Source organism: Sinohyriopsis cumingii, chromosome 1, assembly GCF_028554795.1.
Source record: "Sinohyriopsis cumingii isolate HCF-2022 chromosome 1, ASM2855479v2, whole genome shotgun sequence".
NCBI lineage: Eukaryota > Metazoa > Mollusca > Bivalvia > Unionida > Unionidae > Sinohyriopsis > Sinohyriopsis cumingii.
In genome coordinates this window covers 13,313,212-14,466,644 of record NC_142961.1, presented here as the reverse complement: position 1 = coordinate 14,466,644, position 1,153,433 = coordinate 13,313,212, and the positions used below count along the sequence as shown (strand labels likewise).

Sequence of the window (1,153,433 nt, the reverse complement as noted above, 5' to 3'; positions counted from 1 at the left end):
TTGCAGATTACACAGTCTGTTATCTTGACAATTAGAATTAATGTGATCAATAACGAGGCCATCTTTGATCAATCCGTTAAACGCTTCATATACCACCCTGTGAACAAAATACGTCTTCTTTCCAGCACTAAATTGCAAATACCCCCGATTATTCACGGTACCAACCGGCTTCTTCAGTTTGCGGTTTCTAACAATGCCGTCGCGAGATGCCTCGTAACTGACGAGCACAGGATGCGGCTGAAATTCTTGGTCCATTTGTATAATAATACTATTTGTCTAATTTATTATTTGGTTTAATTATAAATCTTTCAACGTAGTCTTGGGGGGTTTTGATGACGAAGTCTGCGGTAGGGTCAATGACGGCGTTTTTAATTCGCTTGTCATAATAGCGTTTTAGTTCCCTGTATCGCTTTCCGCCACAATTAATACATAACTGTGATTTTCCTCTTACACCGACGTGGCAAACCAAGCACGGGAGAGGGCCAAGAGAACCATTACGAACGCTTTGTAAATGGTATCCGCAGAATTCACCTCTACATGATTTATTGCACGGGGTTGTCGACCCAATCATCAACCATTTGCAGTGATTCATTATACTATATTCTTTCATTTAAATACTTGTTTTAATTATATGGATGAGTTTGAGAGATTGGCAGCAATTAAGCCCCGGAAAAATATTAAATTCAATCTCGATAGAGTCCTCAAGGACACACCAAAAGCGTTAATAAACGATAAAACCCTGTTGAATAAAATACGCGATTGTATCAATGAATTCAAGCGTGATGGCGCATCTCACAGTTGGTCAACATTTCGAATTGATGGCATTGTTGATGCTACCATGAACGACAACCGCGCAGCAACGATAATATCACAACTTGACGGTAAAAGATATTTCTTCAGAGTAAAATTCATTGTCCGGGTGAAATCAGGCGATTGGATCATACGTGATAAATTTGAACCGGTTCTCAGCGACAAGAAAACAGTCATTGTCAGCCGCGACTCCAAGCCGGGGTTGTTAACCGGAATTGACAGACCATACTATGAACGAGCGTATCCTGAAACAGCAGTTGTTTATGGAATATACCCGTTAAATAAGAAACCTGATATCGGAAAACTGAAACCGATGAAACAGTCAACCGGGATAAATTGTGTAGCAGAACGAATAATAGAGCATTTTACAAATGCGTGTCGAGGAAACAAATTGACTGATTTACGACGTAGCAAAATCAACCAGTGGGAACTAACCGTAAAAGAGCGTGGAGCGACCATCAGCGACATAGCGAGATTAGAAACATCGCTGAGATTTCCAATAACCGTTACAACAATAACCGGTGAAGTATTATACGAATCAAAGTACAAATCGAAGGGAGCCCCAATCAAAATTATTGATCATAACGAACACGCATGGACGCCCGCGATCACAATATTTCCACGGGATAGAACAGTAAAGTATATACCCGAAGAATTCCTGGGAGAACAATTCTCCAAGGACGGTTTTCTCGCGGAGAGGAAACTATTTGATGCTATTGCCTACTTGTGTAAAAACGACCCTGTATCAGTGTGGTTACTTCGCAGCGCTGAAAACGATGCGGATACCTTTGATCAGTTTGTAAGACCAAACGGCGAATTATATCGTACTGAAGCATTTCACAACAGGATGAAAAAAACCGCCATGGAATTTGAAGAGCATGATGAACAACTGCTAACAAATTGTTTTACGATTCCATCGGTTGTAGCTCATGTTGCAGCAAGGAAAAATGCGTGGAGACCAACGCGCAAGGAATTTTTACCAGATGTACAATCCAGTTGTTTGGAATACTATCACGGTGGACTATGGAACACTGAATACAACCGCGACGCTATGATTTCCGTTGATATGGTTGCCTGTTATCCAGCGAGTTTTCTCGGGTATGGATCCGCCGCTGAGTATTTCAAACGATTTGGACACCCCAGACATGAAATGACTCGTGTTGCTATTAATGGACCACTGCCTGATTTTGATTTAACCGGATTCGCTCGCATAGTATCATTTGAATTCGCGGCAGGACTCCATCGCTGTTGCTATATTTGGATCGGTAGACACATAGCTGAAAAGAAGTGGTTGCCAATAGCGCTGCTACGGTATATGATTGATTGTAGCATGCTAGTTTCGTTGATTGTCAGCGACGCGATTATATCATACCGGGCGCAGACTGAAGTCTGGTTACCAGAACCAGAGCGTCTAGATAGCATAATTGACGAGTCCAGAGCACACATTGATGCCGACGAGGAATATATCATCGAATGGTCCAGGAGGATATTTAACCAACGAAACCGCGAGGCAAAAGATCTCGGTAGAAGAATAATCGGTAAGTTCACACAAGGTGGAAAAAACTGCGACTACAAACGATATTGCTCACGGCTGATTATAGATGACGCAGAATATGATTTCGTAATCAAGGACGCAGTGGCAAAAAATAGATACGTGAACTGCAAAACAGCTTTCTTGTCCAATGGAACGAGGTTGGGTACAGTTGTTACCTACAGCGATGGAGACAGCCCGGCGTATCCACATTTGAGGGCGTCTATGCTGGGTTATGCCGCTATCAATTTATTCTCGATGATAAATAGATTCCCCGATACCGCGGTTAGAGTAGCCGTTGATTCATTTTATATAGACGTAAAGTACAAGGGAAACGTAACCGAGTTTACTAGTCCGGACGAGAGTTGGGGTACATGGAGAATTAAAGAAGAAATACGACGCGATTATTCCCCGTCAGCAAATGTCATCGTTGAGAACAATTACCTACGCGGTGATAAATTGTCAGAATGGTCTAATGCACCATCGTGTTCTGATCCAATTTGTAGACACAAGACGGTTTATTTAAGCGGCTGTGGCGGGTCAGGAAAGACGACTCGGGCAATTGAATTATTTCGAACGCGGGCAAGTATAATCGTGCTTACACCGACCCATAGACTAGCGCGAGAGATAAAACAACGAAATGTTGACGCCGTTACTTATCACAGCTTTTTTCGATACAGCGGCGGTGAGTGGACTCCTGATCGAATGGGTGAAAAATTTATTCCCGACATTATCATCTGGGATGAGATATGTACTGTTTCGTTAGATACTTTACAAATGTTTCTTGAGTGGCTGCTGCGCGCGAATACAGCGGTAATCATGTGTGGGGACCATGGCCAACCACCACCATTTGTCGGCGAGGGTCCACATGATTGGTTAAAGGGTTTTGTGGACTATTATGAAGAAACCGATACTGATTACCGAGCACTTGATGAACAACTGCGCGAGGTTAAAAAACTAATCAGATTACAGCCGGATAGAATTCAATGTGAAATAATCCGCGAGGTGATTCCGGAAACGCCGTTAAATGAATTCTGGGAAACATGGAGACCAAACGATTTAATTGTAGCGAGCAGAAAGATAGTCAGAGACACACTTCAGCGGAGGTTGTTTGCGTTGCATAAGGAAAAGTTTCCAACGCGCCCAGTGCCGTTGTGTTATAGACCCGCTGACACACGGCGGCAGAACATTGAAGTTGAAATCCCGGGCCCGACAGCGTCAGGGACAAAAAAACAAATTCTCGTGCTGAATGATATCGTGCTCGTTGATATCGGTGTCGTCGAGGACGCGCTACGTGCTGATAAATCCCCGTGGACGCTAGGATACGCAACAACAATACATTCCTCGCAGGGACTGACCATCACGGACACAATTGTTTGGATGGTTGATAATCGCATCGAATGGTCGAATCTAGTCTATCTTGCAGTGTCCCGAGTACGAAGGATAAATCAGCTTCGAAGAATTGTTGTTGACGGAGCCGGTGACGGAGTCACTGACGAAGCCGGCGACAAAGTCACCATCGATGCAAGCGTCATTGATAGAAAACTCTCGGGTTACCGCCAACAGGATAAAAAAAAACAGCGGCGTTTTGATATCGATGCCGAATTAATAATCTCGCTACGACAACAACAGAATAATCACTGCGCGAGTTGCAATTGTGTAATGCGCTGGCGTTATTCGGATAAAGACGCTCGCCAATTTACCGTGGACAGGATCGATAACAGTCTCGGTCATGTCAAAAACAATGTGAGATTGACCTGTCTTGAGTGCAATAGACGCAACGGCGCTAGTTAAGACCACGCGGGGGCAATTGAGTATCGTCAGGTATCACTTGTAGTTGCTCGCGTGTAAATCCGCGCTGAGGAGCAGTTGGATCCAGTCTATAGATCGGTGGTCTACCAGTTGATCGTGTTATCGTTGATATGTTATGTGTGGTAACACTCCAAATAGGATCAGTAGCTCTTTTTTTACCGCCCTCAAGCTCTCCTGGTTCATATAGATATCTCACGGTGACATCGCCAAGAATCGGCTTAGAAACGCTATTTATTTTTAATTTTCCGGGTATATACTCGTATTTAATCGCGTCGCTGGGCTTCATGTTGATTACTCGGGTAATCTCGTTATTTAACGCTGCAATTACACCTGGCAACCTTTTAACCCATTCACGAGATCGTTTTTCTTGGATAAATTCCTTCGCGTATTGATATCCAAATAACCGTTCAGCAACAGTCCGATTGAATCGTTCAACAATTGCCTGATCACGATGTAGCGCAGTATGACCTCGTCGTATCGCGACGCTATGATGTTTTAGCGTTGATAAAACAGCGCCGCGAAATTCACTACCAGGATCAACTTGTAATAAATTTGGCCAGCGCAGAGGGCCTCTTCGATAAATTCTTTCAAACGCAGCGGCTACTTCAGTTGCCGACTTTGTTTTTAACGGCTCCGCTTGTTTGTATCGACTCGCAACATCAACTACGGTTAGCGCGTATTTGTAACCGTTGTCATGCGGCAAAAATAGTATATCAGCCTGATGAACTTCATTAGGTACGCTGACATCAAAGCGCGAGAAGTTGATTTGTTTAGGCGGTGGTAGATAGATTTGCCATATAGCCTGTTTGGATAACCAATTAGCCGCAGTGGTCTTTGTTACCTTTGCAGCGCTTGCAAGCTTACCAATTGCGGCCTTCCCCTTCCAGTATCCTCTCGGAGAATAATAGATGGATTCCATGTTGTTATTATAAACGCTATCGTTTTCAATTACCAGCGCCAGAAGCTCCGCTTCCAATCATTAATTTACCTTTCATAGCCGATTTTACCAACCATGAGGCCAATTTTTCTTTGACGGATTTATCAGGAATGGTATTTAACGCGTGAATTAATTTTACGTCCGCGATATGACGCTGTTGAAGATCGCTACTTTTGTAAGCAACATCATGAGCATGACACGCCTTATCGATAGCGTTTATTGGATACTCACCGGGTTTGGGCTGATTTTGATCATCGAGTCTGATATCTAATCGTGTTCCGGGGCCACAGTAGCTATATCCTGGGAGGTGTTTTTCTCCTGGATACTTTGCCCACGGGGTTCCGGGGAGTTTTGCCAATTTGGCTGCGATGTCACCTCCTCGCTTTTTTTTAAAACATCCCCGGGTTTAATAGAAATAAATCTAAATTTCTTTGTACCGCATTGTACGCACTTACCAGTAAGCGCCGATCTGTTATTTCTTGTTGTAGCGGTTGTCATATCATTTGTGCCAGTACGCACTCTGCACTTCACACAATATAGATCCATAATTTATGTATAGAGATATGAATATAATTGATTTTTCGGCGACTAAAACAAGAGAACCAGTTAAGCATGTTGCAGCGTTACCAAACTCGATCCGGATGATTATCATCGGACCATCTGGATCCGGCAAGACGCAATTGTTACTCAATTTAATAATGAGATGGATGAAGTGGGATAAGTTGTATTTGGTTGCTCCTAGCGTAGATGATCAACGATGCTACGAGGTGCTGAAAGATTTCAACGAGAATGCATCAGCGATCGCTAAAAAAAATGTTATTGAGTTTATTACGGATATCAATGATGCACCGGGTATTGATGATATTGATGGCGACGTTAACAATCTAGTCGTGTACGATGATGTTATGTTAGACAATCAAAAAAACCCAGCTAGAATATTTTCCAGAGGCAGGCATAAAAACACTGACGTGATATATGTCACTCAACGATACACTCAGATTCCAAAAGTAATTAGAGACAACTGTAATATTCTTGCTGTGTTCAACGGCGTTGATTCACACACGCTACGAAATATTTGGCAGACATGGTGCGGCGGTGACATGGACTTTAATACTTTTCGAAACTTTTTTAGTCATGCTCAGTCAACCCCACATGGATTCGTAACGATAAATTTACATGATCCTCGGACACGATATCGTATCGGACTTGACCAAATATTCGGTTAGTTGTAAATAATTTTCATTGTAAATAACCACTTAGCAGCAGAGGGGGCGATGACATCGACGCGGTCGTCGATGTGCTTACCGGACGCTGACGACGCTGGGGATCGGCGCGCAGAAGGTGTTAATTAAACCAAATGACGACGCGACGATCCCCCAACGACGACGTCGTTTTTTTTTTACCAGGCGCTGACGACACTAGATCGTTGAGTGCAGAAAGTAATAATTAAGCAAAATAACGATTGGACAAAATGTCCGATTCGCCCCCTCTGCTGCTACTCGTAACAATAGCACGATTGAATATTTCATCAAATCCTGGGTGAAAACGGTTCACAAATACCGTGGACCTCTGCTTAACAATTGGTGCCAGTGTTTGCCTATCGGTTGCAGTATAATCCGGCGAACACAATGTACACATTACTTCTACCGGCATTTTATTTCTTTCATATACTTAAAAACACACGAGTTTGACTCAGCCAATGCTGGATATGCGCATAGTCATGTACATGTCTATGGTTCTTATTTTTAAAGATCAAAACTAGTTTTTCTGCAAAAACATATTCTTTAAGAATTTATCAAACAATCGCGTTTCGATATTTGTTTAAAACCATTGCTGTTAATATCTCAGTTAATCTAATCGGCGCAAGTCTGTATTTGCTCACGAAGGATTGTTATTCCAGACATTATCCTGTGAGACGGGCATTAGTACCCAAATTATATTTACCTCTCTAAATGAAGAAATAGCTGAAGATGAAGAAACGTTTCCCTCTTCCCTTGTGTTTTATTGGATAGTTTATCGAAATATTGCCGTCAGTAATCAAATCCGCGGAGTTCGTTTTGGTGGTTTGACCTTTGTTTAATATCAGTTACAAAAGCCCAAGAATAGATTAAGGAACGGTTGGTCTTCGCTACATATACGGTAACAGTGAGGGAAAGAAAATGTTTGATAGGTAATGCAGTAATATGAAGTATAAAATCCTGTTTAAGATTTTCGGCTCCATGGAACTGGAATTACTGTTCCGAAGAAACCTTTGCAATTCTTCTGTTTTGACTTGCTCTTTCTAAAGCTAAGTAAAATTATTTGATTTGCAATCTTAAAACTTTTCATCATCAGTGACGTTAAATTTACATAAAGTCCGCTCTGTTGGATATTAACAGGTATGTTTGGAACTTGTATGTCTATGGCAGGATAGGTGCAATTGTCTGCATTTCTTGATGTTACATGCATCATTCGATAGTATCTGCTAGAGACAACCTTTATGACCTGTGATTCGTCCAGTGATTATGTGTCAGTCGGGACTTGTACTTATAGAAGAGTGCGGTTTATATAAAATATTTGCCTTTGTTAAGGACGGATTTTACCCTTTTGAGCCATTTGCTGCTTTGTTTTTTTTTTTCTTCTTTCTTTTTTGGGGTGGGTGGGTGATTTAGGGTGTTTGTTAGTGGGATAACTACATTTGTTTGGCACTAAATGGCTACGATTCTAACATTTTGTGGCTGTGCAGCTAAATTCTATACATACATGTAGACATACTGTATTGCATATTTTATCATTCTGATCATTAACACAATACCACAGTTCTGACAATCATATTAATAATAATATACTAATTAATGCTGCTGACATGTTGGTTTTTGTTTAATACTTAATTAATACATTCCTTTGCAGATTTACAATGAATGCTACATAGGTAAACCAGAAACCTATACCATATACGCCAGTCTACTCTACATATTACTGCTGTTACGTGTTTAGGCTCTCACAAACAGTAACAAGAAAAAAGTGAAGACAGCAAGGTTTGTAAAATTTAACAAATAATTTATTACACTAGAAAAATAAGGTTAAAATGAAAAAAAAAAAGAATTTAGGGTTTTAAGAATAAAATCCAAAAATAATCCAAGAATAATCCAAAGATTAAAACAAGAGAAGTCCTAGTAATAAAATGTTCTCATGAATCTAAGTTCGAGTTCCGACGAAATCCAAAATGGAAGGCGATGACGTATGCCGCAGTCAGAATAGTACTGAAGTGTCAACAGTTCTTTGTTGAACCACATAAAATATTATTCCGGTGCTTGAATTCTGTAAATTTTAATAACTATCTTTGTCCAAGAATTAATTCCGAGCACAAGTATTTCCAGGGAAAACGATCTCTTAGAATTCAAATAGTCTGAAGAAAAATTAAAATTAAACTCCAACTGGTCACAACAGAGAAAACATCTTGACGTCTATGTGTTTAAAAGCCCAAATGAAATTATTTCTCAAAACATCACTATTAAATCTGGCTACTGCGCAAAACAGACGCCCGGATAAGGGTCAACCCTCCGGTAAAACCAGAATTTCGAAATAATTGCTACATGTTTCTAGAACAACGTAGAAGCTATTTACATGTCTAAAGTCACGTACTCCCAGTACAGCCTCGATTTCACTCTGTGAATTCATGTTATGTATATTTGATTTAATTTATATTTGATTTAATTTAATTGTCTGTTTATAAGTTTTATTTTTTTATTTCATTACATGTTTAAGCAATGCAAGTTTGTTGACTGGAATTTGATATTTTCAAGAAATTAGTTTGACCTGACTGTTTTTTCTTAAATACCTAATAATAGAACATTGTATCTAAAAGCAGACCTAGTTTCTGCCCTTGATTGAGAACTTTTTTATTATTCATTCTTAATGTGGGATTGATAATAGTAAGATTGAGGCTGTGCTGGAGTAAGTGACCTTATACATGTAAATAGCTTCTAGAAAGTGATTACGTGACTTTCATACGGGTATCTATTTTGCGTCTTACTTAGACTGTATAATCGTTTTCTTTTACCTTTAACACGGAAAGGTGTTTTGTTGTGACCAGATGATTTGAAATTCTATTTTATGGAATTATTCTTTTTCCCTAGGAAGATTTAAGTGCTCATACAGAATTCTTGGACAAAGACATTAATTGAAATTTTATTCGGAATTCAAACACCGGAATTTTTGGATCAACTGGGAACTTTTAACACACCAGTACTACACTGGCTATAGCATACTTCATCGCCTTCCGTTTTGGATTTTCGTCAGGACTTGAACTCAAATTCATTAGAGCATTTTATTACTAGGACTAACAATTTTTAATTTGTGGATTATTCTTGGATTATTTTTGGATTTGAATTTTAAAACTAAGTTCTTTTTTCCATTTTTATCTTGTTTTTCTAGGGGAATAAATTATTTGTTAAATTTTACGAAGATTGTTGTTTTCACTCTTTTCTTATTGCGTTTATTAAGAGCTTTCAAGTAACAATCCCACACTAAGAAATAATTTTTAAAAATTAAAAAGTTGTTTACTTAAAATCATGAAATAAGGTCAGGAACTGGGTCAAATTTAGATTTAAAAAATTCTAGTATTAGGTTTCAGAAAACTTAACTGAATTTCTGTAAAATATCAAATCCAGTAAATAAAATTACATTACAACATCATGTGCTGGAATATAGACAAATTAAAACTAACAAACAAACAATTAAATAAAATCTATTATAAATTAAATTAAATATGCATAACGCTGCACATATACTTTGCTTTACAAATTTGACAAAAGTCAGCTTGACCTGGGTATGGCAAAGGCTTGGTCAAAACGTGGAAAAAACCATCGAATATATAAAAATATCACGATTATAATGTAACTGATACGTTAAAATATAAATATTTATTTTTGTTTTGACAAAATTTGCGTTAAAGTAAATATTCACATTATAAGGTCTTTTGGGCTGACCTTTACATAAACTACAATATGGAATGACAGACTCGGCCAGTATATATCGTTGAAGTAAATGACTGGCAGTTAATATCTTTGATGTAAAGGACTGACGGTATATATTATTGAAGTATATGACTGACAGTATATATCATTCAAGTAGACGACTGACAGTATATATCATTCAAGTAAACGACTGACAGTATATATAGTTGAAGTAAAGGATTGATAGATGGAAGAAACTTTGGCCAGTTAGTTAATTTAAAAAATGCGATACTTATAAACATATGCGATATATGTACTGTGACGAGATTGTATTGTATACAATCCGCATAAAATAAAGTAGTACAAACTCTCTCTCTCTCTCTCTCTCTCTCTCTCTCTCTCTCTCTCTCTCTCTCTCTCTCTCTCTCTCTCTCTCTCTCTTGGACTTGAACTTGCTAGCGCTCATGTCCCCTGCATTAATGAGCTTGCCCGAGCAAAATTCGACCTTCTACGGTCAGTTCGGAAGCTGGATTGCTATATGCCTACTACATGTATAGCACATGCCTACCACATAATTATATTGTCACATATGCCAACATTGTTTGCTACATGTCTTTGGCCAGTTACAGCAGGGAATCTTTTAAGCATCGTTGTAATTTATGATATTAGGTAAGAACGTTTATATATGTAAGTAAAAACAATTAAATGACCCGTATAAGTTATTTATGGTCATGTTGTTTTAATTTGTATGGATTGCTGTATGCGTTATATTAATACATGGATGAACTTTCATATCATTCTCTGTAGGACCTATATTGTGTGTGTTTATGCCAATGTTTTTTTTACAAAATCATAAGTCCATATTTCATCACCTGTGGCAGTTTCATTCAAACGTCACTAGTCACACTTTTCATGTTTGGCAATAGCTTTACGGCGAATTCAATCCGAGTCTGTTTTTGATCAACCGTCATCAACTGTGGGTCCCATTTTGTACAGTGGCATCAAATGATTCTTTATTACATTAAAACAGCCGACTAATTCATGCTTGTAATGGTAGAATTATCTTTCACCGTGTATTGAGCATCTTCCTTAATTGCCCCCATTAACAGCATCCACTTCCAGCTCACTAATTGCAGAAAACGGTCTTCCAGGACGCAAGCCACCTCCATGGATTCACAACCATTTTTAAAAGGATGAAATCACCTCAGATTGTAAGATATGAAGGAGAATTACACCGTACTGTTTATCCAAGTCGGCCCCGGTACCAGTCAATAGGGTACCGTACGAGTGCCTTTTTTACAGTAAGCTCTAAGCCTGGTACCAGTCGATAGGGTACCGTACTAGTGCCTTTTTTACAGTAAGCTCTAAGCCCGGTACCAGTCGATAGGGTACCGTACGAGTGCCTTTTTTACAGTAAGCTCTAAGCCCGGTACCAGTCGATAGGGTACCGTACGAGTGCCTTTTTTACAGTAAGCTCTAAGCCCGGTACCAGTCGATAGGGTACCGTACGAGTGCCTTTTTTACAGTAAGCTCTAAGCTCAGTATTAAAATTGTTTTTTTTTCTTTCGCCTCCAGTATATTTACATCTCTCTACTATTACGGCACGCACATATACTCCAGTTATATGTGCAGCACATACATCCGGAAATCATTTTATGGAACGTTGTTTTGTCTTTCGACATTAAATTTATTGACAAGTTCAAAGAAACAAAACAATGTTATCACACAATATTTCAAATCTTCTTCGAATGTCGCTGCAGTGATTTACAGAAAAATCTTGCATTTTGATTGCCAGAAATTTCTTCGCAAAATGAATTGCAATCTATTTGGACCACCTCGGCTATTTATATAATTGGATTGATTGTATTATTGACCGAAAAATAGTTCGATAAATTCTTAAATTACTGGCAAATCCTTTTTTTTTTTTTGGTAAATAGTCGATGTGGTCCAAGTGGCAGTTATAGGCATTTCGACCTCAAAGATGCGAATGAGTAAAAGTAGTATTAAAACTAATTCCGAAACTTACACGGAATATAGCACAGACTAAAATGCCCGGAATATTTTATGAATATGACCTAAATTAATCATCGTCATAATTCCGACACAAACGCTGAATGTAACGAAGAAACAGTATATATTTTTTAATGGCCTTGACGTAAACTATTAAAATTCACAATCCGACAGAATTGACCGGAGACAAATAAAGGGTGGATTATTTTGCTCAAATTGCAGAGACCTAAGGTAATACATAAATTCTAAAAACGAATTTAACAAACACTAAACACATTTCTGATTTATAAAAAAATTAAACAAACATACAACCATAACATTTAAACAGAAAAGGTTTCAAAAATTAGAACCAGACATTAGATCCAAAAATATTTTTAATTTAAAAATAAATAAAAGACCAAAGTGAAGATTGTAGCAAATTAAAACAGAACAGAAAAGAAAAATCTAAAAGTTAAAAGCATTAAATTACAACCGAATATTTATTATTTAATTTTAGATTCAAAATACAAATTTGGGCAAATAATTGCTTAGTAAATTTTAAATCAATGGTACATACATTTTAAACTTATTTAAAACGTTGCAATATTTTTTTTTCGAGTAAAAGCGTATATTTTAAAATTGAAATTGGAAGCGAGAAAGAAACAACAACAGAAAAGCACCGAACCTCACTGAAAAGCTCATATCTTTACTAACAAATACAATCTTGTTGGCTAGCCAACGCTTTTACTGACTAACGGACTTCCTTACTGACAATTACACACCTTTACTAACCAACTCAAACACACTTACAAACTTTTGTGTAAGGGTGGTGTAAAGTATCTGAAGAGTTATGAGTACTAATACATATTCTTCCAGACGCACACACGTTCTTAAAGACAGTTAAAATAGCTATGTGATGGTCACTAATACATATTCTTCCAGACGCACACACGTTCTTAAAGACAGTTAAAATAGCCATGTGATGGTCACTAATACATATTCTTCCAGACGCACACACATTCTTAAAGACAGTTAAGATAGCCATGTGATGGTCACTAATACATATTCTTCCAGACGCACACACGTTCTTAAAGACAGTTAAGATAGCCATGTGATGGTCACTAATACATATTCTTCCAGACGCACACACGTTCTTAAAGACAGTTAAGATAGCCATGTGATGGTCACTAATACATATTCTTCCAGACGCACACACGTTCTTAAAGACAGTTAAGATAGCCATGTGATGGTCACTAATACACATAATTACTATCCAACACCCAATTTGCAAACAATATGAAAAAAGGAAATGGGATTTATGTGATGGTCACTAATGCACATAATTACAGACGAATTTTACAGACAAAACAGAAGAGTGAAAGGGGATAGATGAAAGTCACTAACACCTACTTATGGTCAAACAAATACTCCCCCTGTGTTTTCAAGCAGTATCATTAACATTCTTGGATTTGTCATAGTCTCATTATTACATATTTATATTTTCCACCGAAAACCCTAAGATATATTACGCCAGAAGCTGTAGAAAAATTCAAGTCTAAACATATCCTGTCCTCAAAATTTCCGATATTTTTGGAGATCAATCGTTTCTCCTCAACAAAAGCGAAATTTGCCAAAATGTAAAACGTGAGAACATTTCTTATAATACCTTAAACTAAATAAATGTTACGGTTTTCATGTATTTTTTTAAGTAAATAATAAAAAGATATCAAAAACATGTATTCATATTTTTTCCTATGTACGATAATTTGGAGTTAATCGTCTCCGATTGCGCATTGGAATTCAAGTCGCTTTCATTTACTTCTAAATAGAAACACGATCCAGAGGAACAAAAAAAAAACATGCGTTTTTTTATCCATTATTTCAATGTCACGTGTCCTAGTTCCTTTAAACTGAGTAGTAAATTAAAGATTGAGACATTACTTAATTACACTTCGTCAAATTAGCGAAGGGGATAAGTCGTATTTATAACTTATAATTCTATAGGTTGTTGCTAACATCAATCAAAGTAGCAACCCACGTGTTTATAACTCTTAAGCTGGCGATCCGTTCTTTTAAAATAACACATCTGGTGATTGTCAAGTTATGAAATTATTATATGATGTGCCAAATTCGGACCAAACGTTGATACACTTTTGAAGTTTAACTTATTTTCGAATCCGTAAGAAGTTACTAACTGGAAATTTTCTTTTCTGTAAGAACTTCAGGAATTCAAAAGCAGCATGGGGGGCGAATCATACAAGGTTTTTTCGCCAGAAATCATCTCTATCAATAGTATTATAAATACTAAGACTTATTTTGGAAAACAAACCCTTTATTTTGGCAACAATGACAATAAAGGTGTCTATTTACCAAAATAACAGGTTTAAACGTGTAATCTAGTCTTGGAAACGTTATTGCTGCACCGATTACATAATAAAACCAACTTGGGTTAGCGCCCTTCCTGCTGCTCTTAACAAAATAACGTATCAAGTCCGACTCGAATCCGTGTCCGAGGATCGTGTAAATTTATTGTCACAAACCCGTGTGGGGTTCGCTGTGCACGACTAAAGAAATTTTTGAATTTATTTATATCCATGTCTCCGCTGCACCAAGTTTGGTGAATATTTCTCAACGTGTGTACGTCGACTCCGTTGAACACCGCGAGTAGGTTACAATTATCTCTGATCACTTTTGGAATTTGTGTATAACGTTGAGTCACATAAATGACATCAGTGTTTTTATGACGACCACGAGAAAATATTCTCGCAGGGTTTGCTTGCTTATCCAGCATAACATCGTCGTACACAACTAGATTGTTAATTGATCCATCAATGCTATCTACGCCAGGCGCGTCATTGATGTCAGTTATAAACTCAACTATGTCGTCATCGCTTCCTATGGCCGCTTTTGCACTCTCGTTGAAATCTTTTATCACATCATAGCATCGCTGATCGTCCACAGATGCTGCTACCAAATATAATTTATCCCATTTCATCCACTTCATTATCAGATTCAACAATAGCTGTGTTTTACCTGATCCGGACGGTCCTATGATGATCATGCGGATAGAATCTGGTAGCACACTATTATGTTTCACCGGTTCTTTTTTCGTCGTCGCAGAAAAATCAGTGACTTCCATTTGTATACAAATGAATAGTATTATGGATTTATATTGTGTGAAGTGCCGGGAACGAACCCCAACAAACAATCCGGTACCAATTACGACAAAAAACAATCGCCAGGCGCTCACAGGAATATGTGCTCGATGTGGCACAAAAAAATTTAGATTTCAAAAAAAAAGTTTAGCGGAGGCGACATCGCAGCCCAACTTGGAAAACTCCCTGGAGCTCCCTGGGCAAAGTATCCCGGAGAAAAACATCTTCCCGGATACAACTATTGCGGCCCCGGAACCAGACTTGACATCAGACTTGACAGCGAAAATCAACCAAAAACTGGCGAGTATCCGATAAACGCTATCGATGCGGCTTGTCATGTTCATGATGTAGCTTATAAAAATCCTGATTTGCAGCAACGACATATCGCAGACGTAAAATTAATTCATTCACTAAACGCCATCAAAAATAAATCCCTCAGAGAGTCACTCGCTAACTGGTTAATAAGATCCGCAATGAAATCTAAACTAGTATTAGGTGCTAGTAATTAATAACAATGCAAGCATCTCCAATGGAGGCGATTTATTATTCCCCGATCGGATACTGGAGAGGTAACGCAGCAATTAATAAACTCGCCAAGTCAGCGTCGGTAACAAGAGAGGTTGCCAAAAATTGGCTATCGAAACAGGCAATATGGCAAATTTATTTACCACCCCCCAAACAAATCAACTTCGCTCATTTTGATGTTAGTGTGCCCAACGAAGTTCATCAGGCCGACATACTATTCCTGCCTCACGATGTTGTTCGTCGGAAAACGTACAAATACGCGTTAACAGTAGTTGATGTTGCAAGCAGATACAAGGAAGCAACGCCGTTGACAACAAAGACAGCATCTGAAGTTGCTTCTGCGTTTAAACGAATTTATCAGCGAGGACCTCTACGATGGCCACATCTGCTACAAGTTGATCCTGGCAAAGAATTTCAAGGTGCAGTATCATCGCTGATGAAGCAACATAACGTTACCATACGACGAGGACACACTGAAATTCATCGTGATCAGGCAATCGTTGAGAGATTTAATCGAACACTCGCCGAAAGATTATTTGGGTATCAGTACGCGAAAGAATTTATTCAAGATGCGAGATCGCGCGAATGGGTTGCAAGATTACCAAGTGTGATAACTGCGCTAAATAATGAAATAACTCGAACAACCAACATGAAACCTTCCATCGCGATCACGAAAAAAAATATACCCGTACGACGTGATTCTTCAGCATTGGCAGCGCCAGCGCCAGTGTTGGGTAATGTTACTGTAAGATATTTATACGAACCAGGCGAACTTGAAGGTGGTAAACGAAGAGCGACTGATCCCATTTGGAGTGTTACCACACATAAGATATCCACCGTGACAAGATCCACTGGAAGACCAGCAATCTACAGATTAGATTCAACTGCTCCTCAACGCGGATTCACCCGTGAGCAACTTCAGGTGATTCCTGATGATACACAATTACCGCCCAAATCACTGAGGTGATTCGATCACTAAAGTGATTCACTAGCTGCAGCGGCGCCTCTGCGTCTATTACACTCATGACAGGTCAACATGATATTTTCACGTGTGTGGCCAAGTTTGCTATTTTTTCTGTCTAACGTAAACTGTCTTGGGTCATCTTTCGGATATCTCCATAACATTACACAATTGCAATTCACGCAGCGATTACATTGTTGTCGTCGCAGCTCGACTACAAATTCAACATCCAAACTTTGTTTGGGATCAAACTCCCGATTATTTTTTTTGTCGCTGTGTTTGCAATTGGTTAATTTTTTTCTTATCGTGTCGATCAACACTGACTTATCGGCGGCCGATGCCGTTGTCGTATCTAACACAATTCTTCCCAGCTGTGATATTCTTCGCACTCTTGACACGGCCAGGTAAACTAAATTTGACCACTCGATGCGATCATCAACGACCCAAACTTTCGTGTCCTCGATGGTTAGTCCTTGTGCGGAGTGAATTGTCATAGCGTATCCTAACATCCACGGAGATTTATCAGCGGCAAGTACAGCGTCGACAACACCAATATCAACTAACACAATATCATTTAACACCAGCTGCTGTTTTTCTGATTTCCCGGGGATATCAACATCGATATTTTGTAGTCGTGTATCTGTTGGCCTATAGCATAACGGTACCGGCAACGTTGGGAATTTTTCTTTGTGCAGCTGAAGTAATCGCTGTTGAAGTGCGTCTCTAACCGTTTTCCTACTTGCCACTATGAGATCACTTGGGGTCCACTTTCCAGGAAGTCTTTCATTGATGTCCTCGGAATCACCTTGCGCATAACCACGCACTGAGTTTTATTATTCTGTAGCCGGATCAGCTTTTTAAACTTCTTTAGTCGATCATCAAGTGCTCTGATGTCGTCATCGATTTCTTCGTAATAATCAACAAAATTCTTTAACCACTCATGCGGAGACTCGCCTGTAAACGGCGGTGGTTGACCGTGATCGCCACATAGAATAACCGCAGTATTTTTCGTCAACAACCACTCGAGGAACCTTTTTAGTGTATCCAGCGGCACAGTGGCTACTTCATCCCACAAAACCTCAGGAATATATTTTGTTCCCATGCGCTCAGGAGTCCACGTGCCGCCACTGTATTTGAAAAAGCTGTGATAAAAGTACAGGCGCTAACTCCGCGCTGTTTCATTTCCCTGGCAAGTCTGTGTGTGGGTGTTAGCACTATCATGTCAGAATTTCGAAACAGATTAATCACTCGAGTCGTCTTACCACAACCGCCTGGCCCATTCAGATAAACAGTTCTGTGTCTGGCAACAGGATCGTGCACCGACGGTAACGTTGACGCCGTCGAAGGTATATCCGTGTTATCACGATAAATGTCCTCGATTTCAACATCAGCTGATTCACAGTATTCGTGTAACCGTTCATCCTTCACTCGCCAGCATCCCCATGATGTCGACTCGCCGACGACGCTTTTCACCGAGGTCATATATTTTTTTGATATATAAAATGAGTCAGTGGCAACTCTCACTGCGGTGCTGGGAAATCTGTTTACCATCGACAGCAAATTTATGGAAACATAAGACAGCATCGACGACCTCAAGTGGGTAAACTGTCGTGATTCCCCGTCGAGATAACTAACAATTGTTCCCAGTTTTTTCCCGTTCGACAACATCGCGTCTTCGCGGTGACAAAATATATTTCTTTCGGCAGCATCAGCTATCACAAAATCCAGTTCGGCCTCATCAAGGATTAATCTGCTGTGATGTATTTTGTAATCAAATGCTGCGCCCTGAGTAAACTTCCCTATTAACCTTCGTCCGAGATCTTTCGCGGCGCTCTCTCTGCATTTAATGTAATCGCTGATCCCCTTAGGATCCCATCCCGCGATGAGCTTCTCATCGATGATCGGAGTCGGTAACCAAACGTCGGTCTGTCGATGATAGCATATGATTGCTTTGCCGACAGTCAGCGACGTCAGTATTCCGCTGTCCAGCATGTACCGTAACAACACAATAGGCGCCCACGCTTTCTCGGCGAAGTGTTTGCCAAACCACGCGTAGTTGATCGGGTTCAACCCCGCAGCGAACCCAAATGATGTTATCCGGGAGAACCCGGTAAGATCAAAATCGGGCAACGGGCCGTTGATTGACACTCTGGTCATCAAACTGGTTGGGTGACCAAATCTAGCAAAGTATTCACTGCACTCTCCGTAACCAAGGAAACTTCCTGGGTAGCACGTGGTCATATCTACGGATATCATGTCGCGGTAATCATAAGGAATATTCCAAAGACCGCCATGGCCGTATTCGACACAGCTCAGTTTGATATCCTCGAGGAATCTGTCGCTGGTTGGTTTCCACGACTTTCGTTCTCTGGCTATGTGCGCGGCAACACTAGGAACGGTGAAACATCGCGTCAACAGCTGATCTAACGAGTCTGCGGGAACTGAGTAGTTTTCCGCGAGTTTTCTCATATCGCGTTGTAACGACTCAGTTCTGTATACCTCTCCGTTTGGTCTCACGAACTGATCATACTCGGACTCCTCATCGCTTTTAAATAACCACACCGACACAGGATCTGTTTTGCTTGCCTCATAAATACAGTCGAATATGTTTCCGTCGTAAAACCTTACAACACGATCTCGCGGAAATATCCTAACTGATTCAGTCCACGCGTGACTGTTATGATCAATAATTGTTATCGGCGATCCGTAACAGTTGTATTTTGATTTGTATAGTTGTTCTCCGGTCAGCGATTTCACAGTTATAGGAAATCTCAGCAAACGTTCCAACGCAGCAACATCAGCTATTGATGCTCCGTTGTCGCTGACTCGATTGGCCCACGTTGTTATCTTGGATTTTCTCGACGGAGTTAAACCGTTGCCCCGCACTGCGTTGCTGAAGTGTTCCATTACCCGCTCGGCTACACAGTTCAACGCAGAAATGCTCGCATTTCCAGTCATCCGCATCGGAGCAAGTTTATCAATTTTTGGTTTCTTCAGCGGATATATTCCGTAAACAACCGCAGTTACAGGATACGCTCTGACATAGTACGGACTATCAATTCCAACTAGCATTCCTGGTCTGCTAACACGACTTAATAAAACTGTTTTCCCGTTGGCAAGAACAGGATCACGTTTATCACGGGTAATCCACTTCTTGTCGCCGTTCTCATCGACGACTCCGGTTATAAATTTTATTAACACGCTGTGATTGGTATCATCGAGATACTCAATGATGCTACTGGCGCGCGTATCGGTCATTGTGCCGTCAATAACATCATTGAAAAAATCGCTTTCTCCGAATAATTCTTCAAAGATATCATCAGAGCTCTCGCTGATAACTTTATAAGTAGAGAATACGTGGGATGCACCGTCGGCACGAAATTCCTGTTTCGCCTGTCCGATGATGCTATTTAACGTTGTTAAATTTTTTCGTTTCGTGTTGCCGGTTAACCTGTCAAGATCAAACCGGCCGCCGGTTGGTCTTATCGATGACAATCTGTCAAATTCTTCCATGCTATAACAATAGGACAAATATTGTTTAATTAAAAAAAGCCAAATATATATGCCTGAAAACTATTGCAATTGGAAAATTGCCGGAACTAAAAAACGATGTCAACGAAAGTGTGTCAGAGAATATTGTGTTTCTCATAGTCAGAATTTCAAGCGAGGATCCAACGGCGGAGTCAACTGTTTAGTATGTGACGTGGCAACCCGCGGGAAAAACAAAATTGTGCTCGAGGTGTGGCGGCAAAAGATTTCGTGAGCTCGCCAGATATTATCGGCGCAAACACAATCGCGAGTTTACCGAACAAGAGTATATCAACAGCCACCCGATATACTATTTAGACAAGCAAATGTCATCTAGTATAAACAAATGGAATTTAGAAGACACCCAGTCTACGACCACTACGAAGCTTCCTCAGACGGAACAGTTAGAAACCACAGACTAAAAAAACCTGTCGGTGCTGTGGGCAAACATGGTTATAAACACATTAAGGTCTGTAAATCCAGCGAAAGGAAAAATTATCTTCTCCATAGGTTTGTTTTTGAATGTTTCCATGGACCGATCAAGCAGGGTTTAGTTATTGACCATATCAACAGAAATAAACTAGATAATCGCATAGAAAACCTAAGAGCTGTTACTCCGAGCGAAAACTCTCGTAACACAACAAGGGTTTTTCAAAAGCTTCCTCCGAGGCCAGTCGTTGCTGTCATGGACTCTGATGAAATAGATTTTGTGTCAATGAATTCCGCCGCTAAATATTTTGATATGCATGCGAAATCAATTTATCTAAATATTAATCTTGTGACAAAGACGGTGTACTCGAAAAAATACAATAAATTTATATCCTTCTATGAGCCTGCTTAAGCTTGACATTATATTAGAGAGACAAACCCGCTATAGATATAATGGATGAGACATCAGTTGCAACCCTTACCGGCGAACTTAACGCGGTAAAGAAATTTGCGACCTCAAGTGAAATTTTTAATTCCGAGTGGCTGCAGGATCAGTACGATTCTATCTATGAGTCTCGCGAGCAAGGCTACAAAACTCACCGGCGCGAATACAGGACTATAAAAATGCTTAATAACGATACAAAATCATTCCTCAGCACAAAGATCAAATTAAAGTCTTCGTACCGGTGGCTCGGACTATAAAGAAGATCCTTGACGACATCGGACAGATCTTCGAGCAAGAAAAACTCTCGAGGGTTCTTTCTGATAAACTCGATAAATTACTCATCGACGAATAATTATTTCGATAATTTTCACAGTAAAATTTTTTTTACCGTCCGTCGAAACCCAAAGTAAAAAAAGAGATTGCGCGGAAACACCAGGGACTAACTTGATACCACGATTATCATAATTCGTTCAAGAAATTTGAGTGCTTCAATGTCGCGACGGGGGCGGAATTTAGTTTCTTGATAATCCATTTGAAACCCCTTATCGCGTTGGAAAGTGTCATAAGTAATTCTTACAAACAAAGATTTACTGGCGTTATTGTACTCGCACAAGAAACTGTTATAGTCGATAAATAGTTCGTCATGAACAACCTCATAGATTTCGTCGTCGCTGGACGATGAAAACTCCTGAGTTTTCCCGCTGATGATGGCACCAAGCCGACGCAGATCGTCATCGGAGAGATCATCGGAAGCGCGCACACACTGAGATAGTTTGTCAAAAACTGAGTTGTATTTGCGTCCCACAGAAACAATTCTCATATCTTCGGGATAGTGTATATTTTTGGCGCGTATATGTGAAAATCTCATTACTATATTTAGGCAAAATATATTTGTTTAAACATTTCCCCCCGCGAGAATGTCATCTAACTGCGCCCTGGTCAAACACGAGTGCGCATAATTCAGAAGCTCGTCATCGCTGAAGAACACGTAAACGTAATCGTGGTCGCGCAGACGTTCGATATCGTCGCTGCTCAGCAACATCTTGTCGGTGCCATTATTTCCCACGCGTATCCGGGTATCTTTCAGCGGGTATGGCAAAGTGTTTTCATCATAAGCTCGTGTGAATGCGGCTCTGATCGCGTCGGCAAGTTCTTTTCGGTCAAATATGTGCACGCGAACATGCTGGTAAAATTTGTTGTGTTTATTTAACATAATTTATCACGACGTTGCTGTTGTTGATTGAAATGTTAGCGTTTCCCACCGGGCTATCATCGGAATCACTGGAATCGCTGGAATCACGGGAAACACTGGAATCGCAAAGCGATTCGGTTTCAGATTCAGATTCGAATTCAGATTCACAATCACTGTCGGTGAAATCACTGCACGATGACATGTTATTATGTTATGGATATCGCTAATTGGACGATTTCACTAGCAAGTTCACACTAATTGTTTCCCCACGCAGGTCCAACAGTCGCTGTTGCTGGTCAGTAACTTTAAAATTTATCCTTGTCAGCGTCGGATTATGACACCGCAGAAATACTGGATTAATTGGCTCTTGCACGATTAAAAACCCAGGCGGTTGTGTGGGAGTAAACGAGTACAATATAAACCCTTGCTGGGCCCGATTTGATTCGCCCGTGTTTATGCTGTAGCTGCCATCGATGACATCACACACAAGATTGACCGCGACCACGTCGGTGATATTCACTATGCCCGGAGAAATATGCCGGCCATCACCTGATGTGGAATTGTCGTGTCCCAACACATCAGGTTCCGGGAATGATCGCTTGTGCGCGGCAAGAATATTCTCAAAGGATTGATCCAACAGCGCAGACAACGACGTTAACATCTCAGGTACTTTATATCCGGGAAATCTAAAATTTTGTAATTCAGCCTCCGTTATGTTAAACTCCTCCAAAAATTTTTGTTTATCCGGAGAATCAATTACCATCTGAACCAACCGCCGGTTAAAATATCTTACGTCGTCGATTATTTGATTTATTATTTCAATGTGTTTTATGATTTTATCACGTGGGCTATACAGGTCAGAAATATGCTCCTGAAAGGATTGTTGTAGAAGTTTAAGTTGTTCTTTAAATAATTTGTTCATTTCATCAAAATATGTTTCGACACTAGGAAAAGGTATAAACAGAGAGTTTGCTAATGCAAAGGTACGGGCAATTATCCTCGCCAAGGGGGGGGAGAGAAGGGTCTTCATTGAAGGGGGGTTGGAATTCCCACCTTATTGCTCCATAATTCGCACTCCAATCAATATAAGCTGCGTTATATTTTGGATTTTTCATTTGTGAAATAGCTGTCGTGAATGTCGGGGAGATGTCATGATACATCATAGTATCCGTGTAATAATCGGATTTTACAGGTTCTGGTAGACGCGGTTTTACATCGGGGGGTCCGCTGGCCATCCTAATACTGTTCTGATTGAACTGTTGTAGATGTCAACGGCGTAACCCGGTGTAGCAACCTCGATGACCGTTGACAGCGTTGGCTCGTGTGCAGTGATTGATATTTTTGATTCTTTTCCGGTGACACGTTTTATTTGACGCTGTATTTCCTTGCTGATTTCTTCTATCTGATAATTCCCAGTGGGTAACGCAATGACGTTCCAATCTGGAGTTCCATCAGCGTTATTCTGATACGAAAAAACAAATGAGTTATTCGGCGATTGTCCGTGAAATGATGTCGACCTGATATTGGTCCAGCTGTGATATACTCGTATCGTAGCTGTGCTAGCGCGATTTCCTTTACCGGAATTGCAGTTGGAAAATTAATGTTGAACTCTGGTTGCGTCGACGATATTGATATCATTGTGGTCCTTACCGGAGTTGTATTCGCGACTATGTCAAGTAGAGCTTGTCGTTCCATCGTTATTTAACTTTATCGTTTTTAAATGAAAACTATTTGCAGGTTCAGTGCTTGTTGCGCGCTCATAGTCGCTGTAGCACGCAGACATCAGAGTGAACTCAAGATCTGATATGTTGTTGTCGTCTACACTAGATGATATCAACGAGGACAGTTTCGAGTAGGCGCTGTTGGCCGCGTTGGCTAATTGTTGATACTCGTGCAATTTTGCTGTCGCGCACGAGGATATTTTTTTCGCGATGATATTGGCGACTCCTGCGATCGTCGTTGATGCTGAAATTGTGATTGTGATAGCGATTGCGGTCGTTACCGAAGTTAGCGCTGATAATAGCACACCCGTGGATGCAACCACGGCGGATACCGAGTACACAGTTATATCTAACGCGGTGACGCGGCGTTTATATTTTTTTATTTTTATTGCGCATCTGTCGATGGTGTTTTTCAACGTTGATTGCCACTCGCGTACCTGATCATACCGGTATTGCTGAGCATCTGGTGTCGTCGTTGACATTATTTAAAATCGCTGCCGATTTTCAATTACGCGGTAACCAACTGAGGTGTTTCTGCGACGAATTCCAAACACCACCAGTAGGATGCTGCGGTTAATGTCTCGTCTTCGGCTTCAAGTATAAATATTTCTTCGGTTCCGCTGTTTAGTATTACGGTTACAACCCCGGAATACTTATCGGTGGAATGTCTCCAGGGATATGTTGTGAAGATTTCAAATTTAGCGGCTGAAAACACGGACAACCTGTACACGCCAGTGACTGTTGCTGTATGTTTGAGTGAATTATTTTCTCGAGACCATGTTGCGAATCCGGATGATACCGTATATACGATGTTGGTGATATGCCCGGGGGTAATTCCAGTGGGGACTTTAATCAGACTGGTTTTGTTAACGATATCAGGAATACCCGATACGATATCCTGCTGTGTTTGTTTGATCGTGTCAATGTCGGTCTTTACATCGGCGAGTTTCACATCGACGACTGGAGGATCCCCAAAGAACTTATCCACGACCTCAGTTTTTTTTTGAAGGTTTCTTCGAAATCTTGTAAAGGCGCCCACGTGAACATCATACTCTGCCCGCAACGTGGCTAGTCTACCACCAACGACGTCTACGTATTGTTTGTTTGTGGCATCTTCGGGAGATTCGGGATCTTTTAACGCGGTTATTTTGTTGCCGCTCATGCGGAGTTCGCCCGTCATTGTGTCGCCGGATTTTATTACTCTGTCATTGACTAAGCCAACAACGAGTCTGTATTGCGCGTCAACATACTGTTTATTTGTGGCATCCTCGGGACCTATCGGATCCGCTAACACAGTTATTTTGTTGCCATTCATGCTGAGTTCACCTGTCATTATGTCGCCGGTCTTCACTACACGCGTCGCTGCGACTTTTCGTGCATCATCTCGGAGCATTGCAATTGATATCAAAGAGTCTCTGATTTTGCCGCCGTCAGCGAATACAACGATGTTGCCTGCGGTAGCTCCAGAAACTTTGACAATTATGTCACCCAACGGAACGTTACTAGTTTTTAGTTTGCCGTGTTTGTCCTGGAAAACAGCAACCTCATCTGGGTCGACCAGGGACAGATTTAAAAGATTATCAACGTCATCTTTGGTTGCATACTTCGATAAGTCAATATCTTCTTTTTTTCTTTGGTTCTGCTTGATCTTCCGTAAATGTCAACCATTATTTGTTACCGCTGTTTTCAAATGTGGTGTATTCGTGCACGACTTTGTGAGGAGGAATCGCTGGATGTTTTGTTATCGCGGAAAGAACATTTAATACTTCACGACCGCATATCGGAGGATCAGTTAGTGTTTGTGTTGGCAGCGTTGACTGCCAAACTGGAATTGGAAGCCTTTGAACGTACCTGAGAAACTCAACTGGCGGTGCTAACCCGTACGAATCGAAATATACAATTCCACGTGGATCGATCGCGTAAGCAACCCAGTGAGTTCCAGGGCCATCGCGGTTGTCAAGGTTAATAATTCCTGTTTCTGGATTATTCGGCGTCAGCGGTAGTTCATCTCGCATAAATACACCTCTGAAATTTTTTATACGTAATTTTTTGACTGCGTCAAGTAGATCAAAGTTAGAAGCCGGGAGCGTTTTTAAAATCGTTTTGGGTACCATGCCGCCGGAGTTCCTGGGAGTCTGAGACCGCGGCCTGTTTTTTTATAACCTGATCCTGTTTGTGGCCGTCTTGATGCTAATGCTTTTGCCATGGCTGGTCCAGCTATTTATATTAGGTCTGATGTCGCCGCTTTTATTAGGTTCGAAGCGATCTGTTCCACAGGTGTTACCGTCAGCGAAGAATATCTCCTAGCATTTGGTAATGATCCAACAGCAGGCATCATGCTCGCCATAAGTGCTGGTATATTTCCTCCTCGTTTATTGTAACCATTTCCGGTCATTTTCTTGACAGCTAATCCAGCTGCGGTTCCAACAGCTCCTAACGCGGCCGCCTTTGCCGCGGCGGCTGCTGCTGATGCTAACGTGGCGGCAATTATTGGAATAAATGGAAGTATTCCACCGGACTTAATCATATCTTTGATCGCGGCCGGAGAGAAATCAGTTCGAACTCCAGTCTTACCCTGCTTCGCGCTGCTGAAATGTTTTAGCTGAGTTTTAGTCAGCGACAGTTTGTTTGGGCCGCCCGCTAGCTGATCGTGTTTTAACGTTATTGATGTCCCACATGTGCTCGCGTTTTTCGACTGTAATTTTTTTACCTGACCGGGAGTCAGAGTCACATTAACATAACTGTATGACATTTTATTTAATACGAGATTGATCTAATTGCATTGTTAAAACAGCGCTGCAAGTGGAAACCTGAAGGTTTTCGGAAAACTACAGGTTTTCTACTGGCGCATCAATGAATCTCATTCGGCCGCCAACACCTTCAAGCAACATTGCTTTATCGGAGAGTATGACAGCGATTGCTCTAAAACCACCAGCGAGAAAATCGCCAACGTTAGCCTTGAAGTGTATATCAACGACCGATTGTTTGGTTAGATCAAGATGTTGCAGTGAAAAGTAATAAATCGGATACAACGTTGTGAAATCCAACTGTGATATCTGCAAGCCGGTATCAATATTTTGATCACGTCCCATAAATGTCATCAGACGATGATACGCACGTGCAACTTGATTATTTCCAAAATCTATCACTATATCCTCGGATGGTTCTTGATGCCCGTTTATTCGCAGCGAAACTTCAGAGACAGCAAGTTTGTCAAATATCATATGCGAATGTGTTTGACTATTTACTCTTGCGTTAGCCTGGAGTGCCACGAAAATATGTCGTGGTGCTGACACCCCCTGCTGTGATGCTATGTGCCACATGAACTGCCCAGCACCGGCACCCTGAATGGAATCTGTAGATGTTGTCAACCATGATATCAATGATTTACCACCTGTGTCCATGAAAGAGAGTAACCGTTGCTCTTCAGCTAACGATGGGGACATTACTGGCATCCACAAAGCAAGCTTGAATAATATTACCTTACCGGCAGCAATACCAGCAGCATCGTCTCGCCAGATAGCGTCGTTGTCGTCACCCTTTCTAACAAGTACAACTGTATGCTTGGCTCCAAAAATAACCTTTCTGACATTTCTGCAGAACCCAAAGATGTGAGACAGCGGAATTGCACATGAAAATCTTCTACGATCACCTGATAGCATTAATTTACGTGTAGCAAAACCAAGATTGTAATTTGGACTAGGTCTTAATATTGGAAATGCAGCAGCTGGTCTATCCGCAAATCCAGCTGGTTGTGGGTCCACAGCAGTGTCTCGTGCTGTTTGTACCGGAATAACAGATCTCTATTCAGGATGATCAGCATTATCCTTAGCGAACATCATAGTCGGACCAGCCGATCTAGTGTAATCATCTGAGTATCGTGCTAATCCCACGATTGTTGTGGCAACGTCAACGTTATCCTGAATCGTTTCAATTTCCTTTCCATCGATGCTATATGAAGCACTTCTGAATAGTGCCATGATGCCGTTGTTGACAAGACCAACTCGGACATTCTCTCCATATGCTGTATTAGCGACAACATCTGTTACAACTTCACCCGTGACTTCAAGGAATGCTTCAGCGGGTAAGAAATATCTGCTTGTATCATGTACTTGTAACTCAGTTCGTCCGCGCTGATTGGGTGATCTTGCTTCGTAGGAATAATACTGATAATCACGCACAGACTCATCTTTGAGTATTGGTGCATCCATATCGAACGCTGGATCTGATACTCGTTTGAACATTTTATATAAATTATCGACGTCTAAAACGAAGACCACTTCCTGATATCAGGCTCGTATTTATTTGTTCGGGTTGTTGAGTCACAAGAGATACGAGTTTTTGATTTGCGGCCTCATTTATTACTTTACTGACATCCGCGGACATAAGTTCAGTGCTCGGTAATGTTACTGGTGGTGGTTTAACCGCCTTTGGTTTACGTACTAACCGTGACAGTCTACCTTTGACTGACGAGAATGCTTTTCCGGCAAGATTACCAACAGCTCCAAGGGCTTTATCCTTAACAACATCAATCGCTTTCATCGCCAATTGTTTCGCAATCGGTAACGCCTTAGGGGCTATCCTTGAAAACAAACCCGTAACAACATCACCGAGACCATCTCCGTAGATTGCTCTGTAGACCGGTAATCGTGAATTTACTACTCTGACTGGAATGGGTTGGGCGTTGTGTATAATCATGTTATTCAATTGCTGTTTCTCTAATTAAAATTACTAGTCGCTGTAGTAACCGTCTACGAGTTCATCAATGAGCCCCCGATAGGTACGAACATCCATGATGCCACCACGAAATAATCGCTGACAGATATCAGCAGCTTCATTAATTATTTCCGGAGAGTTATTTCCGGCACGTTTTCCTCCGATGAGAACTTCTAGCCGAGATACGTCGTTGATAATGCTATCAGGGCAGGAAATAAAACCCGATCCAGTTTTAGGTTCAAGCAGCCCCAATTCTTCAAGAATATCCCCCTCCGGAAGATCAGAGTAAGACGGCGCTGGTTTCTCTTTTTTAGGTCTCCCTTTTCGTTTAGGTGGTTCAGGTGGCGGTGATTGATCTCTCTCTGCGGTAACTTTCTTTTGCACCTCCTTCGCTTGCATTTTCGCGATTTTTTTTTCTTCCTTTATTTTTTTTGCTTGATCTCTCAGTTCTTTATTATACCCAATTATTCCTGTTTTTATGAAATTATAGGTATCATCACCTTTTAATATTCGGGGAAGGCCTCGATTTATTTTATACACATAATCACCCCACTCAGCTTGAGACATACCCTTGGCAGCTTCTGGTTTTAGAAATTCATGTCTGCGACGATAATTTTCGACGATCCAAACAGAAAATTGCCGAAGTTCCTCTACGTTACTCAGTGGGATATTTCTTATTTCGCTGATGCCATCTTCGGTAAATTTGTTTATAAATGTTTCCTTGACAGTTGCAAGTGGACCTACTGCACCTGGATCAGCTGCGGCTGCTACTTGTTGTTCACTAAGTTGTTTTATTGCTTGAAGCAAACCCTGCTCTGGTTTTCCACCCTCAATTGCAGCCTCTTCTTCAGTTCGTCCTTTGATAGCAGTTAAAACCTTTCCAGTGACTGCAGTGATAGGTTTAAATAATTCCCCTGTGGTCGTTGCGAAACCTTCCTGTGCTTGCTGTCGTTGTTGTAATTTTTCTCTGACACTATCTCGCACAGGAATAAATTTTTTGATTGCTTCTAGTCGCTCTCGAGCTAGTCTAGCAGAACGTGCTTCTCCGATGTTGGCCATTATTGTTTACGTGAATTTTTAATTCCGCGGTTACGTTATTTTGTTAAGAGCAGCAGGGAGGGCGCTAACCCAAGTTGGTTTTATTATGTAATCGGTGCAGCAATAACGTTTCCAAGACTAGATTACACGTTTAAACCTGTTATTTTGGTAAATAGACACCTTTATTGTCATTGTTGCCAAAATAAAGGGTTTGTTTTCCAAAATAAGTCTTAGTATTTATAATACTATTGATAGAGATGATTTCTGGCGAAAAAACCTTGTATGATTCTCCCCCCCCCCCCCCCCGCTGCTTCAAAACTTAACAATAAATTTAACTGTCTTTTTCTTTGGAAACGTAAGTTTCAGTGGAAGCTTATACATTTTTCAACAACAATGTTAAATGATGTGTTATGACTATATTTGAATAGGAGGCAGATCAGGGGCGGAAATGTTCATGGTGCAGTCTTACTTAGGTACACTACATAATCAGACACATCATATTTTCGATGTCAAACCTTGGCATTGGCAAGTTCCCCAAAAATTATACTTGGCTATTTTCTTCAGCGCTTGTTTCGTGCTCGCCACCAAATGCATATATGATATGCCAAAATAAACGGCGATTGTGCAGCATTAATATATTTAGATGCTACTTCCGGTATGTTGTCGGTCATTGCCTCTGCCTCCTTGAATGACAGTCTTAAACAATTAAATGAAGATTAGTTTTCAAACAAGGTGCAGCAGTTAATTTTTTAATTTGTTGAAAAGGTTTAATATCTTGCTTTTTTTAAAATACGTGTGCGGAACGCCCATTTTGGCCGATTAAGAGGTTTAAATGTAATTTGAAGATTTCATTGTTCTTTTACTCACCTTAAAACGCGCTAAAATTATAATGATGACATATACGCAAGATACCTGCTTTTGGTATCTGCTTTGCATACAATCCCATAATATCTTGCAAAACGTTATCACATGATCACAGGGAATTTAGCAAAACGTTGTCACATGATCACATGGAATGGAGCAAAAAAAGACAGAGTTATCCCCATCCTGTTTGATTTTAACAGTTTATTTTCCGTCTTCGCTTATTTTTTCAGTATACACTTACGCTTATTTTGACGCATACGCTTACTTTATGCATACGCTTATTCTTTATTTTGACGCTTATTTTCCGTAAACGCTGATTTTCATATAGATGCTTACTTTCCACATACGCTTGTTTTCCATACACGCTTCTATTGACGTCAACACTTATTGTCGAATGCAGGTATTTTCCACATACTCTGTTTTTTAAATCGACTCTTTCTTTCCAGGTTTACCATTGTCATTTATTGTGTATGAATGTTTACATTGAAAATTAATGGAACAATATGGTTCTATATTCTCTTTTTAATCAAACAAACTGGCCCTTTCCAGGCAAAATCTAAGACATAGTGAAACATACAGATTCACTCTGCATCTTAGATCCTGACCAGTCTGTACCGATTATCGAGTCCTGCGACCATTCTCGGAGGTTTTTAACACTTTAGGTACTTTTAGGGCAAGTTTTTCGTATTACTAAGCATCATCCGCATTGATCAGACAGAGAGCCAGTCTAATCATCCGCACTGATCACGTACAGACTCAGTCTAATGGAGCAATCAAAAATTGTTCCACACAATATCGAATGGCTTTCAGATCGAACTGAGTTTAGTTTCGTCTAAAATGACGAGCGTTTTAAGGGCAAGACAGTTTTACCTCCCATGTTTATTAGTTCCTGTATTAAATCTCACCGCCAATAATTAGCTCAGAAATGTCATTTGTTCGAATGACCTTTCTTATCTGCTAAACAGGGAACCTTTTATTGCTATACAAGTTTTATAGCCAATATAGAAAACGATTTTTGTTTTTGCTTGCTTTCTCAAAGGCGTACTAAAACCATATTTTAGCCTTGTAGGCAAGTCTGAACTAAACAAACTTTGCATCATACCGTACCCTCATCTTCTGGAATCATACCGTACTCTCATCTTCTGGAATCATACCGTACCCTCATCTTCTGGAATCATACCGTACCCTCATCTTCTGGAAAGACGCTAAGGATTACCTGGCATTACATTGATGTCAATAATGATGAAATAAACATGCTAAATGGGTATATAATTGATATAGTCTAGAAAAATTGATAAATTATCTACCTGTTCATTACCTAAGCTATCCTGTAAGAAATTTCTATTAAGTCATCCAAGGAGACCCAAGCCTATGTTACAGCTCCTAATCAGAGAGAGGGTTTTTGTTTTCCATATTTAATTAAACTCTATGTTCCTAGTTCTGCATGCTCAGTCCCGCATTATGTTTGACCCTAGCGGACTTCAGAGGAAGCATTCCCTGAAGAACTTTTCTAGAACTAAACTTACGGTCTGATTGTGCTAACTTCAGACTTATTCTAACTATATGTACCAAAGCACACAAAACCTAAGGTTATATAAACAACTTATAGCCATATAACCACTCTCCACAAATCCTCTCTTGCAAACGTTAATGTATAGTAGAATTTCCAAAAATATTATATTTAGTTGGAGATGACTTGAAAAAGTTATCCTTATGAGCGGAGTAGTTCCAAATTCAACTGTAAACACCTAGCTTTTGTAAGCATTTTATATCTACTAAGAGAGGTTCGAATTCCACTCCAATTGATCATTAAACTAAATGTTTGACTTTTAAGGGAAACTTGTTTTCATTGATTTTATAGTAAGTCTACAAACACAATTAAACCACTATAATGGCTTCTTTCTTTAAATCGCCTCAGCCTACGCTGTAGCGTAATACCATTGCTTCTGAGTACTGCAGATAATAATATATTTTAGCAGGAATCATAACCCCTTACTTTAACAGTAAATAAAGATGTACTTCTCTATCATAGACATACAGTTATCAAATGTATCAAGAGAAACCCCATACTTTTACAGCAAACAATGATGTACTTTTTCTCTTTCATATACATAGATATTAAATTTATTAAGAGAATTTATAACATTTATATACAAATGTAACTTCCCTTCTAAACCATGATAAATACCATACCACCTTAAATAACTAAATTTTGCCATATAATACCTGTGCAAATGCGTCAAAAGGTATTGTCAACTATTAATAAATATATAATAATTTCAATTCATGTTAGAAGTTAGTATTAGTTTTATTAAAGTTTAATACTTGCTTCATTTAGTCGATCTAAAGCAATTTTCAGAATGTCACATTTTATTCATGAATATGCTCATATAACAGTCAGACCTCGATTCGCATTTGTCTGAATTCCATGAAGCCGGTTTCATTTAGTTCGAAACTAACTCAGATTTGTTTGTAGATTTCGGTCAAATTAAAGGGCTAAACCGTAAAAGGGGCTAATAATAACTTTTTTTTAAAGGTCAGGAAATTTGAAGAAGAAAAAAATGCCTTCTATATGATTTTCATTGAGTGTTTTTTTTAATTATTATTGAGAGAACTCTGCTTACGTGTGCGAAAAAGTCAAAGGAATGGACAGCAGTTTTTGTCAAATTATCCGATGACTTTAATTGCTTCCTCCTTTTAGATAATGAGAGATTTCATAGTTTTTAAATGCACTTTGAAGAATAATTTAAGCTTAATTTTAAAATATAATAGGCCCTACATAATTTAAAAAATATATGTTCTAAAATGACTGAAAGAACTCTTCCTTAAATTGTAATATTTCGTCATGTCCTGCGTGATTCTATTTGCGAAGCACAAAAAAATAATATACATTTTTAAAATAGACAAAAACTTCGAAATCTTCTGTTACATTGCTATCAGTGTATATTTCTTAACTAAACAAAATCTTGGAATCTCTCGAATTACCAAATAAACATTTATGTCACGACCTTGCACAGCTGCGTAACAGTTGTAGTCACTTGATTCATAGCCTAACGCGTATCACCTAGTCTGAAATTATTATATACCAAAACATAATGGTTTTGAACCTTAGGAACTACTGCAAAAACACCAATAAGAATAGTTAAGCAGAAAGATGTCTAGACACGATGCTCACAAATCAGATATAAAATCAAACCTTGCGTCAGCAGCCACCTGTGGAAATGAAAATTTGGATGCATGCATGACACGGTTTCATTTTTAAATGTAAGCTTAGGTCAAAGGATCTTGTAAATATCAGATATTTAAGACACGTGCTTTCTTGATTAAAAAAGTTATCATTAAAGAGGGCATTTTGAGCGATGGTATTTAATAGTTTCTTTACCAGTTATGACCATGCATTTCCGTTTGTCTGTTAGACATGTCATATTGTGTCTGCCTTGATAGTGTACACGTCAGTATTCTTACAGCAGTTCTGATTAATCCTAATACGAGGTTTTAGATTACCGAATATCGATCACGATCCGATACTATGATGCTAGCCTGTGCTTTTGAAAGGAAAATCATTTCATGTAGCAATGTCTGCTTCTCGGATGAAAGGGATATTGGTTTCAAAATCACATGTATCTCTATAATTGACCGTCGTCATTTAGGTGAGGATTTTTTCTGTCTCTTGTGATTTGATGGCCAGATGAACTAACTATTAAAAGTAGTAAGTAAACGAACAGGTTGTCGTTTCTGACGATTGACTTTTGTTTCCTATCTGATGAAAAAAAAAATTCACATGATAGAAAACATCCGATAAAAATATCTTTTTTAAATTATCTTTGATTATAATTCATTAAAACTAGAGATGGTTTGCATATAGACACCACAAATAAAGAAACATGCCTTTAACCATCCCTTCCTTAAGCTATTTATTATTTTCCTTGCGATAGGATTTTGCGTCTCTTCCTGTTGCGTAAATCGACAACGTTCTCATTATATCGCCTTCAAATCCTTCGAGCATTCTTGTTTCGCTCATTGCGGCAACATTCACTTTATATCGGTGTAACCCTTCATGTAGTAGAACATGTAGCTTTTGTATATTTCTTATATTGTTTTAGGAATGCGTGTTCTGGTTTTGATTAAATGAGAACATTTACTTATTCAACAGCATTATTGTTTGCCTTGAAACGTTAAGCTTCTATTCAGTTTGAGGTTTATTTTCATCTCTTTGTCCTGCTTGCTTGACATAATTACTTCCTTGTCATATTATCTGTGCAGCCTCCCCCACCCTCTTCATCTACCGTTAGCTAGTATTGATTTTAGTAAATATCAAACCAGATCTCTTTAGGTCTCACACTCCTATTCAGTAACATTGCAACGTGATTGATTAAATGCTGAACTCGAGTGTTGTCAAGGTTTCTAATTGGCGTTTTAATATGTTGAAGCATTTTGTTCAGAAAGAAAAATGGAAGACTATACTACTTGACCGTGTTGAAATATAGTTTAGGGTATGGCGTTTGGGCTGAATACTAAACATGTATGCCAAGAAATGTACCCATTTATTATAAAATGCTTTCCAAATTTAGATGTGAAGTTCAGTTGCAAAAAGGACGTATGTGTTCATAGATTATCCCTGACCTAGATAAGATAAACAGGATGGTTTCATCATGGGTCATTTCGAAGTGACTTACCTCTCCTAACTTTGTGTAACATTTTTGATTGTTTTAATATTTGGCATGATCACAGTTCTGTCTCATATGTTCTGAATTGTTGCATATATATTTTTTGACAACACACACATCAATCCATATATGTTGTTATATATATATATATATATATATATATATATATATATATATATATATATATATATATATGGGGGTGTAAATAGCGCCGTTTGCAAGAAGTGGGATTTTAAGTATGTTTGTAATATGAAAATTAGTTGTCTTTTACGAGTAGTGTTATATTACACTGGTACAAAGTGGTTTACTAGTTGTGTTATAACACACTGGTACAAAGTGGTTTACTAGTTGTGTTATATCACATTGGTACAAAGTGGTTTACTAGTTGTGTTATATCACACTGGTACAAAGTGGTTTACTAGTTGTGTTATAACACACTGGTACAAAGTGGTTTACTTGCACAAGAAAGTCACCATTGAAATGCAATTCTCATCCCCACCCAGATTCTGAGATCAATATTTCACAATCTGAAAATATCATACAATCTGAAAATATCATACAAGATAATCCGGTGGAACTAAGAAATAATTGAAAGGCACGTTGATGCAAATAAAGAATGGTCGACATCGAATGAAGATCAGTCTGGAATCGTGGCATGCAGTGTGTTTCCATCTGAGACTCGACTTCAGACGTTACATAACGTCTCGAGGTCACTCTGATTTGTGGCGTTTTCATGTTAGAACCAGTTGAGTAAATTAAGCATGTATCGTAAAATCTTAATTCCAACAGGACACTAGTTTGGCTCTTGCATAAGAATCAAAGTTACGTTATAATGTCATGCAAGGTCACATAAACCGTTATATCTGGATAGCGATGAAGGTCATGAGGTTAGGAATTACCTTTGCTCAACTATTTTGGTTCACAAATTGCTACGAGAGAGAGAGAGAGAGAGAGAGAGAGAGAGAACAGTTAGTAATGCTTCATGTTCTGTATAAAATGCAGTCTGGCCACAATACATATATCAACACCTTTATATAGTGTCTAAATGTATCGCATTCTTTTATTAACTAACTGGCCACAATTCCTTCCATCTATCAATCCTTTACTTCAACGATATTTACTGTCAGTCTGCCATTCCACATTGTAGTTTGTGTAAAGATCAGTCCCACATTTTCTCGTGCAGACGTGATAATATGAATATTTACTTTCAACGCAAAAATTTGTAAAAACAAAAAAAAAATATTCATATTTTAACATATCAGTTCCATTTGATTAGTGATATTTTTACGTATCTGCGATTGGATGATTTTTCAAAATTAGCCTAGCCCTCCTTTGGTAGTTAGCTAGACCCTAGTCAAGCTGACTTTTATCGAATTTGTAAAGCACTGTATATTTACAGTAATATGTGGAATAGACTGGCTTAGATGGTATAGGTTTCTGGTTTACCTTTGTAGCATTCTTTGTAAATCTGCAAAGGAATGTATTATTAAGTATTGGGCAAACAGGATAAATATAAACCAACATGGCAGCAACATTAATTAGTATATTATTATTATTATGATTGTCAGAACTGAGGTATTGTGTTAATGATCAGAATGATAAAATATGCAAGACAGTATGTCTACATGTATGTATATAATTTAGCTGCACAGCCACAAAATGTTGGAATCCCGGCCATTTAGTGCCAAACAAACGTAGGTACACATCGCCCTCACCCCCTAAGAAAAATGACCCCAAAAGGGTAACATGCTTCAATTGCAAAGTCAATGTTTTATATTAACCGTACTCTTCGAAAAGTCCAAGACCTTCCCAACAGATACATCATTACTGAACGCATTTCGGGGCAAAAAGAATGTCTCTGTTAGATGTCTCTTACCAGACCTCTGGAGTGCACGAAAATTGAAGACACAATGTACCGTGTTCTTAAAGATTAATAGTCCATGACGTGAAATCTGTTTTGCTTCAGAACGTTGTTCGTGACATAAATAGCAAGAGATGGAAAAAGCTGCAAGTGATGGGAATGGAAATCAAAAATGAAAATACATATGAATATAATGATGCTATCGAATGATGCATGTAACAAGAAGACGTTGAGATAATCACAGCTTCCTGCCATAGACATACAAGTTCCAAACATGCCATTTAATATCCAACAGAGCTGACTCCTTATGTAACTTTTGATATCACTGATAATTATAAATTTTAAAATAGCAAATCTAACAATTTTGTACTATGCTTTAAAAAGAGCAAGTCAAAACAGAAGAATTGCAAAGGTTTCTTCAGAAACAATAATTCTAGTTCCATGTAGCCGAAATTATTAAAAAGAATTTTAATTGGATTTCATAGTTCATATTGCTGCATTACCTATCAAACATTTTCCTCCTCTCATTTTTACCGTAACGAAGACCAACCGGGCGTTAATCTATCTAGGGATTTTGTAACTGATATTAAACAGAGGTCAAACCACCGAAGCGAACTCTGTGGATTTGATTACTGACGGAAATGTTTCGATAATCCAGCCATTAAAACACAAGCGCAGGTTGAAACCTTTCTTCACCTTCAGCTATTTCTTCATTTAGAGAGGTAAATGTAATTTGGTACTAATACCCATCTCACAGGATGATGTCTGGAATAATAATCCTTCGTGAGCAAATACAGACTTGCGCCGATTAGATTAACTGAGATATTAACAGCAATGGTTAAAAAAAAAAATATCGAAACGCGATTGTTTGATAAATTCTTAAAGAATATGTTTTCGCAGAAAAACTAGTTTTGATCTTTAAAAATAAGAACCATAGACATGTACATGACTATGCGCATATCCAGCATTGGCTGCCTCAGACTCGCGTGCTTTTAAGTATATGTAAGAAATGTGTGTATGTGTATGTGTGTGTGTGTGTGACTTTTTTAACGTAGCTTTAACAATTTTTCAGTCATATCGCTACGATGTCTGCGGTGTGACAGTTTATAGTGATATCTAGCACTGGGACATCATGCCGCAGACATGTAACATGATGTCCCACCCAGTCACATTATCCTGACACCAGGCCGACAAGTCCTAACACTAATCTCTTAATCCTGAGTGCTAAGCGAGGCAGCTGTTAGTACCCGTTGTGTTAGTCTTTGGTATGACTCGGCAGGGGATCGAACCCACGACCTCTCGCATCCGAGGCGGACACTCTAACCACTAGGCTACCGGAGCGGTCTATGTAAGAAATAAAATGGTGGTATAAGTAATGGGTACACTGTGTTCGCCGGATTATACTGGAACCGATAGGCAAACACTGGCACCAATTGTTAAGCAAATGTCCACGGTATATGCGAACTGTTTACACCCAGGATTTGATAAAATATTTAACCATGCTATTGGTAGTGTATACTTGTTTTTTATTTGGTTTGTTTTTTGTTTGTTTTATTCTTAGTTGTGCAACAATCATGCTATTTTGCCTAAATCTTACTAGTTTAACTTATTATTTAAATATTCTGTTTCAACAACAACCTCTTTGGGTTGCTTTAATGTGCACTTATATCGTCGCCGTTGAGAAGAGAGAGCTGTCCATGCGGAGGCTATAAGAAATAAAAGCCGCACATTGGCCCCTTTTCTTCAAATTTGGAATCCTACTGATAAAAGTATTCTCTGTTGTTAATATTTTTTTGTCAGAATTTGTCATCGGGAACTTTTTTTGAATATACTCACTTCACGGCTTGAGGTAGTGAATGAAATTGCTACCTGTGCCAGAATTCGTCAATAATCACTTAGATAGCACATTATTGAGAGAGAGAGAGAGAGAGAGAGAGAGAGGTCAAGGACATCTGGTTTTTATTTTGCCTTTCATAAACAATATTATTCATGCTAACAGATAATAATGTAATAAGTTATATAAGTTATAATGGATTTAGCTATAATGTGGGACTAGCAGGGAATGAGATCTGGGTTTAGGCCGTCGTGATACGGGTTAATTTTACCCTATCGTTGACCGCCGTCGTTGCACCAGTAATCCTGCTCAGTTCGGTCCAAGACGCAGGCTCAGACATTTGGTTCATGTGCTATGTCGGTAGGCCAACGGTGCGAAGCAACGCCTCGAGACTAAGATAGGTATGTCCCAAAATCATGCAGGTGATGTAATTTTGTTCGAACCTTCACTGAGATCGATTTATGACCGTGTATACATTGGATAGGCTATTATTACGTTGGCCTCCTCTTTCACGTGGCAAGATGTTTCCTACAACAAAACCATACAAATCATGTCGGGCTCTTAATTTAGGTTACTAGGATATAAGAGAGCTACAGGATCTCAGTTGGTAGAGGGTCTTAAGTAGTGAAGTGGGATACCCTACGGACAATGGAAATTCCAGTCAAAACACCTCTGGGACACTCTACGGACAAGGGAAATTTAACATGGCGAAAAATCGTGGGACAATCTACGGACAAGGGGAATTTAACATGGGAATAAATCGTGGGACAATCTACGGACAAGGGGAATTTAACATGGGAATAAATCGTGGGACAATCTACGGACAAGGGGAATTTAACATGGGAATAAATAGTGGGACAATCTACGGACAAGGGGAATTTAACATGGGATTTTTTTTAAAAAATTTTTAAAAAAGGGGTAGGCAATTCAAAAATTATCTCTTTTCGAGATATATGGCTGGCCCTGAAAAGGGCCTTTGGGTTTTATGTTAATGTATTCATTAACATAAATGGCACCGCATTGGTCTTCTTCTTGTCCTTAGGCTGCGTCTTACTGTTGGTCCGTACATCAGCACTCTTTTCAGGCATCCTTGTCTTTCGACGTAGATCCTACGTATCCACAGGCTGGTGTTTGTCCTGTGGACAACGGTCCACTTGGATCGGACATACATGAGCAAGTCTGTCCGAAACATCATGGAAGACACAAGGGTGGATGACTCAACTGTAGTCCACATCTTGAAGCGACGAGAACAGGTGAATCAATGCATTGAACGGCACTTATTTATAGGGACAGAAAGGATTGAAACGGATTGAGTTCATTCACCAATCCAAACACGCGTTACAGAATTCAGTCAGCCCGCATCCAATCCGAAGAGAGCAGTCTGTGACGTCACGTAGTCAATATAGATTCGCTAGCGCTTGTGTGCAGTCAATCTATGCGACAGTGATTCAACATGACGGAAACTCAGAAAACGATCCATTGGGGTGCACCAGCAGGGGAGACCGCCCAAGGGAACTCGGACTTACTTTCAGAAGAGGTGAATTGGGATTTTGTGGATTTTCTCTCCTCGCAAGAATTTGTTCCGGAACCTTCGTTACCTTCTTCATTACCGCAAGTGGAGAATTTTAGACAGAGACAGAAAGAAGAATTGGAGAAATTTATACAACGACAAAAGGAAGCCGAACAAGTTTTTCTCCTACAGCAACAGCAGCAAGAAGAAGAGGTAAGAAAAAAACAACAGCAGCAACAGCAAGAAGAAGTAGTAGCAGCAAAGAAACAAGAGGGTGAAAATCAAACGGTCACGGTACTGTTGGACATTTTAGCGGAGTTAAGAAGTCTGAAACAAATGTATCAGACTTCTTTATTACGACCGAAGAGAATACGACCTTCCCGAGCCAAACACGTCAACCCTGTGACTAAGCCTACCGTACCACCCTTAGTGATTTCAACCCAATCATTATCATCATTACGCAGTCCAGAAGTAGGCCTTGGCCGTGGCAAAGGCATAAGGCAGTTAAAATTGATTGGTTAAACTCACCCCTGCACCATAAAGAAAAAAAGGCCCTTTTCAGGGCCACCCACATTTCTCGAAAAGAAATACAATTTCAATTTGCCAATAACTCAAAAAAAAACCCACCCATTTTACCCTTATAGTACGTGTCTGTGTATGAGTGCGTGAGTGTAGCTTCTTATTTTAAAATCAAAACTCAAAGACTCTTACCTTATATCATTCATTTATTCTTTTCTCCATTTTTTGCAATCCAATTCACAACACAACACTTTAATAAAAAGTTCATTGATTTCTTCTGTCTCCTTGTTTAGTCTCTCTGTTTTTTGAATTTCTTCACCGTCACACTCTTTTCCTCTTCTTCTTCTTTCTCCTCGCTTTCTTCCCTTCTTCTTTTTTTCTCTTGTTTCTTTTTCTTCACCTGTCTTCTTTCTTCCTCAGAAGAATCCCTCTCTTCCTCTGAAGAATCCCTCTTTTCTTCTGACTCCTCTTGTTTCTTTTTTGGGCAATCTGGAGACCAATGTCCTTTTTCTTTACAATAATAACAGGTATCTTGACTTTTGTCTTTTTTATCCCCTGTTTTTGTTCTTTTTTCACGGTCTGGACACTCTGAAGACCAATGCCCTTTCTTCTGACAGATATAGCAAGTATCTTGACTTTTATCTCTAAAGGAAGGAGAGTAGTCCGTAGGCTGGTCTGAAGAGAATTTTCTAATGACCCCTCGCAAAGCTCTGACGAAACGTTCCATCTGGTTAGTCTCTTCCATCGTTGTGCTCGGCTTGAGAGTGAAATGAATAGTGAAAGGACAAGACACACACCCTTTTATATACGCTGGTCTGCTATGACTATAAAGTAGTTTATGGTGTTTGAACTTGAGTCATTTGACTTTTTGCTTTCAAGATGAAACGATCCCATTCATTCGAGAAGAAAGAAGAAGAAAGTAAGAGGCAGAAACGTGATCTATCGCCTCGTACCAGGGCTGAAATTTTGGCACAAATTCATGCCAGTGATTTTGAAGAGGACATGAGTGAACCAGAATCCGAACCCTCTAAACCAAGTTCACCACCCTTAGTCAACCCTGAAAAGTACTATTCCATTCGAGAGACGGAAAAGCGCTCCTCTAGAAAATTTAGAACTACGGCTTACAAATACACGGTGAAGTTTAAAGATTTCAAGGCTGAAGTACCGTTAGAGAAAGCAGAAGTGTTCATCACTGGGGTGTGGGATTCTTTGCTCACTGCACTCAAGCGACAATGTCAACCCAAAGAAGACGATCGCTTGAGACTTTCCATACAACACGACGGTTTGAAATCCCCTGTTTGGATCGAGTTTAGCACCCCTGCAGAATTGACTGCTTCCAAAGTCATGGACAAGATTCAACACGTGCAACAATCTAATGACCAGTTTGACATCACCGATGGAAAAGCCACACTGGACATGACCCACGTCTCTCCTCCTCAAGGGACTGGACGCAAAAAGATGTTATTGGTAGACGACCTTCGCAACACCAAAACAAGTCTCGTCCGAATTAACAACCCTCAAGACCAGATGTGTTTAGCCCGTGCCATCGTGGTGGGACGAACCTATGCCAACAAGAACGACACGGTAGAATGGAAAAGAACCTGGGACACTATTCAACGTTCCGACCGAGCCAAACAACGAAACGAAGCAGAACTCCTGTTACAACAAGCCGGACTGCCCAAAGACACACCCTGCGGCATTCCTGAGATGCAAAAATTGCAAGATGTCCTAGCTCCACGCTACACCTTGAAAGTGCACCCTCAAGAAATGCGCGGACCTCTATTGTTTCGAGGCCAAGACTTTAAGCACGGAAAATACATTCATGTTTATCATCACGATGACCATTTCGATACGATTACCAGTATCACTGGATTCCTGGGATACGGTTATTATTGTGAGAAATGTGATTATGGTTATAACAATCGAGAGCAACACAAGCATTGTGGATGGAAATGCCCAGGATGTTTGGCCTCTCCACCCTGTCTGAGCGAAGAACCAGTGCCTTGTTCCACTTGTCTGCGTACGTTTGTCAGCCCTACCTGTTACCAACAACATTTGAAAACACAAGGTTCACAGAAGAAATGTGCTTGTCAACTCCTGAGATTGTGCTCTACGTGTGGACAAGGCATACTTACCAACAATGCCAAGGCACACGTATGTCGAGGAAAGAAAAAATGTCACATTTGTCACCACATCGTGGACTTGGAACACCAATGTTACGTGCAAAAATACCAACCCCCACCAGAGAAAGAGGACGGTCACAAGAAGAAAGGCAATTTCATCTTTTTCGATTTCGAATGCATGCAAGAGACTGGCATTCACATCCCTAATTTCTGCGTGGCTCATCGAGCGTGCGAGAAGTGCATTCAAGAACCTATCTTCAGTCATTGCCCTCACTGCAGCAAGATTCCTGGAGGACGTGAAAAAATCTTTCGGGGACCGAACACGTTAGCCGATTTTGCCCAATGGGTCTTAGACCCCATCGACAAGACATGGAGCCAAGAGGACATCGAACGTTACGGAGATTGTCATCGTCATGCCACGGTGATGGCTCACAATTTCTCCGGATACGATGGACAGTTTCTTCTCAGATACTATACGGAACAAGGCACCGAGCGTCCTAAAGTGACTTTGAACGGAGCCAAAATCATTTTCATGCAAGTGGAACAAGTACAGTTTAAAGATTCGATGAGTTACTTGGCCATGCCTTTGAGTCGAATGCCTAAAACGTTTGGAATGACAGAAATGGCTAAAGGGTACTTTCCACACTTTTTCAATACGGAAGCCAATCAACATGCCGTTCTACCCCATTTGCCTGAGGCTCACTATTACGACCCCGACAACATGCGTACCGAACAACGAGAAGCTTTCTACGCTTGGTACCAGGCTCACGCCTCGGACCCTTTCGACTTTCAGGAAGAAATGCTAAAGTATTGTCGTTCCGACGTGGACATTTTACGGCGTTGCTGTGGAAAATTTCGAGAACTGTTCATGGAACACGGAGGGGTCGATCCATTGAAAGAAGCTTGCACCATTGCCAAAGCGTGTTCCCTAGTGTATCGACAACGATTCATGCCTGAAAACACCGTGGCTGTCATCAGCCCTCAAACGACCAACTTTGTCAAGCGTCAATACTCGGTCAAAGCCCTACGTTGGTTACATTACTTGTGCGACAAGGAAGACAAGTGGATTCAGCATGCCCGCAACGGAGGGGGCGAAAAAACCATCGGAACGTATTCGGTCGATGGCTGGGACTTAGAAAACCCCAAGATCGTGTACGAGTTTAACGGTTGCTTATTTCACGGATGTCCCGTCTGTTACCCTGACCGTGGCACTAAAAATCAGTTTTTGCAACGAACCATGGAAGACTTGTACCAGGACACTTGTCAGCGACGCCTAAAGTTAGAACAGGAAGGATACCAAGTGGTGGAAATGTGGGAACACGAGTACGATCACCGTTTGAAAACCGATCCCGAGTTTAAACGCCTCGTGGAAAGTTACCAGTTCATGGACCCGCTGAACCCGAGGGATAGTTTGTACGGAGGAAGGACCAATGCCACCTGTTTGCTGTACCAAGCCGAGGAAGAGATAGGAGAAGAAATCAAATACTTGGACGTGTGTTCGCTGTATCCCTACGTGTGCAAATATTGTCGCTTTCCTGTAGGGCACCCGCAATTATTCACGGAACACATCGACCTGAAAAACATTCGACAATACGAAGGCTTGATCAAGTGTAAAGTTTTGCCTCCCACGAACCTCTACCATCCCGTCTTACCTCACCATTGTCAAGGCAAATTGATGTTTCCCTTGTGCCGTACTTGTGCCGAAACGTGCAACCAAGATCAACCTTGTCAGCACAGCCAGGAAGAACGGGCCTTGACGGGAACCTGGGTCAGCGTAGAATTGTTCAAAGCTTTGGACATGGGATACCAACTGTTAGAAGTGTACGAAATTTGCCACTTTCCCAAGACACAACAGTACCGCAAGGGTGATCCCAGTCAGAAAGGCATTTTCGCCGACTACGTGGATGCCTTTTTGAAACTGAAGCAAGAAGCCAGCGGCTATCCTTCCTGGTGTCACACTCCCGAAGACCAAATACAATTCAAAGAGAAATACCGGGAACAAGAAGGCATCACTTTAGACCACATCGAGAAAAACGAAGGCAGGCGATCGTTTGCCAAAGTGATGTTAAATTGCTTGTGGGGTAAAATGGCACAACGACCGTGTTTACCCAAGACGGAATATTTGACAGAACCTTCCCGCTACTTCCAGATGATTCACGACAAAACCAAATACATGAAACACGTGGACGTCGTTCGAGAGAATTTGATCTTGGTCAATTACGAAGAAGATCTGGACTTTGTACAAGACGACCCTTTTGGAAATGTCATCATTGCGGCTTACGTGACAGCTCATGCTCGCTTAAAATTGTACGAAGCTTTAGAATTGTTAGGGGAACGCGTCCTGTACTTTGACACGGACAGCTGCATTTACATCCATCACCCGATTCAACATCACCCTAACATCGAAGGAGACCGTTTAGGAGCCTGGACAGACGAGCATCCCGACGACAAGATTCTAAGTTTCGTCAGTGGCGGTCCCAAAAATTACGGCTACGAATACCGTGACAAACAAGGAGAAGTGCACACGACGTGCAAAGTGAAAGGACTGACTCTGAATTATCGTACCAGTCGTGTGGTCAACTTTGGGGTATTGAAAGAAGCCTTGCAATCGGGAGAGGATGGAAACTTTAAAGTGACCACCTATCAACCGAACAAGATTGTACGTTTACCCACTCACCACATCGTCAGTCGACCCTTGGAAAAAGTCTATCAAATTGTATACCAGAAGCGAGTTCGACTTCCCAATCATTTCACCTTACCTTACGGTCACGTCGGTATTGGTCTGTATATAAAAAAGGAACCCTAGGCAAGATCGATAGTTCATTGTGACTACCAAGACCGAGCGAACAAGATGAATACTTTGAAAGAGGCATCGTTCCAGTTTGGGGATTGTAAAAAAGTTGTATCTTCCTCTAGTGTGACTAATATTGGATGGATAAGACCCATGCATTGCGACGGAAAATGTCCGGAAGGAAACTGCGATTGTCCATGTGGTTACCATTGTAATTGCGTAACGGAGTTTGCAGACGAGTGCGATTGTGAGCCTTGCGATGGATACGATGCTGTACCTTGTGACCTGAGCGATGCCGTAAAGCATCATGGGAACTTTAGTGCCCCTACCCCTATCATGGAAAGTGATGCTGTGCGTGTCAAACCTGTGGGATGCGAAAGCGATGCTGCTCGTCCTCTTGGACATTTTACTGGGTTTCGTTTTAAAGGGGAATGTTCACCTTCACGTCTACCCCCCTACGGATGTCATCCAGCCCTGAGCAAACTCCTACCCATGTCACTCAACCCTCATCGAAACGAACCTGTGAAAAACGAATATTCTTTTCCTGTGCGTTTGTCGGAATACTGCGACTTTGAAAATCGTCTTCAATCGTTCAAAGGAAAATGGCCAAAGTATCTGGGAGGACCGACCCCCGAAGAATTAGCCAGAGCCGGATTTTTCTACTTGGGCGAAGGAGATAAAGTCAGGTGCTTCAGTTGCGATGTGACACTTCACCACTGGGAACCGCAAGATTCGGCCTACGTAGAACATGCTCGATGGTCACCGAATTGTCATTACTTACCCTTAGTGGGACCGAGACATTGAAGTAACTTTTTACCATAATCATCTGTTCATGGATACTTTACAAGAGAACATTCGTGCTTTGCCTGTGGAGTTGAGAGAACGCATTTATCGAGAACTGGTCAAAATACAAGTGAAACGTAAAGAACAATTGCATCCGATACGTCACCGGTGTTTGAACCACTGGTACCTGAAGGCTATACAAGGACTGATTCAATTGAAAGTGTTCCATTGGACAGACATTGATCAACGACCTCCTGGTTATAAAAAGGAATGGTTTGGTATGGACGATTTTATCTACTACATTGTAAACGTACTGCATCGAATTCCAGAGGAAGAGTTAACGAATTACCAACATCTTGAACACAATGTCAACTTGGTGAAAGAGGAAACTTCTGAACGAATTGTAATGTGTAGATTAGTGACTCAACGATTTAAATTCGACACTGAAGTGAAACCATGTTTGTGCAAAGAGTACATTTCTTGTGTCAGACCAAAGAGGATTTAGTATGACCTATTCATGGATACTTTACAAGAGAACATTCGTGCTTTGCCTGTGGAGTTGAGAGAACGCATTTACCGAGAGCTGGTCAAAATACAAGTCAAACGTAAAGAACAATTGCATCCGATACGTCACCAGATCTTTAACCACTGGTACCTGAATGGTATAAGAGAACTGATTCGTCAGAAATTCTTTCAATGGTCAGACATTGTTCAAAACTTTGAGGTCGCTAATGATCGACATGTTCATGATTATGGTTACTTCGAGATTCACCTAGTGCAATGCATTGAGGAAGACAAGTTAAAGGATTACCAACATATTTTACGTGGAATCTACTTAGAGGAAGAGGAAACACCTAAACGAACTCTGACGTTTCGGTTACAGTATGCAAGATTTAGATTCCCTACTGGAGAACGAAGATCTCTGGCTAGAAAGTACGTCTATTGCATCCGAAAAAAAGAGAATATAAAAACAGGCTGCCATGCCACAGTTTATGTCACATGTCATCCAACAGATTCCGTGGAAGGAACTCAATGACCATATTCAAACCGTGGATCATTACCATCAATTATTACAAGAACTGTATCCATTCAATTTTGGACGACAAGTGGTGTGTGTCTTAGTGACTTGTTTTCTGGGATTTCGTTTACCAGCCGATTCTTTGTGGACTCTTTACGATCAGTACTTACCACCTCCATGGCCTTAAATGGTCACGAAAAACTCCTTTTGTTCAAAGCCTTGCGTTTTCATCTGGATACTTCTCGACCTCAACAGGAAAAAAAGATTCGTCAACTTTTAGCTACCCAAGACGTGTATGACGATGTGTGTGTAGCTTGTGACTTACACCCTCATTGGACAGATGTTCGTGACTGGAAAAAGGGGGGTTTTGAGGCTTGGACCCAAGAAGTGGCCCAGTATGCACAAGAGTTGTTCAAGGAAAAAAGTTACTTTTCAACCTGTGTTAGTGACGGTGCCAGAAGAACCCGTCACCGAGAACAACCACTCGCTTCAGGACAGAACTGTCATGGACAGGCCTGAAAGGTCATTCCGGGAGGACACTTGTGTGACAATACCTCATGTAGAGACTGTAAGAACATTACACACTGTCCCTAGGACATCTTGGTTAACCAAAACATGTTGTACAGACACTTGTTTATATTCCACTTTGATCGCTTTGCTGTGTTTTATATTCCTGTACATCACTATTTGGGTTGTATGTATTTTTGTCTTTCGTGTTCATATTTGAAACATTCAATAAACGTGTTCTGAAAAAAGTATATAAACTCTTGTCTTGTTTGTTTTTCGTGTCACAAGTGACATTTCTCACACCATGGCTACCTCTACTGTCTCTGCTCCCTCTTCCTCTACTGTCAAAGTCATCGACGAACACTTAGATCGTGCCAGTTGGGAGGCTTTGTATCTTCGCCATCCCTTTAACATGCTCATTGCTGGACCTAGCGGTTCAGGCAAAACCGAATTCGTCAAACGTTTGATCGAACATAAACATCATTTGATCGATCGGCCCCCTCAACGGATCGTGTGGTGTTACAAAGAGTGGCAATCGGCGTACAGCCTTTTGCGAGAAAGTCAAGGCGATTCCATCGTGTTTGTGGAAGGCATTCCTAAAGAAGACGACGGCATCGTCTCTGACTCCCGTCAAACCCATTTGGTCATTTTCGACGACATGTTAGGAGAAGACGAAGAAGAAATTAAATTGTGGTTCACGCGCAAAGGGCATCACCGTAATGCCAGTGTCGTTTACATCACCCAAAATTTGTTTCAACAAAGTAAAGCCCATCGCACCATCAGTCTCAATGCGCATTACGTGGTCTTGTTTAAAAGCCCTCGAGATAAATCGCAAGTGCAAGTCTTAGCCAAACAGTTAGGAACGCCTTGGCTGACTCAGGCGTACGACGATGCCACTCAAACGCCACACGCCTATTTACTCGTCGATTTGAAACCTACCACTCCCGAGGATTTGCGATTTCGTACCCACTTGTTTCACCACTGGTGCCAAGACGGAGGGCCTGTCCTGTACACATCTCCGTCCTCGACTTCATTTCACTCCCCATGAAAAAAATCTATAAAAACCTCAGACCCTTTTTCGTCTGTCTCACACTCAGTGCGAACATGACGTCCCTTCAGTCGCATCTTCCCGTCAAATTGATTCGTGCCTTGTATGGCATCAGTCGAGAAAAAGATCCACAAACACGAGCTCGTGTCTTAGAAGCTAGCCTCAAAGAAGTCTTACGATGGTTCACGGTGACGGCACGTCAATTACTCCAAGGAATCATTCAGATTCCTCATCAAACCCAACGCTTTTTCGATCGAAACAAAGTCGCTTTGGTCCAACTGGCCGATCCCCGCATCGACACTCAAACCAAAAAACAAATCATTTTGAAACCTGGAGGGAGCGGTACTCTAGGAGGGGTCATCATTCGCTCACTCTTAAGATGGGATCCTAATGCCCCCAAAGTTATCCCTAAGACAAAAGTTCAACGAAGCCCCAAGAAGAAAAAGACCAGGTCCCCAAAGAGAAGAACTTCTCCAGTGGCGGGACCCTCCTCTTACCAGACACCACCCCGAAAAAAGAAAAGAAGCCCCCAGAAAAAGAAACAGAGAAAAAGTCCTCAGAAAAAGAAAAGTCCACAGAAGAAAACTAGTCGCAAGAGAGGCACTGCGGCCAGGACGCAGCCTTACACTCGCAAACCACGACCTGCCACAGCGTCTCCGACAGCCTCACGTTTGTCCACTTCTCCGTTGATGTCACCAGGAACTGAAGAGTACTTGGAGACGTTGATTACACCAAGAACTTCTCCGTTGATGACCCCCAAAAGAACTTCCCCAGTGGCAGGACCTTCCCATTTAGCGGCAGTGGCTGCTGCTCACAATGTACCTTCTCCCAAAATCAAAGTCCAAGAAAGATCGGGCATGTTACAAAGTTTACTGGATTTGTCCAAGCAAGAACTGGCTCGATTTAGTCCGTTACGTACCCCTGCACGACGTGTCATGCCTGTCCTCAAACTGATACGACGTAAAGACAATCAATGGCGACGCGTTCCAGTATAAAAAAGACCTGTGACCGAGTAGGGTATCAGTGTTTTTTCGGTGCTCCTAAAGACTCAAAGATGTCACCCTCCAGAAAACCCCAAGGAAAGAAAAGGAAAGGACTGCCACCACGTTTAGCCAAACATGGGGACCTGTTATCTGTCCTGTCCAAAGCTTCTCCACCCCTACGAAAAAAACTCATTCAAACGGCTTCCAAAGAGGTCATCGATACCGTGTGCGAATGTTGTTTGAACGTTTTGAAAGGCACGATCCCTTTGTCCAAACACCAGAAACAATGCTTAGGCAAACATCGTCACGTTCTTCGGAAAATGGTTCAAAAGAAAGTTCCCATTCGTCAAAAAAAGAAGATGTTGGTCCAACGTGGAGGCATTTTACCTCTCTTGTTAGGCCCCATACTGAAAGGAGTCTTGGGAACCATGTTGGGAGGACTGGTGGGAGCAAGATAAAAAGGCCTTCGGAAGTCCCAAGATCTCAGAATTCACCCCTGACAACCCCATGGAAGGACGAAAACTAGCTTTAGTGCCTTACAAACGATGGATGGAATACCATCGGTGGCAAGAACAACGCACCCCGCATTTACCTCCCAATCCCAATTTGAGCGAGATGTCCCAGTTACAACACGAATTGCAATCCTTGCTGGATCGCCAAGATTTGTCCGAAACAGAAAAATCGCAAAAGTACGGTCAACTTTTGCAACGACTGCAACTCTTTCACCAGAAAGCTTTAGACGAAACAGCTCTACCCACTTTGAAAGATTTTAAGACCTTGATGAAAAGTCCAGCACCATCACCAGTACCAGTACCAGTACCACCAGTACCCGTGACCAAGACAGAAAAAGGAAAAGAAGAAGAAGAAGGGTTTCAAACTCCACCAGAAAAAGTACGCAAGTTAACAACACCACCTACCTCCAGAATTGGATGGATTAAAAAGATGATGGCCACCCCTTCTTCCTCACAAGAGAAAAAGAAAGTGAAGACAGAAGTGAAGACAGAAGTGAAACAAGAACCGATATCCCCCGCTCAGACATCCTCCTCCTCTTCAACACCTATTGCCGGTCGCACACGCAAAGCCTTGCAATCCAAGAAAATACCCCAAGAGAAAAAGAGTAGCCTCTTCCAAGAGTGGGTGCCTTATTAACACACCAATCAACACAAAAAATGGAAAAAGTCTTAGCTAGCATTTACTACGATCCCTCGCATCCTGCAGGTTACGCAGGAGTTCAAAAATTGTATCGTGCTGCCAAAACACGACTGAAAAGTCTCCGTTTACCTCAAGTGCAACGATGGTTACAAGAACAAGCTACCTACACTTTACACAAACCCATTCGACGCAAGTTTGCCAGAAGTCGCACCCGAGTGGAAGGCATCGATCATCAATGGCAAGCCGATTTAGCCGATGTCTCTCATTTGGCCAGCTACAATCGTGGCTACAAATATTTGTTTTGTGTCATCGACGTCTTTTCCAAATTTGCCTGGGTTGTGCCCTTGACTTCCAAATCCAGCAGCGAGTTAGTGCGAGCCCTGCAACGGGTGCTGAAACAAAGCGGTCGTCACCCTCTTCGATGGCAAACGGACAAAGGCACCGAATTTCTGAACCAAGCTTTCCAAAAAGAATTAAAGAAACGTGACATTCATTTTTTTACCACCGAGAATCCCGAAACCAAAGCCAGCATCGTGGAACGTTTTCAACGCACTTTGAAAGAACGCATGTGGAAATATTTTACGCATCACCACACTCTGAAGTACATCGACATCTTACCGCACCTGGTGCAAGCGTACAACCAATCTTACCATCGAAGCATCGGACGTGCCCCGCAAGACGTGACTCCCGACAACGAAGTGCTGGTGTTTGAGCGCCTGTTCGGTACGTCCCCGACGAGGGCTGTCCCCAAGAAAAGTGGAGAGTTGGCCGTAGGAGATTGGGTGCGCATTGGCAAAACCAAACGCACTTTCGACAAAGGTTACTTACCTAACTGGACGACCGAACTGTTTCGCGTTACTGGACGAGTGCATGGCCGTCATCCTACCGTCTATAAATTGGAAGACATGAACGGAGAAGTACTCAATTGAACGTTTTATTTGCCCGAGTTACAACGTGTCACCAAAAAAGAAGACGACGTGTACGACATCGAAAGCATTCTCGAACGCAGAACCCGTAAAGTGGGCAAACGACGTGTCAAAGAAGTCAAAGTACGTTGGAAAGGATATCCACCCAGTTTCGATTCTTGGATCGACGCTTCGCAAGTCATCGACTATAAAAAGAAGAAGTGACCATCATGCCCTTTCACACAGCAGACGCAGCTACGTCGACCACTCCTTCTTCCCCTAGTTCTTCTGTGCAAGATTTACAAAAACAACCCTTGTGGGTGTGGTGTGGAGAACGTGTGCCTAAAACGCAAATCGTCTTTTTCTGCCAAATCTTCGTGGTGTATTGTGTCATCGGGGCAGCCATCGCCAATTTGAGTTTGCAACAAGGAGACAAACAATTGTGGACCATTTTATTGAGCAGTTGCATCGGTTACCTACTTCCCAATCCCTCCCTGAAATTCTCCTCGAACGGGAACGTTGTGTCCAGTGCCAGTGTTAGTGCCAGTCACCACTCCAACAACAACCACAACCAGAACCCCATTTTGGGCGGAGACACGCCTCTGACATCCACTAACCCCTCGGACAGCCACAGAACTCTGGAATTATGAGTCACCAAAACCAATTTTACTTAACCTTACCCAGTGACAGTTCCATGGAGGTGTTTCCCAACAACACGTTGTGCTGTTACACGGCCAAATTACCTCAAGCCATCCCGTTAGATCACGAAGCCCATTGGGAAGTGGCTTTAGTGGAAATGATTCACCCGACCCAAGTCCACAATGTCCTTAACAATCAAAATACTTTTAAGGTAGAAGTTCATGACGAGCAATTGCAAGAGTACTTGGATAAGAATGTCAAATATGACAATAAAACCTATGATGAGAAACTTAAAACGTGGACCTACAACTTTGTGATTCTCCCAGGCTATTATTTCAGTGGTCATCATTTGGTCAGCGCCATAGCCTCCAAGTTTAATGGTGTGTTTGGGGAAGTTTTTAAGAAGGACAATTTCAGGAACAAAAGTGTCACCATGGAGTACCACAAAGTAGCTCGTCGCTTCTTGATGAAATTTGAGCGAAGTAAAATCGTGTCCATTATATTTTGTCCTGAATTGTTTGACATGTTGGGCGGGGACATGGAGCTGAGGAAGAGCTTAGAACAAAAAACATCACCCGAATTACCAGTCATTTACGACAACGTGACTTTTGGCCAGTATTTTCGTACCCCGGTAGAACTGAACCAAGGACTGAATTTGATGTTCGTGTACTCCGATGTGGTGGAATACAACGTGGTGGGACACACCTCCGTACCGTTACTGCGTGTCATTCCTTTCAAAGTGGATTCTGCCACAAACGCTGACGAGGAAGGTGGAAACACTTATCACGTCCACCGCGAATTTGTCCATCCTCACTATTTGCCGGTCACTAAGTCGTATTTGGACACGGTCAACATTACTATAAAAGGAGATTTGGGACAAAATATTCCATTCACCAACAAAGGAAAAGTCACGGTGAAACTCCATTTTCGAAAACGGTTCTCTCACGACTCGTAAGTAAGTCATGTATCCAGTGTACCAAGGGGTTGCACGACAGCGAGGACACGGCTTAGGAGACATGTTAAAATCGGCCTTTCGTTCGGTGGCCCCAGTGTTGAAACCGATGGTGACACGCGGATTGCACGCCTTGAAAGATGCGGCACTGACGCAAGGCAAAGAATTTCTCCAAAATGTCATCATCGACAAACAAAACCCTAAAGAAGCCTTCATGAGGGCTGGTAAAAATGTCTTGCTGCAAACGGGCAAAGACATTTTAGGCCAACGAGACACACCTATAAATGCCCTGCACGCTACCGAGTCAAGCATTCAGCAAGGACAAGGCAGAAAGAGACGACGAAGAAGAAAACACCCTTTCACCAGACTTCAAGCGAGAAAGGCCAAGAAAAGAAGAACCGTTCGAGACTTAGACGTTTTCGATTATTGAAACACAGCAACAACAAAAAATGATGCACCGAGAGTCTTGCGCTTGTTCCAAGACGGAACTGGATCTGTTTGCCATGCCCCCCACCATGATGACGATGCAAGAATCCCAATGGGTGGAATTTCATCCCGTCTCCTCATTGACAGCCTCAGCTCCCATCGAGTTTGAAATCAAAGGACAGCCCGAAGATTACATCGATCTGAATAGCAGTTACTTGTACCTGAAAGTCCAAGTTCTAGATAAGGATGATGGTGCAGTAGAAGACACTGAGAATATAGCTCCCGTCAACAATTTCATGCATTCCTTGTTCAGCTCAGTGGACTTGTACTTGAATAACAAACTGGTTAGCAGCAGCATGGATACTTACCCTTACCGTGCCTACCTGGAAAATCTCTTGACGTACGGAATAGATGCCAAGGATACTCATCTCAATGCTTGTGTGCTGTGGAAACCTGACGAAGCGAACGAGTTTGACACATTAAAAAAAGACAATGACGGCTTTGAGGAAAGACAAAAGAAAATCCTAGGTGGAAAGAGTTTAGAACTGATGGATCGTTTGCATTTGGACATGTGGTTGCAAGAGAAATATTTGCTGAACGGTGTCAATGTGCGCCTGAGACTGAATCGCAGCAGTGCCGCTTTCCATTTGTTGGCTGATGGTGATGCTACTAAAGTGCCGCTTTCCATTTGTTGGCTGATGGTGATGCTACTAAAGGTGGCAATCCTAAAAGCACAATCCTACAAGCCAGACTCTACGTACGGCGCGTGGAAGTGTTACCTAAAGTGGCAAACGACATCAGTCAGACGTTGAGCAGAACGACCGCCAAGTATCCCATCCGACGCGTGGAAGTGAAAACGTTCACCATTTCTGCTGGACTGCAATCCATAACCGAAGATCATCTGTTCCAAGGACAGTTACCCAAGCGTTTAATCCTTGGTATGGTCACGAATTCAGCCTTCAACGGAGCCTTCAATCAAAATCCTTTTAACTTTCAACACTTTTTAGTGAAGAAAATCGAAGTCAGTCGTGATGGCAAGACCTTGTGTACCCGACCTTTCGAACCTGACTTTGCCAAGAACAATTACTTGAGATCGTACTTGTCCCTGTACGAAGCCACCGGACAGTTAGGAACCAACACCAGTCACGGCATTGAGTATGAGGATTATGACGGAGGCTATGCTTTGTGGGCTTTCGATTTCACTCCAGACCAAGGCAGCGACGAGGGACATTTCCACCCTATAAAATCTGGCCAGATTCGTGTGGAACTTCAGTTTGCAAATCCTCTGACAACAACAGTGAACGTCATCCTGTATGCAGAATTCGATAATACGATAGAAATCAACAGTTTGAGAGAAGTCATTCTAGATTATTAGAAAGCCATGGAAGACTGTTATCCCTCTTTACCTAGTGGAGAAACTTTGGAGATGGAATGTGAGGAGACCGTGGAAGGAGAAGAATCTCAAGACAAAGACGAAGAAGTTTTGATGAAGTCGAGATGGCCAGAACAAGAAGCCCATTTAGTCTCCTGTTTTGCCAAACACTTGGTCGACAAAATGACGGAATTGATCAAGAAAAATTGCTATGGATGTCAAAACGATCATCCCAGTCAAATTCAACACGATAAATGCCTGATGTTGAGTCAAGAAGAAAAATTGAACGAGTATCTGGACGAAGCTTGGAGTCTCATCTCGAACAAAGACGTGTTGCATCAGTGGTATAAAGACTTGCGTGAACATTCTTGTCCAGCATTAACCACTCAAGAGATCCATCGTATCGAAGCTCTCCTGAATCAGAGTGAGGAAACAGAACGAATAACCGTTTATTCGTCAGACATTTTCAAGCAAAAAGTCAGGATCGAATTGACGACGTATTATTACCTGTGAAGAAGAAAACAAACAACACAAAACAATGGATACCTGGGAACTTTATTACCTTTTGAACCATAGTTCGTATACGGCTTCTTGGAATCCTGTCGTCTGTGCTAAAGATGAACTCCCTCATCGCAAACCTAAAGACCATCAAGCTTACGTGATCAACACGGACGACAGTCATCTCCCAGGAACCCACTGGGTAGCCGTCTACTTTCCTCAAGAAGGATGTGTGGAATATTTCGATTCGTATGGATTGCCCCCTTTGGAAAACGATATCATCGACTTTATGAGAAGAAATGCTCAAACCACCCGATTCAATAACGTGAAATTACAAGGCACAGATTCCTTGGTGTGTGGACAATATTGTGTGTATTTTCTGCATCATCGCAGCCTGGGCTATTCCTTAGAACATTTAGTGACTCATTTTGATCCTCGTTCTTCTGCTAGAAACGATGTGAAAGTAGATCGATGGTTTTGTGACCATTATGCTTATCTTTTGTCTCAAGCTAGGAAACGTAGTGTCCATCAATGGCCTAATGATTTCCAACAGTGGAAATCACAATTTCATTCACAACGTTGTCAGCCTTGTTTAAAGTAGATTGTATTTGAAGAAAAATATGTTTGTGATTAGAAAAAAATTGTTTAATGTTATCATGTTGGATTATTGTTAAAAATGTTGTTGTTTAGTGTTAAGTGATTTTTGAATAAAAAATGTTGTGTTTAGAAAAAATGCCTTTGTCTTTTGTTTAGCTATAAGAATGTTGGATTGATGCTCTTTCATTTCTTACTATCCCTCTCATGAACGTTGCGGTTCGAAAACCGTGTGGGGGATGTTTTCCTTCACGTCCGCGCTTTCACTTTAAGAACCGGGTTGTTCCCAGTCTAGCCATCCATTGTCGACTCATCCTCCTAAGAAGATGTGCTCCAAACTAGCTAAGCTCAACGAAGCCTACGTGAATTTGCATAGGGTCAGACACAGTCTGATACCGAAGCCAGAAGAAATAGAGAATGTGAGAATGTTAAAAATCACTGAAGACCTGATAGAAGAGCTCTTCAGAGAAGAAATGAACAGGGAGAAAGAAGAATGGACAGAGAAGTACAGACTTCAGAAACAGCAGCAACAGCAGCAACAACAGCAACAGCAGCAACCTGAAGCTGACAGAGGCTTTGTCGATTGCCGTATCGACACCAAAGAGTTCTTCTTCTCTTTCCGAAGAAGCAGACCTATCGCCAGAAAGTCTATCCTCAGAGGACATCGCATTCTTAGAAACTAAAAAAGAATGCCATAGCAAAAACAAAAAAAAACAGCCCTTTTCAGGGCTACACAATACTCTAGAAAAGAAATAACGATAGATTTGCCAATGTGTGTAGGTAGAGTAGTGTGAATATAAACACTAACTCTTTATTAATAGTGGAAGTGTATGTGTTTGTGTGTTTGTAAGTGGTAAAAAAGGTTGGTGTGGATAGTAGATTAAAATGATGTTAGTTTTTTTGGCTGTTAGAGGTATATATTTTGGGTTAGATTGAATTGCTTTGCGTATGTGGATAGTCTATTGAAGTGATTTATAAAAATTTTACAATAGTGATGGGTAGCATAAAAAATGAGTAAGTGTTTCTTTTAGGTCCGCGCGTTGTTTTACTTGGTCATGATCTAGGTAAGATGAATTTTATGTTTTAGGGGGATGTTTTCCTTCACGTCCGCGCTTTCAGTATAAATTGAAACTCGTTAGGCAGTCCAGCTACCCTTGTTGATTGATCAACACCAAAAATGAACACGAGACTGGAGAAACTGTTGGAGCTTCATGTGCATCTGGAATATGCCAGGCGCATATTAAATGAACTGGCCGCGGAAGCCATTGTCGAGGAGGGAAGGATAAGAGAGGAGGAAAGAAGAAACAAAGAAGAAGAAGAAAGAAGATATAAAGAGGAAAGAAGAAACAAAGAAGAGGAGGAGGAAAAGGAGAGAAGAAATTTCAAAATCCCAGAGAGTGAAAATTGGGATTCTGAAGCAACATATCCTGCCTCTGCTCTCTCCCCCCAAAAGGTAAAAAGTAACTGGGGGATAAGATGTGTATGTGGCGCCAGGCCTGGAAGGTGCCACCATTAACCAGGTGTCCATGAAGTTCCAAACAAAACAGCCCTTTTCAGGGCTACCCAATACTCTAGAAAAGAAATAACTATTAATTTGCCAATGTGTGTAGGTAGAGTAGTGTGAAAATAAACACTAACTCTTTATTAATAGTGGAAGTGTATGTGTTTGTAAGAGCTCAGGTATGTTTGTGTGAATAGTAGATTATGGGTTTCTTAGCGCATGTGGAGAGTATAGTTGGGGTTATATTATATGAAATGAAAAAGTAGGGGGATGTTTTTTCTTCACGTACGCGCGTTGATGGGTTATGATCTAGGTAAGATTAATTTTATGTTTTTAGGGGATGTTTTCCATCACGTCCGCGCTTTCACTATAATAACCCACAGTATTCGTCGTTCAAACCATTCTGCAAAGAATAAAAAGAAGATGGCGTCAAACCACCTGGATAAATTTCAATCATTGCAAGACGTCCTTGACAATTTGGGAATGATAGAACAAATGCTCGTAAGACTAGTTGAAGATCACTATTCTTATAGTCCGCATAGAGTAAAAATGGAAATTAATAATTTAAGAAAAGCAAAGGATATGATCAGTGGTGTGATGAAGGAAATAAAGGAGGAGAAGGAGGATGAAGAGGAAAGGACAAGGATGAGAGCATGGAATGAAAAAATTGAAAAAGAAGAAGAAAATGAGAAGAGGAAGAAAGAAGAAGAGGAGGAAGAGAAGAAAGAAGAGGAGGAGAAAAAAAAGAAGAAAAAGAGTGTAGGTGAGAAAATAAGAAGTTGGTGGAGGAAAAGAAGAAATTAGAAGCAGAAGAAGAAGAAAACCCAAAGGCCCTTTTCAGGGCCAGCCATATATCTCGAAAAGAGATACTTTTTGAATTGCCTACCCCTTTTTTAAAAATTTTTAAAAAAAAATCCCATGTTAAATTCCCCTTGTCCGTAGATTGTCCCACTATTTATTCCCATGTTAAATTCCCCTTGTCCGTAGATTGTCCCACGATTTATTCCCATGTTAAATTCCCCTTGTCCGTAGATTGTCCCACGATTTATTCCCATGTTAAATTCCCCTTGTCCGTAGATTGTCCCACGATTTTTCGCCATGTTAAATTTCCCTTGTCCGTAGAGTGTCCTAGAGGTGTTTTGACTGGAATTTCCATTGTCCGTAGGGTATCCCACTTCACTACTGTCTTATTTGTAATGTAATAATTTGGGTCGGTACCCCCTTAAACTAAGTCGGTCGGCTGCCATGGTGTGTCCTTGTGAAAGGCACTTTGTCTCCCATTTCCTGATAAAGGAAATAATGTGTTAAAAATCCCGTTAAAACAACAAGACACTACAATGAGGTTAAAGAGTTTGTGTAAGACAAAGAATGATAGGATTAATATGTTGGATAATTATTTATATGAGTGAGTTTGTGTGCAATGCTTTCCACCAGACATCGTGACTGATGTAGGTAGGGATTGTTATCAGTATAAAGCCTTACATCTTTAGAGTACTGATAAATATATGCAATGATCTAAACTCTCATTCGTGTGTGCGCGTGCACGCATAGACTCGCATGTAAGCACCGTATTTATAAAAGTTCTGTTAATATTATAACGCATTCTTCTGTAGAATGTAGGGATAGCACTGTTTTGTTTGATGTATATTTTTAATTCTCTCTCTCTGTATATATATGTATATATATATATATATATATATATATATATATATATATATATATATATATATATATATATATATATATATATATATATATATATATATATATATATATATATATATATATGTGTGTGTGTGTGTGTACATACATACATACATATAATCATACTAGCCATTGACTGAGGCATTAAAATTAGAACTCAAGTTTTCTATTAAAAAAATTAAACAGACCATTTAACAAACTTATTACAAAACTATAAATTATAAACAAACTTTAAACAATTTACAAATTGTAAAAAGGAGTCTTTGTTATTGATTTATATATATTGTCAAATGAAGTCATTAATATTGTGACATCATTAGTCAACATAACTGTTAAGAATGAACATGATTTGAATGCATTACATTATTATAAATGTGTGTAATTTCAAAATCACAATAAATAACATACGAACCTTGTTTTGGTGTTGATGCATTTCCAGTAAAACCCTTTTCAAGCACTATATGCATCCATTTAACCGCATTATAACAGAACCTTTTGTATTCTGAAAAATGTTCTGGTGTATGGAAAACAAGTAAAAAATGTGTGCACAGATGTGGTTTTTTCTGTTATGTCTAATTATCTGTGACACCAATTTTCAGGAATTTTCTAATCCATCATAATGGTACAGTCCATCTTTGCAGTCATTAAGATGACCATATTGACAACGTGTCTCTCTTTCTCAATTTTAGTTACTCTATCAAATTTAACATAAGTCCGCTCCGTTCCGATATCTCTCCTTCCCAACATTTCATGTCCGTTCATGTCCGTTCCGATGACAAACCTTCCCAACATTTCACGTCTGTTCCGATGTCTCTCCTTCCCAACATTTCCGTTCCGATGTCTCTCCTTCCTAACATTTCTTGTCCGTTCCGATATCTCTCCTTCCCAACACTTCCGTTTCGATGTCTCTCCTTCCCAACATTTCCGTTCCGATGTCTCTCCTTCCCAACACTTCCGTTCAGATGTCTCTCCTTCCCAACATTTGCATATGCATCAAAGTTAGTTTCAAATATTTGCCAGTCGCACCTCTTTTGAACCGACATATATCAGACAAATCGCTGTATCTATCTAAATCGTAATTTGATGATCTCTTTGGATCTTTTTGTGGATTATTTAACACAGATTCCATGTCATGAAAGGGACATTTTTATCGGTATTATTTTAATAGCTTGTTTATTTTAATCTACTCAGGTAAATATATGTACGAGTTTCCTTTAAACTGTCGACAGGTATAAATTTATAATGCTAACTATTCCGTTCCGGCGAGGGGACGACCTAAAATATATGACAGTAACAGGCGCCCTAGGCAAACCTCTCACTTGGCCCCCACCTGATAATTTCTCGTCAATATTGGCTCCTATTTAACATACATACATACATACATACATACATACATACATACATACATACATACATACATACATACATACCCGCACAGTATCGATAAGAAGAGAATTTCGATCACCCCTTGAATAATCTAACTGATTATGTATGTCTTTCCTACAGAAAACTGTTCCCCGTAGCAAGTATGGTCCCTTAACCAGAGCTACCTCAGTACCCAACAAATATTTAGCTCTTTCCGTGACGGCCATTATTTAGATGAAGATGAGAATTTCCTCTTGCGCAGGTATGTGGCTGGATAAAATACTATATCCACGCCTGTAATGAAGCCCACAACGTTGACAAGATATCACTATGGTCCTTAGGGGGCAGGGGGCAGTTTTTATGTACAAATTTAATGCCGCAATCAGCGACCTAGTATAAAAAATCATTAAAAAAATCAAATACACAAGTGAGGTGAAAAAGGTCCATATTTTTAGATACAAAGCATAATAATATTATCCACTTCGCCAGAGAAGTCAATGGCAGTTCATAGCAGAAGAAGTTTATGCACCCCAACCCCTAATATATACATGCATTGTTTACATCCGAAGGCCATTTTTGACAGCATGTGGGGCTCACAGTGCAAACGCAAGCTCTTTCCCTGGATGAAAATTTTGAAAAACATTGTCTACTAAATAGTTTGATGCAATTCAGAATAATTGTCATCCAAGCAGTTTTTTAGATACCCTACTTCCCTACCCACGTGTCTACTGCTATGGGAGGCTAGCTCTTCTTCCTCGCCGACTTTTGGTATTTCACTATCAACATACTGCAGAGCAACTATGGAAGGTGTACATGCCTGACATCAGTTTCAAGAACAACACAAGCCCGAAACACCTAGTTCACAAACATATCCATATATATAAGTAGTAAACAACAATAGCTGAAAAAGTCACACCATCGCCTTAAGTTAAGAAATTTCCCAGGGGCCAATTTACGAAACTTTTACCCTGCCACCTTAGCACGAACGGACCGGACCTCGATCATGAGATGGGCATATTCTCTTATGGTGTTGTCCGTCAGTCAGTTAACATTTTCCAGTCTTGAAGCAATTTTATGAAACTTTGTCCATGTATATCACATGATTGGATGGTGTATCGCGTATCATAGCCTTGACACTTGTTTAAGGTTATTTAAGATCCTGTCAAGGATGTTTTCCGGGCTGCGTTATTTAGATGAATCTCTCTCTCTCATATATATATATATATATATATATATATATATATATATATATATATATATATATATATATATATATATATATATATATATATATATATATATATATATATATATATATATATATATGTATGTATGTATGTAAATGTGTGTGTGTCTGTGTGTGTTTGTGTACGTACTGTATACGTTATTTGTTACTGATTATATTTAAATATAATTTAGCCTTTTATACTAGTATATGCCATGGAATCATAGTGTTGGCGGAGCATATCATAACCTTGCCCCCATCGCAAGATCTAGTCTAGGATATAAAATTGTAGCTACTGAAACTATTCCAACCAAGACACCTGTTTCAAGGTCAAGGTCACTGGACTCTATTCCTGGGTCACATTAAAGGAAATGAACTCGGCTTTCTCTGTCAAGTCTGCAATGAAGCTTGAGCAACTTTTACAGTAACTCAATATTTACTTGTCCAAGTTGATGCATTCATTAAAGATATATTCATAAAATCTTATGCAAATATTTGTATCTATAAGATTTTCAAGTTATGAGCAATAGTGTAGCCGGCATTACAGTTTTGCACATACAGTATATGACAAGGTTATTGTAAATGAGAAGGACTCATGAGTGACATATTGGCAATGACCCTGCCTGTCATTTCTCTGACTTTGTAAAGATTATTTGAACTATTTGCGTTGAAATATGACATAATAATTTTCCTGGAAAGAGCAATTTTTAATGTTATTCCAACATCTTGAAATGTTTATTTTGCATACCGATGAAACGTTTAATTGCCAATCAGTTTTGTCCCTCATTCATACAATATTTTACGTTAGTGTTACTAAACCCTGTTTCTCCACGTTTCTTCTAGCTACCGTATATATTCGCTTATCAAACGAGTCAAACTGCAAACTGCACATACCCACATCTGCCGTCGCATAATGCGCCGGCAGATCTGCGTCTGTACAGTTTGTTAGGATTCATCAATATAACAAAAAAGATCCTGACCTGCAGGCACATTATTATACGACATATCAGGGATCAGGATCTTTGTTGATTGAGTTTCACTCGTCTTATAAGCAAGTATAGACATTTCATTGAGGTGTTGCAGCAGTTACCACCTCTCGAACACGCACGCACGCACACACACTCACACAAGCGCGCGCGCACAGTCCAGTAATTACATTAACAATCCACTCTCAAACGTGATTAAGACGAGCGCATGATATTCTCCATGCGTGCTCTTGTTTTTTTCTTTTCCCTCACCTTTTTGTACACTGCCAAGTCGCCCGGAACCTTGTTTATAATAGGTTGTACACTGCCAAATCGCCCAGAACCTTGTTTATAATAGGTTGTACACTGCCAAATCGCCCAGAACCTTGCTTATAATAGGTTGTACACTGCCAAATCGCCCAGAACCTTGTTTATAATAGGTTGTACACTGCCAAATCGCCCAGAACCTTGCTTATAATAGGTTGTACACTGCCAAATCGCCCAGAACCTTGCTTATAATAGGTTGTACACTGCCAAATCGCCCAGAACCTTGCTTATAATAGGTTGTACACTGCCAAATCGCCCAGAACCTTGTTTATAATAGGTTGTACACTGCCAAATCGCCCAGAACCTTGTTTATAATAGGTTGTACACTGCCAAATCGCCCAGAACCTTGTTTATAATAGGTAGTACACTGCCAAATCGCCCAGAACGTTGTTTATAATAGGTTGTACACTGCCAAATCGCCCAGAACATTGTTTATAACAGGTTGTGCATTGCCAAATCGGCCAGAACGTTGTTTACAATAACTACCAATGGAAAAAACGTTTTAAATGACTACACGTAACAGCGATCATCTTAAAATGGATTATTCTATTCAGCGCTGAGCTGCTCTGCCACCGAACGCGTTTTCTGTATCTGAACGTACACCTCCTGTACTTTTTGGTGTGGCATGGAAAGCGATATATACCTATGAACGCTATATTTTGCTGAATTCGTTGTTGCAGGGACAATTTCACTGATGTGATTCTGATACACAGGGGATTGGAAAAGTCTTATGAAGTAAGCATTTCATTTCTTGATGGTTTGATATACTGTACATTTCTGATAGTGAGAGCTTAATTTTTATGTTCTACTTCCCTCAACGTAATGCAGGTTTCAGAAAGACTTAATCAGGACAGACTGAAGTCGTTCAAACTTTGGCTTCATTTCCTCTTTTCAGTAAGATTAATATGATACATTCTGAAGGTTTATACTAATCAACACTTTTCTTAGTGGTCAAACGATATTTCCATTGTTGTACTGGTCAGAAGGGCATACTCATATCTGTAGAAGGGTAGATTGAATTTCATTTGAGTATCTTCCTTGTAGAATCGTTTTTATCATTCTCGCTTCTTCCACTGTTACTTCAGAGGTTTACAGGATACGAAACCAGAATTCATTCCAGCAATAATTAAACCTAATCCAATTAAGAAATCAAATACATTTTGTAAGAACAAACAATGAAAGAACTATGTAAGAAAGTCGTGGTTTTATACCTTATTGTAAATCATAGATATAGTTCTCTGTGTTTATTGTTTCACTGACTATATTAGAATCTTTACAATATTTATAATTACAGGCATCTTACTGACTATAATGGAAATGTTATTTGTATTATTACTGTTATATTGATCAACTACAATGGAAACATTATATAGATATATATATATATATATATATATATATATATATATATATATATATATATATATATATATATATATATAATTACATGGTATTTTTTAATGAAAATAATCAAAACTGTACAATAGGTATCATTCCAGGTATATTAATTAACTGTAATGGAAACCTTACAATACGTATGATTAAAAGGTTTCTTAATTCACTATATTAGAAACATTACACTAGGTATCTTTAGAAGTATATTAATTAACTATAATGAACACTTTTAAATATGTATCATTACAGGTATATTATTTGACTATAATGAACACTTTACAATACGTAATCATTACAGATATATTAATTGTCAATAATCGAAACTTTAAAATATGTATCGTTATGGGTGTATTAATTAACTATAATAGAAACATTATAATACAGTACAGGAATCTTAACTGACTTAATTGGAAGCTTTAGTATAGGTGTCATTACGCATATTTTAATTGACTCTAATGAAACACCGTACAATATGTCATTTTAAGCATGTTAATTGACTATAAAGAAAACTACAATAGTTATCATTGCATGTATTTTTATCTTCATAACTATGGTGATTGGAAAATTAAAATAACACATCTTTTATATATTAATATATATATATATATATATATATATATATATATATATATATATATATATATATATATATATATATATATATATATATATATATATATATATATATATATATATATTGTCCATGATAATTGACAACAGTATTAGTGACAAATTTCACGACATCAGGCAACCGCTCCGGTAACCTAGTGGTTAGAGTGTCCGCCTCGTATGCGGGAGGTCGTGGGTTCGATCCGCGGCCGAGTCATACCAAAGACTTATAAAAATGGTACTAACACCTGCCTCGCTTGACGCTCAGCATTAAGAGGTCAGTGTTAGGACTAGTGTTAGAACTGGTCGGCCTGGTGTCAGGATAATGTGACTGGGTGGGACATCAAGCTGCATGTCTGAGGGATGATGTCCCAGTGCTAGACATCACTATAAACTGCCAAACTGCAGACATCGTAGCGATATGACTGAAAAATTGTTAAGGCTACGTTAAAAAATCCAAATCACACACAATCACGACATCAGGTTGACTCAAGTCTGTATTTACTGGAATATCGCACAGTTCTCTCTGTTTGATAACGTTTTCCAGATTATATTCTCGTCTCTAAAGAACGGCGTTACTTTGGAGAACCAATACTTGTGTATTAAAGACGCCGTTAGCTAGATCTTCACACGTCGTAATTAAGCCCACAATATGTAGTTCAAGTCGATTCGCATTCAATTTCTTATTCAAAACGCCTCACAATAAATATACAAGCATTAGGCTCACATAATAAAATCAGTTTTGGTCCCATCCTCTGGTGCTACGAAAATGGGACACAATGATTGGTCAATCTGAATTTTTATTTCACTCAAGCACGTTAATGGAAATTTAGAAAGAAATGTGGTCAGCTGATTGGATTGTAAATTGGTACGTTTATGCATTTTCGAAGCAATATCGACTCCATGCGTGTTTCTTGTCCGAAGTTTTATGATTGAGTAGATACTTCTGTTTATACTCGTAATTGCTTACTTTTGTGTATAATTGTAATTGCTTACTTTTGTGTATAATTGTAATTGCTTACTTTTGTGTATATGTGTAATAGCTTATTATTGAGTATATGAGTAAACGATATTCTCTTGGCTTATTCCTTTTCATCTGTGCAAGGAAGTCAGTAAACAATCTATTCATTTAATGGTTCTGACTTGCTGATTTTTTTTTACTGTCTGACTGTAGCAACCCTTTTTTCTAATCTATTATTATTATATGTGTGCTTTTATGCCAGTTATCACAGGGCAGAGAGCTGTCATCTTATATATATATATATATATATATATATATATATATATATATATATATATATATATATACTGGTTTGTTACCAATTTATGTAACTGACTTTCATGTTTTATGATACTTATCTACAGTCGGTGCCAAGAAAAGTTCAATGCACTGTGTCTAATACATCATCTCATTCCACTCCCCCTCCCTACAATATCACTTGTTATGAACTATGCCAACATTCACTTTATCTGGCTTCATGAAGCACCATGACGTTAAGACCAGCAGTAATTTATCTTTCATGAGAAACTTAACACGCTTTCAAAAACCTCCTTTATGTGTAAAGTATGTGTGTGTGTGTATATATATATATATATATATATATATATATATATATATATATATATATATATATATATATATATATATATATATATAGCTGTCCTGTTCATCCAGAAAGCTGGAGTTAAAATGCCAACATGTGTCTTGACACCGTCGCTATGAAAACTTTGAACGGGGGATCTTGTGAAAATGAATGGAACATTTTCAATGAATCCTCTTTTTAAAAAAAAATAAACTGCATATTACTAGTCGTAGAATTAATGAATTTTGTAGATGTCTTTGGCAGTACTAAAATTTTTAAGTCGTCGATACCTTTAGGTTAGATACGGACTATTATATTTTTTTCCGGAAAGAATAGGGGGTGGGAACAGCAAAATGTTCTTTCAAACTAGGATGTTACTTCTTTTACCACAAGATAACCGATTTTGTTCAACAGGATGTTATTTTCTTTTACCACAAGATAATCTGTTTTGTTCAACTAATATAATGGATATTATAAGTTCTTTTATTCTAAATATCAGAGCAAGAATATGCTACTTGAAGGCCTGAGTATTTTCCCCACAAAATCCTAAACCCTTCTCCCTTCCGACTGAAATGAAACGGTCAACCTCTTACCAGCTTCAAATGATTCGACCCTTGTAATCTTGTTAAGTTTCCTTTGGAAAGTCTGGGCAGCTTCATAATCAATGTCTTGCCATTACATTGACTATTTAGCTATAATTTCATCGTAGAACGATCGACTGGGCGTGTACGTGGCCTTTTCAGTTAAAATCAGAACATACAATTCCATGACGTATCAACATTAATGCCATCTTTGCTAGCCAAGGATAGTCGAACTACTTCGTTCCATATCAACCGCTGATATATATATATATATATATATATATATATATATATATATATATATATATATATATATATATATATATATATATATATATATATATATATATATATATATGAAACGGTATTTTAAACAAGTGTCTTCTCGCGGATGAAATAGTCCCACCTCAAGCAAGATCAGTTATCAAATGAAAGCCCATTATGTGATCTGTTAGGTATTCAAAAAGGCGATTTCTACGATGTCCTCAGGCATTGGTTCTAAATAAAACGTTCACTGACATTGTTTAAAATGAAGAAACTTATTTTGCGATATGTGTCGTTGTGTGCGTAACTCGCCATGATTATTCCTTACCATGTTCCAAATTGAATGTAACAGAGGATCTGATTGGCTTAGTTTATGTTTGCTGCATCCAAAAGCTGCGTCCATGCTAAGTTTGTGGTTTGACAAAATAATTTAAAAACAAAATATTATGTGTGTTTGATGACGCTTACATACAATAGTAAAAATTAAAATAATCTAAGCTTTACTGCCTCGGGGAAATGTCTGTAAAGTATGAATGAAGTTGAAATGCGGTGTACATTGATGCAAGAATAGAAACAGAATTATACAAAAGCACCAGAAAAACACGGTGAAGATATTTTTACCCTATCCATTTATCTCCCCCTCCAATAATTGCAGGCCGTTATAAATAGTAGATGAGCCTTCTTGTCTACACGCGCATCTACAAACAGATATCACAAATGGTGTTGGTGTTGTTGTTGTTATTGATTTAACTCCAATTTTCTGCATCTGATAAACTTTACTTTGGCGGCCTGTATATTTGGTGACGTGCTCAGCAATAAAAAAAAACTTGAGTATTTCATCGTACGACTTCCAACGATTTACTTCAAGTCATGGGTACAAAATCAGTCTGCAACTTGCAAATTTATCTATCAATCCATCAACACAAGTACACGCACACACAAGTACACACATACACACACACACACACAAGTACACATACATACATACATACATACATACATACATACATACATACATACATATATACAAACATACACCGCTCCGGTGGCCTAGTGGTTAGAGCGTCTGCCTCGGATGCGGAAGGTCGTGGGTTCGATCCCCGGCCGAGTCATACCAAAGACTTGCAAAAAAATGGTACTAACATCTGCCTCGCTTGGCGCTCAGCATTAAGAGGTTAGTGTTAGGACTGGTCGGCCTGGTGTCAGGATAATGTGACTGGGTGGGACATCATGCTACATGTCTGCGGCATGATGCCCCAGTGCTTGACATCACTGTATACTGCCACAAGGCAGACATCGTAGCAATATGACTGAAAAAGTGTTAAAGCTACGTTAAAAATCCAAATCACATCACACATACATACTTATATACATATATATAAAGCAAGAGGCATGTTGACAACAGCGCAAGATTGTGAAATATAGGCAGATGTAGAACGACAGCTGATGTTCCCCAGAAGGATCTGTAACACCAACTTCATAACTGATATTTCAGTGTGGTCAAGAACCACCAAACAGGTGTTTTTGTTAGAACAGGCAGTGCGATAGGAAGCTAGTGTAATAACCTGCGTTTAGGGACTGAGGTATGCATGCGTGTATACGTTAAACACTATTCACACAAGCCGTCCAATTCGGTCTAGATTTGTTTTAAAAAATAATAAATCCGTGCATTAGCAGTGAATTGCTCAAATGAGTTGACATTACTATTTTCTAGGATCCTTTGTTTTGTTTACTTGTCAATTAATAATTAGCTGGTATAGTCTACATGTTTTTGTGATAGCGAACATAGGGAGTATCATGCCGGCGGCTGGCATCCTTGATAATTCGATTAATGATTATTTCTAGTTAACCGCTTAAGGCTGTACAGTACATACTCAATGTGTTTATATTCCCTGATGTTTCATTTGTATACGTCATCGCATTTAAAGTTTGTTTTTCCTCTTCTTTATTTCTTTGGTACATATACATATTGACTACTCTATCATGCGGTCTACCTCGGTAATATTGTAAGAGTGCATAACACGGTTTCCGAACCATTGCTATGAGCGACAGACTAAAACGGTATTTGCCGCGAAATACAAATCTGATTTTTTTTCTCTTTCTTTTTTTACTTATGGCAATTCAATCGCAATGTAGCAATGTGTAAAATATCCAGCTGGTAATTTCCATAAATAATCACTGTGAAAATTAACTCAATATACACATGCAATACTAGTGCATGCTGGTTTGAATATTCCATGAAGAATTGTGGGTTTTGTGGGCGTTGTGGGTTTTGTGGGTATTGTGGGTTTTGTGGGCTTTGTTTGGTTGTGGGTTTTGTCAGGAGTATATAAGGCTTTGTGGGCTGCTTGAGAGGGTTCAGTCAGCTAGCAGCCATCAAACTAGGTACATCACAGTTATTGTGAGTTTTATTTTTTTTTTTTTTTATTTTGTTTTGTTTAGTTTATTAGAGAATTATGTAACTTTAGGTAATATTTTGGACAGTAAATTTTTGTTAAAGTTTATTTAAGTACAAATAAATTTTTATTTAAGATATTTTATTCTTATATTAATTCCTTTCTCTTCCAAATTATATGCATTCTAGTCATTTCTAATTTATTTTTATAAGCAAACTAGATATTGTTTTATCATTTGTTATTTGAAATTCAGTTATATGGTCAAGTGAGTGTTGTCCTCACAGACCAATATTTTTATTTATCTATTTATTTATTTTCTTTATTTAATTAGTTTTATGAAGCTAAAGACATACAGAGAAGTTTCTCCTTTTCTTAAATTATAAGTCCAACAAAGTTCTTAGGAAATAAAATGTCTAAGTCATTGTGGGTGTTTTCCTCACCGACTTGACATTCTAAATTCAATTCAGCAATACTTGATTATTCTAGCAATCTATAAAACATAAGTTATGTGTCTATTTTATAATTTACTAGTTGTCTAAGTCATTGTGAGTGCTTTCCTCACCAACTTGACATTCTAAATTCAATTCAACAATACTTGATTATTCTAGCAAGCTACAAAATGTAAGTTATGTTTCTATTTTATAATGTATTAGTTGTCTAAGTCATTGTGAGTGTTTTCCTCACAGACTTGACAGCCAATTTACTTCCATCTATACCAGTTCACTTCAAATAAATATTACGCTATAGTGGAAGTGTAAAGTCAAGCAAGTGTTTTCCTTGCAGATTTTACATTCACGTATTACAATCAAGTCATAATTTCTCGCCTGTAGTAAACTTTATTGCAACTAAATCCACATATGGTAACTCTAATATAATTTTCACTCATTAGAAGAAATAATATAATGAACTAATAGTATAGTGCTAATGTGTACCCTGACGTTGCCTGAAATTATCATATACCGTACTGTACCTCCAAACAATGATAGTATTTAGGCTTAGTTAAAAAAAACAAGACTGTCATGGTTATGAACTGACTTTATTCGCTGTTTCTTAATAAATGAATCATCTTGTGTTATGGTTGAAAAGAAATCAAGAGTTCGAGTTTACTCCATTCTACCCCTCCTTAGTCAGCTGATAAGAAGCATATTCATCCCTGGTGCGATACTCCAAGATAGTATTATCAGGACCTAGCTCGGCCGTTACACTAGACTGGGGAAGGCCCATGAGAAGAAATCAGCCACTCAGACATCATTGCCGGTGGAAATAGGATGCCTTGGCTTTGCATCAGAGACCTTTGGGTCTGCCATGGGAGTCATTGGGATTACAGGAACTAGACCGCAGGAAGTTAGACACCAAGGTTGGTAAACAGGCAGAGAAAGCCTCAGATTGGATTTGGCGACAAGAAGAGCATTGACGGAAAAGCTTACTGTTGCCGGTCTGACTCGGAACAGCTTAGTCGGTGAATCCGCGTCGAAACGCTCGTAGGAAGGAGCTTTCAACCTGATGATATATCCGACTGCAATGCAAAGGTATTTTAAAAGTGTAAAGAAATGATTTATTCACCTGAAGAGCATATATATATATATATATATATATATATATATATATATATATATATATATATATATATATATATATATATATATATATATATATATATATATATATATATATATATATATTGTGTGTGTGTGTTTGTGACTTCCATGCCAGTCTTGAATAGATTAAACTGCCATGTAAGAATAGATAAAACAGACATCATTAACTCTTATTATCAAACAACAACTCCCACTCCCACCCCTTCCCCATCCCAACACCACCCCTAAAATATGTATTATGTATCCGACGATTGGAACACATATGAATTTTAAACTGGAAACAACTAATTATCCGTTCATAATTGTTTTCAGAAGAATTACTTAATTTTAAATGGCTGTTTGTGCTGAACACCATTATAGGATCTTACGGATACAAGAGATGTTTACGAAATAATGGTCAACCTGAAAAACCGTACTGAGGAAGCAGTTTAATTAACTTGTCTGCAAATTTCGAATAGTGGTCGAAAAATTATTTGTTAATGACGAGAGCGCGGTCATCACCTTATTTGTACCTCCATAATATATTGTCAATCCTATATTTATATGTAGAACATGTTCGTCATGTAAACAAATCATCTTTATTTATGTAGCTTTTCACCAATTCCGTTTTTAAATAAATTTTAGTTTGGACAGCATTCATCTACAAATCTTTTAATGTGTCTAATATGTCTAAATTTTCCTTACCAATAGAGTTTATGCTCGCAGACTGCGTCCTTTGTCTTTTTGTTTTTAATCAGATTTCCTCTTTGATACTTTTTCTGTATTTATGTCATAGAAACGAGTGTGCTGCTCATGTAAAGAGTTGTGACGTAATTCTCTGCGTAGTAATGGATGTGTTATTCTTATATAGACTTGTGACGTAATATTCTGCGTAGAAACGAGTGCGTTGTACATATAAAGACCTGTGTCGTAATACTCCTCATAGAAATGAGTGTTATTCATATACAGACTTGTGACCTAATATTCTGCATGGAAACGAGTGCGTTGTTCATATATAGAAATGTGACGTAATACTCTTTATTATGTGCTCGTTTTTTTCCCCGTTAACTTTACATTGTCAGAATCGTGCAGTATTACCCGAGTTTGAATCCGCGCGACAATACACATATAGCATTCACGTACATAAAGGAACTACTTTCTATTGTAAACAAACAATGGACGCAGACGCCAGCACTTTTGATTTGTACACAAATCATGTACACTCGCGTAAGAGGCTCTTTACGTTGTGGTTGTTGTTGTACATCCTGAATTTCCTCAAAATGTATTTTCTTAATTCTGCAAATCCGAATTACATGAGCCATGTCATAGGTTTTCAATCTGGATTACACATTTCGAAAGTGTGCTGTAATTTCGATGATAAGTGCAATTGCGTCCTCTTACTGCACTCAAAATGAAATAAGCATTAAATTCCATAGCGTCTTTTTGATAATTGCAATTGAATGACTTCGTATTTTTCCCACATGATTTCAAACATTCAATGACAGAATCAGAAACACATTTGCAAATGTCAACACGCTTCTACCTAGCTTCTTAAATCTCATGTGTTTCATGTGGAATCGTCACATACAAATCCAGTGCATAATCACGAAATTTCCTAGAATCGAGAAAAATACCAAAATCTATTCATTCCAGATCAAGTGGAAAAGTTGTTGCAATGCACATTCATTCACAATATGACTCCAAATTTCAATTTTAACTAGATACGCCATTTTCTTTCGAAAGTTATGTCGAGCGCGCGGCTAAGTTCAAATTTATCTGGGCGGAGTTATGTGCGCAGTAATAATGTTGATTTGTGTAATGATGAATATGCGCTTGTGTATTTAGTTTGGAATGCGGCATACATTCATTTACGTTGTTTCTTTTAGTGTATTTTGTTTATATAATTAAACCTTAGGTAGAATAAAAAAATGAGCATATAATAAATAGGTTACTGCATTTGTATGGGAAAATATGAACTCGTTTTGTCGGAAGGATATACTTCACTCCCAAGGTCGTGTAGTATTCCATCCCAAAACTCGTTCATATTTTCCCATACAAATGCAGTAACCTATCGGTATAGAAACGAGTATTATTCTTATATAGACTTGTGACGTAATATTCTGCGTAGAAACGAGTGCGTTGTTCATATAAAGACCTGTGACGTAATACTCCTTATAGATAGGAGTGCTAAATCATACACAGACATGTGACGTAATATTCTGCGTAGAAAAGAGTGCGATGTACAAATAAAGACTTGTGACGTAATACTCCTCATAGAACGAGTGTTAATCATATACAGACTTTTGACCTAATATTCTTCATGGAAACGATTGCGTTGTTCAAATAAAGTCTTTTGACGTAATATTCTGTATAGAAACGAGTGCGTTGTTCATCTAAAGGCTTGTGACGTAAAACTCTCCATCCGATAAGTATTTGTCTTCAAATCTTTGGCGCCCCTGCAAAAATGCATAAATCCCCTCCCCCGAACAAACATAAAAGCACCTCCCCTCCCCAAATGCCCTTACATTTTCAGAGGGTGATAGTTATGCCATTGATCTTATTTATCATTCTGCGACTCATGGGCGCAGATAAATTGTACCATTGTCTGCAGTCTGCATCTTCCTATGTAATCACATTTTCTGATCAATAGCTATGCGGCGCTCTGTATGATTGTGCTAAATCTAGCAAATACTGTGGTGCTCTTTGCATGTGTACTGGTACTAGCTCTAGTTGCTGCATCAGAATGCTCATTTTTGTCCATTTCCATGGTAGTTCAAAATGCACCGTCCCAGGAAATGTTAATAAGTTGATTGCAACCTTTGAATTAATAACGTGATGGTTCCTACACTAGCTTACTAAATTTCTTTTAGGTCTAGACTTCCTCAAGCGTGACGGTTATAAGTTATAACAGCTCACTACTACTGAGAATAAAAACAATTTTAGCAAATAATTTATCAAACATATTTCGGATACAATCCATTTTACTTGTTATTCTTGCTTATTTAACTTCCTTCATTGATATTCACTTTAAGAAGGCGTTCTGACTATACATATTTCATGCTGGGTAAGTAGCGAGCGTTCGATGCAGTAAATTCATAATAACAACGACCTGATAGCTACGAAATACTGTAGCTCGTTTTAAATTTCTGACAGCATTTAAAGTATTTTATCAGTCAGTCTGTCTCTGTCAATACCATCAATACATACATACATACATACATACATACATGCACATGCATGCATGCACGCACGCACGCACGCGCACACGCACACACACACACATACATACATACATACATACATACATACATACATACATACATACATACATACATGTAATTGTCAGAGTCCTGCAAAAACTGAAATCGAGGCCAAAGACATGATAATTTTCTATCCCCTCCCTGTGTATCTCAATCTGACTGTCTGTCTGTCTGACTGAAGCCTTATTCATATGTCTCCATCGCTCTAACTTTGACTAAGGTTGTTTTTTTTTAAATCTGTTTAATGTGGACTAATCTTCACTTGAATAAACGAGATCGATATTTATACATGGAAAGCACAATGGTTTTTTAAATATTTTACTTGCTGAAACAATACTCTATCAAGTAAAACAAGGAATCTTAAAGAAGGCGCGTGAAGCATGTAAAAATATGACCTTAAAATTGTTAAGTATTTATATTTATATATTACTTTTCACAAGCGTCATGGTACGTAACATTTAGTTTACTATCCCTATGCATAATAAAAAACTTGTATCACTATTTTTACAAATTGTGAACTGTCACAAGATAAATTTATAAAATTGCATTTAACACCGAGTTATTTTAAAGACGCATATTCGCATAGACAATAACAACTGCATATCGACATCGCCTCGATGTCGAAATGGATAGACTGGGTGAGGCAATGTGTCATTTTTACAGCTCTTTTACATGTTACACTCATTTCCCGTCTCCAAGTTATCTGTTGCTTCGCAACGCAAGAAGGAAACAAGAGATCTTATTATGAAAATCGAAGTGAAATATCTAACAGACATTTGATCGTCATTTGGGAATAAACGCATCGCGCTCGAAATGAAAACAATTTGTACCATGTGAAATCTTTATCATATATATATATATATATATATATATATATATATATATATATATATATATATATATATATATATATATGCAAATCGCTTTACGTCCTGACCATTTTATTTATTTATTTATTTTGTTGATTTATCTATTTCTTTGTTTGCTTGTTTATTTATTTATTTATCATTATTCTTTCACTTAATGTATCGACATAATTACTAATTTAATGGAGAGGTCTATGTCATCATCGTCGTCGTCGCTTTTATTTCCTTCCGTAGAAGATTACATGATATAATAATTAATTACTATAAATCTATTGATTACGTTAAAATTCTTTAATAAAAATAAAATAAACAAACACGTTGGGATATATAAATAATAAAAGATACATACAAACTAAGCAGTTTGGCCTCACGTGGAGAAAGCTAATAATTGGCAGAAGAAGCCACGAAAATAATTTGATGCACACATTTTTGTTGTTGTTCGAAACTAAATAAAGACACGTAGTACGACTAACGCAATAAAGTTCGTCTAAAAAATTGAATGTTAGACACAAAACACGTACGCCTATCAACCACTTTATTTTTGCATGATCTGCTGAATTTCCAAGCTGCAAAACCTCTAATTGTGCTGCACACTGCGTGACAAAGTATGCTGCATACCGGACAAATAAATTCGGGTTTTCTTTCTCAGTTTCACCATCTGGTTACCTGTTTTCCAGAAGATAAGATCAGTGGAAACATATCAGTGTGGACATCCCAGAAATAGTATCTGAAACTCGACGTATAAAGACATACAACACACATATCACGTACGTATATATATATATATATATTCCCACATCAAATACATATATCGACTGTACTTATGAAGCAGCAGACCATATATAAGTAAATACAGCACTATTTTATTTTATCCTACAACCATCATGTTGCAAGGGATCGTGTATCGAAGAGAATCAAAGTCTGACATTTGGAAAAAGACACAACGATTTTAGACCTTACAACTTCTTTACAATTTTGCTAATGAAGAATTTTGGAATACTTCGAATGATCAGTTCGATGCTGAAGCAAATCAGACTTCTTTCACGTGTCATATAAATTTGAAATTAACCCCGTATCTTGACTTTAATCAGCTCAAAATTAAGTTAAATAACGCAACGATTAGCACATAATTAGGCACCGAACATAGCCTGTGTAAAAACATGAATTTTCTCCTGTCAGTTGGACTAAGCTGATGTCCACCCTACTATTATAAGAGCACTGTCTGATCTTGTCAATGTTGAGAAGCTTTGTAAATGTTTTGCAAAATACTTAATTGTTTAATCCAAAGAAGAGAGATCACTTTGCGAAATATTACACCATAATTCACTGCCATGAACCACTGAAGAAATATTACCTTTTTGATAACATTTGTAGGAACCAAAGGTTTTTAAACCAATCGGTTTCATGCCAGTACCCTGTAAAGAATGTTTCCCTTTTTGCGAAAGATTTGACTTAATCCGGTGTCCCAGATGTGTTGCAGAATCCGCATCCGACAAACATGAGGACCCAATATACCATTTAATATTGATTTAATTCATGTGTCTTGGACCGAAGAAAACAACGTATGACTTTGTGACACTATGTTCAAATCGCCATTTGTTACTTTCGGCGATATCTGTCCACTTTTGCGGATTGTTCGGATAACTAGTTAGAAATGAAATATCAATGCCTAGTGTTAGATATTCCCACAGCTATGAATACAGTCTTTCCTAGAAATCAATTATTCACTAAATAGAGCGGTAAGTACTTTATAAATATTGTATAAATCAAGTCTGGCAAAACGCCTCCTAGTCTCACTCCATGTCCAATTGGAAAATAGTCAAATATACACATTGCCAAGGAATTAACTCTGAAAATCAATGTTCTTTTTTAAGAATATAACAAGGGATTTACCGGTAATTCTTAACGTGAATACTTTAGAAAGTAACTATTTGTGTCACAGGGTATATGGTGCCTTTTTGTATCAGAAAAGCAGAATAAAACAAGTGAACGCATGTTTATATTATATGGTTATGATTGCAACAGCGAAAACTCGCTGTAGTGCATCCTAAACCACTTTAAAAGCCATGTTGCTGTGAGATGGAAATAACAGATTATTATCCTTGAGCAAAGGGACCAAACGTCCTTAAATAATTTGCTGAAACATTTTGTGTATGCATACTTAAGTAATAAGGCTGTTACTTTCGAGTGTGTACTTCAATTTTCTGTCAGCTTTGTAAAGTGATATTAAAACCCGTTTTGCTTTGTCACTTTTATTACAATCCCACTGCCTTTGGTATTACAATCCCACTGCTTTGGTATTACAATCCCATTGCCTTTGGTATTACAATCCCATTTGCCTTTGGTATTAATCCCATTGCTTTTGGTATTACAATCCCACTGCCTTTGGTATTACAACCCCACTGCTTTTGGTATTACAATCCCACTGCCTTTGGTATTACATCCCCACTGCCTTTGGTATTACAATCCCATTGCTCTTGGTATTACAATGTTCTTGCTTGTAAAAGCTATGTTTAAATCAGCATTGTATGTGAATCATTTCGAAAGGGTTAAACATCTAATACCCATAGCTAGAACTCTCTACTAATTATTTTCATTTTCCTTGTGATTTGTTTATGTCTAACTTTCGATATCCTTAATTGATTTCATAGAAGATAAATAAATAAATGACAGGGACACACAGATGTAATTAGTACATTGTCTCCAAGTTAAGAGAAATTACAGTCTCTATTGAAATTAGCGTGATGTAGAATACTATAAATTTGAAATATTGTGCGTATGAATAACAATGTTAACAAAGACTAGTTTAATGAATTTGTTTAATAAAGTAGCTCCATCCTTTGTCAAAAATTAGGGGATGGAGGCAGTAGTATGACGGTTATCAGGAATATAATATGTATTCATGCATATACATGCTTTGTATAATATGTATTCATGCGTATACACACTTTGTATAATATGTATTCATGCGTATGCACACTTTGTATAATATGTATTCATGCGCATGCACACTCCGTATAATATGTATTCATGCGTATATACACTTTGTATAATATGTATTCATGCGTATACACACTTTGTATAATATGTATTCATGCGTATGCACACTTTGTATAATATGTATTCATGCGTATGCACACTCCATATAATATGTATTCATGCATATATACACTTTGTATAATATGTATTCATGCGTATACATACTCCGTATAATATATATTCATGCGTATATACACATTGTATAATTTGTATTCATGCGTATACACACTCCGTATAAAATGTATTCATGTGATATCCGCAAATCGGTTTCATCCAAAGTATTTAGTAATTAAAATTCGTGCGTGATCTCAACCACAAAGCCTGCAGTCGCAAACCGAAATACATATTGAAGCAAAATTTAAGAAAAGGACACTCGGTTTCCAATGACAATAGATTTACACGTGTGCAGCTTGTTTCCAGTGTCAGTACATTCACTCGTGTTGCACTTATTGTCTGGAGGGAAATAAATCAATACCACATGAAAATTTAACATTTATTTCATTCTCGTTGTTATTATAACATGATCGAGTAACTGGTTTCTGATCATATCTTTTGTTTCACGTGCACGTTTCAAACTTTCTGACATTTAGTACGGAGGCACAGTCTATACATATTTCGTTCGTAGTATATGCTAAAGTTGCCATATTTTACAAATTTTAGGCTTACGTTCTGTTCGCCTAATTTGTAAGCGTAAGGCTTGCCTATCGTTGCAGTGATAATGCAAATAGTTCTGTCCACATATTTCATTCGAGAGAACATCTTATCTCGATAATCGGTTAAATAACACATTTTATAATCCAATTTAAAATCCATTTTCTATTGTTAAACGATCTGTGCTGAAGGTGACTCGTAAGCATAGTCTTCAGCTGGCAGTTTACAAGCTTCAGCAACAGCGGTACGAGGACGAGGTATAAAGATATCGCGGCAAATGTATGTGTCAGTAGTACAGTATATGGGGATACATTAGCGACAATGGAAAATACACTACAGATACCCTTGGGAACGTTTAGCGACAAAACTTTTCAGATCACCCTGGGAATGTTCAGCAACAAGGGGAATTGAACATGGGAAATATTGGGACTGTATAGCGAAAAGGGAAATTGGGGTTGTTGTGTAGGGACCATAGGAATGGAACAGATGTGACGTCACGGTACTGGACATTGGCAACAATGTCCACCAGGCGTTCGATAAAGTGATATGCCCCGCTCCGCCAATCATTTTATTAAGTTCAATGTCCCGCCTCGCCAAGCATTGTTTTATCGGTATAATTTATTAACTAGCTGAACTTACTTGCCACTTGCTAGCCGCTACGCGTCACTCGCTAAACAATCTAAACTTACCCGCCCCGCCAAGCGTTATAGCCTATCACGGTGATATAGCGACAAGGGAAATGGAATAAGTAATGTTACGTCACGGTACTAGACATTGGCAACAATATGGCAAGGAGCTGACCTCAATCGAGCAAAACAGCAAACAGTGACAGGGGGTAGCAGGTAGGTTCAGCTAGTCAGGGGATAGCGGATAGCGGGTAAGGAGTAAGTCCAGCGAGTAGAGGGTGGTGGGTAATTTTAGCTAGTTCAGCGGGTAGCGGGTGACAGGTAAGTGCAGCTAGTTCAGCGGGTAGCGGGTGGCGGCTAAGTTCAGTTAGTTCATAAACTATACTAATAAAATAACGCTTGGCGGGGGCGGGACTGACGGGATCAAGACATAGACATATAACACATATACACATATACAACACCTAATCTATAAAATCGACTAAACTTTTTTTAGGCAAAGAGAATAAATATCTTTTCGAGGCATAAGAGTGGCCTGAAAAGGGCCTTTGGTTTTCTTATTCTTGTTTTTTTCATTTCTTCTTTTTCTCCACAACTTTTTATTATTTCTCCTCTTTCTTAACAAACCCCAAATATACTATCCACAGACGGGAAGACGAGAAAAAGCAAACGCCAGATATACTATCCACCCACGGGAAGAATAGAAAAAACAAACCCAAAATATACTACCCACAGACGGGAAGGAGCAAAAAAACAACAACACACAACCCCATATATTATATGCACACACGAGAAGGAGCACATTAAACAAACCTCAAATTTACTATCAACACAGAAATGAGGGAAAACAAACCCCAAATATACTATCCACACAAGCGTACGCGAACTCATACAAAGCACACTCGACTATCCACACAGAACGGAAGGGTAAAACCCCAAATTATACTATCATAAATACCTCAATATTAACTATAAAAAGCAAATATCTACTATCCACACAAACGTACGCAAACGCATACAAACACACACTCTACTATCCACACGAACACACACTCTACTATCTATACAAACGTAGGCGCACGCATACAAACCCCAAATATATTATCTACACCCGGGTGAAGAGAAAAACAAACCCCAAATATACTATCAACACAGAAGGAAGGGAAAACAAACCCTAAATATACTATTCACACAAACGTACGCGCACGCATACAAACACACATTATACTATCCACACAAACACATTCTACTATTCACACACACATTCTACTGTCTACACAAAGTTTCGCTCACGCATACAAAATCCCCAAATCTACTATCCGCACAAACGTACGCGAACGCATACAAACACACACTCTAATATCCACACATACTCTACTATCCACATAAGAGTACGCGACCGCATATAAATCCCAATTTTGCTATCCAAACACGGGAAGAAAAGAAACAAAAATACGCTAATCACACAGAAGGGAAAAGGGAAATGTCCTGAAAAAAGTATAAAACCTCGTGTCTTGTCTGTCTTTGTGTCAAAAGTGACATTCCTTCCACTATGGATGTCTCTGTTATCTCTGCTACCTCTTCCTCTGCTTTTAAAGTCATTGACGAACACTTAGATCGTGTTAGATGGGAAGCTTTGTATCTTCGCCATCCCTTTAACATGTTAATTGCCAGACCTATCGGTTCAGGCAAAACCGAATTTGCCAAACATTTGATCGAACATAAACAGCAGTTGATCGATCGTCCACCTCAACTGATCGTGTGGTGTTACAAACAGTGGCAATCGGCGTACAGTTTCTTGCGAGAAAGTCAAGGCGATTCCATCGTGTTTGCGGAAGGCATTCCTGGCGACGACGACGGGATCGTGCCGGACACCAGTCACACCCATCTGGTCATCTTCGACGACATGTTAGGAGAAGAAGAAATTAAGCTGTGGTTTACGCGCAAAGGACATCATCGTAATGCCTGTGTCATTTACATCAGCCAAAATTTGTTTCAACAAAGTAAAGCCCGTCGCACCATCAGTCTCAATGCTCATTACGTGGTCTTGTTTAAAAGCCCTCGAGATAAATCGCAAGTGCAAGTTTTAGCCAAACAGGAACGCCTTGGTTGACTCATGCGTACGACGATGCCACTCATACCCCACACGCCTATTTAATCCTGGATTTAAAACCTACTACCCCCGATGATTTGCGATTTCGTACCCATTTGTTTCACCGCTGGTGCCAAGACGGAGGCCCTGTCGTGTACACGTCTCCTTCGTCGACTTAACAACAACAACAACAACAAAAATCTATAAAACGTCAAACACTTTGGGTCTTTCTCACACAGTGTCTACATGACGTGCCTTCAGTCTTATCTTCCCGTTAAATTGATTCCTGCCTTGTACGACATCAGTCGGGAAAAAATCCACAAATACATGCTCGTGTCTTAGAAGACAGTCTCGAAGAAGTCTTACAATGGTTTACGGTGACAACACGTCAATTACTGCAAGGCATCATTGACATTCCACATCAAACCAAACGCTTTTTTGAGATAAACAAAGTAGCCTTGACGCAATTGGCCGATCCCCACATGCACACTCAAACCAAAAAGCAAATAATTTTGAAACCTGGAGGTAGCGGTTCTCTAGGAGGTGTCATCATTCTCTCCCTCTTAAAATGGGATCCCTGTGCCCCCAAAGTCCTCCCCAAGAAAAGCCACTCCCAAGAATGCCAAACAGACCCAGAAGAAGAAAAAGAGCAGTGTTGTCACGACCAGGTCACAGAAACAGATAAAGAAAAGCCTACAGAAAAAGAAATAGAAAAGCCCCCAGAAAACAGCTTCTTTCCGCAAGAGGCCACGACTTACAGCGAAGGTGACCGCGTCTCCAGCAGCCTCCGGTTCTTCCACTTCTCCGTTGCTAGTGATGCCAGTCAAGACAAATTTAACAAGCGTTCTTCCTCATTTGATGAAACAATGAAAACTCGCGTCTCCGAGAACTTCTCCTTCAGCGGTGACACCCTCGTCCTCTTTAGCGGCAGTGGCAGTTGCTCACAAAGTACCTGCCCCAAAGTCAAAGTCCAAGAGAGATCGGACATGTTACAGAATTTACTGGATTTGTCCAAGCAAGAACTGTCCCGATTAAGTCCGTTGCGAACCCCTCCACTTCGTGTGATGCCTGCTATCAAGTTGATACGACGTAAAGATTATCAGTGGCGACGCATTCCATTATAACAAAGACCTGCGGTAAAAGATGGGGATCAGTGTTTTTGTGATCATGAATGCCCAAAGATGTCCCCTAAATAAAGTGCACACCACTCTCTGGTTAAAACAAGGAAAGAAAAGAAAAGGACTGCCTCTTCGTTTAGCCAAACATTGGGACATGTCTGTCCTGTCCAAAGCTCCTTCATCCATGCGAAAACAACTCAAAGACGTCGTCGATATGGTGCGTGAATGTTGCCTGAATGTCTTGAAAGGCATGATACCTTTGTCTCCACATCAGAAAGAATGCTTCGCCAGGCATTGACACGTTCTTCGCCATATGGTCCAAAAGAAAGTACCCATCCATCAAGAGAAGATGTTGGTACAACGATGAGGAATTTAGCCCATGTTGCTAGCACCCTTCGTGAAGAAAGGAGTATTGGGAACAATGCTGGGAGGACTCATGGTAGCAAGATAAAATGACCAATAAGGTATAAGGAACCTTTTAAATCCAAAGATCTCAGACGTGACCATTTAAATTGAATGGAAGGACGAAAATTGGCTTTAGTGTCTTACAAACGGAAAAGTTGCAAAGGTACGGTCAACTGTTGCAACGAAACAGCTCAGTCGACTTTGAAAGATTTTAAGGCCCTGATGAAAAGTCAATCACCCCTACCCCCAGTGACCAAATGAGAAAAAAAGAAGCATTTCAAACTCAACCATAAAAAATACGCAACTTAATGACACCAACGGAGATAGTACGTAAGTTAACAACACCATCTACATCCAGAATTAAATGGATTAAAATGATAATGGCCACCCCTTCTTCATAAGAAGAGAAAATGAAAGAAGTGAAGACAGAAGTGAAACAAGAACCGTTTACCCTGTTCAGATATACTCCTCCTCCTCGACACCTATCGCTCGCTGGACCGCAAAGCATTAAAAGCCAAGAAAATACCACACGAAAAAAAAAGAGCAGCATTAATGAACAGTGGGTGACTTATTAACAAAAATGGAAAAGTTGTTAGCCAGCATTTACTACGATCCATCCCATTCTGCAGGTGACGGAGGAGTTCAGACATTGTCTCGTGCTGACAAAATCCGACTGAAAAGTCTCCGTTTATCTCAAGTGCAACGATGGTAACAAGAACAAGTCACGTACACTTTACACAAACCCATTCGACGAAACTTTTCCAGAAGTCGCACCCGAATGGAGGTCGTCGATCATCAATGGCAAGCAGATTTAGCCGATGTCTCTCATTTGGCCCCCTACAAAATCGTGGCTAACAATATTTGTTTTGTGTCATCTCCGTCTTTTCCAAATTTACCTGGGTCGTGCCTTTTACTTCCAAATCGAGCAGTGAATTAGTGCTAGTTCTCAAATTGGTGTTGAAAAGAGTGATCACCATCCTCTTCGATGGCAAACGGACAAAGGTACCGAATTTCTGAACAAGCTTTTCGAAAAGAATTAAAGAAACGTGACATTCATTGTTTTCATCACCGAGAATCCGATACCAAAGCCGGCATCGTGGAACGTTTTCAACGCACCTTGAAAGAATGCATGTGGAAATATTTTTCGATTCAACGGACTCTCAAGTACATCGTCGTCTTACCGCACTTGTTTCAAGCGTACAGCGAATCTTACCATTGAAGCATCGGACGTGCCCCCCCCCCCCAAGAAGTGACTCCCGGCAACGAAGTGCTCGTTTCTGTTTGGCAGGTCCTCTACGGTGACAGTCGCCAAGAAAAGTAGAGTGTTGTCAGCAGGAGATTCGGTGTGCATTGGCAAAACCAAACTCACTTTCGACAAAGGTTACTTACCCAACTGGACCACCGAATTGTTTCGTGTCACTGGACGAGTGCGTGGCCGTCATCCTGCCGTCTGTAAATTGGAAGACATGAACGGGGAAGTATTAAAAGGAACGTTTTAATTGCCCGAGTTACAACGCGTGCCCAAAAAGAAGACGACTTGTACAACATCGAAAGCATTCTCGAACGAAGAATCCGAAAGTGGCAAAACGACGTGTCAAAGAAATCAAAGTGCGTTGGAAAGGATATCCTCCTAGTTTTGATTCTTGGATAGACGCTTCGCAAGTCATCAAGTATAAAAAGAAGTGACCATCATGCCCTTCCACACAGCCTCAATCGATACCGCCAAATGCGGAGACCACTCCTTCAACCAGTTCTTCTCTGCAAGATCTACAAAAGCAAACCTTGTTGGTGTGATGTGGAGAACATGTGCCTAAAACGCAAATCGTCTTTTTCTGTGCAATCTTTGTGGTGTATTGTATCATCGGTACTGCTATTGCCAATTCGAAATTTCAGCAAGGAGACAAACAAATGTGGACCATTTTACTTAGCAGTTGCATCGGTTACGTTCTTCTCAATCCTTCCCTGAAATCCTCCTCTAACGGGAAAAACAGATGCCTCGTGTCCAATGTCAGTCACCACCCCAACAACAACAACCACCACAATAATCTTTTAGACACTCCTCTGTCTTTGAATGAGCCCTCGGACAGAAGTAGAAGTCTGAAATTATGAACAACAACCAATTTTACTTCACGCTACCCAGTGACAGTTCCATGGAGGTGTTTCCCAACAATATTTTGTGTTGATAAACGGCCAAATTACTTCAGGCCATCCATCACGAGGTCCATCGGGAAGTGGCTTTGGTGGAAATCATTCACCCCACACAAGTCCTAAATGGCTTTCCAAAAAATAAAATTTTACGGTCGAAGTTCATAACGAGCAAGTTCAATAGCACTTGATTATGAATGTAGATTATAAAATAAAATCACTGAACTCACAAACTCAGAAGTGGACCTATAACTTGATAATTCCCCCAGGCTATTATGTTAGCGGTCAACATTTGGTGAGAACGACTGCTGCCAGGTTTAATGCACTGCTGCTTTAAGCTTTGGAGAGTGACAAAAAAGTGTCACAATTGAGTACCATAAAGTGGCTCGTCGCCTACTGATGAAAGTTTTGGAGGATGAAGTGTTGTCCTTTTTTTGTCCTGAATTTGTTTGACATTTTGGGCGGGGACATTGAGATAAGGATGGCAATGATCAAGAAAAAATAATTACCAGGCATTTTTACAACGATTTTTTTTACCAAGTTAATTCGTTCCCCGGTAGAACTGAGCCAAGGACTGAATTTGATCTTTGTGTACTCCGATATAGTGGAGTACAACGTGGTGTGACACACCTTCGTACCATTACTGCGTGCCATTCCTTTCAAAGTGGATTCTGCCACAAACGCTGACGAGGAAGGTGGAAACAACTATCACGTTCACCGCGAATTTGTACATCCTCACTATTTACCCGTCAGTAATTTGTATTTTTATATTGTCAACATTGTTATAAAAGGAGATCTGGGACAAAATATTTCATTCACCAAAGGGAAAGTCACGGTGAAACTCCATTTTCGAAAACGATTCTCTAACGAATTGTAATTCATGTATCATGTGCACCGAGGCGTCACTCAACAGCGATGAAATGGTTTAGGAGATATGTTGAAATAGGCCTTTCGTTCAGTGGCTTCTGTTTTGAACCTGATGGTGACACAAGGATTACACGCATTGAAAGATGGCGCATTGACGCAAGGCAAAGAATTTATCCAAAATGTCATCATCAGCAAACAAAGCCCCAAAGAAGCTTTCTTGAGAGCAGACAAAAATATCTTGCTTCAAACATGCAAAACCATTTTGGGCCGACGAGAAACTCTTATAAATTCCCTGGACTCTACCGAGTCAGGCATTCCTACTTCCCTGACACCAGAGGAAGAACAAGGCAGAAAGAGACGACAAAAACACCTCTTCAGAGGACTTCACACAAATAAAGCTAGAAAGACTAAGAAAAAAAAGAATCCTCCGAGTCTTAGACGTTTTTGATCATTTGAAAAGATCACATCTAAAAAGAAAGAAAGAAAATGATGCACCGAGAGTCTTGCGCCTGTTCCAAGTCGTAACTGGATCTGTATGCCATGCCACCCACAATGATGACAATGCAAGAATCCCAATGGGTCGAATTTCACCCCGTCTCCTCTGTCAGTGACTCAGGATCAGCTCCCATCGAGTTTGAAATCAAATGACAGCCAGAAGACTACATATATCTGAATAGCAGTTACTTGTACTTGAAAGTGAAAGTGATCAACACAACGACGGACGGTCCCGATCTAAAGGATACGGAAAGTGTTGCTCCCGACAACAATTTCATGCATTCCTTGTTCAGTGGAGTGAATTTGTACTTAATACAAACTGGTCAGTAGAAGCATGGACACTTACCCTTACCGAGCGTACCTGAAAAATCTCTTGACGTCCAGAAAAGAAGCCAAAGACGCCCATATAGATACTTGCGTGGTATGGAAACTTGACACGCCAGACCTTTTAATATAAAAAAACCGAAGAGGATTCAAAGAAAGACCACAATAAGGGATTTATAGAACAAAGAAACAAAATTGCCCTTAGTCGAAATTTAGAAGTCACGGATCGCTTGCATTTGGGCATGTGGTTGCAAGAAAAGTATTTGCTGAATGGTGTGGATGTCAGCCTGCGAGTGAATCGTACCAGTGCCGCTTTCCATTTGATAAGTGATGTGGCCTATTACAAAACCGACATCCAAGAAGCCAGACTCTACGTGCGAAGCGTGGAAGTGTTACATAAAGTGGGAAACGAGATTAGTCACACTTTGAGCAGAACGACCGCTTAGTATGCGATACGACGCGTGAAAGTGAAAACTTTTGCCATTGCCGCTGGACATCAATCCATGATCAAAGATCATCTGTTCCAAGGACAACTACCCAAACGTTTGATCAATGGTATGGTAAAAAACACAGCCTTCAACGGAGGCATCGATGAAAATCCTTTTGAGTTTGAGCACTTCAACGTGTCTATGATCGAAGTCAGTCGAGATGGCAAAACCTTGTGTACGAGACCTTTCAAACCTGACTTTAATGACGAGAAGAATTACTTGAAATCCTACTTGTCCATATACGAAACCACGAGACAGTTAGGAACCAACACCAGTCACGGCATTGCATGCAAGGATTATGCAGGAGGCTACGCTTTGTGGGCTTATGATTTCACTCTAGACCTTGGAAGCGACGAGGGACATTTCCATCTTATAAAATCCGGCCAGATTCGTGAGGGACTTAAGTTTAAAGTACCGCTGAAGGTGACAGTGAATGTCATTTTGAATGCCGAATTAGATAATGCCATAGAAATCAACAGTTTGAGAGAAGTCATTCTAGACTATTAGAAACTATCGTAGACACTTATCCCTCTTTTAATATAGGAGAATCTATGGAAATGGAATGGGAGGATACCGTGGAAGCAGAAACCCAAAACAAAGACGAAGAAGACGTAGTGATGAAGTCCAGATGGCCAGAACAAGAACAACCTTTAGTCTCCTGTTTTGCCAAACACCTGGCAGCAAAAAAGTACGGAATTGATCAAGAAAGATTGTTATGGATGTCAAAACGATCATCCCAGTTAAATTCAAAACGATAAATGTCTGATGTTGAGTCAAGAAGAAATATTGAACGAGTATCTGGACGAAGCTTGGGGTCTCATCTTGGAAGAAGCCGTGTTGCATCAGTGGTATAAAGACTTGCGTAATCATTCCTCTCCTCCACTGATGGCTCTAGAGATGAAATCACATCGAAGCTTTCTTGGCTCAGAGTAGATCTATGGTTTCTTGACCATTATGGCTATATTTTGTCTTTAGCTAGGAAACGTAGTGTACATCAATGGCCCAATGACTTCCATCAGTGGAAGTTTAGCTTGACTTCACAATGTTGTCAACTTTGCCAAAAATAGTTTATTTGTTGGAAAAATTGTTTGCTTGTCTCTTTCTTTCTTTGGAAAAATGTTTTATGGTTAATTGTTGGTTGTTAGTATAAAAATGTGTTTTGGAAAGAAAATGTGTTTGTCGTTTTTTTATTTTTATTTTTATACATGCTCTTTGACTTCTCTCTATCCCTCACCCTAGAATCAAACTATCATAGCGTTCTGACCCAACAAAAAAAATCGTAGGGATGTTTTCCTTCAGGTCCGTGCTTGACAAATATATGGGGGCGCACGTCAATCTGGCTACACATCGCTGAGTAATCAACTGTGAAAAAATGGGCCGCAGAATTACAGAACTCTTGGATCTCCAAATGCACCTGGATTATACCAGGCGCATCCTGGACGAAGTGGCTATTGATGCAATTGCAGAAAGTACGCAAATATATGGGGAGGAGGGAGGAAAAGGAAGAAAGAGAAGGAAGAAAGAATCCTGCTTCACCTTATACTGAGACCTCTGTGTGAGGTCAAGCCTGAGGTGAGGTCAATCCTGAGGTGAGGATGCCGCAACCATTACAACCAGCACCACAGCCACAACAACGTCAGTTGCAGTCACCAGTACAAGTGCCAGATATAAGGAGACCTCATCATCCCCGACTGCAAAATAGAAGACAGAGGGAAGTCTAAGCTATCCCACAAAGTGAAGATTGGGATAATGAGGCAACTCAACCCGTCTTTGCGCTCCCAAGAACAAATATAAATTGGGAGCAGGACTGGAATAGACGTTGCTTGTGTGTGGCCAGGCCTGGGAGATGCCAGTATTAGCCAGATGCATTTGAAGTTTAAAAAATCAGCCTTTCTCACGGCTAACCAAATCTCTAGAAAACAGACTATTCAAGTTGCCAATTTGAGTGTTTGTATGAATGCTCGTACATTTGTGTGGGTAATAGAGTGTGTGTTTGTGTGGATAGTAGAGTGTGCGTTTGTATGCGTGCGCGTACGTTTCTTGGATAGTATTTTTTGTGTTTGATTTTCTCCTTCCCATGTGTGTATAGTATATATTGGGGGTTTTGATAGTATATTTTGGGTTTTTATAAGTGCGCGTACGTTTTTTTGGATATTAGAGAATCTATGTGTGTGTTTGTATGCATGCGCGTACGTTTTGTTGATAGTAGATGGTGTGTGTGTGTTTGTATGAATGCGCGTACGTTTGTGATGATAGATGAGTGTGTGCTTTAGTGGATAGTAGAGTGTGTTTGTATGCGTGCGTGTACGTTTGTTGATAGTAGATAGTGTGTGTGTGTGTTTGTATGAATGCGCGTACGTTTGTGATAATAGATGAGTGTGTGCTTTAGTGGATAGTAGAGTGTGTGTTTGTATGCGTGCGTGTACGTTTGTGTGGATAGTATATTTGGTATTTGTTGTTTCTCCATCACGTGTGTGGATATTATATTTTGGGTTTTGTATGAGTGCGCGTACGTTTGTGTGGATAGTAGAGTGTGTGTTTGTGTGTTTGTATGAATGCGCATACGTTTGTGTGGAGAGTGGGTTGTGTGTTTGTGTGGATAGTGGAGTTTGTTTGTATGCGTGCGTGTACGGTTGTGTGGTTAGTATATTTGGGGTTTGTTTTTGCTCCTTCCCGTATGTGGTTAGTAGACATGGGGATTTTTGATAGTATATTTTTGGTTTGTACATGTGCGCGTACGTTTGTGTGGATAGTAAAGTGCATGTTTGTATGTGTGCGCGAACGTTTTTGTGGATAGTATATTTGGTGTTTGCTTTTTCTTCTTCCTGTGCGTGGATAGTAGATATTGGGGGTTGTGATAGTATATTTTGGGTTTATACGAGTGCGCGTACGTTTGTGTGGATAGTATAGTGTGTGTTTGAGTGTTTGTATGAATGCGTGTACGTTTGTGTGGATTGTAGAGTGTGTGTTTGTGTGGATAGTAGAGTGTGTGTTTGTATGCGTGCGCGTACGTTTGTTTGGATACTATATTTGGTGTTTGGTTTTTCTCTTTCCGTATCTAGATAGTAGATTTTGGGGGTTTTGATAGCACATTTTTGGTTTGTACATGTGCGCATACGTTTGTGTGGATAGTAGAGTGTGTGTTTGTATGCGTGCGAGTAAGTGTGTATGGATATTATATTTGGTGTTTTTATGAAAATAAACGTAACCCAAAGGCTCTTTTTAAGGTCCACTCATATGCCTGGAAAAGACTTGCTTTCATGCCTACAGATATTTTAGTCGATTTTATAGATTAGATTTTGTATATTTTTTTATGTATATGTCTACATCCCGTCAGTCCCGCCCCCGCCAAGCGTTGTTTTATTTGTATAGTTTATGAACTAGCTGAACTTACCCGCCACCCGCTACTCGCTGACCTAGCTTAACTTACCCGCTAACCCTTATCACTGTTTGCTGTTTTGCCCGATTGAGGTCAGCTCCTTACCATATTGGTGTCAATGTCTAGTACCGTGAAGTTATCTCACCAATTCTATTTCCCTTGTGGCTATATCATCGTGAAAGGCTATAACGCTTGGCATTGCGGGTAAGTTTAGATAGTTTAGCGAGTGGCAGGTAGGTGATAGCGGGTGGCGAGTAAGTTCAGCTAGTTCATAAACTATACCAATAAAACAATGCTTGGCGAGGCAGGACACAGAACTGGATAGAATGATCGGCGGAGCGGGACATATCACTTTATCGAACGCCTGGTGGACATTGTTGCCAATGTCCAGTACCGTGACGTCACCTCACCTTTTCCATTCCTATTGTCCTTATGCAACAACCCCACTTTCCCTTGCGCTGTGCAGTCCCAATATTCCTCACGTGCAATCCCCCTTGTTGCTAAGCATTCCCAGGGTGATCTGAAAAGTCTTGTCGCTAAACGTTCCCAAGGGGATCTGTAATATATTTTCCATAGCCGCTAAAGTATCCCCATATACTACTTTGGTCCTAAACTATTGATACAATGTCAATGCAAAGGTAGCAAATACTGATACAATCTCAATGCAAAGGTGGCAAATACTGATACAATCTCAAGATATGCTGATACGCATGGACACGTTTGCTCTGCATCAATTAAAGTAACAATTTTGTTTAACCAGCAATAAAATGTGATGCTGGTTTTTTTAATTATATCTCCTTAGGGAAATTAACATATGCTATATAAAGACGGATACATATTCATCATTTAATTTTTATCTCTGATTTCCTGTGCGTATATCCACAGAGAAAACCATATTTTAAGATCTGAAATTATTGTAAACAATACACATGACTTGATCGATTCTGCTGAACGTATCACATGTTTCGTTTCACTAGGTAACCATTGCATTAATTACAATATTTCAGTGTTTACAACACATTGAATTATTATATCGCTGTCAGACAACCTTAATAATATGTCGCATTAGATTCTAAAAGCACGTTTACTGAACCCAATCATTTCAATCAGCGAAAACATGAAAGTGTTACAATTAATTCTCCAGTGCAATATGGGCAAATACAAACATACATATATCTCTTTACATCCGAATACATGGATGTCGATATAATTGGTAATAAAGGATATATATATTATAACAACTGAAACGATTTATTATGTAGTTCACTCATTCCTTTAAACAAAATGGAAATAACAACATACGCATGAAGCAAAGATGAGTTAGTACTGAATGATTCCAATGTCTGTATAAACTGATCAGGAGACCTTTCCCTAAAGAATTATCCAATAACGGGGCCGTTCCTTAAAGATTTATCCAGTCAGGATTTATTAGGAATAATTTGATTAACCTAAAAAAATCTGAAACCCAGTTTCTTATAAAATGTTATGAATGCTCGCTATCCATTTACTTCGGCCTATACCATCATTATAATCCTGCATTTGCCTCCGATCCATGATATAAGATAGTTTGGGTTGTTTACCGTTATTAATATTTACCCGAGACCAACCAATCATCTTTATTTGTAACTGTAGAAGGGTTCCACCAAGCTAACCATTAAGCATATACGTGGGGCTGGAAAGTTACCACACATTTTAGAAAATCTAAATGAACCCGTTCCATCATGACTATTTTTTTCTAAACCTAAAACCTCAGGTACATATGTTATAATTGCCAATATTGTAACTTTGGTTTTGCACATGTTAATGATAAGCTTGATATTATATTTTTTCCACTGTAATTAAAGAATACGTCAAGATTTTCTTTGTCACTCTTAGATTATCTGAACATACAATTATATCGTCTGCATGGAGCAAAATAAACACTTCTAAATATCTTATAATTTCTCCATCCTGTAAATCAACTAGAATTCCACTACAATTCGAGCTCAAAATATGATTCTTGGTTACATTTAGATACAGGGCAAATAATAAAGGAGAAATAGTGTCGCCTTGTCTTACTCATTGATTGCATGTGAATAGCCACGCTTTCTTTACATTGTGGAAGATACAAGACTTCACATCCCCATATATATATATATATATATATATATATATATATATATATATATATATATATATATATATATATATATATATATATATATATATATATATATATATAATCATTTGGAGTATTTTGCCATTGATAGCAGCCTTGATAAATTTTCTCAATGAACTAACTCTCCATACCCTATCGAAAACCTGACTAAAATCCACAAAAATACATAACAATATTGTATGTCTTCGATTTAAAAGTTTTATTAAAGAGTATAAGATAAAACATTATCCGATGTGGAGTTTCTTTTACGAAAAATTGTTTGTGCCTCAGAGAGTAAATTGCTTTCTTCTAGGAAAAGGGAAATTCGGTTGTTAGGGAGAGCAGTAAAGGCTGTATTAGGACAGTTTTCAGACAAAATCAGTATATAGGCTAGTAAAATCGGAGGATCTGACTTACCCGATTGTTTTTATATATCCCCATTGGTTTACATATCCCCATTGTTTTTATATATCCCCATTGTTTTATATATCCCCATTGTTTTTATATATCCCCATTGTTTTTATATATCCCCATTGTTTTTATATATCGGTTTAATCAATCCTGTAGTCCATATTTCTTCAACAACACATGTATGTAAACTCAGGTTTAACACGTTTACCAAGAGTAATGTCTCCTGCGTATTTTAAATATTCATTTAATATAGAAACTTACCAGGCGAAAAATTAGATTCCAAATTTCTCAGTACTCTTAGAACTTTTTCTGAAAAGTATGTTTTATATAATACCGGGTAATGTTCTATATTTAATACTTCCTCATTTTCATCCGTCTCGTCATTATTCTCGTGAGATGAGTCTATATTCCTAAAACAGTAATAAAAAGTTGTTCATTTCGATTGATATGTTATCATTTGCTTGTCTATTATTTACCAATAATGTTTTGGGATTTATTATTATTCTATCTTGGGATTTTGTTGTTATGCTAGTTTCCAAATTTCTGACTGTTTGCCATCCGAAATCATGACATTCTGACTCTGGGGTGCTGTTTTGTTGTCAGTCGTCTTTTACGTTTGTAGTATGATATTTATTCAAGGTAAATTGCGTTCTCTTCCAGAACAAATCGGTTTTACTATGTCCTTTATTATGGGACGTTTGTTTATTGTTCTTATTTGTATATGCTTTGCAAGCACTATACAAAAAGATTTTTGCAATTTCGTCAGAAACTGCGATTACCTTCTGTTAATCGATATTCGTTGCTTCTCTCAGGTAATGTGTTTAGTGATCTAAGACTTCCACCGAGTCTCTAATGATGCTTGCCATGAACATATTTATCTTATTAGATCTCCACAATCGTTTTTTCATAGATATTGCTTCAGGTAAGCAAGTATACGTCTCGTTATATACCATGGACATCACTATTTTGTGAATGTCAGACAATATGGAACACACATCATAAACATAATACAATTAAAACCGTGATAAGTAAATAGTCTACACTTACACTTTACTTGTACATTTGCCTATTTCTCTTCCATATCCAATATTTTAGTTGGCTATATATACATTATTATTTCAACTAAGCCTCGGCTCTTTTTATCACATAAATTTGTTTTCATTGGGATTTCAGCATTACTTAGACGATGGACGTCGCTAAACAAATCAGAAGCGATTTGTTCAAGGTTTCCGTATTGGTTGATAACGTAATTAAAGTCGTCAGTATCCGAAGTCCAGCTCTTCTAATCGTCCAACAAGAGCACATGCTGGGTTTCACGGAGTATGATCAGTAGCTCATACTCAGTTTCATCAAACACATATATTGAAGAGTATTCGGAACCCTGAGGAAGTATATAAACACTCTCCGATCTTGATTACTGGCGTAAATGGCATATTTGATATATCAACCAAGGTCCGCCCGTATATGTTCCCTTTGGCAAGGAATTTATCCGAATTTATCCGAATTGCACTGGCAATTTAGTCGTGTGGATTCAGATAATAACATTTTAAAACTTGATGAGGCAGTGGGTTTATGAAATGAGTTAATGTCGTTTGATTGTTTGGTTGATTTTAATCCTGCTATATTTCATGTCAGTCAGGACAACTTGGATTTCTTTCGGCTAATCCATTTAATTCATTTAGTCCATTTCGCGTAATAATTAAATGCCCCTTACACACTCAGGGGAAATTGACTCTGGTGAGCTTTATAAATTATGTAACAAATCTAAGACATGTGCTATCTATATTTACGGTTCCGTTTATAGTTTAAATGATTTAAGTGAGTATTTGTTTGATTATGGGGAATCGGTGTTCAATATATATTCTTGAAACCGAGTAATTAGCAGTTAGTAGGTACAGGCGACATTTATACTGAACCACAGTCACTGGACTTTAGGTTGAACGAATTAGTTTCTTAAAATTTTTCAACATGAGGATTATTGGGATATTCTCACATACAAGTGTTTAGTAAAATGAGATAAGAAAAGTTCGGCTTATTCGGCGGTTGACCCAATTTTGTATCACGTGGCATAAAATACCGATCTGCGTCTTAGAACTTCCTAATGATAAAATCTTATCAAATCACTGCGAAGCAAAAAATAATAACCGTACAAAGGTCAACGTTGAAATCTGAGTTGAGTGAATGTGTGGTTCTTAGTTTGTTTATAGGAAAAAGGTTTGTGGATTTAGTGCGTTTAAGAACTCTTCAGTTGATATCTACAGTTCGTTCTAGGGTCCTTAGAAATAGGAGAAACAACAACCTCAATTCAAATTCTCTTAGTTTGTTCTACACGGTAGTTTTCGTTCGGCCTTGAGGTGAACTTTAATTAGCTGCTTTTAGACGTCTGGCATTATAACACATTATGCAGTTGGTGTTTAAAACATTTTAATCCAAATAATGATAAATATACAAAATGTTTCACATTTTATCCAAAGAGAGATATGATGTGCATAAAATGAAAAATGGGTAAATTGGGTGTGGCAATATGTAACTTTTACAGTTCACTCATTTCATGTCCCACGTTATCAGTTGCTTCGCACTGCAAGAAGGAAAGAAGAGATCGCTTGCATAGTTAAATATATAACATACATTTTGATTTATGTATTTCTTACTGCAGCAAATGCAAGTCTTGGGTGAATTTGTATTCCGTAAATGAAACGCACATCTTTGTGTTACTGTACTCTGGAAATTGTCATCAATTTTTTTTCCAACCTGGACAGTACCTCCTTTGCGTCGTGAATAGTTCATATCAGGAATATTAGCGTGTATAAAAATAAAATGATGTAGGAAATAAACATGTATGGACCTTAATGGTGAGAGGACTACTAACATTAACGTGTATAAAATACGTAATGATGTAGGAAATAAAGAGGTATGGACCTTAATGGTGAGAGGACTACTAACATTAACGTGTATAAAATACATAATGGTGTAGGAAATAAAGAGGTATGGACCTTAATGGTGAGAGGACTACTAACATTAACGTGTATAAAATACGCAATGATGTAGGCAATGAACAGGTATGGACCTTAATGACGAGGGGACTGCTAACATTAACGTGTATAAAATACGCAATGATGTAGGAAATAAACCGATATGGACCTTAATGGCGAAGGGACTCCTACCATTAACGTGTATAAAATACATAATGGTGTTGGAAATAAACAGGTATGGACCTTAATGCCGAGGGGACTGCTAACATTAACGTGTATAAAATACGCAATGATGTAGGCAATAAACAGGTATGGACCTTAATGCCGAGGGGACTGCTAACATTAACGTGTATAAAATACGCCGTGATGTAGGAAATAAACCAATATGGACCTTAATGGCGAAGGGACTCCTACCATTAACGTGTATAAAATACGTAATGGTGTAGGAAATAAACAGGTATGGACCTAAATGGCTAGGGGACTCCTAACATTAATGTGTATAAGATAAATAATGATGTAGGGAAAAAAAACAGGTTTGGATCTTAATGGCGAGGGGACTCCTACCATTAACGTGTATAAAATACATAATGATGTAGGAAATAAACAAGTATAGACCTTAATGGCGAGGGGGCTGCTACCATTAACGTGTATAAAATACGTAATGATGTAGGAAATAAACAGGTATGGACCTTAATGCCCAGGTTACTGCTAACATTAACGTGTATAAAATACGCAATGATGTAGGAAATAAACCGATATGGACCTTAATGCGAAGGGACTCCTACCATTAACGTGTATAAAATACGTAATGGTGTAGGAAATAAACAGGTATGGACCTAAATGGCGAGGGGACTCCTAACATTAACGTGTATAAGATAAATAATGATGTAGGGGGAAAAAACAGGTATGGACCTTAATGGTGAGAGGACTACTAACATTAACGTGTATAAAATACATAATCATGTGGGAAATAAACAGGTTTGGACCTTAATGGCGAGGGAACTGCTACGATTAACGTGCTTAAAATACGTAATGATATAGGAAACAAACAGGTATGGACCTTAATGGCGAGGGGACTACTAATATTAATGTGTATAAAATACGTAATCATATAGGAAACAAACAGGTTTGGACCTTAATGGCGAGCGGACTGCTGATCCTCTTTGAAACACAGAATCCATGGAAAGTGAATGTGGCAGTATGCATCCTTAATTTAGCGGATTTGAATGTAGAACTCGGGATGTGATATATCTTTGTTGGTTTGTCTTTTTATAAATATCGTGGAAGATTAACAGTTGCTTGTCTGTGAGCTATCTTCTCAAAGTTGACTAAGCGTCCCTTTTGTTTTCGTCTTTTCGTCCGTTAGGTGCGAAGGCCACTTTCAAGTTTTCTAAATTTGGGTGATACATACGTATCTATTTTGATTCATCGTAGACTGTACATATAGGTGGACTTCATAGAAACTAGAAATACAGCCCTTTCTTTTTACTTACGTGTTCTACGACTAAATAAATATACATCAGTTTTGACATATCTGACGATAGTGTGAAACATTCCAGTGTTTCCGACATCCTCACGGTGGAGATCTTGATCCAGCTTTAATTGTTTACATCTCTCTCTCTCTTTCTCTCTCTCTCTCTCTCTCTCTCTCTCTCTCTCTCTCTCTCTCTCAACCGCTTTACCTGCTGACCGTTACGCATACTGACGGGACTTAAACGTTCGTGTTCTCTCGAGTCATATGAATTGATTCTGGCATAAATCATAAGAGACACAATAAGACATCGATCAATACTTGTGCGGGGTATGTAAAGACGTATATCCATATTCAATCCATGGAGTCTCAGAAATTAGCAATAATCATTGGCTTTCAGGGTGAAAATGGCCTAGCATATGTTTCTTGCATTAAAAGATTTAGGAGTTCTCTTCGACCGCTCCGGTGGCCTAAGTGGTTGGAGCATCCGCTTCGGGTGGTCGAGGGTTTGAACCCCGGCCGAGTCATACCAATGACTTACAAAAATGGTACTAACAGATGCCTCGTTTGACGCTCAGAATTAAGAGGTTAGTGTTAGGACTGGTCTGCCTATGTCAGGATAATGTGACTGGGTGGGCCATGATGCTACATGTCTGCGGCATGATGCCCAGCGCCGGACTAAACCCTGTAGAGGCCCTTAGGACCTTAGGCAGTCGAAATCTTGGGGCCCCCTCACAAATTATCTCCTAATACGTTTTATGAATATTATTTTGATCCGTTGTCGCGGGGCCCCTAGGCCGGTGCCTACTCTGCCTATTTGGTATTCCGTCACACTGATGATGCCCCAGTGCTAAACGTTACTATTAACTGCCAAACTGCAGACATCGTAGCGATGCGACTGAAAAATTGTTAAAGCTACAATAAAAATCTAAATCACACACACACACACACACACACACACACACACACACACAGAGTAGCTATCTTTGATTTCTCTTCATGTAAAAACGACTGGGATACACATGTGGGATTCAAATATTGCATCTATACCAAAATATTGTCAGATATTTTGTTTTCTTGAATCGGTCGGCATGTCATCATGTTTTATATATCAGTTAATTTCAACTTTCAATTTTTTTAAAAAATTCAATTGGTTGTGATATTATTGCAGAAGTTCAGGTTAGTGCCAACGAAGTTTTAAATCAGCCAGAAGAGAAGGGAAATATTTCATAATTTAAGTAGCGTTAAATTTTGCATCAAATTGATAATAGTCCGATACAAGTTTATGGATGTCACTGCAAATGTCTTCAGCGAGAGAGAGAGAGAGGGAGAGAGAGAGAGAGGAGAGGAGAGGAGAGATAGAGAGAGAGAGAGAGAATATCTCGCTTGTCATGACTAATTTCAACCATCTGAATATCTTCCTTTAAAATAACTATTCTTTATGGAATATGAATGATCACTGCTCGTGAAAGGGATTTGCGCTGTTGCCAGTCGACGGTTAACGCATCGACACCTTTAACACCTGTTAGTCTAGAAGCGTTATTTTATTGTCTTTCCTTTTGAACTTAATGTTAGGATCTACTTGAATTCAAGTGTTCCCATTGACGTGCAGTACTCTTAGCCACCGTATATTCTTACCAAGTAAGCATACATTAATTTTGTATTGTAAAATAGAGAATAATCAAAACGTATCAGCTTGAAAGCAGTTTATAAGCTTTAAATGAAACTAATTAAGTACAACTTGAAACAATATATCAGCCAGAAACTTTCGGTGGTTGATGGCAGTTGCATTTGACTGCTTTGAGATACTGGGTTGGTTGTAAATTATCAGAAATTAACTTGATTACTAAAAAAAACAAATAATATATCATGGTTTGCAGGCAGCAGTACAGCATCTCGTAGGCAAAAGAATACAATGTTGTAGCTGCCATTTCGTGACTCAAGGCCATATACTGTATTGTACTGGTGATTGCGAAGTAGTGTGGGGCCCAGACGAGTAAATTGCCATTCAATATTTACTACTTGCATCTAATGACCATTGCGGTGTATTTAGCCGTATAATCAAATGCAATCGCCTGACGTTCGAATGATGGAATGATGGCTTGAAACTTTTTTCCGTTCGTACTTATTCTTTTGTAATGGCTAAACTGGGTATTTGCCTAACGCACGCCGACTGTACAAAATTTAAAATGATATTTTGTTTGCAATTTTGGAATACAAAGTAGTAGCAAAATCCTTTATTTTTATTTACAAAACAGATTCGCCAGTAAAATGCGTAACTTGCACATTTCTCGAGATGCATTTAATAGGATCCCATGTTGTTGTCTTTCATAAACTTGCTATTGATTTAGATATTTGCTGAGATTTGGGATTAGTTCACACATTTACATAAATCTACTTTATGCTTCTCCAGTAATTACATCATCTTGTGCATGACCGTAAAATTCCTCGTGGCAAAGTCTGCAATGTGTATAGGGCCTACGAAAACTAAAGGGCTTAAAATAACAAATTAATAATTGTGTAGAATTATAAAAACTGTAACAAAGATCTTTTCTTGAATAAATATATTATGCTAATCATATGACTGCAAAGTGTATACACAAAGAGGCAGAGCAATATGAAAACGAGGCAGAGTTATATGAAAACGAGGCAGAGTTATATGAAAACTACACCCACCAAAAGGCCTACGAAACAGAAGTGCCTAGGGCTTACAAGGACTTTTATCCGGCCCTGTTCTTCTCAGCCATTTAAGAAAAGGGTATACATATATTTATGTCACACCACAATCACCTTGGTGTGATTATACGACAATTAGCTTGGTTTGATTCCAACTATATGATACGATAATCACCACTGTATGAATAGAATTATGTAATAGGACAATTACATTAGTGTGACTACAATTATGTGATAACAAACACGTTGGTGTGATCACAGTTGTGTGATACGACAACGCATTAGTGTGATAACAGTTATGTGATTCGACAGATACATTGGTGTGATTACAGTAATGTGATACGACAAAGACGTTGGTGTGATTACAGTTAGGTGATGCGACAAACACGTTGGTGTTATTATAGTAATGTGATAGCTTGCATCTTCCAGTGATAGTAAGTTTATATTTTCAATACGTTAATGCTTGACTGTTCGTTAGGCAAGTTGACCACCCATCAGACAGATATAATATCAGTTGGTCAAATAAAGTAAAACGACAGACTGTGACAGAATCCCCTGAGAAATGTTGTATCTCATCAGCAAATTTGTACCATCATCTAGTTGTCAGTGCTGTGGAATATAGGCTGTACCGAATCCGTGTCATGATATTGGCAAAAATAAAAAATAAAATAAATAAAGAAATAAATAAAAAGGAGCAGTAGTAGTGCAATAGTCTGACCGGACATTTTGGGGAGAAATAATCTGATTTTGATTCCACAAATAACCGCATACCTTTTTAAAAGGAAATGGGTCAATAGGTACATTCCTCAGAACATAATAACTATGGTTATCATTATCTAATGAGAGTTTTTTTCATTTCTTTAAGAAATTCTTTTCGAATCCAATAACTCTTTTAAAGTAACAAGAATACCGAGTTATTAATTTTAACGCGTCAAAGAACGTACCATCTACAGCAGCAGAGGGGGCGAATCGGACATTTTGTCCAATCGTTATTTTGCTTAATTATTACTTTCTGCACTCAACGATCTAGTGTCGTCAGCGCCTGGTAAAAAAAAAACGACGACGTCGTTGGGGGATCGTCGCGTCGTCATTTGGTTTAATTAACACCTTCTGCGCGTCGATCCCCAGCGTCGTCAGCGTCCGGTAAGCACATCGACGACCGCGTCGATGTCATCGCCCCCTCTGCTGCTAAGTGGTTATTTACAATGATCTTACAAACAGAGTGATCACTAACTCCTCCTCTTGCAGATCAATTAGGTTATTTGACTGATCGGTAATTCTAAAATTAATTCTCGTTAAAAACCGATCATGGCATCGCATATAGACCGGATTAATCGGACTCTCAACGATTAAAAATCCCGGAGGGGCTGTTGGTGAAAATGAATAAAGGATATATCCCTGTTGAGCCTGATTTGATTGCTTGGTATCCACCTGGTAACTCCCTTCGATAACATCACATACTAGATTAATCGCTATCACCGATGCAATATTTACGTTGTATGGAGCAATATGCCTACCACCATCTCCGTTATCGTGTCTGAGGATAGTTGATGGGGGGGTGTCCGCGGGTGGATTCTCAGGCCAACCTAGTATGGTTCTTATTGAACTGTTATAAATATCAACCATATACCCCGGTGTGCTTATTTCAATCGTCGACGATAACGTCGGTTCATGAACCGTAATAGCGATTTTTGATTCCTTTCCTGTGATCGATTTTATTCTGCGCTGAAATTCTTTATTGATTTGTTCTATTTGGTATGACCCAGTTGGTATTGTAACCTCCTCCCAGTCTGGGGTTCCATCGGGTTTATTTGTCCGTGCAAAAACCAGCGAGTTATTAGGTTGTTGTCCGTTAAATGCGTCCGCTCGGATATTAGGCCAACTGTGATATACTCGCAATTTTGCCAGCGCTATTTCCTTCACTGGAACCGGCGATGGGAAGTTCACACTGAATTCGGGTTTCGTTGACGTTATCGATATCATACTTGTTTGTACCGGAGTGGTGTTCTCCGCGATCCGCTGAAGTAATTGAGACCCTTCGGGGTTCAGTGACATTATTATTATTCGTTGTCTTTAGTGTCTAATTTCAACAACCAGGTGGTTCCGGCTTCCAGTTGAAAATCCTCGATTTTTGACATCGCGGAGCTATATAACTGGACCATCGTGGAGAATTCAACATCGGATACGAACAAATTATCAATCGATAACGAGATCAACCCGGATAATTTCGAGTATGCGTCGGATACTATTTGATGTTTTACTGTATACTCGTTGAGTTTTTTCTGAAAACACGATGATATCTTCCTAGTGATTGCGTTGGCGACTCCAGCAACTGTTGTCATCGCGGAGACAGCGATTGGAACAGCGATCGGGGCTATCGTGGTCACCGTGGATAAAATAACACCGGTACCGGCCACTATACCCGACACCGAGTACACGACCGCGTCGATGGCGGTTATTTTTCGGCGGTATTTTTTTATTTTTGCACGGTATTGTTCGGAAAGCGTTTTCAAGTTCGCGGAGAATTCTTTTGCGGTATCGAATCGATATTGATGTGACGTCGGTGATACCTCTGATTCAATTTCCTTGGTGGTCATTTTTATTTTAAAAGAACTAGTGTTTTTAATTACTTAGATTCGCTACAAATTCCACATACCATGTAATGTTTGCCCCGGCTAGATTTCTATCAACGGCTTTAATTATAAACCGTTCGATTGTATCCTTGTCGATGATTGTTGATATTGTATTGTTAAACCCGGATGAACTCGGCGATGATATACTGAACTGCATCGCCGAAATCAATGTCAATCGATAAATACCCTTAACAATTGCGGTGACATCTACTGCATTACGCGTAGGAGTCCAATCGAATGATCCGTATTGAACCGTGTATACGCCACTGCCGATGATCCCATGAGGTGTTTTCATTTTTTCGAGTTGCTCTGTCATTCTAGGTAGTCTGTCCTTAATCGCTTCAACATCAGTTTTGATTGTTTTTATTTCCCCTCCATACGCGTCTACATTTTTTTTGTTCGCTTCAATATTAGTTTCGAGTTGCTCTGTTATTCTCGGTAGTCCGTCTTTAATCGCTTCAACATCAGTTTTGATTATTTCTATTCTCCGCAAATTCGCGTCTATATTATTCTTGTTCGTTGCAACATTAGTTTTGATTGTTTCTATTTCCCGTGTATTCTCGGTCATACTTTTTTTGTTCGCTGCAACATCAAGTTTGATTGTTCCTATTTCATATGTATGCACGTCTATACCTTTTTTGTTCGCTGCAACATCAGTTTTGATTAATCCTATTCCCCGCCAATACGTGTCTACATTTTTTTTGTTCGCTTCAATATCGGTTTTGATTGTTCCTATTTCCTGTGTATGCGCGTCCACACCCTTTTTGTTCGCTTCAACATCAGTTTTGATTGTTCCTATTTCCTGTGTATGCGCGTCTACACTCTTTTTGTTCGCTTCAATATCAGTTTTGATTGTTCCTATTTCCTGTGTATGCGCGTCTACACTCTTTTTGTTCGCTTCAATATCAGTTTTGATTATTCCTATTTCTTGTGTATGCGTGTCCATATTATTTATGATCGTTGTAACATCAGTTTTGATTGTTTCTATTTCCCGCTCATGTACTACTACACCATTTCTGTTCTCTGCAACATCAAGTTTGATTGTTTTTATTTCCTGTCCATACGCAGTGATATCATTTATAGTTGTTGTAATCTCATCCGGTCTGGTATTTTTTTTACCAAAGAATTTATCAAAGTTGTCATCGATCCTGTTAACATTTTTCCGTAACGAGACAAATTGGCCCGACAGCGTTGCAAAATCCAAAATAGCACCCATTATTGCTGCAAGATTTGGTTCGGTTACCGCCGGGGTCCCGAAAAAACTAGCGGTAGTGAGTTGTATATCGGTGATAGATTTTTTCACCTCGGTGACAGATTTTTTCACCTGCGCGTCAAGTTCGGTCACCGATCTATCCAACCTTATAAAACCGTCTTTGACTAATGTTACCGCCGATATATGTTCACCCGGTTTGAGTCGTCCGTCGCCGGTATATAACGCGATAGTGTCCTCGGCGGCATCACGCTGTCGTGTTAAAACATCATTCAGTGACACATTACCGGATTTCAATTTACCCTGGCGGTCTTGAAATACAACTATTTCGCCTGGGTCAACACTGATTAAATTTAACATATCAGCGATTTCATCCTCAATTAGTTTTTTTATGTCGGCGGCGGCCGTTTCCGTGGATTCTTTCAGCGCCGAAACCGGTCGTCCCCAAATATCAATCATCGTTATTGTAGAAAAAAACGATGTTTCTAATTAACCCGCCGGGCCTCTACGACCCCACTAGTGTATTCGTTTACAACCACATGAGGTGGTTTTCGCGATGATGAAATCGCCGCGAGTACGTTCAATACCTCACGGCCGCATATCGGTGGGTCACTTAACTGCTGTGTTGGCAGCGTGGAATAAAAAACCCGGGCTGAACACGCCGGGGCTGAACACGCCCGGATATACCGCATGAACTCTTTCGGCGGGGCTAACCCGTATGAATCAAAATAGACGATCGCACGCGGATCAATCGCGTATGCAACCCAATGAGTTCCCGCTCCGGAGGATCCATCGAGGTTAATTATGCCGGTTTCAATATTCCTTGGTGCCGCCGGTAATTGATCCCTCATAAAAACACCTCTGAAGTTTTTTATCGCTAACGCGTTTGCGGCGTCTATTAAATCAAAATTAGACATTGGAGTCATAGACTCAGGAGTCATAGACTCAGGAGTCATAGACTCAGGAGTCATAGACTCTTGCGTTAATAAACGGTTCCCGGTGGTCTTAGACCCTTTCCCGAGTACCATGAATACGGGGTTCCCGGTAGTCTTAGACCCTTTCCGGCCACGGGTCGTTTTTTTTTGTAACCTTTCCCGGTTGCCTTCTTCAATGCCATCCCCGCCGCGGTACCAACGGCTCCTAACGCCGCCGCCTTAGCCACTGCTGGTGCGGCCGCGGCAATTAATGCCGGAATCGCAGCTAACAGCGGAAATATCCCACCGGTCCTTTCCATGTTTTTAATTGCTGCGGCTGAAAAATCTATTTGAACACCCTTTTTATTCTTCATCGCATCATTGAAATGTTTTATTTGACGCGCCGTCAACGATATCTTATGATTACCACCTGCCATCTGCGACGGCTTCAGCGTTATTGTGGTCCCGCATTGTTTAGCCGACTTTGATCGTAATTTCTTGACTTGACCATCAGTCAACTCTACACTGACGACACTATACGACATTTTATTGTAAACGCGTTTTGTGCTTTCAATTACATGTTTTCCACTGGCGCATCAACGATTCTCATTCGTCCACCAACGCCTTCTAGCAGCATTGATTTATCGCTGAGAATGACAGCAACCGCTCTATAATTAACACCACCCGGGGCTATACGAGCTCGGAAGTGTATATCAACGACGGATTGTCTCGTTAAATCAAGATGTTCCAGCGAAAAATAATAAATCGGATACAGGTTTTTAAAATCAAGTTGTGATATTTGCAAACCAGTGTCGACGTTTTGATCACGACCCATATACGACAGCAATCGATGGTACACACGTGCGATATGGTTGTCGCCGTAATTAAGCTGTATATCCTCGGATGGTTCCTGTTGTCCGTTTATTCTCAGCGAAACATCCCTGACTCCTAATTGATCAAATATCATATGACTGCGTTCTTGACTGCCCAATCGTTCCCTATTCTGCAGCGCTATGAATATATGACGCGGGGCTGAAACACCCTGTTTTGACGCCAGGTGCCATGTAAACGTATCGGCGACGTTATCCTCTTTAGCATCAGTTGTTACCGCTAGCCAACTCAACAACGATTTCCCTCCCTGTTCCATAAATGCTAACAATCGTGCTTCCGTGGTAACTGATGGAGTCAACACCGGCATCCACAATGCCATTTTAGTTAAAACGACTTTACCGGCAGCGACGCCAGCAGCATGCCATATTGCATTGTTATCATCGCCCCTTCGCGTCAGCGCGATTGTATGCTTAGCCCCATAGATAACTTTTCTAACATTTCTGCAGAATCCAAATATGTGATGGAGTGGAATCGCGCATGAAAACTTTCGGCGTGGTCCTTGCAACATTCCTACTCGTGCTGCGAATCCTAGATTGTAATCATTGTTGGTGCTTTTTATAATATTGAAATTAGCGCCTGGTCTTGCTCTGCGGTCTGGATTGGCTGCTTCAGCCTGTGGGTCAGTTGCGGTATCTCTTTCCACCAGCACGTTGATGTACTGAATATGGTCAGCGTTATTGGTGGTGTCCTTCGCAAACATCATAGATGGGCCCGCCGATCTTGTATAATCATCCGAGTATCTCGCTAACCCAATTATCGTTGTTGCAACATCAACCTCGCGTTCTATTGATTCAATTTCTCGCCCGTCAATAAGATATCTGGCGCTCTCAAATAACGCCATGATACCGTTGTTGACGAAGCCAACTCGAACACGATGGTCATCTGCGTATGGTGTATTATCGGCGGCATTTGTCACGAGTTCTCCCTCGATTTCGATAAACGCTTCACACGGCAGAAAGTATTTACTGGTATCTTGGACCTGAAGTTCAATTCGCGATCGTAGGTCAGGTTGCGCTGCATAATAAGAATAATATTGATAATCACGGACAGAATCATCCCTGCGCACTGGGGCGTCCATATCAAACGCGGGATCAGCGGTACGCGCAAACATTTTATTATTTATCATGTTGATGTTTTCAATTGCGATTTTTTCGTCGTAAATTCTTTGAATTTAAACCACTCCCCGCTATCGCGTTCATGAGCGCGTTGGTTGCCGCATCGGCGGATGGCTCAGCCATTGATGGCTTCGTCGCCAACGACTGAGTCGTCGCCAACGACTCTAATTTTTCTTCCACGGCGTTATTTATTACTTTACTGACATTTGCAGGCATCACTGTCGTTGATGGCATTACCGGTGGTTTCTGTTTTTTTCTCCTGGATTTCACCAACGACATTAGTTTGTCCCGCGCGGCTGAAAGCGCCTTTCCGGCAACGTCTCCAATAGCACTAATACCCTTATCACGAATAACATCAATAGCCTTCATTCCTAATTGTTTGGCTAACGGCGCTACTTTTGGAGCCATTCTTGTAAATAACCCCGCAATGGTGCTACCGAGACCATCTCCATAGTACGCGCGGTAAACAGGCAATCGCGAGTTTACCACGTAGACGAGTACTGGTTTATCATGGTTGTAGTGTATGATCATCCTTATTAAAAACACCAGTTTTCCAATTAATCATCCACGAGTTCGTCTATGAGCGTTCGATATGCATTAATGTCCATAATACCGCCTGCAAATAAACGCTTGCAAATATCAGCGGCCTCATTGATTATTTCCGTAGAGTTATTTCCGGCTCGTTTTCCTCCAATTAGTACTTCCAGCCGTGATATATCACTGAGAACACTATTAGGGCAGGTAACGCCGTAGGATTCTTTACCAACAGGGTATCCTTTTCCTTTTTTTGGTGTTATACTCTTAACTTCCTTGTGGAATGCGTCGTAATCGGATTTACTACGATGTGGTAATGCATCTTTATGTTTACTTGCTAAATACACTATTCTTGCCCAGTCCTTTAACGACTTTATATTTTTCTCGTAACCGCTATTGATATGCTTCTTATCTCGTATGCTCTTAGCAAAATTGTTGGCAGTAAAATTAATTAATTCTTCCCTGCTGCTGAAGCCTCTAATTTCATCTATTGTGCTCTTCTTGAGTACAATACGGGGTATATTCCCCTCTTTTTCTTCCGGTATTTCTTCTTCTGGTGTTTCTTCGGGTATTTCTTCTTCCGGTTCTTTCGCAGTAGCGCCTAGTTCTTCCTCGTCGGCCATTGTAACATAAGGTTCTTGTGGTTCGGTTATAGCGAGTGGTGGTGGCCTCCGTGTTGTAGCAGCCGCTATTTTTGCAGGAAGTGTTTCTAAAGACCTTTTTGTTTGTTCGGTCTGAGCCGCTATCTTTTCAAGCGCACCAAGAACGGGTACAGTTGCCGCCGTAACATCTTTGGTCGCTTTAGTTACCGGGGCAAAGAGTTGTTCGCTTCCAACAGTAAAATCAGTTTGCATTTGCTGCCGCGTTTGAAGTTGTTCTCGGACCCTGTCTCGTAACGGTATGAACTTTTTAAGCGCTGCTAGCCGCTCTCTGGCTAGCCGAGTAGTAAGTGATTCACCTACCATTATTGCAATTGCGAAGCAATTTCTAATTTCTCGCCGGAGGCTCCGTCTATAATTCTTCTAATGTTTTTGATTTTACTAGAAATCTCCCTGCGTCGTTCATAAACACGTCCGAGTTTTTTTCGTATTATTTCAACGGCAGTGAATAGTCCAATGAATGCATTTGCGTCATTGTGGTACAAGTTTTCATTAATCGTATGTTGTAATCGTTTTATAAAAAAATACTCGCGGGCCAGGGTAAAACGCCCCCGTTTCGATTGTTCGTTAATAATTTCATAATCGGATAATATTTTTTCACTGTCGAGACCATCAGATAATTCAATTCCTTGATTTTTTAATTTTGAAATCTCGGCTAATATATTATTGATGTCTTCGATATTCATTATTCTTATAAAACATCTTGTTTTTAAATTAAAAAAATGAAACCCCGTGTATCAATCCCGAGGTGTTTAATAATTCGTTAGACGTGACCTCGTCAGCGCCATAGGCGCCGGTGACTTCGTATCTACATATGAAAATCGAATTCTATGCCCGGTCTTTTTTGAGATTGCTGTTTGATATACTCGTTCTGCTACTTTTCGTATTGAGGCGATACAAATGTCAAAGTATCTACTGGCTTCATTCATCGACTGAAATATTTTTTCCTCGTGAGTTGTTGTATCAAATGACTTTACGGGTTTTGCTTTCTTTGGGTATTTACCGGTTTGGCCTTTTTTACTATTTTCACTCTGAGAGATGGCTTGCAAGTTTGTAAGAGAATTATCAGTCTTATTATTATTAATATGATCAATAACAAGCCCATTCTCGATTAATCCGTGAAAACATTCATAGATGATTCTGTGACAGAGATATTTCTTCTTTCCGGCACCAAACATTAAATACCCGTGATTATTTACGGTACCAACCGGCTTCTTCAGTTTGCGGTTTCTAACAATGCCGTCGCGAGACGCCTCGTAACTGACGAACACAGGATGCGGCTGAAATTCTTGGTCCATTTGTATAATAATACTATTTGTCTAATTTATTATTTGGTTTAATTATGAATCTTTCAACGTAGTCTTGGGGGGTTTTAATGACGAAATCGGCGGTGGGGTCAATGACGGCGTTTTTAATTCGCTTGTCATAATAGCGTTTTAGTTCCCTGTATCGCTTTCCGCCACAATTAATACACAACTGCGATTTTCCTCTTACACCGACGTGGCAAACCAAGCACGGGAGGGGGCCAAGAGAACCATTACGAACGCTTTGTAAATGATACCCGCAGAATTCACCTCTACATGATTTATTGCACGGGGTTATCGACCCAATCATCAACCATTTGCAGTGATTCATTATACTATATTCTTTCATTTAAATACTTGTTTTAATTATATGGATGAGTTTGAGAGATTAGCAGTAATTAAGCCCTGGAAAAATATTAAGTTCAATCTCGATAGAGTCCTCAAGGACACACCAAAAGCGTTAATAAACGATAAAACCCTGTTGAATAAAATACGCGATTGTATCAATGAATTCAAACGTGATGGTGCATCTCATAGTTGGTCAACATTTCGAATTGATGGTGTTGTTGATGCTACCATGAACGACAACCGCGCAGCAATGATAATATCACAGCTTGACGGTAAAAGATATTTCTTCAGAGTAAAATTTATTGTCCGGGTGGAATCAGGCGATTGGATCATACGTGATAAATTTGAACCAGTTCTCAGCGACATGAAAACAGTCACTGTCAGCCGCGACTCCAAGCCGGGGCTGTTAACCGGAGTTGACAGACCATACTATGAACGAGCGTATCCTGAAACAGCAGTTGTTTATGGAATATACCCGTTAAATAAGAAACCTGATATCGGAAAACTGAAACCGATGAAACAGTCAACTGGGATAAATTGTGTAGCAGAACGAATAATAGAGCATTTTACAAATGCGTGTCGAGGAAACAAATTGACTGATTTACGACGTAGCAAAATCAACCAGTGGGAACTAACCGTAAAAGAGCGTGGAGCGACCATCAGCGACATAGCGAGATTAGAAACATCGCTGAGATTTCCAATAACCGTTACAACGATAACCGGTGAAGTATTATACGAATCGAAGTATAAATCGAAGGGAGCCCCAATCAAAATTATTGATCATAACGAACACGCATGGACGCCCGCGATCACAATATTTCCACGGGATAGAACAGTAAAGTATATACCCGAAGAATTCCTGGGAGAACAATTCTCCCGGGATGGTTTTCTCGCGGAGAGGAAACTATTTGATGCTATTGCCTACTTGTGTAAAAACGACCCTGTATCAGTGTGGTTACTTCGCAGCGCTGAAAACGATGCGGATACCTTTGATCAGTTTGTAAGACCAAACGGCGAATTATATCGCACTGAAGCATTTCACAACAGGATGAAAAAAACCGCCATAGAATTTGAAGAGCATGATGAACAACTGCTAACAAATTGTTTTACGATTCCATCGGTTGTAGCTCATGTTGCAGCAAGGAAAAATGCGTGGAGACCAACGCGCAAGGAATTTCTGCCGGATGTACAATCCAGTTGTTTGGAATACTATCACGGTGGACTATGGAACACTGAATACAACCGCGACGCTATGATCTCGGTTGATATGGTTGCCTGTTATCCAGCGAGTTTTCTCGGGTATGGATCCGCCGCTGAGTATTTCAAACGATTTGGACACCCCAGTCATGAAATGACTCGTGTTGCTATTAATGGACCACTGCCTGATTTTGATTTAACCGGATTCGCTCGCATAGTATCATTTGAATTCGCGGCAGGACTCCATCGCTGTTGCTATATTTGGATCGGTAGACACATGGCTGAAAAGAAGTGGTTGCCAATAGCGCTGCTACGGTATATGATTGATTGTAAAATGCTAGTTTCGTTAATTGTCAGTGACGCGATTATATCATACCGGGCGCAGACTAAAGTCTGGTTACCAGAACCGGAGCGTCTAGATAGCATAATTGACGAATCCAGAAAACACATTGATGCCGACGAGGAATATATCATCGAATGGTCCAGGAGGATATTCAACCAACGAAACAGAGAGGCAAAAGATCTCGGTAGAAGAATAATTGGTAAGTTCACACAAGGTGGAAAAAACTGCGACTACAAACGATATTGCTCACGGCTAATTATAGATGACGCAGAATATGATTTCGTAATCAAGGACGCAGTGGCGAAAAATAGATACGTGAACTGCAAAACAGCTTTCTTGTCCAATGGAACAAGGCTGGGTACAGTTGTTACTTACAGCGATGGAGACAGCCCGGCATACCCGCATTTGAGGGCGTCTATGCTGGGTTACGCCGCTATCAATTTATTCTCGATGATAAATAGATTTCCCGACACCGCGGTTAGAGTAGCCGTTGATTCGTTTTATATAGACGTAGCGTATAAGGAAAACGTAGCCGAGTTTACTAGTCCGGACGAGAGTTGGGGTACATGGAGAATTAAAAATGAAATACGACGCGATTATTCCCCGTCAGCAAATGTCATCGTTGAGAACAATTACCTACGCGGTGATAAATTGTCAGAATGGTCTAATGCACCATCGTGTTCTGATCCAATTTGTAGACACAAGACGGTTTATTTAAGCGGCTGTGGCGGGTCAGGAAAGACGACTCGGGCAATTGAATTATTTCGAACGCGGGCAAGTATAATCGTGCTTACACCGACCCATAGACTAGCGCGAGAGATAAAACAACGAAATGTTGACGCCGTTACTTATCACAGCTTTTTTCGATACAGCGGCGGTGAGTGGACTCCTGATCGAATGGGTGAAAAATTTATTCCCGACATTATCATCTGGGATGAGATATGTACTGTTTCGTTAGATACTTTACAAATGTTTCTTGAGTGGTTGCTGCGCGCGAATACAGCGGTGATCATGTGTGGCGACCATGGCCAACCACCACCATTTGTCGGCGAGGGTCCACATGATTGGTTAAAGGGTTTTGTGGACTATTATGAAGAAACCGATACTGATTACCGAGCACTTGATGAACAACTGCGCGAGGTTAAAAAACTAATCAGATTACAGCCGGATAGAATTCAATGTGAAATAATCCGCGAGGTGATTCCGGAAACGCCGTTAAATGAATTCTGGGAAACATGGAGACCAAACGATTTAATTGTAGCGAGCAGAAAGATAGTCAGAGACACACTTCAGCGGAAGTTGTTTGCGTTGCATAAGGAAAAGTTTCCAACGCGTCCAGTGCCATTATGTTATAGACCCGCGGACACACGGCGGCAGAACATTGAAGTTGAAATCCCGGGCCCGACAGCGTCAGGGACAAAAAAACAAATTCTCGTGCTGAATGATATTGTGCTCGTTGATATCAGCGTCGTCGAGGACGCGCTACGTGCTGATAAATCCCCGTGGACGCTAGGATACGCAACAACAATACATTCCTCGCAGGGACTAACCATCACGGACACAATTGTTTGGATAGTTGATAATCGCATCGAATGGTCGAATCTAGTCTATCTTGCAGTGTCCAGAGTACGAAGGATAAATCAGCTTCGAAGAATTGTTATTGACGGAGTCAGTGACGGAGTCGCTGACAAGGTCAGTGACGACAACGACATTATCGATGCAAGCGTCATTAATAGAAAACTCTCGGGTTACCGCCAACAGGATAAAAAAAAACAGCGGCGTTTTGATATTGATGCCGAATTAATAATCTCGCTACGACAACAACAGAATAATCACTGCGCGAGTTGCAATTGTATAATGAGTTGGCGTTATTCGGATAAAGACACTCGCCAATTTACCGTGGATAGGATCGATAACAGTCTCGGTCATGTCAAAAACAATGTGAGGTTGACCTGTCTTGAGTGCAATAGACGCAACGGCGCTAGTTAAGACCACGTGGGGGCAATTGAGTATCGTCAGGTATCACTTGTAGTTGCTCGCGTGTAAATCCGCGCTGAGGAGCAGTTGAATCCAGTCTATAGATCGGTGGTCTACCAGTTGATCGTGTTATCGTTGATATGTTATGTGTGGTAACACTCCAAATAGGATCGGTAGCCCTTTTTTTACCGCCTTCAAGCTCTCCTGGTTCATACAGATATCTAACAGTGACATCGCCGAGAATCGGCTTGGAAACGCTATTTATTTTTGATTTTCCGGGTATATACTCGTATTTAATCGCGTCGCTGGGCTTCATGTTGATTGCTCGGGTAATCTCGTTATTTAACGCGGCAATTACGCCTGGCAACCTTTTGACCCATTCACGAGATCGTTTTTCTTGGATGAATTCCTTCGCGTATTGATATCCAAATAACCGTTCAGCAAGAGTCCGATTGAATCGTTCAACAATTGCCTGATCACGATGTAGCGCAGTATGACCTCGTCGTACCGCGACGCTATGATGTTTCAGCGTTGATAAAACAGCGCCGCGAAATTCACTACCAGGATCAACTTGTAATAGATTTGGCCAGCGCAGAGGGCCTCTTCGATAAATTCGCCCAAACGCATCGGCTACTTCAGTTGCTGACTTTGTTTTTAACGGCTCCGCTTGTTTGTATCGACTCGCAACATCAACTACGGTTAGCGCGTATTTGTAACCGTTGTCATGCGGCAAAAATAGTATATCAGCCTGATGAACTTCATTAGGTACGCTGACATCAAAGCGCGAAAAGTTGATTTGTTTAGGCGGTGGTAGATAGATTTGCCATATAGCCTGTTTGGATAACCAATTAGCCGCAGTGGCCTTTGTTACCTTTGCAGCGCTTGCAAGCTTACCAATTGCGGCCTTCCCCTTCCAGTATCCTCTCGGAGAATAATAGATGGATTCCATCGTTTTTCTTGGATGATTGTTATTAATTACCAGCGCCCATCATTAATTTACCTTTCATAGCCGATTTTACCAACCATGAGGCCAATTTTTCTTTGACGGATTTATCAGGAATAGCATTTAGCGCGTGAATTAATTTTATATCCGCGATATGACGCTGTTGCAGATCGCTACTTTTGTAAGCAACATCATGAGCATGACACGCCTTATCGATAGCGTTTATTGGATACTCACCGGGTTTGGGCTGATTTTGATCATCGAGTCTAATATCTAATCGTGTTCCGGGGCCACAGTAGTTATATCCTGGGAGGTGTTTTTCTCCTGGATACTTTGCCCACGGTGTTCCGGGGAGTTTTGCCAATTTGGCTGCGATGTCACCTCCTCGCTTTTTTTTAAAACATCCCCGGGTCTAGCAGAAATAAATCTAAATTTCTTTGTACCGCATTGTACACACTTACCAGTAAGCGCCGATCTATTATTTCTTGTTGTAACGGTTGTCATATCATTTGTGCCAGTACGTACTCTACACTTCACACAATATAGATCCATAATTTATGTATAGAGATATGAATATAATTGATTTTTCGGCGACTAAAACAAGAGAACCAGTTAAGCATGTTGCAGCGTTACCAAACTCGATCCGGATGATTATCATCGGACCATCTGGATCCGGCAAGACGCAATTGTTACTCAATTTAATAATGAGATGGATGAAGTGGGATAAGTTGTATTTGGTTGCTCCTAGCGTAGATGATCAACGATGCTACGAGGTGTTGAAAGATTTCAACGAGAATGCATCAGCGATCGCTAAAAAAAATGTCATCGAGTTTATTACAGATATCAATGATGCACCGGGTATTGATGATATTGATGGCGACGTTAACAATCTAGTCGTGTACGATGATGTTATGTTAGACAATCAAAAAAACCCAGCTAGGATATTTTCCAGAGGCAGGCATAAAAACACTGACGTGATATATGTCACTCAACGATACACTCAGATTCCAAAAGTAATTAGAGACAACTGTAATATTCTTGCTGTATTCAACGGCGTTGATACACACACGCTACGAAATATTTGGCAGACATGGTGTGGCGGTGACATGGACTTTAATGGTTTTCGAAACTTTTATAGTCATGCTCAGTCGACCCCACATGGATTCGTAACGATAAATTTACATGATCCTCGGACACGATATCGTATCGGACTTGACCAAATATTCGGTTAGTTGTAAATAATTTTCATTGTAAATAACTACTTAGCAGCAGAGGGGGCAATGACATCGACGCGGTCGTCGATGTGCTTACCGGACGCTGACGACGCTGGGGATCGACGCGCAGAAGGTGTTAATTAAACCAAATGACGACGCGACGATCCCCCAACGACGTCGTCGTTTTTTTTTTACCAGGCGCTGACGACACTAGATCGTTGAGTGCAGAAAGTAATAATTAAGCAAAATAACGATTGGACAAAATGTCCGATTCGCCCCCTCTGCTGCTTCTACACTCGCTTATAAGTCGACTCAAACTGCAAACAACAAACATTCTGATCTGCCGTAGCATAATGCGCCTGAAGATCAGGGTCTATGTTGATTGTTCTACTGATTACTCCTAACAGACTGCATACACTCAGATCTTCCGGCAGATCTGGATCTATTCAGTCTTTAGTTGGACTCGTGTTATAAGCGAGTATAATTGTATCACTGTGTCAGGGAAGTAAAAGATATATCCTTTAATAGCAATACCAAACATCATGCGGAATAGTTTCATAAGCAAAACTCATTATTTGTTTAACCATGAACGCAGGCTGGAAAACATGAATTATTTCAACTTAGCTTAAATCAATAAGCAATTTACGTAATTTAAAATTTGGTTAGGATCGATGTTTGTGTGCGTGAACTATTTCTAGCTTGAGACCGTCGGTAGTTTAGGTATGTATCACGTGCACAGTAGAAAAGGTAAAGAGAGAAGGTCAGTTTAATAAAGAGAAGTCGTTCAACTGATGGGTACATATGTTATGTGGGGGAAATATTTTATTTCATTACTTGGTAAGAAAACAAATTCCACAAGTTTCGGCATATAAATATATCTCATCATTTTCAGTGATACATTTGCAACCAAAATGTGCAGTTTTCATGTATTTTCACTGAGAACCCAACAACGTTCATTTTTCGTAGCATGGGTGTCGTTTTACTGATTATACTCGCGTATAAGTTGAGTCATATTGCAAAGTATACGGACCCACATCTGCCGTCGCATAATGCGCAGGAAAATCTGGGTCTGTGCAGTTTGTTAGCAGTAATCAGTAGATTAAACGAACAGACCCCGATCTGTATGCGTAATATGCAACGGCAGATAAGGATCTTCGTTGTTTGCAGTTTGACTTGACTTGTAAGCGAGTAAGAATGGTAATAACTTACAGGGCATCGATTAGTTACTTGTTTCTTTTTCACATTTTTACAGCAGCACAAACGAAAAGAAGTAAAATTTTACATGAACTCCTTTGGACAAATGTGTCTACACATTTGTTTCTCTTCAAATAAACGTGTGTCCATTAATATTAGTAGTATAGACTAGCAAATCAATAGTATAGTTTTGCAGATTTTTCTTTTTTGTGCAGTTTTTATTCCATGGGTGTCCGCAGAGGAAGGTGGGACGGGGGGGGGGGACACGTTTTGACCCGTTCCAGGATTTTTTAAAACTCCTTTGTGCAGTGTGTATATATATATATATAGAGAGAGAGAGAGAGAGAGAGAGAGAGAGAGAGAGAATTTAGTTGCGTTCAAGCTTGAAAGTACTCTTAGTGTAATATTAGACGAAAAACTACGTTATTTTTATGGTGATCGGTACGTAGATTTCCTAAATGCGTCACCACCTGTTGTTTCTGGTGCGTTAACCGTGGCAATACAAGAAAAGAAAATCCCTTACAACGTAAGTACTAAACCGATTCGAATATTACACATTAAGCGATCCCTCTAATGAACCGATTCATTATTACACATTAAGCGATCTCTCTACTGAACCGATTCGAATATTACACATTAAGCGATTCCTCTAATGAACCGATTCGAATATTACACATTAAGCGATCCCTCTACTGAACCGATTCATTATTACACATTAAGCGATCTCTCTACTGAACCGATTCGAATATTACACATTAAGCGATCCCTCTACTGAACCGATTCGAATATTACACATTAAGCTATCCCTCTACTGAACCGATTCATTATTACACATTAAGCGATCTCTCTACTGAACCGATTAGAATATTACACATTAAGCGATCCCTCTACTGAACCGATTCGAATATTACACATTAAGCGATCCCTCTACTGAACCGATTCGAATATTACACATTAAGCGATCCCTCTACTGAACCGATTCGAATATTACACATTAAGCGATCCCTCTACTGAACCGATTCGAATATTACACATTAATATATCTCTCTTTGATTCCGTGATTCTCCAGGACCACATGCAATCGACTGTCTCGGATACTTTTAAGAGAGATTTTTTAATTTACAAGTCGGAGAACTTATTAAAATGATAAATCGGACTGAACTGTTTAATGAGGGCTCCTCCTCTATCGACTAGGCATGCGAAACGTTTATGCGTTGCTAAAAATATATCCCATGAAAAAGGGTCGTGATTAGACACAAAGAAAGTCCGTGGTTTACTTCAAATTATGTTGAGAGATGAGAAAAATATATAGGTTGAAGTCTAAAGCCTTCAGAGCCTAAAACCCATACCATTAGTTTTAAAAAGGACAAGAAAAATGGAGTTACGTAAGTAAAAGAGCCAGCTAAGAAATCATTTCTTTTAAAGCTCAGAGAAGACATTAGCTTCCCTGAAATCTTCAAATCCTGGACTTGAGTGGACAATGATGAAACAAGAAATACATTGTATAAAGACGTTGAGTACATGACCTCGACTTAGTCTTCACGTCATATATAGACAAGAAATACATTGTACGAAACCGTTGAGTACATGACCTCGACTTAGTCTTCACATCATTATACATAAACAAGCAAGAAATTATAGATGCAAAAACTGTCTTGAACTTACCTCTGAAGTGTGCCGAGTTAGCCATTAGCTATAAACTGTGTATCCATACCAATGCAAATATTATTTATTATTTAATATAAATTACTCTAAGCCTGTGTTTCAATGCGCAGTCGAAGCTAGCTTATGAGGTGCTGATCTATAAAAAGGGGACCAAACTCTTTAGTCTTGTTTTTCTATTAATTTCGTTTTTTCTTCTTCTTTCTTTTCTTTCAATTAAAAATGCTGGTTACCTTTTAACCAATTAGTGACCGTACTTCTCTGGTGTACGGCCTAGATTGGCAAGCCACTATCATAGGACGGTAACGAGTAAAATCCCTGTCTCCCTGTTAGTCGCTTACAGGATTAGGGAACACTCTAATCAGGGAACCAGACAAATGTGCGCGGTACATAATGGGAAAACAAAGACTTGCTGCGATTTTGTGCTTTCACAAAGATGGATGAAACTAATTATCTTCAGTATAAAGAGCACTGGAAGCGTGACGTAATTGTCAGCGAATAATCCAGGGGTCTCAAACACGCGGCCCGCCAAGCCGTATCATGTGGCCCGCAAAATGTGTCATTAGAGATCACAAAGGTGGTGCGGCCCTTGGGCCATCAAAGATGGCCGTTATGCGGCCCTCAGGGTGGTTTAAGTTTGAGACCCCTCACTTAAACAGATTTCTCGAATGCCTCGTTTTGAACGTTACACTCGCTTGTACTCGATGGTACCAGCCTAATCGGCAAGACAAAATCATATGCCGGTAACCATTAAATCTGTCTCGCATGAGCTGATGAAGTAGGACGCAGTTGGTAGCGAATCGTTTGCATAGACCTTTACCAAACCCTATTATAAAAGGCTCTCATAAAGTCACGCAAAAGTGGTTAGACGAGACTACTGATTTTCATCGTGTCTAAATATAGTAGCTCCCGTGGCTATTCCGATTTTTGATGTTAAAGGAGACTAGAAATCAAAATTTTCCTTTTACGTATGTAATTCTCTACAGATTTTAATTCGACTGCAATGTTTATAAATTAAATATCGTAAGCGGGTAGTGATTATATTGCGTGGAAGATACCACGATTCCGTAAATTGCCGAGTTTTTCCGAGTTTTGATGAGACGACAGATCACGTGGTACCGTGACGCTATACTAGCCAGTCCTCGAATACAAACATAAACATTGGCGAGCGAGGCAGACAGGAGACCACATTTGGGTTGCACATTCAAAGTTGAATCTGCAATCTGATATAATAGTTTATGTACTGTACTGGTAAGTGCTAAAAGAAATTTGTTAGGCACAGGCCCCGGGCTGGTGACTTAAATAAATTAAAGTCCTGAATGAAATTCCACAAGCCCGGACAGTTCATACCTGTCAACTCTCAAGCCGGGAGAAAAACCTCCCGATTTTGGGGGTATTTCCTCTTCTACCTCCCGATCTCGAAATATCTCTCAATTTTGCGCAGCGAAGTCCCGATTATTACATTATGTCTGTCAATTTTCATTTGTCAGAAGAAAAAAACCCAACCCCAAACCATTTTTAAATATAACGTATGCAATCCACAGTCTAAACTGCCACACTGCAGACATCGTAGCAATATGACTGAAATATTGTTAAAGCTACGTTAAAAATTCAAATCACATGCACACACGTCTAAACCGGCGCTGGACGATATAATTAATATCATACAACAGGTTTTTTTTCTTTCTTTTTTTCTTCTTCAGTAAATAGAACGTGAAGATTAAACATTATTCAAGTAAATTTCAGATTTTTTAAACAACTACAACAGTACTATAGTATTAAAAAAAATTAAAAGAATAAAATTGTCACCAATTAGCTTAAATGAATGATCACTTTGAAATTTTCTCTGCAAACAAAATCGCAACTCCATTTTTGCCAAAGAAACTCGGCCAGTTAACACCTGACATTCCTCTACCGTATATGAAAAGTTTAATTATCATGATTAAATTACAAGGAATAATATATATACATGCAGTATATGTGGCCCTAAAGAACTAATTCTGAATAAATATTTTATTCAGCAAACAGTGTTACATGCATTAAGACTTAAACCTAAGGAAATAAGGTGGGGCATAAAACGTATGAAAAACAGTTGCCACAAGTACGGTAACTTGTGACTGCAGATTTGAACTGTTAAAATTAAGTCCATGGCATCGTAAGTAACAACAAAATAGGCATCGTTTATTTGGTAATCAGTTGCTGGTGCTTACGCATACTCACACTGTCGAACATGGTTTCTTTGAAGTAAGTATGAAGGGCAGTCTATTTCACAAGATCAATCCAAGGATAAGGATTATGTTCATTAGTCACACCGGCTTTATCGTTTGCGTACTTAAATCAAAACTTTAGCTATTTTGCAATTTAGCCAGAACTGACCAGAATATGCAAAAGGGGCTTGTCATGGGGGAATAATAAGGCGTATCACAGGGAGAAAAGGCACGTCAAATGGGCGGTCGCACATTGGGGCAAGGGGGGGGGGGTCAATACCCCCCCCTGTTCTATTAGACAGTTAATGTGAAACTTTGACCTCTTTTTTTTTTTAATCGCTGCTTTTTAAACTGCCGAAGGAATAGTTTTATATCAGTTCCAATTATTACAGATTACCGTTTATGCATACTACATGTATACAATGCATTTTTTTAAATTTTTTAATTTTTATAAGATTACTGAAAATCGTGTTTTCTCGAAACACGACAGGTTTAGAATCTTATTTTTAGAAAAGTTTCCATTTGATTAAAATCAAATCTAAATTTCACCTAGAACAGTGGTGATTTGATTTAGATTGTGCCGTGTTAAGGCATGTATGTCAACATCTTGAAAATACATTTACTCATTTCACCAGCGCAATCAAAGTTTCCTCAGGCAAACAATTTTTGTTTAGACAAGCCTGACGGGCACCTCACTTTGAATACAGGACGGGCCGGAACTAAAACCAGAAGGGGCCCAGGGTGTCGGGCTATGAGATTTGTTTTTAGCACTGCTGTTATTAGATAAAAGATGTGTGGATTGATTGTTGCATTTTGTGGTCACTTACTCGTCTTTCGGCCTGTTTTCGTAACTCACACATTTAACACTTTTCCCAGGATTTAAAATGTCCAAAGGTATGTCTGGAACAGCGCCAACTTTTAGTCTAGGCCTAGCATTTGCGTATCTTTGAGCTGCTATTTTTTCATGATCCCTCTCGTAACATTCCTTTAGAAATGTAACGAGCACATAGTGCTGTATGGTGTTGCTTTGAATTCGGCTCGTTTGTAATAATGTACCCATTCTTTCATTATGTCTTTATCTTTCGGAAAAGATTTTTTTTATGTCAACAGGCTTTTCTTAATGTTCTATTACACCCGTAAGCAAAGCAAAACGGTATTGTCTTTTACTCTGGCAACTCCCACTTGGGCTGCTGGAGTCGCTACTATGACGTCACGTCCCGAAAGTAACCGAATAGGCGCGGAAATTTTGCATACGAGGTCACGGAAATTCAGCTCCTAGAAGATAGGCCAATATTTAAATATTGGCATTACGGTCGCAGATGATACTTCAGAATAAGGTTTTCTGCTATAGTACTTTTATTATTATTCTATATTTCCATTGGTTTCTGGTCTCCTTTAAAGGTGAGTTCATTTGAATAATTACCGTACATCCGGATGTTACTGTAGTACAAGCACGTGTAACATACGGCCCCGCCAGCCGGATCAGGCGCGCTGTATGGTTTTATCCACTTACTTGCTTAAATGGGGTGTTGCTTTTAAAATCGTTTATCCAGCCGGCGCACTGGGGAAGTTGCACATGCATGTTGCATTAGAAAACAGCTAATAGCAAAGAAAATTAGGACCATTTAAAGAAGAAGAAAAAAACCCAACTAAATTGCCAAATTCAAGAACATTTTGCTTTTAGCAGTATTTGGTGATCTTCATAACAGCAAACTGTTGTACGACTATGTCAAACAAACTTGTCGAAAATTGCCGAATACTAAATGCCTATGTACTTGTGCTTATCCTAATACAGATATCTTATTAAATATTGCAACTATAAATTATCTCTTGATTAGAGATAGTCACCTATCTAATATTTGTTTTAAAACGTGTATTAAATATACCACTCAAACATTGTCTAAACGTACATGAATATATGCAAAATAGTGAACAAAATGTGTTTTGCATACAGCTAATGAAGAGACGACAATCCGCTGCCCGACGACATGGCACAAAATCAGCCTTGGTCATTCAATCAGCCTTGGTCATTCAATCATTGCATGAGCAGGCTTCATTGGACTGTGGTCAAATCATACAAAATCCATGGTGGAGAAATACACATATGATTGAACTGCAACATTAATTTCGATTTTGTTTAAAGACTTTTGCCTGATATCAGAATTTAGGAGTAGCGCATACCTGTCTTAGATAATGTGTACAACATTTCGCTGTTCGAGAAAAATATTGTATTCTTTAGCTTTTGAAGGATGTTCTCTAGCTATTAAATCTGTTATTTTTAGTTTCGTGAAAACTACAAATATGTATACTTTAACTGAATTGTGTTTTGTTTGATTGAGAGAGAGAGAAAGAGAGAGATGAAGTCGAGATGAGACTTTATAACATTTAGGTTGTAAAGTTACAACATATGATATATATAAGAAAAGTGCATGAAAATATTGCGTGTGATGATATTATGTAATGCGTTACGTTATAATTACATATTGCATGTGATGATATTACATAATGCGTCACGTTATAATTACATATTGCATGTGATGATATTATATAATGCGTCACGTTATAATTACATATTGCGTGTGATGATATTACATAATGTGTCACGTTATAATTACATATTGCGTGTGATGATATTACATAATGCGTTGCGTTATAATTACATAATGCGTGTGATGATATTACATAATGCGTGTGATGATATTACATAATGCTCAACATGCTCTACAACATTCTGAAAACACATGCAACTATTTTTTAAGAGACGTAAGTTACACGTATTCGTTAATTTATGAACATAGTCCTGGAGGTGTAAAAATGAGGTATACATTTGTTATGTTTTGTCGTGAAAATAAGAATAAGATAGAAGATATTGATATTAATCCCCTATTTCTCGAGACTGACAAAGCGTGCTTTATAGGGAATAATAGCCCACCTGCCAGTTTGAACAGGAAATCTATGATTTGCAGTTCTAAACTTAATTACACTTTTAGATTTTTTTTGGCAATGAGAAATAGATGTTTTCTAAATCCATACTAGTTTGAAATAACCGGTAATTTAGTCCATTAGGCGTCGTATTGATGTTAGCTGCCCATTCTTATATGCATTCTGATCTTTTAGTCGTTGTTCTGCCAAATTTGTTAACCATTTATCTGACACAAAACTTTGATTTCTCCATGCGTAACATAACCCAACATCATCAAATGTTGATTTTACTTCAAGTAACCAATTATTGTCATACGAATTATCACCAGCGTGTCTGCATAAGAGAGAATACATACGATCAGATATCTTGTTTTCTAACCACTAACCAATTTAGCCTCAAATACGATAATTTTTTTTTTCTCTGTGGTGATTGTAAGTTTCAAGTTATCGCAATTATCTACCAAACATATAAAAAATATTTTGCATGTCAATAAGTATGGTGTCATCAGAATATAAAAGAAACATAATAATTAACATATTTACAAGGTCAGTATATTTGGAAGGTACAGCGCATCTTCTCGCCCGTTTGCTACTAAAAACAGAATCTAGGTCATTTAGGAATAAGGGGGACAATAATGATGATAAATTTTCAACTTATCTTACACTTTTTTTAACACGAGAAAAGCCCCGAAAATTAATTATTTGCACAGACACATGATTTGATGTAATTATAAATACTTAATATAACATTAAAACATTTTCCTCTGATGCCTACCTAATAAAATTTATGTCAAAATCCAACTCTCCATCCATTATCAAAGAAACATTTAAGATCAATAAACGTGTTAAAAAAAATTTCTTTTTGCAATTTCAAATAAATTCAATAAGGATATACCAAAGACAAATCTTGTCTATAGTGAGCCATTCCTCTCTCCAGATTGAATCTAAGATAATAATTTACTGTCGTCAAGGAATTTAGACAATCTTAAGTTGAGTATTATGGTAAATATTCTACTAAAACAGCTTACTAGCGTAATTGGTCTGTAATATGACATATCGGTCCTGTCAACTTTTTTTCACAAATTGGCACAATAACACGTTTAGTCCAACCATGTCGTACGTAGCAAGTATTCAAGATTATATTAAAAAGTTTTACACATATGTTTAATATTTCAGCAATTGATTTTTAAAAAAAATATATTCATTTAATATATTATCGATTGAACCTGCTTTATTAATTTTAAGATTGTTAACGACTTTCAATATTTCTTCATCTGTAATTGGGTCATTCAAACAAGAATTATGGACATCATCTGCCGTTTGCGCCGTTTCTGGGATAACACGAAGGTCATTATCAGTGTTCACTGAGCTTATTTCTTTAAAGTTTTCACACAAATTCTTGCATTGCAATATTCTGAACCGGTTTTTCTTGCCGACATTATATATCATATTCCAGTATCTCTTTGGGTTTTTTCATTGTGAAGGGCGTCATTTTCTTTCCAGTGATTTCTTTAAACGAGAGTAATGTTTTGCAAGAGTTTTCTTGTAGTGTAAAACATATTAGCTTTATTCGCTGCAGGTTTTCTAAGTTCGTGGACTTTCCTCCACAAATGGTAATATTTGTTGGTTTTCATGATCGATATCATCTTTGTAAATGTGCGTTCTTGTGTGTAAGCACGCACCCTATGTATGCCTGTGTGTGTGTGAGAGAGAGAGAGAGAGAGAGAGAGATTCTGACATGGTAACGTTTCAAACTCGAACGTAGCGTGGCTTGACTTTTTGAGCATCCGGTCATGAAATTTACATTTCAAGCATCCATTTTATAACTGATATCTTTATATTACTTTGATTTGCTGGGAAAAGAAAACACCGAATACTTCGGAAACGACTTAGACAAACAAAGGGATTTCCAGTGAAATGTTTTAACAGAAGTCTATACAGATTACACTGAGAAATGTTCTATAAAGATCAAACGACATAATTTGTTGACGTTTTTCTAATCGAATTTTGCAACAACATTCATAATATGTCAGTTGAGAAGCATGAATAGAGGAAAACATGAAGACAATTATATTGACATATTTTGGTTATCTGACAAAAAAATCTGTACTCCTAAATTTGAAATGGCCAAAACAGTTAGAATTTTGAAACGCAGAACATGTTTTTCAGAGGGTTACCTTCCTAACTTTACCACACAAATATTTAAATTCTGGTAAGTAATTTTTATGTGATTTAGTTGATCGTAAACCGGAAGACTCAGTGTTGCCATACTTACTTCAGTAGATATAGCAACTATTAAAGACAAAGGTCATGTTTTGCGAACAAGTTATTTTTTTTTTCAACAAAAAGAGTGCATTTAGAAAGCTTTGATTGAAAAGCAGAACATTTATACTTGGGAAATTGAAAGGATAAAATAGATCATATATCGCTTTGGAACCAGCTGAGAGCATTGTGCCATTAAGTTAATAAGTAAATCACAGCTCCATCGGATAAGAGTGCACAAATAGCAGCATTTAAAACCATTAATACTTTTAAGCTTATGAAAGATAACGAGTTTCTAGAATATGGCAGAAGTGTGTGTGTGTGTGTGTGTGTGTGTGTGTGTGTGTGTGTGTGTTTGAAGGGGAGGAAGGGTGAGAACCAACGCATAAGAATACGAAAGGGCTAAAGCATGCATAAGATGCGAATTTATGTTGATCACAAAACCAGAATGCGTACATCCCAAATTCACAAATAAATAACATAATTGAAACAGCAACACGTGATATGGCGATAATCTGCTAACAGTGCAATAAATGACAGTACGGAAGAGATGAAAATAAATAAAATTCAGATGTATGAAGTTGATTATAATATACCTCAAAAGCACACAACCACAGACAAACCCTAAAAATAATGCAAGGAAAAGAATGCAAAGATTATTCGGTTTGCTATGAGGTTTCTAAAGAAATGATAAGTTAAACATGACATAAATATTTACCGATGTGCAAGTAATCTTCTACCCAGTTTTATGCAAGGGCTTAGGTTAAGCAAATTACCCGAAGATTAACCAAAGTCATCTGTTTTTGGAAGCGTTCGTGCACCACATCGTCGAAGAAAATTCCAACACACCTTGTACAGTGTGTCGTTTTACAGTGTTATAAAAGAATTGTTCCTGTGGAACTCGGTGACTTCTGCACGATTTTCCTATACCCTTAATTTGAAGTTTTGTAGTATTTAAACTAAACTGCAGAAAACAAATGGTACAAATTAACATCTCCTTGTGATTGCACAAATGCCAAGCATGGTGTTGCGGACGAAGTCCAGTCTTGTAAGACCCTGTATCAGAGGTGCAATCCTGCTTAATGCAAAGTGTCTCAGAAATATAATCAGTTGTAAAATGTTGTTAATGTAACAGATAAAGACTAAAGGAGTTTGTAATTACAGGGAAGGAAATAAAACGATCAGAGAGAAAAGTGCGCAAAAATTACATGAAAATGTGGGGGGGGGGGAAGAATTGAACATTGTTATGTATGTCTAAATTTTGTGTAACTTTTGTAAATGTCGGTTGAGTATATAGGATCTATAAATAGATGTTTACAGTCCTTAATATCAATATTAATAACAAACCTGTTTACGAGTTTCGAGCAAGTTCTGGTTGGATAATTAAGTCCTGTGGTAGAGTACTGCGAAGTAGAGGGGTGAGGATGGTCATGAAAGCGATATTGCGAAATACTATCGAAATACTATCGTAATCCAAATTAGACACTGCTATTAAATTCTATTGACATGACTTTAGTTGAATTGGAATTGCCGCTAATGATTTGTTTTGATTAAATTTGTTTTTTTTCTTGTCTGAGGGGGCTCGTATTGAATTATTTCTTCCCAAGTCTTTCCCAGTTCTCTTTTGAAATTCTATCTTCCACTCCACCGGGCTATAATATCGAGGGAGGTCATCCTCTAGATAACGCCAGCCAAAACCAATTAACCACCTCTCTTACAAAGAGGCTGACATTACAGGGGGTAACTATACATTCTTATCGAAAGGTGAACATTGTCAAGTAAGAAATGAATTATATGGCAGAGAACGATAAACCTAAATGCTTGACGGAAAGAATTAACAGATGCAGAAGCTGCAAATCTTGTTCAAAGTATAAAATAGTGCATATTATGCATATTATGGGAACATATTGAAAAGAGAAAATTTATTACACATTATGTTTCTACAATATCAGACACTATTAGAAAGTTGATGGAGCAGTTAAGTTTAGGACAGCAAGGTTACGACACAGATGAAGGCATTATGACAACATTGCCAGGACTATATGTTAAACATTAATTTAAATTAGAGCATGTTACAGGTAGCGAAGGTGCATTTTTATTACATAATGACAAGAATACGAAAGTGGTATCGGCGGTTGCAACGGCAATTTTCAGAAATCAAGTAACTAGTTATTATACACCTTGATTAATGCAGATACTAATATACACCTAGATTAAACTTTGACATCGACGTAGGAAAGGGTGGTTTTCACGAATTGCAGCACGTGTCTGACATAGAAACATTAAAAAAAAATAATAACCCTCCCCCAATAAACCCAAATAAACAAACAAAACCAAGCAACACGAAAAATCCCTCCCTCCCCCATACTAATAGGGACTATGAATGAACATGCAATTATTTATATTGATAATGTTTAAGGAGCTGTACAGTTTAGTTTATGAAATAATTTAAGAACCACTAATCCTCAGATTCTCTTTTTTCAAACTTCTTATCAAAAGAGCGAGAAAAATACCAGCATGTGACAAAATAACTAAAATAGCACTCGGCTAAGAACGATGAAACACTGCCAATAATTCCAGGTAATATTGTTCCTGCTTTTTAGCAAACTTAAACACCTATTTACCAATGTTTACTTAGCGCTTTTCTTATTTTGTAAAGAAACTAATATCCTTTCCCTTCTGATAGAACACAACCGCCTCGTGTTCCTTTTCCCCCATCCACTGAATCGTTTGCAAAACGTGCTATATACAGACCTACACTTGATATTGCGCTATACGCAGACCTACACTTGATATTGTGCTATATACAGACCAACACTTGATATTTTGCTATATGCAGACCTACACTTGATATTGTGCTATATGCAGACCTACACTTGATATTGTGCTATATGCAGACCTACACTTGATATTGTGCTTTATACAGACCTACACCTGATAATGTGCTATACACAGACCTACACTTGATATTGTGCTATACGCATACCAACACTTGATATTGTGCTATATGCATTCCACCACATGATATTGTGCTATACGCAGACCTACACTTGATATTGTGCTATACGCAGACCTACACTTGATATTGTGCTATATACAGACCTACACTTGATATTGTGCTTTATACAGACCTACACTTGATAATGTGTTATACGCAGACCTACACTTGATATTGTGCTATACGCAGACCTACACTTGATATTGTGCTATATACAGACCTACACTTGATATTGTGCTTTATACAGACCTACACTTGATAATGTGTTATACGCAGACCTACACTTGATATTGTGCTATACGCAGACCTACACTTGATATTGTGCTATATACAGACCAACACTTGATATTGTGCTATACGCAGACCTACACTTGATATTGTGCTATATACAGACCTACACTTGATATTGTGCTATATACAGACCTACTCTTGATATTGTGCTATACGCAGACCTACACTTGACATTGTGCTATATACAGACCTACACTTGATATTGTGCTATATACAGACCAACACTTGATATTGTGCTATATACAGACCAACACTTGATATTGTCATACACAAACCAACACTTGATATTGTGCTATATACTGACCAACGCTTGATATTGTCATACACAAACCAATACTTGATATTGTGCTATATACTGACCAACGCTTGATATTTTGCTATACGGAGACCTACACTTGATATTGTGCTATATACAGACCAACACTTGATATTGTGCTATACGCAGACCTACACTTGATATTGTGCTATATACTGACCAACGCTTGATATATTGCTATACGGAGACCTACACTTGATATTGTGCTATATACAGACCTACACTTGATATTGTGCTATATGCAGACCTACACTTGATATTGTGCTTTATACAGACCTACACCTGATAATGTGCTATACACAGACCTACACTTGATATTGTGCTATACGCAGACCTACACTTGATATTGTGCTATACGCAGACCTACACTTGATATTGTGCTATACGCAGACCAACACTTGATATTGTGCTATATACAGACCTACACTTGATATTGTGCTATACGCAGACCTACACTTGATATTGTGCTATATGCAGACCTACACTTGATATTGTGCTATATGCAGACCTACACTTGATATTGTGCTATATACAGACCAACACTTGATAGTGTGATATATACAGACCAACACTTGATATTGTGCTATATACAGACCAGCACTTGATATTGTCATACACAAACCAATACTTTATATTGTCATTCATAAACCAACACTTGATAGTATCATACACAAACAAACACTTGATATTGTCATGCAGAAACCAACACTTGGTATTGTCATACACAATCCAACACTTGATATTGTCACATCTGCTCCAGTGGATATAACAACTATTGTGAAAACACTTTTTTGTAAAACAGTTATTTTGCCTCCATCATGGCAATTTTTCTCTGACTTTGAACTAATTTTTGTTCAATATTTGGTCTCAGATTTATCTCCAATTGTGTTATCTGTCCAACTTAAGCACCTTGCTACGTCTAATAATTTCCACCTGTTGATACAATACGTTCTTTCTTTTTGGACCTTATTCTTTACTAATATTCGTATTTTTACTCTTCGATGTCTTTTTCATATATTTTAGCATTAAATTTCATAGATTCATTTTTCGAATTGATAATTTTGACTGCATTTAAATAACGCCTTAAGGTCTTTCGTTTTGTTTAGAAAATAATCTTATCACTGCAGATGGAAGCTCTCAACTTTTGATATTTTCAAGGTTATATATTAACTTTGTTTACTCGTCTTAGCTTTTCATCAAAGGTCTAATTGTTTGCATCTCAGTTTCTCTGGCACTTTGTTGTAGTATAAATGTTTCGTATTTCGACAGTGATACCTATTTTAACAGTTTTACATTATAAACAATATTGACAATGTATTCATGTTGTCTAGTAAATAACGTTTAAATAACGGTCATTGTTTGGGCAATGAACGAGCCAACTGGGTTAATATTGAATCATGGCCTCGATCTATGTACATGGAGCTGTGAACCATATCAAACTTTTTAATCAATAGTGCACACGATTAATGCACAGTCCTGGATAGATGTTAATAATAAAATTTTAATTGTTGTGGAAAATACGCAACTTGATGTGATCTGGCTAGGAAGCTGTATCGTATGTCTTAAACTAATTCATAAATTATCCTAATGCTTCCTATATATCACATTGTTCTGATTTAGGGTTGTGTGAATGACAAAAACAATAAGTGATAAAGAAACTGAGCACTCACTTTTCTGTAACACTTTTAATATCGATATACGGCAGATAACTGAACCAGTAAATTGCACTGGAAAGTGTAAACAATGAGAATGAGAGGCCTTTGGAAGCAAATAAAACCGGAATACTTATCATCGGATTTGTTAGATTCAATCCATTATTCAAATTAATTGGATGTAATCAAAGGAACATTGGGAACAAATGTTCAACAATGAAATGCTGTTTATTGTTATGAAGGATGAAGTGTTAGAGTTAAATGATCACCCGGTTGTTTAACTGATGGTGTCATGTACTCAACTCAGACATCTTTGACAGCGCAGATACCAATATTCAAATAGTGTATTATGATCATTGAGTTATGTGACCTACCGGAATGGAATAACCATTCCAACTACAACCTCTGCTGTGGCTGTACATTGCGGGAATCTTTAAACATGCCATACTCGTGGCTCACACTATATTCTGCCCCCTCGATCTGTTATGTATCTAAAAGCTTTTACAAGTACTCGTGGTGTAAATCCGACTGTATACATATATGTGTATGTGAGAATGAAATGTGCCCAGGTCAGGAATCGTGGTATGTATATTTGATTTAAATATATCTGATTTAATATATATTTATTTCAATTTAATTGTTTGTCAGTTTTCATTTTTTATATTTTTCATTGCATGCTATTGTAATGTAAATTTATTCTCTAGAGATGATACTTTTTCCAGAAAATAATTTGACCTTGACTGTTCGTTTTGTAAACAGCCAGGTGTTGATCTAGATCCTGACCTTGATTCAAAGTTAGTAGCAACCACGTAAACAAGTTCTATTTTTATATTAAAATGATTGGTTGTTGTCGAGGTCATGATGGGACTTCGTGTTTAAGATGTAACCAATTTTTTATTTTTTTATTTCTTAGAGTAAAACGATTTTATTTCGTCAGGGCCACACTGGGTGTACCTGATCTTTATCAAGTATATAATTTCTATGAGCTTCTAGAACATGATCACGTGTCCCCCTTTTTGCGTTTTAAAAGACGATATAACCTTTGTTTTGGAGAATTATTCTCAGTTGCAGCTGGGCTTTCTCTTACACTGGAAGTTGTATGTTGTGCTGTTTGGAGTTATTTCTAATTACTTGGATTGTAGTTATTTCAAATTACTTGGATTCAAAAGGATTAATTCTGTTATTTTTTCTGGAAAATACGTTTGCTCATTTGAAATTGTTGAATAAGGACAGATTTTATAAAAAACAATTATTCAGATATCCAAAACCAGAGTGATGATTCTTGTTTCTACAAGGAACTGTAGACTTCAATACTACATATTACAGCATACGTCATCGTCTTCCATCTTGGATTCTTCGTCGGGACTCGAACTTGAAATCATTAGAACATTTTATTCGTGGATTATTCATATTTCTTTCAGTTTTACAGAATTTTCCAGGGAAATAAATGATTATATTTTTTCAAAGCTTGTTGTTTTCACTCTTTCTTTTGTTACTGTTTATTCGAGCCTAAAACGTGAGATAAGAATCTGCACAAGACAGGCATTGTCATTAGTGATATTGTTGTATTCCCTGTCGACAGTTAAGTTTTGTGATGGAGTTGTCGTTGGTGTTTTGCCTTTCGATACGTGATAACTCTATAAGTGTTCCCACACCTTTAGCTTAGTGGATCTTTTCATCAGCATGATCCTGCAGGGAAAGCTTTGAAACCAATTCAGCTCAATTTTAGATCGATTTGTGTATTGTCTATTAACATGTTTAATGAATACGTGAACTTGATAGTCATACATAATTAACAATGTCGGGCATCAACTTCAGCATTGAAAAACCTAACAGACATTTTAGTCTCGAATGTGATCCCGTTCTAAAAATAAATACTTGCTGTACTTGCACGGTGCCCTTGTGATACATGTATTTATTCATGTCTAGTAAGCATCTAACTTGTTATATGCAGGGCAAAATATTTTACCCTGATAGGATTATATGTCTTCTCTGTGTGTAACTCGATGTATGCTATAAATTAGTCAGTATTGTAGCTGATTTAATTAATGTCAATATCATTAATTAGCCACTTGTTAAATCAGATGGAATACAGAATTTACTCCACGAAAAAGGCCAGGGACTTCCTTTAACTAATTTGTGTGAAAATAACGACGTGGTATATATGTATTCATTTGCTTGTATTAACTGATAGTGATTGGATATGTCTTTAACAGTTTTGCCTATGTTATACTATTGTATATGTAAAAATACGCTAATGTTTAACCTTGTATATTATATACTTGTATATTATATAACTGTATCAGCATAGTGTGATGCAGTCATGTTATGATTTTAAAATGTAAATATCGCCACCGTTTTGAGCTGTTATTTAGTCCACACTAAACTATGTTTCAAGTGTTCCGAAATACCAAATGATGATCTTTCCATTGTAATTCCGTGTGAAAGGCCTTGATCAATTCGTATCAATTACTAACACACTGTAAAAAGATATCAAAGGCATACCGGCGTTTGGTGTTCTCTTTATTCCGTTCAGTGAAAAGCAACTGTGGTTTTTGTTATGAAGTTTCACGCGCAGAGCACGACCATATATTTCTATCAGTCAGATTTGGTGTTTTTTCAATGAACAAATGTAACCTTTTATTATGTCAGTATATTTCAGTAAGATTTCAAATAGTACAATACTAGATCTACGCTAATAAGTATCGCCCCTTATAAGTCAGTATAGTATATCCCATAGTCTCTTTATGACCTTGCCTAACTATTGTATTAAAAATCGATTTTAAGCTAGTCTTACTGTGCCAGTGAATATTGATTCTTATTTTGGTGTTGTCGTATCCCTAGACAACTGGATTGGTGTGTTGCTCTGTTGCGTTAGAAATGTGGAAGTTTTCCTTACTGATGACGTATCCAGTAATTTGTATAAAACAGAAGAATAATACTGCTGCGCCAATGTCGGTATGCATTTGCGACTTGTATGTAGATTAAGTTTGCTTTGTGCCTTTAAGAAATGGACTCCTATATCCCACCAGAACTCTGTCTGGATGAAATTAGTATCTTTACATCGTGTTTTTTCTCGATTGTAGAGTAATATCTTTTATCCAAAATCCCGTGCCTTTAAAAATAATAATGTACACTACACTCTTTTGTAATACATCTATCATTATATTCATTTAATAGTCAACTAAGCAGGTACCAGTATTTCGCGCGCGTGAAAGGCCAGTGATGCTCAGATGGCGACCATCAAAAATACCGTATATTATCTTAAACCCCAGAAAAAAATTTATATATAAAAATATTAAGATCAAAGGAGACAGTGATGTATATTAAACTTTATTACGTTTATCAAAGAAATCGTTGTTTGGGGATGCTTATAGAAGGTGCATATATATATATATATATATATATATATATATATATATATATATATATATATATATATATATATAGAGAGAGAGAGAGAGAGAGAGAGAGAGAGAGAGAGAGAGTTTGTTGTAGACCAGAATCTTCTTGAAATCGAATTAATTGTCACTAATAATTCTTTCAGTTTGAAATATTTCCTTCCTTCCTTTCAATAGAACTTTGTTCATTAAACCGCAACTACTCTACTCAGAAAATTGAAAGAAGTGTTGTCCCAAGTTTCGACGTGATACTAAAATGTGTCGCAGTAGCCAAAACCTAACCGAAGCATGAAGCTAGTCAATGTACTTCAAACAGTCAAGCGCCAAAATGTGTTATAAGCCAATACAGAAACACAGATAGCTGCAATGGGACCATATTTATCACATTTTTTAAAAAATTAATGGCTACAGAGTTTTACGTGTGTTCTTGAAAGTAAGAATACACACCTGATCAGATCTTATCGTTACGTGAAAATAGAAGACTCTAGTAAACTGAAAAGTCCTAAAAAAACGAAATTTGAATGAGAGCGCCATCTTAATATAATAACGAGGGCATTCGGTTTTTGAGAAGGTTCTTTGCATATATAAATATTAAACATTTTTTGCACGGTTTCGTTCAAAGAAAGAATTAATTTTACCAGGCCTGCAAAGTATGCTTTGAGAAGTTATTCCTCACGCTTTAAAAATTATTAAGGCTTAGATGTATATCAACGTTTAGGAAATCGTGCTTTTGATGTGTCTAAATGACAGTACTGGAGCCTTACAGATTAATGTTTGATTGTATCTTGAAGTTCATTCCCGGTGCCATTATATGTTTCAAGATGATCAATGTTGGTTTGCGTTAATCTTGTGGGACTGAATTCCAATTCCATTTCCTTCACATGGACATATATCAAAGCAAGTTACAACATAAACGTTGCATCAGTAATTTTGCCGTATAAAGTAGGAGTGAGGTTTTCAAGACAGATTGAGTAAAGGCAGTTTGTCCGAAAATCTCGAGATCTGAAAGAAAGTAAATATATAAATAAATAAATAAATAAAAACGGCCATCTGAATTCATACCAAAAACGCCCCTTTCCTCCAACCTAAACCCATCCCCACATATCCCACCAAAACACAAAATATTACAATAATAACAAATGATTAAATAATTATGGAAAGGACCAATAAGCACCATGGATAATGGAGAAACATATCATATATACTCGCAAACAATAAAGATCCTGATCTGTTGTAGCATGATGCGCTTGAGGATAAGGGTCTGTTTTGTTTGTTCTACTGATTATTCCTAACAAACTGCACAGACCCAAATGTACCGGCGCATTATGATACGGCAGATCTGGGTCTGTACAGTTTTTCAGTCGGACTCGATTTATAAGCAAGTACTTATGGTACAAAATAATCACAGCTATTAGGCCAAGTCCCTGGGAAATGTAACGCGGATCGCAGCCTGTAGTTGCAACATATTTTGATTGATTTCAGGATTTCTGGAGGTTGATGATTAATTAGCTCCGACAGATATCCAGGCTTGACTTGAATTCCTCGTGTGATGTATGATGAAGTCAGTGAAATAATTATTGTTACAATCCATCTAGGATCTTCGGAATGAATCGAACAATCTGAAAAGAAGCTTTCCTTATACGCACCAGCTAAATAAAGAAATCGTAAAGAAGGACATAATTATTCCCCCAAAATGCTGTCGATGCTAAATAATAAACCTAACTAAGACGAAATAAGTAAATATTTGTCTAAATAGTCATTACTCGGGTCAACAAGAATTCCTTGAATAAAAGGTTGCTCTCTGTGTACGGCTTTTTCAGACCCAACCTTCTAAAGTTTTAGTACCACAACCAAATTTGTCAATATCGCTTATATTGAAATATACACACGTACGCTTGTGTGTGCGTGTCTGTATGCGTGCGTACGTGTGGTGTGTTCGTGTGTGTTTCAATACAAGCGATATTAACATATTTTGTTGTGGGACTAAAGCTTAAGAATTTTGGCGCATTGCAGTGCAGCTTCAATTATTTGTACGTGTTTCAAAACCATGTACCTGACGCACGTGTATTTTATCATCCAACCATGTACCTGACGTACGTATATTTTATGATCCACCCATGTGCCGGACGTATGTATATTTTATCATTCAACCATGTACCGAACCTACGTGTATTTTATCATCCATCCTTGTACCTGACGTACGTATATTTTATCATCCAGCCATGTAACTGATGCACCTATATTTTATCATCCATCCATGTACCGGGCATACGTATATTTTATCATCCACCCATGTGCCGGACGTATGTATATTTTATCATCCATCCATGTACCTGACGTACGTATATTTTATCATTCACCTATGTGCCGGACGAATGTATATTTTATCATCCAACCATGTACCGGACGTATGTATATTTTATCATCCACCCATGTGCCGGACGTATGTATATTTTATCATCCAACCATGTACCGAACCTACGTATATTTTATCATCCATCCATGTACCGGATATACGTATACTCTATCATCCATCCCTTTACCGGACGTACGTATATATTATTATTCAACTATGTACCTGACCTGCGTATATTTGATCATCCAACCACGTACCTGACGCACGCGTATTTTATCATCCATCCATGTACCTGACGTACGTATATTTTATCATCCGACCATGTAACTGACCTACGTATATGTTATCATCCATCCATGCAACTGACGTACGTATATTTTATCATCCTTCCATGTACCTAACGTACGTATATATATATGATCATCCAAACATGTACCTGATGTACGTATATTTGATCATCCAAACATGTACCTTACGAACGTATATTTTATCATCCAACCATGAACCTGACCTATGTATATTTTATAATCCAACCATGTACCTAACGCACGTATATTTATCACACAACGTACTTTTTATTTAATAGAGCTAATCATATTAAATAATGAAAAGGTAATAAATCTAAAATTTGAGTAATTTATACCCATTACCAGGGTATGATAATTTTATTTTGTGTAAGTATTAGAGTCACCTCATCAAGATCACGATACAAAAAGTCACTGGATGGCAATCCAAAATTTGCAATCTATTAATCCAGGGAATCTAATAATGCAGACAATATATTAATGCGGACATTCCATTTTGAGGTAATCAAGATTGCAGCTAAAGAAAAGAGTCCTCAAACACACTGACTATATTTTTGTTTAACTGTTATGTATGTATGTATGTATGTATGTATGTGTGTGCGCACGTACGTACGTGGGTATGTATGCATGTAATAAGTATGTAATATGTATGTATGTATGTATGTATGTATGTATGTATGTATGTATGTATGTATGTATGTATGTATGTGTGTGTGTGTGTATGTATGTATGTATGTATATATGTATGTATGTACACAAATATAAAATAGGTGAAATTCACATAAAGTCTCAAGATCTGTTCGCCTATAAGTCCTTATTAATGAGACCCGTAGTAGTTAGATGTTTCCATGACTTACAATGGAGCTTATTATTAACTGGAATAAGGAGTGCTGAGAAGTGGGCAGTACTGGAGAATCTATACAATCAAATTATTGTAATTTTGTATTGGTTATTTTGGGGCGTTAGCAATCGATCGCATTTCCTCAAGGAAAGAATTATCCAAAGTAGTTTTCACACTGCGACAAGAAGTAAATGCATTTACCTAACCTAGATAACTTTAATGCACATGGAAAAATTACGGGTATACGTCATGGTCTTTTGGTTGTGTCCTAGTGACTTTGTTTAACAAACAAACAATCAAAGAAAAACAGTGGTCGGAATCTGGAAGGAAGCAGATTGTGAACAAGCTCTTCGTGTCAACATTGACTGGAAACTGCAGCTGGCTTGAGCGTAACAGCGCCTCCATACCAGGACTTGATTATGAAAATCAATAAGAGCTCGACTACGAGGATTAAGCGAAAGAGGGACGTGGTTCTCTATATATTCATCCAACTCGCAACAACATTAAAAAAACTTGCAAAAGCCTGAACCAGACAAGCACACTCATAGACAGTTGGAACAGGTTGTGAAGTACACAAATGACGCAACAATTGTAGCGATCATTTTTGTAGGATAAACATGTGTGATATGTTGGAAATGACGATGTACTGGATTTGGAGACCGTATGGTGTACTTGCAAGTCATTACCAGGCTTGACACAGATGTAAATTATTGATGGAATCAGGATCGGTAATTATCTGTACTTAATGGCATGACTGTGTTTCTGTGAGTGTGTTTATATCTGAAATGGTTTCCAGGTTTGATGCATTTACAGAGGGAAGGAGCGGTTTTTAGTAACACTATTGAAAATATAATTCTTTGTCCACGCGCCACGTTCCATTTATTGGTGACATTGAAATCTGGATTAGCTTTGGATTGTGGTTACAAAAGGCTCGATGAATTCGAATAGAAAATCGGTATCTTCTACTGCTGCCAAATGAGAATAGATAAGACAAGCCGCTACAATTCATGTTCTAGGGTCTTTTTAATATGGTGCTGGAAGCCCGCCTAAAAACATCAAGACGGAAATGGACACAGCCAGGAAATTCTTGTGACTCCAGGATGGAAGACAGGCAAGACTTTGTGCCTTATTTTTGTATACCAGCTTCAATTACGCCACTGTAGATTTTATTGGTTGATAACTTCTGACCTAAGAAAGTAGTTGCTCAAACAACGCTTTTTAAATCAAATCTATGCATATGTTTCCCTCATTGTTCGTCATCAAACCGAGAGGACCCTTCCAAATTACTTTTACCTCTTATGAATGATGTTCCTATATAGTATGATGTTTTCAGTTGAAAAGCGTGAGCTCGAAGACGCAACCGAGCGATCAACTTAGCTGTCTCATTTTCCACCCTATCACCTATTCGCTATTGGCTTGATGTTGCACGCAGCAACCTGCGCAGTTGTGAACGAGGGGTAGGTCTTTATGCTCCCGTTGTTGTGCCACGCTCTCCCCCGCCTGTCCAGAATGTATCGTCTTTATGTTTCTTCAGTGCATAGTAACGTAAGTTTCATTTTGTATATTGATATGCTGTAGATTCTAAAGTAACGTACATGCCTTCTGTTAGTATGCTATTCTTTTATGACTATGATGACTCGTTTTCGTTTTGCCTGCAACGCAAATATTTCCTTAACACTGCCTGATAGTTTATTCGGCAAGGGTTCAACAGTATCATGTTTGTTTGTTTTTTTAATTTACGAACGTTTATATGTAGAAAAAGCTCGCGAATTAGGCTTTTGTATATTGCACAGATTTATATTTAACAAGAATTTCATTAGGAATTTGAAATTTGAACGTACTGGATTAATCCGAATTGGTATGTATTTCATTATATATATATATATATATATATATATATATATATATATATATATATATATATATATATATGTGTGTGTGTTTGTGTGTGTGTGTGTGTCGTTTACCATAATATTATCACTATCAATCTTCGTTGGATGAAATCATTTTTGAACTAAACTAGCTTCCCAGTATTACAGTAGACATTATATATGTAATTTTGCATGATATGTTCTTGTGTTTGCTTTACTGTTTCACTTGCAATTTTGGTACGACAGATTATCACTTTTTTCAAGCAGGTGCGACAAGTTCGGACATCAATGTTGAAAATTTCGATAAAGGCTAATCCAGAGGTTACGCGGAGTTCGTGGCAATTTTTATGCAGAGAGAGAGAGAGAGAGAGAGAGAGAGAGAGCATAAAAGTATAAAGTGTTACGGGGAATGAATACTCACGTACATACGCACAATCGAAAACACATTCAAATGCAAAAGAGTATTTTGCACAGCAATCCAGGACTTGGTAAAAATTTCAGACTAGTTCAGAAATTAATTATACGCAAGCTATTTGATAAGCAATTAGTTACTGAGCTCCACTGATCAGACAACAGCTCGACATTCCTCTAGTGGGAATGACATGTAAATAATTTATTTATTATTTGTAATGTGTCCGAGTAATACTGCATGCAGTATTAATGTGCTGTTATCATTCTCAACTCGGACAACTGCATAATACACATAGTGACAAAATATTTCCTCGGGTCTAAGGAGGGATTGGTATCCAGCCCACGTGCCTTGTGTTGTCGGAGCTCCTAACTATAATACTTGGGATAGGGGAATTCAACCCACGTGCCTTGTATTGTCTGCGCTCCTAGCTGCAACACTTGTTTAACGTGGGAGAAACAGATGTTCTATTCTACCTCATGCGTTAAGGGAACATCATAGAAATATACAAAAACCTTTGACGTGCCAACAAATACCAAGATATCTGCCATGGAATAAGAAGTACAAATGTATATATATATATATATATATATATATATATATATATATATATATATATATATATATATATATATATATATATATACGTTCACGTCCAGAAACCCTTGTATATGCCAGAATAATCGGATGGTAACGATATTTTGACCAACTCCAATATATTAATGACTGACGTTTTTGGGAGAAGGGAAAACTAAGGAATCTACTGAAGTTAGATGAGTCGGAAATCGCCTGGATCTTTCCGCCAAAAACTGGAAAACACAGGAGATATTACAAAAAAAAACGTATATGCATATACGTGTATGCTGTTAACAAATGACGTCATGCGCATCTCATTCACCATCGTATCATACCTTAGTGAGCGGTTCAACTTAGATGAATATTTATTGCCTGAAATTCGCAATTTTTTTTTCTAGAAGCATGAACATTCGTTTATTAAATTTGGGCAGCGATTGCCAATAATCGGATTAGAATGCTTTTGACGTAGTTGTATTTTACGTTTCATCTTTTATTAGCTTCATTCGGGCAGCCTGGGTATTTCTGTGAGGCAAAAATATGTGTCATATATATGTAGGTATATACTTTACAAAAGCTCGTATTTTTTGTACACAAGAAATGCGATTGACATAGCGTATGACGGAGTTTGACTGCCATTTATCAGCGATTTAACTAGACTGTTGCAATCGGAACATCGCTCGACCATTTCAGTTAAGTGGAAAAATAACTGCGGATGTAATTGTGGGAACACGCATAACTGATGTTTGTGGTGATTCGCCTCCACATAGGTTGCGACAGAAAAGGCAGACGATATTCAAATTGTGACTTCAGCTGCCATATTGTGCGGTGTGAACAAATGAGTTCTCGATGATGGCAAATTACATCTGAAGGTTTTGGTTTTCTTACTTGATGGAAAATGTTGCGGATGTCCCGACCCCATACGTCCGTTATGTATCTATGTAACCGTTGCTCTGTTTGGATGCATTCACTCACGTTTTCATTTGTGAAGTCATAATGTTAACTCTTGCTCTAATACTGAACTTTCAGTAGACAGGAAATGAAAACAACAACACTGCAACAGAAAACAACAACACTGCAACAGAAAACAACAACACTGCAACAGAAGACAACAAAACAACGGCGGACGAAGTTAAATTAATTTTGAAAGGAAATAAATTAAATCACTGTAGTCTAAGTTCACTCAAGTGAGCGAACACATCTTTTCACCGCGATGAAACAAAACGTTCGACAGCAATCATTTTTTTTTATAAAGAAGAACGGTGTTCCTATTTCGTAAGAAGAGTGCCTTGGTGGAACAAATTTATAAGAAATGTATTATTTTAAAGAAAAAGGGCCATCCTATTATGAATTCATATTACGAAGGATCATCCCAATCTTATGCCGTCTGAGAGAAGGAGATCGTTTATTGTCTACGATTTCCCTCATATTAACGCTGTATCACTCCATCCAAGTATTTCCGGGACTTAATTTTGTTTGTGATGGGGATTTTTTTTTTAGTGAAACCGGAAGGATAGAGCTGGGAGTTAGGAAGTAGGACCGGTAAAGGAAGAAGGAATACAGTAAGGGAACAGGACACGACTGCATTCTTCACTGAGGCAGATTTCGTTCATTATTATTATTACTATTATTAGTGTTGCTGCTGCTGTCGCTGTTGTTGTTGTTGATGATGATGTTGATGAAGTTGTTATCTTTATTTTAGCATTATAACGCAATCCATCATCCTTTCCCTTTTTTCTCTCTGTTCTCCACTTTTCATCGTCACCATGTAAATAGCATGATTTCCTTACTCTTCCTTTAAAACTGGGTCTCATGTCATTAACTGAGATACTTGTATGTGTGCTAAGAATTTTATACATAACATGGTTAATAATTCTGCCTTTTGTAACTGTGTGTCGTCTCTACCGTCAAAGATATGCTGTTTCTACGATGATTGATCAAGCATCCGTCTGTACCGCGTCGGGTGTTTTATTTCTAGGACAGCATATAACATTAATTCGCCATCTGTGCTTCACATAAAATTGTCACATTATTGATTACCTGAAAGCTTGTTTACATATACTGACTTGATTATAGCAGGTTGAAAATCGATGGTAACTGAAGATCAACGTATGTAAAGTATGTGTACCACCATGAGTATATGAAGCAATTTTAGTCAATATCTTTCTATGGGCACTTTAGGAAATGAATTCTATGACGTGATAAGCTTACATTCGGGTCTTCTTCAGAGGTAAAATCTAGTCAGTTCTGCTAGAGAAGATGCCTTATATATTACAATATACACAATGGTGCGACAGTATAGTGCAGTTTGAGTCTGTCCGTAATATAAATAGAGACGATCGGACGGTGTTCATTTTTAACATTAAGTATATCTCTGACGAAGAGTCAGAAATGCATGGAAAAGGAAGATCTTATCAAAGCTCGCAAGTGTCATTTCAATGGACGAATTGCACGATGTTGTCATCTGCAGCAGGTATAATTAAAATGTGGATTACTTAAATTTGCCAACGATTATTCGGAAATTGGCAATGAAATCCCGTGACCACATTCCAGGTCATCTCTGAGATTTATTGTCCGATGCCAGCTTTATTTTAGGAATTAAAACGAATATCCTCGAACTTCTGCCGCAACCCATAACCCGTGAAGCCAGACCACTGATTTCAAATGGTCACATTGCTTGCAAAAGAAACTGACAAATTGCAATACAACCTTTTCTAAATGTCAAGTCAAACTGGTAAGTTCAAAATAATAACGTTATATTGTTTCTATTTAATTTCGATATATTATTAACCCCTAGAAAGGAATATGTGTACACTCAATTTTGACTAAATACCGACAGTTAGGAACGTACTATTTAATGATGACTAAGTACCGAGAGTTATGAACGTACTATTTAACGATCAGTTAAAGATATGTTTTCCCTTTATCTCAAGATTTAAAAAAAATTCAACATAATATGACGAATTTACATTTTTCACAAATCAGAGAAAGAGTACTTTTTCTGAGGGTCACATTTTCCCCCAAAACAAAAAGTAAATGGAAATATAAATGGTCGGTCCCTGGCATTACTGATAATTTACTTTAGCAACATTATTATACTGACATAGTTATGACGATGATGATGATACCAAAATCAAACTTTAAGATGTCCTGATTACTCTGTCGACTCGTCTTTCAATATTTTAACGACGTTGTGGTCATGTTTACTCTCCTCTATGTCGTTTATTGGCTTGCAATCTGATTAAATCAGATGACTTGGCAATCTGTTAAAACTCAGATTTGTTGACTTGTACCTCTAGGGGATACCTGGATGTAACGCGATTATGTCAAGACATCTTTTCCTAAAGCGCCCATAATATGTGTACCAAGTCGTGTTTACGACTAGCGGATATGAATACACTTTTGACAGAACCAGATGAGAAGATAAAAGAGAAAACAATTCACTGTTGTCATCGCTGAACTATTTCAAATCCGAGTTTTAGTAACACCCATCCAAGCCCAATGTAATAATATTATAATATGAACGATTGCAATAGGTAAATACTGTGTTGAACAGAACATACGCAGCTGCAACATTAACAAAAATAACGTCAACATAACAGTTACAATATCGTCATCACCATCAACAACAGCAGCAATAATAATAATAATAATAATAATAATAACAATAAACTAAAGTGAATAGACATAGACCATCTGTGCTATAGGGGTACTTTTAAAGCAGTTTAAAAAAAAAAAGCCAATTTAGGTTGACACGATACCCTAAATATCTCTGCTGCAGAAAGGTCGTGATTTCTGTCGGGCCAGCAGATTTAAACGCTACAGTCAATTCAAATCAACAATAGAAATGGTTGTTCGTCTGTTGTCGGGGGGGGGGGGGATATATAGCATTATCCGTGGGTGTAGGTCAAGATTATACCGGTAAGGTAATATTAATAGTATCTTATTCTTTTGTTGTTGTTTTTCTTTTGGTGGTTTTTTCTTCTTTTTCTTTTCTTTCACAAGCATTTTGTCACGGTTTCGACAAGTGGTAAGTGTAAATTATTTGTGTAAATTTGCTGTCCTCTGTTAAACCCAAGCCTGCTGTCCTCTGACGTCCAATCTTGCTGTCCTCTGACGTCCAATCTTGCTGTACTCTTAAGTCCACGCCGATAATGGAGCCATTCGCTTCTATCGATTCCATCTTTTCTTCTTCACTGCATATTAAGGCTAACGTACGTGTATTAAGGATATTTCTTTGTTGTTGTTACTATTGCCACTTTGGTACTTACTCATTAAGCAGTATTTTGAGTTTTTGCAGAACAAGTATTATTAACTATACTCTAGTGGCCAGATGGAGCTCGAGGAGGGTGCCCTTTTCAGTTTGTTTTCTCATTGGAACAGTTCAGAGAGAATTAATTGTTTGTTTTCATCATTCCTTTCTTATCTTTCTGTCACGACGGAAGTTGAATATCATCAATTACTATCAATCAGCTTGAATCGTGTGCATTTAACACTATGTAAACAGTGCCTTAGAACATGCTTTCTGTTTTCATATTAAACGTTAATAGGAATTCATTGGAAGCGTATGATGGGATTCATACAACGCATGATTAAGTGGGAACGTATAACCTTGTCGATGAACACAACAAAATGCGAATGCGGACGATATTTCGCTTGATAATTATTTACAAAACAGTTATCAATGGTATAATTCCTATACAAAAAGCAAAAGTCTTCTTCACGTAGAAATCAGTGAACTGTAATTCTTGCAGAGGTTTATTTTGTCAAAATAACACGAGAATATCGGTTGCTGGTCAAATAGGGAACTACCCAGTGTTTAGCTGAAAACTAGAATTCCAAATAAACGGCAGCAGGGTGAAAAAGACCAGATATTCCAATACTTTACTGGCAGAAAAGCCGCGATGGATAAAGGTTCGATTCCCACCATCGGATCGACCATGATCAGCTACCATATAGCGTGTATGGAAAACATACTCTACTCACCTTGCCTTGCCACCATATAACCTTTAAAGTGTTGTTGTGCCGATAAACACCGAACTAAAACCAAGAATTTCCTTCCAAGGCTGCCTCTGCAATACGGATTAATTCTTTATTAAGCCCGATTTCGGATTGCCTGGGAGGTAAATCAGTGATTCTGTTTATTCATCACGTGTCCTGACTGACTGGGAGGGTATTGCATTCCATTATATCGGAAAATAAATCAATAACAAAGTGTATCAGTTCTACTTACATTATTCATCATCAAGAACTGGCAGAAATAACCAGTCATGTTGCATGAAATACAGTATTTTTCTGAGTTACACGCTTGTGTTATTATCCAAGCAGCTACAAAATGAACGGAATAATAAAAATACGTGAAATTAGTGGCATACTATCTCCCATTTCTGCATTTTATAAAAAGGTTATTTTCTAAAATTTATATATATATATATATATATATATATATATATATATATATATATATGTGTGTGTGTGTGTGTGTGTGTGTGTGTGTGTGTGTGTGTTTCTGTAATGAATTATCATGCAGTTGTAGGTATTTGGGCGTTATGTTTGGGTTATGATACCAGAGCACATTCCGTATTGAAAACGTGGAATTCTCCAAAACCACGCTATTGTAGATGGGCTAATCGCTTTAAACGGGGTCTAGGACAATTCAGCTACCTTGAAAAGAACCATACGTGCCGAATATGGACGAGTAGAATATTTATCTTCATTGCAATTAACACTTCTTTTTTATTGTAACTGCCGACATATGAGTTCATAATCCAGTATTTATGAATGATCGCTTTTCCAAAATTCTTTACCTCTAATATCAAGGAAATGTAGATCGCGATATGTGGATCACGTGACCATACAAGGTAGAATTGCAAAGTACGGTGCCCAGGTTGTGAACAGTATAAAGAGGCGAAATAAATGTCATTTAGTATCAAGGATATGATAAATATTCTACTTATTTATGCGAGGCAAGTAGGGCTCGACACAATAAAGCTGCATTTTGATACTCGGTGTTTAAAACGACTTCCTTCGATTCCGCAACCGTGTGGCTTCGGCGAATTCAGTTTTCATAACGAGGATTGCTCTCTGGTGTCACACCCAACATAAATGTCCCAATATCTAAAATGAGAGGGAAAGTCAAACTACAAACCAAAATGATACAATTTGTGTTCGCGAGCACGTGTGTGTGTGTATATATATATATATATATATATATATATATATATATATATATATATATATATATATATATATATATATATATATTTTAAAATCTTGACATTGTTCGCGTGCAGATGCCATGGAGCTCGTGTCACTACCTCAACTCAACATGGGTATACTTTCTACTTTCAACCTCGATGTTCATCAGTACTCGTTATAACCTCTGCCTGCCTTCTTTCTTACCTGATTTCGTCTGCCCTACGAATGAAGAGATATGTTGTCCACTATAACTGTGATGTCTTCTAAACCTTCGGACTAGATAGTCTAGTTGCTTTAACTTTCGATTCAAGCCCAATTTTTATGGTACGACAATTCCACTAATGACGTAGATGTCCCCCCCCCCCAACTCTGTGTAGATGTAGATTTTCTTTCCACAGTTAACCAAAGTTGACAAGCTTCTCGAGCCTTTAAATGTTGTGTCTTTTTGTGATGTAGATTCTGTCGAACATTTATTTTAAAAAAAACAAACATGTTAAAGAACAATGTGATGTCCAACCACTGTGTCTCATCTTGTTTAGAAAGGCTCTTCCTAAAAAACTATACTGACCGAATCCTTATTTATTTATGTTAGTACATATGGCAATATCTAATGTTTAGACCAATGCATGAACTATTCTAGTTGATGTACACTTAGCGAAAATGCCGGACATCTTCTATTAATACATTGTTTTATCACAGCTCAAGCTCTGGCCGCGACAGCGACTTGGGTTCTAACTTGGCATCGGCGACACGCGCTTCCATGCGTCAACACGAGCGTGAGCGGAAGAAAGACTCTGTGAGTGGAATACCTGTATCAGAGCAGGCAGCTACAGATGCGAAAGATTCCTCCACGAGAAAGTCACATGACGGTGGGGGTTCTAAACACGAGGTAAAAATAGCACCGAATCCTGCGCTCTCATCCGAGCCGGTACTCTTACAAAATGTGCTGCAGCCACAACAGACGAGTCCAGATGTGGGAGTGATGGTGAATGATACTGATAATATGCCGTCTGTACCAGGGCCGAGGTTTTACCCCTCATCAGAGGGAACCATACCCGACCCTCAGTCGATCCTAATATCCAGAGAGAAGTCTAAGAGAGTAGTTTTAAATGTAGGAGGTACGAAACACGAGGTTCTGTGGAGGACGTTGGACAGAATGCCTCACACAAGGTTGGGAAAACTTCGTCATTGTAACACACATGAGGTACTCATGGAGCTGTGCGACGATTACAGTTTGGGTGAGAATGAATACTTTTTTGACAGACATCCGAGATCATTCGCTTCAATTCTAAATTTTTATCGCACCGGAAAGTTGCATATTGTTGAGGAAATGTGTGTACTGTCTTTCAGCGACGATTTGGAATATTGGGGAATAGATGAGTTGTACTTAGAATCATGTTGTCAGCACAAATACCATCAGAAGAAAGAACATGTTTTCGAGGAGATACGTAAAGAAGCAGAAAGCTTGCGACAGCGTGAAGAAGAAGACTTTGGGACAGGAGTGTTTTCCAAATGGCGAGAACGTGTTTGGGATTTACTGGAGAAACCTACAACTTCAATGGCTGCCAGGGTAAGTAAATGCATGTTTCTTTCTTCATTGCACTTGCACTGGAGACTTCTCACTACTGCATTACAAAATAAGTCTGCAAAGCTTGTCACCGAAATACCTACTTTTAGAAGTCAAGGTCACTTATTACATAAATCTGATCAATATCGAGAAAATAATACTTGTTCGAGGGTCCAGATGATCGAGTGTCAATCAAAGGAGCATCGCTGACATTCTTTTCTTTTTTGTTTTACTTAAACTTGGGGGTTTTTTTTATTATCAGATGTAAAGAAACCAATATTAAAATCAATATTAGAATCATCGAAGGCTCTTTATGGATGCCTGTCCGAGTTTCCTCTGACCCTTCCCACTACATTTTAGACAGTGTGGCATTTATTTTTACACCTCAACATTTTACGAGGTTGAAAGGGTTAGAGGAAACTCGGACTCTTTGGATGCTTTGTAATTTTGGTGAAAACATAAAGAAAGAAAAGATGTGTCAGATTGGGTTCATTTCTGCTTTTCATCCTAAAATAAACCAAGTTCATAAAAATTCAGAAGCAAAAAATATCTTTATCTTGTTGAGATTAAATTGCAGGAGTAATGGTGGTGGTTAGTATGGGTGGTGTCCATTATCGATATAACAGAAGATTACGTGAAAGCGTTAGAATATCACGTGGTAGTATATTAATGATTGATTTCAAAATAAAATAACGATTTTATAACTGCCTGGGTCATCGATGCACATAATTTTAGGTTATATTTGGAAATAAATATACCGGTGCATACTTTGTACTTAATCCAATTTCTGTTGCTCCAAAATAGTTTTTTTTTAGGAACTTATCTACGAGTGGAATCATAAATGTTGTCCTCTTACAAATTGATATAATAGTCTGTCCATGTTCTTCAGTATGGAATAGCTTGCTGAACTGGAACACGCTTAACTTTTATGTATCGTTAAATGGTAGAAAAGAAAAGCAAGCTGGAAAAAAAATCATATTTGTATTGAAGGGCGATGAGGTACTTAGACTGCCATCTTACAGTTGCAGTTTAGCAGTGACACCGTTATGCTTAATGTCTGTTTCTGGCAAAATGTTTGATTTAATAATGATGTGTGTACAGTTCAGAGCTTACCCACTACGTGTTTAGGGACTGTTTAACTAATGTAAATCTCCAAAAGAAACGTCAAAATGTGTATCGTTATTGTTTGTATTCAAATCCAAACAGACCAAAAAGGTTTAAGACGTGTGCCAGGTTCGGTCTAGACTTGTGATGTTTTTCTTCTTTTTGCAACTCGACTATTGCAGAAACATTAAAGTAGATCAATAGTTATTGCCGCACAGTAGAATTTCCCCTCGCGACCCCGTTCTATATCACATACGGTAAAGACGAACAGCGTGATATCTTGTACAATACTAATAGTATGAGACGCCGTAGCGGACAAAAGCTGGTCCAATGAGAAAGCTGCAGTTTAAATTTAGATGTCGTATTCGAGAAATCCAATATCACGTGTTGGATCAAATTGCATGTCCTTAAAGTTCCATTTTCTAGATCGAGATTTTAAATATAATATGTTGAATGTGGTGGTTTAAAGTTCTTTTTGCTATGTCGACGTTTTACAGTGTATATTTTAAATTACACAGCGATGGTTGAAATTTCAATATCATATGTCAAGAATCCCTAATTCACACGTTGTATGTAACTGTTTGTGATGAAAGTTCCATTTCATATGGCGAGTATTTAGATTTCATCTGTTGAATTTCACAGCAACGAGAAACAGCATCCTTGTTAAAAAATAACGCGGTCCGTTCACGAAAGCGACCTCTAGCGAAGAAATTCGTAGTAATTCTGGACCTGTGAATAGTAACTTTCAAACTGTAAATACATGAAAGGTAATGACGCCTATTAATTGAATACACGAATGATGTATCTTAATACTCGATATTATTTTGAATTGTTAAAGTGGATATTGTGTAATGTTACTTTTAACACCAGCACATCATTTTACCAAATAAAACTTGCAATTCTGACAAGCACAATAAAATGTCCAACCACCGATTTGTAATTCAACAGATACAATCTAAAAGCTCAACATACGAAATGGAACTTTCAGCACAATCAATGTGATTTGACATGTTAAATTGAAACTCTCGTCGTATGACATTAAAATTTCAACAACCGCCGTGTAAGTCAGATGATGCAGTAATAAAAAAATCGACATTGGACATCGAATTTTCAACCAGCGCGGTGTAATTCAACAGATGAAATCTAAATACTCAACATATAAAATGGAACTTTCGACATAAACTCTTTGAACCAATACGTAAATTAGGAATTCTCTAAGTATGACATTTGAATTTCAAACCATCACCGTGTAATTCAAACGACACAATCTAAAACCTTGACATAGAAAATCTAGCTTTCAACCACTACATTTTAATTCAACAGATACAGTCTAAACTCTAGACCTAGAAAATGGAACTTTAAGGACACGCATTTTTGATACAACACGTGAAAGTGGAATTCTGGACATATGACATTAAATTTTCAACGGCAACGTTCTGATTGGGTCAACTTTTGTCCGCTACTGCGCCTCATATAATACCTCCTTGTCAGAACTCCCCCACAATTGTGCATTGTGCGTGAGCCTGCATGTCGGTAAAAAAGCCAACGTTTTCATCAGTTGTAACCCTCTTTTGTGCTAATAAACTTACGTATCTGTCTTCAGTTACTTTTTTAGTATGTTTGTCATCAGTTCGCTAAGATTCCAGCTGCAATGTATATTAATTAGTGGGGGAGGGCCCCCTGCGATTTTCTTCCGAACTAGAATAATTTTTTCATTTACCACAAGATACATTTTTCTCCAGACTAATATAAATAATTTAATAAGTTCTTTTCTTCAAATATCAGAGCAAGAATATATTTATTTTCAAGCTATTTAAGGACAGGAAATTTTATCCAATAAAATCCTACCACCCACCCCCAACCAGCGGACTAATAGAATTCCCAATTGGCGGGTTTTGGGAAAGTTCCAAGTTGGACTAAATATACTGGCAAGAACGAGAACTATTTTGCACTAATTTTTCTACCAAATGACCAGGTTGAGCCAGTTGCAGTATGCTGCGATTGTAATATACATTGGTCAAGGGCAAGACCGTGTCCGTTAAATATCATCTGATGCACTTGTGTGAGATCGGCTTATTCAACGTGATTTTCCACCGGGTAATCATTCCCACCTTCGACGTCAATCCATCGGACCACCTCGAATGTTTAAGAAACAAGGATTGACCTTGAAGTAGTGAATGCATCGAACTATATTTTCATCTGAAACTTCTCGGTCAATCCTACGGTCAATTCAATCGTAGAAATTGAAAAAGTGGTCCGAATAAATTGCGCTTTCATTTGTGCGAAGAACTTACGTCGCCCAGGTCCATTCGAGGAATACGATTTAATCATTATTTTCCCTTGTTTTTTTTTTGGGGGGGGGGGCGTGGGGGTCTTTTCTTCAGGCTTTGCCGTCATGGATCTTGCAATACGTTTGTATCGTACCCCGGAAAGTCCGTAACTCTGCCTCCTCCTAAAGCTGTAGAAGGAAATTCAATAAAATATAGTTTGTCCTTATGGTATCCAAATAAAAGAGGAGGACTTTTTGGCCTCTATCTTTCTTGAAGTGGTAGGGAATAGTTAAATGTGCAATAAAAAAAGCAAGAAAAAGCTGAATTGTGTGCCCAAACTATATGTCTGTAGTTAAAGCAGGAGTCACATTAATATGCGTAGGTTGTTTTATTTTTATACTTCGTGGTTACCGACCGGTATTTCAAATTGGCACTTTTTGCTCCTGTCTCAGTGCATTTTGTTTCCTATTAATGCATTTCAACTGCTATATGCGTGTAGGAGAGAGCTGATAACCTTGTTAAAAGAAAAAAGAATGACAAAATTAGAAATGCCACAGAACAGTAATAATATATTTGGATAAAGTCATCATTGTTTCAGGTATATCTCTAGGCACTTACTAAACTTCTTGAAAAAAAGTATCCTGGTCTGACAGGTATTCTGGTTTCTTTTGCGCTCATGGTCTCGTTTGAAGCTGACAGAATGCTTAGATATGCACATTTGAGCGTCACGCTGTTATAGCTGAATGCTCATTAGTGATCTGTAGTTGCAACAATATATTCATTGTAAGGATTGTGATTTTTTGGGAAATTCTACGAGAGAATCGATGGATTCTGGTATATTATTATCAAAACTGGTTATGTCTCGCGCAAAGCTATTGTAGGTAATACTTCAGTGAGCTGCCATACATAAAATATCTCTGCTATTTTTTCCATGATGGATAGAAGATATTATCGAGATTGTAAAGAATTTGAGAATCGAATTTCCATCCTGTATCAAGTATTTAAGAAATTGAATGTTATTAAACCATTTCGTTCAATCTTTCTCCAACGAAATTTCTCCCAACTTTCTGCGTAATATGACGCTTTTCGAAACTGTAATAGCATGTTAATGTGATAATATCCCCGTGAATACTTCTAATACTTAAACTGAATGATGCGATATCCTGTATAATAGCATATACAAATTAAAGCAGGTCTGTTCCATGACACCTATTCCAAAAGATTCATGAATTCCTTTCTTCTTTGTCACGACGAGCCTCTAATCAGCTACAGTGTCGTATAACGTACACCACGTCTTCGTATAACATACACCACGTCTTCGTATAACATACACTACGTCTTCGTATAACTTACCCTACGTCTTCGTATAACATACGCTACGTCTTCGTATAACATACGCCACGTCTTCGTATAACATACGCTACGTCTTCGTATAACATACACCACGTCTTCGTATAACATACACTACGTCTTCGTATAACATACGCTACGTCTTCGTATAACATACAATTCGTCTTCGTATAATATACGCCACGTCTTCGTATAACATACACTACACATTATGGCAGTGCAGTCCAACCCAGCGGCCCGCGGGCTGATTTTAAATGGCCCGCCAGAGCTCGAGCAGCTATATAGTCGTTGCTTTTGAGTTTTCTGCTGCATCCCTCGGCTTCAAGAAAAACATTTTTCAGTGGCCCATGGTGTCAAAAAGGTTGGACAGCACTGCATTATGGGATTGCGGTCTTCGTTCATGATTTACCTATCTCCGACATTACAAAGTTTGAGAAGGTTCCAAAATAAGCACCCTCGAACCTGACTATTTAAATAGACAACAGAAGTGCTTGATTAAGTATGGGCAAATTTACGTTAGCAAAAACACCTTAGCACAAGTCTTTTATTCAAATGTTTACTTAACATAACTTATACTCAAGACATAAAGTAGATTGACCATAAGCCATGAAGATAAACAAAGTAAAGTGGCCAAGTGTTTGGAACTTTGCATATATGAGCTCATTATTTACCACAATATACTGTTCGGCATCTATGATCGATCATATGCTGAAAATGACTGTAGACCCCCAAAATAAAAAATTCGGTCGTTAATACATGTGTGTGTGTGATTTGGATTTTTAATGTAGCTTTAACAATTTTTCAGTCATATCGCTACGATGTCTGCAGTGTGACAGTTTATAGTGATGTCTAGCACTGGGGCATCATGCCGCAGACATGTAGCATGATGTCCCACCCAGTCACATTATCCTTACACCAGACCGACCAGTCCTAACTCTAACATCTTAATGCTGGGCGCCAAGCGAGGCAGCTGGTAGTACCATTTTTGTAAGTCTTTGATATAACTCAGCCGGAGATCGAACCCACGACCTCCCGCATCTGAGGCGGACGCTCAAACCACTAGGCCACCGGATCGGTGTTAATACACGTAAAGAAGCTATTGTTTTCTACAGACGTCAACAAAGTTTGCTTTCCACAAATAGAAAAGAGCAAAGTTTCTTGCAGGTTAATTATTCTATTAACAATTTTGCTGACATTGTCTGGTTTAAGGTCTCAAGCTTGACATGAATGTAAATTTTTTTGGTTTATTGAATCCAAGGGATTTCGATGCTCAGTGCAGTTAGATCAGCTTAGTTTTCAGATGGTCATGGCATGTTGAGAATGACCATCATCAAATTTGATTCTGCAAAATATAACTTGCAATTGCTTTTTCCCTCCACTTCTTTGCACATTCTGTGGAATAAATTTGCTGAGATGTAACAGCTCTAGCGGTGCATGGTCAGTTGAAGAAAACGTTTCAAAAATCAACCGACTAAAATCCTACCGACTACATTTTTTTTCTTGCATGATATTTTGTGCGATTGTTCATTTATTTTTCGGAAATTTAAAATTTGTAGAATTAACGGACCAGTTTTGGATTTATTGTCATTTTGGTATTTAACAGTGATTGCTTGGAATGAATCATAGTTAGTCGGTATGATAATTGGTGTGTGTGTGTGTGTGTTTGTTTGTGTGTGATTTGGAATTTTAAGGTAGGTTTTAAAAAAATTCAGTCATATCGCAACGATGTCTGTAGTGTGGCAGTTTATAGTGATGCCTAGCACTGGGGCATCATATCGCAGACATGTAGCATGATGTCCCACCCAGTCACCAGGCCGATCAGTCCTAACACTAACCTCTTAATGCTGAGCGCCAAGCGAGGCAGCTGTTAGTACCATTTGTGTTAGTCTTTGGTATGACCCGGCCGGGGATCCAACCCACGACCTCCTGCATCCGAAGCGGACGCTCTAACCACTGGACAGTTGGAGCGGTACGCTATGACAATTGGAACTATTCATGAATATACGAAATTATATATTTGGAAAATATGTTTTAGGAAGGCCTACCTACTGATCCAACGTTTTTGACCTAATGAATAAAGCGAGATCTTATCTTTTCATCGTTGTATTTAAAATACTGCTTTTTTTTAAATAAAAAAGCTCTTTAGGAATTTTCTTGCTTTTGTCCATGTGTATCATTTTTGAAAATGCATTTTTCGAAAATTAAATATAACAACGCAGTGACCTGAATGACTAGTAGGTAGTAAATATTTAGCCTTCTCGAAGTGCATTGATGTAAAGATTGTACTGTGCCTCCGGCTTTCATGCCTTTGCCATTTTATAACACGATCCATTTAACTGTTCTAATCGGAAATCTAAAACAAAGCGAAATAAACAACCATTCTTCAACAAAACTCTTCTGTGGAATCTGACAGGTTAAAAGAATTATATGCTTAACGCTTTGAATGATTTGTTATACCCATAAATAACGTGATATGATCACATCGTGATCAATTCACATACGGTTTGCAAGTGCTGATCTCTCTGTTGCCGTCGGTACTTGTTTATAAGTCGAGTCAAACTGTAAACAACGAAGATCCAGGTCTGCCGCAGCATAACACGCATGCAGATCAGGATCTACTCAGTTTGTTCTTCTGATTACCCCGAACAATCTGCATAGACATAGATCTGTCGGCAAATCTGGGTTTATGCAGTTTGCAGTTGGACTTGTCATATAAGCGTTCATATACGGTGTTATTTCAAATACGAAACATGCTAGTGAACGTTGAAACTAGCCTGCTTTTTGCTGATTGAAAATATTGGAACTATCAAAATGCATCTAGTTCTCAAAAACAAATTACGAGCCTAGCCTCTGTATCGGCATTTTCTTCTCCAAATGGAAGCAATGGGATCTATAGTCACGCTTAAATATCGCCATATTCCCTGGTACTGTCTGTGCACGGCACAGTCGGTTTGAACTCGTACCATCAATGTAAAAAAAAAAATAAGTAAAAACTTGCATGGAAGGAGGTAAAAATGTTTGTGTGTACTTTCTGGGATGTAACTTGTGTTGCCAGTCTTGTTTTCGCAAACTTGTGCTTCCACCTATAAATCATTTCCCCGATATGTGGGTCTTATATTTTCGTCATTATGAAAGTTTGATTGGCACATAGTTTCTCGTTTCCAGCAATAAATAAGATATTAACTACGCTACCATTACTACTGCACCATGGTAATCAGATTACAGTTTAGAATGAGTACTAATTTTTAGACTGCATTTATAGGTCGAAGTCTTATTAAATGCATTGACTGAGCGTGTTTGAATCGCCAGCTTGCCTGAAATATTTATCGATCAACGTATTGAACAAGTTTTGAAGTCATCTTTTGTGTGGCATATATTTGAACCATTTTGTTCCACTGTTTTCTTTGTTATGGTCTATGCATTGAAAATATTGTATTTATTAATTCTAAATTAAACCTTTTCTTAACTTTAAGGTGATTAATTCGTATATTCTTGAGACAGCTTGACTACGCTTTGATTCATCTGCTTATGTACAACGAGAGCCGTTTATTTTGTAATACGATAATTGGAGTGCTACACGCTAAAATGGCGCTAATTTGTATTTGGGATCATCCTGCAAAAGAAAATTCGCCTGTTGGCGTCAAAGATTTTGACAGCTTAGCGCAAATTTATTATCGCTGATGAGTGACTAGGAGGGGGCAGGGGCCAGTTTTTATGTACAAATTTAATGCCGAAATCAGCGACCTAGTATAAAAAAATCATTAAAAAAATAAAATACACAAGTGAGGTCAAAAAGTCCCATATTTTTGGATACTTATATTAAAACACAGCATAAAAATATTATCCACTTGACCAAAGAAGTCAATGGCAGTTCATACCAGAATAAGTTTCTGTACACCAATTACAAATTTCTACTTGCAATTTTCATGTTCGAAGGTCATTTTTGACACCATGTGATGCTCACAGTGCAAACACGAGCCCTTTTCCTAGATGACATTTCTGCAAAACAGTGTGTACCAAACAGGCTAATGCAACTGAAAATAGTCGTCATCCAAGCCGTTTTTGAGATATTCTACTTGACCCAAACCCATGTGTTTACTGCTATGGGAGGCTAGCTCTTCTTCCTAGCCGACTATTGGTATTTCACTATCAACATTCTGCAGAGTAACTATGGAAGGTGTACATGCCTGACTTCAATTTCAAGAACACAAGCCCGATACAGCTAGTTCACAAATATATCAATATCTTTAGATAGTAAACAATAATATCTGAAAAAGTCACGTCATAGCCTTAAGTTAATAAATTTGCCAGGGGCCAGTTTACAAAACTGTACCCTGCCTCTTAGGCAACTGTTGAAATGAAGGATTGTGGTGAAAATATAGTCAGGGAGGGTATTTATTTTCGTCGTTTACACATTTTAGCTGCATGCAAATACAGTCGGCAGTATATCGTATATAACTGCGTTAATATTGTTGTTATAGGGTTAAACGCTATTTTCAGCACAGGATAGGCTATACATCGCGGTCAGTATAAATGGTGGAGGAGGAACCCGGGAAAACACTGGAAAGAACCAAAGATCCACGAGAAGCTACTGGCAAGATTTCTCACATACCCACATTGGCCGAGCCCGAGACTCGAACCCACGCGGACAGAGGTGAGTGTCGTGTTAGGATCCTACTCCAATCTGCACAGGCTCAGATCTTCTGTTGCCTGATTGCGTCGGTAGATTTGGATTTTTTTACCGCTCCGGTGGCCTTGTGGTTAGAACGTCCGCCTCGAATGCAGGACGTCGTAGGTTCGATCCCCGGCTGAGTCATAACAAAGACTTACAAAAATGGTACTAACAGCTTCCTCGCTTGACGCTCAGCATTAAGATGTTAGTGTTAGGACTGGTCGGCCTGGTGTCAGGATAATGTGACTGGGTGGGACATCACGCTGCGACATGTCCCAGTGCTAGACACCACTAAAAAACTGCCACACTGCAGACATCGTAGCGATATGACTGAAACATTGTTAAAGCTATGTTAAAAAGCCAAATCACACACACACACACACCCGCGCGCGCACACACACACACACAAAACTGCCACACTGCAGACATCAGTAGTGAATGGGGTCACCCCATTCACTACTGACATCGTAGCGATATGACTGAAACATTGTTAAAGCTATGTTAAAAAGCCAAATCACACACACACACCCGCGCGCGCGCGCGCGCACACACACACACACACACACACAGACACACAGATTCGGATTTATGGAGTTTTTAGTAATCAATGGAACAAGCACCATAAACCACGATATGCTTGCGCATTATGCAATGTCAGTTTAGAAATGATATAACATATCCATTTCCAGAGTGAAAATTGATCAAATATTATCGTTGTATTCATGCGTAAGGGAATGTTCAACTTCTACGCTATTTTTCTTGATCATTGATAACATCGCTCTTTTTCCACTCTCATAATATAACTTGTCTTGCGAGAAAATAATGAAAGATTAGAAACCGCTTTCAGCGCGTAGACTTTTTCTTTTTCTATGATATGAAACGATAGATTGATCTGTGCGTAGATTTGTTCTTTTGTATCTTTTGTATGACATGAAACGATAAATGGGTCTTTGTGTAGATTTGTTCTTTTGTATGATATGAAACGATAAATGTATATGAAAGAAACATAGCTTTATTATTATCTGATTTATGACACCGATAAGTTTTATAAAACGCCTTTTTCACAAAACGTCCGCATCTCTAATTCCAAAACTCTTGTAGTTGGATAGATTTAAGATCACTGATCAGTGTAGTGGACGCAATAAAAACGCTCAATTTTGTAGCGGCGGCTTTCAAGATATGTCGATCTTAGTCGTATGAACTTGTACACTTAAATGAAACACAATAGGTTGGGCTTTTTGCCATTCGTCTAACCACATGTGTGGTCTCACGTTCAAAGACTGGTTATTTCACAGCATATATTAGTCAAGGGATTAATCGTTTATTTTTTTGTTCACAGTAGTAGTGAGACCTTTATCTTTTGTTAATAGTAATAGTGAGATCTTTATTTTTTGTTCACAGTAATAGTGAGATCTTTATTTTTTGTTTACAGTAATAGTGAGACCTTTATTTTTTGTTCACAGTAATAGTGAGATCTTTATTTTGTGTTCACAGTAATAGTGATATCTTTATTTTGTAGTGAAATATGTAAAGCAGAATCGTATAACTCTTTGTTCAAAACGTTCAACAACACTAACGTGAATATGAAACAGTTCATAACTAAATTGAGATCGGTCATAAACTGGTTAGTTTTATGTTGAGTTCTAGATGTACGATGAAAAAATTCTCACTGTGGGTTTTTAATAAATCAACAGTGTAGATAGTACTCATTTTTGTGTATTCTATATGGAAATCATTGAAGTGTCAAGAGTTATCACTGTACTAATTTTGTTCCGTGGGAATCATAGAAGTGTCAAGAGTTATCACTATACTAATATAGTTCCATGCAAATCATAGAATGGTCAAGAGTTGTTACTGGACTAATGTAGTTCCAAAGAAATTATAAAAGTGTCGAGAGTTATCGTTATACTTCGTTGCATGGAAATCATTGAAGTGTCAGTAGTTATCACTGTACTAATTTTGTTCCGTGGAAATCATAGAAGTGTCAAGAGTTATCACTGTACTAATTTAGTTCCATGCAAATCATGGAATGGTCAAGAGTTGTTACTGGACTAATGTAGTTCCAAAGAAATCATAAAAGTGGCAAGAGTTATCACTGTGCTTTGTTCCGTGGAAAACACTGAAGTGTCAAGAGTTATCACTGTACTAATTTTGTTCCGTGGAAATAGAAGTGTCAAGAGTTGTTACTCGACTAATGTAGTTCTAAAGAAATGATAAAAGTGTCAATAGTTATCACTGTGCTTTGTTCCGTATAAATCTTTGAAGTATCAAGAGTTATCATTGGACTTTGTTGCATAGAAATCATTGAAGTGTCAAGCGTTATTACTGTGCTAATTTTGTTCCACATAAATGAAGTGTCAGATGTTATCACTAAACTAATTTTGTTTCATAAATTCATTGAAATAACTGCACTAATTTATTTACTAATTCATATCCTTCGTTCTCCTATACGTTTCATGAAATCCAAATTTTAAATTTAAATCCACTAAGATACTATTTTTATGTTTTTTGGTACCACGAGTTGAATTATATCCGGTATTTACGCAGGAAAAGAAAACTCTTTTTATTACATACCGACTTGCTCCTTAATTAGAATTTTGGAAGATTAAGCTCACGTTTGAGCCACCCAATTCCCACTTCCTTTGTGTAAATTCATCTTACTTTCATTGCTGATCGTATGCATACCTTTGACTTAAGTCAGCGGTAGGATTATAATGGCCTAATACCTTGCAGTTAAATTAGATTTTTTATATATTTCTTACGATATTTTAATCTATTGTACCACAAAGCCAATTCAGCAATGCATCACAGTCATTGCTGTCATGGTGATTAGAGGAAATAACTTAACAGAGACGCGAACGGCTGATTTCTTTATCAAATAATAATCGCCATGTCTGACAGGTAACGTAGCTTCTATTTATTAGTTCTAGCTCACAAAGTGCTCGTTTTTCTTGATGCACTTTTTATAGGCAGAAATAATCCTATGTCGTATGGCATAATGGGAAATCTGGTATTTTCGCGTGTGAAAGTATAAGATTAATATTTCACATGTTAAAAAAAAGAACAATGAAAATTGAAAATCATTTCATGAATAATTTTCTTTATTTTGTACTTGAGCATTTAAACTAACAAATCTGCAGGAAAACAGATTGCCTCAGTCAGCGTAGGGATGATTGTGAAAAACAACAAACCTTGAAAAAAATACAATAATTTATTTCCCTGAAAAAATTATGTAAAAATTTTAAAAAATATGAACCTACCGTTTTAAGAATTAAATCCAAAACTAATCCAAGAATAATCTACGAATAAATTTTTTGAAGTCATAATAACAAAATGCTCTAGATTTCAAGTTCGAATCCCGACGAAGAATCCAAGGTGGAATACGATGACGTATGGTGAAATCGGTAGTGTTGAATTCTACGGTTCCTTGTAGAAACAAGAAATATCACTCCGGTTTATGATAGCTGGATAAATTAGTCTTTTTTCAACAATTGTACATGAGCACACGTATTTTCCAGAAAAAATAACAGAATTAATCCTTTTGAATCCAGGTAATTTAAAATAACTCCGAATAGCACAACATACAACTTCCAGTGTAAGAAAAACCCAGCTGCAATTGAGAATAATTCTCCAAAACAGACGTTATATGGTCTTCTAAAACGTAAGCAAGGAGGTCACGTGATCATGTTTTAGAAGCTCATATAAATTAAGTACTTGTTAAAGATCATGTCTACCCAGTGTGGCCCTGACAAAAACCAATCATTTTACTCTAAGAAAAAAAAATTGTTTAAATCTTAAACACCCATCATTTTAAAATAAAAATAGAACTTGTTTACGTGGTTGCTACAAATTTTGAATCAAGGTCAGGATTTAGATCAACACCAGGTGTTTATAAACGAACAGTTAAGGTCAAACTAATTTCTGAAAAAAGTATCATCTCTAGTGAATAAATTTACAGTACAATATCATGTAATGAAAAATATAAATAAAATTAAAACTGACAAACAATTGAATTGAAATAATATATGTTAAATCAGATATGATTAAACCAAATAAACATAACAATATATATATATATTAGTCCCTATTTTCGTAAAACAGCTGCTAACTGATACTGATAACTGAGGCCCTAATATATAACTTCTTGGTGGTGAGCGTTTTCTTATGTACAGTGAAATTTTGTTATTTTTTGAAGACTTTTTTTTTACCTGTTTATAAATGGTATTTTCTGCGCATTACTTTCTTGACTATGTCTTATTCTGAGACTTTCTGAATTTGGCAGAAAAAAACAAGAAAAAAAAATCGAAATTGTCTTTATAAGCGTATCTGAGTCATTCTGGAGTTGTGCAGACGACAAATCGTTCTAGACGAAATGGCCATAGTGTATGGCACCAGTATAGCAGAACCTATTAATAAATTAATCATAATATCACGTCGCAACTTAACAGTTTGTTCACCATTCCCCAGAGGCTTCATTATTTGTTTCACCACCATTAGCTCAGCTTATTTTGCTTATGGTGATTAGGTTAAAGCTAGTTTATAATAGTTCCAAATAAGATAATGTTTTACGTTTTTTGTTAGTGGCGCTGTAAATTAGTCCGGTAATCGTGAATACCCGTAATGCAGTTTGTTTCTTTTAACCATATTTCATCTTTAGTATCCATCAAAAACATGGCTTGTTTGGATTCTAGCAACATAAAATGCCAGGATATTTTTATGCATTTAAAATTGGCGTGTGTTTATATATGTGTTTGTGTATTTTGTTGGCTGGTCATTGACCAGAAGAGCTTATGGGATGGTTTGTTTGTTGTTTTTGGTCCGACGTTCCAAGTTTATTATCGTCATTCCTAAATTACTTCGAGGATTGCTTGAAACTATACACACACGTTCATGCCATGGTCTAGTATGTTCTAAATGAAATTAGTGTTGCTTGGGCATCCATTATGGCCGCCTGAAAATGTTGTTGTCTCTATTCGTCCTCAGCAATGGGTTTTCACTTAAACACTTCTTAAGATGTATAGATAGTACAAAATGAAAATGGTGCCAGCCTGACGTCCAATATAACCTGTACGGCAGGCTTATTGAAAATCTTTTTATCGCAACTCGACATGAAATGGTCTTGTGTTGAATTCATGGAATTTTGTTCTCAGAGTAAAGCGTCTATTCCTTAGAGTTATTCTAGCTTTTTAAAATAACTTCCGCACATGACAAACGAAAAACTGGAGATGATGAATACTTGATCTGATAATGAATTTGGAAATATTAAGGGGCATCAAAGCAGAAACATGAAAGGTCGTAATTTTACTTCGTCCATTACAAATACACAAATAATCGATTATTTTGCATTTATAATGCTAGAACATTTGCAAAAGTAAGAGAAAAATCGGCGCAGTTTTAATTTCCTTCAGTTGTATATAATTGACTGAGTACTGTGAATTTAGCAATTAATAAAGCTTATAAATAATATTATCGTTATAAGTTTGTAGATAATTCTGCAAACACATCCACAAAACGTAGTTCTGGGTCCTCCTAATAACACAAAACAGTTGTTTGATGGGACATTTTGGGCCCATACTGGTTCTGCCTGCCCCCCTCCAATTTAGGGCGGGGATGGCTACGCCTCTAATATTCTACAAATGATAATTAATACTATAAATGTAAGATTTGCAATTTTCGTTATAGATAAAGTAGTAGGGAGACCAGTTTTATACAGGTTGCCATTGTGAAATAGAACTGATCAAATGTCTTGTAAGCAAAATATTTTAAAGCCAGAACAACCCAAGGAAACCAGTTATTGAGCGCGAGTTTCTGACATATCCATAGCAACATCAGTTACCTCAGCTTATGAATTCATGAATAAATGAAGTCTTTATTTATAATCTTAGAACTTAAAACTTTTAGATAGGCCATATAAAAACCATGAATCCAATAAGTTCCGTTTAATAGACGTTCCATTTACAAAGTAACACTATCAATAAGAAATACTTAGAATATCCGGGAATATTTTCCACAATTTAAATATGGAATAACAAAGGTGAGCTGAAATAACAAAGACCACAACACGCATGGGAATTTGTAGATTTGACTTTTTCATGGTTACTTATACGAGTCAGGTGTTACAACAACAACAACAAAAAAGTTACTTTTGTTTCTGTAACTTCCTGTAATTTCCTAGTGTCGGAAAAACTACTACGATAATGGTAAAGTGTTTATTCTTCTTTTTATCGAGGTAATTATTCTCTTCAATTAATTGGGCGAATTGACTTTATTCGTCCCTAAAACAGCTTTTGTCAAGAAACATACAATGATAATTACGTTTGTTGTTGTTGTAGGGTTTAACGCCATTTTTCAACACACGATAGGCTATACATGGCGGCCAGTATTAATGGTGGAGGAAGAACCCAAGAAAACCCCGGAAAGAACCACTGACACATGAGAAGCTACTGGCAAGCTTTCTCACATACCCACATTCGCTGAATCCGAGACTCGAAATCACGCAGACAGTGGTGAGATGGCAATGTTCCGTAACAGAGAACGCTTTTGACCAGTCGGCCACTCGGGGCCCCGGCAAGTTTGTAAATCTCATTCAAAACGATACCAGAGGCATTGCTTTCAAAAATCGATGCATGAAATGTATGAAGGCTCCAATATTGGTATGACTGCTTTTGTTAATATGTTTTATTGCGTGACAACTCCAGCGCTTTGTTTTTCCGTTTATTTCCCTCGAGTCTCAGGCTTTAAATTGCCCTCGTAATGTTTGTCAGCTAGCGAATAACGAATTTTGATTGAATTGGTTTTGTTATGTTTCTTTAATTGAAAGCAAGGTTAGGTCGCCATTGAATCATTCGTGATTTTTACACTACACCATTCGACCTATTCTCGCTGAAATATGGAACAAACATCGCGAGCGATAATTCGCTTTAATACGAAAGAGAGATGCGGTAAGCATAATAAGTAATCAATATACACGACAGCGCGTAAAATGAGCAGAAATCCCGGTGTTGGAAAAAAATCAACTCTATTGATTTTATCACGCAACATTAAGGTTGGGCGTAAAGTTCAGGGAAAGTAGATAACACAAAAAGCATCGATTTAATCCCGCAGAGATATCAATCCGGATGGATGCTGGTCCATTAGTGTATGGTTTTCTTGACATGACGTTTGTGACCGATCTGGTATCTTTATTACAGCAACATTTTTGTTTCTTCTTTTCTCTTTTTTTTTTAAATATGTTTTTGCCATCTGAAAATGCAATAAAATCGTCAAACAGTAGTAATGTTAAAAAGTAACTTGAAAGTGAAAAGGTGGCCTTGATACGATGTGTGTGACTTGATAAAAAGAGACAAGAAAATAAAATGTTTGACTAATAGATTATACAGTATAGGCAAGTGCACATCACACTGCCATAATTCCATATGTTAACGGTTTTAATTAAAATGTCTATCTTGGAAGCTACTGATTCATTTGCTTGTTTCAGCTGACACTATATGTATTCGTACACTTTTCAGACTGTTATAAAATAAGTTTAAAAAAACAAGCTTGTCAGGCTAGACAATATCAGCTTCTGAAAGTGCAATGAGTGAAGAAGAAAAAGTTATCGCCTCTTTTTTACAGTTTACCCCTGAACTTCAGGAAGTGGAAGTGAGCGGAGCTAACATTTTTTTAAAGGTGCACATCTGAAGCAAGGCCAAGTTGTATGTTGTATATTGTATAACCCAAATTTCACCCATCAATCATACACCAGAGCTACATGGATTTTAAAGTTCTTTTACCAATACATAAGAGGTACAGTGTCTTATAGCCAATATAACCATTGAAGGTAACACGGGAATTTCATTTTATTTACAAATCTAACCCTATGCAAATAAGAAACTTTAGAGTGCCATTTATATTGAGGAAAAGGACCATTTGACCGCGAGTCTAGCTTCCCTTGTAGGGAGAAGCAGCGCACTTTTGAACCGTATAAGGAGGAACAGCGTCCTCTCAAGACCGTTAGATTTGTAAAGGAGACGAGTATGACAAATCTTCCTGGAAGTGGAAGGCACCGAACAAGCTATATAAGCTCCAAGGAGGGCTTCCCCATCAGAGATGAGTCGCCCGACAGATCTTTTATCCGTACACTGGTCATCAGTCACCGATCTTCATGTGCCTATTATTGGGGGTCCTTTCACATCAGTTGCCCCCGTATCCCATCTACAAATCAATCCTGTTGAGAATCGGGGTCAGAGTCGGTCCGTTTAGGAAGGGATCTGATCGGCGTCCACTGCTCTATGTTCCCTTTCACTTTCTACGGGATGTGGAGACATTTGTTAGTAAGACGGAATGTGGGGACATTTGTTAGTAAATACACATTCCATCTTCAACATTTCGCAGTGGGTGAATATCCCTTGACCTTAGAGAAGTTCACATATGACTGGTCCCTTGGCAGAGATGCACTTTGGATCGGTGTCCCCTGTTCTGGGTTCCCTTTCACTTTCTACGGGTTGTGGGGACATTTGTTAGTAAGACGGGATGTAGGGACATCTGTTAGTAAGTAAACATTTCATCCTCAACTTGGCGCCGTGGGTGTTCATTCCTTGTCCTTAGAGCAGTTCCCATATGACTCATCCCTCGGCAGATACGCACTTTGGAGGTCCCGTTCTCACCGTGGCGTCCGAAGATCTGAGAGACCAAAAGCATGAGTTCCTCGCATCCAGTCATGACCCGTCCAAACCGGACAGAAAGCATATTCATTCTGGTCGCTTTTTGAGGCTTACAGTCAAATTCTTTAAAGTGATGCATCTTCAGTAAAAAAATGATCTCCAAAATTTAAGCGTCTTTCTCGCCCGTGTGCAGATGAACGATGTGGTCGAAAAGTCCATGGCAGATCGGACGTCCTTTTTTCCTAAGCAAGGAGGGGCTTAAGGACTCGAACCCATTTCTACCGCGCATCTGTCTTCCAAGGATTTCCGTTGCCATTCGACCAGCCCTCATTTTTACAGGTTTGGTCGAGAATAATAGAAGTTTTGTTGGTCCTCTCGATAATTAAGGAAGAATACATTCTCCTCTTGCAAGGACCCCATTCTTTGTCATCAGTAAAACTAATACACTGAAGGGGAAAGGTGTATATCGTTCGCAGGAGGGCGCGATAGAGACGATGGCAAACGACCAGTCTGCAGTTTTCTCCTATTAAATTTTCCTGGGTTCCAAATAAGGAGCAGAGCTTCGGTTTATCGATCTTTCAGCCTCAAATACGTTTCTTAAGGAGGAACCATTCAGTATGGCGAATACAGATTCAGTCAGAAACACCATAAGAACCGGCGACCGGGCAATCTGCATGGATCTTTATGATGCGTATATTTACATCCGAAATTCTCTTTTTAGGGTATAGCATTGGCTGGGACTTTTCCAATTTCACGCCTATCTCACATAGCTATAATTAGGGTGATAGGCCCCCTCCAATTTCTTCTTTTGATGAACTGGAAATTGTGCAGGGATCTCCTGACAGCTCTCATTCTCTGGGGTCAGAATGTCATCACCACTTGAGTTGGCGGAAAAATCGGGACCAGTTTCTGATTGGAATTCCAATGCACGCTCGCATATTTCATTCGTTACTGTTCAAGGGTGCGTCAACTTCGGGTTCGGGGGTTCATTTGGAGCCAGCAAAGCTAGTTCTTCGAGTATCGTGTTCCGGAGAATCAAACTAGCATAACATAAACGGTTTTGAAAATTGTATTTTTGTGACCAAAATGGGGGTGTCAACCAAGCAAGGAATCACCTGTTATAATCTCCTCCAATTAGAAATCTAACTTCAGAATGCACGTTCAAGTGTTGCAATATAACTCTCGGTCAATACTGACCAGGCGCTCAGTGAGATCTCTGTTAAAATGGCCACGCAAGACGTTTGGCTGAACGAAGCTAATTCATTTCAAGAAGTTCTTTGTACGTAATATACAAATTGCGAGACTTTCCAAGCAGACTAATAACTTTTTAATATTTAATATATGGCCAAGCACCCGTTATATAATTGTTACAATAAAAATTATGTACCAATGATGTGTTATATTTAATTTTCTTTGTTGCCTCTTTATATCTAGTGCAAAGTGAATTACAAAATAAAAATAATGTTGTACACGAGCATTAATTATTCCGAAATGTAGTCGATTTAGCTGGAAATCGTTAAGTCTTTTGCTTGATATTGCATTCACACAAATGGAGTTGTCAAAACGAGGCGAAAATATTGTTTTTGTTCTGTACCCGATCGTGCGCATACTTTTATCATGGAACTTAAAATAGCAAGAGAATTATGTAGCATGACTAGAAAAGTTAAAGGTTGGGTGACACTTTAGTTCATTTTCTCATTCGTTTCAGTTATTTTACAAAAGGATTGTGACACAAAATAAGTTCTGAATCCAATCCAAGGGCTGTTTTTCCATAATAGGAGAGTAAAAAATAGATTTATCGCTACAACGTTTTCATTATAAATTCAACGTTCATATCAATTCTAAACAAAGCAAGGGGAAATAAAAGCCGTGGGCTCACGTGTTAGTGTGCCATGTCATCGAAAAGATGCGTGTTTCAATCCTAATATTGGCTGTTTCAATCATACTAGTCCTGTTATCGGCTGTTTCAATCATACTAGTCCTGTTATCGGCTGTTTCAATCCTATCAATCCTAATATTGACGGTTTCAATCATACAAGTCCTGTTATCAGCTGTTTCAGTCCTATCGATCATAACATTGGCTGTTTAGATCATACGAGTCCTGTTATCGGCTGTTTCAGTCCTATCAGTTTTACCATTGGAGCAGCCAGGGTCGGCCTCTGTGGTGTGTTTCAGGGCAAGACACTTGGCTCCAATTGTATGTGCACTAAATAACCTTTTTGTGTTTTGGTAAGGTGAAACAAAACCAAGCAAACCAAGAAAAAATGTATATTTTATTATTTATCTAGTAATCTAACTGAAACTTTTCTATTATTTTGCCCGACCTCTGTTCGCTAGCCTTTATTTAAAAAAAGTCATTGTCAGAAAATGAATCCACTTGTCACTGCTAACTATGTGAACGTTTTATATTTGATAGTGACGATAACGTTTCTTTGCTCATTTGCTTTATTTACGCTTAAGTTAATATACAATTTGATTTGCTTCTTTATTATTTGCTTGAGTTCACCAAGTCATGATTAGGTCGATTATAGAATGACACAGAATTTTTGTGTATGAAGGGAAGGATTGCTGGTAACGAAGATAACTTCCTTCTGCACGGTATAGTAGTACTACACCAATTCTAGCCTTGCGTGTGTTTTTCTTGACTAGGTGGAATTGCTCCTATCTAACTCCAGGCCATTGAGATCAGGTCCAGATTGAATCTATTGATTGCACAGGAACACATTCAGCTCTCTATTATGGTATGTCACAATACCATCGACGTCTTGCGAATCCATCATACGACTTTATCTTAATTGCTTTGAAAACAATTGCCATATAAACAGGTTGAATGTCAAGAAAGGGCCAGTTTGATTAATTGTTTGGTTTTAAATAAGTGTTCCATGCCAACATCTACCTTTGCATACAGTGTGCTCGAGGTACCAACATTGATTACTCGTATTGTTTACTGGACACACGGAACTAATGATATTGAAAAATGGGAACCAGCTTACAAATGGGTAAACATAAAATAGAGTATATATGGGTTTGGCTGACCAGGATTGGTTAATAATGTCAGTTATGTTTTAGGAGAAAGAATCTTTTGAGAGCTTATCATACTTGTAAGTGAAAAAAAAATAGAGACATTGTTTTATTGCTGGAATTTCAGTTCTTAAAAGTCTTGAGTTTGGAACACTCATTACTAATATTAGCACGTGACTCTTTGGTGCGGAATTGAAAACACGTTTCAGGTACATGCAGGTCCAGAAAATGCCGCGGCTCTTTTCTCAGCACATCCAGGATTCATTTATCCTGATAAGTATAGGTTTTATCATGAGCACTCAAAATTTAAAGTTATTGAATTTATAATATCATGGTGTTTGCATAGGTTTACTATTTACTATGGGAACTGAATTAGTACCGTGAATCCTACTACTGTGTAGTGCCAAAACCAGTCCAGCTGCGTTTGCCTGTAGTAACGATACCATAACAGCTGGGTTTGTTGCTTAATGCTCAATATTCCGCACGAGCTGGCGTATTCATTGTTCATTAGAGACAGTAAATTATGGTGAAACTATATCATTTGATCCAATTATTGTATAAGTAGAAGCCAGTTTGAATAACATAGTAAGCAGAAGAGTCGGTCACTGAACGCAGAGAGAAGAAAGTTCATCTGCCAAATTTACTTCTTTAGACTATGTTACCAGCCATTTTCATCTCACTGTACATTTGTAAAACAAACATGAAATGGTTCCAATGAAGAATCAACGTAGTTTACATAATGCAATGACAATGGTTTTTGAATTAAGCAAATTATGTATGCATGCACTGAACGACGTTAGCTACCTAAAGTTTGTGACACAGTGAATTAGCAGATTCTTAAGGTAATGTCAGCTGTTTATCGTACATGTTCTGTTGTGCTATGTGTACCTGCGCAGAAAATTAGTTCCACATCAGATTGAAAAAAATTAACTGATATTTCCAGAATAACAAACTACAAGTGTCAAGGATAACAGACAGGGATTATTAATAAGAAAACAACCACAAGTATTTGTGAAAAAGTAGTTCACAACAGAAAATCAAAGGGAGGTAAGCATCTTCTGACCCAAAAAAGTAGTTCCTGTAGTGACAAAATATTGTTATTTTTTTCACTACAGTGAAATATCAATATTATTTTAATTAGAAAATCAAGTAATTCACTGCTTAGCATAATATATATATATATATATATATATATATATATATATATATATATATATATATATATATATATATATATATATATATATTACGTGAATTGAGAAATGACGCCTCTTTCTTTTCAAACGACACGCACACGGTACACGTTTTGCTTAAACCCTACATTTGATTCAGTGGCTAGTTGGACATATTTGGAGAGTAGCCCAGTAGTAAGTTCGTACCTTCTGTCCGAGGTTAAGAGAAACCAGTAATGTACATTTTTGGCCTGAATTCATTATGACATTATGTTCCAGTTTTAAGTCATCTTTATTTATTACCTCGTTCCTATGTAAATAATAGAACATTGGAGCAAGGCTATATTGGTTCTAATGTTATGCAGCAAACAGTCAGGATGAATAAATATCCAAGTTCTTAGCAAACGGAATAACTAGGAATACCTGTCAGGTGTATTAATCAGGGAACAAGAACTGAATTACCTGAATGCTTATCGCCAGGGAAATGAGACAAATCACCGTGAAGACAATGAAGTTTCGTGCCTTGCTGTTGTACACGAATCAGAGTTACGACTATTTCTGTCCCATTTGTACAGATACAAACTGGTTACATGGTATACTCGTAATAAGGTTTCAGTTAGTTCCCCGTATGAGAGGTCCCACTTTTATTGCCGCCTTCTGTGTTATATCTCAAAACCAGTCAAATATTGAAATATCTCAAGTGGAATGCAAAACCTCGGCACCGGGTGCAATTATTGAAGAGTATCATTGCTGCACAATGTATGTTAATGCATTTTTAATACCTCCCAACTTATCCGCCGGTTGATATTACTATTTTAATTTATATAAGCTACTAACACATTATAGCCGAGTTTAGTCGTATTTTGAAAGAATCCATATCGCAGCTTTGATATGGTAGTAAGTAGCATACACCGTCAGTATTATACCATTTTGATTTTGTTATGTTGTTTTGTTGTTGTTGTTGTTAATTCACAAATATTAAACATATCATTTTCCAAAGAAATACTCTTCTGCATTTAAAACTTTTTGGGCCAAACAAAAACACCATCGCGAGAGAAGCTTCCGCGGACTATGCTGTTCACGATCAACATGAACTGACTGACCTAAATTATCAAGTCGTACTTGATCTACTGAAAATGTGCCGGGAGGAAGTCTGAATATAAACATATGCTGATTGGTAATGTATTTAATATAAATCTGTTTTGGTTTACGTACTATATATCACATATAAAGGTGAATTTTGTGTATTTATTTCTTGTTATTTTGTTCTGTTGGCATAGCTCTTGTGTTAAATGATTTATTTGCATTTCCAACGATGTCGTAGTCGAATAATCTGGTTAATTTATTGTCTGCTTAATTCTAATTTTGTCGTTAATATTTCAACTTTATTTTTTATTTTGTTGTTTTTGTTATAATTTTTTTGTCTAAAACGTTACATCCCTATTTATAAATAAAATGAAGTTTGCCGTCAGTGGATGTTCATTTAGCTCGATGCTAGCTGTAGATGGAATGTATTCAGCAGTTCCAGCCTTTTCTGCTGATCTGTATTTTACATATTTACTATACCTGTAATATTAATGGCTATTGCTTTTAATAAAATCATTTACTAGTTATCTTCAAAATTATTTACTTCACTCTCATTTCATTTGTTTTCAAGATTTAGCTTATGAAAAGAAAAGACAGTAGACAACCAGTGGTCGATATGTTAGTGTTATTTGGGCCGCTTCATTAGTTGTTTCATTATCAAATTATCTTTTATTTATCTTTCTTTTAAGTTCAGTCTGGTGCTTTGTAGCGTGTGCAAAACAACCTCTGGGCAAAGTGGTGTCGCATTAGACTGGATCGTTTTATAAGCACAAGTAAGACTGCAACGCTTACATATGTAAACGACTTAATTTAGTTTACTGCTTGTAAACGTTTACAAAATCGATACCTGTAAGCGAACACGTATGTAGCTGTCGGTGATGGTGAAAAAAACCGTTCAAATTAAATTACATATTTTCATACATATTTGCACTGGGAGGTTGTTTATTAGCTCTTTTCTTAAAGTTTGAGCGATTTTCACAACAAATTTGGCAGAGCTTGGAAAAACACAGGTTGATAATAGATTGTTTGTCCGTTCAAAAGTATCAAGTTGTTGGTCCAGCTTCGTGTATTTTAGTCACTGTCGAGTCCATGAAAGCTTCCCACGCGCATATCCGGACAGATGCCCGATTGCATTATCTATTTTTCATCAAGTGCATATATGTATTAGTACAAAACAAGGTGATGATGAGGTCAGTCTACCTTAGTTTTCACATTTATTCAACATAGACATGATTTAGAAACCGAATTCTGTCATTATAAGAGGTAAGAGACGTTGCAGATGAAACAATCACAGGTTACGTGAAGTATGACATGACGTGTATACATCTGAAAGTGTACATTCTCTTTCATCAGATATTTTAAAAATTCCTTTGCAAACTTGTTTATTCGTGATCAGCCCTATTTCATTTCTTTCATGTTTGAAAACATCCGCCCCCCTTTTATTTACTTGTGGTATATAATGTTGTATCCTTCGAGTCATCACTGTTGCCATAATACATGACGATATCGTTGATGTCGCTGTAAATGTTCACGATGATCCTTATCAATTCATTTCATTAGTGTTTTTGTACCTATAAATCAAGATTACCAAAGTGTTATGAATGAAGTATCCCTTGACCTCATCTTCATACCGATAGTCTTCATTTTATATGTGAAGTTGCAGAGTGACGAATAAAACGTTTCTATCAGTGTTTCAGCTATCTATTTATTTATATAATTAAACGTTAAATGTTGACTGTATATTTGTAAAAATTTTCATCGTTTCCTTTAAATATTCTCCACTCAGATCCTTATTTATCTCTTCCAACGATCTTCACTTGAATCTAATATTGTCAACAAACTCGTTCATCCGTTCAAGTTGTCGGCAAACTCATTCTTCCTTTATTACTATAAAGAAACTCGTTCACAATTTAATGCTATCAACAAACGTGTTCATCCTTTTAAAATGCACTTATGTCCCTCTTTTACAAACCTATTGACTATGCAATTCTCGTTGTATAACCTATTGACTATGCAATTCTCGTTGTATAACCTATTGACTATGCAATTCTCGTTGTATAACATTTACATCCTAATCAGGATCTCCATTTTGTTTTGTACAAGTGGCGTACTAAGCAGACAACGTGGTATGACGCTTGAAATTTAAATTGCAGTCGTTATAAGCATGACATATATACAGACATGTTAAGTGATCTTGATATATCCTTTCTACGCGACGATTTCTTCCTCACAAACTTGTGCTAGACGAATTAAAACGTTTTCATCTTCTGCTGTAAATGCGATAGTGTTTGCCTTCTTTGGCTTCAATTGAAGATAAACTAATTTGGATCGTAAATAAACTGAATGCAATTAGTACATCAGTAAACAATTTATTTAAACTTCCAGTTAATTGGTTGAAGTAGACAAAGAAGCCAGATGGAAACTGCTTTGCTATTTTTGCGTCACTTGCATCCTCTGCTTGCTTAATATCACTCATTCAAAACCATAGTATTTTACAAATGGATCTCTCTCTCTCTCTCTCTCTCTCTCTCTCTCTATATATATATATATATATATATATATATATATATATATATATATATATATATATATATATATATATATACACACACACACACACACATATATATATATATATATATATATATATATATATATATATATATATATATATATATATATATATATATATATATATTACGAGTCTATGCTCTTAAAATAAGTAACAAAAACACTGAAGACAAAAAACTTTGCAAAATTTAACAAATAATTTATTTCCCTTTAATACAAAGTGAAAAATGAGAAACTACAACTAATTAAATCCAAACATAATCCAAGAATTAAAGACACAAGTCCTAGTAAAAAAAAAGTCCTGAATGAAACTCAGTTCAAGTCCCGAAGGGATCCAAAATTGAAGGCGATGACGTGTCTGTTTTAGCCTACGAAGTACTGATGTGTCAACAGTATATTGTCGAATCACATAAATATTATTCCATGTTTTGAATTCAGTATAAATTCCAGTGAATGTCTTTATCGAATAATTTTATCATAGCTCTTTTGTATTTCCAGAGAAAATAATCACTTGAATTCAGTAATTTGAAGAAATGTTTTTTAGTCCAAACTGGTCACAACATATTACAACTTAAAGTGCTAGATGTTAAAACACCACTCGTAAAATCCTTAGTCACAAGATAATATAGTTCTCTGCTTGACCTCAAGTCACAATTAGCATTTTCTAAAAACAACCATTCCCTAATGGAAGATAACCTAGACTGATCTAATGAGCCTTGTTTATCTACAAAACACAATAGCTTACAAAATTCACTTAGGAATATTTTCTCCTTCTTTGTTTACCTGAATAATAATCATGATAATAATCTCATACACATAGAAAATAATGAAGCTATTAATAGTTGTTTACATAAATGAAATAAATGCAACAAATGGCGCTAAGCATTAAGCGAGCATGATGCCCGAGTGCTAGACATCACTATAAACTGCCACGCTGAATACATCATACGACATGTCTGTGACATGATGACCAAGTTCTAGACATCACTATAAAGTGCCACGCTGCATCCATCGTAGCGACATGTATGTGACATGATGCCCCAGTGCTAGACATCACTATAAACTGCCACGCTGCATACATCGTAGCGAAATGACTGAAAATTGTTAAAGCTACGTTAAAAATCCAAATCACACGCACACACAAGAGTGAGCTAGGACACACACACGAGAGTGAGCCAGGCAAAGCTGCCCACTATGGGTCAACGGCTGTAGGTTGTACCGCCCACTGTTACGTAGCAGGCGAAGCCATTGAGATTTGTTCAGTATGACTTTGAAATGAGATGAGTAGCATGTTACAATTCCGTTCGTTCCTTTCGTTGAATACGCTCTTCCAGTGAAGACAGTGGACTTAATCAAAGAGTATCAGTTGAACGAGTAACAAATTAAATTGTTTTAGTTTTCGTCTTATAACTTTTGTAATGTATACACCATCCCAACTAAATAACATGTATATGTCTTGATCATTGCTACTGGAAAAGTTTTATTCATTGATTCTATTATCAGATGATCCTTTCCTTTTTATCATAATCCTTATTTTCATAAGTATTATGTGAACGTTGTGTTCAATTACGTTTTTCCTTTATTTACCTATGTAGCGTCTGTTCTTGCGTTCGACGCCCCAATTCATCTGATCTTGTTTGGTTTCATTGTAAGAATCCGCTGTTGTCTTTTCCTTCGCTGTAATGGTCTGATGTGATCAACTTTGACCCATCGCTGTAATAATCTAAAATTAACAGCTTTGACCCATCTCTGTAATAATCTAGTATGATCAACTTTGACCCATCGCGCTAATTAATGATCTAATATGATCAGCTTTGACCCATCGCTCTAATGATCTAATAAGATCAGCTTTGACTAATCGTGCTAATTAATGATCTAATATGATCAGCTTTGATTCTTCGCTCTAATGATCTAAAATTAACAGCTTTGACTCATCGCTCTAATGATCTAATATGACCAGCTTTGACCCATCGCGCTAATGATATAAAATTAACAGCGTTGACCCATCGCTTTAATGATCTAATATGACCAGCTTTGACCCATCGCGCTAATGATCTAATATGATCAGCTTTGATCCTTCGCTCTTATGATCTAAAATTAAGTTTTGCCCCGTCGCTCTAATGATCTAATATGATCAGCTTTGACCCTTCGCTGTTATGAAATAATGTGATCAGCTTCGACCTTTGTGATCTTCATTTTTGTGATCTTAAAGTACTTTCAATTTTTCCAGGTCATCATTTGTCTTATCCTCGTTGGAAATCCTTTTGTCCATGTCTTCAGTGCTGTTTGACTTCTCCGGCATTTTTCATTTGCGATAGAAGCCGTTGATTTTTTAATCACAAATTTTTTGTATGCATATATTCGCGTTAGAATCGTCAGACTTTCTATCTTATTCACAGCAATTTCATCATTTGATCGTTTTAGCGAAACTTTATCCGTATGTGTGCGTTAGAACCCGTTTAAATTTTCAGCCCGTTGAATGGGTTAGAGACAAATAAATTAATATTGATTTGTACATGCAATCATAGCAGATTATTTGCCTTAAATGTAGCTCTTTTTTCTCGCGTTAAATTTAACTAGCATTATATCATGATGGAGACTCACATCTTGAACGTGTTCGAACAAATATTTGAAGGTTGGGGATTGCAAAAAAAGAGTTATTACAAAATAAAATTCCCGAAACGCAAATAGACAGGGTTTAAATATACCGCTCACTATTGAGTATATTAAACTTTTTGCATGGAATTTCACTTCTAGATTTATAATAGATCTTTGACATGCCATGGCTTTTTAAAGTTTGTATCGGTTGAATTATGTGAAGAGGGCATGGCAAAGAAATATAATTGATACTGGCGCAAAGAAAATGCAAATATAATTGATACTGGCGCGACAGTATGCCTTCTTTGAATTGTTAGGTAATAATAAGCAAGTTTAACAGGTGGAGGAATAACCAGGGAAATCCCCGGGAAGAACCACTGACCCACGGGAAGCTACCGGCAAGCTTTCCCACATACCCACATTGTTTGAGCCAGAGACTTGAATCCACTCGGACAGAGGTGAGATGTCAGTGATCTGTAAAGGCGGTCGCTTTAGACCACAAATGCACTCTACGTTCTTGATCCCTGCATAAACAGTCAGTCTCTAACGAATGGTCTAACAATCAGTGTCATGAAGTGGAAATGACATCTTTCTATGGTCTAACAATCAGTGACATGTAGTAGAAGTGACATCTTTCTATGGTCTAACGATCACTATCATGTAGTGGAAGTTAATCTGTATGTGGTCTAACAATCAGTGTCATGTTGTAGACGTGACATCTTTCTATGGTCTACCAATCAGTGTCATGTAGTGGAATTTAATCTTTCTGTGGTCTAATAATCAACGTCATGTAGTAGAAATGACATTTTTCTTTGGTCTAACAACGTATGTTATGTAGTAGAAGTGACATCTTTCTGACAATCAGTGTCATGTAGTAGAAGTGAAATCTTTTTATTGTCTAACAATCAGTGTCATGTAGTGGAAGTTAATCTTTCTATGGTCTAACAATCAACGTCATGTAGTAGAAATGACGTCTTTCTATGGTCTAACAATCAGTTTCATGTAGTGGAAGTGACATCCCTATTACATCTAAGCAGACATAAATACATAGACTTTGGGTAAAAGTATATCTTTGCACAAAGAAATATACAGACTATATATGGGTAAAGTACATCTAAGCACACATAACTATGCAGACTTTACATGGGTAAATTAATATAAGCACACATAAATATGCAGACTCCGTAAGGGTAAATTATATCCAAAGACACAGAAATATGCAGACGTTTACATGGGTAAATTACACCTAAGCACACATAAATATGCAGACTTCATATGGGTAAATTACACTTAAGCACACATAAATATGCAGACTTCATATGGGTAAATTACGCCTAAGCACACATAAATATGCAGACTTCATATGGGTAAATTACACCTAAGCACACATAAATATGCAGGCTTCGTATGGGTAAATTACACATAAGCACACATAAATATGCAGGCTTCATATGGGTAAATCACACCTAAGCACACATAAATATGCAGACTTTACATGGGTAAATTACATCTAAGTAGAACTACATATAGAGACTTTTCATGGTAAAGTACGTCGAAGCTCATGTAAATATGCAGACGTTGTAAGGCTAAATTACATTTATGCTCATATAAATATGTAGACTTTGAGTGGATTATTATCAGTTATGTTTATTTTCATTCCTTTGTAGTGGTTACTTTTAGAGTCGTGATATCCAGTGGTTTAGGCGTTACGCGCATGTTTAGAAGGGCGCATGTACGATTCCCACCACTGAATCCATCCAAATTGTCTACTGTTATGGGTCCTTATGAACAGTTGTTTTCTTCTTCTTCTAGTCACTGTATAACCTTCGTGTGCTGCTATGCCGTTAAACACCAGGCCAACTCATTGCTTAGCCACGAATATGCATGGCTAAGTAATGTTTAAGGTCAGTAGATGGATATAGCTAGATTAACGTTGGATAACTACACCCATTGTAACAAGTAATAGTCGGTAGATACTGTAGGCGGATAACCTTGGATAACTGCAGCCATAGTAAGCACGTAATAGTCGGTAGATGTCTGTATGCGGATAACCTTGGATAACTACAGCCATAGTAAGCACGTAATAATCGGTAGATGCTGTAGGCGGATAACCTTGGATAACTACAGCCATAGTAAGCACGTAATAGTCGGTAGATGCTGTAGGCGGTTAACTTTGGATAACTACAGCCATAGTAAGCACGTAATAGTTGGTAGATGTCTGTATGCGGATAACCTTGGATAACTACAGCCATAGTAAGCACGTACTAGTCGGTAGATGATGTAGACGGATAACCTTGGATAACTACAGCCATAGTAAGCACGTAATAGTCGGTAGATGCTGTAGGCGGATAACCTTGGATAACTGCAGCCATAGTAAACACGTAATAGTTGGTAGATGATGTAGGCGGATAACCTTGGATAAGTACAGCCATAGTAAACACGTAATAGTCGGTACATGCTATATGCGGATAACCTTGGATAACTACAGCCATATTATGCGAGTAACGGTCATCGGTGAATGAGTTGTGGTAGGATGAAGAAAGTTCACTTTGCAGGTTTTTAAAGAATTTTGGGGATTTGTTTAAAAATTATTACAATAATATCAGCATGAGAGTAGCTTCAAAACAAAGTCTTCGTCCTTTCCCTCACAAAAAGGTTTAACAAAAAAATAATTGACAAATGGTCATTACTTTGTTATGCAGTGAGGAGTAACGCCTCTTTGGAGGATACAGTGGTCGAGAAAGACCTGCTGTTGATATCCGAGTTCGTTATCCAGTGGAAAGCTCTGACTTGTACACATGTCTTGTATGATGGGTAAACACGTATGCTTCGACAAAGTATAAATTTGTTATGTCCATCATTCATATATATATATATATATATATATATATATATATATATATATATATATATATATATATATATATATATATATATATATATTCTACCCATTCCAAGCGCTGGTGTTCAACATCACTTAAATCACTTAACATTTGGCGTGCAGCAGTCATCACTAACGTGTGCCTAATCTGTCATCACTAACGTGTGCCTAATCTGTCATCACTAACGTGTGCCTAATCTGTCATTAGGTTATTAATCTTGAATATGTTGCACCGGAAACGATTTCATTTTTTTACACAAATATTGTGAACATGTTTTGTCACTCTTGCACAGTTTTTCCATTTCTTAAATGTGTTTGCATTTACAGGGATACTTTTTAGTAATTTAGACACCATTTTGATGTGGTGAAAGACTCCCTTTCAGTGAGGCATAACACAAATTTCTGAGTCAGACCTCTCTGAAATTAAAAGACAGACTCAAAAGTTTGCGATGTTTCACCTGGCTATGCAGTTTTACGGTTGCCTTGGTGACCGGTATTTGTAAGACTGAAGCTGTGTTGATGCATTGTCATGTGAAAGGTGAGATGCCAGCAGATAAAGCGTGTAATTACGTTTCACGAGAAAATGTTGCCAACTTATAGGCTATATGGGTATTTTAAATCCCTCAACCGATTATTCCCACCAACTTTCACCCACTGCATGCTGTTTTAATCTATTTATTAAGCCGATAATGTTGTTGCAATAGCCGATTGGTCGAAATCTGTTAGGGGAAATGTTCCAATTTATTTGCCCAATCAGCAATAATTTTTATGGTGCTAGTTTTTAGCTGTCTGCGATAGGGGTTTAACTAATATAATATATATCATTTAGTACGAAAATTGGTGGAAATTGAGACGATTTGAATTCTTCTCTTACCGTCTGTTTCATCGACAGTAATTAGATGTTCATAGAAATATATGCTAGCATTTCAACTTTGGCGTGAATGTTTAAGTCCCACAGCCTTAGAAACACGGCTGATATGGGGAATGCGTAGCATATCTGTACAGAGGAAAATCGTAACATTTCGGCATTCTCCGTCTCTTAATTAGCCTCTTTCCTAACTCATAAACATGTGATAGCTTATTGAGAAGGATGATTATGACGTGTAGAATAATGTAGGTTTCACCGTATACGCGAATAGCACTAAGAAATCAAAGGCCTTATGTGTAACTGTAATATCTAGTAACAAACCTTACGTCATATATTATATGTTTATCTAAGGAGCCGTGTATTAGAAACGTAATGTTTTGCATGATATAAACCCATCTTGCATTGGGTACCTGTGGTTCGTTTGTTAAAGAGTACGCCGTGTAGTAAAGCAATACTGTGTTTGTATGATGAAGAAGGTGTGACGAGTGCTCGGTAAAAATGTTTTAGAGCCCCCATATATATATATATATATATATATATATATATATATATATATATATATATATATATATATGGGTGAGAAAATATATTTTAGTTTAATCACGTTCAAACATTTTAATTATGCAAGATTATTCTAAAAAAGTGTTTGTAGCATGTGAGTTAGAAGTCTTTCATTTCAGTTTCATTTGCAGCTTCTTAAAAATGATACACGGAAAACACGTCAGGATAAAGGAAGAATGAATGGATGTACAGTTTTATTATGTATTTCATAATGAGATATGGAAATGAACAGTAGTTGTCAGTGAAATTTATAGTCAGGACAAAACGTTTATACTGTCACTTACAACATCAGCCTATGTAACTACATGTGCTTTCCACCATTCCTCTCTTGGAAATTCAAGGTGACGATAAAAATGTCATACTGCCACTAGCGATATTAACTTGTGTAACTAACTGTTCATTCCTTTCCTATTTTAGAAGTATGTCTGCCCTTATGCACGTTATATTTACAAATTTAGGACCAATTCGTTAAATTCTGCTCTCTCTCACGAGGACCAATTCGTTAAATTCTGCTCTCTCTCACGCACACACACATACACACACAAACACACAAGATGAACGTATATTAATATATGTCAGCACTGTACGAAGTGAAACAAAAAATGTCTTAAGCGTTAAATAGAAACATCGGTTTAAAATATTAACTAATTTAAAAATGTCTTAACAAGCGTTAAATAGAAACATCGGTTTAAAATATTAACTAATTTAAATATGTCTTAACAAGCGTTAAATAGAAACAGCGGTTTAAAATATTAACTAATTTAAATATGTCTTAACAAGCGTTAAATAGAAACAGCGGTTTAAAATATTAACTAATTTAAAATAGTTTCCTGATGACTAGTGACGATTTGTCATTGCCTGAAACCATTTAATTTCTGTATTCATTGCCACCAATACCAGTCACACTCAACGACAAATCGGTAAAACTTTTTATGGACAAACTCAGTAAAATAAAAGTTTAATAAGGAATTGAATCATTGTTGTTACATTCATAATCATGTTTTGAAAACGAGGGAGAAATCGTGGATGGATCAATATTGATCGTATAGAATTAAGTGACTTTAATAATCAAGTGCAGCTTATCGTAACTAACTAGACTGTATGTTTGCCAAGACCACGTGATCCACGTTTCAATGCAGAAATTACAACAAGAAATTAATGAAATCATAATAATGCAATTATTAAAATCTTTTGCTTAGAGATATTACGATACGAGTTAAAGACTCCGACCACCACGTGATATCCCACCCCAGCAGTTCACTTCATCATTCTAAGAGAATGTGTTCACAGGAGAAAACAAATCCTTTATTATTCGTATAAAAACAGTCCTTTATTTGACAAAGTACACGGCATCTAAGAATTACCTGATTGAGATCAATTTGAAAAAGTCACAGTTCTAACCAAGGGTATGAATATTTTTTTATCATGTAGTAATACAGCCGCTAACTCCACTGACACAGAATGTAAATACGCCATGCATGTCAACAGTATTTGCCATAAAATACTGAATAAAAAGATATTCTTTTTTATGATGAAATGGGATCATTTAGTCATTTAGTATTGTCAGGCATGGCTTTACCACTCGTGTCAATATTTGCATGGGAAATATTTCCTTATGTATAAAAAAAAACCGTGCATATACAATGTGTGTGTATGTATATGTGTATATATATATATATATATATATATATATATATATATATATATATATATATATATATATATATATATATATATATATAATCTTTATATTTTCTGCTTGTCATTTTGTTTATTATTCATTATATTACACGGATCTCATCATGCGAGGGAGACACTCTAAGCCCGATGCACCGTCCTCTATTTTGTGAGAGACACTCTATGCCTGCTGCACCGTCACGTATGTTGCACGAGACACTCTAGGCCAAATACACCGTCCTGTGTGTTGTACGAGGCGACAGCTGCAACTCACTATGACTCAAAGATTAAAGTGCCCAACTCTGACCGAATTGGTGCGGGTTTGAATCCCACCATCGAATTAGCTTGGAATGGTTACTTTCGAGTGTACTTGGACAAAGAACTTTTTTCTCCAATTGTGTCTGTATCAAATATCCAAGTTGTATTTGTGTGCCGTAGAAGACCCGAACAAGATGAAACGTATTGGTTTTCTTAATTAACAGTCTTTACCAATATGTCTTAAATATATCGTCACAATCGAATATATGCCTCAAACATATCGTCACAATTGAATAAGTCTCGAACATATCATCACAATCGAATATATATCTCAAACATATCGTCACAATTGAATATGTCTCAAACATATCGTCACAATCGAATATATGTCTCAAACATATCGTCATAATCGATTTTCTTGAGAGTACTTTAATCCTACTTGGGTTTAGTAATTCAAAAGTGTCCTCATTCCGAAAGGATTTTACATAGGATTTCCTTCAGAATGATCCCATCTTTTGATCATCGATTTCATTTTCTAATCACCGATCCATATTTCCCATCATTGATTCATTCTTCTTATCATCGATCTCTAGTTCTCTTTACCAGATACTACTGCTTTTAAATAGGTATGTTAGACGAACTGGTTCTCTATAGGAAACAACGTAAAACAAGACAACGGTGAAAATTTTGCACGAGACTATTTTGAGAACCAGTCCGTTTAAAGACTAACTCGTCAATGAAATGCACGTCACCAGTACCTCAAAACGCTGATTTGTTATTTGACGCACCCTGTTTGCTTGACCTCAGTTTTGTTACAAATTATTTTGTTCCGTTCTAACTGGATAGAGCATGATTTGGAAAAAATAGATCTTCGGTTATTATTATAGATAATATACTCGTGTAGAAAACATATTGTATATTTTATTCATCTTCACACATGCGCAGTGATAACGCGATTTCCATCATTTTTTTCTCTCATCTTTTTTAAAATTTGTTTATATATTGTACCATGATATTTTGATTTACCCTATCTTTTACTTTCACTTGTTAGTGTATTGTTGGCACACAAATTGATACTACAAACATTTTAACCCCTCCTTCCTCGCATGCAACCTCACGTTTCTTATGTTTGCTACTTTTGAATACGATTGCTACTTTTATGTCAACACTCCTATTAACAGTAAGGTGATCAGCACAAGAGTATAGCTTTGCACTGAAGTGTTCATTCGCTTTTTGGTTTGGGATGTAATCAACTAACTACGTTATGTTCATTCAGTATGTAGTTTTTTCCGCTGTAAGGTTTTACCGTATGTAATCACTTATAAGATGACTAAACAGCAAACAACAAAAATCCTTATATGCTCTAGCATAAGACGCCTGCGGATTAGGCCTATGCTGTTTGTTCTACTGATTAATCCTAACAAACTACATAGACCCATATCTGCTGGCGCATTTTGCGACGGCAGATATGGGTCTGTGCAGTTTGCAGTTAGGATTGTCTTATAACCGAAGACATACCGTCCTTTGCACGAATCTTAACTTCCCTTCCAGTTATATCCTGAACAGATTTATTTTGTCAGTAACTGACACAAGCTCCATTGAGCTTCTTTTTATTTTTCGGACAATACTCTATAATCTGTAAATAATGTCGTTTGTTAGTTGAAGATAATAGTGACTTTAATATACCACGTTGGAATCACCTGGAAAAAAAACAACTTTTATTTTTATTGTTTCAAGAACCGCATTAGGTTCCATCTAATCCCATGACATTGGAATTTTTGTATTTATCGCATGTAAATTGGTGCTTACGTTTTGTTTGTTAGATAAATTTTGTTATTTGATTGGTCGGACATGAAGGAGGAACGATAATTTCATCATCTTAGTAAAAAAAAGGGAAAACAGAAAAAATAGCCTTTATTTTAAAAAGTCAGAATTATGTATTTTGTCTCTTGTTATGAAACAGCGTGAACTACTAGATACCAGAAATACTGTACGGAAAGTATGACATTATCTGGAATTCGTTTTATTGATTATCTTATAAGCCACTCATGACATGAAGCCGTATTTAAGCGACACTCGTAGGGTGACTAAATATAGAACTGAACTGGAAAAGTTATTTCTTGGTTAGCTTTGGAACATTACAGCTATTAAATTTCGGAATATCCAGCATCATAAATATTGTTTCTTCTAATATTTATTGTTAGAAATTATAAAATCACTTTTGCGTACATAATTGCTAAGGCCAAACATTTTCTTTAGTTTCCAATTGTGAAGTTGTCGTGACGTTGTAAGGACTTGATCTAAGATGTTTTCTTTTTTATGACGCTGTGGCTGAAAAGAATTTATTTCAACAAAATTTTGCATGCAAGTCCATTTTGTGTATTTCTTGTAGTTTTGAATTTAACCAAAACCAGTGGAATGTTTTCTTTCGAAAATGGAACATTTCTTCTGTCTGTTTTTCCCGTCTTTTTCAGCTAGCCTTTGGTTCTTCCTGGAAAACTCATCGCAATAACTAGTGCATTTGTGTATCCAACACATATAATTCCCATTTTCAACTTAATTGTTCCTCTTTCTCTCTTCTCTGCGAAGGTAGGGTTTAAAATTCCTGCCACAAGGTATCGTTCCTGGAGCACCTTTGCTGCCTCCAAGCCTAGCATTGTAATTGTATATTTTCTGCGTGTTTTGGTGGTGGTATTGTTCTCAATAATGAACAGGAGAAGATGACAAATACTCGTTTTCAACCCAGCAAACTTCTCGATCACTTTTGAAGAAAATATAAAAGAGTACAGTTTGCTTGGACTGCTGATTTTTATGTATCAGGTAGATGTAGTTAAAGCTAAGTTTTTACGTTTTTAGTATGGAAGTCTTTTAAAGGTGTTGTACGCAATCCACATGTGCCTAAAATCTGTGCCAAAGCTCATTGTTTTATTTTATTCCTATGATACTTACTCATCATATTCAGTTGGTTTTGTACGCATTGCTATGGCAGTGGCTATTTCCTACGCCTCTTCATTGTCAAGTGCATTTTCTGTTGTTGCTCTGTCCATCCCTTACTAAGTGTTGTAAAGTAATATGGACTCACCTCCAGATATCGTACTCAGAGATAGCAGATTTGTCTGGACATGTAATCTTTTCCATGGGCATGCTTATCCGATTCCTGACTAGGAGTTATCTTTCTTGACCGATTATCCCAACCTAAAGATTAATTATGTACATTTCAGATTTTGGCCATTGTTTCAATCCTGTTCATCGTCCTTTCTACGATCGCCTTGACGCTAAATACAATCCCATCGTTACAAGAGGAATCGCCTCCCATCGATGATGACAATACTAAGTCACCAAGCGAAAAGGACAATACACAAGACAATCATCATCTGGCCATAGTCGAGGCAGTGTGTATTGGATGGTTCACCCTGGAATATCTTGCCAGGTTTTGGGCTTCTCCAAATAAATGGAAATTTTTCAAAGGACCTTTGAACATTATAGATCTTTTAGCGATTTTGCCATATTTTATATCATTAGGGCTTACAGAGACCAACAAGAATACAACTGTTCAATTTCAGAATGTGCGGAGAGTCGTTCAGATTTTTCGAATCATGCGGATATTAAGAATTCTAAAATTGGCTAGACATTCTACGGGCCTACAATCACTAGGTTACACTTTGCGAAGAAGTTACAAAGAGTTGGGTCTCTTGCTTATGTTCCTAGCAATATCTATTTTACTCTTCTCAAGTCTTGCCTATTTCGCGGAGAAAGACGAAGATGACACAAAATTCACCAGCATTCCGGAGACGTTTTGGTGGGCAGCTATCACCATGACTACCGTTGGTTATGGGGATATCTACCCCAAGACTCCTCTAGGAAAGATTGTTGGTAGTGTGTGTTGTGTATGCGGTGTACTAGTTATTGCCCTCCCAATTCCAATTATTGTTAATAATTTTGCTGAGTTCTACAAAGATCAGATGCGGCGAGAAAAGGCCCTTAAACGAAGAGATGCGCTGGAGAGGGCGAAGAGAACGGGTAGTATAGTGTCCTTCCATTCAATAAATCTGCGGGATGCCTTTGCACGCAGTGTCGACCTCATGGAGGTCAGTGTTACAGGTCACAGGAGCGATGCAAACGATGATGGCAGCGAGGATAGTAAGTGCGGAAGTCCCCCTCCCTATGTGATGAAAGTGACTAGTGATGGAAGTAAGTCTGTCTCAGGCAATGAAAGCTGCGATTCCAAGAGTTTACCAGGTCTTTCCAACCCAAGCGCCACGAATCTTTTGGATGTTGACGATGAATCCATATGCAGGATGACGTCATCCCAGCCTGTCTTAAGTGCCAATATACAGGTAGGTCACCTTTCATTTTCATTTTTTGGACATTTTGTCCCATATACCGAGTTACCCATCCATTTGTAGCGTTTGATAAATTAAAACTTAGTCTTCTGAAACCAGGAACGTATCAGCATATTGGTACGCCTTTAGTTACGATGGTGTGTATTCAGAGCACTTCGGTCTTAGAAAGATTACAATGACATACATCTTTGCTGTCAACTGAACGCACTTCTTATTAGGACAATGAAAACTCAACGATAATGTTAAATTGGACAAATAAGAGCTTACAATTATAAACCAAAACATGTGCAAGGCTATAACCACGTGACCATACTGGCCTCACCAAATTTTGTTTCTGCAATGTCCATGTCCTGCCAGTATTGATGTTTTTTCCTGAATTATTTTCACGTAGCATTTTATTTTTGAAATGTGGATTAATGGTGTGGCGATAGATTATCTAGTACTCTTATAATGCTCCGTTACATTATTCTCCCCTATGATGAGATAGTTTTGTACACCAAACAATTTTATAACACTGCATTCTATATTTCGTAGGCCCACTTTACGTCTAATACAAGAATATTATTTATCGTATCATCGAGGCAGAGTTCATTTTCTTCAATATCTGGCACCAAAACAGTCTAATTAATTTTTGTTAAGGAAACATACTTTTGATGGCATTTTACTGTGTTGGATATTTATTTGTTAAGTATGTAAATCCAGCTATCATAGAATTGTGTTGAAATTCACAAAATTATATGATATCGTGTGATGGGCACGAATAATGGCTTTGGAATCTTTTAAAATGGTTACCATGTTTATTGACCAGTGGGAACATACCACCATTAAAAACTAACATAAATTGAATTTTAAAATAGTTTAATGTATCTACCTACTAGAGATCCCGAGTTTGATCCTGTTATCGTTATATTTTTTTCCCCCTGGTATGTATGGATTTTCTCCAGCACTACTAAGGTCCTTATTTATGACAGTTTCTGTGCATAATAATTAAATTCAGTCTTAACAGCAAAACTGAATATCATATTTAGAATGTGTATTTAATATTGAAACTTGGCGTGCGGGATAAAGCCAGACTTTATTATATATTCAAAGTATGGTTATTCATACCCAACTCAAACTAAATTTACAAAGTACCAAAGTACTTTTGAGTTAGAAAACCAAATTACATTAAATACTTGGAACAGTTATTAACAAAATCTATAATAATATTTGGAACGTTTAGCCAAAAGAATTATTTAGTCCCACGATTGATAACTACCTAATTTAAGAACTCTAACTCTCCAGGTATAAAAGACTCATTCCACAAGGATACCTTGTACCAAAGAACCATAAATCAAAGCAATTTCAGTTCAGTTTTTCTATTACTGTAGTTAATGAAAGGCACCAGTCTAATCATATTATTCAACTCATTAGAGGCAAAGAAGCATAATGCGAAAACCTATTAGTAAGAATATATTGATTTCCGATGCCCATTTTATTTAATTTATCAATCAACGGGCTTTTCGCCACAGTTATGTCCAAAAGGAACCACTCTTGACGGTTTTTTAAATTCCTGTATGCACTCCCCAACACACACACACACACACACAAGCATGCGCTTGCTTAATTCTAAGTTATCTTAATTTTTGCTTGTAAGTTCAGTCCAACTGCAAACACAGATCTTGATCCGCCGTAGCAAAAATGCCTGCAGATGATGTCAATGTAATTTGTTCTACTGATTACTCCTAACAGGCTGCATAGACCCAGACTTGCCAGTGTATTATGCGACGGCGAATCAGGGTCTGTTCGGTTTACAGTTGGACTAGTCTTATTAGGCGAATATATATGGTATTGCGTACTGCTATGTTTGTCATAACTTTCAAGGTCATCTGATCCGACGATTCCATCTAGTGACATGTTCTTGCAAAGTGTTCAATGGAACCAATTTTTAAACATTTAATCAATGCATTGATTTGCTTTCATACGCCATGGCGGTAGTGCCTCACGGTATAGTTCCTTTATAATTATTTATCGTCATACACTTTAACGTTGTGAGTAGCTGTTCTGTATAGCTCTGTCGAGTGCTCAAATCAAATTTGTGTGAAAGTCACTAAATTAAGTCACTTGTTTGGAGTTTGCAGTAGGTTCGTCCCAGTTAATGGCATGGAAGTACAAGTCATCATGATAAAGAATTAAGTTTTGTTCCTTCCCAATCCTCTGGAACAAGGTTATCGATATTATTATAAACAAAATAATATATTGATTCTGGAAACAACAAAATTAAATTGTTTTACATTGAGTGCGCAATGGGGGTATGATTCTGACCAGTTTTCCACTTTCTTGGGTAAATAATGTGACCTATGTTGATTGAAAGATCACGGCTTGTTTTGACAATTGTATCCTTGCCTAATTTTCTCTTAGAAAGAACTCAATTTATATAAAATATTTTCTAGTACATAGCTTTCATTGAAGGCCGCATGTCAGGTGATGAAAGTAGTAGCTTACATAGCGACATACCAGCAGTATATAGCATCATAATTAAATAAATCTCAATGTGTGAAAACGAAACTATGACCTGTATTTATTAGACATTAAACTTCTGAAACTTATTGCATAACTGAATAAGCCACTAGCGGAAAGCAACGCATGCCATACATATGTTATTTCAAGACATATAAACACCTGTTTCAGAGTGTCCATTTCAATGGGGATTTTTTATTGTTTTATTAGCAGCAATAAGAATAAGCAAATCATACCCAACGGAAAATCATATCCAACTAAAATGCCGAAAAAATGCATACAAACACAAAGGTTGTTTATGAATTTGGCAATTGTCTTTTTGAATTCTTGTCACTCATTTCGAGGCTTGTTCCGATTTTGCGAAGCTGCAACGGCTGCGTGCTACACTGATACGAGCGAGGTTTCGGTGCCAGCCTCTTTTTAGGGCCTTCTATTAGATTTAAAGTTGGTGGGCAGTTTGCAAAGTATGCGGGGGTTTGGGTATGGGGGACCCCCTACAACGGGGATACAGGTTTTGTTTAAAGTAGCCGGGTGTAAAGTTAAAGTAGTCAGGTAAATCACCCGGATGACGGTTGCATGCATGCCAGCCATTACGCTTATTTTTCACCAAATTAAGTCTTAAGGATGAATATATATGGATTAAGCTTCTTGGGTACATTAAAAATAAAAATAAAGCTGGTACATTAAAAATAAAAATAAAGCCATACAAATGGTTTTTCCCATTTTTATTATCCTCGTGAGTTTAAGAATATTCTTTTAAAGATGACTGCTGCATAAGAAAGAGTACATTCCTTATTTTCTATTTATAGCAACTGTTTATGCCCCATTTCTAAGAAAAAAGACGGGTTTCTTCAAATATGAACTTTTCCTCGCAATTTGTATTTTGGTTCTAATACACATGGATTTTGCCCTTTGTGAGAAGAATTTTGATCAGCTGCAGAGCGAGGTTAGAAGCGAAAATAAATGTATATTTTTGATACACTGTGCTGTAATTATGACATTTAACATGTAAATTACACTTTGATGCCCAAATTACGCTTCGCATATACCTCTTGGGAGGTTGGCATGTATGCATCTGAAAATGAAAGCACATATAACCTCCAAACCTGTCTTATCGTATGTTTCATCTTAAATTCATTGTTTTGTAATGCGTATTGAAAGGCACCGTGATGACCAATGCGATTTTCTTACCAATAATGCAGTAATATAAAGAAATATTTTGCACTTACAAATGCTACAGTAAACAATACATATTTTAAATTTTGCTATAAATTTTTATACTACAAAGTCTAGCATGTATGTCTGTCTGTCTATATGTATGTATGTATGTATGTATGTATGTATGTATGCCTGACTGACTGACTGACTTTATTTCCTCTTCAAAAGAGATTACATCAGATTAATCAAATTCAGGATAATACAAGATCATAAAATAAAACAGAAAAGTGACAAAAATACAATTAGTAATACTGTGTCAGCTACCGTATTGACAAAACGAAATATCTCAATACCTGCAATTATGCAAATGTATGTATGTATGTATGTATGTATGTATGTATGTATGTATGTATGTATGTAAGTGTGTATGTATTCATGGGTGTATGTATATGCATGTATGTATATATTTATGCGTGTAACTGTATATATGTATGTGATTATGTGTATGCATGTGTGTATGTATGTACGTACGTATGTATTTGTTTGTGCGTGCGAGCATAGATGATAAAAACGTTTTTTTTTTCGTTTTTTATTTTACCTCGAAAAACGCGTTGTTTTTACGTTTTTTTTTTATTTTTTGGCGTTTTTTATATTTGGTACTTCCATTTTTTTTATCATCGGCCATACAGGCTGTCCTCTGTCATACTCTAGATAACAAATATCGATCAATAATGAATCTATGATGCTAGCCTACGATACCTTACGTAAACATGCTACAACATAGTGCTGATATCTGGTAGTGTAGGCCAGGCGTGTATACATTGGAAGATGACGCTGTGTTGAACCTTTTGCAGTCCCTTTTTTGGAACGTTTCGCATGCTATAAAGTCCAATTTTTGTAGTTTTTTGAGTATTTTCTAGTCATCAGATTATGACAAATATCTTTCACAAAATAGCGTGTAAATAAGTAAAATATTGATTTTTGTGTTGCCTAAAAACTACTGGAACGTTTTTTTTTTTCGTTTTTTATTTATCGAGAGAAAAAGCATTTTTTTTACGTTTTTTATTTTAATTTTAACGTTTTTAACATCTATGCGTGCGAGTATGCATGTATGTATGTGTATGAATGAACGTGTGTATGTATGTATGTATGTATGTATGTAAGCAATGATATATGTATGTTTATGTGTGTATATATATATATATGTTTGTGTGTGTATGTATGCATGTGTGTGTGTATGTTCGTGCGTGCGTGCGTATGCATGTATGCATGCATGCATGTTGTATGTATGTGTGTATGTATGAATTTGTTTGTATATATATGTGTGTATGTATGTATTTATGATTGTATGTATGTATGTATTTATTTATGTAAGTATGTATGTATGTATTTATGTATGTGTAGATATATGTATGTATGTATGGTTCGAAGCTACATCGATGCCATTCTGACCATTTAGTACCAGTTTGTTAAGGCAGCCCCCAAAACGCATACAAAACAAAGGAAAATGTTATATAAAAAAAGGTATAGTCATTGAAATACAATATCAGATATTTAATAAATATATTTTATAGAGGGCCCATGACCTTCTCAAAGTGAACACTTCAACAAGACGCATCCCAGGGTAAAGAGAACGCCTCCATTAGGCGTCCATGCAGTTGCAGGAAGGTCAAGGAGATTTTAGAGGTTATAATGTACTTCATTGAATGATTCAGTCCTTTTTGCGTCATGGAGGTATAATCTTTGACCATGTTAATAAAACTCAGATATTTCGTTTTCGTTTCAAAATTGATGGGGCAATTTGCACGATATCGCGCCTTAATGAATATTCAGTCCGTTTATAAAAAAAAATTATTCGACTAAGAATTCTATTCTGATTTAAATAGTTGAGATTTATATTCTTGGCTCTGCTGGTCACAGGTCAAAAGATCTTGTAGCATGACATGTTTTCTGCCGTGAGACGTCCGTTAGTAAAAGTTTGTTATCGCTGCTCCTCATAAATCTTGTAGTGGAATGTCTTGAACGTCCTCCTGAACTACGCGTAGGAATGCATTGAACCTCCTCCTGAACTAAACTAAATGAAGGAATGTCTTGAACCTCCTCATGAACCTTGTAGCGGAATGTCTTGAACCTCCCCTGAACTACGTCCAGAAATGCATTGAACCTCCTCCTGAATTGAGTAGAGGAATGCCTTGAACCACATTTATCTCAAGGTCTAATTGTTCCTAAGTTAAAATTGTCCTTCTGAGAAAATCTTGCTATTGCTAATCCACGTGAATGGATGTCAACGTGGGTGGGTGTTTTACTAAAAGACTTTTCATAATGTCTAGCTGGTCCTAAATGGAAATGGTGTCGATCTGACAGCATACGTTATTGTCGTCGTCGTCGCAATCATCTTGAAATCTTGTTATTGCTATTCCACTTAAAAGAAAATCATATAAGTAGGGGGCTTTCACTAGAAAATTCTTATGATGGCCAATTCATCATAAATAAATATTGTGGCGCCAGGACATTTAGTATAAGAACCAAATACATGTATGTCATCTTGAAAATCTTGTTATAGCTTCTCCACCCGAATTGTTGACAATGACTACCTTCAGGTTTCACTAAATAACTTCTTATGATATCTAGTTGATTATAAATGAAAACGGTGATGATCTGACATCTACTATGGTCACCACCGCTGTCATTGTGAAAAACTTGTTCTTATGATATCTGGTTGGTATTGAATGAAAATGATATAGTGTGGCATCAGGTATGGCCAACACGCAGATCATCTTGAAAGCCCTGTTACCCCTACTCTTTGTAAGTAAAAATTCATATCAACATGGGTTTTCAGGAAACCATTTGTGAAATATGGTTGGTCCTGAATGAAAATGATTCCGATATAGCCTAAAATATGCCTACCACAAAAATTAAAACTCTTGGTTTTATTGTTGCCACTTTGGTGGATGAAAATGTTATCGATTAAGATTATCAGAGATGATTTCAGCACACAGAAGATAAAAAGAAGGTTTGTTTATTGAATTCCTAGAAATTATTTTCGAGTAGCAGATCCTCAGTCCCTTCGAGGATGTTTTGTTTATATGTTTTTATGAACATCGATGTATAATGTGCGTCAGTTTGCAGGAGAATCGGATGGGTCTTGCCAATGTATTCGTTTGATGGTTTTCACATTTTATGTAGAGTTTTGTTTACATAATTATGCTAACATCATCATATTTATGTTCTATTGAAATCAGTACATGTTTTTGTTAACAGTGACACTAGAGTCTCGTTGACTGCTCGTTAACCACTAGAGTCTCGTTGACTGCTCGTTAACCACTAGAGTCTCGTTGCCTGCTCGTTAACTTGCTATACTAACAAATGACATAACAAACTAATGATGCTGAATTGCTGAAACAGGTGCGTTTGCAATAACAGACAAAAGAAGTGTTTACAGTGATATATTCCCACATATTTCCTTCTTAAACATAGTTATCTCGATTTCAGAGATGACTGATTTGATCCATCTACAATGTTTGCCTTTTTCTAGATTGCTTCTGATAGGTCATTTGCATACATTATCAGCTTAATTTGCGAGAAGTTATAACCGTTATCTCATTCTTTGAAAGCATGTCTGAAACATAAACGTTCTAACCATTATGTCTCATACATTGGAAGCACGTCTGAAAACGAAGATGTATACTGTAATTATCACAGTACTTAGCAGACGTTTATATCATCTCACCCATACTTTGCTAGGTCCTTCCATTAATCATTTATGGACCTTGATCTCGAGCTTTTAGAAATTATCGACTAGTTGAATCAAGTTTAATAGTAACGTGGATTTTGTGACTTTCTTTTTTGTTTGTAAAATTATAAAATATCCACCTTCCAGTTGACGCGGATTTTTTTTTTTATATAGAATCTCTTATATGCTTGTGCATGAGCAACACATTTGTTCTGATATATCAGTCAGGGATTTATGCTATGCCTGGGAAACCTTCCAACGAGGCAAAAGGTAATGAATCTGAAATGGGCAAATATAATAATCCTAGGAAATTAATACAAGAGTTTATCATGAGTGAATATTTCACTGTAAACAAAAACGTATTGCATGTCAGTGCCTGTCCGTTGAATTCCTACTTTACAAAAAACTGTGACGAACACTTGAAAGACTGTTCATTTTTTTCTAACTATTTTCCAAATGGAACATGTATAAGGAAATTAATCATTATTAATGTCCTGTTATTTATCTTGTACAGATCCAATGGTATGAACGCATTGATAAATTATATACTTGTAATGATTTTTTAAAATTTAAGTTTGAGTATTTTTATGTAAGAACCTCTTCTACGTGCTTTTCGAAATATGTTTTGGTAAAAGATACAAAATAAAAAAATATTTAAGCACCCAGAAATTATTCTGAATCCATTAGAATTTTGCATAATTTTCTTTTGTTAGCATTTTACCATTTAAACATTATATTTCTTGCGGAGTTCTGCATTTTTAAAAAAAGAATTTATTTTAATGTTTGGTAATGTAGCGTTCAAGTGGGATACAACGATGTTCTTACTTTCTTCACTGTCTCAACATATCCTTATCTGCATGCAGTCTTGGTTTTACAATGGCCTTTGATATATAACCCTAACCCTAACCCTTTCCGTGCCTAAATTTAATAAGCCGAGGAGACTAAAGGCGGCTTATCGGTGCCTTGGTACCAAAGATGACAGTGAAATACGAGAAGGGATACACCCAAGGAAATTGCTAAGTCCAACCAAAAAGGAGATGCAGAAATGTAGACAATCTAAAGGATTTTTAAGATTATATTCCAACCCACTGCAAGTGTGTAAAAAATGTAAATACGGGAGCTAACATGTACTCAGATAAAGTCATAAAACCTATCAAGACTTTGTTCTAAGTTTGGTAATCACATGTCAAATAGTACGATTTAGTATTGAAACGTCATCGCCATTTTAAAACTATTAAAGCACAGAAGGGGTAACAAAGAATACAGTCCAGTACTTCACTCCCAATATAATTCCTTCCGTTTTCATTCCAGATCTTGAGTGAAGGAGCGCTTTAGATAAACCGGGGTATCTTGAGATTCTCTGTGAAATGTTAATTGTGTAAAATGACCATTTGGCCAAAACTGCATGACGATGGGTTATCACTGCTCCAATAACAATATACAATATGCACGAATGCATGCCAGTTTTTATAGTTTTGGCACCTTATTCATCGCAGGGTCAGGGCAAGTTTGTATTTGCCTCCTCCGCCTCCACAACACCGGCACCAATAGCTTCCAAAGGAATGCCCTACATTGAGATGAAACCGTTAGTTCGTCAAGGTAGCACAGCTAGTAGCAGCGACACCTACACGTCATGCATGACATATCTGCCAACCAGTCCTTCAATAAAGGGGCATAATTCATCGTCGGAAACATATCACCATAATTGTTATATTAATCCACTAGAGGAAAATATTTCCACTATGCCTTCATATGACTTTGGTTTTTACGAAATTGAAAGTTCCAATAGTGCTTGCATGGTAGGTCCTGGCGGGCCTAAAAGGGACAAGCCCATGGATCGTAACAATAAACTTTCAGATCAAATCATTCAAAAGATTGATGACGGGTTTACCACAACATGGCAGCGAGTTAACTCTCCCCCTCCCTTACAGGGTCACCATTCCCAATATGGAGCGAGCAACAATAAAAGCAAACGCCAGCAACAGTGTGATAGGTCGCATGGGGGAAGCCTCAAGCGGCATAAGTCCGATCATGGGCGACATCCACACTTTGGGGAAGTGATGGAAAGGACCTTTTCCTCTTCAGACAATATACATAATTTGCAAGGATTGCTACCAAAACCAAAATTAAAATTCCGAAAAGCTGTATCTCTGGCAAATAGGCTTCATGGTAGTCCTTCAACTGGGAGAAGGCTTGCTAACTACCACATCATAGCTAGTTCCAAATCAGGTAGGATGCAGATAGATTTTCCGATAATCTTTTTAGTTCCACTAAGATTGTTCAGTATTTTATTTCAAGCTACAGAGAACAAGGCCATTTTGGTTTGGACAGGCACTTGCCTTTGATTCATTGGTAAGCAATCAAATTTAGATCACCTGGCCGTAAGGTCAAGTGAGTTTATGGCATAACCCTGCGTCCATTGTGAGTCTTGCTTCGTCCATCATGCGTTCATCCGCAGTTCTATTTTAATCTGCTTCTAAGAAGACAAAGGCTCCGTTTTGACCAAATCAGGTGCAAATCATCCAGGCTTTAAGATGTTACAGACACGGCTACTATTACCAGAAAATCCTTAAAATCCCATTAAATGACGTCTCAAAAACCGCGGTACAGACTATTATCAAATTTCTCTGAAAGCATCCAGGCAGGACGAACTCTCAAGCTGTGTACAAAACTTGACGACCTGTTTTCAAATAGGGCTGCATTTAACAGCCACTAGTACATAAATGTAAGAAAACCTCAAAAATAGACCACCGCGAAAAAAAAAGTATCCGCTGACTAGTATTTGACTAATCTCCAAAGAAAACATCCAGGAAGGAAGACCTTGAAACTTGTACAAACGAATCCAGTCCGCCGTCTAATATGACACTGGTCCTAAAACTTAAAAATAAATAAAAAATATAAAAAGCAACAACAAAACTCCAAAGCTTTGCATTCCTTGTTCTTAAGAAACTTTCAACATAATTTATCATAATTTGACAGAAATCATCCGTAATGGGGAGATTTCGTGGTTTTACAAATTATACTGATCCACCATCAAATATGGCCGCCGATACTAATAATAGAAAAAAACTATATTTTCCATTTTAAATGAAGGAAAGTACGATGAGGCCTTTTGAGAATCTAATATTCGGATTATACTAAGTTTTTCCCCTTGCAGAAAAATTTAATAGATTTAATAACTAATTTTAAAATACCGGATTCATGAATTTCAATAGAACAAGGTTTCCTTAAAGTTGCAAAATAATACTCCTTATGATTAAATTAAAAATATATAATTTAAGCCAATAAAAATAATAAAATGAAATGTGTCAAGTAAAATTATAACTAGATTTAATGAATTGTGGATAACATTAGCGCGGAAAACAGTGAAGTGTGTGCCTTGGGAATAAATTTGCTGCTTGAAATATTAGTTTCATTTCTGATACTGCTTGTTTATACATTATTTTGCGGCATTTCATCAACTAAATGAAGTTAATCGCTCATTATTTTAAATTTATTTATGTGGTTTTCATCTGCTTCACATAAAAGAGGCAATAACCCAATACATGAAATGCTTCGAAAGTTAATTACTGCTTTTGATCCAGATAGCCTGTGTCTTCACTTCCCTTGGCGCTGACACTAGAAATTTTCCATTTTATCCATAATCCAGGCAGAGGAACAATGATGAAACATTTCTCCATTCAAACTTTGATTTAAAAATTGATTTACCCTTCAGAAATAATAATGAGAATACGAAATTTTAGAAATAACAATTGAAACAACGACTTATTCGATTTGAAATTTTGTACTAAAGAAGTCCTACATGTCGCTAGGTCGATCAGTGCAAAAAGTCCTGTTTGTGAAACACTTAACCACCGTCCGTTTTGGGACGTAAATGTGCTGCAGTTGATGTTCATTTTAATATCGGGGAAATAATTTTAAGGTGGTGATGGAAATTCGAAAGTGTTTGCTACTTTTAATGCATTATGCTCACAGTTAAAGGTCAAAATAGTCCATGGTTGATGTTTACCAACATCTGTCTGGTCACGTGTGAGGTGGGATCCTGCACCAGTGTTCTACATTGGAAAATACGATAATACACAAATAGGAATGTGACACATAATACATAAAGCATCATTCAGTAATAGCTACATTTGCATGCCGTTTGCTAATCGATTCACCTTTAAAGCAAATAACATCAGACGCAAGTTATTTCATTATTAGATAGATATTAAATATCTAATTATCGTATACCATCGTGCTACTGAGTAATACTGAAAAAGGTCTTCTCTCAGCGGAATGAAATTAGGCCCTGCAACAGAGGTTCATTTTATGTAAATGGAGTAAACATAAACATTGTTCCAACCATCCGAATGCTATTTTACCTTGAAACCATGAACACAGCTTTTATTACTTGTTTAGGTCCGGTAGACCATATATATATATATATATATATATATATATATATATATATATATATATATATATATATATATATATATATATATATATATATATATATATATATGGCTGTGTGTGTGTCTGTGTGTGTGTGAATTTTCTTTCACAAACTTATGTATATCAGTTACCAAGGTAAGCGATGACAGGACCACTTGGACCTCCTTTGTTTTTATGGGGGGGGGGTCTAAAGGGGGAGAGTAGCTGATAATAATCTGTTAGAACGTTTTGAGGCTAGTATTACGAATTTCTAACAGAGGAATCATCCGATATAGATAATTTGATATGCTTTCTTTTACAAAATGTGATAGATAAATCCATACAACTTTACACCAGGGATTATTTCAGTCAAATATTTCTAAGGAATATCATGAACATACAGAGTTGCAAATGCCATCTAGAGAAAACGTTATTGACACTATTCAGTCACTTAAATTTGTTGAAATCAATTTATTATTTTAAATTGTATGGCTTTAGATTTAGCTACAGTTATAATCTTCTAATTTTAAATAATTATTGAAGCATAAAATTGGCGTACTAAAGGTCAGATAAAATAATGAAACTAATCATTGGGTAGTTGCAAAACACTGATTTTATCCGTTTCGTCTCGAAATTGTAAATAACTGAGCTTAACCTTTTTAGGAGTCCGGAACACGTTTTTATAATACCAAAAACTGCTGATGCCTGTGCAAATTGAAATGGATATTTCTTTGTAATTGTTTATTTTTTACAAATATTTTTCATCTTGCCTTTATTTGAATTATTGAATATATATATATATATATATATATATATATATATATATATATATATATATATATATATATATATATATATATATATATATATATTACACAGAGCTAATTATGACGCTGTACTATGTATGTTGAATCGACCAAACACTTTTGAAGATCTTTTCACGCTGTTTTACTTAATGCTACAACTCTATTGTCCAGAAGTCCAGAATGGAAAATTGACGATTTTTACGTTTGATGATGGATGCTCGATTAAAGCTCGGTGTAAACAGCTGAGCGGTTATTGAGTTTGTTATTTCTACTAACTTATTAACTATATTTTTTTATTTACTGCGTGGTGACTGTTTGCATTATTTTTTTCTCTGGCAGATGAGAAGTTTTTGCTGCATTGCTGACTGATGATATGAAAAATGCATTAAGGGATATAAGGTTGTTTGTGCTTGGTGTGACCTTGACCTTTATATGTGACCATGCTGATGAAATCGAAATAGCATTGTAGTATCTATATTGTTCCACTCCGACTCCTAGCATGAAATACCAATATAACTTTGTTGCATACAACTACAGCAGAGAAGGTGTGAAATGTATTAAGTGTTAAGCTTAAGTGGTGTTTATCCCAATTCTCTTAGTGGACTGGTTATCAGTTCTTGCTTGGTTCTAATTCCGGTCACGTGTATCCTGCTTCGAAAACGTCAGTGTATCCGTGCTATGTTTTCTGCTTGCAGAACCCTTATCAGCTCGAGCAATATTCAGTTCCAACGTAGGCTTCATCTTTGCTTACTTTGGCTTCTTATTTCAGTGCCGATAATTTTTATTTTATATAATTGATCATAAGCTTTGGGTTTATGAATAAGGACTGCTTGTTTTGCAGGATATTTTTTACGTATTGTTTAAAAAAGATCTCGTGTAATCATTACGTCGATCAACCAGTAAAAACGAACTTTAAGTTATAATATTTACTTAAATTAATAGAAAATGATCATTAAAATGGATCGGCATTTTCGTAACTTTGCTACAATTAGTATCATTAAATATTAGAAGTAAATGTTCAAAATACGATTTATTTAAAAAAATTGAATGTGAGCTATTAACGAAAACAGTGAAAAACACAGTTGTTTTACTAAACAGCGGAGGGATCTCAGTTGTTTTCCAGAAATTATGTGCAAGGTAAACGTAGAGCTATATGTTCATGTAAGCAAGAGTATCTTCGCCGTCTAGCTATATTTCGCTTATCACCATGGTTACTGTTCGGTCACACCAGCCGCTGCTATTTTATGAGTATCCTCCCTCATGCCTTCTCTAGCTACCGTACATGTCACAAGCGGAGTCTCCTCTTTTCCTCGAGTTAAGGGTATGATGTATGCTTTTCACGATATCGCTTTTGATGAGGTTCACTTTTATACCTCCTGGTAAAGCTGTATGATGCATTGTGGGAATGGGTGTGGTATGTTTTCTTTTTATTAATAATTTAGCGATGGAGCAACTCCGCCACGACTGGTTGTACGGTAGCTTACACTGAGCCTTAGTAGACGTATATTTCTTCCCTGATGAACTTGATTGATTTTGATCCACAAAAACCCAACACTGCAACTACCTCGCAAAGCACAACAAATATTTTGCTCTATTGTTTTATTCATTTTTACAATAAATAAAATCTTCTTAAAATTTCAGCAATGCCTGGAACCCGATGTAATCACACATAGGATCAGCTGATCCTATCAGATGACTGGACAGTCTTCCATATATATATATATATATATATATATACTTCTTACTTTACATTTTCACTGAAACTTAAGGCATTTAAAACAAAATGACCATATTAACGTTTCGTTTTAAATTGAAGTAAATTTTCAAGATGTATCTGTTATTTAAGTTCCTAAAAAACAAGAGAACTTCAGCATCGCAGATATTTTTGATAACAATTCTTGCAAGGCTAGTTGACACAGATTTAGATTGTAATGGTCAACCTGTATCATATTCGATAATATTCCATTATCTCATACACAATATCGTTTTTAAAAATATTCATTGTGAAACGTTTCAATTTTCCTGTAGGCGTGAAGCGTCTTTTTGGTACTTCAAAAAAATCAAATGAATGTTATATTGTCGGTTATAACTACACGTAAACGCTCTTTATCTCTCACACACAAACTATTTGACATTGTACTTGTTTGCAGGAAAATCCGAAAACAGTCAGCACCTCCTAGCCGCTCAAGAGGACACTGCTACTTCCCCAACTAGACGGTCCACTTCCTGTCTTCTAGACTCCTGTGCACCTAAAAGAAAATCTATTCTTAAAAAGGAAGCTGTACATAAAGACGAATCAGAAAACCTTCTTAAATCTGGCAACCGTTACCATAGCAATGGGGCCCCATCAAATGAGCATAGGCAAAATTATATTTCTTGTAATTGTAGTGATCAGTACAACAAATTTACTGCTGCACCTTTGACCCCAAGATCGCAAGAGTCATCTGTGACCTTTCCCTCGAAAACTGGAAACAGTGTATCCTTATCACACCCAGTCAAGCAAGTCTCTACTGATTCTTACACGAGTGATAGCCAATTAAATACATTCGACCGGTCGGATGAGGAACTCGAATTTAGTGATAGTTTCGTCAACAATCAGATAGAAACAGGTAGGTCCAATATATGGCACAACTCGGATGGGTTCATTCCACACTCATGGGCCACAGACACGAGCCCTTCTGATAATTTAGAAAACGATGAGAGTTATTTGGGATCAATGTCGTATGAATGCACACCGTCAGATGATGCCAGCATGTCGGACAGAAATTCCAAGATGTCTCCCACTGGAAATGCGAATGACCTTGGCGAAATAAACAGATATAATGATAACTCCACTGAAGGAAGCGAGTACTCGAAGAGTCCAAAAATCAGTACGTTTGACAACATTATGAACAATATTCCAGGGGAATCAACAGGCGAGGAAACAAAGAATCTCGTTTTTCCGGATGCAAGCGGCTAGAGAGGTAGGTAATATACATTGTTGTCGCGGTGCAAGTAAACCGGTACGGCCGGGTACGTCGTACTTTTAAGACGTTTATTGCTGGTACGACCAGGTACGTCGTGCCGTTAAGACATTTATTGGCGGTACGGCTAGATATTCTGTATCGTTAAGATAGTATTGCTGGTATGGCCGTACCGGAAAGACGGAGTTTGGGGGTCGGTACTGTACCTATAAGAATTCAAATCTACTCGCACCACTGCCTGGTTGTTTCCTAAGTAGTGCTGAATAGAGTACAATATTGTAATAAAAAAAAGACGTTTTATGTAATCCACAATCAGTAAATATTAGAATTGATTTTTTAGGGCTTATATTAAATACTATGATGGCCAGGATTGACATGTTGTTACTACAGCACTTACCGTACCACAGTTTGACATGCTGTTACTACGGCCCTTACGGTACCACAGTTTGACATGCTGTTACTACGGCCCTTACGGTACCACAGTTTGACATGCTGTTACTACAGCCCTTACCGTACCACAGTTTGACATGCTGTTACTACAGCCCTTACCGTACCACAGTTTGACATGCTGTTACTACAGCCCTTACCGTACCACAGTTTGACATGATGTTACTACAGCCCTTACCGTCCCACAGTTTGACATGCTGTTACTACGACCATTACCGTACCACAGTTTGACATGCTGTTACTACGGCCCTTACCGTACCACAGTTTGACATGCTGTTACTACAGCCCTTACCGTACCACAGTTTGAAAACGTTTGAGGTTCAGACTACTTTGCAAATTTGCTTTCAAATAAAGAAGAGTACATGCACTTTATCATGTACGTGTCTTGACAGTCATGTAAAACTGTCATACAATGATAATAATTGATCTTCGTCGCAAGGTCGACTGGACTGAATGGAACTTACTGAAAGATGCATTTCATTTCTTCTTCCACGATTATCTGCGAACTCATAAAAGCTAGTATCCTTTGAATGCGACTGAAAAAGTACGAAATGTCTCATTCATGCAACATAATTCGTAATGTATGTATGTTTCGTATTATTTTTTAATGATCTTTATTCTTTATAATTGCAGCCATAGTTTTTGAAAGGACTCACTATTTTCCTGACTGCTGTAAACCTGCCATAGTACGTTCGAGTTCTTTCAACTGAGTCGGAAGACTCATCTATGCTTCCGTAAAGGACGTTTCTTTTGTGATAAACACCACAACTTATGCGGGTCGCTTCTACATTGTTGTGCTGTAAGAATCAAACAAAAATCAAAACATTTTGTTTTAAGCTTGGCAAAACGTGTCCTTGTAAGGTTTCATTCATGACAGTAACGACGTGCCCTGTTTCAGACGATTTCTTAGTTTCTCTATGTCGATTGAAACTTATCAATACATTTCCTGAGCGAGGAGAAAACTTGTGTGTGACTGGTAATATTTGTGGAATTTCTTTGTTAAACGAGGCGTCACATTTTCTGAGATTCATGCCACCACGGAACTCGTGTATTGAATATAATGTTGCATGTGAGGTACCTTTGTACAGAAGGGAAGACGGGTTGATTATCGCGTGCCTACTTTTGACGTTCCCTTCCTACGTCTCCTCTCCTTCAGTTACAGTGATATGGATTCAACCTCCTACACAAAAGTTATGCCATTATTCTCAGGACGGGGGCAGTGAGACAAGCGCATACTTCCATAACGTAATTGAATATTGTAACAACGTGTCCTTGATCCCGTCTGGCAGTGCAAGCATTATGATATATTCGTCGTGTATTAATGTCAGAAGTACATTAATATTTCAATTGCTCTTTTACCAATCATTTTTTAAAATACAGTATTTATGTATTACCGATAAGAGTGCCAGCTTTACTTACTGGCTACTAGCCAAACTACACACACTTGCTGTAAACATTTTTTAAGGTTTCCAGCCATGTTTATCACTGATTTGAAGGTAAATAGTCAATTATTGTTGGTTTAAAAGTAAGCAAGGTACTTAACCATGTATTGTTTTGTCCAATAACATCTGGCAATTGTACCTTCAAATTAAATTTACTGAATGCATAGGCGCAGTGTTAAGCCCGTGAAACATTTTCAGCACCGTTGATATACTCGCGTATAAGCCGCTTCCAAATGCAAACGGCATAGATTCAGCCCTGCCTTTGCATCATGTACCATCAGATCTGAGCCTACGTAGTTTGTTGGGAGTAATCGGGAGAAAAAAACACAAAAAAACAACAGACACCTTGATCTGCCAGGACGTTATGCAACAGTAGATCAGGGGCCATACTGATTGCAGTTAGACACGACTTATATAAAAGCGAGTTGTATACGCCGGTCAGTCACTAGCATCTATAGCTAAAAATAGTTCTTGCGAGCTGTAAATTTGCAATATTCTTGGACTTGACGTAATATTACGTATTTTATAGTAGATCAGATTGTTTTGAATTCTTATTAAAAATACCTTACTAAGCAAATGGAGTGGTTCACCATCTCATGCAGGCTCATCACCTCGTATAGGTTCACCATATCATTACGCTTCAGTTATTGCTAGTTGGCACTGTTCCATTCAGAATTGGTTATTTAGTAATAATACTTTCAGTTGTAGGACCATTCCTTAACCATTTTGCAAAAACTATAGATACACTGAATGAGTCACCTTTAATGATATGTCTTATCATGGACAACAGAGTAAAACAGGGTGAACGTATTAAGTACACTAATTGAGTTTATGTGTGATGATTACTGTAACTATGTGCTAATCTCGTACATCATATTTTAAGACGGTTTTTAGTTTGTCACAAGTTCACTGGATAAATACTTGAAGTAGTGTTGACTTATTAGATGCAACATGGGTATTTGTTACTGTTATTGTCGGTCGTTTACTTTTAGACAATTTAGAAAGTCTGCAGATAGTCTTCGTTTTTAATTCTAATGCAGACAGCCATTAGTGCTCTTCGATCGTTCATAATAAAATAGTGGAAAACACTCAGAGAACAAATATAAAACCTATTGTGTAACATTGTATTGCTAATAATTTATAAATATTTATCCGGATATGTGTGGTTCAGCTATTTCTCAGAATAGTTTTATACGACATCCATAAGGCTTTATGATGTTTTCCGTCCGTCTGTCCATTAGTTTCATTCCAGCAAAATAACCTTTGTTGCCTGTCAAATACAGTTACTGAACCGTGTGGATGGTTTGTAATAAGGAACGTTCCAGATCACTGACTGAAAGAAAACCAATCGTTTCCTCATAGTACATCGAGTTTATCCACCATCACTATCTTCAGTTGCCAAATTCATGGGATAGCTTCCACGTGGAATTTATTAGAATCCGATCAAATATGAGTCAAAAGATCAAAGGTCAATGTTACTGTGACCGAATGAATGCAAATATTTCTGCAAATGACGTTAGTTCTACATTGTATACCTTAAGGACATGTTGTCGATAGCTTCCACTTGACGCCTGTCCATTTCTTGGTCAAAATGTAAAAGGTGGAGTTCACTCGGAGAAAAATGAAATGGATTCTGCACAGACATTACAGCTATCTGCATAGGGAATTATTAAATAGAAGATATATAATGTGGCGTTCACGGTACTCTTGTTTAAACGGCGCCAGTGTATTGGTTTTCAACAAGACATAATTCAAAATTGAAATTTCTGTTATCAGGTTTACAGGAACCGGAAATCACGTGAATGAGCAACGGAAGATATCCTTCTTGAGATCATTCTGTATAGTTTTCCGTTAAATATTACTGTTTGTGTTGTTTTAGATCTTAATACTTTTGCAACATATTTCAGAATTAAGTTTTTCTTGGATTTAAGACAAAAGTAATGCCAAACTGTGAAATCATATCTCACTACTTCGTTAAGGAGGATACATGAATGAACAAGGTATATATGCTAATTATGAGTTGACATTCTCGCAAGCAGACACAGAGGAACATACTTAAAACACAAGTCCTGCCGATAAGAAAATGAGTTTAGGTTTCCAATATGAGACGCTTCACTCATAAGAAAAGGCTTCTGAAACAAAATTGTAGTCTGGAAATGGCAAGGTACACTTAAGTTGTCTACTGACCGACAAGTGACGGCAGATTTATTACCGTAAGTACTTGCTTATAAAACGAGTCAAACCGAAAACAACAAAGATTCTGATATGCCGAGGCATAATGCGCCTGCAGATCAAGGTATGTGTGTTTGTTCTTCTGATTACTCCAAACAAGCTACACAGACTCAGGTCTGCCGGTACGTTATACGACGGCACATATTAATCTGTGCAGTTTGCAGTTGGACTCGTCATATAAGCAAATTCATACGGTTTATGTCATGTCACTTTTTGGATGCCTTAAATGGATGGTTTGCTTGGATCTTCTATTGTACAGCAACACTTTGAAGGTTGTTTCGTATTCTTGGATTTATACAATGGTAAATTGATAGTCAAGAAAAGAAGGACATGATTTAGCTATTTTATTGTATTTATACCCCCAAAATATTTATGTTGATGTCGTGGAGTATTCAAAATTATCGAATTAGCAACTGCTTAAGAATAATGAAAATATTTCCTACTGAGATTTATACAAAATAGAGCATTTCATAGTATTTATGTGGATAAAAACACGTAATCTGTTCCAAAATATTTTGATAACAATTATATTCTGGATGATCTATGAATTTCTGATGTATGGTCGAATGTCTACATCTAGTTTATCAGCAAAATGATAACGAATATTGGACAAGTAATTTTCAGCTCTTCGTATCATTTTTAAGGTGCTTATATGTCACATGGTCAAGACCAGTGTCCATGCACTCTGTGGCCATTCTTTTAGACCTAAAATAGCGATGATGATGCCAGTCATCCAGATGTAATTTCTGCTTTTCTACCTAATTATACCAAACGGAAATATAGGAACCAGGTAATCTTTATGTCTTTTATCGCCCGATAAAATGAAAAGGGTGAATAACGCAGAGAAAATTGAATTTTAGCGGATTGATTTGCTTTTTAGTAGAGCCTCTATTTCGATACGGTCAGAAAAGAGATTTTGTTGTCAAGTAGACACATTTTTTTATTGTCGAGTAGACACATTTTACAACTGCGTCACAGTAATCAGGTCTGTGCAATTTTGTTTGCTATGTGTAACGTACGAGTAGAAAGATTGTACATGTAAACACGTGGACACAGACATGTAAGACTCCGGCCTTGCAAAACAGAGCATTATTAATGGCTAAAAAAATTATCCGTTGACTTAACATTGTCGGAATCGTTCAGTATTTTACGATATTGCACTCGCGCGCCACTTCATATTGAACTCACGTGTGCCCAATAGTGTATTAGAAACTACTTTGTAAACACACCTTTTACACTCTAGTAGTAGACGCCTTCCGTTTTGGTTGATTGAATTTGTTTCTGAATGAACTAAACGAGATGTTTCGCGGACTTCCACATACCAGCTGCTTTGGCACATTCCGCGTCAACTTTTTTCATAAAATGTTTCGGATTTAGGCTAGCTATAGACGCCAGACAGGGTGCTTACGCATAACATGCAAGTGACAAGGCACAAACTGTCTTCTCCAAAAATTAGATCGCACTGGCGTATGATGAAATTATGTAACGAAGGCCTTTATAGCAAGGTATTTGATAAGAGGCATCACTCCTGAATTATACCTCCTTTCCTTGTATTTCTTACGGTTAAATACTTTCCTATCAAAATGATTTGTATGGGAATATATTTTGTCCATTTCAAAGACCCATATTTTTATTTTTATTTTTAAAAAGAAAATTCACCTTAAAACATTTCTTGCACCATTGTGTTGCAGTCGATACGACTGATTGAACTTTCACGCTAGCCTTTGATCTTATAAGAGGAAATGATTACATACAGCTATTGTTTATCAGTATTTTAATATTTTCAATTAAAAGTGCAAGTCATATGTGATGAAATCTAGTTATTAATGTCTTTGTATAAGCTTGTTAGGAATGAGTGTCAGGCTTTGTTTCATGAGAAATTTGATGAAGACCGATTTAGGCCCCCGCAATCTTTTCTCAAAAGCGACGTTTGGTAACATAAAGAAAATTACGATAAAGACCACCATATATTTGATGTGAATAAATTATTCTGTTTGGTGTTAGACCTTCTTCCATATTCAATTGCCTCTCACTCTTCTACAATTTTATATGTAGATATGGGTGGATAATCAAGTATCTCATATACAAAGATGGCATGGAAGACGGTGCATAATTTGCATTTGAAAGATAACAAAACAAATGGAATTGAGTCAGCATGCTGGGAAAACCATAGGTATCAGGAAAGATGCTACGAGTTCCATCATGCGTGTGTCCGAATTGAAAAATTTTAACATTTGGCAGCACTGTTACATAATTTGATATGCTTTTTGGATTTAAAACATAGTCATACTGGGCAACATAGCAACACAACACGTAGACGAAAACACGAGACCGAGAGTTTATTTTCAGATGAACAGCTCTGTAAGCTTTACAAATATAACACTCTTGTTGGTAGCATTCGGTACACTGACAACCATAATTGTTGACGATTTTGAAGGGAACAACTATATGGTAATCTCTGGATTCATTGCATAGCATATGGTTTGTAAAAGGTATTGATAGTAATTTGGTGCAGGTATCGGCTTAAAGCACATTTCTATGGAGTTGTTAATCTATTTCAAACTTTATTATGTTATGCATTGAAATTTTCTCATAGGCTTGACCTATCTTGGTATTTGTTTTCTAATCTGGCATTTTTATGTTGTGCTTGCGTTATTTATTGAGACGCTGAAAGGGAGGAAACTGTAAATGTTGTAGGTACTTAACATTTAGGATACGTCCTCTTAATCGCGGATTATGTTCTCGATAAGTGTAATTGATGATATTGCAATTCTCCAGTTACAGTTGTATTACAGATGTAGATGGCGCTTTTGACAATAGCAAGCAAGTAATCAGTTGGTATTAACTTTTATTTCTTCAAGCCAAGGATAAAATGCATAAAATGCACGTTATTTCCAGACTTTCCAGCGATAAATGCTTAGTTTTAATACGAATGTTTATTCATATTGGAACCAAAGTAAAAGGGTCATTTCATTTGTTGAAGCTTTTTCCAGTCTTAATGTATTTCACTAGATATTGTTGTAGTCGCTTATGCTTTGAATAAGTGTTAACGCATCAAGGGTGATAAACCATTGATTTGATCTTCTTCCTTTTTATTTCATTGTTCCATATGCATGTATTGCTCCTTAGAATACCACTGTGTACATAGTACTGAACTTTTGCAATGTCTCTCGGATGATTATTACCCTCTTGATAAACACCAATTCAGCTAGGATAATTATATATTTAAGACGTGGGTACAATTTGTATTTCATTCCTCTCGGTTTTTGTCGATAACAGCCGAGGAATGAGTAATCGACTTCATTCTTCTGCGCTGTGACTTTCTCGTAAATATGTATCGATTTTCTTCGATGTTTCCATAGCTACGCCAATTTTCATCGCTGGTGGTATTGAAAAGGCACGCATACGTACACCGAATGAGCCAATCAGATATGCAATTACTATATATATATATATATATATATATATATATATATATATATATATATATATATATATATATATATATATATATATATATATATATATATACTATAGTTAAAAGAAGCAGCTGTCTTGACGTCATTCCGAAATGACCTATTACTGCAGCTGATTAGTAAGTACCACACATATGTTGTAAGAACCGCGACCGCTCAGTGGGCAGCATGCTGGACTCGTGACCAGCTGCATGCGGATTCGACTTCTATCATCAAATCAGCCCGAGCGCACATGCCTTTGAAAATGTGTGTGTGTGTGTGTGTGTGTGTGTGTGTGTGTGTGTGTGTAAAAGTCAAAATTTACAACTTTTTCCTTAGCTGGGGAGGGTGCAATACGGATTCGTCATTTTCGTCAGTTTTTTCGACGCAGTTCAAAATAATTTTACAAATCATATCTTGCTCAATAAAAGTTAATGCTATTTCATCCGTCCGCTATGGTATCACGACTACACCCATTTCGGGTATCCACTTATACATATGTGTATATATATATATATATATATATATATATATATATATATATATATATATATATATATATATATATATATATATATATATATATATGTGTGTGTGTGTGTGTGTGTGTGTGTGTGTGTGAATGATTTACCCCCACCCCGATATTCTGCCATTTTCTTACTAATAATACATTTTCAAAGGCCTGTGGCACAAGTATGTCAGTGGGCAATGCACTTTATTTCATTTGTCTCAGCACGATGAGGCCTTTAATGTGTTGCTGTAATGTATAAGACCTTTACCATGCTTGCAGAAATTGTTTTTTTTTTTTAATGTAGTCCATTCTACCGTCTCAAATGGTCAATTAAGTTGCAGTGATCCGAGAAAAATAAGCTGTGAAAAATTACAATTTGTACACTTCAGAACAATTTTCTCCGGTTTCGGGTATCTACTTTAGAAAAGAAAACTTTCATGCTTTCGTTCACCATAAAATGCATTGGGTGACAGGTAAAACCATTTACAAATGTTTTCAACCCGGGTAATGTTTTGATGATACCTTTCCTGGTGTCATTTTGAGAATTGCGCCAGCCCTAGTAATTTTAATAATTTCATTGGCTGTGAGTGTGTTAAAATGGCAGTACTAGTGAGACGAAATCATGCTGAGTATGTTTGTATGTCTAGTTATTATTGTTTTGATTTATTTTTAAAACCGAAAATTCATAAACTTACATAATAATATAGTGACACTTTAATAGGAAATTCTAGTTATTATGTGCATTTGCAAATAAAATTGGTGAATGACTCGTCAGGCAGGTGCATTCCATATCCTATTGTTTGTTAGTCTCATCGTATTTCATATATTTGCAATTTGAGCTAAATATACGAACCATGTCTCGGATTATGAGATCAGTAATTCCTGACAGTAAACTGCATCCAAATGATTTTATTAGAAATAGACTCAAGCATAAAATGCAACCATTATTTACTGTTCTCGTGCTACAACTAACGTTTTCCTTGCCTATATTTCCAAATGTAATGTCCCGTGAGTTTCATCCTAAATCTAGCACTTTGTAGCGTTTCCCAGCTTTTGACAAATAGTAAGTAGTCGCGTTACTGCTGTAGTTTCTAATTACCGCATTTAGTTTAGTATATCGGTCTACTGTATCAGCCATAATGTGCATTCCAATCACTATTTGTTTCTATTACAATTTCAAGCGAATAGCGAAGACCATGATCTGATTGGACAATATGCAAATTTTGGTCTACGCACTTCGTGATTGGGTGCGCGAAATATACGTCAAATACACTAATTCTTTTTTGTATAGATGTAAATCGTATTGGCTTTTCAACATATACCGTAATTCTTCTCGTTTTATTGGTGTAATTCGTATTAACTGTACATGTGAATATCCTTGAAGTGTAATACGGTCTGTTGCCTAAGAATGTTGTTGTTGTTGTTGTTGGGTTTAACGCCATTTTTCAGCACAAGATATGCTATACATGGCGGCCAGTATAAATGGTGGAGGAAGAACCAGGGAAAACCCCGGAAAGAACCACCGACCCACGATAAGCTATTGGCAAGCTTTCTCACGTTCCCACATTGGCCGAGCCTGAGACTCGAACCCACGCAGACAGCTGTGAAATGGCAGTGATCCGAAACGGTGAGCGCTTTAGACCACTCGGCCACTCGGGGCCCCGTCTGTGAATGTCATTAAATCTTCTGGTAATTTATTCAGTAAAAAAAAGTGTTAATAGTAGACGGTGGGTCGCGAAATCGATTTTTATTATTATGATTACTATATTGAATCAATGCCAATCTTATCGAAATCAAATTTTCTTCCTCTGCATCTATATCTAGGTATTTCTTTTTTTCTTTCTTTTAGAATTTGTTTAGCTCACGAGATTTTTAAATTTATATCTATATCCATATGCAACATAGTTATGGACATTTGATGACGTTGTTTCGTCCCCACTCAGACTAGCACCTGCTCACAAGCGTTATTGTTATTGCTTGCTGACGTCATTACTTGGGAAGACTGAGTAAGATAAGTGTTGTTCAGTTTAAGTGTTTTTATAATATTATTGAATATTTAATATAGTTACAGAGCCTTGTCCTACCAGTTGGCTCATCTTTTACCTGTCGTTTGTTTCCAAATACAGAAAGTCTTTTACTGAACGGGATTTTTTTAAAAAGAAATCATTAGGTTCGTATTAATTATTGAAAAAGAAAATCTGGCGCGATTTTAAGAAAGTCTGGGTTCACATCTGTTGAATTCGTGTTTTCAGTATTGCTGATGCCTTTTACCATTATAAAATGTTTCATCAAAGCATGGATAGACGTATGTTGTGTCACTAACATACATATTTTATTCTGACTACGCAGCCGGTGTGTTCTTATACTGATCCCTTAGCCGCTAAGTGTTTATACAGATTATGCAGCCGATTAGTGTTTATACTGATTGTGCAGCCGGCAAGTGACGCGGTTCATTTGATGACGTTTTTTCCTTTTTCTGTTGATCAGTAGTGAGACATCGGTTAAAAATTATACTTAAAACGTGCATATGTGATCTCCGTGTTTCCCAAGATCGTTACAATAATGAAGTCATCTCGACTGGTGTTTGAATAATGTTAAATATAGCTCTCCATTTTATCCGTTACAACTAAGCTGTTTTGCAAAAAAACTTTAATTAAAAAGCTGAATGCCTTGGTGAACAAAATTCGATACGTTACGTCTTGTGTGTATTTTATGTCCAATGCTATTATATATAATTTGTTATAAGATCCAGTCTGATCCACTAGGTTGTGTATCAATGTATGGAAATTGGTATTTAATGAATGAAAGTCATTATATATATCCCGATAACTATAAATTACTGTTACATTTTATTTGATTTGGAGTGCTGTGTTTAAATGTGCGTGCTTTAATAGTGTTGGCTGATGCGAAAACGAGCGAATGCTTAATGGCCTATATTAATACAAAACATTGTTTCTGGCCTTTTCTCAATATTATTATGAGAACGAGTGGAAAATATGCAATGGTTATAACATTTTCATTCCATTCAACTTGTGTTGAAATGGTTTCTTTTTGTATATTAAGAATAGATTTTAATTACACGTGTGTGTTATTAATATATTGCTCACATCTAGTGTTTATATTCTTCCCTAGTAAGTTTGAAAGTCACTGGTGGATACAAGAGAAATCGTTTATTACGTTTGAATGCACTTAGTTACGATTTGTGAATGTCAGTGAACCCACGAAACATGCTTTCGTGTTTATTTTCAATGTCTTTTTGCTTCAGCTATTATTTTTTGTTCACATGAATAAAATAGCCGTATCTGTCTGTTAAAAACTTCACAGAAATAAAGACTAAAATACAAGTTTTTAGCACATTTGGCTGAGGGCACACACACACACACACACACACATTTGGGCCTATTGTTACATATGCTCACGTTTTATGCTTCTATCTTATTCAGTAAAGAACTATTTTTTGCCAATATTGAATTATTTTTTACGAAATACATAACCGTACTCAGCCTGTCTTCGCAAGCCAAAACTGACAATTCGCTACGCTCGTTTTTCACAAATGGCTGCCTGCGATTACACTTCCTCGATTTTCATGAATAATCATCAATAAAAAGTAAGTCATCAACAAAACATGTAACTTTTCTCCTACATGTCAACTAAATTTCTTGTTTTCTGTATCGTAAGTGACTGAGTTTGGAAGGGAAATTATTTTTTCATTCAAACATCAGGAATTGTTACGTTTTGTTTTTTTCACTCGCGTTCGCAGTGATTGGTTAAGCTTGTTTATCTATATTCACGAGAAACGAAGAAATCTTGTCGCAAGACACACACGAGTGACATGAGCGGATAATGGATTTTTGCCCGAGGCTTGTGACGATGTACACAACCGTAGTAAAATAAATTTTTGTGCATCTAGTTCACTAGATGATGTATGCAAAGATTCTTTATAGTAAAACGTTTCATTGTCTCAGGCACCCACGGGTGGCAAGAGAGCCATAGTTGATTTTTGTCCGTGGCTTGCGACCATTTTCCCAACCTTAGTAAACATTTTCTTTTGCATCCATTTACTAGTGGTGGTGACAGATGTGATTTTAGTAAACCATTTAATATCGGTACTAAAATCTGTATGTTTGTATCAAAATGTATCGCTTTCATGCACAGTTCTTCGTCCATGCCCTGATTGTACTAAATATATTTACCTTCATCTTCAATCAAGATGAACAAGCTCAATTTGAACGGTTGAAACAATGTATCAACCTAATGAACTAGCTCAGTTTGAACGATTGAAACAATGTATCCACCAGACGAACGGTTGAAATAATGTATCTACCAGACGAAATAGCTCAGTTTGAACGGTTGAAACAATGTATCAAATCAGAAGAACTAGCTCAAGTTGAACGGTTGAAACAGTGTATTAACTAATTGAACAGTTCTTAAGACTTGAATATCAAGATGACAATATAGTTTACCGTTTTATGCATATCTTGCGCGCAGCCTACTGCTAGCAGCATATACTCAGAATACATCGGAAGAACGGGGTCTACGTTGTTTTATTTTGGACAAGACATGCTTGGACTTATTTTTAAGCGAATTCCTGGCTTTTTCATTCCTAAGCCATGATAATATCTGCTAAATATGTCGACTTCTCTGTCACTACATGTCGCTGTTTTGTAAGTAAACTCTTTCAACGCCTCAGTTTTTCCTCGTTGTTAACGTGTATATTTTTCGTCGTTGGCTTGCCAAATTACATACGGTGTACAAAGGAACAGACTGATGGTAGAAAGTCGCTTTCATGAGCCAACCTGACAGACGATTTGTGATTAAATAGTATGAACAAAATAATTTTAAAAAATGTCTCCTATCAAAAATTCTTCTGCAAAGATGACAGGAACTGTTTATTTCTCTGTGCTTTTTTAGCGATAAAGTTTACGAGTCGACAGCAGCCAATTCAGCCAAAGCTAATAATCGGGGAGAAACTGATGTACTCGATGGGTTCACTGGCATCGCAGCAACAAGCAATTGTCAAACTTGATTTGCAAGAAAAATAAATAAACGCGCCGGGAGTTTACTTAAAAGTAAGTACGAGAATATTACATCATTGAGGCATATTTTAAAAATTAATGCGTAAGCACGAATAAAAATGTTCTTGCGATGGAATGTTTGTGTCGCAAATTGACAGTGTTGATATTGTATTAAAAGCGTCTTTATAAACCCACCAAACACGCAACAACAATACTTTTTTTTGAGCTGGTAAGTATAAAACTTGGTCAGATTTGTTGCCGGCGGGACATACGATGCAGCTCTTGTTTAACCGTTTTTTCTATAGGAACCATTACTTGCCGTTTTATACGCCCCACCATTAGGGTGAGTATATTATGTTGTGATGTCCGTCCAACTGTTTACCAGATTGGTTTTGGACACAGTAATTCGATATTCTGGTCTATGAATAATACAGAAGATTCTCGATTTCAGGGTCAAACATTTCAATGTTACGGTCACCGCAGTAAAAAAGGAATATGGTTTCCGAACAACGGCTCTAATTTTCCGCCGTTTACAGTTACCAAGCTTGGTGAATAGCTAGCACATGGAATACGAAAGAAGTGTCTTTATATTCAGGTCAGCGATCAAGGAAGGTCACTGTGACTGAAAGAAGAACATTTTGTTTTTGCACAATAACATTAGTTCTACGTCACAAACATAGACCAGACTATGCAGACGGGTACATTGGGTAAAAATGAAGCCTATCTATTTTGGGGTCACAATGTCAAAGATCGAAGACACTTGAAAGAATAAAACTGGTAAATGAACCAAATTTTTTTTATCAAGATAGAGTTACACACATGTGGCCCGCTTATAATGTGCTGTTCAGAATATACATTGCATTGTTTGGACTTTCTGTTGTTTAAAATATTTTAAATTCAACACTTTATCAAATTCAAGTTTCAAATATCTAAATTATAATTTGCAAAGAGTATATTCAATTTAATGACCTCGTCATGATGGGAAAATATAGAATCATTCGAAATAGTTCAGACTTGAATGGTGGAGTCAGAGCGTGACATCTACAGGAGTCATATAATTGTGGGAACAGTAGGCATACATTTGTCAAGCTCCATTGGGTGTCTCGAACTATTAATTAAGGAGTCGAAGTCTGGTTTGTTAGTCATCTAACATTACCGTAAACTGCATGGCAGTTCCTGTTTTTTTTAATTAGCAGAGTAGTTCTAGAATTACCGTATCAGCTTGACTCCTAGCAACCGCCAGGTATCAGCGTCGACCTAGATCAGCTATCGGTAAACTTGATTAAGCTGTGCACTATTTCGTGCTACTTATAATCGCATAATAACAGTGCATACTTTGGTCTGCTGATGAGGCTTGATCTATGCTGCTGTTAGTAGGTTGCGCAATTATATATATAACAGAAAGAAGACTTTCTTTTATTTATATTCACTTATAGCTATTAATGGCACACCTTTGGGAAATATATATATATATATATATATATATATATATATATATATATATATATATATATATATATATATATATATACGTTCATTTGTCAAATTGTTTTTTATTCACATGTTACTGTGTTTGTTAATGATTCTTCAAACTAGATTTTTCTATTATCTGTGTGATTTTTTATACTTGATAAGTCTTTTTCCATTTATATGTTAAGCTTATAATGATGTTACTGTAAAGTCTATCATCCACACACTTAATTATTTATTTTGATTCAATGTAAAATTAAATTAAACTTTGTCTTTTATTATAGAATCAAAATTGCATGTAAGCGATATGCAACCCATTTCAATAAACCGTTTTCCGTTGACAAATTGTTTTATACATTTTGCGAGTCAAATTGTTATGTTTACATAGAGCTACATTTGAAATTTCTTATGAATATCTTCTGTCGTATGTATGTATGTATGTATGTATGTATATATGTATGTGTGTGTATGTATGTATGTATGTATGTATGACCGCCCGGTGGCTAAGTGCTTGGAGCGTCCGCCTCGGAAGAGTCATAACAAAGACTTTTTAAAATGGTAATAGCAGCTGTTTTGATTGGCGCTCATCATTATGATGTTAGACTAATCAGCCTGGTGTCAGGATAATGAGACTGGTTGGGACATCGTTTTACATGTTTGTTGCAAGATGCCCCAGTGCTAGGCATCACTAATAAACTGCCATACTGCGGTCATCGTAGCGATATGACTGAAAAACCATTAAAGATACGTACGTTAAGAACACACATACACGCACACGTGTGTGTTTGATTTGGATTTTTAACGTAACTTGAACATTTTTTTAGTCATGTCTCGTTGATGTCTGCAGTGTGACAGACCAGAATGTGTGCATATTACCACAAATAAGTTATAACGGTGCAAATTCAAAATGGTTCCCAAAGTTTCGAGCTAACCAAGCGCCCAAGCACTTGGTCAGGGAATAAACTGTTTGCATACACAAACAAGCATTACACACAGACTCCTTGGCTGTAACGTGTTAGAAGCAGTTACACACAAACTCCTTGACTGTAACATGTTAGAATCAATTACACACAAACTCCTTGGCTGTAACGTGTTAGAATCAATTACACACAAACTCCTTGACTGTAACATGTTAGAATCAATTACACACAAACTCCTTGACTGTAACATGTTAGAATCAATTACACACAAACTCCTTGGCTGTAACGTGTTAGAATCAATTAGACAACTATATAACATGAGATGTAAAAATGAAACGTTTGTGTAAGAATAACAAGCCAGTTATTGTGTTTATGACATAGAGAATCAACATGTTTGACCTAATTCCAGGTTTGAAGAAAGGACAGAAACACGGTTTGACGGAAAATGAACGCCATCTACAAGATTGTCTTTGAAAAAAAGTATATCCCGGTAGAGTTATGCATTGATGTTCTATGGCAGGGACCTCAAACTTGCGTCCCGCATGCCCTTAAGTTATTTCCTGAGGCCCGCAACGACACAAGATATTTGTAAAATAATTAATTATGAAAATGTCTTCTTCACAGCAGACAGGTTTGATTTAAAAAAATGCGATTGTTACATCGCTTGTTTGCGAAATTTCAACTCGCTACATTTACATGAACCATTTAGACTTTATTTAAAGAATTCAGTGTTAAGGCCCTCGGGCTAATGTATTAGTGGCCCACGTGGTGATTTGAATTCAGTGTTAAGGCCCTCGGGCTAATGTATTAGTTCCCATGTGGCCCTCGTGGTGATTTGAATTTGAGATCCCTGTTCTAAAAGAAAGATCTCATGAAAATTGTGTCGCGGTATAATGAACCAGAAGAAGAAGATCACTAATAATAATAATAATAATAATATAAATAGCATATAATTACTTGGTTTAATAATATCGAACACATTTCGTACGGGTGAAAACTTCTTTTTTATATGAATGCAACGCGAAGGTTCGATGTCTTCATTTGGGCTGAATTTCCCCACGAGTTTTCGATTGCAGTATCCAGTATAGTTCCTTCCGTGTGCGTTCCATGTTGGTCCACCCCAGGTTTGATTCTCGACTTTATCGTTGATTTTTATCGTTGATTTTTTTTCTTTTTTGGCGAACTTGGCTTTTGTGATTATTTATTCGTGTTCTAAAATCGACTGTTTCGCCAGCATATTGAGTGCCACAACTCTTGCATGTCAGAAGACAGATTGCATTCTGGGCTTGGCATCCTTACTCGATGTTTATCTTATTCCTGTTGTCGAAAGGCACAGTCTTGTTTTGCTTGTTTAGACAACGCTTGCACGACAATCAGTGAAGAAATATGTACGTGTTATGAAAAAGATTTTGTTATCATAACCTTCTTCTCATTTCTTGCTATGAGAAGGAATTTGCCCATGGCAAGGGAGAGAGAGAGAAGAAAGAGCCAGGCTCGCTTAACAAAGAGTATCACTCATAACGGTATAGATACGGCTACATCTTGGGGAGGCAGAACGAGAGGTAACGGGGGCAACGATAAGGAAATACAGAGCTGTTCTGACTCTCGATGAACGAATTTTATTTAAATTATATATATATGAATGATACTACATTCTAGAGATACACTATAAAGCCTTTATATTTAAAATACACGAAATACATACAAGATTATACTTTCCTTCTAGCTTACCATCTTCATGCATTTGTATAATTTCTGCATATTAGAATATAATACAGATAACTAGATCTCGTCTAAATTCATGATATCCAAAGAGTATAAAATTCAATAGTAGCGATATAATGCAACAATCGTTTTGAAGAAATGTATTTTACTAAAATGAAAAAAGAATACTAATTTGGAATAGGTTACTAAACATTATTCTTTATTACTTGATGATTATTTTATTTCCAAATTAAATCTAAACATGAAGTTGGTAGCGAATTCGTCTTTTCCAGTAATACATATCATAAATACAAATGACGATAAATTCTTTGAAACAATTAAACATTCCATTACAAGATAAGATAGAACTCACAAACATGTTGAAAAAGAATGAACTTTACCGTTAAAATCTCAGATATTACAAAGTGCATTTTCTTTACGAACACAGACGATTCTTACATGTAAGGAAAGACAGAGCTGTTCTGACTCTTTATGAACGAATTAATTCTGCGTAAGCCTGCTCTCAATTTATAAGCAGTGATTGTTGTCGCTTATTTCGAATCAGATCAAGACTCTCGTCCTTTCCCACGGGAAACATGTGCAGCATCTAGCTTACTTATCCATTAGTGATTTAGTAAGTTCTCTGTTTAGCAGCTTCCCGCCAAATCTAAATTGCTGGTCTCTGGATGCAAGAGAAATGTATTTTATGGATTTTTGCACTTGCTCTTAAAGCGCGATCTTTATTAAAAAGACGTATATAGTTGTAGTACAGAAATAGATCACATTAATCTCAATATATTTTAGTGGAAAATTGCTTTCAGTATAATCTAATGAAACATTACTTTTAATATAATTTAGAGAACATTTAAATCTAAGTCCCGACGAAGAATCCAAGATTGAAGGCGATGACGTATGATTTAACCTGTACTGTGTTGAAGTCTACAGTTCCTTGTACAAACACAATAATATATCCTTTGGTCTTGGAAATCCAAATAAAATTTTTCAAGAAATGTCCTTGTTCAAGAATTCTGTATGAATACAATAATATTTCCAGAGAAACGAATTAATCTTTAGAGTCCAAGTAATTTGAAGAAGAATTAACATATAACTCAAAAACTTAAAAAATTAAATACTTCAATACTGGTCACAACCGAAGAAAACAACTTGAAAATCAAGTGTTTAAATGCCCGGACTCTCTCAATATCTCTCTCTCTAAACATCACTCTTAATACTAAGTATTTCGCAATTTCGGAAATGCCTAATTGTGAAATAGAGGATGACATGATCATGTTTACATGTAAAAGTCACATAGCTCCTATATGACCTTGATAAGAACCAATCATTTTACTCCTAGAAAAGTTGTTTACTTGACCCTCAATCAAGGCCAGGAACTATGTCCAAAACAGAAACAAGTGTTTCTATTATTAGATATCTAAGGAAACCTCGGATCAAACTGAATTTTCTGGAAACTATGAAATTTCTATTAAATAAAATTACATTACATTGACATGTAAAGAAAATAAAAAGACTCCAAAAACCACAAATAATCAAATCAAACAAACACATCTTAAATGAAATATAAATTAAATCAAATATATGTAACACCACGGATTCCTAAGCATAACAAATTCATATCTTATTATCAAATACCTTCAAAGATGAGTTTACGATGAAGTTCTTATTATTGCTTTTCGGGCATTTTTTTAGTGCTATCAAAAAGCATGGTGCAATGGGTCACATATCCGGATCAGTATCAATGCCTCTCTGTGCACTGTCATCTAAATACACACGGACATCTACACAATAAAGCCAAAATTCTAAAAAATAAACAATTACCTTTATATCAATACTAAAAATGCCTAAATCTAACTTTTGTATCACCACCAAAACGAGAGAGAGGGTAAAAATGCTTAGGACTACATTCTTGGGTACTGAACCGAAAGTAATCATTTTTACCCGAGTCCATTAACTATACAGTTCGGAACACCATCGTCTCATTTCGATGCGAGTCGAAAAACTTCGACTCTGAAAGAGATTCGGAGGTTGTGAGGGTTGTTTTCACTTGGGTGGGGTGCTCCCTATCTTTTAACTAAATTATTATAGAAGTCCCACCCAGGCTTGATTTTGGTTGGAAGCTAAATTAGTGAAAGATAGATGTACAGCTCCGAGCCCCCAGTCAGCAGTGCCGACGGTTGAATGATTGAAAATACAAAAAAGTTAAATTCAACGAATAACAATTTAATAACAATTCCATAGTCAAATAATTCAAATTTACCAATTTCTGCTCGACCCTATAATAACCTACTGAATCACTTAATTAGTAGTGTGAGATAGATTTCCTCCTGTCCTTGTATTATACTCATATGTGTATTCTTCTCTCCTATTCCTCCCAATTCCTTCTCTTCCTCCCGACTTTCTCCAAATTCCTTCTCCTCCTCCTCGACTTCTCTATACTCATTCTCCTCCTCCTCGACTCCTCTATACTCCTTTTCCTCCTCCTCCACTTCTTCATCCAGACTACTTTTCCTCCTCCTCCACCTTCTATCCACCGACTAGACTTCGTCGACTCCGACTACTCTGCTAGTCTGACTTCCGTCTCCCCTCTTAAGACTCGGGACTCAACTGAACCGAAAGTTAAGTTCCCTAAAAAGCTTCCTGTTCGAAACTTTGTCTTTCCTTTGAATTTGTTTCTAAGTTTTACCGCCAAATTACGAGTGGCTTTCTCCGACTAATCATATTTGCTCAGCAATCGTCCCAGGAGAACTACTAATCTTTTGCTTGCGAGTTATGAAGTTATAATTTAGATAAAAAATTTTAATCACCCTCTATCTCAATTCCGATTGGATATCGCTGTGAACCGATCCAATCAAACTTAGCGGACAATGTCCTTTTCGCTGTCTGTCCACGTGGGGAAGGATGAGAACACGCCCCGTTCACCCCGCAGATTTCCTCTGATCTCTGAAAAAATCTTTAACATTTAGGTGTGATACGACAAGCCTTTGTCCAGATGGCACGATCTATCGCCTGTGTCGATTCAAGATTCCGCTCTCTGGCGGGTCACGGTAACCTTGCGTAAGAGATTAACTCTAGACCGCGGTTTGTTTAGACATCAAACACATGGCCGCTGAAATTATACATGTTTTAATACCTGGGCTTAGCAAACCTGACATATACCTCCACGCTTGAGAATAAAACGGGATTTTATTCCCCAAGATTGCTCTAAATGCAAATGTGTGTTACTACACGCAAAAAAAGAAACAAAATCATAAAGAGGATACACGCTGACTACGGACACGAATATACACACACAACATACGGTTATCTATGGCGCGATTTGTGCCATTTCAGCGCTCTCGGTTCCTTTCACGTATATGATCTTCATCTGGTACTGCTGTAAGAATAGCGACCATCTCATCAAGCGTCCATTCGATAATTTCGCCTGCGCGAGATAAGCGATGGGTTTGGGTTGGTTGCGTAAGGATAGAACCTTGTGGAACCCCAGTCATGTCATTCCGAGTTGCAACCTTCTATAGGAACCGTTGTGTCCTGCTGACAAGACTATTATGAAAGCTAATTTACTAGTGAAACTGGATTGTAAATGGCTAATAAGGTCATTAAATGTGAGAGAATAATTATATATTTAAAAACACGTCTTTTAAATACTTTACCAAAACAGCATGTTCTCACGGCATGTAACCAGAGAATAACTTTTGTGAACAGAAATTATTCTTGTGTCCAGGAATAACAGGAATATTAATTTTGGCAGCAGTTGTTGAAAACTTTTGATAAATGGTGTGATGAAATAATGTGCCTTTTGTAAGTAGTTTGGGATTAATTCTGCTAGGACCAATTTCCTAACGAGGTCTTGAGTCCATATTGCGTCTTTTACATTGTTTGAACTAATGTTAATATTTACGCCAAATATCATGAAAGAGCTTGTCGGGTAAGTTTAGCACTTATCTCGACATATGCAAATCGGTTTGGCAAAATCTCTGAGTTAATCCCAGTTTTTGCTATTTTTATGTTCTTTTCGCTAAAATGTGTCAGTTATTGTTGCCGTATCCATTTTGTAATATCATTGCGCATCCAAGAAGGATATTTTGAGGTGCCGACCGTCTTTTTTTGAATACTAGAATCGATTGCGTTTAAAATATCTTTTTAAATTCTGGAGGCATTTTCGTCAGTGGAAAGATTACTAAAGTTCCAAACAGTTCTCTGTAATAAGTCTTTGCATGCTTTATAATTTGCTGTTTTGTTGTCCCCCACTTATCGTTTAAAACTTTTGTACTATTCATAATACAAAAAACTGGAATTTATGGTCATTACAAGAATATCAAAGATTCCATCTTCATAAAGGTTTATGGTATTTCTAAGAAGTATTAATTAAATCATATCAGTCCAAATTGTGTTTAGGTTTGCAACAGATACATCGGCTCATTCCAAAAGAGGAATCCCTAATTTTAGGTAAAATACAAGTACGTCTCCATTTCAGGACGACCTTTATATTAAAGGATCACATTTATATTAATAGATCTAACTAGAAACGTTTCAAATGATTGAAATAATACTAAATTGGCTAAGTTCTCTACTTGTTTGATCTTACTGTACTGGGCATTTATATATGCACTTCTGACAGCATTATCGTCTGTTTCATTAGGAAAAAAACCTGGGACGTAGCTCCTGTTTTTCCACTTGAACGAGCATATGAAATCATATTTATTTACTAGCAGAGGACCAGGTGAAATGATTTATCCTTCTTGTTCCATCTTGAGGCCATATTAATTGATGTGAAAATTAATATATAGTAATCAAATTCACAGAATCAATTACCCTGAAAAACGCTCTCTTTGAAGCGTAAAAGAAAGTCCATCAATCACTTTCTTAAATGGAATAGTCTTTTATCAAATAAGAATCATTTCCGTTAGCTGACATTTAATGCAATATCAGAATTCTTCACATCTGATTATTAGAATGTAATCCAACTGATTTTGCCCGACTGAATTCGTACAAGTTATTGACGCACTAATATAACGCACAAGTTGCACAACATGAAACTTGTTGAATGTATGGTTCTCTCTCTCTCTCTCTCTCTCTCTCTCTCTCTCTCTCTCTCTCTCTCTCTCTATATATATATATATATATATATATATATATATATATATATATATATGTGTGTGTGTGTGTGTGTGTGTGTGTGTGTGTATGTGGTTGTGTGTGTACGTGTGTGAGTAATAGTAGTAGTACGAGGAGTACTAGTATATAGCTGTAACCTTGATATACCACGAGATGTAAACATTATACATTATTTTGAATCGAGGCTTGCCGAGTTGCCTTTTAATGAAAAATGTTGACAGTAAGTGGTATATGAAAGATACAGCTTACACACTATATATATGTTTTGTTTATATTACATACAAACACTCGTACTTACATTTCCAGTAGAGTTAACATTGACTGCAGGAATCTCTGTATTGATGGCATGAATGAATTCTTGACATCTCTGCCCAGAGTGTACGCTACAAAATGCAGTTATCCAGTTTTTGTGGCTATTCCTTTTTTGTTTCTAATTTCAATGTCAATAATATTGATTAAATAAATGCAAGACATAGTTATGATTTAAACATGATGGTTTGAATGAGGAAGATAGAGCGCTGCAGACATAGAACGGTTTGCTTATTAATCACTTAATGCGCAGTCATTCAATCACCGACGGGTGTATTGAAACGAGTGGCGAATGTAGACTAAGTGAATCGACGAACCAACAAGAAGTGATTCAAAGATTTATATTTATGTGCGGTTGTTCAAAGCCGTTATTATGCTTTGATTAACACTGCTACAGACCATAAGATTGTTTTATCCTCCATCTCTCTCTCTCTTTCCCTTTCGTTTGGTCGATTTTTCTGTAAAATTTAAATTTTATTATCATTCATAGGTCCAGAGACATCGTCGCATGACAAAGGAAGAAGTCCTTTTTCCAAACTCACCCGTAGCTTACGACGATAGTCCACAGAGAGAGAGAGAGAGAGACAGAGAGAGAAAGGGGTGGGTGGGTGAGATCAGCTTTATGACACTTTATTATTGAAAAAAATAACCTGTTTTAGAACATTAATAAAGACTTAAAAAGAATAAAATGAGGAAGATGGCATTAAAGAGATTACAATATGTTCGTGTCTTCTAACGAAGAAATGTATAATTGGTTATTCCCATGGAACGTGTACACATACCACTAATGCGACACAAATTCCTGTAGGATATTTGGTGCATTTTCAATTTCAGGCGTTTCATCCAATTTAAAGTCTGTTTATAATTCCACAGATTTCCTGGTAGTGTTGTCTCTTATGCATGTGAGAGAGAGATAAGGAGTTATAAAAGGAAAACCCACCGGACTCCGTGAAATTGTGTGTCATGTTTAATTCATTCAGAAAATGCAAATCATTAAGACTTTTCTCGTTATTTTCTTATGTCGTTAATGATTAATCAGTGGGAATTCTTCAGTCATCAACAACGTATAGAATCAATAGCTTATTGTTGAAACCATGTGTATATGCGTATTAATGTGCCACTGAAGGATAACAATTTCATATACCAACGATATATATATATACACTGGTATAATAGCGATTTGAGTCGCGCTGACTGTTTTTGGTTCCAAACACCTTAAACTCTTCCAGAATCCACATGACTTTTTCCAGGTGAGGACGTTTACACAAGCGTGCATCTTTAGTTGTAACCCACATGAGCCACCTTACGCAGGTCTCACGATGTTTTCCAGTTAGATCAATACATCCGATATGAACATTTTTTTAAGACTGTTATTAATAATTTGCAGTTTAATTGATTTTGCCTGCAGGATTCAATATCTTGTATAGGGATGCTTAGCATTTACCATGCCATCATAAACGTGAGTGGCCACACGCATGCAATAAATGAGATATGAACACCTTAGGAAATGATGGCGATAGTATGGTAATTCTAAAATGGCTTTGTTTTCATATCAGCAAATGGTGAAGGGTGTATCAAACTATTTTTCAGCGTTATTAATTCTCTGTATGAGTTCTTGTACATGTTAAGAAGTCCCATGGCCTAATCGAACTAGAATGTCATACTCTCATCGAGAAATTTCAGGTTCGAATCACAATCGCGGAAAGTTATATATTTCTTTATTAATTAAGTAAACACCGAACTTTGCTTAATTGCAAAAATGTAACACCTGATGATTTTCTATTAGAGTAAATTATAGCTACAAGACAAGCATAATCCTTTGAGATGCAGATTTGTCTAAAACAACATCTAGTCCATCTATAAGTTTGCTTGATGATATGGGTCCCCCTTCGAGTCCGAGGTTGTAGGATAGGCCGGACGCGTCCTAGATGCATGCCGTAAGGGATGATTGAGGGGATAGGTCGGACGTGTCCTCGCTGCATGCCGCAAGAAGTGGCAGAAGGGAGGCAGCCTCTTTGTCGTGTGTTGCGAGCCGTCTCGAGGGAGGAAAGGATCCTGGTTGTTGAACAATGTCTTTCCGATGCAACACGCTACTTTGAGTTGGACTTCTTCTGGGTCGTCGAGATGGGCTTGGTCTCAACGATTGGCTGGTGTCGTCGAGCCTTAGGAGTTCTTCTTAGATTCCCTCCAAAAAGGGTCTTACCTAACTACAACGGAAACTCCTTCTGAAGATGTGGCAACATGTTTAGAGAAGGTGGTAAAGAAGGAATAATTTTTAAGTGTGATGTACATATCTTTCAAAAATGTTTCATTCAGACAAAGCACCACAAATCATGTTTACATAAACCTAAAGAATTTCATTGCAGTTAGTGTTATGTCATCGATAATTTCATTGTATCTTTGTGTTCTTCATTATGGATTAGACGTTTCCTTTGTTGTGAAGAATAGAGACCCTCATAATGTCGTTCCTTTAAACACAGATTACAAGCCATTGCTACATCGAGTGATTACCTTTTGCTCCATTTGTATATCATCAAACACGAACTCACTATCAAATGAATTAGATAACCTCGTTTAACAGTTGGCTACCCCATTTGTTCTTCTTGGGGTTTTCAATGTTCATAACATTTCATGGCGATCACATTACATAAATGACAGAGGCAAGCATGTAGAAGATTTCATTTGTAGACACGATTTCTGCTTTATAACACCAAATCACCAACATATTTACACCCAGGAACGGGTACATTTTCGATCTGACAATTTGTTCTCCTTCCCTGATGTTTTGGATTGTGGTTGGAAGGTCTCTGATGACATCCACAGTAGTGACCACTTCCCAATCTCACTAAAAGAAATTAACTCTGCCATCGATGATCCGATTCCACGCTGGAATTTAATGGCTGAATGGGCCAAGTTTGAAACACTCTTTTCAAACATCCGATTGCAAAATACAATGCACTGATTTTAAACCTAGTATAAGAAAGTAATTATTTAGTAGTATGTATACCCATATTTTGTTTAACTCCTGGTTCATGATTTGTCTAATTCTTGTAATATTTATTCATGACTATAAATTGTAGTAATTACCTAATGCTGGATTTGGCTTACGTACATAGGCTCTATTATAAGATATTAAAAAACGTAAAATTGCATATGATCTATTAATAGATGTTTACGTACGTCTTAACAGTAACTAATAATATAATTATTAGTAATATGTTTACGAGATTCACCCCTTTCCCATTGGACAAGTCGGTCAGATGGTATCTTAGAATAATTAGGTTAATTTCCATTGGACGAGTTCGGTCACATGAATAGGTATTTTGAAATATGAATTTGAGTAATAAGATCTGTCACGTATGGTATATTGTGACATATAGGCATAATATACTCTTGATTGTGTATAAAAGGAGAGAACTGAGCAATCAGATTAATTCCTATTTTGGAGTCATTCTTATTCTTTATGTTCCTGCTGTAATATCAAGTTCGCAGACGTGTTTATGGTGTATTAGGTATTATTTGAGAGGGAAAAAACATTTATTTGGATTATTCAGTGAAAATTGAAAGTGCTCATTGGCTTATAATACAATACAGGAACTATTATGAATTATTCAAAGGAGTTCTGGACAGTGCCATTTTGACAGCGTCACAATTCTTGGTAAGCCAGTACATTTACGATTCTGATTTTAATACGAACTTTTAATTCTTTTGGACTTTAACATAATTTTTGAGGATTATTTTGGAATTTACTTCATACTACTGTAAATTCCTCTCATATGTTCATTTTATAACTTGTATAATTAAGTTATTTTTTTTTAAGATGTACAAAATTTGTTGGTTTCGCTTCGTTCTGTTATATATTTTATGACCATTGATTCGTATCATTAGTAAATGGCATGTATCTTGGAATGATGATGTGAATAACAAACTCCATGTAATCAAAACAATCCTAGGCGGTGACCTCCTTCTTACAGAACCATCCCTAGGGACTCGATAGTCGTTGCAAGAATTAAAATTGGTCATACTTACACAACCCACACTAACATGGTAAAAGGCAAAGACACGTCTGAGTGTTTTTCGCAATGAACCCTTCACTGTGAAGCACTTTATGATTGTTTCGATCTACAAACAACACGCGATCGTTACAGCAATGTTCAAATCATAAAAGAACTTTTCGATAAGGTAAATGTGACCTCTGTTCTAAACGTTTTGAAGGAAATTGACATTTATTCAGAAATTTCACTGGTATGCAATCCTGTTTATTTTGACTACTTTTAACGAACATTCATACTGTTAATCAGCGTTATTTATTTTTATATCGTTTTAAATTTACAAGAACATTCCCCGTTGATTGGGAACCCTCCTATATTTCCAGCAAATTGTCGTTGTTTTTCTATACTTTATCGCTCTTTTATAATAAACTTGTTTGACTATTATTTTTATTGATATAACATTTTTGTGACTCGATATAGCCTTACAGTGCTGGTTCGCCGTAAACTCAGATTCAGCCAGTCAGTCAATCAACAACACTCTAGGATTTCTGCTGCGGTCACAAATTCAAACAGCCGTGACTGACACTGACATAAACATATCTCTTGACCATGAGAAATATGCGCAGCAGCTTAAAACAAAACCGTGCTTACAATTCTAAAAAAGAAGTACAATACACGCGAACAATCCGAGGGAAGACCGGTTCCTTGTATGTGAGAATGTTATATTAAACAATTACACACACGCGCGCGCATACATACATACATACATACATATATATATATATATATATATATATATATATATATATATATATATATATATATATATATATATATATATATATATATATATATATATATATATGACACGTATGGTATTTTGAAAGGATTCATGATCTTAACTAATGCGGGAATTAAATTGCTCCAACAATTGTATATTTGCAACGTCAGAGAAAATATTAAATGTCTACTTTGCCTAATGTGTCATATTGATTTATCGAAGAGACTTTTTCAAAAAAACAGTCTTGATGAATCAATCGAGTTAGTATCGTGTTTCAACAAGAACATGGAAACCTTGGCCAACATACCAAGATGAAGAGTTAAAAGGGATATTTTACGCGAAATTCTTTTTAAAGTCACTGACGTTAAGTGAACCCATTGATGCCAAGATTGAAATGACAAGTGACGATGACGGTGAATACAGCAACGGACAAATCAACTAGAGAAATGCATTTGGCGATTAACATAGCAATGATATCCACAGCAGACTTTCATGGGGCATGCAAACTGATGTATGACTCTGCAGAAACGACTTAGCATCGTCAGTGGGAGAAATTCTCCTAAGCTGTTTCTTAGTCCGATGGATCAAAAAACAATAGATAAGATATATAAACACTCCAGAACGCTTGTTTAATACAAACGTACAAAGTCTAGCCGCGTTCGAGCTGAAGCAATATTCGGTGAGGAATTATTTATTAAACTATATAGACTGAGACCGACATGATGGAAGCTTGCAAGCGAATTTTACAAATATCCCGGAAAGAACACACTTGTTTGTGTGCATGGTCTACAAATTCATTCATATTAGCATAACACAAAACGCATTGTTTGTTGCTGAATTGCCTCCGTGAAATTACAACCTACAATCATGATTTTGAGCTCCGGATTCAGATACTAGAGCATACACATGATCTGTTAAAACTAGTGCAAGCGGGAAAAAAACGCAACCAATTAAATAACATTGTATGTGTATAGATACGTGTAATGGCAGTGGGACTCCATTAATGCAAAGGCGTATGCCTTGGAAAATGTGGACCCTGCGGAAGATCCTGGCATTCTAGAAATTGTAGATAAGAGTTACTTGTTCCCGGTGGTCGACCATACCATAAATGTTGTATCGAAATGTATATATCTCGTTTACTGGGATCATATAAGTGATGTTGGATGCTTCTTTTACGTTGACCTGGAATATCGGCACAACACCAACACCAACAATGATTTTCCGATTGCCAAAGAAGCAATGTCTCTGCCTCACGAGTGGTTGTTACCATATCAGTGTAAAATCGTGAATGATTCCCGACGCATGTTTACAGAATGCGTCAAGATTGTCCCAAACTTCTGCAAGAAACATATTTTTGAAGATCATGTGCGCAATTTACAATTCTTCCAGCGGTTGCGAATGCGTGTGTCACGGATCCATCTGGTACTACCGTTTCTTCGGCAGCACGGCTGGATGTATATATATATATATATATATATATATATATATATATATATATATATATATATATATATATATATATATATATATATATATATATATATATATATAACTTTATACGGAACTGCGCACGGTTGAATCCAACAAATTTGAGAGAAATTTCTTAAAGCTCACGAAGAATAATGTGGTTGATAACACGATGCAGAACCTGCTGAAACAAATCCTGGTGGACCATGTCAGGGATAGCCAACAACAAACTATCAACAGGCAGATTGTAGAACTGGCGTTCGAATTCCTGAAGCTCTTTAGGGTTGGTACATTGCCAAGCACAATAAAAGATGAATACAGACCTGAAAAAGCCAATCTATTTTGGACTTGCACAAATTATTAATGTACAAGTTTTACTACTACTCGATCAAGCCTAGGTACGGTAACAACCTCGAACTGTTGTACATGGAAAAGGGCGCGTTGCTGATGCTTATTACAAGCTATGATGTATACTCATTTATGGGCTGGGCGTTTGATACCAATGAGTACCCACGTGATCATCAGCTATTTAGTAACACCAGAAAGAAAACCATTGGGAAATTCAAAGGCGAGTATGCGACCAAGAATATGCGGAACTGCATCCCAAAATGTTCTAGACTGTGGTGATCGAGTCTCTCCGGTAGATATGGAGGATCATACAAGAACATCACTAAGGCGAAAGGAGTCCAACGCGTGGTTTTGCTAAAGGATTTCGGACATACGATGTAGCGTGTACTTGAGAGAAGCAATGGAGCGCTTACTGAAGAGAGCATAGACGCGTTCGACACTTGTTGAGTGTTGGACGCCAGCTACACTGATTTTTTTAATATATATATCCACGACGGTTAGTGCATATTTGAATGTGCCGATCACGTATGGGAAACGAAAGGTTAGCCTGGTAACAGGGCCGACGTTGGGCCAATTGGACCTATTTGGCATAATCGGGTCACGCGCTCTCAGGAACTCTCCGTGTTAGTAATTTTCAAAATAGATCTATAGCGGGAAAGCGATGGAAGAACATTTCAATATCATATAAAACTTGTTTTAAAGTTTATTTCCAAATGTCGTACTCACAGGGGTCTCCGCGCGTAAATCCAGGGGACCCCGTCAAAAGGATCCAAATTGGGCCTCGCGTTTGCTAAGGTGGCCCTTCCTAATAAATTTCGTTGGGGGTTTTAAAATGAAACCATCAATGGTAAAAGCGTATTGGCGCGAGAAGACAAATCTTCCACAATATATTGTTGGACCAGTCACGCTCAATCAATGTCACTATAAATTATGCCCCGGACTGCTTCTCCTTGACGAATTTTGCATGTGTGGGTACGCGAAATTCTTCTTTAAGCTAAGAAGGGGTCCTTGTACTCGATACGTATTGGGAACCGCTGCGCTAATATGCTCGATTCTAACATCACCTAGGCCAGGGTTGCACAGCCCGTGGCCAGCGGGACGGATCGAACCCGCGATCTTGTTCTGTCCGGCCCTCAGGGCAAACTAAAACAACACAGAAATCTGGCCTGTGAATAGTAATTATATTAAAGAAATTAGTGTTTGCGGCCCTCGAGTAGTCTTAGAAAATACAATCTTGCCCTTGGCCGAAAACGTTTGTGCACCCATGACCTAGGCGCACAAACACAATTTTGATACGGCACACAAGTTAGATTCAACACATACTAGCTTCACATGGAAAACGCATTTTGTAAATAGACGATTAGAATGACATACTGAATTTTTAATGAAATATTGAGACGTTTTCCGTAGATTACCTATTCAACAATACCCATTATACCGTGCATATGGTAAACATTCATTAGAATATTGTAATTTTGACATAACATATATGAAATTGGTCTGTTCACTTGAGATATACGAAACTGTTTTATTCCTTTAATTGATATTAGATTATGAGTTTATTCTGACGTTATGAAATTATGACGCTATGCTATTAACTTAAAACATGAAGTTAGGAAATTAATGTTCACGAAACTGACATTATAGCGGTAACAAAACAGAAATGAATTCCTTAAAATACACAGTTCATTATCGCGCATTCAGTTCTGGTATCACTTCGTTAATATAAAACATGCAGGTTCCTTATTTAGTTATTCCACTAAAATAGGGCGTAACGTGAAAATGATCTTGATTCATCGAGTCTACCAAAGAGCCTGCCAGAACCTCACTGTAGCTCTATAATAAAGGCCGTTGTTTGATATATTAACAGCTCATGTACTGAGGCGGATCACACCTGACTTCCTCCTGCCAGCTGATTCCAGTCATTGTTATTCAGCCAAACCCAGAAAAGGCTGCTGAAAATATACAGAACTGAATCGTATAGTACACAAACCAGAAGCTTTTAGCGTGTTTTAGTACATCATTATAAATGTCATATGTGCTTATAAAAGTAAACACCTGATTAAGCATTAAAAATGTTCTTCGTTAAAAACGACTAAATGCAATTGCATGATCATGCCTATACGTCTCTACAGCTAGAACAATAACACGGCATTATCAAAAGAAATAAAAAACAAAGCAATTGGTACTCTTCTCATCGTTTACAACATACAATTTATATAATTAAATCGAATTCAGATAAGAATACGACTTTAACCTGAAACAGACTATATTAAATATATTGACATTGTGTTATGTGAAATTTATTTGGCCTAAGAGAAAGTTTGGAAAATCAGCAGACAGATGATAGAAAGAAAAGACGACGGTATACAATTATTAAATAACTGAAAGACTGTTATTGTAATAGAAAACAGCATTCTGATAAGACATTCATGCAGTGTGACTATACTGACAAGACATTCATGCAATGTGACTCCCGACAAGACATCCATGCAGTGTGACTATACTGACAAGACATTCATGCAATGTGACTCCCAACAAGACATCCATGCAGTGTGACTATACTGACAAGACATTCATGCATTGTGACTCCCGACAAGACATCCATGCAGTGTGACTATACTGACAAGACATTCATGCAATGTGACTCCCAACAAGACATCCATGCAGTATGACTATACTTACAAGACAGTCATGCAATGTGACCCCGACAAGACATCCATGCAGTGTGACTATGCTGACAAGACATTCATGCAATGTGACTCCCGACAAGACATCCAAGCAGTGTGACTATGCTGACAAGACATTCATGCAGTGTGACTCCCGAAAAACAACCATGCAGTTTGACTATGCTGACAAGACATTCATGCAATGTGACTCCCGACAAGACATCCATGCAGTGTGACTATGCTGACAAGACAGTCATGCAATGTGACCCCTGAAGACAGTCATGCAATGTGACCCCTGACAAGACGGCCATGGACATTATATATATATATATATATATATATATATATATATATATATATATATATATATATATATATATATATATATAACACCACTCTTCATAAAAAAGAATGTTTTTTTACAACAAAGCTTTCTTTACATATTAGTTGGATGCGCAAGAATTTAATATTGACATTAGACACATCAAGGGAAAATCTAATCTGATTGCAAATGCACTTTCACGTTTATATATATGAATACAACGATCGGAGAAAGAGAGGAAATAATACATAATTAAAGCTGTTGTAAAACCAATATTAAAGCCAATATTCCATCTCGATTGTGGAATAATTTATCTGGTGCTTTTTTATTTTTAGCACAATAACACACTGGATGATCCACCCCAATTTTGTCTTCCTGAATTAATACTGTACCAACCCCTACGTTATTTGCATCAATAGCCATTTTAATTGACTGACCGAAATCTGGAATTGACAGAACCGGTGCACTCTTAAGTATGGCCTTTAATTTATCAAAGCATCCTGACATTTTGTTTGACCAATGAAACTTGGTTTTTGTAATCAACAAATTGGTCAGGGATTCAGCAATTATGGAAGGATTAGAGAAAAAATCCGACAGCATGTCCCATAAATATAACACAAGCTGGCAAAATCACTTTTTACTTAAATTAATTTCCAAATGTGCATCACTAATTCATCAATGAATTTCCAAATGGTTTCCACGTGATCTTTCCAGGTTTCGTTGTAGATGATGACGTCATCTATGTAAGCGTCACAATTATATAGTGCAGACTTAATTATATTTATTAAACTTTGGGACGTTGAAGGCGACCCTTTCATACCAAACGGCATCACTTTACATTGATGAAGTCCTTCTGGAGTAACGAATGCCGAAATTTTGTTTGCTTTCTCCTCTAGTATAATTGTTATGACACTTCCAAAGATCAAACTTGGTGATATATATTGTAAATGCAATCATCGATTATTGGTAATAGAAACGAATCTGTGTTGGTGACACTGTTCACTTTTCTATAATCAGTATAGATACATAAAGTATTATTTGGTTTCGGTACAATAATACGTAGTGAACTCCAGTTAAGTTTGCTTGGTTGTATGAAATCATTCTCAAAAAAATATTGTAATTCTTTATTCGAACATTCCTGTTGAGAGGATTCATCCCGCAAAGATACTATTTGACAGATCTAGAATCTACAATTTCCACGGCATTTTAGATTTTATTTGATCGTGTTGAATCATCTGGAAAGAAGTGCTCATATTCACTTCATAACTGTTTTAGTTCACTATTGTCTTGTGACAGCGGATGTGAAAGTTTCTGGTCCAGATTATTCAATATTTCTGAATTCCGAAGATTGGTTACACCAAAGTCACTTGAGCATATTTATGTGATAAAGTTATCTTTTGTTTTCATCTCCAGGAGTGCTAATGATCAAATTTAAGTCACTTTCTTTTTAATTGTGTAAGGACCATAATACTTAGCCTAATGAGGATTTTTAGATATGGGGAAAAAACAGAAACATTTCACCAGGCTGAAAACTCATTGCCTTTCGCTTTCTGTCATACTCTAATTCAATTGAAATCAGAGACAAAATCAAGAAGAATGATTTCTGACTCTTCGTTCGAAAGAAGTTTCTCTGTTCAAAACTTCAATGGTCTCCGGACAGTATAATGAAAATAGTTCAAAAGGACCAAAATCTAAATATTCGCGAACTGATTCCTTAACAGCAAAAGCAAAGAACATCCTAATCTTTTTCTTTATCAAATCAAAGTTTGATGAAATCTTTCCAATGTTCCTTGACTTTCAGGGTGATAGTTTGATAGGTAGAAGATTTAAGCTCTTGATTGCCTAATTTGTGCATAACTTGCTGGAAAATTCCAGACATAAAATTTAACACCTGATCTGATTGGTCAGACCTGGCAAGGCAAAAACGTGTTTAAAAATCTTTATCACAGCTTTCATTATAATTTTAGCTTTAATATTAGAAAAGGAGTAGCCTCTTGAAGTTTTGTGGACACATATATTATGGTCAACAAGTATTGGTTGCCTGAGATGGTCTTAGGTAAAGGATCGACGCAGTCGACTGTTACAAGTCTATGCTCTTAAAATAAAATGAAATGAGTGAAAGGAAACAAACTTTGTAAAATTTAACAAATAATTTATTTCCCTAGAATACAAAGTGATATCGAGATATAAACAAACGTATGGAGCTGCGAATTCAATCCCAAAACAAACCAAAAATTACAAACACAAATCCTAGTAATTTACAGTCCTGAATAAAATTCAGTTGAAGTCCATAATAAATCTAAAATCTGAAGGCGATGTCTGTGGTAGCTTATAGAGTGTTGATGATTCAAGTCTTTTGTTGAATCACATTAATATAAGTCCAGGTTTGAATTCACTATAGATTCCAGAGCACTTTTGTATTTACTGAGAAATAAATCACTTGAATTCAATAATTTGAAAAAATAAAATTCATCCCAACTGGAAATGCATATAATACAACTTCAAAGAGCTAAATCTTAAAGCACGACTGCAAAATCCTCTCAGTTACAATATTATACAGTTCTCTACTGGACTTCAGGTCACAATGAGCTTTTCTAAAAAAAATAATAATGTTACCTAATGGAAAAAAAATCTTCTAGAATGATCCTGATTTTTACAGAATAATCAAATTCACTAAGGAAATTCCAAGGCCTAGAGCTAGACCCAAATAAACATATTTAATTGTATTAATAATAACTCTGATTTTAAACCCATACACATAGAGAATAATTTAACTATGTATTAGTTGTTTACACATAATAAAATAAACAAACGTCAAGCCGGGTCAAGCAGAGATGAACTCAGTTTTGGACAAGGGCAAATCTAACATACAATCTTACATTACAATAGCAGGTAATGAAATCTTTTAAGAAAAACTAAAAAACAATGTAAATTAAATTGACATAACACTAACATTCTTCTGCTAAATGGTTTCTCCAATGCAGAAATAGGTTGTGGATGTGCCTTTGGACTTTTCTGAGCTGGTTTTTCTTCTATTTTATAACTGTGACAAGATCTAAGATATTTAGAAACATCACTGTTGATTTTCGGCATTAAACATAACTCAGTATCTTGTGAAAAGTACTACTTGACTATTAAATGACCAGCCAAGAGGAGTTTTATGTTTTGTGCTAAGAACTTCCGGTCTCTATAACTTAGGAGAAACAAATAGCTCACTGATCACTCACTGATCACTCGCCACTAGTGGGTACGTCTGTTGGTCTCCGTTTTTTCATCAGAACACAATTTCCACAAAAAAAGAAACTGGTACTTGTGTGGCTTCAGTTTCTTTAATAACCATCTGAAGCCAACATGAGATCTCAGGATATTGTTCTTGTAACACAACCAGTGATTGTTACTTTGTAGAACTTGATTAGTAGTAAAAATAAAATCAGTGGGATCAATACCTCTTGAATAACTAATACCAGGAGCAAAAGTGTCCTAATGAAAAGACTGTCCAATAGTTATATCAGCTAAAGGAACATATTCAGCATCAGCATCATCATTAAGAGCTCTCTCTGCATTGGCTTTAGCAAATACACAAGCAGATACAAGCTAGTGACATACATTACAATAGGCTCAACATTTTGATCCAAACAAGCCTGTTTAGTCATAAGAGAATTAACTTCAACCTTTTCTTGTGCTAATTCATTACCTAGCAATAAATTAATACTCTGAATAAAAAAAATATCACCGCTTCTACAGTCACGGGTCCTGCAACTAAGCCTAATGAAAACTTTCACAATAGAGAGGAGCATTAACAAAGCCGTACTCTACTCACGTAATAAGAATACTTTCACTAGAAAAATACTTCTCAGACAAAGGCAAAGTACTTGATAATAGAAGACTTTGAAAAGCATCCGTTTCTGGATATTTTAATACTAACTAAAATCAGAGACTGGTGTTTGATGGACAGAACAAATATATTTTTCAATATATGACCATGACCTTGACCTCTTACAAATAAGAGCATTTGGAATAGCTTTGCTTTAATTATTTTACTTATTTTTCAATCTGCAGAAGTCAGAAATAACGTGTAATTTCTTCTTAAAACAAGTGCACATAGGAAGAGATGAACATTTCTAATAAGTCTTATCAGAAGCTTAATTCGTAAAAATTTTGTTTTACATATTTTTATGTACTCGTGTGAGACTGAAATAGCTTCTTTTAAACCAAAAACTTGTTGAGATGAAGATTTATTGACAAACGAAACTTTGTGTGTCAAAATATTATCAGTTGTACTGAGTGCATTATGTAAAGTTTTGACATTTTTCTCATCAAAGTATTTTTACGTCACTATGCATACAGTTCTTGAACTCTTCAATTCATATTAGCTGTCTGAGGTTATCATAATATTTATCAACCTTCCTGTCTTAGCACCAACTATGTTGTTCCTTTTCCCCAGCAAAATCAATATGAGTTTGTCCAGTTTCTTTTCTACAATTTCTCAATATTTGTAGCTATGCCTCAGGTATCAACTCGTAACCCATCAGGATACATTTTTAACCACATAATCATTTGCACTTTGATGTACCGTGTAGATTTCACGAGCTTTGCCAATAAGTATACTTTTAACAATAACGTCTATTGCCTTCTTGGCCATTTCAGATTTTCAGCAAAGTGAGTAGAATATTGATCTGCGTCCTTTTCTTTACAAGGGGATACTAACCTATTCTTTCTGGTAGCATACAACCTGAGCTTGTGTTTAAAGAATGTGTGCGTTATGTGGACTGTACTTTGTCCGTTCTAATTCTTTTAATTTAAATTGCAATTCTCTTTAGCCTTTCTGAATTTCAATTTTTCTCTCTTCTCTCTGTCTTAGCATTTCTCGTTCTCTTTTTCGCATTTGCATTTCTCTCTTCTTTCTCTCTTTACCTTTGTATTTTTCTTTCGTTTTTTTGCAATGGCATTTGGATCAATTCCTTCTCAAGCTGAAGTATTCTCAGCTCTAATTCTATCTGGGGGTTTTAAGCCCTTATTCTCTCAATTTTTGTCCGAACCAGATACATGCTTTCTAATCAAAAGCCAAAGCAAGAATACCCTTTAACGCCAAATAATGAACCAGAATATTATTTATAACTGACATCATCCAAGAATCCTTCGTTTCAGAAACATAATAATGTATGGCGAGCTCCAGGAACTTGTCCTTTTAGAAGGACTCTAACTCTCCCTGTGTATGATTTAAAACAACGTTCTCCACCTTGGACGACATGGAGATAACATTGGTTTCTCGAAAGATTTCTTAAGCATTTGACATTTAAAATACCAGGGACTAAGAAACTTCCAAACTGTTATGTATATTTGATTTAATTATATCTGATTAAATATATATTTATTTCAATTTAATTGTTTGTTGTCAGTTTTTATTTTTTATTTTTCATTACATGCTATTATAATGTAAATTTATTCACTGGAGATGATACTTTTTTCCAGAAAATAGTTTGACCCTGACTGTTCGTTTTAGTAAACACCAGGTGTTAACCTAGATGCTAACCTTATTCAAAATTAGTAGAAACCACGTAAATAAGTTCTATTTTTATTTTTAATTGATTGGTTGCTGTCGATGTCATGATGGGACTCCGTGATTTAAGATGTAAACAATTTTTTATGTTATTTCTTAGAGTAAAATGATTGGTTTTCGTCAGGGTCATGTTAAGCGTACGTGATATAAACACGATCACGTGACCCCCATTTTCGATTTCGCAACTTGGAGATTTTCGAAACTGCGTTCTATAATACGATATAACCTATGTTTTGGAGGCATAATCTGAGTTAGGCTATTACACTGGAAAGTGAATGTTGTGTCATTTGGAGTTATTCCAAATTATTTGGATTCAAAAAGATTAATTTTTTTCCCCTGAAAAATACGTGCGCTCATGTGAGATTCTTGAACAAAGATAGCACTTATAAAAAAGTTATTCAGATTTCCAAAACCGGACTAATATTTATTGTTTCTACAAGGAACTGTAGACGACAACACTACATGTTACAGCATACATCATCGTCTTCCATCTTGGATTCTTCGTCGGGACTCGAACTTTATATCATTAGAACATTTTATTGTTAGGACTTCTTAAATATTATTCGTGATTTATTCTTGGATTATTTTTGGATTTGGTTCTTAAAACCGTTAAGTTCATTTTTTTTTTCTTTCATTTTTACAGAATTTTTCCAGGGAAATAAATTATTATATTTTTCCAAGCTTGTTGTTCTCATTTTTTCTTGTGTAGCTGTTTATTCGAGCCTAAAGACGTAACATAAGAAAACCAAAGTGAATTCAAACTGTGCATGCAATTGTGCTTTCTCTGAAGTATTTTAAAGAAGTTCTTATCTCGGACGAGCCCCTCATGTCTCTTTCACGACTCAATGGTCTTACGTTAAGTAACAGAAAAAGCTTGGTTTAAATTTCAGCAGATTGTTTATGTGCCTTGAATACAAGGTGAAAATTTAAACTAACTTACAGCATTGTGAAATAAATCCCCAAGACTTATAAAAGTTACATCACAAGTCCAAAACTATAGAGTATTCCAAATAAGTTCCAGTGGTGTTCCGAATGAAGTATTATGCATTGTGTTGGTGTGTGAATAGGTTTGAATAATGTTGACATGCTAAGAGACTTGAAGTATGATAATGATATAATTCAAAACATCCCTACATGAATTCACAATAATTTCAAAATAGATACTAAATCCTAAAGCCTATGAACACCTTTAAATTCCCAGTGAATAATTAAAACGTGCTTTCATGTACTCATACTTGGAGTCTGCAACGTGCTTTCATGCCTAAAAGAGTTAGAAGATATTTAAAAACTGTCATAACAATTGGTGACTGTTAGATATTTCTTCCTTTAAGTGTATGGTCATAACATTTAGTTTCTGTTGGACATTTATTGCTTTAAGTGCCTTGGTATTCTTCCTTGGGAAGTGGAGAATTGATATATTTTCCAAATCCATGAATTCAGAGAAAGACTTTTTGAATCCATTCGAGAAAAATCTCTGAGTTATTTTTTTCTCTTTATATTAGCGTGACTGCTGAAATGTCATGTTGTGTAAATGAGTAAATTAATACAGTTCACAAGCACATCCAAGACATACCACCTCACGGACAGTGAAAACTATACAGTTCGCAAGCAGATCCAAGACATACCACCTCACGGCACGTGGCAACGTGACCCATGCCATATTTACATTAAATTCCAATAGAATTCAAACTTTGTGCACACTTTTTCATGACAGCAGGTAGATCAGTCAATCTTTCTGGCCTTTCAAGTAGTTAGCAAATAATGGAGTTAAAACAAATATTTTATTTTTCTTCTTTAGAATCTCATGCTGGGATACGGAAACACGTATAATCAAAAGTTTTCATTTCTAGAAGATTCATAGCTTTGTACTTTATCATCTTGTATAGGGATATGAAAATGTTTCTGGACCAATAATATTTCAAAACCATTATAATTACTAAATCGTTCACATAATAAAAACAGTTGGCAAAGCATAATACGACTTTGTACACAGAACATTATATTGGTACAATACAGAGATATTACTGACCAAAGCATAATAAGACTTTGTGCACAGAACATTATATTGGTACAATACAGTGATATTACTGACCAAAGCAGATCAAGATTTCTGCGTGCTAGGATGATAATGTTTTTCAATGCAACTTTCTCCCTTAGTAGTAAGGTGGGACGGTCTAGGGACTAGGGGACTTTCATGTTAAAAAGGGTATATCCACTCTGGGGACTATGTAAATTTAACATGGGAGAAAAAAAGTATCCACTCTGGGGACTATGTAATTTAACATGGGAGAAAAAAATATCCACTCTAGGGACAAGGGGAATTTAACATGGGAGAAAAAAACCTATCCACTCTAGGGACAAGGGGAACTCTTGGGACAAGGGGAATTGAACATGGGAATAAATCGTGGGACTGTCTAGGGACTAGGGGAAATGGAACAGGGTCGGGACACTATTTTAATAGGATCCCGACCTGATGGGTCTATGGAAATGGAACAGGCGAAAATTGAAACAGGGAGGGGTCTCTAATTTTTTTTTAAGAGATATAGGAGTGGCCCTGAAAAGGGCCTTTGGTTTTATGTTAATATACCCTTAACATAAAGGGCATCTGTGATATCTTCTTCTTGTCCTTAGGCTGCGCCTGACTGCAGGGCCATATATTAAGACTCTTTTGAGGCATCCTTGACGCTCCACATAGATTCTTCGCATCCACAGGCTGGTGTCTGTCCTGTGGATAACTCTCCAGTTGGATCGGACATACATTGGTATGTCCGTCCGGAACATCATGGAAGACACAAGCGTTGAAGATTGTACGTCGGTCCACATGTTGGGCTGCCGAGAACAGGTGAAGGAATGCAGTGAACTGCACTTATTTATAGGGAGAGGAAGGAATGAAACGGATTGAGTTCGTTGACCAATCCAAACACGCGTTACAAAATTCAGTCAGCCAACATCCAATCCCAAGAGAGCAGTCTGTGACGTCACATGGTCTACATAGATCCGCTAGCGCCTGTGTGCAGTCAATTAATGCGACAGTTTTTCAACATGACGGAAACTTAGAAAACGATAAATTCGGGTGCACCAGCCTTGGAGACTACCCAAGGGAACCCGGACTTACTTTCAGAAGAGGTGAATTGGGATTTTGTGGATTTTCTTACCTCGCAAGAATTTGTTCCGGAACCTTCGTCACCTTCTCCTTCATTACCGCACGTGGAGAATTTTAGACAGAGACAGAAAGAAGAATTGGAGAAATTTATACAACAGCAAAAGGAAGCGGAACAGGCTTTTCTCCTACAGCAACAACAGCAAGAAGAAGAGGTAAAAAAAAACAACAACAAGAAGCAGCAGCAAAGAAACAAGGGTGTGAAAATCAAACGGTCACGGTACTGTTAGACATTTTAGCGGAGTTAAGAAGTCTGAAACAAATGTATCAGACTTCTTTATTACGACCGAAGAGAATACGACCTTCCCGAGCTAAACACTCCAACCCTGTGACTAAACCTACCGTGCCACCCTTAGTGATTTCAACCAAATCATCATCATCATCAACAGTACGCAGTCCAGAAGTAGGCCTTGGCCGTGGCAAAGGCTTAAGACAGTTAAAGTTGTTTGCTTAAACTCACCCATACACCAAAAAAAGGCCTTTTCAGGGCCACCCACGTCTCTCGAAAAGAGATAGACTTTCAATTGACAACATCCATTCAAACTAAAAAAAAACCAAACCATTTTACCCCTATAGGACGTGTGTATGAGTGTGTGAGTGTAGGTTCTTATTTTAAAATCAAAACTCAAAGACACTTACGTTTTATAGACTTTCTATTCTGGTACAAATTTTACAATTCAATTCACAATTCACAACATAACACTTTAAAAAGTTGATACACTTCTTCTGTCTCATTGTTTACTCTCTCTGTTTTTTTAAATTTCTTCACAGTCACAGTCTTTTCCTCCTCTTCCTCCTCACTTTCTTCCCTTCTTCTTTTCTTCTCCTGTTTCTTTTTCTTTACCTGTCTGCTTTCTTCCTCCTCTTCTTCCTCTTCTTCTTCCTCTTCTTCTTCCTCTGAAGAAACCCTCTCTTCTTCTGACTCCTCTTGTTTCTTTGGGCAATCTGGAGACCAATGTCCTTTTTCTTGACGAACCTATGCCGACAAGAACGACACGGTAGAATGGAAAAGAGACTGGGAGAACATTCGAAAATCGAACCGAGCCAAACAACGAAACGAAGCAGAACTTCTGTTACAACAAGCCGGACTGTCCAAAGACACACCCTGTGGCATTCCTTAAATGCAAAAATTGCAAAATGTCCTAGCTCCACGCTACACCTTGAAAGTTCAACTTCAAGAAGTGCGCGGACCTCTGTTGTTTCGAGGCCAAGACATTAAGGAAGGAAAATACGTTCACCTCTATCATCACGATGACCATTTCGATACCATTACCACTATCACTGGATTCCTGGGATACAAATATTACTGTGAGAAATGTGACTATGGTTATAATAATCGAGAGCAACACAAACATTGTGGATCGAAATGCTTAGGATGTTTGGCCTCTCCACCCTGTCTGAGCGAAGGACAAGAACGAGTGCATTGTCCAGCTTGTCTGCGTACGTTTGTTAGCGCTGCCTGTTACCAACAACATCTGAAGACGCAAGGTTCACAGAAGAAATGTGCTTGTCACCTGCTGAGATTGTTCCTCGCGTGTGGACAAGGCATATGTACCAACAGTGCCAAGGCACACTTTTGTCGAGTAAAGAAAAAATGTCACATTTGTCACCACATCGTGGACTTGGAACACCAATGCTACGTGCAAAAATACCAACCCCAACTAGAGAAAGAGGATGTACACAAGAAGAAAGGCAATTTCATCTTTTTCGATTTCGAATGCATGCAAGAGACTGGCACTCACATTCCTAATTTCTGCGTGGGTCATCGAGCGTGTGAAAAGTGCATTCAAGAACCTATCTTCAGTCATTGCCCTCACTGCAGTAAGATTCCTAGAGGACGTGAAAAAATCTTTCGAGGACCGAACACGCTAGCCGATTTCGCCCGATGGGTCTTAGACCCCATCGACAAGACGTGGAGCCAAGAGGACATCGAACGTTACGGAGATTGTCATCGTCATGCCACGGTGATGGCTCACAATTTCTCTGGATACGATGGACAGTTTTTTTTAGATACTATACGGAACATGGTACCGAGCGTCTTAAAGTCACTTTGAACGGAACCAAAATCGTTTTCATGCAAGTGGGACAAGTACAGTTTAAAGATTCGATGAGTTACTTGGCCATGCCTTTGAGTCGAATGCCTAAAACGTTTGGAATGACAGAAATGGCTAAAGGGTACTTTCCACACTTTTTCAATACGGAAGCCAATCAACATGCCGTTCTACCCCATTTGCCTGAGGCTCACTATTACGACCCGACAACATGCGTACCGAAAAACGAGAAGCTTTCTACGCTTGGTACCAGGTCCATGCTTCCCACCCTTTCGACTTTCAGGAAGAAATGTTAAAGTATTGTCGTTCCGACGTGGACATTTTACGCCGATGCTGTGGAAAATTTCGAGAACTGTTCATGGAACACGGAGGGGTCGATCCTTTGAAAGAAGCTTGCACCATTGCCAAAGCGTGTTCCTTAGTGTACCGACAACGATTCATGCCTGAAACCACCGTGGCTATCATCAGTCCTCAAACGACCCACTATGTCAAACGTCAATACTCGGTCAAAACCCTACGCTGGTTACATTACTTGTGCGACAAGGAAGACAAATGGGTTCAGCATGACCGCAACGGAGGGGGTGAAAAGGCCATCGGAACGCATTCGGTCGATGGCTGGGACTTAGAAAACCCCAAGATCGTGTACGAGTTTAACGGTTGCTTATTTCACGGATGCCCCGTCTGTTACCCTGACCGTGGCACTAAAAATCAGTTTTTACAACGAACCATGGAAGACTTGTACCAGGACACTTATCAGCGACGCCTAAAGTTAGAACAGGAAGGATACCAAGTGGTGGAAATGTGGGAACACGAGTACGATCACCGTTTGAAAACCGATCCCGAGTTTAAACGCTTCGTGGAAAGTTACCAGTGGGTGGACCCCCTGAACCCGAGGGATAGTTTGTACGGAGGAAGGACCAATGCCACCTGTTTGCTGTACCAAGTCGACAAAGAGAAAGGAGAAGAAATCAAATACTTGGACGTGTGTTCGCTGTATCCCTACGTGTGCCAATATTGTCGCTTTCCTGCAGGGCACCCGCAATTGTTCTCGGAACACATCGACCTGAAAAACATTCGACAATACGAAGATTTGATCAAATGTAAAGTTTTGCCTCCCACGGACTTGTACCATCCCGTGCTACCTCACCATTGTCAAGACAAACTGATGTTTCCTTTGTGCCGTACTTGTACCGAAACGTGCAAGCAAGATCAACCATGCCAGTCACCCAGGAAGAACGCGCCTTGACGGGGACGTGGGTTAGTGTAGAATTGTTCAAAGCTCTGGACATGGGATACCAACTGTTAGAAGTGTACGAAATTTGTCACTTTCCCAAGACACAACAATACCACAAGGGTGACCCCACTCAGAAAGGCATTTTCGCCGACTACGTGGATGCCTTTTTGAAACTAAAGCAAGAAGCCAGTGGCTATCCGTCCTGGTGTCACACTCCCGAAGACCAAAAGACATTCAAAGAGAAATATTGGGCACAAGAAGGCATCACTTTAGATCACATCGAGAAAAACGAAGGCAGGCGATCGTTTGCCAAAGTGATGTTAAATTGCTTGTGGGGTAAAATGGCGCAACGACCGTGTTTACCCAAGACGGAATATTTCACCGAACCTTCCCGCTACTTCCAGATGATTCACAACAAAACCAAATTCATGAAACACGTGGACGTCGTTCGCGAAAATTTGATCTTAGTCAATTACGAAGAAGATCTGGACTTTGTAGAAGCCGATCCATTTGGAAATGTCATGATTGCGGCTTACGTGACAGCTCATGCTCGCTTAAAATTGTACGAAGCTTTAGAACTCTTAGAGGAACGTGTCCTGTACTTTGACACGGACAGTTGCATTTACATCCATCTCCCGAGTCAACAGCACCCTGACATCGAAAGAGACCGTTTAGGAGCCTGGACAGACGAGTAGCCCGACGGCAAGATACTAAGTTTCGCCAGTGGTGGTCCTAAAAAGTACGGATACGAATACCGGGACAAACAAGGAGAAGTGCACACGAATTGTAAAGTAAAAGGATTGACTCTGAATTATCGTACCAGTCGAGTGGTGAACTTTGGCCTATTGAAAGAAGCCTTGCAGTCTAGAGAAGATGACCACTTTAAAGTGACCACCTATCAGCCCAACAAGATTGTACGTTTACCCACTCACCACATCGTCAGTCGACCCTTGGAAAAAGTCTATCAAATCGTGTTCCAGAAGCGAGTGCGGCTTCCCAACCATTTCACCTTACCGTATGGACACTTCGGTATTGGTCTCTATATAAAAAGGAACCCTAGGCAAGATCGATAGTTCATTGTGACTACCAAGACCAAGCGAACAAGATGAATACTTTCAGAGAAACACAAAACAAGTTCAGACAGGCACAATTCAAGTTTGGGGACTCTGAAGTAGAATGGAATTGTGAGCCTTGCGATGGAAACGATGCTGTACGTTGTGACCTTAGTGATGCCGTAAAGCATTATGGGAACTTTAGTGTCACTACCCCTACCATAGAAAGTGATGTTGTGTGTATCAAACCTGAGGAATGCAAAATCGATGTCCCTGGTCATCGTGGACACTTTATTGGGTTTCATGGTTAATGTGGATGTCCACCTTCACGTTTACCTTCCTACGGATGTCATTCAGCCCTGAGCAAACTCCTGTCCATGTCACCCTTCCCTCATCGAAACGAACCTGTGAAAGACGAATATTCGTTCCCTGTGCGTTTGTCAGAATACTGCGACTTTGAAAATCGTCTTCAGTCGTTCAAAGGAAAATGGCCTAAGTATCTGGGAGGACCGACCCCCGAAGAATTAGCCATAGCCGGATTTTTCTATTTGGGCGAAGGGGATAAAGTCAAGTGTTTCAGTTGCGGTGTGTCACTTCACCACTGGGAACCGCAAGATTCGGCCTACCTAGAACATGCTCGATGGTCACCGAATTGTCATTACTTACCTTTAGTGGGACCGAGACATTGGAGTAACTTACCATGTCGTTGAAGAAGGAGAAACCAGAATGGCTAGGAGTCAAATGTTGGACATCACCGAGACCAGTATTTAAACTCCATTTCAAAAACGATATTGAATCATTACCTAAAGAACTGCAAGAGAAGATTTACAAGGAAGTTTGGCTGGGACTTCCCAGAGTGAAATCTCATTGGGTAACTGTAAAACTTTTGTGCCGAGAAATTCACAAGAGGAAAGTGAAAAAAATTAAGCAAAGTTTTAGATTTCTCTGGGTCAAGTGTGCATTCGTCCTATTATATTACTCTAGACCGTTTACATCAAAAGAGTTCGGTGACATTCTTGGACGTTACCCTGAATGGCAGTGGTCAGAAATTACTTACTATGTGGATTACTTTTGCTCTAGGAGAAGATCGTGAATTGTACTGACCGACCTATTCATGGATGCTTTGCTAGAGAACATTCGTGCTTTGCCTGTGGAGTTAAGAGAACGCATTTACCGAGAACTGATCAAAATTCAAGTGAAACGCAAACGCAAAGTTATTTCTCGATTTTTAAATTATGCTCTTTTCCAAAGTATAAGAAGACTGATTATGAGTGGATATTACATCAGTCACAAAGGTAAACGAGATTATTGGCCACCATCCAGGGATTCCAAAAACAGTGTATATACTTATGGATACTTTACAAGAGAACATTTTGTGCTTGCCTGTGGAGTTGAGAGAACGCATTTACCGAGAGCTGGTCAAAATACAAGTCAAACGTAAAGAACAGTTGCATCCGTTACGTCACCAGATGTTTAACCACTGGTACCTGAATGGTATAAGAGGAATGATTCGTCAGAAATTGTTTCAGTGGTCAGACCTTGTTCAACACTTTGAGTTAGTGAATGAACGAAATGTTCATCATTTTGGTTACTTCGAGATTCACCTAGAGCAATGCATTGAGGAAGACGAGTTAAAGGATTACCAAGGTTTATTACGTGGAATCTGCTTAGAGGAAGAGGAAACTTCTAATCGAAGTTTGAACTGTAGGTTACAGTATGTAAGATTTAGATTCCCCACTGTAGAACGAAGATCTCTAGTTAGAAAGTACGTGTATTGCTTCCGAAACAAAGAGACTATAAAATCAGGAATCCATGCCACGGCTTATGTCACAAGTGATTGAACAGATTCCGTGGAAGGAACTCAATGACCGTATTCAAACCGTGGATCATTACCATCAATTATTACAAGAACTGTATCCAATCAATTTGGGACGACGCATAGTGTGTGTCTTAGTGACTTGTTTTCTGGGATTTCGTTTACTAGCTGATTCCTTTTGGACTCTTTATGAACAGTACTTACCACCCAAATGGCCTTAAATGGTCACGAAAGACTCCTTTTGCTTAAAGCCTTGCGTTTTCATCTGGATACTTCTCGACCTCAACAGGAAAAAAAAATTCGTCAACTTTTAGCTACCGAAGACGTGTATGACGATGTGTGTGTAGCTTGTGACTTACACCCCCATTGGACAGATGTTCGTGACTGGAAAAAAGGTGGTTTTGAGGCTTGGACCCAAGAAGTGGCCCAGTATGCACGAGAGTTGTTCAAGGAAAAAAGTTACTTTTCAACCTGTGTTAGTGCCAGTGCCAGAAGAAGAACCCGTCACCCAGGACAGGACTGTAGTGAACATGCCTGAAACACCCTTTCGGGAGGACACTTGTGTGACCTTACCCCCTACAGAACTGGTCAGAACATTACCCAAAACATGTTGTACAGACACTTGTGTTTATTCCACGTTGACGGTTTTCATGTGCCTTGTATCGTTGTACTTAAGCCTTTGGCTTTTATATATTTTTGTCTTTCGTGTTCATGTTTAAAACATTCCATAAACGTGTCCTGAAAAAGTATATAAACTCTTGTCTTGTCTGTTTTCTTGTCACAAGTGACATTCCTAACACTATGGCTACCTCTGCTGTCTCTGCTCCCTCTTCCTCTACTGTCAAAGTCATCGACGAACACTTAGATCGTGCCAGTTGGGAGGCTTTGTATCTTCGCCATCCCTTTAACATGCTCAATGCTGGACCTAGCGGTTCAGGCAAAACCGAATTCGTCAAACGTTTGATCGAACATAAACATCATTTGATCGATCGGCCACCTCAACGCATCGTGTGGTGTTACAAAGACTGGCAATCGGCGTACAGCCTCTTGCGAGAAAGTCAAGGCGATTCCATCGTGTTTGCGGAAGGCATTCCTAAAGAGGACGACGGCATCGTCTCTGACTCCCGTCAAACCCATTTGGTCATTTTCGACGACATGTTAGGAGAAGACGAAGAAGAAATTAAACTGTGGTTCACGCGCAAAGGGCATCATCGTAATGCCAGTATCGTTTACATCACCCAAAATTTGTTTCAACAAAGTAAAGCCAATCGCACCATCAGTCTCAATGCGCATTACGTGGTCTTGTTTAAAAGCCCTCGAGATAAATCGCAAGTGCAAGTCTTAGCCAAACAGTTAGGAACGCCTTGGCTGACTCAGGCGCACGACGATGCCACTCAAACTCCACACGCTTATTTACTCTTCGATTTGAAACCTACGACCCCCGATGATTTGCGATTTCGTACCCAATTGTTTCACCACTGGGGTCAAGACGAAGGGCCTGTCCTGTACACGTCTCCGTCCTCGACTTAACCGCACCAAAATAAATCTATAAAAACCTCAAACACTTTTCGTCTGTCTCACACAGCGTCAACATGACTTCCTTCAATCACATCTCCCCGTCAAATTGATTCGTGCCTTGTATGGCATCAGTCGAGAAAAAAATCCACAAATACGAGCTCGTGTCTTAGAAGCTAGTCTCAAAGAAGTCTTACGATGGTTCACGGTGACAGCACGTCAATTACTACAAGGGATCATTCAGATTCCTCATCAAACCAAACGCTTGTATGATCGAAACAAAGTCGCTTTGACCCAACTGGCCGATCCCCGCATCGACACCAAAAAACAAATCATTTTGAAACCTGGAGGAAGCGGTACTCGGGGGGGGGGGGGGTCATCATTCGCTCTCTCTTAAGATGGGATCCTAATGCTCCCAAAGTTCTCCCCAAGAAAAAAGTCAAACGAAGCTCCAAGAAGAAGAAAAAGAGCCACGATGTCAAGACCAGGTCCCCAAGGAGACCCGTATCTCCAAGAACTTCTCCAGTGGCGGGACCCTCCTCTTACCAGACACCACCCAGGAAAAAGAAAAGTCCCCAGAAAAAGAAAAGTCCACAAAAAACTAGTCGCAAGAGAGGCACTTCGGCCAGTGCAAACTTACACTCGCAAACCACGACCTGCAACGGCCGTGACCGCGTCTCCGGTAGCCTCAGTTTCATCCACTTCTCCGTTGATGACACCAAGAACTGAAAAGTATTTGGAGACGTTGATCACACCAAGAACGTCTCCGTTGATGACTCCAAGAACTTCTCCACTTGCAGGACCCTCCAATTTAATGGCAATGGCTGCTGCTCACAAAGTACCTGCTCCCAAAATCAAAGTCCAAGAGAGATCGGGCATGTTACAAAGTTCACTTGATTTGTCCAAGCAAGAACTGGCTCGATTTAGTCCGTTGCGTACCCCTGCACGACGTGTCATGCCTATCCTGAAGTTGATACGACGTAAAGACAATCAGTGGCGACGTGTTCCAGTATAAAAAAGGTGTGTGACCGAGTAGGGGTATCAGTGTTTTGGTGTTCCTGAAGATGTCACCCTCCAGAAAACATCCCTCTTCTAAACAACCCCAAGGAAAGAAAAGGAAAGGACTGCCTCCACGTTTAGTCAAACATGGGGACATGTTATCTGTCCTGTCCAAAGCTTCTCCACCCCTACGGAAAAAACTCATTCAATCAGCCTCCAAAGAGGTCATCGATACCGTGTGCGAATGTTGTTTGAACGTCTTGAAAGGCAAGATCCCTTTGTCCAAACACCAGAAACAATGCTTAGGCAAACATCGTCATGTTCTTCGCCAAATGGTTCAAAAGAAAATTCCCATCGGACAAAAGAAGAAGATGTTGGTCCAACGTGGAGGAATTTTACCCCTCTTGTTAGGTCCATTACTGAAAGGAGTCTTGGGAACCATGTTGGGAGGACTGATGGGAGCAAGATAAAAAGACCCTCTGAAGTCCCAAGATCTCAGAATCGACCCCTGACATCCCATGGAAGGACGAAAACTAGCTTTAGTACCTAACAAACGATGGATGGAATACCATCGTTGGCAAGAACAACGCACCCCGCATTTACCTCCCAATCCCCATTTGAGCGAGATGTCCCAGTTACAACACGAATTGCTGTCCTTAATGGATAGCCAAGATTTGTCCGAAACAGAAAAATCGCAAAAGTACGGTCAACTCTTGCAACGACTACAACTCTTTCACCAGAAAGCTTTAGATGAAACAGCTCTACCCACTCTGAAAGATTTTAAGACCTTGATGAAAAGTCCATCCCCCACACCATCACCATCACCACCACTACCATCCCCAGGGGTCACCAGAGATGCTACCCCACGAAGGCCATGGGAAGAAGAGATACGAGAAGTGTTTCAAACACCGTCAGCAGCTCCCATGTCTAGTAAGATTGCAGCATCTTTGTTGACCCCGTCCCCCACACCCCAACGAGAAGAAATGAAAGCTTGGGTTGAAAAGATGATGTCCACTCCTCCTTCGACAGAAGTGAAAAAGAAAGAAGGGAAACCAGAAGTGAGAAAAGAAAAGAAGACCAAAGCCATTCCATTGCCACCTCCACTACTACCTTTGACTTCTACTCCTGTAGCCCATGGGACACGTAAATCCGTTTCCAAACCACCCTTTCGTCCCACCCAAAGTAGCATCACCGAAGAGTGGGTGACTTATTAACACACACACACACACAAAATAAAATGGAGAAGGTGTTAGCCAGCATTTACTACGATCCCTCGCATCCTGCAGGTTACGCAGGAGTTCAAACATTGTATCGTGCTGCCAAAACTCGACTGAAAAGTCTCCGTTTACCGCAAGTGCAACGATGGTTACAAGAACAAGCTACTTATACTTCACACAAACCCATTCGACGCAAGTTTTCCAGAAGTCGCACCCGAGTGGAAGACATCGATCATCAATGGCAAGCCTATTTAGCTGATGTCTATCATTTGGCTAGCTACAATCGTGGCTACAAATATTTGTTTTGTGTCATCAACGTCTTTTCCAAATTTGCCTGGGTCGTACCCTTGACTTCCAAATCGAGCAGCGAGTTAGTGCGAGCCCTGCAACGAGTGCAACGGACAAAGGCACCGAATTTCTGAACCAAGCTTTCCAAAAATAATTAAAGAAACGCGACATTCATTTTTTACCACCGAGAATCCTGAAACCAAAGCCAGCATCGTGGAACGTTTCCAACGCACTTTGAAAGAACGCATGTGGAAATATTTTACGCATCACCACACTCTGAAGTACATCGACATCTTACCGCACCTAGTGCAAGCGTACAACCAATCTTACCATCGAAGCATCGGACGTGCCCCGCAAGACGTGACTCCCGAGAACGAAGTGCTGGTGTCTGATCGCCTGTTTGGTACGTCCCCGACGAGGGCTGTCCCCAAGAAAAGTGGAGTGTTGACCGTAGGAGATTGGGTACGCATTGGCAAAACCAAACGCACTTTCGACAAAGGTTACTTACCTAACTGGACTACCGAATTGTTTCGTGTCACTGAACGAGTGCATGGCCGTGATCCTGCCGTCTATAAATTGGAAGACATGAACGGAGAAGTGCTCAAAGGAACGTTTTATTTGCCCGAGTTACAACGTGTCACCAAAAAAGAAGACGACGTGTACGACATCGAAAGCATTCTCGAACGCAGAACCCGTAAAGTGGGTAAACGACGTGTCAAAGAAGTCAAAGTACGTTGGAAAAGGATATCCACCCAGTTTTGATTATTGGATCGACGCTTCGCAAGTCATCGACTATAAAAAGAAGTGACCATCATGCCCTTTCACACAGACGCAGCTACGTCGACCGCTCTTTCACCCAGTTCTTCTCTGCAAGATTTACAAAAACAACCCTTGTGGGTGTGGTGTGGAGAACGTGTGCCTAAAACGCAAATCGTCTTTTTCTGCCAAATCTTCGTGGTGTATTGTGTCATCGGGGCAGCCATTGCCAATTTGAGTTTGCAACAAGGAGACAAACAATTGTGGACCATTTTATTGAGCAGTTGCATCCGTTACCTGCTTCCCAATCCCTCCCTGAAATTCTCCTCGAACGGCAACAACGGGAGCCTTGTGTCCAGTGCCAGTGCCAGTCACCACTCCAATAACAACAACCCCATTTTGGGCGGAGATACGCCTCTGACGTCCAGTAACCCCTCCGACAGCCACAGAACTCTGGAATTATGAGCAATAACAACCAATTTTACTTAACCTTACCCAGTGACAGTTCCATGGAGGTGTTTCCCAAGAACACGTTGTGCTGTTACACGGTCAAATTACCTCAGACCATCCAGTTAGATCACGAAGCCCATTGTTAAGTGGCTTTGGTAGAAATCATTCACCCGACCCAAGTCCTCAATGTCCTTCCCAATCAAAATTATTTTTCAGTGGAAGTTCATGACGAACCCTTGGAAAAGTACTTGAATACCCATGTCAAATATGACAATAAAACCTATGATGACAAAACTCAAAAGTGGTCCTACCACTTGTTCGTTCCCCCAGGCTATTAGTTTAGTGGTCAACATTTGGTCAGCACCATTACCTCCAGATTTAATGTCGTGTTTCTTAAAGCTTTGGAAAGTGTCAAAAAAATTGTCACCATGGAATACCATAAAGCAGCTCGGCGCTTCTTAATGAAATTTGACAGGGGTAAAATCATGTCTATTTTATTTTGTCCTGAATTGTTTAACATGTTGGGTGGGGACATGGACATGAGAATGACCATGATCAAGAAAAACGAATTACCAGTCATTTCCGACAACGATTCTTTTACCAAGTTATTTCGTGCCCCGGTAGAACTGAACCAAGGACTGAATTTGATTTTTGTGTACTCCGATGTGGTGGAGTATAACGTGGTGGGACACACCTCCGTACTGTTACTGTGTGTCATTCCTTTCAAAGTGGATTCTGCCACGCTCGCTGACGAAGAAGGTGGAAACACTTATCACGTTCACCGCGAATTTGTACATCCTCACTATTTACCTGTCAGCAAGTCTTATTTGGACACGGTCAACATTGCTATAAAAGGAGATCTGGGACAAAATATTCCATTCACCAAAGGAAAAGTCACGGTGAAACTCCATTTTCGAAAACGGTTCTCTCACGAGTTGTAAGTCATATATCCAGTGTACCGAGGTGTTGCTCGACAGCGAGGACACGGTTTAGGAGATATGTTAAAATCGGCTTTTCGTTCGGTGGCTTCGGTGTTGAAACCGATGGTGACACGCGGATTGCACGCCTTGAAAGATGCAGCATTGACACACGGCAAAGAATTTCTCCAAAATGTCATCATCGACAAACAAAACCCCAAAGAAGCTTTCTTGAGGGCAGGCAAAAATGTCTTGCTGCAAACAGGTAAAGACCTTTTAGGCCGACGAGAAACACCTATAAATGCCCTACACGCTACCGAGTCAGGCATTCCTACTTTCCTGAAGCCACAGCAAGGACAAAGCAGAAAAAGACGACGAAGAAAACACCCTTTCACCAGACTTCACACGTCTAAAGCTAGAAAGACAAAGAAAAGAGACTTAGACGTTTTCGATTATTGAGAAAGAGAAAAAAAATGATGCACCGAGAGTCTTGCGCTTGTTCCAAGTCGGAACTAGATCTGTTTGTCATGCCACCCACCATGATGACCATGCAAGAATCCCAATGGGTGGAATTTCACCCTGTTTCCTCTTTGACCGATTCAGCTCCCATCGAGTTTGATATCAAAGGTCAGCCCGAAGATTACATCGATCTGAATAGCAGTTACCTGTATTTGAATGTCAAAGTGATCAAAACGGACAAACCAATCCAGGAGGCGATGCTAGAGTAGCTCCTGTCAACAATTTCATGCATTCCTTGTTCAGCGAAGTGGACTTGTACTTGAATAACAAACTGGTCAGCAGCAGCATGGATACTTACCCTTATCGTGCCTACCTGGAAAATCTCTTGACGTACGGAAAAGAAGCCAAGAATACTCATCTGGATGCTTGCGTGGTATGGAAACCTGACACAGCGGGTGATAACACGTTTAACGATACAGCCCTGACAGCAGATGACGATCCTCACAATGTGGGGTTTAACACACATAGAAATAAAATTCTGCAAGGACGTAGTTCAGAACTGATGGATCGTTTGCATTTGGACATGTGGTTACAAGAAAAGTATTTATTGAACGGCGTGGATATTCGCCTGAGACTGAATCGTAGCAGTACCTCTTTCCATTTCATGGCTCATGCCAACGAATACAAAACCATCATCCAAGAAGCCAGGCTCTACGTGCGACGCGTAGAAGTGTTACCTAAAGTGGGAAACGACATCAGTCACACGTTGAGCAGAACGACCGCCAAGTATCCGATACGACGCGTGGAAGTGAAAACGTTCACTATTCCTGCTGGACAGCGATCCATGATCGAAGATCATCTGTTCCAAGGCCAGTTACCCAAGCGTTTCATCCTTGGTATCGTCAAGAATTCAGCCTTCAACGGAGTCCACAACGAAAATCCCTACCTGTTTCATCATTACAACGTAGCCAAGATTGAAGTCAGTCGCGATGGCAAGACACTGTGTACCCGACTCTTTGAGCCTAAGTTTGGTGACAGGAATTACTTGAGGTCGTACTTGTCCCTGTACGAAGCCACCGGACAGTTAGGAACCAACACCAGTCACGGCATATCGTACGAGGATTATACAGGAGGCTACGGTTTGTGGGCGTTTGATTTCACTCCAGACCAAGGCAGCGACGAGGGACATTTCCACCCTATAAAATCCGGTCAGATTCGAGTGGAACTTCAGTTTACTAATCCTCTACCTGACACAGTGAACGTCCTCCTGTATGCAGAATTTGACAATACCGTAGAAATCAATAGTTTAAGGGAAGTCATTCTAGATTATTAGAAAACATGGAAGACTGTTATCCCTCTTTACCTAGTGGAGAAACTTTAGACATGGAATGTGAGGAGACTGTGGAAGAATCCCAAGACAAAGACGAAGAAGTTATCATGATGAAGTCGAGATGGCCAGAACAAGAAGCCTATTTAGTCTCCTGTTTTGCTACAGTCCTGGCAGATAAAATGAAAGAATTGATCAAGGAAGAGTGCTATGGATGTCACAACGATCATCCCAGTCAAATTCAACATGACAAATGTCTGATGTTGAATCAAGAAGAAACGTTGGACGACTTTCTTGACAAAGCTTGGGGTCTCATCGAGATAGAATTCGTGTTGAATGAGTGGTATAAAGGCTTGGATAAACATTCTTCTCCTCCATTAACGTCTCTGGAGTGCCGTCGCATCGAATCTCTCTTTGACCAGAGTAAGAAGTCGGAGCTAAACGTCTTTTACTTGTCAGACATTTTCAAGCAAAAAGTCAGGAACGAATTGATCACTTATCATTACCTGTGAAGAAGAAGAGAAAAAAACACACAAATAAATGGATACCTGGGAACTTTATTATCTTTTGAACCACAGTTCGTACACGGCTTCTTGGAATCCTGTCGTCTGTGCTAAAGATGAACTCCCTCATTGCAAACCTCAAGACCATCAAGCTTATGTGATCAACACGGACGACAGTCATCTCCCAGGAACCCACTGGGTAGCCGTCTACTTTCCTCAAGAAGGATGTGTGGAATATTTCGATTCGTATGGATTGCCTCCTTTGGAAGACGATATCATTGACTTTATGAGAAGAAATGCTCAGACCACCCGATTCAATAATGTGAAATTACAAGGCACAGATTCCTTGGTGTGTGGACAATATTGTGTGTATTTTCTGCATCATCGCAGTCTGGGCTATTCTTTAGAACATTTAGTGACTCATTTTGATCCTCGTTCTTCTTCTAGAAACGATGTGAAAGTAGCTCGATGGTTTTGTGACCATTATACTGGTCTTTTGTCTCAAGCTAGGAAACGTAGTGTTCATCAATGGCCTAATGACTTCCAACATGGAAATCACAATTTCATTCACAACGTTGTCAACCCTGTCCAAAATAAAGTGTTAGTTGAAAAAAATGTTTGCGATTTGAAAAAAATGTTTGATGTTATATTGTTTATTGTTAAAAATGTTAGAGTTGTTTGTTTGTGTTAAGTGATTTTGAATAAAAAATGTTGTGTTTTGAAAAAAAAAATGCCTTTGTGGTTTGTCTGGCTATAGGAATCTTGATTCATGCTCTTTGACTTTTCTCTATCCCTCTCATGACACTCATTGAACGGTCCGACTCGAAAACCGTGTAGGGATGTTTTCCTTCACGTCCGGCAGTCTCCAGTCTAACCATCCATTGTCGACTCATCCTGCTACGAAGATGTGCTCCAGACTAGCTAAGCTAAACGAAGCCTACGTGAATCTGCATAGGGTCAGACACAGTCTGATACCGAAGCCTGAAGAGATAGAGAATATGAGAATGTTAAAAGTCACTGAAGACCTGATAGAAGAGCTCTTCAGAGAAGAAATTAACAGGGAGAAAGAAGAATGGACAGAGAAGTACAGACTTCAGAAACAGCAGAGACAGCAGCAACAGCAATAACAACAGCAGCAGCAACAACCTGAACCTGACAGAGGCTTTGTCGACTCTCGTATCGACACCAAAGAGTTCTTCTTCTCTTTCCGAAGAAGCAGACCTATCGTCAGAAAGGCTATCGTCAGAGGACGTCGCATTCTTAGACTATAAAAGATCGCCCTAGCTTCAACTTCGCACACAAAAAACAGCCCTTTTCAGGGCTACCCCAATCTCTAGAAAAGAAATAACAATCGATTGCCTATAATAAGTTAAAAAATAGAAGTGCGTGTATAAGCACATGAATTGTTTTTCTTGCTTAGATGTGTGTGTGTGTATGTGTGTATAAGTATTTTGTTTAAGTGGCTTGTCAACATGTTTTAGAATAGTGATGGGTAGTATAAAAAAAAGTGAGTAAGTGTTTCTTTTAGGTCCGCGCGTTGTTTGGTCATGATCTAGGTAATATAAGTTTTGTCTTGGGGGGATGTTTTCCTTCACGTTCGCGCGTTTTAAGTGATGATCTAGGTAATATAAGTTTTGGGTCTTAGGGGATGTTTTCCTTCACGTCCGCGCTTCAACTATAAATTGAAAACTAATCGTCAGTTGGGCTACCCATCGTTGACCTGTTAACAGCAAGACAATGAATACAAGGATTGTAAAACTTCTAGAACTCCAGATGCACCTGGAATATGCCAGGCGTATAGTGAATGAGCTGGCTGCAGAGGCCATAGTCGAAGAGGGAAGGATAAAGAAGGAAGAGGAGGAGAGAAGACAAAGGGAAGAGGAGGAAAAGAAAATAGGAGAGAGGATGACTTACAAGATACCAAAGACAGAGGATTGGGGTGATGAAGCCAATAATCCTTCCTCTGCGCTCCCAGTCAAAAGAGTGAAAGGAGACCGGAGTCGGAGATGTGTTTGCGGCGCCAGGCCGGGGAGGTGCAACCATTAACCAGGTGCCCTGGAGTTCAAAAAACAAACAGCCCTTTTCAGGGCTACCCCAATCTCTAGAAAAGAAATAGTAATCGATTTGCCAATGTGTGTATGTGAGGTAGTGTATTTATAAACACTGACTCTTTTTTGTAGTGTGAGTGTATGTGTTTGTGTATATGATTGTGTGTTTGTAAGTGCTCAGGTACGTTTGTGTGGATAGTATAGTTTGGGTTTTGTAAGTGCTAAAGTACGTTTGTGTGGATAGTAGATAATATGAGAAGAGAAAAGTAGGGGGATGTTTTCCTTCACGTCCGCGCGTTTTAAGTGATGATCTAGGTAATATAAGATTTGGGTCTTAGGGGAATATTTTCCTTCACGTCCGCACTTTTCGTATAAGAACCCACAACGTTCGTCGTTCGCACCATTCTACAAAGAATAAAAAAGAAGATGGCTTCGAACCACCTTGATAAAATGAAAAAATTACAAGACGTTCTCGACAATTTGGGGATGATGGAGCAGATGTTAGTAAGACTGGACGAGGATCGCTATTCTTACAGTCCACATAGAATAAATTGGAGATTAACAACTTAAGAAAACTAAAGGAAATCATCAGTGATCTGCTGAAAGAAATAAAGGAGGAGAAGGAGGATGAAGAGGAAAGGATAAGGATGAGAGCTTGGAATGAAAAAATTGAAAAGGAAGAAGAAAATGAGAAGAGGAAGAAAGAAGAGGAGGAGAAGCAGAAAGAGGAGAAAAAGAAGAAAAAGGAGGAAGAAAAAAGAAAAGAAGAGAAAAAGTGTTGGAGAGAAAATAAGAAGTTGATGGAAGAATAGAATAAATTAGAAGAAGAAGAAGAAAACCAAAGGCCCTTTTCAGGACCACTCCTATATCTCGAAAAGACCTTTACTTTCATTGCCTACCCCTTTTCATTTTTTTAAAAAAAAAAATAGAGACCCATCCCTGTTTCAATTGTCGCCTGTTCCATTTCCATAGACCCATCAGGTCGGGATCCTATTAAAATAGTGTCCCGACCCTGTTCCATTTCCCCTAGTCCCTAGACAGTCCCACGATTTATTCCCATGTTCAATTCCCTTTGTCCCTAGAGTGGATAGGTTTATTTCTCCCATGTTAAATTCCCCTTGTCCCTAGAGTGGATAGGTTTTTTTTCTCCCATGTTAAATTCCTCTTGTCCCTAGAGTGGATATTTTTTTCTGCCATGTTAAATTACATAGTCCCCAGAGTGGATACTTTTTTTCTCCCATGTTAAATTTGCATAGTCCCCAGAGTGGATATTGCTTCCCATGTTAAATTTACATAGTCCCCAGAGTGGATATACCCTTTTTAACATGAAAGTCCCCTAGTCCCTAGACCGTCCCACCTTACTACTTCCCTTTGCTTGAATTTATTTATCTCCTTAGCACAACATATGCAAAATTTATGTAATCTGTTATTATTATGAGGTTTAACGCCATTTTTTCAGCACAAGATAGGCCATACATGGCGGCCAGTATAAATGGTGGAGGAAGAAACCAGGTAAACCCCGGAAAGAACAACTGACCCACGAGAAGCGACAGGCAAGTTTTCTTACATACCCACACTGGCCTAGCCCAAGACCCGAACCCAAGCAGACAGAGGTGAGCACTTTAGACCACTCGGCCACTTGGGCCCCTATGTAACATGTGGTACATGTTATATTTCACATATAAAAATCAAAAAGATATGTCATTAACAACTAGAAATCAACGATGATACTCAGATTTATGCTTGATTGGATTTAATATATAATATTGCACACATATATGTATATTGTGCCTGGAGGAAGCTCATGCGTAAATATGCCTAAATAGGTTAAGAAAGTAACAATTCTGTAAACGTTTAAAATGCAATTGGTCTGTGTTTCTTTGATGATCTTCAATCTGTGTGATCCACCAACTGATCATACAAAAAGATAGCTCATATAGATATATTCATTGGTTTAGGCAGAACTGAGAAAGGAAATAGACTATATCAGTCCTGTTTAAATAACTGAGATAGAGAAAAGACTATTCGCTGACATCATAAATCAGCGCATGTGATCAACACATACTCCAGTTAGTGATTTATAGCCCACAAGGGTGTAATACGCTTTAATGTGAATAGGTTATGTCATATTGTGTATTTAGATATGCGGCTAATATTAAGGGTACACATAAGTTGCATGTTAATAGCTCTGTGAATCAGCGTCAGGTTGCGAACTAACCCATATTAGCCTTAGTTTTGTTGAATTTTGAAAAGGCAATATCTAACGTAGCAAGAGTGGGGATTATTATTCCATCCCAGAAGTAAAAGAAGCCTGACAACTATGTACAGGGTGGAAATAACTTCATAGATGCACCACGCGGTGAAAAGGAGAACAGACAACCAGATTACGGTTGATGAGCTAGAAGAGGCTGTAGAGACAGAGAGAAGAGCAAAGGAATACGGTAACTCTGATCTGTTACGAAGATTGACTTTGAGAGGACGGAAGTAACTAGGCTATGCTGGCATGCTGTCGATCGTTCACTGGATTCTATAATGAAATTTGTTTACCGGTATCAAAAATACGGCTCATTGTAGGTCTGAATTTTTTTTTTTGTAATTATATTTCTATGAGAACGTTTATCATTAAAATGCCAAATTCAAATTCATAATTGGTGTAATTGATTAAATTGTTTTATTTTATATACGGGGGCTCGTGTTGTTCTATTCTATATCTCAGCTCAGTTCTCAGTTATTCCATCCATTAATTTCATACATTATGTTATTATTTACTCGATCATGGCAACAACACCGTGGTCGATCATGTCATAGATAATGATCATGTCATAGATAATGATCATGTCACAGATAATGATAACCAAGCCAACAACCATACAACAAGCGGACGACCCTAACACAAGTTCATCGTCTGAGATCTCGATCCTAAAGATAATTTAAAATTGTTTCACTGCAAACAATGGATACATGATAGCTGACGAAAATATATCGTAAAGGATACGATACCTTCTAATGGATAGACACACACGATTAAAATATTAAGCGATTCAAACTGACACACTTCATAACTGAGATATCCTCATTGGTATTCGTCTAATCTATTTTCTCTAGGAAACACTACTGCACGGTAAGCAGGGAGTGCTGCAATTACAGACATTGTAACAATTGTGATCAAAGGGATAAACGGATCAGCAACAAACCAACAAGTGGACATTTTTTTTATCAAGCAGTTCGTTTAATACTTTCCGATTCGTTACATTCTTTTGACTTTGAATAATCTGTCTTTGACTATTATCAAAGTAGTACTGGATGCAGACTAGGGTAACCGAATTTATATGAGACGCTATTATAGTGCATGATACAACCGGATGTCACGTGTTAATTATCGATTCATTTCGTAAACTAAACTGTTGATCAGACCAAACCTGCTAACCAATGATGTCGCAGAGTAAATATTAATATATGACATTGTTTGGGAACTTTTCTTGGCTCGGATATTGATAAGATTTAATTCTTGTTCATTATTTCTGTTACATTTATACCGCTTATTTCTTTGCAACATTTGCAAAATCTAGTTCATTTTTGTATTCTTCCAATTACGTAGATAAATACTGTTCATCTCAATTAGAAACCGTCATCGGTAAGATCCGATAATCAAAGGAATAAAATATATTTGGAAGACAAAGGTCATCGGTAAGATCCGATAATCAAAGGAATAAAATATATTTGGAAGATAAAAGTCATCAGCAACAAAAGTTGATGCGACCAGAAGGGTAAATTTTAAGACATATTTGGAAGTGTTAAAGGTAAGGGAGCACACTACAGTTGGAGAGAAATCTGAGAGTACAAATGAAAGGATTGTAAAAAAGGAGCAAAATCAAGATGGGTGGAAGATTTAGACAGTTGCTTAAGGAAAAGGGACTAACACATACTAATATGGCTACAGTGATAAATCAAGATGGGTGGAAGATTTAGACAGTTGCTTAAGGAAAGAGACTAACACATACTAATATGGCTACAGTGATATATCAAGATGGGTGGAAGATTTAGACAGTTGGTTAAGGAAAAGGGACTAACACTTACTAATATGACTACATGGATAAATCAAGATGAGTGGAAGATTCAGACAGTTGCTTTAAAAGGGACTAACACATACTAATATGGCTACAGTGATAAATCAAGATGGGTGGAAGATTCAGATAGTTGCTTAAGGAAAATGGACCAACATGTACTAATATGGCTACAGTGATAAATCAATATGGGTGGAAGATTTAGACAGGAAAAGGGACTAACACACTAATATGGCTACAGTGATAAATCAAGATGAGTGGAAGATTTAGACAGGAAAAGGGACTAACACATAATAATATGGCTACAGTGATAAATTAAGATGGGTGGAAGATTTAGACAGGAAAAGGGACTAACACACTAATATGGATACAGTGATAAATCAAGATGGCTGGAAGATTTAGACAGTTGCTTAAGGAAAAGGGACCAACATATAATAATATGGCTACAGTGATAAATCAAGATGGGTTGAAGATTTAGACAGGAATGGGACTAACATATACAATAATGGCTACAGTGATAAATCAAGATATGTGGAAGATTTACACAGGAAAAGGGACTAACACACTAATATGGCTACAGTGATAAATCAAGATGGGTGGAAGATTTAGACAGTTGCTTAAGGAAAAGGGACTAACACATACTAATATGGCTACAGTGATAAATCAAGATGGGTGGAAGATTTAGACAGGAAAAGGGACTAACACACTAATATGGATACAGTGATAAATCAAGATGGGTGGAAGATTTAGACAGTTGCTTAAGGAAAAGGGACTAACACATACTAATATGGCTACAGTGATAAATCAAGATGGCTGGAAGATTTAGACAGGAAAAGGGACTAACACACTAATATGGATACAGTGATAAATCAAGATGGCTGGAAGATTTAGACAGGAAAAGGGACTAACACACTAATATGGCTACAGTGATAAATCAAGATGGGTGGAAGATTTAGACAGGAAAAGGGACTAACACACTAATATGGCTACAGTGATAAATCAAGATGGGTGGAAGATTTAGACAGGAAAAGGGACTAACACACTAATATGGATACAGTGATAAATCAAGATGGGTGGAAGATTTAGACAGTTGTTTAAGGAAAAGGGACCAACATATACTAATATGACTACATGGATAAATCAAGATGGGTGGAAGATTTAGACAGGAAAAGGGACTAACACACTAATATGGCTACAGTGATAAATCAAGATGGGTGGAAGACAGTTGCATAGAGAAAGGGACTAACACATAGTAATATGGTTACAGTGATAAATCAAGATGGGTGGAAGATTTAGACAGTTGCTTAAGGAAAAGGGACTTACATATACTAATATGGCTACAGTGACAAATCAAGATGGGTGGAAGATTTAGACAGGAAAAGGGACTAACACACTAATATGGCTACAGTGATAAATCAAGATGGATGGAAGATTTAGACAGGAAATGTTTCTAATTGTGTCATAATCAACGTTTCTACACAATCTAGTTGTGATCTGCATTTGCTGACATCTTGACAATTTTGTTTGATCTCTTCATTTTTATGTCGTACTGTTACATAATACTCATCACATTCTGCAATACTTTTCTTGTCTGGATCAATATTAATGTCTTGGTTTAGTCCCGGGTAACGAATCACTGCATCTCTGTCAATATTTTTTGCCCATTGTTATATTTCTTATATCCTTCCCAGTCGAAAATGTCTGCTTACCATTGGCCAGCCACGTGACTAATATCAACTAAAAACTCTCTTGTAGGGAAATATTTTTTTCACTTGCATGAGTAACGTTTAGGTAGACATTATTTAACCATTTTTGTTATTCAACTTAATTTTATTTTTCTGTGTCCAGTCTCATTTGTCCCCATAACTGAGTGACATTTGTGCAAGAAAAACAGATTTTTGTGATCGTAGGAAAGATGTGTGAAATAATGTTATGTCTGTCACAAACTAAGGAAGATGTGTGTGTGTGTGTGTGTGTGCTTGTGTGTGTAATTTGAATTTTTAACATATCCTTAACAATTGTTTCAGTCATATCGCTACGTTGTTTGCAGTGGCACTGGGACATCATGCCGCAGACATACAGCATGATGTCTCACCCAGTCACATTATCCTGACACAAGGCCGACCAGTTCTAACACTAACCTCTCAATGCCGAGCGTCAAGCGAGGCAGATGTTAGTACCATTTTTATAAGTCTTTGGTATGATTCAGCCGGTGATCGAACCCGCGACCTCCCGCATCCGAGGCGGACGCTGTAACCACTAGGTCATCGGAGCGGTCTATGGAAGATGTACTTTTGCAATATCATTAAAATTACACATAACACATACATACCGATTTGCCCATGATAAATTGTCATACGACGTTGTCAGCAAGTCAGCGGGACACCCGTATATGTAATTATGTCAGCAGTATCCAACGTTTCTTCAATCCTTTCAAACGTATATATGATTTCGCATTTGTGTCAAATTTTGCCATTCCTATAGTCGATTCTACAACAGCTATTTCATTTTCAGTCACCATTGCTGTTCTAACTCTAACATTATTCTCTATAAATTATCTTTTATCTTGAATCGCTGTTGACTGACATTGCCTTATAAGCTGAATGACTGACCTTGTAGACTTTAAGAGCTTTAAAAGCTGTGTTTGACCTTGTAAACTTTAAGAGCTTTATAAGGTGTGATTGACCTTGTAAACTTTAAGAGCTTTATAAGGTGTGAGTGACCTTGTAAACTTTACGAGCTTTATAAGGTGTGACTGACCTTGTAGACTTTAGGAGCTTTAAAAGCTGTGACTGACCTTGTAAACTTTAAGAGCTTTATAAGGTATGACTCACCTTGTAAACTTTAAGATCTTTATAAGGTGTGACTGACCTTGTAAACTTTACGAGCTTTATAAGGTGTGACTGACCTTGTAGACTTTAAGAGCTTTAAAAGCTGTGATTGACCTTGTAAACTTTAAGAGCTTTATAAGGTGTGACTCACCTTGTAAACTTTACGACCTCTATAAGGTGTGACTGACGTTGTAAACTTTAAGAGCTTTATAAGGTGTGACTGACCTTGTAAACTTTACGAGCTTTATAAGTCGAACTTTCATGTTAGCCAAATACACATTCGTGTATTTTATTAAACACGTAATGTATCCCATCCTCATACCGTACATTTGTGTATTTATCAAACACGTCATTTATCCCATCCTCATACCGTACATTCGTGTATTTATCAAACACGTAACTTATTCCATCCTCATACCGTATATTCGTGTATTTATCAAGTATGTAATTTATTCCATCCTCATACCTTACATTTATTTATTTATCCAAATCAAACAAGTGACGTATTCCAGCCTGATACCGAACTGCTGAACCATCTTGCTATCAATATTTATCTAAGTTCTCATCTTTTCTTTAGCAATATAGTGTATATGTTTTGACGTTTTATTTTTTGTAATCAACATTTTTATTCTCCTATACGTTATCTTCCTACGAAACTAGCTTTGACCATACTTTTTTTCCATCCAAACGTATAAACACATAAACTTTTGATACCTACATTTTTGCTTTCTTATTAAACTGACTAAAAATTTCTATCAACTCTCAGAAAACAGTTGAATTCAATATAATGTATCTGTGTTACTCATGATAAGCTGGCTGAAATTTTTTTCCACTGAATCCAAGACAAAACTGTCTCTCATATTCGCTTAAAATGTTTAACTACTAGGTACTGAAAACTACTAGGTACTGAAAACTATCGCCGATACTGTCGAGAAACTCCAACAGACCAAATTTTGTAACCAAACTATTTTCTTACATGTCTGAGTTAACAAGTTCACAAGATACCTGTAACAGCAGTACAAAATTCTTCGTCATAATTTTGTATCTAGGACCAGATATCATAGATAGAAAATCAACGAACATGTCTCAAATAATGTCAGGATATACCAACAAGCTAAATTTGGTTACACCTATAAATATTAAGAAGAAATATTTAAATAAACGCAAGAAGTAAAATCCCATGTCGAGCATAGAAGTGATAATAAGAAGATTCGCGAGATTGTCTCTAAAGTGGCATGTTGGAGGTCTGATGAACACTGTCAAGATGTCGAACCTGGTGGCCATATTAGCCGTCAGATCTACACCATCTTCTTTAGGACAGATCCCCTGCTTATGCGACTATCCATTAAAGAGTAGCTGCCATAGGAAGTTTTCAAGATGGCTAATGTGAATGTTGTACTGCACTTACAGTCATCTTTTGAACATGTTAACTCTGACATGTAAAATTTCTTTTAGTCTAAACCCTCTGTTAATATGATCAACCATTAGGTAGGAATGGTGACAAAAAGATTTGAAGACAGCCGCCATGGCAACAATATCCCTCTACACCACTGCCGCTTAGTAAGTGCCTATGCTATCTGGCGACTTACTATCAAACTTGTGACATTGTGCCTACGCCGACCATGTATGCTAAGTGTCTAACAAAATAGTTTATTGTATTTTAAACTACGTAAATTTCTTCGTAAAAATGTGTTCATATATGTTTTTGCGACACACTGTAGTCCGCAATTCCATAATACCTAAAGAGAAGTGATCAGTTTTTAAAGAAAAACGGGAACTTTTGAAGCTTAGTGGCGATGTTTCACGTCATGTCGGCACCATTTTCGTTGATGATCAACTAGATATGATATTATCTTTTATTCACAAACCCCATGTTGACAAGATCATCCACTTGGAAGGAGTAGCCATCGGACCCATATTGGATGTCAGATCAGCACCATTTTCACGCTGGAAAAAGTAGATCTTGGATTGAATGTGTTATGTAAAGTCTCACAGCAATCGTCCAAATATCTGAGGAGCAGTAACGATAACAAACTTGTGCTAACGGACGGTCGACAACACGTCACTGTATAACCTCTTCTGGTCTATGAGATACAGAGCTAAACCAAATCCATTTATGGTTTTAACTCGCTATTACTTGCCTTCAAAGCGTGAGAGGTCTAGTATTTATATTTGATTTTCAAAAATTATTGGTCCTGAAATACTGTCGTACCCATACGCATGATAGTAATATAAATACATATGAGTTGCCGAGTGATTTTTTTATTATCTGTATGTTCAGCTATTAATACCGAATTTTTTAAAAGTAAAAACATTCTTGGTCCAATGTCGGTCTTTGCTAATGACACCTTTACTATTAACAAGTGCACGGTATTACTCGTCTAGTATGTATTTGTCACTCGCTAATGTAACTGATCGTACGGTGGTAATTAACAACAATGAAAGTTCTTGTTTTACCTATGTTAAAGGTACGTTGATCTTTCTACTCTGGCTATTCTAATCACATGTAAATGAACGCATAACATGTGGAATTTAGGCCTGCAATACTTTATTTTTAGGTTATAACATTAGTTTTCGTTATCTTCTCAAGAAATTTCAATTAGTACTTCATGACTTCTCACGATGATCATCTATTAACATGCTTCAAGCTGTAAATTGATTAACACGTGATTTTGTCATCATCTAAATTTATGATTTCAATCATTACTATGTTAAGCATAAAACTTTGTAATTGTGAATTTGGTTGCAATCTGACCACACGTTGAAGACTGACAGTAATGAAAAAATGTTGTTTTCATTGATACTGCAGATCTTGTCTGGTATTATATGCCGAAAGGCAGAACGCTAAGAGACTTTACGAACCCTCTGAAAGATGATAGATGTTGTAGGCCCTATCAGAAAATCTTTCAGTAAGCAACTTTTTTGACTATTATTCATATTTATTCAGCAGTCAAACTTCTTTCTTTTTTAAATTATGCATGCATGCACAACCCGTATACATTGCGGAACGGCTTTCTAAATACGAAGGTTAGTGGTAAAAACGTTCGCATTCAAATTAGTAAAGATACTTGATAAGTTTCCGACTCATTGCTAAATCCCCGTGGACTGTGCTATCGTTTCTATTTGAAATATTAATCTACAGAAACATGGTCAATGCTGCAAAGTAATTTGACTGAGAATACGTATAAAATTATCTTTTCCCGGTCAAAGTATCATTTGCATATCATCGTCGCAAACCACTAGAGACCGTCTACGATTCTAATTTTTCACCCGTTTGTCACGAGTTTACAAGAACAAAAATAATTCATCAGCAAAACAATGTAACAGTCTCCAACCCTTAAATGAAATATTCTCAACTTCAAGGTCAATCCTAGTGATCATACGTCGATGAAAGCTGCCAACTGTTTAAGCTTGACCATATTTGAAATAAGGATTGAGAGCGAATGCATCGAACTATGTTTTTGTTTTTTCAATCTCAACTTCTCGGTCAATCCAAGCGAATGGAGGAGGTGATCCGAATAGACTGCAGTTTCTGTTTTGCAAAGACATTACCGGCAAACAAAATGCGTTATTTTTCTGTACATTTACTGTGCCGACATTCATCTGAGGCATAGTTTTGTCTACGGAAATGGTCGACAACGTTCCGATTCAATGGTGAAAGTGTTCGTCTTTTTTTTATCAAGTTTGAAAGACAAATTTTGATTGGCATAGTCAAACAGCGCGAAAGGTCAGATTAGATCAAAATGGCGGGAAGAGTTTACTCGCATCGCAATGACTGGTTACGCAGGTTTAAGAATATTCATGTAAAAAGAGGAAATTCCGCACAGACAGCGTCGGAAGATACAGAAGCTTAGCGGATTGTCTCCGGTTATACATTTGCTTTAAAATAATTAAACGTAATTTTTGGCATTTACACGCACGTGAGTAAGCATTTGTTTCTCTCAGATAGAACAAAATATCCATTTTCTGGTAAATCAAAGCTGAAGTTTTAGTACCAGTGTCGTATTTCATAGAGTATATAATCATGATACATGAACATATGTACATTTGTAACAGCTTGCAATATTAAATAACTCAAAAATCTTTTCTGTACAAGCTGAACGCTGATAAAACAAATAATTCAAATACCAACTTACAATCAAATGTTCTTGCATCTAAATAGACCATTTTGTACTAAACAGAAGAAAAGCAAAGATATGTTTCCTTTATTCAGATGAGTAGCTTGGTAAACTGACTTATGTTACCGGTATTGGGTACCAACTTGGAATAGGCCATTTCTCGATAAATTGCGTGGAACAACTTGGAATTCCAAACTGTTGTTTTCTTTCTCAAAAAATGCATGGTCTTTGTTAGCCTGGTTTCCGACCCCTATGTAACTATCGCCCATAGGGGGCCCCGTACTGATAAATCTCTTAATTTCAAAATAGTGACAGCGGTTTACTTAATAATATGTATAACTACGACAGAGGACCAGTCTAGGTCGTTGGTCCCAACTTGGAATAATTATTTATTCCTTCAAATACAGTCAGGTGAATAGCACGGAACTATCAAACAGCCTTATTATTTTATTACAATGTCTTGGTTATAAAAATGTAGAAGTGGCAATACATTTTACAATATACAACGATCTGTCTCATTGTCACTGCCATATGAGATCTTGATATAAGCTTGTGATGCAAGTTCCATAAGTACAACTTCCTGAGTGGTAACACGACAGAGAGACTCCATTAATATCCCAAGGATTACAATCAGTAAAGAACGTGGCTCAAGACGTTATTTAAATCTGACCTTAAATACTGCTTTGGAGTTATAACGAGGTTATTCATTAACATATACAAAACAACAGAGTAATCTATCAGGGTGTATGTCATTAGCGGATAATAAGGGAGCATTCATTAAAATAGGTGAAATAAAGTAATAGGTACCAACAAGTTCGTTCAATAACATTCATGCCAATAGAAAAACATGTATCAGTATTGGTCACCTGCAAATAAAGTTATTTTGCTGGCTAAATTCGTTAAAATGTGCTATACATTAGATAGCAGGTACAGTCACGTGATTTACAGTTTTGTACCAGTCTCGTGATTTACAGTTTGGTACCAGTCACGTGATCTACAGTTTGGTACCAGTCTCGTGATTTACAGTTTTGTACCAGTCACGTGAATTACAGTAGTTAGTAGGTCACCTAATTAATACGTAGAGCTATTGTTCATTATCGAACCCATCCTAGAATATTTAGCTATGTAGTTTTCAAATATTGGATCAAAAATAATTTCAATACTAATCTACATCTAAAATGATCTCCGCACTGCTTCCAACATAAACCGTTTTATCATCAAAGAGCTGCAAAATCCTTATATTCGTCTTTTGTTCGAAAATGGTCAACTTTATATATCTTTATTTTGAATATGATATTGCAGTTTCGATTCTTTTTTTTTTTGCCTGATTCATTTAAATATGTTTAAATTTTGAATGATCAAAGAGGTCTTGAAATATATGTGCTTGTTAATACAGAGTAAAGATGCACCCATTTATTCACTGGGACAAATTAATTTTCAGCACGGTTCAGCATAAATATGTCCAACTAGTCTTTACACATCTGAATGGACTCTCTCTCTCTCTCTCTCTCTCTCTCTCTCTCTCTCTCTCAACCAAAACAAATATCACATGATCTGCATTGACTAAACTTGTCGACTGTGCTCAAACATTTAGTTTTGCTTGTTCTAATACCATCGTCATACTGTATCATCTGAAAAAGAAAAGAAAAATATAATGACAGTAAATACACTTACTTTTATCCCAGAATCTGTATCAGTAAAGACATTCAATATTATAATTTTTCAAAAACCAAAATAATGCGTTATTATCTATTATTTCTGCTGAGTACGTTTCTTGTTCGCAAGTCAGCGTGTTTCTAAGTTTCGGACTTGTAGACTTTTAGGAGTTCACATCGACTTCACTAAAGAGCTGCAACGTTTTCCTTCAGAATATGTTACAGGTGATCTTTTTTTAAAAAAAATGTATTGACTCGTGTGAGAAAAATTTCCAACCTGCCTCCCTTTCAAATGCAATTAATATGTACACATAATCGTGCTCTTTCACCTTGCTATCGTTTCTGACATAAAACTTAATTGCGATGGAAATGGACAAGTCGATGTTCATTTCGCTTTGTTTTTTAAATATAACTTTAAGCAATGCATTCCTGGGTAAACATTTTCTTGTCCCCGCAAAATCAAGTGTGTTGACAATAATGCCACTTTTAAGAACATCCCACCCCACCAACCCCGTAACTGGACAAGTCTACTGGCCACTAACTCGTAAATATTGCCCAATTCAAAGTAATATTTCACACTTTTGACCTTTATGGTAGTAACGAAGTTTTCTTAAAGCTATATGTACTCCCTTACCTATCAATAACAAGAGTCCATTCAAGAGACTAACACTCTATTTGGCGAAAAGAATTTCCAGAAATTCAAGATAAGACCCAATTGTTCCATTCAACTGCTGACTGTTAAAACCATCTCTGATATTCTTCAGCAATAACACGATTTTCAGATTAGATGCTGCGGTGGACATGACGGATGTCAGATGGGCACCATTTTCATTTAGGACGAAGTAGGCGTCATTAGAAGTCTTTTGGTAAAACGTTCATGTCCACGTGGCCATCTATTCAGGGAGTAAAGTGACAGCAAGATTCTCAGGACAAACGTCCTTAAAGCCATATTGGATGCATGACTGGCACCAGTGTCATTTGAGATCATCTAGGTGTCATAAGAAATATACTGGTGAAAACCCCATGGTGATATATCCATCCATTTGGGAGGAGTAGAGATGGTCGTATTTGGAGTATATTTGCACAAGTTTAATTTAGAACCAATCACACATAGTAGACCTTTCCTGACGAAAATCCAATGTCAAAAATGACTTTCCATTTAGTAGCGATAAAAAAAAATCGTGGCCACAATTCCACGTGAGATAAGAACCATTTTGATTTAGGGCCAACAAAACATTTTTTAAAAAAAAAAATCTATTCTGGTGAAAACCCCATACTGATATGACTTTCCGATTAGGAGGAGTAACATTAATAAGATTTCCAAGATGTCTCCTATGGAGGCCATATTAGATATTCCGTCTGCCATGGTGACCATATAGGATATTGTTCTGGGGAAAGCAAAATGTCTATATGACCAGCTATCCAGTAGAAGTAGTCATCATATTTTTCTGATGGCCATTGTGACGGCCATACTGAACCTCAGATTGGCACCGTTTTTTATCTGCGAACAATCATACATCATCAAATGTCTTTTGTTTAAAACAGCATGCTAATATGATTGTTCAATCAGGAGAATTAGATAACAACATTTTCAAGAAGGAGACAGTGTCTGCCATACTGGACATTAGATCGGTACCATTTACATTTAGGACCAACTAGACATCGTAAGAAATCTTCTGGTAAAACCCCATGTTGACATGACCATCCGTTCAGGACGAGTAACGATGGCAAGATTTTCATGATGGCTACTGTGGTGGCCATATTTGATGTCCGAGCACCACCATTTTAATTTAGAACCAACTAGACCATGGGATAATGTGTGGCAATCCTAAAAGCAGTTTACGATTAGCGATAACAAGCTTGTGCTAATGGACGACGGGCGAAAGACCATCCCATAAGTTCTTCTGGTCTATGGGCAGCAGAACTGAAAATCTTTGGTATATAGGAACTGCTGAAAGTATTAAACTTGAAAGAATGCACAGAGGAGATCAAAGATTCTTATCAGATATAAAATTAAGTATGACTGGTACCTAATTCCTAAATACCTTGAGATTACATTCATACACATGGTCTAAGCACATATCTGAGTACGTATAAAAAGAGAAGTTTTAAAAATGCGTAATGAAATGCTATAATGAAGGAGTAGATGTACCAACTTAAATACCATCTTACGAAAACAGTACTGGACGCGAATCGGAATGGCAAATCGAGTGCTTATCTTGCATTGCAAATTTTCCCTATTTTTATAACACCTTTCCTAGTTACAGAGCTAGAATGAGACTAGAACAGCGTTGCATCAAACTTGTATTTTTCCAAGTTAAAATATTTCTTTTACAAATAATTATGTATTTATGTAACAACTAAATGTGATTTTAAAAAAAAAAGAGAAATATTTCACGCATGACAAATTGGTAGATCATCAACGGAGATTTTGGTCCTCTCTCTCTATGTGTGTGTGTATATATATATATATATATATATATATATATATATATATATATATATATATATATATATATATATATAAGAACTTTTGTTTCCACTCTGAAGAACGTCCTAGGCTGTCAAAACTGTAAGTGAGACTCCAGAGGAATCGTAATAAGCAAGTAGTGTAGTGATACAATAATAACTAAAAATATCATGAATAAATCGGATCGCTGTCTCTAGTGTGAGGCTCTACTAGTATATATATATATATATATATATATATATATATATATATATATATATATATATATATATATATATATATATATATATATATATATTCGCTTATCAGTCGAGTCTAACTATTAACATATACCATGATCTGCTGGCGCATTATGAAGGTTATTGGTGGTTTGTTCTAATCATTACTCCTAGCAACATGCATAGACCCAGATCTGCCGGCGTATTACGAGACGGCAAAACTAGGTCTGTGTAGTTTGCAGCTGACTCGACTTACAAGCGAGTATAGACAATCATTTCTCTTTAGCTGGCCACGTCTATCAGATGACAATAAAAAATCTGATCCTTTTGAATGTCCATTTCAGGGACATATATTCACTTGCGTAGAAGTGTATGGTCGTAAAATGGAAACATACAACAGGTATCAGAAAGTAAAAACAGTTTAAGTATACAGTACATCTCTGATAGATCACAGTTTAGAAAATTAAATGATAAAGTTAACAATAACAAAAAGTATATTTACAGTGGGGAGGGGGCATTTTTATTACAAACTAGCATGTCGTAGACGCTTAAAGCACTATAGTCACTTGAGGAAATCCGTATCTGTCAGGTGTGTGCCCATTCTGACTTATACAGTGAAGACGAACATGTGTGGTCGACTTCAACCAGAGGATATAACGAAAACGTTAATAAATCGGAGTCATCAAAAGAAAAATTTGAGACCTAGATAATTAAAATGTATATAACTAATATATGCGAATAAATATGGGAGGTCTGGAGCAATTTTCATTACATAACTGCATCAAGATATGTGAACATTTTCCAAGGACCCTTTGCATCGCCTCCTGCTGCTGTTATGGCATATGAATGATAGACGTGACGTTCCAGATTCAAGAGATATACATGGAATATAATTCATAAAATGTTTATAAAAGTTATTTATCTATATCGAAGATTGTATAAGGGTATAGCCCTAAAACCAGTAGTATCACTAAACAAATATATGTACTCTTCAATAATAAAAAAGATCCCATCTTTCGAAACATACCGTATACACTCGCTGCACAGATGCAGATCTGCCGGAACATAATGCGACAGCAGATCTGGGTCGGTACAGTTTGCAGTTTGACTCGTCTTATAAACGAGTATATACAGTAACATTTGAGACAGACAAAGAGGGAGAATACCTCAAGTATCAGACAAGAAGAGAACAGAAATGTTATGTCATACGACCGCAGTCAATATATGTTAAACGAGTTCCCAGAATAAATCGAGTAATAGCTTTTGATATTAAGTTGTCACTTCGTACTATTTATTCTATCATTTAGAATCAGTAGTGATTTCACCCTGTCGTGGGTATGGCTTCATTCAGTTAAATACTCTAAATATCGGGCTAGATAAGGATACCGTAAAACATTAACAAACTGCATCATAACCAATTATTTAAACTATTTCAAAAAAGGAGAATCGTTAGACGTTACATTTTCTGTGCGATTGGTCTGAATTAACAGTTTTGAAAAAAGAAACAAGGACCCTAAATTTATAGTTGGCGAATAATGTCCACCTTACCATATCTTTCTTCCCCAATAAGTCATATTTGTTAGAATGTAAGTCAAATCGGCACGAAAAGGTAACGTCCAATAGATTGGATTCTCTGATAGAAGTGCACACCCGATATAAGACTCACCAATATATATTTGTCCGAATGTATTAACAAGAGCCCCTATATAGGACTGATGCTCTACTGTCTGAAAATCATTTCCATAAATTCCAGATAAAACTATTTCTTCTGTTTAAGTGTTGGGTGTTGAAGCCATTTCTGATATTCTTGAGTGACAAGAGTAGCGATAATATAACCTGTGCTGACGGATGGGGGGGGGGGAACGACGGACAATAGGCCATCCATAAGCTATTATGGTCACTGAACTATAGCTAATAGAACACATCTGAAATCGCCCATTACCAGATGCAACTAACTCGAGACAATACATGAGAAATACTTTATTTTAAAATAAAATGTCAGACACAAGGAGTCCGTTAGTACAGTATCATCTGTCACAGTTTCAAGTCATTTGTAAAAAATAACACCAGCAGATCTAACTCCAGCTTTGAACACTGACTTTCAGATAGGAACATTCAATTAGATAATCTTAGTACATGCCGTGCCCATTATTCCTTGTATAATTTCAAGTTTAATTTAATTACAACTTGCTTTTATTTCAAAGCTTCAAATTTTTTTTTTATTACAAATACTGCTGCATATGTTAAATTAATTTGTCTTGTGACTAAACTGGACCAACAAAAAACCGCAATACAATTTTCTTTCAGTTTAACGACCGATTAACTAAGATATTGTGCCACCATAACAACTCCACAGAAAAGACTAAATTTTAAGGGGAACAAAAATAAATAGATCTATCGTCTAAACATCTCCCAACAGTTACTAACAGCTTACATGATTAGTGGATGACATCGATACACGCCATAACAATGAATAAAATAATCAAATACCGGCTGCATATGCCTCAAATATACTGCCATATGCCGCCATATAACTTGAGCGACGGAATCTGATCGTCAAGATTATGAAGAGAAATATTATCAAAACGGTTATTCGAAATTTCTCTCACATGGTCTGTATATAATAGAACATTCTTCGAAAGGAAGCCATCAGAATATCAATATTCGTCCAAAATATAATGTACACCGATATATTGAAAAGCTATAAGCTCGCAAGAGACATACATTTTATCAAACAAAATCCTCAAATGACATCCCATACGGGCACTGAAAATCCTCAAATGACCGCCTCTACGGGCACTGAAAATTCTCAAATGACAACCCATGCGAGCACTAAAAATCCTCAAATGACAGCCCATGCGGGCACTGAAAATACTCAAATGACAGCCCATGCGAGCACTGAAAATCCTCAAATGACAGCCCATGATAGCACTAAAAATCCTCAAATGACAGCCCATGCGGACAATGAAAATCCTCAAATGACAGCCCATGCGAGCACTGAAAATCCTCAAATGACAGCCCATGATAGCACTAAAAATCCTCAAATGACAGCCCATGCGGGCAATGAAAATCCTCAAATGACAGCCCATGCGAGCACTGAAAATCCTCAAATGACAGCCCATACGGGCACTGAAAATCCTCAAATGACAGCCCATACGGCATTGAAATTGTAAAGATATACAAGAAAGTCAGAGCAATTCGAGTACTGGTCCTAAATATTAACGAGTTGGATTCTGTGAGGGATATTTAGTCATTAATATCGACACATGGTATTCGCGCTTTGATTTAAAACGCTTTAATTTTAAAAAAAATACTCGGCAAGCTTTGTAAAAAGCTGATACTGATAAATCTGACCCAAACCATTCTAAAACAAATGAATTAAACTATTTAGCATGAAAGGCATTTTGAACAGCTCAGACTAAGTAGTGTTTCTGTGCGGACCGCGGATGAACTTTAGAGCGATGGCTAAGCGTCATATTCGTAATTCGACGGTTCCCACCCATGACAGCCCAGGGTGGCTGCCTCGGTATGTCCTTGGAAAAGGCACTTAGCTTCCATTTCTTTGGCATACTTCAGCCAATAATGTTTCAAACGTGACGTTAAATTAACTAACAACGACAATAATTTCTACGAATAGCAGGAAAACCTGCCACTGCATAAAAGTGAAAGTGGAACAGCTTTCTGTAATCGTCTTAGTTTCTGTTTAATTCCAGTCCGAGATATTTTCTTGAGAATCTGCCGTGACCATAACAATTTTAAACTTAGCTTCTATTGCATACCACACACTAATTGAGACTGAATATTATCACAACCCTCTCCCAATTTCACAAGGTATATAAAAGACCTAGATCAACTTGAATCACTTGTTTCAGATCTTAAATGACTCGAAAGCATTTTAAATATGTATAGGAACTGATATTCTAATATTAAGTTTATACTCAAGACTAATGGAGAGATTAGTGTGCTGAAAGATGGTGGGAGACACGTATATAATTATAACGCCTTGTGCGCATGCCTCGGACATTCGTGTATGCATGCTCAAGAAACGCGAACCAGCCTAGACTAGATTTTGTAGAACTTTTCCTTTATCGACACATATTTAGTTATTTTCACCCTTTCAATGTTACTCCTCATTCAGTTTGACAGTGCTGCCGACAAATGCTGACCAAGATAATCAAGAATATGGCAAAACTAATATATTTCCAGTATCATTCAAATAAAATTATCCCATAGTTTTTCTATCGTTGTCTTTGCATAATATGGGTTGTGGCAAATGCAGTTCATCGTCTTCTCGTCTGCGCGCAATTTTCACTAATTCGTCGTCTTTAATATTTATTTTACCCTGAAATTTCGTTGTTTTAAGCAAAAGAACGTTAGATTTAACATCGAATCATCTTCGCAACGTTATACGTAACAGAAAACTTTCCTAAGATAACAAGGGATCTTGGATGATTTTCAAAATGCCTCTTCTACTTGGAAACGAAAAATAGAACAAATATAATGCATTCGTTAAATGTATGTTTCATAACCAGTCCGTGCATGGTATTTGGGATACAATAAATACCAGCATTATTTCAAACCTCAGAAAACAGTACACTTATCTTTCACAACATTTATCAAACAAACATAACGCTGCCTCCAAATCGGGAAAACCAGCCTGGAACAAACGTTATGGTATTCATGAACTACACACTCATTTCCTATCAGTATGTGACAGTGTTTGGAATCTTCTTTTTCTTCTTCATGGGAACGCATTTTCGAATTAATCCAATTACACATTTAAAAAATGCGACTTGCAATAACGCTACGAAAGGAAAGACTATGGCCCCAAAGAGGAAAGCACACAACCTTAAGGTTAACGTAAAACTTCTGAATCCGTTCTTCACCGTCCTCTGAGACATGGCCCACAATAAAGTAACGTATAAAACAATGTGCTTTAAAGCCAGACAAATTCTACTACCCCACTATCAAGCATTCCGCTGGAACCAATGTGTTTCTTTTAAACAAAAGTTTTAAATGAATGCTTATCTGTTGTCAGTGTCTAGTGCAATTATTGTCATAGTGCAATTACTGTCACTGTCGTGTAATATATGTGCTTGAAATCGATGTGGATTTAATCCATTAGCTACATCAATTGCTTTAGTCCATTTTATATATTCGGAATCGAATCACCCTTTGAAGCATACCCTCTGTGATTGGCACAACATAATAATTCAAAAGTCAGACAAGAGAATTAAGAAAACATAATTTCTTTTGAGCATATTCAATTTAGTCAATGTATATATACATGTTCGCGAACAAACAGAATACTTGCTCAGACAATTAACATGTGTTCCTCTGTTCAAGTCATTTAGTCAAGTAGCATGTACTGATGGTGTTTGCTTTTCAAACTAAGAAAATAGCGAAAATATCTAATTCAATAACCTAATGTAGCGTTATAACCAAACACGATATTGAAAGTTATATAAAACTGACGATAAATCGCGATAGAGATCTGTAGCAATTTAGACGCAATAGGATGAAAAACTACTTTGCTTGATTCATACAAAAGATCAAACAAAGTAATATAATCATTATTCATCTGATTTCGTTACATTTAATTTTATTAGAGTATGGTGTGGGGGTTCTATTTGTTCTGTTCTTGTTATTCGTCCTTCAAGCTCTAACATGACTGTGAGATTACTAAATGGTACGGTTTCTGCAAGTATGTGAGTGGGCTTATCAGCCCAATTTGTGCTCTGAACTGTATATGGCAGACCTGACTGGAGATGCAGCTTTGGTTTGCTTGATCAATAGAGGTCGTGCTACAGTGAGATTTACGCTAGTCGTGTTTCTGCACTGCCTTAGCCATCCTTGTCAGTTAAAAATCTGAAGCTCCATTGTGGATGAGACTGCAGGAAGTGGAGCGATCTTGTGAGAGAGCTTCCCAAGACTCTGGGTCAAAGTTTAAGTGTCTCCACGATGACTTCAGTGAATAATCTTTGAGGCGTTTCTTCTGACCTTGACAAAATTACTCGTTCAGCTCACCTTAGTTACATCCTGGTGGCGTTGCCTGCCCATCCGTGATTTTATCAGCAGATTGTGGATGCTCGAAATGCTGCCCTTCTGAGATCCTCTGTGTTTGGGACTGTACTGCCATCTTATCTTCATTAGTTCCCTTAGGTTTAGCTTCTTGGCATGACGTCTGTACACTGTCCTTCTTGGCATGGCGTCTGTACACTGTCCTTCTTGGCATGACGTCTGTACACTGTCCTTCTTGGCATGGCGTCTAAACCTACCACGGTAGGCATTACGTAAGGCCTTCCTGGTGCAGATTCGTGAATCACCTGTGTCTTCTTGATTGCTTGAGCAATTCTGGCGCTGGTTTCATCATTAATGTAGACTACTCGTGAATATGTGCTGTCGAGATAGATGAACCTTTCTACTGTCAGGATGTTGTTTCCATTTACTGTGATGGTGGGCTCTGCGTAAATATTTCATGGTACATCACTTGTCCTGAAACTGTTGTGAGACCTAAACTGTCACATGCTCAAGGGAAATAGTCCACAGTATGCTGCATGGCAGATTCAGACATGACATTCAGGGAATAGTCATCAGCAAATAGGAGACCAAGAACATTCACTTCCTGTAACTTCATCTTTGACCGTAGTCTCCTCAGATTTAAGAGCTTGCCATCAGGTCAGTATCTGATGTCGATCCTAGTATCACAATGCCAGAAAGCGTCAGTAAGCATGGCAGAGAACACGATATACAGAAGAGGGTTGGGGCCAAAACAGTCTTGCTTGACTCCATTGGTTACTGATAATGGTTCAGATGAATCGCCGTTTATCCACGACATACACGAGCATTGTCGGACCATCTCGATTAATTTCTCTGGAAAATTAAATTTTGCTATGATCCTCCAGCAACCTCCACGACTGACTGTCAACAGCTTTTGTGTGGGAAATAATACAACTTAAAATAGCTAAACACTGCAGTGTTTGGCTCGTCACCCTTCTACTAGAGGTGAGCCATGAGTGATAGTATTTCGAATAATTCAGGTCACACCTGGCTTGATAAATACCCCTTCAATCCTTAAAATAAATTTTTCATAAGCATAAAAATCTCATACGCTTCTTCGAGCTGTAAAGATGGTTAAACGCTGTAAACAAAACGTAAACTTTTCTACAAGCTACGAGATAATAACACAAACAGTGACAAGAATAATATACATACTCTTAGAAAGGATCGACAGAAAATGAAGTGACATTACACAAAACATTACGGTATTTGTTTTTCTCATAAATGATACTAATTTATGTAAAATACTGACTCTTTGTTAACGCTTACAGTTAATAAACAATAGTCCCTTGAAGAAACCGACGCAATAATGGCCGACAAGAATATCCATGAATTCAAGACAAGCCCAATTCTTTATTTTGACTGCTGATTGTTGAAACCATCTCAGGTCTTCTTCAGCGATAACAATAATCTCAAATTAGCTGCTATGGTGAACATACTAGATGTCAGATTAGCATCAGTTTAATTTAAGGAGACATCACTATTAACTGTCACACTGCAGACATCGTAGCTATATGAGTAAAAATTTGTATAAGCTACGTTGAAAATCCAAATCACGCATACACATACCCTATATCCTTTTCACTACTCATTCTAAACGTTATGATCCTGTACTTATCTTAACAGGCCATAATTTCGTCCAAATGTATAAATATTTTGGCACTGTCTCTTTTGTTAAATTTGATCATCGTTATCTGCCTATATGTATATGCATCTCTGTGATCATCAATTTATCTAAAGTATTTAACTATAAATTAATTCCCACTTTTTGAAAATTCCATAGTCATTTATAGTATACGATGACTGCTAAATTTCTTTAGCCATTTATTCTTAGTTTGCATAGACATGAAAGAAGGGTAATTGAGAAATGCAGATTATTAAACAGGAGTTGTTTTTTAAATAAATTTAAATTGTGGACCATCAATTACTTAAAGATGAAGTTATCATAGACCCCAATTAGCTTTTCATTTACCACTCCATAAATGAAAGGAGCATACTCTGGTTTATAATAATATATTTATGTCATGATGTGAAATACTAAGTTATTACACGTAATAGCATTGGAACCTATGCGACGTAATGATTATGCAAACAATGGCTCACGCATACTTTGCACACGGATGGGAAACACTGCATTATTCCCACTTGTTATTTTTATATTCTTTATGGATTTTTCTTATAAATTTTCCTTTCTATCACTCAAAAAAATATGCTTCAATTAAATAAATTAAAAACTACATTCCCTGAACCGGTGACCTACGGGTATCTATCTGACTCAGTTACAATCCTCCGCTCTTTCAACCGATCGATCTGTCAATAGCATCCGTCTTGCTAATCTGCCGATCGACAAGATCACAACTCGTGAAACCTTCTTGCTAAATACCAAAACGTACCTATCATGTCGTACTGAAGGCATGTTATTATAAAGCACGCCTTAGGTATACTCAAAGGCTTCCAACGTACGAGACAAGTAGCATAAATTCATATAAAGACGCACACCTTTGGCAAACATAAAAAGTAGGTTAACAAAAAAGCATTAAACCCAAAAAGTGAGCATAGCATGACAAATTTCATCTCAGATTAATAAATATGGCATTTTGTGAACTTCAAAAGTATCAGAAATTAAAAATTTTAGCAAACAAAATAGGATCGTTTTCCTGACCGTTGCTGAATGTACGTGCAAAAAGTTATTATCACCTGCAAAAATGTAATGCTTTGTTTTCAAAGGTTAGCATTTTTGTACAATGTACGTAACAATTACAAATCAGGCAAATGGAATGATGTTTGGAGTCAATACAAGCAGTCATTACTGATTACCTACTGAGTATAACCATACAGTTCTTGACACAATTTACAAATTTAGGTGGCATATACAAGGTTTAGGAGATCATATTGAAGCATAAGGCTTACAACCGACCACACCTTTCATTGGTTCTAAAAACAGGTAGACTACATGTGATAAGCCTGGGTGAAACCATCATTAAATATAAAAAAAACTAAACAAGCAGCCAAAAAATAAACCCCTTTATTCATCTTTATTTCATGTGAAAGTAAACACCAATGATATAAGTAACATCCGTCTCCTTACTTTTTAAATAAGGAAAAGAAAACCAAACTGAAAAGACAACGAAGCAATAAACAATTCAAGTATTTGTTCCTTCTGAATGCCTACCTGTCTGACAAACATATTTCAGCTCAACTGAGCTAAAACTATTATTTTTTGTTTTACTAGATTAGCATAAAATATTAATTGTTCTCTAATATTCATTGTGAAAAGGTAAATATAGTACTGTATATACGTTTCAGTTTTACTTTTCTTGTTTTATTTCATAGTTGTATTGTGTTCTGATATTTTTGTGGCACAACAATATCAAATTGTTTCTTCTAAAAAAGGTAAAATGATCGTTAACCAATAATAAATGAAAATGTTCATACTGGGGGATGGATGTTCCAACAGTTCGAACAGGCAAAACAAATTATTGAAGTATAGTAGCAGAAAACAAACATCTTCACAAGATACAAGTATAAATATGTATGATTTACTTTTTACTACATTAATTTAATAATCATACGTATCAAGCATGTTTGATGTTGTACTGAAGCAGTAATGTTGACAAAAACCTTAGTCTAAACATAGTTGCTAGAGAAAATAGCTGTTCAAGAGAGAGAGAACTAATACGCATTTCCATTTAAAAGTGAGCTGGAGGCATATGTTAAAATACAGCTCCATTCATATAAAAGGAAAATAAATCTTAGAAAATTCTCAAAACATTCTATATTTAGATAAATAAAAAACCTCTCCTGCGTGGAACCGTCCTTGAGCCAAACAGTTTCTGGATTTTTCAAGAAACATTTCTCGGAGCCATGTCAAATTCTTGCCAATTCTGTATGGCTACAAAGGAAAAGCGAAGGGGATTCTTTTAGATAGATTATGACGCAAACTTTTCCTGCCATCCACGAGATCATCCAGTCAGAGTTAAAAGACTTGGAGCACAGCAACAGGTGTACCCTCTCGGTACCAAAACAGTAAGATGGTGGCATTCTGTTGATGGAAGCGCCACCTGGCGTTGTTGTTATTGTTACAGAAACATGTACAGGCGCAGCTGTATGAAACGTATAAATACGTATAGAGATACACAGACGCAGAAACATGAACTTAAATACGTATAAATGGAGAGGCATATGTATGAAACGAATAAATACGTATAAATTCAGACTCAGATGAATGAAACATATATATATATATATATATATATATATATATATATATATATATATATATGCATGCAGAGGCAGATGTATGAAACGTATAAATACGTATAGACGCAGACGCATGAAACGTATAAATACGTATAGATGCAGACGATGATGTATGAAACGTATAAATATTTATAGTGCAGATGCAGATGTGTGAAACGTATAAATACGCATAGATGCAGACGCATGAAACGTATAAATACGTATAGATGCAGACGATGATGTATGAAACGTATAAATATTTATAGTGCAGATGCAGATGTATGAAACGTATATATACCTATAGTGAAGATGCAAATGTGTGAAACGTACAAATATGTATAGATGCAGAAGCAGATGTATTCAAATGTATAAATACCTATAGTGAAGATGCAAATGTATGAAACGTATAAATACGTATAGTGCAGAGGCAGATGTATGAAACGTATAAATACGTATAGATGCAGACGCTGATGTATGAAACGTATAAATACGTATAGATGCTGACGCAGATGTATGAAACGTATAAATACGTATAGATGCTGACGCAGATGTATGAAACGTATAAATATTTATAGTGCAGAAGCAGATGTATGAAACGTATAAATGCCTATAGATGCGGTCGCAGATGTGTGAAGCGTATAAATAAGCATAAACGCAGAGTCAGATGTATGGAAGGTATAACTAAGTAAAAATTCAGAGTCGCTGATGCATAAAACGTATAAATACGTATAGATGCAGAGTCGCAGATGCATAAAACCCGTAAATACATATAGATTCAGACGTTGATGTATGAAGCGTATAAATACGTACCAAGAGAATATTATGGATAACTAATGGACTCCTACAGCCGATTCCGAGGGTAATATTTTTCTATTCAACACCGATGCATAATGAAGGATTATTATATGATCACTTTTGTCTTCGCTAACTTTACACTGTCAGAATAATGCAGTATTTTACGATACTGAACACCTTCATATTGCATTCACGTGCACGAAACGTGAGCCTAAAAATAGTATAGTGTATTAGGAACTACTTTGTAAACACACCATTTACACTCGTGTAGTAGATGCTTTAGGTTCTGTATAATTATATTTGTGAATGAACTAAAGCAGTTGTTTCGTCCATTTGAAAGTATAGATGATAAAGTGGACGAATTCACTGAGTTAGAAACGAAACTTTCAAACAAACTAACGAATGCGATGTCAAAAACAACCGTGAGAGACTCAGTAATTGAAAATACTGTTCTGATCATTCAACTAGTTATATAGGAGAATATTCATACATGTTCGCAAATAGAATGGTTAAGACTGTGACCAGTGCTCTCTAGGTTTTAAATTATGGCATTGAAAAGCATATTGAGGTCAAGGGCCATCGCATATCTATCAGAATCGTACCGTTTTACAAATTTCTCGAAATAGTAGATTCCAGAAAAAATGCAACTGAAGATTTTGGTTACTAAACCAAAAGATTCAGAGCCAACATACCAAGACGACGAAAAAGTATCATTTCCGTTTGGTAAATGGGGTGTCACACAACAGCTGCTTAATTTTCCCGCTGTAATGTTAGGCTAGTGATAGAAGACACAGTACGATACATGTCATAGCTGGGGTCCCTTCAACAGCGAGATGCAAGTGACTGGGCATAAGCAAGTTTTCCTTAGCTGGTAAAAAGAATGGTAATAAATATGCTTACATTTATGCACATATTTATCAACACAGAAACGAAATCCATGCGCATTAATTCACAATATGACTCTAAATTTCCATTGTATGTAGACCAAAACGACACTTCTTTTATAAAAAGTGTAAAGCGCGCGACGAAGTTAAAAGGTCGCTGGGCGGAATTATATGCGCATGAATACTGTTATTGTGTATTGATGAATCTACGGTTGAGAATTAATTTTGAAATAAAGCAAAAATTCAATTATATTGGTTCTTGTAACGATTTTTATTATTAGCCTTATGTATTTAAACAAAATGAACATATAATAAGATGGTTACTGCATTTGCATAAGAAAATATGAACTCGTTTTTTCTGAAAAATACTGCACTCCGCAACGTCGTGCAGTATCTTCCGAAAAACTCGTTCATATTCTCTCATACAAATGCATTAACCAATAATTATATATTTCCGGACTTTAAATCGTAGACTACAAGGAAAATGGCGATCACCTGGTACAGATATAGCAGAAAAAGGAAAAAGTATACATTAACATTTCTGCAGTATTGGAAACAGAGTATAATTTGGTGTTTACCGGATATATAATTAATTGTAATATTTCAAAAGATCCTGTTTGATCTTCTGGAAGAAACCCTCTTTTATGCGAAAATCTGCCATTTGCAACCGTAACGATAATAAGATTTTCAAGAAGGCTGCCATGGTGACCAGCTTGGATACCACACTGGAACCATTTCCATTTAAGACCAACAAGACGTCATAAGATGTCTTTAGCGTACGCAAAAGTGATATCACCAGTCATCTAAAAGAACGATGGCAAGTTTGTCAAGATGGCCATTGTCGCGGCCATATTGGAAGTCAGATCGGCACCATTTTTATTTTCGACCAACTAGATATCATACGAAGTCTTTCAGTGAAAACCCCATACTAATATGACCGTTCATAAAGGATTAGTGATCACAAGATTTTCAAGATGTCCACTGTGACGGCCATACCTGCTGTCTGAACAGCAGCATTTTCATTCAGGATCAACTATACATCATAAATCTTCTCGTAAACCCCATGTTAACATGACCATTCATCCATCCTTTTTTTATTAAAAAAAAATCCATGTTTTTTTTACGACCGACCATTCCGGGTGAGTGGCGATAACACGATTCAAGATGATCACTGTGGCGGCCATATTCGATGTGCAGGCAGCACCATTTTGATTTCCGACCAACTAGATATTATAGGAAGTCTTCTGGTAACAATCTCATGGCACTATTTCTTTTCTATAAATAGGATTAGAAATAACAAGACTTTCAGGATGATTACATCATATAATTGGAAAACCAATACTAAATATTTCTATTCTACATAACACCTGTCTCAAGCACTAAAGACTATTATAGCTCATATAGTGAATATTTCTATTATAAATAAAATCGTGTCTGATGAATTTCTACTGCTCGTATAGTGAATATTTCTACTCTAAACAACACGGTGTCTCAAGCAACCTAGTCTCCTATGGTTCGTATAGTGAATCCTTCAGTTCTAAGTAACACTGCTTGACGAAACAGACTCCTTTTGCCGATATTGTTGTTGTTGTTCTAGGGTTTAACGCCATTTTTCAGCACAAGATAGGCTATACATGGCGGCCAGTATAACTGGTGGAGGAAGAACCCTGGAAAACCCAGGGAAGAACCACCGACCCACAAGAAGCTACTGGCAGGCTTTCCCACGTACCCACGCTACCTTTTGAGGATATAGTTAATAGTTCTAGTCTAAATAACGCTGCCTGATGAACTCAAGTCTCCTACTACTCATGGTGAATAGATCAATTATAAATAACGCTATACTTTATAAACTGAAGACTCCTATTGTTCATATGTTGAATCTTTATATTGCAGAAATAGAAACCTTTATTCAAATGTAATAAAAGATTGGAATGTCTAACTTTTAAAGTTAAAAAGTGTTGAAAATGGAGTAAAGCCTCACCTAACTGAACAAGCTGTAACAACTAAATACTAATTTCTCGTCTAGTACTGCGTTCAGTCCAACGCCTTCTGCATCAGTAAATACTACTATTTATTTACACATCTGAATAATTAATTTACGACACCTGTTATTACCCACGGTTATTATGGCCCACATGTCATTCCATTTTCTTCCACTTGATAATTCTTTCCATCTGGCTGAATTGTGCATGTTGTATTATTTGAATATCATACAATTATGATTGTATGGCTTGTAATCTTGTAACCTGTTCTGTTAAAATGCTTCTTTTCCTTTACGTCAATCGTAAACCTATATGACCCCATCATCTTGAACCATAGCTACAACCCCGCTTGAATAAAGCCCCAGAAGAGATATGTGTAAAAATTCAAGGTTTGATCAACATTTATTGCTTTTACGTATGTAACTCGTGCATCTTTGGAATAATGACTTTACGTGTATTATTGTATATTAATTATCTTAAATGTTGTTTGTACTTTTCATATTGCTGTTATGTTGTTTACTGCATGTTTTATTTCTTATAACGCAAATGGTTGGTTGGTTGGTTGTTATGGGTTGAACGCCATTCTTAAGCACAGGAGAACCAATGACCATGTGAAGCAACTGCCAAGCATTCACACATACCTACCAATGCTATACAAGCAAAGACTCGAACTCACGAGGACGGAAGGAGGATGTGGTGATCTGTAAAGGCGAGCGCGTTAGACAACTGGGCAATCTGCCCCCCCCCCCCCCGTACTTTGCCACAATAATTGTAATCGTTGGATATATTTAACTACAGTGTGTTTTAAAACCGTTTTGCACACATATACTTTTTGAAATGCCGCTGTTAAAAACAAAAGTTTCCACAAATCAGTTGTTGAGTATTCCCCTCTAATCGAACCTACACTGCTATACTTTGTCGGATAAATATGAGTATGCACTATAAAATCTATGTTAAAAGTGGCAAGGACAAGGATCAGCTCAGATGCATTATTTGATCAAATGGTTCTTATGTACCGCATTTTGTAAAGCAGCAGTTTTGCAAGGTACGGTCGATCATCCTAATCCCTTAATTACGCATGTTGAAAATGTGGAAAGGAAGCATAAAGTCACTGATAAAAACACACACTCTTATGGTATATTGTTCTCTTTCCATCGTACGTGCCAAATAGACCATTATCATATTGTAGTCAACAGTTCTCTTCAATCATATAACGTAAACCGTATACTATTTCTGTGCGCACTATTATATTTACATTGTGCGTAGTAAGTACACCATTCTCATAACAGACTCAAACTTTCTTGCAGGAAACAGAAAAACAATCCTGTAAGAAATTGATACTTTGCTTCAATAAATAAAAACGGTCCATAAATACCTGTATTTGATATCTCATATCTAATAAACAGCATGCTGATATAAACAATGTCTGCCTCGTGACAGTCTTACTGTTACAGCATTACAAGAATTGTAACATTACTGCGTATTCCAAAAGGCTCTATTATAATGTTCGTTGGTACAACCGTTAATGGATTATAGAGTTTTGATTTGCTTGAAATTTCTTAGCTCAATTAAAATTTGTATCGCCTGACGCATGGAAGCCAGACAAGCAGGGACGATGGTTTAAAGCAAAGGGTCAGGTAAAAAAAGTGTGCTAATTGGACCTCATACAAAATTATTACTTCAGAATCACGGGTTGCGGGTTCAATGCAATCAAAGAATGACGGCAAATAATGTTTTGTTCTGTACTTTATTTTACTCAATAACTGAGAAATATCCTTTAGCTATCGTTCATACATATTTTGACTAACTGTGTGCAGTTCAAAGCAAAACATTCCCTAATTCATTTGAAATTCTGACTATTGTAACAATAGCTCAAAATTCGCCGGTTTGACAATGGGTGAAAATAAATAACATGAGGAATTGAAACGAGGATATGCCATATTTGTTGGAGTTGCTACTTTAAAAGACTGAAACTATTTGGTGTAATCGTGAAGAAGAAATTTTTTTAGGAGTAACTGTATTTTGGAGATTGTTCTGATAACGTGGATCTTGATTTCTTAGATTATGTTAATTCCGATAGTGACGCTGTCACATCATTGATACCAACCATTGAGGATACTGTCCATGAAATTAGTGGTCGTCAGGAAGCAACCACTGCTTTCCTGCTATGTGGGTCAGTGGCTCTTTCCAGGCTTTTCCCGGGTTCTTCCTCCACCATTTATACTGGCCGCCATGTATAGCCTATCTTGTGCTGAAGAATGGCGTTAAAACCCTACGGTGACAACAGCTTTTCTGCTACTGGAAGTGATGATGATGAGAGCGATTCAGTATACTGGAGTGATATGGTATCGCGGGTCTTACATTTAGCGATCAGCGAATATTTAAATAAAGACACGGACCTTCAAGATATTATTATATATGTCTGTCTGGTGTTCTTTGCTTATCAAGTTTAAATCAGAAGATCGTGATAAACTATCGATAAACAGCGCTCATGTAGATTCCATGTTATTAAAAGAGTGTTACTCTGATATTACGGTAATACCGACAAAATATTTTTACAATGGCATATACATGTCCTCATGTTAGGATCTTGATGTACGTGCTGAGAAATTGTAGATCAATTTGAAAATTGGATACTACTTCAATGGCTCTTATTCTCTCTCATATACCCTACAACAGAAACTCAAATGAGAGAATTAAAACGATGCATATGTAACCACTCGTCCCGGGGGTGGGGAGGCGCCCGGATTGTCGGTGAGAATGGGCACACCAACATCAGCATGAAAGTACATGTCGACCACAGACTGCTTAAACAAAACCAGGTGTTACAAGGAAAAGTAATAAATAGTGTACAACAAAGTTTTAAAGTCAACACCTGTTTGTTGTGAAAGCCACCAGAAAACAACATTACTATCCTTCATATCTTGACTTATTTGCTACCATAGATTCGATCTCTTGCTTCTTAATAAAAAGGGCAATCACGTCATCTGACTCTTGCATAAAATCATGGGACATTATCAGACGACACACTGGTTAACCGATTCGTTACTGTGATATCGATTTTAAGAAGATATAGATTTCATTTAAGAATGAATCAAAATCAGTATCTTCACGGGTGCGGCGATGATTTATCGGCCCTGATACGGCCACGATTTGAAAAAGTGAAATTCATGGATACATTTTTAAAATAGTGTACTCGCCGGCAGTTCGGACATTTTCCCGATATAAAACGGGTGATGGATAACTAGTAACGTATGGTCATTCAGTGTATATAAGATAAGTACAGGATAGGTGAAGCAGAAAATTACAGAAAACCTCGAATACCGCACAACCGCTGAACCCCCATAGAACACCCAAATATCCACTGCTGTACCTGGAGCCAGTGAGGTTCCACTTAACACAGTGGACATAAGACTGTACAACAAGTGTGACACACCTAATATTCTGTACGAGCAGTGGCACACCATTAAAACTATATCAACCAAAGTTTCATATAAACTATAAAAAACTGCATCTGACTGCCAATTTCCTTCCAACTAAATAAATAATGGATTAATTAACCAGCCGTTAAGTTACTGAAACAAAGACGTTCTTACATAAAACTAATTTCTATGATTCATCAGCTGGTACCTGCACATGCCGACACTTTCAGGGGGTAGTAAAACATACTGATTTACATGTGTTTTTTTTTTTTTTAAATTCTCATGATAACACGTATTTATACAAATGTATATTATTTCAAAATTGTATTACTATCGCATACGAGTCCTGACAGTACTCGTACAAGTACAAATTGTTTACATGTAGGTCCAACTTCATGAACATGGGCAAATAGATAAACGCTGTTTCTCGGTTATAACTATCTAAAAACTATATATATATATATATATATATATATATATATATATATATATATATATATATATATATATATATATATATATATATATATATATATGTGTGTGTGTGTGTGTGTGTGTGTGTGTCTGTCTGTGTGTGTGTATGTATATACGAGCTCGCGCACTACAAAAATGTTTCATATGCCACTTTTCCACAAAATATGATAAATAAGGTGAGCACAGCAGCTATGCAAAAGAAAGTATTTTAACTTTGCAAACATAATTTCGGATCCTATGTATATATACATGTGGGTATACGAATATTTGTAAGTATCTCTCATAATTACTTAACCATCCATTAGATTCCAATTTAGAAAATTGCATAGGCATCAATAGTAACTGATATTTCCTCAAATGCTAAAGTCATTTATTCTTAGTCTGCAGAGAATGATAATGATTGGGAAAGCAAGATTATTAAACAAGGACCGCTCCGGTGGCCTAGTGGTTAGAGCGTCCGCCTCGGATGCGAGATGTCGCGAGTTCGAACCCCAGCCGAGTCATATCAAAGACTTACAAAAATGTTACTAACAGCTGCCTCGCTATACGCACAGCACTAAGAAGTTAGTGTTAGGACTGGTCAATAATTTGACTAGGTGGGACATCATGCTACATGTCCCTAGACATCACTGTGAACTGCCACACTGCAGAATACGTACCGATATGACTGAAAACTTGTTAAAGCTACGTTAAAAACCCAAATCACATATACATATATTATTAAACAGGAGTTTTTAATAAATTTAAATAGTGGACCATCAATTACTTAAAGATCAAGCTATCACAGACCGCAATTACCTATTCATTTACCACTCGATAAATGAAAGGAACATACTCTTTATTATAATAACATATATACAGACTAAAGTGAAATGCTAAGATATTGTATGTAATAGTACTGGAAATAGAATTTTAAGTATAAATGCGACATAAGTATTACACAAACATAGCCTCACGCGTTATTCTCGCTTGTTTTTTTTTTATTATTTACATTTTAATGGATTTTTCAAACTAGTTTCTGTTTATTTCTCAGCTCATAGCGGCCGGTAAAAATGCTGAAGGAAAAACCCGTGTAAACCTCAGTAAGAACGACTGTCCTTCTGGAAGCTAGTGGCAAGCTTTTCTCATATAACCACATTTTCAGAGCCCAAGGCTCGAACCCACGCGGACAAAGGAGATGGCAACGATCGGTAAAGGTGAGCGCTTGAGTCACTCGGCCACACGGAGTCCCTCTTCCGCTCTACCAATAGAGAGCTATAACGGAATGCTTACTAATCTTGCCCATCAACATGGAATTCATGAAAACCTTCTGGCTAAAATATAATACATGTATCTATCATATCATGCTAATAGTTAGCCAAGATGAACGGCGCGCTATTCGTGTATACCACTAGGCTTCAAACGTACGATACAACACGCTTAACTATACAAACGACACACTTGGCAAGGAATGCGAATAGTACATTCACACTAAAACGCACAAATAGATGCAAAGACTCCACTGCATGAAACGTATAGATACGTATCGATGTACGGACGCAGATGCATGAAACGTATAGATACGTATCGATGTACGGACGCAGGTGTATGAAACGTATAGATACGTATCGATATACGAACGCATATGCATGAAACGATACGTACCTGGAGAACATTGTGGGTAATTAATGGATTCCTTTATATAATCCCGGGGGTAGAATTTTGCAAATGAGCTTCAATGCATAATGAAAGATTTCTTTTCACGTTTCTAACTTGAAATCAAAAGTCATAAGTAAAATGGCGCTCAAATAGTACTGATAAACATTAAAATGGCAACGTATTCATTAACATTTTTAGCACAGTGGATAAAAGCGTATAATGACGGATTTACCAAGAAAAATGTGTGAATTGAACGATAACAAGATTTCAAGATGTGTGTTATGGTGGCCATGTTTGATATCACATTAACATAATTTCCATTTTCCATTTTCGACCAGCTAGACATCATAAGAAGTATTTCAGTGAAAACTCCATGATGATACGACCTTAATGAATTAAAGAGTAGTGATAACAAAATTTTTAAAATGGTCACGGTGGGGGCCGTGTTAGCTGACAGATCAGCAACATTTTCATTTCAGACTAACAAGAGGCCGACTAGTAAAAGACAATATGCAAACAGGACCATCCATTCAGGTAGTGTGATAACAAGTTTTGATAATGGCCACATTGGCGGCCATATTGGATGTATAAGCGACACCGCTTCCATTCAGGACCAGCTAGGTACGAAAAGAACCATTCGTTTAGGAGGAGTAAAAAGATATTAGACACCAGATCGGCACAATTTTAATTCAGTATCTTAAGAAGTCCTTTAGTAGAAACACATGTTGATATGACCATCCATTCAGAAGCAATAGCGATAACATGTTTTTCAAAATGACGGCTGTTGCCGCCATTTTGTAAATGAGATAGGCACCATTAACAACTAGATCTCATAGGTGGCGCTCTACAGTTTCGTATTTTGCATAAGGGTTAGAATTTTAAAGAAAAAGAATTTCCCCAGGTTTCCTCACTGGTCATACTGCCTATTTAAAAAAACAACTTGTATATCATATATTGTTCAAAGAACTTTTAATTCTCTTTATTTTGGTGTATGATTGATGGGTGTAATACGGGTGATAGGTATACAGCTTGGCATCACTCCAGATGTGCATCTTCCAAAAAAGTGCTAACTCTACTTGGTCGTTTTCCCTTCCTGAACTTCAGAGGTAAACTGTTAAAAAGAGCCGATAACTTCTTTTTTCTTTATACATTTTATATATTTGGTAATTCATTAATTGCACTTTCAGAAGCTGGTATTGTCGAATATGGAAAATTTATTTTCCCTATTTTAATAGCTGCTGTGGATAGTGTACTTCAGACTAATTCAGGCTGATTTTTTTTAGCACAAGGGATCTGTCATTTTAGTTAGACGTGTGCTTAGATCATGTACAGTTTCTACAAGTACATAGTCCAAAGAAATGTCAGCCACATTACATAAAAGTAGCATAGAGGTATGCCAACATTCTCTGCTCTGTGTATGTTTTAAATGCAAACAACTTCACCTTACAAACGTCACCCTCTCCAAAGTACATAAAAGATTGTATGTGACATAATGGACGTCATTCATAAACAATTAGGTAACATTATGAGTCTTTCAATGAGAATCCCATTCTGATATGACCATCCATTCCGGATTCGCGATAACAACATGTGACGGATATAATGGGTGTCCGGGCGGTACCATTTTCATCTAGAACAAGCTTAACCAGTGCTGTCCAACCTTTTTGACACCATGGGGCACTGAAAAATGTTTTTCTTGAAGCTGAGAGCCGCAGCAGAAAGCTGAAAAGCAACGACTATATAGCTGCTCGAGCTCTGGCGGGCCATTTAAAATCAGTCCGCGGGCCGCGGGATGGACAGCACTGAGCTAAACCATGGAATGCATATGTCAAATGGCAATTCTCCATACAGTTTATAGGAGTAGCGAAAATAAATGTATGCTAACTAACGAACTGACGAAGGACAAACAGACCATTCAATAGGCTCTTCCGGACAACAACCATTAAAGTTAAAAAGAATTCTTTCTGTACTTTAAAGGAAGCCTATGATCTTGAGCCTGTGCAAATCTCATGATTTAAAAACAATACTCATTGAACTATTATTGTATGGACAATAGTAATAGGTACTTTTCCAGAGGGTTTTTTTATACGTCAAGACTTTACTTATGATACCAGCGTATACACTGTAACTGATTCTGATTGCTGGGACCATTAGCTATGTAAAAAAGTTTAATCAAGAAATTAAATATTCTAACGCTTCACAAGCGAACATTCTTAATTAGTGAAATAAACGATATTTACAAATAGACAAACGTAAGGTCATGTACATGATGACGTCTTACAAACTAGTCGCAATGGCGATGCGCCAAACCCGAAGGCTGTTTCAGCACTTTGTTATGTAATACGAGTTATATCATGAAATATTAACAGAATCCTCCATACGCATCAGGTATAGGATAGAAACATTGCCCCGAAAAGGTTAGAATGTCGTATCAAACATGACACATGTCTAGTGTCTGATGCAAAATTCTGTTCCCCAAGATGGAATTTCCTCTACAATACACATGCGTGATGAAAGTTTAGTTTTACCAAATTCTTGAACCAAAAACAACCCAGAAGGTCTATCAAAATAGTATATTAAGGATCCGACCGTCTGGTATATAGAGGTACTCTGGGTGTCAGGTATATTGTCATTTCGAGTTGTTCGGCTGTATAATATATATAGCCATTTTGAGCTACCCGACTGTCTTGTATATTGTCATTTCGAGGTGTTCGGCTGTATAATATATAGCCATTTTGAGCTACCCGACTGTATTGTATATTGTCATTTCGAGCTGCCCGACTGTCACATAAAGTCGTTTCGAGGTGCACGACTGTCATATAAAGTCGTTTCAAGGTGCACGACTGTATATAAAGTCGTTTCGAGGTGCACGACTGTATATAAAGTCGTGTCGAGGTGCACGACTGTCATATAAAGTCGTTTCGAGGTGCACGACTGTCTGGTAAATAATGCTCCAAATACTGATATAGCTTTAAAACAGCAAAACACCCACTGACAATTTCCTTACCATAAAGACAGAGTGTAAAGATGTGGTATCAAAATCGGTTTCGAGGAACCAAATTGCTGTGGTAACAAATCGGTTGATAAGATGGCTTCCGAAACTCAAACCTTGACAAAACACTGGTAGAGTGTGCCATATAAATGATCCTAAGAAGTGTTATTAACAATGGCGAGGTAGTATTGACGGACATGTCGAAAGAAATATTCCATCTGCAAGCTATGAAATCCACCAAAATACAAAAACAAATAATACATGCATAGGTAGAATCTGTTACAAGTAACAGTGTTTGTATCTTTTACCTCAATGATACGCCACACGCAGTGACATCACTTACTAAAAATAGCCAGCAACTTGATTGCTATCAGCCTGCAGACACTTTTCTTCCATGTTAATATACTTACTAAAACACTGCATCAGGCGCTAAATTTGTTCATCCGATTCCAGTTGAACATTCCAATATTCAATTACAGCGAAAATTACAATGTTAAGGTCTTTCCAAGACAAGAAATAGAACCATACTGCTTAAAGGCTGAGCCGAGGCTTATATACATGTCTGGTATACAGCAATTATAAGGTATCCGAGTGTCTGGTAGACAGTCATTATAAGGTATCCGACTGTCTGGTAGACCTCCATTATAAGGTATCCGAGTGTCGGGTACATAGCCATTATAAGGTACCCGAGTGTCGGGTACATAGTCATTATAAGGTACACGAGTGTCGAGTATATAGCCATTATAAGGTACCCGAGTGTCGGGTATATAGCCATCATAAGGTACATCAGTGTCGGATATATAGCCGTTTTGAGGTATTCAACTGCCTATGTATGTATGCATGTATGTATGTATGTATGTGTGTGTGTGTGTGTGTATATATATATATATATATATATATATATATATATATATATATATATATATATATATATATATATATATATATATACACATATATATATATATATATAGATAGATAGATATACACATACATACATACATACATAGGCAGTTGAATATATATATATATATAGAGAGAGAGAGAGAGAGAGAGAGAGATAGAGAGAGAGAGAGAATATTTGCTTGAAACGAGTGAATAACGGATATATTTCATCGAGTGGATGAAAAACTCAGTATTTTCACGAGTGGCAAAGCCACGAGTGAAAATACTAGAGTTTTTCACCCACGAGATGAAATGTATCATTTATTCACTTGTTTCAAGCAAATATTCTTTTTATTTTATGCTCACATACGTTGGCTGCCTAAAGTTTGTTACACAGTGAATTAGCAGATTTCTTACGGTATGTCAGCTGTTTACCGTGCATGTTCTGCTGTGCTATGTGTACCTGCGCACAAAATTAGTTCCACATCAGAATGATAAAAATTAACTGATATTTCCAGAATAACAAACTACAAGTTTCAAGGATAACACACAGGGATTATTAATAAGAAAACAACCACAAGTAATTCATCAATGTATAATTGTTTTTTAAAAAAAATTAAAACAGAAAATCAAAGGGAGGTAAGTATGTTCTGACCCAAAACGTAGTTCCTGTAGTGAAAAAATAGTTATTGGATTTGCGGTTGTTTTTATATATATATATATATATATATATATATATATATATATATATATATATATATATATATATATATATATATCAGAATATTTTTCCCACCTGGTTTTAAGAAAGTCATACGTTTGCCAGCTAGGCGAGCCATAACATAACTTTGCGAGAACATGTCACAAGAACATTTTTCAAAGTGTGTTCCAACAGGCTCACTGCTATGGAAGACAAATGGTAACTTGTGAGACTACTTTTCCAAAAAAAAACAAACAAAATAAACAAAAAGCCCAACATTTTCGTACAAACGTTTATGGCATATCCATCCAAAGTTTTATATAAAAAAATGAGCTCAGTGTTGCTGGTTGTTTTTTTTTTGTTTGTTTTTTTGTTTGTTTGCTTGTTTATTTGTTTAATTTAGTTGAGATGAAAACGTGCTAATGCATATTCTTGAATACAGTCATTGCATCCGTAAGTTTATTTCAGAGGCTTTTAAAATTCTTTTACATAAAATAAGTATCCAATTTACACTCTATTTTTGAAATATAAAACCATCTTATATCCCCAGTGTCCAAGGAGCATTCCTGTCATTGGGTCAAGTCTCTGGTTGGGGCCAATGAGATCAAGTCAAAAGCTCGTCTCCGGAGCGCACTAAGTGTTTCTGGAAACACATCTTGTTTCTCCGATCACTGACCTGATTTAAGACTTTGAACATCTGAACGGACGGAAAAGTCTTGTTGAGGTTACACTTATGATCTGTTCAGAACACAATGATATGAGTTAGAAGATTTAAAAAGTGACTAAGAAAGGTACATTATTCTTCATGAAATAAGCCGAAAAAAAAAACAGTCTTAGCTACGTGGGTCGTCGCTCGCGTAAATCAGAGTGAATACCTGCCAAAAATATCGAAGTTTTGATGTAAAAAAGTAAAATATATGTTCAGCTCTCTGTGAAACTGTTATTATGAGCACTCTTGTTGATATTTCGCTAAGTTTTATCAGTGTTTTGCAACTTATATCCATGAAAATTTAGATCTGTATGACCTTGAATCAATCGTTCACCAGATATACTGAGTCGATTTCGAAAAATCTTTCCATGATCATTTCAAAGCTTTGTTTTAAGTGGTCTACATAGCACTCACTTGACAAATATACGTTCTTTGTGATATAGACTTTAAAAAAACGAGTCAGTTTTCATCTAACTTTGTAGAAATGTTTCTTATGACTTGACTTCGAAAGTCTCGTTTTTATGCAGCCTCTCTTGCAAAACATTTGGCTGTCGAAGCATCCAGTTGGAAATCGTACATTTTAGCTCTGTTGGTAAGTCACTGGGATAATTTGAATCTATTCAGTAGACACGTATCATGCTATACGTTGTAAAAAAAAAATTTTTTTAGTGACCTTCCTAACAACAGTTTGACTTTTGAAGCAATCAAGGAAAATTATAATGTATTATGAAACAACAGGGCCAATTTTATTAACTGATTTTTGTTGTTTATATTTTTATATATTTTGTGTGTGTGTGTGTTTAGTTTTGGGATTTTTTTTATGATACAAATATTCTACATGACTTCTTGTTATAAAGTTGTGTCTCTAGCGTCCTCTGTGTTATGGATCCAACATCTCTATTCAAGAATATACAAGAACACGAGTGGTAAATTGTGACAGGCATGTAATTGTGGTATATTCTGAACAAGCATTATATTGTGAGACTTTGCTGAAATAAATTAATAATAAAAAATGAGCAAAAGATTACCGTCTAGTTTACGCAATGGACACCAACCGGGGAGTAACAGTGGCTTGAGGAGAAAGTCAATATTGGATCATATTAAATTACACCAAATATGAAGTGATCTAAACATTTACCCCACTCCACCCCCTTTCCGCTCCTACCTCTAGGTCACGTCACTGGGTATAGAGGGTAAATGTCCGATGTTACATTTTCAATATGAAATTAACTTGGTAAAGAGTTATAAGAAAAAATGAGAAAATTCTAGTGTTCTTCCTGACCTTATGACCCCAGTTAGAGACAGAACCAACCGCTCCAGTGACCTAAGTTGTCAGAGCGTCCGCCTAGGATGCAGGAGGTCCTGGGTTCGAACCCCGGCCGAGTCATACGAAAGACTTACAAAAATGGTACTAGCAAGCTGCCTAGCTTGGCGCTCTGCATTAAGAGGTTAGTGTTAGAACTGGTCGGCCTAGTGTCGGGATAATGGGACTGAATGGGACATAATGCTACATATCTGCGGCACGGTGACTCAGTTCTAGATACCACTATAAACTGCCACGGTGCAGACATCGTAGCGATATACTGAAAAACTGTTATAGCTACATTAGAAATCCAAATCACACACACACACAGAGAAAGAACCCAGGGTGCAGCAGTAAAACTCCACGAGGTTTGATTGTGTTGAAGTTGTATTCCAAACAATAGGTTTCTTGTTTAAGGGTTTCTGGCAAAATCAGCGACGAAAAACACTTTCACCAAAATACGTACGCAGCGTATTTCTTTACCCCTGAGGTACATCACTGTGACAGGATTGGTACGGACTCGAGGGGAGCATGCGATGAAATATTCCAAATACGAAATGAATAAGGCAAGGAAATAAAAGATGGGACTGGCACTCTACTAGCCAAATCGAATAATCTGGCAGAAAATAATTTACATGGACACTAGAAAAATTCATTTTTCTTTTTATCGTTGGTATTCTTAAGAAACTTCAAAATCCAATTATGAAAAACATATTGTATTGTGTTTCAATTATCATGTATAGCCATACTGTTCATCAGAACGAAATTATCTTTATTAAAACCAGCCAGACATGATACTTTTTTGGTGAAAACCCCATGTCACTATTGTCACCCGTGAAGAAGAAGTAGCGATAACAAACATTTAGCTGCCATATTCTAGATCAGACTGGTCCCATTTTCATTCAGAACCAAAACAAAAAAGAAGAGAGAAGCGATATTGGGATTTTGAAGCCGGATGGTATGAAAGCCATATTGGCTATCGGCCCAGCAACGTTTTCTTAGTAAGTCTTTGTGTTAGAAGCCTATGTTGCTAAACCAAAGGTCCAGGAGAAATAGTGATAACAAAATAGTCAAGTTAGCCACTGTGGGACCATATTTGTTGTCAAAGGATCACTATTTTCACGTAAGTGTAACCGTAACTCCTAATAGGACTATTGTGAAAACTCATTGTCAATATGACCTTCAGTGTTAATAAGAAGTGTTACGAGTCTATACTCTTAAAAAAAGTAACAGAAAAGAGTGAAAGACAACAAGCTCTGTTAAATTTAACAAATAAATTTATTTCCCTAGAATACAAAGTGAAAATGAGAAAAAAACAACTTACGGTATTGCGCATTAAATCCCAAACTAATCCAAGAATTACAGACAGTAATTTAAAACCCTGAATACAATTTATTACCAATCCTAAAAATATCTCAAAACTGAAGTCGATGACGTGTCTGTGGTAACTACTGAAGTGTTGATGTATCAGCAGTCTCTTGCTGAATCACAGAAATATAATTCCAGGTTTGAATTCAGTATAATTCCAGTGAATGTCTTTATCCAAGAATTGTATCAGAGCATTTTCGATATTAAAAAACACACATCACCTAATGGAAAAATAGCCTTCCAGAATAATCTAGTGAGCCTTGTTTATTTACAACAAAATAACCTGTAAAATACACTTAGAAAATTCCCAAAACTCGACCCAAATAAACATATTTACTCCTTCTTGTTTACCTGAATAAAAATCCTGATAATAAGTTCAAACACATAGAGATTAGTGAAACTATTATTAGTTGTTTACAATGAATAATAAAAAGTCAACTTGGGTCAAGCAGAAATGAACTCAGTTTTGGACAAGGTCATGTCCAATATGGTGTGACCTTACATTAGCAAATAATAAGAAAAATTAAAATATAACTAACTGACAAACAATTAAATATAGATAAGATCTTCACAGTAACCGCGATGGCAGCCGAGCTGAATGTCAGATAGCAACATTTTTATTTAGGAATAACTAGACATCATAATAAGTCATTACTGTGAAAACCCTATGTCGATATGGCTATTCGTTCAGGAGTTGTAGCGATAACAAAAGACTTTTATAATGGCTGCCATACCGGACATTTTGGACGTCAGGTAAGCACCATTTAAATTTGGGACCAAGTAAGAAGTCTTTTCTGTGAAATCCATTGTCGATATGATTATCTGTTCATAAGTAGTAGAAATAACAAGATTTTCAAGATGGCCGCCGTAGCGGTCATTCTGGATGTCTGTGGAGTACTATTTTAAATCAGTACTAGTTAGAGCTCATACGAAGTCTTTTAGTGAAAACCATATGTCAATAAGACTGTTCAGAAGACATCGCGGCAAGAAGTTCGTCAAGACGACCGACGACAGGCATGCTGGATGCCATTTTCGCGTTGGAACATGCAGAGATCAAACGAATTCTTTAATGTGAGAACCCCAGGTCGATATAACTATCCTGCGAGAAGTAAAATATAAATAGTTTCAAAATGCATGCAATGTTGGGTGTCAGATCGGCACTATTTACAAATGGGACCAACTAGTATTCCTTATAAGTTCTTAGTAATGAATACTCCATATTGATATGACTGTCAATTAATAAAAAGAGTTGTTTACAGTTTTTTAAACAATAATGCGCCAGAAATTTAATTCGACCTCACGAACCCAACACAGAGGCAGAAACCACGGGAAGCAGTGGTATTGAGTGTAGAGATGTATGTGACGATGTTATATTATATCGTACCTGGAAAACAAAGAGTTGCATCCCACAACAATACGAATGTTCCTAGAAGTAACGCTAGAGATCTCGTTGTAAGGATATACATTCCTGCTGAGGAGTCAGGAATTGTAGAAAATCCAGGTTTTATCTGGCCGAGCTGTGTAACGTGTGAGAGTGGATGACAAGAAACCAGCTTCGTTCAAGATATGGCAGAGACAACGTGTTTAGAGAAAGTGATCACCTCGTTCAAACGGTTACAATAACTGTCTTGAAAAAAACCTCAACTTTGTATGTTGAAAGTAGCAGCAGAAATAAATATGACAACCATGATATCGATGACCACTATGATAACCATGATATCGATGACCACTATGACAACCATGATATCGATGACCACTATGATAACCATGAATACGATGACCACTATGATAACCATGATATCGATGACCACTATGATAACCATGATATCGATGACCGCTATGACAACCATGATATCGATGACCACTATGACAACCATGATATCGATGACCACTATGACAACCATGATATCGATGACCACTATGACAATCATGATATCGATGACCACTATGATAACCATGATATCGATGACCGCTATGACAACCATGATATCGATGACCACTATGATAACCATGAATACGATGACCACTATGATAACCATGATATCGATGACCACTATGATAACCATGATATCGATGACCACTATGATAACCATGAATACGATGACCGCTATGATAACCATGAATACGATGACCGCTATGATAACCATGAATGCGATGACCGCTATGATAACCATGAATACGATGACCGCTATGATAACCATGATATCGATGACCACTATGATAACCATGAATACGATGACCGTTGTGATAACCATGAATACGATGACCGTTGTGGCACACCAGCCTAAAACATATCATGATGCGCATGGTGATTGGTATTAGTTTGTTTGTATGTTGTTACTTTGCTGCTCATCAAATTCAAGCAAGTTGTGACCCTGTTTTTATTTTAATGCTTGATAATGGTCTTAATTTATTTACTTGGAACGTAAGGGGCATAATGCCCTCTGCACCCTGTGTAAATAATTTACTTAATATGTTATATACTAACATTGCAGTTATCTGTCAACAAACCAGTCATAAAAATTCTGAATACTTTACACGACAACTATACAAGCTACACTTAAGTAGATAATACTGAATACTAAAAGTCGGAAAAGCGACGTGGCAATAATGTATATATGAACAATCTTGTGGTAACGACCAAATGGTAGAAATGTAAAATTAAGCATGGCCTCAGAAAATAAAATTTACGTATTTGTTGATTATCTTCCTGCCGATGACGGTCTTGATTTCTTCCAGGAATGTATTGATAGTATGGAGTCCTTGTTTGAATATTAGGTTTCTTTTGGCAAGTAACACTCATGGGAGACTTAAAAGTCAGATATGATGTATATTCCCATTCGATGTGTTCACGAAAAAAAAAACAATTACTAACGAACTTTATCAACAAAAGCATGGACCCAATTAAAGCACACTTAAACTTAGACTTTATTCTTGCTGGCAAAAGTTTTCTTTAATGCGTAATGACTGTAAGGTCTTTGCAAATCAGGATACACGTTTGGGGTCAGATCACCATGTATTATTATTGTACAGCAACTTCTCTGTCCCATTCTAAAGGTATAACGATTCTCTCTCTCTATATATGTATCTTCCACATCATGACACACCGATGAAAATGGAGGCTTATATCTTACCAGTTGGAGGTTGACAAAAGGATAAATTAATTATTATATTCAATCCCGTTAACTCTAAAACAAAGTGATGAGTTAAAAAAAATTTCGTGGCCGCAATAAATATCCAAGAAAAGACATATAATCCATATACAAAGTCTTATTGGTCACCAGATGCCCATAAAGCACATGAAATGGCTAGACAGTTTAGAATGATATGGTTTGAAACTGGGAGACCCAAAGGCTCCATATACGTCACCTACAACAATACAAGGATGCCACGGGCGAATTTAAGAATCTTCAAGAGCAAGCTATCAATGAATCCGAAAAAGGCGTGTTTAATGGTATTGATGAAGCAGCCGAGTTAGATATTAGACTTTTCTGGAAAGTACCTATTACTTTAGAAATACTAATATCGGTTTAGAACAATAATTTCAAGGAAATTAACATCCAATCCACAAGATATGGCTAATGTACGCGTTAAACATTTAAACACATCAGATAATACTTCATTTTCTAGGTGAATAATCCAACTGCTCTTAAAGATCCCGTTTTTAATAAAAATTTTACCTTTGATTAAATTGTAGCTTCCATAAAACAGCTTAAACGAAAGTGCAGGAGATATATGGTGTACAGGACGAGCATATAATATATAGTCTTAGGAAACTGATAATAATTATTACACAATGTGATACTAAAAAAACCTGTTATTTACCATTTAATTGGAATGTTGGCATAACTGTACCAATCTGCAAAGGAGAGTCTAATAATAACCTTTACATCTATAGTGCTGGCAAGAAAAATGTAATCACAATGTGCCCTTATAGTGCTGGCAAGAAAAATGTAATCACAATGTGCCCTTATAGTGCTGGCAAGAAAAATGTAATCACAATGTGCCCTTATAGTGCTGGCAAGAAAAATGTAATCACAATGTGCCCTTATAGTGCTGGCAAGAAAAATGTAATCACAATGTGCCCTTATAGTGCTGGCAAGAAAAATGTAATCACAATGTGCCCTTATAGTGCTGGCAAGAAAAATGTAATCACAATGTGCCCTTATAGTGCTGGCAAGAAAAATGTAATCACAATGTGCCCTTATAGTGCTGGCAAGAAAAATGTAATCACAATGTGCCCTTATAGTGCTGGCAAGAAAAATGTAATCAGAATGTGCCCTTATAGTGCTGGCAAGAAAAATGTAATCACAATGTGCCCTTATAGTGCTGGCAAGAAAAATGTAATCACAATGTGCCCTTATAGTGCTGGCAAGAAAAATGTCATCACAATGTGCCCTTATAGTGCTGGCAAGAAAAATGTAATCACAATGTGCCCTTATAGTGCTGGCAAGAAAAATGTAATCACAATGTGCCCTTATAGTGCTGGCAAGAAAAATGTAATCACAATGTGCCCTTATAGTGCTGGCAAGAAAAATGTAATCACAATGTGAGTAGTAAAGTGGGGCACCCTAGCGACAATGGGAATTAGCATTACAGAGACCCCTGGGTCACTCTAGCGACAATGGAAATTTAACATGGAGAAAAATCGTGGGTCACTCTGGCGACAAGGGAAATTTAACATGGGGAATAGACTTTGGGCTTGTCTAGCGACAAGGGAAATTGAACATGGGATTTTTTGTTGGCTTTTTTTTTTTAAAAAAATTTTAAAAAGGGTAGGCAATGGAAAGACTATCTCTTTTCGAGAAATATGGCTGGCCCTGAAAAGGGCCTTTGGTTTATGTTAATATGCCCTTAACATAAAGGGCATTTGCGACATCTTCTTGTCCTCAAACTTCGTCTTACAGCAGGGCCATACATCAGAGTTCTCTTGAGGCAACCTTGTCTCTCTATATAGACTCTTCTTATCCACAGGCTGCTGCTGGTCCTGTGGACAACTGTCCACTTGGATCGGACATACATGAGCATGTCCGTCCTGAACATCATTGTTGACACAAGGGTTGAAGATTCAACGTCTGTCCACATGTTGAGGCTCCGACAATAGGTGAATCAATGCAGTGAACTGCGCTTATTTATAGGGACAGAAAGGATTGAAACGGATTGAGTTCATTCACCAATCCGAACACGCGTTACAGAATTCAGTCAGCCCGTATCCAATCCGAAGAGAGCAGTCTGTGACGTCACGTAGTCTATATAGATTCGCTAGTGCTTGTGTGCAGTCAATCTATGCGACAGTGATTCAACATGACGGAAACTCAGAAAACGATCCATTGGGGTGCACCAGCAGGGGAGACTGCCCAAGGGAACTCGGACTTACTTTCAGAAGAGGTGAATTGGGATTTTGTGGATTTTCTCTCCTCGCAAGAATTTGTTCCGGAACCTTCGTTACCTTCTTCATTACCGCAAGTGGAAAATTTTAGACAGAGACAGAAAGAAGAATTGGAGAAATTTATACAACGACAAAAGGAAGCGGAACAGGCTTTTCTCCTTCAGCAACAGCAAGAAGAAGAGGTAAGAAAAAAACAACAACAACAACAACAGCAAGAAGAAGTAGCAGCAAAGAAACAAGAGGGTGAAAATCAAACGGTCACGGTACTGTTGGACATTTTAGCGGAGTTAAGAAGTCTGAAACAAATGTATCAGACTTCTTTATTACGACCGAAGAGAATACGACCTTCCCGAGCTAAACACGTCAACCCTATGACTAAGCCTACCGTACCACCCTTAGTGATTTCAACCCAATCATCATCAACATTACGCAGTCCAGAAGTAGGCCTTGGCCGTGGCAAAGGCATAAGGCAGTTAAAGTTGATTGCTTAAACTCACCCCTTCACCATGAAGAAAAAGGCCCTTTTCAGGGCCAGCCACATTTCTCGAAAAGAAATACAATTTCAATTTGCCAATAACTCAAAAAAAAAAACAAAAAAAACCCCACCCATTTTACCCTTATAGTACGTGTCTGTGTATGAGTGCGTGAGTGTAGCTTCTTATTTAAAATCACAAATCAAAGACACTTACCTTATATCATTCATTTATTCTTTTCTCCATTTTTTACAATCCAATTCACAATTCACAACACAACACTTTAATTAAAAGTTCATTGACTTCTTCTTTCTCCTTGTTTAGTCTCTCTGTTTTTTAAATTTCTTCACCGTCTTTTCCTCATTTTCTTCCCTTCTTCTTTTCTTCTTCTCCTGTTTCTTTGCCTCTTGTAAATAGAATTGTCTTTTTTCTTCCTCTTCTTCCTCAGAAGAATTCCTCTCTTCTTTCGAAGAATCCCTCTCTTCTTCTGAAGAATCCCTCTTTTCTTCTGACTCCTCTTGTTTCTTTTTTGGGCAATCTGGTGACCAATGTCCTTTTTCTTTACAATAATAACAGGTATCTTGACTTTTGTCTTTTTTAGTCCCTGTTTTTGTTCTTGTTTGACGGTCTGGACACTCTGAAGACCAATGCCCTTTCTTCTGACAGATATAGCAAGTATCTTGACTTTTATCTCGAAAGGAAGGAGAGTAGTCCGTAGGCTGGTCTGAAGAGAATTTTCTAATGACCCCTCGCAAAGCTCTGACGAAACGTTCCATCTGGTTAGTCTCTTCCATCGTTGTGCTCGGCTTGAGAGTGAAATGAATAGTGAAAGGACAAGACACGCACCCTTTTATATACGCTGGTCTGCTATGACTATAAAGAAGCTCATGGTGTTTGAACTTGAGTCATTTGACTTTTTACTTTCAAAATGAAACGATCTAATTCATTCGAGAAGAAAGAAGAAGAAAGTAAGAGGCAGAAACGTGATCTATCGCCTCGAACCAGGGCTGAAATCTTGGCACAAATTCATGCCAGTGATTTTGAAGAGGACATGAGTGAACCAGAATTTGAAACCTCTAAACCAAATTCACCACCCTTAGTTAACCCTGAAAAGTACTATTCCATTCGAGAGACGGAAAAGCGCTCCTCTAGAAAATTTAGAACCACGGCTTACACCTACACGGTGAAGTTTAAAGATTTCAAGGCCGACGTACCGTTGGGGAAAGCAGAAGGGTTCATCACCGAGATGTGGGATTCTTTGCTCACCTCACTCAAGCGACAATGTCAACCCAAAGAAGACGATCGCTTGACACTATCCATAGATCACGACGGTTTGAAATCCCCTGTTTGGATCGAGTTTAGCAGACCCGCAGAACTAACCCCTTCCAAAATCATGGACAAGATTCAACACGTACAACAATCTAATGACCAGTTTGACATCACCGATGGTAAAGCCACACTGAAAATGGCCCACGTCTCTCTTCCTCAAGGGACAGGACGCAAAAAGATGTTATTGGTGGACGACCTTCGAAACACCAAAACAAGTCTCGTCCGAATTAACAACCCTCAAGACCAGATGTGTTTAGCCCGTGCCATCGTGGTGGGACGAACCTATGCCAACAAGAACGACACGGTAGAATGGAAAAGAACCTGGAAAACTATTCAACGATCCGATCGAGCCAAACAACGAAACGAAGCAGAACTCCTGTTGCAACAAGCCGGCCTGTCCAAAGACACACCCTGTGGCATTCCTGAGATGCAAAAATTGCAAGATGCCCTAGCTCCACGATACACCTTGAAAGTGCACCCTCAAGAAATGCGCGGGCCTCTGTTGTTTCGAGGCCAACATTTTAAGGACGGAAAATACATTCACCTTTATCATCACGATGAACATTTCGATACCATTACCAGTATCACTGGATTCCTGCGATATGTTTATTATTGTGAGAAATGTGACTATGGTTATAACAATCGAGAGCAACACAAACATTGTGGATGGAAATGCCCAGGATCTTTGGCCTCTCCACCCTGTCTGAGCGAAAAACCAGTGCCTTGTTCAACTTGTCTGCGCACGTTTGTCAGCCCTACCTGTTACCAACAACATTTGAAGACGCAAGGTTCACAGAAGAAATGTGCTTGTCAACTCCTGAGATTGTGCCCTACCTGTGGACAAGGCATACTTACCAATAATGCCAAGGCACACGTATGTCGAGGAAAGAAAAAATGTCACATTTGTCACCACATCGTGGACTTGGAACACCAATGCTACGTGCAAAAATACCAACCCCCAACAGAGAAAGAGGACGGTCACAAGAAGAAAAGCAATTTCATCTTTTTCGATTTCGAATGCATGCAAGAGACTGGCAGTCACATTCCTAATTTCTGCGTGGCTCATCGAGCGTGCGAGAAGTGCATTCAAGAACCTATCTTCAGTCATTGCCCTCACTGCAGCAAGATTCCCGGAGGGCGTGAAAAAATCTTTCGGGGACCAAACACGTTAGCCGATTTTGCCCAATGGGTCTTAGACCCCGTCGACAAGACGTGGAGCCAAGAGGACATCGAACGTTACGGAGATTGTCATCGTCATGCCACGGTGATGGCTCACAATTTCTCCGGATAAGATGGACAGTTTCTTTTGAGGTACTATACGGAACAAGGCACCGAGCGTCCTAAAGTGACTTTGAACGGAGCCAAAATCATTTTCATGCAAGTGGGACAAGTGCAGTTTAAAGATTCGATGAGCTATTTGGCCATGCCTTTGAGTCGAATGCCTAAAACGTTTGGAATGACAGAAATGGCTAAAGGGTACTTTCCACACTTTTTCAATACGGAAGCCAATCAACACGCCGTTCTACCCCATTTGCCTGAGGCTCACTATTACGACCCCGACAACATGCGTACCGAACAACGAGAAGCTTTCTACGCTTGGTACCAGGCTCACGCCTCGGACCCTTTCGACTTTCAGGAAGAAATGCTAAAGTATTGTCGTTCCGACGTGGACATTTTACGGCGTTGCTGTGGAAAATTTCGAGAACTGTTCATGGAACACGGAGGGGTCGATCCTTTGAAAGAAGCTTGCACCATTGCCAAAGCGTGTTACTTAGTGTATCGCCAACGATTCATGCCTGAAAACACCGTAGCTGTCATCAGCCCTCAAACGACCCACTATGTCAAGCGTCAATACTCGGTCAAAGCCCTACGCTGGTTACATTACTTGTGCGACAAGGAAGATAAATGGATTCAGCATGCCCGCAACGGAGGGGGTGAAAAGACCATCGGAACGTATTCGGTCGATGGCTGGGACTTAGAAAACCCCAAGATTGTGTACGAGTTTAACGGCTGCTTATTTCACGGATGTCCCGTCTGTTACCCTGACCGTGACACTAAAAATCAGTTTTTACAACGGACCATGGAAGACTTGTACCAGGACACTTGTCAGCGTCGCCTAAAGTTAGAACAGGAAGGATACCAAGTGGTGGAAATGTGGGAACACGAGTACGATCACCGTATGAAAACCGATCCCGAGTTTAAACGCCTCGTGGAAAGTTACCAGTTCATGGACCCGCTGAACCCGAGGGATAGTTTGTACGGAGGAAGGACCAATGCCACCTGTTTGCTGTACCAAGCCGACGAAGAGAAAGGAGAAGAAATCAAATACTTGGACGGGTGTTCGCTGTATCCCTACGTGTCCAAATATTGTCGCTTTCCCGTAGGGCACCCGCAATTGCTGACGGAACACATCGACCTGAAAAACATTCGACAATACGAAGGCTTGATCAAGTGTAAAGTTTTGCTTCCCACGAACCTATACCATCCCGTCTTACCTCACCATTGTCAAGGCAAACTGATGTTTCCATTGTGCCGTACTTGTGCCGAAACGTGCAACCAAGACCAGCCTTGCCATCACACCCAGGAAGAACGGGCCTTGACGGGAACCTGGGTCAGCGTGGAATTGTTTAAAGCTCTGGACATGGGATACCAACTGTTAGAAGTGTACGAAATTTGCCACTTTCCCAAGACACAACAATACCGCAAAGGTGACCCCACTCAGAAAGGCATTTTCGCCGACTACGTGGATGCCTTTTTGAAACTGAAACAAGAAGCTAGCGGCTATCCTTCCTGGTGTCACACTCCCGAAGACCAAATACAATTCAAAGAGAAATACCGGGAACAAGAAGGCATCACTTTAGACCACATCGAGAAAAACGAAGGCAGGCGATCGTTTGCCAAAGTGATGTTAAATTGCTTGTGGGGTAAAATGGCACAACGACCGTGTTTACCCAAGACGGAATATTTGACAGAACCTTCCCGTTACTTCCAGATGATTCACGACAAAACCAAATACATGAAACACGTGGACGTCGTTCGAGAGGATTTGATCTTGGTCAATTACGAAGAAGATCTGGACTTTGTACAAGACGACCCTTTTGGAAATGTCATCATTGCGGCTTACGTGACAGCCCATGCTCGCTTAAAATTGTACGAAGCTTTAGAACTGTTAGAAGAACGCGTCCTGTACTTTGACACGGACAGTTGCATTTACATCCATCACCCGATTCAACATCACCCTAACATCGAAGGAGACCGTTTAGGAGCCTGGACAGACGAGCATCCCGACGACAAGATTCTAAGTTTCGTCAGTGGCGGCCCCAAAAATTACGGCTACGAATACCGGGACAAACAAGGAGAAGTGCACACGACGTGCAAAGTGAAAGGACTGACTCTGAATCATCGTACCAGTCGAGTGGTCAACTTTGGGGTATTGAAAGAAGCCTTGCAATCGGGAGAGGATGGAAACTTTAAAGTGACCACTCACCAACCGAACAAGATTGTACGTTTACCCACTCACCACATCGTCAGTCGACCCTTGGAAAAAGTCTATCAAATTGTATACCAGAAGCGAGTTCGACTTCCCAATCATTTCACCTTACCGTACGGTCACGTCGGTATTGGTCTGTATATAAAAAAGGAACCCTAGGCAAGATCGATAGTTCATTGTGACTACCAAGACCGAGCGAACAAGATGAATACTTTCAGAGAAACACAGAACAAGTTGTTTAGAAGGGCACAATTCAAGTGTGAGGCTTCGGAAGTGGAATGCGATTGTGAGCCTTGCGATGGGTACGATGCTGTACCTTGTGACCTGAGCGATCCCGTAAAGCATCATGGGAACTTTAGTGCCCCTACCCCTATCATGGAAAGTGATGCTGTGCGTGTCAAACCTGTGGGATGCGAAAGTGATGCCGCTCGTCCTCTTGGACATTTTACTGGGTTTCGTTTTAAAGGGGAATGTTCACCTTCACGTCTACCCCCCTACGGATGTCATCCAGCCCTGAGCAAACTCCTACCCATGTCACTCAACCCTCATCGAAACGAACCTGTGAAAGACGAATATTCGTTCCCTGTGCGTTTGTCGGAATACTGCGACTTTGAAAATCGTCTTCAATCGTTCAAAGGAAAATGGCCTAAGTATCTGGGAGGACCGACCCCTGAAGAATTAGCCAGAGCCGGATTTTTCTACTTGGGCGAAGGAGATAAAGTCAAGTGCTTCAGTTGCGGTGTGTCACTTCACCACTGGGAACCGCAAGATTCGGCCTACGTAGAACATGCTCGATGGTCACCGAATTGTCATTACTTACCCTTAGTGGGACCGAGACATTGAAGTAACTTCTTACCATAATAATCTGTTCATGGATACTTTACAAGAGAACATTTGTGCTTTGCCTGTGGAGTTGAGAGAACGCATTTATCGAGAACTGGTCAAAATACAAGTGAAACGTAAAGAACAATTGCATCCGTTACGTCACCGGTGTTTGAACCACTGGTACCTGAAAGCTATACAAGGATTGATTCAATTGAAAGTGTTCCATCGGACAGACATTGATCAACGATCCTCTAGTTTTAAAAAGGATTGGTTTGGTATGGACGATTGTAGTTACATCATTGTAAACGTACTGCATCGAATTCCAGAGGAAGAGTTAACGAATTACCAACATCTTGAACACAATGTCAACTTAGTGAAAGAGGAAACTTCTGAACGAATTGTAATGTGTAGATTAGTGACTCAACGATTTAAATTCGACACTGAAGTGAAACCATGTTTGTGCAAAGAGTACATTTCTTGTGTCAGACCAAAGAGGATTTAGTATGACCTATTCATGGATACTTTACAAGAGAACATTCGTGCTTTGCCTGTGGAGTTGAGAGAACGCATTTACCGAGAGCTGGTCAAAATACAAGTGAAACGTAAAGAACAATTGCATCCGTTACGTCACCAGATCTTTAACCACTGGTACCTGAAGGGTATAAGAGAACTGATTCGTCAGAAATTGTTTCAGTGGTCAGACCTTGTTCAATACTTCCAGGCCCCCGATGATTCACGTGTTGATCATTTTGGTTACTTCGAGATTCACCTAGAGCAACCCATTGAGGAAGACGAGGTAAAGGATTACCAACATTTGTTACGTGGAATCTACTTAGCGGAAGAGGAAACTTCTAATCGAACTCTGACGTTTCGGTTACAGTATGCAAGATTTACATTCCCCACTGGAAAACGAACATCACTGGCTAGAAAGTACGTGTATTCTTTTCGAAACAAAGAGACTATAAAAACAGGCAGCTATGCCACGACTTATGTCGTATGTAATCCAACAGATTCCGTGGAAGGAACTCAATGACCATATTCAAACCGTGGATCATTACCATCGATTATTACAAGAACTTTATCCATTCAATTTGGGACGACAAGTGGTGTGTGTCTTAGTGACTTGTTTTCTGGGATTTCGTTTACCAGCCGATTCTTTGTGGACTCTTTACGATCAGTACTTACCACCTCCATGGCCTTAAATGGTCACGAAAAACTCCTTTTGCTCAAAGCCTTGCGGTTTCATCTGGATACTTCTCGACCTCAACAGGAAAAAAAGATTCGTCAACTTTTAGCTACCCAAGACGTGTATGACGATGTGTGTGTAGCTTGTGACTTACACCCTCATTGGACAGATGTTCGTGACTGGAAAAAGGGGGGTTTTGAGGCTTGGACCCAAGAAGTGGCCCAGTATGCACAAGAGTTGTTTAAGGAAAAAAGTTACTTTTCAACCTGTGTTAGTGACGGTGCCAGAAGAACCCGTCACCGAGAACAACCACTCGCTTCAGGACAGGACTGTCATGGACATTCCTGAAAGGTCATTCCGGGAGGACACTTGTGTGACAATACCTCATGTAGAGACTGTAAGAACATTACACACTGTCCCTAGGACATCTTGGTTAACCAAAACATGTTGTACAGACACTTGTTTATATTCCACTTTGATCGCTTTGCTGTGTTTTATATTCCTGTACATCACTATTTGGGTTGTATGTATTTTTGTCTTTCGTGTTCATATTTGAAACATTCAATAAACGTGTTCTGAAAAAGTATATAAACTCTTGTCTTGTTTGTTTTTCGTGTCACAAGTGACATTTCTCACACCATGGCTACCTCTGCTGTCTCTGCTCCCTCTTCCTCTACTGTCAAAGTCATCGACGAACACTTAGATCGTGCCAGTTGGGAGGCTTTGTATCTTCGCCATCCCTTTAACATGCTCATTGCTGGACCTAGCGGTTCTGGCAAAACCGAATTCGTCAAACGTTTGATCGAACATAAACATCATTTGATCGATCGGCCCCCTCAAAGGATCGTGTGGTGTTACAAAGAGTGGCAATCGGCGTACAGTCTCTTGCGAGAAAGTCAAGGCGATTCCATCGTGTTTGTGGAAGGCATTCCTAAAGAAGATGACGGCATCGTCTCTGACTCCCGTCAAACCCATTTGGTCATTTTCGACGACATGTTAGGAGAAGACGAAGAAGAAATTAAATTGTGGTTTACGCGAAAAGGGCATCACCGTAATGCCAGTGTCGTTTACATCACCCAAAATTTGTTTCAACAAAGTAAAGCCCATCGCACCATCAGTCTCAATGCGCATTACGTGGTCTTGTTTAAAAGCCCTCGAGATAAATCGCAAGTGCAAGTCTTAGCCAAACAGTTAGGAACGCCTTGGCTGACTCAGGCGTACGACGATGCCACTCAAACCCCACACGCCTATTTACTCGTCGATTTGAAACCTACGACTCCCGAGGATTTGCGATTTCGTACCCACTTGTTTCACCACTGGTGCCAAGACGGAGGGCCTGTCCTGTACACGTCTCCGTCCTCGACTTCATTTCACTCCCCATCAAAAAATCTATAAAAACCTCAGACCCTTTTTCGTCTGTCTCACACAGTGTGAACATGACGTCCCTTCAGTCGCATCTTCCCGTCAAATTGATTCGTGCCTTGTATGGCATCAGTCGAGAAAAAGACCCACAAACACGAGCCCGTGTCTTAGAAGCTAGTCTCAAAGAAGTCTTACGATGGTTCACGGTGACGGCACGTCAATTACTCCAAGAAATCATTCAGATTCCTCATCAAACCCAACGCTTTTTCGATCGAAACAAAGTCGCTTTGGTCCAACTGGCCGATCCCCGCATCGACACTCAAACCAAAAAACAAATCATTTTGAAACCTGGAGGGAGCGGTACTCTAGGAGGGGTCATCATTCGTTCACTCTTAAGATGGGATCCTAATGCCCCCAAAGTTATCCCCAAGACAAAAGTCCAACGAAGCCCCAAGAAGAAAAAGAAAAAGACCAGGTCCCCAAAGAGAAGAACTTCTCCAGTGGCGGGACCCTCCTCTTACCAGACACCACCCCGGAAAAAGAAAAGAAGCCCCAAGAAAAAGAAAAGTCCACAGAAGAAAACTAGTCGCAAGAGAGGCACTTCGGCCAGGACGCAACCTTACACTCGCAAACCACGACCTGCCACGGCGGTGACTACGTCCCCGGCATCCTCACGTTTGTCCACTTCTCCGTTGATGACACCAGGAACTGAAGAGTACTTGGAGACGTTGATCACACCAAGAACATCTCCGTTGATGACCCCCAAAAGAACTTCCCCAGTGGCAGGACCCTCCAATTTAGTGGCAGTGGCTGCTGCTCACAAAGTACCTTCTCCCAAAATCAAAGTCCATGAAAGATCGGGCATGTTACAAAGTTTACTGGATTTGTCCAAGCAAGAACTGGCTCGATTTAGTCCGTTACGTACCCCTGCACGACGTGTCATGCCTGTCATGAAGTTGATACGACGTAAAGACAATCAGTGGCGACGCGTTCCAGTATAAAAAAGGCCTGTGACCAAGTAGGGTATCAGTGTTTTTTTGGTGCTCCTGAAGACTCAAAGATGTCACCCTCCAGAAAACCCCAAGGAAAGAAAAGGAAAGGACTGCCACCACGTTTAGCCAAACATGGGGACATGTTATCTGTCCTGTCCAAAGCTTCTCCACCCCTACGAAAAAAACTCATTCAAACAGCCTCCAAAGAGGTCATCGATACCGTGTGCGAATGTTATTTGAACGTTTTGAAAGGCACGATCCCTTTGTCCAAACACCAGAAACAATGCTTAAGCAAACATCGTCACGTTCTTCGCCAAATGGTTCGAAAGAAAATTCCCATTCGTCAAAAAAAGAAGATGTTAGTGCAACGTGGAGGCATTTTGCCCCTCTTGTTAGGCCCCATACTGAAAGGAGTCTTGGGAACCATGTTGGGAGGACTAGTGGGAGCAAGATAAAAAGGCCCTCGAAAGTCCCAAGATCTCAGAATTCACCCCTGACAACCCCATGGAAGGACGAAAACTAGCTTTAGTGCCTTACAAACGATGGATGGAATACCATCGGTGGCAAGAACAACGCACCCCGCATTTACCTCCCAATCCCAATTTGAGCGAGATGTCCCAGTTACAACACGAATTGCAATCCTTGATGGATCGCCAAGATTTCTCCGAAACAGAAAAATCGCAAAAGTACGGTCAACTCTTGCAACGACTGCAACTCTTTCACCAGAAAGCTTTAGACGAAACAGCTCTACCCACTTTGAAAGATTTTAAGACCTTGATGAAAACTCCAGCACCATCACCAGTACCAGTACCAGTACCGGTACCAGTGGTCAAGAAAGAAAAAGGAAAAGAAGAAGAAGAAGAAGGGTTTCAAACTCCACCAGAAAAAGTACGCAAGTTAAAAACACCACCTACCTCCAGAATTGGATGGATTAAAAAGATGATGGCCACCCCTTCTTCATCACAAGAGAAAAAGAAAGTGAAGACAGAAGTGAAACAAGAACCGATATCCCCCGCTCAGACATCCTCCTCTTCGACACCTATTGCCGGTCGCACACGCAAAGCCTTGCAATCCAAGAAAATACCCCAAGAGAAAAAGAGTAGCCTCTTCCAAGAGTGGGTGCCTTATTGACACAAAAACACAAAAAAAATGGAAAAAGTCTTAGCCAGCATTTACTACGATCCCTCGCATCCTGCAGGTTACGCAGGAGTTCAAAAATTGTATCGTGCTGCCAAAACTCGACTGAAAAGTCTCCGTTTACCTCAAGTGCAACGATGGTTACAAGAACAAGCTACCTACACTTTACACAAACCCATTCGACGTAAGTTTGCCAGAAGTCGCACCCGAGTGGAAGGCATCGATCATCAATGGCAAGGCGATTTAGCCGATGTCTCTCATTTGGCCAGCTACAATCGCGGCTACAAATATTTGTTTTGTGTCATCGACGTCTTTTCCAAATTTGCCTGGGTCGTGCCCTTGACTTCCAAATCCAGCAGCGAGTTAGTGCGAGCCCTGCAACGAGTGTTGAAACAAAGCGGTCGTCACCCTCTTCGATGGCAAACGGACAAAGGCACCGAATTTCTGAACCAAGCTTTCCAAAAAGAATTAAAGAAACGTGACATTCATTTTTTTACCACCGAGAATCCCGAAACCAAAGCCAGCATCGTGGAACGTTTTCAACGCACTTTGAAAGAACGCATGTGGAAATATTTTACGCATCACCACACTCTGAAGTACATCGACATCTTACCGCACCTGGTGCAAGCGTACAACCAATCTTACCATCGAAGCATCGGACGTGCCCCGCAAGACGTGACTCCCGACAACGAAGTGCTGGTGTTTGAGCGCCTGTTTGGTACGTCCCCGACGAGGGCTGTCCCCAAGAAAAGTGGAGAGTTGACCGTAGGAGATTGGGTGCGCATTGGCAAAACCAAACGCACTTTCGACAAAGGTTACTTACCTAACTGGACGACCGAATTGTTTCGCGTCACTGGACGAGTGCATGGCCGTCATCCTGCCGTCTATAAATTGGAAGACATGAACGGAGAAGTGCTCAAAGGAACGTTTTATTTGCCCGAGTTACAACGTGTCACCAAAAAAGAAGACGACGTGTACGACATCGAAAGCATTCTCGAACGCAGAACCCGTAAAGTGGGCAAACGACGTGTCAAAGAAGTCAAAGTACGTTGGAAAGGATATCCACCCAGTTTCGATTCTTGGATCGACGCTTCGCAAGTCATCGACTATAAAAAGAAGAAGTGACCATCATGCCCTTTCACACATCAGACGCAGCTACGTCGACCACTCCTTCTTCCCCTAGTTCTTCTGTGCAAGATTTACAAAAACAACCCTTGTGGGTGTGGTGTGGAGAACGTGTGCCTAAAACGCAAATCGTCTTTTTCTGCCAAATCTTCGTGGTGTATTGTGTCATCGGGGCAGCCATCGCCAATTTGAGTTTGCAACAAGGAGACAAACAATTGTGGACCATTTTATTGAGCAGTTGCATCGGTTACCTGCTTCCCAATCCCTCCCTGAAATTCTCCTCGAACGGGAACCTTGTGTCCAGTGCCAGTGTCAGTCACAACCACAACCAGAACCCCATTTTGGGTGGAGACACGCCTCTGACGTCCAGTAATATCCCCTCGGACAGCCACAGAACTCTAGAATTATGAGTCACGAAAACCAATTTTACTTGACCTTACCCAGTGACAGTTCCATGGAGGTGTTTCCCCACAACACGTTGTGCTGTTACACGGCCAAATTACCTCAAGCCATCCCCTTAGATCACGAAGCCCATTGGGAAGTGGCTTTAGTGGAAATGATTCACCCGACCCAAGTCCTCAATGTCCTTCCCAATCAAAATAAATTTGATGTGGAAGTTCATGACGAACAAATGCAACAGTATTTGGATACCCATAGCAAATATGACAAGAAAACCCGTACACCAAATCTAAAGTGGACCACCTATCACTTGTTCATTCCCCCAGGCTATTATTTTAGTGGTCAACATTTGGTCAACACCATAGCCACCAGGTTTAATGGTGTGTTTTTGAAAGCTTTAGAGCATGTCAAAAAAAGTGTCACCCTGGAGTACCACAAAACAGCTCGTCGCTTCCTGATGAAATTTCCTGAGGGGCCCAAAATCATGTCTTTCTTATCTTGTCCTGAATTGTTTGACATGTTGGGCGGTGACATGGAGCTGAGGAAGAAAGTAGAACAACAAAAAGGCCAATTACTAGTCATTTCTGACAACGATACTTTTGCCAAGTATTTTCGTACCCCGGTAGAACTGAACCAAGGACTAAATTTGATGTTCGTGTACTCCGATGTGGTGGAGTATAACGTGGTGGGACACACCTCTGTGCCGTTACTGCGTGTCATTCCTTTCAAAGTGGATTCTGCCGCAAACGCTGACGAGGAAGGTGGAAACACTTACCACGTCCACCGCGAATTTGTCCATCCTCACTATTTACCTGTCAGCAAGTCGTATTTGGACACGGTCAACATTACTATAAAAGGAGATTTAGGACAAAATATTCCATTCACCAAAGGAAAAGTCACGGTGAAACTCCATTTTCGAAAACGGTTTTCTCACGACTCGTAAGTAAGTCATGTATCCAGTGTACCGAGGGGTTGCACGAAAGCGAGGACACGGCTTAGGAGACATGTTAAAATCGGCCTTTCGTTCGGTGGCCCCAGTCTTGAAACCGATGGTGACACGCGGATTGCACGCCTTGAAAGATGCGGCACTGACGCAAGGCAAAGAATTTCTCCAAAATGTCATCATCGACAAACAAAACCCTAAAGAAGCCTTCATGAGGGCTGGCAAAAATGTCTTGCTGCAAACGGGCAAAGACATTTTGGGCCGACGAGACACACCTATAAATGTTCTGCACGCTACCGAGTCAGGCATTCAGCAAGGACAAGGCAGAAAGAGACGACGAAGAAAACACCCTTTCACCAGACTTCAAGCGAGAAAGGCTAAGAAAAGAAGAACCGTTCGAGACTTAGACGTTTTCGATTATTGAGACACAGAGAAAAAATGATGCACCGAGAGTCTTGCGCTTGTTCCAAGACGGAACTGGATCTGTTTGCCATGCCCGCCACCATGATGACGATGCAAGAATCTCAACTGGTGGAATTTCATCCCGTCTCCTCATTGACAGCCTCAGCTCCCATCGAGTTTGAAATCAAAGGACAGCCCGAAGATTACATCGATCTGAATAGCAGTTACTTGTACTTGAAAGTCAAAGTTCTAGATAAGGATGATGGTGCAGTAGATGACACTGAGAATATAGCTCCCGTCAACAATTTCATGCATTCCTTGTTTAGTGGAGTGGACTTGTACTTGAATAACAAACTGGTCAGCAGCAGCATGGATACTTACCCTTACCGTGCCTACCTGGAAAATCTCTTGACGTACGGAATAGATGCCAAGGATACCCATCTCAATGCTTGTGTGCTGTGGGAACCTGACGAAGCGGGCAAGTTCGACCTTGTAGATGGAACCAATAGCGGCTTTGAGCAAAGAGAACTCAAAATCTTAGATAAGAAGAGTTTAGAACTGATGGATCGTTTGCATTTGGACATGTGGTTGCAAGAGAAATATTTGCTGAACGGAGTCAATGTCCGCTTGAGACTGAATCGTAGCAGTACCGCTTTCCATTTGTTGGCTGAGGATGCTAAGGCTCCTAAAAGCAAAATCGAAGAGGCCAAACTCTACGTACGACGCGTGGAAGTGTTACCCAAAGTAGGTAACGACATCAGTCAAACGTTGAGCAGAACGACCGCCAAGTATCCCATACGATGCGTGGAAGTGAAAACGTTCACCATTCCCGTTGGACATCATTCCATGATCGAAGATCATCTGTTCCAAGGACAGCTACCCAAACGTTTGATCCTTGGTATGGTCTCGAATTCAGCCTTCAACGGAGCCTTCGCTCAAAATCCTTTCAACTTTCAACACTTTAACGTGAAGAAAATCGAAGTCAGTCGCGATGGCAAAACCTTGTGTACCCGACCTTTCGAACCTGACTTTAAAGAGAAGAATTACTTGAGATCGTACTTGTCCCTGTACGAAGCCACCGGACAGTTAGGAACCAACACCAGTCACGGTATTACGTACGAGGATTACGCAGGAGGCTATGCTTTGTGGGCTTTCGATTTCACTCCAGACCAAGGCAGCGACGAGGGACATTTCCACCCTATAAAATCAGGCCAGATTCGTGTGGAACTTCAGTTTGCAGAACCACTGAAAGAGACAGTGAACGTCATCCTGTATGCAGAATTCGATAATACCATAGAAATCAACAGTTTGAGAGAAGTCATTCTAGATTATTAGAAAGCCATGGAAGACTGTTATCCCTCTTTACCTAGTGAAGAAACTTTGGAGATGGAATGTAAGGAGACCGTGGAAGGAGAAGAAGATATCATGATGAAGTCGAGATGGCCAGAACAAGAAGCCCATTTAGTCTCCTGTTTTGCCAAACACTTGGTCGACAAAATAACAGAATTGATTAAGAAAAATTGCTATGGATGTCAAAACGATCATCCCAGTCAAATTCAACACGATAAATGCCTGATGTTGAGTCAAGAAGAAAAATTGGACGAGTATCTGGACGAAGCTTGGAGTCTCATCTCGAACAAAGACGTGTTGCACCAGTGGTATAAAGACTTGCGTGAACATTCTTGTCCACCATTAACCACTCAAGAGATCCAAAGTATCGAAACTCTCCTGAATCAGAGTGAGGAAACAGAACGAATAACCGTTTATTCGTCAGACATTTTCAAGCAAAAAGTCAGGATCGAATTGACGACTTATTATTACCTGTGAAGAAGAAAAAAACACAAATCAATGGATACCTGGGAACTTTATTACCTTTTGAACCACAGTTCGTATACGGCTTCTTGGAATCCTGTCGTCTGTGCTAAAGATGAACTCCCTCATCGCAAACCTAAAGACCATCAAGCTTACGTGATCAACACGGACGACAGTCATCTCCCAGGAACCCACTGGGTAGCCGTCTACTTTCCTCAAGAAGGATGTGTGGAATATTTCGATTCGTACGGATTGCCCCCTTTGGAAGACGATATCATCGACTTTATGAGAAGAAATGCTCAAACCACCCGATTCAATAACGTGAAATTACAAGGCACAGATTCCTTGGTGTGTGGACAGTACTGTGTGTATTTTCTGCATCATCGCAGCCTGGGCTATTCCTTAGAACATTTAGTGACTCATTTCGATCCTCGTTCTTCTGCTAGAAATGATGTGAAAGTAGACCGATGGTTTTGTGACCATTATGCTTATCTTTTGTCTCAAGCTAGGAAACGTAGTGTCCATCAATGGCCTAATGATTTCCAACAGTGGAAATCACAATTTCATTCACAACGTTGTCAGCCCTGTTCAAAGTAGTTAGTATTTGAAGAAAAAAATGTTTGTGATTTGAAAAAAATTGTTTGATGTTATAGTGTTGGATTATTGTTAAAAATGTTAGAAATGTTGTTGTTTAGTGTTAAGTGATTTTTGAATAAAAATGTTGTGTTTAGAAAAAAATGCCTTTGTCTTTTGTTTAGCTATAAGAATGTTGGATTGATGCTCTTTCATTTCTTACTATCCCTCTCATAACACTCACTAAACGTTGCGACTCAAAAACCGTGTGGGGATGTTTTCCTTCACGTCCGCGCTTTGACTTTAAGAACCGGGGTTGTTTCCAGTCTAACCATCCATTGTCGACTCATCCTCCTAAGAAGATGTGCTCCAAACTAGCTAAGCTCAACGAAGCCTACGTGAATTTGCATAGGGTCAGACACAGTCTGATACCGAAGCCAGAAGAAATAGAGAATGTGAGAATGTTAAAAATCACTGAAGACCTGATAGAAGAGCTCTTCAGAGAAGAAATGAACAGGGAAAAAGAAGAATGGACAGAGAAGTACAGACTTCAGAAACAGCAGCAACAACAGCAACAGCAGCAGCAGCAGCAGCAACCTCAACCTGACAGAGGCTTTGTCGATTGTCGTATCGACACCAAAGAGTTCTTCTTCTCTTTCCGAAGAAGCAGACCTATCGCCAGAAAGTCTATCCTCAGAGGACATCGCATTCTTAGAAACTAAAAAAAGAATGCCATAGCAAAACAAAAAAAACAGCCCTTTTCAGGGCTACCCAATACTCTAGAAAAGAAATAACCATCGATTTGCCAATGTGTGTAGGTAGAGTAGTGTGTATATAAACACTAACTCTTTTATAAAAAATGTGAGAGTATGTGTTTGTGTGTTTGTGTGTTTGTAAGAGCTCACGTAAGTTGGTGTGGATAGTAGATTAAAATGATGTCTTTTTTGGTGTCTGAGGTGTATATTTGGGGTTAGATTGGATTGCTTTGCGTGTGTGGATAGTCTATTGAAGTGATTTATGAAAAATTTTTAAAATAGTGATGGGGAGCATAAAAAGTGAGTGAGTGTTTCTTTTAGGTCCGCGCGTTGTTGTTGTTTTTGGTCATGATCTAGGTAAGATCAATTTTATGTTATTAGGGGGATGTTTTCCTTCACGTCCGCGCTTTCACTATAAATTGAAACTCGTTCGGCAGTCCAGCTACCCTTGTTGATTGATCAACACCAAAAATGAACACGAGACTGGAGAAACTGTTGGAACTTCATGTGCATCTGGAATATGCCAGGCGCATATTAAATGAACTGGCCGCGGAAGCCATTGTCGAGGAGGGAAGGATAAGAGAGGAGGAAAGAAGAAACAAAGAAGAGGAGGAGAGAAGATATAAAGAAGAAGAGGAAAGAAGATACAAAGAGGAGGAGAGAAGATACAAAGAAGAGGAGGAGGAAAAGGAGAGAAGAAAAAATTTCAGAATCCCAGAGAGCGAAAATTGGAATTCTGAAGCGACATATCCTGCCTCTGCTCTCTCCCCCCAAAAGGTAAAAAGTAATTGGGGGATAAGATGTGTATGTGGCGCCAGGCCTGGAAGGTGCCACCATTAACCAGGTGTCCATGAAGTTCCAAACAAAACAGCCCTTTTCAGGGCTACCCAATACTCTAGAAAAGAAATAACCATCGATTTGCCAATGTGTGTAGGTAGAGTAGTGTGTATATAAACACTAACTCTTTTATAAAAAATGTGAGAGTATGTGTTTGTGTGTTTGTGTGTTTGTAAGAGTAAAGGTATGTTTGTGAGAATAGTAGATTATGGGTTTCTTTATTGATTCTTAGCGTATGTAGAGAGTATAGTTAGGGTTATATTATATGAAATGAGAAAGTAGGGGATGTTTTCATTCACGTCCGCGCGTTGTTGGGTCATGATCTAGGTAAGATCAATTTTATGTTTTAGGGGGATGTTTTCCTTCACGTACGCGCTTTCAGTATAAAACTAACAGTGTTGGCCATTGGAACCCATTCTACGGAATAAGCAAACAAGAAGATGCCAGCAGCTTCAGCTTTATACAACGATCTTATGGGAAGTTGGTATTGGATGGTAGATGGATTGAGTGTAGTAGAAAGGGTTGAACAGGAATGGAGGTATGCAGTGACAAAAGACTTCGTCTCAAGACAAGTAACCAGCCTCCACTTATCCGTAAATATTGTAAAAGAAATGATAGAGGATGAGGAGAAGAGAATCAGAGGTTTAATTAACCCACCGTATGTCAAAGTGGGTAAGTTAAAAGAAGCGATAGATCATGTGACGAGTGCAAGGTGCTTTCTAGAAGACATTGTAGAATGGACAGATTGGTGTTTCGCGAAGTGGGGGTTAGAAAAACTTAAGAAAGCTGAAGAACTAATGAGGAATGTGCTGACCGAAGAGGTCAAGAAGATCAAAGAAAAGTGGTCAAAGGAAAGAAAAGAAGAAGAAAATAGAAAAAAAAGGATGAATTCGAAAAACTGAACACAAACTGGATGAAAATCCAAGAGAAGTTCCGGGCTATGGGCCACCCGGACTGGCTGCCGGAAACAGAAAAGAAAAAGAAGAAAGGAATGATGGACAAAATAAGAGGATGGTGGAAGAAGTTAAGAAGTTAAAAGAAGAAGAAGAAAAACCCAAAGGCCCTTTTCAGGGCCAGCCATATATCTCGAAAAGAGATAGCCTTTCCATTGCCTACCCATTTTAAAATTTTTTTAAAATTTTTTTTAAAAAAAAAAAAAAGCAAACAAAAAATCCCATGTTCAATTTCCCTTGTCGCTAGACAAGCCCAAAGTCTATTCCCCATGTTAAATTTCCCTTGTCGCCAGAGTGACCCACGATTTTTCTCCATGTTAAATTTCCATTGTCGCTAGAGTGACCCAGGGGTCTCTGTAATGCTAATTCCCATTGTCGCTAGGGTGCCCCACTTTACTACTAATGTGCCCTTATAGTGCTGGCAAGAAAAGTGTAATCACAATGTGCCCATATTATAGTTCTTAACACCATGGACATTCAAAGATGCAGAACGAGAAACAGGGATGGGGGTACTGAAAAATGGGGAGTATGTGATCATATATTTCAAATATGAAGTTAATTGTATAAGGAGTTATGAAAATATCAGTGACGACGAAAATAATTAACCAAATAATTTCACCCAAATGTGTCCCCATTATTATTCCTGATCCTATGGTCCCAACACGGGGATGAACCCTGGGGCGAGACTGGTAATGAGGATGGGAGTAGATAATGTTATTTTCCAAATATGCAGTGAGTAGGGTAGTGGGTTACTGAATTATATTTGCAAACCTGTCCACAGACTCGCCCCATCACCCATGAACAAACTAAATGCTCGATGACCTCTGTAAAGGGGACGTAGTACGCATGTCCGGAAACCGTTTCGTTAAGGCTATCCAGCTGATGCGCGTTTTAAGAAAACCACTATACTGTACAAATAATTTTAATAAATTTATATCGTAAAATGAAACATATTTTTAAAACGTAGAAAGTCACACACTTTATATTTTGAGACCTCTACATAAGCGATAAGCCTGAAAAATAGGTTTTACCACTAATAATTTAATTACCTGTTATGCTCGGTGCAAGATCTAGAAGAAATTACGTTATTTTATGTGATATCTGCGATGAGAAACTGAACACCGGCAGAAAATGTTCAAAGTCATAACGAAACTAGACACATGGTTTCTCACAACAGCTAACAAGGTAAAGTTCTGAACTAACTGCCCATTATACCTGGAGACTGGTCAAGGTGTATGACTACAGGCGAATTACCAATTTTAAATACCGTATGCACTCGCTTATAAGACGAGTCCAACTGCCGACAGATCTGAATATGTGCAGTTTGTTAGGAGAAATCAGTAGAACAAACAACAGAGACCCTAATTTACTCTCGCATCATGCTTCTGCAGATCTGGATCTTTGTTGTTTGCTGTCTGAGTCAACTTATAAGCGATATACAAACTATAGACCACGATGTAGATTTCATACTTTTGTGTGCATGCGTGTGTGTGTGTGTAATTCCAGATGTCATCTGCTGTCCTAATATATAATACGGCATGACACTAAATAAATACGTTGGGATTTGTTAGGGGTGGGGGATGAGTTAACTCCTGTTAACCTAGGGAAAACCACCTGGATTTGTTTACAGCTGATGTCATCCTGAAATTAATTTGTGTCTTTCAATTGTACTACGGCTGAGATCTATACAAGATATGTTTAATTAAGAATTAAGTATTCCTAGTATTAATATCAGTTTCGAAAGCCATCTGGTTGTTTGCTTGACGGGTTTCATTTATTTAATTCAGTCATTCATTGGAATTACATAGTGCTCGGATTACTTGAAAACGAGCTTTTGGAATTAATGTGAAGTCATGAAAGACATTTTTGGATTATATCGTCCTTATTCATCAGTACTATTGGTACATCGGTACAAGAGTGAACATGATTTCGAATATAACTGGATTTCATTTGGATTACTCGATACGTTTTGATTGGAAAGCACAATTATGCCTATTTAGAATTTCATTCACCATACTGTAAGTTTTTTTTTATTGTTTCACTTTGTATTTAAGAAAAAATACATTATATTTTCAATTTTCTAAAACTTGTTGGTTTTCGCTCTTTTCTGTTACTTAGTTTAATACCATAGAGTCGTAATGTATGTATGTATGTATGTATGTATGTATGTATGTATGTATGTATGTATGTATGTATGTATGCATGCATGCATGCATGCATGCATGCATGCATGTATGTATGTATGTATGTATGTATGTATGTGGTTTAATGAAACGTTAGCGCAAGACTGACTATAAAGTACCTATTAAAAGATTGTGGGTTTTTTCCTCAGAAAAAGTAAAATATAATTCCACAAAATAGACAAATGGAAAATAAATCCTACAAATAAACTTAAACATCCTAGACAATAAATGATAAAAGGAAAAGGCATTAACATTCTTAAAAATATATAAGGAATAAAGTCTATGCGATCTACTAGAATGTATTCCACTGTCACCTGACAATACTAGGTAACGTATGCACACTGGTCGAGACAGAGCCTACAGGACTCGCGGTACTAATTCAGTTCCCATAGTAAACCGTTGCAAACACCATGATATTTAATTTAAAAAAATCATTAACTTAACATTTTTGAGTGCTATATTTATCAGCATAGATGAAACCTGGATGTCAGCTTCTGTGTAGAGGAAAGGATATGAGTCGTGGCATTTTTAGGACCAGCATGTGTTTGAAACATGTGCCTTCAATACCGCACCAAAAAGTCAGGTGCTAATTTTAGTAATGAGTGCTCCAAATTCAAGACTGTTAATGAACTGAAATTCCATCAATAAAACAATGTCTCTATTTTTTCCCCACTCACAACTAGGATAAGCTCTCAAAACATTCTTTTTCCTAAAACATAACTTACATTATTAACCAATCCTAGACAGCCAAACCCATATATACTCTTTTTTATTTTGCCCATTTCCAGGCTGGTTTCCAGTTTTCCATATCATTAGTACTGTGTGTCCTATATCCACCCTTGATTTTCTTGACAGCCCTAGGAATAGCACTTCAATACATAAGTAATCAATGTGTATAGTTCTGCTTGTCAAAAATTACATTAGTGAATATTGCATTATACTGCAATTTCATCTTCACCTAAAGACCAATGGTTCATTTCAGGCAACATATAAATATTTGAACTTTATTTAAGAAAATCAGAAATAAATATTAAAATAAAGCTGTATAACAAGAATCATCTTTTTTAATACCACCATTTATCGCTCTTCAATTTAATACTGAAATATATTACCAGCCATGTCATATTATGTAATTAAAGAGTAAAAGGTCAAGGTGACCATCTATATATACATGTATTACTACAGAAAAAGAGATTTAGATGACAAATTAGTTAAAATTACCCCCAGAAGACATAATTTAAAACTAAAGTAAGGTAGATATAAGTCCATTAAAATGCGAAATATGAACTTTCAAAACATTCACTGAAAGAAATTAGTGGGATGCAAAGTCATGAGAGGTCGTGTGACCATTAAGCATGGTGGAAGCGACCTAAGTGATCATATCTGAAGCATTATGTTTCAAAACACAACTAGGAAATGCCATATTGCTTACTGTAATTACTCTATAAACGGTAAATTGTATAAAGTGTATATATGTATTGCTTAGATATAAACCAAAGTGCAAAACACACCACCGAAAATTTTCAAATCTACACACTGTTCCCCCTCCCCCCTTCCTGGCAACAGTTGATATATTTGAATATGTGCTTAACATCCCACTGAAAATCACTCTGTGGTTTACAAAAGGTACTCATTTTGCGTGTTATCACAAAATAGAACCATATGATTGCATTTACAGTAAAGTTAACTGCACTTGCATATGTGGAGTCACTGTCTTGCTGTGGCTGTCTATAGGACTCACGGTATTAATTCAGTTCCCATAGTAAACCTATGCAAAGACCATGATATTAAAAATTCAATAACTTAAAATTTTTTTAGTGCTCATGATCAAACCTATATTTATCAGCATAGATGAAACCTGGACAGCAGCTTCTTTGCAGAGGAAAGGATATGAGCCGCGGCATTTTCTGGACCTGAATGTGTTTGAAACATGTGCTTTCAATTCTGCACCAAAGAGTCAGGTGCTAATTTTCGTAATGAGTGTTCCAAACTCAAGACTGTTAAAGAACTGAAATTCCATCAATAAAACAGTGTCTCTATTTTTTTCATGTACAACTAGGATAAGCTCTCAAAAGATTCTTTTTCTTAAGACATAACTTAGATTATTTACCAATCCTGGTCAGCCAAACCCATATACAGTGTATATTCTATTTTACGTCCACCCATTTCCAGCTGGTTTCCATTTTTCCGTATCATTAGTACCGTGTGTCCTACAGGGGGTACTCAAAGATTGTCCTACACTCAAGCGGCTAAATACCACTTCATCTCCTTGATCTGTCCAATATGAGGGATAACACTCTCCATTATGAGGGATAACACTCTCCAATATGAGGGATAACACTCTCCATTATGAGGGATAACACTCTCCAATATGAGGGATAACACTCTCCATTATGAGGGATAACACTCTCCATTATGAGGGATAACACTCTCCAATGAATGGTTTGTTGTTTGTGGAGCTTTCGTTCCACGTATTTACTAACTACATAGAATACGCCGATTATGTAATATTTTAAGTCATTAATATATAATGTTTAATTCAATAATCATGTGACTTTGCAACTAAAAGAACATACTATTTATTTTCCTGATTACATCCCATTTCTGTAAGATCGCGAATGTTACCAGGTTGTGAACTTTTAAGGTTTTGCAAAGCTTTCAATGGAGGAAAATCAGACAAGATGATGAAAACTGTCTTGTTCCGGTTTTGTTTTATTTTTTAATTTAGTTCAAAAACCTAAGAATGGCTGTAATTTCTATATTAACAATGGATTTTTATCCGGTTACCGACTAGGAATGGTGATTCGGGGAATGCAACGGCATCTGCAACCTTGACTTCATCTTTCAAACTGTTTATCTACTGGGAAGCATGACCGTGATTACAAGGCTCTTATTTCATTCAGTCACTCTGTACAAGACTACGGGAATTGTACATTATACACCCAACATGTGGTCAGTAGTTCTCTACGCAGGCATTATTCCGGTGTGTGTGTGTGTGTGTGTGTGTGTGTGTGTGATTTTGATTTTTAAAGTAGCTTTAACAATTTTTCAGTCATGTCGCTACGATGTCTGCAGTGTGACAGTTTTATAGTGATGTCTGGCACTGGGGCATCATGCCGCAGACATGTTGCATGGTGTCCCCATCCAGTCACATTATCCTGACAGCAGGCCGACCAGTCCTAACACTAACCTCTTAATGCTGAGCGCCAAGCGAGGCAGCTGTTAGTACTATTTTTATAAGTCTCTGGAATGACTCGGCCGGGGATCGAACCCACGACCTCCCACCTCCGAGGCGGACGCTCTAACCACTAGGCCACCGGAGCGGTAGCACTGCTCCGGTATGGCTGATTTGGGAAATTACACACTTCAACCTGTGGTCAAGGTTTGCAAAACTAAACATAATATGCAGAAACCAGTATTTTCTTTTTGACATACCATGACTGTAACTTCTAACCATTTATATCCCAGAGTCTATCAGTTTCTTTGTCACCTTCAGAGCGAGCCATCCATACATCCATAATGTTTAGTCAAAGAACTTATTCTATTACAAAATTTATTCTGCAAAATCCATTTTTTACACCATATAAACCCTGACCTTTGCCTTTTTTTAACCCAATATAAATGGGCTTCTTACTTACCAAATGCCTAAGCCATTCGCAAACCATGGTGAAAATACCTGTCGAGAACTGAACATTTTGTGCAGAAACCATTTTTCTCCTTGCACTTGATGTGGTTTTGAGCTTTTGACTTTCGACCCTAAAACTCGATAGGTTTCTTTCTTATCCCAAGTGAAAACCAGTCACAAAGTTTGATTTAGTTTCGTGTGTTGAAACTAATGTTATTATTCTGAAACTGTTTGCTCCTTTCAGCTATGGTGATCTTGCCCTTTGACATTTTGACCCAGATATTTCTAAGTTTCTTCCTTGACCCAAGTGAAAACTACTCACAAAAGTTATTCCATGTAAGTGATATGGAACTAATCGGACATTACAATATAAAACACTTCACCGAAAGGATTCGAGGACTTGTTGAATTGGCAAAGATCAAATATATTTTGTGTGGGTTTCGATTGCCCAGGTGGTAATATGAGGACATATAATTCTGCAGTGTTGACAAGATTGATATTTCCTGCTTCTCGATGTGGACGAATTCGAATGCCAAAATAATTAATATTCTAGGCGTACATGACTTGGCATTTAGGCCACAAAACGACATCGTATGTAGAATGCTATCGATTAAATGAGAGTTGGTATTAAAAACGGTCGGGGGAGTAGTGTAAATTTTGTTGTGACTGTAGTCAGTATATCAATATGAAGTTGTCAAAGAAAATCGAGAACTAAGCTAGAGCAACGCTTGTTATTCAGTACGGACCATTCAATCATTATTGTTAATCAGTACGGACCATTCAATCATTATTGTTATTCAGTACGGACCATTCAATCATTTCACCTCATTGTGCTTGCATTTTATAAAAGCAGAAGCACCTATACCTTAATTCATTCAAATGCACGAAAACCTTGGGTAGACATCAACTTAACGTACAACTGACTGAATCATACTAAAAAAAACTACATTTATGTAACTATTTTTCACGAAACAGATTTGTTGCGTCTCAGCGACGCTAATTTTTCTGCAAATGACGCTTTAACAAAACCGCTCTGAAAAAATTATCTTATCGGTGTTCTTTGATACCGTGATACCCTGGGATTGCTACAAAAATTGCAAAGGACACAACAATATATTTTAGCTCCACGCATTATTTACAAAGAAGTGAAACCAAAAATGCAAGCTTCCAGAACTTCAGATCACTCCATATTTGGTGCCTGGAAGATTAATACAATACCTTCAGATCACTCCATATTTGATGTCTGGAAGATTAATAAAATATCATTAACTTGAAGGGAAAAAATGTAACCATGCTTAAAACAATTTAAAAACGCTAAACTTCTTTTTGGAGATCACACTGTTACCGTATATACTCGCTTAAAAGAGGAGTCCAACTGCATAAAAACATAGACCCTAATATGCCGTTGCATAATGCGCCAGAAGAAATGGGTCAGTGTTTCTTCTAACAATTACTCCTAACAAACTGCATAGACTCCGATCTGCCAGTGCATGATACAAGGGCATGTCTGAATTGGATCAGTTTGCCGATGGACGCGTCTTATAATCCAGTACATACGGTGATAGATACAAACACAGATCGGATAATGTAACAATTGGCCAAACAGTCCTACATGGCAGTATCTGATGATAAACGACTACAATCATAACAGCAACTCTTGGCAAAAAATAGAAAACATTATTATCATAATATTGCCCATAGGTTATTGGTACGTATCTATACACCTATCGGCCTATCCCCACGGCAACTCAAGAAAGAACTGAACAGGATAAATTTGTGCGCATTTAACAAAGCATGGTCTTACATTACAAAATATAAAATCTTTGTATGTTACAGTGTGGGCGAAGTTATCTCACGTTACGTCAATATCTGCGCACACAATGACGTAAAAAAAAAACCCACATAAGCACATTATCGAAAATTTCCAGCTCTTGTCCCTTTCTGATCATCCAGATAATGTGATAACAACTTGTCCCTACATTATAATTTAAAGGATAAATATTCCAGTGTTTCAGGATTTTAAACATAAAATACTGTAATTAAAGAGTATCTTGCGAAACGGATTCGAACTGGTGACATAAGGATAGCTCGGATTTTATTCCTCTCTGAAGTCCTCCCATTTCCACCCACTGATATATTGCGGCATCACATATCCTTGCACCTGCTACCAAGAGAGCAGCGATCCTAAACCCAAGCAGCTATTTATTATATGCGGCTAAACACTATGCATCTGATATTGCATCAGAGACGTCTATAACACAGGTGTTACTGATGTATTTGATCATATAAATATTGCATTTCTGCGACAGTGATATCGCGTGTCGCCAGAGGAAAGTACATTTTCGACCTAGGCAAATGCTAACAGTAAAAAAAACGATCTTTGAATACCGATAAGAGCATTGTAACTATAGGTTAATGGAGTCAACATTCCCTGAATTTTCCTTACTAAACGACAAAATTTAGTGGACTACAGGTTTCACGTGCAACACAGACACACACATTTTTTTATTTCTTAGCAATCAGTACAAACGAAACGAGTCATTAATGTTGGTCTGCACTTTCACTACACCCATCTCCATACCACCTTTTATTGAACCGTTTCATTTGGAAGCATACTGAGTGCATTTAAAAGAAATACTATTTAAAATGGTTTGAAAAGTTGTTAAGTATCTTTGCTAGCCAAGGTTCAGATATGTTAATCTTATTTACACCTTGGCGGATCCATCAGATATTTCAGCGCTTTGGGTCCGTGAAAGCCACCGCATCCAATCAAAATCAACACTGTAACAACATGATCGAGACAAGGGGAGCACACAACTGGAATGGACTGATCAATAAGCAATTTTCCACTGTAGGTCCGTGTTTGTACAAATACATCCTTTCCATCAAATGCACATGTAATGGCGTCTCTTTAGGACGTAGACATACGTTCGAAGTTAAACTTACAAATCCTCTTGAAGTAAATTGTTTGCACTAAATCAAAATGTCGATATTCCCATGAACAAGCTGTCATAAAATACATAATATGTTGATTAATTGCAATTTAATCCTGATATAAATTTTAATAATAAATCAGACACAAAATGCAAGCTGAGTCATATAAAATAAGCAGAATTTTGGAAATAAGTTTACCTGCACCAGAAATGTGTTAATACAACACATATGACCCAGTGATTATGATGCAACTTTAGGTTAGTCCAAATCAGCAACCACAACTCCGTAAAGTTCTGCCAGAAAATAGTGACAATCAAACTTGATCTAGATTTTGTTAACGTAGTCTCGTATCAAATTTGGTTTCAGCGCATGATGTATGAATTAGGCAGTAACGAAATTCCGATGAAATTGAATTATTAGTCAAACAGTGGCATACATCCGTTCAATTTTGTTCGCAAACAGTAAATATCAAACTAGATTGTCTTTTTAATGTTAAACCATACACCAAATTTGCTTTATATTCATAAGGTCTTTCGTAAGTTATTTAACGGAAATGAAACAGCAATCGAAGGGCAAAGTCCGAACTCAAACAAGGGCCATAATTACGTTATAAAATTGATGAACGTTGAGCCGGACCTAGATGGTCTTAATGTTAAGGCTCATACCAAATCTGTATGAATTCATGAAGGCCTCAAAACATCAATGAATAGCAACACAAGAAAGCCAGGGCCTGCAGTGTTCGGCCCACAATCGACGCATTGCAGAAAATTTGTATCCAAAATTGTAACCAACTGTTGATGACGTAATTGCCGCCAGAAAAGTGAATATATATATATATATATATATATATATATATATATATATATATATATATATATATATATATATATATATATATATATGCCATAACTCTATTAAATATTTTATTTTCCTTATGTTTATAGTGAATATAGTCCAAGTTTCCTCTGACCCTTGTCACCCCATTTTTGATATTTGGATATTTATGTTGGGATGTAGGGTCAGAGTCCATTCCCTATCGGAAAGTTGGAATTCGCCGACATCATTTGGTTTCGGCTTGGGGTAGCCGCATACTAGCCGACCCAGCAAACTTGAACGACCTTTCATCGAGATTTACCTGTATGAAATTGACAGGAATATTATTTATTTTCTCAGAAATCGTGAGCACAGCATTTGTCATGTCTTTCCAGCTTTTCGATAGGGAATGGACTCTGGCCCCACACCCCAACATAAATATCCAAATATCAAAAATGGGGTGGCAAGGATCAGAGAAAACTCAGACTATGGTGAATACTGAGCTTCAACAAAGACTTCTTAAAGTAAAACCTCACACTAAAGTTGATCTGAATCCATGAAGTCCTTCTAAAAATTGCATTTAGTGGAAACGCAATTATGATGCAACATGTACAATAGAAAAAAGATATACCTAAATGTCGAATGTCAAAGTCTACGTTGAGATGAGGCCATTAAAGATTGAATTACGATGTTCTCAACTAGCCTAGCATACGATGTATCTATTTCCTGGTCAATTGCTTTTCATATCTTCGACGTCCGTTTGTTTACATGCACGGTTGTTTTTTTTTAAATCTATTTTACCCTAACAGTTCTAAAACAACCACTGCAACTCCGAGTAATTTAAGAATCCACTATTTAACTGACTGAACCAATAGAATGGTGATATGGATAATAAAGATTTATTTTCAAAATCTCCGTTGTTTATTTTATTTTTATCAATGCCTGTTTTATTTATTGTCAACACCATAAATGAGATGTGGATAAGCTTGGTTTTCGTTTTTACTGTGTCTGATATGAATCCGATAGCCCATGCCACTCCACTGCAATCTAATTAAGCAACAACCGCGAGATATGACATTTGAGACGACCAGGACAAAAGTAATACCTCAAATGTCAGACAAGTACCAAAACAAGTTTTGTTACTATAGTCAATATACAGTAAAACGTCTATAATTAAAACATAAATTATTCAATAATTGGAATCACATTAAACAACGAAAACTAAAATCTGGCAACTGCGTTCCGAGTTTTCGAAGTTCTACTGAATGTAAAACAGTTTACACCATGTCCCACCCCCACCCCCCAAAAAAACAACAACAATTAACCCACCCACCCCAAACCAATGCTGTCAAGAGAACTGACATTTTCTACATGGCACGGGGCATTTTGAAATTACTTACTGACCATTCAATCATCTCGCGTCACAGAATGTTTTTGTATTTTACAATCGCTAAAGCATCTATAACCAAAGTCATTAAAATGCAAGCAAAGAGTGCGAGCGCGGGAATATATGCTTTCAAATATTATAATAGTCATAAGTGTTATACTTTCTAGACACAGTCCTGGACAGACAAATGGGCGAAACGCCAGACAATAACAGCAGAGAAACACAAGAGTTACACGGAATGCCGTGTTTCGTGTGTGAACAGTTTTTCGACGCCTCAGCTTTAAACATGGACAGAAAGAACAGAAACTTTACAAAAAAACAATATCCTTTAAGTTTCAATTATTACAACAACTACTATATAACATAAGTTGCTTACAATTTTGTTACCACCGATCCTTGATATTACTAACAAAGATGTCCCGTTTACTCCTTAAGCAGACAGGACGGTGACCCCTAGCGTATCATCATTGAAACTGAAGTCAGTATTATATCCAACTTTCAATGCAATATGGTAACCACCACAGAAAGAATGATATGCAACTTTGAAAAACTTCAACACAACACATTAAAGTTTGTGACGAAAACGCCAGTACGATGCCACCTTTATCTCTGTAAAGGGTATATCTGTGTCTCGCCATTCAAAAGTCAGATATTCTTAGCACTAAGGTGACATGCAGAAATTGTGTTTTGAGCAAATCGAGTTCGCTGATGACAGTGCCATTCTTGTTTTACTTAAAGATCCTGAATACATCTCTGAATCAAACATTTTAGGACAAGAATTTGAATCTTGCCAAAGCTAGTTGGTAGATAAGAAACTGTCAGTAAACTTTGGAAAACCAGTGAATTCTCTTTTGATCAAAATGCAGACTAGAAAAAAGTTACAGAAGTTATGTGCAAAGATTTTTAACCCACAAAAACCTGTTAAATACTATAAAGTAACAACACTGACGAATTTTTGTTTTGGGAAATTACAGTCCCTGACAGTAAAGTAAGTCCATGCCTAAAATTTGTGTAATGACAGGGTAACCATCTGTCCATTAAAGAGCAAATTCGTTATGGCCAGCCTTGATTCAGTGTCACTTCAACTACTGTGTATGCTCGCTTATAAGACCAGCCCAACTGCAAACTGCTCAGACCCAGTTCTGTTGTATCTGAACAAAATTATAATCGTACAAAATTATAATCGTATACAATCGTACAAAATTATAATCGTACAAACAGTTCATCCTGGTTATATAATGATTTTCTAATTATTTAATTCTGATGTAACTGTGTCATTATTACAAACATATTTCATGAAATTATACATTAGTATTGTATATCTTGATCAACCCATAATAAATACTACTGATTCTAGTTCAACAGTTCATGAAATTTTTTGTAACGTGAGATCAACACAAATTTGATATCTACATGTTTGTGGATATAATCTGTCAGACCTGCTCATATGGCCGTCCAACTGTTGATGTATCCAGTTTGTATACTGTCGATACTGTAGTGATGAATATTCAATTTTCTATTGAATGTATCCTGATACGTTTTGTAACTACTGATCTACCACTCTGCCTCTTGATATGTCCATTACCGTATATACTGTGATTAATAGCTTGAGGAACAGTAACACTTTATTATGATGCATACTATTTTCAAACTGCTAATTCCTCTGCTTGTTGATATGTCAATCTCTGTAATGTTGGATAATAGTTTGACAAACACTATTTTAATGAAAATCAAGTATATACCAGTCGTAGATATTTAAAGAGTAGCTTATATTGTGCCAACAGTGCAAGTACAAAGACATTTTTTGACAACATGATTATTGATGTTATCAGTGTTTGCAGTTTTTCATATTAAGTCATTTCGAATAGTGGTTAGAGCATCCGCCTCGGATGCGGGAGGTCACGGGTTCGAACCCTGCCGAGTCATACCAAATATTTATAAAAATGGTACTAACAACTGCCTCGCTTGGCGCTCAGAATTAGGAGGTTAGTGTTAGGACTGACGAGATTAAGGACACACAGTATTAATTACATTGAAAAATGGGGAACCAGCTGGAAATGGGTGGACGTAAAACAGAATATACACTGTATATAGGTTTGGTTGACCAGGATTGGCTAATAATCTAATTATGTCTTAAGAAGAAGAATCTTTTGAGAGCTTATCCTAGTTTTACATGAAAAAAGAGAGACATTGTTTTATTGATGACATTTCAGTCCTTTAACAGTTTTGAGTCTGGAAAACTCATTACTAAAATTAGCACCCGACTCTTTCATGCAGAATTGAAAGCACAGGTTTCAAACACATACACGTCCAGAGAATGCTGCAGCTCATATCCTTTCCTCAACACAGAAGCTGACATCCAGGGTTCATCTATACTGATAAATATAGGTTTAATCATGAGCACTCAAAAATCTGAAGTTACTGAATTTTTAATATCATGGTGTTTGCATAGGTTTACTGTGGGAACCGAATTAGTACCGTGAGTCCTTAAGGCTCCTCAACACTTTCACTTTCCATTTTGGACGAATAGAAGAAATATTTTTAAAACCATTATTCAAAACATACTTCAAAATTACCAGGCTATGCTATATCTAGCACATGAATTCTTCATAATACATTTGTCTTATGTTTTCAGAACTGACAGAGAGATAAGCCTCTCTCTCTCTCTCTCTCTCTCTCTCTCTCTCTCTCTCTCTCTATATATATATATATATATATATATATATATATATATATATATATATATATATATATATATAGATATATATATAATAAACAACTTATGTAATCAGCCAATAGTAACCAGCAATATGTTTCTATGTCTTTATATTCATCTGTCCATCTATCTCATAATTAGTATTTATCTAACTATATCTATATATCTATCTACTGCCTAGCTATCAATCATCAGGTTACTATAGGACGTACATATATCTAAAGGAACATAGCATTCACTGCCATTACAAATATAACCGCTTCGATGGCCTAGTGGTTATAGCATCCGCCTCGCATGCGGGAGGTCGTGGGTTCTATCCCCGGCCGAGTCATACCAAAGACTTACAAAAATGGTACTAACAGCTGCCTCGCTTGGCGTTCAGCATTAAGAGGTTAGTGTTAGGACTGGTCGGCCTGGTGTCAGGATAATGTGACTGGGTGGGACATCATGCTACATGTCTGTAGCATGATGCCCCAGTGTTAGATATCACTGTAAACTGCCACATTGCGGGCATCATAGCGATATGAATGAATTTTTTTTAAAGCTACGTTAAAAAATCAAAATCACATCATCCATTACAAATATCTAACGTATTCATACCATTACACATAACCCTATGCAAAAATACAGTAAATATCATATGTACTCGCTTAAAAGTCTAACTGCAAATAACACAGACTCTGACCTGCTGTTGCATAATGTACTAGCAGATCAGGGTCTGCACTGTTTGCTCTACTCATTAATTATGATTCACTGCACAGACCTAGATCTACTGGCACATTATGAAATGTCAGATCTAGATCTGTGAAGGTTGTAGTCAAACTCTACTTATAAGAGAGTACATACATACATACATACATACATACATACATACATACATACATACATACATACACACATACATACATATATACATACATACACAATAGGTGATCTTATTTTATCCCCAGCTGTGCTATGATATACATATATGAAGTCACAGTCTTATCAATATGTACATTGATATACTTTTGGTCCAATATCCCATTTTAGGCTTTATAAAGACGTTCTCAGTTGCCAGGAATAGCTTGTAATTACTATTGAATTTTTAGGCAATCACCAGCCCCTGAGACTTAACATTCAAGACCCAATGAAAACTAGAAATAACTCAAATGTCAGAAAAGAAGGGCACAGAAACATTATTTTCCAATTGCCATAATCAAGCAGTCTAAAATGGAATGTCAGAATATATTGAACCTAGCCAAAATAAATTAACCTGTGTGCCTCAGAATGGATTAAAGGATTTATTTACATTGATGCAAGATAATGTACCCTTCTGAATCACGAACAGAAGCCATAATATAAATTTATTTAAGAAGAGAACTTAGATGGACACTGATTTTAAGATAACCTGACAAATGACATATAAACAAAAAGTATATGTTAAGATGTTGCGTGGACCTTTCCTCAACCGGAATCAAAGATGGTCATGATCGGTAATCTTCTGTGACACTGACTGTAAGTCAGTTAATTTCTTTAAGACCAACATCTTTTCAACCATTTCAATTATTACCAGCATTATTCAATAAAAGTTTTCAATTCATTCACTTCCTACTTCTGGAGCATGAATGGTGGCTGTCCTAAGACATAAACTGTATATGTTATCATCAGTATCTTGGGAAATCATTGCAACAGAGAATGTGAGAAATGTTGTGATGAAATTGATTCAGTGATTGATTCAAATTTTTAAAACATGTCCTGCATTCTACAATGGTACATGTTCATAATAAAATTAAAAATAACCAATGAAATAATCTTGAAACGTGTGTTGAAAGACCTACTTGGGTTGGTAATCTCTGGACCTGAACATAACTTGTTGGGCCTCATGTTCTTCCCTTCCCATAAACAACCTACTTGTTGAGCCTCATGTTCTTCCCTTTCCATAAACAACCTACTTGTTGAGCCTCATGTTCTTCCCTTTCCATAAACAACCTACTTGTTGAGCCTCATGTTCTTCCCTTTCCATAAACAACCTACTTGTTGAGCCTCATGTTCTTCCCTTTCCATAAACAACCTACTTGTTGAGCCTCATGTTCTTCCCTTTCCATAAACAACCTACTTGTTGAGCCTCATGTTCTTCCCTTTCCATAAACAACCTACTTGTTGAGCCTCATGTTCTTCCCTTTCCATAAACAACCTACTTGTTGAGCCTCATGTTCTTCCCTTTCCATAAACAACCTACTTGCTGGGCCTCATGTTCTTCCGTTCCCATAAACAACCTACTTGTTGGACCTCACATTCTTTCCTTCCCATAAGCAACTTACTTGTTGAGCCTTGTGTTCTTGCCTTTCCATAAACAACCTACTTGATGGGCCTCATGTTCTTCCCTTCCCATAAACAACCTACTTGTTGAGCCTCATGTTCTTCCCTTTCCATAAACAACCTACTTGTTGAGCCTCATGTTCTTCCCTTTCCATAAACAACCTACTTGTTGAGCCTCATGTTCTTCCCTTTCCATAAACAACCTACTTGTTGAGCCTCATGTTCTTTCCTTTCCATAAACAACCTACTTGTTGAGCCTCATGTTCTTCACTTTCCATAAACAACCTACTTGTTGAGCCTCATGTTCTTCCCTTTCCATAAACAACCTACTTGTTGAGCCTCATGTTCTTCCCTTTCCATAAACAACCTACTTGTTGAGCCTCATGTTCTTCCCTTTCCATAAACAACCTACTTGTTGGGCCTCATGTTCTTCTGTTCCCATAAACAACCTACTTGTTGGACCTCAAATTCTTCCCTTCCCATAAATAACCTACTTGTTGGGCCTCATGTTCTTCCGTTCCCATAAACAACCTACTTGTTGGACCTCAAATTCTTCCCTTCCCATAAATAACCTACTTGTTGGACCTCACATTCTTCCCTTCCCATAAGCAACTTATTTGTTGAGCCTCATGTTCTTCCCTTTCCATAAACAACCTACTTATTGGGCCTCATGTTCTTCCCTTTCCATAAATAACCTACTTGTTGGGCCTCATCTTCTTCTGTTCCCATAAACAACCTACTTGTTGGGCTTCATGTTCTTCCCTTTCCATAAACAACCTACTTGTTGGGCTTCATGTTCTTCCCTTCCCATAAACAACCTACTTGTTGAGCCTCACGATCTTCCCTTCCCATAAACAACCTACTTGTTGGGCTTCATGTTCTTCCCTTTCCATAAACAACCTACTTGTTGGGCTTCATGTTCTTCCCTTCCCATAAACAACCTACTTGTTGAGCCTCACACTCTTCCCTTCCCATAAACAACCTACTTGTTGAGCCTCACGATCTTCCCTTCCCATAAACAACCTACTTGTTGGGCCTCATCTTCTTCTGTTCCCATAAACAACCTACTTGTTGGGCCTCACATTCTTCCCTTTCCATAAACAACCTACTTGTTGGGCTTCATGTTCTTCCCTTCCCATAAACAACCTACTTATTGGGCCTCACACTCTTCCCTTCCCATAAACAACCTACTTATTGGGCCTCACATTCTTCCCTTCTCATAAACAACCTACTTGTTGGGCTTCATTTTCTTCCCTTCTCATAAACAACATACTTATTAGGCCTCGCATTCTTTCCTTCCCATAAACAACCTACTTGTTGGGCCTCACACTCTTCCCTTCCCATAAACAACCTACTTATTGGGCCTCACACTCTTCCCTTCCCATAAACAACCTACTTACTGGGCCTCACACTCTTCCCTTCCCATAAACAACCTACTTATTGGGCCTCACACTCTTCCCTTCCCATAAACAACCTACTTGTTGGGCCTCATATTCTTCCCTTCCCATAAACAACCTACTTATTGGGCCTCACACTCTTCCCTTCCCATAAACAACCTACTTGTTGAGCCTCACGATCTTCCCTTCCCATAAACAACCTACTTGTTGGGCCTCACGTTCTTCCCATCCCACGTGCAACCAAATGTGGTGACTTACTATATACTGACCCATTCCAAACCAACACAAAACAAACTTTACTACAGTCAGAGACATAGGAGGTTACCATATGTATCTGCTTACATGCTTACAAGTAGAGTCAAATTGCAAACAGCCCAGTCTGGTGGCCTAGTTGTTTGAGCATCTGCCTCGGATGCGGGAGGTTGTGAGTTCGACTTACAGAAATGGTACAAACAGCTGCCTCGCAAGGTGCTCAGCGTTAAGAGGTTAGTGTTAGGACTGGTCGGCCCGGTGTCAGGATAATGAGACTGGGTGGGACATCATACTACATTTCTGAGGCATGATGCCCAAGTGTTAGACATCACTATAAACTGCCACACTGCAGACATCGTAGCGATATGACTGAAAATTTTTTAAAGTTACATTAAAAATCCAAATCACTCACTCACTCAACATCTGCTTTAGCATAACATGCCTGCAGACTAGGGTCTATGCTGTTTTTCTACTTATTACTCCTAACAAAGTGCACAGACCCAGAGCTGCTGGTGCATTATGCAAAGGCAGACCTGGGTCTGTGCAGTCTGAAGTGGACTCATAAGCGAGTACATACGGCATTATATTCTCTACATGACTAGACATCATCTTCACAAGCAATTATAACTGGCAGTATCATACCCAGTAACTACACTAATCCAAGACAAGACATTAACCTGGTACTGACTGTGACTTTGTGTTAATCTGATGTGAACCTCATCAACAGGATGCAAAGACTAGCTAATATTACAGCAAGAAGCAAGCCATGCTCATGTTTATATTATGAAGACATGTATACAGATTTCCACCAACAAACCTTGCATTATGGCTTGAATAGATCTACTCCAGATCAAGTCTACTTTAAATGACCTACACTGCCAAATGAAACAGGAGTACTGCAAAAAAGGACATGATGTGCCCATTTTGTGACCTAATGACCCTGACCTTTGACCTAAAGATGTGACTATTGCATTAAAAGTGTGGATCTGGTTAGTTTTTTCAAAATATTGTCACATGTTTGGCTTGAATAAACAGTAACACAAGATGGAGAGAAAACAACAAGCTTTTAAAAATACAATAATAATTTATTTCCTTGGAAAGATTCTGTAAAAATAAAAAAAAATATGAACTTACGGTTTTACAGAATCAAATCCAAAAATAATCCAATAATAATCCTAGAATAAAAATTTTGAAGTCCTAATTACAAAATGTTCTACTGATTTCAAGTTCGAATCCTGATGAAGAATCCAAGATGGAAGACGATGACATATGCTGTAATCAGTAGTACTCAAGTCAACAGCTCCTTGTAGAAACAAGAATTATCACTCCAGTTTCGGATATTTGAATAAAAAAATTTAAAAACTGTCCTTGTTCAACAATATCACATGAGCACACGTATTTTCCAGAAAAATAACAGAATTAATCCTTCTGTATCAAAGTAATTTGAAATAACTCCAAACAGCACAACAGAAAACTTCCAGTCTAAGAGAATGCCCAGCTGCAACTGAGAATAACTCTCCAAAACAGAGGTTATATCATCTTCTAAAATGGTCACGTGATCATGTTCTAGAAGCTTATATAAATTAGGTACTTGTTACGATACATGTACATCCAGTGTGGTCCTGATGAAAATCAATCATTTTAGTCTAAGAAATAAAAAAAATTTTAAAAATTGTTTATATCTTAAACTCATAGTCCCATCATGACCTCAACAAGAACCAATCATTTTAAAATAAAAATAGAACTTGTTTACATGGTTGCTATAAATTTTGAATCAAGGTCAGGATCTAGATCAACACCTGGTGTTTATAAAATAAACAGTCAAGGTCAAACTATTTTCTGAAAAAAAGTATCATCTCTAGTGAATAAATTTACATTACAATATCATGTAATAAAGAAAAAAAAATTTTTTAACTGACAAACAATTGAAATATATATTAAATCAGATATAATTAAATCAGATACACATAACAATATCCACTGAGCTTAAAATGTAGCAGACTGAATAAGGAAACAAACTAAAGGCATTATACCTTATTATGACCTTGACCGTGAGGCAGGGGATATGACTGAATATGCAGGGCTATCTCAAGTAAAGATACAGAACAAGCAAATATTTATATTTTTAAAAAAAAAAAACTTCATTGGTTTAACAGCTGTACCCCATATATGGTTATAGGTCATTAATTTAGATTTCCCTATCTGGTGACCTTCACCTTAAGGCAGACTAATGTATCAGAGACACTTTCCAGTCATTATAGATAAATGACTAAAGTATCATTAAAAACCTTTAGTGTTCAAACGTTACACTCAAGATAAAGTTACAAGTCTGAGATACATCTTCCCTGAACTTAATATAAAATATGCATGTATGTTATATACAAGAAGCCATCCCTGCATGATATATAATTAGCAAAATGTCATTAAAATGTCTTCCCTGGCTGCAAACTTTAACTCAAGAAAAAACATGCATGTCTCATATATAACAAGCCATTATTGCATGATATATAAATGGCTAAAATGTCTTCCATGGTTAAAAAGCTATACTTCAGAAAAGAATACAAGTAATACATTATTTAGTCATGAGGAAGGGGGCATGGCTATGGAACATGACACACCATCTAGTCATGATATATATTGATATAATTACATTTCCTTTTCTGTGACCCTGACCTTCAGACAGGGACATGGCTATGGTATGCAGCATAACACCGAGTTATGATATCCACTCTGACGAAGTTTCATAAAACCTCTCCAACCACTACAAAGTTAATGGCTGTCAAAGAAAATGTTAGCAGGTTGACAAATGGACCAGTGGATGGACAACAGATGATGTCAGGTTATCATAGCATCAGTTTCCATCCAAGTTACCATTTATAACTGATGTAAGACAGAATTGCTCTTTCAATGCATATGATAAAATTTTCAATAAAGCTTTGCTATAAAGTTCTCCAAGAAGGAAAATACAACTGTTTTCAATTACAATATGTGATATAAAAATTACTTTAAGAAAAACCTGTCAAAAGTTTCAACAAAATTGTTTGGTTAATTTTGTGGGAAAGGAGTTTCATTGAGCTTCAAATGTAGAACATAAAGATACCTCATGGTATTCAATAAAACAAAGTTACATGTATATATAATTAACCATATTTAAAATTCCATATTTTATAAACTTTTATCAAATAATTCACTAAGAAGCAAAACTGAGAATGTTAAAAATAATAAAACTTAATTTCCAAATAAATTCATCTACATTTTGATGCTGCAGGTCAAAGGAAGCAAGTTATCATCTGAATCCTTATTTACTGAAATCTTTGACTGTATGAACTCCCTGAAAATCCAAAATATTAGACTAGACTGTTAGAACTAGAGGTATGTCACCCAAATTATTATGATTATTGGCAACACTTGTATGGCCTTACTTATAAAATAAAGTCCTTGTGTGAAGCTTTTCACATTTCAAGGCAAGCTCTTTGAACTACACAGATACGTTATCTTCTAAAAATATAGTCTTAAATGTCAATCCAACATAAAACAACCCATTATAATGACTGGATCAGCCCAACTATTAGAAGAATGGAACAGACTGGACTATAAATCATACGTAATAAAACTTTACAAATATTATGATTTATAAACTGGTTAAATGGATAAACTATGCTGTAATAGCAAGGTCAGATCACGATTGGTCATAAAATGTGGCCCAACATCCAGAAAGACTCAGGTCTCTCCATCATAGAACTTGTATTGATTCCAAATCTTACTCAAAAATATTCTAACCAATCAAAATATTGCATTTGATAATCTCGAGTAACATTTATTACTCAAAATTTGTAGTACAGTATTTTTACAATGGCCCAGTCTAATATTACATAACAAGTACAGTATTTTTACAATGGCCCAGTCTAATATTACATAACAGGTACAGTATTTTTACAATGGCCCAGTCTAATATTACATAACAAGGCTGAAGGCAATAACACACAAGTTATCAATTATATATATCTCTTACTCCCAGCATAAAGTGCCAGTGGCCTAATGATTAGTGCGTCCACCTCGGATGCAGGAGGTTGTTGGTTCGGTCCCAGGCCGAGTCATACCAAAGACTTACAAAATGGTACTAACAGCTGCCTAACTTGGTGCTCAGCATTAAGAGGTTAGTGTTAGGACTGGTTGGCCTGGTGTCAGGATAATGTGACTGGATGGGACATCATGCTACATGTCTGCAGCATGATGTCCCAGTGCTAGGCATCAGGATAAACTGCCATACTGCAGTCATTGTATCGATATGACTAAAAAATTGTTAAAGCTATGTTACAAATCCAAATCACACACACACACACACACTGGAGTAATGCCTGCGTAGAGAACTACTGACCACATGTTGGGTGTATAATGTACAATTCCCGTAGTCTTGTACAGAGTGACTGAATGAAATAGAGCCTTGTAATCACGGTCATGCCTCCCAATAGATAAACAGTTTGAAAGAAGAAGTCAAGGTTGCATATGCCGTTGCATCATCTGTCATCTAAGTTCATCAGAAAGTTTTTCACATTATAAAACAGAGATGTCACTCATGTCATCTGCACCTGACTGCAATGCAAGAATCCATACCAGCTAAACATCAATTCTCCCTGCTTGCTGGATCTAGTATAGAATGCATGATTGTGGAATTCAACCTAATTTCTAAAAAGTTATGCCAAAAAAACAAACCCAATACATGAAAATCATGTGCCATATTTTCAAATTATATCCCTGATTTCTTCATTAAAACCCTTTTATATTCAGAAAAGACTTCCCTTTTTGGAGTGGAGAATATGACAAGTATGAAGAAATACAGGCAATGTATTAATGGGATTGCTTCTGGCACATTAAGACCCATACACAGGTAAATAACAATATAAACTCAGAGTGTCCCAATATAATGATGTAAGTGATGGTTTAGATCACAAAGTTTTTAAAAAAAGCAATTATAAAACTGTAATTAAAGTGCATAAAAAATTGTGTAGATGTCAAAAGCTCTGTACTAGGACTAACTAACTGAACCCAGGGACTGTGTTTATTATTAGTCTTTTTCTATTGAAAAGTAATCATTTCACAGTATGCAAAACAAGAGTCCAATGAAATGACTGATACTCTGCTTTCTGAAGAGTTTCCTGGAATTCAATATACTAATTAGTTAAACAATTTTATTTCTAATTGCTGATTGCCTACCATCTCTAATATTCTTGAATGGTAAGAGTTTCAAATTAGCCACTGTGGCAGAAATAATGGATGTCAGACTTGTACCATTTTCATTTGGGTCAAACTGGACACCATTAGAAGACTTTGGGTGAAAACCACATATTGAAATGACCATCTGTTCAGGAGAATTAGTGACCACATTTTCGATATGTTCATTGTGGCAGCCATGTTTGAGGTCAGATCACTTATGACCAATTAGATAGCATAATTAGTCTAATGGTGAAAACCAAATGTTGATATGACTTTCAATTTAGGAGAAGTAGCAATAACAAGATTTTCAAGATGGCTGCCATGGTGGCTGTACTGCATGTCAGATTGGCACCATTTTCATTTAGTACCAAACTGACATCAAAAGAAGTCTTCTGGTGAAAATCCAACACCGATATGATTTTCCATCTAGAAGGGATAGCCATTAGATTTTCAAGATGAGGATGACCAGTGTGATGGTGATGTTAAATATCAGACTGGCAGAGTTAGACATGATAAGAAGTCTTCCAATGAAAACCTCATTCTGATCCAACTTTCAGTTTAAAAGGAGAAGAAATAACAAGATTTTCAGGATGGTGGTTGCTGTGATAGCAATATTGGATGCCAGATTGGCACCAATGTCATTTAGGATCATAAGAAAGAAGTCTTTTAGTGAAAATACAATGTTTATATGATGATCCTTTAGATGGAATACATTTAACATCATTTCCAGGTGGTACCATTTTCTTTTAGAACCAACAACAGATCATGAGAAGTTTTCTGGTGGAAAAAACCCAAACATTCCTATATGACTTTCTGTCCAGGAGGAGTATGATTTTCAACATGGATGTTATGGAAGCCATATTAACATCAGATTAGTACCATTTTCATTTAGGACCATCTAGACATCAACAAGTCCTCGTCATTTCAATATGACTTTACATCAGAAGATTTTCAACATTGCTGCTGTTAAGGCCATACTGGATCTTAGATCAGCAACATTTTAATTTATGACCAAATAGACATCATAATTAGTGAAAACCCCATGCTGATATGACCAAATAGACATCATAATTAGTGAAAACCCCATGCTGATATGACCAAACAGACATCATAATTAGTGAAAACCCCATGCTGATATGACCAAATAGACATCATAATTAGTGAAAACCCCATGCTGATATGACCAAACAGACATCATAATTAGTGAAAACCCCATGCTGATATGACCAAATAGACATCATAATTAGTGAAAACCCCATGCTGATATGACCAAATAGACATCGTAATTAGTGAAAACCCCATGCTGATATGACCAAACAGACATCATAATTAGTGAAAATCCCATGCTGATATGACCAAACAGACATCATAATTAGTGAAAACCCCATGCTGATATGACCAAATAGACATCATAATTAGTGAAAACCCCATGCTGATATGACCAAATAGACATCATAATTAGTGAAAACCCCATGCTGATATGACCAAATAGACATCATAATTAGTGAAAACCCCATGCTGATATGACCAAACAGACATCATAATTAGTGAAAACCCCATGCTGATATGACCATCCATTTAGCAGGATAAGTTATAATAAGACTTTTAATTTGGCTCCTGTGATGGCTGTACTGGATGTTCAAGCAAGACCATTTTAGAACCAACTACATTTTTTGGATGAATATATGTATAAATTTTCGTGGCAATCCTCCATGTATTTTAGAAGTAGTTGCAATAACAACCTTTGCAAACAAATGGATAGACTGACAATGCACATCATCGAATAAGCTCTTCTGGTCTTGACCAGTAGAGCAAAAAGATCATTAAGATGGTGGGGGATGGTGTACATGAGGTGGTCCTGTTCAAGGGAACGCATGATCCTATGTACATCTCAGGAGATTTTGGCTTCAGAAAATATTACTTAATCTTTTTCCAACTAAAAGTTAATATAATTTTTTAATCTCCAAGAATCAAACCATCAATACTGACTGGTGTGAATGAATCAGAATGATGAACAATTGCCATAATTCTTTCTCTATGGAAGAATCAAACAGTCAGACATCCCAATCTAGACAATTTCTGAAAAGGATCCAACTGATGTTGTTGTTGTTGTTCTAGGGCATAACGCCATTTTTTAGCACAAGATAGGCTATTCATGGCAGCCAGTATAACTGGTGGAGGAAGAACCCTGGAAAATGCAAGGAAGAACCACTGCCCCACAAGAAGCAACTAGCAGGCTTTCTCACATACCCATGTCAGCCGAACCTGAGACTTGAACCCATGCAGACAGAGGTGAGATGGTAGTGATCCGCAACGGTGAGAGCTTTAGACCACTAGGCCACTCGGGGCCCCATCCAACTGAAGTACATTCTGCATGTTTTCAAATAATAAAATATAATTATTTTATTTCTGTCCAAAATCATAAAACTATTTCTGTCAGAGTCTGAAAACAAATGAATGAAAAATCTAAGCCCAAGCAACCAAACCCACACATTCAATACTAGACTATCCCTTATGTCCAACAGTCAAAGTAGTAATCTCTGTGTGTACATTAATCAATAAATAGAAATTATTACTTGCCTGGTTTTATTCAGCTTCTGTCAGTCCACAAAATAATAAAAGCACACAACTTCACACAGGAAGCAAAAGAATCTGTCATTTTTTTAATCTCTTACAATCATCTACCACCCTAGTAAACCCTCACTAATATAACACAGACTGGTCACAGTTTTGTCATTATGTAAAATCAACAAAAAAATTAGATATAATTATCAAGATAATTTAAGCAGTAGAAAATCAGTTCCAAATATTACTAACTGACCCCAGTTTGTACAGACTAGGCAACAATCAGTAGACATTTTATCTCCAGATTGAATGAGACTAACAACAGACTAAATTACATTCCAATACTTATATTACATTCAAGACATGACATTAGATTCTCTTTTCTGCTAGTTTATTTATTATAAATATATTACTATCCACTGAAATGAATTGATGATCAAATACATGATTTGGAATGATTTATAACTGAAGTCTTAAACAACATTCTAAAGATGACATTCTATTCACCCCTCTTCTTCTTTCTGTCAAATAGTATGACCTGACAAAATCCATAAATACTTGTTTATAAGGCATTCCAACTGCAAACTACATATACCCTGATCTGCTATCGCAAAATTTGGTGGCAGATTTGGGTCTATACAGTTTGTTATGAGTAATAAGTAGAACAAACAACATATATACCTTGATCTTCTGGTGCACTGTTTGACGGCAGATCAGGGTCTATGTTGTTTGCATTCTATTTAACTTACAAGAAAATACTTAACAGTATACAGTTTGTACATTCTTTCAGAATAAGAATAAAACCACTGTCATGACTATCATACATTCAACCTCTCTGTTTGAAATAAATTTTAAAAAATGAGGACTGAATTTTAACAATTTCTTACTAACACATGGATTCCTAATTCTTATATTCATGCTGTAACCAGTTTTATATATTATAGGTCAAGTCGATTAACCCATAAGTGGATTAATCATGCCATCCCTACTCAGACTATTTTTATATCAGTTTTGACAAACAGTGCAAAATATTGCATCTTTACAAAAAATACTCCATTAAAAATAGCCTATCAATCTAAATCATGTAATTCTAAACATAGTTCTTACAATACCTAAAAGTAAAAGAAATGTAGGTAAATATGAAATTCTGTGACTTATCTCCATTTATATAATAAAGTAAGTACTTAATACCTCATAGAGACTTATCTCAACAGGGTTTTCCATTTAAGAGGAGTAGAAATAATAAGAATTTTGAAAAGGCTGCCATGGTGGCCATATTGCATGTCAGAATGGTACCATTTTCACTTAGTACCAACAAGACATCATAAGAAGTCACCTGGTGAAAGCCAATGTTGATATGACTTTCCATCAAGGAGAGGCAGCAATAAGTTTTCAAGATGGCCATAATGAATCAGCCCAACCTTTAGACAAGATGATCTATTCATCGTAAGAAGTATTCCAGTGAAAACCCCATGCTGGTGTGACTTTCTGTTCAAAACGAGTATTAATGAAAACCCCATGCTGGTGTGACTTTCTGTTCAAAACGAGTATTAATGAAAACCCCATGCTGGTGTGACTTTCTGTTCAAAACGAGCGTTAATGAAAACCCCATGCTGTTGTGACTTTCTGTTCAAAACGAGCATTAATGAAAACCCCATGCTGGTGTGACTTTCTGTTCAAAACGAGCATTAATGAAAACCCCATGCTGGTGTGACTTTCTGTTCAAAACGAGCATTAATGAAAACCCCATGCTGGTGTGACTTTCTGTTCAAAACGAGTATTAATGAAAACCCCATGCTGATCTGACTTTCTGTTCAAAACGAGTATTAATGAAAACCCCATGCTAGTGTGACTTTCTGTTCAAAACGAGTATTAATGAAAACCCCATGCTGGTGTGACTTTCTGTTCAAAACGAGTATTAATGAAAACCCCATGCTGGTGTGACTTTCTGTTCAAAACGAGTATTAATGAAAACCCCATGCTGGTGTGACTTTCTGTTCAAAACGAGTATTAATGAAAACCCAATGCTGGTGTGACTTTCTGTTCAAAACGAGTATTAATGAAAACCCCATGCTAGTGTGACTTTCTGTTCAAAACGAGTATTAATGAAAACCCCATGCTGGTGTGACTTTCTGTTCAAAACGAGCATTAATGAAAACCCCATGCTGTTGTGACTTTCTGTTCAAAACGAGCATTAATGAAAACCCCATGCTGGTGTGACTTTCTGTTCAAAACGAGCATTAATGAAAACCCCATGCTGGTGTGACTTTCTGTTCAAAACGAGTATTAATGAAAACCCCATGCTGGTGTGACTTTCTCTTCAAAACGAGTATTAATGAAAACCCCATGCTGGTGTGACTTTCTGTTCAAAACGAGTAGTAATGAAAACCCCATGCTGGTGTGACTTTCTGTTCAAAAGGAGTATTAATGAAAACCCCATGCTGATCTGACTTTCTGTTCAAAACGAGTATTAATGAAAACCCCATGCTGGTGTGATTTTCTGTTCAAAACGAGTATTAATGAAAACCCCATGCTGGTGTGACTTTCTGTTCAAAACGAGTATTAATGAAAACCCCATGCTGGTGTGACTTTCTGTTCAAAACGAGTATAAATGAAAACCCCATGCTGGTGTGACTTTCTGTTCAAAACGAGTATTAATGAAAACCCCATGCTGGTGTGACTTTCTGTTCAAAACGAGTATTAATGAAAACCCCATGCTGGTGTGACTTTCTCTTCAAAACGAGTATTAATGAAAACCCCATGCTGGTGTGACTTTCTGTTCAAAACGAGTATTAATGAAAACCCCATGCTGATCTGACTTTCTGTTCAAAACGATTATTAATGAAAACCCCATGCTGGTGTGACTTTCTGTTCAAAACGAGTATTAATGAAAACCCCATGCTGGTGTGACTTTCTGTTCAAAACGAGTAGTAATGAAAACCCCATGCTGGTGTGACTTTCTGTTCAAAACGAGTAGTAATGAAAACCCCATGCTGGTGTGACTTTCTGTTCAAAACGAGTATTAATGAAAACCCCATGCTGGTGTGACTTTCTGTTCAAAACGAGCATTAATGAAAACCCCATGATGTTGTGACTTTCTGTTCAAAACGAGCATTAATGAAAACCCCATGCTGGTGTGACTTTCTGTTCAAAACGAGCATTAATGAAAACCCCATGCTGGTGTGACTTTCTGTTCAAAACGAGCATTAATGAAAACCCCATGCTGGTGTGACTTTCTGTTCAAAACGAGTATTAATGAAAACCCCATGCTGATCTGACTTTCTGTTCAAAACGAGTATTAATGAAAACCCCATGCTGGTGTGACTTTCTGTTCAAAACGAGTATTAATGAAAACCCCATGCTGGTGTGACTTTCTGTTCAAAACGAGTATTAATGAAAACCCCATGCTGGTGTGACTTTCTGTTCAAAACGAGTATTAATGAAAACCCCATGCTGGTGTGACTTTCTGTTCAAAACGAGTAGTAATGAAAACCCCATGCTGGTGTGACTTTCTGTTCAAAACGAGTAGTAATGAAAATGCCATGCTGATATGACTTTCTGTTCAAAACGAGTATTAATGAAAACCCCATGCTGGTGTGACTTTCTGTTCAAAACGAGTAGTAATGAAAACCCCATGCTGATGTGACTTTCTGTTCAAAACGAGTATTAATGAAAACCCCATGCTGGTGTGACTTTCTGTTCAAAAGGAGTAGTAATAAAAATGCCATGCTGATATGACTTTCTGCTCAAAACGAGTATTAATGAAAACGCCATGCTGATATGACTTTCTGTTCAAAACAAGTAGTAATGAAAACCCCATGCTGGTGTGACTTTCTGTTCAAAACGAGTATTAATGAAAACCTCATGATGATATGACATTCTGTTCAAAACAAGTAGTAATCAAAACCCCATGCTGGTGTGACTTTCTGTTCAAAACGAGTAGTAATGAAAACCCCATGCTGATATGACATTCTGTTCAAAACGAGTATTAATGAAAATGCCATGATGATATGACATTCTGTTCAAAACAAGTAGTAATGAAAACCTCATGCTGATATGACATTCTGTTCAAAATGAGTATTAATGAAAATGCCATGATGATATGACATTCTGTTCAAAACAAGTAGTAATGAAAACCTCATGCTGATATGACATTCTGTTCAAAACGAGTAGTAATGAAAACCCAATGCTGATATGACATTCTGTTCGAAACGAGTAGTAATGAAAACCTCATGCTGATATGACATTCTGTTCAAAACGAGTAGTAATGAAAACCCCATGATGATATGACATTCTGTTCAAAACTAGTAATGAAAACCCCATGATGATATGACATTCTGTTCAAAACGAGTAGCAATGAAAACCTCATGCTGATATGTCATTCTGTTCAAAACGAGTAGTAATGAAAACCCCATGATGATATGACATTCTGTTCAAAACAAGTAGTAATGAAAACCTCATGCTGATATGACATTCTGTTCAAAACGAGTATTAATGAAAATGCCATGATGATATGACATTCTGTTCAAAACAAGTAGTAATGAAAACCTCATGCTGATATGACATTCTGTTCAAAATGAGTATTAATGAAAATGCCATGATGATATAACATTCTGTTCAAAACAAGTAGTAATGAAAACCTCATGCTGATATGACATTCTGTTCAAAACGAGTAGTAATGAAAACCCAATGCTGATATGACATTCTGTTCGAAACGAGTAGTAATGAAAACCCCATGCTGATATGACATTCTGTTCAAAACGAGTAGTAATGAAAACCCCATGATGATATGACATTCTGTTCAAAACTAGTAATGAAAACCCCATGATGATATGTCATTCTGTTCAAAACGAGTAGTAATGAAAACCCCATGATGATATGACATTCTGTTCAAAACAAGTAGTAATGAAAACCTCATGCTGATATGACATTCTGTTCAAAACGAGTATTAATGAAAATGCCATGATGATATGACATTCTATTCAAAACAAGTAGTAATGAAAACCTCATGCTGATATGACATTCTGTTCAAAACGAGTAGTAATGAAAACCCAATGCTGATATGACATTCTGTTCAAAACGAGTAGTAATGAAAACCCCATGCTGATATGACATTCTGTTCAAAACAAGTAGTAATGAAAACCCCATGCTGGTGTGACTTTCTGTTCAAAACGAGTAGTAATGAAAACCCCATGATGATATGACTTTCTGTTCAAAACGAGTATTAATGAAAACGCCATGCTGATATGACGTTCTGTTAAAAATGAGTAGTAATGAAAACCTCATGATGATATGACATTCTGTTCAAAACAAGTAGTAATGAAAACCCCATGCTGGTGTGACTTTCTGTTCAAAACGAGTAGTAATGAAAACCCCATGCTGATATGACTTTCTGTTCAAAACAAGTAGTAATGAAAACCCGATGATGATATGACATTCTGTTCAAAACAAGTAGTAATGAAAACCCAATGCTGATATGACATTCTGTTCAAAACGAGTAGTAATGAAAATGCCATGATGATATGACATTCTGTTCAAAACAAGTAGTAATGAAAACCTCATGCTGATATGACATTCTGTTCAAAACGAGTAGTAATGAAAACCCAATGCTGATATGACATTCTGTTCAAAACGAGTAGTAATGAAAACTTCATGCTGATATGACATTCTGTTCAAAACAAGTAGTAATGAAAACCTCATGCTGATATGACATTCTGTTCAAAACGAGAAGTAATGAAAACCCAATGCTGATATGACTTTCTGTTCAAAACGAGTAGTAATGAAAACCCCATGCTGATATGACATTCTGTTCAAAACGAGAAGTAATGAAAACCCCATGATGATATGACATTCTGTTCAAAACGAGTAGTAATGAAAACCCAATGCTGATATGACATTCTGTTCAAAACGAGAAGTAATGAAAACCCAATGCTGATATGACATTCTGTTCAAAACGAGAAGTAATGAAAACCCCATGCTGATATGACATTCTGTTCAAAACGAGAAGTAATGAAAACCTCATGATGATATGACATTCTGTTCAAAACGAGTAGTAATGAAAACCCAATGCTGATATGACATTCTGTTCAAAACGAGTAGTAATGAAAAGTGGCACATGCACAATTGTGCGCATGCCACTATAATTAAACTCAACAACAAAGTAATGAAAACACCATGCTGATATGACTTTCTGTTCAAAACGAGTAGCAATAACAAGATTTTCACAGTAAACTCTCCTGGTCAGTGACCAGAAGAGCTATAAAAAAAAATAACAGAATGCACATCTGTTCATAGAATTCACAGAACATTTCAAACAAACGGTATTGGCAATGTCTCTTTCTTGACTGAAGATATTTTAATTCTCTTTTATTATGTTGGGACACCCAATAACAAAATACAACTCTTTTATCATGTTGGGACACCCAATAACAAAATACAACTCTTTTATCATGTTGGGACACCAATAACAAAATACACTCTTTTATCATGTTGGGACACCCAATAACAAAATACAACTATTTTATCATGTTGGGACACCCAATAACAAAATACAAGTCTTTTATCATGTTGGGACACCCAATAACAAAATACAACTCTTTTATCATGTTGGGACACCCAATAACAAAATACAACTCTTTTATCATGTTGGGACACCAATAACAAAATACACTCTTTTATCATGTTGGGACACCCAATAACAAAATACAACTATTTTATCATGTTGGGACACCCAATAACAAAATACAACTCTTTTATCATGTTGGGACACCCAATAACAAAATACAACTCTTTTATCATGTTGGGACACCCAATAACAAAATACATTTACAACTCTTCAACAACTTTCTGACTCAAGCCAATAAAAGAGAAAAACCATAAATTTTTAGTGCTTGGTAAATGAAAACAAAACAAGATGGAATTAAGACAAATCTAGCCTGATGACATGAAAATGAAATGCTGGCTAGATGGGATTAAAACAAAACACAAAATCAGTATATATCTTTTTAACTTAAGTTATTGCTATATGCTATTTTTTGTGAGCATAATAATAATAATAATAATAATAATAATCCCTTTCCAGATGTCAGCTCTGGATATCTGTAATGTTCACTCTACCTTTCTTCACCAAAGACAGCTACAAACAAATTCAATTAAAAAATTCTAAAACACAAGTCTCTAATGGGATTTTCTATATTGTATCTTGCATAACTTTAATGAAAAACAGTGGGTAAAATTATGATAATTCATGTAATCTTGCTACCAAACATGGATACTCGTACATCAACTTAATTAATATGCAAGTTAGGCTCAAATACCTTTAATTCAAATGAGAAATATTGTGAATTAAAAATTTAATCAAAAGAACAAAGCTCTACTTACCATGATAAAACCATCGTGTCTTCTTGGGATTCTTACTACAAGTTTTTACATATATTGCATTATCTGGAGGACGTTTCTGAAACACGAAGAAGAAAAACTTGCAAACACTTTTGAAGTTATGAAGTTTATCATCACTTATCACGAATGATTCCTAAACATTTAATGTTGGGTCGCAATTCATATCTGTCACCTCATCATGTGCCAGTAGATCCAGGTCTGTGCTAATTGTTCTGCTGATTACTCTTTAGAAGCTGCATAGACCAAGACCTGACAGGATATATACAAGAGCAGATCCAGATCTAAACAGTTTGCAGTTGGATACAACTGATAAGTATATGCATTACAATATTTACAACCATACTGGAAGGTGACTTAAGGCATTTTAATACTAATTATAACTGCATGACAGTAAAAACTTAAGGGTTTTTAATACTAATTATAACTGCATACCAGTCAAAACCAGTTCTTTCAATCTCAAGATAAAGAAGAGTTTAGTGTTTTCAGTGTGTATCATGGTACAAAACTGTCACCAGTCAAATCACACAGCCAAGACCTGAAAGGCATTATGTAAGCTGTGAGATTCAGCAACTGACAGTTTATACAACAACAATCACTGAAAGAATGACATTAAACAAATTAATCTGTCTTAATATAGTCTGTCTACCATGCAAAGTAACTGGTCTTAATATAGTCTGTCTACCATACAAATTAATGTTTTAATGTAGTCTGTCTACCATACAAATTAATGTCTTAATGTAGTCTCTCTACCATACAAATTAATCTGTCTTAATGTAGTCTGTCTACCATAAAAATTAATCAGTCTTAAAATAGTCTGTCTACCATACAAATTAATATTTTTTAATGAAGTCTGTCTACCATACAAATTAATTGGTCCTAATATAGTCTGTCTACCATACAGATTAATATGTCTTAATGTAGTCTGTCTACCATGCAAATTAATCTGTCTTAATATGGTCTGTCTATAATACAAATTAATCTGTCTTAATATAGTTTGTTGTCTACCATACAAATTAATCTGTCTTAATATGGTCTGTCTACCATAAAAATTAATCTGTCTTAATATGGTCTGTTGTCTACCATACAAATTAATCTGTCTTAATATAGTCTGTCTGCCATACAAATTAATCTATCTTAATACAGTCTGTCTATAATACAAATTAATCTGTCTTAATACAGTCTGTTGTCTACCATACAAATTAATCTGTCTTAATATGGTCTGTCTATAATACAAATTAATCTGTCTTAATATGGTCTGTTTCTACCATACAAATTAATCCTTCTTAATATAGTCTGTCTACCATAAAAATTAATGTCTTAATATAGTCTGTCTATAATACAAATTAATCTGTCTTAATACAGTCTGTTGTCTACCATACAAATTAATCTGTCTTAATATGGTCTGTCTACCATACAAATTAATCTGTCTTAATATGGTCTGTCTATAATACAAATTAATCTGTCTTAATATGGTCTATTGTCTACCATACAAATTAATCTGTCTTAATATAGTGTGTCTACCATACAAATTAATGTCTTAATATAGTCTGTCTATAATATAAATTAATCTGTCTTAATACAGTCTGTTGTCTACCATACAAATTAATCTGTCTTAATATAGTTTGTTGTCTACCATACAAATTAATCTATCTTAATATGGTCTGTCTACCATACAAATTAATCTGTCTTAATATAGTCTGTCTGCCATACAAATTAATCTGTCTTAATATAGTCTGTAAACCATACAAATTAATCTGTCTTAATATAGTCTGTCTACCATGAAAAGTAACCGATCTTAATATAATATGTATACCATACAAATTAATCTGTCTTAATATAGTCTGTAAACCATGCAAATTAATCTGTCTTAATATAGTCTGTCTACCATGCAAAGTAACCGGTCTTAATATAATCTGTATACCATACAAATTAATCTGTCTTAATATAGTCTGTCTACCATACAAATTAATGTCTTAATAAAGTCTGTATACCATACAAATTAATGTCTTAATATAGTCATTGGGTACTTTTACTGAGATGAGAATAAAGATATAGCAGAGCTCTAGATACAACTAAAATAAATTGGATTTCAAAATATAAAACTGATGACAGCAGACAGAATCAAAATCAACAAGACAATTATCATGTAATTAAAAATATTTAAATGGCATATCAACCAAGAACTAACTCAATGTGTGCTCAATTATATGGCACTATTAAATTTGTGTTCTCACTGTGATTGTGTAGTATCGTTTCAAAATATGCATAAAAGATCTAAACTTTCTAACAGTCAGACAAAGTTATATTAATTAAAAGCCCAATGATAAAACATTAACTGTGATTATGGCAGGGAAAGTAAAGCAACAAGTCTACAATAAATGCTTACAAATAAACTGTTTAGCATACAAAGAATGCATACATTTATTTATATAAAATATGGAAAAGAGGAAAGGATGCTGCTTATCAAAAGCTCTGAATGTAGGATTAGACTGGATATGGTTAAATGCCTATTAAATGGGCAAAGGTTAAAGCCAATTAGACCAGCTACGGTTAAATCTCTATTAGACTGGCCATGGCTGAATGCATAATAAAGTGGCTATGGTTCAATGCTTATTTTAATGGCTATGGTTGAATGCCTGTTACGCTGATTATGGTTAAATGCCCATTAAACTGGCTATGGTTAAATCCCCATTATACTGATTATGGTTAAATGCCCATTAAACTGCCTATAGCAAAATGCCCATTAAACTGGTTATGGTTAAATGCCCATTACTCTGGCAATGTTAAATACCCATTAAACTAATTACAGTTAAATGCCCATTAAACTGGCTATTATTAAATGTCCATTATACTGATTATGGATAAATTCCCATTAAACTGATTATGGCTAAATGTCCATTAAAATGGCTATAGCAAAATGCCCATTAAACTAATTACAGTTAAATACCCATTAAACTGATTATGGCTAAATGCCCATTAAACTGGATATAGCTCAATGCCCATTAAACTGATTATGGCCAAATTCCCATTCTGATCAAGTAAACATGACAAACTTACCCTTTGGAATAACTGAAAACATTAATTGAACATGTGTCCCACCACTTCAAACTTGAAAATATTCTTTGAAATTAAGTGTCTGGTAACATGGAGTACATGGAAATTTAGCTTTCAGAAATTATCTAAGGAGTTTGAACATGACAGATACAATAATCTTTATGGCAAGATGTACATATATGACATGATCAGGGCAGATATGATTTTTAATAATAAACACTACAATTGTGGTTACCAATAACGAGTTAGGAAGCCTACTAACAGTGGTCGAGAGGAATATATCTCCTCTCCCCGCAACCAAAAGACCAGTTCTTTGGACCTGTAATCAGCACTTATAGCCTCATATGCAAATCATTAAAAAATTTCATTAAAACTTTCATTTTGCAACAATTCTAAATGTTTCTTATTTATTCCACATTATCTGTCAGTTTTATGATAATAAAGTCTGTATCTAATTTTGATTCTTCAAAGAAGTAAAATTTAGAAATGAGGATTTTAGATTACATTTTTACAAATGCTGATACAGGAGAACTTTGTTTTAGTGCTGCCAGTCAGTAGTACCTTCTATCCTTAGCAAATATTGTCATTTCAGCTATTAAAAATAAATGACTGAAAAAAGATTTGTCTCCAGGATGGTGCATGTATACAGTAATACTGCATATAAGGGAACTAACTCTTGTACCAAATATGTCATGTACCTTAGGTCAGTGCAAGTCAAACATAATGTAAACATGTTAGCATATTTAATTCAGATAAGACACCAATAATAAATTCCAAACATTTTACAAATATGCACAGAAAAATATTCTGCAATAATATTTACATCTTTCTAATATATTCTTTGTTTTCAGAAAATTACTGAATGATAACATTTTAGAAAACTGAGTGAGATTCAAACTTTGCAATCAAGGAGTTTCATGACTTAATGGAGACAGGACTTGCTTAATGTCATTAATCACCAATTATTGACTTAATGGAGACAGGACTTGCTTAATGTCGTTAATCACCAGTTATTGACTTAACGGAGACAGGACTTGCTTAATGTCATTAATCACCAATTATTGACTTAATGGAGACAGGACTTGCTTAATGTCGTTAATCACCAATTATTGACTTAATGGAGACAGGACTTGCTTAATGTCGTTAAGCATTTTAATTTAATTATAATGGAGGACTGTTTCCTGACAAAAACTTCAGAACTCATAAATTTGAGTGGCTGATACATTTTGCCAAGATTTACTTTGGAATCTCATTTTGAGGCAATAAATTACCCAAATTTCTCCACCACTAAAAATAAAGATCTAGTAAATACAGCAGGTTTTCAGATGGCCAAAAATACTTTTTATGCTATCTGAAGAAATTCTTTAATTTGTTGTCCTAAAGCAAACAGAAGAAGATAACTGTGTCCCCCCCCCCATAATGAGATTACCAGTAGCTCATATGATGTGCTTCCATTAAGTAAAAAAGGCAATTTTTTTAACATTACAGGCAAGATAATGAATGAAAATAGAACTGCCATATCAAAACTCTTGTAATCCACTGTTTAATCCTCTGCAAATCTACCTTATAAATGCAGACAAACTTTATTTATGTGTAAATATTTAAAAAAACAATAAACGTAATAAAAATATTTCAGAAGTATGATTCTGAAAGTATTGATCACAGAAAACTGTCTGTAGTTAGAGTAGAAATACATGTATGAGGTTAGACTTTAAGCAACAAGAGTGTGAGACTAAACAGAGGTATGTGTTGTATGCACATCAAGGAAGAGTGTGAGACTCCACAGAGGTATGTGTATGCACATCTAGGAAGGGTGTGAGACTACACAGAGGTATGTGTTGTATGCACATCTAGGAAGAGTGTGAGACTCCACAGAGGTATGTGTTGTATTCACATCTAAAATATTTAAAAAAACAATAAACGTAATAAAAATATTTCAGAAGTATGATTCTGAAAGTATTGATCACAGAAAACTGTCTGTAGTTAGAGTAGAAATACATGTATGAGGTTAGACTTTAAGCAACAAGAGTGTGAGACTAAACAGAGGTATGTGTTGTATGCACATCAAGGAAGAGTGTGAGACTCCACAGAGGTATGTGTATGCACATCTAGGAAGGGTGTGAGACTACACAGAGGTATGTGTTGTATGCACATCTAGGAAGAGTGTGAGACTCCACAGAGGTATGTGTTGTATTCACATCTAAAATATTTAAAAAAACAATAAACGTAATAAAAATATTTCAGAAGTATGATTCTGAAAGTATTGATCACAGAAAACTGTCTGTAGTTAGAGTAGAAATACATGTATGAGGTTAGACTTTAAGCAACAAGAGTGTGAGACTCCACAGAGGTATGTGTTGTATGCACATCAAGGAAGAGTGTGAGACTCCACAGAAGTATGTGTATGCACATCCAGGAAAGGTGTGAGACTCCACAGAGGTATGTGTTTTATGTACATCTAGGAAGAGTGTGAGATTCCAGAGAGTTCTGTGTTGTATGCACATCTAGGAAGAGTGTGAGACTCCACAGAGGTATGTGTTGTATGCACATCTAGGAAGAGTGGGAGACTCCAGAGAGTTCTGTGTTGTATGCACATCTAGGAAGAGTGTGAGACTCCACAGAGGTATGAGTTGTATGCACATCTAGGAAGAGTGTGAGACTCCACAGAGGTATGTGTTGCATGCACATCTAGGAAGAGTGTGAGACTCCACAGAGGTATGTGTTGTACGCACATCTAGGAAGAGTGTGAGACTCCATAGAGATTTGTGTTGTATGCACATCTAGGAAGAGTGTGAGACTCCATAGAGGTTTGTGTTGTATGCACATCTAGGAAGAGTGTGAGCCTCCACAGAGGTATGTGTTGCATGCACATCTAGGAAGAGTGTGAGACTCCACAGAGGTATGTGTTGTACGCACATCTAGGAAGAGTGTGAGACTCCATAGAGGTTTGTGTTGTATGCACATCTAGGAAGAGTGTGAGACTCCACAGAGGTATGTGTTGTATGGACATCTAGGAAGAGTGTGAGCCTCCACAGAGTTCTGTGTTGTATGCACATCAAGGAAGAGTGTGAGACTCCACAGAGGTATGAGTTGTATGCACATCTAGGAAGAGTGTGAGACTCCACAGAGGTATGTGTTGCATGCACATCTAGGAAGAGTGTGAGACTCCACAGAGGTATGTGTTGTACGCACATCTAGGAAGAGTGTGAGACTCCATAGAGGTTTGTGTTGTATGCACATCTAGGAAGAGTGTGAGACTCCACAGAGGTATGTGTTGTATGCACATCTAGGAAGAGTGTGAGACTCCACAGAGTTTTGTGTTCTATGAACATCTAGGAAGAGTGTAAGATTCCACAGAGTTTTGTGTTCTATGAACATCTAGGAAGAGTGTGAGATTCCAAAGAGGTATATGTTGTATGCACATCCAGGAAAGGTGTGAGACTCCACAGAGGTATGTGTTTTATGTACATCTAGGAAGAGTGTGAGACTCCACAGAGTTTTGTGTTGTATGCACATCAAGGAAGAGTGTGAGACTCCATAGAGGTTTGTGTTGTATGCACATCTAGGAAGAGTGTGAGACTCCACAGAGGTATGTGTTGTATGCACATCTGGTAAGAGTGTGGGACTCCACAGCATTTTGTGTTGTATGCACATCTAGGAAGAGTGTGAGACTCCACAGAGGTATGTGTTGTATGCATATCTAGGAAGAGTGTGAGACTCCACAGAGGTATGTGTTGTATGCACATCAAGGAAGAGTGTGAGACTCCACAGAGGTATGTTTTGTATGCACATCTAGGAAGAGTGTGAGCCTCCACAGAGGTATGTTTTGTATGCACATCTAGGAAGAGTGGGAGACTCCACAGAGGTATGTGTTGTATGCACAACTAGGAAGAGTGGGAGACCCCACAGAGGTTTGTGTTGTATGCACATCTAGGAAGAGTGTGAGACTCCACAGAAGTATGTGTTGTATGCACATCTAGGAAGAGTGTGAGACTCCACAGACGTATGTGTTGTATGCACATGAAGGAAGAGTGTGAGACTCCACAGAGGTATGTGTTGTATGCACATGAAGGAAGAGTGTGAGACTCCACAGAAGTATGTGTTGTATGCACATCTAGTAAGAGTGTGGGACTCCACAGCATTTTGTGTTGTATGCACATCTAGGAAGAGGGTGAGACTCCACAGAGTTAAGTGTTTTATGCACATCTAGGAAGATAGTAAGACCCCACAGAGGTTTGTGTTGTATGCACATCTAGGAAGAGTGGGAGACTCCACAGAAGTATGTGTTGTATGCACATCTAGGAAGAGTGTGGGACTCCACAGCATTTTGTGTTGTATGCACATCTAGGAAGAGGGTGAGACTCCACAGGCGTATGTGTTGTATGCACATGAAGGAAGAGTGTGAGACTCCACAGAGGTATGTGTTGTATGCACATGAAGGAAGAGTGTGAGACTCCACAGAAGTATGTGTTGTATGCACATCTAGTAAGAGTGTGGGACTCCACAGCATTTTGTGTTGTATGCACATCTAGGAAGAGTGTGAGACTCCACAGAGTTAAGTGTTTTATGCACATCTAGGAAGATAGTAAGACCCCACAGAGGTTTGTGTTGTATGCACATCTAGGAAGAGTGTGAGACTCCACAGAGGTTTGTGTTGTATGCACATCAAGGAAGAGTGTGAGACTCCATCGAGGTTTGTGCTGTATGCACATCTAAGAAGAGTGTGAGACTCCATCGAGGTTTGTGTTGTATGCACATCTAGGAAGAGTGTGAGACTCCATTGAGATTTGTGTTGTATGCAAATCTAAGAAGAGCAAGCAAGTAGCAATAGATGAGTCAGCAAATTTAATATTTTGGTATTCTTAAATAAATGTGTTCTATTTGTTGTGGTTTTCTTCTTTTCTTCTCTTTTTTCAATCTAAGGAAGACAATGACTGTTTCAATGTGGAGGTGAACCCGCCCATCTGCTGGGGTGTTATAGTCACCCCTGTCCGGTATCGTTACTACTGTAACTCATCAGATGGAACAATATGGGTTGAATAGTCTGTTCACTGTATTATGTCAGTGTGTGGTTTATATTGTCACCGATATTGCCACTGATACCAGTACAGCCAGTATAGTTACTTGTAAGGTCACGTGATTAGTATTGTTGCAACTTACAGTTGTAGCACCCAGGTTTCAAAATAAACCATTGTATCATAGCCAATTGTTTTTATACATAAAGATACTAGTATATGATTTAAAGAGTGGTTAAAAAACAAATGAAATGACAAGCAAACTCTAAGAATATTTATTTTCATATACAGGAACTTTGTTCTATTTATAATTCTACAAAGTTAATTTCTGCAAGGCAAAACATAGAACTGCCATGCTATTGTATAAATCATCAGTAGAAAGAAAGTCTGCCAGAGTGTCAAATTGATTATTCATTAAAACTCCTTGCAGAATCATGAGGTTAACAATGTACAGTTGGTATACAATTTCATCCAAGTCTAATAATGTAGTTCCATTAGGCATCCACTTTCTTGTTCTCTATATTGATGCATACTCCAGACAATTGTTGGAGTCAAGATGTCTTCAGCTACCACCCAGTTTGAAGAATTATTTTCAAGCTCCATTTGACTTATTCAATAATTTGGTTTGTTCATTTGTTGATATAATCCAGTCTATTGATAGGCTTCTAGGGTCCTTTCTAGGGTCCTCGGTTATGTTCCTATGCAAAAATGCAGGAGTTACCCCTGTCAGTATCAACAGGCAATGTTCATTGAATAATCAGATTATTAATAATAATAAATTCAGTTTTAAAAAATGCCTGTACTCCCATTTGGACCAAAATGTTAATCCCTACTGGCTACAGACTATGTAATTGGTATATCCAATAAAATTCTATATCATTCCTAAAAATAGTTCTACTAGAGAGCTCTGGATCAGATTTAATAATTTCTGTCATTGGATATTTAACACAATCTATGTTGTGGTCAGATACATTAAAATGTTAGACACTGGGGAATCTTTATGATTACAGATATCCCTCAAGTGCTCTTTTATTCTCACCTGGAATTACCTTTTAGGCTCACCTACATATTGTTTACCACATTTATTGCAGGTGAGTAAACAGATGACATTACATGTGGTACAGTGTCCTCTAAGTTTTGATTTATATTTGAGCTTAGTAAATGAACTTTTGAAGATTTCAGATTTATCCATTTTACTGCGGAAACTGCAATTAATGGTCTTGCAATTTAATACTTTGTTTGTGAACATTGTTCCAGAAAGGCCAGAGTGTTTGCTAGAAAACTCAGCTCTTATTAACTGGTAACTAAGTTTATAACCAATTCTATGTGCAAATATTGGTTGATCATGGAAAATATACGGGAGACTCAGTCTTATAATAGGCCAGAAATTTTGACTGCATATTTGAGGACACAATTATCTTTATCAGTTTGTGAAGATAGCTGGTACCGCATTGCAATGTACTGAACATTTTTTAGTAATTCTGAATGATCTAGCTAGCTTGCTTTTTCAAACACCTCTGTTAGAATCATAGTTGGATAGCCTCTTCTTTCATAAAATTAAATTAAATTGGAAGCATGTTTTCTGAAGTCTGGTTGTTAAGTACAGATTCATCTAATTCTTAATAACTGACTAAACAGACCTGATTTTTTTTTACAATGGTATGGATATTAGGAATCATAATGTAGATAACAATGTTTATCTGTAGGTTTACAGTATTAATCAAATACTACTGTGTTATTTTCATGAATAAATGAATTATCTAAGAACGTGATTTTGTCCTTAGAGTAATCCATCGTAAACTTTAATAGTTTTATGGTAACTGTTAGAGTATGAGTGGAATTCATTTAATTCCATCTCAGAGCTGATCCATAAAAATATTACTGATAAACCTTAGATAGATGTATGTTATATCAGGATAAACCTTAGATAGATATATGTTTTATGAGGATAAAAGTTAGATAGATGTATGTTTAATGAGGTGCTGATTATAGCATTTTCCATTCCAATAAACCTTAGATAGATGTATGTTTTATGAGGATAAACCTTAGATAGATGTATGTTTTATGAGGATAAACCTTAGATAGATGTATATTTTATGAGGTGCTGATTATAGCATTTTCCATTCAAGCTCACCCATACAAAAATTGGTGTATGATGGAGCCGCTTTTGTTCCCATTGTGGTTCCACCAATTTGTAGATAATGGGTGTCATTGAAAATGAAGTTGCTGCAATGATATACCAATTTTAATAAAGCCAAGATGCTACAGTTAGAGAGACAATAATTCGATTTATTTAAAGCCAGGGTTCTAGCTATAGAGGTGAAACATTCATGATTCCATTTCTGTGCAGAGAGAGATGACATCCATTGTGACCAAGAAGAATTCATCTAGTAAAATGTGAATTGCTTGAACTTTCTGGATAAAATCGGTCTTGTCCTTGATGTAGGAAGGTATTAATTTTACTAACGGTTTAATGTGTTTATCAATGAGCCTACTAATATTTTGCATAAGTGAATTGTTTCCACTGATAAATGGTGTTCCATGGATTTTTCCTGGAATAAGGCATTTATGTATTTTCAGAAGGATATAAAACCTCGGAGCAAGGATTTTGTCAGTGATGCGGTTAAGAAAAATCTTAATATCAAATTCCCCCTTGTTGTGAAATTGTATTACAAGATTTTTCACCATACTGTGGTGTATTACATCAATTTGGTACAGTGGAACCTGTCTTGAAAGACCACCCTTTCTGCCAAAACATAATGGTCTCTCATGACAGGTGGTCTCTCATAACAGGTTATAACACTATATAATCTCTAAATCTGTACATGGAGAACCTGGTCTCTCAAAACAGGCGGTCTCTCATAGCAGTGGTCTCTCAAGACAGGTTTTACTGTATAACAACTCTCATTATTAAATTGTCTTAGGGCCTCTTTGATGTTTTCATCCTTGTTCATGACTACAATGGAAGTGCCTTTATTGGATCACAATATCTTTGTTGTTGCTAAGTTCATGTAAGGCCTGGTTCTCATTTTTGGTGATATTTAAGCATTATCTCCTTCTTCATTTAAACTAATGATAATTTTACCTGTTTGAAGAACGCTAATTCTCCCAATTTCTTTGGTACTTGGAACACCATCCACCAAGAAGTCTCAAAGAAACAACCAACCTGACATTTAAAACACACTCTTAACAAGACTGATGAGAGAAATGCAGCCTTCCAAACTGCCAGGAATAAACTTAGAGAGACTTGCCCTCCTGACTTAATCTAACGAGAGTGATGCAGCATTCCAGACTGCCAGGAATAAACTTAGAGAGACTTGCCCTCCTGACTTAATCTAAAGTACAGCATTCCAGACTGCCAGAAATAAACTTAGAGAGACTTGACCTCCTGACTTAATCTAACGAGAGTGATGCAGCATTCCAGACTGCCAGGAATAAACTTAGAGAGACTTGCCCTCCTGACTTAATCTAAAGTACAGCCTTCCAAACTGCCAGGAATAAACTTAGAGAGACTTGCCCTCCTGACTTAATCTAACGAGAGTGATGCAGCATTCCAGACTGCCAGGAATAAACTTAGAGAGACTTGCCCTCCTGACTTAATCTAAAGTACAGCATTCCAGACTGCCAGAAATAAACTTAGAGAGACTTGACCTCCTGACTTAATCTAACGAGAGTGATGCAGCATTCCAGACTGCCAGGAATAAACTTAGAGAGACTTGCCCTCCTGACTTAATCTAAAGTACAGCATTCCAGACTGCCAGGAATAAACTTAGAGAGACTTGCCCTCCTGACTTAATCTAAAGTACAGCATTCCAGACTGCCAGGAATAAACTTAGAGAGACTTGCCCTCCTGACTTAATGAGAGTGATGCAGCATTCCAGACTGCCAGGAATAAACTTAGAGACTTGCCCCCCAACTTAATCTAAAGTACAGAGTCAGATTTTAAAATGTACAAATGAACATTTATCAGCATTCCACCATGAGAAATATGATAAATGTTTACAAGAAAATGAGAGCGCAAGACAACAGGTGAAATATAATGAATGATCCAAGTAAAAAAATAACACGAGGAAAAACAGAGGTCTTGGAAGAAGGAATAATACCCAAATGGTTATTCTAAATAAATTAAGACTCTTTGCAAGTTTAGCAAACTTTAACAATAATTCAAATAATTCAGTTACTCATCTTTATTATTCAGAGTTTGTCATAAATCTTTCTAACTTCCTCCCCACCATGTCACATACCACTGCCCTAAATATAGGATGTCTTTTAGTCCTGCTGTTAGGGAAATTAACCTTGGTCTAATTCATAAGGACTCAGAGAAGTTCTTTCAATGAATTGATCTGAAATATCTTTTCACCATACCCATACCTGTCAACCTCTTGAGATAAAAACCTGTATGCCAGACCAAAAACAACTTACAAAGACCAAAAACCTAATGTGAAAAAATGTATTCATACATTATATAAGATCAACAGTTTTAAAAACAACAAATGCCATAAACTAATTTTATACATACTTACATAATTATTTTTTCTCTGATATAAAAAAATTATTATTCTTTTGATTTTGATTGTGTTGTAATACACACATTATTATGTACAACACATGCACCCTTTGCACTCTTCAAAATGTGAACATGGGTTTTAAAGTCTATGCAGCATGTGACAATGTTTATTTTACACTGTAAAAATGATGATAGTGTGTCTGCGTTCAGGAACACCATACAATCTGTATGTATGTTTTTTTTATCATAGAAAAAGATCTCTCACAGTCTGCATTGATGTGAAACTAGGTAAGTACTTGATGAAGAACTACTTTCAGATTTGGGAAGCAGATGCCACAAGTGCTAATTATCTGCCTGATAATATCCAGCCAGTAGCTACAAAAGCAATCATCTGTAAATACAGGTAGACACTCATCAGGCAGCATGCAATAATCCTCAAACCCATCTTTATGCACTTCATGATCCAGGTGTGGAGCATCTCAAAAACAAAAGTGTCACCACTAGTATAAAAAAAGCTATGTGCAAGGTATTTTGAAAGGTCTAATAATAACTTCTTTTTTTGGATTTATCATGGTCTCAGTAGTGCATATTTATCTTTTTCCCCATACACCTTAAAATATTATGCCAGGAGCAGTCCAAAAATTTAAATCTAAAAGTTAAAAAAACCGCCAAAGTAGCAGTCCATAAGTTTAAGCCTTGTCAGCTGGTGATCAGTTCTATTAAAATTGCATATCTTGGGTATGGTTCAAAAAAAGATCTGTTTTTATCGACAAGCCTAATGTTAATTTTCCAAAGCGTATTAGAGTTATCCCCACCTGCTTATGCATAGCTAAAAAGATTCTGGATTGTGCTCAATTTAAAAATAAATTTGGTCCAGAATCCTGGGATTTACACAAATTTTGTAAAAACATTTTTGTTTTAAAAAACATAAACATTTTTTTTAAAAATGTATAAAACAGTTGTACACTGACGAGAATGAAAGAAAACGTACAAATTATGGGTAACCTGTACAATTTGAGAGGCATGCATACCACAAATATGGATGATGAAACTAATTCATTCAAACCAAAACAAATATACTGAGGCATTCTGCACATTGGTATAATTATCATTAGTTTATAAAAATCATCATTACATCCCTGGTTTTTTTTGTTGCTGATTTATAACTAAAAAAGATTCATTTTTTAAAAATTGGAGATATCAATGTCATGAAAAAATCATCAATGTCGAAACTCTTTTAACTGTTCTATTAGTGCAATACTGATGCCATGATTTCTTTGCAAGTAATAGTGAAACCTCGGAAAGATCATCAACATTATTCTAAGTGGTTTCAAAAGGCTTTATGCATACATGAAAACAGTGTGCATGACACCACTGCTTTATGTTGTTCTTGATTCACAACCAAACAAGATTCATTTTTAAAAAACAATTTTGTAAAATAATTGTCTATGTTGAAACTCATTTTTTCTGTTGTTTTATTAATAAGATACTGATTATGTGATTTCACCGCAATTAACAGTGAAACGTCTTCTCATCATTAAGGAAATCTCTGAGCACAAAATCAGAAATTTTAAGTTGACTATAAACTCTAAAACATGCTTCTCCACAAATAAACTTATCTGTGAAACAAAGTTTTTTATTTTCACCAAGTACTCATTTTCTATGGTTTTCTTGCTATCTTTGATCACATTTGTGAATGTGCATACTATTTTAGTAGTTAATTATATTACTTACACAATAATATTTATAACAGTGTTTAACTGATTAAATGAAATAAGTTTACCTAACACATGACAATGACTGCAAGCTCTTACGCAGGTATGATTTGCATGCCTCTTAGACTGTGTATAAAAACATACATTCGAGAAATAACTTATGGTCAAGCAATGAAAATTACAAGGCATTTAAATATTATTCTGGCAAAAAAAATAAGTTGTCTGAAAACAAACCATGTCAAAATGGTATATAATTTATTGTTTTGATTTGTTTGATTGGTTCTTAAACAACACTTTTAATGCATTATGGCTATACGATACCTAGGAACTAATTGTCATTTCAAGGACACACTGAGACAGGTGATATTTAACCCCTGATTATCAGTCCAGCACACTATCAACTGAGCTAACATGGTTCCCTATGTACACTGTAATATTCTTTTAAAAATACTCGCATAATACCCTTATATTGTCAAACTCTTCACATGCCACAAACAATTTCTAGCAGGGAATCAACTTATTTTCATGCAATAAAACTCACCTTTTCCTGGCAACTGGACAACATACTGACGATACTCAGACAGACTGACGTGACAGACAATGCTGGTGACCAGTCATCCGTCAAAATGGACAAACATATGTGACCATTACTGTAGACATGTGGATGAACAGGAATGTTTGGTCCTATAAACATTACCTGAAGAAAATAAGTTAGATGTAGCAGGTGACTTAAACATGAAGGATCCCTTAAGAAGACTACAAGTTCTTATTACAAATAAATCAAATTTCAACTTCATATAAAATATTAAACATATTGCTTTCGTGATGACTCTCTCAGTCTCCTAGATGAAAAAATGTATAATCTATTATGGTCTAAGAACCAGATACCATCTAATTTCCAATTCATAAAAGACTAAACAGCAAATATTATTCACTTTAAAAAGTGGAATTATTTATTAGATGGCTTTCATCTTAAGAATCTGCGAATAAGAACTAATTACAGAAAGAAAGAAAATATTCTGAAGATATGCAGTGACTCCTGATAAGCAAATATTTATTTTATGAAATATCTTGAAATAAGGTTTTAAAATACAGTGAAAATGCTTTAATGGACACCCTGATATAAAGGACACAGGTCCCATTTGAAGGCTGTCTGTGCCATACAAACAACACCTGTTTTGTGTGAATAACACTTGTTCCAAATAAAGAACACCTGTTCCTTATAAAAGACTATTGTTCTATACAATGGATCCTTGCTCTAAAGGACACCTTTTCCACAGGAGGTAGATTTCTTCCACATAAGGTCATCTGTTTCTTATAAAGATACTTGTACCATATAAAGGACACCTGCTCCATATTAAGTACACCTGTTCATGAAGGACAAGTTCTTAAAACAAACACTTTTCTCATTCCCTTTATATACTTAATATTAATCTGAAGAATACTTGTCCATAAAAGAGACAATTTTATAGTCTCATGAATGTCCTTTATATGCAGGCTTCATTGTCATGATGGTCCTAGTCTCATGAATGTCCTTTATATGCAGGTTTCATTGTCATGATGGTCCTAGCCTCATGAATGTCCTTTATATGCAGGTTTCATTGTCATGATGATCTTACATGTTTTATTTTCATTTTTATACAAGAATGTGTCTTAATTATTTCCCATATTTCTGAAGAGTGAAGAATTGAAAACTTTCATAATGATCAATAATAAGACTGGAATAACCAAGAAAAACAAATGCATATTTCATATGTATAATACTTGCATGATCTACAAGACCCTACCTGTGGGGAGTCAAATGGATATCTGGGGCTAAATTTAAATGAGAGCTGAAATTTTTCACCATCATACAAAGACCCAGGTGCTCCATACAGATCCACAATCCATCTGGAAAGAAACACAAGAAGTATTTAAGATATTTTGCATACATAAATTGTATTTTGTAATCAATATTTTAATCTCTTTTATTCCTATTCCAGCTTTCTCAGATGATGCAAAGCACGAAGAATTATTTAGGATATTGAACAGTGTTCTTCCAAATAGCATATTTTGTGTAAATTTGTAAATAAACTACAGAGTTTTTCATGCTAAAATATTTCAAAGGCAATGATAAAATATCTGGGACTGGACATAATTTTCCTACTATATTATTTTTTAAATATGTCTTCTGCAATCTGAACACTATATTGCTCAGCAAAATCACAAAAACTGCTTTTGGTATTTATTAGTGCAGGATTGGGTATTGAAATGACTTTGCAGTAACTATGAGGGTTAAAGGGTTCTTCAACATTAAAAATATTTCTGTAAGAAGATGACCATAACACATGACTAAAGTTAATGAGTAGAAATCATGATCTGTCAACAACTAAACCAGAGATGCAGATGAGTCTGAATATCATTTAAACGATATCAAGTTTGGCTTTTAGGTTTTAAAAGTTGGCATGTCTTTGCTTCAAATTATGCATACTTTGTGCAGAATACTTTTTTTAAAATCAATATTTAGCTTCAAAAAAACTTATTGATATTCTTCAAGAATCAAAATAAAAACTGAGGGGATTATAACTGACTTATATGTTTGTTACTTCAATGCAAACAGCAGAATAGAAAGAGACATTGTTGTGTACTCATTAACATAGTATTTGATCAAAGACCAAAGCAGATATACCTATTCATTAGTACAGTGGGTTGGAGTCTCATGCTCAGCCAATGTCAGTAGAGTTTATGTGAGAAATCTTGCCAGTAGCTTCCCTTGGGTCAGTGTTTCTTACTGGGATTTTCACAGGTTCTTCCTCCACAAGTTATGTTGGCTGCCATATATAGCCTATCATGTGCTGAATAATTACACTAAACCTACAATAACAACTCATTATCAATGTAAATGATGAATCACCAGTGTAGAGATAGCTCTGCCTACTTTGTTACTATAGTAAATGATTGATCACCAGAGTAGAGACAGCTCTACCTCCTCATTAGTATAGTAGCTGATAAATCACCAGAGTAGAGACAGCTCTGCCTACTCATTAGTATAGTAGCTGATAAATCACCAGAGTAGAGACAGCTCTGCCTACTCATTAGTATAATAGTTGATCAATCACCAGAGTAGAGATAGCTCTTCCTACTCATTAGAACAGTAAATGATCAATCACCAGAGTAGAGACAGCTCTACCTCCTCATTAGTATAGTAGCTGATAAATCACCAGAGTAGAGATAGCTCTTCCTACTCATTAGTATAGTAATTAATCAATCACCAGAGTAGAGATAGCTCTTCCTACTCATTAGAACAGTAAATGATCAATCACCAGAGTAGAGATAACTCTACCTACTCATTAGTATAGTAATTAATCAATCACCAGAGTAGAGATAGCTCTGCCTACTCATTAGAACAGTAAATGATCAATCACCAGAGTAAAGATAACTCTACCTACTCATTAGTATAGTAGTTGATCAATCACCAGAGTAGAGATAACTCTACCTACTCATTAGTATAGTAGACGATCAATCACCAGAGTAGAGATAGCTCTGCCTACTCATTAGCATAATAACTGATCAATAACTGATCAATGACCAGAGTAGAGACAGCTTTACCTACTCATTAGTAAAGTAACTGATCAATCACCATGGTAGAGATAGCTCTGCCTACTCATTAGAATAGTAACTGATCAATCAACGGAGTAGAGATAGCTCTGCCTACTTATTAGTATAATAGTAACTGATCAATCAACGGAGTAGAGATAGCTCTGCCTACTTATTAGTATAATAGTAACTGATCAATCACCAGAATAGAAATAACTCTTGCTACTCATTAGTATTGTAACTGATCAATCACCGGAGTAGAGATAGCTCTGCTTACTTATTATTATAATAGTAACTGATCAATCACCAGAGTAGAGATATCTCTGCCTACTCATTAGAATAGTAACTGAGCAATCAACGGAGTAGAGATAGCTCTGCCTACTTATCAGTATAATAGTAACTGAGCAATCACCAGATTAGTAGTTAATCAATCGCCAGAGTAGAGATAGCTCTGCCTACTCATTAGTATAATAACTGATCAATAACTGATCAATCACCAGAGTAGAGACAGCTTTACCTACTTATTAGTATAGTAGCTGATAAATCACCAGAGTAGAGATAGCTCTTCCTACTCATTAGTATAGTAGTTGATCAATCACCAGAGTAGAGATAGCTCTTCCTACTCATTAGAACAGTAAATGATCAATCACCAGAGTAGAGATAACTCTACCTACTCATTAGTATAGTAATTAATCAATCACCAGAGTAGAGATAGCTCTGCCTACTCATTAGAACAGTAAATGATCAATCACCAGAGTAGAGATAGCTCAACCTACTTATTAGTATAGTAGTTAATCAATTGCCAGAGTAGAGATAGCTCTGCCTACTCATTAGCATAATAACTGATCAATAACTGATCAATGACCAGAGTAGAGACAGCTGTACCTACTAAATAGTAAAGTAACTGATCAATCACCATGGTAGAGATAGCTCTGCCTACTTATTAGTATAATAGTAACTGATCAATCACCAGAGTTGATAGCTCTGCTTAATGATGAATATAATAGTTGATGCGAACCATGTACATGTGGTGGGTGGTCCAAGTGCAACTAAAAATAGGTTAAAAACATCCCTGGTCTGCAGCAAAGCATTCTCCATGCAAACCCCTGCTCTGAAAGCATCAATGGAATTGGCATTGACATGTGTGGCTGGTAAGGAGTTACACTGGTGAATTCCTGAACAGTCATGGGTTCTCAGCTGTTCTTGATCTACATCAATGATTTGCCATTGGGAGTTGATTCCCAAGTTAGCCATTTTACTGATGACAGCTTGATGTACAGAGTAACTCAGATCAAAATGCAAAACTGTTACAGGCAGATCTAGACCAGCAACAATGATGAGAAAAAGATGCAAACGCAGTTCAATTCTGACAAATGTGAGGTCATCCAAATCACCAACAAGAAATGGATCATCCCAGCTATATACACCATCCATGCACTCAGCATTAAGAAGTTAGTATTAGGATTGGTCAGCCTGATGTCAGGATAATATGACTGGGTGAGGTACGATGCCACATGTATGTGGCATGATGCCCCAGTGCTAGACTATCACTATAAACTGTCACACTGCAGATATCGTAGCGATATGACTAAAAAAATTTAAAGTTATGTTAGAAATCCAAATCACATCCACTAGACATTAGTTATGCGTGTGTGTGTGTGTGTGTGTGTATATATATATATATATATAAAGTTTCATGGCAATTCTCCAAGTGGTTCAAAAGAAGTAGTGATAACAAACTTGCACTAACAGACAGATGGATGATGAAAGATGGGGAAATGACCATCCCATGAGCTCTTCCGGTTAATGACCTGAAGAGTTTTAAAAAATGGGAATAATAGCATGTCATCATTAACTGATTTTGAAGCCTAAATTAAAATCTACCAAATGTGATTGGTACATGCCAGAAGCAAATACTAGCAGCAGGATCCAGAACCTAAGGACTTCCATCAGTTATCTCCCTATTAACTGCACTTTAATATCCATTGCAATTTCCATGCACTGGATTGAAATACAGCCCTGAACCTACCAGGACCAAGGTGGTCTATCCTTGCATATGCTTTTTCAACCAAACAGAGGATATAAATCTGTGTGGTACAGAAGTGTTTTTTCGAGAATTGTATCACTGGATACCAATGGATAAAACTTTGTGTTAGCAACAAACTGTAAAACTGTGAACATATATCAGCTAATCAGGTCCCAGTCATATTTAAATCCAACATTTTGTAAATTCCAAAATAAGACCAAATATTCATAAAATGCAAATATTCACAAGATAAATAAGGAAGATTTGGTCATGTAAATGAGTATGCTTTGCCAGATACAAAGGAAAATCTGTATGCTTTGCCAGATACAAAGGAAAATCTGTATGCTTTGTCAGATACAAAAGAAAATCTGTATGCTTTGTCAGATACAAGAGAAAATCTTTATGCTTTGTCAGATACAAAAGAAAATCTGTACGTTTTGTCAGATACACAGGAAAATCTGTATGCTATGTGTCAGACACACAGGAAAATCATACAACATTGTCAGATACATGGGAAAATCATACAGCTTTGTCAGATACATGGGAAAATCATACAGCTTTGTCAGACACACAGGATAATCATAGAGCATTGTCAGATACATGGGAAAATCATACAGCTTTGTCAGATACATGGGAAAATCATACAGCTTTGTCAGAAACATGGGAAAATCATACAGCATTGTCAGATACATGGAAAATTCATACAGCTTTGTCAGATACACAGGAAAATCATACAGCATTGTCATATACATGGGAAAATCATACAGCTTTGTCAGATACACAGGAAAATCATACAGCATACAGCATTGTCAGATCCATGGGAAAATCATACAGCATTGTCAGATACACATGAAAATCATACAGCTGTGTCAGATACACAGGGAATCATACAGCTTTGTCAGATACATGGGAAAATCATTCAGCTTTGTCAGACACAAGGGAAAATCATACAGCATTGTCAGATACACAGAAAAATCATGCAACTTTGTCAGATATATGGGCAAATCATACAGCATTGTCAGATACATGGGAAAATCATAAAGCTTTGTCAGATACACAGGAAAATAATACAGCTTTGTCAGATACATGGGAAAATCATACTGCTTTGTCAGATACATGGGAAAATCATACTGCTTTTTCAGATACATGGGAAAATCATACAGCTTTGTCAGATACACTGGAAAATCATGCAGCTTTGTCAGATACATGGGAAAATCATAAAGCTTTGTCAGATACACAGGAAAATAATACAGCTTTGTCAGATACATGGGAAAATAATACAGCTTTGACAGATACACAGGAAAATCATACAGCATTGTCAGATACACTGGAAAATCATACAGCATTGTCAGATACACAGCGATCTCATACAGCTTTGTCAGATACATGGGAAAATCATACTGCTTTGTCAGACACATGGGAAAATCATAAAGCATTGTCAGATACATGCAAAAATCATACAGCTTTGTCAGATCCATAAGAAAATCACTATGCTTGGTCAGATACACAGGAAAATCAGTACGCTTCATCAGATACACAAGAAAATCATACAGCTTTGTCAGATACACAGGAAAATCAAACAGCTTTGTCAGATACACAGGAAAATCATACAGCATTGTCAGATACACAGGAAATCATACAGCTTTGTCAGATACACAGGAAAATCATACAGCATTGTCAGATACATGGGAAAATCATACAGCTTTGTCAAATACAAAGGAAATCATACAGCTTTGTCAGATACACAGGAAAATCATAAAGCATTGTCAGATACATGCAAAAATCATACAGCTTTGTCAGATCCATAAGAAAATCACTATGCTTGGTCAGATACACAAGAAAATCAGTATGCTTCATCAGATACACAAGAAAATCATACAGCTTTGTCAGATACACAGGAAAATCATACAGCATTGTCAGATACACAGGAAATCATACAGCTTTGTCAGATACACAGGAAAATCATACAGCATTGTCAGATACATGGGAAAATCATACAGCTTTGTCAAATACAAAGGAAATCATACAGCTTTGTCAGATACATGGGAAAATCATACAGCTTTGCCAGACACACGGGAAAATCATACAGCATTGTCAGATACCTAGGAAAATCATGCAGCTTTGTCAGATACACAGGAAAATCAGTGGAAAACCTAGTCCTGGACCTGGCTCCCAGCTCATATTCATGGAAAATGGTAAAATAACCACCATCCTAACTGATCATGTATAAATGCATATTATGTATACAGTAAAAACTGTTATGAGCGACCACCTGTCATTTTCGACCACAATCAAAATGCACAGATCGACTTTTTTTTACATAAATGCTCTGTCGGGAGTGACCACCTGTTGAACACGTACAGTGACCATGATGTCTTAGCAAAATATGCATTTTGACACTGCTATGAATGACCACATTGTAAAAACAGGGATCAACTCCAACAACCTTTATTTACTGAAAAATAAAATTTAAAATAAGGGACTGGCTACCAGTATCTGAAATGTTGTAGGTATGCTTATAGTGTTTTATATTTTACTGTAAACCAGACTAAAGTACATGCAGAATAAACAAGTAAGATCCATTATCCAGCTACATGTAGCATGATTCTCGGCCTTATCATAGCTACAAGTAGGGCCCATTATCCAACACATAACCTGATTCCCAGCCTTATCGTAGCTACAAGTAGGACCCAGTATCCAGCTCTATGAATGACCATATTGCATGATTCCCAGCCTTATCATAACTACATGAAGGACCCAGTATCCAGCTCTATGAATGACCATACTGCATAATTCCCAGCTTTATTATAACTACATGAATGACCCAGTATCCAGTTCTACGAACTACCATACTGCAAGAACAGAGACGGATACCAATGACTTTTATGTCAACATTTGTAACAACAACTGCCTGAATGGTAAAGTTTGATCTGATCAAAAACATGCATGAAAAGACCAAACTAAAAACAAAAGTCAAAAACAAAAGAAAAGGATTTTGGCTTCTGGTTTGTAGATAGTGACAGATGATGCAGTCCATAAACCAGGCTAATGTAATTGTTGTGAATTGCCATTATAGTGCCAAAATTAAGGCATAAGTCAGGTAAACTGTTTGTCTTTAGAGTTAATCTGTATTACCTGGGGGTGAATAAGGTCATTGTCTTATAAACCAGCAAGTGAGAATCATTTGCGGGATTTGGCTGACAGTGTGAAAGGCTTACAATGTTTGTTTTTTGGTTGTTTTTCCCCCCACCCACCCACCAATATTACAGGGATCACATCCCAGTCACCAAGCCATCATCTACTCAAGTTGATGTGACCGGGTTACACACTTTGTTTCTTGAGTTAATCCCTGTTGTTTTCTTTGAATTAAGCGGTTGATTTTTGTCTGTGAATAAATTATTCTGTTTTTGGATGAGATAACTGTTTCTTTTTATTTATTAAATGTTAAATATGCAATGCATATGTAAAGATTTTTCATATTTTCCCAAAGCCTAGTCACAACCATCTTTACAAGCGATTTTACAACTAAGCACTAATAATGTTAACACCTAGTACCTTAATAACAATGGAATAATCTCCAACTAAAATGAGACAAATTGTAACGCTGGAGAAAATAATTAGTGTAATGAAAGAAGAGAAAAAGAGCAGACCACTCATAAAATAGCTGTTTATACATCAGTAAAATAAATTTAGGGTATTATAAAGGAGAAATAGTAAATCAGAAAAGATTTCATATGCTAATACATGTGCAACATATTGTGCTGGCAAATCAGGGTCTATGTTCTTTACTTCTAAGACCTAGATCTACAAGCATATTAGAAGATGGATGATCCAGATCTGTTGGATTTGACTTATAATTAAGTATATATGGTATACGACATGATGCTCAGGGTTTCTATGATTAATTTCCTTGGTAATATATGCACATGAAAATTAGCAATATCAAAAGATTTTGGTCAAATTCTGCCAAGAGATTTGATAATGACGTCAATTAAAGGATCTTCTATTTAAGAAACAGTTCCCATACAATTCTGATTGGTATCATTTCTATGTTTCTGAAGGCCTTCATTCCAGGATACATTTCTATGTTTCTCAAAGGCCTTTATGCCAGGATACAATTTTGATTGGCATGATTTCTACATTTCTCAAAAGCTTTCATGCCAGGCTACAATTTTGACTGGCATCATTTCTACATTTGTCAAAGGCTTTCATGCCAGGATACAATTTTGATTGGCATCATTTCTATGTTTCTCAAAGGCCTTCATATCAGGATACAATTTTGATTGGCATCATTTCTATGTTTCACAAAGGCCTTCATGCCAGAATACAATTTTGATAGGCATTATTTCTATGTTTCTGAAAAGTCTTCATGCCAGAATACAATTTTGATAGGCATCATTTCTATGTTTCTCAAAGGCCTTCATGCCAGGATACAATTTTGACTGGCATCATTTCTATGTTTCTGAAAAGCCTTCATGCCAGGATACAATTATGATGGGCATCATTTCTATGTTTCTCAAAGGCCTTCATGCCAGGATACAATTTTGACTGGCATCACTTCTATGTTTCTGAAAGGCCTTTGTACCAGGAAAAAAATTTGATAGGCATCATTTCTACATTTCTGAAAGACCTTCATGCCAGGATACAATTTTGATAGGCATCATTTCTATGTTTCTGAAAAGCCTTCATGCCAGGATACAATTTTGATAGGCATCATTTCTATGTTTCTGAAAAGCCTTCATGCCATGATACAATTTTGATAGGCATCATTTCTATGTTTCTGAAAAGCCTTCATGCCAGGATACAATGTATCAAATTGGTTCAAATTACTCAAGAGCTGAGTGACAGAAAATGAATGAGAGATGCATCACCTTACCAAAAATTCACCAGTGTTTTCAAAATTTACATTGCAAACAAAGTCCAAATATCTATGCAGAAAAGTGATATAGCTAGGAACATCTTCCTTACTCTGACATATTTTGGGACACGCTCTCAGTGTTTACTATAACTCCTGCAGGTGGATCTTTCGTTAGCGCCTGAAGTTCTTTTTGGAGTCTTTTCTGAAAAGAATTGAAAATAAATAGAATCATAAATTAACTGCACAATTATAAACAATATGAACAAAGCACATCAAGCATTTCATCAAATAACAATATAACTGGAAAAGACTTCTTCATTTTACTCTATTTACAACAACAGGTCAATATTTTATGATGTGCACCTAAGGTAATATGGCCTGATGTTGTCCAAATCTGAATTTTAAATGCTGAATGGCTTGACAAGAGCTCACAAGAAAATAATAACTGGATATTAAATAATTAATACATAGCAAATTTTAAAAAGCCTTATGCATCTACAACTTGTATATACATGTGGACAATATATGAAAACAAAATTTTGGGTTATCTGGAACATCTGCAAGTTCTTTGATTTCCCCAGCAGCTTCCATTTTATTCCTTCAGATTTTTCAGTATCTGATGTACTTGTATTATTTTGTCTTTTGATGATAATTGAATGAAGCATTCATTTCATGTACACTAGGATTTGATTGCTGAGCAATAAAATTAGAATGTCTTTGATCACTCTGCTATGAGCCTTGATAATACCAATCCTTTGAAGAAATTCTGAGCATTCCTATAAATTTTAAGAATTCCTTTCATATTCTTCAACTGAAAAGGCATACTGAGAACAATTTAATGAGGGAACACTGAATCATGAACTTCATTACAGAATGGTCTCCAAACTATAAGGCAGTTGCACTATAAGCTGAACTCACTATAAGGTGGTAAACTGTCTCCCATGGCGTGCATTATAGAGAGGGAAAACTGTATCATGCAATTCATTATAAGGCAGTATCACTATAATATGATATACTAAATGACTCCCATAGACAGCAGTATAATGAAGGAGCACCATATCATCTTCTTCACTATAAAGCAATCTCATTATAAGGTGATATACTATATGGCACAAATGTACTTCATTATAATGTGGTATCAGGACCAACTGATGGCATTATAATGAGGTCTCAGGGCCAACTGATGGCATTATAATGTGGTCTCAGGGCCAACTGATGGTATTATAATGAGGGAGCACTGTGAAAGTCAAACTCATACCCAAATTGAACAGACCCCATTCGGCCATAACATAGTATCCATCCCCAGAATGAACAAATCTTGATCTGCCATCACCTAAGGCGCCAAAAGATTCAGGGCTAAAGTCTTCATTGCATGCTGAGCTGCTGACACAATCTGCATGATGGATCTGATTTTCAGCTTGGCAATTTACATTGTTTGCTAATTGCCTGGGTTAATGAGGTATCAATCAGTTTAGGTGTTAGGATATCCCATGGCAAACTGTTTTATCAAGGTGCATAATAGTATATTCATTGATTAATCAGGTAAACAATGATCATGACAAATTATCTTTGAGCAGTAAAATTTCTACACATGTCTGGGTGAATGTGGTATCAATAATCCCATGGCACATTGCTTTCTATATCAACATATTATTTATTTATTGATTAACCACACAAACAATTATTAGGATAAATTACCCTTGCTGAGTCTAGATAAGCAAACTTACTATACATGTCTATAACTAGATGTTTTTTCTGATGACAAGCCCATGCTTGATAATAAACTCATCCCTCACTTTTAAAACATTCAATTACAAATCAACCTCCAACTTTCTAACAATTTTACAAGGCGGCCCTGAACACTCACCCACCCGCCCTCTGCTTCCTGCATTATGATGGGAGAAATACAACATATGCTTGCAAGTAATAAATATCTATAAAGGATATATCTCACTGCCTGAATTAATTTTAAACATTCCAAATATAATTAATCATCATCTGTGATTTTGGTTCAATACACCAATGATAATAAACCCCGAGTTCAAAGTAAAGTTGTTTTTTTTTAAATTGAAAATTTTCAAAAGTCTGAGCACAGACCAATGTCAGTATTGGAAGTGAATTATGTAAAAACATTAGATGTTCACTGGAAATTTAAAAAACAAAATCAAAATGAAATAATTAATTACAAAGAAAGTTATTTAACACAAACATTATTGTCTGTAATCAAACTTATAACTAACATTCCTAAATAATGACAACCCACAAGTATGCTAAATCTTGCTTTTAATAGATTCATTATGACTCCCTGGCTTTGATTTTTTTTTTAGTTGTGTATATCTTTCTTTCCTTCTCTCAGCTGGTTTGTTTGCTTGCTTCCTTCCTTATTTGTTAGTTTTTTTTCCTTAAAGTCAAGGAGCAATTAAATTCATCCAACAAATACCAAAGAAATATTTAATGTTTGTTCCATTACAAAAGATGTTGTTTTTGAACAGATAATAAAAACTTCCAGTGAGGAAACCTGGTCCATATTACTTCATTTTGTGGAATATCCCAGCAACCTACATCTTGACTTGTTTCTTTTTTTTGTTAGGGGAGATAATCAGCTATAAATATGTGTACCATAACCAGGATTACACAAAAGAATCATCCACAATGATGCCAGTAGAATCACATGTATTTGTATCTGTCACTGATAACACTGGCAAATCAGCTGCTGCTGCAGCCTTACTAGATATACAAACAGCACCATTTTCATGTAAGGCAACTTAGACACCATTAGAAGACTTTTGGTACAAACTGTATGCCAGTATGACCATCCATTAAGGAGAATTAGTGACAAGATTTTAAATATGTTCATTGTGGCAGTCATATTGGATATCAGCATGGGACCATTTTTATTTAGCAACAACTAGTTACTATAAGCAGTCTTTTGTTGAAAACCCTAGTTAATCTGAGCATCAATTCTTGAGTGCAATAACATAATTTTTAAGATGGTCATCATTGTGACCACATCAGGTGTCAGATCTGCACCATTTTCATTCAGGATCAACTAGATATCATTGAAGTCCTCCATGGCTATATGACTTTCTTTTGAGGAGGAGAAGAAGCAACCAGAAGATTTTCATAATGACAGCCTTGGTTGCTTGATTACCATTTTACTTCAAGACTAACTAGATATCTTTCTCTTGGCGAAACCTCCAACATTGATCTGACTTACCTTTTAGATGGAATAGCCACCATGGTAGCCATACTTAATCCCAAATAGTCAACAGTTCCATTCAGAACCAACTAGACATCATAAGAATTGTGGTGAGTATTGCCAGGAATAAATGGATTGCAATATACTGCAATACAGCATGTTTGTATACAATATACTGCAATACAGGATGTTTGTATACAATATACTGCAATACAGCAAGTTTGCATACAATATACTGCAATACAGCATGTTTGTATACAATATACTGCAATACAGCATGTTTATACACAATAAACTGCAATACAGCATGTTTGTACACAATATACTGCAATACAGCATGTTTGTATACAATATACTGCAATACAGCATGTTTGTACACAATATACTGCAATACAGCATGTTTGTATTGCAATAGCATATCAATATGTATTGGTCATTGACAGCATTTATGATTCTAATATTATTATTGCCTATTCTGTACTGTAATAATGAGCAATTTCCTTGCATGTAAATAAAATCTGAACAAGAAAATAAAATCATGTTGCTTTTTATTTCACCAAAAGCCCCCACTAAATACAATATTACATATATGATATAGCAAGCAATAAACACATCAACATGAGTGAAAACTTCAAGCAGTTGGAAACAAAAATCTGCAGAAGAGTTGCTGTGTTATTTTGCCTGATCAGAAAGGTCTTTTGGTCAAGAAACTAAAATGATTAAAAGATTAATATACTGCAGTACAATCATGACAAGAAACAAAAATTGGTTAAAAAATACATTCATACATTTTCATTGTCAAAGGTCTTGCTTTGATTTGAAAAATGAATTTATAATATAGTAAACTTGAGATATTATTTATTCCAAACTGTAGTCCTACAATGTAAGACAGTGACATGATATTTATGGCTTGTGGTCACCGTCTTACTGTGTAAATAACGATGCTGTGTAGCATGTTCAGAGGTCAAACTCTAAATTTCTTTTTTTAATAAATTCAAATTCTGACAGAAGCATAAGGATATGTTCTCATTTTATATTGGTCTGCACTTCAGTTGGCTGGAATGCATGGAAGCTGCAATGGAATGCCAAAATTAGTTAACTAGATGATAAGCATCTTGAAGGAAATGAAGATATCTAAACACATTCTTCAATATTTTTATATTTTTTTGTTTCAATAAAGAAAAATACTTCAACTTAATCCAGTTTTGGCATTGCCAGCTTCCATCACATTCCAGCCAAATGAAATGTAGCTCAAATAAACTTGAAAACATGTCCATCTGCTTACGTGAGAATCTGATTATATTAGAAAAAAGACACCAGAGTAAGTAAAGTTTGTCAAAAGCATCAATATGGGCTACCAAATTTGATGGATATTCCTGAAAAGTTTACTTCTAATTTCGATGTTAGTTGACCTCAGAACACGCTACACAGCACCATTATTTTGGCAATAAGATGGTGACTTGATCATATTAATATCCCGGTATATGTTTAAACTGTAGGAATACAGATATCTTTGTTGGTTTCAAACCAAGAGACTAACAACTGTCAGTTGTAAATGCAACTTCAGATGCATGGGACAAGCATGAATTTATGTTATCTTTGACTTTTAAATACATATTTGGAATAATCTCAGAGAAACTGTCTAGATGTTACACATCACACATCAAGCACCAATGACATGTTTAAATATCTTTTTTGACACACCATTTTATGGACAAAAACCATGAATGATGAAACTGGCAATGTCATGAGTAATAGCTTTGGCTCTTTGTGATGAAAAGTTGTATTTAATCTGTGCAACTAGCATACTCGCAATCATTGGTTGCCGACCTGAAACATTTGGCATGTCTTTACTGAAACTTTCAGCTGATGTGCCAGGATTGTCTCACAATGCTGCACAGTAATGGTGGACTGCAAATGAGTCAAGAGGTTTGTCATTCCACTTGCATGTTTGATTTTGGTTTTATACATACCACACACAGCCACCATTTTGTCAAGTGTACTGGTGTTAAACTCCCTTTTCAGTGAAACATTATTCCAAATAGAACTATATGCTCTTGGGTTCTTGATGAATAGATAAACTCATATTAAAAGCTGCTATGTTGGTAATGATGCTACGGATAATGAAAGATGGTGATCTGCCTTAGTTCCAGATGGTCTAATACAGACGAATAAAAGAAAATGTGTACCAGTATATATTTCTATACTGGTATCATGAAATACCATTTATGGTCATTGTGTAGTTCAATTTACCAGTATATCGGTATATCATTACACCCTTAATGTGAATTCTTCTAGTTAAATCCCCATTTCATTATCAGTTTCCAACCGGAAGGGGTAGTGATAGGACCTTCCAGATAACCAGTGTAGTGGCCATACTGAAGATCAGATTGGCAACATCTTTACTTAAGGCCAACTTAGACACCTGAAGTAGCTTTCTGGTAAAAAACCCCATGATGATGAGACATTCCATTAGCAAGATTTGTAAGACCAACCTGACATCAAAATAAGTCTTTAGTGAAATCACATCTTGATATCATGATCCATTTAGACGGAGCAATAATAACAGCTATTTAAAATAGCAACTGTGGTGGCCATATTGGATATCTCAACAGAACCATTTTCATTTTGGTGCAGCTTAACCTTGGGTCAAATGTGTAAAATTTCATGGCAATCCTCCAAGTTGTTTATATGGATTAGCAATAACAGACTTGTGCTTTCTGACAGATGGACACTGGATAACTAACAACAGATGATGGAAAACATGCCATCTTATAAGATCATCTGGTCTATGGTCAATAGAGCAGAAAAAGATCTTTGAACAAAGTTACTGCAAGACCAAATGGCTCATATGGTTAGTGCACTGCATTTGTAGAAAGAATGATGAAAACCTACTACATATACAATCAATAATAAAATGATAGCAAAAGAAATTAAATATGTAGGCCTATCATAAAATCTGGGATTGTTTTCTTTTAGTTACCTGATGTAAGGTTGATAAAAAAATGAGTAAATATTAAGTTATCATGCTGCAGTTTTCAGACTTAGCCCTTGATTTGTTAGTGGTGTTTGCTTTGATAGCAATACTTTTTAGTCATTTAAGCATCATTTTGCTGTCTTGAAAGTTTCCCTTTCAATGAGCTCTTCACAAATCTTTATAATCTGAAAGGTTAAGTGACAGACAATGTCAAAATTTTGTGATTTTTCAGGTGATTATCATTTTCAAGACAGAAGCTCTGCTGATATAATGTCATTCCAAAGTGAAGAAACCAGCAGATAATTCTATAATTGATCACACACACACAAACAAATTACTGCACTAACCACATTTTCACTATATTTCCCACTATAAGCATATGTAACTCCATTACTTCTCAGCAAAATAAACTATTTCAATTGTGCAGAAAGGTGAATCAGATACACTGATAATATATATTTCCCTATTAAATGAGCCCTAGCCCACTAAAAATAGCAGCTTACAAATTTTGGTTTACAATTTGGAAAATGACAGAAATGTTTCTTAAGTTCAAGACTAGCAGCAAATCCCCCTTTGAATACACTGTCTCTGTCATATTTGATAAGGTTTTATGGTCAAGTTCAATTCTTACTGATCTTCGAGTTTTCTTAAAGCCCGCCTTAATCAGAATTTTTTATATAGAAATTCAGTTGTTTAATAAAGATGATTTGTATCAATCCTTAGTAAATAAAAAAATTAAAACGATTTGTATCATTCGTTGATACCAATATACCAATATATGTTTAGGGCTGAAATATCGGTATATACCGTCCACTACTGTTAAAAGATACGCCTGACCAAACGGGTGCGGGTTCGAATTCTACCATCGACTCAGGCCAGGCTGGCTACTTTGTGAGCCCCAATTACCTCATCAAAATGTAACATTCGTGTGTTACTGTGTCGTAACAAAGAAAACAAAGAAAAGAACAAAACTTCACTGAACTAGACCCCTTTCAATGTTGAAATTACTTGCACTGTATCAAACATTCGACACAGTCAAGTGATGGTTAAATGAACTTCTTATTCATACATTATTAGTTACACATGAGAATTTAACACTCTTAAAGGTTTAGATCGCATCTGATGATGTATAAAAATAGGACAATATTTAAGATAATGAATAAGAAAGTAACCTCCATAGATGTCATGTCGCCATATGTTTACATTTGTCTTCGTAGTTATAAATGTTATTATAACAGTTGATGCTAAGTAGCAGCTTATTGTGAGATTTTAAGATTTTGATAATTCTTGCCTTTTACGCGTTTAGCATATTCTAATTAAGACAAATTAGATTTTAAAAAATGTATTTTATTTAATACGAAGCTCTATCTGTAAAACGTGGCAGCTATCAGACTGTATTTCATGTGTTTTTGTTATGATAGACTGGTTTAAATCAAAATTTGCTATCGTTGAGATCCCGGAACGATAAATAAACGCTATAAACTTCAGGAACACGAGTCATTAATAAGTGGTCTCGCTTTTTCATACGCGAATTCAGAAAAGGTAAATTAGGTCATACCTTTCGTACAGCAATTTTCTTAGAGGTTATACCGTTTAGTTCGTACTTTATCCTCTTATTTAATATATTATAAAACTTAATTAGGAAACTGCTTACTTAATAGATGATAACGCTTCTACAAACATGCCTTGTATATAAAAAATGTTGGTGGCCAAAATTATTTTAACTTTTATTTAATATTCCTTCAAATTTATAAAATATCTAGAATGGATTTATCTCTCAATCAACTTTTAAATTAGTCATACATTGTAAGGAAAAAGACATCATGGTATCATCAGTTATTGTAGTGATCGTAAGGCAATATTTCACCACATAAGATGCTATGGATCTATATTGATGCACGGTATCAAAAGGCAATCATATGTTTACTGATTCCCTGGCTGCATTATTATTTTCAATAATTTCAGATTGTTCTCTAATTAATTCAAAACAAGCAATGTAACTTTTGGATGTCAATTGCTACAGCCTGTTTTTGTTTTGTTTTGTTGCCGGTTGGATTTTTTTTTTTTGCCGGTGAGTTCAATTAAACAAGTCAAACGATTATCTACAAATTCTATACCGAATCTTGCAGCTCACTGCCTGATCTGTGCCAAATTTTGGACCCCATTCATCATCAGACTACACCTTTTACAAAGTAATAACAACTAAAGAGAAAAAAGCATATACTTGTATTTTCTCAATATTCGTGGTGTTTGCTTCACTGCAAAGGTAACGAACCAAAGGATATCTGTTTCGGTTGTAAATTATAATGACAAAACAAAAGTCTTATATATGTTCATTTCGCCTTGCCTATTTAGGAACTCGGCCAATCTTTTAAAACTGTAAAGCTTCTTTACGGAATTCAAAGAATTACCATAATAAAGTAATGATATACATGAATTGTATAGAGACACTCGATAGTTGCATTCCAGTTAATAGAGTAGTTAAATATCAGATTATTATTTGTTTCTTTTTAGCTAGATTCTGACATTTTTCTGCAGTAGCCTACATGATATTCCTATGATACGTGTTTCGGCTCTAGTAAACAGTAACAAAAGAAAGAGTGAAAATAACAAGCTTTGAAAAATTTAACAAATAATTTATTTCCCTGGAAAAACAATGTAGAAATGACAAAATAAGAACTTATGATTTGAAGAATCAAATCCAAAACTAATCCAAGAATAATCCACGAATTAAATTTTAGAAGTCCTAGTAAGTCCTAGTAATGAAATGTTCTTATGAATTCAAGTTCGAGTCCCGACGAAAAACCCAAAATGGAAGGCGATGACGTATACTGTAGTCAGTATAGTGCTGATGTGTTTACAGTTCTTTTGTGAACCACATAAAATAATATTCCGTTGTTTAAATTCGGAATAAAATTTAAAGAAATATCTTTGTCCAAGAATTCTGTATGAACATTCAAATATTTCCAGAAAAAAAATAATCCTTTAGAATCCAAATAATTTTAATAAAAATTAAAATCTAACTCAAAACTGGTCACAAACAAACACTTTCCCGTGTAAAGGCCCAACTAACTAATTTATCTATAAACATCACTATTAAATCTAACTACAGCGCAATTTCGGAAAACCCAGAATTGCGAAAAAGAGGATGTTTACAATCTAAAGTCACGTACTCAGTATGACCTTGGTAAAAAAAAATCATTTTACTCCGAGAATAAAATAACAATTATTTACTTGTCTCAGTGATTTCTGAATCAAGGTCGGGAACTAAGTCAAAAATAGAAACAGTGTTTCTATTATTAGGTGTTTATGAAAAGAGTCAGGTCAAACTGAATTTTCTGGGAAGAAAATGCCAAATGAAGTAAACAAGATTACATTACCTTGACATGTAATGAAATTAAAGTAAAAAGATTTTAAAACTTACAAACAATTAAATTAAATCAAATATAAATTAAATCAAATATACATAACACTTCCCCCGTAAAGAAAAAGAAAGATTTATTAGGCTTTCTTTTTACCTTAGATTAATTATACATGAGGTTAAAAAGAACTCGTATAAATTATGCAAAGTGTACAAGAAATAATACATTTCAACACAGGGGAAAGTGCATCTGCTATTAAATTATCTTCTCCCTTGACGTGCATGATGTCAATGTTATATTCCTGTAACAACAAACTCAACTTTAACAGTCCTTGATTTTTATTTTTCATCTTGCCGATGAAAGTAAGGGGGTTTTGGTCACTAAGAAGGAGTTGAATTAATGTAAACTTCAAAATGATGTAATGCCAATATCAAAGCCAAATATTCCTTCTCGATTGTTGAATAATTTCTTTGGTGCTTATTTTTTTTTTAAATTGTCGAAGAATAGCACACTGGATGATCAATACCATTCTCGTCTTCTTGAATAAAAACTGCTCCAACCCCAACATCACTTGCATCAACAGAAAATTTAAATGATTGGTTGAAATGTAGAGCTGTAAGAAATTTCGCCCTTTTAAGTATGTCTTTTAACTTATCAAAAGCCTCCTGGCGTTTTTCAGTCCAAAGAAACTTGTTTTTCTTACTCAATAAATTTGTCAGGGATTCAGCAATTATAGAAAAATTGGAACAAAATTTCCGATATTATCCAGCCATACCTAAAAATAGCATCAGTTGCTTTTTATTAACAGGCACATGGAATTCAGAGATAGCCTTGACCTTAGCATCTATAGGTTTAACTTGTTCATATCCCACGATATTTCCTAGAAAAGATACACTAGCACGACTGAACTCACTTTTGGAAAAATTAATTGTCAAACTTGCATCTGTGAGCCTGTCAACGAATTTCTGAATTGTTGCTAAATGTTCTTTCCAGGTGTCGTTGTAGATGATGACATCATCGATGTAAGCATCACAATTGTCTAGTCCAGAGGTAATCATATTCATGAGACGTTGAAATGTACTTGGCGACCCTTTCGTCCCAAACGGCATTACTTTATATTGATAAAGTCCATATGGAGTCACGAATGCCGAAATTTCCTTTGCTCTTTCCGTTAGTGGAATGTGCCAAAATCCTTTCAGAATGTCAAATTTGGTGACATACTTGGCATAGACTTTGACTGGGCTCTATGAAATCATTCTTCAGCAAATACTGAGTTTCTTTTTCAAGTATTCCTGTTTGAGAGGGTTCATCCTGTATGGGTGTTGTTTCACAGGTTTGGAATTTATAATTTCAACGTCATGGAAAATAGTGTTGGTTCTTGTAGGAACATCTGGAATATGTGCTCATATTCAACTAATAACTGTTTAAGTTCATTTCTTTTTTGCTCTTGCAAATGTGAAAGTATCTGGTCCAGATCTTTCATAATTTCTGAATTCCGAAGATTTGTCATTCCAATATCAGTATAATCCGATGACATTCCTTCACTTAACACTTCAATGAGTGGGGCAAGCACAACTAAATTAATTGTATGTTTAACCTGACTAGCTCTTTCAATATACTCCTTTAGCATGTTTATGTGGCAAAGTTGTGTTTGTTTTCGCCTCACATGAGTATTTATTATATAATTCAAATCATTTACTTTCCTGTCTACTGTGTAGGGACCGTACTACTTGGTCTGAAGAGGATTTTGTGGTACCGGCAAGAGAGCCAGGAGTGTTAAAATATTCTTGTTTTCATTGTTGTTTTTCCATGCCCTTACGTGTCAGCTGTAACTGCCTACGGCTTATTTTCTTCGTAACATACCTAATCTCTTTTATTTTTGCTAACTTACTTCTGCTATGGTGGGAATGTAAGAAAGCTTGCCAGTAGCTTCTCGTGGTCGGTGGTTCTTTCCGGGGGTTTTCCCGGGTTCTTCCTCCACCATTAATACTGGCCGCCATGTATAGCCTATCGTGTGCTGAAAAATTGCGTTAAACCCTACAACAACAACAACAACAACAACTTCTGCAAAGTGCAGGTAGACTATTCGTACAGCTATAATTTAAATTCAACAAAGTCTGTTTTCTTTTCAGTACCTTAAATTAGCTCCCACGTTTGCTTTATAATTGTTTCACGAACTGGACGTTCGGAATTGTAGAAAATATTGGTTTAATATTGTTCTTTGTTAGTCATATAAAAAGTATAAAGTTATCCAGAGAATACTTTGTCTTTGCATTTTATCAAGGAATCAACAGGGCGTCCATCTATAACAGGAACTTTTGACAAAAATTAGCAATGTTTCTTTAATCATGTCAAACGTAGAGCTGATTTAGATATATGTCAAATTTGGCCATTCGTTGTATTGTTTTAATCGTTGTCTATTCACATTATGAAGTTTATGAGATTATCACTTAGCACCGGAAATAGATACAAAGCGCAAATTTTAGCACAAGTCAAAATGTATTAAATCAGATCGATAACAGTATTTTGATCTCATTATATTTAATTAATTTAAAGAACTGTTAGAAAAATTACAAAAGGAAGGAAAACTCATTGAATGGGTTTATATGCTTTTTAAAATCTTTGAACAAACACCTCTATATTTAGACAGCCCACAGCAGATAAACAATGACAGTATATGAGAAATTATCTGTGACTCGAAGCGTCCTCCTCGGATTCTGGAGGTTGCGGGTTCGACCTCCGATCGAGTTATACCAAAAACTTATAGCCCGATGTCAGGATAATGTGATTAGATGGGACATGATGATAATTGTTTGCGGCATGACGTCTTAGTGCTAGCTATCGCTATACACTACCACGCTGAAAACATCGTAGCGATATGACTGAACAATCGTTAAAAGCTACGTTAAAAATCCAAATCAGTCTCACACACACGAATTAATGTAAACTGCTAAATTTAGGCAAAATATCTCCAAGCTGGCCTAATCCAACCAAACCGACTATTGATTGCGTTTCTGGCACATACCAATAAACTGTATATGTAGATTCAACATTTTTTTAGAAAGATCTATGAATCCAAACGATTTAAGTATACCTCAGGAAGGCAGGCTCGAGTATTGGGTGATCTGAGGAAAAGAAATATGAAGTCTGAATCGGGCTTTACGTAATCAAACCAGGTATTCAGTATATATCTGCATATGTAGAACCTCAGTATGTTAAATAGACCATATACAAATCAGATCAAAATGGTGAAAAACAGCTCAGAATAATTATAACAAAATGTGACAGTAAACAAATCAATGAAATAACAGTTAATCGAACGGCTAACATACTTCAAACTATTTAACATTGCATATAGATAGGTAGCACCCATTCAGTGAAAACTCATATATACATGTGTTTGACCGGATGAAGAATCAAACATTTTCAGAAGACTATATCGCTGTCGATGATATAAAATGTGGTCACATGTGTGCCTAATAGTAGATTGCCAAACCCCTAAATAATGGGAAGAATGATCGAAGAACAAGGAAAGGACAAGAGGCGAATAAATAGAAGACGATATAGAAAAAGGAAGATTATTTTTATATTTCTCACAGGAACTCTGCTACCGCTACGTTTGTTTGACCGGATGAAAAATTAAACATTTTCAGAGGACTATATCGCTGTAGATGATAGATTTTTTGTATATTTCTCACATGAACTCTGCTACCGCTGCAAATCTCGAGCTACTGCATAACGGAGATGAGTAAGAAAAGACTAGTTAGAAACAAGAAACTAGCAGCTCTGTGTATATAGTGTAGCGAATCAGAGTGTCATAGATGCAACGAAAAAATACTAAGCATAGTTATGACATGGAGTTAACTCTAAAGCTGCACAGCCGCTGGAACCAATGCTTTCTCTCAGCTCATTCTAAAAGCTTGTGATAGTATGCACCAAATATTATTTGAATAAAACAATTGTTTTCCAAAGAATTAATTTTGTGTTATTGCCTTTTGTGCATTTACCCTGCTTTCCTTGCAAATGAGAATGTTACTTTATGTCAGCAAAGATATTATGATATGTAGGGATGCGGTTCGAATACTACCAGCCGATCTAGACTGGTTCATTGTCATACTTTTAACTAAACGTACGACAGAAATATTGTGTAGACTTTATGAAAATTTCGTTTTAAGGAAAATGGAAAACAGATTAAATGTATTTTGCATGTCGGAATATTTTGGCAGTTTTATTCACTGTATGCAATAATTACAAAAGTTTTCCCATTTCTTCACTCACCTATTGGTTGTGACATTGTGTCAACGACTTAAAAACCGTTGTTGAACAGCAAATTACCAGATTTGGAGACAGGTGTGCCGTTGAAAGTAATGCAGCAGTCAGAGAGTTGGAAAATTGTGGAGTCGAAGTGGAAGAATCCTGTCCATATACAAAGGTGCATGAATTCAGAAAGGTCAGAATTCGATTTTGGTGGTCTGAACAGTCAAAACGTTTATCATGTAACCTTTGTAATTTAAAATATAAATGACACGTAGAACATTGTCCGATCCATGACACTATTCCTGAAGGATATACAAAAGTCTTGGTGTTTACTAAATTTATTTGTAAACATATTTGTAAATTCTTCATAACTTTAAGTAAAATGTACATACTGTTACAAGTCTGTGGTCTTTACTTGACCGAGCGGTGTCACACCCTGGCGCGATTCCCGCTAAAAGTCATAAGTTTACCCCAAATTTCCAAAGACTTCTATACAACTTCAGTTGTAAATTGGAAAGCCCGACTTGTCCATTCTATACATAAATTTTACTCTAATCAATACAAGACCACAAATCTCACAACCTGCCAAATATATATCAACCGCACATCTGCATGGTTACTCTTCATCAGGTTTCAATACCATCCGCAGTTCACGCTGCATAAACTATACAACTATCCCCAACACAGGGAACTATTTTAACTACGCCACCTTAAGCCAGTCAATTCACGGTTTCAAGGCACATTTCGTCAGTACAACTGCATCACGTTTGCCATAATGGCGACATAAACGGTATCTGCCAAGTCCTTTGTTGTTGATCCCATTGTGTAATTTACCGGTTTCCTACCTTAAATACTGTCACTGCAATCACACCACCAATGCACACCATTAGATTGTAATGGGGGCTATGGTACGACAGGGATATTCATTCGGTTTTGATCTGAATTCACTACTAGTGAACCATGGCATCATGGAAACGCACTAGTACTTCACACCGTGACGTTTGGTTCCACTAACTGGCTAATTATTTCGGGCTAAGGAATATTTCCATTGGACCTAGTTCCAATAATTAAAGAAGTAATCACACAAATCTAAGAATTCCTTAAAACGGGGTTTTATAACCAAATGCGCATACTCCAAATGTATTACAATGCAAACATGTGCATGAAACAAAAGGGGCCATGTAATAGTTATATTCATTAACAAGTGTCTTTCTTATTAAAGGTTTTTATACAGCGTGTATTGATTTATGTACACTACAAGAAGGAGGACTGGGGAGAAGACAGTAACAATAGCAATGCCAGCTTTTGGGATTCTGTCTTGCGTGTATGTTAATCTTTACTAATGTAGTAATGATAATTAAAAATATTTTAAGAAAAACTTTATTAATTTACATATTAAACAAAACTTAGCAATAACAACAAGCCAACCTATCAAAAAACAGATCAGACTTTTAATTAGAATTTCAAAATGGAATCTTCACTGGCTGACTTAGATGTGGTGGTGGTGGGGGTGGGGGTGGGTGGGGTTATGACCTTGTCATGAAGAAGAGATAATATGAGATCTACATTAAAAAGCGATGAATGCACTTCTGTACTTTTCGTTAGCATTCAAAGTTTACTTTTGCACACACACACACACACACACACACACACACACACACACACACATTTCCTATTCCCAGGTACAAACTATTCGCCGAATCTCCTAATCCATTAATTGTGTAGAAAACCTTCGCCTTTCTTTCTCCTGGACTTCAGCAGTCTCGATGATATGATACTCTTTACGTATCAAATAATTTTCGTTAATCTTTTGCTGATTCATTGAGATTGAAAATTGTTATGGATGCGTTAAAACTGTTCATGATAAATATTTTATCCAGGAATAATACCTTATTTGACGAGTATATGTGTGAATCTCTGATTAAGAAAGTTTAAATGTCATCATATTTGTATCCTTATTTACGTAATATTTAATACATTTAATTTTAATGAAAATCTTGTATACCATCGCGTGGTTTTCTTGTTTTTACAATGTACTTTGGTTTGTATAGAGTACTTTTCAAATTATTTGAAATCAACTTCATATTTTGAATATTATCTCTTTTCTTTGTTTGACTAATGTCATTTATTACAATCCTAATGCATTTCCTTCATCATAGTCTCATTATCACGCTGTTCATGCGCATAATTTTGTTGTTGAATTGTGAAATATTTGGATGTACTTTCTTTTTCCTTGTGGGTTTGTGATAAATACAAATTAGGATGGCGTGCATGTTTTAACTCCTTTATTTTCTAATGCGTTTTGTTGTTGTTTCCACATTTGCACAATCTAGAAAGTAATTATTTTTTTACAAAGATTTCATACTGCTTACTTCTGTTATATATATTGTGTATACGCCATTCTGTTTGTCATATATATATATATATATATATATATATATATATATATATATATATATATATATATATATATATATATATATATATATATATAATCATCGTCATCATTGTTTGCTTATCAATGACTAATTTTTCTCTCCATTAAAGCCTTCAAGTCTGTAAACAATCGGATCATCTAATACTAGTTGCTAAAGTTTTAAAAAATTTCATCGATAACGTACGTTAGGAGGGTACGCTTTTGCAAATATTTATTTTATATTTTCAATTAAAATTGTGTCTGTTTCACCAACTTTGAATTAAAGAGCTCCAAATGGGTCTTTTGTCAAATGACCAAACAAACTGATTGATACCTTTCATCTGTTTCTCCCTTGCTCACTTCAACCGGAATCATGTCCATTGGCGTGTGATTGGTCTTACTATATCCATAAATTAACTTTGGGAAAACGGTATGTTAAACATTCCCAACATAGATGATTCTTTGTCAGAATAAGTTAAAATTACTCCGTATTTTTTTTCCCCACCATATCCTTCACGTATTGATGTACGTTCTTCTCCTTCACCAAACAATATAGTTTTAGTCTTTCTCTATTTAAAGATTGATCTGAAAGAGTTGGATAAGTCATATTCCTTTTCGATTTTACTCTAGCAAACCAAGCGTTTTGTTCCAAGACCGTGCATCATTGTCTAATTTTGTTTGTATCCATCATTATAATTTTCTTTTTGCTGCATATCAACATGTTCCCGTTTGCTTGGATAATTTGTAGGAACATCGTTCAGCTGACCTGTTTTTGAATTCAGCGTACTTTATTTCATTTTTGTCCAGTTAAATTTGCTCCACGATTGATATTTTTGTAACTAACTTTCCTTTCTTGAGCGTAATAAAGATTTGTTCTTTATTGGATATTTAGAACTGTAATTTAAAATAAGCTCCAGAGAATATATGACGATTCATGTGTTATCAACAAGCCAAACACTTCCATCAATAAAAGAAACTTTTATTTTTGGCAATTTACAAAGTTGACTTATTCCTTTCAATGAAGGAACTCACATTTGTGTCCAATTTTGCAATATTTATCGTTTATACAAAAACAGCTACTTCACGTATTGAATCACCATGTGCTGTTTTTAACCGAATTGTGTTTTCCATTAATTCTATCTCTACTGTTATTGAGTCGTTGCAGAATCTCCGTGGAAAACTTAAAAGATCTTTGAATTGTACGGAAATTTTAGCCGAATACAAATCTGTATATTTACTCAGATTAAATATGTAATTTTGTTTTAGCAATACTGTTATCGAGATTGATCAGGCTTATCTCTGTCGTCATTAAATTGGACAAGTAAATCTACATCTTTTCTAAAACATTGCAGGATATCATTTGTATGCTTCATATAGACATTTCATTATTAATATTCTCTTGCATGTTATTTTGTAAAGCAACCATCTTTGATCATATTTTTATACCATCCAAACATGCAAACAGATATACATTTTCTGCTGATTCTGAAATTGTTACTTTTGTGTTTAACTCGAGAAATATTTATATCACCTCTCTTTACAATATAACTGTGTCGTTATTTAGTTTTAAAAGTTATATTTATTTTCTTATTACTAAAAAAGTTCAGTTTATTTTGTTATTAAAGAAATTGGTCAGAAATCGTAATCTAGTGTTTTATAAAACACGAATTTTCTAAGCACTCTAGTATTAAATTGATTTCATAAATCTACAAGTTGGCATGAAATCCGATCTTTAATTTACCCACTTTGTAAACACTCTACTATAGGTTTGTTTTCATAAATTTACAATTGGGCCAAACTCGCACTTTCTGTTAACATAAGCTTGGTAAATATGTGAGTTTACTCATTCCTAATTCTTGTTTATTCCTTCTTAATATTTATTAAATTTAATTATATCTGAATAAGTTATGGACTTAGTTCATTATAAAACTGTAAAGCGCATCATTATGTAGATTTTATGTTCAGAAGATTTTTAAAATAAATAAATATATAAATTGCTAGTTCGAAAGAATAAGGTAACATATACTTGCCTCATCTTACGGTGACTACAAATATTGATATATGTACTTGAGTGCCTGGGGTACTTGGAGAGAAATAAACGGGACCGACATGCAGTACACGCATCCTTGAGAAAAGGTGGGTAAAGCATCTATCACTATCGTGCATGCAATCTGTATGTTATATTGGCTACAATTTATGGAAATGTACACTATGATAATGTTTTGTACGCCCTTGGTTCCATTTCCATTGAAATTGCTCTTTTCCAGTTAATACACTCCTGATTAAAGATGAACGCTTTATATATTGTTTTGTCTAGATGTGTATTTTTTCCTTCTTCTGCTACATAGGCAATTTGGTCAAGTTGTACCCGAGGAAAAGATGCATTCAGAAATACTTTACATGCGCCTACGTTGGGAAATATATATTAACCAAGGGATGTCTTGACACTTCGTTTCTCATTGATGTATGATTTGATGTATGGAAAAATAGGTCTTTTTCTATCTAGTTTCATGTGTTAAAATTCAATATACATATAGTCCCATTACAAGATTATACCCACTAATAAAACTGACTGTACAGTTCTATTCTCCAATAAAACATAATTTTACGCGAAGAAATAAAATTACAAATACTTCGTTGAGTAATATTATTTGTATGTAGAGCAAACCGTGTATGGAATGAGGTACGTCAGTGTCTGAAGAGGGCCTGGTACAGTGTTCGCCAGTTGAAGTTCGAGAGATATTGGAAGATTACGAGAGGATTATAGAGAGAACCGGATGTATGTCCCACACATTTGCCGCTGGAAGCTCCCAGGGTGCACTTAGAGACGGCACTAAACTCTTAAGGAGGAAAGGAGGAAGCAGGAGAATAGTACAAGGACTAGAGGAGTACAAGAAGATGTACAGGAAGAGGGCGGGATAAGGGGAAAGTGTAACGACCGGTACAGGAAGAGGGCAGAAGGGAAGGAGAAGGGAGAAAAGGAGAACTGATACAGATGACTACAGGGGACTACTCACTGGAAGAAGACTCTCTCACATTAGGGCATTAATTCTCGTATGATGTAATAAGAAGGCATTTGTTAACAAGTTAAATTAATGTATTTATGAGTGGAGCGTAAAATATTTATATCCGGAAATTGTTTGAATAGTTTATTTATTATTAATATTGATTAAATTGTTATATATTTTCTTTGAGTTTTTCATGTATTTAGGTTGTCGGCACTGCTGATTGGGGGTTCGAGAGCCATTCAAAATTTTAATATCCATCTTTCTGCCGTGTTGGTCCTAATACTGCAGAATTGTTGTGACACACAAATTGAACCCCATATCATAGATCTAAAAATCTAAAAACAGTGAAAGAAAATTAAAAAGGAAAACAAGGTCAATATATAAACACAACCCAAACAAAATATAAATAATAAAATGAGAATAAATTCAGTATATTTTGTATATTAAAATTATTCAAACTTTTTAACGTTTTAAAGAGATGTGTCAGGCTTCAAAATATTTCTCAATGAATTTCATACAAACAAAAGATATTTCGTTGTCAAAATCACAAAGAATGAAACAAAATTGTGTTTTTCTTCTCACTGATAGTCTTATCTACCATATTGAGTATTCTGTGGTGTGAATAACTGCATTCCTGACATACTATTTAAATTAATATCTATACAATCTAGTTTTTCATTTTGCATATATACACAGCCTATTAAAGTGAAGACTGCTCATGGTGTGAAGATCAATACATTTAAAGTGGTTTTATCATACCATATATGACCAAGATCAAGGCATATGTTTGTCTGAAATCTTAAAAACCGAATAGACAAAAAATTTTGTTTATCAGAAGATAATTTGAAGATAGTCTACAGATTCGTCAGTAAGAAAATAAAATAATCTGCTCGATATGGCTGTCAATAGGATTCACACCCAGTGCAACATACGTCCTTGTGTACATAAAAGAGTAACTGGTTTTGTTTCCGTATCATTTCTTAAATTGCACAGTTGTTTGTGGGCGGAGGGGTGTGTGGTCTTTCTTTCATCTTCTTTTTTTATTTTTATATTTTATTTTTTTTATTCCGGATTTTTGTTCCCGTTAGTCCAGTTCACAGTTTGCATAACTGATTGGTATCCTGCTTACCCTTAGCCCATTTCTATATTAAGACTGCTTCACTATAATACGTCAAAAAACCTACTAAGATAATGAAGTAAGATAAAATGGAATTAGAAGCCGACAATTTTATCCAAGATGGCACCTGTAAACGTCAAAATCAACCGGCTTGGAGGGGTGGTTTGTATAGCTGTTGGTTTATGTTTATTTCTGTACTTATTTGATGTTCCAGGATGGTTCAAAGAGGAGCAAAGAATAAGTATGAAAGAACTTTTGTCTGTCAGCATTGAATTGGCAAAGAGAGGAGGCGATAAAGTTTGGGAAATCAGGGCAGAAAACACTTTGGCAGGGAAGTCGAAAGGGAAAACTAAAGAAGGAGCCGACGAAATGTTGACAAGAGGAGATTTAGAATCCCACAAGACCATTGTACACGGTCTTGCAAAAGCTTTTCCTGGTCTAAAGGTACTCGATAAAACTACAACAATGTGTATTTCAGAAAACTCATTGGAATTTAATGATATAGTATTAGTACCCGCTAGTCCTACATGTAAAACCTCGACGCTGATATCTATGTTTTAGGCGTCTTGGTCTTACTGCCTAGCTAACGGCGCTGTGTAGCATGTTTTCATGTCGACTAACATCGTAATGAAAGTCAAATTTTCAGAAATATCTCGCACAACTGGCAACCAATAACGAAATATAGGCAACGGAACTTTAAAACAGGTCCATTCGATTGTGCGAGAATTTGAATTGGAATGAGAAGTTAAATTCTCAGGACTGTCTCACAGACTTGGCAGCCCATATCAACACTTATCTGTTAAAGTCATAATCATTTAGTCAGACTTGACTTACTCTAATGTCTTTTTTTAAATAATAAATTCAGGGATGATGGTTATCTTCAATGAAACGAAGCTATCTAAACACTTTCTTCTATATTTTTATTCATTTTGTTATAGAAACATATTTCAACTTAATTCGGTTTTTGCATTCCCAGCTTCCATCACATTCCAGACAACTGATATGTAGGCAGCAGAACTTTAAAACCGGTCCATTTGCTTGTGTGAGAATTTGAATCTATGAGAAAAAAGACACAAGAGTAAGTAAAGTCTGACTGAAACATTATAACTTTAATTTGTAGAAGAGCATCAATAAAGGCTGCCAAGTAACATATTCCTGAAAATTTGACTTCTTATTACAATGTTAATCAATACTGGAACAAGCTACACAGCACCTTTATTTAGGCAGTTAGACCTCAACCTCCAAAAAATAATTATTGGGGTCGATGCGAAATTATTGAAGTTTTCAAAGGTACAAAACTACATCACATTTGTTGCATGAAAATATGGATTGACAAATATGGTGACTACATTTCTAAAGAAAATCCCTTTTGATTGAAACACCAACAAATTGACACTGTTTACGACTCCCTGGGGACAGTTAGGTTAGAACTTATAAGTCAATGAATAAAATTTATAAATTTTGTATATTTATTATATCCTTGATGCTTTCTGTTTTTAAAATCAGTAGGGGTACAAACAAATGGGATAGTTTGAGAATACTGTAGTTGCAATGTCATTGCTTTAGCAAGTTCCTTACTTTAGTATTCACATACCCTTCCATTTGTAATCCCTACCAATTTTATAAACAAATAGTATCAAGGATATAAACAATGCACAGAACTAACTCATGCAGTTTGAAATATAAATAATTGTAAACTTTTTTGATGCCATTCATAATGTTTGTACAACTCATACCTTTGATTTAGATAATGAATGATAAATATCCATATGACATGGTAACATGAGTGTAAGGATGGTAGCTCCAAAGTAATATAAAAGAAATTAATGTGAATCTAATATCAGATAATTGGTGTGACACTATTTCCAAAGTCAAAATCATATGTCATACACTGCAGTATAATCCATTAAGAGTCATATTTAAAGTATATGTTGGGACACTGTATTTATTGTGACACTGTAAAAATTTTAAAAGTAATTTTTGTGTGCACTGTATGCTCTAGGACACATTGATTTTTTTTTAGTCAAATCTGCACCAGTCTTGCTAATTCTCACACTTTTGACCCCCATCATTTCGTCAGTTCATAAAGGAAACCAAACAAAGTACACTAGAATTTCATCCATGTTAATGATCATATTGTTGGTGAAATCATCTGGTTCACTTCTGGCCTTCATGAATTCATCATCTTTTTTTTTCTTCTTCTCAAATATTCTGTGCAACACTGGGTCATCTATGTCCATGCACGAAGCACTATATTGTATCACTTTAAAAATTGTTCCATTGTTTCAATTTATTTTGAAAATTATCATGAATACCAGTGAAAATGAACCAAAGTTAGCTTCCATATCTCGGGCGTCTTTGTATATGAAAAAAAAAAAATCATCACACTTTAAAGAATCCATAGCGAGCTTCCGATGTCAGCTTGCTTTGCAATAAAGTAACCTTTGTATTGATATCCTTTAAAAAAAATGGCTTGTTAGTATCCAAAGTCAGCTTCTGAGGTCAGCTTGCTTTGTAATAAAAAGTAGCCTTTGTCTTTAATGTCCTGTCAGTAAGTTCAAAGAAGGAGTTTACTGCTCACCAACAGTTGTGTTTAATCACCATCAGTTCTTCTATGTTCTTGGCATCTGTAGTTATAATTAATACAAAGGAGCATTGATGTCTGCAGGTAAATAGTAATGATACTTTTGTAACCCATACTGGCAAGAAGATTGGCACTTGCACTCAAGTGAATGTGTTTTCAAATAATGATTTTTATTTGCGAGATACTGTCATACATTAGACCTGGATATAATTCAGTCTTGGTTATTTTGCACCTAACACTGTGTCATGCATCAATGGCAGTTGTCTTCAATATATTGGTTGATTATTTCCCCCTCGTTTGCAAAAATCATCTGCTTCTCTTCAGGCCTTCATGAATTCATCACATGATTTTATTTTCCCCATATATTCTGGGTGAATGTCATCGATGTCCATGCATGAAGCACTGTATTATGTCGCTTTAAAATTTGTTCCATTGTTTCAATTTATTTTCGAAATTCCCTTGAATACTGGTGAAAAGGAACCAAAGATTTGCTTCCATATCTCGACCATCTTTGTATATTCAAAAAAAAAAAGCCATTCTTAAAAGAATCCATAGTCGGCTTCTGAGGTCGGCTTGCTTTGCAATAAAATAGCCTTCATATTGATATCCTTTAAAATAAAAAGGAACCAAAGTTGGCTTCTGAGGTTGGCTTGCTTTGTAATAAAAATAACTTTTGTCTTTGATGTCGTGTCAGTAAGTTCAAAGGAGTTTACTGCTCATTGCCAGGTGTATTTATTCACCACCTGGGCTTTTATGTGCTTGGCATCTGTAGTTACAATTAATACAAAGGATCATTGATATCTGTGGGTAAATAGTAATGATACTTTTTTAATCCGTGTTGGCAAAAGGATTGTCACTTACACTGAAGTGAATGTATTTTCAAATAATGACTTTTTTGTTTGTGAGATACTGTCATACAGTAGACCTGGATATAATTCAGTCTTGATTATTTTGCACCCAACACCGTGTCATGCGTGAATAACAATTGTCTTCAAGATATTGGTTGATTATTTCCCTCTTGTTTGCAATTTTTTTGGATTAAGTTTTTAGTTGGATAATATATTCAAACCTTTGAGCATAACCAAACACAATTTGTTTCTCAATGTTCATGTCAATGAACAATGTGGCATGTATTATTGGACATACACAAAATATACACTGAAGTATGGAAGCCTATACACCATATACGGATTTCATGGATATATTTTATTCTTTAATGCTCATGTTGAAAACAAAGGAATAAATGATAACAATATAAGGTTAGTTTCTTTCTTTTTATTATCAAATAAGCATTTTGTTTATCTATTTTATTTCAACCTGCAATGGGGGTGGGGGCACAAATTCAGTACAAATTTATTTCATTTCTTAGGTCTTGGGACATGACCTAGGTGAAAAAAAATTTCACCATAAGTTCTGGGACAGAAAAAAAATAATATTGTCTCCCAATATATATGGTAAATACAGTATTTAAATTATAAATCTTTATAAAGTTATAAACATCATCATTTTTTAAATTATAAACAGTGCAGTTTTTTATTTACAAATAAATTTTGTACTGAAAAAAAATGAAAATTTGTTTAATTTGTTTGATGTTTTGATGTAATTTTGTGAACTTGGTCACATGTAAATAACAAAGGGAGACCATTTTGCGGCACAGATCATGCAACATTGACTTTGGATATGGTGTAACACAGATTTGTCTGATATTTGATTCACAATGACAATCTCCTTACAGTCATGCTACAGTCAGGCAGATGGATGATTTGCATTGATTCTGTTAGGCATTGTATGATTTGTAGAAATATTTAGAATGAGTTTTTAAAAATATCTATGAATATTTATATTGCACATGGAAAGGGAAACTCTTGATAACTTTGTCTATTCAATACAGGTATATCCGGATAGGATCTTTTATTCAATTTTTCCCTCCAATATTTCTTACTGTAGTAATATAATTTCAAAGGCCTGTGATCAGTCACAATAACTTAAAGAAATATATTTCCTTTTCTTAGTCTTGAACACAACCTGCCAATGATCACCATTACATCCTTCCAACTCCAAAGAATCAGAAATTTGGTTACATTTCTGAGGAGAAGAATACATCTCCTAACATTGTATTATGAGTCTGTGGCCCTGAACTAAGTAACAGAAAAGAGCAGAAACCTCAAAGTTTAGTAAATTTCAAGAAATAATTTATTTCCCTTGGATACAAAGTGAAAATTCAAAAATAACTTATGGTATTGTGAATTAGGTCACAACTAGTCCTAAAAGTGCTATTACAACTCCAAAAGTTTACAGTTTCAAATGAATTCCAGTGGTTATCTGAAGGAATTCCAATTTTGAATGTGTTGATGTATCAGTAGCCTAGAATGTGGTGGTGTGTTTTCATTTATCACGCTAGTTTAATCCAAAATGTCCTTAAATGAATTCACATTAATCACAGAATAGTTGTAGTCCAAAAAGTATTAATGAGTAATTTGTAATTCAAGTGAAGAATTAAATTAAATCCTTTCAACTAATACACAACTAACATTTGTTTCTCTGAATACTGATGATATGATACACTACTGAACCCAGTACTAATACTCTACTGAATCCAGTACTAATACTTTACTGAATCCAGTACTAATTCCAGGCAGATAGAACCCACTACATCAGATCCAGGCACCACCGACCTGTTCTTTGGACCCAATTCAAGATCCAGACAATATAGTTTCCACACTTAATCTTAGGATAAAAGTCTTGCACCCAACATCAAAGGCTATTCCTGGAAATTTAGCAGAAGTGACTTCGTAATTGATGCTGAACCCTTTAAGTTACTTTGTGCATGTTATGTACTGTATTTTATACTGTTGTATTATGCCAGTGAAAAGGAAAGTTAACAAAGTCAAATACTTTCTTCTTTGATTTTTCATGTAAACTGGTGAATATGTATAAATTAATGAACCAAATTTCAGTATTATTTTTATTACTTATATTTTATATAATGTATATATTACCCGATTGAAAGAGGTATTACACAGATTACCTGAAAATATAAAGTAATATACATAATCATGTTTATATTATGCATGTAACATCTATGCTACTGATCACACAAATTTGCATTTAGTGTTGCAAAATCGGTTCCTGGGTCAGGGGATACCCTTAGTTGTAAGGCTTGGAAGCGTGAGTATCAGTGGCATGCCATTGACTTAGTTTCAGTTTTTTCATGTGGGCTTGGGGTTGGTCAAAAGCCTATTGGATCAGTCATGCAGCTTGTACTATAAAACTTGTACAGTTTCAGATCTGTAGCTTTAACATAATTGCAGTTTTCCAGATAGTTTCACCATATAGTCAACAGGCCAGTGCATTATTTTCTCAGAACTATAGCACTGAGTGTTTCATATAGTCAACAGGCCAGTGCATTATTTTCTCAGAACTATAGCACTGAGTGTTTCATCAAGACAGCATGTTTAAAAACAACTTGAAGCCCCAACATGATTCATGAGCATCAAAAACTCTCCATATTGAATCAAAGAGAAAATCTGAAGTCCTTTGTCAGTCATATTTTTGCAATTAAAGAATCGCATATACTGATGAAACAGTGGAGCATTCTTCACTTTTCTGAGAGATCGGTTCCAGAAGGTATATAGTCCAGGACCTCCATTATCTGGTGCCAACAGAGAGCTCTAATAAAACCATTCCCATACATGTGATATTTTTAATAAAATCATACTGTGAGATATCCCTGGGAATTTAAACTTAGCATTTTTCTGTTTTGTTGGGGGAGGCATTGCTTGAGGAGAAACTTAAATCAAGGAATATTTTCTCTGTTTTGGGTAAACCTTGCTACTTTTGATGTGGTTGGAGTACAACATTTACAGTAAACTTGTATTTGTCTTTTTATTGCATGGCTTACCAATACACTGTTCAGTAAAACTGACTTTTTTATTAGTATGTGTTGTACTTGATGATTGAGTGATATAAAATATTGCAAATGTGATACTGTTCTATAATTCATTTTCAGGCAGGGTGGATGGTTGCAAATTGCAAAATATGCAGTTTTTGTCAGCTCTTAATTTGTGGATTGGGAAGGGGTTTCTGTTGTTTCAATAGAAGGATCTTTGTTTATTGGATCTCTTAGTAAGTGGTTTAAGGAAGCCAAAATTTTATTTTACTTCTTGAAAAATTGTTGAATTAATAAGAACTCTTAAATTTTGAAGGTTATCTCGGAGGAGCACGAGAGCCAGCCTGTTGATTTCAAAAGAGTTCCAGATGTAAACAAGAAAATTCCTGAAGTAGAACATCTCAGTGACCAATCAATTATTGCCAAGGATGTGACAATGTGGATAGATCCCCTTGATGCAACACAGGAATACACAGGTTATTAAATAAGATACATAAACCTAATTTTAGCCTGCTGATAGTACCTATTCCATTGCAAAAGTTTTATGTTAAATGTCATTTCAATCACAAAGTTTGTTTATATTATTTAATTTCAGATTTCTGACATATCCTCCATTTCATGGCACTGTATTAAAAATTTATATACTTTTGTATTTTGAATGGTTGTTTTGCCCAAATAAAGTTTAGTTTATTAACATGTATCCCACAGGCATACAACTTTATTCATTTTAATGGTAATTGGTGGTGTACTATCATAGTAATTCTGAGTTTGTGTTCTCAATTTAAATGAATTGGTTTGGCTTTTTGTATTTTCACCACATACCTTGTGCACACATATGACTTGCCCCACATATATGCCCCACATAAATTCACTAATCGTGTAAAAAAATAAATACTTAGTACATGTACATCCCATCCACACTTATATCCAGCACTAACCCTAACATAATCTGACACGGACTGATGAAGATGACATGTAGATTACTGAAGCATGTCTTAGAAAAGTAATAGAGATTTTAAAGGATGAGGAGTCATATGAGAGCTTCCATGGATTTAACAGCAATTCCAGCAGTGAGAATGAACTTTATAAAAATGTATTTTAGTATTTCTGTTAAACACCAATGTGTTGGACAACTAGTATAACAGTAGTATAATAATATAAGGTATATGTACTAATAAAATACTAAATAAAATCATTTCATTTTATATATGAAATGGTGTTACTTTTAATTACGCAAAGAAACAGCACTATTGAACTTCTCATGTTGATTGATTTCTTTAAAAGATAATTGCATTTCATTTGTATTTCGATAGGCATCGCTAGAATTGACTTCCTGGCACCCTTGCTAGTCTTTCTTCTGTTATCATTCTTTTTAACATAAAGAATGTTTAAAAAACATTTAAAAAACATAGCTGTATAAATTTAAAAAGAAGCCAATTACCAGCTGCATGAAAAAGAACTGATATAGCCTGCTCACTAAAATATACCACATAGGGGGTGTGGGGTATGTAAAACCCATGGCATAAATGTGTGATAATACAGTACTTTCATAAGTCTGTTTTGTGCTTGAGAATGCCAAAATGTCAAATCTGACATTAATATCAATTCTTTTAACCAGAAAGTTTGTAATGACAGCTAGTAGTTGAAATACACTGAATTTTATGTGGATATATACAGAAAATTGTTGATTAACCAGACACTGATTATACATATTACCGGTATTTGCTCATCAAACTACTAACACAGCCCTAAAAATGTATACTTATTACAGTGCACACTATCTATTAATTAAACTGGCATAGAGCATATGAATAGGAAACAGAAACAAAATACAATAGAATGTAGTTTCATCCAGTAATAATTACAGTGACATTATGAATAACTAAGTTATCATTTTGAAGTAAACTTAAATGTTATTAGGAAACAGGAGGAGAGGAAGATACAAAGAGAGAAAATTTATTCTTACACCCCATTATCACAGAGTGCTATAAAATATATATTATTAATTACACAGAAATACAATTTTTTGTTATGGAACTTTAATTCCATTGCAGGAACTCTGGGGTATTGAATGTAAAACTACAATTACAGATAGTTAGAGACCATCCATATGATTTGGAGAATAGGTGGGCTGGTATTGTCTTTTGAGCTGGGATATTTTTTGAAGATAATTTGTTCCTTGTTTGTTGGGTGGGTGGGTAATAAATAAAATGGATATCTGTATTGAGTGGAGGTTAAGCCACTGTTCGGTATCAGTATCTGCGTGGATAACAACATGTACATATGTACACGCTTGATTAATAACAACTGTCCTAGGCAACAGTTCTGAGTAGATTTCATAGCACATACACCCAAGGGAGGGGGTTAAATTGCTACAAACATGTACATTCTTGGTTAAGTTTTTGCTTTTAGGTTAGATTTTTTGTGTGCATAACATATAAATACCATTATACTTAGAATTGTGGAGGTTGGTCATAGGATGCAACTTGATGACTACTGCACCTTTATCATATATATAGGTCACTATAACCTATATTTCATGTTTCACTGACTTTGATTAAGTTTTATAGTTGACATTTATTTCTCAAACTCTATTCATGATAGAACCATCAAACTGTGATTGTATATATCTTTTAGGACCACACGTTTGCCACAAACAAAGGATGTTGTGACCTACATTTCACATTTTACTGGCTTGTGTAAAGTTTTTGAAATTAGCATATGACCAAGTAGGTGTTTTGCACCCAGCATATATACTGGTGTACATGGATTCATGAAAGTTGGCAAAGGGCTGCATCTTGAATACTACACCTTCATCATAAAAGTATGCCACTATGACCTATATTTCATGCTTAACTGACTTTGGTTATATTTTGTGTTTTAAGTCTATCTTTCAGACTCTTGTTAATGCTAGAATCATCAAACTAGCATAACCAGAAAGAATTTTAGCACCCTTTAGGTATATACTCCTGAAGAGTACTGCACCATTAACACAAAATAATGTCATTATTGCCTACATTTTGATGTTTTACTGGCTTAAGATAAACTTTTGCATTTTGTTACAACTATGTTGTCATAAACTAAGTAATAGAAAGAAGGTAAACTAAGTTTTGTAGAATTTAACAAGTAATTTAATTATCAAAGTTATTAAATAAAAAATTTTAAAAGAAACTTACAGTATTATGAATTGAATCCAGAATAATCCTGAAAACAAGGTCTATACAAGTCCAGAAATATCACACCAAGATTACATAGAACTACTGCCTGTCACATCAAGATTACATGGAACTACTGCCTGTCACACCAAGATTACATAGAACTACTGCCTGTCACACCAAGATTACATAGAATTACTGCCTGTCACACCAAGATTACATAGAACTACTGCCTGTCACACCAAGATTACATAGAACTACTGCCTGTCACACCAAGATTACATAGAGCTTGTGATTTTCACCCAGTAAAATGTGACATCTTGGGGCTGAAGATGAAAATAGCTTTTCTAGCAGATTTTTAAAAGAAATGGTATTTAAAAAAATGAATACAAAAATAACATCAATCTGTTTTTTATTAACCTATTACCTCTACATTCATATGATAGAAGATAATACGTTGTTTGTTTTTTTGTAAATATTTTATTGTCTTTTGTTGTCCTTTCCAGCATCCAAACACAGTAGGTAGATATTAGATAGTTGGTTTCACATCATCTCAGCACAGTACTAGCCATATAGTGCCAACTAAAAGTTCAAATTTTAAGTGATTAAATGTTCAAATATAAAGATAAAAGATTGTCAGAAAATCTATAATTGGAAAAGGGGTCAGGTTGTGGCTTTAGTTTGAATTTATTTCTTTATCAATATGTATACAATGACTACTGAAGATTACTGAAAGTGCAGGTGATTACACTCTTGTTTTCTATAAATAATAGCAAGGCTATTTTTTTTCTAAGCAAATGAAGGCCACAATTTTATTTCTCAAAACTATAACAGGAGTACCCCAGTGTTCATTTGTAATCTCAGATTTATGCAGCATAAAACATTAATCCTTGGTTGCATCAATAACTGCAGTTGTTTAATTAATTAACACTTTGTTGACAGAAGATCTAACTCAATATGTGACAACAATGGTGTGTGTGGCAGTGAAAGGACAGCCTACAATAGGTGTTATTCATAAGCCATTCTTAAATGGTGGGAAAGGAGAAACATGTAAGTAAAGATCATCATACCATGCCCATCATAACGTGTAAGTAATGCCCATTACACTATATAAGTAATGCTCATCACAACCTGTAAGTAATGCTCATTACACCTTGTAAGTAATGCTCATTATAACATGTAAGTAGAGCTCATCACAAAATATAACTTATGTTCATTACAACATGTAAGTAATGCTCATCATAACATATACATAATGTTCATTACAACATGTAAGTAAAGGTCATCACATTGTGTAAGTAATGCTTATCACAACATGTAAGCAATGCTCATCACAACATGTAAGTAATGCTCATCATAAGATGTAAGTAATGCTCATCATAAGATGTAAGTAATGCTCATTATAACATGTAAGTAATGCTCATCATAAGATGTAAGTAATGCTCATTATAACATGTAAGTAATGCTCATCATAACATGTAAGTAATGCTCATCATAACATGTAAGTAATGCTCATCATAAGATGTAAGTAATGCTCATTATAACATGTAAGTAATGCTCATCATAAGATGTAAGTAATGCTCATTATAACATGTAAGTAATGCTCATATAACATGTAAGTAATGCTCATCATAACATGTAAGTAATGCTCATCATGACATGTAAGCAGTGGTCATCATAATAAATCTCATCACAATCTCAAATTAGAGTACAATCTCATTTTAGAGTAGATTGTCCAATCTTCAGAAATTCTGGAGATTTTGTATGCCAGTTCCCAGATAAACAGTTCTGAGGTTTGGGAAATTATAGGGATAATAACCCAATCCGGCCATATGTTCCAATTAGCATTCAGCATGGCCATGTGTCTGTTATCTGTTAACAACATTTGCTTCTTACCACTCTGTAATTCATGGTTTTTATTTTATCATATTCTGAATAGAACTTTATACTATAAGCGTCTCCAACAAGTTTGAATATTAGCAAGAGCTTTGCATATAAATTATTTGAATTTGCATCTGATTGGCTGAGCTTGTGGCCATGTTCAGATCTGAGTTCATCTAAACTTGGAATATTTGCTTGTATTAAGATCTTGGGCAGGTTCAGTGATGTGCAAGTTACAATTTATATTACTGTATTTACCATATCCCTATTTTTAAAACTTACGGTGAAACTTTTTCTCATCTTGGTCATATGTCCCAAGACTTAGGAATCAAAATAAATATGTGTTGAATTTACACACAGCCCTAACACACACACACACACACACTACATCTTGAAGTAAAATAAACAAATGCTTATTTAAATATAGATGAAAGAAACAAATCTTCTATTGTTATAATTTATTCCTCTTCTTTTTTCATCAAAAAATATATCCATGAATTCAGTGTATATATAATGTATGCATACTATAGTGTGTTTGGTTGTGCTTAAAGGATTGCATGTGTTATCAGACTGAAAACTGGATACAACAAAATCACAAAAGAGAGCGAGAGGGAGGGAGTAATATCAACCAATTTCTTGAAGGCACCTGCTGTTCATGCATGACATTGTGTAAGGTTCACAATAACCAAGATTGTATTATATCCAGGTTAACTATATGACAGTATCTTGCAAATAAAAATCTTTATTTGAAAATAAATTTTCTGTGAGTGCTAATGTCAAATCTTTTTACTGGCATCGGTTACAGAAAGTATTATTAAGCAAGCTAATGCCTGTATAATATTTACCCTGCAGACATCAATGTCAACTTATATCAGGGGGCCCTGGAGTGGCAGAGTGGTCTAAAGTGCTCTCCATTACGGATCACTGCCATCTCACCTCTGTCTGCCTGGGTTCAAGTCTAGGATTCAGCCAGTGTGGGTATGTGAAAAAGCTTGCCAGTAGCTTATCGTGGTTCTTCCCAGGGTTTTCCTGGGTTCTTCCTCCACTATTAATACTGGCCACTATGCGTAGCCTATCATGTGCTGAAAAATGGCATTAAACTCCACAACAGCAACAACTTAGAAGCCCAGGTGGTGAATAAATACAAATGGTAGTAAGCAATGAACTCATTGTTTGAACTTGCCAAGAGAATATCAAATACAAAGGTTATTTTATAAACATTACAATTCAACCCTGGAATATATATATATATATATATATATATATATATATATATATATATATATATATATATATATATATATATATATATATATATATATATATATACATACATACATATGGGGTGAGTATTGCCACAAAAAATGTATTGCAATATGGCATGTCTATATTGTGATATGTATTGGTCATTGATAGCATTATGACTTGAATGTTAATTTGGCATATTTTATACTGAAAAAATCAGCAATTTCCTTGCATTTTAAAAAATATGAAGAAGAAAATGAAACCATCTTCTGATCCTACCAAGAAGTCTGCTAGCATCATTGATTTTCAGGCCTTCCTGAACAGCTAAATTTAAAGTGTGTGCATGACAACCAATATATGGGTTACATACTGCTTCTGATGCTGCGACAGCCATGTTTGAAGCATTTTCAGTTACTGGTGGAGGATTGGATGGAATTCCCCATTCATTAACAGCTGACAACAGAACTGCAGCAATATTTGCACCTGTGCGACTCTCAGGTAGTGCCAGTGTTTGTAGTACATAACTCTGAAGTTTCCAATCAAGAGAAATAAAACATGCATTTACTGTAACATATGATTCTGTTGCTCTGGAAGTCCAACTGTCAGTTGTTAATGCAACTTTAGATGCTAAGTGCAAGCATGCTTTTATGTCTTCCTTAACATGTAAATACATATCTGGGATAATTTTCTCAGAGAAGACCTGTGTAGATGGCACAACATATGGATCAAGCACCGATGCCATGTTAAAAAGCCTTTGCTTGATACAACACTCTACAGGCCACAAATCGTGAAACTAGCAATGGCATGAGTGATAGCTGTGGACCTTGGTGATGAAGATTTGTATTTAGTCTGTCCACCTAGCATATCCGCAATCTTTGGTTGTTGATTTGAAACAGTATGTACACTTTTAATGGAACCTTGGCTGTTGCATTAGAGGTTGTGTCACTCTGTAGTACAGTACTTATGGAAAGTACTGATGGATGGTGATGCCTTAAATGAGTCTAGAGGTTTGTCATACCACTTGTGTGCTTGATTAAAGTTTTGAACATATTACACACAGTGACAGTTTTGCGACAGTTTTGTCAATTGTATTAGTGCTAAACTCCCCTTTTAGTGAAAGATTATTCTAAACAGGACTCTTGGGTTTTCACTGGCTCATACACAGAAGCTGCCATTTTGGTAACTATGTTAAACCTATTAAAAGACATTTGTGTGCTCAAAACTAGTTCCGGATGGGCTAATGTTGGTGAAGAAAAGTATTACTATACTCGTATCACGATATACCGTTTCTGGCATTTTGTATCACAATTTACCGGTAAATCGGTAGCGTGACACCCTTTATATATATATATATATATATATATATATATAAAGTAAATGAATCTTACTGGATATGTGGATATGCCGCCTTAGGACATTGAAACCAAACAGTTTAAACCAAGAAGACTAGAAAAAGACAGCCATGTACAAATAAAATTATCTTTTGTAGCTGACACATTTTCTTTTAAATAATTCTCTAAATTTGCTTAGTAGCCTATAACTACTACTATAACAATATAATATCCAGGATATAATTTGTGCTTACATAAAATAACAGATGTCGTTATGGCTCATTGATTTCTAGGTCAATACAGATATTTTCCAGCATGCTCAACAAGTTGAAATAAACTATCTGAAATACAGTACATTTAAAGGTTTAATTACTGTAGAAACAGCCATGTACAGTTTTGCAAACACAATGGATTTTCTGTTTTATTTGTTTGTCTTGACTATGTTTTGTATTTGCCTTTGAAAAAGACTCATTCAAGAGTCAAAAGTGCTCAGGCTAATTAGATACTAGTTTAGCACTGTTTGATGTCAGTTTATTGCATTTATCTTAATCAATCCCTGACACATGTGATCCCTTGCTGGATCTAGTGCACTTGAAAGGACTGTTATTCACCATATGATTTGTATACTTTGATTTCTATATATATATATACAGACACACACACTAAATGCATTGAAAATAACATGGCTTTTAAAGTGTTGTTGATATACCAATACTATTGGTTGTTGTTATTGTTCTAGGGTTTAACGCCATTTTTCAGCACAAGATAGGCTATACATGGTGGCCAGTATAACTGGTGGTGGAAGAACCCTGGAAAACCCAGGGAAGAACCACTGGCCCACGAGAAGCTACTGGCAAGCTTTCCCACATACCTGTGCTAGCCAAGCCTTGGACTCGAACCAACGCAGACAGAGGTGAGATGGCAGTGATCCAGAACGGTGAGCGCTTTAAACCACTCGGCCACGCGGGGCCACCCAATACTATTGGTATATCAAATTGTGATCTGCCCATCGCGCAATAATACGAATATATAAACATTCTTTCAACTGCAGGTCTATAGATCAATGATGAATTTCCACTTATTAATCATTAATGACGTATGAAAATAACAATAAAAGTATTAATACTCTCTGTTTTCTAAATGAATTTAACATAGTACACAATTTCATTGCAGACCTTTCTTATTTCCGTTCCCCTCTCCCCTATCATGCATAAGGGGCAATATATGCAGAAATATGGAATGAGAGAGAAAAACAATTTGGGCTGAATGAAAACTTTAAAACTGAACTTGTACTAAGTAACCTACAAGAATATGGTTCGTCAAAACAGTATGTTTACACTTTCTTTGAGATCTATCTACAGTTTTCATAATATCAGTGATACATAGTTGCAATAGCCTATCGACACTGTTAGTTAAATTTGTTGATTATTAGACACACGTACTATAATGTAATTAATGATTTGTTGTTGTTTCTTAAACCTATTATAATGTCAAATTATTAATTAAATATGAAAATACAAAATCCGTGGAAATGCGAGCTTTGGGGATTTTTATTTGTGTCATATGACAATGTCTCGGGACATATCAGTGATGGTAAAGTTAACCATCCACAAGAAAAGGAGAGAGAGAAAGAATTTTATTGTCAATAGTAATATTAATTAAAAGCAGAATAATAATTTAGGTCAACTGTAAATATATTAAAATATTTTTATTACCTCTTGATGGTTAGTCATTTCACTTAGTTTCGATTCCACATTAACTTCCATATGCCAGTACATGAATGTCTAAGCATTGAGTGTGTACAAGAAGCTAATGTGTTCATAGGGCTCTACTTTCTTCATAAAAACAATCTTCCATGTTTAAATAATAAGTGTCTTATATTGATTTAATCGATGTCAATAATAGAAACAAAAAGACAACAATCAACTTATCAATTTGCAAATTTGATTATGAACAAGAAGAAAAGGCATATTACTACATCTTATAGTGGACACACTTGCAGGCATGTGAGAAGTTCATTCACTCGGTCAATACACAGTTGCCTGGAGCATATTTTAACTTTGTTCAGACGGTAGATATTTGTATTTCTATGTAATGTAAACAGAATATATGTATAGTGTGTACACTGTATCAATGATATACTAATCATAAATTTTTCATTAAAGGAAACGAGGCTTTAATGAAACATTTATACAGCTTGTGGTATACAATTGATAATATACATACATACATATATATATATATATATATATATATATATATATATATATATATATATATATATATATATATATATATATATATATATAAATTATAAAATAAACAACACCAACACGTAGAATGTGTATATATATATATATATATATAAGTAAGTTGACTGACATATGGAAGCCAACTTGGGAATTTTGCAAATAAATGAAACAATGGAACAGATTTTAAAGTAACACAGTCTAGTACTTTGTATATAGACATTGATAACCCAGCATCTTGCAGAAGACTTGGAGGAGAAAATAAAATCATAACTTTAATTTGTGAAGGCCAGCAGAGAATAAGATTATGCGACATTATGATCATTAACATGAATGAAACTCTATAGTGTACTTTGATCACATTCCTGGATGGATTGTCAATACAAAAGAGTTAAAAGTATGGTAATTTGCATGACTGGTGCAGACAAAAAATCTAACTTTAGTCCTTGCTACTCTGATGATAATTTGTCGCTGCATGAGAGCTAAAAACAATATTCATGCACCCTGTAAGGATGGATCATACATGTGCAAGAGAAGGGTTTGGTGATGAGGTGATGCTGCAGTGGATTAAGTTTTATCTGAAGTACTTTTTAATATATATATATATATATATATATATATATATATATATATATATATATATATATATATATATATATTAAATTTAAGTTTGAATGCATTTTCTAACATTGAATTTTTAAATGATTTAAAAGGTGTCCCACAGCTTATGACCAAAAAAAAATCCCAGTGTGTCCCAGAATATAGTGCATACAAAATTACTTTAAAAATTAATGTATGGTGTCCCAAGAAATACAGTGTCCCAAAATATATGTTAATGAGGCTGTCTTGGAGTTGATTGGCTGAGCTTGCTACCATAATGACATCCATATTTCTGATCAGTTTTGATCAGTCTTCAAACATGTTGTAGCTTTTCTTGCAGCTGACTGGCTGAGCTAGTTGTCCCATATTTGATAAAACTGGGAATATATATTTGTGTATACTTATCAATATCTCCAGCAAGTTTGATAATGAGCAGAGATACACACATATTAATTAAGTAATCTTGTAGCTGATTAGTTGAACTTGTAATCACTTTAGAGACCACATTTCTAATCTGATTTTAAGCTTATATCGTTAAGATCTCAGATGAGTTCAGTTATGAGTAACATCAGAAATATTAATGAGGTGATCTTTGTTTTCTTTGAGTGTAGGGCTGTGAACAGTTTTTAAGTTATGACTCAGAGCTTAGTTCTCAATTGCAGAAAGAGAATGATGGTTATATAAGTGACTTGTCCTTTATTTTCCAAGAAAAGTACTGTATGCATAAAGGAATATTTACAACTTCGGTGGCGAACCTTCCCCCTTGCTGTTAATACTGTTTTTCTCAGAGATTGGTATCATCACCTGATAGACCTTCTTGATCCCTGATGCTTGCCTATGCGAAGAAGACATCAACAATGATTCCCCTTATCATCTTTAATTCTGCTAGGTTTGTGGAAATCCATCTTCAGGCACTTCATCTCTGGCCTATTTATTACAATAATTACCTCATGATTATCTTCTTGATTTACCACTTCTCTCCAGTCTTCTGACAAAACAATATTCATCAGAATCACATGCATACCAACCATTATGCTTACACAAATCAACACCGCTTTACAACCTTTAAAAGAAGAATATGAGAGTAATGTATAACATTACTCAGATTGAGCTTATTGTAGATTTCCATCACAACTTCAAGTTGATGATCATTCAGTGAAAGTTACATGTATAGACTACTTATAGTGAGTGCTGAATATAAATAATTTGATTTGTAAGTATATTTTGTATTTGTATCCTGATTCTAATCAACCTTCATTTTGCCCTTTGTGGCAAGAAATTTGACCAGATGCAGAACCAAGTTAGTTGCAAAAATCAATGTATCTTTTTACACAGTGTGCTGTAATTGTGGCATGTAGTATATAGATTATACATTTTATGTCCAAATTCCACTTTTTCACCATGAAAAGTCAAAATCATTTATGCAGCCATTACTGGCCCTTGGGTCATAACTTAGAAACTGTTCATAGTCATACCATTAAAGTATATATGCATGTACTTTGAATTACAAGATAAAATAAATTTTTCTGCAGTCAACATAGGCCAATGGGTTTGTCATTACCTAAATATCCCAACCCCTTTACAGTTCCCTGGGGTTATATCTCTGAAACTATTCATAATCCCTTCCTAAATCACATTTGGTACAGGAAAAAGAAATTTAATAAGCAACAGAAAGACAGAGGCTGGAGCAGAAAAAAGCTTGAGATAATGTAATTTCTGAACCCATGTATCTTATGTATTTCAGCAACAATATTTGTTGAATTTGATGCATGAGGTATAAGGAGTGGCAGAACCCTCACCCCAATCACTTCAACAAATTCTTTCACTGGATAATGGTGGATTATAATATATATCATCATCATAATTGTTGGATCTAGTCTTCTGTTTATCAACTTTTCATAAGTGAATTGTCATTATGGATGGAATATAGGTCCACTAAGTTTTTTATATGTGAGCCCACAAATAATGATTAGGCCAAAGATCAATGGTTTCAGGTGTTATTCACATGTTTTTTTCCTTTAAATCCAGACTGGGGCTGGGTGGGACATGGACAATCCAGCAGTTTAAAAAAATCAGAAGAGTCCAAAAGGGATGAAAATTCTCCCCACAAAATCATTGTATCACGATCTCACCAAGGGCATGTGGAAAAAGTAGCAAGAGAACTGCTAGGTGAGAAGGCAGAGATTACACCAGCAGGAGGGGCAGGTAAGGAGTAAATAACCAAGCCAGGTGGTTTTGGAAAATAGTCCAAAGTCAGTAATTGTCAGATCTGTTTTATTACGAGAAAGAAAATCAGAGACCTGTGTTTCTCCTTTGAATACATTCCCCAATCACATTATATTAGGAATATTAGCCTGCCTCCTCGTGAAACCAATACTAAAAGATGAAAATCATTTTTTTTCTGTCTATATCAATTGACAAAGGGCAATAACTCTTGCCCATTACTCCCCTTAGTTTTTAGCTTCACTGCTGTACTGGATAACATTGTCTAGTTTATTATCCGACAATTCAAGCCATTTTTGTGTTCGGATTGACTCATCCAATGTTCCTTTTGCATTTATTGTGTGGATTAATCATTCTGCTGCAGATTGTATATATTCTTATGATTTCTGCCAACCAAAAACTGCTGGTAAAGATTTATGCCAGTGAAAAAAACACTGTTCATGGACACCACTTCACATCCAGCAGTTCGCTTGGCTTTGAGACATCCAGTCTGGTTAGATCTGTTGTCAGAGGATATGACAGCTATTTTAGCATAGAGTGATGAGTGGTCTTCAACAGATGTTGTAAACCACTCCCTAAATGAACTTCTTCATGTTATTTTTCATAGTTTAAAAAAATATATATATTTCTCGTGTCAGAGATAATACATGTATACAAAACTTAATGAGCCATGAAAAGATCGTCTTATGTTAGAATCCATCCATGATCTCTTCCCCGAAATGACAGTAAACTTTTTACACGTCATTTTTCAGACTTTTAAGATTTTTTTTGTGTACAAGAAATACATGCATATGAAATGTCTGTAGCCATGCCACAATCATGCAATACCTGAATATGTAATAACGAAGCATGCTATAGCAGGGTCACATGTTTTGTCATGAGCAAGATCTACATGTATTAATGAGGTGATCATCCATATGATTGGTTGAGATTCTTGGGAGTATTTCTGACCCAGTTTTAATAAAATTTGTGTTGACCAAATGTTGGAAGATCTTTATTACTAGTGAGACCTGTGTACTCTAGATATAGTATTATGGATAGGAATTTGATCCAACTTAATAAAATGGCCTGTGGCATCAACATCTTGGATGGGTATGAGTGAGATTCATGTCTGTTAATGATGTGACCTTGCATCTGATTGGTTGAGCTTGTCAAAACTGGCAACAAGATTTCTGATTAGATGTTGTCAAACATGTTACATGGTCTCATGTTAGCAAAACATTGGACAGGAGCTAGATCTGTGCATATTAATAAAGTAATCATGTATCTAATTGGATAAGATTGATACCATGTGACTGAATTTCAGTCATATTTGGTAATAAACTTATTTTCTCACTGTCAGATGGGTTCTGTAATATTTGAAATCTGTGTATATTAAGGAGATGCCTTATATCTGATGTGCTGAATTTGTTACCTCCAAATTTTGAGACTAAATTTCTCATATTGCTGTTAAACTTGATAAATGAGTTTATATTATCAAAATCATGGATGACTTCTATAATGGGCAAGAGACTATCTTTGATGACTTCATTTATGAGCAGGAGACTGTATATTATTTGTGTTCATCTTGGATGACTTCATTTATGATCAAAAAACTATATTATTTTGGTCTTTATCTTTTATAATTTCATTTATGAGCAAGAGACTATGTATATTATTTTTGTCTTTATCGTTGGTGACTTCTTTCATGAGCAAGAGACTATGTATATTATTGATGACTTCATTAATGAGCAAGAGACTATGTATATTATTGATGACTTTATCTTTGATGACTTCATTCATGAGCAAGAGACTATGTATATTATGTATGTCTTTTTCCTTGATGACTTCATTTATGAGCAAGAGACTATACATATTATTTATGTTGTTGTTGTTGTTGTGGGGTTTAACGCCATTTTTCAGCGCGATAGGGCTATACATGGCGGCCAGTATTAATGGTGGAGGAAGAACCCGGAAAGAACCACTGACCCACGAGAAGCTACTGGCAAGCTTTCTCACATGCCCACATTGGCTGAATCTTAGACTTGAACCGCCGCAGACATAGGTGAGATGGCAGTGATCCGTAACGAAGAGCGCTTTAGACCACTCGGCCACTCGGGGCCCCTATTATTTATGTCTTTCTGTTTAGAAACTATGTTTATCATATTTTAAAATAAGTGAAATCAACATGATATAAAGTTTGGGATATAATTTATATAGGATGTAACTGCTCTGGTGGCCTAGTGGTTAGAGCGGACGCGGGAGGTTGTGGGTTCGATCCCCACCCAAGTCATACCAAAGACTTAAAAAATGCATGAAGAGGTTAGTGTTAGGACTGGTCAGCCTGGTGTCAGGATAATGTGACTGGGTGGGACATCATGCTACATGTCTGCAGAATGATGCCCCAGTGCTAGACATCACTATAAACTGTCACACTGCAGACATCATAGCGATATGACTGAAAAACTGTTAAAGCTACATTAAAAATCCAAATCACACACACACATACATAGGATGTTTTTTTGCAGTACTGTATAAACATGCTTAGAGAAATGCACAACTGTTAAGTTCAGTATAAATCACATGAATGATTTCAGGTCCATTTGGGCATGTTTTCAGACTTAAACAGATAAAACATTCATAATTTAAGGATTGGGAGCTTTCAGTTCAAATAATTTGTATTCCGAACATCCTTGACCATCCTTTGGTGATTTGCTTTTTTTAGATCACACAATCACAGATTTTCCTCTGCGTATTTGGGCCCTAACAATTCGTGATGATAGAAAATAATTTTTTTAAAGTCTGATTCAGAACTTAGTGTGATAAGTAAAGGGTTTTACTTGTTGTTGAATAAAACACAAGTACCCTTCTATGATAAAACAGAAGGGGAAGCAACTCCAGTGCTCACTAACTGCCACTTTGACAGTGAAAATAGGGGTGCACTATTGTCAGTTATAATGAAGATGGAGGTGCACTATAGTCAGTTATTTTAACTAATCTCTCATTGATTGATGAAATAAAAAAATTGTCAAAGTTTCAAAAGTTACAATAACCAATATGTCTAATTCAAAATTTTAATTACTGTAAAGTCCTAAACTTCCCCATTAACACAACAAGACTGCTTTTCAAAATTGATACATTTGGATGTGTTTTTGATGTTATTAAGTGTTGTTACAACATTAGATTGATATTGTAATAGACCTGGGGCTCTAAAGGAACACTCCGTTGTGGGCAAGGCAGTACCAAACGTTGGAACCTGGTCGACCATGAGGATATTACAGCACTCTATTTACCGTTAGATGTACATGCATGATGTAATTTAGTTCACTTTTATTTCTGATGGTTACAACGATGCAGAGGCATCAAAAATGGTCTGGAAAAATCTGTTCAGGACGGGCACCGATTTTTTATTTTTATTTGAGTGGTGTACGCTAGCACACCATTTCAGCTGGAAGGTGGAGTGCTCTACCGTGAGGTTTATGTACGGTTTGGGACTGGACTGATCACCCAGTTGCCTCTCCAGTGATGGTATACTTATTCCTGGCGGACGGACAGAATAAGTAAGATGGTTCCATTATCAGACGTGATGATGGAAGTGGTGCGTCCATGATAGATGTGATGTTTTCCATTTGCGATGAAATAACTAAATGGATTTGAAGTTGGTTTTTTTTATTATTTTTTTTTTGTCGGGTGAAGTGTTGTGAAGAGTGCTCACGGTAATAGAGTAGTATCCAAAGATGGGAATAATTTTCAAGCTTCCAAATTATCCAGGGCCTTCGAACCACACATTAGTAAAGGATAAAGAAAGACCCCACCAACTTGTACGGGAGATAGCGATTAATTTGTTAACTTACTGATTTGGCACAGGTGATTATAAATGGCTGATGTTAATGAAACCTTTTTTCTTCTATTAAATATTCGACCTTTGGTTACAGAATGTCTGCCTCCACATCAAGACTAATGTGCTGGATCTGTCCAGAAACATTTAGTAACAACCGGGACTTGAAGAACCATCTAATGGCCAGTCCTCACAGCTGCATGAGAGTCATTTGCCCTTGGTGTACCCATGAAGAGTCGACGTATAGAAGAATGACAGAACTGAAGAACCACATTAAAAGACAACATGCTTCCATTCTGAAGACACTACAGCCTGAATTTTTTAGCGAGAGCAATGGGTTCTGGCTGTCCCTACAGCCAGAAAATTATAAAAGAATCGCAAGTCCCAACACATGGGAGTCGACTACGGCAATTCGTAAAAGAGCAGCAGTGTTGAGCTGGCTGGAAAGTATTAAGAAGCCAACAAAGGGACAGAAGGAGTTGGGGTCTGGTTGGGATGCCATGATAGGGCAAATGTCAAAATCAGACCAGCACTCAAGTACGACCAAAAGACACGATACGCCAATGTCAGAATCCAGGTTTGTTCCTGACTATGATGAAGAGACCCCGATGTGAGTCATACTCGCCCACCCGACCGGAAATCCAGGCGGAACTGGAAGTGCAGTCCTTTCACATGACAGGAGATGGAGTTACAATACATGTCGTATCCACGAATGGTACGTTGTGGTACAGGTGTGACATAAAAGAAAGGAAACCAGTGCAAGGTTGTTGGATACTCTCCTCCGGAGAGTGAATGTTAGAGTGCACGCCTCTTCACTGATCCCTCCTTCCGTGATGACAAATGTAGAGAACCCTGAAAGAGAATTAAAACTCAAGTTGGCCAAAATAATAGGAATTAATAAAGATGCCATCATACATATCAGCCAAGCTTCAGCCACATTCACCCCACCTCGTGCAGTTGAGGAACCTTCCGTCAGTTTACCAACCACGCCAAAAGTGAATCTAAATCCACCAACGAGGGGGCAGCTAGTGACACACCAAAGAAGTGCTCTATCATCAAGGAAAGAATTTTGATGTTTTTGAAAAAGGGATGCATGCCTCTTTTGTCCCCTGCTCGCCGGGACTGGAAGAAAGAACTGCAGTTCACGTTTACAGAGGGGTCTACTGTGATTCACTGGCCACCAGAGGGATGGACCAAAAGGACACCAGACCAGAAGCTGTTGACATGGGAATTGCAGCCATGACATTAGAGACAGGGGCGGGATCAAGGATGAATCCAGCCTTGGAGAGGAGTTACCTCCTAGACAAATACAGCATGCTGGCCTTTCCAGGAACAGCTGAACCAGCATATGGGGGTGAGATGGTCTTAAGAAAACCCAGATATTACAACTATGAATGGCTGCGACAATTGGCCATACATGGTTGCAAATCAACGGCGGATGAAGAATTTGTAGCGATGGTTGAGGGGTCAATGTCCAGAAGAGACAAATCCACTGATGATGTCCTGAGGGAAATAAAAACAGTTCCCCTGTGTATTAGTTAAACTGTATTGTCTCTTAAAATTGATAGTCTAACTGAAATTGTGGTTCTCCTTTTGATTCAGGAGAATCAATTTTATTTAAGTGGGTGGTGGTGTAATAGTCCTGGGGCTCTAAAGCTGTAATAGGATGAATGGGAAGGGTGGGGTTTTTAACATGTTGTTCATGTCAATGAACATATAAACTGCTGAAAGAATGAATTTAAACAATGTAATGTATCAGAAGCATATAGATCGTGACTTACCTTGATATCTGTATTAAGCCATTCATGTTTATGTCAGCTGTGATTGCCGGTCATGTGGTAACATGCGTCATGAAATTCAACCTCGCACATCGTTAAATACTCACAAAATCTTCTGGAATCTTATCTCAAATGAATTTGTCACACCAAGAAATATGTTTATCACCCTTAAATTCCCATGTCAACTCATCATTTGAATAGCACTAAGCTCTATGATTCCAACAGCTGACATCATGAAAATATGTCTGCAGGCAAGATGTCCGACACTACATCACGTGACCGGTTCCACACAGTAAATTTGTCAAGTGCACATTTTTTATTAAATTTCACTTGTTGATTGTAATTGCTGGCCTTCTTTTATACTAGAATAAGTATGTTTTGAATATTTAATGGTGTATTCTTCGTTTTTATGCTGGTCAATATATTTTCAATGTTATCAGCATCCATCGGTAGTTGTGTACTCTTCACCCAAGCTTAACTGTCTTGGTTACGATTTCAAGTACATTGACGTTTGACGGATACGACAAAATACGTAATGTTTATATATTTGCTAATGACTGTGTGAATGGACAAGTGATGATAGTTAAATTGTATATTAACCCTCAGTTTGTGTCACTGGTTGTAGAGTATCTGTATCTGAGCACCACCAGACCTGTTCGGTGTCCCGGACAAGCAATGATTGGTTATGTTTACATCACATGACTACTATACAAAGAGTATAAATAGGAGTGAAATTCGAAATTCGGCAGATAGCTGTCAACATCAGCGCTTTAATCAACATCTCTCCACCATTGAGGTAGTTATAATTACAACTTTATTGGATGGCATTAAAAAGCTCACAGATACTTATAAAAATAAGATAAGTCTACAATTTTAATTTCTTTATTCTCAAAAATAGACTGGAATTATATATAGTACAACAATAGGAATCAATTCAATTCAAACAAATTCAATTCACTGCTATTGAGTCAAGCATAATATAAATGTAATATGGTGCCACATAAATAAGCAGCTATCTCCGCCACACTAAGAATTTAGGGTTAACTTTCAAAATACTCCGTGGGTCATCCATTTCTCGCGGAATGATTATGTTAAGGTTATGAAGGCCAGCATATTATAACATTTGTGTATTGCATACGTTACACGTAATCAAACACATACATTCATGTTTTAGTCATATTTCTTGTACTAAGCATCTTATCACAATTTCATAGTCAAAAATAAAAAGGTCCTGACTTTGAGCATTCTTGCAATTTATTATTACGTTTACACAAGTTAACCCATACCCCCCCCCAATCTGTTACAATATTATTAAAGTTACAAGAATTCATATGTGAAGTTTCAGTGGCTCAGTGGTAAACATGTTGGACTTGCAACTGAAAGGGTGTGGGTTTGAATCCTATGATCAGATCAGCCTAGATCAACTGCCATGGTGTGTCCTTGGCAAGTTACTTTTTTTCAGTTGCCGCAGCACTAAATAACCTACTTGTTGTATTCTTGTGCCATAAAACACCAGACCAAACCAGCTAGCTTTTGCAGTTATTAAATTTAATTAAATCAATACAAATTATATTCACAGATCTTTATTGTTTTTATTTCTTCAGGTTACAAAACACTGGAGGTTATCATGGGAAACTCTGATGCCTATGTACACATTACATTAATCAAAAAGTGGGATATTTGTGCTGGCAATGCCATTATAAGCTCTCTTGATGGCAAGATGACAACATTAAAGGGAGAGCCCATTAACTACTCATTTGATTCCAACCCCAAGAATGAAGATGGACTACTCACAACTCTTTACAACCATGACTTTTACCTCAAGAGATTAGCTCCAGCTGCAGATGAACATAAGAAGAGTAGCAATCACTAATTTGTCATTTCCAGTTATGTTTTGTGATTTTTTAAAAATTTGTTTTTGTTCTGAACAGATTACAGTGCATAGTTAACCATTACCATGGTTTGTATTCACTTTCCTAAAATCACCATGCATTCACTCAAAATTATTGCATCACATATCCTTTAGTTTTCATAATCGTACACTGTGCATCAGTAACTGACATAGACCAGGATATTTGGAGATTTATTTATTGCTAGTCAAAATTCACACTGTGCAATAATAATACAATTTTCTATAGGTTTTACATTTAGCTGAAGTTTAACAGTTCTGGCTCTTAAACCAAAAGTAATAGAATATGTTGTGTGTATACTGCAGGTCAACATTTCCTTTAGTACAGGATACATGTAATATACTGCAGGTCAGCATTTCCTTGAGTTCAGGATACATGTAATATACTGCAGGTCAACATTTCTCCTTGAGTTCAGGATACATGTATACTGCAGGTCAACATTTCTCCTTGAGATCAGGATACATGTTCTATACTGCAAGTCAACATTTCCTTGAGTTCAGGATACATGTAATATACTGCAGGTCAACATTTTCTTGAGTTCAGGATACATGTACCCTAATGCCCACTTTAATTCTGATCAATAGCAAAGTGTACACAGATCAGCCATCACATTATGCACCCTCAGATCTGAGTCTGTGCATTATGTTACAACCAGTCAGTAGAACAAATAGTATAGACCCTGATCTGATGGTACAGTATGTGATAGCAGATAAGGTCTATGGTGTGTGCAGTTACTTATTTGTGAGTATATACAGTACCACTATATGTGAATTATGATCACATGTAGTAGGCTTGTCTGGATTTGGTGCTCAACAAAGTACTCAAACCAACTATAGCTAGATAAGGATCAAAAGCCAGACTAATGCAAAAGCTAAAATTTAAATTAACATTAGCTATATGCACACTTGTCATTAAAGGTGAAAGTGATCTTACTAGTTTCCAGTGAATATTTTGGGTGAAAACATTATACTGGGTTCAGGTGAACCTTTTGAGTGAAAGTGAATGTTTTGGGTGAAAGTGATTATACTGGGTTCAGGTGAACATTTTGAGTGACATTGAACATATTGGGTGAAATTGATTATACTGGGTTCAGGTGAACTTTTGAGTGACAGTGAACATATTGTGTGAAATTGATTTTACTGGGTTCAGGTGAACATATTTTGGGTGAAAGTGATTATACTGGGTTCAGGTGAACTTTTTGTGTAAAAGTGAACATATTGGGTGAAAGTGATTATACTAGGTTCAGGTGAACATATTTTGGGTGAAAGTGATTATATTGGGTTCAGGTAAACATATTTTGGATGAAAGTGATTATACTGGGTTCATGTGAACTTTTTGAGTGACAATGAACATATTGGGTGAAAGTGATTATACTGGGTTCGGGTGAACTTTTTTAGTGACAGTGAACATACTGGGTGAAAGTGATTATACTGGGTTCAGGTGAACTTTTTGAGTGACAGTGAACGTATTGGTTGAAAGTGATTATACTGGGTTCAGGTGAACTTTTTGAGTGAAAGTGAATGTATTGGGTGAAAGTAATTATACTGGGTTCGGGTTTACTTTTTGAGTGAAAGTGAACATATTGCATATGAACAATGACATCCAAACTTCTGTATCATTTTGGTCATTTGTAAATATTCCCATTTCATAGAAAATTTAGAGAATTGAACAAAACTAAGGCATAATTTGACTCCATTTGTGATCTTATTGCATCCCAGTCCCAACTTTTTGCATCACATGAACGCAAATTTATTTCTGTCTTTGTACGGATTTGTTTATTTTGCGTCAATGATTCAGATTATCTCTTACATTGCAGTGATGTTTTGGAAATAAGATGGTGTTTGGTGTAATCATTTTAGCACCTTTCCATTGGCTTTTGTGTCATAAGCATAAAGAATGTTGAAGTTTTGAATTTAAGTTTTTGAAGGCCAGTAGCAGTGGTTATACTGATAGGTATATTGACACAAAGAAAAACCAGGTTTTGTCAAATGTTTTATCAGTTCAAGTAATGCTTGATTAACACACTTTCATTTTAAAGAAATTTATGAATGTATAATTTGCACCACTGTGCTCCTTTTTATGCCATCACTAGCACCATGCACAGTGACACGCTCAGCTCACATACATACATTTACATTAATTTCTTTTTATGCCATAACCTCATGAATGCATCTCTGGTGTAAATCGAGTGTCACCAGTACATAGTATTGCATTGATTTAATGTACACAATGATACACAGTTCTTACTCACTTCCATTTACAGTTTAGTTGTAAATTAATAAGCCAGATAGAACCACACTTTCATGCTTTGATAATGAGTATTCTGCCACTGCTAGATTTTGTTCACATTTTTAACTTATGTACATAAAGTGCATGGGGCTTGTGCTTATTCTGAGAATACCAACATTTCAATCGCTAGTCATGACTCTGCTCTTTATTACATTGCATCCTATTTGTGTTGATTATAATTAAATTACATAAGTGTGTTCAGTCATGGTACTTTTGTTTGCCTGTCACACTTTTAGATGGGACTAGTTTTATCCACAAGCTTCAAACAAAGATTGCTTTGCCATTATTTAATATATTTTTTATTGTTCAGTGAATGAGGATAAAATGACATCATAAATTATGTTCTTATAGATTTCTCTTCCTTTAAAAAATAAGTTTCTTTATCTTGATAATTAATATCTGTTTGTTTGTATGGTATACATTGGTGTGTTACACTGAAGGTTGTTTGTAATCTTTGATTTGTGACAATACATAGCAACGATTATCTAAAGTCACCTATCTGTACAGGTGATATGACTATTGAGGTTGCAGTATTAGTAGAAGTCAAAAGCACTTTGAAACCAGCCATAAAATGTTGTTCTGCTTGATAAATCTGTGATTCATTTAAGTTTATTAAGACATTTTCCAAAATCTGCATTATTGCATTCATTTTATTCTGAAATGCTTAATATGTAAATAGTTAATTCCTTTATCTGGCCTCATACAGGTATTATATGTTTCTAATGTAAAGTAATGATTGACAAATCCTTCTTACTGCATTTTTGGAAAGGAACACTATTTTTCTGGACTTTCATATAAAAAAGAGTATTGTGGAGTCTTTAATTGAGACTTGTTTTTAGGCTGTCTTGTTGGATGATTGATTGATGTTCAACAACACATATTCTTTTGAAATCCTTTTTAGTGTTAAGGCATTGGAGATGAAGCTTCAGGTCTAGAGAAACAACATGCTTGTCAAATCATGCAGATTAAAGCAAGAATTGAACCAGAAACTCTTTATGAATATGGTACACAAGCCTAAGCCACCTTGATTCTCCCAAATATGTCTTGGAATCTGAAGGAAATCAAAAAAAAATCCTCCAGGAACCTTTAAACATATTTATTAATCCAGATTCCTGATCAATTCAAATGAAATAGAGTGTAAACAAAAATGTCAGAATTATCTTGCTTTCTTCATATAGAATATAAATGTTACTGTTATATTCATTACAAATTATGTTAATTTTGTTATTGTTGTGGTGTTGTTGTTTTGATACTTATCAGTGTATTATTGGTGACTTTTGATGACCATATAGACAATCATCTCCTGTTGTGTAACAAAAAGAGGACATTGTGAACATAAATATATTTTATCATTGAAATTAGCCACTGAATCATTCTTTGATTTAGATGGCTTATTTGATTTATTTCATTTTACTACATTGTCTTAGTGTAATTCTCATAACAGATAATGGTTTAATAATTTATTTCATTTTAACACATTGTCTTAGTTTAATTCTTGTCACAAATAAAGGTTTAATGGTTAAATGTTTCATGTCTTATCCCATCTCAAACATCATCTAGTTTATTAGTATTTATGTTGTTTTCTATGGCATTTGTTTGTATCCCAGTTACATGTGTAACATACTAAATGTAAATTGATTTGCTTAACTACAGCATGAACAAAAACAAAGGATTTAGTTAGTCTAATTAAAGAAAAGCCCCATTTCCACTACATTTTTCAAAATTTTCATCCTCATGTTGAGATATTTTAATATCTTAATTCTTTATCATTGATGATGAAATTTACTTGGATTTTCAGTAGATTAAAATTCAGCCATTATATATTTGATTATTTTTAATACAGCTTCTTCATTTGTTGAGGACACTTTGCGTATCTAGTCTAATTTAGTGTGACCGCCTGAAGTTAAAAAACTGCAATTTGATTGGCTAATGGCTGATTGGCAAAATCATCCAAACTTGGCCTTCAGTGGCTGTCTGTCTACTACAATTATTGTAGGTCAGTGGAGATAAGATTTTAGTCAGTTTGAGTTTTTAATGTTGAAAACATCATTTGAAACATACTAGCCAGTGTTTCCATGAATTTCATCAGGAATTTTAATATTTTTTCATATTCACCTCAACAGAGGTCAGTTGTCCTATTTTAATATCAGTAATACCACAGCTTTTACTGTTGCATAGATGTTACCTTCCAAAAAAATACATATCTCATACAAAGAGAACAGTTTTATTTACAGACTAGTAATATTTGTGTATATTTTTATATATATTCACCATTCAGATGCAAAGAACTTCCTTGCATTCCATGTAGTGCATTCTGTAATAGATCTATATAGCTGTAATTATGTGAATTCATTTACTTTTTGAGTGTTAAATTTTGTTATTTAGCTTTACATTACAGTTTCATAGATTCTCAGTTCCATGAGGATATAGTGAGAACGTCCATTTCCACTGAAAACACAGTATTCATTAAGTTTTTAAATTTATGGTTATATGAAACACAAACCCAATACTTTTTTCATATCCTTATAGAGAAAAATTTATAATTTTTATTATAGTCCTTGCAACAAAACTTTATGAAGATTTTTTTTTCAAGCCACATCAGTGGGAAGTTAGACATGGCAGTAAATTTTCCAATGGTGCTGTTTATTACAGTTTTGGTTCATTTTTCATTTGCATCTATTTCCTAAACCGCATGATAGATTTTCATCATGTTATGTATAAATCATAATGATGCCAGAATGATCATTCTCTGTCGTGCTCATTGGCTCCTTTTATCTCGTCGTCAAGATCACAGTCTTTAAAATTTTTGTTTAGGTTTCATTAGAAGTTTTTTTATTTTCTAATCCCTTGATAGATTTTCATTATACCTGGCATTAATCATTATGAAGCTAAGATTGTTCAGTCTTCAAAATGCTTAATTGAATTTATGACCTTGCAGTCAAGGTCCAAGACAGAGAAAGTTTAAGGTTTTGGTGAGCATTGTTTGATTTGTTCATATTTCCCTAAATCCTTGGGTTGACTTTCTTCATACTTGGTGAATGAATGAGTAGGAAACTAAGGCAGTTCATTTGGTGACATGCTAGCTTGTATTTTTGACCTTGGTGTCAAGGTCATTGACATAGAAAATTTGTATTTTTGTTTTGGTGAAAGTGTTTTATATGTTCTTATATGTAAAACATCGAAATTTTCAAAATGTTTGATGTATAGTATACATGGACTTTGACAGCATTAAATTTAGCGTTAAAAGGACAAAAAGCTATGTGTATCCATTTTGACTAAACAAATTTCCTGTAGTTATTATTCTAGGAAACATTTGTATTAGTTGAAGTAATTAGTTTTCCCTCCACTGATATACATCTATTAGCCATTCACATATTTGTCCTATGTTCATGATCTTCCATGAGTGTTTATAGGTTCTTAACATTTGATGCCACAGATTGCTTGCAGCAAGCAGAGGTTTGTTTTTGGATAACTATTATCCACTGAGTTTATAAATTTCTTGTTTGATAAACATGTGTGACATGCTATATTTCATATAACTGCAAAGGATATGTATTACCATATATACTCACTTATAAATAAAGTCAAACTGCAGACAACATAGATCAAGATCTGCCATAGCATAATGTGCCTACAGATCAGGGTATGTATTGTTAGTTCTGCTGATTACTACTAACAAACTGCATAGACTCAGATCTGCTGGTGCATTATGCAATGGCAGATTGGGGTCTTTGTAGTTTGGAGCTGGATGTCTTATAAATGAGTATATACAGTGTATTGTGAAGTTAGATATCAGTGTGAGATTCTTTTATCAAATAAGTACAAATGATACAGGGCATGTTGCTTTGTGGTGAGAGATATTAGTGTGACATGTACAAATCTTATGCTGTCAGTAAATTGTCAAAGGATGTGATTAACACATTTTTTTCTTCAAATTTAAGTTTGTAATTGTGCACTGTTTCTATAGATGCTTTTTACATGTAAAAAATGTCTCATATGGGCTTAAATTGTTATATCAATATATCAATATGTAGTACCAAACTACTTACAGTAAAGACATCATTGGTGCCCAATTTCCACCTATCTCCCTCATTGGTAAGTTGCCTGTAGTATTTTGTCTCACTTTTCACTTTACATTCAGTTGGAAACACCATAGATACTATCATATCAGTTGAATCCAGCTGCAAACTGACCCCGATAACCCATCACATCATGTGCTGGCAGATCAATATCTGTCAAGTTTGGTAGATATAACTAGTAAAACCAACAATACTGACCCTGATATGCTGGTGCATTATGTGGTGGCATATCAAGGTCTAGGTTGTTTGCAGTTGGACCTGACTTATAAGTGAGGATATATGGTACTACACATCTCATGTTTCCAAGGAGATTTTGCTTGTTTGACATTAATTTATGTAATGATATAAAGAACCAATTCCAAGTCATTTAAAAAAAACTGGTCACTCTGTTCTATTTTTCATGCATAATTTTACTGTAATTTCCCATGGTACAGGCACTGAAAGTTTTTGTTATCTAGCCAAACGATGACTTACTGTGCAAATGCATTTTTGGGGATGATCCAATACATTTTCCACTTATCAGGCACATATTGGGTGTTGTGAGGCACAAGTTGGACCCAATAAATATTCTAGTTAATGTAGTTATTATATAACATGATGTCACAGCAGGTGTATATCAGGCTGAAGCAGTATGTAAAATCAAACTGTGTCACATAATGTACTTATGGTTGTTGTTGTTGTTGTTGTGGGGTTTAACGCCATTTTTCAGCACATGATAGGCTATGCATGGCGGCCAGTATTAATGGTGGAGAAAGAACCCTGGAAAACCCCGGGAAGAACCACTGACCCATGAGAAGCTACTGGCGAGCTTTCTCACATACCTGTACTTATGGGCAATTCAGTAGTAAATATTACTAAAACAGTATTTTTCTCAAACAACTTTATATCCACTTTAATCTCATAAAAAGCAAATTAAAATGCAATGTATTATTTAAGAATTGGGGGCTTATAATATCTAAATGATATTGTTTGTGTTTTTGGAAATAGATGTTTACCTAAGTACATGAGGGTCACAAGTTCATCACATTGTACTTCATCTTGGCCATAATACACAACAGTACAGTGTAATCTATAAATACTCATACGTTAGGGTCTACCGCTCCGGTGGCGTAATGGTTAGAGCGTCTGTCTCGGATGCGGGAGGTCGTAGGTTCAATACCGGCCAAGTCATACCAAATGGTACTAATAACTGCCTCGCTTGGCACTCAGCATTAAGAAGTTAGTGTTAGGACTGGTTGGCCTGGTGTCAGGATAATGTGACTGGGTGGGACATCATGCCACATGTCTGCGGCATGATGCCCCAGTGCTAGACATCACTATAAACTGCCATGCTGCTGGCATTGTAGCAATATGACTGAAACATTGTTAAAGCTACGTTAAATATCCAAATAACACACACACGTTGGGGTCTACATTGTAATCTAAAACTACTAGTATTAAGGTCTACATTGTAATATAAATTACTTGTATATTAAGGTCTACATTGTGGTATAAATTACTTGTATGTTAAAGTCTACATTGTGGTATAAATTGCTTGTATGTTAAAGTCTACATTGTGGACTAAAAATGCTAATATATTAAGGTCTACATTTTAATCTAAAACTACTACTATGTTAAGGTCTACATTGTGGTCTAAAAATACTAGTATATTAAAGTCTACATTGTAATCTAAAAATACTAGTATATTAAGGTCTACATTGTGGTATAAATTGCTTGTATATTAAGGTCTACATTGTGGTATAAATTACTTGTATGTTAAAGTCTACATTGTGGTATAAATTGCTAATATATTAAGGTCTACATTGTGGTCTAAAAATACTAGTATATTAAAGTCTACATTGTAATCTAAAAATACTAGTATATTAAGGTCTACATTGTGGTCTAAAAATACTACTATATTAAGGTCTACATTGTGGTATAAATTACTTGTATATTAAGGTCTACATTGTGGTATAAATTACTTGTATATTAAGGTCTACATTTTGGTATAAATTACTTGTATATTAAGGTCTACATTGTGGACTAAAAATAATAGTATATTAAGGTCTACCTTGTTACCTAAAACTACTACTATATTAAGGTCTACGTTGTGGTCTAAAAATACTTGTATATTAAGGTCTACATTGCAGTCAAAAAATACATTTATATTAAAGTCTACATTGTAATCTAAAAATACTAGTATATTAAGGTCCATATTGTAATAAAAAAGTAATAGTATATTAAGGTCTACATTGCAATTTATAAATACCTGTACATTGGGGTCTTCATTGTAATCTATAACTGTACATTAGTGTCTACATTGTAATCTATAAATACTTGTACATCAGGGTCTGTATTGTAATCTATAAATACTTGTACATTAGGGTCTGTATTGTAATCTATAAATACTTGTACATCAGGGTCTGTATTGTAATCTATACATACTTGTACATCAGGGTCTGTATTGTAATCTATACATATTGGTACATTAAGGTGTACATGGTAATCTATAAATACTTGTAGGTCAGCATCTATATTGTAATCTATAAATACTTTTATGTCAGGGTCTGAATAGCACATATCCTAAACTGTTGTATTTTTTTATATCAAGATGTGTTGTTTGAATTTTTACTTTTTTCCTTTCTTTATTATTGATGACATATTCTCAGCTAGAAAACCAGCTTGTTGGAAATGGAAGTATAGATTTTAATTACATCTACTAGACACCTTTTTGTGAATAGTAAATTCACCACAAATATCACAAGTATTTAGACAATGTATCAGACTGGTTGTGATGGTGGTTTTCCTTTACCTAGTTGTTGGGGTTTAGTATTTACATCTTTTTACAAGTATAAATGTCAGACCCATTCACTTCTTAAATAATATCATGTGTCTGAACAAAGTTTCAGTTTCAAAGAAACAAATACAGTGTGACCCTGCTATAACACGGTAGTTGGGAGCCATAGAACCTGACTGTTATAGACTGTACTGTGTTATAAGCAACCAGGTCAGTTAGCTGAAGATGGTTATGCATGTACCCAAAATAAATTGTGGGGGTGGGGGTGGAGGGTGGCAATAAATGCAGGCGGTAAAATATGTGCTTCATTGGCACAGTTACCATCTTAAATCAATGCATATTAAAAGAGAAACACACCTGTAGTGAAAACACAAGGCATATATAATACTTACTTTATTCAGAGAACCACACATTGGTACATATATGTGTATACTGCTTATATATGCATGTTTGATTTACTTTATAAATAGAGTATCAACACTGTGTAGTCACAATGGAATCTCATCACATACATTGAATCTACAATACAAGTAGTTCCATCGAAAATATGCACACACACACACATTTAAAATATTCAATAATTTTGTCACAGGTCATATAGGTCTGAATTCAGGTCATATAGATCTGAATTCAGGTCATATAGGTCTGAATTTAGGTCATATAGGTCTGGATTCAGGTCATATAGGTCTGGATTCAGGTCATATAGGTCTGAATTCAGACCATATAGGTCTGATATCAGGTCATATAGGTCTGGATTCAGGTCATATAGGTCTGAATTCAGGTCATATATGTCTGAGTTTAGGTCATATAGGTCTGAATTCAGTTGAGAAACATCGTACAATCATGCAATGGATGATAAAGCACATTTACTTTTCAGTACGTCCCAAGTCAGTAAAAGTTAGTTTGCATTTTAAACCATTGTTGGTGCATTCATAAGCATAAACGTTTTCCCTGCAAAAAGGAAACTTTCATGTCACAATAAACATGTTCAAGTCATTGTTGGAAAATGAAAAAAATCCAACAGATTCCATTGCTTTTATTTAAATTTAGTACTGACTTCCTTTGAAGAAAGGTCTCTGTCTGTGCTGGTTCAAGTCTCGGATTCAACCAATGTGGGTATGTGAGAAAGCTTGCCAGTAGCTTCTCATGGGTCGGTGGTTCTTTCCGGAGTTTTCCCAGGTTCTTCCTCCACCATTAATACTGGCCGCCATGTATAGCCTATCGTGTGCTAAAAAATGGCGTTAAACCCCACAACAACAACAACAACAACTTTGAAGAAAGGTTCTTTGTGGTTTTTTTTGAAGATTCTAGTCGGCTTTCTTTGATGAAGGGTGCATGCTTTATTGAAGTCACTGCAAAAGAACAGCTTTGGAAAACCAAACAAATGCCCATTTCTTATTGTGGCGGCAACATCAAATAATTGTATTGCATGATTGAGACTGATGTTTTTTCAATTCGCTTTTTGGGGTACTTTTAAGAAAGAACTTTTTTATTCTGTGTACGAGAAAATTATATGTATATAAAATTTTGGGAGCCACACCAAGACCATGTTATATCAAAATTTGTGTTATAACAGAGCGTCATATAACAGGTTCACACTGTAATTATATTAGATGAAGTTGATCAGGAAGATCCATTTTTTATTTCTGAGAACTGTTGTGTTATATACAGAGGCAAACTTTAAAAAAACTTTTCCCTCATGGAAATGAATAAATTCCAAAGTATTATATTTAAAAAGGTTGGCACTTTATTTGATTTTGACAGTACTTTTGTCTTCATCAGAAAATATCATCTATTGTTAGACTGAATTGTTACCTCTTTGTTATGTGCCTAAATTGAAAAATAATCACTCCTTGTTTACAAATCTAGTTATTCCTTAGTAATGTACACAAGGAATAAATATTGCTTTAATTGCAGCAAGCAGGGATAGTATTAAAATAGTCTTTATGTAGATAAGAACACCTCAATACATGCCTTGAATAGCATTAAGAATAGTCTTTATGTAGATAAGAACACCTTAGTACATGCCTTGAATAGCATTACGAATAGTCTTTATGTAGATAAGAACACCTCAGTACATGCCTTGAATAGCATTAAGAATAGTCTTTATGTAGATAAGAACACCTCAGTACATGCCTTGAATAGCATTAAGAATAGTCTTTATGTAGATAAGAACACCTCAGTACATGCCTTGAATAGCATTAAGAATAGTCTTTATGTAGATAAGAACACCTCAGTACATGCCTTGAACAGCATTAAGAATAGTCTTTATGTAGATAAGAACACCTCAGTACATGCCTTGAACAGCATTACGAATAGTCTTTATGTAGATAAGAACACCTCAGTACATGCCTTGAACAGCATTACGAATAGTCTTTATGTAGATAAGAACACCTCAGTACATGCCATGAATAGCATTACGAATAGTCTTTATGTAGATAAGAACACCTCAGTACATTCCTTGAACAGCATTACGAATAGTCTTTATGTAGATAAGAACACCTCAGTACATGCCTTGAACAGCATTAAGAATAGTCTTTGTGTAGATAAGAACACCTCAGTACATGCCTTGAATAGCATTACGAATAGTCTTTATGTAGATAAGAACACCTCAGTACATGCCTTGAATAGCATTAAGAATAGTCTTTATGTAGATAAGAACACCTCAGTACATGCCTTGAACAGCATTAAGAATAGTCTTTATGTAGATAAGAACACCTCAGTACATGCCTTGAACAGCATTACGAATAGTCTTTATGTAGATAAGAACACCTCAGTACATGCCATGAATAGCATTACGAATAGTCTTTATGTAGATAAGAACACCTCAGTACATTCCTTGAACAGCATTACGAATAGTCTTTATGTAGATAAGAACACCTCAGTACATGCCTTGAACAGCATTAAGAATAGTCTTTGTGTAGATAAGAACACCTCAGTACATGCCTTGAATAGCATTACGAATAGTCTTTATGTAGATAAGAACACCTCAGTACATGCCTTGAATAGCATTAAGAATAGTCTTTATGTAGATAAGAACACCTCAGTACATGCCTTGAACAGCATTAAGCCACGAAGTTGGGCTCAGTATTCTTTTATAATGCAGTAATTGTCTGTGAGATTGTCTTGCATCTTCCATCTTCTTTGATCTGATGTGTGCTGTTACTGGGTTCATATCTCATGATGTTAGTTGATTACAAATTGTGATCTTTTCACACACAGGTATCAAACCACTTCTTACAGTATATACTCACGTATAAGTCATGTCAAGCTGCAAAAAACAAAGATCCTGATCTGCCATAGCATAATGCACCTGCAGATAATGACATATCATTTTTGTTTTACTGATTACCCCTAACAAACTGCACAGACCAGATCTTCCAGTACCTTATTGATGGCAGATCTGGGTCTGTGCATTTTGCAGTTGGAATCATCTTTGTCAGTGAGTATATATGGTAATTTGTTTATTTATAGGTGGCTAAAGTATAATTCTCACTGCAGGTTGTTATGCAAATGCATATCTGTTTGATGTAACCCTACATTTCACATGTCTGCTATGCTAAGGCCTATAACAGGATAAGATAAAAATGTAAACTCAATAAATGTATTTGTATGCTAGAATTACACTGACAGACTAAGAGTGCAAGATTGCCAAAATGATTTTGTGAGCCCAAGATCTTTTGATATTTTAATGGACAAACTGATACCAAGGGTGTGTGAAGATCATTATGCCGTAAGTCTAACAAGGAACCAACCATGTAATACTACCAACCTCTCCAAGATTAAATCTCTGCAGTTGTGCAGCAAAGTTTTTGTGTGTGTGATGAATTTTCTTCTTATTTCGACTTTTTTAATAAGTACTTAAAACTTTTAGAAAGGAGAAGGATTTTGTCATATATTTGCATAAAAATGAGCTTTCTTTTGGTATATTTATTATTTATATATAGTAGTGATATAGGTAAATATAGATTTTGAATTATTCAGTGTAACTAGACCAAGGGTTTAGTTATCAGTATGCATGATTTGAAAACTAAATTTATTGGGATTTATAAAATAGTCCATTTGTAAGAACTTGAACTTGTTTTTGTTGGTGTATTTTTTCTCTTGTTTTTGCCATCTATCATTTGCATGATAATGGGTAAGTTCATTCTATGTTGGGTACAATTCATGTTTGTTTTTATTCCCCACCACAACATTGTAAAGAGTATGTGGTCTTAAATTTGCCTGTTTTATTGTCTGTCCATCATACCATAGTTATGTTTTACATTTAGGTCATTATATGTCAGGTGGGTTAGATATTCCATGAAAACATTATAGTTTTTAGCCAAATTTTAAGATGGATTTCAAAGGTGGCATATGAATTTTTTAATTTAAATTCTTGAGGTTGTTACACTTGTTAAAATAAACAGCTTTCATTTAAACATTTGTTTATTTTTTATTCTACATTTGTGATGGACTTATTGATCAACATCCAGTTGAGTGGTATATCAGCACCATGTAGGTTACTCAGTACCATGATGAGGCAATTGACCTTAGGACAACTGTCAATCCTTTGCAGCTTATCAGTAATTAGACCCTTAGCCACTTGAGAGTCTTGTTTGTCAGAAGCATGTGAATGAGGGATCAGACACCTAGATAGATTTTACTATGTAGCATACATAAAATAAAATGTAATATATCTCAGTAAACAAAACTGCCTAAATTTGCAGTATTATGTTCAGTAAGTTCAAGTGTGTGTATGTATGTATGTGCATGTGTGTGTATATATATATATATATATATATATATATATATATATATATATATATGTTTCAGAAATGTCTTTAAAATCTCAGAAGTTATGCTAAGAAGATACTAAGCCAATAGGTCAGTATACAATATCAGCCAGTAAATATGAAGTTCTATAGAAATGTGAAGAAAGATGCCCGTTACAATGTGATAATATATGAAGTTCTATAGAAATGTGAAGAAAGATACACTTTACAATGTGATAATATATGAAGTTCTACAGAAATGTGAAGAAAGATACACTTTACAATGTGATAATATATGAAGTTCTATATAAATGTGAAGAAAGATACACTTTACAATGTGATAATATATGAACTTCTATTGAAACTTGAAATAAGATACCCTTCTACAATGTGAAGATATAGGAAGTTCGATAGAAATGTGAAGAAAGATACCCTTTTACAATATAATGATATATGAAGTTCGATAGAAATGTGAAGAAAGATACCCCTTTACAATATGATAATATATGAAGTTCTATAGAAATGTGAAGAAAGATACACTTTACAATGTGATAATATATGAAGTTCTATAGAAATCTGAAGAAAGATACACTTTACAATGTGATAATATATGAAGTTCTATTGAAACGTGAAATAAGATACCCTTTTACAATGTGATAATATATGAAGTTCGATAGAAATGTGAAGAAAGATACCCTTTACAGTTTGATGATATATGAAGTTCTATAGAAATGTGAAGAAAGATACCCTTCTATGATGTGATGATATATGAAGTTCTGTAGAAATGTGAAGAAAGATGCCCTTTACAATTTGATGATATATGAAGTTCTATAGAAATGTGAAGAAAGATGCCCTTTACAATTTGATGATATATGAAGTTCTGTAAAAATGTGAAGAAAGATGCCCTTTACAATTTGATGATATAGGAAGTTCTATATAGGAAGTGCTAGACATCACTATAAACTGTCAAATTGCAGACATCGTAGCAATATGACTGAAAAATTGTTTAAGCTACGTTAAAAATCCAAATCACTCACGCATACACACTCCTTCGCCTGCTGCTCTTTGCTCAATGCGGCAGCGGACGTCGTAGTCCTAGATCGCTTTCATCACAATGATTCAGTGGATTAAATGGAGGTCGAACCGTGACCATTTGACCAACTTCACAATCTGCTTGCCCAATGAGGCTGCATGTGGGAGACAATACAGCAACACGGGACTGCAAGAACAACCTTCGCCAATCAAGTCTTGTACCGTTTCGGGATGCCGTAGGAGTGTGGCCCATGTCCGGATCATTATTTACATATTAACATTATCGAACTGCAAACCGTTTTGAAAGCTTTTCAGTGGTGGCTGGAGTTTTCTGTCTATCGGACAACACTCGTGTCTTTTCTCAAACAGCAAAGCGGAACCAAGTATCCAGACATTTGCATTCTTGTTTTGGGATTGTTTAAACTAGTGTCCCCAATGATCCCGAGCTCTCCTTCCCACTAATGACAGCCAACCATTCAACTGTAGGGACCTTTATGGACCCACAGATTGAGGCCAAACTATCAGGGTTCCTTGAATCCATAAAAGCCTGGGGGAGGTGGCACCATCCCCTTCCCCAGGAACAACTAGCAGGCTGCGGTGCAGTCAGAAAAAAGTGGCACATGCACAATTGTGCGAACGCTACTATAATTAAACTCAACAACAACAACCCAATGATAAATCCACGTCCAATTTCGACATATCCTATGCTGGATAATATTTTGGCGGACTCGCTGTCCCTCAAAAACGAACTAATACAAACGAAATGGTCTCTTCATCCCACGTTGTTCATTCAATAGATGCTCATTGGGATGGACCATTGATATACTTATTGTCGATATGGTAGAATGGGAAGTTTCCAACCTGCGACTCGCCAATCCTGGATTCCAAAAGCCTGGATAATCGATGAAATTTATGTTGATGGTAACGGCCAAAATTTACACTTCAACACCTCAGATTCCTAAGGTGATACAGGTAGCAGAAGTATCAAAGCTGCTCATCCTGATTACTCAACTGAACTGGGACATCTTGGATAATCCTCATCTATCTCGCAATAGAATCGCCAGGAATTTAGGTGTTCCCTCATCTGCTTTAAGCAACCAAGATGGCATGTATTTTATTTCAATCCAGAGTTGCTGAACCTTGAAATCTGGAGCCCATAAGAACAAACAGTTCTCACAAGAAGTGGTGGAGATTCCCACGTGTGAGATGACCGTCCAACTTAAAGGCGTACACAGGCAATACAACATATTCTCATTGGTGCGCACGAGAACACTTTATACCACTGGAGGAATCGATACCTCAGTTGCTAACTTCCTATGGCTTTTCAAGGAGAAACAGCAATAGTCACAATTAAACACACTCGCACACTTCATTATCATGGAAGAGAGGATATCGGAGAAACCAAACATCTGTTCGATCTTCTGAAAACGGACAAATTGCGTGTCTAACTTTGAAATGGGATAGGTTCGCAGATTACATAATTTCAGGATTATGTTCTTTGTAGTAATTCTCAGCAAGGTTTGTTTGCTCGCACTCTCTTACTCCATTTTATTCATTTTCTCTGGGTTAGGTGATGTTAGGCAACGTGATATTTATTTGAGTGTTTGTTTTTTTTGTTGTTTAAGATGAATTTTTGTATATAAATTTTTTAAAAAAATATTATATATATATATATATATATATATATATATATATATATATATATATATATATATATATATATATATATATATATATATATATATATATATATATATCACACCATGATCTTAGAGGCCCCTCCTCTATACTGTTGTTTTAATTTTTTGTCTTTTGTCTGCAAGTAAGATGTGAGCTCTTGATCGTCTAGCACAGCTTAAATCGTTAATCAGAATTCCACTTGGTAATGCCCATCTATGGAATACTAGTCACTGGTACCCTACGTCTTTGCCGCGGTTATCCAGAATTTAGAACACCGGAAACATCATATTAGAAAGTCACTTTTATATAATGATGTAACTGGAGTGTCCATGTTCACTCTAGTGATGAAATGTATTGTAAATACCAGAACGTAATTGATGTTTCGAAGACCACTGTTCACTTGTCCAAGGGCTAATAGTTTTCTTCAAAGTCTAAAGTCTAAGACTATAACTTAAAACTTTCCTCTGACGGGCATTTACCCACATGATTGGAGTATATTTCGTGCATACCATCGTATACACAAAATGTAGGGTTATCCCCGGTGCTTCTATACCTATACAACAAAGTCTTCTGTCTTATGTTAGGGATGTTTCCAATTACTCGGGAAGTATGGCTTGATGATACTAATGTTTAGCAGACTCGAACTGTCTGCTTTCTATCCATGTACAACATATTGTTGAATTCACGCTATGCTCTTTCTTCAGGAAAATTTAATAGACGTATAAGAAAATATATTGATAAAACACAACTATATTTAGGCGAAAGCGATATAAAACGGAACGTAATTCCAAACAGGATCCTGTAGTATTGTAATGGTTTAAAAAGTTGTCTGTTTCGAGTAAATCCTACATATGACCACCCTCGCTAGCTAAGGTTCCGATACGATAACCCTATCAATAATACAGCTTTCTATTGTATGTTTTTGCTGTGCATTCGTACATAGCCATAACGATCAGCACGTATAGTCCAATTTATACAGGGATTAACTTACTTTGCTTTCCTATGTCTATTTGAAAATGACAACTGCCTCTTTGGGAATCCGTCTCTACTCATTAAACAGAATGTTTACGTCAAAATCTGGTTGACTCGGGTAAGTAGTTCCCAATACGTGACCATGGTAGAAGTAACATTGTATTGTCTCGTATGGTTTTGCACACTCATACTTAACCTATGGGTCGCGATCCAAAAGTGAGCAATCATGCTGTTTTGAGTGGTTAGCCGAATTTAATTTTAATAATTTCAAATTTACTACCGCAGTGGGGTAGCATTTGATAGGTCCTGAAGCTAACACTGCAAACCTAATCCGAGTGGTCGCCGAAAAAAGTTAATAGCCACTGGCTTAGCAGAAGACTCTAATGTCCGGTTTGAGTGTTTCGTGGTCGTTAAAAAGAGACATCATTACGTTGGACATATTTGTCACATCCTAGTGTAACAAATTCCGGAGAGAGCTGCATTCTAAGTACTAGAAATGAATGAATTCAACTGGCTACATATTCGTGTAATTTTATTAGCTCGTCACCACATTTACCCATTTCTTGTCTGGGTTGGGTTGGTGATATCAATAAAAAAAATCACGTTGACAAAGCAAAGAAGATGTGTTTGATACCTTTATTAATGTCGTCAAATATTCAAATACATTCAACAAATATTCATTTCAGATCTAGTCGCTACTGGCTTGCGACTATTAGCATGCAGATTAGTACTGTACGGAAGACGACTCTAGATAAGTTGGTAACTTCTTTTCCGACGTCAGTGATAACTTAATGGCATAACAGTTGCAACGAATCATCTAACACTTGGTTGTTGCTATTGCTATCTTCCTTTTCGTTCTCGACAGCTGGTGGGTGGGGTAGTGGTCCATATCTTCATGATGTATATTTTCCTGGTATTTGCGGCGTTTAAAAAAAATCGCTCGGTTGTATGAAATGCATTTTCTTTTTTGTCGAATTTTTCTTCTTTGTAAGCATCATCTTCCTCTGCAACCCGATAAAGAGTCGATCACTTAGACAACAATTATGACGTCAAGATTTCAAAATCATGTTTGACGTCACGGCATCCATGACGTTTTACTCTGTTAACATGGAATGGAGTTGTCATTTAGTTTCTGACTCCATCCATTTCTGCGTAGAGCTGAGAAAAAAAATTATGGAGCCGGATTGAAAATCTATCCAACAAACGCATTATTTTATTTGGCTTGCAACCGCCATGGATCTGTCAATTTTTAAAGTAATACAAAGTGAGAATATCGGACAGGTAATTCTAGTGTAATTCTAGTAGTATACATTTTTTGAGTTTGCGATTGCGGATGTCCTTCTACCTATTATTGCATCTACCCATATTTTAATATTCAGTGCTTTGGTTCTTACTTAAAGAGTATCCACTTCAAACTCTAAATTAAGAAATTTGCGGATGCTATCATTTCCTATTACGGAGAACCATCCCCAAAGTAAACAAAGTTTGATGTCAATAAGCTGTGGAGGTATAGGAACGGGATAGTATGTCACAGCGACACCAACATATTTATCTGAAGTTGTACGTTTGTGAAAGTTTAGTGCCAGTAGGCAATATTGTATCAGATGTAGAACCAACCATAATTGTTACCCAGATTTGTTTAAAAAATCCTTCAAGAAAGTTACAAAGACCTGATTTTAAGGTTTTGCAAAAGGTGTTTATTACAAGATGCAATAGTGTGCAAGTCTGATAAACTTTGGTCAAGTAGTATAAGAATTATAGACTGAAGGAATATTCAAAGACAGGCGAATGGAAAAAGGAAACCATATAAACCGCCGCTTCTCCAAGATATAAATTAGTATATTGATAACTACCATTAGCAGCATTTGAACCTGTCTCTATGGATTTCGTACGTACAATCGTGATGAATAGTGCACCAAAGTCATGTGAACTTGATCCAATTCCAACATCACTGCTGCTTGAGTGTTTAGATCCAGTATTGCCTTCACTGACTGATGTTATTAATACCTCTCTCTCATCTGGGGAATTCCCATCATTTTTCAAAACTGCCATTGTAAAGCCTCTGCTGAAGAAACCAACACTAGACCATAACGATTTAAAGAACAACCGCCCAGTTTCTAATCTCCCATTCATTTAAAAAATCTTAAAAAAGGTTGTTCTATCCCAGCTTGTATCTCATCTAAATTCAAACAGTCTTTTTAGCAATGTACAATCTGCATATCGCCCTTGCCACAGTACTGAAACTACTGTTCTAAAAGTAGTTAATGACATTCTCTCTGCATTGGATAGCGGAAAGATTACAGTTCTCACCCTCCTTGATTTGTCTGCAGCATTTGACACAATAGACCATGATATATTACTTCACCGTCTCCAGCATGTATTTGGCATTCATGATACAGCCTTACTGTGGTTCAAGTCCTACTCGTTCAAAAGGACACAAATTGTATCTGCAAATGGAATACACTCCAGCCCAGTTGATCTATGTTGTGGTGTCCAACAGGGGTATGTTCTTGGACCTGTTCTCTTTATTCTGTACACTCAGTCGCTCTCAAGTGTCATATATCATCATCCAGTGTCTCACCAATTGTACGCTGACACCCAAATATAAAAATCTAGTCACCCAACTGAAGTTGATGCTACCATCCAAGGTGTAGAGAGGTGTATTTCTGATGTGAAATCATGAATGACATGTAACAAGCTGCAGATGAATGATGATAAAACTTAGGCCATTCTGATCACAACACAAAGACTTTCTCATTCACATCCTTTACCTCAAACAATAAATATCAGCAACGCCAACATTAAATTCACACAATCAGTACGAAACCTAGGTGTTACTCTGGACAGTACTCTCACATTGTACCAACATGTCATGAACATATGCAAGGCTGCATATCTTGAGCTGAGACGCATCAGCTCAATTCGCAAATATCTTTCAGTTGATGCCACTAAAACACTTGTGTGTTCATTAGTACTTTCAAGACTGGACTATTGTAACTCAATTCTGTCTGGTTCATCTCAATATCTACTCCTGAAACTTCAAAAAGTTCAAAACACAGCTGCTCGGATCATACTTAGAGTACCACGATCAGAGCACACCTCCCCGCTGCTCTCTACCCTATATTGGCTATCCATTCGATCCAGAATCAAACACAAAATTTGTTCTCTGTGCAACATTTCACTGTCGGACTCTAGTCCAACATACCTATCTGACCTCACCCATGTGTACACACCAGCAAGATACTTACGCTCCTCTTCTGACAATCGTATACTCATTTTTTCCACTATGAAAACAAAGTCATATGGACAGCGTTCTTTTGCATACCAGGGCCCAACAACGTCGAATGAAGTGCCCACTGAACTTAGACACAAAGACACAGTGATCACATTCAAGAGGGCTCTCAAAACTCACTTATTTCGACTGCAAGAACAAACTTAAAGACCTAATAATGTTTCCCACCTGAAATATTCTCAGCATGATTTTTTATATTTTTTATATTTTTTTAATAGTGTTTTTCTTATTTCATGTTGTTTGTTTTTGTAATAATATTATTATGTTTCTTATCTTATAGGTGTTGTCTAATGTTGTAAAGCGCTTAGAGCTTCTAAGGATTAGGCGCTATGCAAAGTCCACATTATTATTATTTTTATTATTATTATTATTATTATTATTATTATTATTATTATTATGAATGTTGTTAATGTGAGTAGTAAAGTGGGGCACCCTAGCGACAATGGGAATTAGCATTACAGAGACCCCTGGGTCACTCTAGCGACAATGGAAATTTAACATGGAGAAAAATCGTGGGTCACTCTGGCGACAAGGGAAATTTAACATGGGGAATAGAGTTTGGGCTTGTCTAGCGACAAGGGAAATTGAACATGGGATTTTTTTCTTTTTTTAAAAAATTTTAAAAAAAAGGGGTAGGCAATGGAAAGGCTATCTCTTTTCGAGAAATATGGCTGGCTCTGAAAAGGGCCTTTGGGTTTATTCTGCTTTTCTTCTATTTCCTCCATTTCCTCATCCATCCCCTAATCTTTCCCCAAATTCCTTTGTTCTTCCTTTTTTCTTTTTCAGGTAACCAGTCTGGGTGACCCATAGCCCTGAACTTCTCTTGTATCTTGATCCAATTGTTGTTGAGTTTGTCAAAGGCCTCTTTTTCCTTTAAGTTTTCCTTATCCTTTCGTTCTTTATTCCACTTGTCTTTGATCTTTTTCACTTCTTCCTCCATTACTTTTCTCATAAGTTGTTCCGATTTCTTAAGCTGGTCTAGGCCTTTTTTGACAAAGGACCACTCTGTCCATTCCATTACCTCTTCCAAAAAACACCTGACTTCTAGCACATTATCCATGGCTTCTTTCAAGTGACCAATCTTTACATATTCTGGATCTATAAAGCCTCTTAGTCTTTTTACTTCTTCTTCTATCATCTCTGCCACCAGATCCATGGCTGATTTTAGGTTTGTCACTTGCCTTCTTACAAAATCCCTGGTTACTTCATACTTCCATTCACGTTCAATCCTTTCCACTGCATAAGCTCCATCCACCATCCAATACCAAATGTCTTTCAACTGGTTAAACAATTCTGTTACAGCTACCATTTTCTTTCCGTTATTCCGTAGAATGGTGCGAACGACGAACGTGGTGGTTTCTTATACTGAAAGCGCGGACGTGAAGGAAAACATCCCCCTAAAACATAAAATTGATCTTACCTAGATCATGACCCAACAACGCGCGGACGTGAAGGAAAACATCCCCTACTTTCTCATTTCATATAATACAACCCTAACTATACTCTTCACATACGCTAAGAAACCCATAATCTACTATTCACACAAACATACCTGAGCTCTTACAAACACAAACACACAAACACACAAACACATACCCTCACACAATGAAAAAAGAGTTAGTGTTTATATTCACACTACTCTACCTACACACATTGGCAAATTAATAGTTATTTCTTTTCTAGAGTATTGGGTAGCCCTGAAAAGGGCTGTTTCTTTTTTTGAACTCCAGATGCACCTATCTAATGGTTGCACCTTCCAGGCCTGGCGCCACACACGCATCTTTGACTCCAGTCTCTTTTTACTTTTTGTCTTGAGAGTGCAGAGGCGGGATGATTCGCTTCAGCACCCCAATCCTCTGTCTCGGGAATATTGTACGACATCCTCTCTTCTAGTTTTTTTTCCTCATCTTCCCTCTGTCTTCTCTCCTCCTCTTCCTTCTTTATTCTTGTTTCTTCTACGATAGCCTCCACTGATAGTTCATTTACTATGCGCCTGGCATATTCCAGGTGCATCTGGAGTTCTAACAGTTTCACTATTCTGCTATTCATTCTTGTGTTGATCAATCAACAAGGGTAGCTAGACTGCCCAGCGAGTTTCAATTTATAGTGAAAGCGCGGACGTGATGGAAAACATCCCCCTAAAAACATAAAATGGATCTTACCTAGATCATGACCAAAAAAACAACAACGCGCGGACCTAAAAGAAACACTCACTCACTTTTTATGCTACCCATCACTATTTTAAAATTTTTTATAAATCACTTCAATAGACTATCCACATACGCAAAGCAATCCAGTCTAACTCCAAATATACACCTCAAACACCAAAAAAACATGATTTTAATCTACTATTTATACCAACTTACTTAATCACTTACAAACACACAAACACATACCCTCACATTTTTTAAAAAAGAGTTAATGTTTATATTCACACTACTCTACCTACACATTGGCAAATTGATCGTTATTTCTTTTCTAGAGTATTGGGTAGCCCTGAAAAGGGCTGTTTTTTTGTTTGCTATGGCATTCTTTTTTTAGTTTCTAAGAATGCGATGTCCTCTGAGGATAGACTTTCTGGCGATAGGTCTGCTTATTCGGAAAGAGAAGAAGAACTCTTTGGTGTCGATACGACAATCGACAAAGCCTCTGTCAGCTTCAGGTTGCTGCTGCTGTTGTTGCTGCTGTTGCTGCTGTCTCTGAAGTCTGTACTTCTCTGTCCATTCTTCTTTTTCCCTGTTCATTTCTTCTCTGAAAAGCTCTTCTATCAGGTCTTCAGTGATTTTTAACATTCTCACATTCTCTATTTCTTCTGGCTTCGGTATCAGACTGTGTCTGACCCTATGCAAATTCACGTAGGCTTCGTTGAGCTTAGCTAGTTTGGAACACATCTTCTTAGGAGGATGAGTCGACAATGGATGGTTAGACTGGAAACAAACCGGTTCTTAAAGTCAAAGCGCGGACGTGAAGGAAAACATCCCCCACACGGTTTTCGAGCCGCAACGTTCATGAGAGGGATAGTAAGAAATGAAAGAGCATCAATCCAACATTCTTATAGATAAACAAAAGACAAAGGCATTTTTTTCAAAACACAACATTTTTTATTCAAAAATCACTTAACACTAAACAACAACTCTAACATTTTTAACAATAATCCAACACTATAACATCAAACATTTTTTTTCTCAATGGACAACCTACTTTGAACAGGGCTGACAACGTTGTGAATGAAATTGTGATTTCCACTGTTGGAAATCATTAGGCCATTGATGGACACTACGTTTCCTAGCTTGAGACAAAAGATAAGCATAATGGTCACAAAACCATCGATCTACTTTCACATCGTTTCTAGAAGAAGAACGAGGATCGAAATGAGTCACTAAATGTTCTAAGGAATAGCCCAGGCTGCGATGATGCAGAAAATACACACAGTACTGTCCACACACCAAGGAATCTGTGCCTTGTAATTTCACATTATTGAATCGGGTGGTTTGAGCATTTCTTCTCATAAAGTCGATGATATCGTCTTCCAAAGGGGGCAATCCGTACGAATCGAAATATTCCACACATCCTTCTTGAGGAAAGTAAACGGCTACCCAGTGGGTTCCTGGGAGATGACTGTCGTCCGTGTTGATCACGTAAGCTTGATGGTCTTTAGGTTTGCGATGAGGGAGTTCATCTTTAGCACAGACGACAGGATTCCAAGAAGCCGTATACGAACTGTGGTTCAAAAGGTAATAAAGTTCCCAGGTATCCATTGTTTTGTGTTTTATCTTCTTCTTCTTCACATGTAATAATAAGTCGTCAATTCGATCCTGACTTTTTGCTTGAAAATGTCTGACGAATAAACGGTTATTCGTTCTGTTTCCTCACTCTGATTTAGGAGAGCTTCGATACGATGGATCTCTTGAGTGCTTAATGGTGGACAAGACTGTTCACGCAAGTCTTTATACCACTGGTGCAACACGTCTTTGTTCGAGATGAGACTCCAAGCTTCGTCCAGATACTCTTCCAATTTTTCTTCTTGACTCAACATCAGGCATTTATCGTGTTGAATTTGACTGGGATGATCGTTTTGACATCCATAACAATTTTTCTTGATCAATTCCGTCATTTTGTCGACCAAGTGTTTGGCAAAACAGGAGACTAAATGGGTTTCTTGTTCTGGCCATCTCGACTTCATCATGATCACTTCTTCTTTTTCCACACATTCCATCTTTAAAGTTTCTCCACTAGGTAAAGAGGGAGAACAGTCTTCCATGGTTTCTAATAATCTAGAATGACTTCTCTCAAACTGTTGATTTCTATGGTATTATCGAATTCTGCATACAGGATGACGTTCACCGTTACATCAGGGTCTCGGTTTGCAAACTGAATTTCCACACGAATCTGGCCTGATTTTATAGGGTGGAAATGTCCCTCGTCGCTGCCTTGGTCAGGAGTGAAATCGAAAGCCCACAAAGCGTAGCCTCCTACATAATCGTCGTACGTAATACCGTGACTGGTGTTGGTTCCTAACTGGCCGGTGGCTTCGTACAGGGACAAGTACGATCTCAAGTAATTCTTCTTCTGAAAGTCAGGCTCAAAGGGTCGGGTACACAAGGTCTTGCCATCGCGACTGACTTCGATTTTGGACACGCCAAAGTGTTGAAAGTAGAAAGGATTTTTAGCCAAAGCTCCGTTGAAGGCTTCATTTTCCACGATACCAACGATCAAACGTTTGGGTAGCTGTCCTTGGAACAGATGATCTTCGATCATGGATCGCTGTCCCTTGGGAATGGTGAAGGTTTTCACTTCCACGCGTCGGATCGGATACTTAGCGGTCGTTCTGCTCAACGTCTGACTGATGTCGTTACCCACTTTAGGTAACACTTCTACGCGTCGTACGTAGAGCCTGGCTTCCTCGATGACAGTTTTGCAAGCAGTATTACCTATCAAATGGAAAGCGGCACTGCTACGATTCAGTCTCAGGCGGACATTCACCCCGTTCAGCAAATATTTCTCTTGCAACCACATGTCCAAATGCAAACGATCCATTAGTTCTAAACTTTGTCCGTTTTTGCTTTTGTCTCTTCGTTCTACAAATCCGTCATTGTTTGATGTTTTGGTTGCATCAGTTTCGAATGTTTCAAACTGGCCTGCTTCGTCAGCTTCCCATACCACATAGGCATTGAGATGAGTGTTCTTGGCGTCTATTCCGTACGTCAAGAGATTTTCCAGGTACGCTCGATAAGGGTAAGTATCCATGCTGCTGCTGACCAGTTTGTTGTTCAAGTACAAGTCCACTCCGCTAATCCAGGAATGCATGAAATTGTTGACGGGAGCTATTACCTCATCGCCATCTAGGGTTGAATTGTCCTCATCGACAACTTTGACTTTCAAGTACAAGTAACTCCTATTCAGATCGATGTAATCTTCGGGCTGTCCTTTGATTTCAAACTCGATGGGAGCTGAGGCTGTCAATGAGGAGACGGGGTGAAATTCCACCCATTGGGATTCTTGCATCGTCATCATGGTGGGGGGCATGGCAAACAGATCCAGTTCCGTCTTGGAACAAGCGCAAGACTCTCGGTGCATCATTTTTTTGTCTCTTTTCTCAATAATCGAAAACGTCTAAGTCTCGAACGGTTTTTCTTTTCTTGGCCTTTCTAGCTTGAAGTCTGGTGAAAGGGTGTTTTCTTCGTCGTCTCTTTCTGCCTTGTCCTTGCTGAATGCCTGACTCGGTAGCGTGCAGGGCATTTATAGGTGTGTCTCGTCAGCCTAAAATGTCTTTGCCCGTTTGCAGCAAGACATTTTTGCTTGCCCTCATGAAGGCTTCTTTAGGGTTTTGTTTGTCGATGATGACATTTTGGAGAAATTCTTTGCCTTGTGTCAGTGCCGCATCTTTCAAGGCGTGCAATCCGCGTGTCACCATCGGTTTCAACACCGGGGCCACCGAACGAAAGGCTGATTTCAGCATATCTCCTAAACCGTGTCCTCGCTGTCGAGCAACCCCTCGGTACACTGGATACATGACTTACTTACGAGTCGTGAGAGAACCGTTTTTGAAAATGGAGTTTCACCGTGACTTTTCCTTTGGTGAATGGAATATTTTGTCCCAAATCTCCTTTTATAGCAATGTTGACCGTGTCCAAATAAGACTTGCTGACAGGCAAATAGTGTGGATGGACAAATTCGCGGTGGACGTGGTAAGTGTTTCCACCTTCCTCGTCAGCGTTCGTGGCAGAATCCACTTTGAAAGGAAGGACACGCAGTAACGGTACGGAGGTGTGTCCCACCACGTTGTACTCCACCACATCGGAATACACGAACATCAAATTCAGTCCTTGATTCAGTTCTACTGGGGCACGAAATAACTTGCTAAAAGACTCGTTGTCGTAAACGATGGGTAATTCGTTTTTCTTCATCATGGTCATTCTCAGGTCCATGTCTCCGCCCAACATGTCAAACAATTCAGTACAAAATAAACTGGACACGATTTTACTCCCGTCAAATTTCATCAAGAAGCGACGAGCTGCTTTGTGGTATTCCATGGTGACACTTTTTTTGGCATCCTCCAAAGCCTTCAGAAACACGACATTAAACCTGGAGGTTATGGTGCTGACCAAATGTTGACCACTAAAATAATAGCCTGGGGGAATGAACAAGTGATAGGTGGTGTACTTTTGATTTTGTAAACGGGTTTTCTTGTCATATTTGCCATGGTTATCCAACCACTGTTGCACTCGCTCGTCATAAACTTCCACATCAAATTTATTTTGATTGGGAAGGACATTGAGGACTTGGGTCGGGTGAATCATTTCTACTAAAGCCACTTCCCAATGGGCTTCGTGATCTAAGGGGATGGCTTGAGGTAATTTGGCCGTGTAACAGCACAACGTGTTGTGGGGAAACACCTCCATGGAACTGTCACTGGGTAAGGTTAAGTAAAATTGGTTTTGGTGACTCATAATTCCAGAGTTCTGTGGCTGTCCGAGGGGTTACTGGACGTCAGAGGCGTGTCTCCTCCCAAAATGGGGTTCTGATTGTGGTTGGAGTGGTGACTGGCACTGGCACTGGACACAAGGTTCCCGTGGTTCCCGTTCGAGGAGAATTTCAGGGAGGGATTGGGAAGCAAGTAACCGATGCAACTCCTCAATAAAATGGTCCACAATTGTTTGTCTCCTTGTTGCAAACTCAAATTGGCGATGGCTGCCCCGATGACACAATACACCACGAAGATTTGGCAGAAAAAGACGATTTGCGTTTTAGGCACACGTTCTCCACACCACACCCACAAGGGTTGTTTTTGTAAATCTTGCACAGAAGAACTGGGTGAAGGAGGAGTGGTCGACGTAGCTGCGTCTGCTGTGTGAAAGGGCATGATGGTCACTTCTTTTTATAGTCGATGACTTGCGAAGCGTCGATCCAAGAATCGAAACTGGGTGGATATCCTTTTCAACGTACTTTGACTTCTTTGACACGTCGTTTGCCCACTTTACGGGTTCTGCGTTCGAGAATGCTTTCGATGTCGTACACGTCGTCTTCTTTTTTGGTGACACGTTGTAACTCGGGCAAATAAAACGTTCCTTTGAGCACTTCTCCGTTCATGTCTTCCAATTTATAGACGGCAGGATGACGGCCATGCACTCGTCCAGTGACGCGAAACAATTCGGTCGTCCAGTTAGGTAAGTAACCTTTGTCGAAAGTGCGTTTGGTTTTGCCAATGCGCACCCAATCTCCTACGGCCAACATTCCACTTTTCTTGGGGACAGCCCTCGTCGGGGACGTACCAAACAGGCGCTCAAACACCAGCACTTCGTTCTCGGGAGTCACGTCTTGCGGGGCACGTCCGATGCTTCGATGGTAAGATTGGTTGTACGCTTGCACCAGGTGCGGTAAGATGTCGATGTACTTCAGAGTGTGGTGATGCGTAAAATATTTCCACATGCGTTCTTTCAAAGTGCGTTGAAAACGTTCCACGATGCTGGCTTTGGTTTCGGGATTCTCGGTGGTAAAAAAATGAATGTCACGTTTCTTTAATTCTTTTTGGAAAGCTTGGTTCAGAAATTCGGTGCCTTTGTCCGTTTGCCATCGAAGAGGGTGACGACCGCTTTGTTTCAACACCCGTTGCAGGGCTCGCACTAACTCGCTGCTGGATTTGGAAGTCAAGGGCACGACCCAGGCAAATTTGGAAAAGACGTCGATGACACAAAACAAATATTTGTAGCCGCGATTGTAGCTGGCCAAATGAGAGACATCGGCTAAATCGGCTTGCCATTGATGATCGATGCCTTCCACTCGGGTGCGACTTCTGGCAAACTTGCGTCGAATGGGTTTGTGTAAAGTGTAGGTAGCTTGTTCTTGTAACCATCGTTGCACTTGAGGTAAACGGAGACTTTTCAGTCGCGTTTTGGCAGCACGATACAATTTTTGAACTCCTGCGTAACCTGCAGGATGGGAGGGATCGTAGTAAATGCTGGCTAAGACTTTTTCCATTTTGTTGGTGTGTTAATAAGTCACCCAGTCTTCGGTGATGCTACTTTGGGTGGGTCGAAAGGGTGGTTTAGAAACGGATTTACGTGTCCGATGGGCTACGGGAGTAGAAGTCGAAGGTAGTGGTGGTGGTGGTGGAGGTGGCAATGGAATGGCTTTGGTTTTCTTTTCTTTTTTCGCTTCTGGTTTCCCTTCTTTCTTTTTCACTTCTGTCGAAGGAGGCGTGGACATCATCTTTTTAACCCAAGCTTTCATTTCTTCTCGTTGGGGTGTGGGGGACGGGGTCAACAAGGATGCTGCAATCTTACTCGAAATGGGAGCTGCTGACGGTGTTTGAAACACTTTCGCGCATCTCTTCTTCCTCAGGTCTTTGTGGGTTAGCATCTCTGGTGACCCTTGGGGATGGTAGTGGTGGTGGTGGTAATGATGATGATGGTGCTGGACTTTTCATCAAGGTCTTAAAATCTTTTAGAGTGGGTAAAGCTGTTTCGTCTAAAGCTTTCTGGTGAAAGAGTTGCAATCTTTGCAAGAGTTGACCGTACTTTTGCGATTTTTCTGTTTCGGACAAATCTTGGCGATCCATCAAGGATTGCAATTCGTGTTGTAACTGGGACATCTCGCTCAAATTGGGATTGGGAGGTAAATGCGGGGTGCGTTGTTCTTGCCACCGATGGTATTCCATCCATCGTTTGTAAGGCACTAAAGCTAGTTTTCGTCCTTCCATGGGGTTGTCAGCGGTCGATTCTGAGATCTTGGGACTTCCGAGGGCCTTTTTATCTTGCTCCCACCAGTCCTCCCAATATGGTTCCCAAGACTCCTTTCAGTATGGGGCCTAACAAGAGAGGTAAAATGCCTCCACGTTGGACCAACATCTTCTTTTTTTGACGAAAGGGAATTTTCTTTTGAACCATTTTCCGAAGAACGTGACGATGTTTGCCTAAGCATTGTTTCTGGTGTTTGGACAAAGGGATCGTGCCTTTCAAAACGTTCAAACAACATTCGCACACGGTATCGATGACCTCTTTGGAGGCCGTTTGAATGAGTTTTTTTCGTAGGGGTGGAGAAGCTTTGGACAGGACAGATAACATGTCCCCATGTTTGGCTAAACGTGGTGGCAGTCCTTTCCTTTTCTTTCCTTGGGGTTTTCTGGAGGGTGACATCTTTGAGTCTTCAGGAGCACCGAAAAAACACTGATACCCGACTTGGTCGCAGGTCTTTTTTATACTGGAACGCGTCGCCACTGATTGTCTTTACGTCGTATTAGTTTGAGGACAGGCATGACACGTCGTGCAGGGGTACGCAACGGACTAAATCGAGCCAGTTCTTGTTTGGACAAATCCAGTAAACTTTGTAACATGCCCGATCTTTCATGGACTTTGATTTTGGGAGAAGGTACTTTGTGAGCAGCAGCCACTGCCGCTAAATGGGAGGGTCCTGCCACTGGGGAAGTTCTTTTGGGGGTCATCAACGGAGAAGTTCTTCGTGTGATCAACGTCTCCAAGTACTCTTCAGTTCCTGGTGACATCAACGGAGAAGTGGACAAACGTGAGGCTGCCGGAGACGCAGTCATTGCCGTGGCAGGTCGTGGTTTGCGAGTGTAAGGTTGCGCCCTAGCCGAAGTGCCTCTCTTGTGACTAGTTTTCTTCTGTGGACTTTTCTTTTTCTGGGGACTTTTTCTCTGTTTCTTTTTCTGGGGGCTTCTTTTCTTTTTCCGGGGTGGTGTCTGGTAAGAGGAGGGCCCTGCCACTGGAGAAGTTATTCTTCTTGGGGACCTGGTCTTTTTCTTTTTCTTCTTGGGGCTTCGTTGGACTTTTGTCTTGGGTATAACTTTGGGGACATTAGGATCCCATCTTAAGAGTGAGCGAATGATGACCCCTCCTAGAGTACCGCTCCCTCCAGGTTTCAAAATGATTTGTTTTTTGGTTTGAGTGTCGATGCGGGGATCGGCCAGTTGGACCAAAGCGACTTTGTTTCGATCGAAAAAGCGTTTGGTTTGATGAGGAATCTGAATGATTCCTTGGAGTAATTGACGTGCCGTCACCGTGAACCATCGTAAGACTTCTTTGAGACTAGCTTCTAAGACACGAGCTCGTGTTTGTGGATCTTTTTCTCGACTGATGCCATACAAGGCACGAATCAATTTGACGGGAAGATGCGACTGAAGGGACGTCATGTTCACACTGTGTGAGACAGACGAAAAAGGGTCTGAGGTTTTTATAGATTTTTTTATGGGGAGTGAAATGAAGTCGAGGACGGAGACGTGTACAGGACAGGCCCTCCGTCTTGGCACCAGTGGTGAAACAAGTGGGTACGAAATCGCAAATCCTCGGGGATCGTAGGTTTCAAATCGACGAGTAAATAGGCGTGTGGCGTTTGAGTGGCATCGTCGTACGCCTGAGTTAACCAAGGCGTTCCTAACTGTTTGGCTAAGACTTGCACTTGCGATTTATCTCGAGGGCTTTTAAACAAGACCACGTAATGCGCATTGAGACTGATGGTGCGATGGGCTTTACTTTGTTGAAACAAAGTTTGGGTGATGTAAATGACACTGGCATTACGGTGATGCCCTTTGCGCGTGAACCACAATTTAATTTCTTCTTCGTCTTCTCCTAACATGTCGTCGAAAATGACCAAATGGGTTTGACGGGAGTCAGAGACGATGCCGTCGTCTTCTTTAGGAATGCCTTCCACAAACACGATGGAATCGTCTTGACTTTCTCGCAAGAGGCTGTACGCCGATTGCCACTCTTTGTAACACCACACGATCCGTTGAGGTGGTCGATCGATCAAATGATGTTTATGTTCGATCAAACGTTTGACGAATTCGGTTTTGCCTGAACCGCTAGGTCCAGCAATGAGCATGTTAAGGGGATGGCGAAGATACAAAGCCTCCCAACTGGCACGATCTAAATGTTCGTCGATGACTTTGACAGTAGAGGAAGAGGGAGCAGAGACAGTAGAGGTAGCCATTGTGTGAGAAATGTCACTTGTGACACGAAAACAAACAAGACAAGAGTTTATATACTTTTTCAGAACACGTTTATTGAATGTTTTTTTTCAAACATGAATACGAAAGACAAAAATACATAAAAGCCAAAGGCTTAAGTACAAGGATAAAAGGCACATGATAACCACGAACGTGGAATAAACACAATTGTCTGTACAACAACCACATGTTTTGGGTAATGTTCTAACCAGTTCTATAGTAGGGGGTAAGGTCACACAAGTGTACTCCCGAAAGGGTCTTTCAGGTCTGTCCACGACAGTCCTGTCCTGGGTGACGGGTTCTTCTGACACCGTCACTAACACGGGTTGAAAAGTAACTTTTTTCCTTGAACAACTCTCATGCATACTGGGCCACTTCTTGGGTCCAAGCCTCAAAACCCCATTCTTTCCAGGCACGGACATCTGTCCAATGGGGATGTAAGTCACAAGCTACACACACATCGTCATACACGTCTTGGGTAGCTAAAAGTTGACGAATATTTTTTTCCTGTTGAGGTCGAGAAGTATCCAGATGAAAACGCAAGGCTTTGAGCAAAAGGAGTTTTTCGTGACCATTTAAGGCCATGGAGGTGGTAAGTACTGATCGTAAAGAGTCCACAAAGAATCGGCTGGTAAACGAAATCCCAGAAAACAAGTCACTAAGACACACACCACTTGTCGACCCAAATTCAACGGATACAGTTCTTGTAATAATCGATGGTAATGATCCACGGTTTGAATATGGTCATTGAGTTCCTTCCACGGAATCTGTTGGATTACATACGACATAAGTCGTGGCATAGGAGCCCGTTTTTATAGTCTCTTTGTTTCGGAAGCAATACACGTACTTTCTAGCCAGTGATGTTCGTTTTCCAGTTGGGAATGTAAATCTTGCATACTGTAACCGAAACGTCAGAGTTCGATTAGAAGTTTCCTCTTCCGCTAAGTAGATTCCACGGAAAATATATTGGTAATCCTTTACCTCGTCTTCCTCAATGCGTTGCTCTAGGTGAATCTCGAAGTAACCAAAATGATCAACACGTGGATCATCGGGGACCTGGAAGTATTGAACAAGGTCTGACCACTGAAACAATTTCTGACGAATCAGTTCTCTTATACCATTCAGGTACCAGTGGTTAAAGATCTGGTGACGTAACGGATGCAATTGTTCTTTACGTTTCACTTGTATTTTGATCAGTTCTCGGTAAATGCGTTCTCTCAACTCCACAGGCAAAGCACGAATGTTCTCTAGCAAAGTATCCATGAATAGGTCATACTAAATCCTCTTTGGTCTGACACAAGAAATGTACTGTTTGCACAAACATGGTTTTACTTCAGTGTCGAATTTAAATCGTTGAGTCACTAATCTACACATTACAATTCGTTCAGAAGTTTCCTCTTTCACCAAGTTGACATTGTGTTCAAGATGTTGGTAATTCGTTAACTCTTCCTCTGGAATTCGATGCAGTACGTTTACAATGATGTAGGTAGAATCGTCCATACCAAACCAATCCTTTTTAAAACTAGAGGATCGTTGATCAATGTCTGTCCGATGGAACACTTTCAATTGAATCAATCCTTGTATAGCCTTCAGGTACCAGTGGTTCAACCACCGGTGACGTAACGGATGCAATTGTTCTTTACGTTTCACTTGTATTTTGACCAGCTCTCGGTAAATGCGTTCTCTCAACTCCACAGGCAAAGCACGAATGTTCTCTTGTAAAGTATCCATGAACAGATTATTATGGTAAGAAGTTACTTCAATGTCTCGGTCCCACTAAAGGTAAGTAATGACAATTCGGTGACCATCTAGCATGTTCTACGTAGGCCGAATCTTGCGGTTCCCAGTGGTGAGGTGACACACCGCAACTGAAGCACTTGACTTTATCTCCTTCGCCCAAGTAGAAAAATCCGGCTCTGGCTAATTCTTCAGGGGTCGGTCCTCCCAGATACTTTGGCCATTTTCCTTTGAACGATTGAAGACGATTTTCAAAGTCGCAGTATTCCGACAAACGCACAGGAAACGAATATTCGTCTTTCACAGGTTCATTTCGATGAGGGTTGAGTGACATGGGCAGGAGTTTGCTCAGGGCTGGATGACATCCGTAGGTAGGTAAACGTGAAGGTCGACATTCCCCTTTAAACCCGGTAAAATGTCTAAGAGGACGAGCGGCATCGCTTTCGCATCCCTCAGGTTTGACACGCACAGCATCACTTTCCATGATAGGGGCAGTGAGAACAAAGTTCCCATGATGCTTTACGGCATCGCTCAGGTCACAAGGTACAGCATCGTATCGATCGCAAGGCTCACAATCGCACTCGTCTGCAAACTCCGTTACGCAATTACAATGGTAACCACATGGACAATCGCAGTTTCCTTCCGGACATTTTCCGTCGCAATGCATGGGTCTTATCCATCCAGTATTAGTCACACTAGAGGAAGATACAATTTTTTTACAATCCCCAAACTGGAACGATGTCTCTTTCAAAGTATTCATCTTGTTCGCTCGGTCTTGGTAGTCACAATGAACTATCGCTCTTGACCATAGCCCCCTTTTTATACTAGTCTCAATGCAGTCTCCAGCTTGTACATCTTTCCTTTTTTACGTTTTTTATGTCTTGTTCTGGAAGGTACCGTCTCTAAGGTACCGTCAACATTGTACCGTAGTGTGATGGGTGGAAAGGCCATAGAAAGGTAAGGGCAGTGCGGAGACCATCGAGTATGTTCCAGAATAGCTGAATCTTTATAGATACATAGATCCATTCGTAACTTCAGTCCGCAAGCAAAACACTGTACCTCGTATCCCAATCCTGACTCAGGTCCCAAGTAGACAAATCCTGTTCTAGCTAAAACATGCGAAGAAGGTAATCCTTCCCTATCCGTAGGCCATTTCTGAAACGTGTCCAATCGACGGGCACAATCACAATAGTCAGGTAAGAAGACTGGAAAATGGTAGGGTTTGAACTTGGAGTTCTCATCGGGTTTCTCACTCGATTCTTGCTGTGGCGAAGTCATCTTTCTGGTGGGGTAACTATCCTCTTACAACCAATGTTTTATACCAACATGTCCATACGGCAAAAGTAAAGTGGTTGGGCAGTCGCACTCGCTTCTGGTACACGATTTGATAGACTTTTTCCAAGGGTCGACTGACGATGTGGTGAGTGGGTAAACGTACAATCTTTTTCGGTTGATAGGTGATCACTTTAAAGTTTCCATCCTCTCCCGATTGCAAGGCTTCTTTCAATACCCCAAAGTTGACCACTCGACTGGCACGATGATTCAGAGTCAGTCCTTTCACTTTGCACGTCGTGTGCACTTCTCCTTGTTTGTCACGGTATTCGTAGCCGTAATTTTTGGGACCACCACTGACGAAACTTAGAATCTTGTCGTCGGGATGCTCGTCTGTCCAGGCTCCTAAACGGTCTCCTTCGATGTCAGGGTGATGTTGAATCGGGTGATGGATGTAAATGCAACTGTCCGTGTCAAAGTACAGGACGCGTTCTTCTAACAGTTCTAAAGCTTCGTACAATTTTAAGCGAGCATGGGCTGTCACGTAAGCCGCAATGATGACATTTCCAAAAGGGTCGTCTTGTACAAAGTCCAGATCTTCTTCGTAATTGACCAAGATCAAATCCTCTCGAACGACGTCCACGTGTTTCATGTATTTGGTTTTGTCGTGAATCATTTGGAAGTAGCGGGAAGGTTCTGTCAAATATTCCGTCTTGGGTAAACACGGTCGTTGTGCCATTTTACCCCACAAGCAATTTAACATCACTTTGGCAAACGATCGCCTGCCTTCGTTTTTCTCGATGTGGTCTAAAGAGATGCCTTCTTGTTCGTAGCATTTCTCTTTGAATTGTATTTGGTCTTCGGGAGTGTGACACCAGGAAGGATAGCCGCTGGCTTCTTGCTTCAGTTTCAAAAAGGCATCCACGTAGTCAGCGAAAATGCCTTTCTGACTGGGATCACCCTTGTGGTATTGTTGTGTCTTGGGAAAGTGGCAAATTTCGTACACTTCTAACAGTTGGTATCCCATGTCCAGAGCTTTGAACAAGCCTTCGTATTGTTGAATGTTCTTCAGGTCGATGTGTTCCGTGAACAATTGCGGGTGCCCTACAGGAAAGCGACAATATTTGCACACGTAGGGATACAGCGAACACACGTCCAAGTATTTGATTTCTTCTCCTTTCTCTTCGTCGGCTTGGTACAGCAAACAGGTGGCATTGGTCCTTCCTCCGTACAAACTATCCCTCGGGTTCAGCGGGTCCATGAACTGGTAACTTTCCACGAGACGTTTAAACTCGGAATCGGTTTTCATACGGTGATCGTACTCGTGTTCCCACATTTCCACCACTTGGTATCCTTGCTGTTCTAACTTCAAGCGTCGCTGACAAGTGTCCTGGTACAGGTCTTCCATGGTCCGTTGTAAAAACTGATTTTTAGTGTCACGGTCAGGGTAGCAGACGGGACATCTGTGAAATAAGCAGCCGTTAAACTCGTACACGATCTTGGGGTTTTCTAAGTCCCAGCCATCGACCGAATACGTTCCGATGGTCTTTTCGCCTCCTCCGTTGCGGGCATGCTGAATCCATTTATCTTCCTTGTCGCACAAGGAATGTAACCAACGTAGGGCTTTGACCGAGTATTGACGCTTGACATAGTGGGTCGTTTGAGGACTGATGACAGCCACGGCGTTTTCAGGCATGAATCGTTGGCGGTACACTAAGGAACACGCTTTGGCAATGGTGCAAGCTTCTTTCAAAGGATCGACCCCTCCGTGTTCCATGAACAGTTCTCGAAATTTTCCACAGCAACGTCGTAAAATGTCCACGTCGGAACGACAATACTTTAACATTTCTTCCTGAAAGTCGAAAGAGTCCGAGGCGTGAGCCTGGTACCAAGCGTAGAAAGCTTCTCGTTGTTCGGTACGCATGTTGTCGGGGTCGTAATAGTGAGCCTCAGGCAAATGGGGTAGAACGACGTGTTGATTGGCTTCCGTATTGAAAAAGTGTGGAAAGTACCCTTTAGCCATTTCTGTCATTCCAAACGTTTTAGGCATTCGACTCAAAGGCATGGCCAAGTAACTCATCGAATCTTTAAACTGCACTTGTCCCACTTGCATGAAAATGATTTTGGCTCCGTTCAAAGTCACTTTAGGACGTTCGGTGCCTTGTTCCGTATAGTATCTCAAAAGAAACTGTCCATCGTATCCGGAGAAATTGTCAACCATCACTGTGGCATGACGATGACAATCTCCGTAACGTTCGATGTCCTCTTGGCTCCACGTCTTGTCGATGGGGTCTAAGACCCATTGGGCAAAATCAGCTAACGTGTTTGGTCCCCGAAAGATTTTTTCACGCCCTCCGGGAATCTTGCTGCAGTGAGGGCAATGACTGAAGATAGGTTATTGAATGCACTTCTCGCACGCTCGATGAGCCACGCAGAAATTAGGAATGTGAATGCCGGTCTCTTGCATGCATTCGAAATCGAAAAAGATGAAATTGCCTTTCTTCTTGTGACCGTCCTCTTTCTCTGGTGGGGGTTGGTATTTTTGCACGTAGCATTCGTGTTCCAAGTCCACGATGTGGTGACAAATGTGACATTTTTTCTTTCCTCGACATACGTGTGCCTTGGCATTGTTGGTAAGTATGCCTTGTCCACAGGTAGGGCACAATCTCAAGAGTTGACAAGCACATTTCTGCTGTGAACCTTGCGTCTTCAAATGTTGTTGGTAACAGGTAGGGCTGACAAACGTGCGCAGACAAGTTGAACAAGGCACTGGTTCTTCACTCAGACAGGGTTGAGAGGCCAAACATCCTGAGCATTTCCATCCACAATGTTTGTGTTGCTCTCGATTATTATAACCATAGTCACATTTCTCATAATAATAAACATATCCCAGGAATCCAGTGATACTGGTAATGGTATCGAAATGTTCATCGTAATGATACAGGTGAATGTATTTTCCGTCCTTAAAGTCTTGGCCTCGAAACAACAGAGACCCACGCATTTCTTGAGGGTGCACTTTCAAGGTGTAGCGTGGAGCTAGGGCATCTTGCAATTTTTGCATCTCAGGAATGCCACAGGGTGTGTCTTTGGGCAGTCCGGCTTGTTGTAACAGGAGTTCTGCTTCGTTTCGTTGTTTGGCTCGATCGGATCGTTGAATAGTTTTCCAGGTTCTTTTCCATTCTACCGTGTCGTTCTTGTTGGCATAGGTTCGTCCCACCACGATGGCACGGGCTAAACACATCTGGTCTTGAGGGTTGTTAATTCGGACGAGACTTGTTTTGGTGTTGCGAAGGTCGTCCACCAATAACATCTTTTTGCGTCCAGTCCCTTGAGGAAGAGAGACGTGGGCCATTTTCAGTGTGGCTTTACCATCGGTGATGTCAAACTGGTCATTAGATTGTTGTACGTGTTGAATCTTGTCCATGATTTTCGAAGGGGTCAGTTCTGCGGGTCTGCTAAACTCGATCCAAACAGGGGATTTCAAACCGTCGTGATCTATGGATAGTGTCAAGCGATCGTCTTCTTTGGGTTGACATTGTCGCTTGAGTGAAGTGAGCAAAGAATCCCACATCTCGGTGATGAACCCTTCTGCTTCCTCCAAGGGTACGTCGGCCTTGAAATCTTTAAACTTCACCGTGTAGGTGTAAGCCGTGGTTCTAAATTTTCTAGAGGAGCGCTTTTCCGTCTCTCGAATGGAATAGCACTTTTCAGGGTTGACTAAGGGCGGTGAACTTGGTTTAGAGGGTTCGGATTCTGGTTCACTCATGTCCTCTTCAAAATCACTGGCATGAATTTGTGCCAACATTTCAGCCCTGGTACGAGGCGATAGATCACGTTTCTGCCTCTTACTTTCTTCTTCTTCTTTCTTCTCGAATGAATGGGATCGTTTCATCTTGAGTGCAAAACGTCAAATGACTCAAGTGTAAACACCATAAACTAATTTATAGTCATGGCAGACCAGCGTATATAAAAGGGTGCGTGTCTTGTCCTTTTCACTATTCATTTCACTCTCAAGCCGAGTACAACGATGGAAGAGACTACCCAGATGGAACGTTTCGTCAGAGCTTTGCGAGGGGTCATTAGAAAATTCTCTTCAGACCAGCCTACGGACTACTCTCCTTCCTTTCGAGATAAAAGTCAGGATACTTGCTATATCTGTCAGAAGAAAGGACATTGGTCTTCAGAGTGTCCAGACCGTCAAAAAAGAAAAGAAACAGGGGCTAAAAAAGACAAAAGTCAAGATACCTGTTATTATTGTAAAGAAAAAGGACATTGGTCTCCAGATTGCCCAAAAAAGAAACAAGAGGAGTCAGAAGAAAAGAAGGATTCTTCAGAAGAAGAGAGGGATTCTTCGGAAGAAGAGAGGGATTCTTCAGAGGAAGAAAGCAGACAAGTGAAGAAAAAGAAACAGGAGAAGAAAAGAAGAAGGGAAGAAAATGAGGAAAAGACGGTGAAGAAATTCAAAAAACAGAGAGACTAAACAAGGAGAAAGAAGAAGTCAATGAACTTTTTGTTAAAGTGTTGTGTTGTGAATTGTGAATTGGATTGTAAAAAATGGAGAAAAGAATAAATGAATGATATAAGGTAAGTGTCTTTGAGTTTTGATTTTAAAATAAGAAGCTACACTCACGCACTCATACACAGAAACGTACTATAAGGGTAAAATGGGTGGGGTTTTTTTGAGTTATTGGCAAATTGAAATTGTAATTCTTTTCGAGAAATGTGGGTGGCCCTGAAAAGGGCCTTTTTTTCTTTATGGTGTAGGGGTGAGTTTAAGCAATCAACTTTAACTGCCTTAAGCCTTTGCCACGGCCAAGGCCTACTTCTGGACTGCGTAATGTTGATGATGATGATTGGGTTGAAATCACTAAGGGTGGTACGGTAGGCTTAGTCACAGGGTTAACGTGTTTAGCTCGGGAAGGTCGTATTCTCTTCGGTCGTGATAAAGAAGTCTGATACATTTGTTTCAGACTTCTTAACTCCGCTAAAATGTCCAACAGTACCGTGACCGTTTGATTTTCACCCTCTTGTTTCTTTGCTGCTGCTGCTACTTCTTCTTGCTGTTGTTGCTGTTGTTTTTTTCTTACCTCTTCTTCTTGCTGCTGTTGCTGTAGGAGAAAAGCTTGTTCCGCTTCCTTTTGTCTTTGTATAAATTTCTCCAATTCTTCTTTCTGTCTCTGTCTAAAATTCTCCACTTGCGGTAATGAAGAAGGTAACGAAGGTTCCGGAACAAATTCTTGCGAGGAGAGAAAATCCACAAAATCCCAATTCACCTCTTCTGAAAGTAAGTCCGGGTTCCCTTGGACAGTCTCCCCTGTTGGTGCACCCCAATGGATCGTTTTCTGAATTTCCGTCATGTTGAATCACTGTCGCATAGATTGACTGCACACAAGCGCTAGCCAATCTATATAGACTACGTGACGTCACAGACTGCTCTCTTCGAATTGGATGCGGGCTGACTGAATTTTGTAACGCGTGTTCGGATTGGTGAATGAACTCAATCCGTTTCAATCCTTCCTGTACCTATAAATAAGCGCAGTTCACTGCATTGATTCACCTGTTCTCGGCGCCTCAACATGTGGACCGATGTGCACTCTTCAACGCTTGTGTCAACGATGATGTTCAGGACGGACATGCTCATGTATGTCCGATCGAAGTGGACTGTTGTTGATAGGACAGATGCTAGTCTATGGATGAGGAGAGTTTATATAGAAAGACAAGGATGTCTCAAGAGGGTACTTGTGTATGGACCGGCAGTTAGAAGGAGTTTAAGAAGAAGAAGAAGATGTAACAGATGCCATCTATGTTAATGAATACATTAACATAAACCCAAAGGCCCTTTTCAGGGCCAGCCATATTTCTCGAAAAGAGATAGCCTTTCCATTGCCTACCCCTTTTTTTAAAAATTTAAAAAAAAAAAAAAAAAAATCCCATGTTCAATTTCCCTTGTCGCTAGACAAACCCAAACTCTATTCCCCATGTTAAATTTCCCTTGTCGCCAGAGTGACCCACGATTTTTCTCCATGTTAAATTTTCATTGTCGCTAGAGTGACCCAGGGGTCTCTGTAATGCTAATTCCCATTGTCGCTAGGGTGCCCCACTTTACTACTAATGTGACACTTTTTTATGAGGTGGAACCAATACCTGCAAGCATTCAGCGTTTGCTTTGGGTTTGAATACAGTTTATCACATATTTTTCAATCTGCATAAACAAAAGAAATTAAGTAAATTCCTCATACAAAGCGAATACCCTCGTTAATAGTTTGCAAGTAACAAGAAAAGTTAGAAGTAAAACACGGGGCCATAACCTGCTTCAAATTTGCTAGAAATGGTAGAATTATAACTTTACATTAGTTGTCTTATCTAAAATCTCATACCAAATCTGTTTCAAATCCACTGAGTCCTGAAAAGGGCAATGAACGGTAATGCAATTAATGACGGACAAGACGGGACGTAACGTGAGATGATTGATGTGTATAGGCAACACTATATGCCCACGCAACAGCGACAAGATTACAACCACCCCACTACCCACACTTACACACAAAGCTAAATATAGACCATGTGTACCACGTAGCAGGCTGACCACACTCGTGATTTTTATCTCTCCGGTTAAAATGTGAAGTATATGCTTTTATCGGATTTGTAATGGAAATGCCATTAGAATAGATTTGGGAACCAGGAAACATGCCTCCAAGGTTACTTTGGCCACACTTAGATACATGCCAGTTTTTATCACATATATCTTTACTGTATATTTTATAGATAAAAAGTGATTGTTCTAAAAAGATATAATTATATCTTAAGATCAATTATGATAAACATGAACTGAAATGCTTACGAAGCTTTTCACACCTTTGATTCTACATTAACTTTCCACCAAAACTTCTGCTTTCCTTATCGTATCTCAGACATAGTTTCAGGAATGTTTCACGTTGTATTATCCGAAAACTAGCGTGTCACGTTGTATTATCTGAAAACTAGTGTTTCACGTTGTGTTATCTGAAACTAGTGTTTTACGCTGTATTATCTGAAAACTAGCGTGTCATGTTGTATTATCTGAAACTAGCGTGTCACATTGTATTATCTGAAAACTAGCGTGTCACGTTGTATTATCTGAAACTAGCGTGTCACGTTGTATTATCTGAAACTAGCGTGTCACGTTGTATTATCCGAAATTAGTGTTTCACGTTGTATTATATGAAAACTAGTGTGTCACGTTGTGTTATATGAAAACTAGTGTGTCACGTTTTGTTATCAGAAAACTTTCAATGGTCCAATTAAATTGACAAAAATTTAGTTTGAACTGCATAACTTAACAAATTCAGACCGCTTGAAAAATCATTATAATTATGTTCAATCCTCACTTGTGTTCTTTACAAGAGTCATTATTCATATAATTCATGTATTATTCTGTATTCAGTTACTCTTGATACTTGAGGCCGGATGTGATATGAACTGCAGAAATGAGCGATCTGAGACCCTCTTGTTGGCGTCCTTGATTCATCTTCATGAACCAGAAGGAAGACAAACCGTAGTACGCAAGCTCATTGACCTAGGTGCCGATGTTAATGCACAGAACAACCGCGGACAAACGCCCCTTATGTATGCTTGTATCTTGCACCAGAGCGACACATTTAGTACTCTCTTGCATTGTGTAAGTACCTCACTTTCTTATTTGACAAATTCTAAATTTATAATCGTTTTGAGAAAAACGTACCCCATGGACTTTAGGTCACATTAAGTGTCCAGTAGACATTGATTCAGCTTGAAAAGAAGATTTTATCGTACTACCTACAGTAAGAGCTGCTAGGTCATCGCTTTTTCATGTACGTATATCTGTATTGATGCACGTATCGTTCATACACTTTTGTCAAATTGTACAAGTGGGGAGAGAGAAAGGATATATGGCATTCGGAACCACTTCAGCTTTTTCTGCGAGACAAAATTATGATCCTTATGATTGATCTCGAAGTTGCCAGTTGATCTACGGTTGAGTTTGTGCTGCGAACTGCCTAATATGTCCAACATTGATTGAATTTTTAAAAATAAAATCTCGTCGATGATGAAAAAAAAGAAATCTGGAAAAAACCTGACTCATCAGGCATAAATCACAATATCAACGCCATTATGTTGGTATCACATGGCTACCCCGATGACATGTGCTCTTTACGTGATGAACATGACTTTTTCAACGTTGCTGCGAGAACAATAGGTTCCTGGTCGGTCTGGGAATAAATGTGTTGAGAATTATGTGCCAATTCTTTTTAGCAAAGATTACATGATTTTAATTTATTATTTTCCGTCACTTGAACAACAACTTTGGAAACGTTTTGACATTGATATCATGTACATTTAGTCTGCGAGATTTGGTAGTCACGTGACTAGCAATGTAAATGGCAAAGATAGGTCAAATTTCGTCAACGGTGTAGCTACGTCTTGTTTGCCAACGAATGAATTAAAGACACAACGAATGCTATACTCGCAATCAATTTCTGAGAAGATAAGTAATTTTCAAACCAATTTCATGCAGATAAGTCTCAATGTAATGTTGTTTAAGGTTGCTAGGCCCGGTAATAATTGGTTACCCTATGCAGAATTTCTATAGGTAATGCGTCCTGACCACACACCATAACATAAATATCACAATAGCTAAAACGGGATGCGGTGGGCAAGAGGAATCTCAGACTAAGCAGTATCCTGCTGGAAAGTATCTAAATTAGTCACGTGTTGTTCTTTTCACAATAATGTAAACTGAAAGCAAGACGCACTTGTGCATGAATAATGTGGCAGAATACGAAACAAACATTATCATCGTTCATAGCGTGGAGGATTAATATAAGACGTCATATACATCGTACGTCTGAGTGTGAGAATTTGCGTCAGACAAATTTCGATCCCGAAAGTGGAAGTTTCAGATCCATCCTACATTGATGGATAATGATGGAATCTTTTTCTCACAGTTTTGAACGAAAAATGAGGTCGTTAGTCAAATTGCCAATCGTGAATCAACATATTTTGTTCGATAAATTGGATACAACTATTCACGAACTTGATTTAAATTTTTCATAAGTATGTATTATTGCTTGCAGAGCAAACAATTTACAAATTTATATAATAACGTCAGGAATGTACACATTATAGCGACTTGTCGTACATTTGTCTCAAAATGGGACCTTTGCAAGAAAATTGGCGACCATAAATGTATTCCTGCCCGACTACTTATCAAAATATTTTGCTGGAAAAAAAACCAATGAAAAACGGGTTTACAGTAGGTTAGTAACACGTGACATGTTTTTATACATTATCTTTTAAGACATTTCGATGTCAGGAGAACATATAAACAATCTACATCATATTTTTTATTTGGCTAGAATTTCCTGAATGTGTATCCACAGACTAAACTCTGATTATTGTAGAGGTGGGAACATTTTGTAAAACAAGAAATCTAAAACCAAGCGTTAGCGTATTTTTACCACCCCATCCCTGCGATTTCGAAATCTGAAATAAGTAAAGAAAGGGAACCTATACATTTGTCAATAACTTTTCTTTTCTGTGAAGCAGTTAATATAAAACTGTACATTCAATACAAAATTTAGTCTTATTTGAAAAATGTTTGACGACGATCAAGTTTCTGTTTTCTTGCAGAAATCGGTGGATCCAAACATACAGGATAATGAAGGAAACACATGCCTTATGTACGCTTGCGTTCTAGGAAATGTTCTGGCCTTAAGGATTTTACTGGACTCTGTGACAACCAGTGTAATTGATTTAAGATATCACCTTTGTAATAACCAGGGTTACACCGCCCTGCAATTTGCCATTGATGATGATAGGTCAGAGGTCATCGATATCTTGACATCCGCTTTCAAGAATGCCACTGTGTACTCCAACAGCAGCAGCAACAACGATGACAATTTCGTGCGGAAAAGGCGAAAAAGGAAACGATCCGGGGATAGGGAAAAGTTGATCAAACTAATGGCGAGAGAAGTAGAGTCATTAACAAAACTAGGGGCTACTTGTGTTTCGTTGGTAGAACCTAAAGAAGAACAAAACGCAGAGCAACCAGATCAGCAGCTTCCATTTAAGTCAGGCGATAGTGTTGGCCCAGACGGTGATTCGGATTCTCGCAGCAGAGATAGCAGCAAAAGTCCAGATAGCGGAAGTGTTGTGGGGTCCAAAGCATGCATATACACCTCTATGAGCAGACTGAACATGGAAGAGTCTCCATTCGTGATTATAGACGTGTTTCCAGTCGGGGAAAACTCCAGCGTGGCGGAGGAAACTCTTTTGTATGATGAGGCCGGTGATTCCGAAAAGAAACTTCGCGATGATGCTGGTGACGCTCGACCACCTCAGGAGAGCATGTCCTCAACTACGTCAAAGGGACGCAGCCGGCTGCGAAGTAGGAATAGAAGCAGTTTACACAGGGAAAGTGGAGACCTCTCGGGGAATCGCTTTTCTAGTACTGAGGAAGCATGTTCAGATATACAGCATGGAGCCATTGAGTTTGGAGACGAGTTTGCCTTCTGCAATAGAATTTATGGTGCAGATCTTTGGCCATCTTTGGTTGATACCTCATCCAGAGATAGCATCTCGAATTATAAAGACAATGGCAAAGCAGACGTCACGTCCATTGAAGAAATTAATTACCGGCCTTTCTTTTTTAAGCGAGACAAAATTAATTTTCACACAACTGCTCGTCTGAATTTTTTCAATATGAGTTCCGAACATAAAGCCAGAATCATGAGTCGCCCTGTATGGTCTGTATATGGAGATCCTCTTCCTGCGATCCCACTTAGTACTCTGACCATCACAAGGTCCATGAAAAACTTAAACGAACTCAAAAGATATTTAGCACAGTCTAAGTTTGAACCGAGTCGTCTGCTCAGGCTTGATCCGGAGCTCTGGTGCATCATGGAAAGCATTCGGTGGAAGACTGAGAAAGAAAGGCGGGGGTTCTCGAACGAATTTTATTTTTAAAACAAGGCTCTTATTATTACTGTTTAAATGCCTGTTTTACCTAAGTAATACAAAATTTCCATTTCAAACCTCCCATTTCCTTTAGTTTTCACGCGATTGTAGTAGATTTGGTTCGTCAGTATTCTTTGAAGTGTAAATATTGATAATATAAATATCAATAGAACTGGAATCAGGGAGTCTATTAAAAAGTACAGAAACAAATACGTAACGTCAGGCGTAAAAAAAACGTTTTACTTCCTATAACATTTTAGTTTTTTCTCAATTTTCAATGTTCTGACAATTATGGGCCGACTTGATTTTGTCATATGCGTGTATTGTTAGACATACTGCTGTGAAGTTGTTCCAGAATTATTTTAAGGTGTTGTAAAAGTTTTGCTTTGTATTTTAGCAGTTCACAAGGAAGCACCTCGAAGGAATAAGCATACAGGTGTTTTTCAATAGATATAACAGCACAAAGACAGAATGTGATTGGCTGCCCTTTGAAGTTAACATGTCATGATGGGCATGGGGTCATAGAGCTGACCCTGGCCATTGCACAAATTTACCCACATAAAGCGCATGGTTGCTATCGTTAGGCTGTTTATTTCCCGTCTTTTACATTCTTTATGTATTTACTACCAGTTATGTTGCATGTATTTAGCAATGATGATAACAAAGAAATCAAACTGTTAAACTGTCATTTTATATTTTGGAAAATTCACATGTCTGAGTTTGAACTTTCATTGCAATCGAGTCAACTTCATTACTATTAGGTCACTCATGCTCTTTAAATGCTTTTAAAATGTTATCGGCAAAGTGCATTAAGAATACTGTACATTTTAATTCCCAAACTTAAATTTGGTGTCAAGCTCCTTTAAGTCACAAAATACCAGAAAATGTCATAAAGTTATACCAACCGGCTTTATGCAAATTCTATGGCAAATTTCCTGTCCGTAAAATGTCATGAATGATATCAGTCTGTAACTCTGACAGTAGCCAATGACACCTTAGCGGTAAACGCCAATCACTGATTTGTTTATTTAGTTGTTGTGGTGGGTTTAACACCATTTTTCAGCGCATGAAAGGCTATATATGGCGGTCAGCATAACTAATGGAGGAACGATCAGGGAAATACTCGGTAAGAACCACCGACCCAAGGGAAGCTACTGGCGAGCTTTTTCACGTACCCACATCCGCTGAGATCAAGGACAGATGTGAGATGGCAGTGATCTGTAAAGGCGCGCGCTGCCACCTGGGACTCCAGCGTGCATCACTTATGCTTGGACCAAAAGATGAAAATCAGTCAGCGAATGAAATCCACACTGTATCTGAAGTTTTATTTGGAAATGGAAAAGAGCTCATTTATAACTTCAAGAAAGATAGAGAGTCAAAAAGCAAAATAGGTGGTCAGATCGCATTCTAAATTACAAAAAGGGTTCCAGTTGTTTTAAGCAGACCGTAAATTCCTTATTTCACGCAAATTGTGGCTTACATACTTTAGTTAGGGAGCCTTGTCATTTTATTATTAATTATTCACTTTATTCTAAACTATTAAAAATTGCACTGATAAATAAAAGATTTTTATTTATTATTTATTTAGTTAAAAGAGTTGAAGTAAAAATAGTTTTAATAATTTTACTATGATTCGTGCTAATTGCCTTCATAATATATTTTGTTAGCGAGATTATCAAGAAAAATAATCTCGACTTCATAAATTTCACGCTCCCCACAGCTCAATACTCATTAATACACGAAAATTTTGACTGGATCCAACGATACAGTTCCATAGATTGAAATTCAATCAGAAACAAAGGCAAAAAGATCCGGCTGTATATGGCGGCTCAAATGAAAATCACCGTGGTGTTTTCTGCATACTTATGATTTCTACGTTATGCTACTGTGCGTCATCACTACAAGTTGATAATTCTCGACTTTTTTCCTCTAAAGTATTTTGCAGAACATTGGCATACTGCAATAAAAGTCAAATACAGAGAAAATATCATAGCAAATGCATGTTTTTCCCGCTGACATTTTAACACAAAAGTTGCAGCGTTGTTTGCGTTACCCTGCCAAAGGGAAGTAACACACTGCAAGTATCACGCACAAATTCTATCAATTATATTATTCTGCTTATGTTGAAGTATAAATTGTAAAGAATATTGACAAATATGAACGATTCAAATAAAATTCACCAAGATATTGGTTATATTGATTATCCAAAATTATCTAAATCTAATTACCCATTAACAGTGGAACATTCATTAATCTGAAAAAGAAACCATTTGTATATCGGCAAATTGTAATTATTGAACAATACCTAATTGTCATATAATTGCATTGTTTAATTCGGAAGTTATACAATCATTCCCGTTACCATAGCAATGGGGCATCCTATCGACGCCTATGTTCTATTTCTGCTACTCGCGTGCTTTGAGGATGGATTAAATATAACAGAAAAAAAATGTGGAGACATTTTGTGGACAGAAAATGTATTCAGTTACACCGAATCCATATTATACGTCACGGATCTTCGTGCTAATGTAGAACGCCCAAATCAAGTCAGATATTGGCGTTTAGCGTTAATACGTCTCAGCTGTTGCGACTGGTGTGTTGCCAGTTAAAGGTATAAAGGATGACTTTACCTTTTGTTGCGATTTTCATCACTAAACATCACTAATTGTGAGAACTGATATTGAGCACGCACAACCTCAATCGTTAATGTCACATCGTTTTAGATATTATATTTTTATAAAAGAAAAGTTCTCTGTTGAAGGGGATTGTGACATTATATCAGCTCTTTCGCAGAGATAGTGCGATCGAATCATGATCATTGTCTGTCCATCTGTGGTCAGTATCTTAATTAGTCGTTGTGTCCTGGATCTGTCCGTTTGATTTTCTGTCGTACGCCATTTCACGATGCTGAAAGTATATCACTTTGTCTCCCTACATACTTACACATCTATATAGATATCTTACTATGCTGTTCTGTATATCTCTGCAGATTGTTGATCCCTGTATGCTAGCAATGAGGTAGTAGTCTTTCACGGAATTTGGTCTGGTAATTGCCAAAACAAGTCTAATTACCATTATTTACAAAGAGTTGCATTGGGTTATATTTCACATTACTCCAAAATGAAATGTATTTGTTTTAGGTAAACTTTACTTGCGTTAAGCACTGTGTATAATGTGAGCGGAAAATAATCTCCAAATTCAATTTGCACTCTTTAAAATTTTCAATATGTCAATGATGGAATGGAAGAGAAGAAAACTTTATGATCAGTGGGAGGCACAAAATGACGTAGAGGTGAATGACATAACCAGGGCATGTACCCAATTAATAAAGCAATATAACCAACAGTTACATTTCACACCACCACGTTTAAGATTTTGACCTATTGAGAACATAGAAAAGGATAAGATAGATTAAAAAGGCTAGATAAAACTGCATTGTGTCTGTATTAATTCAGTTTTAATCTATAATTTGATCGCACGCATCCAATTCTAATACTGGCAAGAAATTAGCTACCTAGGAGTTTAGATTGCAGTGACAAAATCTGATAGTGTACAAACAGTTGCCGTTTCTATTTCCAAGGTTTCTTGGCTATTGTCATAGTATTTTTTCTGGTAAACCTTCTTTTCAAGGAGATACAAATATTGAATGCCATGGATGTCTTTTTGCGCTATGTATTTTATATTTTTTGTGCCCAAATTTTAATTGATTGTAATTTAGCCAACTTTTTATTAGTAATCCTCCATCAAAGTATAGAATCATGATGGTAAGGATTGCTTTGTCTCGCACCTCACGAGTTGATCAGAAATAAAACCAGGTTGCCTTATCATGATGGTAAGGATCGTTTTGTCTTGGACCTCTAGAGTTGATCAGAAATAAAACCAGGTTGCCTTATCATGATGGTAAGGATCGCTTTGTCTCGCACCTCTAGAGTTGATCAGAAATAAAACCAGGTTGCCTTATCATGATGGTAAGGGTCACTTTGTCTCGCACCTCTAGAGTTGATCAAAAATAAAGCCAGGTTGCCTTATTATGATGGTAAGGATCCCTTTGTCTCGCACCTCTAGAGTTGATCAAAAATAAAACGAGGTTGCCTTATCATGATGGTGAGGATCGCCTTGTCTCGCACCTCTAGAGCTGATCAAAAATAAAACTAGGTCCCTTATCATGATGGTAAGGATCGCCTTGTCTTGGACCTCTAGAGTTGATCAGAAATAAAACCAGGTTGCCTTATCATGATGGTAAGGATCGCTTTGTCTCGCACCTCTAGAGCTGATCAAAAATAAAACCAGGTCCCTTATCGTGATGGTAAGGATCGCCTTGTCTTGGACCTCTAGAGTTGATCAGAAATAAAACCAGGTTGCCTTATCATGATGGTAAGGATCGCTTTGTCTCGCACCTCTAGAGCTGATCAAAAATAAAACTAGGTCCCTTATCATGATAGAATAATACTATTCCTGTAAGATATGAATTAAATGTTGGGTTAGTAATAGCACCATGATACAAAGACCTCTGTTGGCAGAATACATTTTCAACAATATCGATATTGATTCTGGAAGATACAATGCTTTGACCTATTTTTGACACACGCAACTTTGTTAATGACAAGAATCCATGATATATGAAATCAAGATCCTCTCTTGTTTCCATTGTCATTAAATTCTTATATCTCTTATTGACACTATATGAATTGGTAACTTGTTTCTCCCATGACTTAAACCAGGCATATGCTAAAGTAAGTCTTCTTAGCTTTTTATCTATAAAATCTTTAACATGTTGACTGTCACTAAAGAAGAAAACTACAAATCTTGTATGTTGCAGGCTATTGTTACTGCAATTGCTCCAAAAACACTGCAGTATTCGTTCACGGTAGGCACTACAGACAGTCTCTCTTGAATTCCTCAAGTGACCATGAACGGATCAAAAATCATTTACATGAAAATGAAGAATGCAGCTGTTAAAGGATCCGTGCATTAATTTAGCCATACAAATTAATAAGATACATAAAACGGTTGTAATGGCTGTATGGCTAAATTATAATTTCCTGACCTTCAACACAGAGGAAAAAACACCAACTTTGGGGACATGACTTCGAAAGACTTTTCCAAACTGACCCCGAATATCGAACCGTTTGTCCAACAATACGAGATGGTGCAGGTCAAACCCTGTAAATCATTGCAAGAGTTTGTTTTGAGGACTTAGTAATGCCACATCCGTGCTGCATGATATAGACGAATCCAAAGGAGAGCTAATCCAGGATATCGACATGTATCCTTGTAACTTCTTACCAAGCATATCGATGTTAAACACACTCGACAATATGAAAGACTGATCAAAGACTAAGTTTTCCACCCACGGACTTGTACAATACCGTGCTACCTTATCACTGCAACGGAAAACTGATGTTTTCATTATCTCGCATGAGTGGTAACATTTTCTGCCAACATGAAACATGACGTCACAAATATCACGTTTTAATAGGAATATGTGTGAATGTAGACTTATTAAAGCTCTTGATCACGGGTACCAGGTGCTATAAGTAAAATAAATCTGACATTTCCCTACCCAAGAACAATATCAACATTATGGATCAAGTCCAGACTTTCTTGTGATTGGAGGGAATCGAATCAGAACACACCAAGCTCATCGATGCTAAATAGTTTATAGAGTAAAACAAAATGTCAGATTGTGCTCAAGATGAATTGTGTGCGGATTCAAATCGATAATTTAAATTGATAATTAATAAAGGAAAACTCATCAAACACGTTTTCATCGTACTCGAAGGTTTGATCTGGATGAATTAAAAAGAGATGGCCCAATTTTTGCAACCCAATAAATATCAATGTCACGTTTGCTGCAATCAACGCCATTTTAAATCTGTGTTCAGTTCTGGAACCCCTCGGTGACTGTGTGTTTATTTTGACACAGACAATTTATGTACATATGACATTGATACTATCACCGTCACATTGAAGAAAAACTTTCAAGACTGTGGTCCGAAATACATTCTGAAGGCACTATTCTCAGCTTGGCTAAGTGTCAGCTAAAAAACCTACTGATATTTTTACTTAGATAAGAAAGATAGGTCGAGCTACAAAAGTGAAAAGAATCGCATTCAGCTATTGTTCCAGTCGGGTGATGAGTGTCCAAGTGTTGAAGCAAACGTGAAAGTCAGGAAAGGACAAAGACTTTCTCGTAAAATCCGATGATACCCAGCAACATTACATTTTTTGTTAGATTACCAGGTCATTAATAAACATAAGGAGAAAGTGTATCCAACCGTCTGCTAGAAACGGGTGCCACTACAACACCACATATTGTCATGCTGTCACTGTGGCAAATGCTGAATGTAAACATCCTTGGAATATTAGAAACGTCCATTTCTGTTTTAACATACACCCAGGACCACAAACTAAAGTGAACTTGTTTGTTCCAGAAAAGCCCTCCCCCTTGTATTACTGAGAATCATGGATGAGAAGAGAATACACGATTCCCGTTACTCCTGCAGAAGCATTGTGATTTTGACAGTAGACTGAAAATATTGAACGGGAATGGCAGCAAATATCATGAGGGACAAATTTCCCAAAGATTTAAGTAGGGCTAGATTTGCATACTTTGGAAAAAAGACAAAGTACAGTATAACAGTTTTGGCCTGAAACTCCATAGCATGCGAAGAATGTGCTATATGATCTATGCATTTCACTCCATTCACTTGGTCGAATCAAAAGGGGGCTTTAATCGTTATTACACGAAATGGCATGTTAACAATAACGACACAAATTGTATTCACTAGAAAGTAAATTTCGGACAATGTGTTGAGACTGGCGAGGAATGCAAAAATACTCTCGTGTGAGAAAGACGTTTGCCGCGCTTTGTCTGCACATCACATTTACCAATAAATTCATGTATATATTGATCTTCAACAGAATATTCTTGAATCTCGATTCCTGGATACCGATGGAGCCAATTATTCAGACATCTTTCTGTGTAAGTGCGAATGCCTACTCTAAAAACCCCAAGAAGAAGAGGAAGTACCAAATGATTGCGCTGTGACAGGAGAAAGAAACAGTGTTATTGTATTTTAATAAAATGAAGACATGTCCATATTCAGCATGAAATATCTTGTTTGGTACGCTTAGTCTGAAGACTTGGCTGCATTTTTCGTTCTCTTTAGAGATCGAAGACATGTGGGGTCTGTTTTCCTTTCTGAAAGTAAATCGGGGATAATGAGTTTGGTTCATTGGTGGTATTCCACGCGATATATAAGGGATTGTGACTGTCAGCTCATTTTGTTATCCTTGATGACATATTGATGAAGATGATGAAGAAATCAAATTCTTGTTTACATGGAAAGAGTACCATTGCATCACCATTATCACTTACATTACACGATTTTTTTGTGTACAAACAAACAAACTGCATCACACCATCAGTTTCAATGCACATTGTCTGGTGTTATTCAAACCTCCCAGAGATAAAATCTCCAACACAGTTGATGACTAAGCAAATGCAGTCGCTATGGCTAAATTGAGCAGACGCAAATAGTCATGTGACTTTGACCAATCAGCGCATGTTGAAGGTACACTTTACCAGTCGCTTAGTGCTCTGCAATTTTCCTATCATAATCGTTTATAGGCAACACGTTAACAACATTTTGTTTATTTAGTTGATTCTCTTAATTAAACACAATTAGCTTGTGACAATGGTAACTTGCGTGCCTGGTGCCTATATAATTTGGACTATACGGACTAATTGTTGGCTGGTGTGGAATTTGACAGCATCCCCAAGTGATGTGGAATTTGACAGCATCCCCAAGTGATGTGGAATTTTTCATAAATGCCTGATATGGATCAAAGCTTACGGTCGTTTCCATGATCGCCTGAACATGAAAATATAAGATGGGAAATTAACGCCTATTTTCTGTACAAGAATCGTCCATTCAAAGCAGCAGAGAGTAATGTTCTTGAATGAATCTTTAAAAATGCATTTTTGGCCTCACAACAAACTGATAAATCAGCACAGTTCACGGGCATTCTTAAAAGTATTTTTAGAAAATCTCTCGCCGTCACACACGCACTCACTCAGTTACAAACACCTCTGTTTTTGTTATCTCTGCAGTTCAAAATGATATCACTTAAAATCATTTAAATATAATCAGTCATATCGATTCGCGCACTGTATGCCAAGATCCGAGGAAAAGATGTACACTGGTGTTGGCATATTTCTGGCAATTAATCTCAAAGAAGTATTGTGCAAGTTTACTCTGACGGCAAGTCAGTTTATACAGGAAAAAGGCAACGTTTGTTTAGAAAAAGATAAAGTATAATTAACACAACTCACATATCAAAGAATCGACACTTGGAGCAAATCACATTGAAACCGTGTGACAGTGAATTTTTTGGAGGAGTTATTATTAGCTCGCATCTAAGATTGGATCAAAATGTGGCAGCGAATGCCAAAACGTAGACAAAGTAAATGAGAGACACGAAGAGTGTTAATGCTACAACGACAACGAACAACATATAATCTCTCATGAAAATAATGAAGAATAAGACAAAGAAGAAGAAAACCACAAAAGTAGCAAAGAAAACCACAAAAAAATGCGGCAGATAAATTGTCTTTCTGCTAATGGAAACCTCGAGCAGCAATCTGTATCAGTATTACCTATACCATGTCAGTATTATCTACACCGTGTCAGTGTTATCTACACCGTGTCAGTATTATCTACACCGTGTCTGCATTATCTACACCGTGTCAGTATTATCTACACAGTGTCTGTAATATCTACACCGTGTCAGTAGTATCTACACCGTGTCAGTATTATCTACGCCGTGTCTGTATTATCTACACCGTGTCAGTATTATCTACACATTGTCTGTAATATCTATACCGTGTCAATGTTATCTACACCGTGTCAGTATTATCTACACCGTGTCTGTTATATCTACGCCGTGTCAGTATTATCTACACTGTGTCTGTATTATCTACACTGTTTCTGATGACGGCAACTAAACGTGGTACAAGAACAATATTTGAAGATGCAATCAAAATGGACACCAGGTAATAATCTCACTCATTCTTAATAACTTCATTACTAATGCGAGAAAAGTGCAACAGCCCCATCCCACCCCCAAGAACGGACGCCAAAACAAAAAAATGCAAAATATTCCCCAAGAAATAATACATTGTGTTTATGTTGCTTGAATGTCGTTAAAAAGGATCCGTTCCGTTGACGAACATATAGAAACAGATATTTGAATAAATCGTCAAATTCATTGAAGAATGATAAAATAGAAACGTTAAGTAATCGTAAAGGAAAAAGATCTTATCCAACGTTGAACTTTTTTGGCACAATTGTTGGCGAAAATAGCTGCACCCATGCATCGAGCGATAGATGGTCTTACATGAAATCAGCCTTTTGAAATATAAAAGATGGTTCATTCTTGAATGATGATAATTCTTGAGGTATATTATTGTAATGTTCAACGTTTATTCGCTAAGATTTGGAACATTCAACCATAATATTCGTGACATGAACTAACCAACGCGTGTATATCGACAACTACGTGACCTCTGATCGTTGATTTTTTGGACAGCAAAATTCTTTAAAAGTTTTGCCGACTTTGTTTGCTATTCAGGGTGGAAAGGGTAATCTTGTTGTTTAACGACATCTGTAACAAAAGTAGCAGCAACAAGAAATATTTTGTATATCGCATGATTGAATGATACGACTTAGTGTTCCCGTACTCCGATTTCATAGAATACAACGTTGCTAAGGGTGAATCCATTTAACGTGGATTTTGCGATGGCTGCTGACAAAGAAAGAACAACCATGTATTGCTTGCACGCCAGGACTTTGGTGATTGACACTGTATTCCCTTCATTGTGAATGCTGGTATAAATTGAGATTTTGAACAAAACATTTTATTTGCCAAATGAAACGTCACGGTAAAACATTTTAACAAACGATTCTCAGCACTGATGACACAGGTGGGGAACGATGCTACAACTTGTTTTGTACTGTCGTGTCGGTCTTACTATGCCCAAACTTCTTTCGTACTGTCGTGCCGGTCTTCCTATGCCCAAACTTCTTTCGTACTGTCGTGCCGGTCTTCCTATGCCCAAACTTCTTTCGTACTGTCGTGCCGGTCTTCCTATGCCCAAACTTCTTTCGTACTGTCGTGCCGGTCTTACTATGTCCAAACTTCTTTCGTACTGTCATGCCGGTCTTACTATGATCCAGATTCTTTCGTACTATCGTGCCGGTCTTCCTATGCCCAAACTTCTTTCGTACTGTCGTGCCTGTCTTACTATGTCCAAACTTCTTTCGTACTGTCATGCCGGTCTTACTATGTCCAAACTTCTTTTGTACTGTCGTGCCGGTCTTCCTATGTCCAAACTTCTTTCGTATTATCATGCCGGTCTTCCTATGCCCAAACTTCTTTCGTACTGTCGTGCCGGTCTTACTATGCCCAAACTTCTTTCGTACTGTCGTGCCGGTCTTACTATGCCCATACTTCTTTCGTACTGTCGTGCCGGTCTTCCCATGCCCAAACTTCTTTCGTACTGTCGTGCCGGTCTTCCTATGCCCAAACTTCTTTCGTACTGTCGTGCCGGTCTTACTATGTCCAAACTTCTTTCGTACTGTCATGCCGGTCTTCCTATGCCCAAACTTCTTTCGTACTGTCGTGCCGGTCTTGAAACCTTTTGTCCAACAAGATTTGCATATTTCAAAACATCACGTATTATTACAAGGAAAAGAGTTTATTCAAAGAGTGTCAATCAATGGAAAAAATACCAAATAGGCATTTATGAGTGCAGGGAAAATGCGATGATCTAGAAACTAAAAGAGCTCCTTGAATTATTTATAAAACTACATTGCTCTGACACCCACAAAGCTGAAAGGAAAAGGCAAGAAGAGACGTCGAAACACAGCAAGACAACACGAATTAGGCAAGAATAAGAGACGCAGAGCAGTAGAAGACTTTTAGAAAGATTATTGCGAATGCTCCAAGACGGAACCCGATCCGTTTTTCATGTCATCCATGATGATAACGAGTCAAGAAACCCGCTGTATAGAACACCGTCCAATGTCATCCATTACTATGACAGTTCCGATTGTGTTTGAAATCAAGGTATACCGAAGACTTTATCGATCTGAAAATGTTGCATGTACTTATTGTAAAAGTATTATATAAAAAAGACAGTGATATGATATTTTATGGTGGAGCTCTTGAGGGGAAGAAAACTATTTAAGTATTTTATTCATCGAAGAAAACGTATTGCAATACAAGTCAACTTACTAAGCCTTTCCTCTGAACGTGGGCACTTTCCCATTTGGAGTTGCACGTGCTACATTGGAAGAAGCCGTACATTCGTCCATAACTACCACCTCTTCCGTATTTATGTCGTTCCCTACGAAACATTGCGCCTATCTGCTCGTACTCTGTGTTAATGTTTGATGTTTGCTAGACAGGAAGTAGTTTCTGAAAACTGTATGCCCTGATAACGTGAAGTTTGTTACTCATGTGCTCTTTGTACTTCACTAGCTATTATGACCAATCAGAGCATCCTCTATCTTTTCCGTCAAATCGCCGTCATTAAGGACTATGTTGAGAACTACTTTTGTTCTCACAGAGCAATATGGCAGCGGAAGGAGAAAATTCACATTTGGAACCTCCTGGGCCCTTCCTTATGCAACTTATGACGTGCACTCTCACGTCAATCACCGAACCCATCATATGTATGTGGATTGCAATAGTTACATCTGAGGCTATTTCTCGGTTTGATATCAATAGCCGAGCGATGCTCAGATTGTGTTCATCGGAACAATTTCATGACATATTCTACTTTCGTTTTCGATTCCTTAAAATAACAGAATGAAAGCTGTTGCTGTTGTTGTGTTGGGTTTAACGCCATATCTCTGCTCAAGCTAGCTATACTTGGCGGCCAGTATAACTGGTGAACGAACAACCCGTAAAAATCACCGTAAGAACCACCGATCCATGCGAAGCTACTGGCAGCTTTCTCACATACCCACAGCGGCCGAGCCCGAGACTCGAGAAAACGCGGACAGAGGTAAGATGGCAATAATCAGTAAAGGCACGCGCTTTAGACGACTCAGTCACACACACACGCACATGAAAGTAGTTTAGAAAACATATTTTTTTTAATGAACCGCATACCAACGACAAAGTTAAAGTTGACATAAAGAATTAGTTTGGACATAAACAGTAAGTCTCATTCAACTAGTCCTCTCGAGTGTCTTCTTGAGATATTCGCCACACAAGAGTCTGCTAAAGGTCCATGCAAACTATTGTAACACTCAAACTGAGGCTTACCGAAATTCACGAAAATTGCTGATTGGCTGACAGGTTAGCCATCTTTCTTAATCAAAACGTATATCACATCAAAGCACAGTTTTAAAAAATATATATTTTATGTTTTGGACTGACAATATAAATTATATATAGGTAACAGGTTTTCTCCGAAGGAGGTTTTCATTCGGCACGAAACTCCTGCTAATCATCAGACTGTGACGTTAACTCACTGAAGTAGCAGCAGGGGGGGCGAATCGGACATTTTGTCCAATCGTTATTTTGCTTAATTATTACTTTCTGCAACTCAACGATCTAGTATCGTCAGCGCCTGGTAAAAAAAAAACGACGACGTCGTTGGGGGATCGTCCAAACGTCATTTGGTTTAATTAACACCTTCTGCGCGTCGATCCCCAGCGTCGTCAGCGTCCGGTAAGCACATCGACGACCGCGTCGATGTCATCGCCCCCTCTGCTGCTATGATCTTACAAACAGAGTGATCACTAACTCCTCCTCTTGTAGATCAATTAGGTTATTTGACTGATCGGTAATTCTAAAATTAATTCTCGTTAAAAACCGATCATGGCATCGCATATAGACCGGATTAATCGGACTCTCAACGATTAAAAATCCCGGAGGGGCTGTTGGTGAAAACGAATAAAGGATATACCCCTGTTGAGCTTGATTTGATTGCTTGGTATCCACCTGATAACTCCCTTCGATAACATCACACACTAGATTGATCGCTATCACTGATGCGATATTTACGTTGTATGGAGCAATATGCCTACCACCATCTCCGTTATCGTGTCTGAGGATAGTTGATGGGGGGGTGTCCGCGGGTGGATTCTTAGGCCATCCTAGTATGGTTCTTATTGAGCTGTTATAAATATCAACCATATACCCCGGTGTGCTTATTTCAATCGTCGACGATAACGTCGGTTCATGAACCGTAATAGCGATTTTTGATTCCTTTCCTGTGATCGATTTTATCCTGCGTTGAAATTCTTTATTGATTTGCTCTATTTGGTATGACCCAGTTGGTATTGTAACCTCCTCCCAGTCTGGGGTCCCATCGGGTTTATTTTTCCGTGCAAAAACCAGCGAGTTATTAGGTTGTTGTCCGTTAAATGCGTCCGCTCGGATATTAGGCCAACTGTGATATACTCGCAATTTTGCCAGCGCTATTTCCTTTACTGGAACCGGTGATGGGAAGTTCACACTGAATTCGGGTTTCGTTGATGTTATCGATATCATACTTGTTTGTACCGGAGTGGTGTTCTCCGCGATCCGCTGAAGTAATTGAGACCCTTCGGGTTTCAGCGACATTATTATTATTCGTTGTTTTTAGTGTCTAATTTTAACAACCAGGTGGTTTCGGCTTCCAGTTGAAAATCCTCGATTTTTGACATCGCGGAGCTATATAACTGGACCATCGTGGAGAATTCAACATCGGATACGAACAAATTATCAATCGATAACGAGATCAACCCGGATAATTTCGAGTATGCGTCGGATACTATTTGATGTTTTACTGTATACTCGTTGAGTTTTTTCTGAAAACACGATGATATCTTCCTAGTGATTGCGTTGGCAACTCCAGCAACTGTTGTCATTGCGGAGACAGCGATTGGAACAGCGATCGGGGTTATCGTGGTCACCGTGGATAAAATAACACCGGCGCCAGCTACTATACCCGACACCGAGTACACGACCGCGTCGATGGCGGTTATTTTACGACGGTATTTTTTTATTTTTACACGGTATTGTTCGGAAAGCGTTTTCAAGTTCGCGGAAAATTCTTTTGCGGTATCGAATCGATATTGATGTGACGTCGGTGATACCTCTGATTCAACTACCTTGGTGGTCATTTTATTCTAAAAGAGCTAGTGTTTTTAATTACTTAGATTCGCTACAAATTCCACATACCATGTGATGTTTGCCCGGGCTAAATTTCCATCAACGGCATAAATTGTAAACTGTTCAGTTGCGTTCCTGTCTATAATTGTTGATATTGTATTGTTAAACCCGGATGAACTCGACGATAATATATTAAACTGCATCATTGAAACCAGTGTCAATCGATAAATGCCCTTAACAGTTGCGGTAGTATTTACTGTATTCTGTGTAGGAGTCCAATCGAATGATCCATGCCGAATTGTGTATACTGTGTTGATGATGTTCTCATGAGGGATTTTTATTTTTTCGAATTGCTCTGCTACTCTCGGTAGTCCGTCTTTAATCGCTTCAACATCAGTTCCGATTATTTCTATTCTCCGCAAATTCGCGTCTATATTATTCTTGTTCGCTGCAACATTAGTTTTGATTGTTTCTATTTCCCGTGTATTCTCGGTCATACTTTTTTTGTTTGCTGCAACATCAAGTTTGATTGTTCCTATTTCATATGTATGCACGTCTATACCTTTTTTGTTCGCTGCAACATCAGTTTTGATTAATCCTATTCCCCGCCAATACGCGTCTACATTTTTTTGTTCGCTTCAACATCAGTTTTGATTGTTCCTATTTCCTGTGTATGCGCGTCCACACCCTTTTTGTTCGCTTCAATATCAGTTTTGATTATTCCTATTTCCTGTGTATGCGCGTCCATATTATTTATGATCGTTGTAACATCAGTTTTGATTGTTTCTATTTTCCGTCCATGCGAGTCTACATTATTTATGATCGTTGCAACATTAACGCCGATTATTTCTATTTCCCGTTCATGCGCGTCTACACCCTTTTTGTTTGTTGCAACATCAGTTTTGATTGTTTCTATTTTCTGTCCATACGCAGTGATATCATTTATAGTTATTGTGATTTCATCCGGCTTGGTATTTTTTTTACCAAGGAATTTATCAAAGTTGTCATCGATCCTGTTAACATTTTTTCGCAACGTGTAAAATTGGCCCGACAGCGTTGTAAACTCCGAAATAGTATTTTTTATTGTTGCAAGATTTGGTTCGAATACTATCGGGTACCCAAAAAATCTATCGATAGTTGTTTTCACATACCCTTCGAGTTCGATTATTGATCTATTCAACCTTATAACACCGTCTCGGATTAATTCTATCGTATTCTCTATCTGAAATATATGTCCACCCGGTTTGATTCGTCCGTCGGCGGTATACAACGCGATGGTGTTCTCGGCGGCATCACGCTGTCGTAATAAAACGTCATTTAGCGACACATTACCGGATTTCAATTTACCCTGGCGGTCTTGAAATACAACTATTTCATCTGGGTCAACACTGGTTAAGTTCAACGTATCAGCGATTTCATCCTCAATTAGTTTTTTTATGTCATCGGTGGCGGCTGTTTCCGTGGATTCTTTCAGCGCCGAAACCGATCGTCCCCAAATATCAATCATTATTATTGTAAATGTTATTCTCTAAAATCCGTTGAGCTTCTACGACCCCACTAGTGTATTCGTTTACAACCACATGAGGTGGTTTTCGCGATGATGAAATCGCCGCAAGTACGTTCAATACCTCATGGCCACATATCGGTGGGTCACTTAACTGCTGTGTTGGCAGCGTGGAATAAAAAACCCGGGCTGAACACGCCCGGGCTGAACACGCCCGGATATACCGCATGAATTCGTTTGGTGGGGCTAACCCGTATGAATCAAAATAGACGATCGCACGCGGATCAATCGCGTACGCAACCCAATGAGTTCCCGCTCCGGAGGATCCATCGAGGTTAATTATGCCGGTTTCAATATTCCTTGGTGCCGCCGGTAATTGATCCCTCATAAAAACACCTCTGAAGTTTTTTATCGCTAGCGCGTTTGCGGCGTCTATTAAATCAAAATTAGACATTGGAGTTATAGACTCTTGCGTTAATAAACGGTTCCCGGTAGTCTTAGACCCTTTCCCGAGTACCATGAATACGGGGTTCCCGGTAGTCTTAGACCCTTTCCGGCCACGGGTCGTTTTTTTTTGTAGCCTTTCCCGGTTGCCTTCTTCAATGCCATTCCCGCCGCGGTACCAACGGCTCCTAACGCCGCCGCCTTAGCCACTGCTGGTGCGGCCGCGGCAATCAACGCTGGAATCGCAGCTAACAGCGGAAATATCCCACCGGTCTTTTCCATGTTTTTAATTGCTGCGGCTGAAAAATCTATTTGAACACCCTTTTTATTCTTCATCGCATCATTGAAATGTTTTATTTGACGCGCCGTCAACGATATCTTATGATTACCACCCGCCATCTGCGACGGCTTCAGCGTTATTGTGGTCCCGCATTGTTTAGCCGACTTTGATCGTAATTTCTTGACTTGACCATCAGTCAACTCTACACTGACGACACTATACGACATTTTATTGTAAACGCGTTTATGCTTTCAATTACATGTTTTCCACTGGCGCATCAACGATTCTCATTCGTCCACCAACGCCTTCCAACAGCATTGATTTATCGCTGAGAATGACAGCAACCGATCTATAATTAACACCAGCCGGGGCTATACGAGCTCTGAAGTGTATATCAACGACGGATTGTCTCGTTAAATCAAGATGTTCCAGCGAAAAATAATAAATCGGATACAGGTTTTTAAAATCAAGTTGTGATATTTGCAAACCGGTGTCGACGTTTTGATCACGACCCATATATGACAGCAATCGATGATACACACGTGCGACATGGTTGTCACCGTAATTAAGCTGTATATCCTCGGATGGTTCCTGTTGTCCGTTTATTCTCAGCGAAACCTCCATGACTCCTAATCGATCAAATATCATATGGCTGCGTTCTTGATTACCCAATCGTTCCCTATTCTGTAGCGCTATGAATATATGACGCGGGGCTGAAACACCCTGTTTTGATGCTAGGTGCCATGTAAACGTATCGGCGACGTTATCCTCTTTAGCATCAGTTGTTACCGCTAGCCAACTCAACAACGATTTCCCTCCCTGTTCCATAAATGCTAACAATCGTGCTTCCGTGGTAACTGATGGAGTCAGCACCGGCATCCACAATGCCATTTTAGTTAAAATGACTTTACCGGCAGCGACGCCAGCAGCATGCCATATTGCATTGTTATCATCGCCCCTTCGCGTCAGCGCGATTGTATGCTTAGCCCCATAGACAACTTTTCTAACATTTCTGCAGAATCCAAATATGTGATGGAGTGGAATCGCGCATGAAAACTTTCGGCGTGGTCCTTGCAACATTCCTATTCGTGTTGCAAACCCTAGATTAAAATTATCGTTAGTACTTTTTATGATATTGAACTCAGCACCCGGTCTTGTTCTGCGGTCTGGGTTGGCTGCTTCAGTTTGATTAGGAACTGAAGTATCTCTTTCCACCAGCACGTTAATGTACTGAATATGATCAGCGTTATCGGTGGAGTCCTTCGCAAACATCATAGATGGGCCCGCCGATCTTGTATAATCATCCGAGTATCTCGCCAACCCAATTATCGTCGTTGCAACATCAACCTCGCGTTCTATTGATTCAATTTCTCGCCCGTCAATAAGATATCTGGCGCTCTCAAATAACGCCATGATACCGTTGTTGACGAAGCCAACTCGAACACGATGGTCATCTGCGTATGGTGCATTATCGGCGGCATTTGTCACGAGTTCTCCCTCAATTTCGATAAACGCTTCACACGGCAAAAAATATTTACTGGTATCTTGGACTTGAAGTTCAATTCGCGATCGTAGGTCGGGTTGCGCTGCATAATAAGAATAATATTGATAATCACGGACAGAATCATCCCTGCGCACTGGGGCGTCCATATCAAACGCGGGGTCAGCGGTTCGCGCAAACATTTTATTATTTATCATGTTGATGTTTTCAATTGCGATTTTTTCGTCGTAGACCACTTCCCGCTATCGCGTTCATGAGCGCGTTGGTTGCCGCATCGGCGGATGGCGAAGTCGCCAACGACGGAGTCGTCGCCAACGACTGAGTCGCCGCCAACGACTCTAGTTTTTCTTCCACGGCGTTATTTATTACTTTACTGACATTTGCAGGCATCACTGTCGTTGATGGCATTACCGGTGGTTTCTGTTTTTTTCTCCTGGATTTCACCAACGACATTAGTTTGTCTCGCGCGGCTGAAAGCGCCTTTCCGGCAACATCTCCAATGGCACTAATACCCTTATCACGAATAACATCAATAGCCTTCATTCCTAATTGTTTGGCTAACGGCGCTACTTTTGGAGCCATTCTTGTAAATAACCCCGCAATGGTGCTACCGAGACCATCTCCATAGTACGCGTGGTAAACAGGCAATCGCGAGTTTACCACGTAGACGAGTACTGGTTTATCATGGTTGTAGTGTATGATCATCCTTATTAAAAACACCAGTTTTCCAATTAATCATCCACGAGTTCGTCTATGAGCGTTCGATATGCATTAATGTCCATAATACCGCCTGTAAATAACCGCTTGCAAATATCAGCGGCCTCATTGATTATTTCCGTAGAGTTATTTCCGGCTCGTTTTCCTCCAATTAGTACCTCTAGCCGTGATATATCACTGAGAACACTACCAGGACAGGTAACGCCGTAGGATTCTTTACCAACAGAGTATCCTTTTCCTTTTTTTGGTGTTATACTCTTAACTTCCTTGTGGAATGCGTCGTAATCGGATTTACTACGATGTGGTAATGCATCTTTATGTTTACTTGCTAAATACACTATTCTTGCCCAGTCCTTTAACGACTTTATATTTTTCTCGTAACCGCTATTGATATGCTTCTTATCTCGTATGCTCTTAGCAAAATTGTTGGCAGCAAAATTAATTAATTCTTCCCTGTTGCTGAAGCCTCTAATTTGATCTATTGTGCTCTTCTTGAGTACAATACGGGGTATATTCCCTTCTTTTTCTTCCGGTATTTCTTCTTCTGGTGTTTCTTCGGGTATTTCTTCTTCTGGTTCTTTCGCAGTAGCACCTAGTTCTTCTTCGTCGGCCATTGTAACATAAGGTTCTTGTGGTTCGGTTATAGCGAGTGGTGGTGGCCTCCGTGTTGTAGCAGCCGCTATTTTCGCAGGGAGTGTTTCTAAAGACCTTTTTGTTTGTTCGGTCTCTGCCGCTATCTTTTCAAGCGCACCAAGAACGGGTACAGTTGCCGCCGTAACATCTTTGGTCGCTTTAGTTACCGGGGCAAACAGTTGTTCGCTTCCAACAGTAAAATCAGTTTGCATTTGTTGCCGCGTTTGAAGTTGTTCTCGGACCCTGTCTCGTAACGGTATGAACTTTTTAAGCGCTGCTAGTCGCTCTCTGGCTAGCCGAGTAGTAAGTGATTCGCCTACCATTATTGCAATTGCGAAGCAATTTCTATTTTCTCGCCGGAGTTTTCGTCTATAATCCTTCTAATGTTTTTGATTTTACTAGAAATCTCCCGGCGTCGTTCATAAACACGTCCGAGTTTTTTTCGTATTATTTCAACGGCAGTGAATAGTCCAATGAATGCATTTGCGTCATTGTGGTACAAGTTTTCATTAATCGTATGTTGCAATCGTTTTATAAAAAAGTACTCGCGGGCCAGGGTAAAACGCCCCCGTTTCGACTGTTCGTTAATAATCTCATAATCGGATAATATTTTTTCACTGTCGAGACCATCAGATAATTCAATTCCTTGATTTTTTAATTTTGAAATCTCAGTTAATATATTATTGATGTCTTCGATATTCATTATTCTTATAAAACATCTTGTTTTTAAATAAAAAAAATGAAACCCCGTGTATCAATTCCGAAGGTGTTCATATTTTGTTTTCTTCCGGAATGGACAATTTATTGTCAGCGCCGGTGGCCTTGTCAGCGCCTATGGCGCTGGTGACTTCGTATCTACATATGAAAATCGAATTCTATACCCGGTCTTTTTTGAGATTGCTGTTTGATATACTCGTTCTGCAACAAATCGTATTGAGGTGATACAAATGTCAAAATATTTTCCTGCTTCATTCATCGACTGAAATATTTTTTCCTCGTGAGTTGTTGTATCAAATGACCTTACGGGTTTTGCTTTCTTTGGGTATTTACCGGTTTGGCCTTTTTTACTATTTTCACTCTGAGAGACAGTTTGCAGGTTTGTAAGAGAATTATCAGTCTTATTACTATTAATATGATCAATCACAAGTCCATTCTCGATTAATCCGTGGAAACATTCATAGATGATTCTGTGACAGAGATATTTTTTCCCTCCAGCAGTAAACATCAAATACCCGTGATTATTTACGGTGCCAACTGGTTTCTTCAGTCTACGATTTCTAACAATGCCGTCGCGAGACGCCTCGTAATTGACGAGCACAGGATGCGGCTGAAATTCTTGGTCCATTTGTATAATAATACTACTTGTCTAATTTATTATTTGGTTTAATTATAAATCTTTCAACGTAGTCTTGAGGGGTTTTGATGACGAAGTCTGCGGTGGGGTCAATGACGGCGTTTTTAATTCGCTTGTCATAATAGCGTTTTAGTTCCCTGTATCGCTTTCCGCCACAATTAATACACAACTGCGATTTTCCTCTTACACCGACGTGACAAACCAAGCACGGGAGGGGGCCAAGAGAACCATTACGAACGCTTTGTAAATGATACCCGCAGAATTCACCTCTACATGATTTATTGCACGGGGTTGTCGACCCAATCATCAACCATTTGCAGTGATTCATTATACTATATTCTTTCATTTAAATACTTGTTTTAATTATATGGATGAGTTTGAGAGATTAGCACTAATTAAGCCCTGGAAAAATATTAAGTTCAATCTCGATAGAGTCCTCAAGGACACACCAAAAGCGTTAATAAACGATAAAACCCTGTTGAATAAAATACGCGATTGTATCAATGAATTCAAACGTGATGGTGCATCTCATAGTTGGTCAACATTTCGAATTGATGGTGTTGTTGATGCTACCATGAACGACAACCGCGCAGCAATGATAATATCACAACTTGACAGTAAAAGGTATTTCTTCAGAGTAAAATTCATTGTCCGGGTGGAATCAGGCGATTGGATCATACGTGATAAATTTGAACCAGTTTTCAGCGACAAGAAAACAGTCACTGTCAGCCGCGACTCCAAGCCGGGGTTGTTAACCGGAATTGACAGACCATACTATGAACGAGCGTATCCTGAAACAGCAGTTGTTTATGGAATATACCCGTTAAATAAGAAACCTGATATCGGAAAACTGAAACCGATGAAACAGTCAACGGGGATAAATTGTGTAGCAGAACGAATAATAGAGCATTTTACAAATGCATGTCGAGGAAACAAATTGACTGATTTACGACGTAGCAAAATCAACCAGTGGGAACTAACCGTAAAAGAGCGTGGAGCGACCATCAGCGACATAGCGAGATTAGAAACATCGCTGAGATTTCCAATAACCGTTACAACGATAACCGGTGAAGTATTACACGAATCAAAGTACAAATCAAAGGGAGCCCCAATCAAAATTATCGATCATAACGAACACGCATGGACGCCCGTGATCACAATATTTCCACGGAATAGAACAGTAAAGTATATACCCGAAGAATTCCTGGGAGAACAATTCTCCAAGGACGGTTTTCTCGCGGAGAGGAAACTATTTGATGCTATTGCCTACTTGTGTAAAAACGACCCTGTATCAGTGTGGTTACTTCGCAGCGCTGAAAACGATGCGGATACCTTTGATCAGTTTGTAAGGCCAAACGGTGAATTATATCGCACTGAAGCATTTCACAACAGGATGAAAAAAACCGCCATAGAATTTGAGGAGCATGATGAACAACTGCTAACAAATTGTTTTACGATTCCATCGGTTGTAGCTCATGTTGCAGCAAGGAAAAATGCGTGGAGACCAACGCGCAAGGAATTTCTACCGGATGTACAATCCAGTTGTTTGGAGTATTATCACGGTGGATTATGGAACACTGGATACAACCGCGACGCTATGATCTCGGTTGATATGGTTGCCTGTTATCCAGCGAGTTTTCTCGGGTATGGATCCGCCGCTGAGTATTTCAAACGATTTGGACACCCCAGACATGAAATGACTCGTGTTGCTATTAATGGACCACTGCCTGATTTTGATTTAACCGGATTCGCTCGCATAGTATCATTTGAATTCGCGGCAGGACTCCATCGCTGTTGCTATATTTGGATCGGTAGACACATGGCTGAAAAGAGATGGCTTCCAATAGCGCTGCTACGGTATATGATTGATTGTAGCATGCTTGTATCGTTGATTGTCAGTGACGCGATTATATCATACCGGGCGCAGACTGAAGTCTGGTTACCAGAACCAGAACGTCTAGATAGCATAATTGACGAGTCCAGAGCACACATTGATGCCGACGAGGAATATATCATCGAATGGTCCAAAAAGATATTCAACCAACGAAACTGCGAGGCAAAAGATCTCGGTAGAAGAATAATTGGTAAGTTCACACAAGGTGGAAGAAACTGCGACTACAAACGATATTGCTCACGGCTGATTATAGATGACGCAGAATATGATTTCGTAATCAAGGACGCAGTGGCAAAAAATAGATACGTGAACTGCAAAACAGCTTTCTTGTCCAATGGAACGAGGTTGGGTACAGTTGTTACCTACAGCGATGGAGACAGCCCAGCATACCCGCATTTGAGGGCGTCTATGCTGGGTTATGCCGCTATCAATTTATTCTCGATGATAAATAGATTCCCCGATACCGCGGTTAGAGTAGCAGTTGATTCGTTTTATATTGACGTAGCGTATAAGGAAAACGTAGCCGAGTTTACTAGTCCGGACGAGAGTTGGGGTACATGGAGAATTAAAAAAGAAATACGACGCGATTATTCCCCGTCAGCAGATGTCACCGTTGAGAACAACTACTTACGCGGTGATAAATTGTCAGAATGGTCTAATGCACCATCGTGTTCTGATCCAATTTGTAGACACAAGACGGTTTATTTAAGCGGCTGTGGCGGGTCAGGAAAGACGACTCGGGCAATTGAATTATTTCGAACGCGGGCAAGTATAATCGTGCTTACACCGACCCATAGACTAGCGCGAGAGATAAAACAACGAAATGTTGACGCCGTTACTTATCACAGCTTTTTTCGATACAGCGGCGGTGAGTGGACTCCTGATCGAATGGGTGAAAAATTTATTCCCGATATTATCATCTGGGATGAGATATGTACTGTTTCGTTAGACGTTTTACAAATGTTTCTTGAGTGGTTGCTGCGCGCGAATACAGCGGTGATCATGTGTGGCGACCATGGCCAACCACCACCATTTGTCGGCGAGGGTCCACATGATTGGTTGAGCGAGTTCGTGGACTATTATGAAGAAACCGATACTGATTACCGGGCACTTGATGAACAACTGCGCGGGGTTAAAAAATTAATCAGATTACAGCCGGATAGAATTCAATGTGAAATAATCCGCGAGGTGATTCCGGAAACGCCGTTAAATGAATTCTGGGAAACATGGAGACCAAACGATTTGATTGTAGCGAGTAGAAAGATAGTCAGAGACACACTTCAGCGGAAGTTGTTTACGTTGCATAAGGAAAAGTTTCCAACGCGTCCAGTGCCGTTATGTTATAGACCCGCGGACACACGGCGGCAGAACATTGAAGTTGAAATTCCAGCCCCGACAGCGTCGGGGGCAAAAAAACAAATTCTCGTGCTGAATGATATCGTGCTCGTTGATATCAGCGTCGTCGAGGACGCGCTACGTGCTGATAAATCCCCGTGGACGCTAGGATACGCAACAACAATACATTCCTCGCAGGGACTAACCATCACGGACACAATTGTTTGGATAGTTGATAATCGCATCGAATGGTCGAATCTAGTCTATCTTGCAGTGTCCAGAGTACGAAGGATAAATCAGCTTCGAAGAATTGTTATTGACGAAGCCACCGACGAAGCCGGCGACAAAGTCACCATCGATGCAAGCGTCATTGATAGAAAACTCTCGGGTTACCGCCAACAGGATAAAAAAAAACAGCGGCGTTTTGATATTGATGCCGAATTAATAATCTCGCTACGACAACAACAGAATAATCACTGCGCGAGTTGCAATTGTATAATGAGTTGGCGTTATTCGGATAAAGACACTCGCCAATTTACCGTGGATAGGATCGATAACAGTCTCGGTCATGTCAAAAACAATGTGAGGTTGACCTGTCTTGAGTGTAATAGACGCAACGGCGCTAGTTAAGACCACGCGGGGGTAATTGAGTATCGTTAGGTATCACTTGTAGTTGCTCGCGTGTAAATCCGCGCTGAGGAGCAGTTGAATCCAGTCTATAGATCGGTGGTCTACCAGTTGATCGTGTTATCGTTGATATGTTATGTGTGGTAACACTCCAAATAGGATCGGTAGCTCTTTTTTTACCGCCTTCAAGCTCTCCTGGTTCATATAGATATCTAACAGTGACATCGCCAAGAATCGGCTTAGAAACGCTATTTATTTTTAATTTTCCGGGTATATACTCGTATTTAATCGCGTCGCTGGGCTTCATGTTGATTACTCGGGTAATCTCGTTATTTAACGCTGCAATTACACCTGGCAACCTTTTAACCCATTCACGAGATCGTTTTTCTTGGATGAATTCCTTCGCGTATTGATATCCAAATAACCGTTCAGCGAGAGTCCGATTGAATCGTTCAACAATTGCCTGATCACGATGTAGCGCAGTATGACCTCGTCGTATCGCGACGCTATGATGTTTCAGCGTTGATAAAACAGCGCCGCGAAATTCACTACCGGGATCAACTTGTAATAGATTTGGCCAGCGCAGAGGGCCTCTTCGATAAATTCTTTCAAACGCAGCGGCTACTTCAGTTGCCGACTTTGTTTTTAACGGCTCCGCTTGTTTGTATCGACTCGCAACATCAACTACGGTTAGCGCGTATTTGTAACCGTTGTCATGCGGCAGAAATAATATATCAGCCTGATGAACTTCATTAGGTACGCTGACATCAAAGCGCGAGAAGTTGATTTGTTTAGGCGGTGGTAGATAGATTTGCCATATAGCCTGTTTGGATAACCAATTAGCCGCAGTGGTCTTTGTTACCTTTGCAGCGCTTGCAAGCTTACCAATTGCGGCCTTCCCCTTCCAGTATCCTCTCGGAGAATAATAGATGGATTCCATGTTGTTATTATAAACGCTATCGTTTTCAATTACCAGCGCGAGAAGCTCCGCTTCCAATCATTAATTTACCTTTCATAGCCGATTTTACCAACCATGAGGCCAATTTTTCTTTGACGGATTTATCAGGAATAGCATTTAATGCGTGAATTAATTTTACATCCGCGATATGACGCTGTTGCAGATCGCTACTTTTGTAAGCAACATCATGACCATGACACGCCTTATCGATAGCGTTTATTGGATACTCACCGGGTTTGGGCTGATTTTGATCATCGAGTCTAATATCTAATCGTGTTCCGGGGCCACAGTAGTTATATCCTGGGAGGTGTTTTTCTCCTGGATACTTTGCCCACGGTGTTCCGGGGAGTTTTGCCAATTTGGCTGCGATGTCACCTCCTCGCTTTTTTTTAAAACATCCCCGGGTTTAATAGAAATAAATCTAAATTTCTTTGTACCGCATTGTGCACACTTACCAGTAAGGGCCGATCTGTTATTTCTTGTTGTAGCGGTTGTCATATCATTTGTGCCAGTACGTACTCTACACTTCACACAATATAGATCCATAATTTATGTATAGAGATATGAATATAATTGATTTTTCGGCGACTAAAACAAGAGAACCAGTTAAGCATGTTGCAGCGTTACCAAACTCGATCCGGATGATTATCATCGGACCATCTGGATCCGGCAAGACGCAATTGTTACTCAATTTAATAATGAGATGGATGAAGTGGGATAAGTTGTATTTGGTTGCTCCTAGCGTAGATGATCAACGATGCTACGAGGTGTTGAAAGATTTCAACGAGAATGCATCAGCGATCGCTAAAAAAAATGTTATTGAGTTTATCACGGATATCAATGATGCACCGGGTATTGATGATATTGATGGCGACGTTAACAATCTAGTCGTGTACGATGATGTTATGTTAGACAATCAAAAAAACCCAGCTAGGATATTTTCCAGAGGCAGGCATAAAAACACTGACGTGATATATGTCACTCAACGATACACTCAGATTCCAAAAGTAATTAGAGACAACTGTAATATTCTTGCTGTGTTCAACGGCGTTGATACACACACGCTACGAAATATTTGGCAGACATGGTGCGGCGGTGACATGGACTTTAATGGTTTTCGAAACTTTTTTAGTCATGCTCAGTCGACCCCACATGGATTCGTAACGATAAATTTACATGATCCTCGGACACGATATCGTATCGGACTTGACCAAATATTCGGTTAGTTGTAAATAATTTTCATTGTAAATAACCACTTAGCAGCAGAGGGGGCGATGACATCGACGCGGTCGTCGATGTGCTTACCGGACGCTGACGACGCTGGGGATCGACGCGCAGAAGGTGTTAATTAAACCAAATGACGTTTGGACGATCCCCCAACGACGTCGTCGTTTTTTTTTTACCAGGCGCTGACGATACTAGATCGTTGAGTTGCAGAAAGTAATAATTAAGCAAAATAACGATTGGACAAAATGTCCGATTCGCCCCCCCTGCTGCTGAAGTGCACACTAATTGCGGGTTCTGAAACAGTTAGGTGCGTGCTTGATTCGGATTTTTAACGTACCTTTAACAATTTTTCAGTCATATCGCTACGATGTCTGCAATGTGGCAGTTTATAGTGATGTCTAGCACTGGGGCATCATGCCGCAGACATGTAGCATGATGTCCCACCCAGTCACATTATCCTGACACCAGCCCGACCAGTCCTAACACTGACCTCGTAATGCTGAGCGCCAGGCGAGGCAGCTGTTAGTACCATTTTTTAAGTCTTTGGTATGACTCGACCGGGGATCGAACCCACGACATCCCGCATCCGAGGCGGACGCTCTCACCACTAGGCCACCGGAGCGGTTGAAACAGTTAGGTTATAATCGGTTTAAATATACTCGTTCCCCCTTTACGAGAACGTTCAACAACAATCAGCACGATAATACCGATTAAGTGCACAATGTTTTATTCTGCTAAATTTAGAAAACTTACGAGGGCTCGTAAACTGGACAAGTTAAATCTAGAACGAGCAACCAAGAAAGATACATAATTCATGGAAAACAAAAACAACAACCCCTCCCCAACTCAAATAAAACAGTACATGGTAAAGCAGTATATGAAGTCGCTGATTCTGAGTCAACAATATTCATGGCAAAGTTTGACATAAATCTAAAATCATTCCTACGTTTGATTTATTTTAAGAAAATGTTTAAAAAAGCTGAAAACGAAATTTTCCTTGTCCACTGATGTCAGTTTGGCTTGTTAATAAAGCCCAAAGAAAATTTACCAAGTGTACGATATTCTCTTGATATTGTATACCGTTTTAGATGGTTGAAAAATAACAATAATAGAGGTATTTTTCTTCATCATAAAAGGGCAGTTGTTTTTACAATACATATCGACTGTGAGAAGCAGCTATAATGTATAAAGATAAAATTAAACACTGAATTGAACAATCGTTAATTGCACAAGCTACCAACATATTACACAAGGAAGCAGGAAAATGTTTCCCTAGAAACGGGCCTTTGCATAACACATATCATACATTTTTAGACGCAGCATTTGGAAAGTACAATGGTATATACAGGTAAATTTTGACATAGCTGTTTTCTCAAAATAAATGTGGGCTAGAAATATAAAATGGGAGAAAACACGATACTTTCAGGGAAATCTTCAAAGAGAGAACGCCTAATAAAAGATAATGGATACGATAACACCTACCATTCGTCTTCCATAGACATGACACTCAAGCGAACAAGGAAAAGAAACTCAATCTATTTGTTTATTTAACAAGTGATCAATCTGGAACCTATAATTTCCAAACTGGTCAACCAGTCAGAATATCAAAATATTTACATATTATATTTGCAAAAGTTTACTTAATTAATCTTACTGAGGTAGTATTCAGATAGAGAACTGAATGATTGAATGATAGGATAGAGAAGACAAGTCTTGCAAACAAGAGCTATACCTATACAACAAATAAGAAGACATACACCGACTTCAAAATATCTTAAACATCCAAGAAATAAAAGGTTAAAAGGAATGTTCTTGCTAAAGGTAAAAGTATATCATTATTATTCGCTTAAACTCGTGAGTCAGCCTTAAACATTCTTCTTTTAAAATAAATGATGTGCCGAAGATTAGCCTCTTCGATGGAAGCGAGTGGTGTCAAGTGGTGACATATGTCTGCTACTATTCTGGTGGGTCGAATTTAACCTGTTTTTGCAAGTAGAATTTGGTTTCTTGTGTAAATATGGTTTTCAGTTCAGAGATTTTCTGCTCTTTTCGTGGACTGGATTTAATCGGTTCTTTGCTTGAAGCGTTGGATTTCGTATTTATCATTCTGCTGGATAGATCAGACTAGCTGAGTTTTCTACTTCACATTCGGTATAGGTGGTCTCTTGCACAGACTTTGTAGCTTGGTCTTGACCTGTGGTCAAGTAATGTTAGTCTTGGGACAGAAATCATCCACCGTTGAAGACATTTCTGTAGTTGTCATTATTCTGGCAGAAAAATTATGGCAATGGAGTAGGGATGAAAGGATCATCTGGGATACACAAGAACGGAATTTTGATCGATGAAGACAAAGCAGCGAACGTCAGAATGCACATTTTTGTAGGGAATCGCAATAAACATTATTGTCAAAAGACATTACATTTATTGTGAGTCATGGTAAAAACAGAAAAGGTCTTGCTTAGATTATATATGTCTCTAGTAAAGAGCTAAACTGGATAATGGCTTGAGAACGCCTAATAAACAGATCAGAAGTGCTAGATCAGAAATTTTGCTTCGGTGCACTTAGTCGTTCCCGTTCAGAAAGGATCCACGCTGAGGGAAATGAATCGTCACTTTATTACAGACGAGCGAAACTGAATCTTCAAGTTATAAACTGTTTCTAATTCCATATAATCTCTCATACAGAGTATTTCTTAAGCCGAAATAACAAACATTGTACTCCCAAAACCCAAATTTCATTCCAACTTTTGACATATGTATTTGTCCTTTCCTAGAAACAACCAACAACTGTATTGGAAATACTGTAATATTCTAAGTTCCAAAAATTTTACCACCTTGGATATCATTACCCACCCACCCCAACAATATTTTATCTTTTCCGGTTCAAAAGATCCTCAACAAATCCTTTCGTTTTTAGGGTAAAATCAATGCGATTCAATCATCCTATCGTGGTAATAGAGCCATGCATGTAGACAATATAAGTTTTCTGGAGAATAAAGGTAGAAATGTTTTCTTGTAATGCAAAAACTACATCAGTACTTCTTTTAAAGATATTAAATATTTTGTAACATTCTCAACTAAATAAAAATAAAAATAAAATTTAAAATGTAAAAGGCAAAAGTTCATGAACAAAAACGAAAGATTCAAATATTAGTGTACTTCCATGGAAATTAGGTTCTCGGGGAAGACGACGAGAATACTACATCTTCGCAGACATACATATTAGACATGAAATACTGCATAAACACATGCTGTAATCAACAGTGACGTCAACTAGGAACAAGTATGTGAACCACATCAGAGATTATCGCATTGTTTCGTTGTTTATTCGTTTTTTTCATCGGCCAATCATAGTCAATTGATTGAGGAAGTATTAAAGTATGTGAGTCATTATATTTTGTGAAAATAGGAATATAATTTAATCAGATACCACACAACAGAATCCGAAGCAGACCAGGTAGTGGAGAAATGAGCTCAAAACGAATGTACGGCTTTTTTCAATGTAGCAAGTGCAACGCCAAATGGGAGAGTTCTCATGTTTACACCAAGGGATGCGTAAGTTATGTTTGTTACTTTGAAAAAAATACACACGAAATGTTAGAATAAAAATTCTTACCTCCTTTCCATTTCTTATACAATAATCACGGAGGATGGCTTCTCGCATTTACTCCCTCCCTCTTTCAGATAACAAATGAATTTAATAATTTAGTAACAGAGAGAGAGACAGAGAGAGAGAGACGCATACCTTCAGAAAGAAATAAAACTGAATCCTCATAAGGATGACAGATATGCACATTTTCCCCATACCAGCTTGACAAATATTTTCACATCGAAAACTCCGATTAAATGTGTCAAGTGGGGTCTACAAACCATAGTTTGCACCTAAGATCCCCTTTACAGGTCTAATACAAGATCATTTGGCAGAGCTTGTTCCCGTATAGAAATGAATTTCTGGTATGATTCTAATACCCAAGTTTTTATAAAATCCTTGCGAACAGATTTTCTGTCGTACATATCCATGCCAACACTGAATATGCTAAACAACTTCAATGATGTGCTCTCGAAATAACTTTGTTTCGGAGTACATGCCAAAATTCTGGACTTGCACCTAGTCAGGTTATCATAATTACCAAATGGCTGCTATTTATCAAATTTTGAGGGACACAGACACCTAATGGTCTGCATATATTCCCTGTGGTCGCTCTTGATATATCATTGCTGACCGGTTTCCTTCGTCACCATGTAAATCAAGAAAGATCATCTCACAGGACAGATGGAGGTGAGAGGGGGTGGAGAGGGATCAGGATAATACGCAACATTTCGCTTACCGTGTGGTTGCAAAAATATATTCTGTCACTATGGACACTTATATTTCGGTGAGTTGAAGTACAACCACCCTCGCCACCTGCCCGACTCCACTCTGTGTCCAACAACTAGGGTGTCTTCTTGATTAAACGTAAAAAACTGACAGATATAATAATAATAATAATAATAATAATGAGGACTTTGTATAGCGCCTAATCTTTAGAAGCTCTAAGTGCTTTACAACATTAGACAACACCTATAAGATAAAAAAACATATAATGATATGATTTCAAAAACAAACACCATGAAATTAGAAAACATTAAAATAAATATGCTGAGAATATTTAAGGTATGAAACATTATTAGGTCTTTAAGTTTGTTCTTGCAGTTGAAATAAGTGAGTTTTGAGAGCCCTCTTGAATTTGATCACTGTGTCTTTGTGTCTAAGTTCAGTGGGCAATTCATTCCACGTTGCTGGGCCCTGGTATGCAAAAGAACGTTGTCCATGTGACTTTGTTTTCATAGTGGGAATAATGAGTATACGATTGTCAGAAAAGGAGCGTAAGTATCTTGCTGGTGTGTACACATGGGTGAGGTCGGATAGGTATGTTGGACTAGAGTCCGACAGTGAAACGTATCACAGAGAACAAATTTTGTGTTTGATTCTGTATCGAATGGATGGCCAATGTAGGGTAGAGAGCAGCGGGGAGGTGTGCTCTGATCGTGGTACTCTAAGTATGATCCGAACAGTTGTCATCAAGTGTAACTACGGAGCTACTTATCTATCATCCTCTCTCTCTCTCTCTCTCTCTCTCTCATTTTTTTAACAGTCAGGGTATATTAAGCCACATACTAATCTGAATCACCTACAATTTCTATATTTTGCGCCTAGTTTCCTCTTTATAGGTCTAAATTGCACATAAAATTCGTTACAAGAAGACAGATTATCCATACAAAAATTTCATACGTTTCACTAGCAAGAAATGGAAACCCCAGCAAGACAATGAGAAGTTAATTTCATTGTCTGTAACATTCTCGAAGCCCAGCAAGAAACTGAAAAGTAAATGTCGTTGCCTGTAATATATCTTGAAATACTGCGCTAAGGTTTCAACTGTTCTTTATAATTCAAAATGCTGATTAGGATGATGGGAGGGGGAGGGGTTCGGCGGGAATCTCGCTCTGACAATAATTTCTCCCCTATAATAATAATAATAATAATAAAGAATCCAGACTTTATTGAGAGGAGTAATCTCAGTTACAAGAACTAATCAACCTTGAGGTCTTCTTGTATGTAGAGTATATACAGTACATAAAGAACACTGAAACAATTTTGTAACACTAAATAACTGAGTTACTGTGAAAGGAAACAATTTTCAAGTCCATAATACATGTACATGCATTTGTAAGTACATTACATCGATAAAATACCGATCTATATTGAAAATGCATGTGATCAAAATGTATGAGCAGAAAAGCGGGAGGTATTTGTATTAATTGTCACGATATATTTTTAATCCATCTTATTGATGGATATAATTAGTGATTTATTTTCTACAAATCAGGGGAAGATAGGTCAACTTACCCCATTACCACCACCAATTTAAACGAAAGTGAAAGTTAAACGAGTAAAATCTGTTCAACAAGGAATGTTATCGTTCCAAGTACTTACTTCATTTTATCGTATGGACTTTAGTATATGATTGGGATGTGAATTTATATGATGTTTGCAGTACATTGAGTATGTTTTATGATAAATTAGCCCCACTGTACCAGATGCCTTGCCCGCAGTTGCATCAGCGTTGTTATATATATAAATATGATCTGTGTAATATCAATGATGTGCGCGATTTTTGGCAACTTACCAGCTTTTTAGTTATATATAACTATAATAGATCACTTCTATTTAGACATGTGATTGCGAACTAAAATCAAGATTTACTTACCTCAGAAATGAAAGAGCTAAAAGCGTAAAAACCTACGCACCTCCGAAAATGAAGATTTTACAACAGAAATGCTCCAATATACATTGGCATTGTTACACTTTACATCTTGTTTTTAATGTCAGTGTCGGAACTAAATTTCGTCCTGTAAAAAGTGTTGTGAGGTTATCACTTAAAAAAGATTGTCTTTGGTGGCGGTGTAATAGTAATGTTATAAGGGTTTATTTTGTTTTTTAAAGACAGAGCGATCGTGCTAATTGTCCCTCCGTCATACTTTTTGTTCACTCTTTATCTTCAGTGCCATTTAAAATCAACAAATAAAACTTGGGACGCATACATATATAGCATAACATATTAGATATCCTAATTTTGTAGCCTGTTTGTGTCACGATGAATTGATTCATTGGCTCCATAGTAAGCGTGCTCGTCTCATGACCAGAATGGTTCGTGTTCAAATCCTAACCAAAAAAAATCAGGTTGGCTGACGTGGTGTGTCTCTGAGCAAAGCTCTCTATTTCAATTCCCTCGGCACGATATAGTTTTTAACGTGTTGATGTGCCGTTAAATGCCAATCGGTAATTCAACCTTACTTCAAGATCAAAACTGAGATGTCACCATTTCCTTGGAATGTTTTCCTTCGACCAGGTAACTCTATCATTGCTTTTGAGACTGGGATGAACCTGGGTATCACATCACATATTGTATATTCAGGGACAAGATGACATAACGAAATTACTTACAATTTTGAAGCCCATTCAAGTATACATCTGAAACTAGTATATATCACTACCAGGAAATTAGGTGAGCACGATATTCCAAACTAAAGTTTCATATAATGGTCAAAGATTTTCAACACATGGGGAGAAAGTTGGACATATAATCAGCGAATTTGCCTGTTTTGATGGTGTCATTGTTTTTGTTTTCATCTAGTAATAGTAGTAGTAATAGTAGTTGTTGTTGTTGTTGCAGTATTAGTACTTGTTGTTGTGATATGACCTGCGTTATCGTCAACACTAGTATTCACATAACGTTCGAAAGTTTTATACAAAGTTGTAAGAATCATCTGATGACACATACAATTTCAAGCTTTAACTAATTCGTTCCACTGAAATTCGCATGCCATGTTTGAAGGCCTACTATAATTAAATTCAGAATATTTTACTCGAAACGTTTCGAAAAATAAGTATTATCCACACTTAAATCTTGCTGAAATTAAAACAGAGAAAAACTAAATATTCTTTGAAAACACTTGATATATTTATACTAATATGAAAAGACGCACCATTGAATAAAAGTCATTGGAATTTGAACTAATGACGAGCGATGCAGTATGACTGCATATTCTAATCAAGCCAACAAGACAAGAAAAATTTATTTAAAAATACTTCTAAATTATAAGCTAATTTGCCTCTAAAGTTGCACAGGTTATGACTAAATTCTATCCGATACATCTTAGAACTAAAGTCCTTTACATTTCTACTAGTGATAATATGTTTGCGATTATTGAAGAGAGAGAGAGAGAAACCATTTGAGGAGGCCCTTAGTGGCTGAGTGCTCTAAAGCGCTCACCGTTACGGATCATTGCCATCTCACCTCTGTCTGCGTCGGTTCGAGTCTCGAGTTTGGCCAATGTTGGTATGTGAGAAAGGTTGCCAGTAGCTTCTCGTGGGTCGGTTGTTCATTCCGGGGTTTTCCGGGGTTCTTCCTCCACTATTTATACTGGCCGCCATGTATAGCCTATCTTGTGCAGAAAAAATGTGTTAAACCTTACAACAACAACAAGAGACATTTGACAGAATTTTCAATAATTATTATGCTCGTCTGATATCAAATACAACTGTCATCATAATTAATTTTTAAATTTTCTGAATGGATTGTTCCGGTTTAACTATTTTGACGCAGAGCATCTTTGTAACCAGGCGTTTCATGTATCCTAATGTGCTGATGCAAACAGCCAATAAAAGTGGTGTAGATCAGTATAATTAAAGCCGTCTTGACTTTGATTTTTCTTCTGTGATGAATTACGTGGTCAAGTCCTACATCAGTTTGTCGGGCGGGGGTGGGGGTGATGTGACTTGAGCGTGAGTAAGATTCAAAAATGTGGGAAAGTTGCTCAGTCACCCTCATTCACTCTTACAGGCCTGTCTGAATCCAGTGTCGATGCGTCTGGAGACAATTCTAGATGTAGTGGATGGTCATCGGGTATCATTGCACCTGAGTTTATGCCCTGCGCTGTGCTCTCAGCTATTGCCATTTGCCTTAACAGCGGGGAAGATAAGCTCGGTCGCCTAGTCCATCAGAAAGGACTTTCCAGATGGTGCGAGGTGTAAATGTCCACTCTTGGTCAACAGTCACATGCATTATCGTTTACTGTTACTTACGGTAGTAGGCAGAGCCTGACTTGATACAAGTCCTCAGGAACATCTATAATGGTGAGTGCACCACAAGTATGCGTGCATAGAAAAGATAATACAAATATGGACAAAACGCTTCAACAACATCTACAATCAACAATCATATATCAGTGAGGTGGTATTTATTGACTGCTCAAAGTGAAAATCAACATGCTGATCCTGCAGCGCTGACCGAAACAGAAAGCAATCGCCCTTTGGTCAAATGGCAAAGCATCTGGGAGCAGTTGCTATACCAGAACAAGTTTACAAGACTGGAGGCATTCCGAATTTGACTGAACTCTTCCAGTCAATGTACTATACCTCAGGAGCATGCGTATGAGGTACAATATATCATCAATTCCGGAACAAATGCCAGGAACATAGCTCAACATGTACACGACTTTCGTCGACCTGACAAAGACCTTTGACGACGTTAATCGTAGGAACTTCTGGAAGTTCATTGCAACATCTGGTTGCCCAAGAGGTCAGTTATTATATGATGGCATGCTTTCTCACGTTGTGGACAACGGTGAGATATCTGAACCGTTCCCAGTCATCAGTGTTGTCAAGCAAGGCTGTGTATTGACCCGAATCATCTTCAGTATGATGTGGTTACATGCCATCCTTGCATAGGAATTGATATGTATGACCCACATTTGTTCAGGGGTATGTGCGAGTGAGGGTGGTGTCATGATATATGGGACTTAGCCCCTCAGTTTTATTGAATAATTCTTAGAGATCTCCATTCTATATCAAATCTATACCAGTTGTCAGAGATAAGAAAAAACAAAAACGACACACAGACAAATCAGTAATAAACGGACCTCTCACTCTTCAAAAGTACAATGTTGCATTATTCACTAAAACTACTGCTTGTAATACGCATTCTACAAATATAAATACAAATGCACCTGACAGTACAAATGTGCATACGAAGCTGACACTGTTTCATGAGTCCAAACTTAGCCCTTATTACTAAGTCAGGGGGCTAACATTTAGGTGTATGAGCGTATGGATATGTGTTTTAAACAAGCATGATTCCATTGGTTAATTATTATTTTATTTTATTTTTCTGATGTTTGTTTCATATGTTATTATAAATAGGATTACTACAAACAAGAATGTAAAAGTTGCCGGATAGCAGTCATTCCCTACAAGGTAGAGCCCATCATATGCTCAAAGTGCGAACAACAAAAATGCATATGCACCGAGAAGCGCAATATTGATTTCAACAAACCTCACCGCAGTGACCTCTGTGAGAAATGCAAGAATGGGTCCGTGTGCGGCGGCGGATACTGATCAACAAACCTTCAACTCCCTCGACCGCACCACTCTGAACGCACCAAAATACGGGCAATTGGACAATGCAATAGGTGTTGTCTGTGTATGGACATGGTTGCAAAACAATAGCCAAAAATTACAAATTCAGATTGTTAATATGCTCTTAATTTATTAGTTAGTGATTAAATTTGAATACATTTACCACATAAATAAATGCAGATCTCTAATTTATATTTTTGTGATATGTGATTATATTTTCTTCCTTTTTAATTGTTATTCCAAATGTTGGTAAGGTAATGTTGCTAATGTAATGGTATTATTTCAATTTTCTTCGGAATGATTTCAATGATCGTTTTAAGTATAACGTGTTGTAGTTTTACATTTAATTCACAAATTATATTTGTTGTCTGGTTTGTCAGTTTGCTTTCTGTATCAAATGTTTGTAATTGCCATTGCAGATATTATATCGTATTTGTAATTACCATTACAGATGTTGCAGATGACACGGTGGTTTACAAGACATTTTATCTTATTTCAGAAATAAACGAATTGTTCTTGCATTTCCTGGTAATTGTTACATAAGAAAATACGTTCTTCTTTATGGAATATAGCAATAGTTCCTCTGCAATAAGACAAATTAAACAAATCAAGTTGTCGTTTTAACTGGCAGTTGTACAGTTTGTTACATAACCATTAGTAGATACGCGCTATATACTTATTAGAATACATATTTAATTTTCTGATGTATAAATTTGTATTAAACCTATATGGATATTATTTACTACTAACGTATTATCTTTGCCACTGAATTATTTTTAATGCACAAAATATTCCCGGTTCATACTGTGAAGAATCTAGGGTATGCGCAATTTGTGTTTGCTTTTCCATTTTGTAGATTTATTAGATTTTATTGAATAGTAGTTTGATTATGGGGAGTCGTCCGTGTTGGGAAAATATTTCTCAGCCCGAGTAATTAGCCAAACTTTATGGGCAAACGTCACAGTGCAGTGTTGATAAGAGTTCATGATGGCATGGTTTAGTTTCGTAGTGAATTTAGGTCAGGGTCTGATAAGAGTGCATGAGCCAAGTAATTCCTATTGATATCTAAAGATTTTTTTATTGATTCTTTATTTCTGTGTGAAATATTCGTAATAAGGATCGGATATTTTGTGCAATGAAATAATTGAAAAAGGATTATTCCATTATTTCGATACGCCTCTTATTTTTGGCATGATGGTAAATATCGTGGAGTGACACAGGTGAAGTCAGGTTCGAAATCATGGTTGGACTGACCCCAGTTATAGTAGGCAAATAGTTCCCTGTATTTGGTGTTTGAGTTATGATCTGTATATAGTATCTTAATCTAAGTACCAGCGCAGAGTTACGGAAATCTAACAAGGATAACCATGCGGTTGTGAGGTTGCCATGCAGTGGTGAAGTTGTAATGCAGATATGAAGTTGGCTAATTACTCGGGTTGAGAAATATTTTTCCAACATCGATTTCTCATAATCAAACAAGTAATCACTAAAATGTAATAAAGCTATAAAAAAGGAAACGTAAATACAAATGGCTCATACACTAGATTTATTATTATATTATTTTAATTAGACATATAGTACGCACATATGACAAACAAATTTGCAACTCATTTGCTATTTACTTTGCTGAATGAAATGGTGCCATGTTACAAATAAATGTTTATGAATAATTTTGAGACAGAATTAAGTACTCCCACTGCATTGCAAACCTCATTATATCCGTGTTCGCTTCATTTGCATACCAAGAGCAAAGTTTATTTTAATCGCTGTTAGTTTCTTTGTTTGTGAATTTTTAAATATTATTATTATTATTATTAATAATTTGCAATCTTACAGTTGTATTAACAATTTTGATTGACTGTAGTGACTAAAAAATCTTCGTACAGTACTTATTTTTGGAAAATAACCCCAAACAGTTTGATGAAGGGTCTTCTGTAGCCTAACTGTAGGGGTAGGCTTTGCACCGTTCCGGCTCATTTCAGGCACTGTGTTCGCATATAAAGTTTTGCTCACTGCATTCTTTGATTTTATGATAGCACTTGAATTAATGGATTTTCCGATATAAATAATTTTGATAATTCAATTGAATAACTAATGAAAATATATACTTTTCACTGCGCGTAATACACATACATATTAAGACCAATAAATCTGATTCTCTGTTTTGTTACTTTGTTACTTAGTTTAATGATACAAATGGAAACTGGTTAAAATTATACCGCATGCATTTTTCTTCTTCTTCTTCAAGTTTCTGTCGTTATTTAAATGCTTCTTGTCTTGAATTTGAAACGAGAATTATTTTACAACTGTTTTCCATACGAATATACAACAGGATACAGAAGGTTACCGGCAATCAGCTGCCATTAGTCAGCTGGATACCGTAAGAAATCTGCTCCTTCAATATGTTATATAATGAACAGAAATGACCACAAAATTTGTCATGGTTATTCTTGAAAAGAAACGATGTCGGCCAGTCAGTACGTCGAAATTTGATTGCAAATCATTGGTTGATCAAGACATTTCACCATAAGCTTTACTTAACTATGCTGGATATATCTCAATGTAGCTTCCACAGCCTTATGAAATAATTATTAATCAAGGTAAGATCTGAAAAAAAGATTATTGTTTAAGACAAAATACTCTCATTTTAACCAAATAATTTTGGAAGTCAAAATGGATTTATGTTGCTTTAACAACACTAAGTGTTGTAAAGCTGGTAGCAAATTACAGAATGAATAAGGCTGTAAAAAAATTCTAAGTGCTCGTCCCAGGGAATTGCATGAGACCCTGGAACCTGTCACCATTTTGCTGAGCCCAGTACACTTATCCAAACTACATTACTTGTCCCTGTCATCACATTGCTCAACACAGTACATTTATCCACTACATTACTAGTCCCTGTCATCACTTTGCTCAACACAGCACATTTATCACATTATTTGTCCCTGTCATCACTTTTCTCAAAACAGTACAGCTATCCACTACATAACTTGTTCGTGCCATCTCTTTGTTCAAGACAGTACACTTATCACATTAATTGTCCCTGTCATCACTTTGCTCAACACAGAATATTTATTCACTACATTACTTGTCCATGTTATCATTTTGCTCAATACAGCACACTTATAACATTACTTGTCCCTGTAATCACTTTGATCAACACAGTATATTTATTCACTACATTACTTGTCCCTGTAATCACTTTGATCAACACAGTATATTTATTCACTACATTACTTGTCCCTGTCATCACATTGCTCAACACAGTACACTTATACACTAAATTACTTCCTAAAATGCCAAGTCTGATACTAAAATAGTTTAAAACATAAAACAGTCATGATTGGGTACCGCGAGATTTAAGCCCTTCTAATACATGGTTACTCAGACAAATATATAACAAAAAACAATGTTTGTAACTCAAGAAATTGTAGTTTCATTCCTTTCCCTCCATGCTTTCATCGTTTTTGTATTCACAGTGACACTTTTCAGTAGTCCGGATGTCAATTTAATGAGATGTTTTGCATGTCAACAAACTATCGCACACCTTTACAAGAAAGACATGTATGAAGTTAAGAGCGAGAAAATATAAAACAAATTATTTTCGATCATAATACACTTCTATAATACATGCGTTCTCACAACTACTGGCAACCATGCATTTTAACATATCATAAAAATAGTATAATTTAGTTTGAAAACGTTATGATTACAGTAAAAATATCTCCTACAAGGGATATTCTGAAATTATTTACAACGGAATTATAGTTATCTTCTTTTACCTTTATATCAAACTAAACGAAAGCAAGCCCTTACACCCACATCCCCCAAAAAACAAAACCAATACAACAAATACCATGTATAAATTAATGTATTAGGTCCTAATGTAGAGACTATCTCCAGCAAAAGCTACCAAAGTTTTTCCCAACGGAATTATAAGCATCTTCTTTGATCTTTATATCAAACTAAACGAAAGCAAGCCCTTACTCCCACCCCACCAACCTCAGAAACAACAAATACCACGTACAATTAATGTTTTAGGAACTAATGTAGAGACTACGTCCAGCAAACGTTGCTAAGTTCAGTAATACTCTGGTTGTACGCAATACAACGAGAAGTTGAGTCACAATGATTGCTTGCACGTTTCGGTACATTTTATTCTTTGTGATAAGTTATATATTGTCCAATATCGCCTTTTAATTTGGTAGATTCTAGATCATGTAGATGTCTCCTACATATTTTGTAATTAAAATAAACTATCGCTCCATTTCATAAATCACTGTTTATCAGATGTTTGATAAAAATCATTCAGTTTACTTTCCTAGGGATATCTAAAACAGAGTCGGGACTGATAGAAAATTAAAGTGGAAAGGGGCGTACAATCCCTCATTCAAATTAATTAAGTGCAGAGTGTTTTCTTAAATCTTCAGTCCGATAATTTAGTGAATTTGATCTCGATTTATTAAAACTAATTAGTTTTTATTTGTAATTCCTTAACTGCTTTGTGATGACTTACTCTTTCATCCTTCGCACCATTCGGATCAAATAAGTGATAGATAACTACTTCTTGAGAATGCCTTGACAATTCCACCGCCAATCCTAACTACTACCGTGAGTACTTTCGGGCGTCTGTCATTTTTTCTTATTTCAAATATATAAGATATCCCTCTTCAGCATAGTTTGATTCGGATTATTTTATTGTTTTATGTTTCAAGTTTGTTACTTCATTTTCAGCTTCTTTAACGATATGAAATTCTCAATAAAAATACACATTTACTATTTCTAAATTCAATATTAAAAATAACATCAGTTTAAGATTTAATGTTCAAGTTTACACACGTTGTACATAAACCTGACGTTTTTATTTAATTGAAGACACTAATCATTTGTTTTATTAATTATGTTGTATTTACTAAAATATCTGCTGGAATATAGACTGGAACATGTGCTGGAACATATGCTGGAATATAGACTGGAACATGTGCTGGAATATAGACAGGAACATGTGCTGAACACAGGCAATTTCTTAGGTAGTAGCTATTGTTTGTAGTGCCAGGAATAAAACCGACCTACTGTTTTTCTTTCTGTTAGTACATATTTATCATTTCATGTAACAGAAAAATGTATTAAATCAATATCTGCTGTATTTCAAACCTCATACGTAACATACAACTAGTCATTACTTTTTCACCTCAAACGTAACATACAATTAGTCATTAATTTTTCACCTCATACGTAACATACAATTAGTCATTAGTTTTTCACCTCATACGTAACATACAATTAGTCATTAATTTTTCACCTCATACGTAACATACAATTAGTCATTAATTTTTCACCTCATACGTAACATACAATTAGTCATTAATTTTTCACCTCATACGTAACATACAGCTAGTCATTAGTTTTTCACCTCATACGTAACATACAATTAGTCATTAATTTTTCACCTCATATGTAACATACAACTAGTCATTAGTTTTTCACCTCATACGTAGCATACAATTAGTCATTAATTTTTCACCTCATACGTAACATACAGCTAGTCATTAATTTTTCATCTCATACGTAACATACAGCTAGTCATTAATTTTTCACCTCATACGTAACATACAGCTAGTCATTAATTTTTCACCTCATATGTAACATACAGCTAGTCATTAATTTTTCATCTCATACGTAACATACAGCTAGTCATTAATTTTTCACCTCATACGTAACATACAACTAGTCATTAATTTTTCGTCAAATCCTTCTTGCAGCTATCGAGTTTGTTTCGTTTAAGAACATTCTTGGTTTATTCTTTAAGTGTTCATAATATGCTTTAGATTTTGCCATATTAACACCTACCCAGTTGTTATATCCATGCCACCAGAAAATTTTGTCATACAACTAACACCTACCCAGTTGTTATATCCATGCCACCAGAAGATTTTGTCATACAACTAACACCTACCCAGTTGTTATATCCACGCCACAAGAAAATTTTGCCATAATAACACCTACCCAGTTGTTATATCCATGCCACCAGAAAAATTTGTTATACAACTAACACCTACCCAGTTGCTATATCCATGCCACCAAAAGATTTTGCCATACAGCTAACACCTACCCAGTTGTTATATCCATGCCACCAGAAGATTTTGCTACACTAACACCTACCCAGTTGCTATATCCATGCCACCAAAAGATTTTGCCATACAGCTAACACCTACCCAGTTGTTATATCCATGCCACCAGAAGATTTTGCTACACTAACACCTACCCAGTTGTTATATCCACGCCACAAGAAAATTTTGCCATACTAACACCTACCCAGTTGTTATATCCATACCACCGGAAGATTTTGCTATACTAACGCCTACCCAGTTGTTATATCCATGCCACCAGGAGATTTTGCTATACTAACGCCTACCCAGTTGTTATATCCATGCCACCAGGAGATTTTGCCATACTAACACCTACCCAGTTGTTATATCCATACCACCAGAAAATTTTGTCATACTAACAACTACCCAGTCGAAAAACTTAGAAGCGTTTTATACTTTCGTGCAACACTTCTGTAATATTCAGCCTTCTTATTTAGCTCATCTAGAATTTCATGAATATTATCAAAGTATAAACTATTACAATTACCTGCTCTTGCTTTGTTTTCTTCTGTAATGTCAATTTTTATCTCTTTTAATACTGATTTACTTTCTAAACTAGAGCACTTTTCTCTTCGCTTTGTCCCTGGGTTTTTCTCTTCGAAAATCAAAATAGTTACTTGATCACCTTGTTTCCTTCCTTGCTCACTTGGACTGTCACGGTTCTTTCTTCCAGTCCTAAATACCACAGGTCCATTAATGCTCATTTATTTCCTTGGTTACTTTGTCAGGCAGTATTCCAAGTATAATTAGATAATCGATAAAAGATAGTAAATTGGCGCAAAGCAATTTGCAAACATTCAGCTTTAAATCGTTTCAAGATGTTCTTAATGAGCATTGTGCTGACAATGAGGGATTGTAAACTTCTGGACCAGTAGTTATGGGCTATATAACTGACAAAGGTTATATTAAACATGGTTTGGATGAAAATCATTATAGTTATTAAACTTGAATTAAAATCAAGCATACATTAAAGTAATATGAGATAGATAAATATCAACTGTAAAGTTATGCTAAAGGTAACTTATCAAAATTGTATTACATAAAACTAAAGATGGGAATGAAGGTATAAGTGAATTTTCAAAGTCATCATGATTTTAAGAGAATAAAATATATAGATAGTACCAGTTGAAAGCAATAAATTGGTATTTTTTAATCTGTTTGTACCAACAGCAGAATACAGGCAAAGAATGTCAGTTCCAGCTGACATAGAATTTTTAAACAATTAACACAAATAAACCCAACTACCAAACAACTTCAAGAAGCAGAAACTTGAATAGGCGATTGTCATTTTAAAAATAGAATGTGAAACATGTTATATTCTCTATAAGAAGAAAGAGTACTGTAACATCTATGTTATATTCTCTACAAGAAGAAAGAGTACTGTAACATCTGTTATATTCTCTATAAGAAGAAAGAGTACTGTAACATCTATGTTATATTCTCTATAAGAAGAAAGAGTACTGTAACCTTTATGTTATATTCTCTATAAGAAGAAAGAGTACTGTAACATCTATGTTATATTCTCTATAAGAAGAAATAGTACTGTAACATCTATTTATATTCTCTATAAGAAGAAAGAGTACTGTAACATCTATGTTATTTTCTCTATAAGAAGAAAGAGTACTGTAACGGGTTGGGTCTATTAAGTCAAATTCAGATCAAATGAATACCGACTTAGAAAGTGTGTGATAAAGAGATAACAGATATTAAAAATGACATTTCATTTTTTTTAAACACGAATTTACAAATGTGAGCTTAAGATAACTACAACAAAATACTGAAAGTAAAAGGGCACAAACAGTTGGACATTTAACAAATTAAAAAACATTTCCTAAAATATCAATACAATAAATTTAAAGGTAAGAGGAACGTTATCCTTAGGCGGAAGGTTACAAGAACCGTCTAAGGGCAAAAGTGTAACAATGTGTAATACTTATGCATATAAATCTATAATTGTTTCATCTTTTGCTTTATCCATGACAAATTTTCGAAGTAGTTCAACAGATGGAGGAGCACAATCAAGGTGATATGTGCAATTTATAACAACTAATGGGAATTACACTGCTCCCTCTCTCTCTCTCTCTCTCTCTCTCTGATTATCTTACATCGTTTCACACCTGCTATGGAGACAATCACCAGGAAAGAGCAAGCAGGATGTCGAAAAGTCTCTCTTGCGAGGATCAGTTTTACTGGGACTGGAGCAAACGATAGAATGGAATTGATCCCTCTGTTTGATGTTCCTTCACTTTGAAAAAAAAGGAATATGAGAGTGTGTCTAGGGATATTCTTAGAAACATTCTTCAAAGTTATGGATTACCCAAGTATACAGCAAATATCATCGCCATGTTATATAATGACTTTACCTTCAAGGTCATATGTGCAGACCAAACAACTAACAGTGTCAAGATTAGAACCGGAGTTAAACAAGGATATATTCTTCACTCTTTTCATTCTTGCATTGGACTGCTCGAAGACAAAGACAACCAACAAGAATCGAGGAACTCAATTGTCACTAACTCGATCAATAGTTTTATTTCCAGAGAATTTCCGACGCTCACATGATCTAAAGTGATCTCGAAATTGTACCCCGTGTACAAAACATATCATTGTTAACTAACCTTCATTGCAAAAGTCCTATTTTTGACATTTCCATTTCTTTCGAAATGTATTCGTACGTATTTCTTTAAACACATTACTGTCAAAAAACAAACATTGTATCGTTAATTGAACGTACTGATTTTCTTTTGTATGTATTCAATTTGTATTTTATGACATTTTATGAATTTTCTGGGGAGAAAAATATACCCATGAATGTTTTATTTATATAATAACTACCAATATATATTTTATTGCAAACCTTTGTATGTATATATTTTTATCTCTGGAATATATCCGTACATGAATCTGTAAAGAATGACTATCAAAACAACAATTTATTATAAACACCGCATCTGAATTTTTGCTATATTTTTTATTCATGCATATTCGTAAAGCTGTCGTCTATATTCAAAAAAAAAAGAAGTTTTTTGAAAAAAGATTTATGTATCAACTTTTATGAGACGGATTGTTTGTCACATAACCTCTTGGTTAAGCCGTTTCCATGACCAGAGAGAGAGAGAGAGAATGTAGAAGTTCAATCCTCTTGAAAGAGGTTTCACTTTGACAACGAAGATATGGCTACATCTGGGGAATTTCGGTAAGCGAAGGTACTCGGGATCGACTGTAAAGACAGAAGTCTCTTTTGAGTTTCTGGCGAAGGAACTGGCAAGCCCGTGGATTGACGCTTTTTCCTTCAGTTTCTTAGGACAAAGCCAAATATGAATATACGTCAGGTTCTTGTGTTCGCCAGAATCTCAAAGTGAGACTTCATAGTTTCTTACGGACTATCGTCTGGGTCTATGTAGGTCATTAGACAGACAATTCTACCACGGCAGCGCGTGGTGCTTATAGCTTAGTCAGGAATTTTAGGCTTCCGCAATGCAATAACTTACACAACTTAGCGAGTGAATTTTATGCTGACTTATGATACAAGGGAAATGTATAAAGAGTTTTGCCTTTGCTCATACGGGCGCAATCTTTATTAAATAGTATATAATTGTAATACCGAAATAAATGAATTTAATCTCAATATATTTTAATAGAAAATTACTTTCAATATAATTTAATCAAAGCTTACTTTTAATACAATTTAGAGAAAATTTCAATCTTATTACTTGTACTAAAAAAATTCTGTCCTAATAGAAGTATGTACATGATCATCTTCAATACAAAATATACCTTAAAGTAATCACTTGAAAGTGAATTCGTGCCTATAGTTACATAGCTCGAGGTTCGCTTTTCTATCGCTATGGTCTGCTTACTTATTTGCAGATATTAAAATAGACTTAAAAAATAGACTTAAAAAAAAGACAATCCGAAACTCCATGTAAATCATTCAGCTGGAAAATCTTTTTTTTTTTGTTAATCAATGTCACTGAAAAAGCGAAATCAAATAAAACAGGAAGATTTCATCTTTTTCCAACTTATGAAAAGTATACACGTTTTAATGTCAACTTTGTGGCCATATAATAGTTATTTATTTCATGTGTTGATCTCGTTTAAACAGATTGGCTTTTATCTTAATTATTTTCTATCTACACCTAATCAATGATTTTTAATTGTTTGACTGAGTTAGAACAGAAGGGGCAACATTTTTGTATAAAAAGGAGGAGTCATGATTATTAACTCTTCCAGAAATATAATTATGCCAGACGGTTATATGATGATCCATTTGTTTGAAGAAATAAAGATAAAGTTAGATGTTTTTCTTCAAAAACAATAAAAAGATGGCGTGCAAGATTAGATGTTACTGAGACATCAATGACTGCCCTTGCATTAAATATTCAGATTAATATTAGCACTGATAGTGCTTCAGATGCTAGGGCATCGAAAGTAGAATGGGATACATTGACTCCTATTAGCATTGATAGTGCTTTAGATGCTAGGGCATCGACAGTAGAATTGGATGCATTGATTCATATTAGCATTGATAGTGCTTTAGATGCTAGGCCATCGAAAGTAAAATAGGATACATTGACTCATATTAGCATTGATAGTTGTTGTTGTTGTTGTGTTTAACGCCATTTTTCAGCACACGATAGGCTATACATGGCGGCCAGTATTAATGGTGGAGGAAGAACCCTGAAAAACCCATTGAAGAACCACCGACCCACGAGAAGCTACTGGCAGGCTTTCCCACGTACCCACGCTAGCCGAGCAGCATTGATAGTGCTTTAGATGCTAGAGCATCGAAAGTAGAATAGGAGACATTGACTCATGATAGCATTGATAGTGCTTTTGATGCTAGGGCATCGAAAGTAGAATTAGATACATTGACTCATATTAGCATTGACAACGCTTTAGATGCTAGGGCATCGAAAGTATAATAGGATACATTGACTCGTATTAGCATTGATAGTGCTTTAGATGCTAGGACATCGAAAGTAGAATAGGAAACATTGACTCATGATAGTATTGATAGTGCTTTGATGCTAGGGCATCGAAAGGAGAATTGGATACATTGACTCATATTAGCATTGCTAGTGCTTTAGATGCTAGGGCATCGATAAGACAATTGAATGCATTGTCTCATACTAGGTTTGATAGTGCTTTAGATGCTAGAGCATCGAAAGTAGAATAGGAGACATTGACTCACATTAGCATTGATAGCGCATTAGATGCTACAGCATCGAAAGTAGAATAGGCTACATTGACTCATATTAGCATTGATAGTGCTTTAAATGCTAGGGCATCGAAACTAGATTTGGGTACATTGACTCATATTAGCATTGATAGTGCTTTTGATGCTAGAGCATAGAAAGTAGAATAGGATACATTGACTCATGCTATCATTGATAGTACTTTTGATGCTAGGGCATCGAAAATAGAATTGGATACATTGACTCATATTAGCATTGATAGTGCTTTAGATGCTAGGGCATCGAAAGTAGAATAGGATACATTGACTCATATTAGCATTGATAGTGCTTTATATGCCAGGGCTTCGAAAGTAGATTTGGATACATTGACTCATATTAGAATTGATAGTGTTTTAGATGCTAGAGCTTCGAAAGTAGAATAGGATACACTGGCTCATATTAGCATTGATAGTGCTTTAGATCCTAGAGCATCTAAAGTAGAATAGGATACATTGACTCATATTAGCATTGATAGTGCTTTATATGCCAGGGCTTCGAAAGTAGAATAGGATACATTGACTCATATTAGCATTGATAATGCTTTAGATGCTAGGGTATCGAAAGTAGATTTGGATACATTGACTCATATTAGAATTGATAGTGCTTTTGATGCTAGAGCGTCGAGAGTATAATAGGATACACTGACTCATGTTAGCATTGATAGTACTTTAAATGCCAGGGCATGGAAAGTAGAATAGGATACATTTACTAATGTTATCATTGATAGCGCTTTAGATGCTGGAGCATCGAAAGTAGAATTGGATACATTGACTCATTGCCAGGGCATCAAATTAGAATAGGATACGTTGACTCCTATTAACGCTGATAGTGCTTTATATGTTAGGTCATCGAAAGTAGAATTGGGTACATTAACTCATGCTAGCATTGATAGTGCGTTAGACGCTAGGGCATCGAAAGTAGAATAGGATACATTAACTCATGCTAGCATTGATAGTGCGTTAGACGCTAGGGCATCGAAAGTAGAATAGGATACACAGGGTCATGTTAGCATTGATAGTGCTTTAGATGCTAGGGCATCGATAAGACAATCGGATGCATTGCCTCATATTAGGATTTATAGTGCTTTAGATACTTGGGCATCAAAAGTAGTATTGGATACATTGGCTAATTTTAATATTGATAGTGCTTTATATGCTTGGGCATCGAAATTAGAGTTGGATACATTGGCTCATTTTAGCATTGATAGTGCTTTAGATGCTAGGGCATCGAAAGTAAAATATGATACATCGGCTCATTTTAGCATTGATAGCCCAAAGTCGTTATTAAGTCTGATCATTAAGATTGTAGTTAATAATTGTCGACACAAACGTAATCATATATTTATAGATCGTGTCTCATTTTACTCTCATAATAGACCCTAGTCACGTGTCTCATTTTACTCTCATAATAGACCCTAGTCACGTGTCTCATTGTACTCTCATAATAGATCCTAGTCACGTGTCTCATTTTACTCTCATAAGAGACCCTAGTCACGTGTCTCATTTTACTCTCATAATAGACCCTAGTCACGTGTCTCATTTTACTCTCATAAGAGACCCTAGTCACGTGTCTCATTTTACTCCCATAAGAGACCCTAGTCACGTGGGCAAATTGTAACTAAAGATCATCTCTACAACTTACAGCCATGAATACAAATTAAAATTCAATTAAATAATGCACAAGGAATTACAAAAATAATAGATATACATAAAAAATAGTGTAATTTAAATTATAAATATCAAACATATATTCCACAATTCATAATTTATTTGGATACGATTCTCGACCCATTATCAAAGTCCCCGTAAAATAAGCCCCCAATACCCCAAAATTACCAGTATCAAGAAGTAAAAATAATATAAAATGAAACGCAAAAAATATTTTGTTTAATAAAGATTGTATAGTCGATACATTTATAAAAAGTTAGAAATTTTACATGGGCAAACGAAGAAGAAAACGAAAAGAGACTGTAAGCAATTTGATTGCTTCGACTGAGTAAAATGCATTTGGAAAACGTCTAGTAGTACATGTATAAGTACCAAGGCATCGACATGACTATTTTAAAGATATCCTTTGCCACTTGGAAATATAACTACGGTTTCTGGGTAATTATTCCCTTCCCTTATGGTACATCCTGTTGGTCAGGTTTCCTTGCCCATCCTCCATGGGCAAGTTATTAATTCTCAGTCAGTTTTGCCTTTGAGGTCTTTAACGTTGCATTAGTTTGTTATGTACATATAAGCAATACGAGTTGGTCAGAATAAAGGGATTTTTTTCTGTCGGTCCAGCTAAATTTTGATTATCAAGTTTTGGGTGGATTCCGCACGATGCATATGCGGAATGTGGGACTGGCATTAACAACAAACTGCATATATGTTTCTCTTCGCCATTGATAGGTTGGAATCGTAAGCTGGAAAAATATGAAAGTATTTTTAATTGAAATTCTCAAGAAGATGAGAATCAAACATTGTTTTCCATGATGAACAAATTCGTTTCGTTCAGGAGTGCAGTAAATTCTACTTGGGAATGTGATTTTGGTTTCGAATGAAGACTTATCTTATAAGCCTACATTTTAATTACTTTTTTGCGCTGTAGGTCAGTGGTTGAAACCTATGTAATTCTAATGAGCAGAAATAACCAACATAGTATACAGAGTATATTTTGAGGATATTTTAGATTCAGAAAGGCAAGTAGATATATTCTCATTATTTATTACCAGTTACTTTTATGTCCAGTCACTTGCATGACCTTTGTTGTTGCAGTATTAAGGTGTTCAGTATCTCAAAATACTGGACAATTCTGACAATGTAAAGTTAACTGAGAAACAAAAAGATCATATATTGAATATGACTGCCTCTGTGGATATTGATTAAGAAGCTTTTCGAAAGCTTGGCATGAGTCAACTGACTTTATATTTGGTGTTATTTTATTATTCTATGAAAACAGGTGCAAGAAAAGTGGAACATTTATCTCCCTTATTGTTCTCCTTAAAACTAAAAGATCTCGAATCCTTTTTTATTAGTAAATGGGTGTAGAGGACTTTGTGAATATGTTATATGTTATATTGTTTTATACGCTGATGACACCATACTTGGTTCAGATAATCCTACTGACAATCAACACACTCTTGATTTGTTAGAAGTTATTGCTATAACTGGAACTTACAGTCAACACAGAGAAAACAAACATTATTGTATTTGATTCAAAACAGTAGCATAGATGTGTGTGTGGTTTGGATGTTTAACGTAGCTTTAACAGTTCATCAGTAATATTGCTACGATGTCTGCAGTGTGACAGTTTATAGTGATGTCTAGCACTAGGGCATCGTGCCGCAGACATGTAGCATGATGTTCCACCCAGTCACATTATCCTGACACTAGGCCGACCAGCCCTAACACTAACCTCTTAATGCTGAGCGCCAAGCGAGATGTTAGTACCATTTTTATGTCTTTGGTATGATTCAGTCGGGGATCGAACCCACGACCTCCCGCATCCGAGGCTGACGCTCTAACCACTAGGTCACCGGAGCAGTCAGAAGCATAGACAACATTTAAGATATGCACTGGCAATATTGATGATGTGGATGAATATAAGTGCTTTGGTCTTATATTTCAGAAGAAAGAGATGTTCTTCAACGGCCAAAATAATCTAGCATTCACAGCTAATAAGCGTATGCATTTACTTTAAAAGTTTGCAGACAATTTAGATTTCAGTTGAAATTGTTCGATCAAACGATCGTATCGATTTTTACATAAATCTGTGAAATTTGGGAGCTTGTGAAATGTGAAATGGTATAACAATGATTCATCTTTCTTTCCTCGAAGTGTATTAAATGTCAAAAAATGCACCACTCTATATATGGTAAACGGAGAATTTGGTCGTTTCCCGATAACATTAAAATAGCATGATTAACTATTGGACTAAATTGATTAGTGGTTATGAAGAAAAATACTCTTTTCGTATTTATTATATTATACAACAACTTTTGTGATATCTCGTATGACAATAAATGGTTACTTGAAGTTAGATTTATATTAGATAATGTTCGGTTAACTTACGTATGGAGAAATCAAAGCTTTGTATCAGTTAAATGGTAAAAGAAAAATTTGGTATCAGTTAAATGGTAAAAGAAAGATTTGGTAGAATAACGACTTAAAAGATCAATACATACAACCTGGGGCAGCTATCATCAATACATCTTCTGAAGGTCTAAATTTAAACTAGTCTGGAGTTAGAAAAGATATAAATTTCATTACCGAAAAATATATCTAAAAATTTAATTAAGTTTAGATCTGCAAATCATAGGTTTCCCATGGAAACTGGTAGGTGGGCTAATATTCCCTATAACGAAAGTTATAGCACACTTGTCAGTGTCAAGAATTAGAGGACGAATATCATTATCTTTTGTCATGTTCTTATTTTCATGATGAAAGACAAAAATTTCTACCTTATGTTTACACTTCCAGGACTAAAGTTTATAAATGCAATCAAGTAATGAATGCAGGTAACAAAGGACTCTTTAAAAATATTTTCCCGTTTTTAGATTGTGTTTTCCGAATATTGTAAACCCTGTTAAGCATTACGTAATAACATCACACGCCATATATTCATTATGTAATAACATCACACGCCAAAATATTCATTATGTAATAACATCACACGCCATACATTCATTATGTAATAACATCACACGCCATTTATTCATTATGTAATAACCTCACACGCCATATATTCATTATGTGATAACATCACACGTCATATATTCATTATGTAATAACATCACACGCCATATATTCATGTTCTTTTTCATATATACCTCATATGTTGTAACCATTAAACCTGAGTACAATTAAGTCTTGTTTTGTCTTGTGGTATGGAATTCCATAGTTTGCCTCCAAAAAAGCAAAACTTTTCATATAAACTCTTACTTTGGTTTAGGTTAAGATACACTTTTGTTTCAGATGGATCTTAGTTCATACATATGTACTCTTATGTTACGCGTTTAGGTTCTAATAAACAGTAACAAAAGAAAAAGTGAAAACAAGAAGATTTGAAAAATTTAACAAATAATTTATTTCCCTGAAGAAGAAAAAAATAATGTAAAAATGAAGACATAAGAACTTGCGATTTTAAGAACCAAATCTAAAATAATCATGCATAATCCACAAATTAAATTTCAGAAGTCCTAGTAATGAATAGTTCGAATGAATTTTGAGTTCGAGTCCCAACGAAAAATCCAAAATGGAAGGCGATGACGTGGATTGTAGTCAGTGTGGTGATGTAGTGTCTACAGTTCTTTGTTATTCCACAGACAATAATATTCCGGTGTTTTAATTTCCCCAAAATTTCTAAAGAAATGTCTTTGTCCAATAATTCTGCATGATCACTCAAAAGTTTCCAGGGAAAAGAATTACCTTTTAGAATCAAAAATAATTTTAATAAAAATCAAGTATAGCTCCAAACTGGTCACAAACAAACACTTTTCTAGTGTCCAAGGTAAAAGCCTAAACTGAGAAATATCTCTCAAAACATCACTGTTAAATCTAAATACTGCGCAATTTCGGAAAAGCCAGAATTGCAAAATAGAGGCTGTTTAAAGCTAAACTCACGTCTGGGCTTGATAAAAACCAATCATTTTACTCCGAGAATAAAATAAAAATAGAAAGTTGTTTACTAGTCTCAGTGATTTCTGAATCAAGGTCGTAAACTAAGTCAAAAATAGAAACGGTGTTTCTGTTTTAGGTGTTTATGAAATGAGTCAGGTCAAACTGAATGTTCTAGAAAAATATAAAATTCCTAGTAAACAAAATTACATTACTTTGACATGTAATGAAATTAAAAATAAAAAGTTTTCAAAACTTACAAACAATAAAATAAAATAAAATATAAATTAAATCAAATATACGTAAGTCAATTTTCATGAAATGTAAATTTATATTTAAGATAATCAGGAGTCAGACCATGTAAGGATTTACAGACTTGTAAACCTTTTGAAACTGCTGAAAATAAGCCACATTAGGATTTTCAAAAGAATGTTGTGTCTATATCAGTATCAATAATAACTCTAGCTGCTCTTCTTTAAATTTCAGCAATCTTTCTTGAATTTCTTTACTATTGTTATCCCTAGGCAGAACAACAACATTCAAGGTGTTGCATAATATATGCATTGTAGAATATCTTTCTATATTCCTGATGGAGATACGACTTTATTATGTTCAACAGATAAAGTTGCGAGTTAACATTTTTTATAAACTTATCAACTTGCATTTTCCAACATGAGATAGTGTCTATCATGATGCCAAGTAGTTTATGGTTTTCAGACTTTTGTATTCCACCCCTTTTATCATTACCTTGAAATCATTTTTCTCAGCTTCTACATTCTCTCTCTCTCTCTCTCTCTCTCTCTCTCTCTCTCTCTCTCCTACCTATAAGCATGGCTTTTGATTTAGCTGTATTCATCTTCCTACCATTGTGCTCACATCAGTTATTTATTTTTACCAAATCATGACTTAATTTAGTGCTAATCTCACGGCATGTTGATCCATTGTTATATAATGTCGTGTCATCCGCAAACATGTTGTTGGTGTTTAGCTGAATGTGATATGCTAAATCATTGATGTACAGCAAAATGAGCTATGGTCCAATAACTGATCCTTGCTGTACATTTGACATTTTCAATTTCTTATCTGAAAATCAATCTATAATAGACAAATAATTTTGTCTGCCTTCAAGATAGCTTTGAAAAATTTCAAACTAAGGTAAGATTTCGTGGCTGACTTGAATTAGGCTGCGATTTTCAAGCAGGATTTTATTATTTACAGGTCACAAACACTTGTAAGATCAATAAACATTGTAGCTTCAAGGTTACATTGATCTATTACTGTCAACCAACCATCCTTTATTTTAGTTAGTGTAGTCTGGGATGAATATCCATCGCGGGCGACTAATTGTCATGATTATAGTAAAATAAAAGATTCCAACTAGTTTCTAAATTCAGTGTAATCATGTCTTTTTGACATCTTTGAGAGTGATGATAAAACTGATATAAGTCTATAATTATTCATATCAGAAAGATCTCCCTTCTTATGTATTGGAGTAACTACCGCCGTTTTAGCCTGTTTAGAAAAATCTTGTGGAAATACTTAGATTTAAGATATACATAAGTGAATGTGCCATCCCTTCAGATTAAAGTTTTAGGAATTTAGCATTTCTATTATCTAGATTTGTTTGTCGCTGTTTTGAAACCAAGTTGGCATAATTCCTTTGAAACTAATTCAAGACTTATTTTAAGGTATTTTGAAGTGCTTTTCTTTTCTACGTTTTGAGGAAATGTGATAATTTATGGACTCCCGGTACTAATTCAGTTCCCACAGTATGCCTATGCAAACACCATGATATTAAAATTCAGTATCTTAAAATTTTGAGTGCTCATGTTCAAACCTATATTTATCAGTATAGATGAAACCTGGATGTCAGCTTCTGTGTTGAGGAAAGGATATGAGCTGCAGCATTCTCTGGACGTGCATGTGTTTGAAACATGTGCTTTCAATTCTGCATGAAAGAGTAGGGTGCTAATTTTAGTAATGAGTGTTCCAAACTCAAGACTGTTAAAGGACTGAAATTCCATCAATAAAACAACGTCTCTAACAAAATTTCACTTACAACTCTGATAAGCTCTCAAAAGATTCTTTTTCATACAACATAACTTACATTATTAACCAATCCTGGTCAGCCTAACCCATTTATACTTTATTTTAGGTTCACACATTTCCAGGCTGGTTTCCATTTTTCCATACCATTAGTACCGTGTGTCCTTAAGTCATCATTGCAGATTCTTTTATCAGCTGTGAGATACATAAGTTTTCGTTTATAATCAAACAATAATCAGCTGTGAGATACACAAGCTTTCGTTTCTATTCACAAAGTAATCATGGGGTTGCTTTTGCAATTTCAAGAGGATCTTGCTGAGTATCACCATTTTCATCACTAATACATACAAATGGCAGGTTATTGTCAAATTTCAAGTCATTGTTATTTCTGGTCCGTCTGTAGCCTCCTCTGGTTGCAATTCTTTCTCTTTGGTTTTGCAGGCGGTTACTCTCTGCTTGCTTTCTTTCATTTTATATAGTGGTATGTCGTTCTGTAATCAGTTTTCTTCCCAGCTGCAGCTACTTCTGGTGCCAATTCTTTTCTTTAGGGTGCAGTAGGTTACACTATAACCAATTACACTTGCATTTCCCTCTCGTTGTCGTTACTTGTTAATATTTCTTTATGCGTACATAGTGTGGGTACATGTCTTGGCAGTCCATATCAATGACATTTACTGTGGACAATGCATCCCTTGTACCATGTTTTAATCAGAAAACCATTTAAACATAAAAACGTTTTAAATGTTTTGCACGTTCTCTTTCTATTTCTGGAATGCATGTTCCTGTTTGTATTTCGCATGCAGTACGTTCGCATCTAGTCCCGTATACGTTTATTTCGAAACCTTTCAAATGAAGGGGCCCCGAGTGGATGAGTGGTCTAAAGCGCTCTCCGGTACGGATCACTGCCATCTCACTTCTGTCTGCGTGGGTTCGAGTCTCGGGTTCAGCCAATGTGGGTATGTGAGAAAGCTTGCCAGTAGCTTCTCTTGGTCGTTGGTTCTTTCCGGGGTTTTCCCGGGTTCTTCCTCCACCATTAATACTGGCCGCCATGTATAGCCTATCTTGTGCTGAAAAATGGCGTTAAACCCAACAACAACAACAACTTTCAAATGAGTTTCATTTGGTATGCTGGAAATATGTATCTCTTCCAGTTTTTCCGTCGTTTTGCTTTGTACTGGAGGCAGCTCTACTATCTGTAGTTTTTTGTTAATGTGAATATGACGAGATTGGAGTGGTGGTTACTCTCCTTGGGGAATAGAATGTATAATCCCATCATGGCACTGTTACTCAGTGATTGTCAGTAATTCCTCTCTTCTGTAGATCCTTCAAATTTCTGCTGTTATTCTGGCGACATTTCTGACATATCGATTCCCTGTGACCTGCTAGACGAATGGCCACAATTGCGCTTCTCCCTTTCGGTTCTTTCCGTGGCTGTACAGAAACAATTTCTAACACTGGCATTGTTTATGATATTTGTTCCTATATTACAGTTCTAAGTCATTGTATCTTTTTGTGATTCCCATTATAAAGTCCGTGCAAGGCTAATTAACGCGCATTGTGAACTGTACTCACGTGTTCCTTGTTACATTGTGGAATAAAATGTTCCTGTTTCTGCTATCCGTCCTCTATTCTTGTTAGGCAGTATTTTTACTTTTTCAGCGTTGGCAATATCCAATCTGCAAGTGGAGCCTGCATCGGCGGCATTGTACTCATTGCATATCGGTTTTGTTGGATTGTTCAGTATGACGCTCCATTTCATTAATAGGCAATTGTAAGATGAAAACAACATGTAATTGATTCCATTTATACACTATAAATTACGTATGAACAGTACAATGGCCTTTAGGACAATAAAACATGATATATTTTAGTGATACTAAATTTTCCTCCTGCCCCCAAACTATTAAAAGATTCATCATATCCATTCCATTTTACCAGTACATATTTTTTGCCGTTCGTTTAAAAAAAATTTTACTTTCTAAAATTCTCTCTCCCTCTTGAAGACATCAACTGAAATGTCGCATGGAGATAACTCCTCCTCGTAAAATAAAATTTCCTTAATATTCTCTCCCTTTACGTCCTTTAATGTATATAGTACAGGGTCTCCGAAAATAACTTGTGTGATTATAAAATTCTCATCCGTGAAATTTGGCAGATAACCTTTAGCACAAATGGGCATTTATTTTGAGATTTTTACTTTTTGACTTATTTTATTGTTCATAATAATTAACATCTGCTGCAACAGTGCCCTTCACTTGTTTGCCTTAAAGCTAATTGCATTTGATTTATCAAAGTTCATACTAAATATATGTATTCGGGATGGAACTTTTTGATACGGCCACCTTAATTTTTTGGAATATAGTAAATATATTTATCTAGGTGATAATTAAATTGTATAAACTTTTGAAGATAATTAATCTCACGAATATTCAGAACTGGGGTGGGTGGGTAAATCTCCATTACTTTTCTTTACGTGATAAAGTAAAACGCATATTAGCGTCTAAGCCTTTATAATAGACCCAAATAGTTAATGATAGCAGGGGACGGAACTGCATCGATATAGATATTATTAATACCAAAAAAAAGCTTTTAACTCACCAAGCTAACAGTCAGAATGTGTATTCAATCCTCAGAATGAATTATTGTATTAATAACTTAGTGAGGTTGTAGCACAATCGCTCTAATCGCCAGATTAGTAAGCCAGATTAGTAAAGCCAGATTAGTAAGCCAAAATTGGAACACAGACTTCCTCCTAAACTAGTTTGTATCTATGATTGGGGCAGACATCAGTCCCAATAGTGAGCCGCATAGAACGAAATATATATACTACAAACCGAAATAGCTTAAAATTAAAAATAAAAGTATCAAATAATAATATAATAAAAACATACTGATAAAGTATGATGAAGCATAGCAGAGAATCTCGTGTATGAGCACAAAATTTCGATTCTAAAAAGCAGGAAAATATTATGCAGAATAGATGCAACCTCTCCCTGTGGGTGGCAACTTGTTTCTTTTCTATCTATTATCCACAGGGAGAGGCTTTCAGTGCTATGATGGGACTTTCGCAAAATATGTTCATATTTAATTTACAATCATAGTGAAATTAATAAAACTGGCAATACGCGCTGCTTTTTATCTTGTGGGGATTTTGTGTGTATATGATGAATGTTTTTTTTAAAAAATTAAATAGAAACATATAAGAATAATTATTTTATTCCTTGGCTTGCAAAAGCTGTTGGTTGGTTTGTATTTGCAATTATCTATCTTAAGTACCATGAATACGTTAAAACGTATTTACAGATTTTAATGGATATGTGCTGACTACATATTTTGATGTGCTGATAGCCCTGTTGTTACAAAACAAACAAAAATCTATTTTGAGCACCAACATGGCCAGTGGCACTGTTGTTAAAACAACTATGTTTAAGACCTCTCCGGTGGCCTAGTGGTTAGAGCGTCCGCCTCGGATGCAGGAGGTCGTTGGTTCGAACCCTGATCGAGTCATACCAAAGACATAAAAATGGTGCTAACAGCTGCCTCGCTTGGCTCTCAGCATTAAGAGGTTAGTGTTAGGACTGGTCGGCCTGTGTCAGGATAAAGTAACCCGGTGGGACATTATGCTACATGTCTGCGGCATGATGCCCCAGTGCTAGACATCACTATAAACTGCCACACTGTAAACATCGTAGCGATATGACTGCAACATTGCTAAAAGCTACGTTAAAGAGCCAAAACACACACTAATTTGAAGACCAGTGACCATGGGTTCTAACTATTATAATATCTATTTTGACGACCACTGAACCATGAATTATGGTCATAACAATCTGACGACCACTCAGTCAGGCGTTATGCTCATAAAAATTATTCATTTCTTTTTCGTTTTGTTTTTTTTTTTTTTGGGTGGGCGACGTCGGGGAGGGGATAATGAACCTGGATTGCTCATTCATTTTGGTGGTTTAACAATCCATGTCTTTCCATAAAATATTGGGGGAGCGTTCGGTAACAAGCTTTTCAACTAATTGGCGAGGTTGATGTGCCATAGTATTTCAACTGTTTGTATTTGGTGGGGAAATGAGCCAGAGTTATTCATAAATGTTCGAGGGGCTTGTGAATTCAGATTTTTTTTAATAAGACTTTGGAGGTTAGTGAGTCAGTGTCTTTCACACATATTTGTTGGGGGTTAGTGAGCCAGATTTGTCTCATAATCATTCTGACGACCACTGAACTGTATTTGTGTATGCTTTCTATAGAGATGTGGGTGTCCTAGATCTCTTTAGCAAATCTCTGAGGACCAGTGACGTAAGGTGAAAGTCAAAAGTTAAGGGTGAATGTCAGAGATTGGAGTAACGGTCAAACATCAAGTGAGCCAGAAGTTACATTTTCTATACTACAGAGGTCGATGTTTGAAGAGAAAACCCGGGGCAACCATGAGGTTACCAGGCAAAAATATGCAGGTCCAGTCAAAATATCAGATCTCTCAGACCGCCAGTTACCTGGGATGAAACTCGAGGAGCCATAAGTGAGGTGAGAGATGATTTCAGCCGCAGCAATACATGGGTAAGAAGGGGACTAGATTATTCAGGTATCTGGGGCAGGAACTTCCTGGCATGGATATGTCAAAAATCCCCTTCTGTGGATGAAAGTCTATTTGTCTTCCCACATACTTTGGATTTCCCTAGTCATGTAGACTTGATATATGTATATGATGCCCCTGTTCTTGTATATGGTTTATTTTGTTTATGTAGGGTGCTATGTGTCAGTGAATCTAACTGAGAAATTGGTTTTGTTCTTGTTATGTATATTTAATTTGTATTGCTTGTTGGCTTATTTTAATGATTAAATATTTCGTGTATCTGTAGTTTGTACTTGACTTTGTCAAAAATCCAGTTAATAGTGTACCTGACCAGAGACATTTACTTTGTAAAGAACATAATACATAGCTAATATTTCTCTATGCGAATAGATAAAATATTCAGATCATTATTAATAGTAAACATGTTTACATCAATTTGAATTTAAGACAGTCTTGATTCTGATATGAGAACTTATGTAATGGAAATTTCCTATTAGTTGACAGAGTATTTTCAGATAACGGTATTTGTGACCTAAGTCAAGTAGTGGGATATATAATCTTGTTTACATCAGAATTGTTCGTTCTTGCATTAACATCTGAAGCGGTATCAGTCTTAATGCTGTGTTCATTCTTAATGATTTTGTACAGTATTTAATTTGGTTGGGTTTATTTATTAAAATTATTATTCACTGGAATTACAATGTGCTCAGTATAATCTTGAACTGAAACATTAATTGGACTAATAGTGAATTCAGACAGTTTGGATTGTAGTAGTGTGATACATCACAAGACTATTAGCACATCGCTACAATCCAGGCCAATGGCAAATTAGCACATTCGAGACTACAGACACAACAACACATTAAATGTTGGAATTTATTTGGAATACCACTGGAATTCAGTTGGAACTTTATATGTCTGGACTTGTGCTGAAACTTTGGGACTATGTGGGATTTAATTCATAATACAGTAAGTTCTTAAATACCCACTTTCTGTTATAGGGAAATATATTATTTGTTTAATTTTATAAATCGTGCTGTTTTTTTCTCTCGCTCTTTTCTGTTACTTAGTTTAAGACCAGAGTTATAACACTCTCTTGCTAAAATCCGCACATGAAATAGGCCGAGCCCTTCAAGGAGCGTGAGGTGAAATTGACATCAATGGAGGTCGCTTTATGATGAGATAAAAATAACGACCAGATATATTATCTCAATTTGCACCTGTACCTGTGTGTTGATTGTGTACACGAGTTTCTCTGTGAAGAGGCATCCCACAGAGTGCAAAAGTTACTTAAGTATATGAAAGGTATTCGTTGGGTTACGAACACTGCAACTACAAATGATGAGCAGTTCCGTTTGAAGAAAGTTCAGTATCGTACCACATCTTGGGGGTTGATTGATGTAGAGTTCTTGGTCTTATATATTGCCGCAAATTGCAAGGACTCTCCTAAAATTAAACAGTGGGTATGCTTGTGATGTTTAAACCACAAATTAGACTCGCTTGAGTAGGCTACATCCACTTCTAGCTGCTGGGTTTAGAAGAAAGGGTCTTGCAGATTTTATTATAAATGCAACCTCAGGCATGCAATGCTTGGATTGTATGTTTAGTCAATGATGACATAAGCTCTTGTGTGTTCTGTAGAATACTCCAGATTGGATAATGCAGTGAAAATTCTTCCGAATGTAGACCCAGAGTTCACTTGCAAAATCAAATATTAAATCAGCCTTCGTCATTTACCTGTCAGCATTAAATTTGTATGCTGCTTGAAATTGATTGCAAATACTATTCAATAAACGTCTCCCCTTGTACCTAAACTAATGTACATCCGAATTAGGAACTCCATGACTGACCAAAAGGACACTCCCACTACTTTGGTTCCTTCTGACTCCCCTTGTCTGATTGCCTAGACGCAACACTGTGTATCAATACGCCCATATTCCCAGATGGATTACTACTTGTTCATTTATTTTGATGGGCCTACTATTTTACTCCCAACCAGTTTGCTGAAGTTCTCAAAGCGAGCGTTAAATTTTGTAAGAGAACAAACGAGTAGGGGAGAAGGGTGGGAAAATAGGTGGTAAATTAAAACCCCTGCATTTTCCAATTTGAGATACTAAAGTTTAAACACTGCTGGCAATAAGACGAGTGTTCTTATGGCTGGCTCTTCATGTATGTATTTTTTCATTCAACAGCATATCAATTATTTTAGTTGTTTCTTCATTCGGGCGTTTTCTTATCATCATTATGAATGCTCTTCGGGTCGATGCAGTATTCTTTTTAATAATGATCTCGTGTTGAATTTACAAAATGATTCCTGGATATGAACCGGTACAAAAAACGATTTACTTATAAACACAATCTGAAAGATCACCTGGTGCGGCCAATATACCTTCAAACAAGACCATATATTCAGCAAAGATAAACGTTGACTAAATGGAAAACACATGCCCATAACCAAATTATTCAGACGTTCGACTACATAAATCAGCTTCACTACTAATAAGAAGTTAGGATGTCGAACTAAAAATGTCACCCGTCTTCTGACATGCAAGATCTGTGCCACCCAATACTATTATGCATATCTAGTTTATATTATTTATTGGCTTTTCTTAATGCCTGAATGTTATGTGTAGCTGTACTTTGTATTTGACAGTGTCCAAAATCAAATTCATGTTGTACCTGACCGGTAACATTTATTTTTTAAACAACACAATACATATAAAATGTTTCTCTATGAGTGTGGATTGAATATCCAGATCTGTATTAATGAAAACATGTTTACATGTATTTGAGTTAAAATATATAGGCTTTATTCTGACCCTAGACTCTTCTAGAATGGAAAATTTCATTAAGTGACAGAGTATTTTCAGAAAATGGTAATTGAGACCTAGGTCAAATATAATCTTGTTTATCTAAAATTAATCATTGTTGCCTTAACATCTGAAGCAGAATCAATCTTATTTTTTATGTTCAGTTTTTCATTTGAGTGTATTAATGTACTGACATTATTATTCATTTGAAATACGAAAATCTCATCAATAATATTCCTGGACTGAAACATTACTCAGAAATTATAGTGAATTCAGATAAAGACATTTTTGAATTATATTATTGTGATACATCAAATGACTTAGGACATTGACACGTTATCATGTTAGAGACTACAGGCACATATTCAAAATTTGAACTTATTTGGAATATCACTGGAATTCAATTGGAACATCATACGTTAGGACTTCTGTTAGAACTTTTAGGACTATTCGTGATTTAATTCACAGTGTTGTTAGGTATTTTGAAATTTTCACTATGTTTTCTAGGGAAATTAATTATTTGTTGAACTTTACAAAACTTTATTGGCTCTCGCTCTTTCCTGTTATATAGTTTAACACCTGAGAGTCGTAAAAATACGCAGTTCTGCAATAAATTTTACCAAACTACACAGGTAAATATTCCGTAATTTCTAAAATGTATTATTATTATTATTATTATTATTATTATTGGGATGCAAGGGTTGTTATCGTCGGGGGCGGATGTGGGAGATGAGCACCCACTTCCCTTGGAAAATCCCCAATGGCTTGCATCTGATAGAGCCTCTCACAACCAAATCCAGCTCCAAGCCTTCACGAGTGGCTTAACTAAACCCGGCGGAACCTGTTTAAACTGACTGGAGAAGGGATGACAGGCGAGATTGTGGCGTCTCAGAACTAGACGCTTCGGGCAGATGGGGCTTGTTAACCTTGGGTGGTCGCCCATCTAGGAGAAGGTAAACTCTGACTTCAAACTTTCGCTGCCTTGCGACTATACCCTCTCATGGGAAAGGCTATGGGAGTAAACCCTAACAGAAAATCCGGCGACGGAGTCCCTAAGGCGACATGACATTATTTTCAGTGTCATCTCGGCAATTTCTGCGATGTCGCTGGTGACATGACGTATCGGCTTGTCCTTTCCGTTCGATCCATCAGCCGCGTGGAGAGGGGGATTCAGCTGCATGGGCAACAACTCATTCTCCATATCATCCTGCCCAGGCTTGCGCCCTGGAGAGGACACTCAAGTTTCGCTTTACTGGTTATAAGTCATCGCTTGATTGGCGTAGAGTAAGACGCCAGGGGTTGCTTCCGACGGTGGGAGAGACCGACATGTCTCACTGGACAGCTATCGCCCGCCTCAAGCTGGGCAGCCCCCATAAAATAAGGTGCCATCCCGCCACAGTTCGTCTGCCTTAATGGGTGCATAGAGCTTAAGGTACGCGAGTACCTGACAAAGCGGGCTGCAACTTGTGCACCAAGAAATAACACCAACAAGGAAACCTCCAATCCTCAAGCTAGGTACCTGTAATGTCCGGACCATGCTGACTAGACTCTCAAATAATCTTCAGACAATCAGCGATGTTCGAAAGACTTCAGCCATCAACGACGAACTTGCAAGACTCCAGGTCGACATCGCCGCACTCCAGGAGACACGGCTACCAGATTCATGGTCCCTTAGAGACAAGAACTACATGTTCTTCTGGCAAGGAAAGGGCGCTGACGAAGCCAGAGAGTTTGGTGTTGGATTCGCCATCAGGAACTCTCTGCTGAGGATGATAGAACCCTGCCAACAAGGAAACAGAAGACTGCTATCCCTCTGCCTCCACACGACAACCAGGCCTGTCAATCTGATCCGCGTTTACGCTTCCACACTAAGCGCCACCGCAAATACCAAGGATTAGTTCTACGACGAGTTAAACTCGCTCATCGACAAAATTTCCAAGAAGGAAAACTTGATATTACTGAGCGACTTCAACGCTAGGGTGGATGGGGACCATGACGCTTGGCCTTCCTGTCTTGGCAAGTTTGGCATTGGGAAGATGAATTAGAACGGTCAGCGACTTCTAGAAATGTGCTCGTACCACGATATCAGCATCACCAATTCGTTCTTTCAGACAAAGCCACAGCATAAAGTGTCTTGGAGGCATCCCCAGTCCAAACACTGGCATCAAGTGGACTTGATCATTACGAGACGGTCTGCAATGAAGGGTGTATTTCTTACCCGCACCTTCCACAGCGCTGACTGCGACACTGACCACTCGCTGGTGTCCTGCAAAATGAAGCTTTAGCCAAAGAAGATACACCGCTCTAAGCAAGAGGGTAAACCACACACTGATGTGAGCAAGACGTCATATCCAGACTAGACTGAGAAATTCACTTATGCCCTCTCCGTGATGTTTGATTCAGAACCTCCCAACGGCAGTGCCAAAGAGAGATGGGATCATATCAGAGAGACTGGGTACAGCACAGCCACACGGATCTTTGGTAAGAAGCAGTCAAAGAATAATGACTGGTTTCAGGCTAACTTCACTACACTCATGCCAGCCATAGAAGAGCGTCGCAGTGCTCACCTGGAATACAAGCGATCTCCCTGCCTGAGGATTCACCAGGCATACAGGTCTACCAGAAGCAAAGTGCAGTGGTTAGCACGTCAGCGCGCCAATGAATATTGGCTTCAATTCTGTTAGAGCATCCAGTCAGCAGGAGATATCGGAAACACCAGAGGCATGTACGATGGCATAAAGAAAGCAATGGGTCCCACGAAGAAAGTGACAGCACCACTGAAGTCTTCCGCAGGCGATACCATCCACGGCAAAGGTAAGCAGATGGAGCGATGGGTAGAATACTACTCTGAACTGTACTCCAGAGAGAACCACGTGACCAACTATGTCATCAACGCCATTGAAAAGCTCCCGCTTTAGCCTAACAAGACGAGAAATGTACTGTGGCAGAACTAAAGAAGGCCAAAGAGAAACTGTCCTTAGGTAAAGCCCCAGGGACGGATGGCATCCCATCAGAAGTCATCAAGTGCGGCTGCAGAGTTCTGCTCAAAGACCTGCACGACCTCCTCTGCCAGTGCTGGGATGAGGGTGCAGTGCCTCGCTCAGAACATGAGATGCCAACATCGTAACCCTGTACAAGAACAAAGGCGACAGAAGTGACTGATACAACTACAGGGGCATATCCCTTCTCAGTATCGTGGGTAAAGTCTTCGCAAGCGTCATCCTGAACAGACTGCAGACGATTGCTTACAGAATGTATCTAGAGCCGCAGTGCGGGTTCCGCGTAGAGAGGTCCACAATCGACATCATCATCTCCGTCAGCCAACTTCAGGAGAAATGCAAAGAACAACACAGATCCCTCTTCCGGGCCTTTATAGACCTCACCAAGGCGTTCGATCTGGTCAGCAGAGACTAACTCTTCACAATCCTGGCGAAGATTGGATGCCCTCCAAAGCTGCTAAACATGATCCAGTCCTTCCACGATGACATGAAAGACACAGTACAGTACGATGGCTCAACGTCTGACCACATCAACATCATCAGCAGAGTGAAACAGGTTGCGTCCTAGCCCCCATGCTCTTCGTCATCTTCTTCTCTGTTCTACTCAAGCACGCCTTTGGTACATCCACATAAAGGATCTACCTGCACACGCGATCAGATAGCAGACTGTTCAACCTGGCACGACTAAAAGCAAAGAGCAAAGTGTGTGAAGCAACCATCAGGGACATGTTCTTCCCAGACGATGCTGCCCTAGCCACTCACACAGAAGCTGAGCTAAGGCACCTTATGGGCGGTTTTGCTAATGCATGCGATGAGTTTGGGTTGACCATCAGCCTAAAGAAAACAAACGTGATGGCTGAGAAAGCAGCCCCCCCCCCCAGTCATCATCATCAACAACTACGAACTTAAGGTAGTCAGTCAGTTCACGTACCTCGGCTCTACCATCACCCACAACCTTGTGATCCCATATTTGGTCCTTACTTCTTTCTCTTAAATGACAAAAATGTACTAGAGCATTAGTCGATTGTCCAGAAGACGCAACAAGTTGTTACGATCACCGTCCAACAACCATCTTAGCGTTAGGTTTGGTTTTGGAAGTAGGTATTGAGTCTTCTACAAGAAGATAAAATGACCTATACGTTAGATAAGGCCCACTCGTGGATATTAAACGTGACACCGGTCAACTGCATTGGTGTCCTTTAAATAAACAATCTTGTCCTTTTTAAATGAAGAAAAGGAATGTGATTCTTCTACCCTTTCATCTGTTTTTGTTGTCTCTAGATAAATGTTCAATGTACAGAGAAAAGATGATGTTGTTACTTGATAATTAACACTAAATAAGTCGTGATATGCGTGGATATTAAAATGATATACAATATAATATTTATCATGGAAACTGGAATGATACACTGTATAACATTAAATCAGTTGTGATATGCAGGGAAACAAACCTGACATGTAGCATAAAATCCAAAAATAATCAAAGAATTAAAAAACACAAGTCCGATCAATGAAAATTTCTAACTGAATGTTAGTTAAAATCCCGATGAAAAAAAGGATGGAAGGAGATGACGTCATTAATAGTCAACGTTGTAACAGTCTCTTGTTGAATCACGGAAAATATTTTTAAGTTTTTGAATTCCATATAAATTCAAGTAAATGTTTCTGTCCAAGAATTATCAGATCACTTTTGTATTTCCGTGGAAAACAATCACTTGAATTCAATAATTTGAATCAAAAATAAAATACATTCCAAACTGGTTACAACATAATACAACTTAAAATGTCAGATGTTAAGCACGACAGATAGAACTGTTATCAAAACAGCAGTTATACGTCTAATTAAGACGCAAAACCGATTCCCGGATGGGGGTCAAAAGCTCATTCTTCTGGAAAAAATAGATGTTTAATGACACGTAGTCCCGATATGATCTTGACACAACTTACTGATTCTTACTTTGAGAAAGATAATTAAAAAAAAAGTTAAAATAGTTGTTTACCAAAACTGTCGCTGATTTTGAAGGTCAGTAGCTAGTTACCATGTTTCAATTCTGGACTAAGTCAAATCCAGTAAACAATATTACATTACAATAGCATGTAATGGAATTAAAAAAAATTAAAACAAACAAACAAACATTAAAATTAAATATACATATCAATATATCCAATATAACATTTAATCAATTTGTGATATGCAGGAAACATAAGATATATACAGTACTAAGAGTAAACGAAACCGCCAGAATACGAGTCCTAAAGGGCAGAAGCCTGTGAAAGGTTCTTGGAATCGGGCTAGTGCCCCATTCGACCACCTACGGGGGTTTGGGTGAGCTCTGTAAGCTCCCTAGCGGGGTCCGCCAACGATTTCCTGCAACTTAATGCCATTTGGTTGCTTTCTTGACATCTAATTTTTATCATTCACACAAGACAATCAACCAACATTTTTTACTTGTCTGTCATTTCCACATTAGGACTATTAAGTTCACATCAAACATATTAATGTTAAGTATATTTAGAAACCATTAATATTAGCAAAATCGACTTATCTATGTACAGTTTGTTTAAAACAGCTTATATATGTCTATACATCAACTTAAAGACAAGTTTTCAGAGATTTTAACACTGCGAACTGCTAGATGGAGCCATTGAGGTTAGTTTTAACTCATTAACCCCTGGCGACGAGTTTACGTGGCAGGAGGTAGTAGCCTACTGCCGAGCAGCAGCAGAGAGGGTGAACAGACCATAGAATTCCGACAAAACAAATAAAACAAACAAATAAATCATCTCGTAGAAAGGTCCAGATTTTACAAATGAACTTTCCTTGAGATGTTTATTTTTGCAATGACCGATTGTGCTAATAAAACCTCAGTTCGAAATAGTATCTGAAAAAATAAAGTACTCTACGTGTTTATTTATTTCTTGTTTATTTTTTTGACGACCAACGTTGGTAGGTACCCTCTCTGCTGCTCCCCCTGTTACCCAAATATTTTATCAATACCCACACGATATCTTGTTCTTGGATCATGTAAAATTATTGTTATAAATCCATGCGGGGTAGCTTGCGCTCGTGAGAAGAAATTTTTGAATTTAATTATATCCATGTCACCACCACACCAGGTTTGATGAATATTTCGCAACGTGTGTGTGTCTACGCCATTAAACACAACTAAAATGTTGCAGTTGTCTCTGATCACCTTCGGAATTTGTGTATATCGTTGAGTAACATAGATCACGTCTGTATTTTTATGTCTCCCTCGGGAAAATATTCTGGCTGGATTTGATTGTTTATCTAGCATCACATCGTCGTATACAACTAAATTATTAATAAATCCGTCTATGGAATCTACGGATGGTGCTTCATCAATATCGGTTATAAACTCTATAATATCATTATCTTCATCCAGTAATCGCGCGTTTTCATTGAAATCTTTAAGTACATCATAACATCGTTGATCATCAACGGATGGTGCTACTAAATACAACTTATCCCATTTCAACCATCTCATTATCAGATTAAGTAATAATTGCGTCTTACCCGATCCAGATGGTCCTATGATAATCATTCTGATGGAGTTCGGTAGCGCAGGATGATGCTTAACTGGCTCTCGTTGCCGAGTTGCTGAGAAATCAATTATATCCATATATGTTATAACATGAATTTATATTGTTTACGTTGTAGAGTTAAAACTCCAACTGTTGATTTAGCTACGGTTACAACAAAAAACAAAAAATAGCGTACGGTGGAAAATGTTCTGTATGCGGAAGAAAGAAATTTTCATTTTTACCTAATAGGCGCGGTGGTGATATTGCTAATTTGATGTCAAAGTTTCCAGGTGCTCCATGGGCTAAATACAGCGGAGAAAAACATCTACCAGGATATAATTATTGCGGTCCTGGTACCAGACTCGATATCAGGCTCGATAATCAAGATCAACCAAAACCAGGCGAGGAACCAATAAATGCTATTGATCGAGCTTGTCATGCTCATGATGTAGCTTATAAAAGTAAAAATCTACAAGATAGGCATATTGCAGATGTAAAATTAATTCATTCATTAAATTCTATAAAAAATAAAAATATTAGAGAATCATTAGCTAATTGGTTAGTAAGATCCTCGATGAAAGGTAAATTAGCGATTGGGGCTGGTAATTAATAATGGAATCAATTTATTATTCACCGAGAGGATACTGGAGAGGCAAAGCAGCAATTGGTAAACTCGCTGATGCAGCATCGGTTAAACATTCTACTGCTAAAACGTGGTTATCCAAACAAGCAATATGGCAAATTTATCTACCACGTCCTAAACAAATTCAGTACTCGTATTTCGATGTCAGTGTTCCTAATGAAGTTCATCAAGCTGATATTCTGTTTTTACCGCATGATACTGTACGTGGAAAAACGTACAAGTACGCGCTAACCGTAGTTGATGTTGCAAGTAGATATAAAGAAGCAGAGCCGCTATCGGCGAAAACATCATCTGAAGTAGCCGATGCGTTTGAACGAATTTATCAACGAGGACTTGGACCACAAGGTGGTCTACGATGGCCACAGCTACTACAGGTTGATCCTGGTAAGGAATTTCTTGGTCCAGTATCATCGCTGATGAAACGACATAATACCAAAATACGACGAGGTCATACTGCAATTCACCGTGATCAAGCAATTGTTGAGCGATTTAATCGAACACTTGCTGAACGGTTATTTGGATATCAATACGCGAGGGAATTTATTCAGGATAAGAGATCTCGTGAATGGGTTGCAAGATTACCAATCGTGATAGCTGCATTAAATAATGAGATCACACGAACAACCAACATGAAACCCATTAGCGCGGTCACAAAAATAAATATACCAACACAACGGAAAGATGCTGGAAAACAAAAAATATTAGGTGATGTCACAGTCAGATATTTATATGAGCCTGGTGAACTTGAAGGTGGTAGCACGAGAGCAACTGATCCTATTTGGAGTGTTACCACACACAAAATATCTACCGTGACAAGATCCACTGGAAGAAATGTAGGCGTTTCCAGACCTGCAATCTACAGATTAGATTCTGCTGCTCCTCAACGTGGATTTACACGTGAACAACTACAAATAATTCCCGCGGATACACAACTACCACCGCGATCACTCCGGTGATTTCGATCACTTAACTAGCGCCCAAGGCGCTAGCGCCAAGGGTGCCAGCACCCCGACGTCGATTACACTCAAGACAGGTTAACATGGTATTGTCTCGTGTATGACCGCGACTATTATCTTTTCTATCTACGGTAAATTGTCTTGAATCATTACTCGAATACCGCCATAACATTATACAATTACAACTTGCGCAATGATTGTTCTGCTGCTGTTTTAACTCAATAATAAATTCAACATCAAGATCAAAGTCGCGTTTATTTTTTTTGTCAGATTGTTTGTATCCGATTAATTTTTTTCTTATTATATCATCATCGATGATGTTAAATTTATCAACGATTTCAGGAATTATAATTCTACGTAATTGAGATATATTTCTGACCCTCGATACCGCTAAATAAACTAAATTTGACCACTCTATGCGATCGTCTACAATCCAGACTCGTGTATCAGAAATAGTTAATCCCTGAGACGAGTGGATCGTCATAGCGTATCCCAACACCCATGGAGATTTGTCAGCGTGTAATGCATCCTCGACTACACTGATATCAACGGCGACAATATCATTTAATACGAGAATCTGTTTCCTTGACTCTGTCTGTCCTGGAATATCAACATTAATATTCTGTTTTCGTGTATCTGATGGTCTATAACACAACGGTACGGGTAGTTCTGAATATTGTTCTTTATGTAGCTGAAATAACTGTTGTTGTAAAGCGTCTCTGATTATTTTTCTACTTGCTACGATCAAATCGGTGGGTCTCCATGAGTTCAAAAAATCACTCATTGATGTCTCTGAGATCACTCCACGTATTATTTCACACTGAATTTTGTTTGATTGTAATCTGATTAATTTTTTAAACTCCTTCAAATTTGCATCAAGAGCTCTATGATCATCATCTATTTCTTCGTAATAATCAACGAAATTTTTTAACCAATCATGTGGAGATGGTCCAACAAAGGGCGGCGGTTGACCATGATCGCCACACATTATTATGGCGGTATTTTTCGTCAACAACCAATCAAGAAACATTTTTAATGTATCCAATGAGACCGTGCATATCTCATCCCAAATAATTATTTTAGGTATATATTTTTCCCCCATCCGTTGAGGAGTCCATGTATCCCCGCGCCACCGAAAGAAACTATGATACGTACACGATTGTACTTGCCGCTGTTTCATCTCACGTGCAAGTCTATGTGTGGGTGTCAGCACGATTATATCTGAATTTCTAAAAACATTAATCGCTCGAGTCGTTTTGCCGCATCCACCAGGTCCATTGAGATATACTGTCTTATATCTGGTTATTGGATCACTCAACGATGGTGCCTTCGACATTTCTGATATTTTATTACCCTCACGATAAACATCTCTCACTGGAACATCTGCTGATTCTGTGTAATTGTGTAATAGTTCCTTTTTTATTCTCCACGAACCCCATCGTTCATCATTACTTGTAAATTTCATAACAGGTTCTAAATATTTACTTGAAATATAAAACGAATCTGTTGCGACTCTGACTGCGGTCTCAGGAAATCTATTAATCATCGATAATAAATTTATAGAAACATAAGCCAACATGGAAGATCTTAGATGAGTATATTGCGGGGATACGTCATTTATGTAACTAACGATCGTACCTAATTTTGTTCCGTCGGATAAATAAACACTCTCTCGATTTACAAATGTATTTTTCGCCGTTGTATCAGCGATTATAAAATCGTACTCGGCATCATCTAAAATTAATCGTGCGTGATGTCTTTTATAATCATATGCACCACCTTGAGTAAATTTACCTATAATTTTTCTACCGAGATCTTTTGCGGTTTTGAGTTTATTAGGAATATCATCCTTAAACTCGCTGATAACTTCAGAATCTGACATGGGCAACCAAACTTTGGTCTGTGCATGATATGATATAATTGCCTTACTGACCACCAACGATGTCAGTATCATACAATCTAGCATATATCGCAACAGAACTATAGGTGCCCAACGTTTTTCACAAAAATGTCTGCCAAACCAATCATAACAAATCTTGTGAAGATTTTCGTTAAACTCGAACGACTCAATACAGGCGAATCCAGTCAGATCAAAATCAGGTAATGGTCCATTAATTGCCACTCGCGTCATCTCGTTTGTAGGGTGACCAAATCTTTCAAAGTACGTAGAACAATCTCCGTATCCCAGAAAACTTCCTGGATAACATGCAACCATATCAACCGAAATAACATCATTGTAATTGTATTTGGTATTCCATAATCCGCCATGTCCATATTCGACGCAACTTGCGCGTACGTCCTCGAGTAAATCAAATCGTGTTGGTTTCCATGAATTTCGTTCTCTGGCGAAATGAGCCGCAACAGATGGAACGGTAAAACAATTAGTTAGTAATTTGTCAGTATTTTCCGCGTGCTTGCACTGTAAAAACGTCGCAAGATTTTTCATCTCGTCATGGAGGGATTCTGTGCGATATATTTCACCGTTCGGTTTGACAAACTGATCAAATTCACCCTCCTCATTACTTTTGAATAACCATACCGATACAGGATCGGTTTTACTTATTTCGTTGATAAAATCAAACATACTCATATCTGCCACAGATAATTCTGTGGGGTAAAATCTAACAGTTCGATCACGTGGAAATATTGTTACTGCGTTAGTCCATGCGTGCGCGTTATGATCGATGATATTTATTGGAGCTCCTTTCGATTTATATTTCGACTGGTACAGTACTTCTCCCGTTATTGTCGCCACGGTTATTGGAAATTTTAATATTTTTCCTAACTCAGCAACATCTTTTATTGTAGCACCGGTGTCCTTAACTGAATCAGCCCACGAGTTTATTTTTTCACGCCTTAAATCAGTTAATCCATTTCCACGCATCGCGTTTGTAAAGTGTTCTATTACTCGTTCAGCTACACAATTTAACCTTGAAAATTTCATCGGCGCTAGTTTATCAACGTTGGGTTTTTTATTTATCTCATAAATTCCATAAATAACCGCCGTTACAGGATACGCTCGCTCATAATACGGTTTATCAATACCAGTCAATAGACCCGGTCTGGAATTTTTACTTAATATGATAGTTTTATTATTACCAAGGACAGGATCATATTTGTCACGGATAATCCAACTATCTGTTTCTGTTAATACAATAAATTTTACTCTGAAGAAATATTTTTGATTGCCCTCGTATTCAGCGATGTAGTTAATGATAGTTGCCGCTCGCTTGTCGTTCATTGTGGCGTCCGTGACAGCGTCCTTGACGGAGTCAGTGCGTATAATCTTGAACGTTGACCATGTATGAGATGCACCATCCGTGTAAAATTCTTTCTTAGCGTCATGAATTTTCGAGATCAAACTTTTATTTTTCGGATCAACCAGATCTCGTACTGGCAAGTCAGAAGATAATCTGTCAAGGTTGAATTTATACTTAACAGGCCTAGTTTGGGATAATCTCTCAAACTCGTTCATATAATTAAAACAAATATTTAAATAAAGAAAATTATATATATATATATATACAATGTCCCAATGTAGATGGTTGATGATCGGTTCAGTAAATCGATGCAACAAATCCTGTAGAAAGGAATTTTGTTGGATGCACTCACAAAACATACGACGAGGAAGTCTAGGACCAATACCATGTCTACGGTGTGGTATTGGAGTGCGAGGAAAGACAGAATTATGTGGGAAGTGCGGCGGGAAACGGTTCAGAGAGCTCAAAAGATATTATGACAAAAAAAATAATAGCGGTGAAAACGCTATAAAATCCGTGGAGGATTATATATCAAGATTTCAGACAAACAATGATTTAAACATATAATATTATTATAATGGAGCAAAATATATTTGTCCCACATCCTGTCATAACAAACTATGAATCAAATATTAATGGTATCATCAGACACTGCAAGTTAAAAAAACCAGTTGGTTATGTTTCTAATACTGGCTATCTTAGATTTGTAGTTGGAAAGAAAAATTATCATTGTCATCGTTTCACATACGAGTGTCACAGGGGTTTGATCAAAGACGGTCTTGTTATTGATCATATTGACGGGGACACTCAAAATAACTCCCTACACAACCTTCGTGTTGTCACTCGAAGCGTGAACTCTGCATGTGGTAATACAGGAAGATGTAAGACAATCGGAAAGAGGGCGGTAATTTCTACAAACATAGAAACCGGTGAAGAAATTATGTTTCAGTCTATGAACGCTGCTGCGACATATTTTGATATTGACTCGCGTGTGGTAAAATACGTCGCAGATAATATAACCAGATCTACTTTCTCGAAAAAATATAAACAGAAAATCATCTTTCAGTATCAATAACTATCATCACCACATTATTAACTATCATCACCACATTATTAACTATCATCACCACATTATTAACTATCATCACCACATTGAATTAATTTTTTTTAATTTATGTCACAGTAGGTCCTCCATACACTACTGAATTTTTGATTTAAGGGGAGATTACTTTGTAATATATAGTTTTCTTCGTAGATGGTTGGTTTTTTATGATCGTAATTAGTCAGTTTAACTAATTACATCGTAACTAATTACTCGTAGAAGTATTATTTATGTTTTTTAAATATTTCCCCATCATACAAAAGATAATATTATTGATCCGTAGGAAGCTGTGTGTAAACAGAAACCGTTTGTCATTGTAATTGACCTGCAGTTGTGTGTTCACTGAACTTACACTCTGGAAAGTTCTTTGACTGGTGCATTAATGCTACTGTTATTATTGATTTTCGGTCTGCTTAGGAAACCAGCTACAAATACAGAAACTATTATTCAGAAACTGTTATAAATACAGAAACTATTATTCAGAAACTGTTATAAATACAGAAACTGTTATTATTCAGAAACCGCTACAAATACAGAAACTGTTATAAATACAGAAACCGTTATTATTCAGAAACCGCTGTTTAGTGTAAATATTGGTTCCTTAGCTATATATTATCTTCCGAAACATATGTTCGTAACAATGTTTGATAGCTCGATCAGTATGGTATTGGACTGTGACGCTCGCGGTCCAGGATCGAATCCCCATGGCTGACAATTTGTCGGTGGTGCGCATAATTGCGATTTTTATAATAGTGGGAGGAACCGCAAGAACCCCTCCGCTCAGCAAATTCACAACCACAATATTGACTTGTGGTTGATACATATTTTCGTATCACCCACTGGATTAATTATTGTGGGTGTGATTTTGCTGAGCGTACATGTTTGTACTGTCCTTAGTTAGTGCCGTTTCATTCATAATCTGAGCTCGCTAATACACTCGATAGGGGCTCTTCATTCATTGTATATAACCATTTCATTGTATATAACCATTTCATTGTATATATGTTATATGTATGTCCGATAAACTTGGTAGATTGCGGTGGCAAGCTACGAGTTTAATGAGGACTGTGCTGTCCTTAGTTAGTGCCGTTTCATTCATAATCTGAGCTCGCTAATACACTCGATAGGGGCTCTTCATTCATTGTATATAACCATTTCATTGTATGTATATCCTCTAAGCTTGGTAGATTGCGGTGGCAAGCTACGAGTTTAATGAGGACTGTGCTGTCCTTAGTTAGTTATATGTTATGTGTATATCCTCTAAACTTGGTAGATTGCGGTGGCAAGCTACGAGTTTAATGAGGGTTGTGCTGTCCTCCCTCTTGGGCCTCTAGACCGTTGTTTGGCGGGTTAGGGGCTCTCGTAGAGGGAATATTTGCCTAATGAACTTGGTAGATTGCGGTGGCAAGCTACAAGTTCTTGGTTGTGCTGTCCCTGAAACATCCCGACGAACTCGCTAATACACTCGATAGGTGTTCTAGGGATATTTTTTTTATTTTAAAGATTTATATATTATATAATGAACCATGAAAATATCAATGATGTAATTGTCGCTATTAAAAAATTAAAAAAAGATGGAATTAATATATCTGATGAACTTAATCCTGAAAAAATAGTTTCTGACTTTGAGATTTTACAAGAACGTAAAACCATGGGGACACACACACTATCATCTGAATACAGTCTCATGAAACGGATTCAATCGGCAATGTTTCAGTCGCTAGCTACCGTAGAAGATGATCATGTGAAGGAGTTCATTCCTCTTTCTACCGCCGTAGAAAGAATTAAGTCGTTATTATCCCACGAGTATGAGGCAAAGAAAACGATTAGTACTCGCATAAGACTATTAAGAAAAATAATGTCAGATCGTGAAACGATCCAGAGTAACCTCGTTACTAGTGAAACGATCCAAGGTAACTTCGTTACTGATGAAACGATCCAAGGTAACTTCGTTACTGATGAAACGATCCAAGGTAACTTCGTTACTGATGAAACGATCCAAGGTAACTTCGTTACTGATGATAATGAAAATGAAACTTTTGGTAACTGGGGTCCATGTCAACGCTGACCACGTGTATTGGTAGTCAAAATCAAGAAAGTTCTAACCTTGTCAAATTTGTTCCTAATAAATTTTATTTATTAATAATATTATTTTTACTGAGGATTTATTTTTTTTTTACTAAAATCAAGAAAAATGCACAAATTACTTGATTCTGACGGGGTAGTTGGTAGTCAAAATCAAAGAAAAATGCACGAACTACTTGATTTCTGACGGGGTAGTTGGTAGTCAAAATCAGGAAAATTGAGCAATTTCGTTGTATTTTAGTAAAAAAAAAATAAAAATCTCAGTAAAAATAATATTATTAATAAATAAAATTAATTTATAATAATCAAAATTTGTTAGGAACAATTTGACAAGGTTAGAACTTTCTTGATTTTTACGGGGTAGTTGGTAGTCAAAATCAAGTAGTTCGTGCATTTTTATGTTTCTGACGGGGTAGTTGGTAGTCAAAATCAAGTAGTTCGTGCATTTTTATGTTTCTGAGGGGGTAGTTGGTAGTCCATATCAAGTAATTTGTACAATTTCAGTCAAAATCAGGAAAATTAATAAATATTATTTTTTTTGTGATAGAAATTTTAATTTTACTTTCATCGACTAATTTTTTTAGTTGCCTAGGCCTTAGTTGCCTAGGCCGATTAATTTGTACCAAACACAAATTTGTGCCAGTAATAATAAAATATTTTTTTAAGTTGATCGAATTTGATTCTGATCTCTGTTACAAATGTTCTTCTAACTGTTAAGAAATCCTCGCGTGTAAATCCCTCCATTACATGAAGATCTACGACAAAAGTCCTTACGACGGAAGTCCTTACGACGGAAGTCTTACGACTTTACATACAGATTTATTACAAGCTCTTCTTCACGTATGTCAATTAAGCGATTAAGGTGGTCTGTGAGTTTAAAATTGATTCGTGTTAACATATTATTGTGACACCGTAAATACACAGGATTAGTTGGTTCTTGCACGATTAAATTTCCAGGGGGGACTTGTGGTGTGAACGTGTACAGGATGTATCCTTGTTGAGCTTGATTTGATCTTCCGAGATCTATTTGATAGCTGCCATCGATTACGTCACAAACCAGATTGACCGCGACCGTCGGTGTTATATTAACGATCCGCGGAGATACGTGTCTTCCGCCGCCATGTGGATCATTATCATGTCTAAGAACAACTGCTAATGGTGCTAGTTTTTTCCACGCATGGAGTATTTTAGGAAAAAACTCATCAATGACATCACTGACAGATTTTCTTAACTCGGTTACACTATACCCGGGGAATTTATAATTCGGTACATCGGCTTCTGTTAATTTATATTTTTCTAACCATTTATATACATCAGGATTTTCAGGTGATTTTAAAAGACTAACCGTGGCCTGAACTATTCGGTTATTAATATATTCCATATCTGATATAAGCTGATTTAATATTTCCACACGCGTGATGATTTTTTCACGCGATGACGCTGATATGTCAAAAATATGTTCGTTAAAATATTGATTCAGTTGATCTAGTTGTTTTTTACACTCTTGATTGATTTCCTGAAAATATTCAATAATCGTTTCTCGATAAAAACCCCTAAAATGTCCTGTTTCTCCCGGATTTTTAAAAGTCCATGCCTCAATTTCACCGAAGAACGTAAAATTGTGAAGCATTGATTTATTTTTTATAATACGTAGTGTTTCCCCGTATGATGGATTAATTTCATGATATGATTGTCTATCCGTGACATAATCAGACTTTTTCGGTTCTGGTGGTATCGGTGTTATCGGTGGTGATATTTCAGGCCAACCTAGCACTGATCTGATTGAAGATTGATAAATATCAACGGCATAATCAGGCGAGTTTATTTCAACCGTCGAGGACAACGTCGGCTCATGAACATTAATTGATATTTTTGATTCCTTTCCCGTTATTGATTTTATTCTACGCGCAAATTCCTCACTGATTTGTTCGACCTCGTAACTGCCGGTTGGTATTCCAACAACAACCCAGTCAGGTGTTCCATCGGATTTGTTCTTGTTAGTAAATACAAGCGAATTATTTGCTGGTGTACCATTAAATGATTTTGATCTGATATTGGGCCAGCTGTAATATACCCGTAATTGTGCTAGTGCTATTTCTTTTACTGGAATTGCAGTAGGAAAATTAACACTAAATTCAGGATTAATTGAACTTACCGAGATCATCGTTATCTTTGGCGGAGTTGTGTTGGTCACGATCTGCTGGAGTAATTCTGTCATTATTGATACTTGTATCTTTAATACCTTCATCGTATATTTTGGTCATCATTGAAAATTCGAAATCAGATATAATTCCATCACTGAGACTCGCTGATAACAACGAGGATAATTTCGAGTATGCTACCGTCGCTGTATGTAATTTTATTTTGTAATCGGATAATTTTTCGTTCGTACAAGTACATATTTTTTTTGTGATGATACCAAGCACACCTGCAATAGTTGTTGCTGCTGAAATACAGATAGTTACAGCTACTGGTGCCATCGTTGTCAACGCTGATAATATTACACCGGTTCCAGCAACAACAGCGGATACTGAATAAACAATCACATCAACGATAACCAATCGTCGTCGATATTTTTTTACTTTTACTGTATATTGATCGACTTGATCTTTTAGCGCAGCCTGCCATTCACGCGCTTGATTGTATCTGTATTGTGCACCGTCCATATATATTTTTATACAGTAACCAATTGAGGTGTTTCAGCTACAAATTCCAAACACCACCAGTAAGATGTTGCGGTTAATTTCTTATCAGCTGCTTCCAGCATAAATATTTCCTCGGCTCCGATATTTAATATAACAGATACAACCCCGGAAAACCTGTCGGTGGAATGACGCCATGGAAACGTTGTAAATATTTCAAATTTTGCAGCACTAAACACAGACAGCCTGTACACGCCAGTGGTTGTTGCGGTATATTTAATAGTTTTATTCTGCGTTGACCATGTTGCGAATCCCGATGATACCGTGTATACGATGTTTATGATATGCCCGGGAGGTATTTCAGCTGAAATTTTAATCAGATTGATTTTATTGATAATCTCAGGAATTCCCGCTACGATGTCTAGTTGTGTTCGTTTGATCGTGTCTAGGTTACTTTTGATATCAGAAAGTTTTATATCGATGACGGAAGGAGTTCCAAAGAACTTATTTATGGCATCATCGGTTTTCTGAAAATTTCTTCGAAGCCTTGTAAACGCGCCCGTGTGAACGTCATACTCGGCCCGTAGCGTGGATAGTTTTCCATCCACGTCGTCGACGTATAGTTTGTTTGCGACGTCGTTGTCAGATTTTGGAGCTGTTACAGCTACTATTTTGTTCCCGTTCATGTTAAGTTCACCTGTCATCGTGTCACCGGTGTTTCTCACGCGATTAGCAACACTTTTTGCAATTTCATCTCTGATGGTTTTAAGTGACATACTTGAATCTCTGATTCTACCACCGTCAGTAAACACGGGAATATTATCCGTAACTGCACCAAGTACTCGCCGGACTATATCATTCCATCTGATATTGCTGGTTTTTAGTTTACCATATCGATCTTGAAAAATAACAACTTCATCTGGGTCAACTCCAGCAAGGTTCATAATATCAGCGAGGTCATCTTTAGTCGCATACTTTGACAGATCAACGTCGGATTTTATTTTCTTACCAGTAGAAGATCTTCCGTAAATGTCAACCATTATAATAAGATCCGTTGTTTAAAATGCTTTACGCGCAACATATCGGTTGCTTGTATAATCGTGCACGACTTTATGTGGCGGCTTGGATGATTTTGATATTGCGTCGAGTACATTAATTACTTCACGGCCGCATATTGGCGGATCTGTCATTGTTTGTGTGGGTAGCGTTGAATACCAAACTTTATAACCGCTAGTTGTTGCGTGGAGTGGTGCGACATACTTGATAAATTCAACAGGTGGTGCTAACCCGTACGAGTCAAAATAAACAATTCCACGCGGATCAATCGCGTATGATACCCAATGAGTACCAGGTCCGGAACGTTTGTCAAGATTAATAATACCTGTTTCTAGTTTGTTTGGTTGTTTCGGTAATTGATCTCGCATAAAAACACCTCTAAAGGCGGATATTTTTAATTTTTTAGCAGCATCAAGTAAATCAAAATTTGATGCTGGAGCGTCTAACGAAGTGACCCTGGAAGCCTTAGGCCTCTCCCCCAACGAGATCCCGGTAATCTTAGACCGCGTCCCTTTTTTTTGTATCCCTGCCCTGTTGCTTTCTTTAGTGCCATTCCAGCAGCTGTTCCAACAGCACCTAACGCGGCCGCTTTTAAGGCTGGAGCAGCTGCAGCTAGTAATGCCGGAATGGCCGCAAGAAGTGGAAATATACCACCCGTTTTAACCATGTCTTTGATGGCGCTCGGGGAGAGATGGAATTGAACTCCAGTTTTTGATTCTAGGGCTTTATTGAAATGTTTAATCTGATTATTTGTCAACGATAATTTGTTTGGACCACCACCAATTTGATCTCGTTTTAGTGATATTTTAGTTCCGCATTTGTTGGCGGTTTTTGATTGAAGCTTTTTTACCTGACCAGGAGTCAGAGTAACATTAACATGACTATACGACATTTTTATATAAAATATATTTTTCTAAATAACACGATTAAAGATTTTCCACCGGTGCATCAACGACCCTCATTCGACCACTACCGCCTTCAAGTAACATGGCCTTGTCGCTAAGTATGACCGCGATCGCTCTGTAAAAGGCACCACCAGCTGGTGGGTTAGTAACATGAGCTCGAAAGTGTATATCAACAACAGATTGTTTGGATAAATCAAGATGTTCTAGTGAAAAATAATAAATCGGATATAGACCTGTAAAATCTAGTTGTGATATTTGCAAACCAGTATCTATATTTTGATCACGTCCCATGAATGACATTAAACGATGATATGCGCGCGCTACATGATTTTGTGCATAATTTAGTTGTATATCCTCGGCTGGTTCTTGATGTCCATTTATCCGTAAAGAAACTTCACTAACTCCAAGGTTATCAAATATCATATGTGAACGTTCTTGATTATTTATCCGGTTAATATTTTGCAATGCAATAAAAATATGTCGTGGTGCAGAAACACCCTGTTGTGATGCTATATGCCATGTAAATAAACCATTAATATTGCTTTGAGCAGCATCTGTGGTTACTGTTAACCATGATAGCAATGATTTACCGCCTTGATCCATAAAAGATAGTAATTTTTGTTCCTCAGTAATAGATGGAGTCATTACTGGCATCCACAATGAAAGTTTTGATATATTTACTTTACCAGCATCAGCAACACCAGCACCTCGCCAAATTGCATCATTATCATCACCTTTTCTTACGAGCACAATTGTGTGTTTAGCTCCAAAGATGACTTTTCTAACATTTCTGCAAAATCCAAAGATACGAGATAATGGAATTGCACACGAAAAATTTCTATCATTTCCCGACAGCGCTGATCGGCGTGCTGCAAACCCTAAGTTGTAAGTCATGGCAATATCTTTTATGATTTCAAAATCACCTGCTGGTCTAGTTTCACGATCGGGGTTGGCAGCTTCTGCCTGATCAGCAGCAGAAACACCCTGTGGTGAAAGTAACTTGATATACTGATTATGGTTGGCGTTGTCGGTGATATCCTTGGCAAACATCATTGTTGGACCAGCTGATCTTGTAAAGTCGTCAGAATATCTCGCCAGACCAATTATTGTTGTAGCAACATCAACATCCTTCTGAATTGATTCAATATTTTTTCCATCAATCATGTATGTGGCGCTATCAAACAGTGCCATAATCCCGTTGTTGACAAAACCAACACGTAAATTAGCAGCATATGCCGTATCAGCTGCAACATTCGTCACAAGTTTACCTTCTACTTCAATAAACGCCTCGGCGGGCAAGAAATATCTACTTGTATCATGAACCTGTAATTCGATTCTCCCTCGCTGATTTGGTAGTCTTGCGTCATAGGAATAAAATTGATAATCACGTACAGATTCGTACTTAAGGACAGGTGCCTCCATATCAAATACTGGGTCTGATTCGCGCCTGAACATTTTTTATTATAGTTACCATTTTTCCAAATGATGATCATCGTCGACGAAGACCGCTTCCTGCTATTAAATTTGCTGTTATATTTTTTTCTGCTTCTTCAGATATCGCCGCTAGTTTTTGATTTGCAGCCTGATTTATTATTTTACTTACGTCTGCGGGCATCACCTCAGTACTTGCCAGTTTCACCGGTGGTTGTTGTTTTCGTCGCAATAATCGTGATAATCTTTCTTTGATCGCCGAGAACGCCTTACCAGCAACATTGACAATTGCACCAGGAGCTTTATCACGAACAATATCAATAGCCTTCATCGATAATTGTTTTGCAACAGGTGCTACTTTTGGAGCTATCCTCGTGAATAATCCCCGAATGACATCACCAAGTCCATTTCCGTAAATAACACTATAGATTGGTAATCGTGAGTTTACCGCTCTAACCTGTGTGGGTTTACGATGATTATCATGCACAATCATCTTATTTTATTTACCATTTATCTAACAACTAGTCATCAACGAGCTCATCAATAAGTTCTCGGTAAACGCCAATATCCATGATACCACCTTGAAATAGTCGCCGACAAATATCAGCTGCTTCATTGGTTATTTCTGGTGAATTATTTCCGGCACGTTTTCCTCCTATGAGAACTTCTAACCGTGACACGTCATTGATGATATTATCAGGACATAAACCAGATCCTGTTTTAGGTTCATCTTGGGGTGGTGGTTGCATTACCGGAGTAAGTACTTCAGCGGTGTCCGGGGGTGAGTCACCTTCTCGAAATCCATGTGGTGAACCTGTCGGTGTAAATGTCATTTTCGGTGCAGAAATTTTCTTCGAGAAGGGTGATTTAAGTGACTTTTTAGCCTTTTTAATTTTCGACATCAACCCTTGCTGTGGCGAAGAAGATTGTTGTTGTTGTTCTATTTGTTGCAGAGGTGGAGGAAGCTGATACTGGGAGGACTCTCCTTGTTCTGGTTGTTCCCGTCCCCCTCTAAGTCTTTCTACTTCTTCTTTAAGTCTTTTAAATTCTTGACCTCTAGCTTGTTTTTTATTGTAATATACGCGATATATCCATTTAATGAAATCATCATCATTTGTTTTTCCATAAAAGGGTTTTAAAAAATTAGATTTATTAGATATATTTTTTGATATCATCTCAGGTAATTTCTCTCTTTCAGTGTTTCTAATTTCCTCAACAACTCCTTCGTTAAATCTTGCAATTAATCTTAAGCTCTCTTCTGCTGTTTTGGGTTCAGATGCAAGTTTTTTTCTCACATCGGCGACTTCAGCACGAAGTTCTTCAATACCTTCAAGTATTTCCTCACCAACAGGTGGAGGCTGAGCTGCGGCTATGTCAGTTGGAAGGTCTCGTAAAATCTTTTTTGTTTGTTTGGTTCTTCTTGCTGTTTTTTCAGCCTGCACTGCAGTTTGTTCTAATACCGGAAAAATACCCTTTTTCCTCTTCTCATCTTCCTCCGCAATATCTCCCCATATAGTTTTTTCAACAGCCGATGCAGCTTTCTTAGCAGCTGCAGTGACGGGTTTAAATAGTTTTTTAGTGTCTTCTTCGTACTCAACTTTTGATTCTTGCTGCGCTTGCAGATTTTTTCTAAATGAGTCTCTGACAGGAAGAAATTTTTTAATTGTTTCTAATCGTTCTCGTGCTGTTCTTGCAGTATGAGATTCTGGATGTATCATTTTATTATAACATAATAATTTAATTAATATCAGCAGAAGAGGAGCAGCAGAGAGGGTACCTACCAACGTTGGTCGTCAAAAAAATAAACAAGAAATAAATAAACACGTAGAGTACTTTATTTTTTCAGATACTATTTCGAACTGAGATTTTATTAGCACAATCGGTCATTGCAAAAATAAACATCTCAAGGAAAGTTCATTTGTAAAATCTGGACCTTTCTACGAGATGATTTATTTGTTTGTTTTATTTGTTTTGTCGGAATTCTATGGTCTGTTCACCCTCTCTGCTGCTCGAGCTCTGTAGCGTCAAGGTCATGTATAATACACTAAAGTGGGTGGTATTATAGAAAGTTAGATAGATGTAGCTCTACAACGATACCAAATAATCTGGAAATTCTAATTGCACTACAAAATACAGATGGAAAACTTCATTTTTTGGACCCGATATTTTTTCTAACCAAAATTCGCCCGTGGTCGGAATTCGATTTTGTGTCTGGATTTTAGACATTTTGGTCTCAGATCTAAGGCAGACCGGTATGAACTGCAAACAGACAGACGAACCTTTGCAAAAACTAGGATAAGATGGGCATTTGGAATAAAGAGTTGTCTCGATACGAAAATGATGGGTCCGTTAAGCATAAAAAAGAACTCCAACTTTTACCTTTCTGCTCATGCGCGAGCGAAATAGCCTATGAAAAACGATGTTTCTAACACAATTAGGCATTAGGTTATTGGAAAATCACCTGGAAGTTTATGTATTAGGATGTATTCAGAAATAGCTTTCAAAATGTGTTTCCTACTCAATATTCAGGCGAAAACGACAAAAACCTCCAGGGGTTAATGTGTTAAGAGATATCTCTTTTTACTGAAAATATTGCCCATGCGATAGGTTTGATAGCTGTTGTGATCCCTCTCACTCGCTGTGATGTGAAAGAGAACAGGGACGTCATGTTGGGGGGAGCACGGGGGAAATATGCCCCCCCCCCCATTTGCATGTGCTGTAAAATTGCTGTAGCCTATATACGAAAATTAACAAGCCCGTCAAGTTTTGCCCCTCCCCCATCAAGTCCCCCCTCCGAAAAAAGTTGAAATAAAGTCCCTGAAAGAGAAGTAGGGGGTTGTTGGGGTGCCGATGAATAGAATAGCAGTTTGTTCTTGAAACAGATATATGCTGAAAGCAGCAATGAGTTTGCAAGTGATTTTTATACGTGTGCGTTACGTAATTTCCTGAAAGGTTGGATTTCAAGAGTTACAAATTTAGAAACACACAGTTTTGGTAATTTTTGAGAACTCAAATTTATCAGCTGTTTTGGCTCCGCTTCCTCTCCCCGTAGGTAGGCTACTGAATACATAATGGTAAATTAGTTGGAATATACTTGGGAACTGAGATGATATAAAGTTACAAATATGCAACAGATTCTGCAAAAAGTGCTATCCCGGATACTACAGGAGGATGCGTATCATTATAACGTGAAATAATAATATCATGCAGGTTAAAACATTTTTAATGTATTACTTATTGAGAACCGAGACCGGATTCGTAGGTTATGACACCTTTCGAAGCTCCTGGACGTACTATCCCCCCCCCAACCCCACAATAGGTGCGCGTAAGCATTGCGGTTGGCATCGTAACCCTCAAACCTTGATTCAAGCATCAGTAGAGGACGAATTAAATCTCATTAACAATTTTAAGTTGGTATAGTTTTTGAATTTTCAGAACCAAACTGTAGTGAAAATAACTAATAAAGGATCAAAACAATTTATGTACGCATTGTCATCTCAATAATGTTATGAACGTATAGAAATGCCAAACTTATTGCAGTATTTATTTTATCATCATCAATCTCATCTTTCTCCAAGCTGTACATGGATAATGGTATTTTGCACTATAATTATAATATTACAAACAAACGCAGTATTATATAAACCCATATTTGCCACCTAATTCAGAGTTCTCCAATAGAATCCTACTCAAATAATATTCTCTATTCGTGACCTTAAAGACTTTGGAATGATTGCTCATATTTACGGAATGATCAACGCACCTATGCAGATTACAGTTTAGAAGGCATTCCGTTCAATAGCATGAACAGGGTATCGTCTTTGACAGATATGAATTGATGTCGAATTTACATAGAACTCGTTACACCCAATAATAAATCACACTTATCGGTCTCTACGACTCGAAGAGTGTTCAAAGCTGACCTTCTCTATAACTGATCGATTTTGGACGGATCCGAAAGATTTTGAATACCAGTTGAGCAAATTCAGTATAAAGGATGGTTAGAAATCGAAGAGATTTAACAATGGGTGTGAAAATACTTTTTTAACTGAGATACCCAACGTCAACCCCACGCATATCTTGTCAAACTGCAAGTAATGCTTTCGATCCAGTGACATAAAACTGTTTTATCTCTACATTTTTAACCTATGCCCCTGGTTTAAAAAAAAAATTATATTTACACAACGTTCTTATCACCCACGCAAATACATTGTTCTACGTTTAAACCCAAATGTCCCCGCCTTCACCCCACCTAAGCCCCGTGATCACTATATTATTAATGTATGTACCGATGTTGCTGATCAATCGTTATCAGAGGGCGGTGGTTCGGCATACCTTGGCTGGCTAGGTAACCAAATAGTGCTTATCCCTTGCTTCAGAATTTTTCAATGAAAAAAATTCTTTAGATATCTGAAGTTGCAATCAGAAGACCTGCCACATTTAAAATTGCGAGTCTTGCTTAAGTTGATCAGAGCCGTTGAAGATATCAACGTAGCTGGCTACCGAGACTCCACTGCAGTTGAAAAAATCTGGAAATAATGAAATTGGAATTATTTATTATTGTATGCTGGTTATGGGTAAGTAGTTTCATCTTTATTTGGTGAACAATTTCCTCTCAACCCCTTTTTTAGTCGCAAGCCAAGATAAATGGAGAGAGAGGTAGAAACATAGCTCAGAAATGTAAAAATCGTCAAATCTTTAAATCTTCGGCTTTATGTTTCAGAAATAAAAATCCAGTCATTAGTGTTGCTCATTACAAGAGAGGCGCATTACCCATTACTTTCCAATGCCTTTTTTGAACATAATATTCAATTACCTGGTATTACCAATGCCTTTTACAACAAATATTCAAATACACAGTATTACACGATGCCTTTTTTGAACAAAATATACATGTACCCAGTATTAGACAATGGCTTTTTTTAACAAAATATGCAATTACCCAGAATTACGCAATGCCTTTTTTAACAAAACATTAAATTGTCCAGTCTTACCTAGTGCCTTTTTAAACAAAATCGTCAATTGCCTAGTATTAGACAATACCATTTTTAAAGCACAATATCCGTTTACCCAGTATTACACAATACCTTTTCTAAAAAATTAAAACATTAAAGAACTTAAATATTAAACATATATAAATAATCCAGTTTGTACGATTAATAGATGGTAAATATAACTGATCTACATCCCCAATTGTAAAAATTACATATTTAATATTCGTGTTCCCTTCTCAAGTAATATATACATAAATATAAAAACAAGGGCGATTTTGACTTTATAGGAAGAAAGACGTGTGCTTTACACTGTTTGATATATATATATATTTAGGTTGTTTTATGCTGTTGTGTTGTTGGGGTTTTTTTTACATTTTAGTCACACAATTTGAAATTTAGATCTCTAAAGTGGTAAATTTAACAGAATCTTCTCTTGATATAACAATGCGAAATACACAAACTTTTTTCTCCAGTCTTAGAGGCATACATCATCAATCTTACGAAATCGTTTGAACTTCAAGTTCCATAGCAAACACTCAACGCATTTGGCTCACTCCTGCATGGCGTTTTGATAGTTGCTATGTTAATGCCATGATTCATTAATGGTTCTGCAAAGTTTAGCCACAATATCGAAAACTTGGGTGCATGTATTTCAGCATTTAATTCATAGTTCATTCATGGTTTTATAACCTATAAACTTACCGATTGCATGTGGCCATTAGTTTATTTAAAAATACGAGTAGCTCGGCATTTTTCTTGATCGATTCCCCAACTTAAATGATAAATGCAGTCGTAAAAACAATGGTAATTTTATCGTTAGAGCATACGTAATAAATATAACTTTTCTTCAATTAGTCATCTAAGTTTCAAAGTGTTTGTTTCCTAAATTTTTTAAATAATTATGGTAATATATTTTTAAGAGAACTGAAGGTCCGAGTATTCCAAATATCTACATCTATTTGAAATTGGTCCGACAACAGTCATATTAAATTTAAAAATCGATTTTGCATGCAGGCATTCTTTTGCGCTTTGCTGTATCCTTAAAATAAATTAGTTTCCAAAAATACATTTCATACAGTTTCAAATGCTTGCGAATGTTTGTTTTTTTAGAAATGAAAATGAATTAAATAAAATGTGGCGTAGATTGGAGACGGTATAAACTCTCTTCTTAGATTGAAACAAAGCAGGTACACTCTTCGTCTTTTCCTCTGGCCTTTTCCTGCCTTACTGTTTACAATGATAAAATCACGATAAGGCGTTTGTACACTACCAGTTTAATCAAATTTGACACAATGTTATCGAGCTCCCTACATGTTTTGTTGACTTGTGAATTAAAATTTATTCTTCGAACATGTCAATAGAGGAATTTGACATCACCTATTGTGGAAATAATTCTGTTAATTTTCGTATATACCCTGTGGAATTCTGTATTCACTGCGAACAAGAATGCCTGATGGAAGCCTTTGAATCATTAGTCTGTTATAATGTCAGTATGGAAGGCCTTAGAATCATTGGTCTGTTATAATGTCAGTATGGAAGGCCTTAGAATCATTAGTCTGTTATAATGTCAGTATGGAAGGCCTTAGAATCATTAGTCTGTTATAATGTCAGTATGGAAGGCCTTAGAATCATTAGTCTGTTATAATGTCAGTATGAAAGGCCTTAGAATCATTAGTCTGTTATAATGCCAGTATGGAAGGCCTTAGAATCATTGGTCTGTTATAATGTCAGTACGGAAGGCCTTCCAGTCTTTAGTCTGTTCTAATGTCAATATGGAAGGCCTTCGAGTCTTTAGTTTTTCCCAACGTCAGTATGGAAGGCCTTTGAGGCATTTGTATTTTCTAACTGAGTCGGCACATATTCTGACACATATTAACCTGAAATATTTACATCTTTGTCATGAAATGAAACGATAATAAAAAATGTATAATGTTTTTTGTTGGATTTTCACTCAGTCTTATTACAGCATACATTGTCAGCATGGGAGGGTTAAACCTGTTTCTGTACGTTACTGACTGGACGGGAAAGGAGCAGTGATTTTGACAGTGCCACGTGATCAGACTGAATCCTGCCATTACAGTGTTGCTTTTCGAACGATAAAATGCCACGTCCTTTGACGGCTTATGGCATTTTGGGAGAGAAAAAAGTCCAGTGCCTAAATTAGCTTGAAAAAATATTCAGGATCACATCTATAAAAATGAATTAATTATATATAGTATTAGTTCTAAAAAAAAAGAATTATCTTTAGGTGACCACCCCGCATCATGGTTCGAAAGAAAATCCTAGCCCCACCCCTACTCTTCCCCCAAAGAAATGGTCATTTGATACGAAAACAAAATGATGTATTTATTTTGCTCTGACATCAAAAAGGATGTTTCTAAATAGTGAATATCAGAACAAGAAATTTAATTTTTCGATTTGATGGTTCTTCACATGAAAAATAAAGAGAAGTAAATGTGCAATCCAATGAAGTCAGCTTGAAATCCTTTCACTATCCATCAGAGATTAGACATGTATTTTACCAGTACAATTTTAATACTAGAAACTTGACGCGATAATAATTCACACTTGGTTCGCCTGTCTTGGAGTATTGGGCTATGATATAAGGATGTCACTGTATTGACAAAAAAATAACCGAGTCAACAGATGTAACAAGATTTGCAGCACGGCCCACTTATATTTAATTTTAATTTATGCAAAGAAACAAGAAGGTCAACAGACGGTAGCCAGTTTTATTTATATTGGTCCGTTTTCATCAATGAACAATACCATATCTGGTTGATTAGTTCTTGATCAAAATTGACACATTTGGTTAGAGCGCAAAAAAGCAGCCCTTAACTAAATGAAGAATCGATAAATGCCGTTGAAAATGCCCTGTCTCCATGATATACCATTTTCCAAGCATATCGTATCTTTAAAGGAAAGTATCCGCACCTTTCTTCACGTAATATGTTCACAAACAATGTCAATAAACAAGATATAAAACTGACTCCAGTGACCTAGATTCGGAACAATGATTGGTATCAACTCAAACAAATCTCTGCGATATATTTCTGAAGAAATCAAGTGGCTATATTTTCTTCTACCTCTCTGACCCGGATTTCACAGACAGACCTTTAGTAATAGGTCTAGATTCCAGCACTTATGCATAGATTACACCAACATATTTTATAGTTTGAATCTGGGATGAAGAAATTTAATTGGTACAACTTATGTACATCTCAAAGTTCATCCTATCAAATGGTTGAATTCAGCCACGGATCTTCTCTAGTGTTGGGGGTGGGGTGGTGAATCCAAAATTTCAAAATTGTCCTGACTTTCCTTGAAAGGGCACCAAGCAAATGTCTATGTGCCTATTTTACTCAAAGTGTGCATAATACTTAAAAAAACGTACACAAGAATAAAACGATGATCAAATTTCAAGTGGAAAGCGACATTACATACATTACTTTTGTGTGTGTACGTTTTTCTGTTGCTTTTTTATTGCCGGGGTGTCTGTTCCGTAACCCAAGACCCCCTGCCCCTGATCCGGACCTGGAATTCAAAACTTAAATGTCATGTCTGAAATTAATACCTGTCGCATAAATTAATGACTGAATGGAAGTTTAGTCTGACCTGAGATGAAGAGTCCAGTTTGTTACAGTGTATGCCTTATGGCGATTATCATATGTTCCCTCTCAATTTACTCCGCACGGTATAGTATGCTTGCTGTACGTGGAAGTAAAATGATTAAATTTCTGTTCCCTCTGGCCACTCATAATTCATGGGGCGTTGGACGTTGTAGCATATTCCAAGGCCGTGAAATTATATATTTTTTGGTGGTTTCTATCTTTTAAGAGATACTGGTCTACGCAGAATTCGGGTTCTACCTAATACATTAGGTATTCTATTGAAGTTTGCTTTTGCCCAATCCTTGACTTTTCATTTTGACAGTCCTTGACGATATTAATAGTTATCACTTTTTTGTTGGTTTTAAAGATACTTATTAAATACAATCTTGGCTAATTCATGTCGAGGGTATAGGAGCTAAATGCTTTTCTTATAGACACATCGAGGCAGCCGATCTGTGCATGTATCGAACCTGTGACCCTTGAATTACGAATCTAGCAACTGATCTACCGCCTTTATTTGTATTGATCAAAGCGAGTCCCGTGAAAACTTGCCATGAGACTATATCCAGTCTTTAGCATAAAATACCATGTCAATATGACTTGTAGTCACGAATGTCATTAAGTCGCTCAACGTTTTCTGGTCATGTTTCTTCATGAACACGATCGGAAATAGTTTGAAAAAAATCGTCCAAAAACCCAGCCAGGTAAATTTTAAATTTGTTGGAAGGTTTGTGAGTGACTCAGTATAGAATCCGACGAAATCAATACTAAACTTTCCTGGGTTCTGCGCATGCGCCCCATTTGTTATGTTTCTGGCTGATTCGGTATCATCCCATAGCGGCCAAATAACAGCACAATTAGAAGCCTGGTAATGAATGATATATCACACAGAAATTATATATGAAAAAGCTTCACAATGTAAGTAGTCAATATTTTATCTAAGTTTGTCATCGATTGCAATATTTTACTTTCAAAAAATGTAATAAGACTACTTTTTATATTTCCTAAGAGTGGCCAAACATTTTCGACCGATTTCTTTGTGAAGTGTTCATTTCTAATTTCCTTAATAAATAAATGTCGAAATCCCGAAGTGGAGAAAAGGAAACTATATCTACTTCTCGTCGTGTTATGATGATGATAACGACAATGACGATGACTACAACTATAACCATCTTTGTTTGTTTGTATACTGGCACTTTTAGTAATAATATTTTTATTATTATCTCCAGGTATCAACTGTGTTTGGAACTGGCACAATCACAGTGACATTGTTCGAGTATTGGAATCCGTCTGCCCTCAAGTACGACGGCGCGTGTTGTGATGGGACCATCCCCGGATGTCCCGTGGACCAATGTGACCACTACTTTGACATCTGTTTAAGTGACAATAAAAGGTAAAAAAATATCAAACGAATATACCTTATTATTATATTCGCATTTTTTCTCCGTTAACTTTACGTTGTCAGAATCGTGCAGTATGTTTCCATACTAATGCTAACAATGTGGACAAGTTCACTGACTTACAAATGAAACTTTCAAACAAGCTATCGAATGAACGTGATATTTGCAATGTCCACAGCAAACGCGAAAGACGCAATAATCGAAAATACATTCTAATAATTTAAACAGTTATTTACTGTACTTACTGCACTCAAAACAAAATGAATGTGATATTCCATAGCATCTTATTGATAATTTTAATTAAAAGAATTCATATTTTCCCCTCATCATCACTCCAAACAATCAATGACAGAAACACATGTGCACTTGATTCAACTGATCAAATCACATGTACATTGAACGGAATTGTCCCTATACATCCAGTCCATCACAAGCAGAAAAAGCAGAATTGAGTTGGATCGACAAAAAAACAAAGTCAATCCATTCCAGACCAACTGGAAAGGTGTTTCAATGCGCTTTCATTCACAATATTACTCTAAACTTTAATTTTAAATTGGATAAAATGAGAATTATTTTTGAAATTAGTGAGGAGCGCGAGACCAAGTTCAAAAGGGCTCTGGACGGTGCTATGTGCTTATTAATATTGTTGATGTGCACTGATAGATCTACGGTTATGGATTTATCTGGAACAAAACATAAACTCAACTATTTTGTTTCTTATAAAGTGTTCTGCTTGTTAGTAAGCCTTAGGTACAAAAACGAAATGAGTACATAACAAAAAGGTTACTGCATTTGTATGGGAAAATAAAACTCGTTTTCGCGGAGTAATACAGCACTACCAAGGTCGTGAAATATTGCTTATAAAATATTGTTCACATTTTCCAATACAAATGCAGTAACTTGTAATTATTGATAATGTCCAGTGTAATTTTCAATATAAAACATTAGAATCAAACTTTTAGAATCAGTGTATGAATTAAAATTGACTGATAGCATCTTCATTCATAATCAGCGTGAAGTTAATCTGCCATTTTGAAATTCCATATATATTTCATTGCTTGCTCTAACAACTGATTCTCTTTGGTAAATATTTTTCCAGCTGCAATTTCAAGACCATTAGCAGGATGAAATCTTATGTAATCTTTTCTGAACTAAAATTCTGGAAAATAAAGTGTTACGTCCTCAGACAATATATTTAAAATCAGATCTACGCTGTTGTATGTTAAACTCTGACAGCGACCGCTTAGGGGTCACATTCTGATGACCTATTTTATTACCTTAATTACTAATTTTTATCAGCCATTCAGATAAAGTGTTATATTTTTGCGTTTGGAGACTGAGCAGTGTGGCCGAAGAGCATCAATATTTGCCGAACAATTTGATTCACTTTCAGATTTTTGAAAGCTGCATTTCCATTGGTTATTTCAAAGGTCACCAGAACATGACCCTAAAGCGGTCTCTGAGATCTTTACGTCGGACAGTGGAGATTTGACTTTAATGGAATTTTCTCCTCAGAACATGTTTAAAGTCATATTATGTAGCCTATTTTTTTACATATATTTTAATTGTATTTCAATCTTATTCCCGTTTGTATTGTATTTGTTCCTCAGGTCTAAAGTTTCAGAAATTATATATTTAGACATGGTACGTCACGTTGATGCATCGCGGTATAATTTCTTTCCTTGGGTTGTCATATCCTTTTGACATTTTTGTACACATATTATATTCTTTTCTAATGAAACAGATAGTAACCGTAAAACTCAAACTCGTGCAAATTACATTTTATGTTGTATAAAATATTTAATGACTGATATTGTATCGCCAATGGACAGGTATGATCAAACATATGGGGGGGTTCTGTCTAATTGTTGGGTTGTCCATTGCGCCTGTTTCTTTCTCATATTTTCACACGTCATAAATAAATACGCCACAGTACACAACAGTACAGTGTAATCTATAAATAGGGTCTACCGCTCCGGTGGCCTGGTGGTTAGAGCGTCCGACTTGGATGCGGGAGTTCGTGTGTTCGAGCCCCGGCCGAGTCATACCAAAGACTTACAAAAATGGTACTAACAGGTGCCTCGCTTGGCGCTCAGCATTAAGAGGTTAGTGTTAGGACTGGTCGGCCTGGTGTGGGACATCATGCTACATGTCTGCAGCATGATGCCCCCGTCCTAGGCATCACTATAAACTGCCACACTGCAGACATCGTAAAAATTGTTAAAGCTACGTTAAAAAATCAAAATGACACACAAATGACACACAATACGTCACAAACTACGAGAACACATTAAATTTGTGTATTTTGTCATTCAAAATTCCTTACCAGTTCTAACATTTTAAGACCTACACGGAATTGAATTGATTGCACGAGATGACCAGTATGTCAGAGCTGAATGATATGCATGGCATAATAATATAATAATATTATTTCAATAGTTTCCTAGAGTTTATATCAAATTACCGTGTGCCACTCACCCGTTCATCACTTCACTAACCTTGCATTGATAAGTCATGTTGATAGGTAACGTTACCATGTTATATGCCAGATATTTATGATGTCATGTTATGATATTATAACTCACGAGCGATGCGTGATTAAGTAGTCTGCACCACAAACTGCTCTTTTAGATGCACACCCACTTCTAACCATTTGGGTGGTAGAAATAGCTGGAACCAGTCCAAATTTATAGAGCCATCTAACCACTGGTAATAAAATGATATCCAACGAGCAACGAGTTCATTTTTTTTATTCAATCAAATCAAGCCATGTGCTAACCAGAAAGAAATACAAAGAAAGACACATTGGACTGTTAAAAGTACACATTACTTTAGAATAGAAATGGTATGAACTTCAACCTGCTTAAAAAACTGGCATGCCACGTGACAATGGCCCTCATCCACGTGAGTCAGGGGCGAACCCAGAGTACATCCCCTCTCTGCCACTTACCTTCTGAAGGCTTCGCACTATGGGCCCCGATTGCATGTTTCATCCCGAAGACTCTTCGCCTACTTGGTTTGTGGTTGCAGTTCACCTTTCTCTGCCCCGAAAACGATATTTCCAGATCCGCCCCTGTGGGTGGTGGTGGAATTTGTGTTATGCAAACAAACAAAAAAAACTACCCCCCCCCCCAACAAAACCAAAAAGAAAAAGAAACACAAAACAAAACAACAACAAAAACAACGATTTATTCAGTGAGAACTGAATACAAAAAGGGAGAAGTCGTGCCTTGCGTAGTTATAAATTATTTTCATAACCCAGTGAAATATAACCACCTTGACAAAGGACGCGTCTATCTCGTTATGAAAGGTAATGGATAATATACATCGATAGAAAGATATATATTGAGTATCACATTAATGGGTTGTTTTGTTTTCTTAAAGATTATGTCAATAAGTTCACAAATCGCAGATGAGTATAACACTAATTACATGAAATTAATTTATCTTGTGTCACCTTCTATTTTAATATTTTTCGTCGTAAAACTGCTCCTTAAAGGTGAGAATTCAAGTTGAATACCTTTCGTGGCTTCATATATTTTCTGACCTTATGTGATCTGAACTGACCCTCACACATAGATTAATATCTTCATTAGAATCCCATTATAATGCGCGATAGAGAGATGATATTTATGTCTGATGCAATTTATGTCTAGTAAATGTGTTTGTTCGCTGGGAGCTTAGTTCTTGAAAATATTTTGGTCTCTACGAAAATAACCAACTGCATTATGTCACCTGTTTAGGCTCGAATAAACAGTAACACAAGAAAGAGTGAAAACAACAAGCTTTGAAAAAAATATAATAATTTATTTTCCTGAAAAAATTCTGTAAAAATGAAAAAATATGAACTTACAGTTTTATGGAATCAAATCCAAAAAAAATCCAAGAATAAACCAAGAATAAAATTTTTGTAGTCCTAATAACAATATTCTACTGTTTTCACGTTCGAATCCCGACGAAGAATCCAAGATGGAAGACGATGACGTATGCTGCAATATGTAGTGTTGAAGTCTACAGTTTATTGTAGAAACAAGAATAATCACTCCGGTTTTTGATAGCTGAATAAATTTTTATAAAAGCTGTCCTTATTCAACAATTTCACATGAGCACACGTATTTTCCAGAAGAATAAAACAACATAATTAATCCTCTTGAATCCAAGTAATTTGAAATAACTTCAAACAGCACAACATACAACTTCCAGCGTAACAGCCCAACTTCTACTGAGAATAGCTCTCCAAGACAGAGGTTATATCGTCTTCTAAAACGTAAAAAGGGGTCACGTGATCATGTTCTGGAAGCTCGTAGAAATTAGGTACTTGTTAAAGATCACGTTCACCCAATGTGTCCTTGACGAAATCCAATCGTTTTATTCTAAGAAATAAAAAATTTGAAAAAAGTTGTTTGCATCTTAAAAACTTAGTCCCATCATGACCTCGACAACAAACGATCATTTTAAAACAAAAATAGACTTTACGTGGTTGCTACTAATTTTGAATCAAGGTCAGGATCTAGATCAACACCTGGTGTTTCTAAAACGAACAGTCAAGTTCAAACTATTTTCTGAAAAAGTATCATCTCTAGTGAATAATTTACATTGCAATAGCATGTAATAAAAATAAAAAATAAAAGTGACAAACAATTAAATTTAAATAAATATATATTAAATCAGATAAAATTTAATCAAATATACATACCAATTATCAATCGGAAGGGATCTTTAGCAATATTAAGCGCTGGCGATGTGTGTGTATACAGGCCTTCTCAACAAACAATTATTTTAATTTGGAGTGGTCCCAGAATTAAGTTTTCCGAATGCGAGAGGGCAAGAATTTCTCGCTGCACCAGATGATATAATTCATTGTAACATACCTTATCTATTGTAGTCCAGTTTACAGAGTTCAACTGCATTAGTGTATTCTTTTCAAAACCGCTCCATATATTTGGCAACTAATCTCTCTCTCTCTCTCTCTCTCTCTCTCTCTCTCTCTCTCTCTCTCTCTCTCTCTCTCTCTCTACACATGTCACACGTCATGTAAATAGAACTTCAAATACCTGGTAATGTTCCTAACCGATGCATTCCATTTCGTGCCACGAATGTTCTTTCTTGCAGGTAAAAGTATTAAATTAATATGCAAAGAGTAATATGATAGCTTTTAGGCAAGAAAAATAAATAAATAAATTTCAGAATTTAATTATTATTTTTGGGGGATCGTAATTCAGTACAAGTTTTAATCAGCAAGATTGTTCGTTCTTGGCGAACATGACTGTTACTGTGACTGTGTACATGACCATCATAAATTCGAACAGCTTTTAGATGTATACTATATTTCTCAGTAAATGATCATGACTCATATGTATGTTAATTGACAAGTTACCTATTAGGGTAAAAGCTAATATGACATGCCTTCGTAGCTTGGAGAAGTGGAAACTTATTGATTATTATCCCTTTATCAGTTATGAATAAAGTGAAAACACAAATGCAAAGTTATACTGGTCCCCATATATGTCATCGTTTCGAATTATTTTACTCTCTACGTAACCACTATACCAACCAACTGTTAGAGACTCGATTAATGAGTATTCTCATCTCTTGGCAAAAAATAACACAGACAACAGTCAAGAAAAAATGTATTACGTTTTCCGTGACTTGCATCTTGCTAATTCGAGAGGCGCATAAAACTCACGTCAAAAAAAAAAGAAAAGCTGCAAATCGTTAGCACGTAGATAAAAGCATAAAATCTATTAAGATAATTTACTACGTTAATAATAATAATAATAATAATAATAATAATAATAATAATAATAATAATAATAAACATAATGATGTAAATCTAATACTTAGATAAATTCCATTTTTTTGTTATTTTTATTTAATAAGAAAGGAGCGAGGAATAGAATTTGCACTGTAAAAAAGAAACGGGGTGGGTACGGGCTGGCGGTAAGATTGTAATAGCAGCGAAAGCTGGAGGAGTTAATACATCGACTATTGTTATCCAGCCAAACATTAAATATCGTATTTTTTTTCATTTCTAAAACATAATTGTTTAAAAGGTGTTTTACAAAAGGTAAAATACGATAACAATAGTTGATGTATTTGTATGTATGTATGTATGTATGTATGTATGTATGTATGTATGTATGTACTGAATTACTATATATATATATATATATATATATATATATATATATATATATATATATATATATATATATATATATATATATATATATATATATATATATATATATATATTAAACGTTTTAGTCAGTACAAAAAATGAATGGTGACCAGTAGAAAGTCGAAAGTTTATCGAACAGTCTATAAAATCTTTACCTTGAAAATATTGGAAGGCACGAGTTTGCGTGTACCTTGAAAATATTCAAATTCACGAGTTTGCGTGTACCCAGAAAATAAAATTCACGAGTTTGCGTGTACCCCGAAAATATTAAAATTCACGAGTTTGCGTGTACCCTGAAAATATTAAAATTCACGAGTTTGCCTGCATCTTGACAATATTAAAATTCACGAGTTTGCGTGTACCCCGAAAATAATAAAATTCACGAGTTTACCTGCATCCTGAAAATATTAAAATTCACGAGTTTGCGTGTACCCCGAAAATATTAAAATTCAAGCTGTTTGCGTATACCCTGAAAATATTAAATGTAACGATTCTGCGTGCACCCCGAAAATATTAAAATTGACGAGTTTGCGTATACCCTGAAAATATTAAAATTGACGAGTTTGCGTATATCTTGAAAATATCAAAAGATACGAGTCTGCTTGTGGACTGTACTTAATCTTGAAACTGTTGTACGAAAATTTGGAGAACAGATTTTATTGCAACGTTGTTTATTAACCAGTGAAGCCTTAACTTTATACACTATGAGACAGAATTTTCTGTATTTTTTCTTGGCAATCTGAAGCTTATCGATTATAACTGCGCAGTTTTCATAGACTTTGACGAAATCTTGTGTTCGTGATATTAAAAACATAAATCGTTTTAGTAACAGTCTTGGTTTTCAAGGGATAATCCAAGTATACATTTCTCTTTAGATCTTCACTGAGGATAAAACTCTTTAGCATTCAAATGTTTGCTGTCTGTTTTATATATCCTCTTGTTATATGTGGGACACTGCAAATGTCTTTCAGATTTCTGTGTATTTTATATATCCTCTTGTTAAATGTGGGACACTGCAAATGTCTTTCAGATTTCTGTGTATTTTATATATCCTCTTGTTAAATGTGGGACACTGCAAATGTCTTTTAGATGTATGTGTATTTTATATATCCTCTTGTTAAATGTGGAACACTGCAAATGTCTTTCAGATGTCTGTGTATTTTATATATCCTCTTGTTAAATGTGGGACACTGCAAATGTCTTTCAGATTCCTGTGTATTTTATATATCCCCTTGTTAAATGTGGGACACTGCAAATGTCTTTCAGATGTCTGTGTATTTTATACATCCTCTTGTTAAATGTGGGACACTGCAAATGTCTTTCAGATGTCTGTGTATTTTATATATCCTCTTGTTCAATGTGGGACACTGCAAATGTCTTTCAGATGTCTGTGTCTTTTATACATCCTCTTGTTAAATGTGGGACACTGCAAATGTCTTTCAGATTTCTGTGTATTTTATATATCCTCTTGTTAAATGTGGGACACTGCAAATGTCTTTTAGATGTCTGTGTATTTTATATATCCTCTTGTCAAATGTGGGACACTGCAAATGTCTTTCAGAAGACTTATAGGTAATAAATTTGCTTTAATACAGTCCTCGAGAATGGCTGTTATGAAAATAAAATCTAGGTAAGTGATATTTAAAGCCCATATTGATAGTGATAGAAAATATTATCTTGATTGTAACAAGTGCATCGCATGTGGGTGTTCGACATTAATAAAACGTTCAGTCCGTTTTCCAGAAAATGTACATTTTGGATCTTTAACATTGGAGTAGAACAATAAATCTCCCCGCCATTTTTGTTTGTCTTTAAAGGTTTTAGTTTTCATCGCGAAATACTGAGAGAAATATAAATTTAGAACTGTATGTGTTTGCTCTCTTCTTAAAACGTCCTTAAAGTCTGGGTACATAATTGTATGACGTCAAAATTCATGTAGGCGTCCATAATTTTAGAATTGATTATCCATTTCGCTAAATAACAAGAGAGGAAAAGAAAACATAATTAAAAGAACAGAAAAGCAATCAAACTGCATATTTACGATTTTCTTGAAAGTTTATTATTAATATTTTTTTCAAAGATACCAATGTGGGAGTTAATTTTAAGTTTTTATGTCTGCTTGCCTAATATAAACAAATACTTGAAGATGTCTGCAAATTAATTAAATAGTTTTCTTCCTTTCTCTCGCCTCCTGATTGATCATCCAGCTTGTCTGTCTACACTCTCTTGGTATATGTATTAAAAATGTATCCGAATAACAAAGCTGATATAAAATAAAATGTATTTTTTTTTTAAATTATTTACTTATGTTCATTGACAGCTGTCCGAATGCAGTTATAAGGCACATGTTTGCACATTCGGCCCAGACCGTAAACTTGTACCACAAGAAAGATCTCGACAAACATCTTATATCACATGCGAGTTTTTGTCGCGACCTTGTTAGTGGGAAGCAAGACACAGCAAACACATTTTCGACGGCTTTGGCAATGTTGACTTTTAATAAGTCTCTGCCAGGTGTATTATTGTTTTGACTTTATGCGCTCTCTGGGGCAACGGGTGGCCGAGTTGTCTAAAGCGCACTCCCTTAACGATCACCGCCATCTCACCTATGTCCGCTTGGCTTTGGGCCTCTGGCTCGGCCAATGTGGATACTTTAAAAGGTTTTCTAGCAGTTTTCGTGGGTTGGTGGTTCTTCCCAGGGGTTTCTTGGGTTCTTCCTCCACCAGCGGTATTGGCCACTATATACAGGCTTTCGGCTACTGAGAAATATCGTTAAATCTATAACAATAATATATCTACTCTCTAAGCAATAACTAAAACAAAAACTGCCAAACGCTCTCTACGTAATTATTACACCAACAGTCATACACGCACTTCGCAATTACTACAGCACACTCTTAGTCTATACATAATCACTCTTTAAGAAAACGGTCACTCTGAATGTAATTACTACAGCAAACAGTCATATTCACTATGTCAAATACCATAGCAAGCACTGTTCGACAGTCTCTATGGAATGACTACAACAAACACTGTCAGATAGTCTCTGCGTAATGACTACAACAAACACTGTCAGACAGTCTCTACGTTATGACTATATCCAACAGTTTCAGACAGCCTCTACGTAATTACCACAGCAAAAGCTTCCTGGCACTAGTTACGTAATTTCTACAGCAAATCCTGCCAGGCACTCAATACGTATTTACTATAGGAAACAGACACTTACCACATAATTACTACAGCAAACACTATCAGTCTCTACGTAATTACTTCAGCAAAATAGGCCAGACACTAACTACGTAATTACTACAGTCAATACTGCCATGCACTCACTATGTAATTACTAAAGCAAAAAGCCAGACACTTACTACATAATTACTACAGCAAACACTATCAGACAGTCTCTACGTAATTACTTCAGCAAAATAGGCCAGACACTAACTACGTAATTACTACAGTAAATACTGCCATGTACTCACTACATAATTAATACAGCAAACACTGTCAGACACTAACTAGGTAATTACTACAGTAAACACTGTCAGATACATTATTATTATTCCCATCCTCTTGGCAAAAACAAAACGGACAACAGTGGAAACATTTTAAGTGTATTGGATGATTTGACAAGTTTTAGAACGAATGTGGATTCATGCTAATTATAGGAACTTTCAAAACTCTGACTAACAATTAATTTAATTTGTCTCACGTCAGCAACAACAAAAAAAAGCAAGTTGCTAATCGCTTGCACGAGGATACAAGTATATGTAACCAGTGCCTGATTAAGGCCTTCCAGGGCCCTAAGCACTGAACATTTTATGGTGCCCCCCCCCCCCCCCCGGGAAACTCCCCAAAACAATATTAAAAGCTTAAAATAAATAATTAAAATACTCGTACATGCAGATCGAAATGGTCATATATAATCCATCCGATTTTATCATCAGTGAATTCGAATTTTTTTCTGGTGCCTCTGTTGGGCTTGAGCCCTAATCACGTGCGTAGTGGGCTTAGTGGGAAATCCAGCCCTGTATATAACACAACGAATTTTTAAGTAAGTACTAAGGCTGATAAAACTATGATTAATTAAACTATTGATTACACAGAGAAATAAATCCATTTTTTTTAGATAACAAGAGCGAAGATTAAAATTTGTTCTGGAAAAGAAGTGTGTGGGTTGTGGGTGTGGGTAGGGTGGAATGTGAAAAAGAATCAGTTGATCCCATCAAGCCAAACATTAGTCATTTTCTTTCGACATTTCTAAAATGTTCTTAAGCAAGCAATAAGAATATACTTACAAAACTATAAAGACTGAAGACAACACTATAACTTTACCTTGAAAATATTTATTTAAAAAAAAAACAAGAGTTAACATGCACACTGTACATGATCTCTGATGACATAAGTAATATTAAATTTAACGCTTAGATTTTCGGAACAAGCTTTTTCACCGTTTTGTTTGTTTGCATTTGCATATCATATTTAAGTAGAGAAGGATTAACTCGTTTTATGTACTGCGAGATGGAACAAAGTTTTAATGACCGGCCATATGACGACGATGACAGTACTTCAAAATGACATAACTATTGAGAAAGTTTTATTTTTGTTATCTTAGAAAGATGTAAACTTCATTAGCACAGGTTTAAATTTTATAGAGATAATCGAAGTGTGCATCTCTCTTTAGTCTTCAGTGAGGATAAAACTATTTAGGATTTGTGCGTTTGCTTTCTGTGTATTTTACATATCCTCTTGTAATGGGTAGGGCACTGCAAATGTCTTTCAGATGTCTTATCGGTAATAAATTTTATTTGCAATAGTCCTCAAGAATAGCTATCATGTAAATAATATCAGGGTGACGTGATTTAATGCCCATTTTGATATTGGATGCTCAAAATAACAATATAGAGTGTTTTTCCATAACATATTCAAATTTTCATGCAAAACACTCAGTTACCTTCTCTCTCTCTCTCTCTCTCTCTCTCTCTCTCTCTCTCTCTCTCTCATATATTATACTCAAACTTAGATTACTAGTTGGCGAGTGCACGCCATGAACGGAACTCTTAGCTTGATTGATGAAAGCGCATCGCATGCGGATGTTCAAGACAAATAGAATTTTCTAAACGTATGCAAAAAAACACATTTCGGATCTTAGGCACTCAAATACAACAATAAACCTCTCATATGCTGTGTTTGTTTTAAGAGGTGGCGTTTTGCCAAAATTCAAAACGATTGTCAACGTGAAGTACTGATATATATTTAGGACTGTACGTTTCTGTCCCTTCTGACACGTAAAGCTTCGATGAGGTCGGGGTGCATAATTTTATAGTGAATTATCATGTAGGTGTTTCTCTTGTTTCAGAATTGATCACGATTTTCTAGTAGTACAACACGTCTAGAAATCTTCTTATTAAACAACAAAACGTTATACAAATATAAAAAAGAGATAAGAAAATAACCAAACAATAAAAATGCACAATTATTCTATTATTTCAAAACTTTTATATTGTTTCCGCCGCATATCACAAATTTGAAATGAATTGTAAGCAACACAGGCAGGCCTCTGAATTGTAAGCAACACGGACAGGCCTCTAAATTGTAAGCAACACATACAGGCTTATGACTATGAAATAGCTTTCCCGCCCAGCTAGAGACAGAAAAGAACAATACTGTCTTTGACTTTAAATAATTTTCATCCCATCGTTCGGCTTCTGGATGATTATGCTGTTTTAGCTGTCTATACTTCTTGGAATATGTCTATAAAATGTATTCGAATAATAACACTGATATAAGATCAAATTAAATCAAGAACATACAATGTCACCAACACACACACACACGCACGCACGCACGCAAGCACACACACACACTTTTGTTATGTGGTCCTTATTTACTTGTATTCACTAACAACTGTCCAAACAATGTGATAACTCAGCTTTTATACATTTGTCCAAAACGGAAACATATACGTCCGATATAGCTCGACAAAGATTTTATATGTGCATTTTTTATCTAGCCCATATTAATTAGTAGGAAGCAAAACAAAAAAGTCAACTTTCTATCGACGGTGACTGTGCTCAATTATAATACCTTTATGCACTTTGTTAATGATTATTCTCATCCCCTTGGCAAAACACGAACAACAGTAATGAAAAATGGAAAGTCTATTCCACGATTTACCAAGCTTGAGGACAAGTTTGGACTCGTGCAAGTTCAAGGTGCGTTCAAACCCCTAAACTTTACAATTAACTGAAAATGCAAACAAACATAAAATAAAAGTTACGAATTATTTTTATGTGGATCGAGATATAATACATAGCATAGAATCTATCAAGGTAATGTACTGCAGTTGATAATAATAACATTAATCATTAATAATAATATTAATCAAAATATTATTGTTTTTATTAAAAACGCAGAGAAATAAATTGTTATTTGATAATAAATGAGTGGAGACTAGAAAATTCTTTCTGAAGAAAGAAACCCGCACGTGTGTGTGTGTGTATGTGTATGTGTGTGTGTGTGTTGGGGGATCTAGAAGACTAATACGCTACAAATGTCGGATGAAAAATAGACGTTGGACAGGATATTAATCATTCTGTTTTGACATTTGTACAACTTATATTCGTTTAAACAACACTCGATAAAATACATCTTTCACACACACACAACACACACACACACACACACACACTGATATATCACATCTGTCCGCATGGGTTTGAGTCTCAGGCTAGGCCAACCTGGGTATGTGAGAACAATTGCCAGTAACTTCCCGTGGTTCTTCTTGTGTTTTTTCCAGATTCTTTTTCCACCAAATATACTGGCCGCCATGTGTTTTCTCGTGCTGAAACAAAGGGGTTAAACCCCTTCGAAATCTGAATGCTAATTGACAACTGGAGAACTTTATACCATGAAAATGATCAAAGCCAATATACTGCATTTAGGATGTACTTGACATTTTAGGATGTACTTGACATTTTACACTTCAATGCCTGGTTAAAGGCGAAGTAACTGAATTTACTCCAGGGTCCGAGCAACATACTAAAATGGTACTTTTCGAGGGTGGGGCGTATTGTTGCATTGCTCCATGGCCTTAATTCGTCCACTTTAACCAGGCTTTAGCAATAGTAAAGTTCACGTTCATGTTTTGAATTATTATTTTTAGCATATCATTTATGTACTGTGAGGCAGAAAAAAAAGTTATGATTACTTCACCATCTGAAACGTTTTGACTATAATAGTTAATTTTTTACTTGACATAAATATTGACAAAGTCATGTTTTCATTATATTAAAAACATATACTGTATTAGTACCAGTCATAGGTTTCAAGAGATAATCTAAAGTCTGCCTTTTTCTTTAGATCTTCAATGTCTTTATTGCTGAAAGTGCACAGCATGTGGGCGATCAAGTTAACTAACATAGAAGATTCTATTTCTTATTAAATAAAGCTTACATTCTGGACCTCTTACATTCAGGTACAACAACAACAATCCCCTCCATTTTGTGTACCTTGAAAAATTTTGGTGGCATTTTGCCAAATTTCAGAATATTTGCCAACAAGAAATACATTTTTGTTATCAACGCTTCTTGGACTACGTATCAAAGTCCATCTCCCCATTATCCGAATAATGCAAATGATATACGACTTAAAAAATATTAAATGATAATTGTATGCATTAGGCCCAAATCTGTGAGCGTACACAAGTGCTTATTGTTCGACAAACATCATATATCGCGTTTCGTGTATTTGTCAATCCAGCGTTAGTGGTAAGCACGACATAGCAGATACTTTTCGGCAGAGTGGCATTTTGTTAAGGTTTCGGTTAAAGTCTTTAATTTGTGTATATTTCCTAAACCCCTTAATGGATTCGTAATATTTTTGGCATGGTTCATTCTACGGCATGCGCTGTCATCTCTTTCTAGAAAGGTTCAACGTTCTAAAAAAATCTACATTATGTTTCATTTGCTGAAATTTCCTAAGTCTATTTACTGTATTGTCCTCATAAACGATATTACAAACGATGACGCTATGGCAATTCATTCTGCGACATGCTTACTGGACCATACACTTTAGGGGTCAATGTCACAACATAACAAATTATGTTAAGGTTTTGTTATTTTCAACACAAAAAAAAATTAATACATTTCTGAGACCCTTTAATGGCTTACTACATATGAAAGTACAAGAATTTCATCTGGGCTCGACCTGCAGGTCCTGGTCTTCTTTTCTAACATTGATACTGTTTGGTTCCATATTATTACTTTTAGGGATAAAAGGGTTTATGAGAAAAATGCGCATCGTGTATTTTTTGTCCTACACTGATTCAATAAGCATTTGATCAAAAACATAAAATTAGGACATACTCATGAAAAGAGAGAGAGAGAGAGAGAGAGAGCAAAGTCACACATGGAACTTGTCAAGCTATAGTATATATATACATCTTTGTGCCAAATGTTTGTCAATTTTTTTTACAAAATCTCATAGACTTCTTTAATGAATGATATTTTTGAAAACTTTTTGGTAATTGAATAGCACATTGGATTTGGTTAAAAACGTTTTGGTAATTGAATAGCGCACTGGATTTAGTTAAAAAAAAGATATATTGTTCCATATTTCCTATATAATTACACATCAAAAATCACCAGCTGCTGGCTTCTATTAAACCCTCTGCCTTACACCTCGAAAATACATTACACTATCAACACCCCAAAGACTTTGCATTGCAACTGTGTATGCTGTTACAGACAGGCCCAGCCCTAGGATGTGTAGGGCCCAAGGCAGCAAGTGATGAACGGGACCCAAAGCAAAATAATTGCATTGCGGAGTTGATTTCCTGAAAGTGCATGGCCCAAGGCAGTTGCCTGATGTTCACTTCGCTTTTGGGCCGGGCCTACTAAAGAGACATTGAATGTTTGACTGCCAAATGTTTGTTGTTTTAAAATGCATAACTAATTGCCATCTTATCTTGAAGTTATTGTTGGGGGGTTGGGGGGACATATAAAAATATATTGTGGGAAACAAGCAATCCTGTGCTCCAGGTGCAAAACTGTATACATGTACTTGAAAATCCATTAATTTTACTAATTTTGATTGTAAAATGTATTCAATTTTTCTAGTTGTATTATATCTGTCATGTGAAAGCATTTTAAGAGTCATTTCAATGAAGGTCACTATCAGTTATAATTTACAGAAAACAAGATTGGGGTTGTTGTTGTTTTTGTTGTTGTTGTTGTGTCTTGTGGTATAAATGTGAACCAATCCAGTAAATAGAGTTTGGAAAGGGATTGTAAATATCAGATGTTTTTATCACAGGACACACAGACAACTCTAACCCACGTACATTCCAATTATCCTAGTCTATACCAAGTTCAACTTACCCATTTTTATATTTGGTCTTGATTTCACTGGTAGCAATTAAAACCAATTAAAACCATTTAAGCAGGTAAACAAGAGCTTTCATTTATTTCTGTTGTTCTTAATCTTTGTATACTTTTATTTCCTCAATGTACCCCCCCCCCCATTATTTGGAAAGTAGGTGAGTCTCACAAACAAGTAAAAATCTGATTGGGATTGCCTCTTTCAAGAAAAGGATATATACTGGGTACATAACATTATGACTTTTTGACTAGACTCTAAAATACTAACTTTGACTTTTATGAGTAACCATCAGGCTGCTATAATGAGAGATCAGGGTATCCATCAAAGATGTCAATATGAGATAAAATGGTATACCCATCACTGTTCCTGACTTGTCTGTCCAGCTGTTGTCTCATTTTATGAATAGGATTGAATTTTATAAATGTGTCTGTCATAAAATAATAACTCTTGCACATGTACCAGTAGTGTGATACATCAGTTTCTTGTATTGTAATTTGGTACCTTCTTATTCAGGATTGTTCTCATTTATTTCAGTGGTACAGGTTGTAGCTATGGTTTGCAATCTGTGACAGGACCAGAAGACAAAAATGAGATAGTTTTTCCCAACACTGGTAGTACTTCGGCGTTCAATTTTAAATTTGAAACATGGCCTGTAAGTGAATTTAATAATCTGCATTGCTAAATGTAGTTATATGTATCATAATGATGATAGTGACTCTTCTTCTTCTTCTTCATCTTCTTCTTCTTCTTCTTGTTCTTATTATTATTATTATTATTATTATTATTATTATTATTATTATTGTTGTTGTTATTGTTGTTGTTATTATTATTATTATTATTATCATCCCACTTCACAGCTTAATGGTGCTTTTTTGGCAGGAATCTTTTTTCTTCTTAAATATGTTGTCTGATCATTACACATTAGGAATAACTAAAGTATGGACGAGATTTGGTGTCAGTGCCTCTTTCCAAGGGGAGATTACTCCTGTCTGACTTCCATCTTTGGGAGGGAGGGATTTGTGAGGTAGTGGTTGCACTCCTTTTGTATTTATTCATCAGGTATGTATTAAAGAAACATTTTAGTCCAAAAAATTTTTTTTGGGTGGGGTGGCCACTTGCTGTGGCCTTAGAACTCAAAGACTTTGTGTGGACTTGTACTCTTACTCTCCCAAAGAGTGCCATACTCTGTATGTCTGACTTCAATGGTATTTCAAGCTTTATTTTATGAGTTTCTGGAATATTACTGTAGGTGCTTCCATTGCAACCAGTACAAACTCTGTGATGATTTTCAGAATTTATAAGTTAATTCTTTGGCAAGGCCACCAAACTTCTTGCATTTGATGTTTGAGTTCCGAGCAACTACTGCTGTGTCTTATCATGTAAATATGGTTCCTCGTTATCAACCATGTATTATGTCAAGCATTCTGTGCTGTATCCATGTGGTCAAGCCTTCTGTGCTGTATCCATGTGATCAAGCCTTCTGTGCTGTATCCATGTGGTCAAGCCTTCTGTGCTGTATCCATGTGGTCAAGCCTTCTGTGCTGTACCATGTGGTCAAGCCTTCTGTGCTGTATCCATGTGGTCAAGCCTTCTGTGCTGTACCATGTGGTCAAGCCTTCTGTGCTGTATCCATGTGGTCAAGCCTTCTGTGCTGTACCATGTGGTCAAGCCTTCTGTGCTGTATCCATGTGGTCAAGCCTTCTGTGCTGTACCATGTGGTCAAGCCTTCTGTGCTGTATCCATGTGGTCAAGCCTTCTGCGCTGTATCCATGTGGTCAAGCCTTCTGTGCTGTATCCATGTGGTCAAGCCTTCTGTGCTGTACCATGTGGTCAATCTGGACAATGAGAACCAACAGGATATTAGTACTTCATTCTATTTCTGAGACAGCTGCCAGTGTGCTGCTATACATACTTTGTTGTCTCAAATGTTATTACTCACAATCAGCTAGCATTTTATTATTAGTAGTAGTATTATTATCAGTCTGCCAATCCATTTTAAAGACAGAAATTTCTGCTCTTTCTCTGTACACAACCAATGGTTGAAAATTCTGAAGCCACAGGTTCAGAATTCAGAAGAATTTAGCTCAACCCAACAGCTTTCTATGGCTCCAAGTCCTTTGACTAAGTCTTCATAAATCAAAAATTGATAAAAAGTCACATTAAATGCTAGGAATTTCCTTTGACCCAAGGACCCAGATCCTGAGGCAGCAATCAACTGTCTGGATGCATGTTTTTCAATCCCCTAAGGTCCCTGGGATGCAGCATATTTTCCTAGGATTTCTTGTATTTTTTATCAAGCATCTGATAAAAATATAATACATTAAAGGTTTTGCCCACATATTAACACCTTTTCAAGGAATGATTGATTGATTGCCCCAGTTAGTACATATGCATATGTTGAAACATGTGTCTAATTAGACCCTAACAACATTAAGTAATTTATTCAGCAGTGTGCCACCTAATTGCATGGCAGGTGCTTATCTAAGACTGTTGTTAAGTTTTGTGGCTTCTGATAGATTAAATAAAAGATTTTGTTATTAAAGTGGGTATTTTAACCAATATCATTTTAATCTTGATCATGTACATTTCCTGACCTTGTTTGCTTTGCAAGCCTAACTTGAACTAATCCAATAACATCTGTAGCTCATGAGATAGACTTTTCCTCACATAATTTTGTACAAGTTAAGTCTCTGGCCAGTCTTAGGTATAAGACTGTCACTAAATTAATTCCTGTAAGGGAGGAGAGACAAAATTTGAAACAATTTGACCATCAAAACCAGCATTTTAAAAGGTGTTCAAAATGAAACAAATTGGAAACGGTGTTGACATATTTACAGAATCATACAGATTTACAGGTGTTGATCTCATGTATCAAACATTTTTCTGTGATGATTTTTATGTTAATAATATAATAAAGTTAAATAAATCAACATTTATTGTGTGTTGCCTTCCATAACTGAAACATAATTTTAATTGTAACCATTTTTTGCTGTATGTCAGTCTGTTTTTATGTTAATAATAAACATCTATTAAATGAATTTGTGTTTCTAGATATCAGGATTCTCACATTTACAACAATAAAATGCATTGATTGTCTATCTGTGTGTCTGCCCCTCTCTTCTGTGTTGATTTATCAGCATGGCATACATCCACATTTAATCAAAACATCATTCTTTTGCAAAAAATCTGTTCACAAACATTATAAATAAAGAAAAGTTTTCTTTGATCCTTTCTCTGATTTTCCAATGGAAATAACTTTCTCTGTGCAACTTGATATAAAAACAATTCTCTGTGCAACTTGATATAAACAAAATTCTCTGTGCAACTTGATATAAAAATAATTCTCTGTGCAACTTGATATAAACAAAATTCTCTGTGCAATTTGATATAAACAAAATTCTCTGTGCAACTTGATATAATAATAATAATTCTATGTGCAATATAACCTAAAAAAAACCTACATTGTTGTTGTTGTTTAAAAAAATGTTAAATTTTTGTATTGCGTAAAGTATAGCTTGTATCATATTGAATTCTTACCCTGGTGCTGGCATATTGTTATTTGGTCAGGGATTCCTAGGATTTTCCATAAAACCCCTCATTTTTTGAGCCAGGAGTATGTTAGTCGCAACTTTGAAAATCAAGAGTTATCCTTGAAAGCATTCTGAATACCTTTTCATGATCTGGTTTTCAGTAGTCAAACCATATATGATAATCTGATATTAAAAACAACTAGTCTCCTTACTTATATGTGTCTCAAGACTTTATAAATGTTTGTTCCAAAAGTCCCAGACCCAGAGATTCAGGACTTTATAAAGTCCCAGACCCAGAGATTAAAAACTTTATAAATGTTTGTTCCAAAAGTCCCAGACCCAGAGATTCCAGACTTTATAAAGTCCCAGACCCAGAGATTAAAAACTTTATAAATGTTTGTTCTAAAAGTCTCAGACCCAGAGATTCCGGACTTTATAAAGTCCCAGACCCAGAGATTAAAAACTTTATAAATGTTTGTTCTAAAAGTCCCAGACCATGGCAGAGAGATTAAAAGATATATTTCAGCTTCTGCTCCTTTTAATTAATAACTAGTAGAGATCACTTTGTTTATTGCACAAGAACCTTAAAAAGATCCCTACCATCAGGTGAGGAAAACTTACTTGCTATTACACTGAGCTGATAAAACGTATAGGGTAGGAAAAAGTGAGATGAATATAGAATGGAAATTATATTTTGAAATGTATAGGGTAGGAAAACGTGAGATGAATATAGAATGGGAATTATATTTTGAAATATATAGGGTAGGAAAAAGTGAGATGAATATAGAATGGGAATTATATTTTGAAATGTATAGGGTAGGAAAAAGTGAGATGAATATAGCATGGGAATTATATTTTGAAATGTATAGGGTAGGAAAAAGTTTGATGAATATAGAATGGGAATTATATTTTGAAATGTATAGGGTAGGAAAAAGTTTGATGACTATAGAATGGGAATTATATTTTGAAATGTACAGGGTAGGAAAAAGTGAGATGAATATAGAATGGGAATTATATTTTGAAATGTATAGGGTAGGAAAACGTGAGATGAATATAGAATAGGAATTATATTTTGAAATGTATAGGGTAGGAAAAAGTGAGATGAATATAGAATGGGAATTATGTTTTGAAATGTATAGGGTAGGAAAAAGTGAGATGAATATAGAATGGGAATTATGTTTTGAAATGTATAGGGTAGGAAAAAGTTTGATGAATATAGAATGGGAATTATATTTTGAAATGTATAGGGTAGGAAAAAGTGAGATGAATATAGAATGGGAATTATATTTTGAAATGTATAGGGTAGGAAAAAGTTTGATGAATATAGAATGGGAATTATATTTTGAAATGTATAGGGTAGGAAAAAGTGAGATGAATATAGAATGGGAATTATGTTTTGAAATGTATAGGGTAGGAAAAAGTTTGATGAATATAGAATGGGAATTATGTTTTGAAATGTATAGGGTAGGAAAAAGTTTGATGAATATAGAACGGGAATTATATTTTGCTAAAATAACCTGAGGTTTTGTTTGTTCCAGGGCAAAGATTGCAAGAGCCGTATGTCAAATTAATGAACATTTTTAAAAATTATCAATTCCCTTTTAAGACACATATACTGTATTATTTTGTACTAGTAAATGTATTTTGTATTTGAACAGGGAAACACTTTGGTAAAGATTAATGTAACTGACATGGACAGTGATGGAAGTCAATTGGTGGATTATTTTGCCTTTAATCACTCAGGGATTGCAGGATTTAATTCCAGCATTACAACTCCAATGTTGTATAATATCACTGGTACTAGAACTAAAAGCACAACACGGTGAGCCCATATATTTTCATTCTGCAATTTTTTGGAACAATGTATCAGAAATTTCCAGCCTTTCTTATATTTCAGTCTTACAAATAGAAGATAGAAATATTGTTGTCAGGGTAGGAATATTATTGTCAAGGTAGAAAATTTTTGTCAGGGTATTAATATTATTGTCAAGGTAGAAATATTGTTGTCAAGATATACATATTTTTGTGAAGATATAAATATTCTTGTCAATATATAAATATTGTTTTCATGATATAAATATTGTTTTCATGATATAAATATTGTTTTCAACATATAAATATTGTTTTCATGATATAAATATTCTTGTCAAGATATAAATATTCTTGTCAAGGTATAAATAATGTTTTCAAGATATAAATATTGTTTTCAACATATAAATATTGTTTTCAGATATAAATATTGTTTTCATGATATAAATATTCTTGTCAAGATATAAATATTCTTGTCAAGGTATAAGTAATGTTTTCAAGATATAAATATTGTTTTCAACATATAAATATTGTTTTCAGATATAAATATTGTTTTCATGATATAAATATTGTTGCCAAGATTGATATAGCTGGCATAATATAATTCCTAAGCTTCTGAGATATAGAATAATAATGAACTGGAATTTAAATTTCAAAATCATAGGGTCATATAACCACACAATTCAGATTCAATTTAATTCTTTAGTAATCAAGATAATATGTGGTAATTTGGTCAAAATAACTAGAAACAGAAATTATAAATTGATGTTCTGTGCAAATGTTACAAATGAATCCAGATTGTATGGAATTGTCGGTTATGTGGGAGCCTATCATACAAATGGCCATTTACATGTCATGTATGTCTTAAGTAGCTACAAGTGGCCCCTTAAATGAATGCTTGACAGACATTCAATTATTCTCTTTAATGAAGGTGTTAAAACTGTCTGTTGAAGACAAATGCTTAATTAGTTGTCCTTTCAAGCAGATTTATCTCAAATCTTATCTAATGAGTCTTTTACCTTCTGAAGCAAAAACAGACAGCACAGTTTGATGGAATCCAATATCTGTTGATTTTTATTTTTTTAGAATTGTGTTCGGGATTGCTGTGTATTGTGATCAACATTACTATGGACCTCAGTGTGCAACCAAATGTGTAGGCCAGAATGGTTGCAATGGACATTACATCTGTGATGAAAATGGTCATAAGATATGCTTACCTGGATGGGATGGTGTAAACTGTACCATCCAAATTTCTGGGGGAGAGGCAGACTGCAGCATCTATGAAGGTAACACTGTATAAGCAGGATAATTTGACCTTTAATACTGAGTTGAAATTTATTCCAATAAATGACTCTAAGAGGTTAAATAGTATTAGGTTGATGGCATGGATTTAACATTTTATAGTCTATTCTCAAATAAAAAATTGCCAGAACCAAGTATGTATGCATGTATGTAGGGTTTAGTGGTATCTCAGCACAATCCATGCAATATAATGAAGGACAAAAGTTAAGCTCTTCGTATGTAAAAGTAATAATTTATGAAAACTATTTGAAAGATAAACCTTTGAAAAAGGTATAGATGTATATTACTAAAAAATAAAGGTAAAAAGCATTAAGATTAGGCATACAGAATAAAGGTAAAAACCATTAAGATTAGGCATACAGAATAAAGGTAAAAACCATTAAGATTAGGCATACAGAATTACAGTAAAAACCATTAAGATTAGGCATACAGAATTATGGTAAAAACCATTAAGATTAGGCATACAGAATAAAGGTAAAAACCATTAAGATTAGCATACAGAATTATGGTAAAAACCATTAAGATTAGGCATACAGAATTATGGTAAAAACCATTAAGATTAGGCATACAGAATTAAGGTAAAAACCCATTAAGATTAGGCATACAGAATAAAGGTAAAAACCATTAAGATTAGCATACAGAATTATGGTAAAAACCATTAAGATTAGACATACAGAATTAAGGTAAAAACCCATTAAGATTAGGCATACAGAATTAAGGTAAAAACCATTAAGATTAGGCATACAGAATAAAGGTAAAAACCATTAAGATTAGCATACAGAATTATGGTAAAAACCATTAAGATTAGGCATACAGAATTAAGGTAAAAACCCATTAAGATTAGGCATACAGAATTAAGGTAAAAACCATTAAGATTAGGCATACAAAATAAAGGTAAAAACCATTAAGATTAGGCATACAGAATTAAGGTAAAAACCATTAAGATTAGGCATACAGAATTAAGGTAAAAACCATTAAGATTAGGCATACAGAATTATGGTAAAAACCATTAAGATTAGGCATACAGAATAAAGGTAAAAACCATTAAGATTAGGCATACAGAATTATGGTAAAAACCATTAAGATTAGGCATACAGAATTAAGGTAAAAACCATTAAGATTAGGCATACAGAATTAAGGTAAAAACCATTAAGATTAGGCATACAAAATAAAGGTAAAAACCCATTAAGATTAGGCATACAGAATTATGGTAAAAACCGTTAAGATTAGGCATACAGAATTAAGGTAAAAACCCATTAAGATTAGGCATACAGAATTAAGGTAAAAACCATTAAGATTAGGCATACAGAATTAAGGTAAAAACCATTAAGATTAGGCATACAAAATAAAGGTAAAAACCCATTAAGATTAGGCATACAGAATTAAGGTAAAAACCATTAAGATTAGGCATACAGAATTAAGGTAAAAACCATTAAGATTAGGCATACAAAATAAAGGTAAAAACCATTAAGATTAGGCATACAGAATTAAGGTAAAAACTGAGACCATTAAACTGTAAGGTCAAAGAGGTTTGGCATAGATGTTAAAAATTTAATAAAAGGTACATTAGGAGAAGTCTTAATGCCATCCATCATTCTAGTGTTAGTTTTTATGAAGGCCACTTGCCTTTTGGGATAAAAAGATTTTCAGCAGACTAATTTTACGTGCAACTAGCAGGAAACATTTTTAGTAATTTAGCACTAAATAAAGTATTCCTTCCCTATTCAGTGGTCCCTTTTAGGTCCCATTCCAGTTTATTAATATTCTGTTAAAAAAATACCTTATTGTTAAGTGGTCCCTTTTAGATCCCATTTCAGTTTTGTAATAGTATGTATGCAGTACCTCAGTATAAAGGTGACTTCCTCTGGGGCAGTCCAATTTTTTTCTCTCACATAAACACCATTATAATTAGGGAGTACTGTAATTACATATCCAGGTCATAGGGGCACAGCAGATGGGAGATTAAATTTTCTGCTACATTCTAAGAGAACATATTATTCTACCTCTGCATCAAGATTGCAAAACCTTATAATGATCTTATTTCTATCTCACTGTCTTTCTGTCTACATTTCTTGTAACCAGCATGGCTTGCATTCCTTGGACACAGTTTTTAACCATTGGGTAGGTACACTTCTTTATGCATGAATGTATGCCTTTTACAGGTTTCATTATTTCAGCTCTATTTATGTCAGAGATGCAGATCTTTTTTATATTAATTTGGACTTTCATCTTAAAATTAGCCAGCTGAGCTAACAAGAGACATCTCTTGTGAAGATTTCCTTCATAAATATGGTTACCATTGTTAAATACAGAAATACCTTTGAACAAATTCTAAAAATTTCCCTAACACAATTTTGACAGAAAACATACTAACATGAAGGTATTTTGAATTTGTACAAGCAATGCAAATCTAGCATTGGATATGGCTGTCATTACTACAAATATAATCTTTAAGTTGCTGACAAACCACATTTCAGAATATAATCAAATGTGACAAAAATCATTAATGATCAATGTTATACAGTTGATTCTGATTTGCCCTCCGATATGGTCACCTTAAATAAACAGAAGAAACTGTACTGTCTTTGCAGAAACTAATGAACATAATAAGATCAAAATTTACAAAAATCATCTTTACTAGAACAATTTTCTAGTTTTTACAAAATGTGTTGATCTACCATCCAGTCTGACTGCACTAATAAAAATAAAAACAAAACCTAAAATGATTCCTCAAAAACTGCTTAAAAGAATCTGACAGAAAGCATCATTGCATAAATCATCTTTCACTTTTGCACAAGGGATTCTGATTCATTTTTCCAATGTCCAGTTTTGTTGGAAATAGAAGGAAAAAAAAATAAATGACTTCTCCCCAAAACAGAAAGCATACTGACAGAAGGCCTACCATCTCTGCACAAAAAGGATGCTAAAGAGTCATCTAAACTTGCTGACATTACTAAAAATCTAAAAATATTTAAATGTCAGAAAACAGAATACTAACTTTGATTTCTTAACCAAGAGCCTGATTTTAGGTAGTGATCTCTGGCTTGTTTGGGTCTCTTGTAACCACCACACTATTTGAACCACTCAGTATCAAGATACAATTCAGTGCTAAATCTTGATTTTAAAAGTGGATGTGCCTTTTAAGGGTTTTGTGTCTTCTACATTTTTTAGATGTTTTTGTCAACTTCATATTTTCACTTTACAACTTTATAACCAGCATGCCATCTATACTTGCTATAAGTTGTCTAACTGCAAACAACAAAGATCCTGATCTGCCTTAGTATAATGCATCGGAAGATCAGGGTATATCAAGTTTGTTTGACTGATTATTCCTAACAAACTGTGCAGACTCAGATCTACTGGTGCATTATGCACTGGCAGATCGGGGTCTATGGGAATATACAGTAGTTCTGAAACCATTGAGCATGTCCTGATGCAGGATGCATAGGGGTTTCATATCTTCTGCTTTTTTTGAGTTATGGGCCTTCTTGATAAGAATTCCACATTTCTTTTAAATTGTGCTTTAATGTGGAATCTGTAGAAACTCTGTTGCTCAGATTTATTATGGTTTTTCTGTTTCAAGTGGAGGCTACTGCAGTCCCATGATGTAGACAAAGAGGAACTTAATGAACAGCTTGTAAAGTTAAGACTATGATGAATGACGAGAGAGCTCAAAATAAGCTAGGCTTGTTGCTCAATGAATGAGGAGAGAATTCAAAATAAGCTAGGCTTGTTGCTCATTGAATGAGGAGAGAGTTCAAAATAAGCTAGGCTTCTTGCTCAATGAATGAGGAGAGAGTTCAAAATAAGCTAGGCTTGTTGCTCAATCTTCTTAACTTCTTTATTGGTTTTATACATTTTCCATAATGATGACTGCAAACACTTGTTAAAATCAACAGCTTCTAATCAGCTGGTCTATTGAAAGATATAATGATTTAGGTTCTCTAAGAAATAATTAGTTCAAAATTGGTGAGAAAGGTTAACAAATCTGTCACAGGTCAAGTTCTTCCTTTTTCTGCACATCCTAAATACTGCCTGTCTTCAGAAAATGAGTCTTTTTGAAATTTTTCTACAGACCTATTATATTCTCTTACAGACCAGAGGGAATTCATTCCAAGTGAGTGGACTGGTAGCTATAGTTGTCCATTATGGGCTAACGTTTCTCTAACACTCAATGTGACAAAGTCTGAAAACAGAATCGAAGTAGCAGGAAGTCTTGTGTTTCTTGCATTCAACCTACCTTTCTCTGGCACTTATGCAAGTGTTGCCAAATTCCTCACAGTGCAAACCACAGGAAATATGATCAGTATAGGTGGAAAAAACTACTCATCCATGGAGCTGAATTTATTTCTTAAAGATTCTGTCACCATGAATGGGTCCATTGTGTTCCTTGGGCCTATGCAGACGACATGTGCCCTCTATCTAATCCGTCAAGCAGGTGAGTTCCTTTGATGAAGCATAAATAACATGTATGTTCATAGCACATATTGAAAAGTCATCCCAGACATATAGCACAATACATATTGAAAAGTCATCCCAGACATACAGCACAGCATATATTGAAAAGTCATCCCAGACATACAGCACAGCATATATTGAAAAGTCATCCCAGATATACAGCACAGCACATATCATTGACAAACTATTTGAAGCATACAGGTCATACAGTATAGCATTTACCATTAATCAGCTGCCATTCCAAGCATTTGTGTCATATGGCATGGCATATATCATTGATGAGTCATCTCAAGAAGAGAGAATGACAAGACAGAATTGTGGATGCCTTAATTATGCTGCATATAGTCATTTTACAAAAGTACATGCCAATATCTCAGGTATTTAAAGTGTGCTTTTCCTATGTATGTTAAAAAGGGGTCAGTTACAGAAAGATATAAAGTGCTGACTAGGAAAGTAGGACTGAAGTAATTAACTTATACATTAAGTCTTTGGATGGTATATGTTTGTCATGGATCTTTTGCTTTCAACTTTGAAGGCTTCACTGACAATTAAGCCTAGCAGAGAAGTTAACTACAATTTATAATCTATATTAAATTTATGCTGTAGATCAGTCTGTGATCAGTATTTTATTGTCTCATCTTTTTTTTAGAAAGCACTAGACATAAGATCATGATGTCATAAGTGTCAACATCAACGCAAGGTTAAATATTTGTGCATGCCTATGTAAAAGATTTTGTGCAAGCTCATAATTCTGCCAAGAGGAGATGCCGTATTTTATAGGACTCTTTGGTTTCATGAAGAGCTTATGCATTAAACCTTTTATTTTTGTTTTTGTTTCAGTATACAAAAAGCAAAATCGTAATGTTTGTGTTAATGTTGTCTCAAATAGCATGCCAAATTCATGGAACAAAGGTTGTGGGTTCAAATCCTTTCTAAGTCAGTCTGGATTGGCTGCTGTGAATTGTTTCTGTGCACAGCACTTTACACCCATAAATTATAAATTTTTACACTTTCGCCTAATTTCTGCATTCAATCTTTCATCACTTGGCATTTATTTCAGGAGAACAAATCATAAAAGAACTTCTGACAATAAAATTATTTCGGCTAGCTGTGGTATGGAAACAAATTTGACTGTTAAGTTATATCATTAACAAAGTATTAGGATTGAGAAAAACCTTTCAATGACTTCCCGAAATATCTGAACAGAATTTGACCATTTTGGACAAATTATTTTGCCAAGAAGGCCTTTCAGGTCATACAGATAATGCTGATTCATCATTAAATATGGCCACTGTTACTAAAATTAGAAAGAACATGACAGTGTCCTAGCATAACAACATTTCCAAGTTGTACAAACGATGCACATGAGCCATGAAATATGACCACTTTACTTAAAACAAAACAATCAAAACAAACTTAGATGACTTCTTCTCAAAAAATGCTTAATAGAATTTGATCAAGTTTGATATGCATAATATTATGGCTTCAAGGCTTAAAAATGATGTAGATTCACCATCAGGTATCACCACCATTAATAAAAATAGAAAAACCTTCAAATAGTTTCTTCTACGAAAACCATTACTCAGAATCTAACTAAATTTGATAGAAAGTATCCTGGCAAAAAGAACTTTTTATTTTATATAAATGATGTTAATACACTGTCAAATATGGCTGATATTACTAAAAACAAAGCCATTTAATAACTTCACAAAACTGTTCAGCAGAATTTTACCAAATTTGACAAAATGCATCCTAGCTTGATTGCCTTTCAGAATTATAAAATGATCACCTTGCATGACTTCATGTAGTTCAAGTGTACAAAATGGTATTATCTACAGAACACAAGAGAAAAACACTGTGACAGCTACACTGTATAAAACAACATGTGTCTTACATATACAGGGGCTGAACAGTCTCACATGGTTAGATCATATTATCTGTAAATGTAGACAGGATGAGAACACCCATGCTAAAGGCATTTATATGCTGACATCTACACCAGTAACTAGATGTAGTACCAAACATGAAAGTGTTCCTAAAGTATTTGACCTAAATGACTCAGGCAATAAAATTAACACCCCTCCAGAGTGTCAGGCAATTACACGCTCCATAAATCATGACCACAGCAGTGATGGCTTAAGCCTTAATGATTTCTTCATGTGTGTACATCAAAAAACAATTAGGAAATTGGAGACCCAAATCGAAGAATTAAAACTACAGTTACATGCTATTAAATCAGCACAGGGAAAGGTTAATGAGCAAGTAACCTCATGTGAAACAGCAATTCAGACAGACTCCCAAATATCAACAGTATCAGATGCTCAGACACAGACAATCCCAGTACCAGCCAAAAGAAAATGTAAAATGACCATGCAAATAAAAACTGATGCCCAAAGTAATCCTGCATTGCAGACAACAGTATCCCCCTCTCAGTCATGTCACACACCTGCAACAGCAATAAGTGTACATCCATGGCCCGCAGTTCAAACAAGTCTGTTACCTTCACCAACAACTGCATTTCCCAGTGCTCAGACAAATGTGTCAGAATCAACACAAGTAGTTCACACAACTGAAACACCAATTTCAGCACCCCTTCCTCCAAGATATGTGTCTGAAATGCAATCCAGAGTCCAACACACGACATCACAAGCCAGGAAAGATAGGACTCTAATAATTGGCTCCTCAATTTTGAAAAGTATAATACCAAGGAGACTTTTTAAAACAGATGTACAGACTTTAAGAGGTGCAAAAATCAACAACATCACTGACAGAATAATGAACAGTGACCTAACCAAATACAAGCAAATTATTATTTTAGTAGGTGGAAATGATGCCTGTGAGGGAAGGTCACTAAATCAACTCAAAACAGATTTTGAAAGTTTATTGTATGCTGCTAGATATTGCAGCCCAAATACATGTAAATTAATGATATCGGGACTACCTCCTTGTGTGGACACCAAGGCCAAAGAAATAAATGATCTGATAATTGACTTATGTGAAGATTACAACCTACAGTACATTCCACAATACAAATCTTTCTTCATTCAGAATCAGGATGTCAACCTTAGTCTCTACCACAGAGACAAAATTCATCTAAGCAGAAAAGGAACCTCTCAGCTACTGAGAAATATTAACATGTATGCCCCTATTTTCAAGCACTTTAATGAAGAGTGTTGTCTCAACTGTGGAGAAACTGGGCACATGACACAGGTATGCCATCATGGCAAACAGATCGAGTGTTTTAGGTGCCATAAATATGGACACAAACAAAGACTTTGTCCATCAATGTATACATATTAGGAAGCAGGCAAAGAGGAGAATGCCAACGCTTCATTTACAAAAAAACTAAATGTACCCAGTGGGACTCTTGACTCTAACTATTCAATGGACACTATTGTAGATGCAAATGTAAATGGATTTTCAGGGTTTGTATGTGATTTTGAAGATGCTAATATACATGAACATTTAAATATAGAAATAGGATGTCAGAATGATAAAAGTAGTATGGAGACAATCTCAGTGAGTACCCCATTGCATGATGACATACATGTAATTGATATGAAACTAAATACAAAAGGTTTTAACATAGGTCACTTAAATGTACAAGGTATAGTGGGAAAGATAGACCAGATTAAGTTAATGTTGTCTTCCATGGAAAATAATATACATGTTTTAGGACTCACTGAAACCAAATTAAATGCTAACCACAATGATGATCTATTTCACTGTCAAGGCTACAATAAACCATTTCGTAGGGACAGAGAGACAGCAGGGGGGGGTCTTGTTGTATACATTAGGGAAGATGTAAATGTAAAAAGGCAACTTGACTTGGAGTCACATGAAATTGAGAGTATCTGGGTGGAAATTTTTCAAAATAATGCAAAATCTTTCCTAGCTGGTTTCATTTATAGACCACCTTCCTCCAAAGCATTTTGGAATGATAACTTTTTGAAACAAATAGAAAATGTTCTAGCACAGGAGAAAGAAACATATATACTCGGAGATATAAATAAGGACCTTCTCAATACTCAAATAAGGAACAACTGGATGGAATTTATTGAATGATTAGGCCTAGACCAGCTGGTAAATGAGCCTACAAGGGTAACAGAAAAATCAAGCACTCTTATTGATCACATTTATACTAACCTACCAGACAATGTGGCTTGTGTTAATGTACCGAATGTTGGTCTTAGTGACCACTATCCTACTTTTTTGACAAGAAAGGTTAAATGCAAGAAAAATAAGAAAAATACACATAAAATGATCACTTACAGATCGTTCAAAACTTTTAATGAAGAACAATTTCTCAATGACCTATATAAAGTTCCATGGAGTATGATCCAAAATTTGGATGACATAGATGAAGCCATGAGGGTGTGGACTGACTTATTTATGGATGTAGTATCTAAACATGCACCACTGAAAGTACATCGAGTAAAGACTGATATTCAACCTAATTGGCTTACTACTGAAATCCTAGATGCTATGAAAACACGAGACAAATTCAAGGCTATGGAAAACCATGCACAATATAAAGTATGGAGAAATAAAATAACAAGTATGATCAAAAAAGCTAAAAAAACTTATTATCAATCATTGCTTGAAAACAAAAAGAGCAACACAAACTCCATTTGGAAAGTCTTCAATGAACTCACTGGAGGAATGCACAAAAAACAGACAAATAAAATTCACTCACTTCTGGTAAATGACACCATAGTCACTGATGAAACTGACATTGCAAATGTTTTCAATGATTTTTTCATCAACATTACCACAAAGTTAAAAGAGCCAGTGATAGAAAACAACTTTAATGAACTGAAAAAGTTCTGCAGCAGTAAAATCTCAAAGGAGGTATGTTTCTCTATCCCACCAGTGTCAAAAAACTTTGTTAAAAAATGTCTCAGTGAACTTGATACCAAGAAAGCTACAGGACTTGATCAGATTGGTCCACGACTCATTAAATCTTCTGCCTTTGCTATTGTAGATAGCATAACATTCATAATTAATTTAAGTATTGCAACCTCATCTGTCCCCAAAATATGGAAAACCGCAAAAATAACTCCTATTCACAAATCTGGTTCTAAGGATGATGCTGATAACTACCGACCAATTTCAGTACTACCAAACTTGTCAAAATTGATTGAAAAACATGTCCATGACTCATTCATGTCATATTTAACCAAACACTTGCTGTTACACCCTAATCAATCAGGCTTTAGACAGAACCATTCCTGTGAGACTGCCTTGATCTCCCTAACTGATAAATGGCTTCAAGCACTTGACCAAGGTAGAATAATAGGAACTGTATTTGTAGATTTCAGGAAAGCTTTTGACATGGTGGATCATGAAATCCTTTTGAAGAAACTGAAAATCTACCAGTGTGATGAAAGAACAATTAGATGGTTTACTTCATACTTAAATAGAGAACACAACATGTTTACATAAATAATGTTCTGTCTGAACCTGAAACAATTAGATATGGAGTACCACAAGGCTCAATTCTAGGTCCACTACTATTCATTTTATTTATTAATGACCTACCACTTTTACTAAGAGACTCAATAACATCTACAGATCTCTATGCAGATGACACAACATTGTCAGACATCCAAAACACAAAGCATGAGCTCGAAATTTCTTTACAGAATGCACTAAACAAACTGGAAAACTGGTGCACATGTAATGGCATGGTGGTAAATACTGGTAAAACTAAAATATTACTTATCTCAACACGGCAAAGAAGGACAAATCTTGATAGTGATGAACTATGTCTGACATGGAAGGATACAAATCTGCAAATAGTCTGTCATGATAGGCTACTTGGTGTTCTGGTAGATAATAACCTATCATGGACTGAACATATCAAACATACCAGTAAAAAAGTCAATTCAAGTTTATGGCTTCTCAGTAGGATAAGACATTTTCTCCCTGAAAGGCACAGGAAACTATTTTATAACAGTTACATACAACCCTATTTGGACTACTGTAGTACAGTATGGGGTAATTCAAATGATAAAAACATAGCAAAGCTGGCACATCTTCAAAAAAGAGCATTTGGGCTAATATCAATCCAGAAAGAAAGCAAGGAAAGTTAAGCTGGTAGGTTAAAAATATTACTTATTAAAGACCGAATCTGTTTGAGAAAAGCCAAATTAATGTACAGGATATCTCAGAATAGTGCTCCTGAATATTTACAATCACTATTCCAGTATAGGCTACCTGGTAATACTCCCCACCTGTGATCCATGTCAACCAAACAGTATAAAATTCCCAAACCAAATAATGAGTTATTTAAAAAAAGTTTCCAATACTCTGGAACTCTGCTCTGGAATAGTATTCCAGCTGAGATTAGAAATGCCCACTCTATTTCCTTCTTCCAAACCCAATATATCCAGTGGCTTCAGAGATGCAGCTTAAATAAATGAATTCCTTTGTATGAGGGCCTCAAGGTAGATTAGTTTTTAGCTAATTGTGTTACCCTCTTTAAATAAGGTCATTATTATTATTATTATTATTATTATACAATCTGCCATCTGGCCATGGGTTTGTTGGGTGGTTTAAGGCACTTGCCTTTATATTTACAGATTACTCACATCTCACTTCTGTCCACATCAGTTTAAGTATCAGCTCAACCAGTGCTCATATCTGAAAAAGCTTGCCAGTAGCTTCCCTTCAGTTGACAGTTCTTCCCAGTTTCTTCCTGGGTTCTTTCTCCACAAAATATGCAGGCTGAGAAATGGCATTAAACCCACAAAATTAAACCCAGCTAATCTGACATCAGATATGGCCAACATTATTCAAGAAATTATTCTCCCCCCACCCACCCACCCCAAAAAATGAACAGACTTTGACCAAATTTGATAGAATGCATCTAAAGCACTCACCGTCATGGATCATTACTATCTTACCTCTGTCTGTGTGGGCTTGAGTCTCAGGTTTGGCCAATGTGGGTATGTCAGAAAGCTTGCCAGTAGCTTCTCATGGGTCGGTGGTTCTTTATGGGGGTTTTCTTGGTTCTTCCTTCACAATAGATACTGGCCGCTATGTATGGCCTATCGTGTGCTAAAAAATGGCTTTAAACCCTACAAACATAAACAAGAACAACAGAAAGCATTCAACTGGCCCACTCTGTCACTGTCCAACTTCTCTTGCAATTAATTATAATGTCAGACAGGTGAGTGATCCCAGGCCCACTTGGTTTTCTTGATTTTTTTCAGTGTATTTTGGAGGCTGCAATATGCATGGAACATGTATCAGATATGGATCAAAGAAGGACCAGTACTTTTGTTGCTGTAATGATGGTGAGTTATTGCTTTTTTAAGTTTCCACAGACCATTATTTTTTACATACAGTGGGACATTCATTATAGAGACTTAATGAGAGTTATAAATTTGTCTAGATGATTAATTGTCTTGATAAATGATAACTTTGATATAAAATGACCTCAGGGAACAAACTGGTGTCCATATGATTGAAAAGGCCAGGTAATAGATGTTATGCTAAATAATTTTTAAATTCCTTGCAAACACTGTCTGGCATTTTATGGGACATCTTTTATCACTCCCACAAAAAGTTTTGGTAAATTTTTGTTAAGTGAAGAAATCAATGATAACCAAGAGTCAGTTTGTGTTTCAAACACAAAATAGTGATTTGAAGATTGCCATATGGGACATTGTATTAATATGATCCATAATAGAGCTGAAATGAATACCAAATTTTCCTGTTAGATTATTCATTTAATGTATTAAAATAAGATTGGACTATTCATCAATGTTAATAAAGATTTCAACTCTATCCATTTTTCATTGTCTGCGATGGTATTTATTGACACACCAAATCTTACTGAGTCATCTAAATCTAATTACAGGAAATTGCAGAGGTCTTGAGTTTGTTTTTTGTGCTCTAAAATGAAAAATAAACAATTAAATGAATGTGTTATTTTCCCTATTTATCTTCAAACTCAGTACAAGCATAAATGTTCCTTTAACGGTGAAGATGGATGGTAAAATTCCAGAAACTTGATTACCTGTTTTGTAAGCATGAGATATTTTTTTAGTGTATTTTGTCTAGGCTGCATCTTTGTTCCTTTTAGAACAGTATAATTCAAAATAGTTTACATAAGCATTTTATACCTCATGAAATGCACACACACAGTGACCATCTAAATTGTTTTAAAATGTGAAAAATTAAACAAACGCTAATATTCATTCAATAATAGGGACTTAGTTTGAGTTACCAAGAAACATAGCATTTAATTGTATTTCTCATTTTATTGTAAGAAATAATATATCATTTATATATTTTTATGAATGATATAAAAGGTCAGATATATCATGCATCAGCTCACAATTGCTCACTTTTATTGTCTATCATGTATCCACTCAGAATTACAATTTGTAACTTCTCAGCAACCACTTGACAGAATTTTAGTAAACTTGAGACAATTTGAGTAAACTTGACAGAAAGCATCCTGGTATGAAGGTCTCATATTCAAATGAGCAAATCTGTGAGCTGCCACTACTAAAAAATTTAAAACATTTTCATTACTTCTTCTCGAACACAGTTCAACAGAATTTAACCATATTTGACAGGAATCATGCTGGCATGAAGGTCTTTCAGATTTATTCAAATTATGTTTTATTCATGTCCAATATGGCCACCATTACTATAAATAGAACACCAATCTACCATCAGATATGGTGCCATTACTAAACCTAGAAAAACTTAAAACATCTCAAGGACTGCTCAATGTAATTTGGCCATATTTCAAAGAAAGCAGCCTGATATGAAGACCTTTTAAATTTATACAAATGACATCAGTCTTCCACCTTTGCTAGAAGAGAAATTATAGCTTTCAAAGACATCTGAAAACCATTGGGTGAAATTTAATGAAACTTCACAGAAAGCGTTCTGTAATGCCATTTTGTCTTTTACAGCAAGAGAAGTAACCTAGTCCTAAGGAATATTGAGAATAAAAGATTTTGAGTTCCCCCCTTGCTAAAAAATAGATCAGATCTGTAAAAAGATAATTTCAGAATATTTCATGCATAAATTTAAATAAAAAGTTAGCAATATTAGCAAAATAATACAACTTTAAATTTTAGCACTCTGTAATTTCAGCTTAAGAAAAGATATAAAATTTAAAAATAACAAACAACCCTCAAGTAGTTAAATGATTTATGGAGAAAATTAGTTTGGAAAAGAATGGAGTGTGTGCACTTTTGCAAATGAATCGACATACTGTCTTCTTCACCTAGACCAGTAACTCAGAAGGTAGAGTGTTGGACTGATAATCCGAGGGTTGTGGGTTTGTTACCTCCCCAAGCCATGCAAGGTTGCCTGGCTCAGTGTGTCCCTAGAAATGGCACTTAGCTGGATGGTGTGAAAATAAAAAACAGTTTTGTTTAGTAGTATGACATTTATGGATGGAGGGATAGGTGGATGGATGGAAAGTCTTTGTGCATAAAATTAGTACTGCAATTTATTCCAGGTTTTATTGGAAATAATTGTGAGGAATCCACTTCAACAACCTTCTCAGCTACAAGCTCAAGTACAAAAATAACTTCAAATCCCATCCGTACATCTGCAAGTACCACTAAGACAACAAACTTGACAATGCCAACCTCTTCTGGATCTACAAAACCTACACCCACTACACCACATAACACTACTCCAGAGACAACCATCCAAACAAATACTGCACCAACAAATCCTATTATTACAAGTGCACCAAGTTCAACACTGACACCAAATACTCCAAAAGCAACAACCATTAGAACAATGCTAAGCACCACAACAACAGTAGCAGCAGTTGCCAATACAACTTTAACAAGAACCAGTACAGCACCAAGCACAATTAGTACAGCACAAACAACAACAGTTAGCAATATTACAATATCAAGCAAAACATCAACAACCATAAATTCAATTACAAGTGCCACAACAATAATTCCTAGTATTACAACAAAATTGCCAACATCAACAGCCACATCAGTAACAACAATCATTACAGCACGTACACCATCTACTTCCCTGCAACCAAATACAACATATAGCACTAAACCAACAATTCTTTCATCTCAACCAAGCAAAATTAGTACAGCACAAACAACAACTCAACCAACACCAACAACAACAAAACTAGTCACTACATCAATGCAGAGCACAACAAAACCAAGTACTGCATCAAGTACCACATCAACAACATTCACCACTACACCATCTACAACATCAACAACTTTGCTAACAACTACAACACCAGCTGAGGTAGCAGTGAAAGGAAAAAACTACAGCTTCCATGTTGAACTTGTGAAAGAGGAGTACAATGAGAACAGTTTCCTGACTATAATTAGTAATGCATGGATCAAGGCTAATGCTGGTAAGTTACTGGAAATTTTACAATTTCTCAAATTTATAAATTTCCACAAATTTTATGAGAATATTCAATTGATAAAAGTAGGTTTCCAGGAAAAAGGTAGTATACACTGATTAAATAATATAAATTGGTGAAGATTTAATAATGCAACACTATTATTTTTGGTATATGTATTATGATTGTTTTTGCTTATGACAATGCCCTTATGTTTCTCTTTGGCAACTTCTTAATTCAACTGGTCATAGTCCAGGAAAGCTTATGGGATGGTTTGTTGTCTATGTTTATTTGTCTGCCAGTACAAGTTTGCTATCGCAACTCATCATAAACAGTGTAGAAGATTGCCATGAAACTTTACACACACACGCTCATCCCATGGTCTAGTTGGTTCTATTGAAAATGTTGATGCTTAGACATCCAATACGGACACCAAAGCGGCCACCTTGAAAATAATAATATCACTATTCCTCCTGAATGGATGGCCATATCAACATGGTGTTTTCACTGACAGACTTCTAGCTAGTGATGTCTAGTTGGTCCTAAATAAAAAAAATGTTGCTCAAAATCCAATATGGCTGTCACACTAGCATATTGATAATGTTATAAGTACTTCTCCTGAATGATTGGTCATGACAGCATGGGTTTTTCACAGAAATACATTTTATGATGCCTAGTGGGCCATAAATGATAATTGTGATAATATAATCTGACCACCAATATGGCCACCACAATGGCCAGCTTTGAAAATCATTTTATCCCTACTTGTACATGGCTGGTAATATTGCCATGATCACCATTCCCTGAATGGATGGTCATATTGTCATGGGATTTTCACCAAAAGACTTCTAATGATGTTCTCATGGTCCACAATGACAATGGTGTAAATATATGTCAAATATGGCCACCACAGCAACTGATTTTGACAGCTGTATTACTATCACCGAAAAATAGCATCACTACCTTCAACACTTCAAGGGACTCTTGATTAGATGATAGGTTATACTGAAGTAGAGTTGACAAAAAGAAACAAGTTATAGGGACTCTTGATTAGATGATACATTTTACTGAAGTAGAGTTGACAAAAAGAAACAAGTTATAGGGACTCTTGATTAGATGATAGGTTATACTGAAGTAGAGTTGGCAAAAAGAAACAAGTTATAGGGACTCTTGATTAGATGATACATTTTACTGAAGTAGAGTTGACAAAAAGAAACAAGTTATAGGGACTCTTGATTAGATGATAGGTATTACTCAGGGCCGGCGCTACCATATAGGCAAACTAGGCAACTGCCTAGGGTGCTGATTTCAGGGGGGGCACATTTTTAATTTTTTTTATTGTTTATAAATTTGGAAATTGATATTTTCCGGGAGGGTGGGGGCGCCAGAATCTAACCTTGCCTAGGGCGCCAGATAGTCTGGCCGGGTCTAGCGCCGGCCCTGGTTTTACTGAAGTAGAGTTGACAAAAAAGAAACAAGTTTTATCTATTAGTTTTGTCTGTTCCTTGGAAGTCATTGAGTTACACTGTTACCATTCAGTGTAGTTTATATTCTATGTTGCTTATGCCATAACTACACTCAAGTGAAGCTGAAATTAAGTGTATCATCTATGCAGTGTCTATTTACACTTAAAATCCACTGAAGAAAGGCCATGCTTAAATGAACCAACACATTAAGCTTGATATGCATTAATTTTATGTGTGGGGAGGTAGTGGCGGAGAGATAAGGGGTTGTTAAAATATTTCCAACTGTCAAATAGCTTGAAAAAAGGTATTATTGCTCTGATTTATGGCCAAGAAAAGGTCCTTATTATATTCATTATATTAGTTGAAAAATATTAACTATCTTGTAGTAAAAAAAATAATATATCCTGACTCAAAGAAATTCCCAGCCCCCCACCCACCCTCCACCCCCTGCACTTTAAATGATTGGGGATTGACATATTTGTGTATGAATAGTCCCATAGGCTGACTTGATTAATTTCATAATTTCTAATCCATGTTTGAATTTCCTTACAGGATTAAATTTGAATTCCTCAGTCTTAGAAGTGAACATTACATCATGGGATGCTCTAATAGACATGGAAGGGTAAGTCATGGATACAGATATGTTACATCATGGTATGCCCTAATATACAGAGAAGGGTATGTCATGGATACAGATATGTTACATCATGGTATGCCCTAATATACAGAGAAGGGTATGTCATGGATACAGATATGTTACATCATGGTATGCCCTAATATACAGAGAAGGGTATGTCATGGATACAGATATGTTACATCATGGTATGCCCTAATATACAGAGAAGGGTAAGTCATGGATAGAGATATGTTACATCATGGGGTGCTCTAATAGACAGAAGGGTAAGTCATGGATACAGATATGTTACATCATGGGGTGCTCTAATATACAGAGAAGGGTAAGTCATGGATAGAGATATGTTACATCATGGGGTGCTCTAATAGACAGAAGGGTAAGTCATGGATACAGATATGTTACATCAAGGGGTGCTCTAATAGACAGAGAAGGGTATGTCATGGATACATATATTTACGTCACGGGGTGCTCTAATAGACAGAGAAGGGTAAATCATGGATACAGATATATTACATTATGGGATGCTCTAACAGACAAATTTGACTGTTAAGTTATATCATTAACAAAAGTATTAGGATTGAGAACCAGCAACTGACTTGATATACTACTACTACTACTACTACTACTACTACTACTAATAATAATAATAATAATAATAATAATAATAATAATAATAATGATTATTAGGAATAAGAACCAGCAAATAGCTAGAAATAATAATGATGATGATGATGATGATGATGCATAGAGGGTGACACAATTAGTTGAATATAACTAATCCTTCTTTTGGCCCTCTAATATATGCATATTTATATACATGTATATTGTTGCACACACAATTAATAAAAGCATTGATAAACATGCTCCAATTAGATACATTGTGTATATACAGTACAAACACAGCAAGACAACAAAGTGAAAGGTTTGAGAATTTATACTTTAAGTTGTAAGGTATATTTAGTTGCAGTTATATTTGTACTTCTAATTTACTTTTGGATTCTGTTCAAAATCAGTGTCCCTGAATACCCCCCTCCCCCCCATTGCCCAATTGTCCATTAAACTTACGTGTTTTCTAGGCTTTGTTAACAGAGTTGTTGCTTATGAATGAAATAAATAATCATGAGATTATTAGGGCTATATATAACATAATCAACATTCATACTAAATTGCATATGCTATTAATTATAGTGTCTCAACATTACATTTTTGTCATTGAAAAGTCTTTGAAAAGTATTTGAATTTCCTGATGAGATATTAGTATGTCCTTTAAATGACTTGGAAAAGTATTTGAATTTCCTGATGAGATATTAGTATGTCCTTTAAATGACTTGGAAAAGTATTTGAATTTCCTGATGAGATATTAGTATGTCCTTTAAATGACTTGGAAAAGTATTTGAATTTCCTGATAAGATATTAGTATGTCTTTTAAGCTGTTGGTTGTAAAATTGGAAGATAATCTATGGCTTGAAAAATATCTACTTGGCTACATGCCTAGAGGTCAAGTGACTTGGAACTTATACTTGTCCTGAATCAGTTTTATTCATCTTACACAGTGCATATTACTGAATCAGCTTTATTCATCTTACACAGTGCATATTACTGAATCAGTTTTATTCGTCTTACACAGTGCATATTACTGAATCAGTTTTATTCGTCTTACACAGTGCATATTACTGAATCAGTTTTATTCATCTTACACAGTGTATATTACTGAATCAGCTTTATTCATCTTACACAGTGCATATTACTGAATCAGCTTTATTCATCTTACACAGTGTATATTACTGAATCAGTTTTATTCGTCTTACACAGTGCATATTACTGAATCAGTTTTATTCGTCTTACACAGTGCATATTACTGAATCAGTTTTATTCGTCTTACACAGTGCATATTACTGAATCAGCTTTATTCATCTTACACAGTGCATATTACTGAATCAGCTTTATTCATCTTACACAGTGTATATTACTGAATCAGTTTTATTCGTCTTACACAGTGCATATTACTGAATCAGTTTTATTCGTCTTACACAGTGTATATTACTGAATCAGTTTTATTCATTTTACACAGTGTATATTATACATCAGTTTTATTCATCTTACACAGTGCATATTACTGAATCAGTTTTATTCATCTTACACAGTGTATATTACTGAATCAGTTTTATTCATCTTACACAGTGCATATTACTGAATCAGTTTTATTCATCTTACACAGTGTATATTACTGAATCAGTTTTATTCATCTTACACAGTGTATATTACTGAATCAGTTTTATTCATCTTACACAGTGCATATTACTGAATCAGTTTTATTCGTCTTACACAGTGCATATTATATATCAGTTTTATTCATCTTACACAGTGTATATTATACATCAGTTTTATTCATCTTACACAGTGTATATTATTGAATCAGCTTTATTCATCTTACACAGTGCATATTACTGAATCAGCTTTATTCATCTTACACAGTGCATATTACTGAATCAGCTTTATTCATCTTACACAGTGTATATTACTGAATCAGCTTTATTCATCTTACACTGTATATTATACATCAGTTTTATTCATCTTACACAGTGTATATTATACATCAGTTTTATTCATCTTACACAGTGCATATTACTGAATCAGCTTTATTCATCTTACACAGTGTATATTATACATCAGTTTTATTCATCTTACACAGTGCATATTACTGAATCAGCTTTATTCATTTTACACAGTGTATATTATACATCAGTTTTATTCATCTTACACAGTGCATATTACTGAATCAGCTTTATTCATCTTACACAGTGTATATTATACATCAGTTTTATTCATCTTACACAGTGCATATTACTGAATCAGTTTTATTCGTCTTACACAGTGCATATTACTGAATCAGTTTTATTCATCTTACACAGTGCATATTACTGAATCAGTTTTATTCATCTTACACAGTGCATATTACTGAATCAGTTTTATTCGTCTTACACAGTGCATATTACTGAATCAGCTTTATTCATCTTACACAGTGTATATTACTGAATCAGCTTTACTCATCTTACACAGTGTATATTATACATCAGTTTTATTCATCTTACACAGTACATATTACTGAATCAGCTTTATTCATCTTATACAGTGTATATTATACATCAGTTTTATTCATCTTACACAGTGCATATTACTGAATCAGTTTTATTCGTCTTACACAGTGCATATTACTGAATCAGCTTTATTCATCTTACACTGTATATTATACATCAGTTTTATTCATCTTACACAGTGTATATTATACATCAGTTTTATTCATCTTACACAGTGCATATTACTGAATCAGCTTTATTCATCTTACACAGTGTATATTATACATCAGTTTTATTCATCTTACACAGTGTATATTATACATCAGTTTTATTCATCTTACACAGTGCATATTACTGAATCAGTTTCATTCGTCTTACACAGTGCATATTACTGAATCAGTTTTATTCATCTTACACTGTATATTATACATCAGTTTTATTCATCTTACACAGTGCATATTACTGAATCAGTTTTATTCGTCTTACACAGTGCATATTACTGAATCAGTTTTATTCATCTTACACAGTGTATATTATACATCAGTTTTATTCACCTTACACAGTGTATATTATACATCAGTTTTATTCATCTTACACAGTGTATATTATATATCAGTTTTATTCATCTTACACAGTGTATATTATACATCAGTTTTATTCATCTTACACAGTGTATATTACTGAATCAGTTTTATTCATCTTACACAGTGTATATTATACATCAGTTTTATTCATCTTACACAGTGTATATTACTGAATCAGTTTTATTCATCTTACACAGTGCATATTACTGAATCAGCTTTATTCATCTTACACAGTGTATATTACTGAATCAGCTTTACTCATCTTACACAGTGTATATTATACATCAGTTTTATTCATCTTACACAGTACATATTACTGAATCAGCTTTATTCATCTTACACAGTGTATATTATACATCAGTTTTATTCATCTTACACAGTGTATATTACTGAATCAGTTTTATTCATCTTACTCAGTGCATATTACTGAATCAGCTTTACTCATCTTACACAGTGTATATTATACATCAGTTTTATTCATCTTACACAGTGTATATTATACATCAGTTTTATTCATCTTACACAGTGTATATTACTGAATCAGTTTTATTCATCTTACACAGTGCATATTATACATCAGTTTTATTCATCTTACACAGTGTATATTATACATCAGTTTTATTCATCTTACACAGTGTATATTATACATCAGTTTTATTCATCTTACACAGTGTATATTATACATCAGTTTTATTCATCTTACACAGTGTATATTACTGAATCAGCTTTATTCATCTTACACAGTGTATATTACTGAATCAGCTTTATTCATCTTACACAGTGTATATTATACATCAGTTTTATTCATCTTACACAGTGTATATTATACATCAGCTTTATTCATCTTACACAGTGTATATTACTGAATCAGTTTTATTCATCTTACACAGTGTATATTACTGAATCAGTTTTATTCATCTTATACAGTGCATATTAATGAATCAGTTTTATTCATCTTACACAGTGCATATTAATGAATCAGTTTTATTCATCTTACACAGTGCATATTACTGAATCAGTTTTATTCATCTTACACAGTGGATATTACTGAATCAGCTTTATTCATCTTACACAGTGTATAATACTGAATCAGTTTTATTCATCTTACACAGTGTATATTACTGAATCAGTTTTATTCATCTTATACAGTGCATATTAATGAATCAGTTTTATTCATCTTACACAGTGTATATTACTGAATCAGCTTTATTCATCTTACACAGTGTATAATACTGAATCAGTTTTATTCATCTTACACAGTGTATATTACTGAATCAGTTTTATTCATCTTACACAGTGCATATTAATGAATCAGTTTTATTCATCTTACACAGTGCATATTACTGAATCAGTTTTATTCATCTTACACAGTGCATATTACTGAATCAGTTTTATTCATCTTACACAGTGTAATTATACATCAGTTTTATTCATCTTACACAGTGCATATTACTGAATCAGTTTTGTTCATCTTACACAGTGTATATTATACATCAGTTTTATTCATCTTACACAGTGCATATTACTGAATCAGTTTTATTCATCTTACACAGTGTATATTACTGAATCAGTTTTATTCATCTTACACAGTGTATATTACTGAATCGGCTTTATTCATCTTACACAGTGTATATTACTGAATTGACTTAAAATACAACTTGGCCAGTAACATTATGGAAAGGTAATTTCATCTTCTATGAGCAAAAGGAGTGAGATTTTCAAGTTATTATGAGAAATCATATTGCTGATGATCAATCATATTTTAGATGATGAATCACATAGTTGATGATGAATCATTTTACTGATGATGAATCATATGTCTGTTGATCAATCATAATGCAGATCATCAATCATATTGCTGATAATCAATCATGTTGCTGATGATCAATCATATTTCAGATGATGAATCATTGTTGATGGTCAATCATATTTCAGATGATGAATCACATTGATGATAATCAATCATATTGGGGCCCTGCATGGCCAAGTGATCTAAAGTGCTCACCATTACGGATCACTGCCATCTCACCTCTGTCTACGTGGGTTTGAGTCCAAGGCTCGGCTAGCATGGGTACATGGGAAAGCCTGCCAGTAGCTTCTCATGGGTTGGTGGTTTTTCCCTGGGTTTTCCAGGGTTCTTCCTCCACCAGTTATACTGGCCACCATGCATAGCCTATCTTGTGCTGAAAAATGGTGATAAACCCTAGAACAACAACAAATCAGTCATATTGCTGATGATGAATCATAATGCTTTAGTCCAACTTCTGACTTGTGAATTTCTTCTACATCTCTAACTTTTTTCTTTCTTTTTGTGTTAGTAATGAATTCTACATGCATTGGTATGCTTAAATTTGCCTTGTCTAGATGCTGGTGTTAAAAAGAAGAAAGAAACCTAGTGTAAACAAGCATTTTTTTCTTTATAATTGGAATTCAGTTTTGATTCAAAATCTCCACATTTGCCATTGTGTCTGACTACTTGACCTTGGAAGTTTGTTCTGCTGCAAAATAAATCCACTGAACATGTCTTGAGGCATACCTAGGTAGTTCTGTTTTGTAGCATCAACCATAGGTAGTTGAGCATTGCCATAGAAACAGTAGATTTAGGATAAATGGCAGTACTACAAGCCCTAGATTTTTTCCAGTAATATATACTTTCAACTTATTCATGGTCAAAAGGTTTTTTGTTGGAATTGAGCAAGTCATTTGAATTAAGGCAAGTATTTGACTAAAGGATGCTTGAGTTTTAATAGTTTTAAGTATATCTGACTAACACCTTTCTATATGTATTATTTTGTCTTGCCATAACAAGGACAAAAAATTATCATAAACCTTTTGTACATTTATTTTCAGGTGTCTGAATTTTCAGGCTTGAATTCACTGTTTGTAGCAACCATAAAATATATGAAAATGTGTATCCCAATACAAAATAGTGATTCCACAGTAATTATAAATGAATCTCATCAAAATATTGATTCCTCATTAATAGCAATGAATCCCACCAAAAATAGTGAATCCACAGTAATTATAAATGAATCTCATCAAAATATTGATTCCTCATTAATAGCAATGAATCCCACCAAAAATAGTGAATCCACAATAATATAAATAAGTTTTATGACTCATAATTTAGACATGCATGTAAAATGATTACAAATGTATTTTTTTAGATTTCTATTCTTGGATGTAGGCAGGGGCTTATGAGATTTTTAATCTTTCATAGGGTGGAAGTTCTTGGAATATTCTACACAGTTCAAGTGCATGTCAGCTGGGACAAATCTCTTGTAGTTCCTGGCCATGCAGTAATGGAACAAGAAGTGCAGGCTTCTTACAACTCCAGATTATACAAAGGGCACATAAAGTCCCTAATTTCTCTCACATTCATCTTCCATATTAACATCGATGGACCTGGACTCACTCAAGAAGAAAAGGCAAGAGTGGAGAAGGCAATAAATACAACATGGGCAACTAACAGCAGTAAGAAGTTTTCATCTCTTTTTAGGTTACACCTATTGTAAAGGGGAGATTTTCAGTTATGATAGATTTTGTTACCCATTACATAAGGCAAAGACCCTCAGATTTATTCAAATATAATATATATTAATTAAATTGGATATTTTCAAATTTTAAGAATTTTATCTAATAAAGAGGAAATGTAGTGAATGCACAAAAATGAGTATATTTTAATAAAGAGGAAATGTAGTGAATGCACAAAAATGAGTATATTTTAATAAAGAGGAAATGTAGTGAATGCACAAAAATGAGTATATTTTAATAAAAAGGAAATGTAGTGAATGCACAAAAATGAGTATATTTTAATAAAGAGGAAATGTAGTGAATGCACAAAATTAGTATATTTTAATAAAAAGGAAATGTAGTGAATGCACAAAAATGAGTATATTTTGATATAAAGGAAATGTAGTGAATGCACAAAAATGAGTATATTTTGATAAAAAGGAAATGTAGTGAATGCACAAAAATGAGTAGACTCAAATAAAGTGGAAATGTAGTGAATGCACAAAAAGTGAAAAAAGAAACCTCAGGTTGGTAAGCCAAAATGTCTATATACTGGAACCTTCCCTAATAAACAATTACATTGTTTATCTTTCAATATGACTTGTAGGCCAGAGTAAGATATTTTTCAAATGGTACAAAAGTAACCTCTCATTAGACAAAGACACCTTTAGAATCCACTTGCCAAAATGTGAACGGATTGATCAGGAAAGGAATAGTAATACAGTAGAACCTGTCTTAAAAGACTACCCATTCTGCCAAAAAATAATGGTCTCTCAATACAGGTGGTCTGTTATAACAAGATAGAACACTATATAATAAATCTCTGCATGGAGATCCTGGTCTCTCTGAAAACAAGTGGTTGCTCATAGCAGTGGTCTCTCAGGACAGGTTTTACTGTATCATCAACATGAACTAGATACAATAAATAAAGAATATTACAAATTAACTAAACAGTGCATGCATACATAAATTTAGAAAAACCCTCAAAATTAAGTTATGACTCTAAGTGGAAAGATTTCTAAAATTTAATTATATTTTTAAAACTGTTAAAGTTATTTTGTTTTCTTTCAAGGAACATGTCTCAGAGGACTTTAGACCTTCTTAGCCAAAATTACAATGATATCATACCATTATATAGTATACAAATATTATAAACAAATTTGTATGTTGTTACTTGTTTTCCATGACCTTGTTATTATCAGACTGTGCACTTACTATAATTTGGTGCTATTCATGAAACAAACACTCACCATATCCACCAATCATTCTTCAGTGTGAGTTCATTGGCTTTTCGAGTCCTACTTTAGCTTCTATGTTGATTATGTGTTTTCGGTTTTAAAAGCTTCTGTTAGAGAGCATTTGTGTATTTATTATTCAACACTGCTAATTTAAATCTTTTCTAGGTTTAGTGAACTGTAACTGTTTGCAGACTGTCACAATTTTGAAGATGGAGGAGTATGTAGGTGAAAATGGGTAAGAACACTGAGTCCTATTTAGTAACAGTTCATGTTGAGCTAATTATGAATCATGTCTTAATTATACTAGAAGAATATGAAGAAAAATGTTAAAGATACAAAAGGAAGAAGAGGGAATTTGCCGAGATAATAGTCTTGAATTATGATGAGCTGTGACGGATTCATTATTTTCAATTCAGTTTACTGGTCTTTAAATCCAATGACATGACTGTCACCAAAATAGTAAACAGTAATACACATTGGGAAGATGACTCTGACATTGTCTTTACATCACATTGATGATCTTGATTTTCATGGTAGAATTGATTTCCTAATTCTAATTATTGGAGAAAAAAGATGCCATTTCATTTGTCACAAGCTTCATTCACGTGATAATTAATGCCGTGCAAATTAGTAACCAGCATTTGTCATCATAATATTGTGGTTATTATTACGATATATTCTTGCTTATGAGACAAGTCGTCTAACTGCAAACTGCACAGACCCAGATCTACCAGCACATTTTGCACTGGTGATCTGGGTCTGTGCAATTTATTAGGAGTAATCAGTAGAACAACTAACATAGACCCAGATCTGCAGGTACATTTTGCTATGACAGATCAGGATCTTCGTTTTAGTAATTTGACTTGACTTATTAGAGAGTATATATGGTATCTGATCCAACAATGATGGTGATGTTGTTGTTGCTGAAAAGAGTGATGTGAAGAAAAGACTATGATCACATGCTTAGAAACAGAAAGGCAATGAGTGAAGATGATGAAAAGTGCAAACAAAAGAATGATAATGACAAACTGAAGATTTCTATGGATAATTTCATAATACTTCATTTACTGTATATATTTTATGTGGATCATATATGAATTCTGATTATTTTTCAACACTTTTATGTATTTACATAAACAACTTCTTTGCATGTCATAGCTATTATAACAGTAAAGGTTTAAGTTCATATAAATTTACAATGCGATTAAGTAACCTCTCAGTTCAGAAGAACTACCTGTAGTCTATAATTTTATTTTATCCTCTAATTTATCATACACCATTTATCCAAAATGCTTTTCTTCCTGAAATTTTAATACAGAACACTTTGTATTTTTATGCAATAAGATTGCAAAATTTTGGTTTTTCTAATTAGCTGAACATAATAATAATTAATAGTTTACTTTTTGCCTTTTTTTAGGCAAGAGGTCACTGACATATACTACTTTGTTTCCAAAAACCAATCTTATGTGCATCCTTCATCTGTTATATTGCCGAATCAAGGCATCTTGGAAACCAACATCATGAATGAAGTTTCCACAATAAAATTCTATTCTGGCACGCTTCTATGGAGATACAGGTTCCACTATAGTCTATACGTGGAGGAACATGTCTACACAGAGAATTTGCAAAACTTTTCATTGGCTGTTTCTCAGCTGTGGGCAGCCAGTTCCTCAGGTACATGTATTTCTTTATCTGGTACACATTACATGTATTAAAATATTTGAGAATTCATACAGAATTTTGACTGGATCTTAATTCCAACATCATTTCAATCCAGTATTATGGATAACATTTTATGAGTTTACAATCACAGAGTGTACATAATCTTGTAAACCTAATTGTTGCATCAATTATTTCAGTACCCATTGTTTAATTTTTTGTAAGATATAAGGCATGATATATGTTAAGACAATTAGGTTTGAGAATTGTAAGTCTTGTCATTGGAGTCTTGATAGTTCAGTTACAAGTGTGTCAGATTCACAATCCATGAATCACGCTTTCCATTTTGCCCAGGCCAGCCTGGGTTGGCTGTCTCAGTGTATCTTGTAACGTGTTATAAGTGCCATCAAACGTTTAAAAAATAAATGTCTTGTTAAGTTAATGTTTAACTTTATTTGTTTGTTATGACAACTTAGTGTTGAAAAAATACCCAGTATATGGGTTATGTGTAGATTATCATTATATGACTTCCTAGACACTTAGAAGCAAGTCAAAATAAATATTTTTGTATATATCTTTTAATTATAATATTTTTACAACACTCTCGTTAATATTTAGTTTCAGTTTGTTCATTTGTTGGCTGTACTATCAACATTTCCAGGACTGAGAAATATCTCACAAATGATGGGTAAGATAAGACAGTTTGACCAAAAGCAAAGAAGATAAAAATAGGATGAAATATTTTTAATGCTCATAATTCCCTTATATTCCCACAGGAAATCTCCATTTATTCCCACCAGAAAATGCCTTCATTCCCACAGGAACACTTATTCCCTCCCACACACCCTTCTAAACAATGATCTACATAATTGAAACTCCTTATGATGCTGAAGATTATCTATAATTATAAATATGACCTGCTTGACCTTGGCCGCCAATTCCTTTTAACTTTTGACAGTATTCCTTTTCACAGGCTATATATCTACATCTAAGCACAATAAATTCTTTTCCTCTTTTTATTTCTTTTATCCATGGAAGCAGTTATAAGACGTTTAACACAGTCACTAGGAACCAGTGAAATGTATTCCTTGCATAATAGATTTGATCAGAAACAGTAATTGAAGCAGATTATATTATCATTATTTTACTCTGTCTAATTACTAGGCTACATTTGCACACTTGGGGTAAGATTTCCATGTCTTAAGTAACCTGAAATTTATGTAAAATTTGATCACTGAGATGCTTGGAATTTGCTGCCATAAAGAATATAAAAAGAAATTAAAATATAAGTATTAATTGGCAAAAATGGTACTAAACAGCATAGAATGTTGGAGCATCTTGTCTGATATGGCTTAGATCTTTAAAATTGTTATATATTTTTTCTTGCTTTCAGGAAGACGGTGGTGGAGATACTATATTTTGTCAATAAAGGTGGAAGCATTCTTAGCCCATTTATGGTGGCCACAAAGGGTCCAGACAGCCAGCAGCTGAGAAATATTAGAGTTACCTCCCCTAAATCAAACAGTTTATATATAATATATGTCAGCACTGGCATCCTCTACAGATTAAGCTTCAGTCGAGAACTTTACATTCAGGGTCGAGTGGATGACAGAGATACACAGAAAATTATGACCAGTCTTACGCAGGCCTGGACCAGTCATTTAACTGGTAAACATTACATGTTTTGAATGTCCTATATTCATTTATTTTTCATATGCATTACAAAATTGTAATACATTAAACTAACAAACTCTTAATTTTGTATTCTAGTACTTAATATTACTATGCACATCAGTACTCAGCCTTACTGCATCTAATTCAAAGTATGTTCTCAGTATGAAGATAATTTCTATATTTGTTCTGGCATTTTTTTTGTGTTTTTGTTTCCACCTCACCATTGGCCTAGTGTGATACTTGACAGATTTTGTCTGTATATGCCATTGTTTTGTTTTCTCTGATCACTTTTGGCAGGATAAGTGGTGGGGCATGTAAGAGGTTTGAAATGTCAGAACATTATCACCTCATCTGCATTACCTGTTTGAAGTGTCAGCCAGACTACACTTCTGAAACATGTACTGTGTCGACGGAGGAGAAATGTGTGATGATTTCGGGCAAATAAATGTCCTGGGCTAGTCAGATGTGTGGATGCTATTAGCCTTGTTATTGCTAGCTCAGTAGCAAACTAGTTGATGTCTTAATCACTCATGGCCCAAAATGTTATCAAGGACGACAAAGGCTGGGCATTTTTTACCATCACAACTCTAGTATCATTTCCACACCTCTCTCCTGGTCATACCAGCACGAGACAGGTTTCTGGACCAGTACCAACTACAGCTACATGTGGACAAGCACTCAAAATCTTCATATAGCATGTACATCCCTGGTACTGTCCATGATGCTTTATAACTAGATAACCAGTAATGGCCTCCAGGACTTAACATCAGCCAATTCTAGACCCATGCCCTCTAGTACTGGCATTATCTCAACTTTGCCAAGTATAACTGACTCTGGGTATAGTGATCCACCTTCCTGACATACTTGCTCCAGGACACATGAAGTCAACAGGGCCTGTGATCCAGCAGCTCCACTTGGAGCCCAGGTTTTTCATGGACACACAGCACAACTGTCACCATATTTGGTAATTGAATCTCTTATGCTGTCCAGACCTAGAGAGCCAAAAGTAATATGGACCAGAAAAAGACAATCCCATTTCCAGTCCTGACCTGTCACAAGTTGTACATTGTACTAATTATGGCAGTGTGCAGTGTACCTATCTCTTTTCAATGATACATAAAGTCAATGCTTGGAGAAGGTCATTTCTCATCATAAAAGGACTTCCAGGCTCATTTACATTAATCCTTGGCATTTGATTTCCAGCTCCCATTACAGGATACTTCTTAATCACCCCAGAACTGTGACATTTTAAATCAATGATTGAATATCCCTTCTTCTCAATTTAATCATATGATGTTCAGGGAAGATTTTGCTTTTTGTGCCTCTATAAAAGAAATCTTCCAGCTACTATACCCTTCCTTGCTCAAAATTTAGTTATCTTTCATCAATTACCCCCTTAATAATTTCTGCATATGCTCATATTTTAATGAAGAATGATCAGCCTTTCAGATGATTAACACAGTCTGGTTGAGTTGCTAATATCTTGCAAGACCCAAGCATCCGTTAGTCTATGGGTTTGAATCCTGTCATCAGGTAAGCCTAAGTTGACTACCCTGGTCTGTCCTTGGGCGCTTTACTCCATTTGCCTCAGCACTATAACCTACTTGTGTCACTATGTTGTTAAACACTAAACCAAACCAAACCTTCACACAATGGTGACTTCATCTAGTCTTTCTACAAAACTTGCAAGACAGTTTTCATACCAAAGTACCCATTCTCAGCAGAGACATTGTACATGAGTTGGACATGTTGAAACCCTTTCAAGACATGCAGCAACTAGAATGCAGAATAGTTGCTTTTGGCTTCCTACTCGATTTAGTCTCCATGGCAATCTTTCAGCAAGTTTAGCATAGCCTAGGTCCCACTGTAGAGAACTCATACAGGCATGGCTGGGAGTCAGTCTCACACATTGTACATAATGCTGAACAGGACTGCTTGACACTAGCTTTTAATTTTAACACAATTGCTTCCACTAACCTACATCTTGAAGAGAGAGATGCCTTTCTATCCACTCCCATGCTTTTCAAAGATCACCACAAAGCAGCGTTTGGATCCCATCCTTTGTCTTCCAATCTTTTATTCCATAGCCACATAGAGGAGATAAGAAACAGACAACCATGGAGGTAAATTTGTGCAGACCAGTCTTCTTGAGCCCTGCCTTCATTTCCCAGCATGGTCCAGAGAAAAAGGAAGGACCCCACTTTGGCACCCCTCCCCTGCAGAGGAGAAAACCCACATGATAACCTTATTCTTTGGCAAAGGACCATTTTCCCAGAGCAAAGGATATATTTTGACACTGTTTCTGTGCCTATCACTGTCCTTTCTACAGAAAAGAATGCCAAGTTCATGCTGTCCTTTTCTAAGTTTCTGATGGGAGGAAGAGTTTTACATTTCAACATAGACTTTTCCTTCCTAGAGAGAGGAATCAAAATCCTCAATAACACAGGTTTACCTGGATTTTATTCAGAACATATATGGGCACCTAAGCTAAGGATGACACTCTGTGCCATTCAAGATGGACACTATACCTTTGGCTTAGACGTCCAAAGTGCATGCCTTCATATTTATGTTTTCAGCTCTTTCCAAAAAGTCCTGAGGGTGATTTCAGAAACATAAGTACTAGCTCAGGGCTCTCATTTCTGGTCTGAATTTCAGTCTCTGATTATTTTCCAAGTCATGGACCCAGTTGTATCAGACTCATATTGAACTATCTGGACAATATTTTCCAAAGATACAAAAATGAACAATGTTTTATAAAAACAATGAAATGCTTTGTTTATATCTTGCTTTGTTTTAGAAATTCCTTTTCAACAAGAGCAGATCTAGTCTTATCTCTCAACTTTTCACTCATATGGACAGAGTTCAAAATCTTTCTCAAACTAGTTTGTCTCAGGGTCATGCCCTGAAGATTGTCTTTGTGGTTTTCTCTGTTTATTTGGAGATTTGTTTATCAGGCATGTCATCCCTTCAGAATTGGATCTTTTCAACATGGCTGCAGATATTATTGCCTTACGCTGCCCAAATATGAGACCCCAGGAAACAATCCTTTCACCTTATTGGCATACATACTTTTGCCAACTTGAGAAAATATCAGTTTCATATTTCATGAAGCTCCTTTGAAAAAAATAGGAGTAGTTCCAGTAGTACATGAAAAAATGAGATTCTTCTTTTAATGGTGTGAGCAGGGAAGCATTAGTCCTTTAAAAATATTGGTACCACTGATCACTATCTGTATCTAGTGGGTATTCAAGGACACTTTTGTTGTGTGCATTGGACATATCGTATGATGGCCTAGGCAGCATCCAAGCCTGTCCAATTCCACTGCCTTGTTTCAAACATGAAGTCAGACCTGAAAAGATATAACATATTTCTCAAAGTCTCATGTATCAATGAGTGGTAAGTGAATTAAATGTGGGAGATCTGAAAATTTCAAAACACAGGAAACAAATTAATCTTTGCATAGTGACACATTGAGAATTGTGAAGTAATGAACATGAGTTGAGGCAGCTTCCCATCCCAGAATGTATGAGGTTTGTGTTTGTCAGAGTATTCTCAGTCATTTAAAGTTAAAAAGGTATTGAGGAGCACAAGTTATCATGAAGTTAAAGGCACTGTGGAGAGGCAGATGCTTTTATCGTGAAGTTCCAAGTTACATAAAATTATACATGGAGGTTGATAATCAAATTAGTAAATAAGAAAATGTTATCCTAAGTAAGCTAACGCAACATGGAAATAACGTTGTGGAGTATTTTAAGTGCAGATTTTTTTGCTGAAATATCAGCTAAACTGACTGTGAAATTCTGATCCCAAATTATTCTAAATAGGCATGAAAATTTGTTCATGTCAGTCCTGTAACCATGTACTTAAGATCAATTGTACAAAGTTAACCTAAATGTCATTAATCTGTTTGAATATGTCTATTAATCTGTTTGAATATGTCTGGTGTATATTTAAGGGTGTCAATTATTAAATAGGATGATTCATTTAAATGTGATATCAGTTATCATATAGTGCTGCAATCCGTCATTCAACATCTCAACCAAAAATGAAAACAGAAAAATGGAGCCAATCAAACATAAAAATATATTCCTTTCTATTGTGTTAGAGCTAATAAGTTCAGAGGAATGTACATTTTATTCCATTGGCATATTTATTTCTTTGCCAAGAGAAGACTCCTTTTTTACCTCAAGGACCAAATCAGGGCATTGAAATAATACCTGATCTAAAGGGTAACTTCAAAGACCAAATCAGGGTATTGAAATAACACCTGATCTAAAGGGTAACTTCAAAGACCAAATCAGGGCATTGAAATAATACCTGATCTAAAGGGTAACTGCAAAGACCAAATCAGGGCATTGAAATAATACCTGATCTAAAGGATAACTTCAAAGACCAAATCAGGGCATTGAAATAATACCTGATCTAAAGGGTAACTTCAAAGACCAAATCAGGACATTGGAATAATACCTGATCTAAAATGTAACTTCAGAGACCAAATCAGGGCATTGAAATAATAGATGTTACATACTAAGCCAGTCAGAAGAGGACAATTTGTTTTCTTTTTAACATTTTTTATTTTTGCTTGGGCTCTTTTTCCTGGATTCATTCAGGTATCAGTTCAGCCTACAAGAAATTAACCCCAAATCACATTCATTCCTCCTGCATATTGACTCATGACCTATCATCTCAAGGGGCATATCTGACCAGCTAGGGCCTGTATCAGCTCCATGACTGGCTACATTCCAAAGTCACCAGTCCCTGAGCAGCTTCGTAACAATGCAGGTTACTCTACTTGCTGGAGGAAGGGAATAGTTTTTGTTTCCAGAATCTTGTTATTGATTTGTACTATCCATTGTTTGTATTTTACACAAAACTTAAAGCCGCTCTTCATACGTCCAGAGCCTAGCTAGACCAACTAAAGGGTAATGAAATAGATTTGAAAAAGAAACTAAGTATTTTAGCAAAATACACTTCTTTGATCATGCTTATCATGCACTTATTTAAAAAAAATGGGATCAACACCTTTCCAAGCCCTCCCTGAAGTCACACTCTTGGAAGAGTGTGCACTTCCACCATTGCAATAACAGATGATGGGATTTGGCACCAATTCTTTGTCTAATTGGATATCACTCTCTGACTTCCATCTTGGTATGCAGATGTTGTTTCAGTAATTGTATTACTAAAACAGATCAAAAGACCTGGTTAACATCCTTGTGGGGGAAGGCTGCATTTGTGATGATGTGAAAGGTCCCCTAACATATTATAATTAGATAATTATTATCAGGGAAGCATATTTGGCTCCAAAAATTGGTGTCTGTATTTACACTTTTCACATGATTAGTGCTTAAATTCTTCTTCCAAAGGTATTTGAAATTTTCTCCTGAGAATTCAGCTCTTTTAGGAATTGTATACTGATGCTTGCATGTTATTTGACTAACTTTGATCATTTCAGTTTAGAAGAAAAAAACATAATTAGAAAAACTTGAATGAATGAGGATTGGGAGAGAAAGAATTGACAGATCACATTATATCAAGATTTTTTAAAGCTTATCTTAAAAAATATGGAAAACTCAATCCAAGTTACATTGATAGCATAGTCAAACTTTGTTATGCATGACAGTTACTTAAGTTACAGTGGTAGCATAGTCAAACTTTGTTAGGCATGACAGTTACATAAGTTAACCTTTAACCCTGTGAAAAGATGATATATGAATATCCTAAACATACAACAGAGACAGACAACACCCCAAGGGCGCTATTCGTGGTCTTTCGAGACTGAGTCGCCAATGATGATGATTTTAATTATTTTTAAAGGAACCTTTTTATTCAAATGAACATTAATTTAAATAAATCTTTTTTGTTTCTTTTTGAGGTTTTTCAATGCAGTTGCACTTCGGTAGGGTTGAACTATGTTTGGATAGCCAAGGGTAAGTCTGTAGATATAATAACTATTTTCTACAATATTATACAAAAATGAAAGTTTTTGTTGTTTTATCTGATTGCAGTTGAAAAAGGCATGGATAGTTTGAGACAAATTTCAATACTTCATTTTTTGGACAGGATTTCTTTAATGGATATTGATAGATTGTTACTAAAGCATTGTCCAGTGAATCATGCAGTACAAGATGCATGCAGATTAGATAACTGACACTCTTTTGTTACAATTAAAGGGTTTCTAACTGCAGTGTGTACAACCACAAATGAGTCACAGAAATAATAAATTACTTGCTGTTTTTGTCATACCATTCCCCATCTCATAATTGTAGGTATATATACTAATGGGAAGGAGTCAATTGCAGGGTGTTATCTTATGTCTAATAAGTATATTTTCCTGTGAATGTTGTTCGTGTCCCAACATGAACATGGAAGTGACATATTCACTGTATTGTAGTGTCATCCTTTTCTGCATATCCTACTGTTTAAGTTTTGCATAATGGTCTCAGATGAAGGGCATCATGATGTTATGTGAAAACATTTCTATGGTTTTTTTTAACGTTACAGGTCTGAAATATCTAGAATAATCTATTTCCTTGTGAATGGACCTCATGTCCAAGATGGCAGATCTATGAATTCTCCAACTGTTAACTGGCTGGACACTTGGTTCAGAAACACAGCACATATGGTCATCACAGGAAGTGGTCATGTTTATAATGTATATACTGAGAGGACAGATAAAGTGTATAGAATAACTCAGTATTTCACTCTGTTTATCAATGGCTATACATGGGCACAAGATAAATCTGTTCTTATGGATATAATACAGGCAGCATGGAATCGAACATACCAAGGTAAGTTGTTTGAAAATGTGCGTAGTTTGAAATGTTCAAGGATAAGAAAATTATATCTGTATTTATTGATGTAAAATACCATGAAATTAAAATACAAAAATGTATTTCTTGATTCAGCATTTTTAAGTGTTACTATTTGATATATGATTTGATATTACCCTTTCAAAAATAATTCCACCGGCTGCAGTTTTCAATTGGTCATTAATTAGTAAGCATATATTTTTTTAATTCTCAGTGAACCACAAAAATATCATATCTATACAGGTCTGTGTTCTACCCATTTAAATCAACCAGCTGTAATAAATTCTTTTAATGAAGCTAATACTCATACTGGTTATAGTTGTTTTGCAATTTTACAGTAATCTGGTTATAGTTGTTTTGCAATTTTACAGTAATCTGGTTATAGTTGTTTTGCAATTTTACAGTAATCCTTTCTTTTTGAACATATTATGTGAAATAGATTCTTTCAGTGTGATTTATGATTTGTCTTTATATTTTTAGGATATAAATTTTCTGTTGCCATAGTAAAGGAGGAACTTTCCTATACATCAGAAGGGTAAGTAGTGTTTTATGTTGTACTTGGAGGAATTAAGCAAAGAAAGTAATATAGATAAATTTTTATTGATTCTGTCTGCAATTTTAAATGCAGATTTAATACAATATTAGTCATTTTCATGATGTAGATACAAATTTTATTTCTAATTTCAAATGGTCAGTTTAATTGTAACAATTTCAAATGGTCAGTTTAATTGTAACAATTTCAAATGATCAGTTTAATTGTAATAATTTCAAATGGTCAGTTTAATTGTAACAATTTCAAATGGTCAGTTTAATTGTAAAAATGTCATTTCTAAAGCTGATCATTCTGGAGATGCAGTATTTCATCTGTGATCAGACAAATAGCCAGCCGAATGAATTAGTTGGGTTGCCTTGTTATAAGACAAAGGGCCAGTTGAATGAATTAGTTGGGTTGCCTTGTTATAAGACAAAGGACCAGCTGAATGAATTAGTTGGGTTGCCTTGTTATAAGACAAAGGGCCAGTTGAATGAATTAGTTGGGTTGCCTTGTTATAAGACAAATAGCCAGCCGAATGAATTAGTTGGGTTGCCTTGTTATAAGACAAAGGGCCAGCCTAATGAATTAGTTGGGTTGCCTTGTTATAAGACAAAGGACCAGCCGAACGAATTAGTTGGGTTGCCTTGTTATAAGACAAAGGGCCAGTTGAATGAATTAGTTGGGTTGCCTTGTTATAAGACAAAGGGCCAGTTGAATGAATTAGTTGGGTTGCCTTGTTATAAGACAAAGGGCCAGTTGAATGAATTAGTTGGGTTGCCTTGTTATAAGACAAAGGGCCAGTTGAATGAATTAGTTGGGTTGCCTTGTTAAAAGACAAAGGACCAGCCTAATGAATTAGTAGGGGATTGCCTTGTTATAAGACAAAGGGCCAGACTAATGAATTAGTTGGGTTGACTTGTTATAAGACAAAGGACAGGCCTAATGAATTAGTTGGGGTTGCCTTGTTACAAGACAAAGGACCAGCCTAATGAATTAGTTGGAGGTAGCCTTATTATAAGACAAAGGACCAGACTAATGAATTAGTTGGGGTTGCCTTGTTACAAGACAAAGGACCAGCCTAATGAATTAGTTGGAGGTAGCCTTATTATAAGACAAAGGACCAGACTAATGAATTAGTTGGGGTTGCCTTGTTACAAGACAAAGGACCAGCCTAATGAATTAGTTGGGTTGCCTTGTTATAAGACAAAGGGCCAGACTAATGAATTAGTTGGGTTGCCTTGTTATAAGACAAAGGACCAGACTAATGAATTAGTTGGGTTGCCTTGTTATAAGACAAAGGACCAGCCTAATGAATTAGTTGGGGGTTGCCTTGTTATAAGACAAAGGACCAGACTAATGAATTAGTTGGGTTGCCTTGTTATAAGACAAAGGACCAGCCTAATGAATTAGTTGGGTTGCCTTGTTATAAGACAAAGGACCAGCCTAATGAATTAGTTGGGTTGCCTTGTTATAAGACAAAGGACCAGCCTAATGAATTAGTTGGGTTGCCTTGTTATAAGACAAAGGACCAGCCTAATGAATTAGTTGGGTTGCCTTCTTATAAGACAAAGGATCAGCATAATGAATTAGTTGGAGGTAGCCTTGTTATAAGACAAAGGGCCAGACTAATGAATTAGTTGGAGGTAGCCTTGTTATAAGACAAAAGACCAGCCTAATGAATTTGTAATTAGTTGAGGGTTGCCTTGTTATAAGACAAAGGACAGGCCTAATGAATTAGTTGGGGTTGCCTTGTTACAAGACAAAGGACCAGCCTAATGAATTAGTTGGGTTGCCTTGTTATAAGACAAAGGACCAGCCTAATGAATTAGTTGGAGGTAGCCTTATTATAAGACAAAGGACCAGACTAATGAATTAGTTGGGGGTTGCCTTGTTATAAGACAAAGGACCAGCCTAATGAATTAGTTGGAGGTAGCCTTATTATAAGACAAAGGACCAGACTAATGAATTAGTTGGGGGTTGCCTTGTTATAAGACAAAGGACCAGACTAATGAATTAGTTGGGGTTGCCTTGTTACAAGACAAAGGACCAGCCTAATGAATTAGTTGGAGGTAGCCTTATTATAAGACAAAGGACCAGACTAATGAATTAGTTGGGGGTTGCCTTGTTATAAGACAAAGGACCAGCCTAATGAATTAGTTGGAGGTAGCCTTATTATAAGACAAAGGACCAGACTAATGAATTAGTTGGGGGTTGCCTTATTATAAGACAAAGGACCAGACTAATGAATTAGTTGGGGTTGCCTTGTTACAAGACAAAGGACCAGCCTAATGAATTAGTTGGAGGTAGCCTTATTATAAGACAAAGGACCAGACTAATGAATTAGTTGGGGTTGCCTTGTTACAAGACAAAGGACCAGCCTAATGAATTAGTTGGAGGTAGCCTTATTATAAGACAAAGGACCAGCCTAATGAATTAGTTGGGTTGCCTTGTTATAAGACAAAGGACCAGCCTAATGAATTAGTTGGGTTGCCTTGTTATAAGACAAAGGACCAGCCTAATGAATTAGTAGAGGGTTGCCTTGTTATAAGACAAAAGACCAGCCTAATGGATTAGTAGAGGGTTGCCTTGTTATAAGACAAAGGACCAGACTAATGAATTAGTTGGGTTGCCTTGTTATAAGACAAAGGACCAGCCTAATGAATTAGTTGGGTTGCCTTGTTATAAGACAAAGGACCAGCCTAATGAATTAGTAGAGGGTTGCCTTGTTATAAGACAAAAGACCAGCCTAATGGATTAGTAGAGGGTTGCCTTGTTATAAGACAAAGGACCAGACTAATGAATTAGTTGGGTTGCCTTGTTATAAGACAAAGGACCAGCCTAATGAATTAGTAGAGGGTTGCCTTGTTATAAGACAAAGGACCAGACTAATGAATTAGTTGGAGGTAGCCTTATTATAAGACAAAGGACCAGCCTAATGAATTAGTAGAGGGTTGCCTTGTTATAAGACAAAGGACCAGACTAATGAATTAGTTGGAGGTAGCCTTATTATAAGACAAAGGACCAGCCTAATGGATTAGTAGAGGGTTGCCTTGTTATAAGACAAAGGACCAGACTAATGAATTAGTTGGGTTGCCTTGTTATAAGACAAAGGACCAGCCTAATGAATTAGTTGGGTTGCCTTGTTATAAGACAAAGGACCAGCCTAATGAATTAGTTGGGTTGCCTTGTTATAAGACAAAGGGCCAGCCTAATGAATTAGTTGGGTTGCCTTCTTATAAGACAAAGGACCAGCCTAATGAATTAGTTGGGTTGCCTTGTTATAAGACAAAGGGCCAGCCTAATGAATTAGTTGGGTTGCCTTGTTATAAGACAAAGGACCAGCCTAATGAATTAGTTGGGTTGCCTTCTTATAAGACAAAGGACCAGCCTAATGAATTAGTTGGGTTGCCTTGTTATAAGACAAAGGACCAGCCTAATGAATTAGTTGGAGGTAGCCTTATTATAAGACAAAGGACCAGCCGAATGAATTAGTTGGGTTGCCTTGTTATAAGACAAAGGACCAGACTAATGAATTAGTTGGGTTGCCTTCTTATAAGACAAAGGACCAGCCTAATGAATTAGTTGGGTTGCCTTGTTATAAGACAAAGGGCCAGCCTAATGAATTAGTTGGGTTGCCTTGTTATAAGACAAAGGACCAGCCTAATGAATTAGTTGGGTTGCCTTGTTATAAGACAAAGGACCAGCCTAATGAATTAGTAGAGGGTTGCCTTGTTATAAGACAAAGGACCAGCCTAATGAATTAGTTGGGTTGCCTTGTTATAAGACAAAGGACCAGCCTAATGAATTAGTTGGGTTGCCTTGTTATAAGACAAAGGACCAGCCTAATGAATTAGTTGGGTTGCCTTCTTATAAGACAAAGGATCAGCATAATGAATTAGTTGGAGGTAGCCTTGTTATAAGACAAAGGGCCAGACTAATGAATTAGTTGGAGGTAGCCTTGTTATAAGACAAAAGACCAGCCTAATGAATTTGTAATTAGTTGAGGGTTGCCTTGTTATCAGACAAAGATATTTTTAGTAAATGTTTCCAAAATCTTATGAAAATGGGGGTGGGGTTATCCTTAAAGTGTGAGTTTATCATTCAATAAATACATTAATATTTCCTCTCTTTTCCTGACAGGGATGTAGTAACTGCCTTCAAGTACAAGCTGTCAACAGGCCTTTTTGTTGACCAGGAACTTGAATACAGGTTCAACACCACTGTTGTCTTGATAACCATAGAAAGAATCTTGGCCCAAGGCACAAACCTGAAGCAGCCCTACAGCTTATATGACTTCAGACAGGCAATCTACGCTGTTGACAGTTGCTTCAGCCTGATTTTCTCCACCAAACTGGACATAGTGGACTTCATAAACATCCAGACTGCACTAAATACCTCACTCAGTCTCAAATGGAAAGGTAATCATGTTGATTTTGCTGCTGGTTTTCTTTCATTAGCATTATTGCCTGTAAAGATTAGGTGAGACTTGTGACAACCTAATTATCATTATCTTCATCAACAGTGAGGATGATTTATTTAAGGTAGCCTGCTTCAAGGTAAGCTACATCAATGCTTTCTTTTCAGCTTCAAATTATCAGCTTCAACTTAGATCATTATATTATGATGTCATGTTATATGCCATCAAATTTTACCTAAGTCGATAGTAGTGCTAGAAACAAATTAAGATTAAACCAGTTTTCAGTTCCTTGCTGTGCAGAAAGCATAATGATATAAGTCATTCAAAAACAAGACAGATTCAGCATTTGAGTAAAGAAAGCATGGTAGTTGTTTGTTTACTTGCAACTCAAACTAGAATAGGGCACTTCCTTTGAAACCTGCAAATTGATATAATTGATTTCTCAACAGTATCATCATAGTACACCAACTCTGGGCAGCCTGGATACTGGGATTGTGTTGGGTACAAAAAACCATTCTGTTCTGACCTGTCAAATTACTGGTTATAAATATATGAAAACAGTACTGTTGCCTCTTTTTCACTGAAAGTGAGTTAAAAGATTTGTCAATGTTTCCATTAATTATAGATCAATTTCCACCCTATAACAATTATGTTGTATGTGACTAAAGGATGATAGTTGGTGTACTGGTGCATCATTATAAGCTGGTATGTCTCAAACTTAGCAGTTCCCCTACAAAGAATAAAAATGTGGTGCTTCCCCATGCATATCAGACGAGGTGACTAATAGCGGCAAACGTTTTGCCCCGTGATGAGTCCTGTTTTTACCTTAATGTTAAATCCTGTTTTGATCTTAATGTTAAATCCTGTTGTTATCTTAATTTTTAGACCATCTCTGACCTTTTAAAAGAGTGTGGTTTTACTCTTTTTGCCCTTTTTCTTTATTTGTGATGCCTTTCTTTGGAATACCTAAACTTAATCAGTACTATGTAGTCAGGATTGTGTTGATGTGCTATTAAATCCACTTCATACATATGTTACGACTCTGTCATTGTAAACTAAGTAACAGAAAGAAACAAAGCCAACAAGCTGAGTAAAACTTAACAAGTAATTTAATTATCACAGTTATAAACTGAAAATGTAAGATGAACTTATGAAATTATCAGTTGAATCAAAAAGAATCCTAAAAGGTTCTGTTCAGGTCCAAAAGAATCAAATGTTTCAAATGAATTTCATATCCTTGAATGCACTAGTCTATATTAGTCCAGGGATCAATTTTTTGTTCCAATGAATAATCTAAACAAATGTTTCCTCTCAAATAATATCTAAAGACAACATTAAATTCATCTGAAATGCATTTTGCTACTACTAGCTATGTGATGTCATTTTGCAAAATATCCTACATTGTAAAAGAACCCTCCTGACCTAACCCATCCAAGGGAAAATAACTTAATTCTGCTAAGAACACACCAGACCCTACCAGTCAATGAGAAATTTCCCCAAAGTTGTCAGCATGTTTATTATTAATATTGTTATTAATGGTCATAAACATCTGTTTAAGATCCTATGCAATCTACACTCTTCATTTCTTAAAATAGAATTTTATACCTGTGTGCAAATATAACTATCTAATATCTTGACTATAGATAGGTGATGGTCACAAACAAAAAATACACATAATATAAAGAAAATTATGTACCAAGAGTTACAAAAAATAATGAAATACATAACACATTTATGTACATGCATACATACCACTTAAGAACACCCATCTTAAAGTTCAAGGTTACAGATCACCAATTTAAATTTCCATCACACTTTTGCTGCCACTTTCAAACTTTTAAGAATTGTTTGATATTAATGTTGATAGTCAGCAAATTTCTTTCATTTTGTGACAGAAGTACAGGCCAGTTAATCATTTAAACCCAGAAACTGGCTTGTGATAAGAGGGAATTTTGACCGGTAACTATACAAGTACTTTCATGTGTAATTGCCTTTTATTTCTTAATATTAGCATGATTACCGTAGTTTTGTAAAACAGTGTCAAAGGCATACCTATGAACATTTCAAAAGCCAAGTTGGGAGAATGAATAAAAGAAATAGAGATTGGGACCTAAAATCAGGAAGTTTATTGTGGCATTTTTAAAGCCTTGTTTTCACTAAATATTGATCGATCTCCCTGGTCCAATATGCATGAAATTCGCAAAAAGACTCGCCATTTCTCCCTGTGACGTGCCCTGTTTTTATATTTTGGTTAGCTGTGGTCAAACTGTACAATAGCTAAAGATTAGTCTTAAATAAACAAGTTAGAAAGCCAACGCGACTAATTAAAAGTTAATCCTTATCCATGTGACTATTTTGTGAAAACTATTAGCCCTCCGCCGTAATTCAAAGAAACCATGTTCTACACTATTGTGTGTTAAGCAAGCACCAGCAATTGATTGGCAAATAGAGGATTCCCAATTTTGTTGAACTAAAGGTACCAAAATAGCCAGCCTCATGGTACATCTGGCAACTATTTTCCACTCTTTGTATGTCCAATCATATTCCCTCATTGTCAACTCGTAAAGCATTTAGTATTGTTTATTATAAAACATGTATTATAAATTAGTTTTTTGAGGACACGTTTGCTGCGTTGTATGTATTTTCATTCCTTCTTTTAATTTAATGGTGGTAATTATCACTGGTATATATGGTATAAAAATGCCAGGTGTTCACTCGTGTAAGTTTCTTTTATGGGAATGGCGCTATAGCAGATAGAGTTATAGCATTTGTAGTGATCATTATTGGGATGAAACTAATTGTGGATGATTTTATTGTTGTGGTTACTTTTTTGTTCTGGTTTATTATTTTATTTTTTTATTATTTTAGAGGTAAAAATAATCATTAATTTACGTGAATAATGTTTAAACTTAACAATCTATTTAGTGAAGAAGCGAATTCTTTATAGTAAAGTAATTATTTCATCACAACAATAATTCACAGGTAATACAACAGAACATGTACAACTTTTCTTGTTTAGAAGAAATGAAAATAGAAGACATAATGTAATAATTGAGAGTTCTCTGCAAAAATCAGAAGATATCATGAAATCGGGAGGTAGGCATGAAGCGACCTCAAAAATAGGGTGTTTTTTTCTCCCGGCATGAAAGTTGACAGGTGTGGTGTATGGTCACTTACATCAAATCAAACTAGAACTCAGCTTTTATAGTATTTGCATCCAACCGTATTGTTTGTTCATTGTGTTGTCATACTGGGATTACATTTTAATGAGTTACTGGTAGGTATTTACAATTTCAAAGCAATGTAAAAAATTAATTACCGGTACACTGATATAGAATGTCCAATACAATAATGCATAAACAAACAATAATCGAGTCAAAAGGGAGAGGTAGTGTCAAAGCAACTTGTGAATGATAAATTCTTGTCATCGTTCGATCAAATTATACACAAATCTAAATTAGGCAGAACCAATAAGAAAACAGAAAATTACATAGATTACTTTTCAAACAAGTATATACCATTTTTTTTAATAATCATGCATACCAACCTCGAGATAAGTATACATGTAATTTTTTTAAATATAACTTTGCCTAAATAAATGCACTTAGAATATACTTTGTGCATCTTGAGATGTCTCAGAGTTGTCGGTCGGCTTATATGCGGGTCATGCACTTTTTAGTGTTTATAACTGTTCAGTTTGTGGGTCAGCTTATATGTCAATGGGCTTATATGTGAGTATATATGCTAATCAATGTCTGCTGTGAAATCATGAGCATGTCTGGTTGAATTTTCAATTTGTTTATATGTTGCTGGACCAAGGATTTTTCCAGTACTGCCATCAGTTTGCAAAACTAATTCAGTTAGTCCTCTGGACCAAGGATGTTTCCAGTACTGCCATCAGTTTGCAAAATTAATTCAGTTAGTCCTCTGGACCAAGGATGTTTCCAGTACTGCCATCAGTTTGCAAAATTAATTGAGTTAGTCCTAATGATTTACTTTAGATTGGTAATTAGCATAGATGTATGAAAAACATGTCAAGTTTTATATTTTCTTCACCGTCCAAAGTGAAGAGTCTAGTGCGTCAAATTTGTCTTGGATTCATTAAAAATACATATATTTTTTACACATTGAAAGTTTATGCTTAAAGCTCAGCTATCTAAATGAAAATGTGGTTTGATTTAAATCAAATTAAGCATGGTTATTTATGGTCCAGCAAAAATCGTTAAAGCAATGTTACTCAAGATATAAATTAAGGCATCATTTACATTATCATTCCATATTATTGTTTGGTACAAAGTATGCTATCCTTATTTCATAATGTATCTGTCTTGTTAAAGTCATTTAAATAGATGTGCTGTGAAAACAAACATGAAAGAAAGCAGTTACAAATTCTAGATTTGCATTTCTTGATATGGTGATTGTAACCTTCAACAAATGAAGACAATATAAATTTATAATTTATGAATCAATTTCTACTAACTAGGAAATATTACATTAGTTATAGGAGAAACTTGATACATGGTAGCATGAATCTCCAAAAGAACCTAGTAGATCAGCTGGAAGGATCCATTGCTGGAGTAGATGAGTTTAAAAAAGCGTGAATTATTTTAAAAGATTCATGGGTATCAAATTTTTGTGGTTTAGTTAAAATACATATACATGTCAGTACTTCACTTCATGGATTTGTCAATTTGACAAACTTTTAAAAGTGGATAAAATATTGAGTGATGATGTATATATTTATATCATCAGGAATTTTAGTTCTTATCAATGACAAAGGGCATGAGGCTCAATCTGGGTTTTAGTCTGGTTCTGAATACAGTAACAACGGGAGTAGAGATAATATGATTTTCAAGATTGCTTCTATGATGGCCACGTTGGAAATCAGACCAACACCATTTTCATTTAGCACCAACATCAGACCAGCACCATTTTCATTTAGGACCAACATCAGACCAGCACCATTTTCATTTAGGACTGACATCAGACCAGCACCATTTTCATTTAGGACTGACATCAGACCAGCACCATTTTCATTTAGGACCAACATCAGACCAGCACCATTTTCATTTAGGACCAACATCAGACCAGCACCATTTTCATTTAGGACTGACATCAGACCAGCACCATTTTCATTTAGGACTGACATCAGACCAGCACCATTTTCATTTAGGACTGACATCAGACCAGCACCATTTTCATTTAGGACCAACATCAGACCAGCACCATTTTCATTTAGGACCGACATCAAGCCAGCACCATTTTCATTTAGGACTGACATCAGATCAGCACCATTTTCATTTAGGACTGACATCAGACCAACACCATTTTCATTTAGCACCAACATCAGACCAGCACCATTTTCATTTAGGACTGACATCAGACCAGCACCATTTTCATTTAGGACTGACATCAGACCAGCACCATTTTCATTTAGGACTGACATCAGACCAGCACCGTTTTCATTTAGGACTGACATCAGACCAGCACCATTTTCATTTAGGACTGACATCAGACCAGCACCATTTTCATTTAGGACTGACATCAGACCAGCACCATTTTCATTTAGGACTGACATCAGACCAGCACCATTTTCATTTAGGACCAACATCAGACCAGCACCATTTTCATTCAGGACTGACATCAGACCAGCACCATTTTCATTTAGGACCGACATCATGCCAGCACCATTTTCATTTAGGACCAACATCAGACCAGCACCATTTTCATTTAGGACTGACATCAGACCAGCACCATTTTCATTTAGGACCAACATCAGACCAGCACCATTTTCATTTAGGACCGACATCAAGCCAGCACCATTTTCATTTAGGACTGACATCAGACCAGCACCATTTTCATTTAGGACCAACATCAGACCAGCACCATTTTCATTTAGGACCGACATCAAGCCAGCACCATTTTCATTTAGGACTGACATCAGACCAGCACCATTTTCATTTAGGACCAACATCAGACCAACACCATTTTCATTTAGGACTGACATCAGACCAACACCATTTTCATTTAGCACCAACATCAGACCAGCACCATTTTCATTTAGGACTGACATCAGACCAGCACCATTTTCATTTAGGACTGACATCAGACCAGCACCATTTTCATTTAGGACCGACATCAGACCAGCTCCATTTTCATTTAGGACTGACATCAGACCAGCACCATTTTCATTTAGGACCGACATCAAGCCAGCACCATTTTCATTTAGGACCAACATCAGACCAGCACCATTTTCATTTAGGACCAACATCAAGCCAGCACCATTTTCATTTATGACCAACTAGACTTCATAAGAAGTCTTTTTCATCCATTCAGGTGATTACAGTTTTCAAAATGGAACTGTGGTAGCTGTATTTTGATGTTGGAGCATAGGATCAACTAAACCATACGATGAATGTGTTTATTAACTTTTATCCTCCAGGTAATTTAGGAGGAGTAGTAATAAAAACATGTGCTAGAAAAGAGATGACAAACATTGCAAAACTCTTCTGGTTTACGACCAGTGGAGCTTAAAAGGAGAAAGGAGGATCCATGGAACTATAGACCAATATTTTTCTTCCTATTTTATCAACATTATTCAAAAAGCAATAAACTATGCAGGGTCTATGAATTTGATGAAACTTACTTTCTGTGATAATAATTTCATAAGTCACAGTCCAATTCAGAAAATATGATTCATACTTGAAAGCACAATTTGGTTTTATGGGTAAATAAGCCAGCTTTGTTCAAGGCATGAGAAATTATTCTCTACAAGTTTTTCTTTACTTACAGACTATGCATACTATCAGCAGGGATTTTCAGTCAGGGTTTTGAGACAAGAGAAGGTTTATATACAACAGAAGTAAGTTGGACAAGTTTTACTTTCTTTTAAAGTCATGCTGCATATAATCATACTTATTGTGTCATTTCTTCCTCTTCATCAAATAATTTTTAAATAATCTTTTCATTACTTTGGTCAGTTTGGTTTTTGTTTATGTACTGTTTATATTTCAAACAAAACAAATAAATAAATGTTGTTTGCTAAATAATACTCTAGACATTGTTTTTACATTGTTTCCAGTTGCAGTTAAAACTTGATTGATCATACATTTAATGAAGTTATCATTTGCATTTTATTCTTTTGCTATTTTTATAAAACACATTTTTAGTAAGACATGATCTATGAGAAGTAGATCTCTCTGTTGAACACTTTGAGGAATGGGAAACCCAGCTTAAGTAAATGTATTCCCATTTTATTCCAAATGAATCAAAATAAAAGGAAACAATGAAATGCATTTCAGACACAACTATCAGATGCTAGCTGAAATGCAGACATGAATGGAAATCAATCAAAATTAATTCTCAGTGCATTTCCAATGTAATTGAAGCATGCAAATGAAATGCAGTTTTGGTAATATTGCCAATTAACAGGTCAGTCAGAATTTATTTGTCATAAAGTATTACATATTCCTTAAAAGATTTGATTCAGTTTTGGAATACAGAATGGATAGCTTTACTTTCAGAAAACACTCATGTACACAATGTCTGCCCTTTAAGTTTGTCCCAACAATTTGTAATTGTCATTTTAAATTTTTGTTTTGTTTTTATTTGTTGAATTTCCTTAGTCCGTATATTTCTCTCAAAACAGTTATAGAAGAAATTTGTGATTATTACAGCTTTTCAGAGCTGAAATTTTCTTTTGAGTTTGCTTTATTTACTTTTAAGATGGTACTGGACAGTACAGTTCACCCTCCATTACAAATCAGGCCTCACCATTTACCCCAAATTTGTGACAACCATCAATGAGATGTTGCTTGAGGGTTCACTGAGTGTAACAGGGGTAGGAGGATACAGGTACCAGTTGTACATGGGATCACAGACAGCCCAGTTATATTGGTACAGTTACAGCTTTGGAATCTACTTTGAGTATGAGCTGTACAGGGCAGATTGGGAGACTGTCATGCTGTATCTAAAGACGGAATGGTGCAAAATGCTAAAAGGTGAGACAGAGAGAGTATAAAATTCAAGTTACTTTCTAAAATCTGATATATATCAAATGATAAAATAGATAACAAAGAGAAAAGTTATTCAGTGTAAATTGTAAATTGCAAATGATTTCTCACATAGCATAAGTTAAAACGCAGTGTATGTTTATCCATTCACCTCTGTGTCACTCTCTCATCTGTTTAGCTTGACTCATCTTACGCAGCTGAATGCATTCTAGCTGGAGGAAAAAGGTTCATTTACAAATTGCATGTAATGACCAAAAGTACCTTTTTGGACTGATATATTTCCAAGCTAATGGATATTTTATATAACATAATTGTTTACACTGAAAGTATGATAGATTTGAAAGAATTTGCATATAATACAGGTCATTTTCTTCAGTTGGATACTTTTTATATTGACTCTAGCACACAGGCAGCACATTCGCTCTGCACACTGTTGGCTCCAGGTATAATTCTTGGTTATCAAAGATAAGTGGTCAGTCAAACATCTGATGCAAAGAGAGAGCCCATTTCAGTCATCAGAACTTGTACACTAGGTACAGACTAAACTACTTCCAAGGCTTACTATAGCAATGACGTGTGCCTATTATTAATACATTACATCCCCCACTCACTTACTCTTGACTGTGACATATTGGTCAGAGTCCAAACTCTGTTGAATATAATACATGTCTGCATACACAAAGATGGGTAAAAAGAATTAAAAAATTGTTTTAATTGACATGTTTAACCTTTGACCTTGTCATGCATTGATTCCCTGAGGAGGGGCCAAGAATAATAATAACCCTCTTAAACATGGTTTCTCTAAGTTTTCTGAATTGTTATGGATGGATAGACAGAGGCTATCATAAGTATACCAGCTTTGGAATAATGCATGGGCAACTTCATCAGATATACTTTTTCTTGTTGCAGGTAGCACCAACTGTGGCAACATAACTATAACTGTAATAGATCAAGAGCATTGGATAGATATACGTGGGTAAGTGAAGTCCCCACAGGGGACATAATACACCCCTGTGGAAATGGTTTTATGGTTGTAAGCATTGTAAGCATTGTAAGATGTAGATATGTATACTTCTGTGTTGGTGGTGGTGATGGCAGCCATAAAGATGTTCAAGTTGTCTTTAAAGGTTTTCAAAGTCACATGCTGTCTGTACTTGCTTATAAGATCTGGCAGCTTATAATGCACTGGCAGATATGGGTCTGTGCAGTTTGTTAGGAGTAATCAGAAGAACAAACAACCAAGACTCTGATCTGCTGGCACATTATGCTATAGTGGATCAGGATCTTTGTTGTTTGCAGTTTGACTCAACTTATAAACCAGCTTAAACAGTACCTTCTGCAGCATTTGGTACAGTCAAGTCAAACTCTTTGATATTATCACTATATAGTTCAAGTTTGTGTTGTAATATGCTAGGAGGTCCAGACTTGCCTGTCTTGTAATATGCTAGGAGGTCCAGACTTGCCTGTCTTGTATTCCAGTTGGTTTTAGTTTGCTTTAGTGAGTTCAATGCCATTTTTCAGCCACATCGTAGACTATGCATGGCAGCCAGTATATATTTGGTAGTGGAAGAATCCTGGGAAAACCACCAGTTCATGAGAAGTAACTGGCACACATTCTCACATACTCACACTGGTTGAGCCAGAACTTGAATTTATACAAACAAATATGAGATGTGTACATAATCTATAAAGGCATGTGCCTTTGGGCCCCCTATAGCCCCTAGGGTCCCCTATGTCCCCCTAAGGTACCCTCAGTTGCTGAAGCATTGTGGTGAACAATGTTAAAGGTTTGCATTAAAGTTTGTGAAAGTCACATACCCTGTATCAGTGGATGCATTAAACTGACACTTTCAGATAATATTACTACAGGGTTCATACATATCTTTTATCTGTGTTTGCTAAATGGCACTAGTGAAATCTATGCCCAAAAATCTAAGAACACCAATACTTAAAACAACATGTATGAACGTTTTAGATGCAGTTTGGAGTTTCCCTGATAAAGGTGCTGATATGGTATATTAACTTAAATTTATCCTTTTCCCTGGGCAGTATGCATGCCTATCAGTTGATTTAACATGGTTGTTGTACATAAGTGTTTTGAAAAAAGAGAGCCAACTTAGAAGATCTGTTGAAATATTTGCAAATCATTCAGGACAATATCTATCATGTCTGAGGCACAAAACATCTATCAAAACATTCAGGATAATATCTATCATGTCTGAGGCACAAAACATCTATCAAAACATTCAGGATAATATCTATCATGTCTGAGGCACAAAACATCTATCAAAACATTCAGGATAATATCTATGATGTCTGAGGCACAAAACATCTATCAAATCATTCAGGATAATATCTGTCATGTCTGAGGCACAAAACATCTATCAAAACATTCAGGATAATATCTATCATGTCTGAGGCACAAATCATCTATCAAAACATTCAGGATAATATCTATGATGTCTGAGGCACAAATCATCTATCAAAACATTCAGGATAATATCTATCATGTCTGAGGCACAAATCATCTATCAAAACATTCAGGATAATATCTATGATGTCTGAGGCACAAATCATCTATCAAAACATTCAGGATAATATCTATGATGTCTGAGGCACAAAACAGCTATCAAAACATTCAGGACAATATCTATCATGTCTGAGGCACAAAACATCTATCAAAACATTCAGGATAATATCTATCATGTCTGAGGCACAAATCATCTATCAAAACATTCAGGATAATATCTATGATGTCTGAGGCACAAAACATCTATCAAATCATTTAGGACAATATCTATCATGTCTGAGGCACAAAACAGCTATCAAAACATTCAGGATAATATCTATGATGTCTGAGGCACAAAACATCTATCAAAACATTCAGGATAATATCTATCATGTCTGAGGCACAAAACATCTATCAAAACATTCAGGATAATATCTATGATGTCTGAGGCACAAATCATCTATCAAAACATTCAGGATAATATCTATCGTGTCTGAGGCTCAAAGCATGTCTCAAACCATTCAGTCTGGTTTTGCCACACAGCACCTTTGGGAAATAACTGATCTCTTATTTCGTGGCATAATATTGCCAGCAATGTGTTAAAGTGCCATTAAAACCAACCAACCAATAATATACAGTTAAAAATGCAATTAAAACCAACAAATCATATACAGTTAACAGTGCCATAAAAACCAACAAACCAATCATGTACAGTTAAAGGTGACATTAAAACCAACAAACCAATCATATACATTTGTGACTGCATTGAACTGAAACATTTTGCAATAGGTCTACAGGTGATCTGCTATTATGCTAGAGTTCCTGTCTTGTTTGCTTAAAGCAGAAATCTTGTTTCCTTGTTTAAAACAATGTAAGAGTTTTGTGCCAATTTTTTCAAAGTCACATGTCTTCAACCTTATTAACTAAATTCAATTGAAGATTTAGGATAATATAACTTTAGTTTTAAAGTTTATTCATTGATATACATAGAGTTCATGTCTTGCCATGTCTTCCCTCCATAAGCATCATGGTCAATGATGACCAAGTTTTGTTAACAAGTTTTTAAAAATCAAATGTAGGTATACTGATAAGCACATTGATAAGGCAAGACACTGATAACAGCTAGGTATAGTGGATATGGTGGTTATACTGAAAAGTATATGGATACAGGCAAGTCACTGATAGATCTAGTGGATATAGTGGTTATAATGACAAGTATATGGATACAGTCAAGAGACTGATAGGTCTAGTGGATATAGTGGTTATACTGAAAAGTATATGGATACAGGCAAGTCACTGATAGGTCTAGTGGATATAGTGGTTATAATGACAAGTATATGGATACAGGCAAGTCACTGATAGGTCTAGTGGATATAGTGGTTATAATGAAAAGTATATGGATACAGGCAAGTCACTGATAGGTCTAGTGGATATAGTGGTTATAATGACAAGTATATGGATACAGGCAAGTCACTGATAGGTCTAGTGGATATAGTGGTTATAATGACAAGTATATGGATACAGGCAAGTCACTGATAGGTCTAGTGGATATAGTGGTTATAATGAAAAGTATATGGATACAGGCAAGTCACTGATAGGTCTAGTGGATATAGTGGTTATACTGAAAAGTATATGGATACAGGCAAGTCACTGATAGGTCTAGTGGATATAGTGGTTATAATGACAAGTATATGGATACAGGCAAGTCACTGATAGGTCTAGTGGATATAGTGGTTATAATGAAAAGTATATGGATACAGGCAAGTCACTGATAGGTCTAGTGGATATAGTGGTTATAATGACAAGTATATGGATACAGGCAAGTCACTGATAGGTCTAGTGGATATAGTGGTTATAATGACAAGTATATGGATACAGGCAAGTCACTGATAGGTCTAGTGGATATAGTGGTTATAATGAAAAGTATATGGATACAGGCAAGTCACTGATAGGTCTAGTGGATATAGTGGTTATAATGACAAGTATATGGATACAGGCAAGAGACTGATAGGTCTAGTGGATAAAGTGGTTATAATGACAAGTATATGGATACAGAATACTTGTTATCTTGGTTTGCTGAGAATTTGTTGAAAGGTTTCATATAAGTACTAATTTTCTAGACAAACCTCTGTCTGTCTGTCTCTCATCAAATACCATCATATGATGACTTCTTATTTACATGCCTCTTCTTCAGACACGTTACCCAATCATTTCTCTTCTTCAGACACGTTACCCAATCATTTCTCTTCTTCAGACACATTACCCAATCATTTCTCTTCTTCAGACACGTTACCCAATCATTTCTCTTCTTCAGACACGTTACCCAATCATTTCTCTTCTTCAGACACGTTACCCAATCATTTCATGTTTACAGAGCATCCACTACTTTAAAAATCAAGACCTTCCAAGCTATAAAATACATCATGTCTTTTAAATTGTTTTATCAATAAAAGTGTAGAAATGCTATCTGCTTGCCAAGATGGAAGTTAGGAGAGAGTAGTCACTCCTTGGATAGAGGGATTTGCACTAAATCCCATAAATCATCATTTGATACTTCCACTTACTCTAGATCATGTCCACTCCAACAATGGCACAGCCTCAACCTGTGTCCAATGTTCCTGAGGACCAGGTAATGTCTGGCATCCAGTCCAGGCATGCCAATTCCATTCCTGGCTTTGGCACAGATGCCCAATATAACTGGTACCTGAATTAGTGAATCTGTCTCACACACAATCTAACACAGGATCCAAAGAAATATTGTGAACTGGCAATGGGCAGGTCCATTGCCTGTCCCAGCTCCATTGTGACCTAGTATCAACAACTTTCCATGCCATGACACCAGGTACATACCCACCTCAGATATTTGACGTCACTCACGCATGTCAGCTATGTCTTATCAAGGATTGACTCATAGCCTTGTTCACCATCCCTGGCAACCAGCTTTACTAGTAAAATCATCATTACCTTTGCAGGAAGCTTCTCTATCACCACTTAACTCTTGAGTTCAAAGACATGCTTACAATCACCATTTTTCTCCTCAGTTTGATAATGTCCAGATAATATTCAGCTTTCCAAGAGTTGCTGAACAAGGCTACTGGTTTTTGCCTCCAGAGATTTGTTGTTCTTCTTTAGCTCTGCAAATGGGTTCTTACATCTATCAGTCTCTTAATGAGCCTCAACCAGCAGATGACTTTTAGCACTTTTGTTTCTAAGACATGCCAAAAGACATTGTAATGGTCACTTTAGTTTGGAAGGGCTAAATTTGATAGATAATGGATGTTTTCCTAATGTATTATGATTGGTAAGTATTATAAAAAAACATTATTTTACTCCCAAACCTGGATTAATGTGTTTATCAGTTCTGATGCACACATATATGGCCTCATTTCTAGTGTAAAAAATGATTATGGTTGGTTCAGTTTCTTTTAAAATATAAAAGCAGTTTAGAGGTAATTTCTTAATTGAAAGCTTAACATTTTCAAGGCCCATTGCAATATTTACTCAAATAAACATACTGAATGTTTTCACAATTCCTGAAATTTTCTGATTAATTAATTCCTAGTCCACTATTCAACTGCACAGTTTTGAGTCAAGTTAAATAAGTAATCTAAGATGTTGAATTAAAAACTTGCATAAAGTCAAAAATATTTGATGCTGAAATTTGTGATGCATATGTGTCTAAAATATGTTGAGCATGGGCTTTTGTACTGGAAAAATAAAGAAACTATTTGGTAAAGAACATACAGTTGAACACATTTAAAAGAACTTGTGAAGTATTTTTAGCACATAATATTTTGTAAATGAATAGGAATTGAGTAATTATTTGATGATTCTGACATACATCAACTAAATAAAAGTTTGTTATAATGGATTTTATTTTAATATAAAAGGTTATAACATTCCCTGTATTTCTTGATCTTGTACATACTTGTGGAACTTACCATGCTTAATTATATCTTACAGTAAATCCCTTTGGAAACTTGTCTACTATGTGTCTGTGAATAATACAATTGTCAGTGCAGCAAGAGAACACAACTGGGCACACTCCCTGGCTATAATCAACTTACACAGTTCATTTGGATTCTCAATTAACTCTGTCAATATCAGTAGGTCAGGAATTTCAGGTCTGCTGCCATTTTCATACATCTTCAGCCTGTTCACAAATATCACCATATCAACAGAATACAGACAGACAATAATGGAAGCCATTATCAATGCCTGGAAGGCCCATATATCAGGTATGTAGCAGAAATGCATGCTTCTTACAACATTATGTTTTAGATTATGGTACTTCTATGTCTCTGGGATGCTTCATGTGATATTTTTAACCACCAAATTAAAAGAGGAGCATTGGCAAGGGGATCTAACCCAGTGTGAAGGTTTGGGAATAGCTTCAAGTCTTGGAAATAATGAATAATTTCTAATAATGTTGTAGGTTATGTTGTGGGCTAAAAGTTTGTATTTCATTTATTTTCTCATCTATGTGATTAAAGTGTATGTCAATGTGGTCATGCAGATGTAATTTTGATGATATAGTGTCTAATTGTCATGATATAGTGTCTAATTGTCATTATATAGGGTCTAATTGTGATGATATAGTGTCTAATTGTCATGATATAGTGTCTAATTGTGATGATATAGTGTCTAATTGTCATTATATAGGGTCTAATTGTGATGATATAGTGTCTAATTGTCATTATATAGGGTGTAATTTTGATGATATAGTGTCTAATTGTCATTATATAGGGTCTAATTGTGATGATATAGTGTCTAATTGTCATTATATAGAGTCTAATTGTCAATATGTAGCATCTAATTGTCATTATATAGGGTCTAATTGTCATTATATAGAGTCTAATTGTCAATATGTAGCATCTAATTGTCATTATATAGGGTCTAATTGTGATGATATAGTGTCTAATTGTCATTATATAGAGTCTAATTGTCAATATGTAGCATCTAATTGTCATTATATAGGGTCTAATTGTGATGATATAGCGTCTAATTGTCATCATATAGGGTCTAATTGTGATGATATAGTGTCTAATTGTCATTATATAGAGTCTAATTGTCAATATGTAGCATCTAATTGTCATTATATAGGGTGTAATTGTGATGATATAGTGTCTAATTGTCATTATATAGAGTCTAATTGTCAATATGTAGCATCTAATTGTCATTATATAGGGTGTAATTGTGATGATATAGTGTCTAATTGTCATTATATAGAGTCTAATTGTCAATATGTAGCATCTAATTGTCATTATATAGGGTCTAATTGTGATGATATAGTGTCTAATTGTCATGATATAGGGTCTAATTGTGATGATATAGTGTCTAATTGTCATCATATAGGGTCTAATTGTGATGATATAGTGTCTAATTGTCATCATATAGGGTCTAATTGTGATGATATAGTGTCTAATTGTCATCATATAGGGTCTAATTGTGATGATATAGTGTCTAATTGTCATCATATAGTGTCTAATTGTCATGATATAGGGTGTAATTGTGATGATATAGTGTCTAATTGTCATCATATAGGGTCTAATTGTGATGATATAGTGTCTAATTGTCATGATATAGTGTCTAATTGTCATGATATAGGGTGTAATTGTGATGATATAGTGTCTAATTGTCATCATATAGGGTCTAATTGTGATGATATAGTGTCTAATTGTCATTATATAGAGTCTAATTGTCATTATATAGGGTCCAATTGTCATTATATAGGGTCTAATTGTCATTATATAGGGTAACACAAATTTTCCTTTCAGCATGCATATCTTTCATTTTGACATCACAGCATGCAACATTTAATCAGTTTGTGCTGGCTGACATCTTTAAGCTGACCTCACCTAAAAATGTCCATGTATTTTAACACTGAGGTTAGCTGCATGTGTTCATTGGGACTTGTAAATAACAACCTTCCAAAGGTATATGGATGTAGGAAGATCCAAATAAAGTGAATAATCACCATTTAAAGGTGTGCTTAATTAAATTTTAAGAAATGACTCCCATTACTGAAATAGTTTAGATTAAATGCATGCATGACATGCATGAATTTTACTATAGAAATGACAATGATGGATAAAATAATTTCATGTAATATTCAGTTATAATGCAAATGTACACTTTGTACAGGCTAGTCTTCTTCAGTCATGAATATGTAATCCTATTTTGTCTTTTATCTAAAACTGATAGACCCATATCACATTTCCCATCATCCTAGAAAAATCTAAAAATTCAAAGAGGTCCCTTTTTTATTCTTTATGTACAGTGTCAATCGACTGGAGTCAAGTCAGTCTGCATATTGTCGACCAGGTTGCAGTTGAAACTGGTGGTCCCAGCAGGTGAGAGATTTTTCTAAAGTCTCCTAATGTTCCAAATTGAGATTGTTGCAAAACAATGTATGTCGACAAATAATGATATTGTACTACAATGGTTTCAACAGTGTTGCATTTAAGGATTTGAAGATGTTAATGTGGTTTTATTGTCAGATGTTAAACTTACCAGCAAAGCATCAGTGGAACTGGTAAACCAGATATTATTCTAACAAACTTTAAAAACTTTTCTTTGCAGCACTGTCTCAATGGGAAAGTTGACATCAATGGTGTCAGATTTTTCGCTATAAAAAATGGATCTTAGTACCACAGATTTTGAAGTTTGACCAATGAGATGGTGTAGTACTTTTACATGTTTCTTAGAATTTAGTATTTTTGTTCCTAATCCATAAAACAGTTGATGGATAATTTAACAAACCTGTTTGATTACATTTTGTAAAGAGTTTTAATTTTTGCTAATCATATAAAATTTATCAGTTTTAATGTTTTTGGTTCTTATAGTAATAGCGTTTTACTTTTCTTCATAAGACTGAATTGCCTTTGTGAATATAAAAGTTTTTCATGTTTGCACAAAATATTGATTCTACTTCATTTCTAGAGTAACCTTGCCACTACTAAATTAACTTCAATGATTGCCAATTTTTGTATTGCCTGCAATGATTGTCACAAAATGTGAGACATTACAGTAATGTTGTCTGTCTATCCATCATCCGTTCATCTGTAAGTCCTTCCATTGATCAAACATTCCCATTTTGTTCAAACTTTTCTTTAAAAAGCAATATTGTTTGCATCAGTGGTTAGATTGAAGGCCAAGGATATAAAATGTCAAGGTCACAAGAAACAATCAGTCCTTAGTTGAAGGTTTTGGATATGGAGGTCAAAGGTAACATCATTAAGTAGGTTACAGTTTAAAACAGAAAGAAGAAAATAAGTGAATTATGTTACAGAAAAAGAAAGTATATTTAAATCAGAAATATTTGCTTTGGAGTAAATGAATATTGCTGTTCTATATTTATGAAAGCACAATTTAAATATATCCTTGTTTAGTCACTATCAAGTTGTAGCATCTATGATACGAGGGCTAAAACAACCAGTACATGTATTGCATGTGAAAAAAGAGCAAACGAAATAAAGAAAGCAATATAATCAAATGAAATAATTAAAAAATTAAATGAAACAGACAATACAAATAACATTTTCAGTGATTTTGCATTTACCACGCAACATGAATTTAAATACCCAACCAACAATATCATTTGTGGAAATAATGGACCCCTCTCCCTTCCCTAATACACATTTAATTTAATTTGGTTCCCACTTAATGAAGTCAGCAGAGTCCTATAGTAGTAATAATAGTGACCATCTGTTTCTCCATATAGCTGTATGCCTTTCCATCCATCCAACTGCCCATCAACAGTTTGATTTCCCTAAAACAGCTACAATGGCTATTGACAGATTTTAACCAAATTTAGTATGCAGCTTTAAATTGTCAGGACCTCGAATGAGTTCATTTTCAGCCCTCATTATTTACAAGAGTTATCACCCCTGTTTGCCATCCCATTAACATTCATTCCATAGCTTCTAATTTACCAGGATTGCTTGACTAGATTTTAATGCAACTCTACATTTAGGAGATTTTGATTTCCAATATTCCACAACATTTTTAACAGGAGTTATGCTCCCTTATTGCTCATCCTTCTTTGGTTTCTGCAGCATAACGTTACTAAGGATTTTGACTTTTGATCTGATTTGCTATTCTGGTTTATACTGATGAGACCTGAAATTAGTTCAGTTACAGCATTCTACAGCACCATTTATGGGAGTTATGCCCCCTGATTGCCCATTATCCTGATTTTGGCTTCCACTGCATAAATGTAAAAGGTTTCTTGGATGTGAACCAATGCTAGTATTGAGATTTATATTGATTGGAGATGTGAATTAGTTCAGTTTCCAACATTTCATAATATCATTTACAGGAGTTAATCCCCCCTGTTTGTCTGCCCTCTGCAGTTTAGTTTCCATGGCACAACCAAGGTTTGTTGGATTTCAGCCAGATTTGTAATGGGAATTTATACAGAAGAAAACTTGACCAAGTTTGGTTTCCAGTGGTCAAGAGTTACACCATCTAATTGCCCATCCTCCTGACTGGTTTCCACAGGCTTTATTGCTTAACAGGCTTTATTGCTTTTCAAACAAATTTGACATTTGACATTTTATTGGTGAGACTGTAAATGGGTGCAAGTTACATCATTCCAAGAGACTTATGGAATTTTGCCCTCTGATTGCCCATTTTTCTGACATTATCAAGGATCCTTGCATTTCAATCAAATTTCAAAAGTGGCTTTATTGTCATGAGACCCTGACTCATTTACATTTCTATTTAGAATATATTGTATACTCACTTATAAGTTGAGTCAAATTGCAGACAGCAATGATCCATTGTTTCCATAGCATAATGCACCTGAAGATCAGGGTCTATGATGTTTGTTCTACTGATTTACTTCTACAAAACTACACAGACCCATATCTGCTGACACATTATGCAATGGTAGATCTGCAGTCTGCAGTTCGACTTGTCTTATAAGAGAGTATATATTGTAGTTGTGACCTCTGATTGCCTGCTGCTTCTGGTTTCTACAGTATACCTTTAGTGAGAACTCTTTATCATCGAAAAAAATTTTCTTCCATCTTTATTTTGATGAGACCTTGAATGAGTTTAGGGCCCACCACCCAATCATCATTTAGATGAGTTAAGTCCCCTGAATACCCATTTTCCCAAGCTTGGTTCTTAGTGCACGCTTTTCTGTTTAAAGTTTCTGTGAACAAATTGAGCTCTACCCCTTGTTATGTTTCCATTGCTACTAGCACTTACCATGAATGAAATCCATGCTATTTGATACCCCCAAAAATGAATGAATTTACATTAGGTAAATATGAAAGAATCAACAGGATATTGGGGAAGCAAGCACTAAAAGCATACAAAATACATAAATCTACAAAAGAAACAAACTAAAAGAATAGAGAAAAAGGAAGAAATTACTGATTTTATACGTTTTTGTTGTTGCAGTAAATGGGTTTGGAGAATTCTTTACTACCTGACATTCAAAGGACATCAAATTGACTCCACAATATGGCCAAAATTCAACACTGGTTGGCTCAAATCCTACCTCAGCAGCTCTGTCCCAATCTGGTTTTATCCTGATCTCAACCTGCATTGGATGGATTACTATTTCCATGTGTACCTGAGAAATAAGGTTTCCATCAAGGATTATGTTCATTTTGAGAGAATTATTTTGCAGACATGGTACAGTACTCACACAGGTAGGCCATTACAGTACTCATGTAATTACAGTAGTCACAAATGTAGATAATTACAGTACTCATGCAGGTAGGTAATTACACTATGCACACAGGTAGGTAAGTTTAGTCTACCTAAAATTCATCACTGCCTAACCTGTACCTCTGAATCCATGACTTAAATATAAAAATTCTTTACCACAGTGATCTTGATATAGGAATTCAGGCTCTGTGTGTGTGTGTGTGTGTGTGTGTGTGTGTGTGTGTGTGTGTGTGTGTGTGTGTGTGTGTGTGTGTGTGTGTGTGTGTGTGTGTGTGTGTGTGTACACAAAGTGCAATTTTAGATGATGTTTGTAATACTGCATGTAAAATACGCTCCACTTTCATAAACATCTCAACTTTAATTTCATACTTAATTTCATACTTGGCTCATATTTTCAGACTTCATTTTTTGGAAACAACAAAAAGAATATTGTGTTATAGAGTTCTAGAGTTGCAATAAGAAACAGTAAAATTTAAATCTCATTATACATTTTTTTTTCAAGAGCAAAAGTTTAAATTTGTCACATTGTTAAACATGAAATATTTAATGCAGGTGCACAGGGCCAGGTTTCTATTACATCATAATATCTGGTAATTTCCACAAGACTGTTGGCAGAAAGGGTGGTATCTCATAACAGGTTTTACTGTATGTATTTCCAGTTTTTCCCCTATAGAGGTCACACCCTGAGATTCAACATTTTTTTAAACAAATATGGTTTATTTTTACCATTTGATCCACTCAAGAGAGGTCACACCCTGATGAGATTCCACACTGTTAAAAAAAACTAATATAATTTCACCATTTTATCCCCTCTATAGAGGTCATACCACCTTGTGCAACAAATCTTACATTTGTTTTCTATTTTCTCCTCAGTAGAAGCCCTCCCCCTCCCCCTCCCCCTGGATGAGACTCCATCTTGTCAAACACAAAAATAAAATATTTTTGCTATGTTATCCACTCAAGTGTGGCCACCTTTGATGTCAACTTGCATAACACAAAAATTGCACACTGTTACCATTTCGTCTTCTCAAGAGATACCATGCCTGATTGAAGACCAGGATACCCAGCACAGGAATAGTTTGTTTTTAACATGCTGTCCCCTGAAGATGGACCACACCTGATGAAAGGACAAAATACCCTACACAGGAATAGTTTGTTTTCATCATGTTGTCTCCTCAAGAGAGACCACCATTTTTATCCAAAGCATTGTGTCCAGTGCAAAAATAGTATTTTGTTGCCATTTTGTTTCTTTAAGTGACTATACTCCTTTTATAAGGTCAGTTTTTCAGTGCAGAAGGGGGGCCTTATAAAAGGGTGACCACTGTACAAATTTTTTGTTTTTATAGATATATGAATTTAAAAATCCATGAATAATGCTCAGTAAAAAAGAGTAGGAACATTCCTCCATCATAGGTTGAATTTAGGTTATGATGAAAATGTAATTGTCTATAAAATAATGACATTTTATGCCCACAATAATAAATGAATTGTCAGCACTTTTTGTTTTATTTCCAGGTAAATAAAACATGTACATTGGGAACATTGTATTTTAAAAAATGTTGAGATGTCATTGACTCGTGTTTTGTATGTAATCTCACAAGTGTGTCTTCACTTTCCAGAATTCAGACAATGTGGCTGTGTTTCTGTCCAGGTGAAATCTCAAGAAGAAGTTGTAGATCATGGGTAAGGCATAACATTAGGCTTTCATCATGGGTAAGGCATAACATTAGGCTTTCATCATGGGTAAGGCATGACATTAGGCTTTCATCATGGGTAAGGCATAACATTAGGCTTTCGTCATGGGTAAGGCATAACATTAGGCTTTCATCATGGGTAAGGCATAACATTAGGCTTTCATATTTTAGCTCACTTGCTTACAACAGTATTTTGAACTTTACAAAGGTATCATGTAATACGAAACAAATAATATCTTTTTTATTTATTGCAAAATGCAAAAAGACTCTATATATATTTATGAGGCCAGGTACTGTTACCATTTTGTACTGTATAGTCAACAAGGTATGCAAGATTCATGGTAATTTTACAAAAATCATACAGAAAAGTCAACAGTACTGTCTATACTTGCTTATAAATTGAGCCCAACTTCAAACTGTATGGACCCAGATCTGCTATCACATAATGCACTGACAGATCTGGGTCTGTGCAGTTTGTTACAAGTAATCAGTAGAACAATCAACATAGGCCTTCTTTTTTTTGGTGCATTATGCTATGGCAGATCAGGATCTATGTTGTTTGTAGTTTTGCTTGACTTATAAGTGGATTCATATGGCATGCTTGCAAGCACTCCCTGTGTTTCTTGATTAAATCCATCCTCTGTTTGGAATATTCTTCCATTTTGTATCAAATGGATGGGATGATCTTCCTATCCTTAGATTGTCCTTCAAAACATATTTTTCAAAACAGTCTAATGTGGGGACACAAAAAAGAAATAGAGAATAACCTGATTGGTTCATTTTGAGTGATCAGTGCCCTAAAATGCCTATAGTTAGATGATAATAAATGTATAGCATCTATACTCATAAGACATGTCCAAGTGCAAACTTCACAGACCCAGATCACTGGTGCATATATATTGCCCTGGTAGATCTGGGTCTGTGCAGTTTATATACAAACACTTCTAATATCAACTTCTTAATTCTGATAAGTTTTATGCAATAACCTGGCATATAATCTGTATGACTAACCTGGCATATAAACTGTATTACTAACCTGGCATATAATCTGTATTACTAACCTGGCATATAATCCGTATTACTAACCTGGCATATAATCTGTATTACTAACCTGGCATATAATCCGTATTACTAACCTGGCATATAATCCGTATTACTAACCTGGCATATAATCTGTATTACTAACCTGGCATATAATCTGTATTACTAACCTGGCATATAATCTGTATTACTAACCTGGCATATAATCCGTATTACTAACCTGGCATATAATCCGTATTACTAACCTGGCATATAATCTGTATTACTAACCTGGCATATAATCCGTATTACTCAATAAATGTTCATGTATGTTTTTGTGTCAAAAAAATTATTATTTGAAATTATTTCCTCAGTACATTAACCACTATATATTTTTAGAATTTCCTACTGGCAACTGAAATACAACCTCTTCGTTAATGGAACAGTCATTCGAGCATCAGATTTACCTCCCTTGAACTACAGTGTTCTACAGAGCTTCCTGAATTTCACAGGACCCCAAGGGAATTATATTTTCCAACCCATTATTGACTTTGTATACAGGCCTGTGTCCTACCAATATTATGGAGGCTTATATTTAAAACAGTGGCTGCCATCTTGGAACTATGAATATATCCTCAAGCTGTTGGTTGAGTACTATAGAGAACATTGGATAGGTAATGGAAAAATTGTAAATTAGATTATTTTATTCTTTTAGTACTAAACTACGTATTGATTTTTACCTGTATGTCCAGGCATTCATCCATTCATCCCGCTAAACTAGCATAAACAAATTTTAAATGCAAATAAAATTTGCACGGTTTTTTCAACAAGTAAATGACCTCATTATTTTTCAATCTATAAAGAATAGTATATTTATTTTACGTTTCCTTTTATCTCCACAATACAACTTAATTAATTTATGTAAGAAATACAAGTTAGAAAAAAAGAACTATTATTTTTATTAGCTAACACAGTCTTTTGCATATATTTTTACCCTGACACATTTTTGTAAAATGATTCTCTATTATAGTGAGTTTTCTTTATTTCAGCCTGGAATTTTAAAAGTTTGGAAGTTTATCTCACGACTCAGCGACATTATCTTACATATACAGGGTGAGTTAAGAATGCATATTTGTGGCATAATTGTGGTAAAAAGTACTTCTATAATAGACAGTAAAGTGAGCTATAGAAATGTCAGCATGGGAGCATTCACTCTTTATAATGAGGCATTGAATTTACTAGAAAATAAGGAAATTTTCATCACCTTTGAGATAAACAAATACATGTACATCTATATTTGAGCTTAGTTATTGTAATCTTGTTTATCACTTTAAACAATTGGTACTTAGTTTCACAACCAAAGTACGGTAATAGGTATTCTTTACAAGTTGCTGGTGTTTAATAATGTTATGCCTCTGTAATTATTGTAAAAATAAGTCAACAAATAAGCATTGTTGTACTGTATGTACTCTCTTATATGTCAAGTCAAACAGCAACTAACAAAGACATAATGTGCCAAAATAATCAGGGTCTATGTTTTATGTTCTACTGATTACTCATAATAAATTGCATAAACCCAGATGTACCAGTGCATTATGCCACAGCAAATCTCAGTCGACGCAACTTGCAGTTTGATCTGATGTATTTTCAAGTATATATTGTTCATCAAAATCCTTTATAATTTGACCACTCAGTCAATAAAACATAACAATAAAATTAATGATTGGTTTTTGCTACCATTTCATATACATGTACAGAGCTAAAATAATCAGTGATAATGGTTATTTCTGATTTCTGCATATTATTGAATAATATAATCCAACATTCATGTATCTCATTATGTAATAAATTGAATTATGCACTTCACCTTAAATTTGTAAAAGATTTTAAATAATGTTACTATTTTGTGTATCAATGTTTGTAAAACATACTAGTTAATCCTCTCATTTTTCATATTTGTATTAAAAATGTAAATATGTATCACTGGTAAATTTGTTGAATTGTCACTATGTTTGAACATCCGTACAGGTCCTGGATTTGGAAGCTGCCTTTCTATGTCAAGATAGATGAGAAAGTTATCCATCCTGATCTGCTTCCACCCATAGATTGGAACTGGATTTATCAGCGATTAAACCTCACCACACCACAGGGAACTCACTATGAGTTCTATAATAGTACCGATGTCACAACAGTTGATACCACATTTACTGTTCATACTACCCAGATGGTATCAACATCAAACTTTGCACAGTTTGAGACTGCTATTAAATTGGTCTGGCTGAAGCAAAACACAGGTATAAATCAACTAAGTGTCTATAATGATCTCAGAATTTTTCATTTGTCAATCCTTTTCTTTTTTCCTTTCTGACATCTTTTTTAATTGTGTTGATGCCAGTATTTCTTTTGTATTCATTTACTTAATGTTTTAATATATGAGGTACTATCAAAGCCATAATTTTCATAAATTTTAAAATGCCCTCTTGTTTTGCTAAATTGTGACATATTAGAGCAAATTTCTTTATTTCTCAAAATAAAAATGTGAAAAAAGTGAAATGTGTACGTGGTCCTGGATTTTGTTTGAGCTGATGAAAGCTGTTTTAAATATGCACACTAGTTAATGAATGTGTAAAGTAAATCTCTAATACAATATAACTCATTAAATTTTGAAAGCACATGAATTCTAAGACTTTGTTTAGATAAATATTATATTATCTTTCAGTAGCTTTCAAATAAACAACTGCGGTATTTAATATACCTAATTGAATATAACTTTGTTTTTGAATAACACTTCAAGATAAGACAAAGTCCAAAAGTCCAAAAGCAATCCAAATGCATTTTGGTCATATCACTACTCTATACCAAGGTTTAACTGAAATGAAATCAGTACTTTTATTCATCTCATTTTGTGTGGATTTGCAAACGTTACCATTTTTCTCTATACTTAAATCAAAAGATTGGGATGAGGGTGATAATGTCTTTGCAGGAACATCAAAATGATTGAAAATTTGTACTCTGAAATAAAAGTAAATTCTAAGTATCAAATGTCGAAAATTTATTGCATATACTCATGTATACATTGAGCCCATTTGCAAGCTGCATATGCCCAGATCTGCTGTGTGGTTTGTTAGTAGTTATTGGTAGAACAAACAATACAGATCTGGATCTACTGGCACATTATGTAATGGCAGATCAGGATCTGTGCTGATTGCAGTTGGTCTTGACTTGTAAGCGAGTATATATAGCACTGCTGCATACCTTCACATTTTGTTTCCAAGAACCGATCCAATCAATTTTGTATTCAATGATTTCAGAGTATAATGAATCAGAGGTTGATGTTCACATCAAAACTCAAGAGGAGATAATTGATACAAATGGGTAAGTAGCCAAGAGGAGATAATTGCTACAAATGGGTGAGTAGCCAAGAGGAGATAATTGGTACAAATGGCACAAATGGTTAAGTAGCCAAGAGGAGATAATTGATACAAATGGGTAAGTAGCCAAGAGGAGATAATTGATACAAATGGGTAAGTAGCCCAGAGGAGATAATTGATACAAATGGGTAAGTAGCCCAGAGGAGATAATTGCTACAAATGGGTGAGTACCCAAGAGGAGATAATTGCTACAAATGGTACAAATGGGTAAGTAGCCAAGAGGAGATAATTGAGGTGGCGCTCACCAATTAATTTGAACTTTTGAGAGAGTGACGTAGGTAAGGTGAAGTTGTTTGCATTTGTAAGATGCACAATGGAGATAATGTTGGCATACCTCTATGTTACTTTTATGTAATGTGGCTGACATTTCTTTGGATACTGTACTTGTGGAAATTGTACATGATCTAAGCACACGGTACAACAAAATGGATGCTCCCCTGTGCTTGACAAATTAACCAGAATTAATCAAAAGTACACTAACTTTAGCAATTATTAAAATAGGGAAAACGAATTTTGCTAAAGTAGATAATAGCATTTACTGAAAGTGCAATGAACCAAGTACAAAATATCTGAAAAGTAAAAAAAGTTATCGGCTCTTTTTTCTACAATTTACCTCTGAAGTCCAGGAAGTGAAAATGACCATGCGGAGCTAGCAGTTTTTTTAAATGAGCACATCTTAAGTGAGCCCAAACTGTATACTCTAGAACCCATAGTACACCCATCAATCATATATCAAAATAAAGGGAATTAAAAGTTCTTTTAACAGCACCTAAGATATACAAAGTCTTTATTATATAGCCAGTATAAGCAGTGAAGAAATTATGGGAAATTCTTTTTCCTTAAAATTCTAAACCTATGCAAAACACGAAACTGTAGAGCACCACCTGATACAAATGGGTAAGTAGCCAAGAGGAGATAATTGCTACGAATGGGTGAGTAGCCAAGAGGAGATAATTGATATAAATGGGTAAGTAGCCAAGAGGAGATAATTGATACAAATGGGTAAGTAGCCAAGAGGAGATAATTGCAGACATGATTTTTCTCCATTTTAAAGTGGAATTCCACTTTTCTCCTGACTTGATACAGATTTTTCTTGATGTAGTCCATATTTTATATCATCTCCAATCCAGTTTTTAAAAAATGCAAACACTGCAAATGTTGGGGACAAATAATGTAATGTTTATTGTACTGTAAAATCTGGTGACACGTCCTTGTGGCAATGGAAAATAGATAATGCTTGAAAATAGTGAACAACATTTATAATTTCCAAGCAATAAAGAAGACACTGGAAAAAGAACATTGTTCAGCTTTATTTGTATTGTTATATTATGCTGCAAGTGTACATTTTGAATTTATCACAGATATAATTATGAACTTAGCACATATAGAGTGTTATTGTAGTTATTATGTTACATGTTTATAATAAATACAAGGTCTAAATAGTAAAGAAACCATATGTTGAATTTTACTTAAATTTTGAAGTAATTTAACTTATTACAAATTGAATAAATAAGTGTAAAATGTAATCATTTATTGATCTACTGAGAAAACAATTTAAGCTGCAAAAGGAGAATGGATTGCATTATGTGCTTAAATCAGAGCTGTTAATAACAGTATATTTCACAGTTATCTTGAACTTTATTCTAGACACAGTCACTGGGCAGTATATTTCACAGTTATTTTGAACATTATTCCAGACACAGTCACTGGGCAGTATATTTCACAGTTATCTTGAACTTCATTCCAGACACAGTCACTGGGCAGTATATTTCACAGTTATTTTGAACTTTATTCTAGACAAATTCACTGGGCAGTACATGTGACAATTATTTTGAACTTCATTCCAGACACAGTCATTGGGCAGTATATTACACTTTGAGTGTGAATGGCACCATTCTGGATTCAAGGGACACAACCAGTCTAAATATGTCAACCCTGCAGGGTTACCTGACCTTCCTTGGTCCCACAGGGGTTAGATATAATTTGTCCAATATTAACACATCCATTGGTGGGACAGTGAACCAAAGGAATCTCATGTCCATCTACCTCAACCATTATGTTCGGATCCAGGACAGGGACCAAGTTGAGAAGAAAATACTTCTGGCCTGGAGTGAAATTCTTAGATCCTCAGGTAGTATGTTTTGTCTTTTTAGGAACTATAGAATAATCATACTAACTCTTTTAATAATAATAATAATAATAATAATAATAATAATAATAATAATAATAATACAATGTCACAGTATTAATATATTCAAATATGTATGTAATGGGGTTAAAAAGCAGAATACAAATTTAGGCCAGTTTGTGCAGTGGTTAAAATACCAAGTGCTTAGATTTATTGTTACACAGTACAATAGGTGAGACCGGTTAAATTTGTCTGCTGAAATTGTAGGGACCAGAATATTTGGGCCAGGTTAGGCAAATTCCATTGTAGTAAGGATTGTGGTGATGATGGTGGTGGTGGTGTTGATACAACCACTTCTGCTACTACTGTTATTCATATTATTAGGCTGTATACCACTGCTGTTATCAACCCACCACCACCATTTCTACTACTACTACTTCAACTGCTTCTACTATTACTAATATTATACCAATTAACCCTGGAGATTGATTTTTTTCATGTCTTACAGAGTACATGAAGGAAAATCTTGTTCTATTTTTTTAACTGAATTTATCTTTTTCAAAAATATTACCCAATCCTGATACCTTAGGAGTAAATCCAGCTCTGCAAAGTTGGATGTAAGTTATAAAAAAAGCTAAAAAGTGTCTGCCTCCTTGAATACAGAGATTGGCATTGAATCCCATCCATACTCCAGTTACTAATTCTGATTGTGCGAGTTAGCACACTCTTTAGAGACGTCACAAAAATCTGCAATCAAGAGTTACTCACCACAATACAAAGGGCATTGGAGGAGTTTTCTCATATAAGGGAAGTACAATATGCTCTATCTATATTTTGAACATATTTCTTGTTATTTTTATTAAAACAATACCTTCATTGTAAATGGTACATATCGGTACCATTTTGCATTACCTGCCCAGGTTACTACAATATGCATTCAGTAATGTGTCCTTGACCTTTTGTGTTCTTTGGTCAGTGATCTTATAAATTGCTGACTATTAGGTAGTGTTTTGTATTTTAATAACATTCATTTGTTCAATAGCATTCACCCATGCAAGCTATATCTTATGTCCTTAAGGTATAATCATTAGTACATACCTAGAATGTGTGGGGTACCACTTGGTGTGGGTTGCCACTTGGTGTGGGGTGCCACTTGGTGTGGGGTGCCACTTGGTCGATACATGTGAAGTATGCATACAATGAATGGACAATGAATGGGCTGCAGTCTTGGTCAGTCAAGAATGAAATAGAGGGTGAATTTGTTGTGCAATATTAAAGACAAATATCATCAGCCTAAATGTAGACACTGGTTTAGTTTAATCAATAGATTTTGTATGGAGAAAAATTTGTAGAGGCTCATCAGTGAATATGAAAATCAGGCAAACCTTTTCAGCTGTGGCTAAAGATTGGCCCTAGCTTCACCTCCTCAAGCAGAAAAGACACTTTTGGCCGTACCGGTAGGACATATGCTACAAAGGTTTGACAACCAGTCTACTCTTTAGGTGATATACAAGGCAGATCAACAGCAGATGAATCCATCTCAGACACTATCTCACCAAATGTGGAAGTGGGAGATCAGTTTTAATGATCTAAAATCTGTAACCCATCCCAGCATCATATTAGCATGGCACTGATAGAAAACAATGGTCCTGTTCCATCAGAAATGAGCTCTGCCATTAGATTTAGATTGCATGAGGTCAACATTGAATCTAAAATTGCCTAGAATCTAGAATACCATTTATGGAACCAAGAAGGCCTGGTACCTCTACAGTTCCATCTCATTCCTATGCTATCAAAGATTAACATTAAACAGCTCTAGGACAGCCTGTCAAAACTAATTTCTTTGGTTCTCACTCTGGAGATGTCTGTGATGCCCAATGCCGTGCTCACTTTGGAGATGTCTGTGATGCCCAATGCCATGCACACTCTGGAGATGTTCTGCCTACAAATTCCATTGCCTCTTGGTTCTCTTCAATGCAACAGTGTATGGAATAGCGTTCTGCCTATGAATTCCATTGCCTCTTGGTTCTCTTCAATGCAACAGTGTATGGAATAGCGTTCTGCCTATGAATTCCATTGCCTCTTGGTTCTCTTCAATGCAGCAGTGTATGAAATAGCGTTCTGCCTACGAATTCCATTGCCTCTTGGTTCTCTTTAATGCAACAGTGTATGAAATAGCATTCTGCCTATGAATTCCATTGCCTCTTGGTTCTCTTCAATGCAACAGTGTATGAAATAGCGTTCTGCCTATGAATTCCATTGTATCTTGGTTCTCTTCAATGCAACAGGGGATCTCATCATTCTAGGTCACCATTCATTGAGAATATTAGAAATAATAATGTCATCCCAATGGTGACCAAAACTTTGCCCACTGGAACAAACAGTCACTGTTTCTGATTATATGAGGTCACATCTCAGCAAATGAGAGAATCTCACTTGGCTGAAGGGGTGTGTGTGTGTTCCTTTGAAGGTCCAGCCTCCAGGAACAGTGATTTGTATGGATGCAAGCACAGTGGACTGGGTGCCCCCATCCAGCAATCAGTTTAGGAGGCTATCAGATTATGGCCCACTCAGGATTGACTATTACACATAATCATCCTAGAGATGAAGGAAGGGGATGCTTTCTGGAAAAGGCATACTCATTCTCTCTGACAACGGAGAGGAACCAAATCTGTAGACTTCTACCCCCTGGGTTGGGATTTGCTAAGGTAGTGTGTGTTATCAGCAACAATCCCCATTCAAGTCCATTACTTTCTGGGAAGTCTATTTCTATTAGTAGACTTACTGTCCCAATGGAATCAACCAATATGAACTCAGTGGTCACTTAATCACTCAGCATTGAGTGGAATCTGTACCCATTGTGGTTGACCACTGACAGATCTATTTGTGACATGATGGAACACAAAATCTTCCATCTTGATCACTCCAGTCTCAGATTGGAAATCTTAGGCAATTTAAGCTCTTTTCCATTGATTGGAATGATATGGACATCTATGCTTATCCTGCCATTTATCATGATTGTTCCTTTCAAGTGGGAAAAAAATCATGGATAAATGACATATTAAATTTGTTAGTGGAAATGCCAAGGAAAATTATGACCTTTCCATCACTTCCTCAATCAACCTCGACAGCAGGGTATCATCAAATCTCAGATTGGTTGAATCTACACATTTTCATCAGATCAAACAATCTCCCAGGAGGCACCAGTTCCCAGAATCCCTGGAGATAACAGTTCCCAGAACAAGTAATGAAGAAAATTGATCAGGCAAGATGAAGAAAACTATACTTTGAAAGTACATGTGAAGTGGAAAATGTTCCTCTGCTTAGATCATCATTATCCTAAAATAGCAAATATTTTGCCATGGCTTTTGGAGGTGAGGAAGTAAGGACATATCATAATACAAGGGTGCCATACCACAATCTCAGACATTACAGAAGGAGGAAATATGACAAGACCTCTCCAGCCTTCTGGTGATCTTTCACATGTCACAATCAAAGGCTTTGACTCCCTGCTCAAAATGGAATCTACCATATGTTTTGACATGGTTGAATAAGTCATCATTTGAACTGCTTTCCAGAGCACCACTGGTTCATCTCTAGCAGAAGACCTGCTTATTACTTGTCCTAGTTTGCTGCAGGCTTGATCAGTGAAATAAATATATTGTCCATTTACCTGAAATACCTACAGTTATATTTGGATGGTCAGATTTCACTGATGATGGCACTTGCCTTCATTTCTAAGAAAAGGCTTGTGCTCATGGACATACACTGTTTTGTGTTTAAACCTCTTTCACTGTTCCACTTTTCACCTTTGGGGGCTGGATACAGGACCTAAATAATACTTTGAATGGTATCTAAAAATTAATTGATTCAATGCAAAGAGGGATATCTCATCTATGTTTATCTTTGAAAAGTCAATATCTCAGTCCATGCTCTATTTCCCAGGATATCCTGAATTATTTGCTTTACATTTTGGCTCATGAGGTAAGGCAGTCACCATCAGCACTACATTTGAGTGCAGCTGTCCTCTAATATTACACAAACCATGGAATGGAGATCAGAGCTGTCTTTTTCAAGCTTTTCTCTCTGAGATCCTTCATCCCAGAAAGCTTAGTTAAACTATGTGGGACCTATAGGAAAAGCACAGAGTTAGAAGCTTCTTAGTGATGTGGACTTCAGTTTTTGCTGGATTTGTGGTGTAAACCTTTTTCGCAATGGCCACATTGAGGCATATGGAGTCACTGCTCAAGAATTATAAACTACCTCACATACTTCAGGACATTGTAGACTTCTCCAGTACGAGGATGTGACTCCCTCCACCTCATACATATTCTCCTAGGGTATGATGCAGGTAACATTTTCAAAGAAGATACTAATTTTATATCATCAATAACACTTACCCAATCATGATACAGATCCCAAACACTCTGCAGTTACATCCTATCTGCTGAGCATACATTCCACTCTGATAGTGACTGAAGTATAGATTGGGTGGCCATGCTTAAATCCACGGACAGATTACTCTATGTGGACAAACAGCTTCATTCCTAAAAGTTAAATTAGGACGACTGGGTTGGTGAGGTAGGGTCATAATCCTAAGGTATTATGACCAAGTAAGTACTATTATCAAAGAGACATATTTTACCAAATAATTGGTTTTGAAATTTTGTATGGGTCACTATCCCCATTACTAAGGGCTTTTAATTGCATGGTCAAGACTATTTCATGTTTTTTAATTATAGCATGAAATATTGTTTTAACATTGAGATTCCTCCAGGATAAATGTACTGCATCAAAGCCTTGACCTTTTGGGGTAAATCGTGTTATAGCATGAAATATTGTTTTCACATTGAGATTCCTCCAGGATAAATGTACTGCATCAAAGCCTTGACCTTTTGGGGTAAATCGTGTTGTAGCATGAAATATTGTTTTCACACTGAGATTCCTCCAGGATAAATGTATTGCATCAAAGCCTTGACCTTTTGGGGTAAATCGTGTTATAGCATGAAATATTGTTTTCACATTGAGATTCCTCCAGGATAAATGTACTGCATCAAAGCCTTGACCTTTTGGGGTAAATCGTGTTATAGCATGAAATATTGTTTAAACACTGAGATTCCTCCAGGATAAATGTACTGCATCAAAGCCTTGACCTTTTGGGGTAAATCGTGTTATAGCATGAAATATTGTTTTAACATTGAGATTCTTCCAGGATAAATGTACTGCATCAAAGCCTTGACCTTTTGGGGTAAATTGTGTTATAGCATGAAATATTGTTTTAACATTGAGATTCTTCCAGGATAAATGTACTGCATCAAAGCCTTGACCTTTTGGGGTAAATCGTGTTTAAGTTCAAGATAAATGAAATAAGAATCATTAAATGTTTCATCTTCACATTCATGTCACATGATTTTATATTCAGATCACTACAAGGGTAACTTGTCTCTGAAGTTTGTGCAACAAAAGGAGTACCTTAAAACAGGGTAAGTTTAAGTTTGACAGCTGAAGATTACATCATTATTATTTTTAGCTTCAATGAATTGTACAAATTACCTTAACCTTCTGCTAAGTCAAATAAGAAGAATGTTTGTCTTCATTTTAATTTTTCTTGATATAATGAAATAGGAACTAGGAATTACATTTTGCACGTACACTGTTTACCATAATTCAGACCCCAGTAAATGTTGTTTAATATGAGAATATATTTTGTCACATTTCATAATGAGTCCTTAATTAAGCTGTTTGTTTAATAATACAAGAATTGCAAAAGAAATAGGTTGAAAAAAAGAAAATATTTGGCTCTTTCAATTGATTGAAATATTCATAAATATTAGTTTTAATTTTAGCTCATCTGGGTCAAGACCAATTGAGCTTATAATACTGTTCTGCTTCTGTCATGTTTCTTCTAACTAAAATTCCAAATTTTTGGTTTACACTGTAGATGTCACATGGTCTGACATGTGATTAGCTTGGCTTGTTTCCACTCTGAAGGCTCTATTTCCAATCCAATTTTGACCAAGCTTGATATAAGCTTATACTTTCAACATCTTAGATGAGTTTGATTATGACCAAGATCAGCCAATATTAACAAGGCATTCTGATTGGCTAATTGGCTGATTGGCTTAGCATGTCGCCAATTTGAAGGCTGAATTTCCAACCTTATATTGGTCACACTTTGTATATAAGCATACACAGGAAAGATCTATGACAAAGTTTGATTATGAAAAAATCTTATTTTAAAGAGGCATTTTGCCATCTGACTAACTGAGTTAGTTATCACTTATTTGAACATTTGTTTATCAAACATGGTATATAACCTTACATCATCAAGATCTTGAATGTGTTTGATCATGAATTACAGATATTATCAAGTCTGTTTGCACCTTTGTTTTAGGTACAGTATATGGAAATGGGACTACAATCTATTGTTTTAGGAACAGTATATGGAAATGGGACTACAATCTATTGTTTTAGGTACAGTGTATGGAAATGGGACTACAATCTATTGTTTTAGGTACAGTATATGGAAATGGGACTACAATCTATTGTTTTAGGTACAGTATATGGAAATGGGACTACAATCTATTGTTTTAGGTACAGTGTATGGAAATGGGACTACAATCTATTGTTTTAGGTACAGTATATGGAAATGGGACTACAATCTATTGTTTTAGGAACAGTATATGGAAATGGGACTACTTTTTTAAGTACACTGTATATGGAATTGGATTCCAATCTATTGTTTTAGTTAAAATATATGGAAATGGGACTTCTATCTTTTGTTTTAGGTACAGTATATGGAAGTGGGACTACTATCTTTTGTTAAATGGTTCTCGTATTCATCCTGATGAATTGCTAAAAGTTAACTTGGATACAGTAAAGATCCACCTTGCCAATACAACCACCACAATTAAGTATCAAGTGGAGAATGTAACCACCTATTTCCATGACTACCACCTTCATTTCTCATTATATGTGAAAGGAATGGTTGCATTTGAACAAGACAAAGCAAAATTTGAGGAACAATTATTAAAGGCATGGAAGACATTTAAACCAGGTAAGATTTATATTTTAAAGAATTCCTTATTAGTCCACATGTGCATTTTTGGCTTAGTCCATGTAAAATATTGTATTTATGTGACTCAGATTTTTTTCAGGTCTATTTTTTCTCTAAAATCCAAAGAAGTTGATTCCCATAGAGAAATGTAAACCATATTCAGGGCAACACAAATGAAGAAAGGATGTACAGGTAACATAAAGAAATGCAGGATCATCTTCTGAAATCTAATCCTGTATCATTAGTTAAGGAATCATTTTCAGAGAATGCAGTGGCTGGATAACTTTTCTTGCATGTTGTGGTAGTGGCATGTTGAGTATTACTGTATCTGTCCATCTGTATGTCCTTTTAAGTCTGGCAGGGAGGAACCTCTTGCTTTGTTGTCTACTGAGACATGCAGATAGGGTGAGGAGGGATGGTGAGGCTTGTGTTCTATGACCAAATTAATTTCTTGTGTGTGGCTTCTATTTACAAGTATTTCATGTTGGTTTATGTTTATGTAACTTGCTCCTGACAGCATTTGGTGAGATTATAGGATACGGCAAACCATGATGGGGAAAAACTGCCTTTGTATATGCTGGGATGGAGGGGTTGGGGATTGGGTGTAAAGCAAACACATAATCACTGTTCTTTCATGTGTATTTAGTTTTATTTGTTTTAATTGCTCATTTGTAGAAATTCATGAAATGGTGTTTTTATTTTTTTGCAGACTGGACTGATCTGAAGGTTGAAATCACTCACCAGGAGGAACTTGTGGATCATATAGGGTAAATTATATACAAAAGTTGCTACACACTTAGGACATTCTTCCAATAGTAGGCATGAACTCATGATCTGGTGTTTTTAATGTGCCTTCCTTTTGATCCATCACTGTATTGTTATGACATAAATTTGAATGATTTCACGATGTTTTATAACTTCATATCTGTTTATCTGATAGTTAGATTTATATGGATTTTAAATGGTTGTGTTTTGGACTGTAAATATTCAGTTAGTTATTAATACCATCCTGCTACATTATTTAAGATATTGAAAGAATCAGTCTGGTCCAAATATTTGGACTAAAGGTGTGAATTTTATTCAAGTTTTACAATCAGACAAGTTTTGCTGAGTTATTCAAGCCTGCAGCAAAGTGTTATGATGTAAGGACTGTTCCATTTGGATACTTTTAACATGAAGTGGTCACTAAATAGATACATTATTTTTATACAAACTAAAGCATATATTTTTTGAAAAACTTCCTTCCCAGGATACCAGGAATGCTTAAATGGAACAGTTTTAATGAAAAATGTCTTTCAAAAGGCTTAAATTATAGATATTAATTGACAAAATAAATTAACTATGATCCATGTAAGTTAAATACCCAGATCAATTTTACAACTTTATTTTGTATATCTGTTTTTCAGAAACTCAGTATGGGAACTGGTTTACTTCTTGGCAAGATGGAACACAACAGTTGATTCCAGGGAACAGATATGGATCAACAAATCAGCAATAGAGACCATCATGGGACCCAAGGGGGCTTATGTTTTGGTTCAGAAAACTAGTAACCTGATCCGTTATAGCAAGAATGCCTTCTACTTTTATGTCAATAACAAGTTTGACAAGAAAGGGTTGGATAAATTAAAGGCATCCACAGTGGAGCTGATAGAAAACATTTACATAGGTATGCATTTTTTTTTTAATACATCCCCCAATTACATTAACTTTAGGATAAATAAGTTCCATTCTTTCCCAAATCTAGTCCTTCCAGAAAAGATCAAACATGTTTAATTTCTGTCTTTATAACATGAAGACAAAGGTAAGAAAGTCTTGCATTATCTTGCCTTCACCACCACTAGGCGGTGCCATTTTTACGATTTAGCTATGAAACTGTCATGATCGTTCTTACAACCTCCCAAAATCCTTTGAATATCTTTGTGATTTCAAGCCAGTGAAACTTGTATATGAGAGAGTAATAAGGATTTTTTTTTCTCCATATATAAACATTATTTTGGGCTTTTTGATCCATGTTTGCATGAATTTCTTTATGCAGTGTGGATTTCATCTAATCTTCTTCAACATGGTATCATTGATATGTGTTTATTGGTTGCTATTAGTGTGCACTGCACATACATTTTTGCTTCTTTAAATTATGAGTGTTTTTATTTTTATTTTGTTAAAGCACTTTTGACTGTAAATTCCTATTTTTTGTTGTTGTCATTTCAGTTGAACGTGATAACAAAATGCAGCAAATAAAATAATTTAAAGCTAGAAAGGACACATATGAGATGTGCCTTGCTTGTACAAAGTGGTTGTTTCCCTTAACATGCAATATGTGCATTTTATGGTATGAAAATATCTAGTCCATGGTGTGGCATAACGATATCAGGATCAAGTCTCATTTTACCCAAAGATGGCATAATTTGATAGCACAGTGGGGGTCATCGCCATGGTCCCCATAGTTCCAAAATTAGATGTACAATGATGACTGTGATGATTAAATCAACAGTGGGGTCATTATTATGGTCTCCTCTACTTCCAAATTAGGGACCCCAAGTGGCCAAGTGGTCTACAGCGCTCTCCATTATGGATCACTGCCATCTCACCTCTGTCTGTGTGGGTTCGAGTCTAGTATTCAGCCAATATGGGTATGTGAGAAAGCTTGCCAGTAGCTTCTCATGGGTCAGTGGTTCTTCCCGGGGTTTTCCCAGGTTCTTCCTCCACCATTAATACTGGCCGTCATGCATAGCCTATCATGTGTTGAAAAATGGTGTTAAACCCCACAACAACAACAGCTTCCAAATTAGATGTACAGTGATGACTGTGATGATTACATCAGCAAAATTGGAGAACAAGGAGATGTGGAATTGCTGTCATCATATAATCCTCTTGCAATGTTAAACTTGCAAATGCATTAACTTGTGCAGGAAGTGACAAGACAGTTGCTAAATTCGGGACAGTTTGTGCCCATATGTGCATCACTGAAATTCTGAGCATCTCAAAGGAGAGATGATTGTCAGCAAAGAGGTAAGAGGTTGGTTACTGCCCAGCAACAGCAGCAGTTTTGATCTCAATCAGATTTCAGGAGACAACATGCTCTTTAGTTTAAGAGGCATTTTAATAAAGACGATAAGAAGCTAGGTTTTTCTAACCCTGAACCTCCTAAAAACTTCTGTGGACTCACCACTCTGACCAAATGCAGATAGCTTACTCATTGAATCTAGACGTTTAGCACAGGATTCACCTATTTCCATACAATGAATGGCTGTTCCAAGTTGTTTTGTATGGGCTTCTGATTTCATTATTCCAGACCACCTCTCCTTTTGCCTTCTGCTTCCATGATGGATCTTCCATCACATTTGGAGAATTCAGAAATTGTGTAGAAGGAGATCAGGCTCGTACTCTATAAGCAGGTGGTGGAGATTGCTCAGAAACTGAACTCTCCATTGTTTGATTCTACTTTCTTTTTCATGTCAAAGACAAAGAGACATTGACCTCACCCAGTACAACAAATACATTGTGGTACCAAAGTTCAAGATGAAAATGGCTTGGTCAATCAGATTAAATTCTATCAAAAGGGGCGAATTTGCAATCAGTCCAAAGCTGACATATGCATATTTCTACATTCCTATTCACCCAGCTTGTCATATGCATATTTCCACATTCCTATTCACCCATGCTGAGCTTGTCATATTTCAACATCCCAACCCTTCCCAGCTTCCTTCAGTTTGCTTTTGTGGAAAAAATGTAACATTGTTATGTGCCCTCATTTTTTCTCAACATAAATCCAAGGGAGTTCACAAAAATTATCAGATGTATTGTCACCCAGTTCCGTCTGACTTCATTAACAGCATCTGTGGCTGAATGACATCCTCCAAAAACATTTGTTAAGTTCCATTTTGGTGAAAGGCAGGCATGATCTCCTACCCCTTTTAGGTTAGTTAAGCATTTTAGTGAACTGGCAAAAATTGGATCTTGACCATCACAGTGTTTTTCCATTCATTTATCACCAATCTAACAGCTTTCCTCACATAGGCATGATATAGAATGGATTAGACAGAATGGACAGAATTCATGCAACTCTTCATCTTACACAATGCAGCAGTAAGAACTGATTTCTCCTGCTGGCCCAGTGATAACCCTTTTCCAGTCAAATCATTTAGAATCATGATCAAAGTAGCATTTTTCCTGTTCAGTGGTACAACAAATACTGTCTGTGATAGGGATATATCGGGAAAAGCCACATGTGGAAATTACAGTTTATATGGACATCAGTTCACATGTTTGGGGAACACACCTGTTGCCATGCTTCAATGTAGTTAATGACAGATGTGTTCTGGAGTCTATCATTGAGATTTTTCATGTGTGGAATGACCAACTTTACAGAAAAGTAGTAACTTATTATATCAGTTAATTTGGGAGTGGTGGTCTACCTCCTCCAGCTAGGTGAACCAATCTGCCCAATCAGTGTCTTCTGGTTTGGACATTTCTATGCTGGTGCTCCCATCTAATATAACCATAAAAATCAGACACATTCCTGGTAGACTCAATGTCCTGTCAATCAAGAAATGGCCAGATTCTTTCAAACATTCATCAATTGCCAGCTTTGGTGGTGTCTAATGATATAACTTGTTATGACAAGGTGGAATTACCAACTGTCCATCTTTATCTCTCTGGTTCTAGACCCAGACTGGCCTATGGATGGACTTTCATCAGTTGGGAGGGGTTTTCGCTCCCACCACTTTGATCCTGGTACAAAACCTAGTACAGACATTGAAAGGTCATAACTGTAAAACTGATTCAGATAGCCCCTCTTAGGTGTGACAAGTCTTTGGTCAAGAAGAGTTCAGTAATTTTCTTCTTCGCATGTATAGTTTGGCATTAATCATGTGACCATCAGTTATGCTGCTGTCTACTCAGGAGAGTGGGCTATCCTTTGTACAGGGAATCCAGCCATTCATCCTCCTTGGGGAATGCTTTCCATGGAGAAAGCACATTTGTTGTCATTTATATTTCTGTGAATATACTTATCCAATCACATTATGATAAAACCCTCACACCTTCCTAGCTAATGTCAGCATCCTAAGCTGATGTATCATTCAGCTTACAACTGGCACTACCTGTCGATGGTCAAAGGGAGGTAATGTGTACAAATTTCTTCCCCTTGTATATATGGTATATAATTAGAAAAGACACATTTGTCATCTTTTTTGAAAGGGCTGGACTCGGGAGTAGTCAAGTTTTATTTTCCTATAGTTAATGCGATTGGGTAAACATTCTCAGACAAAACTATTTTATGAAGAAGAAAAAAATTGTCATGCACCTATAATAAAATACCCAACAATTGCCCCAGGCAGCATAAGTAAGGAAATACTTTCTTTCAGTTGAATACAAGGAAATAATAATTTACTGTAAGAAGAGTGTCCCATTGTGGGTTATACAAAATAGGCTGCCATTTGCAAGACACTACATGACAGCAGAAAAAATGTGGTCATGCATTAGCAAAGTAACAAAGTAAATAAATTCACATGTTTCATGGAATCACACAACATTTATTGGTGTAGAATTTGTGATTGAATTAACATTCTGATTTAGAATAGGATCCAGAGATAAATTATTTCAGAGTAGCAGGGCTCAAAATTATTGTCAATCTGATATCTCACAGTTAGTGATTTAGCGGGACATCACTAAAACCCAGCTGTCTCTAATCTACAGTAAATGGTCGGTCACAGTTTAGGAAGTGTTTGTGATTCTGAATTCTCTTTAATGGTTAATTGATCCATTTATTGTGTTAATTGATTATCTATCAACATCCAGCACTTCACAAATGCTCATGTTAAACCGCTTATCCACTCATCAAGTAAATTAGAATGATTATTGCCAAAACAGACTTCATGCACATGGAACTAGACTGGTGTACTGCTCCCATGCACTGATTTCATTACTGAAGATAGCAAATGGTATAGGGTATCAGGCTGGCATTGACCAATTGAAAATTGTCATGTTGGCTGACTCAGCAAATAATCCAGAAATTATACTAAACATGTGTATGTTATATTTATATAGTTTTTGATAAACAATCAGTGTAATATGCTGTGACAACTGTAAACATGTGGAAGTATTTGCAAAGTGCAAGGCTGCCACTGAAACTACAGAAATTAGATGATGACAAGGGAGCACAATTGCAAATATGATCAGCATAAGAGACTTAGAAAGGAACAGATACAATGAACACAAATGGTTAAAGTAAGACCCAGGAGATGCTGTGCAGTTTGTGTATAAGAAAGTGTGCTGGGTTATGTACTTGAGTCTTGTTGGTGAAATACACCTGTTACTGCTTAGAGTTGATGTTAACACATTAACCCCTGGAGGTTTTTGTCGTTTTCGCCTGAAATTCAATTAGGAAACACATTTTGAAAGCTATTTCTGAATACATCCTAATACATCAACTTCCAGGTGATTTTCCAAAAACCTAATCCATATTTGTGTTAGAAACATCATTTTTCATTGGCTATTTGGCTCGCGTATGAGCAGAAGGGTAAAAGTTGGAGTTCTGTTGGGGTTTTTTGTTGTTTCTTTTTGCTTAACGGACCCATTATTTTCATCTTGAGACCACTCTTTATTCTACATGCCCATCTTATCCTACTTTTTGCAAAGGTTCATCTGTCTGTTTGCAGTTCATACTGGGCTGCCTTAGATCTGAGCCAAAAAGTCTAAAATCCAGACACAAAATTGGATTCTGACCACAAGCAAAGTTTGGGTGGAAAAAATCAGGTCCCAAAAATGAGGTTTTTCCCTCTGTATTTTGTAGTGCAACTAGAACTTCCAGATTATTTGGTATCATTGTAGAGCTACATTTGTCTACCTTTCTATAATACCACTCACTTCAGTGTATCATGCATGACCTTGACGCTCCAGAGCTCAGCAGTAGGCTACTACCTCCTGTCACGTAAACTCGTCACCAGGGGTTAATGTGTTAGTGAATAATAAACACTGAATTAGAAATTCATCTGGCTTCTGACTGATTTTAGCCAGAACAATGAAAGATAGGTTGGATCAGTACAAATGTACTATTGGTGATCCCTTGGGTGAGTGTAAAAAATCCTGATTTCAAGCCCTGGAGTAGAAACAAGTGTAACATATAGCTTTAAATTAAAATGTACCGTATATATTCACTTATAAGTTGGGTCCAGCTGCAAACTGCACAGACCCAAAATTGTGATTGAATAATAAACCAACAGATCTGGATCTATGTAGTTTATTGTTATAAATAATCAGGCCTAGATCTGGTGGCATGTTATGCAATGGCAGATCAGGGTCTGTGTTGTTTGCAGTTGGACATGACTTATAAGTGAGAATATAGATACTATATGTATGTGCTTATAAGTTGAGTCAAACTGCAAACATGCATAATGCACTGGTAGATCTGGGTGTGTGCAGATTGTTGTTGGACTTGACTTCTAAGCAAATATAGATGGTAGATGTTGACCATATAAATAAGTTGGAAATCACTTTTGTCAGCCTACACATATACCACCAATCATAATGAAAGACTCACACCTTGTTATAAATCATTAATTGACAATTTTTTTCAGATTTGAAAGGTAAAGTTTCTGTGGAGATCAACAGGCATGAAGAATACATTGACAACTCAGGGTGAGTTTGTCACTTGAAACTGTAAAACAGGACTGAATGAAACAAATATTCATTGATAACAAGAATATTTACATAAATAAACTTTCAAGTGGTAACCTCTTTCACCCTTCCATACATACCATCTTGTGACCTGCAATAAATTAACTAGTTCCTCAGTAACCTTGTTTTCCAATAAACTAAAGACATATTTTGATCCCAATACTGATCAAACCTCTGCATAATAATCACCTCCATAAGTCAGTCAAATACATTGATCCCAGCAGTGTCCTGTTTAGAGTAGGTTTCAATTAATATTGTGATCATTGCCACCCATCATATTGTAATGATGAATAATAAATTCAAATATTGTACTTGAATAAGGTTTGTAGCAGAATCTTACCCTACAATTCATTGGATATATATTGTTATATTTTACGGGTATAATTACAATTCACTGGAGGGGCCCCGAGTGGACGAGTGGTCTAAAGTGCTTTCTGTTACGGATCATTGCCATCTCACCTCTGTCTGCGTGGGTTTGAGTCTCGGATTCAGCCAATGTGTATATGTGAGAAAGCTTGCCAGTAGCTTCTCGTGGGTCGGTGGTTCTTTCCGGGGTTTTCCCAGGTTCTTCCTCCACCATTAATACTGGCCGCCATGTATAGCCTATCATGTGCTGAAAATGGCATTAAACCCTACAACAACAACAACAATTCATAGCATATGAATTGTTATATTCTATGGGTATAATTATGAACCATTGGATACGAATTGTTATATTTTATGGGTTGAATTTAATTCTCTAACTTTTTTATATAATTGTTTTTCCTTAAAACCCCTGTTCTTATAATATTGATTATTTTCGTCTTTAAAATGTTAGTGCATTTTTTATTTCCCCCCCTCCCCATATTTTTATTCCAACCTGAAGGGTGGTTTACTATATTTTACTATTGTGGAGATGAATTCTTACTGATCCATTCTGTCCATTGTACTTTTTTCCAGACTTATCATTTGGAAAGTGGTATACTTTGTGATGGTGAATGGCATGTACATTCCATCTGAGGGTCTTGAGAATCTGAACCAGTCTAAACTTCAGGAAAAATTGAACTTTACAAGTGTACAGAATCATTCATACCACATCCTGGAAGTAAAAGATCAACATGTGTATCGCTACAGAGAGAAATTCAGTATTTTCTTGAAATCAAAGATTAGCAGAACATCCTTTTCATGGTTCCAGGCAACAATTAAAACAGCATGGGAGAAACAAATTAAAGGTAAAAAAACTTCCAGATCTAGCAATAAAGTATTCATCTTGTATCAAACAGAACTTAGTTGTATGGTTATTTTGAGATGGCAAGGAGAATTCTTAAGCAAAAAACTAACCCAGGACAATTGTGTTACATAAAATCCTTAATAGTGCAATTTTTACAGATTTCACTTTGTTCTGGATATGAAGGAAGAGAAAGGTGATCAAGTGGTGGCTGAAATAATAACCATGGCTTTCTGTCTTTAGTTCCTTGTCCAGATAGACTTTAATTTTTGATAGTGATTTTTGTGTTGAAGGTACTTGAAGATATTAACAAATTTTTCTTTGTTTACAGAATATCAAACCTGCAGCTGCCTAAATGTGACTGTCAACTCTTTGGAAGAAGTACTTGATGAGAATGGGTAATTCATATTTTGCTTCTGATGTTAATAATATACAGTAAACCTTGCTGAATTAATTCATTATTTCAGTGTGTTGTAGATCTGCCTTTTGTGTAATGAGTCAGCAGATCTGGGTCTATGTAGTTTGTTAGGAGTAATCAATAGAACAAACTATATCAACTATGATTTGCTAGTGCACTATGCAATGTCAGATCAGGGTCTGTGTTATCTGTAAATGGACTCTATTTATACAAGATGTTACAAATATGTGGTCTTATACTAAGTAACAGAAAATAGTGAAAACTAACAAGTTTTGTAAAAATTAAAATTATAATTTACTTCCCTGAAATAGAATGTGAAAGATTAAAAATAGCTTACAGTATGTTGAATGAAATCCTAAATAGTCCTAACAGTTCTGTGAAAATTCCAAAAGTATCGAGTATTCCAAAAGAGTTCCAGTGGTAATCCAAATCAATTTCAATCTATTGTGCTGATGTACAGTCTAGAATAGTTGATGTGCTAACAGTCTTGATGTATCAGAATGATATAATCCTAAATGTCCTTAAATTAATTCACAGTAAATCCAAAAGGGCTACTAAATTCAAATGTCTGAGCACTTTGTATTTCCAATGAATAATTTAAATAAATTAATTACATAACTGTTTGACTCTTCTAATATTGATGGTTTTGCTGGGAATAAATAATATCCAGTAAATCATCACTTATATCAAAAACTGAGATGCAGTACAGAAAGTAGAATCAGGCTCAACTAGACGTTGTGAAATCAGTAACTTTGTTAACAAGGTTAAAGTTCTTTAGCAGCCTTCCAATCAGGAACTAGGTCACTTGGTTTTCTCAGGGGGAACCCCATCAAGTTCATCATCAAGATTTTTTCTAATGCTTGCAAGGTCAAAAGGTCACACTAATATGTTTACCCCTATGCTAAAAGTATAATGTGTTTACTTGAACAAAATGATATCATCCTAGAGTACAAATCCACAACTATAAAGAATTAGTTATCTAATATATTCAGCAAATGACCTTTTGACCTTACAATCATGAAAATTAAGACACATCATATAGATATACATAACAACAAGTATATACAGAATTCAAACCTATAACAGAATAATATTGTAGCAAGTTCCAGTGAACTCTTTATCTTTCTGTGTGTGAATTTTGTCAGAGTGCTAACACTGGTGGTGGTGGTACAATGTTGTAGCAGTAATAGTATGGTGTTAGTGATAGTGGTGAAGATGGTAGTGGTACTGGTGATGATGGTAATGGTGCAGCTGGTAGTGGCTTTCTGTTTACAATATTTTGTACATAACCATGGAAATAATATATAGCATAAGTAGTATATAGTTCTGATCCTTAATGTATCTAACACAAGTAGCGTACAAATTTATTCCTGAACCATGGGACATTTTATGTTTAAGTCTTTACATAACAAGAAACTAGGGTGGATGATATATACCATCTCTAGTATATATTTTTTTCAAAGTTACTTGTAGTAAAATATCAAGCCATAACTCATCATTCTTATATCTTTTTTTATAATTTATTTCTTAGGAAGTCTTACTGGCTGTTGACATATTTCTTGATCAAGAATACAAGTTTGGTTAATTCCATGATATCAGTCTCACTAAATCTCTCCATTCTGAGAGAGGGGATGAATTCTTCTGAACAGCATACTGGTACTGTTGTAGAGGAGCAGGCAACAATTTACAGAACATCACAGGCCTTTGCTTTCTGTCTGAGCACAGAGATTGGATACCAACATTCATATAACTTTGAACTGGCTATTGAGAGGGCTTGGAAAAAGAAAAATGAAGGTACATTTTTTAGAAGTAGCAGATGATAATAAAACCTGTAGGTGATACATTTAGTAAATGGTACAAAGTTACAATAGAACTTTTAATCATATTATTTTAATAATTTTTAGTGCTGGGCAAGCCTGGATTGACTGCCCTGGTGCGTCCTTTGGAGAGGTACTTAGCTGTCATCTCCTTGGCATCATAATGTCAAATAATATATTGCAAGTACTGTTACAAAACCAAGCATAATTTGTATCTCAATGCATAAGTTTTGCTTAATCAATGAGTTTTTAAAAAATATTTTACAATGAATTGAAGCTTGTGAGCATCGTACAGTGAAAAAACACTATAACATGGTCAGGGTCCACAAAGTGACATCATGTTTTGTAATGTATCATGCCGTATCCCATAAATATCAGCTAATTTAAGAATGCATGTCCTCATGTATATGCACAATGAAGGGGGTGTGGATGAGAGGGATGCAAAACTTCAGGCTTCATTGATGCAGTAAGCCACTTAATTTGGTACATATTAAGTTACTAAGTTAAGTTGCTATTCAATTATATCTACACAGAGCTATGCATTGGTTCATGTGCATTTAAGAAAATTTGTAACTTAATAGTGTAAATAAACATAGTAAATGTATACTCACCAGCCAATCTCATGGTATCTTTAAGAGTCAATCACATTGAAAATATGCACAAAGAAAAATAAACTCCTTTCAAACCCATATACTTAATTTCTTGCTGATAATTAAGTATTCAGGTGTGAAACTGCTTCAGATTTTTTCTATAAATATGTGATTTATAGATCCTCGTCTCAACCAAGTTTGGAAGTAACCATTTGATTTGATGGGTAAAGAATGATCTAAAAGCAGATAAAATATTCTCTAAAAGATGGAGCATGGATTTATATGTTTCATAACTAATACTATGAATCTGCATGAATACACAGGGAAAATGGGGAGTGGCATGTTTGTTTGTGACAGTAAATCATCCAAACACCCATTCAACTTAAATGAATCTGTTTTAGTCAGCATCCAACTTTGGCAGGTGTATAAATGATAGCTTTCACATTGCAACAATAAATGGTCAGCATGTATAAATGATAGCTTTCACATTGCAACAATAAATGGTCAGTGTGTATAAATGATAGCTTTCACATTGCAACAATAAATGGTCAGCATGTATAAATGTAAATGATAGCTTTCACATTGCAACAATAAATGGTCAGTGTGTATAAATGATAGCTTTCACATTGCAACAATAAATGGTCAGTGTGTATAAATGATAGCTTTCACATTGCAACAATAAATGGTCAGTGTGTATAAATGATAGCTTTCACATTGCAACAATAAATGGTCAGCATGTATAAATGATAGCTTTCACATTGCAACAATAAATGGTCAGTGTGTATAAATGATAGCTTTCACATTGCAACAATAAATGGTCAGTGTGTATAAATGATAGCTTTCACATTGCAACAATAAATGGTCAGTGTGTATAAATGATAGCTTTCACATTGCAACAATAAATGGTCAGTGTGTATAAATGATAGCTTTCACATTGCAACAATAAATGGTCAGTATATATCTGAGTGATTGGAAATTGATGTCTGCATTTTTTACTACATTTAAAGGAAATTTAAAAAAACAGAATTGAGTCCAATTTTATGGATTGTAGCCATATAATTACTTTAAAATTCAAAGGAAAGACATAATGAGTTGATGCATTTATATTTATGGAATTATCTGAGGTGAGATAAGGTAGAGTGGGAAAATGACTGTACATGTATGTGGCAATAACCAAAACAAATGTTGAACAAATTTTCTAGGCCTCTGCAGCTATATTGATATAAAAACAAATGTCGAACAAATTTTCCAGGCCTCCGCAGTATTTTTGATATACAAGCTATTTCATTCCAGTTATTAAGGGGCATACTCTATACTAAACAGATAGAGACAAAAGTCACATTTAAAATTAACCAGAAAACTCAGTGTTACCTTTATTCCTAGAAGACGATCAGCATTTTAAAACATTGTCCCTTAATGGAATCATTGATACTTTGCACTTGTATTTTACTTTCTATTCTAATATTTCTACATACTTAGCTAACAAGAGAGTGCAGTCAGAAAAATAGCATAAAAGTCAATCCAGCTGTTGAAAATGTTTTTCAGAGTTCACATGGATGTCTGAACCAAAAGTCACCATTAAGAGAACCATGCGATATGTGCAGCTGATTTCAAGGTAAGGGGTTTTATCAGGTGGCTTTCACTACCATAAGTATTCATTCATAAGTCAAGTCCAACTGCAAACTGCACAGACCTGGGTCTGCCATCACACAATGTGCCAGCAGATTTGGGTATGTGTAGTCTATTGGGAGTAATCAGTAGAACAAACAGCATAGACTCTGATCTGCCAGTGCATTATACTACGGCAGCTCAGGATCTTTGTTGTTTGCATTTTAACTTGTCTTATAAGTGAATACATATGGTGTGTGTGTGTGTGTGTGTGTGTGTGTGTGTGTGTCTGTATATATATATATATATATATATATATATATATATATATATATATATATATATATATATATATATATATATATATATACACAGTCGACTCCACTTAATTGCACATCGGTTAATTGCACACTCTGGATAACTGCACGTAGTCATGCCAGTCCCATTTTTTCCCAATGCTTTTCAATGGGAACAAACTTCAGATAACTGCACTTCGCTTAAATGCGCACTCCGGATAATAGCACGATAAATTTTCTGCCTGTGGCACATTATCCAATACAATTTTACTCCGGTTAACTGCACAATGTATAGTCAGGATCAGTTATTGCCAGTCCACTGCTGTAGCGCTTCAAATAAGCCGACAATTAAGCCGGTAATTGCGACTTTGTAAATGATTAACATGTAAAGGACACCATAGGAGGTAGATACATGTATATTTCGCCCAACAGGGAGCAATAACGTGGGAACAATCATATGTTGCAATAGATGACGGTCTTCAGACAGAAGGTGAAATTGATGAGTCAGTAGAAAATGACGAAAGAGGTGATGACGACGACACAGTAGATGACCAGGTTTCATCTAAAGTTGCTATTCAGTCACTCCAGAATTTACGCAGATTCATGGAACAGAGAGAATGTGAGCTGTTTGAACTGTTTTACAAAATAGAGTCGGCAATTCACCAACTTATTAGTAAAACTTGTGTGCAGACATCAATTGCTGATTTATTTCGGAAATCATAAATTTCATTGTGTTTGATTTAACAATATAACATTAGTGTCGTTCATTGTAGACTCTTGTTTCATTTAAGTAAATGTTGAAAGAGTGGATTCTAATCATCTTTATATGTTATTCTTCACCTATATTCATGCCGTGCTGATTTAAATCTGTACTATACCGTACTTTGGTTAACTGCACACTCTGTTTAACTGCACAGTCTCGTGACGGGCCCGAGGCTGTGCAGTTAACCGGAGTCGACTGTATATATACATACATACATACATACATACATACATATATATATATATATATATATATATATATATATATATATATATATATATATATATATATATATATATATATATATATATATATATGTATGTATGTATGTATGTATGTATGTATGTATGTATGTATGTATGTATGTATGTATATATATATATATATATATATATATATATATATATATATATATATATATATATATATATATATATATATATATATATATATATATATATATATATATATATATATATATATATATATATATATATATATATATATATATATATATATATATATATATATATATATATATATATATATATATATATATATATATATATTTGGTATCTGATTTAAATTGTTATTGATAAATCATAACTTAAATTTAAACTGCCTGGTTGAATGTTTGTTGGCTTTGACTGTCACTGGATTGATAATACTGGTTGATATAAAATTCTTTGTCTTTTGGTTCCACTTTGTAAATTTTGCAATATTTTTGCTGGGGATTTGTCTGTCATTCTGTATATGCATCACCCTCTGTTTAATATACTCTCTCACTTTCTCTCTCTCTGAACAGCTCCCACCTCTCCTTTTCTTTGCTACAGTCAGTATGTTACCAACTCTGATTCTACACTGAGATAAAATTTCTTATCGTACCCCACTGGGCACTTTGAGAAGTGGTCGTTATAAAGGATTCATGAGTGTGTGTGTGTGTGTGTGTCCCGAGCTTTCCCCAAACTTGTGGTCATGTCAGTCTAGTAGTGATCATTGTCTGTTAGAGCATTTCAGACATGATAAAAGTTTCTTACATGTGCACTTTTAGTACAAAAGAGGAAATCTGTATGCACTCAGCTGGTGTGTTTTGCACTGCACATGAAATATTGGGGTATATTAAGTCTATTTCATGTTCAAAATGCACATGTAGAATTTTACCATAAGTAATGTATTACACCGCTGGATATTTATGACAGAACAGCAAGGGAGACTATCTGCTTCAATGAGGACAGGACATGCACCATAGAAGGCAGGTTGCAGTAGCCTTCTAAAACAGGCTAGGAACAACACTGTTGTCCATCCATCAATCCATCTGTCTATCCACATTTAGCCTTGAACTCTTATTTCACTAAATCAGTAAACCTGTTAAAAGCAAATCAGCAGTTTGGGTGCCCTTTGGCTGAAAGTGTGTTGCACACCAATATTGGGTCACTGTGACCTATAGTTTTTTTTCATTACTGTTTAACCCCTTTGTGCTCATCAGTTTGGAAAATGAGCTGCCTAATTTGCATAAAATGTCTCCAATAGTGTTTTGGCATTCCTTATGAGTTCACTTCTTATACAATAATAATTTGTTGTGAACACTGGATGGATATTAGATATGCTTTTTATACAATAATAATTTGTTGTGAACACTGGATGGATATTAGATATGCTTTTTATACAATAATAATTTGTTGTGGACACTGGATGGATATTAGATATGCTTTTTATACAATAATAATTTGTTGTGAACACTGGATGGATATTAGATATGCTTTTTATACAATAATAATTTGTTGTGGACACTGGATGGATATTGGATATGCTTTTTATACAATAATAATTTGTTGTGAACACTGGATGGATATTGGATATGCTTTTTATACAGTAATAATTTGTTGTAAACACTGGATGGATATTGGATATGCTTTTTATACAATAATAATTTTTTGTGAACACTGGATGGATATTGGATATGCTTTTTATACAATAATAATTTGTTGTGAACACTGGATGGATATTGGATATGCTTTTTATACAATAATAATTTGTTGTGAACACTGGATGGATATTGGATATGCTTTATTTCAGCATGCAGTGGATGATAGTTTTGTTTGCCATTGCAACCAGATCCTGTACTGAATTTATACAGCATGATAAAATTACATATTTTAAAGCTTTCTTTTATATTGTGTTCTTGCAAAGTAAGATGTGCTTTGAATTTTCTCAATTTACATGGCATATTCTCATCTATATTATCAAAAAATGTTAACCGTAGTATTAAATTTTTAAAATGACTTGTATCTCAACCTTGGATACTGAGCAGATGTTTACAAATGGCTGACATGATGTTACACTGAATGGATGAGCTTGGATTGTGAAGTGCACAGTTGCATTAATCCTGTGATTAAATTAATGATTTAATTCATATTTGCTTTTAAGATTTATTTTGTTAACTGTATAAGTGATAGTTATGAATGTAAAAACTTTATTTTGGTACTGTGCTTAATCAGGTTTGTTTTGAAAGGTGTCAGGCATCATTGTGCTGTAAAGGGCCTGGCATCAAAAGCATCATTGTGCTGTAAAGGGCCTGGCATCATTCAAAAGCATCATTGTGCTGTAAAGGGCCTGGCATCAAAAGCATCATTGTGCTGTAAAGGGCCTGGCATCAATCAAAAGCCTCATTGTGCTGTAAAGGGCCTGGCATCAAAAGCATCATTGTGCTGTAAAGGGCCTGGCATCAAAGGCATCATTGTGCTGTAAAGGGCCTGGCATCAATCAAAAGCATCATTGTGCAGTAAAGGGCCTGGCATCAAAAGCATCATTGTGCTGTAAAGGGCCTGGCATCAAAAGCATCATTGTGCTTAAAGGGCCTGGCATCAAAAGCATCATTGTGCTGTAAAGGGCCTGGCATCAGAAGCATCATTGTGCTGTAAAGGGCCTGGCATCAAAAGCATCATTGTGCTTAAAGGGCCTGGCATCAAAAGCATCATTGTGCTTAAAGGGCCTGGCATCAATCAAAAGCATCATTGTCCTTAAAGGGCCTGGCATCAAAAGCATCATTGTGCTTAAAGGGCCTGGCATCAAAAGCATCATTGTCCTTAAAGGGCCTGGCATCAAAAGCATCATTGTCCTTAAAGGGCCTGGCATCAAAAGCATCATTGTCCTTAAAGGGCCTGGCATCAAAAGCATCATTGTGCTTAAAGGGCTTGGCATCAAAAGCATCATTGTGCTTAAAGGGCCTGGCATCAGTCAAAAGCATCATTGTGCTTAAAGGGCCTGGCATCAAAAGCATCATTGTGCTTAAAGGACCTGGCATCAAAAGCATCATTGCATGGTGAATTAATTGTCCTTAATAAGGATATTTCAGGACTCAAATTCCAATACCTTATAATTATTGCTACCAAAGATGCAATGGCATGCATTTTGGATAAATCTGTTTTATGCATCTAAACATGATAACCATGATCTAGCTTCCAGGGTTTGTTTGAAATTTGTGAAAGAAAAAAAAGGACTCATGCTACAGTAGGAAATCTGTCTTATATGCTCCTCCCCTTTTACAACTTTTTTTCAGGCAAACTCAGTCCCAATTTTAGAATATATAATTTGACAGAAAAGTGCCAGTAACAAGGTTTGTTCAGTATAATTTCAGCTTTTCAAAAAAAGTCATATCTTATAGGAAAGGAAACGTAAATTGCTGATCATATAACAAATTTGCACATTTTTATTTTCATTTCATGGAAAATTAAGTCTGTATAACAACCAACACCTATGTCATGTAATTATATCCAGCACCTATGTCATGTGACCATACCCAATACCTATGTCATGTAATTATACCTAGCACCTATGTCATGTGACAATACCTAACACCTATGTCATGTGACAATACCTAACACCTATGCCATGTGACAATACCTAACACCTATGTCATGTGACCATACCCAACACATATGTAATGTAACCATACTCTGGGCACCTATATCACACTTTTTTTTAAATATGTTACTCGTGATTAAATTGCACATGAGAATATTATGATAGTGAGGAAAGCTTGATTCATGGCTTTATCCAACTAAATATCACATGCTGTTTTTAGTTCCTTGACTGTTACCAGTGGAACCCTTGAGAGGAATAAAGATTTATGTAGTAAATCATAGAAAGCACCAACAGCTATTCTACTAATTGTATATACAGATTGTTAAAGGAGCATTTAATGACTAGTTTATAAAAGAATTCATGTTCATTTTGCACACTAAACGGACCTACTTTGCTAAAAATAAAGATAAAATCAACAAGTTCTCTAGATACTTCATATGGATTAATAATGACCAGAGACCATATTTCTCCTATGATAACACCAAGGGTGCCAGCCTAATTAATTTGTCAGAAAGTAGAGGGTATTATCAGACAAGCTATACTTAGTAAATCTTTGCCATAATTTTATACAAATAGTAGATGGGCTTGTCTTCAGATAAATGTGGTAATATACAACAGCAACAAAAAAAAATACAAATAAAAACAAAATGAAAGTTGTTGCCAGAAACATTTGCAAAAGACATTTTAACAGAGTTTAATTATTCCTTTGTCTTGCTTTATTAGATTTTAGTTTTAACTTCATTATGTTCTCTTCACAGTACTATAATATGGAGGGTTGAGTACTTCCTTGGAGATGTTTGTGTTGGAGAAGGTTGCTCTATGTTGGACCCCCAAACCCTCCCATTGCTGACTGCTGCTGATGTCCAGGCTCAGATTAACTTCACCAGTCCTGGTCTGCAGCAGAATTACACTGTAGTAAACACTGGTCAGTCTGTAGTTGATTACCGATACCACTTTAGTCTGTACCTGACCACCAACCTGAGAGATGTGGACAAGAACAAATTTGGGCATATCATCAGGAGAATTTGGAACACAACACAAGGTGGGAATTAAGTAACTAAATAACACAACACAAGGTGGGAATTAAGTAACTAAATAACACAACACAAGGTGGGAATTAAGTAACTAAATAACACAACACAAGGTGGGAACTAGAAAATCAAGTAACTAAATATATGTCCTTGATGACATGTTTGAGCTCAGGAATTTCAAACACTTTACCTCATAAAAATTGACCATTCATAGATAGTCAGCGTATCCAAGTATTCCATTTTCTTTGCACAGGAACATGACTCCAGATAGTACCATCATTAATCCAAATATTCTGACCATCTAATTTTCTGGACACCATATTATAAACATTTATAATTGTTTTTAAAATCGCATATAATTTCCAGACACCAGATATATTTCTTTAGCAGATGAAAAAAATTCAAGTTGGAAAGTATAGTAAGGAATGTTTAACCCATTTTCATGAACAGATGATTTTAGTAGTTGACTGTCGACATTGAAACCACTTTGATTGCCCTAACTATATCTGAGGTCTTCCGGCCTTCTCAGCTTTTGGCTGAGAGGGCAAGAGTATGGCAGGTAACCAGATATGAAGACTTTTATTTGTGGGAAGGAGCACTACATTCACAACCCTAACCCTAACTCTGTGGCCTTATCTAAATAGTTTCCAGAAAAAAACTAGCAAGCAGAGAGGGTCCAATTAATTATACTTTCAAATTGCTGTTGAGAGTCAAAGAGTGGACTAATTCAGCCTATCAGAGTATACAGAATGCTAACACTGTTGCCATTTGTGTCAGTGGTGGCAATGCCTTTGCTGATACCCAGTCTGAAAGACTGCTCCGGTGACCTAGTGGCTAGAGTGTCCACCTCAGATACAGTAGGTGGCATTTTTGAACCACCGCTGAGTCATTCCAAAGACTTATAAAATGGTATAACACTTGCCTTGCTTGGTGCTCAGCATTAAGAGGTTAGTGTTAGGACTGGTTGGTCAGGTGTCAAGATAATGTGACTGGATGGGACATCATGCTACAATATGCCCCAGTGCAGGACATCACTACAAACTGTCACTCTGCAGATATTGTGGCAATATGACTGAAATATTGTTAAAGATATGTTAAAAATCCAAAACACACACACACAAAACCCAACACATGATTCCCAGCCTGACATGTTTATCACTGCCACATTTGGGAATCACTTCTTTGTGCCACTTGACTTTAAGCTGCTAAACAATCACATGCCATACTACCAGTCTGACCTTTCAGACCACCTATTCTTTGAGCTAATGTTTAATGACTACAGCAGGGTACTTCAAAGCACTAATAACTGAGCAAGCTATACCATTAGCAGTAGCTCCATGGAGTTCAACATTGTAAATCACTCAGAAATCTGACACTGTAATTGGAAAAACCATGCTGAACAAGGATGACTCCATGTGGAACATCAACCTGATCATGCTGGCAAAGGCATGAAGGTGATACATTTGCTCTCTTCAAGGATGTGACAAATAATATCAAGTTCACGTGTGATATGCAAAATGTGTACAACTCCCTTATTAACAAAGTGTTTGTGACAATCAAAGGCATTCCAAATGTTTTTATGGTGGACCTTTAAGGGCATTTTGTTTTACCACACATTGCACAATGCATTTCAGGTCACCATCCCTCAAAAGGGGCCAGATTGTCGGGTCAGTGTCTCAAATGGGTAGAGACAGTATATGACTGCAGACACAAGGTGAGCATTGTCATAGTGAGGTTTGTCAAACCAAGCAAGAAGTTGAGGTTTCATATCATACATAATTACATAATTTAAACATGCACTTTTTGTCAGCCTTTGTTTACTACTGTCCACTCTCCTCCCCATAATCATCACTATCCTCTTCTTCCTTAACCAATTATCCTGAATAAAAAACATTTTGCCAGTAAGAAAAGCTGCAAGAAGGTTTATTGCACATTCATTAGTCATTTCGTTATGTAAGATTAAGCTTTCGCACAGATGCTGTTTTGGCAGACTGGAGTGTCCATGTCCTGTCCCATTTTGTGGTATCAATGGGGCATAACCTCTTCAGGAGCATTTATTGCACATCAGACTGTCTGGAAAAGTTGTTCTCATTCTATCTGACAGCTCCACTGTGAAAAACTAGATCTAAAGGCAAAGGGAAATCAAATCCCCAGCTCTTCCTTTTCTTTTTTGGTTGCATCATCTACAAATCCACATCCAAGTCAGCATTACTGTATTCTAATGGACACACTTTCCTAATGAAAAGTAGTTAATTTTGACTCAGTGGTTATTAATTCTTATAAATCTGCACCTGTTGTGGTTGACCACTTGTTCTTGCATAAGAAATGCAAAGCTACCAAACATTTTTCCATTCCCACATTAAAAAGCCTGGGTATCAGAGGCTTCTTTTATGAATCTGAGCAGTCTAGTTGCATATGTCTTCCCTAAAAACCTCTGATCTCCAGAGTCTGGCAGGAAACACTGGAATTGGAATACCATTAGGCTTAATTGGTCCCCATTAGTGGGGAAAATCCTGGATAATGGATCTATTAATCTTAGCCATAGAGATTCCTAGAAAAATACTGGTCTTTTCTCACTTGCTGAAGCAACCACAAAAGCAGGTGTTTTATCCAAAACCAGAATTGTTGAATCTGCATGCCTTGCTCATTGTAAGCAAACCCTCTTAGGAAGACAGTTCTCTGAACAAGTGGTGGACAGAATCACTCAGGCATGAAAGACCACCCCTTGAAAGCACAAAGGGCGGTAGAGTTTTCTCTAAATAATGCATATGGAAACTCACTGCTTCTTTAAAAGCCTTTGTATTAGAAATAACTAACTTCTCCTTTGGCTCTGAAGAGAATATAAGTTATCCCCATCACTGTCGAGGCTGCGGTTCCATGATAAAAGACATGTTTCATCATCATGGAAGGGAGGCAAAAAATCTGATGTTGTAGGCTTTGATTTGTCTTGACCCAAGGCTTTGGATGGCTATATATTTGTGAGAAAGCTTGCCAGTAGCTTTCATGGATCGGTAATTCCTACCAGGGTTTTTCTGGGTTCTTCCTACACCAGTTATACTGGCTGCCATGTATAGCCTATCAAATGCTGAATAATGGCATTAAGTTAATATCAACAACAGCAATAGCAGCAATAGAATATACATTTTCTATTTTTTAAGTATCTAACATATCTAGAAAAATTATTTACCTGAACATTTACATACATTTGTGTACATTATTACCTGGTCCCTCAGTCTCTAAAATATAAACTTGTCAAAATTTGACATCCATTTTTATGGCAATTCAATAATAATAATAAAGTGTTTATTTTATGAGGGTGGCACATTTAATACACAAACTAATTTCCATGTGGATGTCAGTTTCTTCATTTGTACTAATATTTCAAATGATGCTGGGAACATGTATCATGTAATGTATAACTGATTAGTATGTAAGAAAGAATCAGTACACAATATCCTGTCCACAAGCTTACTGCTAAGTTCGTTTCTCTCCCTCCCTCTCTCTCTCTCTCTCTGTCTATCTCTTTTACACACACACACACACATGTCAATTTCCAGAGACACTTTTATCTAGCTTCATCTTGTTTCAGATGAGTCTACTCATGGACAAATTAAGGTGTTCATACCAACAACAGAGGAATATGTATTTACAAGCTACTTTGGAAGATTGCATGGGTATGTTTTTCTATTGTATTTTTTATTGTTTTGTTCTTGTTAGGAGTTCAGAACAATACAGTGAGGATTATATTTACAATGCTGTTTTGTCTTTTTTTATTACAGGTTATCTTAAATTCCAGTAATTTCTGCTGATTTTCACAAAGAGGGGAATGCATATAGCAAATTCCACCTTGGGAGTTTTAATAAGGGTGATTTTTGAAATTTCAACAGGACGGCAGTGTGTTTTTTTGTAAGAACAATATCATGAATAGACCTATTATAAATTGTGTGATGAACAACTTTCAATTAGCAACAAAACTTAACATGTTTTTATCTTCATTGTTGACACAGCTGTGGCAAGACAGTTACAACAATGGCACTTTGTTTTATGCAGTAGAATTGCATGTAACAGCAGACATTACCACTGAATACTGAAAACTGCATGTAACAGCAGACATTACCACAGAATACTGAAAACTGCAGATCTGTTGTTCACCGCAATATATGCATTAAATTTATGGGAAAATATTTCAGAAATGTTCTTCATATGATAATGAACTAATTTGCAGTTGTTTAATGAGCAGATTTTGCATGAAATGATTGACTTTAATAATAATGAAAAAATAATTAATCTTCTTAAATCGATGTATGAAATTGCATGGTCAAATAATTGCCATCTTAATATTAATATTTCATACAAGGTAATATTTCATACAAGCAATATACAAGGAATAGAATGAATTCAAGGAGTCTTTTCATTAAATTCAGAGATTTGTTCCTCAGTTCATGGAGATTTATCCTTCATTTCAGGTAGATTTGCCATTCACTGCATAGACTGAATTTAGGTAGCTTTATCCTTCAATCCAGAGAGATTTGTTCTTCATTTCAGAGAAATTTGTATGACAGTTCATGGAAAAATATTTTTAAGTTATGTTATGTATATTTAAGTTGCAATGTGTGATAGTTATTTAAATGTTTTATTTTTATGCTATTTTAATGTAACATTGTATGCTGGTCTTAACCATATCCAAGATCAGTTTTATTTTCTACTTGACCTGAATTATTGATTTTTTAATTATGTAAACAACTAATATATAGCTAAAATATTATTTATTTGTATGTGTTTGATATTAGGATCATTATTAATAGAAGTAAACATGTCTATTTGGGTCTTGGTCTAGGTTATTGGGAATCCTCTAGTGTACTTGACATAGTCCAGGTTTTATATTATAATGTTAGTAACAGACCTTCTAATTATAGCTGACATTTTATCTTGTAAACACTTTCAACTTTCTGATAGAAATTTTCCATTAGGTAATAGTCTTAGAAAATTCTAATTGTGACCTGAGGCCAAGTAGAATACTATATAATCTTGTTACTGGAAAAATTATTCATTCATAAGTTTATTTTTTTACATTCTCACTTTGTGTTCTAGGGAAATAATTTTTTTGTTGAATTATACTAAGCTTGTTGCTTTCCATTCTTTTCTGTTACTTATTTTAAAGAGCATAGACTTGTAACTGTTTAGGAAGATTGTCCTTCAGTTCATGGAGATTTGTCTTTCATTTCATAGACTGAATATGGAGAAATTTGTTTTTCATTTCACGGAGATTTGTCCTTATTTCATAGATGGAATTAGGGAGATTTGCCCTTCAGTTAAAGGAGTTTTTTCTCCAAAATGTAGACCATATACGTGTATAAGAAAATTCTTGCTCAGCTTCAGGGGAATTTCCCATTCTGTTACCTTTTCTGGCCAAATTTTAGGGCCTTATCTGGGAGAATCTCTGATGATCAGGGAGATGTCACATACATGCTGTGTCATGTCTAAAATAAGCTTATGTTTTCTGTTGTAGAAAGTCTTACTGGAAGGTGGTAATATTCATTGAACAAAATGGAACTGTGGTTGATTCAGAAGTAAACACACCATTCAATGAAACAGCTATATTGGAGAAAATAGATTTTGCAGGTGCCCGCAACATGTCATACCAAGTGGTAGTAGGACTCAATACCAGTCAGCTGTTAAGATATGAGTACACCGTTTCCTTCTTCCTTGCAACCATGGTCAAATATGAGGATATTCAGGAAGTTGTAGCTGGGCTGGAATATGCTTGGATGACTTTTGGTAAGAACTAATTCACTTCATAGCATAATATTTCAAATATTTGCTTGTGAGTTTGTTTGGTTTAAGTATAGCTGTGAAGGTGTCAGTAGCAGTCCGTGAGGAAAGGTTGTTTAATAAGATTTCTAATTTTCCCATACCCAAGCCTCATGTAAAAACAATCTTGCCAAGACTTGCCAATTTTGTAAGAGAAGTATACCTTTGCAGGTTTTTTTTCAGAGATGAAAAAAAAAAAAAAGATTTTACATTTAAATGTTACAAATACAGTGATTACGGGTTTGAAGATATTTATCCCCCTGCCTTATCATGAACATATGCAAGGCTGCATATCTTGAGCTGAGATGCATCAGCTCCAATTTGCAAATATCTTTCAGTTGATGCCACTAAAACACTTGTGTGTTCATTAGTACTTTCAAGACTGGACTATTGTAACTCAATTCTGTCTGGTTCATCTCAATATCTACTCCAGAAACTTCAAAAAGTTCAAAACACAGCTGCTCGGATCATACTTAGAGTACCACGATCAGAGCACACCTCCCCGCTGCTCTGTACCCTACACTGGCTATCCATTTGATCGAGAATCAAACACAAAATTTGTTCTTTGTGCTACGTTTCACTGTCGGACTCTAGTCCAACATACCCATCTGACATCAGTAGTATAAAGGGATACCCTACGGACAATGGGAATTAGCATTACAGAACCCCTTGGGACAATGGAAATTTAACATGGCGAAAAATCGTGGGACAATCTACGGACAAGGGGAATTTAACATGGGAATAAATCGTGGGACAATCTACGGACAAGGGGAATTTAACATGGGAATAAATCGTGGGACAATCTACGGACAAGGGGAATTTAACATGGGAATAAATCATGGGACAATCTACGGACAAGGGGAATTTAACATGGGATTTTTTTTTTAAAAAATAAAAAAGGGGTAGGCAATTCAAAGACTATCTCTTTTCGAGAAATATGGCTGGCCCTGAAAAGGGCCTTTGGGTTTATGTTAATGTATTCATAAACATAAATGGCACCGCATTGGTCTTCTTCTTCTCCTTAGGCTGCGTCTTACTGTTGGTCCGTACATCAGCACTCTTTTCAGGCATCCTTGTCTTTCGACGTAGATCCTACGTATCCACAGGCTGGTGTTGGTCCTGTGGACAACGGTCCACTTCGATCGGACATACATAAGCAAGTCTGTCCGAAACATCATGGAAGACACAAGGGTGGATGACTCAACTGTAGTCCACATCTTGAAGCGACGAGAATAGGTGAATCAATGCAGTGAACGGCGCTTATTTATAGGGACAGGAGGGATTGAAACGGATTGAGTTCATTCACCAATCCGATCACGCGTTACAGAATTCAGTCAGCCCGCATCCAATCCGAAGAGAGCAGTCTGTGACGTCACGTAGTCAATATAGATTCGCTAACGCTTGTGTGCAGTCAATCTATGCGACAGTGATTCAACATGACGGAAACTCAGAAAACGATCCATTGGGCTGCACCAGCAGGGGAGACTGCCCAAGGGAACTCGGACTTACTTTCAGAAGAAGTGAATTGGGATTTTGTGGATTTTCTCTCCTCGCAAGAATTTGTTCCGGAACCTTCGTTAGCTTCTTCATTACCGCAAGTGGAGAATTTTAGACAGAGACAGAAAGAAGAATTGGAGAAATTTATGCAACGACAAAAGGAAGCGGAACAAGCTTTTCTCCTACAGCAACAGCAACAAGAAGAAGAGGTAAGAAAAAAACAACAGCAGCAACAGCAAGAAGAAGAAGAAGAAGTAGCAGCAAAGAAACAAGAGGGTGAAAATCAAACGGCCACGGTACTGTTGGACATTTTAGCGGAGTTAAGAAGTCTGAAACAAATGTATCAGACTTCTTTATCACGACCGAAGAGAATACGACCTTCCCGAGCTAAACACGTCAACCCTGTGACTAAGCCTACCGTACCACCCTTAGTGATTTCAACCCAATCATCATCAACATTACGCAGTCCAGAAGTAGGCCTTGGCCGTGGCAAAGGCATAAGGCAGTTAAAGTTGATTGCTTAAACTCACCCCTTCACCATGAAGAAAAAAAGGCCCTTTTCAGGGCCACCCACATATCTCGAAAAGAAATACAATTTCAATTTGCCAATAACTCAAAAAAAAATAACCCACCCATTTTACCCTTATAGTACGTGTCTGTGTATGAGTGCGTGAGTGTATCTTCTTATTTTAAAATCATAACTCAAAGACACTTACCTTATATCATTCATTTATTCTTTTCTCCATTTTTTACAATTCAATTCACAATTCACAACACAACACTTTAATTAAAAGTTCATTGACTTCTTCTTTCTCCTTGTTTAGTCTCTCTCTTTTTTTAATTTCTTCACCGTCTCACTCTTTTCCTCTTCTTCTTCCTCCTCGCTTTCTTCCCTTCTTCTTTTTTTCTCTTGTTTCTTTTTCTTCACCTGTCTTCTTTCTTCCTCAGAAGAATCCCTCTCTTCTTCTGAAGAATTCCTCTTTTCTTCTGACTCCTCTTGTTTCTTTTTTGGGCAATCTGGAGACCAATGTCCTTTTTCTTTACAATAATAACAGGTATCTTGACTTTTGTCTTTTTTATCCCCTGTTTTTTTTCTTTTTTGACGGTCTGGACACTCTGAAGACCAATGCCCTTTCTTCTGACAGATATAGCAAGTATCTTGACTTTTATCTCTAAAGGAAGGAGAGTAGTCCGTAGGCTGGTCTGAAGAGAATTTTCTAATGACCCCTCGCAAAGCTCTGACGAAACGTTCCATCTGGTCAGTCTCTTCCATCGTTGTGTTCGGCTTGAGAGTGAAATGAATAGTGAAAGGACAAGACACACATCCTTTTATATACGCTGGTCTGCTATGACTATAAAGTAGTTTATGGTGTTTGAACTTGAGTCATTTGACTTTTTGCTTTCAAGATGAAACGATCCCATTCATTCGAGAAGAAAGAAGAAGAAAGTAAGAGGCAGAAACGTGATCTATCGCCTCGTACCAGGGCTGAAATCTTGGCACAAATTCATGCCAGTGATTTTGAAGAGGACATGAGTGAACCAGAATCCGAACCCTCTAAACCAAGTTCACCACCCTTAGTCAACCCTGAAAAGTACTATTCCATTCGAGAGACGGAAAAGCGCTCCTCTAGAAAATTTAGAACCACGGCTTACAAATACACGGTGAAGTTTAAAGATTTCAAGGCTGAAGTGCCGTTAGAGAAAGCAGAAGTGTTCATCACCGAGGTGTGGGATTCTTTGCTCACTTCACTCAAGCAGCAATGTCAACCCAAAGAAGACGATCGCTTGAGACTTTCCATACAACACGACGGTTTGAAATCCCCTGTTTGGATCGAGTTTAGCACCCCTGCAGAATTGACTGCTTCCAAAGTCATGGACAAGATTCAACACGTGCAACAATCTAATGACCAGTTTGACATCACCGATGGTAAAGCCACACTGGACATGACCCACGTCTCTCCTCCTCAAGGGACTGGACGCAAAAAGATGTTATTGGTAGACGACCTTCGCAACACCAAAACAAGTCTCGTCCGAATTAACAACCCTCAAGACCAGATGTGTTTAGCCCGTGCCATCGTGGTGGGACGAACCTATGCCAACAAGAACGACACGGTAGAATGGAAAAGAACCTGGGACACTATTCAACGTTCCGACCAAGCCAAACAACGAAACGAAGCAGAACTCTTGTTACAACAAGCCGGATTGCCCAAAGACACACCCTGCGGCATTCCTGAGATGCAAAAATTGCAAGATGTCCTAGCTCCACGCTACACCTTGAAAGTGCACCCTCAAGAAATGCGCGGACCTCTATTGTTTCGAGGCCAAGATTTTAAGGACGGAAAATACATTCATGTTTATCATCACGATGACCATTTCGATACGATTACCAGTATCACCGGATTTCTGGGATACGGTTATTACTGTGAGAAATGTGACCATGGTTATAATAATCGAGAGCAACACAAGCATTGTGGATTGAAATGCTCAGGATGTTTGGCCTCTTCACCCTGTCTGAGCGAAGAACCAGTGCCTTGTTCCACTTGTCTGCGCACGTTTGTCAGCCCTACCTGTTACCAACAACATCTGAAAACGCAAGGTTCACAGAAGAAATGTGCTTGTCAACTCCTGAGATTGTGCCCTACGTGTGAACAAGTCATATGTACCAATGCTGCCAAGGCACACGTATGTCGAGGAAAGAAAAAATGTCACATTTGTCACCACATCGTGGACTTGGAACACCAATGCTACGTGCAAAAATACCAACCCCCACCAGAGAAAGAGGACGGTCACAAGAAGAAAGGCAATTTCATCTTTTTCGATTTCGAATGCATGCAAGAGACCGGCATTCACATTCCTAATTTCTGCGTGGCTCATCGAGCGTGCGAGAAGTGCATTCAAGAACCTATCTTCAGTCATTGCCCTCACTGTAGCAAGATACCCGGAGGGCGTGAAAAAATCTTTCGGGGACCAAACACGTTAGCCGATTTTGCCCAATGGGTCTTAGACCCCGTCGACAAGACGTGGAGCCAAGAGGACATCGAACGTTACGGAGATTGTCATTGTCATGCCACGGTGATGGCTCACAATTTCTCCGGATACGATGGACAGTTTCTTTTGAGGTACTATACGGAACAAGGCACCGAGCGTCCTAAAGTGACTTTGAACGGAGCCAAAATCATTTTCATGCAAGTGGGACAAGTACAGTTTAAAGATTCGATGAGCTATTTGGCCATGCCTTTGAGTCGAATGCCTAAAACGTTTGGAATGACAGAAATGGCTAAAGGGTACTTTCCACACTTTTTCAATACGGAAGCCAATCAACATGCCGTTCTACCCCATTTGCCTGAGGCTCACTATTACGACCCCAACAACATGCGTACCGAACAACGAGAAGCTTTCTACGCTTGGTACCAGATTCACGCCTCGGACCCTTTCGACTTTCAGGAAGAAATGCTAAAGTATTGTCGTTCCGACGTGGACATTTTACGGCGTTGCTGTGGAAAATTTCGAGAACTGTTCATGGAACACGGAGGGGTCGATCCTTTGAAAGAAGCTTGCACCATTGCCAAAGCGTGTTCCTTAGTGTACCGCCAACGATTCATGCCTGAAAATACCGTGGCTGTCATCAGTCCTCAAACGACCCACTATGTCAAGCGTCAATACTCGGTCAAAGCCCTACGTTGGTTACATTACTTGTGCGACAAGGAAGACAAATGGATTCAGCATGCCCGCAACGGAGGAGGCGAAAAGACCATTGGAACGTATTCGGTCGATGGCTGGGACTTAGAAAACCCCAAGATCGTGTACGAGTTTAACGGTTGCTTATTTCACGGATGTCCCGTCTGTTACCCTGACCGTGGCACTAAAAATCAGTTTTTGCAACGAACCATGGAAGACTTGTACCAGGACACTTGTCAGCGACGCCTAAAGTTAGAACAGCAAGGATACCAAGTGGTGGAAATGTGGGAACACGAGTACGATCACCGTATGAAAACCGATCCCGAGTTTAAACGCCTCGTGGAAAGTTACCAGTTCATGGACCCGCTGAACCCGAGGGATAGTTTGTACGGAGGAAGGACCAATGCCACCTGTTTGCTGTACCAAGCCGACGAAAAGAAAGGAGAAGAAATCAAATACTTGGACGTGTGTTCGCTGTATCCCTACGTGTGTAAATATTGTCGCTTTCCTGTAGGGCACCCGCAATTGCTGACGGAACACATCGACCTGAAAAACATTCGACAATACGAAGGCTTGATCAAGTGCAAAGTTTTGCCTCCCACGAACCTCTACCATCCCGTCTTACCTCACCATTGTCAAGGCAAACTGATGTTTCCCTTGTGCCGTACTTGTGCCGAAACGTTCAACCAAGATCAGCCTTGTCAGCACAGCCAGGAAGAACGGGCCTTGACGGGAACCTGGGTCAGCGTAGAATTGTTCAAAGCTCTGGACATGGGATACGAACTGTTAGAAGTATACGAGATTTGCCACTTTCCCAAGACACAACAGTACCGCAAGGGTGATCCCAGTCAGAAAGGCATTTTCGCAGACTACGTGGATGCCTTTTTGAAACTGAAGCAAGAAGCCAGCGGCTATCCTTCCTGGTGTCACACTCCCGAAGACCAAATAAAATTCAAAGAGAAATACCTGGAACAAGAAGGCATCACTTTAGACCACATCGAGAAAAACGAAGGCAGGCGATCGTTTGCCAAAGTGATGTTAAATTGCTTGTGGGGTAAAATGGCACAACGACCGTGTTTACCCAAGACGGAATATTTGACAGAACCTTCCCGCTACTTCCAGATGATTCACGACAAAACCAAATACATGAAACACGTGGACGTCGTTCGAGAGAATTTGATCTTGGTCAATTACGAAGAAGATCTGGACTTTGTACAAGACGACCCTTTTGGAAATGTCATCATTGCGGCTTACGTGACAGCCCATGCTCGCTTAAAATTGTACGAAGCTTTAAAACTGTTAGAAGAACGCGTCCTGTACTTTGACACGGACAGTTGCATTTACATCCATCACCCGATTCAACATCACCCTGACATCGAAGGAGACCGTTTAGGAGCCTGGACAGACGAGCATCCCGACGACAAGATTCTAAGTTTCGTCAGTGGCGGTCCCAAAAATTACGGCTACGAATACCGGGACAAACAAGGAGAAGTGCACACGACGTGCAAAGTGAAAGGACTGACTCTGAATTATCGTACCAGTCGAGTGGTCAACTTTGGGGTATTGAAAGAAGCCTTGCAATCGGGAGAGGATGGAAACTTTAAAGTGACCACCTATCAACCTAACAAGATTGTACGTTTACCCACTCACCACATCGTCAGTCGACCCTTGGAAAAAGTCTATCAAATCGTGTACCAGAAGCGAGTTCGACTTCCCAATCATTTCACCTTACCGTATGGACACGTCGGTATAAAACATTGGTTGTAAGAGGATAGCCCCCCACCAGAAAGATGACTTCGCCACAGCAAGAATCGAGTGAGAAACCCGATGAGAACTCCAAGTTCAAACCCTACCATTTTCCAGTCTTCTTACCTGACTATTGTGATTGTGCCCGTCGATTGGACACGTTTCAGAAATGGCCTACGGATAGGGAAGGATTACTTTCTTCGCATGTTTTAGCTAGAACAGGATTTGTCTACTTGGGACCTGAGTCAGGATTGGGATACGAGGTACAGTGTTTCGCTTGCGGACTGAAGTTACGAATGGATCTATGTATCTATAAAGATTCAGCTATTCTGGAACATACTCGATGGTCTCCGCACTGCCCTTACCTTTCTATGGCCTTTCCACCCATCACACTACGGTACAATGTTGACGGTACCTTAGAGACGGTACCTTCCAGAACAAGACATAAAAAACGTAAAAAAGGAAAGATGTACAAGCTGGAGACTGCATTGCGACTAGTATAAAAAGAGGGCTATGGTCAAGATCGATAGTTCATTGGGACTACCAAGACCGAGCGAACAAGATGAATACTTTGAAAAAGACATCGTTCCAGTTTGGGGATTGTAAAAAAGCTGTATCTTTCTCTACTGGATGGATAAGACCCAGACATTGCGACGGAAAATGTCCGGAAGGAAACTGCGATTGTCCATGTGGTTACCATTGTAATTGCGTAACGGAGTTTGCAGACGAGTGCGATTGTGAGCCTTGCGATGGGACCGATGCTGTACGTTGTGATCTGAGCGATGCCGTAAAGCATCATGGGAACTTTGTTCTCACTACCCCTGTCATGGAAAGTGATGCTGTGCGTGTCAAACCTGAGGGATGCGAAAGCGATGCCGCTCGTCCTCTTGGACATTTTACTGGGTTTAAAGGGGAATGTCGACCTTCACGTTTACCTCCCTACGGATGTCATCCAGCCCTGAGCAAACTCCTGCCCATGTCACTCAACCCTCATCGAAACGAACCTGTGAAAAACGAATATTCGTTTCCTGTGCGTTTGTCGGAATACTGCGACTTTGAAAATCGTCTTCAATCGTTCAAAGGAAAATGGCCAAAGTATCTGGGAGGACCGACCCCCGAAGAATTAGCCAGAGCCGGATTTTTCTACTTGGGCGAAGGAGATAAAGTCAGGTGCTTCAGTTGCGATGTGACACTTCACCACTGGGAACCGGAAGATTCGGCCTACGTAGAACATGCTCGATGGTCACCGAATTGTCATTACTTACCCTTAGTGGGACCGAGACATTGAAGTAACTTACCATGTCGTTGACAAAGAAGAAACCAGATTGGCTAGGAGTCAAATGTTGGACATCACCGAGACCAGTATTTAAACTTCATTTCAAAAACGATATTGAATCATTACCTAAAGAACTGCAAGAGAAGATTTACAAGGAAGTTTGGCAGGGGTTTGCCAGAGTGAAATCTCAATGGGTTACTGTAGAACTTTTGTGTCGAGAAATTCATAAGAGGAAAGTGAAAAAAGTCAACCAGTGTGTTAGATTTCTTTGGGTCAAGGGTGCATTCATCCTATTATATCGCTTTAGACCGTTTACATCAAAAGAGTTCAGTGACATTCTTGGACGTTACCCTGAATGGCAGTGGTCAGAAATTACTCACTATGTGGATTACTTTTGTGAATTGTACAGACTGACCTATCCATGAGTACTTTACAAGAGAACATTCGTGCTTTGCCTGTGGAGTTGAGAGAACGCATTTACCGAGAGCTGGTGAAAATACAAGTGAAACGTAAAGAACAATTGCATCCGTTACGTCACCAGATCTTTAACCACTGGTACCTGAATGGTATAAGAGAACTGATTCGTCAGAAATTCTTTCAATGGTCAGACATTGTTCAAAACTTTGAGGTCGCTAATGATCGACATGTTCATGATTATGGTTACTTCGAGATTCACCTAGTGCAACGCATTGAGGAAGACAAGTTAAAGGATTACCAACATATTTTACGTGGAATCTACTTAGAGGAAGAGGAAACACCTAAACGAACTCTGACGTTTCGGTTACAGTATGCAAGATTTAGATTCCCTACTGGAGAACGAAGATCTCTGGCTAGAAAGTACGTGTATTGCATCCGAAAAAAAGAGAATATAAAAACAGGCTGTCATGCCACGGTTTATGTCACATGTCATCCAACAGATTCCGTGGAAGGAACTCAATGACCATATTCAAACCGTGGATCATTACCATCAATTATTACAAGAACTTTATCCATTCAATTTTGGACGACAAGTGGTGTGTGTCTTAGTGACTTGTTTTCTGGGATTTCGTTTACCAGCCGATTCTTTGTGGACTCTTTACGATCAGTACTTACCACCTCCATGGCCTTAAATGGTCACGAAAAACTCCTTTTGTTCAAAGCCTTGCGGTTTCATCTGGATACTTCTCGACCTCAACAGGAAAAAAAGATTCGTCAACTTTTAGCGACCCAAGACGTGTATGACGATGTGTGTGTAGCTTGTGACTTACACCCTCATTGGACAGATGTTCGTGATTGGAAAAAGGGGGGTTTTGAGGCTTGGACCCAAGAAGTGGCCCAGTATGCACGAGAGTTGTTCAAGGAAAAAAGTTACTTTTCAACCTGTGTTAGTGACGGTGCCAGAAGAACCCGTCACCGAGAACAACCACTCGCTTCAGGACAGGACTGTCATGGACATACCTGAAAGGTCATTCCGGGAGGACACTTGTGTGACAATACCTCAAGTAGAGACTGTAAGAACATTACACACTGTCCCTAGGACATCTTCGTTACCCAAAACATGTTGTACAGACACTTGTTTATATTTCACTTTGATTGTTTTGCTGTGTTTCATATTCCTGTACATCACTATTTGGGTTGTATGTATTTTTGTCTTTCGTGTTCATATTTGAAACATTCAATAAACGTGTTCTGAAAAAGTATATAAACTCTTGTCTTGTTTGTTTTTAGTGTCACAAGTGACATTTCTCACACCATGGCTACCTCTGCTGTCTCTGCTCCCTCTTCCTCTACTGTCAAAGTCATTGACGAACACTTAGATCGTGCCAGTTGGGAGGCTTTGTATCTTCGCCATCCCTTTAACATGCTCATTGCTGGACCTAGCGGTTCAGGCAAAACCGAATTCGTCAAACGTTTGATCGAACATAAACATCATTTGATCGATCGACCCCCTCAACGGATCGTGTGGTGTTACAAAGAGTGGCAATCGGCGTACAGCCTCTTGCGAGAAAGTCAAGGCGATTCCATCGTGTTTGTGGAAGGCATTCCTAAAGAAGACGATGGCATCGTCTCTGACTCCCGTCTAACCCATTTGGTCATTTTCGACGACATGTTAGGAGAAGACGAAGAAGAAATTAAATTGTGGTTTACGCGCAAAGGGCATCACCGTAATGCCAGTGTCGTTTACATCACCCAAAATTTGTTTCAACAAAGTAAAGCCCATCGCACCATCAGTCTCAATGCGCATTACGTGGTCTTGTTTAAAAGTCCTCGAGATAAATCGCAAGTGCAAGTCTTAGCCAAACAGTTAGGAACGCCTTGGCTGACTCAGGCGTACGACGATGCCACTCAAACGCCACACGCCTATTTACTCGTCGATTTGAAACCTACGACCCCCGAGGATTTGCGATTTCGTACCCACTTGTTTCACCACTGGTGCCAAGACGGAGGGCCTGTCCTGTACACGTCTCCGTCCTCGACTTCATTTCACTCCCCATGAAAAAAATCTATAAAAACCTCAGACCCTTTTTCGTCTGTCTCACACAGTGTGAACATGACGTCCCTTCAGTCGCATCTTCCCGTCAAATTGATTCGTGCCTTGTATGGCATCAGTCGAGAAAAAGATCCACAAACACGAGCCCGTGTCTTAGAAGCTAGTCTCAAAGAAGTCTTACGATGGTTCACGGTGACGGCACGTCAATTACTCCAAGGAATCATTCAGATTCCTCATCAAACCCAACGCTTTTTCGATCGAAACAAAGTCGCTTTGGTCCAACTGGCCGATCCCCGCATCGACACTCAAACCAAAAAACAAATCATTTTGAAACCTGGAGGGAGCGGTACTCTAGGAGGGGTCATCATTCGCTCACTCTTAAGATGGGATCCTAATGCCCCCAAAGTTATCCCCAAAACAAAAGTCCAACGAAGCCCCAAGAAGAAAAAGAAAAAGACCAGGTCCCCAAGAAGAATAACTTCTCCAGTGGCAGGACCCTCCTCTTACCAGACACCACCCCGAAAAAAGAAAAGAAGCCCCCAGAAAAAGAAACAGAGAAAAAGTCCCCAGAAAAAGAAAAGTCCACAGAAGAAAACTAGTCGCAAGAGAGGCACTTCGGCCAGGACGCAACCTTACACTCGCAAACCACGACCTGCCACGGCAGTGACTGCGTCTCCGGCATCCTCACGTTCATCCACTTCTCCGTTGATGACACCCAGAACTGAAGAGTACTTGGAGACGTTGATCACACCAAGAACATCTCCGTTGATGACCCCCAAAAGAACTTCCCCAGTGGCAGGACCCTCCAATTTAGTGGCAGTGGCTGCTGCTCACAAAGTACCTTCTCCCAAAATCAAAGTCCAAGAAAGATCGGGCATGTTACAAAGTTTACTGGATTTGTCCAAGCAAGAACTGGCTCGATTTAGTCCGTTGCGTACCCCTGCACGACGTGTCATGCCTGTCCTCAAACTGATAAAACGTAAAGACAATCAGTGGCGACGCGTTCCAGTATAAAAAGAGCCTGTGACCAAGTCGGGGTATCAGTGAACTTGTAAAAAAGATGTCACCTCCAAGAAGCCACAAAAGAAAGAGACAAAGGCAGACGCGTCATCCGACAAAGCGCTTAGCCAAGCATCGACATTACCCTAAGAAAAGACACAGTCGTTCCAAGAAAAAGAGGCGTCAACAAAGGGGAGGATTCCTTGGCGATTTTGGGAAAAACATTGTCACCTTTATGACAAAGCGATAGTCCCAAAAAAAGATAAAAGGGTGTGCGTTAAGTCATCGACGTTAGTGTCTGTTCGGTGAATGTCCCGGAACGCACAAGCAAAAATGTCACCCTCCAGAAAACCCCAAGGAAAGAAAAGGAAAGGACTGCCACCACGTTTAGCTAAACATGGGGACCTGTTATCTGTCCTGTCCAAAGCTTCTCCACCCCTACGAAAAAAACTCATTCAAACGGCCTCCAAAGAGGTCATCGATACCGTCTGCGAATGTTGTTTGAACGTTTTGAAAGGCACGATCCCTTTGTCCAAACACCAGAAACAATGCTTAGGCAAACATCGTCACGTTCTTCGCCAAATGGTTCGAAAAAAAATTCCCATTCGTCAAAAAAAGAAGATGTTGGTTCAACGTGGAGGCATTTTGCCTCTTTTGTTAGGCCCCATACTGAAAGGAGTCTTGGGAACCATGTTGGGAGGACTGATGGGAGCAAGATAAAAAGGCCTTCGAAAGTCCCAAGATCTCAGAATCGACCCCTGACAACCCCATGGAAGGACGAAAACTAGCTTTAGTGCCTTACAAACGATGGATGGAATACCATCGGTGGCAAGAACAACGCACCCCGCATTTACCTGCCAATCCCAATTTGAGCGAAATGTCCCAGTTACAACACGAATTGCAATCCTTGATGGATCGCCAAGATTTGTCCGAAACAGAAAAATCGCAAAAGTACGGTCAACTCTTGCAACGATTGCAACTCTTTCACCAGAAAGCTTTAGACGAAACAGCTCTACCCACTCTGAAAGATTTTAAGACCTTGATGAAAAGTCCAGCACCATCACCAGTACCAGTACCAGTACCAGTGGTCAAGACAGAAAAAGGAGAAGAAGAAGAGGAAGGGTTTCTAACTCCACCAGAAAAAGTACGCAAGTTAACAACACCACCTACCTCCAGAATTGGATGGATTAAAAAGATGATGGCCACCCCTTCTTCATCACAAGAGAAAAAGAAAATGAAGACAGAAGTGAAACAAGAACCCATATCCCCTGCACAGACATCCTCCTCCTCTTCGACACCTATTGCTGGTCGCACACGCAAAGCCTTGCAATCCAAGAAAATACCCCAAGAGAAAAAGAGTAGCCTCTTCCAAGAGTGGGTGCCTTATTAACACATCAACCAACACAAAAAATGGAAAAAGTCTTAGCCAGCATTTACTACGATCCCTCGCATCCTGCAGGTTACGCAGGAGTTCAAAAATTGTATCGTGCTGCCAAAACTCGACTGAAAAGTCTCCGTTTACCTCAAGTGCAACGATGGTTACAAGAACAAGCTACCTACACTTTACACAAACCCATTCGACGCAAGTTTGCCAGAAGTCGCACCCGAGTGGAAGGCATCGATCATCAATGGCAAGCCGATTTAGCCGATGTCTCTCATTTGGCCAGCTACAATCGCGGCTACAAATATTTGTTTTGTGTCATCGACGTCTTTTCCAAATTTGCCTGGGTCGTGCCCTTGACTTCCAAATCGAGCAGCGAGTTAGTGCGAGCCCTGCAACGGGTGTTGAAACAAAGCGGTCGTCGCCCTCTTCGATGGCAAACGGACAAAGGCACCGAATTTCTGAACCAAGCTTTCCAAAAAGAATTAAAGAAACGTGACATTCATTTTTTTACCACCGAGAATCCCGAAACCAAAGCCAGCATCGTGGAACGTTTTCAACGTACTTTGAAAGAACGCATGTGGAAATATTTTACGCATCACCACACTCTGAAGTACATCGACATCTTACCGCACCTGGTGCAAGCGTACAACCAATCTTACCATCGAAGCATCGGACGTGCCCCGCAAGAAGTGACTCCCGACAACGAAGTGCTGGTGTTTGAGCGTCTGTTTGGTACGTCCCCGACGAGGGCTGTCCCCAAGAAAAGTGGAGAGTTGACCGTAGGAGATTGGGTGCGCATTGGCAAAACCAAACGCACTTTCGACAAAGGTTACTTACCTAACTGGACGACCGAATTGTTTCGCGTCACTGGACGAGTGCATGGCCGTCATCCTGCCGTCTATAAATTGGAAGACATGAACGGAGAAGTGCTCAAAGGAACGTTTTATTTGCCCGAGTTACAACGTGTCACCAAAAAAGAAGACGACGTGTACGACATCGAAAGCATTCTCGAACGCAGAACCCGTAAAGTGGGCAAACGACGTGTCAAAGAAGTCAAAGTACGTTGGAAAGGATATCCACCCAGTTTCGATTCTTGGATCGACGCTTCGCAAGTCATCGACTATAAAAAGAAGAAGTGACCATCATGCCCTTTCACACAGCAGACGCAGCTACGTCGACCACTCCTTCTTCCCCTAGTTCTTCTGTGCAAGATTTACAAAAACAACCCTTGTGGGTGTGGTGTGGAGAACGTGTGCCTAAAACGCAAATCGTCTTTTTCTGCCAAATCTTCGTGGTGTATTGTGTCATCGGGGCAGCCATCGCCAATTTGAGTTTGCAACAAGGAGACAAACAATTGTGGACCATTTTATTGAGCAGTTGCATCGGTTACCTGCTTCCCAATCCCTCCCTGAAATTCTCCTCGAACGGAAACGTTGTGTCCAGTGCCAGTGCCAGTCACCACTCCAACCACAACCAGAACCCCATTTTGGGCGGAGACACGCCTCTGACGTCCACTAATATTCCCTCGGACAGCCACAGAACTCTGGAATTATGAGTCACCAAAACCAATTTTACTTAACCTTACCCAGTGACAGTTCCATGGAGGTGTTTCCCCACAACGCGTTGTGCTGTTACACGGCCAAATTACCTCAGGCCATCCCCTTAGATCACGAAGCCCATTGGGAAGTGGCTTTAGTGGAAATCATTCACCCAACCCAAGTCCTCAATGTCCTTCCCAATCAAAATTTTTTTCATGTGGAAGTTCATGACGAGTCATTGCAACAGGAGTTGAATAAGAAAGTCATATATGACAATAAAACCTATAATGAGAAAACTCAAAAGTGGACCTACCACTTTTTCATTTCCCCAGGCTATTATTTCAGTGGTCAACATTTGGTCAGCACCATAGCCTCCAGGTTTAATGCCGTGTTTCTGAAAGCTTTGGAGCATGTTAACAAAAGTGTCACCATGGAGTACCACAAAGTAGCTCGTCGCTTCTGGATGAAATTTGAGCGGAGTAAAATCATGTCCATTTTATTTTGTCCTGAATTGTTTGACATGTTGGGCGGAGACATGAACCTGAGAATGAACATACTCAAGAACAACGAATTACCCATCGTTTACGACAACGAGTCTTTTAGCAAGTTATTTCGTACCCCAGTAGAACTGAACCAAGGACTGAATTTGATGTTCGTGTACTCCGATGTGGTGGAGTATAACGTGGTGGGACACACCTCCGTACCGTTACTGCGTGTCATTCCTTTCAAAGTGGATTCTGCCACGCTCGCTGACGAGGAAGGTGGAAACACTTACCACGTCCACCGCGAATTTGTCCATCCTCACTATTTGCCCGTCAGCAAGTCGTATTTGGACACGGTCAACATTACTATAAAAGGAGATCTGGGACAAAATATTCCATTTACCAAAGGAAAAGTCACGGTGAAACTCCATTTTCGAAAACGGTTCTCTCACGATTCGTAAGTAAGTCATGTATCCAGTGTACCAAGGGGTTGCACGACAGCGAGGACACGGTTTAGGAGACATGTTAAAATCGGCCTTTCGTTCGGTGGCCCCGGTGTTGAAACCGATGGTGACACGCGGATTGCACGCCTTGAAAGATGCGGCACTGACGCAAGGCAAAGAATTTCTCCAAAATGTCATCATCGACAAACAAAACCCTAAAGAAGCCTTCATGAGGGCAGGCAAAAATGTCCTGCTGCAAACGGGTAAAGACATTTTAGGCCGACGAGACACACCTATAAATGCCCTGCACGCTACCGAGTCAGGCATTCAGCAAGGACAAGGCAGAAAGAGACGACGAAGAAAACACCCTTTCACCAGACTTCAAGCTAGAAAAACCAAGAAAAGAAGAACCGTTCGAGACTTAGACGTTTTCGATTATTGAGACACAGAAAAAAATGATGCACCGAGAGTCATGTGCTTGTTCCAAGACGGAACTGGATATGTTTGCCATGCCCCCCACCATGATGACGATGCAAGAATCCCAGTGGGTGGAATTTCATCCCGTCTCCTCTTTGACGGATTCCGCTCCCATCGAGTTCGAAATCAAAGGACAACCCGAAGATTACATCGATCTGAATAGCAGTTACCTGTATTTGAAAGTCAAAGTGATCAAAACTGACAACACCAATCCTGGAGCCAATGATAGGGTAGCGCCCGTCAACAATTTCATGCATTCCTTGTTCAGCGAAGTGGACTTGTACTTGAATAACAAACTGGTCAGCAGCAGCATGGATACTTACCCATATCGTGCCTACTTGGAAAATCTCTTGACCTACGGAAAAGAAGCCAAGAATACTCATCTGGATGCTTGCGTGGTATGGAAACCTGACACGGCAGGTGCAGGCACGTTTAGTGACACAGCCCTGACAGAAGATGACAATCCTCACAATGTGGGGTTTAACACACGTAGAACTAAAATTTTGCAAGGACGTAGTTTAGAACTGATGGATCGTTTGCATTTGGACATGTGGTTACAAGAAAAGTATTTACTGAACGGAGTGGATATTCGCCTGAGACTGAATCGTAGCACTGCCGCTTTCCATTTGATGGCCCATGCCAACGAATACAAAACTGTTATCCAAGAAGCCAGACTTTACGTACGCCGTGTGGAAGTGTTACCTAAAGTGGGAAACGACATCAGTCAGACGTTGAGCAGAACGACCGCCAAGTATCCCATACGACGTGTGGAAGTGAAAACGTTCACCATTCCTGTTGGACAGCGATCCATGATCGAAGATCATCTGTTCCAAGGACAGTTACCCAAGCGTTTGATCGTTGGTATCGTCAGGAATTCAGCTTTCAATGGACTTCACAACGAAAATCCTTTTGAGTTTCGACACTCTAGCGTGTCCAAAATCGAAGTCAGTCGCGACGGCAAGACCTTGTGTACACGACCCTTTGAGCCTAACTTTGCCCAGAACAATTACTTGAGATCGTACTTGTCCCTGTACGAAGCCACCGGACAGTTAGGAACCAATACCAGTCACGGTATTACGTACGAAGATTATGCAGGAGGCTACGCTTTGTGGGCTTTCGATTTCACTCCAGACCAAGGCAGCGACGAGGGACATTTCCACCCTATAAAATCTGGTCAGATTCGTGTGGAAATTCAGTTTGCAAATCGAGACCCTGCTGATCCAACGTTGAACGTCATCCTGTATGCAGAATTTGACAATACGATAGAAATCAACAGTTTGAGAGAAGTCATTCTAGATTACTAGAAGCCATGGAAGACTGTTATCCCTCTTTACCTAGTGAAGAAACTTTGGACATGAAATGTGAGGAGACCGTGGAAGGAGAATCCCAAGACAAAGACGAAGAAATTGTCATGATGAAGTCGAGATGGCCAGAACAAGAAGCCCATTTAGTCTCCTGTTTTGCTACAGTCCTGGCAGATATAATGAAAGAATTGATCAAGAAAGAGTGTTATGGATGTCACAACGATCATCCCAGTCAAATTCAACACGACAAATGTCTGATGTTGAGTCAAGAAGAAAAGTTGGACGAATATCTGGACGAAGCTTGGGGTCACATCGAGATAGAATTCGTGTTGAACGAGTGGTATAAAGGGTTGGATAAACATTCTTCTCCTCCATTAACGTCTCTGGAGTGCCGTCGCATCGAATCTCTCTTGGACCAGAGTAAGAAGTCGGATCTAAACGCCTCTTACTTGTCAGACATTTTCAAGCAAAAAGTCAGGATCGAATTGATGACTTATCATTACCTGTGAAGAAGAAAAAAACACAAATCAATGGATACCTGGGAACTTTATTACCTTTTGAACCATAGTTCGTATACGGCTTCTTGGAATCCTGTCGTCTGTGCTAAAGATGAACTCCCTCATCGCAAACCTAAAGACCATCAAGCTTACGTGATCAACACGGACGAAAGTCATCTCCCAGGAACCCACTGGGTAGCCGTCTACTTTCCTCAAGAAGGATGTGTGGAATATTTCGATTCGTACGGATTGCCCCCTTTGGAAGACGATATCATCGACTTTATGAGAAGAAATGCTCAAACCACCCGATTCAATAACGTGAAATTACAAGGCACAGATTCCTTGGTGTGTGGACAGTACTGTGTGTATTTTCTGCATCATCGCAGCCTGGGCTATTCCTTAGAACATTTAGTGACTCATTTCGATCCTCGTTCTTCTGCTAGAAACGATGTGAAAGTAGATCGATGGTTTTGTGACCATTATGCTTATCTTTTGTCTCAAGCTAGGAAACGTAGTGTCCATCAATGGCCTAATGATTTCCAACAGTGGAAATCACAATTTCATTCACAACGTTGTCAGCCCTGTTCAAAAAATAGTTAGTATTTGAAGAAAAAAATGTTTGTGATTAGAAAAAGGTTGTTAGATGTTATAGTGTTGGATTATTGTTAAAAATGTTAGAAATGTTGTTGTTTAGTGATAAGTGATTTTTGAATAAAAATGTTGTGTTTTGAAAAAAATGCCTTTGTGGTTTGTTTAGCTATAAGAATATTGGATTGATGCTCTTTCATTTCTTACTATCCCTCTCATGAACGTTGCGGCTCGAAAACCGTGTGGGGGATGTTTTCCTTCACGTCCGCGCTTTCACTATAATAACCGGGGTTGTTTCCAGTCTAACCATCCATTGTCGACTCATCCTCCTAAGAAGATGTGCTCCAAACTAGCTAAGCTCAACGAAGCCTACGTGAATTTGCATAGGGTCAGACACAGTCTGATACCGAAGCCAGAAGAAATAGAGAATGTGAGAATGTTAAAAATCACTGAAGACCTAATAGAAGAGCTCTTCAGAGAAGAAGTGAACAGGGAAAAAGAAGAATGGACAGAGAAGTACAGACTTCAAAAACAGCAGCAACAGCAACAACAAGAACAGCAGCAGCAGCAACCTGAACCTGACAGAGGCTTTGTCGATTGCCGTATCGACACCAAAGAGTTCTTCTTCTCTTTCCGAAGAAGCAGACCTATTGCCAGAAAGTCTATCCTCAGAGGACATCGCATTCTTAGAAACTAAAAAAGAATGCCATAGCAAAACAAAAAACAGCCCTTTTCAGGGCTACCCAATACTCTAGAAAAGAAATAACGATCCATTTGCCAATGTGTGTGTAGGTAGAGTAGTGTGTATATAAACACTAACTCTTTATTAATAGTGAGAGTGTATGTGTTTGTAAGTGAAAAAATAGATTGATGTGTATAGTAGATTAAAATGATGTTAGTTTCTTTGTTTGGGGTGATTGAGGTGTATATTTGGGGTTAGATTGGATTGTCTTGCGTATGTGGATAGTCAATTGAAGTGATGGGTAGCATAAAAACGTGAGCGAGTGTTTCTTTTAGGTCCGCGCGTTGTTGTTGTTTTTTGGTCATGATCTAGGTAAGATGGATTTTATGTTTTTAGGGGATGTTTTCGTTCACGTCCGCGCTTTCAGTATAAATTGAAACTCGTTCGGCAGTCCAGCTACCCTTGTTGATTGATCAACACCAAATATGAACACGAGACTTGAGAAACTGTTGGAGCTTCATGTGCATCTGGAATATGCCAGGCGCATATTAAATGAACTGGCCGCGGAAGCCATTGTCGAGGAGGGAAGGATAAGAGAGGAGGAAAGAAGAAAAAAAGAAGAAGAAGAAGAAAGAAGATATAAAGAGGAAAGAAGAAACAAAGAAGAGGAGGAGGAAAAGGAGAGAAGAAATTTCAAAATCCCAGAGAGTGAAAATTGGGATTCTGAAGCGACATATCCTGCCTCTGCTCTCTCCCCCAAAAAGGTAAAAAGTAACTGGGGGATAAGATGTGTATGTGGCGCCAGGCCTGGAAGGTGCCACCATTAACCAGGTGCCCATGAAGTTCCAAACAAAACAGCCCTTTTCAGGGCTACCCAATACTCTAGAAAAGAAATAACGATCCATTTGCCAATGTGTGTAGGTAGAGTAGTGTGAAAATAAACACTAACTCTTTATTAATAGTGAGAGTGTATGTGTTTGTGTGTTTGTAAGTGATAAAGTAGGTTGTTGAGGATAGTAGATTAAAATGATGTCTTTTAGGTGTTTGAGGTGTATATTTGGGGTTAGATTGGATTGCTTTGCTTATGTGATAGTCAATTGAAGTGATTTATAAAAAAATTTAAAATAATGATGGGTAGCATAAAAAGTGAGTGAGTGTTTCTTTTAGGTCCGCGCGTTGTTGTTTTTTTTTTTTTGGTCATGATCTAGGTAAGATGAATTTTATGTTATTAGGGGATGTTTTCCATCACGTCCGCGCTTTCACTATAATAACCCACAGTATTCGTCGTTCAAACCATTCTGCAAAGATTAAAAAGAAGATGGCGTCAAACCAAATGGACAAAATACAAACCTTGCAAGACGTTTTAGACAACTTAGGAATAATGGAACAGATGCTATTAAGACTGGTTGAAGACCATTATTCCTATAGTCCCCATCGTGTGAAGATGGAAATTAATAATTTAAGGAAAGCAAAGGACAAGATTAGTGGTGTAATGAAAGAGATCAAGGAGGAGAAGGAGGATGAAGAGGAAAGAATAAGAATACGCAATTGGAACGAAAAAATTGAAAAAGAAGAAGAAAATGAAAAGAGGAAGAAAGAAGAGGAGGAAGAGAAGAAGAAAGAAGAGGAGGAGGAGAAGAAAAAAAAGAAAGAGAAGAAGAGTGTAGGAGATAAAATAAGAAGTTGGTGGAGGAAAAGAAGAAATTAGAAGAAGAAGAAAACCCAAAGGCCCTTTTCAGGGCCAGCCATATTTCTCGAAAAGAGATAGTCTTTGAATTGCCTACCCCTTTTTTATTTTTTAAAAAAAAAATCCCATGTTAAATTCCCCTTGTCCGTAGATTGTCCCACGATTTATTCCCATGTTAAATTCCCCTTGTCCGTAGATTGTCCCACGATTTATTCCCATGTTAAATTCCCCTTGTCCGTAGATTGTCCCACGATTTTTCGCCATGTTAAATTTCCATTGTCCGTAGATTGTCCCAAGGGGTTCTGTAATGCTAATTCCCATTGTCCGTAGGGTATCCCTTTATACTACTGACATCACTGATGTGTACACACCAGCAAGATACTTACGCTCCTCTTCTGGCAATCGTATACTCATTATTCCAAGTATGAAAACAAAGTCATATGGACAGCATTCTTTTGCATACCAGGGCCCAGCAATGTGGATTGAATTGCCCACTGAACTCAGACACAAAGACACAGTGATCACATTCAAGAGGGCTCTCAAAACTCACTTATTTCGACAGCAAGAACAAACTTAAAGACCTAATGTTTCCTACCTGAAATATTCTCAGCATGTTTTTTATTTTTTTAATGTTTTTCTAATTTCATTTTGTTTGTTTTTGTAATAATATTATTATGTTTCTTATCTTATAGGTGTTGTCTAAAGTTGTAAAGCGCTTAGAGCTTCTAAAGATTAGGCGCTATACAAAGTCTTCATTATTATTATTATTATTATTATTATTATTATTATTATTATTATTATTTTTATTATTATTATCATAGGATCTTGTGATACCATTTGTTTGTCCATCCATTTGTCCATCTGTCCATCTAATTGTCTCTTCAAAATAGACAATTCAACAAACTGTGATCTCATTCAGGAGTGCAATACAAGCTGACCTATTTCAACTGCAGGACCATATTTAAGACTTTGCAATGTTTCCTTACCCTTCATTATTTTCAGCATGCTTTTGTTTGCAATTTAACTTTGTTTATTTTTGTAATATTGTCTATATATATGTCCTTATGTCATAATCAATATGGTAACGTGTTTAGAGCTGGTAAAGATTAAGTGGAATACTAAGTCCAAATTATTAATAATAATAATAATAATAATAATAATAATAATAATAACAATAACAATAATGAGATAATGATAATAATAATAATAATAATAATAATAATAATAATAATGATAATAATAATAATAACAACAACAACAAGATAATAATAATAATAATAATAATAATAATAATAATAACAATAATAAGATAATAATAATAAAAATAATAATAATAATAATATTAGCAATAATTATTATTATAATGATTATTATTATTAGTAGTAGTAGTAGTAGTATTCACTGAGAAAGGTATTATTACATGTACTAGGCATAATAACAAGAAATTTAGCACTGTTACTTGGTAAACCTTATTTTCTTTTGCAGCAATCCGTACTTGTTGTGTTCAAATTCAGCTAGTCAGACAAGAAGACCACATCTCACTAAACAGGTAGAATATCAAACTTTCTGTGAATGGTGACAATGGCAGAACATAGGTATTACTGTTATGGTGGGGTTTGGCAGTGGCAAAAACTTGTAAGATTCCATACTATCTTCCACATCATTTACTGTATTAAACTGACATTTTGGTTTAATATTACAACATAGCTCAAGTTTGTATTCATTGTGCAAAGGTTTCTTGTCTGCCTGTAATGGCAGTATTAACAGATTTAGATTAAGCGTTCAAAGATTTTGTACATGTGCATGTATGGCCAAGTGAGGTTTTGCTGTGGTCCTGCTTTCATTTTAACTTGTGCACCAGTCAGCGATTGCTATTTTAAACTTTTTTAAAATCCTCTGACCCATTTAGAACAAATTTGGCACATAGCATCCAGGCATGAAGGGCTTTCAAAATTTTTATAAGTTATGCTGACCTGACTTGCAATATTATCACCACTACTTAACATAGTCCCTTTAAATGAATCCTAATATTATCATGACTACTTAACATAGTCCCTTTAAATGAATCCTAAGATTATCATGACTACTTAACATAGTCCCTTTAAATGAATCCTAATATTATCATGACTACTTAACATAGTCCCTTTAAATGAATTCTAAGATTATCATGACTACTTAACATAGTCCCTTTAAATGAATCCTAAGATTATCATGACTACTTAACATAGTCCCTTTAAATGAATCCTAAGATTATCATGACTACTTAACATAGTCCCTTTAAATGAATCCTAAGATTATCATGACTACTTAACATAGTCCCTTTAAATGAATCCTAAGATTATCATGACTACTTAACATAGTCCCTTTAAATGAATCCTAAGATTATCATGACTACTTAACATAGTCCCTTTAAATGAATCCTAAGATTATCATGACTACTTAACATAGTCCCTTTAAATGAATCCTAAGATTATCATGACTACTTAACATAGTCCCTTTAAATGAATCCTAAGATTATCATGACTACTTAACATAGTCCCTTTAAATGAATCCTAAGATTATCATGACTACTTAACATAGTCCCTTTAAATGAATCCTAAGATTATCATGACTACTTAACATAGTCCCTTTAAATGAATCCTAAGATTATCATGACTACTTAACATAGTCCCTTTAAATGAATCCTAAGATTATCATGACTACTTAACATAGTCCCTTTAAATGAATCCTAAGATTATCATGACTTCTTAACATAGTCCCTTTCAATGAATCCTAAGATTATCATGACTACTTAACATAGTCCCTTTCAATGAATCCTAAGATTATCATGACTACTTAACATAGTCCCTTTCAATGAATCCTAAGATTATCATGACTACTTAACATAGTCCCTTTCAATGAATCCTAAGATTATCATGACTACTTAACATAGTCCCTTTCAATGAATCCTAATATTATCATGACTACTTAACATAGTCCCTTTCAATGAATCCTAATATTATCATGACTACTTAACATAGTCCCTTTCAATGAATCCTATTATTATCACGACTACTTAACATAGTCCCTTTCAATGAATCCTATTATTATCATGACTACTTAACATAGTCCCTTTCAATGAATCCTATTATTATCATGACTACTTAACATAGTCCCTTTCAATGAATCCTATTATTATCATGACTACTTAACATAGTCCCTTTCAATGAATCCTATTATTATCATGACTACTTAACATAGTCCCTTTCAATGAATCCTAATATTATCATGACTACTTAACATAGTCCCTTTCAATGAATCCTAATATTATCACCACTACTTAACATAGTCCCTTTCAATGAATCCTAAGATTATCATGACTTCTTAACATAGTCCCTTTCAATGAATCCTAAGATTATCATGACTTCTTAACATAGTCCCTTTCAATGAATCCTAAGATTATCATGACTTCTTAACATAGTCCCTTTCAATGAATCCTAAGATTATCATGACTTCTTAACATAGTACCTTTCAATGAATCCTAAGATTATCAGGACTACTTAACATAGTCCCTTTCAATGAATCCTAAGATTATCATGACAGCTTAACATAGTCCCTTTCAATGAATCCTATTATTATCATGACAGCTTAACATAGTCCCTTTCAATGAATCCTATTATTATCATGACAGCTTAACATAGTCCCTTTCAATGAATCCTAATATTATCACGACTGCTTAACATAGTCCCTTTCAATGAATCCTATTATTATCACGACTGCTTAACATAGTCCCTTTCAATGAATCCTATTATTATCACGACTGCTTAACATAGTCCCTTTCAATGAATCCTATTATTATCACGACTGCTTAACATAGTCCCTTTCAATGAATCCTATTATTATCATGACTGCTTAACATAGTCCCTTTCAATGAATCCTAATATTATCACGACTGCTTAACATAGTCCCTTTCAATGAATCCTAATATTATCACGACTGCTTAACATAGTCCCTTTCAATGAATCCTAATATTATCACGACTGCTTAACATAGTCCCTTTCAATGAATCCTAATATTATCACGACTGCTTAACATAGTCCCTTTCAATGAATCCTAATATTATCACGACTGCTTAACATAGTCCCTTTCAATGAATCCTAATATTATCACGACTGCTTAACATAGTCCCTTTCAATGAATCCTAATATTATCACGACTGCTTAACATAGTCCCTTTCAATGAATCCTAATATTATCACGACTGCTTAACAAAGTCCCTTTAAATGAATCCTAATATTATCACGACTTCTTAACATAGTCCCTTTCAATGAATCCTAAGATTATCATGACTTCTTAACATAGTCCCTTTCAATGAATCCTAAGATTATCATGACTTCTTAACATAGTCCCTTTCAATGAATCCTAAGATTATCATGACTTCTTAACATAGTCCCTTTCAATGAATCCTAAGATTATCATGACTTCTTAACATAGTCCCTTTCAATGAATCCTAAGATTATCATGACTACTTAACATAGTCCCTTTCAATGAATCCTAATATTATCACGACTACTTAACATAGTCCCTTTCAATGAATCCTAATATTATCACGACTACTTAACATAGTCCCTTTCAATGAATCCTAATATTATCACGACTACTTAACATAGTCCCTTTCAATGAATCCTAATATTATCACGACTACTTAACATAGTCCCTTTCAATGAATCCTAATATTATCACGACTACTTAACATAGTCCCTTTCAATGAATCCTAATATTATCACGACTACTTAACATAGTCCCTTTCAATGAATCCTAATATTATCACGACTACTTAACATAGTCCCTTTCAATGAATCCTAATATTATCACGACTACTTAACATAGTCCCTTTCAATGAATCCTAATATTATCACGACTACTTAACATAGTCCCTTTCAATGAATCCTAATATTATCACGACTACTTAACATAGTCCCTTTCAATGAATCCTAATATTATCACGACTACTTAACATAGTCCCTTTCAATGAATCCTAATATTATCACGACTACTTAACATAGTCCCTTTCAATGAATCCTAATATTATCACGACTACTTAACATAGTCCCTTTCAATGAATCCTAATATTATCACGACTACTTAACATAGTCCCTTTCAATGAATCCTAATATTATCACGACTACTTAACATAGTCCCTTTCAATGAATCCTAATATTATCACGACTACTTAACATAGTCCCTTTCAATGAATCCTAATATTATCACGACTACTTAACATAGTCCCTTTCAATGAATCCTAATATTATCACGACTACTTAACATAGTCCCTTTCAATGAATCCTAAGATTATCACGACTACTTAACATAGTCCCTTTCAATGAATCCTAAGATTATCACGACTACTTAACATAGTCCCTTTCAATGAATCCTAAGATTATCACGACTACTTAACATAGTCCCTTTCAATGAATCCTAAGATTATCACGACTACTTAACATAGTCCCTTTCAATGAATCCTAAGATTATCACGACTACTTAACATAGTCCCTTTCAATGAATCCTAAGATTATCACGACTACTTAACATAGTCCCTTTCAATGAATCCTAAGATTATCACGACTACTTAACATAGTCCCTTTCAATGAATCCTAAGATTATCACGACTACTTAACATAGTCCCTTTCAATGAATCCTAAGATTATCACGACTACTTAACATAGTCCCTTTCAATGAATCCTAAGATTATCACGACTACTTAACATAGTCCCTTTCAATGAATCCTAAGATTATCACGACTACTTAACATAGTCCCTTTCAATGAATCCTAAGATTATCACGACTACTTAACATAGTCCCTTTCAATGAATCCTAAGATTATCACGACTACTTAACATAGTCCCTTTAAATGAATCCTAAGATTATCACGACTACTTAACATAGTCCCTTTAAATGAATCCTAAGATTATCATGACTACTTAACATAGTCCCTTTAAATGAATCCTAAGATTATCATGACTACTTAACATAGTCCCTTTAAATGAATCCTAAGATTATCATGACTACTTAACATAGTCCCTTTAAATGAATCCTAAGATTATCACGACTACTTAACATAGTCCCTTTAAATGAATCCTAAGATTATCACGACTACTTAACATAGTCCCTTTAAATGAATCCTAAGATTATCACGACTACTTAACATAGTCCCTTTAAATGAATCCTAATATTATCACGACTACTTAACATAGTCCCTTTAAATGAATCCTAAGATTATCACGACTACTTAACATAGTCCCTTTAAATGAATCCTAAGATTATCACCACTACTTAACATAGTCCCTTTAAATGAATCCTAAGATTATCATGACTACTTAACATAGTCCCTTTAAATGAATCCTAAGATAATCACCACTACTTAAGATAGTCCCTTTAAATGAATCCTAAGATTATCATGACTACTTAGCATAGTCCCTTTAAATGAATCCTAATATTATCATGACTACTTAACATAGTCCCTTTAAATGAATCCTAATATTATCATGACTACTTAGCATAGTCCCTTTAAATGAATCATAATATTATCACGACTACTTAACATAGTCCCTTTAAATGAATCCTAATATTATCATGACTACTTAACATAGTCCCTTTAAATGAATCCTAATATTATCACGACTACTTAACATAGTCCCTTTAAATGAATCCTAAGATAATCACCACTACTTAACATAGTCCCTTTAAATGAATCTTAATATTATCACCACTACTTAACATAGTCCCTTTAAATGAATCCTAAGATTATCATGACTACTTAACATAGTCCCTTTAAATGAATCCTAAGATTATCACCACTACTTAACATAGTCCCTTTAAATGAATCCTAATATTATCATGACTACTTAACATAGTCCCTTTAAATGAATCCTAAGATTATCACCACTACTTAACATAGTCCCTTTAAATGAATCCTAATATTATCATGACTACTTAACATAGTCCCTTTAAATGAATTCTAATATTATCATGACTACTTAACATAGTCCCTTTAAATGAATCCTAATATTATCATGACTACTTAACATAGTCCCTTTAAATGAATCCTAATATTATCATGACTACTTAACATAGTCCCTTTAAATGAATCCTGATATTATCACCACTACTTAACATAGTCCCTTTAAATGAATCCTAATATTATCATGACTACTTAACATAGTCCCTTTAAATGAATCCTAAGATAATCACCACTACTTAACATAGTCCCTTTAAATGAATCCTAATATTATCACCACTACTTAACATAGTCCCTTTACATGAATCCTAATATTATCATGACTACTTAACATAGTCCCTTTAAATGAATCCTAAGATAATCACCACTACTTAACATAGTCCCTTTAAATGAATCCTAAGATTATCACCACTACTTGAAAAAAATAGAATGTTGAGTAGCCACTAGACCTAAAGATTAGTATTAGGTGTTGTGTTCAAATTAAAGAACAATTTGTTATGGGTGTGAAAATAACACAGAAGAACTAATCAGCTATTATATTATGCAAGAGTAGATCAGGGTTTATGTTGTTTGGAGTTGGATTTTACGTGCAATTGAGTATATATGGTAAGCCAGTTTCATTTATTGAGTTTTTCTCTTTCATTGTGAACATTACCAATATCCATAAAAATCAGTCAGACTACATGTGTATTAGGTAGACAGTGTGTGAAAAGATCATGTACAGTGCCATAAAAACCCTGATCTACTCTTGACCCCATTTTCTTCCACATGGCTTTTTTCACAGGTTCAAATATATAGATAATTAAGTAATTTCATTTAATGGTATAATTAATAATTATGTTAAGTTACTAAAGTAGTATGTAAAGGAAATCTAAAAATATGGCAGTTTTTTTAAATCATTTGATTCTTATATATCTCCCAAATAATGGTCACAAATTAGTTTGCGCAAGATAGATACATTCTTTAATATAAAAAAAAATGAAATCAATAAAATATGGTTTGAAATAATGTTTACATTTTTCAGGGGCCTGATCACAAAGTTTGTTTTCACTGTGTCTCTAAATGGTACAGTGACAAGTAAAAGCAAACTCCCATACCTAACCCATGCCGATATTCAGGAAGCAATGAATGCTACTGGAGACAGATATAAAGTTCTTGATGTTAATGGAGCATCAGAAGTCATTCAGTACAATAAACTCTTCAAGATCAACCTGAAGCAGCCCCTACTGGATGTTGACAGGATGAAATTCCAGGAGCAGTTAACTCAATCATGGAGATCATTCACACAAGGTAAGACTTCAACTTAAGAAATTGTATGACTTATATTTCTTATCCAAAAGAAAGTGCTTTTAAATTTGCAGAGATAAGGCTTTTTACTTTTAAAACTGTCAGCATTTTAGGAAAAGTCAACCGGGTGCCTGTAAACCCTAATAACTGGTTACCCAGGTGTACCCAATCAAAAGGAAATTATTTCAAATATGAACCTGAATTGTTTGTCGTAACTTCATACATGCCACCCCCATCCTAAGGTGTAAGCATAATTATTACTAATATAAAAAAGCATAATCAGAGCATAACTGGAGCAATCTATATATTGCATGTCATAATTACAGAAAACCATATGAAAAATGTATATTTATTTTAGCTACTTAGCTGGATCTGCAGTTAGCAAAAATTCTTGTCACAAATCAACTAAATCCACAAAACAAAATAATAAATTATTTATACAAAACATTCACTCTATAACTTGTCTATATGTTTAACTTTCACTGAAAGGTTGTAAATTCAAGTCTGCAAATTCTGAATGCTGTTTTTTATCTTTGTTGAATTCCTCTTTTAAAATTTGTAAAGCACTATTGATATATGTTTTTTTCCTGATACAATATTTTCTTCAGTTTAACAGAATCCCTCTCCTCTAACATTTTTCAGTCATGTAGCATTCACAAGTCACATTGATTTAGCTTGTTTCACTTAATATTGGCACCAGTCTTTTTTTCAACATAGACTGGCCTGCTACTTAAGTGTGTATTGAACTATAATGAATCTGTGGCACATAGTTTCAAATTCAAGAAACCCTTCTGTTTTCTTGGAAATATGTCATGTACAGTTACTATAAATAGAAACAAAGGAAATTGTTCAGTGTACATGACCAAATGGTCACACACATAAAAAAATACAAGATCATTAGATGGAGGTCTACAATGGATAAATGCATAGCAGCCCATAGTCACATGACATGAGCTTCAAACTGTAACCATTATTCTTTGTTTCACTTGTTCCTCATGTCACCAGATATAATCTTTGATCTGAACTTGGAAACAGTTTTTTTTTACATGAACTAAATGGGTACCCTGTAGCTAATGTTGTTATACTTGTATTTATAAATGGACAGGTATCGAGTACATGGGTACCTGTTGACCCAGTGAATTTCTACCATTACTGTTGATCAAAGTATCATTTCCAATATCTAAAAAGATAATAATTGTTTTGTTTACTAAACATTTAAAGAAAATATAAAGGTTTGAGGGACAATGATATAGTCTCTGTTATTTTTGATGGGGTTTTTCCCTTTGCTGTTTAAATGAACTTTGCTGTTTAAATGAACTAATTTTAGAATATCACATTTGTCAATAATTAGATAGCATGCTGCTCAAGAGAAGAAAATACCAAACAGAGAACAATCTTCAAATTGCATACAGTACTGTTGTCATGTTTGGGTCACTTTCTTGGACAACATTGCTTGAACAATCATGAAACTTAATATTTGCTTACATCCTGAAGAGTACTACACTACTATAATTAGGGTAGGTCATGATGATACTGCCTATGGTGTTCTAGTAAGTTTTTTGTAGTACTGGCAAATATTTATGTTTATTATTTGTACAATCTATACAGTTTATACACCACCATATCAAATGAAAGTTGCTATTGGTTTCTAGGGTTCTGTTAATTATTGTCTTGTCTGCTTTGGCATAGCTGAGACATAGAGGTCACTCATTCTAATCGCAGTGATGGTGGTGGCATCAACATTGGTTACAGATTTTTTCTTTATGGTCATAAGTCCCTAACATTTTGAGTGATTGCTTTCATACTTGGACAGTATAATCATAATTTGCTGGCAGATTTGGGTCTATGCAGTTTGTTGGGAGTAATTAGTAGAACAAACAACACAGACCATGATCTGCTGGTGCATTATGCTGTGGCAGATCAGGATCAAGTTGTCTCCCTTAGGCTTGCACTTGTGCTGTGACAAGAACACTACTAAACTTGAAAGAGTGCAAGAACATGCTATGAGATTCGTTTATGATAAAAAAGTAAAAAAGCCCTAATTTAAGGGAAAAATGTCAACCCCGAAGGTACATACTCCGGTCATTAGCTCTAGAGACTTTAAAATTTCTAAATAAGTGAACTCCCAAATATTTGGATGTTTTGATTTGTTTTAAATATAATAAATACAGCTTATGATGACGTTCAAATATTTTAGATGTCCTCAGCATTAAAACCTGAATGTATGACAAAAAGTCAATTAGAAATACAGCGGCCATTCTGTGGAATGAGCTACCAAATCACTTTAGAGAGGAGTCCAATTTTTATTCATTTAGATATTTAATTTTATCTTAGAAAGGTAAAGACTGTAAAAGAAATATTTGCAATTAATACCAGTGTGCCCCTCTCTTGCCATGAGGATGAATATTTGCAAACACAGTGAATGCAAATACATGTACTGTTATTTGCTTATTTACATGCATAGTGCATAGTTTCAAACACAGTTAAGAAAGAAACTTACAACTTCTTTATTTGTCTAGTGCAAAAATAATGATAATAACCTAAATTTAGATATGAACTTAATGAACAAAAAATGTTTTAAGAACATGGTCCAACTAAATAATTAAGTTAAAAAACATGGATTACATTGTTACAGTCTTTTTCCTAAGAGTATAACTCTTTGACATTGACATGTGTACTCATAACCTGTACTGCTTATTATTTTCACTCCAGCTTCTTCACAAAAGGTGTTTTTATTCAGTTCCAAAGTGGACTGGACGAAGAGAGAAGTCATTTTAGACAATTTCAGTTGGATAATATCATATTTCATTTATTAATTTTTCAAACAAAAATCACTAACATGTTTGTGAATCATCCCTCTGGAAAACATTTGTTTGTATGTTGTGTGAATTATTTTTGTTGCACCACATGTTGAGCTAAACCATCAGTCTCTGTCAGTCAGATTCTCATCTTTATAATGCACATAAACTTACAACCAGGAACATGATGGTCCTAGAGATGCATGAAATTTGCACCAATTAATTTAAGAACTTGCTGTGTGGATGCAGCCTAGATTGAACCCAGTTACATGGGTTGTTTCATCATTATACTCAGTATGGATCATCTTTAGTATTGAAGAAAAGAAAGGAAAATAGTTTATTACAAAAGAAAAAATATGTGTAGACAAGTTTTGCTGATTACTGACAGCACAGCATCAGCTCTTATTTGATGTGTATTTACTGTAATCTGTTGATTACTGTATATACTCATGTATAAGTCAAGTCAAACTGCAAACTGCACAGACCCAGCATTGTTGGGCAGATCTGGATCTATCAGTAAACAGTGAAACAAACAATAAAAACCCCAATTTGATAGTGCATTATGTGATGATAGATCAGGGTCTATGTTGTAGCCAGTTGGGCTTAACTTGTAATCCAGTATACCTATGTAGTATTACAGTCTAATCATGATTTTGAATTTGTCCAGCTATGTTTCTAATGAACTGCTTTGACTCTCAGTTTCAGCCATTTCAACACAAATTATTTTCCAAGAGGAGAAAATAAATACTAAAACAAGGTGAGGACATTGATTTTTTTTTTCTTGAACCTCCATGTAGATCATAGTACATGTACAACATAGGAATCACATTTCCAGTTGTGGATTTCCACTGTCCAAGACTTAAATCATTTTTTTAAATAATTTTGTGTTAAAGATTTTGCAAATCATAAGCACTGTATGTCTATATTGTGTGGTTGGCTTTTGTCCATGATTGAGGGCTGTAGAGTTTTTGCTTACCTTACTTCTGTCATGATTATAAGTGATAAACAACATTCTTATTCAAAATTGAGTTCAAAGTCAGTTTTGTTTATAGTTTAACTAGCTTTTTCCATTGGAAATTTATTGTATCAGAGGCAGAGTGTAATTTTATATACAGAGGTTTGATAAACAAATTTATTCTTTTTTATGATCATTCTTTGGAATCATTGATAGTTTTGTTCAGACGTAATTTGAAAGGTATTGTTTATTTAAATTATTCATTGGAATTGCAAAAACGCTCATCACTTCTTTGAACAACAACACTACTTTGGGATTACTGAGAACTCAGTTATTGGCATTCTGGATTTATTATTGTGATATATCAGGACATTCAAGAGTATTGGTACATTGGGGCATTCAAGAGTATTGGTACATTGGGGCATTCAAGAGTATTGGTACATTGGGGCATTCAAGAGTATTGGTACATTGGGGCATTCAAGAGTACTGGTACATTGGGGCATTCAAGAGTATTGGTACATTGGGGCATTCAAGAGTATTGGTACATTGGGGCATTCAAGAGTACTGGTACATTGGGGCATTCAAGAGTATTGGTACATTGGGGCATTCAAGAGTATTGGTACATTGGGGTATTCAAGAGTATTGGTACATTGGGGCATTCAAGAGTATTGGTACATTGGGGCATTCAAGAGTATTGGTACATTGGGGCATTCAAGAGTATTGGTACATTGGGGCATTCAAGAATATTGGTACAATGGGGCATTCAAGACTGAAGTATACTTAGGATTGTGTGGAGTTTAATTCACAATACTGTAAGTGTCTGTTAAATTTTAACTTTATAACTTACACAAATAAATTATTTGTTGCTTTTACTAAACTTGATGGTTTTGCTTCTTTTCTGTTATATATTTTAAGACCATAGAGTTGTAATGCTGTTAAATACATGATTGCATGGTATTTCAGTGAGATATACCCTTCTGTTGAACCTCTATTCTTTATTTTTCACATTTATTTTTCAAAGCTTGGTTCATTTTCTTTTATTTTATTTATTTTTTTATGTTTGCAATGGCACATATTGATTGATTCTTCATGACATGTATTAATTGCTACATGACATGTATTGACTGCATCTTCATGACATGTACTGACTGCATCTTCATGACATGTATTGACTGCTTCTTCATGACATGTATTGACTGCTTCTACATGACATGTATTGACTGCATCTTCATGACATGTATTGACTGCTTCTTCATGACATGTATTGACTGCTTCTTCATAACATGTACTGACTGCTTCTTCATGATATGTATTGACTGATTCTTTATGACATGCATTGATCGCTTCATGACATGCATTGATTGCTTCATGACATGCATTGATTGCTTCATGACATGCATTGATAGTTTCATGACATGTATTCGTTGCTTCATGACATGTATTCATTGCTTGTCCAATCAACTGAGGGAGCCACTGCAGCTCAATTGGTAGAGTCAGACTGGTAATCCATTGGTAGTTTATTATCAGCCCAGGGCAGTAATATCAGCTGCCTCTGTGTGTCCTTGTGAGAGGCACTTATGTCCCATTTCCTCTGCATGAAATCGCAATAATGTGTTAAAAATGTATGGTATACTCCTTTCCTATATCTCTAAATCATGTAAACTGCCATGTTTAAGCAGAAAAGTTACCTTCATGAAGTTTTAAGAATTTTCATCAAACATATAAATTTATGTGTTTTTGGAGGTCAAAGATTTACATTTGTACATTCCCTGATATAGTACCCAGGCATGCAAAATCACCTATTGTTTTTCTTTTGTTCTTTTGTCACAGTGAAATGTTATGGCAGTTGCATTATTCTGTCAAGAATGGTTCTTTGGTGCACTATGCTGATGAAGAGGATGATATAGCTGATGAAGAGCTGAGGAAGGGACTCAGCCTGAAAGTGACTGGTTCTTCAGCTTCATACATCAGTTATGTTGAGAGGAGTAAAAATCTGACTTCAGTCCGCAGGATAGAACTGTTCTCCATTTATGTTCAGGATAGGGTTGCTACTGATGATTTCAATAAGTTCGAAAACAGTCTAATATATGTTTGGAATAAAAATGGTACTGGGCACGGTGAGCAGAAGGTTCAGTCTGCTTGGATCATTCGTACTGAAGAGGTTGTTAATGACAAGATGTAAGTATTTATAAATGGCATCGTAAAATTTCATTCTGTCATGGCACCTTATACTTAGGAAACTACTTTGATTGTATTGTATGTTATGAGGATGTAAAAAAATCATTCTTAATGCTGCATTCCTTTGCAGAAAGTTGTAATTTTTCTTATTTAATGGCATGATTTCTTTTCTGCCTGTTATGAACAAAAATGAAACTAGTTAGCAAAAATTTACATTGGAGTGAGGAAAAAGGGAAGTCATGGGGTCCATGTCTGTGTTAGGCAGATGAGATTGCATGTTATGTCACTGTCTCAGTATCACTTGAAGATTTGGGCCCAATGTAAAACATGTTCTGTTTCAATAGTTGTAATAAATCACATTGAAAACTATAGCAATCATCAGGACACATGGAAGATCAGGTCTCTTCAACAAAATTTCAGCATCACTGTGTATTGAATACTATATAGCAACTACCCAAGCACAAAATAAGCCAAACTGGACAGTTGAAGTAGCAACACAAAATAAGCCAAACTGGACACTTGAAGTAACAACACAAAATAAGCCAAACTGGACACTTGAAGTAGCAACACAAAATAAGCCAAACTGGACAGTTGAAGTAGCAACACAAAATAAGCCAAACTGGACAGTTGAAGTAGCAACACAAAATAAGCCAAACTGGACAGTCTGAGTGGCTAGATTGTGTTGGTAAGACAATCACTTTACAAAGTTTTAAACTACAATGAATACACTCATCATATTAGATACACATTGGTTTGGGGAGGGATTACAACTTTAAGAAACACAAAACATTGACAATATGGTGTCAAAGTTAGTTATTTTAACAAAAATACTGTATTATGATTTGTAATAAATAATACTTTTTGCGCCTCCTCTTCCATCAGTTACAGAGAAAATGTGTTATGTTCCAGAAGCAATGCAAAATAATTAAAGAATTCCATTAATATTAGTCCTCTTTGTTGCATATATGATTATGTTGAATACACCTTTATGTTGAATACACCTTTATGCTGAATAAACCTTTATGTTGAATACACCTTTATGCTGAATACACCTTTATGTTGAATACACCTTTATGCTGAATACACCTTTATGCTGAATACACCTTTATGTTGAATACACCTTTATGCTGAATACACCTTTATGTTGAATACACTTTATGTTGAATACACCTTTATGTTGAATATATCTTTATGTTGAATATGCCTTTACATACTGGACATTGTCTCAATTCAGATGTATGACTTTCAAATGTCGGGTAAAGTCCTGTGTCCAGTAGTTTAACAGTCAGTTGTAGTCAGATTCAATCATTCATTCCATCATAGCCATCCAATGTATTTAAGTTGTCTCAAAGCCTGTGTAATAAGAAATGTTTTGGAATACACAGATAACCTCAATTGTAACAAGCCTGGGAACAATACATTTTCTGGTACTACAAAGAACAATTGTGTCAGGTCCCAAAATCTTACCTTCTAATCACTACAAACTTTTTATTAAAATAGCAAACTCTGAAACAGCAAAGATGGGAAATAATGAACATAAAATTATCTTTTCCAGTAATGAATTAGTAGTTTAGATGTCAAAATAAAAACATAAAGAAAGATTGAGTGAGTTGTCATTAATTGAAAGAAGATATTGTATACCAAGCTTTTTTTGTCCTGGTATGAATTCAAGTCCGGCTTTCTTATTTCTTGGAGAAACTCAAATTCACACATTCTTCTGATAAAAATAATTCCCAGTGAAATAATCAACATGTTGGCTTGCTTATAGTTGTATCAACATGTTGACTTGCTTATAGTTGTATCAACATGTTGGCTTGCTTATAGTTGTATCAACATGTTGGCTTGCTTATAGTTGTATACAGATTATTGCTGAAGTGCATCTCAGTTTTCTTGGGGAATGGAAATACCAAAATTAAGGAACCAAAATTTTCTGAATGCCTTAGGTGGCACTATACAGTTTCGCATTTTGCATAGGGTTAGGATTTTAAAGAAAAAGAATGTCCCGGCTTTCCTCACTGGTTATACTGGCTGTTTAAAAAAGACCTTGTATTTCTTCTGTATAATGCAAAGAACCTTTAATTCCCTTTATTTTGGTGTATGATTAATGGGTGTACTATGGGTTATAGAGTATACAGCTTGGCCTTACTTCAAATGTGCACCTTTCAAAAATGTGCATCTTTCAAAAAAGTGCTAGCTCTACTTGGTCATTTTTACTTCCTGAACTTCAGAGGTAAATTGTATAAAAAAGAGCCGATAACTTTTTTTACATTTTATATATTTGGTAATTCATTCATTGCACTTTCAGAAGCTGGTATTGTCTAGTCTGTCAAAATTCATTTTCCCTATTTTAATAGCTGCTATGTATAGTGTACTTTAGACTAATTCAGACTGATTTTTTAACACAAGGGAGCAGTCATTTTAGTTAGCAGTGTGCTTAAATCATGTAAAATTTCCAAAAGTACAATATCCAGAAGAAACATCATCCACATAAAATTAATGTAGCATAGAGGTATGCAAACATTCTCTCCACTGTGCATGTTTTAAATGCAAACTACTTCACCTTACATACGTCACTCTCTCAAAAGTACATATTATCTGGTGAGCACCACCATAAAGAAGATATAGGTATTATTTTTGTATGATTTAATTATGTTTATATGGCTGAAACATTTAAGTCGCAAGCATCAAAACAATCCTTTTGAATAATTATCCTGCCTTTTCCCCCACAGAACAGTATTTATGAGTGTCAGAGTCTCTAACAAGTCCAGCCTCCCCCATGATAAAAGTGAGCTATTTTAAGAATGCACATTACATTTTGTAAACATAGCAACCAATGTTATGCTGAATGACAGGAACATGAAACTAGCCAGAATTATTTCTGAAATATCAACAATGATTTTTACAATTAGAAAAGGGAGGTAACTCATCAGGTTCATAAAGGTCAAAGGTCAAAGTGTAAAATATTTGCCTATTGTTTAATATGGAAGAAGCGAATTCACTTTCTCTTCATTTATTTTTTTATTTCATTGCAAATAAATGAAAAGAAACACTTTCACCATATATTTCTGTCACTTATTGCAAGAGTTTTAAATTTAAGTTGACTCTATTCCTATATTCTAAGACTTCTAATTTCCCCATAATTAAGGTAACTACTCACACAAACATACCTCATGGCAAATTATGTAAGCAAGAGAAAAATGATCATAATTAGCTTATTTTCATGCTTAACATCAATATGAATGTACCATTTTATTCAGAACATCATACATAATTATATGAAAATAAAAAAAAAAATAATCGCAAACATTTTTATATTTTCTTTAAGGTGGCGCTATACAGTTTCACATTTTGCATAGGGTTAGGATTTTAAAGAACAAGAATGTCCCCGGCTTTCCTCACTGGTTATACTGGCTATTTAAAAAAGACCTTGTATATCTTCTGTATAATGCAAAGAACTTTAATTCCCTTTATTTTGGTGTATGATTGATGGGTGTACTATGGGTTATAGTGTATACAGCTTGGCCTTACTTCAAATGTGCACCTTTCAAAAATGTGCACCTTTCAAAAAAATGCTAGCTCTACTTGGTCATTTTCACTTCCTGAACTTCAGAGGTAAATTGTATAAAAAAGAGCCAATAAATTTTTTTACATTTTATATATTTGGTAATTCATTCATTGCACTTTCAGAAGCTGGTATTGTCTAGTCTGTCAAAATTCATTTTCCCTATTTTAATAGCTGCTATGTATAGTGTACTTTAGACTAATTCAGACTGATTTTTTAACACAAGGGAGCAGTCATTTTAGTTAGCAGTGTGCTTAAATCATGTAAAATTTCCAAAAGTACAATATTCAAAAGAAATATCATCCACATTAAATTAATGTAGCATAGAGGTATGCAAACATTCTCTCCACTGTACATGTTTTAAATGCAAACTACTTCACCTTACATACGTCACTCTCTCAAAAGTACATATTATCTGGTGAGCGCCACCTTAATTACTTAATAATATCTGAGGTTGTCTATTTAAATCTTGCTATTTACAACACATTTTGTCTCAAACGGAAAATGTGTTTTATTATTATTGTTCAGGTTGGTACATTTTACTTTTAAAATTAACCTTTGTACTTCATATGAATCAAGAAAACAAAGATTTTCAATTGGATTGGATACGAGGAAGGATACAGGGACAGTTATTATTAACTTTAGAAAGATCATATCTATTATCAGAGTCAGTGGAAGATAAACAAGTTAGTCATAATTTTGTTAAGAAAACTTTGTATTAATGAAAGTCATTTAACTGCTTGCCTCTTCCAAAAAACAGCTGCAGGTAGCAAAAAAAATGGCCATCACTTCCAGGATAATAAACATTTTCCTTTTGGAATATCTACAAGACAAAAAAGGGTACTGTGCTGTTTTCACTTCCTTCCATTTGGGACAAAATTATCCTTAAGCTCAGAATCCCTACTCCATCTGAACAGATCAGCTGATGAAAAATGAAAATAAGTAAATATTAACTCTGTTTTGAGATAAATACATGAACCTGTTAGGCGTACTTAATAATATATTTATGTTAATTTGCAATATTTTTCCTAATAACACTTTGTAATCATTAAACATGGCCATATTTTCTACACTTTAATCATACTTACATTCACAACATATGTAAATTCTCTTAATTGGTTAGAGACACTTTTCTATCCAAATATGGTAAATCATCAGGCATAATGCAACTACATCTCTCCTTATTTGAAATGAACCCCCAATCCATTATTAGATCCATTCTGTATACATGCATTTATGTTGCTTGACAAATTTTTTAGGTCACAACAAAAAAAAGGAATTTAGCTGTCAAGTTTCATTACACTTATAATCCCAAATTATGACCTAATTTAACCAATTATCTTTTATTTTTTTAGTCTGAATCACTCTGATCACACCTGGTCAAGAATAAATAATTCAGCAAAATATAAACAGATAAAACAATGGTACTGTTCCAGTTATGAGTCATAACTAAAAATTTCCTGTAGTAGAGATCATACCATACAATACTGAAAAATATAAAAATCATGCCTGAAAATATTTGAATACCATTGAATAAATTCTGTTACAATTTTAAGGATCACAAATTGTTATCTATTACTATTAATATTATTATTATTATTATTATTATTATTATTATTATTATTGTCTCTTGCAAGATAAATCTAGTAGCATCAACACATTAATATACATTTTTTTGTATGGTAATACTGGGCAAAATTCAGCTATCATATGCCACAGAGAGGATAATGGATGTACTTGCTTATAAGATGAGTCCAACTACAAATTGCACAGACACTGATCTGCTGTTGCATAATGCGCTGGCAGATCTGTGTCTGAGCAGTTTGTTAGGAGTAATCAGTAGAACAAACATCATAGACCCTGATCTGCTAGTGCATTATGCTGTGAGAGATATGATCTTTATTGCTTGACTCAACTTATAAGTAAGTACATATGGTACATTTATATACTTGACCTGATGCTTGATCCTGATTCTGTCAAAATTGGAATAATAAATAAATCCTGATTCTGTCCTCCATGTTATCTGTTTTCATTTTGATATTTTTGTCATTTTTAAGGCAGTATGCTTGGAAGTTATCCTACACACTGAAAACAAAGGAGAATGTTTCTGAAATGACTGCCAGAAACACCAAGGACCTATCTTTTGAGATGATTGCAGGTGAAATCCAGATTAACAGTTCAAGTGGTCAGTCCTACAAACTTGTCAATGTTGAAAATGGACTTCAGCTGACTAAGACATTTCAGGTGGTTTTGTCAAGACAACTGTACAAAGTTGACACCCAGAATTTCACAGCTGCATTCAAGAACAGTGTGGCACACTTTATTAATGGTGAGTTTACAGTCATTGCAGAGTCAATATTTATTTCAAATTTCTTTGTTTTCCACTCCAGCTGATATTTTTCATACTGTGAGTTGAATTTAACTTAGGAAATGTATAAAAATTGTTGTAATGTGTATGTTTACAAGTGTATGTGTAGATGCTAGTGAGGTTTCTACAACTTATGTACAGGTTTTATAGGAATTTCAAGTCCTGGATAGATAAAAAAATGTTTTATAGGAATTTCAAGTCCTGGACAGATAAAAAAGGCTTTATAGGAATTTCAAGTCCTGGACAGATAAAAATATGTCCTGGACAAATGAAAAAAAGGTTTTATAGGAATTTCAAGTCCTGGACAGATAAAAAATAAGGTTTTATAGGACTTTCAAGTCCTGGACAGATAACATATGTACAGGTATTATAGGAATTTCAAGTCCTGGAGAGATAAAAAAGCCCTGGATAGATTAAAAAAGTCCTGGACAGATAAAAAAAGGTTTTGACCTTTGCTTCTAATTCCGAATCTAAGAGTCAACATTTAAAGATATTCTCCTCATCAATAATTTATTGCATTTACATAAGAAAAAAAGAGATCAGATTTACCATGAGAACAGTTTTAAAAACAAAAAATTTCAGATGTATGCACAATAGAACTTAGCAGATGAATAAATTTATCCATTATGGCTACAGTGGTCCCCCTCTTATATGGTCACCCTTTTCTGCACTGGCCTTATAAAATGGTTGGCCTTTCCAGAGGGGAACTGTATTTGTGAGATGTGTATGTATATGTGTATATAGCAGGAAAGCCACATATAACTTAAAGCAGTTAGTATCTTCATTTAAAATAGCATTAATTATTACAATTTTGTTCTTGTCTTAAAACAGTTATTTCAAGGTAACATAAATTAGTAATTCTTATTCTTAGGTGTGGAATGTGAATTGAATATTGTTGGCATGTGCATAACAATACCATTCAAAAATATTATTTAAATCTTGGTACATACATTGTTTTGTGTTTAAAATAATTCTCTTTCCATTTGCTCCATTATCCCACTGCTAGAGAATATTCTCCTTATCTTTTACAATCTTGTTTTTCTTAATTTTTTAGTGTTTGTCTGGTACCCTGTTTTGTTTAAGGTTAATTGTTTCTCTGTGCATGTCTGTGTGTTAATTCACAAAATCTATTTTTAGCCTATCTGATCATGTTATGATCTTGACAATTACGTCGGTCGTAATCATCAGTTTAAAAAATAAAATAAAAAATAACAAAAACAAAATTAAAACTCCGCTGTGTGAAGCCCAAAGCTCTATCAAAATACTGCTGACCCCATTTCTTTCTATCTGGCCATGTTATAATCTTGACAATTACATCTGGTCGTAATCAGCAATTAAACAACAAAAAAACAAAAAAAAAACAAAAAAACAAAACCAGCTCTGTGAAGGTCAAAGCTGTATCAAAACACTGCTGACCCCATTTCTATCTTTCTATCTGACCATGTTATGATCTTGACAATTACATCTGGTCGTAATCAGCAATTAAACAACAAAAAAACAAAAAAAAAAAAAAAAAACAAAACCAGCTCTGTGAAGGTCAAAGCTGTATCAAAACACTGCTGACCCCATTTCTATCTTTCTATCTGACCATGTTATGATCTTGACAATTACGTCTGGTCATCATCAGCAGTTAAACAAAAAAAAAAAACAAAAAAAAAAACAGCTTTGTGAAAGCTGAATGATATAATAATAACCTAAGTAGTACATGTACTTTAGCCAACATTTCTTTCAGTAACAAAAACCTGGCATCCAGAAACAGACATCGGGAAAGATAATCCAATTACTTACCTTACCGTAATTAAATATTGGTTCTGGACACACAATAATTATAAAATGTGGATGCTTGTGGGGGGTAAATTTTACATTTGTGCACTAATATGTTGGTTGCTGGTCGCATTAGAGGGGTGGCCTTTTTTGAGGGGTACTTTTGAAGACACACTCATCGGTGCCAAGGGTTTCTGGCTGCAAAGAGTGGGTGGCCACTGGTCAGTGGGCCATTCATGAGGGGGACCACTGTTTATGCATTTCATAGTCATTGCATACAAAGTGAATGTTTATTGACTTTGGAAGAGAAGTTTGCAAACAATGCCCATTTTTACAGAGACCATTTTTAAAATTTTTAAATGTAAAGTCAAAGAACCTTTGAAGCTCATTTATTTTATTAAATTTAAGCAGTTAAATATCAAGGTTTCTCCCCTTCTTATATATATGGATATATTGAGTGTTACGATAATGTTAAACATATCAGCTCATCTCATCACATCATGATGCACACAACTGTTTTGTTCCACTCAGTAACTTTTAAAGGTTTTCATGGATTAAAATCAATTTTGCCATGAGGCTTTGTGTGGAATTGCCATACAGCTCTACATGGAATTGCCATGAAAAATATGTCAAAGACTGTTTCTTTTTTAGGTAATCTCCAAGATTTGACCTTGACGTTGGTGCACAGAGAGAGTGTGTACTCTGTCAATACAGGGTAAGGAACAATGACATAAATATATGCAGATAATCATGATTCTAGAAAATTTCATAATCAATAAACAAAAAATCATTAATTATGTAATAAATCACATGTTTTTGTAGCAAATATTTTGAGAGGCTAGTTCATTGCTGAGTGGGCATAATGGAGGATTAAGACTGAACAATCATTTTTTAAAACACCTGACAAGCGGTGGATTGTATAATGTAATAATATTCTTCATTCCATCTTTACATGTCTGTTTTTGCAAAATAACTTTAGTTTACAGCAACATCATTTACTGAAGTTTGTTGATGACTTGGGGTTAGGTAAAGCCTACTGATATGGGGGCCACAACATCCAATTTCATGATTACTGTGACTGAAAGAAGAATAATGGTTTCTGCATGATACTTGGGTAAGGAAAAATCTATCAGTTTTGGGGTCAAAAGATCAAAGGTCAAAGTCACTTACTGAAAGGAAAAATGGTTTCTGTACAATGTCTTTTTAATCACAGAACTGTACTAAACTTTGTGCACAGCTTGCACTTGGAGTAAGGAAGAGGCCTGTTGGTCTTAAGTAAAACATCAAATGTCAGGGCCACTGGAGGTGATAAATCAAAACTGGATTTTGCACAAAAGCATGTTCCCAACATTTTATCTTCATCAGACATTTTTGGTGCTTTACAGTTTGTGAAAGGAAAAAGCCTCCTGATTTTGAGGTCAAAAGGCCAAAGTCAAGGTCAGTGCTACAGAAATGAGAAACAATTATTTTTACATAATAACTTTAGTTCTAGAAATGTACCATGATCAAAGTTAGTGGAAGACTTGTACTTTAGGATGTGGCCTGTGATTTTGATCAGAGTCATTGTGGCTTTTGCTTCATAATAACTTCCTGGATGGTTTGCATTCAGGGTAAGAAAGAAGGCTATTGATTTTTGGGTCTAATGTTATGGCTATGGTATAGGTCAAGGTCAGTGAGACTTGTTAGCCAATAATCTCCTGAGCTGACCATTCTGTGTTAGAGATAAATGGAGAACTATTAAATATGGAACATATATCCAAACTTTATAAGGTAAAATGGAGAGGTAAATTTTACATACCCAACTGGATGGATACAGATTAAAAATTTATAGTGCATACAGTAGATTCATATATGCCAACTTAGCTATTTTTTGTTGCTATTGTTATAATCCCTGCTGTGGTTGTCATTGTAGTAGTAGTAATAGTTGTTGTAAGTAATAGTTTCAGAACTGGTCAAGGCTTTGGTTCATTTTTTTTTATCTATGATCAAAAGTCCCAACTCCTGGGAGGGGTAGTTCTTTTATTTGGACTGTAAAATAGAAATATTATCCCCTTTCATATCAATGCTTTAAGCCCCAGGCAAGGTCAAGATTATTTAAAAATCTTGGTTTAGGTTCTTCTAAAAAAATCAAAATATAGAATCAGTCGGCACAACCTTCATATTAATTTGTTATCTGCCTCCCTCTCACCATCTAGCAAGGTCAGGGTCAACATCATTTGCAAGTGAAAACATGCATGTGTCTGTATCAGGTAACAGAGCAGATGAGACTATAATTCCTTGGAATTTCTTGTTCTTACTCTTTTTCTTAATCTAAATCAAGGATTCTCTCCTATGTATAATGGAGATATGATGTGCATGAAGCTATTGGTGGCAGCAGTATAATGTTCACTCTATAAGAATGTTCCAGTGAGCCATGGAAGTGACCCATCAGATAAGTTAGTTATCTATATAGCAAGGGATATTTCAACAAACCCTAACAGAGGAATAAAATATGAAAATTTAGTACTAAATGACATCATGGTTAGTTCTAATGACACAAAAATAAAAAGTGAAATTAATTAACTAGCACTGATAAAATAATCTTTGACCAATTAGATCCATGACTATACCCATGTTAAAAGAAGGCCACCAAGTACACCAAACAATGCAGGACTACTGTATTATTAGTATTATTAGAATTCTTATAGGAACAGTTGTAGCAGTTTGGTTAATAGCAGTAATAGTAGTGAGAACTTGTGTATTAATAATTTTTTCTCTTTCTTTCAATTCATTGAATTTGTACTAAACATTATGATCCTGGAAAAAATGAAACAATAGAAAATAAAATTACCAGTCATTTTGTGTTGCAGCCAAAAGGGGTACAAACTGACCTTCATTGCCAAGGTCAATGGCAGTGTTGTGGATGCATCATGGCAACAAAGCATAACAACTGAACATGTCCAGCAGCAGATTTCCTTCAAGACACCTCGCAGTGAGGAATACATTGTCTACAGTACTGGTCAGTCAGAGAACTTCAGGAAGGATTCTGAACTCTTTGAGTGGAGACTGATGAACATAGTGCCAAAATATATCACTGACAGGATGACTTCAGTGTTGATTGCCTCTTGGGCAGAGCATCTTACAGGTATCAAATATATATTTTACTGATGGACTTTAAAAATGCAACAATGAAATATTGCAATCCTTCTCCTGTATTGTATGATGGATTGGAAAAACTATTTGTTTATTTGCACTGCGTTGACTTGTCTTGAGCATTAGATGCATTTCCAAAGTCCATAAATATGTTTGTTTTGGTCTTGTTATTATTATCGGATAGAAAGACACAGGTATCACTTTCTAGCAGGGACAGGTACATTGGTGAATTCATCAACTTTAAGAACTTGTAAGCATTTTGTTTATATCATCTGAAACAATATATTTCAGAATGCTTCATGACTGCTTACATCAAATAATACTAACGGCTGCCATATATAGCTAAAATCTTCAGTATGCAGTACTTATAGTTTCTGAGGGGAGGAATATGGCTCCTAAGCATATGAATTATTGTTGTCCCCAACCCTTTTGAGGAGAAGAAATGGCCCCTAAGCATAGGAATTATTGTTGTCCCCAACCCGTTTGAGGAGAAGAAATGGCCCCTAAGCATAGGAATTATTGTTGTCCCCAACCCTTTTGAGGAGAAGAAATGGCCCCTAAGCATAGGAATTATTGTTCTCCCCAACCCTTTTGAGGAGAAGAAATGGCCCCTAAGCATAGGAATTATTGTTCTCCCCAACCCTTTTGAGGAGAAGAAATGGCCCCTAAGCATAGGAATTATTATTGTCTCAAACCATTTTGAGGAGAAGAAATGGCCCCTAAGCATATGAATTATTGTTGTCCCCAACCCTTTTGAGGAGAAGAAATGGCTCCTAAGCATATGAATTATTGTTGTCCCCAACCCTTTTGAGGAGAAGAAATGGCTCCTAAGCATATGAATTATTGTTGTCCCCAACCCTTTTGAGGAGAAGAAATGGCCCCTAAGCATATGAATTATTGTTGTCCCCAACTGTTTTGAGGGGAAGAAATGGCCCCTAAGCATATGAATTATTGTTGTCCCCAACCCTTTTGAGGAGAAGAAATGGCCCCTAAGCATATGAATTATTGTTGTCCCCAACCGTTTTGAGGGGAAGAATACGGTCCCTAAGTATAGGAATTATTGTTCTTGACGTTTTTGTGAATACAATATTGACATTTGTTTGCCCATCCTTACACTTTTGTCTCCACTATATAACTTAAAAGCTGTTCACAAGACAGTGTGTTGTATACCACATAGGAGGAACCTATTTTCTGGGTTGCAGATCAATATTATACATATTTACTACAGTCAAGGTTGTGTCTTCAAGGTCAAGGTTATCCAACAACATTCCCCCCTCCACTTTCTGTGCTACACATATTATTCAAAAGCCTCTTGAGACAGAGCCATAATCTTGGTTCCTTTTAATATCAGTAACATGTTACCTGTCAGCATTGCATAGCAGATCCTAGGAAGACTCCACTTGTATCTCCAGTCTCTCCTGGAAACTATACATGGATCCCCTAACAGTTTTGATTTTTCTAGGACTGGACATTGACCATGATAAGCTGGTGGGAAAACCAGGACTGTTTTCAGATGATGCATGGCCCCAAACCTCACTCCTCTCTATTCATGGATGCACTGATCCACCTTTTTCTTTGTTTTTGTTTTTGTTCCAAAATCAACCAGAATTCTAAGGGCAAACTAGCACACTCCTTCAAATGCATTACCCAGTAACATCAACCATAGGAATTACTTTCTGCAACTTCCAAATCTAGCTTCTCTCTGAAAGACTAAAAATGCCTTTACATCTCTATATCACATGGATGAAGGGAATAACTCCCCATTTTCCCACTAGGTGGCCACCCTTGTCCTGGATGTAACCAGTTACAACATTTACTTGCTACTGTGACCAGTGCCTCCTAGAATACATTTATGTTTAATTTTAACCATCCATTATTTATTTTCAGTGGTATAGTAATTCAAAATGTTGATGTACTTTGTGTATACAACATCTGCATTTATTCCTATGCAAGTTTTTACTGGTCGTTGTCATCCATATTATTATGAATGTGATCAGGTAATGTATTTGACAGACAGGAATATTTTTAGTCAATTATCTTTCTCCAAAAATTACTTGTTCAAGTTGCTTTCAGTCCTTTCCACCCATCCTGGTCAATGTGAGCATCCTGTTACAGGCATCACTCAAGCTTTCAATCCCTTCCACCCATCCTGGTCAATGTGAGCATCCTGTTACAGGCATCACTCAAGCTTTCAATCCCTTCCACCCATCCTTGTCTATGTGAGCATCCTGTTACAGTCATCACTCAAGCTTTCAATCCTTTCCACCCATCCTTGTCTATGTGAGCATCCTGTTACAGTCATCACTCAAGCTTTCAATCCTTTCCACCCATCCTTGTCAATGTGAACATCCTGTTACAGGCATCACTCAAGCTTTCAATCCTTTCCACCCATTCTTGTCAATGTGAGCATCCTGTTACAGGCATCACTCAAGTTTTCAATCCTTTCCACCCATTCTTGTCAATGTGAGCACCCTGTTACAGGCATCACTCCCATCCTTGTCTATGTGAGCATCCTGTTACAGTCATCACTCAAGCTTTCAATCCCTTCCACCCATCCTTGTCTATGTGAGTATCTTGTTACAGGCATTGCTCAAGCTTTCAATCCCTTCCACTCATCCTTGTCTATGTGAGCATCCTGTTACAGTCATCATTCAAGCTTTCAATCCCTTCCACCCATCCTTGTCTATGTGAGCATCCTGTTACAGGCATTGCTCAAGCTTACAATCCCTTCCACCCATCCTTGTCAATGTGAGCATCCTGTTACAGGCATCACTCAAGCTTTCGATCATTTCCACCCATCCTTGTCTATGTGAGCATCCTGTCACAGTCATCATTCAAGTGTAAACTGGATACATCTGGGATATGGGTAAGCACCCACAACAAATTAGGAAAGTTAATATGTAAAATTTGCTTCCTTTTGAAAGATATATATATATATATATATATATATATATATATATATATATATATATATATATATAGAGAGAGAGAGAGAGAGAGAGAGAGAGAGAGAGAGAGAGAGAGAGAGAGAGACAGACAGACAGACAGACAGACAGACAGACAGACAGAAAGAGAGACAGAGACAGATAGACAGAAAATGTTTTTTGTCTTTCAAGTAATCCCACATTCAGAGGAAGCAGAGAGAATAATTCCATATGTCATTGTGATTGGGTAGGCACATACACCAATCAGAGACAACATCATTAGGTGCTCATGGTGATACAGGAGTGTTTAAAGTTTTTGCACATTTTAAGACTTTTTGGACTTTTTGTTACTAAAATTTTATACTTTTCTTAGCATGATTATACAGAAGACACCAAAGAGAGACAAATGAAATTTCACACACACACACACACACACACACACACACACACACACACACACACACACACACACACACACACACACACACACATATGAGATAACTAATTTGTATGTGTTCTAGCAGTTTTTCCAAATTTTTACTAAATGTATTCCAGTTTTTGAGTCTGTAGTATGGGCATATGTGTTGTGCAAACACAAATTTAGCTTCAGTAATCTTTCACTATAAAGCCCCTCAGTGTACTGATGTCCCTTTTATAACATGTGTTTGGTCATGAATCCCATTAAATTGATCCCTGACTATAAGGCCCTCATGATACTGCTGTCACACTTATAATATGGGTATGGTCATAGATCCCATTAAATTGATCCCTCATATCAAGACCCCTCAGTATACTGGTGTCCCTCTTACAACATGGGTATGATCATGAATTTCATTCATTGATCCCTCACTATAAGGCCCTCATGATACTGCTGTCACACTTATAACACGGGTATGGTTATGAATCCCATTAAATTGATCCCTCACTACAAGACCCCTCAGTATACTGGTGTCCCTCTTATAACATGGGTTTGGTCATGAATCCCATTAAACTGATCCCTCAGTACAGGACCCCTCAGTATACTGGTGTCCCTCTTGTAATATGAGTATGGTCATGGATCCCATTAAAATGATCCCTTGCTATAAACCCCTCAGTATACTGCTGTCAATCTTATAATATGGGAATGGTCATGAATCCCATTAAATTATTCACTTGCTATAATGCCCCTCAGTTTACTGCTATTCCTCTGAAAACATGGGTGTGGTCATGGATTCCATTAAATTGATCAGATTTAGTTTTATGATTGTTGCTTCATTTTTTCAGCATTGTTCTTTGCTTATTACAGCCAGTTATAATGTGATTTTACACCATTAAACACTGTTTTATGTTTTAATTCAATATACTGTGATTTTACACCATTAAACACTGTTTCTATGTTTTAATTCAATATAATATTTTCTTTTCACCTCAGTATAAGACACCCTCACTGATAATGTAAGTCACTTTTATAACTCCCATGCACAGTATTATAAATAGGGAACTCTGTTACTTTGTTTTACTAATCATTGTCCCATTAATTTATTTTTAAGATCTTCATGTGAATATTACTACTCATTGTTATCGTTTTTTAAATGTAACACAGAATACATGTTTTTTCCAGTTATAAACACATCTATTAACATCAGTGGGTTGCAGCGAGAGGAATTCATCAGTGACAACAAGTGAGTATGCACATTTTGGAAAAGTTAGACTTTAAACTGTGTTGATAGTGATTGTCAAAATTTCCAAGTTAAAGAAAATATTTTGATGGTGATTCATTTCAACTCAGATTTGGTAATTGAAATATTTTGTATACTGGGTTTGTTATGAGGATGTGATTTCTTAACAAAACAACTTACAGAAATGCACAGTTTAGAACTAAGTTTAGCATTGATTAGTTCGAGATAAAAAATAATTTCAGGGAAAGATAGGAATAATTAAGAAAACAACACTGATATTTAATAGATTAGTATAAAACTTAAATGAGAGCATGATCCAATACAAAAAATGTCTTAGTACAGCCATTTTTCAGTACACCAAATAATCCAGCATGACAAAAAATTTCTAGGTCAAATTTAGGCAACTACTTGGGAGCTGTTGTGCCATCATAGCTGTATTTTTTTAAACCTACAACTATGGTATTAAATATCTGTATAATTTACCTGTAAGTTTTCTCTTGATAATTGAACACAGTTTTTAATAATGTTTAACTTTACAAGTTTGGAAGAACTGTTTTATAGTAAATACCTTGATCATCTATCCATGTCTTTTTATGAACATTTTATTTATTGGAAGAATAAACAACTTATCACTGAATCAGTGCATTCATCCACAAAGGAATATTGTTGCAGAGACTTGTATGAGGAATACATTGTAAAGACCTCTAATAAAGTTCACCTTGAACTGACTTTTCTTGTTGTCTTGTCTCTGTTAGCAAGTATCAAAAATTAGAGAAAACTTTTCATGTGACAAGTCTGGCAGCATCACTTGCTGTCAACTAAAAGTCAGATTTTGTGGTGCATTTTTTTGTGGCTAGATTGCAGACTGTAAGCAATTACATCTCATGGATTCATGATGAAAGTCTATCCATCTAACATCATCACTAACGTCTGGGTCAGATACTTTAAGAGTCATTTGATGTTTCATGAGGAGTAATACAGCCATCACTAAAAACTTGGTCATCATGATTTAGATGGTTTGCATTCCAGTCATACTGCCATTGGCAATCAGAACTTTGTGTTGTGGAACTGTTGTTTCTTCTTCAGATATGTTTTTGGATGATAAAAACATTAAGAGTATATCCTCTACCTGGCAAAACCATCTCTCTCAAGCGTGTTTTTAGCAAAAAATGCTACAACTCATCTGCCCACCTAGGTTGAAGTCAGACAAGAGTAATCTCCTATTGGATAGAGGGCTTGGTTTCAAATCCTATTGGAGAGAGGGCTTGGTGTCAAATCCTATTGGATAGAGGGCTTGGTGTCAAATCCTCACCATACTTAAGTTGTACTATTTCTAATGTATCTTTTGAAGGGAAACATTATCAAAAAAGTATATTTGACTCCAAAACTTGGTTTCTCCTATGTTCTATTTTATGTTTGTGGAAGAATTATTTTTGAAAACTCTTATGATCACGAGAGTCAACTGTTTTCTTTATTTTTATAGAGTAACAGGAACCAGGTTACGTTACTTTATGGATGTAAATGGATCTCATTATTTCCCTATCCAAAAAACACCTCCAGAGGTCTCAACACTGGTGAACAAAACAAAGGAAATTTTGAACTACACTGTTCACAGCTATGCCCAGGAAAATTTCTACCCGCTGTCCACATGCTATAAAGTGCTGATACAAAGTCAAAGTGAGAATATAAACATCAGTCATGTGTTACATGCATCATGGAACAAGTCTACATCAGGTAACACTACTTTATTAGACACATTTCATCAATTCACCTTGTTACAGATAAATAACATTAGCCATTTCTTCCACAGAATGTGGAATTCTTATTGCTTCAGTGAAATTATGTTTGAATTGTCTTTTCATGGATATTTCTAAATAGAAGGGCAGCATTGGACCAGAATTGTGATTGATTGTATCTATACTGTATATACTCACATATAAGATGAATCCAACTGCAAAGTGCACAGATCCAAATCTGCCATCATATAATGCACCAGCAGGTCTGGATCTGTGCAGTTTATTAGGAGTAATCAGTACAAAAAACAACCTGATCATCAGGTGCATTATGCTACAACAGATCAGAATCTTTGTTGCTTGAAGTTTGCTTTAATTTATAAGTGAGTATCTTTGATACTAAAGATGGATTTCATTCATATTTTCGCAACAGTTCTTTTTGAGATAACAATAAGCAATGTCTTGTTGGAAAAGATGGTACATTTGCTGAAAAAGGATGGTACATTTATTAAAAATGGATGGTACATTTGTTGAAAAGGATGGTATATTTGTTAAAAATGGATAGTACATTTGTTGAAAAAGGATGGTACATTTGTTAAAAATGGATGGTACATTTGTTGAAAAAGGATGGTACATTTGTTGAAATGGATGGTACATATGTTAAAAATGGATGGTACATTTCTTGAAAAAAGATAGTACATTTGTTGAAAAGGATGGTCCATTTGTTAAAAATGGATGGTACATTTGTTGAAAAAGGATGGTACATTTGTAAAAAATGGATCGTACATTTGTTGAAAAAGGATGGTACTTGAAGTCGTTTAGAATCAAACTATAAGTCTAGTTAAAAGCTTATTTAAAAATGGCTATCTCACCAACATGGGATATCTTTATGCTCAAGAACTCTTGAATTTTCACTTTTCCACATTTTTGTGATAAACCTGTTGTTATTTGAGGAGAATAAATCAAATGTCATTTGTATAAAAAAATCTTAATAAAAATAATTAATAGAATAACAATAAAAATAATACTAATAATAGCAACAGTTTTATACAAGGTAACTCATTTAGTTACAGGAACTAATCTCCCCCAAGGCCTTCTGAGACGTTTATGTATATACAGTATATACAGCACACGATAATTTGACTTCACATTAAAAAAATGAGTTATTCTGAATATCAAACAAACTTTCAATCTCATCCTACACAAGCATCTGGCAGCACATATAAATATATAAAATATATTTTGTTTAAAAATTCATCTGTAAAAACATGTATAAGCAGAAAAACCAGGAAGTATTTATATTACTTAGACCTGTTCGACTGTCTTAAGATTTCATCCATTTAAGACATTGATTACAAAAAGAAGAAATGTTATTGGCCAGCCTTATGTCACTAGGAATAATGTTCCATCCCAATGGACCAGTGTATGGAAGGCTATTTTTAGAGATTTCCTTCTAAGGCTTTGGTATAATGTAATTTTTACTTCTAACAGACCCCAAATCTGTGGTACCATCAGCATCTCAGGTGAAATATATTGCATAGCAATGGCTTATTGGAGCACATAAATACATACATTTGGCCTTTCTAAAGAATATTCTTTCATATATAAGTAAAGTATTATATAATTTATTACATCCTGAAAATTGTATTAATCATTATAAATGTTTGTATCAAAGTTCCCGACTGATTTGACTGATTTTCGTAATTACATGCTGCATATTGTAGACTTTCTTTGAGTTCTTCTTCTCAGCATTCCTATGGTAATTATATTATAAAAATTGAGAACTTGAACTTGTACAGAAAAACTTATTGGAACACTTAAAGTCAGTCATGAATTTGTAAGATCTTTTTTATGGCACATTTTGATTCGATTCGGTCCATACATACATGCTTCCATTCATCCATCAATCCTGAAAAACGTGGTAGCAATACTGGTCAAAACCACTAAATGTAGACAAACTTACAAGGAACGTCCAACTGCAAACTGGACAGACCCAGATCTGCCATTTCATAATGCTCTGGGAGATCCAGGTAAGTGCAGTTTGTTAGGAATAATCATTATAGCAAACAACACAGACCCTGATCTGCAGGTACATTATGTTATGGCAGATCAGGATCTCTGTTGTTTGAAGTTTGACTCGACATATAAGCGAGTATATATGTATATTTGGTTTGCATATTTATATCCACATTTTCTGGCCATTGCAGCCTTTGTACCAGTTTTTAATTTTATTTAAAAATTTTGAAAACTTTTTAGCTTTAGACTTTTGGGGTATGTAGATGGAGCATACATGTTTTAGAAATAAAAATATAATTTTTCCTCAAATTAAATGAATGCATGTATTGCATTGTGAATGCATTGCCTTATGTAAAGGATGGTATAATAGATATTAGAGTCCATTATAATTTTGCTATTGATTTGATGTTTCACATTTATTAGAGGCAAGGAAAAGTTTTTGTGAACACTTTATACCCAAGATCTTCATCAAAATTGTTTTCTTTCTTTATCTTACAGAGTCTGTGAAAATAACAGTGGTACAGAAATCAGGCTTTGTGGGATTGTATGGGTATGTTAGGCTGTTTTGTGACTTTTGATGTTATTTCAAAAATTACATCCGTGTATTTGTCATAGTTCATCACAGGTTCATTTTCAGTATTTGTTTGAAGATTTTTTTCTTTATAGAGCCATTGAATTTTTACTTAGTTTGAAAATAAAGAAAGAGCAAGACACACACACCCCAATATATTTCTGGTATTACTAGTAGAAAATACAGTATAAATTCACTTATAAGTCAAATCAAACTGTTTAGAAACAAAGATCTTCATCAGCAATATCATAATGTGCCTGCAAATCAGGGTCTATGTTGTTTGCTCTGCTGATTACTCCTAACAAACTTCACAGACCCAGATCTGTTGGCACATTATGTGATGTCCGATCTAGGTCTGTGCAGTTTGCAGTTGGACTCATAAGCGATTATATATGGTATTAGTTGTTTGGTTTTTTTTAACCCTTGGCCTTTGACATTTTGATTTCTACATTATCAGATTTGTATAGTTTTCTTACATGATTTTTGCACGTTTTGATTAAAATCTGCCCTTGAAAATCAGATTCAGTCATCCTGACATGTGTCTAACTTTTTATCTTCACTCTTGATGGGCAGAATAATGAATCTGTAGGAGTTGGTGTTTTACTGGAGAGAACCACATTTACTGTATGTATTCACTTATAAGTGCATAAAACACATATCCTGATCTGCCATAGAGTAATGTGCCTGCAGATCAGGGTCTATATTATTTGTTCTACTGATTATTCCTTTCAAACTGCACAGATCCTGATCTGATGGCACATTATCGGTGGTAGATCTGGGTTTGCACAGTTTGCACTCAGACTCAATTTATAAGCGAGTACAGATGGTAAAACGTCATACTGATGCAGGTAGAGTGAAGTGCCATGCTCATGGACATACCACAGTAGCCAATCCCGGCTGGCTGGTGGGAATTAAATCCTGTTTTAAATTAAGTTTATACGGCATGTTTGATTACATTTGTCTGATGTGGAATAAAGACAATGCCTGGTCACAAATTAAAAAATAAACCAAAAAAAGAAAGAGTGTGACATTGTAATTGCTGTACAGGGTAACCTGTTCACAATGAACTAAGATTTATATATTCTGAATTTAAGAAGTGCCTACTTAGTCCATATTTAAATATGATTTTTTTGCATTTATTGTCACATAAGGGATTTTTTTATGTACAAAATTCAGTGTGCTTTTTAATTTTATTATGGGTAATGTATAAGTGCATGCTGTTAACTTGATACATGTTTATTAATTAATCCATGCATATTGATTTTCTATTTGAATTGCTCAGGTATCAGCTTTTCTGATTATATTAGCAATTATCTATAACATGCTAGTTTCTTTTCAATAATTTACCAATATTTATTTTACTCAGTACAAATCTTAAATTTTGTAGCTTGCAGCTAACTGGCATATACTATGCTGTCCATCTGAATGAAGTGCTAATGGAACCAGAATATATTGTTGAACCAGACAATTATGTTATTCAAAAAGTGGCAGAAGACACTGGTGCCAGTCTACAAGTTTATCAAAACAAACACAGCTTCCGTGTATCTGACCTTCATCGAATTCAGATTTTAGGAACTCCGACCAAAATGACCAGGAAGAAACTTCAGAATGCTCTCTCAGAACTATGGAGCAATGCAACAAGTAAGCATATTTCTTTCAAAGTTATTAAGTGGCACATCTTCATGTTGGTTGATATAATCATTAACTTGGCATATAAAGCAGTATTTCTTTTACTGTACGTACTTGCTTCTAAGTTGACTCAAACTGCAGACAACAAAGATCCTGATCTGCCATAGCATAATGCACTAAAAGACCAGGGCCTATGTTGCTTGTTGTACTGATTACTTGTAACAAACTGCACAGACCCAGATCTGTCAGTGCAATATGTGATAGCAGATCTGGGTCCATACAGTTTTCAGTTGGAGTCCACTTATAAGCAAGTATATACAGAAATTTACCTGAGGTTGCTGTATGGTGAATGAGGTACCAAGAAAGAAGCATAGAAATATGAGTAAAAAAATATTGTAAAATCTGCAGGTTTGTCATCATCAAAACCTCTCAACCTAACATAAGAAATTTTAGCTGATATAGAGGATATCTGCACGTTCTGAGAGGATATGATTAAATAATTCACAATTGAAAATGATACATTGTCAAAAGTGCTGAAGACATGAGTGATGATGCAAAATGTTTCCACTTCATGACTGGAATATTTCCTTATTTAACCTAAAAAAAGAAGGTGTAATGTTTTTCATATGAAAATGAAGAGATTTTTAGTTTTGTTAACATATTTCTTGTGGCAGATATATACATTGAACATTGTTTGGGGTGGGAGTAACATAGAAACATGACAAAATGGTCCAAAAGACTTAAGAGTATATTATCAATAAGCTACAGTTTCGATGATTGAAACTATTTGTATCGATTTTGGTTTCTGTTTCTGTTTATTTCTGCACTGATGTGTGAATTTTTGTGTTTGCAAACTTGCAGACTATTTTTTATAACAGATGCAGCACCCAAACTATGATTGCCATTTAATTTTTGTTTGCAGATGAAACCAATCATGCATGATTTCACCACTGTTGCCAGATATGATTATGTCTGTGATGATAGTTGAAATCAGTGTTAATATTTGTAATCAAGAATTTTTTCATGAGTTCAGGTACACAGTTTGCATGTTTTATTTTGTAAACTAAATATTAAAAAAGTTAATACTTGAGGCCAATTTTTGTTGTGGGCGGTTCCTTTTAAGTCATTTTTGGTTTTGCCTTCCCAGTGATTAGATAAATCAACAATCTTGAAGCATGTTAAGATCTCTATTCATCCTGTTTGGAAGAGAGAGAGAGAGAGAGAGAGAGAGAGAGACAGAGAGAGAGACAGAGAGAGAGAGAGACAGAGAGAGAGATGAAGAAAACATGAAATAGGCCTAAATATGGAAATACAGGTTTGAATAACATATAATGGGGCAGATATAGTTACTAAATGGAACAAGAAAAAGAAAGTCATAAAGTGTTATTACCACTGTGGTGATATAATTTTTTCCCACTGATATATTTCATTATCTCACTATGAAATAGATAATAAAGTGATATATCAGTAGAAGTCAGATGATTTCTTTCTTGGTATACCTGAAACTATGACAAGGATGTTTCTGACTTGTGATGTTTTCTCCAGGTCACATTGTTGTATGGATTTCAAAATGTTTTCTCCAGGTCACATTGTTGTATGGATTTCAAAATGTTTTCTCCAGGTCACATTGTTGTATGGATTTCAAAATGCTTTCTCCAGGTCACATTGTTGTATGGATTTCAAAAGCAGTCATCCAGTAAGATCCCAGGCAGGTTTTAATTATGAAAGGGAACCTGCATTTTGTACTTACTTTATCTATAGGTTGTGGCATACCAGTTTTACGAATCTGAGTCACCATTACATACAGAATAATGGTAGATTTTATTAAATGTTTCAAAATCTTATCTCATTTTCCAGAAACAGAAATTGGACACATAAATGCCAGTATTAAATTGTCAGAAGAGTATTTCTCCAAGTCAGGAAGGTGAGTATGAACAAACAAATTGCCAATATTGAATTGTCAGAAGTGCAAATAATAATTTATGATTTTTAAATTGTTCTAGTAACAGAAAAATGAGATTTGGTCAAAGACAATAAATGCTGTTTTGAATGTGACCATTGGTGGTGTGTGCTGTATTGTACTTGAGTAGGTCTTTGAATGTGACCATTGGTGGTGTGTACTGTATTGTACTTGACTAAGTCTTTGAATATGACCATTGGTGGTGTGTGCTGTATTGTACTTGAGTAGGTCTTTGAATGTGACCATTGGTGGTGTGTACTGTATTGTACTTGACTAAGTCTTTGAATATGACCATTGGTGGTGTGTGCTGTATTGTACTTGACTAGGTCTTTGAATGTGACCATTGGTGGTGTGTGCTATATTGTACTTGACTAGGTCTTTAAATGTGACCATTGGTGGCATGTGCTGCATTGTACTTGACTAGGTCTTTGAATGTGACTATTGGTGGTGTGTGCTGTATTGTACTTGACTAGGTCTTTGAATGTGACCATTGGTAGTGTGTGCTATGTTATACTTGACTAGGTCTTTGAATGTGACCATTGGTGGTGTGTGCTATATTGTATTTGACTAGGTCTTTGAATGTGACCATTGGTGGTGTGTGCTCAATTGTACTTGACTAGGTCTTTGAATGTGACCATTGGTGGTGTGTTCTGCATTGTACTTGACTAGGTCTTTGAATGTGACCATTGGTGGTGTGTGCTGTATTATACTTGACTAGGTCTTTGAATGTGACCATTGGTGGTGTGTGCTATATTGTACTTGACTAGGTCTTTGAATGTGACAGTTGGTGGCATGTGCTGCATTGTACTTGACTAGTTCTTTGAATGTGACCATTGGTGGTGTGTGCTGCATTGTACTTGACTAGATTTGTTAATGTGACCATTGGTAGTGTGTGCTATGTTATACTTGACTAGGTCTTTGAATGTGACCATTGGTGGTGTGGCTGCATTGTACTTGACTAGGTCTTTTAATGTGACCATTGGTGGTGTGTGCTATATTGTACTTGACTAGGTCTTCAAATGTGACCATTGGTGGTATGTGCTATATTATACTTGACTAGGTCTCTGAATGTGACCATTGGTGGTGTGTGCTGCATTATATTTGACTAGGTCTTTGAATGTGACCATTGGTGGTGTGTGCTATATTAAACTTGACTAGGTCTTTGAATGTGACCATTGGTGGTGTGTACTGCCTTGTACTTGACTAGGTCTTTGAATGTGACCATTGGTGGTGTGTTCTGCATTGTACTTGAGTAGGTCTTTGAATGTGAGCATTGGTGGTGTGTGCTGCATTGTACTGGACTACGTCTTTGAATGTGACCATTGGTGGTGTGTGCTGTATTGTACTTGACTAGGTCTTTGAATGTGACCATTGATGGTGTGTGCTCCATTTTACTGGACTACGTCTTTGAATGTGACCATTGTTGGTGTGTGCTTCATTGTACTCGACTAGGTCTTTGAATGTGACCATTGGTGGTGTGTGCTATATTATATTAGACTAGGTATTTGAATGTGACCATTGGTGGTGTGTGCTATATTATACTTGACTAGGTCTTTGAATGTGACCATAGGTAGTGTGTGTTGCCTTGTACTTGACTAGGTCTTTGAATGTGACCATAGGTGGTGTGTGCTGTATTGTACTTGACTAGGTCTTTGAATGTGACTATAGGTGGTGTGTGCTGTATTGTACTTGACTAGGTCTTTGAATGTGACCATTGGTGGTGTGTGCTATATTGTACTTGACTAGGTCTTTGAATGTGACCATTGGTGGTGTGTGCTATATTATACTTGACTAGGTCTTTGAATGTGACCATAGGTGGTGTGTGCTGCCTTGTACTTCTTGAATGTGACCATTGATGGTGTGTGCTCCATTATACTTGACTAGGTCTTTGAATGTGACCATTGGTGGTGTGTGCTCAATTGTACTTGAGTAGGTCTTTGAATGTGACCTTTGGTGGTGTGTGCTCAATTGTACTTGACTAGGTCTTTGAATGTGACCATTGGTGGTGTGTGTTGTATTCTCCTTGACTAGGTCTTTGAATGTGACCATTGGTGGTGTGTGCTGCATTGTACTTGAATAGGTCTTTGACTGTGACCATTGGTGGTGTGTGCTGCATTGTACTTGACTAGGTCTTTGAATGTGACCATTGGTAGTGTGTCCTATGTTATACTTGACTAGGTCTTTGAATGTGACCATTGGTGGTGTGTGCTGCATTGTACTTGACTAGGTCTTTGAATGTGACCATAGGTGGTGTGTGCTGCTTTGTACTTGACTAGGTCTTTGCCATCTACTTGGTCCAATGTGATATCAAAATGTGCCATCATTGGTCAATGCAAAATAGCCCTTACCATCATCAGTTAAGTGCCATCTTTCTTTTACCATCTCACTCAAGCTCAGAAATTGGAAATCAAAATTTACCCTATATTAAAACTTAAATTTAGACACCACTGTGTATATTTCTTTTAGATGGCAAGGACACTTCAAAACATCTAGACTGTACATTCTTTTTTAACCTGTTCATAATTTTTACTTGTTTGATTTTAACAAAATTCTCCCTAAATTAAAATGTGTAAAATTTAGATTGTGAAAAATCTCACTTAAATATTTTGTCAAAATTTGAGTTTTATATCATAAAGTACCATTTTATGAGCAAACAGGGTTGAGAAGTGTTTGAGAAATTAGTAAATCCCCAAGATTCCACTTAATACAAGTAAAACTGTTTAAATAAGAATTTAAAATATAATGGCTTATATCTATGAAATGCATTTTCCAAATGTTCAGTGCCAATTCCATCATTGGTGTATGTACAGAGTTTGATAGGACATCCGCATAATCCTAGTTTTATAGAACTGAATAAAAGTTTTGTAGTAAAAATATTAACCCACTTTGAATTAATATTGTAATGTAAAATAAAAACAATGATTGGAAGACACAACATAATGAATACTAATTAAGTCATCTTTGAAGACAAATAATAATGAAAAATAATAACCCATATTTGAAGACAAAACATATTGAAAAGTAAAGTTAACAACTTTGAAGAAATTCATATTGAAAAATAAAAACCAATCATTAAATTCAAAACATAATAAAATAATAACCCATATTTTGAAACAAAACATGATAAAATAATAACCCATATTTTGAAACAAAACATGAAAAACATAATTTGTAAAAAGTCTCAATTTGAGGAAGAAAGTTTTAAATAACATCTCATATTTACTGAATTGATATTAGTTACACAATCTGACAGTGCCTAATAGATTGACCAATGGTATGCCTGATATTTAGTCCTGTATAAAATAATGTTGAAGAATGAGAGGAAAAGGTAAAAGAGGAAGAAGAAAAATTTGTATGAGGAGGTTATTAGTCACAATTATTCTCCTTGAAGAACCTCTTCTGTGAAAGCTAATGACCATTCTCCTTTGTTGTCCCCTACTGTGTTAATTAATGACCATTCTCCTTTGATGACCTTTCCTGTGAAAATTGATGAATATTCAATTTCAGCCATGTAATCTCCAGTCTTTTATATAATGTTGCCATGGATAATAAAATGGTGGCATCTTGGGAACTGAGACCACTAGATACAAAATCCATGGAGACCAAAATTAATGCTGCCCTGAATGGGAGTCACATGCTGTGGACAGAAACTGCTACCAAAGTTCATGTTTTGAATCTACATAAAAGTACTGCATCTGTAGATTATGACAATGTCAAGGCAGCCATTGCAGAAGCATGGAAAAGCAAGATGACAGGTTAGTACCCTTCTTTAGCCTTCTGTTGGAGACAGAAATGCTAAATTAAAATATTCCTTCATTCTACATCTATGTATTTGTCCATATATTTCCCCTCGGGCACCTCAGTCTAGGGTTGAAATTTATAGAGACTGAGATACAAATAAGTGCAGCTAAATTATCTGTCTCCACTCTGACACAATCAACACAAACACAATCCATACAGACACAATCCACTCAGAAACAATCCACACAGACACAATCACACTGACACAATCCACACAGACATGATCCACCCAGACATGATCCACACAAACACAATCCACTGAGTCATGATCCACACAGACACAATCCACACAGACACAATCCACTCAGATACAATCCACACAGACAGAATCTGTTCCTCTCTCTTCATCTGTATCACATAACACGCGGATCATAATGACCAACACCGTGTCAGTATTTATGACCAGTGTTTGCCCTAGGTGACCCTAGCTTCCTTCATCTCAAGAATCACCTTACTAACAATGTATTTTTTTAATAAATGTTTTAAATTACAAGCTACAAAGTTTGGAGTTTGATTACTTAATATTTTTAATGTAAGACCAAATAAGGCAACTTTTGGAATCAGTCCTATTTTGTCTCTCCTGCATGTTGGTGAGATTAGATCTCACTCACCAATAATCACAGTGGCATCAACACTGAAGTTGTGCCAAAGTTTTTGCAGGTCAGCTATAAAAAGGGGGATATATTATGCCATAGACACATACCAGTTATTAAAAGGGGGATATATTATGCCATAGACACATGTCAGATATGAAAAGGGGGATATATTATGCCTTAGAACCATGTCAGCTATGAGAAGGGATATATATTATGCCATAAAAACACGTGAGATATGAGAAGGGGCATACATTATGCCATAGACATATATCAGAGATACATCATGGCATGGACTTGGATCAGACATAGGAGGCATAGGAGGGGAGATACATTGCACATGGACACAGATGGGTGGGGGAATACATTATGGCATGGACCCAATACAGATATGGGAGGTGGATACTTTTACAGCAAGGACAAAGATAAAATATAAGGGGATACATTTTGGCATGGAGACAAGTCAGATATGAGGGTGGGATGATACATTATGGCATGGAGACAAGTCAGATATGAGGGTGGGATGATACATTATGGCATAGAGACAGGGCAGATACCATGTTCAATCACTAACATATATCTGTGTTGATTGCATGTGATTTTTCCTTTCATTTGCGAACAGTATCATATAGCTAGGTCAATGTCCAGCCATCCAATGCCAATGTATTCGATAATTGTTTGTTATGGTCATTATTGTAGATTTGCTTTCAAGTTTCCTTTGGGGGGAAAAAAAACATAAGTTGTAAAGAGTTTAGTTTCCTAAGGTCTGTATTTTTATGGTATATTTGTCAGAAATATTACTATAATTTGTACATTTTACTTTTCATGGTACCATTTTCTTTATCCATGTCAAGCATCATCCAGAGTGGTTGTGTACTTAGCAGAATTTGAAAAGCAAGCTGTGAGCAGATTTGTTGATTCATCCTGGTAAGAAAATCCTGTGAGAGTTTATAGAATTCTTTTCTTTTGACCATTTAAAATGTCTCAGTTAAGTTGGTCCTTATTGGAGATACGTATGGTTTGTCTTGTACTTATAGTATGTACTTTACATATACAGTGGTCCTCCTCTTATACTGCCACCCCTTCTGCACCAAGAATGTGGCCTCATAAAATGAGTGGCCTTTCCAGAGGGGGACTATGTTTGTGAGATGCATATGTATATGTGTATATAGCAGGAAAGCTACATATACCATAAAGCAGTTAATATCTTCATTTAAAAGTAGCATTAATTATTAAAATTTTGTTCTTGTCTTAAAAACAGTTATTTCAAGCTAACATAAATTAGTAGTTCTTATTCTTAGGTGTGGAATGTGAGTTGAATACAGTTGGCATGCAAATAACAAAACCATTCAAAAATGTTATTTAAATCTTGGTACATACATTGTTTTGTGTTTAAAATAATTCTCTTTCCATTTACTCCATTATCCCACTGCTACACAATATTCTCCTCATCTTTTACAATCTTGTTTATTTGAATCTTGCCAACATAAAATTATTCAGCAAGTGAACTCTTCCCATTGTTATCAAGTCGAATAAGTTACTTTTCCTTCTAAAGTATTATTTCTTTGCTTATGTGATGACACATTAAAGTTTTGTATTGATTTATTCCTATGTTGCTAATTGTACAGTATTGCAATTTAATTTTGCAGACGAAACTCGTAAATGAAAAACCTTGTTATAAAGAAGTAATACTTGTACTGTCACGTGATTTTTCAATCTTTGTCTGGTACTCTGTTTTGTTCAAGGTTAATTGTTTCTGTGTGAGTGTGTGTGTGTTAATTCACAAAATCTATTTTTTGCCTATCTGACCATGTTATGATCTTGACAGTTATATCGGTTGTAATCGTCATTTACACAAAAATCTGCCATGTGAAGCCCAAAGCTCTAACAAAACAGTACTGACCCCATTTCTATCTGACCATGTTATCATTTTGACAATTATGTCTGGTCGTAATCGTCAATTTAAAACTAAAATGAACCCACCCCACTGTGTGAAGGCCAAAGCTCTATCAAAATATTGCTGACCCCATTTCTCTCTTTCTATCTGACCATGTTATGATCTTGACAATTACATCCAGTTGTAATCGGCAATGAAAACAAATAATTTAAAAAATGCTGTGTGAAAGCCAAAGCTCTATCAAAACATTTCTGCAAATGCCAGCACTAATGATATATTAATAACCTTTGTAGTACATTTACTTTAGCCAACACTTCTTTCAGTAATGAAAACCTGACATCCAGAAACAGACATCAGGAAAGATAATCGGATTACTTACCTTACCATAATTAAATATTGTTTCTGGACAAATATTAATTATAAAATGTGGCCGCTTGTAGGGGGTAAATTTTACATTTGTGCACTAATATGTTGGCTGCTGGTCACGTTAGAGGGGTGGCCTTTCTTGAGGGGTACTTTTGAACACAAACTCATTGGTGCCAACGGATTCTGGCAGTAAAGAGTGGGTGGTGGCTGGTCAGGTGGCCATTCATGGGGGGTGGGACCACTGGTACAGTAGTACTTTAATTATACCAGTAATTAGTATTTTACATATAATTAGTACTTTACACACAGTACTGTAATTATAGTTAGTACTTTACATATAGTTAGTACTTTACATGTAATTAGTACTTTACACAAAGTACTTTGATTATAGTTAGTACTTACATGTAATTAGTACTTTACATGTAATTAGCACTTTACATGTAATTAGCACTTTACATGTAATTAATACTTTACACATAGTTCTTTAATTATAGATAGTACTTTACATGTAATTAGTACTTTAGATGTAATTAGTACTTTAGATGTAATTAGTACTTTACACATAGTGCTTTAATTATAGTTAGTACTTTACATGTAATTAGTACTTTACATGTAATTAGTACTTTACACATAGTTCTTTAATTATAGTTAGTACTTACATGTAATTAGTACTTTACACATAGTAATTTTATTATAGTTAGTACTTTACATGTAATTAGTACTTTACACAAAGTACTTTGATTATAGTTAGTACTTACATGTAATTAGTACTTTACATGTAATTAATACTTTACACATAGTTCTTTAATTATAGATAGTACTTTACATGTAATTAGTACTTTACACATAGTGCTTTAATTATAGCTAGTACTTTACATGTAATTAGTACTTTACACATAGTACTTTGAATTATAGTTAGTACTTACATCTATTTAGTACTTTACACATAGTACTTTGATTATAGTTATTAAATACATGTAATTAGTACTTTGCACATAGCACTTTAATTATAATTAGTACTTACATGTAATTAGTACTTTACACATAGTACTTCAGATATAGTTAGTACTTTACATGTAATTAGTACTTTACATGTAATTTGTACTTTATGCATAATACTTCAGTTACACTTAGTACTTGACATGTAATTAGTACTTTACATGTAATTTGTACTTTACATATAGTACTTTGATTATAGTTAGTACTTACATGTAATTAGTACTTTACATATAGTACTTTGATTATAGTTATTACTTACATGTAATTAGTACTTTACACATAGCACTTTAATTATAGTTAGTACTTACATGTAATTAGTACTTTACACATAGTACTTCAAATATCTTGACATGTAATTAGTACTTGACATGTAATTAGTACTTTACATGTAATTTGTACTTTACATATAGTACTTTGATTATAGTTAGTACTTACATGTAATTAGTACTTTACACATAGTACTTTAATTATAGTTATTACTTACATGTAATTAATACTTTACACATAGCACTTTAATTATAGTTAGTACTTACATATAATTAGTACTTTACACATAGTACTTCAAATATAGTTAGTACTTTACATGTAATTAGTACTTTACACATAATTTGTACTCTATGCATAATACTTCAGTTACACTTAGTACTTGACATGTAATTAGTACTTTACATTTAATTAGTACTTTACACATAGTACTTTGGTTATAGTTAGTACTTACATGTAATTAGTACTTTACATGTAATTAGTACTTTACATATTGTTCTTTAAATATAGTTGGTACTTTACATGTAATTAAAACTTTACACATAGTACTTTGATTTTAGTTAGTACTTACATGTAATTAGTACTTTACACATAGCACTTTACACATAGTACTTTACACATAGTACTTTGCACATAGTTCTTGAATTATAGTTAGCACTTTACATGTAATTAGTACTTTACACATAGTAGTTTGATTATAGTTAGTACTTTACATTTAGTTAGTACTTTACACATAGTACTTTGATTATAGTTAGTACTTTACATTTAGTTAGTACTTTACACATAGTACTTTGATTATAGTTAGTACTTACATGGAATTAGTACTTTACATGTAATTAGTACTTTACACATTGTTCTTTAAATATAGTTGGTACTTTACATATAATTAGTACTTTACACATAGTACTTTGATTTTAGTTAGTACTTACATGTAATTAGTACTTTACACATAGTAATTTACACATAGTACTTTACACATAGTAATTTAGTTATAGTTAGTACTTTACATGTAATTCATACTTTGCATGTAATTAGTACTTTACACATAGTTCTTTAATTATGTTTAGTACTTTACATTTAATTAGTACTTTACACATAGTACTTTGATTATAGTTTGCACTTTCATGTAATTAGTACTTTACACATAGTACTTTAATTATAGTTAGTACTTACATGTTATTGGTACTTTACATGTAATTAGTATTTTATGCATAATATTCACACCCATTGAAATTAATTTTTAAATCCACATGCACAACCTCTTTGCTGTAAGAATAATGTTCATGCCATTAAAATCTTTCATTACAAAGGAACGCAGTGAATCTTGGAATTCCTATCCTTATATTCATTAGCTTTGAATGTTTCAAATCTTCATATGATGCTATTCATAATTATTGTAAGATTTTGACAGAAGGACATATTGTGCAAAATTAATTTATGTCAAGATAGCCAAGTGGTGTTACAGATGTCAAAATACCCAAGTGATGTTACAGATGTCAAAATAGCCAGGTTGTGTTACAGATATTTCTTATGTTCTGTAACAAATTGTTTATCTTGTACAGGTCATTGCTAAATAGTGTCAGATATGCTGTCTATCTAAATGACTCCACACCAGAGGAATTGGCTGTAGATCCTGTTTCAACAGCTGAAATGAACAAGGCTCTACAGAAACACCAGCTTCAAGGCTGTGAATGTAAAGCCAAGAAGTTGTACAAGCTGTATATCAAAGGTTCAAAAGCCTCACAGAACAAAAGTAAACTCCAGATAGCTTTAGGAAAAGCTTGGAATCAGGGTAATGAAGGTAAATAAAAAATATTTTATCTCATAATGCTTGCTGTTCTTAGTGTCATAATGAAAAGATACAATTTTCATCTCATAACACTTGCTGTTCTTAGTGTCATAATGAAATGATACAATTTTTATCTCATAACACTTGCCATTATTAGTGTCATAATGAAATGATAAATATTTAGTCTCATTACACTTACTGTTATTAGTGTTGTAATGAAATGATACAATTTTTATCTCATAACACTTGCCATTATTAGTGTCATAATGAAATGATAAATATTTAGTCTCATTACACTTACTGTTATTAGTGTTGTAATGAAATGATACAATTTTTATCTCATAACACTTGCTGTTCTTAGTGTCATAATGAAATGATACAATTTTTATCTCATAACACTTGCCATTATTAGTGTCATAATGAAATGATAAATATTTAGTCTCATTACACTTACTGTTATTAGTGTTGTAATGAAATGATACAATTTTTATCTCATAACACTTGACATTATTAGTGTCATAATGAAATGATAAATATTTAATCTCATTACACTTGCCATTATTAGTGTCATAATGCCATCTCATACAGATCATTTACCACATTGTTGACTATCTCTTTGCAGTATCACTCAGCAATGACACTGATTAATGTAAAGTCCTTAATATCACTCATCAGTGTCACTGAAGAATGCAGAGTCCTTAACATCACTCATCAATGTCATTGAATAATACAAAGTCTTCAACATCACTCATCAAAATCATTGAATAATGCAAAGTCCTCAACATCACTCATCAATGTCATTGAATAATACAAGTCCTTAACATCACTCAGCAATGTCATTGAATAATACAAAGTCCTCAACGTCACTCATTAATGTCAATGAATAATGCAAGTCCTTAACATCACTCAGCAATGTAATTGAATAATGCAAAGTCCTTAACGTCACTCAGCACTGTCATTGAATAATACAAAGTCTTCAACATCACTCATCAATGTCATTGAATAATGCAAGTCCTTAACATCACTCAGCAATGTCACTGAATAATACAAAGTCCTCAACATCACTCATCAATGTCATTGAATAATACAAAGTCCTTAACATCATTCAGCAATGTCATTGAATAATATAGAGTCCTTAACATCAGTCATCAATGTCATTGAATAATACAAAGTCCTCAACATCACTCATCAATATCATTGAATAATGCAAGTCCTTAACATCACTCAGCAATGTCATTGAATAATACAGAGTCCTTAACATCACTCATCAATGTCATTGAATAATACAAAGCCCTCAACATCACTCATCAATGTCATTGAATAATGCAAGTCCTTAACATCACTCAGCAATGTCATTGAATAATACAAAGTCCTTAACATTACTCAGCAATGTCATTGAATAATACAAGTCCTTAACATCATTCAGCAATGTCATTGAATAATACAAGTCCTTAACATCACTCAGCAATGTCATTGAAAAATACAAAGTCCTTAACATGACTCAGCAATATCATTGAATAATGCAAAACAAATTAACATCACTCAGCAATGTCACTGAATAATGCAAAGTCCTTAACATCACTCAGCAATGTCATTGAATAATGCAAAGTCCTTAACATCAAATGATACATAGAATCTCACACTTTTGTTATTTGACACTCATTCAGTAATTTGATATGTCACTAGTAGCAAACAGCTAGTGGCATATTTTTTTGGTCAAACCATGTCCTAAATTTAATATTAAATGAATATGTAACATCCTCAACCTCATATGTGATAAATATTTAAAAATTAATGATATAATGGTCATAGTACAAACTTTTTGTTCACGTTTTTCTCTTTCCCTCTGACTTGGTGAACATTTATCATTATGGGAATATATTTTCTGGTTTATAACATTATCTTAAATGCAAGGCAATGACCCACATCTGCATTGGTTATTAGGGACTGGGTCTAACATTTTGCTGGTGTATAACACTGTCCTAAATGCAAGAGCAATGCCCCAGATCTGCATAATAAAAATAATAACAATAATAATAATATTATTATTATTATTATTATTATTATTATCATTATTATTATTATTGTTGGTCAAATGACCAATCTTCCATGAAGCCTTCTATATATATATATATATATATATATATATTGTACCATTTTATCTACCTTGGTTATTAGGTCATTATTACTAATAATTTCAAATAACAGGACAGACCCTGATTTGCTGCCAGGCAACTATTCTGTTCTCAGTTTTTGTTTTACATAAATACATATTCTTCATGTCTGCATGCAGGAAAAATTTTAAGTCATCCAGAGATAACATTTTAGTTTCTTTAAAAATAAAAAGACAGTTAAGGGTACATTTGTTACAGGTGAAATATTTGCTTGGTATCACACTCAAGAATCTCTACTGCTCTTTGTATCTAAAACGAACTATTATCATATGTCAAAATATCATTTTTAAACTGCTGATAATAACAGCTAGAACTTTGTTGCCTCTTTTGGAGTTTGAAAATGGTTTTGTGCCCATGTTTTGCTTAAGAATTTCAAATTTTTTGTTCCATCTGTGGAGTCTTTGCCTTGGAATACATTTCTGAAAATGCTATTTTTTTATGGGGGAGCTTTGCTAATTTCAGAGAGGTTTAGACATTTCATCCCTCTATTATTTATCAAATTATTATCATTCATTGGATCAAAATTTGTGACATATTGTTATATATTTCATATTTCAATGGTATTTATTATGCTATCTCTTTTAAAGCAAAGAGTTTAAATTCACCTTACTTGATAGCATACTGTACCTGTACCTATACAATATCTGTTCAATGATTTTTTTAATTTTAAATTTAATATATAGTCCTATTGGGAAGCATTGATTATATGTCACAGGTTGATTTTAGGTTGTGTTTTAAAATGGGTGGGGTTATTGGAGGAAATGGATGGACTCAGATGTTTTAAATGAAGCAGTATGTTATGAGTGTCAGGGTCTGTCATTTCAGGTCATCAGAGTTGCTTTCAAAATTCTTCTACTTTGTTTTCAGATGTGAATGTTAACAGCTTTGCAGTGAATGTAAAGCAACAGGGCAGAAGAAAGAGGAGAGCTGCCAGCAAAAGTTTCACTCTTATAGGAAACAATGGGTTAGTAGTATCTACATAAACATACTGTATGTGATAAGTATGGCACAGTCTGTGATAGGTATGGTACAGTCTGTGATAGGTATGGCACAGTCTGTGATAGATATGGTACAGTCTGTATATGATAAATATAGTACTACAGTCTGTATGTGATAGCTATAGCACAGTCTGTGATAGGTATGGTACAGTCTGTATGTGATAACTAAAGCACAGTCTGTGCTAGGTATGGTACAGTCTGTATGTGATAGGTATAGTACAGTCTGTATGTGATAGGTATAGTACAGTCTGTATGTGATATGTATAGTACAGTCTGTATGTGATAGGTATAGTACAGTCTGTATGTGATAGGCATGGTTCAGTCTGTATGTGATAGGTATAGTACAGTCTGTATGTGATATGTATAGTACAGTCTGTATGTGATAGGTATGGTTCAGTCTGTATGTGATAGGTATAGTACAGTCTGTATGTGATAGGCATGGTTCAGTCTGTATGTGATAGGTATAGTACAGTCTGTATGTGATAGGTATAGTACAGTCTGTATGTGATATGTATGGTATAGCATGTGAAAGATGTGAATGAAAATGAATAAACAAACAATAATTGGTAGATTATGTTTAAAGTATACCTTCCAGTCTGTGTTGGGTTTTGTATGAGACTCAAAAAATGCTTTGTGGTCATAAGAGAGATGGTTTGCATACTTAATTGAAAAATTCCAATTTCACACCTAGCCCATGAGTTTTAATGTATTTGCATTTAGAGTTACACTATTTGGTAATTCAGGCATCATTTTAATGTGGAGGAATTTTCCTTTTCACTATTCATAGAACATTGTTTAACTAGGTGAAACTCAAATATTTTGACATTCTAAGCCTCTTCAAATGTGTTGACGTTATAAAGATGTGTGATACCTCATTGAAAAGCAAAACATCAAATTAAAATGAGCACTGGATTACTGAAAAGTATGGCTAAAAATATGAAAACGTTCTCACTTATTATATATTTATTTTGGGAACCTCGCATTAGAGGGTTTAAAATTCACTGTCTTTCATTCCAAGCATGATGCTTTTACAATTCAGACCCATTCTATTATCAAGCTTGTGTCTGGTGCATATGGTATTTTAGTAAGAACATAATGTAGTCGATAAGTGTACTCTCTTGAGCAAAGTGGTGACAGGAATGAGTAATGTAGTGAATAAGCATAATGTGTTGAGCAAAGTAATGACAGGGACAAGAAATGTAGTGGATATGTGTACTGTGTTGAGTAAAAGTGATGACAGGGACAAGTAATGTAGTGGATAACTGTTCTGTGTTGAGCAAAGTGATGACAGGAACAAGTAATGGAGAGGATAAGTGTACTGTGTTGAGTAATAGTGATGACGGGGACAAGTAATATAGTGGATAAGTGTACTGTGTTGAGTAAAAGTGATGACAGGGACAAGTAATGTAGTGGATATGTGTACTGTGTTGAGTAAAGTGATGACAGGGATGAGTAATGTAGTGGATATGTGTACTGTGTTGAGCAAATGTGATGACAGGGAAAAGTAATGTAGTGGATAAGTGTACTGTGTTGAATAAAAGTGATGACAGGGACACGTAATGTAGTGGATATGTGTACTGTGTTGAGTAAAGTGATGACAGGAACAAGTAATGTAGTGGATAAGTTTACTGTGTTGAGTAGAGTAATGACAAGGATGAGTAATGTAGTGGATATGTGTACTGTGTTGAGTAGAGTAATGACAAGGATGAGTAATGTAGTGGATATGTTTACTGTGTTGAGTAATGACAGGGATGAGTAATGTAGTGGATATGTGTACTGTGTTGAGCAAACGTGATGACAGGGAAAAGTAATGTAGTGGATAAGTGTACTGTGTTAAATAAAAGTGATGACAGGGACACGTAATGTAGCGGATATGTTTACTGTGTTGAGTAGAGTAATGACAAGGATGAGTAATGTAGTGGATATGTGTACTGTGTTGAGTAAAGTGATGACAGGAACAAGTAATGTAGTGGATATGTTTACTGTGTTGAGTAGAGTAATGACAGGGATGAGTAATGTAGTGGATATGTTTACTGTGTTGAGTAGAGTAATGACAAGGATGAGTAATGTAGTGGATATGTTTACTGTGTTGAGTAATGACAGGGATGAGTAATGTAGTGGATATGTGTACTGTGTTGAGTAGAGTAATGACAGGGATGAGTAACGTAGTGGATATGTGTACTGTGTTGAGTAATGACAGGGATGAGTAATGTAATGAATAAATGGACTGTGTTGAGCAAAGTGATGACAGGGACAAGTAATGTAGTCGATATGTTTACTGTGTTGAGTAATGACAGGGATGAGTAATGTAATGGATATGTGTTGACCAAAGTGATTACAGGATGCAATTCATTCATCCCAGGGATAAGTGCTTATAAAAAAAATTCAGAACACTATATGCAAGTAAATCAGATCCTTGAACACCTTAATTTTGGGCTCACTATTGGATTTCATTCCAGTCGATTTAAGAATGGAGAGAGGATAACAATGATACAGGTATTGAACTTTATTACTTCCATTAATGGGGCCCTGAGTGGCAGAGTGGTCTAAAGCACTCTCTGTTATGGATCACTGCCATCTAACCTGTCTGTGTGGGTTCGAGTCTAGGATTTGGCCAATGTGGATATGTGAGAAAGCTTGCCCGTAGCTTCTCATGGGTTGGTGGTTCTTCCTGGATTTAATCTTGATGCCTTTGGGATGCTCACCTCCTCTGACAGTTACTACTTCCTGTAAAGTTGAAGCCAAAGTGGATGCTGCTGACAATGAGGAACATCCATCCTTCTGAATGTCATCCCAATTGTTGAATATTGCATAAAATATCAGGGATCTCTTGGATAGAATTTGTGACCTGGTAATTTGACAACCTTTTTTCAGTTAGTCAATTACTGCCTACATTTTCATGTTACTGGCAATTGCATACTGACATTTGCCATGTGGAGGTACTGAGTTTGGTTAAAATTATAACTGCATTGAACATGTCCTCTCCATTTTTCTACAGAGTGGGAAGGCAGGTATTTAATCTACATCCAAGTTATTGAAAAATATCATTTCTAATTTTGAAATGGCTTTTATGGTAATGTTTCAGCCAGGAAAGAAGGCAAGAAGTGCCCAAACATAGAAAGCAGCTACTTTCATTGCTGAGGTTATAAAAAGGATTACTTACCATACTGTATTGAATGCTTAATGGCATCCTGTAATCTGAATCGGGTACAAAAGAGACACTCATACACTCCTCTTCTCTCAAGCTCCACTATTTGGCAATCATAAGTTCCTTCCAGTTCAATTCCTCACTCCTGTTTTGATTAGTTCAGGAAGCAGGTAGCATAGGAGTTGCCCCTTCTACTCTTCATACAGTCTCCTATACCTACATGACCTCATCAGGTATTGTCCTTCATCAGAGAAGGGACAATCAGCACTCTTTTCATGGCCACACTAGCTACAGGCAGCCATATGTCCCATGCTCCAGCAGGCTGGCTGGAAGGGGGGGGGGACAACAAACAGATTTTCTCCTCCCTCAAGCCACCAGCTAGCCACTTGAAGTTTCCAATGGACCTGCTTTTAGCCCTCCTGTGGCTGTCAGACATCTGTTCCTGTCATACTTGGACATAATGGTTTGCCCAAAAGAACTGGGTCATTCACGTCTTCCTCCTTAGTGATGGAGACACAAAAGGATCCCATGAAAGAGGACATTCTGCAGAAGGAGATAGAAATTATGCTCTTCCTATTCCAGGCTGTTTCTGGTCAAGAAAGCAACACAAAATGGAGACTAGTCATTAGACCTGAGCAAACTTAATCAATTTATTATTGAATCAAGCTTCAAAATGGAGATGATAAGATCCATCCACTTGTTTGTTGTGATAAATATGCAATCAGTCTCAACATCTTCATATTTGCACAGCAACACACAAACACCTTTGCTTCACACATCATGGGGTAGTTCTCAGCCCTTTACAAAACACTGGATTGTGTCATCTCCCACTATAAAACATTCTCCTCCACAGCAATGCATTCGTACCTGGATGACACTGTACAAAAACATTTGGTTTTGGTTCAAGACAAATGACTTTACTTCATTCTAGAGTGGTTAGTCAAGAAGTCAGATTTTGTCAACACTTTATGCCAACACTTTATTCATTATTCATCTTTGTATGTAGTTTTAACTAATATAAACCTTGTTTGTACTCCTCTAAAAAAAAATTGACAGTGTGGTTTATGCATCCAAGAAGATTTCTGCCTGGACAGCAATTTCAATTTTCTAGTTTCTGTAACTCTTTTACCGCTTCATTGTGGCAGATCTCTTGTATCTCAGCCACCTTTTTATGTACCATCTGCAAATGGTCTTTTGGCAAATGGCATTCTTGTATCTCAGCCACCTTTTTATGTACCATCTGCAAATGGCCTTTTGGCAAATGGCATGCATTCTTGTATCTCAGCCACCTTTTTATGTACCATCTGCAAATGGTCTTTTGGCAAATGACATGCGTTCTTGTATTGTTTCAACCATCAAATTACAATCTTGACTGAAATCAAGCACTTCTGCTTCAATTGTAAGTCAGAGAGTAGCTTACAACAGGAATATCTTTGGAGGCCCCACAACTGAAAAGCACAATCTGCACAGACACCAGTTGGCTGGCATGCCCAGTCTACATTCTCTATTTTTTATTTATGTGATATTGCTTCATAAAGAAGATAACTCAGTCTTGTTGGGCAGCTCAGTCTTGTTTGGCCTCATACAGCTACCATGCCCCATTCATGACAGCACAGCTTCAGTTCTGTACATGACCTTGCAACATTTGCTGGATTTGCCATCGAAAATTTTGAAATCTAAGACAAAAGCCAGGAGTGTGATCACATTGGGATGACCTTTGCATGCATATAAACATAATCATCTGTTGTGCTCATCTCACATTGGAAGTTCATCCTTTCATATGTGCAATAATGAGACTCCTGTGGGGTAGAGGTAGGATGCTCAAGTGCCTTCCCTTACCAGTTCTTCATATTATAACATGATCAGGTAATGTATGATGGAGAAAGGAAATTTTTAGTAAATTTAGTTTCTCCCAAAATTCGTACTTTACTAGCATTCCATCACACCCTTCCCTGCAAATGCATGCATCCAGATTACAATGTCACTTAGGTTTAAACCAACATAGCCACCTGGCAGAAATAGGTAATCTTGATGAGTTACTCACCTTCATCTATATTATATATTGACAGAAAGGTGACTTTTTCATGTTTTTGTGCGGGTCTGGATTGTGGAGGTAGCAAAAAGAAAGTCCTAAAGCTACTGTGATCAACTAAGTATTTTCAGCAAAATATAATTTGGTATTAATAGGAGTTGGGATCGAGCTATTGTTATGTTCATCTGTCTGTCAACATAACTCTCAAAACAGTTTCAACCAAACTTGGTACACATATCTAGGAAGTTGTATAGCTGTGTCTTTTTGATATTTTTTATTTTCTGCAGTCAATATTTTTATGTTACCATGCTAACAGTGTATAGCAATTAGTTGTATATAAATTTAATTCATACTACATATACAGACTGAGAATGATGGACATATTTTACTTGCATAGGAGTATTTACGAGTGTTCTCTGTGTAATAAGGGTAGTGGGAATTTTCTGAAATATTATGAAATACTAACTCAATACATGCACTCCTATCATGAAAATATTTAAGCTGTCACTGTTATTACACAGGGAGGAGATTTCTCCACTTGAATTCACTGTTTCCCATGGCCAAGAGGAACCAAATGACATGTTTGTGGATATGCCAGATAATGGCATCTTGGATAAGAACTTGGGAGATGCAGGCACTGCGATGTGCCATTGTGAACCCAAAGCTCGTGGAAATGTCAAACTCGATGGAGCAACCAAGAAAGATGAGGAGTCGAAAATTGCTGATGCTGTGAAGGATGCTGTAAACAAAGAAAACCCAGGTAAATAGGAGACATGACTGCATGGACAGAAAACATTGTTGCTATAATTGCCCTCATGATACTGCTGTCACACTTACAACATGGGTTTGGTCATGGATCCCATTAAATTGATCCCTCACTACAAGGCCCTCATGATATTGCTGTCACACTTATAACATGGGTATGGTTATGAATCCCATTAAACTGATCCCTCACTACAAGACCCCTCAGTATACTGGTGTCCCTCTTATAACATGGGTATTGTCATAGATCCCATTAAATTGTTTTAATTTTGTTTTTTTGTTGTGCTTTGAACTATTTAACTTGACTTTAAATCTTGATTTCTAATGGGACTTCATAACATTAAATACCAGACTCCCCCTACTATTATCATTAGACTTGTTGGAACATCCCTCAGTACAATGTCCCTCACTTATAATGTGGGTAACTTTTACAGCTTCTCCCATGAGCAGTGTTATAATGAGAGACAGTATATGATCCAATAAAACTTGTTGCACAAACTCAGTAACAGGTATTTGCAGTCAATTCTTAGCTTAGGAGAGTATGGTCTATTGTCTATTGTCTGTTGTCCTTTTGGCTGTTGGCAAAAATTTGTTATCAAAACTCCTGCTAAATTACTTGGAGGATTGGAATGAAAACTGACACGCACATTCATCATAAGGTCTAGTTGGTCCTAAATGAAAATGGTGCTCCTCAGACATCCAATATGGCAGCTATCTTGAAACTCTTTGTAATTGCTTCTTTTGAATGGATGGTCATATCAACATTGGGTTTTAAATAAAAGACTTTTTATGACGTCTAGTTGGTCCTAAATGAAAATTATGAAAACTGGACATCTAATATGGCCATGATGTCAGCCATCTTGAAAATCTTGTTATCACTTCTTTTCATGAACAGAAGTCATATTAGAATGGGTTTTTATGATGTTTAGTAGGTCTTAAATGAAAATGGTTATGCTTTGACATCCAGTATAGCCACCACAGTGGCCATCTTGAAAATCTTGGAAATGTTACTCCTCCTGAAAGGATGGCCATATTAACATATCATTTCACTCTTCCTGAATGGATGGCCATATTAACATATCATTTCACTCCTCCAGAATGGATGGCCATATTACCATATCATTTCACTCCTCCAGAATGGATGGCCATGTTAACATATCATTTCACTCCTCCAGAATGGATGGCCATATTAACATATCATTTCACTCCTCCAGAATGGATGGCCATGTTAACATATCATTTCACTCCTCCAGAATGGATGGCCATGTTAACATATCATTTCACTCCTCCTGAATGGATGGCCATATTAACATATCATTTCACTCCTCCTGAATGGATGGCCATATTAACATATCATTTCACTCTTCCTGAATGGATGGCCATATTAACATATCATTTCACTCCTCCAGAATGGATGGCCATATTAACATATCATTTCACTCTTCCTGAATGGATGGCCATATTAACATATCATTTCACTCCTCCTGAATGGATGGCCATATTAACATATCATTTCACTCCTACAGAATGGATGGCCATATTAACATATCATTTCACTCCTCCTGAATGGATGGCCATATTTACATATCATTTCACTCCTACTGAATGGATGGCCATATTAACATATCATTTCACTCCTCCTGAATGGATGGCCATATTAACATATCATTTCACTCCTCCTGAATGGATGGCCATATTAACATATCATTTCACTCCTACAGAATGGATGGCCATATTAACATATCATTTCACTCCTCCTGAATGGATGGCCATATTAACATATCATTTCACTCCTACAGAATGGATGGCCATATTAACATATCATTTCACTCCTCCTGAATGGATGGCCATGTTAACATATCATTTCACTCCTCCTGAATAGATGGCCATATTAACATATCATTTCACTCCTCCAGAATGGATGGCCATATTAACATATCACTTCACTCCTCCTGAATGGATGGCCATATTAACATATCACTTCACTCCTCCAGGATGGATGGCCATATTAACATATCATTTCACTCTTCCTGAATGGATGGCCATATTAACATATCATTTCACTCCTCCTGAATGGATGGCCATATTAACATATCATTTCACTCCTCCAGAATGGATGGCCATATTAACATATCACTTCACTCCTCCTGAATAGATGGCCATATTAACATATCATTTCACTCCTACAGAATGGATGGCCATATTAACATATCATTTCACTCCTCCTGAATGGATGGCCATATTAACATATCATTTCACTCCTGAATGGATGGCCATATTAACATATCATTTCACTCCTCCAGAATGGATGGCCATATTAACATATCATTTCACTCCTCCTGAATAGATGGCCATATTAACATATCATTTCACTCCTCCAGAATGGATGGCCATATTAACATATCACTTCACTCCTCCTGAATGGATGGCCATATTAACATATCATTTCAGTCCTCCTGAATGGATGGCCATATTAACATATCATTTCACTCCTCCTGAATAGATGGCCATATTAACATATCATTTCAGTCCTCCTGAATGGATGGCCATATTGACATATCATTTCAGTCCTCCAGAATGGATGGCCATATTAACATATCATTTCACTCTTCCTGAATGGATGGCCATATTAACATATCATTTCACTCCTCCAGAATGGATGGCCATATTAACATATCATTTCACTCTTCCTGAATGGATGGCCATATTAACATATCATTTCACTCCTCCAGAATGGATGGCCATATTAACATATCATTTCAGTCCTCCAGAATGGATGGCCATATTAACATATCATTTCTCTCCTCCTGAATGGATGGCCATATTAACATATCATTTCACTCCTCCAGAATGGATGGCCATATTAACATATCATTTCACTCCTCCTGAATGGATGGCCATATTAACATATCATTTCACTCCTCCAGAATGGATGGCCATATTAACATATCATTTCACTCCTCCAGAATGGATGGCCATATTAACATATCATTTCACTCCTCCAGAATGGATGGCCATATTAACATATCATTTCACTCCTCCTGAATGGATGGCCATATTAACATATCATTTCACTCTTCCTGAATGGATGGCCATATTAACATATCATTTCACTCCTACAGAATGGATGGCCATATTAACATATCATTTCACTCCTACAGAATGGATGGCCATATTAACATATCATTTCACTCCTACAGAATGGATGGCCATATTAACATATCATTTCACTCCTCCTGAATGGATAGCCATATTAACATATCATTTCACTCCTCCAGAATGGATGGCCATATTAACATATCATTTCACTCCTCCAGAATGGATGGCCATATTAACATATCATTTCACTAAAAGATTCCTTATGATATTTGGTTAGTTATAAATGTAAATGAACTAAGATAACACTTTCAGCAAACCATAAAAGCTAGAGAGGTGTGGATGGTTTACATTTATGTAGAGATAATAGGAAAATTAAATGTCATGATTGTTTGAAATATGAACATATAGGGCAAAACACTGTGAAATGTGGTTGGCAAAGGACTGAAAAAGAACCCTATTTATGAAACATAATTTCACCACTGTTTGAAGACAAGCTTAGGAACTCACCTGGGTAATGATGTCCATGTTGTTTCCATGACAACCATGATAGATGCTTTGAATGAGGAAGTACATTATGTGTTTGTATTTAATAGTGACTAAATGCATGCTTCAAGAAATGTTTGTAATGCGAAGGTGGAACTAAACACACTGTCAGACCCTCCTAAATTGTGATGCTTTCTTTAGCAATACATTAAATCGAGGAATTAAAGAAAAGTTCTACACATTGGACATATAAATATAAAATTATGAATAAAAGGTTAGAACAAGTGAATTTAACCGCTCTAGTGGCCTAGCGGTTAGAGCATCTGCCTCGGATGCGGGAGGTTGCAGGTTTGCACCCCAGTCAAGTCATACCAAGGGGTTAGTGTTGGGACTGGGCGGCCTGGTGTCAGGATAATGTGACTGGGTGGGAAATCATGCTTCATGTCTGCAGCATGAAGCCCCAGTGTTAGACATCACTATAAACTGCCACACTACAGACATTGTAGCTATATGACTTAAAAATTGTTAAAGTTACATTAAAAATCCAAATCACACACACTCAAGTGAATTTTTTATTATCTACTAAGGTCAATGAAGTGCATATTCTGAGTTTAGCAGAAACAAAGTTAAATGATAATCATGCAAATGACTTGTTCTCTATTGATAAGTATGGTGCACCAGACAGACGTAATAGAGGTTCAAGAGGGTGATCATGTTGTTGGAGGAAATGGATTTTCAGTTGAAAGTAGAAATGATCTAGATGAAATTGAAGCAGCATGGATTCAGGTTAATCAATCAATCAAACACAAAACTATTTCTATTGGGCTTTGTCCCTTCTGCACATCTTCTCTAGCCAAAGTTCCAATATGTTAACCTATCTACGCTTGTAATGGTTTCTCTGTGGTATGTAGACATACTTTTGATGTTAAACAAACAAGGTATCCATTTGAAGTCAGTTATCTCCACCATTTCTGGCTGATGTTCAATGTACCACTGTTAAATGATATTGGTTTGTTGGCCTTTACATTCTAAGGGAGGCTACTCATGAAATCCAATTGATGTCACTAGGACAATGAACTGAAATATCTATTCTAATCAATCCACTAAGGTGTAGATAGGTTAACATATCAAAACCTTGGCTAGTGACTATGCCTTCTGCAAAAGTCAGATGGAATGAACATTTTGAAAAGCAACTGAATAAAGGGCTTGATGACCAAAGTCAAGCACACATTTCAGGTGACAGTTTCAACAGGGATCTTATGAATAATCAGATTTACAGAAATTGGTCAGTTTTATAGGAACGTTTGGTCAAAGCCAATTACTGGACCAACCAACATGAGAATTGATCACTGAAAAACTTTGATAGATCGTATCTCAACAAATATGGATACAATGTGACCAAAATTCATATTCCTGGGATAGGTCTTTGTGATCGCTTCTCTACTTTCCTAACCAGAAAATCCAGCTTGAAAACAGCCATCAAATCCAAAGCTCATAAAACTCTAACATGTACATGTCATTGAATTGTTATGATGACAACAACAAAATTCTGGAAGATCCCTGTAATGTTCCTTGGAGTGCGGTATCTACATTTAATGATATGGACAATGCTTTTGATATACAGACCCAATATAAATGGTAGGTAAACATTCTTTTGTTACCACATCACAAAAAAAAAGGACTTCCAACCTGATTGATTAACTCGTGACATTTTAGATACCATGAAAACCTGTCATTATTTCAAATCTGTTGGTCAACAAGCACATGTTATACAACATGTAGAAATGAAGTAACAAAAATTATCAATGGAGCAGTAACACTCAGTAAGCTTTGAAAATAACTGCACTAAGAACTCAATGCAGGTAAATGTTCCACAAAGTCATCCCCAACCCAATCCAACAACTTAGCCAAGAAGGCCAGATGATTGATATGGATGGATGGCAAAACATTCAAAGAATTTTGGGTCAGCATGGACTCCAGAATTAAGGAACCTGTTGTAAACTCTATGATTAACAAGGAAATTTATATTGAGAAAAATTACAGCAGGCACAAACATTTTGATCTCTTCAATTCTAAAGTAAAAGTTATACAATGTTTACAAACTATTTAGATATTGAAAGCAATAGGTCTGGGTAATATTGGACCACATCTCCTGAGGGCTTCTTCAAATGTGTTATCTGATATATAATCTAAGCATCTTCACCTCAGTGTTTCCCCTGATATAGAACTTGGCAAAAGTTCCCCACATTCACAAGTCAGGCAGCAAATAAGATAGCTGTCACTACAGACCAATATCTATTTACCAACTCTGTCCAAACTACTTTGAAATACATATCTTGAGGATATAACTTAAGCTATAATTTAATTCACCAGAACCAATCAGGGTTCAGATAAAACTACTGCTGTGAGACAGCATTGGTCTCCATGATAGATAGATAATAGATGGATTACTGCCTTAGATCGATTGATTTTGTTGGTCATGATATCCTTAACAATAAACTGAACATTTATTAATGTGACAATTTAAGAACTGATTGGTTTACATCATATCTAACAATGAGAAAATAGTGTGTCTAAATAAGAAGGACCAATTACTGGTACATGTGGAGTACCACAGGGATCAATCATAGGCTCACTCTTCTTTCCCATATTCATAAATGATCTGCCACTGAAAATAGGCTCCTGACATATATGCAGATGACAAATTGATCAAATCAGAGCTATCTATCAATTAAACATAGGATAATATATTGTGAAAGCTATTAAGAAACCAGACTACTTTGATATTAACAGTAAGTGAATGAATATTTTTGAGAAAGGCTCAAATCAATGTACAGATTTCAATTAATATGGACCCATAATATTTCATTGAGCTAGTTCATGCTACAAACCAATACTCCCAAATTAAGATCAATTTCAGCTAACCACCTTTCCATTCCAAAAACAAACAAGGAACTCTGTAAGAAAAGGTTTCAATATTCAGGGCGGCATATTTGGAACAGAATTTCCAAGGAAATTAGAGAAAGTGCAAATAGAAATGCATTTAGTTATAATCTAAATAAGTGGACAAAAATATGGAACCTGTTTGATTTGACAAATATAATACATCTTAAAGTACAAACCTTACACTTTGTTGTCTGACTATTTGTACTATATATATACAAAATATACCTAGATGGAGCATATTATTTCACAACTTTATGTTTATCATGCCCATATATACGTAGCTTATTATTAGTTCTTTTTTAATTATGTGTGAAAGAATGTACATGTATGTAAATATGCATATAATAGAGCCATAAGGAGGATTTGTTCTGTGCAACTAATTGTGCCACCCTTTTCAAATACAATTATTATTATTATTATTATTATTATTATTATTATTATTATTATTATTATTATTTGTTATTATTATTATTATTATTATTATGGCAATAATCTTTATACTGCTGTTATTGTTAATTCTCCTAAACAAAAGTCATATTGACGTCATTGAGTGACCAGAAGGCTAATCCAAAATTAAAATGACACTGATCTGACCTCAAATATGGCTGCCACAATGTACATATTGAAAATCTTGTTACTAATTCTCCTTAATGGATGATTATACCAAAATAAGGTTTTCAATAAAATATCTTTACTGGTGTCCAGTTTGTCCCAAATGAAAATGGTGCCAATCTTACATCAAATATGGCAACCAAAGTGGTTAATTTGAATATCTTGTCACTCAGTAATATCAGAGAGGGTTTGAACACTTGGCATGTAAATGAAGAAAAACAGATGGTCTTATCTTGAATTAGTGGACATTCTTTTCAGACCATACAGCATCAGTTTCTTTGAGGAACTATTTTTTTGTTCAAGTGCAAACTTGTGCTCAGAGGTTGAACTTCCAAGGCTGGGTCCACACCTTCATAAAGTGCTTTAGCGTTGAGTAAAATCTTGGCTTAACATTTGTATCTTATTTTTATAAAGTACAACAAGACAACTATCTTACAACTTTCTTTTGAAATAAACTAGTTAATCTTTAGGTCACATGATACTACACTTTTGTCAGTATTTGTAACACTTTACACAAAATAAAACATGAATTGCAACTGTGTAAATCCAGCAGTAACTTGTGTTTGAAATTGATATTGTGTTGCCCTTTTTATGTTAGATTCAGCTCTGTATATGATTCCAACTGAATTATCTCCTTCAGGGCAGAGGTCAGGTTCATGTTTTTGTTTGGTGTTTTATGACATTGGAAGGTAATTTCATGCTGAGGGAAACTGACTTAAGTGCTTTGCCCAAGGACACACCATGGTAGCTGATTTAGGATAAACTGATGGTGGGAATTCAATCTGCACTCTTGTGGTCATGAATCAAATGCCTTAACTAATGAGCCACTGTGGCTTCTTCAAGGTCATGTGAAGGCATCAGTGTTGGGAGTTACATGAATCTCAGCATGTTTGCTATGCAATTAAAAAACATTATGCTGACAGCAGATTATCTCAAGAACCAACATTTAGCACTGGCTAACTTGTACAAAATAAACTTAGCTTGGTATATTTTAATTCAGAAATTTTGTCTGTCAAAGGATTTAATAAAATATTTAGAAATAAATTTTCTGAAATATTGTTTTTGCTTCAAACAGAGGTTAAGAAGGAAGATTTGAATGTAGTGGTAACACAAGTCACAGGTGAAAAAGACCGAGATGGGTAAGAATTTCTCTCTTTCTCTCCCTCTCTCACTTTCATGTCCTTCTTTCCTCTTTCCATTATTAATTTACAAGTATTTCAGGTTTCCAAAAAACATAACATATATTCTTTGATTACTTGATATTCTTGATTGCCATATATTATTGCTTATAAAATGAATTCAACTGCAAACTGCACAGACCAATTTCTGCTATCACATAATACACCAACAGATCTGGGTCTGTGCAGTTTGATAGGCATAATCAGCAGAACGAACAACATAGACCCTGATCTACAGGTGCATCATGCTACAGCAGATTAGCATATATGTTGCTTGCAGTTGGACTTGACTTATAAGTGATTATACATGGTAGTTTTGCAATAAACTAGTGAAATCTATTGCCTAAGAAAGAAATACTATTCTCCCTCACCATAGCACAGTAATTGGGGTCCATTAACAGACAGACAACATTATGTACTGTAATTGGGGTCCATTAACAGACAGACAGCATTATGTACAGTAATTGGGGTCCATTAACAGACAGACAGCATTATGTACAGTAATTGGGGTCCATTAACAGACAGACAGCATTATGTACAGTAATTGGGGTCCATTAACAGACAGACAGCATTATGTACAGTAACTGGGGTCCATTAACAGACAGACAACATTATGTACTGAGCTACAGAAAATGCCTACGATCAGTGATGTGTGTACATATGCATGTGAAGGGTTGTGGGGGTGCTTATAAAATGCCAGAAATGAAATAATTATTACAGTAGTTATGCTCTAAAAATATATTTGTTACAGATAACTAAGTTTGCTCTCAAACATGTCAAAGACCCTTGTATATGAAAATGTGGATTACCTTCTGGGACTTTGTGTTATTTCTTGAATCTAACATCATTATATGTTTGGTGTGCTTTGTATATGAAAATGTGGATTACCTTGTGGGACTTTGTGTTATTTCTTGAATCTAACATCATTATATGTTTGGTGTGCTTTGTATATGAAAATGTGGATTACCTTGTGGGACTTTGTGTTATTTCTTGAATCTAACATCATGATATGTTTGGTGTGCTTTATATTTCAAGATACTGTATCAACTCATGTATAAGACTTAGTCAACTACAAAATGCATTGACCCAGATGTACCATTGCTTAATTTGCTGGCAGATTTGGGTCTGTGCTTGTTAAGAATTATCAGTGATATAAACAACACAAACCCTGATCTGCCATTGCATTATGTGACAGCAGATTAGGGTCTATGTTGCTGGCAGTTGGACCTGACTTATATATTAAAATAGATAGTACCATATCATTTTGTTTGACTTTCATGGTGATAATCAATTAATTGAGGTTTTGTCTGACTTTCATGATCATTTTGCTGAGGTTTGGTTGACTTTCATGATCATTTTATTGAGGTTTTATCTGACTTTCATGATCAATTCACTGAGGTTTTTCTAACTTTCATGATCATTTCACTGAGGTTTGGTTGACTTTCATGATCATTTCATTGAGGGTTTTCTGACTTTCATGATCATTTCATTGAGGTTTTTCTGACTTTCATATCATTTTATTGAGGTTTTGTCTGACTTTATGATCATTTAATTGAGGTTTGGTTGACTTTCATGATCATTTCATTGAGGTTTTGTTTGATTTTCATGATCATGTCATTGAGGTTTTGTTCAACTTTCATGATCATTTAATTTAGGTTTTTGTTTGACTTTCATAATGATTTCATTGAGGTTTTCTTTGACTTTCATGATCATTTCACTGAGGTTTTGTTTGAATTTTATGATCATTTCATTGAGGTTTTCTTTGACTTTCATGATGATAATCATTTCATGGAGGTTTTGCTAATATTTTTCCATATGAAGGAAAATATTTACAAGTTGAGTTTTGGGTGAGAACTTTTTGAATTCTTTGTTTCTGTCCATTATCCTATAGTACATTTGCTTCAACACATTCATAGAGAAAACTTTGCAGCTAGATAGCTATCAAATGAATAAGGATAAAACATTTAATCCACAACCTAAGAATGATTGATAGATTTGATAGGTGGGTAAAAACTTATCATTCAGGTAGGTAAACTGATATTTCTGACAGTGTTGACTGTCTGATTCAGGTCTGACAGTTGTACTGGCATGAAAAATCACAACAAGCTTTTTAAAGATAAATCACAAAGTTAGATTGACTCTCTCAAAGGTTTCTGAATGTGCTATCTCATGGTTGTTATATATATATATATATATATATATATATATATATATATATATATATATATATATATATATATATATATATATATATATATATATATATATATATATATATATATATATATATATAGTGCATCAGGAGGTAGTAATTGCATACACTAATTACACTGGTTGTGTGTAATGGACCTATATTGTATTTGCTACATTTTAATATCTGCTTCATAACCACCATATCCGCTCTCTAACTTTTCAAGGATATCATGGCTTGAAACCCAATCTGTCATAAATCATTATATTCAGAAAATCCATGAAGTTAGTTTAAATTGTATAAAAATGTTATTTTCTATAATTTTTATAACAAATTAAATTGCAATATCGTAAACCTATTCTCTTCCAGACATTATTGTCATGATTTATGAGTAACAAGTGAATTGTATCACAACATCATGTCAGTTTTACATAGGTGAACTCGTTTTATTTGTTTTCAAATTTATAAATGTATTTTTCTAAATATATCATAGACTGATTGACCTTTTTTCAGGAAGGAGATATCTGATGTAGAGTACACTGTACAATGTAACCAGTCTAGCTGTGATATTGAGACCCTAAAGGCCCCCAGTGAGGCCCACCTTCAGACCTCATTAAACGAGATAGGAAAAACCTTATACTCAAGAGCAGAGCCTGTTGAAGACAAAAAAGATGTAAGTTGTTTCATAAATCTACAGGGCTGTGATCAAACCACATAAAATGATTTCATCACAATTGAACACCACATTTTTAAAATCAAATTTTTAATAGAATCACTCAGAATAAAGTTAGAGTCACCAAAGTTTCATAATGTAGTATTACTTGTAGTACATTTTCCAAATTTAATTGACAAAGAAAAAACAACTTTTAAAATGGTTTAAATGTTTATGTTTTACATCTATGATAAACTTTTGTACAAACATAGTTTTGTGACTGCAGGGTCAGACCCAATCATTTTAAATCTCTGAAATTGAATTTACAGTGAAAACAAAGGAATAAGAAATCATAATTATTTTCTTTTGAAAATAAGTTATATTCAGCCCAGTGTTCATGGTTTGTCTAAATGGATCCTAAAACTTATATAATTTATATTCAGCCCAGTATTCAAGTTTTATCTAAATGGAAATCCTAAAACTTGGTTTGTCTAAATTGACATCCTGACATGTAATTTATATTCAGCCCAGTATTCGAGGGAACTTGTCTAAATGGAAATCTTAAAACTTGGTTTGTCTAAATTGACATCCTGACATGTAATTTATATTCAGCCCAGTATTCGAGGAACTTGTCTAAATGGAAATCCTAAAACTTGGTTTGTCTAAATTGACATCCTGACATGTAATTTATATTCAGCCCAGTATTCGAGGGAACTTGTCTAAATGGAAATCCTGAAAATTACATGGTTCTCATATAATTATGAAGTAGATTATTAGATATCCAAACCTTTTATTATTTTTGAGTGTGAATTAAGTTCATACTCAATTCATTTTGGGATTACATGGTCATGTTAGAACTTGTGTTCAATATCTCAGTCTTCTGGAGTTTTCAAAGCTTCAGTTTGCTGTCCTTGCAAGCCATATGATGTTGTTGCTGATGTTGTAGGGTTTAATGCCATTTTTCAGCACACAATATGCTATACATGGCGGCCAGTATTAATGGTGGAGGAAGAACTTGGGAAATCCCCGGAAAGAACCACCGACCCTCAAGAAGCTATTGGCAAGTTTTCTCACATACCCACATTAGCCAAATCTGAGACTCGAACCCACGCAGACAGAGGTGAGATGGCAGTGATCTGTAACGGAGAGCGCTTTAGACCACTCGGCCACTCAGGGCCCCCATAAGATGCTAATGAAGTAATCCCATTTATTGATTAATTGACTGATCTGATCATCAGGGAGACCCCTTGATTCAGGCTCTATTTTGTAGCTTAAAAAGTGAGAAAAAGTGTAAATCCAACAGAAGCTAATCAAGAATTTTCTTATGTTTTGTGTATATATTTTCTGAAAATCTTCTTAAATAAATTTTAAATCTTGAAGATTTGTTTCCAAAAGTACCACATGGATGATTCATGCTCTCAAATGTATGGCTACCTGCTGTTGCCCTGTATGTAATGAAAAACACAAGATTTTTTCTTAAAACTTGAATTTAAACAGATTATATTATATAATCAACAGATTTTGTTTAAGGGAATTTGTGTGATTTAAAAACAAGTGTGCATTTAATGCTTATATTTCAATTAAAAATGTGTTTGTCATTCTGTTGGTTATACATTCCTGAAGCCTGTGTATGTGTTATTTAGCATCTTTCTGATTGCTCCATTGTTAACATTAATTTTCTGGCATTTATTACTGGATTTGTCTTAAATATGCATAATTATGCACATAAACATATCTTTTGAAAGATAAGCTCAGTCCTATTTTTTTTAAAATGTAGCAAACACTTACTGCTTGTATATTTATCTGATAATAGGCCAATATATACTTTTTGTCAAATTTATCAGACTGGTCATCTGGTGATAGTTACATAAATTACATTCTGATACATTAGGTTTACAACTAAAAACTTAAGATGAAACTTGCGCTTTAGTTCTCACAAACAGGTTAAGAATGTGTAAAGCAATTCTGAATACATGTTTTTATTCTTTCCATTTAATAATTGTTGTATTGTTATCTGTCTGTCTGTCTTAAAGATGTTTTGTATGCATGTGTCAGGCTTTACAGAAAATAATGGCTTCCTCATGCAAGCATTTGTGGAGTGGCATTGTATTGGAGTAAAGCTGGAGCTTAGTCATGTATACACTCACTTTTCTTTTGTTTAGAGGTTAAGAGTCTATCACATTCTTTTATTAGTTTGACACAAAACTAGGGGATTTAAACTATGGAATACATTGTTCAGGTGTTGGGATTTGCAGAGGATTCATCAGGTGACTTGTACTAAATTTACCTTCTCTTTGAAGAGCACCAGTTTCCACCAATGACAGAATAATATGCAATGAACATGCTCTTCTGCCAGCTTCACTCCAATAATGCCACTCATCCTTCACAAACTTATAGATGAAGAGGCCATTTTAGGGCATCATTTTTGAAAAAATTTAAAATTTCTAATGTTGATAAAGTTATTTAACAAATCTGATTTTCACTGGTGGGGAAATGGTGTTTTATGGACTCTTTTCATGTAAAAAAACAAACAACAACACAACATTTTCATCTGGTAAATTTTATGTATGAATTTCAGAATGACTGGGTGATACCAGTGGCTGTGGCTTGTGGAGTCCTGGCATTCATTATCTTGGTGGCAATCATATGTTGTTGTCTTGCCAAGAGAAGGTAACTCTACCAATAGCTTTTAACTGGCGCATGAAGCCGTGATTTCATACACCCTTCATATTTCACAGACTTTATTGCATTTTTAAGTGCAAAACACTTTTCAGAATTTTTTATTTCACACTGTTTACTACTACTCAATTGTGTTATTTTATATTAGGCATATATTCATACTGCTGTAAACACTTATGCTTTTGTTGAAAATATAAATGAGTTGTATTTATCTTCTTCAAAGTTCAAAATATACTATATCATCTTAAAATTACCCCTGCATACAGTTGGGAGATGAGGCAAAACATCACTCTCCATGCATATCTGGAAGTATGCTTCCAATATTTAGAATTATGATACATGTACCAGTATCTGAAGTATGCTTCCAATATTTAGAATTACGATACATGTACCAGTATCTGAAGTATGCTTCCAATATTTAGAATTATGATACATGCATATCTAGAAGTATGCTTCCAATATTTAGAATTATGATACATGTACCAGTATCTGAAGTATGCTTCCAATATTTAGAATTATGATACATGTACCAGTATCTGAAGTATGCTTCCAATATTTAGAATTATGATACATGCATATCTGGAAGTATGCTTCCAATATTTAGAATTACGATACATGTACCAGTATCTGAAGTATGCTTCCAATATTTAGAATTATGATACATGTACCAGTATCTGAAGTATGCTTCCAATATTTAGAATTATGATACATGCATATCTGAAGTATGCTTCCAATATTTAGAATTATGATACATGTACCAGTATCTGAAGTATGCTTCCAATATTTAGAATTATGGTACATGTACCAGTATCTGAAGTATGCTTCCAATATTTAGAATTATGATACATGCATATCTGGAAGCATGCTTCCAATATTTAGAATTACGATGCATGTACCAGTATCTGAAGTTCCATAAAAAGCCTTTCTGTTTTGTCCAATAAAAATTCCCAAAGATCAGACCTGCAGTAGATTGTTTTTAGACATAACTCACTGGATAAGGTGTCTACCATCTTTTGGATTAACCTCACAACATACTGATATTGACAGTAATGGTAATCTACCATTTATTTTAAGCCATGACTTAACTGGATTTTCCGGGGGAAATAATTTTGGTAATTCATTGGAGTGAAATACCAGATATACTTTTTCACTGCCATGTTGATAACATTATGATCAAGAATGTTAATTTTAAATGCTTGTGTGGTCTAGTGGCAAGTATGGCAACCTTGCATTCAGACGAATAGTAGGATATGCTCTTTCTTCATTATTTGTTGTGTGCTGTTTTACCTTGAATTGGGAAAGAGACATGTTACTGCTGATATTTCCATGTGACTAAAGACAAAACACAGTAGATAATAAACTACTTACATTATGGCGTGGATACACTAAGAAATCGGCTGCTTCAATCTATTATACATGTTGTTAACCAATATGTTTGAGCATAAAAAGAAAATTTGCTTGCTCCAAGTGAATAATGGATATATTTCATCTGATAGACAAAAAACTTGTGTATTTTCACACACTCGATGAAATATATCTTCTTTCAAGCAAATATTATCTCTGTATTGACAAGAATGATAATCTGCTATATACTGAATTTAGCTTTACAAATCTACTCTGTCACGTTTATTTAATGGTCACCTAGTATAATTTAACTATACAAACCTACTCTGTCACCTTTATTTAATGGTCACCTAGTGTAATTTAACTATACAAACGTACTCTGTCACCTTTATTTAATGGTCACCTAGTGTAATTTAACTATACAAACTTACTCTGTCATGTTTATTTAATGGTCACCTAGTGTAATTTAACTATACAAACCTACTCTGTCACCTTTATTTAATGGTCACCTAGTGTAATTTAACTATACAAACCTACTCTGTCACCTTTATTTAATGGTCACCTAGTGTAATTTAACTATACAAACCTACTCTGTCACCTTTATTTAATGGTCACCTAGTGTAATTTAACTATACAAACCTACTCTGTCACCTTTATTTAATGGTCACCTAGTGTAATTTAACTATACAAACCTATTCTGTCACCTTTATTTAATGGTCACCTAGTGTAATTTAACTATACAAACCTACTCTGCCACCTTTATTTAATGGTCACCTAGTATAATTTAACTATACAAACCTACTCTGTCACCTTTATTTAATGGTCACCAAGTGTAATTTCAGTGACCATTCTCACCCCCTCACTTCCAATGGAATTTCCTCTTTTAAAATATTGATTAAAGAGTCACTTGCTTTCTGTGGTCAGGGGCCAGCTGCTTCCTGACCAAACAGTGGTTTCTTGCTGCCTTAAGTGGTCACTTGAGGCTGTCAACTGTACATATGAAGCATTTATTTTCCAACGAAAGATGTTGTTTATTCGTAGGTACAGATATGTCAGTAAACTGATGTGTAAGCATGTCTTGTATTTACTGTACGCAAGTCAAACTGTCAGTGTAACATGAAATTGGCTAATGCCTCCATTTTTGTTCAAATTGAAAAAAGCCAAAACATTGCTTCTAATATTAACTGGTTGGCTAAATCATCATTCTTATAGCCCTTCAACTACTTGTTGTTGGGTGTTTGTGTGCTGAAGACATACTAAATATATTCATCAGAAACAATTAATAGAGAATTAATTCCACTCTCAATTTGCTTTAGTTACACATTTTAACCTATTAAACAATTTCTACCTGTGTTTACCACATAATAATAGGTTGGTACTCAATACTGCAGTAAGTTCTATCTACATATTGTATATAATGCAGAAAAGAACAAACACCACTTTATGACTGCTCATTTCCATTGGATGCGTGGATTGTAATTATTGTCAGAATGGTTTAGTTTGAAGGCTGTGCTCATTTCCATTGGATGGGTGGATTGTAATTATTATCAGGATTATTTAGTTTGAAGACAGTGCTCATTTCCATTGGATGGGTGGATTGTAATTATTATCAGAATGATTTAGTTTGAAGACAGTGCTCATTTCCATTGGATGGGTGGATTATAATCATTGTCAGAATGATTTAGTTTGAAGGCTGTGCTCATTTCCATTGGATGGGTGGATTGTAATTATTGTCAGAATGATTTAGTTTGAAGGCTGTGCTCATTTCCATTGGATGGGTGGATTGTAATTATTGTCAGAATGATTTAGTTTGAAGGCTGTGCTCATTTCCATTGGATGGGTGGATTGTAATTATTGTCAGAATGGTTTAGTTTGAAGACAGTGCTCATTTCCATTGGATGGGTGGATTGTAATTATTGTCAGAATGGTTTAGTTTGAAGGCTGTGCTCATTTCCTTTGGATGGGTGGATTGTAATCATTGTCAGGATGTTTAGTTTGAAGGCTGTGCTCATTTCCATTGGATGGGTGGATTGTAATTATTGTCAGGATGATTTAGTTTGAAGACTGTGCTCATTTCCATTGGATGGGTGGATTGTAATCATTGTCAGGATGTTTAGTTTGAAGGCTGTGCTCATTTCCATTGGATGGGTGGATTGTAATCATTGTCAGGATGTTTAGTTTGAAGGTTGTGCTCATTTCCATTGGATGGGTGGATTGTAATTATTGTCAGGATGATTTAATTTGAAGACTGCTCATTTCCATTGGATGGGTGGATTGTAATTATTGTCAGGATGATTTAGTTTGAAGACAGTGCTCATTTCCATTGGATGGGTGTATTGTAATTATTGTCAGAATGATTTAGTTTGAAGGCTGTGCTCATTTCCATTGGATGGGTGGATTGTAATTATTGTCAGAATGATTTAGTTTGAAGGCTGTGCTCATTTCCATTGGATGGGTGGATTGTAATCATTGTCAGAATGATTTAGTGTGAAGGCTGTGCTCATTTCCATTGGATGGGTGGATTGTAATTATTGTCAGGATGATTTAGTTTGAAGACAGTGCTCATTTCTTTTGGATGGGTGGATTAAAATTATTGTCAGAATGTTTGAAGGCTGTGCTCATTTCCATTAGATGGGTGGATTGTAATCATTGTCAGGATGTTTAGTTTGAAGGCTGTGCTCATTTCCATTGGATGGGTGGATTGTAATTATTGTCCTGGATGATTTAATTTGAAGACTGCTCATTTCCATTGGATGGTGGATTGTAATTATTGTCAGGATGATTTAGTTTGAAGACAGTGCTCATTTCTTTTGGATGGGTGGATTGTAATTATTGTCAGGATGATTTAGTTTGAAGACTGTGCTCATTTCCATTGGATGGGTGGATTGTAATTATTGTCAGAATGGTTTAGTTTGAAGGCTGTGCTCATTTCCATTGGATGGGTGGATTGTAATTATTGTCAGGATGGTTTAGTTTGAAGACAGTGCTCATTTCCATTGGATGGGTGGATTATAATCATTGTCAGAATGATTTAGTTTGAAGGCTGTGCTCATTTTCATTGGCTGGGTGGATTGTAATTATTGTCAGGATGGATTGGTTTGAAGACTGCTCTTTTCTGTTGGATGGGTGTATTGTAATTATTGTCAGGATGATTTAGTTTGAAGACTGTGCTCATTTTTGTTGGATGGGTGGATTGTAATTATTGTCAGGATGATTTAGTTTGAAGACTGTGCTCATTTCCATTGGATGGGTGGATTGTAATTATTGTCAGAATGGTTTAGTTTGAAGGCTGTGCTCATTTCCATTGGATGGGTGGATTGTCATTATTGTCAGGATGTTTAGTTTGAAGGCTGTGCTCATTTCCATTGGATGGGCGGATTGTAATTATTGTCAGGATGATTTAGTTTGAAGACTGTGCTCATTTCCATTGGATGGGTGGATTGTAATTATTGTCAGAATGGTTTAGTTTGAAGGCTGTGCTCATTTCCATTGGCTGGGTGGATTGTAATTATTGTCAGGATGGATTAGTTTGAAGACTGCTCTTTTCTGTTGGATGGGTGGATTGTAATTATTGTCAGGATGATTTAGTTTGAAGACTGTGTTCATTTTTGTTGGATGGGTGGATTGTAATTATTGTCAGGATGATTTAGTTTGAAGACTGTGCTCATTTCCGTTGCATGGGTGGATTGTAATTATTTTAAGGATGATTTAGTTTGCTTTGTTGATTTTCATGTCACTTTTGACACATTATTGGCTATATTTTGTTGAGGAAATGGTAGCTTTGTGCCATTCTGAAGGAAACATTCATGCAGCAAACGTGGGCTGGTCTGATCAGGTATCAAACCTGTGACCCTAGGATTAGGAATCTAATGCTGTACCTACTGAGCTTTTGTGGCCCCAAATTATTGTAAGGAAAAAACCCTGCTAGTAAGAAACAGTCTGTTAAAATGTGTATGCACAAAATGCATTATAGTCTGAGAAAAATGAACAGATGGTCATCATGTACATACAAGATGCTCATTCATATCCAGCCATGTTTAAGACAAAATTTTTAACAGACATCTTGTCATGAGGTTACTCCTTTTAATCCATGAGTATATGATGGACCAACACTGAGGTCACTATTTCATATAGTAGATGATGGACCAATGTTGAGGTCACTATTTCTTATAGTAGATGATGGACCAATGTTGAGGTTGCCATTTCATATAGTAGATGATGGACCAATACCGAGGTCTCCATTTCATATAGTAGATGATGGACCAATGTTGAGGTCGCCATTTCATATAGTAGATGATGGACCAACATTGAGGTCACTATTTCATATAGTAGATGATGGACCAATATTGAGGTCACAATTTCATATAGTAGATGATGGACCAACATTGAGGTCACTATTTCATATAGTAGACAATTGACCAACATTGAGGTCACTATTTCATATAGTAGATGATGGACCAATATTGAGGTCACTATTTCATATAGTAGATGATGGACCAACATTGAGGTCACTATTTCATATAGTAGACAATTGACCAACATTGAGGTCACTATTTCATATAGTAGATGATGGACCAATATTGAGGTCACCATTTCATATAGTAGATGATGGACCAATATTGAGGTCACTATTTCATATAGTAGATGATGGACCAACATTGAGGTTACTATTTCATATAGTAGACAATTGACCAACATTGAGGTCACTATTTCATATAGTAGATGATGGACCAATATTGAGGTCACCATTTCATATAGTAGATGATGGACCAATATTGAGGTCACTATTTCATATAGTAGATGATGGACCAACATTGAGGTTACTATTTCATATAGTAGACAATTGACCAACATTGAGGTCACTATTTCATAGAGTAGATGATGGACCAATATTGAGGTCGTCATTTCATATAGTAGATGATGGACCAACATTGAGGTTGCCATTTCATGTAGTAGATGATGGACCAATATTGAGGTCACTATTTCATTTAGTAGATGATGGACCAATATTGAGGTCACCATTTCATATAGTAGATGATGGACCAATATTGAGGTCACCATTTCATATAGTAGATGATGGACCAATATTGAGGTCACCATTTCATATAGTAGATGATGGACCAATATTGAGGCCACTATTTCATATGGTAGATGATGGACCAACACTGAGGTCACTATTTCATATGGTAGATGATGGACCAATATCGAGGTCACTATTTCATATAGCTGACAATTGACCAACATTGAAGTCACTATTTCATATAGCAGACAATTGACCAATATTGAGGTCACTATTTCATATAGTAGATGATGGACCAACATTGAGGTCACCAATTCATATAGTAGATGATGGACCAATATTGAGGTCACTATTTCATATAGTGGATGATGGACCAACATTGAGGTCACCATTTCATATGGTAGATGATGGACCAATACTGTGATCACTATTACATGAAGTAGATGATGGACCAACACTGAGGTCACTATTTCATAAAGTAGATGATGGACCAACATTGAGGTCACTATTTCATATAGTGGATGATGGACCAACATTGAGGTCACCATTTCATATGGTAGATGATGGACCAATACTGAGATCACTATTTCATATAGTAGATGATGGACCAATATCGAGGTAACCATTTCATATAGTAGATGATGGACCAACATTGAGGTCACTATTTCATATAGCAGATGATGGACCAACATTGAGGTCACTATTTCATATAGTGGACAATTGACCAACATTGAGGTCACTATTTCATATTGTAGATGATGGACCAACATTGAGGTCACTATTTCATATAGTAGATGATGGACCAATATTGAGGTCACTATTTCATACAGTAGATGATAGACCAATATTGAGGTCACTATTTCATATAGTAGATGATGGACCAATATTGAGGTCACCATTTCATATAGTAGATGATGGACCAACATTGAGGTCACTATTTCATATAGTAGACAATTGACCAACATTGAGGTAACTATTTCATATAGTAGATGATGGACCAATATTGAGGTCACCATTTCATATAGTGGATGATGGACCAATATTGAGGTCACCATTTCATACAGTAGATGATGGACCAACATTGAGGTCACTATTTCATATGGTAGATGATGGACCAACACTGAGGTCACTATTTCTTATGGTAGATGATGGACCAATATTGAGGTCACTATTTCATATAGCTGACAATTGACCAACATTGAAGACACTATTTCATATAGTAGATGATGGACCAACGTTGAGGTCACCATTTCATATAGTAGATGATGGACCAACATTGAGGTCACTATTTCATATAGTAGACAATTGACCAACATTGAGGTCACTATTTCATATGGTAGATGATGGACCAACACTGAGGTCACTATTTCATATAGTAGATGATGGACAAATATTAAGGTCACTATTTCATATAGTAGATGATGGACCAATATTGAGGTCACTATTTCATATAGTAGATGATGAACCAATATTGAGGTCACTATTTCATATAATAGATGATTGACCAATACTGAGGTCACTATTTCATATAGTAGATGATGAAACAACATTGAAGTCACTATTTCATATAAAATATTCTACTGGCTCAAAATTTTAAATGAACACTCTTCCTATAATTTTTACAAGAACACAAAATGGAGGATGAAAACTCTTGCATATTTGATAAATAGATGGGAACAGTATTTCAACTTAAAGGGCATCACAAATCTTGGAACACAAGTGATCAAGGAATCATTAGGTTGACACTTTCTGTATTTGGTCTAGGTCTCTTACTTCTGAGACAGCCAAAATAAATTGAAACTTACAAAAAGCTGAGATAGCTACCTCCTTGCCATACATAGATAAGAGCAAAAATATACTGCATCAAAACAGATTGAGAGAAAAATTAAAGAAATCTATCAATTAAACCCTTCTCCCCCAGAAATTTATGAATGATAAGTGAATTCCTTGAATAGGATTTTGTGCCGTATGCCTAAAATGTTCCAATAAAAACAATTTCAACATTCTCTGAAATATTTTGCAATATAGATTGAAGATTTGCTTTAAAATAAGTAATAACCAGAAGAATGAAAACAAAAATACCATAATGATAAATAATAATACCATAATGATAAATAATAATACTTGTTAACGTTTGATATTTGTACAGGAACCAACTTTGATAATTACATGCATTCTCCATTCAAAGGTTATCTGTGTTAAGAAACCAGTTTGGCCATTTTGCATAGGTGGCTGCTTAACAATGGGTTTCTCCATCATTCTGGTATTAGTATGATCCCTAAGATTGGAGACAGTGATTCATGACGACTATTATGAACATTCAGGTGTTTTATGGAAATAACTTTCTGATTTTTTAAGGGGCTTTCAGTTTTACGACATTCAGATATTGGTGATGGGTGTGAGATGTTGATGATGGGTGTGATTTTTTATGGGCTTTCAGTTTTATGGCAGAATTTGGTGATGGGTGTGACATTTTATGGGATTTCAGTTTTGTGACAGATTTTGGTGATGGGTGTGAGATGTTGATGATGGGTGTGATTTTTTTTATGGGGCTTTCAGTTTTACGACATTCAGATTATGGTGATGGGTGTGAGATGTTCATGATGGGTGTGACCTTTTATGGGGCTTTTAGTTTTATGGCAGATTTTGGTGACGGGTGTGAGATGTTGATGATGGGTGTGATTTTTATGAGGCTTTCAGTTTTGTGACAGTCAGATATTGGTGATGGGTGTGACATTTTATGGGGATTTCAGTTTTGTGACAGATTTTGATGATGGGTGTGAGATGTTGATGATGGGTGTGACTTTTATGGGTCTTTCAGTTTTGTGACAGTCAGATATTGGTGATGGGTGTGAGATGTTGATGATGGGTGTGACCTTTTATGGGGCTTTTAGTTTTGTGACAGATTATGGTGATGGGTGTGATTTTTTATGGGCTTTCCATTTTGTGACAGATTTTGGTGATGGGTGTGACATTTTGTAGGAATTTCAGTTTTATGGCAAATTTTGGTGAAGTGTGTGACATTTTATGGGATTTTGAGTTTTGTGAGTCAGGTGATGGGTTTGACTTTGTTAGCTGTAGTTAGAGCTGGAGCAATTAATAAAAAAACTCAGTTAATCAGTTGATATGAGTGTACAATTTTATTATCTATACGAAGTTAGGTAATGACTGTTTTAGGAAGACATCGTACTGTCATGACATTTCTTATGAATAATACTCTGCGACAACAGTTTGCTTTATTGCAACAATGGAAGCTTTATGTTACAAAATCAATAACCTGGTATGCTCTCAACTAATGAAAGCAGAGAATTCCATTCACTTTTGACCCAGCATTGATAAACTTCCATTGTCTCTTTCATAGATTATGTGTCATAGTCATGGTGCATATTTATACTCAAATTTGACAAATTATCTTTGCATAAGAAAAAAATGGACTAGTATGGTCCTGTTGAGAAAAGAAATGGACTTGTATGGTCTTATTGAGAGAAATATGAGCAAAGCTTACAAATGCTTGAGTATTGTCTCCTTGATGCTACTGTAGACCAGCAATGATTGGCAACTGACTGTCAATGTGGCATGGAATGAAAAATTAATAGAACTGACCATCCCTGTCTTTAATATTATGGCATGTAATGAAAAATGAATAGAACTGACCATCCATGTCTTTAATAACATGGCATGGAATGAAAAATCAAAGGAACTGACTCTCTCCATCTTTAATAATATGGCATGGAATGAAAAATCCAAGAAACTGACTGTCCCCATCTTTCATAATATGGCATGGAATGAAAAATCAAAGAAACTGACTGTCCCCATTTTTAATAATATGGCATGGAATGAGAAATAAATAGAACTGACCATCCCTGTCTTTAATATTATGGCATATAATGAAAAATTAATAGAACTGACCATCCCTGTCTTTAATAATATGGCATGGAATAAAAAATCAAAGGAACTGACTGTCCCCATCTTTAATAATATGGCATGGAATGAGAAATGAATAGAACTGACCATCCCTGTCTTTAATATTATGGCATATAATGAAAAATTAATAGAACTGACCATCCCTGTCTTTAATAATATGGCATGGAATGAAAAATCAAAGGAACTGACTGTCCCCATCTTTAATAATATGGCATGGAATGAGAAATGAATAGAACTGACCATCCCTATCTTTAATAATATGGCTTGGAATGAAAAATGAATAGAACTGACCATCCCTGTCTTCAATATTATGGCATATAATGAAAAATCAAAGGAACTGACTGTCCCCATATTTAATAATATGGCATGGAATGAAAAATCCAAGAAACTGACTGTCCCCATCTTTAATAATATGGCATGCAAAGAAATATCAATGTAACTGACTGTCCCTGTCTTTAATAACATAGCATTGAATGAAAAATCAATATAAGAGGTTTTATTAAAAAATATTGAAAGGAATAAAGAAAGCCTAATTCCATTGTATCATGTAAAAAAGTTCGTGTGATACAATGTAGGATTGTGTAGTGTACTACGATGAATGGAAAAAGGCCTTGTGGTACAATGTAGGATAGTGTGGTGCACTATGGTGTCATGGAAAAGGGTCTTGTGGTAGAATGTAGGATAGTGTGGTGCACTATGGTGTCATGGAAAAGGGTCTTGTGGTACAATGTAGGATAGTGTGGTGCACTATGGTGTCATGGAAAAGGGTCATGTGGTACATGTAGGATAGTGTGGTGCACTATGGTGTCATGGAAAAGAGTCTTGTGGTACATTGTAGGATAGTGTGGTGCACTATGGTGTCATGGAAAAGGGTCTTGTGGTACAATGTAGGATAGTTTGGTGCACTATGGTGTCATGGAAAAGAGTCTTGTGGTACAATGTAGGATAGTGTGGTGCACTATGGTGTCATGGAAAAAGGACTTGTGGTACAATGTAGGATAGTGTGGTGCACTATGGTGTCATGGAAAAGGGTCTTGTGGTACAATGTAGGATAGTGTGGTGTACTATGGTGTGATGGAAAAGGGTCTTGTGGTACAATGTAGGATAGTGTGGTGCACTATGGTGTCATGGAAAAGGGTCTTGTGGTACAATGTAGGATAGTGTGGTGCACTATGGTGTCATGGAAAAGGGTCTTGTGGTACAATGTAGGATAGTGTGGTGCACTATGGTGTCATGGAAAAAGGACTTGTGGTACAATGTAGGATAGTGTGGTGCACTATGGTGTCATGGAAAAGGTCTTGTGGTACATGTAGGATAGTGTGGTGCACTATGGTGTCATGGAAAAGGGTCTTGTGGTACATGTAGGATAGCGTGGTGCACTATGGTGTCATGGAAAAAGGACTTGTGGTACAATGTAGGATAGTGTGGTGCACTATGGTGTCATGGAAAAAGGACTTGTGGTACAATGTAGGATAGTGTGGTGCACTATGGTGTCATGGAAAAGGGTCTTGTGGTACAATGTAGGATAGTGTGGTGCACTATGGTGTCATGGAAAAGGGTCTTGTGGTACAATGTAGGATAGTGTGGTGCACTATGGTGTCATGGAAAAGGGTCTTGTGGTACAATGTAGGATAGTGTGGTGCACTATGGTGTCATGGAAAAGGGTCTTGTGGTACAATGTAGGATAGTGTGGTGCACTATGGTGTCATGGAAAAGGGTCATGCGGTACATGTAGGATAGTGTGGTGCACTATGGTGTCATGGAAAAGGGTCTTGTGGTACAATGTAGGATAGTGTGGTGCACTATGGTGTCATGGAAAAGGGTCTTGTGGTACAATGTAGGATAGTGTGGTGCACTATGGAGTCATGGAAAAGGGTCTTGTGGTACAATGTAGGATAGTGTGGTGCACTATGGTGTCATGGAAAAGGGTCTTGTGGTACAATGTAGGATAGTGTGGTGCACTATGGTGTCATGGAAAAGGGTCTTGTGGTACAATGTAGGATAGTGTGGTGCACTATGGTGTGATGGAAAAGGGTCTTGTGGTACAATGTAGGATAGTGTGGTGCACTATGGTGTCATGGAAAAGGGACTTGTGGTACAATGTAGGATAGTGTGGTGCACTATGGTGTCATGGAAAAGGGTCTTGTGGTACATGTAGGATAGTGTGGTGCACTATGGTGTGATGGAAAAGGGTCTTGTGGTACAATGTAGGATAGTGTGGTGCACTATGGTGTCATGGAAAAAGGACTTGTGGTACAATGTAGGATAGTGTGGTGCACTATGGTGTCATGGAAAAGGGTCTTGTGGTACAATGTAGGATAGTGTGGTGCACTATGGTGTGATGGAAAAGGGTCTTGTGGTACAATGTAGGATAGTGTGGTGCACTATGGTGTGATGGAAAAGGGTCTTGTGGTACAATGTAATTTAGTGTGGTGCACTATGGTGTGATGGAAAAGGGTCTTGTGGTACAATGTAGGATAGTGTGGTGCACTATGGTGTGATGGAAAAGGGACTTGTGGTACAATGTAGGATAGTGTGGTGCACTGTGGTGTCATGGAAAAGGGACTTGTGGTACAATGTAGGATAGTGTGGTGCACTGTGGTGTCATGGAAAAGGGTCTTGTGGTACAATGTAGGATAGTGTGGTGCACTATGGTGTCATGGAAAAGGGTCTTGTGGTACAATGTAGGATAGTGTGGTGCACTATGGTGTCATGGAAAAGGGTCTTGTGGTACAATGTAGGATAGTGTGGTGCACTGTGGTGTCATGGAAAAGGGTCTTGTGGTACAATGTAGGATAGTGTGGTGCACTATGGTGTCATGGAAAAGGGTCTTGTGGTACAATGTAGGATAGTGTGGTGCACTATGGTGTCATGGAAAAGGGTCTTGTGGTACAATGTAGGATAGTGTGGTGCACTATGGTGTCATGGAAAAAGGACTTGTGGTACAATGTAGGATAGTGTGGTGCACTATGGTGTCATGGAAAAGGTCTTGTGGTACATGTAGGATAGTGTGGTGCACTATGGTGTCATGGAAAAGGGTCTTGTGGTACATGTAGGATAGCGTGGTGCACTATGGTGTCATGGAAAAAGGACTTGTGGTACAATGTAGGATAGTGTGGTGCACTATGGTGTCATGGAAAAAGGACTTGTGGTACAATGTAGGATAGTGTGGTGCACTATGGTGTCATGGAAAAGGGTCTTGTGGTACAATGTAGGATAGTGTGGTGCACTATGGTGTCATGGAAAAGGGTCTTGTGGTACAATGTAGGATAGTGTGGTGCACTATGGTGTCATGGAAAAGGGTCTTGTGGTACATGTAGGATAGTGTGGTGCACTATGGTGTCATGGAAAAGGGTCTTGTGGTACAATGTAGGATAGTGTGGTGCACTATGGTGTGATGGAAAAGGGTCTTGTGGTACAATGTAGGATAGTTTGGTGCACTATGGTGTCATGGAAAAAGGTCTTGTGGTACAATGTAGGATAGTGTGGTGCACTATGGTGTCATGGAAAAGGGTCTTGTGGTACAATGTAGGATAGTGTGGTGTACTATGGTGTGATGGAAAAGGGTCTTGTGGTACAATGTAGGATAGTGTGGTGCACTATGGTGTCATGGAAAAGGGTCTTGTGGTACAATGTAGGATAGTGTGGTGCACTATGGTGTCATGGAAAAGGGACTTGTGGTACAATGTAGGATAGTGTGGTGCACTATGGTGTCATGGAAAAGGGTCTTGTGGTACATGTAAAATAGTGTGGTGCACTATGGTGTCATGGAAAAGGGTCTTGTGGTACAATGTAGGATAGTGTGGTGCACTATGGTGTCATGGAAAAGGGTCTTGTGGTACAATGTAGGATAGTGTGGTGCACTATGGTGTCATGGAAAAAGGAATTGTGGTACAATGTAGGATAGTGTGGTGCACTATGGTGTCATGGAAAAGGGTCTTGTGGTACAATGTAGGATAGTGTGGTGCACTATGGTGTGATGGAAAAGGGTCTTGTGGTACAATGTAGGATAGTGTGGTGCACTATGGTGTGATGGAAAAGGGTCTTGTGGTACAATGTAGTTTAGTGTGGTGCACTATGGTGTCATGGAAAAGGGTCTTGTGGTACAATGTAGGATAGTGTGGTGCACTATGGTGTGATGGAAAAGGGACTTGTGGTACAATGTAGGATAGTGTGGTGCACTGTGGTGTCATGGAAAAGGGACTTGTGGTACAATGTAGGATAGTGTGGTGCACTGTGGTGTCATGGAAAAGGGTCTTGTGGTACAATGTAGGATAGTGTGGTGCACTATGGTGTCATGGAAAAGGGTCTTGTGGTACAATGTAGGATAGTGTGGTGCACTATGGTGTCATGGAAAAGGGTCTTGTGGTACAATGTAGGATAGTGTGGTGCACTATGGTGTCATGGAAAAGGGTCTTGTGGTACAATGTAGGATAGTGTGGTGCACTATGGTGTCATGGAAAAGAGTCTTGTGGTACAATGTAGGATAGTGTGGTGCACTGTGGTGTCATGGAAAAGGGTCTTGTGGTACAATGTAGGATAGTGTGGTGCACTATGGTGTGATGGAAAAGGGTCTTGTGGTACAATGTAGGATAGTGTGGTGCACTGTGGTGTGATGGAAAAGGGTCTTGTGGTACAATGTAGGATAGTGTGGTGCACTATGGTGTCATGGAAAAGGGTCTTGTGGTACAATGTAGGATAGTGTGGTGCACTGTGGTGTCATGGAAAAGGGTCTTGTGGTACATGTAATTTGATGTGGACCTCCCATTCTCTTTCTGCACTTGCCTAAAGAAATTTTTATAAGTATAATGAGACTGATAATTGACACCAGTTTTGAGTCCAATTAACAAGTCCTTGTTGTTGTATGAGCTAATGCTTTAGTATTGATACCAGTTTTGAGTCCATTTAACCAGTCCCTGTTGTTGCATGAGCTAATGCTTTAGTATTGATACCAGTTTTGAGTCCAGTTAACAAGTCCTTGTTGTTGTATGAGCTAATGCTTTAGTATTGATACCGGTTTTGAGTCCAATTAACCAGTCCTTGTTGTTGTATGAACTAATGCTTTAGTATTGATACCAGTTTTAAGTCCAGTTAACCAGTCCTTGTTGTATATGAGCTAATGCTTTAGTATTGATACCAGTTTTGAGTCCAATTAACCAGTCCTTGTTGTTGTATGAGCTATGCTTTATTATTGATACCAGTTTTAAGTCCAGTTAACTAGTCCTTGTTGTAATATGAGCTAATGTTCTATGATTGATACCAGTTTTGAATCCAATTAACCAGTCCTTGTTGTTGTATGAACTAATGCTTTAGTATTGATACCAGTTTTAAGTCCAGTTAACCAGTCCTTGTTGTAATATGAGCTAATGTTTTATTATTGATACCAGTTTTGAGTCCAATTAACCGGTCCTTGTTGTAGTATGAACTAGTGCTTTATTATTGATACCAGTTTTGAGTCCAATTAATCAGTCCTAGTAGTATGAGCTAATCCTTTCTTATTCATATCAGTTTTGAGTCCAATTAATCAGTCCTACTTGTTGTATGAGCTAATGTTTTATTATTGATACCAGTTTCGAGTCCATTTAACCAGTCCTTGCTGTAGTGTGAGCTAATGCTTTATTATTGATTCCAGTTTAGAGTCCATTTAGCCAGTCCTTGTTGTAGTATGAGCTAATGCTTTAGTATTGATAACAGTTTTGAGTCAAATTAACCAGTCCTTGTTGTATGAGCTAATGCTTTAGTATTGATACCAGTTTTGAGTCCATTTAACCAGTCCTTGTTGTAGTATGAGCTAATGCTTTAGTATTGATACCAGTTTTGAGTCAAATTAACCAGTCCTTGTTGTATGAGCTAATGCTTTAGTATTGATACCAGTTTTGAGTCCAATTATCAGTCCTTAGGCTTGTAGTATGAGCTAATGCTTTATTATTGATACCAGTTTTGAGTCCATTTAACCAGTCCTTGTTGTAGTATGAGCTAATGCTTTAGTATTGATACCAGTTTTGAGTCCAATTACCAGTCCTTGTTGTAGTATGAGCTAATACTTTATTATTGATAACAGTTTTAAGTCCAATTAACCGGTCCTTGTTCTAGTATGAGCTAATACTTTATTATTGATACCAGTTTTAAGTCCAATTAACCAGTCCTTGTTATAGTATGAGCTAATGCTTTATTATTGATACCAGTTTTGAGTCCATTTAACCAGTCCTTGTTGTAGTCTGAGCTAATACTTTATTATTGAGAACAGTTTTAAGTCCATTTAACCAGTCCTTGTTGTAGTCTGAGCTAATGCTTTAGTATTGATACCAGTTTTGAGTCAAATTAACCAGTCCATGTTGTTGAATGAGCTAATGCTTTAGTATTGATACCAGTTTTGAGTCCAATCATCAGTCCTTAGGCTTTTAGTATGAGCTAATGCTTTATTATTGATACCAGTTTTGAGTCCATTTAACCAGTCCTTGTTGTAGTATGAGCTAATACTTTATTATTGATACCAGTTGTGAGTCCAATTAACCAGTCCATATTGTAATATGAGCTAATGCTTTAGTATTGATACCAGTTTTGAGTTCATTTAACCAGTCCTTGTTGTAGTATGAGCTAATGCTTTATTATTGATACCAGTTTTGAGTCTATTAAACCAGTCCTTGTTGTTGTATGAGCTAATGCTTTAGTATTTATACCAGTTTTGAGTCAAATTAACCAGCCCTTGTTGCAGTATGTGCTAATGCTTTAGTATTGACACCAGTTTTGAGTCAAATTATCAGTCCTTAGGCTTGTAGTATGAGCTAATGCTTTATTATTGATACCAGTTTTTAGTCCAATTAACCAGTCCTTGTTGTAGTACGAGCTAATACTTTATTATTGATAACAGTTTTAAGTCCATTTAACTAGTCCTTGTTGTAATATGAGCTAATGCTTTATTATTGATACAAGCTTTAAGTCCAATTAACCAGTCCTTGTTGCAGTATGAGCTAATGCTTTATTATTGATACCAGTTTTGAGTCCATTTAACCAGTCCTTGTTGCAGTATGAGCTAATGCTTTATTATTGATACCAGTTTTGAGTCCAATTAACCAGTCCTTGTTGTAGTATGAGCTAATGCTGTAGTATTGATACCAGTTTTGAGTCCAATTACCAGTCCTTAGGCTAGTAGTATGAGCTAATGCTTTATTATTGATCCAGTTTTGAGTCCAATTAACCAGTCCTTGTTGCAGTATGAGCTAATGCCTTATTATTGATACCAGTTTTGAGTCCAATTAACCAGTCCTTGTTGTAGTATGAGCTAATGCTGTAGTATTGATACCAGCTTTGAGTCCAATTACCAGTCCTTAGGCTAGTAGTATGAGCTAATGCTTTATTATTGATACCAGTTTTGAGTCCAATTAACCAGTCCTTGTTGCAGTATGAGCTAATGCTTTATTATTGATACCATTTTTGAGTCCAATTAACCAGTCCTTGTTGCAGTAGGAGCTAATGCTTTATTATTGATACCAGTTTTGAGTCCAATTAACCAGTCCTTGTTGTAGTATGAGCTAATGCTGTAGTATTGATACCAGTTTTGAGTCCAATTACCAGTCCTTAGGCTAGTAGTATGAGCTAATGCTTTATTCACTGTCCTCTGCACACTTAATCTTTCTGCCAATGCAAAATTTTTTCATGCTCATTTTTGTCGTTTATTACCTGCAGTTGAGAGAAAATGAAAGCTATTTAATATCTTTTGTTTCATGTGGTGAAAGGTTATTGCTGTTTAGTACCATTAAATACAGCTTTTATACATCAAGATAATAGATGCCAACTATTAATGCCACATAATTTGACAGTACATCCTACCACGTCCCTGCCAATGCTGTTCCATTTTTCATGCATGACATACTATTTCCTTCCACTTATTTACCAACAGAATAAGATGACGTCGTAAAGTAACCAGCAGTTTTGGGTTTATGTAGAAGATAGATTTACATAGACCTGATGCATTATTTGACTGCAGATCAGGGTATATATTATTTTCAGTTGGACTCAACTCATATGCAAGTTTATGTGATAGATCTATTTCAGAAGCCATATGCACTTGGGTGTAGCGATGTGTTTCCTGAAATGTAGTCAAAATATGTGTAATTTGGCATCATTATCTTTCTTACATCACTCAGATGCATAAAAAATCCCATGTTCACTGCATTGCTTTGCTCAACCATTCACATCCCCATTTTTCCTTTCAGGAAGCAAGTCAAATGGACTGTTATACAACCTAGGTAGTGAACTACATTGCTAGCTATTTACTCTCAGCATGCTATATACCCAAGTTTATGCTCATGGATACATTTCTTTGTAGCCATTACTTGTTTGTCATTTTTATTGCTTGGTCTTTTAATGGAAAGTCTTGTGTTACCTTTTGGCAAGAATGGCAGTGGCATGAATGATTTTATGATTTGGAGTGAAAGGTTTCTGTAATTCATTTGACTTCAGTTTTATACCATGTATACTTCGCTTATAAGAAGAGTCACACTGCAAATAACAAAGATCCTGATCTGCCATAGCATAATGCACCTGCAGATCAGGGTCTATGTTGTTTATTCTACTGATTACTCCTAACAAACTGCACAGACCCATATCTGCCAATGCATTATTTATGTGATGGCAGATCTGGATCTGTGCAGTTTGCATTTGGTCTTGTCTTTTAAGTGAGTATATATGGTAAGCTGTATTCAACTAAAACTTTGATGAAATATTACTGTATGACGAAAGTTTGTACTCTGATAATCTAGAATTTGCTAGCCACCTATTTAATATGAAAGCCATGCCATCCTAACTGATATGACAGTTTTCCACAAAATCCTTAAAATTACTTATTACTTAACAGCTTTTTGCTGGAGATTGCATCAGAGCATTTTAGAGTGTGTAACTTTCTGCCAGATGTGTACAAAATATAAATGTTTGCTTAGTTGCTGATAAATGTACAGTCACATGGATGATACATCCATTCATATGTCTAGTTTTTCACAAAAGTTTGATTATCCAGATGACTGGAAAAACTGTGTCCCTTGATGGGTCTGGATGATTTATATTTTACTGTACACCAGTCTGTTCTTGACGATATCCAAATATAACAGTGTAGACATAGATATGCCTTTAAATGTAATAAGTGTAAACATATATATGCCATCAAAATGTAAGTGTAAACATAGATATGCCTTTAAATGTAAACAGTGTAGACATATATCTGCCATCAAAATGTAAACTATGTAGATCTAGATATGCCATTAAATTTAAACAATGTAGACATATATATGCCATCAAAATGTAACAGTATAGACATATATATGCCTTTAAATGTAAAGTGTAGACATATATATGCCTTTAAATGTAAACAGTGTAGACATATATATGCCTTTAAATGTAAACAGTGTAGACATATATATGCCATCAACATGTAACAGTGTAGACATAGATATACCTTTAAATGTAAACAGTGTAGACATATATATGCCTTTAAATGTAAACAGTATAGACATATATATATATATATATATATATATATATATATATATATATATATATATATATATATATATATATATATATATATATATATATATATACATGCCATCAAAATATAATCTGTATTGACCTATATATGCCATTAAAATGTAAACAGTGTAGACCTAGATATGCCATTAAATGTAAAGTGTAGATCTAGATATGCCATTAAATGTAAACAGTGTAGATCTAGACACACCATCAAAATATAAACAGTGTAGATCTAGATATGCCATTAAATATAAACTGTATAGACCTATATATGCCATCAAAATGTAAACAGTGTAGATCTAGATATGCCATCAAAATGTAAACTGTATAGACCTATATATGCCATTAAATGTAAACAGTGTAGATCTAGATATGCCATCAAAATATAGACCTATATATGCCATCAAAATGTAAACTGTATAGACCTAGATATGCCATCAAAATGTAAACAGTGTAGATCTAGATATGCCGTCAAAATATAAACTCTATAGACCTAGATAATGCATGAAAATATAAATATTGTAGACCTAGATATGCCATCAAAATGTAAACAGTGTAGATCATAGCTTTGCCAACAAAATGTAGACCTAACTATACCATCAAAATGTAGATCTAACTATGCCATCAAAATGTAGACCTAACTATGCCATCAAAATGTAGACCTAACTATGCCATCAAAATGTAGACCTAACTATGCCATCAAAATGTATGCCATCAAAATGTAGACCTAACTATGCCATCAAAATGTAGACCTAACTATGCCAACAAAATGTAGACCTAAGTATGGTATCCCATTATGCATCATTAGGTCAGACTTTGTGCTGTTTATTGCAAATTTCAAAAGTCCTATCTAGACAGAGATTTTTCAGTACTTTACAAGGACTGTATTCCTCCCATGACAAGGCCTGTAGTCAGACAAATAACTTTATCAAAACTTATGGGGTGGGCTGATGATTATTAGATGGATCCTTGTTGGGGGTAGGCTGATTATTAGATGGATCTTTGTTGGGGTGGGCTGATTATTAGATGGATCCTTATTAGGGGTAGGCTGATTATTAGATGGATCCTTATTGGGGGTGGGCTGATTATTAGATGGATCCTTATGGGGTGGGCTGATTATTAGATGGATCCTTATTAGGGGTAGGCTGATTATTAGATGGATCCTTATGGGGTGGGCTGATTATTAGATGGATCCTTATTAGTGGTGGGCTGATTATTAGATGGATCCTTATGGGGTGGGCTGATTATTAGATGGTTTCTTATTGGGGGTGGGCTGATTATTAGATTGATCCTTTTGGGGGAGGGATTATGCATTGAATAAATACAATATTTCAGTTGGTTGTGCATTGTACAGGGGTACAAACAGCAGGTCTTCTGTCATACAGTAATTGAATATTAATTCTTTCACTAAGCTGTAACAGAACACTATCAATTCAGTACAGTATTAATGACAATTGATTGTTTGGATCCCATTATTCTTGGAGTACCATTTTTCATGGAATACCAGTTTTCATGGAAAACTGTTATTCATGGAGTACCATTTTTCATGGGGTACAATTTTATTTGTATTTTGTTGTTGCTACAAACCACAAATCACAAATTTATAGTCCTAATGAAAAGTGATCCATTGGTGAGGACCTAACGAAAAGTGATCCATTGGTGAGGACCTAATGAAAAGTGATCCATCAGTGAGGACCTAATGAAAAGTGATCCATCATAAGGACAAAAGGACAGTAATATCATCAGATGTATACTCACTGATCCAAGCTTTGAATAAAACATAAATTTCTGCAAAACCACAGAATTTGATAGAAATGGAAATAGTTGAATTTACTAACCCCTAAGAGAGATAGATATTTTTTTAATGTGAATTTGATTAATATGAATTATGATATACCACCCAAGAAATTCTTGGACTTTTTAAAAGAGTGTGATTTATATAAAAAGTTTTGACACTATATTTTTAGGATTTTATATCTCTTACCTTTTTCTTTTAAAAAAAAATACCTTTTAAAGAATTTTAGTATCTTTATCTTTACCAGTATGTTTTATCTTGTGGAAATACTATTTTATTATTAGTATTAATTATTAATATTTTATTTATAGTACCTCATCCCTAGGGAACTGTTCTGTTATAGTGTTGTCACTTGTGTGTGTGCTGAAACTGTAGGTGAGAGCACAATACCTGACCAGAAAACAGCACAGGAGAACTCTTTACTCTGGAAAAAGCATAATGTATTTTACATGATGTAATATGATGTCATGTGACATCAGTGTGGCAATAGTGTCCACTGGAACACATGTAATCCCCATAGTCAAGTATATCATCTTGTAGTCAAGGCAGAAATGCATACTGTCTTAAAATAAATCTCTGTAGTTAGCAGTTATCATGTGATGTTACTAAATGTTTACATTGATTTGGAAGGAATTATCTTCCTAAAGTTTTAAGCATTTTTTAATCTTTGCATTTTCTTAACTTAACTTTGAATCAGCATACTTAAAATTCAAAAAGTAAGCATTGAATGAAATCCTTCTTACAACAATCCACCCAATTCCAGTGAGATTTTGTTTCCAAAGTAACATGCCTTGTATAATATACCTTGAAAGTATTTTGTTGTACAACTGATTGTCCACGTACAAAATGTTATACAGTTGACTGTCCATGTACAAATGTTATACAGTTGCCTTTCTATGTACAAATGTTATACAGTTGCCTTTGTAAAAATGTTGTACAACTGAGTGTCCATGTACAAATGTTATACAGTTGTCTGTCCATGTACAAATGTTATACAATTGCCTTTCTATGTACAAATGTTGAACAGTTGTCTGTCCATGTACAAATGTTATACAAAGGTCTATGTACAAATATTGTTATACAATTGTTTGTTCATGTACACATATGGAAGGATGAATCACTATACAGTAATATCTCATTATGCAAGAAAGTTTTAAAAAAAACTAGATATAAATGTGACAGTCAGAGCTGCTCATCCTTAAATATTCATGTGGATGATGCAAGATTCATATAACGCACCTCAAGCATTATTTTCACAACAATTACTGTATGTATAACACTTAATGACACATTAGCACAGTCCAAGCTATTTAGTGCAAAGTGAAACTTCCAATCCACAATTTTATTTTTAGGAATTAAACCTACCTGGGAAAGAGATGATCTGTGATGAAAAGCTCAGAAATTATTAGACTTGGATAAAAACAATACCTGAAAGAAATTTTGCTGAAATTTAATTATTTAAATAGAAAGTTATTGAAGGGAATCAGCAATCATATTTTGGCACGAGTTACAAAAGTGCAGTGAAATGCATCAATTTGATGGAAACTTGCATATTAAAGACAACATTGATGAAACATGTCTCTTAATTTCATTTTTATATCTGACCCATTCATAAAGAACACCTGATTATGAAGGACTATATTTTTGGTTCCTTGAGCATTCATCCTAGAAGTTTGTCAGTGGCAGTTGTTGAATTATGTTATTTTAAAAAAGGAGTTATGTGTACAAGCTTTTATGCTATTAGCAAGAAAGCTAGAATTGTTTCTATATTGCTTGTTACATTGTTTATCATTTTGGTCTATTTGATCATGCTGAACAATTTTTCTTTTGAAAAGTCTGCATACACAGACATAAACATATATTTAAATGTAATATGTCTATTGAGACCAAGAGACATATGTTTAAATGCAATATGTCTATTGAGATAAAGAGACATGTTTAAATGTAATATATCTATTAAAATCAAGAGACATTTAAATGTAATATGTCTATTCAGATCAGGAGAAAGCTGCAGTAGATTCAGGTAAATATTATGCACCAACTACCAGTGCCAAAAAAAGCCAAATGTTGTCTGTACCATTAGACTGGTATGATTATTTTCATTGGTCATGTCCCAAACAGGGCATTTGTTATTACCTCCCTTGGGTTTGCAGAAGGGTGCATGTTGTTTTGCTGCCTGTCCTTTCACCTTTACATGTCTTTACATCTACAACAAATCTCATTTAGCTTAATTATACAAAACCTGTTAAAGACAATGAAATGTCTGTATTAAATAATGGGATTAAAATTATGTTTGTTTTGAGGGCTTTTTTATGTACCTCTTGCATGGTCTTGGAATGTTTATTACAAAGTTGCTAGCATAATTATGTAAAAACTAACTAGACCTTGGCATATTATATTAATAGTGTTTTTTTAAAACATAAATAATTATGTATATCAGCTGATTAGAATTTATAACACTTTAGCAAAAAAATTCATGTTTTATCAGTCATTTTCACTTTTTCATCTGATACTTTTTATGGGTGATAATCCTGGTTAGAACAGTTAATCACAAAGCACTTGACCTTTGCAATTTAATATCCATGTTAGACATTTCTAGATCAGATTTTTGTGTAAATGAAATTTTAGCTTTCACAGTTTTTTAAAAACATTTTCATTTTTGTTTTAAATTGCATGACTTGAATAATGAATATTATTATTACATGCCAAGCTGCAGTTGTCATTTAGTAATTCTACCATGAACACACAGACTTTTTGTTAATCAACAAGACATATGGGGTGGGAACAAAACTATCAGGTATAATGGGCCACACTGTAAATAGAGCAACTTAGCTTAAATTGTTTATTTTTGGGGAACACAAGGAAAACACAAAGTTTTCACACACACATAAATGTAACTCTTGTTTATAAAATACACAGGTGTATAAAGGATGCATTACATTACACATGAGCAGGTAATTACATTAAGACGGTTGCTATTACTAATAGATTTATTATCTCTTACTGATATATTTATTATCCAATTACACTGTCAGAATTTATTCATTAGATTTGCTAACATTGGCACTTTTGGCACTGATGTTGGGTAAACTGCACCTGTGGTGTACCCAGAATTGCTTTTTCCACACATTTTGTTATTATTTATGGATTTAAATGCTATGGAAAGTTTTGGTGTGTTATTTCTAATTTTTCAGTCATGTCTGTTGATAATGTTCCAACATATTAAATTATTACTGCAGTTTTACAGCTGAGCACATGTGAGCTGTATAATGTATCTTCAGGTTCCAGTCAGTTTAAGCTTTGTATTAATCCACATTCCTACCACCAATCACTCCTAACCCTGCTTATGGTCATTGAGGGAAATTTCAGATATGGGTATAGTGGTTAAACAGTGCCTTTAAGATTCTTGCTACTGGTGTTTGTAATTTAATGCAAAAGTCCATGGTAAGACTGCAGAAATAAGCAAATTACAAATCAATCATATAATAAATAAATAAATTTTAATGCATACTAAGAATATTTTGACATGGAGATAATTAAAAAACCTGATTCTCAATAACACCTAAAGTAAAAAAAATGAAAAAATTTCAAAGTAAGAATTTGGAAATAAATTGGTGACAACATTTTTGACCATTTGTTGTTAGAGCTCAGAAATGCTTTTCAGGCAAAAAACTCCAAAGCATGCTTAGTCAAACCAAAGCAAACTATCTATGTGTATCTCTTACATACACAAAAACTTTATTTTGACACTTGGCTATGCAAGATAATGGTGATTGTATACGATTTGCAGTGTCAAATTATTTCTTGGAATACAAGGAAAGGGTTGGAATCCAAGGGGTCAAAGTCTTCCCAAGGGCTCTATGAAACATTTAAACATGGCAAACCTTGTTATCTTTGTATGAACAGTCAAAATACTGTGTGCCAAAAACCTTAAAAGAAACAACCAGTATTCCAACAGCATGTCAAATTTTGATGTTTGAACATGTCGTTCATAACAATTAGACACATATCAAATCAATATTCCAATAAGTCAAATTCTCATGCTTTTGAATGTGGTCTCCATCACAATCTGACATATTCAAACAAGTATTCAAAGAACATGTCAAATTCTGATACATTAATGTGGCCTGCATCACAATCAGATATATTCACACCAGTATTCCAAGAAACATGTCAATTTCTGATACGTTAATGTGGCCTGCATCACAATTAGATATATTCAAACAAGTATTTCAAGGACATGTCAAATTCTGATATGTTAATGTGGCCTGCATCACAATTAGACATATTCAAACCAGTATTCCAAGAAACATGTCAATTTCTGATACGTTAATGTGGCCTGCATCACAATTAGATATATTCAAACAAGTATTCCAAGGACATGTCAAATTCTGATACGTTAATGTGGCCTGCATCACAATTAGACATATTCAAACAAGTATTCCAAGGACATGTCAAATTCTGTTACATTAATGTGGCCTGCATCACAATCAGACATTCAAACAAGTATTCAAAGAACATGTCAAATTCTGATATGTGAATGTGGTCTCCATCACAATCAGACACATACAAACCATTATTTCAAGAACATTTCAAATTTTGATACATTAATGTGGCCTGCATCACAGACATATTCAAACAAGTATTCCAAGAACATGTAAAATTCTCATAAATTAATGTGGCCTGCATCACAATTATACATATTCAACCCAGTATTCCAAGAAAATGTCAAATTTTGATGTTTGAAAATGTGGCATACATCATAATTAGACACATATCAAATCAATATTTCAACAACAAGCCAATTTCTGATGTTTGAATGTGGTCTCCATCACAATTAGACATATTCAAACAAGTGTTCCACAGCATGCAAAATTTTGATGTTTGAATGTGGCCTACATCACAGTTAGACATATATCAAACCAGTATTCCAATATCATGCATTAAATGGCTTGTTTTGTTTGTTAACCGACAGTATGGTCAGTGACAGTAGTTTTGTGCTACCATTGGCCTCCGTTTTGTATTATGCTTCATCTAGAGTGTGTGGAAAGTCCATCTGTTCACACATCTAGTTAAGTTCTGTTGTTCATTTTTTTCTGGCATTTGCAATCCACAAACATATTTATAGTTTACCCACCCTTCAGCTTCAATACATTGATTCTTCACTCTTGTATTTGTTTATTTTGGTCATGTACATGTAAACGTTAGTGGCAATGCAATTCTGTCCTTCTGCATACAACCTTTCACAATAAAAACTAGCTCTAAATTATATCAATGAGAAACAGTTGAAATTAGTATTGGATTTCTTTATTCTGGGAAAGAAAATTAAACTGTTTATGCGTTTTGTAAATCAAAGTAGATTATCTTCAGATTAGGTCTATTTCTTATGTAGATTAGATCTTCATTAATAACAACTGATAATGTACAATATCTAGTAAAGAATAAGAAAAATAAAGATTATACAAGATTTCTGATTATACTTAAATTCAGTTATTGTAACAACATATTCACTGTTTTCTTACAGACACAGCAAGAAAGGTGATCTGGTAAAACAAGAGGAAGAAGTAGAAAAAAACAACAGTTATGATCGAGAACATTTTAGTGATGCTGCAGTTTTCACTAATCCTTCATATGAAACTTCAGACATCCATTATAAACAAAAAATGTAATTCTTTGTGGGGAGAAATTTTGTATGTGTTACAATTTTAAATATGCATGAATGAGTAAGATGAATTTTTCTATAGCTCTGTAGATGTTAATCTGAAAATCATTATAATTTTGTAATTCCATAACCCTTCTGTATTTAGTGTTGTGTTCCTTCATCTTCATGTAATATATTTCTTTGTGAAGTTATTTACAATGTAGTTTTTTTGTTTACTAGAATTGCCATGTAGAAAAGTTTTAATACTGAAAGCAGTATGATATTAAAATAAAAGAACAAAAAAATATTTTTGAAGCACTGAGTAGATATTTACGTTGAAATGCGTCATATTTTGATATTTTGTTTATTATACTGTATTTATATAGAATGAATATAATTTTTATTCTGCTTTCCAGATTATAAAAAAGCAAATGAATGGCATTGTGTTTAACTGGGTTTGTGAATTTACTTGATTTACTGAACATTTTTGTGACTGCAACTTACTGTGAGCAACTGGAGATGTTTTGGACTGGAACTTAACTGTCAGCAACCATACATTATTTAACTACAAATTACTGTCAGCAACAACTTACCTTCTATGCTCATAGATTACAAGTCAATTCAAACTGCAAACAACAAAGACCCTGATCTGTCATAGCATAATGTGCATGTAGACCAGGGTATATGGTTGTTCTACTGATTAATTCTAACAGACTACATAGACCCAGATTTGCCAGTGCATCATGTGATGGCATATCTGAGTCTGTACAGTTTGCAGTTGGACTGGACTTATGAGTATATGCGGTACATCATGTGGCAGTGTGTCACCTTATCAGGCCTTTAGAACAAGATACATGTGTTCTAACTAAGCAAAATACACGTGTCCCAAGTCCAAACTAAACAAGACACATGTCTTCTAACTAAGCAAAATAGTGTCCCAGGTCCTAATTAAACAAGATACATGTGTTCTAACTAAGCAAAATACATGTGTCCCAGGTCCTAACTAAACAAGACACATGTCTTCTAATTAAGCAAAATAGTGTCCCAGGTCCTAATTAAACAAGATACATGTGTTCTAACTAAGCAAAATACATGTGTCCCAGGTCCTAACTAAACAAGACACATGCAACCCAGGTCCTAACTTAACAAAATACATGTGTCCCAGGTCCTAACTAAACAAGATACATGTGTTCCAGGTCCTAACTAAACAAGATATATGTGTCCCAGGTCCTAACTAAACAAAATACATGTGTCCCGGGTCCTAACTAAACAAGATACATTGGTCCCAGGTCCTCACTAAACAAGACACATGCAACCCAGGTCCTAACTAAACAAAATACATGTGTCCCAGGTCCTAACTAAACAAAATACATGTGTCCCAGGTCCTAACTAAACAAAATACATGTGACACAGGTCCTAACCAAACAAAATACATGTGTCCCAGGTCCTAACTTAACAAGATACATGTGTTCCAGGTCCTAACTAAACGAGATACATGTCCCAGGTCCTAATTAAACAAAATACATGTGTCCCAGATCCTAACTAAACAAGATACATGTGTCCCAAGTCCTAACTAAACAAGATAACATGTGTTCCAGGTCCTAACTAAACAAGATACATGTGTCCCAGGTCCTAACTAAACAAAATATATGTGTCCCAGGTCCTAATTAAACAAGACCTCTGCAACCCAGGTCCTAACTAAACAAAATACATGTGAACCAGGTCCTAACTAAACAAAATACATGTGACACAGGTCCTAACTAAACAAAATACATGTGTCCCAGGTCCTGACTAAACAAAACACGTGTCCCAGGTCCTAACTAAACAAGATACATGTGTCCCAGGTCCTAACTAAACAAGATACATGTGTTCCAGGTCCTAACTAAACAAGATACATGTGACCCAGGTCCTAACTAAACAAGATACATGTGACCCAGGTCCTAACTAAACAAGATACATGTGTCCCAGGTCCTAACTAAACAAAATACATGTGTCCCAGGTCATAACTAAACAAGATACATGTGACCCAGGTCCTAAGTAAACAAGATACATGTTTTTTAATAAATAAATTGTTTGATAGAAAATTTGTTTAGCACAGAAGGATGATAATAAAACTAAAGCAACAAATAAACTGCAAATGAAAATGATGCATTTTCTGCTACATGTATATCCAGTAATGAAGTATATTGGTTTTGTTTTTACTGTTGCAAATGATAAATGTTTTTTACATTAATTTTGGCAATTATCTTGCTGCCACATTAATTTTCAGGAAAAAATGTCAGACAGCAGCCATATGAATTTCAGGAACCCTATTATTTAGCTACTGATATTCTGACAAAGTCAGCAAAAAAATGCATATCCAAAAACTCCACTTCCCCAATAATGTAATAGATACATTTATTTAAGGACTGACACCATGTGAAATGGTATCTTACTACAATTTCAACAAATGTGCTTAGATGCCCCACCAATTTTTAATTAATGAACAAATCTTTCTTTTTTCAACTACATTTATTTGAAATTAAGAATACAAAGCCAGTAATGTTTCTTGTGGTAAAATATTTGTGATTCAATGTTTTCATAATTACAAAAAGGGCATTATTGTACTGAAATGTAAAATACAATACATGATAATGTATTTGGGTAATTTATTTGTCGGATATATTGACATGATGACTCCAGAGATGAATATGGTGCTGGTTAGTTGTTTTAGTATGATAGAGCATTTAATGTACTTCTAAAGTGCTGAATATTTTGCTTCCATTTCATAGAAAACATGCAGGATAAATAGTCCTGATCTGTGGCGGCATAGTGATGGGGTGAAGTTTGCAAATTCATCTGTAGGACACATCCGTTGCATGGCTTGGTTCACTAAAAGTTTCACAGTTAATACAGTAGACTTAATAAATTATATTTTTATCATAGATTGCTTGCAAGTATTATAGAAGTATGATACCTCATTGATCCCAAAAATTAATAGGTATTACTATTAAGATGGGCGATTCTCTTTGGATTCTTGTAAATGTCTATTTACCTTGTTTAAACTTTGGGAGATTTTGTTGATTCTTTCGGTAAAAATTGATTCTATTGTAGGAAATGCTAATGCATCAAATGCTTAGGCATTAGGAGACTGGAATGCTAATACACTCAAATCCACTCCCAATGGAGATGAATTTTTCCAATTTTGTGATGGTTATATTAAACTTAAAACATACAATAGACCACAAAACAATTTTTACTTTTCTCAGTGACTTGCACAATACTGTCACTGGGTTGTATCATTGAGTCTCTACACAATGCTGTCACTGGGTTGTATCATTGTTTCTCTACACAATACAGTCACTGGGTTGTATCATTGTTTCTCTACACAATACTGTCACTGGGTTGTATCATTGTTTCTTTACACAGTACTGTCACTGGGTTGTATCATTGTTTCTTTACACAATACTGTATCTGGGTTGTATAATCGAGTTTCTACACAATACTGTCACTGGGTTGTATCATTGTTTCTCTACACAATACTGTCACTGGGTTGTATCATTGTTTCTCTACACAATACTGTCACTGGGTTGCATCATTGTTTCTCTACACAATACTGTCACTGGCTTTTATCATTGTGTCTCTACAAAATCTGCAAATTCCACTACAAGTGACATGAGAGTAATTCATACCTAAGTAGGGGCTGACCATCATCCTACTTTAATGACTATCAGGGCTGATTTACTTCCTGAATTTGATTCCAGCCCCCATGAACTCTTAAATTTGAAATATAACATCAAACAATCAGACCTCACTGCTGACAAAAGATGCAATTACACTGAAACGTCTGTATTCTTATTAAGCAAGATAGACATATTTCATTGTCTAGCAGTCTGTAATAATCATGGCTGTCATCATCCTGTACCAAAAAACCCCCGATTAATGGGTTTTACTCAGATATAGTAACAACTTTGCCTGACTCTGGTGAACACTTGGTTAGAAAATCCAAATCTCTTAACTGGGTTATATTGGCTAGAATGAATGCACCAAAAAAACTGCATGGCTAAGCATGAAGTGCTTATGTTGTGTGGCTTGATAATGGTAAACCTTATCATGGGCCTCTGAATAACCAAACTAGAGCTCAATGTGCCCTTGGACTGGGACAATGTTATATGGGGATATATTTAACACCAAATGCATTATTTTCTTAACAGTTTTAGTTTTACTGTTGTTATGTCATTGATAAGTACTTCTATCACCAGTTTAGGGAAATTAAGGTATGTGAACATCAGACATTGAGAACAATATCATATATAAAACACAAAAATTGGCATGCATGGTCTTTCATTCAACCGATTTCAAATTACCATCTCCTCCCTTCGTACTTCTCAATGGCCATTCTCTTACATATGTCAACAATTATACCTATTTGGGTCATATTTTAAAATCCAATCAGTTAGATGATGAAGATGTGATGAGAAACTGCATATTTTTGTGAACCAAAATGAACATGCTTATATGTAAATTTAGAAATTGTTCTTTGAATATCAAAATTAGACTAAAACAATCTTATTGCTGTACAATGTACTATGTTCTTCTGTGAACAGAGTTTACTGAATATATGAAATGAAAACTAGTTTTGGGTTATAATAATGGTCTTCATTTGCTATTAAGCCTTCCAAGATGGAACAGTGCCACTATGTTTGTAAACAATAATCTATTCAGTTCTGTAGAAGTAATGAAAAAGTATGTTTTCTCAATGTTGACAAGAATATCTAACAGTAAGAGCTGTATCTTGTAATCTTTGTAGAACTATGACATTTGTTAAATTTTCTGATTATATATAGATGGAACAAATTAATCTCTAAATGTCTTACATAATTTTTTCCTTAACAATGACAGACACCTCTTGTAGTTGTTGATGTGTCTGTACATTTGTACATAAGACATCTATGATCTTTCATGTTTAAAATACTTTATATTTTACTTCAGCTGTATGGACCACGAAATAAAGAATTCTTATCTTATGTTCCAGGTTAATATACGAATATAACATTGATGTGCTCAACCCTGGAACATTTTTTGTCCTGTTATAATATAATACAGAATTCTTTAAAACAATGCCAAATTTTAAGATAATTTTGGAGACTGAAACAACTTTGACTATTTTTTTTATTTTTTTATATCAAGCCAAAACCATTCAACATTTCCATTCAAGGTCTGGTCCGACAGGTCTTGATAGGATTAAAATACTACAGTAACATTCCAAAGAAAATTTTAAAATACTATGATGTTATTCAGGAAACTCCTGATAATTTTAGAAGAACATATAAATACAACAGTGTTATTTAAAAAATAATAATCTCAAGCATTATTTTTTTACATTTACAAAAATGTATTTAAATGATGGAAACTTAATGCTGTTGAATTGTTGCAAAATTGGTCTTTGGCAAATATTGTGGATGTTTTATTTTCAGATGTTATATTGCCATCTCCAGTCATTAATGATCGGCAGATGCATGATATTTAGTGCAGCTTTACAGTAGTTTTGTAATATGACATCATTTTGAATACATTTACACGACTGTACCATTTTTATATGGACATAGATATTAAATTATGCTCAAAACAATGTCAATTTCATGTAGTAATAAACATATTGTGAATAGTGTTATATATGATAATAAAGAGAACATTTCTAACAAATATTGTTTTCTTTTCTTTTACTTAAATCACCAGATGTGGGCTTAATAGGTCAAATATGGACAAAGGACTATATTTCATATGGGCCATTTTCTGCCCCCATTTTTACGGGAAAAATAATTACTTGTAACTTTCATGACCATCTTTCTCATTGTATTATTCTGCATAAATTATGCTTATGAATTTATTTTTCATACCAAAAAACAACCATTGAATATCAGCTGGTTTGGGAAATTTAGGACAAAACACTCAATTTGAGCAACTTGAAATAAGATCTGAGTGCAGGCTTGCTCCAAGAAGAAATTTCTACTTACTGAGTATTTCTTATGCCAATTTTTTTTCCCTCATATTAACTTATGGGAACATAATTGTCCTAATCACTAAATACTAAACAATTCTTGAATTTTACTGTCTAGGTAACATTGTCATTTTTTTCCCCTGTTCCTCAGTACCTGCCTAAGTATTGCTATGTGTCAACAATTAGAACCCCATTTTCTACAGTGTGCTATATTATTTCTTCCAATATTATTATTCATTCTGTTCTTTATTTATTTCTAACTTTCCTTGGACATGTGATTTTTTGAAAAGGGGAGTTAACTTTTCTTGCTTTTTAGTGTACAGGTAATTGAAAATCTGCTTTTCTGATACAATTTACTACCTATACAACTGCTAACATTGACAACTTAGGTTGTCCAAAATTAATGCATTACCTCCCTTGACTCAGGTTTGGCTTGATACCATCATAACTGTTGATGTGTTTTGATCATAATAGACCAGTACATGGAATTCCACATGAAATCAGCAAGCTCTACACATGCAATCATAACCCGAGATCAAAACTGAAAGTGAATAATTCTTGTCTTATCTTTTTATTTCTTACAAAACGAAGGTGCCAATATGTAAATCAAATGATTTGTTTCCAGTGGGGAAGCTACCAATCAGAACTTATCAAGTACTGCTTATTCTAAATTTTCTTCAAGGAATATTTAAAGTCCTCAAATCATCAAAAATTCTTCTTGACAATGAAATCAAAATTAGACCAAGAATTCAGCAACAATATGGTGATATCTGATGAAAATGGAAAAGCTGGAGCAAGAAGGAAAACTACTGAAAATTAAGTTGTCTCCTTTCATAGAGGTAAAACAAATTAAAATATAAATTACATTTATTCATTTGAAAGTATGCTTCACCAATTACAAAGGAGAGTAAAAGCAGCAAGTAAAAGCTTCTTAGGACATATGGGGTCCCACTGTTAATTTTTTTACATTTATGAATTCCAACAATTTTAATAATTTTAGTGTATTCTCAAAGAGTAATTGTCAATAAGTTTGAAAATAAATAAGTATATTATGAACTTAATTTTCAGCTGTGATTTATAAATGTTAGAAAATACATTCTCAAAAAGCAAAGATTGCACGAATGCATTATAAAAACATTATTTTCATAAACTCACAATAATATCATCATTCAAGTTTCTTCTTGTATACTTAATGTGGAACATTGGTTTAATTTCTAAGATTTCCCTTATATTGTACTATAATTTCTCTTATATTGTACTATAATTTCTCTTATATTGTACTATAATTTCCCTTATCTTGCACTATAATTTCTACATTTGCAAGTTCTTAGTTTCATTGAAATGTTTACCCACTTGTCAGGATGAGGCAATTCCCTGTGCCAACAATGGGTAACATTTTTATAAGCTCATCCAAAGTTGGGGATAGCATTATCCATCCAGTGACATTTACTAGTCCAGCCATGGTTGTCTAACTTCTATATAGCAATTTGTACCTTACATCTGCATAGGTCATGTCCACTTCTTTAGTAGCCAATTAGTACCTCAGTAACAGGCACATGACCTTGTACCCTGGTCAGTAGATCAGGTAAGCACACTTTTAAGTGCATTGCTTGTCTTGTAGATGGGGTTGTATCAAAAGAGAAAGGGATAATTAAAACCAGAATAAACAAAAATGTTGAAAGGCATACACAGCCAAATGTAGATTTTATTATTATATGCATATACACAAGTGTTTGTAAATACAATGAAAATGTATAATGGGTAGAGAAATTGGAAATTATTTGCCTTTATTCATGTACTGCATGACCTTTTCAGGATTGTCTTAAATACTGTATGACCTTTTCTGGCATGTCCTAAATGCAGGTCACTTCCAGTTCCAATAGCATGTTAGGTCAGATTTGGCTGTCAGGAATACCTCCCCCCATTTATTGGGATATAGATGACTAAGTATGATACAGCATAAAAAATATTTAAGTTTCTTGTATAAAAACATTCATACATTCGATAAGAGTTTTAGTTTTAAAACTTTGCACATGTTGGTGAATTATTAAGGACAACAATAGTCATAATAAGAATCAAACTGATGACATCTAAACATGTATTTTGGTCAAGTTCAAGAGCTGTTTCTGAGATACCAGGTATCTTGCTTACAAGGTAACTTTACAAGGTTTCTGTATTAAAAAAATCCAAGAAGTTTAAAATGTCCAAAAATGAAATTGAAAAGTTTCCATAATGGTGTGTGTGTGTGTGTGCGATTTGGATTCTGAAGATAACTTTAACAATTTTCCAGTAATATTGCTATGATGTCTGCAGTGTGGCAGTTTACAGTGATGTCTAGCACTGGGGCATCATGCTGCAGACATGTAGTTTCATCTCCCACCCATCATATTATCCCGACACCAGGCCAAACAGACCCAACACTACTCTCTTAATGACTAGCACCAAGTGAGGCAGCTGCTAGTACCATTTTTGTAAATCTTTGGTACAACTCAGCCAGGGTTCAAACCCATGACCTCCCGTATCCAAGGCAAATGCTCTAATCACTTAGGCCACTGGAGCAGTCATGACAGGAGGTATTAGGAATGAATCTATCTCTCATGACAGGAAGTAAACAAAGATTGACTAATATGTAGAGCTATGAAAGCCCCATGATCGATTTTCATTTTTCTTGTCATGAATACATAAATTCTGTGACATATTTTACATGCCAAGTACCCCAAGGAGCCTCTCATCATGTCAAGTCAGAAAGAGTTCAACCGCTACCAGCCTGGTCTCACATAGAAACTTCCAGTCATTCAGCTGAAGAAATCTTCTGTGATGCAAAATCTGACAATGCAAAATAGCTGTAAATCATATATATTGGTCTGCTGCTCCCCCCACCCCTGTACATCTCAGAATTTGTGTTACTAATGTAATGAAAATGAGTGACTCTTGTTTCAAGCATTTCACTCATAAAGTACAATATTGATGTACATATGAGCTGATCAATACTTAATTTGGTTCATTATTTAAGACTAGGTTTCATATTAGAAAGGTTGAATTGTTAAGCAATTTTTTATTTTTTCAGTTAAGTATAGTGATTTTATGAAATCATCTGAGAATTGATAAATGTAAAAAAAAAACTATTATCACAATAATTTGATCTTGATTGCTAGATATTTTATTGTTGTCAGGCAACAGTCAATCCAGTACAATACTATCTGTGAATCAAGATCAGACTATACACACACACACACACACACACACACACACACACACTCTCACTGTTTTATGTATCAATTGATCAAGCCCTATTTGCATTCAGAAGATTCTGGATTCAAAACCCTCCCAAAGCATCCATCTCTGAGCAAGAGTGGCTGTACTTCCATCGTCATAGAAACAGTCTTTACTGTTCTGATATGTCACTAAACATATCATCAATGAATAAATAAATCATACTAGTTTTGAGAAGCATTAACAAAAAATGTGTGATAACAATAAGACAAAATCACTGGATTTTAATTTATTTTATTGTAGAGAAGCATTAACAACATTTGGGACATGAAATATACATGTAAGAAATGTACATAAATATTGCACTGACACCATACATTAAACAGGATCTTCAAGCTGGTTTCTGTCGGGCCACAAGTAAGATGTATAGTACAAAATGTGGTTAAATTATGCAGCAATAACTTAATGGTGATGAACTTGCTTTAGCTTTAAATACTGAGGCAAATTTAACTTTGAAAATATATCACAAGACACAAAGTACATTCTACAAAACAGATATGACACAAAGGACATTTTACAAAACAGATATGACACAAAGGACATTCTACAAAACAGATATGACACAAAGGACTTTCTACAAAACAGATATGACACAAAGGACATTCTACAAAACAGATATGACACAAAGGACTTTCTACAAAACATATATGACACAAAGGACATTCTACAAAACAGATATGACACAAAGGACATTCTACAAAACAGATATCAGTATGGCAGGTGCTCTTTTGTAAGCATGATGACCGCTAGCATTAAACTGCATACATAATACCTTGAATAAATGAATTTCTTCATACCATTAATTTAAACTGCGACATGTGTAAATTTGCAGATATGAACCGTACACATGCACAGTCTTTTGATCTTCAAATTGAGTGCACTCATAGTATATAGTAACGCTCCTTCTCTCATGTACATGTCTAAATCATTTTCTGTTACATTATGTACATGTCTAAATCGTTTTCTGTTACATTATGTACATGTCTAAATCATTTTCTGTTACATTATGTACATGTCTCAATCATTTTCTGTTACATTTTTTCATAATCTTATAGATTTTTATTGTTTTTTTATATAAAGTTACCATGATGTCAAATCTATATGTAGCCTAGTAAAACCCAACATAAGTAAAAACAGAAACACAGAGGTCCCAGGAATGTACCTTATTTATCTCAGGGAGTGTGTGTGTGTGTATATATATATATGAATGAAAATTTGATGAAAACTAAGACAGGCTATTGCCTATATATGTACAGCACATGACATATAAATGGTCCATAGTTATATTAGTGATCCATGGTTGTATGCAAGTTTCATGGTTGTTCAACTTTATTACTGATAAAGTTCCAAATATTAAATGTCATTAATACCTTTTTTTTTGAAGTGAATGCTTGTACCTCCTATTACTAAGACAAACAGACACACAACATGATGTTATAAGTCAAAGTCAACACTTTTCCAACGTCTCCAGTATCAAGAACTGTCATCATTGCAGACAAACACTTGGGCAAGTTCATCATGCTCATAAGTCCGCTTAAGGAAGTTGTCAGTCAGCCTCAGTCCAGATATTGTCTGAAGAAAATTTAAAAAAAAAAATTAGAATAATAAAAACTCTTCTTTTAGTACGTCTTGCTTACAAGGAAGCAAAAAACATTACACGTGCCCATACAAACCATGATGCTATTTTAAATATACTGGATACTCCAAATGGCCTCCAAAATCCATGTAAAAATGAAATGGCATACACGTATATACTGTAGTATCATGTATCACTAATGTTAAAGAGTGCACGTTTCTGTGGATTTGCTTGTTGTCCTGAACTATGAATGTGAAAACCTAATGAGAAAATTAACCCCATATGATTAAGAAGCCCTCCCCCATTTTCATTCCTAGAGATCAATAAACTTGATAAATCAATGTCTTTTTTTTTACATGTTTTTTTTATTTTATGCCTTTAAAAGAATCATAATGCATTTGTATTGGTTCAATGCACACAAATCTACACAGTATCTGGTAGCTGTAATTTCCACTCACTGCCTTAATTGGAGATACTGGGACTAAAGAAACCCATAGAAAGAAACAAGAAAAAGCATTAGCTATTCAAACATTAGTCGAACTTAAGAAAGAAAGAAAGAATAATAAATGATACTACATGTAATATATCACAATTAGATTTAATACTTATTCAGACTGATTCTACATTCAAATGAAAGTGTTGTTGAAACATTTAAATAATTTTGAAAGTTCTTCTTATTTTATTAATGCATACTTAGTCCCAATGAACAACTGAATGTAAAACATACAAAAGCTATTGCTGGAGCACAATTACTATAAAATGTTAATTACTGCATAGTATCAAAGATCACACTTCACTATGTTTTGGACAAAAGTACTGAATCAACATTATGTCAATCAAGTTTGCTTTCACACACAAATGTTTGTCAGGTACAAAAATCCTGATATTGTTGAATGCATGTTAATATATACTTATAATAAGGTCTGATTTTTCAGAATTTCATGTGGCGCACAATTATCCAGTCAGCATCAATTGCCTTACTTCATGTAAGCCACAATTATCCAGCCAGCATCAACTGCCTTTATTTCATGTTAGCCACAATTATCCAGTCAGCATCAATTGCCTTTACTGACAATGTTTCAAGTAAAGTCTAGTGTTTGAAGTTGGTTCATACATGAGGCAGACTCAAAGAAGTGATTGCATTGTTTTTCAATTTAGTTACCATGTTCACACTGTGATAGGCTCTGAACATGCCAAATTCTGCCTGCCTGCTAAATCTACTGACCAAGGGGCAGCTAGTCAGGTGTTCGATTCACAATGAATGATGACATTATCAAAACTGAAAGGGGATCTGAGCCTAATTTTACCATTTTTAAGCTACTGTGTTAACATCATGGTCATCAGAAAGTACTGATGATGCAGCTTTATGATTTATTTTAAGGAAAAAAACATTTATTTTGATAAATGATTAGTTTGGTGTTGTTACCTGTGTTGGCTCCCACTGATGCTGAGTGTAAGTGATTGATCTTGACAGGAGTTTTTTATTTGCGCTTATACAGGTGGTAGTATTGTTTTATCCATTGAAGTAACTGCTGTTTGTTGTTGGCTTAGTTTTGTTCTTATGCATTCTTTATTTTGATTATCAAGTAGGTGATAATCCAAGAAATTAAATAACTATTAATATGCAAAATTTTACAGGCAAAACCCACTAATTTAATTACCCATAAAAATGCCTTCTTAGTTTTCTTATTTTGATAAAACTATCAAATTACTGACCAAAGAAAATAAACGATACTACAGTATTCGACTGTAATTCCATGCATATTCTATTACGTATGATATTGTTTCAAAAAGAATAGCAAGCAAAATCTTAATATTTAGCAAATTTTTGGAGATAAGAAGTTAAAGTGATTAACAAGTTGAATCACTTCATTAGAGTTTTGCCAATTATTAAATGAGATTTTTCCTTTATGTATGGACAAATCACTGTTCAATGCATCTGTATTCACAACCCCTCTAATGCACATCCTGCAATTCCTCTCACAGTTGTATATTCACAACATTTACACAACGTATGCGTGAGACTGGTGGTCAAGTGCAAAAGAGCAAAATATATTAATTACAGATATTCCACATAGACCTCAGTGTAAATATGTAATTAAAGACATTCTACAAAGACCTCATTAAAATATATTAATTAAAGACATTCCACATAGACCTCAGTGTAAATATGTAATTAAAGACATTCTACAAAGACCTCATTAAAAAATAGTAATTAAAGACATTCCACATAGACCTCAGTATAAATATATTAAAGACATTTTTCACAGACCTCAATAAAAATATATTAATTAAAACATTCTGTATAGACCTTATTACAAATAAATGAATTAAAAACATTATATATAGACCTCATTAGAATATATTAATTAAAGATACTGTACACCAACCTCATTAAAAATTTATTAAAGACATTCTAAACAGACCTCATTAAAAATTAATAAATTAAAAACATTATATACAGACCTCATTAAAAATAAATTAATTAAAAACATTCTATAGAGACCTCATTAAAAATATACTAAAGTAAAGACATTCTACAAAGACCTCATTAAAAATATATTAAAAGACATTCTATACAGACCTCATTAATAAATATACATAGACCTCAGTAAAAATATTTGAATTAAAGACATTCTTTATAGACCTCATTAAAAATATATTAATTAAAAATGTTCTATAGAGACCTCATTAAAAATATTTTAATTAAAGACATTCTTTATGGACCTCATTATCACATAGCATCAGTGGGTAAAAATTGGACTAAACGGGTACGAGTACTATCTGCCCATTAGATTGAGCTGCATTTGTTACCATGGTGTGTCCTTGAGCACAGCTCTTTACTCCACTTGCCTTGGCTCAATATAACCTCAAAAGTGCTGCTGTGCTATAAAAACCAACACCAAATCAATGTTATACCTGTAGTCCAGGAGCAGTGGTTATCATGGTCAGTGGTAAGTCTATGTGGTCATTTTGAGGCAGATTTCCCAGCTTCTTACCAGAAAGTCCACACCACAGAAGTCCTGATGAATTATTATTCTGTAACACCAGCGTCAAGTCCATGGATCTTTCGCTGTAACAAGAAAGTTAAAGTCTAACAAATTTACAAAACTGTATCAAGTTACTTACTTTGCCACTCAAATTTGTTATGCTCTAAAATCATCTAGATGTGAAAAAAATTAAATACAGGGGATCTGAATGTACTCATCATAGTCATTACCCTCACATGTTACACAGAAAAAACTTCCTGATACACACAATTTTCATGGTCATTACCCTCACATGTTACACAGAAAAGACTTCCTGATACACACAAATTTCATGGTCATTACCCTCACATGTTACACAGAAAAGATTTCCTGATACACACAAATTTCATGGTCATTACCCTCACATGTTACACAGAAAAGACTTCCTGATACACACAAATTTCATGGTCATTACCCTCACATGTTACACAGAAAAGACTTCCTGATAACACACAAATTTCATGGTCATTACCCTCACATGTTACACAGAAAAGATTTCCTGATACACACAAATTTCATGGTCATTACCCTCACATGTTACACAGAAAAGACTTCTTGATACTCACAAATTTCATGGTTATTACCATCACATGTTACACAGAAAAGACTTCCTGATACACACAAATTTCATGGTCATTACCATACTATGTTGCATAGCATTTCCAAATATGCCTAATTTCATTTTCATTATCGAACTATTTTACAGAATTCCTAATACACCCAAATGTCATGGTCATTACACTATGTTACAAGGACAAGATTTCCTAATACATCAAAATGTCAAGGTCACTACACACTTATAATACACAGACAAGATTTCCTAATACACCAAAATGTCAAGGTCACTACCCACTTATAATACACAGACAAGATTTCCTAATACACCACAATGTCATGGTCACTACCCACCTATAATACACAGACAACATTTCATGATATACCAAACTGTCATGGTCATTCAACACTTCTATGCTATACAGACAAGATTTTCTACTAAATTGGCTCCTACACTGTAAGATACACAGATACAGTGTACATAAAGTATCTACTCAGTATTGAGCTCAGACAAATTTTTCAACTGTTGTCATTCTACATTGGAAAGTTAAGTCTTGGTGTTTTATTCAAGTTTTTGGAGTCTAATTATAACTATAGCATTACCAATATGCTTAGAAAATGACATAATCATTTTCTTTATTATCCATAATACAGATGTCAGCTTTACACCATTGAAATGTACAGTGTACATGGACAGCTGACATCATACAGTAAAGTAGGGTACAGTACATGTATTGAATTTGGACCTTGACTTGACTTTGGAATGTAACCATTTAAGCTGCAGGGGTCGAGGAGTTTGATGTTATAATCACACTTTCTGATTTTTGCTGTGCACAAGTACAAAGGCATAGATATCAGCATACACTGTAGGGATGCATATGACTGAGCAGTCCATGGGACCTTTTTCTATTCTTGTCCCTGTATAATGATTAAATTTAGAGGGACACTGACAGTCTGAGGTGGGAAAGTGTCCACTGGGCTAGTTCATGGTGCAACATTACCGTACACTATAATCTGTATAGAAATGAATTTATTTACTCTTTCCTTTATCTCTTTGAAAATGACTTAACATTTAGCATAAAATCTCTATTTACACATGAAACTGAATGGTCCACTCCCAAACTTGGATAAAACAGGGAACTAGTACCCTGGCAGCAGTTACGTAATAATGCTTACAGATGCCTCAAGGCAATTATGGCTACTGAAAATAAGTGGACCATGAACACACAGACTCGCCAGAACATGTACTTTTCTAAAAGTCCTTTATAAAGATCTCTGTGAAGTGAGTAAAGCCCAGGAAAACAAAATTTCAAACATCCCAGCTGATGGACAAAACCAACCAGCACTGGGACAATGCATGATTGCCGAGATCAACCCCAAAAGTAACTAACATGTTTAAACAATCCAACAGACAGTGCCAGAGGAAATAAAGTACTTCTCTGCAATTTTGTTGCAGTGCACAATCTAACATATACAATTGCTGCCCATTTTTCTGACCTATATGATGTTGTATGATGATTTCACTGAAACCAAATTAAAAGATAAAACTGAAACATGAATTTCACTTGACAAAATTTACTAATTGGTGTTAATTTCTTAAAGTATTGTCACCAGTAGGCATTGCTTACATTTTAATTGATATTTTCATCATACATGTATATTGTTATTTACAATGTATTGAGAAAATATTTTTTCCCTAGAAGATCTAACTAAATATGTAATTTCTTACTAAAACTTCTTGATACTCATTCTAAATTTTTGCGCTAATAACCATTTTTGAAGATAAAACAAGTGATGTATCAAGGTTTCATTTACCAATATTACTCAAAATTTTCTTAATGTCAAACAAACAAAAGCCAATTTGTTTGGTAAGCAGGGCAAGACAGTTTAGTAGCTAATTTCACCTTTTGATCCTGTAAGCAGGGTTGACTGACTTCATTGTTTGAAGTTGTCAAGATGGATTCTATCTGCAAGGTATCTTCTCCTTTGGTGCTTAAAGTTGTCAAGATGGATTAGAGTTCATATAATGTATAATCAAAAGTACTTTGAATAGGATTAAGGATGTTAATTGATTATGGTTGGAGTACGCAAGAGTGAATGTGGCATCAAACTGGGACTTTGGTGTCAAGGTATCTAACAAGTGTCATCTCCTAATGCCAGCACACCAAAATCCAAACAACACCAAAGTCCATGCAACTGCAAAATCACCCAAAGTTTGTGATGGACAGAAATGGAATTTCAGCAGTTGCAATCAAATTTAAAGGGACATATGTATGTTCTGTAAAGCTGATATTAAAATCTCTTATTGTGGCAACAATCACATCATGCCACATCTCATAAAAGCATATTATTCACAAGTTTTGTCCATTTGCATGCTAACAATTGGGTTGATGAAAACTGTCCCAACTCCTGACCAAATTGTGAAAGTCCAATCTGTTCCAAGCGGACCTCTCTTTTCTGACACATGAAAAAAAGCATGAAATTTCAAACCCACAGAAATAATTAACAGTAATCAGTTTCATCACACATTCTCAAATTTATAAGAAACTATCTCATACTGTGACATAACAACTCTGTCACACTGTGATTTCAGTAAGTAACAAAGTCTCTGTGGTTGTGTAATAAATAGAATTTCAAATTAATGTAAATCAAATGTAAAAATTAAAGAAACTCAATCAATAAAAGCAATATTAAACAATTATAATATTGAACACATTTCACAAATTTAATGTAGAATAAGCACTCATGCAATCATTAATATCTATGCCATCAATGTACCAAATGTACTCATTTATATGATAAGTCCACCTGCATCCTTCACTGGCCCAGATCTGCCAGTGCATTATGTGCTGGGAGATCTGGGTCTATGCAGTCTGTAAGGAGTAATAAGTAGAACAAACAACACAGACCATGATATACAGGTACATTATGCCGTGGCAGATCAGGATCTATGCTGTTTGCAGATGGACTTGACCTATAATCGAGTAAATATGGTAAAGGATACAATCGAAACATAAAATATCATGGCCTACTTACCAGCAATTTGTTATCCTACAAAGTACTCTGAATGTGGTCTCCAAGGGAACAGTGTCAGGCACTTCTTCCACTGTTACCCTGATATCTCCATAACCTGGGGCCTGAAGATGGAAAATAAATTTTTATAAAGACAAACACACATGCCCAATCTACTGTCCTTTACAATATTTAATAAAATTTCTGAATTGGTTATTTTCAGCATTTGGCAGCTTTGATAAAATACCTTTATTCCTAAGCTACTGGAATTCTGTCAAAACAACTATTGAAACAAATATTACATATTTAAAAAAACTAGAGTTCTGCTCAGAAACTTGCTGATTTTGGACTGCCAGGCATGCAGGAATGAAGAAAGTTTGTTGGGCAGAATATTTTTTTCTTATTTAATCACTGGCCAAATCCAAATATCCCATTTATGTACAATATAGTTCTGTAAATTCTTGGAAAACATTCTTATCCAACTGTCATATAAATCCAGCTGTCAGATAATGGATAATGTTATGAATAACCTGCAGTAAATCCTTTCCTTGGTGACCTTTGAATAAACAAATATCCCTCAAGACAGGACAATACAGTGATACATAAACAGTGACATAAAAAGGGCACCTGCTCCCAATAAACATATACAAACCACTTTTCTTAATTTCATGTTTATATTTCCGGTAATCTAGTTTTGTAAAATAGGTGCTTACTGTACAGCTGAAAATGATATGATTAGTAAATTATGATGCCATTGATGACATCACTTTTTTTATAGGAAATCTCTACTTTATGACCTTCTATTAATTGGCAGTGCAGTCATTCTTTTGCAGAAAACTGATGTTGTAAGGGCAACAATATTTCCTAAATGGGAAAAGAAAATTGTTTAAGAGATGATATCATCAGTAGCCACAATACTTTTACAACCATTGTGATTAAAAAGAATTTCAGACTACATGTACTACATTTCATTACCTCATTATGAAAAATCTAAAATCAACATAAAATATATGTGAGCAATGCATACAATTTTTATGTTACAATTATGCTAAATTCACTGAATTCCCCCAAATCAATGGACCATGCAATATAATAATTCAGAAGAATTAAATATTTTAATTTCTGAATGATTACAAACTCAAACACTTTCTTTCAGTTTTAATGTAAACTGATTCTTCCTGAGGTTTTTCCCCAAAGTAAGGCAAAAGTAGTCTGTCCCCTTGATATACATTTATTCATAAAATGATACACTACAAATTTATGGGTTTGAAGAAGAAGAAAAAAAGCCCTATAGTAACCTGAACATTTACAAAAACAATGCTAATATATACAATGAATGATTTTACTGCCAGCTATTACCCATGATATGTCTAGTGTCAAAAACTATGGTCTATGAGTTAGTTATCCCAATCAATATGTAAGATGGTTTAAACTATGGTCTATGAGTTAGTTATCCCAATCAATATGTAAAATGGTTTAAACTATGGTCTATGAGTTAGTTATCCCAATCAATATGTAAAATGGTTTAAACTATGGTCTATGAGTTAGTTATCCCAATCAATATGTAAAATGGTTTAAACTATGGTCTATGAGTTAGTTATCCCAATCAATATGTAAAATGGTTTAAACTATGGTCTATGAGTTAGTTATCCCAGTCAATATGTAAAATGGTTTAAACTATGGTCTATGAGTTAGTTATCCCAATCAATATGTAAAATGGTTTAAACTATGGTCTATGAGTTAGTTATCCCAGTCAATATGTAAAATGGTTTAAACTATGGTCTATGAGTTAGTTATCCCAATCAATATGTAAAATGGTTTAAACTATGGTCTATGAGTTAGTTATCCCAATCAATATGTAAAATGGTTTAAACTATGGTCTATGAGTTAGTTATCCCAATCAATATGTAAAATGGTTTAAACTATGGTCTATGAGTTAGTTATCCCAATCAATATGTAAAATGGTTTAAACTATGGTCTATGAGTTAGTTATCCCAGTCAATATGTAAAATGGTTTAAACTATGGTCTATGAGTTAGTTATCCCAGTCAATATGTAAAATGGTTTAAACTTTATTAGCACTCCATTTTTCTCCTATATCAGTAGGCAGAAATATATGCATGTAGCTTTTCTGGAAGCAATGGCTGTGGAATCAGAGTCAACAATGTTTGTTTTCCATTTTTTGGAAAATCATACCCCTGTCAGACTATAGTGTTGTGAGGAAGTTTCCATTGTTGGTTTTAATGGCACTTTATACATATTAATGGCTATATCTTGCTGAGGAAATGGGAGCTAAGTGAAGTTCTGAAAGACACACCGAGACAGCTAAGCTAGGCTGACCTGCATGGGCTTTGAACCTGTGACCCTGAAATTACAAGTCTGATGTTTTACCAACTGAGCTACTGTGATTCCCATTCTGAGGAAGAATTCTTATCTTAATTAAGTGAATAGTTAAATCTGTCTTCAGCAGCCATCTTGAAACAAGAGCAAAAGTGGTCTCTACAAACACATCTACTAAAAGACAGGTCTCTGCCATCTGTTATTGAACTTCAAAAGACCAAAAGAAGGCAGATGTGTAAATGAGACTTCCCTTTAAACCTGTCTAAGCAGACATATCTATATAAGAGAAACCTACTAATGAAAGAAACATTCATTTACCCCAATTCTTAATCACATTTATATTTCTTATGTAAAGCCTGTCCACAAGGGGCAAAATCTGTTTCTTTCTGTAGAGTCACATAGTAATTATTCAAGTGTTTCTGATAAAATAAATCATTACTAGTAAAATATAGATGTTGATGTTTAATAATTTTTTTAATAATTATTTTTTATTCTTTCTGTGCAGTGATCATCTACTGGATTCTACTGTTATGCTTAATCATCACAGAAATCAAAAACAATGGTAATAAGAACAGCAAAATTTTTGGACTAGACTACAAGCCAGGCACGTTCTGGCTGTTAACATCACACAATATGACCTATACTTTCGTTGTGATTTATGTTTTCATTAGGATATGTGCTTTATCTATGGCATATGTGCTATGTAAACACTTCTGTAACAACCCCACCCCCCTAAGCAATCAATTTGTGTATAATGTTCTGTTTATATTAGAACTCGTTCATTCATGGTTTCATATAGTTGCAAGATTGATATGACATCGAAACAATGATGACAGCAAATCGTTGACCAAAGAGGTATGGATTCTTCTATCTGCAATTTGACATAATTTTGTTCATTTATAAGCCGAACAAAACACCTTGCTGTACAAATCTCAATCAATAAAACTACTTAGAAATTTTACCCAAGTATATATAACCTACCACTCTCTGAAGCTGACTAGTCTGCAGCCTGCCTTTCTCTCCCATGTTTGTCTTCCACACAATGTCCAGTTTGCCTATGTTAGTGACCCCTTTGAGAACGTGACTGTCATTGTACAGTTCTGGCTGGGGACACAGGCAATATAAGTACTGACGTATATCATTGGGGTTCAAGTAATCCACCTTGCCAAATACTACATCATTCCTATAAAAAAAAGTAATAAACAGTGTACTGGGATATAAGGCAGACATTGTGAACTATTATTTTAAAAAAATAATACAAAAAAATAATACATTAGTGTACTTATACAAAAAGGCAGACATGGTGAAATCCTAAAAAAAATAATAAAAAGTGTACTTAGATATAAGGCAGACATGGTGAAATCCTATAAAAATTAATACACAATGTTCTTGGATATAAGGCAGACGTAGTGAATTCCTACACAAATAATATACAGTGTACTTGATATAAGTCAGACAAGGTGAAATCCTATTAAAAAAATGATTTACAGTGTACTTGGATATAAGGCAGACATGGTGAAATCCTATAAAAGTTAATACACAATATACTTGGATATAAGGTGGACATAGTGAATTCCTACACAAACAATATACAGTGTACTTGGATAGAAGGCAGACATGGTGAAATCCTATAAAAAATAATAGAGTGTACTGGGAGATAAGGCATACATTGTGAACAATAAAAAATAATAAACAGTGAATTGAGAAATAAAGCAGACATTGTGAACTTTAAAAAATAATAAACAGTGTACTGGGATATAAAGCAGACATTGTGAACTATAAAAAAATAACAGTGTACTGAGATAAAAGGCAGACATTGTCAACTATAAAAAATATATATAGTGTACTGGGATATAAGGCAGACATTCGAACAATAAAAAATAATAAACAGTGAACTGAGAAATAAAGCAGACATTGTGAACTTTAAAAAATAACAAACAGTATAACTGGATATAAGGATGATATGGTGAAATCCTATAAAAAAAATAATACATAGTCTAATTGGATATAAGGCTGATATGGTGAAATCGTATAAAAGATAATATACAGTGTACTTGGATATAAGGCAGACATGGTGAAATCCTATAAAAAAAATAATACATAGTCTAATTGGATATAAGGCTGATATGGTGAAATCTAATAAATGATAATATACAGTGTACTTGGATATAAGGCAGACATGGTGAAATCCTATAAAAAAATACATAGTGTAATTGGATATTAGGATGACATGGTGAAATCCTATAAAAGATAATATACAGTGTAATTGGATATAAGGCTGATATGGTGAAATCCTATAAAAGATAATATACAGTGTATTTGGATATAAGACAAACATGAAGAATTTTATTCATATTCTACAACCCTTGAAATATAGTTCAGAATATTTGTGTTTGGAGTAAACATTATAACTCATCAAACTTTATAAGTCTGGTTAAAGACCAATATTATTGCTGGGTTTAAATTAGTAAAACTTAGTTAAAGTCATTAAAACAAATAAATGTCAATTTGTAAATTCATCATGAGTGTATCTAGAGTAATCAGGTGTGTAATGAGCATGAGTGTATCTGGAGTAATCAGGTGTGTAAAGATAATGAGTGTATCTGGAGTAATCAGGTGTGTAATGATCATGAGCCTATATGGAGTAATTAGGTGTGTGATGATCATGAGTGTATCTGGAATAATCAGGTGTGTAATGATCATGAGTGCATCTGGAGTAATCAGGCGTGTAATGATCATGAATGCATCTTGAGTAATCAGGTGTGTAACGATCATGAGTGCATCTGGAGTAATCAGGTGTGTAACGATCATGAGTGCATCTGGAGTAATCAGGTGTGTAATAAGCATGAGTGCATCTGTAGTAATCAGGTGTGTAATAAGCATGAGTGCATCTGGAGTAATCAGGTATGTAATAAGCATGAGTGCATCTGGAGTTGTTGTTGTGGGGTTTAACGCCATTTTTCAGCACACGATAGGCCATATATGGCGGCCAGTATTAATGGTGGAGGAAGAACCCGGGAAAACCCCGGAAAGAACCACCGACCCACGAGAAGCTACTGGCATGCTTTCTCACATATCTACATTGGCTGAATCTGAGACTCGAACCGGCGCAGACAGAGGTGAGATGGCAGTGATCCGTAACGGCGAACGCTTTAGACCACTCGGCCACTCGGGAGTAATCAGTAATCAGGTGTGTAACGATCATGAGTGCATCTGGAGTAATCAGGTGTGTAACGATCATGAGTGCATCTGGAGTAATCAGGTGTGTAATAAGCATGAGTGCATCTGTAGTAATCAGGTGTGTAATAAGCATGAGTGCATCTGGAGTAATCAGGTGTGTAATAAGCATGAGTGCATCTGGAGTAATTAGGTGTGTAATGATCATGACTGCATCTGGAGTAATCAGGTGTGTAATGAGCATGAGTGCATCTGGAGTAATCAGGTGTGTAATGATCAATGATGAAAGTGATTAAAAAAATTAAGCTACTATTCCAATCACAAAAAAGGATTTTTTGCCCTTCAATAAGTTGTATTTTCAATTAAGTAATAATTTTGCGGATATTTGTTTTTGCCTGCATGATTTTTCAGATCATGCTTACAACAATTTATTTCATGATTTTTAAAAGTCACCTCCAGTACAAAGTAACATGCTGAAAGAGTCACTAAAATGAACCGATGCTTTAATAACCAAAAAGAATGTGTAGGAATCCAAAAATCAAAACTGAAAGGCCTTGAAACGCCATGATAATTTACCTCAGCACAGATATGCATTTAGCTTATTCTGGTTTTTATTTGTGAAGTGGTATTTGTGTTGTAGAGGCTGTATTGTCTTACAGTACTGATTGCTATATTTTGGTGTTGTAGAGGCTGTATTGTCTTGCATTACTGATTGCTACATTCTGTGTTGTAGAGGCTGTATTGTCTTGCATTACTGATTGATACATTTGGTGTTGTAGAGGCTGTACTGTCTTGCAGTACTGATGGCTACATTTTGGTGTTGTAGAGGCTGTATTGTCTTGAATTACTGATTGCTACATTTGGTGTTGTAGAGGCTGTGCTGTCTTGCAGTACTGATTGGTACATTTGGTGTTGTAGTGGCTGTACTGTCTTGCATTACTGATTGATACATTTGGTGTTGTAGTGGCTGAACTGTCTTGCAGTACTGATGGCTACATTTTGGTGATAGATCAACATCTTTGGAACAAAACAGTTAGACCTTGAAGTTGGATCATATCAAATTGTCAATGACTGTTTTAAATGTTTTCCTTTTCCAGAAAAAGCAAAAAGCATAATTTGTCCACATTTTTAAGACCTTAATGCCAGGCTGCTTTCTGTCAAATTCAGGTAAATGTTACTGGTATTTATGAGTAATAAATGTTAAAGAACACATGATATAAGATGCAAGATTCATGCCAGACCATACCACACTCGCAGTTAGAAGAGTTACAAATCCTCACATTTGGAATACTATAGAGTAAGCAACTTTAAAACTTGATTCAAGTCATTATCCGTATGTATGGTTTTTGACAAAAATATAATACATGGTGTACTATAGTATTCTCACACCATCCCATTTGTTTGTATGCCCCTATCGAGTTTAAAAACAGAAAGCATTAAGGCTACAGAAAATGCATAAAAATTCATTTCATTCATTGATATATCATTTCTAACCTGGCTGTTGCCTGTCAGCTTGTTGATGTTTTAAATCAAAAGAGTTTCTTTAGCAACAAGGTTGCCATATTTGCTTGGGTCAGTCTCTTTTCAAGCAACAGATATGTTGTAGTTTGCTGTCTTTGAAAATCTCAATGATTCCATACATTTTGGATTTACATCTCTTTGAACACATGTATAGAACACTACCTCCTATTTATTGTTTAATTTGCTGTAGAAATATTAAAACTAGACATTGTATATACTGGATGCATTCAACATAGTTTCTCTGAAATAGACTATTCAAGAAAGAAGACATGAACGGCGAGCAGTCTGTTTGATTGTTTACATCAGGAGCATCTGTTTGTGTTGAAACACTAATATTTTGATAGTATTAGGGACCCCTCAGAGACAATCAGGTTAGAAAATTATAAATCAATTAATGAAATGACACAGTCTTCTGCATTTTTATATCTTTGATGCTTTTTGTTTTAAAAATCAATAGGGGGCTACAAACAAATGGGAGGGTATGCAAGTACTATATTACAAACATAACTGTGGGCAAAGTCTAGTAAACAAAGGATAGGAAAGAAAACAATAAACAAGCAAACTAATGAAAATGGAATATGTGTGTGTGATTTGGATTTTTAATGTAACTTTTAACCATTTTTTAGTCATATCGCTACAAAGTCTGCAGTGTGGCAGTTTATAGTGATGTCTAGCACTGGGGTATCATGCCACTGACATGTGACATGATGTCCCACCCAGTTACATTATCCTGACACCAGGCTAACCAATCCTAACACTAACACTTAATGCTGAGCACCAAGTGAGGTAGCATTTGGTACCATTTCTGTAAGTCTTTGGTATGATTCGGCTGGGGATCGAACCCACGACCTTCCGCATTCGAGGTGGATGCTCTAACCACTAGGCCACTGGAGCAGTTAAAAATGGAACATGACAATGTTACAAAATTGAGTAGCCTGTGGTTAATTCTTATAGCATTAAGAAAGTTGGAGTTGTAGTACCTTTAGATCGGTCATATGTTTATATTTTTAGAATTTACCCCTGTTTGCCTTCCCTTGTGTTGAGTTCCTTAGCCTTGTAATGAGGGGAGGCCTCCAGGCTCACATGATCCATATAGATTGGCCCTTGGGTGATGTTCTGGATTTGAGCCTCCAGGTACACATCATCTGACTGTAAACAGACAGACCAAAGAACAGACAGTAAGATCAGAAGCGTGTACTAGAATGAAAATGGTAAAAGGATTCTTCAAAGTGTCTCATATAACTGAAATAATCTAAAACATTTAATTTAAAATACAAATAATTAAGAATAAAACATGTTACTTTGACCTTGTGATCATTTTGTTTGCTATCAACAATGCAGAGCAAAGAAACCTAAAGAGTCATTAGGATGATCAGTTGGGTTCTCATATTGTAATTCTATTTGTACTTCTTGTAGATGACAGTGCAAGAAGCAGGGAACAAGTTTCATTTAATTACCATATATACATACAGACAGAAAATTTAGCTTGTATTGCAGACCCTCCTTTACTTAAAATCATGCTGCCTATAAACACTCAAGTGTTTACTAAAGTTTGTTCTTTTGTAATACAGTTGTTACTTTATTGATGAATTAAATGCATACTCTCCAAATGTACTTATCTTTTAAATAGAAGTGTACAGTTTGAATATGTAAAATGAATTTGTCTCAGGCCCATATTGTAAAACCACTACATTCATTCAAAAAAGGAAAATATAATTATTGACAAATAAGGTAACAGACACATCCCTCCTCATGCTGGATATCATATGTTAAATGTAGAGGAGTTAAATGCAGATGAGAAAGAAAGTTTCACCCACAAACATATCTGCCAACTTTCTAGGCAGTGGGTGTTTCATTTATTTTTAAATGGATGTTTTGTGATTGAAAGAGGGGTTACTGAGTGCAGACTTAGTTAATAAAAATTAACAATAAATAACAAGTTTTTGTTAATACAGTTAAATGGATGTACAAGCCTATTCTTTTTACAAGAATTTTAAAATTAGTGATATTTATAATTGCTTTGGCTGTTACACAATAAAACCAGATTGTACATTTTTTAAAATTTTACAGCTCACTGTGGTCCTTGGTGTCCGAGTGATCTAAGGTGCACACCTCTACAGATCACTGACATCTTGCCTCTGTCCATGGAGGTTCGAGTCTCAGCTCAGCCAACATTGATATACGAGAAAGCTAGCTTACCAGTATCTTCCAGTGGGACAGTGGTTTTCCCTGTGGTTTTCCCAGGTTCGTTCTCTACAAAATATACTGGCCACCATATGCTGAAAAACGGCATTAAACCACAAACCCCATCTACAGCTGGTGTCTACTTTCACTATTTTCCAGTAGCCATTGTAAACAATAGCTTGCATAAAATAAATTCAGACTAAAGTGATCTTGGCCCCTTTTCTAACAAAAGATTTACTTAGGCAATCTTTTATCTTTATATTTGAACTTTCAATTATTTTAAAATTTGAACTCTGAACTAAGTGGCACTGTATAGTCAATATTTTACGGACATATTGTAAAACAAACTACCTACTGTATAGTCAATATTTTACGGACATATTGTAAAACAAACTACCTACTGTACAGTCAATATTTTACGGACATATTGTAAAACAAACTACCTACTGTACAGTCAATATTTTACGGACATATTGTAAAACAAACTACCTACTGTACAGTCAATATTTTACGGACATATTGTAAAACAAACTACGTACTGTATAGTCAATATTTTACGGACATATCGTAAAACAAACTACCTACTGTACAGTCAATATTTTACGGACATATCGTAAAACAAACTACCTACTGTATAGTCAATATTTTACGGACATATTGTAAAACAAACTACCTACTGTATAGTCAATATTTTACGGACATATTGTAAAACAAACTACCTACTGTATAGTCAATATTTTACGGACATATTGTAAAACAAACTACCTACTGTATAGTCAATATTTTACGGACATATTGTAAAACAAACTACCTACTGTATAGTCAATATTTTACGGACATATTGTAAAACAAACTACCTACTGTATAGTCAATATTTTACGGACATATTGTAAAACAAACTACCTACTGTATAGTCAATATTTTACGGACATATTGTAAAACAAACTACCTACTGTATAGTCAATATTTTATGGACATATTGTAAAACAAACTACCTACTGTATAGTCAATATTTTACGGACATATTGTAAAACAAACTACCTACTGTATAGTCAATATTTTACGGACATATTGTAAAACAAACTACCTACTGTATAGTCAATATTTTACGGACATATTGTAAAACAAACTACCTACTGTATAGTCAATATTTTACGGACATATTGTAAAACAAACTACGTACTGTATAGTCAATATTTTACGGACATATTGTAAAACAAACTACCTACTGTATAGTCAATATTTTACGGACATATTGTAAAACAAACTACCTACTGTATAGTCAATATTTTACGGACATATTGTAAAACAAACTATCTACTGTAACTGTATAAGGCATAAAACAATAAAGAACATTCTTTATTATAACACTGAAAAAAACTGATTCTGTATGAATTTTTTAAATCATTGTTCTTATTATCATTGTCCACTCCTAGAAGTCAGATTTTACTGGGTGAAAAGTCCCACTACATCAGTAACCCTGGAGTGACAACCAGCTGTCCTTAGTTCATGTATCAATAATTACCTGTTTAATCACATCAAGTGAGGCCTCATATGAAAAGCATGCAACATGCAGTTCACTCCCCTAAATCCTATACTCATTCACATTACAATACACAGATAATCCGCTGATGGTAACATATCAGAATATATAGACCATAATCATTAATATGGAAAGTTTACCATTGAATACACATAGTTATTCCCACTTCTAATTGCCCTGATCACAAAGAGCCTTCTGAGTAGGGTAGGATGTATATAGGTCTTGCATAGTGAATATATGTTATCACAAAAACAAATCCTTAACCTGTGTTAGTAAAGCATAAAATGTATGTTGCAGTAACCTTGTTTGGTTTTAAATTTGTAGTAGTAATAGAGATGTATCCAATTATAAAGTTTCTAATCTGGAACATAAAAAGCACCCAAGAAATAAATTGTAGCACAAAATTTGAATTTATTGAGCATGAAATATTGGTCACAAACCTTTCTTTGCATAAAGAATGTTGACCCTATCAAGCTTTATGCTTCTAGGTAGCACAGTATGCATATAATGTGCTGAAACCTCATGCTGTCATGAATTAAATACAAAAACTTAACCAATATAGGTCACAATGCACCTCTTTTGTTGTAAAGGTATGATAGTAATAAAGATGCACATTATCATCAATTTCATGAATCCAGCATGAACAGTGCTTCAGAAATGAACAACAAACAAAAAATGTAACCTGAGTAAAATGGTCATTTTTGGGTGTGGGGTGCAGTTTAATGCCATTTTTCAGCAAAAATGATGAGGGTGCAGTACTGATCAAGATGAATTCCATCAAGTTTTATTAATCTAGGTATAACAGTATATATACTGGGTGAAAAAAATCAAGTTGATTTTAGGTTAAATGCAAAAGCTTAACATAAGACAGTAAAATGTAAAATGTATGTCACAATGACCTAACTAACAAAGATACAGACAATCACAAAGTTTGATGATTCTATCATAAACTGAGCCCAAGAAATAAACTTAAACCATACAATTTAACCAAAGTCAGTGAAGCATGATGCATCACCTCACCAAGTTTCAAGATTCCAGGTAAAACAGTATTTATACCATTTGCAAAAGCACCAGAGCTGAATGCAAAACCTTGACCAAGAATGTACAACTACATATTTAGCCCCTCACAACACTGCTGCCTGGGATCCAGGAATAAAGAATGCCTGAATTCAGTGAGGGTGTACATATTTATTTTTATCTGTGGATGTCAACGCCGGAGGGAGAGAAGAGGAGTGTACAATAGATTACCTCTGTTTCATTGTTATGCGATAAAAATGTCACAACAAACCAATTTTTTTATTACTGTGAAATTATCATTGCCACTGTGTTCTCATATTAAATTTTAAGGTCAAAATCATTTTTTCATTTAAATTTTTAAGGACAATACACAAAATCCAGTACAAAATATTTTACAATGTAATATTTCCCCATTTCATTCTGTGAGTTTCATTTTGCAAGTGTTGAAAACTATTCTCAACAATAATCATCATCATGACACAATTACATACAAAGTTATGTGACTCCATAGTCAAAAGTACCTGAGAAAATGAGTTAATGCAAAGGTAAACAAAATTATTGGATCATAAAATACACATCAGTGACCAATTTTTAATGAAAAGGATAGTAGTACATGCTACATATCTAATTATATTGTGGAGGGGCTACATAAGCGACAGTGTCTAAAAAAATGACCTGAAAACAAACCCTGAGAGAAACTGAGGTAACACAAAGCAATGAATTAAGGAATATAGATCACAGTTACCTATTTTTCACTGATTGATGTAGTATTCCTTATGATGCAATTACTTACCAAATCATGTGACTTGATATGCAATACTACCTCAGAAATTATCTAAAAAATTAACTGAAATCAATGAACATTGAAATACTGGGCATATTGACCAACTTACACTTTCAGTGCAGTATTCCACATGAGATATCTAAACAAACTTAGATGAGTAAATGAGTCAATGAGTAAATTATCTGAGGAAATCAACAAAATGCAAACCCATACTTGAGAGTTGATATCAGCCAGATGGATGGACACCATCAATCCATAAGCCAGAAGTGTGTTGCAATTTGACCAGAGTACAATAATCACTCAAGCAATAAAATTAATTCAAGGTGACCTAGTTTGGGTATGGCTAAGTTACTCTCCCTAAGATGCATCCAAATACATGTACTAAAGTTAATAAGTGTAGGTGAAATAAGATTTGAGATATTGAGGGCATAACAAACAAATGAATGAAAAAATGGTGAATGTACTAAATCCCATCACAGGCAAAGAGATGAAAATGCATATTCATAAAAAGATTACACTAGTGTAACAGTAATGTATTCTTCTGTATAGTTTGATAAGAAAATAGCAACCTATTCTATCCTCTCCATCACAGATGGATTGACAGATGAACAAACTGACTGACTGACAAACTGACAGTATCTTAGTATCGCCTTGGCTGAGGCTAATGCATAGGGACAATTCTATTTTTATAAGGTACTGAATGTAAGTAAATACAGATAACCAAGATATATTTCAGTCATATTAATTTCACCAATAAAAAGCAAGCTCTCTTCAATGCCTATAAAACACTATTTTCACATAATTTTAGGCCCATATAACCATAAGACCATCCAGAAGCAAAGGTCTTAATTATGGATAATGCAACATATTAGTAACCCTGCACCAAGCAGTAAATGCCATTGTATGAAGAAATATCTTTATGTATGTAATATTCCCTCACAATAACATGAGACATAAAACTGGTCTCCATTATAGCTGATGTTACCTTATAATAAAGACTGTTTTATACTCAATAATAAAAATGGTATCCATGACCATACCCTATAAAAGAGACCATGTTATAATGAGGTATCATAACCATGCCTAATCAAAGGGATCATGTTATACTGAGGCACCATGACCACACTTTATAAAAGGGACCATGTTATAATCAGGCACCATGACCATGCCTTATAAAAGGGACCATGTTATAAAGAGGCACTTCTGACTTTAACATTTTTACAATACTTCTTTGTAGAACAACACTGTCACTAAAAGTATTTTCCAAATCAGTCGCTCGTAAAGAAGACACCAGACTTGCATTTTTTTTAACCAGTAGTTCCACATATTAAATTATTTTTGAAATGCATCTTAACAGCTTTGAATCACAGATACATGAATCTGTTATAGAAACATCTGTCCTACAAAAAATTATGCCAAAGAATATTTGTCCTACATAAAGTATTGACAGAGCCAATTGCTGCATCTGTCGTAACTAAATTAATGACAGAACCAATGAAAGCATCTGTCCTACATAATATTATGACAGAACCAATGAAAGCCATACTTAAAAGTGCACCAGTTCTTACAGCTCCAAATTTCAGCCAATCATTTAAACTGTTGATGCAGGTGATGTTGGGGTTGGAACAGTTTTGATTCAGGAAGATGAAAATGGTATTGATCATCCAGTGTGGTATTTTTCTAAGAAACTAAACAAGCACCAACGAAATTATTCAACAATTGAGAAGGAATTTTGGCTTTGATATTGGCATTACAACATTTTGAAGTTTACCTTAGTTCAGCTCCTTTTTCGATTATTGTGTTTAGGGACCACAACCCCTTACTTTCATCGGCAAGATGAAAAATAAAAATCGAAGTCTACTAAGGTAGAGTTTGTTGTTACAGGAATATGATATTGACATCAGGCACATCGAGGAAAAAGATAATTTAATAGCAGATGCACTTTCCCATGTATAACAATGTATTATTTCATGTACACTGTATTTATTATGAGTTCTTTTTAACCAAATGTATAATTAGTCTGTGGTAAAAAGAAAGCTTTATCATATAAATCTTTCTTTTTCTTTATGGAGGGAAGTGTATATTTGATTTAATTTATATCTGATTTAATTGTTTGTAAGTTTTAAAATCGTTTTATTTTTTAATTTCATTATATGTCAAAATAATGTAGTTCTGTTTACTAGGAACTCAATACTTTTTCCAGAAAATAGTTTGACCTTGAATGTTCATTTATGTAAACACGTAAGGCTGACCTGGTTCCTGACCTTAATTCAAAATTAGTAACAGCCAAGTGAACAAGTTTTTTTAATTTATTTTTATTGTAGGAATAATAAGGCTGAGATTGAGGCTGTGTTGGTTACGTGACTCTTGACTTGTAAATAGTATTTAGTGAAGAACACAACTATATTTCTTGGAGTAAAATGATTGGTTTTTATCAAGGTCATACTGGAGCTATGTGATTTTTTACATGTAAACATGATAACATGATCCTCTATTTTGCAATTAGGCATTTCCAAAATTGTGCATTACTTAGTTTTAATAGTGATGCTTAGAAAGAGATCTCTCAGTTGGGCATCTAAACACTGGGATGTAAAGGTGTTTCTTTTGTTCTGTCATTTTGGGAATTACATTTTAATGTTTATTCAGATTATTTGGATTCTAAAAGATTAATTCGTTTCTCTGGAAATATTCTGGGTGCTCATACAGAATTCTTGAACAAATATATTTCATTAATTCAAACACTGGACTATTTCTTGTGTTTCTACAAAGAACTGTAGACTTCAACACAGTACAGGATACAGCAGACGTCATCGCCTTCCATCTTGGATTCTTCATCGGGACTCAAACTTGAATTCATTAGAACATTTCATTATTAGGACTCCTAAAATTTTATTTGTGGATTATTCTAATATTATTTTTTGGTTTTGATTCTTAAAACTGTTCTTTTTTCTTCTATTTTTTAAACACTATTTTTCCAGGGAAATAAATTATTTATAAATTTTTTCAAAGCTTGTTGTTTTCACTCTTTCTTGTGTTGCTGTTTATTGGAGCCTAAACAGGTAACATAAGACTGGGGGCTCGTTGGTCTAGGGGTATGATTCTCGCATGGGATGCAAGAGGTCCCAAGTTCAGATCTTGGATGAGCCCCCAATCAAAAATCAATTCTATCTTGAATTATTCACTCACATGCCCCCCTCCCCCTGCTAGATGAAAATGAATATAAGGTATTCAAAAATTACAGATCACCCTGTATAAACTTTTTTGATTTGCATACTTTATGCAGGTTTTATGCTTACCTATAGCAATTAATTTCCATCTACATGTATAAGTTTAAGAAAAGACAAATGCATTTTCATAAATAAGTATTCAAATTTTAAACTTTTACAATCTAAACTTGCTATATTATGTTCAGGTTTAAATAATTATGCTCTCATAAATAATCTGAAATTAATACACATTTGTATGCCCTTCAAATAAATTATCTAAAATTAAGTATTATTTGTATGCCCTTTAAATTTTTTTTATCTAAAATTAAGATTCATTTGTATGCCCTTCAAACAAATTATCTAAAATTAAGATTCATTTGTATGCCCTTTAAAAAATTTATCTAAAATTAAGATTCATTTGTATGCCCTTCAAATTTTGTTTTTAAAATTAAGATTCATTTGTTTGCCCTTCAAAAATTATCTAAAATTAAGATTCATTTTGTATTCCCATCAAAACAGTTATCTAAAATTAAGCTTCATTTTGTATTCCCATCAAAACAATTATCTAAAATTAAGATTCATTTTGTATTCCCATCAAAACAATTATCTAAAATTAAGATTCATTTGTATGCCCATCAAAAAATTATCCAAAATTAGGATTCGATTGTATACCCTTCCCTGTATAAAGGAAATTTAAATATCTTTCAGTGATAAAACATACGGTGATCTGGATCATCTAGCACCTTGCTTTAAGGGCACTACACCATTCCCTTGTTAACTTGTGCCCAGATAATTTATGAACCCACTAACAATGTGATTAAATATACACCAAAAAACCACATTTCAAATTTTACATATTCTGATTACTTGTACCTACTATTTAGGAATAAAATAGAAATAGTTAAATACAAACAGATCATACAAGTTACAAAAGTGACAAGTCTCATGGACACAGAGTACATCATGACAGCAAAAGGACAAAAAAGTAGAGTATGGTGAATGGCACATTATATGCCTGCACTATGTTTAATGAGTGTGCATTATGATAAGGATTTTTAACATAGCTTTAACAATTTTTTAGTCATATCATTACGATGTCTGTAGTGTGGCAGTTTATAGTGATGTCTAGCACTGATGCATCATGCATGTAGCATGATGTCCCACCCAATCACATTATCCTAACACCAGGCCGACCAGTTTTAACACTAACCTTTTAATGCTGAGTGCCAAGTGAGGCAGCTGTTAGTACCATTTTATAAGTCTTTGGTATGACTTGGCTGTGGTTTGAACCTGCGACCTATTGCATTCGAGGCGGATGCTCTAACCACTAGTCCACCGGAGTGGTTTCACCATGTTTAATAGTCCTCAATATCAACAACTCAAACTTTTGCACAGAAACCAGTCTCATTTTTTCAGAGCGACCTTGAACTTTCAACCACTGAGCCCATGATCAATAGGCTTCTTTCTTATACTAAGTGCAATCCATCCACAAAGTTTGGGTCAGCTCTGTATTGTAAAACTTATGTTATTGTACAGAAACCATTTTTCTTGTTTCAGCCACTGACCTTGACCTTAAACCTTCTGACTCCCAGAAATCAATAGATTCTTCTTTACCCTAGATGCAAGACATGCACAGAGTTTGAAGTATGTCATGCAGAACTAATGTTATTTTGCAGAAATCATCCTTCTTTCAGCTACAGTGACACCAACCTTTTACCGTTTGTCCCCAGAATCAAATTGTTTTTACCTTACATCAAGTGTAAGCCATCCACAAAGTTTTGCAACCACAGATGATGGAGAACTCAAGTTATTATGCAGAAACAATTTTTCTTCTTTCAGTCAGAGTAATATGACCTTTGATCTTTTGAGTTCATATATCAAGCAATCCACAAAGGTTAGCAACTGTAGATTGTAGAGAACCCTTGTCATTGTGTTAAAACCATTTTTCTTCTTTAAATCAGTAACCTTGACCTTTAACCCTTCTGAGCCTGAAATTCGATAAGATCCTTCCTTAAGTCAAGTGCAAGCCATCTGCAAAGTCTGGTAACTGTAAATGAAGGACAACTAAATTAATCATGCAGAAACCAAACATGAGACAGCTGGATAACATCATAACATAATATTCTTGGCTTATGGTTGGTGTATAAAAAAAAGCAGATATGAATTTGCACTGATCATTTTGTGGCTCTGCCTGGCATAATTTTGACAACTTTCAGAATTTAATAATCAATTGATATGATGATCTAGGTTTTAATTAACATATTAATTATCGCCAAACTGTTTATATTAACAATGCATGCAATGCACCACTATTAAAGTAAAATCCATTTGGTGGTTCAGTCTAATTGCTGGTCAAAATCACACATCTTAAATAATGTGCCAAAAATGTGCATTCATTAAAATTTGTGACTTGTTCTTCAAACAATTGTGATATGTTCAAAAAGGAGTATGAATAAAGTGCTTGTCATTTTTTCTCTTTTTTTCTTTCTTTCTTTTTTATGATCCTGGTGTAGTGTCCCATGATGATGTAATTGCCATGTGCTGATCAGGTTTTGCATAAAATCAACATGGAATTGAACTGAGTCAGATGTCAGCATGTGGCATTGCTGATGCGGTGTTTGCCGACATCAAACCACTAACAGTTCAGCACAAAAATGTTCAATTTTGGTGGGTAGTGAAAGTGAATCAAGTTATGAATTTTAGTTGTAGAATTTACATTCAATGGATATATGTGACAAGTTTTTTCACATAAATGTATCACATGTAACTAACTTTGTATGAAGTCATGAACTTTTAAATTACTTTAACTAACTTATTGTTTGTATTTTATATTTTTTAATTATTACTGCATTGTAGGATAATACTCGTATGAGAAAGTATACATTGCAAAATCTTATCATACATAACAACTGCAAAAAAATCCAACCAACCAGATGCCCAAACTATTTGCCACAATTTTTAGTCTACCAAGCTTGCTTGCACCAAGGCTTAATCTGTAATCAATGTAACTAAGAATGTGGTGCCTACCTGTAAATGTAATACAATCAAGAGCTGAACACAAAGAAATACAGCAAGAGTCCATTGAAGGGACTTACACTCCTCTGGCCAAAATAACTTAAAGTAATCCATGTACCACCTTTTTAGCTGCTGAGTGCTGAAACAATCTTAAATATTATAGGTCAGAAGGAATGCCAAAAACAAGATCTTCTAGATGGCCACTATAGTGGTTGTATCATATGTGATAATACCATTGTCATTTAAGACAAACTAGATACCATACAAAGACTTTTTGGTGAAATCCCCATGTACATCTTACTGTCCATTTAGGGGGACTAGTGATGACAAGATTTTTCAGGTAGGCTGTTGTGGCAACAATATGTGGAAGTTTGACTTGCCCAACAAGACATCATACAAAATCCTTCAGTGAAAACCTATTAGTGATATAACCATCCAAGATGGCCACATGGCCAGCCATATTGGCATCATTTTTATTTAGGATCAACTAGACCTTGGGATCAATGCAAGTGCAATGTTTCTTGCCAATCCTCCAAGTAGTTTAGGAGGAACAACAAAACAAAATTTTACAATAATGGACACGTAATGGACAAAAGACAATTCTGGCAGCTCTTCTGGTCTATGACCAGAAGATCTAAGTACACCTCTCTTAGTGTCCATACTAAAAGTGAAAAACAAGCTGACAATAAAGCAATGTTTTATCTAAAGAAAATAACTAGATCATCCCAACCCATCTATAGCCTAAAAATTATTTGGATAATCTGGCTTGGAAATCATAAAAATCTGGAGATCGAGTTTAGAGCTTGAGATTTAGTGGCAGCCAATCACAAATGACTTTTATAACACTGTTTTGATTGGACCAGAGTGAGAAATCAGTCCCAATGTTTGATGATCTCTAGGCCTCGTGAATGTTCTCAAGACCTACTGTGTATTCATTTATTTTTGTATGTATTAATTTTCTTAATTTCTTAAAAACTGGCAGTTTCATTGGTATTTACACTCAATGAATGGGAAATGGAATTTATTGCTTCCACAGAAGGGGATCTATGGTTTCCACAGAGGGGTTCAAATGTTTCCATAGATGGGAATCTATTGCTTCCACAGAAGTGATTCTACTTTTTCCCAAAAAAAGAGATTTTGTTATTTCTAGAGAAAAGAACTGTTTCTTGCATCTTCAATTCATGGTTTATAGGTAACCATGAAAATCCAGGAAAATTGTTACTCCATAATACATAATAAATTCACAAAAAGTTTTGGTCTCTTGCAATATGGATAATTTTGATTTGCATAATGGAGAGATTTACTTCATATTTCTTCATACAATACAGTTCTATATTAAAAGACAAATTAAACTTACTACGTAATCCTGGTTAATATAACAAACAAAAACAAATGGTTTTAGTATAATATCACAGTAAACAAGAAGAATGTGTAACAAAATAAATTTTATTGTTTACATTATCTATTGAATTTTTTTTATATAACTTTGACACATGTGACTCTGTTTATGCATGTGTAGAATATTTAGCACAACCAAGTAGATAAAAAATACAGACTGCATCAATGTTGGATTATTTCTACTGCATATACATTACTTACCTGTAATTGGGGAACAACTACGAACAACATAGAACCAGATCTGCCATCACATATGTCATTTGTTCTATTTATTAGGCCTTACAAACTGCATAATCAAGATCTGCTGGTGCATTATGCAACATCATATCTGGGTCTGTGCAGTTTGCTGTTGAATTTGACTTTTAGGTGAATATATATGGTAGGTATAATTTAGCAAATGCAAACTGCCATACACCAACACTGTCTGAAAGCACAGTGATGTAAAGATAATCTATATACTACATGTTCTCACTGATGGGTCAAATTCAACCATAAATAACGTAGACCATGATCTGCAGTCACATAAAGTAATCGGGTCTATGCTGTCTCTTCAACTCCTAACAAACTAAATAGACCCAGATTTGATGATTCATCATGAGATGGTAGCTCTGGGTCTAATAATCAAGTATAAATTGTAACTTTATGTGAAACTGATTTTTTTAAGGTTTATAAAAGTTAAGAGCTAAATGATATGCAAAAATATTGGCACAAAGAAAACACCATAATTAAGAAACAGGCTGTGATCAATTTATTGCATGTATATTCATTACATTTTATGTTTCTGGCACACCATTGATACAGAATTAGAAGAATGAACCAAAATCATGTTCATCGAAAACAAATGCATCACCATCCCCTCTTGATAATATATGAACTCCCTGACTTGAATGCAAAATTAATTCAGATGTGACAGATGGATGGATGGAAGACTGGAGACAAGGACAGACTGATAAAAGGAACAATATGCACTTTCTATAATTGCTGAGGACATAAAATATTAAAATTTTGGAAGAAAAAAGTTCTGTATGGAGTTACAGTAAAAGATAGTTACCTCTGCATTATAAAATTTTGTCTTCACATCCAATGGCTTCAAAACCTAAAAAAAGAATCAATGGCTCTAAGTTGTTTACATAGTCTAAGAACAGTAATGCTTACAAATAGTTAGTACAAACATCTGCCGTTGGATAATTGGTATGCTTTTGCCCAAATGGTCATGATCACATTCATGGCAGTATGATCTTTAAAAAGCAGTCAGTATATTAGGTGGAGAAAGAACCTGGGATAAACCCTGGGAAGAGCCACCAATCTACTGGAAGCTACTGACAAGCTATCTCATATACCTATGCTGGCCGAGTTGAGACTTGAACCCACACTAACACAGGTGAGATGTCAATAATCTGCCAAGGGCAAGCGTCTTAGACTATTCAGCCACTGTGTACTTCCAAAAATCATGTAAAGTAACACTTATTTATTATCATAATGTAATAATCAAGGTTTAAACATTTTTTCGGCTAATTAGAGAATTGGGAATGATAATTTGTTTAAAATTCTCTCTTGTCAATTATGATCCAATGTTATTCTGCCATCACTGTAAAGATACAAATGAACCTACATCTAAAAATGTTGCTTACACATCATGCACGAAAACTCAATTTTTTAAAATAATTTGTAATGTTCTCTGTAAGCAAAATGCAAAAAACTTTGTGAAAGAAGAAACATTTGCAACTAATATGTACAATATCATTATGCAACTGGCTCTAGATCTATTGAATACATCATTTTATTTTTAAGTACCATGCATACTTGCTTATAAGTTGAATCAAACTGCCAACAACAAAAAGATCCTGATAAGCCATAGAATAATGCACCTGCAGATCAGGGTCCATGCTGTCTATTCCACTAATAACTCTCAACAAACTCTACAGACCCAGATCTGCTGGTGCATTATGCGATGGTAGATCTGGGTCTGTGCAGTTAGCAGTTGGACTTGTCTTATAAGTGAGTATATATGGTAACATTCTAAATTCATATTTTCAGAATATCATATGCTAGAGATGAAAATATAACCCTGGCTGCCAACTGACGTCTTCTTTGCAGAGTTATAACCCTTGCATCTACATAAAGATTATAGTGATGACTATATATACTGCCACTGACAAGGAGCAAAAACTTGTGTATTTCACATAAATTCTGAAAATAAAGGCAAGATTAAACTACTTCCCAGTCTTAAGAATTTAACAGATAAGATTCTGATTCCATGCTTGGTGACTCCAGACAGAAACCAGTCCCAATTTGTAAACTCAATTTGTCCATAATGGATGTCACATTGGCATCATTTTCATATTGGTTGTTTTCACAGACGTCACGATTGAATCTGCAAATACTCAAAATGTAACGCACGCGCACCTTGAGCTGCCATTTTGAGTCCCTAACAAACCTTTGTCAACATAAGTCATCATGTATATTCAAGATAATCTGATTTAACTGTCAATAAGGACATTTACTTCATTGAAATGATACATAAGATTTTACTTGAAATTAAGTGCCCCATAGAATGAAAATAAAAAAAGCTGAATGTTCCCTTGCTTATATCGAAAGACAGAATAGTGAATCTGAACCGTAATCGTGTATATTGCTATCAAATTGAAATGCAGTTATTTTTTTTTACAAACAGTCAAAAGTGTTTCATATCATATCCCTAAGCTTGTCATCTTGAAAGAGTATTTCCGGATAATGATTTTAAGGATACAATATCAGTTACGAATTAAAAGTTTATAGCATGTGTTTTATGTCAGAACTTTTACATACAAATACTTTTCGCGACAACAGGTGTTTGTGCCAAAGACAGTTGACAAACCAATTTAATTAGTATGGTCAAATATTATATTTGTTGTGCAGATGATGGACGTAGGATGATACTGAATGAAATTGATAACCGTTCAAAGACGTTTCATCTTCAGTGTTTTCAAATGATACACAGGCCTAATGGAACATGACTTTCTGTAGAATGTCAAAACAAAGTATTCCTGAAATGCTACAGAAATATGAAATTATATACTAACAATTAGCTTTTTAACTTTAATGATAACCAAATGATTGATTTCAGCCCGTGAAAATTGAAAATCATTAAATGTTTCTACTTGTTTGTGTATCAATTTGTTTATGTGTTTGTTTATCAATCAATCTATTTGTTTATGAAAGAATAACAAATATTGTTGAAATTTAAATGTTTTACTTGAAGAAAACATGTAGAAAAGTCACACATTCAGTCTCATGTGGTAGACATGCACAACAGAATGTGATGCATTATTATATTCTTATGCACAAAATGATACGTGCCTTCGTAATTATGCAGGAAGAACAATGTTATTAGGTGCCAGTTTGTGGGGCTAGGGACTCAAAATAGTGGAAATGGAAGTACACGTTTTGTGATGTCATATGAAAACAACGTATAGGTCCAACTAGACATCATAAGAAGTATGCTGGTGAAAAACACATGTCAATAAGATTTTTCATTGAGGATGATGGCCACTGTGATGGCCTTATTGGAGTCCAGATTAGTAAGTACCATTTTCATTTGGGACCATAGACATTACAAGTCTTTTCATTTTTTTCTGAGCTATACTGCACTTCTAACATTGTGCTGTATATCTCAGAAAAACTAGCTCATATTTTCCCACAATGCTGCTGTGCACCACAAAGTCAAACTGCAATAGGCAGGAGTTCTGACATTTTGTTTTGCTAGACTCTGCTCACTTCATAGCTTGCTCATCCTTCCCCAAAACAACAGGATGCATCTGAACATTTCTCCTTCAAAACTCAATCTCACCTTTATTCTATTCCAACTAACAAAATAATCATGTTTTACATTTTATATATTGGGTAAGATCTGACTTCTGAGAAACATTGCTGCTGATCATGAACTAGTCAGTAGTCTCTAATAAAGATGGCTTAAACATTCTCATTCGCGGCATGAAATGTAATAACTTTTGTTTTCATAGCATGTATCACTTTTATTTACCTAGCTTCAAACAAACTGGGTTATTTTACTTTGTGTATTTTACTTCTATTATCTTAATTCATTTTCCCACAAAGGAATCTTAACACAAAATCACCCTAGCTAATGTCAGTCATTTAAATAATCTGTAGAGTGGTGTCATTTTATCTCTGACTCTTTAATTGCATCTATGACAAACAACTGTATAAACTGCCTATTGGTGACAGTTTTTCATGGGCATTCAGCATAGATTGTTGTTGTTGTTGGGTTTAATGCCATTTTTCAGCACATGATAGGCTATACATGGCAGCCAGTATTAATGGTGGAGGAAGAACCCAGGAAAACCTTGGAAAGAACTACCGACCCAAGAGAAGCTACTGGCAAACTTTCACACATACCCACATTGGCCGAATCTGAGACTCGAACCCACGCAGACAGAGGTGAGATGGCAGTGATCTGTAACGGAATGCGCTTTAGACCACTCGGCCACTCGGGGCCCCTCAGCTTAGATAACTGTTAACTTGTTTATACAGTTTGCATGTAATGGGCATATATTATTGTGTCATAAAGGCTCTCTCTCCGTAAGATTATTAAAAGTCTGTTTATAGCCTATTTATTTATAAGTCTGGTGTTTAAGAGTTGAAACTAATGTGGGTTTTTTGCTATATATATCTTATGCTCTGGCAGGTATGGCTTCTATATTCATTTCAAGAAACAGTACTAAAAAATGATTTTGGTAAATGTATAACCTTTTATTCCCATAAGATGATCAAAGCTTACTTAGAATAATGATGGCATAAAACTGTAGGATGTAAATTACTTGTTGGAATCAAGGATTAGATGGAATCATTTACAGATTTTACATGTTTCCTGCATAAACTTACTTGAAACTTGAAGAATTTCCTGAACGCCATTCTCTCCCCCTGCTGTGCAGTATAACTAACAGCACACACCAGTCTGGAAAGAAAACACTCAATTATCACTTACTTATGTAAAATAAGAAGTTGGTTACAAGGCAAGAGTCCCTATAATGGACTGAAACTCTGCTGGCCCAAAAAACTGTTTCTTTAACTGCTGAGTACTGAAAAAATGTGGTGGCCATATTAGTTGTAATATTGGCACTGATCCATTCAGGACCAACCATATATTATAATAATTCTTCTGGTAAAAACCCAAATTTGATATGACCGTCAACTCTGGCAGAGTTCCAATAACAAGATTTTCAATGCCAGATCAGCATCATTTAATTTAGGACCAGCAAAACACCACAATAATTTCTTCTGATTACAATGTGGTGACTATTTGACTTTTCATTTAAATGGAAGTAGTGACAAGATTTTCATGATGGATGGCATGGTGGCCATATTGAATGTTAGATTGGCACCATTTTTATTTAGGACCAACCAGACATCATAGTTAGTTTTCTGGTGAAAACCCATCTTGATACGGTTATCCATCCTGGAGGAGTTGCTATAACAAGATTTTCAAGCTGGATGGCATGATGACCATACTGGAGATCAGATCAGCATCATATTCATTTAGGACCAATTAGGTATCATAAGAAGTGAAGACCTCATGTCAACACAACCATCTGTTCAGGAGGAATAACAACCATGATCCTTTCGAAGACAGCCAACATGGTGGCCATATTGGATGCCAGATCAGCATCATTTCCTTTCAGGACCAGCTGGACACAATAAAAAGTCCTTCTGGTGAAAACTGTGTTTACATGAACTTCTACTTAGAAGGAGTAGCAACAACAAAATCTTTTAAGATGGCCAACACCGTGGCCATATTAGAGGTTAGATTGGCACCATCTTCAGAACCAATTAGAATGCATTATTAGTCTTCTGGTTAAAGCTCTATGCCAATTTGACTTTCCATCTTGGATTATTGTCACCTGTAGATCTAAGAATGATGTAGTGCCCTGTGTCATATAACTATCTCAGCCATAGATTTTACTCATGGTTATAACAGATACATGTCTAACAGAGGTAATAAAGAAACAAGAGTCCTCTGAAGAAACTAATGCTCTAATGACTGGAAGAATTTCTGGGAATCCTAAATAAGACCATTTTCTTTTTTAAACTGCTGACAGTGGATCAATTGTCTTATTTTCTGCTATTAAAAGAATTTTACATTTAAATAAGATGAAAATGTAAAATTGAAGTGATAAAGATACAGGCAGTGAAATCGAAATCAATTTTTATTTTTAGTTTGAGAAAATATATAAATAAAAGATAAACAAAGCAGAAAATTTACATGGAAAATTCACATCTTGGGTGAGCTCCTGAGTGTGATTTTGAGCACTGTTATATGCAACAGTTATTTGTTTTCATTTTGCACATACAAACAGCATAGACACAGATCTAGTCCACATACTGCACAATCAGATCAGGTTCTCTGCATTCATTTTACTTATAACTTAACAGTACAACCCCTGATCTACTAGTAGATTCGATAACTAATTCTAGTATGTGCCATGGCTTGTGCTCACCATTAAAGGTAGGTGGCTTTTTCTAATATTTTTGTTCTTCCTAACTCAAAGACTAATGTGAGCTGCTGCAAGATTATAAGCTGTAGACCTTCTTGCATAATTTACTAAAAACAGATGAAGTTTGAATTTAAAAAAGTCACAGGTTATGCCATCAGTAGAAAATGATTTATTTTTCAAGGACTTTTCAAGGACTTCCCAAAGTTTTAGGAGTATTTTTTTCTCATGGAAAGTCAACTTTTTTTCATATCTTACCTTGTTTGTCACTGCAAATATAAGTTCAAAAGTTTAGAAAAACACAAAGCAAAAAAGTGATGTTTGTCCATCAGGGAAATAACATTGTAAAGTGTTTTTGATGACACAATTTTATCCAATTTTATTTTACTTATTCAACATATGGAGAAAACACATTTATAACAAAAATATCTAAATTTAAAAAGTAATCACTTTAGAGCACTCAGCCACATGGGGCCACCTATGGTGGTCATAGGGCATATAAGAAAAAAAAACCCAAGAAAATAAAAATTAAAAATCACCTGAATCAAATGTACCCTAGTCTAGCTTAATGAATTGCCTAAATAGGTATATGATGATCAATTTCATTCATGACAGAAATGTCTTCCTGATTTTGATTAGTCTGGGTACCAAATGAGAACACATGGCTAATAATCATAACTAGAAAATAAAAAGAACTAAAACACTACTCCATTAATTATCAAAGTTATATACAAGGAGCACAAATGCTGAAAATAAAATCTAGAGAGGAACCATCAAATACCCCAAGGAAGGCTCATGGCAGCAGAGGAAGATACTGTTATAAGTTTAAATTTTCTTGCATAAATAATAAACAGGCTGGAATATTTGTAACACCCTTTTTTCATATAAAAAAACACGACACCACATTTTGATTTGCAAGATGCCCTAGGGCCCCATTTGTTCCATTTCTGGAATGAATACTGTTAAGGTATTGCTGTTTGAGACTATCCAGTAGTATTGCCACTATATATTGTCCATACATGTGAGTTCCAAGTTCCTTAACCTCATGGTGTATGACATCATCAATGCTTTGGTTAGGGTTCAGTTCTGTGGCAGGGTTCAGATTGACTCCAGATAACATCAGTCTCTGTGAGCTTGTCTGTAGGTCTATCTGAAAATATAAAACAAACAAAGATACAGCACAGTACCTACTTAGCTGTGGGTGGGTGTGTTTAAAAGGGGAGGGACAGCAGTGTTAATTTGGCTATATTGAGAGCAAATGCAAATACTGGTACTATCGAAGGTATTTTTGGTTGTCCTTTTCAATAGCAATTTTAAAACAATTATTAGCCAAGTTAATGGGAGCTATGTGTCTTTCCCAAGGACATACTTGGAGACAGCTGATCCTGGTTAGCCTAGGTAGGTATCAAACCCATGACCCTTTGATTACAAGTCTAATGCTCTATAAAGTGATCAAACATTATTACATCAAAAACTGTTAGCACATCGCCAAACTCCAGACTATTGAAACATTAGCACATCTGAGATTACAGGCACATCAACACATTCAATATTGTAATTTATTTGGAATACCACTGGTATTCAATTGCAACTTTATACATTTGGAGTTTTGATAGAACATTTAGGACTATTTGGGATTTAGTTCACAATACTTTAAGTTCTTTTTAATTTTCACTTTGTATTCTAGGGAAGTAAATTATTTGCTGAATTTTTCAAAACTTGTTGGTTTTTGCTCTTATCTTAGTTTATGATGATAGAGTTATAACACAAGTCAAACTAGAATACTAAACACAGTTATAAACTATGTTATGATCCCTTGACAATGAAAAAAGAATGAAAAAGAATGTCTAAAAAACATAATTAGTTAATTAGAAGTAAAGAAATTTATTTAGCGTTTCACACTAGACCAAGCATACCTTTGCAGACAAATCTCAGGTCATGTGTTGAATACAAGAAATGTAGAGCACAAAATGTGTGTATCAAACATTACCAATATGTACTGTCAACTATCCAAACAATAATTCCCACAAGAATTGTTCTAATTAAAGGGAAATCTACTCTTATGTCAGCCTTTTGACAATGTACAAAACATTAATCATTTTATCCAATATTGCATCTGACACAAAAAGAGGACAAATGCTACAGAAAATGTTGCTGATTTTAAACTTTTAACAATATTTCATCGTTATTTTAATAATCTCACATGAAATGTGCAAAAACATTAGGGTAAAGTGATTATTTTGAACTCTGTGTATCCCCTTATTCCCAATTTCACCATTTGTGTCCTGTTCTGGCTGGAAGAGGGGTAAGCTCACCCAAATATACAAGTCCTGCTTGGACTCAGACTTATTATGATTAATGGACTTAAAAAGCAATACCAAGCTTTTGCATAATTAAGATGATTTCTGACACAGTAAAATTATGGTTCCAATCTGGTAACATGTTATAAATAAAATGGAATGAGGCAAGAGTTTTGGCAGGCAAGATTTACTAGCTTTTGTTTGGAAAATTTCAAAATAAAACTTCTGCTCTTGATGGACATTATTCCCTCATAATTAACATGTCAGCCATGTATTTGTGAAACTGAATACAAAACATTCAATGGAAGTATAATAAGTTGTGACAAAAAAACAGGGATATACCTAATTATTAAATGTACTAGACCATGTGTAATTTTCAGTTCTGGATTTGCTGCTGCCTTAGTGTTATTATTATCCTTGTATGTTTAACTGATTTTCTCTCATACTAATTATTTATAAAAATCATCTTTCCTTTCAGAAAATTATTACAACAGAATTTCACCCAGCAAGGATATTTCATTCCACTCTACTGTTTTTAAAAATTAATTATTAATTTACACCAATCTGAATTAGTACCTTAGAAATTGATAACATAAACTGGCATATCCAGTAATGTTGACTGGGAAGTTTTGTTTGATCAGGTCCCCATGAAAACCTAGAGAAAGGTAATACAAGTTTTAGCTCTAGTCATTAGCATCTTATTTTCTTACCCATAATTCTAGCCGGGCTTCATATTTTTTGTTCTAAGGTGTTACGTGCTGACACAGAGTGGCATAAACCATATCATGGAAAGGAATGATCTATACATTTCTACAGCAGGGACCCACAGAGTGGCATAAACCACATCATGGAAAGGAATGATGTATACATTTCTACAGCAGGGACCCACAGAGTGGCATAAACCACATCATGGAAAGGAATGAGGTATACATTTCTACAGCAGGGACCAATGACTCAATAAGGTTTCTAATTATAAATTTCGATAGTAAGACTCTAGGTTAATGATTTGTTTATAGGATTTTTGATAGGTCCAGGAGTTGAGCTTTCACATCTCCTTTTTCTTGTGTTTTATAGCAAGAACATGTTTAAAAAACTGGGAAAACATAATGACCAATTAAGATTAGTCGGTGGCACCTCAACTGATTAAATGAAAAAGAAACAATGTGTAAAAAGACCTTATCACCTTTGAATTAAGTCTAGTGTTATGTATATTTAATTTGCATTGTTTGTTTTTATTCATGAAATGCTGTGTGTTATGTGAAATTGTATTTTGCAGTATATTTATTTTAATACAATAAATGCTGTGTGTTATGTGAAATTGTATTTTGCAGTATATTTATTTTAATACAATAAATGTTGTGTGTTATGTGAAATTGTATTTTGCAGTATATTTATTTTAATACAATAAATGTTGTGTGTTATGTGAAATTGTATTTTGCAGTATATTTATTTTAATACAATAAATGCTGTGTGTTATGTGAAATTGTATTTTGCAGTATATTTATTTTAATACAATAAATGTTGTGTGTTATCCTGTAGCTGACCTTGACCAAAATCAAGTTCACTGTCTATAGAAGCAGAATAATTGATCTGTTTTAATTCTGTAAAAACACTATACATATTTATATTTCTCTGCAAGTGTAAATTAAATATTAAGATTATAATCTCAAAGAGACAATGTCATTATGTTCATCATGTTCTTTAGCATAATTTTTTCGTAACAGACCTTCTAATTATAACTTAAACTGTTCTAGAAATGAGTGTGTGTGTGTGATATGGATATTTTACGTAGCTTTAACTATTTTCCAGTCATATCGCTACGATGTCTACAATATAGCAGTTTATAGTGATGTCTAGCAATGGGGCATCATGCTGCAGACATGTAGCACCATGTCCCACCCAGTCATATTATCTTCACACCAGGCTGACCAGTCCTAACACTAGCCTCTTAATGGTGAGCGCCAAGCAACGCAGCTGCTAGTACCATTTTTATAAAGTTTTAGTACAACTCGGTTGGAGTTCAAACCCGTGACCTCCCACATCTGAGGTGGATGCTCTAACCACTTAGGCCACTGGAGCAGTCCTGTTCTAGAAATGAATTATTGGCCCTCATTCAAGTTATTCTTTTGTGTCTTAGTTTTTTTTAATATAATACTGTTTACTGGAAAATGTATTTATTTGTGCTGTAAGATCCTGATGCAGAATCATTTTTTGTGTTCAGTATTTGATTTGGGTGGGAATTTATTTATTCAAATTATTTATTCACTGGAAATACAAAGTGTTCATCTATAATAATATTCTTGGACAGAGACATTAATTTGGTTCAAGTCCTACTTGGTCAACAGGACACAAATTGTATCTGCAAATGGAATACACTCCAGCCCGGTTTATCAATGTTGTGGTGTTCCACAGGGGTCTGTTCTTGGACCAGTTCTCTTCATTCTGTACACTCAGCTGCTCTCAAGTGTCATAGATCATCATCCAGTGTCTCACCAACTGTATGCTAATGGCACCCAAATATACAAATCTAGCCACCCAACTGAAGTTGATGCTACCATCCAAGGTGTAGAGAGGTGCATTTCTGATGTGAAATCATAGATGACATGTAACAAGCTGCAGATGAATGATGATAAAACTGAGGCCATTCTGATTACAATACAAAGACTTTCTCATTCACATCCTTTACCTCAAACAATAAATATCAGCAACACCAACATTAAATTCACACAATCAGTACAAAACCTAGGTGTTACTCTGGACAGTACTCTCACATTGCACCAACATGTCATGAACATATGCAAGGCTGCATATCTTGAGCTGAGACGCATCAGCTCAATTCGCAAATATCTTTCAGTTGATACCACTAAAACACTTGTGTGTTCATTAGTACTTTCAAGACTGGACTATTGTAACTCAATTCTGTCTGGTTCATCTCAATATCTACTCCAGAAACTTCAAAACGTTCAAAACACAGCTGCTCAGATCATACTTAGAGTACCACAATCAGAGCACACCTCCCCGCTGCTCTGTACCCTACACTGGCTATCCATTCGATCCAGAATCAAACACAAAATTTGTTCTCTGAGCTATGTTTCACTGTCGGACTCTAGTCCAACATACCTATCCGATCTCACCCATGTGTACACACCAGCAAGATACTTATGTTCCTCTTCTGACAATGGTATACTCATTATTCCCATTATTAAAATGAAGTCATATGGACAGCGTTCTTTTGCATACCAAGGCCCAGCAACGTAGACTGAATTGTCCACTGGACTTAGACACAAAGACACAGTGATCACATTCAAGAGGGCTCTCAAAACTCACTTATTTCGACTGCAAGAACAAACTTAAAGACCTAAAATTGTTTCCTACCTGAAATATTCTCAGCATGTTTTTTATTTTTTAATGTTTTTCTAATTTCATGGTGTTTGTTTTTGTAATAATATTATTATATGTTTTTTATCTTATAGGTGTTGTCTAATGTTGTAAAGCGCTTAGAGCTTCTAAAGATTAGGCGCTATACAAAGTCCTCATTATTATTATTATTAATGTTAAATTTTCTGTGCTCACTGCTAAGAATTACATGTATTTGTGCCAGATTTAGCAATATCAGTATTCTGTCATGTATCCAATCTGATATAAAATCAGATCTCCACTGTCCTACATGAAGATCTGACAGTGATTCCTTAGGGGTTGTGTTCTGGTGACCTTTGCTATAGCCAATGGAAATGCAGCTTTCAGAAATCTGAAAGTGACTCAAATCACTCAGCACACAATGATGCTCTTCAGTCATACTGCTCAGTCTCCCAAATGTGAATATATAAAACGTCATCTGAGTGGCTAATAAAATTAGTTATTATGGTATTGCCATTGGTCACCAGGACAATGACCCCTAAGCGGTCACTGTCAGATCTTCATGTAGAATAGTGGAGATCTGATTTTAATCAGAATGGCCATATATCCAGAATTACATTTAAATCCTGAGACTGTAAACAACTCCACATTCTTAAAACAACAATTGTTTCATCCCTTAATTTACAGAAGGAACACAATGCAATATGACTAATACCACTTCTAGCCAGATATTGTTTGGTTGCAAATCTTCAAAAAAGTATTCTGTATTTAAGCCACTGTAACTTAGTATGGTCTGTTGACCAGTAAATGTTTCCATGCAGAATGTGGAAGACTTACTGTTACATTCCATTTATCTATATATCTGCCTGAATAAAGGTGTTACAAATTTATGAAAATTCTTTGCTGACTACCAGTATTATTAATTAATAATTATTGATAGTTGATATTTAAATAGATGTAATAGTACTTAAAACTATGCAGTATTCTTACAGAATTTTGTATGGAGTCCCTCTCTGACATCACTGCATCATGTTAATGTCTGCATCATAAATGTTCGGTAAGTCAACTAATCATATGAAGTAAAGCTTTTTTTAAAATATAAATTACATTGGATTCTGCTGCAAGTGGTCATGGGAGAGACTTTGTAACACATGTACATTGTATTCCGGTGTAAGTACCGGTAGGCAAGGGATAGGTTTGTAACACATTAACACTAGGTATAAACTAATGTAAGGCAGTTTAAAAACATTGACAAAACCCTTTAAATACCAGACAAATGAAGCCAAATAAACAGGGCCAAGAATCTTCTTTAGGAACAACTGAGGATTCATCAATTGTTCAACAGTCCTTGTTTGTCCTTTGAGAAAAGTAGAATTCTCGTTTATCATATTCACAGTCATGTTATGCTCTGGTTAGGTCTTAAGATAACATCTGTACTATTATGGCATTTACACATTGCTTGCATTGTAGGAATGGTGCAATTAATAACAAGAGTCCCTTAAATGGATCGATGCTCTAATGGGTAAAAATAATTGCCAGGAATTCAAGATAAGACCATTTCTTCCTATTAATTACAGGGTGCTGAATCCATTTCCAATATTCTTCAGTGATAACAAGATTTTCAAATTAGCTGCTGTAGTGGACATAGTGGAGGTAAATTAGCACCATTTTCATTTAAGACAAAGTAGACATCATTAGAAGTCCTTTGATAAAAAAACCCATGTCATTATGTTCATCCTTTCTGGGGGAGTGCTGACAAGAAGATTTTCAAGACAGTCATCATGGCAGCCATATTGGATGCATGACTGACACCATTTTCATTCAGGACCAACTAGGTATCATAAAAAGTCTACTGGTGAAAACCCCAAGTTAATATATCCATTAATTTGGAAAGAGTAGAGATAACAATATTTTCAAGAAAGCCACCAAGGTAGCCAAACTGAGGATTAGTCATTTTTACTTAGGACCAACTAGACACCATCAGAACTGATCTGAAGTAACCCCTATGTCACATGAATTTCCAGTTAAGAGGCTTGGAGTATTAAAAACAATATTTCAAGATGGCCAAATAATGAACATCAGTTAGAAACATTTTAATTTGGGATCAACAAAACTTTATATAAAATCTTTTAGTGTAAACCCCATGTTGCTATGACCATTCAATCAGGAGTAATAGTGATAACATGATTTTCTAGCTATCTTCTGTGGCTGCCATATCAGACATCAGACTGGCACTAATTTCATTTGGGACTAACTGGACAGCATAATAATAAGGAAATAAGTTTTATGGTGAAAACACAATGTTAATACATCTTTCCATTCAGAAGGAGTAGTGATAACATGATTCTGAAGATGACTATTTTGGGGACCTTAGATCAGCACAATTTTATTTAGAATGAACAAGACATTGTAAGAAGTCTTTCAGTGAAAACTTCACGCTGATCCATTCATGACAAGCACAACAAAGATTTCATGATGGCTGCTTTGTGGTAGCCATGTTGGAAGTCAGATCAGCATCATTTTCAATTACTATAAGAAGTCTTGTGGCGAATACCCCATGTCAATATGACTTTCTGTTCAAGAGGAGTTGCAATAAGAATATTTTCAAGATGTCTGCCATGGTCGACATATTGGATGTCAGATCAGCATCATTTTAAATTAGGACTAAGTAGACATCATACAAAGTCAAAACCCTACATTGATATGTAGGAGGGGTTGTGATAAGAATTTCAAGATGGCTGTTATGGTGGCCATATTGTACGTATGAATGGCACCATTTTTAGTTAGGACTAGATATCATAAGAAGTCTTTTAAAGAAAATCCCATTTTCATATGATCATCTATTTAAGAGTAGTAATAAGATTTTCAAGATGGCTATGGTGGTGGTATCTTGGCTGCCTGAGCAGCACCATTTTCAAACAGGAACTTCTAGATTATGGGATGAATGTGTGTGTAAAGTTTTATGGCAATCCTCCAAGTAGCTTAGGAGGAGCAGCAAAAACAAACTTGTGTTATCAGATGGATGAATGATGGATGAAAGACCATCCCAAAAGCAGTCTTCTGGTCTATGACGAGTAGAGCTAACAAAAATGTGTCAATTGCTTGATCTTTGTCCTAAAACAATTGTTGATTTAAAAACTCATTTTCTATTCAATGGATTGAGAATTTATTTCAATACCAAAACAGTTACTACATTTTTTTAGCACAGTTTGAACAGATTGCTTATCTCAAACAAAGCTTCCAGGCCTAAGATAGTCACTGTAATATTTCTTGAAATAAAACATGTTTACAACTATGACTATCTAAAGTAATGACTTAGACATGTGTCATGCCCTGTGCTGGCCAATCAGTCATTCACTCTTGCTAAACATGCTTTTCATTCTGCTTTTAAACATTAGATACGAGTTTTTTGTCAACAGAAAAGGACCAATAATAAATACTGATACTAGATCCAATTAGCAAGCAATGGATATTAAGGCACATACATTCCATTAGTCTTGAGTTTCAAGTGTTTGCTTGCAGGTACTTGACGTCATTGGCTTTTTCAGACTGCACCATGATATTAAAAATTGTAGAGTTTTACACTTTCTTGGCGGATTAATGCATCAATTTTCTTCACAAAGAAAGGTTAGGAAATAGGCTCAGAAAATTTATGATACATTTTCAGGTACATTATATATCACTGTATTCCAATTCTGTTACAACTTTCTATACCTCCTTTGAATGTTATATGACCTCACAAATGTCTGGCTGCCATGTTAGTTTAGGCAAGACTGTCCAATAAGAGCCACCAGAACTTTAGGATCCCAGACACACACATGTACAAGATGCTGCCCATATACCATACCTTCAAGACGATCTCTGTGCACTTTTGCTGACTGTCATTATGCACACTGATGTAACTGGAAAATGTCTCACCAAGGAAGATGTTTCTGCAGAAAAAAAAATACAAATTACAGTTGGGTTATTCCTGCTTCACAACTTTTGTCGGAATCCTCTATTTCTACAAAGATTCCTTACACACTGACTGAGAACATTTTATTCATCACTGGATCTCAGTTTTTTAAATTCAATTTTGTGTCCAGTCCTAAGAACCCAACTTCCAATACCTAACAGAAGTAACACCAACCATGTTAAGCTGTATTTAATAGCATGTACAATAAAATGTTCATCAGATGTTTCAAACTGTCATCAAACAAACTGGAATAATAGCTGGGTTCCAAGGTACAATAGTTGGGTCCCAGACATTAGACTTGGGTGAATATTCAGTCCCAGACATATTGGTAATACTGTCATTACTATCTCCAAGCACCACCAGAACTTCCTCATTGTTGAACAATAGAATCAGTATAAACCTTCACTTTTGTTGACTTTTCAGTAGGCTATACATATGTGGCCAGTCTATTTGGTGAATGAAAAACGTGGGAAGACCCATTGATGACCCATGGGAAGCTACTGGCAATTTTTGTCACGAACCCATGTCAGCTGAGTTGAGACTGAAACATATGTGGACAGAGGTGAGATGTCAGTGATCTGTAAAGGTAAGTGAATTAGACCACTCAGACACCTGGGGCCTTTGAATAAAAAAGAAACAGATTTTGTATGTTGTCAGCATGAGAAAAATATACTGGCCAGTTTCAGAAAAAATCACCCAGGGTGTAGAAAGAGTAAAAAAACGGATGTGGAAAAAAATCCTTTGATATCATTTCCAATCTCTTTATACCACTTACCTCATTTATAAATATTTTTTAAATATCTTTTTGATCAGTCCTTTAACAGCAGGTGTCCATTGTCAGATGGATCTCTGTTGTTTTTTTCAAAAAAAACTTTCATGCTTTGTAGCAATTAATCATCTCTAACAATACTATGTATCATCTGGGGTTATTACAGTATGCTTCAATCCCAAAAGTGGACCAGCCATTGCCATAATATCTGTACCAATGACAACAGCTTTAAAACATGCAAATCAAAATACTGACAGAAACTAGGCAATAGTGGCATATGTGATGTGTCACAGATTTATATTTTCTGATGTGGGGTCTGGCTTCCAAGAAATTAGGAAAATTTGTATGAAATCAATCTGCCAAAAGAAAAGACACACATATCAATTCTCCTGAATTAACCGGGAAAGGTATTTCTGATTTAAAATCTATTGCTGAATACATTATGTACTGAAGTTGGAGAAAATATTCCTAAAATTATTCCCAAGTCTATAAATCTCCATTGTATTTTGTACTGAAATTCTTTACAAAGCTGGAATAAGAAAGTTACCTGTTGGGTTGTATCTGCTTAAGATGTTTACAGCATACTGAAAACACTTCTCTTACAAAGAGAAATTAGCAATGACAACTATTAATCTAAGCTCCTGAAAATATGTGCCCCATCTATTTCTGAGTTGCTTACACAATATTAATCTCTCAATAAGAACAGGTAAAATCTCCAACACCTGGAAAATTAAAGTGCTTCAGCTATTTCTGGGAAAGGTAGTAAATCATAACCTGCTAACTGTCTGCAAATATCTGTTCTGCCCGAAGTGGTTGGAATCTAATTTTGTGTCCAGATTTTAGACTTTTTGGTCCCAGATCTAAGGCAGATTGGTATGAACTGCAAACAGACAGATGAACCTTTTTTGTGGTCTCGATATGAAAATAATGGGTCCCTTAAGCAAAACAACAAAAAAAAAATCCAACTTTTACTAATCTGCTCATGTGTGAGTCAAATAGCAATGAAAAACGATGTTTCTAACACAACTAGGCATTAGGTTATTGGAAAAGCACCTGGAAGTTGATGTATTAGGATGTATTCAGAAATAGCTTTCAAAAATGTGTTTCCTACTCGAATTTCTGGTGAAAACGACAAAAACCTCCAGGGTTTAATGTGTTAATGAACTTTATAAATAACTTAACCTGGTGTGGATTTCATTAAAACCAATTCAGAAAGAAACTGCACAAAAGAAGCAAGATTTCATTATGCCAGTAATTACCTGCATGAAATTCTTTTTCATGACTTCTGCCCACACAGCTGCCATATGATCAGCTGAGTTCATGTACCTGTCTATTGCAATGGTCCTATAGTTTGTGTATACTACAGTAAAAGTGATCCTTTTTCTGTTTTTTACAGTTTTCACATCATCATTATATCTGATGATTGTAACCACAACCATTTTCTGATGACTGTAACCACATACCATTTTCGGTATGAACTGCAAACAGACAGATGAACCTTTGCAAAAAGTAGGATAAGATGGGTATTTGGAATAAAGAGTGGCCTCGATATGAAAATAATGGGTCTGTTGAGCAAAAAAAAAAAAAAAAAAAAAAAAGAACTCCAACTTTTACCCTTCTGCTCATGCACAAGCCAAATAGCCAATGAAAAAACGACGTTTCTAAACAACAAGGCACTATTTTATTGGAAGATCACCTGGAAGTTGGTGTGTTTGGATGTATTCAGAAATAGCTTTCAAAATGTGTTTCCTACTCAAATTTCAGATGAAAACGACAAAAACCTCCAAGGGTTAATGTGTTAAAGAAAGTCTTTGACAAATGCTTATCACTCCATTCTACTGAGAAAGAACATGTTATTAAGCACAATGAATTATTATGGTTATGTGAGTCAATACAGGCTCTCCCCAAGGATCCATCATGGGACCTCTTTTATTAATGTAAATAATCTACTACCTCTCAAAAGAAGATGAAGAAACATGTACAAAAATTATACTAATTTTTACTTTGCTGACAGAAATGTTGGCAAAATAAAGTCTACAACCGGTTTATGAGGCTTACAAAAATGTCTCCAACCAGCTCCATGTTCTTATGTTCTACAAAAAAGAAGAAGAAAAAAAAGAAGCAAAACTTTCACTAATCTATCTCTTAAACTCAACAAAGAGACAGTATCAGCAGTCAAGAACTGTGACTACTGGTAGTTAAGTACGACTACAAAAAAGAACATAACTTTCAAACAATAGCTATGGAAAACAATTGGCAAATTAAATATATCAATTGAGAATTTAAAATGTCTGATACAATTAAAATCTTGCATAAGATTCTCATATCTTTTCACATCAGTTACTGTTCTAATATCTGATGTAGTCTGCTAAACACTTACCGGGTAATTAGACAGTAAATACAATAATGTACTTGTACTTGATGCAGTTCAAACAGTTTTTTTTCCCCACGTAGTTTAGATATTATTGATAACAGCTGCTACTTAATATTAATACAGGCTGGTTAATGTGTAAGGTTGTCCATGGCTTGGCTCCCTGAAACTCAACAAACCAACTCACTTTAAAGTCTTTTTTTGATTTTTCATCCTACCAGATCATTTTCAAAACAGTTTCAAGAGAGAAGGTGCAAACTGGTTGAGATCACAACAGTATGAATAATACTCACTTATCAGACAGGCTGAACTGCAAAAAAACACAAACATCAATCTACCATTGTGTAATGAGCCAGAAGAATAGGATCTATGCTGTTTGTTCCTTTGATTACTCATAACTGAACAGACCCAGATCTGCAGGCACATTATGCTTTGACTGTTAATTAACACCCCAACTAGAGTAACAGATAAAAAAGTGCTACTATCATTGATCATGTCTATAGGGGGTTTCACAGTTAGTATCTCCATTTGAAAACACCAGAGGGCATCTCGGTGCAACTCATTTCCAGATAGTTCAATCAATTAAGATGGCAGATGGAGATCAAGAAAATGTGACAGACCGCTCACATTCTGTAAGCAGGATATCTTAAAAAGAAATTCTATCAATATATGATCAAATTGTTTTTACATCTTTTATTTTTTCCTCTCACTAACTTGTGCTGCTCCCAGCTTTCAAATAAATATTCTCTGCCCATTTCAGAACTTCATCATCTTTCCATTACAACCTTATGCTCTAGTTTGTATTATTTGATAGTGTGAAAGTGTATCGCTATGTAAAAAGTTCTTGCCATTTATCTCGCTTGAAGAATAATGAAAATATGTTTATTTTTACAGCTTCAATCATGGGAGTTAATGGAGGCTGAACGACGAGAAAAAAAATTCTAACTTCTTAAAGTTCTTTAGACTGTTAGACTGATTTAGACTGTTGTTTTTCTATTCATGTTCATTATATTTTTCATGAAATAACTTGATTTTTTTCAAAATGCACAAATGTCAACCATGCTTGAACAGACAGGCGAGTCTCCTTGATGATTATTTTAATTTTATTTCCTTGAACGGTTAGAACTTTTAGAGTATACAGTTTGGAGAAATATTGATGTTAGACACACTATGCATGTATGACATTTATGACTCTCACCTATCTGCCTGTCTATGTATGTATGTCTGTCTGTCTCCTTTCATCTGGAGCATGGGTATGTACATCCTCGAATGAATGTGTGTTCGCATACGTATATTACATAAACATAATTCTGATTAAAAACGAGTATAAAATGATGCTAAGATAGAAAGAGTGACTGATAGATAAAGACAACAAATATGAATATTTGTGAGCATCCATTTATGATTGACTTGTAGAGCATGCTCTTACAAGCAGTCTCTTTTTTAAATCATACTGTTTGCAATTTTACACCCGGTCATGTGGATCAATATTGATTTAAAAGGTGAACCAAAGTAATAGGACAGAATCTGTGAAATAATTGGATCTCTAAAAGTTACATATCTGATGCAAGAAAAGTTCAACAGAATTAAACTAATTTTAAGAAGGCTGTTCTAGATGAATTTGCTGGTGGCAATCAGAACTGTTGTCTAAAGACCCCAACAAATCTGAGAGTTTTTACGTGTCAGCATGAGCAAAGAAAAATCATGCTGAAAGTTATTGCATGTACCGTCTGATACTTGATGTTTCAAAAGTCAAAAAAGAAAATTAAACAAAAAAAAAAGTCACTGGGTATGTTATTTAATCTGAATATTGTACGATATTTACACCCAAATATGAATAAATATTCCATCAGCATTAATTAAACTCCTTTATCATTATGATAGCTAATGTAATTATTGCTTTGTTAAGTTCCTATGAATGCATTAATATAATGTGTTCCATTTTTTTAAAAACAAACTATTCTGGTTTAAAATATTCAGCATTACAAATCTGCTGACATATCGAATTCGTGTTATAATATTCTTATCAAACTTATCTTATAACTTTCTTAACTCGTGTTATAAATGAACTATTACCCTTGCGAAAGTAACTGTTGTTGTTGTTGTCGGGTTTAATGCCATTTTTCAGCACAAGATAGGCTATGTATGGCGGCCAGTATTAATGGTGGAGGAAGAACCCGGGAAAACGCCGGGAAAAATCACCAACCCACGAGAAGCTGCTGGCAAGCTTTCTCACATACCCACATTGGCCGAATCCTAGACTAGAACCCACGCAGATAGAAATGAAATGGCAATGATCCATAACGGTAAGTGCTTGAGATCACTCTGCCACTAGGGGCCACGCGAAAGTAACTGAGAAAGAAGGATATAATAACATATGAAAAATGCAAATTGTTGAGTTGTTTTTGTTAAAGTTATATAGCCAAAAATGTGTAATAAATGCTTAAAATTGGAGAGCAAAGTGAAATGTTCCTACAAATGTATCTGAAATTATGGATAATGAATTTATATTATCAGGTACGGACAGTGTATTTAATGTAATTATTTGATATCATTTAAGTATGGAAAGAAAATATTATTTAATTATCTGATATAATGTAAGTATGGACACTGAATCTAATTATCGGATTTGATGTCAATAATTATTCTCCTAGTATGAACAAAAGATGTTTGACATATATATAATTGATTCATTGGTTTAACCATAATGATATGTAGAACAGCTAAGATTCCTTCCTTTGTTGACTTTATGTTTCGCTAACCAAGTGTAGAATGGTGAACTATCCAGAACTGGGAATTTTTTGTGGGCATGCGCATGGAGCTAAGGGAGGTAATTTAAGGTGCTACAATCAGTAAATCCATTGCAACCGTGAAGCACCCTATACTAATTAACCTGAAAACATAAGTGAAATTAATGTGCCAGTGTATGCACTGAGTGACCACTACCCAGTCTGTATAACTAGGCATGTTCCGAAATCATCTAAAAATGGTCAACACATTGAAATACAATACAGGGACTTCAAACAGTTTGATGAGGAAATGTTCTTAAATGATTTAGTTTGCAAACCCTTCCAATCAGTCGGCAATATAGCTGATGTCAACATTGCCTTAGACAAATGGTATCGGATGTTCAATGTAGCCTTAGACAAGCATGCCTCAATTAAAACAAAAAGGATTAAACACCAAATTACACCCAAGTGGATTACCCCTGAGATCAATGAGGCTAGGCACCTAAGAGATAATTTCCACAAGAAAAAAAACATGAAAAGCTATAGAAAGTGGAGGAAAAAATTAAGCACCTGATAGATAAGACAAAAGAGAACTACTATAACAGGCTATTGATGAAAGTAACAGTACCAAGACACTGTAGAAGCATCTAAAAGAGCTGAACCCGCCCAGGAACAGTTGTCTTCCCCCTAGACTTATGCAAAATGATAATATAGCAACATCTGTACAAAACACTGTGGTAATGTTCAACAATTTTTCATAAGCATCTCCAGTAACAGCATTCAGAACCAGACTAACAACCCAACTTAACTTGATGCTCTTCTGTTATTTATTAGAGCTAAAATTCCTGATGAAAATTATTTTTCAATAGCTAATGTTAGTGAAGCTGATGTTTTTGATATGCTAATTAAGGTGAATATTAATAAAGCCTCTGGATTGGGTGGGACTGGTCCATGAATTCTTAAAATTGTTGCACCAGTAATAACAAAATCACTAAGGCATATCATTAACTTAAGTAAAATAAGTGGTAATTTTCCAGAAACACTGAAATGTGCAAAGGTTACACCTATCTTTAAGAAAGGAGAAAAGGAGGATCCAGGGAATTACAGACCAATATCAATTCTACCTGTATTGTCAAAATTATTTCAAAAGCATGTAGCCATTCAGGTCTATAATTTTTTTAAACATACTCTCTATTTCATAAAGCGCAATCAGGATTTAGAAAGTACCACTCGTGCCAAACAGAACTTACCAAATTAATTAATCTTTAGCTGAAGGAGATGGATAATGGACATATGACTGGGATTGTTTTCCTTGACTTCAAGAAAGCCTTTGATCTTTTTGATCATGAAATTCTGCTGCAAAAGTTGAACTGTTACAGGTTTGACAATCCTTCTTTAAACTGGTTTAGATCAAACCTAAACCAAAGGTCTCAACAAGTAAGCATTGGCAATATTAGCTCTCAAACTCGCACAATTCATTCAGGGGTCCCTCAAGGCTCAGTTTTGGGCCCTCTCCTCTTCCTTATCTATATCACTGATCTACCAATAAATAATGAATCCACAAATACAGATTTGCTTGCAGATGATGCAACCTTGTATACATCTAGTTCTGATACTGAATTTATCCAAATGAGAATAAATTAAGTGTAACAAGATAACCGGGTGGGATTTCTGGATTCACAACAGAACACTTTTGACGATGATATAAATACGTTTAATAATGAATGACTTGAATGAGCAATTTATCATGAATATGTGTGTGTATATATAATCCAAATATTGGATTAATTAACATAAGAATGCACAGACTTAATAATGAAAAATACAAATAAATTACTTTACAAAATACAAAGACAAGGGGTGAATGGTTCACAGTGATTTCACAATGAAAAGATGGATATAGTTTACTCAACTAGTAAACAATGTAGAATTTTACTCGTGTAGTAAACTGAATTCACTCAGATAGTGAAATTATGCAAACAAAAAGGGACAGATGTACAAACTATCTTTACAGTTCCGAAATATATAATGGGTTTTACGAACCCCAAAATTAGGCCAGGGCTAAAAGATTATATGTAAGGAGATACACTCCATCATCAGCAAACTTAATTTCAGCTCCACGGCTGCTACACTTCAGTTTCACAGCTCCTATGGTTAATTCCTGTGGTTGGCTTTACAGCTTGCACCATGTCGACCTCGATCACACTGATAACTTTGAACGCTCGGGTTACTCTGGTCACTCCAGACACTCTGGACATCTCTACAAAGCTCTACACACTTAAGATGTGCAAGTCCTTACAGCAGACCGCTGACTGACAAGACTATCCGTAATGTAAAGAGTTTTATCTATGGTGAGGTATTTATACACAGATATAGTCTGTGCACTGAAGGCATTCGGTTCTTCCCATCAAGAGCACTTCGAATGTACAGCATAAGATGAACCGAACTCACTATTTCTAAATACAACACAATATACATAAATCACCCTCAGGTATCGTTGTACACAAAAAATGAAACCCGAGTACACGTATTTAATAAATAAAAGAATTTATAGAATTCCGTGACACTCCGACCTTATTAGAATCCAAAACTGGCACAACAAAATAGGATGGTAATTAATGAAGGTAAAACAAAATGTATGATTTTGGGGATGTCACAAAAGCTGCACAAATCAGGGAACCCAGAACTATCTCTTGCAATAAATAATCATCCATTAGAAAATGTCAAACATGAAAAGCTTGTAGTTGTGACCGTAGATAATAATTTATTATGGAATGACCATACTGATAAGCTTTGTAAAACAGTGTCATCCAAAATTGCCCTTCTCAGCAGAATCAAGAAGTATTTACATATGGAAACTCAAAATCTACACTACAAGTCATATATTCTTCCAACAATGGATTATTGTTCAAATGTATGGGGAAACCGTGCTAAATCTGAGCTTGACAGGATTTATAAACTTCAGAAATGAGCAGCACGTGTAGTTTTAGATGCATCTATTGATCATCCCTCAAAAGCATTATTTACACAACTCAAATGGTTCACAATATATGACAGGATAGATTTTCACAAGGCAGTTCTTTTTATAAATGTCTACATGGAACTGCACCAGAGTAACTTCAGGGCTTATTCAGGCCTTTTTAAACACATTACCAGTTGAGATCAATATCACATGGAAACATTCTACCACCAAAACCAAGAACAGAACAATTTAAAAAGAGCTTCCAATACTCAGGTACAGTTCTGTGGAATAAGCTTCCACTACATGTAAAATCTGCTGAAAATATTAGAGTATTTAAGAAGAGATATCATGAGCATGTAGGTGTTTCTAATAGATAATGGAATTTAGTATTTTAATACTAAACATGTTAAAATAAAAAGTAATTATTTCTATCTTCATATAATGTGCATTGTTATACTCTCCTTAAGAAGGCCTCAACGGAGAATAGTCCTTGACTAGTAAGTCACACTCTATAAATAAACCATTATTATTATCATTATTATTGTTACTGTTGTGGGCCAATGCAACTGTATCCAACTTAAGGTACTTGGAATCCAGGGCATAGAATGACCTTCCACTAGATGTACAATCCTCAACCAATGATCAGACTAAATAGAAAAAAGACTGTCTATACTCACTTATAATTTGAGTCAAACTGCAAACAACAAAGATCCTGGTCTTACATAGCATAATCAGATCAGGGTCTATGCTGTTAGTTCTACTGATTACTCCAAACAAACTGCACACACCCAGATCTGCCAACACATTATGCTACTGCAGATCTGGGTCTGTATAGTTTGCAGTTGGACTAGTCTTATGAGTGAGTATATATGCTATGTCCAATATACAAAATCTGTAAGATATTTCTTTTAATGCATGTCATGGGATAAAAGGTTTTACCAATTTCATTTGCTATGATCCTTTCAAGATTTTTTGTTTGTCTGTATAATTGTTTCATGAAATGTGTTTGATTTGAAATAATGTCTTAATATCTTTCTATTCTGTGTTTGTATCATTTTAGTTCATTTTAATAATTATGTTTCTGTGATGTTGGGTGTTAACAGGTTTCAAGTGTTCTGAACCCTTTTACTTGTTTCAAGTCTGTTTTATGTAATTTGTGATAAGATTTTAATATCTTCTTGTCTTTGTGTTTATACCTTTTATCACAAGAATGTTTTATGTATGCAGTATCTTTGTGTTTAACATTGCTGTTATTACTGTATTCAGTCTTATTCACCTTTGCCACCTAAGGAGTAGATATTGTCTACTTATTTTATGCACATTATATTCATTCACTATGACATATGTTGTATATACTTCTTTATTATTTTACAGAACCGTTGAAAAATAATTCTTTTCACAGATGACTTGGTATCCAATAATTATTTTCAAAAACTTCTCAACTCATGTGCTTTTCAAATAATGAGAAGAAAGATTCTACCATGCTTTTTCTCAAACAGATTTCATTTTTGTCCATTTATGAACTTAGAAATCAAAAGTTCATAAGCTGTGCAAAGATTGGGAAACATCAGGTTAAAGTTTGGACTGTACAAAACATTGTTTAACTGAGAATGGATCTGTGCATTTCCATTAAAACTAATGGAATTTAACGAGCCATGGATGTGGTATAACTAACATGTATATCAGCAAGTTATCTAGTTTACAAAACAATATTCTAATAAATAACATGGGCTTTGAAAGTTCAATACCATAGTAGTGCAGGTGTATGACAGGGGCAGGGTGGGAGTAAAGAGACAGGGAAAAATAGAAGCTATAACATTGGCTTGTAAGCCAGCTGAAAACGCTACTTGTCCAAGGGTAAGTGCACCCTGGAAAATACATCATTAACAGTTCTATTTTTTTAATTACCAAAATTCAATCATCCAGATAAACAATTATCTGGATAAAATCTATTGCTATGCATGGGTCCAGATAAATGATGTTTACTGTATACAGTCATGAATTTCCATTTGGGAATTGCACTTGGTGTTAATTTTGACTCAATCTCAATATAATGGTACACTTTTAAGGTTTCTCTGAATTATTATAGCAAGGAACTATATTAATGAGTTGCATATCAGTAACATCAGCTCAATTAAGCTGTATTTTGAAATGTCAAGTTCTGCACATCAGAGCTCCAGGAGATTTTGCACCTAAACATTTATGACTGTCTTATCTACAGTGTATGTAAATCATTCCTTGAAGTCTGAACGCATTCACAGTTTGATATTTACAAAACTAGAGATAAATTTTAAATCATTCACAGTTTGATATTTACAATAATTAAAACACTGCTGGAAACTAGAGCTATTAGCTATAGGTAGATCACAATAGGCCTGGCCCTTTATAATTTACTTGGCAAAAACCTTCAACACAAGAAGGAAAATAAAACTCTGGAGAAGAATGGCATTCAGGTTTGTTGCAACTCTATGGTCTTAAATTAAATAACTGAAATAAATGAAACCAACATATTTATTAAAATTAACACAATAATTCATTTCAAAGTACAAATTTAAGAGGAACTTAAATAATACTTCAATCACCAGGTCATATATAGCTTTATTCAAATTTCTTTTGCTTAATCCTTCCTGTTGTTTTTATAACAAATCCAAATCCAAAAACTAGCTGGAAGTGTGGGTCTTATGCTAGCATATACGGCTGTTGGGTGAGATACAAGAACATTATTCTTCATGTGAGAACAATGTTCTTGTGGTTCTTCTTATCCTAACATCACAAACCTTGTTGAACAACATCAACAACATTCTTCTCAGGCTTCTAAAGTAGGAGCGGACAAGAACAAAGATGGTGGAACATGCTGAGTGTTGATGGTGGAACAAGTGCTGTTGCATCATAACAACTCTAATTTTATGGGCAAGCACACTCTGGAACATCCAAGAACATGTACTTGGCATCTGGATGAAAATCCCCAAAAGGATGCCCAAAGACAATATAAACTCAAGTTGTCACCGCTGTGCTTGACGAATGGTTATTAAAAAGTGATTATTTAAAGCTATAAATTACTTTGTGCATGAAAATTTTCAATAGTGCTGGATTTTCTTGTTTATAACAGCAACTATTTTGAAAGAACCTATGTGTTTGTGACTGTCGTATAGCTAATTTTCGGTGATGTAAGTGGCCTTGTCTACGTATAGAAAAGTACACAAGCAGTGCAAAGATTGTTTTGCTGGCTTATTTAGATTCATATTTAGACTACAATTGCTGAAACCCAGCTGTATATGCTGTATGCATACTGTTCATAACAGTTGAAGGGGGGGGGGGGCCAAGCTGCAGAGTGGCCTAAAGCGCTCACTGTTCTGGATCACTGCCATCTCACCTCTCTCTGCATGTGTTCGAATCTCAGGCTAGGCTAACGTTGGTACGCGAGAAAGCTTGCCAGTAGCTTCTTTTGGGTCGGTGGTTCTTCCCGGGGTTTTCCAGGGTTCTTCCTCTACCAGTTATACTGGATGCCATGTATAGCCTATCTTGTGCTGAAAAATGGCATTAAACCCTACTACTACTACTACTACATCTAGAAGGCCTCACGTAGAATAGTTCTGTAACTAATTCAGTTACCTTCTCTATATAAAATCTTTATTATTATTATTATTATTATTATTATACATGTTGTTTACTCAACCAGTACTGAAAATACTCACTTAAACATTGAACCAAACTGCAAACAACAATACCACTCCGGTGGCCTTAGTGGTTAGAGCAGATGCAGGAGGTCACAGGTACGAACCCCAGCCGAGTCATACCAAAGACTTATAAAACTGGTACTAACAGATGTCTCGTTAGGTGCTCAGCATTAAAAGGTAAGTGTTAGGACTGGTTAGCCTGGTGTCAGGATAATGTGACTGGGTGGGACATCATGCTACATGTCTGCAGCATGATGTGCTAGTGCTAAACATCACTATAAACTGCCACACTGCAGACATCATAGCAATATGACTGAAAAATTGTTAAAACTACGCTAAAAAATCCAAATCACACACACACAAACAACAAAGATCCAAATCTGCCATAACACATAATGCACCTGCAGATCAGGGTAAATGTTGTCTGATCTACTGATTAATCTTAACAAACTGCACTGACCCAGATCTGCCAACACGGTATGTGATGGTAGACCTGGATCTATGAATTTTGCTGCTGGATCTGACTTAGAAGCAAGTGCATACGGTAAGTAGACCTACTCAGCCAACACCTTGACTGTTAAATGAATCTGAATATAGGTTAGGAATAATTAAAATGTTCATTAACGATCCCTTCAAGTTCAACAAAGAAACAGACCCATAGAAGAAGCTAAAAGATTGGTACAAGTGTCCCAAAACTTCTGCTATGAAAAATAAATACTATAATGAAATGTCCAAAAACTAACAGTGCATTAAAAAGTTATTTATAATTATATTGTTTTAGAGCAGTGGTTCCCAAAGAGGGTGGTGGGATTACTGATGGGGTGTGTGTGTGCTAATGATGAATAGTGCTTTTTTGGGATAATATAGGGGGCGCTGAAGATAAGCAAGGGGGGGGGGCCCGTAAAAGTTTGGGAACCACTGTTTTAGGGCATTCCAGGAGGAAAACCCTCGTGGCTGGAGGTTTGCATATATTATGACCATGCTTTTTAAGACAACTCAAGTTTTTAAAAATTCTTACAAACTTATACGAATGCAGATTTTATATATTGGACGATGCCAATTTTAGGCCTACCTGTGACTTCTTAAAACATTAACAAGACTTTCCAATTAGGATTACCACAGGGTGAAGACTTTAAACCAAAAATATTAACTGAGCAGTCCTTCAAAATTCTCATTTTTCCTTGCCCAGGGCAAGGCAATTTTCATACAGACAAGTAAGTATCCAGTTGTGGATTTCCCATCAGGAACAATTCAGTCTAATTCTAACCATTAGTTAAATTTCCATCTTCTGGATTGTGCATAAATATTTGCAGATAAAGTGCAGCATTTTTATGTCCTGTGTTTTTTACGCTTAAAATAAGTGTATCATTATCTTGATGTTAGGTTTTGTAATTTATTTCACAAGTTTGGACAGGGACTATGAAAAACTTGAATGGGCAAGTAAATATCTGACATTCTTTTTCCTATATGAAAGTAAACATTGAAAATTTATTCTAAGCCTTCTTAAAATTACTGACACTTACCCATTTGCAAATCCTTGTTGCTAAGCCTTCTTATAATTATTAATACTTACCCAAAGTTCTGAGGGAGAGTAAGGAGGTTACTGACTCCAAAATAATCTAGATTTTTGGTTCTGGCAATGTCAGATTGTGCTGTCAGTTCTGCTAATGTGTGAGTTATGTCCCTTGGATCACTGATCAATGGATGGTATGGCATAACAGTTGGTTTTGTCAATCGCATTACTGAAAATGGATAAATTTGTATGAAAATGTATAGATAATATAATGTCATACTATGTATTCTACATTAATTATATAACAGGGTTGACATTTCATTATATGAATTCTGTTGTAAGAAAATAATAATTGTAAAATAGTAAAATAATTTACAGCAAAAGAAATGTTGTTGTTGTTGTTGCTGTAGGGTTTAACGCCATTTTTCAGCACAAGACAGGCTATACATGGCAGCCAGTATAACTGGTGGAGGAAGAACCCTGGAAAACCACAGGAAGAACCACCGATCCACGAGAAGCTACTGGCAAGCATTCTTATGTACCCATGTTATCGGAGCCTGAGACACGAACCCATGCAGACAGAGGTGAGATGGCAGTGATCTGGAACAGTGAGCACTTTAGACCACTTGGCCATTCAGGGCCCCCCAGAATAATGTGACCAGGCACATGCCACCACCACTATATTTGGCCATTACAGTGGGTGCCCAATTTCAAGCATTATGGACCCATAGTTGTCATTATATAATACACCCGCATATCCAAATCAAGCTCTTTGATCTTCTTGTGATTTCAAGTGTAACAGCAAAGACCTGTATCTGCCTGACTGTAGGATTCATGACAATTTCTAAAATATCAACTGAATCCACAAAAATCATACATCGTATTTTCAAGCAAAACCTTTCATTCTCTATTAAATCACTAATGTTTCCAGGAAATTACCCCTTTGTTTCAAATGGAGAGAGGAATTTTGGTTCTAGAATAGACCCTGCAGTGCATTATGCACTGGTTGCCCTGGGTCTATGGTTCTTTCTTATTTGCAGTTTGTTGCACACTATACCATATACTACCAAATTTTATTTACATTACATGATAAATTCTTTTGTTCTGATTTGTTGACAGGGACCTGTTTAAGGACAGCATACATTCCCCCTTGATTACAGATGTTATACTTGACTACAAGAAATATTCCTGCACCTGCAGGCACTGTTGTCATCCATAGGATGTTCTATGACATTATCCATCATGTGAAATTATAAATTTTTAATATTGCCCTCTCCCTTAGGTATAGGACCATTGTGGCTAAATGTTCCAACTTACCATGGCGCTTGCCTTTATTGATTACTGACATCTCACCTTGTCTGCATAATGGTTCGAGTCTTCACTCTGCCAAAATGGGTATGTGAGAAAGCTTGCCAGTATTTTCTCTGGATAAGTGGTTCTCCCCAAAAGTTCTTCTTCTACAAAATATAGTGGCCACCATGTATAGCCTATAATGTGATGAAAAATGTTGTTGAAATAAAAAAACCAAGCTAAATCCATTAGGCACTGTCTTCCTACAGTATGCAGAGACAGGAGTATAGCTTAACCAATTTAAAACTAAATCCATTAGGCACTGTCTTTCTAAAGTATGCTGAGACTGAGTATAGCTCAACAGCTACCTTGGAAGAAGGCAATACTAGAAATGATAGTATTTATCATATGAAAATAAGCATTTCTTTATAAGAGAAATGTAAACCAAAGTATCTTTTTTGTCATTAACTTTTTACAAATTAAGTAAATTCAGCAAATGAATATTCATGATATTTAAATTTTGCATCACTTTATATATACCATTACAAGTATAAACTATTATCCTAATAATTTTTTTGGTAAATTCAACTGTCTCATTAAATATGTGAGAAATTGGATGAAAAAATTATGTGATTTACTGTACCTAACACATCTGATCATTTGAATAAAAAATCAGTTTGCAATGAGCTTAAATAACTTACAATCTCAATGACACCCGAGATCTTAATCAAGAGTGGAGCAAATGATGGTGCAGGTTTGTTGCTAAAATCCTGGTTGGCAAAGGAGAGAAACCAACTCATAACTCACACTGAACCTTGTACAGCTCTGCTCTATAGATATAGCATGAAGCTTGCTCCTTCATCTCAGATGCTAATGTGAGCAAGAAGACTGTTTTGATGTGAAAGTTCTCAAAGAAATCTTCATCCAAAAGGCTCATGGTACGGTTTATTACGAGACCACAAGACAAAAGAAAGATTCAGTTTAGGCATCAGATAGTGAGACAGTGGTGTTTGAATCAGGTCCACTATGTTACAATTTGTCCTGATGGCAGGACCTTTTGAAAGTTGAGAATGTTGGAAAGGGCTGCTCAATAACTCTTAATGGTAGAAACTAAGCATTGTTTCTCTTTAAAATGGAAGAGAAGAAAATCATCCATTGCACTAATAGGGAGACAGCTACGATTGACACATTTTGTACTGCATCAATCACAAAAATGCATCCATTTGGCATCATACAGTCTACTGGACTGAATAATGCACTTGGCATCTTTGGTCCAGTGTCCAACCCTTGGAGTCTCCAAAGAGATTTGGATAATTCTCCTCTGAGACCAGAGAGACTCAGAGAATGAGAACCTGAAAACTTAAGAAGACAAAGAAGGAATATTTTTAAATATATACTGCATTTGTCACCCACTCAGTCAATACAAGGTAATGAAAAAAAAAGGCAGGGGGGTCCCAAAGGAATTGACAACAAATACACACACCCTACTTAGATAGTGTTCCTATAAAATAAAGCTGAATAGACAGATAAAATGCAAAGCCATACTGAACATGCACATCATTCTCAAAATGATGTGAGAGTTTAATTGAACAGATAAAAAAAATGCAATCAGGGGCATAAACAAAAGTACACATGAGCATTAAAAACTACAGGGTTTCCCAGGGGCTCTGGAGTGTTCTCAAATCTACTGTCTTACCCAGTGGGAGGACAAATTCTTAAGTAAGACTTTCTGTAGAGGATGAGTGTGTGTGATAACAATATGGCTACCATGGGGGCCGTAAAAAAGATGGGGACACTCTGCATATAATATGAAGTTCTGAGAGTGACAGGTGTAAAGTGAAGTTTTTTGCATTTGCAACATGCACAGTGGAAAAGATGTTGGCATACCTCTATGTTACTTTCATGTACTGTGGTAGTCAAAGTTTCCTCTGACCCTTGCCACCCCATTTTTGCTATTTGGACATTTATGTTGGGGTGCAGGGTCAGAGTCCATTCCCTATCAAAAAGTTGGAATTCGCTGACATCATTTGGTGTTGGCATGGGGTAGCCGCTTACTAGCTGGCCCAGAAAACTTGAATGACCTTTAATCAAAATATACCTGCATGAAATTGATGGGAATATGATTTATTTTCTCATAAATTGCGACCATAGCTATCGTTGTGTCTTTAATCTGCTGACAGACGCGATGAAAGTACATGTCCAAATATTTAAAAAAATTGGGTGACAAGGGTTAGAGGAAACAAGGACTAGTACTGTGGCTGCAATTTCTTTGGATACTGAACTTGTGGAAAATGTATATGATCTAAGCCACACAGCTTGGACCAAACTGACTGGTCCCATGTGTTCAAAAAATCAGCCTGAATTAGTCTAAAGTACACTAAATTTTGCCAGTCTACACAATACCGGCTTATGAAAGTGCAATGAATGAATAGCAAAATATATAAAAGTTTTTAAAAAAAAGTTATTCACTCTTTAAATTACAATTTACCGATGAAATCCAGGAAGTGAAATGACCTAGCAAAGCAAGCGGTTTTTTGAAGGATGAACATCTGAATTAATGCCAAGATATATATGTACTCTATAACCCAAATAACAACAAACAATCATACATAAAAAAAGGAATTAAAAGTTATTTTAACAATATTAAAGAAATACAAAGTCTTTTTTAAATAGCCAGTATAACCAGTGAGGAAAACCTAGGAAATTCTTTATCTTTGAAAATCTAATTGTGAATGAGCCAAAATGCAGTTGAAATAAAAAATACAGTCCCTGGAAATCAAAGTATTCTGAATACTTATGGCTTGGATGGATGACATGAAGATCTGATGGAGGAACTCGAGAGATATTATTCACTGTCTTTTTACTATCATAAAAGCTATGTGTATGATATTTTGTAAAAATGTTCTTTATATGTCACTAAAATTTTCATTAGCATTTGAAATATTATTTGAGAAATTAATACCTTTTGAAAGCATTTTGTACTATTGTTTCAAGTATCACCATCAGTGGATTGATATCCAAGAGAAAAAGTACTAAAATTCTAATCATTCACTGGTTCCTGGTCTTAACAGGCAAGACAACATCATACACTGGTTCCTGGTCTTGACAGGCAAGACAACATCATACACTGGTAACCAGCAGTGATATCATTTGCAAACTGACATCACTCACATGACTGCAGTGGTGGCCTAGTGGTTAGAGCGTCCACCTCGGATGCAGGAGGTCGTGGGTTCGATCAACGGCCAAGTCATACCAAAGACTTATAAGACTTATAAAAATGGTACTAACAGCTGCCTCGCTCGGTCCTCACCATTAAGAGGTTAGTATTAGGACTGGTCGGCCTGGTGTCAGGATAATGTGACTGGGTGGGACATTATGCTACATGTCTGCAGCATGATGCCCCAGTGCTAGACATCACTATAAACTGCCACACTGCAGACATCGTCGCAATATGACTGAAAAATTGTTAAAGCTATGTTAAAAATCCAAATCACACACACACAAACACACACACATCACTCCCATGACAGCTGGTCAGCACTGAGTTTGAAAATTTCCACATGGAATAATAGTTTAGTAGCTCCACATGCAGCATGGGCAAAAATTCTTGTTTCATTCAAAGATGGTGGCTGACAGTTATCTGTAATCTCATGATCATTGGAACAGTGACACAATAGCCAAGAAAGTTGAATCATATACCTAAATTTAAGTTGCCTCCCTCGACATATAAAACTGACATGAAAGACCAACGTACATATACTGTCAATATTGTTAGTACTACAAACTGTATCCTGTAACACAGAATAAACACTATGCCAAAAACATAAAGGAACTGAAATCCATTCAAGCCAAAAATAAGAAATCCAGCTAATACCTCAAATGGATTTAAAACAATAAAAGAAAGAAAATCAAAACATTAATTGAAAAGGAATGTGGCAGCAAAAACAAAAAAGGTAGAATATGTGCACAAAAGATGGAGACAACTATAGTGTATTAAAAAAGCACATCCTTTAATGGATTTCTCATATATGCTTGGATTTTACATATACTTTAAAGGGAGCCATCACTGAGTCCAGAATTAGTGATTATGCTGAAGAAATAGGTTAAATCTTCTAGACAGAAATGTTGGAACCTTGACAATTGCACTTTGAAGGTCTCTATGAGAAAGAGGAACACAGAAGGGCTGTAAAGTGTTGGACAAAAAACTTAAACTAAACTGAAAAAATGAGACTTGCAAAACATTAAAATAAATGTAAATTATTGAAATTCGTGCAGCCTCATCTTTCACTGCTTTATGGAGCTTGAGTGCTGATAGAAGCCTGCATCACTGCTTTCATTATTAAGCCCTATCTACATCAAGAAAAAAAAAGTTATGATCATAAACACCAGATAATAAGAATTTCAATACATAAGTACCATGGACAGTACATTAAACAAGCTCTTAAGTGTTTAATAGCCATATATGCTGGAACAACATAGGGCATGGTTTGACTCTCAAGATTACTTACCAAAGGTCTCAATGACCTTGACTTCAGGTTTTGCAGTCTCGAAGTAAACTTGTTGCAAAGAAACTATTTTCTTATCAGACTTAATATGTCCATGGCTTTTCGTCTTTAAACACCCAAAAGTCTCTTATCTGCCCCAGGTATAAGCCATCCATAAAATCTGGTCAGAGAACTTACTCTAAAAAGAAAACTTACTGTGCAGAATCCAATTTTCTTTGAGGAGCAATGACCCATATACATTTGGCCCCTAAAATCGAAAGACCTCTTTCTAACTTAGGCGCAAGCCCTCCACAAACTTTGATTATGGCATGTTGTCTAAAACTACATTTATTTGAAAATCAGTTTACTTCTTTTAATCACACTTACATTGCCCTTTGAACTTTTTACCCCCAAAATAACATGATTCTTTTGACAGTGTAAACTATCCAAAAATGCTGGTGAAGATATAAGGTTGAAAACTTGAGTTTTCACCCAAAAACCATTTTCCAGTCAGTAACCTTGATATTTGACCTTCTGATCCTAAAATGAACAGCTTCTTCTTTACCCAAAGTGCAAGTCATCAATAATGATGGTAAATGCAGATGGTATTGAACTAAATGTCCTTTGCAGTAATGAAGTTAAGATATCTAGTCATGAACTGAAGTTATTATGTAAAAACCATTCACAGTGACCTTTCCCTTTTCATCTCAAAGTCGATAGGCTTCTTTTTTTACACAAATTTATGCCATTCACAAACTTTGGTGAGGGGAGAGAATATTCATCTTTGCACAGACACCATTTGTATCATTTTTCTGCCAGTTACCTTGACCTTTGACCTTCTGACACTCAATCAATAGGCATTTCCTTACTTAATGTGCAGACCATCCACAATGTTGAGTCTAGGTCCCTGACACAGAATTAATATTACTGTGCAGAAACCATTTTTATTATTTTCCATCACAGTGAACTTGAAATTTGACCTTTTTAACCCCAAATCAATAGGTTTATTCTTTATTCCAAGTGTAAGTTGTCCTTTCACTGCAAATTTAGCAACAACATCTGAAATCACAATGCTTAACTTAGAGAAATTGGATCTAGTTATTGATTCTAAATTTATCAATAACAGTAATACTGTCCTTGATAATAGATTAATTACAATTTAGTGACTAATCAATTCCAGACTATCTTCAAAGCCAACAGCTAATGAGGTTGTATTGACCAAAACTATCTGAAATAAACCACCAATCCTATAAACTACACAGGTCTTAATTAAATAATGAAACCTGTGTTAAGCATTTCCCAAAGGACTTATGCCATTCAACAACAATTGATGTTTTCACAAACATATGTAGTACTCCATATGCATTATGTACAATATGATAGTGTTCCACATATATGCTAAAAAAAGACATTTTTTTAAAGTCAGAAGTTTTTTGAAGAGGGAAGCAGAATTACCATATATTATCATTTGTAAAATGTGTCCACCTCCTAATTCCATAGATCCAAATCTGCAAGCATATAATGTGTGAGATGATCTGGGTCTAAGCAGTGTCTTGGTAAGTAATCAGTAGAACTAACAACACCAATCCTGATCTGCCGGCATTGTATGCAGGAAGACTGGGGTCTATTTTAAACCTGTCATGTGTTTTTGTCTCAGGACAATAACAAAGAAATGGAAATTATCAATTTTAAGGGACCTTGTCAATTTAGGATAGGCAATTGTCTCCCTTGGCTTAATCATGACAGAACAATAAAATGTCTATTTATTACTAACAAGGGAGAGTACTTCTTGTGGTGACCACTTCTCTAATAACCTTTTGTTGTTGTTGTTCTTGCCCTAATTGAGTCGATCAACAATATAAATATCTCATGTAACAGTAAAATCTGAGATAAAAACAGCCTGTTTTGTTCAAAAGGCACATAAAAAACTTGAAACAATATCAATTATTTGCCATAACTAGAAATATGTTTATGAAACATGAATGCCCCAGTGCCTGAAAAGTGAAAAGCAAAATTTCCCCAAAGTATGATATATGGATGGTAGGGCTGTGAGCAGTTTGGTTGGGTGGCTGTTTTACAATGGCACCTTCAGCATATTGATGACTAGGAAATGAGAGCTACAGATACACCAAGTCAGTCCACCCCAGCTGTCCTGGACAGGTACTGAACCCACCAAACTTGGATTACAAGTCAAACACTATCAACAAGATGAGAGTAGAGGCACCGACCACTAATGAGGGGAGTCATACAAATATGTTCCCATTATTTAGAGAGCATAGAGATTGCAGACCCTATTTTCTTAACCTAAAATATGATTCAAAAGACATTTATTTTGTTACATACATGTACACTGATTTTTCTTTTGAATTTTTGATTGCATATAAAATGAACACATATGTACCTAACAATACACCTGTAATAAATTGCTGAAGATATATTGATAAGATTTAATAATGAATCCACAAATACAGATTTGTTTGCAGATGATGCAACCTTGTATACATCTAGTTCTGATACTGAAGTTATCCAAATGAGATTAAACTCAGACCTTATTAGAGTCCAAAACTGGGTACAACAAAATGGGATGGTAATTAATGAAGGTAAAACAAAATGTATGATTTTGGGGACATCACAAAAGCTACACAAGTCAGGGAACCCAAATCTATCTCTTGCAATAAATAATCATCCATTAGAAAATGTCAAACATGTAAAGCTTGTAGCTGTGACCGTAGATAATAATTTATTATGGAATAACCATATTGATAAGCTTTGTAAAACACTGTCATCCAAAATTGCCCTTCTCAGCAGAATCAAGAAATATTTACCTATGGAAACTCGCAATCTATACTACAAGACATATATTCTTCCAACAATGGATTATTGTTCAAATGTATGAGGAAACTGTGCTAAATCTGAGCTTGACAGGATTTATGAACTTCAAAAACGAGCAGCACGTGTAATTTTAGATGTATCTGTTGATCATCCCTCAAAAGCATTATTTACAACAACTCAAATGGTTCACAATATATGACAGGATAGATTTTCACAAGGCTGTTCTTTTATATAAATCTCTACATGGAACTGCACCAGAGTATCTTCAGGACTTATTCAGGCCTTTTTCAACACAATACCAGTTGAGATCAATATCACATGGAAACCTTCTAGTACCAAACCCAAGAACAGAGCAAATTACACAGAATTTTCAATACTCTGGTACAGTTCTGTGGAATAAGCTTCCACTACATGTAAAATCTGCTGAAAATATTAGAGTATTTAAGAAAAGATATCATGAGCATGTATGTGTTTCTAATAGATAATGGAATTTAGTATTTTAATACTAAACATGTTAAAATAAACACTAATTATTGCTATCTTCATATAATGTGTATTGTTATACTCTCCTTAAGAGGGCTTCAAGGGAGAATAGTCCTTGACTAATGAGTCACCCTCTATAAATAAAGCATTATTATTATTTTTATTATTATTATTATTAATTTTGATAAAAATGTGTCAACAATAACTACCATGTCTATGAAAGCAAAAACATTCATGCCCAAATTTAAACAAAATTTTTTATGTTCTCTCACAATAAAGAATTTTCTGTATGTGAGCAATTTTGGAAGAGATCTAAGTATCAGCATCTAATGGGTCCTCTGGCAGATTAGGAGGTCAGATTAGCATCACATGTAATCACAACAAATGACATACAGATTGCAGGAAGAGTTACGGTGAAAATCTGATGTTACAGAGTAGCAATAACAAGATTTTAAGATGGCCACTGTGATGGCCATATTGGAGGTCAGATTGTCATTATTTTTTGGGACCAACTACATATCATCAGAAGTGTTTTGTTGAAAGAAACAAATGTCATTGATACCATTCATTCAGGTGGAACAGTGGCAACAGCGATTTTCAAGATGACCACTGGGCACAATCATTTTGTGTGTCAAACCTAGACCATTTTCTTTGTGGACCAACTTCATATCATATGAACAATTTAAATGAAAATCCCAGATCAATATGGACATTCATTCTAGAGGTGAAAAAATAACAAGAATTAAAATATGGCTGCTGTTGTGGACATGTTGGAAGTCAGCTTGGAACAATTTTCATCTAGATCAACATCATAAGTTCTACTTATTCATATGATAGGAACATCAATGTGAGAGAAGCTGCAACGAGATTTTTATTATGGTCACTCGGACAGCAATATTGGTGTTACACCCACACATGTTCATTAAGGATCAACTTCATATCATTTCAGCAAATATCCCAACTCAGTATGGCTATCCATTCAGGAGGTGTTAGAGTCATATAAAGATTTTCATGAAGGTCACCATACTGACCATGTTAAATGTCATATCAAGGGAATTTAACAAAGTAAACAACAGTTGGAATTAAAAATATTGTGTACAATTTTCCATTCCACATTTGGCTGATATGGTGCTCAATTGTTTTTTAATCTGCATAAATCACATGATTATATGGAATTTGGTAACAAAAATATTATCTTACTTTTCTAAGCTAACATGTTCACAAAATACTAGTGAGTGCAAAACAAAACTATCCCAAGTCCAGTGACTCTGCACCTGTCATATCGTGAACAGAAAATTATTCAACTTATTTCTGACATTGTCAAGATATACCCATGTGCTAAGTTTGTTTAAATCTATAAATAATATTTTTGTTGGGGTATCCAAGTGGTTTCATTAAAGGTCTTCTTCAGATATATCCACAAGTTGGATTTGATAAAAATGCATGTATGCTGTGCTTTCATGCTCACAAGTCAGTATAGCTACAATCCCAAGTCATGACCTTGAACTTAAAATCAGTACCTGAGTGCTGACTTGTTCACTGGATAACAACTAAATACAAAGTCTGGTCAAATTCACATGCATATTTGCAAATCATCAGCTTACTAACAATACAATTAAATGCAAGCATGACTTTTTGACTTGACTCCAAGTTTCACTGTAAAAGAAAAAAAAACAACCCCCAAAAGCATGCTGATGTGACAACAATCCAGATGTAGCAATAACTTGATTTTCAAGATGACCACTATGGTTGTCATATTGATGGTATGATTGGAAAAATTATCATTTAGAACCAACTAGACATAATATCCAGCCTTCTGGTGAAAACACCAATTCAATAAACTTTTCTGTTAGGATGAGTAATGATAACAAGATTTTCAAGATAGCTGCAATGGTGGCCACATTGGATGTCATATAACCATCATTTTCACTTAGTACCAATACATAATTACAAGTGTTTTATTGAAGAAGATTTTCAAGTTGGGCATTGTGGTGGCTATACTGTGTGTTAAAGAGGCTCCATTTTCATCTAAGGCTGAGCCATCCTGTGAAAACCCCATGTCAATATGACCATCCATTAAGGAACAATATCAACAGATTTTTAATATGGACATCATGGTAGGCATAATAAATTTGCCATCCTAAATTTGCTCATCCTAAACTGATTAGCAGTAACATCAATATTTTCTAGATGGCCTCCATGGCATACATACAGGATGTAAAACTGGCATCATTTCCTTTTAGCATCAATTAAACATCATAAGAAGTTTTCTAGCACAAAGTCCATGTCAACATGGCTTTCCAATGAGAAGAAATAGCAATAGCAAATTGTCAAGATGGCTTCCATGGCAGCCACACTGAATGTCTGGTCAGCACCAATTTCTCTTTAGGACCAACTTGACATCATAAGACATGTTTCAGTGAAAACCCCAACATGAAAATTATCGCATCTGCAGTAAAACAAAATACGTAACTAAGACTCTTTTCTTCACCACATATGGTACAATCTGCCAGTGACCGACTTCACATGCCAGGTTTGCAAATGGCATGCTTTTCAGTGAAATACATTAGCTATTTTGCACCAGATTAATATTTCCAATAATATCCATTCATCTGCTTTAGTTTATGCTTCTGTTACTTCTGAAATCATGCCAAGCCCTGTTTCTGCAGCCTCAGAAACTGCAGTTGTGTAATAAACCTGTTTACGATGTAATTACACTCTGATTAACCTGTTTAACAAGTAAATAAACTTGGATCAAAGAAAAATTCCTTACATTAGATAACAATATACCTTTACATTAGGTTTTTTATTTAATTAGACATGTCTTGTAAAAGGCACTTATAGGTTTTATGGGCTTTTTCATGCCTGTTACCTTTTTTAAAAAAATAATTTTTTCAGTCAATATTTTTATCACATTTCTTCCATTGTTTTGTTTTCTCACTTTTTTGTTGTATTTTATAATTTATTTGTTTAATGAATTAAGGCATCACTATGATTATTCTTTCAATCATAATAACATGGAGCTTCATACTTTATTTCAAAGTAAACCACTTTATTACTTTTTTCAACTAAATTGTTAGGGTCACCATTAGAGACTTTAAGTGTAACTCTATCAACGAGGATTGTGACAAAAATAATCAATGAGATTATTGATTGCATGTTTACTTCTTTCACTCCTGACAGCTTGCTAGAATCATTAATTATAATACCCACCTCAGCTACATGATACCGGTCTTAATGATGAAACTGGCATATACTCCTACCTGGTGGGTAAAACTGGCTTATGTTCTCTGGGTATTTAACACCTTTATGTAGGTATAAACATTACACTTATACACATTCAGAGGTTCATAACACAGTTAAGGTCAAAATGTACTTAACTGTTTCAGTTTTACACAATTTCATGTACTCGTTTTGTAACTTCTGCTTGCCATTTGTGATAGAACTAACAGCATGTGTTTAGACCAAATTTCATATAAACCTTCCCACCCCATTTAAGATAGTGGGAAGGTTCACAGGAAACTCCAATTTGCACAGGTTACGGTTATATGAGCTAGAATTCAGTTTCATTTGCAGGGTACCAATTTCTGTGGATTTCATTGTTACTTCAAACTGCAAATTTAATGACCAAATGAAATGTCAAGGATTAAGACAACTTTCCCCACCAGAGACATTTCCATAAATTTAAGTACACAGTTTAAATTTTTCAAAATTGCTAATTTTGAGACCCAACAAATTAAGAAAATCACATCTGATGTGACACTAATGATTACAGGCTATTTGTCATGCCCTATTTTAGGATCCCTTTCCATGATCTTTGAGGACAAAAGAATGAAAAATTCTCTGATACAACTTGTATTATATAACAATGAAACCTATAAGAAAATAAAAAATTCGATCAACAGAAAAAAAAACAAAGATTACTTTTTACATTATAACCCTGCTCAGAGAATCTAAGGGGGGGGGGGTAGGGAGAGAGTTGGATGCTGTGCGAAAATTTGGAAACTTGAAGGTACCTTACAGCCCATTTAAAAGTCGCTTGTTGAGTTTTAATGCTGTATCGAGAACAGAAATAGGTCCTGCAGTTAAAAAGGTATCAAAATCTTTAAATTTAATGCCCATAACAGTATGGGTTTAATAACATCATAGTATTTTGTTTACCTTTCGACCTTGACCTTAGGACTCCAATGATCAATGATAGCATTAAAATCCATTCTTGCATAAATACTCTCAGATCTTTGATTTGAAACTTATCAAGACATGTTTTGATGATGTCCTTTTTGTTGGATCTCTATGTCTGCCTCACCTCACAACCTCAGGGACCCTTGTGTCTGACTGAATTGCTACATGCATGGTATACCTTCAGTAATTTCTATGCCAAAAGAAAAATGGTCATTGTATGCATTTTTTAATCTGCCATAGCTCCCAGGATTGCAGAGAAATTCCAAAATACCATGCACATCTGTCCCATGCAGAGAAATCATTTGTTGAGTATAACCACTATGGTAAGAAGTTTTACCAAAAAATGTTAATTGACATTTACAATAACACTGAAATGAAACCTATGGACCTACTTTACAATAACACTGAAATGAAACCTATGGACCTACTTTATTCCAAAATGTTGCATAATGATCCCAGATTTGATAGACATATGATTTGTCAGTATTTCCTGGCATTTCTTGTTTAAAGCAGCAATCTCAATACTGTCAATAATACTCTCTCCAGGTTAAAGCTTATAGTCATAATAAGAGTCCCTTATAGTCATAATAAGAGTCCCTTAAAGTCATAATAAGAATCCCTTATAGTCATAATAAGAGTCCCTTATAGTCATAATAAGAGTCCCTTACAGTCATAATAAGAGTCCTTTGTAGTCATAATAAGAATCCCTTATAGTCATAGTAAGAGTCCCTTAGTCATAATAAGAATCCTTTATAGTCATCATAAGAGTCCCTTGTAGTCATAATAAGAATCCCTTATAGTCATAATAAGAGTCCCTTATAGTCATAATAAGAATCCCTTATAGTCATAATAAGAGTCCCTTAAAGTCATAATAAGAGTCCCTTGTAGCCATAATAAGAGTCCCTTGTAGTCATAATAAGAATCCCTTATAGTCATAATAAAAGTCCCTTATAGTCATAATAAGAGTCCCTTATAGTCATAATAAGAGTCCCTTATAGTCATAATAAGAATCCCTTATAGTCATAACAAGAGTCCCTTATAGTCATAATAAGAGTCCCCATTAATAGTCACAATAAGAGTCCCTCAAAGGGTCTGGTGCTTGCTCTACTGGCAATCTTCAGGAGTATTAAATCATCTTGAGACATTCCAAAATATCAAGTTTTGTGACAAAAATATTTTCTTATATGTTAAGGATGAAATGTTCACAAGAAAAATGCAGAAAAAAGTACTTTCTCAAGGTATGTGACTTTTAACTGGCATCATGGATGGCAGCTCCCGGAACTTGTCTCAGATACTGGTACGATGAAGATATGCCCTTACACTAAATTTGGTTCAACCCCTATTTAATTTTTTTTAAAAACTAGCATTAGTCAAGATATTTTTCCAATACATCCACAAACTGGGTTTGAATCTTAATAAAATCCCCCAAAATGGCATTTAACCTTAAAATCAATGCCAGCGTGCTGACTTAACCATTTTTTGGAAATACAACAAAATAAAATTCTTGTAAAAATTGTTTTGTATATGTAAAGGTTCACAACTTTGAGGTCATAATATTGGCATTTTTCACTCAGGACCAACTATTTATCATATGAAGTGTTTCAGTGAAAAAATCTGCATCCTTTTCACCATCCATTCAGGAGCAGGATGACCATGATGGCCATTTCAGATGTCAGACTGGAACACATTTAATTTTGGACCATCACCATGTTGATTTACCTGATTAAGAGTAATCATTTTCCAGGTGGTCACTGTTAGGTTAGGACCATTTAATGTCATAATAAGCCTTTAAGTGAAAACCCCATGTTGATATTACCATTCATGCAGTATCAATAATAAGATTTTCAAGATGGACACCATGGAACCCATATTTCATGTCAGATTGGCACTCAAGTTTCATGTAGGATCCTGTAATGAATGTGCATATTGTTTTGTGCTGATCCTCTCAGCAACTTAGAATGTAATCAACTTATGCTAATGGCTGGCCCATGGATGACCGACAACAGAACTGATGGATGATGGGTCATTCCATAAGGTCTCTGATAAACAGAGCTAAATACAAGCTAATGACTTGCTGTTCCCAGTTAATAGTCTATCCCATTAATTTCCTTTCACTCATTCATCCTAGCAGAGACTTATAATATTACTATAACTTCCTAATCATTAAGCAAACAATATGGGAACTCATCAATATGCAAGTGAGTCAATTAACTACAACTAAATGACATTATCTACTGTGCTATGTAACATATCATGCAATAATGCAAATACGGTAGTCAGTTAACTTTAGAAAATGATGCATGCACATCCCTATGTTCTACATACTGGGGTGAGGTTGGAGTGGGGGTGTAATTGTGGCGCAATGCTCATGCTTTAAAGATAGACCTGAGAACCCAATATAACTAACATCTAGATTATTCAGTATGATGAGAGTTATTTGGTATATGAAAATTCTGACTCAATGCAATCAACAGTTAGCATGATATTTAAGTTTATATGTACATGTTAAAGTATTACCCCTTTGTCCATGTACAACTTCAGAATTTTTCATGACTCAAGTCAGTGTGATGTCACTGAAGAACCTTTGCATGACTAATTGTCTGTGCTCTATTGTTGTTGAGTGTGAAGTTTCTCTGTGCTGTTTTCCGATTACATGCATTATTCAGCATGAGGAGATTTGCCATCACTGAATGCAGAAGTATGTATATCTTCTCGCATCATAAAAAATAAAAACAATATTGTATATTGGATGAGGAAGTTTCATGTGCAGCCAATATTTTTTTAAAAAATGCATGATCAAATCGTTTTAGTGAAACATGGTTCTATTCATATGTTGAAAAACAGTACTCTTCTCAAGCGTGCCTGTCGGAAGAAGACACATTGTAATTAAAGTCTCATTTGTTGGCGAAGATATTTGTAGCCACACATATTTTAATATAATAACACAGATATATTAAAAAGAATAAACAGCAAGTTCAAGTCATAACACAGACACATAGTAGATTGCGAGTGGTTGCTGAAAAATGCCAAAGGATATAGCTAATAATGATTTTCATTATTTTCCAGTAACCATGAAAAGATGCAGAATTAAAGCACACGAATAACTGTTAGATGGAGGGAATAAACAGCAATAGAGAAGGGCTACAGAAGATAGCTAAATGAGTGGATGCACAAATTATAAAACTGAGAGAAAGAGTAAGAGATAGAGACAGAGTTCATCAATTTAATTAAGGTTTTATAGACAATTATCAATCATCAAACGTCCACTGTTCAGTTGCTCTGATAAAATGGGTCTGTTAAAAATGGTGATCCAAGTAAAATGGCGTCATGTAATATAAAGTATACCTTTCCCAAGACACAATCTGAAAATAACAATTATCAAACTTCCACTTTTAATTAACTGCTACACTATACTCAATGTTAGACGACTTCCTGTATTATAAATTACATCTAAACACTCATATACTGAACATAAAAAATTCTATCCATATCTTTTTTTATTGTCCAAAATATATGATCAACATAAAGATGATTGATTCTTAATTTGGTATCCAGCTATTACTACTGTACTATCTGCACACCCTTTTGTAAAGAAAATGATTATGAAAGATCCAGTGAATTACTGTCTTTGCAGTACAGGCAAAATGTCTAATTAATTCAGAGTCCCAATTACAGCATTCAGGTCTGCTTTTAATTGCATAGTTGCCATCTTAATACATAATAAACCAGAAATAAGCAAAAATACAGAGGATGCATGCTGAATATTTGATAGTCAACAGTATTATACAGATAGGATGAATCATTTAGTACAGGTATTAATATATTTATACCTGTACTCAGTTTCCAATCATTTAGTACAGGTGTTAATATATTTATACCTGTACTCAGTTTCCAATCATTTAGTACAGGTGTTAATATATTTATACCTGTACTCAGTTTCCAATCATTTAGTACAGGTGTTAATATATTTATACCTGTACTCAGTTTCCAATCATTTAGTACAGGTGTTAATATATTTATACCTTTACTCAGTTTCCAATCATTTAGTACAGGTGTTAATATATTTATACCTGTACTCAGTTTCCAATCATTTAGTACAGGTGTTAATATATTTATACCTGTACTCAGTTTCCAATCATTTAGTACAGGTATTAATATATTTATACCTGTACTCAGTTTCCAATCATTTAGTACAGGTATTAATATATTTATACCTGTACTCAGTTTCCAATGATTTAGTACAGGTATTAATATATTTATACCTGTACTCAGTTTCCAATCATTTAGTACAGGTATTAATATATTTATACCTGTACTCAGTTTCCAACCTCACTGCATCAATAATAGTGGATCCATAATAATTCCATCAAAAATACATGCAAGAAGCATGTTTGAGTAATTTCAGCATAGATTGTTGTTGTGGTTTTAACACCATTTTTCAGCACATAACAGGCTATACGTGGCAGCTCGATGAAGAACCCAGGAAAGCTCTGTTAAGAACCACTGACCCACAGGAAGCTACTGGCAAGCTTTCTCACATATCAACATTGGTTGAGCCTGAGACTCCAACCCATGCATTCAGATGTGCGATGAGTTATTAGTAAATACAAGCACTTTGGCACACCCAGCCACCTGGGGACCTATCAGTATAGATCATAATGTGTCTAAATTCAATGGAGAAAAAAATAATCCAGAAAATAAAGTAAGGAAAGATGTCAACCGTTACAGTTCAGTATGTACATGTACATCTTGAGGACATTAAGCAATGTCTGTGTACATCTTAAACTGCTAAAATTTTCTCTGCTACATTCCATACAAATCTGAATTCTTTTGACTACAGCATGAATAATTGTCAATGAACAAATGGAGTAATTATTTTTCAGGAATGGACATAATAATTCACTGGCTGACTGACTGCATTATAATTGTCTAATAACACAGTAAAGCCACATGTTCATTTTCAAGATGACTGCTGTGGTGGCTGTACTGTATTTCAGATTGGCACCACTTTCATTCACATTCAACTAGACATCATAACAAATCTATCAGTGAAAATTAATGTAGGTTCAGGAGGAGCAGTGATAATAAAACTTTCAAGATGGTTGCTGTGGAGGCCATATTGGATTTCCACACTGAACCATTTTCATTCAGGACAGATGAGAAATCATAAGAAATCATGTGGTGAAAACCCTATGTCGATATGACTTTCTGTTTAGGATGAGTAGTGATAAGGGGATTTTCAAGATCGATCCTATGGCAGCCATACTGAAGGTCAGATCACCACCATTTTCATCTAGGACTAACTAGACATCATAAAATGTCTTTATGTGAAAAACCGATACTGATCTGACCATCCATTCAGGAGAATTAGCAATAAGATTTTCACTATAGCAGCCATTTTGGACATCTGAGCAGCACAATTTTCATTTAAGATAAACTAGACTTTGGACTGATGTGTGTGTAAAGTTTATTGCCAATGTGATTTAGGAGGAATAGCAATAACATACATCTAACGATGGATGGCAGATAAAGAAAACGGATGATAGACAAACCATTCCATAAGGTCTTCTGGTCTGTAACCAACAGAGTGAACTCCATAAACATTTCTGATTACAGCATATTGTTACAGTGTGACATGCTGTTTTGTAAGATCTGTAGTGATACCAGTAGATGATAACATGGAATGCAATAAAATGATCAGCTGTCAGATGTGCAGTCAGATCAGGTTTATGGATGCCATTGTATGTACGATATTAAGCTAGTATCTTGCTGATGAAAATGTTATGTATGTATGTATGTATGTATGTATGTGTATGTGTGTGTGTGCGTGCGTGCGTGCCTGCATGTATGTATGTATGTACTGTAGTTCTTAACAGCACATCAGCACAACAGTGGCTATATTGTGCCATCTAAAAGTAACATTTGAATATTATAAAAATAAAGAATTGCACTAAAACCATAGAAAGAGAATATATACTGTATGATAAATGAGCTAAAATTCTGTTAACACATTAACCCCTGGAGCTTTTTGTCATTTTTACCTGAAAATCAAGTAGGAAACACATTTTGAAAGATATTTCTGAATAGACTCAAAAACACCAAATCCCCGATGATCTTTCAATAACATACTGCCTAGTTGTGTAAGAAACATCGTTTTTCATTGGCTATTTGACTCACGCATGAGCAGAAGGGTAAAAGTTGGAGTTCTTTTTTTTTTTTGCTAAATGGAGCCATTATTTTTGTATGGAGACCACTCTTTATTCCAAATGCCCATCTTATCCTACTTTTTGCAAAGGCTCATCTGTCTGTTTGTAGTTTATACCAGTTTGCCTTAGATCTGAGACCAGAAAGTCTAAAATCTGGACACAAAATCAGATTCTGACCACAGGCGAATTTTGGGTAGAAAAAAGTTGGGTCCAAAAAATAAGGTTTTTTCATCTGTATTTTGTAGTGCAACTAGATATTCCAGATTATTTGGTATCATTGTAGAGCTACATCTGTCTACCTTTCTATAATACCACCCACTTCAGTGTATGATACATGACCATGACGCTACAGAGCTCGGCAGTAGGTTACTACCTCCTGCCCTGTTAAGTCGTTGCAAGGGGTTAATGTGTTAAAGGTATATAAAATTAAAGATAATTGTTACACATGTAAAATCCTTAAAACACATAGTTAGAATTCATCATACAAACTGTATTCCCTCAAAAAGTCCATGCTTTTCTCAGGTGGAACACCATCATACATATTTCAAAATTCATCTGTTACAAAGGATGGAAATGTACACACTCAACAAGTATGTATGTATTCCAGTGTCTGTGGACACTGGCATGGTACTGTTTGACTGGCTGAGGTTCACTCTGACAGGTTTGTGAAGACATTGCTGATTTTGTCTTCCCAGGAACTTTTTTTGTTATTTACACAATGTAAAGCTTATATGTGGTTCACTGACTTGCTTATGATATAAATGGTGAAAGAAATACTGATCTGCCAGCACATTTTGTTATGGCAGAGTGTGGACTATGTTGTTTGCTGTTGTTGTTGTTGTTTTTGTGGGATTTAACGCCATTTTTCAGCACATAATAGGCTATGCATGGCAGCCAGTATTAATGGTGGAGGAAGAACCCGGGAAAACCCCAGGAAGAACCACCGACCCACGAGAAGCTACTGGCAAGCTTTCTCACATACCCACATTGGCTGAATCCTAGACTCGAACCCACGCAGACAGAGGTGAGATGGCAGTGATCCGTAGTATAGAGCGCTTTAGACCACTCGGCCACTCGGGGCCCCTATGTTGTTTGCATCAGGACCTAACTTATAAGTGAGCATGTGTTGCTTGCAATAACTACAAACAGTGTACCCCTGCATATGACATGGTTTTATCATAAAACTTCATTTTGAATATCATATCATTTATCTATACTCACTTATAAGTTGAGTCAAACTGCAAACAGCAAAGATCCTGATCTGCCATAGCATAATGTGCCTGCCAATCAGGGTCTATGTTTTTTTGTTCTACTGATTACTCCTAACAAACTCCACAGACCCAGATCTGCTGGCACATTATGTGATGACAGATGTGGGTCTGTGCAGTTTGCAGTTGGACTCAATTTATAAGCAAGTACATACAGTATGTCTGTGATATGTCAGATTTATCAAAGAAAGCAACTAATTTAACACTAGGTGTTTCCAGCTGTCAATAGGTCTTCTTTGGCTTCCATCCACCATTTGTAACTTTATGACAGCTGTTTATCAAAAATTAAAAAACCCACAGGTACCAACACCATAAGTTGAATTTTATGTTTGGTGTCTGAAGGAACTAAACCTGTAGAGTTCTACAAAGAACTTAGTTCTGCATGTTTGGCATCTGAGGGAATGATATTTAATTTTTGGAGGGGGAGGGGGACAATGACCTGGTATTTTCTGAGAAAAAAAGGTTTGGCCCCTCCCCCCAATTGCTTCAAAAAGTATTCTTGCACTGTTTTGCAGAACAAATATAAATAATTATATCCATTAGTTGAAAACAAAATATCACCTTCAGGTAAAAGAAGAAAAAAATATCCTGATTCCAGGCCCCATTCCTCCCAAACTTAAATGGTTGATCCCTAATGGAGCTGATCCTGATCAGATCAACACAGGACTGACTTTTTCTTATGTTTGGTGTCTGAAGGCTCTACACAAATCTGTGAACCGTAACTTGGAAACATGGCCAAGGCTACATTTTTGAAAACAATGGACTTAAGCTAATTACAATATAAAACTGATATAGCTGCATAGTAAACAAGTCATAAACTAATAACCTATACATGGGAATAATACCCTATCTCATACTTGCATCGGATGCACAAATCTATTTGAAACATATTATGCATATACATAAGCAATGTAACTGGTATTCAGTACATGTCCAGAGTACCTGTTGACCATTTTTTTGATAATTACATGCATTTTTAAAACGTACATTTACTTTATCACAGAAGCAGGATGCATCATCAGATATGTGCAGACCTATACAACCTTCAACCACCTGCGTTCCATAATGATAGGCAGCTTTGAGAGTTATTTCCCCAAAAGTCTTGATCTTCCATCCTCATCTTGCACCTGTAACTTATTGTGTATGTGGTACCAAAGTAAATCTAAAACTCATATTGCTCAAGTCAGGGATTTCAATTTCTGGGTTAGAAGTGTTTGGTACATGTTACACATACTGCTGCAGTTGGCCTAGTAGGTGGACCTTAGTCATCTGTCAAACCAGTGTGTGTGAAAAACTTTAAGAACTTCTGGTTGATCTTGCAATGCACAAACATGTAATCAATTTCCTATAAGCTTTAACCTATCAATCGCTGCACAAGTTACCATGGCCACTCAAGGTCCCAAAAAGAAGCAACTTTCCTCTATGAAAGTAAGTTCAGATTGTACCTAAATCCATTCTTGCCCTGTTAAAGTGACATCTCATCCATTAAAGCTTAGAATAGTTTACTGATTTATCACTGAACCCAGACAACAAAAAACAAACACTAATAGAGCATACATCTTTCGTCAGGTTGCAATATAAATATATGATGGACATAGGATAAGAGACTAAGTCTCTACTACATAAGGTGGATGTCAACTATGTCTGGTGGATGTCCACTTATTTCAGTGGCACTGTCACAATTTTTTTTAAAAACCTTGCTGATTTTATTACTTTCATCTCATGAGCTGACCCACTCAGTAAATAGATGGGAGAAACCTTACACTGAAATTCTGACCACCAAATGTCATTTTCATACATTTGCCTGTAAAAAATACACAGAAATAATAATAATAATAATAATAATAATAATAATAATCTTTATTTTATGAGGGTGACACAATTAGTACAAAAACTAATTTTGTGGCCCTCAATTATCTACATATGTACAGGTAACACTTGTGTGCTATTCAGTAGTAACCTAGTTAGAATACACAGACAAATATGCAAAACAGAGAAAAAATATCAAGTTTTAAATTTCAAAGATATCTCCCAATCCTTTGCTCTATGGCAGTTCATACACCAGACAAATTGTCTTGCTACAATGTTGATCACTACTGATTGACCACATATACACGTTGTATCTGTTAGAATATAAACAAGAATAATGTGGCATTGTATATGAAACAAAATAACAAAGATATGCAAGCTATGCTAAAAAAATGTTCAGTGGTCTGTTTACCATCATTTTGCATCAGACACCCCTACATTTTTAATCGGACCCCCAATTTTGACATCTCATCCTGCACCCCTTGGGGATATACACTGTGTTCTGTACTTTATTCACAATCTCACATCTGACATTGTTTATTATAGAACATGAGAATTATTTTAAATGTGCAGAATTGTGTACCCTATATTGGTGGTTGTGCTTTACCAAAGCTATTCATGTCATTAACTTTCTTTGCCACTTTTATAGTGAAACAAAAGCCATGGCACGGAATTCTTACTTTTGAAGTTAGCTGCTATGTGTTAGCTTCCTGGCATTTTAAATTAAAGATAAACGTACATTTACTCGCTGCTCCTTGCAAGCTTCTATATTATTTATTACCAGTGTTTCAAAATATACATTAACTGCTAAATGAAAGTATTGTTTGTTTAACAGTGTGAATTTTGAAAGAAGGCAAAATATAAATGTGTGAAATTTATCACAGCTAGTGCAGCACATAATAATTAACAATGATGTATGGGTTAGGTCTACAATAAATCATTAGCATGCGATGGATTTAATGTTCCTGCTAGAGCATGGTTGATTTCTAATTGAGATAATGGTTAGAGACAGAGAGGCATGATTAATCGGGGTTTAAGTAATGGGAAAAATGTCGAAGTTAAAATAATCCTGAGACAAATTTGTGCCATTGGAAATAAGTGTCATGAAATGAGATTTTCCAGAAATAGTTATTCAGAAAGTGCAGAAATACGAGGTGTTACTCAAACCTGGATAGGCGTTCATTAATTTTTTGGCAGATAAGATATAGTCCTGATTGGCTAAGCTAAATAAGAGGTCTCTGTTACCCAGATGAAATTCAATGTTTTAAGTATTTTCCTTTGTGAAATTAGTCAGTCTAAGTTTCTGCAGGTGGTCGACTCTGAGATTTTCATAGAAAGTACTTTCTTGTTAAACTTGTCCAAGGGATGGGTGTCTGGAAGTTGAGGACATGGAATTTAAAGGAACAGTGAGATTCTGCTGCATAGAAACAAGCAAGTCCCAGATGGCACCAGGTTTGTCTCAATCTCATACAACTGTCATGATATGAGTTCATAATTATTTGATGAATTCATTTACTTTAAATTCATACATCAATTTTTTTGATAAGTTCAGAAGTTGTTTATTTTTATTTATTTGTCTTGAATGTTAAATGACTCATTCATTCTAAGAATGTCATGTATTATTCCTTTAATAAGGATGTTCAATTTTACTGATTTGATTGTAATAGGAATCATGTATTCCAGGAATTTCATGCATTACCACTGATGTGAATTTGTGAGAATTGTGATAGTTAATCTGTCTTGAAAGATAAAAATCATGTAGGCTAGGAATTTATATTACTATGTCTGGAAATGTTATGCCAATGAATTGATAGTTAGCAGGTGATGTAATTAAGACAAGAAGTGAGTTCCATTGATTCATTTCTATAATTAAGTTGTGAATGGTATTAAAATTAGGAACACCTGTCAACCAACATTTAGTCCAGTTAGTGATCTGTAGTCTACAGCGGATATTATGAATGGCTTTTCAAGAGGTTTAGGTGTCATAGTTCAATTAAGAATGCTGAGTAGCTGCTAGGAAGAGACACTAATTTTCTTGTAATAGGGTTATGTGTATCAGCCGGCAAGCTGCAAACTGACCCATATTAGCCTTAGTTTCTGTTGAATACAATAAGATGATATCTGATGTAACAAGAGTGGGGATAGTAACTATTTAATCACGGAAGTAAAAAAGCCTGGTAAATATTTAGGTTGTGTATCTATTTATCTAAGGGGAAAATAGCTTCATATATGCACCATATTGTGGGAAAAGAGAGCAAACAACCAAGTTAAGGATGATGACCAAAAAGGAGCCTGGAGAGAGAGAGAGGAGGAAAAGGAATAAAGAGACTCTGACCTGTCACCAACATTAAATTTTAAAGGACCAGAAGCAATCATGTTATGCAGGCAAGATGGACAAATGAGTTTGATCATTCACTCGATTTCATGATGCAGTCTGTCTAATCAGTATAAACAGAATGGCTAATTGATTTCTTTTTATAGCTTTGTAATTTTGTTTCTAAGAGAAAGTGTATCATTCAAATGTCATGTTCAATTTTATTTGTTGATGTAATTGATTAAATTGTTATATTTTACATATGGGGGCTCAAGTTGTTCTGTTCTGTATCTCCACTCAAATCTCTGTTATTGCATAAATTAATTCAATTTCATATTTTATTATTTACTTAGTCCAGGCAATAACACTATGTCGATCATCTTCTAGATAGTGATAACCAAACCACCACAATGTAACAGTTTGATTATCACAAAGCTAAACACTGAAAAACTAATAACATATCAGTTGCAAAATGACTTTGAGGACGAGAAACACAACTAGGTTAATTTGTTATTTTCATGTAATAGTGGTTTCTAGCAGAATTCTTAACATGAATCACCTTCAATGTCACCAATACAACAAAAACATAAAGAACCATTACATTCAAAGATCTGACAACTTCCAATCATGTACAAACACATAATGTGCTCAGTCTTTTAGACATAATGACACATTAGTTTGCTAAATCACCCGACCGCTCCGGTGGCCTAGTGGTTAGAGCATCTGCCTCAGTTGTGGGTTCAAATCCCAGCCGAGTTATACCAAAGACTTACAAAAATGGTACTACCAGCTACCTCACTAGTTGCTCAGCATTAAGAGGTTAGTGTTAGGACTGGTCGGCCTCGTGTCAGGATAATGTGATTGGGTGGGACATCATGAAACATGGCTGTGGCATGATGCCCCAGCGCTAGACATCACTATAAACTGCTACACTGCAGACATCATAGCGATATGATTGAAAAATTGTTAAAGCTACATTAAAAATCCTAATCACACATGCACACACTAAATCAGCCCCTCTTTTAGATGTAATGAAACATTTCAGCAATGAATTTTCCAAGCTCAAGTCTGTAAAAGGATTGAAATTCCATTACTAAAACATTGTCTCTACTTGTATCGGTTGCAACTAGGATAAGCTCTCAAAAGATTAATTCTACTAAAATCATACAATCATTATCAGGCAATCCTGGTAAGCTAAACCCATATATAGTCTATTTATGTTCTGCCAGTTCTAGACTTATTCTTCCGTATCATTTAGTACCACGAGTCCTATATCCACCTATTATTTACATTACAGACCTATGTGTGGCAAAAGAAATTAATTCATAATTAACAGCAAGCATACCTCTACATGTCAAAGACTACATTAGTGAATATTAAATTATATTACAGGTTCAACAACAGCAATGGTGCATTTCAGGCAATATTTAAATCTGTCTAATCAAGAGTTAGATTGTTTGCTATCACCACTTATCTCCCTTCAAATTAAGATTAAAATACATTACCAGCCTTGTCATATTATGCAGTAAATGAGTAAAAGGTCAATGGGACCATCTACATATACATGTGCATCTATTTCTCCAAAACATGAGACTGAAATAACATAAATTATCTAAAGACCATCCTAAGACAAACAAAAATTTCAAGATAAAAATTTAAGTAAAAGATAATTAAAAAATTGGGATGAGTGAGTTAAAAAGAAAGTTGAACATAAACATACTATAAAGTATTAAAGAAAACAAATCAGTCTGCTGCAGCACGTTTAGAACCCACGACTTGTTTGGCTGGTGTGATACAGAAAAATGTGGGTGTTTATATATAAGATCCCTAAAACACATAATTTAAAATTAATATGCCAATTAATGAACAAAATATGAAGTTCCAAATCATTCACTGAATGAAAGTGGTGAGACACAAAATCATGAGGGGTCATCACCATTAAGCATAGTGGAAGAGACAGTCACAGACTGATTTGGACCAAGGATGATTTGGACTAGGCTTATTCAGCCCAAATTATGGGCTGCTATCATACCATGTAAAATATTAAGTTTTATCCAAAATTTAAATGTGACATTTACAATTGTTTACAATATGATATTTCTCATTATCTCCCAGGTATGCTGAGCAGTTCAAATATGGATTTAACCAAACAAAACCCTGACTGTATGCATGATAATGGGGTTGTTACAATCTAATGAAATTAAAGCAGTTAATTTGTTTTCATATATAGTTGCGTGTAACAGATATTTAGATGTGTTCTGAATAATCATACTAATATTGCCAGTCCATTTAGCATCAGAGGATAAAGTTAGTCCAAAGTGTCTATGACACTAACAGGAAGGAAATGCATATTGTCATAAGAGAAGTCTGCCTGCCTGTCTGTGGTTACTAAAATGTCTGTTTTTAAAGCACTAAAAGTAATAAGCAAGTCATCTGCATTAAGTATTTCAAGATTATTATTAATAATCCTTGGTACTTTAAAAGTATCTGTAGAAGTCACAAGCCATCCATCAGCATCAGTACCGGTTGAACAGGGGCTGATTTATTGGACTAATAAAACATATACCCAAAATTTTGTACCTATGTCATGTGATATTCATGCATGTTAAGCAGAAAAGGTCAGTTAAAAATAACTGAACCCCCCTGAAACAGGTTCTAATCGGTAGCTCAACAATTAACTAAAGCCAGCTAGGAATACTAACTTCAACACATTCATTTCTTTCCATTACAATGAAACTTAACGAAGGATTCACAGTACTAATTATATGGAAGAAAAAACTGGAACCAGTCACAAACATGTGAACATAAAATAGAGCATATACATGTTTAGATGACTGTGATTGGTTGATAATGAAAAAGGAAACTTTAACCAGAAGGAATCTTTTCAGAGATGAGTATCCTATTTGCAACAGAAAGAAAAATACAGACAATATTTTATTGATACAATTTTGGTCTTTATACAGATTTGTCTTAGGAACAGTTAGTATTCTAACTATTGCACGATTCATTCAATGTGAAATTGGAAATGTGTTTCAGGCAAATATAGATAAAAAAAGAGCCATGACTCATACGATTTTCTCCTCGGAGAAGTTTGCATAACGGACGGGTCTATACTTTGATCTTGAGTACCATGTATACTTGCTTATAAGAAGAGTCCAACTGCAAACTGCACAGACCCAAAATCTTCAGTTGCATAATGCGCTATCAGATCTGGGTCTGTGTAGTCTGTTAGGAGTAATTAGTAGAACAAACAACATAGACCCTGCTCTGCATGCACATTGCACTTTGTTGTTGGTAGTTTGACTCAACTTATAAGCAAGTACATACAGTATTTAGAATGTTAAAGATACTCAACCTTTAGGTGTTACTATAGGAGTTAAATTAGTAACCCTAAGCCCTGAATGGTGGCTCTAATATACCAATTTATACAGCACTGTTGGACAAGGCCACCAAGTCAGAATGAAGAGTATAGGCAGTGTGGCATCTATTTTAGGTCTGATGCTCTTGCAGAGTAACAGTATAACACATGAGCTAAATAAAAAATTCATGCACAAGTCACATTCAATTAATTGCAAAGACCCTTATCTACTGATAATGCACATGCAGATGGGTAGATGTTGCTTGTTCTACTCTTCAGTATTAAAAAAATGCATAACCCTGATCTATCAGTGCATATGCAACATCAGATCTGGGCCTATACTTTATGCAGCTGAATATGACCTGCACACAAGTATATATGTTAAATTGCTTATGAATGTGCGTGTATGGTATATCAAAATGGAGATAAACCACTATTGTGGTCCTAGAACTTAACAATTTCCAGCTGATACAAAAGAGGATCTGATCATCTTTTGATGAAAAGTATGTTTACAAAACCTATTATTCTTTCCCATTACATGTGAACTTACACAACATTTACAATCAAACTTCCTGTTACCTAATGTTGCTAACAAAATAATACTTCAAACAGATTTGCAGATACCTAAGTATTATAAAATGTCTTAAATACTGTCACGAAAAAAAAGGTAAAAAATAAATCTAAACTTGAAATTCAATGGAGATGCTTGTGTCTATATTGTAAATTTTTTCATGCCCAAATTTTATTATAGAAATTTAATCATTAAAAATGCTGCATTAATTTCACGCAAGTTACACCAATGATTATTGGCACTAAATTTATTATATCCAAACTTGTTTTGAATTTAATGTAGATTATGTACAAAAGCAGGTGGTGGCATTTGTGTTCTGTGAATAAATTCCTATCTTTTGCTGTTCATTAATTTTATCATGTGATAGTCTATTTCAAACTTAAATGATCAGATCATCTAACTGGGCCTTAACATGCAATTTAATGATACTGGACTGGGCCTTAACATGCAATTTAATGATACTGGACTGAGCCTTAACATGCAATTTAATGATACTGGACTGAGCCTTAACATGCAATTTAATGATACTGGACTGAGCTTTAACATGCAATTTAATGATACTGGACTGAGCCTTAACATGCAATTTAATGATACTGGACTGGGCCTTAACATGCAATTTAATGATACTGGACTGAGCTTTAACATGCAATTTAATGATACTGGACTGAGCTTTAACATGCAATTTAATGATACTGGACTGGGCTTCAACATGCAATTTAATGATACTGGACTGGGCCTTAACATGTAATTTAACGATACTGGACTGAGCTTTAACATGCAATTTAATGATACTGGACTGAGCTTTAACATACAATTTAATGATACTGGACTGAGCTTTAACATGCAATTTAATGATACTGGACTGAGCTTTAACATGCAATTTAATGATACTGGACTGAACTTTAACATGCAATTTAATGATACTGGACTGGGCCTTAACATGCAATTTAATGATACTGGACTGGGCCTTAACATGCAATTTAATGATACTGGACTGAGCTTTAACATGCAATTTAATGATACTGGACTGAGCTTTAACATGCAATTTAATGATACTGGACTGGGCCTTAACATGCAATTTAATGATACTGGATTGGGCCTTAACATGCAATTTAATGATACTGGACTGAGCTTTAACATGCAATTTAATGATACTGGACTGAGCTTTAACATGCATTTCTTATCAAGATCATATAGAGTTTCAGTTTTCTTCCTTCTATTAAAGACTTTATTGTTAAGCTTATTCTTGCAGAATATTTATTTATTTGGTGCCTTAATTGTCAGTTGTTTTTTGTATGATCTTTTGTAACAAATGTGCAGAATTTTTAAAATACCCTTTGGCTTTTAAAAAGTTAGTTTCAAGATGTGGTTGTTTTCAGGCCTGGCCCTAGGGCAAGGTAAACAAGGCAACTGCCTTGGGCCCTGTGCTTTCAGAAAATCAACTCGGCAATGCAATTTTTTTGCTTGGCGCCGGCTGCTCATTGCTTTTGCTGCTTTGGGCCCCACATGCTGCCTTGGGCCCCGCACATCCTAGAACAGGGCCTGGTTGTTGTCTGGTTTTTACAACACTCAATTACCTTCAGAAGTCAAACATTTCTTCTGAAAACTATATTAACCACTGGAAAAATCAAGTGATGGCTATTTTTACATTTTTAGGTGGTATTATAGAAAGGTAGACAGATGTAACTCTACAGTGATACCAAATAATCTGGAAGTTCTAGTTGCACTTCAAAATACAGAAGGAAAAACCTAGTTTTTTGGACCGGATTTTTTTCCAACCCAAAATTCGCCCATGGTCGGAATCGATTTTGTGTCTGGATTTTAGACTTTTTGGTCTCAGATCTAAGTCAGACCAGTATGAACTGCAAACAAACAGATAAACCTTTGCAAAAAGCAGGATAAGATGGACATTTGGAATAAAGAGTGGTCTCGATACAAAAATAATGGGTCTGTTAAGCAAAACATAAAAGAAAAAAAGAAAAAAACTCCAACTCTGCTCATGAATGAGCCAAATAGCCAATGTAAAATGATGTTTCTAACACAACTAGGCATTAAGTCATTAGAAAATCACCTGGAAGTTGATGTATTAGGATGTATTCAGAAATAGCTTTCAAAATCTATTTCCTACTCAATTTTCTGGCTTAGACAACAAAAACCTCCAAGGGTTAATGTGTTAATTGTTGAAATACCTGATTAGCTACACCTTAAATTGAGCTCTGGTACATCTGTCCTGTGTCCCCATGTACACTTTAGTTATGCCACTGATATAAAATTGTCTCTGAACCAACACTGTCACTGACACATGCTGTGCTGAAATAACTTTATCATTTTTCTGACACACAACCTCTTCTCTGAACTTCGAAATTGCACATAATTGAAATTATCCACACAATTAGATGCAAGCAAATTCCTCTGTGGAATAAAAACAGTTAAACAAAGTTAGCCATGTGCAAAGGTATGATCAAGCACTGCAGAAAAGACTTTGAACCCACATGCTCAACCCTTTCCCTATACAAACTTAGCATGATCCTGTATTAAACAAAGAAATGTTGTTGTTGTTGTAGGGTTTAACACCATTTTTCAGCACATGATAGGCTATACATGGCCGCCAGTATTAATTGTGGAGGAAGAACCCGGGAAAACCCCGGAAAGAACCACCGACCCATGAGAAGCTACTGGCAAGCTTTCTCACATACCCACATTGGCTGAATCCAAGACTTGAACCCATGCAGACAGAGGTGAGATGGCAGTGATCTGTAACGAAGAGCACTTTAAACCACTTGGCCACACAGGGCCCCCAACAAGGAAATGAAGCAAGGTACTAATGCATTATTTTCTATACTTGGGCAGAGTCCTTGTGGTACCTTGTATACCGTATATACTCACTTATAAGTTGAGTCCAATAACACAACATAGATCCTGATCTGCTGCAGCATAATGCACCAGCAGATCAAGGTCTATGTTATTTGTTCTACTGATTACTCCTAACAAACTGCACAGACCCAGATCTGCCAGCAAATTATGCAACAAGATTTTAGTGAGTATAAATAGATCACCAGTCAAGCTTTCATTATTGTTGTAGTTAATGAATTGAGACTGATAGTTTCTTTTGATAAAGGCCAAGATCAACCAACTAAATTTCTGCAGACAAATCCAATTAACCCATTTTAAAAAAATAACCATTATAATGCTTTGAAATGTGCAGGAAAGTTCCAAACAGCATGTATTAATGAGTATCCCTTTATAGAGAAAGAAAATGTTCTAATATTCTGCAGCCATTAGAAGAACATATCCTAACACTGCTCAAATTAACAAAATGGGAAAACCAAATCATTTTTCCATTGGGACTGACAATATTCAAGAACACCATATCAGGCTTTAACAATAAAATCTCCCTAGTCTCTCAATCTCTCTCACCAGAAAAATTAAGCTGTTTCTAAAACCCTTTTCAAGCTATCCATTTATCTATATTGTTTATCTATATCAGGGTTAAATTAAAACAACACCGAAATCTGGCCCATGAACAGTAATTATATTAAATAAATTAATGTTTGTGGCCCTCAAGTGGTTCTAAAAAGTGTATGTGGCCCTCGAGTGGTCATAGAAAAGCAATCTGGTTCTTGCCCAAAAAAAGGTTGTGCACCCCTCATATATATACATGCATGTCTGTATTTGCTCTCCTAACTACATTTGCAATCTGACCCTTCCTTGTCTATCTACGTGTATTATTTAGGTAGACAATTTATGTTCTGTTTTGATAACTTTAATTATCAGCATATGGTTTTAAGGTACAAAAATAAAAAATAAAAATAGAAAGAATTTATTTGTAAAATAAAAATATAATGCCCTTTCCTTAAAATATCCCATATTTTATCTCACCTTGATTTTTTTATACTTAATTTGAGATATTATGTTTGGGGTAATCTCTGATGTTCCACAGGCAAGTTCAGCTTTCCAGTTATCTTGACTATTATGAATGAAATCACTTGACAGACCAAAATAAACTCATATCAGCCATAGTTTGAGAGTTTAAAAAATACCATCACCACAAAATCACAATGCTCTTTACCCACATACTGAACCAAGTCCACCCCAGGACAATGATCTTGGAGTCACTGTGCAAAATGTATGCCTGTAAGGATGCAAATTTCTGTCTATCTATGAAGAGCACATTAACTTGGGACAAGAGAACAATTAATTAGATTTATGGGGACAGGTGCTTGTTAAATCACTATACTACAATGATTTCTAATGTCTGTGTCAGGAGAAGAAGTGATTCTTAATTAAGCCTTCGTTTACTTAACTGTTAGATGACTAGAAAGAGATGGTTAACTTTGATTTCATATTGGAACTGTCAGAAGCTGAGTTTTTCCAGATCTGTTGTTTGGAATTCTATAAGTCAAGCTGAACGCAATTTTCGTGCCTAGTTATAAAAGGCGGTAAATATATTTAATCCTGATTGGTTATGCTAAATAAGGGGTATGATTCCCACATAAAAAATGTTTAGGGGTTAAATTGCCCTCATCAAAAGAAATCTATTCAGTCCGCAATTTTCTGCAAGAGTGAAAATATAATGGAATCCGAGACTGAATTTGGAAGAAATTCTCTCATAAAACATTGGTCAAAGGGACCAGATGTATGGAAAGTCAACGGGCACAATTTGGCAGTAGAAGCAAACAAAGCTTGAAAGCACAAGGTATTTGCATCAATTTCATGTAGTTTGTTGATACCAATATAATGATTTGCTTTAATTTAATTATTTATATTTGCATGAATTTATTTGTATAAATCCCTAGATCAATTCTCTTTAACTGAGTGTAACTGTGTTTGAGTTAATCAATCTGAATCCGTACAATGCTCTCCTTTATATAAGTTTGACGAATTGTCTGAATTTGTCGTCTTGGTTGTATATAGGAGGAATTGCGTATTCTAAGATTTCACGCATTACTTTAGTTGATATGAGTTATGCGAATCCATTGAATTCACTGATCTTAGATGATTTCATGTATGCTAAAGACCTGAATGTGTGTATTCGCTGAAAATAACGTAGTTAAACCAAGTAATGATTTTCATTCATTCATTTGTGTAATTGAGGCGAGAACAGAACTGTTATGTCTCATGTAATGTTAATGGGAATCAGTAATGAAATAGCCATTAGGAAGTACATTAATCTTGTGAAACCAGGTTTGTTTATGGTCTGCCATGTTTAGCTTGACCAGAAAGCCTTTGGTCTGTTGGAATTCACATAGAACAATATCTGACATAATGAGAGGGGAGTAATGATCTGTTCCCAGTAGGATATCTGACAGAGATTTAGGTTGCATCTGTTTATTTTGAAACAGGAAATAGCTCCACGGACGTTTCCACTGATGTATCCACATACCTACTTATCCAAGTATCTACACATGTATCCACCTACCCAGACAAAGTCTGAGGGACAAAAAGAGGCGAGACAGTAGGGAGGTCTGAAAAGGGAAAAAGTACAAGGACCTGGACGAACTACCATAGTGAAGTTGGAGTGGACTGGAATAAGCAGGTTATGAAGTTGTACAAGGCAATGACTTTGATCATTCACTCAATTATATGATGAACTAATTCTATCATTTAAAACAGATCGGCGATTTATATAAAAATATTTGTGATTTGAAATTTGGTGAAAGAGTTATTTAAAAAAGAAGTGTATCTTCCTAATGTAATGTATTATCCCAGTTGTTTTTGTAATTGATTAAATTTATGTTTTTCCATGTATGGGGGGCTTGTGTCATTCTGTTCTATATATCTGCTCAGATTCCTATTTATTCCATCTATAATTTCACCCTTTATTTTAATATTTTACTAGATCCAGGCAACAATACTGAGGGCGATCACCCTCTAGATAATGATAGCCTAATAAAGCGGACACCTTGTAAGAATGTACAACCTCATGATACCACACCACCAGTCAGTAACCGCTACAATGCCATATATGATTTGTCAGGACCTGCTGTGACTGTATATATTATGTCAGTTCAGAAAATATTTGAAAATGTCATTTTAATTGAATATGACCTTAAACCCCCTCACATGAACCCCAGGGGATGGAGTCAAGGATCACACCTCTTGCTGATAGTTACCACAAAGGCAACATACATGTAACTACAAAGTTCATGAATATCCACCTGTAAGTAGGAAGCAACTCATTAACACAAACAGATAGACAGGTGGAGGGTATCAAAATATCCCTCTGAAAATGAGTGGGGATAACAAGTAAATGATACTGGCTAATACCAAACTGTAAACAGCATAAAACCAGATCTGCCATAAGCATTATAAACCACCAGATCAGGGCCTGCTGTTTGTTCTATTAATTTTTTCAAGTAAATAGGACTGCATGTGCCATTAGGCAATACAAAAACTGTCTATGTTGTTCACATCTGGGAGCATGTTATGCAGACAGTGTTGAATCTAAAGGTAGACAGAAATCTACCATATTCACCGATTATAATATATGTTCCAACCTCATAAAACAAAGTTCTTTTTATACTATCTTTTAAACTAGTGAGCCTCTTTGATCATTCACATGTGACGTGATTGCTTATTTGCAAAATCAGAAATAAAGCATCCATATGAATACATGCTGTCAAATTACTGCAGTGTACATGATAGATTAACTAACAATTAGCAAGCTTTCAAATAACCGCTCTCTCTCTCTCATTTCAAGCCAAATCAACCTGATATTGCATTCTCTCCGAGACTCATGTATTACAAAAGCCAAGTATTGCTACCCAATGAAAACTACCTGTATATACCTGGCCAGCTCTTTGTCACACAAGCCAAGTATTGCTATCCAATGAAAACTACCTGTATATACCTGGCCAACTTTATGTCACACAAGCCAAGTATTGCTATCCAATGAAAACTACCTGTATATACCTGGCCAGCTCTATGTCACACACGCCAAATATTGCTACTCAGTGAAAACTACCTGTATATACCTGGCCAGCTCTATGTCACACAAGCCAAGTACTGCTGTCCAATGAAAACTACTGTTATATATCTGGCCAACTCTTATGTCACACAAGCCAAGTATTGCTATCCAATGAAAACTACCAGTATATACCTGGCCAACACCGTTAAGAATGTGCCTGTCAGTCTGATATCCTTGCAAACCAAAGCTCAGTTTGTAGGCTTGGTATTTATGTGAATTTATCTTGTACTTTATAAATATCACATTTTGGTGTGCTGAATGTGCACCCTAAGTTTTATCCCAGAATGAAAAACTTGGTTCTGCCATATAATGCGCATGTGATACATTTTAAAATCTAAATAATTTCACTCCATTTTCAAAGTGCAACATTTTGGATAGTGAATGAAAAAAGTGGCAATATTGAAAGTATATCTCCATGATTTTATTGATGGCCTTACGGTTCACCTTGTTGATGGAGTTCAGTCCACTGCATCAAATGCCTGAATTCCTCTTCATCATCATCATTCTCTAAAAGTCACTGTATGTCCACATCTTCCATCCTGGCATTGCTGCGTAACAGTTCTCATTTTTGTCCTCGTCCTCACTCTCCAGGTGGTGTTCATGCTTTACATTATCCTCCCAGAAGATATTTCTTACACAACCCATGTTCATACTTCAACTATTTTCATTCAGATTCCAGATCAAACAAAACATGCCATATGAAAGTCCAGTATTGTATTTCTAGTTATTTGGACTATCATGACATCCTTTAAAACATACCATTGTATCCATGACAGAAATTACCAAGATGATAGACTGTTATTACAATTGGCACATCAAAGCTTTGTCAGACGCTGTTTACCTTTAACAATACAGCAATGGTCAATTAAACATTGCTCACTGTATGGTAACAATGATGTATCTAATACTCTGGCTTCAGCTGAGAAATAAAACAAAGAACCAAGTTTATTTTCTGAAGAAAGTAAATACAGGTAAGTAGCATTGCATATATTTTCATTTCCACACTAGATAGCTCCAGTGGCCTAGTGGGAGAACATCTGCCTCAGATGCGGGAGGTCGTGGGTATGAACCCTAGCCGAGTCATACCAAAGACTTTTTAAAATGGTACTAACAGTTGCCTTCCTTGGTGCTCAGCATTAAGAGGTTAGGGTTAGGACTGGTCAGCCTGATGTCAAGATAATGTGACTGGGTGGGACATCACGCTACATGTCTGCGGCATGATGCCCCAGTGCTAAACATCACTATAAACTGCCACACTGAAGACGTTGTAGCAATATGACTGAAAAATTGTTAAACCTACGTTAAAAATCCAAATCTCACACACACACACACACACACACACACGCACATGTCCACACGAGAATTTACCAAGACAACGTATTTTAGTCATGTTTGGCACATCAATGCTTTAGCAGGCACTAATTACCTTTAAAAATGCCAATTGTAACAACTGAACATTACCCACTATATCTTTATGTAACATATAAATATCAAATACTGGGGTTTAAGATAGGAAAAACAAAAAAAAACTAGTTTATTTTCTGAAGAAACATAAATAAACTGCAAATTTACCTAAACAAAGCAATGAAATCATGTAAGCATAATCAAAGCTTTAGCCAGCGGTGATTAATTGAAGATCACACAGAGCCAATGAAGCAATGATCATTGTACAGTCTAAGAAATGTTTAAAAAATACTAATTTTAGAATAGAAATAAAACAAAGAACCAAATTTATTTTCAAAAGAAAAAAGGTTATTGCCAATTTCATACATTCATTTATTATTATATTCCATAAAATTTGTCAATTTTACTGTAGCAGACGAACCAGAGCCATGAGCAAGATGCCGCTAAATGTTCTTCTGAATACTAAACATTATATTACAATTCAAGTAATATAAAAATAAAGAAAAAAGACTATGCATGGATTCCTACATTTGTCCTTACTTAGTAGGACTGTGCATAGCTGTCAAAGGTTTTTAATTATCAGTCCTAGTGAGATCGTCTCCAGGTGCAGGTCAGGGAACAGTCCCATTGCAGTCAGTCTGTAGTTTTCTAGACGCTCATTGTGCAAAACACAGAAATTCACCTGAGAGAGTTTGGAAACCCCAAATACACTGGGCTATAAATACATGTCAAATAATTTTTGTTTAATATATTCATGATGTGCATGTGAGTAGAATCTCTGTGTTTGTCTCATGTAATGCATGAGACTTGACAGGTATGGACCATACCCCTGAAGTCATAACTTGGAAACCATCGGGACCCCTAAACAATGGAGCTGCAGTGGCTCAGTGGTCAATTAAGGTACTTGACTCATGATCAGAAGGTTGCTGGTTTTCTAATCAGCCTAGATCCTCAAAAATGTACATTGATCTTAGTTTGCTCATAACTGAACTTGATAATTCAAGCTTACATAGCAAATCTGATCAAAATCTGTTCAGAAATAGGGTCTCTACAATGTTCATAAGCTCAACCAATTGGAGGTAAGACCACTTCATTAATATGTATTAATAATGTAACATGTGATCTGTACAGTCAGCATCAGAACTCCTAGGTTTTCCTTACCATAATGGATCCTGCCTGTTGAGTCATGAATGTAGTTACAAATAACAACACCATGTCTGAAGCAATCTACAAGTTTTGGCTGATTGCAAAACCCCCCTCTATAACCATATACTTACATATATTGCTAATTGTACAACAATAGGACTTATATACAAGGGTTTCAGACTTGCCAACCCCAATGCAAGGCACCTTCTGCCAAAACTTGATGATTTTAGAATACTGCTTAATTAAGAGCTGTATATATATTCTTGGTCTGCACAAGAAATTTTAGATTGTAATATTAATGATAGCTTGTGTGTTATTAAAAAGTCTCCGTTTGAAAGAAAAGATCTAGTATAACTAGGAAACAAGGTAGGGTGAGTCTTCTTGATACCACAGACTCTACAGTATATAAAAGAAGACACAATATGGTAACCAACACTACAGAAAATATTTGGATAGAAGTAAAATCAGACATAGATTAACTATTCTCACATGATCAGTAGTACATCATTGGTTCCCAAAACCTGGGTCTCAACATAAATCAGGGTTGCAAGGACCTTCTGGGAGTTTTGTGGAGGGTTGCCAAAAAATTGTATGGTGTCAAAACTCATCAAAATCTGCAAAAGGGGTCATGAGGCTCAGAAAAAATATTTTTAGGGTTGTGGCCAAAAAAAATGTTAGGAACCTTTGGTGTACATGATAGTGAAACAACTTTAATGACATCTTATAAATCCCTCTCAGAGGTGGCTTTACTGCTCCAGTGGCCTAGTGATTAGAGAGTCCACCTTGGATACAGGATGGTGTGGATTGTATCCCCTGCAGTCATTCCAAAGACTTATAAAAATTGTACTAACAGCTGCCTCGCTTGGCACTCAGCATTAAGAGGTTTATGTTAGGACTAGTTGGCCTGGTATCAGGATAATGTGACTGGGTGGGACATCATGCTACACGTCTGCGGCATGATGCCAAGGCAGTGCTAGACATCACTGTAAACTGCCACACTGCAGACATTGTAGCGATATGACTGAAAAATTGTTAAGCTACGTTAAAAAGCCAAATCACACACACACACTCACACATACAAAATATAAAACAGTAAAATAATATTAATATTAATAAAAATAACAATAATAAAGCCTTTATTTTATGAGGGTGACACAATTAATACAAAAACTAATCTCTCTTGTGGCCCTCAATTATCTACATATGTACAGGCAAATGGCCCTCAATTATCTACATATGTATAGGCAAATGGCCCTCAATTATCTACATATGTACAGGCAAATGGCCCTCAATTATCTACATATGTACAGGCAAATGGTCCTCAATTGTCTACATATGTACAGGCAAATGGCCCTCAATTATCTACATATGTACAGGCAAATGGCCCTCAATTATCTACATATGTACAGGCAAATGGCCCTCAATTATCTACATATGTACAGGCAAATACATCAAATACAGCTGGGAAACAAAAATCGTATAGAAAAAAGGTTTAATTGATTGATGTATATAAGAGCAGCTAAGTATGGATTCAGCAAATGCTACATTATTTACACCATGATCAACTGAAAACATTTTCATACACACACACACATGAACACCCGAATATATATATATATATATATATATATATATATATATATATATATATATATATATATATATATATATATATATATATAACAAATTTGACTATAACCAGTTATAGACATTGCAAAATTTTCAAACATCTTTGATGAAAAGAAGGCACTGATGATGCTTTTTTAACATCTTTAGGTAGACAGTTCCAAATGACTGGGTCAGAGAAAGCCAAACTATTTTTATACAATTCACTTTTGGGCTTAGAAAGAAGAAAGTTATAAAATGAGAGCATAACATATATGACTAAACTGTATTGATATTATTTGTCCTTTTACTGAACATAAAATTTATATAGTTGGGCACATAACCATTAAAAATTTTATACATAAGTTAAATTTAACCTTTCTTAATTAAACATATTCTTCCATCATACATTTATGGACACTATCATTTCTGTTGCCATGGATAATTCTGCTTTTGAAGTCTTTCCACCTTTAACAAATTTGTTTTAGAAGCATTACTCCATATGATCTTACAGTAGTCCAGATGAGGTTGAATATAACATTTGCAAAACATTATCCTGTGGTTTTGGTTAGAAATTCTTTAAGTCTTGATAGTAACTGGATTTCTTAGACATCTTTTTGGTAACCAACTTGAACTCCTAAAAGCTTATCTTGCATAATTTCTTTTAGTTCCATATCATTTAAATGAAAGTGGAGAATATTAACTTCAATTCTGTCAGGTCTCTGTTGAGTGCTTATCCATATTGCTTTGGTTTTGTCTAAATTAATGACCATTCCATTACCTTAATACCATTTAGAGAGTTTTACAAGATGGAGAATTAGATTCCATATCCTTTCACTAACAAAATGCCAACAATTTTACAGGTCTTGTATATGGCATTGTACGTTTTCCATTACTCACTTTCAAAATGCCAACAATTTTACAGGTCTTGCATATGACATTGTAAGTTTTCCATTACTTGCTTCCAAAATGCCAACAATTTTACAGGTCTTGTATATGACATTGTAAGTTTTCCATTACTCACTTCCAAAATGCCAACAATTTTACAGGTCTTGCATATGACATTGTAAGTTTTCCATTACTCACTTCCAAAATGCCAACAATTTTACAGGTCTTGCATATGACATTGTAAGTTTTCCATTACTCACTTCCAAAATGCCAACAATTTTACGGGTCTTGTATATGACATTGTAAGTTTTCCATTACTCGCTTCCAAAATGCCAACAATTTTACAGGTCTTGTATATTACATTGTAAGTTTTCCATTACTCACTTCCAAAATGCCAACAATTTTACAGGTCTTGTATATGACATTGTAAGTTTTCCATTACTCACTTCCAAAATGCCAACAATTTTACAGGTCATGTATATGACATTGTAAGTTTTCCATTACTCACTTCCAAAATGCCAACAATTTTACAGGTCTTGTATATTACATTGTAAGTTTTCCATTACTCACTTCCAAATATGAAAATTCTGAACACTGAATGATATGTTTTTATGGACATTGTACAAAAGATTATGAATTCAAGTGGACGTGTATTTATAAAACTGACATTCTAAACAGCAAATTATACTTTTATCTTCTATAAATCTTTACCTTGATTCAGTTTAGAAACAATTCATCAATGCATTGTAGTTCTAAGGATAAAGTTATCATTCTCTTGCCAAGTCTGATAATGATAAAGGGTTTTGAAATGAACTTGAGAAATCTTTCAAACAATTCACTGCATTTATGTTTGATGGTTTTCAGCGTATAAAGTTTGAAGCCAAAAGTACATATCTGTATGTTATATCATTGCATTGATTACGTCTGTACATATACTGCCAGAAAATTGATGTTAAAATGCTTCAAAAAACATCATTTTTCTTCAGGCTCAGCAAAAGATGCTCATTAAAAGTTTTCTATTAAAACGCTGTGGGAATTATAAGTGCCAGAGCTGGCTTGTACATTGTACTTTCAAATATTATGTACTTTGAAAGATAACAACACATTGGAGTATGCTTGAGATTTAAACGTTACAGTTGTAATGAAAGTACATGACAGCCAGAATACAATGTCTTCTTTAGTTTATACTGTATGACTGGGGCTTTCCCATAATTACTTTACCATGTTCTAAATCCTGGTAATCCAAGACTAGGCAATGGGATACCAGTAAATGGAATATTCTACAAACTGGAATATTGATTAATAAGGTCAGATGCTGCTAGCTGTATCCAGTCAAATAAATCTATATTAAAATAAAAGCTTAAGTAAGTTTTAGCAAGTAACATGAAGGGCAGACATTACAAACAGCTTGTACTCATCGTGATATTGTATGTAAAAACTGCGAAAGAAATTGCCGAAAGAAACAAACAATGAATCGGTGTGAGGAAAAATCTAGTTTTCAACGAGAACAAGAACAAATAGGTTTTTCTAAATCGATACAGACAATAAAACGATATGATGGATATTCAAAATGGAGTGTGTTTATTGTTCTATCCTTCAAACTTTTTCACTTTCAAATTAATTTTCCTTCAACTGAAGAAATAATGGCATTTCTTGATAGCACAGCACATGTACAAATAAGTAATATGAGTAAGCCATGAGCATGATCATGTAAGCAGTTGAAAATGATTGCCGACATAAGACAGCTGATGCAACATTATTTTTAATTAAAAAATTATGGGAAGTGGGGAAATTGGTGCAATAGGTAAAGATGTGATCTAGGTGGGGAATAAAAGGAAGATCGATCACATAAAAATCGATAAGAAATCAACAATCATACAATAAATCAATTAAACAAAAATTCTCTTATGTGATAACCGTGATATTATAGGGTGTAAGATTCAAAGGGTATTGGCAGAGAAAACGCCAGTGTCCTTGATTTCTCTACCAATACATTTTTTATTGCCTCAGTCAACGATACCTCTGGTATTCAACTTGTGCATATAGTCCAACTAAAACTCAATGAAAACTCAGTGAAAATGGTTACCAGATGTATGTCCAGGGATAATGGATGTCCCTGCAACTGTAGGCAAGTAGCATGGGCAAGATCAGACCCCTTCATTACAAGACTAACTCCAAATCTTACTCCAAATTTTTCTCACTGATCAAAAGGTTGCATCAATCAATTTGAAGTAATGTGGCATATCCGAGACAATGAATATAATTTCATGTTGGAAGGGCTTGACCTCTATACCCATACACAAAGTAAAATGATAATTTATGCTTTCTTGGTGGGTTTATTAAAGGTCAAGGTCACCATAATTTTAATAACATTTCATTTCCATGCACTAATAACTATCCAAAATCATATGGAAATGTTAAAAATACTGTTATTTTATGGAATGGATCATATTATGTGCAAGAAGAACCAATATCGCATTAGATCACTATACTCATAAAAAAATGCTACAGATTTGCCTATCAAAAGTAAATTTTTCAACTGGGTATACTTTATGGCATAGTATGAAGGTATAATCCAGAAGTGAACTAAATTCTGCCAATGACCTTTGGTTTTATCCATTAATTTGCATCATAGGGTATGGCTTTAAAAATTACATATCCGGCCTTCACCCTGAGGATGTTGCCCATGCCTGGTACATGTATGATCTGTCAACTGTGTGATATAGTAAAACTACTGACAAGTCAGCTAGGTGCTGTCTGCAGTATCTTCATGGCAACAATTTTTGGGACTTCATTTTTTTCTTCCAACTGCTTGATGTAGACAACAAAAGCTGTCATCTTCTAAAAAATGTATATTGATACAAAATAATTAATATTCTGTATTCTGCCATATCTGTCAACTATCATTCCAAGAGAAACAAACTCCTGATTTTGGAGGTAGTTCTATGCCTACCTCTTGATTTCATAATATCTCCTGATTTTTGTAAAGAAGTCCCGATTACTACATTATGTCTCTCAATTTTCATTTCTCCTTAAAAAGATCCTGTATAAATATATATATTGTATGCAATCCACTGAATCACCCAAGAATATTGTTGTGACAAAATAATTATTACAAAGAATTTGTTCTTCAGCAAATAGATTAAGTTTAAACATTATTCACATCAATTTATGATTTTTTTTAACCTACAACAAAACTAAAATAAAAAAAATAAACCTTGAACAAAAAATAAACTGCAACAATAAGATTGTCAGCAATTAGTTTCAATCCCAAGAATGATCACTGTATGTTGTAGCATCTCCATTCACACAAAAGAAACTTAATGGGTGAACACCTGGTGTTACTGTACTTAATATACAGGTGATAATTACCATCATTAAATTAAAAGAAGGAAGAAACTTACCATGCAGCTTAAGTGCCCTCAAAATTACTAATTCAGAATAAATACGTTATTTAGTAAACAATGTTAAATGCCTTTCAAGTTGACAATAAGGAAATAAGGTGGAATATATGAGGGGAAAATAGTTGCCACATGGATGGTACTATGAGACCTACCTATTTAGGCATCTTGAGTTGCAACAAAATAGGGCATCCTTTTATCTGCCAATCAATTGCTGGTGCTTACATAACACACACTGTAGAACATGGTTTCTTCCAATTATATAGGAGGGCCAGTCCTTTTCACAATATAATTGTAATAATAAGGATTAACTGTTAATTAGTCATTCTGGCTGTTTTGCTTGTTTACTTAAGACTAACCTTTAGCTATTGTGCAGTTTGGCTACAGCTGACCAGAATATGAAAAGAGATCATGTCCTGGAGGAAATAAGGCATGTCACTGTAAGAAACGACATATCCTTTGAGAATTTCAAGTGTAAGATTGGTCAATATTTAGTTAAAATGATGCTTCCAAAATGCTGCCAAAAAAACCTCCCAATTTTAGGTCCCAATACCCCTATTTTTTATTAGTCTCTCTACTTGACTTTTGAAAAATTGATAAGTATGTTCTACTAAGAAATTATTTTTGCCACTGTTTCTGTTGCACTGTCATTTTTTCTTTTTTTTAACAAGCGCAGTCATCCTTGAGTATATTTTTGAAATAGAAATGAATTATCAGTATAAAATTATCAGTATAAAATTATCAGTATAAAATTTTAGTTAAATCTTCAGGACGTGTGGAATATTTAATTTTGCACTCAAGTTTTTTGTTCCCCATTTTTTAACATGAATATCGGATTATCAGAAAGTAATTAATGTTTGCTTCATTTACGGGAAGAGTCACTGCATTGACAAAACTTGCTTCTTTTACTGATGGCAATTTGAGCATGCCACCAAATAAATGATGAATGTTCAAAAGCATATTTTCCAGTGATGGTGTTGGCAGATAAACTATGTAGTCCAGTTCTTATAGTATTGATTATGTATACAAAAGCACTAATGCTGTCCTTTTTAAATCATTGTGGAACCTTTAGTTAGTGTCTAGAAATTTACATCTATATTGCAGAGTCTAAATATTATTCTATTTTACTAAGCTGATGCACCAAACAATATATCTCTCCTGAGTGGAAAGTAATCTCTTTAATCTGCCCCCTACCAGAGTTCTGTTAGTTCATCACTAAAATATATCTTACTCATAACTTGAATCTCAGTGTGGTGCAGTGCAAATGTATTCTTCTTTAACATTTAATAAAGAAGGATATAATATTTTGTATTTTAAAAAAATTAGTAACAAGCTACTGAATAAAATAACCATTATACCAATCTAAAATGCAAAGACAGTGTGATGACACAGATTTTCAAAACATGAGTACCATGAACATGTTTAATAGTCCTGTAACATACTTCTATTCAGATACAAGTAGGGCATGGATGACTATGGCCAGTATGGAACATGTCTTAGTGACACTGTCAATCATCTATCAACTACACTTTCAATGGGTTCCTTTTTGCCTAAAAGGCACACCATATGTGCATGCAACTGAGAAAAGATGGTGTACAAAACCAATATCTTTATCTGGGCCATTGTGACCTTGACCTTTCAGATGCCTAACCAAAACTATGTAAGACATTTCCTTCCCATATCAGCAAGCCCTCTTCAACATTTGGTGGCCTTTTCTGCTGTGTCTGTATCAGTGACCCCAAAGTCAATAGCTTCATTTCTTTTCCCTACGAGCAATCCTTTTATGTGATTTGGACTAAACCGACTTTGCGGAAAGCATTATTTTATTATTTGACTAAACATGGTCCTGACATCTGATCTTCAGTCCCTCCAAAATCAATAGGTTTCTTTCTTACAAGCCATTAACAAATGTGGTCCAAACACTTTCTGTAAAACAAAAGTTATTGTGCAAAACCAGGTTTCTTTGAGTCACAATGATTTGACCTTTAGATCCCAAAATAAGTACTTTTTTTTCTTACTGACAGTGTAAACATTCCACAAACCTTTAAGATATGTGGTTGATAACAGAAGATTTTGTGTACAAAAATAGTTTTTCTTTCATTCCCAGTGGATTACCTTGAACATTAACCTTTCCAGCCCCCAACGCATAAAGCTTCTTTCAGTCAGTTATTATACTGAATTTCAACATTTTTACCCCCCCCCCCCAACCAAGGGGCTTCTTTCAGTCATAGCGAGTTACCTTGAACTTCAACTTTTTACACCCGAATCAATAGGCTTCTTTCAGTCACAGTTATTACCTTGAACTTTAACTTTCTTACCCCAGAGCAATAGGCTTCTTTCAGTCATAGTAAATTACTTTGAACTTTAACCTTTTTAACCCCAATTCAATAGGCTTCTTTCTTATCCAAAGTATAAGCCATCACAAATTTTAGTAAAGGTACAGTACATTACTGAGCACAATTTTTTGTGTGCAAAAGCAATTCTTCATTTTTCTGCAAGTGATTTTGACTTTTGTCCTTTCTACCAAAAGAACAGTGGGCTTCTTCCTGACTCTGTGCAAGCAATCCACAAAGTTTAGTTCAATTCTGTAATCTAGAACTACAGGTATTGTTTAAAAACTAAGTTTTGTCTTTTACTATGACCTTGACCTCTGAGGTTTTGACCCCACCCCCATAAATAAGTTTGCTCACTCTGCCAAGTGCACACCATGCATAAATATTGGTGCAAGTATGGGACGTATAACCAATGATACTGAGTGAAAAACATTTTTCTAATTTCAGTTACAATGAACTTGAGTTTATATCTTTTCACCTAAAAATAAATAGGTTTCTTATTTACTTAAATTGCAAGCTAAGTCTGGTAAATGTAAATGGTGTAAAACAAAAGTTACTTTGAAAAATGAACAGCCTGTTAAGATGAAAGTTTGAATCAATATGCCATACATGTCAAGTCGACTAACTCCAAGAACTATGTGCAAGTACTAAGATGGGTTTAGTTTTTATCACTTTGACTAATATTTAACCCCATGCAAAGTTATAAAAAGTTATCAAATTTCAACACTTAATAAGAACCATTTATAACTGGAATTGCATCCATACAATAAATATGTGCCACACACACAGGGATGCAATTTAAGAAAGCTTTGTTCATTATGTAAAGACACAAATCTGAGTCAAACAAGAGACTTTTAGTCATACAGTATATTTTTTTATTTTAAAAAAAAATTAACATTGGAAAATTAAACCTGACCAAGGTCGCCTCATATCAAAATTTAACTTTCAATTTTTAAAAAAAAATGGTTGAGTGGAAACTGAATCAGTAACTGACGGGTGGCTGGTACAAGATGAGACAGGACAGACATGCCACCCTTAGAGAATATAGTGGTGGGCGTAAGTAATGATAACATCTGAGTTGCTATCTGCAGATGAATAACATCTTTCAATGGAAGAAAGAAACATGTTAGTGTCATTGGGTTTTGAGGGAAATTTGCACGTAGTGGCTTTGTAAATGGATGTGATGCAGTACAGATTGCTGATTATGATAGATCAACAAAGTGATACTGAAGGCATATGGAGTTTCTGATGAAATTGACATAGGTATCTGAAATCTACATTATCTGGGGCTCTCTTGTATGATATGAAAGCTTCAATGCAGCCAAGAAACAAATGTAAAATTTAGGGGGGTTGTGTGGGTAAAACTAATTTTAATGATGTAACAATTACTTGCTGTTACTGCATAGCTAATACTTTTCTGGTGGTAAAATACCTGATTGAACAATGGAAATAGTACACAGATTGAAACAGATTCTTCCAGAATACAGAATAAGCTTCTGCAAGACAACACAATACAGTACATAGGCATGTATGTAGGACCATCTCATACATAGGAAGGAGCAGTCTAAAGTGGGACATCAGTGTGGTGAGAGAGGTGGGAATCTGTTCATTGTGGCAATCATAACTGAAGTCGGATTGGCACCATTTTCTTTCAGGACCCACTAGATATCATAATCAGTCTACAAGTGAAATACCCCTTTGGATTTGACTTTCCATTTAGAAGGAGTAGCAATAGTAAGATTTTCAAGATGGCTGCCATGGTGGCCACACTGGATGTCAGACTGACACCATTTTCATTATGTGCCAACTAGATATCATAAGTCATCTTCTGGTGAAAAACCAATACTGATATGACTTCCCACCTTGGAGGAGTTGTGTTAAGAGATGGCCAATGTGGCAGTCATACTGGAAATCAGAACTGCACAATTATTATTTAAGACCAACTAGACACCATAAGAAGTCTTCCGCCCCAAAAAACCCATTCTGATATGACTTTCTTTCAGGAGGAGTATATTGCAATAACAAGATTTTCAAGATAGCCACTGTGGTGGCAATATTATATGTCAGAATGGAAGCATTTTCATTTAGGACTAATTAGACATGATACTGATATGACCATTCAGATGCAGTAGCAATAACAAACTTTTCAAGATGGGTCAATGGTGGCCATATTGGATTCCTGAGGCAAAACAATTTTCATTTAGGACCAACTGGACATCATAATCTTTCAAATAAAAACGCCATATCAATGGGACTTTCTGTCAGATCAGCCTCATTTTCATCTATGACCAACAAGTCATCATAAAAAGTTTTCAGCAAAAACTACATGTTGACATCACCATCAATTCAGGAGGTGTAACAAGATTTTCAAGATATTGATATCCAAGTGGAATCATTTTCATTAAGGACCAACTATATGTCATAAGAAGTCTTCTGGTGAAAACCCATGTCCCCCGTGACATTCTGTTCAGAAGGAGAAGCAATAACAAGATTATTAAGATGGCATGATTTAAGTCTTTTGGTGAAATTCCCATGTTGAGATGACCATCCATTCTGGAGTAGCAATAGCAAGATTTTCAAGACGGCCACTGTGGCTGCCATACTGAATTCCTGAGCAGGAACCATTTTTGCTTTGGGCCAACTAGACATAATAATAAGTTTCTTTTAGTGAAAACCACATGATGATATAACCATCTATTCAGAAGTAGCAATGGTGGCACTCTACAGTTTTGCATTTTGCGTAGGGTTAGAATTTTAAAGAAAAAGAATTTCCCCAGCTTTCCTCACCTGTTATACTGGCTATTTAAAAAAGATCTTGTTTATCTTAGGTATAATTCAAAGAACCTTTAATTCCCTTTATTTTGGTGTATGAATGATGGGTTTAATATGGGTTATAGAGTATACAGTTTGGCCTTACTTCAGATGTGCACCTTTCAAAAAAGTGCTAGCTCTGCTTGGTCATTTTCACTTTTTTTAACTTCAGAGGTAAATTGTACAAAAAAGAGCCAATAACTTTTTTTACATTTTATATATTTGGTAATTCATTCATTACACTTTCAGAAGCTGATATTGTCTAGTCTGGCAAAATTCATTTTCCCTATTTTAATAGCTGCTATGGATATTGTACTTTAGACTAATTCAGGCTGATTTTTTAGCACAAGGCAGCAGTTATTTTAGTTAGCAGTGTGCTTAGATCATGTACAATTTCCAAAAGTACAATATCCAAAGAAATATCATCCACATTACATTAATGTAGCATAGAGGCATGCCAATATTCTCTCCATTGTGCATGTTTTAAATGCAAACAACTTCACCTTACATACATCACTCTCGTAAAAGTACATAATAACTGGTGAGTGCCCCCTTAAAGAGAACATAGTTATTATTATTGTATGATTTAATTTTGATTGTATGGCTGAAACATTTAAGTCACAAGCATCAAAACAGTCCTTTTAAATAATTCTCTTGTATTCCCCTCTCACAGAACAGTATTTATGAGTGTCAGAGTCTCTAACAAGTCCAGCCCCACCCCCTTATGACAAGAAGTGAGCTATTTTAAAAATGCACATTACATTTTGTCAACATAGCAACCAATGTTATGCTGAATGACAGGAACATGAAACTAGCCATAATTATTTCCAAGATATCAACAATAAATTTTACAGTTTGAAAAGGGATGGAACAGATCAGGTTCATCAAGGTCAAAGGTCAAAGTGTAAAATATTTGCCTATTGTTTAATATGGAAGAAGCACATTTGCTTTCTCATCATTTTTTGATTTTTATTTCATTGCAAATAGATGAAAAGATACATTTTCACTATATATTTCTTTTATTTATTGCAACAGTTTTAAATTTAAGTTTACTCTATTCCTATATTCTAAGACTTCTAATTTCCCCATAATTAAGGTCACTACTCACACAAACATGCCTCATGGCAAATTATGTATGCAAGAGCAAAATGAGCATAATTAGCTTATTTTCATGCTTAACATCAATATTAATGTACCATTTTATTCAGAACATCATACATAATGATATGAAAATTAAAAAAATAATAATTGCATACATTTTTATATTTGTTTTAAGGTGGCACTCTACAGTTTTGCATTTTGCATAGGGTTAGAATTTTAAAGAAAAAGAATTTCCCCAGCTTTCCTCACCGGTTATACTGGCTATTTAAAAAAGACCTTGTATATCTTAGGTATAGTTCAAAGAACCTTTGATTCCCTTTATTTTGATGTATGATTGATGAGTGTATGATGGGTTATAGATTATACAGCTTGGCCTTACTTCAGATGTGCACCTTTCAAATAAGTGCTAGCTCTGCTTCACTTTTTTAACTTCAGAGGTAAATTGTATAAAAAAGAGCCAATAACTTTTTTTACATTTTATATATTTGGTAATTCATTCATTGCATTTTTAGAAGCTGGTATTGTCTAGTCTGGCAAAATTCATTTTCCCTATTTTAATAGCTGCTATGGATATTGCACTTTAGACTAATTCAGGCTGATTTTTTAGCACAAGGGAGCAGTCATTTTAGTTAGCAGTATGCTTAGATCATGTACAATTTCCAAAAGTACAATATCCAAAGAAATATCATCCACATTACATTAATGTAGCATAGAGGCATGCCAATATTCTCTCCATTGTGCATGTTTTAAATGCAAACAACTTCACTTTATATACGTCACTCCCTCAAAAGTACATAATAACTGGTGAGTGTCCCCAATAAGATTTTCAAAATGGCTGCTATGGAAGCCATATTGTCTATTTGAGCAACAACATTTTCATTTAGGACCAACTATTTCCAGCTCAGTGGGAGTAATTCTGAATCAACTTTTTCCAGCTCAAAGGAGGTATTTGTCAATCAGCTTATCTTTTTTTTTTAAAGAAAGAATACTGCCATTATTAAGGAAATTGATTTGTAATTAACAGATTGATCATTTTGTTTATATAATAGGCCAATGTGAAAAATCAAACAAAACAAGAAGAAAAAAACCACTTAGTTATTATTTTGGGTTCATTCTGGCTCATCAAACCAAGACCAAATATAAATACCTATTTCTCAAGTCTGTGATGTGTTAGGATAATTCTGGTATCCTGGCTACCTATGTGTACCTATTAAGACAGGATTTTCTGTATTGAAGTTGCATCAAATTATGAGTTTATACAATTCTGATAGCTGATACATATTTGATTTATGTCCAATTACTTGATTAGATCGTGACCCAATTTCACCGATATAAGTATCAAAGTTAAGTACAGACTTAAGAAATCTGGTTGGCACATTTTAAGTTGCACTTAATTTTCTGTCAACTTTCAACTTAAATTTAGTTTAAAGAATGGCTGTGTTGTTTTTTTATCTTTTTTCCAGGCCATATATCCTTAATTCTCTAATGATAAGCCCCTATGTGATGATAGAACTATTCCTAGCTTTGTACAGTATATACTTACTTATAAGTAGAGTCTTGAGTGCAAAATATACATATGCCGATCTACCATTGCAATATGCACCAGTAGAATGGTAGAACAAACAACAAAGACCCTAATCTGCTGGCTCATTATGCAACAGTAGATCAGAATCTATGTTGCAGCTGGAATGGACTTTAAGCCAGTACAAATGGTAACAAAAATATGTCATAACAACCAGTACAATTTTTCTTGAAGCTTACTGATTGCTTTCCCAATGAGGAAGTTTTCTTATTCTTCCCGGCAAGCTTTTTAACAACAATTATTACCTGTGCACATGAAGGAAATCTATTATTAGGTCATCTACCTCATTTCTCAAAGTAGCCAAGCTGTCAGACCAGGAGGTTTATTAATTTTCTTTCTTGGGAAGCTAATACAAAATCAATGCCTCAGTCACTACCACCAATTATTTAGGTACAAGGATGAATTGCAGTGTATATTCTTTCATACTGGTAACGTACTGCAAACCACTCTACCTGCAGCTTATTCAAAAGAGAGTTTTCACAGATATGTGCAATAGCATAAAAGCAAAAGCAATGGAATTTACTCCTGTTTTTATTGACGTTCAAGTTAGATTCATCAGAAATGTACATTCCTAAAAGTTGAAACAAATCTAAAAGAAAGTGATTATGGGCCTGCTCCACAGATACAATTATTCATTTATATTAAGGATGAGATTATCAGTCATTGGAAATAAGTCCACAGGAATAAGGTGAAAATGTATGTCAGCTGATCTATTCATAGATTCTCTCTCTGTCTGTCTGTCTGTCTCTCTCTCTCTCTGTGAACTGTTTTCAGTAATAATATTCACTTCAAAGTCTACCTCACTTAACTATAATGCAACTTGCCTTTGCAAAAGCTGCAACTCTAAATCAATCTTTACATTATACCTGAAGTATCTTCTGACAATTTGTGATGTACAATTTTATATCATGAATGATTATATTTCACATGAAAGTAAAAAGGCTTTTCAAATCTCAAGCTCTGAAGACATTTGATCAACTTTTTTGAACTCATTAAAATTTGTTCAAAACTTGTAAAAACAACTTTTAGTATCATCTGAAAGCTCTCTGAACTTGCTTCAATAAATTCTTAAGTCATCTGAACAAATTTTAATATAAAGTTGTTGAAGTCACTTGAACAAGTTTTAGACTAATTAAAACATGACTTTAAAAAGTTGTTTAAACATGATTTAATGTCAAACTAGTTATAAAATGACTTTAAAACTCATTCAAACAAGTCTTGTTCAGCTGCTTAAACAAGCTCCAAACTGGTTCAAATGACCGAACATTCGAACGAATTCTAAATTTTCTATTGTCCTAATGGACTTAAGTATATATTACATTGCAGACTTAGGAAAATTGCTTTTTATCATTTTTATTCAATGCACAAGTAAGAATACCCAAATGTAAACAGACTAAAACATTTCTTTTCCTTAAAATTTTATACCATACGTATTTGTTTATAAGTCAAGGCATACTTCAAACAACAATGCACTGCCAGATCAGGTTTATATTGTTTGTTCTACTGATTACTCCAAACAAACTCCACAGACCCAGATCTGTCAATGATTATGTTGCAACAGATCTGGGTCTGTGCAGTTTGCAGATAGACTCGACTTGTAAGAGTATATATATGATATTACCTAATATGAGTTATAAAAAAAAAATGTAATGTTAATTAATGCAAGAGAAATTAGTGTGTATATAGTGGTCTCTTTTGGACAAGCTGCATTATGAATATTATTAAATATGTTTAAAATGGATTCTGTGAGATCAATAAGAAGCACAAGTTGTGTCACTTGATGACTGCTTTATTGCTACCATCACCTTCAACACAATCTTCTTGTCAAAGTTTTAGATACGTGTTCAAAAAGAATTAGAGAAAACTAAGTCATCTCCCCATTTATCTTGTTAGATAACAATGCATACATGTAATTGTGTTGATGTGCAACTGTAAATAGGATAACTGATTTCGTTTCCAAATAGGTATCAATGATTTTATTTTTGGAGTGTGAAAGGATTGGCCCAATATTATTTATTTTGTTCCTTAATATACACAAAATAAATGTTTACTCACTATCATAAACCCAATAATGGACATGCCACATATGGGCAGACAGACAGGTGGATCAAAAACATTTATTAATGAATAATGAGACAATTTTTAAAATATCAAAGTTGCCAACCCATTATTTTTTTAAGTAAACATCTGTCACATCATCTGCATTTTCTTGATCATATAACCAAAGGTCATAAAGAGCATGGGTAAAGCCCAATATAAACTTGAATTGACCCTTTTCTGCACATTAATCAACCGTGCATAAAACCTACTCATCAAATCGCATATGGCCAATGGAAGGGCTAGTCCGACAATGTAAGATTGTATCACACACACAGACAAACACGCAAAACAAACTAACGAAATGCGATCCATGATCATACTAGTTACTTTTAAACTGGGACCATGTTATAATGAAGGTCTCTGTAGCGAAGGAGTAATGTATTATGAAATATGTAAATGCTTACCTTTACCAAAATGCCATTAAGAAGAACATGTGCTCAATTTTTACAATGACAACATTTACAAATATTTGCAATAATGTAACTAAGGTCTCTGAACAATTTCATTGCTTCTGGACTGGCAACTTTCATTCTGTAATTAAATTATGCCTTTGCAGATAAACAATGCTATGTTTTCATTTTTTTGATATAACTGACTGTTAACAAAACAACAGAATCCTGTGGTGACATAAAATGAAAATCAATGGGGAAAAAAATTAATGTCACACCCAAAGTCTTCTATGTTAATATCTGAGATATGAACTTGACAATCATAAACTTGTGGAACATGCATAACACAGTAGGAGTGACCATTTTTCTTGCAGTTGATGAGTCCTAGACTTAAAAATGCATGCCCATCAATAATAATAATAATAATGATAATGATAATAATAATAATAATTATTATTATTATTAAAACATTGCTTACAAAAGGGTAAGTGCATTTCTTTCTGATTAAGGTAAGCATTTTAGCATCTAGTGATCAGGTTTCAGTAGTTAGAAAGTGCTAAATATCAGTAGACTGGACAGCATTTTTAGCAAGACCATGTCATAATACATATACATGTGGATCTGTGTACTGTCTCAAAATAATATGCTGTAACTCTACAAATCTAATATTTCACTCAGTTTCTTTCAGCTGGCAACCACATATACATTATAATCATAATATGAATACTACACTTTTTGTGACAAATCGTTAAAACATACACAAGATGTTCTGATGATACAATGATTATCTACAAACTAAACATCAATCAAGTAAAAAATATTGATCTCTCTTTAGTTAATTCTGGGCTGAAGTTTTTCTTTCACTCAGAACAAATAATCGTACTAATCTAACAACATCAACATTTAAGGAAGTCTGACTTGATTGTGACATCAGGATTAGTCATGGGACATTTTGCTTATTAAAATGTCATTTTTGGGGTTTGTCGTATCCAAAATCTTCCAAAGTGAATAAAATGTTGACAATATTCTGGCATCTAAGGATTCAGGGATGTTAATGAAGTTTTCTGTCACATGTACTGGTATGTGCTTGACTCACTCCATGATAAGTTCAACTCTAAGTTGAGAATGGACACAAGAACATTGTTCAAACCTAAAATGACTTTTATGATTAAATTTAACAAAATATTAACATTCATAATGATAGAACGAATATCATACATGCATTATTTTCCCTATTGCCCTCTGATGGTTGGTATGTTGGTCTGTTGGTTGATTGGTTGGTTGGATTTTAAAGGCATTTTCAGAATATCATTGGCCATACCATGCCAAGGAAATTAGAGTTAGGTGCCTGTCCTAAAGACAAGTCAGGCAGATGACCCAGGCTGATCTGTGAAAAATTGGAAACCAAAACTCTTGGATTATGATCCTGAAACTCAAGGAACTAAACTATTCTGGCTTTCCATACAGCCTTATGTGTTGACTCTTAGTCATGACTGAAAATTAACAAACCCTACTTCACCTTGTTAATGATGCATGTAAAATCTGTTGTATTCACCAAAAATAACAGTTCCAACGAAGTCCTAGCTTAACCAACAGTCTACATTTGCCAATCTGAATTCTACGGTTTCAAAAAGATGCCAAAAACAGTCGAGAGTTAATCAATCACACAGCCTGTTATAAAAAAACATAAAAATCATGCTGGAAAACATAAAAAAGGTATAATATTGTAATTACTTGTATTATATAAGTTTGCTGAGAAAATATTTGGCTTTATCTGCATTCAATATGACTTATTTGTAATTGTGGGATATTTCCTTAGTATGGACAACACCACACAAAATAAGGTTTGTTGTATTGATGGATTTTTTAATAAAGCACTGCCCTGGTAGAAAATGTTTAATAGAACTATTGACCTGGAAAAAGGTATCAATTTCAAAAGATGAATACTTGTTTTCAGTACTGCAACTTTTTATAAATAATCACATAGGGTGAAAGTACTACTATATGTATGTATGTATGTATGTATGTATGTATGTACATACATACGTACATATGTCTGTATGTATGTATTCATAGTTAGTAATGTACTGGATTGACTGATGCTGACAACAGTATAAGATCTAGCAATCAAACTCAAATTACTATGATAATAGGATTTTTATGTATGTATGTATGTCTGTATGTACATGACAAATAAGTTGAGCTATCCCCAAAAAGAAAACATCAAAACAAAGGATTAAATCCTAAAACCTAAAGGCAATATATTGATATAAATAACACCAATAGGGTGAACATCTAAGTGTGGTCAAGCAACTACTAAATGGGGGGCCCCCGAGTGGCCGAGTGGTCTAAAGTGCTCTCCGTTACGGATCACTGACATCTCACCTCTGTCTGTGTGGGTTTCGAGTCTCGGATTCGGCTAATATGGGTATGCGAGAAAGCTTGCCAGTAGCTTCTTGTTTTCTTGTGGGTCAGTGGTTCTTTTTGGGGTTTTCCCGGGTTCTTCCTCCACCATTAATACTGGCCGCCATGTCTAGCCTATCTTGTGATGAAAAATGGCACTAAACACTATATCAACAACAACTTATAAGTTGTGTCAAAGCACAAACTACACAGAATCTGGGCCTATACAACTTGTTATGAGTAACTACTTACAAACAAGATAGGATCCTGATCTGCTGGTACATGACATGCCAGTATATCAGGTTACATCATGTTTGTAGTTGGACCCGACTTATAAGTTAGTACAAACAGTACCTGAAGGACTATACCCAAGGCAGGTAATTTATGGAATTTTCATATCTTTCACTTTCTCTAAGGAAAATATGAATCAATCGAGTTCAACAATGTTAACACAGGCAAATAAATATTATAGATCATAGCGATTCATTAAGTTTATGATGTGTCAACAATAATATTATATCCATTCAGAAGGAAAGAAAATTTGCACCTGTAATCATTTTTTAGTGTAAGTTTTCAAACAATGTTAATTTAATCATTCTGAGTTACCCAAGTTTACAAATACTGTACAGATGAAATATTACTAAAATGAGTTATTCTGACAGAACATTTTTCATTTTCTATAATCTGGTCACTGGGGTGCCAATGATGACTTTGCAACAATCTCTCTCCATTTTGCCCCATTCTCCACTGCTCTTTGGAACTTTGTAAAGTCGATGCCAGGAGATACATGGAAATGACTCTTTCAGTTATCATAAAGGTGCTTCCACTTCAATCAAGGAATACTTCCTCATCGTAGTTACTTTACGAAACAATACATGGTGAAAACATATGAAATCTTTATTTATATTTAGCTGATACTAGTTAAAATATACTGATAAACAAAAAATTCCAAGGAATTTTAAGTGTCACCTTCTCACCCCATTTGATACAGATGTTTTCACTTTAGAACAATCTAAACAAAAATGTCAGAGGAATAGTTGGAGTACAGGAACATGAAAGAGCAGAGCTTTTTAATTCATAAGTCCAAATACAAGAGTTAACCCTAGGTTTAGGATCTATAATCACAACAAAGAAACTTAACCACAAACTGAACAGAGAATTTCAATGACCTTAGGGTGCAGGACAGGGAGTGTGGAGAGGAAGGGTTGGGGTGCATACATATGAAAGGGCAGAACTTGCTTATTCTACATTAAACTAGCTTAGGTTTTGGTGGCCTTATTGCCATTCCAGTAGCCTAAGTGGTTAGAGTGTCCACCTCAGATGTGGGAGGTCGCAGGTTCAAACCCAGTCCCAGTCATACCACAGACTTATAAAAATGGTACCAGCAGCTGCCTGACACTTTACGCTCAGCACTAAGAGGTTAGTGTTAGGACTGGTCAGCCTGGTGTCAGGATAATGTGACTGGGTGGGACATGGTGCTACATGTCTGCAGCATGATGCCTGAGCGGTACTTAGTCATCACTATAAACATCATATCAATAGGACTAAAATTGTTAAAGCCACTTTAATAATCTAAATCGCACACACCCTACTGCCATACAGAAAATACTGAACCAAACCTAAATCAAAGATTCTCAAATGACCTTGATCTTGAATGAGAGACAGAGGGAGAATAGGGCTACATCAATATTTAAGGGCAGAGGTTCCTTGTTACACAGTCTAAGTTGTTGTTGTTGTTGTAGGGTTTAATGCCATTTTTCAGCACACGATAGGCTATATATGGCAGCCAATATTAATGGTGGAGGAAGAACCCGGGAAAACCCCGAAATGAACCACCGACCCACGAGAAACTACTGGCAAGCTTTCTCACATACCCACATTAGCCAAATCTGAGACTCGAACCCACACAGACAGAGGTGAGATAGCAGCGATCTGTAACGGAGAGCGCTTTAGACCACTCGGGGCCCCTCACAGTTTAAGTATGATAGTAACTGTAACTAACTTATAAGTTGAGTCATACTGCAAACAACAAATAAACTGATCTGCCATCACATAATGCACCTGCAGATTAGGGTTCTGTGTTGTTTTGTTCTACTGATTGATCATAACAAACTGTCCAGACCCAGATCTGCCAGAACATGATGCAGCAGCAGATCTGGGTCTGAGCAATTTACAGTTGGATTCATCTTATAAGCAATTATATACAGTTCATATGCCAGCATTTGGAACATATGACCATACTGAAAACATACAAGAAATTATATTGTGATAAGGACGAGTAGTACTGAATTAAACAAAAATCATTCAAATGACTGTTTCTGTTCATGTCATCTAAATTCGGTGATACTGATGCACTCCATGTATTGTTTCTACTTGTGAGGTTTTGCAATCTGATTGAAACTGAGATCTATTATACTAAGTAGATCTGACAGGCACCAATAAAGGTTCACATTTTGGCAACTTCTGTAATTCCCCAATCCATTTATATTTAGTAACATATCAGATAAAGTACAGCATTTAGTGTTAGAGAGAATTATCATTAGAAATGGTATTTTGTCAATAAATTTGTCCACTTTCATAAATGTGAAGCTGAAACCTGACTGGTGAACCAAAAAGTTAACAATATAACCTCATAGCAATGTCTATCAGCCATGTCAGAGATCTCAAGTTTAATTAGACTTTACTGTGGATTCAAGCTCAAGTTTCAATACACCATTCCTGCAGTGTAAACAAGGTATCATCAAACCACCCACTGTAAGGTTACCAAAGTAACCTTATCAATCATAAATAACACTTTTCTGATTATTTCATTTAAGACAAAGAGAAACCATTCATACAATGCTCTAAAACTGCCTGCAGCTGAGGACTAAATGTTGAAAAACAATGATTACAAACAGAATTACAAATATTTTTTAATTTTACCAAGTGCACAATCAATTTCTTCTTAGCAAAATTATACATGTAGCAAGATTTATTCACAGAACTTGTGGTAATTAACTCCATGGAAAAACAGGATGATCTTTCTTAATATAATGTGAAAAATTCATAAAATGTTAAAATGTTAAAGTTATAGAGAGTTGAATTTGTATGTTAGTACCATATGGACTTGCTTATAATCCTAATAATTTTACAATTTCAAAGAATGAAATTTGACTGATTTTTTAAGTTGAATGACCAAATGTCACAGGAAATCAGCTCCTGAGTATCCTGACCACTCCATTGGCCTAGTGGTTAGAGCGTCTGCCTCGGATGCAGGAGGGTTCGATCCCAAGCCAAGTCATACCAAAGACTTACAAAAATGGTACTAACAGCTGCCTCGCTTGGTGCTCAGCATTATGAGGTTTATGTTAGGACTAGCTGGCCTGGTTTCAGGATAATGTGACTGGGTGGAACATCATGCTACATGTCTGCAGCATGATGCCCAGGCAGTGCTAGACATCACTATAAACTGCCACACTGCAGACATCATAGTGATATGACTAAAAAATTGTTAAGCTACGTTAAAAATCCAAATCACACACACACACACACACACTTAAAAAAATATAAAACAGTAAAATAATATTAATATTAATAATTGGCGCTCAACATTAAGAGGTTAGTGTTATGACTGGTCGACCTGGTGTCAGGATAATGTAACTGGGTGGGACATCATGCTACATGTCTGCGGCATTACAATAATAATAAAAATAATAATGACCTTATTTAAAGAGGGTAACACAATTAGCTAAGAACTAATCTACCTTGAGGCCCTCGTACAAAGGAATTTATTTATTTTAGCTGCATCTCTGAAGCCACTGGATATACTGGGTTTGGAAGAAGGATACAGAGTGGGCATTTCTAATCTCAACTGGAATGCTATTCTAGAGCAGAGTTCCAGAGTATTGGAAACATTTTTTTAAATAACTTCTTATTTGGTTTGGGAATTTTATACTGTTTGGTAGACATGGATCGCAGGTGGGAAGTATTACCAGGTAGCCTATACTGGAACAGTGATTGTAAATATTCAGGAGCACTATTATGGGATATCCTGTACATTAATTTGGCTTTTCTCAAACAGATTCAGTCTTTAATAGGTAATATTTTTAACTTACCAGCTAAATTTTCCTTGCTTTGTTTCTGGATTGATATTAGCCCAAATTCAAAGAGAAATACTGGGAGCAGGAAGGCAATGCTTTAGACCACGTGGAGAACAATGAAGGAAGGCAATCGCCTGGGTCACTGGCACTCTGACATTGAAGAAGACCGTTTATGAACCTGGATGGACGAGCACCCTGATGACAAGATTCTAAGTTTTACTAGTGGCAGTCCTAAAAATTATGGTTACAAATACCGGGACCCACAAGAAGTGCACACCGAGTATAAAGTGAAAGGATTGACTCTCAATCATCACACCAGTCGAGTGGTGAACTTTGGCATGCTCAACAAAGCATTGCAATCTGGAGTTTATCAAGAGTTTAAAGTGACCACCAGCAAACCATACAACATTGTATATTTACCCACACACCAAACTGTCAGTCAGCCCTTGGAAAAACTGAATCAAATCATGTACCAGAAGTGAGTACAGCTTCCCAACCACTTCACTTTACCGTATGGACACACCGATATTGGCCAGCATATTAAAGGGGAAAACTTCCAAGACCAATACTTCATTGTAACTACCAATACCAAGCGAGAATGATGAATCATTTCACACAGCAAGTATCAAGTGAGAGAAAACTCAAGTGCAATGATGTGCCTCACGATCATATCACCAATGCAGTACCAAATCTTAGTTGTTCATTTACTAACATCATGGAAAACTATGTGCAACCAGTGGGACTTCTAGGCTACAAGACTTTACCTTATGGACATGCTGATATCACCTAGTATAAATAGGGATGACTTCCAAGAACGACATTTCAATGCAAAGACAAACATCAAGAAAGATGAATCACTCTATGCAGATGAAAAAGAGATTCAGGAACAAACATCACTGACCTCTTTCACCACCATACTGTCACAGCAAAGTGCGTCCTAGAAGAAAAAAGATTCAACAGACCTAAAGGAGTATTTTAGCATCCAAATGACTCAGACAGTGACTTCAAGAAAATTTAGGATGATAACTTACACCTATATGGTGACTTTGCATCTGATGTTCCAGCCGAGGAAGCAGGTTTTATCACAGAATTATTTGACTCACTGTTAGAGGAACTCAAACATAAGTGTCAAGTCAAATAATGAGTTTGAACTCTCCTGCAGTATTAACTTCTTCCAAACTGTTGAGGGCTATTGAAGACGTGCAGATGACAAGAGAAAAATTTGACATCACCGATGGAAAAGTGACCATTCATATGGCATATGTTGAACCACCATGGGAAGAAGACAATAAAATTAACTGGCATTGATCTGCTTATCGATAAATACACCTAGCATGATGGATATACCAACAGATCTACACATGAAAGGGAGTATGTGATGGGAAACATCTATGCTGGAACATAAATACATGTAGTAGCTGACTAGATTTAAACACTGTGTGACTGAAAAAAAGCACAATCTTTGTCCTATTCATCGTTTGTTTCTTGGTTTTACTTTTTCTCAAAAATAGACATTAAATGTAGTATCAAAACTGTCATTCTTTTTACGAAACAATTATACATTGTATATGTTATTTTTTTTAAGGCATGAACTTTAATTTTTTAAAGTAGTTTTCCAGAACCAAGAAATAAATAACTTGTGAATAGGTTTATTCCATGTCTAAATTTGTATGTATTAAATGGATAGTACTTAGACCAAAGCACGGGCCATAGAGCCCATGTATATATTTGAATAAATGTTTTGTACCCATACAATAGACTTTTCTTTTTGGAGTCTCTATTCTGTCTGTGAGTCATTCTTTGGGCAGTGTGGGACATATAACTTTATATAATGCCTGGCGGACATGTTACCAATGTCCAGTACCGTGACATCATTATTCATATTGTCCCTCAATAATACAAACCCAGTATTTTTTGTCGCTATACAGGCCCAATATTCCTATGTTAATGTCCCATTGTCCCCAAAGTGCTGGTCCTGTATTCCCCATGTTAAATTCCCATTGTCGCTAGACAGTCCCAATCCACTGTCACTCTACATCCCTATGTTCAATTCCCCTTGACACCAAAGTGGCCCATTCAATTTCCCCGTGTTCAATTCCCCATGACGCTATAGTGGCCCATGACCTTTCAAAAACCCTTGATGCTATAGTGGCCCACGACCTTTCTGACTGGGTTTTCCACTGACGTATGTCTATGTTTGTCCCTACAAATACATTTCACATTATTTGACCCTAAAACCCCACGACATCACCCAATGTTCAATTCCCGTTGTCACTATACATCCCTATGTCCAATTCCCCCTGTCAATATACAAACTCAATCCATTCCTTTGTCCACATACTGGCCCAATATTCTCCATGTTAAATTCCCACTGACACCAACGTTGCCCACTACCTTTCAAAAATCCTTGAGGCTAGAGTTGCCCACAACCTTTTTGAATGGGAATTTCCACTGAGGCTAGGTTGCCCCCATATACTACTCTCATGCCCTGTATCTCCCTATCTCTATCTAATATATTCTCTCTCAGTCCATCTGTGTACATCACCTACCATCACCCACTTCCCTTACATACAGAATATGATTCTGTAATTATTACTAAATGAACAGTCCCCTTCCCCCACAGACCATACCATAAATAAATGGTGTTGAAACAGCATCAAAAGACTATGACCCAGATACTCAGCTTTGTCATACTTCTAGCATGAAGAATATGACCCAGTCACCAAGATATGTCATACTAATAACATGAAGAATATGACCCAGTTACCAAGATATGCTATACTAATAACATGAATAATAAGACCCAGTTAACAAGATATATGATACTTCTAACATGAAGAATATGACCCAGTTACCAAGATATGTGATACTTCTAACATCAAGAATATGACCACCTTACCCAGACAGGTGATAGCCTTCCTGAATCTTACAAACCATCCACAATATTGGATATTGATATGTTTTCCAAATTCTCACCCCCAACTTCTTGTTAAATAGAAACCTGATACTGTTAACTGCAGACTGTGTTACTTCCTGTCCATTCAGTCTTATACATTCTAACTTTTCCTTACACTTCAATGCCTTTGGTCATATATGAATGATTTACTACACACACTGGGCTACAGCACCAACTCACCTGACTTCATGAGTTTTGAAATTTTATGTATATGTATTTCATAAAAAAACATGTATACACTATTCACATTTTTAATAAACCTACATAAAATAGTTTAAATATGGGTATATTAACTGTTTCATTCTGCTTCATAAAATACCTTACTGTGCACTCTATATATATGAAAATGCCAGCAGACCACACTGTACCTTTTGATATCTTTTGGTAAATAAATGTAGTTTTACCAATGAATGTTATAAAGTGGCTGAGGTCAATGACCTCATCTACCATAAAACAAAACATTGCATGTTTCTTTCCTTGCAAACATAACTATATGATAATTCAATATCAATAACACAATTAGAGCTTTCAGCATGTCAAGTCTTATTCACACAAAGAAAGACAATCTAGCTGATTAAAAAATTCTGGAGTTATTTCTATGAAGTGTTTAAATAGACTGGAGTAAATTTTACAATGTAAATACATGTAATGGAAAGCAAAGAATCTATAATTGAAAAATTAAAACAAGAATCCCTTCATGGGACAGACACTCTATCAGCCAAAAAGAATTTCCAGGAGTTCAAGATAAAACTAATTTTCCTTTTACCTAGTGAGCATCCAGATTAGCTGCCATAGGCATCAGATTGGCCTCATTTTTTACTAAGGACCAACAAGACATCACTTACGAAGTCTTCTTTTTTTGAAAATTCACACTAAACAAAATTTCTATAATAACTGCCATGGTAAGCTATACTGCATACCAGATTGGCACCATCTCCATTTAGGGACAAACTTGACACCATAAGAAATCTTTTGGTGAAACCACAGTATCAATATGACCAGCCATTCAATCAGGAGTAGTGATAACACAAACATGGCCACACTAAATGTCTGAGCAGCAAGAGTTTCACTTAGGACCAACTAGACATCATAAGTCATTTATTTAAAATTTCATGTTGATATATCCATCCATTCAGGAGTAGTGATGACAAGATTTTCATCTACTGTTTACGCTATTGGATGTGTAAGAGGCACTCATTTCATTTAGGACAAGCTAGACATAACAAGTCATCTGGTGAGAACAACAGGGCAACATTACTTTTCTTTCAAGAGGGGTAGCAATAACAAGATTTTCAAGATGTCCACTAGTCATTCTAATCTGAGCCAACCAATAGACATCATAAGGAGTCTGTTAGTGAAATTTCAATGTTTGATATGACCATCCATTCAGAAGAAGTAGAGATTACTGGATTCTGAAGATGGCTGCTATGACAACCATACTTAACACCATTTTAATCTAGGACCAACTTGATCATAAAAACTTTTCTGGTGAAAATCTGATATCAATATGTCTTCCCATCAGTCAGGAGAAATAGTGAGAACAAGATTTTCAAGATGGCTGTTGTGGTGGCAATACTGAACATCAAACTGGCACCATTTCATTTAGGTCCAACCAGAAATCTTGAGAAGTCATTCAGCAGAAGTGGCAATAACTTGAAAGATTTTATGACAGTTTCTGTATTGACCATACAGGGTGTTTGAGTGGCACGATTTTCATGTAGGCCCAACTAGACATTTAATGAATGTGTGAGTTTACTCTATTTTTAGAGGAGCAGTGATGAATGTATGATGGATGACATACCATCCCATAAGCTCTTCTTGTCTATAACCAGTAAATAAACCATGTTGGAGGTATCGATATGTTATTTGTTGGAGGATCGATATGTGATCTGTATCCTATTATATATCAAAACACTTTCTCCCCAAAAAATAAAAAAGGAGAAAATCGCAGCTGTGGTGTGAGACCCCATTTCGCCAGCGGAAAATAAAGCTTCTTCGTCGTCTTGGTTCTGATACTTTTGCTTTTCTACCAAAACCCATCTTCTTCAGTGGCTTTAAAAAAAAACAAAAAACAACGGTATTTTAGAATTTAGTGCTTGGATTGTAAAATGGGGGTGTCTCTGAAAGGTACAGGATAGCCCTTGGTCTTAATATGCCTTTGTGTGCCTATATTTATACACTATGGAGAGAACCGCTTGTAGTCAAAATCATTTGATTTTGTGAATGCTTATGAACATTCCTCTTAAGTGTTTACTGTAACCGATCAGAATATTTTCAATAGATCCACTTCATGTCTCTCGTTTTAAGCCAATCGCTGGATATTATGTTCAGTTCTTTATTTGCTTGAAATTTTATTTTTTGACTCAGTGAACTCACAACCTCGTCAACATTATCATCTCAACTTTCATTCAGACGGGATTAATAAATAATAAACTCCGGCAGTTGCAACATGAGCGTACATTGTTTGTTTACAATTAAAAGTAGTTCCAAACACACGATACTATTTTTAGACACACGTGTGGTGCACGATTTTTGGCAATGTTAATAATGAAGAGAACAAAAAAGTATTCACGTATTCGCTGTCTTTAATTTTGCTGACAGATGAGATGAAACTACAGAGTTGATGAAATTTGACTGGGTACTCTTTTTTTGGAAGGGGGGGTAATCTTGTTGTTATAGGCGCTGTACAATCAACGCAGTGTCATGTGATATAAAAAGGAAAGGAGTAGAGAGAAAAAAACTTCACTGACACGTGCTCTAATGCATGACGAATATAATGTCTTTCTCCAGGTTGCGGAAACATCGACAGATCTCTGAGCAATATTTTGAGGATTAGGTGTCTATTCGTATTCATAGAAACACTATGTGACTTTCATTTATTATTCCCACTATGAAAACAAAGTCATATGGACAGTGTTCTTTTGCATACCAAGGCCCAGCAACGCAGAATGAATTGCCCATTGAACTGACACAAAGACACATTGATCACATTCAAGAGGGCTCTCAAAACTCACTGCAAGAACAAACTTAAAGACCTAATGTTTCCTACCTGAAATATTCTCAGCATGTTTTTTATTTTTTAATGTTTTTCTAATTTCATGGTGTTTGTTTTTGTAATAATATTATTTTATGTTTTTTTTTTTTTTAATCTTATAGGTGTTGTCTAATGTTGTAAAGCGCTTAGAGCTTCTAAAGATTAGGCACTATACAAAGTCCTCATTATTATTATTATTTAATTTTTTTTTCTCTCAAATTTTTGTTTGCAAAACAATATTAGAAAGTGGCGTATTGTTAATATTACGTGACTTATTGGACCCCTTGATGTCATGGACATGTCGGTTGCGAAACTTTGGTAGTCATGTGACAAGCAAAGCAAATGTCGACTATATACTATGTCAAAGGTTTCCGCCCCCTTCAAGAAACTTAAAAAAGTACATGCACACAAACCTGGTCACTTGTCACCTTAAATTAGACCATTTTATTCTTGCTCACGTTTACTGAGTATTGTGCACACTTTGAATAAACTGACACGAAGACTTTTGCTTTCGGTATATCAATGTGATCATGTGAGTGCATTTGGTTTCACTATTATAAATTTAATATAATAGTTCATTCCCATTAGCATCGCGAATGTTTCGTATCTACAACTTAGTAAAGTTTCAGGCCAGCGTTATAAAACAGCTAAATGTACCTAGGCCTAATTTATTTCACACTTAAGTATTTAAAACGAAAAATTAGGTACTTGTAGCTACATTTAATGATGCTGACCTGAAAATTTACAGAGTTACAGACTGGAACATTCGCGATAGTATGTGGAAAGAACTATCATTGAATTGTATATCTGTTAAATCACGATTTAATAAAAAGTGACAAGTAATTTTCATTCTGACGTCACAGCGCGCGACATGCACCCCGGTTTCTACCTCTAGCCTGATCTGGTCCAAGATGTCATGAACTTAAGATTGCGTTTTGCCGTAAGTGTTTCTCGGCGGATATATGAATGTAAAAAGATCCAAACTAAAGTCGGTTAGCATTTCCAGCAAGCACAAGCTACTATGGCAACGGCAAGTCGACCAAAACAAGTCAAAAAGTAAACATTTTAAATATTACCTATATAACACTCATATCTCAATTCAGGTTAAATCGCTTCGTCTTCCGCGCCAAGTACCGCGTTTACGGGCGTTGTCACTAGTGAGAGTTCCGAACATGCTACGCGCTCTCTCGAAATCAGAGTAAGTTGGCAAAGAGCTTGAAGATGAAAAAATGAAGAAAATACCTAAATTAAACGCAACGACCCATAAATAGTGTACACATTTTGTTGACTGAAATGGCAAAGTAAGTCGACGTATAGTTATGTGAAATTAGTACACATGACAACTTTCGGCTTTGATATTCTCGACAACAGTAAAACCTGATACCAACCGAAACTAATTCGAAGAAAACATAATGAATGTTATTTTTGAATCACGTAAACAGTTGTAAGCTACGATGTCGTAACCTCAATTTGATTTGTGGTTGAGGCTACGAACTGATCCCATAGCCTGTAGTCCTTCACATTTCTTTTCACTTGTAATGTGTCATATTAATATTTTAATTTTTCCAGACAGTAGCCTGAGAATAACTGTATCATACTGTTTAACTTCGTCTTGTATCATGAATGAAAATGCCAAAAGAAAGGAGTAAGTGAACAAACGTTAGGATGGCAGTGTATGTCAAGCACATATATTAACATCATAATGCTTGTTTTGTTTTCTTAATTTCAATTATTGATTTTACTTGTTACCTGATTTTCACGTGGGAAGGGGGGGGGGGGGGGCAAACACTGCCAACTAGTTGGCATTTTGAATCAAACGGGAATTTCTTTAGCAACAGGGTCACTATATTTGCTTGGGCCAGTCGATGTTTTCAGGCAACAGATATGATGTAGTTCATATTCTTTTAAAATCTCAATAATTTCCTAAAATGTGGACTTAGATCTCTTTGAACACATATATAGAAGAGTTTCTCCTCTTTATTTGTTCAGTTTGTTTTAGACATATTAAAACTAGACATTGCAAATACAGTAGAACCTGTCTTGAAAGACCACCTCTTTTGCCAAAAAAGTATGGTCTCTCAAGACAGGTGGTCTTTCATAACAGGTCACAATGCTATATAATCAATAAATTTGTGCACCAAGAATGTGGTCTCTCAAGATAGGTGGTCTCACATAGCGGTATTCTTTCAAGACACGTTTTACTGTATTGGATACAGTTGACACAGCTTTTACTGAAATGGCCTATTCTAGAAACTAGAAAAGGACGGCAAGCAGTATGCTGGTTTACATCAAGAGCTTACAGTTGCACTGAAATACTAATGTTAGGGACCCCTTAGCACCAATAATTTGAAAGTGTTAGGGACCCCTTAGCACCAATAATCTGACAGTGATAGGAACCCCTTAGCACCAATAATCTGACTGTTTGGGACTCCTTAGCACAGAGTTATAAATTATTAATCACTGAATTAAATGACTAAGTCTTGTGTATTTCTAATGTTCTTGGTGCATTCCATTTTTAAAATCATGAAGGGGAGAGGTACAAATGGGAGTGTGTGCTAATATGTAGTTAGATGTTCCTATGGATCAACAGGTAAAATATAAACTTTCTTTTCTTCTAATATTTCTTGTAGGGGTAAATGTAAGAACAAAAAAAGTGGAGATCTACTTGTTAGTCTAGACGTTCATACTGCAACTGATAAATGGTACATAAACCCTCTTTTCTAAATATTCCAATGCATTAACATTTATAAAAAATTCCACTAATACAAAGCACAGTGTAAATGCATGACTTTTAAAATCCATTCCTTAAATTGTGTTGGAACCGAACTGGAAGGTAATCATGCATTCTGATTTTACTGTAAATTAAGGAATAATAATTGCTTTTGCAGACTTATAAATTCTAATGAGAAGCACCATTTGTTATCTTCTTGGGAAATCAAAATAAATACACCTGACAACAATATGGCACTTCTGCATTTTTTTCTTCTCATTTAAATATTGTACTTTAAACTATTTTCATGGGCATACATTATAACAAATGAAACAAAAACAATATATAAAATTTGCAACATTTAAAGTAAATGTATATTTACAGTGATAAATGACAGTTCCACTGAGCAAAATGCAATATTTGTGTTGCATTTACAGTACTACCTCACTTTCTAATACCTCAATAGTTATTAAGCCATTGATACAAACTTATCTACCATTGGCAAAGACGCAAAATAATATATTTTTTCTTGCCTCTTTATAAAACTGCTTTCCCATTTCCTTAGGAATTTTCAACAAAAAAATTCAAAACTTAGTATGACCATCCTGTGATAGCCTGCATTTTAGTAAAGTCAAAACCTCCAACATAAGCCAAGATCATAGTGGCACAGAGAAGTTCTGGCAAACTTTACAGTCCATATTTATTTAAGTGCCTTTAAATGATGTTGTTGTCATACAGATATGTTCCAAATGACATTTTTCACTCTTAGAAATATGAAAGGTATAATCTGATCAGGAAATCATAAAGTCGTTGGAACATGACTTGCTATCAGTACCCATCAGATCTACCTATTTTATTTCCATCAAGATTATTACAGAAATGCTCAGTGAAATCTTACATTATGTATATTTAATTTAATTGTTTGTCTGTTAGTTTAAAAAATTTTTTTATTTCATTACATGTTATTGGAATGTAACATTGTTTGCTGGACTTGACCTTGTCCAAAACTGAGCACATTTCTGCTTGACCTGATTGACTTTTTAAAAAAAATAATTTTTGTTTCATTATTGTAAACAACAATAGTTTCATTATTCTCTTTGTGTATGAGTTTATTATCAGGATTATTAATCAGGTAAACAATGAAGGAGTGAATATGTTGATCAGGGTCAGGGTTTTGGAGATTCCTAAGTGAATTTTGTAGGCTGTTGTGATGTAAATAAACAAGGCTCATTAGATCATTTTAGAAGGTTATTTTCCATTAGGTAATAGTTGTTTTTAGAAAATGCTAAATGTGACCTGAGATCAATCAGAGAACTGTATTATCCTGTGACTGTAAGGATTTTACCAGTTGTGCTTTAACACCTTGCACTTTAAGATTTATTATGTTGTGTCCAGTTTTGGCCAGATTTTTGTTTTCTTCAAAGTACTGAATTCAATGATTATTTTCTCTGGAAATACAAAAGTGCTCCGACAAAATTCTTGGATAAATACATATATTGGAATTTATACTGAATTCAAACCTGGAATAATATTTCTGTGATTCAACAAGAGAATGTTGACACATCAACACTTCATAGGCTATAAAAGACACATCATTGCCTTTAAATTTGGATCTCTTCAGAACTTGAACTGAGATTTATTCAGGACTTTTATTACTCTGACTTGTGCCTGTAATTCTTGGATTATTTTTGGATTTAATTTGCAATGCAGTAAGTTCTTTTTTTCTCAATTTTCACTTTGTATTCTAGGGAAATAAATTATTTGTTAAATTTTGCAAAACTTGTTGTCTTCACTCTTTTCTGTTACTTTAAGAGCATAGACTCATAACACTTAAGATCAGAATCTGTACACGTGTAAACATTCTCTGTTGTGAGAAGGTAAACTTATTTTTAATAAGAATTGACCAAAAATGCCCTTTTGTAGACTAGGTAGGTGTGTGCTTTTAATCAAAATCAGGAAACACATTTTCAACAAAACTAAGTTTCAATAATCATAAATCCTTAATCAAAGATCTCTGATTTACATTTGGAAAGTTTTTTTGTACAACCAAAAAGCAGACAAGGGGAGATAAGTCCACAGTGAGTAAGATAAAGCCAATGAAATTACCGTTTTTTTTTTCTTCTTGTTTTTAAAAGATGTATTTATTAATCAATAAAATGTTTGGTTAGACTGAGGACAAATATTGATTGTAAAGTGGACTATTTTCATTCAGGACCAACCAAACACTATAATTCTTCTGGTGATATCCCTATGTCAGTATGCCTTTCCACTCAGACAGAGTAGCAATCACATTATTTTCAAAAGAGATGCTATGTGCTGATAGTGAATGTCTGAGTGAAACCATTTTCATTTAAGCCAAACTTGACACTATAAAAAGTCTTTTGGTGAAAGCCTCTTGTCAATATGACTTTCTGTTCAGGATGAGTAGCAGTAACAAGATTTTCAAAGTGGTTGTCATGGCGAGGATATTGGATATCAGATCAGCACCATTATCATTTAGTAACTAGATATATGAAGTCTTTTAGTGAAAATCCATGTTGATATGATTATCCATCCAGGATGAGTAGCAATAATAAGATTTTCAAAATGGCCAATGTGACAGCTATATTGGATGGCTATGTGGTACGATTTTGTGTGATGTGATTTGGATTTTTAATGTAGCTTTAACAGTTTTTCAGTCATATCGCTACGATGTCTGCAGTGTGGCAGTTTATAGTGATGCTTAGCACTGGGGCATCATGTCGCAGACATGTAGCATGATGTCCCACCCAGTCACATTATCCTGAAACCAGGCCGATCAGTCCTAACACTAACCTCTTAATGCTGAGTGCCAAGTAAGGCAGCTGTTAGTACCATTTTTGTAAGTCTTTGGTATGACTCAGCCGGAGATCAAACCCATGACCTCCTGCATCCAAGGCAGATGCTCTAACCACTAGGTCACTGGAGCGGTGGTATGATTTTCATTTAGGATCAACCAAAACATCATAAAAAGACAATCTGTTCAGAAGGGGTAACAATGTAAAAGTCTTAAAAATGGCCACCATAATATGCTTGAAGCTATATAAAGATACTGCAATATTTAAACTTGATATATATATATGTGGCATCCACAGTCCTTATCTATTGGTCCCACAAAGAGACTTAACTCTGCTGATGCTGGAATATTCTCCCAATCTGAGCATAAAAACATAATTAGACCTATTCTGTGTCACTTTTAAGTTAGACATACATGTATGTATCACTTTCTCTGGCAGTGACAATAAATGAACTGAAAAATGGAAGGGGAAAATTCCACCCTCCATTTGCAAAAGGTGAGAACTGTCAGAATGTTGGTAGGAGTTTAATAAAGAAATAAAGGCAGGGATTGAAAATATAATGCAAGATTTTCCTGCATACAGCTGATTTTTAAGCACAATTATTTTTTTATAGAAATTATTGGGAATCTCACAGTCGTGTGTTCTAGAATAAACCCTGACTAATATGTTAGTATTTGAAAGTCACGGCCATCATAGCCATTTCCCTGGCAGCAGAGTAAAGTGAATCCTGACATCTTGATCAGCATGAGTAAGTCTTAAGAGTTCAAGACTGAGCCTTTGGTCAGACCAATTGACAACATGATATTAAATCAAAGCAGCAAAGATCCAGATCTGTCACTGCATAATGTCTTAACATATCATGTTCTATAATATTTGCTCCCAATCATATATGAACATACTCCAAAGACCCCAAGAGCTCTGGATAAGCACCATGCAAAGAAATTGACAAAAATGAATGTTGAAATATAAGGAACAGTTTAATGCAAAGGATTTAATCCAGAGTTGTCTGCATATTGCCCCATATGTAACCACACTCCCTATTTAATGATGGTGCTTTTGATCAATATAAATTAAGTTTTCTGGACAAGTTTTGTATCTTCCATGCATGTTTGAAATGATAGTATTTGAGAAGTGTGTGAATCACCAATCGAGGACAGTTATATACACGTGATACTCACTACCAGTATATGCCAATCTGATTTAGGTGCTTTCATATTAACACCATCTATAATGAAGATATAATGTTAAATTTGTGCCACAGCGCTCATTTTTACTCCATCACTGATGCTATGTTCTTTGACTTGTGTGCAGCTTACTTTCATATTACATGTATTAATTTGTTTGAAAATTATGAATAAATAATTGTTACTTGAAAAAGTAAAGGTAGGGTTTACCTAAAAATTTACATAATTTACAAGTTTCCTTTGGGAAAATTACTTTCAATTTGCACTAATATTGATTTGTGCCATTACATCAGGAATGCATCGTTGCATATTTTGAGTGCCACCTGTAACTGAAAACCATATATCAGCCTTGGTTACTAAGGCATTTGACACATTCTAAAAGGCATGATTGATGTCATCATGATTAGGTCTAAATAAGACTTGGTCTGATATCACAAGTTTGCATTTCGAAGTTCAAAAAATTCACTGCCAAATTTTTTAACAAGAGTACCATGAATGGCACAGTATATGCCCATCCAATGTTTAATAGTTTTCTGTGATGATTTTTTTTTTTACAGAAGCCTTTTTTTATCTTTGAGTTAGTGACTGTGAACATTGACTATTTGATCCCAAAATCAATATGCTTCTTCTGTATTGTAAGTGTAAGCTATCCGTAATGTTCAATCCAGAATTGTGATGAAGAAATAATCTTTCAGTTAGTGACAGGGGTCCAGAGTGACCAAGAAGTCTAATGCACTCTCCGTTACGGATCACTGCCATCTCACCTCTGTCTGCATGGGTTTGAGTCTCGGATTTGGCTAATGTGAGAAAGCTTGCCAGTAGCTTCTCATGGGGCAGTGGTTCTTTCCCGGGTTTTCCGGGGTTCTTCCTCCACCATTAATACTGGCCGCCATGTATAGCCTATCATGTGCTGAAAAATGGCATTAAACCCTACAACAACAACAACACCAGTTAGTGACCTTTTGACCTAAAAATCTGTTGGCTTCATACTTACCCTAAGTACATGCCATCCACAACATATGGTCTGTGGATGTGTGGAAACTTCTGATCCTTTGTCAGTGACCTTAGCCATAGATTGAAATCAGTAGGGTTCAAAGTGCAAGTCATCCACAAAAGTCTGAAAACCAGAGATGGTGAAGAACTAGTGATATTGTATGGAAACCATTTTCTTTTTTTAGCCAGTGACCTTGATGTTTGATCTTTGACCCCAATATCAATAATGTTTTCATTACCCCAAGTGCAAGCCGGCCACAGAGTTCAATCCTTCTGTGTGATGTAGAATAATATTGTGCAGAAATCACGTCTTCTTTCATTCGGTGACCATAACCATTTACCCCGAAACCTATAGGTTTCTTTCTTACCCAAAGAGCAAGCTTAGTAACTGTAGATTGTATTGAACTCAAATTACTGAACAGAAACCATTTTTCTGCCACAGTGACCTTGCCTTTTGAGCTTTTTCAACAGGATTCTTCTTCATCACATGAGCATGTCATCCTCAGAGTTTGGTACCTATTTGTAGTCAAATGGAGTTACTGTGCAGAAACATTGATTGACAATATTACATAATGCACTTGGTTTTGATGTGGGTGAATAAAAATAAAGCAGTTTCAATCTAGAAAGTAAATTACACAATTTATTAAATACTTCTATAGACCCCAATCCACTGGCACAACGTAGAACCCCAGACCAGAGTCAAGCCTGTTCCTAATTTTGTATACATTAATTATGAGCAAATACTACTGGCAAATGAGCAATAACAATCAAGCTATATTTCAGGTTCATAAGTCCGATTTCATTTTCTACTTTCAGATTGCCAGAGGCCAAGACCTGGATCTGTGCAGCTAATACATCATTGACATTTAACTGCAGCGCTTCTGAAGTAGAGCCCTCTAATAACTGGAAATGACCTTTACCTGTAAACATCAAATACATCGTGTGAATGACAATTCCAAATAGGGCTACTACTCTAATTCAAGTGCAAAAAGTAAATTTTTTATCTTCTGCATCTGGATTTACTTCCCCTGAAAATTTGCTAACAGATGTCTGGATTAAAGTGTGCAATTTATCAATGCAGTTTGCTACCATGCCAATTTGTGAAACACATCAAGTCCTGTTAAGAATGTTAAATAATTAATTTGTTTACATGCAGAAGCAATAAGGATCAATTCCTATTTTATGCATGGCAAAACCTGAAAATAATTACCTGGGTTTAGCCATGTGTGATAGTCATACCTGCAATACAACAGATTCAGCTGTTAAGTCTAACAATGCTGAATAAGTAATTCTCAATTCCATTTTGGGGATTTATCTCATTCTAGAGAAATTTTGAACTTTGGTTGGCTAAAAGAGTTTAAAATAAGCATCATATTTACATGTTGGAATTACCAAGACAACATGAAAAGTATGCTATAATTCAAATCTACCTTATGTAAACAAGGCCCACTTGTCAAGTTTTTACTACTTTGAAGGGTGCACCTAAATGTGTCATGTCTTTTATTTTGCCTAGTCTTCAATCCTTGCTTAGAGTAGTCAGTCTAGTAGTGATGACCATTCCTTTAATCGATTTCACTCTAGCAATGAGACACCAACCCAACATCCCTGCTGCCCTGAGGAATGGTATGGTCCAAATCTTATTTAATCCTTCATCAATCAATGCAAGACTGTATGAGGACACCAATCGAACAGTCTATTTCAACTGCACTGTGATTCAACCCACCACAGAGAGCAGTAGTGACAACAGTTCTCAGCAGAGGCAAATTCCAATTGACAGTAAATATGGAATTAACAAAACCTACACCATTCATATTGTGTCAGACAGTGAAAGGACCATCAGATTTGTTCTTCCATCAGATATGGCCAATGCTGACCCACGAGATCTGGAGTTTCCAGGACCATATCTACGGAAAGAAATTACTCTTCCAATCCAATTAAACACCATTCATAATTTCACTATTCAAGCGATGTACATTGGGTATGCAACAATGTCAGTTACAGTATATGACACCGATAGTCTTACCCTGGCACGAGCAAATCTTGCTGCAGCTATTGGAAGAGCTGAATATCGTGTAATGGTGACATCTAGACAAAAGTTAGCAGATTTTATATTTGACTGCTCAGCAGCTGCTGTGGCAATTTTGATAAGCTTTGGCATTGGATGTGTGACTGATACAGAGAATTTAAAGCGTCAACTAAAATATCCAGTATCACTGGTGATTGGCTTTTGTTGTCAATTTCTGCTAATGCCTGTGGTAAGTAGCAACTTGCATTATTAAATATTTCTCTGCAGTTCTCTCCAAATAGGAATGGTTATTCAGTATTCCCTCTGTTGTTGCATATAATTAGTCTAGACCTCATTACTAGTTCTCCTGTTAATTGATCAGCCAGATCAATATCTGCCATTCCATGACTCAACATTAAAATGAATTTGAGTCAGCCTTGACTTCCAGTGCACATGCCTTGATATTTGTAAAATATATTCGGCCACTTCAATGAAATTGTAAATCTTTCACAGGAAAAGTAATAATTAAAAAACAAATCCAGTATCCTTACAAACAAGAGCCATTTGACAATGGAGATCGTGGTATACAAACTAGTTCCTGATCCCCACCTTTAAACATATATAATTGCCACCGACTGTCAGCAGGTGATGGCCTTCATTGACCATCAGTAGGTGAAAACATTTGCCAGGGACAGAATAAATAGTTTTATTCACAGGTCCCAGGCAAATGGCTCTACAAAAAAATCACTTGCTATGCCTCAAATTTCACTTGCCCCTTAGGACCATAATTCTTGACTGATATTCAGACATAGTGTAATTGCTGAAAATGATTTGCAAACATCTGACTCATATTTTTTATGTTCATTTGCTATGCAGATTTCAGCACTTGAGAATGTGTGTAATTCCTTAAACAATTCTCATTATACTGCTGATACTGGTCACAAGATTGAACATCTATTCTCGTTCTGCTGTAGCAGAGCTCATAACTAACATCTCCAAAAATTTCACTTTCTGTTCATGTGTGGAAACCATATAGTTCGGCTCTTATGATCTCTAAACTCCTTGTAGGGCAGCAGACAGATTTGTGGGCCCTAGGAAATATTCTCCAGTAGACCCTTATAAATTTTACACTGTGACAGTGGTGGGGCTCCTGACTCCTTAAATTTGTCTTTAGCTTTACCTTCATATCAGTTTACTATTGTTTGTGTGTTCATCATGATCTGTCAGGTCAAGTATTTTGAAGACTTGAGGTAGTTCCTTTTCTGAATGCAGGCAAAAATCTCTGCATGTCAAAACAGAATGATGTCAGAAAGCCATGGGTCTTTTTAAAATTTCAATCAGTAAAAACAATACTTATGTCACAATTCCAGGAAACACCCTTTCTGTATATCAATAGCATCTCTTGCAATAATTGGCTTAAACTGAAATGTAATTATCTGTTCTTTTTGTGTGATTAACAGTACAGTGGATGCTTTTTTAAGTTGCTAAACTCTTAGCTTACAATCTGATTGTTAAATGATCACATTGGTACCACGCAAAACATGTGTATATTTAACCAGGGATGCATTACCTTGTAAATGTGAGCATGGGGCAGTTCATTATTATTCATGAATGACAAGTGAGCACTAATTATAGGTAACCAATGAAAAAAAGAGAACAGAACTACAGTGTAGTATTGTTCCCATTTATAAGTCATCTACTTTGCTTTGTGCACATTGTTTATAGCTGTCAATAAAAGTAAGCAAACAATCTTCATCAGGGTGAGGGAGCTACAAAAAGAGCTCCAGAGAGGTCTGAATGTTAACAATTTAGCAGTCTCCTTCTAGAAATTCAACAAGGAAATACCACATTCGATTATCACACTCTAGGATGTGTTAGGCAAACAAGATATGATTTAAAACTTCTTTTGGACAATCCCCACAGGCAGCTCACTTTGAATATGGGAGGGGCACAATCTAGATTCCAATGGGTGCCAGGCATAAGGCTAGACAATGATGCACCTTTCTGCATGTTGTAGGAAGAGACTAACAGAGGCAGGATACATTGTGGCTCAGTGGTTAACATGCCAGACATGTAACCAAAAGGGTGTAGGTTCAAATTCTACCATTGGATTAGCCTGAATCAACTAATGTGGTAAGGGGCATACACAGGGGTACATATTAATAATTTACTAGTCTTTCAACAGCTTGAAAATAGACAGGCCCTGGGTGTTAGCATATCAGATTTTTTTTCAGCACTGAATGTCATTGTTTGTCAGGCTTCAGGTGATAAAAATGTAACTCAGTTAATTTTCTCAGGCATACCAAAACAATCAAACACCATAGCAAAGGAACATTATAACATAGTCTTTGGAATACATATTAGGAATTTTGCTGGGGAATTTAAAACTTATAACAGAGGAAAGGTATCTAAGAACATAATAAACGATCATTACTCTGTGTGAGTGTGGTGATCTTGATAGTTTTAAATTTATGACCAAGGACATGTTTTTTGGGTTGTGCCTAATAAGCTCAATGTAAGTTGCATGTTTAAATTTTCATTTTCGTGCCCATTAAGTTGACTGTTAGGCGGGGTATACTTTCTCTGTTATGATCCAGTAACTACATGTACATTCCTGTTGAGTTAGGAAAAGTTTGATTTAACATTTTATGGCTCAGCAACACAAGTAGGTTATTTAGTGCCAAGGTGATTGGAGTAAGTGCCTTGCCCAAAGACACTCCATGGTAAAGACCAAGACTGATCTGGCGGTAGGATCTGAAGCTACACCCTTTCAATTTTGCGACCAGCATACTAACCACTGAGCCACTGCAGCTCCTAGGAAAATATTGCAGCATATAGCCCAAAGGTCCCTATCTGAAACACATGGAATCTGATCTTCCAGTACTTTATGCAACCGCAGTGTAGATCAGAGTCTATGCTGTGCACAGATGGAGGAACATAATACATTAGACACACATGATTCTGAAGTGCAGACCAAGTTTTGATTTTCAGGCCATCAAACATGACATTTCAAGTGTAAAGTACTTTGTGATTGACTCCAGCTCAAACTCAGTTTCAGAAGTTTTATGATTTCCAAGACAGACTGTGTAGTTGATTCCAGCATTATTGATTTGGCTGCTATGGTGAATATGGGAACTGAGGACAGCAACACAGTGGTTGTGTCCTTGACCACTAGTTAGATAAAGGAAAACATGTTTACAACTTCAGTATCATCAAATGACACTACTTCAAATTTTATCCAAAAAAAGATCGCTAAAAGCATTGTCTCAGAACATTTTGAAAATGCACAAATAAACAGGAGATACTGATTTGATATAAACTAACGAATGCAACCTTTTTGTTCTTATTTTGACTTGTGGAGGTGGGGATCCTCGGCTAGCTTTGCCAAAAGAAACAAGTCTCTTGAATGGCCAGTGATGATCCATGTATTGACCTTGAAAACCTGATGTTACTTAACAGAAAATAATTAATTTCCTCCAAATTATATCCTTTTCAAAGTTGGAATCAGTTGGAATCCAGATCATAAAATTATCCTAAAATTCCCAGAAAACGATAATGCAATTTTTGTCCTACAGTGTAAAATCTGAACAGAACTTTGTACAAGACACCCCAAATATAATCAACTGTGTGATAACTTAATTATTCATCACTATTCATCCCTGCAGAGCTGCAATTACGAGACACTATCTGGAAAAAAATTATCTACTTGATCGCACACACAGGCCATGATGCTGCATTGTATCATCATATAAACTTAGACAAAAGAAAACTGTTGAAATATTTTTTACTGAATACTTATCGCAAAATATTGATCTCCTTGGATAAGAATTGATCATAACTCTGTATTATTTGCATGAACATGTCATTCAGAATGTAAAACATGCTCATATTTATTTGATGAATAATGTTTTCTTTATATATTACACATTTTATATCTTCATGTGCATACATCTTTGAAGATTCTTTGGAATTCTGAATTTGAATAAAAACTTGAAGACTTTCAGTGTAAATTTTCTGCATTCTTTCTAAACAGAACAATTAAATTGAAAAATTTCTTCTTGCCGGTTCTTGTAATATTCCTTCATAAAAATTGAAGTACATTGATTTACTCAACTCTTCCCTCTTTGCAATATTTGGATACATGTGGAAACAAAATCTGATTTTAGCAACACAGAAAAATAAATTACAAGGAATATGCTGTTACTATCCGTGGGTCCTTGCCGATAATAAAACTAAAAGTCTTTAGAAAAAAAAACAATTTCAGAGATGGTTGACTAAAATACCCAACAAATTAGTACAGAGAAGCAGCAGTGGTTCAATGGTAAGCATACCAGACTTGTGACAAAAAGGGTGAGGGTTCAAATCCTGCTTATGCCACTGTGGTGTGTTCCTGGCAATTTTTTGCTTCAACTGTATTGGTAAGGTATTACCTTTCATGTGTTGATGCACCATTAAACAGCAAAAACCAACCTCATATTCATAGTGAAGTTCTGAAAATCAAACCACATACAAAGTAGAAGTCCTTTAATATCATGATATCGTAGCTCCATTTTCATCTTCTAGTCAAAAGGTTCATGAAAAATGTTTTCCTATGTATGTCCATAATAGAAGTAAATGCAGGTTTTGTGCAATCATGAATCTGTCCCATCCCATCTTATTTTTTGCATTAATGAAACTACCTTTTATTGTAATCCTACTTGTAGCTTGCCTTTGGTATTGCCATGATTCTTCCACTGGAGAAGAATGTACGATTTGGTCTGTTGTGTGTAGCCTGTGTGCCAGGAGGCGGCCTCGGACACGTTGCAGTCATTATCAGTGGTGCCGACCTCCCCCTCAGTCTGACCATGAACCTTATTAGTATTGTCACCATGCTAGGTAAGTTACTATGTTCATTGCATTGATAAGAGGGAAATGATATAAATATTAAGTTAAAAAACTTTGTGGATGACTTGCACTTGGCTTAAAAACAAACTCTATAAATGTTATGGTTAACAGCTCAGAGGTTAATGTCTGAAATAAAACAAATGTTTACTGAAAAATCTAACGTTCTCTACCATCAACTAAATTTCTGGATGACTCGCACTTTTTTTTTGTTGTGTGTATGTGTGTGTGTGTGTTCAAGACCTAGGAGAAGGGGTGTTTGATATACCGGTAGTTTGCTTTTGTCAGACCCTGTGTTACAAAGATAACAAATTGAACAGCTATTTGTTGGTTAACAAGCCAAGTCTAACTAGCTGTTCCTATTGCTGTGTCAGTACTAAATTATCATTACCCAGTTCCCACTGGGTTATTTACATTAGCAGCATAAATTTTGCATGATACATCTTTCTGTTGTGTCACTGCTAATTGCCACATAAAATCTGCATCATTGTTTCATCCAACTTTTTAGTCCCACATAATCTCAAAGCAAGGCTTATAATGAACTCTGGCAGCTGCTTAATTAATAAGGATAATACTATTTCTGTATTGGATGCAGTTAATTAATACCAATCTGGAATAAGATGCCAAAAGGAAAAAAAACTTGATAAATCCTAGCAAAAAGGAATGGAGCTAGCTCTATGTTTTGCTTAACATCAAATTCTGCTTTGCATTTTGTCAATTCATTCACAATGACCCATCACTGAATTTTTGCATATATAAAATTTAATGAGTGAACATTTCATCACCATTTTTTGTCATCAGATTTTCAACAACAGTATAAATGCGGAAGAAATGGTCTGGAACTTTGTCTTTCTCTGTCAGAACTGGACTAACTCTAATTTCACTTCTTCAACAATGGCTTTTTTGTCGTCTTGGCTGGTTGGGCTCAGGAATTGCTGTCACTGTATTTACAATTGTAAGAATGAATTTAGAGTTGGAGTAGAAATGTGCTTGTCAATGAGGGAACATCTCAGCACAATTAGACAGCTGCACAAGTTTCAGTCTGATTGCAGAAATGTTAGTGGATTTCATTGCTTTAATCTTCATTTATCAGATTAATAATCACTCTGTAGAGCAGTTGTTAAAAACTAAGCAAACTTAAATTATTGTAAACCATGTCTCTACCTGTATGTACCATACCCACCATCCTCTCTAAATGAACAGATGTTTATACTATACGTATATGAAGTGATGGAAAGTGAAAAACTGAGCAAGTTCTGTCCAACTAATACAGACGACAACTAGTGCTGGATGCATCACAAAGGGCTCTGGTCACTACTGTTCACCTTGCAGGGTCTTAAAGAGTGATACCTGCACTGGGAAACCAAAAGTTAGGAGGAAAAGAACATTCAGACACCAAAACCTCTTTAAATTATGATATGGAATAATTAAGTTCATTCAAGATCATAAGTCAGGAAGACAATCAACTTTTGAAAATAAGGTCATGAATTACTATCAATCAAACTGATTTCAAGTCTTGTCAATATAAAGGTGCTAAATATAACTAAAATCCAGGAATCTGATTCCTTAGTAAAGTTATGCTACAAAAAATAAAGCAAGATGGTTGGGAAATAAGGATAAAACACCTCTAACTCTTTACATGATGAAGAAAAATATATTTAAAGGTCTTTAAATAACAAGCTGCTTACCAAATCTGGTTAAAATCCAACCGAGCTGTCGATGGACATGCAACATAATCACTCAATGGTTCATCACAGTAGTGCACAAATAACGTAAAATCAGAGGAAGCATCTAAAGTCAGGCAAACTATAAAAAGATGTACACTAATAAAAGTGGCAAAGAGAGAAGCTTACTGTATTTTCTCGTGCAATTGGTGAAAAAGCTGCATTGTAGAACATGAGGCCAAAGAAAAAATGTGTGTTTCTGGTTGCACTGGTTTTAAAATTAGGGTAAGCAGTTTTCTTAACATTATGCATATTTTAATGATTTTTTTTTTATACCATGGGTGGATAAAAAGTGCTAGGGTTGGCAGTGAGAAACAGGAATGGCTGACCAACCAGAAACTTATTTTGTTTGGCCTGATCTTTTGTTGTTGTACAAATGCACCAGACATCACATTCCATGCTATTTGCTCTATTCATAATCTCAAGTGAAATGGGAAGGCAGTGATTTTACTGGCACATTATGCGACAACAGATTTGGGTCCATGCTGTTTATATTACACTTGGCTAATTATGGTCATCAACTTGCATTTCTGAAGACACACACAAGGCTGATGAAAATGACCATGTTTTGCAAGGACAAATGGAGCTTTCATGGGTTATATTAATTTAGGACTATGTTATATCAGAATGGGAATGAGAACTGATGGAAGTGATCATTTTATTCAAAAACATTTCAAATAATATTTGGTCCAAGATGAGCTCAATCAGGTTCACCATTCATGTTTGGATATGTTGTTGTTTTTGGGTTTAAAGCCATTTTTCAGCACGAGATAGGCTATACATGGCGGCCAGTATAATTGGTGGAGAAAGAACCCTGGAAAACCCCTGGAAGAACCACCGACCCACGAGAAGCTACTGGCAGGCTTTCTCACGTACCAACGTGTTTGGGTATGACTTGCAAAGAATGGTTGCTAGTTCAAATTATGCCCTGGCCAATCAAGGTTGGCTGCCATGGTGTTTCTCAGCATATGGTGCTTTACTCACTACCTCAGTATTAACTGGTCTTTCATGTGCAAACGCTCCGGTTGCCTAGTGGTTACAGCGTCAGCATCGTATGTGGAAGATCGTGGGTTCAATCCCCGGTCGAGTCATATCAAAGACTTACAAAAATGGTACTAACAGCTGCCTCACTTGGTGCTCAGCATTAAGAGGTTAGTGTTAGGGCTACATTAAAAATCCAAATCACATACACACACTCTTTCATGTGCTGATTTGCCATTAAACAAATCATTCATTGCTAGGCAAAAGGTCTATGATAATTTTCCCAGGAAAGTTCCATGATAATTTTCCCAAGGACTACAGTCCACAGACATGTCTGCTTTCAAATTCGTTATACTTTAACAAGTTAGCATTCAGGTTTAAATATGGATAGAAAAAAATTAGAAACGTAGTATCTTAGGTCTCCTTAACAATCTGTAATTAGGAAAATAATCCACTGTCCATACTTAATTTATTTCAACTTGTTATAAAAATCATTGTGGTGTCATGTACTAAAACAAAATGAAAACAAAACAGTTCACAAGTCTACAAGTACCTTATTGACCTGACAGAAGCCTTCAATGTGTTACCTTGGAAAGTAAGGAAATTGCTCCACTTCCTGAAAACAACACATATCAAGAGAGCTTATGATATTGGTTTATGTAAAAACTTTGTTCTACAGTATTCCTTTATTACAGTGTTGCTCATGAGAGACATAAAAATTAAGGTATTTTATATACAATGCTACAAATAAATTATTAAATGGGATTCATGAAAATATCTGCCTCGTAAATGGAGGCCATCTTACTTTGAGGTACATCATAATGAGGGGATGCTGTTCCTGTTCACTCAGTAAACAGCACAGACTTTGATCTATTATGCAGCATATCTGGGTTTGTGATGCTCATAGTTTAGAATTGTATATGGGTGTATATTGTGGTAGATCTTCGCTTTGCTACATTTGTCAAAAGTCGGAGGATCGTTTATCGATTACCTCCTGTAATGTGAATGAAATACGCATTTACATGGGAAAACTATAATTTAAGTAGCCTTCCTACAGTGGTGTAATAAATGTAAACCATAAAAACACCTGACAATGAACACACACACACACCAATACTAATACTATTGCTTGTATGATATCCAATTTCTCAGGCCTCGATGTCCTGTGGAGGAAAAAGAACTTAAATTTTGCTTATCAGATAGACACTGAAGAACAAAAAATTTATGAAATTCACATACATTTTTATTACTGCTTTGATTTTTCAAAAGAAACAACAATAGTTAGTGGAACCACAGAAAGAAAACTATTCTTTATTTCATTAGTCCATTATTATCACATTCTAAAGATGCCCTTTTCACAGACTTTGTAAAAGCTCCTAATTAGTCAGTTTTCATAATTTTGTGACATGTAAGTATTGTTTTAAAAATATTGTTTATGCAACTACCAAAAACAGGATTGTGATTACACCAGAATTTGAGACTGATCATGACTATGCTAGATGCTTATATAAATAAATTTAAAATATTACATCAGTAAGACAAGCTCTAGGACTGAGAAGAGAGTACAGTATGAAATAAATGGTACTATTGGTATAGTCTGTCATTTGTATACATGTGCTTGAAAAATGTCATGAAATAATAATAAAGTGCAAAGATTTCTTCATTTTGGAAGAATCCCTGCAGAAAAGTGTCCACCAGATTCCAGTAAATTCCTGATATTTCCGCTGGTACTACATAATTTCTGAAGATGTAATGACTACCCTGGAGATGCTTTGAAGCAATATTGATTTAGCCCTAGCTTTAGCCTTTTGTCTTGTGCTACAGTGACATCAAGCAGTTAGATAGCATCTATTCAGATGGGTTTTTTTTCAGTTCAAAATACATGCTTTCCATAGATACTGTAAAACAAGTTTGTAACAATATGTATCCTTCAATTTGTTAACTGTATTCAAACATGTTTTATTATTTGATCCTTTGCAGTTCTTTTCCTCAAAACAAGTGACAACAAAATATATTAACCAGATTTTTTCCCAAATAAATAGATTTTGTGTGATTCTTCCTATTTAATAAGTTAGAACTTATCCTTCAGTTGGCATAATTATTGTGCTGACATGATATTAAACCATAACACATGCAACATACATCATTTTATAAATAGTTTTTTCACAGAATGTGAAATCTGTGACTACATTCCTTAAAACAGTTTGTAAACATAAATTTGGTATATTGTTTCTAACGAATCACCAACAAATTAAAAGCAAACATGCATGTAAAAAAGCATATAAGCTACATGTAACAACATAGTACTTTGTTATTTATTAATGAAATTCGACTAAATAATTCCACTGGATAGATATAATTTGTTTCAATGACTTAACTTGATGCATAATAATTTAGTGAAATCTGCCTGTAAGGAAACTCAAATTACAATAACAATTCTACCCTTGCTGACAGGCTTCCTTTATATGCAAGTTATTTAAGTGAAATTAAGCTGAGCTTCATAAATAACATGTTTGTTTTACTGTTTTTGAGCAGGTGTCATTTATATGGAAGTGTCACCCATGACGGGTTTCACTAAAGTTTATGCCTTACTTGAAAATGGAAACAAAATACCAATATTAGAGTATACATTGCATTTACTTTTTACATTTTTTTAAAAACATTTCCATTTCCAAAAAAGGCACACTCTCTAGTTTGCTTAGTGGAACCTTAAACAGAAAAAGAAACTTCAATTTGAAAATGAAGACTTGGAGAAGCAATCTGGGGGCCATAACTTTTTATAAAGTATAACATGGAATGCTGGATAACTACCTGAATGTCTCATCAGTGTAAAGGTGCATTTTACCTTTGGTCAAAATGTGAAATTCCAGGCTGCAGAAAGCAAAGTTAGGAGAAGAGTGTAAGGGGGCACAACTCTTGTAAATGATAATGTGGAACACTTAAAACCATACTTCTTCATGGTTTCATCAGTGTTTAGCTGCATGTCATGTATTTGGTTTAAATGCAGCAAAAGCATAGCAAAGTTATGCTGTGGGACCCCAGTCAGAAAGAAGGAGCCATAACTCCTATAAATGATGTCATATTCTGGAAATCAAATTCACTCATGGTCTAATCAGCTTGAAGCCACAGGTCTAATATGATTTAAATCCAACAACTTAGGGTGAATTTTGTCTTGTGGAAACCATAGTCATGAGGATGTGCAATCAAGGGGCTATAATCCCATTTAAGACGCAAGCAAGTCTATGAAGAAATGTTCATTCCAAAATTGTATCAGAATATGTTACATTGGTAACAGGCAATGTCTCATGTGAAGTAAAGTGTCAAGGGCCATAAAAATGGAACTAATGAGACCAAGCTCATAAAAGGCACATCCAGGGCTACAAGACAAAGTACATGCATATCACATCAGAAAATGTTGAATGGTTTGTGAACTATTCTAGCTTCAAAGATTAACCAAAGTGAAGATTTAAAAAGAAGCTAACTATATCAAAATTCAACCTAAAAAGATTAATGTTGTAAAAGACTCTAAAGTCTTAATAAGCGATTAAACCACCGTTTGGCCTCCAATTATATGTAAGGCTTGCAGAGCTACCGGGTATTACAAGTCTGAATGGACAAACAGATGGACAGAAAAGGGCGATTATTAAAGAATTCACACATCTCAAAGTGGAATCCTAATACAATTTTAATCTAAAACTTTTCATTTCCTATTGAGGAATTACTTTATTTTTTGTGAGCAATAATGAATACAGATATATTGTACCAAATCCATAAGACATAATTGTTTTACTGATTTTAAGAGTTGACAAAATGGAAAACATACTCCCTGATGTAGTTGTAAATGTGACAAAATACTTGTACAGATATTGATTCTGACAGTAATAGACAGTGACCACAAAACTCAGACCTGTAAGTCTTCTGAAAACTGCCAGCTTTGACAAGGCTTAATAAGGCTGTAGTGCTTTTTATGGATTATCATTGGAGAAGCAGCATGCCCAACAGTTATTGATATTTCCACCATTCCATCCCTGTAATAATACATTACATGGGTTTGTGGTTGACTCAAAGTGATTGGTTGTTGTTGTTGTAGGGTTTAACGCCACTTTTCAGCACACGATAGGCTATACATGGCAGCCAGCATTAATGGTGGAGGAAGAACCCGGGAAATCCCCAGAAAGAACCACCGACCCTCGAGAAGCTACTGGCAAGCTTTCTCACATACCCACACTGGCCGTACCCAAAGTGATAAAGTTCTAAAAGTTTTGAAGTAAAAGACCTTTTCAGTCATAATTTTTAAAAGACAGACTTTCACATGATCTCATTATAAATCCATAAAGATTAATACATGCAGAAAGCCTATATGGTTGTGTTTAGATTTCAACAAACTAACTCTCCAGTTCATTAAAATTCTGGCCCTCCACAGCTAATAATTTAGCTGATGTGTTATTGTTGATTAATGATGCTGCTTGCTCCCTGGTTCCTTCCTGACCTTGGCTACCATTTTCAATCTTCTGCAGAGTTGTTGACATTAGAAATGTTTGAACATTCTAGGTTTCAGAAACCTTTTGATGAAAATGAAATTGCTATCTAAAATGGTGTAGGAAGATTTGCACATATTGACAGTTTTTTCATTTATTAATTTTTTTTATTGAAAAGGGCATGGGAACAACTGTAAGAATTAAGGTTTAAAATCAGAGTTACACTGACTTACAACAATAATACAAAATGCAACAAAGAGGAAAGAACAATATGTAGATGCATGTGCTAATGAAGTGATTGATTTATGTTGATCATATTCTTTGGTGCATTACAAAAGACTAAAAAAATAAATGTATTTTTGTGACCAAAATAATTATTTCTGCACAAAGATGTGAAATTCTGATTTGTGTTTCATTGCAAGTGGCTCAGGGGTTAGTGTGCAACATTAAAGACCAGACAAGTGCAGGTTTGAATCCTGTCTGGACAAACCAAAGTGCATCTCTCTGCAAGGACCTTGGCATGATATAATCTGTGACGTGCTGATGTATTATTAAATACTAACAATCAGTTGGAGAGTCTACTGTGACTGAAAAACACTAGACCTTGCTGACTAAAGTCAGCGTAGGTAGGGAGTTGGACTATCACTTTTTTGCACAGACAGTTTATTAATGTCAATCATTTTTGGTCTCTTAATCCTTCTCAAGCTCGCCCCCCCCCCCTTACTGCCATTTTCCAACAACATGAGGAAATGGGTATTGACGTTTGCTGCCAGTAATTGATCTGATGATTCCCAAGCTGATATGGATTTGAAAACATTGTAATTCGCCTAGGTTTCCTGTCAGATAACTAACTTCCGAATGAAACAGGATCCATTAAACACAAAATTCAAGTCATAGCCAAGTTTCAAAGTTAGTTTGTCAGTTGGTTGGTTTAGGATAGGTCAGTAAATAAGCAGCACCTATTTTATTCTTCCTAAACTTACTATCTCACAAAATCGAAAAAAAAATACAAATTCAGTTTTTGTGCCATATAATGGAACTCAGTTGGACAATTTTCCCATTTTTCTGTTAGTTTTTGCCCTAAATGCTTAATCTAACCAATGGTTTTTAGATAAACTGAAATGATGAACAAGCTTGCCTATTGTCTGTAGAGTTTTTATACTAAAATGGTATGAGAGAGATATAGCATTTTTATTTCTCTAGTATTGTTACTTTGATCACAGGTTATTACTGACTTCACTAGAAACCACTCTCAGCATTATTGATTTTTGGCAATATCTAACATTATATGTTCATTTTTTACCATTGTCAGAAGTGACTAAAAGATTTTCCCTCAAATACACTGATATGCTCTCACAATTGAAACATTAATTAAAATTCATGGCAGGGAATAAATAAATCAATGTTTTATAATGATCTGCACTTGCTGGTTCGATTCTTGATGAAGAAACATAAGTTTGGTTTTCTCTATATAGAAAATAAATGCAGGGAGACCTCTTAAAAAAAAAAAATTTAAACTGAGCTACTAAACAAGACCAAGATATTTCAGGGATTCAATTTGCATCCAATACATGTACCATGTTTGATTTGGTACTTAAACTGTGAGCTGTGAGCTTATTTTTATTTTATTTCAGAAGGCTTCTTATCATAATAGGTGTATGCCAACAACATCAAAACTATGTTCCAATCATGTTTATTTACATTATTTGGATGAGTTGGCTTCCTATGACTGAGCGCTTTACTTTGAGGATGCATTCTCTTCCCCACCATTCTGCACTGTGCTGAACAAAACACACAAGATCCATTATGTGTCTGCTTTAACCCTCAAAGTTGGCATCTAGGAAGTCAAAGTTTTCAAACAATACTGCCATGTCTTAGCAGCCAGTTTCCTCATTTTAGAGTAAAGACATGTACAAGGGAATTTTTGTGAGTTCTGACCAGAGAGGTGTGTGCACTTGTCATGACATGCATGTATATTAGGTAATTATCAAATACAGTCTATGGTCTTGTGATTAAAAAGAAAAACAGATCAAAGCAACTAACTAAGCATATCATTTGCACTTGGTACATAAATAAACATGATAGGTTCAGTTCTTTTGCAATCAAAAATTAATAATCTATTACTGTCTGCCCAAGACCCTACATAAAGAAAAATCTTCAAAGGAGGTGGCACTCTACTGGCTGATTAACATTCCCTATGGAATCCCAAACAAAACTGTTTCTTTTTAACTGCCAAGTGTTGAAACCATCTCCAATACGTACTCTTCAGATCTTAAGTTACCTGTGTGGAAGTGAAAATATGAGTATGGTTTATGTTGACTGGATGGTGATGGTCAGTACATATGATACATAGTGATTGGGCTGGAACCATTCAAATTAGGTTGGGTAACTAGCTATACATGGGGGGGGGGGGAGATCTAGAGCATCAAAATTTGTATAAACCGCATTCCTTTAAAAAGATTTTCTCTGGTGGTATGGCATGATAATACAAATAAAGTAATGATGTCAGTTACATTTAATCGTAATCAGTTTAGATGTTTAAAGCTACACACTTAGATCCTTCAAGTATTGTAATGGCTCTCTGTATCTTATTCTAATTAAACAAAATTTATAGCATTTAGTTTCCATCTATTATTTTTATATTTTTGTTCTGAAAGCTGCAGTATATACCCACAAATCGAGTAAAACTGCAAACAACAAAGATCCTGATCTGCTGTAGCATAATGCACCTGCAGATCAAGATCCATCCTGTTTGTCTTACTGATTACCCTTACAAACTGCACAGATCCAGATCTGCTGGCACATTATGTGATGGCAGATCTGGGTCTGTGCAGTTTGCAGTTGGACTTCTCTTATAACTGAGTGTATATTGTAATATCATTTCTTTCTTTTTTTCCAGGTACAGCCCCACTGTGGATATTTGTGCTAGGACAGTACTTTCAGCAGACAGTTGGATCAAAAATAATTCCAATCTACAACTTTGAAATCTGGCTTGCTTCTACATTTTTTTCATACACTGCAGGACTCGTCATCAATAGATTCAAGCCCTGTGTTGCTGATGCCATTTTAACATGGCTAATAAAACCATTCCTTCTTTTATCTACCATTCTATATGTCACCCTAGGAGTTTATATTAATATGTATGTTTTTGAAGTTATAGAACAATATACAGTTGTCGCTGCAATCTTATTACCTCTTTGTGGTTTCTTAGTGGGAACTGTGCTGTCAATAATATTTCGGCAAAAAACAAGCTTCTGCAAAACAGTTGCCATAGAAACATCAAGCCTGAATTGCTTAATTGTTCTGGCTGCATTACGATTTTCCCTCAATCAGCCAGATGCAGACCTTGCTTCAGTGATTCCCATTTGGGTTATGTTTACCATTCCTGGAATTTATGTTCTATTAGCAATTCTACGAGTTCTAAAGAGATCAATAGATGGCATATTGGAAAACAGAAAACAAAAGGAGTATCGGCAGTACAGTATTGCCTCTGGTATAATCAACCAAGCCAATATGGCTGCTTTGTCTGCACCTCTTTTTGTGTCAGAGACATATAATACAGATGACGAGCAAGCATCAGTCAGCGAAAAGATCACAGTCTTATAGCAGTGCAGTTGTACATCGAGCATTTAGATAAATCAGAATAAACACAATATTACTGTTAAAATGAACTGTAAACAATATGGTCATAATTCCCAGAAAAAATGTGATATTTTTCCAGATCTGTGTGCTCTTGTCAGAGTTGGTTCTCAACTGTGAAATGTATTGGACCAAATGGCCATGTACACTGTACAGTGAAATAGTCTTGATCAACACATAAAATGACATTAATTTTAAAAAATATCTCTCTTAGAAACATTATGCTGTGACCAATCAATAGCTAGACATTTATGAGGTAACTTGACTGTAAAGAGTACAGTGTTAAAAAAGTTGTAATCTATATGTAGATTTTCACATAAGAAAGTTTGAGCTTTCCCTCTGGACTACAATTTATTATCAAAGGAATTATTCTGTTGAAATCTTGTGCATTTTTAAACAACTGAAATTACTTGTTACATTTATTGTGAAGATAAATGTTTATATTAGTCTGTGTTATTGGTTACTTCAATACGACCTTCAAGTTATCATACAAAAGGGATAGGAAATGTCCCTTAACTGGTCACAACTGATGACATGCCATAGCCATCCCAACAACCAGCTGTCAGTCAAGCATTGTTTATTCAATATTGCCAACTGTCCCCTCACTGCCCACTCTCGAGCTAGCCTCTCTCTATTTGATTCATTATAAAATAATGTTATGGTGAGGGGTGCAAAGCTTGTTTGACTATAAAAATGGTCTGGTTAACTGTCCAAGGCTGTGCATATACCTTGGCATAATCAGACCTTTATTTTTGCTTGGCCTAGCCCCAATAGGGAGTTTAATGGGATTGTGTACTACTTCAGCTATAAGTGAAAGGAAAGTGATTGACCCCTACATGTCAAAGAATCAATACAGGCCAAGGCAGATAGCATTTAAATATACCCATTGGCTGTTCTTCTCACTAGCTGCTTGGAGACAGGATGAAGTGACCAATAAATGGCACAAAATCTTTCACCAGAGTAAATAAAGATGATGGCGTAGAGCATGAGGCCTGGGAAGGCCTCAGCCTAAAATAAAATATTGGCCACCTGCTTCAGATATGTAGAGCATGTAGTGCTGCAGTTAGTACATAGGTACATATCAGACTCTGGTTCAAATCTGAGACTAGATTATTCAACAAAAAGAGACACAACTCCCACTGTCTATTTGGAAGACATGTACATAATTTTTTCTCACTTAAGTTAATTTGCCTTAGGACAACCACTAGGGCTCTCACATGTCTATGACCACTGTTTGATCAAGTTTATTTTGCACCATATACTCTGTACATAGATGTTAAAAACGTTAAAATTAAAATAAAAAACGTAAAAAAAACGCATTTTTCTCTCAATAAATAAAAAGTGAAAAAAACGTTCCAGTAGCTTTTAGGCAACACAGAAATCAATATTTTACTTATTTACACGCTACATACCAGTTTTAAAGTTTCAGTGATACAAATATGAAAAAATTTCAAAAGTTTTAAACCGCAGTCCAGATAACATTTAATTTTTTTTATGTCAATGTCGTTATCACCATCTGACTGATCTGACCACTCTATGGTTTCCTCCATATAATAACCTGTATGGCCGATGATAAAAAAAAATGGAAGTACCAAATAAAAAAAAACGTAAAAAAACGCGTTTTTCAAGGTAAAATAAAAAAAAAAAAACGTTTTTATCATCTATGACTCTGTATAACCAAATAAAAGCTGCACGATATTAGCTAAAATATTCAATTCTGCATGCCCAGCACAGGCTGGTCACTTTTATAAAGATAAATACAATACCATTTACCTGTGTTCATCAAACATACTGCCTCAGACCATCTTTAATGATTGATCAACAAAAATCATGCTGATTTACCTAACTGATGTACATATTTTATTGTGCATGAGCAACATTTGTATAAATTTATTCTCCGTGGAAAATTTACCAATATTTTGTATTTAAATTTTGTAACATGCCTACAAAACAAAGAGTATGCATGTTCTCTGACCTGAATTGATACAGTACAATCAGTGATCACAATGAGTACTCCAAGTGGAGTTGAGTCTGCAAATCCTGACTTTGGTACCCATCACAACCTTGTCAACAAGAATATAACAAAAATCAATAATTTTCATTACTCACAGTAGCACAATATTTGCTGTGGACACAATGAAATTATTATGATGCCTAGCTAAGTCAATAAAACTGGAAGAACTATCAAAACATAACTACCACATGTGCCCATATTACCATACATGTCCATGTATAAAGTGCGTCCAACTGCAAACAGTGTCAGTCAAATCTGCAGGTGCAATGTTCACACTAACAGAACTTTATTTCACACCATTCCTTCTCACTGTGAAAATTTCAATCAGACAGATGACCCTGATAGACTGGCACATTATATGATAATGAATCTGGGTCTATGTTTTCAGTTTCATATTACTGCATAGGTACTGCATATACTTATTTATAAACTGGTTCATGTCAAGCATCAAAGACCTAGATCTGCCATCACATAATGTGCCAGCAGATCTGGGTCTATGAAGAGTGTTGGGAGTAATCAGGAAAACATATAACCTGATATGCCAGTGCATTATGCAATGGCTGATCTGGGTATATGCTGTTTGCACTTGGACCCAACTGATAAGTGAGTATATGTGATAAATGTAGCAAACAGATGATACTGTAATAGTCTGATACTTAATTATCTGCACCCTAACTCACAGTTATACTGATTTCATAATACAACATCATACATAAAATATCTTACATTTTTTGTCAGACCTTTCTGGAGAAATATACATTTCAACATGATGCTAATGGCAGAGATAATGAAGGCAGTAGAGTTGGCAGTATCAACACAATGTTAAACATTTTGTGCATGTCTAGGTCCAACACAGCATTCTGCAGAATCCAGAATCCTCATTAATTAACTTGCTACAATGGTAGTTAAATAAATAACATAATAAATTAATCTTTAAAATTACATCTTTTGGCACTGCAGTCTGCTCATACATCTGAAAGATCATTTTCTTTTGTTTTGAAACATTTTCATATGCCCTATATTTACTAACTGGACTATCCCTTTTATTTTCATCTCACTAAACTGATTAATATAATAACTGACACCTGCATTAAAAGCTGCACATCCCTCAGTTATTAACTGCCTCATTATACTACATGTATACCCATCCTCCAAGTCATACCCTTAGGGATGGATCAAATTTGCATGATATATAATACAACTGATACCTGTATTAAAAGCTGCACACCCCTCAGTTATTAACCGTTTCCTTATACTACATGTATACCCATCCTCCAAGTCTAACCCTTAGGGATGGATCAAATTTGCATCATATATAATACAACTGATACCTGTATTAAAAGCTGCACACTTCTCAGTTATTAACCGCCTCATTATACTACATGTATACCCATCCTCCAAGTCATACCCTTAGGGATGGATTAAATTTGCATGATATAAAATACAACTGATACCTGTATTAAAAGCTGCACACCCTGCTGTAATAAATCCCTTCATCTCCAAGTCATGCCTATTTGGGATGGATCAAATTTACATATATAATTGGTGGCCCAGAGTGGCCAAGTGGTCTAAAGCGCTCTCTGTTACGGATCACTGCCATCTCACCTCTGTCTGCATGGGTTCTTGTCTCAGATTCGGCTAATGCGAGAAAGCTTGCCAGTAGCTTCTCGTGGGTCGGTGGTTCTTTCCGGGGTTTTCCCAGGTTCTTCCTCCACCATTAATACTGGCCACCATGTATAGCCTATCGTGTGCTGAAAAATGGCGTTAAACCCTATAACAACAACAACTACATATATAACTGACACCAACATTAAAAGCAACATATCCCTGAGTTATAAATCACCTCATCCCACTATACCCATCTGCAAGCCATGCCCCTTTGGGATAATCAAATTTACATTATATATATATATATATATATATATATATATATATATATATATATATATATATATATATATATATATATATATATATATATATATATATATATTTGCATTACTACTGGTAATGTCTAAATACAACTTACATGTAAATAATATCAAGAGGTTTAAATCAGGATATGGGGAATGCTACAGATTGAACTGTGCTACAATATGCTTGAAAAGATTCATATATTATGCAGGAATTGACTGGAAGATGGTTCTATTTACTTCCCATTAACTGAGGAGATAATAAATAGTTCCATTATTGATTCCTCATAAAGCAAAAGCAGATAATCGAGATAAAAAAGACATTTTATTCCTATTATCACCAGTCATTATGAGAAAGATAAATAACTGACGAGACCCAGCTGGGCCATTATAATTAGAATTACTTCATTTCGATTCTATTCAGTGATCTTGTTTGATTTAAATGAAAAAAGGTGACATTGGGATTAACAATAAGATCACGTCTTCAGTGTCTAACAACTTTCCTTGCATAGAATGTTCATGTACTTTATACATAGCAGATATTATCATACATCCCATACCCCAATAATTGTTACATAATGTGTTCTGTTATTTTCATAAACTCATCCAAAGCAAAACTTCAAGCTGAAAACAATCATTTCTAAAACAAGCTAAACATTCACTCAGTCTTGTATGGGTTCTTTGTAATAAACTGAATGCTTATCATAGAAATAAACTTTTATTACTGGTACTTGAATGCAACTGATTTTTTGTTTATATTTGATGAGATAATATTGTTGCTTACAAAGCATATTAGTTATAAACATTTTGAAAAGTGAATGCTGACACAGAAAATGTCTTTCAAGAGGAATTACCTGGAGCAAAGATATTTTACTGATTTGGCTAGGGTAGATTATATGTGTAATTTAAATTCTCGCTATGATACTAAATTCATGACTGTTTTATACACCTGCAGTGGTTTTAAAAAGGTCAGCTCAGTCGCCCTGGATGCTGTCTGCTGCTCTGGGTACAGAACAGAGCGACCATTCGTAGGGCTGCCTATGTGCCGGTCTCTGACTACAACTCCTTGTGGTTATCTCCACCCACTGTGTCGCCAATCGCTCAACGCCATAGGACTTTGGTAGGTGCAGGTAAGGAACGATGAATGTGATGATGAGGATGAATGATAGGTGCACAACATAACCTGTGCGTGAAGGAGATTAAAGTGAAACAGCCTTTGCACAGAGACAGCCTCACTCTCTCAGCCTTGGTAGTTGGAACTCATTGGTATGAAGATTCGTCACGGCTGAGGACTACTTCAGCTGCATGGATGGCCATGATGTCTTAAGTGCCTTGTCATACACCGCGCTCTCCACATAGCATTTGCAGATTTGCTTTTGTGGCAATTGGATCACTCAGTTGATCTCTTCTGCCCAGTCTGTCAAAGCTGGTTTTGCATGCAAGGATGAGCAAGCTCCTAAGTCGCTGAGAGTTTGAGGCCCATCGGCTACCCTCAACCTGGGTAGCCCGTGATGTGGCTGCTGCACATGCTACAGCTGCTTGGAGCCACAGGTGAGAGCTGAGCGCCTGGTGGGGACGAAAGATGGATGAGCTACTCCCAAAGGAGCAAGACGTGCCCCCCACCACCAGAGCACCCCGAACAGTTGTCCTCATGGCTCTCTTGTATGGCTGTGAAACATGGACTGCCTACCGAAGGCATATCAGTCAGCTGGAACAACTCCACCAGCGCTCCCTGAGATCCATCAGGGAGATCAAGTGGCAGGACCGAATTACCAACCAGGAAGTCCTTGGCAGAGCCAACACAACAAGTATCAAAGCTAAACTAATCCAGTCCCAGCTTCGTTGGACTGACATGTCATCCATATGGATTAAAACAGAATCCCAAAGCAGCTTTCTTTGGCGAGCTAGCCCAGGGCAATCCAAACCAAAGCCGCCTCGCACAAGGTACAAAGACAACCCCAAGACGCACATCAAATGGACAGACCTTCAACCCCACCAGCTCAACCTTGCTGCCTCAGACAGAAGCCACTGGCGAGCCCTGACCAAACAAACCTGTTCCACCTTTGAGGTAGACTGCAGCCAGCGTCTTGCTGCAGCTTGTGAGTGACGTGACAGCTGTATCCCAGCCACCCCCAACCACCAGTGTCCCATGCCCCACCTGCAACCGCCTGTGTGCATTGGACTCCAGAGCTACATGCACATCCACTGTTGATGAAATCACACAACTTGTCTTCCTTGGCTCGAGAGACTACTGAGAAGAAGACTGGTCTAAAAAGGGAGGTAACTCCAGCTTTACTGAAAGAACTTGTGAATACCACATATGAACTTGATTTATACTAAAAGTCTGTCATCAATATATAAAAAATTGAGGTCTGAATGGTAGTTGGGAGGAGGAGATTGGCCTAATCCCTATCTCCATACCATATATGCTCAAATGACTTATGCCCAGTACCAGTCACTGGGCAAGGACTCTACCAGCAAGATCTATCTCCAGAGATGACAAACTTGGATCTGAGCACTTCCTTTCTCAGGTGATTCGACTGCATCACAACAGGTCCCTGAAACTGAGAGGGTGCTGCTCCCCTCCAAATAAGGGAGGACACAACTCACAATCAGACTTAGAGAGATGTGGTCAGTAGAGGGTGGTTTCCCTTGTAGGGTGGGTGGTGCCTGACTTGCTCTCTGCCCTTCTGGACATGAGTGAGTATTGCTCCTAAATGAGGGGAGGGTGCAACTCACCCTATATCCTGGTCATAAAGAAAGGGCCTTGCTCCTCCCTCTTAGGAAAGCATGACTCACTCTCAGCCCTCATGGACTGGTGACAGTGCTGCTCATCCCTCTCAACCCATTTATAATATCCCTTGAGAGGGTGACCACTAATCCTAGGTGTCTGTGAGACTTGGGTAAGCCTTCTCTGAGACACATGGGACTTAGAGAAAGAAAACCCAGAAATCTCAGAAGACAAGGAAACCTTCCTTGCTTAGTAGGTTTGTTGACTCTCTGCAAGATCTTATCAAGCCAAAGACTACAAAAGATACAGCATCTGTCGCTTACACTGACTTCATGATAAACAAATGGGGGGCTGTGTCCCATGGGGATTTCCTGTAGCTATATTTACCCACACCTTGCTTAGACATTGTTCCTGAAAAAAAAATGCTGAAAAGATTGTATACAAAGACTTATGAGCTGTATACACCAGGCAAAGCACCAACTACGTATATGCTACTATAATTATTTCAGCGAAGAACTCATTATGTGGGTGACACACAGGAAGCAACAATAAGCTTCAAGACAGACAACAAAAAACAAAACAATGCAAAATAAATCATGGAACTACTAAATTATCAAAGAATCAATAGCTTACAATTGCTAAAAAAATAAACTTATATTGAAGGCTATCTGAAACTAAATATTTAAAAGAACCTGTGTTTGATAACAGAACATGACAGATAAGTGAAAAAGGTGGTGTGCAACCTGCTTACCACATATAAAAATATCACAAATCATGATATAGATAAAAATTAAATGATAGGCAGCGAGTCCATAGACTGCAAAAATGCAAGGATAGGGAAATTCCAATATCGTTGCTGTTCAGAAATTATTACTTTGAAAAAAAATAAAAATAAACCAACCAATTTTGAAATACAAACACCCTTCAATGGGGAAAATAAAATGCCAAGATGTACACCACATGTATGGAACAACTGTCAACAAAATCCCTCAAGACAGATTAACAGTGATAAACAATGAATAGGGTATAATTCTAATGTTCACAAAGAATACAGTACAAAAGACAATTAATAATCTGCTTCTTGACCCACAAAGCGACAGCTAATCCAGATCTGCCACCTTGAGTAGAATGAAAATAATCAGGATGCCAAAGGGGATCTTTGATCGCAACCATATACTGACAAAAACTTTACAAAGGAACTGACATCGACACTGTATCTCTCATGTGGAAACTGTAAGCTAGTCCTCCAGTGAAAATCTTTTTTTTTTAATTTCATCTTTTATGCTGATATTTAATGTTAATTCAATTAACACACTAAATATCAGCATAAAAGATGAAAATGGAAAAGTGATAGATTTTCACAATATAACTGAAGTATACTTCTCGTAGAATTTCTACATCACTTTTGCTCTTTTTCAAGGAGGTGCAGCCATTGTTTGGGGGGGGGCATTTTTACAAACCAGAATTTTGGATTTTAAAATAAATCAGAAAATCTGAATTGTTTATATTTTTAAACAAGTAAATCAGAATAAGTGGCAGTTCTGCTAACCTTCTTTAGGTAAGCAATGTTGAATAACATTACAACATAGTAACTGAAAAATATTAATGATGAGGGCATTCATGCATGCCCAAGATGTGTGGAGTTCTCCTGTAGGGCTGATACAGCGTTCGAGAAAATTCTAGTTCACCCTAATGTAGGATGAAATTGTCATAATCAGGTATTTTCATCCTGGAAAATAAATATGCAATTGCAACAGGTAGGGTATTGCTGATATTAAAGTGAGATTAACTCTATCAAGCAAGCTCAAGTATATAATAAAAAAAATGCTTGATCAAGGGTAAATCCATACAATAAATATGATGCACATAAAAAAGCTCCAATCAAAATGATAATTCCTGAAAAGAAGGCAATCTCTCTTTTAAAAAAAATACTATACCCAAAATTATCAGTTTCACAACCGGAGTTTGTATCCTGATTTTAGAAAAACTGCCATTAGATCTAAAGAAGACTGGTTTGAACAGCACTTGGAAAGAGTGTGTGTGTGATTAGGATTTTTAACATAGCTTTAACAATTTTTCAGTCATATCACTATGATGTCTGCAGTGTGGCAGTTTATAGTGTGTCTAGTACTGGGGCATCATGCCTCAGACATGTAGTATGATGTTCCACCCTGTCACATTATCATGACACCAGGCCAACCAGTCCTAACACTAACCTCTTAATGCTGAGCACCTAGCAAGGCAGCTGTATGTAGCATTTTTGTACATCTTTGGTATAACTCGGCTGTGGTTCGAACCCACGACCTCCCACTTCCAAGGCGGACGCTCTAGCCACTAGGCCACTGGAGCAGTCGCACTTGGAAAGATGAATCCAAAAGGAAAGGTAGGTTTTGAGATTTCAAGTCAGGAGAGGCTAGGACACACAAAATCATGGGTCTAATAAGCCAAACCCCACCAATAAAAAATGTCAACTTTTCACCTATCTGCTCATTTATGGGTGAAAACATCTTTTATAAGTCTGGCAAAACATAAACCTGAGACAGATGTGTCTTGGTATAATCAGATGTAGTAAACAAAAAACGTTTTCTATCCCCATTTCTGTCGAAATAGAAAAGACTCTACTGGGTAAAATGAGATAATGTATTACAATGTACACCCCTCCATGGGAAACTTCTACATTATTATATTTTCACCATATAAAAATTTAATGAAAAACTCACTGTGTTTGATTTTTGAAATTCTTTGGGTACTTGGTGACACTATTGTTTCACTACCTTCTGGCAATTTCCATGAGGTTAAATTTTCATCATTCTCAACTCAACTTAAACAGGAAAGTCACAAAAATAAAACCATGCAGACATCTCCACATGTATGGCATTAGTCAAATGACCTATTTCAAGTGAACAACCTAGTCAACAGTCTACAATGTAATGAATGATATGGGTCTATGCATGTTATATCCAATACGACTTGCTTTAAGTAAACAACATAGACCTCAACCTACCAGATATACTATGCAATGGATGATCTGGGTCTATGCATGGTATTAATCACATGACGTGTAAAGTGAACAACCCAAACCCTAAGCTATGCTATGCAATGGATATTTTAGGTCCATGCTGTTTGCAGTTGAACGCGCACTGTACCAGCACAAAACATAAGTATGGTAGACCAACATTCTAATCTAGACCCTGATACAGTTACAAATAACTTGTGGATAATTTATACAAGAAAAAAAAACAATGGTTTGATCTAATTTTTTTTTTACAATGCAGCCACACATGAAGATTATTTAGTCACAAAAATTATGAACCAAATTATGTTTTGCTGAACTCTGAATAATGCACCAGTGATCAGCAAGACCATGACCAGAAGTAACAATGTATCTGAAAATTCAAACAAACAAGCATCAATGTACAAGTAAATGAGAGAGATCAATTAAGTCTGGAAAATCCCAGGTGACAGCCCGGAGATAAGTTGAAACTTCTACATTCCTATCAATGCAGCTAGGGTATGTTGAGTACAAGCAGGATGAAAAAAATATTTGCACATTAATTCCCATATTTCTTTATCTAAATAAAGACTTCCCTCATTAAGAAAAACTTTAGTTTGCATAGACATAGTAGTAATTGTTGATTCATGCCAGTGACAGCTTATAGCAGGAAAAATATGTCTGGCTATGAAACACTTGGCCACTGCAGTACATTTATATATAATTATATTTGCCCAGGGAGGGGGAGTGTTGTGTACATACATCACATTTTTTAATTTACATATAGGTAAAATATTTAATCAATTGCTGCTTAAACAAGCAATTCAGTTTTTTATTTCCTAAAACTTGACCAGAAAATGACTAGGCTGAAAACATTTGCAAAATAATTTGCAACAACCCCTGTATAAATGTTCATGAGAGCACAAGCACAGGTTTCTTCTTGCTATAGTATTTATCGATACAACCAGTACATGAACCTTAAATAATATGGCCATACTATATTCAGAAGGATGTCCATGTATTTCCAGGAAGGATGTCCATGTATTTCCAGTTGATATTCCATTAAAGAGCACTGATTTAATGGCTAATAAGCTTTTAAAACACATTCATGTGAACATGTGTTTTTTATGTTTTGAGTTGTTAATTCCACTGATAAAACATCTGCAAAGAGAGTAATATCTTTAGCCTGGGGATACAACACTGCACTTGGCTGGGTCAAGGGAGTATATAAAAAGTCATTAACTACTCTCATTCTGACTAAATCTCAAAAAGTCACAGGATGAAGTCATTTTTCACTTTCCTTATGGAAGTATGTTAAACTTACATTTTGTCAGAAACTTAGTTGCCAAAAAGTCACAGGATGAAGTCATTTTTCACTTTCCTTATGGAAGTATGTGAAACTTACATTTTTTCAGAAACTCAGTTGTCCACTTTGTCTGGTACATGTACTAAATCTCCAGTTTTTATTCTGACTGAACACATCAAATCTTTATATTAACTGTAATTATAAAACAATTTTTTTTCAAAGTATTTTTGTATATGGAGAATTCATCTTTTTTTAATGGACACAGAAAATATTTACTATTCTGGATTTACTTTTTCTTGCAAGCTGCAATCAATTTCCCTTCTATATTCTGCATAAAAAAAAGAACCACAAAGGTTTTTAAGAAAGCGCTATTCCAAATTTAGTTGCAAGTATTCATGGTGAGAAATATTGGCATCTAAATCAGAGTGTGACAGATAGAGGTTTGGTTTGATGCTTTATGGCAAAGCAACACAAGTTTGCTGCCAAGGCAATTGGTGTAAAGTACCTTGCCAAAGAACACACCACATTAGCTCACCCTGGCTGGTCCATTGGTATGATTTGAACTTACACCCTTTTGGTCTTGAGTATGGCAAGCAAACCACTCAGCCACCACCGCTCCTGTGAGACAAAGAGCTGTGCAGGAAATATTCATTGCCTGGCAACCTAGGACAAGTTTAACATTGCCAGAGAAGTAAAATTTACTGTCACTTGTCAAGAATTTTACATAAAAAATGATGCAAAAACTTTATTACAATTCTAATTATGGGGCTAGTTGGCCATTTTAGGATTTGACTTACTTAGAGACACATTAGTCATTAATAATGTAAATTCAAATTGAAAATAATAGCCAGAACTCAGTTTACCATTATAATAGAAAATATCACATTAAGAGATCAACTTTGTACGTTACAATGAAAACTGATAGTAAATTTAGTAAAATGTTTAGCATCTGACTGAACCAATTAAGAGATGAATCATGCTTAAGTTGTACTGACTGAGTTAGAAATTATGGTTTTATTTCTGCCAATACCAGTTAAGTCGTAACTGTAAATTTTTCTTGCAATTTGGTAATGCTAATACATATATTTCAGATAACAAGGTCCAAACTAACCAACAAAATTTTGCAAGATATGGCAAAAATATTAAAAACTGTGATAAGTTAATGGAAAAAAAATCATTGTAACAGTTTTCCAGCTCTGCACAATCAAAGACCTTCTGTAATGTTGCATGTCTAATATATTTACAGCTCTAGCTCATTTGGTATTAGCAAATTAAATAAAAAACAATTAATTTTAAATTCCTTCCCATGAAATCAATCATTAACTTGATGTGAAATTGGTATTAAAATATCAAAAAGTACTAGTTTAGTTATCACAATACCAATGTCTTAAAACATTATCAAAGGCATTATCTTCATTTTGAAAATAACTTGGTTTCTAATGTTCAGAAAGAAAATATGACATTTACATTTAATGTCTATAAAAAACTGCATGTAAAAAACAGAAAATTTTCATTCTTTCTTTCTTTCTGTTTATATATACATGTATTAGAAAGATAAAATTTTTTTATCAAGATTATTCTACACCCGTATTAGATCGTCATTCTTATATATACACAAAATGCATGATGAGTCTGACCCACTTTCAATATTGAAAAAATAACAGATCGAGACCAACTAGAAAAAAAATCACTAAACTGAGAAGTCATTAAAATATCATATCTCAAGTTCCTCTCTGAAATAACTACATCTCAACCTCAGTAAATGGAATTTCATGATTGAATCCTGTCTACTGGAAGCAGTGGAAAATTGCTAAACATTTTCTGAAGCTGACATACCACTACAATGATTACCATTATCAATTACGCATGTGAGAACTAAACATTCCTCTTGCCTCATTTACTGGAGTTGCAAAATGTCCTTTCCACATGCAATTAAGGATGGAAGTACCAATACAAACTGAAAGCATATATTTAACCTCCATTCACGTCAATATATATAGCTGGCAGTTGTAGCTGATTAATTAAGTAATTTCTGCTAATATAAACTTTAAAACCCCCTGTTCTCCCAACATCCTTTTACAAGGCAGTCCCACTATGTTATCATTTAAGCCTGATATTTGTCTGTAGTTCCCTGGATCCCCCTTTTCTCCTTTCTTAAAGACAGGTGTAACCTATGCACATTTCAATGTTTCTTTAAAATTACCACTCATTATACTTAAGTTTATGATATGCGTTAATGACTTTGCTATTACTGGTGCAGCAATTTTAAGAATTCATGGACCAATACCATCCAATCCAGAGGATTTATTAATATTCACCTTAATTAGCATATCAAAAACATCAGCTTCACTAACATTAGCTATTGAAAAATAATTATCATCAGGAATTTTAGCTCTTATAAATGACAGAAGAGCATCAAGTTCAATTGGGATGTTAGTCTGGTTCTGAATACTGTTACTGGAGATGCTTATGAAGAAATTGTTGAACATTTCCACAATGTCTTGTACAGATGTTGCTGTATCATCATTTTGCTTAAGTCTAGGGGGAAAATAACTATTCTTGGGTGGGTTCAGCTCTTTTAGATGCTTCCACAATGTCTTGGTACTCTTACTTTCATCAATAGCCTGTTTATAGTAGTTCTCCTTTGCCGTATCTATCAGGTGCTTATAGTTTTATTCCTCCACTTTCTATAGCTTTTCATGTCTTTTTTCTTGTGGAAATTATCTCTTAGGTGCCTAGCCCCATTGATCTCAGGGGTAATCCACCTGGGTGTAATTTGGTGTTTAACCCTTTTTGTTTTAAATGGGATATGCTTGTCTAAGGCTGCATTGAACAGCCATACCATTTGTCTAAGGCAGTGTTGATATCAGCTATACTGCGGACTGATTGGAAGGATTTGCAAACTAAATCATTTAAGAACATTTCCTCATCAAACTGTTTAAAGTCCCTGTATTGTATTTCAATGTGTTGACCATTTTTAGATGATTTCGGAACATGTCTAGTTATACAGACTGGGTAGTGGTCACTCAGTGCATACACTGGAACATTAATTTCACTAATGTTTTCAGGCTTATTAGTACAGACATGATCAAAGATAGGAGCACTTTTATATGTTACTCTAGTTGAGGTGTTAATTAATTGAGTAAAGCTGTAAGTATCAAAGTTTCTTATCCTTCTTAATGGTGGTGTTTTCATGTAGTCAATGTTAAAATCACCTAATATGATAGTTTCTAAATCTTCCTTTAGTAATGCTTTTTGAATCTGCACCTCAATCCAATCAGCTGTGGAACTAGGTGGCCTGTAAACTGAACATAAGAGTACTGGGTTTGATTGGGCAAGGGTTACTTCAATCCAGGACACATGGTACTAATGATAAGGAAATATGGGAACCAGTCTGGAAATGGGTGACCCTAAAATAGAGTATATATGGATTTGGCTAACCAGGATTGGTTAATAATGTAACTTATGTTTTAGGGAAAAGAATCTTTTGCGAGCTTATCCTAGTTGTAAGTGGAAAATAATAGAGCCATTGTTTTACTGATGGAATTTCAGTCTTTTAACAATGTTTTGAGTTTGGAACACTCATTAGTAAAATTAGCACCTGACTCTTTGGTGCAGAACTGAAAGTACATGTTTCAAACACATGCAGGTCCAGAAAATGCAGCAGCTCATATCCTTTCCTCTACACAGAAGCTGACATCCAGGTTTCATCTGTATTGATAAATATAGGTTTGATCATGAACACTCAAAAGTTATTGAATTTTTAATATCACGGTGTTTGCATAGGTTTACAATGGGAACTGAATTAGTACTGTGAGTCCTCCAGATACTCTCTACCCCAATAGTCTCTAGATCAACATAAAGAACACCCCACCTCCCATGGATTCCCTATCTTTTCTTTCAAAATTGAACCCTTGTATTTGGAGAGCCAAGTCATCAGTACCATCAGAGAGAAAGGTTTCACACAGACCTAGAATATTGACTATCAAAATGTTGACTGATATAGTTTGCTGTATTATTAATTTAATCTCATTCAGTTTAGGGAGGATGTGTTGAGTATTTAGGTTGATTACTTGCAGACCTCTTTTGAGGAGGCCTACCACAAGATCTGAGAATTGATTTTCAGTCACTGTAATATGTAATGTATTGTTTTTAGACTTGACAAATTTCTTTTCATCACCTTGATTATTTGCATAAACACATGAAGAAGATACCAGACAAGATCCATCTGTTGTACCATGACCACATGCAGTGGATACATGAGAATGTTCAATATGAGACTGATTTACTAACATACAAGAATACATTGATATATTAGACACTTGAGGAGCCTCAGAGGGAGAAGTAACTTGATCAGTATCACATAGTTGTTTACATGTTAACAAGTTGCACTTTGTACACAAACCAGATAGTGCCTGCAACTGTTTATAGAATTTTAATTATTACATTGAAAAAAGTATACACATATTCTAATGCATTTTGTTCTGGATATGTGTTGCTAAGGCCTGTACATCATTGCCTTCTACCTACTGGTATGTGCACAACTTTTGCTTTTAGAGTGGCCACCATGTATAGCCTATCATGTGCTGAGAAAATGGTGTTAAACCCACAACAACAAATATAAAATTAATCTGTTAAATATCTTATCATCTAATTCAAAGCCATATTACTCAAATGACACATGTTCTTACTCTTCCTGAGTATTTAATTCAATTTTAATTACTCACACACTCAGCCATTATATTTTGCACCTATCTTGCCAAACTAATAGTGCGTGACATTTGACCAGACCTTTATCTCTGCACAAAGTCACATAATTGGCCAGAGATTTACTGTTAGTGTGACAGTAGTCAAAAGCTTTTTGGACACAAGCATAGGGCTGGTGACCTTAAAAATATCACAAATCATGACTCAAATTCCACATGCCCTGAATCCAGTTTCCACATGCCAAAAACGGACCTATTTTTTTTTTACTATTACAGTATTTGTCCAACAACGTTGCAACTGCAGGACTTCAAATATCAAAAGATAAAACAAAATTATATTAAATACACGTGTATGTTTAATCAGATCTCAAAATATTTCATGTAGAGCAATGTTTTCCTCCAGGTCATGAGGTCACCTATCGTATAACAGTGCTTTCAATTACTCAATTGATCAATATGAGCATTAGCATCTGAAGCATGTTTTGCTTTATAGTTTCTCTTTACATTTTTGATGTAGTTCATACATGTAGGTGCTGCTTAATATGTTTAACTGATGTACAACTATTCTAGTGTAAGCATGAGCAAGGGACAAGACCATTATTATTCATTAAACTTTAACCCGAAACATCTTGAACAATGCAATATCAATTAACCAGACCATTAAAAATCAAAATACATACTCAAGTGTTTCTGTTGAAATCATCTTTTAGATGGTCTTTCCTATTTATCTACGTTGCTTAAAGGGGCCTGATCTTAGCATTGTGACAGTCAATGCCACTATGATGATGAGAGTGGAGTCACCAATGGTGATCCCAATTCCTATAGCATCATTTCCCCAAAGAAAAACCATAGGAAATGATGGATGAGGTTCAACACTGTATGGAAGACTTCATATCCTTGGGTGGAAACTGGTGGAAATGATGGTAAGTTTTCCATATTGGTACATTTTTGTTCAGATCTACAGGTGAGATGGGAGTGGGTGGTTGGTTGGTGCAATTCCTCTGGCACACAGTTACGATATGTTTATTTTAATAATACATGTAGTACCAGTAGTTGAGTCTATAGTTGTTGTAATGATTAATTTATGTAAAATGTGATGAAGGAGTGCTTTTATATTTACATAGTATACTCTAAGCAAGAATAAAATAGTTTGATCTGTAATCTGTAACTTAGCAGGTGCTGCCCTATTAATTTTTCATTTCTATTTACTGTTTATCGAAGTAAGAAAAGGATCGTTATTTACTTTCAAATTTTCTGATTGAAAATATGCCAATAAAAAGGGTTGGATTTATTCCTTCATTTATATAGGAAATAAACCTCTATGCCCAACCTGCCTATGTGCTAACAGCATCTACAGCAGGTAAAACACTTATAATATTTTAGCAATCTGACCTTGATGCAATGAAAAAAAATAAACAATGACAAACATATTGACTCTTCTTAACAGAAAGGAATATGCATTATATTGGTTATTCGGTTACAATTATACTAAAACACTTCACTGTCCTGACTTTTGAAGAATTTGTCCTTGGTAATTTACTTAATTAGAATTCAGGTAGTTACTAGATTAAACTATCTTAGAAATAAAGAATACTATGTACATGTATGCTCCTTTTAAACATCATGGACATTAATTTTCTCACTTAATGCACATTTTAAAAAAACATTTTATAATGCTAACATGCACATACTCCAATGCTATCAAAAATTTCTGATGAGATCACTGTTTAAATCAACTGAAAAATATCTGATCATAGCTTCAAGTTCTGTGCATTGAATTTCATTAAAGCTTTATACTGCAGAACCGCTACATAAATTATCTCCCTTACATCTCAGATGAGTCCATTGTTATAATGGGGCATGCGGCACTTGGCTACTTTAAGACAAACATCAATGTAAAAGGACTGACCATATTATGGGCATCAATTTCACTAGGACTGGAAACCTGCATGTTTAATGTGTGTCACTTGAATATCATTTAACTGCACATAATATTAACTCATTCTGGATGGGCAGCATAAAATTTTACATGCCATGCAATTTTTAAAAAATGTTATTTGGTTCCTGGACAACAGAGTGTCTGAAACAACATTTCAATCTTAACTAAACACCTGTTAGCATAACAAGAGAATCTTCATGGCTAGTTTATATAGTTGCAGAAACCATACGACCTGCTGTTAGCTATAAATTTCAGGGAACCCTATCCTGTTGTATTTTGCTAAAAGACCAATCAATGCACATAGATCTTTTCATACTCACAATTTCATTAGTTCAATAGATTTAATCCACACTCGTAAAATATTAGCTATGTATCATGTTGTTTACAAAATAAATGTATCTGGTCAGGTCGTGGATAAGGTCAAGAGCTAAATACAAATACAACATAATCATTAAGAAAAGCCAACCAATAATAAAAATTAAATATACATAACAGTGTAAATAAAACATTATAAGCAGTCAAGCTTTCGTTATTGCTGATGAAGTTGACGAGTCTGCTATCTTATCTAGGCAAAAAAGGAAGCTTTTCTAATGCATGTTTTTACAAACTTATAAAGGTTGGCTTGCCTATGGCAAGCTGACTGGAAACATTAAAAATTTTGATCTTCAATCTATATCTGAATTCCAACTCTTTCTCATCTGTATGTATTATTTAAATATTTTTTTTATTACTTAATTAATGGCATATGGTTTTAAGATGCCAGCAAAGTTAAAAAGAAAACAAAAGTAAAAAAAGAATACAACAAAAAAAATTTAATATATTGTTTTACTCATGCTGGGATATGTTTGGAGGAAGTTCAAATTTCCCAAGGGTAAGTTCATTTTCTAATCAGCTTTAAAAGTCCAAATTACACACACATACAGACAGCTTGTCCTGGGCAAGCTGACTTTTATAAAGTTTGTGCCAAATTAGAAAATGGATGGATTATATGTGTTCTAAGCAATCTGTGTTACTGTGCAAAATTAATACATCCATTGTGTAAGTTAGCATGTAACTGCAATGATCTTCCTGAAAATGCTTGATGGCATTTGGGAATTCTAGTCATAAAATGTTTTAAAACTTCCAATCAAGTCAAAACTGGCTCACTAATCCTCCATCGTAAACTTCAGAGATATCTCAAAAGAGAGTCAATTATGATTTAATTGGATTAACTTTCAAATACCTGTGCTTTTTTATGCCCATCAAAATACATGTGATTCTACCTATGGCAGGGGAGGTCGCAAGTTCAAATCCCAGTCAAGTCATACCAAACACTTATAAAAATGGTCCTATCAGCTGCCTCGCTAGGTGATCAGCGTTAAGAGGTTAGTGTTAGGACTGGTTGGCCTGGTGTCAGGTTAATGTGCCTGGTTGGAACATCATGCTACATGTCTGCGGCATAATGCCCCAGTGCTAGACATTACTGTAAACTGCCATACTGCAGACATCATGGTGATATGACTGAAACATTGTTAAAGTTATGTATAAAATTCAAACCAAACACACACCTGTGGTATGATAAAAGTACCATTTTAAAGGTTGTCTACCAAACATACCATTTTACAGTTTGAATCTACTGCTCTTCGAAAAGTAAAGGCAAATTATTTTCAAAGACAAGTATATGTGTACATATTCTACCGATCACAGTAACCAATATGAAGCAGTCTGCTAGATGTTATGCCAGTGCTTTGATGTGTGATAATTAGGTCATTCTGACCAGTAAATGCAACAAGCTGCTAATTGATCATGGAGGCTTTCAAATCTTTTAACAAAATTAGGATGAGCTTTTACTTTTCCTGTACTGAATTGTACTGTAGTTACTAAAGACATTTACTGAGGAATATTTAAGTAATATTTATGGGAAGATGATACACATAGTTCAGTTCAAGTCAAAATGCCAAAACATAAACTTTCTCCCAATACTAAAAAAAAAAAAACAATAGCCAAGAAATTTGAAACACTGGAATAGATCTCACACCCCAAGAACATTCAAGTAACATGACCAAAACTAATGAATGCACATCCAACTCACTAAAAAAAAAACAATAGCCAAGAAATTTCAAACACTGGAATAGATCTCACATTCATGAACATTCAAGTAATATGACCAAAACTAATGAATCCAACTCTGCAACTTTCTCCTTAGGATGAACATAACTTGGATGAGAATTGCAGAGCCAGCAGCTTTAAAAACCCACATGGAGAAAAAAATTAAGTTTGATCTTTCTTTTAGGCTAAGCATGATTATTTCGTCACTGCCATATTTGAATGCTGATAGAGGGAAGACATTCTTCATTCTTTTCCAAAACTACAGTAGTCCCCCTATTGCAACAGGAAAGTGGCCTTATAATGAGGGTGGCCTTTCTTGAGGGGGATGACAATGCAAATAGTAAATACATATGAAGAAAGTCACAAGTATATTTAATTCTAAAACATCTAATATTTTCAATAAAAAATCACATGCATGTTGTGAAACGAACTGTTTCATTATTTTCAAAAGAATGTTATGAATAATCATTTATATAGTTTTAAAACTGTCTTTATAATTATGTTACGGATCACATCATCTGTCACTTTGTTGGTAACAGTCTAGAAAACAAACCAGTCTTGTCACAATTAAAAATAGCATTGCTGTCATATCCCCTGCATATATCGTTTAGTCTTTTGTTCCAATCTTCGACAATGACATTATTAACATCAGCTGATTTTCCACTAAAGACAGAACACTTAATATTGTGTCACACTTGAAATCTGTGCAACCATCTGTTACTTGTGGTAAAGTTGTCATATCCCAATTCAACTGACAAAATTTTTGCTTTTTCTTGTCATTCAAATCAGGATACAAACATCTCCTGGCTCAAACAATCTTCCTTTCTCCGTGCATTTCACCTTCCCACTTCTGCAGAAGTTTCCTTATCTTTCAAGATATTGTTTATCTGAGTCTTTCCGACATTAGTTTTCTGCAAGGATCCTCGACCCCCCCCCCCCCGAACCTCTTGGTCAGTTGAATTACTTTCACTTTCTCTTCTAAACTGAGAATTTTTATTTTCCTTGATGACATGTCGATCTTTTTGCAGTAAGTTATTCATGTTCTAAAGGAAGTGATCTTGTCATGTGATTCGTTAGTCGCAGTCTGGTACCCTATTGTTTTTACACATTTCTTTACACTAAGTGAGTGAAGCCAAAACGGCTTCAATATGTACCATTAAAATCACGCAGATCTGACCTTGCGGCCATTAGGATTTGTAATTTTGACAATTATTGTTAGTAGTAATAGCCACTAATTATCAAAGAGAACATCTTACTAAGGGAAGCCATAAAGGCTATCAAACCATTTTACTGCTGACGTGTGTATTGTACAACAATGCTGCCACTTCTCAGTTGTTACTACTGTTAAATAATTGTAATCTTAACAATTATCAGAGTGACTAAACCGGACATCTTATGATAACACAGCAGTACGGCTAATTGGATTACATGTACTTACCCTTTTGTATGGATTAAAATTTGAGTCTTTCTCTGTTTTATGGAATAAATGTGGCTTCTCGTGAGGTGTAAATGATATAATATTAACCTTAGTGGTACATGTACTTTACTCAACACTTATTTCAGTAACGAAAACCTGACATCGGGAAATAGAAATCGGATTACTTAACACACGTTATGAATAAAATACTGGTTCTGGATACATATTAAAAAAAAAGGCGACCGCTTGTGAGGGGTAAATTTCATATTATTGCACTAATATGCTGGCCATTGGTCTCGTTACCGGGTGGCCTTTCGTCAGGGGTACTTTTGAACACAAACTCGTCGGTGCCAATGGATTCTGGCCGTAAAGAGCGGGTGGCCGCTGGTCAGAGGGGCCGTTCACGAGGGGGACTACTGTATATGATTTAAACTATTGAGAGCCTATTAACTTAATCACAAAATAATGTCGACAGTGGTCACCAGTCCGTGACCTTGTCAACAAAACTAAAAATGCTTGTGGTTGAATGGTTGGGCTTTGTTTTAGGTGTCAGAATTAATTTTAAAAGGATAGCAGGAATTATACAAGTATAACATCACCAGTGGATAGCATAGCAGCAGGTTCGAAAGTATAATGGGCTGAAATGACAGTGTAATTGAGCCACTATCATAAAAGGCCCTGAGGAAAACAATGAACTGAACTGAGATAATAATCACAGAATAGACACTCAAGTCATACGTCAAGTACATGGACATTCAAGTCACACGAAAAAACTACCAAATGTATGTAGTTTGCTAAAATCTAGTCACATCTTATAGGTTGCTCAGTATTGACTACAGTGTTGAATATCTGCCTATTTAGACCAGTAATATAAAATCTGAAATGGAAATGGGCAGTTAAGGTATTGATTTCACATGGATTTACAAGCTCTCAAACATCAGATTTAATATTTAAATCTTTTTGACAATCAATAAAAGGCCACTTGAACTCCCTGTAACTTAAGAAAGTCAAGAGAAATACTAGTGTCTAAAACTGTTTGGTATTATGTGCACTGATGTGTTGTGCTGTGGATAAATCTGTCTGCAATAACTACATTGTTGTATATCAGTTGTGACTTCAGGTTTTTCTAATGTAGATGCATTTGGTAGTTTTGGTTATGTGACACTTTTCATGTAAATTTTTGTGATTTAAGCATCTTATTTGATGACTATTATCACAAACAAAGACAACCAATATGCCAGCAGCAGTTTAGGGGCTGATATGACGGACTGGTGCCACAATGTAAAATATCTACTATAGTTTATAAGTGGGGATGGGTATCATCATAACTATAAGGGTAGATGTTTTCCACAAAGACTAGACCTACAATATGTATATCAGGGTCGACGTCTTTACTACATTATAGGACAAACACTACACAGTAAACCTGTAACATGGCGTCTGCTACAGAGTTACAAATGAAATTTTTGTCAAAAAGAATATTATAGAACTTAATAACTGATGTGCAGATTGATTATGTTACATGTATACAAGACTTCACCATGCTGAGTATGTAAAAATATACTATATAAAATGTGCAAAACACCAACCTTTCAGCGCTAACAGGTGTTCTTTCTCTCTACTCCCCTCCATCTTGAATGCAGAACTATTCAGCACTGACTGTGATTTCCGGTTATATTGTCATAGTCATTCATCTTTATATTTCTTTATTCACAAGTAATAAAACTTCGAAAATTTGTTAATGAGTAGTTGTTTATGAAATTATATATTTTTGCTTCGCTATTGGAAATTTATAGCAAATTAAAAATGCTAAGTCTATTCAGTGCTGAGGAGGTAAATATGGCCTCCGGAGAATCAATTCCGCTTGGAAGATTTACATCTTGTTCCAGTTTAGCCTCTTCTCTTCAGCATGCACAAGCTGACCGAGTAATTATAATAGAATTTAATCGAATTAAGATTCAGGAAAACCTTGAACATATACCATTGCTTAAATGACACCAAACTTTCAGTGAGAGGTGCTAAATTTAGATTTATCCCAATTTTCGATATTAAAGGGTTTAAAGCACTGACATTTCCAACCAAACTTATTTTTTTCTGGCATTCTATAAAGTTTTGTTTTTGTGAAGCCCCATCAGAATAAGAATTATATGGTCACACATAATATAAGACGATCTTTAAAGTAAGAAGTTAAGGAAAAGAAATGCAACTGTATGTGAGGAAGAAACTTCTGCTACTTCGACCACTGAAAAACCAATCCACATGCAAGCAATACCCAATCTAGTTCTACAATATAAGATGTCTGCTCTAATATTTATGATGTTCGGGCCTGTTATCTTACTTCAGGTGCAAATGGTGTTGTGTAGCATGTTCCCTGGTTGACTGGCCACGGAACTAGAGGTCAGAATTGCAAGACTAGCACTTCACAACCCATATTGACAACATTGCACAGATTAAATTCTGGCTGCTTAAGTCGGACTAAAGTTACTCTGATATTTTTTTCCTCAAAGATTCAGATCATGACACATGCAAGTTGACACATTTTCAAGTTCTGTTGGAATCCATTTTATCACTGGTTGAAATGGTGGCAAAGCAATGTCAAATGAGTTGACAAGAGTCATTAGATAACATGGTTTTGTTAAAGAAAGTTACCCCCAGATTAAGTCAAGATAAATACCAAAAACATTTATTGAAAAGAATTATTGTATTCTAGAAATGTTAACCATTAAAGCAAGTGCCATGCAGGTTTTAGCTCTATATTAATGAATAGGTTATTGATCTATCATTTTCCATATTATTTATTATTTTTGTACAGTTATAAAAATTTTACTTTTTATGTTTTCCTCCTTTTACAAAATGAGCAAATAATATATATATGTGGAGACAAATCATCCATGCACTATACCTAAATTTGTTGGAAAAGAAAATCTCTGAACATCTGGCAATTTTTCAATGTTATTTTTCATTTCAGCAGGAAGTTTATCAGATTAATTAAACACAGTTATCAAACTTCACTGTTGATTTTGGGTCCATAATTTGGGCTCTTCAGTATGACGCACCAGATCAAATGGCGTCATGTAATACATAGACATCACTCCCAAGCTGAAATTGACATAATCTTTTAAAGCATATCCATGTCAGTATTTTATAAGTGTTGAAGATGGCCATTGCCTTGACTTGTATTTGCTGAAGGCAAGACTTATTTGGAGGTTGCTGGAGTTGAAACATTTATAAACAAATGTCTTTGTTTTGATTTTGTAGTATAATATATTCCATTGATACCATTCTTTATTTTGCATGAAATCAATTTATCTTGTGATCAAAGAAAGAAAAAATATTTGCTAGTTGGAAAGAACATTGTAGCTCCATAAATTAAATGCTCTGTTCCTTTCAGCGCACATACATTATATATATATATATATATATATATATATATATATATATATATATATATATATATATATATGCATGTATGTATGTATAGTGCAACCCCACTATAACATGCTCCATTATAACATGTATTCAGATATAACATGATCATGTCAAGACTTCCCAAATGTAGTGTATTTTTTCTCAGAGATGTAAAAATAAAAAATAAATCTTTCTTAAGGTATGAAAAACAACTTGTAAAATGTTTTTTTGTCATTGTGTATGAATTTTAAAATAAGATAATCATGGCATAGCTCATATCATGTAGTTTTCTCATTCACAAAAAAATTCTTCTTAAAAGTATGATATGGTATCTGGTATCAGCAGATAATATATTTTGTCACAGTAAGGGAACAAAAATTGCTCATTGTGATCCTTGAAAGAAAAAAATTATTTTTCATGCTTTTAAGAAGAAAAAACATTTTGTGAACAAAAAAAATGATATGTGTACGAAATTGCTGGAACCATAACACGATTATCTTTTATTAGAATTCATACATGATCTCTTACCCAAAATGACAGTAAAATTCTACAAATTATTTTTCATACTTTTAAGAAGAAAAAATAAATTTTTTATGTACAAGTAAATTATCTGCATATAAATTTCTGTAGCTATGGATTGAGTTATATCCAAATCAAGTTATAAAAGAGAATTATATGGTAGGGCCACACTGTATGTATGTATATACTACTTAAGGACTAAGCCTGTCATGTGCATTTCAGTAAAGGTTCAGTGTTCTATGGGTTGGATTTGTTTTCCCTTTTAAAGTAGTAGAGGTTGTCACTTGGAACTCAGTGGTTCATATCTCAGAGGTTTACTTTTCCTTTGTGACAGTATTATAACTCCATTCTTTTTAATTGAATTTCCTTGTGGATGGCTACCCTTCTGATGCAACGTATGGCCAGCATTTTCAGCCAAATATGTCCAATTTGCCTCTAACAAGCAATATTTATACAGTATGTGTCCAGAACTAATATGTTGTAAATATTTTTAAGTAATTATTCTGATTATCTCTACCGATGACTGTTTCCCAATGTCAGGTTTCCATTACTGAAAGAAATGTTGGTTAAAGTACATTATAACATGTACCACTATGGTTAATATTAACCATTCTCAATAAACACATGTTTACGGGAAATGGGCTCAACTGTGTTGTGATAGAATTTTGGCCTTCACTCAGCTGTTGAGTTCTTATTTTTTGCTTATGTTGTTGTTATAGGGTTTAATGCCATTTTTCAGCACAAGATAGGCTATACATGGCAGCCAGTATTATTGATGGAGGAAGAACCTGGGAAAACTCTGGAAAGAACCACAGACCCACAAGAAGCTACCAGCAAGCTTTTTCACATAATCACACTGGCTGAGCCCAAGACTTGAACTCATGACCGGACATAATTGTCAAGATCATAAATGTCAAGATCATAAATCATAACGTGGTCAACATAGGCTACATATAGCTTTTGTGGCTTCAAATGCAAGGAAAAATTAACCTTGAACATAATAGTATACCAGAAAAAGACCCAAAAAATCATGTGACAGTATGTGTAGTACTTCCTTTATAAACAAAGCATTTCATCTACTTGATAAAAGATTCATCTGCATGATTAAATTGCAGTATCATACAATTATCAACATCTTAATAAAGTGTTGCAATACTTAAACATGTCAGCACATAAATGTAAATTTATTACTTTAGAAGAAAAAGTAAAAGCTATCCAACTCAACAACAATGGGGAGAGTTCAAGAGCTCTTGCCAACAAATTTGATATTGGAAGACTCAAATAAACAATATCATAACAGGTAACAAGATCATAATAGGTAACAATATCATAAGAGATAAGGAGAATATTCTGCAGCTGTGGAAAAATGGAGTAAATGCCAAGCGATGTTTTTACCAAGATTGAAATGACTTTTGTGAATGGTTCTGCAGTGCATGTGTCAACACTAGCATTTCACAATTGAGAATCAGGAAGTATTAATGTATGTTGACATGAAATAATTATATTCTTAAGATCAAAAGCACCTTTTAATTTCACTTTTAAATGAATATTTTAAATGCTTTCTTACTATATACACATACATGTACTAATATAGTCACCAGTGGAAAGGACACCAGTCTTATATGTATACTTTTCCTGTGCTGAATGGGTGGCCTTGTACAAGGGAGACCATTGTTACCTCTGATCATCCTGGTGGGTATTTTTGTTGAGATTTCTTTAAATAAAGTTATAACAGAAATTTATTGTAATAGAAACCAATCAACCTTTTCTGAACACACATGTATTGAATATACAAGACTGTTTTTAATTTTTTTTATAGTTCCAATATATAATCAACATAAATACAAGTTAATCTTGAACATTTGTCAAGATGAATTATACTACATGTGATCAGAAGTAATTCAAGAAGGATTAAAGACGGGTATGGTTAGATTAATCTTTAATAATGAACTGAAGTGTATCAAACAGGTTCATTATAAAGTTTGCCCAAATATCTAAGCAGACATTATCTCCCAGTGCTAAAATGCACTGTCTTAACAAGCAAAATATGACAAGCAATTCAGTAATGGATTCAAATATGAATCTTATTAGTTGGAATCAGCATCAGAGGGACATGAATGTACACTATGCCATTCCTGTAAAGTTGACTTTATAAAGAATATCCCAACCTCAACTCAAATAGTACCAGTCTTTAGCAGTTTTGGCAGGCAGGCAGCAAGCTGAATCTCCCCACAGGCAGAAACAGTTTAGACTTCTTGATAGACTAAATTGAGTTTTACTAACTGTTGTGACTCTTAAGCCTTAAAATATGTAACAGAAAGACGTGAAACCAACAGTTAGTAAAATCAACAAGCAATTTGTTTCTCTAGAGTACAAAGTTAAAATTCAAGAGATGCTTACAGTTTTTTAAAATTAAATTCCAAATGTCCTATCACAAGTCTAACATTATAGAATGTTGAATGGCCCAAATGAATTCCAATAGTCTTGAATATTCTGATATAACACAATGATGCAATCCAGAATGTCTTTGAATGAGATCGCAAAAATCGAAAGTAACATATTAATCTAAAAGTCAATGAGCACTTTATTAATTCCAGTGAATATTTTAAATAATTGCTCCTGCATAATGTGGTTTTAACAACACAAATTCAGACTGATCACATTTTGATTTCAATTGACTGATATTGAACAGGAAGGATTTATTTATTTATTAAATCCTTATTTATACACATTTTCATTTGACCTAGATGTGAATCATTTCAATGGAAAATTTGGTCTAATTGTAAAGAAGACTGGGTCTAGAATGTTCCAAACTCATGATGCATATACTTTCTAATAACCACATACATGTACAATCATGGACAAAAGATAGGTATGTAAACATTTTGTTTTCATTATCTAAAGTACAGCTTATATTTCATGGACAATAGTTAAGCACACAGTTTAATATACACTAACATTACCACATTCCAACGTATAAACTAAAAGAACATTTTCTATTCAGAGGAAAATTGAGGCTGACTCAAGAGGAAACCTATATCTAGTAATGACACATTATCTTCCAGGTGATGAGATTAACAATAATGAGGACTACAATAAAACAGGCAATGGTCTACCAGAAAGGCTACATGCTATGACATAATGAAAAGCAACATGTGATGAGATGATGTGTACTTTAAAATATAGAAAAAGTAAATTTGTTCACTGGTTGTTATTTTTATCCATTTGTTTTTTAAAATTGCATTGTTGAATATTGAATCTGGTTTGATGCCAAAACTCCTGACTAAATTTTGCTGATCTCCTGATCTGTCCTAATCTGACCTCTCAGTTTTGTTACATGTATGGAATGACACTTTGTTGTTTTCATTAGAATTTCATGTAACAGCCAAGACATTACCATCAAAGAGATGTACTGAAAACTATGTCAGCCTCACCAAATGCAGTTGATAAAATGGTCATAATAACTACAAAATCATTCGATGTGTTTTATTTCTTCATTGCAAAAGGTTACTTAATAAGCATTTGAATATAGCAGTTTATCAAAAGAGAAGTGCTTACATGATCAGGTTGAGCTTTATAAATAATAATGAATGTGAAAAGGTCTCATTATATTCACAGAAAATAATCTGTATGTGATTTTCACACACTTGCTCATGTTTAAGGGAAATTTCAGTAGCTCTGATTTGCACAGTTGCCTGTTCTGGCAAAATCACCAACCTGTATATTAAAATTACGGATTTAATCACATTCTTTTGGCATTTTGAATTTACTCCTAGACAGATACAGAATAAGTAATATGAATTAAATACAACCTAAGAGAGTGCAGACCTTCCTGTACTGACTGACATTATGTGGTGTCATATATTAGCCAAATATTTATATAGGAAAACAAGCTTAAAATTGGTTGGAACAATTTTCCTAAAATGCTCCTTACCAGGCATCTTAAAATTGGTTGGAACAATTTTCCTAAAATGCTCCTTACCAGGCGGGTGGGATGTGTGTGGCTTGCTTCATCAAATGATAGCACAACACTGGAATACTGAGGTTGCAGTATGATACATACTGTTGCATCATTAATTTTCATGGATTTCTTGAAACATGATTTAAAGTCTCAATGAAAATTTAGCCATATGTGATGAAGACCCCCCACCATTTTCTTACTGTGCTTCATTCCTAGAGTTCAACAACATTATTTTATAAATTACTGGTAAATTTATTTATGTAATCTGTCAAACAAATATTAGTATTTACAGGTGCTTGTTTTATTTTAACCCTTTATAAAAAAAAAGTTAAAGCCGTTCATATTTTTTCATATTCACATATCTATACAGCATCTTATAGCTATGTTTTCAACTCACTGCTTTAAATTAATAGTATGTATTGAGATAATTAAGGATAGAGAAAATGCATAACATATTCAGACAGTAAAATTATTGAAAATGAAATAAAGAAAACTAAAAGGTATATGAAAATTAGACTTAATACTTATTCAGATTCATTCTTCATCAAGAGAAACTTGTATACAAATTTAAATCCTTGTGAAAGTAAGTCTCCTTCGATCTTACACACATTTTCTATTGTGCAGCAATTATCCATTCAGTATCAATGTACTTTGTGGCGTTCTGTCGTATTGGGGTGGGGTTCTCCCAATATAATTTAATTAAATTAAATTGAAAGTTCCACCCTGGCTCGTTAGGTTAGAAAGTTAAATTAGTGATGATGTAGATTTACAGCTCTGAGACCCCAGTCAGCAATGCCAACGGTTAAATTATAGAGAACACGAAGATGAAATTCAATCAATAACAATTTAATAAATGTGATAATTTAAAACGATAACTTCCAATCACTCGTCTTTCCCTCGACCAAGTGACAGCCTAATTTATCCCGTGATTTACAGTGTGAGTTTGATTTTCCCCCTGTCCTTGCATCTACTCATCTATTTCTTCCCGCTGATTCTTCCTTCTTTCCGTTCCTCTAACTCCTTCTTTGTCTTTGTTTCTCTCTCTACTATCTCCTCCTCCAACTTCACTCCAGACTTCAACTTCTCCTTTCTTCTCCTTTCCCTCTCTATTATCTCCTCCAATTCCGCTCCCAGACTTCACTCCACCTTCTTCTCCTTCCCTCCTTTCCTCCGTCTCTCTATCCGAGACAATGGGACCAAACTTTAACTGGACTGTCCCTCAAAGCTTCCGTTTGAAGCTTTCTGTACTTAGACCTTCCCGCTCTAAGATTTTCCCGCCAATAACGAATGGCTATTCGGAGTTACGCTAACCTCTTCTCTGGGTAATTTCTCTCAGCGAACTAACTTTTGCCGGAAAACGCAGGGATATCATTCTACCCAAATCAAGGTCTCCCCCATCTCGATTCTGATTGGGTGGCGCTGTGCCCCTGTCCAATCGTCTTAGCGGCCAGTTCAACCTGTCTGCCTGTTTGCAGGGGAAAGAAGTTAGGACACTCCCACTTCTTCAGGCAATTTCTTTTGATCTTGGAAACATTTCGACACCTAGGTGATAATTGGCTGTCTGTGACTTTGCAACTCCGATGTCCGGTTCTTCTATTCTAGCCACAACAACTTACATAACGGATTAGTGCTAGCCTTCGGCAATGTTCGACATCAAACAATGACCCGTCAGAATTACCTTGATTATACATGTTTCAAACTGGGCTACTCTGGGTCGGGGTAAACATGACATACTTGATGAGTTAAAGGTTTCTATGTCAGATTATGCACTTCAGTTTTGGAAATGTGATTTGTTGTCTTTATTGTAAAGTCTAGTGGCTGAAGTGGGTTTGCAGATGAGGCAGACTCAAATAGAGATTTTTGCCATGACCGTTTTGGAGGTAAAGATCCCAGTAAGTAGGATCATCGGCGTACCATACACTTTAAGTGTTAGTTACAAACAAAAAACAATGTGTTATACATTAATTTGCATTGTTTGTTCATTAGTTTCTTTGGAGATTTTTTTTTCATCATTTGCTATTGATAATGTAACATTGTATGTTGGACTTGACCTTGTCCAAAATCAGCAACAATTATCTTGAACTGAGCCAAGGACATTGTATGTTGGACTTGACCTTGTCCAAAATCAGCAACAATTATCTTGAACTGAGCCAAGGACATTGTATGTTGGACTTGACCTTGTCCAAAATCAGCAACAATTATCTTGAACTGAGCCAAGGACATTGTATGTTGGACTTGACCTTGTCCAAAATCAGCAACAATTATCTTGAACTGAGCCAAGGACATTGTATGTTGGACTTGACCTTGTCCAAAATCAGCAACAATTTTGTAAACAACTTTGAGAATCATTATCTTGAACTGAGCCAAGGACGTTGTATTTTTTTTATAGCTGATTATTGTATTTAGTGATCACAACCCCCTTACTTTCATTGGCTAGATGAAAAACAAAACGATTATTAAGGTGTAGTTTGATATTGACATCAGACATGTCAAGGCAAAAGACAGTTTAATAGCAGATGCACTTCCATGTGTATTTTCTTTGTGTCATTTCATCTTGTGTAAATTTGTATCACATGTACATTTGACTAATTGATAAAAGAAAGCTTTATTGCATAAATCTTTCTTTTTCTTTATGAGGGGAGGTGTTATATGTATTTAATTTGTATTGTTTGTTTGTTAGTTTTTTTAATGTATTTCATTATATGCTATTGATGTTGGACTTGACCTTGTCCAAAATCAGTGACAATTTTATAAATGACTTTGTTTTTATCTGAGTGGGAATCATTATTTTGAGCAGAGTCAAGGACATTGTATATTCTTTTATAGCTAGACTACATGATGATTGTCATATGTTTTAATGTGATTTTAGTTTAAACCATGTTTATTTGAGAAACTTTGTTAAATAGAATTACAAATATATGATTTGGGGGATTCAGTAGAAACCATAAGCTTATTAGCCCTGTCTCCCAACTAGTAACTTTGAAGAAAATACAGCATGAAGGATCTCGATGCTAGTACCTGTGGTTTTGCAGAAAATATGCATACACTTACATTCAAAGCATAACAGTGAATTAGAACTAATTAATTGCAATTCAAATGGTTGTGAGTTTAGTCAGTGAAGTAAATCTCTTAGGCATCCTACTATAAGCTAAAAATATTTGTGTGTTTTCTATGTTTAACACAACGTTGCCAAATAATATTTTCAATCGTAAGAGCAAAAGGGAGTGTGTATAGGATTTGATCTCATAGATTTGATTATTGGGAACAGTCTAGAAGAAAGTGTTTTACATTCTCAATTTCATTGCAGAAAGAATACTTATTAGTAGATACATGATTCATGTGTAAATCATAATTTAGGTTACTACAGTTTCATCTTAGTCTATCATGCATGATCTGTGACATTTTATCACCAGTGTGGTAGTAACAAGGAATGGGATTTTTTATCATAAAAATGGTCTAATTTACACACACCTACAGATCTCGAAACATTTAAAATGAATTCGTTAATTTGTTCTTTATTTTACATTTCAGACTATTTTGGAATGCAGAGTATGTGATGAGGTGTTTTGTTTCCAAGGAGACAAGGTTCCCCGCCTCCTAATCTGTGGCCACACAGTTTGCCATCAGTGCTTAACTCGTCTGACATTACATGGGCGCTCCATCCATTGTCCTTTTGACAGACAGCCCACTGACATTGGAGACTCGGGTGTATGGGGACTGAAGAAGAATTTTGCTCTATTAGAACTGCTAGAAAAACTCCAGTATCCCATCCAGGGTTTAGGAAGATCAATGGGATTTACGGATGAATCTCTTGCCAAGGAAAAGGAGGTGATTCATAGAAAACTTACCTCAGTTAAATTCTTTTTAGAATTATTCTGCAGTGAAACTTCCCAAAACTACACCCTGTTTAATGCAGCCTCTTATGCTGACTAGTCAAATAGTTCCTTCCCAATAAGGCTGATCATGTACTAGCAGAAAATCTGTATAATGACCAACTCTATCAAACCAATTTTTGATCCCACCAGTGCCAGTTTTTTGGAAGTTTCTGTTTATAATGATTATTTTCCAAAAATGTTGTGAAAGTTTCTTAGAAACTTCATTTCATTAGAAATTATATACTGTATATACTCACTGTATAAATTGGGTCCAACTGTAAAAAATACAGACCTTGATATGCTGTCACATAGTACACCAGCAGGTCAGGGTCTGTGTTGTTTTTTCTTCTAAATTACTCTTAACAAACTGCATATACCCAGATCTGTCAGTGCATTCTGTGAAAGCAAGTCTGGGGCAATGCAGTTGATGTTTGATCCCACTTGTACTTGATAACAGACTGTACAAGATCTGTTCATTTTGCTGTTTTCATGGGATAATGGCCTTCAATATGAATGCATAAAAATATAAAAGTGCAATGCAAGACACAAAGTTCTTGACCTCTGCTGAGTAGTCCAACATCTGTTAATGGGTGAATTTTGATGATGTCACCAAATTTGAATATTCCTTGCATTTTTTTAAAATCATTTTTGTTGATCAGTATTATAACATAAATCAGAAAAACAACCATTCCTTGACAATTTTATAAGAAATTTCCAAAAACTTTGTTAAAGTGACTGGAGAAAGTTGGGTCTCTTTGGCTGACCATTTTCTTTGATGTTGATCAATTTGCCAAGAAAACATTTCACAAATAATCAGTAACTTTCAGCTATCCAGACTTACAATTTTTTGGGGGAAATTTTACATGTCATTTCAATATGCATCTTATAGTGTATAATATCAATATATGATGTAAAAAAAATAGAAGTAATTATCATATGGAATACATGGTGTTTAACCAGTTATAAACGATACATTGGTTTTAAGCTCACTTTTAAGTTTGATATGTTTAAAATTTTATTGAAGCTATTGCCAATTCGTCTTTTATACCTGTGGGACAAAGACAAAGTTGAGGTTTCCAAGTGAGACATTTCCATCACTCATTGAATACTTCAGAGATGTTTGAATAAAGATTCCATCTAATACTTTACCAGGTCACATAAACATTGCCTCCAAATCCACCCCTCCATTAAACACAAAAATGTCTGTATTTATCAGTTAGACAAAGAGAGGCAGCTCCTACAGGTTAACTCCCCTGAGTAGCTACTGGTACACCTGTGTGAAACCAGTTATCACTTTTACTTAATGCTGTGAACATGGACCTCCAAGAATCCAATTTATTCTGTATTTAAATTCAACCATCCATTTTTTTATTTCAGTTGTGTATTAAGTCAGAATGTTTTATATGGTGCATTCAACAATTTTGTGAATTAAGGTGAATTTATTCATGTTTTTGCAATTATTATACTGGTCATGTGATTCATATTTTTGCAGTTATTATACTGGTCATGTGATTTAGATCAGCAACATACAAATTCGTTGCTGAAAGTTTTCAGACAATTTTGGCTCCTAATTTTTTTAAAATGAATGTTCAATATTATCTCCCTTGAATAATTTCCACTACTCCTGATGGCCACATCAGTATCATGGATACTTTGAATTTTAATTTTCACTCAAGTTTTAACTTATAATCCAAATGTGAGATAGTCAGCAAAAGGATGTTTTGTTATCAATTTGTACTTACTGGTGATAGTTAGGTCAATTTTTAATATACAGATATTAACAGACACTAACTCTAGTTTGTTCAAGAAAATATAAAGTTTCCTTTGTGTATTTATATTGTTTACATTTTACAGCAATTTCAAATTAAGGTAAGGAATGAAATGCAAATTGTGAGAGACTGTATCTAGACGAAAAAAGTAAAACTGTGACCTACTTTTGTATATTTTCAGTACGCTATCCCATGTGATGAAAATGAGATCCATATAGCTGTGGTATACTGTATAACTTGTAGCACACACCTTTGTCTTGAATGCTCAGAAACTACACATGCCACAAGGACGCTGACTAAGCATAAAAGAGTTACAATCTCAGAAAAACCTCGGGAAAACCCCAAATGTATGTTTCATCCAATGCATCTTGTTGAATTTGCTTGCTTAGAGGAAGAATGTAAAAGCTGCCCACTAATGTGCTATATATGTAAAGATTATGGACGCCATGTAAGACACAAGGTAATCTATTTTTTTTTACCAGCTTGCAGAAAACATCAAATTTTATTTATTTTTTACATGGAATATCAATTTCCTGTAGGGATTTAATTTTTATTAGTTTTACTGGTCATGAATAAGAAAAGCTTAAGGATGGTCTGTTGTCCCATCTGTCAGTCAACACAAGTTTGTTACAACTACTCCTCTGAAACAAGTTAGAAAATTAACATAAAACTTTACATATATTTTTCATCCCATAATATAGTTGGTCCTAAATGAAAATGGTGCAAGTTTTTAAAATATCCAATATGACCACCATAGTGGCCATCTTGAAAATCTTTTCTTATTATCACTTTCACTCCTAAATTGATGGTCATATCAACATGGTGTTTTCGCTTAAAGACTTCTCATGATGTCTAGTTGGTCCTAAATGAAAATAGTGTGAATATGATATTCAGTATGGCTACCATGGCAGCCAGTTTGAAAATCTTATCACTACTCCTCCTGAGTGCAAGTCATATGGACATGGGGTTTTTACCAGAAGATTTCTTATAATGTTTAGTTGCACCTAAATGAACACTATGCTGATCTTATTGTCACTACGTCCAAATGGATGCTGATCTTATTATCACTACGTCCAAATGGATGCTGATCTTGTTATCACTACGTCCAAATGGATGCTGATCTTGTTATCACTACATCCAAATGGATGCTGATCTTATTATCACTACATCCAAATGGATGCTGATCTTATTATCACTACATTCAAATGGATGCTGATCTTATTATCACTACATCCAAATGGATGCTGATCTTATTATCATTACGTCCAAATGGATGCTGATCTTATTATCACTACATCCAAATGGATGCTGATCTTATTATCACTACATCCAAATGGATGCTGATCTTATTATCACTACATCCAAATGGATGCTGATCTTATTATCACTACATCCAAATGGATGCTGATCTTGTTATCACTACATCCAAATGGATGCTGATCTTATTATCACTACATCCAAATGGATGCTGATCTTATTATCACTACATCCAAATGGATGCTGATCTTATTATCATTACGTCCAAATGGATGCTGATCTTATTATCACTACATCCAAATGGATGCTGATCTTATTATCACTACATCCAAATGGATGCTGATCTTATTATCACTACATCCAAATGGATGCTGATCTTATTATCACTACATCCAAATGGATGCTGATCTTATTATCACTACATCCAAATGGATGCTGATCTTATTATCACTACATCCAAATGGATGCTGATCTTGTTATCACTACGTCCAAATGGATGCTGATCTTATTATCACTACATCCAAATGGATGCTGATCTTATTATCACTACATCCAAATGGATGCTGATCTTATTATCACTATGTCCAAATGGATGCTGATCTTATTATCACTACGTCCAAATGGATGCTGATCTTGTTATCACTACATCCAAATGGATGCTGATCTTATTATCACTACATCCAAATGGATGCTGATCTTATTATCACTACATCCAAATGGATGCTGATCTTATTATCACTACGTCCAAATGGATGCTGATCTTATTATCACTACATTCAAATGGATGCTGATCTTATTATCACTATGTCCAAATGGATGCTGATCTTATTATCACTATGTCCAAATGGATGCTGATCTTGTTATCACTACATCCAAATGGATGCTGATCTTATTATCACTACATCCAAATGGATGCTGATCTTATTATCACTACATTCAAATGGATGCTGATCTTATTATCACTACATCCAAATGGATGCTGATCTTATTATCACTATGTCTAAATGGATGCTGATCTTATTATCACTACGTCCAAATGGATGCTGATCTTGTTATCACTACATCCAAATGGATGCTGATCTTATTATCACTACATCCAAATGGATGCTGATCTTATTATCACTACATCCAAATGGATGCTGATCTTATTATCACTACATTCAAATGGATGCTGATCTTATTATCACTATGTCTAAATGGATGCTGATCTTATTATCACTATGTCCAAATGGATGCTGATCTTGTTATCACTACATCCAAATGGATGCTGATCTTATTATCACTACATCCAAATGGATGCTGATCTTATTATCACTACATTCAAATGGATGCTGATCTTATTATCACTATGTCTAAATGGATGCTGATCTTATTATCATTACGTCCAAATGGATGCTGATCTTATTATCATTACGTCCAAATGGATGCTGATCTTATTATCACTACATCCAAATGGATGCTGATCTTATTATCACTACATTCAAATGGATGCTGATCTTATTATCACTGTGTCCAAATGGATGCTGATCTTATTATCATTACGTCCAAATGGATGCTGATCTTATTATCATTACGTCCAAATGGATGCTGATCTTATTATCACTACATTCAAATGGATGCTGATCTTATTATCACTACATCCAAATGGATGCTGATCTTATTATCATTACGTCCAAATGGATGCTGATCTTATTATCACTACGTCCAAATGGATGCTGATCTTATTATCACTACATCCAAATGGATGCTGATCTTATTATCACTACATTCAAATGGATGCTGATCTTATTATCATTACGTCCAAATGGATGCTGATCTTATTATCACTACATCCAAATGGATGCTGATCTTATTATCACTGTGTCGAAATGGATGCTGATCTTATTATCACTACGTCCAAATGGATGCTGATCTTATTATCACTACATCCAAATGGATGCTGATCTTATTATCACTACATCCAAATGGATGCTGATCTTATTATCACTACATCCAAATGGATGCTGATCTTATTATCACTATGTCCAAATGGATGCTGATCTTATTATCATTACGTCCAAATGGATGCTGATCTTATTATCACTACAGTAGTCCCCCTCTTATAAGGCCACCCCTAATGCAGCAGAGAAGTGGCCTTATAATGCGGGTGGCCTTTCTAGAGGGGGATGACAAATGCGAAAAGTAAATACATATGAAGAAAGTCACAAGTACATTTAATTTTAATATTTAATATTTTAATTAAAAAATCACATGCATGATGTGAAATAAATGTAAAACAAACTGTGTCATCATTTTCAAAAGAATGCTATGAATAACCATTGATATAGTTTTAAAACTGTCTTTATAATTATGTTACAGTTCACATCATCTGTCACTTTGTTGGCAACAGTTCAAAAAAAAAACCAGTCTTGTCACATTAAAAATATCCTTGCTGTCATATCCCCTGCATATATCGTTTAGTCTTTTGTTCCAATCTTCGACAACTTCATTATTAACATCAGCTGATTCTCCACTAAGGACAGAACACTTGATATTGTGTCACGCTTGAAATCTGTGCAACCATCTGATACTTGCGGTAAAGTCGTCATATCCCAATTCAACTGACAAAATTGTTGCTTTTTCTTGTCATTCAAATCAGGATACAAACGTCTCCTGGCTCAAACAATCTTCCTTTCTCTGTCCATTTCACCTTCATACTTCTGCAGAATTGTTTCATTATCTTTCACGATATTGTTTATCTGAGTCTTCTCGACATTAGTTTTCTGCAAGGATCCTCGATGACCCTCCCTCCCCCTCCCCCCCGTCAGTTGAATTACTTTCACGATCTCCTCTAAACTGAGCATTTTTTTTTCGTCGATGACATGTTGATCTTTTTGCAGTAAGTTATTCATGTTGCCAACTACAATACTGATAAAACAATTTTGTATGCATCTAAACAAATTGCCGTGTGTTTTTAAAGGAAGTGATCTTGTCACATGATTCGTTAGTCGCAGTCTGGTACCCTATTGTTTTTACACATTTCTTTACACTAAGTGAGAGCAGCCAAAACGGCTTCGATATGTACCATTAACATCACGCAGATTTGACCTCGCGGCCATTAGGATTCATAATTTTGACAATTATTGTCAGTAGTAATAGCCACTGATTATCAAAGTGAACAATTTCTTACTAAGGGAAGCCATAAAGGCTACCAAACCATTTTCCTGCTGACTTGGGTATTGTACATCGATACTGTCACTTCTCAGCTGTTATACTGTTCAATAATTGTAATTTTAACAATTGTCAGTGACTAAACCGGACATCTTATGATAACACAGCAGTAAGGCTAATTGGATTACATGTATGTACCCTTTTGTATGGATTAAAAGTTGAGTCTTTCTCGGTTTTTATGGAATAAATGTGGCTTCTCGTGAGGCGTAAATGATATAATATTAACCTTAGTGGTAAATGTACTTTACTCAACACTTCTTTCAGTAACGAAAACCTGACATCGGGGAAGCAGAAATCGGATCACTTAACACACGTTATGAATAAAATACTGGTTCTGGATACATATTCAAATAAAATGCGGCCACTTGTGAGGGGTAAATTTTATATTATTGCACTAATATGCTGGTCGCTGGTCATGTTAGCCGGGTGGCCTTTCACGAGGGGTACTTTTGAACACAAACTCGTCGGTACCAACGGATTCTGGCCGTAAGGAGCGGGTGGCCGCTGGTCAGGGGAGCCGTTCAAGAGGGGGGCTACTGTACATCCAAATGGATGCTGATCTTATTATCACTATGTCCAAATGGATGCTGATCTTATTATCATTACATCCAAATGGATGCTGATCTTATTATCACTACATCCAAATGGATGCTGATCTTATTATCACTACATCCAAATGGATGCTGATCTTATTATCATTACATCCAAATGGATGCTGATCTTATTATCATTACATCCAAATGGATGCTGATTTTATTATCACTATGTCCAAATGGATGCTGATCTTATTATCATTACGTCCAAATGGATGCTGATCTTATTATCATTACGTCCAAATGGATGCTGATCTTATTATCATTACGTCCAAATGGATGCTGATCTTATTATCACTGTGTCGAAATGGATGCTGATCTTATTATCATTACGTCCAAATGGATGCTGATCTTATTATCATTACGTCCAAATGGATGCTGATCTTATTATCACTGTGTCGAAATGGATGCTGATCTTATTATCACTACGTCCAAATGGATGCTGATCTTATTATCACTACATCCAAATGGATGCTGATCTTATTATCGTTATGTCCAAATGGATGCTCACATCAGCATAAGGTTTTCACTGAAGTTGGTCTTATGTTAAAATGGTACTGATCTAGTACGACAGCCACAGCAGCCATCATCGGAATCATGTTATCTCCCTGAAAAATAGACATTTTGACATGGGATTGAATCAGAAGACATATTATAATGTCTGATTGGTTTTAAATATAAATTTTACTGCTTGCACATCTGTTATGGCTGCCACATGAGAATTTTTTTCACTACTCCAACTAAATGATGGTCATATCAACATACTGTTTCTGCTGAAAGATTTTTATTGATGTCTAGCTGTTCCAAAATGAAAATGGTGCCACTCAGACATCCAATCTTTAAAATCTTGTTATGGCTGATTCTCTTAGATATCAATGCTGTGCTTTCACCAGAAGGCTTCTTATGATGTCTTGTTGGTCCCAGATGGAAATGGTGCCAATCTGACCATCTTAAAGATCTTTTTATTGTTACTTCTCCAAAATGGCAAGACAGTCAGCATCGATTTTTCACCAGATGACGTCTTATAATTCTTGTTTGTCCTAAATTAAAATGGTGATGATCTGAAACCCAATTTGGTTACCATGGTGGCCATCTTGAAAATCATTTTGGTAGTCCGCGTAAATGGAAAGTCATTTTGACATGGTTAGTTTTTTTCAGAAGAGTTGTTATGGTGTCTAGTTGGTCCTAAATTAAAATAATGTGAACTGAAGCTTAGTATGGCCACTATGGTGACTATTTGTAAAAAAAAATTATCTGTATGCCACCCACCCACCCCAAATGGATGGCTATATCAGAATGGGGTTTTCACTAGTATACTTTAGATTATATTTTTATTATAGGACCTAGTTGGTCCTAAAGAAAGTTGTGCCAATCATGAATTCAGATGGTTGTCTTGAAAATCTTGCTGGAGCCACTTCCAAAGAATTTATTGTCACATTAACATGGGGTTTTCACCAGAAGACTTAAGATATATGCTTTGTTCTGAATGAAAATTATATCAGTCTAACATCCAATATATCCACCACATAAACTAATTTTACTGAAGAACATCAGAGATGATTTCAACACTCGTCAGTTAAAAGGAAAAAATGATCTTATCTTAATTCCTGGAAATTCTTTCCACCCATTAGATTGTCAGTCCCTTTGAGGGACTCTTGTTTTATAACTGTACCTCCAAAAGAGCCTTGCTTATTCTTTGAAGACTCTAATATATTACTTTACTGAATTTCTCCCATCAGATATGGAATCATTTGCTTGCAAAATCTAATCTATTATATTACAATTAGATCTGAAAATGTTGATTACAGTTATAATTACATATTGTTTTCTTACTTTTGGGCAGAGTAATTAATTAAATTACATCACATTTTTTTACAGTGTTATCAATTATATTTTGATATTTTTATGTTTGTTTGGAGGGCTTTACCTTACTGGAGATTTTGGACAGTTTTTTGCCTTTTATCTTTTTCACACCTTAGCTTTTGTTCAACAGTGAATAGCCAGAATTTTGTGGATGTGTCATTAAACTCCATCCATCATCCGTCCGTTTTTGTTATAGCTTTTTGAAGAACACGTTTTCATGTAACAATCAGTAAGCAATATTATTTACAGAATTTTTTACTGTAATTAATTGAAAAACAATTGTATTCAGAAATGTTGGATCACATGTACTTGTGATTATGCAAAAATCAGTTCCCATAATACCATTTAAATCAGTGTGTAAGATATGATGAAGTCACTGAATACTTGCATAATCCATTTAGTTACCTTGCAGTACTGTCCAGAAATAAAGTGTTCTAATAAGACAGGAAAACATCATTTGAACATCTTTCCCTTTTATCTAATAAAAGTAAAAGGAGTAAACACTTTGAGGCCACATGACACAATTCCAGAGTGAGTTAATTTTAAGTTGAATTACTTGCCTTTAAAACATTGTCAGTTTTTGATTCACTACTTGACAGCATACACTTCTTGAGACAGAGGCAGATAATGTCCGAACCTCTATTCGCAATGCCATGCAGCATGTAAAATCTTTCGGGGAGGAAGTGTGTGAGTCAGCTAGAAAACTTGGAGCAGTTATCCAGCAGATGGAAGGTGGCTACCAAGTTGTGCAGAACTCAGATGGCAGCACCACAACCCAGCAGGTACTGATAGCATCACTTGTATGAAACTAATGGGATTTGGATAATTGTTTGATAAATACATGCAACTCAGGAAAGGTATTACAATAAAATATGCTTAGGTGTTAAGTGAACCATATATTCCCACCTAAAATATATGGGTAACTACCACAATCTGAAAATTCCCTGCTAAAATATCATGTAAGTTTTGATGGAACAGTCCTCTTTGTGTGTTCTTGTTTGCTAGAATTGAAAAGAAATGAATAAAGCAGAGGAAAGATTTATATTCCAGATATCAAGAACCTTTTCCACATCTCTCAAATCTATGATAAGGCATGAATGAAATGAAATACTGTAGTTTTTCATGACAAGATTGACACTTGAAATTGTTTCAGTTGTGCTGTTTTCTACAATGTTTTTAAATTTCTGAGATCTGTTAAAGGGCACAATTTTTTTATTTATATTCATATGTCAGTTATCATGTATTTTGAACCAGTTTTGGTAACTTACATGTCCATTTGTAAACATCATTATACCTGGAGTAATGTGCTACCTTACTTGGGGTCCCTTGGAGGGGTCAAAAGGTCAACTGAACTAAGATTTCAAACATTTAATCATTTATTTATGCATTTGTAGCAGATGTGTGACAGATTTCAGGTTACCTCTAGATCATTGTTAGTGGGCAAGTGGATGGTGATAGAGATGGTAGTGGCATTCTCAACCTGTATGTAAAAAATGTTTGGATTTGCAACGGCAAGCCATCAGAATTGCTCTAGCTACTTAGATTTAAATTATATGCATAGCTCTTTTTCATTGCTTTTGCATTAGACTATCTCTTCATTCAAAAGTCTGTTTGAATATTTATTTCTATTCATGTTTTTCCTCAGGTGCCAGGCACTGCAGAACAAGCCAGGATGAAAATCAAGCATTACTTTGACAATCTTCGAGAGATGCTGAACCGTCAAGAAATAGCAGCTCTTACGACAGTTGACACTCACATCCGAGAGAAATTGTGTATGTTGAGACAACAGCAAGAGGACATGGCCATACTCTTATCACAGATCTCAGCTGTCTGTCACCAGTGTGAAACAACATTACAGAGTGTGAGATCATTTTTCTAAGTATTGTCTCGTGAGCTGGATTGAAATCTAATTGACAACAGTGACATGATTATGTAATGGTGTTGGCTACTCGGATCCATATCTATTCTTCTCAACTTTTCTCACACTTGGGGACATTTGTTATAATCTGATTCTTTTACTGTAAGTTTTGGGATTTTATTTGTAAGATAGAAAGCTGTGCGTGCCTTATATCTATCATATGTACTTGTTTATAAGTCAAGTAAGACTGCAAACAGTAATGAACCTGATCTGCTGTTGTATAATGCACCTGCAATCAGGGACTATGTTGTTTGTTCTACTGATTACTCCTTAAAAAAACTGCACAGACCAGGTTTGCCAGTACATTATGTAATGGCAGATCTGGGTCTGTGCAGTTTTCAGTTGGACTTGACTTATAAGCAAGTACATTTGGTACATCGCTGCTAACTATTGGTAATCTCTCCAAACTTCTTTCTTTTTTGTGGTTAACTTTTGAATTTAGATGGAGCATTTGTGTTCCAGGAGCACATATCTAGTTTCATTTATAAAAGTATTGAATCTGTGCTAAATTTCAAAGTGAATTTTGTTACTGTATTATTCAGATTTATCTCTGACTGAATTTTTGAGGCACACACACATGTAACAAACCACTTATTGAACCACGGAAATGTGTGTGTGTGTGTGTGTGTGTGTGTATATATATATATATATATACATACACACATACATACATACATACATACATACATACATATATATATATATATATATATATATATATATATATATATATATATATATATATATATATATATATATATATACACACACTTTTTACTTTTTTCTTACCAATTTATACTTGCACCTGAAGCTCTATCCAGAAGTTATAATTTTTCTCTTTAGCATTTTAGATAGAAGTGAAGAGATTTTGGAGAAAATGAGTAATTAGTCACTAACTTGTAATTAATCGTTTCCAAGGTAATTCTCCTAAGCTGGTTTCAGTTTGAGATATGAATATATCAAAATGTATCAGACTGAAATCTCTTCAAAAGATCCAGTTTTCAGAAACAGATGATAAGTATGATAACTATATTTAGTATGGAAACTTAATTTATCATTATGCTCAGTATTTGTCATACAATAAAAATCTGGACAAATTAAGTTGTACAAAAGAACAATTGGAAATTCTACTTCATCCTGGACAAGTATTGTGGAAAACAAATTTGTCCAGCCTTGGCATATCTTGACATGTATGTCATGTGGTTTCTTGTATATTATTTCTGCTCCGTTTTGCAAAAAAATGTATTGACCTATTATATCTTTCATTGGCTTGACGTGTATATCATTTGGTTTTTTTTATCTCTTATTTCATACAGTTCTGTAAAATGCAGAACATTCATTAGACATCATTTATCATATAAACTGTATGATTACATATATAAAATTTTGCCTTTAATAACAGGATGATACCAAAGTTTTACTGGCTAAAACAGAGGTGAACACATTACTGGAGACTGTACAAAAACAGCAACAACAATTCTCTGATCTTCCAGAACAACTTCCTTTGGACCCAGCAGTACCCATCACATTCACGAAGGTAAAGGAAAATTGACTACAGGAGAAGTTATTATTTTGGGGGACCTTGTAGATAAAGGGTGTAAAGCAAACCTCCAAAATGCAATATTATTTTCTTTAAGGTTTCCATTATCCTGCCCTAGAAATGCAGTGCCACCTGTATTTGAAGCAAAATCAAGAAGTCCTTTATGTAGAAACTAAAAATTATAGATAAGAAGGGGACTTACAAATATTGTCGTTTATTGACAAGCATCCCATAAAGTTGTCTGCTTAGATTGGGTTACATTGTAATACAAAAATAAACATTAGATGATACATATGTTAATTACGTTGATGTTGAAATAAGAATTATAAGAAATAAGAATTGATGAGTAAAATGCAACCCTCTGTTTTATGACCTTTATTCTTCAAATATATTTCCTGATCACAATAACTTTATAAGATTGCTACCTCCAGAATTGAGCCTTCCAAAATTATGGAAAACCTCTTTTCCCTCTGTATCATACAGAGGGCAGATAATCTCTGCTCATTACCTCCCCTTAATGCTACAGGTGTCACTAGTTTTAAGCTTTCACTGTTCATTGGTCAGCACCATGCAGAGACCTCCCAAAATTCTGTTCAATATTCTCTTGAATTCAGCCATCCATTTTCAAATTAGGATATGGTGGTCCCACTCATGAACGGGCCCCCTGACCAGTGGCCACCCACTCTTCATAGCCAGAATCCCTTGGCACTGACAAGTTTGTGTTAAAAAATACCCGTCAAGAAAGGCCACCCCTCTAACACAACCAGCGGCCAACATACTGTCATAAATGTACAATTTACCCCTCACAAGCGGACACTTTTTATTATTAATATGTGTCCAGAACCAATATTTAATTACATTAAGGTAAGTAATCTGATTATCTTTCCCGATGTCTCTTGCCAGCTGTAAGGTTTTCATTACTGAAAGAAGTCTTGGCTAAAGTACATGTACCTCTAAGGTTACTATTATATCATTAACGCTGACTTTTATAGGAAATGGGGTCAGCAATGTTTTGATAGAGTTTTGGGCTTCACACAGACAATTTTTTTATATATAAAAATTTGTTTTAACTGACAATTATGACTGGATGTAATTGTCAAGATCAAAACATTGTCAGCATAGGCTAAATGTAGAGTTTGTGGATTAACACACACAAAGAAATTGACCTTGAACAAAACAGGGTACCAGACAAAGACCGAAAAATCATGTGTCAGTACATCACTTCTATAAACAAGGCATTTTGTTTACAAATGTTTCATCTGCAAAATTAATTTGCTGTACATTTATCAGCATAGGAATAAATCATTTCAAAACTTTAACATGTCATCACATAAATGGAGAAATAATACTTTAGAAGAAAAGTAAAAGTTATTTCGACTTGATGACAAAGGGGAGAGTTCACTTGCTGAAAAATGTTATGTTGGGAAGACTCAAATAAACAAGATTGTAAAAGATAAGGAGAATATTCTGTAGCAGTGGGATAATGGAGTAAATGGAAAGAGAATTATTTTAAACACAAAACAATGTATGTACCAAGATTTAAATAACATTTTTGAATGGTATTGTAGCCATGGGTGTGTCATCTGGTGCAGGAGACAATTACACAGTTTCTCAGTTTGGGGCAAATGTTGTCCCTAAGCCTGTCTCATTCTTTAATTATTAATTTATAAATAACAACAGTATGGTGGAGTAAACCCCTTTTTCTTGGCAGTCCACTGGGTGTAAGCTTGTACATCAGTGGATCTTTATGGATGTTATTGATCCATCAATCAAGGAAATGACCTTGTAAGTCCTGGCTACTGACCAAGCCATCCAGTTGTCCAAGCCATACATTCTGTCTTCTGACCATAGATTGATCAAGTCAGATAACCTTACCAGGCTGATGGGACTAACTGGATGGGAATCTTAGTGACAGATCCTTCATCTTTCCAATGATATGTCATAGTTTTTTGCTGGAACACTGTTGGGATCTTATTGATAGGTTCATCAACTAATATGGCAAGACAAGTACTGGAGCCATAATAATATTAAGATGTAAGCCTGCTATCTCCTGAATGATAAAATTTCATCTTTTATTTTTCTATCATATATCTGAAGGGCAATAACTCTAGTCCATTACCACCATTGCAGCCACCTAGTGTCACTAGCTTTTAACTTTAGTTGTTCTAAAGTCAACATCATGCAAATAGTCTCCCTGTCAATCCATGCCAATATCAATGTAACTTTTAACCATCCATCCAGAAATTTGTATTTGTATTGTGTATTATGATTCTTTTACAGGTGCTGTACATTATGTTTTTAAATTTTTCCATTATTTTGATGAATTTTCTTGGACTTTGTCAGTTTAGACAACATTTTGCAACACACCATCATTGATACATGTTGTGATTCACAGTTTTGTACACACTGCCTGTTGTTTTTAAATTCAGGCAAATTTTGTTCCTTTACCCATCACTTATTCCTACAGCTAATTATAATACAGTGATGTACTCCCATTTTTAGGTGGCCCAGGAGGTATAAGCTCCCCCAAATGGCGGAGCATGACCTCAGGCCTGTAAGTCAGACCACTTGGGGTCCTTACCACACTACCTTATCACCTTTTGGAGTCATCCACAATCATCCAGCCAGTCCAGTTGTCTCAATCCAGGGATGTTACTGATAGATCCCTCCATATCACCAGGCCTATGGCTCCATCTTTGTACAGTTACTGAGATCTTATTGATCTGGCCATCCTACCATGATATGGCTTCAGTTACAATAATGGGGATCTTGGTGATAGTGGATCTCACCAGACCTATTGTTCATGTCTCTACAATCACATCCTCATGTACATGACTACATACAGTTACAATTATGGGGATCTTGGTGATAGTGGATGTCACCAGACCTATTGTTCATGTCTCTACAATTACATCCTCATGTCCATGACTACATACAGTTACAATTATGGGGATCTTGATCTTGGTGATAGATCCAGCCATCTCACCAGGCCTGTTGTTCATGTCTCTTCAATTACATCCTCATGTCCATGACTACATACAGTTACAATTATGGGGATCTTGGTGATAGATCCAGCCATCTCACCAGGCCTGTTGTTCATGTCTCTACAATTACATCCTCATGTCCATGACTACATACAGTTACAATTATGGGGATCTTGGTGATAGATCCAGCCATCTCACCAGACCTATTGTTCATGTCTGTACTACATCCTCATGTCCATGACTACATACAGTTACAATTATGGGGATCTTGATCTTGGTGATAGATCCAGCCATCTCACCAGGCCTGTTGTTCATGTCTCTACAATTACATTCTCATGTCCATGACTACATACAGTTACAATTATGGGGATCTTGGTGATAGATCCAGCCATCTCACCAGACCTATTGTTCATGTCTGTACTACATCCTCATGTCCATGACTACATACAGTTACAATTATGGGGATCTTGATCTTGGTGATAGATCCAGCCATCTCACCAGGCCTGTTGTTCATGTCTCTACAATTACATCCTCATGTCCATGACTACATACAGTTACAATTATGGGGATCTTGGTGATAGTGGATGTCACCAGACCTATTGTTCATGTCTCTACAATTACATCCTTATGTCCATGACTACATACAGTTACAATTATGGGGATCTTGGTGATAGATCCAGCCATCTCACCAGGCCTGTTGTTCATGTCTCTACAATTACATCCTCATGTCCATGACTACATACAGTTACAATTACAGGGTTCTTAGTGATAAATCCATCTTTCTCACAGATCATACAGCTACACAAACATATCATGACAGTTATTTTAGGGATAGATACATTGGTCAGCTATAGCCATGGTACAGCCAGTTCCCTCACTGACCAGGCTGCCTTCTACACAGCCAGTAGCCATGCCAACCATACTCCCAACAAACCAGCCACCCATACTGGTATGACACATTCATTCAATGGAACTGACTTACTGTATAATCAGGCCTAACTCAAGGATGTTGCCTGTGCCTGAACTTCTTAGATTCATCTTCCAAAAAGCAATGGAGACCCAAACAGGGCCATTCATAAAGCAAGAATATGGTGCAGTTTAAGCAGTGTTGACTGCAAACATGCATCCTGTTGGATTAGGTCTAAATTGGCCATAGTAAGCCAGTCATTACTCTCTTTAGTCATTGCTGATTGGGGAAGGAGCTGGTAAGACAGCATCTCTTCCTTCTCCCAAAAGCAACCAAAGATTTGACTTTGTAATCCTGGTAGGTGGTAGGGGGTGGTGGGCATTCAAAAATCACCAACAACCAATAAATTTCCTCGATGGCAGCTTGAAAGCTTTATTCAGTCCAGTCCATAGATCTGAATATGATGGGTTAGCCTGTGTCACATTGCACTCACTGTGTGCTGGGCCCTTGTCCAGGTCAGCTTGTAGCTCTGCATAAGTCATGCTAAGTGGCATCAGCGACTCCAACCAGTCATATTTGGCAATGTCACTAGCTATTCCTTGACAGTAGTAAGTGAGGAATCGAAATTCTGACAAAGCCAGCACTGCTGACTGGCATGAAAGGTGTTTGGATGACCCTGGTGCTAGCGGTATATAAGTCAGTCCAGCAATTACTGATACTAGCTATCAGTATTCATGTACCTACAAACTGTAAAACATGTTTTAAGTCTTGAAAGTCTCCAAATCAAAGTCTGTAAGAAATCAACTTTTTCTTTTCATACAGTTTTAGTCTCTGCTGACTTCGATCAATGATTGTAGGCAACAACACAGTACCAGAGGGAAAGTCAGCTTATCTCTTTGATGGGTTGCAAGGTTTGACATTTATTTCAAAATGAAACAATACAAATTAAAGCACTCCTTTTTCTGTTTCTTAGCCATTATTCCAAGCAGTTCCATCCTTCTTCATTCTGTTTTTTTTAAAGAATCATGAATATTGAGATACTTCTTTGTTTTGGGGTTTAATTTTTTTTATATACCATTGGCACTTTTATTTGCCCATTTTCAAAACATTTTCATTTTCTCGTGGGTTTTTTTTTTTTTTTTTTTGCTGGGGGACCATTTAGTTTGGATTGTGCTGGTTTCTGTTTACAGATGATTGTAAGTCATGTGATCTAGCCATGCTGAAGTTGAAGGCTTTTACTCATACCAAGCCACTAAAACTAAACATTTTAAGCAGTGCAGGAAATACCTACACTATTTACTTTCTTTGTGAACTCTGAACCAAAGTTGTTAATTGTGAGTTGATTAGTTGCTGACTGATAGTGACAATATAGGTATGGGATTATACAGTAATTTGTTCCACACAGCAATGCAAATTTTTCTTATTTGTATCTCACTAATTTAAGTCAGCATCATTGAATGTTAAAAGTACCTACTTTGTTTTAAATACTTTGTGTGAAGCAAATTATGTACTTGCAGCTACCTTTAATGATTCTCACCTGATGATTTACTGATATACAGATAGGATAAAAATTGTGATGTTGTGTGGAATGAACTGTAGTGTTGTGGTGGTGTTTTTGATGCTGCCAGTACTCATTTGTTTCATTTTCTTGCTCTAAAATTTTTTTACGTCATAATTCTATGCCCTCTAGTGATAAACCATTCTTTGATGGAATTGGTTGATTGGCATTTGTACTAGTAAAAGTTTTTGTGTTGTTTATTTCTGTCCTTGCTGGTAAAAAATACTGGTAGTAGTGCAGAAATGCTGGGACTTATTTGAAGGAAAAAGCAAAGTTTTAAATAAATTTTGTTTCTATGATAAAACTTATCCAATCACATTACTTAAAAACCCATCAAGCCACCCTGTCATGTGAGCATCCTTGTTGATATTTAAATCAGCTTAAAAACTAGTGACACCAGGTGGCAGCAAAGAGATGTGATATGCAAGAGTTATTGCCCTTGGTCTATGTGATAACAACAGTAAAGACAAGTTTCATCTTTCTATTATGGCTGGATTCAGGAGGTAGCAGCCTTATATCCTAACATTAATATGAACTGCCCCTCCAACTTGTAGCTCAGCCCCCAACAACAATATAGACCCAATCAGTGTGAATACCAAAGAAGAGAGAGTTGGCATGAAAAGCAAGGTTCATTCCCGGACAAACACAGAACCAGTCATGACCCCAATCCAATGTCAGGAGGCAGCAGCCCATTCAGTTCAGGAGGCAGCCTTAAGTGAGGGATGGGAAAAAAAACAACAAGGTTTCTCATTTCCCAAGCCTCCTAGAGCCCACCATTGACTTATCACCTGACTGGTAGGTGCCAGACTCCTGCACTGTAATTCTCATTGATTGGATTGCTTTTTTTTTTTACAAAATCAGTGGGCAGTTCAGGATGTTTTTAAGAGGGGTTTCTAATTTCTTTTATCCAACCTCCTTTCTATGTCCTCTCTGTTATCAGCCCACCAAAGTTCAAGATGGAGACAACTCAATCAGTCTGATTCTCCATCAATAAGTGATAACAATATATTTAATTGAAACAGTCCTGATTGCACATAGGTCCATGTGAGCTTATTTCTTATTAGAATACCTCATCAGTACAATGCTTGAAGTTGATGATTAAAATGTATTATTTGATTTTTATGACAAGTAGATTTAAAAATTTGAGAAAAAAATAAACTTAATTTATACATCAGTGATAATGATGTTTTGTTTAACAGAGCAATAGATAATCGAGGATATTTATTACTCCATTACTGCATTAACTGCAAAAAATATTTTGATGGTACATAAACATAGATCTTCAAGCTGTTAGATGATGTAGATTTTAACCTACATCTAGACATATTAATAAAGTGGTCCTGCATCAGATTTGCTGAGCTTGTGATCATTCCAGAATCCATATTTCTGTTTAAAGTTTGATCATACTTGATCTAAGATGAGTTCATTTATGAGTGACATCGATGCATAATAATGAGATGATCTTGTATCTTATTGGTTGTGAACACCATAGTGGGCATATTTGTTTTGCAAATTTTGAACAGACCTTTTATTTATGCTTACTTCATCAAGAGTTTGGATGAGTTCAGTTATGAGCAACATTTGTGCATATTAATGAGTTGATAATATATCAGATTCCCTGAGTTTGAGACTTTATTTCTGAGCTGATTTTTTATCAGATTTGGTATCTTAGATTATTGTTTAGAGCACATGTGGAATGTCAAGAGATTCATGTCCTAATAATTTCATATTGAAATTAGAAATACACATACAGTGCATCCTTTTACTTGCAAGTTTATATTAGAAAGTAACAGAAGTAGCCTATGTTAAGGACAATTTAGAATCACAGGTTTGGGGTTATTGGGCAGAGTTATTCCCCTTGCAGAAAAATGGAAAATTTTATATACCAATGTAAGGGATTATAATGAATGATTTGTGACGTCAGTTATCAATGCAGCCCCTGTAAAGGTAAGAACTCATTCATTTCACTTTCTTTCTCAATATTATTGTTTAAATCGAAACAGTAAAAGTATCGTGCCCACTTGGGTCTCTTGTTGTTTAATGAATGACCTATCTTTTGTTTAAATAATCACTATATTTTAACTTGTATGGCAGGATAACAGAGTTCACATTGGACCCAAGATAGAAATGAGAGTGGTTATCCTGGGCCTGGATGATGCTGGGAAGACCAGTCTACTATTCAAGCTTAAGCAGAATGAATTCATCCAGACAATACCTACAATAGGTTGGTTTTCATGTAACTTTCATTCACTTGTCCTGATTTGTGTCACATTTCTAGAACGAATTCATCCAGACAATACCTACAATAGGTTGGTTTTCATGTAACTTTCATTCACTTGTCCTGATTTGTGTCACATTTCTAGAATGAATTCATCAAGACAATATCTACAATAGGTTGGTTTTCATGTAACTTTCATTCACTTGTCCTGATTTGTGTCACATTTCTAGAACGAATTCATCCAGACAATACCTACAATAGGTTGGTTTTCATGTAACTTTCATTCACTTGTCCTGATTTGTGTCACATTTCTAGAATGAATTCATCGAGACAATACCTACAATAGGTTGGTTTTCATGTAACTTTCATTCACTTGTCCTGATTTGTGTCACATTTCTAGAATGAATTCATCGAGACAATACCTACAATAGGTTGGTTTTCATGTAACTTTCATTCACTTGTCCTGATTTGTGTCACATTTCTAGAATGAATTCATCGAGACAATACCTACAATAGGTTGGTTTTCATGTAACTTTCATTCACTTGTCCTGATTTGTGTCACATTTCTATACCTATTAAGAAACTTAAAAAGTCCATTCAAATTACTGTATATCAATATTTTTTGGCAATCTTATGATTGAAAAGCAAATTGATTATTCAGCATGGACTATGCTTCACTCACATATATTGTGAAGCATGACTTGCACATTTTCCCTTTTCTTAACTTTAGCATGAAAAAAACATAATAAATGTATTTTTTAAAATTTCATGATATAAATGAATTTTGGCCGGCAGCAGTCATGTAGTTACTTTCTTTTTATGCCCTACATGACAGTGGTAGGGGCATGTAGGGTCATCCTTGTCTGTATGCCTGTCTATCCATAATACCTTGGTTAGGTTTGCATTTAGAATATGTTTAGTCATTGTGGTGGGACATCCATGTTACATGAACACATTTCCTAAATAGTCACTTGGTGCACAAAAATACTCAGTGATGAAATTTATTTTAGATTTTCATTTGAATGTTGGTTTGTGGCACTACATACATTCATTACACCATCTCAAACTCTTTTCATATGCTCTTATTGCAGCCATAAGCACTAGAAAAAGTGTCACATAAAACTGTTTTTAGTATTTCTCAATGAGAGGCTTCTAGTCTGTAATTAGTGCAATGAATATTTTTTTCCCAATAATTAATGTAATTTTACAAGTTGAGTTGGAAGCCATCACAATCTGCATTTTTTAAATTTTATCCCCCTCCCTTTTGTCCCCTCCCCCCTTTTTGCCCTCCCCCATCCACCACTCACATCTCTCTAAAAGGCCATGGATGTCCAAGTGGTCAAGGATGTTCTCCTTTACAGATTACTTACCCAACTCACGTCTGTCCACTGAAGAGTTAGAATCTCACTTCAAACGATGTGGGTATATGAGAAAGCTGGCCACTTTTTCTGGCAATCTTCCTCCACGAAATAAATGCTGAAAAATTACATTTATTCCCACAAACTCAAACCATATTACCAATTAAATGTGACCTTTGACTCATAGCCCCTCCATCTGTAGTGGCTGCTCACAGGATCTGAAATATATATTGTCATCTACTCATCTTCCATGCATGATTTCAATTACAATCACCCTCCCTCATTTGGTGTTTATGGAGTTCAGGTTACAGGAAAAGTCCATATTGCCTATGAAACTGTGACCTTTGACCCAGAACCCCTCCACCTCTACCCCTGGGGGCTGCATCCATGATCTGTAACCTTTATTTTCATCTATCCTTGTGAAACATTGAGCAAAGTTTACTATTTATTCATTCCTGAGGAGGGGAGATGCAGATTCACACCATGAGAATATATGTGCATGTTCAACTCTTATCAAGCTCTGAAGCTCAGCATTGCTTAACATCTAGCATACATCAGTTATTGATAATGTTTGACTTTTTTCCAATCCAGAACATATTGCAAAGAAAGCATTTAACAAAGGCACACAATGCAAACCTGAATTGAAAATGGGCTCAGATCATGAAAATATTGTATTCATAGTGCAGACAAAAACTCTTCCAGTGTCAGGCTTGCATCAAGTGCCACTGTTTTTTTTTTTCATAATAAGAGTGTAAGTTGAAATAAGAGTAAGTGGTTGAATAAAGTGATGATCTGTATAAGAGGCTTTAAAAAATGAATTTCTTCATTTATACAGGGTTATGTCATTTGTAAGCACCTTTTGTCAGAATTTAAAACAACCCTTTTCCAAGAAAGTCTTCATCCCAACATATGCAGTCAGGCAGAAGAAAGTTAACATTTTTGTTCTTCAAATTAAAAATGAGTTACATGTAACTAATTGAACTTTAAAAGTTATTGTAACTTCTTTTTAGCGATATACGTCCTGTGGTTTAGTGCATGTGTCATGTGTCTAATTCAGATGTTATGGAAGATTCTCAAAATAGAAACAGCATTCAGTTTGAAAAGAGCATGTTTTCTAAGCCAAAATGTTTTTAATTCAGATGTTAAGGAAGAGTCTCAAAATAGAAACAGCATTCAGTTTGAAAAGAGCATGTTTTCTAAGCCAAAATGTTTTTAATTCAGATGTTAAGGAAGAGTCTCAAAATAGAAACAGCATTCAGTTTGAAAAGAGCATGTTTTCTAAGCCAAAATGTTTTTAATTCAGATGTTAAGGAAGAGTCTCAAAATAGAAACAGCATTCAGTTTGAAAAGAGCGTGTTTTCTAAGCCAAAATGTTTTTAATTCAGATGTTATGGAAGAGTCTCAAAATAGAAACAGCATTCAGTTTGAAAAGAGCGTGTTTTCTAAGCCAAAATGTTTTTAATTCAGATGTTATGGAAGAGTCTCAAAATAGAAACAGCATTCAGTTTGAAAAGAGCGTGTTTTCTAAGCCAAAATGTTTTTAATTCAGATGTTATGGAAGAGTCTCAAAATAGAAACAGCATTCAGTTTGAAAAGAGCGTGTTTTCTAAGCCAAAATGTTTTTAATTCAGATGTTATGGAAGAGTCTCAAAATAGAAACAGCATTCAGTTTGAAAAGAGCGTGTTTTCTAAGCCAAAATGTTTTTAATTCAGATGTTATGGAAGAGTCTCAAAATAGAAACAGCATTCAGTTTGAAAAGAGCGTGTTTTCTAAGCCAAAATGTTTTTAATTCAGATGTTATGGAAGAGTCTCAAAATAGAAACAGCATTCAGTTTGAAAAGAGCGTGTTTTCTAAGCCAAAATGTTTTTAATTCAGATGTTATGGAAGAGTCTCAAAATAGAAACAGCATTCAGTTTGAAAAGAGCGTGTTTTCTAAGCCAAAATGTTTTTAATTCAGATGTTATGGAAGAGTCTCAAAATAGAAACAGCATTCAGTTTGAAAAGAGCGTGTTTTCTAAGCCAAAATGTTTTTAATTCAGATGTTATGGAAGAGTCTCAAAATAGAAACAGCATTCAGTTTGAAAAGAGCGTGTTTTCTAAGCCAAAATGTTTTTAATTCAGATGTTATGGAAGAGTCTCAAAATAGAAACAGCATTCAGTTTGAAAAGAGCGTGTTTTCTAAGCCAAAATGTTTTTAATTCAGATGTTATGGAAGAGTCTCAAAATAGAAACAGCATTCAGTTTGAAAAGAGCGTGTTTTCTAAGCCAAAATGTTTTTAATTCAGATGTTATGGAAGAGTCTCAAAATAGAAACAGCATTCAGTTTGAAAAGAGCGTGTTTTCTAAGCCAAAATGTTTTTAATTCAGATGTTATGGAAGAGTCTCAAAATAGAAACAGCATTCAGTTTGAAAAGAGCGTGTTTTCTAAGCCAAAATGTTTTTAATTCAGATGTTATGGAAGAGTCTCAAAATAGAAACAGCATTCAATTTGAAAAGAGCGTGTTTTCTAAGCCAAAATGTTTTTAATTCAGATGTTATGGAAGAGTCTCAAAATAGAAACAGCATTCAGTTTGAAAAGAGCGTGTTTTCTAAGCCAAAATGTTTTTAATTCAGATGTTATGGAAGAGTCTCAAAATAGAAACAGCATTCAATTTGAAAAGAGCGTGTTTTCTAAGCCAAAATGTTTTTAATTCAGTTCAATAAGTGTAATAAGTAAACCATAACAGATATCATTTCAGCCAGGGAAAAAAAACCTGGAAAAGACCTGGTAATGTTTGTTTCAAAAAGAGTAGAAACCCTTGGTTACAAGAAAAGCCAATATTACTAATGAAAATATGACCTTTGACCCACTTACCCTCCCCAGTTCCATCACTTAGTATCAAACCTCACAATTTGTGGTCTTCTTTCTGAGAGCATTATGTGTTCTTGCAAAGACATGAGGTTATTGTATAAACCACTCACTAGTAACCTTTGTTCAGTAAAAACAGTTGCTGATTTTTTTAAAGATATGTATATAAAGTCTTTTAACATGAGACATTTCCTGTTGAAGGGTTCAATGTGGAGACAGTTGAGTATAAAAATATGAAGTTCACTATTTGGGATGTTGGAGGGCAACACAAGATCCGACCTCTCTGGAAACATTACTACTTCAATACTCAAGGTAAATGTCAGATTTGCTTACATCATTTTTCCTTTGAGATAGCTTTTATTCAACATTTATTTGTTGCATGCACATAATCAGCCTTGATTCAACATTTATTTGTTGCATGCACATAATCAGCCTTTATTCAACATTTATTTGTTGCATGCACATAATCAGCCTTAACTCAACATTTATTTGTTGCATGCACATAATCAATCTTAATTCAACATTTATTTGTTGCATGCACATAATCAGCCTTAACTCAACATTTATTTGTTGCATGCACATAATCATCCTTTATTCAACATTTATTTGTTGCATGCACATAATCAGCCTTAACTCAACATTTATTTGTTGCATGCACATAATCAGCCTTAATTCAACATTTATTTGTTGCATGCACATAATCAGCCTTAATTCAACATTTATTTGTTGCATGCACATAATCAACCTTAATTCAACATTTATTTGTTGCATGCACATAATCAGCCTTTATTCAACATTTATTTGTTGCATGCACATAATCAGCCTTTATTCAACATTTATTTGTTGCATGCACATAATCAGCCTTTATTCAACATTTATTTGTTGCATGCACATAATCAGCCTTTATTCAACATTTATTTGTTGCATGCACATAATCAGCCTTTATTCAACATTTATTTGTTGCATGCACATAATCAGCCTTAACTCAACATTTATTTGTTGCATGCACATAATCAGCCTTTATTCAACATTTATTTGTTGCATGCACATAATCAGCCTTTATTCAACATTTATTTGTTGTATGCACATAATCAGCCTTTATTCAACATTTATTTGTTGCATGCACATAATCAGCCTTAACTCAACATTTATTTGTTGCATGCACATAATCAGCCTTATTCAACATTTATTTGTTGCATGCACATAATCAGCCTTTATTCAACATTTATTTGTTGCATGCACATAATCAGCCTTTATTCAACATTTATTTGTTGCATGCACATAATCAGCCTTAACTCAACATTTATTTGTTGCATGTACATAATCAGCTTTTATTCAACATTTATTTGTTGCATGCACATAATCAGCCTTTATTCAACATTTATTTGTTGCATGCACATAATCATCCTTTATTCAACATTTATTTGTTGCATGCACATAATCAGCTTTTATTCAACATTTATTTGTTGCATGCACATAATCAGCCTTAATTCAACATTTGCTTCAGGCACATATTCAGCTTTTTTATGCTCTAACTGCATTTGCATTGCTACTGTATACACTTGCTTATATATCAGGTCCAATTGAAAACTCATAAACCCAGATCTGCCAGCACATAATGTGCAAGAAAATCAGGGTCTGCATTGTTTTGCCAAGTTCAGATTTGCCAGACATTATGGGATATCTGTACAGTTTTCTTATGAACCCAACTTACAGGAAGTATATACAGTGTGTGTCAGTATGTGTGCATGCATGTGTGATTTGGATTTTTAACAAAGCTCTAAACAATTTTCAGTCATATGGCTACAATGTCCACAGTGTGGAAGTTTATAGTTATGTCTAGCACTGAGGCATCATGCTGCACACATGTAGCATCATGACCCACCCAGTCACATTATCCTGACACCAAGCCAATGAGTCCTAACACTGACCTCTTAATGCTGAGCGCCTAGCAAGGCAGATGTTGGTACCATTTGTATAAGTCTTTGATATGACTCGGCCAGGGATTGAACCAACAACCACCCGTATCCAAGGTGGATGCTCTTACCACTTGGCCACTGGAGCAGTCTTGTGTGTCAGTGTGATTTTCTCATGCTTATTTGTTCACCTTATTACAATAATACACAAAATTATCTGATGTAGATAAATAAAATATGGTATGTATGCCCTTATGAAGAGGTCAATGACCTGGTGAGATATCTAAACTATTTAACCTTTTTTTTCATTTTTAAACTTGGAATTTCTGTTATAACTTTGTTGCATTATTAGCAAAGATCTAATGCTAAGTTTTTAAAAAAAACAAGATAGGATCTGATGAAATGTGTCATTTTCATTCAAATGATTTCTACCAAAGTTTATCACCTTTTTGGGAGTATTTTATTCAGACTTTTTGTGAATGCATAAGCATATAAGTGTTATAACAGTAAGACTCTCATGTGTTGACTATTACAAAACTATATTAGGGTAGAAATAAGGCTGTTTGATGTATATCCTAACATTTATCTCCTATATATGAAATTGTATCTGATAATAAAATGTATCATGAAGCTTTTCTTACATTATCACAATCTGAGAGTAACTCATGACAGAGGATCAAAAATATATACAGATGCAGCATTTTATCTGGTTTATCACCTCCTTTTGGACATCCCAACTGAAGCTTAATATAGGTATGAAATCCTGTCATAGCTTATCTATTTTGTATGGACAGGCATTAATAAGAAGCCCATATCGTAAGCTGAAATCATTCCTTTCTTGTAATTCTGCCCGTGACTGTATTTTTATGAAAAATTTGTTTTATGATTCTGACAAGAATATTGGCAAATCATTATCTGATAAATTTTATTGTATTAAAATAAATTAAAGATTTGACTATAGTAGGTACGTCATTATGAAAATAGTGGTCACCAGTCTAGATTTGCCACTATGGTCTTCGTTATAATAATAGGATCCTCTCACTTGGCTTCAGTAGGATTTTGTCTTGGATGAATTGTCTGGTTTTCTGTTTAATTTTTTTCCCAAAATTTCTTTCAGTTACATAGGAGAGATATCTTAAGTGATATCAGCTTTTAAACAGCAGATATAATTCATGGGTAACCATGCTCTAAATGAATCCACAGCAAATATTTTTGTAGAACATGAATAAAAAGCATACTGAAAGTAATGATGGTACTAAAATGTAGGTTTGAATATTTTCTTAATTTTGCCACATACCCTGATGCAACAAATCATTTTAGTTTGATAATAAATAAATTTAATAAGTAAATATATATGTTCACTTTTAACTAAAATTGGCCCTACATAAAAGTTGAATGATTTTTTTCAGTATATGTGTACTATAAGTGTACTTTATAGAAGTTTTATTTTTGTCCTTGGTATTAGGTTTTAACGTGCTTTTATGTGAAATGATGTAACAATTATCACATGATGTCAAATGACATGCATCAGTGTTCTGTATACTAATGACGTGTGTTGATTGTGTGATACACTGTATGCATAGATGTGTAAGAAGTTAATTGTCCCTATTTCTTTAAGTATTGATGTATATTAAATAAAACTGATATGTATGCTAATTAATAATATTCAGATAAATGTCTTTATATGATGATTCTCATATTCATTATGAGACGTTCTGCATAAGGTGTTATTAGTCCATATTTGTATTGTTTTGGAAAATTGTCTCGATGAAAGTAAGTTTTTGGAAACACTGCTATTGTTAGATTAATTCAGGATAAAAGCTATTGCTATTGTAAAACAAAGTTCACGTTATGGAAATGAAAATAATTAAGTTGAAACTGTACTAACATTTGAGCCACTGCTCTGACATCACAATGTCTCACTTCTTATCCAACAAAAGACAGACAGAAAGACCCAGAAACTATAGCTTGTTAACATCTGTTTAAAGGCAGCACTAAAGAAATGGAGCAAATTTTCCTTTTCCTCAAGTCTGAATCTGGCTATTGAGAGAAAACATTCTCGTGATTGTGAGCTGATTAGCTATAACATTGAAAGCTACCTGACATGTGAATCCTATCACCTAATTAACCACTTGACAATGTTAATTGGCTATGAAAATAGACTGGTCTGAAGTGAAAATGGTGCCTGCCTGACATCCAGTTTGGTGATGGCTGTAGCCATAAAGAAAATATTGTTATTGCCGCTCCAGAATGGAAAGTCATACTGACATCAGGTTTTCTCCAGAAGATTTCTTACAATGTCTTGACGCTTCTGAATGAAAATGGTTGTGCTTGGTCATTCAGTATGATTGCTTTGCTAGCCATCTTGAAAATCTTGTAATTGCTACTCGTCTTGAAAGTTTTGATGCAAAATATCTTATTTGTAGTTTTCTTCCAGCATTTCCCCTCTTAATTTTTCATGAAAAAATACTTGGGCCTAAAAGTAAAAGAAAACAAAGAGGTTAGCTCCAGTACAAACTGCAAGAACATACCTAGGCCAACTATAGAAAATATCAACCCACTGAATGACAGGTTGCCCCTGTTCAAAGACTTCTGATGCCGTTTGATAAGTGTGTCCTGTAAACAATGTTCCCACCATGTACACACATCAAATGTACTATATTAATATATGTTGATACCTGTTAACAGTGTCATATAAAAACAAATTGGATATTTAAGAAAGGTCTGATATTTATCATTTACAGCTACTCATGACCACAGCTCATAATGCATTGTTGCAGATGGATTTTTGCAGACATTTCCATATATCGTCAAATTTTGGGTTTTTTTTGTACTTTTGTATTCATTTCACATGGTCCAATAATTTATGGTGCCCTTATCAAATGGATATAAATAGCATTTAGATGCCAAGTTTTCTTTTCCAGTTACAAGGAAATGTTATGACCGTGATGTTGATCCTGAAACTATTATCAACTATTAAACAAAGATGAAAATCACTAAATGAGGACAAAGTTGGTACAATTAAAAACGTGTTCAAGGTAGAATCAGTTCTTGATGCAGCTTTTATGATGGTTCCAAATAGATCAGCAAGAGGAACAGTTCATTTTTATGAAAGAAGATTTATCTCATGAAACTTTTTTCCATATCTGGTGCAAATGAAAATATCTTGTTCACATGCAAGCAGCATAGTTCATAGATGGTGCATTGTGCAGTTGAAGATCTGGGTTTACACTGCAGTGCCCATCTTATGTGGCAATTTGGGCAAAATAGTCACCTACCATTCTGCCAGAAAAAAGCGAAGTTGACTTTGCCGTCTTACAATTTTCTTAACTTTTGTGTCAGTTTAATGTCAGCATTTACATATCAATCTATGAGATTCATGCAGAAATTGTGCACATGAAACCTGATGTTTGTTGCATATAATGGCATGTGTATGACCTTATTTTTAGTTCTACTGGTCATAGACCAAAAGGGCCTACTGAATGGTTTGTTGTCTGTTCAGCCATTAGCACAAGTTTGTCACTTCTGCTGAACTACTTGCAGGATTGCTGTCAGATTTTAGATTCACAGGCATCCCATGGTATCAGTGGTCCTGTATGAAATGGGTGCCACTCTGACATCCAATATGGCCACTACTACAGCTCTGTAATCACTACTTCTCCTGAATAGATGAGCATTATCAACATGAGGTTTTCACTAAAAGACTTTCTGCAGTGTCTGAATGTCATCTATAATGGCTGCCATAGCAGTACTCTTGAAAACCTTTCACAACTATTTATTCTGAATGGAACATCGTATTGATATGTTTTTACCAGAAGACTTCTTATGGTGTCTGTTTGGTACCAATTGACAATGGTGCTGATATGATATTCCAATATGGCTTCCTCAATGGCCTCATTGAGAATCTTGTTACAGCTTCTGCTCAAAGATGAGGAAAAATTTTGTTATCGCAGAAGATGTGGTATCAGGAATGGTTTCAGCACTCAACAGTTAAAAGGAAGAAATGGTCTTATTTTGAATTCCTAGAAATTCTTTTCAGCCAGTAGACTGTCAGTCCCATCTAGGGATTCTTTTTAATAAATCAAACTAAAAAGAAAGTAATATGTTTTTGAAGTTTAATGAGTATTAACATTCTAAATTTTTTACCAGTCTACAATTACTTCTCCCTATTTTCCCAGAAAGAAAGTCCCTTTATCAGAAATTTGAGTCCAAGGTGGACCCTACATTGTTTGCAGTTAGACATGTTATCTGTACAGAAATATATTTGGAAAGTTCTTAATAGATGCATTTATTAAACCTTTGTCCTTTGTAGCTGTGATATTTGTGGTGGACTGTTACAACAAGGACCGACTACAAGAGTCATATGGGGAACTGGTCAAGTTAACTCAGGAGAAAGAGTTGAAGGAGGCATCTTTGCTGGTTTTGGCAAATAAACAGGTACTTTTAGTTCTCTTTATGTCACTTAAATGTTACTGTAGAAAAGATTATGTATTGTCATTGAAATTACAGACCACTTAGGTGGCCTAAGTGGTTAGAGCATCTGCCTTGGATGGGGGAGGTCGCAGTTTTGAATCCTAGCCAAGTTATACAAAACACTTATAAAAAATGGTACTAACAGCTGCCTTGCTTGGTGTTTAGCGTGAAGAGGTTAGTGTTAGGACTGATCAGCCTGGTTTCAGGATAATGTGACTGGGTGGGACATGATGCTACATGTCTGCAGCATGATGCCTGAGTGCTAGACATCACTATTAGCTGCCACACTGCAGACATCATAGTGATATGACTGAAACTTTTCATTGTTACTCACATGATGTTTCCATTGTATCTGATAAGAAGGTTCCTTTTTCATGCCTCCTTTTCTCAAGGATATTAAAGGAAATTTGACTTCAGAAATTCTCATAAAATTATAAAAAGATTTTTTTAAACTTTCTGGCCAGCATTGTATAAAGTCTTTCTTAAAAATTTCACATGCTGGCTGTTATCTCTGACCCAATAGGTACAAGATACTATGCAGACCCTATCATTGAAATATTTAAACTTTGTGTTTTTTAGAACCATCAGTGATATAATATATTCAACCTGTGTGGTTGATATTAAAAGTTTTATTTTGTATTTTAAGGATGTAAAATAATTTTTTGCCAGTAGCATTGTTTTTTATAAGTCTTTCTTGGGATGCCTATACTTATTCAGCACTATATAGCCAGGAATGTGCTGGTGTGTCATTGACCCAAATACATAAATGCATCCATCCATCGGTCCATCCATCCATCCATACATACATACATTACATACATACATACATACATACATACATTCATATGCACACACGCTTGAGCACACCTTTTGGTCATACTTCTAAAAAAAGATCCAATACAGAGCACACATTGTTTTTTAACATGTCTTAGGAGAGGGGAGTAGCTGCTAAATCCAACCCCCAATCCTACATAGAAAATCCTGATTTACTTGGAACTAAATCCAACCTCCAATCCTACTTAGAAAATCCTGATTTACTTGGAACTTAATACCATCCATATCTGGTGTCTTGTTACTACTTTACGGGTCAGTAGTTCTACACCATGGCACTGCTGAAGGCGGGAATGGTAGACAGCTCTCACAACAACAAAAAATATGTCTTACATCTACTTGGATTGGTGTTACAAATTTTTATCTCTACTGCTGTCTGAATGATACAAAAATTCACTGTGTGCTCAGAAAGTGAATTTGATTAGCTCAAGTTACACTCAGTGTGCCAGTTGTTAAAATAGATTTTTTAATTTTCACAGTGCAGGCAATAGTGTTTTCTAACTGCGCTCATAAAATTTTAAAATGTCACCAAAAAAAACCCAAAAAGGTGATGCTTCATTTTTTTAAAATAATTTACTCTGAAGTTCAGGAACTAACAGTGGTCATGCTGAGCTTACACTCTTCTGAGAGACGCTCAACAGAAGGAAGGCCTAGCTGTGTAATCTCTAACCCAAATCATTCAGATAGTAAATTAAAGATAATCTAGGTCCTTTAAACATGAACATTCCTTTTTGTTCCTTGTCTTTTCAAAGCAAAACAAGGCATATAGTTTCTGCATTTTTCTCTGTCTGTCCATTACACTGGAAATAGTATGGAAATTAAAGGAAAACTCTGACAAATTGATATCCAGCACAACAAGCTCTTTTAGGAAATATCACTTATTGAGGAAGAACATAGAGGTTACTGCTTGATGCAGAACAGTACGTAAATTGCATCATGTTTATGTTTTCAGGTAGTCAGTCATCTGGGACAGACATTTTAGCTAGGCAATTTTTCTGATGTATGCTCTGTCAAGGACATGGGTGGGAGGAAATCCCAAAAATGTTAAACCTTGTATATTTTTCTACAACACACACATTCATCAGTACATATCTCTCGCTAGGTCACTGAAAAATACCACAGGCAATGTTACTGCTGTATAATGTATTTTGTACAGGTAAAGGTATGAAAACGACACCTGCCATGCTAAGGTTTACTGCATCAGGACTACTTCCTTCTGTCTGTTTTTTTTGTGTTTACTCACACTGAATGCAATAAAATCAATAAAAGATGCCATAAAACCCACTGTAGATGCTATAAAATCCATGACATAGTTCCAATAGATTGAATGGATGTTAACTAGGCTGGGTGGATATCCACCATGCATAGTGGACACTTAATCTACAGCCCCTTGTCCATGTCCACAATATTGAGCAGGCAGTCCAAAATTGGATGTGTGTACTATATGTCATCATTAGCATGTGTTATGATTGGTATTCTACATTCTACATTGGTATTCTTTTCCTCAAGGTCAGTTCAGTGTCATGGTGTTATGTGTGGAAATTTCTTATACTTTCTTTTCCTCTACAATTTTGTTGTTGTTGTTGTTCTAGGGTTTAATGCCATTTTCAGCACAAGATAGACTATACATGGTGGCCAATATAATTGGTGGAGGAAGAACCCTGGAAAACCCAGGGAAGAACCACCGACCCACGAGAAGCTACTCTATAATTTTAAAAGCCATTTGAGATGAAGGGTGAAACATGGTTTAAATGTATATCATCACTTAAACATGTACCACATACCATATGCAGGGTTGAGATACTCATATTGTCATTTGACGACGAGTTACATTGCATATTTGAGGTCTGTCAAAGTCGAAGTAACAGGTAAATATGTTAAGGTTTCTTTTGTTATATTGTAAAAGCAGTTTAAAGTAAAAAGATGAACCATGGTATGCTATGCTGTTAAGTTTTATGGCATCTCGTGTATCACAGTCGAGGTTTTAAACCCAACTTTTAAAAAGAAATTTTTTTCTGTACTTTTCCTTTAATGTGGATAAGCTAGGGTAATGAAACTTGGTTACTTCATGTCTGCCCAGTAATTCTTCAGTCTTAAAGATTATAATCAAAATGTTCCTGAACCCTCACTTACTCAGTCCCTAGTATGTCTTAGAACCCACATCCTCTCAGTCTTAGACTGTCCCAAAACAATCACACTCTCAGTCTCAACAATCACACTCTCAGTCTCAGAATGCCCCAAAACAATCACACTCAGTCTCAGAATGTCCCAAAACAATCACACTCTCAGTCCAAGAATGTCCCAGAACAATCACACTCTCAGTCTCAGAATGTCCCAAAACAATCACACTCTCAGTCTCAAAATGTCCCAAAACAATCACACTTTCAGTCTCAGAATGTCCCAAAACAATCACACTCTCAGTCTCAGAATGTCCCAAAACAATCACACTCTCAGTCCAAGAATGCCCAAGAACCCATATCCCCTGAGTTCCAGAACCTTTACCCCCTCAGTCCCAGAATCCCTCAACCCTCACTGGTTTGGTTCAAGGATCCTCACCACACTACAAGAGGTACATAGCGTAAATATAATGACTTATTAACAACATGCATATTTATCCTTAAGTCAAGCATGCATAAACGCCCATGTGTTAAGAGATTGACATGCATTGTCTCTGAAGAGCATTGAGACATTCATTACAAGAGACTTACACAAGTATGTATAATCAAGCAGTTACCCATTAACATTCACCTTTATAGGCATCATAACATCATGTCATGAAAAGTGTACGTGATACTGTGACATAGCATTTAGCACTTCCATTGATTAATACTTAATATTATGTGATAAATAGACTTGTTTTCATATTAGATGAAATTTATAAAACGTGTTGAATAACAGAGTAGACCACTCAGTGAAATTAAGCTCATTACATAATAATAATATTCAGCTTGTTTAATAAATATTATATCAAATGAACACTATTTAGATAGTCCATGTATGGTTGTTTTATTTCTGAATAGGACTTAGAGCCTTGTGTCAGCATTGAGGACTTGACAGATCAGTTCAGCCTTTTCAAGCTGTGTTGTAACAGAAGCTGGCATATTCAGGCATGTGATGCCAAGACAGGCTTTGGACTTAATGAGGGATTAGAGTGGCTTTCCAGGCAGATGGTGGCAGCAGGTGCTCCAGAGCTTGCCTGAATGAAAAGAACATGTCAGTAGTTAATGACAATAATTTTTACCTTTTTGACTTTGTGGATAAGCTGAACACAAGTGTGAACAGCATGTACCCAGATCTGTTGGTGCATTAATACTTGTGCAAGTCATTGACCAGGCTGTTAGGCCTAGTTCTGATGTAGACAGACAGTGTAGACCCTAACCAGTTAATACATTATATGAGAGCAGATCCAACTCTACCCTGTTCGTTGTTATGTATTTCTAATGGATCAGTACAATGCAGTTCATTATGGATGTATTGATAAATATTGTAAAAAGTTGCTGGGTGTACATTAGTACTGTATGATATTGCAGTTTTGTTATTGAATAGTACAGATGCATTGGATCCTAGTTCATTTCAAAGGCAATTAATATAAGTGTTACATTGTATGGCAGATATATGTATGATGGTTTAAATTTGTATATTGACAGTAAAATTTGTACCAAGATAGAAAAAATATCCTAGAAGTTTAATTTACTTTTTAAAATCCATCCATTTATAAATTGCACCAAATATAACCACAGCATATTTAAACCACCAAACTTGGAAATGCTTGCTTACTCTTATAACATATCAACACATAGTAATCAAACCAGAGATAATTATTACTGTATAGAGTGTAGTCCTACTGCAAACAGCATAGACCCTGATCTGCCATCAGATAATATTCTGGCAGGTCAGAGTCTGTGTTGTTTGATCTAAGTATTGCTTCTAACAAATTTCATAAACTCAGATTTGTTGGCAAATAATGTAACAGCAGATTTGGGTCAGTGTAATTTGCTGTTGGACTCGGCTTATAAGCAAGATTATTTGGTAGCATGTAGTTTAACTGTAGCATGCTGTTTGATTGAACTCTTCTTAAATTTGGACTGGAATGAATTGCACCAGGGTCAGAATGATGATATAGCAAAGTTACAAACCAACCAAAAAAAATCACAACTGACCCAAAAGCTTGGTTGTAGCTTAAGAAATATAAATTCTGTATGTTTTAAAAGTGTTAACAAGCATAAAAATAATTAATTTGTTGAGGAAACAAAATTAATATATTAAAAAAATAAATGACCTAATGGAATAAAGCTAAACATGATGTCATTTTGTCCGTTTACTTTCGGTTATTGGATTGTCTTTATCAATCCCTAAAGAATTTTTAGAAAATTTTATTCATAGACATACGAACACAAGCATTCATTGTATGGTGTAAAACGTTGTATAGACTACTAAAAAAAATCATGGTTTAGATATTTTACATTTTTATTAAATATAGTTCTTACATAGTCAGTTGACTAAACAGGAATGTGTAAAATAGTCAGTATACTTTATGTGGACCACTTAACCTATGTTTATTGGTAAGTAATTTGATTTTATGCTTGAATTAGTTTGTAACTACCATTCATACTCACTTATAAGTCAAGTAAAACTGCAAACAACAAAGATCCTGATCTGCTGTAGCATAATGCACCTGCCGATCAGGGTCTGTGTTGTTTTTGTTGTACTGGTTACTCCTAACAAACTGCACAGACCTAAATATGCCAATGCATTATGTAATGGCAGACCTGGGTCTATGCAGTTGCAGTTGAACTTATTAGCAAGTATATATGGTACTCAAGATTAGTTTTTTGTAGATTTGTGATGCATCATTCAAGAGTAAGAACAAGTCTTTCATAGGTGTTGAGGTTTTTGTAAACTTGCATTCAAACAACAGACTCTGACATTACCATTTTTTAATGTGCCAGCATTTCAGTATTTTTTGTTGTTGTTTGTTCTATGCATGATCTCAAAACAAACAGCCTAGATTCCTATCTACCAACGCACAACACCAGAACATATTTGGGTCTATGGTGTTTGTAGTAATCAGATAAATAGGTATGTCACATGCTGATAGTGTGTTTCTTGATGATTTCATGAGTTGTACTTGCCATGTTATTGTGTTCAAATTATTTAACTGTGAGACATTCTTTCATAATTTTAGGACCATTCCAATGAAATGGGACTAATGGAAGGTACTTTCAGTGTGGAGTAGTTGCCCATTGATACTGTTTCATGTGAACTCTTTGAATTATCAGAGTACCATGGCATATGTTTTTTTTGTTTTTTTAATGTCTTCTATGGTTTTCATATATGTTTAAATGGAACAATCCTTACTAATGTTAGTAAAATGAAATCTTGTCCAGCTGCTCTCTGAATTAAAAATAATCAAAAATCCATCTTTGCTATTGTCTTTTATGCCTATATACTGAACCTGTGTTTACTCAGATGCCTATACACTGAACCTGTGTTCACTCAGATGCCTATACACTGAACCTGTGTTCACTCAGATGCCTATACACTGAACCTGTGTTTACTCAGATGCCTATACACTGAACCTGTGTTCACTCAGATGCCTATACACTGAACCTGTGTTTACTCCAATGCCTATACACTGAACTTGCGTTTACTCAGATGCCTATACACTGAACCTGTGTTCACTCAGATGCCTATACACTGAACCTGTGTTTACTCCGATGCCTATACACTGAACTTGCGTTTACTCAGATGCCTATACACTGAACCTGTGTTTACTCAGATGCCTAAGATTAAATATAAAAAAACATTGTGGTAGGTGGAAATCAGATTAACAGGTAAAAATTATTGGGAGTTCAGATTAACAGGTAAAAATTATTGGGAATTCATATTAACAGATTAAGATTATCAGATCTGCATGTTAATAGAGATTTATACCATGAATTCACAATTTTTCACTGAGTACTAAAGTTTTTGGTTTTCATGATTACTGTAAGCCATGAATTAAAAGACCCAGCAAACAATGATTCTTTTGTGAAAATGGAAGGTCCCCTTACCTAATCAAACACTGATCCTTTTGTAAAAATAGAAAGCCCCCTACCCAGTCAAACATTGATCCTTTTGTGGAAATAGAAAGCCCCCTACCCAGTCAAAAACTGATCATTTTGTGGAAATAGAAAGCCCCCTACCCAGTCAAACACTGATTTTTTTGTGGAAATAGAAAGCCCCCTACCCAGTCAAACACTGATCCTTTTGTGGAAATAGAAAGCCCCCTACCCAGTCAAACACTGATCCTTTTGTGGAAATAGAAAGCGCCCTACCCAGTCAAACACTGATCCTTTTGTGGAAATAGTATGCCTCCTACCCAGTCAAACACTGATCCTTTTGTGGAAATAGAAGTCACCCTTACCCAATCAAACACTGGTCATTTTATGGAAATATTAGGCCCTCTTACCCAATCAAGCACTGTTCCTTTTGGAGAAATAAAAGGCCCCCTTACCCAATCAAACACTGATCCTTTTGTAGAAATAGAAGGCCCCCTACCCAATCAAACACTGATCCTTTTGTGAAAATAGAAGTTTCCCTTACCCAATCAAACACTGATCCTTTCATAACATAGAAGACCCCTTTACCCAATCAAACACTGGTCCATTTGTGGAAATATAAGGCTCTGTTACCCAATCAAACACTGATCCTTTTGTGGAAATAGAAGGTGCCCTTATGTGGTCAAACACTGATCCATTCATAGAAATAGAAGACCCCTCTTTCATGGTAAAACAATGGACATTTTGTAGAAATAGAAGGCACCCATACCTAATCAAATAAACAATTATCCTTTAATAAAAACAGAAGGCCGCTTACATGGTCAGACAATGTTCCTTTTGTAGAAATATGACTCCTTACATTGTTTAACAATGATCCTTTTGTAGGAATAGAAGACCCCCATATACAATCAACAAACAATGATCCTTTTATAAAAATAGACAACCATTTTCCCAATCAAATAATGATCCTTTCCTAGAAATAGAAGACAACCCCCACAAAAAAAACAATGATCCTTTTATAGAAATAGAAGGCTCCCCATCTACAATCAACAATCAATGATCCTTTTATAGAAATAGAAGGCTTCCCATGCCCAGTCAAATAATAATCCTTTTGTTGAAACAGAAGACCCCCTTACCCATTCAAACAATGATCATTTTGTAGAAATAGAAAGCCCCCTTCCCCCAATCAAACAATATTAATCCTTTTGTAAAAATGGATGGGCCCCTTACACAATTAAAACAATGATCCTTTTCTAGATGTAGAAGACTTAATTCTCAGATCAAATGGTGAATCATTTTAAAAACAAGGCCTTTTGCTTCAATAAGCAAATTATGATCCTTTAATAGAAATAGAAGGTGCCCTTCCCCAATCAAATAATTATCCTTTTATAGAAATAGAAGGTGCCCTTCCCCAATCAAATAATTATCCTTTTATAGAAATAGAAGGTGTCCTTCCCCAATCAAATTATGATCCTTTTATAGAAATAGAAGGTGCCCTTCCCCAGTCAAATAATTATCCTTTTATAGAAATAGAAGGTGCCCTTCCCCAATCAAATTATGATCCTTTTATAGAAATAGAAGGTGTCCTTCCCCAATCAAATAATTATCCTTTAATAGAAATAGAAGGTGTCCTTCCCCAATCAAATAATTATCCTTTTATAGAAATAGAAGGTGCCCTTCCCCAATCAAATAATTATCCTTTTATAGAAATAGAAGGTGCCCTTCCCCAATCAAATAATTATCCTTTAATAGAAATAGAAGGTGCCCTTCCCCAATCAAATAATTATCCTTTTATAGAAATAGAAGGTGCCCTTCCCCAATCAAATAATTATCCTTTTATAGAAATAGAAGGTGCCCTTCCCCAATCAAATAATTATCCTTTTATAGAAATAGAAGGTGCCCTTCCCCAATCAAATAATTATCCTTTTATAGAAATAGAAGGTGCCCTTCCCCAATCAAATAATTATCCTTTTATAGAAATAGAAGGTGCCCTTCCCCAATCAAATTATGATCCTTTTATAGAAATAGAAGGTGCCCATCCCCAATCAAATTATGATCCTTTTATAGAAATAGAAGGTGCCCTTCCCCAATCAAATAATTATCCTTTTATAGAAATAGAAGGTGCCCTTCCCCAATCAAATAATTACCCTTTCATAGAAATAGAAGGTGCCCTTCCCCAATCAAATTATGATCCTTTTATAGAAATAGAAGGTGCCCTTCCCCAATCAAATTATGATCCTTTTATAGAAATAGAAGGTGCCCTTCCCCAATCAAATAATTATCCTTTTATAGAAATAGAAAACCCATTCCCAAATCAAACAATGATCATTTCATAGAAAGAGAAAGCCCCCATTGCTGATCCATGAATTTAACTGCCTACAACAAAATGTCATTGTCCGCAAAATATGAAAATTTATAACCATAAAAATTATTTTGAGAATTGTACATGTACTCCAAATAAAGGAGGTGAGAGTTAACAAGGTTCTTCTTTGTATATTTAGATTTTATAAATTGTACTACCTCGACAGTTGTTCAATGTGACAGTCATAAATTTAACCTAATATCACATAGTGTAAGAACTATAAGTCTTATAACTAAATTGAGATACATTTATAGCATTTTAAATGAGATTCTTGCAAAGTACCAATATTAATTATTGATCTTCAATGATGAAATGGCATATTGAGTTAACAGATAACCTGCAACAATATATATATGATGTATTTCATATTATGTGTATTGAGTCATAATATGGCACCAATATTTGCATTTGGTTTTTCTAATGGAGTATTCAGATTCAAGATTTATACATTTCTGTACATAAAATAGGCAGAAAGAGAGATCACATTACTTTTTACATTCTTTGCATGTTTGCAGTTGTACTCGACTTGAACAGAGTGTAAATGGTAAACTATGTTAATTAACATGAGGGTCAGCAAAACAAAGTATAAATCATCTTGGTATTAATACCAGACAATCTGTACCGGACTTTAAATCTGCTCTGCATCCAATCAGAAGCCAAAATGATAATTAAATGTACGTGATTACATTGTGGGAAATGCAAGTCTGAGTTTTCATTTTGCCTACCAAAGGCTGATTAAGAGAAACCTGCATGCATCCTGTAGTGATGTTCCAACTGAGAAAGTTATGGATGTTGTAAAAGAGTACACATTATGGCCTGCATGCATCCTGTAGTGATGTTCCAACTGAGAAAGTTATGGATGTTGTAAAAGAGTGCATATTATGGCCTGCATGCATCCTGTAGTGATGTTCCAGCTGAGAAAGTGAAAGATGTTGTAAAAGAGTACACATGGCCTGCATGCATCCTGTAGTGATGTTCCAACTGAGAAAGTTATGGATGTTGTAAAAGAGTGCACATTATGGCCTGCATGCATCCTGTAGTGATGTTCCAGCTGAGAAGTGAAGGATGTTGTAAAAGAGTGCATATTATGGCCTGCATGCATCCTGTAGTGACGTTCCAGCTGAGAAAGTTAAGGATGTTGTAAAAGAGTGCATATTATGGCCTGCATGCATCCTGTAGTGACGTTCCAGCTGAGAAAGTTAAGGATGTTGTGAAAGAGTGCATATTATGGCCTGCATGCATCCTGTAGTTATGTTCCAGCTGAGAAAGTTAAGGATGTTGTAAAAGAGTGCATATTATGGCCTGCATGCATCCTGTAGTGATGTTCCAGCTGAGAAGTGAAGGATGTTGTAAAAGAGTGCATATTATGGCCTGCATGCATCCTGTAGTGACGTTCCAGCTGAGAAAGTTAAGGATGTTGTAAAAGAGTGCACATTATGGCCTGCATGCATCCTGTAGCGACGTTCCAACTGAGAAAGTTAAGGATGTTGTGAAAGAGTGCACGTTATGGCCTGCATGCATCCTGTAGTGATGTTCCAACTGAGAAAGTTACGGATGTTGTAAAAGGGTGCACATTATATTAAGAATTAGATTTTGTATTGTCACCACTCTGGTGGCCTGAGTGGTTAAAGCATCCACCTCAGGTGCAGAAGATTGCAGGTTTTAACCCCAGTGGAGTCATACCAAATACTTATAAAAATGGTACTAGCAGTTGCCAGGCTTGGCACTCATCCTTAACAGGTTTGTGTTAGGACTGTCTGCATGGTGTCAGGATTGTGTTAGGACTGTCTGCATGGTGTCAGGATTGTGTTAGGACTGTCTGCATGGTGTCAGGATTGTGTTAGGACTGTCTGCATGGTGTCAGGATAATATGACTGGATGAGACATGATGCTAAATGTCTTTAGCATGATGCCCTAATGCTAGACATCAGTATAAACTGCCACACAGCACAAAGGTTTCAGAAACACTTAATCACGCTTTTTTGGAAGCACATTTTTTAGTTGGGACGCAGAAAATCACTTAGGCAGGAATCCTCCTTACACATGTAATAAGTGGGTGGAAAAAATTCAAAGACTTGCCAGTCCTGTTTCAGCCACCTGCTTAGTGGGAAAATGTATTTATCAATTAGCTGTGCTGAGATTTACAATGACAGAATTCAGTGACTGAAAGACCCCCTGTTGTACATGTTGCCATTATAAGGGCACATCAAAAGAACATGATGCAATAGCTGGGTAGCAAGTTCAAAGAATTTGACTGGCTGCTGGGTGGGAGAATGTGCAGATATTTACAGTGATTGAATTCAGATGCAGAAAGACCCAGAGATGTACATTTTGTCATTTATAAGTATATCAAATAAACAAGGTTAGCTTTTATTATTGTGTTCATTTCCAAGTGTAGCTGAATAAGTAGTGCACGTGACATTGAAATGAAGATGTGTTGAGAATTAGACAAAATGCTATTCGTAAATTTGGGTATTTTGAGGTTAAATAGAAAATTGATCAAGATTTTAATGAGATTCAGAAGACTGCTAAAGTTGCTTTGACATAGTTTGGATGGAACAGTAGTCAAATGTATGAAAGTGTGTGATGCCTGGCTTAGAGTTTGGAATACAAACTTTCCTTGGATTGACACAATTCAGTCTGATGGACAAAGAAGAGCTATTATGTCAGTGGTGTAAAGAATGTAGAAATTAATCTCAATGGCAACCAATAGTCCTTTTTCAATCGGCAAGGTTTTTTGGGAGGGGACTACAAGTTTTGCTGGTGGGATTCCTATTGTTACCAAAATGGGAGTCCTGGACCCCTAGTTTTAAAATCCTAGTGAGACCTCTGCAGTAGACATTGTGGCAATAATGACTAAAATTGTTAAAGCTGCATTAAAAATATAATTCACACACACACACACATGCACACACACACTCAGAGTTTGTATTGTAAAGTTTTTACCTTGATTTGACTTTATCTTTGTTCTGTTTGTTTTTATACCTGTGCTTACTCGGCATTGTATAACCAGGATTGTGCTGATAGGTTGTAAAACCCTATAAACTGTAGTATCATTATTTTTATGGGTCTCATTTGTGTGATTCTTTAAAAAAAATAGAAAAACATTTGTGGGTACTTAAATCTGTGGTTTGATAGGCAGTGTTTGCAGGTATTGAATCTCATTAATTAACAAACTATCCAAAATAAAGGATACAAGAGTACAACTGTACCAAGAGCAAATAGCAATCCCTTGATCAGCTAAAACAATACTACCAACTGTATGAACATATCAAACACCTGTCAGGATCAATCACTCACACTGTTTTCATTAGAGTGCTCGACATGAGTTGTAGCCAATGCAGTCGTCATCAACACTAAGACAATCAATTATCAAAGTATAAAAGCTAATATTTTTTTTACCTGATCACAGCAGAGACATTGCTTTATGAAAAAACTTTGTTGAACTTTAGGAAGCAAACACAGTAAAAAATTGCCATGGGATGGGGTGGGGGATTTTTCATCATACATGGCTAATGATTTGCTGGGTCTTTAAACTTACAGTTTGTGTCAACGACAACATCCATTAAGATTGACACCCCATGAAAATTAATAATACTATAATGTGTATGTATGTTTGTGTGTGTTCGTGTATATATAAACCTCCATACCACTGGCCACTGACTGGTCTCCATACTATTGTTTGCAACATCTTGGTTTCCCCCAAAGCTAAACTCAATTATATAGATAGATTTTGTTGGTAAGGCAATTGTTTTGCACCATTTTAAGTTTTAAAAAAAAAATGGAATACTAGTTTAAACCCAGCACTCAACCAGTCTGTCACTAGGTAATGGGGTATAGATAGCATTGTGTTCAGAAACTTCCTCTAAAACCTCAAGCTTAATCTTTAGTCATACAGTGTAAGACGTTGACCCTGAAATTTATGAGGAGGGGAAGGGACAATAAACCTCCTACTGCCTTAATACTTGGTGTCATGTAGCTCTGTTCTGACTACATCATCAGGCCAAATTTTCAAGAATATTTCACATTTCAACACTATTGCACAGTTTAGAGTTTCATTGCTTTAATCATACAATACTTAAACCTTTGTCCTGACCAAAGTAACTCAAGACACAACCAAGCGGTTGCATTTTTCAGCATCTCTTGACCTCCATTTAAGTTCAGTGAAGATTAATAGTAGCCAAGGAATGCTGACATTGGTTGAACTTGGAGTACATTGTCTTTAATGAAACAAATATTACTAATTACAATGACTAAATCACTCATTCATCCATACATTCATCAGTCTTTCAGCAGATTTGTGCTCTCTAGGGGAATCAAGTGGTAGACCTGTTTACTGCGATGTTGAACGACAAACTGTCCATCTTCATCTCTTCATTTCTGGACTTAGAAGAAGCCTGGTCCAAGTATGGTCAGTCAGTCACTTGGAACAGGTTTAAGAGCTATGCCTTCTCTCATCTGTCAATCACTTGGAACAGGCTTAAGAGCTATGCCTTCTCTCATCTGTCAGTCACTTGGAACAGGCTTTAGAGCTATGTCTTCTCTCAACCTCTTCTGGTAAAGGACAGAACAGCAAAATGAGGGGCTACACCTGCAAAGTGGTTCAAATAGCCCCTCTCAGATGGGGCAAAACTTTGGTTTCCAGGAAAATCCATGTGTCTCCAAACCTGCTGAAGCAACCATTGTTACAGATTCTCCATCAGTGCCTCAGCAGCGGTGCTTAAAACATTTTTTGTGTGGATACAGACCTAGGACAAGTTACTTTAACAAACCTCACTTACCCTGACTCCCAATTCACTTGCACAACAGTGCCATATTTGCTACTATTAATTTGACAGTGTTGAATCTGCTGCACTTTAAATATTACAAATATTTTGATAATGCATTAAACTGATTCATTTTCTCTGTCTTTCTCTCCAATAACACTGTTCTTCTGTAAACATTGTGTGTGACTACGGAAACATTTGAGTTCGTTTTATTAAAAGCAGTGTATTCTTCAGGTTATAATTAGACCAGTACTTAGTAGCTTCATTTTCTAAATGCTGCAAAAAGCTCAGTGTTTCTCAATCCAAAGTTTAAATGATTTGAAATCAAAGAGATATATATCAGTAAAAAACTGTTGCTTCAAGTTTCCCACTTGGTTAATGTCATGGTACCGTGGATATGTTACAGTTACATAAAACTCTCCATATATCGATAGAAACAGTAGCTACCAGCTTTTTGAATAAAATAAATGAAAATGCATGTAATTATTTCAATTCCTTCTGAGTGAAAACATTGTATTGGAAACTTTTTTAAGTCTCTAATCCCCTAATTTAACCTGTCCAACACATTGGTACCACTCCATATATTTAACATCTCCAATTAATATTGACTAAACCATCTCCAATTAATATTGTCTAAACCATTAATATTGATTAAACCATCTCCAGTTTTTACTAAACCATCTCCAATTAATATTGAATGATTCCATGGGAATAATGATGAAACCTGGATTCATAATCAGGAACAGGATACCATCTGTGTGCATCCATAAGGTGGTCATTTACTTGAACGATAATTAGTGATAACAATACAAAATCTCATCTGTGCTCTCCAGTACTATCTAAAATACAGAAAACAGTCACAAGACCCTGGTAACAGGTGGCAAATGCGACATTACTCTTCAAGATTTGGTGTCATGACTTAAGTAGGTGACACACGCAGCAAACTCTGAAGTTCTCAGTGGAACAGATTTGTCTCATGAAAATTTCAGATCACAATATTTTAAGTGACCATTGTAAGCTTCACATTGTGTTTCAGTCCAAGACATCACTGAATCTGTTTGCTGGAAAAGCAGTCAACTTTCTCAAGCTTCTATCTGAGGGATCTACCATCTCACAGAAGGGAACTGAACGTGGTGGGTCCAGTTGCTGTTCCTGGATGACAAACAAACCATGTTATGGACAGCACAACCTCCTCAAACATTATGCACATGTGTATGCACCTAGCAGAGGAAAGGGGCTTATTGAAGAGTTTCTTCTCTTTGGTTTTATTGTATATAGTAAAGATAGACTGTTTTCCTCTATCCGAATTGCTTGATTCAAGAGTGTTGTTTATTTCCTAATGTTAATTTGATCAAATAACTGTTCTGACAGAAATATAATTTACTAAAAAGTTACCTGTTTAAATAAATTGTTTGCTTCCTTACAATTACCAGTTTGAATCTGGACAGATAAATTCTTTTACATATCAGGACTTGAGACCATTGATACAAGTTTTGGGTTGAAATTCTATTTTGGTTAATCAAAATTACGTTATATACGTACATCGCTCAAGATTCGTTAAGCAATATTTTCAAGTTTAGCTTGAAACTGAATTTTCTTTATCGTCAAGTGTATGCATTTTTCTTAAAATAACACATACATATTCCAGTTGTTATAATTTCCTATATTTCCATTCCAGTTCATGAAACTTTCACAGTAAACACAGCTACCATTTACTCGATTATGAGGTTGGTCCAACTAAAAACTGCATTGACCCAGACCTGCCATTTCATAATGCACCAGTAGACCATGATCTATGCAGTTTGTTAGGAGTAATCAGTAGAAAAATGAAACCCTGATCTGCTGGCACATTATGTGACAGATCAGGGTCTGTTTTTTTATAGTTGGACCCAACTTGTAAATGAGTAAATGTGGGAATACAACCAGAAATGTTTTTTTGTACAATTTAAGTGACGGCAAATATTATAAAGTTTTTTTAACAACTGGGCCGAGATTATTTTATTTTCCAAAAACAAGCCTTTCCTTTTCTTCAAATCTCACTTGAAATCTCTGTGTCAGCTTACAGTATAGGTTCATCCAGTACTGTCATTCATCCTTAGTGTACATACATCATTCCCATCTTCTTAAAAACCACTTGACCTATTGCAAGCCGACTTGTGTGAGAGCATCCCAACATGAAGGCCTTCCATAAATATAAAATGGTTGACTTATTCATTTACACAATCATTGAACATTGATGCTCTGGATCTGGCTTAGAATATCCTGGCTTGTATACCATAGCTTTACTTCCATTGTGTAGCTCACTGCAGGATAATTCTTAATTCCACAAAATGATGTCATATTTTTGGTGGGATATCATTTCAGTAAATTTCACAAATCAGTCTAGTATATCTTATAACTGACTCTTAGAAAAAGATTTAAACTGTCCTTTTCTGTTAGACAGTCAAAAAATACAGATACAGTAATTTTTCATCATGGGTCCTGCATCAGCCAAACCAAATCTGAGCTTGTTCAAACAGGAGAATTTGTGCATCTGGGTAGAAGGTAATTTGAGTTCAACATAAGACAGCTGTCAATGAATATAAAGCAGATAAAGAGAAAAGAAGAAACTAGGATGGGTTGGTACACACAAGATTTAAAAATCCAACTCAAGAAAATAAAGTACTGGCTATTGTACTGGTATTCTTTTGGCTTGTTTTTCAAAGGTTTATGGAGTTGTGATCAGTTGAATACAGGACAGATCCAGGTAGCTCAGGAATTTATGTGGTTATTTAACATTTTTCTTGTGTGTGTGTGTGTGAGTGCATGCGTGTGTGCACATGTTTGTGTGTGTGTGTGCACATGCAGCTAACAGGGATCAAACAAAAACACCATTGAGAGTATTGCAGGTCCAAACATCATTGGGAAAGGAGGCACACAAATCCTATTTAAGGGTGTATTGTACTTTAGTTGGGAGGTCATTGCATGGTACCGTAGTTGGGAAGATACAGAGTTTGGGGAGACATTTTGGCCTGTTTTCAAGTCACATTAATTGATAACTATTTTGAATTCTTTTGTTCATCACAGCAAGAGAGCAACCAGCTCATTGTTATACATTCATACAAAGCTCCACATACAAGACCTTCCAATTAATTTGCAGATTTTATTTTAATCATATCATATATTGACAGTCATCCCCTTGAAACTCAAAATTACCATGTATGAATGTGAAGACGGATAATCATAAAGTGTCAACACATTACACTAATTACAATTCAATGCACCAGTTTTCAACATCAATATATCCTTTGTTTATGTTCAACTGTAAATTAGCCAGTACAGTTTTTCCTTCAAAGTCTTGTTACCATCACAAAATATTTTTGTTGTCTAAATATCTTGGTCAAAAGCCATTCAGTATTAGAATGGAAACTCAGATAGATTTCTTATCTGCTCCACATTCTCCACTTTGAACTCCGTTTATAAATGTATGCATAAACTCATCAGTAGTATAGAATTGGAAGTGCTGGAACACTCAAATTTGTGTGATGTACATCCACCTATTCAGAGATACACGAGCATTAAAAATCAACTGCAACTTAGTAGACGTACAAGACCTGATAAAATTCTTTGCAGATATAGGAGAGATGGGCCAGTCCTGTTAACATACTCAAACAGGGATAAGAGGACATTTAAAGTTATACTTTACAAACTGCAAGACCTGCCAGATGGCAGAGACTAACAGAAGGTGGACTTGAGGGTGTTATTTTACAAACTTAAAAAATTACTGGACTGCAGTCTATTTTCTTCATTGTAAATAACAATTGGTGGATCAGTCAGATGGTAGAGCTGTGCCACAGGAACACATGTAGACCATGGCTTCACTAAAGGTAGATATTTATTTCACAAATTAAAATACTGGACCACAGACTAATTTATTGATTGTAAATAATTTAACAATTATGAGAACAGTTGGACTATGAAGACAGTAAATGGAATAGACTGCAAAATAGAATACATGTTTGATTTGTTATTTTATGTATCATAAATAATGGTAGAAAAGCAACATGGTAATACACTAAGGAGTTTTTAGATAGGTGACCAAAAACTTTCATGAATTTTACAAGATGCACCAGAAAAACAACAAATATCAGTGTCAAGAGATAATGCCCATTGTTTTACAAGTTTGGATAGAATTAAAATTTCATTAAAGCTAGTTGTATAACAAACTAACAAAAGTGAATAAATATGTTTTGGTTTGTTGGCTTCAAACAGTTACATCAAAGAAGATACAGTCAAATGCTTCAGAAAAGATGCAGAGTTACAGATTGCTTAACGGTGGTAACAAATAACTAAGCAGTATGAGCCACAATAGTAAGATGGTTGAAACAGCTTAGTATAAAGAAGAAAAACAGTACTTATTATATGCTCATTTTTCTCTCCGTTAACTTTACATTGTCAGAATCGTTCAGTATTTTACGATATTGCACACCTTCATTCATATTACACTCACGTGCAGGACACGTGTGCCCTAATGTGTATTAGGAACTACTTTGTAAACAAATCATGTACACTCGTGTAGCAGACGCTTTGCGTTTTGATTGATTAAATTTGTTTCTGAATGAACTAAAACAGATGTTTCGTGGACTGCCACATACCAGCTGCTTTGCTGCATTCCGCGTTAACTTTTTTGGTACAATGTTTCGGATTTTGGCGCTAGACGCCAGGTTTCATAAAATTGCTGGGTACCTACAAATAACATGCAAGTTACAATGCATAAACTGTCTCCTTTAGCTGGTAATAAGAATGGCAAAAATATACTTACAGTTTTACATCCTGAATTTCCTCAAAATGTATTTTCTTCATTCTGCAAATCCGAATTACATGAACCATGTCATGGGTTCTCAAGCTTGATTACACATTTCGAAATTGTACTGTAATTTCGACTATATTTCAAGTGCAGTTACATCCTCCTTACTGCACTCAAAATGAAATAGACATTAGATTCCATGGCGTCTTTTTGATAATTGCAATTGAAAAACTTCATATTTTCCCCACATTATAATTTCAAACATTCAATGACAGAAACATAAACACGTTTGCAGATGTCAACACGCTTCTCGTATCCGATGTATTTCATGTGGAATTGTCACATATAAATACAATCCATAATCACGAAATTTGGTAGAATCAACAAAACAACCAAAATCTATTCATTCCAGATCAAATGGAAAAGTTGTTGCAATGCATATTCATTCAAAATATGACTCCAAATTTAAATATGAACTAGACACACCATTTTCTTTCGAAAGTTATGTCTAGCGCGCGACTAAGTTCAATTTATCTGGGCGAGTTATGTGCGCATTAATAATGTTGTTGCTGTGTAATGATGAATCTGAGTTTGTGTATTTAGTTTGGAATACGGCATACATTCAGTTACATTGTTTCTTTTAGTGTACTTTTTGTTTATATAATTAAGCCTTAGGTAGAATAAGAAAATGAGCATATAATAATTATAGGTTACTGCATTTGTATGGGAAAATATGAACTCGTTTTGTCGAATGGATATGCTGCACTCCCAAGGTCGTGCAGTATTTCCATCCGAAAAACTCGTTCATATTTTCCCATACAAATGCAGCAACCTATAAATATTTGATACGAATTAATATACAAATTCGTATTTGGTTAAGGCCAATCTAAATTGATACAGCAAAAAGATGCATATATTTTCTGAAAACAAAGCTCAAGTTAAAACAGCATATGGTGACTCAGTATATAACGTATTAGTTTTTTAATCAACCAAATAAGACGGACATAAAGTTTAAATCATTCATACATCTAAATGGATTGAAGAAATGCTGAAAAATTGGGGAATGGGGGAATCATGCTCAAGATTTACTGTTGGAAAGTTGATAACACCTATAGACAACTTATTCAGCATAAAGTACTATCTTGATATTTTGTATCGTTTCAAGTGACTGACACAGAATAGCATTTTTAATACGTATTTACGATCATCTTAAAGCCAAGTAGCTTTCAAAATATTGATTAGTTGTTTTAACAAATTAAACAGGACAAAAAGAAAGAAACACAAATATGCAGAATTGAATGAATGGTTAACAGAACAGCATACATATGCATTACACAAGAGAAAACGGTTTCCCGGCAGAACGATTTATAAACAATGACATACATTGTAGACATGCAAGAATGTAAACAAAATATGCAAAGATGGAGGCAAATACAATTTGAAAACAAGAAATTCAGATGATATATATCATGCTTCTAGGGAAATATTCAAAGATTAAAATGATAGAGTTTGATAAATGCTGGGAAATAATGAAGGTTAAGTATTTTCTGGGATAGGACAAAATTTATTACATCTAAACTTATTCAAGCAAAAATGTGCCAAAATAAAATCCTAACGACAATAATGTATTTCTCTCAGCATTAAACCAGAAAAGGGGTCCTTGTTTTATCAGAGCTAAGGTATCTGATTTTATCACTCTACATATATATATATTTTTTAAAAAAAAGACTTTATTCCAATTAAATCAAGCAAGGGAGAAAAACATGGCAAACGTATGGATCAGTCTGTTTAGCTACTTTACAAATGATCCATTTTGGAAAATCTAACAGAATTTCTAAATACCACGCACATTTTGCTGAGGGCTACCTGCCTGGCTGTGCTGAGGAAATATTTAAAATAAATACTTTTAGGTGACCATCATTTGTAAATCGTTATTTCTCATCGTGCTAGATGTGTAGAAGAACATGTACTGAAGGCACATTGAGTTGTTCCAGAAGAACATGTACTGAAGGCACATTGAGTTGTTCCAGAAGAACATGTACTGAAGGAACAATGAGTTGTTCCAGTAGAACATGTACTAAAGGCACATCGAGTGTTCCAGAAGAACATGTACTTAAGGCACATCGCGGTGTTCCAGAAGAACATGTACTTAAGGCACATCGCGGCGTTCCAGAAGAACATGTACTAAAGGCACATCGAGTGTTCCAGAAGAACATGTACTTAAGGCACATCGCGGTGTACCAGAAGAACATGTACTAAAGGCACATCGAGTGTTCCAGAAGAACATGTACTTAAGGCACATCGAGTGTTCCAGAAGAACATGTACTAAAGGCACATCGAGTGTTCCAGAAGAACATGTACTTAAGGCACATCGCGGCGTTCCAGAAGAACATGTACTTAAGGCACATCGAGTGTTCCAGAAGAACATGTACTTAAGGCACATCGCGGTGTTCCAGAAGAACATGTACTTAAGGCACATCGCGGTGTTCCAGAAGAACATGTACTTAAGGCACATCGCGGCGTTCCAGAAGAACATGTACTAAAGGCACATCGAGTGCTCCAGAAGAACATGTACTTAAGGCACATCCCGGTGTTCCAGAAAAACATGTACTTAAGGCACATCGCTGCGTTCCAGAAGAACATGTACTAAAGGCACATCGCGGTGTTCCAGAAGAACATGTACTAAAGGCACATCGCGGCGTTCCAGAAGAACATGTACTAAAGGCACATCGCGGCGTTCCAGAAGAAAATGTACTTAAGGCACATCGCGGTGTTCCAGAAGAACATGTACTTAAGGCACATCGAGTGTTCCAGAAGAACATGTACTTAAGGCACATCCCGGTGTTCCAAAAGTACATGTACTGAAGGCACATCGCGGCGTTCCAGAAGAACATGTACTTAAGGCACATCGAGTGTTCCAGAAGAACATGTACTTAAGGCACATCGAGTGTTCCAGAAGAACATGTACTAAAGGCACATCGAGTGTTCCAGAAGAACATGTACTAAAGGCACATCGCGGTGTTCCAGAAGAACATGTACTTAAGGCACATCGCGGCGTTCCAGAAGAACATGTACTAAAGGCACATCGAGTGTTCCAGAAGAACATGTACTTAAGGCACATCGCGGTGTTCCAGAAGAACATGTACTTAAGGCACATCGCGGTGTTACAGAAGAACATGTACTTAAGGCACATCGCGGCGTTCCAGAAGAACATGTACTAAAGGCACATCGAGTGTTCCAGAAGAACATGTACTTAAGGCACATCGCGGCGTTCCAGAAGAACATGTACTAAAGGCACATCGCGGTGTTCCAGAAGAATATGTACTAAAGGCACATCGCGGTGTTCCAGAAGAACATGTACTTAAAGCACATCGCGGTGTTCCAGAAGAACATGTACTAAAGGCACATCGAGTGTTCCAGAAGAACATGTACTAAAGGCACATCGAGTGTTCCAGAAGAACATGTACTTAAGGCACATCGCGGTGTTCCAGAAGAACATGTACTAAAGGCACATCGAGTGTTCCAGAAGAACATGTACTGAAGGCACATCGCGGTGTTCCAGAAGAACATGTACTTAAGGCACATCGAGTGTTCCAGAAGAACATGTACTTAAGGCACATCGAGTGTTCCAGAAGAACATGTACTGAAGGCACATCGCAGGGTTCCAGAAGAACATGTACTTAAGGCACATCGCGGCGTTCCAGAAGAACATGTACTTAAGGCACATCGAGTGTTCCAGAAGAACATGTACTTAAGGCACATCGAGTGTTCCAGAAGAACGTGTACTGAAGGCACATCGCGGCGTTCCAGAAGAACATGTACATAGTCCCTCTCTACTTAATAATTACTCACTTTGACACATTTGTATCTTCTTAAATCTATCGTCATGCGGTTACGTATTATTTAAAATCCCATAGAAGATAACAATGTTGACATTAGTATTGGTGATCTTTTTTTGTACATCGGTATTAGTCTTAGTAACAGGATTTATTTAAAGTGTTATTGTATGCATGATAGTACCAGGGTTTGTTTTACCATGTCTCTCTGTGATAGAAAGGCCTCCGCCACTAACAGTATATGACAATTTTGGAAACAATTGCTATATGGTTCCTGAATTTTGGCATGTTGCATAAAATTCGCAGTGAAGACTTTGCATTCATGGCTACAACAATGTTGCAATTATTAAAAGCAACAATACCTTACGGCAACAATCAGCCAGTATGTCAATTAAACCTTGTAAAAAATGTGTAACAAACTCAGTCGTAACCATGAACGGTGTTTGGAGGTGGCAAGTGGGGCGACCGCCCCAGGCCCCGCTCTTGAGGAGACCCCACACTTCAGGCCTAAGGTCGTCCTTATGACCACGACGTCGACGTTCAGAGTACACGTGCAATTAAGCAAATTATTGCTCTTAATTCGTGTCCTCGTGTTATTTGAAAAATGACAATAATAACCAGTTTATTAGGCCAAAGGCATTGTCGTGTTATTATTTCGATTAAAAAACCCGTTGTCCGCAAATAGGAATTTGTTTATGAATAATGAAAAAACTAAATTTGTACGTCAAATCGCGAAAGTTGATCTAGTCTCGACATAATCAGTGTTTGCAGTAGCATACCAATCGAGATACCGATACTCTGACCCCGCGCGGTCATGGTCGGTCCTAGGCCCCGCGTACTCCTAACGCCGCCTCTGGTCGTAATAATGTTTATTCGATGAAATGTTTGGCTTTTTTCACTCCAGTTAATCAAAACGTAAATGGCCTAAGATAGGTACAATATAACATACAAATTAAAGAAAGAAAAAAAGAAAGCATTTTGGACTGTTTTATGTCAGCTCATTATGTTCCGGCAAATCTGTGTCTGTGTTGTCCACTAATGAGTACGGATTCCATTACATACTTACTTTGCAAGCCTAGATGAACAAATTACACTTTACTCTCTCTGTAAATAGTTCACCTACAATATCCCAGGTACAAGAAAAAAGGAGATATAGCATAGCCATTCGATGTGCAATCATTTATCATTTCTGTAAGTAAGAACCCCTGGACCGTGTTAGAATTAGATACAGTGACGCCTGTGAACTGCTGGTGGAGTTGGAGGGAAGAGGGATTTATTGTGAACTAGATAGGTATGTATACTTATATATGTATCTGGATTGTTTGAGAACAAATAGGAGATAGGAAATAAGATGCTACGGATCATTGATCACGCTATGAATTCTACTCAGTAATTCAGGGAAACAAAAATTACGCATGGAAGTATCTTACAAGTCTCTCTCTCTCTCTCTCTCAGGTCATATCTGGGATCATTCGCTGCATTAATAATGCATCAGGTACAAACAAATATAACGTGTAAGCCGACCAAGAGTTTTTGTATGCGAAACCAGAGTTCATGACCTTATTCAGTCGAACTGCATGGTTCGATACTAGTTGGCAGGTGATATTGAGTGAGGACAGCCTCACAGATGTATCTTGTTAACTTCACAGCTGGTCAGATGTATTCATCTTGTGTAAAGACGTACTTCGGTTAATAGATTCGTGTGACCTATATTTCTCGCGTCAGTAACCAGGGATGAAGATTATGTGTCTTGCAAGAACAGATGTGTGGAGGATGAAACGGGGTTGGGTTGGGAGAATAGCATCTTGAGATTGTGCACCCTCTGCTGAAATATTTGGAAAAAAATATAGTCATTCATTTTTTATTCAGTTCAAACCCCACCTAAGTATTCATCCACATGTAAGGTTTGACTTATTGTGGGAATAACTTATATTGCTTGTTGCTGATAGTGTGGAGAAGATATATTGATAGATAGAAGAAATATTGTTTTAACGGTTAAATGATGAAATATATAACACTTTAAAATCTTGTGAACCGAGATTTTACTATATCATCATTGACAATAATATTATTTAACTGCTTAGATTTCTCCTGATCCTTACAAGATTTTGACTTTATTTATCATAATTTAATTTTCATTTAATCGCTTTATGACACAAGTTTATAATACATTTCAATGTATCTATGAGACTAATGTAATATAAGATACATCAGTGTACATACTGTTATGTATATTTGATTTGTATTGTTGATGTTTTGTTCTACATGATTCTGTGGTATGTATGATTGTATTTTAGACTTGACCTAGTCCAAAATCAAGTTCATGTTGTTCCTGAGAGGAGCCACTGATGTTGCTTTCTTTTGTAAATAAATAATACATAGTTAATATTTTTATAAGAGTGTGGGTTAAATATTTGGATAATTGTCTTGGTCTGAGTTAAGGTCATTATATTTATAATGTTCTTTATTATAATTTTAGTAACAAACCTTATCTAACTATCGCTTTGATTGTTCTGGAAATTAACTTTTCATTACATCCTGGCTTTTCTTTTGTGTTTTATTTATATGTAAACATTAGAAATGATTAATTCCTGCAATAAGACCTGAAACAGAAATCAGTCATAATGTTGTGTTCAGTATTTCATTTGGGTGGAATTTATTTATTTAAATTATTTCTTCACTGGAAATACAAAGTGCTCTTAAATAATATTCTTGGACGGAAACATTAATTTGAACCACAGTAAGGCTGTATCATGAATGCCAAATACATGCTGGAGATGGTGAAGTAATATATCATGGTCTATTGTGTCAAATGCTACAGACAAATCAAGGAGGATGAGGACTGTAATCTTTCCGCTATCCAAAGCAGAGAGAATGTCATTAACTACTTTTAGAAGAGTAGTTTCAGTACTGTGGCAAGGGCGATATGCAGATTATACATGGCTAAAAAAGACTGTTTGAATTCAGATGAGATACCAGCTGGGATAGAACAACCTTTTCTAAGATTTTGTATATGAATGGGAGATTAGAAACTGGGCGGTAGTTCTTTAAGTCGTTATGGTCGATTGTTGGTTTCTTCAGCAGAGGCTTTATAATGGCAGTTTTGAAAAATGATGGAAATTCCCCTGATGAGAGAGAGGTATTAATAACATCAGTTAGTGAAGGCAATACTGGGTCTAAGCACTCAAGCAGCCGTGATGTTGGAATAGGAGTTGGATCAAGTTCACATGACTTTGGTTCACTCTTCATCACGATTGTACTTACTAAATCCATAGAGACATTCAAATTCTGCTAATGGTTGCCACTTAAATTCTGTATCCCAACTGTATGGTGACGACGAGTCAATTGAAATTGTCTTGTCAAGCTTATCTCTAATGGTTTGTACTTTGTCACAGAATAAATTTGAAAACAGGTCCGGAAGGTCGACTAAAGAGAAGGTAGTTGGAAGTGGTGTACATTTGTTCCTTGACATTAGTTTGTTAGTAATCTCGAAGAGCTCTTTGCAGCTGGAACTTTCCTTTATCTTAGTACTGTAGTGGGCTGATTTCTCTGCATGGACTATGTTTGTGTCGTTCTTCTTTGCGGCTTCATAGATTTGCTTATGAATAGTGAGTCTGGTGGAAAGCCAAAGTCTCTCAGCTTTACGGAGGTCTCTTTTCGCAATGCGAAGCTGGTCCTAACTGCTGTGCCATGGAGAACACTTTTGAATTGATACTCTGCACCTGGTGGCTAGGGCATGTTTGTCGAGCAATGAACACAGGCAGTTATCAAGTTGTTCTGCTGTAGGAGGTAGGCAAGTTGTTAGGTTTGCATGGATGTCATGCATTAGTTCGGTTCTATTTATCATACGGAGGTTTCTCTTAGTAGCAAATAAATGTGGAGAGTTAGGGACTGATACGTCAAGATGGCATATAATGCAGAGGTGATCTGATGCAAGTTCGTGGAATGCCAATAGGAAGGTAGAATATTATTATCAGGTCTATGAAGAATCCCGTCTAAAACGTGACCATGTTTATAGGTGGGTTGGTTAACTGACTGTTTGAGGTTGAAAACATTAATGGAATCTATGAGTTGTTATGTGTTTGGGTTTCCGGGACAGTCAAAGTGAAAGTTGAAATCTCCAAGAATAATCAGGGTGCCACCTATCGAATTTCCATACTGCAGGAGATTCGGAAACTGCTCCAAAAAGAGAGATTAAGTCAGCTTGTTTCTTCTACTAGGAGGAGGGCGGTATAGGCAGAAAAATGGATTGACGTTTGTTCTAGTGTAAGTGTGGTTTGGACTAGTTCAAAGGATGTGTGGTAGAAATTGAAAGGTGTGGTGTGGTTAAGACGTTTGATCATGGAGTTCTTTGTGATGACAGCAATTCCACCTCCGCGAGAGTGGCGGGGGAACGAATTGATGGAGTAACCGTTGGGTGTTAGATCCGCGCAATCGGGCTCATCGCCTGATGTTTTTAGCCATTTTTCTGTCAGACAAAAGACGTCGATATTCTGATTGTTGATAAAATTAAGTATTTCTATGCGCTTTTCCGGTGGTCCTACTGATTGGGCATTGAATAATGCAATACGCAGAGGTATCTCTTGGATAGTTTGCACAAAGGTTGATGATTTAATAGGGATTTTAATTAGGTCTTCTAAATTAACGGTCGAAGTTTTAAATTGTTGACCGGAAAGGGCATAAGGGAGATAACTGGAATTCTTCGTCCAGTTCTACGCCGGCCAGCTTTGAAACAACGTTTCTTTTTTCGCTTCTGTTTACATTTATGTAATGATGAATGTAGTCCCAGTTCGTTTAGTCTAGAGCACAATGTAGTGTGGAGAGCCGAGGAGTGGTCATTTAAAGCAATTAATGAGGATCCATCATAGCATAAAGTGGTTGACTGGGAGTTATCACGTGTTCAACAACAAAGGAAATTGTAGCAGTGGGGCAAGACAGCTGAGAAAAAGTCTAATTGTTCTCGTTTCCAAAACAAGGAGATGAAGAAACATATACGAACTGACCAGCCAATGCATGATGAACACAATAACGTAGACGAAAACAGGCAACAAGCACATATATCATGAAAAACGGCACACACAAAAAAACAGAACAGCTGCTTCAAGCCGGTTAAGCGATAGCGGACATCTTGTACACACACACGCACACACACACACATACATACATACATACATACATACATACATACATACATGTGACAAAAAATCAATCACTTTTCAGATTTATCGATGAATAAATAAGGTTACTATCTGTCTCCCTACTTTAAGCCAGTGAAAAGATGACTCTAAGATCTGGTACCAAGTCTAAGATGGCTATGGCTTTGGCGGTTGTTGCGGCAGAAGGGGCCAACTTCCTGTGGTTCATGTTTTCTCCCCTCAGTGCTGGACACCGAGATCTGATAGTTGGAGTGGCCGCTAGCGTGGGGCTTGTATTTATACTGAACTACCTCAGAAAGTGAGCTTTTATGTAATCTGCTCTGATATCCGATGTCTGTCTCCCTTTCGATCTATCTATTGGTCGGAGAGCGTTTTAAAAAAAAAAAATATTTTGCAATACTTCATGTATTTATTTGCTTAATGTTTGCTGGCGCAAAAGGGCGCACGCACAAATGGAGCAAGGGGCAATCTGATTCATATCAGATCTCCATTGACATTCGCGCAGGATAGTAGAGATCTGATTTTAATAAAATTGGGGCAGGGGGCAACCTCTAAACATGTTTTGGCCTACATCTGTCAAATTTAATAGCTGACCACTACATGTTTGCCCACACACACACGAAAAATGTATGCGGACTTCTTGCTGGTGCAGTTCGCATCTGCACAATGAATCAAAAGTAGACGGCATTTAAAATAAATAAATAAAGAAAGAAAACCTGGAATCACGATTAAAAATTCTGTCTTTGTTTCGCCACGCTGTTATAATCAATTTTAAAACACGATACGGAATCACGTGAATCCCAATCTACCCGATAAATCAAAGGATGATGTCTCTAATATCCAACGCAGATTTTGGAGTCAAACTCGTTATTCCTAAACAGAAATGCATTCCAGGTCACCGACTTAGTAAGATGCATGTACAACCGTACATTCTTCCATTTACCCACCTTTTCATCCACGCGGAAATTTCTCAGAAGACGACTCCATAACACAGCGTGTAACTAACTAATGAGAGAGGTTGATTACGATGTCACAATTAGCATGACTCCAGTATTTCAGAATTAATATTCATTATGCCCTTTTGCACAATATTGTACAAAGTGTTAAGATTGTGCGTTTTATATAATATTTTAAAATTAGTAATAATATTAACAAATTATTTTTGTAAGTATTTATATATGTGAACAGTTTTAAAACGCATCATTGATGGGATGGTAAATATTTAAATTGCACAATACTTCTGCATTGATATTTGTATTTTCTACAAAAAATAAACACGCTTATAACATTCAATTTCCATTGCTATCGGGTAGACAATTTTCATTATATATATTTTGTATATTGTATCAAGTATAAATGACAATCCAATTTTATGAGAGAAAAAAAAGCAAACAATCAGCCAAAAAGAAACAGCGGCATTGCATAGGTTTCCTTTGAGTAGAAGAAATATCCCCAAAGCAGTGTAGGCAAAAGTCTTTAAAACTGGTACTGACCAACCAAACCAGTTAATGAGAATGTGTTTCTGCCACGCACTAATAACAACAAAAGTGACCAAATATAATAAATTTATTAATAAAGTTCATATGTAATCTTAGAATTGAAACCCATGTGATAGATATTGTCCAGACGGTGACCATAATATATTTCTTCTAACAGTCGTTTCAGATCCGAATTAGCTATATCAGTTACCCTAAGTAAAAACAAAATGTCGTAAATTATGGAAGCTGTCATTAAAGTGTGTGGAGACATGAGATTAAAAAGATGGATCAATACAGTTATTTATGTAAAATCTGTGTTTGTTCAAGCGTGTAGATACTTGCAGAGGAGTTTGTCCAACATATTTCATTTCATAAGCTATCAAATAAATAACATTCGATGTTGCAAAGTTAGTATCGTAACGCGTTCTATAAGTTCCGTGATAGTATTGCTACTTAAATAAGCAGTTCCATTCGTGAAAGAACAATACGAACATCCGGGTCTGTTAGTTGATGAACCATGACTTTTGAACATTCGACAACCATAACTCATTCAGTATTGAAATATGATAAAACTGTGATGCCAACATGTCCTACTCTCCAGATATATAAATAATAGATATACTTATATTACAGCTTCGCCTCCTATTATTATTTATGCTGATGTATATATAATAAGCTCTTCTATTCAGATTTATCATCGTGTTCCGCATGGAATATGTATAAACATACAAGGCAACGTAGGTAATAGTTACATATCCCTTCTGTAATTATACTTTTTCAGTTTGTATCATACTCTTCTTTTTGCGATTATAAAACTTTCTCGTTTTTGCTACCAAATACAAGACTTTGTTGTCGTATATCAAATACAAGACTTTTTTGTACTATACCAAATACAAGATTTTCTTTCCTATACCAAATACACGATTTTTCTGTCCTATACCAAATACAAGACATTTCTGTCCTGTACCAAAAACAAGACTTTTCTGTACTATACCAAATACAAGACATTTCTGTACTACACCAAATACAATACTTTTTCTGTACGGTACCAAAAGTAGTGAAGTGGGCCACCATAGGGTCTGTGGGAATTAGCATTAAAAACACCCCTCGGCCACTATAGGGTCTATGTAAATTTAACATGGACAAAACCTCTGGGCCACTATAGGGTCTATGGGAATTAACATGGATAAAAATCTTGGGCTGGTCTAGGGTCTATGTAAATTTAACATTAATCACCCTGGGCCTGTATAGGGTCTATGTAAATTTAACATGGACAAAAATCTTGGGCTGGTATAGGGTCTATGTAAAATTGAAACAGGGAGGGGTCTCTATTTTAAAAAAAAAAATGGGGTAGGCAATTGAAAGTCTATCTCTTTTCGAGAGATGTGGGTGGCCCTGAAAAGGGTCTTTGGGTTTCTTCTTCTTCTTCTAACTCCTTAACTTCTTTATCCATCCCCTTATTTTTCCATCATTCCTTTCTTCTTCTTCTTTTCTGTTTCCGGTATCCAGTCCGGGTGACCCATGGCTCCGAACTTCTGTCGGATTTTCATCCAGTTAGCGTTTAGTTTCTCTAGTTCTTCCTTTTTCTTTCTATTTTCTTCTTCTTTTCTATCTTTTGCCCACCTGTCCTTTATTTTCTCCACTTCTTCGTCTATCACCTTTCTCATCTTTTCTTCCCCTTTTTTTAATTGTTCAACACTCCTTTTGACAAAGGGCCACTCTGACCTTTGTTCTATCTCTTCCAAGAACCTTCTTACTTCTTTTACCTTCTCCATGGCCTCTTTTATTGTCCCCACTCTGACATAAGGGGGATTTATCAGCCCTCTCAATCTCTTTACTTCTTCTTCAATTAATCCCTCTATCATCTCCTTGGCTAATTTTAGTTCGTTCACGTAGTGCAGACTTGTTCTTAACTTCCAATCTCTTTCAATCCTTTCAACTCCATATTCACCATCCACCATCCAAAAATGAACATGCCTTAAATCATTAAACAGTTGGGACACTTCCATCTTCCTTTTTTATTCCTTAGAATGGTGCGAACGACCAACTTTGTGGGTTCTTATAGTTAAAGTGCGGACGTGAAGGAAAACATCCCCCTAAAACAAAATTGATATTACCTAGATTATCACTTAAAACGCGCGGACGTGAAGGAAAACATCCCCTACTTTTCTCATTTCATATGATCTACTATCCACATATGCTAACCAGCAATAAACTAACCAAAAATATATTATCATCACAAACGTACTTGAGCGCTTACAAAACCCAAACTATACTATCCACACACACACACGCTAAGCAGCAAAATGAAACCCAATAATCTACTATTCACACAAACGTACTTTATCTCTTACAATCACAAACACATACAGTAACACAACAAAAGAGTCAGTCTTTATATTCACACTACTCTACATACACACATTGGCAAATCGATTACTATTTCTTTTCTAAAGGTTTGGGTAGCCCTGAAAAGGGCTGTTTGTTTTTGAACTCCAGTGACACCTGGTTAATGATGGCACCTTCCAGGCCTGGCACCACACACACATCTTCTTCCCCAGTCTCCTTTTACTTTTTTTCTTGAGAGCGCAGAGGGAGGATGATTGGCTTCAGCACCCCAATCTTCTGTCTCTGGTATCTTGTAAGCCATCGTCTCTCCTATTTTCTTTTCCTCCTCTTCCCTCTGTCTTCTCTCCTCCTCTTCTTTCTTTATCCTTGCCTCTTCTACTATGGCCTCTGCAGCCAGCTCATTCACTATACGCCTGACATATTCCAGGTGCATCTGGAGTTCCAGAAGCTTTACAATTCTTGTATTCATTGTCTTGCTGTTAACAGGTCGACGATGGGTAGTCCAACTGACGATTAGTTTTCAATTTATACTAAAAGCGCGGACTTGAAGGAAAACATCCCCTAAGACAAAAGTTATATTACCTAGATCATGACCAAACAACGCGCGGACCTAAAAGAAACACTCACTCACTTTTTTACTACCCATTAATATTTTAAAAATTTTCATTAAAAATAATATACTATCCACATACGCTGAGCAGCAATAAACAAACCCCAAATCTACTATTCCCACACGTCAAACATAAAAAACATGATCATTATCTACTATCCACACAAACGTACGTAAGTGCTTACAAACACAAACACATACAATCACACCAGAAAAGAGTCACTGTTTATACTCGCACTACTCTACATATAGACATTGGCAAATCGATTGTTATTTCTTTTCTAGAGATTTGGGTAGCCCTGAAAAGGGCTGTTTTTTGTGTGCGAAGTTGAAGCTAGGGTGATCTTTTAGTTTCTAAGAATGCGACGTCCTCTGACGATAGACTTTCTGATGATAGGTCTGCTTCTTCGGAAAGAGAAGAACTCTTTGGTGTCGATACGACAGTCGACAAAGCCTCTGTCAGGTTCAGGTTTCTGTTGCTGCTGTTGTTGCTCTATCTGCTGTTTCTGAAGTCTGTACTTCTCTGTCCATTCTTCTTTCTCCCTGTTCACTTCTTCTCTGAAGAGCTCTTCTATCAGGTCTTCAGTGACTTTTAAGATTCTCACATTCTCTATCTCTTCTGGCTTCGGTATCAGACTGTGTGTGCCCCTATGCAAATTCACGTAGGCTTCGTTTAGCTTAGCTAGTTTGGAGCACATCTTCGTAGGAGGATGAGTCGACAATGGATGGTTAGACTGATTTATTAATTATTTGAATTATAGTGGTGTTCGCAACATAATGTGCATGTACCACTGGTTTATGTGCACACGGTGCACTAATTAATTACTCCTTGAGGGGAGGAATGGTGCCACACCCCTCAGGCATTTATGTACTCACAGAGTACTAATTGATTGGGCCGTTAGTTCGTAGACGGTAGTTGCGTGCCCAACCGAACTAGATGTAAGGCCTAAGATATGAGTAGGAGTAGTACAAACCCACACTCATGAATTCAGTTTGCTATTGAATGCCCCAGGTGTCAACCCAAGCAGTATGTAACGTCAACTGCCATTGGCCAGCTTTTGACGTCACATTAGGACACCTGGGCATGTGGCAAGTGGAAATCGTTCCACATCTTGCCACTTTTGTACGAAATCCGAGCGTGGTAAAGGAGGTAAGGTGCTCAGCAAGCCAGCCCTGGATGTTGTGTACTTCCCGAAACGCCAGCCCGTACTTATTTCAAATCAAGTCCAGTTGTACTATTGGACATATCTAATACCAATAATGTGTAAGCCACCTGTGCAATTCAGTCAAATTCATTTAAGTTGTAGATTTTAGAATAAATATGAACGAACAAGTTGGAATTTCGTGTACAGAGTGTACATAAAAAATAAAAATTTATACCAATCGGTTGGAGTCTGTGCGACTTATATTAGTTTGAGTCACGCTAGGTTTTTTGAGTAGTAGATGAGTTTGACGGTGGTACCAATTCAGATCATATTAGGTTGTGGAAAAAGTTAACCAAAGAGGGAACCAAGCCAATCTGGTTCCCTATTACATTTAAAGGCAATTTTGTAGCCCTAAGAAGGGCTTTTGTTTATGCAAACGTCCCCCTCTGGTCCTCATATTTTCTGCATACTTCGCTGTTCTCTGCTCCTGTTTGGTTGTCTCAGGGAAGTAGAAGCCGTGTATGGTTGCGATGTGTCGAGCAGCTTTCGTTACGAGATCGAGGTTGTAGTAGTCGTAGGCATCTTGGTAGTACTGACTCAGAATACGTACACCGTAGTGCCATTGGATCGGTCGTGGTCTCTGGATTGCAAGGGAGCGCCAATTAAGATATTGAACAGCACTGATGAGATTTCCGGCTTTCTTTATGTCTGTTACTGCTGCGCTGAACCCCAATTCCTTGATTAAATTTTTCATACTAGTTGGTAGATCTTCTTGTTCGCTTTCATCGCTGCTTGTAGACAGCTCCAGATCCTCTTCCAGGTAGACTTTTTGGCAGGTGGAGGCTTCGTTTGGGGAGTTTTTGCTGGTGTTGCCTGTTCTTTTGCTGAGTTTTGCCTTTTCCTCAACTGGTTTTTGTTGTTGTTGTGGTTGTTTCTTTGACTGCACGGGTGTAGTCAGTAAAGCAGTTTTTCCCTCTATCCTGGCCTCTGGAATGGTAGTAGTGGTTGTAGTGGTAGAGGGTGTAGACTGCTGTTGAGTGATGGTCTGTGTAGCCGCTGGGCAGGGATCACGTGGTTGCAAGGGCAACTCTCGCACCACGTTTTTACTCTGTCTCCAGTTCCGACTTGAGGCCGTCTTGTAAATTTCTTTTTCTCTGTCATTTTCCCAGATTAGGAGTAGAGTTATTCGCTTAGACTGCGCTCTAATGCTCCATCCTGTGGCAACTGCAAGCCCTAACCCTTGAAGTGCACTCAGGACTTGTGCTGCGATTACATCCGTCGCTAGCTCCATTGTTCTTGATACGTGTTGCTGCTTCTACGTTCGCTGCAGACTATGGTTAGACTGGAGGCTACCACGGCTTTAAAGTTAAAGCGCGGACTTGAAGGAAAACATCCCTCCACGGTTTTCGAGCCGGAACGTTCAATGAGTGTCATGACAGGGATAGTAAGAAGTCAAAGAGCATGAATCAAGATTCCTATAGCCAAACAAACCACAAAGACATTTTTTCTTCAAAACAACATTTTTTTAATTCAAAATCACTTAACACTAACAAACAACTCTAACATTTTTTAACAATAATCCAACAATATAACATCAAACATTTTTTTTAAAAATACCAAACATTATTTTTCAACTAACACTCTACTTTAAACAGGGCTGACAACGTTGTGAATGAAATTGTGATTTCCACTGTTGGAAGTCATTAGGCCATTGATGGACACTACGTTTCCTAGCTTGAGACAAAAGATAAGCATAATGGTCACAAAACCATTTATCTACTTTCACATCGTTTCTAGAAGAAGAACGAGGATCAAAATGAGTCACTAAATGTTCTAAGGAATAACCCAGGCTGCGATGATGTAGAAAATACACACAATATTGTCCACACACCAAAGAATCTGTGCCTTGTAATTTCACATTATTGAATCGGGTGGTCTGAGCATTTCTTCTCATAAAGTCGACGATATCGTCTTCCAAAGGAGGCAATCCATACGAATCGAAATATTCCACACATCCTTCTTGAGGAAAGTAGACGGCTACCCAGTGGGTTCCTGGGAGATGACTGTCGTCCGTGTTGATCACATAAGCTTGATGGTCTTGAGGTTTGCGATGAGGGAGTTCATCTTTAGCATAGACGACAGGATTCCAAGAAGCCGTGTACGAGCTGTGGTTCAAAAGGTAATAAAGTTCCCAGGTATCCATTGATTTGTGTGTTTTTTTCTTCACAGGTAATGATAAGTGATCAATTCGATCCTGACTTTTTGCTTGAAAATGTCTGACAAGTAAAATGCGTTTAGATCCGACTTCTTACTCTGGAAAAGAGAGATTCGATGCGACGGCACTCCAGAGACGTTAATGGAGGAGAAGATTGTTTATCCAAGCCTTTATACCACTCGTTCAACACGAATTCTATTTCGATGTGACCCCGAGCTTTGTCCAGATATTCGTCCAACTATTCTTCTTGACTTAACATCAGGCATTTGTCGTGTTGAATTTGACTGGGATGATCGTTGTGACATCCATAGCACTCTTCCTTGATCAATTCTTTCATTATATCTGCCAGGAATGTAGCAAAACAGGAGACTAAATGGGCTTCTTGTTCTGGCCATCTTGACTTCATCATGATAACTTCTTCTTCCACAGTCTCCTCACATTCCATCGTCAAAGTTTCTCCACTAGGTAAAGAGGGATAACAGTCTTCCATGGCTTCTAATAATCTAGAATGACTTCTCTTAAACTGTTGATTTCTATGGTATTATCGAATTCGGCATACAGGATGACGTTCACCGTGTTATTTACGGGTAAAGGTTCTGCAAACTGAAGTTCCACACGAATCTGGCCGGATTTTATTGGGTGGAAATGTCCCTCGTCGCTGCCTTGGTCTGGAGTGAAATCGAAAGCCCACAAAGCATAGCCTCCTGCATAATCCTCGTACGAAATGCCGTGACTGGTGTTGGTTCCTAACTGTCCCGTGGCTTCGTACAGCGACAAGTACGATCTCAAATAATTCTTCTCGGGCTCAAATTTAGGTTCAAAGGGTCGGGTACACAAGGTCTTGCCGTCGCGACTGACTTCGATTTTGGACACTTTGTAATGATGAAAGTTGAAAGGGTTTTCAAGGTAGACTCCGTTGAAGACTGTATTCTTGACGATACCAACGATCAAACATTTGGGTAACTGTCCTTGGAACAGATGATCTTCGATCATGGATCGCTGTCTAGCAGGAATGGTGAAGGTTTTCACTTCCACGCGACGTATCGGATACTTGGCGGTCGTTCTGCTCAACGTCTGACTGACGTCGTTTCCCACTTTAGGTAACACTTCCACACGACTCACGTAGAGTCTGGCTTCTTCGATTTTGGTTTTGTAAGTGGCATCATCAGCAGCCATCAAATGGAAAGCAGCAGTGATACGATTCAGTCTCAAGCGGATATCCACCCCGTTCAGCAAATACTTTTCTTGTAACCACATGTCCAAATGCAAGTGATCCATCAGTTCTAAAGTACGACTTCCAGCAATTTTCTTTTGTCGTTCTACAAATCCCGATAAATTTTGAGCATCCCCAGCAAGTGTTAAACTGTTGAACTTGCCTATCGCGTCAGGTTTCCATACCACGCAAGCATCCAGATGAGTGTTCTTGGCTTCTTTTCCGTACGTCAAGAGATTTTCCAGGTAGGCTCGATAAGGGTAAGTATCCATGCTGCTGATGACCAGTTTGTTATTCAAGTACAAGTCCACTTCGCTGAACAAGGAATGCATGAAATTATTGACGGGAGCTACTGCTTCATCAGCGTCAATGTTAGCGTTGGGGGTTCGATTACTTTCACTTTGAAGTACAGGTAACTGCTATTCAGATCGATGTAATCTTCGGGCTGTCCTTTGATTTCAAACTCGATGGGAGCGGAATCCGTCAAAGAGGAGACGTGATGAAATTCCACCCACTGGGATTCTTGCATCGTCATCATGGTGGGGGGCATGGCAAACAGATCCAGTTCCGACTTGGAACAGGCGCAAGACTCACTGTGCATCATTTTTTCTGTTTCTCAATAATCAAAAACGTCTAAGTCTCGAACGGTTCTTCTTTTCTTTGTCTTTCTAGCTTTAGACGTGTGAAGTCTGGTGAAAGGGTGTTTTCTTCGTCGTCTCTTTCTGCCTTGTCCTTGCTGAATGCTTGACTCGGTAGCGTGCAGGGCATTTATAGGTGTTTCTCGTCGGCCTAAAATATCTTTACCCGTTTGCAACAAGACATTTTTACCTGCCCTCAAGAAGGCTTCTTTCGGGTTTTGTTTGTCGATGATGACATTTTGGAGAAATTCTTTGCCTTGCGTCATTGCCGCATCTTTCAAGGCGTGCAATCCGCTAGTCACCATCGGTTTCAACATCGGGGCCACCGAACGAAAGGCCGATTTTTACATGTTTCCTAAACCGTGTCCTCGCTGTCGAGCAACCCCTCGGTACACTGGATACATGACTTACGAGTCGTGAGAGAACCGTTTTCGAAAATGGAGTTTCACCGTGACTTTTCCTTTGGTGAATGGAATATTTTGTCCCAGATCTCCTTTTATAGCAATATTGACCGTGTCCAAATACGACTTGCTGACAGGCAAATAGTGAGGATGTACAAATTCGCGGTGGACATGATAAGTGTTTCCACCTTCCTCGTCAGCGGCCATGGCAGAATCCACTTTGAAAGGAATGACACGCAGTAACGGCACGGAGGTGTGTCCCACCACGTTGTACTCCACCACATCGGAGTACACAAACATCAAATTCAGTCCTTGGTTCAGTTCTACCGGGGTACGAAAATACTTGGCAAAAGTATCGTTGTCAGAAATGACTAGTAATTCGCCTTTTTCTTGTTCTACTTTCTTCCTCATCTCCATGTCCCCGCCCAACATGGAAAACAATTCAGGACAAAATAAGAAAGACTTGATTTTACTCCCCTCAGGAAATTTCATCAGGAAGCGACGAGCTGTTTTGTGGTACTCCAGGGTGACACTTTTATTGACACTCTCCAAAGCTTTCAGAAACACGACATTAAACCTGGAGGCTATGGTGCTGACCAGATGTTGACCACTAAAATAATAGCCTGCGGGAACGAACAAGCGATAGTCGGTCCACTTTGGATTTTTTGTGTTAGGGTTTTTTATGCCATATTTTCTATGGGTATCCAAGTACTGTTGCATTTGCTCGTCATGAACTTCCACCGTAAAAGAATTTTGATTGGGAAGGGCATTGAAGACTTGGGTCGGGTGAATGTTTTCTACTAAAGCCGCTTCCCAATGGGCTTCATGATCTAATGGGATGGCCTGGGGTAATTTGGCCGTGTAAACAGCACAACGTGTTGTTGGGAAACACCTCCATGGAACTGTCACTGGGTAAGGTTAAGTAAAATTGGTTTTGGTGACTCATAATTCCAGAGTTTTGTGGCTGTCCGAGGGGTTACTGGACGTTAGAGGCGTGTCTCCGCTCAAAATGGGATTGTTGTTGTTGTTGGAGTGGTGACTGGCACTGGCACTGGACACAAGGTTCCCGTGGTTCCCGTTCGAGGAGAATTTCAGGGAGGGATTAGGAAGCAGGTAACCGATGCAACTGCTCAATAAAATGGTCCACAATTGTTTGTCTCCTTGTTGCAAACTCAAATTGGCAGTGGCTGCCCCGATGACACAATACACCACGAAGATTTGGCAGAAAAAGACGATTTGCGTTTTAGGCACACGTTCTCCACACCACACCCACAAAGGCTGTTTTTTGTAAATCTTGCAGAGAAGAACTAGGTGAAGGAGTGGTCGACGTAGCTGCGTCTGTGTGAAAGGGCATGATGGTCACTTCTTTTTGTAGTCGATGACTTGCGAAACGTCGATCCAAGAATCAAAACTGGGTGGATATCCTTTCCAACGTACTTTGACTTCTTTGACACGTCGTTTGCCTACTTTACGGGTTCTGCGTTCGAGAATGCTTTCGACGTCGTACACGTCGTCTTCTTTTTTGGTGACACGTTGTAACTCGGGCAAATAAAACGTTCCTTTGAGCACTTCTCCGTTCATGTCTTCCAATTTATAGACAGCAGGATGACGGCCATGCACTCGTTCAGTGACACGAAACAATTCGGTCGTCCATTTAGGTAAGTAACCTTTGTCGAAAGTGCGTTTGGTGTTGCCAATGCGCACCCAATCTCTTACGGTCAACATTCCACTTTTCTTGGGGACAGCCCTCGTCGGGGACGTACCAAACAGGCGCTCAAACACCAACACTTCGTTGTCGGGAGTCACTTCTTGCGGGGCACGTCCGATGCTTCGATGGTAAAATTGGTTGTACGCTTGCACCAGGTGCGGTAAGATGTCGATGTACTTCAGAGTGTGGTGATGCGTAAAATATTTCCACATGCGTTCTTTCAAAGTGCGTTGAAAACGTTCCACGATGCTGGCTTTTGTTTCGGGATTCTCGGTTGTAAAAAAATGAATGTCACGTTTCTTTAATTCTTTTTGGAAAGCTTGGTTCAGAAATTCGGTGCCTTTGTCCGTTTGCCATCGAAGAGGGTGACGACCACTTTGTTTCAACACTCGTTGCAGGGCTCGCACTAACTCACTGCTCGATTTGGAAGTCAACGGTACGACCCAGGCAAATTTGGAAAAGACGTCGATGACACAAAAGAAATATTTGTAGCCGCTTATTGTAGCTGGCCAAATGAGAGACATCGGCTAAATCGGCTTGCCATTGATGATTGATGCCTTCCACTCGGGTGCGACTTCTGGCAAACTTGCGTCGAATGGGTTTGTGTAAAGTGTAGGTAGCTTGTTCTTGTAACCATCGTTGCACTTGAGGTAAACGGAGACTTTTCAGTCGAGTTTTGGCAGCACGATACAATTTTTGAACTCCTGCGTAACCCTTTCACAATGGGAGGGATCGTAGTAAATGCTGCCTAACACTTTTTCCATTTTTTGTGTTTGTTTGTTAATAAGACACCCACTCTTGGAGGATGCTACTCTTTTTCTTTTGGGGTATTTTCTTGGATTGCAATGCTTTGCTTGTGCGACCTGCGATAGATGTCGAGGAGGAGGATGTCTGAACAGGGGATATCGGTTCTTGTTTCACTTCTGTCTTCACCTTTTTTTCTCTTGTGATGAAGAAGGGGTGGTCATCATCCTTTTAATCCATCCCATTCTGGAGGTAGGTGGTGTTGTTAACTTGCATACTTTTTCTGGAGGAGTTTGAAACCCTTCTTCTTCTTCTCCTTTTTCTGTCTTGGTCACTGGTAGTGGTGGTGGTGGTAGTGATGATGGTGCTGGACTTTTCATCAAGGTCTTAAAATCTTTCAGTGTGGGTAGAGCTGTTTCGTCTAAAGCTTTCTGGTGAAAGAGTTGCAGTCGTTACAAGAGTTGACCGTACTTTTGCGATTTTTCTGTTTCGGACAAATCTTGGCGATCCATCAAAGACTGCAATTCGTGTTGTAACTGGGACATCTCGCTCAAATTGGGATTGGGAGGTAAATGTGGGGTGTGTTGTTCTTGCCAACGATGGTATTCCATCCATCGTTTGTAAGGCACTAAAGCTAGTTTTCATCCTTCCATGGGATGTCACGGGTCGATTCTGAGATCTTGGGACTTCAGAGGGCCTTTTCATCTTGCTCCCACCAGTCCTCCCAACATGGTTCCCAAGACTCCTTTCAGCAATGTGCCTAACAAGAGGTGTAAAATTCCTCCACGTTGGACCAACATCTTCTTCTTTTGACGAATCGGAATTTTCTTTTGAACCATTTGGCGAAGAACGTGACGATGTTTGCCTACGCATTGCTTCTGGTGTTTGGACAAAGGGATCGTGCCTTTCAAGACGTTCAAGCAACATTCGCACACGGTATCGATAACCCCTTTGGAGGCCGTTTGAATGAGTTTTTTCGTAGGGGTGGAGAAGCTTTGGACAGGACAGATAACATGTCCCCATGTTTGACTAAACGAGGAGGCAGTCCTTTCCTTTTCTTTCATTGGATTTTAGAAGAGGGATGTTTTTTGGAGGGTGATATCTTTGAGTCTTCAGCACCAAAAATCACTGATACCCCTACTTGGTCACAGGCCTTTTTTATACTGGAACGCGTCGCCACTGATTGTCTTTACGTCGTATCAACTTCAGGACAGGCACGACACGTCGTGCAGGGGTACGCAACGGACAAAATCGAGCCAGTTCTTGCTTGGACAAATCCAGTAAACTTTGTAACATGCCCGATCTCTCTTGGACTTTGATTTTGGGAGAAGGTACTTTGTGAGCAGCGGCCACTGCCACTAAATTGGAGGGCCCTGCCACTGGGGAAGTTCTTCTTGGGGTCATCAACGGAGAAGTTCTTGGTGTGATCAACGTCTCCAAGTACTCTTCAGTTCTTGGTGTCATCAACGGAGAAGTGAATGAACCGGAGGCTACCGGAGACGCGGTTACCGCCGTTGCAGGTCGTGGTTTGCGAGTGTAAGGTTGCGTCCTGGCCGAAGTGCCTTTCTTGCGACTAGTTTTCTGTGGACTTTTCTTTTTCTGGGGACTTTTTCTCTGCTTCTTTTACTGGGTGCTTTTCTTCTTCTTTTTCCGGGGTGGTGTCTGGTAAGAGGAGGGTCCCGCCACTGGAGAAGTTCTTGGAGACACAGATCTCCTTGGGGACCTGGTCTTCTTCTTCTTCTTGGAGCTTCGTTTGACTTTTTTCTTGGGGAGAACTTTGGGGGCATTAGGATCCCATCTTAAGAGAGAGCGAATGATGACCCCTCCTAGAGTACCGCTCCCTCCAGGTTTCAAAATGATTTGTTTTTTGGTTTGTGTGTCGATGCGGGGATCGGCCAGTTGGGTCAAAGCGACTTTGTTTCGATCAAAAAAGCGTTTGGTTTGATGAGGAATCTGAATGATCCCTTGCAGTAATTGACGTGCTGTCACCGTGAACCATCGTAAGACTTCTTTGAGACTAGCTTCTAAGACACGAGCTCGTATTTGTGGATTTTTTTCTCGACTGATGCCATACAAGGCACGAAGTAATTTGACGGGAAGATGCGACTGAAGGGACGTCATGTTCAAACTGTGTGAGACACACGAAAAGTGTCTGAGGTTTTTATAGATTTTTTTGTTGAGTGAAGTTAAGTCGAGGACGGAGACGTGTACAGGACAGGCCCTCGTCTTGGCACCAGTGGTGAAACAAGTGGGTACGAAATCGCAAATCCTCGGGGGTCGTAGGTTTCAAATCGACGAGTAAATAGGCGTGTGGAGTTTGAGTGGCATCGTCGTACGCCTGAGTCAGCCAAGGCGTTCCTAACTGTTTGGCGAAGACTTGCACTTGCGATTTATCTCGAGGGCTTTTAAACAAGACCACGTAATGCGCATTGAGACTGATGGTGCGATGGGCTTTACTTTGTTGAAACAAATTGTGAGTGATGTAAACGACACTGGCATTACGGTGATGCCCTTTGCGCGTGAACCACAGTTTAATTTCTTCTTCGTCTTCTCCTAACATGTCGTCGAAAATGACCAAATGGGTTTGACGGCAGTCAGAGACGATGCCGTCGTCTTCTTTAGGAATGCCTTCCACAAACACGATGGAATCGTCTTGACTTTCTCGCAATAGGCTGTACGCTGATTGCCAGTCTTTGTAACACCACACGATGCGTTGAGGTGGTCGATCGATCAAATGATGTTTATGTTCGATCAAACGTTTGACGAATTCGGTTTTGCCTGAACCGCTAGGTCCAGCAATGAGCATGTTAAAGGGATGGCGAAGATACAAAGCCTCCCAACTGGCACGATCTAAGTGTTCGTCGGTGACTTTGACAGTGGAGGAAGAGGGAGCAGAGACAGCAGAAGTAGCCATAGTGTTAGGAATGTCACTTGTGACACAAAAACAAACAAGACAAGAGTTTATATACTTTTTCTCAGAACACGTTTATTGAATGTTTTAAACATGAGCACGAAAGACAAAAATACATAAAAGCCAAAGGCTTAAGTACAAGGATAAAAGACACATCAAAATCATCAACGTGGAATAGAAACAAGTGTCTGTACAACAGGTTTTGGGTAATGTTCTGACCAGTTCTATAGGGGGTAAGGTCACACAAGTTTCCTCCCGAAAGGGTCTTTCAGGCAGGTCCACGACATTCCTATCCTGGGTGACGGATTCTTCTTCTTCTGGCACTGTCACTAACACAGGTTGAAAAGTAACCTTTTTCTTTGAACAACTCTCGTGCATACTGGGCCACTTCTTGGGTCCAAGCCTCAAAACCCCCCTTTTTCCAGTCACGAACATCTGTCCAATGGGGGTGTAAGTCACAAGCTACACACACATCGTCATACAAGTCTTCGGTAGCTAAAAGTTGACGAATCTTTTATTCCTGTTGAGGTCGAGAAGTATCCAAATGAAAACGCAAGGCTTTAAGCAAAAGGAGTCTTTCGTGACCATTTAAGGCCATTGGGGTGGAAAGTACTGATCGTAAAGAGTCCACAAGGAATCGGCTGGTAAACCAAATCCCAGAAAACAAGTCACTAAGACACACTATGCGTCGTCCCAAATTGAATGGATACAGGTCTTGTAATAATTGATGGTAATGATCCACGGTTTGAATATGGTCATTGAGTTCCTTCCACGGAATCTGTTCAATCACTTGTGACATAAGCCGTGGCATGGATTCCTGATTTTATAGTCTCTTTATTTCGGAAGCAATAAAGGTACTTTCAAACTAGACATATTCGTTCTCCAGTTGGGAATCTAAATCTTGCATACTGTAACCTACATTTCAGAGTTTGTCTAGATGTTTCGTCTTCCGCTAAGCAGATTCCACGTAAAATATGTTGGTAATCCTTTAACTCGTCTTCCTCAATACGTTGCTCTAGGTGAATGTCGAAGTAACCAAAATTACGAACATTTAGTTCATTCACTAACTGAAAGTGATGAACAAGGTCTGACCACTGAAACAATTTCTGACGAATCAGTCCTCTTATACCATTCAGGTACCAGTGGTTAAAGATCTGGTGACGTAACGGATGCAATTGTTCTTTACGTTTGACTTGTATTTTGACCAGCTCTCGGTAAATGCGTTCTCTCATCTCCACATGCAAAGCACGAATGTTCTTTTGTAAAGTATCCATGAATAGGTCATACTAAATCCTCTTTCTGACACAAGAAATGTACCGTTTGCACAGATATGGTTTTACTTCAGTGTCGAATTTAAATCGTTTAGTCACTAATTTACACATTACAATTCGTTCAGAAGTTTCCTCTTTCACTAAGTTGACATTGTGTAAAAGATGTTGGTAATTCGTTAACTCTTCCTCTGGAATTCGATGCAGTAAGTTTACAATGTAGTAAATATAATCATCCATAGCAAACCAATCCTTTTTAAAACTAGGGGGTCGTTGATCAATGTCTGTCCAATGGAACACTTTCAACTGAATCAGTCCTTGTATAGCATTCAGGTACCAGTGGTTCAAACACCGGTGACGTAACGGATGCAATTGTTCTTTACGTTTGACTTGTATTTTGACCAGCTCTCGGTAAATGCGTTCTCTCAACTCCACAGGCAAAGTACGAATGTTCTCTAGCAAAGCATCCATGAATAGGTCAGTCCGTACAATTCACAATCTTCTCCTAGACCAAAAGTAATCCACATAGTGAGTAATTTCTGACCACAGCCACTCAGGGTAACGTCCAAGAATCTCATTGAACTCTTTTAATGTAAACGGTCTAGAGTAATATAATAGGACGAATGCACACTTGACCCAGAGAAATCTAACACACTGGTTGACTTTTTTCACTTTCCTCTTGTAAATTTCTCGGCACAAAAGTTCTACAGTGACCCATTGAGATTTCACTCTGGCAAACCCCTGCCAAACTTCCTTGTAAATCTTCTCTTGCAGTTCTTTAGGTAATGATTCAATATCGTTTTTGAAATGAAGTTTAAATACTGGTCTAGGTGATGTCCAACATTTGACTCCTAACCAATCTCGTTTCTTCTTCGTCGTCAACGACATGGTAACTTACTTCAATGTCTCGGTCCCACTAAGGGTAAGTAATGACAATTCGGTGACCATCGAGCATGTTCTAGGTAGGCCGAATCTTGTGGTTCCCAGTGGTGAAGTGACACACCGCAACTGAAGCACTTGACTTTATCCCCTTCGCCCAAGTAGAAAAATCCGGCTCTGGCTAATTCTTCGGGGGTCGGTCCTCGCAGATACTTAGGCCATTTTCCTTTGAACGATTGAAGACGATTTTCAAAGTCGCAGTATTCCGACAAACGCACAGGGAACGAATATTCGTCTTTCACAGGTTCGTTTCGATGAGGGTTGGGTGACATGGACTGGAGTTTGCTCAGGACTGGATGACATCCGTAGGGAGGTAGACGTGAAGGTGGACATTCACCTTTAAAACGAAACCCAGTAAAGTGTCCAAGAGGACGAGCGGCATCGCTTTCGCATCCCTCAGGTTTGACACGCACAGCATCACTTTCTATGATAGGAGCAGTGAAAACAAAGTTCCCATGATGCTTTACGGCATCGCTAAGGTCACAGCGTACAGCATCGTTCCTATCGCAAGGCTCACAATCGCATTCAACTTCAGAGGCCCCAAACTTGAATTGTACCTGTTTGAACTTGTTTTGTGTTTCTCTGAAAGTATTCATCTTGTTCGCTTGGTCTTGGTAGTCACAATGAACTATCGATCTTGACCATAGTCCCTTTTTATATACAGACCAATACCGACGTGTCCATACGGTAAGGTGAAATGATTGGGAAGTCGCACTCGCTTCTGGTACACGATTTGATAAACTTTTTCCAATGGTCGACTGACGATGTGGTGAGTGGGTAAACGTACAATCTTGTTGGGCTGATAGGTGGTCACTTTAAAGTGTTCATCTTCTCTAGACTGCAAGGCTTCTTTCAATACCCCAAAGTTCACCACTCGACTGGTACGATAATTCAGAGTCAATTCTTTCACTTTACACGTCGTGTGCACTTCTCCTTGTTTGTCCCGATATTCGTAGCCGTAATTTTTAGGACCACCACTGCCGAAACTTAGAATCTTGTCGTCGGGGTGTTCGTCTGTCCAGGCTCCTAAACGGTCTCCTTCGATGTCAGGGTGCTGTTGACTCGGGTGATGGATGTAAATGCAACTGTCCGTGTCAAAGTACAGGACCCGTTCCCCTAACAGTTCTAAAGCTTCGTACAGTTTTAAGCGAACATGAGCTGTCACGTAATCCGCAATGATGACATTTCCAAATGGATCGTCTTGTACAAAGTCCAGATCTTCTTCGTAATTGACCAAGATCAAATTCTCGCGAACGACGTCCACGTGTTTCATGAATTTGGTTCTGTCGTGAATCATCTGGAAATAGCGGGAAGGTTGGGTCAAATATTCCGTCTTGGGTAAACACGGTCGTTGTGCCATTTTTCCCCACAAGCAATTTAACATCACTTTGGCAAACGATCGCCTGCCTTCGTTTTTCTCGATGTGATCTAAAGTGATGCCTTCTTGTGCCCAGTATTTCTCTTTGAATGTCTTTTGGTCTTCGGGAGTGTGACACCAGGACGGATAGCCTCTGGCTTCTTGCTTCAGTTTCAAAAAGGCATCCACGTAGTCGGCGAAAATGCCTTTCTGCGTGGGGTCACCCTTGTGGTATTGTTCTGTCTTGCGAAAGTGGCAAATTTCGTACACTTCTAACAGTTGGTATCCCATGTCCAGAGCTTTGAACAATTCTACGCTGACCCAGGTCCCCGTCAAGGCCCGTTCTTCCTGGCTGTGCTGACAAGGTTGATCTTGGTTGCAGATTTCGGCACAAGTACGGCACAAAGGAAACATCAGTTTGCCTTGGCAATGGTGAGGTATGGTTGGTATAGGTTCGTGGGAGGCAAAACTTTGCACTTGATCAAGCGTTCGTATTGTCGAATGATTTTCAGGTCGATGTGTTCGGTGAATAATTGTGGGTGCCCTGCAAGAAAGTGACAATATTTGCACACGTAGGGATACAGCGAACACACATCCAAGTATTTGATTTCTTCTCCTTTCTTTTCGTCGGCTTGGTACAGCAAACAGGTGGCATTGGTCCTTCCTCCGTACAAACTATCCTTCGGGTTCAGCGGGTCCATGAACTGGTAACTTTCCACGAGGCGTTTTAACTCGGGATCGGTTTTCAAACGGTGATCGTATTCGTGTTCCCATATTTCCACCACTTGGTATCCTAGCTGTTCTAACTTTAGACGTCGCTGACAAGTGGCCTGGTACAAGTCTTCCATGGTTCGTTGTAAAAACTGATTTTTAGTGCCGCGGTCAGGATAACAGACGGGAAATCCGTGAAATAAGCACCCGTTAAACTCGTACACGATCTTGGGGTTTTCTAAGTCCCATCCATCGACCGAATGCGTTCCGATGGTCTTTTCGCCCCCTTCGTTGCGGGCATGCTGAATCCACTTGTCTTCCTTGTCGCACAAGTAATGTAACCAGCGTAGGGCTTTGACCGAGTATTGACATTTGACATAGCTGGTCGTTTGAGGACTAATGACAGCCACGGTGTTTTCAGGCATGAATCGTTAGCGGTACACTAAGGAACACGCTTTGGCAATGGTGCAAGCTTCTTTCAAAGGATCGACCCCTCCGTGTTCCATGAACAGTTCTCAAAATTTTCCACAGCAACGCCGTAAAATGACCATGTCGGAACGACAATACTTTAGCATTTCTTCCTGAAAGTCGAAAGGGTCCGAGGCGTGAGCCTGGTACCAAGCGTAGAAAGCTTCTCGTTGTTCGGTACGCATGTTGTCGGGGTCGTAATAGTGAGCCTCAGGCAAATGGGGTAGAACGGCGTGTTGGTTGGCTTCCGTATTGAAAAAGTGAGGAAAGTACCCTTTAGCCATTTCTGTCATTCCAAACGTTTTAGGCATTCGACTCAAAGGCATGGCCAAGTAACTCATCGAATCTTTAAACTGCACTTGTCCCACTTGCATGAAAATGATTTTGGCTCCGTTCAAAGTGACTTTAGGGCGTTCGGTGCCTTGTTCCGTACAGTACCTCAAAAGAAACTGTCCATCGTATCTGGAGAAATTGTGATCCATCACTGTGGCATGGCGATGACAATCTCCGTAACGTTCGATGTCCTCTTGGCTCCATGTCTTTTCGCTGGGGTCTAAGACCCATCGGGCGAAATCGGCTAGCGTCTTTGGTCCTCGAAAGATTTTTTCACGTCCTCCAGGAATCTTACTGCAGTGAGGGCAATAACTCAAGATAGGTTCTTGAATGCACTTTTCGCACGCTCGATGAGCCACGCAGAAATTAGGAATGTGAATACCGGTCTCTTGCATGCATTCGAAATCGAAAAAGATGAAATTGCCTTTCTTCTTGTGTCCATCCTCTTTCTCTGATTGGAATTGGTATTTTTGCACGTAGCATTCATGTTCCAAGTCCACGATGTGGTGACAAATGTGACATTTTTTCTTTCCTGAACATACGTGTGCCTTGGCATTATTGGTACGTATGCCTTGACCACACGTAGGGCACAATCTCAGGAGTTGACAAGCACATTTCTTCTGTGAACCTTGCACCTTCAAATGTTGTTGGTAACAGGCAGGGCTGATAAACGTGCGCTGACAAGTTGAACAATGCACTGGTTCTTGCCCTTCGCTCAGACAGGGTGGAGAGGCCAAACATCCTGAGCATTTCGAGCCACAATGCTTGTGTTGCTCTCGGTTGTTATAGCCATAGTCACATTTCTCACAGTAATATCTGTATCCCAGGAATCCGGTGATGGTGGTAATGGTATCGAAATGGTCATCGTGATGATAGACATGAATGTATTTTCCATCGTTAAAGTCTTTCCCTCGAAACAGCAGAGACCCACGCATTTCTTGAGGGTGCACTTTCAAGGTGTAGCGTGGAGCTAAAATATCTTGCAATGTTTGCATCTCAGGAATGCCACAGGGTGTGTCTGTGGACAGACCGGCTTGTTGTAACAGGAGTTCTGCTTCACTTCGTTGTTTGGCTCGGTCCGATTGTCGAATGTTCTCCCAGTCTCTTTTCCATTCTACCGTGTCGTTCTTGTTGGCATAGGTTCGTCCCACCACGATAGCCCTGGCTAAACACATCTGGTCTTGAGAATTGTGAATTTGGACGAGGCTACGCTTAATGCTGCGAAGGTCGTTCACCAATAAGACCTTTTTGCGTCCTGTCCCTTGAGGAGGAGAGACGTGGGTCATAAACAGTGTGGCTTTTCCATCGGTGATGTCAAACTGGTCATTGGATTGTTGTACGTGTTGAATTTTGTCCATGACTTTGGAAGGGGTCAATTCTGCAGGGCTGCTAAACTCGATCCAAACAGGGGATTTCAAGCCGTCGTGTTGTATGGAAAGTCTCAAGCGATCGTCTTCTTTGGCTTGACATTGTCGCTTGAGTGTGGTGAGCAAAGAATCCCACATCTCGGTGATGAAACCTTCTGCTTTCTCTAACGGTACGTCGGACTTGAAATTTTTAAACTTCACCCTGTACGTGTAAGCCGTGGTTCTAAATTTTCTAGAGGAGCGCTTTTCTGTCTCTCGAATGTCATAGTACTTTTCAGGGTTGACTAAGGGTGGTGAACTTTGTTTAGAGGAAGACTCTCTGGGCTTGAATTCTGGTTCACTCATGTCCTCTTCAAAATCACTGGCATGAATTTGTTCCAAGACTTCAGCCCTGGTACGAGGCGATAGATCACGTTTCTGCCTCTTACTTTCTTCTTCTTTCTTCTCAAATGAATTGGATCGTTTCATCTTGATAGCAAAACGTCAAATGACTAAAGTTTAAACACCATGGACTAATTTATAGTCCTAGCAGACCAGCGTATATAAAAGGGTGTGTGTCTTGTCTTTTCACTATTCATTTCACTCTCCAACCGAGCACAACGATGGAAGAGACTACACAAATCGAACATTTCATCAGAGCTTTGCGAGGGGTCATTAGAAAATTTTCTTCAGACCAGCCGACGGACTACTCTCCTTCCTTGCGAGATAAAAGTCAAGATACTTGCTATATCTGTCAGAAGAAAGGGCATTGGTCTTCAGCGTGTCCAGACTGTCAAAAAAGAAAAAAAGGGGTTAGGAAAGACAAAAGTCAAGATACCTGTTATTATTGTAAAGAAAAAGGACATTGGTCTCCAGATTGCCCAAAAAAGAAACAAGAAGAGTCAGAAGAAGAGAGGGATTCTTCAGAAGAAGAGAGGGATTCTTCAGAGGAAGAAAACAGCCAGGTAAAGAAAAAGAAACAGGAGAAGAAAAGAAGAAGGGAAGAAAGTGAGGAGGAAGAGGAGGAAAAGAATGTGACGGTGAAGAAATTTAAAAAACAGAGAGACTAAACAATGAGACAGAAGAAGTGTATGAACTTTTTAAAGTGTTCTGTTGAGAATTGTGAATTGTGAATTGGATTGTAAATATTTATAAAAGAATAAATTAGGTATAAAAAGGTAAGTGTCTTTGAGTTTTGATTTCAAAATAAGAACGTACACTCACGCACTCATACACATACTATAGGGTAAAATGGGTTGATTTTTTTGAGTTTGAATGGATGTTGGCAATTGAAAGTCTATCTCTTTTCGAGAGACGTGGGTGGCCCTGAAAAGGGCCTTTTTTCGGTGTAGGGGTGAGTTTAAGCAATCAACTTTAACTGCCTTAAGCCTTTGCCACGGCCAAGGCCTACTTCTGGACTGCGTATTGTTGATGATGATGATTTGGTTTAAATCACTAAGGGTGGCACGGTAGGCTTAGTCACAGGGGTGGAGTGTTTAGCTCGGGAAGGTCGTATTCTTTTCGGTCGTAATAAAGAAGTCTGATACATTTGTTTCAGACTTCTTAACTCCGCTAAAATGTGTAACAATACCGTGACTGTTTGATTTTCACACCCTTGTTTCTTTGCTGCTTCTGCTTCTTCTTGTTGTTGTTCTTTTTCTTACCTCTTTTTCTTGCTGTTGTTGCTGTAGGAGAAAAGCTTGTTCCGCTTCCTTTTGCTGTGGTATAAATTTCTCCAATTCTTCTTTCTGTCTCTGTCTAAAATTCTCCACGTGCGGTAATGAAGAAGGTGACGAAGGTTCCGGAACAAATTCTTGCGAGGTAAGAAAATCCACAAAATCCCAATTTACCTCTTCTGAAAGTAAGTCCGGGTTCCTTTGGGTGGTCTCCACTGCTGGTGCACCCCAATTGATGTTTTCTGAGTTTCCGTCATGTTGAATAACTGTTGCATACATTGACTGCGCACAGGCGCTAGCGAATCTATATAGACCACGTGACGTCACAGACTGCTCTCTTCGGATTGGATGCGGGCTGACTGAATTATGTAACGCGTGTTTGGATTGGTCAATGAACTCAATCCGTTTCAATCCTTCCTCTACCTATAAGTAAGCGCAGTTCACTGCATTCATTCACCTGTTCTCGGCGCCTCAAGATGTGGACCGACGTTGAATCTTCCACCCTTGTATCTTCAGTGATGTTCAGGACGGACATACCGATGTATGTCCGATCCAAATGGACAGTTATCCATAGGACCGACACCAGCCTATGGATACGAAGAGTCTATGTGGAGAGGCAAGGATGCCTCAAAAGAGTGTTAATGTACGGTCCTACAGTGAGGCGAAGCTTAAGAAGAAGAAGAAGATGTCACAGATGCCCTTTATGTTAAGGGTGTATTAACAGAAACCAAAGGCCCTTTTCAGGGCCACCCACATCTCTCGAAAAGAGATAGACTTTCAATTGCCTACCCCATTTTTTAAAAAAAAAATAGAGACCCCTCCCTGTTTCAATTTTACATAGACCCTATACCAGCCCAAGATTTTTGTCCATGTTAAATTTACACAGACCCTAGACAGGCCCAGGGTGATTAATGTTAAATTTACATAGACCCTAGACCAGCCCAAGATTTTTGTCCATGTTAATTCCCATAGACCCTATAGTGGCCCAGAGTGATTAATGTTAAATTTACATAGACCCTATACCAGCCCAAGATTCTTGTCCATGTTAATTCCCATAGACCCTATAGTGGCCCAGAGGTTTTGTCCATGTTAAATTTCCATAGACCCTATAGTGGCCCAGGGGTGCTTTTAATGCTAATTCCCATAGACCCTATGGTGGCCCACTTCACTACTATCAAGTACAAGACTCTTCTGTCCAATACCAAATACAAGACTTTTCTGTCCTATACCAAATACAAGACATTTCTGTACTACACCAAATACAATACTTTTTCTGTACTGTACCAGATACAAGACTCTTCTGTACTATACCAAATACAAGACTTTTTTGTCCTATACCAAATACAAGACTTTCTGTCCTATACCAAATACAAGACTTTGTTGTCCTATATCAAATACAAGACTTTTCTGTCCTATACCAAATACAAGACTTTTCTGTACTATACCAAATACAAGACTGTTCTGTATTACACCAAATACAAGACTTTTTTGTCCTATAACAAATGCAAGACTTTTCTGTCCTATACCAAATACAAGATTTTTCTGTACTGTACCAAATACAAGACTTTTCTGTCCTATACCAAATACAAGACGTTGTTGTCCTATACCAAATACAAGACTTTGTTGTCCTATACCAAATACAAGACTTTCTGTCCTATACCAAATACAGGACTTTGTTGTCTTATACCAAATACAAGATTTTTCTGCCCTGTACCAAATACAAGACTTTGTTGTCCTATATCAAACACAAGACTTTTCTGTCCTATACCAAATACAAGACTTTTCTGTACTATACCAAATACAAGACATTTCTGTACTACACCAAATGCAATGCTTTTTCTGTACTGTACCAAATACAAGACTCTTCTGTACTATACCAAATACAAGACTTTTCTGTCCTATACCAAATACAAGGCTTTTCTGTCCTATACCAAATACAAGACTTTTCTGTACTACACCAAATACAAGATTTTTCTGCCCTGTACCAAATACAAGACTCTTCTGTCCTATACCAAACACAAGACTTTGCACAAGACTTTTCTGTCCTATACCAAATACAAGACTTTTCTGTCCTACACCAAATACAAGACTGTTTTGTCCTATACCAAATACAAGACCTTTCTGTCCTATACCAAATACAAGATATTTCTGTACTACACCAAATACAATACTTGTTTCTGTACTATACCAAATACAAGACTCTTCTGTACTTTACCAAATACAAGACTTTTCTGTCTTATACCAAATACAAGACTTTTCTGTCCTATACCAAATACAAGACATTTCTGTACTACACCAAATACAAGACTTTTCTATACTATACCAAATACAATACTTTTTTCTGTACTGTACCAAATACAAGACTCTTCTGTACTATATCAAATAAAGGACCTGTCTGTCCTATACCAAATATTGGACATTTCTCTCCTGTACCAAATTAGTCCGAGTTTCCTCTGACCCTGCCCCCCCCCCCTTTTTTTTTTGATATTTGGACATCTATGTTGGGGTGTAGTGTCAGAGTCCATTCCCTATCGAAAGTTGGTATTCGCCGACACCAGTCGGCATAGGGCAGCCGCTTTCTAGCAGGCCTAGCAAACTTGAACGACCTATCATCGAGATATGCCTGCATGAAATCGATAGTAATATCATTTATTTTCTCAAACGTCGCGAGCATAACATTCATTATATCTTTAATCCGCTGACAATCGAGACGAAACTACAGCGTTGCTGAAATTTGACCTGGATCTCGCCATTAGCATTCCATATCATATGGCTATACAAATCTCGCAACCTGTATGCCAGTGACATCAGAGGTCATATAAGTCACGTGATTTCAACCATTGCTAATGTTGCTGTAGGAAAATGAATCGAACATAATAATGAAAGTCGCGTAATCTTTATAGACAAACGAAAGAACACAAACTTATCAAACAAGTTATTCTGAAAACTACGACCGGAAATCTGTAAATGTTGCAGCAACTTGAAGAAAACTAGATTCACGAAGCAGAGAGCACAGGTCAATGCGGTAGTCACGTGATACCAACAAAAATATCGCTCACACCTGCTCAGCACTGGTTGAAAATGGTTTTCTTTCACCCTGCCGCGGTACCAACATGTTTCTGGTCGTTGTTCTCAGAATAAATACATTGAGAATTAAGTGTGCATTATATTTATTTACAAACATTACGCGACTTCTATGCAATATTTTCAAATTCTATGTACAGCAACTTTGGAAATTTGTTTATTGTCAATATAACGTGACTCCTTGACCGGTGATGTCTTTGACATTTAGGTTGCGAGTTTTGTATAGTCATGTGACTCTGAATGCACATGGCGAGATCCAGGTCAAATTTCAGCAACGATGTACATTCGTCTCTTCTGTCAACGGATTAAAGACGACAAACGATATGCTCACGATTTTTGAGAAAATAAATCATATTCCTATCGATTTCATGCAGGTATATCTCGATGAAAGGTCGTTCAAGTTTGCTGGGCCGGCTAGTAAGCGGCTACCAATGCTGACACCAAATGGTGTCGGCTTATTCCAACTTTTCGATAAGGAATGGACTCTGACCCTACACCCCAACATTAATGTCCAAATATCAAAAATGGGGTGGCATGGGTCAGAGGAAACTCGGACTAGTACCAAATATATAACTATTCTGTCCATTACCAAATATATGACTTTCCTGTCTTAAACAAATATAGGACTATTCTGTCCAATACCAAATATAGGACTTTCCTGTCATATACCAAATACAAGACTTTTCTGCCATATACCAAAAACAAGACTTTCCTGTCCTAAACAAATATAGGACTATTCTGTCCAATACCAAATACAATACTTTTCTGTCCAATACCAAAACAACACCATTACTTCATATATAAAATAAAGGGCTCATAAATACTCTTCATAACAAGCCATGCAACAATAAATTCTAAGCAAGTAAGAAACGAAATTCCTTCCATTTCACACATTTTATGCAAATGACCTCAATTACAACTTTGTCACATGTCATTACCTTTGCGCCCTCTTTTGGCGCCTTTCCAAAGTAACAATCGTATTATTGTGTTCCAATTAGCTTCCATCCCATACTTATTTACTTACGAAATTCTTCTGCTATTTCTATGAGACAAAACAATTCATCAGTTGTATGTCGGTGCAGTAATTTACTTTTAGAAAATCATACATTTTGCTTGCCTAGAATTTCTCCGCAAACACATTAACTCTATTCGAATCATATTGGCTGTTTCCACTATGGTATTGAAGGTAGGATTTACGGTGAGGTTATTCAGTTTTAAAAAAAAAAAAAAAAAAAAAAAAAAAAAAAAAAAAAAAAAAAAAAAACGCCATCTACTGTAAATAACCGAATTGGTCTGAATGGCAGCTATTGACATACATGTTCATTGGAGGTATGATCCATAGGATTGATCTCTAAGTTACGAATGATTTACCACGTGTTATACTTGCTATTTACGACATCGTGTGATTGTTATCCATGAATTTCAAAGTGTATATCCGTATCATTAGCTTTTGTTGTTTTCTTTTTACAAATCAAGGTTGTAATTTAGGAGCCGAATAAAGCAGAATCAGTGGCTGAACAAAGCCCATTTTGTAACTACTTGACAATATCCCCAGTGCAGTGTAATTTTAAAAGCGTGCGTGTGTTTGTGTGTGTGTACACACACACACACACACACACACACACATATATATATATATATATATATATATATATATATATATATATATATATATATATATATATATATATATATATATATATCATAAGGGCCCGCGATACAGGCGCCAGATCGCCAAGCCAGGACGGAGGGGGGGGGCATTTTTATTTTTATTTCCGAATTGGTTATGCGGCGCCGTTTTTATCTAATGAAAATGATCTCCGGCCATATATATATATATATATATATATATATATATATATATATATATATATATATATATATATAGCATAAGCTCATCTGTATTCATTTATCTCTTTTTAGCAAACTGTGGAGCGTTCATGACATCAAAGATGTGGTCCGGCTGAGTGCCTATCTTACTATGTTCCTCGTGTGCATACTGGCTCCTCACGTGATTACCCTTTACAACCCTCTCACTCCGATCTGGCTGATAGGTCAAGTGTTGCACAAATATTTACTGATGCTGTCTATACTATGTACCTTGGTTTATATCAATAAATAATTACGACTTATTCCAAGCTTTGGAAATTTTATACCTTTCCACCTTTGATTAAATACGAGTGTCGTAAGCGCTGTTTTAAAAACTAATAATGTGTTCATGACTTCTGTCCTGAAATCAACGCAAAATTAACCACAATGTAATGGACAAGTGTAGCATGCTATGCCCATTCCATGTTTGCGGCGGGGCAACAAATAAATTTAAAAAAAAAAAAAACGAAATCCACGCAAACATTCAAATTGTATCAAAGATAAAATGTATAAAATCCATCCAGACAGCCAGCCATCTATCATGTTTTGTACATATGATATCTAACCGAGGACACAGCGGCAGTCCTGATCCTGCGATTACCTTCCTTGCATGATGGTAACCTAAATCGCTGATTAATCCTTTCTTACATCTAATTAGTACGTTCTTTTTTCCCTCATAATACACGTCAGAGTTGTGCGATTAATTTGGGCAATACGTTCCTTTTCTGCAAAGTTTCAATTCAGAATTCAAAATGGTCGAGTGTGATGGAAAATTAGAAGACATATTGCGATATCTTCTGAGTTTACTAGGCCTGGAAACCCAAGTCTGTTTTACTGATTCCGTCGTGTATAGTTAATACCTAGAGTTTGAAACACAGTCTTAAAACTCTGATTCAAGTATTTAGTCAGATCAGAACCAGATGGTAATACAACAATCAAATGAACAGGCGCGTGTTGAGTGTATGGGCTTGTGTGTACAGTGTTTTACATCTTGAGTTAACCAAGTGGATCGTCAGGATGTAGAGCGCCAGTGTATAATTGAAATACCTGTGTACGCTTTCTGGTTTGTGGGGGCGTCATAATTGTTAGCTATTTAACTCTGTCCCAGGCCTATTATAAATACACACAATCGATTCATATTGACAAAACGAGGTCAGATATTCAGGGTGCAAACAGTCAACCAAAATCGAAACGGCAAAAGAAGTAGAGATCAATCCAAAGAGGTAAGAATGGCACATTTTAATCTTTATTTCCAAATGCGTTACTCTTAATGGGACACTTGACTATAAGGATAACTTTATTTATGGTATGACCCTTCGTCCGGTGTGGGTTGTTCTTCAGTCTTTATTCCTTTGAATAGCCGTGGCTGTCATACGCGCCATGTTTCAAAAGCTAAAGATGTGCTCGTGGAAAATCATGGAAAAGAAAGGCCGTTCTGCAAGTGGCCCCAACGGAAGACTAACTAAGGTGTGAAGGACACGCTTAGTACTATATGCTCCTTCCATCATCGATGGGGGGAGGGGAACTAATCAAACATGCAATTATATTAAAGATAAGAAGTTTGAACCACGTATCCATCAATCCATCCATTTCCATCTATCTATCTATCTATCTATCTATCTCGTCCTGTGTATATAATATCAAAAATGATGGAGGCCACAACGATAGACATGGTCCTACGAGTTACCTTCCTTGCATGACGGTAACTAAAATCGCAAATGACTCTTTTAAGTTTGAAATTCATACGTTCTCCTTTTTCTCCTAAGACACGTCAAAATGGTATTGCGAAAAGTTAAATGAGCCAGATATGCAATTTGCAAGAAGAGATTTGTCATCATCCGCAATTCCGAATGGTATATTTCCCTCTTTTTGTTCTGCTTGATTGTTTGATTTATATACAAATCGTTTTAAGTAAGTGACTATCGAATTTTCTTTCCCCATCAATATGTTTCACCAATTACGCATTCAAGTAAAAGTATATAGTTGCGGACACTATGAGAGATAGCCAGATAACGGACCGTGATTGCATATCAACGTGGTTTCCTCTCTGCCTCCAAGTACATTTGCCTTAGCGCAATTCATTTGAACAAGAAGTCTTTACCTGAAAAGTTCTTTCAGTTGAGAATTCGAAATAGTCGAGTCTAGTGGAAAATTGGAAGACCTAGTGCGATATCTTCTGAGTTTACTAGGTCTGTTTTACTGATTCAGTCGTGTATAGTTAATACCTCGAGTTTGAAACACAGTCTTAAAACTCTGATTCAAGTATTCAGTCAGATCAGAACCAGATGGTAATGCAGCACTCAAACGAACAGGCGTGTGTTGAGTGTATGGGCTTACGTGTACACTGTTTTACATCTTTAGTTAACCATGTTGATCGTCAGGATGTAGAGCGCCAGTGTGTAATTGAAATACGTGTGTACGCTTTCTCTTTTGTGGGGGCGTCATAATTGTTAGCTATTTAACTCTGTCCCAGGCCTATTATAAATACACACATCGAATCATACTGGAAAAAAAACGAGGTCATATATTCAGGGTGCAAACAGTCAACCAAAATCGAAACGGGAAAAGAAGTAGAGATCAATCCAAAAAGGTAAGAATGGCACATTTTAATCTTTATTTCCAAATGCATTACTCTTAATAGGACACTTGACTATAAGGATAACTTAACTTATGGTATGACCCTTCGTCCGGTGTGGGTTTGGTGTCGGCATGGGGTAGCCGCTTACAAGCCGGTGCAGCAAACTTGAACGACCTTTCATCGAGATATGCCTGCATAAAATCGATAGGAATATGATTTACTTTCTGAGATATTGCGATCATGGCATTCGTTATTCTGTAATCCGCTGTCCGACGAGACGAAAGTACATGGTTGCTGAAATCTGACCTGGATATGGCCATTTGCATTCCTATTCACGTGACTACCAACTGAACCTTCATGTCAATGACATCAGAGGTCATACAGTCATGTGATATCAACAATATACCATTTCTAGTGTTGCTGTAGGAAAACAAATCGAACATATAAACGAAAGTCACGTAATTTTTTTAGAAAAATAAAAAAACCCATAAACTTCTCAAAATATTTAATGTGAAAACAACGACCGAAAATCTGTAAATGTTGCAGCAATTTGAAGAAAACCAGATTCACTACGCAGAGAGCACATGTCAATGTTATAGTCACGTGACACCAGCAAAAACATTGTTGCTACGTGCTCGGTACTTCTTGAAAATGGTTTTCTCCAACCTACTGCGATACCAACATGTTTCTGGTGGTCGTTCTCAGAATCTATATGTTGAGAATTAAGTGTGCATTATATTTATTTACAAACATTAAGTGACTTCTATATAATATGTCCAAATTCTATGTACAACAACTTTGGAAATTCGTTTATTGTCGATATCACGTGACTATACGACCTCTGATGTCACTGACATGTTTGTTGCGAGATTGGTATAATCATGTGACTCAGGATGCAAATGACCAGATCCAGGTCAAATTTCAGCAATGACGTACTTTCTCTCGTCTGTCAGCGGATTAAAGATATGACGAATGCTATGCTCAAGATTTTTGAGAAAATAAATAATATTCTTATCGATTTCATGCAGGTATATCTCAATGAAAGGTAGTTTAAGTTTGCTCGGTCGGCTAGAAAGCGGCTACCCCATGCCGACACCAAATGGTGTCGGTGAATTCCAACTCTTCGATAGGGAATGGGCTCTGACCCCACACCCCAACATAAATATCCAAATATAAAAAATGGGGTGACAAGGGCCAGAGGAAACTCGGACTAACGTCTTTTATGGACCTGTTCTCCAGCAAGTTGTCTTTACAACTTTCATTTAGTTTGATAACAATGTTCCTTTGAATTTGCTGTACGAAGGCGATTTCAGTTCCTCTTTGACCCTGTCTTTTTTCTTTAGTATTATCAATTTTTAAAGAATACATTTTATAAATTATACCGTATTATGAAATTCTAGCCACAATAAACTATATTTATATAGCCATTCATAATGTATATGCACAATAGAGGATCTGAAGCAATTGCATCAATTTGTTCAAAACAATGTTTAAGGCCTTTTGACAAAAATCTTATTTCCAGTATTAATCTAAACACACTTGAAGTAAACAAAGTAAATCTAATAGACATGTTTATATTTTTTTTTTACATGTTGTTGACATGGATAGAATTAACTCTGTTGTAGCATTGTTTCCTTTTTAGTTTGTTAATAAACTGTTTAAGTTATGGAACTTTTTGGTCTGTAGTAGTGGGAATGTAGTTAAGCACTTGTTCTAAGTATTTTCCTTCACATTTGGCGAATGCTCATTATCACCGTCTATTTGCCTATAAAGTAATTTAAAACACCGTCTATTTGCCTATAAAGTGATTTAAAACACCGTCTAAAACACCGTCTATTTGCTTATAAAGTGATTTAAAACACCGTCTATTTGCCTATAAAGTGATTTAAAACACCGTCTAAAACACCGTCTATTTGCATATAAAGTGATTTAAAACACCGTCTATTGGCCTATAAAGTGATTTAAAACACCGTCTATTTGCATATAAAGTGATTTAAAACACTAATCTTAGCAACTGGATTGTTTCCAAAACATCAGAAGCATTCATATCATCAGGCAATCTCCTGTTCTTAGTGAATATATACTAGTTGTTATTTTACTTACTTTTAGCATTCAGTCATTCAGATTAAAACTCTTTTCAGTTGATGGAAACATTATAATAAAGTCAGACATATTGGTAGTAACAGTATAGGGCTGATTTCTATTGACCTGTCAAATGTCTTAATACGTTATTTGTGGAGAAGCAACTGATCTTTTTTTTGCATATAATTGCATATTTCAGCAGCAAGGATGGTATGTATGGATAGATGGATGTGTATGTATGTATGTATGTATGTGTGTGTGGGTTTGTATTACTGACTGACTGACTTTTTCTATTTCCTCTGCAAAAGATATTTTATTCAGTTGTCTTCATTATTACATACTAGTAACATGAACATTAAAGTGAGGTTAATGAATACTCAATACACTAAACATGTAATATATTTACACAATGATTGACATTATTACATAATAGTAACATGAACATTAAAGTGAGGTTAATGAATACTCAACACACTAAACATGTAATATATTTACACAATGATTGACTTTAGTCCTCCGCCTTAAAATTATATTTTGTGCCTCAGTCTTATTTGTATCATTGCGAGCATGGAAAGCAAGGGAAATACCTACCAGTATGTCTTATTCTTATAGAAATTCTTTTTTTAGAACATCTAATAATTTAGACATATGCATGAGGTACACTGTATATTTAATATTTGCAGTATACCATATATCTGATTTGAAATATTTTTGTTATAAACTAGTATGGTATATTAATCATGAAACCATTATGTACATGAAATAGGTATATAGGCACACAAAGACAGGAACATGTATGTACGTATGTATATATGTATGTATGTATGTATGTATGTATGTATGTATGCATGTATGTATGTATGTATGTATGTATGCATGTATGTATGTATGTATGTATGTATGTATGTATGTATGTATGTATGTATGTATGTATGTGCAAGGAATATCGTAACAGCTGCAATTCCTGTTTTGATATAAAATCTTGTCTAAGTTTAAATGTATTGATTTTTTGCAGATCTTAATAATCACCTAAATCAAGATGGCGGAATTCCGGCTCAAATTTAGCGTTGCTATGGTACTAGCAATTGTACTGAGTGAGGCAGCATCGTTCCTTTGGTATGGCCATTACTCTCCTTGGCATGGGCATGCTGGAGAACGCTATCTTCTGACCGCTTTGATCGCCGATGTCGTTCTTGTTATCCTTATCCAGTGGATTGTGGAGTAAGTAAACCTTGAAATGACAAGAATAAAAGCATATATCTTTTAATATCCAAACCAACAGCCATCATAATCACATGCACTCGAGATGTTTTGCTTTAGTACGATTCGAAATGAAGCAATATCCTTAATATAAATACTTATACAAAATTCCTCTGACACCGAATTTTTCGCAATAAACCAATTTATAACATAAAGCAGAGACTTGAATGTTTGACGGTAGGTTTAACTTATTCGCGTGCGCATATATATATATATATATATATATATATATATATATATATATATATATATATATATATATATATATATATATAATATGCTTTTAAAACCTGTGGTGAAGGTGCATTCAAACTGTAGATGTGTTTCTAAAGCAGAATCGGGGTGTATATCTGTCAAAATTTAGTATAAATTCCGTTCAGACCTGTGTATGGATGAAAACGGGGTGACCATTTTTTACCACCCTTAAGGTTACAAATTCCTTGACCGTCTCCCCTCTTTTTCTTTATAATCATTTTGCTAAGCAAACATTGGTTCCAGAAAATATTTTGGTTGCTTTCAAAGAATGAACGCTGGCGAAAGATAACTTTACTTTGTTGTTGTTTTCTGTCGAACCTACTTTAGTTGGAAGTAATGTTTCAGCAGCGTCATCAGTTTGTCAAGAGTTATTTCCCATGTGTGTCTACAACCTAAATCCCTTGACAAATTTTCATCATACTTGGCATGAATCATTATGAGGCTAAAGACAAATTATTCTGCGACATATTCGCTGTGTAGTTATTCATCGGAGTCAAAGTCACTGTCATGTCCTATTGGGCACTATTGTTAAAGTTTATTTATTTGCTTCTATTTTCAGAACCTCTTAATATCATTTCTTTGTGTATGGAATTAATCATTATGAAGCTAAGTCCGTTAATTCGGTCAGTCATTCTTGCTCTTTTGACCTTGGATCAAGGTCACAATCAAAGAAAATTTTGTGTTGCAGGATTAAAACTTTTATTACTTTATGTGTGTGTGTGTGTGTGTGTGTGTGTGTGTGTGTGTGATTTGGATTTTTAACGTAGCTGTAACAATTTTTCAGTCATATCGCTAAGATGTCTGCAGTGTGGCAGTTTATAGCAATGTCTAGCACTAAGGCATCGTGCCGCAGACATGTAGCATGATGTCCCACCCAGTCACATTATCCTTACACCAGGCCCAATACTAACCTCTTAATGCTGAGAGTCACGCGGCGGCTGTTAATACCATTTTTTTGTAATTCTTGGGTATGACTCGGCCGGAGATCGAACCCACGACCTCCCGCATCCGAGGCGGAAGCTCTAACCACTTAGGCCACCGGAGCGGTCACCATGACATAACACTAATTACACAACTATTTGACAGCTTACATCTCACTACTGAACAGAGAGTCACGATGCAGCCGTTAGTACCATTTTTATAAGTCTTTAGTAGGACTCAGCCGGGTTTCAAAACCGCGACCTCCCGCATCAGAGGCGGACGCTCTAACCACTAGGCCACCGGAGCGGTGCTGTGTTTGAGTATCTCGTAATAACTTGCTATACTCAAAATATGCCACAGTCGAAATAATTACGTAAGTGAATGCAGAACCGTTGTGTATTTCATCTCTCCATTCTGACGCTTCGTAGGATACATTTCACTCATCATATTAAATCTACTGTATAGGTTTGCAAAACAAGATGAAATAAACCGAACAATAACACGATTCGTAGCATTAGGTAAGCCGAGATCAAGTCACTGTAGGCTGGCAAAATAGGTAACACTTGAGACAAAAATTGAAGAAACATCTCTGGCACACGGCAAATTCTGCCTTCGTTTGACAATATTGTCAAAAAACACTGGTCTCAATAGTTATATTTTAAATTCTGTCTTCGTTTGACAATGTAGGCATAAAGACACTGGCATCACAAGTACTATCTTAACTTAGCGCATTGCCAAAAGCTGAGCTCAAGTTAGAGTAGAGATGGCAAAATCTTAAATTTTGTTTAAAAAAATCAATAAATAAAAAAATTCATCTGATCAATGAAACTTTTTGCCAGACTTAACACTGAATATTCTCATATATAACTTGCCGCCAGTAAACTTTTTGCCAGACTTGACACTGAATATGTCTCATATATAACTTGCAGCCAGTAAACGTTTTGCCAGACTTGACACTGAATATGTCTCATATATAACTTGCTGCCAGTAACAGAGGTTGAGGTTTTGGGCCAAAACTTAGCTTTGTGATAGCCCATATTAAAATGTATTGAAACATTAAAGGAGAAATGATAATTCATTATCCATACACGTTTTTATATGAAAGTGGCGATTATTCATTGTTTTAGAGACGTGTTGAAGTGTTTGTCCAGCATGTTGCTCATTACATGTTACAACAAAAAATAATAACTTATGTTTATTTCATGTCAGTCAATAAAGTGCAGGAAGAGATGACCAGACTGATTGAAGAAAGCTACTTGATACTTTGTATCCCAACATCCTTACTATAAAATTATAATAACATAATATAAAGTTTTAAATATCTCATTGTTTACGACTGTTTGTCTCTACATTGTGATTTCACTATACGATATGAAAGAAATTATTGAAGCACTCATTAATCAATTGTAAGGTGAGATTTTATGAAAAATGTATCTCAATTTCGTTCCAGCAAATACTGGTCAGTTCGTCGTGTGCAGGACGCTGCGATACTGAGCATGTGGCTAGTACTTCTGTATGTTAGTCTTCAGGCACCTCACGCGGTGTACGGTCTCCATCACATCTCTTGGCTTGTCTATCACGGAATGCACAAGTTCGTCCAAGTCTTCGTTATTTCAGCATCTTTGTTCTACTTCAGGGACTACTAGTTGATTTGTAACATGCTGCATGAGAGGATGGGGTAGAACAAATGGCAACATGGGAAAGGGTACAGACGAAACACAGCATGCTTTTCGGAGACAATTTATCAAGACAAGGACTCTAATCACCATAATCAATCTCTATCTAATCCATAGGCAGGTCTGATCTGAAATTGTAATTAGCGATACACTTGCTTTATGGGAAATAAATAATTCGTCTGCTAAATCGGTTGACTACCACCTTGTAAAATAAGAAGATTTTGCCATACGAACTGAACGGAAAGGACCCTTCATATGGCCGTGATTAATCCATCTTGAAATATCTGGTCAACCGCAGCTGCGTAACGGTCAGAACGTAAGGATATTTTGTTACCTTGGAGAAAGACGAGGACAAACGTGTCGCTTTTAGTGTTTATATGTTTATATAAATGATATGGATCGCAGTATGACATTTAATTCTAACAGCGATGGTAAACTCTTTAAGGCATGGGATAGAATAACTGTATTTTGAACTGTTGAAGAAAGAGACATGCTGTCATTAAGTGATAGAAAACAGTGTTTAATGCAATTCTTTAACGAAGATTAGGAAATTTTGAAACTGTTCATCATAAGTTAACATATTAAAGAAAATATATTTTATATCAAATTAACCATGATTTGGTGATGTTGCATCTAACAAGCTCAGTTAAGGCGTCCTACAAGTTTTCAATTCAAAATCAGATTTCTTCTCTTTAGTAAACTATGACACATTCGATACATCAATAAAGAAGCCCTTAATCCTCGTCATGAGTAATTTTATTTCAAATAGTTCAGTACATGTGATATAAATGACCAGCATATGTATGTGTGTGTCTGTTTTTCTGTCTGTCTGTCTGTCTATCTATCTATCTATCTATCTATCACGAACATATCTTTTTAAACGAATGGGTTGCAATTCGTCTCACATTGTAAATCAAGATCCAAGAATTTGTTCAACTCTCCCTCAATACACTCGTCTAAATATGTTTCCACCTCCGCGTCATTTGTAGCAATGCGATAGTTCGGATTTGAGATTTCTGTGACCGGTTAAAGCTAACTCATTCTATACCACATGTAAAATTCAAACTTATCGTCTGGATTATCTTTACTTTGTTCAGATACCACCGCGTGTGCACCAGGAGATATACAGAAGGCTGCTGAAAAAAGAGCCGAAAGAAGCAACAAAAATCCAATTGAATCACGTCGCATGAATTAAACAATTTCAATGACATAATGACAAAATCGTTGCAAAGGTGATTGTTTTGAAAACCTGAACTTTGCGGCGGAACATGTCATTACGAATATTGTAGATCCCTTTTCCTTCCGTTGCATGTTGTAGTGATATTCGAGCATGCCTTTAATGCGGCATCGGAGTCCAGTCGCGTAAACAGCTATGCCGCAAATGTGGATCTGTATGCGGATACTATCACGCGCGCCAGGGAAGACTTACCAATGTTAATGTGGGGGTTGAGAAAAAGGTATTGATACTGTCGAGAAAAATGACAGTGACATTTATGAAAAATATCTGGGATGGAAGCATTCGTGGTTTTCGATCCTGGCAATGTAAAAATAAAATTTAAAACAAATTCATTGCTGAAACACGGAATTAGAGGACGATTTTAATTATACGGGCATGTCCACCTGAATTCATCTTAAAACATTTCCGCAAGATCACGAAAAAATGTTACTGAGAGGTGAAAGAATGGCATATATACTTGTACTATTAGGAATTCATCAAGGCGAGTCACGGTTGATCGTAAGGCAGCTTCGTGCAACAACACCCTAATTGCATGTCAATAATTCTTAATAACCCAGACGGGTCGAAATGGTACATACGGTCGCCTACGAAGAAAACCGCCGCCACCGCCGTATCGTAGTTACTCTTGCCGCGGAGGCTTTCGTGTATGGTCATCAACTAGTTCAAGGGTTAGGGTTCAAATTGATCAAGAGCACTGGTGATTTTGATGATTACCAGGAAATCATCCCAAACTCATACAAGCAAAGACCCCGTGAAGTTTACCATCAATGATGAAATTGACTACGGTTTGCTACAATCCCGGCGACGTTTTATAAGTACACCCGAGCAGGTTTAGAATGCACTCCTTCCAGATGTATATAAGTCCAAGTTCAGGTTTCCCGTACAAGCCTTACCGCAAGATGAGTTGTATTCCAACGCCAGCCTGAAATCTACCGTGGGCAGTTGTAAACGTGGAAACCAAAGACAACTGTTATTTTGAATGGGCGATCTTTCACAATGGATCCCAAGCATGACAGTACAGATATGTCTGGAAAATACCAACAGACCATTGGTGAACTCGAATTGTTAACATAGAATGTCCTGTACAGGTTACATACATTAATGTGTGCGCTTGGAACAGCAGCCTCCAGCCTGTTGGAATATCCAAACGTGCACAAAGCAAAGACTATTGTTGATTTACATGGATGGTTCAAGGGCGCGGCACCAAGACGTGTGTATAAAAGATTTTCCTTGAATTTGTTTAGATGTATAGCAAACACAAGAAGAAAAAGTTCCCGTGCTGACGCTTGATGCGAGTATTTTGCACCTAGCAACTGCTTCACAGCCATTACGTTTACTGTGAAGGAGTAAGCGAGAAGCCGTAGCATACTATCATGCCAAAAACTGGCAAGAATGTTCTGAAATTCACCGCAGTGCAAAGAACGATCAAAGTCCCATTTGTCATTTATCAAAATTTTTCGGGGAAAGTTGAGGTGTTTATTAATTCACTCGATGTTATAGCGAATCTTTCATACCAAGTGTTGTGAAACCTTCTTTGGAACTGAAACCTGCACATACAGCGCATGCAATCTACAGTAAGGCAAAACAAGAATTCCGGTTGGGCCTCATAACATGTATGGGTATGATGGTCACTTAAATAAATCTCAACGGTATCGAATGTGGCAATAAGTTTCATTCCCAGAAACATGGAACAATGCACGACGTTTTGGCTGGGTCAGCTACAGTTCATTCACTCACTGAAGATTCTCATTTCTAGCCTGGAAAAACTCGTCAACAACCTTTCAGCAGAAGCTTCCAATGCACTCGTTATAATTTCTTTTCGATCACATGTCCATATGGTGGCGCTGAACCCATGAGTGAAGCCATAACATCCACTCTTGGGACCAATTCTGAATAAAAATTTCCTACATGTACTGATGCCCTAATAATCAGTCTGCATGTGTACGGTTAAATCACTCCACCATGGCCTGAACACTTTGAATGCCGACTTTTCCAACACGAACCCGTACGTGGTGTTTCGCCAACAATTAAGCAACAGATCCGAACAATTCTTTACCGGATCCTATCAGCATAAGACAAGGCGATATATGTGGTCCACATGATGCACATCAATACGTCTGCAACATTTACTGAATCTTGACTTTCTTATATATGCTGGCATGACCTAGGACGGTCAGGGCATATTTGTATGCATGCACACGATTGCTTGCAAGCACTATGCGTACCTGACCATGCGCAAGGAAAATATTTTGTCCTGAAGAACTTCGTTGGGTATTGAAATATCAGACCATCTACGAGAAATAAATTTGCCTTCAAGGCTTGCTCGGCCAGTGTTTGACAACTTTCCAACGTCTACTTCACTTTCCAATAATTGCCAGGATTATAGTATAGCAAACGTCACGTCCGTGTCAGTTATATATAATTTTTGCCTTCAAGTCGCGCGCTTTCGATCATCAAATGCAATCACGGTTTTCATGCCTTGTTTGAAAATCCATCTGATAATTCTTTCTCCGACATCTGGTCCTGCAATCGCATTCAAGTGATGGATGAGATCCACATCGGCTATTTTATGTGCACAGACAACGCTTCAACTCGGTTTACTGACACATGTCTTTGCTTTAGACGGTTATTATAATCCAGTCGTATGCCTAGCCATATTATAGCACCGCAGTAATTATATCCAGGGATATGCTTTCACCCAATATGATTAAAATCAATCTCCACTGCCCTACCTGAATATCTGATAGCGACACCCTTAGGGGCCATGTTCTGGCGATATATATGAGTACCGTAATCTCTAATTTTATCAGCCGATCAGATGAAGTCTTATGTATTTGCATTGAGAGATTGATCAGTATTACTGGAGAGCATCAACGTGTGTCGAAAGATTTGATTCACTTTCAGATTTCTGAAAGTTGCATTTTCATTGGCTATTTCAAAAGTCACCAGAACATGGCATGCCGTTGATTACCCAAGCAATGAGTTTCGGAATATTCCCGAAAATCATCCGGGACCCACATACTTTTCTCACTGATGACTGTGAATTGACTATTCCAATAACTGCATACAATGGTAAAAACAGACAAAGTCGAGAGCAGCAGAGCTGCCAGCAATGTTATAGCAGAGAGGGCTGACCGACGCCTCAAAGCTGCCCTGGATCGACTGGAACTGTGCAGCGACTACATAGATATCCAGAATGTGTTTAAGATATGTTTCCATTGTGTTTATCTGCACGAAAGGATCTCACAGCAATTTGCTGCTGATCAAACCCAAGCTCAAAATCGCTTCAACAGAAACGAGAGAAATCGCTATTCCAACACGATAGGTATCAGTCAGAGAGAGCCTAGATGCATCCAGAAACCTCATCGAGAGCATGCACGAGAGCATCGGTGTGCTCGCAAAAGGCACCAGTGTACTGGACAGAGAGGCAATGACAAGAATTTAAAATATTTACAGAGGGGGCATATCAAATAATCTCTGAAACTCTCCAAGAGTTTGTTGCTAACCTACCTGCCAAGTGGAAAGAATATATATTGATGCACGAAATGCCCAGTGATACGCACCGGAGTAGCAACGCAAGTGAACTGTCCAAATGGATATTTCGGGAACGGGACGAAATTTAAAAAGTATGCTATACTGATCTTGTCTGAATGGAGCTCGCTAGAATCATTCACATATTTGGTTCAGTTTGTCACAAAAACTGCCAAGCTACACTAGTATGAATCTATCCGTAACTGGAATGCCTTCAGAGGAAAACTAATCATGGCGGTTCTATCTCGTAAGACAACGAAAAATATTGCACCCCATCGGAGGAGGCTCTTCCCGGTACCACCTAAAAGTGGAAAAAGTCCTGGTGGAATTCATGGTGTTGGGTTCTCGTGGATACAAACTTGTGACGGCAAAAAAAAGTCCACAGGCGCCAGTACTTCACGCGCAGGGTTCAAATGCGTATCTCTTTACTAGTAGAGGGTCAGTGAACAAGTGAATCAGTTGAAATGCTCGTGGGGTCGGTTCACACCAGCAAAAACGAACCAGAAGTCAGAAATGAAACAACGTAGTTTTGTCAGCGGTTGCTGACCGACAATATCATGGACATGACAACGTTTCTCTCGTACAATATCGATGATGACTTCTGAAGGAATCGAAACACTTTATGTGCTCTATGAAGTCACTGCATCATATCGTTGCAATACAATCACGTCGCCCAGATGGTCAAAGTCTCGTAAACGAAACCAGAATTCCAATTGGTTTACCCGGGGATAATTACCTCAGGAGAAGACACACCCTCAAGATTGTAACAGCGTCGTTGCACATTTGTTACACTTGGCGTCATACCCGATTGCGGTGGTTCGGGAATTTGTATGCGAATAAATCGCTCCTGTTATTGTCCGATTCGGGTTCATCCAGTATCTCGTCGCAAGGTTACCTATTGTTCGCGTTTTACCCGAATGTATTACCGGTTGATATGCTCTTGATTAACTTGGAGTCCATGTATCTTCTGTGCAAAAATCACCTTTTGACGCATGTTCGTGTTTCCATCCTGGACCCGGACGAGTTGGACCGCCGCGGGGAGGCTCTGACGATACATCAGCACATTATAAATCAACTGACATTTCATGTTTACAATGGCGGTCGTACTCGCACATCTAACACCCATTCGTGTTATCAACGTGAGAAAAACCCTTTTACGTGACATATTATAGAAATGGTCTTGGCAATGTACGGGGATTGTTCACATGAGTTAAAAAGGTTCTCGCTGACCCGACCTCGCGCGTAGCACCGATCGCCAAGCAAGTTAAAAGATTATCAGTATTATTGTTACCGAGCTAGGGTCTCGGATAAATTTGGATGAATCGAATTACAAGTGCAGGACACGACTATATATTTTGTGGTGTGTGAAACCTTCATAAAAATAGAATGATAACTTCTATAGGCCGAATGTGCCAATTACGACAAATGTGCTAAAGTTGGATTTATCAACAACGGCCTCGCGACGCTTTTAAATAATGCACACTATCTCATCAACGGAAAGGAGACCGAAGCTTGTTTGGACAATGTCGACGTTAGTAATATAACATTATCTGGTGGTTTAACAGAAAGTAACATTATGTCACAGGTTTACATTAGGAATCATTATGGAGACATATGGAAAATCCTATTTGAAAATTGTCCATGAACTTAAACATAGGAGGAAGCAGTCTGAGGTCAAAAGTGTCAGGGGTTTTAAGTTTTAGTATTGGATAAGACAAATATATACAAAAATCATGCAGACAAAAACACAAATCGTGTTTTTGTTAGCTGATTAGAGATATGGGTGGCCATGTAAAGGGCCGTTGAGTTTCTGCTACCATTTCCTTAGCAGTGTTTGCACCTTCCGGATCGGACTCCGTAAGCCGCACATCTTTGTCCCCAGCTCTTTTAATTATTCCTCCAACATGTCTAAAACTATGTTAATTGGTCTTTTTCTCCCAGTCTTCCTCCTCTTGCACCCAGTCTTTATGACACATCTGGCGAAACATTTTACGGCTCTTTATCCATTTGACATTGGGCGATGAAAGTCCCCTTCTCTCTTCTGGAGCTTCTTCGCCTTCTTTTCTTCTATCCAGGCTTTCTTTGTTTCTCAATTTGTTCATGATGACATCTCTTATATTGGTTCCTCGCTATTTTTAAAGAGATCATCTTAATCTTTGTGTGGTGTATGTTATGGTAGCATTCCAATTATTCAACCCACCAAGCTCAGGAAATTTTCGGCTCTGTCCAAAAGACTAGTAGCAGTGCTCTCTCTTCCTATTTTGTAGTGTTCTGCCATGTTTATTTCTTTTCTGGGTGACGATCAATGGCACGACTGGTGACTGGCTTTATATGCTTGAACCACATTCATGAAGAAGACATCCCAAATTCAGAATGCTATGATCAGCATTGATAGACTATACACGGTGGCCAGTATAACTAGTAGAGGATGATCCGTGTAAACCCCGGAAAAAAACACCTACCCACGGGAAGCTGCTGACAAGCTTTCTCACGTACCCATACTGGTTGAGCCCGAGATTCGAACCATCCCAAACAGATGCGAGATGAAAATAATCTATAACAGTGAGCGCTTTAGACCACTCGTCCATCCGGGACTCCAACCTAAAAAAAATATTCTTCTGAGGTGGTTTTTTTTTTTTTTTTTTTTTTTACATAGGTTTACACCAGGGCAAGGAAGAGTTATTGACACACTCTGTATTCACGCAAACTCACTACACCCAACAAACACTCATCTTATGAGGGAAGTGGTGTTAAGTTTCCTATTATTTTTGGTGTTGAGTGGGTTTATCTTCTTGCAGGACAACCGCGTCTTACCATTAGCATCTCCACAACATAGGGTAGGCTCTTTTTACAAGAGAATGAGAAGTCCTCTCTCTCCAATACAACTGATGAGTAAAAGTGCCAAGATTTGTTAGCCAGCTTGTCGCAAACACAAAATTTGCAATCGCAGCTCCGATGACACAAAACAAAGAATTGGCAGAAAAAGACGATTTGATTTTTAGAGACACGTTCTCCAAACCACACATACAATAGTTGTTTGTGTAGTTTCGAAGATTAGAAGTCTGATAAGGAGAGGTGACTGCCGTTTTTAATAATATGGTGGTCACTTCTTTGATTTTTATAGTCAGTAACTGGTAAAGTGGTAATCCAAGAATCAAAACTATTTGTATATCATTTCCGACAAGCTTTCGCTTCTTGGAGTCAGTGTTTTTCCCGCTTTACGTGTTCTTCGATCGAAAACGCTCTCTATATCGTACTCGTCGTGTTCTTTCTTCGTCACTCGTTGTAATTGTGACCAGTTGCTTTGGATACTTCTCCGTTTATATCTTCTAATTTTGGTTTTGGTTTTCCAATACGAACCATTTTTCCTTTTTTCCTCAGTGATGCCTCATACGTTCAAAACATCGGATTGCTTACACGTATTCTATACCCACAGACACTCTTAAACACTATTACACAAGAGGAATAATTTCAATGGAGGGATTTTGGATTACTAATGAGATGAGCATCTTTATTTGTGTAATATGCAATCTTGGGCAATCCTGGACAGAAAACGGCATTATCACTTGAAATAATCGCGGATAATGTTAACGAGTGAGTAGGACTGTAATTGATCAGGGGAGGCAACCATCTATTAACTGTTTCAGATACAGAAAAGAGTTGTGTTCCTTGAAATGCGTCCTAAACGTCTACTACTGTACTTGGAATTTGGAGTAATATATGCAGGAAAGTTATGTTCGCTCGATGAACGCCCAGAAGTTCCTCAGGCTGAGAGTTTCAGTCTAAGAAAATGTGATTTTTTAAGAGAATGATATACATTTAATGATCATAAATACAATGTAGTAAATGATATAGAAGGACAGAATAATTCTCCTCCAATACATAAGTATTTCAAACTCATGAAAACGGATCTTTTCATTAAATATAGAAGTTGAGAAATTACTATAATGTTAGAATAGTATAAGAAATTGAAGTTCTACGTTTAAATACTGAAATTACAGTTCGAATTACCCGGATGTACCATACAATTTGAAAATAGTCAAATTGTTAATGCGATAAAAATAATTCAAGAATGAACACTGAATTTCAGAAGTAACTACAATCTAAAATTCAAGTAGACCGGTCAGTGGAATGAAACACTGTGCTCTTTAAAAACACGTTATTCTATGTATATAAAAAAGCGCGTATGCAGATACATTTTGGATATGCTGAGACAACTGTAACGAGGAATCAGGTTACTGTTACATAAATCTCTGCAGCGCCTTTTCCGAAAATCACCAAGAAGTTCGATGCACTTTGCAAATACATATATCTTGTCTGATACTCAAGGGTCAAATGCAAGCCCTTTGCATATTTCATAATTTGGAAAAACATTGTGTAGTTAACATGTTGATGCAGTTCAAAATAGTTGCAATCCAGGTTTTATTTTGTTTGTTTTGTTGTTTGTTTTATTTTGTCTTTTTGGAGGGTTTTTCGTTGATTTTTTAAACATGCAATGAACCCATCATGTCTACAATATAGGTGGCTTGCTCTGCTTCCCGGCCAACTTTTTTTACATTCATTGTCTAGATGCCATGAAGTACAGTCTGATTAAAATCGGATCTCAACAATCCTACATGAAGATAGATGAACACCGATAAGATGTCAAATTATATTTACATTTAATTCACCTATCAAATCACAGCTTTCTGAAAGTGATACACGTCATTCGGATGGTATCGTTACTAACAATAACTCTCGCTAAAACGAAATGCAACGCTTTATCTGATAAGTTAAAAAAAATAAGCAGGTTGGTATTTTCAAATGTCACCGAAACATTAACTTGTATCGGTATCCTCTCAGAGCTCCGTGTAGGGCTGTAAAAAATATGATTGCAACCAGACAGTTATGAAGTCACTTAATATCTTTCAGTTGATGCCATTAAAACACTTGTGTGTTCATTAGTACTTTCAAGACTGGACTATTGTAACTCAGTTCTGTCTGGTTCATCTCAATATCTATTCCAGAAACTGCAAAAAGTTCAAAACACATCTGCTCGGATCATACTTAGAGTACCACGATCAGAGCACACACACACACACACACACACACCGTTGCTCTGTACCCTACACACACACACACACACACACACCCCGCTGCTCTGTACCCTACACTGGCTATCCATTCGATCCAGAATCAAACACAAAATTTGTTCTCTGTGCTACGTTTCACTGACGGACTGCAGTCCAACATACCTATCAGACCTCACCCATGTGCACACACCAGCAAGATATTTACGCTCCTCTTCTGACAATCGTATACTCATTGTCCCACTATGAAAACAAAATCATATGGACAACGTTCTTTTGCATACCAGGGCCCAGCAACGTGGAATGAATTGTGCTCTTAAAACTCACTTATTTCGACTGCAAGAACAAACTTAAAGACCTAATAATGTTTCCTACCTTAAATATTTTCAGCATGTTTTTTATGTTTTCTAATTTCATGGTGTTTTTTTGTTGTTGTTGTAATCATATCATTATATATGTTTTTATGTTACAGGTGTTGTCTAATATTGTAAAGCGCTTAGAGCTTCTATAGATTACGCGCAATACAAAGTCCTCATTATTATTATTATTATTATTGATGTGTACATACCTTGCCTCAAATTCCAGAATAACATAAACACATAAATTCACAAATATAGCAATATCTTTAATTATTAAACCAACATAGCTGTAAAAAATTTAAAAAAAAAAATAATGTAATAGTAAGTTATCAAAATACGAAACTACACTCCCACCACATACATGAAGTAAAACTATTCACATTTCAAGCTGTACGAAATGAGAAATACATAAGTTTAATGGTACATACAAAGTCTTACATATTGTCTCGTTCATTTCTGTGCCAAAAATCGAAATGTTGAATAGCAATTGTACAAACCTGGTTAATAGCTTTATAAAGTACAGAACATGTTATTTCGCATAATTAATCTGTGTCGTCATACATCCTACACAGCACGCGAAATTTTAGTTTTTATCCGTTCATACTACACAGTACTCTTAACTTAAATAATATCGGGAGTGCAGTTTGCACTGCTTCATATGAAAGGTGTTTTTTTTTTAGTTCAGTATACCGTATATACTCGATTATTAATATATTCCCAGTGTAAATAATATAAAGTATTATCTGTCGTCTCATAATGCAACAACAGATCGTGGTATGTGCTGTTTGTTCTACTGATAACTTCTAACAGACTCCATAGACCCAGATCTGCCGGCGCAATATTGGGAATGTCCAGCTTGAAAGGTTTGTAAATGTAATTGAGTATGTACGGTAATTCCTTTTACGTAGTTTAAAAGGGTTGCAGGTATTGACGCGTTTCGGGAAGGACGACTTTAGGTTACTTTAGATTAAGTAATTAAGAATGATCAGTTTTGCCAGTGTTTTTACTGATTCGGTTTTGATAGTTATGGAGTTTTATTTTGATAGCTAGTGGATTTAAGGTGAGAACCATTAAATCCGGCCGTAACAGGGGTGGCAAGGGATAGTTTTATAAACTGGTCCCTGGAAAAGTTATTAACTTAAGAGTATGGTGTGACTTTCTGAGCTATTGTTGTGTAATAATTAAGGATATAGATACAAGTGTGAATTTGTTCTTTCCGGTTTGTGTTGTTCTTGAAAATGAGGCATGTATAACTTATGTAGTCACTGCACAGTAAGTAGCCAGTGAAATACCAATAGTCGGCTATGAAGCGGAGCTAGCTATTCATAGCAGCAGACACGTTGGTTCAAGGCAAGTAGAATATCTATTTTCAAAACAACTGCTTAGATGACAGCCATTTTGAATTGCATCAAGTTATTAAGTACACACTGTTTCTCAAGATTATCACCCAGTGAAAGGGCTTGTATTTGCCCTGTGAGCATCACGTTTTCTCAAAAATGGCCTTCGGACATGAAAAATGCATGTATAAATTTTGGTGTGGGGTGCATAAACTTTTTATTCTATGAATTTCAGCTGATTTTTCAGGTCGAGTGAATGATATTCTTATGTTTTGCTTTATTATACCTGTCCTAAGATATGGACCTTTTTGACCTCACTCATGTATTTTATTTCTTTTTATGAATTTTTATACTAGGCAGGTGTATGCAACATTAAATTTGTGCACAAATGTGTCCCTTGCACCCCGAACACTAGGTAGTCCTGTCTAAACTGCTGGACCAGCAGTGCTCAAACTTTATGGTTCTAAAAAATAAAAAGTAATATAAAAATGAACTCAATTGATTGAGTGCTTTAGTCAGGATTTCACTTTAATAATGAAATAATGACATCACCACACGAAATATATTTTTAAAACATTCCAGACTTGGCCGAACCGATTATATAGGCCAACTAAACCATAGCTTATGGCGCCAGGCTTTAGGGGCGTCAAATTAGATGGAAGTGGATTGGAAGGGTAGGGGGCGAAAACCCTTGGGTCGTCCCTGATTCCAGAGCACAATCAGGTGCGTACAATTAGTAGCATCACATAGTTATGCAATCTTTTGATTCAGTTTGTTGTAAGCAAACCAAAATTATCAGCTTCGATTATTAAGATCGCAGTCGAACCTGTTTAAACGGTTACCTTTACTGCTATAGTCACCTGGATTCAGCCGTCATTATAATTTTCCCATGTAAAATTTCCCCCATAAAAATCATTTATATAATAGTTACATGCTTCTGTGGCCAGCGGCTAGGTGTTTCCTAAGTAACTAATGGTTCTCACTGATTTAAAAGCAGACACTGGACAGTATTGATAGTGATCACTTTTAGCGTGCAGATGTAACGTTTGTTTCATCAGGAAGGTATTATTTACATAAAGGCGTGTCCTGTGACTCAATGTGCAAACATTTCACTTTTTGTTGTTATTACCATACTCCAGTGTGTAACTCAAAGGTGCCAGTATGTCCAATTCGAAAGCGATTAATTTTTTTTCTTATTATTTGTGAAGATGGTCAAAGCAATCAATTTGCTGGATAGTTATCGGTGCATGCCACGGGCGACAATCCGCCAAGCTCATTTATCACTGGATGACAAAGGATCGTTGGAGATTATTGCTTGTCGCTTGCAACGATGCTGGATGATGGGAATAATAGTTGTGTTGTCACAGCAGGCATGCCATTCGCCTTTTGTGTCTCTATAACATGTATAGTTTCATATCGTTATTTATTTTGTTTGTATGTGAATTAAACATATCTGGCAATAAACCAGTGTATCCCCTAGGGGTGTAAGAGTGAGAGTCAAAAATCTCCCTAATGTCAAAACAGTGGGTCAGACTGAGTAAAAATCAAACTTTGGTATCAAAAATGGGAGTCAAATTAAAAATGTGGGGGTCTCTGACGCGCAAATGAGGGTAAAGGGAAACACTGGGCAATAAACGTTATTCTTTGAAGACAAACAGGAGTTTTGACACATTTTCATTATATTCAGGGGTCATTCAGTATATAAACAACTTGTTTGTAAAGTCTGACAAAGTCTGGGTTAATGTTTTGCTCACAATAGCCACATTATGATCCGACCGTCTAATTTTCAGCAATTTGGTGTGTGGGCTTAGATTTCTATACATAAAAAGAAATGGAGAAAAAATGGAAAAAGTGTTCGTCCGCCAAATAGCAAAGGGAAAGAACTACTTTTGCTCTGATTTTTTTTATAGAAAACAAATGTTGTATCCATCATACTACCTTGAAGACAATAACTGATCTTGCGATAAAAGAAAAATAAATATCATTCTTGCAATTAGGACGTCGGTTCCACATCACATCATTTTCTTTTCAGCCCTTATTCATCGCCTCTGGAAATTAACCAGCTGTTAATATAGTTCTAATATTAGCATTCATACCGTCCTTAGTCGTCAGATTACCTCACTTTATCTAATTGTCAGTCGAGGGTACTATATTGGAACTAATGGATAATCCTTATATTGTTGGAAGTGTGAACAGCTGTTTCCAACGCTAATTATATAAGCTGGCTGAACAAAGAGTTTTTCCTCTGTTTAGTAGTGAGATGTAAGCTGTCAAATAGTTGTGTAATTAGTTATATGTCATGATGACCGCTCCAGTGACCTAAGCGGTTAGAGCGTCCGCCTCGGATGTGGGAGGTCATGCGTTCGAGCCCCTGCCGAGTCATACCAAAGACTTATAAAAATAGTCCTAACAGCTGCCTCGTGGCACTCAGCATTAAAATGTTAGTGTTAGAACTGTTCGGATTGGCGTCAGGATAATGTGACTGATGGGACATGATGCTACATGTTTGCAGCATTGATGCCCCAGTGCTAGACATCACTAAAAACTGAGGGGCCCCGAGTGGCCGAGTGGTCTAAAGCGCTCACTGTTCCGGATCACTGCCATCTCACCGCTGTCTGCGTGGGTTCGAGTCTCAGGCTCGGCTTACGTTGGTACGTGAGAAAGCTTGCCAGTAGCTTCTCGTGGGTCGGTTTTTCTTCCATGGTTTTCCAGTCTTCTTCCACTACCAGTTATACTTGCCGCCATGTATAGTCTATCTTGTGCTGAAAAATGGCGTTAAACCCTACTACAACAACAACAACTATAAACTGCCATACTGCAGACATCGTAGCCATACGACTGAAAATTGTTAAAGCTACGTTAAAAATCCAAATCACACACACACACACACACACATAATCCTGTGAACAAGGAAAATTAAATTTAAAAATTTTTTTAAAAACAAAAACAGACAAACAGTGACGTCCCTCAATTTCTTTATTATTTTTGACAGTAAACCGAAACCCCTCTACTATGAAAACCGAAAAATTCTGTAAGAATGTTTTTTATATAAAAATTTGACAATATGTTTAATATTTTAAAAAAGCAACATGAGACAGAAACTCACTTCAAATTTGGAATTCATCTTTTACCATTAAATTCCATACAACGTTGGTATTTATGGACCAGAAATAGCCCGTGGTCACGCGTTAAATAAACGGCAAACCTGACACTCGCTGGGTCCGATTATTTATGATTAAGCAAATACCGTGGATGGACGGTCGGTATAATCCATTGTCCAGAAATGTCTCAAGGGCATGCCAGGTAATAAAGGGAAAAAAAGAAAAGAAAAGAAAAAATAACGTAACAAAACTCAGTACAGATCAGAGCCGACGAATCCGAAGTCTAAATAATCTACTTGTGTAGCTATGCCGTAAAACACACAACCACAGCAATGTTAATCTCCTATTACCAATATAGTTGGTTCCTGAATAAAGGAATTAACTTCCTATTATTATAATTAAATACATGGTTGGAGTTTCTGTTGGAGAATTTCTTTGACCAGGTTAATTATGATACGTAAACTGGATTATGCTGTTAACAGGATACGGGGAAATAGTGCAGTCAATAGAATTCCGAAGATTGTTGATTACTATTGCCCCAAGCCCAGTAATATATGAAAAGGACGTACCGCTTTCTATTTATCGGCGACGGTTCTAAGGTGCAAGTAAATCTCTTAAATAATCTAAGTTTAGTTTATAGTGATTTTGTAAATGGTACATACATTTTTATTATACATTTATCATCAAAACAGAAAGTCCAGCTGTTTCAAATTGGAATGCTTTTTTCTAACTACAGTGAATTATTATAACTATTTTCCAGTTTTCATTCCGTGTCGGTTATGATCAGTACTCTGAAACCTTTATAATAATAATAATAATAATAATAATAATAATAATAATAATAATAATAATAATAATAATTATTATTATTATTATTATTATTATTATTATTATTATTATTATTATTATTATATCCAGGCCGACATGATTTGCTATCAGCTTGTTTACAGTATAGCCCTGCAATTAAATAGAAAATGTATGTATACAACAAATATATGCTTGACTGTGAGAAAATCTTCAAGTCTTACAAGTCTAACATCTACTGCATAAACGAAATAAATATAACCAAAGTTAATACAATTTATACAAAGTTACCATATTGTTATCACATAGATGTGTTACAGCTAACATTTGGTGTTTGCTTAGTATCACGCTGTTCCATAGAATTGTGCCCGCGTAAGCAAAGTATTTCTAAAATTTCCCTGTCAGAACGTTTAGTATATACATGTATAATAGTACTGAAATATATGTGGGAGAAGAATTATAAAATCACGGTGGCGATATCACTTTTGGAGCTACTTTCTTTTATCATTTAGGAAATATACCTTCCTTTATGTGTTATTCAGACCCGTATTTTCATTTTTAGGCTTAATTCATTACTCTCTGAAACCGCCCTTGTGGCCTTGTAGTTAGAGCGTCCTCTTCGGATGCGAGAGGTCCAAGGTTCGAACCCCAGGCCGAGTCATACCAAAGATTTATAATGGTAACAGCTGCCTTATTTTGCGCTCAGTATTAATAGGTTAGTGTTAGGACTGGTCGGCCTGATGTCAAGATAATCCAAATCTCTGTCTGTCTGTCTGTCTGTCTCCACAACACGGTGTAAAAGATCTTAAAATGTGTAAACGGTAGACTCTCTAGTCTACATTTATGCAATCAGTGAGGTGCTTCAAGAAATGCGTAAAACCAAACTCCAAACAGTTCAGGGACCCCGAGTGGCCGAGTGGTCTAAAGCGCTCTCCGTTACGGATCACTGCCATCTCACCTCTGTCTGCGTTGGTTCGAGTCTCGGATTCGGCTAATGTGGGTATGTGAGAAAGCTTGCCAGTAGCTTCTCGTGGGTCGGTGGTTCTTTCTGGTGTTTTCCCGGGTTCTTCCTCCACCATTAATACTGACCGCCATGTATAGCCTATCTTGTGCTGAAAAATGGGTTAAACCGTACAACAACAACAACAATCAAACAGCCCAAAGTAGACTTAAATCGTTAACTTGTGTATAGGTAGTTACTTATTTTTTAACGTGAATTACGGAAACTGTAAGTGACTGAACTCAAATGACCCGTTGCTATGGGTCACCCATACCGTATCGTATCCGCGTAATACTCTTTAGCAAAGGGGACACATTTTAATTGAAAATACAATAATCGTGAATAAATGCAGTAAAAACAGTTTTTCAGTAGCAATTTTAACTCGCATTTCAATCGTGTTTGGAAAACGACTGATTACAACCGAAATTAAGTGTCAGTCGGAACTCTGATACAGAGTCTGCTACCAAGCTAGACTGAAAGCTTGCCAAGGCCACACAGACGTTAAGCCTGGATGTAGAAATTAAAAAACTGAAGAAGGAAAAAATCCTTTCAAGTAAAGTCACAATCATTCAAACCTTGTGTGTAATGATATCGCACTGTGAACTTTGTTAGAGACAATTGCCTTGTTATGTTTCTTGTTACCCTACCCCAACAGTAGCAATCCGCACATGAAATGTGTCAACAAAAATAAAAAATTGCTTTCATTTACGGACGAGAACAGTTATAATTTCGAAAATATACAAATTTTAAAGTATTATATGTACAAGATAAAATATGTAAAACGTAGCTGCCACAAAATTATGTAAACCTTGGAAACTTCTTTGTATCGATGTAGTAATGTAGCCGTTGATCGCATTGACACAGAATGAAGAAACCAATTCCATTGCATTTAAAAATATACAATGAAAAGAAAATATACGCTTTTTAAGTAGCTATATAAAATATTTCACTCGTGAAGTGGAAGCATTTTTGCATTGTCACTCGTGGCTGCGTCACTCATTACATAACATGACATTACAATTCTTACACTTCACGGATGAAATATTTCCCTCAGTGTACTCAAAAACATATATATTCTCTATATAATTGTTTTCACTCAATCCCATACTCCTTGTACTCATGTTCCTTACCAACTTAATGAAACAAATGTCAAAATATCTTTGACAATTAAAATCACTCACGTCGCTCTTTTTCTGTAATCTGTAGGCAGTAATGGGAGATTCGAAATTACTACTGCTATACTGTCTCTGTATGTTAGAGGAATGATGCGGTTGGCCCACTCAGCACAGAAGTGAGATTAATGTAGAAAACAGCTGTACATATTTTTCAAAATTTTGTTTCATAACGATTAGACCAGGATAAAGTATGTTCAATAAAGATAGCTGTAAGTTTGTCACATGTAACAGTTTCAATTTTTGTGTCATTTATTTTGAAGTAAAATTCTCAATAATCTCGCTGACTGTTTTGTTTAGCAGATAATCATAAACTGGGTTTTCTGTAAACTGAAGGTAAGTTTATTGTCGTAATATAGTGAAAATTATAATTTAGCTTCTTCTCAACAACATTAACTTCTTTATTGCTTAGATGGTGTGATGTATTATCTGTAAACAATGACCCTGAAGAATGTTTCAAGCGATTTGGAAAATCGTACGTGTCTGGTATGTACAAAAGAGGGCCTAGAATAGATCCATGTGGGACTCCATTGGAAATTTGGTACTCCATTTGAAACTCCTTCAAATCAGAGACAGTATCTCGCGTACTCACATCTACTATCGAGATAGGATACAAAATCGCAATGAGTGTTTTTGCAACATTATATATCGATATTGTATGCAATAAAACTGTATGATTATGTCACAACCCCTCTATAGCATTAGGACTAATACGACAGAAAGGTGGACATTTAAATATTGAATGACTCAAGAGCACCTAGTCAGCAATGCCGACCGCGTAAACACACGAACAACACATGGTAAAATATATAACAATTTTGTAAAATATTAATAATAAATAAGCTATTCAAATAATTTCTGAATATAAATCTTCCAATTACACTTCACTCACAAATTAATATATTAATTGGTCTGTTAAAATGCCTTTCTTTATTCCATCATACCAGTGTTAACGTCCAAATGTGAGAGTCTCCTTTCAGTGAATAGTCCCTTGTACTCATCTGTATTCGTTCTCTTTTCTTCCATTCTCCCTTCGCCTTCCCTGTTGCACTCTTCCTATGCCGCTCCTTGTACTATTTTTCTCCTGCACCCTTTCTGTGTTACTCCTTGTACTCCTCCCTTCCGCACCCCTTCTATACTATTCTCGTACTTCCTCATTCCCTCTATTGAGAGTTTAGTTCCGTCTCCTACGTCCACCCTGGGATCTTCCTGTAGAAGCTTCCTATTTCTTTCCTAGTTCAGTTCCTCTGCCCCTTTTTAAGAGTCTCGTTCGCTCTGAGTGGTCCTTTCTCTCAGAATTCTTTTTGATAATTTCTTGTATCCTCCGTTCTTTCCAAACGTCAGGAAACCACTGCTTAAATTTACACAGGTATGGCTAGATATTTCATTGTCACCTTGTCTGTCCTCCTACTTGTATTTTTTTCTCTAATTCCAATTCGCTGGTACGACTCATTTGATGTTCACCGGCAGTAGTTAAGTGGGGCACTAGAGCCTCAATGGGAATTAGCATTACAGAGACCCCTGGGCAAAAATATACCCTCAATGGAAATTTAACATGGAGAAAAATCGTGGGCAAATATAGCCTCAAGGGGAATTTAACATGGGAAATAGTCTTGGGCCACTATAGCCTCAAGGGAATTGAATATGGGGAAAAAGTCTTGGGCCACTATAGTCTCAAGGGAATTGAACATGGGCTTTTTTTTTTAAAATTTTTTTAAATTTAAATTTAAATTTAAAAAAGGGGTAGGCAATTGAAAGGCTATCTCTTTTCGAGAAATATGGCTGGCCCTGAAAAGGGCCTTTGGGTTTATGTTAATATTAATATTAACATAGATGGCATCTGTCACATCTTCTTCTTCTTCTTCTTAAACTCCTTCTAACTGCCGGTCCATACACAAGTACCCTCTTGAGACATCCTTGTCTTTCTATGTAAACTCTCCTCATCCATTGACTAGTATCTGTCCTATCAACAACAGTCCACTTGGACCTGACATACATGAGCATGTCCGTCCTAAACATCATGGAAGACACAAGGGTGGATGACTCAACTGTGGTCCACATCTTGAAGCGACGAGAATAGGTGAATCAATGCAGTGAACTGCGCTTATTTATAGGTACAGGAAGGATTGAAACGGATTGAATTCATTCACCAATCCGAACACGCGTTACAAAATTCAGTCAGCTCGCATCCAATCCGAAGAGAGCAGTCTGTGACGTCACGTGGTCTATATAGATTCGTTAGCGCTTGTGTGCAGTCAATCTATGCGACAGTGATTCAACATGACGGAAACTCAGAAAACGATCCACTGGGGTGCACCAGCAGGGGAGACTGCCCAAGGGAACCCGGACTTACTTTCAGAAGAGGTACATTGGGATTTTGTGGATTTTCTGACCTCGCAAGAATTTGTTCCGGAACCTTCGTTACCTTCTTCATTACCGCAAGTGGAGAATTTTAGACAGAGACAGAAAGAAGAATTGGAGAAATTTATGCAACGACAAAAGGAAGCGGAACAAGCTTTTCTCCTACAGCAACAGCAACAGCAACAAGAAGAGGTAAGAAAAAAACAACAGCAACAACAGCAAGAAGAAGTAGCAGCAAAGAAACAAGAGGGTGAAAATCAAACGGCTACGGTACTGTTGGACATTTTAGCGGAGTTAAGAAGTCTGAAACAAATGTATCAGACTTCTTTATCACGACCGAAGAGAATACGACCTTCCTGAGCTAAACACGCCAACCCTGTGACTAAGCCTATCGTACCACCCTTAGTGATTTCAACCCAATCATCAGAGGTAGGCTTCGGCCGTGGCAAAGGCTTAAGGCAGTTAAAGTTGATTGGTTAAACTCACCCCTACACCAAAATAAAAAGGCCCTTTTCAGGGCCACCCACTTCTCTCGAAAAGAGATAGCCTTTCAATTTGCCAATAACTCAAAAATCAACAAAAACAAAACAAACCATTTTACCCTTATAGTACATGTCTGTGTATGAGTGCGTGAGTGTAGCTTCTTATTTTAAAATCAAAACTCAAAGACACTTACCTTATATCATTCATGTATTCTTTTATCCATTTTTTACAATCCAATTCACAATTCACCACAGAACACTTTAATTAAAAGTTCATTGACTTCTTCTTTCTCCTTGTTTAGTCTCTCTGTTTTTTGAATTTCTTCACCGTTTTTTCCTCATTTTCTTCCCTTCTTCTTTTCTTCTCCTGTTTCTTTGCTTCTTTTAAATAGAATTGTCTTCTTTCTTCCTCTTCTTCCTCTGAAGAATCCCTCTCTTCTTTCGAAGAATCCCTCTCTTCTTCCGAAGAATCCCTCTCTTCTTCTGAAGAATCCTTCTTTTCTTCTGACTCCTCTTGTTTCTTTTTTGGGCAATCTGGAGACCAATGTCCTTTTTCTTTACAATAATAACAGGTATCTTTACTTTTATCTTTTTTAGCCCCTGTTTTTTTTTCTTTTTTGACGGTCTGGACACTCTGAAGACCAATGCCCTTTCTTCTGACAGATATAGCAAGTATCTTGACTTTTATCTCGAAAGGAAGGAGAGTAGTCCGTCGGCTGGTCTGAAGAGAATTTTCTAATGACCCCTCGCAAAGCTCTGACGAAACGATCCATCTGGGTAGTCTCTTCCATCGTTGTGCTCGGCTTGAGAGTGAAATGAATAGTGAAAGAACAAGACACACACCCTTTTATATACGCTGGTCTGCCATGACTATAAATTAGTCTATGGTGTTTACACTTGAGTCATTTGACGTTTTGCACTCAAGATGAAACGATCCCATTCATTCGAGAAGAAAGAAGAAGAAGAAAGTAAGAGGCAGAAACGTGATCTATCGCCTCGTACCAGGGCTGAAATCTTGGCACAAATTCATGCCAGTGATTTTGAAGAGGACATGAGTGAACCAGAATTTGAAACCTCTAAACCAAGTTCGTCACCCTTAGTCAACCCTGAAAAATACTATTCCATTCGAGAGACGGAAAAGCGCTCCTCTAGAAAATTTAGAACCACGGCTTACACGTACAGGGTGAAGTTTAAAAATTTCAAGGCCGACGTACCATTGGAGAAAGCAGAAGGGTTTATCACCGAGATGTGGGATTCTTTGCTCACCGCACTCAAGCGACAATGTCAACCCAAAGAAGACGATCGCTTGACACTATCCATAGATCACGACGGTTTGAAATCCCCTGTTTGGATCGAGTTTAGCAGACCCGCAGAACTAACCCCTTCCAAAGTCATGGACAAGATTCAACACGTACAACAATCTAATGACCAGTTTGACATCACCGATGGTAAAGCCACACTGAAAATGGCTCACGCCTCTCTTCCTCAAGGGACTGGACGCAAAAAGATGTTATTGGTGAACGAGCTTCGCAGCATTAAGCGTAGCCTCGTCCAAATTCACAATCCTCAAGACCAGATGTGTTTAGCTCGAGCCATCGTGGTGGGACGAACCTATGCCAACAAGAACGACACGGCAGAATGGAAAAGAGCCTGGAAAACTATTCGACAATCGGACCGAGCCAAACAACGAAACGAAGCAGAACTCCTGTTGCAACAAGCCGGACTGTCCAAAGACACACCCTGTGGCATTCCTGAGATGCAAAAATTGCAAGATGCCCTAGCTCCACGCTACACCTTGAAAGTGCACCCTCAAGAAGTGCGCGGACCTCTGTTGTTTCGAGGCCAAGACTTTAAGGACGGAAAATACATTCATGTCTATTATCACGATGACCATTTCGATACCATTACCACTATCACCGGATTCCTGGGATACAGTTATTACTGTGAGAAATGTGACTATGGCCATAATAATCGAGAGCAACACAAGCATTGTGGATGGAAATGCCCAGGATGTTTGGCCTCTCCACCCTGTCTGAGCGAAGGACCAGTGCCTTGTTCGACTTGTCTGCGCACGTTTGTCAGCCCTACCTGTTACCAACAACATTTGAAAACACAAGGTTCACAGAAGAAATGTGCTTGTCAACTGCTGAGATTGTGCCCTACCTGTGGACAAGGCATACTTACCAATAATGCCAAAAAAAATCTTTCGAGGACCGAACACGTTAGCCAATTTTGCCCAATGGGTCTTAGACCCCATCGACAAGACGTGGAACCAAGAGGACATCGAACGTTACGGAGATTGTCATCGTCATGCCACGGTGATGGCTCACAATTTCTCCGGATACCATGGACAGTTTCTTTTGAGGTACTATACGGAACATGGCACCGAGCGTCCTAAAGTGATTTTGAAGGGAGCCAAAATCATTTTCATGCAAGTGGGACAAGTGCAGTTTAAAGATTCGATGAGTTACTTGGCCATGCCTTTGAGTCGAATGCCTAAAACGTTTGGAATGACAGAAATGGCTAAAGGGTACTTTCCACACTTTTTCAATACTGAAGCCAATCAACACGCCGTTCTACCCCATTTGCCTGAGGCTCACTATTACGACCCCGACAACATGCGTACCGAACAACGAGAAGCTTTCTACGCTTGGTACCAGGCTCACGCCTCCGACCCTTTCGACTTTCAGGAAGAAATGCTAAAGTATTGTCGTTCTGACGTGGACATTTTACGACGTTGCTGTGGAAAATTTCGAGAACTGTTCATGGAACACGGAGGGGTCGATCCTTTGAAAGAAGCTTGCACCATTGCCAAAGCGTGTTCCTTAGTGTATCGACAACGATTCATGCCTGAAAACACTGTGGCTGTCATCAGTCCTCAAACGACCAACTTTGTCAAACGTCAATACTCGGTCAAAGCCCTACGCTGGTTACATTACTTGTGCGACAAGGAATACAAATGGATTCAGCATGCCCGCAACGGAGGAGGCGAAAAGACCATCGGAACGTATTCGGTCGATGGCTGGGACTTAGAAAACCCCAAGATCGTGTACGAGTTTAACGGTTGATTATTTCACGGATGTCCCGTCTGTTACCCTGACCGTGACACTAAAAATCAGTTTTTACAACGGACCATGGAAGACTTGTACCAGGACACTTGTCAGCGGCGCCTAAAGTTAGAACAGCAAGGATACCAAGTGGTGGAAATGTGGGAACACGAGTACGATCACCGTATGAAAACCGATCCCGAGTTTAAACGCCTCGTGGAATGCCACCTGTTTGCTGTACCAAGCCGACGAAGAGAAAGGAGAAGAAATCAAATACTTGGACGTGTGTTCGCTGTATCCCTACGTGTGCAAATATTGTCGCTTTCCCGTAGGGCACCCGCAATTGCTGACGGAACATCGACCTGAAAAACATTCGACAATACGAAGGCTTGATCAGGTGCAAAGTTTTGCCTCCCACGAACCTATACCATCCCGTCTTACCTCACCATTGTCAAGGCAAACTGATGTTTCCCTTTTGCCGTACTTGTGCCGAAACGTGCAACCAAGACCAACCTTGCCATCACAGCCAGGAAGAACGTGCCTTGACGGGAACCTGGGTCAGCGTGGAATTGTTCAAAGCTCTGGACATGGGATACCAACTGTTAGAAGTGTACGAAATTTGCCACTTTCCCAAGACACAACAGTACCACAAGGGTGACCCTACTCAGAAAGGCATTTTCGCGGACTACGTGGATGCCTTTTTGAAACTGAAACAAGAAGCCAGCGGCTATCCTTCCTGGTGTCACACTCCCGAAGACCAAATACAATTCAAAGAGAAATACTACGAACAAGAAGGCATCTCTTTAGACCACAACGAAAAAAACGAAGGCAGGCGATCGTTTGCCAAAGTGATGTTAAATTGCTTGTGGGGTAAAATGGCACAACGACCGTGTTTACCCAAGACGGAATATTTGACAGAACCTTCCCGCTACTTCCAGATGATTCACGACAAAACCAAATACATGAAACACGTGGACGTCGTTCGAGAGGATTTGATCTTGGTCAATTACGAAGAAGATCTGGACTTTGTACAAGACGACCCTTTTGGAAATGTCATCATTGCGGCTTACGTGACAGCTCATGCTCGCTTAAAATTGTACGAAGCTTTAGAACTGTTAGAAGAACGCGTCCTGTACTTTGACACGGACAGTTGCATTTACATCCATCACCCGATTCAACATCACCCTGACATCGAAGGAGACCGTTTAGGAGCCTGGACAGACGAGCATCCCGACGACAAGATTCTAAGTTTCGTCAGTGGCGGCCCCAAAAATTACGGCTACGAATACCGGGACAAACAAGGAGAAGTGCACACGACGTGCAAAGTGAAAGGACTGACTCTGAATCATCGTACCAGTCGAGTGGTCAACTTTGGGGTATTGAAAGAAGCCTTGCAATCGGGAGAGGATGGAAACTTTAAAGTGACCACCTATCAACCGAACAAGATTGTACGTTTACCCACTCACCACATCGTCAGTCGACCCTTGGAAAAAGTCTATCAAATTGTATACCAGAAGCGAGTGCGACTTTCCAATCACTTTACGTTGCCGTACGGTCACGTCGGTATTGGTCTGTATATAAAAAGGAACCCTAGGCAAGATCGATAGTTCATTGTTCATTGAAGTAACTTACCATGTCGTTGACGAAGAAGAAACCAGATTGGTTTGGCTTGGACCCAAGAGGTGGCCCAGTATGCACGAGAGTTATTCAAGGAAAAAAGTTACTTTTCAACCCGTGTTAGTGACGGTGCCAGAAGAACCCGTCACCCAGGACGGGATTGTCGTGGACAGGCCTGAAAGACCCTTTCGGGAGGACACTTGTGTGACCTTACCCCCTACTATAGAACTGGTTAGAACATTACCCAAAACATGTTGTACAGACACTTGTGTTTATTCCACGTTCATGGTTATCATGTGCCTTTTATTCTTGTACTTAAGCCTTTGGCTTTTATGCATTTTTGTCTTTCGTATTCATGTTTAAAAAAAAACATTCAATAAACGTGTTCTGAAAAAAAGTATATAAACTCTTGTCTTGTTTGTTTTCGTGTCACAAGTGACATTTCTCACACTATGGCTACCTCTGCTGTCTCTGCTCCCTCTTCCTCTACTGTCAAAGTCATCGACGAACACTTAGATCGTGCCAGTTGGGGGGCTTTGTATCTTCGCCATCCCTTTAACATGCTCATTGCTGGACCTAGCGGTTCAGGCAAAACCGAATTCGTCAAACGTTTGATCGAACATAAACATCATTTGATCGATCGACCCCCTCAACGAATCGTGTGGTGTTACAAAGAGTGGCAATCGGCGTACAGCCTCTTGCGAGAAAGTCATGGCGATTCCATCGTGTTTGTGGAAGGCATTCCTAAAGAAGACAACGGTATCGTCTCTGACTCCCGTCAAACCCATTTGGTCATTTTCGACGACATGTTAGGAGAAGACGAAGAAGAAATTAAACTGTGGTTCACGCGCAAAGGGCATCACCGTAATGCCAGTGTCGTTTACATCACCCAAAATTTGTTTCAACAAAGTAAAGCCCATCGCACCATCAGTCTCAATGCGCATTACGTGGTCTTGTTTAAAAGCCCTCGAGATAAATCGCAAGTGCAAGTCTTAGCCAAACAGTTAGGAACGCCTTGGCTGACTCAGGCGTACGACGATGCCACTCAAACTCCACACGCCTATTTACTCGTCGATTTGAAACCTACGAGTCCCGAGGATTTGCGATTTCGTACCCACTTGTTTCACCACTGGTGCCAAGACGGAGGGCCTGTCCTGTACACGTCTCCGTCCTCGACTTCATTTCACTCCACATAAAAAAAATCTATAAAAACCTCAGACCCTTTTTCGTCTGTCTCACTCTCAGTGCGAACATGACGTCCTTTCAGTCGCATCTTCCCGTCAAATTGATTCGTGCCTTGTATAGCATCAGTCGAGAAAAAGATCCACAAACACGAGCTCGTGTCTTAGAAGCTAGTTTCAAAGAAGTCTTACGATGGTTCACGGTGACGTCACGTCAATTACTCCAAGGAATCTTTCAGATTCCTCATCAAACCAAACGCTTTTTTGATCGAAACAAAGTCGCTTTGGTCCAACTGGCCGATCCCCGCATCGACACTCAAACCAAAAAACAAATCATTTTGAAACCTGGAGGGAGCGGTACTCTAGGAGGGGTCATCATTCGCTCACTCTTAAGATGGGATCCTAATGCCCCCAAAGTTCTACCCAAGACAAAAGTCCAACGAAGCCCCAAGAAGAAAAAGACCAGGTCCCCAAGGAGAACTTCTCCAGTGGCAGGACCCTCCTCTGACCAGACACCACCACCCCGGAAAAAGAAAAGAAGCCCCCAGAAAAAGAAACAGAGAAAAGTCCCCAGAAAAAGAAAAGTCCACAGAAAACTAGTCGCAAGAGAGGCACTTCGGCCAGGACGCAACCTTACACTCCCAAACCACGACCTGCCACGGCGGTGACTGCGTCTCCGGCAGCCTCACGTTTGTCCACTTCTCCGTTAATGACACCCAGAACTGAAGAGTACTTGGAGACGTTGATCACACCAAGAACTTCTCCGTTGATGACCCCCAAAAGAACTTCCCCAGTGGCAGGACCTTCCAATTTAGTGGCAGTGGCTGCTGCTCACAAAGTACCTTCTCCCAAAATCAAAGTTCAAGAAAGATCGGGCATGTTACAAAGTTTACTGGATTTGTCCAAGCAAGAACTGGCTCGATTTAGTCCGTTACGTACCCTTGCACGACGTGTCATGCCTGTCCTCAAACTAATACGACGTCAAGACAATCAGTGGCGACGCGTTCCAGTATAAAAAAGGCCTGTGACCAAGTCGGGTATCAGTGTTTTTTGGTGCTCCTGAAGACTCAAAGATGTCACCCTCCAGAAAACCCCAAGGAAAGAAAAGGAAAGGACTGCCACCACGTTTAGCCAAACATGGGGACATGTTATCTGTCCTGTCCAAAGCTTCTCCACCCCTACGAAAAAAACTCATTCAAACGGCCTCCAAAGAGGTCATCGATACCGTGTGCGAATGTTGTTTGAACGTTTTGAAAGGCACGATCCCTTTGTCCAAACACCAGAAACAATGCTTAGGCAAACATCGTCACGTTCTTCGCCAAATGGTTCAAAAGAAAATTCCCATTCGTCAAAAAAAGAAGATGTTAGTGCAACGTGGAGGTATTTTACCTCTCTTGTTAGGTCCCATACTGAAAGGAGTCTTGGGAACCATGTTGGGAGGACTGGTGGGAGCAAGATAAAAAGGCCTCGGAAGTTCCAAGATCTCAGAATCGACCCCTGACAACCCCATGGAAGGACGAAAACTAGCTTTAGTGCCTTACAAACGATGGATGGAATACCATCGGTGGCAAGAACAACGCACCCCGCATTTACCTCCCAATCCCAATTTGAGCGAGATGTCCCAGTTACAACACGAATTGCAGTCCTTGATGGATCGCCAAGATTTGTCCGAAACAGAAAAATCGCAAAAGTACGGTCAACTCTTGCAACGACTGCAACTCTTTCACCAGAAAGCTTTAGACGAAACAGCTCTACCCACTCTGAAAGATTTTAAGACCTTGATGAAAAGTCCAGCACCATCACCAGTACCAGTACCAGTACCACCAGTACCAGTGACCAAGACAGAAAAAGGAAAAGAAGAAGAAGAAGAAGGGTTTCAAACTCCACCAGAAAAAGTACGCAAGTTAACAACACCACCTACCTCCAGAATTGGATGGATTAAAAAGATGATGGCCACCCCTTCTTCATCACAAGAGAAAAAGAAAGTGAAGACAGAAGTGAAGACAGAAGTGAAACAAGAACCGATATCCCCCGCTCAGACATCCTCCTCCTCTTCAATACCTATTGCCGGTTGCACACGCAAAGCATTGCAATCCAAGAAAATACCCCAAGAGAAAAAGAGTAGCATCCTCCAAGAGTGGGTGCCTTATTAACACACCAACCAACACAAAAAAAATGGAAAAAGTCTTAGCCAGCATTTACTACGATCCCTCGCATCCTGCAGGTTACATAGGAGTTCAAAAATTGTATCGTGCTGCCAAAACGCAACTGAAAAGTCTCCGTTTACCTCAAGTGCAACGATGGTTACAAGAACAAGCTACCTACACTTTACACAAACCCATTCGACGCAAGTTTGCCAGAAGTCGCACCCGAGTGGAAGGCATCGATCATCAATGGCAAGCCGATTTAGCCGATGTCTCTCATTTGGCCAGCTACAATCGTGGCTACAAATATTTGTTTTGTGTCATCGACGTCTTTTCCAAATTTGCTTGGGTCGTACCCTTGACTTCCAAATCGAGCAGCGAGTTAGTGCGAGCCCTGCAACGAGTGTTGAAACAAAGCGGTCGTCACCCTCTTCGATGGCAAACGGACAAAGGTACCGAATTTCTGAACCAAGCTTTCCAAAAAGAATTAAAGAAACGTGACATTCTTTTTTTTACCACCGAGAATCCCGAAACCAAAGCCAGCATCGTGGAACGTTTTCAATGCACTTTGAAAGAACGCATGTGGAAATATTTTACGCATCACCACACTCTGAAGTACATCGACATCTTACCGCACCTGGTGCAAGCGTACAACCAATCTTACCATCGAAGCATCGGACGTGCCCCGCAAGACGTGACTCCCGACAACGAAGTGCTGGTGTTCGAGCGTCTGTTTGGTACGTCCCCGACGAGGGCTGTCCCCAAGAAAAGTGGAGAGTTGGCCGTAGGAGATTGGGTGCGCATTGGCAAAACCAAACGCACTTTTGACAAAGGTTACTTACCTAACTGGACGACCGAACTATTTCGCGTCACTGGACGAGTGCATGGCCGTCATCCTGCCGTCTATAAATTGGAAGACATGAACGGAGAAGTGCTCAAAGGAACGTTTTATTTGCCCGAGTTACAACGTGTCACCAAAAACGAAGACGACGTGTACGACATCGAAAGCATTCTCGAACGCAGAACCCGTAAAGTGGGCAAACGACGTGTCAAAGAAGTCAAAGTACGTTGGAAAGGATATCCGCCCAGTTTTGATTCTTGGATCGACGCTTCGCAAGTCATCGACTATAAAAAGAAGTGACCATCATGCCTTTTCACACAGACGCAGCTACGTCGACCACTCCTCCTTCACCCAGTTCTTCTGTGCAAGATTTACAAAAACAACCCTTGTGGGTGTGGTGTGGAGAACGTGTGCCTAAAACGCAAATCGTCTTTTTCTGCCAAATCTTCGTGGTGTATTGTGTCATCGGGGCAGCCATCGCCAATTTGAGTTTGCAACAAGGAGACAAACAATTGTGGACCATTTTATTGAGCAGTTGCATCGGTTACCTGCTTCCTAATCCCTCCCTGAACTTCTCCTCGAACGGGAACCACGGGAACCTTGTGTCCAGTGCCAGTGCCAGTGCCAGTCACCACTCCAACCACAACCAGAACCCCATTTTGGGCGGAGACACGCCTCTGACGTCCACTAACCCCTCGGACAGCCACAGAACTCTGGAATTATGAGTCACCAAAACCAATTTTACTGAACTTTACCCAGTGACAGTTCCATGGAGGTGTTTCCCAAGAACACGTTGTGCTGTTACACGGCCAAATTACCTCAAGCCATCCAGTTAGATCACGAAGCCCATTGGGAAGTGGCTTTAGTAGAAATCATTCACCCGACCCAAGTCCTCAATGTCCTTCCCAATCAAAATTTTTTTGATGTGGAAGTTCATGACGAGCAAATGCAACAGTGGATGGATAGCAATGTCAAATATGACAAGAAAACCCGTACACAAAAGCACACCACCTATCACTTGTTCATTCCCCCAGGCTATTATTTTAGTGGTCAACATTTGGTCAGCACCATAAACTCCAGGTTTAATGTCGTGTTTCTGAAAGCTTTGGAGCATGTCAACAAAAGTGTCACCATGGAGTACCACAAAACAGCTCGTCGCTTCTTGATGAAATTTGAACGGAGTAAAATCATGTCCATTTTATTTTGTCCTGAATTGTTTGACATGTTGGGCGGAGACATGGACATGAGAAAGACCATGCTCAAGAAAAACGAATTACCCATCGTTTACGACAACGAGTCTTTTAGCAAGTTATTTCGTGCCCCGGTAGAACTGAACCAAGGACTGAATTTGATGTTTGTGTACTCCGATGTGGTGGAGTATAACGTGGTGGGACACACCTCCGTACCGTTACTGCGTGTCATTCCTTTCAAAGTAGATTCTGCCACGGACGCTGACGAGGAAGGTGGAAACACTTACCACGTCCACCGCGAATTTGTACATCCTCACTATTTGCCTGTCAGTAAGTCGTATTTGGACACGGTCAACATTGCTATAAAAGGAGATCTGGGACAAAATATTCCATTCACCAAAGGAAAAGTCACGGTGAAACTCCATTTTCGAAAACGGTTCTCTCACGACTCTTAAGTAAGTCATGTATCCAGTGTACCGAGGGGTTGCTCAACAGCGAGGACACGGTTTAGGAGACATGTTAAAATCGGCCTTTCGTTCGGTGGCCCCGGTGTTGAAACCGATGGTGACACGCGGATTGCACGCCTTGAAAGACGCGGCACTGACGCAAGGCAAAGAATTTCTCCAAAATGTCATCATCGACAAACAAAACCCTAAAGAAGCCTTCATGAGGGCAGGCAAAAATGTCTTGCTGCAAACGGGTAAAGACATTTTAGGCCAACGAGAAACACCTATAAATGCCCTGCACGCTACCGAGTCAGGCATTCAGCAAGGACAAGGCAGAAAGAGACGACGAAGAAAACACCCTTTCACCAGACTTCAAGCGAGAAAGGCCAAGAAAAGAAGAACCGTTCGAGACTTAGACGTTTTCGATTATTGAGAAAGAGACAAAAAAATGATGCACCGTGAATCTTGCGCTTGTTCCAAGACGGAACTGGATCTGTTTGCCATGCCCCCCACGATGATGACGATGCAAGAATCCCAGTGGGTGGAATTTCACCCCGTCTCCTCACTGACCGATTCCGCTCCCATCGAGTTTGAAATCAAAGGACAGCCCGAAGATTACATCGATCTGAATAGCAGTTACTTGTACCTGAAAGTCAAAATTCTAGATAAGACTGGAGGTGCTATAGACGATGAAGCAGTAGCTCCCGTCAACAATTTCATGCATTCCTTGTTCAGTGGAGTGGACTTGTACTTGAATAACAAACTGGTCAGTAGCAGCATGGATACTTACCCTTATCGTGCCTACCTGGAAAATCTCTTGACGTACGGAATAGATGCCAAGAACACTCATCTCAATGCCTGTGTGGTATGGGAAGCTGACGAACCTACCAAGTTTGAAATATTGGAAACTGATGAAAAGAAAGACAACAATGATGGATTTGTAGAACGAAGAAAGAGAATCACGGGAGCCGACACAAGTTTAGAACTGATGGATCGTTTGCATTTGGACATGTGGTTGCAAGAAAAGTATTTGCTGAACGGGGTGGATGTCCGCCTGAGACTGAATCGTAGCAGTGCCGCTTTCCATTTGATGGCTGATAGTGACGGTTACAAAACCAAAATCCTAGAAGCCAGACTCTACGCACGCCGTGTGGAAGTGTTACCTAAAGTCGGAAACGACATCAGTCAGACGTTGAGCAGAACGACTGCCAAGTATCCCATACGACGCGTGGAAGTGAAAACCTTCACCATTCCCAAGGGACAGCGATCCATGATCGAAGATCATCTGTTCCAAGGACAGTTACCCAAACGTTTGATCGTTGGTATCGTCGAGAATACAGCCTTAAACGGAGCTGCCGAAAAAAATCCTTTCTACTTTCAACACTTTGGCGTGTCCAAAATCGAAGTCAGTCGCGATGGCAAGACCTTGTGTACCCGACCTTTCGAACCTGACTTTACCAAGAAGAATTACTTGAGATCGTACTTGTCCCTGTACGAAGCCACCGGACAGTTAGAAACCAATACCAGTCACGGTATTACGTACGAGGATTATGCAGGAGGCTACGCTTTGTGGGCTTTCGATTTCACTCTAGACCAAGGCAGCGACGAGGGACATTTCCACCCTATAAAATCCGGCCAGATTCGTGTGGAAATTCAGTTTAAAGACCGAGACCCTGATGAAACGGTGAACGTCATCCTGTATGCAGAATTCGATAATACCATAGAAATCAATAGTTTGAGAGAAGTCATCCTAGATTACTAGAATCCATGGAAGACTGTTATCCCTCTTTACCTAGTGGAGAAACTTTTAGTGTTGGATTATTGTTAAAAAATGTTAGAGTTGTTGTTGTTTAGTGTTAAGTGATTTTTGAATAAAAAATGTTGTGTTTTGAAAAAATTGTTTGATGTTATATTGTTGGATTATTGTTAAAAATGTTAGAGTTGTTGTTTAGTGTTAAGTGATTTTTGAATAAAAAATGTTGTGTTTTGAAAAAAAATGCCTTTGTCTTTTGTTTAGCTATAAGAATGTTGGATTGATGCTCTTTCATTTCTTACTATCCCTCTCATGACACTCACTAAACGTTGCGACTCAAAAACCGTGTGGGGATGTTTTCCTTCACGTCCGCGCTTTGACTTTAAGAACCGGGTTGTTTCCAGTCTAACCATCCATTGTCGACTCATCCTCCTACGAAGATGTGCTCCAAACTAGCTAAGCTCAACGAAGCCTACGTGAATTTGCATAGGGTCAGACACAGTCTGATACCGAAGCCAGAAGAAATAGAGAATGTGAGAATGTTAAAAATCACTGAAGACCTGAGAGAAGAGCTCTTCAGAGAAGAAATGAACAGGGAAAAAGAAGAATGGACAGAGAAGTACAGACTTCAGAGACAGCAGCAACAGCAGCAACAACAACAACAGCAGCAGCAACCTGAAGCTGACAGAGGCTTTGTCGATTGTCGTATCGACACCAAAGAGTTCTTCTTCTCTTTTCGAAGAAGCAGACCTATCGCCAGAAAGTCTATCCTCAGAGGACATCGCATTCTTAGAAACTAAAAAAGAATGCCATAGCAAACAAAAAAAACAACCCTTTTCAGGGCTACCCAATACTCTAGAAAAGAAATAACAATCCATTTGCCAATGTGTGTAGGTAGAGTAGTGTGAAAATAAACACTAACTCTTTATTAAAAAAATGTGAGGGCATGTGTTTGTGTGTTTGTGTTTGTAAGTGGTTAAGTAAGTTGGTATGGATAGTAGATTAAAATGATGTCTTTTTTTTGGTGTTTGAGGTGTAAATTTGGGGTTAGATTGGATTGCTTTGCGTATGTGGATAGTCTATTGAAGTGATTTATAAAAAATTTTAAAATAGTGGTGGGTAGCATAAAAAAGTGAGTGAGTGTTTCTTTTAGGTCCGCGCGTTGTTTCTTTTGGTCATGATCTAGGTAAGATCAATTTTATGTTTCTTAGGGGGATGTTTTCCTTCACGTCCGCGCTTTCACTATAAATTGAAACTCGCTGGGCAGTCTAGCTACCCTTGTTGATTGATCAACACCAAGAATGAACACGAGACTGTCTAAAATGTTGGAACTTCATGTGCATCTGGAATATGCCAGGCGCTTGTTGAATGAACTGGCCGCGGAAGCCATTGTGGAAGACGGAAGGATGAGAGAGGAGGAGGAAAGAAGAAATAAAGAAGAGGAGAGAAGATATAAAGAAGAAGAGGAAAGAAGACACAAAGAGGAGGAGAGAAGATACAAAGAAGAGGAGGAGGAAAAGGAGAGAAGAAGAAAAAATTTCAGAATCCCAGAAACCGAAAATTGGGATTCTGAAGCCACATATCCTGCCTCTGCTCTCTCTCCCAAAAAGGTAAAAAGTAACTGGGGGACAAGATGTGTATGTGGCGCCAGGCCTGGAAGGTGCCACCATTAACCAGGTGTCCATGAAGTTAAAAAAAAACCAGCCCTTTTCAGGGCTACCCAATACTCTAGAAAAGAAATAACGATCGATTTGCCAATGTGTGTAGGTAGAGTAGTGTGATTATAAACACTAACTCTTTTTGAAAAAAATGTGAGGGTATCTGTTTGTGTGATGGTGTTTGTAAGAGCTAAGGTATGGTTGTGTGAATAGCAGATTATGGGTTTCTTTATTGTTTATTTTGTGTGTTTGTGTTTGTGTTTGTAACTGCTCGCGTAAGTTTGTGTAAATAGTAGATTATGGGTTTGTTTATTGTTTCTTAGCGTATGTGGAGAGTATAGTTTTGGTTTTATTATATGAAATGAGAAAGTAGGGGGATGTTTTCCTTCACGTCCGTGCGTTGTTTGGTCATGATCTAGGTAAGATCAATTTTATGTTTTTTAGGGGATGTTTTCCATCACGTCCGCGCTTTCACTATAAGAACCCACAAAGTTTGATGTTGGAACCATTCTAAGGAATAACTGAGACAAAAATGACTCAAGTATCAGTTTTTTTTAATTTATTGAGAGACATCTATTTCTGGATAATGGATGTAGAATATGTTTTAGGAAGAATAGAAGAGGAATGGAGGCATGGAGATATGAAAGACTTTGTAACGAGTCAAGTTCAAGGCCTAAAGACAGCAAGAGATATCATAGCAGGGATGATTGAAGAAGAAGTCATTAAGTCAAGAGGCTTCATTAACCCACCTTACTTCAGAGTGGGAAGTTTGAAGGAAGCACTGGATCATGTCATCCAAGTCCGGTGCTTCCTAGAAAAAGTATTGTACTGGACAGAGTGGAGAAATGTAAAATGGGGATTGGAAAAGGTGAAGAAAGGGGAAGATCTGATGAGAAAAGTAATGGAGGAAGAAGTAGAGAAGATTAAAGTGAAATGGAGGGAAGAAAGAAAAGATGTGGAAAGCAAAAAGAAACAGACAGAGTCTGAGAGGATGAATGAGAATTGGATCAAAGTCCAGGAAAAGTTTAGAGCCTTGGGCCATCCAGACTGGATGCCAGAGGAGAAAAAGAAGAAGAAAGGAATAATGGAAAAAGTGAGGACTTGGTGGAAGAAGTTAAGGAGTTAGAAGAAGAAGAAGAAGAAGAAACCCAAAGGCCCTTTTCAGGGCCAGCCATATTTCTCGAAAAGAGATAGCCTTTCAATTGCCTACCCCTTTTTTTAATTTAAATTTAAATTTAAAAAAAATTTAAAAAAAAAAAATCCCATGTTCAATTCCCTTGAGACTATAGTGGCGACAGACTATTTCCCATGTTCAATTCCCTTGAGGCTATAGTGGCCCAAGACTATTTCCCATGTTAAATTCCCCTTGAGGCTATATTTGCCCACGATTTTTCTCCATGTTAAATTTCCATTGAGGCTATATTTGCCCAGGGGTCTCTGTAATGCTAATTCCCATTGAGGCTCTAGTGCCCCACTTAACTACTACCGGCGCTTGGCCAAATCTTTTCACATGTAGCTGTGTGTGCAGAAATCTGGCCTACTTAGCGACACACAAAGTTTAATCACTTTGAAGCGACTAGCCGACTCAACCGTCTAAGTACTGAAATAACACATGTGCTGATGGCCTCACGCTCTTTAGCCGACTATCATAAACAAGGTCAGAGTTTTGAAAGAAAAGAATTTTCCCGATTTTCATCACTGGTTATACTGGCTTTTTGAAGAAGAAAAAACGACCTTGTATGTCTTATGCTTTATTCAAACAACTTTCAACCGCTCCGGTTGCCCAGTGGTTAGAACGTCCGCCTTAGATGAGGGAAGTCGTGGGTTCGATCCCCGGCCGATTCATACCAAAAACTTACAAAAATGGTACTTACAGCTGTCTCGCTTAGCGCTCAGCATTAAGAGGATAATAATAGGATTGGTCGGCCTTGTGTCAGAATAATGTGACTGGGTGGGACATCATGCTACATGTCTGTGGCATGATGCCCCAGAACTAGACATCACAAAAAGCTGCCACACTGCAGACATCGTAACGACATGAGTAAAAATTGTTAAAGCTACGTTAAAAATCCAATCACACACACACACGCGATCATACAACTTTCAATTCCCTTTATTTTGATGTATGATTGAGTTTTGTGTTATAGAGTGCAGGCCTGTCCCTAGGGCAAGGCGAACGAGGCAACCTCCTTGGGCCTATCGCTTTCAAAAATCAGCTCCACAATGCAATTTTTTTTCTTGGGGCCCCTCGCTCATCGCTTTCTGCCTTTGGCCCCCGCATGCTGCTTTGGGCCCCGCACATTCTAGGCCCGGACCTGATAGAGTGTATAATTTGGCCTTCATGCAGATGTGCAACCTTCCCAAAACTGCTTGCTCTGCTTGGTCATTTTCACTTTCTTAACTTCAGAGGTAAAGTGTAAAACAAAATAGATCTGATAACTGTTTTTTTTTTTTTTAATATACTTTGTACATATTGTGGAATTCATTATTTGCACTTTCTGATGTTAGTATTATCCAGCCTGTCAAAATTTGTTTGTCCTATATTAACAACTGCTCAAGATAGTGTACTTTTGACAAATTTTGGCAGCCTTTGGGTTTTTTTACTCACGGAAGCAGCCATTTTGGCTATCAGTATGCTTGATACCGTGTACAATTTCCACAAGCAAAATATACACAGAAATGTCAGCCATAGTACACAAAAGCAACACAGAGATATGCCAACATTCTCTCCATTGTGCATGTTGCAAATGCAAACAAAAAACTTCACCGTAAACCTGTTACTCTTTCAAAAGTACATAATATCTGTAGAGCGCACCTATTATTGTGCCGATATACATCGGATACTTATTTTTTGTCTCGCAGAAATATTTCGATTGTTAGTGTATGTAGACAGAAATATGGTTCGGCCTTGACCTTGGTAAGCTAAATTCTAAGTATGAATTTGTTCCATTTTATCAACACCAAGGCTAGCAATTATTTTCTGAGTACGGCACTAAACACCTTCTCAAGCCTTGGGAGACTGTCACCCGTGGCTTGCAACGATGAGCACTAAACAGTACATTGGTATATACGAGTAGATGACACACTCATTATTGTCCTTTTTAAATAACAATAACAAAACTGCACACAAAAAATCATGGAAAGAATTTAAAAATAACAAACTTTTGGTCCATTCACCTACATTGGGCAACGGTACTGCATGTCAGTTGCAGTTCGCACCATTTGGCGCGGGGCATTAGACAGGCTGAAGGTCGTCTTCATCCAGTTATTGGATTGTACATGCCTTGTATTTGATCACGTCATGTCATGTTTAGAAAGGTGTCGAACTGAACTGGTACTCTGTAATGCACCTGTCGTGTGCGCGATATTATTTACGAACTAACGCGATAATACAATGATAGTGCAGCGCGTTTGAATTGTATGATTTGAACTAGAACTATTACATATTTCTTGTTCTTGTTATTTATTCGTAAAGCGAAACTGGAACTGTGATTAAAATTTCCTAGAAAATGAAAGTAGAATAAATATGTTTTGGGTCTGTCCTCATTATAGCGGAGTGGAAATGGTGGTGCTGGTCATAGAGGTGGTTGTCATTGTGGTTTTAGTGGTGGTGGAAATAGTGCATTGTGAAATTATTGGTAGTTACTTTGAAGTACTATTTTATATCAGAAATTGATAGAGATCGTTCGTACGAATGCAATATCTAGAAGCGCACAGTACGTTAAGGATAGACAAAAAAGTTCCAGAAAATCATGAATTTGAAGGAAACAGTTGTTTGGACGTGAGGTTTCTCACTTTCTACAAAGACGAGGCTTCCAATTCTTTACATTTCTTCTGCTCTGTAGCATTGACCGCACCCTTTTTACATATAAACGTAATTTACCATCATTTAATGAAGCAAAGAAAGAACGAAAAATATAGCCGGCAACATACGTACATAACTAGTTCAAATAAATGCTAATTACTAAACAGTGTCAAACGCTCTAAATTGAAAGTACTTGTTTCAAACACACATAGGTCCAGAAATTGGAAATTGCCGCAGACTACATGGTTTTTCTCTACATAGAAGCTGTCATCCATGATGCATCTATGCTGATGAATACAGGTTTGATCATGAGAACTCATAAATTTAAAGTTATTGAAGTTTTAATATATTGGTGTTTGCATGGGTTTACTTTGGTAACTGACCTAGTACCCATAGTCCTTCTTACTCAACCAAATATACTAGCCGCTATATATATATATATATATATATATATATATATATATATATATATATATATATATATATATATATATATATATATATATATATCTGTTAAACGATACCCACTGCTTGCATTTGAAAAATCTTACAGAAAGCTGTACTGCTGCTGCCCATGTTTATACTTATCCTCCTTCCAATACCACTACTGCAAATAACTGTGCCGACCAAGAGAGAAATTCGCGTCAGCATTCTTTCAACAGAATTTGTTGCTTGAACGTAATCAAGGTCAGCAAAAACTAACTTTAAAATATATGTTCTCGTGGCACACGTTTCATCCTCTTATTTCAATCCCTCCGTTTATGATAAATTTCACTTTTCTTCCAATGTAACTAAAGTTTGGAAAGAAGGAAATGGTTTGTATAAAAAGCTATATGAGATAAATCGTTCTTTGAAATATTCGAGATGTTAGGTTTAAAGGTTTTCAAATATTCATTTTAGAATTAAGAGGTGCCACCTCTTAATTCATTCGACGAAGTCGCTCGTAATTCCGTTCGTTATCGGATGTGCTTCAAAAGTAGTGATCTGATACATTCGAACAATTCCGTTAGCGACTAATATAATAACAACATTTGCACGTGATGCACAAATTGATTCGAGAGGTAATCAACAGAGGTAAGCCCGCTTTATTTTGTTAAAAAAAAAAAAGCGGGTCTGAGAAGAAAAAGCATGCATTAGACTGGATAAGACTCGGGTAAATATTTGTAATCAGCTGGGGCGCTTGATTTAATCTGAAGGGCGAACTCGGACTGAAAAAATCGAACAGCGTGGTGTTGACATCTGCTGTTTAAAGCGGTGACGTCATCAAATTTTGTGTTCTAGCTTTCGACTGAAATTGTTTTGCCCAAGAATGTCGCCGATAAAGGTCGGATTCATTTGCCCATTGCTAACATTGCTGGGTTTCTCAGTTTGAGGGAGAATTTACATGGATCATAATGTGAAGAAACGTTGATATTTTCTTATTTTAATGGAACGCAACGATGTTTGGGACCCGTATCTTTCAAGATTCAGTAATAATAATAATAATAATGAGGACTTTGTATAGCACCTAATCTTTAGAAGCTCTAAGTACTTTACAACATTAGGCAGCACCTATAAGATAAAAAACATATATAATGATATGATTACAAAAAACAAACACCATGAAATTAGAAAACATAACAAACATGCTGACAATAATTAAGGTAGGAAGCATTATTAGGTCTTTAAGTTTGTTCTTGCAGTCAAAATAAGTGAGTTTTAAGAGCACTCTTATTCAGATGATTTGGCATACACGACTTTTTGCACATAAGGGCGACATTGGGGCTTTAATTGAAAAGAAAACAAAAGCTACCACAAATAAATAATTGAATAAATGCAAAATAAATAAAGTGTTTATTAATTAATCCGATCCTCTTTAATGCTGACTGTATTTTAACATCTTTTACTTTTCGCGCAATGTGGCGCGAATCACGGAAGCCCGCAGCATAGGTCGTGGGGTAGGGGGGCACGTGACTCACCGAAATCATAATGCAATATATATATTCCGACAAATTTAATAATGCAAATGAAGCTGAAAATATGTCACAAGATTCTGTTCAAAACGCTTAGCAAACATTAGCTTTAGTTTCAGACTACTTACTATACAAACAAGGCAACCAACTCTCTCGGCCGTGATTGACTGACCTCCCCCCCCCCCCCGCAAAAAAATCCTGCGGGCGCCCATGGCTTGAATTACATCACAGTTAGAAAGTCGCCTTGAACAAGCTGTTGCAGTTTTTATGTCTAATATTTGATTATACCATGTTCTCTTCTTTTCCACGACATTATTTTCAAATATTCACGTGTATTCGGCCCATCATGGCTATTTCTGCGAGACAAAAATATGCACATCGGCGATATATGAGAGACACAACTATGCCGCAGATGTTTGTCGGCAAAGTTATTTGCTGAAGACAAATTAAAAAATCTTGCCAAAGTTTCTCCCACCCGCCCCCAATCTATTCAAACCATCTCGGCTAATCCTACTAATGGATTAAACCCTAGGACTGGTTGAGAAGCTGTGAATGAGAAAGAAAATAAAGTTTCACGCATTTCAAACATCTCGGCCAATCATTATTTCTTAAATAACCAAAGTGGTCCGATAAAGTGACCGCTCCGGTGGCCTAAGCCGAATCATACCAGAAACTTATCAAAATTGTATTAGCAGATACCTCGCTTTGCGCTTAGTTTTAAGAGGTTATTGTTATTTCTGGTCAGGATAATGAGACTGGATGTGACGTGATATTACATGTCTGCAGCATGATGCCCCAGTGCTAGACATCACTATAAACTGCCACACTGCAAACATCGTAGCCATCGATATGACTAAAATTTATAAAGCTCCATTCAAAATCTAAATCACACACACACACACACACACACACACACACACACCCAGAACCACAGTTATAAGCAGACATTCCATGTATGGTAGATTTATTCTCTAAACATGTTTTGGCCTACATCCGTAAAACTTCATAGCTGACCATTATATGTTCCCCACCACGACATTAAAAACTAAATAACAGCACATTTATAAATGCTCGTGATCAAACCTATATTTATTAGTATAGACATGTCCTTGATGCAATTTTCTGTGTAGAGAAAACCAAATGCTCATTAATTTTAGTTTTAAAAATATATATCTGTTTGAAACACGGCTTTTCAATTCCGCACCAAACGATCCAGGTTTTAATTTCAGTACTGAGTTTTCAAAGGTCTAGTCTTTGCAATGACTGAAATTCCATCAGTTAAACATCATATCTTTCAGGTATAAAAAATATCAGCTCTCATTTTGTTTTCCTTTTCATTATCAACCAATCATTGTCACCAGTTTCAAAACTGGTTCCCTTCCTGCCTTATAATTAGAACCCAAGTTTAACTGTCACTAACACAGACGGTAGTATATTTGTAACTGGATTTGTATTTATTGTTGTACACATTATTTGTTATATCTTGCGGAGGAAGTGTTAGTGCCTTTCCGAATAACACACGTTGAACACCCCTGCTGACTGGGGCTGGTATCGAACTCGCGACACATTACCAACTGAGCTATCGCGATACCTAGTAATCAGTTTCATGTGCTGTTTTGTACGCTAGTGATAATGGAATAGTGTTGCCGCATCTTTATATAGGGTACATAATCTTGAATACAGTCCACCGGTCTGTCAGTCCCTCTAGCATTCTAGCTGTACATGGGAATTAGTGAATTAGCGGTTTTCAGTTCAGAGACCATCTGTCCATCATCTCCCCCCCCCCCCCCGCTCCGGAGGCCTAGCGGTTAGCGCGCCCGCCTCGGATGCGGGAGGTCTCGGATTCATATCCTGGCCGAGTCATCCAAAAGACTTACACAAATGATACTAACAGATGCCTCGCTAGGCGATCAGCATTAAGAGGATTGTGTCAGGATAACGTGACTGGGTGGGACATGATGCTATATGACGGCGGCATGATGCCCCAATGCTAAACATCTGTAAACTGTTGCACTGCAGATATCACAGCGATATCACTGCAAAACTGATAAAGCTACGTTAAAAATCCGAATATATATATATATATATATATATATATATATATATATATATATATATATATATATATATATATATATATATATATATATATATATATTTCAGGCCAAAATTAATGTTTCTAGTTTTGCATGAGTATCATGAAACACTTACATGGTATTAAAATAAGTTTACCCATGATTACAAATGGGACTACTCTTGTTCTTAATACACTGACATTTAATTATTTTAAAACTTTGAAAATTGAGTCTAATACAGCATGCGCTAATTTTAAATTACTATTCTTGGTTCTTTTATATGATATTAATAAATAAAAAATTCAAATGTTATTGTGATCATTCTAAGAGTATCGAACATTTTAAATCGAACAGAGGATGTGCATTTCTTTTATAACTTCCTGGCACTTCTCAGGCTAGAACCAAAATTGTTTCCCTAAGAAACTTATGACTATCCCAAAAGGAATTTTTTGTAAGAAGCAAATCAACCTTCTTTGGGAGCAATGCTTGTTTGGAGCTTTTCATTGTTTTACATTTTCAGGCTGGATATATGTGCAAATTAAGCCGTGTGTGTGTGTGTGTGTGTGTGTGTGTGTGTGATACTGGATAATTAATTTATATATCCCCTTGTTTCAACATAGATTATAAACATCTGCTTTAGAAGATCAACTTGATAATCATTGTGTACTACGAAAAGAACAATAGGAATATTGTGAATTTCATTTAACTGTCTCTGTTACTTATATTCCAGTATTGTAGAAAATCGATATACAAAGAGACGACAACAAGCTCAAATAAATTAAAGAGATAACAGCCCTGTATTTGAGATGGTCTTATTGTCTCAAATTAAACTTTTACAACCGACACTTTAGCTTCTCTATAACTGTTCTTCGCTTTTGTATTTCGATATTAGAATAAAATAAAAACCTCATTATAAGTATATTTACTGTTGCTACTCCACCATTACATGAAATCCCGCTTATGTATAATACAATAGCATGTGGGAAAATTTATGTCTCTTGAATGTTTGTTAATAGAAAGAAGAAGAAAAAAAAACGCGTCACTGATACAGCATGCCATGTTATGCCTGAATAAGCATTCTTTGCTTACCGGAATTTTTATTTATCCCTTTTATTTGACACTAACGATTTTCTTATCCTTTATTTTGTTGGGGTGCCATTGATCGTTGAGTAACAACACTTCCTGGCCTGGAGCCGGTGACATTTCGTACACAACTAATCTCTTCTACCTTTGACCCCATAATAGCTTTTGACAGCCGACCAATCAAATTGTCGTCAGCTGCAGAGTCATAGACCACGTGGTGTAGCGCGCTTGTCAAACGAACGAGGCTACTGCCAAAAATTGACCGCGTGGTTACAACAGTGAGGTTTACAAAGAAACGCGTGGAGCAACGTGGTACGGTTACCTGGCACTAATAACTTAACTTTTTATTGCATTAAGATAAAATGGATACAAATAGACCGAAAAGAGGTAAGATCATTTATATTAATAACTTTTTTTGCCAAGTGTTTTTACTTGACTGTCGAATCAATAACAACTTGTTAAAACTGTTTTCAAAGAACACGTGGTCGGTAAGGACGAACTTTATTTTGACGTTTTCAACTGTTGATTCCTAACAGAAAACTGTATTGTTTTCTGGATATTATATATTTATTTTACCGATGCGTTTAGTACGCTATAAATGATTGTGATGATGATAAAACGTGTACTATTTTTTGACAGTTGAAAATGTTGTAGCCATATTGCCCTTTGTTGTCACTGATTGCGTAGTAAAGGGCGCCAATCTAAGTCCCGTTGGTTCATACTGTTTGTTTCCATGGATTTCAAAAATTCGCCAGTTTATTTTGACGATATTATTTACTACATATGTGTTGATGCCTGATATTCTGCTTTAAAACGTGGCGAGGCATTTTTGACATCTGTCAACTCTCATGACCTACTTCTGTTTGTTTGACATTTGCGTCCTCTGATTCCCGCGCTGTTTATTCTATATATAACTTCTTTATTTTCAGCGCGCGAGGTAGAAAAGCCTTGGGAACACGATTACGACTCGGGAGATGGATCAACTAAAGATTCGGATGAACCGGACTCGAAGAAAAGGAGAGGGAATTTGCCAAAGGAAAGTGTTAGGATTTTGAAATCCTGGCTCTATGAACATAGATACAATGCCTACCCAACTGACCAGGAGAAAGTTTACCTTGCCAATTCAGCTAACCTTACCGTTTTACAAGTATGTAATTGGTTTATCAATGCAAGGAGGAGGATTTTACCAGAAATGATAAAAAGAGATGGCCATGATCCTCTTCAGTATACGATTACTCGTAAACACAAACAATCATTGCTTGACAGGTTTGATGAACGCATGTTACAAAGTGAAACTAATTACTGTACTTATACCCCACTTAGAATTGAACAGTGCAGTAAAAAGGTTTGTGCACAAGGCAGTGAATCACCAATTCAGGACACGGATGGATATGTTTCAGATTATGAAGGGTCTTCGTCAAGTGATATTTACTCCGAGTCCGAGTCCGCAACAGACAGAATAGGCCACATTCATACAGCAACGCTTCCTATATCTGGTCATGGAGAACCAATTAGCTACCAACAACCAGTTCACATTGTGCATTACAACAGCAATGTTCACTCTGATGGTCAGAGTGTATCCTCTACCAGCACCACTCCCCCACCTTCTCCGCCATCTGTTCCTGATACCTTAAATAGAGAGGAACGATTTCGTTCATTTTTAATGCTTGTTGATGTTGCCATAGAAAAACTGCAAGAGCAGAAACATTCAGAATCTGACTGATGATGTTCATTTTCCTTCCAGGTAAACAAATTCATTCCATGATTTCACAGGAGACTTGCACCTAACATGTGAGACTATGCAAATAGGATAGCAACAATCCGTGACATAACTGAAATATTAACTTGGGACTAAATATTCATGTGCAGACATTTTTTATGTTTATATATTTGGATCATAATCACATCATAATTGACAATAACTGCATTTATTACTTTCATTTTTGCTGTGACATTTTATTCATCGAGAAGAATGCGAAAACATTGGTTTAGTGAGCTAAAGAGGATATACAGCATCATGTGTGTATTCTGCAAGTTTTGTACTCTTGGTTTTATTGCAATAGCTTGGACTGAAGAACCTCCGATTCACTCCATATAAAAGGGGTGATTCCCTGAAGAAATGATGGTAAGGTTTGCAAATGTGATTGCAAAAACTGGACATTTTCTTTCTTTTTGTGAGTTTTGACAAGTTTGCATGAACGTTGCATTCTAGAGTAGACAGTGGTACTATTTTATGTTGAGAGAACCTGTGATCATGCATGTAAAGGAAAATCCAAGGACTGAAATGATTAACTTTGACGCTTTGGGGATAAAGAATGAATGCTATTTATAACACGAAGATTTAGAAACCAGGTTCTTGAATATTTTCCTTTTTACACAGTTGTTGAAGACTTGATTTTACCTTGTTGATTGAATGACTTCTTAGAATGTTGTTTTTGAAGATGTAATGTTGTTTTAAGATTTTTCTCGCTACCTGTCATGGAGTTGATAAGCTTGTGTAAAAGCAATTCAGAGCCTTAAATTCACAAGTAGGGCATACAAATTTTGTTGGCAAGCTAGCATTTTGCTAGTGGAAATTGTGATTGCCAGTAAATTGCTAGCTGATAAGAAATGAACTAGAAGTTTCTTGCTGGTTGGTCCACAGTTACATATTTTTCAACACTGCAGCATATTTTGAAATGTAGTAATAGTTTGCCTTCCAGCTTGTACCCCACCCCAATTTTAAGTGATGAAAACATTAGAGATTTAACTCCTTTTTTGGGGGTTTCTGTGACAGTAAAAAAAAACTTTGTTTGCACAAAACATGCAGTATCTAGTTTTAATATTCCTGTATACATGCATTTAAAGGAATGTAACAAAGTTGGAGAATTTACTGAATTATTCAGAGCTTGCCGGAGTCAAATATTTAAATGACAGCTGTTAACGGGGAAACTGAAACGCTCCTCTACACATATAGTGGTTCTAAAGCAACTTGTGTTGGTTTGAAATTCACACCAGTTGACTGTGCTAGGGACCCTCCACCCCACCCAGAACAGTGGGGTTAAATATTATATATTTGTCCATGAAATTACCCCTCTTTTGTGCATCTATATATTGATGATGCTTTTCTTATTTAAACTGCATAGGGGGTACAAGCAAAATGAGAGGTTAGGCAAGTTCTGTTGTAGATGGAAACATTGTTAAAGCAACTAAAAAATGCTGCATAGAGTTAGAAATAATTAACAATCACAAGGTAATTGATTTTCCTTATAACTGGTGCAGACCATAAATCATTGACTTGTATTCCAGATAATGTTTTCCGGGGGGGGGGGGGGATCTTTTTTTTTTTTTTTTAAACTCTAGTGTATATTAATGAATTTTCTAGTTATTTTTTTAAAAATAAATCTCCAGTTTCTTTTTCTGTCCACTGAAAATGCTGTTCATTTTTGTTGTCAAGAGCAACATCTTTTGTGTAGCTTGAAATGTAGGGATTATGTGCACAACAAAAGCATAAATTTGTAAAAACATGTTTTTGATCAAATGCACACTATATACAATGATTTTTTTTTATATCTGATTCCACCCAATAAAGGCCCACTATATTTAGCAAGTTGTATTTAAAAGATTTGAAGAAAAATGAAAAACATGCACTTCACATCTTCCTACATTTTTTAAAAAATTTTAAAAGATGTGTATGATGCAGAGTGTATTACAATTAATAACAGGGGCTAAGTAAAAAAATTTCAAGTGATTAAATACAAGGTCACATTTGGAACCTAAAAATTCAGAACATGGTTTCAGTAGTTTTGGATACAATTAGATAACATTTAACTTAAAGTTTAGGAAACTATTTGTAAAAATATTTCAAAAATTGGAAGTGTTTACATTTTATAAATATGTTAATACATGCTGAAAATGATCCAACATCAAGGGTTGATTATTAAAATTGTCAATATGTTTCTATAATTGAAAAAGGTTGTTTTCCAGCCCAGAGAATAGAAAAGCTCAATGATAGTTTTTTTTAAGAAGTCTGTGAAGGACACCAAGTATACAATGTGCTGTAAGCTAATGTAGCTTGGGGCATTGTTTGTTTTACCTGACTGGGCCACCACAGGTGACTAAACTCTTAGGGAGCACCTACAGGTCACTTCCTATTTTCTATTTCTGCCAAGGCTGAGCTGCAGCACAGTGTGTGTCATATATGCAGTATGAATGATGTCGTGTAGTACTTGCTGGCTGTGTGTGACTGAATTAGTCTTTGTTAAATGCAGGATGTATATACACATACATAAAACATTGTTTTGTTTATTTTAATTAAATTTATAATTGTTAATAGGAGGCAGTTTGCAGCCATACTCTCATAAACAGATTGGCTAGTGTTGTCATGAGCAACGAAAAAAGAGACATCTGGCCTGATCACTGATGAATTTTAGTAATGGGGAACATTGATATAATAGTAATACAAAAAATACTGTGGTATTTAAGGGTTTGTATATTAGCGTGAAAATTGGGTATTGGAAAATCTCACAACTTGCCAAGTAATTTGCCTACTGGCATTTTTAATGCATGGATCAGTTCTAAAGCTGAAAGTGATCAGTACATTTTGATTTTTGTTTAAAAATGTAGATGGATGAGACAAAGAATAGCAGGGCTTGAAAATTTGATGTACACTGGTTGTCCATTCTGGACAGTGTTTATCTCATGGTTTGACTGGTGCCTAGTCAGCTTTCTATAACATTTGGTACATAAACTTGTAGACTGGTACAAATTTGATTATTCGTGATGCCCAAAATTATTGTGATTTTGCATCCATTTTGCAGAGCTGTGAACACTTCCCAGACCATATCTTTTTGATCCAATATCTATTTAAGCATGTGTCATCGAGATCTGTAACAAGTTTTATTATGAATTGCATCTTTATGTATACACAAGTTAGTCCTGCATCTTATTAGCTGAGCTTGTGGATGTTAAGGGAACAAATTTCTTTACAGATCTGTATCAGACTTGTTATATAAGCTTGTATCAGTAAGTTCTCAGATGAATTTGATTATGAGCAAGATGTGTTCATATCAGTGATGACAAAATGGTATGAATACATGTCTGCATCCTTGTGAAGAGTCCAATGAGCTGTTGTCTCCATATCTGCAAGGGGGGGGGGGGCATTGCTTAAGGACAAATCCATGCTGATTGCACATGTTAACTCTTTGTGGTGCCAAGGAAGCATGCTAGGATGTGGCTGTGGACTATTTCAGAGTTGTTAATTGGGGGTCTAGTTAATAGTGACTTTTAAGAGATCATTGGGGAAATGCTGGTTGTATCAGTGATTTGCTTTTTATGTAGTGAAAGTGATATGTTCAAAAGAACATAAGCAATTCTCACATACGTTATAGCAGCTGTGCACTCCAGTCTTATCTTTCCCCTGTACAGTTTCTTGTCAAGTTTCCCAAAATGTTCACTGTTTACATTTAAAGTTGTGTTGTTCAACATAAGGCTAAATTTGTAAAAAGTGGTTCTAGTTATTGAATCAACCCTGTTTTCAGGCTGCCTTTGCATGGGTGTGAGGGGCTGGGCTATTTAAGAAGAAAAAAATTAACAAAGTGATTTAATTATGATTGAAGCTGTTTCCACGATGCTAATGGCACTTATTTTCTTGTTTGTGCATCATTTAAATCTGTCCAAACCATGCTTCTCCCAAAAATACTACTGACCCAGTTACCATAATACCTTGTCTTTTAAGGAGAACAAAATAAATTTTCAAGTACTTCTACAAATTAATTAGTGCAGCATTCATCACTTTATTAATTGTGTACATCTTATGGCAATTTATTTATTGTTTCCTGTCCATGGTAAGAACTTGTCTTCATACTATTTTTTTTTTCATACAGAAAATTACGTCTAGTGAGCTGATGCATCTCTGTATGAGCACATTCTACATTTTGGAATTTAGGGCCCCCCACAAAATGTGTTCCTTGTTGGTTGACAACCCGTTTTTTTTTTTTTTCTTTGCTGACCTTGGCACTGTTAACCCCAACTTGGTTAAAAATTTCCCAAAATTGATTTGTGCATCTAATTGAGCTTATTTAGTATTTGAAGCACACACACACACACACACACACACACACATATATATATATATATATATATATATATATATATATATATATATATATTAGTATGTTAAAAGAAATACCTACCTACCCTAATTTAAAACCGGTTTAATGGGAAACACATTTTTGTGGGGTTTTGAACAAGTTTTACTTGGAATTTTGTCTATATTGATAATGTGCATTATTTTCTATCATTACAATTCTCCATGTTGATTTCGATAAATGCTGCTATCTCTTTATATGCATCATGCTGATATTCACTGCCAATGAAATTACCTGTATTTATCATCATTTTGATTCACGTCTCTAGTGATTTTATGTACATTTTTATTTTTGATCATTTGTTAGTAGGAGTGAAACGATTGATGTATCAATACTTTTTTCATATCTCTACAAGAGGTGAAGAATCAATACAAAATGTCCAAAGTTACTTCCATCAGCATGATAATTATTAGTTTGCCTTTTTTTTGGTCTTAAAACTGCGACACCAGATGGACACGTACACTTGTTGTTTTTTTTTCTTTCTTCCACTTAAAAGACTATTGGCAAGACCCATTCGCCTTCTACAAATTAACCTGTTGGCAGGTTTAGCCATTGACAGCATATAAATGTAAAGAAGACATTCCAGATTTGTTTTCTGTATGTGTAATTTAAGTACTTTACAGATTGTTTAATAACCACTTTCTACTTGAATCTAGTTTGAAGGATCCACTTCCAG

At 36.6% G+C, this 1,153,433-nt stretch overlaps 13 protein-coding genes across 24 annotated transcripts in view; 11 read left to right on the top strand and 2 right to left on the bottom strand.

Annotated features, from left to right (window-relative positions):
- Positions 1 to 97,924: 97,924 nt before the first annotated feature.
- LOC149806443 (uncharacterized) lies at positions 97,925 to 219,559 on the top strand. Its single transcript, XM_089979837.1, has 7 exons — positions 97,925 to 97,996; positions 149,082 to 149,996; positions 187,946 to 189,061; positions 197,954 to 198,686; positions 200,380 to 200,382; positions 203,830 to 204,642; positions 205,723 to 219,559. The coding sequence occupies exons 1-6, from the start codon at positions 97,925 to 97,927 to the stop codon at positions 204,636 to 204,638; spliced, it is 3,648 nt and encodes a 1,215-aa protein (XP_089835963.1). The 3' UTR covers positions 204,639 to 204,642; positions 205,723 to 219,559.
- Positions 219,560 to 273,296: 53,737 nt separating this feature from the next.
- Positions 273,297 to 394,035, bottom strand: LOC149806442 (ubiquitin-conjugating enzyme E2 W-like). Its single transcript, XM_089953383.1, has 6 exons — positions 393,885 to 394,035; positions 386,647 to 386,738; positions 377,864 to 377,966; positions 376,618 to 376,773; positions 361,768 to 361,843; positions 273,297 to 274,855 (listed from the first exon to the last, which is right to left on the bottom strand). Exons 1-6 carry the CDS (start codon positions 393,897 to 393,899, stop codon positions 274,842 to 274,844), a joined length of 456 nt encoding a protein of 151 aa, XP_089809509.1. The 5' UTR covers positions 393,900 to 394,035; the 3' UTR covers positions 273,297 to 274,841.
- A 12,643-nt stretch (positions 394,036 to 406,678) lies between these two features.
- On the top strand, positions 406,679 to 447,099 carry LOC149806441 (inositol monophosphatase 3-like). 3 transcript variants are annotated; one of them, XR_016420237.1, is made up of 6 exons: positions 406,679 to 407,316; positions 413,662 to 413,821; positions 417,443 to 417,550; positions 425,835 to 426,011; positions 433,229 to 434,820; positions 434,975 to 447,099. XR_016420237.1 is itself a non-coding variant. In XM_089953362.1 (5 exons), exons 1-5 carry the CDS (start codon positions 406,993 to 406,995, stop codon positions 433,495 to 433,497), a joined length of 1,038 nt encoding a protein of 345 aa, XP_089809488.1. In that variant the 5' UTR covers positions 406,679 to 406,992; the 3' UTR covers positions 433,498 to 447,099. The 3 variants fall into 3 exon arrangements, 1 of the variants encoding a protein (XP_089809488.1); XR_016420236.1 differs by having other exon boundaries at positions 433,229 to 441,769; positions 441,841 to 447,099; XM_089953362.1 differs by having other exon boundaries at positions 433,229 to 447,099.
- A 5,183-nt stretch (positions 447,100 to 452,282) lies between these two features.
- Positions 452,283 to 481,446, top strand: LOC149806440 (uncharacterized). The gene is made up of 3 exons (XM_089953351.1): positions 452,283 to 452,397; positions 476,302 to 476,535; positions 478,527 to 481,446. Exons 1-3 carry the CDS (start codon positions 452,350 to 452,352, stop codon positions 479,859 to 479,861), a joined length of 1,617 nt encoding a protein of 538 aa, XP_089809477.1. The 5' UTR covers positions 452,283 to 452,349; the 3' UTR covers positions 479,862 to 481,446.
- Positions 481,447 to 509,898: 28,452 nt separating this feature from the next.
- On the top strand, positions 509,899 to 518,629 carry LOC149806439 (zygote arrest protein 1.L-like). The gene is made up of 2 exons (XM_089953340.1): positions 509,899 to 510,056; positions 516,244 to 518,629. Exons 1-2 carry the CDS (start codon positions 509,970 to 509,972, stop codon positions 516,436 to 516,438), a joined length of 282 nt encoding a protein of 93 aa, XP_089809466.1. The 5' UTR covers positions 509,899 to 509,969; the 3' UTR covers positions 516,439 to 518,629.
- A 49,217-nt stretch (positions 518,630 to 567,846) lies between these two features.
- LOC149806438 (delta-like protein D) lies at positions 567,847 to 609,121 on the top strand. The gene is made up of 8 exons (XM_089979824.1): positions 567,847 to 568,082; positions 573,340 to 573,503; positions 589,604 to 589,721; positions 594,258 to 594,421; positions 595,495 to 595,694; positions 599,807 to 600,148; positions 607,386 to 607,469; positions 609,105 to 609,121. The coding sequence occupies exons 1-8, from the start codon at positions 568,044 to 568,046 to the stop codon at positions 609,119 to 609,121; spliced, it is 1,128 nt and encodes a 375-aa protein (XP_089835950.1). The 5' UTR covers positions 567,847 to 568,043.
- Positions 609,122 to 609,675: 554 nt separating this feature from the next.
- On the top strand, positions 609,676 to 820,636 carry LOC149806437 (uncharacterized). 4 transcript variants are annotated; one of them, XR_016420227.1, is made up of 58 exons: positions 609,676 to 610,546; positions 612,556 to 612,625; positions 619,519 to 619,772; positions 621,215 to 621,284; positions 622,467 to 622,723; positions 623,327 to 623,396; positions 624,102 to 624,376; positions 630,255 to 630,309; positions 630,884 to 631,170; positions 631,672 to 631,726; positions 635,867 to 636,144; positions 642,936 to 643,005; positions 643,869 to 644,143; positions 645,065 to 645,131; positions 650,628 to 650,902; positions 652,945 to 653,017; positions 656,076 to 656,329; positions 657,968 to 658,031; positions 659,462 to 659,736; positions 660,112 to 660,175; positions 661,091 to 661,356; positions 662,374 to 662,437; positions 664,341 to 664,624; positions 670,044 to 670,104; positions 671,410 to 671,678; positions 672,388 to 672,445; positions 673,085 to 673,344; positions 679,256 to 679,316; positions 680,295 to 680,566; positions 680,894 to 680,960; positions 682,512 to 682,774; positions 684,933 to 685,002; positions 690,677 to 690,960; positions 694,539 to 694,623; positions 696,459 to 696,727; positions 718,994 to 719,057; positions 725,529 to 725,794; positions 729,289 to 729,346; positions 731,375 to 731,722; positions 737,342 to 737,613; positions 740,068 to 740,131; positions 742,266 to 742,540; positions 747,073 to 747,133; positions 748,614 to 748,864; positions 751,378 to 751,429; positions 752,838 to 753,091; positions 754,937 to 755,003; positions 758,547 to 758,794; positions 760,288 to 760,360; positions 764,522 to 764,760; positions 767,790 to 767,886; positions 773,622 to 773,860; positions 782,078 to 782,141; positions 784,885 to 785,044; positions 787,602 to 787,693; positions 806,207 to 806,239; positions 814,835 to 816,549; positions 816,858 to 820,636. XR_016420227.1 is itself a non-coding variant. In XM_089953321.1 (57 exons), exons 1-57 carry the CDS (start codon positions 609,784 to 609,786, stop codon positions 814,977 to 814,979), a joined length of 9,900 nt encoding a protein of 3,299 aa, XP_089809447.1. In that variant the 5' UTR covers positions 609,676 to 609,783; the 3' UTR covers positions 814,980 to 820,636. The 4 variants fall into 4 exon arrangements, 3 of the variants coding, with proteins under 3 accessions (XP_089809447.1, XP_089809434.1, XP_089809455.1); XM_089953321.1 differs by lacking the exon at positions 806,207 to 806,239 and adding an exon at positions 811,307 to 811,333 and having other exon boundaries at positions 814,835 to 820,636; XM_089953308.1 differs by having other exon boundaries at positions 814,835 to 820,636.
- Positions 820,637 to 824,422: 3,786 nt separating this feature from the next.
- On the bottom strand, positions 824,423 to 997,853 carry LOC149806435 (trafficking protein particle complex subunit 13-like). 3 transcript variants are annotated; one of them, XM_089953287.1, is made up of 11 exons: positions 997,784 to 997,853; positions 882,742 to 882,910; positions 868,553 to 868,637; positions 860,068 to 860,198; positions 857,442 to 857,514; positions 853,612 to 853,656; positions 840,432 to 840,562; positions 835,697 to 835,898; positions 832,401 to 832,501; positions 828,700 to 828,853; positions 824,423 to 825,776 (listed from the first exon to the last, which is right to left on the bottom strand). In XM_089953287.1, the coding sequence occupies exons 1-11, from the start codon at positions 997,824 to 997,826 to the stop codon at positions 825,678 to 825,680; spliced, it is 1,233 nt and encodes a 410-aa protein (XP_089809413.1). In that variant the 5' UTR covers positions 997,827 to 997,853; the 3' UTR covers positions 824,423 to 825,677. The 3 variants fall into 3 exon arrangements, with proteins under 3 accessions (XP_089809413.1, XP_089809404.1, XP_089809421.1); XM_089953278.1 differs by lacking the exon at positions 997,784 to 997,853 and adding an exon at positions 965,955 to 966,015; XM_089953295.1 differs by lacking the exon at positions 997,784 to 997,853 and adding an exon at positions 957,382 to 957,491.
- LOC149806436 (sodium-dependent organic anion transporter-like) lies at positions 930,520 to 975,537 on the top strand. 4 transcript variants are annotated; one of them, XM_089953264.1, is made up of 4 exons: positions 930,520 to 935,404; positions 958,197 to 959,635; positions 964,089 to 964,260; positions 974,349 to 975,537. In XM_089953264.1, the coding sequence occupies exons 2-4, from the start codon at positions 958,874 to 958,876 to the stop codon at positions 975,053 to 975,055; spliced, it is 1,641 nt and encodes a 546-aa protein (XP_089809390.1). In that variant the 5' UTR covers positions 930,520 to 935,404; positions 958,197 to 958,873; the 3' UTR covers positions 975,056 to 975,537. The 4 variants fall into 4 exon arrangements, with proteins under 4 accessions (XP_089809390.1, XP_089809363.1, XP_089809381.1 ...); XM_089953237.1 differs by having other exon boundaries at positions 930,520 to 935,412; XM_089953255.1 differs by lacking the exon at positions 930,520 to 935,404 and adding an exon at positions 948,401 to 950,978.
- Positions 997,854 to 998,015: 162 nt separating the features above from the next.
- On the top strand, positions 998,016 to 1,044,620 carry LOC149806434 (E3 ubiquitin-protein ligase TRIM23-like). Its single transcript, XM_089953224.1, has 10 exons — positions 998,016 to 998,120; positions 1,007,614 to 1,007,910; positions 1,009,908 to 1,010,186; positions 1,017,249 to 1,017,431; positions 1,018,295 to 1,018,510; positions 1,019,970 to 1,020,104; positions 1,027,651 to 1,027,780; positions 1,032,184 to 1,032,294; positions 1,038,211 to 1,038,335; positions 1,042,223 to 1,044,620. Exons 1-10 carry the CDS (start codon positions 998,034 to 998,036, stop codon positions 1,042,400 to 1,042,402), a joined length of 1,743 nt encoding a protein of 580 aa, XP_089809350.1. The 5' UTR covers positions 998,016 to 998,033; the 3' UTR covers positions 1,042,403 to 1,044,620.
- Positions 1,044,621 to 1,062,036: 17,416 nt separating this feature from the next.
- LOC149806433 (uncharacterized) lies at positions 1,062,037 to 1,094,875 on the top strand. The gene is made up of 3 exons (XM_089953212.1): positions 1,062,037 to 1,062,284; positions 1,066,261 to 1,066,447; positions 1,094,667 to 1,094,875. Exons 2-3 carry the CDS (start codon positions 1,066,272 to 1,066,274, stop codon positions 1,094,863 to 1,094,865), a joined length of 375 nt encoding a protein of 124 aa, XP_089809338.1. The 5' UTR covers positions 1,062,037 to 1,062,284; positions 1,066,261 to 1,066,271; the 3' UTR covers positions 1,094,866 to 1,094,875.
- Positions 1,094,876 to 1,095,580: 705 nt separating this feature from the next.
- LOC149806432 (uncharacterized) lies at positions 1,095,581 to 1,104,127 on the top strand. 2 transcript variants are annotated; one of them, XM_089953199.1, is made up of 3 exons: positions 1,095,581 to 1,095,835; positions 1,100,288 to 1,100,493; positions 1,103,159 to 1,104,127. In XM_089953199.1, the coding sequence occupies exons 2-3, from the start codon at positions 1,100,312 to 1,100,314 to the stop codon at positions 1,103,352 to 1,103,354; spliced, it is 378 nt and encodes a 125-aa protein (XP_089809325.1). In that variant the 5' UTR covers positions 1,095,581 to 1,095,835; positions 1,100,288 to 1,100,311; the 3' UTR covers positions 1,103,355 to 1,104,127. The 2 variants fall into 2 exon arrangements, with proteins under 2 accessions (XP_089809325.1, XP_089809317.1); XM_089953191.1 differs by lacking the exon at positions 1,095,581 to 1,095,835 and adding an exon at positions 1,096,736 to 1,097,202.
- A 42,720-nt stretch (positions 1,104,128 to 1,146,847) lies between these two features.
- LOC149806431 (uncharacterized) overlaps positions 1,146,848 to 1,153,433 on the top strand; it is a 7,438-nt gene continuing 852 nt past the window's right edge. Inside the window, exons 1-2 of the mRNA XM_089953177.1 lie at positions 1,146,848 to 1,147,016; positions 1,147,559 to 1,153,433. The exon at positions 1,147,559 to 1,153,433 is cut by the window's right edge and continues 852 nt beyond it. Of these exons, the coding sequence (XP_089809303.1) occupies positions 1,146,992 to 1,147,016; positions 1,147,559 to 1,148,352 (819 nt within the window). The 5' untranslated portion in view covers positions 1,146,848 to 1,146,991 and the 3' untranslated portion in view covers positions 1,148,353 to 1,153,433. The remainder of the gene's footprint in view (positions 1,147,017 to 1,147,558) is intronic.

Excerpts from the sequence above, each read along its gene's own strand:
- LOC149806443 (XM_089979837.1), top strand. The coding sequence starts at position 97,925 with ATGGACCTTAATGGCGAAGGGACTCCTACCATTAACGTGTATAAAATA. Across the intron at positions 149,997-187,945 it reads CAACTTCAATGGCTGCCAGG|ATTTTGGCCATTGTTTCAAT; the intron begins GTAAGTAAATGC and ends TGTACATTTCAG. Across the intron at positions 189,062-197,953 it reads TCTTAAGTGCCAATATACAG|GGTCAGGGCAAGTTTGTATT; the intron begins GTAGGTCACCTT and ends TATTCATCGCAG.
- LOC149806442 (XM_089953383.1), bottom strand. Across the intron at positions 377,967-386,646 it reads GTGTCCCAAAATATGTCAGA|ATGGATTGTGGATCTGTATG; the intron begins GTAAGGAAGATG and ends GTTTCTTTCCAG. Across the intron at positions 361,844-376,617 it reads TGTCCAGTTGCCAGGAAAAG|AAACGTCCTCCAGATAATGC; the intron begins GTGAGTTTTATT and ends TTCGTGTTTCAG.
- LOC149806441 (XM_089953362.1), top strand. The coding sequence starts at position 406,993 with ATGGCACCTGTAAACGTCAAAATCAACCGGCTTGGAGGGGTGGTTTGT. Across the intron at positions 407,317-413,661 it reads AAGCTTTTCCTGGTCTAAAG|GTTATCTCGGAGGAGCACGA; the intron begins GTACTCGATAAA and ends TAAATTTTGAAG. Across the intron at positions 417,551-425,834 it reads TGGTGGGAAAGGAGAAACAT|ACTGGGGCTGGGTGGGACAT; the intron begins GTAAGTAAAGAT and ends CTTTAAATCCAG.
- LOC149806440 (XM_089953351.1), top strand. The coding sequence starts at position 452,350 with ATGGATCTGTCAATTTTTAAAGTAATACAAAGTGAGAATATCGGACAG. Across the intron at positions 452,398-476,301 it reads AAAGTGAGAATATCGGACAG|TTACTCTTGATACTTGAGGC; the intron begins GTAATTCTAGTG and ends TTCTGTATTCAG. Across the intron at positions 476,536-478,526 it reads TTAGTACTCTCTTGCATTGT|AAATCGGTGGATCCAAACAT; the intron begins GTAAGTACCTCA and ends GTTTTCTTGCAG.
- LOC149806439 (XM_089953340.1), top strand. The coding sequence starts at position 509,970 with ATGAGCTCAAAACGAATGTACGGCTTTTTTCAATGTAGCAAGTGCAAC. Across the intron at positions 510,057-516,243 it reads ATGTTTACACCAAGGGATGC|GATTACTACAAACAAGAATG; the intron begins GTAAGTTATGTT and ends TATTATAAATAG.
- LOC149806438 (XM_089979824.1), top strand. The coding sequence starts at position 568,044 with ATGAAATTGGAATTATTTATTATTGTATGCTGGTTATGG. Across the intron at positions 568,083-573,339 it reads TTATTGTATGCTGGTTATGG|GTATCAACTGTGTTTGGAAC; the intron begins GTAAGTAGTTTC and ends TATTATCTCCAG. Across the intron at positions 594,422-595,494 it reads AGAACTAAAAGCACAACACG|AATTGTGTTCGGGATTGCTG; the intron begins GTGAGCCCATAT and ends TTATTTTTTTAG.
- LOC149806437 (XM_089953308.1), top strand. The coding sequence starts at position 609,784 with ATGCCAACCTCTTCTGGATCTACAAAACCTACACCCACTACACCACAT. Across the intron at positions 670,105-671,409 it reads AAGGAGTACCTTAAAACAGG|GTACAGTATATGGAAGTGGG; the intron begins GTAAGTTTAAGT and ends CTTTTGTTTTAG. Across the intron at positions 690,961-694,538 it reads AATTTGGAACACAACACAAG|ATGAGTCTACTCATGGACAA; the intron begins GTGGGAATTAAG and ends ATCTTGTTTCAG.
- LOC149806436 (XM_089953264.1), top strand. The coding sequence starts at position 958,874 with ATGTCTTTTATTTTGCCTAGTCTTCAATCCTTGCTTAGAGTAGTCAGT. Across the intron at positions 959,636-964,088 it reads AATTTCTGCTAATGCCTGTG|CTTGCCTTTGGTATTGCCAT; the intron begins GTAAGTAGCAAC and ends TCCTACTTGTAG. Across the intron at positions 964,261-974,348 it reads TAGTATTGTCACCATGCTAG|GTACAGCCCCACTGTGGATA; the intron begins GTAAGTTACTAT and ends CTTTTTTTCCAG.
- LOC149806435 (XM_089953278.1), bottom strand. The coding sequence starts at position 966,000 with ATGTTGCATGTCCATCGACAGCTCGGTTGGATTTTAACCAGATTTG. Across the intron at positions 868,638-882,741 it reads ACTCTCCCTCAGAACTTTGG|AAACATCTTCCTTGGTGAGA; the intron begins GTAAGTATTAAT and ends TTTTTTCTGCAG. Across the intron at positions 825,777-828,699 it reads CCACTGCTCCTGGACTACAG|ACAATATCTGGACTGAGGCT; the intron begins GTATAACATTGA and ends AATTTTCTTCAG.
- LOC149806434 (XM_089953224.1), top strand. The coding sequence starts at position 998,034 with ATGGCCTCCGGAGAATCAATTCCGCTTGGAAGATTTACATCTTGTTCC. Across the intron at positions 1,018,511-1,019,969 it reads GTGAAACAACATTACAGAGT|GATGATACCAAAGTTTTACT; the intron begins GTGAGATCATTT and ends CTTTAATAACAG. Across the intron at positions 1,032,295-1,038,210 it reads TTACTACTTCAATACTCAAG|CTGTGATATTTGTGGTGGAC; the intron begins GTAAATGTCAGA and ends TGTCCTTTGTAG.
- LOC149806433 (XM_089953212.1), top strand. The coding sequence starts at position 1,066,272 with ATGACTCTAAGATCTGGTACCAAGTCTAAGATGGCTATGGCTTTGGCG. Across the intron at positions 1,066,448-1,094,666 it reads ATACTGAACTACCTCAGAAA|CAAACTGTGGAGCGTTCATG; the intron begins GTGAGCTTTTAT and ends ATCTCTTTTTAG.
- LOC149806432 (XM_089953199.1), top strand. The coding sequence starts at position 1,100,312 with ATGGCGGAATTCCGGCTCAAATTTAGCGTTGCTATGGTACTAGCAATT. Across the intron at positions 1,100,494-1,103,158 it reads CTTATCCAGTGGATTGTGGA|CAAATACTGGTCAGTTCGTC; the intron begins GTAAGTAAACCT and ends ATTTCGTTCCAG.